At 46.3% G+C, this 1,012,254-nt stretch overlaps 37 protein-coding genes, 3 long non-coding RNA genes and 2 pseudogenes across 61 annotated transcripts; 9 read left to right on the forward strand and 33 right to left on the reverse strand.

Annotated features, from left to right (window-relative positions):
• Positions 1-849: 849 nt before the first annotated feature.
• On the reverse strand, positions 850-2,457 carry LOC149744643 (metallothionein-1E-like). The gene is made up of 3 exons (XM_089902499.1): positions 2,409-2,457; positions 1,768-1,833; positions 850-1,056 (listed from the first exon to the last, which is right to left on the reverse strand). The coding sequence occupies exons 1-3, from the start codon at positions 2,434-2,436 to the stop codon at positions 965-967; spliced, it is 186 nt and encodes a 61-aa protein (XP_089758625.1). The 5' UTR covers positions 2,437-2,457; the 3' UTR covers positions 850-964.
• A 3,734-nt stretch (positions 2,458-6,191) lies between these two features.
• LOC149744644 (metallothionein-1E-like) lies at positions 6,192-7,817 on the reverse strand. The gene is made up of 3 exons (XM_089902500.1): positions 7,769-7,817; positions 7,128-7,193; positions 6,192-6,416 (listed from the first exon to the last, which is right to left on the reverse strand). Exons 1-3 carry the CDS (start codon positions 7,794-7,796, stop codon positions 6,325-6,327), a joined length of 186 nt encoding a protein of 61 aa, XP_089758626.1. The 5' UTR covers positions 7,797-7,817; the 3' UTR covers positions 6,192-6,324.
• Positions 7,818-11,551: 3,734 nt separating this feature from the next.
• LOC149744645 (metallothionein-1E-like) lies at positions 11,552-13,177 on the reverse strand. The gene is made up of 3 exons (XM_089902501.1): positions 13,129-13,177; positions 12,488-12,553; positions 11,552-11,776 (listed from the first exon to the last, which is right to left on the reverse strand). The coding sequence occupies exons 1-3, from the start codon at positions 13,154-13,156 to the stop codon at positions 11,685-11,687; spliced, it is 186 nt and encodes a 61-aa protein (XP_089758627.1). The 5' UTR covers positions 13,157-13,177; the 3' UTR covers positions 11,552-11,684.
• A 3,781-nt stretch (positions 13,178-16,958) lies between these two features.
• Positions 16,959-18,524, reverse strand: LOC149744646 (metallothionein-1E-like). The gene is made up of 3 exons (XM_089902502.1): positions 18,476-18,524; positions 17,835-17,900; positions 16,959-17,123 (listed from the first exon to the last, which is right to left on the reverse strand). The coding sequence occupies exons 1-3, from the start codon at positions 18,501-18,503 to the stop codon at positions 17,032-17,034; spliced, it is 186 nt and encodes a 61-aa protein (XP_089758628.1). The 5' UTR covers positions 18,504-18,524; the 3' UTR covers positions 16,959-17,031.
• Positions 18,525-22,258: 3,734 nt separating this feature from the next.
• LOC149744647 (metallothionein-1E-like) lies at positions 22,259-23,884 on the reverse strand. The gene is made up of 3 exons (XM_089902503.1): positions 23,836-23,884; positions 23,195-23,260; positions 22,259-22,483 (listed from the first exon to the last, which is right to left on the reverse strand). The coding sequence occupies exons 1-3, from the start codon at positions 23,861-23,863 to the stop codon at positions 22,392-22,394; spliced, it is 186 nt and encodes a 61-aa protein (XP_089758629.1). The 5' UTR covers positions 23,864-23,884; the 3' UTR covers positions 22,259-22,391.
• A 3,740-nt stretch (positions 23,885-27,624) lies between these two features.
• Positions 27,625-29,232, reverse strand: LOC149744648 (metallothionein-1E-like). The gene is made up of 3 exons (XM_089902504.1): positions 29,184-29,232; positions 28,543-28,608; positions 27,625-27,831 (listed from the first exon to the last, which is right to left on the reverse strand). Exons 1-3 carry the CDS (start codon positions 29,209-29,211, stop codon positions 27,740-27,742), a joined length of 186 nt encoding a protein of 61 aa, XP_089758630.1. The 5' UTR covers positions 29,212-29,232; the 3' UTR covers positions 27,625-27,739.
• Positions 29,233-32,972: 3,740 nt separating this feature from the next.
• LOC149744649 (metallothionein-1E-like) lies at positions 32,973-34,580 on the reverse strand. The gene is made up of 3 exons (XM_089902505.1): positions 34,532-34,580; positions 33,891-33,956; positions 32,973-33,179 (listed from the first exon to the last, which is right to left on the reverse strand). The coding sequence occupies exons 1-3, from the start codon at positions 34,557-34,559 to the stop codon at positions 33,088-33,090; spliced, it is 186 nt and encodes a 61-aa protein (XP_089758631.1). The 5' UTR covers positions 34,560-34,580; the 3' UTR covers positions 32,973-33,087.
• Positions 34,581-38,320: 3,740 nt separating this feature from the next.
• LOC149744650 (metallothionein-1E-like) lies at positions 38,321-39,928 on the reverse strand. The gene is made up of 3 exons (XM_089902506.1): positions 39,880-39,928; positions 39,239-39,304; positions 38,321-38,527 (listed from the first exon to the last, which is right to left on the reverse strand). The coding sequence occupies exons 1-3, from the start codon at positions 39,905-39,907 to the stop codon at positions 38,436-38,438; spliced, it is 186 nt and encodes a 61-aa protein (XP_089758632.1). The 5' UTR covers positions 39,908-39,928; the 3' UTR covers positions 38,321-38,435.
• A 3,752-nt stretch (positions 39,929-43,680) lies between these two features.
• Positions 43,681-45,288, reverse strand: LOC149744651 (metallothionein-1E-like). Its single transcript, XM_089902507.1, has 3 exons — positions 45,240-45,288; positions 44,599-44,664; positions 43,681-43,887 (listed from the first exon to the last, which is right to left on the reverse strand). The coding sequence occupies exons 1-3, from the start codon at positions 45,265-45,267 to the stop codon at positions 43,796-43,798; spliced, it is 186 nt and encodes a 61-aa protein (XP_089758633.1). The 5' UTR covers positions 45,268-45,288; the 3' UTR covers positions 43,681-43,795.
• Positions 45,289-49,040: 3,752 nt separating this feature from the next.
• On the reverse strand, positions 49,041-50,769 carry LOC149744652 (metallothionein-1E-like). Its single transcript, XM_089902508.1, has 3 exons — positions 50,600-50,769; positions 49,959-50,024; positions 49,041-49,247 (listed from the first exon to the last, which is right to left on the reverse strand). The coding sequence occupies exons 1-3, from the start codon at positions 50,625-50,627 to the stop codon at positions 49,156-49,158; spliced, it is 186 nt and encodes a 61-aa protein (XP_089758634.1). The 5' UTR covers positions 50,628-50,769; the 3' UTR covers positions 49,041-49,155.
• Positions 50,770-54,400: 3,631 nt separating this feature from the next.
• LOC149744653 (metallothionein-1E-like) lies at positions 54,401-56,129 on the reverse strand. The gene is made up of 3 exons (XM_089902509.1): positions 55,960-56,129; positions 55,319-55,384; positions 54,401-54,607 (listed from the first exon to the last, which is right to left on the reverse strand). Exons 1-3 carry the CDS (start codon positions 55,985-55,987, stop codon positions 54,516-54,518), a joined length of 186 nt encoding a protein of 61 aa, XP_089758635.1. The 5' UTR covers positions 55,988-56,129; the 3' UTR covers positions 54,401-54,515.
• A 3,614-nt stretch (positions 56,130-59,743) lies between these two features.
• Positions 59,744-61,472, reverse strand: LOC149744654 (metallothionein-1E-like). The gene is made up of 3 exons (XM_089902510.1): positions 61,303-61,472; positions 60,662-60,727; positions 59,744-59,950 (listed from the first exon to the last, which is right to left on the reverse strand). The coding sequence occupies exons 1-3, from the start codon at positions 61,328-61,330 to the stop codon at positions 59,859-59,861; spliced, it is 186 nt and encodes a 61-aa protein (XP_089758636.1). The 5' UTR covers positions 61,331-61,472; the 3' UTR covers positions 59,744-59,858.
• A 3,630-nt stretch (positions 61,473-65,102) lies between these two features.
• On the reverse strand, positions 65,103-66,831 carry LOC149744655 (metallothionein-1E-like). The gene is made up of 3 exons (XM_089902511.1): positions 66,662-66,831; positions 66,021-66,086; positions 65,103-65,309 (listed from the first exon to the last, which is right to left on the reverse strand). Exons 1-3 carry the CDS (start codon positions 66,687-66,689, stop codon positions 65,218-65,220), a joined length of 186 nt encoding a protein of 61 aa, XP_089758637.1. The 5' UTR covers positions 66,690-66,831; the 3' UTR covers positions 65,103-65,217.
• A 3,630-nt stretch (positions 66,832-70,461) lies between these two features.
• Positions 70,462-72,189, reverse strand: LOC111171231 (metallothionein-1E). Its single transcript, XM_022566857.3, has 3 exons — positions 72,021-72,189; positions 71,380-71,445; positions 70,462-70,668 (listed from the first exon to the last, which is right to left on the reverse strand). The coding sequence occupies exons 1-3, from the start codon at positions 72,046-72,048 to the stop codon at positions 70,577-70,579; spliced, it is 186 nt and encodes a 61-aa protein (XP_022422565.2). The 5' UTR covers positions 72,049-72,189; the 3' UTR covers positions 70,462-70,576.
• Positions 72,190-75,820: 3,631 nt separating this feature from the next.
• On the reverse strand, positions 75,821-77,549 carry LOC149744656 (metallothionein-1E-like). Its single transcript, XM_089902512.1, has 3 exons — positions 77,380-77,549; positions 76,739-76,804; positions 75,821-76,027 (listed from the first exon to the last, which is right to left on the reverse strand). Exons 1-3 carry the CDS (start codon positions 77,405-77,407, stop codon positions 75,936-75,938), a joined length of 186 nt encoding a protein of 61 aa, XP_089758638.1. The 5' UTR covers positions 77,408-77,549; the 3' UTR covers positions 75,821-75,935.
• Positions 77,550-81,167: 3,618 nt separating this feature from the next.
• Positions 81,168-82,896, reverse strand: LOC149744657 (metallothionein-1E-like). The gene is made up of 3 exons (XM_089902513.1): positions 82,727-82,896; positions 82,086-82,151; positions 81,168-81,374 (listed from the first exon to the last, which is right to left on the reverse strand). Exons 1-3 carry the CDS (start codon positions 82,752-82,754, stop codon positions 81,283-81,285), a joined length of 186 nt encoding a protein of 61 aa, XP_089758639.1. The 5' UTR covers positions 82,755-82,896; the 3' UTR covers positions 81,168-81,282.
• Positions 82,897-86,526: 3,630 nt separating this feature from the next.
• Positions 86,527-88,255, reverse strand: LOC149744658 (metallothionein-1E-like). The gene is made up of 3 exons (XM_089902514.1): positions 88,086-88,255; positions 87,445-87,510; positions 86,527-86,733 (listed from the first exon to the last, which is right to left on the reverse strand). Exons 1-3 carry the CDS (start codon positions 88,111-88,113, stop codon positions 86,642-86,644), a joined length of 186 nt encoding a protein of 61 aa, XP_089758640.1. The 5' UTR covers positions 88,114-88,255; the 3' UTR covers positions 86,527-86,641.
• Positions 88,256-91,885: 3,630 nt separating this feature from the next.
• On the reverse strand, positions 91,886-93,614 carry LOC149744659 (metallothionein-1E-like). The gene is made up of 3 exons (XM_089902515.1): positions 93,445-93,614; positions 92,804-92,869; positions 91,886-92,092 (listed from the first exon to the last, which is right to left on the reverse strand). The coding sequence occupies exons 1-3, from the start codon at positions 93,470-93,472 to the stop codon at positions 92,001-92,003; spliced, it is 186 nt and encodes a 61-aa protein (XP_089758641.1). The 5' UTR covers positions 93,473-93,614; the 3' UTR covers positions 91,886-92,000.
• Positions 93,615-97,243: 3,629 nt separating this feature from the next.
• Positions 97,244-98,971, reverse strand: LOC149744660 (metallothionein-1E-like). Its single transcript, XM_089902516.1, has 3 exons — positions 98,803-98,971; positions 98,162-98,227; positions 97,244-97,450 (listed from the first exon to the last, which is right to left on the reverse strand). Exons 1-3 carry the CDS (start codon positions 98,828-98,830, stop codon positions 97,359-97,361), a joined length of 186 nt encoding a protein of 61 aa, XP_089758642.1. The 5' UTR covers positions 98,831-98,971; the 3' UTR covers positions 97,244-97,358.
• Positions 98,972-102,572: 3,601 nt separating this feature from the next.
• On the reverse strand, positions 102,573-104,301 carry LOC149744661 (metallothionein-1E-like). Its single transcript, XM_089902517.1, has 3 exons — positions 104,132-104,301; positions 103,491-103,556; positions 102,573-102,779 (listed from the first exon to the last, which is right to left on the reverse strand). The coding sequence occupies exons 1-3, from the start codon at positions 104,157-104,159 to the stop codon at positions 102,688-102,690; spliced, it is 186 nt and encodes a 61-aa protein (XP_089758643.1). The 5' UTR covers positions 104,160-104,301; the 3' UTR covers positions 102,573-102,687.
• Positions 104,302-107,930: 3,629 nt separating this feature from the next.
• LOC149744662 (metallothionein-1E-like) lies at positions 107,931-109,658 on the reverse strand. Its single transcript, XM_089902518.1, has 3 exons — positions 109,490-109,658; positions 108,849-108,914; positions 107,931-108,137 (listed from the first exon to the last, which is right to left on the reverse strand). Exons 1-3 carry the CDS (start codon positions 109,515-109,517, stop codon positions 108,046-108,048), a joined length of 186 nt encoding a protein of 61 aa, XP_089758644.1. The 5' UTR covers positions 109,518-109,658; the 3' UTR covers positions 107,931-108,045.
• Positions 109,659-113,259: 3,601 nt separating this feature from the next.
• LOC149744663 (metallothionein-1E-like) lies at positions 113,260-114,988 on the reverse strand. Its single transcript, XM_089903096.1, has 3 exons — positions 114,819-114,988; positions 114,178-114,243; positions 113,260-113,466 (listed from the first exon to the last, which is right to left on the reverse strand). Exons 1-3 carry the CDS (start codon positions 114,844-114,846, stop codon positions 113,375-113,377), a joined length of 186 nt encoding a protein of 61 aa, XP_089759222.1. The 5' UTR covers positions 114,847-114,988; the 3' UTR covers positions 113,260-113,374.
• Positions 114,989-118,619: 3,631 nt separating this feature from the next.
• Positions 118,620-120,347, reverse strand: LOC149744664 (metallothionein-1E-like). The gene is made up of 3 exons (XM_089902519.1): positions 120,179-120,347; positions 119,538-119,603; positions 118,620-118,826 (listed from the first exon to the last, which is right to left on the reverse strand). Exons 1-3 carry the CDS (start codon positions 120,204-120,206, stop codon positions 118,735-118,737), a joined length of 186 nt encoding a protein of 61 aa, XP_089758645.1. The 5' UTR covers positions 120,207-120,347; the 3' UTR covers positions 118,620-118,734.
• A 3,601-nt stretch (positions 120,348-123,948) lies between these two features.
• LOC149744665 (metallothionein-1E-like) lies at positions 123,949-125,677 on the reverse strand. Its single transcript, XM_089902520.1, has 3 exons — positions 125,508-125,677; positions 124,867-124,932; positions 123,949-124,155 (listed from the first exon to the last, which is right to left on the reverse strand). The coding sequence occupies exons 1-3, from the start codon at positions 125,533-125,535 to the stop codon at positions 124,064-124,066; spliced, it is 186 nt and encodes a 61-aa protein (XP_089758646.1). The 5' UTR covers positions 125,536-125,677; the 3' UTR covers positions 123,949-124,063.
• An 8,274-nt stretch (positions 125,678-133,951) lies between these two features.
• Positions 133,952-135,221, reverse strand: LOC111165334 (metallothionein-1E). The gene is made up of 3 exons (XM_022555910.3): positions 135,194-135,221; positions 134,527-134,592; positions 133,952-134,175 (listed from the first exon to the last, which is right to left on the reverse strand). Exons 1-3 carry the CDS (start codon positions 135,219-135,221, stop codon positions 134,084-134,086), a joined length of 186 nt encoding a protein of 61 aa, XP_022411618.2. The 3' UTR covers positions 133,952-134,083.
• A 4,901-nt stretch (positions 135,222-140,122) lies between these two features.
• Positions 140,123-141,030, reverse strand: LOC111165335 (metallothionein-2A). The gene is made up of 3 exons (XM_022555911.2): positions 140,906-141,030; positions 140,545-140,610; positions 140,123-140,328 (listed from the first exon to the last, which is right to left on the reverse strand). Exons 1-3 carry the CDS (start codon positions 140,931-140,933, stop codon positions 140,237-140,239), a joined length of 186 nt encoding a protein of 61 aa, XP_022411619.1. The 5' UTR covers positions 140,934-141,030; the 3' UTR covers positions 140,123-140,236.
• A 2,803-nt stretch (positions 141,031-143,833) lies between these two features.
• BBS2 (Bardet-Biedl syndrome 2) lies at positions 143,834-279,918 on the forward strand. Of its 12 annotated transcripts, XM_089903089.1 has the most exons (19): positions 143,834-143,987; positions 145,462-145,581; positions 212,262-212,403; positions 237,183-237,414; positions 241,830-241,951; positions 242,395-242,457; positions 243,271-243,348; positions 246,652-246,756; positions 246,840-246,926; positions 249,602-249,737; positions 249,969-250,108; positions 251,020-251,164; positions 251,250-251,421; positions 252,133-252,262; positions 253,463-253,594; positions 254,080-254,217; positions 255,562-255,674; positions 262,394-262,542; positions 263,505-279,918. In XM_089903089.1, the coding sequence occupies exons 3-19, from the start codon at positions 212,290-212,292 to the stop codon at positions 263,609-263,611; spliced, it is 2,163 nt and encodes a 720-aa protein (XP_089759215.1). In that variant the 5' UTR covers positions 143,834-143,987; positions 145,462-145,581; positions 212,262-212,289; the 3' UTR covers positions 263,612-279,918. The 12 variants fall into 12 exon arrangements, 7 of the variants coding, with proteins under 7 accessions (XP_089759215.1, XP_089759214.1, XP_089759216.1 ...); XM_089903088.1 differs by lacking the exons at positions 143,834-143,987; positions 145,462-145,581 and adding an exon at positions 209,081-209,298; XM_089903090.1 differs by lacking the exons at positions 143,834-143,987; positions 145,462-145,581 and adding an exon at positions 210,708-211,037.
• Positions 147,965-149,484, reverse strand: LOC149744666 (uncharacterized). The gene is made up of 3 exons (XR_016390984.1): positions 149,303-149,484; positions 149,064-149,129; positions 147,965-148,209 (listed from the first exon to the last, which is right to left on the reverse strand). It is a non-coding gene; the product is annotated as an uncharacterized LOC149744666 (long non-coding RNA).
• Positions 198,160-200,514, reverse strand: LOC111165333 (metallothionein-4). Its single transcript, XM_022555909.3, has 3 exons — positions 200,406-200,514; positions 198,945-199,010; positions 198,160-198,417 (listed from the first exon to the last, which is right to left on the reverse strand). The coding sequence occupies exons 1-3, from the start codon at positions 200,434-200,436 to the stop codon at positions 198,326-198,328; spliced, it is 189 nt and encodes a 62-aa protein (XP_022411617.2). The 5' UTR covers positions 200,437-200,514; the 3' UTR covers positions 198,160-198,325.
• On the reverse strand, positions 245,152-299,314 carry OGFOD1 (2-oxoglutarate and iron dependent oxygenase domain containing 1). Of its 8 annotated transcripts, XR_016390983.1 has the most exons (15): positions 299,092-299,314; positions 297,198-297,343; positions 293,089-293,135; positions 290,034-290,134; positions 276,645-276,761; positions 275,963-276,054; positions 275,629-275,757; positions 275,215-275,328; positions 273,186-273,265; positions 272,596-272,906; positions 271,340-271,462; positions 270,820-270,878; positions 268,020-268,158; positions 261,765-262,824; positions 245,152-257,367 (listed from the first exon to the last, which is right to left on the reverse strand). XR_016390983.1 is itself a non-coding variant. In XM_022555974.2 (14 exons), the coding sequence occupies exons 1-13, from the start codon at positions 299,243-299,245 to the stop codon at positions 268,039-268,041; spliced, it is 1,593 nt and encodes a 530-aa protein (XP_022411682.1). In that variant the 5' UTR covers positions 299,246-299,314; the 3' UTR covers positions 259,363-262,824; positions 268,020-268,038. The 8 variants fall into 8 exon arrangements, 7 of the variants coding, with proteins under 7 accessions (XP_022411688.1, XP_022411682.1, XP_022411687.1 ...); XM_022555974.2 differs by lacking the exon at positions 245,152-257,367 and having other exon boundaries at positions 259,363-262,824; XM_022555980.3 differs by lacking the exons at positions 261,765-262,824; positions 268,020-268,158 and having other exon boundaries at positions 299,092-299,313.
• Positions 299,315-299,514: 200 nt separating this feature from the next.
• Positions 299,515-313,057, forward strand: NUDT21 (nudix hydrolase 21). 2 transcript variants are annotated; one of them, XM_089903094.1, is made up of 8 exons: positions 299,515-299,772; positions 302,721-302,921; positions 303,785-303,848; positions 306,204-306,293; positions 310,648-310,723; positions 311,385-311,499; positions 312,360-312,473; positions 312,778-313,057. In XM_089903094.1, exons 1-7 carry the CDS (start codon positions 299,657-299,659, stop codon positions 312,457-312,459), a joined length of 762 nt encoding a protein of 253 aa, XP_089759220.1. In that variant the 5' UTR covers positions 299,515-299,656; the 3' UTR covers positions 312,460-312,473; positions 312,778-313,057. The 2 variants fall into 2 exon arrangements, with proteins under 2 accessions (XP_089759220.1, XP_022411620.1); XM_022555912.2 differs by lacking the exon at positions 312,360-312,473 and having other exon boundaries at positions 299,517-299,772.
• Positions 313,058-320,397: 7,340 nt separating this feature from the next.
• On the forward strand, positions 320,398-362,294 carry AMFR (autocrine motility factor receptor). The gene is made up of 14 exons (XM_022555833.2): positions 320,398-320,816; positions 328,107-328,199; positions 331,487-331,651; positions 333,010-333,162; positions 335,908-335,948; positions 336,129-336,261; positions 338,327-338,460; positions 339,304-339,414; positions 346,720-346,910; positions 348,725-348,828; positions 354,632-354,766; positions 356,452-356,535; positions 359,722-359,906; positions 360,679-362,294. Exons 1-14 carry the CDS (start codon positions 320,550-320,552, stop codon positions 360,824-360,826), a joined length of 1,944 nt encoding a protein of 647 aa, XP_022411541.1. The 5' UTR covers positions 320,398-320,549; the 3' UTR covers positions 360,827-362,294.
• Positions 362,196-377,580, reverse strand: LOC149744667 (guanine nucleotide-binding protein G(o) subunit alpha-like). Its single transcript, XM_089903095.1, has 4 exons — positions 377,452-377,580; positions 370,338-370,491; positions 367,018-367,233; positions 362,196-365,993 (listed from the first exon to the last, which is right to left on the reverse strand). Exons 2-3 carry the CDS (start codon positions 370,483-370,485, stop codon positions 367,046-367,048), a joined length of 336 nt encoding a protein of 111 aa, XP_089759221.1. The 5' UTR covers positions 370,486-370,491; positions 377,452-377,580; the 3' UTR covers positions 362,196-365,993; positions 367,018-367,045.
• Positions 373,606-530,059, reverse strand: GNAO1 (G protein subunit alpha o1). Its single transcript, XM_022555835.2, has 8 exons — positions 529,044-530,059; positions 528,785-528,827; positions 445,263-445,404; positions 390,971-391,131; positions 386,041-386,169; positions 384,006-384,135; positions 379,959-380,112; positions 373,606-377,788 (listed from the first exon to the last, which is right to left on the reverse strand). The coding sequence occupies exons 1-8, from the start codon at positions 529,159-529,161 to the stop codon at positions 377,601-377,603; spliced, it is 1,065 nt and encodes a 354-aa protein (XP_022411543.1). The 5' UTR covers positions 529,162-530,059; the 3' UTR covers positions 373,606-377,600.
• On the forward strand, positions 525,843-615,992 carry LOC115802719 (uncharacterized). Its single transcript, XR_004023252.2, has 3 exons — positions 525,843-530,340; positions 531,738-531,841; positions 613,271-615,992. It is a non-coding gene; the product is annotated as an uncharacterized LOC115802719 (long non-coding RNA).
• On the forward strand, positions 537,776-586,675 carry LOC149744668 (peroxisomal membrane protein 11A pseudogene; annotated as a pseudogene).
• Positions 615,993-757,309: 141,317 nt separating the features above from the next.
• On the reverse strand, positions 757,310-762,281 carry LOC149744669 (uncharacterized). Its single transcript, XR_016390985.1, has 3 exons — positions 761,899-762,281; positions 758,652-758,793; positions 757,310-758,104 (listed from the first exon to the last, which is right to left on the reverse strand). It is a non-coding gene; the product is annotated as an uncharacterized LOC149744669 (long non-coding RNA).
• A 9,767-nt stretch (positions 762,282-772,048) lies between these two features.
• Positions 772,049-806,449, forward strand: CES5A (carboxylesterase 5A). Its single transcript, XM_089902475.1, is given in 10 exon segments — positions 772,049-773,785; positions 775,239-775,372; positions 778,796-778,949; positions 779,406-779,510; positions 781,159-781,263; positions 782,608-782,748; positions 785,700-785,768; positions 788,730-788,877; positions 798,512-798,716; positions 800,716-806,449. Coding segments are annotated over 10 exon segments (1,545 nt in total). The 5' UTR covers positions 772,049-773,548; the 3' UTR covers positions 800,963-806,449.
• A 714-nt stretch (positions 806,450-807,163) lies between these two features.
• LOC149744670 (large ribosomal subunit protein eL21 pseudogene) lies at positions 807,164-809,466 on the reverse strand (annotated as a pseudogene).
• A 29,062-nt stretch (positions 809,467-838,528) lies between these two features.
• On the forward strand, positions 838,529-842,646 carry LOC149744671 (uncharacterized). Its single transcript, XM_089903097.1, has 2 exons — positions 838,529-838,984; positions 840,959-842,646. The coding sequence occupies exons 1-2, from the start codon at positions 838,854-838,856 to the stop codon at positions 841,545-841,547; spliced, it is 720 nt and encodes a 239-aa protein (XP_089759223.1). The 5' UTR covers positions 838,529-838,853; the 3' UTR covers positions 841,548-842,646.
• A 3,916-nt stretch (positions 842,647-846,562) lies between these two features.
• On the forward strand, positions 846,563-856,292 carry LOC149744672 (liver carboxylesterase-like). The gene is made up of 6 exons (XM_089902476.1): positions 846,563-846,682; positions 848,331-848,411; positions 848,683-848,830; positions 854,681-854,812; positions 855,759-855,831; positions 856,109-856,292. The coding sequence occupies exons 1-6, from the start codon at positions 846,563-846,565 to the stop codon at positions 856,290-856,292; spliced, it is 738 nt and encodes a 245-aa protein (XP_089758602.1).
• Positions 856,293-895,609: 39,317 nt separating this feature from the next.
• Positions 895,610-1,001,212, forward strand: NUP93 (nucleoporin 93). Of its 3 annotated transcripts, XM_022555823.3 has the most exons (22): positions 895,610-895,716; positions 912,443-912,635; positions 924,569-924,686; positions 961,715-961,777; positions 967,414-967,542; positions 978,700-978,774; positions 981,443-981,532; positions 983,266-983,405; positions 987,161-987,293; positions 988,717-988,874; positions 989,953-990,118; positions 990,389-990,482; positions 991,301-991,492; positions 992,212-992,338; positions 992,451-992,523; positions 992,817-992,861; positions 994,414-994,530; positions 995,285-995,403; positions 996,167-996,284; positions 996,725-996,808; positions 998,233-998,361; positions 1,000,936-1,001,212. In XM_022555823.3, the coding sequence occupies exons 2-22, from the start codon at positions 912,457-912,459 to the stop codon at positions 1,001,044-1,001,046; spliced, it is 2,460 nt and encodes an 819-aa protein (XP_022411531.1). In that variant the 5' UTR covers positions 895,610-895,716; positions 912,443-912,456; the 3' UTR covers positions 1,001,047-1,001,212. The 3 variants fall into 3 exon arrangements, with proteins under 3 accessions (XP_022411531.1, XP_022411530.1, XP_089759224.1); XM_022555822.2 differs by lacking the exon at positions 1,000,936-1,001,212 and having other exon boundaries at positions 998,233-1,000,844; XM_089903098.1 differs by lacking the exons at positions 895,610-895,716; positions 1,000,936-1,001,212 and adding an exon at positions 909,757-909,871 and having other exon boundaries at positions 998,233-1,000,844.
• Positions 1,001,213-1,012,254: the final 11,042 nt, after the last annotated feature.

Below are 1,012,254 nucleotides of genomic sequence, written 5' to 3' on the forward strand. Positions count from 1 at the left end.
CCTAGGGAGGAACTTGCGAAGATTCAGAGCCAAGCCCCCGCAGGGAGCTGTCACGGGTGGCGAGTGTCCTGTCCGTAGCCCTGGGCAAGCCAAGGCTGATGTTCCCTGTGGGGAGGCAGGGGGCAGAGCTGCTCCAGGCGTGTGTGGTCCACACAGTGGGGCATCTGTGAGGTGTTCCCAGGACTCGGGCACACTTTCAATGTATGTGCAACATAGGAGAGCGTCCGATTTTCAGAATTGCTCCTCCACGTGTGAAGGTGGGTTTACGTGTTGAAGGGAGAACTGGGTGTCACATATCGTGTCCTTTGACACGTTTTCTTAGCGATCCTTTTTACTGACCAGGGTTAAAAGTTGTGGCAGAAGATACAAAGAGGTCTCTCCAGGGTGTTTTAGACGCAAGCCCCGTGCAGAAGTCACACAAGAGGGGTGTGGGATTCCATCCCCTCTGGGTACTTTCCAGGCTCTCATCACCGAGGACTGAGTTTGGCAGGGGCCCCCAGAGAAGGAAAATGAGAAATGGACAACTTTCTCTGCAATCCATACTCCTAAGGGCAGTAGAGGGAGTGTGTCCTCTGTGTGTCCAATGCCCTATGTCATCTGGCGAGGGTATCCTTTGGAGCTGAGACACGGAAGCTCAAATTAACCTAAGCGGCTAAGACGCTCAGTGTGTGTGAGTGTTGGGGGTGTGGGGTGTGGGGTGTGGGGGGGGGGATACTCTTTGGTCCAGAGCCGAGGTCTCTGCACGTCCAGCCCAGTTCCCCACGCCAGCCCTGATGGGCACGGAGTCTCTCTGTCCAAGACAGACCAAGGAAGACAGAGCCAGAATAAAGTCAACAGCTTTTATTACAACTCACATATTTCATAGAAAAAGGAATGTAGCGTCAGGTCCGGTTGTGTGAAAAACGGTAACATGCAGGTGTGTCCTGCTTGCTCCGTTGACACCCGGGGCAGGCTCTCCGCGACATCAGGCACAGCAGCTGCACTTGTCCGAGGCCCCTTTGCAGACGCAGGCCTGGGCACACTTGGCGCAGCCCACGGGGCAGCAGGAGCAGCAGCCTGGGGAGGCAAGGGCAGCGTGCAGTCGGACCACGCGTTGTCCGGAACCACCCTTCCCAGCAGCAGGCCTGGCCCCAGCCGCCCTCAGGCCCAGACCCTGGGTTTACGGTGGTGTCCTCTGTCCTGAGATAATTGCTCTCAGACACTAGGTTCAGGTTGCCCGGCCCATCTGTGCCCAGGACAGGGCACAGCGCCTTGGGGAGACAGTGAGCAGGGCCTCTGGGGACAAGAGAAAGCCAGCCCCCAGCACCGCCGGTGATGTGAGCCAAGTCCTCAGGATCAAAGCGGAGGCAAAGCCCTCACAGAGCAGCTCCCGCTCGGGATAGGGAAGCTCTGGGCTGCTTCGACAGGAAGGGGCTGCACCAAGGCCCGAGAAGCCACGCACGGCCGCTGGTTCATGTCCCTAAAGTGCTTCAGTCCCTGAGAGGACTCAGAAGCGTGACTCAGGAGGCAGGAGGACTAGTTCTAGTGACAGGTCTGAGGTTGTTTGTTGGTGACCCGTCTGGGCCTCAGCCTCCCTGTTCTCTAGTGCGCGCCTGGGTCTCGGTCACGCCGAAGGTGATTCCAGCTCTGATTGTGAATCCCTTCCTGGTGAGGGGGGCGCCGGGAAGTTTGGTCACTGTCCTGCTCCTGCCTGCCTGCTGAGCTCTGGGCTCCCTCCTCGCACTCAGCCCAGACCCCGCATTCCCAGAGAAGGCCCCGCACACTCACTCTTCTTGCAGGAGGTGCATCTGCAGGCTTTGCAGGTGCAGGAGCCAGCGCAGCCGCAGGAGCCGCCTGCCGGGAAGGGAAAGGCCAGCAGTGAGCAGGGACAGGGATGCAGGAGCTACAGCAGACGGTCAGCGATGCCTCCCTGAGCCCTCCTCCTCTGTCAGGACCCAGCCCTGGGAGCTCGTGTCCACTCAGGCGGATAGAGAAGCCCCAGCTCCTCTCTTCTGGTCCGAGGAGAGTAGGTCCCCTCCTGATGGGACTCCACAGGGAAGGTCCCGGGCTCCAGACCCAGCCCAGGCCGACTGGGGCTGGGGGCCGGGGCCCACGGCCTGAACCCCAAAGAGGCAGCGTCCGCTCCTCCCATCAAGTCCTGGCAGCTCCGAGGCCTCCTGCAAACACTGGGTCCCGGCCTAGCAATCCCCTGACCTGCTGGGTGACCTCAAGAAGGACAGCCTGGAGCCTCCGTGCCCTCAGTGTCAACAGAGAGGCAAAGGGAGACTGACGTGCCCTCAGGAGCCTGGCTACCAAGAAAGCCCTGGACCCGTGACAGGAGTCCTCCCGAGCTCAAACTCAAAGCCCTCCCTTCTCGTCCTGTGCCTGGGAAGGGGGCATCCTAAGGCTCAAAGCCAGGGCTCCCTTACCAGTGGGGCAGGAGCACTTGGGGTCCATCTGGAGGAGAAGTGAGGCCCGAGGTCCAAAGCAAGGGGCGAAGCCGCTTCACGGGTCCGGTGGGGGCCGTGTGGGAGCGAGGAGCCCGGGGTCTCGGTTATAGGCCGAGGAGGCGGCCCGGGCGCAGAGGCCCCGCCCCCGCCTTGCACCCGCCCCGCGGATCGGCGCCCGCGCCGCCCGCCGCGCCCTGGGCCGGGCTGTGAGCAACAGGCGGGGCCGAGCGCACGATTCCCCTTCGGTGCCGGCTGGAGCGGAGGAACCGGGTGCCGTGCGGTAAGCGCTGTCCCAGCCCCCTGGCCGCCCCTTCCCAATGTGCCCGACGGGAGCAGCCACCGTGTTGGCGGGCTGTGCAGGAATCCGGCTCCCGCGTCCTCCGGCCTTCCCCGCCCCAGGCCCCGCGCCGCCGGCCTCCGGGTCGCCGTTTCCTGCAGCCTGAGAACAGCCCCCGCCTCCCGCTCGTGTCCCCTGGCTTGGCTGGAGCCGGGGAGCGGTGTCAGAGAGCGCAGGCGGGTGTGACCCTCACCACCGTTTCGCCGACCCCATCCATGTGTCCCCAGGCGTTGCCAGCCCCGGTCCCCACCACGGTCCTTTGGAAGCATTTTTCCGGTACCGCCTCCTGTAACCGCAGCGCGGTGAACATTGGCTTCAGCCGCGAGTCGCCACTTGTGTTTTCCTTTCCTGGAGGGATCGTGGCTCATTTCTCCGGGGGCTTCTTTGCCTAAACTTTCCAGGGGCGCTCGTCACTGTAGCCGGTCCACCCCCACGCCAGGGTGGAGGTTCCCTAATCATGGGACGCTTCCCCAGGGACGGCATCGTTGTAGGTGATGGGCAGACCTGGCGTTAAATAACAAAGCGAGACAAGTGGATAGTTCCCTTTGAGCGGTCCTGACAGTTACTCACCGTGGAGTCCATGCCAAGCCTTGTTAGTCACTTTTGCTCTTTGACTTGTCACACCAACCGGGAAGGGAGACAGCAGCCAGGAGCCCGTTTCCCAAAGGCCAAAGTACCTACAGTACAAGGAGGCTACTGAGGCAGGCACACAGTGCTGGGGAGTGGTGCCCTGCTTCTGTGCTTTTGTCGCTTCGCAGCTGAAAGAGGGAGTCAGTGAGAAAGCTCCCCTTTGGCCCAGAGCTGCGTCCTCAGCCCGTCTCCACCATGTCCAGCTCAGTCCTGGGGGCGACCAAGGTGACACAGTAGGAGTGTATTTATGATTCTGTGGCTGCCTTCTGACTCTCTCCTTCAGTAGTGCTCAAGAGGTTTCTTTTGGTATAACGTGTTTCAGAAAATCACTGAAAAGAAAATGGTAAGGAAATCCTGATGCAGGTGACAGCAGAAATGGCAGGATCCTTCTGTGTCTGTGAGGAGGGCACGGACTGTGTTCCTCACGGCTTTCTATCTGTAGTGTCAACGGCTCTTTGCGTGAAGGCAGGGTAACCCCGTCGGGGGAACTGGTCCCACGCTCACAGGGTGGATGGGGACGGCCCAGAGCACAGAGCTAAACACGCCGTCCTTGCTTGCGTGTCTGGAAGGAGAACAATGTCTCCTAGGCTGATGATAGCAAATAAATAAATAGATAAATGAATGAATGGGTGATGTGGTAGATTACTCACTGAGTGCCCAGTATACTCTGACCTTCTTTGCATGTATTCAGTTCTTTAATCCCGAGAGCCAGACACTATTATTTTGCCCTTTAGGGCCCAGGAGACTGAGCCACAGACAGGTTATGTCACATGGCTATATGTGACACAGATGGGACTGGCCCTCCTGCAGGCTGACTGCAGCCCCGCGCCCAACCGGACACCACGTCATCCCATGAAGGGTGAGGACACTGAACACCTGGCACAGAGGCAGCAGTGGGAAAGCCCTGAGCCGGCAGTCAGAACCCTCCGCACAGCTCTGTGACCTCTCTGGGCTTCAGCCGCCCACCTCTGCAGCCAGGAGCGCAGCTGGACTGCCTCCGAAGACCCTTGCAGCCCTGAGAAAGGAGAGGCCGGATTCAGCCTCCAGTGATGTCATAACCGGCACCCTGTGGCCGGGAGGTGAGACAGCTGCAGGGTAGGTTTAGTCCTCTGAGTATAGGCTGTGTGCCCTTGGGTAGGTTGCTTAACCTCTGTGGAATTGGCACCATCGCTCCAGACCACGCAGGTTCACCGAGTCTGTCCAAATGCTGTGGCGGTGACTCGTTCCACGGGGCTTGTTGGAGGACATCCCCACGCCCTCTGGCACTGGATAAGCAAGGTTCCTATCCACCTCTGCCCTCACCATGGGCTTGCTTGCACACCAGGGAGCCTTTCTCCAGGAGCTTGTGGGGAGCTCAAGGATTCTCTGTGCGCAAATGTCAGTGTGGAGAGAGCGATCATACAGGACACCGTTCGGGAAGCCCGAGCTAGGAGCCAGGCCACTATCTCGCTTATTCCCCCTCCTTGAAATTAATCTTTTGTATCGAAAGGAGGAAATGAGATCTCAGAGAGTAGCGGTGACTTGCCAGGTCAGGAAGTGGCATGGTGGCTGTGAACCTGAGTGCCTGACACCAACGCCCACGCACGCAGCACGGGCCGGCTCCCGAAATGCCCTCTGCACTCGGGGCACCTGTGGCCGATCTTGGTCCTGGCTTCTGAGCCACGTGTCTCCTCTTTCTCTCAGAGCGCCCATCAAATAGCAGTTCCCTCCCCAGACCGCCAGGGGGCGCAACTCCTGAAATACACTACCTGTTCCCTCAGCCCACACTTGTTGCTCATAAACCCCACCAGGCCCCCCGCACTGCAGCACCACCATCAGTCTGCCGAGGAACACATGGAGTCCTTCTTCTGCAACCAAGTCTCAGGGAAACAGCTGGGAAATTCCCACCAAATCCAAATCACTTTCCTTCGGGGTGTCGGGTAGCCACGGGCTGGACTTTGAGGGAAGGGAAGATGTCAGCCTGACCTAGGGAGGAACTTGCGAAGATTCAGAGCCAAGCCCCCGCAGGGAGCTGTCACGGGTGGCGAGTGTCCTGTCCGTAGCCCTGGGCAAGCCAAGGCTGATGTTCCCTGTGGGGAGGCAGGGGGCAGAGCTGCTCCAGGCGTGTGTGGTCCACACAGTGGGGCATCTGTGAGGTGTTCCCAGGACTCGGGCACACTTTCAATGTATGTGCAACATAGGAGAGCGTCCGATTTTCAGAATTGCTCCTCCACGTGTGAAGGTGGGTTTACGTGTTGAAGGGAGAACTGGGTGTCACATATCGTGTCCTTTGACACGTTTTCTTAGCGATCCTTTTTACTGACCAGGGTTAAAAGTTGTGGCAGAAGATACAAAGAGGTCTCTCCAGGGTGTTTTAGACGCAAGCCCCGTGCAGAAGTCACACAAGAGGGGTGTGGGATTCCATCCCCTCTGGGTACTTTCCAGGCTCTCATCACCGAGGACTGAGTTTGGCAGGGGCCCCCAGAGAAGGAAAATGAGAAATGGACAACTTTCTCTGCAATCCATACTCCTAAGGGCAGTAGAGGGAGTGTGTCCTCTGTGTGTCCAATGCCCTATGTCATCTGGCGAGGGTATCCTTTGGAGCTGAGACACGGAAGCTCAAATTAACCTAAGCGGCTAAGACGCTCAGTGTGTGTGAGTGTTGGGGGTGTGGGGTGTGGGGTGTGGGGGGGGGGGTACTCTTTGGTCCAGAGCCGAGGTCTCTGCACGTCCAGCCCAGTTCCCCACGCCAGCCCTGATGGGCACGGAGTCTCTCTGTCCAAGACAGACCAAGGAAGACAGAGCCAGAATAAAGTCAACAGCTTTTATTACAACTCACATATTTCATAGAAAAAGGAATGTAGCGTCAGGTCCGGTTGTGTGAAAAACGGTAACATGCAGGTGTGTCCTGCTTGCTCCGTTGACACCCGGGGCAGGCTCTCCGCGACATCAGGCACAGCAGCTGCACTTGTCCGAGGCCCCTTTGCAGACGCAGGCCTGGGCACACTTGGCGCAGCCCACGGGGCAGCAGGAGCAGCAGCCTGGGGAGGCAAGGGCAGCGTGCAGTCGGACCACGCGTTGTCCGGAACCACCCTTCCCAGCAGCAGGCCTGGCCCCAGCCGCCCTCAGGCCCAGACCCTGGGTTTACGGTGGTGTCCTCTGTCCTGAGATAATTGCTCTCAGACACTAGGTTCAGGTTGCCCGGCCCATCTGTGCCCAGGACAGGGCACAGCGCCTTGGGGAGACAGTGAGCAGGGCCTCTGGGGACAAGAGAAAGCCAGCCCCCAGCACCGCCGGTGATGTGAGCCAAGTCCTCAGGATCAAAGCGGAGGCAAAGCCCTCACAGAGCAGCTCCCGCTCGGGATAGGGAAGCTCTGGGCTGCTTCGACAGGAAGGGGCTGCACCAAGGCCCGAGAAGCCACGCACGGCCGCTGGTTCATGTCCCTAAAGTGCTTCAGTCCCTGAGAGGATTCAGAAGCGTGACTCAGGAGGCAGGAGGACTAGTTCTAGTGACAGGTCTGAGGTTGTTTGTTGGTGACCCGTCTGGGCCTCAGCCTCCCTGTTCTCTAGTGCGCGCCTGGGTCTCGGTCACGCCGAAGGTGATTCCAGCTCTGATTGTGAATCCCTTCCTGGTGAGGGGGGCGCCGGGAAGTTTGGTCACTGTCCTGCTCCTGCCTGCCTGCTGAGCTCTGGGCTCCCTCCTCGCACTCAGCCCAGACCCCGCATTCCCAGAGAAGGCCCCGCACACTCACTCTTCTTGCAGGAGGTGCATCTGCAGGCTTTGCAGGTGCAGGAGCCAGCGCAGCCGCAGGAGCCGCCTGCCGGGAAGGGAAAGGCCAGCAGTGAGCAGGGACAGGGATGCAGGAGCTACAGCAGACGGTCAGCGATGCCTCCCTGAGCCCTCCTCCTCTGTCAGGACCCAGCCCTGGGAGCTCGTGTCCACTCAGGCGGATAGAGAAGCCCCAGCTCCTCTCTTCTGGTCCGAGGAGAGTAGGTCCCCTCCTGATGGGACTCCACAGGGAAGGTCCCGGGCTCCAGACCCAGCCCAGGCCGACTGGGGCTGGGGGCCGGGGCCCACGGCCTGAACCCCAAAGAGGCAGCGTCCGCTCCTCCCATCAAGTCCTGGCAGCTCCGAGGCCTCCTGCAAACACTGGGTCCCGGCCTAGCAATCCCCTGACCTGCTGGGTGACCTCAAGAAGGACAGCCTGGAGCCTCCGTGCCCTCAGTGTCAACAGAGAGGCAAAGGGAGACTGACGTGCCCTCAGGAGCCTGGCTACCAAGAAAGCCCTGGACCCGTGACAGGAGTCCTCCCGAGCTCAAACTCAAAGCCCTCCCTTCTCGTCCTGTGCCTGGGAAGGGGGCATCCTAAGGCTCAAAGCCAGGGCTCCCTTACCAGTGGGGCAGGAGCACTTGGGGTCCATCTGGAGGAGAAGTGAGGCCCGAGGTCCAAAGCAAGGGGCGAAGCCGCTTCACGGGTCCGGTGGGGGCCGTGTGGGAGCGAGGAGCCCGGGGTCTCGGTTATAGGCCGAGGAGGCGGCCCGGGCGCAGAGGCCCCGCCCCCGCCTTGCACCCGCCCCGCGGATCGGCGCCCGCGCCGCCCGCCGCGCCCTGGGCCGGGCTGTGAGCAACAGGCGGGGCCGAGCGCACGATTCCCCTTCGGTGCCAGCTGGAGCGGAGGAACCGGGTGCCGTGCGGTAAGCGGTGTCCCAGCCCCCTGGCCGCCCCTTCCCAATGTGCCCGACGGGAGCAGCCACCGTGTTGGCGGGCTGTGCAGGAATCCGGCTCCCGCGTCCTCCGGCCTTCCCCGCCCCAGGCCCCGCGCCGCCGGCCTCCGGGTCGCCGTTTCCTGCAGCCTGAGAACAGCCCCCGCCTCCCGCTCGTGTCCCCTGGCTTGGCTGGAGCCGGGGAGCGGTGTCAGAGAGCGCAGGCGGGTGTGACCCTCACCACCGTTTCGCCGACCCCATCCATGTGTCCCCAGGCGTTGCCAGCCCCGGTCCCCACCACGGTCCTTTGGAAGCATTTTTCCGGTACCGCCTCCTGTAACCGCAGCGCGGTGAACATTGGCTTCAGCCGCGAGTCGCCACTTGTGTTTTCCTTTCCTGGAGGGATCGTGGCTCATTTCTCCGGGGGCTTCTTTGCCTAAACTTTCCAGGGGCGCTCGTCACTGTAGCCGGTCCACCCCCACGCCAGGGTGGAGGTTCCCTAATCATGGGACGCTTCCCCAGGGACGGCATCGTTGTAGGTGATGGGCAGACCTGGCGTTAAATAACAAAGCGAGACAAGTGGATAGTTCCCTTTGAGCGGTCCTGACAGTTACTCACCGTGGAGTCCATGCCAAGCCTTGTTAGTCACTTTTGCTCTTTGACTTGTCACACCAACCGGGAAGGGAGACAGCAGCCAGGAGCCCGTTTCCCAAAGGCCAAAGTACCTACAGTACAAGGAGGCTACTGAGGCAGGCACACAGTGCTGGGGAGTGGTGCCCTGCTTCTGTGCTTTTGTCGCTTCGCAGCTGAAAGAGGGAGTCAGTGAGAAAGCTCCCCTTTGGCCCAGAGCTGCGTCCTCAGCCCGTCTCCACCATGTCCAGCTCAGTCCTGGGGGCGACCAAGGTGACACAGTAGGAGTGTATTTATGATTCTGTGGCTGCCTTCTGACTCTCTCCTTCAGTAGTGCTCAAGAGGTTTCTTTTGGTATAACGTGTTTCAGAAAATCACTGAAAAGAAAATGGTAAGGAAATCCTGATGCAGGTGACAGCAGAAATGGCAGGATCCTTCTGTGTCTGTGAGGAGGGCACGGACTGTGTTCCTCACGGCTTTCTATCTGTAGTGTCAACGGCTCTTTGCGTGAAGGCAGGGTAACCCCGTCGGGGGAACTGGTCCCACGCTCACAGGGTGGATGGGGACGGCCCAGAGCACAGAGCTAAACACGCCGTCCTTGCTTGCGTGTCTGGAAGGAGAACAATGTCTCCTAGGCTGATGATAGCAAATAAATAAATAGATAAATGAATGAATGGGTGATGTGGTAGATTACTCACTGAGTGCCCAGTATACTCTGACCTTCTTTGCATGTATTCAGTTCTTTAATCCCGAGAGCCAGACACTATTATTTTGCCCTTTAGGGCCCAGGAGACTGAGCCACAGACAGGTTATGTCACATGGCTATATGTGACACAGATGGGACTGGCCCTCCTGCAGGCTGACTGCAGCCCCGCGCCCAACCGGACACCACGTCATCCCATGAAGGGTGAGGACACTGAACACCTGGCACAGAGGCAGCAGTGGGAAAGCCCTGAGCCGGCAGTCAGAACCCTCCGCACAGCTCTGTGACCTCTCTGGGCTTCAGCCGCCCACCTCTGCAGCCAGGAGCGCAGCTGGACTGCCTCCGAAGACCCTTGCAGCCCTGAGAAAGGAGAGGCCGGATTCAGCCTCCAGTGATGTCATAACCGGCACCCTGTGGCCGGGAGGTGAGACAGCTGCAGGGTAGGTTTAGTCCTCTGAGTATAGGCTGTGTGCCCTTGGGTAGGTTGCTTAACCTCTGTGGAATTGGCACCATCGCTCCAGACCACGCAGGTTCACCGAGTCTGTCCAAATGCTGTGGCGGTGACTCGTTCCACGGGGCTTGTTGGAGGACATCCCCACGCCCTCTGGCACTGGATAAGCAAGGTTCCTATCCACCTCTGCCCTCACCATGAGCTTGCTTGCACACCAGGGAGCCTTTCTCCAGGAGCTTGTGGGGAGCTCAAGGATTCTCTGTGCGCAAATGTCAGTGTGGAGAGAGCGATCATACAGGACACCGTTCGGGAAGCCCGAGCTAGGAGCCAGGCCACTATCTCGCTTATTCCCCCTCCTTGAAATTAATCTTTTGTATCGAAAGGAGGAAATGAGATCTCAGAGAGTAGCGGTGACTTGCCAGGTCAGGAAGTGGCATGGTGGCTGTGAACCTGAGTGCCTGACACCAACGCCCACGCACGCAGCACGGGCCGGCTCCCGAAATGCCCTCTGCACTCGGGGCACCTGTGGCCGATCTTGGTCCTGGCTTCTGAGCCACGTGTCTCCTCTTTCTCTCAGAGCGCCCATCAAATAGCAGTTCCCTCCCCAGACCGCCAGGGGGCGCAACTCCTGAAATACACTACCTGTTCCCTCAGCACACACTTGTTGCTCATAAACCCCACCAGGCCCCCCGCACTGCAGCACCACCATCAGTCTGCCGAGGAACACATGGAGTCCTTCTTCTGCAACCAAGTCTCAGGGAAACAGCTGGGAAATTCCCACCAAATCCAAATCACTTTCCTTCGGGGTGTCGGGTAGCCACGGGCTGGACTTTGAGGGAAGGGAAGATGTCAGCCTGACCTAGGGAGGAACTTGCGAAGATTCAGAGCCAAGCCCCCGCAGGGAGCTGTCACGGGTGGCGAGTGTCCTGTCCGTAGCCCTGGGCAAGCCAAGGCTGATGTTCCCTGTGGGGAGGCAGGGGGCAGAGCTGCTCCAGGCGTGTGTGGTCCACACAGTGGGGCATCTGTGAGGTGTTCCCAGGACTCGGGCACACTTTCAATGTATGTGCAACATAGGAGAGCGTCCGATTTTCAGAATTGCTCCTCCACGTGTGAAGGTGGGTTTACGTGTTGAAGGGAGAACTGGGTGTCACATATCGTGTCCTTTGACACGTTTTCTTAGCGATCCTTTTTACTGACCAGGGTTAAAAGTTGTGGCAGAAGATACAAAGAGGTCTCTCCAGGGTGTTTTAGACGCAAGCCCCGTGCAGAAGTCACACAAGAGGGGTGTGGGATTCCATCCCCTCTGGGTACTTTCCAGGCTCTCATCACCGAGGACTGAGTTTGGCAGGGGCCCCCAGAGAAGGAAAATGAGAAATGGACAACTTTCTCTGCAATCCATACTCCTAAGGGCAGTAGAGGGAGTGTGTCCTCTGTGTGTCCAATGCCCTATGTCATCTGGCGAGGGTATCCTTTGGAGCTGAGACACGGAAGCTCAAATTAACCTAAGCGGCTAAGACGCTCAGTGTGTGTGAGTGTTGTGGGTGTGGGGTGTGGGGTGTGTGGGGGGGGGTACTCTTTGGTCCAGAGCCGAGGTCTCTGCACGTCCAGCCCAGTTCCCCACGCCAGCCCTGATGGGCACGGAGTCTCTCTGTCCAAGACAGACCAAGGAAGACAGAGCCAGAATAAAGTCAACAGCTTTTATTACAACTCACATATTTCATAGAAAAAGGAATGTAGCGTCAGGTCCGGTTGTGTGAAAAACGGTAACATGCAGGTGTGTCCTGCTTGCTCCGTTGACACCCGGGGCAGGCTCTCCGCGACATCAGGCACAGCAGCTGCACTTGTCCGAGGCCCCTTTGCAGACGCAGGCCTGGGCACACTTGGCGCAGCCCACGGGGCAGCAGGAGCAGCAGCCTGGGGAGGCAAGGGCAGCGTGCAGTCGGACCACGCGTTGTCCGGAACCACCCTTCCCAGCAGCAGGCCTGGCCCCAGCCGCCCTCAGGCCCAGACCCTGGGTTTACGGTGGTGTCCTCTGTCCTGAGATAATTGCTCTCAGACACTAGGTTCAGGTTGCCCGGCCCATCTGTGCCCAGGACAGGGCACAGCGCCTTGGGGAGACAGTGAGCAGGGCCTCTGGGGACAAGAGAAAGCCAGCCCCCAGCACCGCCGGTGATGTGAGCCAAGTCCTCAGGATCAAAGCGGAGGCAAAGCCCTCACAGAGCAGCTCCCGCTCGGGATAGGGAAGCTCTGGGCTGCTTCGACAGGAAGGGGCTGCACCAAGGCCCGAGAAGCCACGCACGGCCGCTGGTTCATGTCCCTAAAGTGCTTCAGTCCCTGAGAGGATTCAGAAGCGTGACTCAGGAGGCAGGAGGACTAGTTCTAGTGACAGGTCTGAGGTTGTTTGTTGGTGACCCGTCTGGGCCTCAGCCTCCCTGTTCTCTAGTGCGCGCCTGGGTCTCGGTCACGCCGAAGGTGATTCCAGCTCTGATTGTGAATCCCTTCCTGGTGAGGGGGGCGCCGGGAAGTTTGGTCACTGTCCTGCTCCTGCCTGCCTGCTGAGCTCTGGGCTCCCTCCTCGCACTCAGCCCAGACCCCGCATTCCCAGAGAAGGCCCCGCACACTCACTCTTCTTGCAGGAGGTGCATCTGCAGGCTTTGCAGGTGCAGGAGCCAGCGCAGCCGCAGGAGCCGCCTGCCGGGAAGGGAAAGGCCAGCAGTGAGCAGGGACAGGGATGCAGGAGCTACAGCAGACGGTCAGCGATGCCTCCCTGAGCCCTCCTCCTCTGTCAGGACCCAGCCCTGGGAGCTCGTGTCCACTCAGGCGGATAGAGAAGCCCCAGCTCCTCTCTTCTGGTCCGAGGAGAGTAGGTCCCCTCCTGATGGGACTCCACAGGGAAGGTCCCGGGCTCCAGACCCAGCCCAGGCCGACTGGGGCTGGGGGCCGGGGCCCACGGCCTGAACCCCAAAGAGGCAGCGTCCGCTCCTCCCATCAAGTCCTGGCAGCTCCGAGGCCTCCTGCAAACACTGGGTCCCGGCCTAGCAATCCCCTGACCTGCTGGGTGACCTCAAGAAGGACAGCCTGGAGCCTCCGTGCCCTCAGTGTCAACAGAGAGGCAAAGGGAGACTGACGTGCCCTCAGGAGCCTGGCTACCAAGAAAGCCCTGGACCCGTGACAGGAGTCCTCCCGAGCTCAAACTCAAAGCCCTCCCTTCTCGTCCTGTGCCTGGGAAGGGGGCATCCTAAGGCTCAAAGCCAGGGCTCCCTTACCAGTGGGGCAGGAGCACTTGGGGTCCATCTGGAGGAGAAGTGAGGCCCGAGGTCCAAAGCAAGGGGCGAAGCCGCTTCACGGGTCCGGTGGGGGCCGTGTGGGAGCGAGGAGCCCGGGGGCTCGGTTATAGGCCGAGGAGGCGGCCCGGGCGCAGAGGCCCCGCCCCCGCCTTGCACCCGCCTTGCGGATCGGCGCCCGCGCCGCCCGCCGCGCCCTGGGCCGGGCTGTGAGCAACAGGCGGGGCCGAGCGCACGATTCCCCTTCGGTGCCGGCTGGAGCGGAGGAACCGGGTGCCGTGCGGTAAGCGCTGTCCCAGCCCCCTGGCCGCCCCTTCCCAATGTGCCCGACGGGAGCAGCCACCGTGTTGGCGGGCTGTGCAGGAATCCGGCTCCCGCGTCCTCCGGCCTTCCCCGCGCCGCCGGCCTCCGGGTCGCCGTTTCCTGCAGCCTGAGAACAGCCCCCGCCTCCCGCTCGTGTCCCCTGGCTTGGCTGGAGCCGGGGAGCGGTGTCAGAGAGCGCAGGCGGGTGTGACCCTCACCACCGTTTCGCCGACCCCATCCATGTGTCCCCAGGCGTTGCCAGCCCCGGTCCCCACCACGGTCCTTTGGAAGCATTTTTCCGGTACCGCCTCCTGTAACCGCAGCGCGGTGAACATTGGCTTCAGCCGCGAGTCGCCACTTGTGTTTTCCTTTCCTGGAGGGATCGTGGCTCATTTCTCCGGGGGCTTCTTTGCCTAAACTTTCCAGGGGCGCTCGTCACTGTAGCCGGTCCACCCCCACGCCAGGGTGGAGGTTCCCTAATCATGGGACGCTTCCCCAGGGACGGCATCGTTGTAGGTGATGGGCAGACCTGGCGTTAAATAACAAAGCGAGACAAGTGGATAGTTCCCTTTGAGCGGTCCTGACAGTTACTCACCGTGGAGTCCATGCCAAGCCTTGTTAGTCACTTTTGCTCTTTGACTTGTCACACCAACCGGGAAGGGAGACAGCAGCCAGGAGCCCGTTTCCCAAAGGCCAAAGTACCTACAGTACAAGGAGGCTACTGAGGCAGGCACACAGTGCTGGGGAGTGGTGCCCTGCTTCTGTGCTTTTGTCGCTTCGCAGCTGAAAGAGGGAGTCAGTGAGAAAGCTCCCCTTTGGCCCAGAGCTGCGTCCTCAGCCCGTCTCCACCATGTCCAGCTCAGTCCTGGGGGCGACCAAGGTGACACAGTAGGAGTGTATTTATGATTCTGTGGCTGCCTTCTGACTCTCTCCTTCAGTAGTGCTCAAGAGGTTTCTTTTGGTATAACGTGTTTCAGAAAATCACTGAAAAGAAAATGGTAAGGAAATCCTGATGCAGGTGACAGCAGAAATGGCAGGATCCTTCTGTGTCTGTGAGGAGGGCACGGACTGTGTTCCTCACGGCTTTCTATCTGTAGTGTCAACGGCTCTTTGCGTGAAGGCAGGGTAACCCCGTCGGGGGAACTGGTCCCACGCTCACAGGGTGGATGGGGACGGCCCAGAGCACAGAGCTAAACACGCCGTCCTTGCTTGCGTGTCTGGAAGGAGAACAATGTCTCCTAGGCTGATGATAGCAAATAAATAAATAGATAAATGAATGAATGGGTGATGTGGTAGATTACTCACTGAGTGCCCAGTATACTCTGACCTTCTTTGCATGTATTCAGTTCTTTAATCCCGAGAGCCAGACACTATTATTTTGCCCTTTAGGGCCCAGGAGACTGAGCCACAGACAGGTTATGTCACATGGCTATATGTGACACAGATGGGACTGGCCCTCCTGCAGGCTGACTGCAGCCCCGCGCCCAACCGGACACCACGTCATCCCATGAAGGGTGAGGACACTGAACACCTGGCACAGAGGCAGCAGTGGGAAAGCCCTGAGCCGGCAGTCAGAACCCTCCGCACAGCTCTGTGACCTCTCTGGGCTTCAGCCGCCCACCTCTGCAGCCAGGAGCGCAGCTGGACTGCCTCCGAAGACCCTTGCAGCCCTGAGAAAGGAGAGGCCGGATTCAGCCTCCAGTGATGTCATAACCGGCACCCTGTGGCCGGGAGGTGAGACAGCTGCAGGGTAGGTTTAGTCCTCTGAGTATAGGCTGTGTGCCCTTGGGTAGGTTGCTTAACCTCTGTGGAATTGGCACCATCGCTCCAGACCACGCAGGTTCACCGAGTCTGTCCAAATGCTGTGGCGGTGACTCGTTCCACGGGGCTTGTTGGAGGACATCCCCACGCCCTCTGGCACTGGATAAGCAAGGTTCCTATCCACCTCTGCCCTCACCATGGGCTTGCTTGCACACCAGGGAGCCTTTCTCCAGGAGCTTGTGGGGAGCTCAAGGATTCTCTGTGCGCAAATGTCAGTGTGGAGAGAGCGATCATACAGGACACCGTTCGGGAAGCCCGAGCTAGGAGCCAGGCCACTATCTCGCTTATTCCCCCTCCTTGAAATTAATCTTTTGTATCGAAAGGAGGAAATGAGATCTCAGAGAGTAGCGGTGACTTGCCAGGTCAGGAAGTGGCATGGTGGCTGTGAACCTGAGTGCCTGACACCAACGCCCACGCACGCAGCACGGGCCGGCTCCCGAAATGCCCTCTGCACTCGGGGCACCTGTGGCCGATCTTGGTCCTGGCTTCTGAGCCACGTGTCTCCTCTTTCTCTCAGAGCGCCCATCAAATAGCAGTTCCCTCCCCAGACCGCCAGGGGGCGCAACTCCTGAAATACACTACCTGTTCCCTCAGCCCACACTTGTTGCTCATAAACCCCACCAGGCCCCCCGCACTGCAGCACCACCATCAGTCTGCCGAGGAACACATGGAGTCCTTCTTCTGCAACCAAGTCTCAGGGAAACAGCTGGGAAATTCCCACCAAATCCAAATCACTTTCCTTCGGGGTGTCGGGTAGCCACGGGCTGGACTTTGAGGGAAGGGAAGATGTCAGCCTGACCTAGGGAGGAACTTGCGAAGATTCAGAGCCAAGCCCCCGCAGGGAGCTGTCACGGGTGGCGAGTGTCCTGTCCGTAGCCCTGGGCAAGCCAAGGCTGATGTTCCCTGTGGGGAGGCAGGGGGCAGAGCTGCTCCAGGCGTGTGTGGTCCACACAGTGGGGCATCTGTGAGGTGTTCCCAGGACTCGGGCACACTTTCAATGTATGTGCAACATAGGAGAGCGTCCGATTTTCAGAATTGCTCCTCCACGTGTGAAGGTGGGTTTACGTGTTGAAGGGAGAACTGGGTGTCACATATCGTGTCCTTTGACACGTTTTCTTAGCGATCCTTTTTACTGACCAGGGTTAAAAGTTGTGGCAGAAGATACAAAGAGGTCTCTCCAGGGTGTTTTAGACGCAAGCCCCGTGCAGAAGTCACACAAGAGGGGTGTGGGATTCCATCCCCTCTGGGTACTTTCCAGGCTCTCATCACCGAGGACTGAGTTTGGCAGGGGCCCCCAGAGAAGGAAAATGAGAAATGGACAACTTTCTCTGCAATCCATACTCCTAAGGGCAGTAGAGGGAGTGTGTCCTCTGTGTGTCCAATGCCCTATGTCATCTGGCGAGGGTATCCTTTGGAGCTGAGACACGGAAGCTCAAATTAACCTAAGCGGCTAAGACGCTCAGTGTGTGTGAGTGTTGGGGGTGTGGGGTGTGGGGTGTGGGGGGGGGGTACTCTTTGGTCCAGAGCCGAGGTCTCTGCACGTCCAGCCCAGTTCCCCACGCCAGCCCTGATGGGCACGGAGTCTCTCTGTCCAAGACAGACCAAGGAAGACAGAGCCAGAATAAAGTCAACAGCTTTTATTACAACTCACATATTTCATAGAAAAAGGAATGTAGCGTTAGGTCCGGTTGTGTGAAAAACGGTAACATGCAGGTGTGTCCTGCTTGCTCCGTTGACACCCGGGGCAGGCTCTCCGCGACATCAGGCACAGCAGCTGCACTTGTCCGAGGCCCCTTTGCAGACGCAGGCCTGGGCACACTTGGCGCAGCCCACGGGGCAGCAGGAGCAGCAGCCTGGGGAGGCAAGGGCAGCGTGCAGTCGGACCACGCGTTGTCCGGAACCACCCTTCCCAGCAGCAGGCCTGGCCCCAGCCGCCCTCAGGCCCAGACCCTGGGTTTACGGTGGTGTCCTCTGTCCTGAGATAATTGCTCTCAGACACTAGGTTCAGGTTGCCCGGCCCATCTGTGCCCAGGACAGGGCACAGCGCCTTGGGGAGACAGTGAGCAGGGCCTCTGGGGACAAGAGAAAGCCAGCCCCCAGCACCGCCGGTGATGTGAGCCAAGTCCTCAGGATCAAAGCGGAGGCAAAGCCCTCACAGAGCAGCTCCCGCTCGGGATAGGGAAGCTCTGGGCTGCTTCGACAGGAAGGGGCTGCACCAAGGCCCGAGAAGCCACGCACGGCCGCTGGTTCATGTCCCTAAAGTGCTTCAGTCCCTGAGAGGATTCAGAAGCGTGACTCAGGAGGCAGGAGGACTAGTTCTAGTGACAGGTCTGAGGTTGTTTGTTGGTGACCCGTCTGGGCCTCAGCCTCCCTGTTCTCTAGTGCGCGCCTGGGTCTCGGTCACGCCGAAGGTGATTCCAGCTCTGATTGTGAATCCCTTCCTGGTGAGGGGGGCGCCGGGAAGTTTGGTCACTGTCCTGCTCCTGCCTGCCTGCTGAGCTCTGGGCTCCCTCCTCGCACTCAGCCCAGACCCCGCATTCCCAGAGAAGGCCCCGCACACTCACTCTTCTTGCAGGAGGTGCATCTGCAGGCTTTGCAGGTGCAGGAGCCAGCGCAGCCGCAGGAGCCGCCTGCCGGGAAGGGAAAGGCCAGCAGTGAGCAGGGACAGGGATGCAGGAGCTACAGCAGACGGTCAGCGATGCCTCCCTGAGCCCTCCTCCTCTGTCAGGACCCAGCCCTGGGAGCTCGTGTCCACTCAGGCGGATAGAGAAGCCCCAGCTCCTCTCTTCTGGTCCGAGGAGAGTAGGTCCCCTCCTGATGGGACTCCACAGGGAAGGTCCCGGGCTCCAGACCCAGCCCAGGCCGACTGGGGCTGGGGGCCGGGGCCCACGGCCTGAACCCCAAAGAGGCAGCGTCCGCTCCTCCCATCAAGTCCTGGCAGCTCCGAGGCCTCCTGCAAACACTGGGTCCCGGCCTAGCAATCCCCTGACCTGCTGGGTGACCTCAAGAAGGACAGCCTGGAGCCTCCGTGCCCTCAGTGTCAACAGAGAGGCAAAGGGAGACTGACGTGCCCTCAGGAGCCTGGCTACCAAGAAAGCCCTGGACCCGTGACAGGAGTCCTCCCGAGCTCAAACTCAAAGCCCTCCCTTCTCGTCCTGTGCCTGGGAAGGGGGCATCCTAAGGCTCAAAGCCAGGGCTCCCTTACCAGTGGGGCAGGAGCACTTGGGGTCCATCTGGAGGAGAAGTGAGGCCCGAGGTCCAAAGCAAGGGGCGAAGCCGCTTCACGGGTCCGGTGGGGGCCGTGTGGGAGCGAGGAGCCCGGGGGCTCGGTTATAGGCCGAGGAGGCGGCCCGGGCGCAGAGGCCCCGCCCCCGCCTTGCACCCGCCCCGCGGATCGGCGCCCGCGCCGCCCGCCGCGCCCTGGGCCGGGCTGTGAGCAACAGGCGGGGCCGAGCGCACGATTCCCCTTCAGTGCCAGCTGGAGCGGAGGAACCGGGTGCCGTGCGGTAAGCGGTGTCCCAGCCCCCTGGCCGCCCCTTCCCAATGTGCCCGACGGGAGCAGCCACCGTGTTGGCGGGCTGTGCAGGAATCCGGCTCCCGCGTCCTCCGGCCTTCCCCGCCCCAGGCCCCGCGCCGCCGGCCTCCGGGTCGCCGTTTCCTGCAGCCTGAGAACAGCCCCCGCCTCCCGCTCGTGTCCCCTGGCTTGGCTGGAGCCGGGGAGCGGTGTCAGAGAGCGCAGGCGGGTGTGACCCTCACCACCGTTTCGCCGACCCCATCCATGTGTCCCCAGGCGTTGCCAGCCCCGGTCCCCACCACGGTCCTTTGGAAGCATTTTTCCGGTACCGCCTCCTGTAACCGCAGCGCGGTGAACATTGGCTTCAGCCGCGAGTCGCCACTTGTGTTTTCCTTTCCTGGAGGGATCGTGGCTCATTTCTCCGGGGGCTTCTTTGCCTAAACTTTCCAGGGGCGCTCGTCACTGTAGCCGGTCCACCCCCACGCCAGGGTGGAGGTTCCCTAATCATGGGACGCTTCCCCAGGGACGGCATCGTTGTAGGTGATGGGCAGACCTGGCGTTAAATAACAAAGCGAGACAAGTGGATAGTTCCCTTTGAGCGGTCCTGACAGTTACTCACCGTGGAGTCCATGCCAAGCCTTGTTAGTCACTTTTGCTCTTTGACTTGTCACACCAACCGGGAAGGGAGACAGCAGCCAGGAGCCCGTTTCCCAAAGGCCAAAGTACCTACAGTACAAGGAGGCTACTGAGGCAGGCACACAGTGCTGGGGAGTGGTGCCCTGCTTCTGTGCTTTTGTCGCTTCGCAGCTGAAAGAGGGAGTCAGTGAGAAAGCTCCCCTTTGGCCCAGAGCTGCGTCCTCAGCCCGTCTCCACCATGTCCAGCTCAGTCCTGGGGGCGACCAAGGTGACACAGTAGGAGTGTATTTATGATTCTGTGGCTGCCTTCTGACTCTCTCCTTCAGTAGTGCTCAAGAGGTTTCTTTTGGTATAACGTGTTTCAGAAAATCACTGAAAAGAAAATGGTAAGGAAATCCTGATGCAGGTGACAGCAGAAATGGCAGGATCCTTCTGTGTCTGTGAGGAGGGCACGGACTGTGTTCCTCACGGCTTTCTATCTGTAGTGTCAACGGCTCTTTGCGTGAAGGCAGGGTAACCCCGTCGGGGGAACTGGTCCCACGCTCACAGGGTGGATGGGGACGGCCCAGAGCACAGAGCTAAACACGCCGTCCTTGCTTGCGTGTCTGGAAGGAGAACAATGTCTCCTAGGCTGATGATAGCAAATAAATAAATAGATAAATGAATGAATGGGTGATGTGGTAGATTACTCACTGAGTGCCCAGTATACTCTGACCTTCTTTGCATGTATTCAGTTCTTTAATCCCGAGAGCCAGACACTATTATTTTGCCCTTTAGGGCCCAGGAGACTGAGCCACAGACAGGTTATGTCACATGGCTATATGTGACACAGATGGGACTGGCCCTCCTGCAGGCTGACTGCAGCCCCGCGCCCAACCGGACACCACGTCATCCCATGAAGGGTGAGGACACTGAACACCTGGCACAGAGGCAGCAGTGGGAAAGCCCTGAGCCGGCAGTCAGAACCCTCCGCACAGCTCTGTGACCTCTCTGGGCTTCAGCCGCCCACCTCTGCAGCCAGGAGCGCAGCTGGACTGCCTCCGAAGACCCTTGCAGCCCTGAGAAAGGAGAGGCCGGATTCAGCCTCCAGTGATGTCATAACCGGCACCCTGTGGCCGGGAGGTGAGACAGCTGCAGGGTAGGTTTAGTCCTCTGAGTATAGGCTGTGTGCCCTTGGGTAGGTTGCTTAACCTCTGTGGAATTGGCACCATCGCTCCAGACCACGCAGGTTCACCGAGTCTGTCCAAATGCTGTGGCGGTGACTCGTTCCACGGGGCTTGTTGGAGGACATCCCCACGCCCTCTGGCACTGGATAAGCAAGGTTCCTATCCACCTCTGCCCTCACCATGAGCTTGCTTGCACACCAGGGAGCCTTTCTCCAGGAGCTTGTGGGGAGCTCAAGGATTCTCTGTGCGCAAATGTCAGTGTGGAGAGAGCGATCATACAGGACACCGTTCGGGAAGCCCGAGCTAGGAGCCAGGCCACTATCTCGCTTATTCCCCCTCCTTGAAATTAATCTTTTGTATCGAAAGGAGGAAATGAGATCTCAGAGAGTAGCGGTGACTTGCCAGGTCAGGAAGTGGCATGGTGGCTGTGAACCTGAGTGCCTGACACCAACGCCCACGCACGCAGCACGGGCCGGCTCCCGAAATGCCCTCTGCACTCGGGGCACCTGTGGCCGATCTTGGTCCTGGCTTCTGAGCCACGTGTCTCCTCTTTCTCTCAGAGCGCCCATCAAATAGCAGTTCCCTCCCCAGACCGCCAGGGGGCGCAACTCCTGAAATACACTACCTGTTCCCTCAGCACACACTTGTTGCTCATAAACCCCACCAGGCCCCCCGCACTGCAGCACCACCATCAGTCTGCCGAGGAACACATGGAGTCCTTCTTCTGCAACCAAGTCTCAGGGAAACAGCTGGGAAATTCCCACCAAATCCAAATCACTTTCCTTCGGGGTGTCGGGTAGCCACGGGCTGGACTTTGAGGGAAGGGAAGATGTCAGCCTGACCTAGGGAGGAACTTGCGAAGATTCAGAGCCAAGCCCCCGCAGGGAGCTGTCACGGGTGGCGAGTGTCCTGTCCGTAGCCCTGGGCAAGCCAAGGCTGATGTTCCCTGTGGGGAGGCAGGGGGCAGAGCTGCTCCAGGCGTGTGTGGTCCACACAGTGGGGCATCTGTGAGGTGTTCCCAGGACTCGGGCACACTTTCAATGTATGTGCAACATAGGAGAGCGTCCGATTTTCAGAATTGCTCCTCCACGTGTGAAGGTGGGTTTACGTGTTGAAGGGAGAACTGGGTGTCACATATCGTGTCCTTTGACACGTTTTCTTAGCGATCCTTTTTACTGACCAGGGTTAAAAGTTGTGGCAGAAGATACAAAGAGGTCTCTCCAGGGTGTTTTAGACGCAAGCCCCGTGCAGAAGTCACACAAGAGGGGTGTGGGATTCCATCCCCTCTGGGTACTTTCCAGGCTCTCATCACCGAGGACTGAGTTTGGCAGGGGCCCCCAGAGAAGGAAAATGAGAAATGGACAACTTTCTCTGCAATCCATACTCCTAAGGGCAGTAGAGGGAGTGTGTCCTCTGTGTGTCCAATGCCCTATGTCATCTGGCGAGGGTATCCTTTGGAGCTGAGACACGGAAGCTCAAATTAACCTAAGCGGCTAAGACGCTCAGTGTGTGTGAGTGTTGTGGGTGTGGGGTGTGGGGTGTGTGTGGGGGGGTACTCTTTGGTCCAGAGCCGAGGTCTCTGCACGTCCAGCCCAGTTCCCCACGCCAGCCCTGATGGGCACGGAGTCTCTCTGTCCAAGACAGACCAAGGAAGACAGAGCCAGAATAAAGTCAACAGCTTTTATTACAACTCACATATTTCATAGAAAAAGGAATGTAGCGTCAGGTCCGGTTGTGTGAAAAACGGTAACATGCAGGTGTGTCCTGCTTGCTCCGTTGACACCCGGGGCAGGCTCTCCGCGACATCAGGCACAGCAGCTGCACTTGTCCGAGGCCCCTTTGCAGACGCAGGCCTGGGCACACTTGGCGCAGCCCACGGGGCAGCAGGAGCAGCAGCCTGGGGAGGCAAGGGCAGCGTGCAGTCGGACCACGCGTTGTCCGGAACCACCCTTCCCAGCAGCAGGCCTGGCCCCAGCCGCCCTCAGGCCCAGACCCTGGGTTTACGGTGGTGTCCTCTGTCCTGAGATAATTGCTCTCAGACACTAGGTTCAGGTTGCCCGGCCCATCTGTGCCCAGGACAGGGCACAGCGCCTTGGGGAGACAGTGAGCAGGGCCTCTGGGGACAAGAGAAAGCCAGCCCCCAGCACCGCCGGTGATGTGAGCCAAGTCCTCAGGATCAAAGCGGAGGCAAAGCCCTCACAGAGCAGCTCCCGCTCGGGATAGGGAAGCTCTGGGCTGCTTCGACAGGAAGGGGCTGCACCAAGGCCCGAGAAGCCACGCACGGCCGCTGGTTCATGTCCCTAAAGTGCTTCAGTCCCTGAGAGGATTCAGAAGCGTGACTCAGGAGGCAGGAGGACTAGTTCTAGTGACAGGTCTGAGGTTGTTTGTTGGTGACCCGTCTGGGCCTCAGCCTCCCTGTTCTCTAGTGCGCGCCTGGGTCTCGGTCACGCCGAAGGTGATTCCAGCTCTGATTGTGAATCCCTTCCTGGTGAGGGGGGCGCCGGGAAGTTTGGTCACTGTCCTGCTCCTGCCTGCCTGCTGAGCTCTGGGCTCCCTCCTCGCACTCAGCCCAGACCCCGCATTCCCAGAGAAGGCCCCGCACACTCACTCTTCTTGCAGGAGGTGCATCTGCAGGCTTTGCAGGTGCAGGAGCCAGCGCAGCCGCAGGAGCCGCCTGCCGGGAAGGGAAAGGCCAGCAGTGAGCAGGGACAGGGATGCAGGAGCTACAGCAGACGGTCAGCGATGCCTCCCTGAGCCCTCCTCCTCTGTCAGGACCCAGCCCTGGGAGCTCGTGTCCACTCAGGCGGATAGAGAAGCCCCAGCTCCTCTCTTCTGGTCCGAGGAGAGTAGGTCCCCTCCTGATGGGACTCCACAGGGAAGGTCCCGGGCTCCAGACCCAGCCCAGGCCGACTGGGGCTGGGGGCCGGGGCCCACGGCCTGAACCCCAAAGAGGCAGCGTCCGCTCCTCCCATCAAGTCCTGGCAGCTCCGAGGCCTCCTGCAAACACTGGGTCCCGGCCTAGCAATCCCCTGACCTGCTGGGTGACCTCAAGAAGGACAGCCTGGAGCCTCCGTGCCCTCAGTGTCAACAGAGAGGCAAAGGGAGACTGACGTGCCCTCAGGAGCCTGGCTACCAAGAAAGCCCTGGACCCGTGACAGGAGTCCTCCCGAGCTCAAACTCAAAGCCCTCCCTTCTCGTCCTGTGCCTGGGAAGGGGGCATCCTAAGGCTCAAAGCCAGGGCTCCCTTACCAGTGGGGCAGGAGCACTTGGGGTCCATCTGGAGGAGAAGTGAGGCCCGAGGTCCAAAGCAAGGGGCGAAGCCGCTTCACGGGTCCGGTGGGGGCCGTGTGGGAGCGAGGAGCCCGGGGGCTCGGTTATAGGCCGAGGAGGCGGCCCGGGCGCAGAGGCCCCGCCCCCGCCTTGCACCCGCCTTGCGGATCGGCGCCCGCGCCGCCCGCCGCGCCCTGGGCCGGGCTGTGAGCAACAGGCGGGGCCGAGCGCACGATTCCCCTTCGGTGCCGGCTGGAGCGGAGGAACCGGGTGCCGTGCGGTAAGCGCTGTCCCAGCCCCCTGGCCGCCCCTTCCCAATGTGCCCGACGGGAGCAGCCACCGTGTTGGCGGGCTGTGCAGGAATCCGGCTCCCGCGTCCTCCGGCCTTCCCCGCGCCGCCGGCCTCCGGGTCGCCGTTTCCTGCAGCCTGAGAACAGCCCCCGCCTCCCGCTCGTGTCCCCTGGCTTGGCTGGAGCCGGGGAGCGGTGTCAGAGAGCGCAGGCGGGTGTGACCCTCACCACCGTTTCGCCGACCCCATCCATGTGTCCCCAGGCGTTGCCAGCCCCGGTCCCCACCACGGTCCTTTGGAAGCATTTTTCCGGTACCGCCTCCTGTAACCGCAGCGCGGTGAACATTGGCTTCAGCCGCGAGTCGCCACTTGTGTTTTCCTTTCCTGGAGGGATCGTGGCTCATTTCTCCGGGGGCTTCTTTGCCTAAACTTTCCAGGGGCGCTCGTCACTGTAGCCGGTCCACCCCCACGCCAGGGTGGAGGTTCCCTAATCATGGGACGCTTCCCCAGGGACGGCATCGTTGTAGGTGATGGGCAGACCTGGCGTTAAATAACAAAGCGAGACAAGTGGATAGTTCCCTTTGAGCGGTCCTGACAGTTACTCACCGTGGAGTCCATGCCAAGCCTTGTTAGTCACTTTTGCTCTTTGACTTGTCACACCAACCGGGAAGGGAGACAGCAGCCAGGAGCCCGTTTCCCAAAGGCCAAAGTACCTACAGTACAAGGAGGCTACTGAGGCAGGCACACAGTGCTGGGGAGTGGTGCCCTGCTTCTGTGCTTTTGTCGCTTCGCAGCTGAAAGAGGGAGTCAGTGAGAAAGCTCCCCTTTGGCCCAGAGCTGCGTCCTCAGCCCGTCTCCACCATGTCCAGCTCAGTCCTGGGGGCGACCAAGGTGACACAGTAGGAGTGTATTTATGATTCTGTGGCTGCCTTCTGACTCTCTCCTTCAGTAGTGCTCAAGAGGTTTCTTTTGGTATAACGTGTTTCAGAAAATCACTGAAAAGAAAATGGTAAGGAAATCCTGATGCAGGTGACAGCAGAAATGGCAGGATCCTTCTGTGTCTGTGAGGAGGGCACGGACTGTGTTCCTCACGGCTTTCTATCTGTAGTGTCAACGGCTCTTTGCGTGAAGGCAGGGTAACCCCGTCGGGGGAACTGGTCCCACGCTCACAGGGTGGATGGGGACGGCCCAGAGCACAGAGCTAAACACGCCGTCCTTGCTTGCGTGTCTGGAAGGAGAACAATGTCTCCTAGGCTGATGATAGCAAATAAATAAATAGATAAATGAATGAATGGGTGATGTGGTAGATTACTCACTGAGTGCCCAGTATACTCTGACCTTCTTTGCATGTATTCAGTTCTTTAATCCCGAGAGCCAGACACTATTATTTTGCCCTTTAGGGCCCAGGAGACTGAGCCACAGACAGGTTATGTCACATGGCTATATGTGACACAGATGGGACTGGCCCTCCTGCAGGCTGACTGCAGCCCCGCGCCCAACCGGACACCACGTCATCCCATGAAGGGTGAGGACACTGAACACCTGGCACAGAGGCAGCAGTGGGAAAGCCCTGAGCCGGCAGTCAGAACCCTCCGCACAGCTCTGTGACCTCTCTGGGCTTCAGCCGCCCACCTCTGCAGCCAGGAGCGCAGCTGGACTGCCTCCGAAGACCCTTGCAGCCCTGAGAAAGGAGAGGCCGGATTCAGCCTCCAGTGATGTCATAACCGGCACCCTGTGGCCGGGAGGTGAGACAGCTGCAGGGTAGGTTTAGTCCTCTGAGTATAGGCTGTGTGCCCTTGGGTAGGTTGCTTAACCTCTGTGGAATTGGCACCATCGCTCCAGACCACGCAGGTTCACCGAGTCTGTCCAAATGCTGTGGCGGTGACTCGTTCCACGGGGCTTGTTGGAGGACATCCCCACGCCCTCTGGCACTGGATAAGCAAGGTTCCTATCCACCTCTGCCCTCACCATGGGCTTGCTTGCACACCAGGGAGCCTTTCTCCAGGAGCTTGTGGGGAGCTCAAGGATTCTCTGTGCGCAAATGTCAGTGTGGAGAGAGCGATCATACAGGACACCGTTCGGGAAGCCCGAGCTAGGAGCCAGGCCACTATCTCGCTTATTCCCCCTCCTTGAAATTAATCTTTTGTATCGAAAGGAGGAAATGAGATCTCAGAGAGTAGCGGTGACTTGCCAGGTCAGGAAGTGGCATGGTGGCTGTGAACCTGAGTGCCTGACACCAACGCCCACGCACGCAGCACGGGCCGGCTCCCGAAATGCCCTCTGCACTCGGGGCACCTGTGGCCGATCTTGGTCCTGGCTTCTGAGCCACGTGTCTCCTCTTTCTCTCAGAGCGCCCATCAAATAGCAGTTCCCTCCCCAGACCGCCAGGGGGCGCAACTCCTGAAATACACTACCTGTTCCCTCAGCACACACTTGTTGCTCATAAACCCCACCAGGCCCCCCGCACTGCAGCACCACCATCAGTCTGCCGAGGAACACATGGAGTCCTTCTTCTGCAACCAAGTCTCAGGGAAACAGCTGGGAAATTCCCACCAAATCCAAATCACTTTCCTTCGGGGTGTCGGGTAGCCACGGGCTGGACTTTGAGGGAAGGGAAGATGTCAGCCTGACCTAGGGAGGAACTTGCGAAGATTCAGAGCCAAGCCCCCGCAGGGAGCTGTCACGGGTGGCGAGTGTCCTGTCCGTAGCCCTGGGCAAGCCAAGGCTGATGTTCCCTGTGGGGAGGCAGGGGGCAGAGCTGCTCCAGGCGTGTGTGGTCCACACAGTGGGGCATCTGTGAGGTGTTCCCAGGACTCGGGCACACTTTCAATGTATGTGCAACATAGGAGAGCGTCCGATTTTCAGAATTGCTCCTCCACGTGTGAAGGTGGGTTTACGTGTTGAAGGGAGAACTGGGTGTCACATATCGTGTCCTTTGACACGTTTTCTTAGCGATCCTTTTTACTGACCAGGGTTAAAAGTTGTGGCAGAAGATACAAAGAGGTCTCTCCAGGGTGTTTTAGACGCAAGCACCGTGCAGAAGTCACACAAGAGGGGTGTGGGATTCCATCCCCTCTGGGTACTTTCCAGGCTCTCATCACCGAGGACTGAGTTTGGCAGGGGCCCCCAGAGAAGGAAAATGAGAAATGGACAACTTTCTCTGCAATCCATACTCCTAAGGGCAGTAGAGGGAGTGTGTCCTCTGTGTGTCCAATGCCCTATGTCATCTGGCGAGGGTATCCTTTGGAGCTGAGACACGGAAGCTCAAATTAACCTAAGCGGCTAAGACGCTCAGTGTGTGTGAGTGTTGGGGGTGTGGGGTGTGGGGTGTGGGGGGGGGGATACTCTTTGGTCCAGAGCCGAGGTCTCTGCACGTCCAGCCCAGTTCCCCACGCCAGCCCTGATGGGCACGGAGTCTCTCTGTCCAAGACAGACCAAGGAAGACAGAGCCAGAATAAAGTCAACAGCTTTTATTACAACTCACATATTTCATAGAAAAAGGAATGTAGCGTCAGGTCCGGTTGTGTGAAAAACGGTAACATGCAGGTGTGTCCTGCTTGCTCCGTTGACACCCGGGGCAGGCTCTCCGCGACATCAGGCACAGCAGCTGCACTTGTCCGAGGCCCCTTTGCAGACGCAGGCCTGGGCACACTTGGCGCAGCCCACGGGGCAGCAGGAGCAGCAGCCTGGGGAGGCAAGGGCAGCGTGCAGTCGGACCACGCGTTGTCCGGAACCACCCTTCCCAGCAGCAGGCCTGGCCCCAGCCGCCCTCAGGCCCAGACCCTGGGTTTACGGTGGTGTCCTCTGTCCTGAGATAATTGCTCTCAGACACTAGGTTCAGGTTGCCCGGCCCATCTGTGCCCAGGACAGGGCACAGCGCCTTGGGGAGACAGTGAGCAGGGCCTCTGGGGACAAGAGAAAGCCAGCCCCCAGCACCGCCGGTGATGTGAGCCAAGTCCTCAGGATCAAAGCGGAGGCAAAGCCCTCACAGAGCAGCTCCCGCTCGGGATAGGGAAGCTCTGGGCTGCTTCGACAGGAAGGGGCTGCACCAAGGCCCGAGAAGCCACGCACGGCCGCTGGTTCATGTCCCTAAAGTGCTTCAGTCCCTGAGAGGATTCAGAAGCGTGACTCAGGAGGCAGGAGGACTAGTTCTAGTGACAGGTCTGAGGTTGTTTGTTGGTGACCCGTCTGGGCCTCAGCCTCCCTGTTCTCTAGTGCGCGCCTGGGTCTCGGTCACGCCGAAGGTGATTCCAGCTCTGATTGTGAATCCCTTCCTGGTGAGGGGGGCGCCGGGAAGTTTGGTCACTGTCCTGCTCCTGCCTGCCTGCTGAGCTCTGGGCTCCCTCCTCGCACTCAGCCCAGACCCCGCATTCCCAGAGAAGGCCCCGCACACTCACTCTTCTTGCAGGAGGTGCATCTGCAGGCTTTGCAGGTGCAGGAGCCAGCGCAGCCGCAGGAGCCGCCTGCCGGGAAGGGAAAGGCCAGCAGTGAGCAGGGACAGGGATGCAGGAGCTACAGCAGACGGTCAGCGATGCCTCCCTGAGCCCTCCTCCTCTGTCAGGACCCAGCCCTGGGAGCTCGTGTCCACTCAGGCGGATAGAGAAGCCCCAGCTCCTCTCTTCTGGTCCGAGGAGAGTAGGTCCCCTCCTGATGGGACTCCACAGGGAAGGTCCCGGGCTCCAGACCCAGCCCAGGCCGACTGGGGCTGGGGGCCGGGGCCCACGGCCTGAACCCCAAAGAGGCAGCGTCCGCTCCTCCCATCAAGTCCTGGCAGCTCCGAGGCCTCCTGCAAACACTGGGTCCCGGCCTAGCAATCCCCTGACCTGCTGGGTGACCTCAAGAAGGACAGCCTGGAGCCTCCGTGCCCTCAGTGTCAACAGAGAGGCAAAGGGAGACTGACGTGCCCTCAGGAGCCTGGCTACCAAGAAAGCCCTGGACCCGTGACAGGAGTCCTCCCGAGCTCAAACTCAAAGCCCTCCCTTCTCGTCCTGTGCCTGGGAAGGGGGCATCCTAAGGCTCAAAGCCAGGGCTCCCTTACCAGTGGGGCAGGAGCACTTGGGGTCCATCTGGAGGAGAAGTGAGGCCCGAGGTCCAAAGCAAGGGGCGAAGCCGCTTCACGGGTCCGGTGGGGGCCGTGTGGGAGCGAGGAGCCCGGGGTCTCGGTTATAGGCCGAGGAGGCGGCCCGGGCGCAGAGGCCCCGCCCCCGCCTTGCACCCGCCCCGCGGATCGGCGCCCGCGCCGCCCGCCGCGCCCTGGGCCGGGCTGTGAGCAACAGGCGGGGCCGAGCGCACGATTCCCCTTCGGTGCCGGCTGGAGCGGAGGAACCGGGTGCCGTGCGGTAAGCGCTGTCCCAGCCCCCTGGCCGCCCCTTCCCAATGTGCCCGACGGGAGCAGCCACCGTGTTGGCGGGCTGTGCAGGAATCCGGCTCCCGCGTCCTCCGGCCTTCCCCGCGCCGCCGGCCTCCGGGTCGCCGTTTCCTGCAGCCTGAGAACAGCCCCCGCCTCCCGCTCGTGTCCCCTGGCTTGGCTGGAGCCGGGGAGCGGTGTCAGAGAGCGCAGGCGGGTGTGACCCTCACCACCGTTTCGCCGACCCCATCCATGTGTCCCCAGGCGTTGCCAGCCCCGGTCCCCACCACGGTCCTTTGGAAGCATTTTTCCGGTACCGCCTCCTGTAACCGCAGCGCGGTGAACATTGGCTTCAGCCGCGAGTCGCCACTTGTGTTTTCCTTTCCTGGAGGGATCGTGGCTCATTTCTCCGGGGGCTTCTTTGCCTAAACTTTCCAGGGGCGCTCGTCACTGTAGCCGGTCCACCCCCACGCCAGGGTGGAGGTTCCCTAATCATGGGACGCTTCCCCAGGGACGGCATCGTTGTAGGTGATGGGCAGACCTGGCGTTAAATAACAAAGCGAGACAAGTGGATAGTTCCCTTTGAGCGGTCCTGACAGTTACTCACCGTGGAGTCCATGCCAAGCCTTGTTAGTCACTTTTGCTCTTTGACTTGTCACACCAACCGGGAAGGGAGACAGCAGCCAGGAGCCCGTTTCCCAAAGGCCAAAGTACCTACAGTACAAGGAGGCTACTGAGGCAGGCACACAGTGCTGGGGAGTGGTGCCCTGCTTCTGTGCTTTTGTCGCTTCGCAGCTGAAAGAGGGAGTCAGTGAGAAAGCTCCCCTTTGGCCCAGAGCTGCGTCCTCAGCCCGTCTCCACCATGTCCAGCTCAGTCCTGGGGGCGACCAAGGTGACACAGTAGGAGTGTATTTATGATTCTGTGGCTGCCTTCTGACTCTCTCCTTCAGTAGTGCTCAAGAGGTTTCTTTTGGTATAACGTGTTTCAGAAAATCACTGAAAAGAAAATGGTAAGGAAATCCTGATGCAGGTGACAGCAGAAATGGCAGGATCCTTCTGTGTCTGTGAGGAGGGCACGGACTGTGTTCCTCACGGCTTTCTATCTGTAGTGTCAACGGCTCTTTGCGTGAAGGCAGGGTAACCCCGTCGGGGGAACTGGTCCCACGCTCACAGGGTGGATGGGGACGGCCCAGAGCACAGAGCTAAACACGCCGTCCTTGCTTGCGTGTCTGGAAGGAGAACAATGTCTCCTAGGCTGATGATAGCAAATAAATAAATAGATAAATGAATGAATGGGTGATGTGGTAGATTACTCACTGAGTGCCCAGTATACTCTGACCTTCTTTGCATGTATTCAGTTCTTTAATCCCGAGAGCCAGACACTATTATTTTGCCCTTTAGGGCCCAGGAGACTGAGCCACAGACAGGTTATGTCACATGGCTATATGTGACACAGATGGGACTGGCCCTCCTGCAGGCTGACTGCAGCCCCGCGCCCAACCGGACACCACGTCATCCCATGAAGGGTGAGGACACTGAACACCTGGCACAGAGGCAGCAGTGGGAAAGCCCTGAGCCGGCAGTCAGAACCCTCCGCACAGCTCTGTGACCTCTCTGGGCTTCAGCCGCCCACCTCTGCAGCCAGGAGCGCAGCTGGACTGCCTCCGAAGACCCTTGCAGCCCTGAGAAAGGAGAGGCCGGATTCAGCCTCCAGTGATGTCATAACCGGCACCCTGTGGCCGGGAGGTGAGACAGCTGCAGGGTAGGTTTAGTCCTCTGAGTATAGGCTGTGTGCCCTTGGGTAGGTTGCTTAACCTCTGTGGAATTGGCACCATCGCTCCAGACCACGCAGGTTCACCGAGTCTGTCCAAATGCTGTGGCGGTGACTCGTTCCACGGGGCTTGTTGGAGGACATCCCCACGCCCTCTGGCACTGGATAAGCAAGGTTCCTATCCACCTCTGCCCTCACCATGGGCTTGCTTGCACACCAGGGAGCCTTTCTCCAGGAGCTTGTGGGGAGCTCAAGGATTCTCTGTGCGCAAATGTCAGTGTGGAGAGAGCGATCATACAGGACACCGTTCGGGAAGCCCGAGCTAGGAGCCAGGCCACTATCTCGCTTATTCCCCCTCCTTGAAATTAATCTTTTGTATCGAAAGGAGGAAATGAGATCTCAGAGAGTAGCGGTGACTTGCCAGGTCAGGAAGTGGCATGGTGGCTGTGAACCTGAGTGCCTGACACCAACGCCCACGCACGCAGCACGGGCCGGCTCCCGAAATGCCCTCTGCACTCGGGGCACCTGTGGCCGATCTTGGTCCTGGCTTCTGAGCCACGTGTCTCCTCTTTCTCTCAGAGCGCCCATCAAATAGCAGTTCCCTCCCCAGACCGCCAGGGGGCGCAACTCCTGAAATACACTACCTGTTCCCTCAGCACACACTTGTTGCTCATAAACCCCACCAGGCCCCCCGCACTGCAGCACCACCATCAGTCTGCCGAGGAACACATGGAGTCCTTCTTCTGCAACCAAGTCTCAGGGAAACAGCTGGGAAATTCCCACCAAATCCAAATCACTTTCCTTCGGGGTGTCGGGTAGCCACGGGCTGGACTTTGAGGGAAGGGAAGATGTCAGCCTGACCTAGGGAGGAACTTGCGAAGATTCAGAGCCAAGCCCCCGCAGGGAGCTGTCACGGGTGGCGAGTGTCCTGTCCGTAGCCCTGGGCAAGCCAAGGCTGATGTTCCCTGTGGGGAGGCAGGGGGCAGAGCTGCTCCAGGCGTGTGTGGTCCACACAGTGGGGCATCTGTGAGGTGTTCCCAGGACTCGGGCACACTTTCAATGTATGTGCAACATAGGAGAGCGTCCGATTTTCAGAATTGCTCCTCCACGTGTGAAGGTGGGTTTACGTGTTGAAGGGAGAACTGGGTGTCACATATCGTGTCCTTTGACACGTTTTCTTAGCGATCCTTTTTACTGACCAGGGTTAAAAGTTGTGGCAGAAGATACAAAGAGGTCTCTCCAGGGTGTTTTAGACGCAAGCCCCGTGCAGAAGTCACACAAGAGGGGTGTGGGATTCCATCCCCTCTGGGTACTTTCCAGGCTCTCATCACCGAGGACTGAGTTTGGCAGGGGCCCCCAGAGAAGGAAAATGAGAAATGGACAACTTTCTCTGCAATCCATACTCCTAAGGGCAGTAGAGGGAGTGTGTCCTCTGTGTGTCCAATGCCCTATGTCATCTGGCGAGGGTATCCTTTGGAGCTGAGACACGGAAGCTCAAATTAACCTAAGCGGCTAAGACGCTCAGTGTGTGTGAGTGTTGGGGGTGTGGGGTGTGGGGTGTGGGGGGGGGGATACTCTTTGGTCCAGAGCCGAGGTCTCTGCACGTCCAGCCCAGTTCCCCACGCCAGCCCTGATGGGCACGGAGTCTCTCTGTCCAAGACAGACCAAGGAAGACAGAGCCAGAATAAAGTCAACAGCTTTTATTACAACTCACATATTTCATAGAAAAAGGAATGTAGCGTCAGGTCCGGTTGTGTGAAAAACGGTAACATGCAGGTGTGTCCTGCTTGCTCCGTTGACACCCGGGGCAGGCTCTCCGCGACATCAGGCACAGCAGCTGCACTTGTCCGAGGCCCCTTTGCAGACGCAGGCCTGGGCACACTTGGCGCAGCCCACGGGGCAGCAGGAGCAGCAGCCTGGGGAGGCAAGGGCAGCGTGCAGTCGGACCACGCGTTGTCCGGAACCACCCTTCCCAGCAGCAGGCCTGGCCCCAGCCGCCCTCAGGCCCAGACCCTGGGTTTACGGTGGTGTCCTCTGTCCTGAGATAATTGCTCTCAGACACTAGGTTCAGGTTGCCCGGCCCATCTGTGCCCAGGACAGGGCACAGCGCCTTGGGGAGACAGTGAGCAGGGCCTCTGGGGACAAGAGAAAGCCAGCCCCCAGCACCGCCGGTGATGTGAGCCAAGTCCTCAGGATCAAAGCGGAGGCAAAGCCCTCACAGAGCAGCTCCCGCTCGGGATAGGGAAGCTCTGGGCTGCTTCGACAGGAAGGGGCTGCACCAAGGCCCGAGAAGCCACGCACGGCCGCTGGTTCATGTCCCTAAAGTGCTTCAGTCCCTGAGAGGATTCAGAAGCGTGACTCAGGAGGCAGGAGGACTAGTTCTAGTGACAGGTCTGAGGTTGTTTGTTGGTGACCCGTCTGGGCCTCAGCCTCCCTGTTCTCTAGTGCGCGCCTGGGTCTCGGTCACGCCGAAGGTGATTCCAGCTCTGATTGTGAATCCCTTCCTGGTGAGGGGGGCGCCGGGAAGTTTGGTCACTGTCCTGCTCCTGCCTGCCTGCTGAGCTCTGGGCTCCCTCCTCGCACTCAGCCCAGACCCCGCATTCCCAGAGAAGGCCCCGCACACTCACTCTTCTTGCAGGAGGTGCATCTGCAGGCTTTGCAGGTGCAGGAGCCAGCGCAGCCGCAGGAGCCGCCTGCCGGGAAGGGAAAGGCCAGCAGTGAGCAGGGACAGGGATGCAGGAGCTACAGCAGACGGTCAGCGATGCCTCCCTGAGCCCTCCTCCTCTGTCAGGACCCAGCCCTGGGAGCTCGTGTCCACTCAGGCGGATAGAGAAGCCCCAGCTCCTCTCTTCTGGTCCGAGGAGAGTAGGTCCCCTCCTGATGGGACTCCACAGGGAAGGTCCCGGGCTCCAGACCCAGCCCAGGCCGACTGGGGCTGGGGGCCGGGGCCCACGGCCTGAACCCCAAAGAGGCAGCGTCCGCTCCTCCCATCAAGTCCTGGCAGCTCCGAGGCCTCCTGCAAACACTGGGTCCCGGCCTAGCAATCCCCTGACCTGCTGGGTGACCTCAAGAAGGACAGCCTGGAGCCTCCGTGCCCTCAGTGTCAACAGAGAGGCAAAGGGAGACTGACGTGCCCTCAGGAGCCTGGCTACCAAGAAAGCCCTGGACCCGTGACAGGAGTCCTCCCGAGCTCAAACTCAAAGCCCTCCCTTCTCGTCCTGTGCCTGGGAAGGGGGCATCCTAAGGCTCAAAGCCAGGGCTCCCTTACCAGTGGGGCAGGAGCACTTGGGGTCCATCTGGAGGAGAAGTGAGGCCCGAGGTCCAAAGCAAGGGGCGAAGCCGCTTCACGGGTCCGGTGGGGGCCGTGTGGGAGCGAGGAGCCCGGGGTCTCGGTTATAGGCCGAGGAGGCGGCCCGGGCGCAGAGGCCCCGCCCCCGCCTTGCACCCGCCCCGCGGATCGGCGCCCGCGCCGCCCGCCGCGCCCTGGGCCGGGCTGTGAGCAACAGGCGGGGCCGAGCGCACGATTCCCCTTCGGTGCCGGCTGGAGCGGAGGAACCGGGTGCCGTGCGGTAAGCGCTGTCCCAGCCCCCTGGCCGCCCCTTCCCAATGTGCCCGACGGGAGCAGCCACCGTGTTGGCGGGCTGTGCAGGAATCCGGCTCCCGCGTCCTCCGGCCTTCCCCGCGCCGCCGGCCTCCGGGTCGCCGTTTCCTGCAGCCTGAGAACAGCCCCCGCCTCCCGCTCGTGTCCCCTGGCTTGGCTGGAGCCGGGGAGCGGTGTCAGAGAGCGCAGGCGGGTGTGACCCTCACCACCGTTTCGCCGACCCCATCCATGTGTCCCCAGGCGTTGCCAGCCCCGGTCCCCACCACGGTCCTTTGGAAGCATTTTTCCGGTACCGCCTCCTGTAACCGCAGCGCGGTGAACATTGGCTTCAGCCGCGAGTCGCCACTTGTGTTTTCCTTTCCTGGAGGGATCGTGGCTCATTTCTCCGGGGGCTTCTTTGCCTAAACTTTCCAGGGGCGCTCGTCACTGTAGCCGGTCCACCCCCACGCCAGGGTGGAGGTTCCCTAATCATGGGACGCTTCCCCAGGGACGGCATCGTTGTAGGTGATGGGCAGACCTGGCGTTAAATAACAAAGCGAGACAAGTGGATAGTTCCCTTTGAGCGGTCCTGACAGTTACTCACCGTGGAGTCCATGCCAAGCCTTGTTAGTCACTTTTGCTCTTTGACTTGTCACACCAACCGGGAAGGGAGACAGCAGCCAGGAGCCCGTTTCCCAAAGGCCAAAGTACCTACAGTACAAGGAGGCTACTGAGGCAGGCACACAGTGCTGGGGAGTGGTGCCCTGCTTCTGTGCTTTTGTCGCTTCGCAGCTGAAAGAGGGAGTCAGTGAGAAAGCTCCCCTTTGGCCCAGAGCTGCGTCCTCAGCCCGTCTCCACCATGTCCAGCTCAGTCCTGGGGGCGACCAAGGTGACACAGTAGGAGTGTATTTATGATTCTGTGGCTGCCTTCTGACTCTCTCCTTCAGTAGTGCTCAAGAGGTTTCTTTTGGTATAACGTGTTTCAGAAAATCACTGAAAAGAAAATGGTAAGGAAATCCTGATGCAGGTGACAGCAGAAATGGCAGGATCCTTCTGTGTCTGTGAGGAGGGCACGGACTGTGTTCCTCACGGCTTTCTATCTGTAGTGTCAACGGCTCTTTGCGTGAAGGCAGGGTAACCCCGTCGGGGGAACTGGTCCCACGCTCACAGGGTGGATGGGGACGGCCCAGAGCACAGAGCTAAACACGCCGTCCTTGCTTGCGTGTCTGGAAGGAGAACAATGTCTCCTAGGCTGATGATAGCAAATAAATAAATAGATAAATGAATGAATGGGTGATGTGGTAGATTACTCACTGAGTGCCCAGTATACTCTGACCTTCTTTGCATGTATTCAGTTCTTTAATCCCGAGAGCCAGACACTATTATTTTGCCCTTTAGGGCCCAGGAGACTGAGCCACAGACAGGTTATGTCACATGGCTATATGTGACACAGATGGGACTGGCCCTCCTGCAGGCTGACTGCAGCCCCGCGCCCAACCGGACACCACGTCATCCCATGAAGGGTGAGGACACTGAACACCTGGCACAGAGGCAGCAGTGGGAAAGCCCTGAGCCGGCAGTCAGAACCCTCCGCACAGCTCTGTGACCTCTCTGGGCTTCAGCCGCCCACCTCTGCAGCCAGGAGCGCAGCTGGACTGCCTCCGAAGACCCTTGCAGCCCTGAGAAAGGAGAGGCCGGATTCAGCCTCCAGTGATGTCATAACCGGCACCCTGTGGCCGGGAGGTGAGACAGCTGCAGGGTAGGTTTAGTCCTCTGAGTATAGGCTGTGTGCCCTTGGGTAGGTTGCTTAACCTCTGTGGAATTGGCACCATCGCTCCAGACCACGCAGGTTCACCGAGTCTGTCCAAATGCTGTGGCGGTGACTCGTTCCACGGGGCTTGTTGGAGGACATCCCCACGCCCTCTGGCACTGGATAAGCAAGGTTCCTATCCACCTCTGCCCTCACCATGGGCTTGCTTGCACACCAGGGAGCCTTTCTCCAGGAGCTTGTGGGGAGCTCAAGGATTCTCTGTGCGCAAATGTCAGTGTGGAGAGAGCGATCATACAGGACACCGTTCGGGAAGCCCGAGCTAGGAGCCAGGCCACTATCTCGCTTATTCCCCCTCCTTGAAATTAATCTTTTGTATCGAAAGGAGGAAATGAGATCTCAGAGAGTAGCGGTGACTTGCCAGGTCAGGAAGTGGCATGGTGGCTGTGAACCTGAGTGCCTGACACCAACGCCCACGCACGCAGCACGGGCCGGCTCCCGAAATGCCCTCTGCACTCGGGGCACCTGTGGCCGATCTTGGTCCTGGCTTCTGAGCCACGTGTCTCCTCTTTCTCTCAGAGCGCCCATCAAATAGCAGTTCCCTCCCCAGACCGCCAGGGGGCGCAACTCCTGAAATACACTACCTGTTCCCTCAGCCCACACTTGTTGCTCATAAACCCCACCAGGCCCCCCGCACTGCAGCACCACCATCAGTCTGCCGAGGAACACATGGAGTCCTTCTTCTGCAACCAAGTCTCAGGGAAACAGCTGGGAAATTCCCACCAAATCCAAATCACTTTCCTTCGGGGTGTCGGGTAGCCACGGGCTGGACTTTGAGGGAAGGGAAGATGTCAGCCTGACCTAGGGAGGAACTTGCGAAGATTCAGAGCCAAGCCCCCGCAGGGAGCTGTCACGGGTGGCGAGTGTCCTGTCCGTAGCCCTGGGCAAGCCAAGGCTGATGTTCCCTGTGGGGAGGCAGGGGGCAGAGCTGCTCCAGGCGTGTGTGGTCCACACAGTGGGGCATCTGTGAGGTGTTCCCAGGACTCGGGCACACTTTCAATGTATGTGCAACATAGGAGAGCGTCCGATTTTCAGAATTGCTCCTCCACGTGTGAAGGTGGGTTTACGTGTTGAAGGGAGAACTGGGTGTCACATATCGTGTCCTTTGACACGTTTTCTTAGCGATCCTTTTTACTGACCAGGGTTAAAAGTTGTGGCAGAAGATACAAAGAGGTCTCTCCAGGGTGTTTTAGACGCAAGCCCCGTGCAGAAGTCACACAAGAGGGGTGTGGGATTCCATCCCCTCTGGGTACTTTCCAGGCTCTCATCACCGAGGACTGAGTTTGGCAGGGGCCCCCAGAGAAGGAAAATGAGAAATGGACAACTTTCTCTGCAATCCATACTCCTAAGGGCAGTAGAGGGAGTGTGTCCTCTGTGTGTCCAATGCCCTATGTCATCTGGCGAGGGTATCCTTTGGAGCTGAGACACGGAAGCTCAAATTAACCTAAGCGGCTAAGACGCTCAGTGTGTGTGAGTGTTGGGGGTGTGGGGTGTGGGGTGTGGGGGGGGGGATACTCTTTGGTCCAGAGCCGAGGTCTCTGCACGTCCAGCCCAGTTCCCCACGCCAGCCCTGATGGGCACGGAGTCTCTCTGTCCAAGACAGACCAAGGAAGACAGAGCCAGAATAAAGTCAACAGCTTTTATTACAACTCACATATTTCATAGAAAAAGGAATGTAGCGTCAGGTCCGGTTGTGTGAAAAACGGTAACATGCAGGTGTGTCCTGCTTGCTCCGTTGACACCCGGGGCAGGCTCTCCGCGACATCAGGCACAGCAGCTGCACTTGTCCGAGGCCCCTTTGCAGACGCAGGCCTGGGCACACTTGGCGCAGCCCACGGGGCAGCAGGAGCAGCAGCCTGGGGAGGCAAGGGCAGCGTGCAGTCGGACCACGCGTTGTCCGGAACCACCCTTCCCAGCAGCAGGCCTGGCCCCAGCCGCCCTCAGGCCCAGACCCTGGGTTTACGGTGGTGTCCTCTGTCCTGAGATAATTGCTCTCAGACACTAGGTTCAGGTTGCCCGGCCCATCTGTGCCCAGGACAGGGCACAGCGCCTTGGGGAGACAGTGAGCAGGGCCTCTGGGGACAAGAGAAAGCCAGCCCCCAGCACCGCCGGTGATGTGAGCCAAGTCCTCAGGATCAAAGCGGAGGCAAAGCCCTCACAGAGCAGCTCCCGCTCGGGATAGGGAAGCTCTGGGCTGCTTCGACAGGAAGGGGCTGCACCAAGGCCCGAGAAGCCACGCACGGCCGCTGGTTCATGTCCCTAAAGTGCTTCAGTCCCTGAGAGGACTCAGAAGCGTGACTCAGGAGGCAGGAGGACTAGTTCTAGTGACAGGTCTGAGGTTGTTTGTTGGTGACCCGTCTGGGCCTCAGCCTCCCTGTTCTCTAGTGCGCGCCTGGGTCTCGGTCACGCCGAAGGTGATTCCAGCTCTGATTGTGAATCCCTTCCTGGTGAGGGGGGCGCCGGGAAGTTTGGTCACTGTCCTGCTCCTGCCTGCCTGCTGAGCTCTGGGCTCCCTCCTCGCACTCAGCCCAGACCCCGCATTCCCAGAGAAGGCCCCGCACACTCACTCTTCTTGCAGGAGGTGCATCTGCAGGCTTTGCAGGTGCAGGAGCCAGCGCAGCCGCAGGAGCCGCCTGCCGGGAAGGGAAAGGCCAGCAGTGAGCAGGGACAGGGATGCAGGAGCTACAGCAGACGGTCAGCGATGCCTCCCTGAGCCCTCCTCCTCTGTCAGGACCCAGCCCTGGGAGCTCGTGTCCACTCAGGCGGATAGAGAAGCCCCAGCTCCTCTCTTCTGGTCCGAGGAGAGTAGGTCCCCTCCTGATGGGACTCCACAGGGAAGGTCCCGGGCTCCAGACCCAGCCCAGGCCGACTGGGGCTGGGGGCCGGGGCCCACGGCCTGAACCCCAAAGAGGCAGCGTCCGCTCCTCCCATCAAGTCCTGGCAGCTCCGAGGCCTCCTGCAAACACTGGGTCCCGGCCTAGCAATCCCCTGACCTGCTGGGTGACCTCAAGAAGGACAGCCTGGAGCCTCCGTGCCCTCAGTGTCAACAGAGAGGCAAAGGGAGACTGACGTGCCCTCAGGAGCCTGGCTACCAAGAAAGCCCTGGACCCGTGACAGGAGTCCTCCCGAGCTCAAACTCAAAGCCCTCCCTTCTCGTCCTGTGCCTGGGAAGGGGGCATCCTAAGGCTCAAAGCCAGGGCTCCCTTACCAGTGGGGCAGGAGCACTTGGGGTCCATCTGGAGGAGAAGTGAGGCCCGAGGTCCAAAGCAAGGGGCGAAGCCGCTTCACGGGTCCGGTGGGGGCCGTGTGGGAGCGAGGAGCCCGGGGTCTCGGTTATAGGCCGAGGAGGCGGCCCGGGCGCAGAGGCCCCGCCCCCGCCTTGCACCCGCCCCGCGGATCGGCGCCCGCGCCGCCCGCCGCGCCCTGGGCCGGGCTGTGAGCAACAGGCGGGGCCGAGCGCACGATTCCCCTTCGGTGCCGGCTGGAGCGGAGGAACCGGGTGCCGTGCGGTAAGCGCTGTCCCAGCCCCCTGGCCGCCCCTTCCCAATGTGCCCGACGGGAGCAGCCACCGTGTTGGCGGGCTGTGCAGGAATCCGGCTCCCGCGTCCTCCGGCCTTCCCCGCCCCAGGCCCCGCGCCGCCGGCCTCCGGGTCGCCGTTTCCTGCAGCCTGAGAACAGCCCCCGCCTCCCGCTCGTGTCCCCTGGCTTGGCTGGAGCCGGGGAGCGGTGTCAGAGAGCGCAGGCGGGTGTGACCCTCACCACCGTTTCGCCGACCCCATCCATGTGTCCCCAGGCGTTGCCAGCCCCGGTCCCCACCACGGTCCTTTGGAAGCATTTTTCCGGTACCGCCTCCTGTAACCGCAGCGCGGTGAACATTGGCTTCAGCCGCGAGTCGCCACTTGTGTTTTCCTTTCCTGGAGGGATCGTGGCTCATTTCTCCGGGGGCTTCTTTGCCTAAACTTTCCAGGGGCGCTCGTCACTGTAGCCGGTCCACCCCCACGCCAGGGTGGAGGTTCCCTAATCATGGGACGCTTCCCCAGGGACGGCATCGTTGTAGGTGATGGGCAGACCTGGCGTTAAATAACAAAGCGAGACAAGTGGATAGTTCCCTTTGAGCGGTCCTGACAGTTACTCACCGTGGAGTCCATGCCAAGCCTTGTTAGTCACTTTTGCTCTTTGACTTGTCACACCAACCGGGAAGGGAGACAGCAGCCAGGAGCCCGTTTCCCAAAGGCCAAAGTACCTACAGTACAAGGAGGCTACTGAGGCAGGCACACAGTGCTGGGGAGTGGTGCCCTGCTTCTGTGCTTTTGTCGCTTCGCAGCTGAAAGAGGGAGTCAGTGAGAAAGCTCCCCTTTGGCCCAGAGCTGCGTCCTCAGCCCGTCTCCACCATGTCCAGCTCAGTCCTGGGGGCGACCAAGGTGACACAGTAGGAGTGTATTTATGATTCTGTGGCTGCCTTCTGACTCTCTCCTTCAGTAGTGCTCAAGAGGTTTCTTTTGGTATAACGTGTTTCAGAAAATCACTGAAAAGAAAATGGTAAGGAAATCCTGATGCAGGTGACAGCAGAAATGGCAGGATCCTTCTGTGTCTGTGAGGAGGGCACGGACTGTGTTCCTCACGGCTTTCTATCTGTAGTGTCAACGGCTCTTTGCGTGAAGGCAGGGTAACCCCGTCGGGGGAACTGGTCCCACGCTCACAGGGTGGATGGGGACGGCCCAGAGCACAGAGCTAAACACGCCGTCCTTGCTTGCGTGTCTGGAAGGAGAACAATGTCTCCTAGGCTGATGATAGCAAATAAATAAATAGATAAATGAATGAATGGGTGATGTGGTAGATTACTCACTGAGTGCCCAGTATACTCTGACCTTCTTTGCATGTATTCAGTTCTTTAATCCCGAGAGCCAGACACTATTATTTTGCCCTTTAGGGCCCAGGAGACTGAGCCACAGACAGGTTATGTCACATGGCTATATGTGACACAGATGGGACTGGCCCTCCTGCAGGCTGACTGCAGCCCCGCGCCCAACCGGACACCACGTCATCCCATGAAGGGTGAGGACACTGAACACCTGGCACAGAGGCAGCAGTGGGAAAGCCCTGAGCCGGCAGTCAGAACCCTCCGCACAGCTCTGTGACCTCTCTGGGCTTCAGCCGCCCACCTCTGCAGCCAGGAGCGCAGCTGGACTGCCTCCGAAGACCCTTGCAGCCCTGAGAAAGGAGAGGCCGGATTCAGCCTCCAGTGATGTCATAACCGGCACCCTGTGGCCGGGAGGTGAGACAGCTGCAGGGTAGGTTTAGTCCTCTGAGTATAGGCTGTGTGCCCTTGGGTAGGTTGCTTAACCTCTGTGGAATTGGCACCATCGCTCCAGACCACGCAGGTTCACCGAGTCTGTCCAAATGCTGTGGCGGTGACTCGTTCCACGGGGCTTGTTGGAGGACATCCCCACGCCCTCTGGCACTGGATAAGCAAGGTTCCTATCCACCTCTGCCCTCACCATGGGCTTGCTTGCACACCAGGGAGCCTTTCTCCAGGAGCTTGTGGGGAGCTCAAGGATTCTCTGTGCGCAAATGTCAGTGTGGAGAGAGCGATCATACAGGACACCGTTCGGGAAGCCCGAGCTAGGAGCCAGGCCACTATCTCGCTTATTCCCCCTCCTTGAAATTAATCTTTTGTATCGAAAGGAGGAAATGAGATCTCAGAGAGTAGCGGTGACTTGCCAGGTCAGGAAGTGGCATGGTGGCTGTGAACCTGAGTGCCTGACACCAACGCCCACGCACGCAGCACGGGCCGGCTCCCGAAATGCCCTCTGCACTCGGGGCACCTGTGGCCGATCTTGGTCCTGGCTTCTGAGCCACGTGTCTCCTCTTTCTCTCAGAGCGCCCATCAAATAGCAGTTCCCTCCCCAGACCGCCAGGGGGCGCAACTCCTGAAATACACTACCTGTTCCCTCAGCCCACACTTGTTGCTCATAAACCCCACCAGGCCCCCCGCACTGCAGCACCACCATCAGTCTGCCGAGGAACACATGGAGTCCTTCTTCTGCAACCAAGTCTCAGGGAAACAGCTGGGAAATTCCCACCAAATCCAAATCACTTTCCTTCGGGGTGTCGGGTAGCCACGGGCTGGACTTTGAGGGAAGGGAAGATGTCAGCCTGACCTAGGGAGGAACTTGCGAAGATTCAGAGCCAAGCCCCCGCAGGGAGCTGTCACGGGTGGCGAGTGTCCTGTCCGTAGCCCTGGGCAAGCCAAGGCTGATGTTCCCTGTGGGGAGGCAGGGGGCAGAGCTGCTCCAGGCGTGTGTGGTCCACACAGTGGGGCATCTGTGAGGTGTTCCCAGGACTCGGGCACACTTTCAATGTATGTGCAACATAGGAGAGCGTCCGATTTTCAGAATTGCTCCTCCACGTGTGAAGGTGGGTTTACGTGTTGAAGGGAGAACTGGGTGTCACATATCGTGTCCTTTGACACGTTTTCTTAGCGATCCTTTTTACTGACCAGGGTTAAAAGTTGTGGCAGAAGATACAAAGAGGTCTCTCCAGGGTGTTTTAGACGCAAGCCCCGTGCAGAAGTCACACAAGAGGGGTGTGGGATTCCATCCCCTCTGGGTACTTTCCAGGCTCTCATCACCGAGGACTGAGTTTGGCAGGGGCCCCCAGAGAAGGAAAATGAGAAATGGACAACTTTCTCTGCAATCCATACTCCTAAGGGCAGTAGAGGGAGTGTGTCCTCTGTGTGTCCAATGCCCTATGTCATCTGGCGAGGGTATCCTTTGGAGCTGAGACACGGAAGCTCAAATTAACCTAAGCGGCTAAGACGCTCAGTGTGTGTGAGTGTTGGGGGTGTGGGGTGTGGGGTGTGGGGGGGGGGATACTCTTTGGTCCAGAGCCGAGGTCTCTGCACGTCCAGCCCAGTTCCCCACGCCAGCCCTGATGGGCACGGAGTCTCTCTGTCCAAGACAGACCAAGGAAGACAGAGCCAGAATAAAGTCAACAGCTTTTATTACAACTCACATATTTCATAGAAAAAGGAATGTAGCGTCAGGTCCGGTTGTGTGAAAAACGGTAACATGCAGGTGTGTCCTGCTTGCTCCGTTGACACCCGGGGCAGGCTCTCCGCGACATCAGGCACAGCAGCTGCACTTGTCCGAGGCCCCTTTGCAGACGCAGGCCTGGGCACACTTGGCGCAGCCCACGGGGCAGCAGGAGCAGCAGCCTGGGGAGGCAAGGGCAGCGTGCAGTCGGACCACGCGTTGTCCGGAACCACCCTTCCCAGCAGCAGGCCTGGCCCCAGCCGCCCTCAGGCCCAGACCCTGGGTTTACGGTGGTGTCCTCTGTCCTGAGATAATTGCTCTCAGACACTAGGTTCAGGTTGCCCGGCCCATCTGTGCCCAGGACAGGGCACAGCGCCTTGGGGAGACAGTGAGCAGGGCCTCTGGGGACAAGAGAAAGCCAGCCCCCAGCACCGCCGGTGATGTGAGCCAAGTCCTCAGGATCAAAGCGGAGGCAAAGCCCTCACAGAGCAGCTCCCGCTCGGGATAGGGAAGCTCTGGGCTGCTTCGACAGGAAGGGGCTGCACCAAGGCCCGAGAAGCCACGCACGGCCGCTGGTTCATGTCCCTAAAGTGCTTCAGTCCCTGAGAGGATTCAGAAGCGTGACTCAGGAGGCAGGAGGACTAGTTCTAGTGACAGGTCTGAGGTTGTTTGTTGGTGACCCGTCTGGGCCTCAGCCTCCCTGTTCTCTAGTGCGCGCCTGGGTCTCGGTCACGCCGAAGGTGATTCCAGCTCTGATTGTGAATCCCTTCCTGGTGAGGGGGGCGCCGGGAAGTTTGGTCACTGTCCTGCTCCTGCCTGCCTGCTGAGCTCTGGGCTCCCTCCTCGCACTCAGCCCAGACCCCGCATTCCCAGAGAAGGCCCCGCACACTCACTCTTCTTGCAGGAGGTGCATCTGCAGGCTTTGCAGGTGCAGGAGCCAGCGCAGCCGCAGGAGCCGCCTGCCGGGAAGGGAAAGGCCAGCAGTGAGCAGGGACAGGGATGCAGGAGCTACAGCAGACGGTCAGCGATGCCTCCCTGAGCCCTCCTCCTCTGTCAGGACCCAGCCCTGGGAGCTCGTGTCCACTCAGGCGGATAGAGAAGCCCCAGCTCCTCTCTTCTGGTCCGAGGAGAGTAGGTCCCCTCCTGATGGGACTCCACAGGGAAGGTCCCGGGCTCCAGACCCAGCCCAGGCCGACTGGGGCTGGGGGCCGGGGCCCACGGCCTGAACCCCAAAGAGGCAGCGTCCGCTCCTCCCATCAAGTCCTGGCAGCTCCGAGGCCTCCTGCAAACACTGGGTCCCGGCCTAGCAATCCCCTGACCTGCTGGGTGACCTCAAGAAGGACAGCCTGGAGCCTCCGTGCCCTCAGTGTCAACAGAGAGGCAAAGGGAGACTGACGTGCCCTCAGGAGCCTGGCTACCAAGAAAGCCCTGGACCCGTGACAGGAGTCCTCCCGAGCTCAAACTCAAAGCCCTCCCTTCTCGTCCTGTGCCTGGGAAGGGGGCATCCTAAGGCTCAAAGCCAGGGCTCCCTTACCAGTGGGGCAGGAGCACTTGGGGTCCATCTGGAGGAGAAGTGAGGCCCGAGGTCCAAAGCAAGGGGCGAAGCCGCTTCACGGGTCCGGTGGGGGCCGTGTGGGAGCGAGGAGCCCGGGGGCTCGGTTATAGGCCGAGGAGGCGGCCCGGGCGCAGAGGCCCCGCCCCCGCCTTGCACCCGCCCCGCGGATCGGCGCCCGCGCCGCCCGCCGCGCCCTGGGCCGGGCTGTGAGCAACAGGCGGGGCCGAGCGCACGATTCCCCTTCGGTGCCGGCTGGAGCGGAGGAACCGGGTGCCGTGCGGTAAGCGCTGTCCCAGCCCCCTGGCCGCCCCTTCCCAATGTGCCCGACGGGAGCAGCCACCGTGTTGGCGGGCTGTGCAGGAATCCGGCTCCCGCGTCCTCCGGCCTTCCCCGCCCCAGGCCCCGCGCCGCCGGCCTCCGGGTCGCCGTTTCCTGCAGCCTGAGAACAGCCCCCGCCTCCCGCTCGTGTCCCCTGGCTTGGCTGGAGCCGGGGAGCGGTGTCAGAGAGCGCAGGCGGGTGTGACCCTCACCACCGTTTCGCCGACCCCATCCATGTGTCCCCAGGCGTTGCCAGCCCCGGTCCCCACCACGGTCCTTTGGAAGCATTTTTCCGGTACCGCCTCCTGTAACCGCAGCGCGGTGAACATTGGCTTCAGCCGCGAGTCGCCACTTGTGTTTTCCTTTCCTGGAGGGATCGTGGCTCATTTCTCCGGGGGCTTCTTTGCCTAAACTTTCCAGGGGCGCTCGTCACTGTAGCCGGTCCACCCCCACGCCAGGGTGGAGGTTCCCTAATCATGGGACGCTTCCCCAGGGACGGCATCGTTGTAGGTGATGGGCAGACCTGGCGTTAAATAACAAAGCGAGACAAGTGGATAGTTCCCTTTGAGCGGTCCTGACAGTTACTCACCGTGGAGTCCATGCCAAGCCTTGTTAGTCACTTTTGCTCTTTGACTTGTCACACCAACCGGGAAGGGAGACAGCAGCCAGGAGCCCGTTTCCCAAAGGCCAAAGTACCTACAGTACAAGGAGGCTACTGAGGCAGGCACACAGTGCTGGGGAGTGGTGCCCTGCTTCTGTGCTTTTGTCGCTTCGCAGCTGAAAGAGGGAGTCAGTGAGAAAGCTCCCCTTTGGCCCAGAGCTGCGTCCTCAGCCCGTCTCCACCATGTCCAGCTCAGTCCTGGGGGCGACCAAGGTGACACAGTAGGAGTGTATTTATGATTCTGTGGCTGCCTTCTGACTCTCTCCTTCAGTAGTGCTCAAGAGGTTTCTTTTGGTATAACGTGTTTCAGAAAATCACTGAAAAGAAAATGGTAAGGAAATCCTGATGCAGGTGACAGCAGAAATGGCAGGATCCTTCTGTGTCTGTGAGGAGGGCACGGACTGTGTTCCTCACGGCTTTCTATCTGTAGTGTCAACGGCTCTTTGCGTGAAGGCAGGGTAACCCCGTCGGGGGAACTGGTCCCACGCTCACAGGGTGGATGGGGACGGCCCAGAGCACAGAGCTAAACACGCCGTCCTTGCTTGCGTGTCTGGAAGGAGAACAATGTCTCCTAGGCTGATGATAGCAAATAAATAAATAGATAAATGAATGAATGGGTGATGTGGTAGATTACTCACTGAGTGCCCAGTATACTCTGACCTTCTTTGCATGTATTCAGTTCTTTAATCCCGAGAGCCAGACACTATTATTTTGCCCTTTAGGGCCCAGGAGACTGAGCCACAGACAGGTTATGTCACATGGCTATATGTGACACAGATGGGACTGGCCCTCCTGCAGGCTGACTGCAGCCCCGCGCCCAACCGGACACCACGTCATCCCATGAAGGGTGAGGACACTGAACACCTGGCACAGAGGCAGCAGTGGGAAAGCCCTGAGCCGGCAGTCAGAACCCTCCGCACAGCTCTGTGACCTCTCTGGGCTTCAGCCGCCCACCTCTGCAGCCAGGAGCGCAGCTGGACTGCCTCCGAAGACCCTTGCAGCCCTGAGAAAGGAGAGGCCGGATTCAGCCTCCAGTGATGTCATAACCGGCACCCTGTGGCCGGGAGGTGAGACAGCTGCAGGGTAGGTTTAGTCCTCTGAGTATAGGCTGTGTGCCCTTGGGTAGGTTGCTTAACCTCTGTGGAATTGGCACCATCGCTCCAGACCACGCAGGTTCACCGAGTCTGTCCAAATGCTGTGGCGGTGACTCGTTCCACGGGGCTTGTTGGAGGACATCCCCACGCCCTCTGGCACTGGATAAGCAAGGTTCCTATCCACCTCTGCCCTCACCATGGGCTTGCTTGCACACCAGGGAGCCTTTCTCCAGGAGCTTGTGGGGAGCTCAAGGATTCTCTGTGCGCAAATGTCAGTGTGGAGAGAGCGATCATACAGGACACCGTTCGGGAAGCCCGAGCTAGGAGCCAGGCCACTATCTCGCTTATTCCCCCTCCTTGAAATTAATCTTTTGTATCGAAAGGAGGAAATGAGATCTCAGAGAGTAGCGGTGACTTGCCAGGTCAGGAAGTGGCATGGTGGCTGTGAACCTGAGTGCCTGACACCAACGCCCACGCACGCAGCACGGGCCGGCTCCCGAAATGCCCTCTGCACTCGGGGCACCTGTGGCCGATCTTGGTCCTGGCTTCTGAGCCACGTGTCTCCTCTTTCTCTCAGAGCGCCCATCAAATAGCAGTTCCCTCCCCAGACCGCCAGGGGGCGCAACTCCTGAAATACACTACCTGTTCCCTCAGCACACACTTGTTGCTCATAAACCCCACCAGGCCCCCCGCACTGCAGCACCACCATCAGTCTGCCGAGGAACACATGGAGTCCTTCTTCTGCAACCAAGTCTCAGGGAAACAGCTGGGAAATTCCCACCAAATCCAAATCACTTTCCTTCGGGGTGTCGGGTAGCCACGGGCTGGACTTTGAGGGAAGGGAAGATGTCAGCCTGACCTAGGGAGGAACTTGCGAAGATTCAGAGCCAAGCCCCCGCAGGGAGCTGTCACGGGTGGCGAGTGTCCTGTCCGTAGCCCTGGGCAAGCCAAGGCTGATGTTCCCTGTGGGGAGGCAGGGGGCAGAGCTGCTCCAGGCGTGTGTGGTCCACACAGTGGGGCATCTGTGAGGTGTTCCCAGGACTCGGGCACACTTTCAATGTATGTGCAACATAGGAGAGCGTCCGATTTTCAGAATTGCTCCTCCACGTGTGAAGGTGGGTTTACGTGTTGAAGGGAGAACTGGGTGTCACATATCGTGTCCTTTGACACGTTTTCTTAGCGATCCTTTTTACTGACCAGGGTTAAAAGTTGTGGCAGAAGATACAAAGAGGTCTCTCCAGGGTGTTTTAGACGCAAGCCCCGTGCAGAAGTCACACAAGAGGGGTGTGGGATTCCATCCCCTCTGGGTACTTTCCAGGCTCTCATCACCGAGGACTGAGTTTGGCAGGGGCCCCCAGAGAAGGAAAATGAGAAATGGACAACTTTCTCTGCAATCCATACTCCTAAGGGCAGTAGAGGGAGTGTGTCCTCTGTGTGTCCAATGCCCTATGTCATCTGGCGAGGGTATCCTTTGGAGCTGAGACACGGAAGCTCAAATTAACCTAAGCGGCTAAGACGCTCAGTGTGTGTGAGTGTTGGGGGTGTGGGGTGTGGGGTGTGGGGGGGGGGATACTCTTTGGTCCAGAGCCGAGGTCTCTGCACGTCCAGCCCAGTTCCCCACGCCAGCCCTGATGGGCACGGAGTCTCTCTGTCCAAGACAGACCAAGGAAGACAGAGCCAGAATAAAGTCAACAGCTTTTATTACAACTCACATATTTCATAGAAAAAGGAATGTAGCGTCAGGTCCGGTTGTGTGAAAAACGGTAACATGCAGGTGTGTCCTGCTTGCTCCGTTGACACCCGGGGCAGGCTCTCCGCGACATCAGGCACAGCAGCTGCACTTGTCCGAGGCCCCTTTGCAGACGCAGGCCTGGGCACACTTGGCGCAGCCCACGGGGCAGCAGGAGCAGCAGCCTGGGGAGGCAAGGGCAGCGTGCAGTCGGACCACGCGTTGTCCGGAACCACCCTTCCCAGCAGCAGGCCTGGCCCCAGCCGCCCTCAGGCCCAGACCCTGGGTTTACGGTGGTGTCCTCTGTCCTGAGATAATTGCTCTCAGACACTAGGTTCAGGTTGCCCGGCCCATCTGTGCCCAGGACAGGGCACAGCGCCTTGGGGAGACAGTGAGCAGGGCCTCTGGGGACAAGAGAAAGCCAGCCCCCAGCACCGCCGGTGATGTGAGCCAAGTCCTCAGGATCAAAGCGGAGGCAAAGCCCTCACAGAGCAGCTCCCGCTCGGGATAGGGAAGCTCTGGGCTGCTTCGACAGGAAGGGGCTGCACCAAGGCCCGAGAAGCCACGCACGGCCGCTGGTTCATGTCCCTAAAGTGCTTCAGTCCCTGAGAGGATTCAGAAGCGTGACTCAGGAGGCAGGAGGACTAGTTCTAGTGACAGGTCTGAGGTTGTTTGTTGGTGACCCGTCTGGGCCTCAGCCTCCCTGTTCTCTAGTGCGCGCCTGGGTCTCGGTCACGCCGAAGGTGATTCCAGCTCTGATTGTGAATCCCTTCCTGGTGAGGGGGGCGCCGGGAAGTTTGGTCACTGTCCTGCTCCTGCCTGCCTGCTGAGCTCTGGGCTCCCTCCTCGCACTCAGCCCAGACCCCGCATTCCCAGAGAAGGCCCCGCACACTCACTCTTCTTGCAGGAGGTGCATCTGCAGGCTTTGCAGGTGCAGGAGCCAGCGCAGCCGCAGGAGCCGCCTGCCGGGAAGGGAAAGGCCAGCAGTGAGCAGGGACAGGGATGCAGGAGCTACAGCAGACGGTCAGCGATGCCTCCCTGAGCCCTCCTCCTCTGTCAGGACCCAGCCCTGGGAGCTCGTGTCCACTCAGGCGGATAGAGAAGCCCCAGCTCCTCTCTTCTGGTCCGAGGAGAGTAGGTCCCCTCCTGATGGGACTCCACAGGGAAGGTCCCGGGCTCCAGACCCAGCCCAGGCCGACTGGGGCTGGGGGCCGGGGCCCACGGCCTGAACCCCAAAGAGGCAGCGTCCGCTCCTCCCATCAAGTCCTGGCAGCTCCGAGGCCTCCTGCAAACACTGGGTCCCGGCCTAGCAATCCCCTGACCTGCTGGGTGACCTCAAGAAGGACAGCCTGGAGCCTCCGTGCCCTCAGTGTCAACAGAGAGGCAAAGGGAGACTGACGTGCCCTCAGGAGCCTGGCTACCAAGAAAGCCCTGGACCCGTGACAGGAGTCCTCCCGAGCTCAAACTCAAAGCCCTCCCTTCTCGTCCTGTGCCTGGGAAGGGGGCATCCTAAGGCTCAAAGCCGGGGCTCCCTTACCAGTGGGGCAGGAGCACTTGGGGTCCATCTGGAGGAGAAGTGAGGCCCGAGGTCCAAAGCAAGGGGCGAAGCCGCTTCACGGGTCCGGTGGGGGCCGTGTGGGAGCGAGGAGCCCGGGGGCTCGGTTATAGGCCGAGGAGGCGGCCCGGGCGCAGAGGCCCCGCCCCCGCCTTGCACCCGCCCCGCGGATCGGCGCCCGCGCCGCCCGCCGCGCCCTGGGCCGGGCTGTGAGCAACAGGCGGGGCCGAGCGCACGATTCCCCTTCGGTGCCGGCTGGAGCGGAGGAACCGGGTGCCGTGCGGTAAGCGGTGTCCCAGCCCCCTGGCCGCCCCTTCCCAATGTGCCCGACGGGAGCAGCCACCGTGTTGGCGGGCTGTGCAGGAATCCGGCTCCCGCGTCCTCCGGCCTTCCCCGCCCCAGGCCCCGCGCCGCCGGCCTCCGGGTCGCCGTTTCCTGCAGCCTGAGAACAGCCCCCGCCTCCCGCTCGTGTCCCCTGGCTTGGCTGGAGCCGGGGAGCGGTGTCAGAGAGCGCAGGCGGGTGTGACCCTCACCACCGTTTCGCCGACCCCATCCATGTGTCCCCAGGCGTTGCCAGCCCCGGTCCCCACCACGGTCCTTTGGAAGCATTTTTCCGGTACCGCCTCCTGTAACCGCAGCGCGGTGAACATTGGCTTCAGCCGCGAGTCGCCACTTGTGTTTTCCTTTCCTGGAGGGATCGTGGCTCATTTCTCCGGGGGCTTCTTTGCCTAAACTTTCCAGGGGCGCTCGTCACTGTAGCCGGTCCACCCCCACGCCAGGGTGGAGGTTCCCTAATCATGGGACGCTTCCCCAGGGACGGCATCGTTGTAGGTGATGGGCAGACCTGGCGTTAAATAACAAAGCGAGACAAGTGGATAGTTCCCTTTGAGCGGTCCTGACAGTTACTCACCGTGGAGTCCATGCCAAGCCTTGTTAGTCACTTTTGCTCTTTGACTTGTCACACCAACCGGGAAGGGAGACAGCAGCCAGGAGCCCGTTTCCCAAAGGCCAAAGTACCTACAGTACAAGGAGGCTACTGAGGCAGGCACACAGTGCTGGGGAGTGGTGCCCTGCTTCTGTGCTTTTGTCGCTTCGCAGCTGAAAGAGGGAGTCAGTGAGAAAGCTCCCCTTTGGCCCAGAGCTGCGTCCTCAGCCCGTCTCCACCATGTCCAGCTCAGTCCTGGGGGCGACCAAGGTGACACAGTAGGAGTGTATTTATGATTCTGTGGCTGCCTTCTGACTCTCTCCTTCAGTAGTGCTCAAGAGGTTTCTTTTGGTATAACGTGTTTCAGAAAATCACTGAAAAGAAAATGGTAAGGAAATCCTGATGCAGGTGACAGCAGAAATGGCAGGATCCTTCTGTGTCTGTGAGGAGGGCACGGACTGTGTTCCTCACGGCTTTCTATCTGTAGTGTCAACGGCTCTTTGCGTGAAGGCAGGGTAACCCCGTCGGGGGAACTGGTCCCACGCTCACAGGGTGGATGGGGACGGCCCAGAGCACAGAGCTAAACACGCCGTCCTTGCTTGCGTGTCTGGAAGGAGAACAATGTCTCCTAGGCTGATGATAGCAAATAAATAAATAGATAAATGAATGAATGGGTGATGTGGTAGATTACTCACTGAGTGCCCAGTATACTCTGACCTTCTTTGCATGTATTCAGTTCTTTAATCCCGAGAGCCAGACACTATTATTTTGCCCTTTAGGGCCCAGGAGACTGAGCCACAGACAGGTTATGTCACATGGCTATATGTGACACAGATGGGACTGGCCCTCCTGCAGGCTGACTGCAGCCCCGCGCCCAACCGGACACCACGTCATCCCATGAAGGGTGAGGACACTGAACACCTGGCACAGAGGCAGCAGTGGGAAAGCCCTGAGCCGGCAGTCAGAACCCTCCGCACAGCTCTGTGACCTCTCTGGGCTTCAGCCGCCCACCTCTGCAGCCAGGAGCGCAGCTGGACTGCCTCCGAAGACCCTTGCAGCCCTGAGAAAGGAGAGGCCGGATTCAGCCTCCAGTGATGTCATAACCGGCACCCTGTGGCCGGGAGGTGAGACAGCTGCAGGGTAGGTTTAGTCCTCTGAGTATAGGCTGTGTGCCCTTGGGTAGGTTGCTTAACCTCTGTGGAATTGGCACCATCGCTCCAGACCACGCAGGTTCACCGAGTCTGTCCAAATGCTGTGGCGGTGACTCGTTCCACGGGGCTTGTTGGAGGACATCCCCACGCCCTCTGGCACTGGATAAGCAAGGTTCCTATCCACCTCTGCCCTCACCATGGGCTTGCTTGCACACCAGGGAGCCTTTCTCCAGGAGCTTGTGGGGAGCTCAAGGATTCTCTGTGCGCAAATGTCAGTGTGGAGAGAGCGATCATACAGGACACCGTTCGGGAAGCCCGAGCTAGGAGCCAGGCCACTATCTCGCTTATTCCCCCTCCTTGAAATTAATCTTTTGTATCGAAAGGAGGAAATGAGATCTCAGAGAGTAGCGGTGACTTGCCAGGTCAGGAAGTGGCATGGTGGCTGTGAACCTGAGTGCCTGACACCAACGCCCACGCACGCAGCACGGGCCGGCTCCCGAAATGCCCTCTGCACTCGGGGCACCTGTGGCCGATCTTGGTCCTGGCTTCTGAGCCACGTGTCTCCTCTTTCTCTCAGAGCGCCCATCAAATAGCAGTTCCCTCCCCAGACCGCCAGGGGGCGCAACTCCTGAAATACACTACCTGTTCCCTCAGCCCACACTTGTTGCTCATAAACCCCACCAGGCCCCCCGCACTGCAGCACCACCATCAGTCTGCCGAGGAACACATGGAGTCCTTCTTCTGCAACCAAGTCTCAGGGAAACAGCTGGGAAATTCCCACCAAATCCAAATCACTTTCCTTCGGGGTGTCGGGTAGCCACGGGCTGGACTTTGAGGGAAGGGAAGATGTCAGCCTGACCTAGGGAGGAACTTGCGAAGATTCAGAGCCAAGCCCCCGCAGGGAGCTGTCACGGGTGGCGAGTGTCCTGTCCGTAGCCCTGGGCAAGCCAAGGCTGATGTTCCCTGTGGGGAGGCAGGGGGCAGAGCTGCTCCAGGCGTGTGTGGTCCACACAGTGGGGCATCTGTGAGGTGTTCCCAGGACTCGGGCACACTTTCAATGTATGTGCAACATAGGAGAGCGTCCGATTTTCAGAATTGCTCCTCCACGTGTGAAGGTGGGTTTACGTGTTGAAGGGAGAACTGGGTGTCACATATCGTGTCCTTTGACACGTTTTCTTAGCGATCCTTTTTACTGACCAGGGTTAAAAGTTGTGGCAGAAGATACAAAGAGGTCTCTCCAGGGTGTTTTAGACGCAAGCCCCGTGCAGAAGTCACACAAGAGGGGTGTGGGATTCCATCCCCTCTGGGTACTTTCCAGGCTCTCATCACCGAGGACTGAGTTTGGCAGGGGCCCCCAGAGAAGGAAAATGAGAAATGGACAACTTTCTCTGCAATCCATACTCCTAAGGGCAGTAGAGGGAGTGTGTCCTCTGTGTGTCCAATGCCCTATGTCATCTGGCGAGGGTATCCTTTGGAGCTGAGACACGGAAGCTCAAATTAACCTAAGCGGCTAAGACGCTCAGTGTGTGTGAGTGTTGGGGGTGTGGGGTGTGGGGTGTGGGGGGGGGGATACTCTTTGGTCCAGAGCCGAGGTCTCTGCACGTCCAGCCCAGTTCCCCACGCCAGCCCTGATGGGCACGGAGTCTCTCTGTCCAAGACAGACCAAGGAAGACAGAGCCAGAATAAAGTCAACAGCTTTTATTACAACTCACATATTTCATAGAAAAAGGAATGTAGCGTCAGGTCCGGTTGTGTGAAAAACGGTAACATGCAGGTGTGTCCTGCTTGCTCCGTTGACACCCGGGGCAGGCTCTCCGCGACATCAGGCACAGCAGCTGCACTTGTCCGAGGCCCCTTTGCAGACGCAGGCCTGGGCACACTTGGCGCAGCCCACGGGGCAGCAGGAGCAGCAGCCTGGGGAGGCAAGGGCAGCGTGCAGTCGGACCACGCGTTGTCCGGAACCACCCTTCCCAGCAGCAGGCCTGGCCCCAGCCGCCCTCAGGCCCAGACCCTGGGTTTACGGTGGTGTCCTCTGTCCTGAGATAATTGCTCTCAGACACTAGGTTCAGGTTGCCCGGCCCATCTGTGCCCAGGACAGGGCACAGCGCCTTGGGGAGACAGTGAGCAGGGCCTCTGGGGACAAGAGAAAGCCAGCCCCCAGCACCGCCGGTGATGTGAGCCAAGTCCTCAGGATCAAAGCGGAGGCAAAGCCCTCACAGAGCAGCTCCCGCTCGGGATAGGGAAGCTCTGGGCTGCTTCGACAGGAAGGGGCTGCACCAAGGCCCGAGAAGCCACGCACGGCCGCTGGTTCATGTCCCTAAAGTGCTTCAGTCCCTGAGAGGATTCAGAAGCGTGACTCAGGAGGCAGGAGGACTAGTTCTAGTGACAGGTCTGAGGTTGTTTGTTGGTGACCCGTCTGGGCCTCAGCCTCCCTGTTCTCTAGTGCGCGCCTGGGTCTCGGTCACGCCGAAGGTGATTCCAGCTCTGATTGTGAATCCCTTCCTGGTGAGGGGGGCGCCGGGAAGTTTGGTCACTGTCCTGCTCCTGCCTGCCTGCTGAGCTCTGGGCTCCCTCCTCGCACTCAGCCCAGACCCCGCATTCCCAGAGAAGGCCCCGCACACTCACTCTTCTTGCAGGAGGTGCATCTGCAGGCTTTGCAGGTGCAGGAGCCAGCGCAGCCGCAGGAGCCGCCTGCCGGGAAGGGAAAGGCCAGCAGTGAGCAGGGACAGGGATGCAGGAGCTACAGCAGACGGTCAGCGATGCCTCCCTGAGCCCTCCTCCTCTGTCAGGACCCAGCCCTGGGAGCTCGTGTCCACTCAGGCGGATAGAGAAGCCCCAGCTCCTCTCTTCTGGTCCGAGGAGAGTAGGTCCCCTCCTGATGGGACTCCACAGGGAAGGTCCCGGGCTCCAGACCCAGCCCAGGCCGACTGGGGCTGGGGGCCGGGGCCCACGGCCTGAACCCCAAAGAGGCAGCGTCCGCTCCTCCCATCAAGTCCTGGCAGCTCCGAGGCCTCCTGCAAACACTGGGTCCCGGCCTAGCAATCCCCTGACCTGCTGGGTGACCTCAAGAAGGACAGCCTGGAGCCTCCGTGCCCTCAGTGTCAACAGAGAGGCAAAGGGAGACTGACGTGCCCTCAGGAGCCTGGCTACCAAGAAAGCCCTGGACCCGTGACAGGAGTCCTCCCGAGCTCAAACTCAAAGCCCTCCCTTCTCGTCCTGTGCCTGGGAAGGGGGCATCCTAAGGCTCAAAGCCGGGGCTCCCTTACCAGTGGGGCAGGAGCACTTGGGGTCCATCTGGAGGAGAAGTGAGGCCCGAGGTCCAAAGCAAGGGGCGAAGCCGCTTCACGGGTCCGGTGGGGGCCGTGTGGGAGCGAGGAGCCCGGGGGCTCGGTTATAGGCCGAGGAGGCGGCCCGGGCGCAGAGGCCCCGCCCCCGCCTTGCACCCGCCCCGCGGATCGGCGCCCGCGCCGCCCGCCGCGCCCTGGGCCGGGCTGTGAGCAACAGGCGGGGCCGAGCGCACGATTCCCCTTCGGTGCCGGCTGGAGCGGAGGAACCGGGTGCCGTGCGGTAAGCGGTGTCCCAGCCCCCTGGCCGCCCCTTCCCAATGTGCCCGACGGGAGCAGCCACCGTGTTGGCGGGCTGTGCAGGAATCCGGCTCCCGCGTCCTCCGGCCTTCCCCGCGCCGCCGGCCTCCGGGTCGCCGTTTCCTGCAGCCTGAGAACAGCCCCCGCCTCCCGCTCGTGTCCCCTGGCTTGGCTGGAGCCGGGGAGCGGTGTCAGAGAGCGCAGGCGGGTGTGACCCTCACCACCGTTTCGCCGACCCCATCCATGTGTCCCCAGGCGTTGCCAGCCCCGGTCCCCACCACGGTCCTTTGGAAGCATTTTTCCGGTACCGCCTCCTGTAACCGCAGCGCGGTGAACATTGGCTTCAGCCGCGAGTCGCCACTTGTGTTTTCCTTTCCTGGAGGGATCGTGGCTCATTTCTCCGGGGGCTTCTTTGCCTAAACTTTCCAGGGGCGCTCGTCACTGTAGCCGGTCCACCCCCACGCCAGGGTGGAGGTTCCCTAATCATGGGACGCTTCCCCAGGGACGGCATCGTTGTAGGTGATGGGCAGACCTGGCGTTAAATAACAAAGCGAGACAAGTGGATAGTTCCCTTTGAGCGGTCCTGACAGTTACTCACCGTGGAGTCCATGCCAAGCCTTGTTAGTCACTTTTGCTCTTTGACTTGTCACACCAACCGGGAAGGGAGACAGCAGCCAGGAGCCCGTTTCCCAAAGGCCAAAGTACCTACAGTACAAGGAGGCTACTGAGGCAGGCACACAGTGCTGGGGAGTGGTGCCCTGCTTCTGTGCTTTTGTCGCTTCGCAGCTGAAAGAGGGAGTCAGTGAGAAAGCTCCCCTTTGGCCCAGAGCTGCGTCCTCAGCCCGTCTCCACCATGTCCAGCTCAGTCCTGGGGGCGACCAAGGTGACACAGTAGGAGTGTATTTATGATTCTGTGGCTGCCTTCTGACTCTCTCCTTCAGTAGTGCTCAAGAGGTTTCTTTTGGTATAACGTGTTTCAGAAAATCACTGAAAAGAAAATGGTAAGGAAATCCTGATGCAGGTGACAGCAGAAATGGCAGGATCCTTCTGTGTCTGTGAGGAGGGCACGGACTGTGTTCCTCACGGCTTTCTATCTGTAGTGTCAACGGCTCTTTGCGTGAAGGCAGGGTAACCCCGTCGGGGGAACTGGTCCCACGCTCACAGGGTGGATGGGGACGGCCCAGAGCACAGAGCTAAACACGCCGTCCTTGCTTGCGTGTCTGGAAGGAGAACAATGTCTCCTAGGCTGATGATAGCAAATAAATAAATAGATAAATGAATGAATGGGTGATGTGGTAGATTACTCACTGAGTGCCCAGTATACTCTGACCTTCTTTGCATGTATTCAGTTCTTTAATCCCGAGAGCCAGACACTATTATTTTGCCCTTTAGGGCCCAGGAGACTGAGCCACAGACAGGTTATGTCACATGGCTATATGTGACACAGATGGGACTGGCCCTCCTGCAGGCTGACTGCAGCCCCGCGCCCAACCGGACACCACGTCATCCCATGAAGGGTGAGGACACTGAACACCTGGCACAGAGGCAGCAGTGGGAAAGCCCTGAGCCGGCAGTCAGAACCCTCCGCACAGCTCTGTGACCTCTCTGGGCTTCAGCCGCCCACCTCTGCAGCCAGGAGCGCAGCTGGACTGCCTCCGAAGACCCTTGCAGCCCTGAGAAAGGAGAGGCCGGATTCAGCCTCCAGTGATGTCATAACCGGCACCCTGTGGCCGGGAGGTGAGACAGCTGCAGGGTAGGTTTAGTCCTCTGAGTATAGGCTGTGTGCCCTTGGGTAGGTTGCTTAACCTCTGTGGAATTGGCACCATCGCTCCAGACCACGCAGGTTCACCGAGTCTGTCCAAATGCTGTGGCGGTGACTCGTTCCACGGGGCTTGTTGGAGGACATCCCCACGCCCTCTGGCACTGGATAAGCAAGGTTCCTATCCACCTCTGCCCTCACCATGGGCTTGCTTGCACACCAGGGAGCCTTTCTCCAGGAGCTTGTGGGGAGCTCAAGGATTCTCTGTGCGCAAATGTCAGTGTGGAGAGAGCGATCATACAGGACACCGTTCGGGAAGCCCGAGCTAGGAGCCAGGCCACTATCTCGCTTATTCCCCCTCCTTGAAATTAATCTTTTGTATCGAAAGGAGGAAATGAGATCTCAGAGAGTAGCGGTGACTTGCCAGGTCAGGAAGTGGCATGGTGGCTGTGAACCTGAGTGCCTGACACCAACGCCCACGCACGCAGCACGGGCCGGCTCCCGAAATGCCCTCTGCACTCGGGGCACCTGTGGCCGATCTTGGTCCTGGCTTCTGAGCCACGTGTCTCCTCTTTCTCTCAGAGCGCCCATCAAATAGCAGTTCCCTCCCCAGACCGCCAGGGGGCGCAACTCCTGAAATACACTACCTGTTCCCTCAGCCCACACTTGCTCATAAACCCCACCAGGCCCCCCGCACTGCAGCACCACCATCAGTCTGCCGAGGAACACATGGAGTCCTTCTTCTGCAACCAAGTCTCAGGGAAACAGCTGGGAAATTCCCACCAAATCCAAATCACTTTCCTTCGGGGTGTCGGGTAGCCACGGGCTGGACTTTGAGGGAAGGGAAGATGTCAGCCTGACCTAGGGAGGAACTTGCGAAGATTCAGAGCCAAGCCCCCGCAGGGAGCTGTCACGGGTGGCGAGTGTCCTGTCCGTAGCCCTGGGCAAGCCAAGGCTGATGTTCCCTGTGGGGAGGCAGGGGGCAGAGCTGCTCCAGGCGTGTGTGGTCCACACAGTGGGGCATCTGTGAGGTGTTCCCAGGACTCGGGCACACTTTCAATGTATGTGCAACATAGGAGAGCGTCCGATTTTCAGAATTGCTCCTCCACGTGTGAAGGTGGGTTTACGTGTTGAAGGGAGAACTGGGTGTCACATATCGTGTCCTTTGACACGTTTTCTTAGCGATCCTTTTTACTGACCAGGGTTAAAAGTTGTGGCAGAAGATACAAAGAGGTCTCTCCAGGGTGTTTTAGACGCAAGCCCCGTGCAGAAGTCACACAAGAGGGGTGTGGGATTCCATCCCCTCTGGGTACTTTCCAGGCTCTCATCACCGAGGACTGAGTTTGGCAGGGGCCCCCAGAGAAGGAAAATGAGAAATGGACAACTTTCTCTGCAATCCATACTCCTAAGGGCAGTAGAGGGAGTGTGTCCTCTGTGTGTCCAATGCCCTATGTCATCTGGCGAGGGTATCCTTTGGAGCTGAGACACGGAAGCTCAAATTAACCTAAGCGGCTAAGACGCTCAGTGTGTGTGAGTGTTGGGGGTGTGGGGTGTGGGGTGTGGGGGGGGGTACTCTTTGGTCCAGAGCCGAGGTCTCTGCACGTCCAGCCCAGTTCCCCACGCCAGCCCTGATGGGCACGGAGTCTCTCTGTCCAAGACAGACCAAGGAAGACAGAGCCAGAATAAAGTCAACAGCTTTTATTACAACTCACATATTTCATAGAAAAAGGAATGTAGCGTCAGGTCCGGTTGTGTGAAAAACGGTAACATGCAGGTGTGTCCTGCTTGCTCCGTTGACACCCGGGGCAGGCTCTCCGCGACATCAGGCACAGCAGCTGCACTTGTCCGAGGCCCCTTTGCAGACGCAGGCCTGGGCACACTTGGCGCAGCCCACGGGGCAGCAGGAGCAGCAGCCTGGGGAGGCAAGGGCAGCGTGCAGTCGGACCACGCGTTGTCCGGAACCACCCTTCCCAGCAGCAGGCCTGGCCCCAGCCGCCCTCAGGCCCAGACCCTGGGTTTACGGTGGTGTCCTCTGTCCTGAGATAATTGCTCTCAGACACTAGGTTCAGGTTGCCCGGCCCATCTGTGCCCAGGACAGGGCACAGCGCCTTGGGGAGACAGTGAGCAGGGCCTCTGGGGACAAGAGAAAGCCAGCCCCCAGCACCGCCGGTGATGTGAGCCAAGTCCTCAGGATCAAAGCGGAGGCAAAGCCCTCACAGAGCAGCTCCCGCTCGGGATAGGGAAGCTCTGGGCTGCTTCGACAGGAAGGGGCTGCACCAAGGCCCGAGAAGCCACGCACGGCCGCTGGTTCATGTCCCTAAAGTGCTTCAGTCCCTGAGAGGATTCAGAAGCGTGACTCAGGAGGCAGGAGGACTAGTTCTAGTGACAGGTCTGAGGTTGTTTGTTGGTGACCCGTCTGGGCCTCAGCCTCCCTGTTCTCTAGTGCGCGCCTGGGTCTCGGTCACGCCGAAGGTGATTCCAGCTCTGATTGTGAATCCCTTCCTGGTGAGGGGGGCGCCGGGAAGTTTGGTCACTGTCCTGCTCCTGCCTGCCTGCTGAGCTCTGGGCTCCCTCCTCGCACTCAGCCCAGACCCCGCATTCCCAGAGAAGGCCCCGCACACTCACTCTTCTTGCAGGAGGTGCATCTGCAGGCTTTGCAGGTGCAGGAGCCAGCGCAGCCGCAGGAGCCGCCTGCCGGGAAGGGAAAGGCCAGCAGTGAGCAGGGACAGGGATGCAGGAGCTACAGCAGACGGTCAGCGATGCCTCCCTGAGCCCTCCTCCTCTGTCAGGACCCAGCCCTGGGAGCTCGTGTCCACTCAGGCGGATAGAGAAGCCCCAGCTCCTCTCTTCTGGTCCGAGGAGAGTAGGTCCCCTCCTGATGGGACTCCACAGGGAAGGTCCCGGGCTCCAGACCCAGCCCAGGCCGACTGGGGCTGGGGGCCGGGGCCCACGGCCTGAACCCCAAAGAGGCAGCGTCCGCTCCTCCCATCAAGTCCTGGCAGCTCCGAGGCCTCCTGCAAACACTGGGTCCCGGCCTAGCAATCCCCTGACCTGCTGGGTGACCTCAAGAAGGACAGCCTGGAGCCTCCGTGCCCTCAGTGTCAACAGAGAGGCAAAGGGAGACTGACGTGCCCTCAGGAGCCTGGCTACCAAGAAAGCCCTGGACCCGTGACAGGAGTCCTCCCGAGCTCAAACTCAAAGCCCTCCCTTCTCGTCCTGTGCCTGGGAAGGGGGCATCCTAAGGCTCAAAGCCGGGGCTCCCTTACCAGTGGGGCAGGAGCACTTGGGGTCCATCTGGAGGAGAAGTGAGGCCCGAGGTCCAAAGCAAGGGGCGAAGCCGCTTCACGGGTCCGGTGGGGGCCGTGTGGGAGCGAGGAGCCCGGGGGCTCGGTTATAGGCCGAGGAGGCGGCCCGGGCGCAGAGGCCCCGCCCCCGCCTTGCACCCGCCCCGCGGATCGGCGCCCGCGCCGCCCGCCGCGCCCTGGGCCGGGCTGTGAGCAACAGGCGGGGCCGAGCGCACGATTCCCCTTCGGTGCCGGCTGGAGCGGAGGAACCGGGTGCCGTGCGGTAAGCGGTGTCCCAGCCCCCTGGCCGCCCCTTCCCAATGTGCCCGACGGGAGCAGCCACCGTGTTGGCGGGCTGTGCAGGAATCCGGCTCCCGCGTCCTCCGGCCTTCCCCGCCCCAGGCCCCGCGCCGCCGGCCTCCGGGTCGCCGTTTCCTGCAGCCTGAGAACAGCCCCCGCCTCCCGCTCGTGTCCCCTGGCTTGGCTGGAGCCGGGGAGCGGTGTCAGAGAGCGCAGGCGGGTGTGACCCTCACCACCGTTTCGCCGACCCCATCCATGTGTCCCCAGGCGTTGCCAGCCCCGGTCCCCACCACGGTCCTTTGGAAGCATTTTTCCGGTACCGCCTCCTGTAACCGCAGCGCGGTGAACATTGGCTTCAGCCGCGAGTCGCCACTTGTGTTTTCCTTTCCTGGAGGGATCGTGGCTCATTTCTCCGGGGGCTTCTTTGCCTAAACTTTCCAGGGGCGCTCGTCACTGTAGCCGGTCCACCCCCACGCCAGGGTGGAGGTTCCCTAATCATGGGACGCTTCCCCAGGGACGGCATCGTTGTAGGTGATGGGCAGACCTGGCGTTAAATAACAAAGCGAGACAAGTGGATAGTTCCCTTTGAGCGGTCCTGACAGTTACTCACCGTGGAGTCCATGCCAAGCCTTGTTAGTCACTTTTGCTCTTTGACTTGTCACACCAACCGGGAAGGGAGACAGCAGCCAGGAGCCCGTTTCCCAAAGGCCAAAGTACCTACAGTACAAGGAGGCTACTGAGGCAGGCACACAGTGCTGGGGAGTGGTGCCCTGCTTCTGTGCTTTTGTCGCTTCGCAGCTGAAAGAGGGAGTCAGTGAGAAAGCTCCCCTTTGGCCCAGAGCTGCGTCCTCAGCCCGTCTCCACCATGTCCAGCTCAGTCCTGGGGGCGACCAAGGTGACACAGTAGGAGTGTATTTATGATTCTGTGGCTGCCTTCTGACTCTCTCCTTCAGTAGTGCTCAAGAGGTTTCTTTTGGTATAACGTGTTTCAGAAAATCACTGAAAAGAAAATGGTAAGGAAATCCTGATGCAGGTGACAGCAGAAATGGCAGGATCCTTCTGTGTCTGTGAGGAGGGCACGGACTGTGTTCCTCACGGCTTTCTATCTGTAGTGTCAACGGCTCTTTGCGTGAAGGCAGGGTAACCCCGTCGGGGGAACTGGTCCCACGCTCACAGGGTGGATGGGGACGGCCCAGAGCACAGAGCTAAACACGCCGTCCTTGCTTGCGTGTCTGGAAGGAGAACAATGTCTCCTAGGCTGATGATAGCAAATAAATAAATAGATAAATGAATGAATGGGTGATGTGGTAGATTACTCACTGAGTGCCCAGTATACTCTGACCTTCTTTGCATGTATTCAGTTCTTTAATCCCGAGAGCCAGACACTATTATTTTGCCCTTTAGGGCCCAGGAGACTGAGCCACAGACAGGTTATGTCACATGGCTATATGTGACACAGATGGGACTGGCCCTCCTGCAGGCTGACTGCAGCCCCGCGCCCAACCGGACACCACGTCATCCCATGAAGGGTGAGGACACTGAACACCTGGCACAGAGGCAGCAGTGGGAAAGCCCTGAGCCGGCAGTCAGAACCCTCCGCACAGCTCTGTGACCTCTCTGGGCTTCAGCCGCCCACCTCTGCAGCCAGGAGCGCAGCTGGACTGCCTCCGAAGACCCTTGCAGCCCTGAGAAAGGAGAGGCCGGATTCAGCCTCCAGTGATGTCATAACCGGCACCCTGTGGCCGGGAGGTGAGACAGCTGCAGGGTAGGTTTAGTCCTCTGAGTATAGGCTGTGTGCCCTTGGGTAGGTTGCTTAACCTCTGTGGAATTGGCACCATCGCTCCAGACCACGCAGGTTCACCGAGTCTGTCCAAATGCTGTGGCGGTGACTCGTTCCACGGGGCTTGTTGGAGGACATCCCCACGCCCTCTGGCACTGGATAAGCAAGGTTCCTATCCACCTCTGCCCTCACCATGGGCTTGCTTGCACACCAGGGAGCCTTTCTCCAGGAGCTTGTGGGGAGCTCAAGGATTCTCTGTGCGCAAATGTCAGTGTGGAGAGAGCGATCATACAGGACACCGTTCGGGAAGCCCGAGCTAGGAGCCAGGCCACTATCTCGCTTATTCCCCCTCCTTGAAATTAATCTTTTGTATCGAAAGGAGGAAATGAGATCTCAGAGAGTAGCGGTGACTTGCCAGGTCAGGAAGTGGCATGGTGGCTGTGAACCTGAGTGCCTGACACCAACGCCCACGCACGCAGCACGGGCCGGCTCCCGAAATGCCCTCTGCACTCGGGGCACCTGTGGCCGATCTTGGTCCTGGCTTCTGAGCCACGTGTCTCCTCTTTCTCTCAGAGCGCCCATCAAATAGCAGTTCCCTCCCCAGACCGCCAGGGGGCGCAACTCCTGAAATACACTACCTGTTCCCTCAGCCCACACTTGTTGCTCATAAACCCCACCAGGCCCCCCGCACTGCAGCACCACCATCAGTCTGCCGAGGAACACATGGAGTCCTTCTTCTGCAACCAAGTCTCAGGGAAACAGCTGGGAAATTCCCACCAAATCCAAATCACTTTCCTTCGGGGTGTCGGGTAGCCACGGGCTGGACTTTGAGGGAAGGGAAGATGTCAGCCTGACCTAGGGAGGAACTTGCGAAGATTCAGAGCCAAGCCCCCGCAGGGAGCTGTCACGGGTGGCGAGTGTCCTGTCCGTAGCCCTGGGCAAGCCAAGGCTGATGTTCCCTGTGGGGAGGCAGGGGGCAGAGCTGCTCCAGGCGTGTGTGGTCCACACAGTGGGGCATCTGTGAGGTGTTCCCAGGACTCGGGCACACTTTCAATGTATGTGCAACATAGGAGAGCGTCCGATTTTCAGAATTGCTCCTCCACGTGTGAAGGTGGGTTTACGTGTTGAAGGGAGAACTGGGTGTCACATATCGTGTCCTTTGACACGTTTTCTTAGCGATCCTTTTTACTGACCAGGGTTAAAAGTTGTGGCAGAAGATACAAAGAGGTCTCTCCAGGGTGTTTTAGACGCAAGCCCCGTGCAGAAGTCACACAAGAGGGGTGTGGGATTCCATCCCCTCTGGGTACTTTCCAGGCTCTCATCACCGAGGACTGAGTTTGGCAGGGGCCCCCAGAGAAGGAAAATGAGAAATGGACAACTTTCTCTGCAATCCATACTCCTAAGGGCAGTAGAGGGAGTGTGTCCTCTGTGTGTCCAATGCCCTATGTCATCTGGCGAGGGTATCCTTTGGAGCTGAGACACGGAAGCTCAAATTAACCTAAGCGGCTAAGACGCTCAGTGTGTGTGAGTGTTGGGGGTGTGGGGTGTGGGGTGTGTGGGGGGGGTACTCTTTGGTCCAGAGCCGAGGTCTCTGCACGTCCAGCCCAGTTCCCCACGCCAGCCCTGATGGGCACGGAGTCTCTCTGTCCAAGACAGACCAAGGAAGACAGAGCCAGAATAAAGTCAACAGCTTTTATTACAACTCACATATTTCATAGAAAAAGGAATGTAGCGTCAGGTCCGGTTGTGTGAAAAACGGTAACATGCAGGTGTGTCCTGCTTGCTCCGTTGACACCCGGGGCAGGCTCTCCGCGACATCAGGCACAGCAGCTGCACTTGTCCGAGGCCCCTTTGCAGACGCAGGCCTGGGCACACTTGGCGCAGCCCACGGGGCAGCAGGAGCAGCAGCCTGGGGAGGCAAGGGCAGCGTGCAGTCGGACCACGCGTTGTCCGGAACCACCCTTCCCAGCAGCAGGCCTGGCCCCAGCCGCCCTCAGGCCCAGACCCTGGGTTTACGGTGGTGTCCTCTGTCCTGAGATAATTGCTCTCAGACACTAGGTTCAGGTTGCCCGGCCCATCTGTGCCCAGGACAGGGCACAGCGCCTTGGGGAGACAGTGAGCAGGGCCTCTGGGGACAAGAGAAAGCCAGCCCCCAGCACCGCCGGTGATGTGAGCCAAGTCCTCAGGATCAAAGCGGAGGCAAAGCCCTCACAGAGCAGCTCCCGCTCGGGATAGGGAAGCTCTGGGCTGCTTCGACAGGAAGGGGCTGCACCAAGGCCCGAGAAGCCACGCACGGCCGCTGGTTCATGTCCCTAAAGTGCTTCAGTCCCTGAGAGGATTCAGAAGCGTGACTCAGGAGGCAGGAGGACTAGTTCTAGTGACAGGTCTGAGGTTGTTTGTTGGTGACCCGTCTGGGCCTCAGCCTCCCTGTTCTCTAGTGCGCGCCTGGGTCTCGGTCACGCCGAAGGTGATTCCAGCTCTGATTGTGAATCCCTTCCTGGTGAGGGGGGCGCCGGGAAGTTTGGTCACTGTCCTGCTCCTGCCTGCCTGCTGAGCTCTGGGCTCCCTCCTCGCACTCAGCCCAGACCCCGCATTCCCAGAGAAGGCCCCGCACACTCACTCTTCTTGCAGGAGGTGCATCTGCAGGCTTTGCAGGTGCAGGAGCCAGCGCAGCCGCAGGAGCCGCCTGCCGGGAAGGGAAAGGCCAGCAGTGAGCAGGGACAGGGATGCAGGAGCTACAGCAGACGGTCAGCGATGCCTCCCTGAGCCCTCCTCCTCTGTCAGGACCCAGCCCTGGGAGCTCGTGTCCACTCAGGCGGATAGAGAAGCCCCAGCTCCTCTCTTCTGGTCCGAGGAGAGTAGGTCCCCTCCTGATGGGACTCCACAGGGAAGGTCCCGGGCTCCAGACCCAGCCCAGGCCGACTGGGGCTGGGGGCCGGGGCCCACGGCCTGAACCCCAAAGAGGCAGCGTCCGCTCCTCCCATCAAGTCCTGGCAGCTCCGAGGCCTCCTGCAAACACTGGGTCCCGGCCTAGCAATCCCCTGACCTGCTGGGTGACCTCAAGAAGGACAGCCTGGAGCCTCCGTGCCCTCAGTGTCAACAGAGAGGCAAAGGGAGACTGACGTGCCCTCAGGAGCCTGGCTACCAAGAAAGCCCTGGACCCGTGACAGGAGTCCTCCCGAGCTCAAACTCAAAGCCCTCCCTTCTCGTCCTGTGCCTGGGAAGGGGGCATCCTAAGGCTCAAAGCCGGGGCTCCCTTACCAGTGGGGCAGGAGCACTTGGGGTCCATCTGGAGGAGAAGTGAGGCCCGAGGTCCAAAGCAAGGGGCGAAGCCGCTTCACGGGTCCGGTGGGGGCCGTGTGGGAGCGAGGAGCCCGGGGGCTCGGTTATAGGCCGAGGAGGCGGCCCGGGCGCAGAGGCCCCGCCCCCGCCTTGCACCCGCCCCGCGGATCGGCGCCCGCGCCGCCCGCCGCGCCCTGGGCCGGGCTGTGAGCAACAGGCGGGGCCGAGCGCACGATTCCCCTTCGGTGCCGGCTGGAGCGGAGGAACCGGGTGCCGTGCGGTAAGCGGTGTCCCAGCCCCCTGGCCGCCCCTTCCCAATGTGCCCGACGGGAGCAGCCACCGTGTTGGCGGGCTGTGCAGGAATCCGGCTCCCGCGTCCTCCGGCCTTCCCCGCCCCAGGCCCCGCGCCGCCGGCCTCCGGGTCGCCGTTTCCTGCAGCCTGAGAACAGCCCCCGCCTCCCGCTCGTGTCCCCTGGCTTGGCTGGAGCCGGGGAGCGGTGTCAGAGAGCGCAGGCGGGTGTGACCCTCACCACCGTTTCGCCGACCCCATCCATGTGTCCCCAGGCGTTGCCAGCCCCGGTCCCCACCACGGTCCTTTGGAAGCATTTTTCCGGTACCGCCTCCTGTAACCGCAGCGCGGTGAACATTGGCTTCAGCCGCGAGTCGCCACTTGTGTTTTCCTTTCCTGGAGGGATCGTGGCTCATTTCTCCGGGGGCTTCTTTGCCTAAACTTTCCAGGGGCGCTCGTCACTGTAGCCGGTCCACCCCCACGCCAGGGTGGAGGTTCCCTAATCATGGGACGCTTCCCCAGGGACGGCATCGTTGTAGGTGATGGGCAGACCTGGCGTTAAATAACAAAGCGAGACAAGTGGATAGTTCCCTTTGAGCGGTCCTGACAGTTACTCACCGTGGAGTCCATGCCAAGCCTTGTTAGTCACTTTTGCTCTTTGACTTGTCACACCAACCGGGAAGGGAGACAGCAGCCAGGAGCCCGTTTCCCAAAGGCCAAAGTACCTACAGTACAAGGAGGCTACTGAGGCAGGCACACAGTGCTGGGGAGTGGTGCCCTGCTTCTGTGCTTTTGTCGCTTCGCAGCTGAAAGAGGGAGTCAGTGAGAAAGCTCCCCTTTGGCCCAGAGCTGCGTCCTCAGCCCGTCTCCACCATGTCCAGCTCAGTCCTGGGGGCGACCAAGGTGACACAGTAGGAGTGTATTTATGATTCTGTGGCTGCCTTCTGACTCTCTCCTTCAGTAGTGTTCAAGAGGTTTCTTTTGGTATAACGTGTTTCAGAAAATCACTGAAAAGAAAATGGTAAGGAAATCCTGATGCAGGTGACAGCAGAAATGGCAGGATCCTTCTGTGTCTGTGAGGAGGGCACGGACTGTGTTCCTCACGGCTTTCTATCTGTAGTGTCAACGGCTCTTTGCGTGAAGGCAGGGTAACCCCGTCGGGGGAACTGGTCCCACGCTCACAGGGTGGATGGGGACGGCCCAGAGCACAGAGCTAAACACGCCGTCCTTGCTTGCGTGTCTGGAAGGAGAACAATGTCTCCTAGGCTGATGATAGCAAATAAATAAATAGATAAATGAATGAATGGGTGATGTGGTAGATTACTCACTGAGTGCCCAGTATACTCTGACCTTCTTTGCATGTATTCAGTTCTTTAATCCCGAGAGCCAGACACTATTATTTTGCCCTTTAGGGCCCAGGAGACTGAGCCACAGACAGGTTATGTCACATGGCTATATGTGACACAGATGGGACTGGCCCTCCTGCAGGCTGACTGCAGCCCCGCGCCCAACCGGACACCACGTCATCCCATGAAGGGTGAGGACACTGAACACCTGGCACAGAGGCAGCAGTGGGAAAGCCCTGAGCCGGCAGTCAGAACCCTCCGCACAGCTCTGTGACCTCTCTGGGCTTCAGCCGCCCACCTCTGCAGCCAGGAGCGCAGCTGGACTGTCTCCGAAGACCCTTGCAGCCCTGAGAAAGGAGAGGCCGGATTCAGCCTCCAGTGATGTCATAACCGGCACCCTGTGGCCGGGAGGTGAGACAGCTGCAGGGTAGGTTTAGTCCTCTGAGTATAGGCTGTGTGCCCTTGGGTAGGTTGCTTAACCTCTGTGGAATTGGCACCATCGCTCCAGACCACGCAGGTTCACCGAGTCTGTCCAAATGCTGTGGCGGTGACTCGTTCCACGGGGCTTGTTGGAGGACATCCCCACGCCCTCTGGCACTGGATAAGCAAGGTTCCTATCCACCTCTGCCCTCACCATGAGCTTGCTTGCACACCAGGGAGCCTTTCTCCAGGAGCTTGTGGGGAGCTCAAGGATTCTCTGTGCGCAAATGTCAGTGTGGAGAGAGCGATCATACAGGACACCGTTCGGGAAGCCCGAGCTAGGAGCCAGGCCACTATCTCGCTTATTCCCCCTCCTTGAAATTAATCTTTTGTATCGAAAGGAGGAAATGAGATCTCAGAGAGTAGCGGTGACTTGCCAGGTCAGGAAGTGGCATGGTGGCTGTGAACCTGAGTGCCTGACACCAACGCCCACGCACGCAGCACGGGCCGGCTCCCGAAATGCCCTCTGCACTCGGGGCACCTGTGGCCGATCTTGGTCCTGGCTTCTGAGCCACGTGTCTCCTCTTTCTCTCAGAGCGCCCATCAAATAGCAGTTCCCTCCCCAGACCGCCAGGGGGCGCAACTCCTGAAATACACTACCTGTTCCCTCAGCACACACTTGTTGCTCATAAACCCCACCAGGCCCCCCGCACTGCAGCACCACCATCAGTCCGCCGAGGAACACATGGAGTCCTTCTTCTGCAACCAAGTCTCAGGGAAACAGCTGGGAAATTCCCACCAAATCCAAATCACTTTCCTTCGGGGTGTCGGGTAGCCACGGGCTGGACTTTGAGGGAAGGGAAGATGTCAGCCTGACCTAGGGAGGAACTTGCGAAGATTCAGAGCCAAGCCCCCGCAGGGAGCTGTCACGGGTGGCGAGTGTCCTGTCCGTAGCCCTGGGCAAGCCAAGGCTGATGTTCCCTGTGGGGAGGCAGGGGGCAGAGCTGCTCCAGGCGTGTGTGGTCCACACAGTGGGGCATCTGTGAGGTGTTCCCAGGACTCGGGCACACTTTCAATGTATGTGCAACATAGGAGAGCGTCCGATTTTCAGAATTGCTCCTCCACGTGTGAAGGTGGGTTTACGTGTTGAAGGGAGAACTGGGTGTCACATATCGTGTCCTTTGACACGTTTTCTTAGCGATCCTTTTTACTGACCAGGGTTAAAAGTTGTGGCAGAAGATACAAAGAGGTCTCTCCAGGGTGTTTTAGACGCAAGCCCCGTGCAGAAGTCACACAAGAGGGGTGTGGGATTCCATCCCCTCTGGGTACTTTCCAGGCTCTCATCACCGAGGACTGAGTTTGGCAGGGGCCCCCAGAGAAGGAAAATGAGAAATGGACAACTTTCTCTGCAATCCATACTCCTAAGGGCAGTAGAGGGAGTGTGTCCTCTGTGTGTCCAATGCCCTATGTCATCTGGCGAGGGTATCCTTTGGAGCTGAGACACGGAAGCTCAAATTAACCTAAGCGGCTAAGACGCTCAGTGTGTGTGAGTGTTGGGGGTGTGGGGTGTGGGGTGTGGGGGGGGGGTACTCTTTGGTCCAGAGCCGAGGTCTCTGCACGTCCAGCCCAGTTCCCCACGCCAGCCCTGATGGGCACGGAGTCTCTCTGTCCAAGACAGACCAAGGAAGACAGAGCCAGAATAAAGTCAACAGCTTTTATTACAACTCACATATTTCATAGAAAAAGGAATGTAGCGTCAGGTCCGGTTGTGTGAAAAACGGTAACATGCAGGTGTGTCCTGCTTGCTCCGTTGACACCCGGGGCAGGCTCTCCGCGACATCAGGCACAGCAGCTGCACTTGTCCGAGGCCCCTTTGCAGACGCAGGCCTGGGCACACTTGGCGCAGCCCACGGGGCAGCAGGAGCAGCAGCCTGGGGAGGCAAGGGCAGCGTGCAGTCGGACCACGCGTTGTCCGGAACCACCCTTCCCAGCAGCAGGCCTGGCCCCAGCCGCCCTCAGGCCCAGACCCTGGGTTTACGGTGGTGTCCTCTGTCCTGAGATAATTGCTCTCAGACACTAGGTTCAGGTTGCCCGGCCCATCTGTGCCCAGGACAGGGCACAGCGCCTTGGGGAGACAGTGAGCAGGGCCTCTGGGGACAAGAGAAAGCCAGCCCCCAGCACCGCCGGTGATGTGAGCCAAGTCCTCAGGATCAAAGCGGAGGCAAAGCCCTCACAGAGCAGCTCCCGCTCGGGATAGGGAAGCTCTGGGCTGCTTCGACAGGAAGGGGCTGCACCAAGGCCCGAGAAGCCACGCACGGCCGCTGGTTCATGTCCCTAAAGTGCTTCAGTCCCTGAGAGGATTCAGAAGCGTGACTCAGGAGGCAGGAGGACTAGTTCTAGTGACAGGTCTGAGGTTGTTTGTTGGTGACCCGTCTGGGCCTCAGCCTCCCTGTTCTCTAGTGCGCGCCTGGGTCTCGGTCACGCCGAAGGTGATTCCAGCTCTGATTGTGAATCCCTTCCTGGTGAGGGGGGCGCCGGGAAGTTTGGTCACTGTCCTGCTCCTGCCTGCCTGCTGAGCTCTGGGCTCCCTCCTCGCACTCAGCCCAGACCCCGCATTCCCAGAGAAGGCCCCGCACACTCACTCTTCTTGCAGGAGGTGCATCTGCAGGCTTTGCAGGTGCAGGAGCCAGCGCAGCCGCAGGAGCCGCCTGCCGGGAAGGGAAAGGCCAGCAGTGAGCAGGGACAGGGATGCAGGAGCTACAGCAGACGGTCAGCGATGCCTCCCTGAGCCCTCCTCCTCTGTCAGGACCCAGCCCTGGGAGCTCGTGTCCACTCAGGCGGATAGAGAAGCCCCAGCTCCTCTCTTCTGGTCCGAGGAGAGTAGGTCCCCTCCTGATGGGACTCCACAGGGAAGGTCCCGGGCTCCAGACCCAGCCCAGGCCGACTGGGGCTGGGGGCCGGGGCCCACGGCCTGAACCCCAAAGAGGCAGCGTCCGCTCCTCCCATCAAGTCCTGGCAGCTCCGAGGCCTCCTGCAAACACTGGGTCCCGGCCTAGCAATCCCCTGACCTGCTGGGTGACCTCAAGAAGGACAGCCTGGAGCCTCCGTGCCCTCAGTGTCAACAGAGAGGCAAAGGGAGACTGACGTGCCCTCAGGAGCCTGGCTACCAAGAAAGCCCTGGACCCGTGACAGGAGTCCTCCCGAGCTGAAACTCAAAGCCCTCCCTTCTCGTCCTGTGCCTGGGAAGGGGGCATCCTAAGGCTCAAAGCCGGGGCTCCCTTACCAGTGGGGCAGGAGCACTTGGGGTCCATCTGGAGGAGAAGTGAGGCCCGAGGTCCAAAGCAAGGGGCGAAGCCGCTTCACGGGTCCGGTGGGGGCCGTGTGGGAGCGAGGAGCCCGGGGGCTCGGTTATAGGCCGAGGAGGCGGCCCGGGCGCAGAGGCCCCGCCCCCGCCTTGCACCCGCCCCGCGGATCGGCGCCCGCGCCGCCCGCCGCGCCCTGGGCCGGGCTGTGAGCAACAGGCGGGGCCGAGCGCACGACTCCCCTTCGGTGCCGGCTGGAGCGGAGGAACCGGGTGCCGTGCGGTAAGCGGTGTCCCAGCCCCCTGGCCGCCCCTTCCCAATGTGCCCGACGGGAGCAGCCACCGTGTTGGCGGGCTGTGCAGGAATCCGGCTCCCGCGTCCTCCGGCCTTCCCCGCCCCAGGCCCCGCGCCGCCGGCCTCCGGGTCGCCGTTTCCTGCAGCCTGAGAACAGCCCCCGCCTCCCGCTCGTGTCCCCTGGCTTGGCTGGAGCCGGGGAGCGGTGTCAGAGAGCGCAGGCGGGTGTGACCCTCACCACCGTTTCGCCGACCCCATCCATGTGTCCCCAGGCGTTGCCAGCCCCGGTCCCCACCACGGTCCTTTGGAAGCATTTTTCCGGTACCGCCTCCTGTAACCGCAGCGCGGTGAACATTGGCTTCAGCCGCGAGTCGCCACTTGTGTTTTCCTTTCCTGGAGGGATCGTGGCTCATTTCTCCGGGGGCTTCTTTGCCTAAACTTTCCAGGGGCGCTCGTCACTGTAGCCGGTCCACCCCCACGCCAGGGTGGAGGTTCCCTAATCATGGGACGCTTCCCCAGGGACGGCATCGTTGTAGGTGATGGGCAGACCTGGCGTTAAATAACAAAGCGAGACAAGTGGATAGTTCCCTTTGAGCGGTCCTGACAGTTACTCACCGTGGAGTCCATGCCAAGCCTTGTTAGTCACTTTTGCTCTTTGACTTGTCACACCAACCGGGAAGGGAGACAGCAGCCAGGAGCCCGTTTCCCAAAGGCCAAAGTACCTACAGTACAAGGAGGCTACTGAGGCAGGCACACAGTGCTGGGGAGTGGTGCCCTGCTTCTGTGCTTTTGTCGCTTCGCAGCTGAAAGAGGGAGTCAGTGAGAAAGCTCCCCTTTGGCCCAGAGCTGCGTCCTCAGCCCGTCTCCACCATGTCCAGCTCAGTCCTGGGGGCGACCAAGGTGACACAGTAGGAGTGTATTTATGATTCTGTGGCTGCCTTCTGACTCTCTCCTTCAGTAGTGTTCAAGAGGTTTCTTTTGGTATAACGTGTTTCAGAAAATCACTGAAAAGAAAATGGTAAGGAAATCCTGATGCAGGTGACAGCAGAAATGGCAGGATCCTTCTGTGTCTGTGAGGAGGGCACGGACTGTGTTCCTCACGGCTTTCTATCTGTAGTGTCAACGGCTCTTTGCGTGAAGGCAGGGTAACCCCGTCGGGGGAACTGGTCCCACGCTCACAGGGTGGATGGGGACGGCCCAGAGCACAGAGCTAAACACGCCGTCCTTGCTTGCGTGTCTGGAAGGAGAACAATGTCTCCTAGGCTGATGATAGCAAATAAATAAATAGATAAATGAATGAATGGGTGATGTGGTAGATTACTCACTGAGTGCCCAGTATACTCTGACCTTCTTTGCATGTATTCAGTTCTTTAATCCCGAGAGCCAGACACTATTATTTTGCCCTTTAGGGCCCAGGAGACTGAGCCACAGACAGGTTATGTCACATGGCTATATGTGACACAGATGGGACTGGCCCTCCTGCAGGCTGACTGCAGCCCCGCGCCCAACCGGACACCACGTCATCCCATGAAGGGTGAGGACACTGAACACCTGGCACAGAGGCAGCAGTGGGAAAGCCCTGAGCCGGCAGTCAGAACCCTCCGCACAGCTCTGTGACCTCTCTGGGCTTCAGCCGCCCACCTCTGCAGCCAGGAGCGCAGCTGGACTGTCTCCGAAGACCCTTGCAGCCCTGAGAAAGGAGAGGCCGGATTCAGCCTCCAGTGATGTCATAACCGGCACCCTGTGGCCGGGAGGTGAGACAGCTGCAGGGTAGGTTTAGTCCTCTGAGTATAGGCTGTGTGCCCTTGGGTAGGTTGCTTAACCTCTGTGGAATTGGCACCATCGCTCCAGACCACGCAGGTTCACCGAGTCTGTCCAAATGCTGTGGCGGTGACTCGTTCCACGGGGCTTGTTGGAGGACATCCCCACGCCCTCTGGCACTGGATAAGCAAGGTTCCTATCCACCTCTGCCCTCACCATGAGCTTGCTTGCACACCAGGGAGCCTTTCTCCAGGAGCTTGTGGGGAGCTCAAGGATTCTCTGTGCGCAAATGTCAGTGTGGAGAGAGCGATCATACAGGACACCGTTCGGGAAGCCCGAGCTAGGAGCCAGGCCACTATCTCGCTTATTCCCCCTCCTTGAAATTAATCTTTTGTATCGAAAGGAGGAAATGAGATCTCAGAGAGTAGCGGTGACTTGCCAGGTCAGGAAGTGGCATGGTGGCTGTGAACCTGAGTGCCTGACACCAACGCCCACGCACGCAGCACGGGCCGGCTCCCGAAATGCCCTCTGCACTCGGGGCACCTGTGGCCGATCTTGGTCCTGGCTTCTGAGCCACGTGTCTCCTCTTTCTCTCAGAGCGCCCATCAAATAGCAGTTCCCTCCCCAGACCGCCAGGGGGCGCAACTCCTGAAATACACTACCTGTTCCCTCAGCACACACTTGTTGCTCATAAACCCCACCAGGCCCCCCGCACTGCAGCACCACCATCAGTCCGCCGAGGAACACATGGAGTCCTTCTTCTGCAACCAAGTCTCAGGGAAACAGCTGGGAAATTCCCACCAAATCCAAATCACTTTCCTTCGGGGTGTCGGGTAGCCACGGGCTGGACTTTGAGGGAAGGGAAGATGTCAGCCTGACCTAGGGAGGAACTTGCGAAGATTCAGAGCCAAGCCCCCGCAGGGAGCTGTCACGGGTGGCGAGTGTCCTGTCCGTAGCCCTGGGCAAGCCAAGGCTGATGTTCCCTGTGGGGAGGCAGGGGGCAGAGCTGCTCCAGGCGTGTGTGGTCCACACAGTGGGGCATCTGTGAGGTGTTCCCAGGACTCGGGCACACTTTCAATGTATGTGCAACATAGGAGAGCGTCCGATTTTCAGAATTGCTCCTCCACGTGTGAAGGTGGGTTTACGTGTTGAAGGGAGAACTGGGTGTCACATATCGTGTCCTTTGACACGTTTTCTTAGCGATCCTTTTTACTGACCAGGGTTAAAAGTTGTGGCAGAAGATACAAAGAGGTCTCTCCAGGGTGTTTTAGACGCAAGCCCCGTGCAGAAGTCACACAAGAGGGGTGTGGGATTCCATCCCCTCTGGGTACTTTCCAGGCTCTCATCACCGAGGACTGAGTTTGGCAGGGGCCCCCAGAGAAGGAAAATGAGAAATGGACAACTTTCTCTGCAATCCATACTCCTAAGGGCAGTAGAGGGAGTGTGTCCTCTGTGTGTCCAATGCCCTATGTCATCTGGCGAGGGTATCCTTTGGAGCTGAGACACGGAAGCTCAAATTAACCTAAGCGGCTAAGACGCTCAGTGTGTGTGAGTGTTGGGGGTGTGGGGTGTGGGGTGTGGGGGGGGGGTACTCTTTGGTCCAGAGCCGAGGTCTCTGCACGTCCAGCCCAGTTCCCCACGCCAGCCCTGATGGGCACGGAGTCTCTCTGTCCAAGACAGACCAAGGAAGACAGAGCCAGAATAAAGTCAACAGCTTTTATTACAACTCACATATTTCATAGAAAAAGGAATGTAGCGTCAGGTCCGGTTGTGTGAAAAACGGTAACATGCAGGTGTGTCCTGCTTGCTCCGTTGACACCCGGGGCAGGCTCTCCGCGACATCAGGCACAGCAGCTGCACTTGTCCGAGGCCCCTTTGCAGACGCAGGCCTGGGCACACTTGGCGCAGCCCACGGGGCAGCAGGAGCAGCAGCCTGGGGAGGCAAGGGCAGCGTGCAGTCGGACCACGCGTTGTCCGGAACCACCCTTCCCAGCAGCAGGCCTGGCCCCAGCCGCCCTCAGGCCCAGACCCTGGGTTTACGGTGGTGTCCTCTGTCCTGAGATAATTGCTCTCAGACACTAGGTTCAGGTTGCCCGGCCCATCTGTGCCCAGGACAGGGCACAGCGCCTTGGGGAGACAGTGAGCAGGGCCTCTGGGGACAAGAGAAAGCCAGCCCCCAGCACCGCCGGTGATGTGAGCCAAGTCCTCAGGATCAAAGCGGAGGCAAAGCCCTCACAGAGCAGCTCCCGCTCGGGATAGGGAAGCTCTGGGCTGCTTCGACAGGAAGGGGCTGCACCAAGGCCCGAGAAGCCACGCACGGCCGCTGGTTCATGTCCCTAAAGTGCTTCAGTCCCTGAGAGGATTCAGAAGCGTGACTCAGGAGGCAGGAGGACTAGTTCTAGTGACAGGTCTGAGGTTGTTTGTTGGTGACCCGTCTGGGCCTCAGCCTCCCTGTTCTCTAGTGCGCGCCTGGGTCTCGGTCACGCCGAAGGTGATTCCAGCTCTGATTGTGAATCCCTTCCTGGTGAGGGGGGCGCCGGGAAGTTTGGTCACTGTCCTGCTCCTGCCTGCCTGCTGAGCTCTGGGCTCCCTCCTCGCACTCAGCCCAGACCCCGCATTCCCAGAGAAGGCCCCGCACACTCACTCTTCTTGCAGGAGGTGCATCTGCAGGCTTTGCAGGTGCAGGAGCCAGCGCAGCCGCAGGAGCCGCCTGCCGGGAAGGGAAAGGCCAGCAGTGAGCAGGGACAGGGATGCAGGAGCTACAGCAGACGGTCAGCGATGCCTCCCTGAGCCCTCCTCCTCTGTCAGGACCCAGCCCTGGGAGCTCGTGTCCACTCAGGCGGATAGAGAAGCCCCAGCTCCTCTCTTCTGGTCCGAGGAGAGTAGGTCCCCTCCTGATGGGACTCCACAGGGAAGGTCCCGGGCTCCAGACCCAGCCCAGGCCGACTGGGGCTGGGGGCCGGGGCCCACGGCCTGAACCCCAAAGAGGCAGCGTCCGCTCCTCCCATCAAGTCCTGGCAGCTCCGAGGCCTCCTGCAAACACTGGGTCCCGGCCTAGCAATCCCCTGACCTGCTGGGTGACCTCAAGAAGGACAGCCTGGAGCCTCCGTGCCCTCAGTGTCAACAGAGAGGCAAAGGGAGACTGACGTGCCCTCAGGAGCCTGGCTACCAAGAAAGCCCTGGACCCGTGACAGGAGTCCTCCCGAGCTCAAACTCAAAGCCCTCCCTTCTCGTCCTGTGCCTGGGAAGGGGGCATCCTAAGGCTCAAAGCCGGGGCTCCCTTACCAGTGGGGCAGGAGCACTTGGGGTCCATCTGGAGGAGAAGTGAGGCCCGAGGTCCAAAGCAAGGGGCGAAGCCGCTTCACGGGTCCGGTGGGGGCCGTGTGGGAGCGAGGAGCCCGGGGGCTCGGTTATAGGCCGAGGAGGCGGCCCGGGCGCAGAGGCCCCGCCCCCGCCTTGCACCCGCCCCGCGGATCGGCGCCCGCGCCGCCCGCCGCGCCCTGGGCCGGGCTGTGAGCAACAGGCGGGGCCGAGCGCACGATTCCCCTTCGGTGCCGGCTGGAGCGGAGGAACCGGGTGCCGTGCGGTAAGCGGTGTCCCAGCCCCCTGGCCGCCCCTTCCCAATGTGCCCGACGGGAGCAGCCACCGTGTTGGCGGGCTGTGCAGGAATCCGGCTCCCGCGTCCTCCGGCCTTCCCCGCGCCGCCGGCCTCCGGGTCGCCGTTTCCTGCAGCCTGAGAACAGCCCCCGCCTCCCGCTCGTGTCCCCTGGCTTGGCTGGAGCCGGGGAGCGGTGTCAGAGAGCGCAGGCGGGTGTGACCCTCACCACCGTTTCGCCGACCCCATCCATGTGTCCCCAGGCGTTGCCAGCCCCGGTCCCCACCACGGTCCTTTGGAAGCATTTTTCCGGTACCGCCTCCTGTAACCGCAGCGCGGTGAACATTGGCTTCAGCCGCGAGTCGCCACTTGTGTTTTCCTTTCCTGGAGGGATCGTGGCTCATTTCTCCGGGGGCTTCTTTGCCTAAACTTTCCAGGGGCGCTCGTCACTGTAGCCGGTCCACCCCCACGCCAGGGTGGAGGTTCCCTAATCATGGGACGCTTCCCCAGGGACGGCATCGTTGTAGGTGATGGGCAGACCTGGCGTTAAATAACAAAGCGAGACAAGTGGATAGTTCCCTTTGAGCGGTCCTGACAGTTACTCACCGTGGAGTCCATGCCAAGCCTTGTTAGTCACTTTTGCTCTTTGACTTGTCACACCAACCGGGAAGGGAGACAGCAGCCAGGAGCCCGTTTCCCAAAGGCCAAAGTACCTACAGTACAAGGAGGCTACTGAGGCAGGCACACAGTGCTGGGGAGTGGTGCCCTGCTTCTGTGCTTTTGTCGCTTCGCAGCTGAAAGAGGGAGTCAGTGAGAAAGCTCCCCTTTGGCCCAGAGCTGCGTCCTCAGCCCGTCTCCACCATGTCCAGCTCAGTCCTGGGGGCGACCAAGGTGACACAGTAGGAGTGTATTTATGATTCTGTGGCTGCCTTCTGACTCTCTCCTTCAGTAGTGCTCAAGAGGTTTCTTTTGGTATAACGTGTTTCAGAAAATCACTGAAAAGAAAATGGTAAGGAAATCCTGATGCAGGTGACAGCAGAAATGGCAGGATCCTTCTGTGTCTGTGAGGAGGGCACGGACTGTGTTCCTCACGGCTTTCTATCTGTAGTGTCAACGGCTCTTTGCGTGAAGGCAGGGTAACCCCGTCGGGGGAACTGGTCCCACGCTCACAGGGTGGATGGGGACGGCCCAGAGCACAGAGCTAAACACGCCGTCCTTGCTTGCGTGTCTGGAAGGAGAACAATGTCTCCTAGGCTGATGATAGCAAATAAATAAATAGATAAATGAATGAATGGGTGATGTGGTAGATTACTCACTGAGTGCCCAGTATACTCTGACCTTCTTTGCATGTATTCAGTTCTTTAATCCCGAGAGCCAGACACTATTATTTTGCCCTTTAGGGCCCAGGAGACTGAGCCACAGACAGGTTATGTCACATGGCTATATGTGACACAGATGGGACTGGCCCTCCTGCAGGCTGACTGCAGCCCCGCGCCCAACCGGACACCACGTCATCCCATGAAGGGTGAGGACACTGAACACCTGGCACAGAGGCAGCAGTGGGAAAGCCCTGAGCCGGCAGTCAGAACCCTCCGCACAGCTCTGTGACCTCTCTGGGCTTCAGCCGCCCACCTCTGCAGCCAGGAGCGCAGCTGGACTGCCTCCGAAGACCCTTGCAGCCCTGAGAAAGGAGAGGCCGGATTCAGCCTCCAGTGATGTCATAACCGGCACCCTGTGGCCGGGAGGTGAGACAGCTGCAGGGTAGGTTTAGTCCTCTGAGTATAGGCTGTGTGCCCTTGGGTAGGTTGCTTAACCTCTGTGGAATTGGCACCATCGCTCCAGACCACGCAGGTTCACCGAGTCTGTCCAAATGCTGTGGCGGTGACTCGTTCCACGGGGCTTGTTGGAGGACATCCCCACGCCCTCTGGCACTGGATAAGCAAGGTTCCTATCCACCTCTGCCCTCACCATGGGCTTGCTTGCACACCAGGGAGCCTTTCTCCAGGAGCTTGTGGGGAGCTCAAGGATTCTCTGTGCGCAAATGTCAGTGTGGAGAGAGCGATCATACAGGACACCGTTCGGGAAGCCCGAGCTAGGAGCCAGGCCACTATCTCGCTTATTCCCCCTCCTTGAAATTAATCTTTTGTATCGAAAGGAGGAAATGAGATCTCAGAGAGTAGCGGTGACTTGCCAGGTCAGGAAGTGGCATGGTGGCTGTGAACCTGAGTGCCTGACACCAACGCCCACGCACGCAGCACGGGCCGGCTCCCGAAATGCCCTCTGCACTCGGGGCACCTGTGGCCGATCTTGGTCCTGGCTTCTGAGCCACGTGTCTCCTCTTTCTCTCAGAGCGCCCATCAAATAGCAGTTCCCTCCCCAGACCGCCAGGGGGCGCAACTCCTGAAATACACTACCTGTTCCCTCAGCCCACACTTGTTGCTCATAAACCCCACCAGGCCCCCCGCACTGCAGCACCACCATCAGTCTGCCGAGGAACACATGGAGTCCTTCTTCTGCAACCAAGTCTCAGGGAAACAGCTGGGAAATTCCCACCAAATCCAAATCACTTTCCTTCGGGGTGTCGGGTAGCCACGGGCTGGACTTTGAGGGAAGGGAAGATGTCAGCCTGACCTAGGGAGGAACTTGCGAAGATTCAGAGCCAAGCCCCCGCAGGGAGCTGTCACGGGTGGCGAGTGTCCTGTCCGTAGCCCTGGGCAAGCCAAGGCTGATGTTCCCTGTGGGGAGGCAGGGGGCAGAGCTGCTCCAGGCGTGTGTGGTCCACACAGTGGGGCATCTGTGAGGTGTTCCCAGGACTCGGGCACACTTTCAATGTATGTGCAACATAGGAGAGCGTCCGATTTTCAGAATTGCTCCTCCACGTGTGAAGGTGGGTTTACGTGTTGAAGGGAGAACTGGGTGTCACATATCGTGTCCTTTGACACGTTTTCTTAGCGATCCTTTTTACTGACCAGGGTTAAAAGTTGTGGCAGAAGATACAAAGAGGTCTCTCCAGGGTGTTTTAGACGCAAGCCCCGTGCAGAAGTCACACAAGAGGGGTGTGGGATTCCATCCCCTCTGGGTACTTTCCAGGCTCTCATCACCGAGGACTGAGTTTGGCAGGGGCCCCCAGAGAAGGAAAATGAGAAATGGACAACTTTCTCTGCAATCCATACTCCTAAGGGCAGTAGAGGGAGTGTGTCCTCTGTGTGTCCAATGCCCTATGTCATCTGGCGAGGGTATCCTTTGGAGCTGAGACACGGAAGCTCAAATTAACCTAAGCGGCTAAGACGCTCAGTGTGTGTGAGTGTTGGGGGTGTGGGGTGTGGGGTGTGTGGGGGGGGTACTCTTTGGTCCAGAGCCGAGGTCTCTGCACGTCCAGCCCAGTTCCCCACGCCAGCCCTGATGGGCACGGAGTCTCTCTGTCCAAGACAGACCAAGGAAGACAGAGCCAGAATAAAGTCAACAGCTTTTATTACAACTCACATATTTCATAGAAAAAGGAATGTAGCGTCAGGTCCGGTTGTGTGAAAAACGGTAACATGCAGGTGTGTCCTGCTTGCTCCGTTGACACCCGGGGCAGGCTCTCCGCGACATCAGGCACAGCAGCTGCACTTGTCCGAGGCCCCTTTGCAGACGCAGGCCTGGGCACACTTGGCGCAGCCCACGGGGCAGCAGGAGCAGCAGCCTGGGGAGGCAAGGGCAGCGTGCAGTCGGACCACGCGTTGTCCGGAACCACCCTTCCCAGCAGCAGGCCTGGCCCCAGCCGCCCTCAGGCCCAGACCCTGGGTTTACGGTGGTGTCCTCTGTCCTGAGATAATTGCTCTCAGACACTAGGTTCAGGTTGCCCGGCCCATCTGTGCCCAGGACAGGGCACAGCGCCTTGGGGAGACAGTGAGCAGGGCCTCTGGGGACAAGAGAAAGCCAGCCCCCAGCACCGCCGGTGATGTGAGCCAAGTCCTCAGGATCAAAGCGGAGGCAAAGCCCTCACAGAGCAGCTCCCGCTCGGGATAGGGAAGCTCTGGGCTGCTTTGACAGGAAGGGGCTGCACCAAGGCCCGAGAAGCCACGCACGGCCGCTGGTTCATGTCCCTAAAGTGCTTCAGTCCCTGAGAGGATTCAGAAGCGTGACTCAGGAGGCAGGAGGACTAGTTCTAGTGACAGGTCTGAGGTTGTTTGTTGGTGACCCGTCTGGGCCTCAGCCTCCCTGTTCTCTAGTGCGCGCCTGGGTCTCGGTCACGCCGAAGGTGATTCCAGCTCTGATTGTGAATCCCTTCCTGGTGAGGGGGGCGCCGGGAAGTTTGGTCACTGTCCTGCTCCTGCCTGCCTGCTGAGCTCTGGGCTCCCTCCTCGCACTCAGCCCAGACCCCGCATTCCCAGAGAAGGCCCCGCACACTCACTCTTCTTGCAGGAGGTGCATCTGCAGGCTTTGCAGGTGCAGGAGCCAGCGCAGCCGCAGGAGCCGCCTGCCGGGAAGGGAAAGGCCAGCAGTGAGCAGGGACAGGGATGCAGGAGCTACAGCAGACGGTCAGCGATGCCTCCCTGAGCCCTCCTCCTCTGTCAGGACCCAGCCCTGGGAGCTCGTGTCCACTCAGGCGGATAGAGAAGCCCCAGCTCCTCTCTTCTGGTCCGAGGAGAGTAGGTCCCCTCCTGATGGGACTCCACAGGGAAGGTCCCGGGCTCCAGACCCAGCCCAGGCCGACTGGGGCTGGGGGCCGGGGCCCACGGCCTGAACCCCAAAGAGGCAGCGTCCGCTCCTCCCATCAAGTCCTGGCAGCTCCGAGGCCTCCTGCAAACACTGGGTCCCGGCCTAGCAATCCCCTGACCTGCTGGGTGACCTCAAGAAGGACAGCCTGGAGCCTCCGTGCCCTCAGTGTCAACAGAGAGGCAAAGGGAGACTGACGTGCCCTCAGGAGCCTGGCTACCAAGAAAGCCCTGGACCCGTGACAGGAGTCCTCCCGAGCTCAAACTCAAAGCCCTCCCTTCTCGTCCTGTGCCTGGGAAGGGGGCATCCTAAGGCTCAAAGCCGGGGCTCCCTTACCAGTGGGGCAGGAGCACTTGGGGTCCATCTGGAGGAGAAGTGAGGCCCGAGGTCCAAAGCAAGGGGCGAAGCCGCTTCACGGGTCCGGTGGGGGCCGTGTGGGAGCGAGGAGCCCGGGGGCTCGGTTATAGGCCGAGGAGGCGGCCCGGGCGCAGAGGCCCCGCCCCCGCCTTGCACCCGCCCCGCGGATCGGCGCCCGCGCCGCCCGCCGCGCCCTGGGCCGGGCTGTGAGCAACAGGCGGGGCCGAGCGCACGATTCCCCTTCGGTGCCGGCTGGAGCGGAGGAACCGGGTGCCGTGCGGTAAGCGGTGTCCCAGCCCCCTGGCCGCCCCTTCCCAATGTGCCCGACGGGAGCAGCCACCGTGTTGGCGGGCTGTGCAGGAATCCGGCTCCCGCGTCCTCCGGCCTTCCCCGCCCCAGGCCCCGCGCCGCCGGCCTCCGGGTCGCCGTTTCCTGCAGCCTGAGAACAGCCCCCGCCTCCCGCTCGTGTCCCCTGGCTTGGCTGGAGCCGGGGAGCGGTGTCAGAGAGCGCAGGCGGGTGTGACCCTCACCACCGTTTCGCCGACCCCATCCATGTGTCCCCAGGCGTTGCCAGCCCCGGTCCCCACCACGGTCCTTTGGAAGCATTTTTCCGGTACCGCCTCCTGTAACCGCAGCGCGGTGAACATTGGCTTCAGCCGCGAGTCGCCACTTGTGTTTTCCTTTCCTGGAGGGATCGTGGCTCATTTCTCCGGGGGCTTCTTTGCCTAAACTTTCCAGGGGCGCTCGTCACTGTAGCCGGTCCACCCCCACGCCAGGGTGGAGGTTCCCTAATCATGGGACGCTTCCCCAGGGACGGCATCGTTGTAGGTGATGGGCAGACCTGGCGTTAAATAACAAAGCGAGACAAGTGGATAGTTCCCTTTGAGCGGTCCTGACAGTTACTCACCGTGGAGTCCATGCCAAGCCTTGTTAGTCACTTTTGCTCTTTGACTTGTCACACCAACCGGGAAGGGAGACAGCAGCCAGGAGCCCGTTTCCCAAAGGCCAAAGTACCTACAGTACAAGGAGGCTACTGAGGCAGGCACACAGTGCTGGGGAGTGGTGCCCTGCTTCTGTGCTTTTGTCGCTTCGCAGCTGAAAGAGGGAGTCAGTGAGAAAGCTCCCCTTTGGCCCAGAGCTGCGTCCTCAGCCCGTCTCCACCATGTCCAGCTCAGTCCTGGGGGCGACCAAGGTGACACAGTAGGAGTGTATTTATGATTCTGTGGCTGCCTTCTGACTCTCTCCTTCAGTAGTGCTCAAGAGGTTTCTTTTGGTATAACGTGTTTCAGAAAATCACTGAAAAGAAAATGGTAAGGAAATCCTGATGCAGGTGACAGCAGAAATGGCAGGATCCTTCTGTGTCTGTGAGGAGGGCACGGACTGTGTTCCTCACGGCTTTCTATCTGTAGTGTCAACGGCTCTTTGCGTGAAGGCAGGGTAACCCCGTCGGGGGAACTGGTCCCACGCTCACAGGGTGGATGGGGACGGCCCAGAGCACAGAGCTAAACACGCCGTCCTTGCTTGCGTGTCTGGAAGGAGAACAATGTCTCCTAGGCTGATGATAGCAAATAAATAAATAGATAAATGAATGAATGGGTGATGTGGTAGATTACTCACTGAGTGCCCAGTATACTCTGACCTTCTTTGCATGTATTCAGTTCTTTAATCCCGAGAGCCAGACACTATTATTTTGCCCTTTAGGGCCCAGGAGACTGAGCCACAGACAGGTTATGTCACATGGCTATATGTGACACAGATGGGACTGGCCCTCCTGCAGGCTGACTGCAGCCCCGCGCCCAACCGGACACCACGTCATCCCATGAAGGGTGAGGACACTGAACACCTGGCACAGAGGCAGCAGTGGGAAAGCCCTGAGCCGGCAGTCAGAACCCTCCGCACAGCTCTGTGACCTCTCTGGGCTTCAGCCGCCCACCTCTGCAGCCAGGAGCGCAGCTGGACTGCCTCCGAAGACCCTTGCAGCCCTGAGAAAGGAGAGGCCGGATTCAGCCTCCAGTGATGTCATAACCGGCACCCTGTGGCCGGGAGGTGAGACAGCTGCAGGGTAGGTTTAGTCCTCTGAGTATAGGCTGTGTGCCCTTGGGTAGGTTGCTTAACCTCTGTGGAATTGGCACCATCGCTCCAGACCACGCAGGTTCACCGAGTCTGTCCAAATGCTGTGGCGGTGACTCGTTCCACGGGGCTTGTTGGAGGACATCCCCACGCCCTCTGGCACTGGATAAGCAAGGTTCCTATCCACCTCTGCCCTCACCATGAGCTTGCTTGCACACCAGGGAGCCTTTCTCCAGGAGCTTGTGGGGAGCTCAAGGATTCTCTGTGCGCAAATGTCAGTGTGGAGAGAGCGATCATACAGGACACCGTTCGGGAAGCCCGAGCTAGGAGCCAGGCCACTATCTCGCTTATTCCCCCTCCTTGAAATTAATCTTTTGTATCGAAAGGAGGAAATGAGATCTCAGAGAGTAGCGGTGACTTGCCAGGTCAGGAAGTGGCATGGTGGCTGTGAACCTGAGTGCCTGACACCAACGCCCACGCACGCAGCACGGGCCGGCTCCCGAAATGCCCTCTGCACTCGGGGCACCTGTGGCCGATCTTGGTCCTGGCTTCTGAGCCACGTGTCTCCTCTTTCTCTCAGAGCGCCCATCAAATAGCAGTTCCCTCCCCAGACCGCCAGGGGGCGCAACTCCTGAAATACACTACCTGTTCCCTCAGCACACACTTGTTGCTCATAAACCCCACCAGGCCCCCCGCACTGCAGCACCACCATCAGTCTGCCGAGGAACACATGGAGTCCTTCTTCTGCAACCAAGTCTCAGGGAAACAGCTGGGAAATTCCCACCAAATCCAAATCACTTTCCTTCGGGGTGTCGGGTAGCCACGGGCTGGACTTTGAGGGAAGGGAAGATGTCAGCCTGACCTAGGGAGGAACTTGCGAAGATTCAGAGCCAAGCCCCCGCAGGGAGCTGTCACGGGTGGCGAGTGTCCTGTCCGTAGCCCTGGGCAAGCCAAGGCTGATGTTCCCTGTGGGGAGGCAGGGGGCAGAGCTGCTCCAGGCGTGTGTGGTCCACACAGTGGGGCATCTGTGAGGTGTTCCCAGGACTCGGGCACACTTTCAATGTATGTGCAACATAGGAGAGCGTCCGATTTTCAGAATTGCTCCTCCACGTGTGAAGGTGGGTTTACGTGTTGAAGGGAGAACTGGGTGTCACATATCGTGTCCTTTGACACGTTTTCTTAGCGATCCTTTTTACTGACCAGGGTTAAAAGTTGTGGCAGAAGATACAAAGAGGTCTCTCCAGGGTGTTTTAGACGCAAGCCCCGTGCAGAAGTCACACAAGAGGGGTGTGGGATTCCATCCCCTCTGGGTACTTTCCAGGCTCTCATCACCGAGGACTGAGTTTGGCAGGGGCCCCCAGAGAAGGAAAATGAGAAATGGACAACTTTCTCTGCAATCCATACTCCTAAGGGCAGTAGAGGGAGTGTGTCCTCTGTGTGTCCAATGCCCTATGTCATCTGGCGAGGGTATCCTTTGGAGCTGAGACACGGAAGCTCAAATTAACCTAAGCGGCTAAGACGCTCAGTGTGTGTGAGTGTTGGGGGTGTGGGGTGTGGGGTGTGTGGGGGGGGTACTCTTTGGTCCAGAGCCGAGGTCTCTGCACGTCCAGCCCAGTTCCCCACGCCAGCCCTGATGGGCACGGAGTCTCTCTGTCCAAGACAGACCAAGGAAGACAGAGCCAGAATAAAGTCAACAGCTTTTATTACAACTCACATATTTCATAGAAAAAGGAATGTAGCGTCAGGTCCGGTTGTGTGAAAAACGGTAACATGCAGGTGTGTCCTGCTTGCTCCGTTGACACCCGGGGCAGGCTCTCCGCGACATCAGGCACAGCAGCTGCACTTGTCCGAGGCCCCTTTGCAGACGCAGGCCTGGGCACACTTGGCGCAGCCCACGGGGCAGCAGGAGCAGCAGCCTGGGGAGGCAAGGGCAGCGTGCAGTCGGACCACGCGTTGTCCGGAACCACCCTTCCCAGCAGCAGGCCTGGCCCCAGCCGCCCTCAGGCCCAGACCCTGGGTTTACGGTGGTGTCCTCTGTCCTGAGATAATTGCTCTCAGACACTAGGTTCAGGTTGCCCGGCCCATCTGTGCCCAGGACAGGGCACAGCGCCTTGGGGAGACAGTGAGCAGGGCCTCTGGGGACAAGAGAAAGCCAGCCCCCAGCACCGCCGGTGATGTGAGCCAAGTCCTCAGGATCAAAGCGGAGGCAAAGCCCTCACAGAGCAGCTCCCGCTCGGGATAGGGAAGCTCTGGGCTGCTTCGACAGGAAGGGGCTGCACCAAGGCCCGAGAAGCCACGCACGGCCGCTGGTTCATGTCCCTAAAGTGCTTCAGTCCCTGAGAGGATTCAGAAGCGTGACTCAGGAGGCAGGAGGACTAGTTCTAGTGACAGGTCTGAGGTTGTTTGTTGGTGACCCGTCTGGGCCTCAGCCTCCCTGTTCTCTAGTGCGCGCCTGGGTCTCGGTCACGCCGAAGGTGATTCCAGCTCTGATTGTGAATCCCTTCCTGGTGAGGGGGGCGCCGGGAAGTTTGGTCACTGTCCTGCTCCTGCCTGCCTGCTGAGCTCTGGGCTCCCTCCTCGCACTCAGCCCAGACCCCGCATTCCCAGAGAAGGCCCCGCACACTCACTCTTCTTGCAGGAGGTGCATCTGCAGGCTTTGCAGGTGCAGGAGCCAGCGCAGCCGCAGGAGCCGCCTGCCGGGAAGGGAAAGGCCAGCAGTGAGCAGGGACAGGGATGCAGGAGCTACAGCAGACGGTCAGCGATGCCTCCCTGAGCCCTCCTCCTCTGTCAGGACCCAGCCCTGGGAGCTCGTGTCCACTCAGGCGGATAGAGAAGCCCCAGCTCCTCTCTTCTGGTCCGAGGAGAGTAGGTCCCCTCCTGATGGGACTCCACAGGGAAGGTCCCGGGCTCCAGACCCAGCCCAGGCCGACTGGGGCTGGGGGCCGGGGCCCACGGCCTGAACCCCAAAGAGGCAGCGTCCGCTCCTCCCATCAAGTCCTGGCAGCTCCGAGGCCTCCTGCAAACACTGGGTCCCGGCCTAGCAATCCCCTGACCTGCTGGGTGACCTCAAGAAGGACAGCCTGGAGCCTCCGTGCCCTCAGTGTCAACAGAGAGGCAAAGGGAGACTGACGTGCCCTCAGGAGCCTGGCTACCAAGAAAGCCCTGGACCCGTGACAGGAGTCCTCCCGAGCTCAAACTCAAAGCCCTCCCTTCTCGTCCTGTGCCTGGGAAGGGGGCATCCTAAGGCTCAAAGCCGGGGCTCCCTTACCAGTGGGGCAGGAGCACTTGGGGTCCATCTGGAGGAGAAGTGAGGCCCGAGGTCCAAAGCAAGGGGCGAAGCCGCTTCACGGGTCCGGTGGGGGCCGTGTGGGAGCGAGGAGCCCGGGGGCTCGGTTATAGGCCGAGGAGGCGGCCCGGGCGCAGAGGCCCCGCCCCCGCCTTGCACCCGCCCCGCGGATCGGCGCCCGCGCCGCCCGCCGCGCCCTGGGCCGGGCTGTGAGCAACAGGCGGGGCCGAGCGCACGATTCCCCTTCGGTGCCGGCTGGAGCGGAGGAACCGGGTGCCGTGCGGTAAGCGGTGTCCCAGCCCCCTGGCCGCCCCTTCCCAATGTGCCCGACGGGAGCAGCCACCGTGTTGGCGGGCTGTGCAGGAATCCGGCTCCCGCGTCCTCCGGCCTTCCCCGCCCCAGGCCCCGCGCCGCCGGCCTCCGGGTCGCCGTTTCCTGCAGCCTGAGAACAGCCCCCGCCTCCCGCTCGTGTCCCCTGGCTTGGCTGGAGCCGGGGAGCGGTGTCAGAGAGCGCAGGCGGGTGTGACCCTCACCACCGTTTCGCCGACCCCATCCATGTGTCCCCAGGCGTTGCCAGCCCCGGTCCCCACCACGGTCCTTTGGAAGCATTTTTCCGGTACCGCCTCCTGTAACCGCAGCGCGGTGAACATTGGCTTCAGCCGCGAGTCGCCACTTGTGTTTTCCTTTCCTGGAGGGATCGTGGCTCATTTCTCCGGGGGCTTCTTTGCCTAAACTTTCCAGGGGCGCTCGTCACTGTAGCCGGTCCACCCCCACGCCAGGGTGGAGGTTCCCTAATCATGGGACGCTTCCCCAGGGACGGCATCGTTGTAGGTGATGGGCAGACCTGGCGTTAAATAACAAAGCGAGACAAGTGGATAGTTCCCTTTGAGCGGTCCTGACAGTTACTCACCGTGGAGTCCATGCCAAGCCTTGTTAGTCACTTTTGCTCTTTGACTTGTCACACCAACCGGGAAGGGAGACAGCAGCCAGGAGCCCGTTTCCCAAAGGCCAAAGTACCTACAGTACAAGGAGGCTACTGAGGCAGGCACACAGTGCTGGGGAGTGGTGCCCTGCTTCTGTGCTTTTGTCGCTTCGCAGCTGAAAGAGGGAGTCAGTGAGAAAGCTCCCCTTTGGCCCAGAGCTGCGTCCTCAGCCCGTCTCCACCATGTCCAGCTCAGTCCTGGGGGCGACCAAGGTGACACAGTAGGAGTGTATTTATGATTCTGTGGCTGCCTTCTGACTCTCTCCTTCAGTAGTGCTCAAGAGGTTTCTTTTGGTATAACGTGTTTCAGAAAATCACTGAAAAGAAAATGGTAAGGAAATCCTGATGCAGGTGACAGCAGAAATGGCAGGATCCTTCTGTGTCTGTGAGGAGGGCACGGACTGTGTTCCTCACGGCTTTCTATCTGTAGTGTCAACGGCTCTTTGCGTGAAGGCAGGGTAACCCCGTCGGGGGAACTGGTCCCACGCTCACAGGGTGGATGGGGACGGCCCAGAGCACAGAGCTAAACACGCCGTCCTTGCTTGCGTGTCTGGAAGGAGAACAATGTCTCCTAGGCTGATGATAGCAAATAAATAAATAGATAAATGAATGAATGGGTGATGTGGTAGATTACTCACTGAGTGCCCAGTATACTCTGACCTTCTTTGCATGTATTCAGTTCTTTAATCCCGAGAGCCAGACACTATTATTTTGCCCTTTAGGGCCCAGGAGACTGAGCCACAGACAGGTTATGTCACATGGCTATATGTGACACAGATGGGACTGGCCCTCCTGCAGGCTGACTGCAGCCCCGCGCCCAACCGGACACCACGTCATCCCATGAAGGGTGAGGACACTGAACACCTGGCACAGAGGCAGCAGTGGGAAAGCCCTGAGCCGGCAGTCAGAACCCTCCGCACAGCTCTGTGACCTCTCTGGGCTTCAGCCGCCCACCTCTGCAGCCAGGAGCGCAGCTGGACTGCCTCCGAAGACCCTTGCAGCCCTGAGAAAGGAGAGGCCGGATTCAGCCTCCAGTGATGTCATAACCGGCACCCTGTGGCCGGGAGGTGAGACAGCTGCAGGGTAGGTTTAGTCCTCTGAGTATAGGCTGTGTGCCCTTGGGTAGGTTGCTTAACCTCTGTGGAATTGGCACCATCGCTCCAGACCACGCAGGTTCACCGAGTCTGTCCAAATGCTGTGGCGGTGACTCGTTCCACGGGGCTTGTTGGAGGACATCCCCACGCCCTCTGGCACTGGATAAGCAAGGTTCCTATCCACCTCTGCCCTCACCATGAGCTTGCTTGCACACCAGGGAGCCTTTCTCCAGGAGCTTGTGGGGAGCTCAAGGATTCTCTGTGCGCAAATGTCAGTGTGGAGAGAGCGATCATACAGGACACCGTTCGGGAAGCCCGAGCTAGGAGCCAGGCCACTATCTCGCTTATTCCCCCTCCTTGAAATTAATCTTTTGTATCGAAAGGAGGAAATGAGATCTCAGAGAGTAGCGGTGACTTGCCAGGTCAGGAAGTGGCATGGTGGCTGTGAACCTGAGTGCCTGACACCAACGCCCACGCACGCAGCACGGGCCGGCTCCCGAAATGCCCTCTGCACTCGGGGCACCTGTGGCCGATCTTGGTCCTGGCTTCTGAGCCACGTGTCTCCTCTTTCTCTCAGAGCGCCCATCAAATAGCAGTTCCCTCCCCAGACCGCCAGGGGGCGCAACTCCTGAAATACACTACCTGTTCCCTCAGCACACACTTGTTGCTCATAAACCCCACCAGGCCCCCCGCACTGCAGCACCACCATCAGTCTGCCGAGGAACACATGGAGTCCTTCTTCTGCAACCAAGTCTCAGGGAAACAGCTGGGAAATTCCCACCAAATCCAAATCACTTTCCTTCGGGGTGTCGGGTAGCCACGGGCTGGACTTTGAGGGAAGGGAAGATGTCAGCCTGACCTAGGGAGGAACTTGCGAAGATTCAGAGCCAAGCCCCCGCAGGGAGCTGTCACGGGTGGCGAGTGTCCTGTCCGTAGCCCTGGGCAAGCCAAGGCTGATGTTCCCTGTGGGGAGGCAGGGGGCAGAGCTGCTCCAGGCGTGTGTGGTCCACACAGTGGGGCATCTGTGAGGTGTTCCCAGGACTCGGGCACACTTTCAATGTATGTGCAACATAGGAGAGCGTCCGATTTTCAGAATTGCTCCTCCACGTGTGAAGGTGGGTTTACGTGTTGAAGGGAGAACTGGGTGTCACATATCGTGTCCTTTGACACGTTTTCTTAGCGATCCTTTTTACTGACCAGGGTTAAAAGTTGTGGCAGAAGATACAAAGAGGTCTCTCCAGGGTGTTTTAGACGCAAGCCCCGTGCAGAAGTCACACAAGAGGGGTGTGGGATTCCATCCCCTCTGGGTACTTTCCAGGCTCTCATCACCGAGGACTGAGTTTGGCAGGGGCCCCCAGAGAAGGAAAATGAGAAATGGACAACTTTCTCTGCAATCCATACTCCTAAGGGCAGTAGAGGGAGTGTGTCCTCTGTGTGTCCAATGCCCTATGTCATCTGGCGAGGGTATCCTTTGGAGCTGAGACACGGAAGCTCAAATTAACCTAAGCGGCTAAGACGCTCAGTGTGTGTGAGTGTTGGGGGTGTGGGGTGTGGGGGGTGTGGGGGGGGTACTCTTTGGTCCAGAGCCGAGGTCTCTGCACGTCCAGCCCAGTTCCCCACGCCAGCCCTGATGGGCACGGAGTCTCTCTGTCCAAGACAGACCAAGGAAGACAGAGCCAGAATAAAGTCAACAGCTTTTATTACAACTCACATATTTCATAGAAAAAGGAATGTAGCGTCAGGTCCGGTTGTGTGAAAAACGGTAACATGCAGGTGTGTCCTGCTTGCTCCGTTGACACCCGGGGCAGGCTCTCCGCGACATCAGGCACAGCAGCTGCACTTGTCCGAGGCCCCTTTGCAGACGCAGGCCTGGGCACACTTGGCGCAGCCCACGGGGCAGCAGGAGCAGCAGCCTGGGGAGGCAAGGGCAGCGTGCAGTCGGACCACGCGTTGTCCGGAACCACCCTTCCCAGCAGCAGGCCTGGCCCCAGCCGCCCTCAGGCCCAGACCCTGGGTTTACGGTGGTGTCCTCTGTCCTGAGATAATTGCTCTCAGACACTAGGTTCAGGTTGCCCGGCCCATCTGTGCCCAGGACAGGGCACAGCGCCTTGGGGAGACAGTGAGCAGGGCCTCTGGGGACAAGAGAAAGCCAGCCCCCAGCACCGCCGGTGATGTGAGCCAAGTCCTCAGGATCAAAGCGGAGGCAAAGCCCTCACAGAGCAGCTCCCGCTCGGGATAGGGAAGCTCTGGGCTGCTTCGACAGGAAGGGGCTGCACCAAGGCCCGAGAAGCCACGCACGGCCGCTGGTTCATGTCCCTAAAGTGCTTCAGTCCCTGAGAGGATTCAGAAGCGTGACTCAGGAGGCAGGAGGACTAGTTCTAGTGACAGGTCTGAGGTTGTTTGTTGGTGACCCGTCTGGGCCTCAGCCTCCCTGTTCTCTAGTGCGCGCCTGGGTCTCGGTCACGCCGAAGGTGATTCCAGCTCTGATTGTGAATCCCTTCCTGGTGAGGGGGGCGCCGGGAAGTTTGGTCACTGTCCTGCTCCTGCCTGCCTGCTGAGCTCTGGGCTCCCTCCTCGCACTCAGCCCAGACCCCGCATTCCCAGAGAAGGCCCCGCACACTCACTCTTCTTGCAGGAGGTGCATCTGCAGGCTTTGCAGGTGCAGGAGCCAGCGCAGCCGCAGGAGCCGCCTGCCGGGAAGGGAAAGGCCAGCAGTGAGCAGGGACAGGGATGCAGGAGCTACAGCAGACGGTCAGCGATGCCTCCCTGAGCCCTCCTCCTCTGTCAGGACCCAGCCCTGGGAGCTCGTGTCCACTCAGGCGGATAGAGAAGCCCCAGCTCCTCTCTTCTGGTCCGAGGAGAGTAGGTCCCCTCCTGATGGGACTCCACAGGGAAGGTCCCGGGCTCCAGACCCAGCCCAGGCCGACTGGGGCTGGGGGCCGGGGCCCACGGCCTGAACCCCAAAGAGGCAGCGTCCGCTCCTCCCATCAAGTCCTGGCAGCTCCGAGGCCTCCTGCAAACACTGGGTCCCGGCCTAGCAATCCCCTGACCTGCTGGGTGACCTCAAGAAGGACAGCCTGGAGCCTCCGTGCCCTCAGTGTCAACAGAGAGGCAAAGGGAGACTGACGTGCCCTCAGGAGCCTGGCTACCAAGAAAGCCCTGGACCCGTGACAGGAGTCCTCCCGAGCTCAAACTCAAAGCCCTCCCTTCTCGTCCTGTGCCTGGGAAGGGGGCATCCTAAGGCTCAAAGCCGGGGCTCCCTTACCAGTGGGGCAGGAGCACTTGGGGTCCATCTGGAGGAGAAGTGAGGCCCGAGGTCCAAAGCAAGGGGCGAAGCCGCTTCACGGGTCCGGTGGGGGCCGTGTGGGAGCGAGGAGCCCGGGGGCTCGGTTATAGGCCGAGGAGGCGGCCCGGGCGCAGAGGCCCCGCCCCCGCCTTGCACCCGCCCCGCGGATCGGCGCCCGCGCCGCCCGCCGCGCCCTGGGCCGGGCTGTGAGCAACAGGCGGGGCCGAGCGCACGATTCCCCTTCGGTGCCGGCTGGAGCGGAGGAACCGGGTGCCGTGCGGTAAGCGGTGTCCCAGCCCCCTGGCCGCCCCTTCCCAATGTGCCCGACGGGAGCAGCCACCGTGTTGGCGGGCTGTGCAGGAATCCGGCTCCCGCGTCCTCCGGCCTTCCCCGCCCCAGGCCCCGCGCCGCCGGCCTCCGGGTCGCCGTTTCCTGCAGCCTGAGAACAGCCCCCGCCTCCCGCTCGTGTCCCCTGGCTTGGCTGGAGCCGGGGAGCGGTGTCAGAGAGCGCAGGCGGGTGTGACCCTCACCACCGTTTCGCCGACCCCATCCATGTGTCCCCAGGCGTTGCCAGCCCCGGTCCCCACCACGGTCCTTTGGAAGCATTTTTCCGGTACCGCCTCCTGTAACCGCAGCGCGGTGAACATTGGCTTCAGCCGCGAGTCGCCACTTGTGTTTTCCTTTCCTGGAGGGATCGTGGCTCATTTCTCCGGGGGCTTCTTTGCCTAAACTTTCCAGGGGCGCTCGTCACTGTAGCCGGTCCACCCCCACGCCAGGGTGGAGGTTCCCTAATCATGGGACGCTTCCCCAGGGACGGCATCGTTGTAGGTGATGGGCAGACCTGGCGTTAAATAACAAAGCGAGACAAGTGGATAGTTCCCTTTGAGCGGTCCTGACAGTTACTCACCGTGGAGTCCATGCCAAGCCTTGTTAGTCACTTTTGCTCTTTGACTTGTCACACCAACCGGGAAGGGAGACAGCAGCCAGGAGCCCGTTTCCCAAAGGCCAAAGTACCTACAGTACAAGGAGGCTACTGAGGCAGGCACACAGTGCTGGGGAGTGGTGCCCTGCTTCTGTGCTTTTGTCGCTTCGCAGCTGAAAGAGGGAGTCAGTGAGAAAGCTCCCCTTTGGCCCAGAGCTGCGTCCTCAGCCCGTCTCCACCATGTCCAGCTCAGTCCTGGGGGCGACCAAGGTGACACAGTAGGAGTGTATTTATGATTCTGTGGCTGCCTTCTGACTCTCTCCTTCAGTAGTGCTCAAGAGGTTTCTTTTGGTATAACGTGTTTCAGAAAATCACTGAAAAGAAAATGGTAAGGAAATCCTGATGCAGGTGACAGCAGAAATGGCAGGATCCTTCTGTGTCTGTGAGGAGGGCACGGACTGTGTTCCTCACGGCTTTCTATCTGTAGTGTCAACGGCTCTTTGCGTGAAGGCAGGGTAACCCCGTCGGGGGAACTGGTCCCACGCTCACAGGGTGGATGGGGACGGCCCAGAGCACAGAGCTAAACACGCCGTCCTTGCTTGCGTGTCTGGAAGGAGAACAATGTCTCCTAGGCTGATGATAGCAAATAAATAAATAGATAAATGAATGAATGGGTGATGTGGTAGATTACTCACTGAGTGCCCAGTATACTCTGACCTTCTTTGCATGTATTCAGTTCTTTAATCCCGAGAGCCAGACACTATTATTTTGCCCTTTAGGGCCCAGGAGACTGAGCCACAGACAGGTTATGTCACATGGCTATATGTGACACAGATGGGACTGGCCCTCCTGCAGGCTGACTGCAGCCCCGCGCCCAACCGGACACCACGTCATCCCATGAAGGGTGAGGACACTGAACACCTGGCACAGAGGCAGCAGTGGGAAAGCCCTGAGCCGGCAGTCAGAACCCTCCGCACAGCTCTGTGACCTCTCTGGGCTTCAGCCGCCCACCTCTGCAGCCAGGAGCGCAGCTGGACTGCCTCCGAAGACCCTTGCAGCCCTGAGAAAGGAGAGGCCGGATTCAGCCTCCAGTGATGTCATAACCGGCACCCTGTGGCCGGGAGGTGAGACAGCTGCAGGGTAGGTTTAGTCCTCTGAGTATAGGCTGTGTGCCCTTGGGTAGGTTGCTTAACCTCTGTGGAATTGGCACCATCGCTCCAGACCACGCAGGTTCACCGAGTCTGTCCAAATGCTGTGGCGGTGACTCGTTCCACGGGGCTTGTTGGAGGACATCCCCACGCCCTCTGGCACTGGATAAGCAAGGTTCCTATCCACCTCTGCCCTCACCATGAGCTTGCTTGCACACCAGGGAGCCTTTCTCCAGGAGCTTGTGGGGAGCTCAAGGATTCTCTGTGCGCAAATGTCAGTGTGGAGAGAGCGATCATACAGGACACCGTTCGGGAAGCCCGAGCTAGGAGCCAGGCCACTATCTCGCTTATTCCCCCTCCTTGAAATTAATCTTTTGTATCGAAAGGAGGAAATGAGATCTCAGAGAGTAGCGGTGACTTGCCAGGTCAGGAAGTGGCATGGTGGCTGTGAACCTGAGTGCCTGACACCAACGCCCACGCACGCAGCACGGGCCGGCTCCCGAAATGCCCTCTGCACTCGGGGCACCTGTGGCCGATCTTGGTCCTGGCTTCTGAGCCACGTGTCTCCTCTTTCTCTCAGAGCGCCCATCAAATAGCAGTTCCCTCCCCAGACCGCCAGGGGGCGCAACTCCTGAAATACACTACCTGTTCCCTCAGCACACACTTGTTGCTCATAAACCCCACCAGGCCCCCCGCACTGCAGCACCACCATCAGTCTGCCGAGGAACACATGGAGTCCTTCTTCTGCAACCAAGTCTCAGGGAAACAGCTGGGAAATTCCCACCAAATCCAAATCACTTTCCTTCGGGGTGTCGGGTAGCCACGGGCTGGACTTTGAGGGAAGGGAAGATGTCAGCCTGACCTAGGGAGGAACTTGCGAAGATTCAGAGCCAAGCCCCCGCAGGGAGCTGTCACGGGTGGCGAGTGTCCTGTCCGTAGCCCTGGGCAAGCCAAGGCTGATGTTCCCTGTGGGGAGGCAGGGGGCAGAGCTGCTCCAGGCGTGTGTGGTCCACACAGTGGGGCATCTGTGAGGTGTTCCCAGGACTCGGGCACACTTTCAATGTATGTGCAACATAGGAGAGCGTCCGATTTTCAGAATTGCTCCTCCACGTGTGAAGGTGGGTTTACGTGTTGAAGGGAGAACTGGGTGTCACATATCGTGTCCTTTGACACGTTTTCTTAGCGATCCTTTTTACTGACCAGGGTTAAAAGTTGTGGCAGAAGATACAAAGAGGTCTCTCCAGGGTGTTTTAGACGCAAGCCCCGTGCAGAAGTCACACAAGAGGGGTGTGGGATTCCATCCCCTCTGGGTACTTTCCAGGCTCTCATCACCGAGGACTGAGTTTGGCAGGGGCCCCCAGAGAAGGAAAATGAGAAATGGACAACTTTCTCTGCAATCCATACTCCTAAGGGCAGTAGAGGGAGTGTGTCCTCTGTGTGTCCAATGCCCTATGTCATCTGGCGAGGGTATCCTTTGGAGCTGAGACACGGAAGCTCAAATTAACCTAAGCGGCTAAGACGCTCAGTGTGTGTGAGTGTTGGGGGTGTGGGGTGTGGGGTGTGGGGGGGGGTACTCTTTGGTCCAGAGCCGAGGTCTCTGCACGTCCAGCCCAGTTCCCCACGCCAGCCCTGATGGGCACGGAGTCTCTCTGTCCAAGACAGACCAAGGAAGACAGAGCCAGAATAAAGTCAACAGCTTTTATTACAACTCACATATTTCATAGAAAAAGGAATGTAGCGTCAGGTCCGGTTGTGTGAAAAACGGTAACATGCAGGTGTGTCCTGCTTGCTCCGTTGACACCCGGGGCAGGCTCTCCGCGACATCAGGCACAGCAGCTGCACTTGTCCGAGGCCCCTTTGCAGACGCAGGCCTGGGCACACTTGGCGCAGCCCACGGGGCAGCAGGAGCAGCAGCCTGGGGAGGCAAGGGCAGCGTGCAGTCGGACCACGCGTTGTCCGGAACCACCCTTCCCAGCAGCAGGCCTGGCCCCAGCCGCCCTCAGGCCCAGACCCTGGGTTTACGGTGGTGTCCTCTGTCCTGAGATAATTGCTCTCAGACACTAGGTTCAGGTTGCCCGGCCCATCTGTGCCCAGGACAGGGCACAGCGCCTTGGGGAGACAGTGAGCAGGGCCTCTGGGGACAAGAGAAAGCCAGCCCCCAGCACCGCCGGTGATGTGAGCCAAGTCCTCAGGATCAAAGCGGAGGCAAAGCCCTCACAGAGCAGCTCCCGCTCGGGATAGGGAAGCTCTGGGCTGCTTCGACAGGAAGGGGCTGCACCAAGGCCCGAGAAGCCACGCACGGCCGCTGGTTCATGTCCCTAAAGTGCTTCAGTCCCTGAGAGGATTCAGAAGCGTGACTCAGGAGGCAGGAGGACTAGTTCTAGTGACAGGTCTGAGGTTGTTTGTTGGTGACCCGTCTGGGCCTCAGCCTCCCTGTTCTCTAGTGCGCGCCTGGGTCTCGGTCACGCCGAAGGTGATTCCAGCTCTGATTGTGAATCCCTTCCTGGTGAGGGGGGCGCCGGGAAGTTTGGTCACTGTCCTGCTCCTGCCTGCCTGCTGAGCTCTGGGCTCCCTCCTCGCACTCAGCCCAGACCCCGCATTCCCAGAGAAGGCCCCGCACACTCACTCTTCTTGCAGGAGGTGCATCTGCAGGCTTTGCAGGTGCAGGAGCCAGCGCAGCCGCAGGAGCCGCCTGCCGGGAAGGGAAAGGCCAGCAGTGAGCAGGGACAGGGATGCAGGAGCTACAGCAGACGGTCAGCGATGCCTCCCTGAGCCCTCCTCCTCTGTCAGGACCCAGCCCTGGGAGCTCGTGTCCACTCAGGCGGATAGAGAAGCCCCAGCTCCTCTCTTCTGGTCCGAGGAGAGTAGGTCCCCTCCTGATGGGACTCCACAGGGAAGGTCCCGGGCTCCAGACCCAGCCCAGGCCGACTGGGGCTGGGGGCCGGGGCCCACGGCCTGAACCCCAAAGAGGCAGCGTCCGCTCCTCCCATCAAGTCCTGGCAGCTCCGAGGCCTCCTGCAAACACTGGGTCCCGGCCTAGCAATCCCCTGACCTGCTGGGTGACCTCAAGAAGGACAGCCTGGAGCCTCCGTGCCCTCAGTGTCAACAGAGAGGCAAAGGGAGACTGACGTGCCCTCAGGAGCCTGGCTACCAAGAAAGCCCTGGACCCGTGACAGGAGTCCTCCCGAGCTCAAACTCAAAGCCCTCCCTTCTCGTCCTGTGCCTGGGAAGGGGGCATCCTAAGGCTCAAAGCCGGGGCTCCCTTACCAGTGGGGCAGGAGCACTTGGGGTCCATCTGGAGGAGAAGTGAGGCCCGAGGTCCAAAGCAAGGGGCGAAGCCGCTTCACGGGTCCGGTGGGGGCCGTGTGGGAGCGAGGAGCCCGGGGGCTCGGTTATAGGCCGAGGAGGCGGCCCGGGCGCAGAGGCCCCGCCCCCGCCTTGCACCCGCGCCGCCCGCCGCGCCCTGGGCCGGGCTGTGAGCAACAGGCGGGGCCGAGCGCACGATTCCCCTTCGGTGCCGGCTGGAGCGGAGGAACCGGGTGCCGTGCGGTAAGCGGTGTCCCAGCCCCCTGGCCGCCCCTTCCCAATGTGCCCGACGGGAGCAGCCACCGTGTTGGCGGGCTGTGCAGGAATCCGGCTCCCGCGTCCTCCGGCCTTCCCCGCGCCGCCGGCCTCCGGGTCGCCGTTTCCTGCAGCCTGAGAACAGCCCCCGCCTCCCGCTCGTGTCCCCTGGCTTGGCTGGAGCCGGGGAGCGGTGTCAGAGAGCGCAGGCGGGTGTGACCCTCACCACCGTTTCGCCGACCCCATCCATGTGTCCCCAGGCGTTGCCAGCCCCGGTCCCCACCACGGTCCTTTGGAAGCATTTTTCCGGTACCGCCTCCTGTAACCGCAGCGCGGTGAACATTGGCTTCAGCCGCGAGTCGCCACTTGTGTTTTCCTTTCCTGGAGGGATCGTGGCTCATTTCTCCGGGGGCTTCTTTGCCTAAACTTTCCAGGGGCGCTCGTCACTGTAGCCGGTCCACCCCCACGCCAGGGTGGAGGTTCCCTAATCATGGGACGCTTCCCCAGGGACGGCATCGTTGTAGGTGATGGGCAGACCTGGCGTTAAATAACAAAGCGAGACAAGTGGATAGTTCCCTTTGAGCGGTCCTGACAGTTACTCACCGTGGAGTCCATGCCAAGCCTTGTTAGTCACTTTTGCTCTTTGACTTGTCACACCAACCGGGAAGGGAGACAGCAGCCAGGAGCCCGTTTCCCAAAGGCCAAAGTACCTACAGTACAAGGAGGCTACTGAGGCAGGCACACAGTGCTGGGGAGTGGTGCCCTGCTTCTGTGCTTTTGTCGCTTCGCAGCTGAAAGAGGGAGTCAGTGAGAAAGCTCCCCTTTGGCCCAGAGCTGCGTCCTCAGCCCGTCTCCACCATGTCCAGCTCAGTCCTGGGGGCGACCAAGGTGACACAGTAGGAGTGTATTTATGATTCTGTGGCTGCCTTCTGACTCTCTCCTTCACTAGTGCTCAAGAGGTTTCTTTTGGTATAACGTGTTTCAGAAAATCACTGAAAAGAAAATGGTAAGGAAATCCTGATGCAGGTGACAGCAGAAATGGCAGGATCCTTCTGTGTCTGTGAGGAGGGCACGGACTGTGTTCCTCACGGCTTTCTATCTGTAGTGTCAACGGCTCTTTGCGTGAAGGCAGGGTAACCCCGTCGGGGGAACTGGTCCCACGCTCACAGGGTGGATGGGGACGGCCCAGAGCACAGAGCTAAACACGCCGTCCTTGCTTGCGTGTCTGGAAGGAGAACAATGTCTCCTAGGCTGATGATAGCAAATAAATAAATAGATAAATGAATGAATGGGTGATGTGGTAGATTACTCACTGAGTGCCCAGTATACTCTGACCTTCTTTGCATGTATTCAGTTCTTTAATCCCGAGAGCCAGACACTATTATTTTGCCCTTTAGGGCCCAGGAGACTGAGCCACAGACAGGTTATGTCACATGGCTATATGTGACACAGATGGGACTGGCCCTCCTGCAGGCTGACTGCAGCCCCGCGCCCAACCGGACACCACGTCATCCCATGAAGGGTGAGGACACTGAACACCTGGCACAGAGGCAGCAGTGGGAAAGCCCTGAGCCGGCAGTCAGAACCCTCCGCACAGCTCTGTGACCTCTCTGGGCTTCAGCCGCCCACCTCTGCAGCCAGGAGCGCAGCTGGACTGCCTCCGAAGACCCTTGCAGCCCTGAGAAAGGAGAGGCCGGATTCAGCCTCCAGTGATGTCATAACCGGCACCCTGTGGCCGGGAGGTGAGACAGCTGCAGGGTAGGTTTAGTCCTCTGAGTATAGGCTGTGTGCCCTTGGGTAGGTTGCTTAACCTCTGTGGAATTGGCACCATCGCTCCAGACCACGCAGGTTCACCGAGTCTGTCCAAATGCTGTGGCGGTGACTCGTTCCACGGGGCTTGTTGGAGGACATCCCCACGCCCTCTGGCACTGGATAAGCAAGGTTCCTATCCACCTCTGCCCTCACCATGGGCTTGCTTGCACACCAGGGAGCCTTTCTCCAGGAGCTTGTGGGGAGCTCAAGGATTCTCTGTGCGCAAATGTCAGTGTGGAGAGAGCGATCATACAGGACACCGTTCGGGAAGCCCGAGCTAGGAGCCAGGCCACTATCTCGCTTATTCCCCCTCCTTGAAATTAATCTTTTGTATCGAAAGGAGGAAATGAGATCTCAGAGAGTAGCGGTGACTTGCCAGGTCAGGAAGTGGCATGGTGGCTGTGAACCTGAGTGCCTGACGCCAACGCCCACGCACGCAGCACGGGCCGGCTCCCGAAATGCCCTCTGCACTCGGGGCACCTGTGGCCGATCTTGGTCCTGGCTTCTGAGCCACGTGTCTCCTCTTTCTCTCAGAGCGCCCATCAAATAGCAGTTCCCTCCCCAGACCGCCAGGGGGCGCAACTCCTGAAATACACTACCTGTTCCCTCAGCCCACACTTGTTGCTCATAAACCCCACCAGGCCCCCCGCACTGCAGCACCACCATCAGTCTGCCGAGGAACACATGGAGTCCTTCTTCTGCAACCAAGTCTCAGGGAAACAGCTGGGAAATTCCCACCAAATCCAAATCACTTTCCTTCGGGGTGTCGGGTAGCCACGGGCTGGACTTTGAGGGAAGGGAAGATGTCAGCCTGACCTAGGGAGGAACTTGCGAAGATTCAGAGCCAAGCCCCCGCAGGGAGCTGTCACGGGTGGCGAGTGTCCTGTCCGTAGCCCTGGGCAAGCCAAGGCTGATGTTCCCTGTGGGGAGGCAGGGGGCAGAGCTGCTCCAGGCGTGTGTGGTCCACACAGTGGGGCATCTGTGAGGTGTTCCCAGGACTCGGGCACACTTTCAATGTATGTGCAACATAGGAGAGCGTCCGATTTTCAGAATTGCTCCTCCACGTGTGAAGGTGGGTTTACGTGTTGAAGGGAGAACTGGGTGTCACATATCGTGTCCTTTGACACGTTTTCTTAGCGATCCTTTTTACTGACCAGGGTTAAAAGTTGTGGCAGAAGATACAAAGAGGTCTCTCCAGGGTGTTTTAGACGCAAGCCCCGTGCAGAAGTCACACAAGAGGGGTGTGGGATTCCATCCCCTCTGGGTACTTTCCAGGCTCTCATCACCGAGGACTGAGTTTGGCAGGGGCCCCCAGAGAAGGAAAATGAGAAATGGACAACTTTCTCTGCAATCCATACTCCTAAGGGCAGTAGAGGGAGTGTGTCCTCTGTGTGTCCAATGCCCTATGTCATCTGGCGAGGGTATCCTTTGGAGCTGAGACACGGAAGCTCAAATTAACCTAAGCGGCTAAGACGCTCAGTGTGTGTGAGTGTTGGGGGTGTGGGGTGTGGGGTGTGGGGGGGGGGATACTCTTTGGTCCAGAGCCGAGGTCTCTGCACGTCCAGCCCAGTTCCCCACGCCAGCCCTGATGGGCACGGAGTCTCTCTGTCCAAGACAGACCAAGGAAGACAGAGCCAGAATAAAGTCAACAGCTTTTATTACAACTCACATATTTCATAGAAAAAGGAATGTAGCGTCAGGTCCGGTTGTGTGAAAAACGGTAACATGCAGGTGTGTCCTGCTTGCTCCGTTGACACCCGGGGCAGGCTCTCCGCGACATCAGGCACAGCAGCTGCACTTGTCCGAGGCCCCTTTGCAGACGCAGGCCTGGGCACACTTGGCGCAGCCCACGGGGCAGCAGGAGCAGCAGCCTGGGGAGGCAAGGGCAGCGTGCAGTCGGACCACGCGTTGTCCGGAACCACCCTTCCCAGCAGCAGGCCTGGCCCCAGCCGCCCTCAGGCCCAGACCCTGGGTTTACGGTGGTGTCCTCTGTCCTGAGATAATTGCTCTCAGACACTAGGTTCAGGTTGCCCGGCCCATCTGTGCCCAGGACAGGGCACAGCGCCTTGGGGAGACAGTGAGCAGGGCCTCTGGGGACAAGAGAAAGCCAGCCCCCAGCACCGCCGGTGATGTGAGCCAAGTCCTCAGGATCAAAGCGGAGGCAAAGCCCTCACAGAGCAGCTCCCGCTCGGGATAGGGAAGCTCTGGGCTGCTTCGACAGGAAGGGGCTGCACCAAGGCCCGAGAAGCCACGCACGGCCGCTGGTTCATGTCCCTAAAGTGCTTCAGTCCCTGAGAGGATTCAGAAGCGTGACTCAGGAGGCAGGAGGACTAGTTCTAGTGACAGGTCTGAGGTTGTTTGTTGGTGACCCGTCTGGGCCTCAGCCTCCCTGTTCTCTAGTGCGCGCCTGGGTCTCGGTCACGCCGAAGGTGATTCCAGCTCTGATTGTGAATCCCTTCCTGGTGAGGGGGGCGCCGGGAAGTTTGGTCACTGTCCTGCTCCTGCCTGCCTGCTGAGCTCTGGGCTCCCTCCTCGCACTCAGCCCAGACCCCGCATTCCCAGAGAAGGCCCCGCACACTCACTCTTCTTGCAGGAGGTGCATCTGCAGGCTTTGCAGGTGCAGGAGCCAGCGCAGCCGCAGGAGCCGCCTGCCGGGAAGGGAAAGGCCAGCAGTGAGCAGGGACAGGGATGCAGGAGCTACAGCAGACGGTCAGCGATGCCTCCCTGAGCCCTCCTCCTCTGTCAGGACCCAGCCCTGGGAGCTCGTGTCCACTCAGGCGGATAGAGAAGCCCCAGCTCCTCTCTTCTGGTCCGAGGAGAGTAGGTCCCCTCCTGATGGGACTCCACAGGGAAGGTCCCGGGCTCCAGACCCAGCCCAGGCCGACTGGGGCTGGGGGCCGGGGCCCACGGCCTGAACCCCAAAGAGGCAGCGTCCGCTCCTCCCATCAAGTCCTGGCAGCTCCGAGGCCTCCTGCAAACACTGGGTCCCGGCCTAGCAATCCCCTGACCTGCTGGGTGACCTCAAGAAGGACAGCCTGGAGCCTCCGTGCCCTCAGTGTCAACAGAGAGGCAAAGGGAGACTGACGTGCCCTCAGGAGCCTGGCTACCAAGAAAGCCCTGGACCCGTGACAGGAGTCCTCCCGAGCTCAAACTCAAAGCCCTCCCTTCTCGTCCTGTGCCTGGGAAGGGGGCATCCTAAGGCTCAAAGCCGGGGCTCCCTTACCAGTGGGGCAGGAGCACTTGGGGTCCATCTGGAGGAGAAGTGAGGCCCGAGGTCCAAAGCAAGGGGCGAAGCCGCTTCACGGGTCCGGTGGGGGCCGTGTGGGAGCGAGGAGCCCGGGGGCTCGGTTATAGGCCGAGGAGGCGGCCCGGGCGCAGAGGCCCCGCCCCCGCCTTGCACCCGCCCCGCGGATCGGCGCCCGCGCCGCCCGCCGCGCCCTGGGCCGGGCTGTGAGCAACAGGCGGGGCCGAGCGCACGATTCCCCTTCGGTGCCGGCTGGAGCGGAGGAACCGGGTGCCGTGCGGTAAGCGCTGTCCCAGCCCCCTGGCCGCCCCTTCCCAATGTGCCCGACGGGAGCAGCCACCGTGTTGGCGGGCTGTGCAGGAATCCGGCTCCCGCGTCCTCCGGCCTTCCCCGCCCCAGGCCCCGCGCCGCCGGCCTCCGGGTCGCCGTTTCCTGCAGCCTGAGAACAGCCCCCGCCTCCCGCTCGTGTCCCCTGGCTTGGCTGGAGCCGGGGAGCGGTGTCAGAGAGCGCAGGCGGGTGTGACCCTCACCACCGTTTCGCCGACCCCATCCATGTGTCCCCAGGCGTTGCCAGCCCCGGTCCCCACCACGGTCCTTTGGAAGCATTTTTCCGGTACCGCCTCCTGTAACCGCAGCGCGGTGAACATTGGCTTCAGCCGCGAGTCGCCACTTGTGTTTTCCTTTCCTGGAGGGATCGTGGCTCATTTCTCCGGGGGCTTCTTTGCCTAAACTTTCCAGGGGCGCTCGTCACTGTAGCCGGTCCACCCCCACGCCAGGGTGGAGGTTCCCTAATCATGGGACGCTTCCCCAGGGACGGCATCGTTGTAGGTGATGGGCAGACCTGGCGTTAAATAACAAAGCGAGACAAGTGGATAGTTCCCTTTGAGCGGTCCTGACAGTTACTCACCGTGGAGTCCATGCCAAGCCTTGTTAGTCACTTTTGCTCTTTGACTTGTCACACCAACCGGGAAGGGAGACAGCAGCCAGGAGCCCGTTTCCCAAAGGCCAAAGTACCTACAGTACAAGGAGGCTACTGAGGCAGGCACACAGTGCTGGGGAGTGGTGCCCTGCTTCTGTGCTTTTGTCGCTTCGCAGCTGAAAGAGGGAGTCAGTGAGAAAGCTCCCCTTTGGCCCAGAGCTGCGTCCTCAGCCCGTCTCCACCATGTCCAGCTCAGTCCTGGGGGCGACCAAGGTGACACAGTAGGAGTGTATTTATGATTCTGTGGCTGCCTTCTGACTCTCTCCTTCACTAGTGCTCAAGAGGTTTCTTTTGGTATAACGTGTTTCAGAAAATCACTGAAAAGAAAATGGTAAGGAAATCCTGATGCAGGTGACAGCAGAAATGGCAGGATCCTTCTGTGTCTGTGAGGAGGGCACGGACTGTGTTCCTCACGGCTTTCTATCTGTAGTGTCAACGGCTCTTTGCGTGAAGGCAGGGTAACCCCGTCGGGGGAACTGGTCCCACGCTCACAGGGTGGATGGGGACGGCCCAGAGCACAGAGCTAAACACGCCGTCCTTGCTTGCGTGTCTGGAAGGAGAACAATGTCTCCTAGGCTGATGATAGCAAATAAATAAATAGATAAATGAATGAATGGGTGATGTGGTAGATTACTCACTGAGTGCCCAGTATACTCTGACCTTCTTTGCATGTATTCAGTTCTTTAATCCCGAGAGCCAGACACTATTATTTTGCCCTTTAGGGCCCAGGAGACTGAGCCACAGACAGGTTATGTCACATGGCTATATGTGACACAGATGGGACTGGCCCTCCTGCAGGCTGACTGCAGCCCCGCGCCCAACCGGACACCACGTCATCCCATGAAGGGTGAGGACACTGAACACCTGGCACAGAGGCAGCAGTGGGAAAGCCCTGAGCCGGCAGTCAGAACCCTCCGCACAGCTCTGTGACCTCTCTGGGCTTCAGCCGCCCACCTCTGCAGCCAGGAGCGCAGCTGGACTGCCTCCGAAGACCCTTGCAGCCCTGAGAAAGGAGAGGCCGGATTCAGCCTCCAGTGATGTCATAACCGGCACCCTGTGGCCGGGAGGTGAGACAGCTGCAGGGTAGGTTTAGTCCTCTGAGTATAGGCTGTGTGCCCTTGGGTAGGTTGCTTAACCTCTGTGGAATTGGCACCATCGCTCCAGACCACGCAGGTTCACCGAGTCTGTCCAAATGCTGTGGCGGTGACTCGTTCCACGGGGCTTGTTGGAGGACATCCCCACGCCCTCTGGCACTGGATAAGCAAGGTTCCTATCCACCTCTGCCCTCACCATGGGCTTGCTTGCACACCAGGGAGCCTTTCTCCAGGAGCTTGTGGGGAGCTCAAGGATTCTCTGTGCGCAAATGTCAGTGTGGAGAGAGCGATCATACAGGACACCGTTCGGGAAGCCCGAGCTAGGAGCCAGGCCACTATCTCGCTTATTCCCCCTCCTTGAAATTAATCTTTTGTATCGAAAGGAGGAAATGAGATCTCAGAGAGTAGCGGTGACTTGCCAGGTCAGGAAGTGGCATGGTGGCTGTGAACCTGAGTGCCTGACACCAACGCCCACGCACGCAGCACGGGCCGGCTCCCGAAATGCCCTCTGCACTCGGGGCACCTGTGGCCGATCTTGGTCCTGGCTTCTGAGCCACGTGTCTCCTCTTTCTCTCAGAGCGCCCATCAAATAGCAGTTCCCTCCCCAGACCGCCAGGGGGCGCAACTCCTGAAATACACTACCTGTTCCCTCAGCCCACACTTGTTGCTCATAAACCCCACCAGGCCCCCCGCACTGCAGCACCACCATCAGTCTGCCGAGGAACACATGGAGTCCTTCTTCTGCAACCAAGTCTCAGGGAAACAGCTGGGAAATTCCCACCAAATCCAAATCACTTTCCTTCGGGGTGTCGGGTAGCCACGGGCTGGACTTTGAGGGAAGGGAAGATGTCAGCCTGACCTAGGGAGGAACTTGCGAAGATTCAGAGCCAAGCCCCCGCAGGGAGCTGTCACGGGTGGCGAGTGTCCTGTCCGTAGCCCTGGGCAAGCCAAGGCTGATGTTCCCTGTGGGGAGGCAGGGGGCAGAGCTGCTCCAGGCGTGTGTGGTCCACACAGTGGGGCATCTGTGAGGTGTTCCCAGGACTCGGGCACACTTTCAATGTATGTGCAACATAGGAGAGCGTCCGATTTTCAGAATTGCTCCTCCACGTGTGAAGGTGGGTTTACGTGTTGAAGGGAGAACTGGGTGTCACATATCGTGTCCTTTGACACGTTTTCTTAGCGATCCTTTTTACTGACCAGGGTTAAAAGTTGTGGCAGAAGATACAAAGAGGTCTCTCCAGGGTGTTTTAGACGCAAGCCCCGTGCAGAAGTCACACAAGAGGGGTGTGGGATTCCATCCCCTCTGGGTACTTTCCAGGCTCTCATCACCGAGGACTGAGTTTGGCAGGGGCCCCCAGAGAAGGAAAATGAGAAATGGACAACTTTCTCTGCAATCCATACTCCTAAGGGCAGTAGAGGGAGTGTGTCCTCTGTGTGTCCAATGCCCTATGTCATCTGGCGAGGGTATCCTTTGGAGCTGAGACACGGAAGCTCAAATTAACCTAAGCGGCTAAGACGCTCAGTGTGTGTGAGTGTTGGGGGTGTGGGGTGTGGGGTGTGGGGGGGGGTACTCTTTGGTCCAGAGCCGAGGTCTCTGCACGTCCAGCCCAGTTCCCCACGCCAGCCCTGATGGGCACGGAGTCTCTCTGTCCAAGACAGACCAAGGAAGACAGAGCCAGAATAAAGTCAACAGCTTTTATTACAACTCACATATTTCATAGAAAAAGGAATGTAGCGTCAGGTCCGGTTGTGTGAAAAACGGTAACATGCAGGTGTGTCCTGCTTGCTCCGTTGACACCCGGGGCAGGCTCTCCGCGACATCAGGCACAGCAGCTGCACTTGTCCGAGGCCCCTTTGCAGACGCAGGCCTGGGCACACTTGGCGCAGCCCACGGGGCAGCAGGAGCAGCAGCCTGGGGAGGCAAGGGCAGCGTGCAGTCGGACCACGCGTTGTCCGGAACCACCCTTCCCAGCAGCAGGCCTGGCCCCAGCCGCCCTCAGGCCCAGACCCTGGGTTTACGGTGGTGTCCTCTGTCCTGAGATAATTGCTCTCAGACACTAGGTTCAGGTTGCCCGGCCCATCTGTGCCCAGGACAGGGCACAGCGCCTTGGGGAGACAGTGAGCAGGGCCTCTGGGGACAAGAGAAAGCCAGCCCCCAGCACCGCCGGTGATGTGAGCCAAGTCCTCAGGATCAAAGCGGAGGCAAAGCCCTCACAGAGCAGCTCCCGCTCGGGATAGGGAAGCTCTGGGCTGCTTCGACAGGAAGGGGCTGCACCAAGGCCCGAGAAGCCACGCACGGCCGCTGGTTCATGTCCCTAAAGTGCTTCAGTCCCTGAGAGGATTCAGAAGCGTGACTCAGGAGGCAGGAGGACTAGTTCTAGTGACAGGTCTGAGGTTGTTTGTTGGTGACCCGTCTGGGCCTCAGCCTCCCTGTTCTCTAGTGCGCGCCTGGGTCTCGGTCACGCCGAAGGTGATTCCAGCTCTGATTGTGAATCCCTTCCTGGTGAGGGGGGCGCCGGGAAGTTTGGTCACTGTCCTGCTCCTGCCTGCCTGCTGAGCTCTGGGCTCCCTCCTCGCACTCAGCCCAGACCCCGCATTCCCAGAGAAGGCCCCGCACACTCACTCTTCTTGCAGGAGGTGCATCTGCAGGCTTTGCAGGTGCAGGAGCCAGCGCAGCCGCAGGAGCCGCCTGCCGGGAAGGGAAAGGCCAGCAGTGAGCAGGGACAGGGATGCAGGAGCTACAGCAGACGGTCAGCGATGCCTCCCTGAGCCCTCCTCCTCTGTCAGGACCCAGCCCTGGGAGCTCGTGTCCACTCAGGCGGATAGAGAAGCCCCAGCTCCTCTCTTCTGGTCCGAGGAGAGTAGGTCCCCTCCTGATGGGACTCCACAGGGAAGGTCCCGGGCTCCAGACCCAGCCCAGGCCGACTGGGGCTGGGGGCCGGGGCCCACGGCCTGAACCCCAAAGAGGCAGCGTCCGCTCCTCCCATCAAGTCCTGGCAGCTCCGAGGCCTCCTGCAAACACTGGGTCCCGGCCTAGCAATCCCCTGACCTGCTGGGTGACCTCAAGAAGGACAGCCTGGAGCCTCCGTGCCCTCAGTGTCAACAGAGAGGCAAAGGGAGACTGACGTGCCCTCAGGAGCCTGGCTACCAAGAAAGCCCTGGACCCGTGACAGGAGTCCTCCCGAGCTCAAACTCAAAGCCCTCCCTTCTCGTCCTGTGCCTGGGAAGGGGGCATCCTAAGGCTCAAAGCCGGGGCTCCCTTACCAGTGGGGCAGGAGCACTTGGGGTCCATCTGGAGGAGAAGTGAGGCCCGAGGTCCAAAGCAAGGGGCGAAGCCGCTTCACGGGTCCGGTGGGGGCCGTGTGGGAGCGAGGAGCCCGGGGGCTCGGTTATAGGCCGAGGAGGCGGCCCGGGCGCAGAGGCCCCGCCCCCGCCTTGCACCCGCGCCGCCCGCCGCGCCCTGGGCCGGGCTGTGAGCAACAGGCGGGGCCGAGCGCACGATTCCCCTTCGGTGCCGGCTGGAGCGGAGGAACCGGGTGCCGTGCGGTAAGCGGTGTCCCAGCCCCCTGGCCGCCCCTTCCCAATGTGCCCGACGGGAGCAGCCACCGTGTTGGCGGGCTGTGCAGGAATCCGGCTCCCGCGTCCTCCGGCCTTCCCCGCGCCGCCGGCCTCCGGGTCGCCGTTTCCTGCAGCCTGAGAACAGCCCCCGCCTCCCGCTCGTGTCCCCTGGCTTGGCTGGAGCCGGGGAGCGGTGTCAGAGAGCGCAGGCGGGTGTGACCCTCACCACCGTTTCGCCGACCCCATCCATGTGTCCCCAGGCGTTGCCAGCCCCGGTCCCCACCACGGTCCTTTGGAAGCATTTTTCCGGTACCGCCTCCTGTAACCGCAGCGCGGTGAACATTGGCTTCAGCCGCGAGTCGCCACTTGTGTTTTCCTTTCCTGGAGGGATCGTGGCTCATTTCTCCGGGGGCTTCTTTGCCTAAACTTTCCAGGGGCGCTCGTCACTGTAGCCGGTCCACCCCCACGCCAGGGTGGAGGTTCCCTAATCATGGGACGCTTCCCCAGGGACGGCATCGTTGTAGGTGATGGGCAGACCTGGCGTTAAATAACAAAGCGAGACAAGTGGATAGTTCCCTTTGAGCGGTCCTGACAGTTACTCACCGTGGAGTCCATGCCAAGCCTTGTTAGTCACTTTTGCTCTTTGACTTGTCACACCAACCGGGAAGGGAGACAGCAGCCAGGAGCCCGTTTCCCAAAGGCCAAAGTACCTACAGTACAAGGAGGCTACTGAGGCAGGCACACAGTGCTGGGGAGTGGTGCCCTGCTTCTGTGCTTTTGTCGCTTCGCAGCTGAAAGAGGGAGTCAGTGAGAAAGCTCCCCTTTGGCCCAGAGCTGCGTCCTCAGCCCGTCTCCACCATGTCCAGCTCAGTCCTGGGGGCGACCAAGGTGACACAGTAGGAGTGTATTTATGATTCTGTGGCTGCCTTCTGACTCTCTCCTTCACTAGTGCTCAAGAGGTTTCTTTTGGTATAACGTGTTTCAGAAAATCACTGAAAAGAAAATGGTAAGGAAATCCTGATGCAGGTGACAGCAGAAATGGCAGGATCCTTCTGTGTCTGTGAGGAGGGCACGGACTGTGTTCCTCACGGCTTTCTATCTGTAGTGTCAACGGCTCTTTGCGTGAAGGCAGGGTAACCCCGTCGGGGGAACTGGTCCCACGCTCACAGGGTGGATGGGGACGGCCCAGAGCACAGAGCTAAACACGCCGTCCTTGCTTGCGTGTCTGGAAGGAGAACAATGTCTCCTAGGCTGATGATAGCAAATAAATAAATAGATAAATGAATGAATGGGTGATGTGGTAGATTACTCACTGAGTGCCCAGTATACTCTGACCTTCTTTGCATGTATTCAGTTCTTTAATCCCGAGAGCCAGACACTATTATTTTGCCCTTTAGGGCCCAGGAGACTGAGCCACAGACAGGTTATGTCACATGGCTATATGTGACACAGATGGGACTGGCCCTCCTGCAGGCTGACTGCAGCCCCGCGCCCAACCGGACACCACGTCATCCCATGAAGGGTGAGGACACTGAACACCTGGCACAGAGGCAGCAGTGGGAAAGCCCTGAGCCGGCAGTCAGAACCCTCCGCACAGCTCTGTGACCTCTCTGGGCTTCAGCCGCCCACCTCTGCAGCCAGGAGCGCAGCTGGACTGCCTCCGAAGACCCTTGCAGCCCTGAGAAAGGAGAGGCCGGATTCAGCCTCCAGTGATGTCATAACCGGCACCCTGTGGCCGGGAGGTGAGACAGCTGCAGGGTAGGTTTAGTCCTCTGAGTATAGGCTGTGTGCCCTTGGGTAGGTTGCTTAACCTCTGTGGAATTGGCACCATCGCTCCAGACCACGCAGGTTCACCGAGTCTGTCCAAATGCTGTGGCGGTGACTCGTTCCACGGGGCTTGTTGGAGGACATCCCCACGCCCTCTGGCACTGGATAAGCAAGGTTCCTATCCACCTCTGCCCTCACCATGGGCTTGCTTGCACACCAGGGAGCCTTTCTCCAGGAGCTTGTGGGGAGCTCAAGGATTCTCTGTGCGCAAATGTCAGTGTGGAGAGAGCGATCATACAGGACACCGTTCGGGAAGCCCGAGCTAGGAGCCAGGCCACTATCTCGCTTATTCCCCCTCCTTGAAATTAATCTTTTGTATCGAAAGGAGGAAATGAGATCTCAGAGAGTAGCGGTGACTTGCCAGGTCAGGAAGTGGCATGGTGGCTGTGAACCTGAGTGCCTGACGCCAACGCCCACGCACGCAGCACGGGCCGGCTCCCGAAATGCCCTCTGCACTCGGGGCACCTGTGGCCGATCTTGGTCCTGGCTTCTGAGCCACGTGTCTCCTCTTTCTCTCAGAGCGCCCATCAAATAGCAGTTCCCTCCCCAGACCGCCAGGGGGCGCAACTCCTGAAATACACTACCTGTTCCCTCAGCCCACACTTGTTGCTCATAAACCCCACCAGGCCCCCCGCACTGCAGCACCACCATCAGTCTGCCGAGGAACACATGGAGTCCTTCTTCTGCAACCAAGTCTCAGGGAAACAGCTGGGAAATTCCCACCAAATCCAAATCACTTTCCTTCGGGGTGTCGGGTAGCCACGGGCTGGACTTTGAGGGAAGGGAAGATGTCAGCCTGACCTAGGGAGGAACTTGCGAAGATTCAGAGCCAAGCCCCCGCAGGGAGCTGTCACGGGTGGCGAGTGTCCTGTCCGTAGCCCTGGGCAAGCCAAGGCTGATGTTCCCTGTGGGGAGGCAGGGGGCAGAGCTGCTCCAGGCGTGTGTGGTCCACACAGTGGGGCATCTGTGAGGTGTTCCCAGGACTCGGGCACACTTTCAATGTATGTGCAACATAGGAGAGCGTCCGATTTTCAGAATTGCTCCTCCACGTGTGAAGGTGGGTTTACGTGTTGAAGGGAGAACTGGGTGTCACATATCGTGTCCTTTGACACGTTTTCTTAGCGATCCTTTTTACTGACCAGGGTTAAAAGTTGTGGCAGAAGATACAAAGAGGTCTCTCCAGGGTGTTTTAGACGCAAGCCCCGTGCAGAAGTCACACAAGAGGGGTGTGGGATTCCATCCCCTCTGGGTACTTTCCAGGCTCTCATCACCGAGGACTGAGTTTGGCAGGGGCCCCCAGAGAAGGAAAATGAGAAATGGACAACTTTCTCTGCAATCCATACTCCTAAGGGCAGTAGAGGGAGTGTGTCCTCTGTGTGTCCAATGCCCTATGTCATCTGGCGAGGGTATCCTTTGGAGCTGAGACACGGAAGCTCAAATTAACCTAAGCGGCTAAGACGCTCAGTGTGTGTGAGTGTTGGGGGTGTGGGGTGTGGGGTGTGGGGGGGGGGATACTCTTTGGTCCAGAGCCGAGGTCTCTGCACGTCCAGCCCAGTTCCCCACGCCAGCCCTGATGGGCACGGAGTCTCTCTGTCCAAGACAGACCAAGGAAGACAGAGCCAGAATAAAGTCAACAGCTTTTATTACAACTCACATATTTCATAGAAAAAGGAATGTAGCGTCAGGTCCGGTTGTGTGAAAAACGGTAACATGCAGGTGTGTCCTGCTTGCTCCGTTGACACCCGGGGCAGGCTCTCCGCGACATCAGGCACAGCAGCTGCACTTGTCCGAGGCCCCTTTGCAGACGCAGGCCTGGGCACACTTGGCGCAGCCCACGGGGCAGCAGGAGCAGCAGCCTGGGGAGGCAAGGGCAGCGTGCAGTCGGACCACGCGTTGTCCGGAACCACCCTTCCCAGCAGCAGGCCTGGCCCCAGCCGCCCTCAGGCCCAGACCCTGGGTTTACGGTGGTGTCCTCTGTCCTGAGATAATTGCTCTCAGACACTAGGTTCAGGTTGCCCGGCCCATCTGTGCCCAGGACAGGGCACAGCGCCTTGGGGAGACAGTGAGCAGGGCCTCTGGGGACAAGAGAAAGCCAGCCCCCAGCACCGCCGGTGATGTGAGCCAAGTCCTCAGGATCAAAGCGGAGGCAAAGCCCTCACAGAGCAGCTCCCGCTCGGGATAGGGAAGCTCTGGGCTGCTTCGACAGGAAGGGGCTGCACCAAGGCCCGAGAAGCCACGCACGGCCGCTGGTTCATGTCCCTAAAGTGCTTCAGTCCCTGAGAGGATTCAGAAGCGTGACTCAGGAGGCAGGAGGACTAGTTCTAGTGACAGGTCTGAGGTTGTTTGTTGGTGACCCGTCTGGGCCTCAGCCTCCCTGTTCTCTAGTGCGCGCCTGGGTCTCGGTCACGCCGAAGGTGATTCCAGCTCTGATTGTGAATCCCTTCCTGGTGAGGGGGGCGCCGGGAAGTTTGGTCACTGTCCTGCTCCTGCCTGCCTGCTGAGCTCTGGGCTCCCTCCTCGCACTCAGCCCAGACCCCGCATTCCCAGAGAAGGCCCCGCACACTCACTCTTCTTGCAGGAGGTGCATCTGCAGGCTTTGCAGGTGCAGGAGCCAGCGCAGCCGCAGGAGCCGCCTGCCGGGAAGGGAAAGGCCAGCAGTGAGCAGGGACAGGGATGCAGGAGCTACAGCAGACGGTCAGCGATGCCTCCCTGAGCCCTCCTCCTCTGTCAGGACCCAGCCCTGGGAGCTCGTGTCCACTCAGGCGGATAGAGAAGCCCCAGCTCCTCTCTTCTGGTCCGAGGAGAGTAGGTCCCCTCCTGATGGGACTCCACAGGGAAGGTCCCGGGCTCCAGACCCAGCCCAGGCCGACTGGGGCTGGGGGCCGGGGCCCACGGCCTGAACCCCAAAGAGGCAGCGTCCGCTCCTCCCATCAAGTCCTGGCAGCTCCGAGGCCTCCTGCAAACACTGGGTCCCGGCCTAGCAATCCCCTGACCTGCTGGGTGACCTCAAGAAGGACAGCCTGGAGCCTCCGTGCCCTCAGTGTCAACAGAGAGGCAAAGGGAGACTGACGTGCCCTCAGGAGCCTGGCTACCAAGAAAGCCCTGGACCCGTGACAGGAGTCCTCCCGAGCTCAAACTCAAAGCCCTCCCTTCTCGTCCTGTGCCTGGGAAGGGGGCATCCTAAGGCTCAAAGCCGGGGCTCCCTTACCAGTGGGGCAGGAGCACTTGGGGTCCATCTGGAGGAGAAGTGAGGCCCGAGGTCCAAAGCAAGGGGCGAAGCCGCTTCACGGGTCCGGTGGGGGCCGTGTGGGAGCGAGGAGCCCGGGGGCTCGGTTATAGGCCGAGGAGGCGGCCCGGGCGCAGAGGCCCCGCCCCCGCCTTGCACCCGCCCCGCGGATCGGCGCCCGCGCCGCCCGCCGCGCCCTGGGCCGGGCTGTGAGCAACAGGCGGGGCCGAGCGCACGATTCCCCTTCGGTGCCGGCTGGAGCGGAGGAACCGGGTGCCGTGCGGTAAGCGCTGTCCCAGCCCCCTGGCCGCCCCTTCCCAATGTGCCCGACGGGAGCAGCCACCGTGTTGGCGGGCTGTGCAGGAATCCGGCTCCCGCGTCCTCCGGCCTTCCCCGCCCCAGGCCCCGCGCCGCCGGCCTCCGGGTCGCCGTTTCCTGCAGCCTGAGAACAGCCCCCGCCTCCCGCTCGTGTCCCCTGGCTTGGCTGGAGCCGGGGAGCGGTGTCAGAGAGCGCAGGCGGGTGTGACCCTCACCACCGTTTCGCCGACCCCATCCATGTGTCCCCAGGCGTTGCCAGCCCCGGTCCCCACCACGGTCCTTTGGAAGCATTTTTCCGGTACCGCCTCCTGTAACCGCAGCGCGGTGAACATTGGCTTCAGCCGCGAGTCGCCACTTGTGTTTTCCTTTCCTGGAGGGATCGTGGCTCATTTCTCCGGGGGCTTCTTTGCCTAAACTTTCCAGGGGCGCTCGTCACTGTAGCCGGTCCACCCCCACGCCAGGGTGGAGGTTCCCTAATCATGGGACGCTTCCCCAGGGACGGCATCGTTGTAGGTGATGGGCAGACCTGGCGTTAAATAACAAAGCGAGACAAGTGGATAGTTCCCTTTGAGCGGTCCTGACAGTTACTCACCGTGGAGTCCATGCCAAGCCTTGTTAGTCACTTTTGCTCTTTGACTTGTCACACCAACCGGGAAGGGAGACAGCAGCCAGGAGCCCGTTTCCCAAAGGCCAAAGTACCTACAGTACAAGGAGGCTACTGAGGCAGGCACACAGTGCTGGGGAGTGGTGCCCTGCTTCTGTGCTTTTGTCGCTTCGCAGCTGAAAGAGGGAGTCAGTGAGAAAGCTCCCCTTTGGCCCAGAGCTGCGTCCTCAGCCCGTCTCCACCATGTCCAGCTCAGTCCTGGGGGCGACCAAGGTGACACAGTAGGAGTGTATTTATGATTCTGTGGCTGCCTTCTGACTCTCTCCTTCAGTAGTGCTCAAGAGGTTTCTTTTGGTATAACGTGTTTCAGAAAATCACTGAAAAGAAAATGGTAAGGAAATCCTGATGCAGGTGACAGCAGAAATGGCAGGATCCTTCTGTGTCTGTGAGGAGGGCACGGACTGTGTTCCTCACGGCTTTCTATCTGTAGTGTCAACGGCTCTTTGCGTGAAGGCAGGGTAACCCCGTCGGGGGAACTGGTCCCACGCTCACAGGGTGGATGGGGACGGCCCAGAGCACAGAGCTAAACACGCCGTCCTTGCTTGCGTGTCTGGAAGGAGAACAATGTCTCCTAGGCTGATGATAGCAAATAAATAAATAGATAAATGAATGAATGGGTGATGTGGTAGATTACTCACTGAGTGCCCAGTATACTCTGACCTTCTTTGCATGTATTCAGTTCTTTAATCCCGAGAGCCAGACACTATTATTTTGCCCTTTAGGGCCCAGGAGACTGAGCCACAGACAGGTTATGTCACATGGCTATATGTGACACAGATGGGACTGGCCCTCCTGCAGGCTGACTGCAGCCCCGCGCCCAACCGGACACCACGTCATCCCATGAAGGGTGAGGACACTGAACACCTGGCACAGAGGCAGCAGTGGGAAAGCCCTGAGCCGGCAGTCAGAACCCTCCGCACAGCTCTGTGACCTCTCTGGGCTTCAGCCGCCCACCTCTGCAGCCAGGAGCGCAGCTGGACTGCCTCCGAAGACCCTTGCAGCCCTGAGAAAGGAGAGGCCGGATTCAGCCTCCAGTGATGTCATAACCGGCACCCTGTGGCCGGGAGGTGAGACAGCTGCAGGGTAGGTTTAGTCCTCTGAGTATAGGCTGTGTGCCCTTGGGTAGGTTGCTTAACCTCTGTGGAATTGGCACCATCGCTCCAGACCACGCAGGTTCACCGAGTCTGTCCAAATGCTGTGGCGGTGACTCGTTCCACGGGGCTTGTTGGAGGACATCCCCACGCCCTCTGGCACTGGATAAGCAAGGTTCCTATCCACCTCTGCCCTCACCATGGGCTTGCTTGCACACCAGGGAGCCTTTCTCCAGGAGCTTGTGGGGAGCTCAAGGATTCTCTGTGCGCAAATGTCAGTGTGGAGAGAGCGATCATACAGGACACCGTTCGGGAAGCCCGAGCTAGGAGCCAGGCCACTATCTCGCTTATTCCCCCTCCTTGAAATTAATCTTTTGTATCGAAAGGAGGAAATGAGATCTCAGAGAGTAGCGGTGACTTGCCAGGTCAGGAAGTGGCATGGTGGCTGTGAACCTGAGTGCCTGACGCCAACGCCCACGCACGCAGCACGGGCCGGCTCCCGAAATGCCCTCTGCACTCGGGGCACCTGTGGCCGATCTTGGTCCTGGCTTCTGAGCCACGTGTCTCCTCTTTCTCTCAGAGCGCCCATCAAATAGCAGTTCCCTCCCCAGACCGCCAGGGGGCGCAACTCCTGAAATACACTACCTGTTCCCTCAGCCCACACTTGTTGCTCATAAACCCCACCAGGCCCCCCGCACTGCAGCACCACCATCAGTCTGCCGAGGAACACATGGAGTCCTTCTTCTGCAACCAAGTCTCAGGGAAACAGCTGGGAAATTCCCACCAAATCCAAATCACTTTCCTTCGGGGTGTCGGGTAGCCACGGGCTGGACTTTGAGGGAAGGGAAGATGTCAGCCTGACCTAGGGAGGAACTTGCGAAGATTCAGAGCCAAGCCCCCGCAGGGAGCTGTCACGGGTGGCGAGTGTCCTGTCCGTAGCCCTGGGCAAGCCAAGGCTGATGTTCCCTGTGGGGAGGCAGGGGGCAGAGCTGCTCCAGGCGTGTGTGGTCCACACAGTGGGGCATCTGTGAGGTGTTCCCAGGACTCGGGCACACTTTCAATGTATGTGCAACATAGGAGAGCGTCCGATTTTCAGAATTGCTCCTCCACGTGTGAAGGTGGGTTTACGTGTTGAAGGGAGAACTGGGTGTCACATATCGTGTCCTTTGACACGTTTTCTTAGCGATCCTTTTTACTGACCAGGGTTAAAAGTTGTGGCAGAAGATACAAAGAGGTCTCTCCAGGGTGTTTTAGACGCAAGCCCCGTGCAGAAGTCACACAAGAGGGGTGTGGGATTCCATCCCCTCTGGGTACTTTCCAGGCTCTCATCACCGAGGACTGAGTTTGGCAGGGGCCCCCAGAGAAGGAAAATGAGAAATGGACAACTTTCTCTGCAATCCATACTCCTAAGGGCAGTAGAGGGAGTGTGTCCTCTGTGTGTCCAATGCCCTATGTCATCTGGCGAGGGTATCCTTTGGAGCTGAGACACGGAAGCTCAAATTAACCTAAGCGGCTAAGACGCTCAGTGTGTGTGAGTGTTGGGGGTGTGGGGTGTGGGGTGTGGGGGGGGGGATACTCTTTGGTCCAGAGCCGAGGTCTCTGCACGTCCAGCCCAGTTCCCCACGCCAGCCCTGATGGGCACGGAGTCTCTCTGTCCAAGACAGACCAAGGAAGACAGAGCCAGAATAAAGTCAACAGCTTTTATTACAACTCACATATTTCATAGAAAAAGGAATGTAGCGTCAGGTCCGGTTGTGTGAAAAACGGTAACATGCAGGTGTGTCCTGCTTGCTCCGTTGACACCCGGGGCAGGCTCTCCGCGACATCAGGCACAGCAGCTGCACTTGTCCGAGGCCCCTTTGCAGACGCAGGCCTGGGCACACTTGGCGCAGCCCACGGGGCAGCAGGAGCAGCAGCCTGGGGAGGCAAGGGCAGCGTGCAGTCGGACCACGCGTTGTCCGGAACCACCCTTCCCAGCAGCAGGCCTGGCCCCAGCCGCCCTCAGGCCCAGACCCTGGGTTTACGGTGGTGTCCTCTGTCCTGAGATAATTGCTCTCAGACACTAGGTTCAGGTTGCCCGGCCCATCTGTGCCCAGGACAGGGCACAGCGCCTTGGGGAGACAGTGAGCAGGGCCTCTGGGGACAAGAGAAAGCCAGCCCCCAGCACCGCCGGTGATGTGAGCCAAGTCCTCAGGATCAAAGCGGAGGCAAAGCCCTCACAGAGCAGCTCCCGCTCGGGATAGGGAAGCTCTGGGCTGCTTCGACAGGAAGGGGCTGCACCAAGGCCCGAGAAGCCACGCACGGCCGCTGGTTCATGTCCCTAAAGTGCTTCAGTCCCTGAGAGGATTCAGAAGCGTGACTCAGGAGGCAGGAGGACTAGTTCTAGTGACAGGTCTGAGGTTGTTTGTTGGTGACCCGTCTGGGCCTCAGCCTCCCTGTTCTCTAGTGCGCGCCTGGGTCTCGGTCACGCCGAAGGTGATTCCAGCTCTGATTGTGAATCCCTTCCTGGTGAGGGGGGCGCCGGGAAGTTTGGTCACTGTCCTGCTCCTGCCTGCCTGCTGAGCTCTGGGCTCCCTCCTCGCACTCAGCCCAGACCCCGCATTCCCAGAGAAGGCCCCGCACACTCACTCTTCTTGCAGGAGGTGCATCTGCAGGCTTTGCAGGTGCAGGAGCCAGCGCAGCCGCAGGAGCCGCCTGCCGGGAAGGGAAAGGCCAGCAGTGAGCAGGGACAGGGATGCAGGAGCTACAGCAGACGGTCAGCGATGCCTCCCTGAGCCCTCCTCCTCTGTCAGGACCCAGCCCTGGGAGCTCGTGTCCACTCAGGCGGATAGAGAAGCCCCAGCTCCTCTCTTCTGGTCCGAGGAGAGTAGGTCCCCTCCTGATGGGACTCCACAGGGAAGGTCCCGGGCTCCAGACCCAGCCCAGGCCGACTGGGGCTGGGGGCCGGGGCCCACGGCCTGAACCCCAAAGAGGCAGCGTCCGCTCCTCCCATCAAGTCCTGGCAGCTCCGAGGCCTCCTGCAAACACTGGGTCCCGGCCTAGCAATCCCCTGACCTGCTGGGTGACCTCAAGAAGGACAGCCTGGAGCCTCCGTGCCCTCAGTGTCAACAGAGAGGCAAAGGGAGACTGACGTGCCCTCAGGAGCCTGGCTACCAAGAAAGCCCTGGACCCGTGACAGGAGTCCTCCCGAGCTCAAACTCAAAGCCCTCCCTTCTCGTCCTGTGCCTGGGAAGGGGGCATCCTAAGGCTCAAAGCCGGGGCTCCCTTACCAGTGGGGCAGGAGCACTTGGGGTCCATCTGGAGGAGAAGTGAGGCCCGAGGTCCAAAGCAAGGGGCGAAGCCGCTTCACGGGTCCGGTGGGGGCCGTGTGGGAGCGAGGAGCCCGGGGGCTCGGTTATAGGCCGAGGAGGCGGCCCGGGCGCAGAGGCCCCGCCCCCGCCTTGCACCCGCGCCGCCCGCCGCGCCCTGGGCCGGGCTGTGAGCAACAGGCGGGGCCGAGCGCACGATTCCCCTTCGGTGCCGGCTGGAGCGGAGGAACCGGGTGCCGTGCGGTAAGCGGTGTCCCAGCCCCCTGGCCGCCCCTTCCCAATGTGCCCGACGGGAGCAGCCACCGTGTTGGCGGGCTGTGCAGGAATCCGGCTCCCGCGTCCTCCGGCCTTCCCCGCGCCGCCGGCCTCCGGGTCGCCGTTTCCTGCAGCCTGAGAACAGCCCCCGCCTCCCGCTCGTGTCCCCTGGCTTGGCTGGAGCCGGGGAGCGGTGTCAGAGAGCGCAGGCGGGTGTGACCCTCACCACCGTTTCGCCGACCCCATCCATGTGTCCCCAGGCGTTGCCAGCCCCGGTCCCCACCACGGTCCTTTGGAAGCATTTTTCCGGTACCGCCTCCTGTAACCGCAGCGCGGTTAACATTGGCTTCAGCCGCGAGTCGCCACTTGTGTTTTCCTTTCCTGGAGGGATCGTGGCTCATTTCTCCGGGGGCTTCTTTGCCTAAACTTTCCAGGGGCGCTCGTCACTGTAGCCGGTCCACCCCCACGCCAGGGTGGAGGTTCCCTAATCATGGGACGCTTCCCCAGGGACGGCATCGTTGTAGGTGATGGGCAGACCTGGCGTTAAATAACAAAGCGAGACAAGTGGATAGTTCCCTTTGAGCGGTCCTGACAGTTACTCACCGTGGAGTCCATGCCAAGCCTTGTTAGTCACTTTTGCTCTTTGACTTGTCACACCAACCGGGAAGGGAGACAGCAGCCAGGAGCCCGTTTCCCAAAGGCCAAAGTACCTACAGTACAAGGAGGCTACTGAGGCAGGCACACAGTGCTGGGGAGTGGTGCCCTGCTTCTGTGCTTTTGTCGCTTCGCAGCTGAAAGAGGGAGTCAGTGAGAAAGCTCCCCTTTGGCCCAGAGCTGCGTCCTCAGCCCGTCTCCACCATGTCCAGCTCAGTCCTGGGGGCGACCAAGGTGACACAGTAGGAGTGTATTTATGATTCTGTGGCTGCCTTCTGACTCTCTCCTTCAGTAGTGCTCAAGAGGTTTCTTTTGGTATAACGTGTTTCAGAAAATCACTGAAAAGAAAATGGTAAGGAAATCCTGATGCAGGTGACAGCAGAAATGGCAGGATCCTTCTGTGTCTGTGAGGAGGGCACGGACTGTGTTCCTCACGGCTTTCTATCTGTAGTGTCAACGGCTCTTTGCGTGAAGGCAGGGTAACCCCGTCGGGGGAACTGGTCCCACGCTCACAGGGTGGATGGGGACGGCCCAGAGCACAGAGCTAAACACGCCGTCCTTGCTTGCGTGTCTGGAAGGAGAACAATGTCTCCTAGGCTGATGATAGCAAATAAATAAATAGATAAATGAATGAATGGGTGATGTGGTAGATTACTCACTGAGTGCCCAGTATACTCTGACCTTCTTTGCATGTATTCAGTTCTTTAATCCCGAGAGCCAGACACTATTATTTTGCCCTTTAGGGCCCAGGAGACTGAGCCACAGACAGGTTATGTCACATGGCTATATGTGACACAGATGGGACTGGCCCTCCTGCAGGCTGACTGCAGCCCCGCGCCCAACCGGACACCACGTCATCCCATGAAGGGTGAGGACACTGAACACCTGGCACAGAGGCAGCAGTGGGAAAGCCCTGAGCCGGCAGTCAGAACCCTCCGCACAGCTCTGTGACCTCTCTGGGCTTCAGCCGCCCACCTCTGCAGCCAGGAGCGCAGCTGGACTGCCTCCGAAGACCCTTGCAGCCCTGAGAAAGGAGAGGCCGGATTCAGCCTCCAGTGATGTCATAACCGGCACCCTGTGGCCGGGAGGTGAGACAGCTGCAGGGTAGGTTTAGTCCTCTGAGTATAGGCTGTGTGCCCTTGGGTAGGTTGCTTAACCTCTGTGGAATTGGCACCATCGCTCCAGACCACGCAGGTTCACCGAGTCTGTCCAAATGCTGTGGCGGTGACTCGTTCCACGGGGCTTGTTGGAGGACATCCCCACGCCCTCTGGCACTGGATAAGCAAGGTTCCTATCCACCTCTGCCCTCACCATGGGCTTGCTTGCACACCAGGGAGCCTTTCTCCAGGAGCTTGTGGGGAGCTCAAGGATTCTCTGTGCGCAAATGTCAGTGTGGAGAGAGCGATCATACAGGACACCGTTCGGGAAGCCCGAGCTAGGAGCCAGGCCACTATCTCGCTTATTCCCCCTCCTTGAAATTAATCTTTTGTATCGAAAGGAGGAAATGAGATCTCAGAGAGTAGCGGTGACTTGCCAGGTCAGGAAGTGGCATGGTGGCTGTGAACCTGAGTGCCTGACACCAACGCCCACGCACGCAGCACGGGCCGGCTCCCGAAATGCCCTCTGCACTCGGGGCACCTGTGGCCGATCTTGGTCCTGGCTTCTGAGCCACGTGTCTCCTCTTTCTCTCAGAGCGCCCATCAAATAGCAGTTCCCTCCCCAGACCGCCAGGGGGCGCAACTCCTGAAATACACTACCTGTTCCCTCAGCCCACACTTGTTGCTCATAAACCCCACCAGGCCCCCCGCACTGCAGCACCACCATCAGTCTGCCGAGGAACACATGGAGTCCTTCTTCTGCAACCAAGTCTCAGGGAAACAGCTGGGAAATTCCCACCAAATCCAAATCACTTTCCTTCGGGGTGTCGGGTAGCCACGGGCTGGACTTTGAGGGAAGGGAAGATGTCAGCCTGACCTAGGGAGGAACTTGCGAAGATTCAGAGCCAAGCCCCCGCAGGGAGCTGTCACGGGTGGCGAGTGTCCTGTCCGTAGCCCTGGGCAAGCCAAGGCTGATGTTCCCTGTGGGGAGGCAGGGGGCAGAGCTGCTCCAGGCGTGTGTGGTCCACACAGTGGGGCATCTGTGAGGTGTTCCCAGGACTCGGGCACACTTTCAATGTATGTGCAACATAGGAGAGCGTCCGATTTTCAGAATTGCTCCTCCACGTGTGAAGGTGGGTTTACGTGTTGAAGGGAGAACTGGGTGTCACATATCGTGTCCTTTGACACGTTTTCTTAGCGATCCTTTTTACTGACCAGGGTTAAAAGTTGTGGCAGAAGATACAAAGAGGTCTCTCCAGGGTGTTTTAGACGCAAGCCCCGTGCAGAAGTCACACAAGAGGGGTGTGGGATTCCATCCCCTCTGGGTACTTTCCAGGCTCTCATCACCGAGGACTGAGTTTGGCAGGGGCCCCCAGAGAAGGAAAATGAGAAATGGACAACTTTCTCTGCAATCCATACTCCTAAGGGCAGTAGAGGGAGTGTGTCCTCTGTGTGTCCAATGCCCTATGTCATCTGGCGAGGGTATCCTTTGGAGCTGAGACACGGAAGCTCAAATTAACCTAAGCGGCTAAGACGCTCAGTGTGTGTGAGTGTTGGGGGTGTGGGGTGTGGGGTGTGGGGGGGGGGATACTCTTTGGTCCAGAGCCGAGGTCTCTGCACGTCCAGCCCAGTTCCCCACGCCAGCCCTGATGGGCACGGAGTCTCTCTGTCCAAGACAGACCAAGGAAGACAGAGCCAGAATAAAGTCAACAGCTTTTATTACAACTCACATATTTCATAGAAAAAGGAATGTAGCGTCAGGTCCGGTTGTGTGAAAAACGGTAACATGCAGGTGTGTCCTGCTTGCTCCGTTGACACCCGGGGCAGGCTCTCCGCGACATCAGGCACAGCAGCTGCACTTGTCCGAGGCCCCTTTGCAGACGCAGGCCTGGGCACACTTGGCGCAGCCCACGGGGCAGCAGGAGCAGCAGCCTGGGGAGGCAAGGGCAGCGTGCAGTCGGACCACGCGTTGTCCGGAACCACCCTTCCCAGCAGCAGGCCTGGCCCCAGCCGCCCTCAGGCCCAGACCCTGGGTTTACGGTGGTGTCCTCTGTCCTGAGATAATTGCTCTCAGACACTAGGTTCAGGTTGCCCGGCCCATCTGTGCCCAGGACAGGGCACAGCGCCTTGGGGAGACAGTGAGCAGGGCCTCTGGGGACAAGAGAAAGCCAGCCCCCAGCACCGCCGGTGATGTGAGCCAAGTCCTCAGGATCAAAGCGGAGGCAAAGCCCTCACAGAGCAGCTCCCGCTCGGGATAGGGAAGCTCTGGGCTGCTTCGACAGGAAGGGGCTGCACCAAGGCCCGAGAAGCCACGCACGGCCGCTGGTTCATGTCCCTAAAGTGCTTCAGTCCCTGAGAGGATTCAGAAGCGTGACTCAGGAGGCAGGAGGACTAGTTCTAGTGACAGGTCTGAGGTTGTTTGTTGGTGACCCGTCTGGGCCTCAGCCTCCCTGTTCTCTAGTGCGCGCCTGGGTCTCGGTCACGCCGAAGGTGATTCCAGCTCTGATTGTGAATCCCTTCCTGGTGAGGGGGGCGCCGGGAAGTTTGGTCACTGTCCTGCTCCTGCCTGCCTGCTGAGCTCTGGGCTCCCTCCTCGCACTCAGCCCAGACCCCGCATTCCCAGAGAAGGCCCCGCACACTCACTCTTCTTGCAGGAGGTGCATCTGCAGGCTTTGCAGGTGCAGGAGCCAGCGCAGCCGCAGGAGCCGCCTGCCGGGAAGGGAAAGGCCAGCAGTGAGCAGGGACAGGGATGCAGGAGCTACAGCAGACGGTCAGCGATGCCTCCCTGAGCCCTCCTCCTCTGTCAGGACCCAGCCCTGGGAGCTCGTGTCCACTCAGGCGGATAGAGAAGCCCCAGCTCCTCTCTTCTGGTCCGAGGAGAGTAGGTCCCCTCCTGATGGGACTCCACAGGGAAGGTCCCGGGCTCCAGACCCAGCCCAGGCCGACTGGGGCTGGGGGCCGGGGCCCACGGCCTGAACCCCAAAGAGGCAGCGTCCGCTCCTCCCATCAAGTCCTGGCAGCTCCGAGGCCTCCTGCAAACACTGGGTCCCGGCCTAGCAATCCCCTGACCTGCTGGGTGACCTCAAGAAGGACAGCCTGGAGCCTCCGTGCCCTCAGTGTCAACAGAGAGGCAAAGGGAGACTGACGTGCCCTCAGGAGCCTGGCTACCAAGAAAGCCCTGGACCCGTGACAGGAGTCCTCCCGAGCTCAAACTCAAAGCCCTCCCTTCTCGTCCTGTGCCTGGGAAGGGGGCATCCTAAGGCTCAAAGCCGGGGCTCCCTTACCAGTGGGGCAGGAGCACTTGGGGTCCATCTGGAGGAGAAGTGAGGCCCGAGGTCCAAAGCAAGGGGCGAAGCCGCTTCACGGGTCCGGTGGGGGCCGTGTGGGAGCGAGGAGCCCGGGGGCTCGGTTATAGGCCGAGGAGGCGGCCCGGGCGCAGAGGCCCCGCCCCCGCCTTGCACCCGCCCCGCGGATCGGCGCCCGCGCCGCCCGCCGCGCCCTGGGCCGGGCTGTGAGCAACAGGCGGGGCCGAGCGCACGATTCCCCTTCGGTGCCGGCTGGAGCGGAGGAACCGGGTGCCGTGCGGTAAGCGCTGTCCCAGCCCCCTGGCCGCCCCTTCCCAATGTGCCCGACGGGAGCAGCCACCGTGTTGGCGGGCTGTGCAGGAATCCGGCTCCCGCGTCCTCCGGCCTTCCCCGCCCCAGGCCCCGCGCCGCCGGCCTCCGGGTCGCCGTTTCCTGCAGCCTGAGAACAGCCCCCGCCTCCCGCTCGTGTCCCCTGGCTTGGCTGGAGCCGGGGAGCGGTGTCAGAGAGCGCAGGCGGGTGTGACCCTCACCACCGTTTCGCCGACCCCATCCATGTGTCCCCAGGCGTTGCCAGCCCCGGTCCCCACCACGGTCCTTTGGAAGCATTTTTCCGGTACCGCCTCCTGTAACCGCAGCGCGGTGAACATTGGCTTCAGCCGCGAGTCGCCACTTGTGTTTTCCTTTCCTGGAGGGATCGTGGCTCATTTCTCCGGGGGCTTCTTTGCCTAAACTTTCCAGGGGCGCTCGTCACTGTAGCCGGTCCACCCCCACGCCAGGGTGGAGGTTCCCTAATCATGGGACGCTTCCCCAGGGACGGCATCGTTGTAGGTGATGGGCAGACCTGGCGTTAAATAACAAAGCGAGACAAGTGGATAGTTCCCTTTGAGCGGTCCTGACAGTTACTCACCGTGGAGTCCATGCCAAGCCTTGTTAGTCACTTTTGCTCTTTGACTTGTCACACCAACCGGGAAGGGAGACAGCAGCCAGGAGCCCGTTTCCCAAAGGCCAAAGTACCTACAGTACAAGGAGGCTACTGAGGCAGGCACACAGTGCTGGGGAGTGGTGCCCTGCTTCTGTGCTTTTGTCGCTTCGCAGCTGAAAGAGGGAGTCAGTGAGAAAGCTCCCCTTTGGCCCAGAGCTGCGTCCTCAGCCCGTCTCCACCATGTCCAGCTCAGTCCTGGGGGCGACCAAGGTGACACAGTAGGAGTGTATTTATGATTCTGTGGCTGCCTTCTGACTCTCTCCTTCAGTAGTGCTCAAGAGGTTTCTTTTGGTATAACGTGTTTCAGAAAATCACTGAAAAGAAAATGGTAAGGAAATCCTGATGCAGGTGACAGCAGAAATGGCAGGATCCTTCTGTGTCTGTGAGGAGGGCACGGACTGTGTTCCTCACGGCTTTCTATCTGTAGTGTCAACGGCTCTTTGCGTGAAGGCAGGGTAACCCCGTCGGGGGAACTGGTCCCACGCTCACAGGGTGGATGGGGACGGCCCAGAGCACAGAGCTAAACACGCCGTCCTTGCTTGCGTGTCTGGAAGGAGAACAATGTCTCCTAGGCTGATGATAGCAAATAAATAAATAGATAAATGAATGAATGGGTGATGTGGTAGATTACTCACTGAGTGCCCAGTATACTCTGACCTTCTTTGCATGTATTCAGTTCTTTAATCCCGAGAGCCAGACACTATTATTTTGCCCTTTAGGGCCCAGGAGACTGAGCCACAGACAGGTTATGTCACATGGCTATATGTGACACAGATGGGACTGGCCCTCCTGCAGGCTGACTGCAGCCCCGCGCCCAACCGGACACCACGTCATCCCATGAAGGGTGAGGACACTGAACACCTGGCACAGAGGCAGCAGTGGGAAAGCCCTGAGCCGGCAGTCAGAACCCTCCGCACAGCTCTGTGACCTCTCTGGGCTTCAGCCGCCCACCTCTGCAGCCAGGAGCGCAGCTGGACTGCCTCCGAAGACCCTTGCAGCCCTGAGAAAGGAGAGGCCGGATTCAGCCTCCAGTGATGTCATAACCGGCACCCTGTGGCCGGGAGGTGAGACAGCTGCAGGGTAGGTTTAGTCCTCTGAGTATAGGCTGTGTGCCCTTGGGTAGGTTGCTTAACCTCTGTGGAATTGGCACCATCGCTCCAGACCACGCAGGTTCACCGAGTCTGTCCAAATGCTGTGGCGGTGACTCGTTCCACGGGGCTTGTTGGAGGACATCCCCACGCCCTCTGGCACTGGATAAGCAAGGTTCCTATCCACCTCTGCCCTCACCATGGGCTTGCTTGCACACCAGGGAGCCTTTCTCCAGGAGCTTGTGGGGAGCTCAAGGATTCTCTGTGCGCAAATGTCAGTGTGGAGAGAGCGATCATACAGGACACCGTTCGGGAAGCCCGAGCTAGGAGCCAGGCCACTATCTCGCTTATTCCCCCTCCTTGAAATTAATCTTTTGTATCGAAAGGAGGAAATGAGATCTCAGAGAGTAGCGGTGACTTGCCAGGTCAGGAAGTGGCATGGTGGCTGTGAACCTGAGTGCCTGACACCAACGCCCACGCACGCAGCACGGGCCGGCTCCCGAAATGCCCTCTGCACTCGGGGCACCTGTGGCCGATCTTGGTCCTGGCTTCTGAGCCACGTGTCTCCTCTTTCTCTCAGAGCGCCCATCAAATAGCAGTTCCCTCCCCAGACCGCCAGGGGGCGCAACTCCTGAAATACACTACCTGTTCCCTCAGCCCACACTTGTTGCTCATAAACCCCACCAGGCCCCCCGCACTGCAGCACCACCATCAGTCTGCCGAGGAACACATGGAGTCCTTCTTCTGCAACCAAGTCTCAGGGAAACAGCTGGGAAATTCCCACCAAATCCAAATCACTTTCCTTCGGGGTGTCGGGTAGCCACGGGCTGGACTTTGAGGGAAGGGAAGATGTCAGCCTGACCTAGGGAGGAACTTGCGAAGATTCAGAGCCAAGCCCCCGCAGGGAGCTGTCACGGGTGGCGAGTGTCCTGTCCGTAGCCCTGGGCAAGCCAAGGCTGATGTTCCCTGTGGGGAGGCAGGGGGCAGAGCTGCTCCAGGCGTGTGTGGTCCACACAGTGGGGCATCTGTGAGGTGTTCCCAGGACTCGGGCACACTTTCAATGTATGTGCAACATAGGAGAGCGTCCGATTTTCAGAATTGCTCCTCCACGTGTGAAGGTGGGTTTACGTGTTGAAGGGAGAACTGGGTGTCACATATCGTGTCCTTTGACACGTTTTCTTAGCGATCCTTTTTACTGACCAGGGTTAAAAGTTGTGGCAGAAGATACAAAGAGGTCTCTCCAGGGTGTTTTAGACGCAAGCCCCGTGCAGAAGTCACACAAGAGGGGTGTGGGATTCCATCCCCTCTGGGTACTTTCCAGGCTCTCATCACCGAGGACTGAGTTTGGCAGGGGCCCCCAGAGAAGGAAAATGAGAAATGGACAACTTTCTCTGCAATCCATACTCCTAAGGGCAGTAGAGGGAGTGTGTCCTCTGTGTGTCCAATGCCCTATGTCATCTGGCGAGGGTATCCTTTGGAGCTGAGACACGGAAGCTCAAATTAACCTAAGCGGCTAAGACGCTCAGTGTGTGTGAGTGTTGGGGGTGTGGGGTGTGGGGTGTGTGGGGGGGGTACTCTTTGGTCCAGAGCCGAGGTCTCTGCACGTCCAGCCCAGTTCCCCACGCCAGCCCTGATGGGCACGGAGTCTCTCTGTCCAAGACAGACCAAGGAAGACAGAGCCAGAATAAAGTCAACAGCTTTTATTACAACTCACATATTTCATAGAAAAAGGAATGTAGCGTCAGGTCCGGTTGTGTGAAAAACGGTAACATGCAGGTGTGTCCTGCTTGCTCCGTTGACACCCGGGGCAGGCTCTCCGCGACATCAGGCACAGCAGCTGCACTTGTCCGAGGCCCCTTTGCAGACGCAGGCCTGGGCACACTTGGCGCAGCCCACGGGGCAGCAGGAGCAGCAGCCTGGGGAGGCAAGGGCAGCGTGCAGTCGGACCACGCGTTGTCCGGAACCACCCTTCCCAGCAGCAGGCCTGGCCCCAGCCGCCCTCAGGCCCAGACCCTGGGTTTACGGTGGTGTCCTCTGTCCTGAGATAATTGCTCTCAGACACTAGGTTCAGGTTGCCCGGCCCATCTGTGCCCAGGACAGGGCACAGCGCCTTGGGGAGACAGTGAGCAGGGCCTCTGGGGACAAGAGAAAGCCAGCCCCCAGCACCGCCGGTGATGTGAGCCAAGTCCTCAGGATCAAAGCGGAGGCAAAGCCCTCACAGAGCAGCTCCCGCTCGGGATAGGGAAGCTCTGGGCTGCTTCGACAGGAAGGGGCTGCACCAAGGCCCGAGAAGCCACGCACGGCCGCTGGTTCATGTCCCTAAAGTGCTTCAGTCCCTGAGAGGATTCAGAAGCGTGACTCAGGAGGCAGGAGGACTAGTTCTAGTGACAGGTCTGAGGTTGTTTGTTGGTGACCCGTCTGGGCCTCAGCCTCCCTGTTCTCTAGTGCGCGCCTGGGTCTCGGTCACGCCGAAGGTGATTCCAGCTCTGATTGTGAATCCCTTCCTGGTGAGGGGGGCGCCGGGAAGTTTGGTCACTGTCCTGCTCCTGCCTGCCTGCTGAGCTCTGGGCTCCCTCCTCGCACTCAGCCCAGACCCCGCATTCCCAGAGAAGGCCCCGCACACTCACTCTTCTTGCAGGAGGTGCATCTGCAGGCTTTGCAGGTGCAGGAGCCAGCGCAGCCGCAGGAGCCGCCTGCCGGGAAGGGAAAGGCCAGCAGTGAGCAGGGACAGGGATGCAGGAGCTACAGCAGACGGTCAGCGATGCCTCCCTGAGCCCTCCTCCTCTGTCAGGACCCAGCCCTGGGAGCTCGTGTCCACTCAGGCGGATAGAGAAGCCCCAGCTCCTCTCTTCTGGTCCGAGGAGAGTAGGTCCCCTCCTGATGGGACTCCACAGGGAAGGTCCCGGGCTCCAGACCCAGCCCAGGCCGACTGGGGCTGGGGGCCGGGGCCCACGGCCTGAACCCCAAAGAGGCAGCGTCCGCTCCTCCCATCAAGTCCTGGCAGCTCCGAGGCCTCCTGCAAACACTGGGTCCCGGCCTAGCAATCCCCTGACCTGCTGGGTGACCTCAAGAAGGACAGCCTGGAGCCTCTGTACTCTCCCTTCAAAAATAGAGGCTGGAAATCTCTGGCGTTCTAGTGGTTAGGAGTCAGCGCTCTCACTTCTTAGTGTTTGGGGTAAATCCCTGTTCAGGGAACTAAGCTCCGAGAAGCCGAGTGGTACGGCCAAAAAAAAGAAAAAAAAATATATTGAAAAAATGCTGTCGCTGCCCTGGCGAGGAAGAAAGCACTGGGTGAACTGCGGGCGTCCACTTGTGCTCAAATTTAAAATTCTTCCTCATCTAACCGCAGGGCCACTCTGTCCTGTGCCTGAGTAGCAGGCAACCAAGGCCCAGAGCCAGGGGTTCGTTACCAGTGGCGCAGGAGCAGTTGGGTTCCATTTGGAGCCGACGTGAGGCCGGGGATGGAAAGCAAGCGGCCAAGAAGCACCTGAGCTGGTGGAAGGCGTGTCGAGCCTAGGAGCCTGCTTGCAGTGTTTGTTCCCAGAGGAGGCGGCCCGGGCGCAGAGGTTCCACCCCCTCCTTGCACCCCCTCCCGCGTCTGCGCCGCCCGCCCGCAGCGCCCGGGGCCGGGCTGTGAGCAACACTCGGGGCCGAGCGCAGGATTCTCCCAGTGCGCATGGGTCCAATCTGCGCACGGAGAGCCGAGTTTGGTGCCTGCTCGCGTGTAGGGACTGTTTGCCAGGAAGTACGCGGTGTCCTAGCCTCCCTGTCCGCCCCTCCCTATTTTCCCGAGGGCGGCAGCCACCTTGTTCCCGGATTTTCCAGCAACCCAGCCTCTGTGTTCTCGCTGTCTTCCCCACCCCCCGCCCCCGCGCTGTTGTTTTCAGGTTCACCCTTTCCGGAGCCCGTGTGCAACCCTAGTCTCGCGCTCACGTCCCAGGCATGGCAGGATCCTGGGAGTTGTGTGCAGAGACCGGTGGTGGATGTGACCTTCACCAATCCTCCGACTCCCTCTTCCCCCACCATTTCCTGTCCTGGTCCCCACGATGGTCCTTAGGCAGCGTTTCTCTAACGTTTCTCCGAAAGAGCACCACGGCCAACTCAGGCCTCTGCCTCCCATCCTTCCTTCTGTTCTCCACTACTGAATGGATGGATGGGCACATTTGTCCCTATGCTCCTGGCCTGAACTTGCCAGGGGTTTTCCTGATCCTAGCCAGTCCACCCTGCTCTGGGATGGAGGTTCCCAAAGCATGAGATCCCACCCCATGGAAGGGATCATTGTAAGTGATGGGCAGACCTGGCATCAAATAACAAAGCATGAAAAGTGGTTATTTCCCTTTTAGTGTTCAGCAGTGGGGAGAGCATTGAGCAGGCAGTCAGATCCCTCTGCACAGCTCTGTGACCTCTCTGGACTTCAGTCTCCCATCTCTGCCGCCAGAAGCACAGCTAGACTGTCTCAAAGGACCCTTCCAGCTGTGAATAATGATAGGCAGGACTCAGCATTCAGTGACCTCATAATCAGCGACCTTTGGCAAGGAGGTGAGACAGCCTTGCTACAGGTTCAGACCTCTGGATGTGATCTGTGTGCCCTTAGGCAGGTTGCTTAAACTCTGGGTAGCTGGCACAATCATTACAGCCCCTGCAGGTTCACTCTGTTACTGGTTCATTGTAGATCAAGTGATATGAAGGGTGGGCATTGATTTTGTGTTTCTCCAAATGGTGTGGCAGCATCTTATCCTAGGGGGGCTATTGCAGGGCATCCACACTCCCTCTGCCAGTGGATCAGTAAATTTGCAATCAAACTTTAACCTCCAGCCTGGAGTAATGCTTGCAAAACCATGAGCCTTTCCCCAAGAGCTTGTTGGAATTAAACAAGATTCTGTCCCAGTAAAGTCACTGTGAACAGAAGCATCATAATAGACACTGTTTATTAAGCCCTAGTGAGGAGCTGGGCCACTCTCAATACCACATAGGGATATAATCTCCTTTTTATAGGAAATGGAGACTTAGAGAGGTTGAGCGACTCATTTAGGATATGCGGCTGGTAAGTGCCACTGTCGTCTGTGAACCAAGACTGCCTGACACCAGCACCCATGCACCCAGCACAGGCTGGCTCCTGAAATCCCCTCTTCACACAGGACACCTGTGGGTGAGTGTGGTCCTGACACTTGGGCCACGTGACTCCTCTTTCTCTTTGACTTTACACCAAACAGCAAATCCATCCAAAAGTTGTCAGGAGGACTAGCTATTGCCATTATTTACAAGTCACTCAGCGCCTCACTCCTTCCTAATAAATACCACCACAACTTTGTAAATGCAGAATCTGACGCTACCCTGCACAGGCAGACGTGAAGTCCTTCATCTGGAACCAATTTCCAGGTACTCTGCCTCTTGTTGGGAAATGGCTGGGTATTACCTGCAAATTCCTAGTCAGTTTGCTGGTTTCAAGTAACCAAGGGCTGGATTTTGAAGGTAGAGTTCAGCCTGACCTTAAGGAACTTCCAAAGATTCAGAGCCAACTCACTGCAGGGAGCTCTCAGGGGTAGCAGGTGTCCTGTCACTGGCACTGGGCCAGCCAAGACACATGTTCCCTGTGGGGATGGGGGGAAGAGCTACTCCAGGTGTGGGTGGTCCACACAGTGGGGTGTTTGAAAGTGTTTTCAGTGTTCAACATACTCCTTTGATGAACACATGTGGGTTTTTTAAATAATTGAAGTATAGCTGATTTACAGTATTGTGTTAGTTTCAAGTGAACAAACATGTTTTTACTTTTTAAATTTTTCCTGTATTACTCTGTTCTTCATATATTTATTCAAATTTATTGAATCAAAAATTGGGTTTTGTATCCTTTTAAATTTTTCTTAGTAGTTCACTTAATTTTATTTTACCACAGTTTAGGTTTGTGAAGTTGGAAAATAAAAACCACAGCTAGAAAATTCACACGTCTTTCAGTGCAGGGAGTTTGAGACTTCCAGGTAACTGGAGGTGTGATTCCAACTTCTTTAGAGTCTATCAAGCCTAAAATCTATGAGGAAGTGAAGTTAGCCAGGGAAATCAGAGGATGGGAAATGAGGCATTGAGAAGCCACCAACCCTTGCCATGTCACCAACCCTTGACATGAGAATGGAGGGGACCTTGTATCTGCTCGACACCCTTAGAGCATCTGGTCTAATGCTGTTCCATTGATGAACCCAGTGAGGGAGTGTGTCTTGTCTTAGGCTCTCAGTTTGTTAGGGACTCACATTTTGTTCCAGTACCCAAGTCTCTGCACTTCTCATCCAGTCTCCTACACCAGCCCCGGATGGCACAAAAGCCCTTATTCCCAATGCACAGAAAAGAAAGGCGAGTCGGAATAGTGTCAACAACTTTTATTACCACTTACATATTTCATAGGAAAGGGAATGTAGCAATCAAGTCAGAGTGGTATAAAAACGCAGGTCGGCCCGTGTTCCTCCATTGACACCCGGGGCAGGCTCTCCGTGACATCAGGTACAGCAGCTGCACTTGTCCGAGGCCCCTTTGCAGACGCAGCCCTGGGCACACTTGGCGCAGCCCACGGGGCAGCAGGAGCAGCAGCCTGGGGAGAGAGGGGCGAAAGCAGATGTCAGCGATGACTTTCCCAGGCTCCTCCTTGCCCAACAGCAGCCCTGCCACAAGCCCTCAGATCCAAAGGACCCCGAGTACAGAAAAACATGCTCTGTTCCAAGACAGTTGGGAGGACCTTGGGGTTTGGCTTCCACTACAAAGTGGCTGCCCTGCCCCATCTAAGCCCAGGACAGGCAGAAAGTCAGAAGCAGCAGTGATAGGTGCCGAAGGGCAAAGGAAGACCAGCCCCCCCCGCCAGAGCCATACACTCAGAGCCCGCTCTGGGTTCCCTCCCTCACCCTAGCTGCAGCCCCCAGGTTCCCAGAGAAAGCCCTACACTCACTCTTCTTGCAGGAGGTGCATCTGCAGGCTTTGCAGGTGCAGGAGCCAGCGCAGCCGCAGGAGCCGCCTGCCGGGAAGGGAAAGGTCAGCAGTGAGCAGGGAGGGGGATGCAGGAGGTACAGCAAATGGTCAGTAATCCCTCCCTGCAACCTCTTCCTGGGTGCAGGGCCCAGTGCTAGGGACTCCTGTCCCTCATAGGACAGACAGAAGTCTCACCCCTCCTTCTCTGCCCTTCTATGCAAAGGGCTGTGTACTGCCTTGTATTTGCCCCACAGGTGTGGTCCCAGGCTCCAGAGCCCATTCAGGATGCCTGGGTCTGGTGGCCAGGACCTTTTGTCTGAGCCCATAAGAGGCAATGTCCCCTCGCATCCGGCACAGGGAATGCAGAGGCCTGGACAGAGCACTGCGGCCGACCCAGACACCTGGATGATGTGGCACCGAACAGCCTTGAGCCTCAGGCCTCTTGCCTCTGAAATGGAAGCCCCAGTTGGATGGAAACACTCTAATGGGGGATGAAGGCGCTTGTCCGGGGAGAAAGCACGTGCCAGGTTAACTACAGAGGCCTACTTCAGCTCAAGCTCAAAATGTTCCTCCCTCCTCCAAACCCAGGGATGCTTCCTGGTATTGGGGAAGGGGCATCCAAAGTTCCAGAGCCAGGGGTTCCTCACCAGTGGGGCAGGAGCAGTTGGGGTCCATTTTGAGGCGAGGTGAGGCCGGGGGTCCAAAGCAAGTGGCGAAGAAGAGGGTCTTGGGCCGGTTGGGAGCGTGCTGGAACCTAGCAGCCGGCGGGTTCAGTTTATACCCAGAGGAGGCGGCCCGGGCGCAGAGGCCCCGCCCCCGCCTTGCACGTGGCGCGCGGATCTGCGCCTGTGCAGCCGGCAGCGCCCGTTCCGGCTGTGCGCAGCGGGCCGGGCCGAGCGCAGGGTTCCGTGAGCAAGGATTGGGTCGGTGTGCAGCGCTGCGGCCGCCCCTTTGGCGCTGGAACTCGCGGAGGGACGGTGTGCCGGGCGGCTCTTGGTTTCCCAGCTTCCCTGCCCGCCCCTTCCCAATTTTCCCAAGGTAGGCAGTCACCTCTGTTCCAGGATATTCCAGGAACCCAGTCCCCCCTCTCTTTGCCACCCCAGGCCCTATTGCCTTGGTGCTCAAGTTCGTCCTTTCCGGAGCCCATGTGCGCTGCGCCCGGCCTTCCCCCCCCGCCCCGCCCCCGGCCTGTGCTCGCGGGCGGTGGAAAGAGCCGAGGGAGTTGTGTGCAGCGTCCCAGCTGCGGATGTGACGTTTGCCTCCCAGTACTTTTCCTTTCCCTGTGCCCAGAGGGACTTAGGCCCTATTTGTCTGTCTCAGTTTTAAGGCGGACGCTGGCCTCTGTCTGCTCCGTCCTTCCTCCACTCTCTAAGTTTGAAAGGATGTATGGGCACATATGTCTGGATCCTTTGCATAAAACTCTCCAGAGACTCTCCACAGCCTAGCCAGCCCACCTCGCTCCAGGGCAGTTGTTCAGAAAGTGGGGTGCCCCCAGGGGAGGGGTCATTTTAGGTGATAGGCAGATCTTGCATCTGAATATCAAGAAAAATAATTGTTTCCCTTTCAATATTACTGACCATTAGACAGCATTGTGTGTGTGTCCCACCTGGTTAATTGTTTATCTTTCAACCCTCACAAAGACTCAAAAAGAGGAATACTGTTATTTATGAGCTCATTTGGCTGGTGGGAAAGGTAAGTCACAAGGATGTTAAATAACTTGCCCAGGGTCACAGAGCTGGGAAGTAGTGCCACCGGGTCTGAATCCAGTCATCTTCCCAAGGGAAGAAGTTCAAAGATAAAGTTTTCCTTTGGCCCAAAGTTTTCCTTTGATGTATCTTCAACATCAGTGTACTGCTTGAAATTTTTTAAACAGAGATAAGCCTCAAGCTTATCAACTCTCCAGGCCCATATCATGATTTTGTTTTCAAGGACCTAGATTGCCTTTTCCTTCTGCAAGACATCATACTGGTCCAGTACACTGATGATATTCTGCTGCTCGGAGCTAGTTGCAAGAAGTAGCAACTGCTCTAGGTTTATTGGTTAAGACTCTGCAATGGCTGTAAAAAAGCCTATGGAATAGAGAAGATCCCTTAGGGCATCTCTTAGTACTACCCTGCTCTGTGATTAAAGTCAGTGAAAAACTACTGTAACAACCCAATCAAGGCAGGACTGATAAAGGCTCAGACCCTTCAAAAATGAAGGTTTGGGTCACCCCAGCATCGTAAAGAACCATGACCAACTGAGATGCTTGCAGGGAGCAAAGGGGATACAGAATAGGTAGTGTAAGAAGATGTTTATAAATGTCAGCTATAACCACATGACCAGTTCCAGAAACAGAAATGACAACTGTAATTGTTAGGAGTACTTCTTCATTATTTTGTTATAAATATGTTTATATATATACGGCAAATATCTTTGTTTTCTTCCCTCTTTTATCCCCTTCTCATATAACATAGAAGGTGTTGACTTTACATTGTAGTGTTTACGTGTTGTTAACATCACAGTATTTGTTACGTGATATCAAGTACAAAAGTGACCATCACCCAAGGACTTTGCATCCTCCTTTGGGGACGGTGTTATACATTTTCAGTTGTAGGTAGGATAGTTGTGTCATGTTAGGCAGAAGTAATACCTTGTTATTGTCTTCGTTGGGAGATTAAGTGCGGTTTACGAAGTTGTGTGGGTGCTAGTTTGATAAGTGGTGGTCTATAACGGTTAGTTTTATGTACCCGCGTGTTTTAGGCTGTCGTGCCCAGTCCTTGGTCACACGCTAGCCTGATGTTGCTGTGAAGGTATTTTTCAGATGTGATTAACATTTAAATCAGTAGACTTTGAGAAAAGCAGATTACCCTTCATAATGTGGAAGGCCTCATCCAGTCAGTGAAGGCCTTAGAGAAAAACTGAGGTCTCTTGAAGAGGAGGGAATTGGGCCTCCAGATGGCCTTTAGACTCAAGATTGCAAGCAACATCAACTCCTACTGGAATTTCCAGGCTGCTGGCTAGCCCTATAAACTTCAGTCGTGCCAGCTTCCACAGTTGCATGAGCCAATTTCTTAAAATAAATCTCTCACTCTCTTTATCTCCCTATCTACCTACCTACCTACATCCTGCTGGTTCTGTTTCTCTGGAGAATGCTAATACAAATATATTTTAAAACATATAAGTCATTAAAGGAAAAATGTTAAGTAAAATACTGGTGCAAGTGGTAGCAAAGGGCACAGACTGTTGTGCTCAGGGTTATAAATACCCAGTGCTGTTCATTTGATGAGGACAACATAGGACACACAGCTAGGCACACCACCACTGCTTCTGTGTCTAGAGGTAAATAAATACCCCCTATGTTAATAATAATAATAAATGGCTAACACTGTAGACCACTCACCACGTGCCAAGCACCATACTAAATTCTTTACATGTACTAGTTCTTTAATCTTCTGAATCATATGCTTTTATTTTGCCCCTTTTAAAGTGGGGGAGACCGGGCTTCCCTGGTGGCGCAGTGGTTGAGAGTCCGCCTGCCGATGCAGGGGACGCGGGTTCGTGCCCCAGTCCGGGAGGATCCCACATGCCGCGGAACGGCTGGGCCCGTGAGCCATGGCCGCTGAGCCTGCGCGTCCGGAGCCTGTGCTCCGCGGCGGGAGAGGCCGCAGCAGCGAGAGGCCCGCGTACCGCAAAAAAAACAAAAACAAAAACAAAACAAAACAAAACAAAAAGTGGAGGAGACTGAGCCACAGAGAGATTATGTCCTGTGGCTATAAGTGACGAAAGTGAGATTGGCACTCATGCAGGCGGACTGCAGCATCATGCCCTCACCCACGATCTTACACCAGGACTTCATATGACAGATGAGGATGTTGAAAGCTGGCACAGGGGCAGCAGTGGGAAGAGCACTGAGCAGGCAGTCTGTATAGTTCTGTGACCTCTCTGGAATTCAGTTTTCCATGTGTCAAGCCAGGAGCACAATCTGTCCGTTTCGAGAGGTCCTTCTACCTGTGAATAGCGAGAGGCAGGATTTAGCATTCAGTGACATTGTTATCTGCCAGCTGTGGCCAGGGCGTGAGGTCAGCTGTAGTGTAGGTTCAGACCTCTGCCCTCTGAGCTGTGTGACCTTGGGCAGGTTGCTTAACCTCTCTGGAATCAGCACAATCACTCCAGCCCCTGCACATTCACTCTCTCACTGGTTCCTGTGCAGATCCAACGACATGAAGCATGGGAATGGCTTCTGAGTCTGTCCAAATGCTGTGGCGGCATCTTGTCCTGGGGGTCTCTTTGGAGGTCATCCGTACTCCCTTTGGCACCGGATCAGCAAATTTCCAATCCCATCCTTAACCTCCAACCCAGAATAATGCTTCTAAACCAATGAGCTTTTCCCCAAGAACTTGTTGGGAGCTAAAAGGATTCTGTCTTCATGAATGTCAGTGTGGACATAATGATCGTAACGGCCACTGTTTATTAAGCCAGGACACTATCATTTAATCCCCACATAGAGATATCATCTCTTTTTCAATGGGAAAATGGAGACTCAGATGTTGAGTAACATGCCCAGGCCATACCACCTGTGGCAAAACAGGCTGTGAACTGAGACGCCCATGCACTCAGCACAGGCTGGTTTCTGAAACCCCCTCTTCACACAGGGCACCTGTGGGCAAGCATGGTCTTGACTCTTGGGCCACACGACTTGTCTTTCTCTTTTATTTTACATCAGATAGCCATTCCCTCCACAAATAGCCAGGGGGACTAACTGCTACCATTAGTTACAAGTCACAGGGCACCTCACTCCTGCCTAATAAACACCACCATACCCTCCGAACTGCAGAATCTGCCATCACCCAGCATGGGCAGACGTGAAATAGTCCATCTGGAACCAATTCTCAGGCACACGCCCTCTTCATGGGAAATGACTGTGTAATTCCCTCCACAGCCCTAGTTATTTTGCGGCTTTCAAGTAGCCAAGGGCTGGATTTCGGAAGGACAGATTGCAACGGTGCTCAATGGACACCTTCGATGAACATGTGTGCGACGTTTTTAAATCTCTGATTTTGTTTGTTTTTCATATATTGACTGAAATTACGTGTGTGGAATCTGAAAACGTGGGCTTTGTATTGTTCTGTGGCATTTTTATAATTTTTTTTGTTTCTGTTTTTTACCAAGGTTTAGGTCTGCAATGGATGGGAAATGAAATCTGTTCCTTCACCACAGGGATTTTTTAGACGCCCCATTTAGATTCAAGCAGGTGAGGGAGTTTTCCACCCCTGTAGTCACTGAAGACTAAAATCCAGCGAGGAACTGCAGTTGAACAGGGAAACCATGGAGAATGAGGATTCTGGATTGAGAAGTTTCTGTGCCACCAACCCTTGACTTGAAAACAGAGGGGACCCTGTATGTGCCCAGTGTCCTTATAGCATCTGGCCTAAGGCTCTTCCGTTTTACAAAAGATGAAGCCCAGTGGGGTAATGTGGCTTGAACAAGGCACTGGGTTTGTTAAGGGCTAACATTTTGGTCCAGAAACCAAGTCTGTGTACTACTAGCCCAGTCCCTCACCCCAGCTCTGGTCAAGTTAAGGAAAACAGCCAGAATAAAGCCAACCACTTTTATTATCATTCTTGTATTTTATAGGACAAAAAAAAAAAAGAGGAATGTAGGTTTGTCCTGGTTGCTCTATTTACACCCGGGGCAGGCTCTCCGCGACATCAGGCACAACAGCTGCACTTGTCTGAGGTCCCTTTGCAGATGCAGCCCTGGGCACACTTGGCGCAGCCCGGAGGGCAGCAGGAGCAGCAGCCTGGGGAAGGGAAGGAGGCGGCAGAGATGAGCGCTTGGAACAGAGGATTAATAAGGCTTCCCGTCCTCTCCAGTGGAGGCGCCACCGTCCCTAGGGAAGGGGTACCTACTGCCCTATTTAAATTCCCTCCGTGGTGTAGAGGGCTGGAGGCGTGGGGGGCGGGCCTGGCGGAGGGGTGGGCGCGTTAGGGGTAGATGTAGAGAAAATTCCACTTACTCTTCTTGCAGGAGGTGCATTTGCAGTCTTTGCATTTGCAGGAGCCGGCACACGTGCAGGATCCGCCTGCAAAGAGAACGGCCGACATAAAAACGGTTCCCGGAGACTCGAACGCGGGCATGGGTGCTAGGAGCCCGAGTTTGAGTCCCAGTTCCACAACCAACTCGTGGGAACCTGGGCAAGCCACGAACTCTGATCTCCTTATCGGTCAAACGGGATCTCCTAGTTTAACTTAGAATAGAGGCGGGTACACCAAAACGCTTTCGAAAGGGGCAATTTGTGCCCGGAAAGTGAGTGACGAGTCAGAAATTGCTTCTCTACTTCTACAATTGACACCCAATCCCGAACCAGATCTCCTTACCTGCGGTGCAGGAGCAGTTGGGATCCATGGCGAGACGAAGCGGAGGCTGGGGTCCGGAGACTGTGTCACGAAGTATGGCAAGGAAGTCGAGGGGGCGTGCTGAAGCGGAGGGCGCTGTGGGCTGACTTTATAGCGGGAAGGAGCCGGGGCGAGTGCAAAAGCCCTCCGGGGCGGGCGCCGCCTGCACACGCCCCGCGCTGAGTCACTGGCGGGCCGCGCGGCGCCCCGAGCTGTGCACACGGGCCACCAGGCACCAGTTTTCAGTAGCCGCCCTAGGTGCGCCTCGGTGAGGGAGGGCCGGGTGCAGAGCGCGGACCCCGCATGCAGGGCTGTGCTGGGCTGTGCGCGGAGCACCCTGACCCCCGCCCTTCGCTGTGTGCGCAGTTCCCGCCACCGCCTTCCCCCTACCCCAGCACGCCCCACCCCAACCCTCCCCACCGCGTCCGTTGCCCTGTGCTTGAACCTGAGTAGTTAAGAGAGTGGGTCTTGCGGATCCTGCTCCGGGGGAAAACTGGTGGGAAGTCAGGACAGATTACAAAAAAAAACTCTTTGCACCCGTCAAGGCTTAAAAACTGTGTAGCATCATATTAAACCCGTGGGCTGGTTATTGATGACATATACTGTATATCAAGTGCTTTAGCATGCGATAGGGAAGGTGTAAGCGTGTGATGTGCGAGCTCTCATTTAATCCTCTAACAACCCTGTGAGGTAAGGACTAGTTATCATTCCCATTTTAGAGTATGGAGGCCCAGAGAAGTTAAGTAACTTGCCCAAGGTCACAGAGCTAGTGAGTGGCAGAGCCTGGTTTGAATCAGTGGGCCCAGCAGATGCTGAAGTCACTCTAAGGGTAGACATCACCAACAGGGGAGAATAAAGATCAAGAAGCCACAAGCCTTGTACTCAGGAAACTCATAGTCATTGGGGCAGCCTCATGGGTGCGTGGGGAAAAGTAATACCAGGGTCATGGCTAGGATGGAGGCAGGGGGAACAGAGAGGAGACCCAGTCCAGCCTGAGAGGAGGTGGGCCAGTCAGGTGGGCCATTGCCTTGGGCCTGAGGGTGAGAAAGTCTTCGCCAGGCAGGGGAAGAGGAAGGAGTTGTATTCCAGCCCGTGGAAGAAGCAGCGGGGTGGAAAGTTGGCATTCCCATGGAACATTTGGAAGGGAAAACCTCACAAGAACTTTCTTCCCCAGTGGATGCAGAGGGGAAGAGTAGAAGTGCGGTCCAAATTCCTTTCTGGGGAGGTACATCCTGCTTCCCTGCTGGCACATGTCTGGCTGCTGTGAAATGGATCTTAGATCGTTATCCTGGGATTGTCCAGAGTGTGTTATCAGATGAGCAGGTTACTGGAAGGTTGGTGGCAGGTTTAGGGAATGCTGGTTGCTGCAGTAGGGAGTTTAGTGAGGGGGTGGGCGGAGGACAGGCCGTCCTCACAGCATTTACTGTAAAGTCCTGTGGAAATGCCTTCACAGCTCAGCTCAGACGTCACTTTCTCCTGGGAGCCCGTCCTGACCCCTGTGCTAGGTCAGGATGCCTGTGGAATGCGCTGGTAAACAGCTTGTCCTTTTCCTTCCTGGCACTTCCCGTGTCTGTAATACATAGGAAAGTGTGTGATTCTGCGACCTTTGTCCCTCCACAGCTACCTGCCACTGAAAACACCAAGAGCACTCACTGCCCCTGAAATGTGCTTCCAGCCCTCGGCCCAGGGCCAGGTTTACAGTTGGTGCTTAGTAAATATTTGTCAAATGAATTAATAGGGGTAAATCCCCTGATGTGTCCTCCCTTCCCAGCCCTGCCTCCCGGCATTAGGGCCGATTACAAAATGAAAGTAAAAAACTTGTTTTTCACCACTCTGGGACCTGTGTGGTCACTCAGAAACTCCAAACAGGGCAGGAGAGTTGAACTGTCAGAAGGACTAAATTCTAATGGTCACTCTGCCACTCGCTGAGCAACCTTGGGGCTGTTATGGGCCAGGGCTCCCCTGAGCATCAGTTTACTCATTTGTCAAATGATCAGATTGCACTAGAATTTGAGGGTCACATGCAAACACACTCTGATGTTAGAGCCAAGGTCTCAGAAATCTCGCTGTGTCTGGCAGCCCCGTGGACCGAGAGCATGGGAGGGCTGCTCTTTGGATGGTGGGCAGATTTTGCTGTTGTTGTTACATACGCACCACATTGTATGCAAAATTCCTGGTTTCTTATAAACTAGATGGTCACTTGTCCACTCAGGGGAAACAGTCCAACTCAATGAGGAGACAATAACGCTTATTTTTGCCCTGTAAAGTATTGAATCAAGCCCTGGGTTTGGGCCATCTGTGTTGGCAGTAAAATTTGTTTTCAGGTCTAAGCTGTCTCCCTTAAGTCATTTTGACTCTGAGAGGAGAGGGAGGACCAATCGGCAAAGGTGAAGGGCAGCCCAGGCCCAGTTTTGCTTATCTCTGTACCCATGTAAGCCTTGTGGGACAGGGGTGGAGAGTGAGGCCTTTCTAATGCCTGCAGTCCTCATGTGGTAGGAAGTGAGGAAAATGAAGCCAAGCAGCATAAGATGAGGAAAAACACCCCTCTGCAAGTGTGGTGTGAGTTATCAGTATGAGGCAATGATGTGGCCCTAGTCTGCATTAATAGAAGTATGCCATCCAGAATGAGGGAGGTGATTTTGCATCTCTTTTTAACTGCTAATGGGGGTATTTTTAGTTCTGCTGCTCTTACCCTGTGACAGTACCCTTAGGTTTCCTTTGTAGAATCACTCTTCCCTACTTCTAATCCACGTGGACTAAGGTGGATGGATGGAGTAGGCCCCATTCGTGGGCTCCCAGGAAATTCCATCTTCCTGGACATAGTGATTGGCTCTGATTGGGTCACCTAGCCATGAACCAGAGAGAATCAATGGAACTCCTCCTGGAAATGCTAGGAGAATGACAGATACTCTTTCCATCTAGACTTCAACCTGAAAGGGTGTGTAGCTGAGTTTCTAGAGTCTTTGTCTCCATAAGAAAGAGCCTGAGAATAAATTTATCGTAAAGGAAATGGAGCCTGACAATATCATTGGAGCACCTGGATCCAGCCAAGCCTGAAGTCACTGTGAGTCCAAAATTTCCTTTTTTGTTTAAATCATTCTGGATAGATTCTTAACTGGCACAGTTGGGCAGACCACCCTGAGGGCTGTGTTCATTATTGGGCTTCAACAGTCCAGAAAACAGTTGATCACAATAGTCCTAAGACTCAAAACCCCATCATGTGAGCAACAACTGAGAGGGGTGGGCAGGCTCAATCTGCAAGAAAACAGTTACCTTCAGATATGTGGACAGTGGTTGCTCCTGTAGCCGTGCAACAAATCACCCAAAACTGCAGTTTAAACAACAACCAGCTTATTGTCGCTCCTGGTTTTGTGGGTCAGGAATTTGAGAAGCACTCATTTGGGTGATTCTTTTGTTTCATGTATCACTGTCTGAGGTCACTTGGTGGCATTCAGTTGGTGGATGGGCTGGTCTGGAGGATCTAAGACAGTTTCACTCACGTGTCTGGCACCCTAGCAGGCGTGGCTGGATGGCTGAGCTCAGCTGGAACTAAAGACCAGAGCTCCCTCCTGTGGCCTCTTCAGCATGGTGGCCTCAGGGCAATTAGATTCCTTACATTTGGCACAGGGCGCCAAGGGTGAGAGTCCCAAGAGACAGGAGTGGTAGCTGTGTCTCTTAAGCCCTGGGTCCTGAAACTAGCACAGGTCACTTTCACCACTTTTGATTGGTCAAGAAGCCACAGAGCCTGCCCAGATTCGAGGGGAAAGGATGAAGACCCCAGGTCTTGATGGAAGGAGTCAACATGTTTGCAATTATCTCTCATCTGCCATAGTAGTCGTGGGGCGTAATATTGAGCACGTACTATGCATCAGGACATTCTGAGTTTATTTCACTTAGACCTCGGCACAGTCCTACAAGGCAGAGGCTGTTAGTATCTCAGTTTTACAGATGAGGCACTGAAGAGCTACATGGCCTGTTCAGGGTCACACAGCTGTAAGTGGCAGTGTGGGGATTTGAACCCAGGACTTTCTGATGCCACACCTACATGTTTATGCCATGCTGAAAAGAAGAGAATAGACTTGTGCTCTGTGGTCCCAAGGGCAGTACCAGGAATAAAGATTCTGCTCTGGGTGGGAAAGGCCTTTCTTGCAATTAGAGCTGGTGACGACTGGAAGGGACCGCCTTGGGAGATAGTTTCCTGTCACCATGGCACTAGGAACAGAGGCTGGTGGATTCTGGCATTAGATGGTGGGATAAAAAGAATAGATATATTTATTGTGAGAAGATCATCAACATTGTGGAGGTGATGAACTAGCCTACCTCTGCAAGATCTCCTTCCAAATCACCGACGCCCTGAGCACCTCTGTCACCACCATCATGCACATGCTCATCAAAGACACCCTTGCCCACACACACACACACACACACACACACACACATATAAATTTCCCTTTTAATGTGATTGGCATTATACTATACATATACCTTGAGGTTTTTTCCCCACTGAATGGTAAGATGTGGTGGTCTTTCCATTGCAGATGTGTTTTTATCGGATGTTCATTATGGCCATTTTTATACTTCACTCCTGAAGCACATTTAGCTTGTTTTGAGGCTTCTGCTGATACCAACGATGGGACAGTGAACTTCCTGGGTTGAAGGTATGTATGTTTTAAATTTGAGTAACTACTGCTAAAATACCCTCCAAATTTCTCTTCAAGACCCTGCTTTCAATTCTTTTGGGTATATACCCAGAAATGGAATTGCTGGATCATAAGGTAATTCTACTTTTAATATTTGGAGGAACCACCATTTTACATTTCCTCCAATAATGCACAAAGGTTCCCATTTCTCCACATCCTTGCCAACACTTATTTTGTTTTTTTGTTATTTTTGTCTTCCTGATACTGGTCATCTGCTACGGTCTGAATATTTGTGTCCTTTGGGGCCTTTGAGAGGTGCTTAGGTCATGAGGGTGGAGCTCTCATGAATGGGATTAGTGCTTTTATAAAAGAAACCCCACAGAGCCCCTAGTCCTTTCCACCATGTGAGGATGCAATGAGAAGTCTCTGACCCAGAAAAGGGGCTTCACCCAACCATGCTGGCACCCTAAACTCAGACTTCTAGTCTCTCAAACTGTGAGAAATAAATTTCTGTTGTGTATAAGCTGCCCAACCTGTGGTATTTTGTTACAGCAGCCCAAAGGGACAGACACTATCCTAATGGGTGTGACGTAATTTAGCTTTGTTTTGATGCTTTTTGTAACACAAGGCAAGCCAGAAACAAACAGAGAAGACAAGCATGGTTAGGTTTAAGAGCCTAGACTTTAGTCAGACAGCCTGGGTTCAAATCCTGGCTCTACCACATTCTAGCTTTGTTGCCTGTTAAGCACAAGACAGCAGGCTCAAAATGGAGTTGCTTATGCTAAGCCCCATGTCACCAGGGACTTCGGCCCGCCCAGAAATCTTTAACCAATCAGGACTCACCTGATCAGCACTAGTTAGGTAATCTGCCTGAGAGGGCCCTGCCATCCCTTGAAGGAAAGTAACTGCAATAACCAACCTGCTTTTTTGCCTGTTATGACTTCCTCGTTCCCTTCTAGCTATACAAGTCTTTCATTCTGTGCAGCTCCTCTGAGTTCCTTTCTATCTGCTACATTGGATGCTGCCCGATTTGAATAGATGTTTGCTCAAATCAACTCTTAAAACATTTTAATATGCCTCAGTTTATCTTTCAGTAGACTGCATGCAGATTACCCTAAGCCCTATTGCCCCATCTGTAAAATGGGTTTACTAATCATACCATTCTTCTAGAGTTGTAAGGATCACGTAAGATAATGTACTTAAGAGAACTTTGTACAAGATAATCTCACATTTATCAATCTTTTTGGTGTCTTAGTTAAAAGAGGTATCTCCACCCCAAAGTAATAAGCATTCTCCTATTTTCCTCTTCCAAATTCTCTTACAGCTTTGATTTTGCTCCTGGGTGTTTAAGTCAATTGGAAATTATTTTTTATCTGATATGCAAAGGGGTAGCCCATTGTTTCAGCACTTTTCACTAACTAGTGTATCCTTTCACTGATGATTTCATGTCTCTTACTTGCAGCTACACTGTGGTCTATTTTTGAACTATCCTCTCTGTCCAACTGATCTATTCCTGAGCCGACACCACTTCCTAGAGCTTTAGAACAAGTACTGGTATGCGGTTAGAACAAGCCTTTTTTGTTGTTCCTTTCCAACACTGGCTTGGCTTTTCCGGCACTGTTTTTTGAAACTCAGCCTGTTGGGTTAAAAAACAAAATCCTGGTGGGCTCTTGAATGGACTGTCCTGATAAAGCAACTTGGAGGAAAACTGACATGTTTGCAGCACTGTGTTCTCTTAACTGGGAAACTTCTCTCTGCCAGAATTCTATTTTTCTTTTCCATTCAACCCAGGTAGAATCTGCGTGTTCCCTTTTATCAAGGACTGTACCACAACTACTGTGGATTAAAGCACTCATTACCCTACTTCCCCTTGAAGAGGGAAGGAGCTGGACACAAACTGCCAAATGAGAAGGTTTGAAAAGGAGCTGAACGATCTGTTCGGGGACGGGCTGCTCAGGGCGGTGACCTTGGAAACGCAGCTGAACGGTTTCCCAAGACAGGCCCCAGGCCTCCTGGCCTCTCCTCTAATGACCCTGAAAACAGGCAGCTTTGCAGGAGCAGCTAGAAAATTCCAGAAACCGCAGGCCTTTGGGGCTGGGGGCTGGTTTTAACTTCCCCCAACCCCATTGTACAGATACAGAGAGTGAGGCTGAGAGGCAGGAGAAAGAGACAGACCCATATGGGTCTGGTCTCCCCTCTTTCCCCAGAGTTAAGCTTGACTTGGCAAGAGGGTCAAGTGCCATATGAAGGTGCGGGAGGATGTCCTCAGCCCCCGAAGTTCCATCCGAGTCCCAGACCAGTGGCCAATCTCAGGATTTTATATTTCAACTGAGCTGTCCCCTCAGATGAGGCTCCTTCTACCCTCCATGTCCTGCCCCTTTAAGAAGAGACCAGTCCTTGCTTTATGTCATTCACAGGATTTATTGTCACTTGCCAGTGGCTAGCAGGGGAAGGGGACACGCTGCCGAGCCTCACCACGGGCACAGGTGGCGCTGGGCCACCCAGCACTATTTACACACGTTTCGCACGGGGCGCGTCCTCACTGGCAGCAGTTGCACTTCTCCTCAGCTTCGGCGCCCTCTCCGCCTTTACACACACAATCCTTGGCGCATTTCTCACACTCTGCGGGGCAGCAGGAGCAGCAGCCTGCAGATAAAATAGGGGCACCCAGTCTGATGGCCTCGCCTCCCCCATCTGTCCCCATCAAGAGGGAGGGGGAAAAAAGGAGGGATGCCAGAGGTCACTGCCCCCTTCCTAGTCTCACACCTGGGTTGACTCAGCATCTCTGTTGTGTCAGCTATGCTCTGGGCTACCCTGGGAGAGGGGTACCTAGTAACTAGCCCACAGCCCCTTCTGTGAGCACAGGACTCCCCGGGATGGGGGGATTAGGCCCACCCTGGGGAGTTGTAAGCCTGGAGGAGAAAACATCCAGGGTAAATGGCCTTGAAGGATAAAGCTGCAGGAGCAGAGATGGTACAGGTGTAGGGAGTCCAGGAGATTCATGGCCAGGGGGTGGGGTGGGGGTGCTCCACACCCAGTCTAACACGCAAAGAAGAAGGGCGCCTTCCCCCCACCTCCTTCTCCCCCTGCGTGTTCAACTGCTTTGGGGAGATTCAGGGGAGGTAAAATCGAGGGGATCCACAAAGGCCCGAGACAGCCCAACGGACCCCAACTCCAGAGCTAACCCCCAGCCTCACTAATGGCTCCCCAGGCACTGGAGGTTTTGAGGGGAGGAATTGGACCAGGATAGCATTTCTCAATCCCAACTGCCCATTAGAATCTTCCGGGAATTTACAAAAACATCTTGCCACCGTAGGGCCTAAGGTAACAATCATTGAGGGAGGGGCCCCTGCAACTGAGTCTTAAGGCCTCCCGCGTGGTTCTGTTACGTCAAAGCAATGTAACAGGGGGCCTAGGGGTCGCTCTGTATTGCGTGGACAGGCCTTGTGCTCTGAGGAGCACAGCAGGGAGGGGAAGGGCAGAGGGGTCCCCACACTCACTCTTCTTGCAGGAGGTGCATTTGCATCCCTCACACTTGCAGGAGTCAGCGCAGGTGCAGGAGCCGCCTAGAGAGGGAGGTGCCACAGGAAGGGTTAAAGTGGTAAAACTTGGGGTGGGGCCAGGCCCCTTGGGGGAAATGACTCCCTTTCCCCAAATGTCCTTGAGCAAAGGCGTAGGGCACGGGGTTCTTTGCAAGTAAAGGGGCGCGCTGTGCCGCAGGATGGGGGCGGGGGCTCACCAGTAGGGCAGGGGCAGGTCTCAGGATCCATGTCGAGAGGAGCTGCCGCCGGAGGAGGTTGAGTTGGCTTCTCGGGCAATTGGACGCACTAGCGGCAGCAGGTGGCTAGGCTTTTATAGCCCCAGGCGGGGGCGCGTAGGCACAGCGCTCCAGGCGCGCGCGCCTCCTCTTCGTCTGGGAGCACCAGCTTGGGCGGAAGCGCGCACTGCGGCAGCCGTCCCCCCTCCCCCGCCGTGTGCACGTTCGGGCGCTGCCCCCCACCCCCACCCCCGCTGCCTCGCGCACAGCCGGGTGCGCGCAGCCACCCACTTCCCACCGTGTGCAGGGGGGGACACTGCCCCGCCCGCCTGCCTGCCAGTGTGTACAGCCGCAAATGCCTACCCGCAGACAGTGCACACTTCCCGCCTCTGAAAGCAAAGTGGAGGGAGAGAAAAAGGCTTTGTTATTCGCCGGCCCTTCCCTGCCTCTTATCCCTTCCACCCCCTCTTATCCCTTATTCTAGGATTCCTCATCCGAGTGGGCTGCTGAGCCACCATGCTGCTTTAGGGCTCCGTCCCCTGTGTGTCTCATGGGGAGGGAACGCCACCGGAAGGGCCCTCGCAAACTGGCTTCGGGAGAGGCCTGCTCTGGGAGGCCTAGAAGGCAGGTCTGGAGTGACTAGTGGGAGTTTGGGGACGGAGGAAGGGTAGCCGTGCTAGGTGGCTGCATCTCAGCTTCAAAGGGAAGCGGATCTCCTTTCATCTGTTCCTTCTGCTGGGTTTCTGAGTCCCTTGTACTTGTGGTAGGCTGAAAAATGGCCCCTCAAGAGCTATCCATGTCAAATCCTGGGATCTGCGACTATTACCTTATTTGGAAAAGGAGACTTGGCAGATGTAATTAAATTAAGGATCTTAAGGTGAGATCATCCTGGATTATCCAGATAGGCCCTAAATCCAGCGATGAGCATCCTCAGAAGATCCACAGAGAATAGAAGAGGAGGAGACGACGTGACCACAGAGGCAGAGATTGAAGTGATGTGGCCGGCAGCCGCAGAAGCTGGACACAGAACAGTTCATGTCCTTTGCTAATAAGTCTGTGTCCTCACTCAGCAAATCAAGACACTTAGTCCCTAGGAAACAGAGGAACAAAGGACAGCATTAGACAACTGGTCAAGGGTTAAAGAAGCAGGAGAAAGGATTGCTAATGGCATTTCAGACAGGGCAGTCACATGGCGGCCCCCATGGGGAAGCCTCACTTTTCCTGCGTGTGATGCAAGTACCTTTCACATGGTTGTATTGGGCTTCACAGGGGCAAGGCTCATCTAGAGACAGTGAAAAAAAAAAATCATCCCAGGACTCCTGCAATAAAAGATTTGAAAGGTGAAGGTGGGAGAGGTTAGCATCTGGCATTTGGTGGGAACACCTATTGCCTTGCCGAGAATGGAAGTTCCTCCACAAGCCCTCCCGAAGGGATCTTATCACCTCTCACACCCAATTTCCACTTTTTTAAAAGAGATACTGAGATAGGCTGGGACCTGGGACTCTCTACCAGAGTGCTTGCACTTGAACCTGGACAAACGTCTCTTCATTTACAAAGAAACTATAAGAGGGACTTCCCTGGCTGTCCAGTGGTTAAGACCCTGCACTTCCAGTGCAGGAGGCACAGGATCGATCCCTGGTCGGGGAACTAAGATCCCACATGCCGCACTGCGTGGCCAAAAAATAAAAAAAGAAACTGAGAGGCGAAAAATAACCTGGCATGCGCAGTCGGGGCAATTGTGAACAGCAGGACACTTTAAAAGGGCCACAAACCAACCGCCATTTCTGAAGTGCCGAGAGTAAAATCAGGGTACTGCGCATGATCTCTGCACACAGCACCACCCTAGGAGTGGGCAGACCACCTAAGCCACCCCTCCGGCCCAACCCACCAAACGGCCCCTACCCTCACCCCATTTAAGGAGCCAGCCCACCCTCCTCGGAGAGCGAGCAAGGGCACCTGTTTCTCATTTTCACTCCCTCGTGCTGCAGCACTAGCCCCAGTAAAAGCTTGCCTGAATTTCTCATCTGGCCTCTTGTCAATTTCTCTTGATTAAAGAGTCAATACCTGTGTAGGATTTGCAGCCCTCCCTCTTTGGGGGTGGTCCCAAGGCTGCTTCCCAAGGAAGGCGGGTCTGGTGAGTCCCCAGGCTTTGGTTCTGCTGAGCGGGGGAGACCGAGACTCGCTAGGAGAGAGTGGACCTTGCTCCGAATCTCCCACATGCAAAGCTGAGCCTCTTCTAAATCTGAGCTGGACAAAGCAGTTTAAAATGTTGGTTGGAAACTCCCCACCCCCAAAATATTAGCTTCCAAGTGGCCTCCAATAAGGGATTGAGCTAGCTTTCTCCAGGCTTTTGCAAGTTTGCTACGTGTTGCCCCACAAGTCTTAAGCTTCAGTAAAGTTGAAGGACGGGGAAAAAGGGAAGAAAGAAGAGTCCAAAGAGGAGACGATATAATCTTATATCCCAAGGTATTTAACGTGAAGCCCGGGTTGGTTCTCAACAGTGGCTTCATGCAATTTCAGATCGCAGAGCTCACCATCTCTAGCACTACTGTTTATTTCTTGCTTGTTTGTTTTTGTTTTGCCTGAGGGCACTCCAGCCTCAGACTTGCCTGGCCTAGGCCCTAGCCTTGACCCCACTCAAGGCCTCACTATCTCAGGCTTTCAGTACCAGGTGAGATGTGTATCCCAACACACTCAGCCAAAGCTGCCTCCCGGCCATTTCCCTTCGGGGCTCCCAGATTTCCTCGGGATTTAGGCTTGAGCTGGGAGAACAATCTCCGCCCCCCACCCACCGTGATGGGTAATTTTTTGTGTCAACCTGACCAGGCTCAGGGATGCCCAGATAGCTGAGTAAACATTACTTCTGAGCACGTCTGTGAGGATATTTCCAAAAGAGATAAGCATTTGAATCAGAAGACTGAGTAAAGAAGATCACCCTTACCATTGTGGGTGGACGTCATCCAATCTACTGAGGGTGCAAGTAGAACAAAAAGGCAGAGGAACGGTGAATTTGCTCTCTGCCTGAGCTGAGATATCCATCTTCTCCTGCCCTCGGACTCCTGGCTTTCCGGCCTTTGGACTTGGACTGGGATTTACACCATCGGCTCCTCTGTTCCCAGGCTTCCAGACTCAGGTTGAATTACACCACCGGTTTTCCTGGGCCTCCAGCTTGCATGTGACTAATTGTGGGACTTCTCAGCCTCCATAATGATGTAAGTCAATTCCTAACATCTCTCTCTCTCTCTGTGTATATGTACATCTCCCAGTGTTCTGTTTCTCTACATCACCCCACACCTAAGGGTGGCCAGGATATTGAGAGATCTGAAAACCGCAACATCCTTCGGAGACACCCTCCCCCCAATTCTTCACATGGCCAGGCCCCTCATCCTTCAGTTCTCAGCTTCTGTGACCTCTGAAAAGCATTTCATGTAGATGTGTCACTCCAGAGGGCTCCCCATCACCCCCACCTTTATTTCCCTCTGACCCCTTGTTAATTCTCACAATGTAAACTGATTCTATGCTCTCTCCGCCAGTGATGCTTCTTCCCCAGGTATCCACATGGCTCATTCCCTCCTTTCTTTATTCTACACTGTTGCTCAAATCTTGCTATCTCCATGAAGCCCACCGTGATCACCCTGTTTAAAATTAAAATCAAACCCACAGGACTCCTGATCCCCCATACTTTGCTCTATCTTTTCTTTTTTCATAGCATTTAACACCTTCTAATGAAGTAAATTACTTATTTGTAAAGCTTATGTGCTGTCCCCCCCTGCTAGAATTTAAGCACCGTCATCCGATAAGGAATCATTTCTTTTGTTCACTGACATATGAAGTGCCTGGAACAGTGTCCTGTACATGGGAGACATTCAGGAGATATTTAGTGAATGAATGAATGAATGAATGAATGGCTCTGAAGTCAAGTTGTTGCCTTTGTTACCGACCAGGATTCCTGGCCTCCTTAATCAATAGAAATTGATAAGAGGCCAGACAAGAAATTCAGGCAAGGCTTTTATTTTTATTTTTTAATATTTATTTATTTGGTTGCACCGGGTCTTAGTTGTGGCTCGAGGGCTCTCCTTAGTTGTGTCATGAGAACTCATAGTTGCGGCATGCATGTGGGATCTAGTTCCCTGACCAGGGATCGAACCTGTGCCCCCTGCATTGGGAGCACGGAGTCTCATCAACTCAGCAAGTCCCCAGGAAAGACTTTATTGGGGCTCCTGCTGCAGCAGGAGGGGGGTTCCCTTGCTCGCTCCCTAAAGGGGGGTGAGCTGGTTCCTTATATGGGGTGAGGGTGTAGGGGTGGGTCCAGGGGTCGGCCCAAGGGGTGGCTTAGGTGGTCTGCCCACCCCTTTGCTGGTGCTGTGTGGGTTTTTGGTCTCTTTGTATCTTGTTCATAATTTGCCCCAACTGTGCATGCACACAGTTATTTTTAGTCCCCTATAGTTTCTTTGTATTTTGTTGCTGGAGGAGAGGTTTGTTCAGTTGCAAGCACTACAGCAAAGGGTCCCAGGTCCCAGCCTGTCTCATGTTCACAGCCTGACTCTGCCACTTACTAGTAATGTGACAAGTTACTAGCAAGTTGCTAACATTTCCGTGTCTTGGGGTGCTCCAGGGTAAAATGGGAGGTTTGTCAAGGGCTTAAATCGGATGGCACTTGGAAAGCTCTCAGAGCAGGGCCCAAACCATGTTGGCTCTTACCAACCATGCAACTAAGTCTGAGACTCAGGAGGTCAGGGGAGGGCTCTGCTGGAGCCTGGGATCCCTACAGCTCCTGTCTGACACCCAGCTTCAGCGTTGGCCTCAGTCCTGTGCTTCTTGAATTGCAGCTGCCTGTGATTAACATGGGTTCCAGGTGTGGCTTGGACCAGCTAGGTCACAAACATCAATCCTCACCCTGGGCCCTGCAGCCAATCGCAGTGCTTCCTGGGAGAAGGGAGCTCATGGAGATGCTTATCTTTTTAATTAGATTGGGGCCAGGAGGCAGGATCAGGTAGGTTGAGGGGTGGAGATCATTCAGGGTCACACCAACTAATGGATGGAAAATCCCCAGGTGATCTCAGAAAAAAGCAAGGAGTCCAGCAAGTCCCACCCCTGGCTGAAACTGGTTCAGTGCAGGATTAAGACTGTTGGCGTTGCTCTTACAAAGACTTTCCCAATTTATGATCCTGGGACTGAAAATTGGGCAATAGTTTAGAAGCCTGGGTAAACGGTAGTGTACCAAAGAGTTTGCAAACTTGCTTATCTGCAAATAAAGTCATTTCTTGGAGAGATCTGGAGACCTATTAGTAGAATGATTGTGGAATGAGCAATGTTATTCACAAAGCAGCTGAAACTGGTCTAAGAGCCCCATGGTTCCTAGTTCCAGCTCTTCCAATAACTAGCTTTCTGAACTCACGAAAGTGTCTCTTCGGTTTTCACATAGGTTGACCAGATGACTACTGGTGGCTAATATGTATAACGTCTACCACTTGCTGGGTGATTACTGTGCATATTGAGGCACCATATTGAGCACCATGTGGAGCTAAACGCTCCACATATTATATCACTGACTCTTTCCAATAACCCTATGGTAGGCATTGTTAACCCATCTTGTAGATGAGGAAACTGAGGCTGGGGAGAGTAGGTGATTTGCCCTGGAGGCAGAGCCAGGCCTTGAATCTAAGGACAATGCTATTCAGCCTGCCCTGATATCTTTAATTCAATTTGCCATGAGTTCCAGTTTTTAAGCGCCTATTATGTGCCAGGCTTGTGAATAGCCAACTACGGGTTTTTTTGTTTTCTTTTTTTTTCTGCCAAGTATGTTTTGATATCCCAAGCAAACTTTGTGGAATTGCAGAATCTTCAGGTCTGCAACAAAGAAAACCATCCTGCCTCTTTACCCACCAGGCAGGTCTGAGGCCCCTGAAAATGCCCCATATGGGCCCTCTATGATGTGCAGTGCCCTGAGTCAACCCAGCCTGTCCAACGATACAAGTGGTTTTCCACACCTGAGAGCGGCAGGAGGCCATCAAAGCCCTGACTTAGACCTCCCAGTGGAGAGGGACCCTCCACTCTAAGCCAACGCTAGCCTGGACCAGGTCCCACCCCTACAATGTCAGGCGCCCAGTTCTCATCTCCAGGGGACCACATCTCTGAGCCTGGGGCAGACGTGAGCTGCAATAAGTAGGTTCTGGGGACCCAATTCTAGCCTTTTGTGACATTAGCTTCCCAATTGCCACCAGATTATTGATGCACCTGGGGTCTTACCTTTGATTTGGCAAAGTGCCCTTCCCCTCCCTGTCTTATCCTTGCCCCACTCACCTCAAGGTTTGAGCAGTGGTTGAGACTCCTCCCAATAACCCATGCCATGGGTACCATCTGCCTTATTATTATTATTTTAATCCATCTGCCCTGTTTTAACAGATGAGGAGACCCAGTGTCAGCAAGGGTCTTTTCCAAAGTCACACAGCAAGGATGTAGTGAAGCCAGAACTTGAACCCCATTTCTTGACTCCAAGTCTAATTCCAGTGGTCCAGCTTCCCAAAGTGAGATGAATTTATAAAACAACCTGGACACATTAACACAAGGTTACTCCCCATTCAGTTCTCCATCAGTCTTCCTAATATCTCAAGTAGATGCAATTTAGTGCTAGGATGTCTTCAGTGCTTGTCCCACACTTGCCCTGTTCCTCTTTTGAACAGAGAGAGAGGGTAAGGAGTCAGGGAGGGGATGCGAGGGAGCCTCAGCCTGCTACAGAGCCTGGCTAGAAATGGCATAACCTTGCTTCATTTCTTCCCTGTCTCCATGGTTACCCCCTGTTTATGGCACACGATGCAATTCCTCATCTATAATAGTGATACAAGATTTCCTTTTCAGATGAATTTAAGTGTAATAATAGACCAGGTGATATGTGATGACTAAAATAGTGCAGGTGGTTCTCAAAGGACTGCAGTTGGGGAAATACTGCCCTACACCAGGCTGACCCCGAGTGCTCAAAGCCAACCCGGCTGCTGGTTCTGTCTCCTCTCCCCTCCTGCGTCCTCCCTAGCTGAGCATTGGCACGTTTGTGTGGGGTCGAAACGCCACAAGTAATATCTGCGCTTCTCTTTGGTTGTTGATGGGGTGGGGGTGTTGGAGGAAGGAGGTGAGGAAGGGCTGTCTCCATGCTTTCAGGTTTCATAAGGTGGCCAGGATGACCCCAGCATATGTGCCAATATCTTGGTGCTCAGTGTGTACTCCTGCCTCTACGGATTGTAACTCAGAGTGTTCCCTAGAGGCTTAACCTCCTCAGTAGAGTAGGGACAGAGGGGGCCTGCCATCCGCTCTCGGTGGGGGGCCTGGGCCAGTAGCTATCAAACCCTGAGAGAGTTAGAGGCTCAGGCTGAGCTGATCTTGAGGCTTGGTGGGTTGGGATTCAAGGGCCACCCTATCGCGGAAGTTGTTGTTCGGGGCTCTGGCTGCTCCTGTGTGGCTCAGAGGGAGGGCGCTACAATGGGGGAAGGGTCCCCTTTAGCCGGGGCTCCTGAACTGCAGGGGCCGCTCTTGGGTGTCCGCTGGGCTCCCGCAGCAGAAGCACAAGGGGGTTTCTGCACTGCCCACGTAACCCAGAGCACCCTGACACCACTTCCCGAATCTTCGAACTGCACTGAGTGAAGACTGCAGTTGTTAAGAGCGACTGGCTTTGGTGTCAGACCTGAGTTTGAATCTCCCTAGTTCCTCTCAGCTATTGAATGGGGATAATAACACTCCTTACCTCTTGGGTTATGGTGAGCATTCAATGAGATTTTAAAAAACATTTTATTAAAGTATAGTTGATTTGCAATATTGTTTAAATTTCTGCTGTACAGCAAAGTGACTCAGTTATACATACATATATTCTTTTTCATATTCTTTTCCATTATGGTTTGTCCCAGGATACAGAATACTGTTCCCTGTGCTATACAGTAAGACCTTGTGGTTTGTCCATCCTGTATGTAATAGTTTGCCTCTGCTAATCTCAAACTCCCAATCCTTCTCTCCCTTACCCTCCTTCCCCCTTGGCAACCACAAGTCTGTTCTCTATATTTGTGAGTCTGTTTTTGTTTCGTAGATATGTTCATTTGTGTTGTATTTTAGATTCCACATATAAGTGATATGGTATTTATATTCCTCTTTCTGACTTTGCTTACTATGATAATCTCTAGGTCCATACATGTCGCTGCAAATGGCATTATTTCATTCTTTTCAATGGCTGAGTTATATCCCATTGTATCCATTGTATGTATGTATATATATATATATATATATGTATATATATACACCACATCTGTTTTTTCCATTTGTCTGTTGATGGACATTTAGGATGTTTCCATGTCTTGGCTACTGTAAATAGTGGTGCTATGAACATAGGTGTGCATGTATCTTTTTGAAGTATGGTGTTGTCTGGCTATATGCCCAGGAGTGGGGTTGCTGGATCATATGGCAACTGTGTTTCTAGTTTTTTGAGGAACCTCCATACTGTTTTCCATAGTGGCTGCACCAATTTACCTTTCCACCAACGGTGTAAGAGGGTTTCCCGTTCTCCACACCCTCTCCAGCACATTAACTGAGGTTCTTCAAGCTGATTGCCTAACACGTAATATGTGCTCAATAAACAGTGCTCAGTGAACACTTCTCTGTTCAGAAATCTTCTATGATCTGGAACTTGCAAATGATGGATGCTGGTTCCCCTTAGCCTACTTTCCCAATCTTTTCATTGTCTGGCCCCCACCTCCCCTAGCAACCAAATGTAATCCATGCTAACCCAGGAATATGCCCCAAGCTCTCCTGCCTCCATGCTTCTGCTTCTGCTGTTGCCTCTTTTTGGAATTTCCTGCCCACAATTTCTACCTGTTTAAAATCCTTCGAGGCCACCTCCTTCAGGAAGTCTTCAGTCTTGCCTACAGCCAGATGTAATTACCCCCTTTGGAACTTCTATGGGGGTTTGTCTAGATACTTTCTACCCTGTAGGAGAGGAGACAAGTTAGTCTGACAGTCTCCCTAGCGGACTCTGAGGTCCCAGAAGGCCGAGGCTGAAAGAGGCGATTCCTTCCTCTCTTCTTGATTCTGTGCTTTAGCAAAGCTCCCTGCACACCTGAAATATCCTTTGATTGTTTTGGATTTTTTAAAAAATTTATTTAATTATTTTTGGCTGCTTTGGGTCTTCATTGCTGCGTGCAGCCTTTCTCTTGTTGTGGCGAGCGGGGACTCCGTTGTGGTGTGTAGGCTTCTCATTGCGGTGGCTTCTCTTGTTGTGGAGCACTGGCTCTAGGCCCGCGGGCTTCAGTAGTTGTGGCACGTGGGCTCTAGAGCTCAGGCTCAGTTGTGGCGCACGGGCTTAGTTGCTCCACGGCATGTGGGATCTTCCCAGATGAGGGCTCGAACCCGTGTCCCCTGCATTGGCAGGCCGATTCTTAACCTCTGTGCCACCAGGGAAGCCCTGTCCTTTGATTGTTGAGTGAATGAATCAATGTGAGAACCAAGAGAGCCCGACTTTGGGCTCCATTGTTGTGGGACACTGTTGAAGGCTGGGTCAGGAAAAGACTCAGGTGGAATTAAATATGTATTAATGAAGTTATCCTATGGTCCCCAGCGTCCTGCTTTGCCTAGTGAGTCATGTGGTGGTGAATTCTTTCACTTCATACCACAAATATTTATTGAGCTCTGCCTTAATGCAGACATCGTGCTGGGAACAGCAGACACAAAGCTGGGTAGGACAGTGTCCGTCTTCTCCAGGAACCCACCGTGTGGCTAAGGAACCGTTTAATAAAAAGTCAACACACAGTAAGAGGAGCGCTGTGTAGATTAGTAGCACCTATGCCTTTTTGCACAAACCAGTCTCCCCTCTCTTCCTTCCTTATTGGACCCCCTCCCCGTCCTGCCCCGGTCTGGGGACAAGTGGCATCGCCGAATCCAAGGAATGACCCTGGGGACATTCTATCTCACATCTCATCTTCAGTGTTTCTAACCTGTGGACGATTTTGCCTCCCAGGGGACATTTGGCAATGTCCAGAAACATTTTTGGTGGTCACAACCTATCGGGTGGGGAGAGGCAGCTATTCCACTGGCATCTAATGGGTAGAGGCCAGGCATGCTGCTAAAGATCCCACAATGCATAGGAGAACCTCCCAAAACCAAGGAGTGCCCGGCTCCAAATGTCAATAGTGCCGAGGTTGAGAAACCCTGCTTTACGTTTACCCTATAAAACTGTGAGATGAGTTTTAGCAGCTCAGACATGTAGGGAAGGGAGCCAGGGGAATCAGAAAGCCTGCTTTCCAACCCCTGCCTTATCACAAACTTGTATTGGACCTCTGGTTCATCCTCCATCAAATGTGGATAGTCAGGGCTAGCCCTGCCTCCTTGATGGAGATGTTTGGGGGCTGAAATATGCGAAAGCAATTGAGAGCACCTGCCAGGAAAGGTGGATGATGAGGCTGGGCTTGGAGGGGGTGGGAGGCCCCCATCTAGCTAATGTCTATTGCAGACACTTGGCCCAAATTTTCTAAGAGAGTTTCAATTTCAAATACTCTGCCCTTCCTCTGTCTTCAAACATAAATTGTACAAATCAAGCCATCTGTGCCTGAGATTAAAAGACACCTGGATCTAGCTCCCTTTCCCTTCTTTTCCCTTTTTTGTTTATTGTAGAAAATTTTCAAAAATTAAAAGAATACATATGTAATCCTTTCAAATATAAAAATAGAAGCCTAAAGTAAACACTGCTTTACAAATGACTTTTCCCTTGCTTATCTGTAGATTATGAACATCTGTCCATGAAAGTAGTTTGACTTCTACAATTTTATTTTAGTACATTCATTCCACAATCTATTTAACCAATCCCCAACTTTGAAACATTTTTGTTGTTTCCAAATCTTCACTATTATACTCCGTGCTGTGATAAACATCTTGGTATCTTTTGTGTGTGTCCATTCATAAGTTTTTCATTAGGACACAACATGCCTTGAAGTAGAAGTTCTGGCTCAAAGTACACATATTTTTTTCTTTTTCAAACAGTATTTATTTACTTTAAAAATGCTACTTCAGTAAAATTTGGGAAATTCAGAAAAATGGAAAGAAGGAAAAGTAAAGAATTATCTTTATCTACCATCTCACCACAACCACTGTTGACATTTTAGTATATTTCATTTCCATATTTTGTATGCCTTCTTTTTTCTTTTCTATTCTTCCTTTTTTTTTTTTTTTTTTTGAGGTACGCGGGCCTCTCACTGCTGTGGCCTCTCCCGTTGTGGAGCACAGGCTCCGGACGCGCAGGCTCAGCGGCCATGGCTCACAGGCCCAGCCGCTCCGTGGCATGTGGGATCCTCCCGGACCGGGGAACAAACCCATGTCCCCTGCATCGGCAGGCGGACTCTGAACGACTGTGCCACCAGGGAAGCCCTGGCTTCTTTTTTCAAAAAAATTTCCTGCGTAATGAATTTGTAGTCTAATATTTATTTAAGATTGTTACCATAATCATTTCCTGTGTTTTTCATGGTTGTATCATATCCTGTTGTGTGCACAGACCATGGCTTACTTCAGCAGCTTCTTGGACTTAAAGTTATTTCCAGTTGTTCACAATTGTAAATAGTGAAAATGAACCTTTTTGTGAGTGAGTGAGGCTTTTTTTTTTTTTCCCTCTGAATTTGTGGTGAACTCCTTAGAATAGATTTCCAGAAGTGAAACTACTGGGACAAATGGGAACGATTTTAGTGTTTGACGTACATTGCCAAATTATTTTGAAAGCCTTATGCCCTGTGAATCTGGGTGGTTAGCACCTTGTTAAGGCCTTTTCCACCTAAGGCCTAATCGGCCCTTGGAGAATTTGTCCCGATTTATCCTCCGGCGGCGGTGTCTGAGAGTTCTAGTCCCTTCCTGGGATCTTTTGGGCTGCAAATCCAGCCAGACTGAGGTGGGAACAGATGTTCAAACACTCCTCCCCTCTCCCACCCCCAGGTACAATTCCCTGGGTCTCAGGGATTACCTAGGCCGCCCTCGCCTCTGGGTCTGGAGCGCCCCCTGCAGTCCACGTGAGGAACTTCCCTCCCCGCCCTGGGACCTGGGCTCCATTCCTTTCCCACCAAACCCTCTTCTGGTCTCCATCCAAGTTGGAGTGTGGCCTGAGCAGGTGCAGCGTCTGTCACAGCCTCTCTGAGGTCTCCATTGGCCCTTAGGCAACACAGGAGCACAATCCATGGTGTGTCAGCCTGCTGACACAGTGCTTTCCTACTCTACATGGCTCTGCCATGAGAAAGGTCTTCTTTTTCTTGACCTAAAAATCGCTTTCCTTGGTGGTTTCCTTGCACTGCTCAAGTGTTACCCATTCAGGGCCACGTGTAACCAGTCTGCTCCCTTTTCACTTCGGCCTTTTCCCCAGCTCATTCTCCCTTATGGTCTTCAAGCTTCCCTCTCAGCTGGTCCTGCCTGAGTGAGGGGAAATGTCCTTAACTTCTCTGAGTCTAGTTTCTTCACCTGTAGAATGAAGATAATAATCCCTATCCTGCAGGGTTGTTGCAGACATTCAAATAATACCAATAAAAAGCCGAACCCAGATGTTTGGTTCAGGATAGAAGGCTGAGCATGTGCGTTTACCTGTCCTTCCTCCTGAAAATCCATGGAAAGTAACTAAAGAAAGACAGATAGAAAAACGCAGAACAGCGGAGAATTGGTGTGGGGGAGGATGCCTTGGATCAATGAATCAGATTTTAACATTTTTCTGGAATACCGGAAGGGGTCGAATCACATTTATGGGTAAATGGGAGCAGAGGAAGCCACAGCTGAGATCAAGAAGTAGAGAAGTGTACGGGGTAGGGGTGGGTATTTTGTTCTGTTTTAGCTGGGGAGTCAAAGTGGGAGAGAAGAAGAGGAAGGAGGTGCAGAAGCCAGGGTGGTGACTGATGGGAGAAGAGGCTGTAGTACTGCCACATGGCTTCCTTCACTTCTACTTGTTTGGGTCCACCATTTTCCCCCAGGCTGGGACCGTGAGATAGTCTCCAAAGAAATGAAGTAAGCAGTCTAACAGGGGCCAAGCTCCCACGTGAGGGACAGAAGAGGGCCCTTCTTGTTTTGACACTGAGGCACAGGCAAGAACTTGCTGCCAGCTGCCTACCTGGGCACGCTAGAAGCAAGTCCGCCAGCCAACAAGTCTCACTCGCATGCACAGAGCCTGCTTTCAGCTCAAAGAAGCAGAAATAGCTCAAGAAACTATCAGAAAACTTAATAATAAAAGCAAAAAACCTTTAACTCATCAGGGAGATTCAGGAAATGACTCCATTCAGGAAAAATAAGACCTGGGTATTATGATGAACATTCAGAGAAGGAGTTCTTATATATTAAAAATATGATTGACAACATTTTTAAAGATCAATAAAAGTATTGCAAAAAGGCTGAGAAATTTCTCAAAAACAGACTTACAGTGAGAAATAAAGGTCACGTTAGTGTTCATAGCAGCAACACTGAATGTTGGAAAACAATGGAGCAATACCTTCAAAAGGGCTAAGAGAAAATGATATTGAACTTAAAATGTGACATCCAGCCAAATTATCAGTCAGGCATGAGAGAAAAATTAAGGTGTTTTCCAACATTTAGGGATTCTGAAAGTTTCCCCTAATTCATCCTTTTGGTAAAAGATTGCTTGAGGATGTGCTCCAGCAAATAAAAGTCCACGATAGAGGATGACAGGGTATCCAAGAAGCACTGAATCCAACCCAGGAGAGCAATGTAAAGGGAACCCAGAATGACAGTCAGACAGACGATCAGGAAAGAAGGTAATAGATATTAGATCATTTACCAAATAGCAGGAGAGAAAATTCCTGGCAATTAGAAATGCCAGGAAAAACAAAAGCCCTGTAAGAAAATGGTAGTCCAAATATGAAGCAAACTAAAAAGTAGCCTGTATCCTGATTCTGAGCATGTCTCAGAAGAGAGTATCCTCCTTATCTCCTTTCTCCTTCAAGTAGCTCAATTTCAGTGACATCGAGTTACATATCCTTCTCTGTGGATCCCTTCACCCTTAGCTCTCCAGTAAAGAGTATTTATTTATTCATAATATCATAAGAACTGTTTACTTCAAGTGTCATAATCAATCTACAGACAGCATAAAGGACTTAATCATCCTTACATGATGTATCAAATTGCTTTCAGGTGCACAGTGGCTTAGGTAAATGAGGTTATTTTCCCCTTGTTCCAAGAGGACCAGAAATGGTCGAACTTGCTGAAGGAGACTACCAAGGTCATCTAGTTTTTTCCATCTAGCTTCAGTGTCCTATATCATTTAATTTTATAAAGAGTTAATGAAATTTTAATAAGAATTTTTATAAAAATAAAATTGTTCATAGTTCTAGAGTTCAATGTGTATCTAACTGACAATTTACAAATATGTGTAGATATATAAATTTAAGAGTAGCATGAAATGTTTAATATTACAAAATATTCCTCAGTTGCCTTGTGAAACTTCTACAAATAGCATAAACTCATGAATGTTCTGGAAACACAATTTAGAACACAAGGAAAATAAGGAGAAATTCATGTGTCACACTAATGGGAAATGATACTTTATGACATGAGAATCTATTGCATTCATGCTTTTTGAGAAGAAAGATTTATGAGTTAATTTGTCCTTCCATACCTTCCACTCAGACGCACCCTGCACTTTTTTTTTGTTTTAATTTATTTTTATTTTTGACTGCTTTGGGTCCTCGGTGCTGCGCACAGGCCTTCACCAGTTGCGGTGAGCGAGGGCTACTCTTTGCTGCGGTGCGTGGGCCTCTCATTGCGGAGGCTTCTCTTTGTTTCAGAGCACAGGCTCTAGGCACGTGGGCTTCAGGTGTTGTGGTATGTGGGCTCAGTAGTTGTGGCACACGTACTTAGTTGCTCCGCGGCATGTGGGATCTTCCTGAGCAAGGCTTGAACCTGTGTCCCCTGCATTGGCAGGTGGATTCCTAACCACTGCACCACCAGGGAAGTCCCCAGGAAAGACTTTATTGGGGCTCCTGCTGCAGCAGGAGGGGGGTTCCCTTGCTCACTCCCTGAAGGGGGGTGAGCTGGTTCCTTATATGGGGTGAGGGTGTAGGGGTGGGTCCGGGGGTCGGCCCAAGGGGTGGCTTAGGTGGTCTGCCCACCCATATGCTGGTGCTGTGTGGGGTTTTGGTCTCTTTGTATCTTGTTCATAATTTGCCCCAACTGTGCTTGCACACAGTTATTTTTAGTCCCCTATAGCTTCTTTGTATTTTGTTGCTGGAGGAGGGGTTTTTTCAGTTGCAAGCACTGCAGCAAAGGGTTCCAGGTCCTAGCCTGTCTCACGTTCACAGTCTCACTCTGCCCCTTACTAGTAATGTGACAAGTTACTAGCAAGTTGCTAACATTTCGTGTCTTGGGGTGCTCCAGGGTAAAATGGGAGGTTTGTCAAGGGCTTAAATCGATGGTCCTTGGAAAGCTCTCAGAGCATGGCCCTAACCATGTTGGCTCTTACCTAGCATGCAACTAAGTCTGAGACTCAGGAGGTCAGGGGAGGGCTCTGCTGGAGCCTGGGATCCCTACAGCTCCTGTCTGACACCCAGTTTCAGCGTTGGCCTCAGTCCTGTGCTTCTTGAATTGCAGCTGCCTGTGATTAACATGGGTTCCAGGTGTGGCTTGGACCAGCTAGGTCAGAAACATCAATCCTCACCCTGGGCCCTGCAGCCAATCGCAGTGCTTCCTGGGGGAAGGGAGCTCATGGAGATGCTTATCTTTTTAATTAGATTGGGGCCAGGAGGCAGGATCAGGTAGGTTGAGGGGTGGAGATCATTCAGGGTCACACCAACTAATGGATGGAAAATCCCCAGGTGATCTCAGAAAAAAGCAAGGAGTCCAGCAAGTCCCACCCCTGGCTGAAACTGGTTCAGTGCAGGATTAAGACTGTTGGCGTTGCTCTTACAAAGACTTTCCCAATTTATGATCCTGGGACTGAAAATTGGGCAATAGTTTAGAAGCCTGGGTAAACGGTAGTGTACCAAAGAGTTTGCAAACTTGCTTATCTGCAAATAAAGTCATTTCTTGGAGAGATCTGGAGACCTATTAGTAGAATGATTGTGGAATGAGCAATGTTATTCACAAAGCAGCTGAAACTGGCCTAAGAGCCCCATGGTTCCTAGTTCAGCTCTTCCAATAACTAGCTTTCTGAACTCACGAAAGTGTCTCTTCGGTTTTCACATAGGTTGACCAGATGACTACTGGTGGCTAATATGTATAACGTCTACCACTTGCTGGGTGATTACTGTGCATATTGAGGCACCATATTGAGCACCATGTGGAGCTAAACGCTCCACATATTATATCACTGACTCTTTCCAATAACCCTATGGTAGGCATTGTTAACCCATCTTGTAGATGAGGAAACTGAGGCTGGGGAGAGTAGGTGATTTGCCCTGGAGGCAGAGCCAGGCCTTGAATCTAAGGACAATGCTATTCAGCCTGCCCTGATATCTTTAATTCAATTTGCCATGAGTTCCAGTTTTTAAGCGCCTATTATGTGCCAGGCTTGTGAATAGCCAACTACGGGTTTTTTTGTTTTCTTTTTTTTTCTGCCAAGTATGTTTTGATATCCCAAGCAAACTTTGTGGAATTGCAGAATCTTCAGGTCTGCAACAAAGAAAACCATCCTGCCTCTTTACCCACCAGGCAGGTCTGAGGCCCCTGAAAATGCCCCATATGGGCCCTCTATGATGTGCAGTGCCCTGAGTCAACCCAGCCTGTCCAACGATACAAGTGGTTTTCCACACCTGAGAGCGGCAGGAGGCCATCAAAGCCCTGACTTAGACCTCCCAGTGGAGAGGGACCCTCCACTCTAAGCCAACGCTAGCCTGGACCAGGTCCCACCCCTACAATGTCAGGCGCCCAGTTCTCATCTCCAGGGGACCACATCTCTGAGCCTGGGGCAGACGTGAGCTGCAATAAGTAGGTTCTGGGGACCCAATTCTAGCCTTTTGTGACATTAGCTTCCCAATTGCCACCAGATTATTGATGCACCTGGGGTCTTACCTTTGATTTGGCAAAGTGCCCTTCCCCTCCCTGTCTTATCCTTGCCCCACTCACCTCAAGGTTTGAGCAGTGGTTGAGACTCCTCCCAATAACCCATGCCATGGGTACCATCTGCCTTATTATTATTATTTTAATCCATCTGCCCTGTTTTAACAGATGAGGAGACCCAGTGACAGCAAGGGTCTTTTCCAAAGTCACACAGCAAGGATGTAGTGAAGCCAGAACTTGAACCCCATTTCTTGACTCCAAGTCTAATTCCAGTGGTCCAGCTTCCCAAAGTGAGATGAATTTATAAAACAACCTGGACACATTAACACAAGGTTACTCCCCATTCAGTTCTCCATCAGTCTTCCTAATATCTCAAGTAGATGCAATTTAGTGCTAGGATGTCTTCAGTGCTTGTCCCACACTTGCCCTGTTCCTCTTTTGAACAGAGAGAGAGGGTAAGGAGTCAGGGAGGGGATGCGAGGGAGCCTCAGCCTGCTACAGAGCCTGGCTAGAAATGGCATAACCTTGCTTCATTTCTTCTCTGTCTCCATGGTTACCCCCTGTTTATGGCACACGATGCAATTCCTCATCTATAATAGTGATACAAGATTTCCTTTTCAGATGAATTTAAGTGTAATAATAGACCAGGTGATATGTGATGACTAAAATAGTGCAGGTGGTTCTCAAAGGACTGCAGTTGGGGAAATACTGCCCTACACCAGGCTGACCCCGAGTGCTCAAAGCCAACCCGGCTGCTGGTTCTGTCTCCTCTCCCCTCCTGCGTCCTCCCTAGCTGAGCATTGGCACGTTTGTGTGGGGTCGAAACGCCACAAGTAATGTCTGCGCTTCTCTTTGGTTGTTGATGGGGTGGGGGTGTTGGAGGAAGGAGGTGAGGAAGGGCTGTCTCCATGCTTTCAGGTTTCATAAGGTGGCCAGGATGACCCCAGCATATGTGCCAATATCTTGGTGCTCAGTGTGTACTCCTGCCTCTACGGATTGTAACTCAGAGTGTTCCCTAGAGGCTTAACCTCCTCAGTAGAGTAGGGACAGAGGGGGCCTGCCATCCGCTCTCGGTGGGGGGCCTGGGCCAGTAGCTATCAAACCCTGAGAGAGTTAGAGGCTCAGGCTGAGCTGATCTTGAGGCTTGGTGGGTTGGGATTCAAGGGCCACCCTATCGCGGAAGTTGTTGTTCGGGGCTCTGGCTGCTCCTGTGTGGCTCAGAGGGAGGGCGCTACAATGGGGGAAGGGTCCCCTTTAGCCGGGGCTCCTGAACTGCAGGGGCCGCTCTTGGGTGTCCGCTGGGCTCCCGCAGCAGAAGCACAAGGGGGTTTCTGCACTGCCCACGTAACCCAGAGCACCCTGACACCACTTCCCGAATCTTCGAACTGCACTGAGTGAAGACTGCAGTTGTTAAGAGCGACTGGCTTTGGTGTCAGACCTGAGTTTGAATCTCCCTAGTTCCTCTCAGCTATTGAATGGGGATAATAACACTCCTTACCTCTTGGGTTATGGTGAGCATTCAATGAGATTTTAAAAAACATTTTATTAAAGTATAGTTGATTTGCAATATTGTTTAAATTTCTGCTGTACAGCAAAGTGACTCAGTTATACATACATATATTCTTTTTCATATTCTTTTCCATTATGGTTTGTCCCAGGATACAGAATACTGTTCCCTGTGCTATACAGTAAGACCTTGTGGTTTGTCCATCCTGTATGTAATAGTTTGCCTCTGCTAATCTCAAACTCCCAATCCTTCTCTCCCTTACCCTCCTTCCCCCTTGGCAACCACAAGTCTGTTCTCTATATTTGTGAGTCTGTTTTTGTTTCGTAGATATGTTCATTTGTGTTGTATTTTAGATTCCACATATAAGTGATATGGTATTTATATTCCTCTTTCTGACTTTGCTTACTATGATAATCTCTAGGTCCATACATGTCGCTGCAAATGGCATTATTTCATTCTTTTCAATGGCTGAGTTATATCCCATTGTATCCATTGTATGTATGTATATATATATATATATATATGTATATATATACACCACATCTGTTTTTTCCATTTGTCTGTTGATGGACATTTAGGATGTTTCCATGTCTTGGCTACTGTAAATAGTGGTGCTATGAACATAGGTGTGCATGTATCTTTTTGAAGTATGGTGTTGTCTGGCTATATGCCCAGGAGTGGGGTTGCTGGATCATATGGCAACTGTGTTTCTAGTTTTTTGAGGAACCTCCATACTGTTTTCCATAGTGGCTGCACCAATTTACCTTTCCACCAACGGTGTAAGAGGGTTTCCCGTTCTCCACACCCTCTCCAGCACATTAACTGAGGTTCTTCAAGCTGATTGCCTAACACGTAATATGTGCTCAATAAACAGTGCTCAGTGAACACTTCTCTGTTCAGAAATCTTCTATGATCTGGAACTTGCAAATGATGGATGCTGGTTCCCCTTAGCCTACTTTCCCAATCTTTTCATTGTCTGGCCCCCACCTCCCCTAGCAACCAAATGTAATCCATGCTAACCCAGGAATATGCCCCAAGCTCTCCTGCCTCCATGCTTCTGCTTCTGCTGTTGCCTCTTTTTGGAATTTCCTGCCCACAATTTCTACCTGTTTAAAATCCTTCGAGGCCACCTCCTTCAGGAAGTCTTCAGTCTTGCCTACAGCCAGATGTAATTACCCCCTTTGGAACTTCTATGGGGGTTTGTCTAGATACTTTCTACCCTGTAGGAGAGGAGACAAGTTAGTCTGACAGTCTCCCTAGCGGACTCTGAGGTCCCAGAAGGCCGAGGCTGAAAGAGGCGATTCCTTCCTCTCTTCTTGATTCTGTGCTTTAGCAAAGCTCCCTGCACACCTGAAATATCCTTTGATTGTTTTGGATTTTTTAAAAAATTTATTTAATTATTTTTGGCTGCTTTGGGTCTTCATTGCTGCGTGCAGCCTTTCTCTTGTTGTGGCGAGCGGGGACTCCGTTGTGGTGTGTAGGCTTCTCATTGCGGTGGCTTCTCTTGTTGTGGAGCACTGGCTCTAGGCCCGCGGGCTTCAGTAGTTGTGGCACGTGGGCTCTAGAGCTCAGGCTCAGTTGTGGCGCACGGGCTTAGTTGCTCCACGGCATGTGGGATCTTCCCAGATGAGGGCTCGAACCCGTGTCCCCTGCATTGGCAGGCCGATTCTTAACCTCTGTGCCACCAGGGAAGCCCTGTCCTTTGATTGTTGAGTGAATGAATCAATGTGAGAACCAAGAGAGCCCGACTTTGGGCTCCATTGTTGTGGGACACTGTTGAAGGCTGGGTCAGGAAAAGACTCAGGTGGAATTAAATATGTATTAATGAAGTTATCCTATGGTCCCCAGCGTCCTGCTTTGCCTAGTGAGTCATGTGGTGGTGAATTCTTTCACTTCATACCACAAATATTTATTGAGCTCTGCCTTAATGCAGACATCGTGCTGGGAACAGCAGACACAAAGCTGGGTAGGACAGTGTCCGTCTTCTCCAGGAACCCACCGTGTGGCTAAGGAACCGTTTAATAAAAAGTCAACACACAGTAAGAGGAGCGCTGTGTAGATTAGTAGCACCTATGCCTTTTTGCACAAACCAGTCTCCCCTCTCTTCCTTCCTTATTGGACCCCCTCCCCGTCCTGCCCCGGTCTGGGGACAAGTGGCATCGCCGAATCCAAGGAATGACCCTGGGGACATTCTATTTCACATCTCATCTTACTTCAGTGTTTCTAACCTGTGGACGATTTTGCCTCCGAGGGGACATTTGGCAATGTCCAGAAACATTTTTGGTGGTCACAACCTGTTGGGTGGGGAGAGGCAGCTATTCCACTGGCATCTAATGGGTAGAGGCCAGGCATGCTGCTAAAGATCCCACAATGCATAGGAGAACCTCCCAAAACCAAGGAGTGCCCGGCTCCAAATGTCAATAGTGCCGAGGTTGAGAAACCCTGCTTTACGTTTACCCTATAAAACTGTGAGATGAGTTTTAGCAGCTCAGACATGTAGGGAAGGGAGCCAGGGGAACCAGAAAGCCTGCTTTCCAACCCCTGCCTTATCACAAACTTGTATTGGACCTCTGGTTCATCCTCCATCAAATGTGGATAGTCAGGGCTAGCCCTGCCTCCTTGATGGAGATGTTTGGGGGCTGAAATATGCGAAAGCAATTGAGAGCACCTGCCAGGAAAGGTGGATGATGAGGCTGGGCTTAGAGGGGGTGGGAGGCCCCCATCTAGCTAATGTCTATTGCAGACACTTGGCCCAAATTTTCTAAGAGAGTTTCAATTTCAAATACTCTGCCCTTCCTCTGTCTTCAAACATAAATTGTACAAATCAAGCCATCTGTGCCTGAGATTAAAAGACACCTGGATCTAGCTCCCTTTCCCTTCTTTTCCCTTTTTTGTTTATTGTAGAAAATTTTCAAAAATTAAAAGAATACATATGTAATCCTTTCAAATATAAAAATAGAAGCCTAAAGTAAACACTGCTTTACAAATGACTTTTCCCTTGCTTATCTGTAGATTATGAACATCTGTCCATGAAAGTAGTTTGACTTCTACAATTTTATTTTAGTACATTCATTCCACAATCTATTTAACCAATCCCCAACTTTGAAACATTTTTGTTGTTTCCAAATCTTCACTATTATACTCCGTGCTGTGATAAACATCTTGGTATCTTTTGTGTGTGTCCATTCATAAGTTTTTCATTAGGACACACCATGCCTTGAAGTAGAAGTTCTGGCTCAAAGTACACATATTTTTTTCTTTTTCAAACAGTATTTATTTACTTTAAAAATGCTACTTCAGTAAAATTTGGGAAATTCAGAAAAATGGAAAGAAGGAAAAGTAAAGAATTATCTTTATCTACCATCTCACCACAACCACTGTTGACATTTTAGTATATTTCATTTCCATATTTTGTATGCCTTCTTTTTTCTTTTCTATTCTTCCTTTTTTTTTTTTTTTTTTGAGGTACGCGGGCCTCTCACTGCTGTGGCCTCTCCCATTGTGGAGCACAGGCTCCGGACGCGCAGGCTCAGCGGCCATGGCTCACAGGCCCAGCCGCTCCGTGGCATGTGGGATCCTCCCGGACCGGGGAACAAACCCATGTCCCCTGCATCGGCAGGCGGACTGTGAACGACTGTGCCACCAGGGAAGCCCTGGCTTCTTTTTTCAAAAAAATTTCCTGCGTAATGAATTTGTAGTCTAATATTTATTTAAGATTGTTACCATAATCATTTCCTGTGTTTTTCATGGTTGTATCATATCCTGTTGTGTGCACAGACCATGGCTTACTTCAGCAGCTTCTTGGACTTAAAGTTATTTCCAGTTGTTCACAATTGTAAATAGTGAAAATGAACCTTTTTGTGAGTGAGTGAGGCTTTTTTTTTTTTTTCCCTCTGAATTTGTGGTGAACTCCTTAGAATAGATTTCCAGAAGTGAAACTACTGGGACAAATGGGAACGATTTTAGTGTTTGACGTACATTGCCAAATTATTTTGAAAGCCTTATGCCCTGTGAATCTGGGTGGTTAGCACCTTGTTAAGGCCTTTTCCACCTAAGGCCTAATCGGCCCTTGGAGAATTTGTCCCGATTTATCCTCCGGCGGCGGTGTCTGAGAGTTCTAGTCCCTTCCTGGGATCTTTTGGGCTGCAAATCCAGCCAGACTGAGGTGGGAACAGATGTTCAAACACTCCTCCCCTCTCCCACCCCCAGGTACAATTCCCTGGGTCTCAGGGATTACCTAGGCCGCCCTCGCCTCTGGGTCTGGAGCGCCCCCTGCAGTCCACGTGAGGAACTTCCCTCCCCGCCCTGGGACCTGGGCTCCATTCCTTTCCCACCAAACCCTCTTCTGGTCTCCATCCAAGTTGGAGTGTGGCCTGAGCAGGTGCAGCGTCTGTCACAGCCTCTCTGAGGTCTCCATTGGCCCTTAGGCAACACAGGAGCACAATCCATGGTGTGTCAGCCTGCTGACACAGTGCTTTCCTACTCTACATGGCTCTGCCATGAGAAAGCTCTTCTTTTTCTTGACCTAAAAATCGCTTTCCTTGGTGGTTTCCTTGCACTGCTCAAGTGTTACCCATTCAGGGCCACGTGTAACCAGTCTGCTCCCTTTTCACTTCGGCCTTTTCCCCAGCTCATTCTCCCTTATGGTCTTCAAGCTTCCCTCTCAGCTGGTCCTGCCTGAGTGAGGGGAAATGTCCTTAACTTCTCTGAGTCTAGTTTCTTCACCTGTAGAATGAAGATAATAATCCCTATCCTGCAGGGTTGTTGCAGACATTCAAATAATACCAATAAAAAGCCGAACCCAGATGTTTGGTTCAGGATAGAAGGCTGAGCATGTGCGTTTACCTGTCCTTCCTCCTGAAAATCCATGGAAAGTAACTAAAGACAGATAGAAAAACGCAGAACAGCGGAGAATTGGTGTGGGGGAGGATGCCTTGGATCAATGAATCAGATTTTAACATTTTTCTGGAATACCGGAAGGGGTCGAATCACATTTATGGGTAAATGGGAGCAGAGGAAGCCACAGCTGAGATCAAGAAGTAGAGAAGTGTACGGGGTAGGGGTGGGTATTTTGTTCTGTTTTAGCTGGGGAGTCAAAGTGGGAGAGAAGAAGAGGAAGGAGGTGCAGAAGCCAGGGTGGTGACTGATGGGAGAAGAGGCTGTAGTACTGCCACATGGCTTCCTTCACTTCTACTTGTTTGGGTCCACCATTTTCCCCCAGGCTGGGACCGTGAGATAGTCTCCAAAGAAATGAAGTAAGCAGTCTAACAGGGGCCAAGCTCCCACGTGAGGGACAGAAGAGGGCCCTTCTTGTTTTGACACTGAGGCACAGGCAAGAACTTGCTGCCAGCTGCCTACCTGGGCACGCTAGAAGCAAGTCCGCCAGCCAACAAGTCTCACTCGCATGCACAGAGCCTGCTTTCAGCTCAAAGAAGCAGAAATAGCTCAAGAAACTATCAGAAAACTTAATAATAAAAGCAAAAAACCTTTAACTCATCAGGGAGATTCAGGAAATGACTCCATTCAGGAAAAATAAGACCTGGGTATTATGATGAACATTCAGAGAAGGAGTTCTTATATATTAAAAATATGATTGACAACATTTTTAAAGATCAATAAAAGTATTGCAAAAAGGCTGAGAAATTTCTCAAAAACAGACTTACAGTGAGAAATAAAGGTCACGTTAGTGTTCATAGCAGCAACACTGAATGTTGGAAAACAATGGAGCAATACCTTCAAAAGGGCTAAGAGAAAATGATATTGAACTTAAAATGTGACATCCAGCCAAATTATCAGTCAGGCATGAGAGAAAAATTAAGGTGTTTTCCAACATTTAGGGATTCTGAAAGTTTCCCCTAATTCATCCTTTTGGTAAAAGATTGCTTGAGGATGTGCTCCAGCAAATAAAAGTCCACGATAGAGGATGACAGGGTATCCAAGAAGCACTGAATCCAACCCAGGAGAGCAATGTAAAGGGAACCCAGAATGACAGTCAGACAGACGATCAGGAAAGAAGGTAATAGATATTAGATCATTTACCAAATAGCAGGAGAGAAAATTCCTGGCAATTAGAAATGCCAGGAAAAACAAAAGCCCTGTAAGAAAATGGTAGTCCAAATATGAAGCAAACTAAAAAGTAGCCTGTATCCTGATTCTGAGCATGTCTCAGAAGAGAGTATCCTCCTTATCTCCTTTCTCCTTCAAGTAGCTCAATTTCAGTGACATCGAGTTACATATCCTTCTCTGTGGATCCCTTCACCCTTAGCTCTCCAGTAAAGAGTATTTATTTATTCATAATATCATAAGAACTGTTTACTTCAAGTGTCATAATCAATCTACAGACAGCATAAAGGACTTAATCATCCTTACATGATGTATCAAATTGCTTTCAGGTGCACAGTGGCTTAGGTAAATGAGGTTATTTTCCCCTTGTTCCAAGAGGACCAGAAATGGTCGAACTTGCTGAAGGAGACTACCAAGGTCATCTAGTTTTTTCCATCTAGCTTCAGTGTCCTATATCATTTAATTTTATAAAGAGTTAATGAAATTTTAATAAGAATTTTTATAAAAATAAAATTGTTCATAGTTCTAGAGTTCAATGTGTATCTAACTGACAATTTACAAATATGTGTAGATATATAAATTTAAGAGTAGCATGAAATGTTTAATATTACAAAATATTCCTCAGTTGCCTTGTGAAACTTCTACAAATAGCATAAACTCATGAATGTTCTGGAAACACAATTTAGAACACAAGGAAAATAAGGAGAAATTCATGTGTCACACTAATGGGAAATGATACTTTATGACATGAGAATCTATTGCATTCATGCTTTTTGAGAAGAAAGATTTATGAGTTAATTTGTCCTTCCATACCTTCCACTCAGACGCACCCTGCACTTTTTTTTTGTTTTAATTTATTTTTATTTTTGACTGCTTTGGGTCCTCGGTGCTGCGCACAGGCCTTCACCAGTTGCGGTGAGCGAGGGCTACTCTTTGCTGCGGTGCGTGGGCCTCTCATTGCAGAGGCTTCTCTTTGTTTCAGAGCACAGGCTCTAGGCACGTGGGCTTCAGGTGTTGTGGTATGTGGGCTCAGTAGTTGTGGCACACGTACTTAGTTGCTCCGCGGCATGTGGGATCTTCCTGAGCAAGGCTTGAACCTGTGTCCCCTGCATTGGCAGGTGGATTCCTAACCACTGCACCACCAGGGAAGTCCCCAGGAAAGACTTTATTGGGGCTCCTGCTGCAGCAGGAGGGGGGTTCCCTTGCTCACTCCCTGAAGGGGGGTGAGCTGGTTCCTTATATGGGGTGAGGGTGTAGGGGTGGGTCCGGGGGTCGGCCCAAGGGGTGGCTTAGGTGGTCTGCCCACCCATATGCTGGTGCTGTGTGGGGTTTTGGTCTCTTTGTATCTTGTTCATAATTTGCCCCAACTGTGCTTGCACACAGTTATTTTTAGTCCCCTATAGCTTCTTTGTATTTTGTTGCTGGAGGAGGGGTTTTTTCAGTTGCAAGCACTGCAGCAAAGGGTTCCAGGTCCTAGCCTGTCTCACGTTCACAGTCTCACTCTGCCCCTTACTAGTAATGTGACAAGTTACTAGCAAGTTGCTAACATTTCGTGTCTTGGGGTGCTCCAGGGTAAAATGGGAGGTTTGTCAAGGGCTTAAATCGATGGTCCTTGGAAAGCTCTCAGAGCATGGCCCTAACCATGTTGGCTCTTACCTAGCATGCAACTAAGTCTGAGACTCAGGAGGTCAGGGGAGGGCTCTGCTGGAGCCTGGGATCCCTACAGCTCCTGTCTGACACCCAGTTTCAGCGTTGGCCTCAGTCCTGTGCTTCTTGAATTGCAGCTGCCTGTGATTAACATGGGTTCCAGGTGTGGCTTGGACCAGCTAGGTCAGAAACATCAATCCTCACCCTGGGCCCTGCAGCCAATCGCAGTGCTTCCTGGGGGAAGGGAGCTCATGGAGATGCTTATCTTTTTAATTAGATTGGGGCCAGGAGGCAGGATCAGGTAGGTTGAGGGGTGGAGATCATTCAGGGTCACACCAACTAATGGATGGAAAATCCCCAGGTGATCTCAGAAAAAAGCAAGGAGTCCAGCAAGTCCCACCCCTGGCTGAAACTGGTTCAGTGCAGGATTAAGACTGTTGGCGTTGCTCTTACAAAGACTTTCCCAATTTATGATCCTGGGACTGAAAATTGGGCAATAGTTTAGAAGCCTGGGTAAACGGTAGTGTACCAAAGAGTTTGCAAACTTGCTTATCTGCAAATAAAGTCATTTCTTGGAGAGATCTGGAGACCTATTAGTAGAATGATTGTGGAATGAGCAATGTTATTCACAAAGCAGCTGAAACTGGCCTAAGAGCCCCATGGTTCCTAGTTCAGCTCTTCCAATAACTAGCTTTCTGAACTCACGAAAGTGTCTCTTCGGTTTTCACATAGGTTGACCAGATGACTACTGGTGGCTAATATGTATAACGTCTACCACTTGCTGGGTGATTACTGTGCATATTGAGGCACCATATTGAGCACCATGTGGAGCTAAACGCTCCACATATTATATCACTGACTCTTTCCAATAACCCTATGGTAGGCATTGTTAACCCATCTTGTAGATGAGGAAACTGAGGCTGGGGAGAGTAGGTGATTTGCCCTGGAGGCAGAGCCAGGCCTTGAATCTAAGGACAATGCTATTCAGCCTGCCCTGATATCTTTAATTCAATTTGCCATGAGTTCCAGTTTTTAAGCGCCTATTATGTGCCAGGCTTGTGAATAGCCAACTACGGGTTTTTTTTTTCTTTTTGCCGACTATGTTTTGATATCCCAAGCAAACTTTGTGGAATTGCAGAATCTTCAGGTCTGCAACAAAGAAAACCATCCTGCCTCTTTACCCACCAGGCAGGTCTGAGGCCCCTGAAAATGCCCCATATGGGCCCTCTATGATGCGCAGTGCCCTGAGTCAACCCAGCCTGTCCAACGATACAAGTGGTTTTCCACACCTGAGAGCGGCAGGAGGCCATCAAAGCCCTGACTTAGACCTCCCAGTGGAGAGGGACCCTCCACTCTAAGCCAACGCTAGCCTGGACCAGGTCCCACCCCTACAATGTCAGGCGCCCAGTTCTCATCTCCAGGGGACCACATCTCTGAGCCTGGGGCAGACGTGAGCTGCAATAAGTAGGTTCTGGGGACCCAATTCTAGCCTTTTGTGACATTAGCTTCCCAATTGCCACCAGATTATTGATGCACCTGGGGTCTTACCTTTGATTTGGCAAAGTGCCCTTCCCCTCCCTGTCTTATCCTTGCCCCACTCACCTCAAGGTTTGAGCAGTGGTTGAGACTCCTCCCAATAACCCATGCCATGGGTACCATCTGCCTTATTATTATTATTTTAATCCATCTGCCCTGTTTTAACAGATGAGGAGACCCAGTGTCAGCAAGGGTCTTTTCCAAAGTCACACAGCAAGGATGTAGTGAAGCCAGAACTTGAACCCCATTTCTTGACTCCAAGTCTAATTCCAGTGGTCCAGCTTCCCAAAGTGAGATGAATTTATAAAACAACCTGGACACATTAACACAAGGTTACTCCCCATTCAGTTCTCCATCAGTCTTCCTAATATCTCAAGTAGATGCAATTTAGTGCTAGGATGTCTTCAGTGCTTGTCCCACACTTGCCCTGTTCCTCTTTTGAACAGAGAGAGAGGGTAAGGAGTCAGGGAGGGGATGCGAGGGAGCCTCAGCCTGCTACAGAGCCTGGCTAGAAATGGCATAACCTTGCTTCATTTCTTCCCTGTCTCCATGGTTACCCCCTGTTTATGGCACACGATGCAATTCCTCATCTATAATAGTGATACAAGATTTCCTTTTCAGATGAATTTAAGTGTAATAATAGACCAGGTGATATGTGATGACTAAAATAGTGCAGGTGGTTCTCAAAGGACTGCAGTTGGGGAAATACTGCCCTACACCAGGCTGACCCCGAGTGCTCAAAGCCAACCCGGCTGCTGGTTCTGTCTCCTCTCCCCTCCTGCGTCCTCCCTAGCTGAGCATTGGCACGTTTGTGTGGGGTCGAAACGCCACAAGTAATATCTGCGCTTCTCTTTGGTTGTTGATGGGGTGGGGGTGTTGGAGGAAGGAGGTGAGGAAGGGCTGTCTCCATGCTTTCAGGTTTCATAAGGTGGCCAGGATGACCCCAGCATATGTGCCAATATCTTGGTGCTCAGTGTGTACTCCTGCCTCTACGGATTGTAACTCAGAGTGTTCCCTAGAGGCTTAACCTCCTCAGTAGAGTAGGGACAGAGGGGGCCTGCCATCCGCTCTCGGTGGGGGGCCTGGGCCAGTAGCTATCAAACCCTGAGAGAGTTAGAGGCTCAGGCTGAGCTGATCTTGAGGCTTGGTGGGTTGGGATTCAAGGGCCACCCTATCGCGGAAGTTGTTGTTCGGGGCTCTGGCTGCTCCTGTGTGGCTCAGAGGGAGGGCGCTACAATGGGGGAAGGGTCCCCTTTAGCCGGGGCTCCTGAACTGCAGGGGCCGCTCTTGGGTGTCCGCTGGGCTCCCGCAGCAGAAGCACAAGGGGGTTTCTGCACTGCCCACGTAACCCAGAGCACCCTGACACCACTTCCCGAATCTTCGAACTGCACTGAGTGAAGACTGCAGTTGTTAAGAGCGACTGGCTTTGGTGTCAGACCTGAGTTTGAATCTCCCTAGTTCCTCTCAGCTATTGAATGGGGATAATAACACTCCTTACCTCTTGGGTTATGGTGAGCATTCAATGAGATTTTAAAAAACATTTTATTAAAGTATAGTTGATTTGCAATATTGTTTAAATTTCTGCTGTACAGCAAAGTGACTCAGTTATACATACATATATTCTTTTTCATATTCTTTTCCATTATGGTTTGTCCCAGGATACAGAATACTGTTCCCTGTGCTATACAGTAAGACCTTGTGGTTTGTCCATCCTGTATGTAATAGTTTGCCTCTGCTAATCTCAAACTCCCAATCCTTCTCTCCCTTACCCTCCTTCCCCCTTGGCAACCACAAGTCTGTTCTCTATATTTGTGAGTCTGTTTTTGTTTCGTAGATATGTTCATTTGTGTTGTATTTTAGATTCCACATATAAGTGATATGGTATTTATATTCCTCTTTCTGACTTTGCTTACTATGATAATCTCTAGGTCCATACATGTCGCTGCAAATGGCATTATTTCATTCTTTTCAATGGCTGAGTTATATCCCATTGTATCCATTGTATGTATGTATATATATATATATATATATGTATATATATACACCACATCTGTTTTTTCCATTTGTCTGTTGATGGACATTTAGGATGTTTCCATGTCTTGGCTACTGTAAATAGTGGTGCTATGAACATAGGTGTGCATGTATCTTTTTGAAGTATGGTGTTGTCTGGCTATATGCCCAGGAGTGGGGTTGCTGGATCATATGGCAACTGTGTTTCTAGTTTTTTGAGGAACCTCCATACTGTTTTCCATAGTGGCTGCACCAATTTACCTTTCCACCAACGGTGTAAGAGGGTTTCCCATTCTCCACACCCTCTCCAGCACATTAACTGAGGTTCTTCAAGCTGATTGCCTAACACGTAATATGTGCTCAATAAACAGTGCTCAGTGAACACTTCTCTGTTCAGAAATCTTCTATGATCTGGAACTTGCAAATGATGGATGCTGGTTCCCCTTAGCCTACTTTCCCAATCTTTTCATTGTCTGGCCCCCACCTCCCCTAGCAACCAAATGTAATCCATGCTAACCCAGGAATATGCCCCAAGCTCTCCTGCCTCCATGCTTCTGCTTCTGCTGTTGCCTCTTTTTGGAATTTCCTGCCCACAATTTCTACCTGTTTAAAATCCTTCGAGGCCACCTCCTTCAGGAAGTCTTCAGTCTTGCCTACAGCCAGATGTAATTACCCCCTTTGGAACTTCTATGGGGGTTTGTCTAGATACTTTCTACCCTGTAGGAGAGGAGACAAGTTAGTCTGACAGTCTCCCTAGCGGACTCTGAGGTCCCAGAAGGCCGAGGCTGAAAGAGGCGATTCCTTCCTCTCTTCTTGATTCTGTGCTTTAGCAAAGCTCCCTGCACACCTGAAATATCCTTTGATTGTTTTGGATTTTTTAAAAAATTTATTTAATTATTTTTGGCTGCTTTGGGTCTTCATTGCTGCGTGCAGCCTTTCTCTTGTTGTGGCGAGCGGGGACTCCGTTGTGGTGTGTAGGCTTCTCATTGCGGTGGCTTCTCTTGTTGTGGAGCACTGGCTCTAGGCCCGCGGGCTTCAGTAGTTGTGGCACGTGGGCTCTAGAGCTCAGGCTCAGTTGTGGCGCACGGGCTTAGTTGCTCCACGGCATGTGGGATCTTCCCAGATGAGGGCTCGAACCCGTGTCCCCTGCATTGGCAGGCCGATTCTTAACCTCTGTGCCACCAGGGAAGCCCTGTCCTTTGATTGTTGAGTGAATGAATCAATGTGAGAACCAAGAGAGCCCGACTTTGGGCTCCATTGTTGTGGGACACTGTTGAAGGCTGGGTCAGGAAAAGACTCAGGTGGAATTAAATATGTATTAATGAAGTTATCCTATGGTCCCCAGCGTCCTGCTTTGCCTAGTGAGTCATGTGGTGGTGAATTCTTTCACTTCATACCACAAATATTTATTGAGCTCTGCCTTAATGCAGACATCGTGCTGGGAACAGCAGACACAAAGCTGGGTAGGACAGTGTCCGTCTTCTCCAGGAACCCACCGTGTGGCTAAGGAACCGTTTAATAAAAAGTCAACACACAGTAAGAGGAGCGCTGTGTAGATTAGTAGCACCTATGCCTTTTTGCACAAACCAGTCTCCCCTCTCTTCCTTCCTTATTGGACCCCCTCCCCGTCCTGCCCCGGTCTGGGGACAAGTGGCATCGCCGAATCCAAGGAATGACCCTGGGGACATTCTATTTCACATCTCATCTTACTTCAGTGTTTCTAACCTGTGGACGATTTTGCCTCCGAGGGGACATTTGGCAATGTCCAGAAACATTTTTGGTGGTCACAACCTGTTGGGTGGGGAGAGGCAGCTATTCCACTGGCATCTAATGGGTAGAGGCCAGGCATGCTGCTAAAGATCCCACAATGCATAGGAGAACCTCCCAAAACCAAGGAGTGCCCGGCTCCAAATGTCAATAGTGCCGAGGTTGAGAAACCCTGCTTTACGTTTACCCTATAAAACTGTGAGATGAGTTTTAGCAGCTCAGACATGTAGGGAAGGGAGCCAGGGGAACCAGAAAGCCTGCTTTCCAACCCCTGCCTTATCACAAACTTGTATTGGACCTCTGGTTCATCCTCCATCAAATGTGGATAGTCAGGGCTAGCCCTGCCTCCTTGATGGAGATGTTTGGGGGCTGAAATATGCGAAAGCAATTGAGAGCACCTGCCAGGAAAGGTGGATGATGAGGCTGGGCTTAGAGGGGGTGGGAGGCCCCCATCTAGCTAATGTCTATTGCAGACACTTGGCCCAAATTTTCTAAGAGAGTTTCAATTTCAAATACTCTGCCCTTCCTCTGTCTTCAAACATAAATTGTACAAATCAAGCCATCTGTGCCTGAGATTAAAAGACACCTGGATCTAGCTCCCTTTCCCTTCTTTTCCCTTTTTTGTTTATTGTAGAAAATTTTCAAAAATTAAAAGAATACATATGTAATCCTTTCAAATATAAAAATAGAAGCCTAAAGTAAACACTGCTTTACAAATGACTTTTCCCTTGCTTATCTGTAGATTATGAACATCTGTCCATGAAAGTAGTTTGACTTCTACAATTTTATTTTAGTACATTCATTCCACAATCTATTTAACCAATCCCCAACTTTGAAACATTTTTGTTGTTTCCAAATCTTCACTATTATACTCCGTGCTGTGATAAACATCTTGGTATCTTTTGTGTGTGTCCATTCATAAGTTTTTCATTAGGACACACCATGCCTTGAAGTAGAAGTTCTGGCTCAAAGTACACATATTTTTTTCTTTTTCAAACAGTATTTATTTACTTTAAAAATGCTACTTCAGTAAAATTTGGGAAATTCAGAAAAATGGAAAGAAGGAAAAGTAAAGAATTATCTTTATCTACCATCTCACCACAACCACTGTTGACATTTTAGTATATTTCATTTCCATATTTTGTATGCCTTCTTTTTTCTTTTCTATTCTTCCTTTTTTTTTTTTTTTTTTGAGGTACGCGGGCCTCTCACTGCTGTGGCCTCTCCCATTGTGGAGCACAGGCTCCGGACGCGCAGGCTCAGCGGCCATGGCTCACAGGCCCAGCCGCTCCGTGGCATGTGGGATCCTCCCGGACCGGGGAACAAACCCATGTCCCCTGCATCGGCAGGCGGACTGTGAACGACTGTGCCACCAGGGAAGCCCTGGCTTCTTTTTTCAAAAAAATTTCCTGCGTAATGAATTTGTAGTCTAATATTTATTTAAGATTGTTACCATAATCATTTCCTGTGTTTTTCATGGTTGTATCATATCCTGTTGTGTGCACAGACCATGGCTTACTTCAGCAGCTTCTTGGACTTAAAGTTATTTCCAGTTGTTCACAATTGTAAATAGTGAAAATGAACCTTTTTGTGAGTGAGTGAGGCTTTTTTTTTTTTTTCCCTCTGAATTTGTGGTGAACTCCTTAGAATAGATTTCCAGAAGTGAAACTACTGGGACAAATGGGAACGATTTTAGTGTTTGACGTACATTGCCAAATTATTTTGAAAGCCTTATGCCCTGTGAATCTGGGTGGTTAGCACCTTGTTAAGGCCTTTTCCACCTAAGGCCTAATCGGCCCTTGGAGAATTTGTCCCGATTTATCCTCCGGCGGCGGTGTCTGAGAGTTCTAGTCCCTTCCTGGGATCTTTTGGGCTGCAAATCCAGCCAGACTGAGGTGGGAACAGATGTTCAAACACTCCTCCCCTCTCCCACCCCCAGGTACAATTCCCTGGGTCTCAGGGATTACCTAGGCCGCCCTCGCCTCTGGGTCTGGAGCGCCCCCTGCAGTCCACGTGAGGAACTTCCCTCCCCGCCCTGGGACCTGGGCTCCATTCCTTTCCCACCAAACCCTCTTCTGGTCTCCATCCAAGTTGGAGTGTGGCCTGAGCAGGTGCAGCGTCTGTCACAGCCTCTCTGAGGTCTCCATTGGCCCTTAGGCAACACAGGAGCACAATCCATGGTGTGTCAGCCTGCTGACACAGTGCTTTCCTACTCTACATGGCTCTGCCATGAGAAAGCTCTTCTTTTTCTTGACCTAAAAATCGCTTTCCTTGGTGGTTTCCTTGCACTGCTCAAGTGTTACCCATTCAGGGCCACGTGTAACCAGTCTGCTCCCTTTTCACTTCGGCCTTTTCCCCAGCTCATTCTCCCTTATGGTCTTCAAGCTTCCCTCTCAGCTGGTCCTGCCTGAGTGAGGGGAAATGTCCTTAACTTCTCTGAGTCTAGTTTCTTCACCTGTAGAATGAAGATAATAATCCCTATCCTGCAGGGTTGTTGCAGACATTCAAATAATACCAATAAAAAGCCGAACCCAGATGTTTGGTTCAGGATAGAAGGCTGAGCATGTGCGTTTACCTGTCCTTCCTCCTGAAAATCCATGGAAAGTAACTAAAGAAAGACAGATAGAAAAACGCAGAACAGCGGAGAATTGGTGTGGGGGAGGATGCCTTGGATCAATGAATCAGATTTTAACATTTTTCTGGAATACCGGAAGGGGTCGAATCACATTTATGGGTAAATGGGAGCAGAGGAAGCCACAGCTGAGATCAAGAAGTAGAGAAGTGTACGGGGTAGGGGTGGGTATTTTGTTCTGTTTTAGCTGGGGAGTCAAAGTGGGAGAGAAGAAGAGGAAGGAGGTGCAGAAGCCAGGGTGGTGACTGATGGGAGAAGAGGCTGTAGTACTGCCACATGGCTTCCTTCACTTCTACTTGTTTGGGTCCACCATTTTCCCCCAGGCTGGGACCGTGAGATAGTCTCCAAAGAAATGAAGTAAGCAGTCTAACAGGGGCCAAGCTCCCACGTGAGGGACAGAAGAGGGCCCTTCTTGTTTTGACACTGAGGCACAGGCAAGAACTTGCTGCCAGCTGCCTACCTGGGCACGCTAGAAGCAAGTCCGCCAGCCAACAAGTCTCACTCGCATGCACAGAGCCTGCTTTCAGCTCAAAGAAGCAGAAATAGCTCAAGAAACTATCAGAAAACTTAATAATAAAAGCAAAAAACCTTTAACTCATCAGGGAGATTCAGGAAATGACTCCATTCAGGAAAAATAAGACCTGGGTATTATGATGAACATTCAGAGAAGGAGTTCTTATATATTAAAAATATGATTGACAACATTTTTAAAGATCAATAAAAGTATTGCAAAAAGGCTGAGAAATTTCTCAAAAACAGACTTACAGTGAGAAATAAAGGTCACGTTAGTGTTCATAGCAGCAACACTGAATGTTGGAAAACAATGGAGCAATACCTTCAAAAGGGCTAAGAGAAAATGATATTGAACTTAAAATGTGACATCCAGCCAAATTATCAGTCAGGCATGAGAGAAAAATTAAGGTGTTTTCCAACATTTAGGGATTCTGAAAGTTTCCCCTAATTCATCCTTTTGGTAAAAGATTGCTTGAGGATGTGCTCCAGCAAATAAAAGTCCACGATAGAGGATGACAGGGTATCCAAGAAGCACTGAATCCAACCCAGGAGAGCAATGTAAAGGGAACCCAGAATGACAGTCAGACAGACGATCAGGAAAGAAGGTAATAGATATTAGATCATTTACCAAATAGCAGGAGAGAAAATTCCTGGCAATTAGAAATGCCAGGAAAAACAAAAGCCCTGTAAGAAAATGGTAGTCCAAATATGAAGCAAACTAAAAAGTAGCCTGTATCCTGATTCTGAGCATGTCTCAGAAGAGAGTATCCTCCTTATCTCCTTTCTCCTTCAAGTAGCTCAATTTCAGTGACATCGAGTTACATATCCTTCTCTGTGGATCCCTTCACCCTTAGCTCTCCAGTAAAGAGTATTTATTTATTCATAATATCATAAGAACTGTTTACTTCAAGTGTCATAATCAATCTACAGACAGCATAAAGGACTTAATCATCCTTACATGATGTATCAAATTGCTTTCAGGTGCACAGTGGCTTAGGTAAATGAGGTTATTTTCCCCTTGTTCCAAGAGGACCAGAAATGGTCGAACTTGCTGAAGGAGACTACCAAGGTCATCTAGTTTTTTCCATCTAGCTTCAGTGTCCTATATCATTTAATTTTATAAAGAGTTAATGAAATTTTAATAAGAATTTTTATAAAAATAAAATTGTTCATAGTTCTAGAGTTCAATGTGTATCTAACTGACAATTTACAAATATGTGTAGATATATAAATTTAAGAGTAGCATGAAATGTTTAATATTACAAAATATTCCTCAGTTGCCTTGTGAAACTTCTACAAATAGCATAAACTCATGAATGTTCTGGAAACACAATTTAGAACACAAGGAAAATAAGGAGAAATTCATGTGTCACACTAATGGGAAATGATACTTTATGACATGAGAATCTATTGCATTCATGCTTTTTGAGAAGAAAGATTTATGAGTTAATTTGTCCTTCCATACCTTCCACTCAGACGCACCCTGCACTTTTTTTTTGTTTTAATTTATTTTTATTTTTGACTGCTTTGGGTCCTCGGTGCTGCGCACAGGCCTTCACCAGTTGCGGTGAGCGAGGGCTACTCTTTGCTGCGGTGCGTGGGCCTCTCATTAGGGAGGCTTCTCTTTGTTTCAGAGCACAGGCTCTAGGCACGTGGGCTTCAGGTGTTGTGGTATGTGGGCTCAGTAGTTGTGGCACACGTACTTAGTTGCTCCGCGGCATGTGGGATCTTCCTGAGCAAGGCTTGAACCTGTGTCCCCTGCATTGGCAGGTGGATTCCTAACCACTGCACCACCAGGGAAGTCCCCAGGAAAGACTTTATTGGGGCTCCTGCTGCAGCAGGAGGGGGGTTCCCTTGCTCACTCCCTGAAGGGGGGCGAGCTGGTTCCTTATATGGGGTGAGGGTGTAGGGGTGGGTCCGGGGGTCGGCCCAAGGGGTGGCTTAGGTGGTCTGCCCACCCATTTGCTGGTGCTGTGTGGGGTTTTGGTCTCTTTGTATCTTGTTCATAATTTGCCCCAACTGTGCTTGCACACAGTTATTTTTAGTCCCCTATAGCTTCTTTGTATTTTGTTGCTGGAGGAGGGGTTTTTTCAGTTGCAAGCACTGCAGCAAAGGGTTCCAGGTCCTAGCCTGTCTCACGTTCACAGTCTCACTCTGCCCCTTACTAGTAATGTGACAAGTTACTAGCAAGTTGCTAACATTTCGTGTCTTGGGGTGCTCCAGGGTAAAATGGGAGGTTTGTCAAGGGCTTAAATCGATGGTCCTTGGAAAGCTCTCAGAGCATGGCCCTAACCATGTTGGCTCTTACCTAGCATGCAACTAAGTCTGAGACTCAGGAGGTCAGGGGAGGGCTCTGCTGGAGCCTGGGATCCCTACAGCTCCTGTCTGACACCCAGTTTCAGCGTTGGCCTCAGTCCTGTGCTTCTTGAATTGCAGCTGCCTGTGATTAACATGGGTTCCAGGTGTGGCTTGGACCAGCTAGGTCAGAAACATCAATCCTCACCCTGGGCCCTGCAGCCAATCGCAGTGCTTCCTGGGGGAAGGGAGCTCATGGAGATGCTTATCTTTTTAATTAGATTGGGGCCAGGAGGCAGGATCAGGTAGGTTGAGGGGTGGAGATCATTCAGGGTCACACCAACTAATGGATGGAAAATCCCCAGGTGATCTCAGAAAAAAGCAAGGAGTCCAGCAAGTCCCACCCCTGGCTGAAACTGGTTCAGTGCAGGATTAAGACTGTTGGCGTTGCTCTTACAAAGACTTTCCCAATTTATGATCCTGGGACTGAAAATTGGGCAATAGTTTAGAAGCCTGGGTAAACGGTAGTGTACCAAAGAGTTTGCAAACTTGCTTATCTGCAAATAAAGTCATTTCTTGGAGAGATCTGGAGACCTATTAGTAGAATGATTGTGGAATGAGCAATGTTATTCACAAAGCAGCTGAAACTGGTCTAAGAGCCCCATGGTTCCTAGTTCCAGCTCTTCCAATAACTAGCTTTCTGAACTCACGAAAGTGTCTCTTCGGTTTTCACATAGGTTGACCAGATGACTACTAGTGGCTAATATGTATAACGTCCACCACTTGCTGGGTGATTACTGTGCATATTGAGGCACCATATTGAGCACCATGTGGAGCTAAATGCTCCACATATTATATCACTGACTCTTTCCAATAACCCTATGGTAGGCATTGTTAACCCATCTTGTAGATGAGGAAACTGAGGCTGGGGAGAGTAGGTGATTTGCCCTGGAGGCAGAGCCAGGCCTTGAATCTAAGCACGATGCTATTCAGCCTGCCCTGATATCTTTAATTCAATTTGCCATGAGTTCCAGTTTTTAAGCGCCTATTATGTGCCAGGCTTGTGAATAGCCAACTACGGGTTTTTTTTTTCTTTTTGCCGACTATGTTTTGATATCCCAAGCAAAATTTGTGGAATTGCAGAATCTCAGGTCTGCAACAAAGAAAGTCATCCTGCCTCTTTACCCACCAGGCAGGTCTGAGGCCCCTGAAAATGCCCCATATGGGCCCTCTATGATGTGCAGTGCCCTGAGTCAACCCAGCCTGTCCAACGATACAAGTGGTTTTCCACACCTGAGAGCAGCAGGACGCCATCAAAGCCCTGACTTAGACCTCCCAGTGGAGAGGGACCCTCCACTCTAAGCCAACGCTAGCCTGGACCAGGTCCCACCCCTACAATGTCAGGGGCTCTCCCCTACAATGTCAGGGGCCCAGTTCTCATCTCCAGGGGACCACATCTGTGAGCCTGGGGCAGTGGTGAGCTGCAATAACTAGGTTCTGGGAACCCAATTCTAGCCTTTTGTGACATTAGCTTCCCAATTGCCACCAGATTATTGATGCACCTGGGGTCTTACCTTTGATTTGGCAAAGTGCCCTTCCCCTTCCTGTCTTATCTTTGCCCCACTCACCTCAAGGTTTGAGCAGTGGTTGAGACTCCTCCCAATAACCCATGCCATGGGTACCATCTGCCTTATTTTTTTTTTTTTTCCATCTGCCCTGTTTTAACAGATCAGGAGACCCAGTGACAGCAAGGGTCTTTTCCAAACTCACACAGCAAGGATGTAGTGAAGCCAGAACTTGAACCCCATTTCTTGACTCCTAGTCTAATTCCAGTGGCCCAGCTTCCCAAAGTGAGATGAATTTATAAAACAACCTGGACACATTAACACAAGGTTATTCCCCATTCAGTTCTCCATCAGTCTTCCTAATATCTCAAGTAGATGCAGTTTAGTGCTAGGATGTCTTCAGTGCTTGTCCCACACTTGCCCTGTTCCTCTTTTGAACAGAGAGAGAGGGTAAGGAGTCAGGGAGGGGATGCGAGGGAGCCTCAGCCTGCTACAGAGCCTGGCTAGAAATGGCATAACTTTGCTTCATTTCTTCTCTGTCTCCATGGTTACCCCCTGTTTATGGCACACGATGCAATTTCTCGTCTATAATATCGATACAAAATTTCCTTTTCAGATGAATTTAGGTGTAATAATAGACCAGGTGATATGTGATGACTAAAATAGTGCAGGTGGTTCTCAAAGGACTACAGTTGGGGAAATACTGCCCTACACCAGGCTGACCCCAAGTGCTCAAAGCCAACCGGGCTGCTGGTTCTGTCTCCTCTCCCCTCCTGCGTCCTCCCTAGCTGAGCATTGGCACCTTTGTGTGGGGTCGAAAAGTCACAAGGAAAGTCTGCGCTTCTCTTTGGCTGTTGATGGGATGGGGGTGTTGGAGGAAGGAGGTGAGGAAGGGCTGTCACCACGCTTTCAGATTGCATAGGGTGGCCAGGATGACCCCAGCATATGTGCCAATATCTTGGTGCTCAGTGTGTACGCCTGGCTCTGTGGATTGTAACTCGGAGTGTTCCCTAGAGGCTGAACCTCCTCGGTAGAGTAGGGACAGAAGGGGCCTGCCATCCCCTCTCAGTGGGGGGCCTGGGCCAGTAGCTATTAAACCCTGAGAGAGTTAGAGGCTCAGGCTGAGCTGATCTTGAGGCTTGGTGGGTTGGGATTCAAGGGCCACCCTATCGCGGAAGTTGTTGTTCGGGGCTCTGGCTGCTCCTGTGTGGCTCAGAGGGAGGGCGCTACGATGGGGGAAGGGTCCCCTTTAGCCGGGGCTCCTGAACTGCAGGGGCCGCTCTTGGGTGTCCGCTGGGCTCCCGCAGCAGAAGCACAAGGGGGTTTCTGCACTGCCCACGTAACCCAGAGCACCCTGACACCACTTCCCGAATCTTCGAACTGCACTGAGTGAAGACTGCAGTTGTTAAGAGCGACTGGCTTTGGTGTCAGACAGACTCGAGTTTGAATCCCCCTAGTTACCCTCAGCTATTGAATGGGGATAATAACACTCCTTACCTCTTGGGTTATGGTGAGCATTCAATGAGATTTTAAAAAACATTTTATTAAAGTATAGTTGATTTGCAATATTGTTTAAATTTCTGCTGTACAGCAAAGTGACTCAGTTATACATACATATATTCTTTTTCATATTCTTTTCCATTATGGTTTGTCCCAGGATACAGAATACTGTTCCCTGTGCTATACAGTAAGACCTTGTGGTTTGTCCATCCTGTATGTAATAGTTTGCCTCTGCTAATCTCAAACTCCCAATCCTTCTCTCCCTTACCCTCCTTCCCCCTTGGCAACCACAAGTCTGTTCTCTATATTTGTGAGTCTGTTTTTGTTTCGTAGATATGTTCATTTGTGTTGTATTTTAGATTCCACATATAAGTGATATGGTATTTATATTCCTCTTTCTGACTTTGCTTACTATGATAATCTCTAGGTCCATACATGTCGCTGCAAATGGCATTATTTCATTCTTTTCAATGGCTGAGTTATATCCCATTGTATCCATTGTATGTATGTATATATATATATATATGTATATATATACACCACATCTGTTTTATCCGTTTATCTGTTGATGGACATTTAGGATGTTTCCATGTCTTGGCTACTGTAAATAGTGGTGCTATGAACATAGGTGTGCATGTGTCTTTTTGAATTATGGTGTTGTCTGGGTATATGCCCAGGAGTGGGGTTGCTGTATCATATGGCAACTCTGTTTCTAGTTTTTTGAGGAACCTCCATACTGTTTTCCATAGTGGCTGCACCAATTTACATTTCCACCAACGGTGTAAGAGGGTTTCCCGTTCTCCACACCCTCTCCAGCACATTAACTGAGGTTCTTCAAGCTGATTGCTTAACACGTAATATGTGCTCAGTAAACAGTGCTCAGTGAACACTTCTCTGTTCAGAAATCTAGGATCTGGAACTTGCAAATGATGGATGCCGGTTCCCCTTAGCCTACTTTTCCAATCTCTTCATTGTCAGGCCCCCACCTACCCTAGCAACCAAATGTAATCCATGCTAACCCAGAAATATGTCCCAAGCTCTCCTGCCTCCATGCTTCTGCTTCTGCTGTTGCCTCTTCTTGGAATTTCCTGTCCACAATTTCTACCTGTTTAAAATCCTTCGAGGCCACCTCCTTCAGGAAGTCTTCAGTCTTGCCTACAGCCAGATGTAATTGCCCTCTTTGGAACTTCTATGGGGGTTTGTCTAGATACTTTCTACCCTGTAGGAGAGGAGACAAGTTAGTCTGACAGTCTTCCTAGCGGACTCTGAGGTCCCAGAAGGCCGAGGCTGAAAGAGGCGATTCCTTCCTCTCTTCTTGATTCTGTGCTTTAGCAAAGCTCCCTGCACACCTGAAATGTCCTTTGATTGTCTTGGTTTTTTTTTTTAATTATTTTATTTATTTATTTTTGGCTGCTTTGGGTCTTCATTGCTGCGCGCAGCCTTTCTCTTGTGGCGAGTGGGGACTCCGTTGTGGTGTGTAGGCTTCTCATTGCGGTGGCTTCTCTTGTTGTGGAGCACGGGCTCTAGGCCCGCGGGCTTCAGTAGTTGTGCACGTGGGCTCTAGAGCTCAGGCTCAGTTGTGGCGCACGGGCTTAGTTGCTCCACGGCATGTGGGATCTTCCCAGATGAGGGCTCGAACCCGTGTCCCCTGCATTGGCAGGCCGATTCTTAACCTCTGTGCCACCAGGGAAGCCCTGTCCTTTGATTGTTGAGTGAATGAATCAATGTGAGAACCAAGAGAGCCCGAGTTTGGGCTCTGTTTTTGTGGGACACTGTTGAAGGCTGGGTCAGGAAAAGACTCAGGTGGAATTAAATATGTATTAATGAAGTTATCCTATGGTCCCCAGCATCCTGCTTTGCCTAGTGAGTCATGTGGTGGTGAATTCTTTCACTTCATACCACAAATATTTATTGAGCTCTGCCTTAATGCAGACATCGTGCTGGGAACAGCAGACACAAAGCTGGGTAGGACAGTGTCCGTCTTCTCCAGGAACCCACCGTGTGGGTAAGGAACCGTTTAATAAAAAGTCAACACACAGTAAGATGAGCACTGTGTAGATTAGTAGCACCTATGCCTTTTTTGCACAAACCAGTCTCCCCTCTCTTCCTTCCTTATTGGACCCCCTCCCCGTCCTGCCCCGGTCTGGGGACAAGTGTCATCGCCGAATCCAAGGAATGACCCTGGGGACATTCTATCTCACATCTCATCTTCAGTGTTTCTAACCTGTGGACGATTTTGCCTCCCAGGGGACATTTGGCAATGTCCAGAAACATTTTTGGTGGTCACAACCTGTTGGGTGGGGAGAGGCAGCTATTCCACTGGCATCTAATGGGTAGAGGCCAGGCATGCTGCTAAAGATCCCACAATGCATAGGAGAACCTCCCAAAACCAAGGAGTGCCCGGCTCCAAATGTCAATAGTGCCGAGGTTGAGAATCCCTGCTTTACGTTTACCCTATAAAACTGTGAGATGAGTTTTAGCAGCTCAAACATGTAGGGAAGGGAGCCAGGGGAATCAGAAAGCCTGCTTTCCAACCCCTGCCTTATCAAAAACTTGTATCGGACCTCTGGTTCATCCTCCATCAAATGTGGATAGTCAGGGCTAGCCCTGCCTCCTTGATGGAGATGTTTGGGGGCTGAAATATGCGAAAGCAATTGAGAGCACCTGCCAGGGAAGGTGGATGATGAGGCTGGGCTTGGAGGGGGTGGGAGGCCCCCATCTAGCTAATGTCTATTGCAGACACTTGGCCCAAATTTTCTAAGAGAGTTTCAATTTCAAATACTCTGCCCTTCCTCTGTCTTCAAACATAAATTTTACAAATCAGGCCATCTGTGCCTCAGATTAAAAGACACCTGGATCTAGCTCCCTTTCTCTTCTTTTCCCTTTTTTGTTTATTGTACAAAATTTAAAAAATACATATGTAATCCTTTCAAATATAAAAATAGAAGCCTAAAGTAAACACTGCTTTACAAATGACTTTTTCCTTGCTTATCTGTAGATTATGGACATCTGTCCATGAAAGTAGTTTGACTTCTACAATTTTATTTTAGTAGATTCATTCCACAATCTATTTAACCAATCCCCAACTTTGAAACATTTTTGTTGTTTCCAAATCTTCACCGTTATACTCTGTGCTGTAATAAACATCTAGTATCTTTTGTGTGTGTCCATTCATAATTTTTTCATTAGGACACACCATGCCTTGAAGTAGAATTTCTGGCTCAAAGTACACATATTTTTTCTTTTTCAAACAGTATTTATTTACTTTTAAAAATGCTACTTCAGTAAAATTTGGGAAATTCAGAAAAATAGAAAGAAGGAAAAGTAAAGAATTATCTTTATCTACCATCTGACCACAACCACTGTTGACATTTTAGTATATTTCATTTCCATATTTTGTATGGCTTCTTTTTTTTTTGTTTGTTTTCTTTTTCGGTACGCGGGCCTCTCATTGCAGAGGCTTCTCTTTGTTCCAGAGCACAGGCTCTAGGCACGAGGGCTTCAGGTGTTGTGGTATGTGGGCTCAGTAGTTGTGGCTCACGGGCTCTAGAGCACAGGCTCAGTCGTTGTGGCACATGGGCTTAGGTGCTCCGCGGCATGTGGGATCTTCCCGGACCAGGGCTTGAACCTGTGTCCCCTGCATTGGCAGGTGGATTCCTAACCACTGCACCACCAGGGAAGTCCCCATCCTGCACTTTGAAAGCAGTTTCTGTCTCTGACATTGGCATTGGGACCATCCATATACTCTCTTGGCATACAGATACTTTTTTAAAGTAGGCTTTATTTTTTAGAGCAATTTTAGGTTCAGAGCAAATCTGAAAGAAAAGTATAGAGATTTGCCATGTGCTCTCTGCCCCCACACATGCATAGGCTCCCCCATTATCAACATCCCTCACCAGAGTGTGCATTTGCTAAAACTGCTGAATTTGCATCATAATCACCTGAAGGTGATAGTTTACATTAGGGTTCACTCTTGGTGTTGTACATTCTATGGGTTTGGATAAATGTTTAGTGACATACAGTCACCATCAGAGTATCATACAGAGTAGTTTCACTGCCTTAAGAATCCTCTGTGCTCTGCCTATTCATCCCTCCCTCCACCAACCCCTGGCAACCACTGATTTTTTTTGTCTCCATAGTTTTGCCTTTTCTAGAATGTCATCTAGGTGGAATTATACAGTATGTAGCCTTTTCTTATTGGCTTCTTTCACTTAGTGATATGCATTTATCTCCTCCATGTCTTTTCATGGCTTGATCGCTCATTTATTTTTAATGTTGAATAATATTCCATTCACACTGTGGGTGTCCCACAGTTTATCCATTCATCTACTGGAGGACATCTTGGTTACTTTTAGATTTTGACAATTATGAATAAAGCGGCTATAAAACATTCATGTACTGGCTTTTGCTTGGACATAAGGTTTCAACTCCTTTGGGTAAATACAAAGGAGCACAATTGCTGGATTATATAAGAGTATGTTTAGTTTTGTAAAAACTGCCAAACTGTCTTCCGGAGTGGCTGTACCATTTCGCATCCCACCAGCAACAAATGAGAGTTCCTGTTGCTCCACGTCCTCGCCAGCATTTGGTGTTGTCAGTCTTCTGGATTTTGGCCATTCTAATGGGTGTGTAGTGGTATCTCCTTGTTGGTTTAATTTGCATTTCCCTGAAGACATATGATGTGGAGCATCTTTTCATATGCTTCTTTGGCGTCTGTATATCTTCTTTAGTGAGGCATCTGTTAAGGTCTTTGACTCACTTTTTGTTGATTTGAGGACATAGGACAAGAGCTGGAGGAGTATTTTCTTAGGGAACAGTGTTAGACACAAGAGCAGACCAGGGTTTAGGGTTAATTGATCACACTGTGCCAAATAAGTACTAGCTTGTGAGTGACAGAGGCCCCCAGGTATTCTTTAATAAATTTGTGTTTTGAGTGTTTGGATATGTAGGCTCTCTAAAGCACAAGGCCCAGGACAGGGACCTCTTATTCCTGAGTGTGGGGCAGGATTACCTGCAGCCTTCTCTCGGCCCCATCCATCTAGTATACGCATGAGCACAGCCTCTATGTCATGCAGCCCTAAATTCAGGTCCTAGGTCTGCCCCTTACTAGCCTTATAACTCTGAGCAAACCATTGAATCTCTTGAGCCTCGGCTTTGTCATCTGTAAAGTGGGGTCATAACAGGATTCTTCTCCAGGGTTGTTAGTGGAGGCCTCCCCCGAACACTTGCTGGGCTTGGGGCAAAAGCAAAGGTGGAGGATTGTCCTGTAGTTCATCTCTTCTCTTCCCACCCCTGCCTCCGTTCCACACTGTAAACATCAAAGTGCAAGCGCTCAGTCCCTATCCACGCATCTCCCATCCTTGAATACAGCTGCCCCTTGGCCATCCCTCAGCCCTAGGAGTGTACAGACTGATGGCATGGTCTACCCTCAGGCAGGACCAACCTGGGGAGGAGGCCCACACAGACTCTGGAATTGGTCCCAGGTACCCAAAGCCTTGTCTAGTTGGTGGGATGGGGACAGTGGGGGAGGGACAGGTATGAGAGTTCCAGGTGGATGTGTCTCCTTGGACCCTCAGACTCCTCACCTGTGGGGAGGGGGACCAGAGACAGACCCTCTAAGGCAGGGGGTCCATAGCAGGGCCCTGACTGTCCAGCTCTAAAGTGGTCCTGATGGTGCAGGGTCCATGAGATGATGTTCAGAAATTGCTTAGCCCAGCTCTTGGCGCTTGTTAAGTGTTCAGCACTCAATAAATATTAGTTGTTGGTATTATTATTATTATTATTATTATTAAAGTGAGACACTGAGGGCTGATTCTTCCTTCAAGATGTGGTAGAAATAAAAGAGATTATTCAGGTGAAGCATTTGGGTGAGATGAGACGGCAGCCCTGTGTGCACCGAGGCTGAGGTTGCACAGAGAGTGGCCAGCTTGCTTGTTGGAGACACAGGGGACCTCTCTGCCCCCTGGAAGGTGTCATTACCAGCATCGTGTCCTTCCCAAGGGGCGTCAGAGCTCTGCAGTCACAGAGAAGGACTTGGCAGGGGCCTTCTCAGAGATTCATAAACAGAAGCCTAAGAAAGGCTGTAGCCCTATGAATCCCTGTTTATGGAGCACCTACTATGTGCATAGACCCTATGCTATGGTTTTTCCCTATGAGGGAGGGACACTTTGCAGATGTGGAAACTGAGCCTCAAGAGGTAAGTGGTTTGGTCAAAGTCATGCATCCAGGGAGGGCAGAGCATCTGACTCCCAAGGCTGAGCCCTTTCCATTGCACTGTGATGCTGCATCTAAAGCACAATTTATGGACGGAGGGGGAAACCTTCCCAGGGAGGCCACAGATGATTTCCAAACAGAGAGGATGACAGTGTGGATTATGGAAGTGCCCAGTGCCAGGAAGCACACAGTAAGTCCTGCTCCTTGTTTGACCCACTGAGCCCAGCCCCACAGGGCACCCTTGGAGAAGGCTCCATTCTCACCCGCTCCTGCTTCTGGGTCACCTTGACCTAGGCCAGGGGTGGAGAAGGCTGCTCCTGGCCTCTTCTGGGTCCTGGTGTCAGGCCCTTGGCAGCATGAATGAACAATCTCCCAGAGCTTGAGTTTACCTCCTGCTCTGTTGAGGGTGGTGGTGTGGGTGAGTGTGGGCTGCGTCTCCGCCTCCTCACCAGGGCCAGCCTCAGGGACTTCAGCCTTGACCGCCTTCCATCCTGGAAGTTGTTTCTGCACTCTCAGGGCATGGCTTTGGAGTCTGTTGGACCTGGGTTCAGATCTCAGTTCTACAAAACTAGATGAGTGGCCTTGGGCAAGTCATTTAACCTCTGCGTGCCTTGGTTTCCTCATCTGTAAAATGGGGTTGATAACGGTACTGACCTCGTGAGGTCGTGTGGTGACAATCAAATGAAGTAATGTGTAGGCAGTGCTGGACCCAGTGCCTGGCAGGTCTTAAGTGCTCAGTATTTTAATCTATTATTAGACTACTTTATTCTTTTAAGTAACAGATCACATGGACCTTAGGTTCTTAATCAGGGTCTTCTGGGGGTTCCAGAGATGGCTTTGGGACAGCCTGTGAATTCCCTAAGATCATATGTAAGATTGACTGAGGTTGTTCATATGGGTATTTTTAGGGAGAGGAAGGTTTATAGCTGTCAGTGAATTTTCAGGGGTGTTTATGACCCCTGCTCTGAGGGGTCCCAGGCACAGTGCTAGGCTTGGCGGGTCGGAAAAAGACCAAAAGACGTAGTCACAGCCTCAGCTGCCTTGGGCAGCGCCACCACAGCAGAGATGTGTGTGGAGTTTTCTCTTTGTCTCCCATATTTTCTTTAACCCTTTTGTTTCATCTATTTTTTCTTTTGTCACCTTATTTTTTGGTTGTTTAAGCTCTTAATTTTTTCCATCTACCTATTCTTTTCTCTTAAATGGAAAAAAGGACCTGGCAGAGAGTTTACTATATGAGAGAAAACACTTGCCAAGTTTTCAAGGTAAATAGCGTGTGTTTCGGCGTGGGGCAGATGCTGTGTATCATCGGTGCTTGTGCAGCCACAGAATATCCCTGGGAGGGCACACCAGTAAGTGGTGACAGTTGACTTGGGGAGGGGGGGACTGGGGCGCAAAGGTGGGAAGGAGTCTTACTCTCTTTGTATCTTTTATGTTTTGTACATTGTGTATGGAGACCTATTTAAAAATAGGTTTGTTTTTTTGCGGGGGGGGGGCTTCCCTGGTGGCGCAGTGGTTAAGAATCCGCCTGCCAACGCAGGGGACACGGGTTCGAGCCCTGGTCCGGGAAGATCCCACATGCCGAGGAGCAACTAAGCCCGTGCACCACAACTACTGAGCCTGCACTGTAGAACCCACGAGCCACAACTCCTGAGCCCGTGTGCCACAACTACTGAAGCCCACGTGCCTAGAGCCTGTGCTCCGCAACAAGCCACCGCAGTGAGAAGCCCGCGCACCACAATGAAGAGTAGTCCCTGCTCGCCTCAACTTGAGAAAGCCTGCGCGCAGCAACGAAGACCCAACACAGCCAAAAATAAATAAATAAATAAAAGAATCTGCCTGCCAGTACAGGGAACACAGGTTCAAGCCCTGGTCTGGGAATATCCCACGTGCCGCAGAGCAACTAAGCCCGTGCGCCACAACTACTGAGCCTGCCGTGTAGACTGAAGCCCATGTGCCTAGAGCCCATGCTGAGAAGCCACCACCACGAGAAGGCTGTGCACTGCAACGAAGAGTAGCCCCTGCTCACTGCAACTAGAGAAAGCCCGTGCGCAGCAATGAAGACCCAATGCAGCCAAAAAATAAATTAAAAATAAATAAATAAAACCTTACTTAAAAAAAAAAAAAAGATTAGGTTACCCCGAAAGCGGACCCTGTACAAGTAGTTTCTTTGCGTGGGGATCCCAGGAAGCCCTGGAAAGAGGATGGAGAAGTGAGGCAGAGAAGGAAGGAAGCCAATACGGAGTATGTTTACGTCTGTGGGCTATCGGAGTTCATTGCTGCTGAGGACTTCTGGAGGACGGTGTAGAACATGACTCAGATTTGTCCCATTGTAAGGGTAAAGATGCTGATGTTATGAATTCACTAACTCCTGTTTGTTATCTGTTAAGGGCTGTTCCCAGGGGTGGCCTGCCCTGTGCATGCGTCAAGCAAGCTCGTGCTACACGAGAAAACCCTCAGGCAGAGCGGTAGGATCTCGGGGTTAGCAGCCATCTGCAGAATGGGTACAGGTTGGCGCCTACTGTATCTTCATGGGACCAGCCCTTCTTGGTCCTGCTGGGCTAGGGTAAAACATTGCTCTGAGCCACCAGACAACCACGAGTGAAAACTTTATTGCTCCAAGCACTTTATATGAATGTCACTACCACCTGACCTGGGCAAATATATAAAAAGCACAACCTATTGTACAGTCATTCCAACTCCTCGACTAATGCACTGTACAGATGCTTCCCAGGCCTTGTCCCCAGCACGATGGATGCATTTCAGTGGCAGCAGCTACACTTGTCCGAGGCCCCTTTGCAGATGCAGCCCTTGGCACACTTGACGCAGCCCGGGGGGCAGCAAGGACAGCAGCCTGGAAGGGGCAGGAGATGGACAGATCAGCTTTGGGTCAACACTCTTATCTGACCACTTCCCCCTTCACCACTTAGAAGGAAGTAGAAAAACAAGAGCATGCTACACACAGGTTCCGATCCACATGAGCAAAAAACCTGGGACAGGAAGTGGTGGGATGTTAGAGCTGGAAGGGACCTCAGGGGTCACCCAGAGTCCATCAGAGGCCAGGGAGGGGAAGGGGTTGGCCCACCGCCATTGGACAGTGGCAGATCCAAGGGCTCATGACGCCAGGCCATTCCCTTCACTACTGGGCAGGCTGGAACCTCCCCTCAGCCCTCTTCTTATCCAAACCCCTGCAACACTGAGGATGCCCTCACCCCCAGGTCAGCTGCAGCCCGGGGGACTCAGCTTTCATTTCAGATCCCTCCCAAATGGGTAAAGGCATCCAGGACCCCCTCAATCCCACCGTGGCTGGAGGGTTGAGGATGACAGAAACGGACTCCCAGCTCCCCGCCAGCAGTGCGTGGCCCCGGTCACCAGACTCACTTTTTTGACATGTTTTACAGCTGCAGGTTTTGCATTTGCAGTTGTCTCCGCAGGTGCAGGTTCCTCCTAGGAGAAAGGACAGAGCCACAAGCATGAGCATCGAGGTGGAGCAGGCACGCAGGCGCGCCACAGGCCAGCTAGGTGGCCGAGGGTCTGGGCTGCCCTTGGTCAGTGGATGGACAGGAGGTTGAAGATGCTGCTGAGAATCACCCCAGTGGTGAAGACCACCCAGTGGTTCCCAGTCACAGTCCATGGACAGAAACTGGGGGGGACTACATCAGAATCCCTGGGGGTACTTATTAAAATGCAGATTCCTAGGGCCAACCTTTGAGATATTATGATTCATAGGTCTGGGTGGAGAAAGGGAATCAGTATTTTTTAAAAAGCAACCCAGGGACTTCCCTGGTGGTCCAGTGGTTAAGACTCCTCGCTTCCACTGCAGGGGGCATGGATTTGATCCCTGGTCAAGGAACTAAGATCCTATGTGCTGCGCAATGTGGCCAAAAAATAGAAGAAGGAAAAAAAAAGCAACCCAGATGATTCTGATGTACAATCAGGTTTGAGAACCACTAAGTTAGGCCAAGCCCAAGGTCCCCTGGGGACTGTCGAAAACTTTAAGGTATCAGGCAAGATGGAAATCCTCAACTCCTCACCTTTTCAAGGTATCAGGCAAGATGGAGATCCTGAATGTGTAGGAGGAAGGGCAAAGGATATAAACAAGCCCAAAGTGAGAGTCACAGCTACCACTTGTTTCCATATCATAAAACCATCTATATTTTTTTTAAAAAATCATCCTGCTTCTTGTTTTGAGTTTCAAGATGCTGGAAGCTTCTGTCTTTTTGGCAAATTTTGGGGACAGACATGTCCTGTTAGGAACCAGGGAGACTTGTGAGACTTCTTGATGCCCTTTCCAAAGGTCATAAAACCCAAGATGGCTCTGAACCCTGACCTCACTTCTCCTGGCCAACATGCTTCCATGGAATTAAGCAGTTTCAGACTTGGAGGTCCGCATATGCTTCTAATAACTCCCCTGACATCTGCAAATGCTTTATGATTTTAACCCTTTCACAGCAACCCTAGGAGGTGGGCAGCTGGGGATAAGTAACCCTATTTTTCAGATGAAGAAACTGAGGCTTGGAAATAATAAGTGTCAGGAGTGGATGGGAGCAATGGACCAGAAGCAGGTTGGTCTGGGCCAGAGCTCTTCCCCCACCCTGGTGGCTGCTCCCAGAGGCTTGCCGCTAGGTCCCACCGCAGTCATTCCTAAGCCAGGTTATTAATTCTAGCAAATCAAGCTGGTATCCAACAGAGAGCGGGAGCTGCCACAAAGGTGGCCAGTCTCACACAAACTCCATTGGTGCTTCTAATTGGAAGAAGAGAAGCATTAATCACAGTCCTGCAGGCTCCCTGTGGGAAGCTGGCGAGAGGTCACAGAATCCCAGGGTGGGCATCCTTACTCACCAGACATGCAGGTGCATTCCCCAGGGTCCATGGTCCAGGTGTCTGAGAGGCTGTGGTGCTGTCACAGCTGGTGAAGTGAGGCTGAGTGAGCAGTCACCAGAGGCTTCTTTTTTATGGCTGTGTGGGTGTAGACTTGGACTCACATCACCTCTCCCTGGGGCCAGACGCCCTGTACACAGCCCAGCCATGGGATGGGTGTTGGCTGAGGAGGGCAGAGGAGAGGGCAAGCAGTACAGTCATTTAGGTGGCTTTTCACAAAGGGTGCAGGTGGCTGTACCTGCCACCTGCTGAGGTGTCAGGGAGCCAGGCTTAGGCTCAAATTGCAGTCACGTTGCGCAGATTGGGAGCTACCTGTGTCCCCTCTCCAAGTCCTACACATACTGTTATCTGCCATTTCTGTTCCCTCCTTCACAGGGGCTGCTCCTGTCCTGGCCCGGGGTCTCATCTATCTCCCCTGGTTGACTATGAAAGCCCTTTACCATGTGCAGGCGGGGGCCCCTATTCTGTGCCCTGGCTTTAGAAGGCCCCCAAAGTCAGGGGCAGGTGCCCACTCAGAGCCTGTAACCTCTCTTTCTAGACCACATGTGGAGCACCCTGGATGCTGGAATCTTCTGTCTTCCCAAGCCTGCTTGCTTCTAAGGATTTGCTCAGTCCTCTTCCCCAGGCTCCCAAGGACAGGTGTGCAGCCAGTGTGTGTCTCTCTAGGCCTGAGAGGTGGCCGCGGGTGGCTGTTTGCTGGGGGTACAGACAGAGTTTGGATGTGTGGGCTGGTGCCCACAGGGGTGTGTGAAGGAAGGAGCTAGGGGTGGGGAGAGAAGGGAGGGGGGCCACAGATTGGGGGTTGGGGCCATGGGGCAGATCGCCAGGCACCTCTGCATTCTAGGTTGCAATGTTAAGGTAGGAGGGTAGAAAGTATTTTATTTGTTTATCTGATTTATAACTTTAAAATATTTTAGCCGGGGGGCTTTCCTGTTGGCGCAGTGGTTGAGAGTCCGCCTGCCGATGCAGGGGACATGGGTTCGTGCCCCAGTCCGGGAAGATCCCACATGCCGCGGAGTGGTTGGGCCTGTGAGCCATGGCCGCTGAGCCTGCGCGTCTGGAGGCTGTGCTCCGCAACGGGAGAGGCCACAACAGTGAAAGGCCCACGTAGCGAAAAAAAAAAAAAAAAAAAAAAAAAAAATATATATATATATATATATATATATATATATATATATTTTAGCCGGGTAGTATGTGGACCTCTCACTTGTATTCTTGCTCTGCCCCCCTAAACATTAGGAGGGGCCTGGAACTAGCCTCCTGTGTTCTCGCCCCCTCCTCCTCACTCTGAAAGGCCAAAAATTGGTCCTGGCCACCACCAGTGGAGATAGTTTCTCCCATGTGTAAGTTAGTGGGTTCTCCTTTACTCATCCGCAAGGACCACCAGGGCCTCAGTCTGACCCATGGAGCCGTGGGTTTGAGCTGAGAACTTCTAGTGAGGAGAAAGGGATTCAGCCCCATGGTCATCAGGGCACTGGGGAAGGGTAGGGAGGGGCAACATTGTAGTGGTCCCCAAATGGTCCCTGCCCCAAAGGAGTTCACAGCGTAGTCGGGGATCCAGGCCCATTCATTCATTCAGCACCTTCCAAGGGCCAGCACTGTGCTGGGCACTGGAGAGCCAGGGGTGAGTAAAAACAGAGCTAATCAGCCAAAAATAAATAAATAAATTTATTTTTAAAAAGGGCTTGTCTGGTGTTGCAGTGGTTGAGACTCCGCCTGCCAATGCAGGGGACACGGTTTCAAGCCCTGGTCCGGGAAGATCCCACGTGCCGCAGAGCAATGAAGCTCGTGTGCCACAACTACTAAGCCTGCGCTCTAGAGCCTGTGCGCCACAACTACTGAGCCCTCATGCCACAACTACTGAAGCCCTTGCATCTAGGGCCCGTGCTCCCCAACAAGAAATGCCACTGCAATGAGAAGCCCGCGCACCACAACAAAGAGTAGCCCCCGCTCGCCACGACTAGAGAAAGCCCGCGGGCAGCAACGAAGACCCGATGCAGCCAAAAATAAATAAATAAAATAAATTTATTAAAAAACCAAAAAAAATAAAACAGCTAATGGTGCAGAAGGGCTGGAGGATATCTCAGCCCAGGAAACCCACGACCCGGCAGGGCTGCTGTCAAAGCCCAAAGGCTGGATCTGCCTTCCCACGCTTGCATTTACAGCCCAGTCCCAGCCCATCTCTTGGAAGGTCCAGCTTCTTCCCCCTTGCCCTCCACTCTTGAGTGTGCCCTGTAGCAGATATGAATGCCTTGGAAGGTCTGGCCCAACTAAGTGAGCCCAGAGAAAGGAAAGGATTTCCCTTCCCCCTTATCTAAGCCGTCTCTCCTCCTCCCTGCTCACTCTCTGAGCCAGAAGTTGCTTCTTCCTTGGATGGCTGACACTGTAGTGTTGCTTAAGGCCTCAACTGAATGATAGTATGAAAATCCAATCCCCAAGCTTTTTCCCAGTTTCTGGGCTGTGTGGATTGAAACAACCATGTGTAGCATCAGGTGGTAGAGTCCATGTTGACTGCACCCGGGCTGTCCAGTTCCTGTTACATGGTGTCCCCTAGGGCCTGGGGAGGCGCATCCACAGACCCCGTCTGCCCTTTTGGCCATCTTCTGGGTCTCAGCTCCTGATCTCTGCATGGCAGCAGGAAAACAAGAACACACACGCCACCCCAGGAACGTGGAATGGCTGGGGGACACAGCTTAAATGCGCACTTAGAAAATAAGTATCAGTGCCACTGGCCCTCCATTCCCACGGCGGTGGGACCCGCAGCTGCAGAGGGTGGACTGCTCGCTGTCTTCTGTACCGGACTTCACTATCCCTGGATTTTGGTATCTGCTGGGGTCCTGGAACCCATACGCTGTGGCTACTGAGGTATGACTGTATTTCTTCAGAGGCATCATCCTTAGCCTTCTCAGGGGATTCAAGGGGCCCTTGAAAATCTGATGAAAGCTCTACCTAGGCAAAAAAAAAGCACAAATACATGACATTTTCCTGCGGCAAGTTCAAGGGATTTGTGGATCTCTGAAATCCCATTGCTGGGCCTCCTCCCACTCTCCCCAGGGGCCCTGAGGTAAGAGCTCCTCTGCAAAGAAGCAGTCCTGCTTGAGCAGCTTTTCTGTGGCCACACAGCAGTTGTAGCTCCTCTGAGCCACTGAGCCCTAAATATCTCCTTCTCCACATACGGCCTCTCCATACGAAAAGTCAAGTGGTTTTTCTCAGAACAATGAAATGGCTGTTCCAGAGGAGCAGCTAACGCTCCACCTCTTAACCTAAATGACTGCGTTGTCATCTTCTCCCCCTCCCACAAAGGTCAAAGCTAGACACCCGCTGTTCCTACGTCCAGCAGTTTCTGCCAGAAGTTCTGGGACTCGTGGCCTGGGAATGGAGGTTCAGCCACGATGACGGCAGAGAAAGGTCCTGTGCTGTCACTCCACACCCTGGTCCACGTTTTGCGCTTGGGTCACCACCCTTTCCCATACAGGGCCCCTCTGGACATAGGTGTCTCCCCAGGAGCAGCCTGGAGCCATTGGTTTTTATAACGCTGGTTTATAAATTGGCCTCTATCTACACCACAGTCTTCTCACAAACAGAGGCTGTGCTTCTTCATCTCAGCAGCCGTGTGGCCAGGCACATTGAGTGCTGCTACACCGTGGGTGCTCAATAAATATTGATGAGCTGACGATGAATAAATGACTCAATAGAGTTACACGTAGGCTGTCTCCTCCAGCTCTTGTTGAAGAGATGTAGAGGATCTTGTCGCTCACCAAGAGCAGTCTAGAGCTGGAGATCTGGAATCATGCTGCCTGGGTCCTGATCCCGGTTCTGCTGCCTGATTGGGGGCAAGTTGCTTAACCCTTCTGAGCCCCAGTTTCCTCAACTGCAAAGTGTGGCTCATGAACATGGTAACCCCATGGCACTGTCATGGTGAGGGTTAAATGAGAGAATGCTTATTCAGCACTTAGTTCAGAAGCCGACACATCAATATTATTATTTCGCTATTAATATTATTATTATCTGTGCTTAATACAGCTGACAGATTGGTTCAGCCACTCACCCATTTGTATGTTTCAGGCTCATAGACTATTCTACAACTGGTCCCAGGGTCCTGAGTGGGATGCATCCATCAGCAGTAAATATTGTAAAGAGTTTTAGTCTCTGGGTTCCCAGCTTTTAAGCTCAGCCTAGTTGCTTTCGGGTCCCAGGGCCTGGGGACCATGGGGCACTGCCCTTCCTTTCTGACGTCCCTTGCTGCAGTTTGCATCTGTTTGGAGTCAGAGTTGACCTTCCACCTACAAGGCCCACTTGTAGGGTATTTTTGGCTTCCTCTGTAGGACTAGGCATAACATATGGGTGGACAAAATCAAAGCAGGCCGGGGCCCCAGGGGACACCAGCTTGAATCAAGATGGTCAGTGCTGGCAGAACCCTGAGAAGTCATGGGCCAACTTCTTGTCCAAATGGGGAAACAGAGGCCCAGAGAGACAGGGTTAAGCCCTGGTCACCCAGCTTAGGTTCGTGGTGGGGCGATTTGAACCCGGCTCCTTGACTCGCTGCCAGCACCCACTCTTGAGTTCTAAGGCAGGACTGTTCAGCCATTTGGAACCTTGTGGCTTTCTCTACTGTTTATTCATTAATTTTATTACAAAAGTTCAAACATACTAAAAAGTACAAAGAACAGTATTACAAACACCACGTTATCTACCACCTGGAATTAACAGATGTCAACTTGGTCACGTTTGCTTCAGCTCTTTTATTTATAAGACATAAAAAATTATCAGGATCATGGCTTTAAATACCACCTATGTGCTGGAGACTCCCCATTTACACCCCCAACCTGGGCCTCTCTTTTGAACTCCAGGCTCATGTTTCTGACTGCTACTCAACATCTCCGCGTAGACATCAGACAGCATCTCAGACACCCCAGATGAGCTTCTGCTCCGGGCATCGCCTCCAAGCACACCAACGTCTTGTCTGCCTCCACCTCTGTCACCTAGTTTGAGCCACCATCACCTCCCGTGAAGATTCAGGACTCATTTCCCAACTGGCTTTCTTGCATCTGCCCTTTCCCTGGGCCCTTTATACCGCATTTTCTTTATTATAAAAATGCTGCTTTGGGCTTCCCTGGTGGCGCAGCGGTTGAGAGTCCCCCTGCCGATGCAGGGGATGTGGGTTTGTGCCCCGGTCAGGGAGGATCCCACATGCCGTGGAGCGGCTGGGCCTGCCCATCTGGAGCCTGTGCTCCGCAACGGGAGGGGCCCCAACAGTGAGAGGTCCGCGTACCGAAAAAAAAGAAAAAAAAAATGCTGCTGGGGAATACCCTGGTGGGCCAGTGGTTAGGACTCTGTGCTTTTACTGCTGAGGACCCAGGGTTCGATCCCGGGTCGGGGAACTAAGATCCTACAAGCTGCGTGGTGTGGCTTTGGAGAGGGGGCAGGAGGCTAGGGTCGTCCATCCTTCCTTATTTCATCCTCTCCTTCCTTTCTCCTTCCCTCCCTCCTTTCCTCCCTTCCCCCTCCCCCTTTCTTCTTTCCTTCCTCCCTCCCTCCCTTCCTTAATCAATTACTCAGCAAACATATTTGGGGCCTACTGTGTGCCTGGCTTTGGGTTAGCCCTCTGGATGGAGTAAGAGAGCCAGACACAGGGCGTGGTTCTCACAATCGTGCTTTCCAGGAGGGGTGGTGAGCATGTCCATAGCTATCAGAAAGGAGAAAGCAAGCAGGGTTTCTGTGAGGACACACAAATGCAGGGCGGCCTTTGAACGGCCTCGAGAGTGAGTATCTCCCTAAACGTTGGCCCCGAGGTGCCTCCCTTGCCTCACCCTAGTCTCAGCCCTTCATTTCTCCCCGTCTAGGTAACCTCTGGGTTCCTCATGGAATATTGGGGCTGGACTGGAGGTTTTTGCACTGTGCAGGCTCAGAGCCCCAGGGCTTCACAGAGGTGTGTTGCAGGGGCTTCTGTGGATGGGATGCTAGGTCCCAACCCTCGCCCCTCCCTCTATTTAAATAGGGCAGCTCCTCTTTCTAAAATCTGTTTTGTCTTATGAAACCCACCCCCTCAATCCCTCTTATAATGATTTTATCTGGGGGCTGGGGGGAGCATGGTTTGCTGCTGCTAGGACCAGTTGGAAAACCACTGAACACAAGCCCTGCCTTCCAGGTTAGGGGCCTTGTCCAGGGGAACAGTGGGAACTCCCACATCTGCCCCTGGAATCCCAATTGGAACTCAGGCCCAGTGTGCTTTCTTTTTTTTTTTTTCCTCAAAACATTTATTTATTAATTCTTTAAAATAACAATAATAAACCTATTACATGTGAATCTAAATAACATTAAAAAATTTATATTATAGTTGATTTACAGTGTTGTGTTAGTTGCAGGTGTACAGCAAAGTGATTCAGTTATATACATATATCCATTCTTTTTCAGATTCTTTTCCCGTATAGATTATTACAGAATATTGAGTAGAGTTCCCTGTGCTATACAGTAGGTCCTTGTTGATTATCTATTTTATAAATAGTAGTATGTATATGTTAATCCCAAACTCCTAATTTATCCCTCCCCACCAATGTTTCCCCTTTGGTAAGCATGTTTGTTTTTGAAGTCTGTGAGTCTGTTTCTGTTTTGTAAATAAGTTCATTAGTATCAACATTTTTTTAAGATTCTGCATATGTCATATCGTATGATATCTGTCTTTCTCTGTCTGACTTACTTCACTTAGTATGATAATCCTAGGCCCATCCATGTAGCTGTAAATGGCATTATTTCTTTTTTATGACTGAGTAATATTCCATTATATATGTATACTTCATCTTCTTTATTTGTCTGCTGATGGACATTTAGGTTGCTTCCATGTGTTGGCTATTGTAAATCGTGCTGCAATGAACATAGGGGTGCATATATCTTTTTTTTTTTTTTTTTTTTTTTGCGGTACGCGGGCCTCTCACTGTTGTGGCCTCTCCTGTTGCGGAGCACAGGCTCCGGGAGCGCAGGCTCAGCGGCCACGGCTCACAGGCCTAGCCGCTCCGCAGCATGTGGGATCTTCCTTGACCGGGGCACGAACCCGTGTCCCCTGCATCGGCAGGCAGACTCTCAACCACTGCACCACCAGGGAAGCCCTATCTTTTTGAATTATGGTTTTCTCTGGGTATATGGCCAGGAGTGGGATTGCTGGATCATATGGTAGTTCTATTTTTAGTTTTTAAGGAACCTCCATATTGTTCTCCATAGTGATGTTTTCTCTTTTTAAAATTATTTTTTAAACTCGGGATGATTTCAAAAACAGATAAGAATAGAAAATTAAATACAGAACCTTCCAGTGTTATCAGATATTAACATTGTCCTGTTCATTTCAATCGTTAAAGGAACAAAATAATCAGAGTGGAAACCCTCCGTGTTAACTTTCCAAATCTCATTCTTACTCCATCACCAAACCCGGGAACCAATTTCATGAAGTGTTTATCATGCCCATGCATGTTCTTCTAGTTTTATTACATATGTATCTATAAAAATTACACACCCTTATTTTACAGGTTTATAAACCGTTTATAAAATGGCATCATTCTCTTTGTAGCCTCTTACAATTTTTTTTTTTTTTGCTTTTTTGGCTCAGCGTTTTATGATTTTAACTGCTTTATATTATTCTGTGACTACTTCGCAATTTATCCAGTTGATGGGCATTTAGGTGTTTCTTTCCACTTTTTCATTGTTATAAGCACTGCTGCAGTGAATATCCACGTATAGTGTTTCTGTATGTGACATGTGCCAGAGTTTCTGTAGGGGGTATACCTAGGAGTAGACTTGCTGGATTGAAGGGGACATGCTTGTTCTGCTTTACTAGATCTTTCCAAATTGCTCACCACAGGGGTTTACACTCCCATGACCAATGTACTCAAGTGCCCAATTCTCCATAGCCTTGTTAATACTTGGTACCGCCAGCCTTCATTTTTGCGGGTGTGACAGATGTGAAGTGGCATATCCTTGGCTGTTGATTTGCATTTCCCTAATTACTACCAAGGTTGAGCATATTATCATAAGACTTTTGGTCCCTCATGTCTTCTCTACGTGGTCCGCTCTTCTTCCTAAAATGCTGCATTCCTCCATCGTTCAGTAGGACGTAGCGCTAAGCAATCCCACTTTGGCATCAGTCTGTATATTATTTTCTCACACATGTGGCAAGTCTGTCTTCCCACATTGCTGGTTTTTAATAATTCCCCTGTTGAAGGCTCAAAGTGACCTTGGTTGATAAAGATGAACATCCGGTGTAAACCCAGGAAAACCACTCAAGGTGTCGGGGGGCAGGAGGTGAGAGTAGAGGGGGCTGCATCTTCAGCCTTAAGTCCTCCGCAAGCCCACTGGGGCCCAGTCGGCAAAGCTCATTTCAGGCTTCTGCACTTTATCCCCTTTGTTTAGAAACCCTTCCTTCAGGTTGAAATTGATTCCTAGCAAGGCGTTCTGGATTTGCTCTGTAATGCTTCTGGAGAATTCTTGAAAAAGGAGGGAAACAGAAGAATTCCTGGAATTAACATAATTCTAGAGTGCCAGAGCTGTAAGGGCAATAATGTGGTGCAGACCTTGTCTCAATGCCAACCCCATTTACAGATTGGGAGCCTGAGGCCCCAGAGGGGAAGTGTCCCGGCCACCAGTCCATCCACAGTGTGAATCATCTGGGCCATGTGATGAATTGAGGAAGGAAACTTCCCAGGGCCTTTGAAACCTCTTAGGTGACTGTGGAGTGAGGCCATTCGCAGAACCACCTGCTTGGGTTAAGCATCCGGCGAGGGCCTCACACGGTGCCACCTGCCTTACCCAAGGGTACAAAGAAGAATTGTGTAATTCGGGAGCTGAGACACTGGAGAAGAAACCATTGGTGAGCATCATAGACGTGTGTGCTCAGATGGTGAAATAAATGCGGCTGCCTCTGTGCCCATCTCTCCCTCTGCCTCTTCTGCTTGCCTTTCTTCTTTCTCCTCCTCTTTCCTCCTTCTTTTCTCTCATTCCCCCTTTACCTTTGCACATCTCACTTTTTCTCTTGTTTCTTCTTTTCTCTCTCCTGGGGCAAGAAGCCTAGCCTGGGAGTCAGGGCAACTGAGTCCTCTAAACTCACTCACTGGGATTGCTCACTCACAAGTTCACTTCCCTGCCCTGGGCCACAATTTCCCCGAAACAGCGACGAGGTGTCAGAGCTGGTGGTCTGTTCCGGGTGCAGGTAAAGAGACAGCTGTTTAGAAGATGCCTGTCTCTAAAATTTCTAAAGGAGTAACCGCTCAGCCAGCACCAAAGCAGTCTGTAAATTGTCTACAGCATTGGGATCAAAGCCACATTTAGGAGAAACTTCCCTAATTGTTAATTGTCTGCAGGCACTTTTAGCTGTGCTTTTCTTCCAAAGATGTGGGAGCCAATTCAGCAGCCCAGGCCCTGCAGCCCCTGCAGTGTGTTCTGGGCTCACCAGATCAATGTTTTCTCCAGTTCCAAAATCCTTGGGGTCTGGGGACTTCTGTTTGAACAGGCCCCTTAGATAGAGGAACCAAGGCTCAACCCACAGAGCGCCCCCCCAACACACACCTGGCAGGGATTTCACTAACAACTCAGAACCATAGTGCACTAGTTATTGAATTTGTTGGTTTCTCCAGTATAAATACATAGTTCTCTGAAAATAATCGGCTCATCCCCAATTAATGTTAGGGAGAAAAAAGAAAGACAACAGTTTGAGGGTTGTATAGAGGAGAATAGTTATCCACTGCAGTCATTTCCTGCATTGTAAGGGGTTGATGACAGAGCTTGTTACCTCCCCTCAGCACCTGTGGGGTTACTGCTGTCTTTGTGAAGTTTGGGTCTGGGAAACCCAGCATGAGAACCGGGAGGGGTGGCTATGACAACCCAGCTGGGCAGGAACGCCTAGGTGTGCTTGAATTCCTGGGCCAGATGCTGGTCTGAGTGAGCCTTAGATGGACATAGACTTACGCTGCCACTGCTTTGATTCCGTCTCCCTCTTTCTCTGTATGGCCTTGGACAAGCCATTTGGCCTCAGCTTCCCTGCTAATACAATGGGGATAATAACACACTTTTCTAAGGGTGCCTCTTAAGAATAATTGGCCAGTCTTTGCAGGGCACTTTGAAGAAAATTGCTGTGAAGATGTTCTGCTGGTCCTGGAATTTTCCTTGGTGCAAATATCAAACAGACGAGGATGATTCTGGCACTCCCAGCGGAACCATTTTCCCCGGTTCAGTTGGAAGAGAGCAAGACGGGGAGGGGCTGGGATCACAGCCTGGGCCTGCCTGGAATATTAAAGGCACAACCCTGCCTTTGATGCCTGCCTGCAACGCTTGTTAATTTTAATAGGAAGCCAGCAGAGGCAGGAAGGTTCTTCTTGGCAGAAGAAAAGCGGTCAAGACTGAAGAGGATTAGTGCCAATTCAACTTGCATCTTGTTTGGCTTTGAAGTCCTTGGCCCCAGCGCTGGAGTGACAGGACAACTCCTAGATGTCAGCAGGGTGGAAGGCAGGGGGCTGGGGAAAGTGTGGACCTGAGGCCCCTCAAGCCCCAGCTCAGCCAGGAGCAGACGGCCCCTGTCTCAATTGGGGAATCACCGCAGGATCTCCCAAGCTGGTGATTTTCTGGGGAAACCTCAAATAGGGGTCTCAAACTGAAGTGACTTTGGGAGCTAGGTAGTTAATGCATGAGAGCAAAGTCAACTGATCATAGTAATAGACAGTTCTGGGGACTGTGGCTAATTGTCTAAGCTCCAGTTGAATATTGGGATTTGGGAATGAGGGTCAAATTTTGCCATCTGTTCTAATTTTTTAGGAGAAATGGAAAACTGGATTTTGTGTACATGTGTGAAATATTGCAATTTTTAAACAGGAATCAAAGTTGTTTGTTTATTGTTTTAAAATACTCTCCTCATCATTTGTGTACAAACACATCCATAGGCCAGAGCAGCCCATAGGCCTATTTCGTGGCCTCTGTCTCAGAATTCTAAAGCTTCAGGAGTGCAGAGTCCCTTAAAATTCACTAAGACTTTTGGTTACTATTTTCTAGAGACTTCAGACCAGTCCCTGGTTGAGGGTATCAGAATTATCCAGAGAAAGCTTTTTTAAAAAAACGAATATTTAGGGATTCTGATTCAGTGGGCTTGGAGTGGGATCTGGGGAGGGCCTCCTATTTTTTTTTTAACTCCTCAGATGTTCTGGTGTGTAGCCAGGTTTGGGAAATGGTGACCTCATCAGTTCTTCTTAGTGTTTTTAAATTTTTTTAAGTCATAAACACTTTTGAGAAGCTGAAGAAAGTTATCAACACTTTCCCTAGGGAAAAAAAGATGCTCACCCAGAAAAAATTTTGCATACAATGTCAGGAAGTCTGAATACCCTCCCTCTGAAGGCCATCCAAGACCACCCATTAAAGAACCTTGTCAGTACTTGATGCTGGAATCCCATCTACAAGTGCCATGAAAATAGCCTCTGGGGTCTCCCTTGTACTCCTCCAGTGACAGGGGGCTCATTACCTTTGGAGAAGTTCTATCCCCTTTTGGGGGGGAGCATTAGTCTTCAGTAAAGTCCTTTTTGTGGTGAGCAGAAACTGGCTGTCTCTTCTCAAAGCAGCCTTCTCCAGCGCCCCTAGCTTTCACCTGCAAGTCCCACATTCGTCCTCTGGCTCATCTTTCTGGTTTTATTGGGGTTTAGAGGGGAGAGCTGCCGCAGGAGGCCAGGAGAAGCTGAGGGGTGGCCCAGGATGAGGAGCTGTTCCTCTTGGGATTTGAGACTTCAGGAGCAGATTATTGACCAGATCCTGGTGATTCCTGTTCCTGACACTTCATCTCTTTGTCCTTTTTAGAGACCCCTCTCCGTGAATCCAGCACGAAATGTCAAACCTACTTCATCGTCACAATCCTCTCCCTGAACCTTTCCCTGTGGCTCTCTCTCTTGGAGTGGCTGACGCCCAAGCTTGGGAGATGAACTTTTTCAACATGAGTCAGGTACAGCTTGGAGATACCAGAAGCATCAAATATGCGATCACTTGAATCCCTTTAGCCCAGTACTCTTGCTTTGATCAGGGTCTAGTGGGCACTTGCAGGAGAGGAATGATGGTGTGACATTCATGCCATCCCATTCATTCAACATTGGCCAAACATTGACCACACGGTTGTAAAAGGGCCTCCAACCTAGCCTCAGATCTGTCACCTATTGACAGATTTGAAGCAATTTGAAGCCTTCTTAAACCTGTTTTTATTCTTGGCCCATCCTACCTCTGCCTTGGGGTAGGAAACATCATAAGGTCCTTCTGAGCAAAATAGGTTGGGGTGTGTGTGTGGCTTTTCTTTGCCTTAAACTCTTTTAAACTTGAAGGTGGAACCTCTCCTTCTTCTAACAGTTGAGGTTGGGTGTCCATCATCCCTCCCTCTGCATCCAGTTGGGATTTTATAGATTTAGTTAAAGTCTCCTTTTCTCTATCTGGAAGGAGCCTCGTTTTGAAGCTCTGTCATCTCATCATCCCTTTGATCCCTTTAGTCCTCTGTACTTGCCTGACAAATGTACCCGGGTTTGAATGCAAATGCCCCTAAGTGCTTTCACTCACCTTCCATCCCAGAGCTTCTGTGAAAAGGGAACACATGGGCCTGCCCAACATGGGCTTGAGTGAATCCCACAGGGAGGCTGGAAAAATGCTATCCTCTTACTAACCCTGCCGGAAGACAGGGAGGATTGGCCCCTTGTCATTGAATGGATGCTCATGGAGCTGGCAGAGTCCCACTCATGCATTCCAGCATTCATTCATGTATTCATACCACAAATATTTACCAAATTCATAAGATGGGCCAGGTTCTGGGCTGCATGCTGCAAATGCAGCAATCAATAACACCAAGCAATCCTTGCCCTCCTTGGGTTTCTATTTTAGTAGGGGAGACAGAAACAAATAAGCACACACATGAATAATTATAAGTTGTCATATGTGATATGAGAGATAATCACAGATCCATGAAGGGGAACCCAATTCAGACAGAGGAGGTATTCAGCTGAGACTGGTGGAGGGAAGTGTGTTCCAGGCAGAGAGAACAGATTATGCAAAGGCCCTGTGACTGAAAAGAGCTTGACTTTTTTGAGAAACCCAGAGAAGGCCAGTGTAGATAGCAGGTAGTGACTAAAGGGGAGGAGATACTTCAAGAACTGTGATTCGAATGCCTACAGGGTTCAGCAGGTTTCATGAATGAGAGAAGTGAGCCAGATGGGAGACAAGATGGAGCAGTGGGGACTGTGGCAAATTGGTGAACACACCCCCTGTGTAAAGGAGGCAGTCACTGCTCAGCTCTAGCCAGTCTTGCACATGTGAAAATGGAATCCTGGCCAGCAAGACCTTTTGATTTTTCAAGAGAACTCTCAGATCTAGATTTTTATTAAAAAATCTTTTATCGTTAAAAAACATTGAGGGGACTTCCCTGATGGTCCAGTGGTTAAGACTCTGTGCTCCCAATGCAGGGGGCCTGGGTTTGATCCCTGGTCAGGGAATTAGATCCTGCATGCATGCTGCAAGGAAGAGCCTGCATGCTGCAACTAAAGATCCCGCACGGGACTTCCCTGGTGGTCCAAGAATCCTCCTTGCAATGCAGGGGACGCGGGTTCGATTCCTGGTCAGGGAACTAACATGCCCCGGGACAACTAAGCCCGTGCGCCACAACTACTGAGCTCACACGCCTCAGCTAGAGCCTGTGTGCTGCAAACACAGAGCCCACGCACCCTGGAGCCTGCGCGCCACAACTAGAGAAGAGAAAACCCACACGCCACAACTAGAGAGATGCCCGCGCGCCACAATGAAAGATCCCACATGCCTCAGTGAAGATCCCGCCTGCCGCAACTAAGACCCAACACAGCCATAAATAAATCTTAAAAAAAAAAAAAAAGATCCCACACGTGGCAGTGAAGATCCCACGTCCCTCAAAGACCCAATGCAGCCAAATAAATAAATAATTAATTATTTTTTAAAAAATAAAAAACACTGAGATCTTCACAACACATGTTTGAGGGCCGAATGTGACCTGCCTGGGTGCTGCCTCTCGGCGGCCCCTGAGCTAAGTAAATCCACAGTAGCGAATTAAGGAATTATAGAGTGCGGGGTGTCTCCTCACCCAGGGAAGTAAACTGAGGCCCCTGGTAGTCTCTGCTTCCAGTTCTTGCGCCACCCAGTGGTTTCCTGAGGAATGAGCCGCCTTTTAGGCTGATTTCCTTTTTGGCTCCAGGCAAGCTTTGAACTGTGAGGCTCAGTTTTTCTAATTTGCAAATGGGAGGATTGAGGCCAAGTTTGGTGGCTCCCTGGGGCTCTAATGTGTGGGGTAATTAGGGTTTGAAAATGACTTTGAAGCTTCCAAGAGTGAAATACCCACCAAAGTTCAGAATGGGACTGTTCCTTAACGTGCCACCAAGTTGTATATCCACCCGCCCCATCTCCAGGCTTTCCCCAGATAGCAATGCTGTGGGATTCCAGGGGACCCCCAGTACCTCCCTGTCTTCCCCACCAGCCTGTCCTTTCCTTCCCTCCCTTCAGTTCCCTTTCTGTCCTTGTCCAGAGACTCAGTGGGTCCAGTCACAGGGAGTCACAGTGTTGGCTCTAGGAATGCATCCTTGAGGAACTTGCAGCCCAGCAAGGAAAACGGAGAGTCAGAAATGACATATGCAGTGCACGTTACAAGATGGAAATTGCAGGGGGTCTAAGGAGCCAATATTCCACTCTGGGTTTCAGGAACCCCACCCCTGATCCCAAGTAAGTGATTTCTTCAGTTGAAAGCTGAATGTTGAGCAAGGGTTAGCCAGAGTGGAGACAAGAGTGGGGCAATATTCCAGGTCGAGGGAGCTTCCAGGATCAGAGGCTGGAGGAGGGGTGAGGGTGCTCTAAATTTTCCTAGACCTGAATTGAGGCCCACACTTCTGGGACCTCAAAGCCCAACGCCAAGTGGTGGATTGGTGGTTAGGAGGGTACAGGGTCTAGCTTACATGGGTCTTAGGAGGCAGGGCAAGGATTTTTTTTTTTTTAACCTTGAGAATAATAGGGTTATAAGAAGTTGATGAGTTTCACCCCCCCCCCCAAAAAAAATAGGATTTGATTGTATCATTCCAGAACTCAGTGGTTACTCCCTTGGTCTCATCTCCTTCGAGGAAAGCCTGGCCAATGAATACCTCTTCTGTGATCTCCAAACACCCTTTCTGCATCTTTTCTTCATCCCAAGACACCAGCATCTCACCTGCAAAGTAGGTACTATATTGTAGATGCATATGGGGATGACAACACACTTGCTCAGAGAGGTCATCCGCCAAGGTCATCCAGCCAGGAAGGGGCAGAGCAAGGATTTGAACCCCGGTCTATCTGCTCGGAACCCCGGGCTTTGTCCACCATGTGTGCATGGTCAAGATAATGACTGACACCTGGAAATAACCATCCTCAGCCACGTCCCCAGGTAGAAAAAGCCGTGGTCTGTGGAACTCTCCTTGCAAATGCTGGAGGGAAAACAATCTCCCTCTAAAATGAACATCTGCATAGAGCTGGGTTGGGTGGGAGCTCGAGGAGCAGAAGCTCTGTTTGCATATTAAGGAGGCAAAGATGCCAGTGGCTCATTAATGATGACCTGGCCTCCAGGATTCTTAGGATGCCAGCTTCTGTCCAAGTCTTTTCTCTTTCAGAGAATACTGAGCTGGTTCCTGGAATTGATGCAGCACAAAAGGGCAATTCAGGGCCTCCTTTGAATGCAGTGTTCTTTTCCCACCACAGCTTTCTAAAGACGTGGGGAGAAAATAGAAACCCAGAAGGACTAAGAAGTTCTGTTTCTTGGGGTAAGCGGCAGGAGTGCTGCAGAGTCTGAGGACAGGCCTGCCAGTGGGACAGGCACCTGCAGCCTGCTGGTTGGAGAGCTGGGGGCTGCCCTGGGCCTGGGCTGAGTCACCTTCCTGGTACCCGTGGTAAATTATCACCCTTGGTTTACAGCTAGAAAACCCAAAAGGAGACTTGAGTCATTGAGCATGATTGTGATCTGGACGTACCAGAGGATATGGATCCTCTTCTTTTCAGTCCTCTGAGGGGTCCAAAGAGGGCTCAGCCTGAGATCGATGCTATGGGTTTCCCTGTGGGAGGGCTGGATCTGTGTGAGAAAACTTAGACCATTCGTACAAGTATAGAAAAAATAATACAAATGGCTCTTAGAGCAAATGATAAGATACTCATCTACACTTATACTAATAGAAATGCAAATTCAAACTAAAACCAGATAACATTTAAAAAAAAAAAAATCTGTCTGATTGGCAGGGATCCCAAAATGTGAAGTATGCTGTGTGGGAGGGCAGTGAGGAAACAGGTGTGCTCTGTCATGGATGGTGACATGCAAACTGCAGGATAATCACAATAGCCCCCAGATTTAAAAAGTGCATGTGTGTCTAGGTGCTCGGGACATCAGTGAACAAAACTGATGAATATACCATCTCGCAGGGAAAAGCAGGAGGAAAATAAGAATAAACGTGGGACTTCCCTGGCAGTCCAGTGGTTAAGACTCTGCCCTTCCACTGCAGGGGGCATGGGTTGGATTCCCGGTCGGGGAACTAAGATCCCACATGCGAATAAACATAATCAATCAATCGATCCTACAGTTTGTTAGGAGGTAATAACTGCTATGGGGAAAAGGACAAGTAGAGAAGAATAAGAGGGATCAGGAGTTGCTGGGGGCAGGGGACACGTGGCATATACAATAAGATGGTAAGAGTAGGGTCCTTAGAGAAGGTCCCGCAACAGCCCTGTGCAGTAGTCCCCATTTCACAGATGGTGCAACTGAGCCAGAGGTGAGTTTAGTGACTTGCCTGGAGTCACACTGCCAAGAAAGGGAAGGCAGGAATTCTAACCCAGGCTGAATGGCTTGAATCTGTGCATTTCACCACCTCATTATGTAAGAGCTATTAGGAACCTGGAGATGGGGAAACTGAGGCCCAGAGAAATCAAAGGGACTTGCTCAAGGTCATGGAGCAAGAGGAGGAGTGGAGTTAGTGAATCCTCTGCTCACCAGGGAGAGAGGTGCTCCAGCCTGGGGTTCCCGAAAGGGAGAGGCTTTAAGATGGTGTGCTGAAAAACGTCGTTGTTTTAGTAGTTTTAATTGACATTAATGTGTATTAGAAAGAAATGCAACGAACACATGGAATTTGTAATTGCACAAGGTTTGTGCTTAGGATGAATAAGTAATTAATTAGGTTGCTCCGGGTCTTTCTTTTTCAAGATTAAATCAAAGCCTTTATTAAACATCTTTCCTTCAAACCACCTGCATTTAAACCTATACCCCTCTCCCAACTTGCGAACTGCTAGGGCTATGTGTGTGTTATTGTCACCTGGAGGGTCAGATCCAGTTGGGCGGCACAATGCTGAAAAGCCACACCAAAACACACCACGCTGGGCAGACCGCGACGGTTCTGCGCCCCTCAGGATCTAGGCAAAGGTTGGCAGCACTGGCCCTGGAACCAGAGCTCAAGCACAGGAGACCAGGAAGCTGCAGTCTGAGCTTCCTCGTTCCACACCTAGCCATGCAGAGCGGACAAGCAGCTCTTGGCTACCACTGTGCACCGGGTCTTAGTTGTGGCAGGTGGGCTCCTTAGTTTCGGCTCACCGGCTCCTTAGTCGCGACACGCAGTCTCCTTAGTTGTGACATGTGAACTCGCAGTTGCAGCCTGCACGTGGCATCTAGTTCCCTGACCAGGGATCGAACCTGGGCCCCCTGCACTGGGGGCGCGGAGCCTGGATAAGACTTCCTGCGCCACCAAGGAAGTCCCAGGATGAATAATTTTTAACTGAATCAGTGTAATGGAAAGACTAAGTAAATTATAGCACAGGCGGAATGCACTTATGGCAAAATTTGGGGGGAGTATTCACGGAAGACTGAAGTTTGGGCAACTCTGCCTTAGATTGTGGCTACCTCTGGGGCCATAGAAGAAAATTTGGGGAACAGCCTGGAAGCTGAGCCTCCTGGCTCAAGGCTGCTCTGCCTAGGAAACCCTACCCTGTTCCTGCACTGTCATCACCGCAGCCTCCCCCCAGACCGTCTCTGCACTGTGGGAACCAGCCCTTTGTACGGGCAATGTCATCTTCAAATTGCTTTTGGCTTGTTAGTTGGCTGTGATTCACACCAAGCTGACTCAAGATCCCACATATCCCTACAGAGGAGGGCTGATGTCAGTGGCATCGGGAACACCCTGCCAGGCTGGTGGCCAGACCCCACCCTAGAGACCAGCCTGGGAGAGGATCCTGGCTTCACCCCCACTGTTTTAAAAATAATATTTATCACCTTGGAAGAAAATCCCCAAACAATCAGCTCCTCTAAGCATTTATTTATTTATTTATTTAAATTATTTGGCCGTGCTGCATGGCATGTGGGATCTTAGTTCCCCCACCAGGGATCGAACCTGTGCCCCCTGCATTGGAATCGCGGAGTCGTAACCACTGGACAGCCAGGGAAGTCCCTTCACCCCTTTAAAGCATCTCTGGGAGCCTCAGGTTTTTTCACCTATGAAATGCGGGTGATAGTAAGGTTGTTGGAAGCACTCAGCGTATCAAGCATCTGGTGTGGGACAGCTGCTCCATAAACATTGCTTCCTTTCAGAGCCAGACACCACTTCCTTCATGGGGCATTTCGAGGTTCCTCATCATCCCCCCTCTAACTTCCAGAACATTCCATATGTTCTTCTCTTTTAACACCGATTAGTTCTCTGTTTTGCATTAGGGTGAACTGTGCCCCTGTTTCAATTAACTCTCTGAGCTTGGGGCTTTTGTCAAAGGCATCATTATATCTCTCTGGGGAGGAAGCCCAGGGCCTGGCGAGAAATTCCATAAATGTTTGTGTGCCTGAGAGGCAGCAGGGCAGCGGGCCGTAGTGAACAAGAACAAGGGCCCTAGAGCCCACTGTGTGGGTGCAGTCCCAGTTCTGTCTTTCATTAGCTATGTGATCTTAGGCAAGTCACTTACCTCTTCATGCCTGGGAGTACTGACCTGACAGATGGAAATCATTGATAATAGCACCTACATCATAAGGTTGAGGATTAGATAAGTTAACGTGTGTAGGACAGAAGCTGCCACATGGTAGGAGTTTCATAGCTGTTGACTATTATTATACCAGCATCTCATAAAGGACCTTTTTCCTGGTGTGGCCTCCACAAATATTCGTGGGGTTTTTTGTTTGTTTGTTTTTTTGCGGGGGGAAGGTTTTTTGGCTGCGCTGCGTGGCATGCAGGACCTTAGTTCCCCGATCAGGGTTTGAACCCAGGCCCTTGGCAGTGAAAGCGTGGAGTCCTAACTACTGGACCATCAGGGAATTCCCCATAAATATTTGTTAAGCTGAACTGAAAAGACTATATCCTCACCTCTCATTATATACTCGGCAGGTTTCTCAAATTCTCTCATTCCTAATTCATTCTCTGGAGTGAAGACATTGTGCCTTATTCAAATGCAAATGTTGTCCTCTTCAAATGTTATGTGAACACTTTCTGTGTAAAAGGCCTTGCGCAGGAATACCCTCTGTGGTCTTAAAAGGAAAATGAGGATGCTCTCCAAAGCATATTGTTAAGTGCAAAAAGCAAAATATAAAACCCTGAGTCTAGTATGCTACCGTTTATGGAGAAAACAAAAGCTAGGGAGAGGGGTATACATAGGAAGAGAGGACTTACCTATGTAGTCACAGACCCTCTTCAGGAGACCCAGGAAATTGGTCTCAGGGAGGTCTCCAGGGAGTGGATTTTGGTGGCGAGGATGGGGGTGAGAGGGGGACTTCCTTTTTATTGTATGACACTTTTAAAATATATATATATTTTTTATTATGGTAAAATATACATAACATAAATGTTATCATTTTTAGCATACAATTCAGTAGCATTAAGCACATTCACGGTGCTGTGTAATTCTCACCACTTTTTAAGAGCTTTTTCATCATTCCAAAGAGAAACTATACCCATTAAACTCTTAACTCCCCGGGACTTCCCTGGTGGTCCAGCAGTTAAGACTCCGTGCTCCCGATGCAGGGGGCCTGAGTTTGATCCCTGGTTGGAGAACTAGATCACACATGCTGCAACTAAGAGCCCGCATGTAGCGACTAAGAAGCCCGCATGCTGCAACTAAAGTTCCCACGCGCCACAACTAAGACCTGGTGCAGCCAAAATAAATAAATAAATAATAAATAAAATAAAATTAAAAAAAATAAAGAGCAAAAGTGTTAATTTAAAAAATAAATAAATAAACACTAACTCCTCATTCTTTCCTCCCCTCCAGCCCCTGGTAACCTTTATTCTATTATACTTTCTCTCTTTATGAATCTGTCTATTCTAGTACCTTATGTAAGTGGAATCATATAATATTTGTCTTTTTGGGTCTGGCTTATTTCACTTAGCATAATGTCTTCAGGGTTCCTCCATGTTGTAGCATGTTTTGGTACTTCATTCTTTTTTACGGCCAAATAATGTTCAGACGTATATTATCACATATAGCCATACTTATCACATCTTAGTTATGCATTCATCTATTGGTAGACACTTGGGTTGTTGCCACTTTTGGCTATTGTGAATAATGCTGCTATTAAACATGAACATTCATGTTTAAATACCTGTTTTCAAACCTTTTGGATATATACCTAGGGGAGGAATTGCTGGATCATATGGTAATTCTATGATTAATTTTTTGAGGAATCATCATACTGTTTTCCATAGTGGCTACATCACTTTACATTTCCATCAGCAGTGCGCAAGGATTCCAATTTGTACACATCCTTCTGCATATGCTTTGATAGATTTTAATTTGTTATGGTATCAAAGTATTACCTATTCAAATCAGAAATAAGCATTTTAAAAAAGACATTGTGCTAAAGAGGTTAGGGTATGCGAGTCAAAGGACAAGACAACAGCAATAAAACCAAAAGCAGCCCTGATATTCAGAAGGACTGCATGACTCAGAATCCAGAGGGTTGAATTTTAGTCTTTGCATTTAATTGGCAGCATTGCTACACCCCTCTTTGAGACTTGGTTTCCTTGGGGGTCAAATAAAAGCGTTGGATTAGGTACCCCTGAATTCCCTTCCTGCTCTATGAGCTGAGGATCCCACATAGATAGGTCCCAAGAGAAGTGTGGACAACGCCCCCTGGTAGGTAGATTCTCCATGTGTATCTCCCACCGCCCTTACCTGACGGCTTCCACTGGCTTAGGTGCTGCAGGAGACTTGGTGGATGGGGTGAGAGCAGTGGGGGTCTTAATTGCTTGGCTCCCTGATGGCATTGCCATCTCTATGAATACGGCTCCTGCCAGGCGCACCCTCACTGGGCTCCTGAGACGTAGTTTCCTTCCCTTGTGTCTTTAGGCCTAGAGGTGATGTATTCATTTTCCAGGGCTGCCATAACAAAGTACCACAAACTGGGGAGCTTAAACAGCTGAAACATATTGTCTCATAGTTCTGGAGGCTAGAAGTCTGGGATTGAGGTATTGGCGGGGTTGGTTCCTTCTGAGCTCTGAGAGAGGCATCTGTTCCATGCTTCTCTCCTAGTTTCTGTTGGTTTGCTGCCCAGTTTTGGTGCCTCTTGGTTTGTAGAAGCATCACCCTGATCTCTGCCTTCACCTTCACATGGCGTTCTCTCTGGATGTGTCTGTGTCCAGATTTCCCCGTCTTCCCAGGACACTAGTCATATTGTATTATGATATCCTAATGACCTCTTTTTTTTTTTTTTTTTTTGCGGTACGCAGGCCTCTCACTGTTGTGGCCTCTACCGTTGTGGAGAACAGGCTCCGGATGCGCAGGCTCAGCGACCATGGCTCACCGACCCAGCTGCTCCGCGGCATGTGGGATCTTCCCGGACCGGGGCACGAACCCGCGTCCCCTGCATCGGCTGGCGGACTCTCAACCACTGCGCCACCAGGGAAGCCCCTAATGACCTCTTTTAATTTGATTATCTATGCAAAGACCCCAGCTCCAAATAAGGTCACATTCTGAGGCACTGGGGGTTAGAAATCCAACATACCTTTTTTTGGTGGGGCAGGGAGGATACAATTCAGCCCGTAACAGGTGCCTCCTTTTCCCGTGTTTGTTTCCCAAGTCCTGTCCACACCGTCATTCAGTTTCTCGCCATCCCAGCTGAGCATGTCTTCTGTGTCTTGCAGGGACCCATCAAGCCTTAGCACTCTGGTCATTTGCTTTTGTCTATTTTTCAAAAAAATAGCCCTGATCTTTATTTCCTGGTGTTGCTGTTGGAGAATTTCACGGCTGCCTGACACCCCTGTTCTCTGTGTGGTACTGCTGTTATCGCCTTGGCCTTGTCCCTGGGAGCTTGAGGCACGTGGAGGGAAAGGACGTCTGTGTGTGTAGGAGGAGAGGGTTCACAATACGTCACATCTGCTTTAAAGTTCCTCTCAAAGCAGCCTCCTTAAGGAAGAAGTAATGGTTAAGTGTGTCCAGGTAGGTAAAGGAACTAGGAATTTCATCCCCCCAAACTCCCAAACCCTTGAAGGATCCACCTGGGGGTGTTCAGCATAAAGAAGCCATGGAGGGAAGATGATAATTCTTCAAACACCTGAGGATCCCACATGGGTATAGTGATGAGGTCAATCTGTCTATTTCTATAGAGAGATGGATACATGACCCAATATAAGTAAGAGATTTCTGAGAAACGTGTTCCAATGTAATGGCTTCCATGTGAGTCATAAGCCCTTCAATCACGGGGAGTATTCAAATAGGGGCTGGATGGTGATTCTTGCCTTGGTTAGAAGCCCGGGCTGGCGATCTCTCTGGCCTCTTCCTACTGGGAAATGCCATGATTGTAGAAATGGAACTTGGAGTTCCCTTCAGCTTGCTCTGCTCCCTGAAGATAGAATGCTCAGATATGGGGTCTTCCCTGGTGGTCCAGTGGTTCAGAATCCACCTGCCAACGCAGGGGACGCGGGTTTGATCCCTGGTCGGGGAACTAGCATCCCACTTGCCATGGGGCAACTAAGCCCACGTGCTGCAACTACTAGCCCGCGCGCACTCTGGAGCCTGCCCACCACAACTAGAGAGAAGGCTGCGCGCCACAAGGAAAGATCCCACCTGCCGCAGCTAAGACCTGACGCAGCCAAATAAATAAATAAATATTAAAAAAAGAATGCTCAGATCTGCAAGGCTGCACACTGCTTTCAGCTACAGGAGCTCCTAAGAAGGTAGAAAAACTCAAACTTTCCAGACCAGTTGCCCCAGAGGTTGTCTTCCTGCCCAAATAGGTGGTTATGAAAGCTGAGACAAGCCTTAGCCAGCGTCCAGTGCCCACACCCATGCCCACACCCATGTATGGCTCCAGGAGGCTATAAAGAGCACACTCCTTGGAAACTGTGACAGACTCCAGCCATCAGCTTTGATCTGAACCCTGGGGGTGGTCTGGGCCAGGAACCGCTTCCTCTTCTCCTTGGATTCTGGGCTTCCTGCATCCTGTGTGGCCTCCTCTAATTTCAAAGTAACTTGAAGACTCTTGGGTCTTCGTTGTCCTGGCAGAGCTGACTTGTCACTGTCAGCTCATCTCTGGTCACGCCTCCCCATCAATCAATACCATTTGCCACCATGGGCTTGGCAGGTGGAGATGAAAGTGGGAGTAGTTTTTCATCAATCACAACAACAGAAAGATTAAGGCGAGTAGATTTGCAGATTAAAAAAAAAATCACAAGTCATGTAAGTTACATAAGGATTTCAAAATCAGAAGCTTATGCTTAAAGCCAGAGAGTACTAGAAGAACATCAACAAAAATTAATCAAAATCTGTTTCTTTGAGCGAATTGTTTGACAAGGCTGTTATAATATTTGAATCCTGCTAGACAAAAATCTTTACTTTCTTAAAGGGTCTTTAAATGTAACTTACTAAGTCTTTGAATAACTGAGAATGTGATGCATTAAAGCATTGCTTTATTGTTGTTTCTCTACAAAATAATAACTCTGGTCCTCATATGTGTGCAAATGGTAAGCATTCCCTCATGGCTTCCCTTCTTCGCTTCAGGAGCCTCGGGCTCACCCAGAATCATGAATCGTGCTCAGATCATGCCCAGAATGTCAAGCATGGTCTTGTGGGTGTCATGGTACAAAATAAGAAAAAGGAAGAGGCGTCACTTCTCAATGCCCAGTAATACAAAACCATACAGTCTGCTTTGAAATTTTCAGTGGGGAGAAGTTATGTCAGCCGGTCCTACAGAGTGGACCAGGGTCATGAGAGAGAGAGAGATGGGGGCTCCGGGCAGACCTCTCTGAGGAGGGAAGCGTTGAGCTGAGATCTGATTGACACATGGGAGTCAGGCTTGAAATGCTTTGGGGGCTGAGCATTCCGGGTGGAAGGAACTGTAAGGTGGTTTAGTAAGTCCTGCCAAGTGAGTTATTAAAGACGTGAATGTTGACATATTTGCATAGACATCATTCATTCACCAAATATTTAGTATTATCCATTATGTGCCAGGAACTGTTGAAGACACTTGGACGACGTTAGGCTGGAGTATCCTTTGCGGAGGCAGCAAGAACATTGCATGACAGTCCTGGTGTCCTTTGTTCCTGCTGCTCTGCCCTGTCTCCTGGGGTGTGCAGCTCAGCCGCCCCCCGGGAGCTGGCCTGCCTATTCCCCCAAGGGTGGTGAAAGAGGCTTGCCTCCCAGGACTTGGCCTGTAGTTTTCCAATGATGAACAAATCTCCTGATTCTGGCATTCAGGATTAGGAAGCCCATTTTCTGGCAAATAGAAGTCACATTCTCCATTGTCATTTCTTTTTTTTTCTTAATAAATTTATTTATTATTTTTGGCTCTGTTGGGTCTTCGTTGCTGCGCGTGGGCTTTCTCTAATTGCGGCAAGTGGGGGCTACTCTTTGTTGCGGAGCATGGGCTCTAGGTGCGCGGGCTTCAGTAGTTGTGGCACGCAGGCTCAGTAGTTGTGGCACTCGGGCTTAGTTGCTCCGCGGCCTGTGGGATACTTCCGGACCAGGGATTGAACCTGTGTCCCCCGCATTGGCAGGCGGATTCTTAACCACTGTGCCACCAGGGAAGTCCCTCCATTATCACTTCTCACAAAGGAAAAAGTAATACGCTGACCTCCATCTGCCTGATTTCTCTTTCTTTCTCTTGAGGTGGGGGTAGGGAGGTACTGGGCTCCCCTACCAAAAGTGGGCAAGACACTTGAATTCTAGTGTGGAGAGACAAAAAAAACAAGTGAAGAAATAAATAAAGAAGATCATCTCAGAAAGAGAGAAACACTTTGAAGAAAATAAAGCAGAATGATGTGAGAGTGAGAGAGATGGAGCAAGCGAGGGCTGGGGCACTGGGCAGGTCTCTCTGAGGAGGGGAGCTTTGAGCTGAGATCTGATTGACACATAGGAGACAGGCTTGACAAGATCTGGGGGCTGAGCATTCCAGGCAGAGGGAACTGTAAGTGCAAAAGCCCATGAGGGGGCTTCCCTGGTGGCGCAGTGGTTGAGAGTCCGCCTGCCGATGCAGGGGACATGGGTTCGTGCCCCGGTCCGGGAAGATCCCACATGCCGCGGAGCAGCTGGGTCGGTGAGCCATGGTCGCTGAGCCTGCGCATCCGGAGCTTGTGCTCCGCAACGGGAGAGGCCACAACAGTGAGAGGCCCGTGTACCGCAAAAAAAAAATAAAAAAAAAGCCCATGAGGTGTGTTGGGATGATTCACAGACACCAGAGTTCTGTAGGCCAAGTTAAAAGTTTGGATTTTGTTCAGCTTGTAATGGGAAGCCATTGGAGGATTTTATGTAAGGGAGTGACATGATCTTATATTTTGATTTCAAAACGTTAAAAAAAAAAAAGCTACTTCCTAGAGGCATAATTTACATACCATAAAATTACTTATTTTAAGTGTACAGCTGATGAATTTTGATGAAAAAGTTCCATTTTAATATGTTTCTCACTTAGTCTGACTTTCAGCATCTCTTCCTGAGCTTACTCACAGACTTAAGCTACAAGCATCTGAGCACCATTGCGGACCCCGGCCTCACCTGGGGATGTGGCAAGAGCCCCAAGAAGAAGGCAATGATGCTTCGAGGGATATGGGACCCTGGGCGCTGGGATTTTTGGCCTCTCCAGGACGTTTCAAGTCCTATGGAAGTATCAGAGAACCCCCCAAAACAAGAAACCACTGAGACCTTGGACAAGGATATTGGCAGCAACCACAGGAGACTGGGGGTCGGAGACCCCTCCCCCCATTTTCTGGCATCAGTAGGCCTCCCTAGTTCTGATGGGTCTCTGAGGTTGGGGTGTGGTAAAGTGGGTGATGGGGGGGGTACCTAACACTGATGGATGGCATTTCCTACCAGTTCAGTGAAATGTGCAGGTTGGGGTGGAATAAGGTGGGGAGTAGAGGAAAATTGGAGTTGAAATTAGTCTGTGCAAACTGTAAAATGGGGATAATAATATTACCTCTCTCATAGAGTTATTATGAGGATTAAGTGAGATAAAAATACAAGTAAATAATTTAGAGTCTGACACATAGCAAGTGTCCAACAGATGTTAGCTCCTATTATTATTATTTAGCTTTTCCCTGTCTGCTGACCAGAGGTTAGCTGTTCCTGTTTTGTATAAGTGACATGCTGTGAAGTGGCTTTGCATGTGAGTCTTCTACTCCTCATTTCACATGTGTGAAATGGGCTGACAGAAGAGAACAACATGAACGGCCTCACCTTCACGGCCCCCAGCAGACGCATCCCAGAGTTACCAGGGAGTTATGTGATGAAAGATTGAAGGATGGAGCGTCTGGGAGGGCTACTTGTGAACCGTTCTCACAGAGCCAGGCTCTGTGCCGTCTGCTCTGCCCAGTGGTCCCCGGCCCCTGCCCCTCCATGGCCTAATGGTCACTCGCTTTAAGTTTGTGGAAACTTAAAGCTGGGGTCCTTTATCGGCAGGTTCTGGGGCAATGGGTGGGGAGAGGCTGTGGATCTCTGAGGTTCACAGACAGTCCCCACCCTCACACTCCTTTGCTTTCAAGTTGTGCTTATGTGTTAATTACAAAAGTAAACCAAACTCACTATAAAAACAGCCAACACCACAGTGCGTAAAGGTAAAGGCAAAAATTCTTCTCCAGCTGCTCCCCTGCCCCAGTCCACTTCCCAGACGTCAACCCTATGACTAGACTAGTGGAGGCCACAGGTCCTGGGGGCCCTCTCACCCCGCCTCTGTCTAGGCCTTTAATCCTGAGTCCTAATGTGTGAGAGCCTCTGTTCTTTACACCTGCACACCCTCTAGTGTGGGTGCTTTGCATAGGCGAGGTGAGGACACAGAGGTAGAGGCAGGTGGCAGGCATGGCCCCTGTAAGTCAGGATCTAAATTCTTGGTCTCAACTAAGTCCACCAGACCTTGACTAGTGAGGTTGGTTTTTCTAACCCCAGTGCTGAGAGGATATTTGGAACAAAGCTACCTGCTAAAAAAAAAAAAAAAAAAGAAAGAAAGAAAAGAAAAAAGACACCAACTTTATTACAATAGCAACCCTAACAAGTCAAAAGCAGCCTTTTCAGCTGTAGGTAATAATAATAACCTTATAATAACGACGATAATAACCATTTATGGGGTCCCTTATTAAGTGCCAGGTGTTGCTTCATGTCGTTTATTTATATTCGTTGGTCTAATTGTCACAGCAACATTCCCCAGAAGTAGTGCTATTAATCTTTCTCTTTTCTAGAAGAGACACTGGTGCTTGGGGTGTTGACTGAAGGAGACAGGACGTGCAGTGGTTAGCGGCTCAGGCTCTGGAGCCCAGACCACCTGGACGAGCCCTCCTGGTTCTGCCACTTCCCAGCTGTGTGACCTTGGACTGAGGTTATAAAACTGCCCGTGACTCAGTTTCCTCTCTTGTACAATGGGATGATGACAGAATCTCCCTCACAGGGTGGCTGCGAGGATTCAGTGAGTCAGTGTGTCCATCCAGTGCCTGGCACAGAGAAGGCACTCAGTACATGTGGGCATGAGGACTAAATGATGGGCCCCAGTCTCAACTAGTGATTGACCGAGGAGGAATTTAAACCCAGGTCTGCAGGTTCTCAAGGCTTGTGGGCTCACCTGCTATGGAATGCTGCCAACCTGGAGCCCACAAGCTCCTCCCCTCCAAGTCTTGGGTTCTCAGGAGCCTCAGATCTCCCTGATGTGAAGATGTGTCCCCTCTGAAAAGCCAGTGATTCCTAGTGGGTGGTGAGAGGTAGAGAAGACTGTAGGCCAGCCTCTCCTGGCCATGGTTGGAAGGCCTCCAAGTCCCTGCCCTGATCAGTGCTTGGCAGGGAGGATGGGGATTCTCTACCCTTCTGGGGAATCCATTGCTGTTCCTAATTAGCGTTGTGATGCAAAGACTCAAATACCCCCAATATGGCGAATGATATGACTGCTGGGGGACCCATGAAAGCACAGAGAGGAAGGGAGGCTACCTCCCAAGTGTGGTAGCTGCTGTAAGAGAGATGGTCAGACACGACTCCCTGGAGTGGTGCTGTCCAACCTATGAGGTGAGGGTGAGGACATTCCAGGCAGAGGGCTAGTGTGAGCAAAGGCGGAGAGGTTAAGAAAGCAGCTGAGAAGGGACTGGGCTTGAGGCAGGAGGCAGCAAACGCAGAGGCTGCAGCGGCCAGCAGTGGTCAGAACTTGGAGATCTTTGTGTAATCTGTTAAAGGGCTTCAACTTACTTTGGCCGCAAATGGGGAACCAGTGAAGAGTTATAAAGGGAGGAGGTGACTCTGGGAAGGTTTTGTCATCTGTCAAATGGGATAACAGTGGTATCTGCCTCATAGGGAGGATTAAGAGAGATGATCCGTATAAAGTACTCAGAATGGCACCTAGAAAATGCTCATTAAATGTCAGTGATGGCTGCCACTGCTGCTGGTACTGTCCTGTTGGGAAGAGCGAAAGCAAAGTTGCAGGCCCCCAAGGCAGTACACTGAGTGAGCGAGGCTTCACCGGGTGGATGGAGGCCAAGACCAGCCTTACGTGGATATCCAGCAGGCCATGGACTTGTCTGCCTGCTAGAGACTAAAACCCAAGCTCCTTGGTGTGGCTCACAGTCCTGTGTGTTGTGGCCCCTCCTGGCCTCTCTTTCTCACTTGCTAGGCTCCCGCCACCTTGTCTTCTTCCTGATCTTCAAACGTGCCCAGCCTGGGCCTTTGCTCTTGCTGTTCCCTCTGTCTGGAATGCCCTTCCCTCACATCTTCTAATGGCTGACACTTTCTTGTCATAAAGCTCTTGGTTCAAATGTCACTTCCTCTGAAAAGCCTTTTCAGAGCCTCAGCACATCAGCCTTATCAGAGAAAGTGATCTTATTTGCTTTCCTGTTCAGTGTCTGTTTCTCCCTGTCCCCTCGATACAGGCTGAATTGTGTACCCCTCCACCCAAATTCATTTGTTGAAGTTCTAATACCCAGTACTCAGAACACGCCTATCTGGAGTTAGGACCTTTAAAGAGGTGATTATGTTAAAATGAGGTCCTTAGGGTAGGCCCTGATCCAATCAGACTGGTGTCCTTACCAGAAGAGGAAATTTGGACACACAGAGAAGGGTGCATGCACAGAGGGACAACCATGGGACGAGGCAGCAAGCCAAGGAGAGAGGTTTCAGGAGAAATCAATTGTTTCGGCATCTTGATCTTGGACTTCCAGCCTCTACAACTGTGATTGCATAAATTTCTGTTGTTTAAGCTACCCAGTTTGTGGTATTTTGTTATGGTGGTGTATTAGCAAATGAATGCACTCTTAGATGTAAATTCCATGAGGGCACAGATTATGTCTTCCTTGTGTACCATGGTGTCCCTAACTACTTGAACACTGACTAGCACACAGAGACCCTCAACACATGTTTGTCAGAAAAATGAAGACCGTGAGATGACCTTTATTAGAGATTTATTCCTTATAAGCTGTTCCTGGGAGGGGTGGCCTGTCAGCCTTGTGATCAGCTATTAGCAAAATGGAGTGGATTCAGTGAGCTGATGCCTCCCTGGAGGCAGAGTCTAGGGGCTGAGGGGAGGGTACCTCACAAAGTTCTGATGGTAAAAGGCAGGAGGACAGACCCAGGGCAATTTCCATTACAGGGCTGGTTGGGTAAGTGCTACAGGACTGTGGGGTCTAGGCAGTGAAGCAGAGACACTGGGGCAGAAAGGAGCTGGGAGAAGTCAGAGGCAGGGCCTATCAGATGGGGTTTATCGGGCTATTGGCTCAGGCCTTACATTCCATCGAGGCCCTCAAATTTAGTCTTTTATAAATTTATTTATTGAATTTATTTTATTTTTGGCTGCATTGGGTCTTCGTTGCTGTGCGTGGGCTCTCTCCAGTTGCAGTGAGTGGGGGCCACTCCTCGCTGTGGTGCGCGGGCCTCTCAGTGCGGTGGCCTCTCTTGTTGTGGAGCACAGGCTCCAGGCACACGGGCTTCAGTAGTTGTGGCACGTGGGCTTCAGTAGTTGTGGCTTGCAGGCTCTAGAGCACAGGCTCAATAGTTGTGGTGCACGGGCTTAGTTGCTCCGTGGCATGTGGGATCTTCCCGGACCAGGGCTCGAACCCGTGTCTCCTGCATTGGCAGGCGGATTCTTAACCACTGCGCCACCAGGGAAGCCCAAATTTAGTCTTTTGACATTATCTCCAGAAGAGAATACAACTAGTCACAGACCACCCCCAGTACGCTTGAAAAAAGATGCTCATTTGTATGGCTGTAAATACAAAATGCAAATATCAAGAATATTCTAGAACCCATCTTTCAAGACCCACCTACAGCAGCTGACACTCCTGGCAACACTGTCTTCACTTGGCTTCCTTCTCAGCCTCCTCTGTTGCTTCCCATTCATCTCGTCCCTCAGCCCTAACCGTTTATTTCCAGAAGGCAGCCAGAGCGATCCCTCGGTACCTTTGCACCTGAATTTCCTCTGCTGGAACCCTCTTCCTCAAAACTGACTCCCTTACTTCTTTCAGGTTCTTGCCTGGACGTGACTTTCTCAGTGAGGTCTCTTACCCACCACCTTATTTAAAACTGCACTGCCTCCAAACTTCTATCACTCTTCCCTCCTTACCACTTACTACCAAAAGACCTCCCACATGTATTTCTCAGTTAGTGTTTGTCTCCCCCGAAATGGAGGTCAGCTCCAGGAGGGTAGAGATTTGTCTCATGTTAACTACCATACCTCTGTTGTCTAGAACAGTGCCTGACACATAGTGAACCCTCATAAATTATCTGAATGAATGTCGAGAAGTTTAATGACTTTTCAATTTTTCGTGTTCGCATTTAAAATTTATAGAGCATCTTACAAAGGACCATGGACCATTTAAAGGTGAGAGTTTAAAACATTTTTTTAAGAGTCTATATATTTAGTAACTACTGTGGACATCAACGTAACAGCTAAACTAAGGGGAAGAGTAGGCATTCAAGGCATGTTTCTTTAATTAATGACCCTTTGGAGTGTGGTTGACGTGCGCGTAGTCTGCAACGGTGCAGCAGCTTGGTTGTAGTGCTAGAAGCCCCAGGGGTGCGCTGGCTCAGATACCGCCACTGCAGACCTGTTAGTTGAGTCGAATCCAACGCGGATGAGTTACAGCTGCAAAAGACACGACTCCACCACCGAGACCCAGCTTCAGCCTCCGCCGAGCCTGAGGCCCGAACGCGCAGCCGCAGAACTAGGTGGGCGGGCCTGCGCAGCCGCAGAAAAAGCCGGTGGCCGGGGTCCAGCTCAGTCTCGCTCAGTTTCCCGCCCGGCCTGGTCCCTGCTTTCTTCACCGCCGCGGGTGAGGCCGGCTTCGCTGCACCGGTATCGGACCACTAGCCTTCTTCTCCTGAGCTGTCGCCATCATGCTGCTGCCTGTGTTCACCCTGAAACTGCGCCACAAAATCAGCCCCCGCATGGTGGCCGTAGGGCGCTACGACGGGACTCACCCGTGCCTGGCGGCCGCTACCCAAGCAGGCAAGGTAACCGCTCCCACAAGTTCCCACCCGCACGGGGCCCGGGCCCCTGGAGTCCCCACGACCTCTGCCCGCTAGGTCCTTGCTGTCCAGCTCCTCATTCTCAGGCTCCTCCCCCAGCCAGGGTTGCCCGGCAACTTCCGTAGCTCTCCATCCTGCGCACACATCATGAATAATCACGCAGAACGGCTTTTCTGAGCAGTTAATTTGTCTTCAGGCACTTAGACTTGAACGATGTTGGTGTCTCTCTATAGACCGGGAGCTTACGGAAGAGAAGACCCCAGAGGGGGAATGGCTTGGTCAGGGTTAGCAGTAATGGCAGACCCCAGATTAGAGCCCAGGGCCTCTGCCCTTTGCTCTGGAACTCCTGTTATCTCAGACTGCCTCTCAGAGCCAACAACTTTCCGGGGGGGGGGGGGCGGGAATCACAAAGACCCTTAACTTAAGTGATTAAAATTGCACTTTCGATCTTTATCCACGTACAGTCACATCTCTTCCTATAATTTATTTACTAAGTACCTTTTAGGGGCTTACTGTGTGCCGGGTGCTGGGCAAGGTGTGGGAATCACAGAGACGAAAAAGATATGGTCATTCAGCATTCACCAGACTTACTGGACACCTCCTTCGTGCTAGATCTTGGGGATTCAGAGATAAAGTTGGAGTCCTGACTTTCAGAAAGCTTATAGTCCAGAAGGACAGCAGACAAGGCAAATCAAGAAACTGTGTTGATGGAGGCATGCCCCCAAACCATGGAATACTATGACGCCAAGCGTAATAACTTCTAACAGGTGCAAAGCCTTATTACGTTAATCATCTCAGTACCCTTGCTAAATTGCCAACCGCTGCCATATAGCACAGGTGTTGTAGATTGTGGCTCCGGTACCTACTAAGTTCATGACCTTGAGCAAGGTACTTAGTATCTACCGCATAGGGTTGCTAAGAGGATTAAGTAAGTTACTACTAATACATGTCATGCGGTTATAGGCAGTGGTCACTAACTGTTAGCTGTTATTTTCTTCTTATTACTCCCACTTTACTGATTAGAAATAATGGTTCAGAGAGGTTCAAAGCAATGTTTGAGGCTGTTCAACTGGAAAGCGGTAGAAATGAGATTAGAGTGCATGTTCTCTGACCCAGTGTGGATTTAATAAGCTAACATTTATATAATGATTTACAGTTTTCGAGACACTGCCACCTATGTTGTATGTTTTCTCATATGCCATACCTTGGGATACATAAGTAAAAAGTAATGATTCATTTTCATTAAGTTGTATGATGGAGGAAAGCATTTAGCACAGAGCCTCGTACGTAATGATGTTAGTAGGCACTGACAAATACCAGAAATTCATATTGGTTCTGCTGTAGGTGCACAGCAGCTACATAAGTGGGTTGAAAAGATCCCATTGATATTAGCTCAGCCCCTGATTTATTGAGGGCTTGCTATGTGCTGGGCACTGTTCTTAGCTCTGCAGTTACAAGGGTGAAGGTGACAGACAAGTCTCATCCCCTTGGAGGTTACTTTGAGAGGGGGAGCCAGATAGTTAACAGAAACACACACACTGTCTCCATGGGAGAAAAACAGAGTAAGGGGTTGGGGGTGATGGGAGATTGCTATTTTAGACAGGGTGATCAGATAGGCCTCTGATAACTGTGGATCAGAGGTTTGAAGCAAATGAGGAAACCAGCCCTGCAGATAGGTGGAGTAAGTGTATCAGCAAGTACAAAGGCTCTGAGGTAGGGATATACTTGGTGTGTTCCAGAAACACAAAGTTGCTGGGGCTGGAATGGATTGAGGGAAGCAGTGGGGTAGCCAGCGGCTGGATCATATAGGGCCTTGTAGGCCACCGTAAAGACCTTGGTTTTAATAAAGTGCGTGATGGGATTCGGTTTAGGTTTTAGATAAAGGATTACTGGCTGGAGGGAGGGGAGCTGCAGGGAGGGGAGTATAGGGGTGGAAGCGGGAAGATGAAGCAGAGGTTTCTATGGAACCACTTTCACTAGAATGTGACCTGGAGTGGGAGGCAGGGACGCTTGACTCTAAGTCTCTTTCTGAAGATGGGGGGAAAAAAAGGGAGAGAGAGAGAAGTTCCTATGTCCTGTGTAATTGGACACTTTATATTCAGAACTTCAAAAACAAATCTGAAGTTCTGACCTGATCTTTTATCTTTAGACTTAAAGAAAAAATTGGTACTATTTTATGATCCAAATAATACACAAATATATTTTCCTTTAAAAACAAACATTGCAGGTAAGGCCAAAGCCCTCCTTGACTGTCGGGGTCCGTGTCTCTAGAAACAGGATTTTGTCATTTTCAGTGGGACTCTGTTGTGAATGGGGGGCTGACTTATTGGGATCTGGTCTCTGAACCTGAGCAAGGATGTTTTAAAAAGGGGTTTCTTGCAGGATGAACATTAGTTCATCAGGGGACAGGTTTCCTCTCACCATGGAATTGGAGGGCCTAGTTGGAATTTATATTGTCAGCAACACCCCCTCAGCCAGAACAGATATGTGAACTTCAGCCAGTCCTTTGGCTGAAGGCACTGGGAATGATCTGTTTGTTGTGTGACTGAGCCTGAGGGACAGGTGAGTCTCCAGGGCACTGATTGCTGTATGTAGAGAACAAACAGCAGGAGGGGAATTAGGAAGAAACCAGACTTCTGGGACTCTTGCTCATGACAGCAACCTCCAAACTCTTTTCATCCCAATAACAGTGAACATGAAGTCCACAGGTTATTTTTCCTCCAGTTCTTTCTCAGCCTGTCTAATTACTAGAAGACTCTGTAAGAATTCTTTTGTTCAGAACTGTTATAAAAGGAAGTAAGATGTGGCTAGAGATTACTGGAGCCAGACACCAGGCTTGCATCTTAGCCCTGTCACTTATCAGTGGTGAGACCTTGGGAAAGGGCCTTAACCCTTCTGACCTCCTCTGTATATCAGGAGGACCAAATGTTGTTGTGAGGACCAAATGCAGTAATGTTTATAAAAGCATGTTGTAAAGTATTACACAAATGAGAACATGAAGCAATATTAAGTAGCTACACACACTATATGTTTCTAAACAATCTTTTAAAAATTATTTTTTGTCGAATAGGTTACCTTGTTTAGATAATAATTTAAAACTAATCCTGCTTGGATTTAAAACCGAGTCTCCTAAAACTGAGTTCCTCTGCTGAGTTTATAATTAACTTCTCTATCCCAAGCTTTGTTTCCTTTCTTGTTCCACACCTGTCCCTCCTCAGGATTGAGGATTATCAAAGAAAAGCAGGCATTGTAACCAAGCTGGACCCTATGGGGCCTTCCTAGGACAGACCCCTCCCCTCCATGTCCTCTACCTGCCTCTTGTTTGTAGAAAAGCTTTAGTCTCCCAGGCCTGCCCTGAGTCTCAGAAGGCTGGCTCAAGAGTTAATTATTAGGAATGGGAAGATGGAGAAACAAGCTGTTGAGCTGGGAAACTGGCAACAATTTAGACTCTAAATCAGCCATAAAGAGTCACGGGGAGCTCCCAGTTCCCTGAAAGCTATAAAAGTCTGACACACATTCCTAAGCTGTTTTTACAGGGAGCAGACTCCTACCAGATGAAAACTGCTGATCACAAGCACATAGACCCCAGACCGGTTGAAGCCAGAAGATAGGTGATGCTTGAAACTTCAGCTTGTTGCCAACCAATCCAGGAATTGTGCACGAGCTGCTCATGCACCCTGCGGATCCCTCCCTCACACTGCCTTTAAAACCTTTGTCTCCTAACTGGCACCTTGGAGGTGGTCTTAGGACATTCGTGCACCATCTTCCCAGGTTGCTGGCCTCTTGAGTAAAGCAAAGTTTCCCTTTCCACCAACGCTTGTCTCTCGAGTATTGGCCTTTTGAGTGGAGCAACCAGACTGGCCTCGCCTGGTTACAGTTTTATACCAAGGGGTGAAATGCTCATTTAACGTTAGCAAATTTTAGAACTAGAAGGGGCTTAAGGCATCTCTAGTGCGGTTTCTCATCCTTTTCTTTTTTTCCATATTGCCTCCCATGGAGCTTTTTTCAGAAAATTAAAATTTCCCTAATGAAATTTTAATACCACAGATATGCAGTATATCAGTTTTTATAAAGACCCTTTTGAGGCTACAAGCCATTCTAATGTCTAAGATGCCCCCCACCCGAAACCCAGCCACCCGTCTTGAGAGCAGTATCACCCCTCTTGAGATGCATGTTTTAGTCTAAACCTCCTTTTACAGAAGCCCAAGGAAATTTAAAGATTTGTAGGGATACTCAGATGATTATTTATGACAGCTGAAACTGCTAAATTCATTAACTTTGAGCTAATTATTTAATTCTGTCTTACTAGTATAGACTATGAAAGCCTTCAAGAAGCTTGCTTTGTGTGACTCAGTTTAGGTTTGTAAGAAAAATCTACTACCTACGAGTTTTAAGGGTTAGGAAGTGAATTAGGTGCTTGGATGGAAGATACTAAAGAAAGTGTTTATTATTCTATTTTCTCTGATCTTCGTGTGTAGCAATCACATTGTAGCTGGTAGCAGCTTCCTGTAGGTTGACCAGGAAAAGGATGGTTTGTAAGAGTGCTTTAACACTCTACCGGTGGGTAGTATATAAGCTGCCCTGGGAAGCAACAACTAGATCTTGGCTATCACCTTGTTCTTTATAAGGCTAAGAACCACTGGGTTTCCACAGTTTGCAGTGATTGAAAGCCAGCCATGCACAGAACTGTGTATGGGCGTTTTAAGTTTTGTAGGTGATTAAAGTCACTTCTTGTTAATGTTGATATCTGTTAATAACCTGAGTCTTTTTAAAAAAGATGTATGTTAATTTTACATTTTTGGTATTTTAAGGGAATGTAATTAACTGTTTTTGTTTTAGGTTTTTATTCACAACCCTCATACCCGGAGCCAGCATTTCAGTGCATCCAGGGTCTTCCAGAGCCCCCTGGAGTCTGATGTTTCACTTCTCAACATTAACCAGGCAGTCAGCTGCCTGACTGCAGGAGTACTGAACCCTGAACTTGGCTATGATGCTCTTTTAGTGGGGACACAGACTAATCTTCTGGCTTATGATGTCTACAATAATTCAGATTTGTTCTACAGAGAGGCAAGTATACCCCTTTATAACCATAAAACTTCCATTACCCATTAGTGTCCACTTTTTCTTTTTTATGATTAAAAGAGATCAGACATTTATTTTGGTTTTTTATGTGGTTGTTGTAGTGTAGTTAAAAAACATGCGGATTTTGCCATTTACATCTCCTTTGTGTACTTGACATTTATTTGGTCATGGTTGGCAACCAGTTTTTGACACTCCAGTTTATCTCTCAGGAGGTATATCTGTGCTACTACCATCTGTCAAGATTTGCCATTGAGAGTTCTGCCAACAGCCAGGGAGCCAGCAAACAGGTCTCCTGGTGGCTTTGCATTAAAGTTTAGTATAGTAGTTTCTAGGAGGAGCACTTACTGTAGCCTGCCATCTACAGGCTACTGCAACTTTAATACTCAGATAATCCAAATTTATTATAGAAAAGATATAGAAGCAAAATAAAAATAATTACGCATGGTTTCTTCATTTGGAAATAGCACTTAACTCTTGAATTGAGTTATCCCGACTTTTTACTAAGTATTTGTGAGTGATTTTTTTTAAATGGGATCATACTATATACATGTAGCCTTTTACTTTTTTTCTATAATAGCTTTATTAAGATATCATTCATACACCATACAATTCACCTATTTAAAGTATACAGTTCAATGCTTTATTCAGAGAGTTGTGTAACTACACCACAATCAATTATAGAACATTTTCATTATTCCAGAAAAAAACCCATACCCATTAGTAGTCACTCCCCATTTTCCCCCAGCCTCTCATCCTTAAGCAACCACCAGTCTACTTTCTGTCTCCATAGATTTGCCTATTCTGGACATTTTCTTTTATAAATTTATTTTATTTATTTATTTTTGGCTGTGTTGGGTCTTCGTTGCTGCGCGCAGGCTTTTCTCTAGTTGTGGGGAAGGGAGATACTCTTCGTTGCAGTGCATGGGCTTCTCATTGCAGTGGCTGCTCTTGTTGTGGAGCACGGGCTCTAGGCACGTGGGCTTCAGTAGCTGTGGTGCGCAGGCTCAGTAATTGTGATGCGTGGGTTTAGTTGCTCCGCGGCATGTGGAATCTTCCTGGACCAGGGCTCAAACCTGTGTCCCCTGCATTGGCAGGCGGATTCTTAACAACTGTGCCACCAGGGAAGCCCTATTCTGGACATTTTGTTACATGCATCATACTTCATTCTTTTTATGGATGAGTAATTTTGCATTGTATGTACAAACAACATTTTATTTATCCATTCATCATTTAATAGACATTTGGGTTGTTTCTACTCCCTGGATATTACATGTGGCCTTTTTATTCAGAAATAATATGTATTGTATTGAACTTTATATTGAAGTTACTATATATCCATGCTTTATTCTTATTGGCTCTATAGTATTTCATTGTGTTAAATTTGTTTAACCCTTTCCATATTGTTTCATATTATGTTATTTCCGTAGTTTCTCTATTACAATTGATAATTTCATAAGCATATATCTTTGCCAACTTCTCTGATTATTTCCTAAGGGTAAGTTCTTAGAAATGCAGTTTTTTTCCTTTAGTATTTTTTTATTGAGGTAAAATGTACATACAGTGAGATACACAAACCTTAAGTGGTCAGTTCAATGAGTTTTGATCCCTGTAATCAACACCCCCCAATAAAAATATATTGGGGGTGTTATGGAAGCATCTTATGGAAAAACCGGAACGAACAACTTTTTGGCCAACCCAGTAGAACATTTTCATCACTTCAGAAAATTTTGCTGTGCCCCATTCCAGTCAATTCCTATTCCCTATAGATATTCACTGTTTAGATTTCTGTCACCTTAGATTAGTTTTCCCTGTTCTTGAACTTCATACAAATGGAATCATACAGAATGTACTCTTTGGTGTCTGGCTTCTTTCACTTAACGTCTGTGAGAATCATACTTGTTGCATTTAGCAGTAGTTCTTTTTTTTTTTTTTAATATTTATTTATTGTGGCTGTGCCAGGTCTTAGTTGTAGCATGCGGGCTCTTAGTTGCAGCATGTGGGCTCTTAGTTGCGGCATGCTGACTTTTAGTTGCTACATGTGTGTGTGCTATAGTTCCCCAAGCAGGGATCGAACCCGGGCCCACTGCATTGGGAGCATGGCATCTTACCCACTGGACAACCAGGGAAGTCCCTACCAGTAGTTCTTTTTTGTTGCCGAATAGTAATTCCATTGTGTGAATATGCTACAATTTGTTTATTCTTCTGTTGATGGACATGTGGCATGGACATCCGGGTTGTTTCCAGTTTCGGGCAATTATGGATAAAATTGCTGTAAACATTTTTGTCCTAGTCTTTTTGTGGACATATGTTTTAGTTCATCTTGGGTAAATACCTAGGAGTAGTTGTACCGTTTTACACTTCCATCAGCAATGTGTGAGAGTTCCATTTGCTCCACATTTCTTGTCGGCATTTGGTGTTGCCAGTCTTTGTAATCTGAGTCATTTTAGTAGGTGTGAAGTGGTATCTTACTGTGGTTTCATTTTGCATTTTCCTTGTGACCAGTGATGTAGAACACTTTTTCTTGTGCTTTTCTTTTATTGGTATGTCTTCTTTTGTGAATCATCTAAGTCTTTTGCCTATTTTTTATTGGTAGTTTGGGTGTATTATTGATTCGTAGATGGTCTTTGGATATACTGGGTACAAGTTCTCTGTCAGATTCATGTAAAATAAATATTTTCTCTCAATACGTGGCTCATTCCAATAGGTAGGTATCTTCTGATGAGCAAAAGTTTTCAATTTTGATGAAGTCTTGCTGATCAAGTTTTTCTTTAATGGTTAGTGCTCTTTCTGTCCTAAGAAATCTTTGCCTATTTCAGTGTGACAAAGATACTGTTGTATTTTTGTATAAGACTGAAATTGAGTTTAGGACTGTATTAGGATTCTTCAGAGAAACAGAACCAATAGGATGTGTATATATATAGAGAGAGGGAGTGGAGATGGATTTATTTTAAGGAATTGGCTCATGCACTTGTGGAGGCTGGCAAGTCCAAAATTTGCAGGGTATGCCAGCAGGATAGAGACAGAGGAAAGAACTGATGCTGAAGCTCAAGTCCAAAGGCAGTCTGGTGGCAGGATCCTTCCTTCCTCAAGGGAGGTCAATCTTTTTTCTATTTAGGCCTTCAACTGATTGGATGAGGCTCACCCACATTCTACAGGGTAATCTGCTTTACTCGGAGTCTACTGATTTAAATGTTAATCTCATCTAAAAAATACTTTCACAGAAACGTCTAGAATAACGTTTGACCAAATATCTGGGTACCATGGCCTGGCCAAGTTGACACATAAAATTAATGATCACAAGAATTCAGCTTTACAATTGCTGAGTTAAAAACCTTTTCTAAGTGAAATTTTTGTTAGATATTGCTAAACTGCTCTCTAGAAAGACTACTGTTTTCCCACCTCCCCCTCAGAATATGAGAGTGCTTGTTTTATCACACCCTAACGAACAATAGGTCTCATCTTTGCTAATCTGAAAAGTGAAAAATGATGTATTGTAGAATGAACATTTTTTCATACTTGTTGGCTATTTGTATTTCTTCTCTTGTGAATTTCCTTTTTATTTATTTAGTTTTGCTTGGAGTGTGTTTACCCATTTCTTATTTACTTTGTATTAACTCTCTTATTAACAAGAAATATTAACTCTTTGTCCTATATATTGCAGTATTTTTTCCCAGTTTATTTTTTTTACCTTTTAACTTGATTGATTGACCAGTTAGTAGTTTTGGCTTATGAATTCTTTTCTTTCTTTTATAGCCAGTCTATTTTTTATAGTTTTCCTACTTAAAGATTATGTAAGTAAGGACTATTTTCCTATACAATAAACAGTGTTTACAAAGATGTCCTCGAATCTTCCAAAAATAAATTAAATTGTGCTTATGTACTTTATTCAAGAAGTCAAGACACTTATTATTTCTGGATGGTGGGTCTATAGGTGTTTGTAGTTTTTAGTACTTTACAATTTACTTTACAATTAAAAAGAGCAGTAGTAAGAGAACTGAGTAATAAGTATTAAAAAGATTTCCATCTAAAATAGTTAAAATAGGTTACAAAAGTTTGGGTGTTTAAAGGCATAAGTCTTGATTCTCTGGGGAATTTGGCCTTTAGAACCTGGTGGTCCAAGGGAGCCTGGGATTTTGTAGTAGGTTATCGTAGCAGGTTAGTGTGAGAGACCAAGGGCCTGAGTTTATCCTGGGTCTGTGCTCATCCTTGCATGAGCACGCATAAGCCACAGACGCAGTCCTCAGTGGACAGCCCTGGCCTGCCTCTCAGGAGACCATGTGGCTTCTCAGAAATGATGACAGACGACTCTGAGTATCTAAATAAAAAGAGGGATATATGTTATCTCCAGTGTGCCCGTGCAGCATTGTGTTTGAGAGTTTCTGTCTTTTTTCCCTTCTTAGGTAGCAGATGGGGCCAATGCAATTGTGCTGGGGACATTGGGAGACATTTCCTCTCCTCTTGCAATTATTGGTGGAAATTGTGCTCTGCAGGGTTTCGATCATGAAGGAAATGATCTCTTTTGGACGGTATGAAGAACGAAATACTCTCTTTAGTACTCTTAAACGTTTTTACTTTTAATATTCTTTATGTCTTGTTTGTTTGTTTTTTACCACTAACTGTAATGAATAATAGAAACAAAATAGAACAATGTTTATAATTCTGTACATTTTAAAAAAGGATATGAGGGCTTCCCTGGTGGCGCAGTGGTTGAGAGTCCGCCTGCTGATGCAGGGGACATGGGTTCGTGCCCCGGTCCGGGAAGATCCCGTATGCCGCGGAGCGGCTGGGCCCGTGAGCCATGGCCACTGAGCCTGCGCGTCCGTAGCCTGTTCTCAAAAAAAAAAAAAAAGGGATATGAGTAATTAGAGTTTTAAATTAGTGGTTTGTATCATCCTCTCTTTCATGTAGCTCCTGTGTTTGAATTAAGTGAAAAAAGATGGTATAGTAATGATTTTGGTTCTATTTTCAGGTTACTGGAGATAATGTTCATTCCTTGGCCTTGTGTGACTTTGATGGTGATGGGAAGAAAGAGGTATGTGCGGGAGGAGATACTTCACTTGTGTATACTTCTCAGCTGAGTACATACATTTTCCCATGACGGTGACATTAGTGTTGAGAGAGCTGTTAGCTTCTCACAGGTGATTTTGGTGCTCTGTTGCCTAAATGATGAGCTAACTGGCCTCATTCGTCTTTCTCCTCTCTTTTCAACAATAATTTACTTGTGTTTGTCTAATACAGAGATCAAGACCATGATGTTTCAAAGACACCTGACAGGGAGAGAAGGCAGAACATTTGATGGGATCGCAGTCACATTCACAGTCTTATAACTTGATTCCAATGCTTTTAAATTGTACCCAGTTCTCAGTTTTAGCCAACTTTTTCAGGAATCTGAAAGTTTTAGAGATTGGCTCTTAGCCTTTTTAAACTATTCTAATGGTTTCTCTAGAAATTAACTTCTTGAGCAGCCCGTGAAGTACTGTGTTGGGCATTGACTTACCCTCCACTTGTTCACGGATACTGGGCTCTGGCTTTTGAAACAAGGCTTCCACCTGCAGGCAGACAGACACCAAACGAAGAACATTTTCAGGTGCCTGGTGAAAGAACTTGTTCTGGGTAGGAGGTGCAGCCCACATGGCAGGATCTTCAGTAACCACTTTTTCTTCACTGACTGAATCTGAACCTTCTCAATGGAAGGAACCTTTCTGAGCATCACATTGCTGGGAAGTTGGAACTCCTGGGTGGCTGTAGGAACATACGAAGTATCATGCGATTTTTTTGTTTTATTTTTGGAAATTTTGCTGTGCTCACTTGCTGAACTAAATATGTATGATTTTTTTCCTTTCAGCTTCTTGTTGGATCTGAGGATTTTGATATCCGAGTTTTTAAAGAAGATGAGATTGTGGCAGAAATGACAGAAACAGAGGTAAGAAGTGTAAGAAGGTATCAGAATTATGATAACCTTGACAGATTAGCATAGTCAAATGTAACATTAAAGGACAGTGCTGGGACATCTTCTCACAACCCAGACAGTTTTAGGGTAAAAACTGTGGGGATTAAACAGAGTTGTGCATTACAGAGAAAGAAGCATTTTAAATATCATCTATCAAGATATATCTTGAAAAGACTGATTAAATAGAGAAAAATTATTGAGCACATAAAGGTATTTCTTTTAATGAGCTAATACATACTACTGATAATAATAGCAACCATTTATTGTGCACCTGAAATATGCCAGGCACTGAACTTACTCATCCTACAACAACCCTGTTATGAAGGTATTATTAGTTCTCATTTTACAGATGAGGGAACATGTTAAGTTTCCCTGTTAAGTTTCTCTCACAAGCTCATGGCTGTTAAGTGGCATATGGTCAGGATTTGAAGCTTTGTGCCTCCTCCTCCTCATGTGTCTTAAATGGGGTTGAATATTGAATAAAGTGTGTAAATGAGATTTTTATACTTTTTCTCTTAATTCAAATTAAGTACTTCTTAGGCACATTTCTATAGGTAAACTTAGAAATCAGATGTTAGAGAACTTGACTAGTTTCTTTGTGATTAGAATTACTCATGTAATTGAACCTGAGATGTTTCTTAAAGAGTTTTTTTTTTTTTTTTAAAAACAGTGAAGATTACTCTCATCCTTTGTAGTTTTGGTATTCTAAGGATATTTATTTGCTGCTGGTTTTCCAGGATTGGGCAAGATGGAAACAGAAAAAAGAATTAGGATATTCTGAATTAAGGAAGGAGAAAGGGATAAAGGAGCAATGGCTGTGACCATTGTAAATGGACAGAAAAAAAAAAAAACAACAGAAGGAAGTCTTGGAGATCAAAATGATGGGACTGTGCAAAATTGAATCAGGTGGTGCTTGGGAATCTGTATCAGAAAAGCTTGAGGGCACCAGCCTCAGAACTCACCTTGGCTACTCATCCTCGCTTCTCGCCACTTACAAAGCTGTCTAGGGATGTCAGGCTTCTATTTCCCTGACTACAAAAGGGAGACCACAAAGCAAAACCTGCATATTGATATATAAAAGTGTTATCAATGATTTTAACTGGTTTACCTTTATTATAGATTTTTACTTCGACTTACTATACTTTTTATGCAGTCTTAGTTATTATGGTTGTAAACTAATAGCTTTGGATGGAGGAAAATGAAGGGGAGAAGTGAGTGCCAAAAGCAACAGTCTGAAGATGTGTGTCGTCATGGGGGCGGTTTTGTTTATGTGTATGTGTTTAATGTGTGCTTTTCTAGAGAGAAGATCCTTAGCTTTCATTAGATTCTTGAAGGGGGTTGCCACCACCCTGTTAAAAAAACAACTTGAGAATCACTGACCTGTAGGTGCTGTGTCCTGCATTACCATTTCCCTTTCATTCAAATTTGTAGTAAATTGGGGCTTCCCTGGTGGCGCAGTGGATAAGAATCCGCCTGCCAATGCAGGGGACACGGGTTCGAGCCCTGGTCCGGGAAGATCCTACATGCCGCGGAGCAACTAAGCCCGTGCGCCACAACTACTGAGCCTGTGCTCTAGAGCCCATGAACCACAACTACTGAGCCTACGTGCCAAAACTACTGAAGCCTGCGTGCCTAGAGTCTGTGCTCCGCAGCAGGAGAAGCCACCACAACGAGAAGCCTGTGCACCGCAACGAAGAGTAGCCCCCGCTCGCCGCAACGAGAGAAAGCCTGCGAGCAGCAACGAGTACCCAACGCAGGCAAAAATAAATGAATAAATTAAAAAAAATTTTTGTAGTAAATCTTTTCTCTTTTAGGGAATCATTGAGGTGTTGTTGGATTTCTGTTTATTGTCAATACTAGATGTGAGGGGAGTGCATTCTTTGAAACACCTCTTTCCTAAATCCTGGAAAAGGACAGAAGAACATGAAATAGAGCAAGGGATTTGAGGTGCCTCTTGATCCTCTAGTCCGCAAAAGAAGAAGCTAGTGAGCTAATGATGGACTAAGGGACCGAGGGAAACTGGGGCTAAATTTACGAAAACGTGGACTTCATGAGATTGTGCATTTCAGGGCTGTTTTCCTGTCCTCTTGGTTTGATTTTGCTCCTAGTTCAAATGTCTTTTCACACATCAGCAAAATTATAATTTATTTGGCAGTTGAACACCACTGCCAAAAGAATGCCTTGAGCTAAATAATTCTGGAGTCCTACCCAGCACTTTGTATTCAGTTAAGTGAAGTGGGTGGTTTTATAGAAAAGCTGTAGGTGTAGAAGAAATTACATAACTATTCTCTGCTTTATACAATTTATTTCTTTATATCTCTTGTATTAGTGTCAGAATTAGGAAGTAGATCTGCAGGATCATAGATATCATTAAACTTTGGTTTTAAACTTTTAAGGATAATTTTTTTCAGTATCTAAAATTTTATCCTCTTAAGTATGTTAAATCCTCTAATAATTCTATAAATATTTCAGTATAATATATACATTATGTATATTGTTAGATACATACAGAAATCCATGTGCTGGGTTTTTGCTTTTCAAAGGATTATGTTTTCTTCTAAAAAATGTCTTTCATCTCTAGCAAACAAATTATGTCATAGAAAAGTATACACTTAAAAGATGTTTAATTGTGGATTTTACAAGTCCTTTTAAAATTTAGACTGTAGGGTATCATAAGTTAAGGAAACTGGAATAATTAAAACATTTTGAGTTATGTGTATAACATCTATTGTACATATTCCAGATCTTGTGTACGTGGCTTATTCCCTCCTTAATTCCTTAATTTTATTATTTAAAAAATACTAATTTGTTGAAACTTGCTACATATGCTCAGTCTAAAACAGTAAATTTTGTGAGTTTATTTAATTCTGATTATCCAACTCTGAAATAGATGACACGGCTCATAGAGAAGGGGAATGCGTTCCCCTCTAATGGTTTGGAAGTGCATTTAAATCTAATTTTAACATACTTATAGCAAGGCATGCAGTTTTTTTTTTTTTTTCCGGTATGCGGGGCCTCTCACTGTTGTGGCCTCTCCCGTTGCGGAGCACAGGCTCGGGACACACAGGCTCAGTGGCCATGGCTCACGGGCCCAGCCGCTCCGCGGCATGTGGGATCTTCCTGGACCGGGGTACGAACCCGTGTCCCCAGCATCGGCAGGCGGACTCTCAACCACTGCGCCACCAGGGAAGCCCCCAAGACATGCAGTTTTATAAAGCCACACTTTGCACTAAATTGAGCCTTAACGAACTGTGTGTTTATCATTATTTTTTGCAGATAATCACCTCTCTTTGTCCCATGTATGGCAGTCGATTTGGTTATGCCCTTTCCAATGGCACAGTTGGAGTTTATGACAAAACAGCCCGATACTGGAGAATTAAAGTTAGTATGATTAAGCCTCTGAGATTCAGGGATTTTATACTTATTGAGATACTTATGTACTAATTGTTGAAATTCCTTTTCAGTCCAAAAATCATGCCATGAGCATTCATGCTTTTGACCTTAATTCTGATGGAGTGTGTGAACTGATAACCGGTTGGTCCAATGGGAAGGTAAGTTTAAACAGAGTTCAAGTATGATTTAAAGTAATAATTGTCTGAGATACATTGGCTGTATGACTCAGCAGTAACACGAGAATATAAACTTGAGTTCCTTGGCTGTGCTTTCAAATGTAACTTTATAATCTTCCCATGTATTTTTATTCTTCCTCTAGTTATCAACACTGCAGAGTGAGTGAGTGTCCTTTCCGTCTCATAAGCGCTATTTGGGGGAAAGTCTCTAGGAAGGTTCTTTCTAAATCTCTTCCTTGAAGGAATGAGAATCAATTTAATCAGGTTGATCCTAAGCATAAGCACGTTAAAAAAAAGGATTTTTAATAAGCTAATAGTGAACTGTGTATAGGTCTTTTCTAGTAAATCTTCAAGTCTGACTAAAAACAGAATTAATGGGAAGAATTATGTTAGCATATTGTTTTCTGAGCTAGAACTTCAAAATAGAATTTTTTTGCTTCTTTCCTTTTTTAACTTCAAATCAGAATTTTCTACAGTCTTTTGGCAAGTCAGGATTATCTTGTTAGCAACTGCTTCAGTAGCTGTCAGATCTCCATGGATACCATTTGCCCTAGCTCTTTCATCTGTCAGTGCCGATTGCCTGGAGGAGATCAGCTAATTCTATCTTTTCTTCTTTGATTTTTCTTTACTTTTGGCCAGTGCCTTGTAACCTTCCTTTGGTGTTGTGTGAAAAACAGATTCTAAAAAACTGTTATGTTGGTTGCTACTTCTCCACTTGGTTTTGTCTTTGGTAGTGGATGTTAAAAATGATAAAAGAAGACCATGTAGTTGCTTATTAAGAAACTTGAAAATCCATAAAGGGGACCCTGTTCTGGAGGAATATAAATTATTATGGTTGATTCGAGAATTAGAAACTACTCGACTTGAGAAGTTATCAAAAGTAACCTTCCGATCTGACTCTGGACCTAGATGTTTTTCTCGTTAAATGCTTTCAAAATTTTAAGAAATTTCTATTATATAATCTGTTGTAGGGCATAAAAAAGATAAGAAAACTATACAGTTCATCATATAAGTAGAAAAGTTGATATCTGCACTTAACAGAAATAGCATTGAAAGGAAAATATACAGATCCAACAGGTGAATATAGGTACAAAATTACTAAATTAACTGCGACTAGTCAACTGACTTTTTCTTTAGTAGGTCATTTGTTGAGTTGGAGGCTCATCTTCTCTTCCAAGGCAAAACCTTCATGTTGGATAAAGCAAAAGAATAGAAAATCCACAGAAATATAAATTCGTCGTCCTGTTTCTTAGCAAATGAACCCTCTTGTTTGCTAAATATTGTGGAAATGCAATGCTGAAGGCCATGGAGTAGTGAGAAAGAAGCAAGTTCAGTTCAATCTGAGTTCGAGGGTTCTGTTACTGTGCGAAGAGCTTTGGTTAATACGGGCCATTCATTACCTTTCAGGCTTTAGCATCCATAATTTTCAGGCTTAACTGATGTTGTTATTAAGAGCATGGTATTCTTCAGACAAGGGGTAGGAACTAGTAGTAAGCTATGACCTAAAATTAGTGTTTTTCATTGCAAAGTTTTGCCCAGAAGGATGTTTATGAAAAGACAGAAACAGTGGTCACTGAGATGCTTGCTCTATTAGATTTTCTGTAGCTAGCCTTTTATTAATATAATGCATATGTTCTTGCTTAGAACAAAGTCATCATTTTAAGTGGTTATCCTTCATTGTCGTTCTGAGATGCTTTTGTTTCTGATGGGTTGGTTATTTGCCTCCCTTGGGAAGAGGAGACTCAGAGGATAGTAGGGCTCTCTGAGGTGTCTCAGTAGTGTACGTGGGAGAGGGACTCTTTTTTTTAAAATATTTATTTATTTATTTGGCTGCACCAGGTCTTAGTTGCAGCATGCGGGCTCTTAGTTGCAGCATGTGGGATCTTAGTTCCCTGACCAGGGATCGAACCCGGGCCCCCTGCATTGAGACCACCAGACCACCAGAGAAGTCCCGGAAGAGGGACTCTTAAACAGGGCTATTACAAAAGGTTATATGGTGGAAGATTGGGCTAGGTTGGCATTTTTCAAACTTTAGCTATAACTATATTGTATACATTTACATATAGTAAAGATAAAATTTGTATATAGAGCTAACATGTCTTGTATGCCTCTATGTGCCAGGCCCTGTTCTGAGTGCTTACCACGTGTTAATTCCTTTGGGCCTCATTACAACTCTGAGGTGTGGATACAGTTATTTTCCTCATGCTCTTATTATTGATCTCCAGATCAATCAATTATTGACCTCCAGATGAGGAGGCCAAGCACAGAATGGTTAAGAGACTTGTCCAAGATCCCACAGGCAAAAAAAGCCCCCGGTGGCAAAGCTGGAATTCAGACCCAGGCGGTGGACTTTTGCACTGTTCTGTATATTCTAAATGTACTGCCTCTCAGGCAACCCACTTCTTCAAAGGAAGTACTATGTGCAGGCCAGTATGTAAAATAGCTTTTACTTAATAAGAAAAAGAAAACAGAGCTGATTGTGGCCCCTTGGCCCTGATGGTCGTAGGTACGTCCTGAGAAGCCATAGGGCCCCATGGAATACTCTTGAAAACTTCTAGACCATAGCTGACTTTAAAGCTGATTCAACTTTAAAATTTTGTGTTATTTTTAAAAAACTGTAGCATAAGCTATTTTTCAAGTTCTTGTTTTATTTTTAGGTCGATGCTCGAAGTGACCGAACTGGGGAGGTCATCTTTAAGGACAACTTTTCTTCTGCAGTTGCTGGTGTGGTGGAGGGAGATTACCGGATGGATGGCCACATACAGTTAATCTGCTGCTCGGTGGATGGGGAAAGTAAATCGGGACAGGAAAAATCCTTGAAAAGTCAGATTTTGATTTGGGTCCGAATACCGGGAAATTCCACTATAAAGTGTTTGTGTTGATATCCTTTCATCCTAATAAATTCACCTAAGTTGGGGAAATGAAAACTTAGCTTTTAAGAACAGGTAATTGATGACTTAAAAGTAGACCTGGCTGTACCTGGGCTTATCCCTCAGTCTGGTGAGTGTTTTTTCCTCTTGTCAGTCCGGGGCTACCTGCCAGGCATGGCTGAGATGAGAGGGAACCTCATGGACACCAGCGTAGAGCAGGACCTGATCCGAGAGCTGAGTCAGAAAAAGCAGAACCTGTTGCTGGAGCTCCGTAACTATGAGGACAATGCCAAGGTAGGTCCTAATGTGGAGGGCCCATGGGAGTCTGAGAAGTTGAGAATGACCAGGAGGATTGGCAGCTGTGAAAAGAGTTTCAGCGTCTGCCACGGTGTGGGTTCCCCCTCCCCGCTGGTGGAAGCCCAGATGGTTTGCCTTTTTGCTAGTGTCAGAATGAAGAGGGTGTGTATCCTTTAACCTAGAAATTCCACTGCTGGGCAGCTAAACTATGGAAATATTTGCATGAGTGTTCAGAGACATTTACTGCAGCACTATTTGTAGCAGGGAACAGTTGGAAGCAACTTAACTTTTGATCAGTAGTAGGGACTGTGGGCTGGGGAATATTAAGCAGCTCAAAAGAATGAAGTGTATATATGGGGACTGATATGGAAGGGTATCTGTGGTATTACTGAATGAAAGGAAGCGAGAACAATATGTATAGAGTAACTTATCTTTTTCAACAACAAATAACATAAAAATTGACAACTGCAGAAGCTGTGTGTGTGTGCGCGTGTGTGCGTGCGTGCGTGCATGCGCGCGCATGTGTGTATATGTACGTGTATGTACCAAACTGGCTGGAGGACGAGCTGGGGAGTAGGATTTTAATTTGTCCCATGATGCGTAACTGTATTTGAATTTGCTATACTAAGTGAACTTCTTTAGTTACTAAAAGAAATGCAGAAAAATGTAAAAGACATGCTGGGGGACACGGGACCCTAACCACAGGAAGGGGTGAGAGTACTTTCCTTCGGGGAAGAAGCCAGGTTAGAGTGAGAGCATTAATGAGGTGAGTCCTCCGAAGTCTAAAGAATCAGGTGAATAAGATGATGGGGGGTCTGTCTTCGGAAGCTAAATAGCCATGTTATTTAAAATTGACATTAGGTCACTGTTCCAGTGACTGAGCTGCAAGTGGGTGGGGCGTTTTGCAGGCCGAACTGAGCAGTGCACTGAATGAGGCTGATGGGCATCGGGGCATCATCCCGGCCCACACCAAGCTCCACACTGCCCTCTCCGTCAGTCTGGGGAGCGAGGCGCAGGCCGCCCATGCAGAGTTGTGCATTTCCACTTCTAATGGTAAGTCGTTACTTGGAGCTGGTGTGTTGGCACCTGTGCCATCTTGGAGTGGTTCTTGGACTGCCGTCTTCTCTCTTCCCTGCAGACACCATCATCCGAGCAGTATTGATTTTCGCAGAGGGAATTTTTCTAGGTGAAAGCCACGTGGTGCATCCCAGCATTCACAACCTTTCCAGCTCCATCCGCATCCCAATTACACCTCCCAAAGATGTCCCTGTGGATCTGCACTTGAAAACCTTCGTGGGCTACAGGAGCAGGTGACCCTTTGCAAGTCACAGTTCATTTCCAGAGAGCAGTTAGAGAGCAAAATGTGTAGATTTCCCATTATGTCATGGATTCTGTGGGGCCGGAGAAGCCGTTTAATGATTCTTCCCACCCAGGCAAGGTTTCCTATGACCTCTTATTTCTCTAATTTGAAATCTTTCAAAAAAAACTAACGAGTATATAAGTTTAAGATGGTTATTTCTGGTTTTAGTCAGATGATCTCATATTCACAAAAGTTCCAAAAATACATTTAAAGAATGATTTAGTTTTTGCCACTAAGACTACAAGGTTAGGTTGCACCTTTACATGAGAGTCATACGTAACCTCAGCTAGTGAAAGAAAACCACTAGATTTTTGGAAGATAAAAACTTTTCACATTCCTTTTAGAGTGTTTTAAACCCTTGGTGCAGGCATGTATTGGGTTGGCCAAAAAGTTCGTTCGGGGTTTTCCGTAACATCTTACGGAATGAACTTTTTGGCCAGCCCAATATGTACACAGACTCACGATGTCACTAAACCCCAAACACCATTACATATGGGACTTTAACCCTCAAGTCTTTTTTGGGCGGGGGGAGTTTCTTTATTGAAACCCTTAAATGTCAGCTTGATGACCTGGTAGTGACGTTGCATTTATTTTCTGGGCCTTGCCCTTTGAAATAAATTCTACATAAACAGTTCTCTTGTGTTCCGTTGGTTGGCCACAGCACCCAGTTTCATGTGTTTGAGTTGACAAGACAACTCCCCCGTTTCTCCATGTATGCGCTGACCAGCCCGGACTCTGCCAGTGAGCCGCTCAGTTACGTCAACTTTATCATCGCAGAACGGGCACAGAGGGTGAGTATCTGGCTTTTCTCTTTCAGCACTTTTGCATGTTAGAATCCTTTGGATGTTTTTTTGTAGAAAGGGGGAAATTACATGAATGTGTTATTTGGTAGCAGCAAATATGACATGAAAGGGTTATGTAGCCTGGAGTTGGATTGTTTATAACCTGTACCAAAAATGTTGCTAAAATATCTTCTCCCATTTTGAAAAATTATTCAAAAATATTTATTTTGGATAATTTATTAGTAATAATAATTATTAATAATTTATTACCTAAGCAGTCCTTAGTCACAGGTGAATTCTTCCCAGTTTTCAATTCCTCTCTTTCTTATAGTCTTAGTGTGGTTGGATCTAGTGTTCCAAGAGGAGCGTGCATCAGGATGGAAAGAGAGTGGGGACTTGGAAATGGGAACATTTTTGGAGTTCAAGTGCTACCTTAACTAGTAAATTCTTAGCGATCTTATGGAATTCCCCTCAACAGTCTGAGCCCCAGTTTTCTTATCTGTAGGTGAGGATAGTCTTACCTCACAAGGGGGCCCCTGAGGATTACATAATTGGTATAATAGCATTTTGTAAAGTTTAAAGGACTAATACCTGTGGATTTTAACATTGGCTGGACTTTGGAATTCTCAGTGAGGCTTTTAATCATGTAGATTCTCAGGCCCCTTCCTGGCCTGTGAAACATGAAACTCTACAGGTTGCCCCTTTCAAAAGGCCTCACAGGTGGATCTTATGTGGAACCTGTGTTGCAAACCACTGTAAAGTATTATTATTTATATTAAAATTAATTCTTATAGTGTGGATGTATCTCTGTGTTTGTGCTGTATGTGTGCAAACTTCATTTAACTTTTTTAAAGAGTGGAATGGAATGATTTTAAGCAGGATATAGCCACAGAAGAGCTATCATGTAAACAGAATTACCCTCATACCTGAATCATTTCCACATTGCATATAAGATTATGTCTAAGTAGAAAATGCTATAAAATTACGCATGCTGTGGGACCAGACATAATTATGAATGTTACTTAAGAACATGCATGGGGTGGGAAAAAGGAGTGTGAATAGTGTTTTCTTGGTGGGGGTGAAGTATAATTCTTTGTTTTTTGTTTGTTTGTTTTGTTTTTCCAAGGAGTAAAACTAGAAAGCAGGATAACTCTTAATAATGACTGTACTTTAAAAATGGAAATTCATTTCATCCTGTTCATCTTTAAGGTTTTTATGTGGCTCAACCAGAACTTTCTGTTACCAGAGGACACTAACATTCAGAATGTTCCATTTCAAGTGTGTTTCACATCCTTACGGAATGGTGGCCAGCTGTGTATAAAAATAAAACTTAGTGGAGAGGTAATTTTTACTGTTACGGGCACAGATTTCTCACATAACATTTAATGTTCAGTGTAAAGTGAGGCAGGTGAAACCAATCTGAAGGTCATAAAACCACGTGTTTCAGCCTAGTCTGTTAGTGTTATCATCTCTGACACGGGCATATAATCTAGAACAGAGGTTTTCTGCCTCTCTCCCCCCTTCCCTTCACCCATTCCTTGCCTTATTTGGGACGGTTAGGAATACAGAGGAGGACAAAACATTTTCCCTGTCTGAATGACCTTGTTGTTCAGTTTATAAAGCAAGAGGATTGATTTTTTTTGCCTGCTGCTAGAAATAATTAATGTGGTTTGTAATTTCCTTGAGGGCTAGACCTTATCTTTATTTATCACCACATATACATTTATGTTCAATAAATGTGTTGGATATGGGGAATTTCAGGTAGTTTCAGCCAAGTTTGTCTTTAATGTCCAAGGATGCTAACTTGTCTTTTTTTCTCTGGATAGATCACTATAAATACTGATGATATTGATTTGGCTGGTGATATCATCCAGTCGATGGCATCATTTTTTGCTATTGAGGACCTTCAGGTAGAAGCCGATTTCCCTGTCTATTTCGAGGAATTACGAAAGGTGCTAGTTAAGGTGAGGGCACCTGGTGGGTGCATTTGAGAGAACACTGTGGTCTAATAATGTTTGAAATATTTCTCCTAAATTAGTGGTACTACAAACGTACATATGTTACATGACAGTCATGTTTTAAAGAACTTGAAAATTCTTAAAATAAAAGTTGAGCTAGTATTGGAGAGTTCATGAGTTAAAAAGATATCTTTTATAAAAGTGAGTGGTTAGCTCTTGCACCCTGCTTTCTGTTTGGTTTGGAGGGACACTTTAAAAACAATAAATGAACATTTTCCTTTGCTAGCCTTTCATCTGATCTGTTGTATCTACTTTGCTTTTTGGTTTAGTGCTTTCCAAGAACCCAAAATCAAAAAAGAAAAGGATTGTGATTTGTCCCCACTTATAACAACATCCCTACCCCAGATCTCTAAAATGTTAATATTTGTGTTGCTTGGGCTCACGCTGCTAAGACGTGGGTAAGATTCACATCGAATGTCATTTTGAGTGTTGGAGGCAGCACAGGAGGAGATGAAACCCGGAAGATAGTTAAGATGGGGCAAGTGAACGGCAGAAAGAAAAGGGTGGAGCTCCCCTGGTGGCGCAGTGGTTATGAATTCGCCTGCCAATGCAGGGGACATGGGTTCGAGCCCTGGTCCGGGAAGATCCCACATGCCGCGGAGCAACTAAGCCCGTGCGCCGCAACTGCTGAGCCTGCGCTCTAGAGCCGCGAGCCACAACTACTGAGCCCATGTGCCACAACTACTGAAACCTGCCTGCTTAGAGCCCGTGCTCCACAGCAAGAGAAGCCACCACAATGAGAAGCCCATGCACCGCAGTGAGGAGTGGCCTCTGCTCGCCGCAACTAGAGAAAGCCCGCGTGCAGCAACGAAGACCCAACACAGCCAAAAATAAAAATAATTAAATAAAAAGGGCCTCGGTATATATAATACATAGCGTCTTTTCAGTTTATCTAGCTTTCAAGACGTTTGTGAGGCTTTTTTTTTTTTTTGCCTTACGTGGGCCTCTCACCGTTGTGGCCTCTCCTGTTGCAGAGCACAGCCTCCGGACGCGCAGGCTCAGTGGCCATGGCTCATGGGCCCAGCTGCTCTGTGGCATGTGGGATCTTACCAGACTGGGGCACGAACCCGTGTCCCCTGCATCGGCAGGCAGACTCTCAACCACTGCGCCACCAGGGAAGCCCTGTGAGGCTTTTTTTTTTTTGGCCACTATGCGGCATGCGGGATCTTAGCTCCCTGATCAGGGCTCAAACCTATGGCTCCTGCAGTGGAAGCTCAGAGTCTTAGCCACTGGACTGCCAGGGAAGTCCCTGTGAGGTCTTTTTAATTCCTGGCTGTTCATGGTCTCCAGGTGGGTGAATATCACTCAGTGCATCAGAAGCTCAGTGCTGACATGGCTGATAATTCTAATCTGATCCGAAGTTTGCTGGTTCGAGCTGAGGATGCTCGTCTGATGAGGGACATGTGAGTATTTACCATGGCTAGGACAGGTACGTGGTTGAAAGCATCAGCGATGTGGAGTAACATCTCTCAGATGCTACTAGTAGGAGTGTAAATAGGCACAGAGACTTTGGAAGGTAACTTGGCATCATCAGTAAAGTTGAAAATGTGCAAACCCTATGACCCAGCAATTCTCCTGGTTTATAACCTCGAGAAACTTGTGCATATAAACCAGGATATTAGTTCAAGAATGTTCATAAAGGCATCGTTCATACGAACCCCAAAGTGGAAACAATCCATACTAATATAACTGATAAATTATATCTGTACAGCGGAATACTACATGCAATGAGAATGCATGTATCTGGATGACATGTAACAACATGGACAAATCTTACAAACATAATGGAGATTGAAACAAGTAAGACTCAAAAGAATATTTACAAAATGCTTCCATTTATTTAGTTTGGAAACAGACAAAACTAAGCTATATCATTTGGGAAGCATACATAGATAATAAAAATATAAAGAAATACAGGGAAGAGATTATCATTTAAGATAGTATATTCTCCTTGGGGAGGAGGGGACTCTATTCAGAGAGAACACATTGGGAAGCTTCTTGAATGTTGGCAATGTCCTATCTCTTGACCTAGTTAACAAGCATTTTTTTTGTGAGTTTTTCTGAATGTGTATTAAAATATATTTATTTATATATTTTTAAATTTTTTAAACTTTTGGCTGCATCAGGTCTTAGTTGCAGCACGCGGGATCTTCGTTGAAGCATGCGGGATCTTTCGTTGTGGCGCTCAGCCTTCTCTCTAGTTGTGGTGCGTGGGCTCCAGAGCACGTGGGCTCTGTAGTTTGCAGCATGCGGGCTCTCTAGTTGAGGCGCGCGGGTTCAGTAGTTGTGGTGTGCGGGCTTAGTTGCCCTGTGGCATGTGGCATCTTAGTTACCTGACCAGGGATCAAACCCACGTCCCCTACATTGGAAGGCAGGTTCTTTACCACTGGATCACTGGGGAAGTCCCTGAATATGTATTATATTTTAGAACAAAAAGTTAAAAGCAGGGGCTTCCCTGGTGGCGCAGTGGTTGAGAGTCTGCCTGCCGATGCAGGGGACACGGGTTCGTGCCCCGGTCCGGGAGGATCCCACATGCCAAGGAGTGCCTGGGCCTGTGAGCCATGGCCTCTGAGCCTGCGCGTCCGGAGCCTGTGCTCCACAATGGGAGAGGCCACAACAGTGAGAGGCCTGTGTACTGCCAAAAAAAAAAAAAAAAAAGTTAAAAACAAATTTGTGCATGTCTGGCTTCTTGCTAAGATGCAAAATTTATCTCGGCAATAAAATGTACTGAGGTGGATTCAGTAAAATAGTTCACCAATGACAGGTGAAGTTCATGTGTGCATTTTAGAGGCAAGAGTTCGCCTAAGGTGCTGCTTGTTTTTTTCTGAAAGGCCTGAGTCATTAGCAGGTAGTTAAAATGGTCTTGCTCAGAAGTAAGCGATCTCTGAAAGTTACATTGTTGAAGATTTCAAACACAAAAGTAGATTGAATTACATAACGATTTCCTCTATAGCAGCTACTTGGCTTCAGTAGTCATCAACTAAGGGCTCATCTTGTTTCATCTCCACATTCACCTTCTTCCTCTTCTAGGTACTGTATTATTTTGAAGCAAATTCCAGACATCATATAATTTTAGCCACAAATATTTCAATGAACCTTTAAAAAACAATAACCACAATACCATTATCACACTTAGAAAAATGTAAAATAATTTCTTAATATCACAAAATATCTAGTCGGTGTTTAAAATTACCCCAGTTGTCTCAAATGTATGTGTGTGTTTGGTGTTTTGTTTTGTTCAAATCAAGATTCAAAGACCAAAGACCATGCATTGAATTTGGTTGATAAATCTCTTTTAATCCATATGTTTGCTTGCTCACTATTTCTCCTAACTCTCTCCTTCTTCTGTAGTTTCCCACCTTGGATTTTGTTGATTGTATCCTGTGGTAATGTGTAGTATTATTCTTCTGTCCCCTGTATTTCTGTGAAAATGGTAGTTAGATATAGAGGATTGATCAGATTCAGGTTCAGTTTTTTAGCAAGAATGCTTCATAAGTGGTGCTGTGTACTTCTGTGAGGATGCATGTAACGTCTGGCTGTCTCTTTTTATTATGTTATCAGCTGTTGATGATCACTGCTGAAATCAATGATTTCTTCTGGGATTTGCAAAATAGTGATATTTTAATTGTTATTTTTTCTTTGTAAATTGGCTGAAGTACTTCTATAAAGAGTAACATTCCCTCATGAATTATTTGGTTCCCTGAGGTACAGTTTGTACTGGAACGACACACTCTCAGCTTTAAAATAATGAGTTGGTTCCCTAGCATCTCCAAGTTGACCAATGAGATTTTTTAAATCCTATTAACATTTTTAATGTGCTTCAGGCCATTTCAGTTATTCTTTATGGTGGCTCAGTTGTCCTGTCTTTGGCCAGTAGAAGCCTTTTCAGGTTGGCTGCAGTTATCAATACCTTTGGACAGACCTATTAGTTTCATTTGTTTGTTTTCTTGTACAATATTTTTTAGGCGTATCTGGTATATATCCTCTTCTGAATCTGGAATCAGCTATTTCTTCAATCCTGGTCCTTTATAGTGGGAAATGGAGATCATAGTCTGAGCATTAGAGATGCTCATTGCTACTGGGTTGGATATTGATTTGAGACCTTTTCCACAGATAAAGCTAGGTAATGTATATATTTTTTTCAGTGAGCAAATATATCATGAATTCATACTATTTCCACGTCAAATTTATGAATACAGGCTCTTAATTTTGATGTTAACGGTGTATCTCTTCTCTCTCACAGTGGAAATCATGTCTCTAACCACTGTCAACATAACTATTGGCTTTATCTTATGGTACACACACAAGATTTAAGGATAATACCAACATTACTGTCAACAATATGACTGCCGAAAATGGTGTAAGACTATTTTTCTAGTTCTTTGTGTCTTTAGAGTGTGTTCTAGTAGGGAGTTTTAGTCAAATGACTATATTTTAAAGTCATTTGAAATAATTCCTCTTTTTTTGGTCATGCTACAAGTGTGATATACAGTTAGATTCATTTGGTTCATTTTGCTGTCAATCTTAGGGGGCTGACATTTTTTCCTTTTTGGTTTGATTTTATTACATATTTATTAAAACCTTATATGGGGGCTTCCCTGGTGGCGCTGTGATTGAGAGCCCACCTGCTGATGCAGGGGACACGGGTTCGTGCCTCGGTCCGGGAAGATCCCACATGCTGCGGAGCAGCTGGGCCTGTGAGCCATGGCCGCTGAGCCTGCGCATCCGGAGCCTGTGCTCCGCAACAGGAGAGGCCACAATAGTGAGAGGCCCACGTACCGCAAAAAAAACACACAAAACAAACAAACAAAACCTTATATGGGTCCAAAGTCGGCCCTATAAAACATGTGCAGAAAAGTCTAACTTCTCTTTCCCGTCACCTCCATTCTGTTTCCTCCCTTTCACTATGAATAACCAATCAAAAATTTAAATATACATATACACATCTCCTCACATGGTAAGTAAATCATAGCAAATTACTCTTCTCCACCTTGCTTTTTTTTTTTTTTTTTTTTGCGGTACGCGGGCCTCTCACTGCTGTGGCCTCTCCCGTTGCGGTGCACAGGCTCCAGACACGCAGGCTCAGCGGCCATGGCTCACGGGCCCAGCCGCTCCGCGACATGTGGGATCTTCCCGGACCGGGGCACGAACCCGTGTCCCCTGCATCGGCAGGCGGAATCTCAACCACTGCGCCACCAGGGAAGCCCTCCACCTTAATTTTTACACTTAAAAATATATCTTGAAGTTCATTCCACAGTAGTACACAGAGATACTTCTCATTTGTTTTTACAGCTGCACAGTACTCTATTCTCTGGATGTTTATTCAGCTAGTTCTCCACATTTGGGTTGCTCTTCTGCTATTATATTGCAGTGAATAATTTTGTTACATAAATCTTTTCATATTTTTACTCAGGTATCTTTGGGGAAAAGTTCTAAAATGGGATTGCTGGGGAAAATGATAAATGTGTATAGAGTTTTGCAAGATTTTGCCAAATTCCCCTCCATAGCTGTCATATCATTTTGCATTCTCTGAGAGTGCCTGTTTCCCTTAGTCTTGTCAATGGAGTATGTTGGCAAACTCTTGGATACTTACCAATTCAGTGGGTGAGAAATGGTCTCGTTGTTTTAATTTTCATTTATTTTATTATGAGCAGTATTGAGCATCTTTTCATTATTTTAAGGGCTTATTTGCGTTTCTTTTGGTTTGTAAATTGTTTCTTTTTTTTTTTTCTTGGCCATAGCAGGCAGCATGAGGGATCTTAGTTCCCCAACCAGGGATTGAACCCGTGCCCCCTGCAGTGGAAGCTTGGAGTCCTAACCACTGGACTGCCAGGGAATTCCCTGTAAATTGTTTATTTCTTTTGCCTATTTAGATTTTTGGTTTTGCTTATAAAAGCTTTTTAAATTTTTTATGTAGTCAGATCTATCTTTTCCTTGGTACTTCTACATTTTGAGTTCTAGTTACAAAAGTTGCCTTACTTCCCATTTGTAGAGAAATTCTCTTTTAGTATTTTGTATATTTACATTTAAGTCTGTTACAGTTGGAGTTTATCCTGGTGTTCAGTGTAAGGTATAAGTTCAGTTTTATCTTTTTCTGTGTGACTGTCACATTATTTCAGTAATACTACTTTAAAAGCCTGTTTTCCCACTGATTTGAGATGCTGCCTTTATAATGTATTTCCATATGCAGTGGGTCTATTTCTGGATTTTCTATATTGCTCTATCCGTCCGACTTGTCTCTTCATTTGACAGTGTGATTCTTAAAAATGCTTTGTATGTTTTAATGTCTGGTATGGCTAGGTGCCCCTCTCCCAACCCTCTTGCTCTTCTTTTTCATGGTTTTCCGGGCTACTCATGCTTGTTTGTTCTGTGAACTTTATCAGTTATTTTAGCTCCAGAAAAAAGTAGGTAGTTTTACTGGGATCACATTAAATTTATTAACTTAGGAAGAATTGACATTGTTACAGTGATGTTCAGTCTTACTAAGAATGTGGTATGTCTTTATATTTTGTTCAAGGCATGTTTATGTGTTTCAGGAGTTTTATGGTTTTGTTCATGTAGGTATCAGACAGTACTTGTCAAGTTTAGGTGTAGGTATTTTCTTTTTGCAATTGTAAATAGGCTCTTTCTTCCACATTATATCTTCTAACTGGTTTTTTGTTTGTCTGTATGAACACTATTGATTTTTCTGTGTTGATTTTGTAGTCTACTACTTTGCTGAATTATCTTATAGTTTAGTTTTTCCAGAGGTACGCTGTAGTATTTGTAAATTGAGATAGTTTTACCTCTTTCCAGTTCATTTTCTTCCAGTTGTTTTCTCAGGTATATAAGATTTTTGCTTTTTTTGCCAACTTTATCTATAGGGCTCCTCCTTTTTTTTCTCTCTCTGGCTTTTTTTTTTTTTTAAGTGAAAGAGATGTTGCTGGCTTTAGGCATTTGACTGTGCTAAACTGGAGAGAGGTGACCAGCAACCTCTAAATTCCTTTTTTCTTGATTTATTTATATTTCATTTAGAGACTATCAGATATACATTGTATTTATTTATTTATTTTTTTTTGCGGTACGCGGGCCTCTCACTGCTGGGGCCTCTCCCACTGCGGAGCACAGGCTCCGGACGCGCAGGCTCAGCGGCCCAGCCGCTCCGCGGCATGTGGGATCTTCCCGGACCGGGGCACGAACCCGTGTCCCCTGCATCGGCAGGCGGAATCTCAACCACTGCGCCACCAGGGAAGCCCCCATTGTTTGTATTTTTTAAAGCCAGGTTAGTTGATATATAATTTATAATATACATGTAGATAATTCACCCTTTTTAGGTTTACAGTTCAATAAATTTGGGGAAATTTATACTACCAGAATCAAGTACCTCTCCTAACCTCCAGGCCCTGGCAGCCACTGATCTAATTTCTCTTCCTATAGTTTTACCTTTTCCTGAATGTCATATAAATGGAATCATACAAATGTATAGCCTTTTGGGTCTGGCTTCTTTCACTTACCATAATGCCTTTGAGATTCATCCATGTCGTGGCAAGTTATCAGTAGTTCATTCCTTATTATTGCTGAATAGTATTCTATTGTATGGATATCCATACTTTGTGTATCCATTCGCCAATTAATTGACATTTGGGTTGTTTCCAGACTTTGGTGATTGAGAATAAAGCTGCTATAAACGTTTGCATACAGGTTTTTTGCAGACATATTTTCATTTCTTTTGGGTGAAATGTGGCATCATGTGATTGCTGTGTTGTATAGTAAGTGTATGTTTAACTTTACAAGAAACTGTCAGTATTAATCTGAAGCTTGGAAGATAGCCTATCACCTTACTCACTTTTCCCCACCCCTCATATCATGGGCATGATAATTCTTGGTTCCTAAGTTCAAACAAACCATGGATCAATAACCAAGGAAGGCCACTTGTCTTCCATTTATTTGGAAGAAGCAGAGTATTTCACAGAAAATTCTCAATGTTTTCAAAGCAGACTTTAGCAGTTACCCTGTTTTAATGACAATACAGCTAAAAATCTGGTTTGTTCCTTTTTTTAATGTCTAAGAAGTTTGCAAGTCTTTTCATTTAAGCCTGCCATACTGAGGTACAGTGGTGTTAAATTTCTCTTGATGTACACAGGAGAACAATGAAGAATCGCTATATGGAACTATATGACCTTAATAAAGACTTGCTCAATGGATATAAAATTCGCTCTAACAATCACACAGAGCTGTTGGGAAGCCTCAAAGCAGTAAATCAAGCGATTCAAAGAGCAGGTCGTCTACGTGGTAAGTCTCTTTTTGTAGCATTGTATATCGTCTGTAATTTTTGGGTGAGAACCATTGAAGATGGTGGTAGCTTCAAGAATTCGTATCAGGGCTTGTATCTATAAAGATGCCTTTCATACTGAAGTTAGCACCGTTCACTTGAGTTGCAGTCAGCCTATTGTTTGGCTTTAGTCTGCAGACTTCAGAGGGAAAGAACACTTTCAGCTCCTTTTCTTAGATCTTGCTGCATCCTCTAAAGAAAAACTTAGTGACATATACTCAAGAGGAAAGCCTTAAATACTCCTATTAGAAAAAAATAAAAAAGACTGAAAATTAATGAGTTAAGTGTCCAACTTAAAATTTACAAAAAGAACAACAGAATAAACCAAAGGAAGCAGAAATATCAGCCAGAGATTTATACTTGGAATCTGCTGTTTTGGGTCAGTGCTTTGACCTCCTTTTATAGAAAAGGATCAAAGCTCACATCCACTTAGCAAAGATTATTTCTAAAACTGACTCTTGGTTTCTAGGTGTGAGATAGTTTTTAAGCTTGGTTTGTGTTTGTGATAAAGTCCCTTACAAGGGTATGTACCTTTTTTAGGGAATGGTAAGATAAATTGGTTAAATTTGTACTTACCTGTAACTCTTTTCTACCCTAGTTTTTTTTTTTTTTTTTTTTTTTTTTTTTTGTGGTACGCGGGCCTCTCACTGTTGTGGCCTCTCCCGTTGCGGAGCACAGGCTCCGGATGCGCAGGCTCAGTGGCCATGGCTCACGGGCCCAGCCGCTCTGTGGCATATGGGATCTTCCTGGACCAGGGCACGAACCTGTGTCCCCTGCATCGGCAGGCGGACTCTCAACCACTGCGCCACCAGGGAAGCCCTCTACCCTAGTTTTATGTTGTTTTTATAGATAGCCTCTGATTCATAATTTCACTTTTAATAATCTTTTGGCTCATATGGATTTGATGTTTCTTCTCTTACAGTTGGAAAACCAAAGAACCAGGTGATCACTGCTTGTCGGGATGCGATTCGAAGCAACAACATCAACACGCTGTTCCGAATCATGCGGGTGGGGACAGCTTCTTCATAGGAGAGGAAAAGAATAGGTAACTAGGTTGCTAGAAGGGGTTTTTCCTTAAACTTCTAGGCTGGTTTGCTTTGGATCACATCCTGGCGAACCCAAGGTGCTGAGAGCGAAAACCACCTTGGTGAGTTGTACAAATGAAAGACAAAGCATTGCATCTGAAAAGTGTATTCACTTTCTTTTTTTTAAAATCAGTAGTACTGTTGCAGAATACACTAGGTTTGTATGGAGGGAAATGAATACTTTTGAAACATTAGGGCTTCAAAGTCCAGTTTTTCTGTACATATGTAAAGTCAGTGTGTAGATGCATCTTTTTTCTTGAAATTGTAATTAAAGTAGATTATCTACTTTTTCATTAAAATTTAAAGGTGTTGCACTATGTGTTTACTGATTGTAAAATCACCACATCAGAATTGCATAAAACTATTTGTGTTATGTGGAGAAAAACAAAAATATGGATATTCAATTTGTGCCCCTTTTTTTTAAACCTCACGTCATTTTATTGAATATATACTTATTAAGAACTTATTTACAGTAGGAATGTTCTAGACTTTGGTCCAAAGATGGGCCATATATATAATTCTCTGTATAACAAAAAAACGTTTGGAATTTTCAGAGCTGAATGTGGAGAAGTGAGAGTGAAGTCTAATGCAATTATGGAGGTTTCGCTCAGAATATCTGTTCCAATTTTCTTCTAGTGTGACTTCCCTTTCCTGTGAAGAGCAGGAAGCTAAAACAGAAGTTTCTCCAATTCGTTTTCAGCTGGTGATCCAGGTTTGATTCAGCTTGCATTTCAGATACAATCACATGAGACTTGAAATTTGAACTGAGATAAATGGGATATCGGGCATGTATTTGATCAGTGTGGATTATAGCAAATGTAGCGTGGTTCTGGAGCCAAACTCTGTCTCTGAGGCTTGCCGATGTAGCAGAAATAGATTCTGGGTAGTAGAAAAGCTGGCATGACTGGGGGACCTTGAAGCTGGAGTGGCAGCTTCCTGGTTTTGCACATGAGGTCTCCTGAATGGAGCACTGTGATGCTGTTCTGGAACCTGTAAATGGTAGCTGATTTAGTGGCTCAGCCTGAGGCAGTCCTGTGTTTATATATGCAATAAAGGGTGCCTCCTGGTTTCACAAGCAGCTTCCTGATCTGGCAGGAGCAGCTACTTTGGCAGCCTGGTTCTGCAGTACAGACTTGAGAAAAGATTCTGGAATTGCATCCTACAGGTTTTTATTCGACAGCCTTAATAATTCTGTAAGCCATCTGGCAGGCTGTAATCCTTTTACTCAAATTGTCTAGTGAGGAATCTGTTCTCTGCATCAGAATACTGACCTGTAGGAAACCCCAAAGAGACTATACAGAACACAGGCCTTTCCTCTGTGGTAAATTAATTTCATAGTTTCCTCCGTTTGGCCATTTAGGATTACCTCTTCTATTTCTGAAATGTGAGCTTTAAGGAGCCCTAATTTTTATGAGACTGTTATGCCCCTCTAATACCTTTGTTTTGCATTTTCAACCTGTAAGCTTAAAAGACATCCACATATACTATATTATCTTCAGTAACCTCCAAAGTAGTAATCTTTCATACCTGCTTCAGAGATGAAGAAACTGAAGCGCAGGGATTAATTACTTGCCAGAGCCACAGAGCTACTGGCAAGACGCAAGTCCCACCGTGGGGTCTTTTTCTGTTTTAGCCATAGTCTAACTTACACCCTTTGAGATTAAAATCTCTAGTTGGTGCTGGTTTTAAATTGTATGGCATTATTCATTTTTAGGGACCCTTAAAGAATCATCTCATTAAAGGTCATTCTGTTGTACTTCAGCCCCAAAACTTCCTTCTTACACCTAAAAATATTCATGGACAAGGCTTGAAGGAGTCGACCTGCAGCAAGATTATTTTTTATAGCCCTGACTTATGGATTACAAATAGGTTATTTCCACATTAATTTAATCCTCTTGGTATTAGTGTTTCTGAGTTCAGGCAGAATGTTTTCTACAGGGTCCTACAGCTTGGTTAAGTCGCAGTGTAGAAGTTGGAAACCAAGTAGTCATGGCCCTTTCTGCTATTTCAGACTGCTCCCAAGTGAGTGAAGACTAGATGAGATGAAAATGTTCATAGTATTCATCCTTTTTATCCTCTTAGAAGTCATGTTCAGCTTAGGGAAGAGAAAAACTGTTTGGTTATCAGCTACTTCTCTATTTTGTTGCCGTATTTTTCTGTCCTGATAGAATCTGAGTGCCTTCTACAAGCTACAGCTTAAGCTCTATTTTGTTGCTGAATTTTGTTGAAGCTTTAAGTGAACACTCTGCCTTCATTTAAAAGCTGATCTTGAGGATTCTGGTATCTGGGAGAAAGCTTTTTAGTCATTTTTAAAGCATCCCTTTTAAAGTCACCCCCCTTATCCCTAGATTCAGGTATTCAGTATTTTAGAGAGAGTGTGGTCTTTATTCTTTCCCACCATGTCTGCCTGTTCAAATACTACATCAAGGCTCAGTTCAAATGCTCTCAGGAGACCTTTCCTCTCCCATGTCTATTCTTTAACCCTTATTACATTCTGTGTTTATATATATCTCAATCCCCGATTAAGTGAGAGCAGGGGCTACGTCTTAATCAGCTTTGTCCTCCCCATGGTGCTAAGCCAGTGCCTTGAGCATAGAGAAGCATCTGCTGCCCCCCATGGAAGTGTTTGTCCTCAGTAAGCCTGTCAGTGGCTTCAGAAATCAAAGAACTAGGAACTTTACAACTATTATGCAACCCTAGAAGTACTTTACAAGAATGATTTTCAACATTATTAACATTTCAAATTTTATAATTAGCAGTTATAAATCTGCCAGTGCAGAGTCCTGTGATCACAAAACTAAATTATCTCGTTTCACTTTGACACTAAAGTACAGTAAGACACCCATTGCAGCCTGGTGTTTTGCATTTTTGCATCTGGCCCCTGCCCACACTATATGCTCTAGCTCATGAGTCATCTTTTTATTTGTGTGGTAAGGAAATGTACTATTCCTGACATGAAGCCACATGGGCAGTTTCCAAGTAGTTTTCAGAATTGGCTATGTGGACTGATTTTTTGTCAGTCAGAGAAGGAATTATCTGTTTTTGTAGGAATGTCCAGTTCACGCAGGCTGGAGAGCCTGCTGCTATCATTTCTCTCTATCAAGGACTATTTTAACAGGGTTTGATTTTCTCCTTCATTTGCAGTAGTGGCCAGTATGTAATGGTACTGAAGAGGTACCGCAGCCGAAACTTACTTGCTGTGGAAATGCTGGTCTGGGAGAGGCAGCCCAAGCATTGATTTTTTTTTCAGTATTCTATGGGAAAGAAACACCACATTCAGAGGAGTCTGAGGCAGTCAATGAGCTGTAGAAAAGCCAGGTTCAAAATGTAACAGCCTCTTTCTCTCCTAGGTTTCGTTTCATTTTTCTACATCTTTAAGTGAGGGACTGAAATTAGATTTATAGGGTTCTTCCTTAAATATTTTATTTTTCCTTTGCTTAACAGAAATACTAATATGCTTTCAAAGTAACTTTCTGAAAATGTTCTTATTTACATAATGGTTAACATGATAAGGGGAATGTGTCATGGGGACTTGACCTTACACAATTGTAGGAAGTGGCAAAGTGTAGTCTGTCAGTTTTCTAGTCTCATGCTGGAACTTGAAGCCCACAGGACAGGCAGTCAGAAAGGATGTAGAGTTGGGAAGAACAGGAACAAGCTGGAACCCAGAGGCATGAGCTGGAGCCCACAAGGACACATTAAAATCTCAGTTCTTGCCTCTGATCTTGATGATGTGGGGAGACCCTTCATCAGAGAAGCTGAAGGAAGAGCCAGGGACGGTGGAGCAGTTGGAGGCGCAGACGTGGAATCACACTGAGAAGGTGAGCCAGCAGGTAAGCTACAGTGTGTGTGAGCTACAAAATGGCTACTGCTTCATTCTGGCCCTCCATATCTCGCACAAGGATGTGTGGCTCATCCTAACTGGAAACAGAGGGAAGGGAGTCCTGGGAAATGTAGTTCAGTCTAGCCAAGTTGATATATCACATAGCACACAGTGGCTATCACAGTATGGTGGGATTCCAGGTGAACTTTACTTCATATTTTTACATGTTGTGTTCTTCACAACAAACATGTATTATATAGATAATCTAAAAAAAATATATAAAGCTATTTGGGAAAAAAAATCTTCCTTTATTAAAAGGAATAAGAATTAAGAGATGACATATTTTACAGGTGAATATCATAGCTTTTCTCTGCAAGAAGTATAAAAAGGATGCCCATATTTTAATTCCTCTATTGCTACTTAACAGTTGTCAACATCGGCTCTAGGCCCTAAAAGTCAAGATGAAGAATGAAATGCTGAGGAAAAGCAACTTCTTCATCACTGGTTACCTTCAGTGGAGAAAACTGACCTGCGAGTTACACCATCCTTCACAGTCTAAGAGGTACCACTGTAAATGATGTAACTAACAGCAGCACCGCAGTCTGGCTCTCAGGGATTCTTTCCTCTTGGACACCAGAATCCTTTTTTGTAGTGTGTAGACGATTCTGCTGTGTTGACAGACCATAAACACACTGAGATTAAGGAGAATGTAATAAACACATTTTCATGCTTGTGTAGGATGCTACGACTTAGACTCAGTGCTCCAGAACTCTTATTAGATGTTACCTACAACCATGAGTCTCAAACTGTTTTCTAAGCTTGGCACACATGGTGGTTTCACCTGCTCAGCCCTATTCCCCGGGGCTTCCTGGGGTTATGCCACTAAGAAGGTGTTAACTAGAACTTCACCCTTCTTGCTGGCACTTAACAAAAACACATCAGAAAGCAAGTGAGTGAAAGTAATATTACAGGGATGACTTTCAGTCTGCAGGAACTTAAAAGAAAAGGCAAGCTTTGAAATTTAAACCATTAGCAACAGAGTAGTACTTGTAATCCCACTTGAGTGTCACTACACTATGGTTAAAAAATTGTGCTCCCCAAAACAGTATGCATGTAAATGCTCCCCCCCCCATGTTGGTGAGGAAAGACAATATGAGAACTAGTGCTAGGTATTTCTTTTTAGCTCAATTTTTAAAAATTAGTAATACTGAATATTAGTACATGTGTAAAATTTATAGATAAATATCCATATAATGAGCATACATGCTAAAACTTTTTTTTAACTGATTGGGGTACAAGATCAAAATTTTGAAACCATCAACCTAAAAGAAAGTGCAACTCATTTTCTTCATTTAAGTTCAAATTTTAGTACTCAAAGTTAGGAGATAAAAAAAGATAAAGCCAAATGCTTTTCCTATTAATGAGTAAAATCCAAAATAAAAGCTACTGCAATAGCTAATAATACATGTAAAAAAGGAGGAAGTTAACAGGGAGACAGCACTGGAATGGAATGAGAATAGCATCTTTCAACTAAAGATGCAGTGACACCTTACACCTATCCATGCACGCCCATGCACATGGGTAGCAGTTTTAATATAATCCCCTCGAACAGTTCAGGGGAAAAAGAATGTAACAAAATGGACAGCTTCTTGGCATTTTGCCATGGTCTTTAGTATTTGGTCTCTTCAAGAAAGGCAACTAGTTTGATAGTTGACCCTACAATATTTAGGAAATGAAAGCCATATGTGAGATTAGAAAATCATATAGTCATAGTGGAGGCACAACTCCAGGATGGAAGAGCAGTGGGCACCTGAAAACTACTGCACATCTTCTTTACTGACCAGAAGTTTCTTGTGGACACGTGGTTTTAGGCCAGGCTTTTTCCAAGGGAACAGACTACACATAGCCTAGTCTATACAGTCCACAGAGAGTCACAGTGGAACAAAGCCACAGGCAGTGGGAGGAAGTGCAATGGGCCCAGAATGAACAGGGTGTAAGGTTCTGTAATCTTCTAAACCTGTGAAATTAGGAAGGACAGAATCTGCAGTCATAAATTCATGAGTCCATATTTAGAAAAAAAAGTCAGTCACTGGAAACATGGATGAACCTTGAAGATTTTATGCGGAGTGAAATAAGCCAGTCACAAAAGGACAGACATTCTATTATTTGTCTTATGAGGAATATGAGTTGTCAGATTCATAGAGACAGAAAGTAGAATGGTGGCTGCCAGAGGCTGGGGGGAGGGGAAAGTAGAGTTACTATTTAATGGGGACAGAGGTACAGCTGGGTAAGACGGAAGCGTTCTGGAGATGGATGGTGGTGGCGGCTGCACAACACTGAATGTACTTAATGCCACTGAACTGCACACTTGAAAAAGATACATTTTATGTCACATATATTTTACCACATTTTTTTTTCAATCACTGAAGAAGCCAAGATGGAAAATGAACTGAATGTTAAAGTAAAAGACAAAACCCCTTTTTATTTTACATCAAGAGAGAAGTACCTAGCTCCAAGCTCAAGGTCTAGGTTGAGGATGATCATTATGAGCCCTACTAAAGGACAACCACACAGTTTTAAGAACGCTGTCACACAGGTCACCTTGTAGCTCTCCTTTACTCGATGCCTAACTCTTCCAGACGTCCCAGTACTGAGGAAGGGTCTCCTCTTTCCAGCTTTGCCCAAGCTTATTCATAATAGACAAATGAAAAGTCCCAGAAACCTGTTCTGTTTGGGAAAGTTTTCTTTTGTTCTAGGCTTCGGTGGTTAATATGCTTGACGAATTTCAGAGTTTCCCTATCTCTGTAGACCAAGGCCAAAGAATTGTTTTCTGGATTCACTGTTAGCAGCTGAAATAGGCAAATACAGTGATACATCAGAACACGGAGATTCTATTCTCACCTCTTTTCTTAAACAGACGGTTCCATATCAAATACTCAGCCTCCGGCGATAGAGGATCCTTTAAAGTATCCTTTACTAGGAGGAGCTATTGATCTTGCTGTCTAGACATTTTCCAATAGGCCCCATTCCAGTACATACCCAGAAAAGTTTTACCTAATGCATTTATTTCTTAATACATTGAAAGATTCATGGGAATGAACCATTTATTTGGAATTTCTTTTAGCTGGGTAGAATGCTTAGTGATTATCCTTTAGCCTCTTTATTCCATGCTGAATACTTTCTACTAGAAATTAGAACCACTGCCAGCCAGACCAATGTGGATTTATCAGCTAAAGACACTGGCAGAAGGTCGTAAAAGTTGCGTCTCTGAAGAATGAAAGTGTCTTCAAGAACAGAAAAAGGATGGTTTGCTATCAGAAGCAACTTACCTCTTCATCTTCTCCTTTGGCAATGTAGGAGGTAAAGCCACCATACTCTGGCTCCCAGCCTTATGAAGGGAAAACAAAGAGCATTCAGAAAGCTCTCACTGCAAGAGTTACATTGATCTGTTTGAATCATTGTTTGAGTCATTGATCTGTTTGATCCCATGCTGCTTAAAACGGGGATCTGGGAGTTCAGTAGAACCAACTCTGACTTATGAGCCTGAATTTATCATTCAACCAACACTGAATAAGAACTGAAAACTAAGAACTAAATATAAAATACACCTAGAAGGACAATTACATAAAAGCTCTGGGGGGTTCATTAGATGGAAATTATGATTTAGTTCATCTCCTATACCTTGGTCACAGATACAAATAGTACTTTGAGTTGGGAGATGACTGAAATTCATGACCCCTACGATCCCTTCCAGCAGAGCTCCTGTGATCTGAGATCCTGGCCAAGGCGAATTACTTGTGATCTTGGTTCAGTTAGAGAGGGTCACTCAGGAGGGACTGTCCCTCTTACCTTCACAGCCACAGTAGAAAAGTAAGTCCAGGGCAAATTCAGTCTTGCTGTTGTCATGGATTAAAGTGTAGTGACCAGTCTTCCAATGCCTCAGTTCCCCCTGGCATGTGGGAACACTTGATTCTAAGGAAAAAAACAACAGAAGGCCAGAAAAAAATAACGTTGATACCACTGTAGATTGCAAAAGAATGATAATTAGGAATAGTTATAGCACTGAAGAGAAACTATTTCCATAAACCTTCAGCTGACCTATTGCTACATTATATATTAAATATATAAGCCTTATAATGAAAAAAAGTTGACTTTCTATTTCTCTTTACCATGATTTTCAGATGGGGTATATATTTAGCTGCCAGAAATTTTCTCTAAAATGACATGAATATTATTGTTAAATAAACTTTACTTTTTAGAGCAGTTTACAGAAAAATTAAATTTCCCAGAAAGTACAGTTCCTCTATTCCTGCCACACACAACCCCTGCCCCTCCCCATCAGTTTCCTCTATTATTAACATCTTGCCTTAGTGTGATTTACTTGTTACAACTGACCAATATTGATGCATTATTAACTGAAGTCCACAGTTTACATTAGGGTTCGCTCTTGGTGTACCTTCTACTAGTTTATGTCATGTGTCCATTCCATCTTGTTTGTAGATGATTAAACGTCCTCTGCTTTTAATAATTTCCTTCTACCTATTTGTCCAAATTCAAGCAAGTTTTTCTTAGGCTGATATTGGTTCTTAGCAGAAAGAAGCCACTCACCTTCCTCTTCTTTATGTTCTTGTGTTTTAAAGTAGGTTTAGGTAAAGCCAGTCGTATTTCTCTCCACCATTTGTACTGTTAGCCTAATAAAATGTACTAGCTGTTCTTCCTACCTGGAATGCTGTCCTAGCAGATCCTTCTTGTCATTCAGATCTGAGCTTGGATGACAGCTCCTCAGACAAGCTGGTCCAGATTGCCCATTCACCTAAGAGGCCACCCAGTCATTCCTCAGCACATAACCCTATTCAGATTTCCTGCAGAGCACCTATCCTTAGTTGATGTTTTCTTGTTGTTCGTGTATCATTTAATCTCTGTCCTCTCCTACTATCAATAGACTATAAGCCAGGGAGAGCAGAGACCTTGTCTGTCTTCTTCTCCAGCTCCAGAAATAGGGCCTAGCATATAGTAGGTGCTAAAGAAATGTTTGTTGAATGAATAAATGACTGAATCGTGAATACCTGATAGTAAAAGAAGGACAGAACATAACAGCAGCTTACCTTTCTTTGCATCGTTTTCCTCTGGCTCTGGGTCCACCTGTTCACCGCTCTGCTGACTGCTGTTGCTGATGGCCACCTGCCTGCTCTCTGGCTCAGAGCTGCGGCTAGGCCCTTCTTCAGTGTTCTCAGCAGCAGAGGCCGCTTCTCCCTCTTTTTTGTCCTCAAGCTCACCTTCTTCTGAAGGGGCCAAGAAGTGAAGTTTCAGGCCTGTGAAGTTGGAGAGCAGCAAGAACATTGCCTCGGAGCGAAATAATGCCATGCAGTCCTTCAAGATGTCGGGAAGTTTGCTCTCCTCAGCCTTCTCGTAAAACCTGGAAAGCAGCGATGCCAAGGTGTTCATCAAAGCCACAGATGTAATACTACTCATGGGATGAAAGCTGATCATGAGCTTTGTATCTCTCTCCCTAAACCTTGCATAGCTTACTAACGTCCAAGTTGTTACAATAATGAGGTTTTGTTAGGGCCTGCTACTGGATGTCCCTGGGAACAAAACATCATTAGGGCAAATGCCCTATTATTGGAGGTGAGCCTTGCAGACAAACAGGCAGGTGTTGAATGCAGAAGCAAATGTCTTGGATGATGGGTTCTACCTTTTGTTAGGGGGACCTCGGTTGCTCCATTCCACATCTCCTTTCTCCAAAGCCTCACACACCTCTGCAAATTTCTCAGGCTGGAAAAGGAGCAAATGAAGCAGCAGTTAGCAGATCTCCCTATGATCCCACACTGGTCTTGCAGGTACAGTAGCTCTGTGGAATCATGCTGGCTGATTCCTAAAAGGGCCGGGTGACTCATCCCTTTCACACAACCTCCCCCAGTCCTGATATGCTGAAGCCAGAGCAAAGACTGGATAAATCGTCAGCATGCTTTAGCCAAGTCACCTGAGTGTCAGTTTGGGCCATTTCCTTAAGTAGTTGTATGTCTTACGTCAAATTGGTAAACCTCTCAAATTCCTGCATTTATTATAATGAAAATGTCTCTATAATAATACAGATTCTTTAGGCCTCAGCTCATTCCCTTGATCTAATCAGCATTCTAAACTTGAAAAGTCCAGGGTAGTACAAGAAGCCGATTAATCTGTTAAAATATTCTCCATAAGAGCCTTTATAAGTACTTGTTTAATGCAGTTTCCCAAGGAGTATTCTACAAACAGTAATCCTATCAGTTGTAAAACAGGAAAGAGGATCCCAAAGGATGGTTTAGGTGAGCTGAATTAAATAGGGTTCAACAAGTTTATTTACTATTAATACTTCTCAAATTCCTTAATATGCTATGTCAGCTATATAATTCAGAGACAGAGGTGGTATGTAGTGTCTCTCAACCTTTTTTTCAAGGAGGCACCAACTCTTGGGACTGATTCCATGGGACCCAGGGTCACCTGGGAAAAACCACACTCGCATACGTGATCTCATTTGGCCCTCACAACAACTCTTCAAGACGGGCAGGGCAAGTATTATCCCAGTTTAACTGATGATGAAATAAAAGTGAGACCTTAGTAATTTGCTCAGGTCAGTAAAACCACGGAGGTAAGACGTGAATATAAAGTCTTCTAGGGCTTCCGTGGTGGTGCAGTGGTTGGAAATCTGCCTGCCAATGCAGGGGACACGGGTTCAATCCCTGGTCCGGGAAGATCCCACATGCCACTGAGCAACTGAGCCCGTGCGTGCCACAGCTACTGAGCCTGCACTCTAGAGCCCACGAGCCACAACTACTGAGCCCATGCCCCTAGAGCCCGTGCTCCGCGACGAGAGGCCACCACGGTGAGAGGCCCACGTACTGCATGCAGGGAAGAGTGGCCCTCGCTCTCTGCAACTAGGGAAAAGTCCACGCACAGCAACGAAGACCCAACGCAGCCAAAAATAAATTTATTAAAAAAAATAAAAATAAAGTCTTCTAACTTCTAACCTGGTTCTCTCTCCACTATAATGTGCTACCTCATCATTCTCAAACATTTGTTACTAATTTGTTAATCAGCAGTCTTTCTGTTATTTAAAAGTAATTGGTAAGTACCGAAGTCATCAAATGACTAGGATGGGAACTACACACCACTCATCCCCAATATAGAAGTGTGTGTGTGGGACTTCCCTGGTGGCGCAGTGGTTAAGAATCCACCTGCCAATGCATGGGACACGGGTTTGAGCCCTGGTCCAGGAAGATCCCACATGCCGCGGAGCAACTAAGCCCGTGCACCACAACTACTGAGCCTGTGCTCTACAGCCTGCGTGTCTAGAGCCCGTGCTCCGCAACAAGAGAAGCCACTGCAATAAGATGCCCACACACCACAACGAAGAGTAGTCCCCACTCACCGCAGCTAGACAAAGCCCCCATACAGCAGTGAAGACCCAGTGCAGCCAAAAATAAATAATTTTTTAAAAAAAGTGTGCGTGATTAAGATTCTAGAGAACTGGGGAATACCCAAGGGACTCGACCCACTAACATACGACTGATACCAATGTTAGCTATTATCATTTCTATACTTTATTGGAAGAAGAGGATGACGTAGACATGCTAACCAGGAACAAAACAAAAAGCAACAAAAGCTCTTAGTGATGCCTCTTCACCCGCCCAGGAAGCAAGGCTGCACACCAAATGTGGTATATCGGACAGGATTTGCTGGCCTACCTTAAGGAACTCTTTTAGGAGAATTTCAGAGCTTTCTTCAAATTCTTCTTGAATTTGAACTTGGTACTCCATGTCGAGATAAGTAGGGTTGATCCAATCATACAAAATTTCATGCTACAAAGAAGCAGCAGATGCAAAGGGTGAGTTAATAATTCCTACTGCTTTTGTTCTGAATCATTTTACACTAGTAAAATATATGCAAATCTTCACTTTATAATTTTCTCCTTGTTAAATAAAGTTCTGGAAAGCTCTGCCTTAGAAAGACACTATCAAAAGTGTATCTAAGCAGGGTGGAAAGGCAAGCTCAAAGCCTAGTTCTGTTAGCAGGATGAGCCACTTTTAAAACCAGAAAAGCAAATGATACGCCACAGCTTTTCTAAGACAAGAATCCCAGCAACAGGAATTTATCCTTACATCTTGTGGGACGTGAGGGCTCCGAGGTATGAGAGGTTCAAAGTAGGTGGGAGGCCTGGTCAGTAAAGGACCATGAAACCAGCCGCTGATGGACAAACGCGACTTTTCTTCAGACAGGACTTCAGAAACCTGAAAGGACAAGACCAGCAGCACATCAATGCAAAGACCAGCGGGGAAGATTACCAGCCAAGGCTCACTAATTCCAGGACCCTTCACGCTAGGTGTGAAAACAACCTGGCCGGACAGTCCAACCGGAAGCTGTCACATTTAGAGAACGGGCGACTGAAAAGCATGCTCTTTGGCCCTCTATGTATTTGTGGTTCACAGTCTTTACCTGGTGAAAGGATACTGGAGACACTTCAAAGAAAACCAGTGTGTTCCACGAAGGGATAAGAGACTTGACAATCTGCTTCGGCTGAAAGTGTTCTGCGTGGGGAGAGAACACATCCGTAAATGTGCTTCATCGTCATTAACCACTTCCCGGCCGCCTCATTTCACCTTGACAATTTGCCAATTTCTAAGGGTAGCTGAATGTCCCCTCCAGATCCCCATATGCCACCCGTTCCATCTGTTTCTCTTATATAGTTCTGCTAGGTGATATCTGTTCTTACTCCACCATCCTCTATTACTGATGAAGGCTGGAAAAGGTTCTGAACCTTTTCTGGAGTTGAGCTCTGGTGTCAGCCATTAAAAAAATAAAAAAGACCCTGACCTCCCATCAGAGGCACTGGTCCTGGCAGATTCATAGCCACGGGTGGCTGCACATGTTCTCTACCCTCCCACGGCCAGCATTCAGAAGCAGGGTCTGACTATTCCTCATCTTAACTCGGCTCTAACTTATCTCTGGAGTAATGATTATTTCAGGCACAACTCAGGAGAGGTGGCTGTCAGGGCTGGCAATTATCCCCCTGCGGTCGCCACTGTAATGAAGAGCTCCCATCTCCCAAGGAGCACAGACAGAGCGCCTAAGGACCCGGAAGTGGCTGCTGGTGTTGAAGAGCACGCCTTTGTCTTACCGTCAACGTTGTACAGGTCCAGGGTGCCCCCCAAGCTCCTGTCCCAGGGAGGAACCAGGTAAAGAATGAAGGCAATCCGGCGTCCTTCCAGCTCGTCGTCATGGCAGAGCAGGGCATCTGCAATAGTTCAGCGCACACTGTAATGTCCCTGTGCGGCAATGAGCAGCGGACATCTGACTGCGCTGTCAGTCCACCTGCTATCCCTCCGTAACGTCAGCTCCTCCAGCTTTAAAATGACACTTATTTCTCCTCTTTTATAATTACAGAAATAAAACTGTCAATACAGAAAACTCTTAAAAACGCTGAAGAAATATATATATATATAGACTCAGAGACAATCACTACTAAAATTTTTACATATATTCTTCCAGTATTTTTCAACATACATGTATTTGCTTTTTAAAAAATCGCATCCTACAGTGGTTGTTTTGTGGCTTTTTCTTTTATTACATGGCAAATGTCTTTTCTGTCATTTCTTTTAATGGCTGCATAGTTATTCTAGGACTGAGAAAGATAGGCATCCGGGCAAGGTGGGAGAGGGGAGGGGATGCTATGGGTGAAGTGAGATCATTCCACGCGGAGGGATTGTTTTTAATAAACAAACATATTGAAAATAATGGAAGGCATTTCTCAGGGTTGAAGAATGGAATTGCAAATATGGAAAAGGAGAAATCTAGAATGAACCCTATGGTGTGGAAATGAAACCAGAGGAATCAATGTGACTTGTCTAGAGCACAGGAAATATAAGATAACCCTGGAAAATCTTGTTTTGCTAGGAAGTAAGATATAATAAGAATGATGAGTGAAAGTGAGTGAAACCCACGTAGGGGCCTTCTCGGTGACAGACCTCTTGGTGTTCCCTGCTTACTGCTGATTGGAAAAAGAGGCTATGGAAATAAGCTGTGACTTCCTAGGCCCTCCATGAGAAGCAAAGAGCACGCCCCAGCAGCTAATGACTGAGGAATAAAGAATGCAGAAACAAAGATAGGGCAGGCAGACGAGAGTAGCCATAACTTAATAAGTCAGTCACAAGGACTCCCAGTTCTGTTTCAGTAGTAAAGGTAAGTCTGACACACATTCCTAAGCTGTTTCATAGAAACCAGACCCCCCACACCAGATAAGAAAAGCTGACCACGAGCATGTAGCCCCCAGACCGGCTGGAACCTGAAGACTGAGGATGCTGACCCCTGTGACCTCACCTTGTTACCTCACCATGCACCAATCAGAGAACTGTGCACGAGCTGATCACACACCCTGTGACCCTCTCCCTTACCTTGCCTTTAAAAACCCTTCCCTAAAACCCATCAGGGAGCCTGGATCTTTTGGGCATGAGCGGCCCGTTCTCCTTGTCTGGTGCTCTGGAATAAACTGTACTTTCCCTCACCACAACCTGGTTTCAGGAGATTAGCTTTGCTGTGCATTGTGAGCAAAGCAAGTTTGTTTCAGTTAACATGAGGACATACTAAAAGGACACAGAAGTCAGCTTAAAGGGGCTCCTCTTGATCAAATCAGGGACAATATGAGCATCAACATAATGACAGTAACCATTACATAATAGTAATCCTTAAATTCACACTGACATAAACAAATGAGTAACTGGGGAGAGAGGTTTTTTTTTACAGTAGAATGACAACTAATAAAGAAATGATTTTATTAGGAAAGAAATCACCATTTGGCAACCTGCATAGTAATACTGTAGTAAGAAATACCAGTGGGGGGACGAGGGGAAGATGGCGGAAGAGTAAGACGCAGAGATCACCTTCCTCCCCACAGATACACCAGAAATACATATACACGTGGAACAACTCCTACAGAACACCTACTGAATGCTGGCAGAAGACCTCAGACCTCCCAAAAGGCAAGAAACTCCCCACGTACCTGGGTAGGGCAAAAGAAAAAAAAAAAACAGAGACAAAAGAATAGGGACAGGACCTGCACCAGTGGGAGGGAGCTGTGAAGGAGGAAAGGTTTCCACACACTAGGAAGCCCCTTCGTGGGCGGAAGCTGCGGGTGGTGGAGGGGGGCGCAGCCACAGGCGTGCGGAGGGCAAAGCGGAGAGATTCCCACACAGAGGATCGATGCCGACCAGCATTCACCAGGCCGAGAGGCTTGTCTGCTCACCCGCTGGGCGGGCGGGGGCTGGGAGCTGAGGCTCGGGCTTTGGTCGGATCCCAGGGAGAGGACTGGGGTTGGCAGCGTGAACACAGCCTAAAGGGGTTAGAGCACCACAGCTAGCCGGGAGGGAGTCCGGGGAAAAGTCTGGACCTGACGAAAAGGCAAGAGACTTTTTCTTCCTTCTTTGTTTCCTGGTGTGCGAGGAGAGGGGATTGAGAGCGCTGCTTAAAGGAACTCCAGAGACGGGCGCGAGCCGCGGCTAAAAGCACGGACCCCAGAGACGGGGGGGAGATGCTAAGGCTGCTGCTGCCGCCACCAAGGGGCCTGTGTGCGAGCACAGGTCACTATCCACACCCCTCTTCCGGGGAGCCTGTGCAGCCCGCCACTGCCAGGTTCCCGGGATCCAGGGACAACTTCCCCGGGAGAACGCATGGGGGGCCTCAGGCTGGTGCAACGTCACGCCGGCCTCTGTCGCTGCAGGCTCGCCCCGCACTCCGTGCCCCTCCCTACCCCCGACCTGAGTGGGCCAGAACCCCCGAATCAGCGGGTCCTTTAACCCCGTCCTGTCTGGGCGAAGAACAGATGCTCTCAGGTGACCTACACGCAGAGGCGGGGCCAAATCCAAAGCTGAGCCTCGGGAGCTGTGAGAACAAAGAAGAGAAAGGGAAATCTCTCCCAGCCTCAGAAGCAGCGGATTAAAGCTCCACAATCAACTTGATGTACCCTGCATTGGTGGAATACCTGAATAGACAACGAATCATCCCAAATTGAGGAGGTGGACTTTGAGAGCAAGATTTATGATTTTTTTCCCCTTTTTCTCTTTTTGTGAGTGTGTATGTGTATGCTTCTATATGAGAGTTTGTCTGTATAGCTTTGCTTCCACCATTTGTCCTGAGGTTCTATCCGTCCGTTGTTTTTTTAAAATTTTTTTTCTTATTTTTTAATTTAATAACTTTAATATATTTTACTTTATTTTATTTTACTTTATCTTTTTCTTTTTTCCTTCCTTCCCTCCTACCTTCCTTCCTCCCACCGTCCTTCCCTCCCTCCCTTTCTTTCCTTTTCTTCTTTTTCTTCCTTCCTTCCTTGCTTCCTTCCCTCCTTTCTTTCTTTCTTTCTTTTCTTCCTTCCTACCTTCCTTCCACCGTCCCTCCCTCCCTCCCTTTCTTTCCTTCTTTTCTTCTTTTTCTTCCTTCCTTCCTTCCCTCCTTTCTTTCTTTTCTTCCTTCCTTCCTACCTTCCTTCCTTCTTCTACTAATTCTTTCTCTCTACTTTTTCTCCCTTTTATTCTGAGCCGTGTGGATGAAAGGCTCTTGGTGCTGCAGCCAGGAGTCAGTGCTGTGCCTCTGAGGTGGGAGAGCCAACTTCAGGACACTGGTCCACAAGAGACCTCCCAGCTCCACATAATATCAAATGGCGAAAATCTCCCAGAGATCTCCATTTCAACACCAGCACCCAGCTTCACTCAATGACCAGCAAGCTACAGTGTTGGACACCCTATGCCAAACAACTAGCAAAACAGGAACACAACCCCACCCATTAGCAGAGAGGCTGCCTAAAATTATAATAAGTCTACAGAGACCCCAAAACACACCACCAGACGTGGACCTGCCCACCAGAAAGACAAGATCCAGCCTCATCCACCAGAACACAGGCACTAGTCCCCTCCACCAGGAAGCCTACACAACCCACTGAACCAACCTTAGCCACTGGGGACAGACACCAAAAAACAACAGGAGCTACGAACCTGCAGCCTGCAAAAAGGAGACCCCAAACAAGTAAGATAAGCAAAATGAGAAGACAGAAAAACACACCGCAGATGAAGGAGGAAGATAAAAACCCACCAGACCTAACAAATGAAGAGGAAATAGGCAGTCTACCTGAAAAAGAATTCAGAATAATGATAGTAAAGATGATCCAAAATCTTGGAAATAGAATAGACAAAATGCAAGAAACACTTAACAAGGACCTAAAAGAACTAAAGATGAAACAAACAATGATGAACAACACAATAAATGAAATGAAAAATACTACAAATGGGATCAATAGCAGAGTAACTGAGGCAGAAGAATGGATAAGTGACCTGGAAGATAAAATAGTGGAAATAACTACTGCAGAGCAGAATAAAGAAAAAAGAACGAAAAGAACTGAAGACAGTCTCAGAGACCTCTGGGACATTAAACGCACCAACATTCGAATTATAGGGGTTCCAGAAGAAGAAGAGAAAAAGAAAGGGACTGAGAAAATATTTGAAGAGATTATAGTTGAAAACTTCCCTAATATGGGAAAGGAAATAGTTAATCAAGTCCAGGAAGCACAGAGAGTCCCATACAGGATAAATCCAAGGAGAAACATGCCAAGACACATATTAATCAAACTGTCAAAAATTAAATACAAAGAAAGCATATTAAAAGCAGCAAGGGAAAACCAACAAATAACAACACAAGGGAATCCCCATAAGGTTAACAACTGATCTCTCAGCAGAAACTCTGCAAGCCAGAAGGGAGTGGCAGGACATACTGAAAGTGATGAAAGGGAAAAACCTGCAACCAAGATTACTCTACCCAGCAAGGATCTCACTCAGATTTGATGGAGAAATTAAAACCTTTACAGACAAGCAAAAGCTGAGAGAGTTCAGCACCACCAAACCAGCTTTAAAACAAATGCTAAAGGAACTTCTCTAGGCAAGAAACACGAGAGAAGGAAAAGACCTACAGTAATGAACCCAAAACAATTTAGAAAATGGGAATAGGAACATACATATCGATAATTACCTTAAATGTAAATGGACTAAATGCTCCCACCAAAAGACACAGATTGGCTGAATGTATACAAAAACAAGACCCATATATATGCTGTCTACAAGAGACCCACTTCAGACCTAGAGACACATACAGACTGAAAGTAAGGGGATGGAAAAAGATATTCCATGCAAATGGAAACCAAAAGAAAGCTGGAGTAGCAATTCTCATATCAGACAAAATAGACTTTAAAATAAAGACTATTAGAAGAGACAAAGAAGGACACTACATAATGATCAAGGGATCGATCCAAGAAGAAGATACAACAATCGTAAATCTTTATGCACCCAACATAGAAGCACCTCAATACATAAGGCAAATACTAACAGCCATAAAAGGGGAAATCGACAGTAACACATTCATAGTAGGGGACTTTAACACCCCACTTTCACCAATGGACCGATCATCCAAAATGAAAATAAATAAGGAAACACAAGCTTTAAATGATACATTAAACAACATGGACTTAACTGATATTTATAGGACACTCCATCCAAAAACAACAGAATACACATTTTTCTCAAGTGCTCATGGAACATTCTCCAGGATAGATCATATCTTGGGTCACAAATCAAGCCTTAGTAAATTTAAGAAAATTGAAATTGTATCAAGTATCTTTTCTGACCACAACGCCATGAGACTAGATATCAATTACAGGAAAAGATCGTAAAAAATACAAACACATGGAGGCTAAACAATACACTACTTAATAACGAAGTGATCACTGAAGAAATCAAACAGGAAATAAAAAAATACCTAGAAACAAATGACAATGGAGACAAAACGACCCAAAACCTATGGAATGCAGCAAAAACAGTTCTAAGAGAGAAGTTTATAGCAATACAAGCCCACCTTAAGAAACAGGAAACATCTTGAATAAACAACCTAATTTGCACCTAAAGCGATTAGAGAAAGAAGAACAAAAAAAACCCAAAGTTAGCAGAAGGAAAGAAATCATAAAAATAAGATCAGAAATAAATGAAAAAGAAATGAAGGAAACAATAGCAAAGGTCAATAAAACTAAAAGCTGGTTCTTTGAGAAAATAAACAAAATTGATAAACCATTAGCCAGACTCATCAAGAAAAAAAGGGAGAAGACTCAAATCAATAGAAGTAGAAATGAAAAAGGAGAAGTAACAACTGACACTGCCAAAATACAAAAGATAATGAGAGATTACTACAAGCAACTCTATGCCAATAAAATGGACAACCTGGAAGAAATGGACAAATTCTTAGAAATGCACAACCTGCCAAGACTGAATCAGGAAGAAATAGAAAATATGAACAGACAAATCACAAGCACTGAAATTGAAACTGATTAAAAATCTTCCAACAAACAAAAACCCAGGACCAGATGGCTTCACAGGCGAATTCTATCAAACATTTAGAGAAGAGCTAACACCTATTCTTCTCAAACTCTTCCAAAATATAGCAGAGGGAGGAACACTCCCAAATTCATTCTACGAGGCCACCATCACCTTGATACCAAAACCAGACAAGGATGTCACAAAGAAAGAAAACTACAAGCCAATATCACTGATGAACATAGATGCAAAAATCCTCAACAAAATACTAGCAAACAGAATCCAACAGCACATTAAATGGATCATACACCATGATCAAGTGGGGTTTATTCCAGGAATGCAAGGATTCTTCAATATACGCAAATCAATCAATGTGATAAACCATATTAACAAACTGAAGGAGAAAAACCATATGATCATCTCAATAGATGCAGAGAAAGCTTTTGACAAAATTCAACACCCATTTATGATAAAAACCCTGCAGAAAGTAGGCAGAGAGGGAACTTTCCTCAACATAATAAAGGCCATATATGACGAACCCACAGCCAACATCATCCTCAATGGTGAAAAACTGGAAGCATTTCCACTAAGATCAGGAACAACACAAGGCTGCCCACTCTCACCACTCTTATTCAACATAGTTTTGGAAGTTTTCACCATAGCAATCAGATAAGAAAAAGAAATAAAAGGAATCCAAATTGGAAAAGAAGAAGTAAACCTGTCACTGTTGGCAGATGACATGATACTATACATTGAGAATCCTAAAGATGCTACCAGAAAACTACTAGAGCTAATCAATGAATCTGATAAAGTTGCAGGATACAAAATTAATGCACAGAAATGTCTTGCATTCCTATACACTAATGATGAAAAATCTGAAAGTGAAATCAAGAAAACACTCCCATTTACCACGGCGACAAAAAGAATAAAACATCTAGGCATAAACCTACCTAAGGGGACAAAAGACCTGTATGCAGAAAATTATAAGGCACTGGTGAAAGAAATTAAAGATGATACAAATAGATGGAAAGATATACCATGTTCCTGGATTGGAAGAATCAACATTGTGAAAATGACTCTACTACCCAAAGCAATCTACAGATTCAATGCAATCCCCATCAAACAAGCACTGACAATCTTCACAGAACTAGAACAAAAAATTTCACAATTTGTATGGAAACACAAAATACGCCGAATAGCCAAAGCAATCTTGAAAACGAAAAACGGAGCTGGAGGAATCACGCTCCCTGACTTCAGACTATACTACAAAGGTACAGTAATCAAGACAGTACGGTACTGGCACAAAAACAGAAAGACAGATCGATGGAATGGGATACAAAGCCCAGAGATAAACCCACGCACCTATGGTCACCTTATCTTTGATAAAGGAGGCAGGAATGTACAGTGGAGAAAGGACAGCCTCTTCAATAAGTGGTGCTGGGAAAACTGGACAGCTACATGTAAAACTATGAGATTAGATCACTCCCTAACACCATACACAAAAATAAGCTCAAAATCGATTAAAGACCTAAATGTAAGGCCAGAAATTATGAAACTCTTAGAACAAAACGTAGGCAGAACACTCTATGACATAAATCACAGCAAGATCCTTTTTGACCCACCTCCTAGAGAAATGGAAATAAAAACAGAAATAAACAAATGGGACATAATGAAACTTCAAAGCTTTCGCACAGCAAAGGAAACCATAAACAAGACCAAAAGACTGCCCTCATAATGGCAGAGAATATTTGCAAATGAAGCAACTGACAAAGGAATAATTTCCAAAATTTACAAGCAGCTCATGCAGCTCACTAACAAAAAAACAAACAACCCAATCCACAAATGGGCAGAAGACCTAAATAGACATTTCTCCAAAGAACATATACAGACTGCCAACAAACACATGAAAGGATGCTCAACATCATTAATCATTAGAGAAATGCAAATCAAAACTACAATGAGATATCATCTCACACCAGTCAGAATGGCCATCAGCAAAAAATCTAGAAACAATAAATGCGGGAGAGGGTGTGGAGAAAAGGGAACACTCCTGCACTGCTGGTGGGAATGTGAATTGGTACAGCCACTATGGAGAACAGTATGGAGGTTCCTTAAAAAACTACAAATAGAACTACCAAATGACCAGGCAATCCCACTACTGGGCATATACCCTGAGAACACCATAATTCAAAAAGAGTCATATACCAAAATGTTCATTGCAGCTCTATTTACAATTGCCTGGAGATGGAAACAACTGAAGTGCCCATCATCGGATGAATGGATAAAGAAGATGTGCCACATATATACAATGGAATATTACTCAGCCATAAAAAGAAAGGAAATTGAGCTACTTGTAATGAGGTGGATAGACCTAGAGTGTGTCATACAGAGTGAAGGAAGTCAGAAAGAGAAAGACAAATACCGTATGCTAACACATATATATGGAATTTAAGAAAAAAAATGTCATGAAGAACCTAGGGGTAAGACAGGAATAAAGACACAGACCTACTGGAGAACAGACTTGAGGATATGGGGACGGGGAAGGCTGAGCTGTGATAACGCGCGAGAGAGGCATGGACACATATACACTACCAAACGTAAGGTAGATAGCTAGTGGGAAGCAGCCGCATAGCACAGGGATATCAGCTCGGTGCTTTGTGACCGCCTGGAGGGGTGGGATAGGGAGGGTGGGAGGGAGGGAGACTCAAGAGGGAAGAGATATGGGAATATATGTATATGTATAACTGATTCACTTTGTTATAAAGCAGAAACTAACACACCATTGTAAAGCAATTATACCCCAATAAAGATGTTACAAAAAAAAAAATTGAAGTACGTTTTTTTACATGTAACATCAATGAAGAACGGGAGAAAATTTAGGGTAGTGAATTTATGATGTTAAACAGAGTAGAAACAGTTTACAGGAATATAAGACTGTGAACTTGTATTTGACAAATAAATGTAATAATGAGATAACTTGTAAAAAAATTAATGCATAGAAATCTCTTGCATTCCTATACACTAATGATGAAAAATCTGAAAGTGAAATCAAGAAAACACTCCCATTTACCACAGCGACGAAAAGAATAAAATATCTAGGCATAAACCTACCTAAGAAGACAAAAGACCTGTATGCAGAAAATTATAAGACACTGGTGAAAGAAAATAAAGATGATACAAATAGATGGAGAGATAATACCATGTTCCTGGATTGGAAGAATCAACATTGTGAAAATGACTCTACTACCCAAAGCAGTCTACAAATTCAATGCAAGCCCTATCAAACTCCCACTGGCATTCTTCACAGAACTAGAACAAAACATTTCACAATTTCTATGGGAACACAAAAGACCCCGAGTAGGCAAAGCAATCTTGAGAATGAAAAACGGAGGTGGAGGAATCACGCGCCCTGACTTCAGACTATACTACAAAGCTACAGTAATCAAGACAGTATGGTACTGGCACAAAAACAGAAAGACAGATCAATGGAATGGGATAGAAAGCCCAGAGATAAACCCACGCACATATGGTCACCTTATCTTTGATAAAGGAGGCAGGAATGTACAGTGGAGAAAGGACAGCCTCTTCAATAAATGGTGCTGGGAAAACTGGACAGCTACATGTAAAACTATGAGATTAGATCACTCCCTAACACCATACACAAAAATAAGCTCAAAATCGATTAAAGACCTAAATGTAAGGCCAGAAACTATCAAACTCTTAGAGGAAAACATAGGCAGAACACTCTGTGACATAAATCACAGCAGGATCCTTTTTGACCCACCTCCTAGAGAAATGGAAATAAAAACAGAAATAAACAAATGGGACATAATGAAACTTCCAAGCTTTCGCACAGCAAAGGAAACCATAAACAAGACCAAAAGACAGCCCTCAGAATGGGAGAGAATATTTGCAAATGAAGCAACTGACAATGGAATAATTTCCAAAATTTACAAGCAGCTCATGCAGCTCACTAACAAAAAACCAAACAACCCAATCCACAAATGGGCAGAAGACCTAAACAGACATTTCTTCAAAGAAGATATAAAGACTGTCAACAAACACATGAAAGAATGCTCAACATCATTAATCATTAGAGAAATGCAAATCAAAACTACAATGAGATATCATCTCACACCAGTCAGAATGGCCATCAGCAAAAAATCTAGAAACAATAAATGCGGGAGAGGGTGTGGAGAAAAGGGAACACTCCTGCACTGCTGGTGGGAATGTGAACTGGTACAGCCACTATGGAGAACAGTATGGAGGTTCCTTAAAAAACTACAAATAGAACTACCAAATGACCCAGCAATCCCACTACTGGGCATATACCCTGAGAACACCATAATTCAAAAAGAGTCATGTACCAAAATGTTCATTGCAGCTCTATTTACAATCGCCCGGAGATGGAAACAACCGAAGTGCCCATTATCGCATGAATGGATAAAGAAGATGTGCCACATATATACAATGGAATATTACTCAGCCATAAAACGAAAGGAAATTGAGGTATTTGTAATGAGGTGGATAGACCTAGAGTGTGTCATGCAGAGTGAAGGAAGTCAGAAAGAGAAAGACAAATACCGTATGCTAACACATATATATGGAATTTAAGAACAAAAAGTGTCATGAAGAACCTAGGGGTAAGACAGGAATAAAGACACAGACCTACTGGAGAACAGACTTGAGGATATGGGGACGGGGAAGGCTGAGCTGTGATAACACGAGAGTGAGGAATGGACACATATACACTACCAAACGTAAGGTAGCTAGCTAGTGGGAAGAAGCCGCGTAGCACAGGGATATCAGCTCGGTGCTTTGTGACCGCCTGGAGGGGTGGGATAGGGAGGGTGGGAGGGAGGGAGACTCAAGAGGGAAGAGATATGGGAACATATGTATATGTATAACTGATTCACTTTGTTATAAAGCAGAAACTAACACACCATTGTAAAGCAATTATACCCCAATAAAGATGTTAAAAAAAAAAAAAGAAATATCAGTTGATGTTAAAAGGAGTGAATCAAAGTTTGATGAGAAATGGAATATTTACCTAATCTTAACGTGTCTCCCCATAAAATACTTATTAAATAGAGGAAAAGAATGAGTTTACTGTGGAAAAACTTGATGTTAGCCACCACCTCAATTAAGTGATGAAACTTAATGTCAGTAGTAATATAACACACCATCTACCACTTGATAAGATGCAGTAAAAAGAACACATATCTGGGCTTCCCTGGTGGCGCAGTGGTTGAGAGTCTGCCTGCCGATGCAGGGGACACTGGTTCGTGCCCCAGTCTGGGAAGATCCCTCATGCCGTGGAGCGGGTAGGCCCATCAGTCATGGCTGCTGAGCATGCGCGTTCGGAGCCTTTGCTCAGCAATGGGAGAGGTCAAAATAGTGAGAGGCCCGCATACCGCAAAAAAAAAAAAAAAAAAAAAAGAACACATATCTAATCATGAGAAAGCAGCAGACAAACCAAAAATGAGGAAAGTTCTACAAAATAAGTCATCTGTAAGTCTTCAGAAGCATCAAGATCATGAAGGTCAAAGAAAGACTGCGGAACTGTTCTAGACTGAAGGCACATGACAACTAAATACTATGTGCAACCCTGGACCAGATTCCTTTGCTATAAAGTACCAAATCATAGAATCTGAATGGAGCCTGCAGATTAGATGGGAATAATGTATAAATCATAGTTCTTGATTCTGATGGCTTCTTACTGTCACATAGCAGATGTGTCCTTGTTGTAGGAGTTACTGAAGTACTCAGGGGTCACGGAGCATCCTAAGGGCAACCTACTCTCAGGTAAAATGGAAAAAACGTATTTAATGTACTGTGCTTTCCACTTGTCTGTCAGTTTGAAATTACTTCAAATTAAAAAAAAAAGTTTAAAAAAAGGGCATATATGACATGACTCTTCATGTGTCTAAGTTATTCTCAAAATGCTGTTACCAATTTGTACTTCCCTAGGACAATGTGGGAGAGTAAACCCAAAGCAGAATTTTATTTAGTAAAACAACACAAAACACTTTTCCTTCCAGATGAAAACCAAACATATTATCAAAAGGACATTTATATGCTCAGAAAGGTAACAAGAAGGATGCACCCCAAACTAGTGACAGTGGACACATCTTAAAAGAAAGAGGGACAAGGAGAAGGTGAAGGGGACTATTGTGGATTACACTGTATTATATTGTTTGATGTTTTTTCCTTAAGAATATATTCACTCATTACCTTCAAAAGAAAAAAAAGACATTGAGGGAAATATGTATTTCCTGGGAAGTTGAAGAGTAGTTTACACCATCACCTCTGAATTTCCTGATACCGTATGCAAAGTTGGTGTGTATGTGCATTATTGGCCTTTTTCTGAAAATACTGAAACCAAGCAGGACCCTGCAAGGCCTTCCTGGGCACAAAAGCCCCTCTGTGTCCCTTGTTTCTTGTTTATAGAAAAAAAGACTTCAGTCTCCCGGGCCTCCCCCAGGTTACAGAGAGCAGGCTCAAGCAGTTAATGATTAGGAAACGAGAGTCACAGGACTCCTAGTTCCTCCTGAAGGGAGAGAGGTAAGAATCTGATGCATATTTTTGAGTTGTTCTGCAGAAACTAAGAAACCCCCTCACCACCCAGGTGGAGGATGGCAATTATGTGCTGACCACAAGCACACAGACCCCAGACTTCTGGCTGGAACCAGAAGGTCAGTGATTGAGATTCCTGAAACATCATTCTGTTCCCTCACCACCAACCAATCAGAAGAAAGTCCACAAGCTGATCATGCATCCAAAAACCCTCTCCCCTGTCTTTAAAGACCCTTCCCTGAAAGCCACTGGGGAGTTCACATTTTCTGAGCGTGAGCTGCCCATTCTCCTTGCTTGGCGTCCTTATTTTGCTACGAACACCGCTGTCAAGTTTGGCTTTGTGTGCCTCGGGCACACAAGCCCTTGCTTGGTTACAATATGTTCATAGTCCCAAAGAAAACCACTGCCTTATACCTTCCAATAAGATGGGCATTTCTATACATGAGCTGGGTCAGACTGTACTCATCAAGAAGATCCTCATGCTATGCAGTGACACGAAGTCTAGGATTTTGGAACACTGACAACTGTCTTCCCATCATCATTTAGTTAAAGCCTTTAAATCTTAGCGACAGCAAGATTTTAATCTTTCTTACCTGAGAATTCATATTTAGCACAGGACATGTCAATGGTTGATTCCAGGTCAATCTTTGAAATGTCTGAAAGCCAAGCCCGGAAATGTTCAAACAGAATTTTCCTAGAAATGTAAACAAAAGATAACTTGTTACACCATAATGTGGGCTCCACTTGGATCTATGCCACAACTATTTTTTCCTGGAGGTTTTGGTTTATTTAAGATCTATTCTTGAGAATGTTCCTCACTTTAAACTTGCCAAGTTTAGCAGTAACAGTCCCAGAGAAATAAATGTAAATCTCTCTACTGCAATATATTTTTGCTCTACTGTTTTCTTTTCTTTTCTTTTCTTTTCTTTGGCTGCGCCATGTGGCATGCGGGATCTTGGTTCCCCAACCAGGGATCGAACCAGTGCCCCCTGCAGCGGAAGCGCAGAGTCCTAACCACTGGACCGCTAGGGAAGTCCCTCATCTTATTTTTCTTACTCTTAAATTTATAGTATTGCCTTATCACGACAGTGATCTGGCCTTTGTCATAGGAACACCAATGTTCCAGCCCGAAGTCACTGATTTTTAGAGCTGTTTTTCAGCACCAATACTAGTACTGTTGTTTAATGAACACTTGGGTGGGTGACACTGTTGTAGATTAAAATAATGGTGACTATTATGCTAATTGTGTAATAATAAACTCTTTCACAGAAGTTCTGATATTAACAGGATACCAAAAAAACAAAGATGGTTGAACATTTCCATTTACCAGCTAAAGTGGCTCTGTATAGAACTCTGAAAAAATTTAAAACTTACTCAGTTGGCAGTCAACTTTGAAATTATGTTAACTTTGATGAATTAACATTTTTATGTCAATTATATCTCAATAAAACTGGAAAAACATTTTAAAAAACATTTTTAAAGGGTTTATGTTAGTTCAAATTTTGCACATGAAGAGACAGTATCTTTTGGATCATTCTAGTCCAAATGTACATCACTGAAATCCCCATAAAATGCAATTGTACTGTTAACAACTAGATACCAAGTCTCCAGGTTGATGCCCTGAAATTTTATTACCAAATATCTTTTTACACTGTATGCTACCCAATCCAAAAAATTCCATAAAATATTGTGCTTGGTTAGTCCAAACAAAAGTGCCATGTAACTTTTATAGGCAGAGTTGCAAATTAGACATAATAGGTCAGCATAGCAAACTGCTAAACCAGGCTTCAGGTAATGTAGGTGGTCAACATTTTTGCAAAATCTTGAATCTTGATGTTTTATGTAACTAGTATTATCAAAGCCTTCACTCCCTCTGTTACTGGTAACATCAGCTTCCACAAATTTATTCCATAGAAAGCTCTTTCTCTAGTTACCCTATGAAAGTGTCACGACAGGGTTATTTTCTGCCATCATTCTCATTTGTTAATTGTATTCATGAGAGAAATCACAGAACCCAACTGCGAAATAAAGAGATCACCTTTCGGGAAAGACCAAGGAATTCCATCTCTCATACCATCTGGCTGTTATGTGTTGGATACAGAATGTAACTCAGTCCCATAGGAAAGAAATACTTACCAGAGGTGTGGTATGAACTAATGAGATAGTGCTTTAAAGCATGGTCTTGGGGGAAAAAAGGTCTAAAATAAATATGAAATATTATGAGTTACAGTTAACACGTGAGCAATACTTCAGGATTTAGAAGAAATAAACTCTGCAGACTGCTACCATTTATGGAAATATTGCAGAGAAAAAAAAGAATGAGAAAATATAACATACTGTATAGATGAAAAACAGACAGCTATTACAAAGTAACATGGGCTTACTGTAGCAAAACTAGGAAAAAAACCTATTATAAGTAAAAAGAAACTTTAAAAAACCTGTAGTCCTACTAGCCAGATTTAAACATTCCATCCTTCCAAGTCTTTTCCTTTGTACACACGTAGGTATCCAAATATACGTCTCTTTTTTCATATGGGATCCACCATGTGTGCTATTTTAACTTTTCTCTTGATAAGTTTATTTCATCTAGCCTAATATGCCTTTGCCTGCAAGAAGTATCATCATTTTATACATCACTTCAAAAAATAGGATACAACAATAATTGTGTGAGACACTGAGTCTCAGAGAGGTTAAAATACACACACAAAAAGTACCTTAGAATGATGAAATAACTTTACCATACTCATGTGTTAAAAGTCACACACATTGGGACGTCCCTGGTGGCACAGTGGTTAAGAATCCACCTGCCAATACAGGAAACACAGGTTCAATCCCTGGTCCGGGAAGATCCCACATGGTGCTGAGCAACAAAGCCTGTGCGCCACAACTACTGAGCCTGCACTCTAAAGCCTGCAAGCCACAATTACTGAAGCCCGTGTGCCTAGAGCCCGTGCTCCACAACAAGAGAAGCCACCGCAATGAGAAGCCTGCGCACTGCAACAAAGACTCAACGCAGCCAAAAAAAAAAAAAAAGTCACATCATATTCAACGACTGTATAGTTTTTCACTTTGTTTTGTACCAGTAGCTATATAAATCTTGATGGGTGGGCATTTAATTTGTGATTTTTCACTGTTAGAAACACCATCAAAATAAACAATCTTGTATAGAATTTTTGAGCACACCCTTAATTATTTTCTCAGGATAAATTCTTATAAGTGGAATTACACTACAAAAAGATAAGCATCATTTTAAGGGTTTTGATACACCTTTCAAAACCATCTTCAAGATTGTGGCACTGTATAAAGGTATCTACCCCTCTGTCAACACTGGAGTTTTTGTTTTAAATACTTGCAAACTAACATGTGAAAGATGGTATCTCCAGCGTCAATTTGTTTCCTTGATTACTAACGGTTGAACATTTTATCATTGAGAACTTGGGCCCTGGAATCAGACAGACTTAGGTTTATATCTTAGTTCCCTCAATTTTTACCTAGTTAACTTTGAAGAAGTTACTTAATTTCTCAGCGTCTGTTTCCTCCTCTACAAAAGGGGACAATAACGCCAACAAAGGTTGTATGACATAACATTTAAAACACTTACTCCTCTGGCACATATTATGCACCCAACAAATATGAGCGCTTGTTTACCTTAAAGCACAGATGTGAGGCTCTCTTCTCTTCTTCAGATCATCAGACTTGATCATGAAAAAAAGAAAAAAAAGGACTTCCTTCATAAATCAGACACACAGAGGAGACTAGTTTAGGGAACACTCTGGCAGTAAAGCATTGTCGTTAAGAGCCTGGACTCTGAAGCCAAACTCCCTGGGTTTCAGGTATGGCCCCTCCATTTGGCAGCTCTGTGACTCAGGCAAGTTACCTAGCCTCTCTGTGCCTTATTCATTCAACAAATACTTACATAGTTATTACAGTGGGACTTATATTCTTGACGGAGAGGGACAACAAACATAAAAAGTCGATTATCAGTATAAAAAAAGGTGACAAATGTCGAGGGAAAATAAAGCAGAGTACGAGGGACCAGAAGTGCTGAGACTGGGGAAAGGTTTACAGTTATAAATTTGGTGGCCAGGTTAGACTTCACTGAGGTGAAGCAAAGGCTTGAAGGAGGTTGGGAGGTGTACCAAGGGAATATCTCAGCAAAGTGGATTCAAGGTCCTGAGTGTGAAGAATGCCTGGCCTGTTCAAGAAATTGCAGGAGCCTGTGCAGCTGCAACAGCGATTTGGGGGAGAGCAGCAGGAGAAGGGGCCAAAGATGCAACGGGAGCCTTAGAACCACTCTGGCTTTTACTCAGAGAAATGAGAACCTTTGGAGATTTGGGGCAAAGGAATAATATGATCCCATTTAATTTTTAAAAACTGAGATAAAATTCACATAAAATTTACCATTTTAACCACCTGAAAGTGTGTATTCAGTGGATTTTTAGCATACTCACCTGCTGCGCAACTATCATCACTAATCCCAGAATATTTTCATCACACTAAAAAGAAACCCTGTACCTATCAGGCAGTCACTCCCCATCCCACCCTCCCTCCCCCCAGCTCCTGGCAACCACTAACCTACTCTCTGTCTCTATATATGTTTTGCTGGTCATTACATATAAAAGGAATCACACTATATGTGGCCTTCTGTGTCTTCTGTGTTCTTTCACTGAGTATGCTTTCAAGGTTCATCCATGTTGCAGCAGTACTTAGTACTTCATTCCTTCTTCTGGCTGAATAATATTCCATTGTATAGACGCACCACATTTGGTCTATCCATTCATTAGTTGACAGACGTTGGGTGTTTCTAAATTTTGGCTATTATAGATAATGCTGCTACAAACATCTATGTACAAGCTTTTATGTGAACAAATGTTTTCAATTCTCTTGGGTCCATTAACATATCTTTTTTTTTTTTTACTTTAATAATTTTTATTTTTGGCTGCATTGGGTCTTCATTGCTGCACACGGGCTTTCTCTAGCTGTGGCGAGCGGGAGCTACTCTTCATTGTGGTGCGCTGGCTTCTCATTGCGGTGGCTTCTCTTGTTGCGGAGCATGGGCTCTAGGTGCGTGGACTTCAGTAGTTTCAGCATGCTGCTCAGCAGTTGTGGCTTGCTGCTCAGCAGTTGTGGCTTGTGGGCTCTAGAGCTCAGGCTCAGTAGTTGTGGCACATGGGCTTAGTTGCTCCACGGCATGTAGGATCTTCCTGGACCAGGGATTGAACCTGAGTCCTCTGCATTGACAGGTGGATTCTTAACCACTGTGGCACCAGGGAAGTCCCTCCATTAACATTTTAAAAGAACACAATGGCTGTAGGTGGGCAAGGGTGGAAGCAAGGAGACTGGTTAATATGCTAAGAGGATAATCCTGGTGAGAGAAGAAGATGGCTTGGATCAGGTGTTGGCAGTGGAAGTAGAAAGAAGTGGGCTTTTCTGAATATATTCTGAAGGTAGAGCCCACAGGATTTCCCAATGGACTGGAGATGAGGTATGAGAGAGGAATCAAGGATAACCTCAGCCACTGGAAAGATTGTCGTGAACTGAGATGGGGAAAACTGCAGGTGGAGCAGATTTAGGGGGAGAAGATCAGGAGTTTAATTTTGGTAAGTGTGAGACACTTCATAAATATCCTAGAGTAGAGGCAAAGCCATGAGACTCTCTGCAATCTGTTTGGAAGTGATCCAAAGGCTAAGCCCTAGAGTACTCTGTCATTAAGAAGCCAGGTACAAAAGGAAAACCTACCGGAGGGAACTAAGAAGGACTCACCTGTGAGGTAGAAGGAAAATGAAGAGAGGATGGTTTCCTGAAAGTAAGGGGGGGGGGTCGGGGGAGAGTCTCCAGGAAGGAGGAGAAACAAAGTAGGTCAAATGTTGCCGAGAGTCAAGTAAAACCAGGCCTGAAGACTGATGACTGGATTTACTAATGTGGAAGTTGTGAGTGACCTTAACAAGTACAGTTTCAGTGGTGTGTAACAGGTGAAAGCCTAATAAAGTGGGCTTAACAGAGAACAGAAGAGGAATTTGAGACACTATACACAACTCAGAAGGAATGCTACTGTCAAGGCGAGCAGAGGAATGGGGTGATAGCTGAAGGGGAAAGTTAGGTAAACAGCATTTTTTTCCTTAAGAGAAGAAGAACTAACAGCTTTCTTTCTTTCTTTTTTTGTTTGGTATGTTGAAGGGAATGATCCAGAAAAGAAGGAAAACCTGATGTAGTTTCTTTATCTGTGAAACAGGAACCAGTAATGTATCATTATAAGGATTTAATAAATATAAAGCACTTAGCATGGCATAAAGCATGCACTCAGTAATGCTTGCTTTAAAATACAGAGTATCAGGCTACTCCTAATGACAAACTTGGTTAGGAGGACTGGAAGTTGTTATAGACCCAATTATCAAGTCAATTCACAACACAAGCAAAGAAAAAGGGATGTAAGTGAAGTTTTATGGGACAGGAGACTGAAAGCAGGTTTTATATTTACTGTCTTAGGATGAAGAAGTTCAGTCCCAAAGTGAGCATAGTAAAAATTATTCACAGCAGAGTTTCACCAAGCACCCATGGGGATCTAAAGTAATGGCTGCTTCTTTTTCCTCTCATTACCCGGGGCCCTTTCTATTATTTTGCCTCTCACCGACTTCACAATTAGAAGTATTTTCATCTACCAAATTGCATTAAGTAAAAACCACTTTGATTTCTCAATTTCAGTAATCAGATGCATATAGCCCCAAATCAACAAAAGAGGCCTAGTGTTATCAAAGCTGATATAATTACAAAGGCAGACAACCATGGTTTTTAATTAACCTATAGGTTAATTAAAATCTTACAACTTTACTATGGATAAAAGTTATTTTTCATTAGATTTTCTGAATTATTAAGAGTAACATCATTTGTGTATTTAACCTAACTTGGTTAATTCAATCATATGTATAAGGCCCAAAGACAGACAGACCAGGGAACACAACCAGCTCTAGTGTAAAAGAATAAATGCAAAACAGAGAAATTTGTTACTCTTTTATCCCAGATAAAAAGAAATCAGTGGGAAATGGAAAGAAAACAAAATAATTCTTAATCTTCACTTTTATTTTATTTTTTGTGATTTTAAAGGCTGATGTCCTTGAGGTTCTATAATGATTTCTAAGACTGATGTACGCCATGTACTAAAAGATATCCCCCACAAACTGGGGAAACCAATGACCTATATGTTTTTATACCTAGACTGGGCCTGTCTCCTACGAGTAGGAAAACCAGCCTTGATTCTGAAACAGTCTTTTCTGCCAAATTCAACTGTCCACCGATTTAAAAAGAATAGATCTAACTCTCTGCAGGACATACTGCAATACAGAAAGCCACCTAAAACAAAGACATGAACTCAAAAATTTAAATGGTTATTACCTTCCAACGTACTACTCTCTTCATTATACCACTCCCCAAAACGTACTTATCCTTTTTGTTTATAATGTATTTACTTACCGGCTTACTGTATTTTCTGACTATCTTTCACCATCACTATCACCTCTATTATTTTAAATTTTAAAGGCTTTCAGGGTAGGAACTGGCAAAGACTTCCATATAATAATTAAAGCACCAAACACATAGTTAACACTCAGCTTATGTTAAATAAATGAATGCTTTTAACAACATCAAGGCAAGGACCCTCAATGGCAAACCCAAACTAAAACCTCAAGTCTAAAGGTATTCAATGATTTTATAGAAAATGAATTTCTGAAGTGAAAAAGCTAATGTGAAAGGGCCATAAATACCTGCTGGAACTTATATAAATCATTATACTTTTCATGGAAGTCCAAGTTCAAAAGTTCCTTCTGAAGTCCTTCCAAGAAGTTTTCGCTTTGGATGAAGTTTGGGATCACACAGTGAAGAAAGGGGTCCATGTCCATGACAATGGCTTCTGTGGGGAGGAAAGCATTATCTGTGACTTTTCCCTTTTGTATATATATATATTTTTTTTGCGGTACACGGGCCTCTCACTATTGTGGCCTCTCCCGTTGCGGAGCACAGGCTCCGGACGCATAGGCTCAGCGGCCATGGCTCACGGGCCTAGCCACTCTGCGGCATGTGGGATCTTCCCGGACCGGGGCACGAACCCGTGTCCCCTGCATCAGCAGGCGGACTCTCAACCACTGCGCCACCAGGGAAGCCCCCTTTTGTATTTTTGACCTGTGAGCAGCACAGTAGAGAGAATACAAAAGGGATGGTCGTGAATTTTCAGAAATCTAGTACCTAAAATTTAAGATTTGGGGGAAGAATTATAGGCTCTTCCTTTCTTTTTTTCCTCCACTTAATACTACTTTTTAAAGGTATTGTGCTTAAAAATATTAGTCCTTAAGATGAGTACAAACGATGTCATTAAATTAAGATTTCTGCTCTTTCTGGGGTTTTTTAGTTCAACGATTGCTTATTCAACTGAATGTATTGTACAGTCTTAATTCATTTCCCCCCAAACTTCAAATGAGAGTAGCAAATTAAAATGAGAACAACAATACTGGTAGCCAATTTTTCTTCAACCCTTTTTCTTTGCCTAAGTTACTGCTAGAGGAAGTTATAAAATACATACTTCTTAAAAAAAAAAATCAGGTCAGGCATAACCTCCTCTAACTCTTTGAGTTTTACCTCAACGTTTTACCCACTGCTTCTGGTGGGACAGATTATGTACCCCTCTAATACAAACCACCACCACCTCCCACCAGTTGCCAGGCACTGTGGTGCTTTAACATGCATTATCTCATTTAATCTTCTCAACAGTTCTAAGGTAGACGTCATCACTATCTCCATCCCACACATAAGGAAACTGAAAAGTCCCTGAGTGTCCAGAGCTTACACTCCAAACACTAAGCTACCACTTTCTATGTGCATCCGGGACACCAAGGACTCATCTCTTAAAGCACTCAACCACTGAAACAAAAATCATTGGCAAACTTTAGAAGGGAAAGCATGATGCATTAAGCAGAGTTCTTATCCTATAAGGTGATATTTGAAGCTGAGACTGGAATCATGTGATGAAGGTTCCTTCCTTTGGTCAAAACCATGTTTACCTTCATGGGTCACGTTGTTGAACTACAGGCCGGCAAAACTGAGTAAGCTCAGGTGCCTGCTATCTGGCAGCTCCCAACAAATGCTCTGGCTACGCTATCATGGGACAAACGAGCGTTACCTTCGGAGGTAAACCGCAAAAGCCCTCGACTATGTGTCCAAATGTTTACTGGTCCTTACTCAGAAAAATATGTATTGATGCATACATACATTAGCTTATTAATCACACGCAACACCTTTCCGAGGGAAATACTATTAGTTATCCTACTTTACATAGTAAGGAGCTGAACCCATTGCCCAACGACCCACAATCAGTGAAGAAGATTCTACCTCACCTCTAATTCCAGAATTTCCATGAACTTGCATGCCCTGTACTTCCCGAAACTCCCTGGCCTTCATTTCTTCCTCTTCTAGGTTTCTAAATCCAAACTGAACTTGGAAAAGGGACAGCAGGCCAGGCAGGAGAGTCGGAGGTGGCAAAGTCACGCTCTCTCCAAGAGCCTCTTCCCCTGTGGCCTCGCTGCTCAGGAATCGGCTAGAGTGCCAGGACTTTTTCAGAGGCCCCCGACCCGGCGCTGCGCCTCCCCCCTCACAGCACCCGCTTACCGTGGCGGAACGGCGTCCTGCGACTCCAGGCCTCAGCCACCTGCTTTTTCAAGGTTTCCTCCGTGACAGCATCCGAAAACTTCGCCATCACCTCCTTCTTTCCCTTTTTCCCAGCCCGGCCCGGGACGGGCTCAGCAGGCCGCTTACCACTCATCTCCTCGCAAGCTGCAAGACCCACGTCACGCTAACCTAGCGGCTCTTTTCCTACGGAGACTGCAATTCCCAGAATGCCTCATTTCCCGTGTTTCTCCACCGCTATCTAATAGGAAGTACCCAAGTAAAGGGAGGCGGACCCCATACCCGACTTACCAATGGGAGCTCCAGATATTGTGGCCATCCCAGCAGCGATTGGATCGATGTTGCTCGGTCGGGCAGGCCACCGCCTCTCTACTTCCTGCCGCCAGAGGCTCTGGCTGCACTTCCGGCGTACGTACGCCTCCTCGGGCGCTTTCTTGTTAATGGCGGGCGGCGGTTGCTGAGTGGGTCGCAGATAACGGCTGCTCGCACAGGGAACGTCTCCCTGCCACTCCTTTTCCGCTCGCCGCTAGTGCCCGAGCTCGCCAGCATGTCCGTGGTGCCGCCCAATCGCTCGCAGACCGGCTGGCCCCGCGGGGTCAACCAGTTCGGCAACAAGTACATCCAACAGACCAAGCCCCTCACCCTGGAGCGCACCATCAACCTGTAAGTGCGGCCTGGCCCTCGCGCGCTGTCCAGTCGGCATCCCCTTCGTCGTGAGCGCCCCTAAAGACTCCAGTCCTCTCCTGGCGCGCCCTCGGGGGATTCCGCTTCTTCGACCTCCAGCACCACGGGGCTAGAGTCCTAGTTGAGAGGGTTTTCCCTTTTCTGGAAAGATAGCTTGTTCCCATGCCCCTGCATTCAGTCATTGTAGGAAAACCCCCTTTGCTGTGAACTCATTCTTTCCTCACCTCTCCGGAGATAAGCGGCCGCAAACCGTGATGTTTATCCTTCAGCATCGCGTGTATGGTATCGTATTGTGTGTTTTTATTTGGCATGAGTGGTATAACGTAGCATCGCTTTTGCAGTTTTCGCTTTGCTCTAATAGATTTCGAGATCTAGCTATAATGCGCAAGTTTAGTTTTTTTCCTCTGTTGCTTTATTGCGTTTCAGCTCCTGAGTACACATTTTATTCGTCTGCTCAGGGCTATCTGGCTTACCCCTATGCATTCATGTGTCTTCCCTGCCGCAGCGACAGGATCCAAGCGCCCAGGAGGGCCCATCTTGGGAGGGGGCTGCGGCTTTCATTGTGGTTGGGCTTTCAGACCGTGGCGAGGACCACAATGAAGCTCCAGAGATCCCATTGCGGGCTGCGTTTATTTTCAGCATCTTTCTGTTTAAGCTCTTCAAGCCATTGCATTTCGAAGCCGCTCTCAAAAGTAACCTCGCTGTGACAGGGAATTGACATTCGGGCTGTGTCTTGCTCAAGAAATTATGTGTGCTTTTTTTTTTTTTAATCACCTCTGAAAGTTTGTGAGGCACCGTGGTGCTGACTGTCATGGAAGAAAACGGCCAGTTTATGCTGGTCAGTATTTAAAGGGTGCAAGGATTTACTGATACTGGTGTTTCGGTAGGACACTTTAGGTGTTTCTCTATTTTATATTCAAATAAATGAACTTTCTTTCCTCAAAAGCGATTTGAAATTCAAAAGATGGTTATTGTTGTTTTAATTGACAAAACAGGTACTGGAAATTTAGGTAATAAAAATGTTGGGTTTATGAAATCTGGAACTAGTAGATATTATACAAGTTAATATCTTTAGCTATTACACTAACATAATAGCATTTTAATTTCCTATGATGTCTTTAGAAAAATCCTCGTAATATTCCCATGAAATGGGAAAGGCTAAATGTTTTTCTAAAAAATGTGAAAGCACAGCTTCTGGATTACTTTCACTGGTAATTAGAACTAGGACTCAATTTTCCCTTGATTTACCTTGATTATTGGATCAATTTGCATCAAGCCATTATATGGAACTAACGGTGAAAATGTTTTAATTTTTGCTCCATTAAAGTTATGGGTTAATGGATTTGCAGTACTTTTCCTCTCCTATATAAACAAAGTATTCAGAAATGATTGTGTTGTGAACTCAGTTCACATGGGTGAGTAATGGTCTGAATTGAAAACAAGTTCTCTCTCCTCCAATATATTTTATTAGGAAGTATTGTATGAGATATTGCATGAATGCTTACTTTGTAGTCGGCACTGGGAATAATGCTGGGTATACAGGGGTGAGGAAGTAAGGTGTAGTCCCTGCTTTACAAAGCTCACAGTATGATGGGAATACTACAGATGTATCTGGGCTGGCACTCTCATTTCACAGCTGAAAATTCTTATATTTCATCTTGATGGCATCTCGTGATGGGAGAGCTGGCTTTTACAGTAGAGATGTGTTATAGCTGTCCTTAATTCTTTCTAACTCAGGTTGTGAGAACTAAATGTTAATATGTATAAAGCATTTTCTTTTTAGTTGCAGGGCACACAGTGCTGTGTGGGATTGCTGCTGCTAGTGATGAAGATGTTAGATTTAGCACTGAGTCTACTGGGGAAATTCTTAAAATCTTTAAAGCATCTTGGAAATAGTTCATTTTAGTTATTTTAGAGCTGCTTCACTTATGCCTAGAATTTGGCTTCTGGGATTAAAGTAATTTTTTAAGTTTTGGCAACCTTGATTTGTTCCCCTTTCAAGAATAACTAAGTGGATTAGTTATGCTGTTGATTTCTAATGCAAGGTGTTTTGGTAGACTAAATGCATTGGGGACAGACAGGTGTGGCCAAAGCGTTCTTACTCAAAGGCTTATAACCAAAGACTGCTTATTGTAAGTCTTATGATCGAGGGGTTACAAGGTGGTACCTGTGATGAAATATAAATATGAGTTTTTAAACTATCTTTAAGGAAAAAATCTTACTAGGCAAGAAGAAAACTGTCTTCAATATAAGTCATATTTTGAACTCTTGATAAAGGAGGAGAGAATATTCAGATTACATCTAGTGGGCAAAAGATTCAAATGAGGGGAAAGGAAAAATAGGGATACTGAATAGAATAAATGCAGAAGGCTAAAAGGCTTAGAAGGGAAAGAAAAGTTCATCTGAAGAAGAAAGGTATGAGAAAAGTCTGAAGATTGTTGACTGGGAGAAATAGAAAATAACTGGGGAGATGATGGAAAGTGGTGACTCAGCTTGTAGAAAAAGAGAGATTAACCATTAGCGCCCATAATTAATAGAATTTATGATTAGATTAGTAGAGGAACCCAAGGGCGCATTAGCCAGGTTGGCAGTGTTAGTGTAGCATCCATGATCTAAAACCAGAGGATTACCAGTTATTCAGATAGCCACTCCTCTAAGCATTTAAGGGCTTTAAGGATACTGTCATCTGTGCTTGAAAGTTCAAGTATGAAGTAGCAGCTTGTTCTAATGAAAACTCTGGCCTTAGAGTCCAAAGAGCTAGATTCTAGTCTCCGCTGTTTTATTAACTAGTTGTTTAACTTTGGACATATCCTATTGTCTCTGAGTGTAATATATAAACCTTTTACCGTGGTTTCCTTATATGTGATTGGTATCTGTCCTGCTAAGTTATGTTCTGCAGTTCTCTGATGTTTGTCTTTGGATCACAGGTACCCTCTAACCAATTACACTTTTGGTACAAAAGAGCCCCTCTATGAGAAGGACAGCTCCGTTGCAGCCAGATTTCAGCGCATGAGGGAGGAATTTGATAAAATTGGCATGAGGAGGACTGTAGAAGGGGTTTTGATTGTCCATGAGCACCGGCTACCCCATGTGTTACTGCTACAGCTGGGAACAACTTTTTTTAAACTGTAAGTGTCATTGGAAATTAACAACTTTTAATAGGATTGCTGTTCTCTGCAGCTTTGGAATACAGTTTTAGCTTTTAGTCATTTATCTCAACAAACACTGCTGTTAATGGAGTCTTTAGAAAGAGAAACTCAAAAGCATTTTTTTCTCCAGCGCAGTGCTCATTTATTGCCTAAGTACAAATCTGCATGTTTCTGTGTATTGTTGATGTTAGTGACTGAGCTTGATAGGAGCCCTATGAAACAAATGAGTCTGAGTTCAATTTCTAGGTGTCTTTGTAGCATCACTAAGAACAATTGATATTATTTCCTGCTTAGGATGAATAGTGTTTCCTATTCTTAAAATGGGTTACATTTTTATAGATAATTGTTTAGTTTTCTCATTTAAGCTCATAAATCTCTCAATACGTGTTTAGTCCACAACTGTTTGACCAGATTGTGCCAAAAAGAGAGTTCTCAAATACCTAGTTTGGAAATTTTGAAAAATGCCCCATTCTTAAGATCTAGAGAATGTGGGTCCACTGCCTTCTGGGCGTTTCTCGACTCCATTATCACCAGATAACGTCCAGAGAGAAAAGAGTGGGATGGACTGATTTCCAGCAATTATGTGATGTTTATGTAGCGGTACCTATTTTGTTTATTTAAAACTAGGGTTTGTGTACTGTTAGTCAGGCGACTTAACATTATGAATTCAGTTTTCTAGCACATTCTCCCCCTCCATTTGACATTAGTTTGCTTTGATTGCCTTATCGTGTGATACTGAAATGTGTTATGCAGTTACTTGATAGAAATAATTATTATTGTGTTTTTCCTGTTATCCCCAAATTGTATTAAGTTGAAAGCTGAAATTCTTAACCTTTATACAGACCTGGTGGTGAGCTTAACCCAGGAGAAGATGAAGTTGAAGGACTAAAACGCTTAATGACAGAGGTATTTTTCTATTTAACCACTTTGACGGTTTCATTAATGCTCATTTAAATACTATCAACTTAATGCATAATCAGGTTTTTTTATGTCTTGAAAGGGATGAGTTTATTTTAACTATTTAGTTTTCAATAAATAAAACTTAAACCTGAGAATCTTAGTACAATGTTTATTTTCTGCAAGTTGAACTTATACTTACTTTATCTTAACATTATTTTACATTGGTATTGTATATACAGCAATAATGGTTAATGAAACAACATTTACTGAGTACTGACTGCTAAGCACTTTAAGTGCTTTACATGCGATAATTCCTTTACTCATCATAACAGCACTAGGAAGTGGGCACTATTATTAATCCTGTTTTACCGATAAGGAAATTAGAGCACAGAGAGTTCAAGTAACTTGCTTGATGTTATACAACTAGTGTGTTGTGAAGCTGGAGATTTGAATGCAGGTAGTTCTATTCCAGAATAGGTGTCAATAGAATTTTGACAAGGGAATGATTCCTGTTATATACCTGTTTTCATTTTTGCCCATATCTTTTAGGCTTTGCCCAAGTTGTGCTACTTCTTAGAAGTTGTTCTAATGTCTGTCTCTAAAGACTTGGGGCCAAATGCGTATAGCTGCTGGAGGTTTTTGAGATTGTAAGCTGTTTTCATTATTAAATATTTTTCCTTTTTAGCATGCAATCCCCCCACCCCCTTAGTTACAAAACTAATACATATTCTGTACAACAGGTTTGGCAAATACAGAAAGTAGGAGAGACAAAACTAAAATCACCTGTAATTCTACCACTTTGACCTATTGGTTTGTCTTTTTTGTATTTTTTAAATGCATTACAACTCTTAAATATTGTGCTGTGTTTGGACTTTCATTTACATATGGTAGATTGAACCTACCTGCTTAACCTCAGCTTTTTCTCAGAACTCTACCGACAAGTAGTAAAGGGGTTTTAGAAAGGTAAAAATCCAGTAGGATTGAGGGAGTGCAAAATGAGGTAGCAGCAAGAAAAAACTGTTAGAAGCTAGAAAGCAGATGAGCAAATCATAACTGACTTAGCCAGAACCTCAGCCCAGCAGTAGGGCAAGTCCAGGACCCAGCACTGTAGAACACCAGAAGGGCCAAGGAATTGGGGGGTGCCTAGTGCCAGTGAAAGAGGGGGCATGCATGGACTGAAAACTGAATTGACTGGCAGTCTGTATAGGATTATTCATATACCTAGATCGTCTTCCCCACTCTGTACATTTAGGCAAATACTGGCTGCTGATTAATTCTCTATAGAGATTGAATCAGAAAACACTAAACAATGAAAAAGTTGAGGAGGTAGGGAGAATACATGAAAGTTTACATCCTGAATAGGGAGACTTACAGACTTCTACCAGTTTAATGGAGGGACATTCTACAAAATACCTAACTAGTACTCCTCACAACTGTCAAGGTTATAAAAAATAAGGAAAGTTTGAGAAACTGTCACAGTCTAGAGGAGCCTGAGGAGAAATGCAAATATAATGTGATATCCTAGATGGGATTCTGGAAACTGAAAAAAGGACATTGGGTAAAAACTAAGGTCATCTGATTAAAATAAAGACTTCAGTTAATAAGGAGGTATCAGTATTGGTTCATCAGTTGTGGCAAATGTGCTATCCTTATGTAAGATGTTAAAAGTAGGGAAAACTGGGTATGGGATATATGGGAAGTCTCTGTACCATCTTTTCAACTTTTCTGTAAATGTAAAACTGAGATAAACTGTCTATTTAAAAATAAGAAGAATGCTTTTAAAAATAGAGGCAAATATTGGGGGAAAACAGCTAAGAGTTGAAAGTTATAGCCAGTGGGAATGGTGAAGTGGGACAGGGAACTGTTCTTTCTCATTACGAATTTTTGACCAATTAAAATATATAGAATATAGCTTTGATTAAAATAACCTTAATCTTATGTTATACATATTTATAGAAATGAAAATTGTGAATATTGCACACTTATTTCTATAGGTTGGTTAGATGGGTGATTTACAAAAGCTACAGTTGATTCTAGAAAAAACTATTGTATGCCGTTGGCTGGTGTAGGTAATTGATCACCTTTGGTTTTCCATGCATAGCAAGGGCATAGAACAGATGTGTTGGTCCTCCATGGTTATGTTGATGCTAGACTGCTAATTTTGAACTAATAGTGTGTCTTGGGCAGAGTGACACAGATAATAAATAATAAACAAATTATAGAAAGGAAATCCATGTGGGAGGCATATTAGCCATTAGTCTCCATTAGGAGTGCTGCCAAAGATGTTTTCTTCACTGAAGAAGGATATTCATGGCTATGTATATTTAGTTGTTTACTGGCTCTATCATTTCTTTTTGACAGATACTGGGTCGTCAAGACGGAGTCCTGCAAGACTGGGTTATTGATGACTGCATTGGTAACTGGTGGAGACCAAATTTTGAACCTCCTCAGGTTAGTGTTCAGTTACATTTGCTGGGCATTTGGGGAAGTAGGAAGCTGATTTAATTCCAGCCATTTAAAAAGATCATAGTAGAATTTGACTTGAAATTTCCTTTCTTCCCTACTTAATTTAAATTTTAAAAGCCAAGCATTTTTTTCTTTTAAAGGAAAATTTCAAATATATACAAAAATAGAATAGTAAAAGTAAACAAACCTCATTACCTATCATCCACCCTCAGCAGTTAGCAACTCACGGTCAAACTTCACCAGCCCTATCCTTCCTCTGACTGCTCCATTCTTGCTGCCCTCATCTTGGGTTATTTTGAAGCAAATCCTAGATATAATTTCAGTTGTAAATATTTTATTGTGCATCTCTAAAAAGTAAGGATCTTTTTAAAAAATAACCACAGTGCTACCATTATCATACTAAAAATAAATAATTTCATAATATCATTAAATGTGTAGTCACTGTTCAAATATCCCTGATAGTTTCAAATTTTATTTTTATAATTTGTTTGAATTAGGATAGTCTCTTTTTTAAAATTTATTTATTTATTTTGGCTGCGTTGGGTCTTCATTGTGGTGCATGGGCTTCTCATTGCGGTGGCTTCTCTTGTTGCGGAGCATGGGCTCTAGGTGCGTGGGCTTCAGTAGTTGCAGCACACGGTAGTTGTGGCTCACGGGCTCTAGGGTGTACCGGCTTCAGTAGTTGTGGCGCACGGGCTTAGTTGCTCTGTGGCATGTGGGATCTTCCTGGACCAGGGTTCGAACCTGTGTTCCCTGCATTGGCAGGTGGATTGTTAACCACTGCACCACCAGGGAAGTCCCTAGGATAGTCTCTTAAGTCTCTTTTTCTTCTGTAGGTTGGCTCCCTGTCTTTCTTTTTTTCCTTGTAATTTATTTGTTAATGGAGACAGGCCATTTAAAGTCCTTAGTGTTTTCATTGCTGATTGCATTCCCCTGTTATTATTGAACACATAGCTTTCTCCTCCGTGTCCTATATAAATTGCTTAGTTAGATCACGAGACTGGATTTGGGTTCAGTTTTTTTGCGAAGGGGGTACAAGGATTGTCATAGGTGGTATATTATTTATCTATTGCTGTATACGTATTTTCCCAGAACTTAGCAGCCTAAAACAACAGACATTTATTATCTTAGTTTCTCAGGGTAAGGCATCTGGGAGCTGCTTAGCTGGGTGGTTCTGTCACCCAGCTAAGTTATGGTCAAGTTCTTGGCCGGGATTGCATTATCTGAAGGCTGGACTGAGGCTGAATTATCTGATCCCAAGCTCACACATGTATTTGTTAGCATACCTCTCATTTCCTCCTGGGCTGTTGAACTGAAGGCTTCAGTTCCTTGTTGGCTGCTGACTGAAGGCCTCCCTCAGTTGTTGTGAGAGCATCTCCATAGGGCAACTCCTAGTAAGACAGCTAGCATCCCAGTCTGTTATAACCTGATCTTTGCAGTGACATACCATCACTTCTGCTGTATGCTTTTGGTCACACAGACCAACATAGTACATTGTGGGAGGAGATACCATGAGACAGGAATCATTGAGGGTGATCTTGGAGCCTGGCTACCACAGGTGGTATTGTTTACTTCCATCAGGAATTTTCTAATGTCTGGTTGTTTCTTTTCATAATGTTAGTAGCTCATGGGTAATAGTTTCCTAGATCTATTAATTAATCAGGATTGTGTTCCTTATGTAAAGAAAAACTTACCAATTATTTGTTACTCTGAGGTATAGTTTGTGTAGGAAGAAACAGATGCTTCTTTTCCTCTACTTATCGGTGTTCAGAAGAATGAGTTAATTTCTTAGCATCCTCCAAAGTCATGACTTTATTCAAAAAGAGAGTAAGACAAAGACTTGGGTGCAGGTAGTTTGTTTGGGATGTGATCCCAGGAAGCAGCAGAGTGCAGGGAAAGGGAGACCAGAAGCAGCAGAAGTTTTGTTTTTTTTTTTAAAAAAAAGGTACATAATTGATTTTATTACACCTGTGGGTAACTGGATTGATCCTGCTAAGGACCATGAGGGATGCACCTCAGAATTGTCTGTTGGAAGGATGGAAGGCCAGGGACTTCCATCCCCCATTGGATGAGGGTTGTAATAACTCCCTTGCCCTTTCATGTTGAGACCTATCACTGGTTGAGAGAATTTCCAGGGCTTTGGAAATGCTTTGAGGCTGAAAAGCAAGAGTGGGATGTTGGAAGCAAGCAAGGGAGCTTTTTGACACTTTAAAGCACAGCCTCCCTGAAATTTGAGGTGGGATGAGAAACCGATGAGAAGCACAAAAAGCATCTCTTTTGGTGACCTTTTAAAGTGTCGTTTGACCTAAAGGGTTTCAATATATTTGATGTGTTTTAATCCATTATAATGATTGCTAATGTTACTAATGCTCAAATTTTCCTATCTTTTGACTAATGGGAGCCTCAGTAAGTTGGATCCTGAATTCTTCTGACAAGGCTCTATGCCTTTGATAACTTCTTTGCATGATAAGATGTTCCAGGTCAAGAATTGCACAGAATATTAGCCAAGCAGAGGACTGTTCTGTTTGTTGTCTTCTGACTCTGGTGTAGCTGCAGGATAGGAAGAGAAGGTGCTGTGGAAGCTGGTGCTCATGCTCACTACCTGAGAATTGTCTTGGGGTTAGGAAAGTATAATTTCATCTGGAAATAGTGAAGTTTCTGGTCCAAAGATAAATAGAACAATTATTATAAACTTTGGTTTCTTGAACATTCCTTGATCTAACTGGCAAATGCTCAGTAATAATACCAACATTTTCCAGGCTACTTTTCTGAATACCCTCATTCACCTCCCCTACCACGGTTCTAGGACAGTTCTCTTAATTCACTGAACCCTAAGCTTGGCTCTGTTAGTACAAGATATGACATAAGGATTGTGTGTTTATTTAGTAAATTTAGGGTATTGGTTAGGTGTCAGTGGGAAAAGAGCATCACACCATGTCCCTGGTCTTTTTGTATAAAGTGCAGTTGGCTTAAACACCAAGATGAGGAATGGAAAAGAAAGGCTTAAACAAAAAGGAACATACAGCCTCGAGTAGAAGAAAACTGGGGTAATGGTGGTCACTGGTTTGGCCATGGTTTGGGAACTTTTGTTGTATGTGAACCACAGGTTTCATTGTGCTGTTCAGGCTCTTCTCACTTCTTTGTCTCTGTTGCTGCCAATGTGCCTGGTTTTCATGATTGTGTAGGGTACCTCCAAAGTCTAGGATAACTGTCTTGATTCATTATACCCTAGGGATGGCTCTGGTACATAATTATTCTAGCCAGAGTACTGGTTGGGTGCCATTGGGACAGCATAGTGGGAAATAACAGGCTTTTATAGTTAGATGAGAGTTGGATAGATTCAATTGAATCCTGGCATTGCTGCTTAGCTGTATCATCATGGGAAAGATACTTAGCCTTTCTGCACAAGTTCCTTACATAAAATGGGGGTGAAAATACCTCCTTTTGGCAGCCACTGTTTTTATCCTCCTTTCCCATTACGCCTATTTTCAGCACTTGTTAATTCCCCTGCCCTCAAATACTCTCAAAGAAAAGTAGATTTTTCTGAATGTATTATGGGGAGATGTAGGAGAGGTTTTCATTATACGCACACAGAACAAAAAGAAGTCTCTATCTTAGACTTGTAAAATTCTCTGTGTTAAAATTCTTCTTTCTCAGGTAGCAACCTTCTCTCTCTGATTCTCTTCATCCCTTTAAATTCTTCAAAATATTTTCTCATTTTTCACAAGCAATTTGACCTTGTCCAGCTGACAAAGACGGCTCACCTGGTGTTCCTGCAGCATGTGTCCCATATACGTGTGTGGTTGTTGTGGGGAGGAATGTCCTGTTAAATACCTCACGGGCTGTATTTAAACTTTTAATATAGTAAACATGTCCACATCAAGATTCTAGAAAATTTAACTTAGTGATATATTTTTAAAAGACAACTTTTATTAAAAACATTAATATCAGACTTCATTGTGTTTAAACTTCTCAAGCAATAAATCCTATGTGTACATATTTAATTGTCTTGAACAGTTGAATGGTTTACTACTTGATATTTTATATTTATTAAAGCATTTATTTATTAGTACATCTGTTAGGTACCAGATCCTGGTAAAGGGAAGACTAGAAAGGATTCTTCTTCTCCAAGCAGTTTACAGTATATTGGGGAGTAAACATGTAAGAAATAAATGAAGCCATGGTGTACGTGTTAATATTTTGTTGGGGTTATGAGTAACTTGGTCTCAGAGGGCTGATATTTGAGCTTAATGTCTGAAACAGGAGAAGTTGGTCAGTGGAGGCATGGGAGGTATCAGGGATGTCTTGGCAACTACAAATTATTTTCTTGTTATTTTAGTATCCATATATTCCTGCACATATTACAAAACCTAAGGAACATAAGAAGTTGTTTTTGGTTCAGCTTCAAGAGAAGGGTAAGTTATTTTGTTTTTGAAGGCAGCCATCTAAAAACTTTTGCAGTGTAATTTCAAGGATACTTCTATTTGTGTTTTTCCCAAGTTCCTTGAATTTGGGGATTTATCATTAAACTAAAAGCACATACCATTTTTATACAGAATTACCTAGTTTTTCTTGGATCTGCCAGTCATGTTACAGGGAAAAGTAAGTAACTAGAGCCTAAAATACCAGATTATAATATTGTTAATAACTGTTTAGCTGTTTGTATTGATTTTCACATTGTGATAAACTGAAAATTTTATGAGACAGATGAATTGATTTTTTAAATATAGTCTTTAGCTCTGTTGTGCATATTAACAAATAATTACTCCATTTTTTGTTACTTTTAAAATGGAATACAAAATGAATTAGAAGCTCAGGGGTCTTCTCCCCCTTCTCCCAGGGCCAGCACTCATAAGGTGCTCGTGGTTGTTAACAGCATAGATCTCTTTGGAGAGTCAGTTTCAAAGCTGTGACTATGAACTTTGCTTAAAAGACACAACCAAAGTGTGTTAATGAGAGTTAACTTTTTCCTCAGAAGTTTCTCAAATGTAAAATTGGTTATACTTTACTAGCGAAGTAGAAGCAGTGATTATATAAGAAAATATAGAAAATGAATACTGTTTTATCTTATTTTAGCCTTGTTTGCAGTCCCTAAAAATTACAAGCTGGTAGCTGCACCACTTTTTGAACTGTATGACAATGCACCTGGATATGGACCCATCATTTCTAGTCTCCCCCAGCTTTTGAGCAGGTATGGAAAGTTGGATGTTTTGTGGTTGATTAGTCTAAACTGCCAGATTTAAAATAATCCAAGCCACTTGAGGAGGAACAGTTCATAAATTTTGGTCTTCAAGGAAACTAAGACAGTAGATGGATCCTTAGGTCTTGTGCAGATTAAGCCAAAGATTAAATATGACTGTGTCCTCAGACCCTAAGTTGCAGCATGACATTCTGGTGTTTGTGCATCTGTTCTTCCCCAAATCTGATATTCTCTACAGTTAAGTTTGAAGTCTTCATTCAAAGAAGAGATGGTAAAATAGTAGTCAGCAATGTATAATAAATATGAGGATAATAAATATGATGGGAGTTACGTATATAAAAATGTGGAGAATTGAATCTCTAGGTATAATACATATTCTCTTTCCATTTGGAAATCTATTCAGGCCCAAGTTGGGGCATGTGGGATTAAGTCCTGAATTTTTACATGGAATTTGATTTTTTTTTTTTTAAGGCAGATGGAGTGATGAGAAATGTGTGTTGTTTTGTTTTTTAAATTGACTTGTACTGGTTGAGGTCCTTGAGTCAATCAGAATAACATAGTGGTTAATAATATGGATTCCACATGGATTTGAATTCCATCTTCATTGCCTCCTGGCAATGTGACCTTTGACAAATTATTATACCTGTTTCTTTATCTGTAAATGCAGATGGTAGTCCCAGCTTCATAGAATTGTTAGGACTAAATGAAATAATACATATAAAGTGCTTAGAATAATGCCAGGCACCTGGTAAGTGCTTAATAAATGTTAGTTTAAAAAAAATTTCAGTAGTGATTTTGGCCTTCTATGAAAGCTTGTTTAGTATGAAATTGGTCTTTCTATTTTGGCACAGAAATCAGACTTCATCTTTTGCTCCTCTGCTTTGGTCTGCTGATGGGTTACACGGTGAAGTATGGGATATGAAAAAAGAGTCATATTATTCATTTATTTAAACACTACTTATCAGGTAACAGGAATTGTGCTGAGTGGTCAGAATACAATGAGGTATAATAACTTTTCCTTCCCTCAAGGAAAGTGGATAATTAATCAAATTTACACTCTTAAAAGTTTTTTAAATTGTAAGTATTCAGCGATACTGTTATTTAATGTGTAAGATGTGACAGGTGGAAGAAAAGGGTGTCTCTGTGTAGAAAATGCCCAAAATGTCAAGGGAGGGTTGAAATGTCCACATAAATTTCTTTATCAACTAAGGTAGAAACTATGTAAATAATACTGTTTTTAATAAAGATATTGTTCTTTTTAAAATTCAGGTTCAATTTTATATACAACTGAATTCCTGCGCAGCAGAGAAGTAAGGGAAGCCGTCTCTGTGAGCACAGCTGTACACAGTGTAGAGTAAACATGCTAGAAAAGTTTTTTTGGTTTTATCTCTTCCCAGTCCCTAAATTACCACCTACTTTCTGTTGTTTGAATGGTAAAGTTAATATGAAAAATGTGATTGTGGTATAAACAAATGTGATAATGTTCAATTTACTTTTGGTTCTACTCATACTTTTTTGTACAACATTAAAGAAAGTGGACTTCTTTCTATTTGTTTTTTTGTTGTTGTTTTGTTTTTTAATTTCACATTAAACTTGTAAAATTCTTACAGGCAAGGATTGCTTTTCCCCCACTAGGCAGGTGAATGTTAAGAGACAATGGCAGGTTTAGGTCAACAAAGTTTGTGGGACCCTTGCTCTGATACCATTCTTGGGGGTATACTCCAAAACCGTGTTGCAGATCTTTGTGATGAGGATCTTCTGTTACTTTTGGGAGCTAGATTTGCTTGAGTGAGTCCAAGGTGCAACTCCTGTACCAGTTCTACACTCTTAATGAGTTGTATTACAGCAGAACTCCCAGTGTATTACTGACTAGTACATTTTATACCAGTATCACCAGATCTTACTTCACAAACAACAGATCCTAATTAAACAGACGGGAAACTATTAAAATTGACTAGGCTGGGGAAAGTTTTGGGCATTGGTATAAAAAGAGAGAGATCCAGCGCTCATTAGAACCCTCCCCCATAATGCACAAATTCCAACATTTGTGCTGTTGGAATTTATGTATCTTAGTTATTCTTACAACCGTGGTAAAATGGTGATCTGTGAAGGTGAAAGAAGTTTCTAAAAGTGGGTCTGTTACGTTTTGAACTCTTGGATTGTAAAGTTAGTTATTTCAATTGACGTGAAGTTACAGTGAAAGAGATGAAAATTTGGTTTTAACAAGTGACACAAAGCCTTTTCAAAAATATTTTGGAATGATCTGAATCAGAATTAGATTTTGTCAGCCTAAGAGAAAAATACCAAATTAAAAAATCTTTTAAAAACACTGCTAAATTAGGATCAAATTTGAGGGCATTAAAAAATAAATCTTAAGGCAAAAGAGTTTGCTGGTCGTGTTATTGCTTAATGGTATATTGTGTATACCTTATTACAAATGATTGACTGTAGGTTTAATGTAGAGGAAATCTTATAAGATGCAGCTACTTAAAGAAAAGAGATTGACACAGTTAATGTTTTTAATAGATAGAAATGACCTTTTGGTTAGTTGTACGTCTTTATGGTACTGACCACAGGGCTGTTCTCCTGAATATTGGGTGATGTGAAAGATACATCATACATTATTCCCTATTTAGACTTGAGCAAATCAGACCAAGAGCAGTTGAGCAATTATGTTTATAAACATTCAAATTTATTTAGTTGAGGTCCTGTCAGATCTTCACACAGTTACATATCTAATAGTGACTATAACTGTGCCCATGCTTAGTAGTAGGTGAGCACCGGTCTCCAGGACCAAAAATGACCAGGGATCTCCTTTGAAAAAGCCCCTAATTTTGTGGACAGTCATCCTCCTTCAAGTGTAACAGTCCTGCCCTTCTGGTTTACATTCACTTGTTTCTAACTTAACTGTAATTTTACTGGTGAGCTCACTGATGAATCCTACAAGATTGGGGAAGGCAGAGATGGAGATGGCTCGATCTAGCCCACCTTCCATGATTGTTTCTGGAATCCAAGTGAAAAGCTGCAGTGATGACTTGCAGGTGTGTTAGCTCCTGTCATTTGGGGAGAGTGAGGAGAGGCAGACTTTTTCTTGGTGTGATTTATAAAGTGCTGTCAGTAAGGAGTGTTTGAGTTGAAGAGTCATCTGATTCGAGGCCACTTGTGTCCTTTTGTAACTTAAGCTTTGACCTAGAAATTCTTTCTTGAGCATTACTTCCCAGTTGTATAAGTGCTTGAGTCAGTCATCCATACCCTGGGGCTTAAGTGAGAAAAACAGTAAGTTGGCTGAGTTAGTAACTTTGGAATATAATAGATCTGGTTTTGAGTGTAAAATTCATAACACAAACACAAATTTTTAAAACTTGTATTTGAACTGGTTAGTTATAGTTGTATCCCAATGCTGTCTTGTTAAGTTTCCTGATGAAAATAGTAGAACTAGGGAAGTTCAAATTTGATGTATTCCATTAGAAAGAGGGTACAAGGGTACTGTTTAACACTTTATTAGGTAAGTTCTTATCACACTTCTTCAAGAACCAACAGTCTTAAAATGTGCATTCCAATTCTCTAATAAATACTGACTAGTTTTTAAATGAGCTCTTGATTAACTTATATTTTTGAATGCCTTCTATATTCCAGGTTTGTTTGTAAATGAGAGCCCACTTTTGCATTGTATAATTACAATATATGCCATGTTCTTTTCCCTGAGTAATCTGAGTAGTGAATACTCTATATAAGACTACTAAATGGCATTGGAAAATATTCAGTAGGTTGAGGGAAAAACTAAAAAGTTTTACTCAAATGTTTTAAATCATATTTAGGATTGACATCCCTTTGAAGAAAAGTGAAATCTATTTTTTTCTATGTGATGAAGACTTGTGATTTTTTAAAAGTAGATAATACTTAAAATAGCATTATGATAATTCTGTGTATGAATTTGTACTTTTAACAGTAGTCAAGACTTTTTACTTTTTATCATTGTCTTCCCTTGTAATTAGCATTGTATGGTTCAGTTATTATTATTTTGTTTTTTTGCGGTACGCGGGCCTCTCACTGTTGTGGCCTCTCCTGTTGCGGAGCACAGGCTCCGGACGCGCAGGCTCAGCAGCCATGGCTCACGGGCCCAGCCGCTCTGCGGCATGTGGGATCTTCCCGGACCGGGGCACGAATCCGTGTCCCCTGCATCGGCAGGCGGACTCTCAACCACTGCACCACCAGGGAAGCCCTATTTTGTATATTTAAGGGTTCTGTTAAGTTAGCATTTTATTTGGATAAAACATACCCAAACTAGCCAGTCTGTTTTCTTACATGGTTAATTAGAAGTGAGAGGTAGAGGTCCTCCTTTAAGGCAATCAGCTTAAAATTCCCTTTCTTAAATGGTGCGACTCTTAACACTCTCAGGTTTTTAATGACTTCATTTTTTGAGATGAAATTCGTGGAGAACCTTTTCCATGTTTGAGTTCTTCAAACCTGATGTTTTCACTAGTTCATAGTGTTTGGAACAGTATGTGCCCATCACTAAGACTGCTTCAGAGAGTGCAAAATTTTGTATGTCCCGTTGTCAGAGAAGGCTTAGTGGGTTTTACTGTAATACAAGTCAGCTTATATAAGCATGAGGTTTGATTTCCTATAATTATTCCACATGTTTTACGTTACTCATTATTTGGGTTAAACTGGACTCATTTGAAGCAGTTTGCCTTTGCTAAATATGTAATGAGAAGTATAATACTGTAATTTGACTTGAGCCATAAAACACATTTTAATATTAGCTTGTATTTATCTAGCTTGTTTTTGTGAAAAAACTGACTAAAACCTAAGTAAATCTAGATTAAGCCAGTTTAGATGTAATTTGTATTTTAGTGATAGATTGTATCGTTAAGACTAGAGCTAAATTGAGAAAATGTATTATGTTCTGTTAAGGGAAAGATCAGCACATTTAAAAACTTAAACTTTGGTTGCTGTGTTCACATCATGATGTACAAGCATCATTTATAATTTGGCTTTGAGAATTTCTCTGGCATTAAGTTTATAGAAAAATGTATAAAAGAAACTGAAGTTTTGGTTATATTTTTATATTTGTAAAGTAAAAGTTTGATTAAAATGGTCACTGTTCTTATTTTATTGTCATTTCAATAAAAAAAATTAGAATGACTCTGTGATTTTGTGTGTGGCTACTAATCTTAGCGTGCCATTAGAAATCCTGCACGGTTCTTTTTCAGTATCATTGGCCAGAGGCCATTACATTAGGTAAGAGACAACTTGCATAACAGCAAGGGCTTGAAGACCTGGGACATCCATGTTGCCCTCCCCTTGCATTCCTCCATTGTGTGTTGGCAGTTGTCTTAGGCAGATGCGGTTTCCTGCAATGTGAAAGGGTCATTGGATTTGGAACCTGAAGACTGGCATTTAGAAGTTGCCATGCAATTTTGTTAACTGTGTTATATCATTGGGGACTCAGTTTCCAAAGAGAGTATTGACTTTAGTTTTTTTTTAATCAAACTTGCTTGGAGGTCATGATGTGCTGTGACACCATGCTTGCTACTTTTGTAATATTGGGTTGGCCAAAAAGTTCACTTGGTTTTAAGTAAAAATTTTTCATTTTCACCAAGAAATTTATTGAACGATGTATTCGTTAACCGAATGAACTTTTTGGCCAACCCAGTACTTTGCAATTTAATTTCATTATTGTAATAGAAATGGTTTACTCAAAACGTGAGAATATATGTGTAATAAAACCATAGCCTTGAGACTATATCTGAACAAATGTTGAACAAAACTTGATACAGTTATTGCAGAGTTTTTCTGAAAATTTTACTAGTTTATAGCACGCACCAAAGAGCTATGAAAAATTATGAAAGAACAGCTAAAAACTGAAATGTTCCCATTAACTTACTTTTTTCCCTATGAACTTGATTATTTTTTCCCCTCTGCTAGATTTAGTAATGGAACACATTGGTGCAGCTAATGAAAACACAAGCAGAATTCCGTGGGAGCACAATGAAGGCTACTGGATTAGATGATGAAGTTCAGTTCCTAGGCTGCTGAGAACCTTAAACAACACCCAGACTACTCAGCATTTCTCATGGGATGGTGAAAACCAAATGAGGTCATGAATATAGAAGGCTTTTGGATATTTTTAAAAATGAAAAGAGCAATAATGTATCTAGATATGAATCTTCACAACTCTGGTTTGTCTGAAATGTTATATTTATTTCCTTTAAATCAAACTAAATCAGAGCCCCCGTCTCACAAAATGGCAGGGAATTCAGTCTCAGTCATTATTGGGAATAGGGGACCTACCCAAAGTCATACGAATCCAGAAAGCATAAATGGTACTCTGAGATGAAGGTGGGGGTGGGGAGACCTCTAGCTTCCATCATGGACTCCATGGATATTTGTCCAAGCTGAACTAGCTTCTTAAGTCTGGATCCATTGCCTCCCTGCCACACTTGGGCCTTAGGATGCTAATGATGCAGGTGGCCCCTATGCCTATGGTCCAGCCTTCCTGGCCACACTAGTATTCATCTCCCTGAGTCTGGTCTCCTTTCCCACTCCTATCATGATGTAGGATGCAGTACAAAGAACCAGGAGCATTGGTTGACTTTAGAAGGTGGGTTCTGTCCTTGAAAAAAAAATCCTTGAGGGAAGGATGTGCAAAAGCCTGGCTACCTTCTTGGAATGGGTGAGGACAAAATGTTGGCAGAACAAATACTAATTACCCCAGTGAGATGTCCAGATGCAAACCTTTAAGATCTTTTAAAATGCAAATAAAAAATAACCTTATATAGTTAGGTTAATGCCACCTATTCTCATATTGAATCTTCAGAAATTACAAGCTTCTAAAAGTATAATATTTAGACTATAGTTTTTATGTAGTCAGAATCAAATGTTAAAAGTTGCTATTAAACACAAAGTCATTCCAGGAAACAGGCTGCCTGAAGTTTTAACACTTAGAAAGTAGTGGTTCTCTGAAAATATAACTCAGAGTATAACACTTTGAATTCAAGATGGTGGAATACTGTACCTTAATAAGGACAGATTTATTAACAGTAGCCCCTTATGGTGACAGGACAAGTTTGGTATATGATATTTTATGACTATTGTGGCTTGGATTGAATTTGGATAGTTGGATAGTGTGGTTTAAAATTTATGGGGGCTCGGATAAAGTAGAACAGTTACTTGTGGAAAATCACTATCCTTTTTTTCCATATAAAACTTTATTTACCAATAAAGTTGAAAGTTTAGCATTTTAATCAAATGTCTGCAGGTAGAGAACCAAAGGGAACTGAAAGTTTAATCATATAGATCTCATATAAAAAAGTGTGTGTGTGTGTGTACGCTCATCCTCCCTCCCCAGTAAAAGCCAAACTGTTGTGTTCATCACAGGCCCTTTAATAGGATGTTTCTAAAAATTACAAATTGGATAGTAATAACGTTGAGCTGAGCGATCTTTTGTTTTCTAACAAACTTTTAGAATTAGAATATTAGGTATGAAAGAGACCTTGAATATATTTTAGTCCTTTTCTTTTGAAAGTTTGTAAGATTCAACAAATATTTGCTGAATACCTACTCTGCATCAGGCACTAGTACAGGCCTTGGGGATACAATGAGGAATAAGACCTCCAAGATAGCACTTTTCTTTGGTAGTGCTTTTCTTCCTTTTTTTAACAGCCTTATTGAGCTATACTTTACATATTTCACCATATAAATATACAATTAAAGATTTTTAGTATATTCAGAGTTGTGCCACAGTCACCACAATTTTAGAACACTTTCATCACCTCAAAAAGAAATCCATGTTTAGCTTTTATACTTCAGTTCCCTCATCTCCCTAAGCAACCATTAATCTACTTTCTCTGTCTACCTATGTTTTTGCTTGTGCTGGACATTTCGAATAAATGGAATCATGCTATGTGGCATTTGTGTGGCTGCTGTCACTTAGCATGTTGTCAAGGTTTGTCCATGTTGCAGCATGTATCAGTACTTCATTCATTTTCATGGCTGAATACTATTCCATTGTAGGGGGTATAACTTAGGTATCCATTCATCGCTTGAGGGACATTAGGGTTGTTTCTACCTTTGGCTATTAAGAATAACGTTGCTATTGACATTTGTGTGCACATTTTGTGTGGTGGTGTGTTTTCATTTCTCTTGGTTATTTACCTAGGAGTGGAATTGCAAGGTCAAATGGTCACTCTTAGGTTTAAACTTTTTGAGGAGCTGACAGACCACTTTCTAAAATAGTTGCACCATTTTACATTCCTACCTGCTGTATGAGGGAACACATTTTTATTTCCTGCTTAATCAGATTCGTTTTAGACTCTGCTGGAGGTTAGGAGTAAACAGCAGAAACTTTATTTGCGAGGAATTTAAGACCGTTGGTTAATTTTCTTTCTATGGGGTCAGGGCCTCTATTATTCCCTAAGCACCATCTCCTCTTTCAGCCACCTAGGAAGCTCCTAGGCCCGCAGGGGGTGCTCCGGGGTAAACTGCTTAAGGGGGCGTTTGAGGAAGCAAGGTAAGGGACAAGTGGCCGGACGCCCGGTGGTGGGGGTCCTCGAGTCCCGCGGATCGGCCACGCGGCCAGGGCTTGACCGCTTGTCAGCGCCGTCGGGCCTGAGTGACGCTTGGGCTCGGCCCCGGTCGGGTGCCCCGTGCGTCCGCGGGCCAGACCGAGCTGGGGTTTCGGCGGAGGATAATGCTGGGTTCTGGGCCCCAGGGCCTGCGGCCGGGGCCTTCGCAAGCCAGGCGGCGGTGCGACCGATGGGGGCGGGGGATGGAGGCCGCGCCCCCGCGCCCGTCCCGCCCGCACCCTGCTGGGGGCGGCGGCCCGCCCCTAACCAGCCAAGGCTCTTCCGCGCCGGCAGGGGCAGCAGCGGGAGCGGCGCGGGGCGGAGCGGCGCGAGCGGCCAGGAGCGGCCCAGTCCGGCGAGGAGGCGGCGGCAGCAACGGCGACGCCAGAGGCCGTGGGCGCCGTTCGCGAGGCCGTCGTGGCCCGGCCGCAGCGCGGGGAGGCCTGGGGGCTGGAAGCCGCCGCTGCCGCCATGCCGCTGCTCTTCCTCGAGCGCTTCCCCTGGCCCAGCCTCCGCACCTACACGGGCCTCAGCGGCCTGGCCCTGCTCGGCACCATCGTCAGCGCCTACCGCGCTCTTAGCCAGCCCGAGGCCAGGCCCGGGCCTGGGCCCGCTGAGGCGGAGCCGGTAACGGCCCCGGTGCAGCCAGACCCGGCCGCGCTCGTCCGGCCGAGCACCGGAGGACCCCGTGCCCGCGACGTGGCCCAGTACCTGCTCTCGGACAGCCTATTCGTGTGGGTGAGCGAGGCTGCCGGGCCCACCGAGGAGGAGCGGAGAGGAGCCGGGCGGGGGATTGTGGGGACCGCCATGTCACCCATTATCTGTGGGGGGCGTGGCTGGGGCCGGGGTCCCCTCCCTCCGGGACCCCCGAGTGCGAGGCCCCGCCCGCGTGCGCGCCACTGAAGGACCCGGTGAGGGGTTGGGGTGGGGTGGCTTTGGGGTCGTGAGGAGGGGCGGGTCCCGAGGGCAGGGTCGCCTTTGAGGCCTGAGGAAGGGACTTTGGGACGCGGTTGGGGAGGCGCAGGGGGCGGGGCGCGAGGGGACGCGGCCGGCCGGGGAGGGTCAGGGCCTGGGTGTAGTGGGGAGGTGCTGGGGTGGGTTGGGGGGAGAAGTAAACGATGGCGGAGCAGAGTTGGGGTTCTGAGGGACCACCGGGAAGGAAACAAGGAGCCCTCAAAGAGCGGCTTGACCTGGCTGGGACCGGCCAGTCAATTACCCCGGCTATTTTATTAAACTGTGGAGGGAAGTTGGAAGGCTTTTCGGACTCTGTCAGACCCGGAAATGTTAACAGGTTTCCCACGAAGAGAGGGAAGAGACAATTCGGATGTTGAGCATAGGAGAATTTTAGGCATCTGGGTGTGTTCGGACATTCCTGTTTGGAGAGAGGCCTTTTTTTTTTCTTCTATTTATTATGTGATTGTCCTGTTTGGGTAGAACAAACACACAAACGGTGCTTCCTTTCCTGCTGCTTTTACCTGGTGATTCATGAAAGTTTCCTTTGATGTCTGAAGGCAGCCAAAACATTCGGAGTCAAGAGATGTCTCTCCATTTGAACTCAGGATTTTTTCTTTTAGTGATCCATTTTAAAACACGGTTTCCAGTTTGTCTGCCAGTGTAAGATAAGCAGCATTTACAAGGCATAAATGCTGGTTTCACTTATTAGAACAGATAATTTCAGGCGGGTAGATCAACAGTATTTTGGCTTAAGAGCTTGGCTTCTACCTTAGCCTTTGAATGCCTCACGGAAACCCCACGGCGATCAGAAAAGTTGTTCCAGGACTGAAGTCTGTCCCTTGGATTTGCTGTGGTGTCTTGGGTCCAGAGTCTTGTCTTCTCCTGTAAATTCCCGTTTTGGGGTGAGAGCCGGCTGTAAGTGACTGGGATTAATATTCCAAGTATACAGAATGATACACAACTCATTTGTTATAATTAATCCCACTGTGCTTCATCAGGAAGCAGTGCGATTTATGAATTGTGGGTGTGGGTCAAGTCTCTTGGTCCTTCTGATGAAGAGGTGAGTAGAAGGCAGTGAAGGGTGAAGTTCCATTCCTCCACTGCTGTGTAAAGCTGAAGCTTACAGTACAGAAGAAGGGAGAAGAGAAAGAACTCAGCCACACGTCTCTTGTTTAATTTCTGTTACACATAGATTTAAAAAATCTATTTTTGCATTTCAGTTGGCAGGTAAACTGATGTGGAGAGTGATTTTGCCAAATGTTGAGAATATAATGTAGTCTTATATATATATATATATTTAAGTATATGATACAAATAAGCCTTTGAAATGGAACTGCAATAGTATTTAACAACTACTAGTATTGTTTAATGATCTCCCTACCCCTCCCCAGAGTTTCTTACAAAACTCATGTTCAAATTCCAAGGTTAACATCTCTTCATAAAACATTACATAAAGCCTGTTGATTTTCTGTGAAAATTATTACTTTTAAGAAAATTTCCTTTTCTTCCCAGCTTTTTCAAGAGAGGTCTTGCCTCATGCGAGTTTGTAATTTCTTCCTATCTGCTGCTGATTTTTTTCCTTTCTCAGTTGATCTTGCTGTTTTTCTTCCATCTTTCCTCTGTGGTTTTCACACTTATCTTGGTCTTCCTTGGTTCCTCAGACCCTCCATGTATGCATTGTCAGTTTTCCTCATCACTCATTACTTAAGTTTCTGCTTTAGTAGACAAGTGGGAGTCAAAATCTCAGATGCCTTCCTCTGAGGCCTGACAGATTGCATTATTAGGTGAATATCTATGGTGGGGCCTTTGTCAGAATGGATCCTTTCTTGCCCTGCCCAAGGACACTCAGATTCAATTTTTTAAAAACCAAACAAAGGACTTCCCTAGTGACGCAGTGGATAAGACTTCTCGCTCCCAGTGCAGGGGGCCCGGGTTCGATCCCTGGTCGGGAAACTAGATCCCACATGTGTGCCGCAACTAAGAGTTCACCTGCCACAACTAAGGAGCCCAACTAAGGAGCCCGCCTGCTGCAACTAGGACCCGGTGCAACCAAATAAATATTAAAAAATAAAAAAGGCAAGACGAAACAATCAATTGATCTTTGTGCCAGTTTGCAAATCCTGCTAGATATTATTTTGCATATTGAAATCTCTAAAACTTATCTTTGTAGGGCACAGTTTAGATGAATATAGATACTGATATAATGTCTTCATTTTGATTAATGTCCTAGGTGATTTTAGGCATGTTAATGGTTGAGAAACTGATGAGGGAGAGGATGGGGTATGGGGTGAAGGTCAGATGTTGTAAACCTTGCCTGCTCTGTTAAGGAATGTGAACATTATTTCATGGGCCAGAGGGTTTAAGTGGGAGTGAAGGGGAGGAGGGGCTGTCATGATGAGATGATCTTTTCAGGGGCAGACCTATAGCTGCAGTGGGGAAGGTGGATTTATGTAGACAGGGAAGAGGCCAGGAGATGTAGTGACCTAAGACTCCAGTCCCCAAAGAAAGTTCTCCAGGTGGCCCTCTGGCACTGAGATTGAGAACAGGTGTGAGGGGAGGTTCCCAGGGTTGTTGCACTAACAAATACCCAGGTTTGTCATGATTATTTGTTTCTTCATGTCTTTCTAGAACTTTCATTCCAGATTAGGTTTTATTTTGTTACTCATTTCTCGGGTAATTTTACATTGTTCAGATGTCACTTCCATTAAAGTACCTCCTGATCAATTTCCATCATTGTTTTGAATTGTTCAGGTGTTTTTGGCTTTTCAACTTCAATTAATTTTACTCATTAGTTTCATTACTTTCTCCTGGTTTTTTTTCAGTTCTGGTTTTTTCTTTTTTATGTATTTGCTTTTAAAACTGTAAGAGCTGGACATGGTAAAATGGAGAAATAGACATATGAAACAAGCTTTAAGGTTCTGATGACTTAATTATATGCAAATGAAGTCGTTTAAATAGAAGTGTCAAGGGAAAGAGTCACCAGAAACGAAAATGGATAAAAGTGAACTGACCGTTGAGAGCAGGGATTGGCAAACCGTGTTGCCAATTTGGCCTATTAGCTAATAATGTTTTTTACATTTTTGAAGTTTTTTTTTTTTCCGAAAGGAAGAATATGTGACTGAGAGCATGTGGCCTACAGAGTCTAAAAATATTTACTGTCTGATAGCCCATTAGAGAAAAAGTTTCTGACTCCTGCTTCAAAGAGCCCATCTTCACATAATTATACAACTTGAGAACTGAAAGTAATTTACTCGGCTTGAGTCTTTATGAGATGAATATTCCAAAGATGATTAGAGAAAAATGTTAGCTCCAGAAATGTTGGGGCAGCTGAAGAAAAAGACTAAACTTGTAAATAATAGGATATAAGCCTAGATAAACAACTTAAAAATATAGGAAAAATCTTTATAGTGGGGGGGAAGGAGATTGCTATTTGATTGCTCGCTAGATGTATGCTGCATGCTTTGTATACGTAATCTCATTTATTTCCCTAATGTTGTGCAAAGAGGAGCACAAGCATCAGTATAATAAGGGGGAGTTTGCATTACTGGCATTTTATACTTGTCACTGGGAGCCTACAGAAAAGTAACATTCCAGTTGTCCTTAAAGGAGGAGACTGATAAAAGGTGTGTTTGGGGGGGGAGGGGATAGTTAGTGCTGGTGTTAAGTAGAAGACTAAGAAATACCCAGATTGATCAAGTCGACACAGTTCACATCTACATATTATACAAATATATATGGTATGTATATATATTCTTTCTTTTTCATACACAGAAGGTAGCGTAGTAATCACATTTCTACACTTTGCTTTTTTTTCAGTGAGCAAGTTATCTTGAAGGTTCTGTATAATGCTAGTAAATGCAGAACTGCTGACTTAGTTTTCCTGGCTTCATTGTATTCTGTTGAATGGCTGTTTTACGGTTTATTGAACTAACCTCACTGATGGACATTTAATTGGTTTTCATTTTTCTGCTATTATAAACAGTGCTCCAGTGAACCCCTTGTACTTAGATTTACTTACATTTAAGTTTGGATTCTGCTCACAAAGAAAGATTAGTTATCTGTGTAGAGCAGAATGAGGTTAGTACTTTTACTGTGGTCTGCAAGGATAAAGTGAGGTGAGAAAGTTTGTCCCAATTCCGTTGGTTTAAATATGGACTGAAGTGTTGTTTCTGTAAGGATATCACTGATGACCTAGTGGGATCTGATTTGGAAATTTATTTTAATTTTTATTTTATAATGGAGTGTAGTTGATTTACAGTGTTGTGTTAGTTTCACGTGTACGGCTAAGTGATTCAGTTATACATATACATATAGCCATTCTTTTTCAGATTCTTTTCCCATATAAGTTATTACAGAATATTGAGTAGAGTTCCCTGTGCTATACAATAGGTCCTTATTGATTATTTTATATATAGTAACGTGTATATGGTAATCCTGGGACTTGCTTTTAAATGAGGAATGGTACAATTATGTTTCTTTCTGTATCTGCAATTTTTCAAGGCTTTGTCAATTTTAAAATAGAGAATTTATTGGAATGATGATATTTGTGAAATTAAGACATTTTTCTGTAAGTAGAATAGAATAAATAGTTAATAATTATTGAGATGTTTTTTAAAACACTTCATTCATGATCTTAAAATAATTTAGTTGCTTCCAATCCTATATAGCTTTCACTTTCATAAAGTTCACAAAAGGTTATCTCTTTCCTTTTACATAAAATCCCTTTCTCATATCAGTTTACTTTCTCAAGCCGTTTTTCCATTCTTAGCTGTGCTGATTTTTAAATCTTCCATTTATATTACAATAGGAAATGTTTATCTACTGGTGATGGAATTATGAGGGACTTCCACTTGTTTTGTTTTTTTTTGGTAAATCAAAGATACAAAATTTTTATACCTCTTTTTTTTTTTTTCTTGCGGTACGCGGGCCTCTCACTGTTGTGGCTTCTCCCGTTGCGGAGCACAGGCTCTGGATGCGCAGGCGCAGTGGCCATGGCTCACGGGCCCAGCCGATCTTCCTGGACCGGGGCACAAACCCGTGTCCCCTGCATTGGCAGGCGGACTCTCAACCACTGCGCCGCCAGGGAAGCCCTATACCTCACTTTTGAACTTAGAAAAACTTAAGAAAAGTTTTACCTGAGTAATACTTTATTTCTTATTTTGTAACCCAAGGTGTATGAGAATGCTGTTTAAGGTAGAGAAATGATTAAGCAACCCTAAATTTGATTTCTCCTCTGTTGTCCTCACAGCAGCTGGCTTGGTCTGTTAGATGCTTACCAAGTTCTGTGTCTTGTAGATCCTAAAAGTTCTTTGAGTGCAGGGTCCAGATCACCCTCATTTCTCTTAATGTCCCACATGCCTTGAGCAAGTAGGTGCTAAATGTGTTGAATTTATTTCTTTACTTTGTAAGCCTACCTGCAAAAACAGGAAGAATTTTAAAAAACTGTTTTGTAATTAGGCTTGGAATGTTTGGCTGATTTTAAAAATCCTCTTCAGCTGGGGGATATGGCATGAGGGATTGGGGCTGTAGTTTTGTCTTACGACATTTTTTCTTAATTAACATGATTGGGGTTCCCATTAACTGGTTTAGAGCACAATGAAGATTAGCCTTTTAAACGTCTATTTCATCTCCTTAAAATTTAGTATTCTACACTATTTGTTGGAATGTTTTGAAGAGGGCTGCTCCACAGGGAGTCATGTTAGGGAGGTGGGATGTTTTGGATAACTAATTTGGGTTTTTTCCTGGCTATTTGAAGGATTTAATTACCAGAAGAGTTTCATTTTTCAGCACTATTTTTGTTTCAGTTCTTTGAAAATACATCACATACTTCCTTGCCCCATTAGACAGGCAGAATGTAACTAAACATAATTTAATCTTTTGTAATGAATCAGGGCTACCATTCATTGTATGTAATGTGTCAGGGCTACCACAGGGCTGGATGGTGTGAAGCACTAAGGGGAACCTGAAGAGATCTTAGTGAGTTTGCTTTCTTATCTTACTCTCTTCTGTCACCTTCCTTTTATTTACTTATTCTTAAAATATCATTTGCTTCTTTTAAAAGTAGATGGAAGAATGACCTGGAAAGAGGAATATGGCCACCTTCCTGTAAACTTAGTGAATCAAAGATTGAAGCAGCCTTTACGTTGTTGGTGTTTGTTTTCATTTGCTCTTAATAAAAGTCCTCTTTACCGTCTTCATCAAGGTCCTTTTGGCTTTTTCAGGTTCTGTGGTTTTAGAAATCATTTGAACATCAGTAATGTGATGTGCCACACTAGCCTCTGAGTCAGGGGCGGCCCACGTTTTCATTTTGTAAGCATTACATTTGTTGTTTAGGTGTAAGGCGATCCCTCTCTTAATTACCAAGAAAGTTTTCCACTTGCTGGTGAAGAAGGCTTTGGATTGTCATTGGTGTTTCATGGTTGCCTTTCAGTTCTCAGCTCTTCCTGCTTTCTTGATTCCACTCCCCTCGAATGCCCCAGAACCTTTACTTTGAGGCCAACACCAACCACAGATATCTTTTGTCCCATTGCAATACATTTGAAAATGTGTATATTTCTGATTCTCAGTTCTTCATGGTCTTGTGAATTTTTTATGACCATCCACACTCTTCTCCACATGTCCTATTTTTCTGACAGGGCAGGGCAGGATGTTTGGGTGCTGGACTTCACTGTTCATGATACCTGCATTTTCTGAAAAAGTTTTCTTCTAGGCTGTCAAAATCTTAATGTAGGAAGTGATGTACCTAGGAGACACTTATGGTTTTTTAAGGTGCATACAGTACAAAGTTTACACACAATTCAGTTAAGACTGAAGGGGAAGATGGCCTTCTGGGGGGTACATGTTGGGACAGGGCTCTGTGAATTAACTGCTGAGTTGGTACCTTCCTCCCCACTCCTCATCCGTACCCTGCCACCCATAAAAATGTGCCCCTTCAAATATTACTTATCTTGTACTGGTAGAAAACTGGAAAGTCTCAGTTATTAGAAATGTTGGCTGAATTCCTAATATAAAATTTTTAGAGCTGCTTTTATTTTTCAACTGGAAATAAACTTCCTTTCTTTGGTTTGTGTACAGGTTCTAGTAAATACTGCTTGCTGTGTTTTGATGTTGGTGGCTAAGCTAATCCAGTGTATTGTGTTTGGCCCTCTTCGAGTGAGCGAAAGACAGGTAAGTCCAGATAGCAAGGATGCATTCTTGTGACCAGATTAAAGAAAAAAAATTTTGGTATAATTTCAAACTTACAGAAGAGTTGTACAAATAATATGAAGAACTCCTATATAGACTTCATCCAGATTCAGAGTTATTAACATTTTTCCCCATTTACTCTAACAGTTGCCTTTTATTTATATATACATATTTTTTGTGATCCTTTTGAGAGTAAACTGGGGACATCATACCCCTTTAACCTCAAGTGCTTTAATATGTGTTTCCTAAGAGCAAGGACATTTTCTTATGTAACCATAGCACAGTGATCAAAATCAGGAAATTCAGCATTGATGAAATACTTTATATAGCCCACAATCCATATTTAATGTATCCAAGTTGTCCCAATATTGTTCTTTATAGCTATTTCCTCATGACTTTTATGAAGTAATTTTAAAAGAATCTCAGACTTGTTTTAGTTTGAGTAATTGTATATATCCTTCTTTAGAATATGGGTTCTTTTCCAAAGGAATTTACCGAGAGATTTTAGTTTTTCCCTTTGGAAAAGTGTATTAAGATTCATCATTCTACAAGTAGCGTTCAGGTGATATAGTCTGACATTTGAACATTACTCTCAGAATGCATGTATGAGCAGGAGGTGCTTTCATTAAAGAATTAATGTCACAAGCATACTGTACAGATTGGCAGTTCCCCAAGGATTTTAGTGGATGGAGTGTAGAATAGTGTGTTTTAAAGTAAGAATTTAGAACTGGCCTTTAAAACAATAACATAGAAACAGAACTATATTGTACTTTATCTTATCCCAGTGGTAAGACACAGGAACGTACTACATTAAAAGTACAACTGTGGCCTCACCCCTTATGTATCCTTTTCAACCCAAATCTCTTGTTATTAAATCAGCTGAGGTCCTAGTTTAGAGTTGAAATGCATTTACTGTGTGATTGAGCCCTTGGATGCTGTTAAGGGCAGGACTCTTTGTTTTCCCAGAAATTTTTTATTAGTGAGTATTCAGTACTTTCTCCAAAATATCGACTCCATAGGTCTCCCAGATGGGATCAGTAGAACATAGAGGGTTTTTTGGTAGGATACAGAAGCTTTTTTTTGATGCTTCTTTTGTTTTCAAGAAAAACTTTTGACTTGTGGGCCAGAAATTGGTCAGGCCAGGCAAGCAACCTAATTGCTGGTGGATTGATCTGGCACCAGTGGGCCTTACATACTGCTTTCTTTTTCCTAAAATGTTAAATATCAGTTCAAAATTTACAGAAAACATAACCTTGGAGTATTATAGAGATTTTTCAAATACCTGGAGGTAATCATAATGGGCACATTTGTCACTCGACTCTACTTTCAGTTTTTTCAGTATAGATCACGTCTTTCATGTTGTTCAGTGATGACAGTTTTTTGACCAGTGTCATCCAGTAGCATTTATTAAGCGCCTTTTTTTTTTTTTTTTTGCGGTACGCGGACCTCTCACTGCTGTGGCCTCTCCCGTTGCGGAGCACAGGCTCCAGACACGCAAGCTCAGTGGCCATGGTTCACGGGCCTAGCCGCTCCGCGGCACGTGGGATCTTCCCGGACCGGGGCACAAACCCGTGTCTCCTGCATTGGCAGGCGGACTCTCAACCACTGCATCACCAGGGAAGCCCTTAAGCACTGTTTTGAGTTAGAATGCTACAGAATTGGCATGGGTTTACTCTCTGGGTGCTTAAACTTGAAGAAATAGAGTAATGCTAGAGGCAAAGACATTGACTACCTAAAATTGGACAAATATTCAACGGTTAAGTGGCAGTGTAGAACAAAGAATTTTTTAAATGCACTTAATGCCTACTATGGCACTTATCTAAGCACCGTACATATATTAACTTACTGAGTTACCCCAACTATTTTATGAGATATACGCTGTTGTTATAAGACCCGTCTTATAGATGGGGAAACCAAAGCCTGGGGATTGTAAGTAACTTGCCCAAAGCCACACAGCAGATAGATGGTGGAGTGAAGGTCCAGAACCAGGACACAAAATGTTCTAGGTTCACTTCATGCTTTCCTGCCCCAGATCTGGAAACAGACATTCACCAAGGATTCCTAGTTCATTTTGTTCTCTGAACAAAGGGTGTACAGTCAGAGTACGGTGTTTTAAAGTCCTCAAAATAACTCTTATCTTTAAATAGTCACATTATCGATTTGTTCCACATGTAGGTTCAATTATTTCTGTTTTTATTCAATTCTGCTTCTCTTTCTAAGCTTTTGAATTTGTGAAACATTCGCATGGTTCAAAAGTATACTCAGGAGCCCTATTTTCATCCTTATCCTCTGCACTCAGTTGCCACCACTCCCACAGATGGCTTGAGGCATCTTTTAATATCTGTTGGCTAGACGCCCCTTATTGCCCGTTTTTTCAGGATAGTAAAGATTTTTACAACTGGACATGCTCAGTGTAAGGAAGAGTACAGTGAAGCAGATATACTTCTGTGGGAGTGTGCGTTTATACAGCTTCTTTGGAAATCAGATGGACGTTACTTATTAGAAACCATAACAATATCCGTAAGCTTTGATTCTGTAATGCTGAAAAAATAGAAACTTGTACAAAGATATTCATTGTAACGTTTTCTGAATGGTGAAAAAAACATTTCGGTGTCCATGTGTAACCACTAAAGTGGTCTTATTCAGACAGTATTCATTGGCACTGGTAAGGTTCTCACAATATAAGTGAAATAAAAGTATACAAAAATCAATGTTTTACATTTAGGAAGAAAATGCATAAAAATGTTAAGGCATCATTTTTGTTTTAATTTTCTTTGTACTTTTTCATACATTATTGATTATGGCTGGCAAATGAGCATATGTTATTTTTGAATCTGAAGGATGTTTAAAAAAAAAAAAAAGGAAGAAGAATGTCCAGTCTTTTTCTTTTGTTTGTTTTAAAAATCTAGAGAGTAGAAGTATTAAAAATGATACTTGTAGCTCTCACCATTCTTTTTTATTTTGTGTTAGAAGTATATGTATTATTAATACATAAGGTACTAAACTAATATCACTCCCCTTTTAATGGCTAAAATTTCATAACTAAGGAATTCAATCCAAAATCTGTAGATTACTTTCTAGGTGTCTTCTCTTTATTCTTCAGGGGGCTCATTTTTTCTTTGCCTTCTATTGATATTTTCTTGTGGACAAGTGTTAGAAAGCTGAGAATAGACTATTTTCTCCTTAGAAGCCAGCTTTTGTTATGTTACCTTCTCCTTGAATGGGTTAGGTATAATGGTAATCACCTTTATAAATATTTTTCTTTTTAGCACCTCAAAGACAAGTTTTGGAATTTCATTTTCTACAAGTTCATTTTCATTTTTGGTGTGCTGAATGTCCAGACAGTGGAAGAAGTGGTCATGTGGTGCCTCTGGTTTGCTGGACTGGTATTTCTGCATCTGATGGTTCAGCTCTGCAAGGACCGGTTTGAATATGTAAGTTTTCAGCCAAGCTCTTTTCCTGCTTAGGCACACATTTGCCAGGTCTGAATTGTGTAATATGAATGAGCCGTGACACACATGTGCAGGATAACTCCCAGGGAAGGCTCCTGGATCAGGTACCTCCTACCTGTTTCTTGAGGAACTTTCTGCAGCAGCCAAGGAATGCAGGAGCAGTGTCCCCTAGGGAGGTTTCCTTCCCCTCCCCAGTAGTGTTGCATTACAGCCCACGTGAGGTCAAATCACCTACACAAACTGTTTTGATCACAGTGCAAGGAAACTTTAATATATAAACTGAAAAAAAGCTGATCTCTTCCAGACGTTTTCTGTTCTAATCTCCTTCCATTTTCCCCCTTCTTACTCTGGTTCTTGGAGCCCTTCTTTCTGACTAGCTTGCATTGTTTCCACCCTGGGCCAGGACTGCATTAGCTCTCTTGGCTTCCTTGGTCCCTGGAGAAGTGAACCTTTTCTGTCTGGGTATAAGATCTGCCTCTTGGCTTCAGAGTTGTGTGGGTGAATCTTCATTTGTTAGTAGTCCCGAACTAATCTCGTGGATCCCCAGTAAATGGACGCCTACAATCCTGCCCCTCCATTAAACCCACTCCACAACGCTGCTTGCCTCTTTCTTTACCCAGTCCTCATGGACCATGGTGGTCCTTGCACGTCTGTGTGAGTTAATCTCAGTTCCAAAGCCTTCAGCTGTTTCATAATTCAACCCCCATCCCAGGCCATGGACAGGCGCTTCTGACCTCCCCGACTGGTTTGGTATCTACACCTTCCTGCTCAGGAGTCATAGCTCCAGGCCTTCCTTGCCAAGCTGTATACTGTTAACATAGCGTTATGGTAGTAGTCAGTCTGCACCTGGATTACACTTCGGTTGTCCTAGCCGTGAACGGGCTAGGAATGTCCTCCCAAGTGACTTTGAGGGATTAGGGCTAGAACAAAATTGTGAAAGAACACAACAGAATGTGGTGCTGCCCTGTTGAAGTTGAGTCCTGTTGAAGCCAGAAGAGAGAATTGCATTCCTTTGGCAAATTGTTTCTAGAGGCTTATAATCCCACTGGTAGGAGGATCCTTGAGAATTTGAGATGCAAGTATAATGTATATTCCATAAACTAAATGATAAAGATCTCAAAATATCAGCTTATACTCATATTTAGGTTGGTTGGAGAATTTTGACCATCTGGTAATGGGATACTTTTCGGCTTCCATTTGGCCGTGCGGCGACGCACAGACCTCCAAGCAAAGACACCAAGGTTAACCTTGAGTTTAATTAGCACTGCCATGCTTAGTCAGGTTTAATTAACACTGCCATGCTGAAGAATGAGCTTCCTTCTCCTGTTTTGCATTTTTAGCTTTCCTTTTCTCCCACCACACCGATGAGTAGCCATGGTCGAGTTCTGTCTCTACTGATTGCTATGCTGCTTTCCTGCTGTGGATTAGCAGTTGTCTGTTGTGTCACAGGCTACACCCATGGGATGCACACATTGGCTTTCATGGCTGCAGAGGTAAGATGCAGAGACGGGCTTTTGCTCTGATTATGTTCCTATGTGTTTTCAAGGAAGCTAGAGGATTATTGACAGATTATTTTCACCCACGGTGGATATCTGGTCTTCATTTTAACAAGCATTTTTTGAGTTCCTTCGCTTGGGGTTGGGTATCGGTACTGATTGCTTTTACATATGTTATTTCACGTAATCCTTGCTACAACATAATAAAAAGTACAGTTGACCCTTGAACAACGTGAGTTTGAACTTTGTGGGTCCACTTATACATGGATATTTTTCAGTAGTAAATTCTACAGTACTACATGGTCCCTGGTTGGTTGAATCCACAGATGCAAAGGAACTGGATACGGAGGCCCGACTATAAATCATATGGGGATGAACTCCCATATTGCCCAAGGGTCAACTGTAATTATTTTTGCCGACATTTATATAGTGCTTACTATATGCTGGGGATTGTTCTAAATACCTCACATATATTGACTCATTTTATTATTCCTGTTTATTAATGGGGAAACGGGCATGGAGGGTGAAGTGAATTGCTTAAAGTTCCAAAGTGGCAAAAGTAGCACAATCCAAGTTCTGTGACTTCCAAGTGGGAAGGGTTTTCTCCTTAAGATATTGTAAACAATGATTGGTAACAATTAGTAAGGAAATATCCTGTAATTGGTTATTTTAGATAGGCCATAAATTAAGATTTTATAGAAGAATACAATATATATGCAAACTGTATTCATTGTTTTGAAAGAATAATCTGAGATATTCATGTATATTTTAAAATTTACTTTTAAGCCCTTTCTGAAAATACTAATTTCTGTTCAATAGAAATCAAATTTTTTGTATGTTCTTTATATTCAGTGGCTATATTTGCTTTTTTCCTCAGGCCAAAGGCAAAGTACTTTTATCTTGTCCATAATTGCTGTTATTAATGGAAAAAATGAAATAATAGATATCTAATATCAATATCAGTGGATAGCTAATATCAAAATACTGAGTTTGAACTACTAATTGGGAATTGTTAGAATAGGGTTAAAATTTATTCTGCTTAATAGCATTCATTTCAGAGTATAAAATAGTAGTGTAAGAAAAATAAGGAAAGAACATTTAAGTACTTAATAAAAACATTTGCAATCCTAGTTGAATACTTTCTGTATGTGAAAGGTATACAAATGTAAAAAAATATGTTTAAAATTTTATTTACTCTGACATTAATTAGTTTGCTTTAGATATATTTTACTATAAATCACCATTTGAATGATACTGGGTTTTCCTTTTTTGTTTCTCTAACTTTTAATTAGTATTAGGCCAAAGTTTGAAAAAAGGTATACCTAAAATTAAAGACATTTGAAATAGGTCTGTTGGGTCATAGGGCATATTTTAATTTTAGCTCATTAATTTTTTTAAGATAATTTATGTTACAGATTTGATATTTTGAACTAAATCATATTTTTATGTTTATAGTGTTTCTCTTCTATGTAAAATATTTTCCATTTGTAAACGGGAGTTTCCTGATCTCAAACGTAAAGAATGTTAACAGTTTTATTCTGCTAGATTAAGAAGAAATTTTTCTTAGTATCAGTTTCTTTAATACAGAATACTATGAGGGTCTTATTTTGTTATTGATTTCCTTCATCTGTTTTCTTCTGTGTGGGTGAAGGGGGTACAGAAAGCATTATATAGAGAGCAGGGATTCATATCTAGGATAGTAGTACCTAAGCTGTACCTTGGGACCTTGGGTATAGGGTCACCAAGTATTCAGACACCAAGTATTCAGACACCAATCAATTATGGTGACTTAATGCAGTATAAAATATAAGTGATTGTCAAACTCAGTGACCTCAAGATTGTAGAAGGCATGCCCAGGAGATGGACAGGTGTAATTGGTTGCCACCTGTTAACAGGAAAATGCTCAATATAAGTTGTTTCTAGGTCATGAAAATATTCTGTGGAAATTTGAAGCACATGAAATAAAATGGTCGGTAACTTGCTTTCTTTTTCTTTCAGTTTTAATGAGATATAATTGACAAACAGCACTGTATAAGTTTAAGGTGTACAGCATAATGACTTGACTTACATTTGTTGTGAAATGATTACCATGATAAGTATCATCGCATATTCACACCCCCAAAAATATTTTTTACCCTGTGATGGAAACTCTTAGGATTTACTCTCTTCACAACTTTGAATTATACCATACAGCACGGTTAACTAGAGTCATCATGTTGTACATTACATCCCCAGGACTTATTTATCTTATAACTGGTACCTTGTGACTACCCTCCTTCAAGTCCCCGACCTCCAACCTGATTTTTTTTTTTTTTTTTTAAAGAAGATGTTGGGAGTAGGAGTTTATTAATTAATTAACTTATTTTTGCTGTGTTGGGTCTTCGTTTCTGTGCGAGGGCTTTCTCTACTTGTGGCAAGCGGGGGCCACTCTTCATCGCGGTGCACAGGCCTCTCACTGTCGCGGCCTCTCTTGTTGCGGAGTACAGGCTCTAGACGCTCAGGCTCAGTAGTTGTGGCTCACGGGCCTAGTTGCTCCGTGGCACGTGGGATCCTCCCAGACCAGGGCTTGAACCCGTGTCCCCTGCATTAGCAGGCAGACTCTCAACCACTGTGCCACCAGGGAAGCCCCCCAACCTGATTTTTAATTGAACTGAGAACTTTTATCACTTTGTAAAAGTAAATTTGGTCTGAGCAATCCTAAATTTTACTAAAAAGAAAAAAAATCTCTCTTTTTTTAAATAGTCTCTTCTTGTGACAGTGAGGACTGCTCATGTGATTTTACGGTGAGTAGAAATTTGGGAGGGTGGTGATGGAGGTCTACTCATACAGTTGATTTTAAGATACAACATATAAAAAATTTATAAAAAAAAAATTTATAAAAATGTGACTGTAGTATATCATGTTTAAAACAAATTCAATTGTAACAGTAAATCATTAACATGATTCTTCTCTATTCACTGCAGATACGTAATTCACCTCTGGGACCTCAACCACGAAGGAACGTGGGAAGGAAAGGGGACGTATGTCTATTACACAGATTTTGTCATGGAGCTCACTCTGTTGTCCCTGGACCTCATGCATCATATTCACATGTTGGTAAGTTTCCCAGAGGGAGCTCTAACAGACAGCTAAGTTTTTTAGAATCAGGAACGCTGTTTAGTACAGCGTTTAACAGGTGAAACATTTGTGGATGACCCACTTAAAGACTGTGAAAACGACGCAGCTGTTCCCCTCCCTTTTTTTTTTCCCTTTTTTTTTTTTTCTGGCCAACAGGTATAAAGCAGTGTGGAATGAGTTTGGTGCCCAGCTCAGGAGGTGTTTGCTGTCTAGGAGACGTAGGTGACTCTGCTGACCAAGTCAGTAGATAATGCTTTTAGCATGAAATTAAAGGAATTCCTCTCCTCATAGTTTCTGTGGCTTCTAATATTTAACAGTTACTTTGTAGGTGGTAAAGGGAATTCCCACAGTGTTAGCTACTTCATGGATTCATAAATTTTCTATCTTTGTAATTAAAAACAAAGTCTTTATTCTTAATTCCTCCTACTTCATTGTTTACATTTTACTTTGGTGTGCAAGAAGTCACCATGCTGAAAACCTGCTTCATTGGTTTAACACTTCAGTGATCTGTGAATGGCGAGAATCAACATATTTGGTGGGCAGTTTATTTAAATTGTAAGCCTATCAAAGTAGAATTTAAAATTTTTTGGGTTAAACGTAGAGCATTTCTATAAGTCTACTTTTTAAAAGTAACTTTCAGGGCTTCCCTGGTGGCGCAGTGGTTGAGAGTCTGCCTGCCGATGCAGGGAACACGGGTTCGTGCCCCGGTGCGGGAAGATCCCACATGCCGCAGAGCGGCTGCGCCCGTGAGCCATGGCCGCTGGGCCTGCGCCTCCGGAGCCTGTGCTCCGCAATGGGAGAGGCCGCAACAGTGAGAGGCCCGTATTCCACAAAAAAAAAAAAATAATAAAATAAAAGTAACTTTCAAAACATACTTTAAAAAAAAAAAAGGCCCCCCCCAAACAAATATCCAGAGATAACTGTTGACATTTTGTTGTGTTTACTGCTTCTTTATATATTCAAATCCATACATTCATCAATGGAGATTGTGTATTGGGCATATAGTTTTGGCTTTTTGTAACTAGTATATTATGTACATCTTCCCATGCTAGCAACAATTCTTTTTTTTTTTTTTTTTTTTTGCGGTACGCGGGCCTCTCACTGTTGTGGCCTCTCCCGTTGCGGAGCACAGGCTCCGGATGCGCAGGCTCAGCGGCCATGGCTCATGGGCCCAGCCGCTCCGCGGCATGTGGGATCTTCCCGGACCGGGGCACAAACCCATGTCCCCTGCATCGACAGGCGGACTCTCAACCACTGCGCCACCAGGGAAGCCCTAGCAACAAAATTCTTCTAAATCATTTTAATACCTTTAAGATAAAACTTCCACGGCATAGAGGTGCGATGATTTAATTGGAATATACCATACAGCACTGTTAAAACTATAGTCATCATGTTGTACGTCTATCCCCACTACGTATTTATCTTGTAACTGGAAGTTTGTGCCTTTTGACCACCCTCCTCCTATTCCCCCACCCCCAGCCATTGAACAGCCTGCTCCCATAATAGAATATTTACATTGTATTCAGTTGTTTGCTACTTCACATCTTTGCATACCTTTTTTTGTCACATATTAGTTTTTTTAAAGTACTTTTATCCTTTTTCACTTGAATATTATTTTCCCATGTAATTAATCTTCAAAATGTTATATATAAAATATAATAATAGGATATAATTATATTTTATAAATATAATGAGTATATAATGTTACATTATATGAGTTTACAGTATAATTATTCCCCTACTGGGCATTGTGTCCATTTCCTGATTTTCTGTTTTATAATTGCATGGAGGGGCATCATTTTCATAAAACTTTAAAATTTCTGATTAGTTCCTCAGGAAAGATTGCTGTTGACGGAATGACTAGGCCAAAGAGCATGTACATTGTTCAGGGTAGTGAGAGAAATATGCGCATTTGCTTTCTGAATGACTGCTCCAATTCACCTTCGCCCACAATTCAGAGCTTCTGTTGCACACCTCACTCTCAGCAGTAGCAAGTTCACATTCACTTTTATTGTATATTTTATTCTCTTTCCCTCTTGTCAAGTTATTTGGCAACATCTGGTTATCCATGGCCAGCTTGGTCATCTTTATGCAGCTGCGTTACCTGTTTCATGAGGTACAACGTCGAATCCGCCGGCACAAGAACTATTTGCGAGTGGTTGGAAACATGGAAGCCAGGTAAGTAAGCACAAGTTGACGTTGCTCATGTTGACGCATTTGAGATCTTTAATAATAATAGATCCCAGATTATATGAGGACCTGCTTTTGTAAACTGTTAACGGAATGGTGAAGAGTATAGGCTCTGGAGTCAGACTGCCTGAGTTTGAAGCCCCACTTAGTTGCCGTGTGATTTTGGGCAATTTACTTACCTCCCTGTGCCTCAGTTGCTTAAGTCTAGGGATGATAGCAGAACCTTCTTCCTGGAACTGTTGGGAGGATTCAATGGGATAATGAAAGTAATATTACTTAGAACAGTACTGGGTACATAGTACGTGCTCAGTAAAGAGTAGGTTCTTTTATTAGGTCATTATTTTTATCATCATTATTATTAAATGGATGTTTCCTTTGGCTTCTGCCCTTTTTCTTCCTTACGCATGCGTGCTCACACACACATACTCTCCCTCATACTCTTAACCTCAGTGGAGGAGGTACTCACTTGCCATCCTGAGGCTAAACCAAGCCTGAAAGTGTGAGATCAATGGGTATCCTTTTTGTGTCCAAGGGAACAGTTTGGCTCTCTGAGGGGTCTTAACTCCTCTGATTTACCCAGAAATGTTCGCTTAAGTCATCACTAACAGGAGCCATTGTTAAGACAGTCAGTTTCTGTGTATAGATTTCTTGCTCTTTGGTGGGCTATGAAGAGAATGCAGGTGTAGTGTTTTTCGTGGGTGGAGAATTTTTACTGAACACGATTCCTCTGTAACTGTGCTGTTAAAGGTGAAGTCTATGAAGTAAGTGGTGCTCGGTATTTGTGCGTGGAATTGACGGAGATCCCTGCCAGTTGCACTTTGTTTTTTGCAGGTTTGCGGTTGCAACTCCAGAGGAGCTGGCTGTCAATAACGATGACTGTGCCATCTGTTGGGACTCCATGCAGGCTGCGAGGAAACTGCCCTGTGGACATCTTTTCCACAAGTAGGAGCTTTGCAAAGGGTCACATGGGACTGGTGTTCTGTCCAGGAGCATGTGGGTGCTTTTTGTGCTGGGGCTTAAGACCAGCCTTGGCCAAGGAGTGGGGACGTTCCCTCAGACTGGCCGTGGTGCTGGTATTGAGTGGGATGGGGAGCCTGGGTGTGTCTTCCTTATTCCTCAGCCTCTTCCCTACACGGCAGGACTGTTCCCCACTCACAGGTTGCCATCTTAGTTTCTGGGTATGTTAGCTATCTTCATATTCCTTCTCCATTTAAGTTCTGAGATATAGCAAATACGCCTGTAAGACTTAAAGGGGTGGGGGGATCCTTGCTTTCTAACAGCTTATTCCCTATTCTTACCCTGGTGAGAATATATATCTTTGCATTTTGCACATGCCCTAAGGCAACATAAAAAAACACACCAGGGAAGTGTGCTGAGATGGGGATCAGACGAGAAGCACTAAGCAGTCCAGAACTGTGACTGTGTTATCAGGAATTAGAAGATGGGATCTTCTGCAAACCTTCACGACTGGACTAGATCTGTGTGTGGTACAGGCTGTTCCGTTCTCACGGAGTCCTGTTGTCTCTGTTGCAGTCCTCACTGCCTTATATTATTCATTTTTAGAGATCTCACAGGAACTGTGTCTGTCTAACCTAGATCATTCTGTTTATAGATTGGATGTTTTTGGTGTTGATGGACCTTGAGGTATCTTTTGGCCTTTTGTATCTGTGGTCAATTTTGCATATTGAGAAAGTTATAATCTTTACATCTTTAATCTTCCTTTCCTTATTTTGTATTCCCAAATAGTTTTCCTTCTCCTTTTTAATATTACAAGGACTTTGGAGCTGGAGTATCAGTAACTCAACACATTTCTTCCTTTCTTTTTTTTTTTTTTTTTTTAATGTGCTGGGTGCTGTGTTGGGTTCTGGGGAATTAAATTAAAATGACAGATGTGGTCTTTGCTTTCATGAAACTTTCAGCCTAATGGAGGAGACCGACATGAATTAACCACGCACGTTTATGAGCATGTAATGATGAATTGAGATAAGTGCTCTAAAGAAAAGGAACGTGGTCCTTGAGAGCTTGTAACAAAGGAACCTGACTCCCACCTGGAGAAAGTGACTCTTGATGATGAGTAGGAGTTAAGTCAGCAGAAGAAGGGATCAGGTGGAAGAGCAGTTGAGACAGAGGGAACATGTCTGTAGCAGGAGGGAGTGTGGCGTATCCAAGGAATTAAAGAGAACCCATGTGGCTGGAGCTCAGAAGGTCAGAGGAGGAGTGGTGTTTGCTGAGGCAGGAGAAGCAGGCATGAGCGACCCTGCAGGGGCTTGAGGGCCACTTGACGGGGTTAAAGTGGGGGCTCGGGGTCAGGGATGCAGTTTGAAAAGATCAGGGGGACTAGTTAGTAAGGGCTGCAGTGGTTCGGGTATGTGCTGAGAGGAGTGTGGATTGGTGTGGTGGAAGTGGAGCTGGAGGAGGGTGGACAGACGTGAGAAGGATTAGGAAGCACGTGGTGCTAGGTTGGTTGTGAGAAAACGAGGAATGTGAGGCGTTGGGGATTCTCCTAGTTTTGCAGCTGTGCGACTGGATGGGTAGTGGTGCTGATTGATGAGGTTGGAAGACCAGAGAATTCACACGCATTTCTGAAAAAACTTTCAGGTAGTTCCTAAGGAGCTTGGGGACAGTTTGGAAGACTAACTCAAAAGAGAGTGTATTTCACCCCAGAAGAAATGTTTTCAATCGCATGATTAGATTAGTTTTAGGATTTAATGTTTTTGGTTGAGGCAAAATTCACATGACATACAATTAACCATCTTAAAGTATACAGTTCAGTGGCATTTCGTGCAGTCACAGTGTGGTGCAGGCCACCGCTCTTCTCTAGTTTCGAAACCTTTTCATCACTCCAGAGTAGTACCTCATAGTCATTAAAGTAAATCACTACCCATTCCTCCCTCCCCGTGTTACCTGGCAGTCACTAATCTGCTTTCTGTCTCTATGGATTTGCCTCTTCTGGACAGTTCATGGGAAGGAAATCATGTAATATGTGACTTTTTTGTGACTGGCTTCTTTTACTGAGCATAGAGTTTTCAAAGTCATCCAAGTTGTAGCATGTATCAGTACTTCATTTCTTTTTATGGCTGAATTTAAATTTTTTTAAATAATAAACAATTTGTTTATCCATTCTTCCATTGATGGACATTTGGGTTATTTCCACTTTTTAGCTATTGCAAATAATGCTGCTATAAACATTTGTGAACGGGTATCCGTTTGAGTACCTGATTTTCTTTTAGGTATATACTTAGGAGTGGAATTGCTGAGTCACAGGGTAATTCTGTGTTTAACTTCTTGAAGAACCACCAGACTTAGCCACAGCAGCTGCACCATTTTATATCCCATCAACAACGTACAAAGGTTCCAATTTCTTCACATCCTCACCAACATGTATTTCTGTTTTTCTTATTACAGCCAACCTAGTTGGTAGGAAGTGGTGTTTCATTATGGTGGGTTTTTTATTTTATTTTTTTTTAATTAATTTATTTATTTTTGGCTGCGTTGGGTCTTCGTTGCTGCGCGTGGGCTTTCTCTAGTTACGGCGATTGGGAGCTTCTCTTCGTTGTGGTGCGTGGGCTGCTCATTGCGGTGGCTTCTCTTGTGGAGCGCGGGCTCTAGACGCGCAAGCGTCGGTAGTTGTGGCTCATGGGCTTTGTTGGCTCCGCGGCATGTGGGATCTTCCTGGACCAGGGCTCGAACCCGTGTCCCTTGCATTGGCAGGTGGATTCTTAACCACTGTGCCACCAGGGAAGCCCTATGGTGGGTTTTTTAAAATGATAATTCTCAAATGTTATGCTTTCATTGTGGTAAAAAAAATACATAACATAAAATACATAACATAAAATACATAACATAAAATTTAGCTTTTAACCATTTTTTTTAACCATTTTAAAGTGTGCAGTTCAGTGGCGTTAAGTACATTCACATTGTTGTACAACCTTCACCACCATCCATTTCCAGAACTTTTTCATCTTCTGAAACTGAAACTCTGTACCCATGTAACACTAACTCCTCAATCTCCCCTTCTCCCCAGCCCTTGGCAGCTACATTCTATTTTCTGTCTCTATGAATTTGACTGCTCTCACACAGTAGCACATCATACAATATTTGTCCTTTTATGTCTGGCTGTTTCACTTAGTATGATGTCTTCAAGGTCCATCCATGTTGTAGCATGTGTCAGAATTTCATTCCTTTCTAAAGCTGAAAAATATTCCATTGTGTGTATATATCACATTTTGTTTATCCATTCCTCTGTTGATGGACACTTGGGTGGTTTCTACCTTATGGCTATCGTGAATAATACTGCTGCGAACGTGGGTGTACAAATTTCTTTTCAAGACCCTGCTTTCAATTCTTTTGGGTATATACCCAGAGGTGGAATTGCTGGATCATATGGTAATTCTATGTTTAATTTTTTGAGGAACCATCATATGGTTTTCCATAGCGAGTACACCATTTTACATTTTACACTAGATAATAGCCTTCCTGAGGTGTAAAATGGTCTCTCATTGTGGTTTTGATTTGCATTTCTTTAATGACCAGTAATGCTGATCATTTTTTCACATGCTTGTTGACCATTTGTGTATCATCTTTGGAGAATATCTATTCAAGCCAAATTATCCTATTTTAATTGGGTTGTCTTTCTGTTGATGAGTTGTAAGAGTTCTTTATGTATTCTGGTTACTAAACCCTTATCAGATGTATGATTTGCGAATATTTTCTCCCATTCTGTAAAGTCCTTTCACTTTTTTCTTGGTAATGTCCTCTGATGCACACGTTTTAAATTTTTAATGAAATCCGGTTTACCTATTCTTTCTTTGGTAGGTCATACTTTCAGTGTCAAATCTAAATCCATTGCCAAATCTGGGGTCATGATAGTTTTTTTCTAATAGTCTTATGGTGTTAGCTCTTACATTTAGGTCGTTGATCCATTTTGAGTTAAATTTTGTACATGAAGTGAGGGTAAGGGTCCAACTTCATTATTTTGCTTGTGGCTGTCCAGTTGTCCCAGCACCATCTGTTGAAGAATCTATTTTTTTCCCTATTGAATGGTCTTGGCATCCTTGGCAAAATCATTTGGCCATGGACGTTTGAGTTTATTTCTGGACTCTCAGTTCTGTTCCATTGGTCTATATGTCTATCTTTATTCCAGTACTATGCTGTTTTGATTACTGTAGCTTTGTAGTAAGTTGAAATTGGGAAATGGTGCATCTTCCAACGTTTTCTTTTTTTATATTGTTTTGGTTATTTGGGGCTCTTTGCAATTCTATATGAATTTGAGGAGCCGCTTTTCCATTTTTGCAAAAAAGGCCATTGAAATTGAATAGGGATTGCATTGAAACTGCAGATTACTTGGGGGGAAGATTGCTATCTTAACAATATTGTTTTCCAGTTCATGAACATGGGATTCCTTTCCTTTTATGTAGGTCTTCTTTAATTTCTTTCAGCAATCTTTTATAGTTTTTAGTGTCAAGTCTTTCATCTCCTTGGTTACATTTATTCCTAGGCATTTTATTCTTTTGGATACTATTGTACATGGAATTGTTTTCTTAATTTATATTTTGGATTGTTCCTTGCTGGTGTATAGAAACATAACTGATTTTTCATGTTGCTCTTTTTTTTTTTTTTTTTTTTTTTTTGCGGTACGCGGGCCTCTCACTGTTGTGGCCTCTCCCGTTGCGGAGCACAGGCTCAGCAGCCATGGTTCACGGGCCCAGCCGCTCCGCGGTGCGTGGGATCTTCCCGGACCGGGGCACAAACCCGTGTCCCCTGCATCAGCAGGCAGACTCTCAACCACTGCGCCACCAGGGAAGCCCCATGTTGCTCTTTTACTGTGCTGCTTTACTGAATTTGTTTATTAGTTTTACGGTAGTTTTTTTGTGTGTGTGTGTATTGTTTAGGGTTTGTGTTGCTTAGGAATTTGTCTGTTTTATCTGTATTATCTAATTTGTTGGAGTACAGTTATTTCTAGTATTCTGTTTTAATCCTTTAAATTTCTGTAAGGTTGGTAGTAGTAGTCACACTTTAATTTCTGATTTTAGTTATTTATATCTTCTCTCTTTTCTTAGTCTAGCTAAAATTTGTCAGTTTAGCTTTGATGTTTTCAAAGAACCAACTTTTGGTTTCATTGATTTGCTCTATTGTTTTTCTATTCTCTATTTCATTTATTGCTGCTTGAATCTTTATTATTTGCTTCCTTCTGCTGGCTTTGGGTTTCATTTGCTCTTTTTCTAGTTCTATAAGTTATAAAGTTAGGTTGTCGTTTTGAAATCTTTTTTCTTTTTAGGCGTTTTTAGCTATAAATTTGCCTCTGAGCATTGCTTTTGCTGTATCTCATAAGTTTTGGTATATTGTGCTTTTGCTTCTGTTTTCTTTTGTCTCAAAATATTTTCTAACTGCCCAAGTGATTTTCTCTTGACCTAGTGGTTGTTTAAGAGTTAGGATTTAATTTTTAAAACACCTGTCTGCCTGGGGTTGAGTGAGCAAACAATTGTTAGGATCTCTTCTTGGTTTGCTTTACTTTATAGCTTTGGTTAATAGATTGGGGCAGGATTGTATGATAATAATCTATGACAGATTCATTTGCCATAAAGCTAAATGTCTAGATTTCAACAGATTATAACTAGATAATTTGTTGCTGTAGGAGATGTCTTTGCAAGATTTCAGAGTCCAGTAAATATTTAATTACATTGAAGTGTCATACTTAGAGAAGAAAGAATCCTTCAATAGAATATTATAGTTATATAGAAATACAACTGTTTTCTCTGAAGTCTGGTTTCTTTAGCTGTGGAAGTTTGGCATTTTTTTTTTTTTTTCCAAGGAAGGCAACTGTGTCTGACCAGTTGTACTCACTTGGAGTTTTTAGGCTATTGTACATAATGTGGGAAGTTTTTGCAGAGTATGAAGTAAAATTAGATTTGCTTATGAAAAGTGTGTCACAGGTAGCATTATTGGAAGGCAAGGATTTTACACATTTTGGTAGTCTCCCACAAGGCTGATTTTACTAGAGGTGTGATTTAAGGGTGTTCATTAAGGGGAAATGAACTTTAAAAAATATAATCATTTATTTGGCTAATAGTTACATGATCACAAACAGAAATTACAGGTACTTTATTGTTTCAAAATGTGATAGAGTTGAATGTACACATTCATTATTTTGGAACATTACTGTCATACATTGTTCCAGCAGAGAGATAATAAGAAGTAGCTTCATCTTGGACTCTGGGAAAGTTTTGGAACTTAAGTACCATTTGGTTGCTAGAGACGCTGAGGATCATCACGTTTTAGTGAGGTTCTCCTGTGTAACCTTATGTGTGCACATGTTCCCAGATACTAAAAAAAAAAAGGCACAGAGGAAATGAGCATTTTTATTCAGTGCCTCGTTGAACTCTTAGAAGAAAGATAATATATTATTATGGAATGGAAGGCCCCTTGAAATCTTAGGAGAAAGATAAGTATTATTATAAATTGGGAAGGGACCTTGGAGATCACTTCATCCAACCTTCTCATTTTTTTTTTTTTTTTTTTAGTATACTTCCTTTAATGGGCAGTATTTATTGAGAGACTACCTTAAATAGGGCATTATCATCTCCTGAAAAAGGGCACAAGAAGCTTTTCAGCCTGGTTGGGAAAGCAGAATACAAATATAAGAGGGTTGAAGAAGTTGGGATTATGGACGTAAGGTTGTAGGTATGCTGGGTGAAGACAGAAGTAAGGCTTTGGGGGGGTGTGATGCTTGATGAAAAATGGATGGGAGGTCTTAGCAAATAAGAGGCGAGCTGGAAGGAGAGGAGCTTTAGTTGGAGAGTGAGATCTTTGAAGTCGTGATTTTGAAGAGAAGGCCAAGGTTAGTGGAGGCTAAAGTAGGGTGAGAGAACAGATCATTGGAATAGAGGCTTCAAAGACATGAGAGGCAACGGTGTTGGATGGTTCAGCCACATGGATCTTAAGTTAGTCAAATAGAGCTGGAGAGGAGGATGGTGAGCCAGGTGACGAAGTCTTACTGAAGAAGGGTCACGCCCAGGAGCTTGGTAGATGACCACGTATGTTAACAAATTAACGTTCAGAGCAAGATACACCAGAAGTACATTAGAGTGAAGCAGGGCAAAGAGGTAATGTCAGCAAGTGTTTCTCAACGTTTAAATCTTGCTAATGGTAAATAGAAAGTAAAATTGCAACTCATTGATACATTCAGAGTACTTCTGGTGAATTCTCACAAAATATGCTAAGGATATCTTATTTTGGACTTTTTGGTAGCTCCTGTCTTCGTTCCTGGCTAGAACAGGACACCTCCTGCCCAACATGCAGAATGTCTCTTAATATTGCCGACAATAATCGTGTCAGGGAAGAGCATCAAGGAGAGAATCTGGATGAGAATTTGGTTCCTGTAGCAGCAGCTGAAGGCAGACCTCGCTTAAACCAACACAATCACTTCTTCCACTTCGATGGTTCGTTGGTTTCAACCTCTAAAACCATCCGCCAGGGGTTTTCTCCCCTTAGGGGATGATGTTTTAATTATAACTTGCCCTGTATGGGCGAGTTCAATGTTATATTTCAGTTTTAATTGAAAATGTTCGGTAAGTATAGACAGCACCGAGGGGTTATTCGGTGCCAGGCATTTTGCTAGATTCTGTGTGAATTGGGGGGACGGGGGGTGCGAGGAGGTGAAAGTAGTTACAGTTGAATCAGTCGTGACCGCAAGGAGCATGCTGAATCAGCTTAGTAGTTAAACCGCTGCTAGTAATTTATTGAATCCGTGTGATACTTAAGCATATAATGAAGGGTCATTGAGCAGCCTTTCCAGTGGGTACCAGAAGGAGAATCAGAACTAGAACCCTGTTTCTTTGCCCATAAAATACGAATACTCCATCTTCCAGAATATTGAAAGGAGTTGTAATAAAAACCACACTTAAAATTCTAAGGTCATGGGCACCATGTCAGGGGCTGGTTGATCATCCTTTGATTCACATTACATCAGGCTGTTGTTGATTTTCATCAATTCCAATACCATTAATTTCTGTGGGTTCATATTTCCTACTCTAAAGTAGGTATCCCTGGACTATTTGTTTAAGAGGAGTACTCTTCAGGTCTCTGATTTGAGTTTCTAAGGGTAGAGCACGGTGGGAGTGGCAACACATTGAAATCCCTGATAGGAAGGACCGAAGGAGTATAGTGGAGTCTCTGAGAGGAGGGGATGATGGCTGCTTGGCTGGCTGGGCAGGGATGCTGGGCAGGTGTAGAGGGGCTGCTTTGTGGCTTTCTGGCTGCTAATTACGGCCTCTACCACGTAAGACTTCTGAAATAGACTAGCAGATCTTGGACATGGCTACGTAAGCTATTATTTTATGAATTATTACTGAAAACTTAGTCAAAATAGATAAGGGTAACTTTATTTCTCCCTAGTAAGTACATGAAATAAGTACCCAGCTTTTTATTGGGTACAATCTATCCAGGCAAGATCTTTGAGATGGCCATTGAACTTGTTTTACATTCCAGGCCTCAGTGCTTCTTTGTGAAGGAAAGGGAAGTCCTCCTTAAATGTGTGCTTGATAGTGGAGTTGTTTACTGCTGACACCTGGTGGTGCTATATCTTAGGATCCCCTTTCCTTAGTGAAATGGCAGAAGCAGCAGACTTCTTGGTACCATTAGTCCGCAAACCTATGTTATAGAACTCTTTGAAAAGAATTTCGAATCAGAAAACTAAAGTCTTTAAATCAGATTATTAAGTAAAAAATACTTCATGAAAACGATGTCTCCAAACGCGTAGTATTTGTGTGTAGCGTGAAAGAGAGGGGCAAATTCTCATCTACTGTAGCAGCTTTAGAGCCCTGAAAACCTTCCTCATAGTGTAGCCTGAGAGAGGGATTGAGTTCGTGTGGATCCAGGGCCACTGGAAAGTAGGAAAGCCCCGTGGTGAAGTGTTCTGGGACCTGACTGCCTGGCTTCAAGTCCTGGCCACCATAATTAAATGCTGTGATCTTGGGCAAGTTACCTCAGTTCCGAGTGCCTTGGGGAACCAACAAGAGCAGTAGAGTCAAATCTCTGAGAAGAGTAAAATGGGAATAATAATAATAATAATAAACCCACGTGGGGGTTTAGTGGGGATTGAATGAGCTAATCCACATGGGACACTTGGTCAAAAGGCCTGGTGTAAAGTAAGCCCTCAGTGAGTACCATCTGGTACCATAGAGTGGCCGACTGCAGAGCAACTGACAGGGGAAAGAGGTCTCTAAGACTTGTGCTGGCTTCTTGTTTGTTTTAGGGTCCCGGATTGCGAGTTGGCTGCCAAGTTTTTCAGTCGAAGTGATGCACACCACCAACATTCTAGGAATTACTCAGGCAAGCAACTCCCAGCTTAATGCAATGGTAAGGACCGCTCACTGCTTTTAAAAGGTGATTAATAATCGGGAGGGAAGGAGAAGCTGGAGGACGTGTGCAGTGTGCGTGACTCAGTTGGTCTCACTCTGCTCTGGCAGAACGGTGGGATTTAAAAAAATACGGCAGGATTTTCAGGAGCATCTTATTCACTGGGATGACTTCAATCCCTGCGCTTTAAAATTTGAAACTGGTTTGGAAACCAGCTTTCATTTTACTTGTGTGGCAGTTTTCTGAGCACTACTAAGTTCACTCTCATGATCTAGGCTAGTGTTGGGACACCTCTTGATTTTCACCAAAAATATTTGGGGAGTTACTGGCTGGAGTGAATGATGTGACTTTTATTAAAAATTGTCGTAGGCCTACTGAATGTGTTATTTTAACCCCCTCTCCCCCCTTCCCAAAGTAAATAAATGAGTATACCTTCACATACACACTTATACATACATACATGCCTATGGATATACATATATAAATATAAATATATACACACACACCCCTTGAGATACCCAAGCATGCTCTTGGTTCAAGGATATTGTCCACATACTTCAGGATTCTTCGTATTTTTCTAAAGCTTTGTCATATGGTGTATATTTTTATTTTACAGTGTTGGAGAAACATGGTTCACCGTTTTTGAGATGTAGTGTTCATTGTGATGATAAATGCAGGGGTCTTAAAAATGCAACCTGTGTTAGTCCAACAAACGTGTACTGAAAGCCTGTTCCCGAGACGGGCACTGTGCAGTGTCAACAAATTGCGTAGCACCTGTAGTGTCAACAAGGTGGACAGGAGCCCTACTCTTAAGAAGTGTGAATTCTACATGGGGTGGGGGGGAGGAGGCTGATTATAAACACCAACAGATAAGATCGTTGCCGATGGGGATGAGGACTCTGCAGGCAGTAGGGCAGGTGATGTGGTGGAGGGGTGGGTAAAGGCTGTTCCAGAGGAGACGTTCAGAGAAGTCTCAAGAGGTCATATTTAAGCTGAGACATGAAGGCTGAGAAGAGAAGGAGGCAGATCGGGGGAAAGAGGCAGTGGAAACAGTAGGTACAAAGGCCACGAGGTGAGAATGTTCTGAAAACAGAGAGGTGATTGTGGTTGGAGCCTGCGAGTCGGAACCAAGATTGTGACATAAATTGAGGTTGCAGAGCCCGGTCATGCAGGGATTTTGTAGGCTACAATCCAGTTTAGATACTGTAATGAAAGTATGAGAAGGCCATTCAGGGCTTTTTTTTTCCTCCCCCAGGGGACTGACAGGACAGTTAATAGAGAATAATTTACTTCTGAGAGAATGAATTTTAGAGGGGCAAAAATGGAACCAGTGAGACCAGTTAGGAGACTGTTGCAGTAGTTCGGGCAAAAAAAAGATGGTGGCTTGGACCAGGGCATTGGAAATAAAGATGAAAAGAAGTGGAGGATTTCAGATGCCTTTCGAAGATGAACTGATGGACTTGACAGTGCTTTGATTTGGATGTGGGGTAGTGGGGTGAGGGGAGTGCTGGTTTTCAGTCAGGCAGCTGAGCAGTGGTATCATGTATGAGATGGGCAGGACGGGAGGAGGAACAGATGAAGGACAGGGACTCAGCCTTCTGTTTGGCTGGGGAAGTTGGGGTGTCTATGAGACATCCAAGTAGAGATGTCACGTAGACAGTTCTGGACCTCAGGAAAGAGATCCAGCTGGAGAGAGACATTTGGGAGCTTTAGCTGTAGGGGACTGGATCTCTTCGAGGGAAAGAAGGTAGCTCAGAAGGAGAAGAGGGCTCAGGACTGAGGTCTGGCTGAATGGGAGGAGCCGTGGCAGCGATTGAGAAGGAGGGAAACCAGGAGAAGCGTCAAGTCAACCATGTGGGAATTCTTAGAAGATGAGGTCAGAGAAGTGCATGTTGGGTTTGGCAGAGTGGAGGTGGTTCATCAGCTGGAGAGGAGCAAGCAGTTTCCATTGCTCGAGGTGCTGAGTACTAGATTGTTGGATTGGAAAATGAGTGGGAGCTGAAGACACCCAGTAGCTGGCAGTGTGTTATAAGAGGGAGTGGAGAAGTAAGGAGGTGGCTTGATAGGGGTGTGCCGTCAGAGGAATTTGTTAACATGTTTTTTTAAAGATTTTTGGAGCAGGCCATTTATCCACAAATTTCAAAAACTGTAGAGAGTATCCAGTGAAGTCTTTTCCTCCATCCGCCCAGACACCCTCCTCTCTTGCAATAACAACTTCAATTAGTTTCTTATGTGCTGTGCTTTTCCAGAACGTTTACATACACATATAAGCAAATGCTAAGTATGTATTCTTTTTCTTTTCCCCACGGGTCTTCTTTTTTTCTATTTTTTAAAGTGTGATAAAATACACGTACCACAAAATTTATGATCTTAACCATTTTTAAGTGTACAGTTCAGTGGTATTAAGTATATTCATATTCTTGTGCAGCTATCAGCCACAATCCATCTCCAGAACTCTTTTCATCTTGCAAAACTGAAGCCCTATACCCAGTAAACAGTAACTCCCCATCCCCTCCTCCCTAGCCCCTGGCAGCCACCATTCTCCTTTCTTTCTCTGTGGATTTGACTACTTTAGGTACCTCATATAAGCAGAATCATACGGTATTTATCTTTTTGTGACTGGCTTATTTTACTGAGCTTAATGTCCTCAGGGTTCAACTATGTTGTAGCATGTGTCCGAATTTCCTTTCCTTCCTTCTTAAGGCTGGATAATATCCCGTTGTATGTATAAACCACATTTTGCTTATCCATTTATCTGTCGGTGGACATTTGGGTTGCTTCCATGTTTTAGCTATCGTGAGTAATGGCACTATGAACATGGGTGTACAAATATCTCTTGGAGACCCTGCTTTCAGTTCTTTTGAGTACCCAAGAGTCTTCTTAAAAAGATTCTAAAACATGCTTGGTGTGCGAATAGGAATGATCACTGGAGGGGGAGAGATTGATGGTACAGAACAAACAGAAAAGTTAACTGAAGGCAAAGACCTGAGGTGGAGGGTGGGCTTGGGAGCCGGAGCCAGGAGAGGAGCATTCTCACCTTTGTTGGGAGGCGGGATGGACGTAGCTACAGGCGTGTCGTTTTGAGATACGGTTTAAAAAGAAGGCATGGCTCATAATAACCATTTAGGTAGAAGCAGCCTAAGTGTCCATCAGAGATGAATAGATTATGAAAATGCTCTGTCCACACAGTGGAATATTATTCAGCCTGAAAAAGAAGAACTTTGAGGATACTATGCTAAGTGAAATAAGCTAGTCACAAAAAGACAAATACTGTGTGATTCCACTTACATGGGCCATCTAAATTACTCAGACTCTTAGAAAGCAGAATGGTGGTTGCCAGGGGCTGGGGGAGGGGGAGGGGGAGTGGGGGGGTCGCTGTTCAGTGGGGGTAGAGTTTCGGTTTTGCAAGATGAAAGCGTTCTGGAGACCTGTTGCACAGCAGTGTGTGTATAGTTAACATTGCTGTACACTTAAAAATGGTTAAGATGGGCAATTTTATGTTATATGATTTTGACCATTAAAAAAAAAAAAAAGACCTGGCTTCCCGCGGGCTTCTGCTTCGTCAGTGAAGCACTCAGCCAGGCCATCAACAGAGGGTGAGAGTGACGTTGTGAGGGCGGATGGACTGGGAGTGCGCAGCCTGCGTGGCCGACGGCTGGCTCGGGGCAGGCTCTGCGTCGGTCCTTCAGGGTCGGGCAGCTGTTGAAGCTCTTCAGGTGAATCACCTCACCTGCCCCCTTAAAAAAATCAGAATTCATGGACATGTAACCCTCCCAGGAATGAGAATTACCTTCTTGGAGTTGGTGTGTTTAGAATTCTCAGGCAGGCCCTGGTGTTCTTCCTCCCGTTGCATGGTGGATTGGGATAGCCTATTTTTAGCACAACTAATTTACTGTCACAATACTTTTTTTTTTTTTTTTGCGGTACGCTGGCCTCTCACTGTTGTGGCCTCTCCCGTTGCGGAGCACAGGCTCCGGACGCGCAGGCTCGGCGGCCATGGCTCACGGGCCCAGCCGCTCCGCGGCACGTGGGATCTTCCCGGACCGGGGCACAAACCCGTGTCGCCTCCATCGGCAGGCGGACTCTCAACCACTGCGCCACCAGGGAAGCCCCGTCACAATACATTTTTTATAAAAGTCTAATATATAACTTGCTGGATTTTCTGGAAGAAAAGCTTTGGCCCAGTGAACTGAATCTTGGACTTATTTTACTTGGGAAATGAGAGGGGACCTTTTTAAGAAGAGAGGAGAATGTTATCTGATTATTGAGGTTGTTTTGGACTCTTGCCCAGTTAGCTTTGACTTGACCTGGGTTTTTAAAAATGATCAACTCACCTTAATAGAAACAAAGAGGGGATCCCAGGTCCATGGAGCTCCGGGTCCTTCTGTCCTACACACTTGTCTTGTCTCTGCCCCAACGATGACCCAAAGCGAAGCTTTGCACAGGTTTCCCCCTGGTCTTTTCTCTCTAGGCCTGACACTGGGACACGTTCCTCTTTTTCTATGTGACAACATATTCCTTGGGAGCCACTATCCCAACAGTAGACTTTATTGTGCCCCCAAAGGAATTATATGTTTCCTTGTCGTTTTTTCTTTTGATCATTGGGACTTTTCCACAAATAAAACCTTGAACATAAGCATTTGCAAAATAAATATACACGTATGAGAAAAAAGTCTGGAGCTGCTCGGATGAACGTACCGGTGGTGGTGCGCCGAGATCTCTGCCTGCTCCCCTCTGTACATGCGCCCACCGTAGAGTCCTGATGGCCTCCGAGACGTTTCTAGAGTACAGTTTGAAAGCTGCAGCTCCAGAGCAACATTAGCAATTACATTTATTTTTTTATTTTTTACTTTTATTTATTTGTTTAATTTATTTGGCTGCATCGGGTCTTAGTTGCAGCATGCAGGATCCTCGCTGTGGCGCATGGCCTTCTCTAGTTGTGGCGTGTGGGCTGCAGAGCGCACCGGTCAGTAGCTGCAGCATGCAGGCTCTCTGGTTGTGGCACGACTAGGGATAGAACCTGCGTCCCCTGCATTGGAAGGCAGATTCTTAACCACTGGATCACCAGGGAAGTCCCAGCAATTACATTTTTTGTAGTCTTATTTTTTTTTTAAGTTGAAGTAAAATTTATATACAGTAAATTCACCTTTTTTAGTATCCATCTCTGAGTTTTGTCAAACTCATTCAGTCATGTGACCACCACAATAATCAAAATATAGGACAGTTCCTTTCCGCCTCTCCCCAGATTCCATTATGCCCCTTTGTAATCACTTCCTCTCCCACCCCCAGCCTGTAGCAACCACTTATCAGTTTTCTGTCTCTGTAATTTTGCTTATTCTAGAATGTCATATAAATGGAATCATAAGGTACATAGCCTTTTGAGTTGAGCTTCTTTCACTTAATGCATTTGAATTTCACCCATGTAGTGTGTATCAGAAGTTTGTTCCTTTTAGGAATTAAATATTTAAGCAGAACACGTTTATATACCTGAATTTTACTGAGCTTTAAAATGAATGCTTTTTAAAACTGGAATATTCTAGTTCAGCCTGTCTCGGGCTTCAGTGGATTTCAGGGCTTTTTTATTTGAAGTTGATGTTGTCCCCAAGTTTTCTGTTTGGCATTCTGGAAAAATACTAAAAAAACCTGCAGTTTGACGGTGATCTGTGGCATAGAGGTGGCCCCTTACTTGTGTTTTCAAGGCAGGTCACCAAGTTCAGTGCCCAGAGGCTGCCTTACCCCAGGACCTCAGTGAGTAACTGTTGAGAGTGAACATTTCATGGCTTCTTTGTTTGTATTCCTATAGGCTCATCAGATTCAAGAGATGTTTCCCCAGGTTCCATACCACCTAGTACTGCAGGACCTCCAGCTGACACGCTCAGTTGAAATAACAACAGACAACATTTTAGAAGGACGGATTCAAGTACCTTTTCCCACACAGGTAAACAGAGGTTTCAGACGTGACAAATGAATTCTGTCCTCACAAAGGTTTAATCTTCTAGATTAACTTTCTAGTTACTTAACAGCTGAATATCATTTATGATTTGATGAAGGGTTTCTGTGAATTCCCTAACTTTCCAGATTATGACTGAGAACAGACCCATCCAAGAGGCTTGGATTAAGACAAGGACAAAACTATTTGCCTAATTTTTTGTGCAGATATACACCCCAAACCAGCCTGCCCTTGCCAGTCCAGGAGGTCCTAGCATCGGTTCCTTTTGGACAAGGATTGGCAGTCTTTCCCTATAAAGGACAGATTGAAATATTTTAGGCCTTGCAAGCCATGCATTATCTGTTGTAACTTCTCAATTCCTGCTGTAGCACTGAAGGAGCCATGGACAATATGTAAATGAATGTGCATGACTGTGTTCCAGTAAAACTTTGTTTACAAAAACTGTTGGAGTGCTTGGCCCACAGGCTATAGTTTGCTAACCCCGGCTATAGGAGGTATCGCCCTCTGTCCCTGGCTTTGCACATTGGTATGGCTTTCCATTGGGTATAATTCCTATCTGTGAGGCTTATATTTTTCACTTTTTTTTTTTTTTAAAAGATCCTATTTCCTGGTCCATCATGTAACCTCTTTGATGGGTACAAAAGTATTGACATTTTAAAGAAAGCTTTCTGGCAGGACCAAAGGATATATGTGATTAGGGAATCATATACCAAGAAATTACTCAACTTAGGTATGCAAAAACATGGAAATCTGTTAGTAAAATCTTCAAGCGTGAGAATCTTGGAAGAGGGAATGAGCCTCAACTTGGGAGTCAAAGGGGCTGAGGTATTAGAGGTGGCTCAGTGGTCCTTACCTGTTTGACCTGGCTGTGACTTTGGGTTTCCCCAGGAGCAGACCCTGAGACAGGGATCCAGTTGCCAGTAGTTAATTTGGGAGGTGTTCCAGGAAACATGGGAAGTATTCCAGGAAACACAGGCAGCAGGTGGGGCTCTAAAGTGGATAAAGGGTTTGTTATCCAGCAGTTACCATCGTGAGCAGCTAGAGCTTGAGCCCACTGGAGGCCTCTGGGGCCCAGTGTAGAATGCATTGTTCCTCCTGAGGGGGGAGGAGCCGGGGTGCTTATACACTAGTTCCCATCAGTTGTTGGTTGAGGGCTGCCTCCAGCGGGGGCCAGGTTCTTTCACACAGCCGGAGTGTGTCCTTGGGTGATGCAATACAGAAACTGGGCAGCCAGCATGCAGCGGGCAGACCTTCAGGGACAGGCACAGGGCCCCGAGGTGTCTGCAGCATGGGCCGGGACCTCAGCCTGGGTGAAAGTGATAACAGCAGTACCTAGTTCACAGGATGTTAAGGAGATGAATGCGATGATGGTGTCAGTGCTTTTCCCAAGCGTCCTGTCGGTGTTAACTGCTGTTGTCGTTGTGTTATTGTTGTGCAGTTACTGTTACCGAAAGGGAAATTAAACGTGGGCCCACTGATGACTCTCAGATTCAGGCCTCAGGCTCCTTTGCTGTGTCTTTAAGCTCAGTAGCACTCTCATGTTTTCGATGCTGTGGGATTTGCTGAACTCAGATGGTTGGGGTCGTAGCTCCCCCATGTTCCAGGTCCTCCCCGTACCCGTTCGCCGAGCTCAGAACGGCTCTGCACCGTCGGTGCTGCTGTCTCTCTTTCAGCGGTCAGAGAGCATTAGGCCTGCATTGAACGGTCCTATGGAGAGGCCAAACGGCGAGCAGGAGGACGGAGAAGCTTCCACCCAGGTAAGGCCTGCATACTAGAGAGAGCGCGTCCGGGATGGGGAGCAGCGGGGAACCTGGCGGGGGTCTGCACCCTGCCTCTGACGTTTGTACGGCTGAGGGCGAGAGTAGGGAGGAGGCCGTATGCCAGCGTCGTCTCAGTGTCCAAGGGTAACAGACCTTGCTGTGCCTGGGCGTGGCCTGCAGCCCCCTCCCTGGGGACTGGCCTCAGGACCTGGAGGAGAAAAGAGTCATGCTCTGCCGGGCTGGCCCTGCCGCTGTGGACTTGAGTGGCGGCACTAGGCAGGGCGGCGTGAGGCTGGGCCCAGGACCCGGGGTGACTGCGCTGGGCTCCGCTCTCTAGGGCCGAAATCCTCAGCTTATTCTCCCCCAACGCCTCGCTTGTCCACCTCAGCATTTGCAGGGACTTCATGCATTTCACAAAAACGAGACCCCTGGGGTGGGGGGAAGTGTGGTTCTCCTGGGAACCAGGTTTGCCTAGATAGCCACGCTGGGTGACCCGGGGTAGCTGCGTGCACCCGGAGGGAGCTCCCGGGTCTGGCTTCCAGGGCAGAGGTGCCTCAGCCCCACTCCATGCTCTGCCCCACGCAGCCTGGGGTTCCGGTTCATGTCCCTTTTCTGGAATTCCCATTTGCTTATTGAATTACCGTGCTTTCCAGAAGTTTTCTTAAGAGACTGAAGAAGCCCCAGGCAGCCCTATTTTTGGGTTTCCTTGTTGGTGTGACACGTGGGGCTTCCCACACAGGAGCTGGGGCCTGAGGATGGCGCCGCATTCTCTGCCAGCGTTGGTCAGGGCTCTGCTGGGAACAGCTGCTTTCACTGACGAGTGACATGCAGGCTGCTCTCATCTCACGTGCCTTTCCCTGCAAATAGGAAACAGTAAAAACTCCTAAGAATTCTTCAGATCTGTTGCTGAGTTAAAATTTTCGTATCCAAATCTGTAATTGGGTCGTGCAGCATTTGTAAAATAGCATCTGGCTTCTGAAGAAGGGGCTCATCATTGTGTTTCCAGTTTTCGTAGCTGGCTTAGCTCAGATTTGGATACTAGGCTGGCTTGGGGGCCTTGTGGGTACAGCACGTTCGATTTCTGTCTTGATTCCTCATCTCTATTTTTAGAGTGAGCATGAAGGTTTCTGAATTTTTTTTAACATAGTGGAAGGAAAGCACTTGCTTCACAAAGAAGCTTGCTATATAACACTTTTGGCCATTCTCAGGAAATAAAAAGTTCTTGGATAACAGTTAATAAACAGTTTATCCCAGTCATCAGATCAGATCTACCCGTTGCTTAATTTGGGGTCTCCCCTCTGCCCAAGCTCAGGCCTACGTGAATCAGGCTTTGAGGGTGGCCTTGCATTCCCTTCCTTCCACCTCCACCTCCACCTCCACTCACCAGCTCTTCTTTCTAACTTCCTCTAGGGTCGGATTCAGGGTTAAGATGGGCCATGTGACCCCAGCGTGTGTGTGTGTGTGTGTGTGTGTGTGTGTGTGTGTGTGTGTGTGTGTACACATGTGCACATCTGTATATATATGTGTTACAGCTGTTATTGTAGAGCTCTCCCTGTCCTGTCTAGCACCAGAAGCCTCGACTATACTTAGTTTGAACTTGGGCTGGCTTTTTATGACCACCCCTTCCTTCATGAGGCTCCCTTCACCCCTCCCAGTGGTCCTCTTGGGCAAAGTCAATTTCAACAGCCTCAGGCTGGCTCTCCCGCAGAACCTATGTCCCCTCCCCCAGGACACACACAGCAGTGCCTTACAGTCAGTGGAAGTTGAACTGGCTCCCAGCGAAGCGTTTTTAAAATCTGCTACAAGCCAGTTTCTTCCTCTTAGATTTCTCAGGTGTGTGTTAGTCACCACCAGTCTGTGTGTCCCCCAAACTCCAGGGCACATGAGTCAGGCCACATGGTTCTCTTTTTTTTAATTATTATTATTTTTAAAATTTTTAAATTTTTTGGCTATTGGGTCTTCGTTGCTGAGCGCGGTGTTCTCTAGTTGCGGCGAGTGGAGGCTACTCTTCGTTGTGGTGCATGGGTTTCTCATTGCGGTGGCTTCTCTTGTTGCGGAGCATGGGCTCTAGGCACGCAGGCTTCAGTAGTTGTGGCGCACGGGCTTAGTTGTTCTGTGACATGTGGGGTCTTAGTTCCCAGACCAGGACTCGAACCCGTGTCCCCTGCATTGGCAGGCAGGTTCTTAACCACTGCGCCACCGGGAAAGTCCCCACATGGTTCTCTTGAAGTGTGGCGAGGGGGGGTGAGAGAAAAGCGCACACACCAGGAACTCTTAAAAATAGCCTCTCAGCCTCTTCCTCCTCAACTCTGCTGTCGCCTGGAGGTGGGTGCTGGGCTGACGCTGGCCAGCCTGGGTCTGGGCCTGAGTCTGGGAGCATGAGCAGTAGATGGCCAGGCAGCTGCCTGAGCCTTTGGGGGCTCCTGGGCATCGTGTTGGCCTTCACAGCTGCAGCCAGTACAGAGACAGTCCCATTATTATATCCTGCTACGCGAGGAACCACATGATATTATATCGGTTTTAACAAAGATACTTAGAATTTACTTTTTTTTTTTTTTTTTTTTTTTTTTGCCGTACGCGGGCCTCTCACTGTTGTGGCCTCTCCCGTTGCGGAGCACAGGCTCCGGACGCGCAGGCTCAGCGGCCATGGCTCACGGGCCCAGCCGCTCCGCGGCATGTGGGATCCTCCCAGAGCGGGGCACGAACCCGCGTCCCCTGCATCGGCAGGCGGACTCTCAAACACTGCGCCACCAGGGAAGCCCAGAATTTACCACTTTTTATCTGCCTAACTGTTCTCAGAGTCAAGTGAGGGTATAAAATTTGTGCAGTATATGTGATAAGACTTGTTTAAATTTTAGAGCAATAAGTAGCATTGAACAGAAAATTCCCAGAATGCAAATAAGCAGTTAACTTTGTTATCTTCTGAGAGTACAGTTTCAAGGTGCTTCTGTTTTCATACTGGTAATCGTTCACTTATTCCGTAATGTTGAACATGCCATGTGAGTCAGGTCCTGCCCTTCAGGAGCCCATGTCTGCCGTTACACATGTGCCCGCGGTTCCCTGCCGGGCAGCCTGCCTCCTTTGGGGTCCAGAAGAGCATTATTTGGGGCACCGGTCAGATGGGGAATCTGCCTGGCAGGGCAGCCCGTGCTCACGGTGGTCCCTTGCTTCCTGCGTGTCCAGACCGAGCGGGTGCCGCTGGACCTCAGTCCTCGGCTGGAGGAGGCACTGGACTTTGGCGAGCTGGAAGCGGAGCCCAGTGAAGGGGAGGACTTTGAGGCCCGGGGGAGCCGCTTCTCCAAGTCCGCTGACGAGAGACAGCGCATGCTGGTGCAGCGCAAGGATGACCTCCTGCAGCAGGCGCGGAGGTGAGCGGGTTCCACAGCTCCCGCCAGGCCTGAAGGCCCTTGTCATGGATGCCAACGCTGAAAACCTATCACCTGTCAGCTAAAACTTCAGGTTTCAAACCTCTGTTGAAAAACCTGAGGATCTGGTAATACTGGGCCCAGGTAGTAACCTCTGGCTGGTGCTGCTGGCGTCTCCTTGTGGACGCTGTCCGCCACCCTTACACGGTTAGCACTTCTGTGCCAATGTGTTCTAGACCCTTTATGTTAATTACTCTAATTCCCTTAACTCTAAGAGGGAGCATGGTAATTATACCCATTAGACAGACTTAAAGCTGAAGAAACTGAGGCCTAGAGAGGCTAACACTGGCCTGATGTCCAGCTCTTGAGTCCTCCATCTTGGCCACTCTGCGTGCAGCCGGCCTCAAAGTGCCAACCCCCAGCCCCAGGCGGGAGCCGCCGGAGCGGGACTGTTCTGTCGCTGCGCAGGTGCTCGTTACTTAAACTCTTGGGGACGGGGCCGGTGTTCTGTTCCCGTGGGTGGGTTCCGTGCCCAGCACAGGCCTTGTGAGTGGGGACTTCGCACTGTGTGTGTAAGTGGAGCGGCTGCCTGATGCGGAGAACTTCTGTCCCTCTGTTCAGGGACAGGTGTCTTTTTCACGGGGTGATGCTGAGTGACAGCTTTATGACGGTGCCGGGAAAGTGGGGGAATTAAAGAAGCACATTGTATGTTTCTCTGTGTGTGCATGTTCCAGAGCTTCCCTGATCCCTCATTCAAGTCGTTTGTTTTTTGTAGGCGTTTCTTGAACAGAAGTTCTGAAGATGACTCAGCCTCGGACAGCTGCCTCCCCTCAGAAGGCACGACTTCTGACCCCATGACCCTGCGTCGAAGGATGCTGGCTGCTGCCGCGGAGCGGAGACTTCAGAAGCAGCAGAGCTCCTAGCGCCTCCTCCCAAGCCGAAGAGGCCTGTCCCCAGCTCTGCCTGCTGAGTGAAGGAGTGGGCTCAACTGCATTGCGCTGTGTAAAGCACGTGGTCTTAATAGTGTGTGGACAGCTGACAGATTTAATCCTTTTTTGTAATACTTTCTATGTGACATTTCTCTTCCCTTTAGAAACACTGCACATTTTAACTCTAAGCATGATCTCTTGTGCGTTGACTGGACTTCGTAGGGGTGGGGGAGGATCAAGAGGAAGTGGGCAGGCAGAGACCCTGAAGGGGGCCGCTTCCATGACGGCTTTATGCAGAAGTCATAACAAATGCTGGTGTCTTTAGCTCCAAATGTGGCAGGAAGTGGGCGTGGGGGGGTCGCGGGGGCGGGAATCGGGAGGCGCAGGGGGCGGGATCCATAAAAAGCGGTGTGGAGGTGTACAGCCTGAGCCTGACTCCACGCCACTGGGTAATTTATGTTGTCACACTGCTGTTCTTGGTGCGGAGGCATTCAGAATGTCACAGAGGCCAGACCTACGGGCTCCTGGACCCCTGGGCCGGCAGGGCATCTTGGAAGAACAGTGCTTGGTCTGATACCTGTAGCAGAGGGGAGGAAAGCCCAGGGACGTAGCGTGAGGAGGTGATCCATCGTGTCCCAGTACATCCGGGACTAGCTTTCTGAGCCCCCTATCCAAAGCTGGCTTTATTTCCGTTAACACTGGTGCTCCCGCATCTCATGAGTACACGCTGTGTCCTCTCCTCTCTGCATTTCATTACCCCCCCCCACACCCCCAGACACGGGGAAAGGGTTAAGCAGCAAGCCTTGGTTCATGAACGTTTTAATTCCTTGTTAAAGTAAATTAGGCAATGCCAAAGGCTGTGGGTTTGGTCCTTGGAGAAAACGTGGGCCTTAAAGATGGGAGAGTAAATTTTGGAGGGCTTTATTGAAGAAATAAAAGACATCTTTTGTATCTTTCTTCCCCGGAGCCCTTCATTTTTGTAACTGTGTTCCTGTTGGTTTAATTAAACATAGAAAGGTAAGAGGTTGAGTCCACCTGCCTTGGAGCAGACCCAGGTCTGAACTTTTTCAAATCCTTGACACATTTAACTTGAAGGATTTGAAACACACAATCATAGGTTACCTAGTTCAGTTTTATGTCCTACTGGATTGAGTTTTTTTTTAATGTTTGAAAGCATAGTTTTATGGTAGTCCTTCTGGGAAGAATCCAGTATTATCTAAAATTATTGGCAAAGTTAAATGTATTTTACATAACAAAGTTTTTAGAATGTTGAGAAGTAACTGAAAATAGAGTGATGTTTAGGCTGAGATAATTTATTTCAATACATCTTTCAAAAGCCTTATCTTGAAATGCTGTTAGTAAATTTCTGTGATTATTTTTCTTTTTAAATTGGTTTTGCTGAGAGCATAGCTATTTGTTTTTATTGTAAAACAATAATAATGATAATAAAAAGCAAACTCTCCTAGTGTGTCGTGTGTGGCTGGGAGGTAAGGCAGTTTTTTTCAGAGGTGCGGAAATTAGAACGTGTTTTGAATTTGTGTGTTCCGTTTTGGTTGGAGGGTTTTTTCATCCTTATAATTATATATGTGTGCATGTTGTGCACATTTAAAGATGATACCAATTCCATGTGTTCTTATGTTTCAGATGTGTGAAAAGAGAAAATGTTTTGGAGTCAATTTTAGAGGGTCCTGAGACATTGGAATACAGCAATATGACAGTGATCAAAGTGGAGCCATGCCTTTAAAATGACCCCAAAAGAGAAGTCCTAAATTCACCCTTAGATTTTACACCTGGATAGTAAAGGGTTCTGGGCACTAATTGTATTGTCTCTTGAGTTTGGTCACTTCTTGAGGGCATCTGGGACAGATGCCAAGGGCAAGGGCAAGGGCAGGAGGCTAGACCAGTGTCCCGTTCCATCAGGTGGTCCCCATCCCATGGCCCCTTCACTGTGCTGGCTGTCTCCAGGAAGGGAGCCTGTCCTCGTGCTCTGCCACGTAGCCCAAAGCGGAGGCCAGGCTGCTGGTTCACGTTTGTAAACTGAGTGTTTGGGCGTTCTGTGAATGGTGGTGGAGGTGCCCTTGCCCTCTCTGGGCTCTTTTGGAAGTGCTCTCCCTCACTCCCTCCATTTTCTTTTGGCTCTGCTGACATCTTGGGTTCTCGCTTTGTGTTTTTTCTCCCCCTAATTTTGAGGCTTTTATGTACTGTAGAGATCGATGGTCCTTGTGGATGTATTTCTTGTGTTGATATAAATCCAGGGTGCCCAGGTGGCCACTTGGACCTGGTTTCCCACTTGAGCTGTGCAGACAGTATGCTTTTTTATCTTTAGCCGGCAGACGTGGTCCTCTCTGGGTGCGCCTTTCCCCACTACAGGGAGGAAGCGGAGAGCTCTGTGGAGCAGGGCCTCGCCTGCAGGAGGAGCCGTGGCCCTGCCGCCAAGCTGGTCAGGGAACAACGCCTGCCTGCCCTGAAGGCCCTCCGTCACCTGAATGTCTCCATCTCGGCGCCCCTGACTGCACCTTAGAGTTGCTTGTGGAGTCCCTAGAGACTATGATGCGTAGGCTGTGCCGCCGCGTGTCTCATCTAATTGAATTCGTCTTTCCCTGCACCCTTTCCCAAGAAAATGCTTCTGGATCCCATTTTAAGGAAGATAAGGCAAAGAAGCTTCCGTTGTTTTTATCTACAAAATTCATATGCAAGAACTGTTATTCTATGGCTCATTTTTTTTAAGAGAAGTTCAGGTATGCCATATGTAGAAGTCACGGCATCCCGCAGCCTTTCGTCTGCATCCCCCCAGACCAGTGTCCTGAAGTCAAGCTGTGGCCAGGAGCGCAGGCTTCCCATCAACAGAGATGGCTGTGAGCCTCCCTCTGCAGATAAGTTGGGGCGAGGGGAGCTGGTGGGAGCAGTGCTGGGGGAGGGGTGGGCCTGGCTGGCTCACCAGCAGGCTTGTCCTGGCTGAGGAGCTCCCGGATCTGTTCTTTGTAACAGGCGGGGACTAGCCTCTTGTTACGCCACGGTCTCTGCAGCAGTATCAACCCCCACTTTCCATCCTCACTAGATTCAAAAGGCCACTGGAATTGCCAAGGAGAGGACTTCCTGGGCTGTTGGTGTGTGGAGGATTACCATTAACTGCCCTTGCCCAGACCCCGCCATCTCCTAGGTGGAGCACTTGACTGCTTGGCTAGTAAGTGATCCATGGACATGATGCAAGGATTTTGATGAGCTGTGTTACCTCCAGGTCTCAGTCTCAACGGATGTGCAGCTAACTGCAGTAGAAACCTGGCAACCCAGTGGAGAGGTAGTGAGACCTGCCACCTGGAGGAATTGAGAACCAGATTCCGTACACCAGGCTGTGCTCAGCTGCTCCGTGTGTGTTCAGCCTGCTGGGGACTTCTGGCATCCAGGTGCAACAGGAGAGGCTTTTAAAGATGTCCAAGTGAGTGCATGTGACCCCTTGGGTACAGAGGGCTGGGGCAATTTGGCCTCATTCTTGGGACCACCCATTCTGCTGTGGTGGAGCAACTGGGTACAGGATCCCGTATTAGCAGGAGATTTGGGATCACCTGCCCTCCCCCCCTTTCCAATGCTCCATTCCATCCTACCCTCGAAAACCAAACCAGCCGAGCATGAGGAGATGCCGGAGCTGGGAGGAAGAGGGCACCTGCAGGCCCGAGAGACCCATTCCTCTGCCTGCCCTGCTCCCAGGTGGCTGCGCTCAGCTGGCTCCCCTTGATGGCGGGTGGGGGTGGTGGTGCGGGGGATCCTTATCCGGCACCTACAGCCCTACCCACCAGCCTCCCAGCATCTGTGACCCAGTCAAATCCCTCCTTCCCTTTCCTGTCAGAATGAAGCCCGAGGGCGAGACTCAGGAATACAGACAAACATTCTCTTTATTGAGCTACACATGAATTTTCCATTAGTCAGAGAAGTAGACTGGCAGTGTGTAAGATATCACAGAAACCTCACCGATTGGGAATAGAAAGGCTTAGAAAGACCCGTGGGCTTTTTTTTTTCCCAAGTTTTTTTTTTTTCTGCATTTTAAATTTTTTGTGTTTTGTCTTTTTGCCTCTTTATCTGAAATGGCTGTGACTGGTCTTCAGCAAATATTAAGTCTTAAAAGTGAAACTGTGAAGGAGTTTGGATACTAGTCAAAGTAGAAATGACATTGGACTGATCATGAGAACTGTGGCTTTCTTGTAAACATTACATTCCATCTTTTTTTTTTAAATTTTTTTTGTGTTTTTTCCATCTTGTAGTATTTAAAAATTTTTGTTTTTATCTGCAGCACAAACATCCCCACATGAGAAAGAGCGAACACAGGTTACTGAAACAAAGGAAAAGGTGGAGGGGCGCACACACACAAAGGGAGCATCCATCTGAGAGACGGAGAAGCAAAATGTCAGCGGGAAAAACCACAACCCGGTTCCCAAAGACTATGAAAGCTGATCTGGTATGTAATACATAGTGCTCATCAGGACAAAAATAAAACCAAAATCTAAAACTAAAAAAAAAATGATAAAGGTACTCTGTAGAAAGGGAGCTGGGGGGAAACTGTTTCCTATAGGGCTCTATTTATATATATATATATATATATATATATATATATATATATATATATATATATATATGTTCCGTATTCTTTTGGGGCAGCTACTGGCCCGTGAGAGCTGTGCTTTTTCTATGCAAACCTGGAGTGAGCGTGTGGTTGGAGTGGCTCGGGCCTGGGCGGGGGGAGGGCTGTGGACGGTGAGGCTGCGTCTGGAAAGCGTGGCCTGAGCACACTCCTGGGAACCAGCGCCCCGGGTGCGGACAGGCGGCACCTCTGCAGGTAGGATGGGGTGGACATGGGTGCAGCTGTGGATGTTTATTTCAGAAAGAAAAAAAGATGGATGAGATGCTGAGTTTTCCTTTATCCTTTTCTTTTTTTTTTTTTTAAGCTACAAAGCACATGGGAAATGTTCTTCTTTTCCTTTCAAATTCTAGATGTAAAGACTCAACTAAAACCGGATTCTACAGCATTCTACAGAAATACACAGCCGTCAGTCACTCTGGGTTGTAGGTTAGACAGGGGCTTGATACAGAAAGGCTGTGTGTCTTACAAAGGCCAAAAGGTCATGCTACCAGGAGATCAACGTCAACAGCAAAGAGTCCGTGAAGCAGTCTGTAGAGAGAGAGATAAGGGGTCCAGTCTGACCATTTTTCTTGATTTAAAACACCAACCACCCAACCAACCAACCCACCCTCCAACATGTTTAATAATGTTGAGGTGGGGCAAGATGGGGCAGCATCGCAGGGGGATCAGGAATCCAGGGGAAGCCTAGCCCAGGCCTCCTGGGAGGCCTCACCCCTCAGGACCCTGACCCAGCCAGGTCTGCAGATCTGCCCTCCCCTCAGCCACTCCTGCCCCTTCTCCACATCACTCCCCTTCTTTTGCCAGCCCTCTTGGAGGGGGAGCCCTTTTGGAGGGAGGAGCAGCTTCAGCTCTGCAGGTGACCTTGTGCTTTGCACGGCCCGCCCCGCTCAGCTGCTTGCAGAAAGCAGCCAGAGTCTCCCTTTTCTCTGACTCTTGCCTTGTTAACATGAATAAAGAAAACTCAGGAGACAGAGAGTGGATTGGTCAGAGCAGTGATTCTTCTAAATTCTTGAAGTTAACCACCTCTACCACCCAAAAGAGATGCATCCTTAATTTTTCTGTCGGGAGTATAGGGCAGAGAGACATTTGGGATGCTGGCCATTTTTTAAAGCGTTTTGGAATTCGCACAAGAGCAGGACAGAACTGACAGCACACAGCCTCAGCGGGTGGATGCAGAGGAAAAGGCTGGACTAAGGCCAGGCCTTTCCTTGCCCTCTCCCTGCTCACAGAAATGGGTCTCAGAGTGTAAAATCATGTGGCTGTTCTTAAAAGGATGGACTCCCAAATCAGGACTGCCATCATGACGTGTGTGTGTGTGTGCGCGCGCATGCAGGTGCTGTCCCAGGAAAACCTTAATGATCAATGGAATGTTGGTCAGCTCTGTCTGAAGCTGCTCCTAGTACAAACTAAAAAAAACTTAATATATATTTGTCTGTCTATATATAAGGTTTGTTATGCCTTTTTAAAGTTAATTTACCAACTTGCATTTGTTTGTTAGTGGAGTGTGTGTGTGTATGTGTGCAAGCTTTTCTGTGAATGCTGGAATCATTACCAAATAGGTTGCTATACAGGACAAGAGGTCAGTACAAGCCGCAGCCCCGGAGGTTGTTGGCAATGATGATGTCAGTGACGGCGTCGAATACCACCTGGATATTATTCGTGTCTGTGGCACAAGTCATGTGACAATAAATTTCTTTGTTGGGTGAGCGGTTTTTGCTTTCAAATTGTGCTTGGATGTAGGCGGCGGCATCTTCATAGGTGTTGGGGCCTGTAACGAAACAAAGCAGAAGAGTGGAGGGGAGGCCCTGGTGAGAGGGGGTGGGTGGGCTGGAGATGTGGGCCGTGACCTTCTCCAGGAGGCTGCCTGGGGCCCTTCTCCAAGGTGGAGTCGCATCTTACCCTGAAAACCACATGCAGCCTGGCCTGGCTTCTGACTTGCCCAGGTCTTTCCTTCTGTGTCCACACAGGGTCCCCCCAGGAGCCCTGGGCGGACAGCAGCCACAGGCTGTCCCTTTTGCTTTCTAGATGAGCACACTGACTGAGGCTGGCCAGTCTGCCATTCACAACACTCACCCCTGGTCTAAACCAGTCCTACTGCTTCTGATGCATGAGTTCCCAGCGGGGTGGTGGCCCTGGGTGTGCGGGGGTGGGGGTGGGGGGCCGCTGCGCCTACACTCCTTCCTGGATGCTTCCTCTTAATGAGAAGGGCTGGGACTGTCTCTAAGCCGTCCCCGTTCTTGGGTGAGTGGCCAGGACAGAGGGCATTGGGAACCTCCAGGTGGGCCGTTTAAGGGGCTGGCAGTGTTGTAATGCCAACTGGAGCCCCGCTGCCCCCCCGCAATTCCTTGAGTGTTCCCTTGATCCTGGCCGGGGTCTGGTGGGAGTATCTGTGCATGATGTAAGGACAGTTTGCCCACCAGCTGCAACCCAAACCCTGTGGCTCTATCCTGTAGTTTTCAATTATCATAAAACGTGGACCAACAGAGAGCTGCCTAAAAAGCCCATCCAAGTTAGGCTGCCCCATTTTCTGCAGTGCCCCTGGGATCTGGCCAATATGGAAATGACACGGTCTTATGCTGAGGGGGTGGGCCATGCCCTCCCCCCACCGCCTGCGCCATCCTCCAGCCATCCTCCAACGGCTGGGTGTGAGCCACAGTGGGGCTGGGGCTTGGGTGCCGGAAGGCGACTGCAGCCGGATAAGTGTGAGGGGTCAGGGCTACGGGGTGGGTGGGGACAGGGCCGAGAGCGGCTCTGACAGCCCACGGGGCAGAGCCTCCTCCATGCCACCGTTGGCTGGCCACCAACACAGTGAAGCCATCAAGTTAGTGGCAGCTCGCAGACTAGACACAACCCCACAATGGACTCCATCAAGGAGCTTCTTGCCCAGAGGGTGCTAAGACGGCACCGACGGAGGTGAAAAGCGCCCAGGAGTAACTCGGGACATCCAGTTCCCGCCTTCTCAGCGTCTGCTCAGTCAGCGCCCTTACACGGCCTGGCGGTCCCGCAGAGCTCCCCGTGGACGTCCCGACAGCCACCTGCACGCCCCAGCCCCTCCAGCCTGTTCTGTCCCCACAAGCCTAGGTACCCCCAGGGGCCACCTCACTGGTGACCATTTGTCATCCAGCGTGTTCTCTGAACTCAAACTGGATCCCTCTGGAGGCCCTGAAGAACGCAAATGTTTCCCAAACTCAGACCGACTTTCCCTGGGTGCATCCAGCACGCCATACAACACGACAGTGAGACTGACCGCTCCTTGGGCCTCATCCCAAATCGGGCTCCAGTGAGGCCAGGTCCCTGGGGACAAGGAAGAGCCCTAGGCTCAGGCCGGCCCCCTGAGGTGGCACTGGCCTGAGAGGGCCTGCTGGAGCTTGCAGACTTCCGAGCCCCATCCGGTCACCGCGACTTTATCTAAAGACCCGAATTGGTCCTGAAGGGCCTCTGCTGAGGCTGGGAGAGATGGCTGCCAAGGGGGGCTAACGCCCAGCTCCACCCACAGGCAGGGCCCTCCCTGGCCTGTCCCGTGCCTGCATGGACTCACTCCACCCCACCCGCAGAGGGCGCCTCCTCCACGGCCAATCCCCCTTGCTTGGTTTCCATCCTCTGGATGGTACGAAGGCAGTGATGGCAGCTATGGTGCAGGCCTGGCACCAGGCACCATTCTCTCCGTTCATCCCCCGCCCCCAGCCCCGCAAGCAGTGGGTGTCATTATCTGCTGTGGTGCCCAGATGACAAGCAAGGCGCAGGCGACTAACCTGTCCCAAGTTGCAGAGTCTGGGTCCAGAAGCTGCTTTAGCCTGCCTGACTGCCCGCCTGCCTGCACCATGCTCCTGACGCCTGTCAGCCCCGAGAGCCTGCCCTGTCTCCCTCTCTGCACCCTGGGGAGGGCAGGAAGCTGGCAGAGTCACACAGTGGAGACAGGCTGCGCTCAGAACAAGCCAATGCGCCCTCCACACCCAAGGGTGAGGGCAGACCCCCCCTCCCCAGGAGTGGAGGAGGGCGGAGGGGCCAGCATCCATCTCTTCTGGAATCTGGCTGGGTTTGGGGACCCATGTCACCCTGGGAGCTGAGCCTAAGCCCTGATCTTTCACTGCGGCTGTCAGGGAGTGGGTTCCAGACTGAGCCCACCTGTGACACATTCTCTACCGCCATGCCCCAGGGGCCTCTAGAAGCTTCCCAGTCCCCAGAGCGACAAAGGCTGGGCTCCGGCCTCCCGTCAGCGCTGCCCTAGCCTTCAGCAGCAGCCCAGAGCCGGGCCACCCTACACAGCCAGCCTCCATCAGCTGCCAGAGACAGCTTCCCACGGGGGGGGCGGGGGGCACACTCCCCTGGAGCCAGAAGGAGAGGAAAAGCCCTGGAGAAGGCGGAAAAGAGGCAAGCGGAGATGGAGAAGGCCTGCAGGAAGTAGGGGTGGTTTGGGGGAAAAGTGCAGGGGCGGAGAAGAGCGGGGAAAGAGCAGGCGGGATGGGGGTGGAGGTGGGGAGAGCAGGCCCCACGGCGTGGGGCGGGGGAACTGCTCTGCTGGCAGGAGCAGGGCTACCGAAGCAGGAGCAGAGAAAGCAGGCGGGGCTGAGGCAGCCCGGGCAGGGGTTGAGGCGGGGGGAGACCAGGGAGGCAGGGGACCAGGACAGAAGAAGAGGGGGAAGCTGTGCGCCTGTCCTGCCTCCTGATCCTGCCACGTCTCTCCGGAGTCGCCTGCTCACAACCCACACGCGTCACGAGGGTCCATTCCCCACCACGCCCAGGGCAGTGCCCTGGGAGGGGCCAGACCTGGTCACTCCCTCGCCTCTTCCTCTACCCTCTGCCAGATGCCTGCAGGGGTGCCTGTGCCCGCAGGGGAGACACAGGTCCCTGGCAGGTCCGCGCGACACCTACCTGTGTACTCAGGAAAGCAGATGGTCAGAGGTGACTTCTTGATCTTCTCACCAAAGAGATCTTTCTTGTTGAGGAAGAGAATGATGGAGGTATCGATGAAGAACTTGTTGTTACAGATGGAGTCGAAGAGCATGAGAGACTCGTGCATGCGGTTCTGCAGCCCCAGGCGGGGAGGGAGAGAGCCAGACAGACAGCGAGAGGGACAGACACGGAGACAGGGAAAGAGAAGACGGAAGTTAGGCTTGAGAGGGAGGAACTGGTCTCGGCAGCTCAGGCAGGGCTCCTGGGCCCCCACGGCTCCTCAGCTCCTCGGGAGGCTGACAGAACGTTCTCGCACAGCATGAAGCTTCGCATTTCCAGTGTTCAGAGCAACCAACACCCCTGTCTCAGGGCTGGTGGCAGAGACTGGACTGGGAGCCAACCTGGGCTCCCTGAGTGAGGCTGAGGACGGGGTGACCGAGCTCTCCAGTTTGCAGTCTCCAGCCACGGGAAGGTCTCCGTGCGTGTGCGTGCGTGCGTGTGCGTGTTGGCGGGGGGGTGGGGGTTGCTGGACGGGAGCCTGCGAGCCGGGCTTTGGCCCTTCCTGTCCAGACCTGTCCTGTTGGGCCTAACCTGTGGGTCAGGGTGTACTCTGGGAGTGGTGAGGGCCTCTAGGCCCCTCCTGTGGTCTGAGGGGAAGTCACGCCAGGCTCCTGCAGGAGTGCCTGGGGCTCTGGCCGTACCCCCTCGGGCTGGGTCAAACTCAACCACGACTGGTCACGCGAGGAGCTTTAAGCACCGCAGACACGGAGAACTGCTTTGCGCACAGGAGTTCATTTAGCAAATGAGTGAACACAATGGGCACTCCAAATCAAGCAGGATCCCAGGGGACAGCCCTCTGTCCGGGGCAAGGACGGACTTATCCTACTGTGGGATGCCAGGCACATGAACTTGGGCAGTCTGTTCCTTGGCAGTTTGTTCTCTGTGTACAAACCCATTTCTGCACAGGAAGGTGGCTTCCTCGTGATATAACTCTCTGGGGGAAGGGAGAGCTGTTCATTTCCCCCAAGAACCCTGTCCTAACCCTGGAAACTTGTCTGCCCCAAACCTAGCTCCATGGGGTCTGCAGGTCAAGTTCAGGAGTAATTCCAGGCTACACGCTCCCTCTGAAGTAAGAAGACTGAAGCAAATCATAGGAGAGAGCAGAGCAGTGGTGTGGGCATCACTGGGCGTTCATCACTGAGATGGACGAGCAAGCAGTGGCGCTGAGTAAACTGCTTTCCGACATCTCCCTCCAGCTGAGTGGGAGCAGGAAGAAGATGAAATGACCACCACCCATCACCAAGCCCCACTCTGCCAGCTCTTCCCCTGCCTTGTGTCATTTAACCTCATCGATCCTTAGGGGACAATGAGAGGTGACAAGGCTGGGATGAGGAAGAGCAGAGACCTGCACCCGGCTCTGGGCCAGACCAGAGCTTCTGCAATGCAATGGGTTGGTTTCTCCAGCCAGAGTGAGGAGCCTGTGGGCTTTAGAATAAATGATCAGAGAGTCATGGCCAGCTCCGCGTGCCTTCCGTCACCTCTTCCATGACTGTGTAGTCATACTGGTGACCTGGAAAGGGTACTGGTGCCAAACCCTTGTCCTTATGGTCAAGACCAGTTGGTGGAGGGGGCAGTCTAGGTTCTCAGCTGCCTCTCGGGAGCCCCTAGACAACCGCACGGATTTACGACGCCCTCTGGGATCTGTAGTAAATAAATGGCATCGTCCTCTCACTCTGCCGCACATATTCAGCAAACTCCTATGATCTTATTACCCTCCTAGCCTCAACCAGTCAATTTCATTCTCAGTCCCCGCAATTTCTACTGGTCAGTCACTGCATAGTCACGCTCAGGGAGGCATGAGACACTTCCGCCCGGTGCCGTCTCAATGGAGGCTGTTCAGAAAAGGGCAGGCGGAGGTTTCCTGGGAGGCCAGGTGGATCCACGCGCAGGGGGGTGGGGGCTGGGAACGCCCAGGGTCCCCGAGCCACCAGGGAGCAGAGGAGAGCCAAGGATTCGATAGCAAAAGCCTCACCAACACACACCACCACCTTGTCCTATCGCTGCTCAACCAACAGCTGGAAGGCCTCAACCAGAGGCAAGATCCCAACTCACTGCCCAACTATCTCGACTTGATCTAGACGTCGGGGGACGCGGTGGGGACATATGCCCAGGGCACCCCCAGGACCAGAAGGGGCCACTAGGGAGACCCAAGCGGACAGTGCGGACTGTGCCCGTTTGGCATGTGGGCTGAGCTGAAGGTCTGGAGGCCGCCAAGCTTAGGTCCGAAGGAAAAATCCAGGCCAGCTGCCTGGGCTCCAGAGTTCCACTCGGCTAAGGCTCGGCCCCTCCACGCCCCAGGGCTGCAGAGCGGGCACTCTTCCCACCAATACCAGCTGGATCTGTGTGCAAGGCCCTCCGTGGGGCAGCTACGGGGCTGTAGGAACGACCGGCACAGTCTCCTGCTCTCCGAGAGCTCACAGTCTAGTTGGGGAGAGAAAATGCACACACGTGAAAAAGTCCCGGTTCCGAGCAAGCGAGCGAGCGGCACAGAGCGGGGGCGGGGCCGGGGAGGCAGCGACGCTCCCCAGTCAGGCCTGGTCCCGTGGGGAGGGCATTGGAGTGAGCCTGGAATGAGGGGCTGAGCCTGGAGATGCAGGGAGGGCAGTTGGGAGGGGAGCCGCTGCAGGGAGGGGAGGCGCCGGCACCGAGAACCCCTCCACACCCCACAGGCCTCACCGCCATCCCTCCAAACACACTGGAACCCATCACCAAGGAGCCAAGAGCCCAGCTTGTCCATCCAAGCTTCCCCGGAGAACACAGATGCAAGAACACATTCACAAGAGGAGTTGTCAGCATGTGAGAAAAGAGAAGGGAGCCAGGAGCCACAGCCAGGCGACAGCACCCACCCCTGCTGTCGTCACCACCCTGTCTCTCCCAGTCTCCAGCAGAGCGTGGCCAGCGGCCTGGCTGCCGCCACTGGAGCAGGGGCGTGGCCGGCACCAAGCACAAGGGATGGGACAGACCAGCCTCTGCCCTCACGACAATCCCGGTCACCCGGAATCCTGCCCCAGCAGGCTGTGCCCCTCTGCCAGGTGGCCCACAGTCCGGCCCCAGGACACGTGTCGTGCGGGGGGCGCCGGTGGAAGCAACTTGGGCACTGATGCAACACACCACACTCGCGCTAGGAAAAGCTGGCACTTTTTATTAATGGTGGGTGACTAATAAATACATTACGGCAGCCAATAAATTATTACAATGACTAGAGATTTATTAAACCGACGAGTCGCTCTTCTTACAAAATTACAGTTAATATGGGCTGGGTGGCGCTGGGGTCGGGAAGTGGGACCACGGCACCTAAGAGGGGTTTGCTAAGAAAGGAGAGGGGCGCCCAAGCCCACCTCTGCCAGGGACGGGGAGGGGAGGAGGCACAGGGCACAGAGGACGCAGGGACTAAGACAGAGGGGACCAGGAGGTGAAGGGCCTGGCTGCTCAGGGAGGCCACGGGGATGGGGCGGGGTGGGGAGCAGGGGAGGAAAGGATGGGCCACAGGAGGGGTGGTGCCTCCGAGCGGCTGGCTTTGCCGGGGACGGGCGGTGGGTTCATGCTGGTGCCCTGGGCACCCTGGGCCTGGATGGGCCTCCCTTCTGTCTCTGCCCTGAGCAGGCCCTCCCTTGACGGGGGCCTTCATCTGGTTGGGGGTGCAGCGTGTCTGAAGCCCCCAAGGGAAGGCCCCACTTGGCTCCTGGGAAAGAGGGCTGAGGACTCACCTCCCTGGGGGCGGGCAGTGGGGGGCAGCAGCTCACACCCGGGCCCTGATCCTGGTCTGGATGCTGTGTCCTGTCTCACTGCTCTGGGCTGCTGGACCCTCCGCTCTGTAGGCTTGTGGGTTGACAAGGGGCGCTGTCTGGAGGGTGCTGGCCTTTGGCACCCAAGACTGAATCTCTGATGGCCACGGAGCCAGAGCCTCAAGCCTCAGTTCCTGAGAACTGCCAGGTTGTGCCTGAAGGCTTCCGGAAGGCTCGGGGAAGGACAGAGGCCGCCCGAAGAGGCCTTGTGCACCAGACTTCTCAAAAAGGGGGCCGGGCAGGACACTACCTGGTCTGGAGGGAAGAGGCTGAGGCCCGGATTGCAGTGGATTTACTCACCAAGAGGGCTGAAGAGTGTACTAGGTCAGGCCAAGGGAAGAGGGGAAGGAGCCAGGAATGATGCAGGCCAGAGAGGAGAATCTACAGAATCAACCAGTGGGGCAGAGACTGTCACAGGGTTAGGTGGAAGCAGTGGGATATTCTCTCCCCTTGCGGGACTCTCCCTGGCAGAGGTGAGCTAGGTGAGCCGACTCCTGGGTGTTCCGTGTTGGGGGTTTAAGGACCCTGGTCATGGGGGCTCTGGGTAGGGAGGGCAGTCGTGGAGGACAGGGGTGCCTCCAGCTCCCATCAGTGGGGCGGAGCTGGACTCGGGGGAGAGGCTGGGAGGAGAGCTGCCTCCTGGCACCATATCCGGTGCTGGCCTTCTGCCCGGGTTGCGCCCACCGCCCCATGGTAGGAGCATGTGCCCATGGGTCCTCAGGTTCTGCTGGGACCAGAGAGGAGAAAAAGGGCCAGGGCACCAGGCATCTAGGGCTCCAGGCAAGGGGGCCATAGAACCAGAATGTCAGAACTGTTGGTGTGCTGTCTGCTCAGGGCTGGAGCAGACCCTGCACCTTCCTCAGGCCAGAGTCCACAGGCTCCACAGAGCCCTTCCTTGGGCCTCAGGCACTGCCCCCTCCAGGCAGGCCGGAGAGCCTTGGGGGCCTCTCTCAGTTCTTGGTGGGAAGGCTAAGACCTGGCTCTTGTGAGGGCAACTGGTGCAGGGCACAGAACCTGCCCACAGGCATCTAGACGGCAGGCCTAAGTTTCACGGGTCTGGTAAAGGCGCCCCTCCTAGAGATCAGTTTCCCTTTGCTCTGATAAACTAGAGGCATGCGGAGAGTCGAAGCATGGCCTCTTTGGGGCACACACGGGGCCACTCTGGATAAGAGAATCACCCACGTCCGGTCACTCATAACATCTCCCCCACACCCACACCCACGACGGAGCCAAAACTCATCTGTCCCCTCAGTCGTTCCTCCCCATGGTGGAGCCACCTGTGACGACGTGGATGGGAGACGCAGAGGACAGGGAAGGAATTTCACCCTGGATACCTGCTCCTTGGGGGCTTCGACTAGACAGCCAAGGACCCCCTGGGCAGGCCAGGGTCAGAGGGCAAGAGTAGCATAAGCAGCTGAGCAGGGCAGAGCATCTGAGAGAGAAAAGGCAGCCCAGGGCACGGAGGGGCAGGAAGGCCCCAAGCACCCCACTCCCCAGCCTCCTAACATGGCAGACGGGGTGGGCTATGGCCCGGGGCCCTCAGCCTGGCTGCTGCCCTGGGCCTGGAGAGCAGGTGACTCCCACCTCCAAGACAATGGCCTTAGAGGTGGGGCTTGGCCAGTATACCCTTCTTAGCAGTTGCTTTTGAGTCTGGGGTAACAGGGCAGCGTTAGGGGCACAGCTGCCCACACCCAGGGTGGTGCTGCCAGGAAGTAACTGCTACGCCTTCAGTGTCGGACAACATGGCCCGACTGGCCCTGGCTGCCCGTGTGGGACACTGCGGCTGTCGGCTCCAGGGGCCTGTCCTCTGCCACGACCCAGCACCCTGTACGAGGCGCAGCACACAACGAGGCAAGCAAAGCCGAAATGGAGCTGGGCTGCCTGCTGATCTCCCATGAGGCCAGGGGCAGCAGCAAGACAGCCAGGCAGGGATGGGGCTCACCCCAGCAGTGCCCACCCCTGCAGGCGACTGGCACTAGGGAAGGTGCCCTGGGTCTCCCGTGCACTACCCAGAGCTCCGGGTCTGTTGGAAGCGAGAAGCCCAGAGCTCCTGGCTGCGGGGCAGTCAGCGGCTGCGCTGGGAGGGCAGGGGTCCTGCCTGGCCCGGGACTGAGCAGAGCCCAGAGCGGGTGCTGGAGGAGCAGAGGGCTTGAGGAGGGAGCCAGAGGCCCCTCAGGCGCGGCCCCTCTCCTCCTGTGGGCACATCTGGCTCCCCAGGCAAAGCCGCCATCCAAGCACACAGGGTCTGCCTGGGGTGTTGACTGGTGGCATCCGCCAACGGGAGGCGCCCAGGAGAGAGAGAAAGAGGTGTGTTCATTGTCCAAGGTCAGCCAGGGCCTGGGTCACCAGGAGGAGTCACCCCACCCTTTTCTCCTCAGGGATCTGGACACCGGCTACAGGGGCCGTGCCCACACCTACCCTGGGCCTGCTCAACTACAGAACCTCCAGTCCCCAGGCCCCCTGCTGCCCCAGCTGGTTTGTGTTGGATTCGCCATGAATTTGCAAAGAAAAAGCACATCTGCTCACACTCCAGAGCGGCCGCCCAAGCCCTGGGTGACTGACGGGAGAAGTAGATAAGCCACCCTGGGGCCTACAAAGACCAGGTGGGAGGCCCCCATCCCAGTCAACGCAAGAGCCACTTCCTCCGGCCTCCGCTCCCCCACCATCTCTTCCCAACCTCGGTCCAGGCACCGCAGGACTCAACCCCGCCGACCATCTACCACGTGCCTTTGCAAGAAGTCGGTCTCAGAAGCATTTCCAGACCTGTGAGGAGTCGGGGTGGGGGTTCCCCAGGAGGGCACTGGGGAGCCCCAGAGGTGTGAAGGGAGGGAGGCCCAGAGAAGGAAGGACAGGCGTCCGGGGCTGAGGTCCAGGGGGAGGAGGAGGGAGGCACTGCCAAGGCCTGAGCCCCCGGACCCACACGCGGTTGGTGGCCTGATCCCACCCTGGCCTTTGGTGACGGAGCTGCCCTCGACCAGAGGGACCCCAAGAAAAGCTGAGCAGCGGCTCCCACTGCCCCCGCTCCGGCCAGCACGCCGCCCCACCACCTGCACAGCTTCGAAGACAGGAGGGGACTCTGGGACCTCAAGCCTGAACCACTGCGTGCAGAGCGCGCCCATTCTGGCCCGGACGGCGGCGCGGCCCCCATACGCCTCTCTCCCGGGGAGACACCCAGCGATGGCGCGGAGGCCAGCGGGCCGTCTGTCTCGGCAGGTGTGGGAACTCGGCGCCCCCGCCAGCCCCGTTACCACGTGTTCTGGTGTCTGGGGCGGGGGAGGCCGTGGAGGGCGCCTCCTCTTCCCCACTCAGTGCCATCTGCTGGTGCTCCCTTGTCCAGGGCAGGGGTGGGGCGGCAGGCTGGGCAGGGTGGTGGGCAGCTGGGTGGCGGGGCCAGGGCTCAGTAGAGGCCACAGCCCCGAAGGTTTTTGGCGATGATGACGTCCGTCACGGCGTCAAAGACAAACTGGATGTTGTTGGTGTCAGTGGCACAGGTGATGTGGGTGTAGATCTCCTTGTGGGCCGACTTGTTCTTGCTCTCGTACTGCGCCTGGATATGAGCCACGGCTTCCGTGAAGGTGTTGGGGCCTGCGGGAGAGACCAGGTCGGGAGCTGGTGAGGCGAGGCCCCCAGCTGGGTGCCGGTCAGGCCACGGGCTGGGGAGCGGACACCAAGGGCCTCTCAGTGACAACCCTGCAGGAGAAACCTGACGACAGCTCAGCTCGATCAACAGTGGGTCATGAAACCAAGTCCGTGGTCCACATCCAGTTTAAAACCAATGACGGAAACAAGAGATCAAACCTCACCAGGCCTCACCTGTGCTAAGGGTGAACACTGTTTCATGGAACTCCTGTTTCTTTTCATAGATGCATGTACGGGCTCCTGATGCAAACATTCTCTCTTCCTGCGGGTCCTGCCCAAAGAAATCTGAACCAGTCCTCACACAGGTGCAGAAGTCTGCGCCAGCCCCTGCAGGCTGTCCTCTCCTGGCTGTGACTCCTCGGAGTGGGCAGGGACACCACCTTCCTTGACTGTTGCTGGGCAAGGTGGGTGGAAACTGTGCCACACCTGGGAGCCGCCCTGGCCTCCTTCCTCTCATCGCCCCACCCTCCTTCCTTCCCCCTTCCTCCTTCTCATGTTCACCCTCCAGGGATTAAGAACTGTCTGGCTTGCTGACTTGCTGCCTTCCTTGCTGCCATATCACTCTGTCCCTGGTGAGCCCAGGGAGAGGCGTTTCCAGGAGAGCAGATGCTGTTTAGGGAGGAACAGAACAGGACTCCTGGCTTTGCCCTGAAGCCTCTACAGGCTCCAGGAACCCCGGCCCAGGCCCAGGTCCAGGCAGGGCTGTCACAACCCACTGAGGGAGGGAGGGGGGCTGGACTTTGGAGCCACAGCAGGACAGACCCAGCCCCTCGGCACATGGGCACAGGCCACCAGGCCTGGCCTTGAGGGTCTACCTAAATCTGGGCCAGTGGTGAGGGAGAGGGTCCCTGGGGCCTCGTCAGCACCAAACGGCCTTGGTGACTGACTCACCTTGCTTCTTTCCGCTGCACCATGGGCCACAACCCAGGTCACCTAGGGCAGGATCCACAGACCCCCAATTCAGATACGACTAAAAGGAGGCTGACTGGCAGGTGTGAGGGGTGCTGAGCCCGGCCCACCTCTGGCTGCATGCTGCTGGGGCCTGACCCGCGGGGCAGGCAGCCTGATCTCGAGGAAGGGGAGACAGAGTGAGCTGTGCCGCTTGTCCGGCTCCAAGCCATGGCCCCGACGTCCACTCTCAGGGGGCTGGGGTTCAGCCCGGAGGCTCACCTAGCAGGCTCACCTTGTTGGGACCCTGTCTACCCTTGTGCTCTCCAGGCCGGGGGGCTGGTCAGGCTGGGGATGCCCGCTTTTGCTTCCATTCGCCTCTCTGACCAGGCTCTGGCCATCCTGAAGAGCCAGTGGGCCCGTGGACTATTCCAGGCACCCTGCTGCACCATGAGGGCCCTGGCCAGGCTGCCCACCCACCCACAGTCAGGTAAACCCATGGCAACGTTAACAGAGGTGGACTCCGGCAGCCTCAGCACCCTCCGCAGGACGGCCCTGATCTCTGCTGCTTGGGAAGCTCTCTCACGTTCAACAGGCCATTTGAATGGGGGTGCTGTCACGATACTTTTTAGCATCACAGTCATAAGAGCAATAGCGAATGTCTAGTGAGCACGTACTATGCAACGACTGCCATGCTAAGCCCTCCGTGCTTCTTAGCTCACTTTGTCCTCTGGCAACTCTGGGAGGGAGGGTGGATAATCACAGTGATTGTTCCCATCTCACAGACACAGAAACGAAGGCTCCGAGAGGTTATGTAACCTGCTGTGAGTGGCAGAGTGGGGGCACGAACCTTGGGCTGTCTGACTCGAAGCCCCAATCTTCAACCCCATCATCATCTTGGTATTGCCATTTTACTGATAAGCTCTATTTACAGATGACCAAGCTGATGTCCAGAGGTTGCCGAGATCACACAGCTCGTAAGTGGCAGAGCTGGGATTCCAGCCCTGCTTCCCCTGACCAGGATGCCCCAGTTGGCTGCCCCACCCCCTCGCAACAGCATGTTGTGGGGAAAGGAGGGGACCCGCCTTCGGTTTTGTGTTGGATTCTCCAGGGCAGAATCTGGTGTGTCCACAGAGCATGGTGAGGGGGAATGAGCTCCCTCAGGAGCTGGTGTGGCCCGAGCGGCTGCGTGGCCCCCGCGGTCCCCGTGGGGAGTGGCAGTCTCTACCTGTGTACTCAGGAAAGCAGATGGAGAGCGGGGACTTCTTGATCTTCTCTTCGAATATGTCCTTCTTGTTAAGAAACAGGATGATGGACGTGTCCGTGAACCACTTGTTGTTGCAGATGCTGTCGAAGAGCTTCAGCGATTCGTGCATGCGGTTCTGCAACAGAGTGGAGAGGCGAGTGAGGGCTGGCGGTGCCCGGGGCCCTGACCCACCGCGGCCAGTGACAAAGCGGGACAAGCGAAGGGAAGGTCCACCAACACGGCTGAATGCACCACCAGGGACGGAGACAGGAGGATCCACAAGGACAAGGACATGGTCCCTGCTGCATTCCACACACAGGTGGGGGGGGGGTGGAGCAGGGCACAGGGTGGGGAACGCCACCCCCCCACTGAAGAGGGCTGACCCGGGCCAGGGCAGTGGGGTCACCAGAGGGACTCTCGCCCATGGAGAGGACATGCACCATGCACGCGGGGGCAGGGGCCGCGCCACCATCCACACGTCCACACGGGACCTCGGGCATGCAGATTTCTCTACTGGGGTCTCATTTGGTTTCGCCAGCAGGGGTGGGAGGGTGCACGCATTCAGTTGGGAAACATTAACCGAGGACCAAGAGATCCTCGAATTAATCCAGAGTTGGAAGCAGACACCAGGGGGACAGCGTCGGGGGAGTGATCTTGCTGTGGCCTTGGTGTGGTTGGAGACTGGGTGGGTTGGCTGGGCCGTGGGGCAGCTCTGGATGAGCTGCTTTTGAGGCTGGTTTCCCGGTAGAGGGGCCAGAAGAACCCCAAGATGAAAGCCAGCAAAACAGACGAAAACAGAGAGGAAGATAAAAACCCAGCAGAAAACATGAGAGAAAGAAAGAGAAAAAAAAGCAAAAAACAAAATTGGTTCAACCGGTCTCGGGCCAGGAAGTCAAAGCCGGTCCCTCCAGAGGCCCCTGTGCAGGCTCTGGAGGCCACGGCCACCCTGGGGCTGTGGACTGCGTGGCTGGAGATGGAAGGCGAGGGTGGGGAAGACCAGCCTAAGCCGAGTGGCTGGTGAGGAGTGTGGAACGCGGGAGTGGGGGGCAGGCTTCACAGCAAAGTCACCCGGCGGTGCCCTGGGAACCTGCTGCTTTCAACTCTTAGCTGATGGTATCAACTGGAAGGAGGCGCTTCATACCTGCCCGACTTGGAGGGTCTCTCAGAATCTGCTCATGGTTTTGGCCTTGGTTTGGCAAGTTAAGGCCCTGCAGGTGGCGGTGACGGCACTGGCGCTGAGAAGTTGTGGCAGGTGAGGCCCGGGGCCGCTGGGGTCTGGGCCACAGTGGGCAGGGTGGCCGGCCGGTGTGCGGGCAGCCACTAGCCCCAGGGGTCCTGGCTGAGCTCCAGGAGCCTCCAGACACCTTTCTCTCAGGCAGTCCCAATTTTTACCCCAGGCTTGGGAGGGAGGGGCAGGGCCGACCAGAGAGGAAGGTGGAGGACCAAGGACTGGTCAGCAGGGTGGAGCTCTTGCCTCGCAGGGGCAGAGCGTCCTCGTCCCATAGCTTGTCCTTGAGCCGTGTGCCTGGACAGAGCCATCCCACAGCTGCCGTCTGCTGAGTGGAGAGCCCTGAGAGCAGGCACTCTTGCAGCTCTGAGCCTGCTGGTCCTCACAGCCGCCCAGAGGCTGCTCTGCCACGGGCTCCATTTTACAGAGGAGCAGGTGGAGCAGCTGCCACACTCACTGGCGGGAGGGGGCGGGGCTAGACCGCGGGCCACATCCGCCCAGACCCCCCGCTGCCCAACGCTGCCACCTGGCCCTGGACACACAGGCGTTTTGCTCAGCTCTACAGCGCTGTTCTTGCTGTCACCGTGGCAATGAGCTGCCTTTGTGGGCTCTTGTTAAGTGGTAAAGCCAACTCCCGTGCCCTGGAGGAGCTGCTGATCTTTCCTGGGTGGACAGAGCCCCAGGAAGAGCCTGCTCCTGGCTGTGGCCCCACGTGCTGTTGCTTCCCCAAGGTCCTCTGCTCCAGCCCTTGTGAAGAAGGGCGGGGAAATGGGGGAGAAGGAGGGAGGTGGGAGAGAGACAGTAAAGGCAGGAAGGCGAGAAGGAAGGTGCCCCAGGACGGGCCCTGCTCCGGAGCGAGGGCTGCCTGGGCGAGCAGACCAGAGAGGCCATCCGAGGGTGAGGCTTGGCACCCGCCCGTGTTTACTGGAGACCCGAGGGCCATGGAGCTTGGGACCCCGTGGCTGCCAGACCCGCCCAGACGTCCCTCTGCTCTGCCTTGTGCTCCAGAGGTGAGTGCGAGCCCCTGCCCCAGGGCTGATGGGCCTGGGACTTGGGATTGAGCTGAGCGGGTCCCCAGGGAGAGGCCTGGGGCCCTCGACACCCCAGTGCTTCAGTTTGTTTGAAACCCACGGCAGGATCAGCTTTTTGCTCACTGCACCAGCCCTGCTTCCCACTCCCAGGCACTGCAGGAAGAAAAGATGAGCCACCTGGATCTCAGACCACCTGAGTGGCCAAGTGGACCGTGAACAGTGGGTCCAAAAGCAGAGTCAACAACGGACCAGTGAGAGATGTGCCGGGGCAGTCCCTGCACGCGGGTGCCTTGTGGGGGCAGCAGGAGCCGACCTTTGGGGCTTTGGGGTGGTCAGTGGGTCCAGATCTGGTGATCTTAGACGCCACAGCCAGCTGAGGCCACTGAGAATGATTACGGCATTACCAGAAAGAGCTGCACAGCTGGGGCCCCAGAGACTCGCCCTGGAACAAGGCAGGGCTTGGGGGGCTTTGCTGATGCCTAACTCAGGAGTGTACCTGGGGCTGAAGGAGAAAGGGCAAGGGGGACAAGCCAGCACGTGGCGCGAGTCCGGATCACCCACCCGGCCAGCGGCCCTGGCCCCAATCTTCCCACGGCCTCATTGTTGCATAAGTCCCACAGGACGGCGGCTCCTCCTCCCCACAGCACTGCACCCCACAGCTCAGCAGATGTTCGCAGCAGCCCCGAGGGACCAGCAGGCAGGGACTGAGGAGACAGGCCCAGAGAGAAGACAGGCCTTGCTCAAGGCCCACCGTGACGAGCCCAGCCCCAAACCCTCAGTGCCAGGGCCCTGTGCCTGCTTCACACAGCAGGAGCTAACGATCGCCAAAGGTGTGACCCCACAGCCCAGGAGCCCTACCGCGGCTGGTGCTTGTCTCCGGAGAACCCGTGGTGTGCCGGGCCAGTGCTCGGCTTTCCCTGCAGGCTCTGCAGCAGGCCCACCTCTCCACGGGCAGCTCAGTGGGCCCCCAGCTCAGCACAATCCCCGGTGATAATACAACCACCAGCTCGGCGCTGCTGTGCCAGAAACGGTTCCAAGTACTTCTCGCGGATTCTCACTCCATTGCCAACGCCCCACCAGGCAGGTACTATGGTTACACCCCTTTGACAGCAGACAGTAACCGAGGCAGAGAAAGTGCTGCCTGAATTCAGCAGCAAACCAGGCCCAGGCCCAGCCCAGGCCCAGAGAAAGGCCACGCCCTCTCCAGGTGAGGGCCCCCCTCTGAAGCCAGCCTGGCAGTTCTCTGAGGCCCCAGACTGAAGACGCATTGACGGGAGGCGGGAACCTGGGCTGGGTTCCTCCAGGGGACCGGCCCGCGCCACCGCTGTCACTCGCCTACATGCCATGTCCCATTGCCCTTCCGGCTACCAGCCCCGTCCACTGCTCAGGGAGGGCCGTGAGGGCTAAGAACTGCTATTTCTGTCTTACGTACATTCTTGCTCGACTGCACCCTGATTTCATTTAGGATTTGCTTAATTTGGTTCTGGCCTGACGGCCTCTGTGACCCTGCTGAATTTATTAAAGAGGCACGTACTGCCCGAGACCCAGAGTCCGCAGAGACGTTTGTCACCAGTCTGCATGCAGCCTCTGAGCAGGGCGGCCTGTGGCTGCCTTTGCTGCATCGGCATCACGAGGTGTTTGCCCCGCAACGAAGTCAGAAGAGGGAGCCCGGGCATGGCCTGGCCGACAACGGAACCCCCGGCCACCGCAGCCAGCCCCACCTGAGAGCCGCCTTGGTCCACTGAGGCCAGGCGGCCCAGGGCCACTCACCGTGGTCTCGTCTTCGTGGAGCACCTGGTCATAGCCGCTGAGCGCGACACAGAAGATGATGGCCGTGACGTCCTCGAAGCAGTGAATCCACTTCTTGCGTTCAGATCGTTGGCCCCCGACGTCGAACAGCCTGCAGGGGAGACAGGGAAGCTGGACGTGGTGGGCGGTGGGGCCCCGGTCGGTGTGCGGACACTGGTCAAGCAGGCGGCGGGGGGCAGGGGGCTGTACACGCAATGAGCCTCCCAAGGAGCCTCACTCCGGGTGCTCAGGGCTGACTGCCGCGTCCCTGGGGCAGGGTGGCCGTCACTGCTTCTGCCCCATGACTGGGCTGTGCTCCCACAGAGACTCGAAGACCTGCCCTTGCATCTCAGGACTTTTACTAATGCCTCTGCAAGGTTCCTGAGAAACACCTCTGCGAGGTCCTCTCAGGGTAACACGCACATCCTGTCCCTGGCTTTCTGAGTGTGTCTGTTCACGTCTGTGGGCTGTGAAAACTCCAGAGCAGCCCAGGAGGGAAGGAGGGAGGCAGGGATCGTCACCTGCTACATGGAGGGACAGTGAGGCACCAAGGGGTTAAGTGCCCAGGGTCCCGGCAGGAGTTGGTGTGGTAGAGGTGGGGTGAGACCCAGGTCTGTCTGCAGACAAAGCCTCTGCTCTGTGCCTCCCCTCCCTCTCCCCCTCTCAGACACCATCCCCCAGGGGGCAGGAGGGCCGTGGGGGTTGACTGTGGCAGGTGCGGCTTGGTTCCTGGAAGGAAGAGGTCAACCTCACACCTAACGCCCTGAATGAAGGTCCACTGCTTCCTAGGCCTGGGAGGTCTGCTGGCACACAGCTGCCGGGGTGGGCTGGGCCCTGACCTCCCAACAGAGGACAGTAACCGCAGGCAGAGCCCAGAGTGGGCCTGGAACAAGGAAACAGGCCTTGTACTCATCCCATCACCGCCTCCCTTGGATCCTGCTTCCCCATCTGAAATGCTGGGCACAGGCTGATGGTCTCTGCGGCCCCTCCACAGCGCTTATGCTCAGACTCTGCAGGCCGGGCAGCCCCAAGCCCAGCCCCGCACCCTCTGCCCCCGAGGGCTGAGCGGGGAGAGACTGGAGAGAGTAGGGGGGCAAGAGGCACCTTGTGGGGCCTCTGTGCCCATCACTGTGCTCCCCAGGTTCAGGGGAGGCCTAGGGGTCCGTGTGCCCAGCGAGGCTCGTGCGGCCCTGCGGAGATAGAGACAGAACTTCAACGCCCTCTGTCTCAGTGAGAGCGGGCAGGGGCTGGGCCGTGGGCTGGCCAGCGGTCCTGGAGCCCAGCCCTCCCAGGGTGGGCAGGGGGCCAAGAAGCGGCCTTACACAGGCCACTCCTCCTGTTCTACCTGACACCTGGAAACCACACATGGAGGCAGTTAGGGGCAGGACAGCGGCTCCCAGGCCTCAGTGCCTGGAGGCTGCCCCAGGTGGCGCCACAACCCTCCAGCAGGGCCTGTTCTGAGGCGCTCAGACCCCTGGGCTTGAGCTGTGTTCTGTGCTTGGGGACAGCCTTACTCCTCCCAGGCCTCGGTCTCCCCAAGTGTACCAGGAGAGGGTGGGTCAGCTGATCTCCAAACCCTCTACAGCTCTGAGATGACATGGGTCCTGGGGTTGCACACACGTCGCTTGGGTTCACCCACCTTATTCCCCACCCCTCTCACAAGGTGGCCTCCAAGGGGCCACCTAGGTGATCCCCCCTCCTCCTCCTCCTCCTCCTCCTCAGAAATCACCCAGGGACAGGACTCCCCTCCCTTGTCCGCTTAAATCTTCCCTGTTCCTCAGAGCCCCCACTCCAGGACCCCTCTTCCAGGAAGCCTCCCCGCTCACCCCAGCCCCCGAACTTGGTGCAAGAGAGGTACACAGATAGGCCCCTTCTCGTATCTAACTGCCTGTCCCAACTCGAACGCTCCCCGAGGCAGGGTGACATCTGGGTGCTCCAGACGAGGCGAGGCCGAGAGGCAGGCTTTGCCCATCTCTTGGCACCCTCGCCAGGGCTCGGGAGCCTCCCTGGGCCTCACCTGAAGTGGAGGTTCTTGAATGTGAAGTGGGTTTCTACGATGCCAGTGGTTTTGACCCTGGTTCGGAGGATGTCCTGCTCGGTGGGCTGGTAGTCGGCAGCCCCGATCCGATCCAGGCTGTCCAGGTAGCTGGGGATGGCAACACAGGGGACCATAGACCAGGTACTGGGCACCGCCTTCCCTGAGAGCCAGTCCTGACTGGGGCTGTGGAATGATGGCACCACCCCGTCCAGGGCCAGGTGTGTGTGGGGGGGGGGCAGCTGAGAAGGAGAAGCTCACATCCCCGCCGCACGCACTCAGAGCCTCTGGCTCAGACCGAGGGCTACGCACACGGCTCCAGGCACACTCAGACAAGGTTGAATCTTTAAATGAGACTAACATGTTTATAATAGTGTTTGTCGTTTCTTCATCTTAAAATAATAATAGGCAACAGTTAGGTTCTAGTCTTTATATGCATCATCATGTTTCATCCTTAATTTCCTGAGTTAGATGTACTATTTCACAGATTAGAAAACTTAGGTTTTCTAATGAAGGTGAGTGCCTCACCCAGCTGTGAGCCAGGCATTGGGATTCCACCTCTTAACAGTTCCCTATGGTGCTTCCCAGAGGCCCTCTGAACCTCCGCCTGCCTCTTCCATGTTCCTTAGGGTTTATCAAGGGGGCCATCGTATCGTCCCATATGGTGCTCCTGGGAGGCTCAGGGGTCACACAGCCAGGCAGGGGGGGGGCCTTGCTGGGACCCAGGTCTTTGGCCTCAGAGCCCCTCCCACACCAACACTTGCTCTGTAGACAAACCAGGGCTCTGCACTTCGCCCGTCCAGGCCACGCACTGGGAAGGGCTTTAGGGGTCGGTATGGGCTAGGTTTGAACCCCAAGCCAGGTTGGGATCCAGGAAACCAGAAAGGGATCCAGGAAACCAGAAAGGGGGGAGCTCGGTCAGGCTGGCAGGAAGATTCAAGGACCCAAAGGGCCAGCCGGGCTACCCATCCCTGTGCGGGGAGAGCCCCACACACAGCCCACAGGAAGCAGCCCTGAGGGCCTGAGTCATGGCATGACGTGGGGTCCCAGGCTGTGCGTGGAGGGGCTGTGCTTTATCGGCACCTGCCCTGGGACCCACTGGGGGGCTGGCTCCCCAGCTTGTGGATGTCCACAGGGCTGGGAAGGGTAGACGCCTTCACCGAGGAGGGTGTCCCTTGGTAAACCAATAACCCAGGCTGCCTCAAACCTTAGGGAGAACTTGTGAGAGCTCTCCCTAAGGAAATAAAGCCGACGGTGTGTTCCCAGGCTCAGGGAAGGCAAGCTTGAAGCCACACTCTTAGAAAGAGGACACTGCTGGGACTCGAGCGCAGGTCTGCCTGACTCCAAAGCCCGTGCTCTTAAACTGGCCTGCAGGCCTCCTCTCCCCTGTGGAAGGAGAGAGGCAGAGGCAGCAGAGCAGACCTGAAAGCTCTGGCTGCTGCAGAGCCTCCTCTCCAGGCCTGTGGGCATCTGGGCAGTCTCTGATCTCAGCCTGGAGGGCCCCTTCCCGCCCTTCCCAATCCTCCCAAACCCTCTGTGCATGCCCCTCCCCACGCTCCCACTGCCTCTGCTTAGAAGCTGTGTTGGTTTCAAATCGAGCCTCCTCCTGTCGTCTCCAGCTGGAGACCTGGGCTGGGAGCCTCTGGTCTTGGTCCCCATCCCAGCTGGGGAACCCTCCTTTAGACAAACAACCTGGCCCTCTGTCTCTCGGTGCTGGCTGAGCCTCACGCAGGGAGGAGGCCATGGCGGGGGTAGGGTGAGCACAGCGGACTGTGCACCTGCTGTGTGTACTGTCTGCCGACTGTCCTGGGTTCCCCGGAGCCTGTGTTCGTGTGTGTGTGCGTGTGTGTGTTCGTGTGTGTGTGTGTGTGTGTGTGTGTGTGTGTTAAATAACAGATGAGTAAGCTGTACAACATGTCCGGAGGTGATAAGTGCCAGGAGGAAAGAATCAGGCTACCAGTGAGTGGGGAGGCTGGCTGGGGGCGGCGATTTGATATCAGGTGGCTGGGGAAGGCTTGTCGAGCAGACTGAGGAGGTGAGGGGATGAGCCTCTCATGCCCCAGCAGCAGGACCAGGGGGCACAGAGGCCACGACCTCAGTGGAGGAGGAGCCCAGGCTGCAGGCGCTGGACAGGAGGTGGTGGGGAGGCTGAACACGGGGCGGGCGCAGGTAGTGGCGAGACTGGAGGGGTGATGGAGGTGAGGGGGACACAGCACGTAGGTCCCTGAGGTCACTGTAAGGACTTGGAATTTCACTCTGGAAGGCTCTGACCAGAAGAGCGTTGGAATGATGGCTCTGCGGCTTAAGGAGAGCAGATGGGGAGGGGGGGCAGGAAGACCCGAGAGGAGGGAAGGAGAGGACGCTTTCCCAGCCAGCGCTGACCTTTAGTGGGGACCTCAGTCTGGGAAAAAATAATCCTACCAAACCACAGAACTACGTGCTGGGATGTGCTCAGGTTTCTGGGTTTCCAGGACCTGTCTCAGAGCCATCATTCAGAAGGGAAATGGGAGGGCCAGCCGTGTTCACCCGCCCCCGGCTCATGACACAGAGAGACCTGGGTGCCCTGTCTCCCCAAGAGCCCTGGAGCCTCACCGGTAACATGAGAGGACGGGCCAGCTCCCCAGGGCTGGAAGGGGACATGTGGTGACTGAGGTTCTGGGCCTTGGAGAGACACTCACACAGTCTAGGATGTGACTGGTGCCCCCCGGAGCTGTGCCAGGCGACAGCTCTACTGGGCCTCTCCTTTCTGTCACACAAATCTATGTTGAACTGTTTCACATTTTGGGCCTCAGCTCTTGTCAGAAGACGAGATTTAGCAGCTGAAACTACAACAGCAAAGCAACCCTGGACCAGAAAGTGTTTAAGGTCCTTCCGAACCTGACTGCCTGTGGGTCCCGCCCTTGCCCTCCTCGGAGTCCCGTCCCAGAGATGACAGAGAGAGGAGGGCGGGTCTCCTCAGCTTAGCTGGGGGGGGGGGAGTTGACAAGTACTGACTCAAGTCGTTCATTTCAAGTTATAAAGGTAACCACCAGAAGAACTAAAAATAATCCTGTAAAACTAGCAAAAAACTGGTGGTGGAAGTGGGGAACAGCAAAGGAAGGAAGGAAGGAAGGTCTGACTCCCTCAGCTTTCACAGCTGGAGGTCATTAAATACTATTTATAGTTGGAGGGTCAGGTTTTTCTGGACATCACTGGGACAAGTAAATGGAGATAGTTAACAGTGGGAGGGGAACAGGCCTGGGAAGAGGATTCACTATCAATTTTATACCTTTCTGTATTGTTTTAAAATTTTTTTGCCATGGGTTCAAATTATAATTAGTTAAGTGGTAACAATTTAAGTGGGGGTCACGATTTGATGCCCTGAGAAGCCCCTGAGGGTGGTGGGGGGATGGGAAGGGCCTGGACTTGGGCAGAGCAGTGGGCACAGAGGGGGAGACGAAGGGGGGGACTCTCTCCAGGCCCGAATGGCTGTGCGTTGAGGGGGCGACCTGGGTTGAGGTCTGTGACTTGAGTGTACAGAGAGAGGTGTGGACTTGAACCTTTGGGCTCGCACCCCTGGTCCACCAAGGTGTCCTGGGGGCTCATCAGTGGCTGGGGCCTGCGTCGCTACCACCTGGGACTCACGGGACCCAGGCACCTGCCCCGTGGACAATCTAGGTGTGCAGAGATGGGAAGACAAGTCCCTGGTTTGTTAGCTCTCGTCACAGCCAATGGCAATGTCCCAGCATCCACTAGTGAGCGCTGTTTTCTTGGCGTTAGCCTCCGCTACATCGGCACCGTGGAGACCAGCGTTTCTTAATCTTGGCGATACTGACATTTTGGGTCAGGTAATTCTTTGCTGTGGAGGACTGTACAGTGTGTCTGTAGGAAATCAGCAGCATCCCTGGCCTCTACCCCACTAGACATCTGTAGCACCACCCTAGTCAGGACCATCGAAAATGCCTCCAAACATTGCCAATGTCTCCTGGGGGCAAAGTGGCCCCAGGTGAGAAGCGCTGGTGAGGAAGCTGAGCAGATCAGTGTCGGAGCACAGGTGTCCTAAGATAGTGGGGTTTAAGCCCAGAGGCTCCCACTGAAAACTTGGACATGAGACTGTAAAAGTGGGTGCGTTTCCTGAAAGCTGGAGTGCAGTGACAATGTCTTCAAAACAGAAGGCATGTCCCTGACCACCACAGATCATTCCCAGAGGCCTGGAGCCCCCGATCTAGGGGCCAAGGGCATGTAAACTTCCAGACGCCTGGAGTGACAAGGCTGCAGCAGGCAGTCCTGTGATCCCCTGTTACTCCCTCTGCCTTCCCCTCTCCTACCCCTCCAGCCCTCTCTGGCTTTCAGCTGCTTCACCCCCTCTCCTCGCCTGCCGCACCGGGCCCCTCTCTCTCCTCTGTCCTTTTCTTCCCCTTATTAGTTATAACACAGTATTAAAGTGCATGTTTGATTATTTATTTTACTTATCTGATGGGTTACATATTCCTTATTTTTAATTTTAAAGATAAAGGAATGGAAAGGGTATTATTTTCTCAAAAAGAAGACAAAAGGGCACCATGTAAGTTATTTTCTGTCTATGTTGCCCTTGATTTGTACTTATGGGGTCAAGGGTTCTCCGGGGGCAAAAACACTGCTACACTGACAATCTTCCTTCTGGAGGGCCAGGCCCCCTCCAGAGCAAGCAGGTGATGGCCCCTGGGCCTCTGGGAGCCCTGTTGTCGGCTTGTGCCCCCCACCTCCCTGGCCTCCTTCTCATCCCGGGGGCAGGAGGAGAAGCCCCTTCTCCTTCCTTCCTGACGCCCGAGGCAGAACACCTCACAGCGGTTCCCACCTCAGCAAGGGCGCCTCCTTGCCCCACTGACCCCAGCCCCTTCCACGCCCGCACTGCTGCCCCACTCTCGGCCTCCCGCCTGCCTGGGACACTCACTATTTGGCGGAGTCGTTGAGCTGATACTCCCGGGACCTGTTGAAGCACTCCTGGATCCCTGAGTCGCCCCAGAGTCGCATCATGGCAGAGAGCAGCTCTGGAGAGAAGGGCTCCGTGTCTTCCATTCGACTCACCACATCACACACCATCTTGGCATCGGCCTGTGAGGAGACATGGACGGCGGCTTTGAGGCCTCGGTGGGGACAGAAGCCCTGGCCGGGCACCTGCTAGGGCACCGGGACAAGGGCTCAGCCCTAGGCCTGGTCAGGGAGAGGGGAAGCAACAGAGGGTCCTTTACTCAAGGGCACGGTAATCGTTACTAGACCACTGCTCCACTCTCGAGCCCTTTCAACCCTGCCGCCCTCCAAGTAAGCCAGAGACCCAGGCTCCCCAGCCTGCTGCACGCGGCTCAGGAAGCGAGCGGAGGTGCTGGAAATCTGCAGGTGTCCTTCGCGGTGGGAGAGACACGAAGGAGACAAGGTCAACGCCTGGAAGACTTGTAGCCAACAAAACATTCTGCACCAAGGTACGTGGGGCCAAAGCCTTCTGTGGAGACTTCTGGAATCAAGCTGTCCAGCTAAGTAGCTACTTATGTCTCAGAGCCGGTCTACTGCAGAAGGTCAATGGGAAAATGCTGGCACTGTGTCCCCTTCTGCCTGCCTGCCCTGGGAAGGAAGCCACAACTGGCCTGGAGGCCAGCAGGCCATGCCCATGATGCTGGCCCAGACCTAGCTCCCTAGGGACTACTTGTCCCGAAGACATCAGCCCTCGGATTCCCAAAGTCACCCTCAGCTGACAGGGAGGGCTGCCCACCAGGAGAGCGTGGGTCCCTGTCCATCTAGAAGATGAGTTTCTTCAGCACCGCAGCCTCCCCTGGGGGCAGCCACCTGCAAAGCTGGCCCTGGGACTGAGGCGTTGGGTGCCTTAGGCAGGCGGTGACTCATGGATGCAGGCGTGGGTGAGCAGAGTTGGTGCCTCCACCTGGGGCTAAAAACAGGCCTGTGAGTCAGGGCCTATGTGCTGATGCTGCTCCTGTGTGCCTGCGTGACCTTGGGAAATCTCAGCCTGCTTTCCCACCTGTGGGATGACTGTGATAAACCGGGCCAGTTTCCCAGACTTCCTCCTGTGGACCCCTCCTTCAAGGTTCCTGCCTGATCTGTGAGAAGGGAGTCGGGACCTGAGGGATGGGTAGGGCAAGACTTCCTGCTGGGGGAGAGACACCCTCCCACCTAGAGCTGCACTATGCCTCAGCCAGGCCACTCAAGGGTGTGGTTTAGAAACCATGGGCCTCCACAAAGCCACTTCATGCTCCTCTGTGTGTGGTCTGGAATCTTGGGAATCCCACTCCAGTGGGATGCAGTGCATGGTTTGGGGAAGGCTGGCCTGGCGCTGTCCTCCCAGCTCCATCTCATCACCGAGGTGTGGCAGAGACGGGGGTGGGGCAAGGTCCTGTGCTGGCGACACCTCTCTGTCTGCCCTTCTGTTTCTTTCCCATCTTCCCCAGCTTAGTGCACGCCACAACCATCGGCCCAACTGCTCAGACTCAAAGACTAGGAGTCATCCTTGATTTTGCCACCTCCCTCCCAATGTCCACTTCTCCCCATCTACTCCTGCACAGCCCTGAGTCCGAGCCACCACCATCTTTCCCTGGCTGCCCCGAGCCCCCTCCCAAGGGTTCTTTGCCTCCCTCTTGCTTCTCTTCGGTCTGTCTGCCACATAGCAGCCAGAAGGAGACCGTAGAGAAAGAACACACAATTTTTTTAACTGGGCACACTGATATCCGACTTAAAGACTTCTTTTCCTAATTTTGCTTGGGGCAAAGATGTGACCATGTGACCCGTCCTACCCATGGGGAGGTAAGCCAAAGTGTAGTGAGGTCTTTGGAGAAGTCTTTGTAAAGGGAAGATGCACCCTTTTTCTCTCACTTCCTCCTTCCTGAAGCCTGTGATGGCTGGAACTCTAGCAGCCAACTTGGATCATGAAGACAAGGTCTACACCCTGGGGACAGTGGATGGGTGATCTAAAAACAGTCAGGTCCTTGACGACTTTTTTTTTTTTACATTGAAATTAAACTTATACCTCATTTAAATCACTATTTTCTAGGTCTCGGATATTCACAGTCAAACCTGATCCTAATGGACACAATAACTGTCCCTGTTTAAACTCTTTCAATAGCTTCCCATTATCCCTAAATTCCAAACTCCTTACCTTGGCCTCCAAGCACACAGTCTTTCCTTCTGTTCCCCAGGTAGCCAGGGTCACCTCACCTCAGGGTGCTCCACCGTCCAGAACATCCTTCCCCCGGCTCTTCCCCATCTCAAGTGTCACTGCCTCAGGGAGGCCCTCCTCCACGCCCCAGGCAGAGTCTGCCCCCACGCACACCGACCACTCCACGTTACAGCTGGTGCTGTGTGTGCTGCTCCTCAGGGCAGGGATAATCTCCTGGCTTTTCACGGCACCCCCACCTCACAACGCTCTGTACATAGTTGTTGGTGCTCAGCAGCATTTGTGAGATGAATGGGTCCTTGGCATTTTACTGTCAGGCACGGCCTCAATTTCTCACTCCACCCTCTCTATCTCCCAACTCCTCTCATCTTGTCCATTTCAACAACACTGTGTCTCGTTCAACCATGACAGCAGCTCTGCCCGGTAGCCATCCTGTTTAACAGATGGGGAGACTGAGGCTCAGAGGTGAGGTAACTTGCTCAAGGTCACACAGCTAGTAAGTGGGAGAGCCTGGACCCAAGGTTAACCTCTACTGTGCTCCAGCCAACAGCCCTGGACTTGCATCTCAGACACTGGTGTCCAGCCCAGCCCCCTGACTAAAGGTAGGGGAGATGGGTAAGGAGGAAGGTAGGAAGGGTCAGGCATGGCGGGAGGAAGGGGCCTTGCCGATGCACCCTGAAGGACAGTGGCAGCTGTCTGGCTGGGCCAGCCCTGTGGGGGTCAAGCTTAACAAGCAATTAATAGAGCCAGAGGGGGGCCTTGTCCCTTTGTCTTCCTGCCTTTGGGGCCCCGGGGGATGCGGCTCACACTGGGCCTGACCTTCCTGTCCAGGTCCCCTCCTGGGCCAGTGGCGGGGTGGGGGGGAGGCATTTTCCAGCACCTTGCCCTCTGCTACAGCCCCCATGGCGCTGCCACCTCTTGCTGGTCAGAGCATGCCCAGCTGTCCCGGCAGCATGAGGTGTGACAAAGCAGACGCATGTACCGGGGCAGACCCACTATGTCTGACCTGTGCAGTGTTACTCAGTGGAGGATGCTGGGGCAGTGATCAGCTTCGAGGTGGCAGCGAACAGCCCATCCCCTCTGATCTGCTCCATCCTTTTCTGCTGGATGGCTGCCCCCTCTACCTATGTGGCTCCCATTCCCTCCTTTTGGGGCACCAGAATCTCTGCTTGCCTGAAGGAAAGCACTCTTTCCCCGACTCAGTCTGAGCAGTTTGGGTGGGACTTCCTCTGTCCCACGGCTCCAGCGTGGACACAGGGTCTGGCCCTGGCCGGTCCATCCTGCTGGCCTTAGTGAACAGTCTGGGGTGGACAAAGAATCCAAATTTGTCAAATGAGACTAACCCTACCAGCTCCAGGACACCTGTATAAACTATTAGGAGAGAGAGACCCTCAAAGGAAGGGCCCACCTGAATGTGGAGCCATCACTGAGGCAGAGCTGAGAGAGGGAGGCACTCCGGGTCCCATAACATGTCAAAACACCTGGGTCCAGCTGTGCCTGCGGCCACACATACCTCTGGCTTTCAGGCTACCTCAATCAATCCTCTGACTTTTTCTTAACCTAGTTAAAGACTTGGTTTATTTTTGCACGTGCACCCCAAAGAGTCCTGACAATACACTGCCTGGTGTGCCGAGGCCAATACCAGGCTTACCTCCTCCAGGCAGACCCAACCCGTTACTGCGGCCGACACAGTTCCTCTGGCATTGGACTCCCCTCCCCTCTTCCTGTCATGCCTGGGCACACGTCCGCGCCCATGTGCTGCGCTATGTTTCCTGTGGGGGGGGCACTAAGATGCCCTGTGGGCACTGGCCACGTATTAGACACTAGAGGCCATCTGGTGGGCTTCTGGAGACAGTCCTGCAAGGAGCTGAGGGAGGCTGTTCACTGACACCGTGTCTGGCAGGGCCCTGCACGGTTGGGCTGAGTGGGTGCAGGACATTCGTCACTGTGTGCCGCTGTCACACACCAGCATGCCTGGCCCCCAGCCACTAAGTGCCTGTAGTGCCCCAATTACTGCCACTGCCACAGACACCTCACAGATGTCTAACATGCCCCTGCGGGGCACTGTTTCCACTGAGGGTCAGTTAGGGAGCCATCTGCCAGCCCGGGGCTAGGGAAGTGGGCCCCTCTCTCGCACTGCCCCCAGCGGCAGAGAGCAAGGGAGGGGCGCTCCCTGCACGTGACAGAGAACGTGACCGCTGCCCTCCCTCAGACGCACGGGCCTGGGTGGCTTGGGTCTGGCACTTACAAAGTACCCAGTATGCCCACCCCTCCCCGGCCGCCATTCTCTATGGGCTGGGGCTGCCCGTGCTGTAACGTCCAGTTCCCATGCCACCCCCCCGCCAAGACTCACTCCTTTCCCGACAGCACCCTTTGGTCACCCCTGCCTTGGGGCTCCAGTCCTGCGGCTTTCTAGGGGCTCCGGCCACAGGCTCAAGGCACCACCCAGAACTGGGGTCCTGGCTTGAGCAGGGCCTTAACGTCTCTGGGCTCAGCATCCTACCCTGAAAAATGGGGTGACAGTATCATCATTCTCTTCATAGAGCTGTCGTGTGAGCAAACAGAGCACTAGCACAGGGAGGACCTGAGGGGCGGGCCGTGCTGCCGCCCCAGCTCCCCAGCTTGCCGGGGACCAGAAAGAGAAGAGGAGGCCAATCTGCCTACCCTCGGGATGCCTAGGGGTGGGGGCGTGGGAAGGGGTGAGACATTTAAGGACATGCTGGGACCCTGCATTTCTGAATGTGAACCACAGGCAAGATGCCATTTTTTTTTTAGTTTTATTTATTTTTTATACAGCAAGCTCTCATTAGTTATCTATTTAATATATATTAGTGTATACATGTCAATCCCAATCTCCCAGTTCATCCCACCACCACCACCACCCAGCTTTCCCCCCTGGGTGTCCATACGTTTGCCTCTATTTCTGTGTCTGTGTCTCTATTTCTGCCTTGCAAACCGGTTCATCTGTACCATTTTTCTAGGTTCCACACATATGCGTTAATATACGATATTTGTTTTTCTCTTTCTGACTTACTTCACTCTGTAAGATGTGGATGGACCTACAGACTGTCATACAAGATGCCATTCTTATGGGTTTTGGATCAGGAGGCTCCGGAGAGGTTATGACTCTCAGGGACACCTGCAGGATTCTTCTCACCATATCAATGATTTAAAATCAGCATTAACATTTCTCTTCATCAGAGCCAGTGTAACCTTTCTGGTTAAATGACATCTTAGTGGTGACATGTAGATATCCTGAAGCTGCTCTAGAAAGTGGTGAGATTCTTTTGGAAAGCCCCGCAACACTAGAGAACCCCATAGAAACCCTACCCATGAGCATCTGGAGAAAGGCGTGGGCAGGGAGAGGAAGCGGCACATGGAGATGGGGGCATCTCCAGCATTTGGTGGGGTGGGGAGCTCAGCACAGGGTGCCTCCCAGAAGTGGGCTGCCCTGGGCCAACGCTGGGGATCAGGGTGCCCAGGGTGGTGATGGGAGCAGCTGCCCCCGTGAACTGACAGTACACAGGGGTCCCTCACTGTGACATGCAGCCCAGGGCCCCCTGCCACGGGGACATGGACTACTGGGGACTGGCCATGAGTGTGCTTGGGAAGCAGCACCTGCGATCCAGGCGCCTGTCAGTGGGGCTGCCTGCTAGTGTCCAGGGGTGAGGGGTTCTGCTTCCAGAAAGCTATCTCTAGTCAGCCAGCTGGTCCTGAGAGCCGGAACCCATACTATGAGGAGGGGTGTGGGCTCCCATGGCCCACAGGCCCCTTCCCGCCTGCCCACTCTGGGCCACAGAGAGCCCCCCTGCACCAGCTTCTCTTGCCCAGTGTCTCCTGGTCACCCTTCTCAGAGACGCAGCAGGTGCCAGCCTGTGCTGTGCCACACCAGGGGTGATGGTGGGATGAGTGGTGACACAGGGAAGCTGGCATTGGCCTGGCTGAGCCACTGGCAATGAACACCACACATCTCTGCGCATACGCTAGGCACTGCAGGGCCTCACAAGTGCCTGGTGTATTCGTCATCTGAAGCTAGGACTGCCAAGTCCATGTTAAACACTTGGGTCTGCAAAACTCTTCCCCTCTCCTCTGAGCAAAGGGGCTTGGAACTAAAGTTTGAGAGAGAGCCTTTTCTCTCTCAAGAGAGGAAACGCAAAGGATATGGTGGGGAAGCAAATAGGAATTTTCAGTCAGGTGACCCAGGTTCAAATCTTGGCTATGCAGCTTTTTTTTAGCTTTGTGACCTTGGACAGACCACTTAACCTCTCTGAGCCTCTGCTCTCTTATTAGTTCCCACCTCACAGGGTTGTTTGTGCAAATAAAAGAGGCTAAATCGACATGACACAGCTTTGCAACATAAAGAGCCCCACAAATGCTAGTTACTATAAGCAAAGGTGAGGTCTCTGAGACACAAACAACAAGCTGACATAAAATAAGCCCACTTTGTACAAGATTTCTCAGGTAAGCATGATAACAATAATCATAGTAATTATAACCGTTTCTGTTTGAAGAGCTGCTTTGGATCTTTCAGAGTTTTCCTCCTTCTCTCATCTTTTAGACCAAGTAAAGTGTGACTGTGTGCATGTACACACACACACACACACACACACACACATACACAGACACACACACACACCAGTCCTCTAGCTGCAGGGAAGTCTCCATTCTGCCCAGCCCTGCCGTGTGCACTGCAGTAGCCCCAGCTCCCACCAGGGGGCAGGAGTGCACAGGCCAACAGGAGAAAGAGGGCAAGCTGGACAAGCCCAACCCAACAGACCAGGCAGGCCAGGCCCAGTGGGCACAGCTGCCTTGGGAAAGAGACAAACAGACTCCCGATGTTGGAGGCCCAGCCTGAGTACTGCAATGTCAGCAGATGGAGAATGGCAGCGTGCACATTCTGGGCGCTTCGTACATGCTACCCAGGGCCCTGCATCTGAGGAAATGCGGCAGTTACATTCTCTCTTGCACGTGGAGTGACCCTCCCTTCCCATCTGCCGCTGGGGGAAGTGGGGGAGAGAGGGGCCCCCTCCCTCACCCCTGCTTCCCTGGCCTGGGCTGGCACATGGCTCCCTAACTGTGACTCTCAGTGGAAGTGGTGGTCCCCAGGGTATTTTAAACATCTGTGAGGTTTTTTTTGTTAGTGGCAAAACTTGAGGCACTACAGGCACTTAGCAGTTCAGGGCTGGGCATGCTTGGGGCTCTTTCTTCACTTGGACTTAGGAGTACGTCGCAAGGCCTGTGCCTAGAGCACACTGTCAGGCACAGGGTCTCTGGGGGGAGAGGGGGGCACCTCACAGGCCTACCACTTGCCTTAGCGAAGGGAACCTTCCTGGCTCTCCAGAAAGATGCTACAGCAGAACCAAGGGTTGGGTGCTGTTTCTAATCTTGCCTCCTTTCAGCTGTGCCATCCCTTCTCAAGCCATCCATCCACACATCCCTTACCCCCTATCTAGGGTACCTACCCATCCAACATCAGGTGTCCACCCACCCATTACATCATCACCCATCAGCCACCCTTGTTCATCCATCAACCAACTCACTCCCACAACCACCCGCCCATCCCTGCACCTCCCTTCTATCCTTCCACAGCGTCTGCCCATCCCTTCATTCTTCATTTGTGCACCCTTTTCATTCCTTTCACTCCTCTTTGATCTATGTAGCCACCCACCCATTCACTCACTTATCCATAGTACACCCACTACCGAGCGGGGTCCCCACCTTAGGAACTTTCACGTTTGCCAGAAAGAGAAATATTTAGGCATAAGGAGAGACTGTCTGCATCTCCCCAGCCCTGAACACATCATGGGACAACTGCCCCCTTGACGTCCCCTCCCTCTGTCCCATGGTCCCATCTTTGTCAGGAGCCTGGGGCCTTGTAACAGGAAGACTCTCCTAAGACCTCCAGCTGGGTTCAGAGGATTCCTCAGGGATTGATTTGTCCTAAGCCCTTCTGAAAACCTTCTCTGTTTTGAGCCCAGGCTGCCTCCTGAAGAGCGGGGAAAGACTTGGGTTTTCTGAAGAACCTCATTTTCTGAAGGATCACACCCTTTTCCGTCTCAAAACCACTGGATCTTCCAGTTGTTTAGAAGCAGCTTTTCCTTCTGGCTTGCTATGTATCTTCAAGAACCAGGGGGTTGTGGGGATGACTTTGGCCCGGGTTCCAGCGCTCACTGGTTCTAGCGCTCGACACCTAAAAGTTTCCACTCAGAAACCATCTGCCAGACCCTGTAATTGGTGTGGGTCCCACCCCTGGCCCTGGCCCAAGTTAAGCAGAAGGAGCCAGTGCTAGTCCAGTGAATGTTTGCTCACCACAGGCTGGCTGAGCCCAGGGCTGGGTGCCGGGGATACGGCAGCCAGCAGGATCTGGAAACTGCCCACCCAAGCCTGCTGTCCAGTGGGGGCGTCAGACACATCAACCAAGCTGTGGAGTCCGGGAAGGCTCCTCCAAGAAGGCAGCCACTAAGTAAGGGCCACAGCTCAAGGAGAAACTGGTGCGGACGGGGGATGCGAGGCGGGTATGACTGGGAGCAGGCAGTCATGGGTCAGCTGTGCCCACAAGGCAGGCACAGTCCAGAGACTGCTCTTCCCTCACGGGGGAATTAAAGGGGAAGCCGAGGGCCTTGCCAGGAAGCAGTGGATCCTGGAGGGCATCAGACACCCCTCCAGCTATCAACAGGACCTTTGGACAATGGTGGGCTCAGAGGTCCACACAGCCCATGGACATTAAATGAAGAACAGTACCCAGCCCGCACAGATGATCCAGGAGCTCTCACACAGACCGAGCGCAGTGCGAACTGTGTACCCCCAACCCAGGGAGAGCGCTGGCGGCAGCCTGGGCCCCACTGTGGGCAGCTCCAGGATGGGGCCTTGCGGAGCTGATGCTAACACTCCCTGAGTGTGGGTCTGCGGACACTCTCAGGCCCCCGGCCCTTCTCAGGAGGCGTGGCTTTTGGCCTTCTCCCCAGCTGTGCTGTTCTTAGGTGAAGCCACCACGTGTGTCTCCTAAAACCACCCTGGCAGGGGTTTCAGGGCCAGAGGTGGGTAGGGAGACTGTCGGGTATGGGGCGGGAAACGCTGAGGCCAGTGTAGAAGGGGGCGAGCAGGGCCTGCAGAGGAGGGCAGAGCCCCAGCCAGCGACAGCCGGCAAGAGTGCAGAGGGGTGTCCTAGGTGGGTGACTGGCAGAGATGGGGGGTGCAGGACAGCAGCTGTCCTGGGCCCTCTGGGGCAGTGGTGTGTTTATGTCACCACGGCTTCCGATTGCTTCAGATCCCAAGGATGGAGTGGGGAAGCATGCTTGCCTAAAACCCCAATCAGCAACCCCTCTGGAACAGCCTTGGGTGGTGCCACTTTCTCTTGTTGCCCTTCTCCCCTTGGTGGGTCCAGACCTACCAGTCTATACCTCCTGGGAGGCTCTCCTAGATGGCGCCGGGGAGGACAGCTGAACCACCAGGCGGGCACTATTCAGTCCAAAATAAACTTTAAGATGAAAGGGACAGAAATTTCCAAATCCTCTGCCTCCTTTCTCCTGAGCTCAATGTCCTGAGATGGGAGAAAGAACTAAAATTGGATAGGCTAAATTTCTAAGAAACTAACAAGGGCAGAATGAAATTACCCACACAGAGCTCAGTCAAAGGGAAAGAAAAGTGATAATGGACAACCTCTTCTCTTCAGAACACAAAGTGATGGTGGTGAATAGATTAATTAGAGCCGCCTCAGCTGGGAGACATTAGTGACACAATATGGAAGAGAAAAGATGGAAGCTGAAACAGCACGTACATGATGGGAGGCCGGCAGGTTATGGAGATGACAGGTTTGGCTGATGGTGCCTCTCCTTGGGCTTATTCGCTGACACCCCTTCCCTCCTCGTCTCCTCGCTGGAGACATCAGTTCCCGCACCATCCATTAAAGTGACTGGGGGCTTCCCTGGTGGCGCAGTGGTTGAGAGTCCGCCTGCTGATGCAGGGGACACGGGTTTGTGCCCCGGTCCGGGAAGATCCCACATGCTGTGGAGCGGCTGGGCCCATGAGCCACGGCCGCTGAGCTTGCGCGTCCGGAGCCTGTGCTCCGCAACGGGAGAGGCCACAACAGTGAGAGGCCCATGTACTGCGCAAAAAAAAAAAAAAAAAAAAGTGATCGGATGATGTTTTTGTTTGAAAAGGAGCGTGTCACTTGTTTCTTGGACCTCAGGGACACAGCCTGGGGCAGTGTACCAGGTGTCCACGTTCTGCCTGACTGACCCTGCGACCCTGGGCAAGTCTCATCTGTTTTCGGAGTCTCTGTCCTCAAAGGCACAAGGAAGAGGTTGGCTGGATCAGTGATTCTCAAAGGGTGGCCCGCACACCCCTGGGGGTCTCTGAGGGGTCCACAAGATCAAAAATGTTTTCCTAACTCTATAACGATGTTATTGGCTTCTCTGCCTGCATTGATGGTACAAAAGCAACGGGAGACAAAACCGCAGTCCCTTCGCAGGAAGCAGTGGCACCGAACTGTACCAGCTGCCATTCTGTTCTTTGCCACTGTTCAGTCACAATAAAACCAATGCCAGTTCTACTTAAGAATGTCCTTGAGGAAGTGGTCAAAATTATGAATTAAAAGAATCTCTAGGGACCTCCCTGGTGGCGCAGTGGTTAAGAATCCACCCGCCGATGCAGGGGACATGGGTTCGTGCCCCGGTCCGGGAAGATCCCACATGCCGCGCAGCTGCTAGGCCCGTGAGCCTAGCCTGCTGAGCCTGTGTGTCCGGAGCCTGTGCTCCACAACGGGAGAGGCCACAACAGTGAGAGGCCCGCAAAACACAAAAACAAAAAAAAACAAAAAAAAAACAAAAAACACAAATTACTGCTTGGGACTTCCCTGGTGGCGAAGTGGTTAAGAATCCACCTGCCAATGCAAGGGACATGGGTTTGAGCCCTGGTCCGGGATCCGGGAAGATGCCACATGCTGCGGAGCAACTAAGCCCGTGCGCCACAACTACTGAGCCCATGTACCACAACTACTGAGCCCATGTACCACAACTACTGAAGCCCTAGGGCCCGTGCTCCACAACAAGAGAAGCCACTGCAATGAGAAGCCTGTGCACCGCAACGAAGAGTAGCCCCCGCTCACCGCAACTAGAGTAAAGCCCGCGCGCAGCAACGAAGACCCAACGCAGCCAAAACTAACTAAATAAAATAATTTTAATGAATTTCAAAGAAGGACTATTTGAAAAGGCTGGTAAAATACTCCCTTTTCTACCATGTGTTTGTGTGGGGCCAAATGTGATTCAGACTCTCCGACCTAACAACACATCACAATGAACTAAACACAGATGCATGTGTGAGAAACGCAGCTGTCTTCCATTAAGCCCGACATTAAAGAGTTGTGTAAAAATGTGAGACAACGATATTCTGCTTACTGAAGTATTTTTAGACAATATATTGAGATTAATTTTCATAAAAATGTTACTTGTATCAATATGTAATGGGTTTATTATAGTTACTTTTAAATGAATAAATACTAAAAAAATTTGTCTTATTTTTAATTTCTAATACAATAAAGATTGATAGCTATAACCTACATAAACAAAATGTTTATTGGGGTCCTCAGTAATTTTTTAAAAATTATAATGTGTAGTGTAAAGGTGTTCTCAGGCTAAAAAGTTTGAAAACCACTAGACCAGATCATTCTTTCCCAAACATTATCCCTTGAACACCTTCTAACTTCTGCCCAAGTTCTGTTCCACCTGATGCCCATCACTTTTCTTAGACACACCTTTGTACTTACGAACTTCATATCTTTATGGTAAATGGAAACCCTGCATCAAGTGATTTAAATAGAAGACACCCAGCAGAATAACTACAAGGAAAGCTCAACACTAACGTGAAATTCTAGCAGGACCCTGCTTCCTATCTCCCTTTGTTAGCAAGGGGGACCATGCAGACGGAGGCCCCCAGCCGCACACATTGAGGGCCAGCTGATGAGGTGGAACTGACGCACACCAGACCTTCTCATGGGCTGAGAGGTGGGGCTTTGAGCTACAGACAAGACGTCTCAGGTAGAAAATCAGGAATTATGAGTTTTTGCCAAAGGCCAGTAGTGGTGGAAGACTGCCAGGGTTGGGGTTGAGGAGGGACCTCTAGGGTCAAGGGCCAGGGTAGGCCGAGCCAACCAGCCCAGAGGACCAGCAAGCCTAGGGCTGCGGCCTCCCTGGGGTCTTCTGTGAGCCTAGGAGCTGATGACTTAGTCACAAAGACACACAGAGACACACAGATACACACACAGAGAGACACACCTGCTCAGAACTCTGGTGGTCAAGGAGTCCTAAGAGATAATAGCAGTAGCTTGTATTTAGTGAGAGCTTCCCAATGGCTTTATTTCATTTAATGTTCACCAGTATTATCGTTTCCCCCCCTTCTATAATTGGAGAAACCACAGCTCAGACGGGTTACGAGACCAGCCCGAGCTCACTCAGCTGGCGGCGGGGGCAGACTGGGATGTGCGCCCCAGCTGCCTGCCTCCAGGGCACACGCTCTGTCAGCACCACGCAGCACTGCTTCCCCTGGTTGCTGGATGACCACCCCCGGGCAGCGCCGGGCCCAGAGCCCTGGTCTTTTGACGTCTCTGTGAGGGTAGGGTCTGGAGAGCTGGCATACTCTCTTGCTGCCATCGCCTGCTCTGCTTGGTCCCGCTGCTAAGGGGCTGGAGCTCCCCAGGGGCCCGCTGGTGCCCATCCTGGGGACCAGTGTCAGCATCTTGATGCTGCAGTATTTACAGTGAGGCAGGTGGGATGGCGAAAGGTGTAAAAAACAAGGGTGACGAATAGGCGGGTTAACCAAAAAACAGGTGAGGCAGAGTGGCACCTGCGGCTGTGCACCAGCTGGGCCAGGCAGAGGTCCCAGCGGGCCGCCCTGGCAGACAGGAGGGGGAAGGCACAGTGGGGCCAGGCTGGCTGCCAACTCCCTGGACTCCCAGCACCTGGCCACAAGAGGAGCACGGGGCTGGGGGAGGCTTGGGGCTGAGCGAAGCCTCCAGGGGCCTGTCTCTCATATGATGTTGGCAGGGACGGGGCTGCAGCAGCCTGGGGGCTGCCACCCGAGCAGCTTTCTCTGAGGCCTGGGATCAGGGCACATGGTCTCCCCTCTCCACTTAGCCCCAGCCATTCTCATCTCCCCGACATTGACACTGGGTGATCTCAGGTACCACGGACATGGGGTGGAACAAGTCTGTACAGACCTGGGCGTGGGACGGTGGTCAACGGCCCCAGCGGGCAGCATCCCAGGCCTCAGCTCGGCCCTATGCTGAGGAAGAGCTGCACGGGGCTCACTGAGCGAGAGGGGCAGCCCCCGCTCAGGGGCTGGCCTCACCCTCTGAAACAGCGGGGCTACAAAGGGGGCCACATGGTGCCACCTGGGCTCAGGTTCCTCTCTCTCTCTCTCTCTCTCTCCCCTCTCAGCCCTTTCCATGCCCTGCTCCCCTAGCCCTGGCCAGGGTAGAGGCCAGTCCACACAGCATCTTCATTGGGGTTAGAAAAAGGGAGTTTTTCCTCAGGCCACATGGCACGGTGAGAGGAAGGTGGGCTGCATTTCAGCCCTCTCGTGGGCCCTGGGTTCGGGATTCTCCTGCAGGCTACAACCTGCCACGTAACTGAGCTGCAGTCCGTGGAGTGTGAATGTGCAGTGCGCTGCTCTTGGACCAAGGCTCTTCAGGTGTAGGTGTGCTCCCCGACCCCTGAATGTAGAGGATGACAAAGTCCGTAAGATAGAAGATCCAGTGTCGTGAATCACCACGTGGAGGAGAGCCACACACCCACCCAGAGCACCTGCCTAGACTATTAGCTGAGCAAGAAATAACCTGTTGCATTTGAACCATGAAACCCTTGGGGTATATTTTTTGTAGCAGCTGGTGGTACCCTGATCGATACAACCTGTTAGTGTTCTTCCTCTTCTGGTTTTTGTTCCCTATGTGACATCTGGCCTCTGTTTAGCCCTAGGTTATGGATTATCTGGGACTCTTCCTCTTCTATTGCTTCACTGAGCAAGACGCTGCCCTCTCCAGAAGACTGTAAGCTGGTGAAGTTTTCTGGAGTATCAAAGAATCTGGGTCTCCCCCTCCGCTCCCGTCTACTCTCCTGGAAAAAGGGGGAAGTTGTGCCCTGAAGCAGTGTTTCTCAAGCCTCAGTCACACACCGACCACTGGCATAACTTTTGTTCCATAGAACAATGCATGGCACATAATAGAAGCTTGATAAATGATGGTAAATTTTTGTTGTGTTTCTATACCATCTACTATAATTTACTTAATATCTTTCTTTAGACTTTTATCCACTTAAAACTTATTGTACAAGAAAGTAAATTTAGTATCACTAACAAAAATACCTGCAAAAAGATATCTGATATGCTAGTTTTAATGTTTTTCTAAAATGCATTAAAATGAATTAGTAGCTACTGAGATAAACATCAACATGTTTGTCCATCATGCTAGCTCAAACCTGCCCACTCCCTCAACTGGGAAGCGCCGTCCCACGATGCGCAGCATAAGACAGGTACACGGCTAGTGCGTCCCTGGGACGCAGAACAGAAGGAGTACGCCCAGGAGTGGTGAGGCTGGTTCTGGGCCCTGGGCAGGGAGGCTGGAAACAACCTGCTTCACACTTACAGCTCTGCACGGCCCTGACCCTCCTCTCACCATCAGGGCCTCTGCTGCAGGTTCTGTGAAGCCTGGAGGACCACCCTGATTTACTGGGCATGTACACTGCTTGCTGGTGGGCAGCATAGGACAGGGGGCAGGCCATGGGCTCCAGTTTTCACCAGCTGCAGACCTCCTATTTCCTTCTCTGTCCTTGCCTCCCTCCTTCGTTCTCTGGTTTTGGCTTCCAGAGGGAATGAGCTCACTGTCGGTTCCAGCTCCCAAGGAGCACGTGGCATTCTCATGGGAAAGGAGGGGCATCTGTGCCTTCCTTGCCTTGGGTAGGGGGATGGCAATGGTGAGTCTGCCCAACTCGCCCCATCTCCCCACTGTCAACAGCCAACTCGAGGGCTCACCTTTGTTAAGAGACAATTGCCCCAAGTTGCCTGGATGCATATGCAGGAGATCCAGGGGCTCTGGCCTGTTAAGGAGCTTTGTTGTCATGACTTCTGGTCTCCTAGCTGCCAAAGTCCTCTTGGAAGGGAGTGGGAAGGTAAGTGCCCAACCCGCAGCCCAGCAGGGAGGACAGAAGGAAGGAGGGAGGGACCCGCCCTGCTCACCTGTCCCCAGCAGCCCTGCGGCTGAGTAGGCACTTGCCCTCCAGTGAGGTGGCCGGTTCTCTCGGCCTGCCTGTGGGGAGGCCAGAACAACCTAGTCCTGGGGGCCACTGAATCCAAACCTAGGACTGCCCCCTCTCAGGCCTACTGGACCACTCCCCCAGCCACCAGATGAACTTCAGCCAAACCTGAAAGGAAAGTCACTGTGCCCTGCATCCCACGTCAGGCTTGACCTGCTGAAAAGCCGGGGATGGAGGTCTGGTCCCACTCCATTTCTGTTGACTCTTCATCCTCGCCCCACCGCACCCCCATCCACTCCTTCTCTCCTCACCTTCTCTCTGCACTCATGCTCTGGCCTCCTCAAACTAAGCCCCTCCTCTGCCCCTGTTCCCCCTCAAGCCACTGTCCTCCTCTTCCTCCTTTCGTCCTGTTAACTCCGTCCCCACTCCCGCCAGAGGTCTCAGTGCCCTCTCCATCTCCGGCCTGCCCTCTGCTCACCTGTCTTCTCTCCGGGCTCTGGGCCCCATGGGTGCTGCTTCCTGGACAGTGAGCTCCTCTGTCTCCCTTGTGGGCCCCATTCCTCCACCAGACTTTTAAGTTCCTCAGTCCTCAAAACCCTTCTTGCTTTCTCAAGCCACCTTCTTGGTGGGTGGGATGTCACCAGATCCTCCTCTGTACAGGCTCTCTGGGTAGTGACCCCGGGTTCCCTGGCTCCTCCACTCAACTTAGCACATTCCCGGTCAGTCCCACCCTCCCCCCGCCCCTGGTTTCCCATCCCACAGTCTCCGTCACCGCCTTCCTTCTCATCTCAGGCTCAAGATTTCTGCCGTACCAGCAAATGACCGTTGCTATTTTCTTAATTTTTAAAAACGACATTGAATAAACTCATTTAAAAAAATCAGCTTATCTAGGACTTCCCTGGTGGTGCAGTGGTTAAGAATCCGCCTGCCAATGCAGGGGGCACGGCTTCGAGCCCTGGTCCAGGTAGATCCCACATGCTGCGGAGCAACTAAGCTCCTGCGCCACAACTACTGAGCCTGAGCTCTAGAGCCCACGAGCCTCAACTGCTAAGCCCGCGTGCCGCAACTACTGAAGCCCGCACGCCCTAGGGCCCGCACTCCGCAACAAGAGAAGCCACTGCAATGAGAAGCCCGTGCACCACAACGAAGAGTAGCCCGTTCGCTGCAACTAAAGAAAGGCTGCACGCAGCAACAGAGAGCCGATGCAGTCAAAAAAAAAAAAAAAATCAGCTTATCCTATAAAAGAGTTGTAGTACATATATACAATGGAATATTACTCAGCCACAAAACAGAATGAAATAATGCCGTTTGCAGCAATGGATGGACCTAGAGATTATCATACCAAGTGAAGTAAGTCAGACAGAGAGAAACAAATATCATATGATATCACTTACATGTGGAATCTAAAATATGACACAAATGAACTTATTTACAAAACAGAAACAGACTCACAGACGTAGAAAACAAACTTATGGTTACCAAAGGGGGATGGTGGGGGAGGGAAAAATTAGGAGTTTGGGATGAAAATATCACACTACTATACATAAAATAGATAACCAACAAGGACCTACTGTATAGCACATGGAACTATACTCAATATCTTGTTAAAAACTTATAATGGAAGAGAATGTAAAAAGAATATATACATTTATATGTATATATATACATGTATAACTGACTCACTCTGCTGTACACCTGAAACTAACACAACATTGTAAATCAACTATATTTCAATAAAATTAAAGGGGCTTCCCTGGTGGTGCAGTGGTTGAGAATCCGCCTGCCAATGCAGGGGACACGGGTTCGATCCCTGGTCCAGGAAGATTCCACATGCCACGGAGCAACTATGCCCGTGTGCCACAACTACTGAGTCTGTGCTCTAGAGCCCATGAGCCACAACTACTGAACCCACGCGCCTAGAGCCCGTGCTCCACAACGAGAGACGCCACCACAATGAGAAGCCTGCGCACCGCAACAAAGAGTAATCCCCGCTCGCCGCAACTAGAGAAAGCCTGCGCACAGCAACGAAGACCCAACACAGCCAAAGATAAGTTAAAAAAAAAAAAAATCGTCTTATCCTAAACAATAGTATCAGTGAAATCAGAGGTCGGTGTGCTAATTTTTCTAATATATACTAAAATACACAAAACTACTCAAACAGAAGATACTGGTCCATGTGAACTGCCAGGTCAACTTGTGTGACCCCAGGAGCGCCTGAACCACTCTGGGGACACGCTGCCTTTCCAAAGGCAACTCTGTGTTTCCCATCACACAAACTAGAGACCCCAAGGCCAACTCCATTCTCTTCTTCTGTCCCTGCAGCCAACTGACTCCCAAGAACTGACATTTGCCCACAGAAAGGTCTGACTCCCCTGCAAGGCCACCCCTGCCTCTCCTGCATGGATGACAGCAGGGGTCCGACCAGTCTCCCAGCCTCCAGGCTCTCTCCCTTTAAGTAGGCTACTGCCGAGAGAGCATTTAATCACCCCCGCGAAACCCCACTACGCTGGAACCAAGGCCCCGTCACCTGCCCGCTACCTACTAGAAGTTCTTCCAGGCCCTCGCTAGTCAGCCACCCCGCCATGCAGCCTGCCTCCCTGCGAAGGCCCTGGAGAAAGACCTTTGCTGAGAGAGTGAGATGGAGACCAGAGGGAGGGAGGGAGACATAGACCTCGGTGGCTGATCAGGAGCCAGGTGGGTCGGGGAGAGTCCAGTGGAGCAAGAGACAGAGTCCACGTAAGATTTATGGAAAACGCAAGGATTTGGTCTCCAAAGATATGGGCATGTCATTTCAATGGTTTGTGGCTTAGTTTCCTCAGCTCTAAGCGGTGGTGCTCTTCGCGCCATGTTCCCCTCCCAGGGTTTCTGTGAGAACCCGGGGTCTGGGGGAGTTCACAGCTCTCTGAACTGTGAAATGCTTCAATCACGGCGTGCATGCGTGAGCGTGGGTGCCTATGTGCAGATCAGTGTTAGTAGTCTGAGTTGTCCTAACAATAATAGTAAGTCTGCCTAGTTGAGCCACCTTTGTGAGATAACTTGGGGTGGACAAAAGCAGGCAGGATACGCAGGAGCCCCTGAGGGCAGCTGGCACTGCACACACCTGCGGCCGCTTGTCCGGAGAGCCCGGAGAGCACTATCTTGCACCCTGGGGGGATGGGCCAGTCCTCCAACTCCCTCCAACTCAGAGCCCCATCCACCCGCCTTCCAAGTTGAAAGGGACTCGGCCTGCCTCTCCCAGGATTCTGGGAGGGAGGCAGCAGGCCTTCTCTACCTGGTGGGCCTTAGAGGCTGGCAGGAGGAAGTCCCCTGGAGGGAGTAGCCCCTCCCCAAGAGGGTGCTAGGGGCTGTTACTTGAGAACCAGGCCTGTTTCTATGGCACCAGGGAGAGACCCGGGTAGGGGGGAGGCCTGCAGCCAGCCCAGGCCAGAGCTCTGCCTGGTGAGTGCTCCCACAATGGCCCAGGCTGGACAAAAGCTCACTCTCCAAGGACAAGGCCACTGCCTCAATTAGCTCTCCTCCCAGGAGCGGCTCCACTGATCCCCTAAAAGGCACAGCAGGCTCTCGAGGGCTGCGTGCACCTCCCCCCCCACACCCCCACCCCCACCCGCCTGCCAGCCTTTGCTGAGTCCTGGCCACATTGTGCCCAGAGGCCCCCTGCTGATCTTTTCACTCTCTTTCCCCAACCCGCGCTGCCTTTGAAGTCAGGTCCTCTGTTCCAATTGGAAACTTTGCTCAGAACCAAAATTAGAGGCTGCACAATCAGCTTGCAATTTAAAATGCCACCCAGGTGTCCCCCTACCCCGCTACCCCCTTTTAAAATGTCATCTTAATTAGACGACGCCTGGCTTCGTGTTTTCTGAAGTTCAAGGTAATTTCTCTAGGACATTTCCCTCCTTTTAGTTATTTTTATCTTTGGCATAAGGGCGGGGTGGGGGGGAGCCATCCAAGGCTAATCTGTGGGTCTGCAGACACCTTGATCCTCCAGCAGCTGGGGGTCGGCTGCCCCCTGGCTCTGGAAGCTGAGAACACACTGCCCTGAGGGGTTTGGAGAAGGCAGGTGCTGAGGTCTGACGTGGATTCTTTCCTCCAGTTAATTCAGCACAAGGCTGTCTGGGCCTCTCTCTTGGGCAAGGGGCTATGCTAGGGGTTGGGAGAAAACATGAAGGAGCCTGGGTGGGCTTGGCCAGCCCCAGCCCCCCTTCCTTACCCAGCTTGTCACCCACTTCCCTGCCTAGACTCTGCCCTGCCTGGCAGTGTTGAAGGAGGGTGTCCCAAAGTGTAGGCCACTGGGGACTGGCAGTAAAAACCAATGAATCACTCAGGGAGGTCTCCAACTCTCAAGGATTCTGATTAATAGTGGGTAAGAAAGTCTCAGTTTGGTGCCATTAAGTCTTTGACACTCTTAAACATTTGTTAATTAGCTCTTTCAACCAAGAGGGAGCAGGGCTGGTTAGGACTAGGACTGTCTCCCCTGGCCTCCCAGGGCATTTGAATATGCTGATCCAAAACCACAACCCTGTCCTCAAAGAGGATGTCAGGAAAGACCCTGGTTATGGGCTGCATTGTGTCCCCCTCAAATTCATACATTTAGGTCCTAACCACCCAGTCCCTCAGAAAGTGACTGTATGTGGAGACAGGTCTTTAAAGAGGTGATTAAGTTAAAATGAGGCCATCAGAGTGGGCCCTAATCCATTTTGACTGGTGTCCTTATAAGGAGACTGGGTGATACAAACAGGGAAGACCATGTGAAGACACAGGGAGAAGACAGACTTCTACAAAGCCAAGGAGAGAGGCCACAGAAGAAACCAACTCTGCTGGTATCTTGATCTCAGACTTCCAGCCTACAGAGCAATAAGAAAATTTCCCGTTGCTTAAGCCACCGAGTTTGTGGTACTTTGTTGCGACAGCCCTAGCAAACAAATACAGCCCAAGATGGGGCTCTCCTGGGGCTGGGAGTGGGGGTTCTCCCTCCACCTTCCCAGATTCTACCTACAAGGCCACAGCCAAGGGTCTGGGTCCTGCTTCGCCTTGAACCTCATCCTGAGGCTCCCTTGCCCTCATTTACCTGAATCTGCCGGCCGCCCAACCCCCCCTCTCTAGGCTTGGCAACACACCTGCCAAGCTCATTTCCACCTCAGGGCCTTTGCACGCCTCCTCCTGCTACCTCAAGACTTTGAGAGATTGGCTCTTCTTAGTTTCCAGTCTCAGTTTAAATGTAACACCCCCCCTCCCCTCAAAGCTTTCCCTGATGCCCGCCCCCATGTAAAGCAGGTGCTTCCTGTTGTTCCCACCAGCATTCTTTTCTTTAACAGAACTTATCACAGTGTGTAATTAGATACATTTGTTTCCTCACTATTTATCTTCCTAGGGAGGCTGTGAGCTCCATACAGGCAGGGCCTGCATCCGCTTTGTTGACTAGTTTGTTCACTTATGGAATGAAGAAATGAATGAATTCTGGGACATAAGCTGAGCTGGGTACCAGGTGCCATCTCCTTGTCCTTGGAAGGCCTGGCAGCACCAGGGTGAGCCGAAGACAGGGTCAGGAAGCAGAGAAGGGAGTGCCCAGTCTCAAGGTCTCTCCTCGCCTCAACAGGAAATGCAGGAGAGCCAGGTTATAGGGCAGACTAGTCTTGAGAGGAGCTGAAATGTCACAGGTCTGAACACAAACCCCCCTCTGTCCTGGATGCCTCCAGAGCAACTGGAGGGGAGTGTGCTGGCTCTGCTCTAGGAGAGGTGGACTGCGTCCCTCCTAGGTGCCCACCTATGCCAGCTGAACACTGACACAACCACATATGTGTGGGACACACACGCAGGGATGGGCCAGCTCACCGACTCTTGACCAGGCCGAGACAGGTGGTCAGTGGAATTCTGGAACTGAACTGTGCATGGGATAGGGCTGTTTTCAGGGGTGAAGAGATTTGTTTTATTGTCTAAATTTCAAATCCTCTAATATTCCTCCCAAGAAGTTGTCTGGTTGGAAGTACTGCAAATGAAAACCGAAGAAAGAACACGAACTGCAGAAAAGTGGAGAATGTTTGCCAACATTTAAAAAAGAGAGAAAAACAAAATGGAACTTGTAAACTGACTTTCGAGCCTACCTGGGTAATCACATCCACCTGGGCCCCTTCTCCCCTCAGGGACTGGGAGGGACCAGTGTTCTCTTGTTACAGATGATGGACACGGAAGCCAGCTACCCAAAGTTAAAACGCGAGGTTATGCTCGGTGCATCTAATATATCTCTGATTTTGAACAATACAGGAAAAATGCCCATTAACAGAAAACCAGGGTTTCCGTGGACCCACTGAATAAATGATAAAAGACATCCCAAAAATACTGGCTTGAAGAGGGACCAGGGATCTGCCTGCCTGGGATGCCATGGGTCTTAGTCAGCCCTGGAGACAAGACTGGAATTTGGGGCAAGGATTTCAGCAAGGAGTGGCAGAACACAGGCGTCCAGCATGGTGGGCAAAGCCCCTGAGTGGGGCAGAGACAAGGGGCCCACTGAAGCCTGGGGTTGCAGGGTCTTGCTCCCCTGATGAGGGTGGCACCGAGTGTGGCTCTCACCACGGTCTAGGGTATGTGTTTCCAGGCCTCCTCCCCTTGGACCCTGAGCTCTTAAGTCAGGCTCTCTCTTGCATTCAGGACCTACCACTGAGTGGGGCACACACCAGGTACTCAGTAAACACTGGATGAACAAATGAACTTGCTAGGGAAGGAACCAACGAATACTGCACCAGGGGGTTACAAGACTTGGGGTGCAAGATGGGTGTTCTCCCATATGGCCTTCCAGCTCATTCTCCCCTGCCGGCCTCTAAAAAAGGGGAGCTGAACTGGGCAGACCAGAGGCAGGAAGCTGGTTTCAACTTGAAGGCCAACTCTGACCAACTCAGTGGCTGCCTGGGGCACAGCCACCATGACAGGACTCTGAGGCCAGGCTCAGTGCTGTGACTGATGGGCAGTGACTGCCAGGCATGAGGGCTGGGGGTCAATGGCAGCACACGAGCCACCTCTGTGCGTCTCCTTGGATGTGACCATCTCTGAGGTGGCCGATACCATCACACCGTGTGACGCTGCACAAGCGTGCGAGTATCTAAGGGGCTCTCCTCCCCCAGAAGGTGAAATCTCTACCCAAGGCCTTGCCATCTAAGATACCCACTCAAGCTTTGCCTCCTGTAGGCTGGTCCCCCCAACCTTTCCCAAGTCAGGGTCCAGCAGAGAATGATGGCATCTGTACAGCACCTTCCGTACACGTAGGAGGGGATCCCTTGGGCACACCTGTAACCCACCTTGTGCTCCAGGACACGCTGCAGGAGAGCCTCTGCTCTGGGAAGGCCTCTGCACCAGCTCCCATGCCTGCCTCTCCTCTGAGTGCCTACACTTGGCTCTGAATCGCACCAGTTAGTTGCCGAATGGGCTTCTGTGTGTCGGTCTTGAAAAACAAGACTTTGATCCCTCTGGGGGCAGTTTCAATGTCTGGAAGTGGCAGGATTAGCACTTGAAGGCTGCTTACGACTCCTGTGTCCCTTCTCCACCAACTCCCCACCTTGCCTGACCCTGGAGGTCCTGTTTCAGGCCAGGGGGAGTTCCAGTGACGTCTGGACATTCATGAGCTGAGTCTGGGAGCACGACGACTCTCATCAGATATGTGCTGGGGGCTTGTCACAGCACTTCATCCTCCCAGAAAAATTTTAGGGGGAATTATTTATAGACAGGAAAAAATGTTCTTCCCATGATTCATTCAACTAACCATAAAGCAATTGTTTTTAATAATTTGGGACATGTAAGAAAAGGAGAATGTCAGGGCAAGCCATAAATATAAGACCGAGGACACAGGCTGGGTGAGAAATCAAGACACACAGTGATGATACCAGTAATGTGGTTAACGGGGTCTTACAGCAGGTAGGCTGGTGTGCTGGCTGTGCTCGAGGCGCCTTCTGAGCGCAGCCAGTGTGTGAGCCCCCAGCCCCCATCGGGGCACTGCCGACCACGGAAAGGGGTTCGACTTTTATTCCAGGTGTGGTGGGAAACCACTGGAGGGTTTAATGGAGGGCTGAGAAATGCTATTCTGGTTCTGAAAGCTCACTCTGGCTGCTGTGTGCAGCCAGACTGGGTGTGGGAGGGCTGGGACGGTGGCCACGGAGAGAACACCAACGAGGCCACTGCAGTCAGCAGACGAGGGATGGCGGAGGTTTGCAACGTCGGAGCTGGAAGGGCCCTTAGAAATGATGCTGTCTACGCTCCCTCATCATACAAGTTGGCAAACTGAGGCACAGAGAGGAGGGATTACAGGGTCTCTGAAGGTTCAGCTGGTGGCTCCCAGCAAGGAGATAGGACTAAGCTCAGGCTGGCTGGGAAGTGGGGCACGTCAGGGGGAAAGGGCGGATGCTGGTGGAAACCCTTTAGGGAGAGGCCACAGTTTGAACTGCCAAGTAGCTGGGGCCCAGGGAACTTCAGTCTGCCTGGGCTGGCACTGGGGTCCCTGAGAATTGAACGTTGCAGGTGGGAAGGGGCTGTCCACGGGGCTAGAAGGAGCAGATTCTGAGCTGCACATTGAGAAGACTGCTCACATCAAAGTGAGATGGGACACAGGTGCCACTCTCTGGATAAGGCAGGGGAGGACCCTCGGGTAGGGGCACTCAGGGCCCCAGGCCTCTTGGCTACACCCACGTTTCCAGACAGCAACACAGAGAGAGTAACTGGACCCTGGAACCATGCCTACTTAGCCTCTCTGGGTCTCAGTATCCACATCCGTAACATGGAGGTGATAAGAGCATAGGATGCTGGGTGCTTTCAATGTTAGCGCAGTCAGGTGCTCAGCGTGACAAAGAGTAAAAACGTAACATAACGGCCACTGTGGTCTATGAGTCACATAGGACTGCTGTGACTGAACCCCTCAATCAAGCAGAACAGCGGAGCTGTGTCCTACTTGGAAGAAATGCACAGTGAACTAAGTACAAGTCAGGGGGTTGGTTAAAAATAATTCACCAAAACAAAACAAAAAACCCACAAACAAATATGTAAAAAACCCCGATCTCCCTGTGCACATAAGCACACACATAGCAATAACGAACAAAATTAGCTACTCCTGTGATAAGTGCTTAGAGGGTTAAGTGAAGAACAACCCTACCTCCTACAGCCCTGGATAAATGAGAACAAGGCAGAAGAAAATGAAGTCAAGAGGCAAATGAATGATGCAAGGTCCCAGAGCTGGAAGCTAGAGCTGGAGTGTGTCTAGATCTTTCTCACCCCAAAAACCTGTGCTCTTGGCTCTACCACACCCCTTCTGTAAGAGCCTTGATCTTTAAAAGCACATCCAAGTCACCCCAAGGTACTTAATGAAGTGTGTTACCTCTTCCATTAATACTCTCAGAGGGGTGACACCAAAAACCCTCCATCAACGGTAAGGGCTAAAGTGGCCCAGGCTCTGTTTTCTAGACCACGGTAGCTATCTGATGCTGTCAGCCTAAGTTTAACCATCAACCACTGTCGGCATCAGTCAGCCTGTGCTCACACTGGCCACACAGGCTAACGTCGGAGCTCCCAAAGGTCTGAGGAACGAGGCCTGGCACTGGCTGAGAGATGTGAGCCTGTGGTCACTTGGCAACGAGCAGGTGGTGAGAACCACCACCTCAGGGACCGGTGGCCGTGAGTGTCAGGCTTCTGGAACTAAAGCTGTTGTTCCTAGAACTCTGACAGGAGAGTGGGAGACAAGGCAAACTCTCCAATTAGTAAAATGAGGTTCAGGTAAAATTCCTCACATTGGTGGTTCTCCTGGAAGCCCCGAAGGGGTCTGAGAAAACTCGGGAGCCTCTGTGGGCCCACAGACACACCATCAGCTCCACCTGGGGCTCCTTCACGCCTATCTGTATAAAAGTTTATATTTGAAAAACTATTCTCTTTGCTTCTCAGGGATAAGCTGCTGAGTACAGAAGCATCCCATTTTTACAGATGAGAAAAATGAGCTCTGGAGGGGGAAGCGTTTTACCCAGTGAGGCAGCATTTGGGCAACCCTAGATTTCGGTCTGGCTCTCTCACTAGCCGTCTGTGTGCCCTCGCCAAGCCTTACCACCTGAATCTGTGAAACGGTCCCAACTTCTCAGGGTGCTGGGACGCTTAAAGGAAATAATATAAGCCCTTTAGGACAGAGCCTGGCACACGGTGAGCTGTCAGTAGATGTCAGCTGTGGCCATGTCACATGGTCGGCCACAGCGTGAGCTGCAGCAGGAAGCTGGCTGGTCACCACCTTGACTTCAAGCAGCCACCCATTCATGGAATCTGCTTATTTAAATCCTCTGCACTGCTTGGCCACTATCTGGCTTTTCTTGTTTATTTGTACGTTTCTCACCTCTAAAGTCTAAGTTCAGTGAGAATTACTCTCCTCAGAGGCCTCAGCTAGCAGCTTATATGGCTGGCACATGGTAGGTCTTTAGCGTAACCTTTTTAGGATTGTAGGAGGCCCCTCTGAGAGCTGACAAAAGCTACAGGCCCTTTCCTTAGAGAAGGCACATGGTCAAACACACACAAACTACACAGCCAAATACACAAGTGTGTACACGTGTGCACGCACCAACTGCCTTGTATTTCTGGGGTTGCAGCCCCAGAATCTGTGGTTAGGTATCCGGCCAACTATAAAACACAGGGACCCAAATGGTTTCTAAGCCACAAGATTTGCTCTGATTGTCTGGCTACTGCTCCCCCACGCCTAGGTAAACTGGGCTGATTCCTCCCAGTAGAGTAATAGGCCTGGAAAAGCTGCTTGTTTGACTGTTTCTGTCCTGCTGAAGATGCTGTTTCCTCACCGGCTATACCGTGTGGAAGAGGTTACTCTGTCAGCCTCCATGCAAATTTAATACTGCTCTGAAATCTCAGCCCCACATAAATATACATGTGTTTCCAACTCTGAGGTTTCAGTCCCCAGAAGGAGTCTTTCAGAAATCATTCAGGGAGTTACTTGATATACTGAGTTGACAGCTTATTGGAAAAAGTGATTCAGAGACAAGAAAGGAAGAAGAAAAGGAAGGGCTGGGAGAGGCCAGGGAAGAAAGGAAGGGAGACCAGGAGGGCCCTGGGGGTGGGTGGAGCTGGGCCGGGGCCTCCGCACACAGAATCCTGGGCATCGAAGCTCTGCCAGGCGCTTTCTGAAAAGGCTTTTATTTGAGGGAATTAGACGCGGCTGATTAGAGGAAGCAAGCCCAGAGCCCCCCTCCCTGGAGTGGGACTCACCTCCATCAACCCTTCAGCGAGGAGCTGGAAAAGCCTTCTTTCCCCAGCGGACAGCCCCAGGAAGGCTGGCTGGTAGGCCAGCATTGGGCCCTTCACCTGGAGCATGAAGATGAGAATGTTCACCTGGGCTCTGGGCTCTGAGCCTTGCTGGGGCTGCTGATCTGCCTTCGCAGTCAGGCAGGCCTGGGTCTTGGTCCTGGCTCTACCACCTATCAGCTGTGTGACTGTGGGCAAGTCACTCAACCTTTTTCAGCCTCAGTTTCCTGTCTGTAAAATGAGCATAACCATATCACTTACCTAGCTCATATGGCTAAGGCAAGCTTTCCCAAACTTCAGTCCTTTCTGTCCTGCTTTCGTAATTTCTGCCCATTCTGTGTAATACCCCTGGCCTTATGTGTATAATATGTGTCTTTTACTTGACTCACTTTTTAAAAAAGTTAAGCCCCTACACTGGCCTTACTCTAATATCTGGGCAATCGTGAGCTAGATGGGCTACATACTTTTTGGATTCATATTAAAATAAACATGTCATTATTAAAATGAAGAATGAAAATGAAGAACATCATAAACAACGGTGTCTGGCACAGGGCCTGCCTGAGTGTGCCCCTTACACGGGGTAGCTGTTACTCCCCTGTTGGCATCACTGTCACTCAGAAGTACAAGTGGAGTGGGGGTGACTGTGGAGTCTATCCAGGCACCTGTTCAAGAACCCTTCCCCCATCTGGGGCTCCAATCCCTTCCTGTCAAAGCCTAGACCCCAACCTGGGTTCCTCCCTCACCTGCTCCCCCTGCCCTTCCCATAATACCTCATGTCTGCACATATAAAAAAAAATCATGCTACACAAAGATAACTAATTTTTTTGTTGTTGTCTAGTTCTACATAAAGGAGGGAGTCCATCCTCTCTGGCCCAGCCCAGCTGCACAAAATTTTCCCATCTTCACAACTTCCTGAATTTCAAAGGAGGGGAAAGAGTACTCTATCCAGCACTGCCTGGTTATTTGTCAATTCTGCCTAGCTGACTAATCCAGAATTTCCTAATTACAACTGCACCAGGAAGCTGTAACAGTTTCATTAAAAAAAAAAGAGAGAGAGAGAGAGAGAAAAGAACCCAAATTCAAGCCTTACAAACAATTCTCACCTTATAAAAACATACACACACACACACAAAACAAGCCAATCGAACAAAGCAGGTGCACTGTGTCCGTGGCCTCAATGCAGTTGTAAGCTGTGTGTGCAGAGGAAACAGGCTTGGGCTGGACTCAGAAGTCCCAGGGCCAAGTCCAGAATCTGCATTCACCGGCAGTGTGGCGCTGGACCAGGCACTTGACCCCTCTGAGCCCCAGCTGCCTCGTCCGACTGGGGGTAGCGGTAGCTGGCCGGTGAGGCTGCTGGGTGGCCGAGGGCGGGGTGTGAGTGCTTTGTGAGGTGTGGAGCACCACGTAGACGTCAGAGGTGCAAGTATTTTCTAGTCTGAGGGGTCACTTTTGGGTCTAGCCTTGACTGAGCTGAGAGGCAGGTGGAGTTCATCTGACCCTACTCTGGGCACAGGGAATCCCACATCCTACTCCCAGAGGGCCATTTTCTCAGTTAGCTGATGGCTAGTCCCCACTGGTAGATGCTTTTCCCTCCAGGGGTATTAGTACTTTACCAGGACTCCTAGAGACTTAAAGGCTTTTAAAATCCAGAAGGCTCCATCTCTACTTGGGGCACTTTAGGCACGGGGGAGATGCTTTTGAGTGGGGCCTCATCCCCACTCTTGGATAATATGCCTCCCGTAGGAAGAGTTCTGGGATGGCTACAGCTTCCAAACAACTGGAATCCTCTCATTTTATTCCTAGGGAAGGAACCTGGGTTCTGGAACCAACTCAGACTCTGACCTAGAGACCCGGTCAGCTCCCATCACAGGCTTTGTTCAGTTTCCCAGAAGTACCTGAGAAAGCAAAGCGCTCTGGCCAGAGACAAAGGTCTGCTCTCCAATCCCCTCCTGCCCGAGGCCCTGGCTGTTGGGGCCCAGCAGCTTGTCATTGCCGGCCAGCGCTGTAGGTTCTGGGGAGAGAGGACCACCTGGGCAGAAGCACCTCAGGGGCTCCAGTCTTTTGACCCCTTGATCCTTGGCATCTGTGTGTTCCCTGGGCTGGAAGCAGTGAGAGCCCAGACACCCTGCTGAAGCTACTCCAAAGTGACCAGTGAGAGAGCCCCTTCTGTGTCCCTGTTCATTCAGGTGGCCCTGAATGCAGCCTTATGGAGGGCCACCATAACCCGACTCTGCATGGGAAACAAATGCTTCAGCCTTCAAAGCTGAAGGACGTTGTTTAGTTGAGCTCAATTCTGGAGCCTGTCACCCTGGCAACGGGTCTTTGGGGGGATTTACATCTCATGCATCACAACAGGGGGAAAAGCCATTCAGCAAGTTGGAGGGGTGGTAAAAACGCCGCAACACAAAACCAGTGTGCCCCCTCTTCCCAAGAGCGCGGCCACAAAACAAAACAGAATCAACAAAAAAACTTCCCACAAGCCCATTTGGCCTTGGCTGGCAATCAGCCAAACAGGAATTCAAACTTAATCAAACTTTCATGTCTTCCTTGTAAAGCTCAGGAAATCAGTAACTGGTTTTATAATTGAATTTTCTGATCACGTATCAAAGGAATGGGTCCTGCCAAAGGCCAAGGAATGGCCTGTCTCCAGTAAGGACGCTAAGGTCCTTGATGGAGGCTCTGCACGGTAGGGGACAAGAACTAACTACCGGTGGCCTAAGAATAGAGCCTGTTATTTATAACCAGAGAAGCCAGTGACAGCCGAGCCCTGCCCTTATGAAGTGGTCTCCCGCCAAACATCCACCCCAGGGCCGCAGGGTTCTGATTCAGAAAGGAAGCCTTTGGCAACGCAGAATGGAAGACGGGGGAGGCCGAAGGCAGGCAGACCGTCTTGCTAAGCAGCTTTTCCAAAAGCACTGCAGAGGGAAGGAGGCCTGACCCGGGGCAGAGGCCTGGGCAGAGAGAGGAAGGGGCTGGTGCAAGAGCCATTCTGGAAAAGGAAGTGGGACACAGGAGGGGAGGGAGGAGTCCAAGGTTTTCGGCCTGAGTAACTGGGAGGAGGGTGGAGCTTTCAACATAAAGAAGGAAGGTAGTGTATATATGTCCATGCCACTCTCTCACTTTGTCCCAGCTTACCCTTCCCCCTCCCCGTATGCTCAAGTCCATTCTCTAGTAGGTTGCGTCTTTTTTAGCGGTACGCGGGCCTCTCACTGTTGTGGCCTCTCCCATTGCGGAGCACAGGCTCCGGACGCGCAGGCTCAGCGGCCATGGCTCACGGGCCCAGCCGCTCCGCGGCATGTGGGATCTTCCCGGACCGGGGCACGAACCCGTGTCCCCTGCATCGGCAGGCGGACTCTCAACCACTGCGCCACCAGGGAAGCCCAGTCTGCGTCTTTATTCCCGTCTTGCCCCTAGGTTCTTCATGACCATTTATTTATTTATTTATTTATTTTTAGATTCCATATATATGTGCTAGCATACGGTATTTGTTTTTCTCTTTCTGACTTACTTCACTCTGTATGACAGACTCACCAAATGTAAAATAGATAGCTAGTGGGAGGCAGACGCATAGCACAGGTAGATCAGCTACGTGCTTTGTGACCACCTAGAGGGGTGGGATAGGGAGGGTGGCAGGGAGGGAGACGCAAGAGGGAAGAGATATGGGGATATATATATGTCTATGTATAACTGATTCACTTTGTTATAAAGCAGAAACTAACACACCATTGTAAAACAATTATACTCCAATAAAGACGTTAAAAAAAACAACAAAAGGAGGAAGGTAGAAGCAGCTGGCTCTGTGCCCTGTGCGGCCTGGTCTGGCCTGGGCCGGGGTGCTGAGGGGCCTTGGCAACGGGAGTGCTAACAGGTACGGCTCAGCTTTTCTGTGCCCTCGCTGGTTGCTTTACAATCATCCTCTCATTTAATCTTCACGACAGCCCAAGAAGATGATCATTTATTGTCCCCATTTTACAAACCAGGAAAGCAAGCCTCAGAGAGCAGAGGTGAAGATCTGCCTGCTCATGAGTCCTGGAGCTGGGACTTGGACCCAGGACGGTCTGATCCCAGCGTCCACAGTTCAAGCCCTAATGCCACACCGCCTCTTTACCTGCAGATAAAGGTATCTCACAGCCGAAGAGAAAGAATCAGAAAAGGATTCTGAACACTCAAAAGAAAGGTATGAGCTAGAGATGGAAGCTTGAGAGTCAACAAAGCAACGTTCATTCATTAATCCACTTAAAAATGTTCATGGTAAAGGCAAGCCACAGACTGGAGAAAATATTCACAACACATATCCAGGATGTATTTTTAAAAAACTCTTACAACTCATTAATAAGAAGACTAACAACCCACTGAAAGGGAAGAATAAAAAGGTGTGAACAGATACTTTACAAAAGAAGATACACAAATGACCAAAATGGTGCCAAATATCATTAGTCATCAGGGAAATGCAAATTAAAAAGCACAGTGAAATACTACTACATACGAACTAGAACAGCTAAAATACAAAGGACTGACAATTCCAAGTGTCGCTGACAGTGCAGGACGATAGGAACTCTTTCATACACTGCTGGTGGAGTTTTAAATAGTACAACCACTTTGGAAAGCAGTTTGGAACTTTCTTATAAAGTTAACATACCCTTACCATATGACCTAGCAGTTCCACTCCTAGGTATATATCCAGAGAAGTAAAAATGTATGTCTACACAAAAACCTGTACATCGGTGTTCTAGCAGTATTATATATATTAGCACTAGAAAGGAAATAACTTAAATATCCATCAACAGATAATTAGGCAGACAAATGATGGTCTATACTTGGGTTAAGTTTGAAGTTAAGTTGGTCACAATAAAGCACCCAGGTGTTATGGAGAGAGACAGCAGCAAGAATCCACAGTCAGGCAAGGGGTTGGGGAGGGGCAAAGTTTGTAGGCATCTGACATCCGGTCCAGTTCTGTTTTTATTTTTGTTTTAAGCAAAAGCGTCTGCTGTGGTTGAAGTGAGAATACCAGCCCCTACGCTCTGCAAGCCCGGTCCTACACAAACCACTAAGCTGACCCCCTGCCCCATGCATGTAGGAGGCTCGGAGAAGGATGGGGCCTGCCCAACTTGGCCTCCTAAGTTAGTGCCAGAGCCAGGACTGCAACAGGACTCCCCCGGCAGAGCCTAGCCTGGAAGTCAGGCACACCGGGGGCCTGGCCCTGCTACTAGTTGTGCAGGTGACTTAACCTTTCTTTGCTCATCTGTAAAATGGCAGTAATAACACCTACCACAGGATTGTTGGCACAGTTAAATGACAGGATGCCGTGTTTCCTAATAACTAACATGCAGCGAGCACATAACATGTGGCAGATACTGCTGTCCATCACCTGACACCCTAACCACCCTACACTCTATCTGCATTATGGGAACAGGCTACTGAGGAGGAAAGTCGGTGCAGAGTGGTCACACGGCTGGCAAGCACTGGAACCACGGTTCCTTAAGGCAGCCTAGCATCTGAGCCTTTTCACCCGATGCCATGTTCCCAAGCTCAGTCATTCAGGTGTCACTTTTTCTTCCATATCAATAGAGCCCTGAAATTAGCCTCATCGTAAATGGTAATTTAGGTGAAATTATGAGTTTGATGTGTTAAGTGGTTTTTTTTTCTAACACGCATGACAATAGACATATAACAAATTAAAAAAAAAAAAAAGGTTTAGGGCTTCCCTGGTGGCGCAGTGGTTAAGAATCCAACTGCCAATGCTGGGGACACGGTTTCAAGCCCTGGTCCGGGAAGATCCCACATGCCGCGGAGCAACTAAGCCACAGCTACTGAGCCTGCGCTCTAGAGCTCGTGCTCCGCAACAAGAGAAGCCACCGCAATGAGAAGCCTGCGCACCGCAAGGAAGAGTAGCCCCCGCTCGCCGCAACTAGAGAAAGCCCGCAGGCAGCAACGAAGACCCAATGCAGCCAAAAATAAATAAATAAATTTATAAGACAAAAACTACCAGATGGTTAGTTTGTTTTTTTCTAAAAAAAGGGTTTACATGTATCTCACATCCACTAAAGTATGTGCATCAGGCTAGAGAAACAATGACATAACATAGAAGCTCCTAGAACACAGCACCTGGAATCAAAGTTCCAGGGCCATCATGCATATCAGTGTCAGAAGGCGGTCCATCTTCACAGAGCTGGGACAGAGGAGATGGGGGGTGGGGAGGCTCTGCCACAGCTGCCACCAGCAAGTGACCTCAGGTTTGCTCCATCATGTCACAGAGCAGCGATGCTCTTTCACTGCTCAGCCCCCACAACTTCGCTGGGTCCCCATGAGGAGCAGGGGACAGACAGGCCCAGAGGAGCCACGAACATGGACCTCTCGCCACGCTCGAGGTGGGGCTTCAAGGAGCAGGAGGCGATTTGGCTAAAATTCCCACCTGCGCCCTGTGCCAGGCACTGCCTTCCTGCAACGACAGCATTTTGACTTTTCTTCCCGAGGTCACAGCTAGACACTTTCCAGACCCCCTTGCAGTTGGCTGTGACCAAGTGACCAAGTTCTGGCCAATGGAATGTGGCCTGGCCCTCCCCAAACTTTCCTTACAACCTTCCATGCATTTCCTTTCCCTGTCTGCTGGCCTGATGTCAGGAGTCCAGCAGAAGACCCTGAGGCTGAGGGGCTGGCAAAGCCACAGAGCAGAGGGGAACTGCCTCCTGGCTGCATGGGCCAGAGCACCCCTCACCTTTCACATCAGACTGTGATGTGGACAAGAAACATTCCTTTACTGTGTTGAACCGCTGAGATTTGGGGGTTGTCTGTTACACCAGGTGAGGTCAGGCGTTTTCTGGAATGTCAAGGGAATTCCGTTGCTACTATCCTGGAACTTAGTCCTAGGGAGGTACCAATACATTCTCTAGAATTTCTGAGCAACACTGGGCTCCTCCCAGAATAGACATTTACCAAATAAGACAGCAGAGGCAAACTTGTTGCCCGTGAGCCATATACATGCTGTGCACTCCGACACCCCGGACAGCAAATCCTGGCTCCATTTTATACCCAGGAAAGACAAAATACTAGCATCTTTCGAGATTGTTCTGGGAATGCGATGGGAGAGCACGTGCAGAGAATCGAGGGCTGAGTGGATGCTCAGTGTATGGTGGTCACCTCTCCACTCTGCCACACTCGTCCCACGGGGCTGTGGGCACAGCTCATCACACAGACTCAGAGCCCCCAAACCCAGGGCAACCGCAGTCTGGGTGCAGTTCAGGCTGCTGGCTGGGCAGGAACCTGTTGGGAACGTTGTCCACGAAGCAAGAAAGAGCCAGTTCCTGTAGCTCCAGGAGGGTGCAAGTCCCCAAGGGAGAGCTGTTAAGAAAGATGAGTAGGACCAGAAAAGGAGGAGGCCCAAGTAAGGCGGCAGGGGAAGAAGTGGGTGAGACTTCAAGGGACACTATCCAGGAAGGGGAAAGATAACCCACAGAAGGGGAGAAAAATATTTTCAAATCATATGTCTATATAGGACTGGTGTCCAGAATGTATGAAGAACTCTTACGACTCAATAGTAAGACAAATAACCCAATTAAAAAGTGGGCAAAGGTTCTAAACAGACAATTCTCCCAGGAAGATATTCAGATAGTTAATAACATATGAAAAGATGCTCAACATCCTTAGTCATTAGGGAAACACAAATTAAAACCACGCTGAGATACCACTTCACACCCACTAGGATGGCTATAATAAAAAAGATGAACAGTAACAAATGTAAGCGAGAATGTGGAGAAACGGGAACACTCCTATATTGCTTATGGTAATGTAAAATGGTACAGCCGCTTTGGAAAACAGGTGGATACTTCCTCAGAAAGTTAAAACAGACTTAGAATATGACCCATGAGTTCCACTCCTAGGTATACACCCAAGAGAAACAAAAACATGAGTCCATACAAAAACCTATGCATGAATGTTCACAGCAGCGTTACTACCAGGGTAGCCAAAAAGTGGGAACAACCCAAATGTCCATCAACTGATGAACGCATGAACAAAGTCTGGTGTTTCCAAATTCCAATACAATGGAATACTATTCGGCTACAACCTGAATGAGCCTTGCAAACATTATGCCAGATGAAAGAAGCCAGACACAAAAGAGTACATATTGTATGATTTCATTCGTATTAAATGTCCAGAACAGGCAAATCCACAAGGACAGAAAGTAGATTGGGGTTGCCAGGGGCTGAGGGTGGGGGTGAGGGGATGGGGAGTGACTGCTAGTGCGAATGGGGTTTCTTTTGGGGGTGCCTGCCCTCTGTGTGCTGCCTGAAGAGGGGCCTTGTTCCAGGGGAGGATGCACAGAGCCAGCTTCCAGTAGGTATCACCTCCTGCATGTGTGACCCTGCTCCCCTTCCTACACAGTACTAGGGCAAGGGGTGTGGTTTCCATTCAGTAGCTGAGAAAACTCAGGCCTGGGAGATGGCCTATGAACAAGATGGCTCTACAGTACAGGATCCAAACTCATTCTGGTTCTCCACAATGTGATTTTTGACTCTGATCTCACAGGGGGTCATACCAGTGGTAGAAAGGGCAATGGGCCAGGTTCTGAGATATCTGGGCCCAAGAACAACCCTGCCACTGACTAGCTTCTTGACTGTGGGCCAGTCATTTGAATTCTCTGGGCCTCGGTTTCCTCAAGTGTAGACACCAGTTATGCCTGCCCCACAGGTGGGAAGTCCAGAGCTCAAAAAAGATGGCAGAAGTAAAAGGGATTTACTTTTGCGCCAAACCCAGGGCTCAGAGCTGGGAAACAAAGGGTGCCTGCCCTCACAGGGGCTCATCACAGAGCTGTGTAATTGGGAGAGGCCTCATACATGCCAGGCAAGTTCACTACCAAGGGCCAAATCAGGGTAGTAGATCATAAAAGCTAAATCCTCTCAGTAAGAGTGTTCTAGACGGAACGTACGTGTCCGCCAAAAATTCGCACGTTGAAGCCCCAACCCCAGTGTGGCTACATTTGGAGTAAGGAGGTAATTAAGGTTAAGTGAGATTATACGGGTGGGGCCCTGATCTGACAGCACTGGCATCCTTATTAGAGACCTCACAGGGCTCTCCCTCCCCCTCTCTGCAGTCACGTGCCTAGGGAAGGCCAGGTGGGGACGCAGTAAGAAGGTGGCCATCAGCAAGCCAGGAGGAGAGCTCTCACCAGAAACTATCTGAGCCAGAACCTCGATAGTGGGCTTCCTGCCTCCAGAACTGTGAGAAAATAAATTTCTGTTGTTTAATCTATCCAGTCTATGTTTAGTTACGGCAGCCCAAGCCGACTAATACAAAGAGCTCATGCATACTCGTGCGTTAGGCACTGTTCAAGCCCTTTACGTTGTCCCAAGCATGAGATAAGAACCATTACTATCCCCATTTTACAGATTAAAAAAAAGCAGCACAGAGCAGATCGGTAACTTCCCCCAGGTCACACCTCTGACAGAAAGCAGCATCGGGTTCAGCGGGGGGCAGGCTGGCTGCAGAGTGAGCCTGCGCACAGCTCAGTGCGGACCGGGAGACAAGTCTGTGAGCTCCTCATGCGCATGGGTTGTGAGGGCTTGTCCGCTGCCAGCCTGGCACTTACCAGGTGCCCCGTAAACGCTGGAGAGAACGTCCAGGCCCAGGACAATGATGGGCACGGAGTCTGAGGGCCACCAGGGCCTTCTGGCTCCCACAGAGGAAGCACAGTCTCCATCCTCTCACCTCATCTTCTGGGGGGTGGGGTGGGTGTTGAAATCCCAACTCAGGGCCTGTGAGTGCTGTAGGGAGTCCAGGTCAGTGGGCTGCACTTCTCAAAGTTATTCTGGCTGGTTCTTTTGGTGACTCTCTCTGCTACACCCACGGGAAGCCATCTCCCTGCATATCTGAGGATGCTGTGTTCCCCCGGACCTCAGCATCTACACAGTCAGCTGGCCAAGATCCAGTATGAGCATGCATTCTGGGGTTTTCAAAGGATCACACAGCGAGCTACAAACAAAGCTGGGCCTGAAACCCAGAATTCATACTGTCACCAGATTCTTCTCAGGCCAAGGCCTGGGGAAAAGGAAAGAGCCTGGCGAGATGTCTGAGCCCCTGTCTCTGCCAGGCCCACAGGCCTCACGGTGCAGAGGCGTCCAGAGGGCTGCTGGGCTCCATGGTGGCTGCTTCTCGAGGCTAGAGCACCAGAGAGGTAGCCTAGACCTGTAGGCTGAGAGGCTGCGCAGGGCAGAGCCTGCCAGTGGCTGTTTCCTGAACAGCGACAATAGCAAGAGGGAGCTCTCAGTTTTGGATGGTTGGGCCAGAGATATGTACATTCTGACCCCAGCAGACAACTCGGCACACTGTGGCCATGGAGCAGAGTTTAGCTGAGCACCCTTTCCCTCTGGGTCAGGCACTGTGCTGGGTGCTCAGCACTGATTCCAGTTGGAGTCAGATAGGCCCTGCCCCTTCCCCTTACGGTCTAGCAGGGGTACAGACATTGAGGGAATATTCATACACACGTACAGTTACAAACATGACAAGGCCCTGAAGTAGGCTCCCAGGGATCTGAGAGTGTCAGGACAAAAGGCCCAGCCTGGGCTGGGGGGGCGGGAGAGGCTTCGCAGAGGAGGTGACAATAGAGCCCAGTTCTGTGGGGGGAACAGGGGTGGAGAATGCCTCCTGCAGAGGCCATGGCTCACACAAAAGCCCTGAATCAGAAGCAGACGCTGTGGCAGGAGCAGAGACCCGTGGCAGGCAGGGCTCTACCTGAGGGCCGAGGTTGCTGCTGAGGGCTTCTAAGCAGGGGGTTAGACGGTCAATTATAAGAGCTCACGTGGGTTGCTGTGGGCAGCAGACAAGGGGGCGGGGGCAGGAGAGGCGACCGTTGCAACTGCCTGGGGCTTACCCACTCAGGAGCAGCAGTTCCCACTGCTCGGCACTCCAGATGCCCTGACGCTGCTGTGAGATGCTGGCCCACATGCTCTGGGCTTAGGGCACGGGTCAGTCAATGAAAATGTGGGCACGACATTTGTGATGATGCCCAAAGGCATCCCTGGCCTCATGCCCCTCCCCGAACCTGCTCCGTCTGCTCTGCCATCTCATTCTCGTCAAGTAAACGGCTCCTGAAATCCACCTTCCCCTGCCCTGCCACCCAGGGAGCCTTCCAGAGTGATCAGAGGGAAGCTGACAGCTTCACATGGCCATTCGTGTTCATCTCCCCCTGCAGCCCTGCGACATGGTTACCCCTGACACAGATGCAGTGACGGTAACACCTGACAGTGTTTTTCTACCTTAGTGGCTTTACCCCTGTGGCTTGGCGGCCTGCATGTGCCAGTCCACATGGTGCCCATATCTACAGCCCCAGGCTCCAACCCCAAGCTGCGTGCCCTGGGTGCCCATGGGGGGCTGTGTCCCCTGCTGACAACAGTCTGCTGGCCACCTTACACCAACTCCCTCCCTGAGAGAAGTCGGTCTTTAACTTGCGCTTTGAAACATGGAGGATTCTTTCTCTTTTGGATTCAAGGGAAGAGCCTTGTGCTTGGCAATCACCCGAGCTTAGCATTTAAGTTTTGCCAGGAGAATTTATAGAACTTTTTAGAAGTTACAGAACTGAGATGGGGGGTGGGGTGGAGGGGAGATCTAGAGGCTAGCTGGTTCTTCTGTAGGACCCTGTAGGACAAGGGACTTGTCTGAGGTCACAGAGTAAGCTGAGGCAGGGCCTGGAGCCCAGCTTTTCTGTGAAGGATCAGTGTTCTTCTGTTGTGAGCTGAGGCCTGGCACGCCTCCTGTTCAAGATGGACCCTCATCTAACGAAGACCCCAGCCCCTCCCTGCTGAGTTCCTGGAGGGCCCAGGCACACTGGGCTCCTGCCCCTCCAGGTGCCAGAGAGTCACAATGAGGGAAGACTGGTTCCCACGCTGGCTGTTCTCCCCATCTGGCTGGGTGGCTGGTAAGAGAAGGGCTGGGGGGGCCGCATTTTCCCACCTCCCCAAGTTCTCCCAGGAGGAAACAGCCTCCTCGCAGAGGCTAGACCTGATTCTCCTGTCCCTGCCCAGCTTTGAAATGTCTAGGACTTGGAGCCCAAGGATGTGTTCGGGGCTTGCTTCCTGGCACACTCCGGATGGTGACACCTGGAGCAGTCTTTCCACTCACTCACCCCTGTGGCTGCCAAGCCCCCAGCAGCCGGCCAAGGGGTCCGAATCAGCCTCTCCAGAGCAGACGAGGCCTTTATTGGCCTCATCTGCCAGCAGGCTAGCGATCCTGGCCTGGCCTCAGAGTCGAGGTACCTGGTTTCCTGGTACTCATCTACCCGGCACACAGCTCAGGGCCTGGTCCCAGGCTGTGGCTCCCAGTGATTTTCCAGGCGGGAAAGCCAAGGTGGAGGTCATGGGCCAGCACCCTCATTATACTGGTTAAAAGTCTGGAGTCAGACTGCCTAGGTTTGCACCCAGTCCCAGTGGTGTGACCTCGGGCTTATTACTTCCTCTCTCTCTCTGAACTTCGGTTTTGTCATCATAGTATGAGGGCAATAATGGAGTCTATGTATGCAGAGTGCAAGTCAGGGTGAAAGTCTCAGAGGGATAACCCAAAATCCCCTCTAACTCATGTGTGGCAAAAAATAAAAAAAGAGGTCACTGACCCAATCTTTGTACTTTACCCTTAGTCCCAGGCTGATCCCCCCACCTGTAAAAGCAAGAGAAGCAGAAGGCAGTGGCCCTGCCCTCCGAATGCTTGGGGAGACCAGATGCTTAGGGGGGGCATGGGACAGGGACTCTGGAGCAGGGAAGGCACACCTCCAACGGTTACTGGAATGTGGGAGTGTGATTCTTGCCTCCTGCAGGGCCAGGAGAGAGGAAGCCAAGGGGAAAAAATCCTCCATTTTTTTCTCCAATCCACAGAGACCTGGTTCTCGTGCCAGGTCTGCTGGGCCTGCGGCATGATCCTGTGCAAGCCTCTCCTTGCCCTGTGCCTCAGCATCCCCTTCTGTAAAAGGAAGGACCTGGACGAGAGTGGCAGGTCCCAGATAACGGTTATACAACTTAATAGCATTACTCCAAAAAAAAAAAAAAAGTTTGGGAAACTCTGGATGAGACACACATCAACAAGCTTCCTTTCTGTAGGGCTCTGAGTGCCTTGGATACGGTAATGCACACTGTGGTTCCCCAAGAGGAGATATAGCCCGTGTCCCCAGACGTACTCAACAAGAAAAGAGAGTGTTGCTCCATCACATCGAGGGACTAATGTCTGAGGAATCCTGGCCTAGAAGAGTGTCAACGATTCCTCTGGCACAAAATTGTACGTTCACAGCAAAGGGCTCACTAAGAAAGCTGTGATTAAACTCCAATAAGGCTGCTGTAGACTGCAAGGGATGTGGACGCACAAAGAAGGGAAGCATCGTTGGAAGAGGAGGGGGCAGGGCCTGGGCCTCCAGGGACGAGGACAGCACTGGGCAAGGTGGGACTCTCATCCTGCAGGGAGGCGTGCCCCTGAGTGGCTGGTGGGAGGGGGTCTGAGATTCTGATGCCCTGGGCCAGGGGAGACCCACTGGGCCTTGGATAAGAAGTAAATCTGAAGCACACTGACATGACGCAACAAGTTCCAGGGAGGGGATTGCGACTCTCCTGCCCACCACGCAGTCTCTGTGGAGCACTGCTGGTCAGGGGTTCTTCCCCCAACTTAGACATCCCCAGTCCAGGCTATGAGCATCTATTACTTGACCTGACACTCAAGGCCTTCTATAAGCCAATCCCCTTCCCTTTCTCCCGTGCTGCTGGCTAGAAGGGGTAGCAAGGGCAGCATCTTGGGCCTGGAACGGAAGCAGAGACCCAGAGTGTGACAGAGCAACAGGACAGAAGGGCCTGACTGGTGTCACATCTGGGTTGCTCAGGCAGGAGAGAAATGCATATCTATCTTATTGATGCCACTGTTATTTAGGGGGTCTTTGTTACAGCAGGGAAGCCTACATCCTGACTGATATACACTGGTATTATTTCCATTTTACAGAGGAGGAAACCGAGGTTCAGGGTACTTAAGGAACCTGCCTGAGGTCACAAAGCTAAAAAAGGAGGATCCAGTTTTGATCTTGTCAGACCTTTGGCCTGACTCCTGAACATGTGCTCTTTGCCCCACCACACACAGAGCTTCACTTCAAGGATGTGCACTGTGGTTCCATATAGGAAGATACAAGAGGCTGAGACCTTATCATCATGCTCCTTGCTGCAGAGGGAAACTCTTGGATGTGGTCCCGGGGAGGGTGGTATCCTGGAATCAAGGTACTGCACCACTCAGGTGCAGAACTGGAGACCCTGAGAACAGCGGTGGAGCCCCCAGACCAGCCCAGGCCCCCAGCAGGCAACCTGGCCTGCGAAAGCTCAGCACGCAGAGCCGCCCTGGGCCGGGAGAGCTGCCTTCCTCTCCTTGGCCAGTTGTCATCAAGGGAAACAGCTGGTCGTGGCACCAGGCAGGGAAGTACAGCAGGAAGGAGAAAGGAAGGAAGACAGAGGGCTGGGCAAGAAGGGGGAGGGTGCCCACAGAGCTGGAAAAGCGGGACCTAATTTGGCAGTGAGCTATTTCAGGACTGTGCCCTGGGGACCTCAGACAAGAAATACTGGGGGAGGGGAGCCTGGTTGTGCAAATGCTCCTAATCCACGGCTTCTCTAGGGCAGTCAACTGCCCCTGGGCTCACTTGGGAGAGAGGAAGGAGAGAAGCCGACTGTCAGCACTTGTGCTGGGCGATGCGAGCTTGCTGTCTGAGCCATAAAGGTCTGTCTGTGCACATCAGAGCTAGGAACACGTTCATACTGTGTCTGGAGGAGCACGCTGCCTTGCAAGAAGTCCCCATCTGTGGCGTTTGTTGTCATAAGTATAGAATCATCCCTATTTTACAGATGAGGAGACTGAGGCCAGGGGTGGGGGTTGAGGGAGAAGAGGTCAGAATATCCAGAAGGGGCTGAGGTCAGGGGCTGGAGGGGAGGTCGGGGAGGCTGGAGGAGGTTCCTACTGAGGACTCCCAGAGCAGGGAGGCCAGGGCTGCTATGGTACTGAGGGCCTGGGGTACCCTGTCTGTCGGTTGAGTTGGCGGGGGGGACCTCTGTGGGCCCACCCGCAGGACTCTGCAGGGTTTGGCAGGCCCTGTGCAGGCAGTACACCCAGAGGAGCTCGTGGTCCCGTGGGGGATGTGGCGGCTGCACCAGGTTCCATGTCAGGTGGGCAGTGGGCAGGCCCAGAAAGAGGCCCGCTCCCTCTCGGGGCAGACTACCTCTCCATCCCACTGGGGCCTGCAGTAGCCTCTCAGCTCTTCTCTGGCCGCCCATCTATCCATTCACCACAGGGCAACCATAGCAAGCCTCTCAGAGGCTAGCCGTGTCTTGGCCTTGCTTAAAACTTTCGGTGCCTTCCTGCTGAGCCAGGAACAAAGCCAAAATTCCTTTCATGGCCTGGAAGCTCTCCTCACCTGGCTGGCCCCTGCCTCCCTCTTCAGCCTCATCTCTTCCTACTCTCCCCACTTGACCTTTCAGCTCCGGTCACACTGGCCTTCCTTCAGACCCTGATTCCCCATTTCAGAGCCTTTGCACGTGCTCTTGCACAGGCTGTTCCACGCACCTTCTCTCCCGCTGCCGCCGGCCCCACCATGCCAGCTCCTTCCTGCTCTCCGTCAGACACCTCGTCAGCAGCAGAGCCCAGGCCAGGCCTGCTCTTGGGATGCTCACAGCTCTCTGGAGTTACTGCGGGGCGCCCATCTTCCCCCACACTGAGCTCTGTGAAGGCGGCATTGCTGCTCGTCTCTGTTCACCCCTGTGCGCCCAGGGCCTGGCACACCGCTAGTGCACAGAAGGCCACTACACGTTTCTCAAATGAACAAGTGAGTTAACAAATGAAAGAAAGAGAGATGCTGCAGGTGCCCAGGAGAGGGAAAAGACACTTCTAGCCGCAGGGACTGGGGAGGGCTTTACGGCAGGAATGACATTCACGGAGCCAGGGACAGCCTTAACACAAAGGAACAAAGTAGCTGCCATTTAAGGAGCACTTGCTCTGTGCCAGGCACCCCGCTGACACTGGGACATATGGTCGCCCTTCCTACTCATGAAGAAACCATCTCAAGTGTTTCCGGGGGACTGTCACCCAGCACTGTCTGCCTCTATCCTTTTCTCTGGGATCCTGCTTTTGCTCTCCTTAGCTCTACTTCTTTTGGTCTCTGTCTCAGGCCTTGCCAGACCCTGGTTCAGGAGTAGCCTTCCTCACCTCCACTCCAGCAAAGCCAGGAAGAGGGACAGAGGCCAGGACACACACCCTGCTTCCCAGCCTGGAACCAGAACCGATAGGGAATTTTGGGGAGGGGCTGAGGCCACCTCTTTGACTTGTGGTAGTTCAGAGGCCTTGGCACTAGCTCTTCACCCTGGTTTGAAACAACCGTCACAGCCAGGCTTCTAGTCCTGGCACTCTCTCCACCAGACAGGCAGTGAAGTGTGGGTGAGAGGAAGATGCAAGCAAGAGCTGTTTACTGAGCACTTACTAGGTGCCAGGCCCCATGCTTAGCCCTCAACACACATTAATTCTTCAACCATTAACAACCCTGTGAGTAGGTCGTATTATTATCATCTTCAGTTTTCAGATGAGGAATCTGAGGTTGAGTGAACCAAATGACCACCCTGAAGTCCAGTGCTGGTGACAGGCAGGGTGAGGATTCAAGGTTGTGTCTCCGACTCCAAAGCCTGGTTCTAACCCCTGTTGAGCTGCCTCTCTTGGGCACAGCCCTTGGCAGCTGCACTTGCCCAGCTCTAAAATGAAGTCTTGACTGGCACATGGCTAAGGTCCCTGCTGGCTCAGGTGGACTGGCAAAGACCCAAGTCTTCCCAGGAGACATCCCCAAACATGGGCCCGTATCCCCCGCCTGGCTTCATCTCCAATTCCGCCATCACCCCTGCCACAGCCCCAGTGGAAAGGTGAGATGGGAAAGGGGAGGGGTGGGCTGGGGGCTGTGTGTCCACGCGCCCTACACCTGGGATCCTGGGGGAGAGGCCACCATGGGAACAGCAGCTCTAGCTCCAGCCAAACTGGGTTATCTCATAATCCTGCTGTGCTAGCTTGAGCCTGGCTGGCCATCCGCTGATACAATATGAATCAGGCACAGTTGGCAGCGCTGAACTCAAGAAGAGATTTAGGATGGCTATGGTGGCCTCCCCAGCATTTACTTCTTTTGCTTCCATTTCCTTTTTCATGAGCTGATTTTACCTGCCACCAACCATTTTCTTGTCTCCGGTGCCCCTCGGGACAACATTCTAGCTTCTGAGCCTATGTGGGTGCTGTAGACTAAACGTCTGTGTCCTCTCAAACTTCATATGCAGAAACCTAATCCCCAACATCATGATATTGGGATGGGGATTAGGGGATTAGTGCCTTTATAAGAGACTCCAGAGATCAACCCCATTCCTTCCGTCGTGAGAGGACACAGTGAGAAGATGGCTGTCCATGAACCAGGAAGTGGCCCTCACCAGACATCTAATCTGCTGGCACCTTGGTCTTGGACTTCCCAGCATCCAGAACTGTGAGAAATAAGTTTCTGTTGTTTAAGCCACTCAGTCTATGGTATTTCTGTTATATCGGCCAGAAAAGACTAAGACAATGGGAAAACAAAGGCAAAAACTGGAGAAGAAACGAGGACCCATCTCTGCTCCAGCCTGGAGGAGCACCCATCCACCAGAGTACCTCCCCCATTCCTGGCCGCTGGACTGGACTTCCCATTGACTCAGTACATCTGCTTTCACGTTCTTACTAATTCCCATGACAGTCCACAGGCAGGGTGGCAGGTGGTGACTGGTGCTGTCCCCCAGCCCCTTGTCTCTTGCCTCTGTGTCCTACTAGAGTGGCCAAAAAACCCACAGTTTTGCTTTCCTCGGATCCCTTGCTGCTAGGCCGATGTGGAGTAAGAAGTCAGGCTGCCCTGCTTCTGCCTCCTGCCTCTGGAGTCCTTGTGAGAGGGTGTCACCTGCCCTCCTGGAGCCATGAGCGCCCAGAGAGCCACCGAGGTGCTGACCCAGGCCCTGATGCTGCACAGCTGCAGAGCAGCCCCGGGCTGCCGACCCTCAGGAGTCCCTGTCCAGGAAACCGTGGCCCTCCCTACCGTCAAGGACACTGCTGGTTGTGTGGTTTTTACGTGCAGCCCAATATATCCTAACTTGCACAGGGAGACTCAGAGGAGCTTTGTGACTTGCCCAAGTGAAAGTGCTTACCATTTAAAGCTAAGGCTGTGACTACCCCAAACCCAACACAGGGAATACCTCCATAATCCTTCCGTGACTGTAATGGCAGCCCACACCCTGCTTCTCGAGGAACAAGGCCAGGGAGCGTGTCCATGCTTGGCCTGGTGCCTGTGGATCAAAGGCCTCAAGGCAGGAAGGAACGTCGGCTTTTCTCCTAGGTGAACTGTTTTTCTGACAATTTAGTCCCAAAGGTAACTTCTTCAGAATGTCCTGGGGAAGCATACTAGGCCCAGTCTCCTCCTGGAATGTCCTTCATCTTTGGGCCTGGACCACAACCCCTGAAGTCCACAGAGAGGACCTTGAGGCCCAGTGTGACCCTCCATCAACAAGGAAACACCCTCGTGCGTTCTCAACACTTGACTTACTAAGGCAGGGAATGGCTCAGCATTTTATCAAGATTCAGAAAAATGGTTTTCTATTTAGCCCTCAGTAAACTCCAAGACTCAGTGGAGGAGAACGCTCCATCTTCCCCTCATCAGCACCTCTTCATTAAATGCCAATCATGCAAGAAGTCCAAGACTGCTGCGGCTTTCCGGATTCTCTACGGTGGGCAGTTGACAGCAGGATGGAACCCAAGCAAAGGCAGGGCTCCTCCTATGAGCGCTCAGACCCCGGCACTCACCTTTACTCAGCTCAGGCTGCCCTCAGCCAGGGGGGCCTGCTTCCCTCCTACCACTGTTCATCTGTAAGGCCTAATCAACCTTTGAAAACTAGAGTAGTTGTCACTCTGCTTCAAGGCACATGATGCTAATAACCGCTAAGCTTTCCTGAGTACCTACTGTGTGCCGGGCCCTGCTCTAAGAGCTTCTACCTGTTAGTCCTTTAATCCTCAAGACAACCCAGTGAGATATGTCATTATCACTGCACTTTCACGAGAATAAAAACCACTATCTACTGAAGCATCTGCCCTCCCCGCCTGCGCCCTGGGGGCAAGTGGTGGGTCTTGCCCACCACTGGAGGAACACCAACGTGGACGAATGGACGGGTGAACGCTCAGGTGGACAAGACCGTCCTGGCCCTCCAGACTCACTGTCTAGCTGCAGAGGGGAGGCATCCTGAGGCAGAGGGCCGGGGAGAGCTGGGGCTGGAGCTCCAAAATGACAAGCGTTCAGAGGAGGAGGCAACCATTTGCAGCTGAGGAAACCCAAGAATACTCTAAGGAGGAGAGGAACTGGAGGGACATCTCAAAAACCTGAAATTTTAATCCCTCCTCTTCCTTTCCCACCTTGAAACCTGCTGTTCCTTTGAGTTGGTTCTTCCTTTTGGAGTAAGGCCAGGAAGGGCCACTTGTGCCGCCAACCTGGGCTAAGGTACTAGCAGCCAGGTCTGGAACTCCTTATGGCAGGGCTTAAAATAAAGACGCCTGCCCCAAACCCAGAGCCTGGGGCCTGATCCAGCCTTAGACCACAGGCAGCAAGCCGACCTGGCTGCACTGAGCCCTGCAGAGCTGGGGAGGCCTTGGAAATCAAAGGATGGGATCCCTCATCTTTTCATTTTTGCATGTAAACCCACCTCCCTGTGCACTGTCTGCCAGGGATGTGACTGCTTACAAAGTATCTGCGGGATGAGTGACTAACCAACCAAATGAAAGAAAACAAGGCCCCAAGTTGGCTGAGTGATTTGGGGCAGACTGCTGAGATGGAAAGAGAAGTGAACAGTGATTCAGAAAACCTGAAGTTCTAGTCCTGGGCCTGCCAGGTCATCCCTTGTGTAAGTCTCTTTCCTGTTGGGCCCAGGTGGGGCCTATTTTTTGCCACCATCTGCAGAATGGAGCAGCAGACTTAGATGGCCTTGAATGGAGGAGTTTCAAACTCTATTAACCTGGGCAGGCAGGGGATCAGAGCCAGGCCAGGCCTGGTCCGATATAGCTGAGGAGCGGCGCGGTAGCTAGCGTGCGGCAGTGTACATGCTGCTGCCCAGGGGAAGCCTCTTCTTGGCCTCAGGTTTGGGCCTTCATCTGTCACCTCCCCAGCCCCCATCAGATCTGACAACCACCACTGAGGACGGCTGCGGTTTCTCCAGACTCCAGGAACTCAGGCAGACACAGACCAGAGAGCATCCTTGCTTTTGTCTGTTTCAGAATTCGTGTAAACCACAGGGTGAACGGCACTGCACCGTGGAGATGGCACCACCATATTCCCCTGATTAAAAAGAAGTTAGGGGCTTCCCTGGTGGCGCAGTGGTTGAGAGTCCGCCTGCCGATGCAGGGGACACGGGTTTGTGCCCCGGTCCGGGAGGATCCCACATGCCGCGGGGTGGCTAGGCCCGTGAGCCATGGCCGCTGAGCCTGTGCGTCCGGAGCCTGTGCTCCGCAACGGGAGAGGCCACAACAGTGAGAGGCCCACGTACCGCAAAAAAAAAAAAAGAAGTTAGTGTTCAGCGCTCCACTGTGTGACTTAAATGTCAAGATTTCTTTTACCAGAGGAGATCCAATGACATTCTGGAATCTAAGTATGAAATTTGATTCTGCCTCCCCAAATAGTGCCATTATCTCTAAGGAGGGGGTGTTCTAATGAAGCCTCTTGGTGGAACATTAGAGGCTGGGCAGCAATTCCAGAAACAGCACTGATCTTTAGTCCCGCTTGGGTCACTGACCCTGGGCTGCCCAGTAAGTGCTGTACGTGTCAGGCTTCACAGGCATTAACTCATTTAATCTTACAACAGATGAAAGGGGACAGTATTAGAATTATGCCTGTTTTACATACAGAAACACTGAGGGTTAAGGAAGTTAAATAATTTACGCAGGGCCAAACTCTTCCAAAATATAGCAGAGGGAGGAATACACCCAAACTCATTCTACGAGGCCACCATCACCTTGATACCAAAACCAGACAAGGATGTCACAAAGAAAGAAAACTACAGGCCAATATCACTGATGAACATAGATGCAAAAATCCTCAACAAAATACTAGCAAACAGAATCCAACAGCACATTAAAAGGAACATACACCATGATCAAGTGGGGTTAATCCCAGGAATGCAAGGATTCTTCAATATACGCAAATCAATCAACGTGATACACCATATTAACAAACTGAAGGAGAAAAACCACATGATCATCTCAATAGATGCAGAGAAAGCTTTCGAAAAAATTCAACACCCATTTATGATAAAAGCCCAGCTGGGATTTGATTGAATGCAGTATCCAACACTTCTTGTGTCAGGCATTGTACTAGATGGATAAGATCTATATTCTGTCCTCAGAGAGTTTATAATTTTTTTTTGAGAGTTTATAATTTAATGGGAGAAATAGGCATATGCACAAACGATGAAAAAACGAAAATGAGAGTATTTTCAACTGAATAAAGCCTTATACAAGTTCAAAGCATTATCTCTTCGCTATTGTCCCATTATAATGTACTTTACATATGCAAGTATACATGTATATGCACATAAATGTTATGTATATTTTTATATACACATGGGTGTGATAAAATTTATAACATGGGATTGTTCACAGACTTTCCCCATCTCCCACGGTAGTCCAAGTGAACCTCCTAAACCTGTAATTGTCCAGTCTCCCCCAGACTTTCTTCCAGTGTCTGAGTTTAGGTCAGTTCTGCCACACAAGTTTCTCTGCTTTTGTGATGCAGATGCAGGCCCTGGGCTGAGGACGGAGGAAGGGGGAGGGAGAGGGACTCCACTCAGAAAGTTAAGAGAATTTACATGATAATGAACTGGGGGTGAGTAGGGAGGGAAGGAAGGAGGGAGATGGAGATGGAGAGAGAGACAGGGAGAAGAAGAAAGAGAGAAACTGAGGAACAGTTGGAGAAAGGGAAAGAGGGAGAGGAGGAGAGAGAACCCTGTCTAGGCATAGAGCAGGAGAGGGAGGAAGAAAGCAGGAGGAAAAAAGGCGGAATAGCAAGAAGGAGAAAGAGGACAGAAGGGGAAAAGCCTGGCAGGCTGGTGGTAGAGAGATGGTCTCTTGGGGAACTTAGAGAGAAAGCAGCTAAAGAGAGTGGGGTTGGGACAGACATGAGGAAGACAGAAAATGACTTGTGAGAAAAGCAGTGGATGTTGAGCTTTGAGTCCCTTTTCATATTTCTGGAGAAACTCAAAAGAATGAATGGGATTCTGAAGATTTGTTTTGCCTGGTTGTACTGTGCCTATTTAAATGGGACTCTGCTCTGGACCTGAGCCATATGAATTATAGCTTCCTTGGGGTTACAAATCTGTATTATATACGTATATATTTTGTGCTGAATGTCCCTGGGTAAGTCGCTTTGCCTCTCTGTGCCTCATTTTTTTTTTCACTTGTAAAATGGGGATAACAATAGCACCCACTGCACAGGTAGCTGTTAGGATTAAAATTTTTAATTAATATAAATGGTTTAATGCAAGCCCTAGAACATAAAAATTGAAAGCAACTATTATCATCATCTTCAATTCTTGGAGCTGCAGTTCTCTGAGTCCATCTACTACTTGCTGATTCCACCTGGAGCTCATGAGGTTGAGACCATATTTGGCCCAGCCCAGCCTGTCTCCTGACTTTCTGCCAGAGGTGTCACCTTGTTTCCAGTCATCCAGGCCAGTAACAATAGAGTCCCAGTTTCCTGATCCTTACACTTTTTTTTTTTTTTTTTGCGGTACACGGGCCTCTCACTGTTGTGGCCTCTCCCGTTGCGGAGCACAGGCTCCGGACGCGCAGGCTCAGCGGCCATGGCTCACTTGGCCATGGCCATGGCCTAGCCACCCCGCGGCATGTGGGATCCCCCCGGACCGGGGTACAAACCCGCGTCCCCTGCATTGGCAGGAGGACTCTCAACCACTGTGCCACCAGGGAAGCCCCTGATCCTTACACTTTTGCCCCAGTAGCCAAGTAACTACCAGGTCCCTTTCTTTCATCACCACACATCACTTTGCTGCCCTTCCTTTCCAACTCCCATCGAGACCCTTACTGTAGCTCCCAACCTGCCTCCTGACCTTCAGTCTCTCCCACCACTAGCCCACCATGCACATGCCATCATGATAATCTCCTAAAACTCGCTTTCATCCCATCCTTCCCCAGCTCAAACTTTATCAATGGCTGCCTACTGCCAACAGGATAAAACCCAAACCCCTTGGCACACTTTCCAAGGCCTACCCAATCTGGACCTAACTGTATCTTCTAACTTTCCCACACCTTCCCATATCCTAATGCTCTGTCCTGGCCACTGGCCTCCTCCGTCAGTCAAATCTCCTCTGGTCACCACCAGCCCATGGCCTTTATTCATGCTCTTCTCTGCTTCAAGTCCCTTTCCTCACCTACATCTGTGCCTGTGAAGCCCTACCTCTGCTTCAAGGACAGTTCCAGCCTCACTTCCTCTAAGAAGCTTTCCCTGACCACTTCACGGAATGAGCCTATGAGCCCTGTCCTCCCAAGAAGATGATCAGCCCCTTCAAGGCCCCATCCCACATTCTTCTCTTTCTCCAGAGCTTAGCACAAACTAAACATATAGTAGGTACTCAGTCAACATCTGTTCAGTAGTGATAACATTACAGGTTCTTTTCCTTTTTTCTCTGAGTACCGAGAAAGTTAGAAATGTCTTTCTACTCAAGAGATTTTTTTGGGTGGGTCTACTATGTGCTGAGCACTGTGCTGGTTGTTGGGGTGGGGAGGTGACCCAAAGATGAATGACACAGGCCTCGAGCAGAAAGACCTTAGACATAATGAAGTTCTTATTCTAGGCTCCACTGGTGGGCTTTATGAGTTCCAGAGCCCCCTGAAATGGTATGAAAAATTTCCTGGACATGTGAGTGAGTGCACGGTTCTGGAGAGAAGGCTCATGGCTTTCATTAGTTGCTCAAATGGGTTTTGATCACCCTGAAGCGCAAGGGTCACTGCTCTAAGGAAGGAGCGGACACACTGCATGAGATACATGCTCAACAGAGAAAGCGCTGAGCTGAGCTGAGCTGAGCTGAGCTGAGCTGAGCTGAGCTGGGCTGTCAGGGGAAGGAGAGGAAGTCTTCATGCAAAGACGGGAGCTCAGCTGGTCCTTGCTGAGCAGGAAGAGCTCCAGGGGGAAGAGAGGGGAGAAGGCACAAGAGGCAGAAGGTGTGGTCTGAGCCAAGGCCTGGAGGTGTGGGAGTGTGTGGTATCTTTGGGGAGCAGTCTGTGGTCTGGGGGTGCTGGGGCGTGGGGTGTATAAGGAGATCCCTGCCGTTTGCCCAACAAAGAGGCTCTTTCAGGCTTGGGCTCATGCACTGTCATATGGTCTCAGGTGAGTCCACACCCCAGAGAGGCTGCAGGAGAAACCAGTCAGTCCTCCCTCCACTGGGGGGCCAGGGCAGGGGGGCAAGCCAGCTGCCAGGAGAAGTCAAGGACGTTGTTCTAATGAGGTATGGCAAGGAAGCTTCTAGATGCTTCTCTGTATGGAGAGTATAAAGCTGGTTGGCCCAGGCAGGTGCTGGGTGTGGGGCTGTTTTCCTCCAGATATGCCATCATGGGTGGGGGGACGATGGCGGACGTGCGGAAGCCAAGAGAGAGAAGGAGGTCTTTTCTTTACACACCAAAACACTAATCTGGGTCGGCTCTGCATGGGACGGTTCTCCCAACATCCAAACAGCAGATCCCCCAGGTGGGCAGCCCCTGAGAACCCGAGAGAGTAAAGAGTTTGGAGACCCAGCCTTGGGGTCAGGGCATCTGGCCACTAACGACTGGCCAGCTGCAGGCAGACCTGACTGGAGGGCGTCCAACACCCCAGGGCCCACCTCTGCCCCCGGATGCAGTTCAGGCTGAACAGAGCTTCTCATTCCCAACTTGCCAGGCTCACTTCTCACTCAGGGCCCTGGTAGCGTCTGCTTAGAACCTCTGTCCCTCCTCCTCCTCCCAGGGCTGGCTCCTCCTTAGAGTCGAGTTTCATCACAAATATCCCTTCCAGGTTCAGGGGAACCTTCCCTGGCCACCCAGTCTGAAGTGGCTGCCCCCTTCCACCTCAAGCCCCTGACGACTGATATGCAGGCAGGCGGGGGATCCTTGCACCCCGCTGCCCAAACAGCAAATCCAGAGCAGCCCACTCCCAGGAAACACCTTCTCCAGCTGCCTGGCTCACTTTAGCCTAAGGTGAAATAACACAGGAGGAGGTGCCCCAGGGCCTGGAGGCCTTTGCCAGGCAGAAGGACTGTGCCTGACAAGCCTGTGCTGCCCCAAAGGCCAGTCAGGCGTCTGCCATGGTGCCACCTGCCGGAAGAGGACTGGGCTCCAGCTCCTCTCTGTGTCCAGTGGGCTCTCCAAGGAGTCCCCACTCTGCTCTTGGTCTCCCTTCCCAGAGGAGCCTTTCCTGGTCTCCTACTTGAGGGTTGTCTCGACCAGGAATCCCACAGAAGAGGAACAGCCACAGAAGCCAAGGGGTCCCACAGTATAGTCCTTAATATATCATCTTCCTAGCAATTCCCAAGCAATCATCTCTCTATTCAGGATAATAAAATGGGGGGAAAAAATCCCCCCGGGAACAACAAACGTTTTCCAAAACTGAAGGAGAAAAGCATTCTGAAGTCACACTGTCTGGGTTATAATCCGGGCAGGAGGTTTTGGGTAAAGAAGGCTGGTTGGGAGGTGGGCGTGGCAGTGAACACACATACTCTTGGAAGATCTCGCAGGCTGTGGTTGTGTGTGCCTGCATGCATGTGTATTTGTGTGGGTGTTTGTGTAAGGTGTGAGCTGTGGACACGTGAGCTTTTGCACTGGGCCTGTCGTCTGGTTAACTGAGATTCAGGCTCCATGCTCTCTCTTTGGCCAAAAGGCAGACAGAAAGACCAAAGGTCTGTGGCCTGTCCCATGTCTGAAGATCATACCAGGCATTTCCTGCTCTGGGCTTTAATGCCTGAGTTGAGTAAAGTGAGCTAATACTTGTAAGGTGCTTAGCACAGTGCCTGGCAGCTAGTAGGTGTTCAATACAAGAGAGCTATTTGTATAAGCACTGTGGCCATTATCATTAAAAATGAATGAAGCCCTGTAACTTGTCTGGCTACTTGTAACCTGTCTTGGCTACTCCTGATGATCTGAGTTGCTCTTTGCTGACTGGTTTCTCCAGTTCCACTCCTACTGTGCTCGTTCCGGTATCCCCAGCAAGGCCTGGTACACTGTACTCTCAGTGAATACTTAGTGGAAACAAGACTGAAGAACTCAGTGCCCCTGGTTCCGCAGGCCCTGGCTCTATGACCAAATCCAAAGCTAGTCCCTGGGGAGAAGTACTTCCTCTGCAGAGCCAGCTTCCAGACTCAGCCTTGCAGAGGGGCAGCGCCCGGCTTCCCCACCCCAGGCTGGTCTTGGACACACTCTCAGTCACCCAGTTCCCATCTTCCGGGAGGAGGCAATGCCTGAGCTGGGATGACTCTGTCGCATGGAATTAGGATGTTGTGCATAAAATATTGGATTTTACATTTAAAGCTATCTGTCGCAGACGATTTATCAGACCCAGAGAAGGCGAAGATAGTTTTCCTCTGTAAGGGAGGTGATTTTTTAGCCAAGACAGGATATATACACTATGTATAACCAAACCACGCAGTAATCGGAGATTAACGCTCTCCATCCAGAGCCTCCAAGGAGGGGCCCAGGCGCTCGGAGGCCTCCATCTGCTCCCCTCCTCACACTCCAGGTCACAGGAGGAGGATCGCTGGGATTCAGGGTCCCACCAGGAGATGAAGAGTCACTTTTAGATAGACTTACCTGAGGCTGTTTTCCCTCCCTCCCCGCCACCTTTTATTTGGCTTTGCCAGTATAGCTGTGTAAGGTTCAGTCTTACAGTTAATGCAAATGTTTGCAAAAAAGAGGCTTTTACAACTTATTCCATTCACCACTTATCAGATGCCTGGAAACCCAACTGAAAAACTGTCCCTGTTCTAGGATGTCGACCTCCTACAGGAAGGAGAGCCTCTTCGGTCCTCAGACTCACCTCGGAGGGGCAGAAAACACAACCCATGGGGCAAAGGAGGGAAGAGACTGAATTCAAATGACTGCCCCACCCCCAACAAGGTAAGGAAAGCTCTCCTAAGGAGGGAAGACGGTGGCTAGGTGGGGCTTGTTTTGTCTAAGAAATATTTTTTCTGTTCAGGTTAATTGCCCAAGGGCATGTACTTGGACAATGTTGTGAGAGTCCCTGTTTAGGGCAGTCACCAACCCTTTCTCATCTGCAAAATAAACCCTGGAATTCTGTGGCTGTTGTCTCCTTCCTTGGCGATTGTGCTGTGGCCGTCTGCTTGTCACCAGAGCCCCTGTTTAACTGTATTGGCCAGGTCGACTGGTACACTGGTGGGTGACACAGCACAGTCTCGTCCTGTCCCTGCACGGCAGCCTGGCCTTATAAAGAGGACGCAGCGGGTACCAGAGACGGCCCTCTCCTCCCCGTGTGCATGGGCGCAGCAGCCTACCTTTCTCTCCTTGTCACCGTATTCGATGCCCAAAGTGTCCATGGCCCGGACGATGGCTGCCAGGGACTGGATGGTGTTGCTGTAGACAACGGGCTTGTACTGTTTCACGTCTTCTCCAGAGAAGCCATCTTCGTGGATGATCCTAGAGCAAAACCACACACAGCATGCCTGATGAGTGCGCTGTCCACACCTGGCACCAAGCGTGCCGGGCATGTGAAGCCCCACCCCAGCCGACCTCTCGGCTGAGGGCCGGGCCCAGCTCGGATGCTGAATTACTGAGCTGCTGTGATAAAACCACAAAATCTGAAGGAAAAATCGACCTAAATTACTAAAAATTAATCTGAAAAACAGAACAGTGGAAAAAAGAAATGCAGTCTTTTTACATTCCCTATGTACAGTGAAAGAAAGATCAGTCAAGGGGTTGACAATACTTGAAAGCACTTAGAACACACACTAAGCACTCGATAAATGTTCACCATTAGTATTTTTAAGCAAAGCTCAGGGTTTTAACTTAAATATCCACTTAGGAGTATACTGCTGAAGACCCCTGCGAGAAGCCTGCACACGAAGAATACATTTTTTCTTTCACAGAAAACTTACACTGCTTTTAATGAAGGGAAGAGCACTCACTTAAAACCTTCCTCTTTGACAAGAGAAAAGCCAACAGAAGGAGTTGCCTACTCCCCCATCCTCAGCTGGGATGTGACCACTGTGTCACCCTTATTCTGATGGCTCTGAACATGACATGGAGGACACGAAGGCGACACTGCAGTTCTCAGAGGCCATGCGACACTCCCTGCCCTCCTGTTCTCAGGTTCCTCTGGGGTCAGGGCTGAGGCTGGACATGCCCTGAGGTCCCTGTTCCCTGCATGGCGGCCGCTCAGTGAACACCCACTGCCGACAAGGGTCTGGGGAGGAGAGAGAGCTAGAGAGGGGGTAAAGCCAAGACTTTGCAAGAATCCTCTCATGGTTGAGGTAATTAAGAAAGGACAAATGGATTTCAAGACTAACATCCAACATTAGTCATGTCCCGTGCAAACTCTCCTGTGGTCATGTTTTTCAGTCCAAGACTCAATGCTACCTGTAACATGTACATCCACCTGTATAGTAGCTCAGACCTCCATTTCCACCTCCACAGCCCCTCTCCAGCCCTTCACATCCTTCAGTACAGGAGAAAACTGCTAACAAGTTTTCTTTCTTTGTATAAACAGTTTTACTGAGATATAGTTCACAGACCATACAATCCACCCATGGAAAGCGTGTGATTCAGTACTTCTTAGTATATTCACAAGGTTGGGCAATGGTCACCACAGGCTAATTTTAGACCATTTCTGTCCTCTCCAAAAGAAATCCTGTACCCATTAGCAGTCCCTCCCCATCCCCTACCCCAGCAGTAAGCAACCACTCATCTGATCTGCCTTCTGTTTTTATAAATTTGCCTATTCTGGACATTTCACATAAAGGCAATCACACGAGGTGTCGTCTTTTGTGACTAGTTTCTTTCACTTGGCATGTTCATCCATGTTGTAGCATGCATCAGTACTCCCTTTCTTTTTATTGCCAAACTAGATTCCGTGTACAGATATACCACGTTTTACTTATCCAATCGTCAGCTGATGGACACTAATGATTCCTGTTATAAAATGTGACTTGGTGCTGGGTTGTGAGTCTTTATCCTGAGTTTCTCTAAGAAGCAGATCAAAATGACCCTATTGCCTTTTCACTGACTTTTATTAGCCCTAACTCCGTTTTTGTACAAGTTTCTTGAGTGTACACCCAGTCTGAGGCATTGGTGCACAACCCCAGGGGGATCTCAAAGGGAATTGTTAGTTTCCACTGTAAACAGCCAGAAAACTGGACAAAATACATTAAACAAGTGGTTTCAGACACTGGAGAACAGGCAGCACGGGACCATGATCTGGAACAGAAAGGAAGCAAAGCGTGGTGAGTCCTATGATTGCGTTGGCTTTCTGCCTGGAGGCGTCTACCAGACCTCAGTGCAGGGAGGGAGGACCCAAGCAGAGCACAGGGGTCTTACTGAGCTGATGGGATAAAGATAAAAGTTCAGGAAAGCTGTGGGGACTGGGAATTGAAGGGCAGAGTACTAGAGAGAAAAGTGCAGAGAGAGGGAAAGCTCCAGATATCTGAACAGGGGTCTCCTTGAGTCTTTGGCGGAATAGAGGGAGACTCTACGAGCTCAAGAAACAAGTGTCAGGGAGCTTATAAGGTGGACACCTCCCAGAGCTGGCCCAAGGCTGGGAGATGCTCAAGTTCTGACTAACCAGAGTGGAGAGCTGACACCTAGGGCATTTGGCAGAAACCCCAGAAGGCTCATGCCATGGTAGTAGGGCTAAACTAGCCCTAGAGTAAAGGCTACATTAGACCTGCCCTGACAAAACTGAAAAATGGGCCTCGAAAAACCAAACTGACCCACAAGTAACTTAACTGCATGACAGAATAAAATCTAACACTCTTTAAATGAGGACAACAAAACCCAGACACTTAATAATATCCAGCATCCAATAAAAAAATTCTGGATATGCAAAGGAGGAGGAAAGTGTGACCCATAACCAGGAGAAAAATCAGTCAACAGAAGCAGACCCAGAAGTGACAGAGATGATGGGATTAACAAATAAGACCTCAAAAACACCTATTTAAAATATTTTCAAGAAATTAAAGGAAAACATGAGTATAATGAGTAAAGAAATGGAAGATAAAAAAGAACAAAACGAAATATCTAAAGATGAAAATACAATATCCGGGATAAAAATTTCATTGTAGGGGATTAACAGCAGATTTAGACACACAGAAGATTAGTGAACTTGAATACACCAATATCGAAACCATCCAAACTGAAGCAAAGAGAGGAAAGAGGCTGAAAATTTATTACACAGAAGTAAAATTTATATAATAGCACAAAGGATGGGAGGGGTAAAATGGAAAAATACTGTTGAAAAATTCTTGTATTATACATGAAGTAGCATAATATTACTTTAAAGTAAAGCATAAGTTAAGATACATATTGTAAACTCTAGAACCATCACTAAAAAAGTCTCCGAGACCAGACTCCCCGCAGAGGGTGACCTCTGGGTGACCTGAGAGGTGCAGTCTGGATTTACTGGTCCCCATGACACACTCTCCCAAGAAGCCAGTGCAATGAGTTTCTCATGCTTCGTTCTGGATCAGCAGGCCTTGCCACTCTCCTAGGAATACTCTCTAGACCCTCAGCTGCCTACAGGATTTCCTTCCACTAGGGGATGGGATTGTCATTTTTCACACCTGTTAGTATTAATTCTTTACACCACCTAACAAGGTAGGGAGGGTAGGATTTTATTATACCCATCTCTAGAAAAGGAGACTGAGTGAGACTGAGTAACTGGCCTAATGGCTGTCAGCAGGCTCGGCAGGAGCAGAACCCGGGTCTCTGGGTACACAGTCCTTTCTGCCACCCCTCAAGCCTCAGACTGGACTAGGCAGAATACTGCCTGGAAGGTCTCACTGGTGCCTGGGGTGGCCCAAGATAGAGAAGCCTCATTCGCGGTTTACAAAAATGAAGCAGTTTGGCCAAAAATTGCTCAAATCATGATTATTGGTTGCAAAACTTGTTCATAATGGTTTATATTAGCTTAAAATTGGGCTTCCTGCTTCAGGGTAGAATTTTACACCTTCCCTTCCCTCTGACTACAAAGTAGTAAGTACTCAAACATAGAAAAGTTGCACCATACAGAACAACACCAAAAATAAATAAATGTTCATAATTCTACCATTCAGAGAAAAAGGCTGGATTTTTTTAGTGTAAGTCCTTCAGTATTTCTTTCATGCCCCATTCTTCTCTGCTCCCTACCCCCTCGCCCCAGCATTGACTTCAGTCATATATCCTTAAAAGTATCACTTAAGGCCCCTTTATTTTCTATTTCCCATCTCATTCCGGAGAGTGGTCAGAGCTTAGGAGTCAGAAAGACGGGGTCGCCAGCTCCATCACTGATGAGCTGTGCGTTCCTGGCAAAGGATTTAACCCCTCGGGCCTTGGTTTCCTCAGCTGCAAGGAACTGCTGTGAGGAATAAATGTAAAGTGCCTATTGTATAGTAAGTATATAATATATAGTAGCTGTTAGTGATAATATCTTCATTCTAAAGTCAAAATCCCCCAAATAGAATTTCCTTCACCGATGGTACAAAAGAAGCAGAATCATAACAGCCGCTAATGTTTGAGGGTTAAGTCTTTGTGTTAAGTGCTTTACATGCACTATCTCGTCTAATCTTCAAAACAAACCTAGGAGATAATTTTATCTTCTCTTGACAGAGGAAACTGAGGCTCAAAGAGGTTAACCCAGTTACGCGAGGTCACGCAGCTGGTAAGTGTGACAATGGCATTCGAGGCTGTGCTTGTGCCCACCAGGTGGATGCTGACAGGCAGGACTGCTGCTTCTTTTGGGATCCCTATATCTAAGTTCCCAGAGAACCCAGAGATTCCCCATACAAAGTGAGCATCAAAACATCTCCTATAATATCAGCCCAAGGAGTATGGGGCAAGGAAAGGAGGTGTTTGGTTAGGGGTTGGAGAGGCAGCCCAGGGGAGTCTGGTTTCTGGTTTCTTGTGACAGCCCAGGTTTGAGCCCTGGAGGAGACCAGGCCAGGATTTGGAAAGCAGGAGTAAGGCTGCATGTGGCACCTCTGACATCTCACACTGCAGCAGCCCCAGACAAACCAAACTTCATCTACATAGTTGAGTGACAGAGTGCAGAATCAAGTCCCAGAGACATCATTTGAGCCACTGGATCCAGCTATTCCTGAAGCTAACCCTATCCCTACTCTTCTGAGTGATATGAGTCAAACAACTCCCTCTTATTTCTGCATAAGTTAATCTGATTTGGGTTTCTGTCACTTACAACCAATACAGTCATGACTAAAACATGTTTCGTACCTTGGGAGACCATTTCCTAGTGCACTTGTTTATTAACCTTCTGTCTTTACCACCAGCCTGTCAGTCCCTGGAGGTCAGGTACCACATCTCATCCATCTCAGTTCCTCCTCTCCATAACTGGCACAGGGCTAGGCTCTGAATAGTACTCAGGGGAAGTGGGACATAACTACATGAACCAGGACTACATTGATGCACAAGACCCACCCCTCTCCAAGGAGCTCACTAAAGGAGGCAGACGTGTGTGTGTGTGTGTGTGTGTGTGTGTGTGTGTGTGTGTGTTGGGGTGGGAACTCACCAGATTTCCTATGTCTTCAGAGCCAGGGTAGCAAAGTAGGGTCAAGCTAGATGTTGTGTTGGTGACCACCCCAAACTCAGGGACTCTGAGGGGTGTGGGGGTTTCCAAGCTACCAAACCAGAAGAAACCTGGGGAGCAAGCAAGGGCTGATTCTGCAGCCTTGTGTTTGATTTTGGACAGGAGCCGCCAGCTGGACTCTGGAAACCTGGCAACACAATTGAGGGAGAAGATCCCAAGTGGAAATGGGGAGAGAGAGGGAGGGTAGCAGCTGAGCCGGCTGGAGCAGGTCTGAGCTTTCTGGGAAGAGGTGATCAAGGAGGAACCCCACTCCCCGCCCCGCCACCACCACCTCCCCTACCCCAGCTCCGCTCTCTGCTGCCTTGGAGACCGTAAAGGGGGCCTGGGCTGGGGCTCCCTTTGCTCTCCGCTTCCCCCTCTCAGTGCAGGAGTGCACTCTGCTGCAGTGAGGCTCCCCAGGCACAGTGGCCTTATATGGTCACAGAACCACAGGCTTAGGAGCTGGAAGGGACCCTGGAGGATCATCCGGCCCAGCAGCCATTCTCCCTCTCTGAATCACAGATGCTTCTGACACTGTGACAAACGCACCAACACACACACAGTTTTACCCCCCATTTCTGGAGGTTCACAAACGCACAGACTCTAAGCTGCTGGAACACATGATTTTTCACTCCATCTCCACGGTGGATTAAATGCCCCTCCTCTGCTTCCTTTTATCAGCACCCTTTCCCTGGCACCAGGAACATCTCTCCATCCTCCACAATAATCCCTTTAAGAGTTCAGATTAAGGGGGTGCTTTTGGAGCCAGACTTGAGACGTGTGACTGGGCAATTTCCTTAACTGCTTGATGCTTCAGTTTCCTCAACTTTCCATGGAGATGGGCCTAGTAATTAACAGTGGCTACCCTCACTGGGCCACAGTATGTAAAGAAGAGGGCCTGGCACAGGAAGCACTCAATCAGCTCAGCTGTTATGATGACTGTTATTGACATTATTGCATTTGCTAAGTGGAGCTGGGGGAGAAAGTACAGGGTGCTGGGTGTCCGGTGTCTGTCCTCTTGAGGACAGGAAGTGACCCGGGGCCAAGGGGCAGCAGGGAGGCCGGACACCATAGGAAGACCCCTTCCGCCCCCCCGGAGGAGAAGAAGCAGGGCTCACAGCCACAGGAAGGAAGACAGGACAGCAAGAGGGCGCACAGTCCAGACTGGAGCACAGGATCTGCGAATTTACCTAATGAACATCACAGGAGCAGCAGTGGGTCGAAAAGCTAAATTTCCTGATTTGGGAGCTGCTTAATGAGGTTATAAAATGTGTTTCTCATCACATGTGGGCTGCCTGGGTTAGGGTCAGGGCTCAGGGCTTCACTCGTGTGGCCACTGACAACAGTTTCCAGTCGTCAGGGAGACTTGATCAGCAATGTGGCTCTGGCCCTAGAGCCACAGCCCTCCCCAGCAGGGGGAAAAAGACCACCCTGGCTTCAGAGAACACAGTTTTAATCAAACAGGCAACAGTGAGATACCAGTGAGTTAATGAGCCACATACCAGCAATTAGGGGCTCCACAGAACCTACCAGAGCAACGGACCCGGACAGGATTGTAAAATGAAAACACCGGTTAGAGTACAATGTGTGCCCCGCGCAGCCATTTGTATAAAACTAGATTTGTGTGTGATGGTGTTGGTAAGAGGTGGGGGTGTGGAGGGAGAAGGTGGGAGAGAGAAAAGATGACGTGGGAGGATGCTTAACAAAATATTATCAAGATCACTTTTGGATGGTACCATTCAGTGATTTTTTTTTTTTTACTCTCTTATCATGTTTGTTTTGTTTCATTTAAAAAAAACGCCCATTTGTTATTTGAAAGGACAATAAATCATGTTCAATGTGAGACACGCTGGTGTTTATTAACAGGAGGACCATTTTGGCCGTGAGAGAAGAATCGAGTAACAAGGGGTAAAGTCGCCAATCAATGGGAATTTCCTGACATGTTTCACTTGGGTTCAGCCTGGTCCCTGCCTTCCCAGGGCTCTTGTTCCAGGTGAGAAAGCTAGTGCTGAGAACATGAGAGTTAACAGTATAAAATGGCATCTGCCAAGGGCCAGCTGAAGGGTATGTGCGTCAGACATGCTGGCTGCCGCCCAACAGCCATTCTCACAGTGGTGCGTTCCCTTCCCTGTCTCCCTTGCAGCTAAGAGTGACCATGTGATCCAGCTCAAGCAAGTAAGACTGAAGGGGAGCTGGCTAGAAATGCCTCTGAGAAAGACTTTCTCTTCTTGTTCCAGTGACAGACCTTTGAGAACAGCTTTCTGGTCCCCTCATTTCTCCACTGCCCCCGTGTCCCTGGCTGTCCCTCCGCCAGCCGTTCCTTGGCTTCTTGCCTTAACATGTGGTTGCATGACGAAGTAAATACTGGAGCCATGGCAGCCATATTGTGACCAAGAGGTTAAAGCCTACCACCCTAAGGACGGCAGGTCAAAGGGGTATAGGGCATTCCTAGTGACACTGTGCAACTCCCAAATCAGCCGTGATACCATCTGATGACAAAGGTCACGCTCCTACCATGATGCCCCCTGCCTGGGTAGGTAACTGTGACTTAGAGAGGACAGACTTGCCTACAGTCACATGGTTAGCTTGTGGCAGAGCAGGGACAAAATTTCCAGAGGCCCTTCCACTGTGTCATAGGCCTCTCATCTACCTTAGTGCACCCCTGAGATGGGGGGGTGATGGGTGATACCAGGTAAGAAAAGCATCTAACAATTGCAAAACAAAGATTTTTTTCCACTTCTGTCTTAAAAGCTCTAGTTCCCAATAACTTGGGGGGCTTCTCTGAGGGTATTCTGTAAGCTTCTTCATTCAGCCCCTAATTCAGTCTTCATATATTGTTCAGGTACTGACCATGTACCAGTTAAGTGCTGGGGGTATAAGAGTGAACCGACAGATACGAGCCCTGCCCTCATGGAGCTTGAATATGAAGATAGATATCAAAGAAGTACTTTTACAAATGGTTAAATTGTAAGTGGAGTAGGTGCTACCCAAGAAGAAAAACCCAACCAGAAAGAGCTACAAGAGAAGGACCTACAGCAGGGGCGCAGGGTGGGTACAGGGCCCACCTCTCAGGAGGCAGCATTCCAAGTGGAGTGGGTACAGGCCAGAGAGACAGGGAGGAAGACGGGACTCCAGACTGGGGGGCGGGGCGAGGGCACAGCACAGGCAGAAGTAGCACTGTGGAGAGCCTGCATGGTCTCTGCGTGTCTTCCAGAGCCCCCAGCTGGCACACGGGGTGCCAGGAAATGTGTGCTAAATGAACAGAAGGCACTTCATAGGCTGGCACGTGGGACTGGAAGTCAGACAGCCCAGTCAGGGAGGCTGCTCTGGATCTGGTGCTGGTGCAGGTCTGATGTTCCCTCCAGAGAGAGGATTCCACTGAGTCTCATGGAGAAGTACAAATAGTGAGTTAATTCAATGGGGGAAGCATCACAAACACCAGCCAGGCTACGGGAGCTGGCAGGAACAGCAGACCAGCTTGAGGCGGGCACAGCAAAGGGGAGGCACCTGAGGATAATGTGTGCGTGGCGGCGGGGACTGGCCCTGGTGAAACCCCCCCCTCCTCTCCCTGTTGGAGCCCCGCTGACTCTGTTCTTGTACATATTCTCACTTGATGAAGTCTTGTGCGCAGTGGGCTTTGACCTGCAGGAGAGACCCTGGTCCCTGGTTCGCTGGATGCCACCAAGGGTGAAGACAAGCAGGGCAGTCAACAGTGGTCCAGAGGGCACTGTGTGGGCAGGGACAGGGGGTTGGTGAGAGGTGGGCACTGCCACCCCCGCAGCAGCCCAAATCCCCTAGGAGACGCTATTCATCCACTTAGTTCATTCTACAAATGGACACTGAGTACCTATTAGGAGCCGGATACACCCTGACTCTCCTACTCACTAATCGTGTGGACCACGGCCACGTTAACCTTCCTGGGCCCAGGTCTCTCCTCTAGAAAACAGGGATAATGACGGTCCCTCACAGGGCTCTCTGCAGTATTAAAGAATGTGTGCGGAGGGCCTGGCACACAGCTGGGCCCAATAACTGCCAGTCCCTAGTATTAAAGTCACAGACTAATCACAGACTAATCAGTGCCAAAGCCGGGCTAGACCACTCGCCTTGTCTCTCAGGCCACGGGTTCCCCGCGCACCCAGTGCAGCAGTGCCTTGACCTAAATGAGTGAGAGGCAGGGGGCCAGAGGGTACCTATGTTTTGAATGGCTGGCTCAGAGACCACCAGCTGCAGGTGTCTTACTAAGTAATCATGCTGGGCCCTTGTTTCTGATTTCCCAGAGTCCCAAGCGAGCAGAGGGACTGAGACCTGGAGGCCTCTGTTGAGAGGTCAGAAGCTTTGCTCTTTTCTAGGCATAAAGGCTGTTTCCTTGACTGGCAGAGCTGGAGCCATCCTCAAGATTACTGCCTCCAATCCCCACCGATGGCTTCCTCCTCCTCTCACCCACAAAGATGACCACTACATGCCAGGTGCCATTCATATAGCACCCAGGAGGCAGTGGGGAACAGAACAGACATAGCCCTGATTTCAAGGGATGCACAGTCTAGTAAACAAACAAGCAAATAATCATACAGTAATAAACACAAAAAGGGGGTGTAGAGTTAGGAGCCTGAAAAGGAGGTGACATGTGAAGCTGAGACCTGAATGATGAGATGGAGTGGATCTTGGATATATGTGAGGAAGAGCATTTCAGGCACAAAGAACAGCTCGTGCAAAGGTCCTGGGGCACCTTGTGTGTGAGAAGGATGGTGAGGAGCCAGCTGGGCTGGAATGGAGTAAATAACCGGGAGAGTGGAGGGGATGAGGTCAGAGAGAGCAGCAGGGACTTGATCACATAGGACTAGTGCACTACTTATATTTTTTCTTAATACACATTATACAGTCACCTATTAAAATAAAAAAAATGTTCATCTGTGTACCACCCTGAACCATCTTGACTTCCAACAGTTCTGCTCTAAGCACGGATCACTCTAAAATAGCAGCTTTCCCTCCTCTTTCCCTGACTTCTCCAGCCCTGCCTGAAAGGACTATTCTTGGAACACTGATAGATTCCAACTCACACAGCTAAGGAAAAAAGAAAAAGAAGAAGAAAAAAAAATCAGCCATCATCCTGTCACCTAGAGGGAAGCACCATCCTCATGCTGGTGTAAATCTCAGTTCTTTCACCTGCGAGTCCATATTGTTTCTCCAGAGACGGAATCATACTGTGTGGCTCTGTGTCACCCAGGAGTTGTCACCAGCTGTTTGGGGTCCCATCATCTGAATGGGCCCTGAGTCATGCAGCCAAACCCCTACCAGTGGACGTTCAGGTTGCTTGTGGATGGGAGTTCTTCCCAGCTTCAACTAAGAGCCTACTCCACCCAGTGAAGGCAGAAAGCTACGAAACCTGCACAGAACAAGCCAGAAGCTGGATGACTCCTGCCTCACAGGCCAGGCTAGAGTGAAGCACATGGGCACAAATGGGATCTTTCCGCTATTTGAAAAGAAGACACGAAAGACTCGATTTGAAACCCAGCTGTTTAATTGTGGGGTGAAGTTGTATGGTATGAGAAAAGTAATTAAAAAAATAAGATCCCTTAGTGATTCATACTATATTTAGAACCTGATATTCTGATGTAGAATAATATAAAACAGGAGGGTATTTAAAAAGAATAGTGTCAGGCAGACCAATCCCCCAGGGGAATGACTGGTACAAAACAAGGGGTATGTCCTATTGACAGTGACTTGCAGAAATCTGTTATAAAGATGCCATTTTTAATGAGGGGAAACTCAGGCCAGAAGCAAAGATGTCAGCTGCCAACTGTCACCAGATGGAGCCAGGGGCAAGGCCAGGACTTGTTGTGATTCCAGTACACAGCCTCTGCTGCCATTATCTGGAAAACAATGTGGACCTTGCCCTTTCTCAAGACTCCCAGTGCTGGGGGGTGGGCGCACGCCGGCTCTCATTCCACGGGGGCATGATGCTCTGAGCACTGCCTTCTCAGGCTCTGTTCCTTTTTCTCTTCTCAGTAGGGTGGGTGGTCTGATCCCTGGGACCCCAGCCTTGGATTAGAGACATCATGCCTTGGACTTGGAGACAGAAGACCTAGGTTCTTATGCAGTTTGGCCACTGACAAGCATTGGAATCCCAAGTGAAGTGGGCAGGAAAAGGCCCCCGAGAGCCGGGGCCTCTGGCCAGCCCTTCTTAGGTCAGCAGCACTGGCCTTGGCCTGGGGCTCCACCTTGGGGTTAGAGGAAATCCTTCGAGGCAGCTCTGCCAGCCTCCTGTGAGGATACCCTCGGCCTCCTAATCCACCCTCAGGATTAGGAGGCTCTTCCCATGCTAGTGTTTTGAGAAAAATACTGGCATTTCCTGTGGCAGCTTCTACCCGTTTTGTCACTCAGGAGACCTGGGGTCTGGCCTTGTCTCTGCCACCGAGCAGCTGCAGTGAGTCACTGGGACTTTGGATTCATTTCCTTTGTGTTTTGCCCAGCCTCTCGGACGGGTCAGGTGCCAGCTTCGGGCCTGGGTTGTGTCAGCTCCTTGTGATCACCCTGCTTCACTCAGCTTAACCAAGCTCTGTGGTCATCTTTACGTCTTTTTGGGGTGTAACACATCACAAAACGTGGGGGCAAGCAATCAAAGGGGCTCTTGGCGGACCAAGGATTGAGGAGATCTGAAATAGAGGCCTGCATCCCTCACTGAATTCAAGGTCTGCTCAGATGTCACCTCCTCAGACCACTCTGGCTAAAAGAGGCCCTCCATCATCCCCTGTCTTTATCTTGCTTTATTTTCCTTCAAAAGAGTTATCACCGCCTGACATAAATATATGTATTTACTTGTATACTGTTTCTCCTTCAAAACAGTTATCACCACCTAATATAAATATAGAGTTACGTGTATCTTATCTGTTTCACCACATACCAATGAGCTCCATGAGGGCAGGGCCCCCGTCTGTCTCACTGACCACAGCACCCTAAGCAGTGCCGGGCACACAGTGAAGGATCAATAAATGCTGGTTGAACGGCTGAACAAAACAGGTGATTGCTCAGGATCTCATCAGCTCTAAAATGGTGGTTCCACACATGACTCGCTTCTGCAAAGGTAGGCAGCTTTTAAATTGTGAGCCTGGAAACATGGGTCCCTCCCCGGCCCGACAACACCTCATATCCCTGGCTGCTGATCCCACGTCCACCAAGGGTGCTGAACAGCCTCCTGCCTGAAGGCCCAGGATCTGTGGCCTTTTCCTTAGGGGTTTACCAGGACCCCCCCCACCTTACCAGCGCCGGTCCACCCGCAAACCCCCTCCCCCTTAACCCTAACATCCTGCTTCTCGTAGGTTTTCGAAGGGTGAGGACATGCAGACACCTTATATTGCCCGCTCCATGTCATTTCTGGGAAAATCCAAAGCTGCTTTTTGAAATCCAACTGTTAAAAAGTCATTGGTTGTGTTGCAAAGACACGACAGAGAGCTTTATGGCTCCCGAGCCCGTTTTACGATGCCTTATGTAAAGACGTGAGCTTTCGTTAAACACAGTAAAAGCCGGTGAGGCAAATTGGTTCAATGTCGATTTTCCTGACTGAATCTAAGTAACATTTCTGGTTTCCCATCTGCCCGATTAGGGCAGCTGCTAGATTGCCCTTTCTTCCTCCACTGACATAATGAAATGAAGTATTCTTATTAGTGCGTTATGTTTAATATATGGATAATATTATACACCAGGGGGCAGTTTGCACAGCTTTTTGATTCTATTTTGTGGAGAAAGCATGAGTGAGCCTGCAGCGCTTTGCTCCTCTTGTTCAATCCTTGGGAAAACAACCCTTCCTGCCTCCAGTATGTTTGTTCATTATTTATGACCCCGCTCATTAGCCCCTGGGGTATGTTCTCATGAACCCCAGGAAACAGAGCAAAGACCACTAGAGCCTGCTATTGCTGGCAGACAGCTCACAGAACAGAAAGTCACCAACTTGAGCCACCTAAAACATCTCCCTTTCTGACCCCAGACTGACAAGTCCAAAAGGCTCTGTCGTCTAAGCAGACCAGGTGGGACTCAGACAGTCTGTGGGAGGGCTCCTCTCTGGGTTCTTCCTGGCTCCCTCACCACTCTCTGCGGGGTGCAGTGGTGACTCACTGCGGAATACGCCTATGAGGGACGATGAGCTTTGTAAACAGCAAATGAGGGCTGGCGTAGTAGCTGCTGTTTTTGCTGGCCCAGTTCCTATTCTCCCTGCCTTTGGAGAACCATCCTTCCTCCCACTTTGGGGCATCTCCCTATCCCTAGCCTAAGTTCCAGAGGTGAGCCCCTGATCCACACCTGGCCAGTCAGTGTAGCACACACTTGGATCCAGCTATGCCTGATGCTAGTATATTCCTAGGCTACTCAGTTACATGAGCCAACGTGTTTCCTTCTGTGCTTCAGTCACTCTTGAGGCAGGTTTCTGTTCTCAGCAACCAGGAAATTTTAATGACTACAGATACACTGCACAGCCCTTGGGATTTTGTTTGGAAGGATGGCAGCAGGACACTGGACTAGCCACAGAGACTTGCTGATGTGAAAGACGGTGCAGTTACTGGACACAACTGGTACTGCGTAACTCCTGAGGGCTCTGAGGGCTCCAGTACTTCAGGAAAGCCCCTGCTCCAGCCCTACTTCACGGTGACCAAGTCAAGCTGGAGATCACTTTCTCTTATACACGTTCCAGGGACCAGCGACTCCCGAAGCACTCCCTGCTGCCCCTCAACACCCCTCCCCACCCCCAAATTGGGAACTTCACTCTCCTTGCTTCCCTTCTTGATTACAGATGCGGGCAGCCTGGAAAACACTTATCACAGGCTCTTGGTTTGTCTCTTCCTGTTCTTTTAAAATGAGGACTTGTTTTGCTTTCCCTTCTTACCAGTGATTGAGCAGGAAGGACACCAAAACACCACCACCAACTGGCAGAGACAAAGGGGCATGAAAGAATCCCCCGTTCCCTGGATTAGGCTGCTGGGCACGCACCCAGGGGGCAGCTTCAGGATTTCCCCCAGAGCCTCCCAAGCACTGCCCCAGATGGTGGACCGTTCTAGGTGAACATTTGTTCTCAAACTCTGTCCTGCCGAGGACAGAGTTCAAGGCAAAAGGTACAGGTCACTGAGACAGGGCAGGGTTCCTTGGGGAAATCACATTTCTCATGCCCTCCGGGGAAATGCTTGTGATGAAGTCTGCCAAAAGCAAGTCTGAATCCACATTCCTCTCCAGAGTAACGCTCGTCTCCCCCAGACTTAATGGCAGTGGTCAGTTGCCACGCCAGCTCTGCCAGACAAAGGGGCCACGTCTGCACTCAGGCCCCTGAACCTCTCCGACGGTACCATGTAAGCCGCATTCTTCTGGTTCCCCGTGTCCCCTGTTTGTTGAGTCTTTGAAAGAAAGTGAGGCAGAATTCCAGGTGAGGGCATGTCTTGCCAGACTGAGAGAAATACAGTCACAGAGACATGCAGCAGAGCCCAGCCCAGCCAGCCTTCCTTCCCCGGCAGTGCATGTGGCCCAGAAAGGATGCCAGTCTCCGTGTGGTGGATTTAAATAGCCCCGCCGTGGCCGCCCGGGTTTCCCATCCCAGGCTTTCTCAGGCAGATGCAAGCTCCTCATTCATAACCACTATAAGTATGATCACGACCCAAAACAGAGAGTCCACAAAAATCACTTTGCGGGCTTCCACATCCACTCTCCTCTCCAGGGATGTTGGAGTTGGGGTAGCGTGTTCTGCTCTTGAGGCCAAAAGCATCCACTAGGGCTGAAGGTGGTGCGGAGGCCGCTGACAGCCCAGCTGCGGCCTCTCGGCCTGTCTTTGTGATGGCCGGGGCTGGCAGGTCATGGAATCGGGGCTCAGTTGGTGGTTCTGCTGCTCGTCTGTGAGGCCAGCAGGAGGCTAAGTAGAGTCTGGTCCCTCATCATGAACTCCGAGCCGCTGCTGTGGAGCAGACCTGCTCCTGGTCCAGTGGCTGGCAGCGGAGGGATTTCAAATGTGAATCAAGTCTGAAATTGGCTCACACGGAAATCAAGCAGTTCACGGAGGCGCCTCTCCAGCTGCCATCCTGAGAATCTGTCCGCTTGGTCAGGCTCTCCTCATTGGGATTTCAGGTAAAGACAAAAGAAAAACACACAATGCCTATCATCCAAGTCTGCTCGAATGCATACCGCTCAGCCACACGAGGAGCAGGGAGAGCTGGGTCCTAGGGAAGAGTAAGGATGGCCGGCACCTGTTGACCCCATAGTTGCCAGCACTGTGCCCAGGGCTGGACATTCATGCATTCAATCCTCCCAACGCCCCTGGGACCTCAGCTCCTGGCATCCAGCTCAGCGCAGCTATGTGAGTGTGAGTGCCAGCTCCATCTTAAAGATGAGGAAACTGGCTCACAGAGAGGTTTTAATGCACTTTCTCAAGGTCAGGCAGCAAGTAAACACGGGTATTCCCAAGAGCCCAAGCTCCTAACTACTGTACGGACAGCCCGCAGACCACAATTTCCAAGGAATACTGATGATATCAAGCACATTTGGAGGAAGGAGACCGGGCTGGTGAGGGGCAAGACTTCTGACCAACTGCAAAGGAGGGGAAAGGCATTAGGAAGTGGTCCCAACAATCAGGAGGCTGCTATTACCACACCGGCCCCTTAATCGGTAAGTCTTTAATACCTTTCCAGTGTCACAGCTTAATCCTCATCAAATGAATGCCCTGCTCTGCCCCTTCTGCTGACCCTTCACAGCACTGCCTCTGCTCCACTCACCGCTCTCTACCTGATATTCCTATTCCTTAGGATGCGTCTCAGCCCTCTCGCTGGACGGAAAGCCCCTTGAAGGCAGAATCCAGCTCAGATTCCTCCTCCTGCCCCAGAGCCAAACCCATGGTTGCTGAAGGAGTGAACAATGAATGAATGAATGGGGCCTGTCCTGGAAGACGCCTGACACTGTGTGTCCCCACCAAATTCACTTTTGCTTATTAGCACCATTGCCAACTGCTGAGACAGCTGTTCTAAGACACTTCCACATCAAATGCGCTTTAAGCTCCAACATGCAGGATGATCAGCGTGGTCTAGGTGCAGGGATGGCTAGAGCCCGGGAAGGATGGTGGGAAGGGGAAGAGAACACACATGGTTTTCCAGCATCGAATGTGGACACAAACAGGGGCTCCCAAGAATGGACTTCAGTTCAATGAACACTTCGCCAACATCTACTCAGTGCAAGGCACAGCCTTTGCCTCTTTGAAGCAGATCACGCCCCACTACAAGGAGGCAGCATTCCCACCATGTGTGAGGCTGACGGTGTACCAAGTCCTATTTTGGTGCGATGGCTGCAGTGCCCGAGGGTGGTGCTGCCCGTGCCCTCGGAAGCCAGGCTGTTCCTCTTGCACCGGCTCCAGCATCCCCAGCTCCAACACGGACTGGCCGGCTCACACAGATCACAAAACGTCCCTGGGGCTCTTTGGCTGATCATGCAAGAATGTGTAAGCAAATATCCTGCTTCCCAGTGTGGGGTCTGTTGTTTCAAGCCCGTCACCGTCACTGTGCTCTGAGGCTCAGATCATGGACCATCTGAAGCCAAGCATGTGTGCCTGGTGGCACTTTTCACAAAGAACAAAGTGCCCCGTGCAGGAGCGGCCTGGACTGCGATGTCCACATCCAAAGGAGAAGCGCCAACAGGGCTGTGGAGTCCAGGGCTGCACAGGGCTCCTCTGTGCAGCTTCAGACTAAACCTTCACCACATCCTGCCCCAATCCATCATTTCTCCCAAAAGAGATGACAGAAATTCTCCCTCTGTGTCCTCAGCACCCCCTGATCCTATGGCAGGAGGGGCCGCTCAGAGGCTACGAGTGTGTCAGGGCCAGAGTGTGGAGGGCAGCGAGCCTCTGACACCAGTTCCAGGGAAGCTGTGGGGATGTGGAGCTGGGCCTTCCTAGACAGCAAGTCTCAGGACTTCAGGAATATTATCATTACCATCATGTCCCTGAGCAAAATAAAGGGGAGGGGGCTGGACAAGGCCACTCTCAGGCCGGCCCTGCTGCCTCCCTCTGCTGTAGAGACACGGCAAGGGGCTTTCTGAGCTGGCTAGTGTGCCACTACCCAGAACAGTGACAAGTACCCAACACTCCCTTTTGGGTTTTCCAAGCATTTTCACAGATATTACTTGAACAATAATAACAGTTCCTACTGATTAAACACTAACTTTGTGCTAGGCATCTCTGTATATTATCTCATTTAATCCTCACAACAAGATCTCAGGGATAAGGAACACAGTTATCCCCATTTTACAGATAAGGAAACTGAGGCTTAGGGAGGTTAACATACTGCTTGGCTAAAGTCTCAGAGCCGGTTAGCAGCAGAACTGCAGGTGGAAGCAGGGTCCCCTTCATAACCTCCATCCCAACAGCCCTGGTAGTGGCCCCGTTTCACAGTAATGGGGGAGGTATGAGAATCAAAGCGACTGTCTGGCCCACTGTCCCAGAGCACAGGCTTCATACTAGCCATCTGCAGCCTGGAGTTGGGCCAGAGAGAGATGTGTTTTGTTTGGCCTGCAGTGGTTTCGTTTTTGTTTAGCTTTTTTTTCATTGGAGCAAACATTTATAAATCAGGAGAATTCTCACAAAGAGATACTAATTTCTGGCTTCTCCTGAAAAAATCGGACATGCTGATCTGCCTTCTCAGGTGGGACCTGAGTTTGGCTGCCTGCTATGGGCAGGCCAGTGCTCTCCAGTGATCCACTGGCCCCACTGATCTGCAGCCCTCAGTCTACTGCCTGCTGGCCCTATTGGCACTGTGACCCCTTCAAAGAGCCAGTTAGTGGCATTAGCCATGTTCCCGTTAGACTAAATGTTTCCAGCATGTTGGTAGGAAGGAAAAGTGCTAAACTAATGGCAGATTTTTGTTCTTGTTGTTGTTATTCTAATAAATATGGGTGGGAATAATACTAACAAATATGGCCAGGAATTTGACAGGTCCAATGAAACTGGAGTATTTAGTGGGAACCATGTTCTAACTTATGAAACAGATCCAGTTTGCTTCCATCTTTTAATGCAGCCTCACTGGAGGATGTGACACACCCCATGGATCTGACAAGAAGCACAGCCAACCAGAAGTCTCTGCACAGCTGGAAGTTTGGCCACAGGCCATGTCTGCACTTAAGTGCTGCTTGGTCAGACACAGGGAACACTAACGACAATCACGTGGCCTCAGCTGCCAAGAAGTGGCCCAAAAGTGATGGGAAGCAAACCTCTTGAGCTAGCCAATGCAAAGGCACTTAGCCAACCAGCAGGAAAGGTACCTATGCATGGGTTGGCAAGGAGGAAGGAATCCAATCTCTAAACACTGGAGTGCCCCAGGCTCAGACCTTGGATTGCCTACTCAACATCTCCACTTAGATACGCACTAGACATTACAGACTAAATGGGTTGGTCACTGAACTACTGATTTTCCCACCAAACCTCCTCCTCGGTCAGCCTGCCTCTCCCGGCTAAAGGCAAATACTGTTGCCTAACGAAGACTCTGAGTGTGATACCTGCTCTCTTTTTTGCTAAAAGGGAGATTCATAAGTGTTAAAGAGGTGTCAAAGACATAGTAACACCAAACTCAAGAGGAACTGAAAGAGAACTGAAAAAAGAACTTTCCCATCATGGGATTCAATATTATAGAATTCCGGGTCCTTGTTACCATCGCAAATCATCTTGGGGGTCATCAGCAGTGCCCAGCCCACACAGCAAGGGACCCTGGAGCACACGATTCTGGAATCCAGTCCAGTGTCTAATCTGATTCAAGCAGATGAAAGAGTGGAGGGGGCTTTAGGGCATGGGGGGATGTTAGGGTCCCGGGTGCCAGTCACGACAATAGCCTGCCCAGAGGAAGGGAAGGGTAGGGGGTTATCCAGTCTCAGCAGATCCACTGGAAACTGAGAGCGGATGACAAGAATTCTGGGAACACAGCAACCTGAAAGAGATTAGCACCTCTAATCCATCTGCACATCCTGAATCACAGAGTTGCTGAGGCCTCTGGGTAGACGGGGGTACATATGGGAGATAAGAGTGAAACACTAGTGTGAGGATTACCCTTTTACTTGAAGAGCAGCTTCAGAGAGCTCTGGAGCAAGAATCAAAAGCTGCGGATACCCGGAAGAGACTGGCCAAGAGAGACCTGTGGACCCCAGTGTGTGTGTGGGAATCTGGGGAGGAGGGATGGGGAGTTTGAAATTGGCTTTGCCTGGTTGGCCCTGGTCTCCCTGGACCTCAGGAGGCCAAGAAGGAGCTGAACAAGTGGGCTGCATTTCCCCTGCCCCTGGGACTGAAGGAGAAAGGGGAAGCCAGGGAGAAAAAAACTCCTCCTAGATATCCCAGGAGCAAACCAGTGGCTCACCTACCTTGACACCACTGGCCCAGAGGGCGAGGGCAGCTCCACTCCGCAGTGGAGACCTGCCACTCTGGACTCCACAACCAGAAGCAACGAAAAACTCACAACATGCTTCAAAGTCCCAGCAGAAGAAGATCAGTCAGTATAAACAGTGCACATGTTCCAGGAAACAAATGACAAGTCAAACAGAAAATCACATGAGCCCTAAAGCAAGTCAGGAAAGACATAAAAGACTTTCTGCATATTAAAAAAAAGTCTTCCCAACTATAGTAGGTGAGTCCCTGTTGAAATGTGAATTAGTGGTCTGGAAGACCAAAAGGAAAAATCATCTCCAAGTATAGAGCAAAAGTATAGAGAGACAGAATTCATGAGGGAAAAGACAAAAGACCTGGAGGAAAGACCTAGGGCTAGGGGGATCTAACTTGAGAATATTGGTTGTTCTAGAAGAAGGAAAGGGAACTGATGGAGGAGAGCCAGTAATTAAGTAACAAATAGAAGATAATTACAAGTAGCTAATAGAAGATAATTCCAAAAAAAGACTCGAGTCTGCAGATTGAAAGGGCTCACAAAGTTCCAGGAAGGGTGGCAAGGACATATACACAGGTTATCCTGGTAAAATTCCTCAACTTTGAGGATGAACACAAAACCCTAAAAGCTTCTAGACAGAAAGAACCTATAAAGAAAGAAAAAAAAAGACTGATACCGGACTTCTCATCTGAAATACTACAGGCTAAAAGAGAGTAGAATACCATCTACAGACCACTCATAAAAGAGAACCGAAATCCCTCAAATACTGATACTTTGTATTTTGCCCATTGTTTTTGCCCATGAGGGCAAAAGATATTTGCCAATATGCAAGGATCCACAGTTTTACCACCCACACGTCCCATCTGTGGAAAATACTTAAAGCAACAAACAACAAATGCACCAGAACAGAGACTTCAACATAGGCGGGGGTGGGGGTGGGGGTTGGGGGGGGGGAAGGGCGCGGGGAACGAACAGGTCAGGAAAGCACGATAAATATGGATGTCACACACTTGCTCCCTCCCCTTTCTCCTAAATCTAAACAGAGAAAGGTGGACTCTCTGGGAACACAACTGATAAATAAGGACTCTGAAAATAGAAAGGACATATTATCAGGGAAAGTCCAACCACAGCCCAAAGCTAAAAATATTAAATTATCCTAACAAAATCAAGGAGTTGAAAAGGAAGGGAGTAAAATTCTTCCAAGGTCTCATCTTAAATAGGGGACAGGGAAATAATTCTAAAGGTCTCATCCCACTGAAGTAAAGTATAGAGGAAACAGAGCAACTTGGAGGGAGAAACAGTTATTTTGTGTTATCTTGCATTCAAATAATCAGAGAGCAATATGTATTTGATTATGAATTAAGGGGGAAAGAATGTAACCTTTAATAAGATGGAAAAGTAGAGAACTTCCAAATTGACAAGGGAAATGCAAAGCAACTACATCAAACCAGCACAAACAAGAGGAAAGAAAAACATGAAAATAGTGATGGAAGGAAATTAAAAACATACCATAATATGGAAGGAATAAAGTCAAGTACATCAGTTAATGAACAAGATGTCAGATTGGGATTAACAATTAGAACAGAAAACAAAACCCATGTACACAATGTTTTTTAGAATCTAACTAAAATAAATGTATGTAGAAATGTTGAAAATAAATGCATAGACAAATAGATACCAGGCAAATGTAAACAGAAGGAAAGCATGAGTGCCAAAATTAATTAGATAAAGGGGAATTTTAGTTGAAAAATACTGCAGAGGATGAAGATATTTGTAATGATTAGAGGAACACTTTATGAAAAAGTTACAACCACCAGAAACTTGTATGCATTAGACACCAGAGAAGCTAAATATACAAAGCAAGTATTAGAAATGGAATAAATAAAATATTGATGTGAAATTTCAAAGATGGCTATTTCAGAAATGGAGAAATCTTATAGGCAAGTATTAATTAAGATAACAGAGAAAATGAATAATATAATTTGAATTTCTAGAAATATGCAGGACCTTACATTCCTTGAACACAAAATAAACTATCTTTAGGGACTGGATCATTTACATAAACTGATTACATGTTGGGTTGCAGAGATAAAACCTTAACAAATTTTACAAAGGAGAGCTTTTATATACCACAATATCTAATCACAATCAATAAAATTAGAAACTAAAAAAAGTGAGAAGAAAAATATTGACTTAGAAATTAAAAAGCCCACTCCTAGATAAATCTAGGATTGAAGAGGAAATCAAAAGGGAAATGACAAACTAGCTAGAAGGCAGTTAAAGAGACTACTTCATACCAATTCCCATGGGGCAGAGCAAAAGTCATGCTCAGAGGAAATTCAAAGGCTCTATGATTAAAGAAGGAATATGAAAAATAAAGAAACTTAGCCCTCTTCTTAAGAGATTACCAAAAGAACAAACCAAAATGAAAGGAACATGACTGCAAATTAATAAAGTTAAAAGCTGGAATTAATAAGATTAAAAAATAGTAGAAGAGTGGAGAGTATAAGTACAAAAACTGAAAATAAGTAAAATAAGACTTTAATGAGACTAAGAGGAAAAGAGCAAATTTACAAAGATCAGAAATGAGAAAGAAGACCCAACCACAGCTGCAGAAGAGAAAAGCAAAATCATAAAAGAACACCACATGCAGCCCTATGGCCACAAACCTGAAAACCTGATAATTCCATAGACAAACATAAATTACTAAAATTGATCCAAGAGGTAGAGGAACATTTGCAAAAACAAATTACCATAGAAAAACTGCAAAGATGATCAAAGATCTACTATCGAAAATGGCACTAGGTGTTTAGTGCCAGATAGATTCAATGAATTTTATCCAACCTTTAAATGACAGATAATTCCAACATCACTTCAAGGATTCTAGATCATACTAAAAGATGGAGAGTTCCCCAATTAATGCTATGAAGCCACTATAACTTTAATTATTAAAACATGAAGAAGATAGCACAAGAAAACTATAAACCATTCTCATTTATTAAAATTGATGCAAAAATTATTTGCATAATTGAATCTAGCTAAGTATCAAAAGAAAAAAACATGTTACAACTAAACCTGTTCATCCTAGAAATGTGAAGTAGTTCAACATCATTATCCATAACAACTACAAAGATGGGAAAGTCATATGCTCACATTAACAGATGCCGGAAAGGTACCTGGTAAAATTTAGATCATTTCTCATTAAAAACCAGGAATAGAAGCTAATTGTTTATACAAAATAGAAACTATTTACCAAAACTCAATAGCAAATATGATTTTAAACAGGGACATTCTAAAATCATTTTCACTAAAATGTAGAACGAGATAAGGATGAGTGTAATCACCATTATTATTTATCATGACCTACTACTACTACCTAATGTAGTAAAGCAAGAAAACGGTATCAGTGTTGTAAAATAAGAGCTAAAATAACCTTTTTGATGATATTTGGATATCCACAAAACCTAAGAGACCACTGTAAAAAAGAAAAAAAAGTCTACTATAATTAATAAGAGAATTGGTAAGGTAGCTGGATCCAAGATAAATATTCAAAAATTAATATTTTTTCTAGTAATAAACACCTAAAAGAGAAAATTTTAAAATAGCCTATCCACAACAAAATTATAAATATCTAGGGATAAATTATACAAGAAACTTACAGAACCTATGTGAAGAAAACTATAAAAATCTTACTGCCCACCAGTTCTATTCCTAGGTACATACCCAAGAGAAATGTGTGCTTAAGTTCACCAAAAGCTATGAACACAACTGATCCTAGCAGCACTACTGCTGATAGCTCAAAGCCAGAAGTCACCCCCATCACTTGGAGAAGAAGTGAATAGAAATGAATAGAACTGAGGTTAGTCACGCAATGTAATACTATACAGCAGTGAAAAGAAACAACGACATCTATACCCAACGGTGTGGATAAACCTGAATGTCAGGTAAAAGACAAAAACAAAAGAGTACATACTGAATGACTCCATTTGTAGAAAATACAAAAATGGGCAAAACGGGTCTATGCTGTTGGAAGTCAGGAGAGTAGGGGTGATGACAAAAAGAGATCAGTGCAGGCCATGTTGAGTCTCCAGGTGTGTTCATGTTGTGAAAATTCATCGAGCTGTACATTAGGATTTGTGTATTTTTACTAGGTATGTTATACTTCAAAAAGAAAATTTTACTGAAGGATATAAAACCAGATTTGAAGAAAAGATACATGTTCTCGAATGAGAACACAGTATTATTTTAAAAATCTCCCCCTTTGTATAATGGAATGTAATACAAATTTTAGTTAGAATTTCAACAAGGTTGTTTTGTTTTGTGTTTTTAATTGGAAGCTCAATCCCAGAAAGACTTGACATCTCCCTCCCACCCCCAGGCTGGGGAGGAGGTAGAGGCTCAATGCTGGATCCCCCATCACACTCAGCCGCCCATGCATGCCTCAGCTCTGCTGCCACAAGAGAACAGAAGCATGTAGCCCACGAGGTCAGAGCCAGGCCTCCGAGACCTTCCATGTCTGTGCAGACCTCCTGCTGGGGGTCGAACCTGAGTGGGACCCAACAATTGTAGTTTCAGCCTTGAAACTAGCAGGGTGGTCCAGTGAGAGTGCCTGCTTTCACTCTGAATAGATGAAAAGAGTGGCCAATATCTGCTCCATTGGGCTGGAAAGAAAGAATCTTTTCATTTCTCAAATTCACTTCTGACTTTCTTTAAAATCTTCTCAAGCAGCTAAGCATTGCCTTATGGTTAGCTTAGGTGACATTCACGCATCCCCTATTAAGGAGAAAGGAGCTGTTCTCTTCTACCCCTCTTCTTCCAGGCAACGAAGCAAGTTTGGAAAAGACATGTGACTTGCTCAAGGTTACCAGTGGGCAAGCGGCCAGTGCTGGGGCTCACCTTCGGCCTTCTGCCTCCACTTGCAGGCTTCCTCCCCGCTAATCTCTGTGATAAGATGAGTCACACACTGCTGCGGGTGAGATGGAGGGAGGGTGGGGGTGATGGGTCCTGGCACCAGACCCAGGGTCCTCGAGGGAGTCTTTCGGGAGAGCTGGCCAAAATCTGGGCCAGGCTAGAGGGGCCCCAAGGGGGGTGACGCTGTTCCCTGCTCCAACACTTGGCTCCAGACACAGCTGCTGCTGCTGCTATCTCGTCGGACACTCGGAGGTCAGTCAAGAGCAACTCCCCCGCTGAACTCCTGGAATGAGGCAAGTGAGGCAAGCAGGTGAGCCCATCACCAGAAGCCCCACTGCAGCCTCAGAACCCGGCTCTGGCACGGCACCTCTTCGGGGGCCACAGGGGCTCCACCCACCAGATGGGCCCTGTGAGCTGCGGGAGGGCAGCTCAGCAAAGCCGCGGGGTGTCTCCCTCCCTGTGAACACAGGGCCCACCCAGCTGCTCCTGAGAAGGTACAGCATGATGGGGCCAGGAGAAAAGTGGGGAGGGCGTCTGGGAGTCCGCCTGAGTATCCCTGATGACGGCATGTGGATGAGCTGCTCCTGGTCTGATGGCTCGGTGAGGCCACGGGTCCTCGGAATGGGCTGGTACCGAGACAACACTCCCGAGACCCAGGGCAGGACTCAGACCTCAGACATGGGTTGGAAGAGGTCAACGGCCTCACTACCCAAACACACTGAGGAATTACTCCGCGCCAACATCGTGCTCAGTGCTTTACACATACCATCTCATTTCATCCTTGCAACAACGCTCTGAAGAAGGTGCTATTGTTATCTCCATGTCACAGAGGAGGAAGTAGAGGCTTAGAGGGATGAACTTGCTAGCTCAAGGTTACACAGGTAGTAGGTGGCAGGTGCGGGCTTCTGTTTAACTCCACAGCTTGTGCTCTTAACAAGGCGCTCCGAGACCCAGCTCACCCTGACTCCCTCCTGGGCTGGCCCTGCTCTCCCTGTGCCTAGCGGCCTACTGAGGCTGCCAGTACAGCCCAGGACTCACTGCTTCCCCTGAACCTCAATATGAGGGGGTGCTTCCAGCAGCCTGGCGTCTGGGGCCAACCTGGGGGACGTGGAGTCAGAAGACCTGGGTTCACAGAGGCTGTACCCAACCAGCCCTGCTACTGCTCTGTCATCCAGAGACTAATAACCAATGGGGAGACGGCAGAGTGCCTATAATTACCTTGTACCTTCACTTATGTTCTCAATGAATCATAAACACATTTCTGGCCTGATCAGCTCATCGGAGGTGAGAATTCCCTCTATGCTTCTGAGCGTGGCCCTACTTTGCTGGTGGGAAGATGATTTCTTGCCCTCCTTGTAATTTATCTGCCCACTGCTCCTTCTGTAGGGAACAAGTCTAACTTGTCTGTACAACAGGGCCTCAGAGAATTGGAGACTGTAGCTGATGCCTTCCGGCCTGAAGCCTTCTAGTTCCATCGAAGACCCCAGAAAAAGTACTTCCAAACACCCCGAAATCTAACAAGATGCTTCAGAATCCACCCTGGAGCCACCTGTTCATCAGAGAAAAAGGCGGCCTGGCTGACAGACTGGAGTTGCAGTTCAGGGAGAGGTGGGGGTGGGCAGATAATCCCACTTGGTACAGAACTGACTCCTGCAGGGGAAAGCTTGGTATGCCAACCTTGGGGGCAGACTGAATTCTGCCACATGATCTGCAGGACCCTCAGCTAACAATGGTTTGCGTGTTGGCCAGGGAAGGGCGAGGCTGGGGAGGGTGAGGAGACTCATCCACAGCAAGCTCTTCTTTACGAAGGAGGCTGTGAGGAAAATCCTACTGGTACTTGACCCCCTGGGGGTATTACAATCCTTCTTCCTAGGACCCATCTCAGCAGAAGAGGAATATATTTGCTATTCTGTAAAAGTTAATTAACTATTATTAAAACATGCCCTTGAGCTTAATGACATTCTTTATTTTTTCATTTACATATCACAAGCCTTCAACTGATGGTAACTCCTTGAGCTGACTCTTCAACTTGATTTCATTTGTGCAGTTTTAAGAACTTCTTTCGTCAAATACGCATGCAGATTCACAGCGAGTCTTAAATGTAACAGGTAATTTTGCTGGCTGAGTAGGCTAGAACATTGGACTTGGGGTCAGAAGACGTGGGTTCAAAGGCCAGACCTGCTATCTACTACCTGGAGGATCCAGAATAAGTCATTTAATTTCTCTGACTCTCATCTGTAAAGTGGAATAATCCCCACCCAGACACCTTTACAGAGTTATTGTGAGGACTGAGTGAGATGTCTGTGATAGCCTGTTGTAGACTGTAAAACACATAAGGGGATGTTGAAACAAAAACAAAATATGTTGGATAGTTCTTGGACTTGGAGGTAGAACCTTGGGTTGGACATCCGTGACTTTGGACTACCAACTGTTCTTTCACCTCTCTGCCAGCATCAGCAGTTTGGCGCACCCCCCCACCCCGACTCTTGTTCAGTGTCATTAAGGTGGGGTCTGGGCACACTGGACTCCCCAGAGCCACAGTGATTGTTTCAGGGGTGGGAATGCAAGCCGGTCAGAAGCAATGAGAATCAGTAAGCCCTCTCCTGGGATATCCAGTAAGGAAACTCACACTTTCCATGGGGATTCAAAGCTGAGGCATGTATGGCCTGAGGCTGAGGCCACATCTCGTGGGCCTGACAGGCGAGCCCATCTGAGAGCAAAGTTAAGAGAGGGGAAGGCAGAGAAGAGAGACGCAAGTGCTGAGGGTATCTTTGGAGCCTCTGGATCCACACTTTTCAGTGCTGGGTACTGCCAAGTTTCTTTTTTATTAAAGCCAATATGGGCAAGATTTCTATCATTTGCAGCCGACAGGGTCTAATACACAACCTGAATGAAGGTGGGAATGACAAAGAATCAGGATCAGTTTCCGGTTTTGTTTCCCAAGGGAAGACACTGTCCTCTGTGCTCTGCTTTCTACCCAAGAGCCATCAGCTAAACCTGGCCTCCGCACAGGGCTTATGCTGAGGGCAGTCTAACTTCTGCACAAGTGCAACTGCTCAGGGGAATATTAGCAGTGGCCTTTCCTATTCTAACTGCCCAGGCCTCTGAGTTCTTCAAGAATTCCTTCCTTGGGATGCCCTTGGACTTAGGTGTGTGAAGCCAGGATGCCTGGAGCTGCGACAGCGAGTAGCCAGCTAAGTGCTGAGGCTGGCGGAAAAAAAAAGACAGAAAGAACTGGGTCCCTGACAGCTGTACTGGGCAACCTCGGGACTGCTTAATCTCCTTGATACCTTCTTGACATGTGAGCTACTAATTTCCTGTATGGTTTAAGCCATTTTGATTTGGGTTTTCTGGCACTTGCAACCAAGAGCCCCCTAACTGACAGGAAGCTCACTTCAAGCTTCTCTCTCCTCCTTGCAACTTTCCCAGATCATGCCACCTCCGCAGCACTGCCCTCCCCAGTACACACTCACTGGATTCTCTGTCAATAGCAGGAAAGTGAAAGTTTTCTTCCCAAGTGTGGGTTTCTGAAGTGTTGAGGAGATGTTGAGGCCACATTTGGGTTGAGCAGGGAACAGCGTCGTGGCGGTGTCTGCCACGAACTTAGGAGGCGGCTTATCCAGCTTCATGCGACCAAACAAAACTCCTGATTTTGCTGCCCAAACCTGTTCCTCCTGTGCTCTTCTAGGGCTCAGCAGCATCTCCATCTTATCAGTTACTCAGGCCAAAAACCTGGAATTCGCCCTCGACTCCTCTTTCTCTCACACTCACATTCAGTGTGAAAGGAAATGCAGAAAAAGATGTTCTTTCTCCCAAAAAACTCTTTCCTCATTCCCAGACTTCTTTCAAATCTCTGCTTCAAAGTTACCTTGGAGGGGATGTCTCTGACCACCCACCTAGAATAGCAGCTCCTTCTATCCCTCTTACTCGGCTTTATCTTTCTTCATAGCCCATCTGCCCTGATACATTTTTTTTAAATCTCTTTAGGTGTCTGCTTCCCCATCCCTGAGAGCTGTGGCTCTGCCTTATTTGCTAATGCACCTCGAGACCCAGAGCAGCTCCAGGCACAGAGCAGGCACCTAGTAAACATCTGTTCAGTGGACAAACTCTTTTTTGCATCCTCCACTGCTCTCGGCACAGGATTTTGTACGTACTAGGTGCTCACAAAGTTTGTCTATAATGTGATCACGTCAGCACTTCAATTTCATTTCCGGCAGAAATGGAAGTTTCCTTGCTACATATGGACAAGGACTGGAAAGTAGCACAGAAAAACGGAAATAGCAGTTAAGGGTGGAAACTTTTGCATGCTATATTCTCTAAACATTGTAACGACAGTACAATTAAAAGGCACAGGTATGTTATACTATCTAAGAACCATTTCAAAGAATTGTACATGTTCTTCTTAGCAGTGTCGGTTAAAGTAAAGCAGTCTGTGTTTTGTTAAAGGCACTGAAAAGTAAGACATGCAGACAAAATCTCCCTCAGAACCCCTTATCCCCAGAGACATCTACAGAGAGACTTCAAACCTTTATGAACGGGAACCCTCCTACACTGTTGGTGGGAATGTAAGTTGGTGCAGCCACTAAGGAAAACAGTATGGAGGCTCCTCATAAAACTAAAAATAGAATTACCATATGATCCAGCAATCCCATTCCTGGGCATATATCCAGACAAAACTATAATTCAAAAATACACATGCACCCCTGTATTCATAGCAGTGCTATACACAATAGCCAAGACATGGAAACAACCTAAACGCCCATCGACAGATGAATGGATAAAGAAGATATGGTATATATATATATATATATATATATATATATATATATACAATGGAATACTACTCAGCCATAAAAATAGTGAAATAATGCCATTTGCAGAAACATGGATGCAACCAGAGATTATCATACTAAGTGAAGTCAGAAAGAGAGAAAGACAAATACCATATGATATCACTTAATTGTGGAATCTAAAATATGACACAAATGATCCTATCTATGAAACGGAAACAGACGTAGAGAGCAGGCTGGTGGTTGCCAAGGGGGAGGGGCTTGGGGGAGGGATGGAGTGGGATGCTGGGTTTAGCAGATGTAAGCTTTTATACACAGACTGGATAAACAACAAGGTTCTACTGTACAGCACAGAGAACGATATTCAATATCTTATGATAAACCATAATGGAAAAGAATATTTTTAAAATGTATATATAACTGAATCACTTTTCTGTACAGCAGTAGTTAACACAACATTGTAAATCAACTATACTTCAATAAAAAAAAGAAAAAGAAAAAAAAACTTTATGAATGACTTTCTGAGAGCCGCAATCTTCAAGAGATATTTGTGAAAATGCACAGTCGATATCACAATTGCTCTGTCTTTATGTGGTATTTAATTTCCAATTTCAAGTATCATTTCATGGGGGTTAATTATCAAGAAGCCATACAGGTTAAACAATTTTTGCCTTAGAAAGCACTGAGTCTAATCCTCCATCTCGGGCAGAATGCTTGCAAATATTCATACATCCAGCCAGTATTTTTCAAGAACTAACCACATCCCTGCTCAAGGAGCCCCTATTTCCCTAGGGAGACAAAGGGGTACCTATTTTTATAGGATTTCAGGGAAGAGGATGTGAGTTGGGCTTTGGAGGAGCACTGTTCAAGTCACTGTTGTCCAGTTATGCACTGAGTATCTATTATGTGCAAGGTGCTCTACCAGGCCCTGCAAATTCAGACACAGGGCTGTCCACAAGAAGCTTATAATCCACTATGTGAGATAAGATCTGGAAAAAACTAACCTTAATAAAAAGCAGCAAAATGTCAGATGCCTGAAGAGAAAAGAAAAACCACCCATGTTCTAAAGGGGTTCAGAGGAGGAGGAAGCACAGCTGACTGGAGGAATCAGGTGCGGCTTCGGGAAAACCATGACACTCTGTGGCCTAGAAGGAAAGGTGGGCGTGACAGGCAGAGATGTGGGACGTGTGGGTGGGGGTTATTCCAGGTAAGGGAAACCATGCACCCAAGGCAGGGAGGCAGCAGGGTGCAGGGCGCAGGTGGTTCCGATCTGCTCAGGACGGCCAGTCCCAGCCTGTGTGCTCTGGGCAGCGCAGTCAGGGGTAGGGGTGTGTGTGTGTGTGTATGTGTGTGAGAGAGAGGGAGAGAGAGAGGGAGAGAGGGAGGGAGGGAGAGATGGTGACTGCAGGGAGCTGAGCTGGGCAAAGACTGCTTCAGCAGGCATGTGGACCTTGGATTAGACTGGGGAGAAAACAGGAAAAATGGCCAGTCAGAGGCTGTTACTCTAGGGGTGGGGTGCAAGGAGATTTAACTCGGCAAAATGGGCATTTTATTAACACCTCATATTGATGTAATATTTTCTTTTTATGGACAGAATATTACATAATAAAAAGGGCTATTTGATTAATTCATTTAGTTAACAAACATAAATTACAGTTTTGCTCTTTAAAAAATCTTTTTGAAGAGGCTCATGTCCAGGGAAGAGAGATGAGAGGGCTGTAACTAGGCGAAAGGGCCGTGGGCCAGGAAAGGAGGGCAAGCAGGGGAGAAAGGACAGCCTGCTGGCTACAGAAGTACTGTGGTGTGGGGAGGGCACATGAGGGAGAACACGGAAGCACAGAGAACAAGGTCCGTGGCAGGATGCTGGGGGGCTGTGGTGCCGTGAGCTCTCCCCTGAGGACAATCCTGGCAGAGAAAAGGACCTTTGGTTCATGAACACATCGGCCCCCTGTCCTCCTCAGCCCCCAGCTGGGAAGAGTCCTAGAGCTGCTATTGGCCAGAGACACTGAACTTGAACATCCAGCATCCTCTAGTGCAGGGCCCCGGTACACCTGCAACAAGATCCTTGCTTCTGTGTACAGGGCTCCAATGTCACGCTGTGACCTCGGCACGTTACCATGAACACAGACACTCTCTCCGGAAGCGGTTTTCTCACTGATGCCCTTTGTGATTGCAGCTGGCAGATTTAAGCAGGGGTTTTCCATAACATGACCTTTGAGGAAAGCTTACCAACTGTTTTAGGAGGACCTGAGACTTGTGAGCCCCAAGAAGGTGGATGGAAAGGAGAGTTTCGGTGTTAGGGCTGACCCTGACCTCCCCTCAACCAGGGCACTGCAGGAGTCAGCTGTGTTTTCCCATCAGCCGTGCAGACAGGCACATGCCCTGAGGTAGTAACCTGAGTGGAAGGTAGCCTGTGAGGAAAGAAGGCGGACCCAGGGGGTTGGGAGACCTGACTCCTGTCCCTGAATACCCAGGGGCCCTGCAGAGATCTCAGCTGGGAAGAGGCTGGGCAGTCCTTATGGAAGGGGCTCTGAACATGGTACGATCTGGGTTTGAATCCTGCTGCCCCTTACCAGAACATGCCAAATCTAAATTACATACCTCCCCCGTTGGTCTCTCTCCTAAGATGCCTGCATTTTCCGCAGTTTATAGTAAGATTCATATTATGTGCGTTTAGTGTCCCTCTCCTCCACAAAACTTTATAAGTCCCACGAGGGCACAGGCTGTGTTTGCACTGCTTATCATTTTATGCCCAGGGCAGTAGCTGGCACACAGACGTATCCACTATTTGCTACGTGACCGGATGAACCTGGTGAGCAAGTGGCTTGACCTCTAAGCCTCACTGGGTGTTTCTGGTACAAACAAAGCACTCAGCACAGTGTGTGGTCATGCTCAGCACCTAACGGATATAGCTGCACATTAGTACTTCTAAAAAACGAGGAGCTTGGACTAGATTTTCAGAAGTCAGAGCAGAAAGCGGCTGATCATCTATCTTACCAACCCCACCATTTCGAGGATGGGAAACCCAGCACAGAGAGGGGAAGAGGGGAAGTGACTACCCTGGTGATTTTCAAGGACCCCCCTCCTCCCCGCCACCGCCCAGCTCGAGCCTCCAGACTCGGTACTGGGAATGTCTCAACTGCTTTGTTTTTTGTTCCCAGTGGGCCATGTTTTGACAGAGAAAGTACATCGTATCAGTTCCCAAATCTTACTTATTCCTCAGGGGCAGCTCAAATGCTATCTCCTCCAGAAAACCTCCTGTGGGCCTCTACTATTCAAGTGCCCCAGCCCTCCAACTGGTCCAAATATTTTCTGCCCTGATTAGTACACAGATTTATCTTCCTCCGTACACCCGTCAGCTCCTTCTGGGTCAGGAACATATCTGCATCAAATGCTTTCACACTTCCCCAATTCCTGGGGCAACGCCTGCTATGTTCGTCAGTTAACGAATGATGTCAGTGAGCAAGATTTTCTGGCCGCTGTAGGGCAGGCCACCCTTTAACTGGCCAGGGCCATGGACTCTTCTACAAAAGACCTGAGCATTGCCCCAGCCAAGCTGAATCAAGTGGAACACTGAGGCTGTGATCCCAAGGCAAATCCACACAAACTGAATTTAGCATAGAACAGAAGCAGCCGTCACGGACTTGTGCGAATGGATAAACGATCCTGATGATCAGATCAGCAGCCACAGCCAACGGCAGACCACCTCTCTCTGGACCAACAGTGGTAGCCGAGACAGCTCCTTGGACAAACCAACAGGGTTTTCTCACCTATAAAATAAATGTTGTTTGACGGCTTCTTCCGGCTCAGTTATCCTAAGACTCTAGCACAGACTGATCCTAGAGGCACTATTTTGCTCAGTGGAACACATTTTAGTAGAACGTGCTTTGAAAATTAGTGCCAGAGAATACTAGTGCTGGAGTAGACCCGAGGGGCCATTATTCCTAACCTGCCTTATTTTCAGAGCTCTCCAGGCACAACTGAGGACGGTGCTGATGAGCGGGACCCAGGCCTTGCCTCCCGCCTATAGAAAGAGAAAAACTGATGGCTCAGAGCACAGAGGGCCCTGCCCTTTTTTCTGACAGTACACAGTGCTTGCCCAGCCTGGCTGTGGTGCCCACCACCCACCCACTGCCCGCCTGGGCTCCAGCCTTCAACAGGGAACCCCTGGGTAGTAAGAGAAAGCTTCCTTAGCTGGGATCTGAGTGACCAGAAAGACGGGGTTCCAGGGCAGGGTAAATCCTGTGGGGGTCAAATGGCCTCAGAGAATCATAGTCTGACAGAGGGGTGGAAGCCCCCAGACTTGCAGTTGGCCTTCCCTACCCAGTGGCCCAAAAACAGGCTATGAAGGTTTATCCTACCACACAGCACTTCTCAAGCAGTGAAGGATTCAATTTCTTATTCTTGCTAAGCAGAGTCAGATACGTAATTGCTAATCAGAGCTTCTCATCAGCCTGAGGTAACCAGGGTTACTGCCCTGGCTGGATGTAATTCCAGCCAAGAGCAAAGACGCTCTGCGGTCTCGTTAGCCTGCAAGGCCTGATAACAGATAGGATCCTGCTAGAATTTTTTCTTTTTAATGCTAAAGGTCATCCACAGACCCGCATTACTACCTTCAAGAACCCCGGAATGGGGCCCTCTTGCATCTAGCCTAAGACATGGGTGAAAGCATGAGGGAACGGAGGCCCAGTAATGCTGTCCTTAACTAAAGTCCCAGAGTGAATTAGTGTGGATGGTCATTCAGACAGAGTTTCTGGGGCTTCTTTCTCTCTTATGAACACGTGTTCAAGTAGATGGTAACTCCACCGGGACAGGGACCCCTCCTTTACCTCTAGTACAGCGCGGTAAGTGGCTGAGAGCAGGGGTCTGGTACTAGACTGCGATTCTGCCTCCATTGTGTACTCGCTGCATCACCGGAGATGCAGCACTTAAACTCTGTGCCCTGGCTTCCTCATGTGCTAAGGTGAGAAGAGTACCTTGGGCAACTCTGCCTCAGTTTCTTCAGCTGCAAAATGGGGGATAAATACATATAATAGGGCTTACCTCACTGGGTAACTGTGAAAATAAACTGAGTTAATATAGGTAAAAATGCTCAGAACTCTGCTTGGCACTTATTAAGTACTTAATAAATATTTTTAACAGCTGTATTGAGATGTAATTAACGTACCATACAATTCACCTATTTAAAGTGCAATTCAAGGATTGTTGGTATGCTCACAGATATGTGCAACCATCACCACAGTCAATTTTGGAACATTTTTATTACTTCAAAAAGAAACCCTGGGGACTTCCCTGGTGGCACAGTGGTTAAGAATCCGCCTGCCAATGCAGGGGACATGGGTTCGAGCCCTGGTCCGGGAAGATCCCACATGACGCGGAGCAACTAAGCCCGTGCACCACAACTACTGAGCCTGCGCTCTAGAGCCCGCAAGCCACAACTACTGAGCCCACGTGCCACCACTACTGAAGCCTGTGCACCTAGAGCCCATGCTCCGCAACAAGAGAAGCCACCGCAATGAGAAGCCCACGCACCGCAACAAAGTAGCCCCTGCTCTCCGCACCTAGAGAAAGCCCACGCGCAGCAATGAAGACCCAACACAGCCCCCAAAATAAATAAATTTAAAAAAAAAAGAGAAACCCTGAAGGCTTTAGTTATCACCTCTCTTCCCCTCTCCCCGGCACCCCTTCCCACACCTAAGCAACCAGTAACCTACCTTCTGTCTCTATCAATTTCTCTATTCTGGACTTTCATATGAATGGAATCATATAGTACATGGTCTTTTATGACTGGCTTTTTCACTTAGCATAATGCTTTCAAGGTTCATCCACATCATACCATGTGTAAGTACCTCATTCCTTTTTATAGTCGAATAATAGTCCATTGTATGGATATACCACATTTTGATTATCCAGTTGTCTATTTAGGTTGTTTTCCAACCATGAAATCATAAAGTCAGACCACAGAGCCATGAGGTAACTCTATGTTGAATCGTTGCAGGAACTGCCAGATTGTTTTCCAAAGCAGCTGCATCACTTTACATTCCCACCAGTAGTGTAGGAGGGTTCTGATTTCTCCACAACCTTCACTAAAACTAGTTGTCATCTGACTTTTTGATTCTTGCCATCGTACTGTGTGTTCAGGTTTGCATTTCCCTGATGGCTAATGATGTTAAGCATCTTTTCATGTGCTTATTGGCTACTTGTATATCATCTTTGGAGAAGTGTCTATTCAGATCCTTTGCCCATTTTTTAAAATTGGGGTATCTGCCTTTTCATGACTGAGTTTTAAGAGTTCTTTATATACTCTGGATACAAATCCCTTATTGGATTTATGAGTTGCAAGTATGCTCTCCCACTCTTCAGGTTGTCTTTGCACTTTCTTGTTGATGTCCTTTGAGGCACAGAAGTTTAAATTTTTATGAAGTCCAATCTATTTTTTTCTTTCATTGCTCGTGTTTTGGTGTCATATCTAAGAACCCTTTACCGAACTCGTGAAGATTTATCCCTATGTTTTATAGTTTTTACATTTAGGTCTTTGATTCATTTTGAGATAATTTTTATATATGGTGTGAGATAAGGGTCCAACTTCATTCTTTTGCATGTGGCTATTCAGTTGTCCCAGCACCATTTGCTGAAAAGACTATTCTTTCCTCATTGAATGGTTTTGACAAAATCATTGAATGATTTTGTAAAAATCAGCTGACCACATACACATGTGTTTATTTCTGGACTCTCGATTCTATTCCATTGATCTGTATGTCTGTCCTGTGCCAGTACTATGCTGTCTTGATTACTGTTGCTTTGTAGTTAGTTTTGAAATTGGGAGGTATAGGCCATACTCTATTTTTCTTTTTTCCAGATTGTTTTGGCTATCCTGGGTCCCTTGAAATTCTACATGAATTTTAGAATCAGCTTGTCCATTTCTACAAGAAGGCATCTGAGATTCTGAAAGGTCTGCACTGAATCTGTTGATCATTTTGGGAAGAGTTCTCAATAAATATTAGCCTTTTTTCCATCTTTTTCTTCCTCCTCCTCTTCTTATTACTACCACTATAACTATTACCTTTTAAGCATTATGATAAGTAAATAAGATAACCCATGTGAAGTGCCAGCATGTAGTAAGAGTTTAATACACGTTTACTATTAGTGTTTTTGGCTGGGCTCCAGAGGCTGTCCTAGACTGGCAGGAGAGTGGGCTGAGTGACCTTCACAGTACCCCCTAACTCTGGTGGTGACCACACTGGAACGCAGGCTGTTGTCAGGTATGCTACAGGAACTCCCAAGTCAAGGACTTTTCTTTATCCCAAGCATGGTTTCCTACTGAGGGTCAAGGTCAAAGTCTCTGCCAGCGGACAGCACAACCTCTACTCATGTTCGGTCCCACAAGCCTGTAATCGGGAGCTCCCGTGAGTGACATAAAACACACACACTCAAAACACCTTCTCAGCTGCCTTGGCAAGAAGGGACGTTGGATGGCATGGTAAGGAAAAGAGCAAGTTTGATTTAGCACTTCTCAAACCTTAGTCACTCAAGGACCACCCTCATGATTTTTGGCCATAATACGTACCATGCTTCTTGATTAGTTTAGTAGTTTAATTTAATTCCACATGCTAGGAACAAATATATCTTATTATTTAAAAAAGAAATTTTATATTACTGCCTAAAAGGAAAAACCCTTATCACATGCTTTAAGTAGGAGATAACCATGAAAGCAAATACAATAGAAACAGAACCTTACAGTAAGACCATATAATAAAATGCTCTTTGTTTAAAAAGGAAGATTAGCAAGGCTTAGAGGGATTTAAAGACATCCTAGTGCCCAACTGAAACTCTCTCATTGACTTGATCAGAAGGACTGAAAGAGAACAGAAAAGGGACTCACTTCCCTCCACTTAGTGATGGAGGGGTGTGCTATGTATAGTTACCCTTGCACCCCAATGCTGCACACTAGGCTGAGGAAGGGGCTTGAGAAATGATGCTTCAACCCCCAGCTCTACTGCTCAACCACACTGGCATTCTCTGATGGTGGGAATCACATCACAGGCTCTGGGCAATGTCACCCACCCAAAGTGCTTTGAACTCACCATGAAAAATTCCATAGGAGCAGCATCAGAGCACTGTAGGGTCAGAGCAGAGTCCTGCATGGCTCGTCAGGATGTAGCCACGAGACTGCTTGGTTCTCAAGGTCTGCCCCTGCTCCACGAAGCCACCAAGCACACAGAGCACGAAGAGCATGGAACCCTAGAGAGAGCTGGATGATACCAATGCCACCTCCTGGAAGAAGCACTCAGGCCCTGGAGGCACCACGGCCTTGGCTGTCACCTACCTTCTTCCTCTGCACAAGGGTGGCCTTCCTGAGCTGAGATGAATCAAACCAGAGACCACAGAGAACTTGTCCTATTACAGTTTCCAAATACCTCTCTAACACCTGGGTTGTGAAGGACGACCCCACTTCAGGAAAACACCCTGGCTTGCTTCACAGCTCACAACTGTGTCAACCTTAGCACCTGGCCATGAGTAGCCCTGAGCCTGGAGAGAGAGGAAATCACAATCTAAGACCAACCAATTAAACCAAGATCAAGTTATGGAGCTCCATTTAGGACCCTGCATAGGGATTCCATGGAGGAAACAGGAAGTCTACAGAAATGGGAAAAATTAGATTCTGATATGAGATTCAGATAAAAGTTCAGGACAACAGAAAAAATGTCACCAAACTGACACGCTCAAATGTATACACATATGGGACCCACCACCCAGTAAAAGCATTATACAGAGCCATGATGGATTGATGGGACATTTTAAGGAAGTGGTTGAAAACTGATACTGCCCCGGGGAGTGAAGTTACAGGGATTCGCATCTGTAGCAACCTGGAGACGAGGCCACAGAGGGGGCACCCAATGATGATTTGCTAAACCGAATTTGGATATGGGGGGCAGCACAACGTCTTCCATAACTCGACGACAAACAGGATCCAGGGAATGGTGTCCACAAGAGGAGGCGTCTCCAACCTTGCCTCTTGCTACTCTTGAGGCCTGCAGAGACTGAGCTGAAACCAATGAGAGGACACTTCCCCGGGGGCTACTGAAGTGGCTTTCAGAGGCACTTGAAGAAAAGTCCCCATCTCTTCCTCAGACACCAGGGGCTGGCCAAGCCCGTGCCCTGAATCCATGCTGTATTATATGAAGCCTCCTGCTGTGCTTTCTAGAACCACCCACCTATTCACCTTCTGCGGTCCCAGGGGACAATGACAAGTTGTTCTTCTGATTTAAAAGCTTGACCTGTGAGCACCTTTGTGGAGACAGGACTCCTTTTCTGAATGGCTCAAGGACAGTTACTGAGACCCCCTCACCCCTCAACAGTACTACCATAGCCTCTGCTGAGTCGCCTACCGTAAGATGCTGTATGCTGTTTCTATCCTTCAGTGAACAAATGGCAATCTTATTCATCCACTTTGGGAAAGAGATCCAGAGCTGAAGACTCCAGTGATAATTAACAATGACATTTACAAGGGTCCCCCACCTGGATTATTTGTAGTTGTTCCCACATTAGCCAATCTGCTCTAAATACGGAAGTTCTTAACGTTTTTCCCCCCAGAGTAACAAACCCTCAGCAGTCATCTGTAGAACTCATCACTGAAACAATTCTTCATTAAAAGCTGAAGAATGGGGCTTCCCTGGTGGCACAGTGGTTGAGAGTCCGCCTGCCGATGCTGGGGACACGGGTTCGTGCCCCGGTCCGGGAAGATCCCACATGCAGCGGAGCGGCTAGGCCCGTGAGCCATGGCCGCTGAGCCTGCGTGTCCAGAGCCTGTGCTCCGCAACGGGAGAGGCCATAACAGTGAGAGGCCCGCGTACCGCAAAACAAAACAAAAACAAAACCTGAAGGATGTGATGCCTCAGCACCTCTGGATTTAGGCTCCAAAAGGTGACAGATATTCTTATCTGGTGGTGCCTTACCAGTCCCTGTGGGCTCAGCAGCTAAGAAGGGCCTGTCCAGTGTGTCCCTAGGACCCACTCTGTCCATGGAAGGTGTTTTCAGCTGCAGGAAGCCTAGGCTGGGGAGGGGAATGCTGACTTGGCTCCTTTTTATAAGTATCTAATCACCAAAGACAGTTCTATTAAAATTTAGTCCCAGACTTCCCTGGTGGCTCAGTGATTAAGAATCCGCCTGCCAATGCAGGGGACACGGGTTCGATCCCTGGTCCAGGAAGATCCCACATGCCGCGGAGCAACTAAGTCCGTGCGCCACAACTACTGAGCCTGTGCTCTAGGGCCCGTGAGCCACAACTACTGAGCCTGTGTGCTGCAACTACTGAAGCCCGCACGCCTAGAGCCCACGTTCTGCAACAAGAGAAGCCACGGCAATGAGAAGCCTGCGCACCGCCACCAAGAGTAGCCCCTGCTTGCCACAACTAGAGAAAGCCCGCGCACAGCAACGAAGACCCAACATAGCCTAAATAAATAAATAAATAAAATTTAGTCCCTTTTTCTTTGCTAAGAAAACCTACTTAGTGCTTCTAAGGCAACTTCCCACAGCCTCCATGGTGCCAAAGCTGGTGGTGCATTTTACAGAGCTGGCCTTCACCCTGGCAATGGTGGGCATACTTATAATCACAACTCGGAGTGGGAAGGGTCTTAGGTGGAGTGTTTGTGATGGGCCAGTGCAAAACTTTCAGAGGTGCCCAAGATGTGAGTCTGTGATACAATGGTAAAGTGCATTTTCTATTGTCTCTGTCTCTGATAGCAAGAAGACAGAAACGAAAGGAAAGATCTTCCAAGACATAAGCAGAGCATACAAAGTGATATGCAATCATATTTGTTGATATGGGTAAATGTTCAGAGTGTATATTGAGTGTGAGGAGGGGTAAAAAAGTCCGGTGTTCAGTTTGACACTAATTTTTTTAAAATAAATTTATTTACTTATTTATTTTTGGCTGTGTTGGGTCTTTGTTGCTGCACGTGGGCTTTCTCTAGTTGTGGCGAGCAGGGGCTACTCTTCATTGCAGTGCACGGGCTTCTCATTGCCGTGGCTTCTCTTGTTGCGGTGCGCGGGCTCTAGGCGCGCAGGTTCAGTAGTTGTGGCACACAAGATTAGTTGCTCCGCGGCATGTGGGATCTTCCCGGACCAGGGCTCGTATCTGTGTCCCCTGCATTGGCAGGCAGATTCTTAACCACTGCGCCACCTGGGAAGCCCTGACACTAATTTTTGTTTAAAAACATGTACCCATACATTGAAAGAAGTCTGGAAATACATACACCAAAATGCCAACTGTGGCTTCCTTGAGTAGTGAGAATACAGGTTATATTTATTTTCTTCCATTTTAAAGCATGTATACTTGGGACTTCCCTGGTGGTCCAGTGGTTAAGAATCTGCCTTCCAACGCAGGGGACACTGCTTTGATCCCTGGTTGCGGAATTAAGATCCCACATGCCGCGGGGCGACTAAGCCCGCGTGCCCCAACTACTGAGCCCATGTGCTCTAGAGCCCGCAAACCACAACTAGAGAGCTTGCGCGCCACAACTAGCTAGAGAAGCCAGTACGCTGCAACTAGAGAAGCCCGCGCGCCACAGTGAAAGATCCCACATGCCACAACTAAGACCCGATGCAGCCAAATAAATAAATATTTAAAAATAAATGTCTGTATACTTTATCTATGATAAACAAGTATTAATTGTGTAACAAAAAGGTTATTAAGAATAAATGTGTGGGGCTTCCCTGGTGGCGCAGTGGTTGGGCGTCCGCCTGCCAATGCAGGGGACACGGGTTCGTGCCCCGGTCCGGGAAGATCCCGCGTGCCGCGGAGCGGCTGGGCCCGTGAGCCATGGCCGCTGAGCCTGCGCGTCCGGAGCCTGTGCTCCGCAACGGGGGAGGCCACAGCAGTGAGAGGCCCGCGTACCGCAAAAAAAAAAAAAAAAAAAAAAAAAAAAAAGAATAAATGTGTGTGTGTTAGGGCATGCTATGCCAATGGGTCTGAGTCTCCTGCTGTCTGTTCTGTACCCTCCAGGGTGGAAAAAGACCAGGAGTGGAAGCAGAGTTGGCTTCCCTGAGCCTGTTTTCCAAAAGAAGTACCTTTTCAACAAATTTTTATAGCATGTAACATTACTAACTTAAAAAAGAATGTCAATACAATGGGAGGCAAGATTCAGATACTGTGACACATCACGTTTTTGTCCCCACTCTCCATCTGGTCTCAGCTCTGAGATATTAGAACCCAGCTGTGCCTCTGAATGTATGCATGGGCAAAGGCATCCGGGTGTCGATGGCCAAAATGCATCTTTTTTTTAAGAAGGGATGCACCTTTCTCGATTAAGAGGGAAGAGGAGGAGCTGTCAGCCTGTATCTCAAATACCAGGCCCTGTTGGCACCTCATAGGCTATCACACATTGGGAAAGCCTGACCCTCATAATCCCACCTTTAGAAAACTTCATCTTGTGGCCAGGTGTCAGGAGGATTCAACAAGTGTGCTGGAAAGAGTGGTCCCACCTAAGGGTGTATGTGCATATGGGTATCTGTGACGGGGATCCATGATGGAGATTGTTTGTCACATAAGCCTCAGCCCATGTATCTCCTTTTACCCTCACTTCCTTAGAACGTGGTAAAATGTATGAAATAATGCTTCTGGCTCAAAGCTTTGAGAAAGATGGAGAAAGGAAGTTATGGATAGCCAGTTACAGATTACACAGATGAGACTGTTCAAGGGGTACCGCAGGTACCTAGACACTAAACTGGCCTTTTTATCCATTGCCAGCTGGACTTGCAATGTGCAGCTGTTAAATAAACAAACAAAAAAGAATTCACGTTTTAATTAGACGAATTTGTGCTCCATAACTTGTCCATTTTTCTTCTAGAGCCAGAGTGTTTGTTATTTCTTTGCAATTTCAGAAGTTATGAAATGATTCATGGTTTTGTTGGAGCTGAAGTCAACCAATACCATTCATAATTGTGAACAATCTCTGTTATTGTTAGAGGGAAACGCCAAGGCATCTGTGCTTCCCAAAAACACATGGGGGAGAATTCCAGTTTGGAAATGGAACGGCTGTGTTGTTCCCTCTAGAGTTAAATTTACACAGATGGATTTCCAGGGAGATCTTGGCATTCTTCTGGTTGGAAGAGCGGGGTAGCCACCAGGATGTATGATTTCTCCTCTCTCCCTCCTCTGTCAGACAGAGGGCATCCATGTTGTAACACTCTGCACACTGGTAAGTAACCGTTAAATGCCTGTCTCCCCTCCAAGAGGATAGGATTCATGAAAGTAGGACCACATCTGTCTTATTCATGCCAATGCGCAGCTCTATGTCTTGCATACAGTAAGTGCTTAATAAATGTCTGTTGAAAGGCTGCACAAATCCCACTAGCCTAATGTCACTACTCTTTAGTTCTTTGATTCTTTATATTTATCTGCATTGGGTGATAACATCTACAGCTATACGAGAGACCAATCCAAACACAAATGAGAGAGAAGAATAAAATGATGACGATGATGATAGCAAATATTCTGTGAGTGCTTGTTATGTGCCAGCAATAAGCTAATAAGCACTTTATGTACAGCACGCCACTTAATCCTCACAACAACTTTATAAATTAGGTCCCATTATTACTCCCATCTTTTAGACGAAGTAACTGAGGCCCAGATAAATTACATAAACTTACCCAAGGTCACCCAGCAGTAAGTGATGGAACTAGACACAGACACCCAAATGCACAAACCCACACACTCCACTAACACTGCTAAAGCACTTCTCACTGCCTTTTCCAGAATGTGTTCAAAATCTGAAAATATTTAATGGTGGTAAAACTTGATTCTCTATTGATGACACTGACTTTGTGAAATAAAAGTCATTCAAAGCCATAAGATGTGTGATGATCACAGAGGATCACTGAGTTTGGGAACAAAGCTGCTGGTGTGACTACAATGCCATGAGACCAGTTTGCTCTGGTGAATCACGGACCAGCTTGGAAAGGTCACTCCAGGAGAGAAGTAGCACACTATAGTGAAACACAGCCCTTGACTGGAAGTTAAGAGGTTTGTTTGCAGGATAAACAAAGACTGGTACTTCATTTCTCTGACCTTGGCCAATTAAAGTGACTGGGCTGGCCTGAACCAATGCAGTTCACACCTATTTGGAAGTCATCACTGGGAATCTCTAAAGTCCCTAAGAAGGGCACCTCTACTTGCCCTTCCTTTCTTCCAATTTACCTCAGACAGTAAATTCTGAGTGTGTGGGGGCGGGGGGAGGGGGGAAAGAAAAGATACAATTTACCAAAGGCTCCCTTTTCTCCAACATGATCTATTTTGCAAGTCTTACCTAAGGTTAGATTCTTTGAATTAAACTACAGTGAGTATTGCCCATACCATTAATTTCTTCTCCTTAAAGTAGATCAATGTTGATTTGCCATCAAAGGTCAACCAGTTCGGCAGCTTCAGAAAAGATCTAGGAAGCAATGATGGGAGAACACTGTTTTCGCTTTAACTAATAAGAAGTAGAATCAAGAATCATGCCTGAACTCAAAGGGAGACCTGGGCTGACAAAGTCTTTATCTTAAGACTGATGCTGAGACTTCCCTGGTGGTGCACTGGTTAAGAATCTGCCTGCCAATGCAGGGGACACGGGTTCGATCCCTGGTCCAGGAAGATCCCACATGCCCTGGAGCATCTAAGCCTGTGTGCCACAACTACTGAAGCCCGCATACCCTAGAGCCCGTGCACCGCAACTACTGAGCCCACGTGCTGCAACTACTGGAGCCCGCGTGCCTAGAGCCCATGCTCCGCAACAAGAGAAGCCACTGCAATGAGAAGCCAGTGCACCGCAACGAAGAGTAGCCCCCGCTCACCGCCACTAGAGAAAGCCTGCGCACAGCAACAAAGACCCAACGCAGCCAAAAATAAGTAAAACAATTTTTTTTAATTAAAAAAAAAGACTGATGCTTAGCTTCCTTGTGTCAAAATGCACTGACTCAAAAGAGTCACCATCTCAGGTAAAAACAGGGCAGGCTTGATCCCCCTTTGTGATGATTTCCAATGACAGAGACTCACCCAAGTCATGTACATAAAGTGCCACTCCATTTCTCCTCCTATTTTACACATGGCCATGAGATCCACACAGGTCAAATGATGAAGATAAATATCTTACCTCCCGCCAGAATCAATGCACATTCATCTTACTCCAACAGGCAAGTGGCTAGCTACAAGGTGGGGTTACTCTTTCTTAGCCCCAGCAGAGAGCTGGGTGATGGGGGCAGACGGTGAAGGACACAGAGACTGCAGTCTACACAGCAGGACAGCCAGGGAGGACAGAGGAGGGCTAGGCATACTCCACAAATCCATCAAAATCCCATGGAAAATGGAAGGTTCTCTCTTAGCAAGCATTCCACCATAAGCACCACCTTTGGAAACAAGTTTTAGATTGGTGTGTGCTCTAAAGGAGCCAAGGGGGAACGGTGGATGGGCAGAGGCTGCGAGAGTAGAGGATGCTGACCTGGGCTGCCCTCCAGGTGCACTAGCACTCCCTACGTCCCTGTGGTCTCTGCAGGCATCAGCTTCCTCATCTGTAAACGTGCCGGGCTGCATGCTCTTCCAAGCCCCCGTCTTCTCTAAGAGTCTAAATCTCTATCAAGTCGCCAGATGATCTGTATGGACTGAGCCTTTTATTAACACCCTAAAGCCCCCTGCAATCAGAGGGAAGTACTGAATTTCTTTGAGGGAGCCAAATGCTAGAAGAAATATTGCACCTCAGTCATTAGCGCTCAAGAGAGCATGACCTTAACACCCTTTCCCCCACCTCCAACAGCACCCTGAGAGCTGTAAGCTGTGGCTAAGTATGTCTGCCCGGTCAGAGAACAGGTGTCATTTCTAGAACTCAAGCACTGGAGCTACATTTAAACTCTCTGATGAGTCGGTGGGGAGAGAGACATGGATAACATTTTCCGCGCAAGCAGGTGGCTGAACATTAACTAGCCAGGTGCAGGGCAGCTGCAGATGGCCGTGTGCTTGCCACTCCAAGGCAAACAGGTTTCTGACACAGACAGATGACCATGGGGAGAGAGGCAGACTGGTTTCCTCAATTCCTAGGGCTAGAATGTGCTCTCCTGGAGAATCTTTGAGTTAGAAGGGGCCCCCTGCACACCCACTGTGGTCATTAGACCAGGCGCGTTGCAGGGAGGGTAGAAGGGAGTGCTGGTCCTATTTGGACCTCAAGAACTCCTATCCCCTCACAGAACACCCTCTGGGTATAGCAAACGAGCCCAGGAGCGGGGAAAATGGGAGCTGCAGAACTGAGAAGCTACTTCAGCTTTGAAATAGCTCACAGGCTCATCCAGGCTTTTGCCTCTGGTGAGATCTCCCCAAACTGGCTATCAGAACCCCATGGGAGAGCCTGAGGAACTTCAGGCCTGGCTGAATCACAGTAACCTCTCTTTCCAGCTATACTTCCTGAAAGACAGCATTCAGCGGCAGGCCACCCCCTCCCCAGAGATCTGCCCCCCTCCCCAGCCATAAGTATCCCCAGCCTAAGGACATTCTGGGCCAGGGGGCCAAGGTCATGAACCTGGTTGGTCACACAAGTTTTGCTCAGGCCTTTGCTGCTCCCTAGACTGGTTGCTACTGAGTCCTCCAGCCAGAGAGGGTAGGACAGGGGTGTGACCGCTCACCTCCAGCCAGAGACCAGGTGGGTTGGGCCACTCACAGTCCTTAAAAGTCCCTAACTCTAGGTAAACCCAGACTCCTTCAAGAATAAAAACAATGCGGGTGTGGGTGTCTGGAGGGAATGTAGTGGAGTCAACCTCCCAGCTTAGGTGACAGGCAGACCTTAGGTTACTGAAGGCAAAGAGAGGCCAGGGGCAAATCAATATAAGGCTTCCCGGCAGAGCCGGGTTAGCACAGTGTCTGGGCTGCTTATTTTGGTCCAGTGCCTTGGTTTTGTTTTCTCAAGAGAGGGTAAAGTCAACATCAGCAGGCCAAGGGTTCGCATGCCATTTTGTGGTGCCAACTCGCAGAGGAGGGAATGTGGAGCGTTTGCGGGGCAAGGGTGTCAAGGTGGCCAAGGGACTCTCGGTCCCCCTTGAACAGCCGGGGGCACTTCCCCTTCCAAAGCAGCTCCCCAGGCAGCAAATTTCCTGTGGCACTCCCAAGGTAAGCAGTTCTGCTGGCAACTCTCTGGCTGGGACAAACACAGACCTTGCATAGTAACCAGGAATAGAAATCCACAAGGCTTGGAACCTCAAGGCCCGAAATGTTCAGATGACACTGTCACCTTCCAGGAAATCACCTCACGCTCTACTTCTGAGTTCCACGCCGAGACTTGCATCCTCTTGGGTGCTGGCTCCTCATTCATGTGCAGGGAGGACAAGGCAGAGGAAACAACAGCCTCGCCCTGCAGAAAGCCGCTCACTTGTACCCTGGCACCTACTCTGCTGGAATCTGACTCTCAGAAATGTGCTTTGCTCTCCATACAGGGAAGGCCATCCATTCATTTTCTCAGTCATTCAATCAGGCTTTACTAAGCATCAACTATGCACCAGCCCCTGTTCTAGACACCGGGGGTACAGAAGCGAACAAAACAAAGTTGCTGCCTACACACAGCTCTCACTGTGGTGATAGTGATATTAATAGGTGAGCTCTCAGTAAGCACTGGCTTTGCACCGGACACCATTCTAAATGCTCAACATGGATCTTGTGTAATCCTCAAGACAACCTTAGGCTCACAGGCCCTACTATGAGCACCCCACTTAAGAGAGGAGGAAACAGAAAGAGGAAGTAATGTTTCGTGGTGACGGCAGGATTCAAACCCACTTAAACACTCTGATGCTCTGCCTCCCAAGCTATGTGACAGTCACTGATACCATTTCCTGATGGGGAATTCTTTTTGGCCTGTCTTGAAAGCCATTTCTGTAGAGGACGTGTTTTACTCACAAAATGGAAAGTGCCGTTAGGCTTTCTGAGGACAATAAAAACAGAATCACGAGGATATAAAGAAGAGGAGATAATCTTTGTGAAGCTTTCTTCTGTCCTTCTAGTTAGAAGAAGCTGGTGGGAGGGCACTCCACCCTCACCCCTTTTGTAAAGTCCTTTATGACCTATTTTTTAAAGTATATTATATGATTAAAGTTTTAAAAAAACAGGAGTGTATCAAATAACGAGTAAAAGTTGGGTATTACCTTGTGTGAGCGATCTAGTTGGTCTGTGGCTGGGGGAAGACCAGCTCTGTGAGAGGCCAACAGTTTTTCATGAGTTCTGAGGTCAAACAAGTGTGGGAAACTCTGAATTATGTAAAAAGAGCTGCTGGGTTTGTTGTTTTTTTTAACTACAGAACTTCTCAGCGCATTTAATACACTGAAGACCATTGTGTCTCTCCGAGATGGGGATACAGGAGGTAGCATTTTCTTACTTGACCGTACAACTATTTTAGGGGGAGATGTAGAACAAATATTAAAAGCTCGTGAAACCAGAAATCCAAGGAATATGAACCTGGGAAACGCTTGACTCACTGGAACCACTTTCTCTGCCAGAAGCACCGTTTTTCTTACTGGGCACATTTTTGAAGATGCATGAATTTCTCCAGCAACACCTCAGAGTTACGAGGCTTCAGAGGGTCAAGCATGTTCGAGTAGGCATCAGGAAGTCCTTGCGTCAGGGTTTCAGGGATTTTTTTTTTTTTTTTTTTTAGGGGAGGCTGTAGGAAGGAGGACCACCATAAGCAATAGTAAAGTAAGAACAAAAAAAAGAAGGTTCTAGACTGGGTTCTTCCACTGTCTTGCTGTGTGCCCTTAGGTAGGTCCTTTACCCTCTCTGGGCATCAGTCCGGTCCACACTCACCCTTCTGCAATAGATGGGAATGGACCAAATGGTCTGGGGGCCCCTCCAGCTCCCACATTGTATTTCTCACTCTGCCCTGCCACCTAAATGGGGGAAGTGCTGGTGGGCAGCCCTGGGGACGACACTGTAACTGAGACACATCTGTCTTCTGAGACCAGGTGCCACCTTGCCAGGGGCCCTGCCCTGCAGAACGGGAAGGGTATCAAGCCTCAAAGGAGCAGAGGACCCTGCGGAAATACAGGTTGGGCCACCAAGGAATCAAAAACACTTGACCTCAGATGCCAGTACCTAGTATCAAGCCTGGTGACTTTGGAAAGAATCACAGATGAGCCCCCTGAAGCAGCTCTGTGCACAGTCTGTGTTCAGGTTTGTTTAGGTGGTTCAGAGGGTAGGCTGTGTCCACTCTCTTCCATGATCCAGTCCCAATCCCCACTCCCGTCACTGCCTCTCCTTCCCAGCTCCCCGTGCTCCCTAGTCCATAAGCACCTCCAGGTGCTCTGTGTCCTGCAAGGCCCCTAGGCCCACACACTTCCTTCCTGTCCATTCCACGTCTTCCCAGTATCCTCACACTGTACCCAGTTCTTCCTATTCCCCATGAGCCCCCAGTCCTCCTTTTATTCAGTCAACAAGTATTTATTAAGCACACAAAACATGTCAGGTGCTCTTCTATGTTCTGGGGATACGGCAGTGAACAAAACAGACCTGGACTGGGCTCTCAGGGGATGTATATTCTAGAAAGGGAAAACAGAAAATGAACAAAAAAGCACACGAGAGGTGGTCATAAGTGAAGAATTAAAGCAGAGTATGGGAACAGTGAGGGATGAGGAATGCTATTTTAAAAGGCAGGGAATCGTGGAAGGCCTCTTGGAGGAGGTGACACTTGGGCAGAGACCTGAACGAAGGGAGTCCCTTCCCTGGGTAAGAGTGAGTCTGCTCTGAGCCCACCTCCAAATGACTCTCAAAGCCAGCCACCCTGGGTTTCAGAGTGTCAGGACCTGAACATGGAGCTGGGTCTGAACAGGAACCAGCCAAGCCCTTCACAGAGAGAGTAAGCCAAACTGCCCAGGTCACAGCAGCATCCTCTTTGTGGACCTGAACACCCTCATTCTTCTCACCTCTTGCTGTCTTTGGGACCTGGCTTTGTGATGTATCCGTGGGGTGGAGGTTAACAAGACAAGGAAAGTGAACAAAGCATCAGCTGTTTCCCTACAGAGACAGACATCCAGGGCCCCAACTCCACAGCCCTGGACTCTGAGGGTGCAGACTGGCAGATTACGGTGGGGCTGGGCCTCCCTTTCTATCTCTGGACCTCAGTTTCCCATCTGTGAAATGCGAGGGCTGGATGGTTTCTAAGAGCCCTTCCAGTTCTAAACCACTGTATGACTCTGGACTGGCACAAACTGGGTTTCCGGGAAGAGGCAAACAAAGACACAGAGAGTGAAGAAACCTTATGGTTTCTGTGGGAGTGAAGTGAAACACCTTTACTCCCACACTGGAGAGAATAACTGGAAACGCAGTCGCTGAAGCATTAGCCCAAAAAGAGGTCCTTCTGGGAGGCCCTTGGCTCTCTGACACCAAAGTCTTGTGGGCCGAGTCTCAGTGGTCCATTTCACACACCACACTGGACCTCTGGTTTATATAAAACAGACCATAAAGATTATTCCGACAGTTTCAGGGATATTTTATACTCTCCCTGCCTGCTCTCTGACTGGGGATGAAGGGCAGAGCTATAAAATCTGCTTGGGAGGCAACCCCTTATCAGGGGGCCGGCAAGGCACTGTTTGCTGAAGGCCCCGTTTGCCCAGGTGCAGCCACCATCCAGGTCTGAAACAACAGATGGCCCGGGCTTGGAAGCGAACATCCCATTTCCTCTGGACAAGCCATGTTTACACAGGGACAAGCGGCATGAGATCCTGCTGAGGGCCGTGGAAGAGACCAGGTCCCACACCAGGCTCCACTGGGGCCCCTGCACACTGGGCTGAACGACTCCTGGGTGTATAAAACTCACACCAGGAGCATACCACCCACGAGCTAAATGCAGAGCAGCAGTTTTAATTGGAGTGTTTGAAGAAATTATGTAAGTTGCTAAATAATCGAAAGCATCGTTTTTATAGTATAAAGAGGGGTTTGTTTTATAATATAAAGGAAATGCAAAAATTCACATTAATTTTTAAAATAAAAAGCCAGATATCAAAGAATCTCTGAGCTTGAGGTGGGCTGCTTCAGGTGATGCCCTTTGACCTTCCTGGGCACACACTCACCAGCCTCTTCCACAGGGGCTACTTAGTACAAAAGCTTGAGAAGCTTTAGGGGTATATATACTTGGGCTTTCTTTCATTCCACACATACTCACAGGGTGTCTGACCTGTGCCAGCCATGGTTTTAGGCACTTTGGAGTTAGATGCACTTGAGTTTCTGGGCCTCAAGTTTGTTTTTGTTTGTTTGTTTGTTTGGTTTGTTTTGTTTAAATCTGTAAAACGGAGATAATGAATTTACCTCATTGGGTTATTGTGAAGAGTAAATTCTTTCTTTTTATCTACCTACCTACCTACCTAGCTATCATCTCCTAGAACAGCGTCTGGTAGTCAGCAGAGATCCAATTACTTGTAGCTCCTGTCCCCCAACCATGGGTAAAGGCAACAGTGATGTCTTCCAACAAAGCAGACATCCCTTAAAACAATTCCACTTCTACCCTCTAAATCCTCCTTTCAAACACTAAAGTCATTTGTCATTTCTCCTCCAACACAAAAGTTCACTGAGCAGCATTACCTTATACAGAGAAGGTTAATTCGTTCAACCAACAAATATTTATTGAGTTCCTACTCTGTGCCAGGCATACCACAGAGAACAGAAAACCCCTGCTCCCCTGGAGCATACATGGGGAAAGACAGACAACAAACAAACAAAAATATATAAACACACCAGGTAGCAGTAAGTACTTTCAGGAAACACAAAGCACGGTAAGGGAGTGGGCTGGGATGCTAATTTACATAGGGTGGGGTGGTGTGAAAAGACCTAAGAAAGTGACATTTACACAGACCTGAAGGAAGCAAGGCTGTGAGGCAAGGAGACAGCGTGCAGCAGATTAATAAGCAGACCTGGGACTCGGCACCCAGGTTTCTGAGCCCCTGGTGCTCTTCCCACTGCACTAGCCCTAGGCCAGCAGAAGGGAGGGAGGACACCGCCGTGACCCATGGGCGCATGGGAGAAAGTGTTATTTCCAGTTATAATTTTTAGTTAACTTTTCTATTTTTCTTTTTGTCCTTATGCATTTTAATATACATAATATAAAAATACATGTATTGGGGATACAGGCTTAAACATCTTTTACTAAAGACGTGCAAAGTCCGAAATGCCTGCAAAGCCCTGCTGCTCCCTAGGTGAGTCTCTACCTACCCTATTCCAGCCTGGCAGGGGCCCTGACCAAGCCCGGGGCGGGGGCGGGGGGACTCTCCTCGCCAGTTGCACTTGGAATGCAAGAACCTGCCCAGATGCAGGAAGGCTGGCCTCCCTCCCTGGCTCAGGAAAGTGCCATCAGCTCCAGAGCAGTGCTCAGGGCCGACTGGTCATGCCAACTCTGGGTGACACCTTCCAGTCAATCCTGCTATGCTGCTTCGGGTAACACAGCCCAGCACGGCCCTCTCGGTCCAGGGGAGCCAGGCAGATGCAGCCACCACAGCGGGCTGTGCACTCCCCTCGGCCTCCCTGACCGCAGATTTCACTCAGCTCCAGCCACGCCTGGCGATGCTGAAGTGTACCATTTCATTGATTGTATCACCAGCGAGAAAGGTCAAAAGGCTGCTGATGGAGACAAACAATGCCCCCATGTCTCATTTTGTTAGCAAATTAATAGTAATACAGCCAGGGAAAGAGGTGGGATAGGTTCAGTATTTACTGAGTCAGAACAATCACAGTTCTCGCCGCTCAAGTACAGTGGTGCCTCCAGTGGATGGTGCTGGTCAAGAAGAGAGCAGCTGAGGGTGCAGATCAAACACTCCTCAAGCCCCAGGCCAGCCTCAGGCCTGGGAGTCGGGACAGGAGCCTCACAGCTCACTCCCTGATGTGCGAGGACCAAGCCGAGAGCTAGCCTGCGGAGGCCACCACAGCTGCGTTCCTCCCGAGCAAGGGACACCTCAATGCTTCCTGGGCCGAGCAAGTAACACGCGTGTAAAGCAGGAAGGTGGTGAGACAGGAGGGAATGGAGGAGCCTGAGGGTGGCAGCCAGAGAATACACTCTCGTCTAAGGCGAGATGAATTACACGTCTGTCTTTCTTCTCCTTCTATTTTTTTTTAACACTGTACAGGCCAATAAAACAAAATGATTCCAACAAGAAAAGGTCCCCCTCACCGAAAAAGCCCACCCCATACAACACAGCTGAGGGTGGGTGAGGTCTGTGGGTAACCATACCATAATTTCTGGTCTGAAGACTGTTCCAAAATTTTCTAAAGACCCACTTTTAACGTCCTAAGAAAAGTAGCGTGGCGCTGAGGATGGGGTGGTTTCTGGAGGGCAGTGTGTGCAGTGGTTAGACTCTTGTGGTGATATCAAAGCAACTAAGTTCAAACTCAGCTCTGCCATTCACTGGCTGTACAACTTCAGTTCAATTTCTTGGCCTCTTTTATTGTTCCATAAATGGAGAAACCACCAAACTCATAGATAGGTATCGGAGGGACTAGCATTAAAATGAGGTAAAGCATGCAATTGCCCAGAACTTACAAAACAGGCTGTTTAATACATGCATCTAAAATTTAACATGGCCACAACAGAACTGTTTTCCCCAGCCCCAGCCTCTTTCTCTCGACGTCTGATCTTTCCCACCTCAGTGGACAGCATCACTACCACCCAGATGCGCAGACCAAAGACCCAGGGATCCCACAGCCGAACCGGGGAGTGCACTGGAGCTGGCTCAGTCGTGCTCACAAGAGCTAACTGCATCATCCACTGCGAGGTTGGTAGCCTGGAATCAGCCATGGTGGGGATATTACACCACAGAAACTGGCACACTACACCCTGGCTAGCTTACCAGCATTCCACTGTCCTAATTATATGTAAGCCCTATTGACTGTACCTCCAAAATAACCTGATTCCAGTAATTTCTTACAGTCCACTACCAGGTCCCAGTTGCCACTACCTGTCGCCCACCTGGAAGACCACAATGGCCTTCTTCCTGTCACCCTGCTTCCTTTCTTGCCCCTCCACTGCCATCCTCCCCAGAGCAGCCAGAGTGAACTTTCCAAGTATAAATCAGAGCATAGCTTTCTTCTAATTAACTCCCTCCAAGGGCTTCTCAACATGCTCAGAAAGGCTTCCTGAGGGCCCTACCGGCCCCTCCCAGAGCTCCCTCCCCTCCCCCTTCTCCCTCACTCGCCTGGCTTCAGCCACCCTGGCAGCCCATCTCCGGGTCATCACATGCTCACCATTATCCTGTTCCTTCTGTTTGGAAAGTTCTTTCCCCAGGTCTCTGCATGGCTGCCCCTTTCTCACCACTGGAGTCTAAGCTCAGATTTCATTTCTTAAGGAAGATGTCCCCTGACCACCTTAGCTAAAGCAGCCCCCCAGCTAGCCTCCATCACACTTCCCTCTTTTACTCTCTGGCTGGCCTTCAGTACCTGCAGTTTATTATTTGTGTGTTTGTAGGTCTTCCTGAAACTAGAATGGCAGCTCCCTGAGGGCAAAGACTCTGGCTCTTCCTTTTACAGCCACATTACCAGTGCTAGAACAGTACACACAGCAGACATGTCATTACTGATAAATGGGGCTATGATTATTAGGCCACTGATTAACCCATTCCCTCTCTGCTAGAGTGGACTCCATCCTCCCATTAGAAGGCAGGGAACATGCTCCGGCCCCATCAGAAAGCACATACCTCGGTGCTAACCTGACAACCAAGTAAAGCTCAGATTCAACTAGTTACAGGCCAAATAATTCCTGTTAGTACCCTCCGGGTGACCAGGGAGTCAGCACTTCCAAACCTTCATTTCCTCATCTGTAAAGCTAGGAAAATCATACCTGCCTCAAGGGATTACTGTAAATCAAAGTAAGTGCCGAGCCCAGGCCTGGCATACAGTAGAAACACATTAGTATCCTTTTCATGGTACCACCCACCATACCTTCCATTCCTCCATGAGTTACCTGGTACCCCTGACATTGTAACACCTGACATTTCTTGCCCAGAAAAGAACAATTCTGACTTTGCTCAACTCTCCTCAAACAACCAGATACAACGACAAAGCCCTCATTCCAATGAGACAGCATAAACGCTACATTCTGCTCTACAGTGATATAACGCTTTCCCTGTGGCTGCCTCGTGTCAGGGACAGCCTGGCACAGCTGAGGGCCCAGAGATATGGGGCACCACCCCATCCCGCTTTAGCCGGCTCTTGTGAAGAGAGGGGACACTACCAGCTGCCCAGAAAGATCTCATTGGCTGCCGAGCTGCACTCAGCCTAAGCAGAGCCAGGGAGCCCTGGAGACGACACTGCATCTCTGTCCCTGAGTGCGATGTGAATGTTTTCCAGCCATCGCTCTGAAAGGGTCTTGAAATGCAGGGTTCGCTTGGGACACTGGAGGTGTCCAGATGGGTTAGAGATGGGGCAACCGAGTCCCAAGGAGCCAAATGGTCCCTGGTTCCATCACACTGTAAGTGTAAGTGAGCAGACTACCCCCAGGTCCCCTGACTATGCCATGCAGCCTTATGTCAAAGCAGAGGGGCACTGATGTGGGCAAGAGTGAGTCAGGCATCTGCTTGCTGTCCTACTGGGTCGCTGCCGCCGGAAATCTACAGAAGCCTGAGGAACAAGCTACAGAAAGGCCCTGCCAAAGGCCACCTCCAGGAAGAAAGAATGGGAGCTCTCACTTGTCTGTTAGTTCCTCTCTCCAAGGCTGGGCCAGGGTCAGGTTCAACACCTCTATCCCATGGGACTGGCCTCCAGCTTAGCTGAGACCACAGGGTCTAGAAAGCCCGACAGAAGTGAATACAGCTTGATGCAGAGGAAGACGTACTAGTCAGGGAGTCACAGGCTACATTTTGGGCTCTACCATTACCTGAGGCACCACCGGAGGCAGCGTCCCTCCCCACTGAGCCTCGGATTCTCAGCTGTGAAACGAGGGGCTGGGACTGGTGACCTCTCAGAGTCCCTCCATCTCTAATGGTGCTCATACAATTCATTCATTCTTTCTGGTCCTCAGTCATTCATCCAACATACATTCCCTGAGCATCTTTTCTGGGCCAGGCACTGTGTTAGGTACTACGGGGGGATGAAAGAGATGGATAAAATGCAGTCCTTTCCCTCAAGGAGTTTTGAATCTTATCCCTTGTCAAGTTACTTAACATCTCCAAGTCTCAGTTTCCTCAAAATAAAACAGGTTTGGTAACAATTCCCATAGCTAACACCAAATAAGCATTTACCAATGTGCCAGGACTGATCCTCATAACCCAAAGGCGGGTACCATCATCTTCCTCACTTAACAAAACCAAGAAGTCAAGCACTTTTCCCTAGGTCACTGTGATAAGCAGAATAATGCCCTTCCCAAAGATGGCCACACCCTAATCCCTGGAACCTTGCAAAAGAGGCTTTGCAGATGTCATCAAGGTTATGGACACTGAGAAAAGGAGATTATCCTGGATTATCCAGATAGGCCCAATCTAATCACACGAGTCCTTAAAAGCAGAGGACCTCTCCCAATTGGGTCAGAGAGAGATGCAAATCTAGAAGAGGGATCAGAGAGGCGTGATGAAGCAGGACTCGACTCACCACTTCTGGCACTAAGATGAAGGAAAGGGGCCACAAGCCAAGGAATGTGGTGGCCTCCAGAAGTTGGGGACAGCCCTCAGTTTACAACCAAGAAGAAGAGGGGGACTCCTACAACTGCAAGGAACTGAATTCCACCAACAATCCCTAAGATTAAGAAACAAATGCTCCCTACGGACTCCAGAAAGGAACACAGACTGCCAATACCTTGATTTTAGTCTGATGAGACCTGTACCAGACTTCTGACCTAAAGCACGCTAAGAGAATAAATGTGTATTGTTTTAAGCCATGAAACTTGTGGTAATATGGAACAGCAGCAAGAGAAAACTAATATAGTTTCTATACACCCAGAAGGTGTTGGAGCTGGGTGCTGGGGCTCCAGGGCCCGCATTCTATGTAGGACCTTTGTGCATAACATGGACACTCAACCATGCTGTGATGCTCATCTCATGGAGAGTGCCTGAGATAACTCTCACCACGCCTGGTGCACAGCAAGTGCTCAAAATATGGTACTACTATTGTCACCCTCCGCATCAGCTGTTACAATCTAGCAGCAAAGCTATGTTGCACTGTTTCCCCATGTATCAAATGAAGGGACTGGACTACACGCTCTCTTGCTCTCCCGGACCTGGCTCTTCTGGGTTTATCCTCTGCTCACTCCATTTCTGCATTTCCACCTAAGATGGAAGCACAGGTTGCCAGGCTCCAGGGTGAGCCTCAAGCCTTCAGCGGGGCTGACAGAATTCCCTGCACCTGGTGAGCACACATGAAAGGAATAAGATCTCACAGGGGCAATGGCTTTCATGCTCTTTTGGAGGCCACCAATCCAGGGAATTCCAGGGCTTCAGAGTTTGGTGGGGGGATGGGGGGTGGGGGAGGGCGCATTCTAATCTAGATTGTCACATCACCCTGGCTGTAGAGGGGCAAACCCCAGGCCCAATTAAGGGCTTATTTTATTTTATTATTTTTTAAGGGTTTATTTTAAGGATACCTTTAGACGGGCAGCCTACTACGTCCTGCGCTAACAACCCTAGTGTTCTACAATTTCTAGGGAGCAAGGGGGTCCTCTACCAACCCCATGGTCTGTTGCAGAAATAATGGAAAAGGACTGCAAAGCTTGTTGCAAATAGAGGAGGCTGCCTCACTTGCCCTCCAGAGCTGTGAACACGTTGCTGCTCCCTCCCACTGACATGCTCTGTTCTTAATAAGGCTCCCATAAAGATCTCTCCTTCGAGATAATCATAGACTCTCAGGGGCATGCCACTCTTAGCTGTCAGCATCACTTAGGAAGACCTTATAAAGGCTTTCTAAACCTCCTGTTCATCTCAAAGTTGAGCTCTCTTTAAAACCCTGTTAAATCCCATTGCAAAACTTCTGTGCTTGACTCCTGGCTTTTTTCCTAAGTTTCTCCCACACCCCACCTGGCCTACTTCTCCCCACCCCCAGAAGCAGAGGCTTGGGTCCAAAGGCTACATTCTCTCTGAGCATCATCGCTGCCTCTGGTGCTGGTCACCCTTCCCTCTGCCTTGGTTTCCTCTCACACCCTGGGCGGGATGAAAAATTAAAGACCACAGGACACTGGCACATGTACACCTTTGCCAAAATAATAACGATGACCACAAAGTCACACCCGTGCTTCCATCCTCTGTTCACTATGACAAGCTGCCTTTGGAGAATTAACAACTGTTCTCAAAGAACAAGGCTATAATCTCATTATCTGGTCCGGACCTTCTTAATCTGCCATCAAGCCCAGGTGTGGCAGATCCACGGACTGCCTTTGGGAGACTATTAACCCCCATATACAAATTGTTTTTACAAATGCAAAAAAATGCAGGAGCATTTTTCTGAGGAGACTTCATAGCTTCCATCAGTTTCTCAAAGGAGTCTGTGACCCAAAAGACATTAAGAATGCCGGTTTTAGGAACTACACTCCTCCAGGAGGCTCTGATGAACACTTACAGGACAAAGTTCAAGTATCATTCTGTTCTGGTAGCCTGGAACTGTCATGGAACCTGGCCACAGTAGGCTCTTAGTAAATGATTTTTTTTTTAAATTTATTTATTTATTTATTTATTTTTGGCTGCGTTGGGTCTTTGTTGCTGCACACAAGCTTTCTCTAGTTGCGGCGAGCGGGGGCTACTCTTTGTTGCAGTGCGCGGGCTTCTCATTGCGGTGGCTTCTCTTGTCGCGGAGCACGGGCTCTAGGTGCGCAGGCTTCAGCAGTTGTGGCATGAGGGCTCAGTAGTTGTGGTGCACGGGCTTAGTTTCTCCGCGGCATGTGGGATCTTCCCGGACCAGGGACCGAACCTGTGTCCCCTGCATTGGCAGGCAGATTCTTAACCACTGCGCCACCAGGGAAGTCCCAGTAAATGATTTTTAAAAGAATGATTTTGAAAGCACCCTCCGAGGTGATTTCTTCATGGGGGGAGGAAAGGGTGCCTGGGGGAGGTGAGGGTGAATTTTTGCAGGCAGGTGGATATGACGGCAGACCCCCAGGCTAGGAGGCCTACAGTTCTGGTCCCAGGTCTGCCTCCAACTTCAGTTTACCGGCAAAAAGAGGCCAGAGCCATTTGTCCTGCATGGCTGTCCAAGGAGCTATGGGGAGCTTTGTCATCTTCTGCCTTTCCTGTTGTGTTTCTGGGGCTACCATTCCAGTCCTATTGTTTCTCAGCATCAGGATGACATAAACGTTTCCTCTGTTCTATTGGATATCTGGACTGACCAGGGCCTCCTCTAGTTCCAGAAACTCAAATTCTCAGGCCTCGGAGGGCCCAAGGCACCAAGGCCTACCCTACTGACAGGAGCCATGCGGTAGGTTTTCCTGCTGCTCTGGGTCCTTTGGTACACACCTCCAGATGCTTCTCTCTCAGGGGCTGTTTCACAGGCTGGGGGCTTCAGGATTCTTCCGGAGAACAGAGGAAGTCAGAGCCATGACAGAGCCATACAAAAAGCAAAATGTGGCAATGGACAAGGGCCTGCATCAATGGTCAAGAGATGTTGGTTCAAGTCTTAACTTGTGGTATGTTCCTTGACCTAGGAAAAGTTAAGTTTCCTCTTTGTGTATTAGTATCTTTATCTGGGGGATGGGGGATGGGGCATAGGGTGGGAGAAGGAAAGATCTCTTATTATCTGACACACAAAAAAGTCTTTAAAGACCTCTGGTTTTCTGGAAGGCAACTGCAGTCATGATGCTCTGACCAACTCAAGGGCCCCTCAGGAAGCCTTTTGCTATGAGAAAGTGGAAGCAAGAACAGAGATGCGATGGGGCACCTCAGCTTTCCAAGACTGGCTGGCTTCTGAACCACACAAGAGCCTCCTCCCTAAGTTGGGGTCTTGCCAGACAGGGGAAGGTTAGGTGAGAACTCACTGCCAGAAGGTCTCTGGAGCTCCAGGAAGGCAGGGGAATAGGAAGGGTAAATCATAGCAGATCTTAACCCAATGTGGTGGTTTCGACTCAAGATCCCATGGGATGGGAACGCTGTGGTGATCAGGCACCAGTACCCTCCCCGAGTCCACCACATCTCCACCAGCAACTGAGGCCTTGACATTAGGTGGTCATGTCCCACAGTGACCCAAGGGTTGAGTGACTGCTCTCTGGAGTGGGTCAGCTCAGAGGTGTGGCTGGGGGTGGACGCAAGGAATGGCTCCAACTCTGCACATTCCCTCAAAGCGGTGTCTTTCACATTTTAAAAATGGTGTGGGTGCACACCAACCATGGAAAGATAACAGAAGGAGCAGTGGGTCGGTCTGTTCAATGTGCAACGGAAATGCCAGTGGCCTAGGGTTCAGAGAAGGCTTCTGTGAAGTGACATCTCTGCTGAGGCCTGGATGGTGAGTGGGATTTGGGCAGGCAAAGAGTGGGGTAAAAAGGGCTCCATGAATAGGGCCCAGCATGGACAAAGGCCTGGAGATAAAAGAGAGCACACAGAGTCTGTTTCAGAAACTGAAGAAAGATCAGTGTGGTTCAAGCACAGAAGGAGGCAAGGCGACCGGCAAGGGAAGAGCCTGGAGGGGTAGGCAGGGGCCAGATCATGCAGAACCTGGAGGCTGTCCTAGGGAATCAGGCCACAGGGAGTCGGCAAGTCGCTGCTGAGCTGTCTTGGGAGCAAAGCAAATGCCCTTCTTAAGCTGGCTCGTGGATCCAGTTATCACGGTGGATAGCATGGCTGGGCCCCTAGTTCACCATCAGGTCTCATCATCTCTCATTTTGTGCAGTTTTATGCTGGGACCTTTCTTGCCAAACTTAACTGCCGTAGAACATTAATGCTCTGCTTTTGATTTCTCCACTGACGTTGGTACCTCATTTCCTACCCTTCCCTACCACTCACACCCCTGGAAGAACCCAAAGGGTGGGTGATGGTCCATCCCCACCAACCAGGAAAGACATTTGAGGCCCACATACAAATCACCTCCTTGCTCAAGAAAGTGTGTGCCAGTCGGGCATCCAGTTTCAGGGGAGAGCGGCTCTACTCAGTACAGCGGGGCATCTTCCATCTCCGGCAAAGGGCAGGGAGGAAATGAAGGGGTGGAACATTTGAGAGGACTTCCTAGCCCACCTGGGGCCAGGCACAGCCTGATAATTGTTTTTGGCAATTCCGAAAATATCAGAAATACGCACCTGAACAAAATGCAAAGCACAACAGAACTGATTTCAGATTACGAGTTTTTTGGCACCCACCCTGCCTCCACCTCAGTAAGGGCCTCTTCCCTCGACGGAACATACAGAGCTCGTTCTCTGCTCCTTATCAAACTTCATCATGTGTTGTTAACTTCCTTGTATGTTGTATCTCTCCTACTTGATTTTTAAGCTACTCAGGAATAAGATCCTGGGGTGTCAGTCATACATAACACAATGGGAATGGCACCCCTAGAACAGTGCAACCAAGGGTCCTAGGAAAGCTCTCGAGATCACCTCCTGACTACACCCCAAGACAGTGATCCTGGACAGCTGACTTAACCTTGCTTTAGTTTTTTTGTCTGTAAAAAGGGAGTCATAATACCTAACTCCCGGTGTAATGTCTGATGACTAAATAATCTTAATGCATATAAAACACCTGGCACTTGGCAGGCCTTCAATGAATCGGCCTTCTTACTCCTTCTCTGCATTTTCCTACAGTTTCCAGCCCGGGGCTTTACAAATACTCACTCCAAAACTGGGTGAAGGAAGGGTCAATGCTTGACTCTAATGACAGAGGTCTCTTGCCCCTCAGGCAACACAGAAGCCATTATGTCAGCTGTGTATGAGTTTTTAGAATCCGGGCTCACGACAAAAAGCCACAGAGGCTCAAGCCTGTATAGGCAGCATACTGAACTGAATATTCATACTACCTTACTGCAAGTGTTTAGCTAAATCTGGTGTCCTGTTAAAAATGACTATGCAGCAATCACTTTGAATTGAACAAGAATATCCAGTCTGTCACTTTTTCGCTGAATCGTAAATCAGAGAGCTCACAATTGATGCTGCAGAAAAACTCCTAAAGGCAAGGACATGTCACAGGGGACCTCTATGTATTAGGTAAACTCGAAAGATTAAAGGTTTCAGGGTGGAAAACTTCCCAAATACAGCAAATAATCAATCTCAAGCCCCCAGTCATGGAAAATATAGCTAGTTCATGAAGCAGTTATATTCAAATAAGACCTGTTCTGTTTTTGCTTTTGTTTTTTTCCAGTTTCTGTCCAATAAAGATGTCCTCTCAAGGTTTAGCAGAGAGCCTTGCCCATGGTAACACAAGCTGCATAACTGAGCCCTGAGCCAAGTGCTTTTACCTGGACTTCCTCATCCAATCCCTAGTTCAAAGCTGTGGGGCAAGTGCTGCCATCATTCCCATTTCGCAACTGAGGAAACTGAGGCAACAAGAGGGTAAACAGCTTGCCAAGGTCATGCAGCTAGTAAGTGGCAGGGCCAGGCAGGCCAGTCTGCCTCTAGCGCCTGCACGCTGAACCACTGGGCTTTACTGCCCTCAAAACCCGGGGGAAGAAGCTGGGCTTGGGAGTCCACTTTGTTGATAGTTTATATGAGACTTTCACTTCCATGATCTCATCTGCTACTCCTGGCAACCATATGAGACTGATAACACAGGTCTTATCACCATTTTACAGCGGATAACCCGCCATCCCCCGTGAGGCTCAGAGAAGGTTAGGACTTGCTGATTCCTCACCTGGCAAGCAGCAGAGACAGGACTTGAGCGCCTGCACTTCACAATGGCAGGCAGGTTTGTGCAGGCGAGTGGACTGTGGCTGTGAACTCACATGCTGGCAGTTCAGGGCATCTAAAGTGGGTGCTGGGGCATCTCCTGCCACTCCTGTACCCCCAGCTGCAAATGTGGGGGATGAGGGAGGTTCACAGATGGCTGATGCTAGCAGCTAAGTAGGGAAAACTAGGCTGTGTGGGGCATGCCTTTCTCTTCTGAGGACTCGAACATCTATCTCCCCACGGAGCACCGTTCCCTGCTCCCCACAGAATCAGACTCTCCTGAGGCTCATAGACTCAGAGGAGCGTTGCTTAATTTTCTGGACCTTCCTTTGCTTAACAAAACACACTATTATTACCCTTTAAGAAACTGAGATATAACTTACATATAGTAAGACATATAAATCTTAGGTGTACAGCTCAATAGATTTTTATAAAACCTGTGTAACTGCTGCCTAGATCAAGGTGTTATTTCTCTTAGATTTTTTGCCCCTAGTGTAGGAAGGAAGGGCTTAGCACTGCAGCCCTGCCTCGAACTCCTCTACTGCTTGGACCTGGCCCTAGCACCTGTGGGAAGGAATTGAAAATTCCAAGATCTGTAGGAAAAGGGAGCAGAGGGACAGGCCTAGGCTATGGAGAGAGGAGGTGGGACAACCAGAGATGGAAGTCTGCACAGGAGCACGGGCAGCAGGGCCCTTCCCTCTCAACAGCGCTCAATAAAAAGCTGTGGTTTCATACGCTCAGCCATTCTTAATCCACTGGGGACCCACATACACAAATAATACATATCAAATACGTATAGTGGAGTTTCACATAAGCCCTGCGAAAACTTCTTCCCCACCCAACAGTCAATTTATGAATAAACCCATGACAGTGTAAATGGTTTGCTCTACTTATGGTGTAAGTTTGCCCCGCATTATCACTGTGCACCATGGACCTATTTGGCTTGTGGGGTAGAACAGAATAGGAACTGGGATTCCCTCCACAGGAGGGTTACAGCCTAGATGAGGAAACAAGTCCTACACATATCAAATGTTTGCCAACTGGTAAAGAATAACAACCATAATTATTATTACGTGCCTAGTGCTGGGCCAACTATTTTCTACTCTGCTTCATACATTCCTCAAACCTACTCACTGGAAGGTGGCACAGCCAGGATTCCAACCAGGCAGGGCTGACACCAAGGCGGGCGTGGCACCCTCCAGCCCAAGCTGCTTCTCTGTGAACAGCCCACGCACAGCATGCTCTGCTAGGCTCACGGGAGCAGGACTTCGCGCCTTCATGCTTTCTGTTCTCTCTGCCTACAAGACTCTTTCCCCACTGTACACAGCTGGCTACTTCACCTCCATCAAGTCTTTGCTCCAGTTTCATCTTCTGGTGTGGCCTTCCCTGACCACTTTGAAAAACTGTAGCATCCCCTCTGCATTCTTTAATCCCCCTTTCCTACACGGTAGGACCTCAATAAATACCTAAATGAACAATAATGTTGGTGGAAAGCTTTTTAACCAAAGGGTTGCAAACACTTCAGTGCAAAGACTATAAACATCTGAAAATAGCCAAATTCACATTCCCTCTTCCCTGGAAGAATTGCTAGTGCAGGTCTTGACCAAAAAGTAGCAAGGGCATCCAGCCTGGCTTAGCTGAGTGACCTTAAGTTCTCGTGCAGGTGAGCAGACATCCTTGGTGCCCACCATTGGGGAGGGCTCCCCAGGAACCCTCTCATGCAGCCTGACCATGTGTGGTACACCCATGCCATTTTACAGAAAGGGTCAAGCAGAGCCCTTCTGCTACAGAGATTCTACATACCAGCCTCCTTGCGGCTAAAGTCAGGCCAACAACATTTCTAACAAATGACAGTACATCACTCTTATCTGGAAGCCATTGTCCAGCGATTTCTGTGAATCGAAACCTTGCCAGGAGTCATGAAGGACAACGAAGAACTCTGAGCAGATTGCACAACAAGAGCAACCTTGTCACCATCACTTACATTTATAGAGCATTTCACGGTTGCCAATTCATTTTTACATACTTAATCCCATGTCATAAGTAAGCAGAAACGCAGAAAGTCCAGATACAGGCACCAAAGCACAAGCACTCTACTTTACAAGAGTTCCTCAGGTCCTCGCTTATATCCTATTTATTCTTGCCCTACACACTATTGTGACAAAGCCAGTCATTTTGTTTTCCAGGCCACTGCAGATTCAGAGTAGAAGAAGAGAAGGGGAATAACGTATGAGGTAGGAACACTGAAAGAGCAAGATGTGACAGATGACGCAAGTGAAGAGACCGGAAAGTTACATAAAGCATATCAAAGCAGAATGAATTGCATTCCAGGACCACTGGGGGGAGGGGGGGCTAGGGCAGAAACAGTCTGCACATCAATTACCCTTTGGGGAACTGCTGATTTTTAGCATCAAAGCAATAACAAAAAATGATGACTTGGGGTCACCAGGACAAAGGTTAAATACTGTGTTCAGCACTCAATTACTTTTGGTAACACCATATGACTACTTTCTTTTGTAAACATCTCTCCTAGTTTCTAAAAGTCTCCTTGAATTGATAAACAGAGTTTGAAAAGAACATTTACATTTTTTAAAAAGTAAAACCCACTTTCACAAGTAGCACTGTGACAGGACTTCCTGGCTTTTCTCAACTGCTAAAGACCTTCCTCCCATCAATCGCCAAGTAGCCTAAGTCCGCACACTCACATTTCAGATCCAGGCTAAAATCCAGCTTGTCCCTTCCTTTTCCCCCCTACTCCTCATTGTTTAGCTCTGGGGTTGCATAATTTACAGTCACCCTGCGAAGGGCCGTGTGTTCCAGAGTAGGAAGCTGTCACACTGAATAGAACACTGCTGGGCTGCATTCACAAACAGAGCATTGCACAACTCCTCTGCACAGCCAGCAACAGCAAACCTCCTCCTTGAGTGCAGGCAGCTCCTGACAATCAGCGAGATTGGGGGAAAGGGGTGCCGGGAAGGACGGCAACCATAAATTCGCTCTAATTCACTGTATAACAAAGCAGCGGTGGTAAAACCGCAACCATATTTTCAAGTCAGGACTGAAACGAGAGGCCCAGGGCAACACCTAATTTGATTCCTAGAACCCAACACGCTGTGAACTCATTTTCTCGGTTGAGAGAGAACTATGTAGGGGGGCAGGGGTAGAAACTGATCTTGGGACTTTGGGTGAACGTAACCCAAGAGCTGACAATAAGCAGGCCTTCCTGAGTCCAAAATGCTAGGACAGCTTTATTAGTGGCAGCCCAGATCTGCAAGGGCTGGGGCCCTGGGAGACAGCATGGTGGGGACAGGAGTTCCCAGAGAGTTCAAACCCTGAATGCAGAAGGTGTGCTGACTGATATATGTATGACAGAGCAACAGGACTCCTCCAACTCTGGAATGTCCACTCAGCGATGAACCAAGGTGTGATGCTGAACAAGTCTTTCAGATAACCTGAGTCTCACTTTCTTCATCTCTAAAATGGGGATAACCAGTAACCTGCCACCAGTAAGAGTTAAGCTGATCATGTATATTAAACATTTTTAAATAATAAGTGTTCAATAAACGTTATTTCCTTCTCCCCAGCTGGCTTCCCCCAGCCCTTCCTGAACATTCTCCCTTGAGAAGTCAAGGGAGAAATAGGAGCACATTCATTCTTGCTCTGGTACTAGCTAGCCATGGGAACCTGGACAGTTCACTCCCTTCTCTAGGCCTCACAATCTACAATTAACCATTAGGATTTATATAAAAATTAAATAAGGTTGATGAATACAAAATCAATACACAAAATCAACTGTATTTCTATATACCAGCAACAGATACAAAATGCAATTCAAATGCTTATACCATCACCTTAGGAAGGCTTTCCAGTCAAAAGACCTGAATTGCTATAGTTGCTGCTAAAAGCATGTCAGTTGAGCTGTATTCCTGCCTGGAGTGGGGCAGAGTAGGGGGAGTTTGGGATTCAGGAAAGGGAAGAGGATAAAGAGAATAGTTCTATGTCAAAGGAAGGGAGGGAGGGAGGAGGCAAACAAGCTAGATATTCTGTACACTGTACAGATTCTGGGTGCTGGCAATATTTAATGAGAACACCCTTCAGAGCGTCTGTTTTTAGCACAAGTCAATTTAGATGATAACCCTAAAATTGAGTATCTGTCTAAATTAGAAGAGTAATCTAATGTCAAGACCAAGAAATACCAACAACGGTAGAACAGTTAAATTAGTATCTAAAATGTTGTGACAAATACCATACGATCTCACTTACACATGGACTCTCTAAAAACAAAACCCCAGCCCAGCTCACAGACACAGAAAACAGACTGGTGGCCACCAGGGGCAGGGGGGCAAAATGGGTGAAGAGGGTCAAAAGGTACAAACTTCCAATCATAAAATAAATAAGTCATGGGGACATTTATTTTATAGGGACATATAGTACAGAATGGTGGCTATAGTTAGTATTACTTCATTATTGCATATTTGAAAGTTACTGAGAATAGATCTTAAAAGATCTCATCACAAGAAAAAAAAATTTTTGCAACTATGTATGGTGACGAATGTTAACTAGACTTATTGTGGTGATCATTTCACAATGTATACAAAGATCAAATTATTATGTTGTACACCTGAAACTAATATAATGTTAAAGTCAACTGTCCCACAATTAAAAAAATAAACTGTGTCAACAAAAAATAAAAATTTTAAAAATGCTATTCATAAAAAGGAGCAATTATAAGACCATTGTAAATATCAAGTATCCAGCTATAAATTTAACAGAAAGTATATAAGCCCTCTATGGGAAACATTATAAATATTTTTAGGAGAAATTATGATAACCTAAATAGGTGGTGAAACGTAACATGCTCATAGATCAGGAGGACTCAAGATGTAAAGATATAAATTCTACCCAAACAGATTAGAAAGAAAGAAATACTACTCAAAATCCCAATAGCAGTGGGGTGTATGTGTGTGTATGTGTGTGTGTGTGTGTGTGTGTGTAACATAAACTGATTTTTACATTTACATGCAAATACAAAGGACTGAGAACAGCCAAAACACTCATGAAGATGCCCAAGGTGGGGGGGATTTACTAAACCAAATATCCAGACCTGTTATAAAGCTACAGTAATCAAGATAGTGTGGCAATGAGCTAGGAGTCAAGAGTACGATGGAATGGAACACAGAGCCAAAAGACAGGTCCCTGTGTATATAAACATTTGATTTATGACAGAGGTGGTTCTACAGAACAGTGACCGAAAAAAAATCTCTTTTTCAACAAGTGGTGCTGGGACAAATGGGTATCCATTTAGGGAAAAAAATGAAACTGGAACCCTATCTTACACCATATACAAGAATCAACTGCAGGTGAATTAAGCACCTAAATATGAAAGGGAAAAGCTTCAAAGCTTTTTGAAGAGGGAAAAAAAGGATAACCGTTGCCATCTCAAAGTAAAACACAGATCTCTTAAACAGGACACAAAAAACACTAACCAAGAAGGGGAAGACTGAAAAATCTAACATAAAAATAAGAACTTTTTAAAATCACAGTGTATCACTAACAAAGTGAAAGGACGGTAATATTTATAATGAATAAAACTGGAAAAGGACTATTGTCCAGAACATATAAAGAACTCCCACAAATTAATGAGGAAAAAACCCCTAATTGTAAAAAAGTAACAAAAGAACAGGTGCCTCACAGAAAAGGAAATCCAAAATGTCCAATCAATATATGAAAAGCTGTTCAGCCTCATTAGCAGAGCATGTAAAGTAAAACCACAATGAGATACACTATCAATTTGGCAAAAATTTAAAAGTTTCACAACACCAAATATCGGCAAGGATTTAGAACAACCCAGGAATTCTCTCTGCTAGTGCAGAGTGTAATATGGAAAAACCACTGTGGAAAACAATGTGGCATTATCTAATATAAGTGAAGATTCCCAGCAATTCTACTCCAAAGAACCATTTACAAATGTATGTGCCTCAGGATATAAATCTACATGGGTATTCATAGCAGCATCCTTCATAATTGCCCCAAACTCAAAATAACCCAAAGGCACATCAACAGTAGAATGGATAAATAAATTGCAGGGTAGTCAGAGCTGGTATATAATGCTGTATAGCTATATAGCAATGAACTGAATAATGTATGGCAAATTCATGAGTATACACAAATATTTGTGAATGCTCCATAGAAAAATTATAAATATTCAGAAGAGAACGCTATAAAATACTATATAGCAATAAAAATGAATGAACTACAGCTATGTACAACAACTTGAATAAATATTACAAATACAATGTTGAAGGAAAGATGCAACTTAATACATAACAGTATGATTCCAATTAGGTCAAGACCAGGTAAGAATAAACTGATAAGAAGATGCATGTATAGGTGACAAACTCTAAAGAAAAGCAAGGAAACACCATGAAAATCAAGGTAGTGGGGAGTGAGGGAAAGAGCTACGATCAAGAAGGGATATTTAGGGACCTTCTTTACACGAGTGCATGCTTTTTAAACACGTGCTAAACATGTAAGATTAATGCACATTTTGCATATGTATTAATCTATGTCACAAAAATGCTTTTTTGCTACAAAAAAAAAAAGTTTCAATGTTACCTCTTCCAGAAGTCTTTCTATACCCCAAACCTAGGTAGATGCTCCCTCGGCATCCTCCACCTCTCAGCTGGCTGTAATGCCTATTAACTTAAGGGCATCTCTGCCCTCAAGGACAGCCATGGAGCCTGTCTTGGCTCACCATTGTATCCTGTGTCTACACAGTGTTGAGCACATGGTGAGTGCTCAACAAATATAAATTAATCAACGACTGCACTGAAGGATCTGAGTTGGTAAAAAAGTAATTAGCTCCAGACCAATCAACTGACAACCAGCAGAACGTACTGAGTGATGTTATGGAAGGAGAGACCCACCTGGAGTCAGAAAAACTAGGCTCTGGTTCCATCATTTACTGGCCATATCGCCTTAAATACATCACTTTTTTCACTGATAGTAAAAATACTACAAATAGCTACCATTTAGGGAACTTCAACATTATGCTAAGTGCTTTTAGCTGTGTTACCACATTTAATCCTCACAGTGTATCTGCAATGAGTTTAATTTTTTTTCAATCTCTTACAGCTTCAGAGAAGGGGGATAGACAGTAAACAAGTAAATGAATGAGCAAGGTCATTTCATGTTCTAAAGGAAGAAATAGGGCTCAAACAGTGGGGAGTGCTGAGAGGCGATGAGGGAAAGAAAGCTGGTCAGGAAAGAGCTGAGGAAGAGGGAAGAGCAGATGCAAAGCCTCCTAAGGTATACCGCTGGCTCTCTCGTCCACCAGCCACGCAGCAACACAGCCAGAGGTATTTTGTTAAGGCATACTGCAATTTTTTTTTCTTAATTAAAAAATGTACTTTTTTTTTTTTTGGCCGTGCTGCGTGGCATGCAGAATCTTAGTTCCCTGACCACGGATCGAACCCGTGCCTCTTGCAGTGGAAGTGCAGAGTCCTAACCAATGGACCACCAGGGAACTCCTAAAAAATGGACATTTTACAAGTCAGATTTACTGAAGTATAATTTACTTACAGTAAATTCACTCTTTTTGGGTATACAGCTTGATGAGTTTTGATAAACATATATAGTTGTGTAACCACCAATTAAGAGACAGAATATTTTCTATCACCTCCAAAAGTTCCCTTGTTACCCCCTTGTAGTCAATCTCTCTCTCCTACCATCCCTAGAAATCAGTGATGTGATTTCTGTCCCTATTGTTTTGCTTTTTCCAGAATGCAGAGGAATCTCTTTAATACATAAGTCAGGTCAAGTCGTCCTGTGTTTTAAGCCCCCATGGCATTCAGAATGAAACCCAAATGCCTCTCCGTGGGTTGCACCGTGGCTCCTCCCTGCCTCTTTAATCCCGTTTCGCGTTACTTTTCCTTCCCTGTGGTCCGGCCTCCCTGGCTGCCTTTTCGCTCATTTCTGCCTTAGGAGGCTTTGCATCTGCTCTTCCCTCTTCCTCAGCTCTTTCCTGACCAGCTTTCTTTCCCTCATCGCCTCTCACCACTCCCCACTGTTTGAGCCCTATTTCTTCCTTTAGAACATGAAATGACCTTGCTCATTCATTTACTTGTTTACTGTCTATCCCCCTTCTCTAAAGCTGTAAGGTCCTTAAAATAAGCAGGGAGCTTGTAGGTCTTATTAAGAGCTCCGTTCCTAGAAACTTAGAATAATGCCAACCCATGGTTGGGCTTCCATTGGGATTCACAGAATGAACACACGTGTGCCAAAGAAGTAGGGACTAGTGAGGTCCACGTGGTTGAAACTCTAAGAAGATTCAAAGAAGAAACAGGCCTTATACTGCATGCACATGGGGGGGGGAAAAAGGGTAGGAGGACTGGCCACAACTCCGAACCAGGGTCTCCCTACTGCCATTCTACCATCCCTTCCCCAAAGTCCCCAAAGTCCCCAATGATGGGGCCACAGAATGCCTGGGACACAGAGCCGGGGCCTCTCCCATCCTGGCCCTCTGGAGCCGTCAGGCTTGTTTCTCTCCTGAGGCCTGGGTCCCTTCGACTCTTCTTTGCTCACCTGGCTGGAGCTCCCACACACAGCCAGCTCAGGCTCACGGGCCTTCTTTCTCCTATCCATGTGAATTCAGAGAGGCAGGGGGAGCCCAGGGGTTATTCTGTCTTGCACTCTTCCCCAGGGAAGAGCCACACAGGACCCTGGTCTTGTAAACCCTGAGAGATTATGAGACAAATTCCTGCCTCGCAGGGCCCCACGCGCTCAGCGAAGGGTACACGTGGACACGACATGCACTGGTGTCCACAGTTCCCTGAGCTGATGTCCCAGTTTTCCCTCTCAATTAGCACTAGAGTTCTGAAAGCTTAATTTTGTTATAATTTATTATCTCAGTTGGGGGTGGCCAAGGGAGAAGGCAGGGAATTCCTTTGCCACGAGGACATCTGTTTTGCTGGATAGCAAAACTTAAATTATGACCTCAAGACTTGAGCAGAAGCTTATAGCTCGTTCGGTCCAGTCTCCTAATTTTATATGTAAAGATACTAAATCCTAGAGAAGTTAAGGAACTTGCCTGGGGCCACCAAGCTAAATAGGGACAGAGCTGGGGTAGAACTCAAGTTTCCTTAATCCCAGTTCAGCCTTATCTCCACCTTAAAATGTTCTTGAATTTGGCTTTTATCCCTTCCCCTCCACTGACACTGCTCTTTTAAAGGCCACTAATAGCCTCAATCACCAAAATACAATAGCCTTTTCTTAGTCCTCATCTAACTGGACAATGCCACGGAACAGAACCCTGCTTGCCACACAAAACTTCCTGAAGCACACGTGGCAGGGCCTCCTCTTGTGCCTCTGACCTCCAGCCCCTTTTCCCAGCTGGAGCTACCTCTGGGTCTATGGAAGGCAGGCTCCCCTGCCTCACCTCCACAATGTGGGGGGTGGAATCCTTCCTTGAGACCCCTTCTCCTCTTCATCTGCATTCCCACCCCAGGGGCACTGCATCCACTGACTCTCATGGTCTTACCACACAGGGCAGCCAAGAGTCCCCTACTCTCCTTCCAGCCCCGACCTCTCTTCCCCAAGAAAACCACTGAACATTGTGAACACGTAAGTTATCCTACAAGGACCGGAAATTCGTACTTGCGGTCTGACTTGCCATCTTCCCTCTGCTACTCCTCTCCCTGCTCTTATGCTTCCTAACTTGACGGCATAACTAAACTCCAAAATCCAGGTTCAAAACTGGGAGGACTCTTCTGATCTACTCTTTTCTCCCCATGTTCAACTAGACACCAGGTCTCACTTATTCTGCCTCTAAAATCTCTCCCCCATCCAATTCCTCATTGCCTTTCATAGCAATCCTCTAGTGCAGACTACAGAAATCTCTCTCTGCTCTTGAGCCTCTTCTCTGGTCTCCCTTTTCAAGCTCTCCTGACTTGGCACTCTACTACCCTACCATGTAGGGAGGAGGTTAGTGCACCCTACCATGTATTCACAGTGTGTACTCTGTAGCGAAATATGCTCAGGGAAGCCTGCAATCCAGCTCCACTCTTCCTTTCCACACTTCTCATATTCCCACAAACCCCAACTCTTCAGGTACATAAGACTGTCCACTACCCCATGACGGTGCCCTGCATGTTTGAGTCTTGCTTTTGTGCTTCAGCTCATACTGTTTCATCTTCCTGGAAGGCCTTACCCAATTTTAAGATGATTTTGGTTGTAAAGGAGAGAATTCCAGCTCAAATTAGTTTATGTGAAAGAAGGGATTTATTGGTTCATGTAACTGTTCAGTGCATAGAGCCAGCTTCAGAGAATACAATAATTATCATCAAAGGTCTTTCTGGAAACCCCTCTCTCTCCTCTCTTCCCCCCATTCCTTCATCCCCCGAAGTCTCCCCCACAATAGGTAAACTTCCTTCCTGCACAGAGTAATGGAGATGTGGAAACATGGCCACAGACAGCTCCGGGCTTTCATCAATCCAACCCAGTGAGGACCTTTCTGGGATCCCAGATGAAGAGCTCCTTTCTCATAGTAACTATAAAATCCCAGAGAAGGACTCTGCTCGACCTGGACTGAATCACACCACATCCCCTGGAAAGATCACTATGGCCAGGGGAATGGGAATTTGTGAATGGCAAGGCCTGGGTCACATGCCCATTTCTATTTTCAAGCAGCAGGGGTAGTCATGGCAGCCCCACGGGGACAGCCTGGAATGAGGGAATCTGGGCAGAGTAGAACAACCCAGTTCCACTGAACTCTCATTTCTCCACCTACTGCCTCCAGGCTTAATCCTGAGCCCTTGTCCAAATCAAATTCCAGTTTTGCCTCTTCTGTGCACTGATTGTCTCCCCCAACTGATCCAACTCTCTGAGGGCAGGAATTGGATTCCTATGTGATCAGTATAAGGCTTCACGCAAAGCTGTGTCTCCAGAAAAATTTTCAGTCTGCAATTACTATGTCCAATTATTTCTTTGTGAAGTCATTGCCTGATTCCCCTGGGACTGACTTGCCCACCACCGAATCTCCAAGCACCTAGAACATATGCCTAACACATAACAGGTGCTAGATAAATATTGAGTAAATGAATGAGTGGTTTGAATAGAACAAAGGTTACCAGCCTTTGGTGTTTGGTAAACGAGCTCACCTGCTTTTTAATTCTTCCCACTTCACAGAGAAGAATAAACGATAAGGCAAGAACTCCAACTTCTTGTCCCCACCATCCCACCCCCAAATTTCTGTACACACACCCCATGCTTATGGCCTTCCTGTCAGTCTCAGGGGAGGAGATGCACATTCATGTCCAGATTAAGCTGCCCATCCATACTCTGCACTCCCTCCTCCCTGCCCATCCTCTTGCAGCTCTGCTCTTTCTACCACTTCCTCTTTCCTATACCTTCCGCATCTCCCTCGGTCTGGACTCTTTCTTTACGGCTTCTCAGTGGATCCAAGTCCCCGCATGGGAGCCAAATGAGGTCAAATAAATCCTCCCTGAGCCCTCTCCCCTTCTCCCCTCTTCCTTCTACAGTTCCAGTTTCTTTTCCAGGAGACTCCATTTGTGGCCTCAACTTCCTCAATCCCACATGCTTAACCCCACTGCAGTTTGGCTTTTCTGCCGTCCCTCTATTGAAACTGCTCTTGCCAAGGTTGCCAACAAGTTTCCAGACCCAGTGGTCACCTGCCAGTCTTCATCTTATTTGACTCTTGCAGTATCCCACTCAACTACTTCCTCGCCTTCTTGAAATTCTTTCCTTCCTTGGCTCCCATGAGGCTGCTCTGCCTTGGATTTTCTTTTCCGCCTCTTAGCTCACTCCTTCTTGGTTTCCATCACAGCCTCCCCTCCCTAGATGTTTCTCAGTTCCTGGAGCTGTAGGGGGGATGGGGGGGGAGATGCATCCTCTGCCTTCTCTCCCCTTCTCACTTAGCCTGGTGAGATTCCCAACTTTCAAGGCTCTCACTGCCCATGAGCACCAAAGAATTCCAAGTTGACCCTTCTCCCCAGGTGCATCCTATCTCCTCATCCACATATCCAACTGCCTGCCAGGGATCTCCACTTGGGTGATCCACAAGAATCATGACCAAACATGACCAAAATAAGTCAGCATTCTTCTCCTCAAGCCTTCCCTCTTCCTCCTGCATTTCTCTATCTCAGGGAACGGCACTACCATCCCACCAGTGGCCCAAACCAGGAATCCTGGACTCATTTTTGTCTACATCCTTTAAAATGTAGTTCCTCCTCAATGCCATTCCAGTTGATCATCAAAAAAATTCAATTATTGCACCGCCCAAATAGCTCTTAAATCTATCTCCTTTTCCCACCTCCCACTACTACCACTTTAGTTTAGTTCTTAATCTTTTCCCACCTGGATCACAGAAATAACTTTCCATCTGGTCGCCCAACCTCAGAACCTGACTCCTCCAGTCCACATAGGTGATCTTTCTAACGCACAAAGTGATCCGGCCAACCCATTTCCTTAAAATTCTCTGGTTCTTGAAAGTTCTCATCACAAGGTAAAAAATTTTAACTATGTATGGTGATGGATGTTAACTAGACTTACTGTGGTGATCATTTTGCAATATATACAAATACCGAATCATCTCACTGTACACCTGAAACTAATATAATGTTATGTCAGTTATACTTGAATTTTAAAAAAACCATTTGGTGGCATCTCATTATACTCAGAATAAAATCCAAAGTCTTTGGCACAATAACAAGGCCCTTCACGACCGGGTCTCTGTCTCATCTTTTATCCTCCATCTCTTGACACTCCTTTTATATACTGTGTTCTAATCAAACCAAATTACTTCACATTCCCAGCATGTCCATGTGGTGACATATCTCAGTGCCTTCTTACATGTTGATTCCTCTGTCTGGCATTCCTTTTCTCCACCTGCTAACTACCATTCATTTTTAAGACCCAGCCCACATGTCATTTCTCTTGGCCAATGTTCCTGCCTAGAGAAGGTGCCCTCTGTTCTCCCACAGCCCCGTGGCACTTCCTGCTCTGAGGTGTAAGTGTCTTTTACACATACCTCCCATTAGGCTGAGTTCCTCAAGAGCAGGGACTAAGACCTTCCTCCCTACTTCCATGGCATCATGTATATGTCTAGCTCACACTAGGTGCTCAGTAAATGCTTATGGGTGAGCAGATGGATTAATGGATGGATGGCTGAATGGATGGATATCCTACTACCCTGTCTTTCCCAAGTCTTCTCCGACCACTTCCTTCCACCAAAGCCTGAACCTTCAGTGGCAGCTCCTCTCTGTTGCCACCTACTAATGGCCCACACTTCTGAGGCAGGAATGGAAAATGATTCCAGGAGCTGTCCAGATGGTGATTAGGGACCACTCCGGCGTCAGAATCAATGTGATACACGATGGTGACCACCACCTCCACCTCCGGAAGGAACCCGGCCCCAACCAACCACTTGCTATTCTCTCAGCCACTGACCTCAATCAAGGCTTGTGCCATACTGTTTGCTGATGGGTACTGGGTCCTGGCCTGCCAGCTCTCTATTGCCCACACTAGTGGTGGTCTAGTAAGAACTGTGTGGTGTCAGAATGGAAAGGACATAGGTTTTGGAATCAGGCAAATCATGATCTCAATACATTGCTGTCACTTACTAAGCTGTGTGACGTTAAGTTACACAGTTAACCTAACTTCTCTGAGCCTCACTTCCTCATCTGTAAGATGGAATTGATGACTGTATTTCCTCATAGGTTGATGAGAAGAAACAAATGAGGATAACAGATGGGACTGAAAATGATGAAAACAGTCTATGACCAACAAAGGCTTTCAATATTATTATTCCATCTTTTGTAGAAATGAGTTTGCATTCTTTGTGCACCTCAGTTCTTTCTCTCTTTTCTTCAATGAACATTTATTAAGCACCTCCTTTGTGCCAGACATTGGGCTCAGTGCTGTATGACGAGCAAAAATAAGCCACCATTCCTGCTTTAGGGAGACCTGGTAGGGAGGGGGCACCCAGACTAGCAAGAGAGACAGATACATAAACACCTAATTAATTTACACTGTGTAATAAATATTAGTGCTCTAAGACTCTGGAGGCAGGTGGCCCAGGTTGATTTTACAGCATGGGGAAGTTGTTCCCGTAAGTAACAATTTTCCACAGAAAACCTATCTGTTGGCTAAGTCATCAGCAGGGAATCCAGGGTAAATTCTTGGTGATGCAGTCCTATCCTTAAATATATTATCTCCCTTTCCTCTATTTTTGGTTGAGAAATCAAGCGAGCAGGGGGACAAATTCAAGGCACTGACTATTAGCCTTACAGGATTTTATTTTACTTTAATTTTTTGGTGCTATGAAAAGCACAATGTTTTTCCTCTTTTCTGTAAAGAAAATTAGAACTAAAGATGGCTCAGCAGATAAAAGCTGTGGGCGGTAAATACTCCCACTATTCCCCCCTGCATTTCAGGCTTCTAGGTTTCTCTTTGCATTTACTGAGCTAGAATCCTGAAAGAGGCCTGAGGAATTCTAGCTCATATCCTAAGTAAGAGATGAAAAGACTGAGGCTCAGAGGGGCTAAACGACTTGCCCAAAGTCAAGTTAGAGAAGGAGCCAAAATTAAAACACAGCTCTCCTGAGCCTCCCCTTTAACTATTCTGCAAATCTCCCAACTCCTTGGATCTTATGCACCTGAACCCGGGCAAGTGCCTTCCTGTCTATGTAGCCCTCCCATCCAGGGGGGAAGTCAGGGCTGTCTCCATTTCTAAGCATCCTGGAAGCCACAGACAAACCACTTCTTCCTTTAACATGTCACTGGGTCCCTCCTCCCAGAAACATCCTGTTTCTCAATCACAGGATACTTTCAGATCCTCCTCTTTGGTTTGAAAAGCACATCTGCATGAAAAGTTTGGTTAGAGGTGGTTTTCTCTAAATGCCTCTCAGGACTTTCCTGGCTGAGAAAGCTTTGTGGTTGAGGTTGCTATTCTGCAATTATCTTGGCCTTAAAAGGGCTTTCATGGGTACCCCCTACCCCCTCAGGAGGGAGCCAGAATTGATTCTTCTATGTTTAGAACCTCGCATCAAAGACCTCAAGAATCTGAACATGAAGGTAATTCCCAATTTCACAGCTCACTTAGAACAGGAAAGGAGCTTGGGGTAGCCCTGGGCCAACTACTCCAGGAAACGGAGCCCCCAGAACAGCAGGGGCAGAGCCACCTATCTCGACTCCTGGTCCAGTGCTCTCTCCCACTCTCTGTAATATCACTCCAACCTCCTGGGCTGAAGCAGCTGCGCCATCAAAAATGTCATATCACTTATGACAACACAGTTAGTTATATAACTGATGCTGCAGAGCAGGCAAGGGGAAGAAGCCCTGAGCGTGAACCACAGCGCCCCGCTTCTGGCTCTCAGGCAAGCTAAGGCCCACATACTTGAGAACTCCATATGGGAAGGGAACACCCACTAATCAATCAAAGGAATCACAACTGTAGCTGACATGTGTAAAATGATTTCTAGAAAACTGTTAAAAGGGCATTTCATATATTACATCACTTAATATTCACAAGCCTGTTAGGTATTTTTATTATCAGCCCCATTTTACAGGCAAGGAAACTAAGGCACAAGAAAGTAACTTGTTTAAGGGCACACTTCTAGTTAGTGGTAGAGTCAAGATTTAAAGCCAAGCAGCCTGGTTACAGAGCCCAAGCTGCTAACTGCCTCTCAGTTTTAAAAGCACGCTAAACGGCTTCTCCCAATAGGAATCCACCTATCTCTTTGAACCAGTAACAGGTCACTGCTCCTTTCTCTCCTTCCTCCGCTATGCTAATGACTGATTTCTCAGGAGGTTTCTTTCCTAACCAGTATTGTGCATAAATGAGAAACACAGAATAAAATAAGAATGTGATACCGGTTTGAACAAATTCTTAGAATGCAGTTTGAGCACCTTCAAGCTTTTTATGATGATGCAGTCAATAAAGTGAGGTGAAGTGCTCTTCTTACAGCATCTGCTAACCATTTTAAAATCCATGTAGTATGTATGTAAACATACACATACGTGCACATTTAAAAAATTTTTTCAAAATCAAAAGTTGTTCTTTGCTAGTGTCATATTTTGGGGTAATTCTTTCCAAAATGTTTTTTTCAGTTTGAAATCACCTCCTCACCAGCTTGTCTACTGTCTTTCAGATCAAAATGTGCTCTTGTGATAACGGTCCGTCTAGCTTTGTAAGAAATGAGAGACTTAGAACACCCTGGGAGAGAGGGAACCAAGTCCCTGCCTCCAGATTGACTGAGCACATGTCAGAAAAATATGACCTTATTCTACTCATATTAAATCTCCAGTATTAACAGTGAGAAGCTGAAAAACATAAGTGATCCTGTCTTATCTTTAGCAGGTGTGGCTAAGATGCATGATATAATCTGGGGAGTTCCAAGTGCTAAAAAAAAAAGACAGTCCTCTGACTCTGGGCACTATAAATCTAATCTAGCTCCACACAGAGACTAGAAATTCTGGATTCCTCTGGAGTCTTGTCAATCCTGCATGAAGCTTCATCCATTTAATCTCATCAGCAACAACCCTTTCAATAAGCACACGGGTTCGATTTCAGAATCTAACAGGTGACTGAGGTTCAAGAATTCCACAGCTGATTCCTGAGGCGATCAGGTGGACTGTTTGCTACTCTTCTGGCAGGAAGGTCTGCTGGTATTTACAGCTCAGTGAACAGTAAGGAGGGAGAGAGCACCATCCATCAGCAAAGGAGAACTCATCTGCTACTTGATCTGACATTCTGTTTGCGCTCACACTGTCTCCAGAGAGCAAGGTGCATCCATTTGAATAAACATGGAGACAGGAGGAAGGGGAGGGGGAGCAAAGCAGCCAAAGAGATGACTGCAGAAACAAGAAGTCCACAGATCGAGGAGCTCTCAGTGGAGCGCTGCCCCAGCATGGGACCGTTTGGGGATGTGCAGGAAACGCCCTTTCAGACGACTGTACTTTTACTGAGTAATGGCTGCAAGTTGCTGTTCACCTCCTCTCATGCCTGCCACTTAGCAGGTGCCAAACAGTGGTGTGCTGGATGAACACAGGCTTGCCCTGAACCTAAGCCAAAGACTAAACACCCTAATTACAAAGTCAGGGTCAGCTGGTAGGAGGAAACCACCAGCTTTTGGCAATCTTAAGATTGTCTTCCCTGTCTGGTAGGGTCTCTCCTTGGACTCCAATCCTACTGGAAGGGCTGGGATATTTGTATGAGCAATGGTGTCTTCACTAAATCCTTAAATTTTGTTTTACCAGTGGCACTGAGCAAGCACCTTGGAAAGGAACACACATCCAAAGTGCTCCACTTTACTGTGTTCACTTATATAAAGCCTACCAGCTAGCAAGCCATGCCTCAATTGCTACCTTCGGACTCTCTAGCTCCCTAAAAATTCACTTAATGCTCCAGAGACAACAGATAGCCTAAATATGACATCACAGAAAACTCAACATCTCAAATGAGGACAAACTGTGGTGTCCACAGCAACTCCACAGTTCATTTTACATTTTCATCAGGTAGACGGTCCACGTAGTTGTCACTATTTGCTCAGAATGGGAAGTCACTTAAAGTGATTCTGTTGATTCCATATATAATGCCTTAAGAGATTTCTTTGAGAGGGTTTTGGTGATTAAATAAAATTAACACTTGCTGTTAAAATTTTGATTAATTGGAATAAGAGTCCCCTAAATGACTGCAAAAATGATGAGGCTGTATCACAGGTGAGGTCAGGAGCTCCTAACAAGCAAAATTATTTAAAATGTCACACATAAAACGTCACTGATTACTCATGGTATGTGTAAAATTATATTTTGCCGTCTCAATGATCATTGTTTATTTCTCAGTACGGAAATGTTCTGGATTGTCTGACACAGAGCTCCCAAACACTAGTTCACAATCCCATACACAAAGGAAAAAAAACCTAGCAAGCTATTTTCAAATGAAAATTTTAATAAAGTATTAAGAATCACGCTTTTCAAATGACAGTCTAACATGTAGCCCTCTTAATGGATGCAAGTTTCCCACTGCAACATGTATCAAGCAAAAGAATGTCAAAGGTCAGTTTCCCTGCAATGTTCCTAGGCTGGTATGGGTGTTAACACTTTGTTCTAAACAGCATCTGCCAGCCAGGCCTTTGTGATATAATTTCAGTTACTACAGGCATATATGGAAGCCCCGTCCGTCTTCTAATCAGCACGCCATAATGTGGATAAGAATGTACGCTGAATGGAGTGGCTCTTTGCTCTTCTGGAAATGCTGATTAAAAAGGATCTGGAGATGTCTCAATATCAATATTCTTCCTCTCAATGCAACAGGCTGGGCTATTAAACCCCAGTCCCCATTAGGAAGTCATCGAGTTCTCACAGGGCATCACTCACAGAGAACGCTCTAATTTCATCTGCCTGGGTGAAATAAAAGAGCATCCTGATTAACTCGTAAGTATGGTCTGATAGGTTGTTAACCAATCGTACTGGCCGGGCAAGTCCAAAATTGCGTTCTGTAAATGCCACCTAGATTTTCAGGGCCAGCCCCACCCATAGTACAGTTCGCCTGATTCAAGTGACTCTCACCCAAGTGGCAATCTGGAAAATCACCTCTTCAAGGGAAGGCTCAAAAGAATTTGTCACTAGGATACAGTGACACCAATCCCACATTTTGTGGTTAATAAAACAAGTCCTGCATCCAGCTTGACACAAGGCCCTGATCTGATTTATTTCAAGCCAAGCTGGAGGGCTCATAGGAAAAGCTGCCATTCATGAATGCTTCAGGACAGGACACTAGGGTCCCTTGTGGCAAAATTTACATGGGCCAGAAATCTTTCTGACTCACTTTTTGAGCAAACTTAACTCACTTCCTAAAGAGAACTGGTGTATTTTTTAAAAATATACTAACAGTTTTACCTACAAAATCTCAATTTTGCCTGTTATTTTTCTCCAAAAAGGCATCCTGTCAGGTGATAAAGGGAGGAGTGCAGGGAAAAGAGAGAAAGTGCCAGGACGTCTGATTTAACCATCTGAAATATCTAACGCTTGATTTTCCCCCCTCCCTCCTCTGTGTAACCAAATATGAGACGCAGAAGACTTTCCCGGAGAAGTCTAAATACAGCCTTCATTTAAGATTTTCTGCCCCAGTACATAATTAGGAAATTTCATTCTAAAATGGCACGCCTATCTCCTTGGAGAGCGTGCCTCTGTCTGAATAAAAAAGGCGAGGTATCCTTCAGGGTACTCAGTATATATTTTTAAACTTCTTATTAAATCAACCTAAGTTATGGAGCTTGTTCAGGAAAAGCAGGTAAGGAGGTGCTTTGGCAGATGCAAAGTTAATTTCCAGACTCTAGCATACACCCCGCTTCCATCCCCGCTTCCCTCAACCGAGCGTTTCCGAATGCCTTCGGCCTCCTTCGAAGAGGCTCGGCTCCGAACACTGCCGAGTCCCTCCGAGCCTCGAGCCCAGCCTGCGCCGAGCCGAGCCGAGCGCCACCAAGCTGAGCCTCCTCGACTTTTCCAGCCTCGGCTGGGCGCTGTCCACCACTCGCAGCGCCTGAAACCTCACCCAGCTCCGGTGGCTGGGGCTTCTACTGGGCTGCAAGCCTGCCACTGCAGATTACAGAGTTCTGAAGTTTTGAAACGTCCCCTTTAGGGAGAAAGGGGTGGTGCTGCTTGCACTTACCGACCTGCAAGGGCTCCAGGCAGATGCAACATGCACCTTGTTGCAACGAGCAATTCCCCAGGCCCCGCCTTCCCATCCATTTGGGTTGCACAAGCTTCAAAGAAGCCCCAGGCCAAATTACCCGTGGATAATTTGGGTGCGGCAAGCCAAGGGGCCTCTGCACATAAAGCCCCAGGGAGCTCTCGAACAAAAATAAGAACACGTCAAGCAGACGGGAGAAATTGTCTCCGAGTCGCTACTCCCTACCATCATGGCGCCGCCTAGAACCCGCTTGTCATGCCTGTTACACATGCAAGATTTTTTGCATCTTGGTTCTGAAACCACAAGCATGCTTCGTCTCCCACCCACCTTTCTGCGAAAGGGGTTTTTACTTTCCATTGTTTTCCTACGGGATGCAATAACTTCGGCTATTCTGTCAAGTTGAAAAATAATCATTTTTGTTTACTGCACAGCAACCCCTAATTAGGAGCTGTGTGTGCACGAAGGTGTCACAGCAAAGCGACGTGGAATCCTCGCTAAAAGGTCTTAACGAACTCCTCCGTCCCGAACCGAGAGGCCAACGGAAGCAGTGGGTCTAGGAGGCCCAAGGGCGCGCACCCCTTTCCTAAGGTCACCCCCTCCCCAAGCAAAGCTGCCTGTGGGCTCACCAGGAACTGCTAACCAGGAGTGGATGGGGCAAGAAGCAAGCCTGGGAGTAGGAAGGAGGGGCAAGGCTCCTTACTGAGAAAGTGTGGAAGGGAAGGAATATCCCATTTTGTTTTAATTTTCAACCATCACTCAAATCCACCCCCAGCTAATTAGGAGGGGAAACTGATACCTAAGGCAGAAGGGGGTGGTGCAGCAAGTGGGGCCTGAAATCCGCATTGTGGGTAGATTACATGGAACACAGCCTATGCAGAGTGTAAATAAATACACTGATAAAGGCCATAGAGTGAACGAAAACTGCCAGTGTCAGGAGAGCAAAGGCTGGGAGGATGGGGGAGAAAGGTGGGGGAGCAGCAAGGGGCGGGCATTCAGCCTCACAGCCAGCGTCCTCCTTCCACCTCTACCTTGGATACACCTGTGCCAGCCACATTCGCTTGAACACCCACCCCCTCCCCTACCACACACCCCTTCCCCTAACCTCCGTCCTTTGGGGGTGGGGAGGAGGGGTAGAAACCACAGCCTCTAATTCAGCACCAAATCCATGAACAGCAGACACTTGATACTCCACCCCAGCCTAGGGCTGGGTCCCCTCCATGTTTTAGCCAAGTTCAAAAATCACTGCCCCAGGAGAAGAGTAGGGGGAAGTGGGATTATGGATGTGGAGTAGGGGGTGGAGGAAGGAGAAGAGAGAAATAGAGACAGAATGATACAGAGACACAGAGATAGAAATAGACGCAGCGACACACAGGAAACACCACACAATCAAGAGTAATGATCATAATCATGCCAATAATGTGATGTTCTGATCAATATGGCGGACACTGTCATTCATACAACTACAGGCGCTCCCCTTCCCTCCACCCCAGCCCGGAGAAAAAAACACCCACCCTGGGAGTTGGGGTGGAGGACCCAGAACCAACGTAGGGCCTGGGGGAGGGGAGTCAAATTCAGGTGTGTGTATGCGTGTGCGTGTGTGCACGAATTAAAAACCGGGCCTAGAGAGCAATGTGAAGTGAGCAAGGTAATAAAAATTATTTAAAAATTATACTTAATAAAAGTACAAATCCCAATGCCACAGGGACTTACTTCATCTGCTTCACAATGGTGCTTTTTCCAGATTCTCCAGCCCCTGTTGGGACAGACGGGGGAAAATTTGGTGAGTGTCAGCTTAGGGGACCGGGGTGGGGGGTTGGGGGGTAAGGCATGCGAGGGAGTGGGCGATCCTGGGCACATGGTGGTGCCAACTCGGGGACCAGGTCTCCCCAGGAGCGAGTGGAGGGGGGACTGGTGGGGGGGTGCAGAGTGGCCGGGGTCGGGGGATGGGGGTGGCAGTCCCGGTCCTTACCCAGCAGGAGTAATTTCACGTCTTTGGCGGCGCTGATGCCATCCTCTTTGAGGTTTTTCTCAATCGCCTTGCTCCGCTCGAGGGCGGCTCGCTCCTCTGCGCTCAGAGTACATCCCATGGTGGCCCCTTCCCTGCCACAGCCCGCACGACTCGGCTGGCACGGCTCCCCGGCTCGGCGCGCCCCCCACCCCCCCAGAAAGCGGAGCCTGGGCTCAAAGGGGAAAAAATCACGATAGCCTCCCCTTGGCTGAAAACAAAAATGTCGGGAAACCAGAACCCCCAAAAAAGACAGCCTCTAACAAGATTCCAGCCGCGGAGACTCGCGGCAGCTGGCGGGGCTCTGGGGGTGTCGAGGCGAGGGTGGCCGGGGTCTGGGGTTCCGGAGCCGAGGGAGGAGGCGCCCGCGGTCCGAGGAGGCGCGAGCTGCAGGCACTGAGGCTTGTGCACGACCCAAAATAAATAAAATAATAGTCGAGGCAGGAATCGCAGCCGGAGCCGGCGGAGGGTGGGGTGGGGGGCAGGGTGGGTCCTTCTGCCGCTGCTGCCGGAGGAGGAGGCGGCGCGGGGTGTGGAGGGAGTGAGTTAGGGGGTGCTGCTAGTGTATTTGCATCGCTGTTCCTCAGCCGTCGGTGCGTCCGCGGCGCCTTCGCCGACCCCCGCGCGCTGGGCAGGGCTGGGCAAGGGGCCGGGCCGGGGGGCAGGTCTCTAGCGGGAGACGGCGTCGCTGTTTCCCAGAGCCAGCATCGCTCGGTGGAGCCTACCGAAGAGAAAGGGAAAGCGCGACGGAGCCGCGGGCAGCCGGGAGCTCGAGGGGGAGCGAGAGAGGAGAGAGGCTGGGAGGGAGGGGAGAAAAAAAATGAAGGGAGAGCGAGCGAGCGAGCGCGCGCGCTCCACAGACCGGGCGGGGGAGGGGGCGAGCGCAGCGCGCGAGTGCGCCAGCTGCTCTGCGCACCCCGCACGGCCAGCCGCCCGCTGACGTCAGCAGGGCCGCGCGCCGGGCCCCCGAGACGGGGAGGGGCGGGGGGGCGGGGGAGGTGCGCGCGCCGAGGCCCGCGTAACTAGCGGGGGCGCGCGCGCGGCGCGGCCTCCCCTCCCCCACCCTCCCCCCACTCCCCTCAGGGCCCGCGGCTCCCCGAGGTGGGCTCGTGCGAGGCCTAGCGGGGGCGGGGCCTGGGGCCGGGCTCGAGCCGGGGCGCCCCTCCCCGCCTCCGCCTCCGCCTCCGCCCTCGCCCAGTGCTTTGGCGGCTCGGGCCTGGTCAACGCGAGCTCGGGGCTGGGTAGCCCGCGCCACCGTCAGGTGGGTCCACTGGGTCGCGGCCGGCGCCGCCTCCCTCGCTCCCTGCCTCCTCTCCATCTTGGCTCCAACAGCGCGCCTTCTTGGTTGCTCTCCGGCTGCTAGGGCCGTAGCAGCCGAGGTCAGGTGGCCTCGGTTAACTCGAGGAGACCGTGGTTCTGAGGGAACCTGCGTTCCCAATCATTCGCCCTTGGGGCGTAGGGGCAGATTCGGATTTTTCGCTTCCTGCGTCCCACAAACATTTATTGAGCACCTAGTATGTGAGAAAGGAGGCTGTGAGGAGAGGAACACAGCAGGATGAGACAAAGCCAGGGCCTGTTCTCAAGGAGACTCTGCCTCCCTTTGCCATCGCGGACCCTGCTCCAAGATTGCCGGCCAAAAGGGCAGCGCAGGAGACAGTTCCCACACTGGGCAGCTTTTGGATGGGAGGGACAGGTTTTCATGCAAGTGATGCTTACTTTCTCAACACAGAGCTTAAATGCTTTTTGCTCATTTTGAAAGGTTTAGTTTGGTTGAGATTTTTGCACTGAGCCCTCTTGTTTTGCCTGTTCCCAAAACACAAATACATTAAATGAATAGATTTTGAGAGACGAGAGCTTCTTCCTCTAAATCTTTTAAAACACTCCCCCGCCCCATATCTTTTTAAAATAAAGACCCAGCAACCCTGGGTCAGTTACTCAGCGTACAGCTCATCAGATACTGAGGAAACACATACACTTCTGCCAAAGATCGGGCATGTTCTAGGCGGTCTCTGAGATTTTGAAGAAATTAGTTCTCACTGCACAAAATGGTTTTACAATCAGTTCCATCAGACAGCCTCAGGGGCCCTCCTAGAAAAAGGGGCCAATAGGAAAGATTGCATGGGGATAGGAGAGGCAACCGGCCAGTGGAAAACGTTTTTTCTAATAGTTGGGCATTTTTGTGGCTCTGAAGGCAAACTTGTTTGTTTCATTTCAACAATAGAAAAAACACCCCTGTTTTTTGGTAATGTTACCCAGCATAAAAATACATTTGCAATGGGGGGGGAGGCAATTAAAGCCCATGCAGAAGAAAACATTTTTCAATTTGTTGTTTCCTAGTTTGGGTTTGTCTCATTCCACAAATAGCTGTCTATGTCAAAAGTTGTATGTAATTTGAATATTTAAACTTAGATCACATTTCAATATTGTAGAAAACTGACAAAGGACTCTTATAAAGAATTGTTTTATTAAGTAAATAACTTCTTCCCCACTTGCCCCTCCACCCCTACCCAGTCTCCTTTTGTGTGTGTATTGAGGAGGGGAGCTTAGGGGATGAATCTGTTTTGCTTAAAATCTGGCTGTCACTAAAAATCAGCCTCCCAGATCCAAAACAGAGCTTAGGTAACCAATATTCTATAGAATTTGTTATTTCTTTTAAAGGTTGCTAGGATGATTATGCAGATCTCTCAGATATAGGGAAAAAATTCAGCCACCTCACCCAGATTCTGCAACCCCTACGAGGCTGCATCTGAAATACTGAAGAGGTAAGACCATAACCATTTCTTTGTAAATGGTGGGTCATATTTTACATTTTAATGCTCTTTCATATGAAGTAATTTTTAATTGAAGATCTTAGACTCTTGGGGCATTGTGGTTTACATGGTTGAATCAAACTATCTTTGATTTTGGGTATATTTATTCCTTCTTGGTATCATACCTAGTATGGTGGAGGCACAAACCTATGTTTTGTGTTTTTCTTTACTCAATACTTACTAAGCACCTACCAGCCATGAACAGGGTAATGTTCTAGGCACTACAGGTGTTGTATTTCAGGTTTGTCTACGCTGTTTTCTTTTTCTGGGTCACTTTGCATCTTTATAGCTCGGCTTCATAAAAGACTAACAATAATCCGCTTCACCTGTAGAGTGCTTTACAGCTTACGGAGCACTTTTATGAAAATTATCTCTAGTGATCCTCCCACATAAACCTCAGTTAGGGATTGTGGTGTGAGGAGCATCATGGCTAAGTGGAAAGAGCCTGGGCCCATATCAACCTGGGTACCCATTTTACAGCTGAGAAAACTGAGCCTCTGAGGGGCTGAATAAATTGTTCAAGGTCATGCAGTCATTTAGTACTAATGCAGGGCTCCTTTTACAGGTTTGTGGACTATTTGAGAGATAGCATGTTATAAGTATTTTATATTTAAATATATATATTTATGTCTGCATATATATATATATATATATATATATATATATCTCATATTTCCTAGACTCACAGAAAGCTTACAACTCCAGAAACCAATCATATTCTGGTCCCCCCCACCAAAAGAAGTAAGGATAACATCTCAGTTCTCTGTGAGTTATTAGTAATTAGATAATACCACAAGTGTTTAATTTGTCCATAGTTAATTCCTGTGGGAATGAGGAAATTATAGTCCTAACATCAGGAGTAATCAGGGACAGATTCAATTTGGTTTTATTTTATGTGATCCTCAGAATTATATTTCTCTAATTGTTCCTGCTGACCAAAAGAATAATTCTCCTTTACCCCACCTTAGGTCAACTATAGCCCTTACCACACATGGTTCAGCATACTTTTAATTTTAAAAGTAGGTGATCAGAATATTTTATATACTTTCTAAAAGCAACAACAAAAGCCTACATTGAGCTGCTTTTGTACCACATGTGGCTCCTATTCTGGAGGACAGTAATTTACCATATAAGCAAGATCCTCCAGGTCTAACTTACAGAATGTGGGCTCTGATTTGATGAACTGAATTTCCGTATTTGTTCCCTTTTGAGGGTACTTTAATTAAATATGCATGTATTGACCATCTACCGTGTTTCATGTATTGACTTAGACTCAAAGGGAGGTTTAGACATGAGCTTGGCTTCCTGAAATCTTGAAATCCCTGGAATGTTTCAAAACAATTCACATCAGAATCAGCTGGGATGCTTGTTAAAAATTCAGTCACCCATCTTACTTCTACCAAGTCAGACTATTCTAAAATCTGCATTGGTATCCACTCCCTACGTGATTTTTCTGTACAAAGTGCTAGGTCTGGTAGAGAATCTGTGCCAATTAATTCTACTAGTAGCTTATATTCTTAAAGCCTAAATATCTCTCCTGTTTCTGAATTCAAATTTTCTTTATGTTTAGTAGTTTTTGTATTTCTGTCAAAGGAAAAACTTATGAGAATTACTATTCCTTATGGACGTTACTCTCCTCGTGGGAAGAAAATAGGCTAAAATGTGTGGTTCATGAGCTAAGTGAAATCAAACTAAATGTCAAACGTATTAGACATTTTGGGGAGAATGGTAGATCACTAGAGGTTTTTAAGTTTCTGCACTAAGGGTTTTTATTATAAAATTGATAGCTCACACTCTAACTTAGTGGTGAATATAATTTAGAAGAATGTCTGGGTAAGGCTAAGAAATGACTTAGAGTTTTCTGATAAATATCTGGCATTAATGAGGGAAGATGCTGATCCAATTTTTTTTATGTCCCTAGAAGATATTATTATCCTTATCCTATTGTCCTTGTTAGCTGTTATTCAGTGCTTCTCTGACTGGTATTAATATTATTTTGTGCACATCTCTCATACCTACCAGAACAGTGGTTATCAAATGTTATTGTGCATAAGAATTACGTAGGATGCTTTTTAAAATGCAGATTCCTGGGTGAATATCTAGAATTTCTGAATCAGTGAGTCTGAGGTGGAGCCTGATATTGTTCATTTTTACAATCATACGTGCTCACCCAAGTGATGTGCTCAGGAAACTCCTTTGAGGTGAGGGAGTTACCACTTTGTATATATCCCAAAAGGTCAGGCATGGCCCATTGTCCACAGGTCATCAATTTTAATGCTATTAACCAAATTCACCTGTCTATAGACAAGGGCTAAATCAGATCATATATCAAAGTTCTTTGCAGTTCTGAGACTTTTTGATTTTTCTAATAGAAATTTTGTGACTTGATTCTGGAAAACTTTTAAGATTGGGTGAGTTCAAAGAGGTAATGACTTATTTTCAAGTAAGATTCTGAAAAATGAAATGATACTGATTTTAAACAAACAAATGGGAGATTTGTTGGTATTTAGGAACTTGTGAGAAGAGCATATGCCAAATGTTTTTGAAGTTCCCATCAGAATATTCTTTGCTAAATTTCTTCTCTCATTTGTTATTTTGCGGACTTCATGAAAAAAATCAGTTTATCATTGTTAGGAATAAAAGATGACATGGGATAAATAAAGGTTTTGTGTACTTTTAAACGAAGGAACTTGCTTGAAGCCTTGTAGATAATTGAGTTGAGCTCTTAGGTTATTGAAGTCCATTATGTGGTCGGTGTTGAGAACATTATTTGCTGAGTGTATTTTGATGGTTCAAGAACCCCAAAGAGAGTGTGCTTTGTGATTTTTCTCAATTTAGGATAGCAAGAGAATCCCACAGGGATGCATTTGGCTTGAATTGAGTGGAAAGTTGGAGGGGGCTAGGACTGGTGCTTTCACATTGATAAGACTGACCAAGAGCTGAAATTGAAGTTGGAAGCTTGGCTTAAAATGAAAGCATTTCCTAACAGCCGTGATTCCTGTTGGCATTTTCTTGGAAAACCTTTCATCGGAAACCAAGATTCTTATTTGTTATAATAGGGATAATAGGACTTTTTAACTTACCTGGGCTAGAGTTGACAGATGTGATTAGCTGGTACATGTTTGTAAAGTATTATTTAATACTCTTGTCCTCCAGAAGACAAGAGATTTCCTAACACAAAGATTTCTTGCATTATTTATCATATTCCCTATCTCCATAAGCCTTTCATACATGCAGCTCAAACACATTTAGACATTATCTCATTAGTCTTCTGTAAGCTTCAAGGTCCAAAGTCTTATTACCGCATTGCTCCTTAAAGATAGAAATGTTTCTGTTTGCTCCTGTCAGTTGTGTTTGTGAAGGGAAAAAGTAGGTGAATTTATCTGAATTCAGTTAAAACCAGTTTGGATTGTCTGTAAGAAGTGTGACTGGGGGAGGGGGAGGCTATCAATTAATTCAAACTTATTAGAAGTAGGTTGAGGGTGTTTGGCCAGACTAGAATGATTTAATTTTGTGACCTGTCTGCATCCTCTAAAGTACATGTGGTTTGGGGTGTTCCCAAAGTCTGCCAAGTACCAAGAACATAGTGTTCCAGTGGGGAAACATGGTTCTTCAGTTGAGCTAACATTTGGGTGTATTACCTGTTCCCCAAAGGCCTGTAAAACCCTGACCTCTGTGGCAGAGAAAAACATTTTTATAAAATTCCTGTGTGTGTGTGATGGAGCACATCTATAAAATTGAAGAAGGGTAATTCAGAGTGAGATGTATTTTCAACCAGACACCTATCCCATAGGACTTTTAGCTAGGATCATTCAGAGCTTGAAGTAGAAAGGAAAGAACTGAACTGATTTTCCTCTCAAGGAACACATGCAGTTGGCTGTCTTTCCCCTTGGCCACTGTAGCCTTTGGAGAGGGCTAAGAGAAGAGGAAAGAAAAAGGAGGAGGGAGGACTCTGAATTAGTTACATCCAATATAAATTAAAAACAGCACTGTCCCTAATGACCAAAGAGAGGACATATACAGATTTCAATAAAAACATTGAATGTAATGGCTTAAAATGACCAAAATTAAAGAGGTGGATGCCCAAAAGCAATCTTAAAAAAATTAATACTGGGATTAATTTTCATGGATTGAGAGGTGGGATGAATGGGGCAGGGAAAGAAAAAGGGTAAATTTGGGGATTGTTCGATTTGATCATCCTTTCTTTGATTCTACCACCTCTGCTTCTGTTTTAGGAAAGATGTGACACCAATCCTTCTTTCCTTCTTTTTTGCTTCTCTCACTTCTGCTCTACTCTGATACTTGGCTTTATCCTACCATAAACATTTCTCCAGTAAGAAAATAGTGATAAGAATGAAATTTTTCCTATCATTGCCTTCATTTATTTAATACATACTTATTGTGTTTACTGTGTTTACTATGCCAGACTCTGTTCTAGGAATACACTGGGAATACACTGTTGAAAACAACACACTAGGTCCCCTGCCATCATGGTGCATATAGTCCCTGATCTTTGAATTATAGCACTCTCTCATACATTATTTAATTTGATCCTTTTAAGAACCCTTTGAAATAGCCCAGATTTCTATTTACATTTTATGCATAATAAAATTAAGCTTAGGGAAGCTCAACTGATTTACCTAAGATCATGCAGCTGGTAAATTACGTAATCAGATGGTCACCCAAATTTTCTGAATTCGAAGACAGTGTCCTTTCTGCCACATTATGCCACTTCCCTAAGATCCAAGGTTCAAAGATTATATCTAAGTTGCTGTTTTTTAAATTGAAGTATAGTTGATTTACAGTGTTGTGTTAAGTTCTGGTGTACAGCAAAGTGTTTCAATTATACATATGTGTGGGTATATATATATACACATATATGCACATATATATATGCATATATACACATATATATATATTCTTTTTCAGATTCTTTTTAAGTTTCTCTTTTAAACAGTACCTAGACCAATTATATTATTTATATTTTAGTGAGTTATTACTTTACTCAATACCCCTTCCCCCCTTTGTCAGATATTATTGATCATCATAAATGAACTTTATCTAAACAATTCATGATCCAATGATATTTATTCTAATAAATTATTCCTAGTTCTTAATACAAAATAGATTATCTTTGTAGTGTATAATTATCAGAATATTCTCCATGTTTTGCAACACCCTCTCCCTCATAAAGGTAACAACCAGAAATGGGGAGTAGATGATATACAACTATTAAAGGAAGATATTGAAAAGCTTTAGTCCCAGTAGGTTGGAAAAGTAATTTTCAAAACTAAAAAAAAGTAACATCAAGAAGGGCAACAGAGTGAAGAGAGCACTGGACTAGGAATCAAGAGACAAAACTTTTAGTCTTGGTTTGGGAAATTCTGTTCTCTTTCCAGACCTCAATTTCCTCAATTAAGGAATGGAATTTTAGGCATCTTCTGTATTCTGCATCCATAATTCTAAATCTGAGTTAAGTGAACAGAGACCTTGGAGAGTGACATTTAGGAAACTATTGAAGGCAGAGCAATAGACCCCTCCACAGGGCAAAGCAAGAAAACGTTACAGATCCATTCAGTTCTTGAATCCAAGTCCATTTGTTCCACTATTGAAATGGTTCCTGTTTCTTTTTTCCTCCCTTCAGATCGAGTAAACCTTTCATACTTCTTATGGCATTTGCTTTAGAAATATAACACCTTTGTAAACAAAACAAGCCAATATTATGAAAGGATTGTAGCTTGACTTTGATTTTTCAGCTTAGAAGTGACACCACTCCTAGATATACTGGAATTTTTTCTAAAGCCTATCTTGAAAGGTTTTCTCCAAATTGCCTTATATCCGTTTTAGCACAGCAGGCACATGATGGCTCATAATCACCACCCAATTGATTTTGAGAGTATTTCTTTGTGGGTGAATAGGATGAGTGGGGAACATCCCACAGGGCTGGGGAAGGAGTGTCAAGGGAGTCGCATAGATCCAGGAGTGAGACAGCCAGTGGTAAGTAACCAAAGGGGCAGATGAGCTTGACAAGGGGTTGGCCTTCTCTCAACAGCCTCTACTAGATCTATTCAGTCTTGCCCTTCTTGTGATTTTCTCTGGCATTTGTTCTGACAGTTATCTCAATTCTTCACTCACTTCCCACACCCCTAGAGTGTATCTGCCAGATTAGTAATCGCTTGGTTAGTGATTACTAGTTGCTTCCTGCCTACTTGCTGAAAAGGTTTCATCGAGGGAGTGGAGGAATTCGGCATAAGCTTCTACCACCTTACAGATATCAGTCTCTAAGCATGAAGGAACTTAAGCATGAAAGAAAGGATTTATGAGTTCATCCAATAGTGAGCTAAAAATTAGTTGTTCTTGGGGACTTCCCTGGTGGTGCAGTGGTTGAGAGTCCGCCTGCCGATGCAGGGGACATGGGTTCGTGCCCCGGTCTGGGAAGATCCCACATGCCGCGGAGCGGCTGGGCCCGTGAGCCATGGCCGCTGAGCCTGCGCGTCCAGAGCCTGTGCTCCGCAATGGGAGAGGCCACACCAGTGAGAGGCCCGCATACTGCAAAAAAAAAAAAAAAGTTGTTCTTTCACTGAAAAAGTGATCTGTTATTTTAAAGAAAAGTAGAGTTGAACACAGGACACCTGGGTTCTCAACCCTAGGCTGTGACATTTCAGAATTTCTTGGGGGTGAAGACAACCTGCTGTTGGCTCCAGAATCCAGTTGCCCCTTGCTCACCTCAGGGAGCTATTCTATTTAGGAATCAGCCTGTTTCACAGCTGACTGCCATTATTATAACTACTGAGAAAAACCACTGTTATCTCTGTGACAACATCCTGAGGCTATGCCTGAAAGAGAATTCAAGTAGGGGATGAGAAGTTGGGTCAGATAGGTCTTTTCCAGTCCTTTCAGCAGGGCCACTTAGTTGCCTGGGGCAAGCTAACCCTTGTATCAGCTCCTGGACTGATACAGGCCATGAGCAGTTAAATCCAAGAGCCCCTAGTTGTGCTGCTTGGTGGCTGCGCATCAAATTAGTCTCTGTGCTGGTCCTTCTTTGAGCTAACCTTGTCCCTAAGGAGTAGGCTCTCACCTTGGTCCTTGTGACTGGTTCCAGTAACAGGCATTTTTTAGGTTCTTGTATCTGACTCTGACCCTGCTTTGGGATTGGAGTTCTATTTTGATCTCCTCAATTTCATGGAAATTAGAACCCAATCCTTAAACCCAAGTCTGCACAACTGGATCCTTACTACAAACTGCTACATCTCTGACGCCCATCATCAGTTTGCTTGAAACTTTACCTATTGCCAATGCCTGACTCCTAACAAATCACTCCGCTTTTGGATTTCCATGTGTTGACATTGTAGAACCTTCCTCCCACTCCTATAATTGTCTACATGAACCCTCTACTTACTGTCAGATTCCCTTGATAGCATGTCTTGCCTGCATTTTGGATTTTTTCTTTTTGGTGCCTATTGAGTGGACCTGATGTCCTGCCTTGTTCCAATGGGATTACTTATAGTCATTCTCAAACTTTAATGTTCATGAAAATCACCAAGAGTGCTTAGTAAAAGTGCAGGTTCTGGGGTTCCACCCTTAGAGATTGTGATTCAGTAACTCTGTGAAACAGGGCTTAGACATCTGCATTTAAACGTATATCCCTAAATAATTTTGAGGTAGATAGTACAAAAACCACAGTTTAAGACCCCTATTCTAGTTTCTGGGACTTGATCCTTCCTTAGGCTTATCCCATTACTAACCAAACTTGATTTTGACAGTCAGAAAGATTTTGACTTTTCCATAAGGAATTTCTGAATATCATAATCATTGTTACATTTTAGAATATTATTTTTGTTTCTGTTTTTCTGCTCATTAGAAACTTTACAGAGGTTCTTATACCTAGCTATTAAGTCATCCAAGCATATACCACAATTTAAAGAGTCCAGATTTTGCTCATGCTTTGGGCTCTAATTTCTTGTGGTAAAGATAACAGGGTGTTTTAGAAATGCATGAATCATTGTCTCCGTCAGCACCCTGCATTTATTTTAGGGCCATAGAGGAAAGTTCTTCCTCTTGGGTTTGGATTCATGCTTAAATATTGCCTCATCAATGTGCCTATGTATGCCATTATAGGAGTAACATAAATTCATGTATAGATGGCATAAAGATAATGGAGCTGGACACAAGAATTCTGGAGACAGGAGGAATCCAGGTGCAGAAGAACTGCTCTCTATTGTAAGGTATTGGCTTATATGAGGACCACCCTGGCTCAGATGCAGTATTCCTCAGATTCAGGTTAAACACTTTTGGAAAGAATACTTCATAGGGCATGTTGTGTACCTCCTATTCCATTGTATCAAGTGTGTGATAAGGTATATTCCCAGTGCCCAGAATTTGAAAAAATTCTGAGCAATTTTTTAACCCCTGGGTGTTATCAAGAAACTCAGGAAAAGATTTATGTTTCTGGCCAAGGTGGAGTAACAGGTACTGCCTGTTTACCCTCTCACCTGAAACAACTGGAAAATAAAACAAAGCAAAATACACAAGATAATGTTTTTTAGACCTTGGACATCAGGCAGTAAAGGACATTGATTCTTGAGAGACAAGAAACAAATGAGGTAACCCTATTATTGCCAAAGATTACTGCTTTGAGGGAGTTTCCAGGTTGTGGAGCAGGAAGGGGAAATCTAGGTGGAGCTCAGCAGAATCCCTGGGTTGAGGAGATGGAGCTGAGAATCGAGGGGACCTAAGGAACCTGGAGTTCTCATGACAGAGTATTGAAGAGGAGAGAACTGCACAGAGAGAGAACTCTGGATATTTCCAGAGGTCCTCTTGAGTATTCAGATTACTGATTGGTACATGCATGTGAGGAGACTGCCCAAGACTGGGGAAAAAGCCATCAGAGAGGATTAGAGGGAGCAGTGGCAGCACTCACAGAGGTCCAATAATAGTGCCTGTTCTTATTAGCCAGACCAGAACATCTATAATTCATAGAGTATTGGAGAGAGTATTTAGGATCTTGTTCAGTAGTGGGGAGTAATCAGTAGTCAGGGACTAATCATTGATCCTGCCTAACAAGCAAGATCTAAAATGATCAAATGGTTTCTGAGGAACTTAACTATGTCATGAAATAAAACTCAAGAATATATAAGGAAATACAAAAATACTCATCTCGCAACAAGGGAACAGTCACAATGTCTAACATGCAAATGAATATTCCCATGCATTCAAATAAGCAAGAAAATCTTACGCATAATGTGGAGAGCAGTCCATCAAAAAAAACCAAGTTAGAACTGACACAGATATTAGAATTAGTAAAGAAGGACATTAAAAATTATTATAATTGCATCCTATCTATAGGTAGATACTTAGAATATGGTTTTATTTGTTTGTTTTTTGTGGTACACGGGCCTCTCACTGTTGTGGCTTCTCCCATTGTGGAGCACAGGCTCCAGACGTGCAGGCTGCAGACACGCAGGCTCAGCGGCCATGGCTCACGGGCCTAGCCGCTCTGCGGCATGTGGGACCTTCCCAGACCAGGCACCAACCCATGTCCCCTGCATTGGCTGGTGGACTCTCAACCACTGCACCACCAGGGAAGCCCAGAATATGTTTTTTAAAAGGCACAAATTAAACGTCTAGAGGTGAAAATTATGTCTTAAATAAAAAATACACTAACAGCATATTAAATGTTAAAGAAGAAAAGATTCATGAACTTGACTGCACAAAATACAAGCTATCAAAAATGAAACACAGAGAAAAAGAATTTATAAAACTGAGTCAGACATAAATCATACCTTACAGCAATTACATTAAATGTAAATGGATTAAATGCTCCAAGTGAAAGGCAGAGGTATGATTCAATTATATGCTGTTTACAAGAGATGCACTTTAGATTCAAAGACACAAATACATTGAAAGTAAGAGGATGGATAAAAGATACACCAAGAAAATAGTAACTAAAAAAGAGCTGTAGTGGTTATACTAATATCAGACAAAATAGACTTTAAGACAAAAGTGTTACTAGAGACAAAGAGGGATATTTTATGATGATAAAAGGAAGATATCAGGAAGATATAATAATTTATAACATTTAGATATATAACAATTATAAACATATATGCACCTAACAACAAAGCCTGAAAATACATGAAGTAAAACATACAAAACAGAATTGAATGGAGAAATAGATGATTCAGCAGTAATAACTGGAGACTTCAATATCCTGTTCTCAATAATGAATGAATAGGGCTTCCCTGGTGGTGCAGTGGTTGAGAGTCCGCCTGCCGATGCAGGGGACACAGGTTCGTGCCCCAGTCCAGGAAGATCCCACATGCTGCGGAGTGGCTGGGCCCGTGAGCCATGGCCGCTGAGCCTGCACGTCCAGAGCCTGTGCTCCGCAATGGGAGAGGCCGCAACAGTGAGAGGCCCACGTACCGCAAAAAAAAAAAAAAAAAGAATGAATGAATAACTAGGCAGAAGATCAACAAGGAAATAGAAGACTTGAACAACGTATAAATCAATCAGGCCTAACAGGCATCTGTAGAATACTCCACCCCCAAAACAGCAGAATACATGTTCTTCTCAAGCCGACATTGAATATTCTCCAGGCTAGACCAATGATAGGCCACAAAACAAGCCTCAGTAAACTTAAAAGGGTTGAAATCAACAAAGAGCATTTCCAACCACAATGGAATTAAATTAGAAATTAATACCAGGAGGAAATTTGGGAAATTCACAAATGTGTGGAAAATAAATAACACATTCCTAAATAATGAATGGGCCAAAGAAGAAATGACAAGGGATATTAGAACATATTATGAAATAAATGAATGTGAAAGCACAACATGCCAACACTTAAGGGTCAGCTAAAGTCATGCTTAGAGGGAAAGTTATGGCTGTAAGTGCCTATATTATAAAAGTAGAAAATCTAAAATCAATATTCTAATTTTCCATCATAAGAGAAGAGCAAACTAAACTCAAAGCTAGCAGAGGAATAAATAATAAGATAAAAGTGGAAATAAATGAAATAGAGAATAGAAAAACAGTAGAGAAAATCAATGAAACCAAGATTTTGTTCTTTGAAAAGATCAATAAAATACAAACCTTTAGTAGACTGATAAAGAAAAATAGAGAGAAGCCTCAAATTACTAAAATCAGAAGTTAAAGAGGGAATATTACCATTAACCTTAGAGAAAAAAAAGATTACAAAGGAGTACTATGAATAATTGTATGTCAACTAATTAGATAACTTAAATGAAATGGACAAACTGATTCAAGAAGAAGTAAAAAAATGTGAATAGACCTATAACAAGTAAAGAGATTGGATTAGTAATTTAAAATTTCCCACAAATCCCAGGCACAAACAGCTTCACTGGTAAATTCTACCTAACATTTAAAGAATCAATTCCAGTCTTTTACAAACGATTTCAAAAAATAGAAGAACTTAATCTGTAACACTAGTATTATTCTGATACCAAAACCAAAGATATTGTAAGAAAGTAAATTTTCAGATCAGTATCCCCTGTGAATATAGACATAAAAATCCTTTTAAAATACTAGCAAACTGAATCCAGTCATGGAATAAAGGGGTACACCACGAGAAAGCGGTGTTTATCCCGGGAATATATCCAAATTTGGTTTAATATCTGAAAATCAGTGTAATACACCATCTTAATAGAATGAAGCACAAAAATACATTGTCATCTCAGTTGATGCAGAAAAGGCATTTGACAAAATCCAGCAGTCTTTCATGGTAAAAACAGTGAAAAAAGTGGGAATAGAAGAGAACTTCCTCAGTCTGATAAATAAAGGGCATCCATGAAAATCCCACAGATAAGTAGCACCATATTTAATGGTGAAAGACTGAATGCTTTCTTCCTAAGATCAAAAATGAGGTAAGTATGTCAGCTGTCACTACTGCTATTTATCATTTTACTGGAGATACTGGCCAGGGTAATTAGGCAAGAAAAAGAAATAAAAGGCATCCAGATTGGAAAGAAAGAAAGAAGTAAAATTATTTCTATTTGTAGTTGACAAGACCTAGCAAGGTTGCAGGATATAAATGAAATTCTGCAATTTTTTTTTCTTTCTTTTGGCTGTGTTCGGTCTTCGTTGCTGTGCACGGGCTTTCTCTAGTTGTGGTGCATGGGGGCTACTCTTCATTGTGGTGCGCAGGCTTCTCATTGTTGTGGCTTCTCTTGCGGCGCATGGGCTCTAGGCGCATAGGCTTCAGTAGCTGTGGCACATGGGCTCAGTAGTTGTGGCTTGTGGGCTCTAGAGCTCAGGCTCAGTAGTTGTGGCGCACGGGCTTAGTTTCTCCACGGCATGTGGGATCTTTCCGGGCCAGGGAAATCCGTGTCTCCTGCATTGGCAGGCAGATTCCTAACCACTGCAAGTGACAATATGCAAGTCAGTTGTACTTCAATGCACAAGCAATAAACAATCTGAAAATGAAATTAAGGAAACAAATTTACAATAACATCGAAAACAATAAAATAGTTAAGAATAAATTTTTAAAAAAGAAGTGCAAGACTTTTTCATTGAAAACTACAAAGTTTTGTTGAAAAAAATTGAAGATCCAAATAAATGAGAAGACATCCCATGTTCCTGGGTTGGAATACAATATTATTAAGATGGAAATACTCCCCAAATTGATCTACAAGTTCAATATAATGCCTATCAAAGTCTCAGTTGGCTTCTTTTGAAGAAATTGTCAAGCTGATCCTAAAATTCATATGGAAATGCAAGGGACCCAGAATAGCTAAAATAATTCTGAACAAGAATAAGAAAGTTGGAGGACTATACATCTTGGCTTTAAAACTTACTAGAAAGCTATGGTAATGAAGACAGTGTAATATTGGTACAAGGACAGACATATAGATTAATGGAATAGGGTTAAGAGTCTAGAAGTAAACCCTTCCATTTATGGTCAACTGATTTTTGACAAGGATGCCAAGATAATCTAATAGAGAAAGAACACTCTAGATGCTCACACTTGAAAGAATAAAATTGGATCTCTACCCCATACCCACGCAGAAATTATCTCAAAATTGGTCATAGACCTAAATGTCAGAGCTAAAATGATAAAACTCTTGAAAGAAACCATAGGAGTAAATCTTTGTGATACTGAGGCAATGGTTTCTTAAATACAACACCAGAAGTACAAGCAACAAAAGGAAACTAGGTAAGTTGAATCTTTCATGCTTCAAAGGACACCATCAAGGAAGTGCAAGACAGAATTATCTGGCTGTCCAGTGGTTAGGACTCCATGCTTTCACTGCTGAGGGCCTGGGTTCAGTCCCTCGTCGGGGAACTAAAATCCCGCAAGCCGTGTGGTGCGGCCTAAAAAAGTAAGGATGAGAGTGATAAGATAGTACTAAAATAAAAATACTGCCAAAATAGAATTTGCTACCCAGAAAAAATCTCTTTAAAAAACAGAGGCAAAATAATAACTTTTTCAGAAATACAAAAGTTGGAAGTATTTATCACCAGTAAACCTACACTACTAGAAAGAAAGTCTAAAGGAAGTCATTCAAGCAGAAGGAAAATGGCACCAAGTGGAAATATGGATCTACACAAAGAAGTAAAGAACACCAGAAATAGTAATTACATGGGTAAATATATAAGATTTTTTCTTATTATGTAAATCTCTAAAAGAACTGACTGTCTAACAATGTGTTGTGGGGTTTATAGCATAGTTATAAGTAAAACACATGACAAAAAAGGTAGGAGCAAAGAAATGGAAGTGTACAATTTAAGGCTCTTTTATGTAAACTGATATCACTGGAAAGTACACTGTAATTAAAGATGTATACTATAAACACTAAAGCAACTACTAGTAAAACAAGAGTTTAGCTAGTAAGCCAACAAAAGAGATAAAATGGAGTAATAAAAAATATTCAGTACAAAAATAGGCTGAGGGCTTCCCTGGTGGCACAGTGGTTGAGAGTCCGCCTGCCGACTCTCAACTCAGGGGACGCGGGTTCGTGCCCCAGTCTGGGAGGATCCCGCATGCTGCGGAGCGGCTGGGCCCGTGAGCCATGGCTGCTGAGCCTGTGCGTCCGGAGCCTGTGCTCCACAATGGGAGACGCCACAGCAGTGAGAGGCCCGCGTACCGCAAAAAAAAAAAAAAAAAAAAAAAAGGCTGAAAAATAGGAAAAGGGAAAAAAGAATAATTGGGACAAATAGGAAATAAATAGCATTCATTAATTACTGTGGTTGTTTTAATGTATGTCCAAAAATTTTTGAGTATTCCTTTCTCCAGAAAGTGAAGCTCAATTCTCCTCCCCTTAAGTGTGAGCTAAACTTTGTGATTCACTTCTACCCAAGAGGGTATGAAAAGGGAAAAAAAAAAAAAAAAAAGTAACTTTTCAGTGGAGAAACATGGCAGACACCACCTCAACCAAATGATCAAGATTTACATCAGCAAAAAAAAAAAAAAAAAAGATTTACATCAGCAGTAAGTCATGATGACACAATGCACCTCTAACATGATGTGATGGGAAGAGTACTTCACTTTTGTGGTAGACTTCCTCAAGATCCATAATCCCAATCTAATCATGAAAAACATCAACCAAACCCAAATTGAGGGGCATTCTACAAAACACCTGATCAGTGACCTTCAAAAATGTCAAAGCCATGGGAAATAAGGAAAGACTGTGAAACACAGAAAGACAGATTGGAGGAGACTAAGGGGTCATGACAACTAAATGCAAGGTGATAGTGGACTGGATCTTGGAAAAAAGGGCATTCGTGGAAAAACTGGTGAAACCCAAATAAAGTCTGTTGTTTAACTTAAAAAAAAAAAAAAGAAAAGAAATGGCAAGATGATAGACTTAAACTTAACCACGTCAGTCATTAAAATGAAAATAGTCTAAACACCCCAATTAAAAGGCAGTGATGGTCAGATCAGATTAAAAAACTATGACCAAAGTATATATGCTGTTTACAAGAAATACAAATGAAATATAAAGACACAATTAGGTTTAAAAGTAAAAGGATGGGCACCCGCCCCACAGGGGTGGGGAGACTCAGCCCCTCAGGTGGGCAGAGACCAACCCTCCCGCGGGGACCTGTAGGCCGCCCCTGAGGACTCACAACAGAGCCCAGTGCAACTCTTGTCCTTGGGCTGGGTGCCATGGACGCCTTTATCAGCTTCACCAACCAGACCCAGGGCCGGGACCAACTCTTCAGAGCCGCTAAGTACACGTGCATGTTGCTTAGATATTTGTTAGAGCCTAAAGCTGACAAAGAGGAGGCTGTTATGAAGCTCAAGAAACTGGAGTCCAGTGTGAGCACTGGCCGTAAATGGTTCAGACTAGGCAATGTGGTACATGCTGTACAGGCGACTTAGCAGAGCATTCATGCCACTGACCTGGTGCTCCGCGTATGCCTAACATTAGCCAGCCTGAACCTTGTGATTTATTTCATCTGTGACCCCATCATCTTCGTGAGGAGTGCAGGGCTTGCCTCTGGCATTAACAAAGAGAAATGGTGAATGTGGGCTGCACGCCATTACTACTATTCTCTTCTGCTGAGCCTGGTCAGGGATCTGTATGAAATCTCCCTGCAGATGGAACAGTTTGCACATGACAGGGCAAAGAGGGAGAAATCACCATCCCAGGATCGTCTTGGGTATAGCGTGGCTAATGAGGAAACAGAATGGCTCCAGTTCTTTCTTCTTCTCTTATTCCGATCTCTGAAGAAACATCTTCCCTTGCTCCTGGACACAGTGAAGAACTTCTGTGATATCTTGAACCCTTTGGACCAGCTGGGGATCTATAAGTCCAATCCTTGCATCATAGGCCTTGGAGGTCTCGTGTCCTCTATAGCAGGCATCATCACTGTGGCGTATCCTCAGATGAAACTGAAGACCCACTGGGGTGGTTTCGGGCTGAAGACTAGTACCTGCTTTCAAGACAACCTGTTAGTGAAATGGACATTTGCATTAGGCACAGCCATGTCATGCTGTGCTTACGGACTTATTCACATGAGCGCTGAGTGACCTGCGATGTGAACAGAGGGGCCAAGAACGGTGGAGGGGAGAACGTGAAGACTTATGTGTTTTCTAGAGCGCTGGAGTGACTCCTGAATTTCTGAGTATTTTTCCTTCATCTAACATTTATTGAACATCTCTTATGTGCATATTAGGAACTTACTGGTTGCTGAACGGATAAAAATTGAAAGAGAAAAATTGAAAAAGATCCAAACTAACAAGTGGACACTAATATAAGTGACTTTTGGGCCATGTGCCTCACTACTTTTGCCCAACTACAGTAGGACTGATACACACCCTCTCTCAGATCTAGTAGAGGCCCCCTATTCTCTGATCAGTTACCCCACTTCCTCCATAGCTGCCAGTGCCAGGATAGAGGAGAGCTGGGCTTATAGCCTCTTAACTTGACTTTTACATCACTGTGCTCCTGTCCTTCCTCTGTCCAGTATTAAAATCAGAAGTGCATCAGGCACCTTCATAGTATAAATTGTGTCTTTAGGTAATGCAGTGAGGAAACAAAAAATCTGAAGCAGATAGAAACGACTTGAGGTAAAAATAATGTGGTAAGTCACAATTGATGCCTGCGGGTTTCCCTGTGACAGATGAGGAGACTGAGGTTAAAACTGAGGACAGAACTGACTCCCAATCCAGCGCTTTTTCCATATTTCACTGCCTTCCTGATTGAGTGGAAGTGCAAGACTCTCCAGAATACTGTGCGAAAATCCTTTTTTAGAACCTTTCTTGGTCAGTGGTTTATATTCTATTCTACAAAAATTAAAACTATATCTAGATCCACCAGTAGGATTGTTTATTTAAAACCATATAACAGTTTGGGCACTTATGCATTAATTTTCATCAAAATTTGTGCAGTTGAGAAATTTCACGAATACGATGAAAATCTACTATATTCTACAATAAATCAGAGTTCATATTTGTAGGGTGGTTGGGGGAGGTGGAGAAGACAGTAAGGGGCTAGTGAAGAGGACAGTAGAACGATGAGTCAATGCCACTTACTCGCGTTTCTACTTCTCATCTTGGATGTTGGGTTCTTATTTGTGATTACAGATCCTCTTAGTTGGAGGCAAGTGAGGTAGAGAAATAGGGTACCATCAGGTAAGAGGTCAGTGTCAGTCCTGCCGGTAAAGCCATCACATTGATCCGAATGGAAATGAGAAAAGAAATGTGCACTAAGTAAATTTCCCATAAATGTGATTGAGATTCTTAAAAAGTAGACTCACGTTCTTGGCTCTCTATTTTTAAAGTGACCAATCAAGATACGGGATTTCAGAAAGAACATTTTGGGAATTTTAAGAGAAATAAAAGCTGCTAGATCAGGGCAAATAAAAAATTTAACTATTTTTACTTTGTCCAGATCTTCTACTGTAATAAATTATGCCTAATAAATTTATAGACAAAAAAGAGTAAAAGGATGGAAAAAGATAACAATAATCAAAAGTAAACTAGAGGAACTAACTAATATCAAAGTAGATTTCAGAGCAAAGAATATTACCAGGGAGAAAAAAATATCATTTCATAGTGATGAAGGGATAATTCATCCAGAAAAAAAATTCAAAAATGTTATGCACATCATAATACAACCTTAAAAATATATGAAAAAAACTGACATAAATTAAAGGAGAAATCCAGAACTATAGTTGGAATTTTCAACACTCCTTTCTCAGTGACTCATAAGTAGGTAGAAAATCAATAAAAGTATAAATGACTTTAAAACCACTGTCAACCAGCCTGACCTAAATGACATTTATAGAACACTTCACGCCCCAAGTGCAGAATGCAAATTCTTTTCAAGCACATATTCTAGGCCAAAAAACATTTTTTCATTCATTTAAAAAGATTCAGACCATGTAAAGTATGTTCTTTATCCACAGTGATATCAAATTAGAAATCAGTAATAGAAAGATGTCTAGAAAAATCCTCAAATATATGGAAGCTAAATAACACACTTCTAACTCACTATGGGTCAGAAGAAGTCAGAAGGGAATTTAGGAAATATTTTGAACTGAATTAAAATGAAAATGTAACACATAGGATGCTGCTAGGGCAGTACTTAAGGGAAATTTATAGTGCTAAATACCTAAGTGAGAAAAGAAGAAAAGTTTCAAATCAGTAACCTAACCTTCCACCTTAAGAAACTAGAAGAGCAAATTAAATCCAAAGTATACAGAAGAAAGGAAATAGTAAAGATTAGAACAAAGATCAATGAAATATAGAACAGAAAAATAGAGAAAAATAAATGAAACCAAAAGTTGGTTATTTGAGAAGATCAATATAATTGATAAACCTCTAGGCAGACTGATAAGGAAAAAGAGATTTAGGACACAAATTACTAATACCAAGAATGAGAGAAGTGGCATCACTACAGATTATGCTGGTATTAATAAGGATAATGAGGGACTATTATGAACAACTTAGATACTAATAAATTCAACAACTTAGATGAAATAAGCAAATTCATTTTGAAAGACACAAACTATCAAAGCTTACTCAAGAAGAAATAGATAACCTGAATAATCCTATCTGTTAAAGAAATTAAATTTGTATTTAAAAATATTCCCATGAAAAAATGACAGGCCCAAATAGCTTCACTTGGGAATTCTGCTAAACTTTTAAGAAGAAAGAAATACCAGTTCTCACAGACACTTCTAGAAAATTGAAGAGAAGCGAACACTTCCCAACTTATTCTATAAGACCGGCATCACCCTGATACCAGAACCAGACAGACATTACAATAAAAGAAAATTACAGACCAATATTCCTCATGAACATAGATGCAAACATTCTAAAGAAAAAAGAACTCATAATTCTTTACTAAAAGCAAAACCCCAGTGCTTCTCTTAATTCAGTTGAGGTTTCTGGTAGAAAGCCACATGCATTTATATTTCTAATAAGTATGTAGTATAGATGTACACTTTGGTATTTGGTATTCCTAAAAAACTGATTCTAGTGAGGAAGCACTAGAACATAAAAAAGCCACAAACAGAAATGGCTTTGCCCTCTGGGGGACTTTATAGCTGCCTTCACTATGTAAAGGTAGTACACTGGCCACCTCTGGTTATACATCATTTAATTTTTTTGACACTCTGGATAGGATTTAACTTTAAGGTGAGCTTATTCTTTGTTTCCTTTGGCAATCACTTTAACATTTTAAAAATTCAGCAACAATTACCACTTGTAATTTCAGGGTTTTAAAACTCCTCCTATGACTTCTAGAATATTTAAAATTTATAGTATTTAGATAATATTTCACCCACCATTGTCTCATTTCTCCTGAAATTTGTCAAGGTTTGAAGTCATGAATGTAAAAGAAATATACTGTATGTATATTTTAAAAGTTCAATTTTTCAATGCTTCATTTCCTTCAGTGCTTTGTATTTGTTATGTGTATTTTTTCATGATAATCTTAACAGATAATAATCTTTACTCATAAAATTATGAACCAAATATGTTTTACTCATATATTGTTTTACTAGAAATATTTTGGTTAACTTTTGCATTCATGTCTGTCTATCATAAATCCTCAATTAATTGGGTTACTTAAAGGGTGTATACAGTGCTATCCTTGGTCCACAGAGGGCTAACCAGCTTTGTTATTTTTTTAATCTTTACGTTTGTTTTAACTCTTGTTCCTAACCACATGATGTGCTTTTTAACAAGTAAAGATTCTAGCAACATTAGTAAGTTCTTGCTGATACGTTTATTATTATAATCACTACTTTTAATTTTGAAACTCTAAACAGTAAATTAACCCACAAGATCATATGGGTTCTATGAAAAATACATTGCAATTTATTGTAAATATAGCATTACTATAAATACTAACAGTATTGTTGCATAATTATTTAGATTAAATTACGTTATGATAAAACTGTGTCACTTAAGAATGAATCAAAAACCTATTTGGTGAGACACTGAAAATTTTATTGTGGTAATTGAGTGCCTGGATTATGCATGGATGATAAACAAATTAAGGATATAATCGAAGGAATTGCTACCTTGGCTTAATGACTCTCCAAAGGTTATATTCAAATAATTATCCTTCATTTCTAGGTTGATAAAATAATTAAGTTAAAAATGTGACCCTAAAACTGTTTTAGAAAACCACTGCTATAACAACAGCAACCATCATGTTAACAAATAATAATAGCAATTATTACTACCACTAGTAGAGTACCACCATTTGGTGAGCACTTGCTTTGAGCCATTCACTGGGTCAGTCAGGGTCATTTAATCCTCACCACAATCCTCTAATGTAAGACTTACTATCCTCATTATACGTACAAGGAACACTCCCTCAGTTTTCTTTTGTGGAACCACATATCTTCCATTGTTAATTCATACAGTTTAGGTAGATTTGCTCCAGCCCCAGGTTCCAGAGGGAGCAACAAAGCTTAGGCCTGGCCAATTTGAGATTGTCATCCCAGTGGCCACGATGTTCGCTTTAAAGAGGCAAGTGATGCAAGCTGAGTCAGTGAAGACTTCCCCAAGACCATTTCTGGAGCTACTGTTTTCAGTAATAGTATGGCCTATGTCAGGTAAGATTGCTGCAATACATGTGGACATTCAGGATGTGAAATTCAATTCACTTGTACTTCTTCCTGTGTCTCTAAAGTTATGATGGAAGATTGGAAACATTCATGGGCCCACCTGAGCCCTGCTCCTATGATTCATGGGGGCTCTTAACCTCATATTAAGCCCAAATATCAGTGAAATCATGGTTTTCATGTGCTATGTCTTTTCTGATATAAATTAAAGTAGACACATAATCATTAAGAAAATTTTATCTGTGTACTACCTAAAATGATTTCATGTCTTGCAGTGGTCTGCATACCACATTTTGGGAAATTCTGGACTAGAAAAGAAGTCACACTCTCCTGTGTTGTTTAGAATGCTATTTTTGTTTATGCATTTTTATTTAAAGTTATGACACCTACCTTCAAAAAAAAAAGCCACTATGAGCGATTATTGGGGGGAAAAAAACACACCTAAAGGAAGAAACATTTTGGATTGTATTTTAACTCATATTTTGTGCCAATATAGAAATGAAGCAGTTATGAGATGGTCCCTTTTTGCATATTTGATAAAGTTTTTCTCTTGTAATCCACACCATTTCTCTGGAGCCTCACCTGTAGCTCTGGGCAAAAAGAGGCTAGAGTCTAATGGCTCCACAGTTAGGATATCTTTCTCTCACTTTCCTGTTCAAATAAGACCTTTCACTTTAATTTCCTTCTGTGAATAGTTATAGATTAAGCTCGTGAGGCTGGGCCATGTCTGTTTGGTTTACTACCATATCTGTAGCACCATGCCAGTGCTCAGCAAAGAGTAGGGGCTCAATGAATATCTGTTGAATGAAAGAATGAATGAATGAACGGATGAGCATTTTCATACACAGGCTTGTCAAGTGAGCAAGTCTGGTATTATTATTATTGATGGTGGAACTGAGGCTAGGAGAAGTTATGAGGCGTCTTTAATGTCATATAATCAGTGACAGAATTGGGATTTGTATCTTTTACCCTTTGTGTAGATCCCTGAACTACATTTGTTGAATAAATAAGTTAATGAAACAATAATATGTATTGTTTTCTTAAAACATATTCTTAACATATTTCTTAAAGTATATTTATACTTCATTGGTTATAAAAGGAACATTTTAAAGAGAGACAAACTACTTTTGTGGCTTAGTGTTGTTAGAAACCAAGGGAGGGTGGGGTAGGAATGAGGAGATAGAATGGGCAGATTTAAAATAACTTGAATATCTTAAAAGTAACTGAACATATTGTCTGTTAATAAGAGTAATTTAATGATGAAATGACAGTGAATGCCTAAAGTAGCTCACACCAGTTTTTGTCTTTGTCCTAAAGATATGATTAATAAGAAAATTGTTTCATGCTGGAAAATGCTTTTTGTGAGATCTGTATTTTGGTACACAATGCACCAAAACATTTGTTTCTATTTACCTTGAAAAAAAAAATCCCCTTCAGAGATAGCATGTGGAGAGCAGCCATCTGTTCAGGATTACACTTCTGAATTGCTGTTTCTCTGAACTCACTGGACTCTGTATACATTAATTTTAAAAATAAGGACCATTTTCCCCCTTTATCAAGTTTGTTTATCAACACTATCATAAAGATGTACTTATATTCTAGTGTGCATTAGTAACTGTCAATTGACTACTGAATAACAAATTAAATTGGGAATCCTGGAGTCTCTGAATTCGGTTGCTGACTGTTTTTACTCTGCTATCAGACTTTGGAACAAGTCATTATATACGTCTTATCTTTCCCCCAAATAAATAGCTTTGAATGTTCATGAAATTAGGGGCAACTCAGATGCTTTTTAGCTGATTAGCACTCTGGTAGAGCCAAGCCGAAGTGCAGGAGAAGGTAAAAGGGAAGTATGCGTGGCAGTGATCTTAATTCTTACACCCACTACTACAATTTGACCCCTAAAACTCTGATATTGCGCAAGTGACCCAACTATCACCAGGTAGCATCTCTTCTGGATGAAACTATATTGTCTTAACACTGATAGAGACTTTTAAAAGGCTCTTTTCATGTGCATAATCTCATGTAAACCTCATTTCAACCATGGAGGGTAATAGGGCAGGTTTTATTACCCTGGTTTTACTGGTGACAAAATAGAGGTTCAGATTGGCTAGGTGATTTGATCAAAGGCACACAATTATTGGATGGTAGAGCCAGGACTTGAATTCATACTTTCAAATCTCTCTTTACATTATGCAAAATCTTTGATTTTTCTGGGGAAAGACATTGTAAGGGGGAGTATTCCATTTATAGTTTGTAGAGTGTTAACTGCTTTGACCCCTTGCAAAATGTTATTTGTCTTTCTGTAATATCTTTTTACTTAAGCAAAAACTACACCAAACAAAACAATCCTTACAATATATAGCATACATATAAAGAACTAAAGAGCAACAATTCCAGCTGAAAGAAAACATTTTGTGTTTCATTACAGAGCAGTGTTAACAGCACAAATAGAAGTGATTATGAACCGGCTAAAAGGTTCTTCCTGTTACCTTATTTGAAGAAGTTTCTTTACTGAACCTCCAAGGTCACCGTCACATAAAGAAAGCAGACTAACATCTGGATTTCAAAGAAAATTAATCACTTCTTCTTAAAGCTGTCCAAATACTTTGTTAGAAGGTATCATTATTAAGAAATTAAAATAGAGGTACCAGTGCCCCCTTCCTAAGATTTGATTGGGTTCTAATCTGTAGTTTGGCTTTTGTGACCTTGGATACATCTTTTTTTTTTGTTTTTTTTTGGATACATCTTTTTAACCTTTATTAACTCATCTAAAACATGTCTCATAGAGGTTTGTTTTGGGTTTCGAAATGCTTTAACATTTTTGGATTAAGTGGTGAAGTGGATGGAAATGCTATTCCTAAAAAAGCTTGGAGGCGAATAAAATATTTTTATTGTTCTGTTCAACTTGCTCCTCAGAAGATCAAGGAGCATTTTATTCTTGGATCATTTACTTATTCACCAAACATTTATTGAGTGCCGTGTACCAGACCATGACCAGCACTCTCCTCTTTTCTCCTGTTATTGTGCCATCAGGTGATGCTTCTGAGAACACAGCAGAAGGCTTTTATTTCCCTTATAAAATGTGAGTGCATGGTGGCCACTTGCAAGGCCTTCCAGCCTGCTATATAAGCAAGAGTGGAATTTTCTGTCCCTCTATGTATGATGAGTACTTTACCATGTATTGCCTCATTGCTATGAAATGTTTCACAAGCATTTGCTATTAAAAAGTAAGCTCCTTAAAAAAAAAAAAAAAAAAAAAAAAAAAAAAGTAAGCTCCTTGAAGGAGGAAACCATGGCTTATTTCTCCTCTATGTCTCTACTCAGGACAAAACAGTAGTGAGGAATTCTTTGCCAGGGAGTCCATGGATGGATGGGCTTCACAGAACTTGTGTGCTCCCTGAAACTGTAAGAAAAATTATTTTTGCATGTGCAATTTTTGAAGTGGGTCCAACATTTTTATTAGATTCTCAAGGGGGTCACTGGCCCAGTGGCTAACCACTATAGGTTAACCACTTTAATGGGCTTTTGATGAATACTTGAATGGGAGAAACAACAGGAAGACAGATGTGACCTTGATGTACAAGAGAGTGTTGTCATGATCAGAAAGCATGTTTGGGGATGGCTCTCAGTTCCCCAACACTGGAGATGTTAATAGCTGGATGACCCAACAGTGATAATGTCGTTGGGATGTTGATCTATTCTTTCTGCCTTATGATTCTATGATAATATCCATCTTCACTAAAGAATACTTCTCATTCTTCACACCTTCCCCTGACACCCATACCATTTTTGTGTGATTCACTCTTTGGACTATTTATACACCTAAAGAATCTTTTTGACAGATAACCAGAGGCATACAAATCAAGCTTTGAGAACTATGACCCTAAGAATGTGTGTGAAATACCAAATAACAGGTAGGGTACTTGGCATGAACTCTAGAAAATAAAGAGAATGTAGAATGATTTTTGAGTTAAGGATAGAAGGTAAGAAGATAGTAGTTGACAAGCAGGTCGACACAGTTGCTAATAGATTAAACAGAATAGGATTTAATTGAGTACTAAATTGGGCTAGTTACCTGTAAATTGAGGCCTCTGGGCAATTTTGGTTTGGGCTGCAATTTTGCTACTTTCATTCAAAGAAATTAGGACAATGCAACTCAAGATGAGTTTCAGAAGTGCAAAGTGGTAAAAACACATTCATTTTCAAGTACCTACATATACAAATTTGTGCATGAATATATGCATGTATAAAACAACATGTTCATGCCTTGATACCCATGGAGATAAGAATCGATCCACACAAATATATTCATTCACACATATGCCAGATATAAGGAGGATTAAATATGGTATCTAATAGAAAATTTTCACATGCAGGGAAATAAGAGTATTTCAAAGCAAATATCCAATGGATGAGAAGAATACTTTAGGTAATATACTGATGCTTCTTTCAGGGTTAATGTCACAAAACCTCACAGGGTGTCTAAGGAACTGAGTACAGGCAGAGCCCAAGCTGACAGTATCATACCAGGAGCTAGTCTAGGTGAGAGAAGTCCTAAAGATATCCATTATAGTCTACAGGAAACAGGCCACATTACATGCTCCAGTTTTCTTTGGAGAAGTGTGTTTGTTAAATGCTGATCATAAACAGCTCCAGTCCCAGTTTGCTGGATTGGGCATAGGGCTCTTTAATCAAATGTTTCCTCATCATGCTTTCTGATGATCTTCTGAGCTGGCTGTTTTAGTTACTCTTCAGCACTCTGCAAAGTCTCACTTAGCATCCTTTAGCTTGTGCATTTTTTATGAGTATGGTATTGCTATTTTTATATGTTTTGTAAACTCCTTTGAGGAATGCAGGGGTACATGGAGAGAAAGAGATGGTGGTGAGCTTCTTCCTTTATTTAATCCATCCATGCCCCAATCTCTCAGACACCAGTATAAAGCTGTACCTATTAAAGCTAGCTGATTTGCCAAGTGTTTTTGCTCCGAAGGGACATCACCTATTTTGGGCAACAAAGAAGTGTTAGGAAGGGGAGGAAGACATACCTCAGAAGGACAGATCTGAAATGAAGTCCAGAATACTGAAGAGAGTGGAGTGGAAAAGCAAAAGAGTGCCTAGTGAAAGGTCACTGAAGCAGTGAGTGCAGAGCTAATGTTCTGGATGGTTGTAGGAAAGCCTCAATTAAGAATTCTGTTAATAGAGAAATTAGGAAATGTTATTAAAAAGTTCTCTAAGCCAATCTAATAAAGGAAATCAGGACATGGCAAACTAGGCTGGTTGTTTAATTTATTCAGTAATCTGTATTTTTTTAGATTGATGCAAATTATTAACACATTTATTGAGCAACTATACATATACAAAGCATTCTGTTAGGAAATGTGTGTGAAGGGTGGGAGGATGGTATTTAAAAAATACAAGATGAGTACATGTTCTCCAAAAATATATGGGAGGCTATGTGTTAAGAACTGTGTTGGGTGCTTTCTGTATATTATCCCATTTTATCTTTAAAACAACTATTAGGAATGAAAATTATCCCTATTTTACAGATGAACAGCCTGGAACTCAGAAATTTAAGTTGTTTCCTCCCTCCCTCTCTCCCTTCCTCTTTCTTTCAACAAGCTTGAACTCAAAAGCCTTATAGAACATGGTGCCTTTTTCCAAGGTTTCACTTTTTCTGAGGGTAGCAGAATTATACTTACGTAGTAAGTGCTATAGTAGAGGTATGAACCCAGTAATATGGGAGTTCAGAGGATGAAGCAGTCTATTTTGCTTTGTGACATCAGAGAAGGCTTCCTGCAAGAGCTATTATTTGAGGTGAATCTTAAAAAATGAGAAGGAGTCCATCTAGTAGACAAGAAAGATAAGAAAACAATAACAGTGTGGCGGCCACTACTGGCTGCCCACTCAGCACTCATTACCTTCTTTCTTTCTGGAAGTGCCGAGATTTTGCTCAGGTGTCCCCTCCCCTACTTGACCCAAGGGAGAGTGACCTTATTGCTACCTTCAGGAGGAAGTGCTGATTGTTTTACAACAATTTTGGTAAGTCCACTCTTGCTTGATTATCCTAGGTCTGGGCATATGAACCAGTTCTGGCCAATGAGATATAAAAGGAAATCTGCTAGGAGGGCTTTAGGAAATGCTTCTTTCCCTTAAGAGGGAAACACTGGAAGAGATACACCCCCATTTTTTTCTCTAGATATTGCTGTGCTTGGAAGGGATGCTTAGAACTACCACAACCATCTTGTGACTGTGAGGGGAGCCAATCTGAGGGCAAATTAAAATGTCTGAGGATGGCAAAGCAAAGAGATAATAAAAAGAACCAGTATCTTTAATGACATTGTTGAGTTCTGAACAACCGTCCCTGCTTTTCAACTTCCTGTTACATGATGTTATAATTGTTTTTGTTCTATCAGCCAGTTTGAAGAGTCTTCTGCAGTGGCATCCTCACTGATAACAGAGCAGATGCAAAGGCATAAGGCTCAGAAAGGTCACAGGCCACCTAGAAATTGCCAGTAGTTCTTCATGACTGAAGTGCAGGATACCGTGGAGTTGAGAGTGGGGTGATGGCTAGAGACAAGGTGAAATAGTAGCCAAGGGTCAGATCATGAAGGGCCTCATATGTTAGAATCAGATATTCGGACTTTATTTTGTAAATAGTGGGGAGGCGTTGAAGAGTTTTAAGCAAGGTAATGGTATAATTAGATTTGCAGTTTAGAAGCATTCCTCTGACTACAGAGTGGAAGATTGAAGAGGGTAAGATAGCAGTTGGTGAGATACCAAGGTCATTCAGCTCAGGAGCACATGGAGTCACATGTAGGTTGGTCTCTCTCCATTAACATTCCATTTTAGCTTGGAAAGACAGAGGTTAAGAAAATATATGCAAAGTGGAAGATTAGAGGGGCAGACAGTAAGTGCTTCAAGATTTTATTGAAGAAGAATATGTTGGGGGTCATGGAGAGTTTCAAAGAGCAGATTGGATATGAGCTGAACACTGAAGGAGTTGGAAAACTTGGGAGTTGAGTGGAGTGTAAAATAACATAAGGGTAGGACAAGTCAAGCTGAAATGGAGAGTTTTATGTGGGGACGATAAAGCTGGAATGGTCACTTGCAACCAAAATGGCATAGAAAAGAAATGAAACTTAACCCTAATTCCATCACTTAACAGTTGTGGAACACTGAGCTTCATAAAATTTTGTTTCCTAATAGGTTGAGTTGGGGTTACAAACATATACTTTATTAACATCACCAAGTGATGTCACATGGATATCATATATCCCATGTTACATGATAAGAAAGACATTTCCCCTTTGTGGTATTCTTTCAAAAAACCCATAACCCTAGTCTCATCGTGAGAGAAACATCAGACACACCCAATTTGAGGAACACTCTGCAAAATACCTGACCAGTACTTCTTAAAACTATCAAGGTCATGAAAAACAAAGACAAACTGTCACAGACCAGAGGAGACACAACAACTGAATGCAATGTAGTATCCTAGACTAGATCCTAGAAAAGAAAAAGACATTAATGAAAGAACTGGTGAAATCTGAATAAAATTTAGAGTTTAGTTGATACTAATTTACCAGTGTTGGTTTCTTAATTTTGACAAACTAACCACAGTAATATAAATAATAGCAATAGGAGCCACTGAAACTGGGGGAGGTGAATACTATCACTGTTATCTTTGCAACTTTTCCATAAATATAAAATTATTCCAAAATAAAAAGTTTATTTAAAAACAATATATCCTTCACTGAGTTGTTATGAGGACTGAATGAAAGAATATATGCAAAGCAGCTAGTATAGTGCCTGACATGTAATAGGGCCTCAAATGTTTTTCTGTAAACTAGTGATTCTTAAATTCAGGGTGTATAAAAATCACCTAGAGGTATTATGTCAGAAAAGTGAACAAATCCCAGGACCTCAATCTCAGAGATTCTCATTTAGTAGCTCTAGAGTAGGGCCCAGGAATAAGAATTTGTGATAGGTACCCTCTGGAGAATTGCTGCTATAGACTGTGGCGACTATGGAGATAGAATGTCTGCCCCACTTACCACAAATGGGTTGAAAGGAGAGAAAGGGGGAAATGTAGAAGCAAACACTTCAAAACCTGTAAGTTACAATTTAAATCATTACAGATTAATTTGGGATGAAAGAGAGGTCTGATTAGGTAGCCATTTAATAATAACAGCAGTGTGGTTGAAATCTAATTTTTATTCATTTGAGCCACCTAAAAATGTTTAGCTGTTTTTCTGCTGAAGCACACAGATGACCCATAGGACAAAGGCAACAGTTCAACCCCTTCAATTACAAATGAGCTAACTGAAGCTGAGAGAAGAGATGTGACGGTTTAAGGTCACAGAGCTAGTTGCTGAGAAAATAGATTAGAACCCACTCTTCTTTCAGCTTTATTGGGGTATAATTGACAAATAGAAATGTATCAGGTGGAGAACATGATGTTTTGATATACAAATATATTATGAAATGATCACTACAATCAAGCTAATTAACATATCCATCACCCCACATAGTTACCATCTTTTTTGTGTATTATGAGAACACTTAAGATTTACTCTTTTAGTAAATTTCAAGTATACAATACAGTACTGTTAACTGTAGTCACCATGCTGTACATTAGATCTCCAGAACTTATTATATTGCATAATTGAAACTTAGTACCCTTTGCCCAGTATCTCCCCATTTCTCCCTCTCCTCAGCCCCTGGCAACCCCTATTCTATTCTCTGCTTCTATGAGTACGACTATTTTAGGTTCCACATATAAGTGAGATCATGTGGTATTTGTCTTTCTGTGTCTTGCTTATTTCACTTAGCATAATGCCCTCTAGGTTCATCCGTGTTGTCACAAATGGCAGGATTTCCTTCTTTTTCAAAAAAAGGCTGAATAATATTCTATTATTATTATATATAGCTTTCACATTTTCTTTATCCATTCATCAGTTGATGAATACTTAGGTTGTTTTCACATCTTGGCTATTGTGAATAATGCTGCAATGAACACGGGAGTTCAGATATCTCTTTGAGATAGTGATTTCTTTTCCTTTGAATATATACCCAGAAATGGGATTGCTGGATCAGATGATAGAATTATTTTTAGCTTTTTTGTGGAACTTCCATATTGTTTTCCATCATGGCTATACCAGTTTACATTCCCACCAATACAGTACATAAGGGTAGAAGCCACTCTTGCAAGCTCCAGTCTAGGTGTTCTTTCTGCTACCAGATAATCATTGCATGCCTCACTCAGAATCTCACATGGGCTTTCATATGGGCTCTGGAAAAAAGAGATAGGATGTCTGACTTATTGAGGGGAATGCCGAAAGTTTGTTTACTTAAGTCTCACTGACAAGTTTGTTCTTGGCCTACTGTATTCTCGAATAACTCAGTTTTCCCTTCAACTAGATAGAGTAAAAAGGGATCATCTGAATAGGAAAATGGCCCTTTGTAAACAGTCTTCAGTCACGCTCAGCTTCCACATCCTCAGCCATGTCAGCAATGTGTCATCAACCTGAAAAAGCTCACCAGAGTTTCAGATCGTTGACTGACAAAGCAGGCACCCCTGCCCTGGCTCAAGCCTAACCACGCTACCATAAGATACATTGATTATAACTATACTATTCCAAGGTGGTATGGAACCCAAAGCTACTTCTAGGAGGAATAGAAGCTAAGGCATATCACTCTGTTTCCCCCATCACTCTAGCTTGGTATAAGTGAAATCAGATTTAAATTAAGGGTATCTTCTCAGTACATTTGGCCTCACCCCTCTGCTCATATTGCAGTTTCCTGGGCTATGCTCTGCCCAACCATGTTTCCTAAGGCCTGAGAGTCTCCATCATCCCTTGGGGTTTTGATTCTAAACTGACAAGGCAGAAAGTAGGCTTTTTCTGAATCTCCACTTTCTTGCTTTTTTCCCCTTAGATACCTACCCCACCCCCACCCTCACCCCCAGCCCAGGAAGGCCTTTTCCTTCTACCCCATGTACCCCATGTACTGGGAAATGCCCTTACATCATAAATTATATCCTTCCTGCTCTGTGACTTAGAGTAAAGATGCTTTATTCCACATACTCCAAGCTTTTAACCTATAAATCCTGGCTCTTACAAATGAAATAAAAAAAATTTTTTTTCCTTGCCACAAATCCTGGCTCTTACAAATGAAATAAAACTTTAGCTTTAACAGTTGCTTTCTCTAAAATACTTTTTATTTAAGAACCTATTATGAAAGTCAGAAGTTAAAAACTGAGGAAGAGGGGCAGGGAGTGAGGTCCTAGACTGAAAACAGGGAGATTAGGTTAAAATGTACACAAGAATAGTGAGATCCCTCAGCTTCCTTCCTTATCCGTTTATCTTTTCTCAGGAAGCAGCAGGAAGATGTACTCCATCACAATGAGGGATTAAACCAAGAAAGAGAAGGTGTGGGATTCAGGAAGCAGAAAAAATGTGTAGGGAATTCTCAGGATGGTCCTGAAGGAAAATCCCAGGATGACAGCTGTGCATTAGTCTTAGAGAGCAACCAGTCCAGACTGGCAGGGAGTATGGAGGGCTCCAGGAGACGGTGATCATCTGCTTGCTTTCGCCATATGGAAAGTTGAATTATTGCTGTTAAAGGGCATGGGAAGATCTAGCCACTAGAAAAATGCAACAACAACAAAAAAGCTCAACAAATTCTAAGGAGCAACAATTACTGACTCCAGAAAAAAAAAATTGCCAGAAAAAGGAGGGGTAATCATAGTCAACTGCTTAACTCAGCAGTGAACAGTATTTAAATGTCCAGTTAATGTAAACTCTGTTGCTTTGATTTAAAAAGAAAATGTGGGATATATCAATATTTATGATGGGAAAACAGGGAGAAGAATATGGATGGAAGTAAGCTACATTCTCACCAAAATAGTATGGTAAGTCAGTGTCCAAAACTGATGAATTAAGATGTAGCTATTTAAGCACATTATTTAGAAATATGAAGATAACCACAGAGAGAAACAGCTAAAATATTTAAAAATATTTGCTCCTGGGGAGTGGAATATAACCCCCAATTTTTTGGTGGTTCTTTTGAATAACACTCTCTCCAACAGAAACAAAACCTAAACTCCACCTAACAAATCAATTTGTTTAGAAACAAATTGTATATTTAAAGGCTTAAACCAGAAAAAACAAAACAAAACAAAACCAAGACACTTCAAACTGTACCTGCACCAACCAATATTCTCCTTGGTTTAAGGCCCCTCACATTTGCTTCCCATCTAATCTTGGAAGAACCTCAGGGAGTTGTTGTTGTCTTTTTTTTTTTTTTTAATGTGCCACAGGCAACACCCTCAGTTAAGAGGACATATCAATCTTTTTAGGGCTGAAAATCAACTACTGATAGACATTGATTGTAAGCTTGTGATGATACCATCTTCTTTGTACTTTAAAATTTGGGGAAGTTTTTCTGTTTTGATCTCAAGTTTTCCTGTTTCAAACCTGTGATTCTTTGTGGAAGTTTACATTATGATTCTTGTTATTTCAAAAGATTCATGACATAAACTACTGAACATATGTAGTTCTAGAAGCTCTTAATTATAATTGATAAAAGAGCAACACATTTTATTTATTCTTCTTTACTTATATTGTCTGATAAACACAATAAACTATCTTAAATACAATACTTAATTGGTATAATTGTTAAACTCGAGGAAGCTATACGGTTTGTGACTAAATACAGTGATTGCATCTCGATGCCCTCTTGTATATACGTTGTCCACATTTTTTTTGTTTCTCCTGTGCAACGAAAACAGCTCTCATGGCCGAGTACATATTGCAGTGAAATATTCCACCATGACCACATTTAATGAATTTATTTGATGCTCTTAACTTTCATCCCAGTATCATGAAATGCAGTCTGCCGAGTAGTACTTCTCATTTTTTATATTACCCTTGTACTTGTTTACAGCTGGTTAAAGATTTGAATCTGGAACTTCTCTTTAATGATTCCTACTACAGCACTTCACTCTTGTCATTTTCAGAAGTTGCCTTTCTTCAACTTTCTGTGCCTTCTTTTTTTCCTAGCCCTTTGTTTCAATCTCCTAGTCTTTGTGATTTCTCCTCTCATGTCTCATGAGCATTTTTCCTACCATTTTTCAGAGTTCTTCACACTTCAGCAATTTTCTTCAAAGACTATAAATATTTGATTAGGTAGCTAAATGTTAACAATACATAAATATTTCATACAATAAGATTAGTAAAAACAATTTTGTGTATTCTATTAAGTTCACATGGGTGATACATTTCAATGTTACCTAGTAGAAATTCTAAGCTGATTTTGTAAGATTAAGTAAGTAATATCCTAGAAACATATACAATTCTTATAAATAGTTACACATTACCCGTCAATGTAGTATTTAAAAACTAACAGTCATGGATTTTTCATAAATACTAAATGCTGGCACAGTCTGGAATGAGTGTGTGATAGCTATGTCAGATGAGTACCTGAGCATATGATGGATGGATGGATGGATGGATGGGGGAAAAAACATTGATGAATAAGTAGATAGATAGTAGATAGATAGATAGATAGATTAGTCTCATGCTTTGACTTTCTTCCCCCAAATTGTTCTTGAATTACCCTTTCAGTGATATAGGAGTTTCACAATGATAGAAAGCTGAGTTTTCCAGTTTATACGTTTTTATAGGTGTGTAATATTTCAGGAAAATAAAACATTTGAAAATGGGAACTTACAAATGGATTCAAGAATAATTATTTATTTTACAAAATGATTTACCCAGACCCCTTATTTAAGAAACATTAGATCTCATGTAATATTGTAAGGCAAGCCAGTCCCATATATGTGTTACTCCTGTAGTTTTCATTTAGGATTGGTATATTTGTCCTCCCTAAATTGTTGGCTGCCAGCAATTCCAGCAATCAAGTTGAATACAAACTGAACTTAAAATACATGTTTATTGAGGTGCTTGGTATAACATTTTACTTTTGAATGTGGAGTGAGCTTCTGTCTGACAATAGGTCCCTGGAATTGAAACACAGCAGCATTACTGGATGTTTTATAAAATCATTTTATCAAGTGAAAGTTAACTTAAAAAATAACAAACATGTATTTTAACTATGATTTTTCTAAATATGAAGAAAAGTATAGGAAGCATAACAAAAATTAATGAACCCATCACCCAGTTTTAATAAATACTAAAATGCTGTCATATTTTCCTATAAAACATTAAAGGGGGGCTTCCCTGGTGGCGCAGTGGTTGAGAGTCCGCCTGCCGATGCAGGGGATACGGGTTAGTGCCCGGGTCCGGGAAGATCCCGCATGCCGCGGAGCGGCTGGGCCTGTGAGCCATGGCCGCTGAGCCTGCGCGTCAGGAGCCTGTGCTCCGCAACGGGAGAGGCCACAACAGTGAGAGGTCCGCGTACCACCAAAACAAAACAAAACAAAACAAACAAAAAAAAAAACATTAAAGGATGCCCTTAAACCGCATTCTTCCTTTCCTCCTTAGAAGTAACCACTGTCCTGAAATTGGTGTGTGAGATTCACTTAATGGTTTTCTGTTTTTAAAAAATTGTGTAAATATCATAAAATATTCCATGGTTTTATGTGTTTCAAAATTTTAAACAAACGGCATCATTCCATATAAATCCTTTTGCAACTTTGTTTTTCCATTCAGAATTAGATTTTTGAGATTTATCCATAGTTCATTCATAAATAAAGCCAGCTATTTACCCCTTCTCTTACTGAAGCTAAGGTTGTTTCCACTTCTTTTAATATTACAAATAATGCTATAGTAAACATCCTATATATTTCTCCTTGTGCAAATGGACAAGAATTCATTGAGAGCAGTGGCTCTCAAACTTGGGCATGTATCAGAATCACCTCAAATGCATATTAAAACACCAGTTGCTTGCCTCTGGAACTGTATACTCTCCACCATAATACAAAAGCTGCTAAATCCAGGCTTCCATAGCTAAGGGCTCTAGATCCATGTCATGATTTGTACTAGCCAAACAGATCTCTACATGTTGCTTTTTTGCCCATGTAATTGAGATAAATGTACAATTTATCATCCAAATCAGAACTTTTTTTTTTTTTTTTTTTTTTTTTGCGGTACACGGGCCTCTCACTGTTGCAGCCCCTTCCATTGCGGAGCACAGGCTCCGGACGCGCAGGCCCAGCGGCCATGGCTCACAGGCCCAGCCGCTCCATGGCACGTGGGATCCTCCCGGACCGGGGCAGGAACCCATGTCCCCTGCATCGGCAGGCGGACTCCCAACCTCTGTGCCACCAGGGAAGCCCCCAAATCAGAACTCTTTTGAGTGTGAAAGGAAGCATTATTAATAATTATAACATGACACCCTACTCATCACCCAGTTCTATACGTAACAGCAAAAGAGTCTGGGAAATGTAGTTGGGGATTCTAGTTTAGGAAGATTTACTCTGTACAGAAATATCAAAATCAGCCCAAGGCCTTCAAAAAATTTTGGACAGGCCTACATAACAATGATTACTTTGTAATTATTTGAAGTTTTATTTACTTATTTTCCCATCTTATTCCACTGGCTAGGACTACCAGAACAGTGTTGCATAATTGTGGTGACAACAATCATTTTTCTCTTCCTCCTTGTCTCAAAGGAAATGCTTCTAAAGTTTCATTATTTTTATTTATTTATTTTGGGCTGCATTGGGTCTTCGTTGCTGTGCGCGGGCTTTCTCTAGTTGCAGCGAGTGGGGATGACTCTTTGTTGCGGTGCGTGGGCTTCTCATTGTGGTGGCTTCTCTTGTTTTGGAGCATGGGCTCTAGGTGCCCGGGCTTCAGTAATTGTGGCACACAGGCTCAGTAGTTGTGGCGCACGGGCTTAGTTGCTCCGCCACATGTGGGATCTTCCCAGAGCAGGGCTCAAACCCCTGTCCCCTGCATTGGCAGGTGATTCTTAACCACTGCGCCACCAGGGAAGTCCCTAAAGTTTCATTATTAATTGTGATGTTTTCTGTAGAGTTTTAAAATATGCTTTTGTCAGGTTTAGGAAATTTGCTTGTATTCCTGATTTTCTGAGGATTTTTCTTTTTATTATGATGATGTGCTAAACTTAATAATGCTTTTTCCTACATATAGGAAGATAATTAATGGTTTTTCTCCTTTAGTCTATAAATGTGTTAAAATACATTAAAGATTTTCTAGTGTTAAACCATCCTTGAATTCTTAGGATAAGTTTTACTGGGTAATATTATATATATATATGTTTATGGTATAAATTATTGGCTTTTGTATGTTAATATCTTATTTAGATTGTTGCAAATATGTTCAGAAATGAGCTGAGTTACAAATTTCCTTTCTAATATCGTACTTTTTCAGTCTTGGTGTCAAGTCATGTCATCCTCATTAAAATGGGATAGGAAGTTTTCCATGTTTTTGTATTCTCTTGAAAAACATTAAGATAATGATCATTGGAGGTTTGTCTGTGTTTTCCTAAAAAACCGTCTGGCTTGGTGTGATTTTTATTTTGTACCCATAGACTATATTATTTCACAAACTGCTATCTTTGCTATTTCTATTTAAACATATCTGCATCCTCTAAGAACTCAGTGTCAAATCTCATGGACTTTGATGTGAATAAAAACTAAAAATTGGGGAGGGATCAAGATAGCAACATAGGACTTCTCTCCTCCCATGGATACACCTAATGAATGGAAAAATTCCCTCTGAAAGAAACCTAGAAACTAGCTGAGTAACTTCTACGCATCAGGCAACTGAGAAAATACCCACATCGAAATGAGTAGGAAAGGCTAAAACACACTCTCACTTTATGGCCAGGCCCCACCGCGGCACAGCACCATACAATTGGGAGGGAACCTGAAACTCCCAACTTCTCCATGAGGTGCAGAGGGTTTGGACTGCACATATAGGGCCCCAACTTTTTTAACATTCCCACTCAAGAGATGGGCCTCTAAAACATCTCTCTCTGAAAGCCAATAGGGCTTTTATCCACAAGACCCACATGACTATGGGAAACAAAGAACTAGTTTTTAATGGGTGATTGAGCATTCACTGTGGCTAGCCTTCCAGGGCTCATTGCATATGGAGCAAGCAAAGATGCCCATCTTCCAGTCTTTCTTTGGAAGTGCATGGACTGCATACTTTATAACCTGCTGCCTGAGGGTCTGGCTTCTAATTTGCATACATCCAGGGGCTAACTGAAATCCTCCACAAAGCCTGGGAGAGCTGGTGGGTATTTCTGTCACCTTCTTCTGGCTCAGTCCAATGATAAAACCAGGTTGCCAACATCTCTCTGGAAGGAGCTTGTGCCACGCCTGGCACCTCAGCTTTTGCAGCTGTAAACTGAGGGATGGGGCTCTGGATCACCTGGCTCTGATAGCCAGTAGGTCCCATAGGACTGTAGCAAGCAAATAGTTTTTAAACAGGTGTGGGAACACTCCTCTAGGATTGTACAGTCAGGTTCAGTCCAGAGGGAACAGGCAAAAATGCTCATCTCCTATATTCTCCCTGGAGGATCCTAACTACATATTTTCCCAGCTGCTATCTGAGGGTCTAGCTTCTAATCAGCTGGCATCTATGTGATGACCACAGTCCTTCCCTTTGGGACACTGACGAGTCTTGGCATATCCTCTAATGGAGCCACATAAGAACAAAGACAGTGGTTTGGACAATGACAAAAATTTGAGAGACAATCAGAAGGTCGGGCCAGGCTGATTGATGATGTTCATCTTATACATACAACCAATCTGTTCTGACTCAGAGAGATGGCTGCTTTATCTAATCTGCAGAAGACAACACAGAGAGTCAAGGAAAATGAAGAAACAGGGGAATATGTTAAACAAACAAACAAACAAACAAAAACCAGGATAAATCTCCAGAAACCAATCTTAATGAAATGGAGATGAATGATTTACCTGATAGGAAGTTAAAATAACAATCATAAAGATGCTCACCAAGGTCAGGAGGGCAATGCATTTAAAAAGTGAGAATGTCAACAAAGAGAAGATATTAAAAACTGCCAAACAGAAATCATATTGCTGAAGAGTACAATGACTAAACTGAAAAATTCAATAGAGGAGTTCAACAGCAGACAGACCAACTGGAAGAAAGGATCAATGTACTCAAAGGCAGTGCAGTCAAATTCATCCCTTAAGAGAAGCAAAAAGAAAAAAGAATGAAAAAGAGTGAAGACAGCTTAAGGGACTTACGGAACACCAATAAGTGGACCAATATACTCATTATAAGGGTCTGAGAAGGAGAAGAGAGAGAAAGGAGCAGAAAGCTTATTCAAAGAAATAATGGATGGAAACTTCCCTAACCTGGGGAAGGAAACAGACATCCAGATCCAGGAAGCCCAATGAATCCCAAAAAAGACGAATCTAAAGAGATCCACATCAAGACATATTATAATTAAATTGTCAAAAGCTAAATACAAAGAATTTTAAAAGCAGCAGGAGAAAAGCAACTTGTTATGTACAAGGGAACCTGGTAAAACTATCAGCAGATTTTTCTTTCTAAAAAAAAATTATTTATTTTTTGCTGTGCTGGGCTTTTGTTGCTGCGCGCGGGCTTTCTCTAGTTGTGGTGAGCATGGGGCTACTCTGTTGTGGTGCGCGGGCTTCTGACTGCAGTGGCTTCTCTTGTTGTGGAGCATGGGCTCTAGGCTCACGGGCTTCAGTAGTTGTGCTGCATGGGCTCAGTAGTTGTGGCTCGTGGGCTCTAGAGTGCAGGCTCAGTAGTTGTGACGCATGGGCTTAGTTGCTCCACGGCATGTGGGATCTTTTCAGACAAGGGCTCGAACCTGTGTCCCCTGCATTGGCAGGCAGATTCTTAACCACTGTGCCACCAGAGAAGCCTTATCAGCGGATTTTTCAGCAGAGACTTTGCAGGCCAGAATGGAGTGGGATGATATATCCAAAGTACTGAAAGAAAAGAAACTGTCGGGCTTCCCTGGTGGCGCAGTGGTTGAGAGCCCGCCTGCCGATGCAGGGGACACGGGTTCATGCCCCGGTCTGGGAGGATCCCACATGCTGCGGAGCGGCTGGGCCCGTGAGCCATGGCCGCTGAGCCTGCACGTCCGGAGCCTGTGCTCTGCAACGGGAGAGGCCACGACAGTGAGAGGCCTGCATACCACAAAAAAAGAAAAGAAAAGAAACTGTCAAACAAGAATACCCTATCCAGCAAAACTGTCCTTCAGAATTGAAGGAGAGATACAGAATTTTCCAGACAAAGAGAAGCTGAAAGAGTTCATTACCACTAGGCCAGCCTTACAAGAAATGTTAAAGGGAGTTCTTCAAGCTGAAATGGAAGGATGCTAGTTAGTAACACAAAAGCATATGAAAGTATGAAACTCACTGGTAATGGTAAACATGCAGTTGAATTCAGTATACTCTAATGTTGTAATGGTGATGAGTAAATCACTTATAACTCTAGTATAAAGGTTAAAAGATGAAAGTATTAAAAAATTATAACTACATTAATTTGATAATGGAGAGACAATATACAAAGATGTAAATTGTGATATCAAAAACATAAAATGTAGGGGGAGTATAAAAAGGTAGAGCTTTTTTATGCATTTGAACTTAAGTTTTTATCAGCTTAAAATAGACTGTTACAACTATAAGATATTTTATATAACCTCATGGTAACCACAAAGCAAAAGCCTATAGTAAATACAAAATATAAAGAGAAAAGACTCAAAACATACAAGTACAGAAAGTCGTTAAATAACAATGGAAGAGAGCAAGAGAGGAAGAAAGGAACTACAAAACAGCCAGAACATAATTAACTAAATGGCCAAACCTATCAATAATCACTTTAAATGTAAGTAGACTAAATTCTCCAGTCAAAAAATAGAGTCTGGGCTTCCCTGGTGGCGCAGTGGTTGAGAGTCCGCCTGCCAATGCAGGGGACACGGGTTCAAGTCCTGGTCTGGGAAGATCCCACATGCTGCGTAGTAACAAAGCCCGTGCGCCACAACTACTGAGCCTGTGCTCCGCAACGAGAGGCCGTGACAGTGAGAGGCCCGCACACCGCGAGGAAGAGTGGCCCCTGCTAGCCGCCACTAGAGAAAGCCCTCACACAGAAACGAAGACCCAACACAGCCATAAATAAATAAATAAACAAATTTATTTTTCTAAAAAAAGCAAAAAAAACATAGAGTCATTGAATGGATAAAAAAGAAAACCCAACTATATGCCACCTACAAGAGACTCACTTCAGCTTTAAAGAAACACATAGACTGAAAGTGAAGGGATGAAAAAATATTCCATGCAAATGGAAACCAAAAGAAAGCAGGGGTAGCGATACATATATCAGAGAAGATAGACTTTAAGCCAAAAACTATAGCAAAAGACAAAAATGGTCATTATATAATGGTAAAGGAATCATTTCAACAACAGTAACAGTTGTAACAGTAACAGGGTGTAACAGTTGTAAATATTTATGCACCCAACATCAAAACACCTAAATATATAAAGTAAATATTAATAGATCTGGAGGGAGAAATAGACAGCAATACCATAATAGTAGAGGACTTCAGTACTCCTTTCAACCATGAATAGATCATCCAGACAGAAAACCAATAAGGAAACATTGGACTTAAACTATAAATTAAACCAGATGGATGTAACAGAAAAATATAGAACATTTCATCCAACAGAAGCATTCTCTTCAAGCATACATGGAACATTCTCCAGGAGAGATTATATTTTAGGCCACAAAACAAGTCTTAATGAATTTAAGAAGATTGAAATCATATCAAGCATCTTTTCTGACCATAATGGTATGGAACTAGAAATCAATTACAAGAAGAAAATTGGAAAATATACAAATAGCTGAAGATTAAACAACATGCTCCTAGACAATCAGTGGGTCAAAGAAGAAATCAAAGCAGAAATTCTAAAAATCTCAGACAAACTAAAATGGAAACACGATATACCAAAGCTTATGGGATGCAGTAAAAGCAATTCTAAGAGAGACGTTTATAGCAATAAATGCCTACATTAATAAACAAGAAAGATTTCCAATAAACAAACTAACTTTACACCTTAATGAGCTAGTTATAAGTCACTATAAGTTATATAGTGATTCAGTTATATATATAACTGTATATATACAAAATACTGGTTATTAGAAAATATTGAGTAGAATTCCCTGTGCTATACAGTAGGTCCTTGTTGATTATCTATTTTATGTATAGTAGTGTGTATATGTTAATCCCAACCTCCTAATTTATCCTTCCCCCCACCCCCCTTTCCCCTTTGCTAACAATAACTTTGTTTTCTATGTCTATGAGTCTCTTTCTGTTTGGTCAATAAGTTCATTTGTATCATTTTTTTTAAGATTGCACATATAAGCTATATCATATGATATTTGTCTTTATCTGGCTTACTTCACTTAGTATGATAATCTCTATGTCCATCCGTGTTGCTGCAAATGGCATTATTTCATTCTTTTTTATGGCTGAGTAATATTCCATTGTATATATATACCACATCTTTTTAATCCATTCACCTCTAGATAGACATGTAGGTTGCTTCCATGTCTTGGTTATTGTAAATAGTGCTGCAGTGAACACTGAAGTGCATGTTTCTTTTTGAATTATGGTTTTCTCTGGATATGTGCCAAGCAGAGGGATTGCAGAATTATATGGTAGCTCTAATTTTAGTTTTTTAAGGAATCTCCATAATGTTCTCTGTAGTGGCTGTACCAATTTACATTCCCACCAACAGCATAGGAGGGTTCCTTTTTCTCCACACCCTCTCCAGAATTTATTATTTATAGACTTTTTGATGATGGCCATTCTGACTGGTGTGAGGTGATACCTCATTGTAGTTTTGATTTGCATTTCTCTGATAATTAGCGATGTTGAGCATCTTTTCATGGGCCCTTTGACCATCTCTATGTCTTCTTTGGAGAAGAGTATATTTAGATCTTCTGCCCATTTTTTGATTGGGTTGTTTGGTTTTTTGATATTGAGCTGTAAGAGCTATTTGTGTATTTTGTAGATTAATCTCTTGTTGGTTGCATCATTTCCAAATATTTTCTCCCATTCTGTAGGTTGTCTTTTGGTTTTGTTTATGGTTTCTTTTGCTCTGCAAAAGCTTTTAAGTTTCATTAGGTCCCATTTGTTTGTTTTTGGTTTCATTTCCATTACTCTAGGAGGTGGATCAAAAAAGATCTTGCTGTGATTTATGTCAGAGTGTTCTTCCTATGTTTTCCTCTGAGTTTTATAATGTCCAGTCTTACATTTAGATCTTGAATCCATTTTGAGTTTATTTTTGTGTATGGTGTTAGGGAGTGTTCTAATTTCATTCTTTTACATGTAGCTGTCCAGTTTTCCCAGCACCACTTATTGAAGAGACTGTCTTTCCTCCATTGTATATTCTTGCCTCCTTTGTCATCGGTTAATTGACCATAGGTGCATGGGAGAGACATTACAACTTATAGCACAGAAATATTGAAGATCATAAGAAACCACTTTGAACAATTATATGCCAACAAATTAGATAACCTAGAAGGAAATGATAAATTTCTGGAAACATACAACTTACAAAGAGTGAATCATGATGAAACAGAAAATCTGAACAGACCAATTATTAGTAAGGAGACTTAATCAGTAATCAAAACTTCTCAACAAATAAAAGTCCAGGACAAAATGGCTTCACTGGTGAATTCTACCAAATATTTAAAGAAGGATTAATACCAATCCTTTTCAATATTTCTCAAACCCTTCCAAAAAATAGATGGGAAGGGGACACTTTCAAACTCATTTCATGAGGCCAGCATTACCCTTGTACCAAAGTTGGATAAGGACACTATAAGAAAAGAAAACTACAGACTAATATATCTGATGAACATAAATGCAAAAATCCTCAACAAAATATTAGCCAACCAAGTTCAACAGTACATTAAAAAGATCATACACCAAGATCAAATGGTATTTATCCCAGGAATGTAAGTATGGTTGAATGTTTGTAACTCAATAGATTAGATACATCACATTAAAAAAATGAAGGATAAAAATCACGTGATTATTTCAATAGATGCAGAAAAAACATTTGACAAAATTCAACATCTTTTTTATGATAAAAACTCACTCTCAATAAATTTAGTATAGAAGGAACACACTTCAACATAATCAAGGAGGTATATTACATGCTCACAGCTAACATCATACTCAATGGTGAAAAGCTGAAAACTTTTTCTCTAAGATCAGGAACAAGACTAAGCATGCCCACTCTCACCACTTTTATTCAGTATAGTACTGGAAATCCTAACCAGACCAATTAGGCAAGAAAAAGAAATAAAAGGCATCCAAACTGGAAAGGAAGAAGTAAAATTGTCTCTGTTTGCTGATAGTGTGGTAATACTTTAGAAAATCTTAAAGGCTCCCCCAAAAAACTATTAGAACTAACAAATGAATTCAGTAAAGCTGTAGGGTATAAAATCAATATACAAAAATCAGTTGTGTTTCTAAATACTTAACAGTGGATTACTGGAAAGAAAAATGAGTTGGACAATGACAAATACTGCGTGGCATCACTTATATTGGAATATTAAAAAAAGTCAAAGTCATAGGAACAGAGGGTAGAATGGTGGTTGCCAGGGCTGGGAGTTGGGGTAATTGGGGGAGACTCGTAAAAGGGTACAATCTTTCAGTTATAAGATGAATAGGGGGACTTCCCTGGTGGTGCAGTGGTTAAGACTCCACACTCCCAAAGCAGGGGGCCTGGGTTTGAACCCTGGTCAGGGAACTAGATCCCACATGCATGCCACAACTAAGAGTTCACATGCCACAACTAAGGAGCCCACGTGCCACAACTAAGGAGCTGGGAAGCTGCAACTAAGGAGCCATCAAGCCGCAATTAGGGAGCCCACCTGCTGCAACTGAGGAGCCCATGTGCTGCAACTAAGGAGCAGGTGAGCTGTAACTAAGGAGCCCACCTGCCACAACTAAGACCCAGTGCAATCAAATAAATAAATAAATATTAAAAAAGAAAAGATGAATAGGGTCTTAGGATCTAATGTATAGCATGCTGACTATATCTGATAACACTGTTAGTGTATAAATGAAATTTACTAAGAGTAGAACTTGTGTTATCATCAAAAAATAAAAAAAGAGGTAAATACGTAAGGTGATGGATGTGTTAACTCAATGGTGGAAACCTTTCACAATGTATACATATATCAAATAATCACATTGCACACTTTAAATATATTACAGTTTTACTTGTCAGTTATACTTCAGTAAAGCTGAAATCAAATCACGTCAGGAACTATTACCTGGATAAAAAATAAGGTGTGGGAGAAATAACACCCTCAGGAAAAATATGAACCAATGGGGACCGAGCCCTGTATTAATGCCCTTAGGAGAGACAATTCTCAGAGGATCCAGTGGAGTGAGCCCTTTTGCCTAAAACAGTGACTTCAGTAACACTTCCTTTCCTGGCTTTCTCCTCCTCTGTCTCAGTCTCCCTCCTCCTTCACTCCTACTCCCTGGGATCACCCCTCAGTAAACACCCTGCACCCAATCCTGGTCTAAGGCTTTGCTGAGGGGAACCGAATCGAAGGCACAGATCTCTTGCAATTTTATACTGTTTATAGGTAGGTATGGTTTTAGCACTGATTTGTATGCTTGCGCCCAGAGACAATGTATAGTGCTCTTTTGCATATTTTTAAACTCTATTTAACGAGTATCATACTAATAAGAAAAACTCAAAAGGGAAATAATCATCCTCCTAAAAGGAAAATTTCTCTCTTCTTCTAATCTCTTTCTCCATTATTTCTCAAAACAAAACAAACTTTAAAAAACCAAAACAATAAAACAATCCTCCCATAATCAAAACAACCTATTTCCACAAAAATATTTTAAACATATAATTCATGACATAGCATCACAAAATGGTGAAAATTGTAGTCCAGATGTAGAATAATACCTGGGCCAGCTTTCATCATAGCACTAATATGAAGCCTAGTTCAAGGATGATGAAAAAGGAAGTAGCATTTAAACATTTTAATTAATTAATTTATTTATGGCTGCGTTGGGTGTTCGTTGCTGCGTGTGGGCTTTCATTGCAGTGGCTTCTCTTTTTGCGGGGCACGGGCTCTAGGTGCACAGGCTTCAGTAGTTGTGGCTTGCAGGCTCTAGAGCGCAGGCTCAGTAGCTGTGGTACACAGGCTTAGTTGCTCTGCGGCATGTGGGATCTTCGTGGACCAGGGCTTGAACCCGTGTCACCTGCATTGGCAGGTGGATTCCTAACCACTGCGCCAGCAGGGAAGCCTGGAAGTAGCATTTTAGTATATGAAAGTCTAGGTAAAATTACATGGGCTGTGTCATAGTATTTGTGTGTCTAAATTTAAGAGAAATTAAGTAACTCTGAAGCTGTGCACTGTCATCTCCAGGAGTTTATCACGTGAAAGAATGAAGCCATTCAAAGGAAAACCTTCAGGCTCATGCCAGAAGATGTTTCCAGCTGCATAAATGCCTAACTCAGCTACTAGTCCTTACAAATTAAGGAGCTCATTGAAAATTCAAGCTCTAGCCAGAAGCTACATCTGGGCTCAGATTTTGAAATCAGTATCTCCTGCTGATCAAACTGTGACACAGTCAAAGTAATAGGCCTGGCTTCTCACTTAACCCTCAATGAGGCCTTCTTTTCCCTCTGCAGTGGTGTGGCATTTAAAATCTAAGTCCTTCATGTACACTGCAAACCATTCCTTCTCAGGGCAGATGGGAGTAAGAAATCTATCTGTTTCAGTCTATACCATTATATGAAGAGCATTAGGTAATGAGTGGCCTTGTAAAGTCAGCAAAGGACAACCAGATTACTTGGAATAATAATTGACAGGTAAGGGACAGGTAAGGAATGGCAGACAGGTAGTGGATGTTGTGCAGTGATAAGCTGCACAACATTTTGGAGAGAAGGACTTTATTTTCAGATGCCTCTAGTAACACTGCTGATGATAGTAAAGCAGTAAGGAGTTGATATTAATAAATGGCTAAACAATCATTTTAAATTAGCACATTTGTCATTTAGAAGCAATGTTTGTATAACAATGGTTCAATTCCATTCCCTAGAGAAGAAACTACTGTTAACAGTTAATTATGCATCTTTTCAGAAACTTTTAATGACTATGTAAACACATATATACCTTGTATTTTTTACACAAAGAAGTCGTGCAACTTGCATCATAAACATCTTTCCATATCAGGTCATATGGATATTTTAAATTCTTTTTAACTATTGCAGGATATTGTGGGAAATACTTTATTCAACCAGTCTCCTAATGATGGACGTTTAGGGTGTTTACAATCTTCAATCTTTCACTAAACCTGCTGAAACAAATAATATTCATGTGGCATTTTATTCAAGTATGAGTATATGTATATTTTTTCTAGGATAAATTCCTAATAAGTAGAATAGCTGGATTAAAAGTTATGTATATTTTAAACTTTGATAGATATTGCCAAATTTCTATCCAAAGAATAAATTCCTTGAAGTAGAATTGCTGGGTCAAGTTGTATATACCTCTCACCTTTCAGAAATGTTATACCAATTTATATTCCTGGACAATATGGCAAACTAGATAATCTGAAAACCTTCTCAAAAAGACACCTGGGATATTGATATATAACAAATATCTCATCTGTAGAGCTAGGCTTGCAAAAAAGTAAGGCAAATCCCCAGGGACCAAAAATGAAGAAGCTGAAAACCAAGGGAGGAAGCAGTCATTGAAGTCACAGATATCCAGGGGCATTTGCTGTTCCAGGTAACCAGGATGCTGAGTGTTTAACAGCCACATGAAGATAAAACCTTGGTCATAGCAAAGTGGAGAACCAAGGTGAAACCAAGACCCTCACATGAAACTGGAATCCTCAAGCACTACATCTGCCATGAAAAGATGGACTAGAAAAAAATAACCTGCAAAAAGAAATAATAAAGCAAATTCTCTGGCTTGGCCTGGTGATACAGTTGGAAAAAAAGTTTCTGCTGAGGATTTATAACCACAGGCCTGCCCTCAAGTCGATTAGGGGTTCTAATATATACTACTTTGGGCACCTTGGGTGCCTAACAGAAGCAAATGTAAGTCCTCTCCAAAGATTTGTGTCTTCAACCCAGGCTTCATAAGATTCCTGTAGATAAAAGGTTTGATTGAATATAAACTCACAATCCAAAGTTGCATCATATAGGAAAAAACAAATTTTTATGCATGAATGTAAGCAGAGAAAACAGCAGTATTAGCAGGATTTTCAGATAACTGAGTAATCAGATAGTGAATATTAAATGAGTTTTATATTTTTAAAAGGTTTACGGAAATAATATCAGAAGTAAGATATAACTCAGAATATACACAAGACCTGACAGATTTTAAAAAGAAACAAAGTAGCACTTCTAAAAAAAATATGACAAATTTTGGGATGCAATAGAAGGGCTAATTAAGAAGATTAGGCTCAGTTGTGAAAAGAATTAGCAAACTGGGAAGATCTGAGGGAAGTTTCCAAAGTGCAGAACAAAGTTACAAGGATGGAAAATATGAAAGATGTTGAACATGTGAGCATGAAAAGGACAAACATACATTGTATTGGTATTCTAGATAGAGAAGAGAATGGAGGGAAATAGGAAATGTTTGATGAGGTGAGAATTTTACGGAATAGATAAAAGACATGATTTCTGAATCATCAGATTCAGAAAGCACAATAAATTCTAAATTCTCCCATTGCATTTTGACATAAATAACATGTTTTTTTGAAATGTAACTATATTTTCCCAAAATTAGATTGTTTTACATTTTGCAAATATCTTTAATGTTTGGCTCAAGAGGACAACTGGATTCTCATATCTGCTTCCACATTCAATTTGTTCCCATATCACATATCATGTAGCCTCTGGAAAACTCCAAGTTTTGAGAGTATGAAAAGGAAAAAGACAAATCATGTCTTATTATTATTACAAATGTAGTTTTGACCTTGTGGAGCTTTTGAAAGTTTCTCCAGTTTCCTCAAAGGTCTCTAGAGCACACTTTGAGAACCCCTAATTTATAGTAAGTTTCCTGTATGGGTCATGGTTGGTGGACTGGGTGTTACAAACAAATATTCTACACGTACATACACACTTCATGTACGCTTTATGAGAATTGTGATTTTTCAGGAAATTAGAATAAAGTAATGTACACTTGGATTTGAAAGAAAACTTAAGGGATTAATTTCATTTCTCTTCCTTGATTCAAAGGGTACTTCTAGGTCCTGCAGTGCCATTTTTGTGAACATCGAGTACGTTATGTTCATATGTACAGAAGCCTTGGATTATACCAGATAGTTTTTGGTTAATAAGATGGTAGGTGAACTACTTGTCACTGTAGTATGATTGAGTGATGTATGTCAAAGATAAATATGATTCTCTACTACACAATTTAAAAACTGCCCCAGAAGTGAAAGACAAAAATCATCTACCAATACAGTGGAGAAAAGACAGCCTCTTCAATAAGTGGTGCTGGGAAAACTGGACAGCTACATGTAAAAGAATGAAATTAGAACACTCCCTAACACCATACACAAAAATAAACTCAAAATGGATTCAAGACCTAAATGTAAGGCCAGACACCATCAAACTCTTAGAGGAAAACATAGGCAGAACACTCTATGACATAAATCACAGCAAGATCCTTTTTGACCTACCTCCTAGAGAAATGGAAATAAAACCAAAAATAAACAAATGGGACCTAATGAAACTTAAAAGCTTTTGCACAGCAAAGAAAACCATAAACAAGACCAAAAGACAACCCTCAGAATGGGAGAAAGTATTTGCAAATGAAGCAACTGACAAAGGATTAATCTCCAAAATTTATAAGCAGCTCGTGCAGCTCAATATCAAAAAAACAAACAACCCAATCCAAAAATGGGCAGAAGACCTAAACAGACATTTCTCCAAAGAAGATATACAGATTGCCAACAAACACATGAAAGAATGCTCAACATCATTAATCATTAGAGAAATGCAAATCAAAACTACAGTGAGATATCTCATGCCGGTCAGAATGGCCATCATCAAAAAATCTGCAAACAGTAAATGCTGGAGAGGGTGTGGAGAAAAGAGAACCCTCTTGCACTGTTGGTGGGAATGGAAACTGATACAGCCACTATGGAGAACAGTATGGAGGTTCCTTAAAAAACTAAAAATAGAACTACTATACGACCGAGCAATCCCACTACTGGGCATATACCCTGAGAAAACCATAATTCAAAAAGAGTCATGTACCACAATGTTCTTTGCAGCTCTATTTACAATAGCCAGGACATGGAAGCAACCTAAGTGTCCATCGACAGATGAATGGATAAAGAAGATGTGGCACATATATACAATGGAATATTACTCAGCCATAAAAAGAAACGAAATTGAGTTACTTGTAGTGAGGTGGATGGACCTAGAGTTTGTCATACAGAGTGAAGTAAGTCAGAAAGAGAAAAACAAATACCATATGCTAACACATATATATGGAATCTAAAAAACAACAACAAAAAATGGTCATGAAGAACCTAGGGGCAAGACGGGAATAAAGACGCAGACGTACTAGAGGATGGACTTGAGGATACAGGGAGGGGGAAGGGTAAGCTGGGACAAAGAGAGTGGCGTGGACATATGTACACTATCAAATGTAAAATGGATAGCTGGTAGGAGGTGGCCGCATGGTGCAGGGAGATCGCCTCGGTGTTTTGTGACCACCTAGAGGGGTGGGATGTGGAGGGTGGGAGGGAGGGAGATGCAAGAGAGAGGAGATGTGGAGATGTATGTGTATGTATGGCTGATTCACTTTGTTGTAGAGCAGAGGCTAACACGCCATTGTGGAGCAATTATACTCCAATAAAGATGTTTTTAAAAAAAAAAGAATCCAATTTAAGGAAACAACCTAAATGTCAAAAAGAATCATCTACCAGGAGACCAACGCATTGATATTTCAGAATCATGAGGAAACTAATACAAGAACTGATGCAGAAACACTGACTCTGGAGACCAATGGAGGAGAATTAGATATTTTTTAATTGCTTGGGAAAAGACTCATTTACATAGCTTGAGTTAAATTTTGCTATCAAATTTTCTTAATTTGCATCTGATACTTCTCATTTCCTATTTTATATCATTAAAGAGATGGTCCTCATCTGAATCTGTTAAGGGATCAGATTCTTTTGCTCTGTTGATCTCATCCACATTGAACAAATATGATCCACATGTTTTTCCTGTCTTGTTTATTTCATTGTCTAAAATCTAAGATGCAAGACATTATTTCAATAGTGCCCAAGAGAAGGACAGTTATAATAACCCATTAGATCTCAGACATCTCATTTTCAATTAAAAAGACTAATATTCTCTCTAAATATTTACATGAGTCCATAAGGCTTAATCACAACTCATTTCTGTTGAAACATAGATTAGCTGCCCAGTTTTTAACATGGTACAAAATGATGTGACTTGCAAAATGATAGAAAGGATTAAAAATTGTTTATTCTCCACCTCATTACAAAAAGGATATGAACTAAAAGAATGATTTGTTCCGGTAGAATTTTGTTTATTAATGCAAACATGTATTGAGTAACTCCTGGGTACTGGGCACCTTGCTCGGCCCTGGGTTATAAAGATAAATCAGAAACAATTCTTGCCTTCATAGTTAAGTAGAGGAGATATGTCTATAAATAAAAATTGATTTATTTAGAGTGTGATAGGTTTATAATAAAGATAGGTAGGTATGAGATGTGTTTATGGCACAAAGGGAGTGATACATTCTGCTTATGGAATCAGAAAAGGCTTTATCTTTGAGCTGGTCTTGAGGAATAAGTTGGAGTTTTCAAGGATGTCAAGGAGGGTAAGAGTATGCTAGGCAGAAAGAACTATACATGCAAAGCCCTTGCACGTCCAGGCATGGCTGGAGTAAAGGGTGAAGATGGAGAGCAGTTGGAAATAATGTTGGAGAGTGGGTAGAAATCAGTTTGTCCAGGGTCTGTAGCCAAGCTAGAAAGCTTGGGTCTCTGGTTTTCCAGGTATGCCCTAGCATGCCAGAGGATTCACAGAGGCACCCAGGGGTGTTTGTGGGAATGTGATCCGGCCTAACAGGTAGGGAGTTGCTTCTACTCCTGCTTCAGCAGGAACCACTCAGATTTCACATGTGTGCATGTTTTAAGCTGGACTTTATTTTACTCAACCAATGTTTACTGAGCACATACTAGGTGCAAGGCATTTGGCTGACATACAAAATTCCTAGTCACCCAGTGCATAAAATATTGCCTTAAAAATGTTAGAAATGGGCTTCCCTGGTGGCGCAGTGGTTGAGAGTCCGCCTGCCAATGCAGGGGACACGGGTTCGTGCCCCGGTCCGGGAAGATCACACATGCCGCGGAGTGGCTGGGCCCGTGAGCCATGGCTGCTGAGCCTGCGCGTCCGGAGCCTGTGCTCCGCAACGGGAGAGGCCACAACAGTGAGAGGCCTGCATACCGCAAAAAAAAAAAAAAAGTTAGAAATCCACAGCTATAATTGATGGGGAACCTGACACTGTAGAGTGTCAGGCAAGAGAGTGATATGATCAGATTTGCTTCTTGGAAATCTCACTCTGGTTGCAGTTTGGACAGAAGGTGAGAGAGCAGAGAGGCTGGGCAGAAAATGAAGGTATGAAATCAGTAGGACTTGAGGTACATTGAATGTGGAGAAGAGGACGATGGCATAGTAGTGTAAGTCCCAGGATTCTGGCTTAGATGGATGTATCTACCATAAGGAATCCAGGAGAAAGAGACGGGGACTGAAGTAGAACTCTGGGGCTCTCAACTTTTAGGGAGATGTTGGAAGAGGAAGAGCCAGTGAAAGAGACTAAGGGAGAGAAAGAGAGAGAGAGAGAATGAGAAAGAGAAAACAGGAAAAAATGTTACCAGGGAAGGCTTGGTTACAGAATTTCAAGAAGGGAGAGATCAGTATTGTCCGGCGCTGTCAGGAAGACGTTGTAAGATAGACCGAGAAGTCTTCTCTTGATTTGGCAAATGCAGAGGCTTGGGTGACTTTCGCAGAATCATTTTCAGTGGAAGCCAGATTGCAGTGGGCTGAGAAGTGAGGAAGTGGTGAGGAAGTGGAGACAGTAAGACTAGATATCTTCATGAGAATGGCTGTGAAGGCAGAAGGGGAGAGAGCATGATTGCTAGAGAAAATGCTGGAGTGGGAGGCATGAGTTTATCAATATGCACAGTAGAGAAATCCAGAAGGATGGAAAATTGAAGATAATGCTGTGTGTGTGTGTGTGTGTGTAACTGCTGAGGGAGGTCCCTGAGCAGGTGGGCAGGTGGGAGGAAACTAGTCTCCAGCACAGGTCTTTATTGAGAAGCCCTAAGTATACAAGAATTTAATTGGAATGTATTCAGCACATATGTGTACATGTATCTGCGTATCCACATATTTAGGATATTTTAGGAGGCAAGTTTATTGAAGAATGTTTGAAAATAAATTTGTTTTTTCAGGGTATTGGAGGATTTGGGGTATCAAGGAATTGTGGAATTCAAATCATGCCTTTTTAGTTATTAAATTTCTCTATTTAGGACATTCACATTTCTGAATGACAGAGCCACCTTTGTTTAAGCCTGACTGATAATAATCTGTTCTGGAGTGCTCAGGAACTGCATAGGTTTTTTTTTTTAATCATTGGAGATTCCTTAAGAAACTCTTCCCTTTTTTACCTTTTTCCATTCCTTTATTCTTGTTGGCTCTGAGTTTTCCATGAGTCACTCAAAGCTGTTTTCCCCCTCCCTTTAAATGTACCTTACAGCATTCAACAGTGGTTTTTCATTTGCCACCTATGGATCATCCACTTCTTAAATGAAATATTATTTTCTATTCCACAGCTGGATTCTTTCAGAGGTGCTGGTGATCCTCTGAGACAAACCGGATGTGTGAAGTTATTAGCCTTTGGGGATGACTTTAAAATGAGAAATGGCATCATATTATGTAAACAGTCACTGGTTTGTGCTTTTAAAACATCGTAGATGTCACTTGCAATCCTCTTGCCTGTAGGGCTGATGGCAAGAGGAATGGATGGGAAGATCTGGTTGACACCTATCTCTTCATGGGGCTAAAAGCCTATATTTGTTCTTGAATTTGCTACTAATGTCCAGTGTGGCATGGGAGAAGTATGTTAAATCCCACTATGTGTCAGGTTCTCACTCTAGAGAAAGGAGAGTAATACAGCATCCACAAGGTGGTTCACAGGGGAACATAACACCTGTTTAGCAAGTAAGAGGAAGTTCAACCTAATATCATAAAATGTTCCTGACAGTTGGGCTTGTTAAAAATGTGCAGTGGCCCTCGGGGAGAACTGCACTTGGCACAGACTTCACCGGGCCATGGTATTTACTAGTGAGTATGAGAGTCAGGCTGGGTCTCCCAGACAGGGACAAGCCTGGTTCCTGTGGTGTTGTATAAGTTTTGACATTGACTTTGGGGCAAAGACTTATAAATATCTGACTATCATCATCTTTTCAACTTAATTTACCAAGAGATACAGGTTCCTGGTTTATTCAGCATACCAACTCTCTCCACCCCTGGGAACAACTCCTGAACATGGGCTATTACAATTTCTAGTCTGTATTCACTGATTTTATGGTGCCAACAGTTGCTGATTTATCTTCCACAGCTAGACCACCTTTATTGTCACCTGTCTTGATTTTTATTTTCCCCCAAACATATAGAATATATTTTCTCTAAACAGTACCCAAATGCTAGGTTGTCAAAAGGAAGTTGACAAAAGTATGCTGTGCTACACACTGTGAAAGGAGCTAATCAAAGCAGCTTTTTAATTGCTATAGTAATGATTTAGATGTGCAAAATATACTAAATTTAAATTTGCATGAGTAATTAATTAAGCAAAGCTCACAGTTGACAGACATAATTGGCACATCCAAAATTGAAACCACATCCTGGTCCTCTTAACTTGGAGCCAAAAAAGACAACATGAAGCACTCCAAATCCCCTTCTTTACACTATCTGCTGGTCTGGTTGCCAATTCGCATATTTAGGTTTGTTATGCATGGAGCATAGTTAATTGCAAAACATTCCTGAGGATCTTACTTTTTTTTTTTAACAAAGAAGTCTCATGAGTTTTGGTATATTTGCTCAATCTTTTGGCAGCTTCATTTTATCTAAGAGTGGAAATCTTCTCAAATAGAGGGAAAGATATCTCTGTATCTATTATCTCAATCTGTCTATTACTATCTTTCATCTATTTATTTGTCTTCCTATAAATTGTTGTTTGATCAGCTTTTATGCTACATAAATATTTTATATGGGGAAGAGACACTGAAAACTATGTAATGTCAGGTCAAGTTACCATGAAGCTCTATCAGTAGAGATACATGCAGCTTTCTGTGGCAAATTCTTGAAGGACCAAAGTAGTTAAGAGTCTCCTGGAGTCCTTTCTGAGTCAATACCATGCTGGGTCTGAGAAAGTAGGGAAAATATCCTTTCTGCAACTCACTCATGCTCATCCAGTGGGTGACACACTTTGTCACTTGGCTACCAAAGGAGAATTGCTGTGTTCAGAGTAACATGGGGAAAAGCCACTTCCCCTATAGACTTCCCCTATAGTCACTTCCTCTTTCCAAAAAGCAATGACCTCAATTGGACTAGAGACCAATATCTGGGTCAGGCACCATATTCTCTTCCCCATGGTGAACCCTCAAATGTACCTGCAAAAGCAAATTCTTATTCTTAAGCAATCACAGCACAACAGTGGCAAACCTCTCTTCATGCAAGTTGACTCTTGAAGGTCCCACCCACCAGCACAACACACTTTGTGCATTCACTGAACCGTGCTAATGGAGTGTCTGTTATGTGTCAGACACAATTCTGGACACAGGCCATGGCATGTCTGATACCAGACTGGACTTCTGCCACTTACATGTATGCGTCCATATGCAGGTGTACATGCAGATCTTCATGTGTAGAATTTCATTTCCTTTAAGTTTCATTTTAATAGCAGATGTCCTGATTCTATGTAGTTAGTATGAAATATTCATCCCTAATACACAGATGGCAAGGACTGTATGATTACTATTATGAAAACTTTCAAAAATACAGAAAAGTGCTGAGGACAATACTGTGAAATACCAATGTAGCCATCAAGCAGAATTTCCAAGGGACATTTGTTATGTTTGCTTCAGTTTTAATCAAAGAAGTAATGCTTTACTGATAAATCTTTGATATCTTCATTTCTCATACTCATTTCTCTCTCTCTCTCTTTCTTCCTAGAGGCACCACTATTATGATTCTGCTGGGTAACCATCCCTATATTGTTTATATTTTTACTAGGTATAGAATCTGCCTAAAATATACGTATGATGATTATTATTATTTTGTGGTATGTGGACCTCTCACTGCTGTGGCCTCTCCCGCCGTGGAGCACAGGCTCCGGACGCGCAGGCCCAGCGGCCACGGCTCACGGGCCCAGCCGCTCCGCGGCACGCAGGACCCTCCCGGACCGGGGCACGAACCCGCGTCCCCTCATCAGCAGGTGGACGGACTCTCAACCACTGCGCCACCAGGGAAGCCCCGTAGTATTATTTTTATACATTTGGTAAATTCTACTTAAATACTATCATGCTGTATACATTGTTCTATTATTATTTTGGAGCTTGACCCATTTTAGTGCGTATACATCTAGTTTAACTGCTATGTATTATTCCATTGTGTGAGCATACCTCAGTTTGTCTCTTTTTCTACCTATGATTATTTAGAGCATTTCCATTTTTTTTTTCCTATTACAAATAATACTGAAGAGAACATCCTTGAAAAATATTCATTTACACACTTAGGGGAGAATTTTCCTAAGGTATATATCTAGAAGTGGACTCATTGGGATGAATATTATTCACATTTTCAAATATTAGATATTGTTCTCCAAATGGTAGAACATTTTACCAGCAATGTATGAGCCCTCCATATCCTTGCCAATACTTGTCATTGTCAGACCTTTAAATTTTGTCAGTCTGGTGAGTTTCCCCGATTACATGTGTGGTTTAGCACCTTTTCCCTTGTGCCTATTGAGCATTTGAAACGTGGCTAGTCTGCGTTGCACTGAAAGAGTAAAATACACACCAGATTTTGAAGATTTAATATGAGAAAAGAATGTAAAATGTCTCATTAATAATTATTATATTGGACTTCCCTGGTGGTGCAGTGGTTAAGAATCCGCCTGCCAATGCAGGGGACATGGGTTCGAGACCTGGTCTGGGAAGATCCCACATGCTGCGGAGCAGCTAAGCCCGTGCGCCACAGCTACTGAGCCTGCGCTCTAGAGCCCGCGAGCCACAACTACTGAGTCCGTGTGCCACAACCACTGAAGCCTGTGTGCCTAGAGGCCGTGCTCTGCAGCAAGAGAAGCCACCGCAATGAGAAGCCCGTGTACCGCAACTAGAGAAAGCCCACACGCAGCAACAAAAACCCAACCTAACCAAAAATAAATTAATTAATTAAAAAAATAATATAATTATATTGATTACATGTTGAAATGATAATTTGGATATACTAGCTTAAATAAAATATATTATTAAAGTTAATTTCTCCTGTTTCTTTTTACTTTTTGAAATGTGCCTACTAGAAAATTTTAAAATGCATATGTAGATTTCAGTACGTTTCTATTGGACAGCAGAGGTCTAGAAACTCCAATATAATATTAAATAATCATGGTGAAAGTAGACTTCTTTGTTTTATTTGTAACTTCAGTGGAAACCCTTCTTTCTGATGTTTGCTTTTGGTATTTTGTAGCTGTCTATTTTTTTTTTTTTTTTTGCCGTACTTGGGCCTCTCACTATTGTGGCATCTCCCGTTGTGGAGCACAGGCTCCAGACGCGCAGGCTCAGCGGCCATGGCTCACGGGCCCAGCCGCTCCACAGCATGTGGGATCCTCCCAGACCAGGGCACGCACCCGTCTCCCCTGCATCAGCAGGCGGACGGACTCTCAACCACTGCCCCACCAGGGAAGCCCGTAGCTGTCTATTGAATTAAGGAAATTCTCTTCTATTCCTACTTCGTTGAGAATAATTATAATGAATGAAGATTAAATTCTATTGTTTTGACTGCATCTGTTAGGATAGGCATTTAGATTCTTCCTTTAATCTTTTAGTGTGGTCAACTATATTGGTTAATCTCTTTTTTTTAGTGTAAAGCCACCAGAGATAAACCTACCTGGCTATTTTGTACTCTTTTATACCCTGTTGGATTTAATTTGCTTAACTTTTGTTTTTACTTGGGAATTTTCCATGTAAAAATATTTTTTCGTAGGTGAGATTGCTCTATGATATTCTTTTCAGTTGCTGCTGGTAATAGTCAGCAATTTTTGAGCACTTACTAGTGCCAGAGGCTTTCCATGCATTCCTTATTGATTCTCCACAACAAATTTATAAAATATATTATATTATTAGCCCCATTTAATAGAAGAGGAAGCTAAGATGCAGAGGGGGTTGGTAACTTTACTAATGGTGGCCCTCCATTTTGGGCAAAATGGCAGACTGGATATCCCAAGAAGCCCTTCTAATACAAACATCTAAAATGCTGAATAAAACATTTTTGAAAATCTTAAGATGAATTGTGGAAAGAAAGTAAGAAAAACCTTAGATTCCCTTTTGTTTTTATCCTTTGTGCTTCCATTTCAATAGACCCTTAATGGGGAGCAGGAGAGAAAGCTAAGGTTTCAAGCAAGATGAGGAGTTGGATTTAAGACCTCCAGAATGAGTCCAGGCCTGAAAAGTGACTCATTCGGTGATTAAATTGTAAAAAAAAATACACTCGTCTCACATTCTCAAGGTAGTCAGAAAGGAAATTTGCCTGTTTCAGCCTTGGCTCTAGGTGAATGGGCTGGGCGGGTAGAGGTGAGAAGGTTCAGGGTTGGTGTTGCTCACCCATCCTATGAGTTTTGAAAGAGCACTTTCAGAGAGCAAGTATTTTCACTGTTATTCAGTGTAAGTCTTCTATAATTCCCATTGTAATTTCCTCCTTAACCTTTGATTATTTAAAAGTGCGATTTCATTTCTAAATATAGGGTGTTTTATTTTTACTTTCTTTTCTGCTTGATCCTAATTTAATTGCATTGCGGTCAGAGTATGCAAAAATGTGCTATTGATTTTTTGAATTTTGTTGAAACTTTCTTTGTGACTTAACAGTTATTTTTTTGGTAAATATGCCACATATACATCAAAAAATGTATAATCTCTATTTTGGGGGGTATAGTTTTCTTTTAATGTAGCTGTCAAACATATCATGTTTGTTAATGGTATTGTCTGATTCTTTGTCTGATTTATCTATCAGTGTCCGAGAGAGTTGTGTTAAAATCTCTCCCACTATAAATGTGGATTTATCCAATTTACTTTGTAATTCTGTCAGTTTTTCATTTATGTATGCCTCAGCTGTATTAGTAGATGCATACAAGTTCATGATAGTTATATTTTCTTGTAGACTTAAAAAAAAAAACTCATTTTAAAGTGAAGATCTTTATTTCTGTTAATGCATTTAGCCTTAATTTCCATTTTATCTGCTATCAGTATTGCTCACTAGAATTCTTTTGGTAAGTATTTGCCTTTTCTCATCTCTTTTTTTTTAAGCTTTCTGTATTTGCTTTAGGTCTGTCTCTTGGAAGTAGCCAATTGCTAATTTTGCTTCTTTATCCCCAGCTATGGCAACTTTCTTGATTAGCTGAGTTTAATCTGTTTCCATTGATTGTGATTATGGCACAGTTGGACCTATTTCTACCATCTTATGTTATTTTCTATTTAATAAGCTTTTTACCTACTTCTTTTTTTATCCTTTCTTGTTCTATTTAAGATTTATACATTTTTATTATTCGTTCCTCCACCTCATCCCCAGCAGTTGGAAAATTTTAGATTCTGGGTTTTTAAAAATAATTTCTTCACATTTTTAACATACACATTAAGCTTTCTATCACTCTTTAGTTTCTCTGTTCTCCTTCTGAGCAAGACAAGGAATTTAGCAGACTTTAATTACCCACAGAATCCTTCCTTCAATCTTCCATTTTATTGTCACATAGAATTTTAGTTTTACCAGTATTTAAAGGTAAAAAATTAGTTGTTGTTGTCATTATGATTATTATCATTAGCAACCAATACCTAAATAGATTCAACAATTCATTTTGTTACTTTCTTTGCTAATTATGCTCCTTATACCTCACTTCTCCCTTCTGGGTTCATTTTTCTTTTTGCTGAAGTATATCCTTTCGTGACCTACTTCAGTTGAAGCAGCACTGGTTTTGCTCCATATACAATTATCATTATTTTCCCTCATCATTTGGAAGCTATTTCCCCACTGTCTGCTGGCGTCAATTCACCGATGAGAAGCCTGCTTTCATTTTAATGACTGCTTCTTTGTAGGTAATCTGTCTTCTCTCCTGGTAGCATTTAGGATTTTCTCTATCCCTGCTGTTCTGAATTTTCACTATGGTATGCTTAGATGTGGATTTATTTTTGTTTTTCTGGCTCAGCAGTTGATGTAAACATTCACTCTAGGGATTCACGTCTTTCTTTACTCTTCAGCCTGAAAAATTCCTAGCCATTCTCAGCTCATAATTTCTTCCAATCATGCCTGTCTGCCACTTCCTTTATTCTCTGCTTGTGGAATTACATGAGATATACATTGGAACTTCTGCCACTCTTCCATGTTTTCCAGCCCTTTATCTCTTTATAATAGTGATTATCTTTTTATTTTGAGAAGATCACAAATTTATATGTGCAAATTAAGTACAAGTAACCTCCTTTTCACCAAACAAGTTGAAAATGTGTTGCTGACCTGATGTCCTGTTACTCCTCCGTACTTTAGTGTATATTTCCTACACATAAGGACTTTTTCCTGTATGAGTGTAATGCAACCATCAAAATCAGGAAATTAACACTGACATATTAACCACCATCTAATCGTTAGACCTCATTCCATTTTCTTTGAATGTCCCAATAATATCCTTTATAGGAAATGATTCCAGTTCAGAAATGTGTTGCGTTTAGTTGTCATGTCTCTTTAGGTCTCCATCATTCTCAGACTGTTCCTCAGTCTTTCCTTGACTTTAATGATCTTGATTCTTTGAATATTTAGAGACCAGTTATTTTGTAGAATGTCCCTCATTTGGGTTTGTCTGATGTTTCCTCATGATTGGGTTTAGGATATGCATTTTGGCAGGAATATCACAGAATCGATGCTATGTTCCTCATATCAATATGTCTTATTAGTGATGGTGTTAACTTTGATCACATAGCCAAGATGGTGTCTGCCAAGTTTCTACACTTTAAAGTTACTGTTTTTCCCTTTGTAATTAATAAGTATCTTTGGGGAAGATACTCTGACTATGCAGATACTCTGTTTCTCATCATGCATTTGCCCAATAATTTTAACATTTATCCATAATTCTTGCTGCAGCAATTAGTATGCTAATGTTTGTCTGCTGGAGATTTTCTTATTTTCCCTTATTTCTTCTGCATTTATTAATTGGATTTCTACTGTAAGAAAGAGCTGGACTGGGACTTCCCTGGCAGTCCAGTGGTTAAGACTCCACACTCCCAATGCAGGGGGCACTGGTTCAATCGCTGGTTGGGGAACTAAGAATCCCGCGTGCCGCACAGCATGGCCTAAAAATAAATAAATAAATAAAGAGCTGGACCTTTCCCCCTGTTTATTATTTATTTTTATTTTTGCTTTTTAAATGCATTTACAATTTTTTATTGTGGTAAAATATATATTACACAAAATTTACCATTTTAACCATATTTAGGTGTACAATTCTGTGGCATAAAGTACATTCGCATTGTTCTGCAAGCATCACCACCATCCATCTTCAGAAATTTTTTTATCTTCCCCAACTGAAACTCTGTACCCATTAAACACTAACTCCCCACTCCTGCCTCTACCATTCTACTTTCTGTCCCTATCAACTTGATTACTCCAGAAATGTCATATAAAAGGAATATTACAATGTTTGTCTTTCTGTGACCGGCTTATCCCCTGTTTAGTTTTGCTCGATTATTTATTTAGATTAATATTGAATCATGGATATTTATTGTATATTCTATGGATTATAATCTAATATTATTATTATTATTATTATTATTATATTATCTTTCTGTTGCTCCCATCGTCCCAGCTTTGGCCATTGGGAACTCCTTCAAGCTGGCTTCTGTGTCACTTTTTTGAGTACTTCTCTACTGCCTCTCACCACAAGGTGTTCCAGGCTTGTACTGTATTTTTCCCATCCCAGCTCTGGAACCAGCCACTTCTCCAGGGAGCCCTGGTCCCTTTCAAAATATTATTTAGAAACCTGGATCTGGGCACTAGGTGTTCTTATTGCTACTGGGTATAATTTTTTTCCAGGCTCTCTCAAGTGGACAGAACTAGGAAATGTATGTATGTAGACAAACACACTTATACACATATATTTATTTATTTTTATATGTACCCATCTGTATATGTATTATAATCCACAAATTTATACCTCCAATTCCAATTTAACACCACAGGGTTTGTTCTAGCCTTTTTCTTTTCCTGAGTTGTAACTTCTTTCTCTGACAGTAGGAAAGCTGGCTCTCATTATCCACACAATATATAGTACTGTGAAACTGTACCATGGTTTTAAGAGTCAGTTATACAAAAAGGTGTATTCAGAAAAATATTGCTCCTTCCATCCTTACTACCCTTTCTCTGCCCTCTTTTTTCCTCCCTATTCCCACCAAAACCCAGAAAGTAACCACACTCATTAGTTACTGGTTAATCTTTCCTGTATTATTCCTTTTGCACAAATGAGCAGATATGTTTTCTTTCATTCCTTTTTTTCTTACTTGAAGTGTAGCATATTATAGATACTCTTTTTGTACTTTGCTTTTTTTTTGATTTTTGTTTAACGATATATCCTGGAAATCCCTCCATATCAGTTTGTAGAGATTTTCCTTTTTCTTGTTTGCAGCTACACATAATGCAGTACTCCACTGTGTGGATGTACTGTAGTTTTTTCAACTACTGTCCTATATATGGGCATTTAGATTGTCTCCAAAATTCTGCAATTACAATGTTGCAATGAATAATGTTGTGAACCTGTATTTTTATATTGTTGGAGATATATCATCAGGCTAGATTCCCAGAAATGGAATTGCTGGGTCAAAAGATACATGCATATGTGGTTTTGTTAGATATGGCCAAATTCTTCTCAAGAAAGGTTATATCAGTTTGCCTTCCCATCAGCAATATATGAGAGTGCTTGTTTCTCCACAGCCTTGCCAAGAGAATATGTTGTCATACTTTAAAATTTTCACCAATCTAATAAATGAGAAACAGTATCTCAGTGTTTTAATCTGCATTTCTGTAATTATGAGTGAGTTTGATCATTTTTTATATGTTTAAGGGTCACATTAGATCGTGTGTGTGTGTATGTGTTCATTTTTAGAACATTATGTCTCAATTTTTAAGAATTCTTTATATATTAAAAATATTAGCCCATTGTATGTGGCATATGTTGCAAATATTTTCTCCTAGTTTGTCAAAGTCTTTTGACTTTGTTTATGGTGTTTTTCTTTTGCCATATAAAAATTTTTTATGTAGTCAGTTTTATTAATCTTTTCTCTTATCACCTCTGGGTCTTGGACCATGGTTAAAAGCCTTTAGCTAACCTAAATAGACTAAATAGGAACTTGCAGTCTTTCTAGTATGTGTTAATGTCTGGTAAGGTTATTTCCCCCTGCCACCATGGCCTCATGGGTTTTTTTTTTAAGACATTCTCTATTTATTTATTTTAAAAAAATTTTAAATTTTATTTATTTATTTTTTATACAGCAGGTTCTTATTAGTTATCTATTTTATACATATTAGTGTATATATGTCAATCCCAATCTCCCAATTCATCCGACCACCACCACCACTGCCCCGCTTCCCCCTTTGTGTCCATACATTTGTTCTCTACATCCGTGTCTCTATTTTATTTTACTTATTTTAATTTTTTTATTTTTTTGACTGTGTCGGGTCTTAGTTGCAGCACGTGCGATCTTTTTTTGCTTTGTTTTGTTTTGTTTTTGCAGTACGCGGGCCTCTCACCGTTGTGGCCTCTCCCATTGCGGAGCACAGGCTCCGGACGCGCAGGCGCAGCGGCCATGGCTCACGGGCCCAGCCGCTCCACAGCATGTGGGATCTTCCCAGACCGGGGCACGAACCCGTGTCCCCTGCATTGGCAGGCGGACTCTCAACCACTGCGCCACCAGGGAAGCCCCGCACGTGCGATCTTCGTTGAGGCACGCAGGGTCTTTTGTTGGGGCACACGGGCTCTTTGTTGTGGCACACGGGTTTCTCTCTAATTGTGGTGCACGGGATCCTCTTTAGTTGTGGTGCGCAGGCTTCTCTCTCGTTGTGGTGTGCGGGTTTTCTCTTCTCTGCTTGTGGCGCACAGGCTCCAGGGCACGTGGGCTCTGTAGTTGTGGTGCACGGGCTCTCTAGTTGAGGCACATGAGCTCAGTAGTTGTGGCACATGGGCTTAGCTGCCCGACCAGGAATAGAGCCCGTGTCCCCTGCATTGGAAGGCGGATTCTTTACCACTGGACCACCAGGGAAATTCTGGCTTCATGGTTTTTGTTTTACATTATTTTTTTGGCTATTTTTGCATGCTTGTTTTTCCATATGAACTTTAGTTTCAGGTTGTCAAATTCCATAGAAAATCTTGGTATTTTTGTTGGGATTGAGCTACATTTATAAATAAACTTAGGAAGAGCCAACATATTTATGATGTTGCATCATCCTATCCAAGAATAGAAAAAATCTTTCCGTGTGTTCAAGTCTACCTGATGTCTTTCAGAAATGTATATAATATTTTATTTTACTTATTTTGATTGCTGTATCAACTGCTGCTATATATATTTTTTTTTTTTTTTTTTTTTTGCGGTACGCTGGCCTCTTTCTGTCGTGGCCTCTCCCGTTGTGGAGCACAGGCTCCGGACGCGCAGGCTCAGTGGCCATGGCTCATGGGCCCAGCCGCTCCGCGGCATGTGGGATCTTCCCGGACCGGGGCACAAACCTGTGTCCCCTGCATCGGCAGGCGGACTGTCAACCACTGCGCCACCAGGGAAGCCCTGCTGCTATATTTTATTACTCACTGGCATCTTGCTGTTGGTGTCAACTTTCTGGATGTTTTAAACCTTATTTCTATTTCTTTGTCATCTATGCTTCCATATGCCATTTGCATTTCTGTAGTTAATACCATTTTATATTCTTGCCCCTTGCTCTTCACGGTAGACCTTGTAAAAAGACCACCTGGAAAAGAGTCTTATTAACGGGAACCCAGGCCTGGGTTGGAGAATCCTGGGAAGAGCTATAACCTATGTGGCGGAGCCTGGGTGGAGTTAGAGTGGTCTTAAGTGATCAGTTATACAGAAATGAGGGCTTATTTATAGACTGACTCCAATAAGATTTGGCTGGTGGCAGCTTGAGCTATGGGAAAAATGGGAGAGTAAGACTAGATAAGTGGGCAAAAAGCCCAGGGTTGGGCTAAGGAATAATAATGTAATAGAATAAGCATGGGCTTTGGAGTCAGATGATCTGGGTTTGAAGCCAGTTCTGTTATTTCCTGGTTAAGCTGAGCTTCAGTTTCTCATGCGTGATAGATATAATTTTTAAAATTTTTATTTATTTATTTTTGGCTGCATTGGGTCTTTGTTGCTGCGTGTGGGCTTTCTCTAGTTGGGGTGAGCAGGGGCTACTTTTTGCTGCGGTGCGTGGACTTCTCATTGCGGCGGCTTCTCTTTGTTGTGGAGCATGGGCTCTAGGCACGTAGGCTTCAGTAGTCGTGGCACACGGGCTTAGCTGCTCCGCAGCATGTGTGATCTTCCTGGACCAGGGATCGAACCAGGGATCAAACCTGTGTCCCCTGCATTGGCAAGCAGATTCTTAACCACTGCGCCAACAGGGAAGTCTCTGTGACAGATATTAATAGTACCTATCTCAGAGTTGCTGTGATGATTAGAGATGATGCACATAAACCATTTAGTATCTGTTAGATATAAACGATTTAGTATCTGTTAGATATATAGCTATGTGAGTCATCACATCACATCACATAGACCAGACTAGAGTAAACTATGATAAGAATATGAACCTGTTACCTGTAACCTGAATTCTTCTGCTCTTCCCTCATTATCCTGGAACTATGATATACCTTTTAGGATTTGGAGGTGTGGAGAACGGTAGGTCATTACCCTTCAGGTTTGGGGCTGTGTTTAGCAGACTGTGGTTTCTAATGTTGGACATAAAATTACAGGCTTAATAAGAGCCTGTATAGAGCTAATGGAAGATGAATCCGATGAGTTTGGGGGATCTTATTCATAGGCATATTCTTCTCTGGGGATCCATCCTCCCTGTGGTCTGAGCTTTTGTTGAGTCCTTGACAATTTGAGCCTCACGAAACTACTGTGGCTTTGGCTGGTGAACAATCAATGGTGGGGAGGCAGGAATGGAAGAATTAATGCTTTGTTTTATGTTCAGTTGACTAAGGATTTTGCCATTTGCAGAGGTACATAGTGGGAATGGGGGTTAGGCAAGAGTTGGATAGTGGGTCATCTTAAATATCTATATGAATAGCTAAAGTGACAAGACTTCAGATAGGGGGTTGAAGACATAAAACTTGCAGCTCAGGGAGGGGTTAAAGGGCTGTACCCCATTCTCTGCTAGGGGTAGCATATAAGCATAAAGAGTTGAGGGTCTAGCTTAGCAAAGCTAGTAGAGTTAAAAGTGTGTTGGGAAAGGCCTGGAAATCCTAGGGATTCCCCTTCAAAGTCAGAAGTAAAAGGACTGTCATTTAGTAAATGAATGTAACTCCTGCTGACAGTGAGAAAGGAAAGGGAGAAGGAAGGACAAAGGGAAGAAGAACTGGCATCTGAGAGACAAAATTAATCAATAAAGTGAAACAATAAGAAGGTCAAAGAGTCAATATCAAGTGCCATTTTGCTTAATTCAAGATATCTGGTCAGTTTATCATTGGAGAAAGAGAACACTATGAATAAATCAAATACATGGAGAACTTTAATTGTCATGTTAACTGTCCGTCCTCTATCCCATCATTTTTAGTAGATCATGTGAAAAGTTAAAATTTGCTGATTTGAGTTTCTTTTATTTCCTCTGCCCATGTGAAGAGGCCAGTGAACCTTAAAATAACCAAATGGCAGAAAACCAAGGGAATAGGGACAAGCTTAAGTGCCTGACCTAGATAATTAGTCTTTGAATAATCAAGAATGGGGTGCATTATAATCTTAATACTGGCACGGTAATTAGACTTAGAAGCTTTGAACTATGATGTTATAATTTGTGTGTGCGAATGTGGAGTTGGATAGTTTGGGGACACTTTAGTTTTTAATTTAGCAACAAAATAATTGATCCTGCATTTTCTAAACACATGAATATCTTGGTTCATATTTCTGGGAACTCTAGAAAGATAAAACAAAAACTTACAAACACCGATCCAGTGACCACAGGTGCTCTGTTGTTTTACTAAGGAGGTCCTTCTCCCATATTATTTTAAATGCATAGTGTGTCATTCCCAGAGCAGCTTTCAGACTCACTGTGTTTTGAGACACAGCTGACTCCCAATTATAAAAGTAAAAGCAATTATCTGTATTCTCACCATGCATTTAAGATTATAGTTTTATGTTTATTTATAAAAAATAACACAAACCAGGCAAATGACTTAATTAAAATGCAGCATGTGCTAGAACTGATTTAGAGCAAAAACAACAGTCATATCCCTCACAATTCTCTAAAATGTTCCTTTTCCTCTGCAATTTGAATGCAAATGTTCAGCTTTGATTTTTGAGGTCTCATCTAAGTTTTGCACCTTTCTGGGCTCTTTGCATGTTAGAGATGAAGGGAGAGAGAGAGAGAACTAAGAATCCCAAACTATGACATTTTAAAACTCAAGTTTAAGAGTTATTTTGGTTAACAATTAAGATTTCTGTTTTGTTTGAACTGAAGTTACAAGCTCAGTTGTTAATTAAATCACCACAAAATGGAATTGCTACTTTTCCAAAACAGCATCCTTATCCTATTAAGCACTGAATGGGTTTGTGATTGTGTAGCTCCTACTACTTTAGAGAACCCAGAGAAGGTAATACTCCCTTCAAGAATTCTTAAAATAAAAGAAACCAGATGAAATATGATTTGAACAATGTGAGTATTCTCTAATTAATTGACACTCTGTTTAAAAATAATCATCTTTAGGGATGGGATGGCAAAGAATATTTACAATATTAAAAAATGTCATGCTGTATTTAGCATAAACCATAAAATTAAAAATACCAAAAACAGAGCTGAGTACCAAAAACTGAAACTCTTGGCAAATGCTTTACCCTGTCTCACAAAGTGAGTCTAACTGAAAAGTAGAAATTCCTAAAGCCTTGGTGATTTTCCACCAACTCCAAGCTCTTTTGAAATGCAGTTTAACATTTACACTCATGTTTTTCCATCCCTTAAACTTTCAGGACTTAGACGTCTTGGTACTTTTTAAATATTTAATTCTTATATTTAATTTGTATATATTTTTAAACTTGTCTTCCTAACTAGATTATGTTTCTTGAAAAAGAGGTCATGTATTCAACTTTAAAAAAAATCTTACATGTCATCTAGTAACATACCTTGATAGATTAGAAACCCAAGAGATAGATACTTCTTCATTGATTTAATTGCTGATATTTTTAATACTGTCATATGCTTGAAAATCTTCATTTTTTAAAATATGTGAACTTAAGAGGTTTGCTCCATTCTGAAATGTGATTTTATTACACATAGCAACTCAATTCCCAGTTAAATGCATTCTATTAATTGAGAGACATGTATAAATATGCCCCTCCCTCCACTAAACACCCAGAGAAAAAGTAAATGTATGGTGGAAATGATGGAGAACAGAGTAAGTCTATCTATTTGCATTAATTAAAGAGGTTAATTAGGTAAAGACATTGATAACTGCAAAGGTAGCGTGTTTCCTATGTCAGAGCACAGAGAGAGAGAGAAGAAGGCTTTGTATCTAAGTAGCAAACGAAAAATCCTTTTTCTATACCTGGTTTCCTTGGAGTATCTTACTTTGAGGATATGGAAATTTCATATTCCCAAGGACGTTGATCTCTCAAGCCCTATTACAGTATCAGTGCTTTCCCCCTTGACCTCTGGTTATGAGTGTTGGAGAGAGCTGGCAGCTCTGCAAGCAGAATTAATCTGCTAAATCCAGTGTGTACCTTTGGTGTGGGATAGGGCAAGGGAGGACAGAGTTTTTGGTATTAATATAGTAAATGGCTTCTCTAAGCTGACTTAGTTTGAAACAGGACGTTAGCTACTTCATCCTGACAATGAGCCTGATTTTTATTCCCCTCCATTAAAGAGTATTTTAGAGCATGGCTCTTTTACTTTGTAGCAGTTGTAAGAGAAACCAAGTGCCTTGAAGGCAAAGACCGCAGAAACACTGGCTGGTCTCACTCAAAAGCTCACTCTCCCTTCTACTTTCTGCCATTATAAAAAAAAAAATTCCATCTTCTTAACATTCGCTATTGGTAATAGGTCCAGAGTTCAGCCCCATGCAGAAACTTCCCAGATTCCATTTGCCACTACAAACTGCTGATCAATATCAGCCACTGGCTCTGGGCATGAGTGGAATTGTTGGTTAGTAAAATCACAATGACCATCACTGTCCAGATTAAGCCTTAAAATGAATGAGGTTAATAAAAATAGATCTTATATATATGATTTTTGACATAATATCCTCTAAATATGTGTAGGATATTTCTATAACACTTTATCTGCTCCTTTATTGTGGTTTTTATTACTTTGTGTCCTGTGCTAGAGATAATGTCCATATCTCATTTCATCTACCAGGCAGTAAGTCACTTGAGGTCAGTGTACATATCTCATCTTTGATATTGCTCCCAGTTGCTAGCATGGTGCCTTGCATTTAGCTGATTTGCAGCAAATACTCACTAAATGCGTGAACAAAATGATATTTGTTACTAGTATTTAAGTCTCATTGCTGTGTGCAAAATACTATATGTGATTTTGCTGAGTCTGGTGGACAAACAGGAGATGTGTAAATATGCCAGCAGGTTCTGTTTTCTGTTTCTTGGTGCATAGCCATAAAGCCACACAGCACTTCCGGAGCAGATGTGCCTCCATTTTGGTTGAGAGGGCTGAAGAATGGTGGTTTTCTTTCTCTTCTGCTTTCAGCCCTCTCCTTGATGATACCTCAACTTTTCTGGCTTCAGTAGTCTAACAGGGGCCACACCGTAATTCCAAGTGTCATTTTTGGGTTCTAACTGGTAGTTCATCCTTTTACAAGGAGGATTTAGATACACACTTGCATCACATCTGCCACTCTCTTGCCCGCTCCCCCTACAAATAGTCCATTGCACCTTGGCATTAAACTACCCAGAAGCACTTAAGGTTGTCTGAATTAGAGATTTATTGCTTACTTCTTCTTCCAGATCATTTATGAGTATTGAGTGATGTCAGTCCTTACATCCATCCCTTTTGGACTTCAGTCTAATGCTTATTCATCCCGAGAAGCTGTGGTTTGTTCTTATTGTTTTCCTTAGAGGTCAGGTTTAAAGCGATGGGAAGTGCAGGAGAAGTGTGTATCTTGCATCCCATGTTACACAAGGCTTTGCAGCTGTGGTCTATGCTTGCTTTTCCTCTGCTAGGAAAAAAGAGATCTACATTCTACAAAACTCCAGCCAGTGCAGGGCTAGTTGTCTGGGATTTTCTGTAATCTAATAGAGCAACTTTAATAACTCAAGAGAAGCCTGCTGTATTTGCAGCTCATGGCTCATGAAAAGATATACTATGGTAATTTTCTGAACTCAGTCTCTTAGGCTAAATTACATTATTTTGGTAATGCCTCTCCTGAATTAACCGCAGTTATTTGAGAATCCAGCATCTCCAACTTACCAAGGGAAGGGAATCCTTGGATGTTAGTGAGCTATTGAATTCCAACTGGACCTCATCCTCTGTAGAGGAAAATGGCTAGTGGATGCAGACTTTTCAGTGCTTTGGGGTAAAATAAATATTTTTTATGTGGGCAGCACACTTCTCCTCTACTGATAAATGTGGATAGTGAATATCATGAGCCTCTCTTTTTAGAACACTTCAGTGCTCCTCATTCCTCCAGGATGAACTCCAAACTCCTTAACACAACACACAGGGCCTTTTGCCTGCTGGTTACCTGCTTTCCTCATCTCATTGCCTCCTCCCTCTCTTCTTTCTAGCTGGACTGGACTAATCTCGGGACACCACGTGGCCAAATTCTTTGTCCCCTCTGGGCCAATCTATGCACAGGCATTCTGCTGTCCCTTCCCCACATATGTCTCACTATTAATTATGTCGGTAGTAGTAGTTAGGCTCTGTCTTAGTCGGGCTTACATGGATTCTCTCACTTAATCCTTACAACAACCCATGAGTGCTATTATTATTCTCGTTTTCAGATAAGGAGAATGAGGCTTAGTGTGCATGTCAGAGACCTACCCAGGCTCACACAGCTATTAAGTGGTAGCACAGGGAGTTGAAACTAAGTAGTCTGACTCCTGAGCCCACTCTCGGCTGTACTGCCTCTCAGCTGTACTGCCTCTCAGCATGTGATTTAAACATAGTTATGTGGCTAACTCCTACTCATTACTTAGACATCACTTGCTCCAGAAAACCTCCCTGATATCCCCCTACCTCAGCCCCCAGTGGGTTATGTGCCCTTTCTGTGCTTGCTCACATTGCACCTTCCATTTCTCCCTTTACAGCACTTACCTTACAGATACCCCTGTAATTACTTGTTTACTTGTCTGTGTCCCCCACAAGCTCCTGAGACCCATGGGGCAGTATCCCATTGGCTTCTCTTGCTATTTTATCCCCAGCAGCTACCAGGAAGCTTGGCATTCAGCAGGAGCTCAATAAATGTTTATGAAATGAGTGGTCCTTTGACTAAACTTAGCTCCACTGAAAACCGTGCACAATTCTTTTGGCAGGAAAAGGTTAATCCTCATCTTAACTGGATTTTCAGACTTTAATGGAGGAAATACTCAGCAGCTTCTCCTTTCATTGGGATTCCAGAATTATGTGACTAGACAGAGGCTTTCTTGTGGTTAACAGAGCCTAGTCATATGTGTCAAGACTATCACTTCAATCAGGTTTTTGCTCACTCCAGCTGTCTCTGCCCCATTAAATGCTTGTTTACAAAAGAGGTAAACCAGGAAGTGGCTTGTTGCTTTACAGAAAGATTCACCAAAGGATTCTTACTTCTCATTTGGCCCGTTACTGTGTATCATGTAACACTGAAGCTGGGAAGTAACACTGGACCATTGCTCATCCAACCCTTTTTAAATAAGAGAGAAAAATAAGGCACAGAGAAGCTCAAATTCAACCACTAGTTAGTGGCCAAGCCAGAGCTATAATCTACACCTTTTATTTAAATAATGAATTTATGTGGTGCATTTAAAATATGATTACTTTACAAAAATTTTTTTCACTTTCACATTTATAGCAATAAATGTTTTAGCTCTAAAGCAACATATAATTATTTGTATACTTCAGCAGTGCAGACAGGAGAAAAGGTTTTCAGAAAACTTTGCTGAAGTCTTACATTCAAAAAATTGTGTAGAGCTTGATGAATTTTCATAAAGTTAATGCATTGATGTAACCAGCACCCAGATCAAAAAATAGGACATTAACAATGGAAGATTTTTTACTATAAATAATATATGATTACTTTAATATTATCACCTACATATGTTCTATAAAATGTATTACAGGCTTAATCATAACAGGAGGTTTTTATGGGAGGTGGGTAGAGAGGGGAAGGGACTTTAAGATAACTTATCCTTATGTGCAACTCTCACAATTCCATAATGCAGTATTTAAAAAATATATCCCTTTGCTTTTGTAACGAAGATGCATTTACTTATTTGCCTATTTGTTTGCAGAATTAACGTACATCCTGGCTGATTGTAAAGTCATAAAGACCAATCTGTGTGAATCCGACTCATATTCTATAGTGCTTAAATATCTACTTAGACCACTTTGGGGGGATCATTTGTTACATGGGATTTGTAAGCATTGGTGTGTGTGTGCTTCATTCTTTTTAAAAGAAGGTGAAATCTTGAATCTATCATTAGCAGTAAACACACGTACTCCGAGCCCTGATGGGTTTGCATGGAGCTCATTACATGTTTTTACTTATGCTTTTTGGCAAACTTGGATGTATTTCTGAGTGGTCTGACTGGCATTAGGGTGTCAGATTGAAGAGCTGACCTGTGGCCCAGTTCATTAGTACCAGGCTTTAAACGTCCAATTCAATACTACCTGACAAAGAACTTTATTCCCCACGTAGGCATTGCCCAGAACTTTAGACAAATTATTTAACCTGAAATAGTCTTGTCACTCCAACTCTTGGAGTAACCAATTCTGTCACATAATTATAATAAACATTTTGGGGAATAAAACTTCTGCCTAATATTGGATCAGAATGTTACACTTATCTGCAAGGCCCGTATACTACATGAACATTATCATTGTACAGTTCACTTAATAGGACAGTGACTGGGCAATTTCTGGAAAATCTTTCATGATCTAAAAGTTGCTTAGCCCAGTGGATTTTTAATAGCATCTAACATCCTAAGAAAGGTTTTTTTTTTTTTTCTTTTCCCCATTCCCTATCTCCATCCAAGGATAAAATTCATCCAGTTATTCAGAGCAATGGCTCAACTAACCTTAGTCCAGAAAAAAAAAGGTCTTACCTGTTTTTTTGTTTTGTTTTGTTTTTGTGGTACACGGGCCTCTCACTGTTGTGGCCTCTCCTGTTGCGGAGCACAGGCTCCGGACGCGCAGGCTCAGCGGCCATGGCTCACGGGCCCAGCCTCTCTGCGGCATGTGGGATCTCTCCAGACCGGGGCACGAACCCGCGTGCCCTACATTGGCAGGCGGACTCTCAACCACTGCGCCACCAGGGACGCCCAGGTCTTACCTGTTTTAAACTTACTTCCTGCTGTCTAGAATAGCCCCTTCAGCAAGCAACGTATTAATCTACTTAATTAACATGTATTGTGCCTTCTTCAAGGCCAAGCAAGGTCCAATTATGTGCTATAGCTAATTTTACCTTCTTCCTTTTGAATCTCATTCTGCTTCCCCTCAGCTCCCCCCTTAGCCTTACAGGCTTACAACAAAAGCTCAACAGGAGCTAGCAGTAGCGTGATAAAATTAAATAGAACGTCACAGAAAGGCCTGGGAGTTTGAAAGATGCCTTTTAACTTTAGCAGGGAGACAGAATAACATAGCCCTTGTCCTTGGCTTGGAGAAGTTTATGTGGCAATTACATGATGGTTATTCTGTTTATTTGCCCTTTTTGGACACTGTTTTTCTTTATGTGAGAAAAATATGTCAGCGGAATTGCTATTGAGAGTACACATCCCCTAGTAAAGTCAAGTGTTGTCATCCTGTTGACGCCACCAAAGCCTCTTAGGATTATTAATTTTGTTGTTCATTTAGGCATGCATGGTTGCCACAGCGACAACAATCTCATAGTTCCTTCAAGCCCTCTGTACAGTGAGCATCTGTTGAGAGTCCTATGAAGGTTCCATAGTTTCTGTCCTTCCTGTCACAGATTGAACCCCTTGCTTGCTCTCCTTATGAGCTACATATTTATCAAGAATCCCTAGAGAGAGAAGAGTCTCTTTGCTGGAGCCAGTCAAAGGAGAAATCGAAATGAATATGAAGGTTTTTGTTTCCCATGGGCTGTTGCAGAAGACCTCAGAATAGGTGGTTTGGAAGTCAGACAATTATTAAAAATCTTGGTCAGCTGAAATGTGAATAAGTCCTTGGCAAAATTCACAGCCAATCTTTTATAGAGGGTGGCCAGGACACTTAGTGTCCTGCTTAAAGCCAAAATTGTAAATTCTAGCCTAAACTCCCAGTGGTATGCAGTAATAGGGTGCAGTCTCTTGCCAACTATTTTTCATAGTCCAAGACATTCTCCTAAAGAACTATATTGTTTTCAGAAAATATGTGTCTTGAAAGGACACATTTCCTCTTTTAATTTCCTCCTAACCACGGGCTGGTAGCTTACATGTTTTCAAAAGCCATCTTCTAAGACAGCCATCTTCTACGACACTATTTAACATGAGTCCTTATCTTTGATGCTGTCCTAATTCATCTCATCTGCAATTTATACAGTCAGAACTGGAGGAGAGTAACAATTTACAGGTAAATTACATGCTACCATGTGAAAGGAGCTGAGACAGGGGCAGCCTGTCTTTTTACAGCTGTTAAGTCCTTGCAGAATCCTTAGTTGAAACTTACATGTAAATATTAGGGCACCTGACTGAGTAAGTTTATCAAAACATCTTTATAGGTTTCCTACTCCTTCTGTCATTACTCTGATCAAGATGATCAAGAACAGATTTCTGTATTCATTTCTGCAGAGAAGCTTACTCATCCCTCTTCAAAATTCTCTTACCTAATGATACCTATTGTTCAATCATAAGTAATATTTAGCAATAAAATCTTTTACTTGGAGGAAATTATCTTTGAGAAGAATTCAACTTGGAATTCTCTACTGATTAAGTAATTGTCATTTCCACCTTTCAGTTTAGAGAAGAAACTTCTAAGCTGAATACCATTCTTAGGTAAGAAGGTTGGGTCTGGGTTACTCTGGCTTCCACAAGACAGTGAGCATGTTCTGAGGGCTTCTTTTTTGCAGATCTTTGTGGGGACCCCTGGGACCAATTTTTGTAGGACTCTCCCATTCTAAGCACACTTTCTGGACCATTTTTACTTTTTATTCCCATTTTATCAGCAAAGAAGTCTTCTCTTCATTTTATATTTTACTTCTACAGGATCATAAGATTGTAGTATTTTTGAGCTGGAAAACAACCCCCGCGCCACCTCCACTGATCCTCTCTTATGCATTTCTGTCCTCAAAACTTGCAAGGCCTAACTATGCTCATGTTGATCACTTTTAAAAACTTATATACATGGGGCTTCCCTGGTGGCGCACTGGTTGAGAGTCCGCCTGCCGATGCAGGGGACACGGGTTCGTGCCCCGGTCCGGGAAGATCCCACATGCCGCGGAGCGGCTGGGCCCGTGAGCCATGGCTGCTGAGCCTGCGCGTCCGGAGCCTGTGCTCCGCAACGGGAGAGGCCACAACAGAAAGAGGCCCGCGTACCGCAAAAGAAAAAAAAAAAAAAAACAAGAAAACTTATATACATGGATTCATTGGCAGCTGAGCACAAACCAAACATTTTGTTATATACAATTTATTATACAAGTGTGGGTTTAAGGGAAATAGCCCTAAATTACAAATGAGATTTTTTTTTCTAGTTCCAGCTCTGATTTTATTCACGGAATGACCCTGGACAAGTCTCTCAATTTTGCTAGGTGTCAGTTTCTTTATCTGTAAAATGAGAATAGCATTCTATCATAACTTATTATAAAGATAAATGAGATAATATATTTAAAGACTCCTTGGAAAGTGTGAGGTACTATATATAAGTATCAGGTATGTGGATACCCATCCATAATGCCTGTCTCTGGAGTCCACATCAGCCTAGTGACTTTAACTGTGCCCTTAGCCAAGATCACAAAACCCGATTATAAATCCACTTACAAAAATGTGGTTTACCTTGACCAAACAATTTCACCAATAGCAATCTATATTGCAGAAATTTTCATTCATGTGTGATTATTGGCAAATGACAACTTTTCTGTACTTCATTTTCTCACCTCTAAAATGGATTTGACAATTTACCAAACACAAATAATTTTAAATGTATAGAATAAATCTAGAAGAACATATTTGGTTACCCTGAGACACAGGATAGTGTCAAATGCTTTTGTGAAGTTAGAATATATTGCAGTCTAGTTGTTTTCCCACTTCAACTGTAACTCCCAACTGTGGGGTCTCTATTAATAGTTTCCCTTTAGCCCCTACAATGGCCAGCATAGAGCTAGGAACATGGCAGACACTGAAGATATGTGTTTTCAAAGAATAATGACATCTTGTGTATATTAAAAAACAGGGTTTTAACTTGAAATTTTCTATTAAGTTATTCATTCATTAGTTTATTAATAAATTATTCATTAATTCAACAAGCAGTTGTTGAACATCCATTAGAGGCCAAGCGTAATAGGTGTTGGTATACAGTCATGATAAAAGGCTTATGTAAATATCTAATTAGACTAAGTTCTCTCTACCAGTAGGTCTGAACTGTACAAGGTTTGGTACCTGGACTTGAATAAATTTTATGCTCTTGCTTGCAATCCTTCTACTTTAAGGAATACTCTTCAGTGACTCAGATGAAAACTCAGAGGAAGCTAGTAGAGCCTTGGAGAGCCTGATGGAGCGTGAAGTGCTCTAGATGATTCTGAAGGCCTACAGACCTTGAGCATCCTCTCCTTTGGTTGAGAGATCTGTAATGAATTCTCCAGTTATGAGCAGGGCTGAAGCTGACACAGCAAGCCTGGGGGTTGAGGGCATGGAGCCACTGCCTGAGTTTGAAGCTAAGCCCTACCACTTACCAAGTGGGTAGTCTTGGGCAAACCATATACCCTTTCTGCCTCAGTTTCCTCATCTGTTGAATGAAAGTAATAATATGACCTCCTTGGGTTGTTTTGTAGATGAAAAGAGATGATACACTTAAAGTAACTAGCATAGTGATTAATATATTTAAGGGTCCAGCACATGATAGCTATTGTTATTATTTCAAAATTAATCTTATCAAGAAATAAAGCAGGGACTTCCCTGGTGGCACAGTGGTTAAGAGTCCGCCTGCCAATGCAGGGACACGGGTTCGAGCCCTGGTCTGGGAAGATCCCACATGCCGTGGAGCAGCTAAGCCTGTGTGCTACAACTACTGAGCCCACGCACCACAACTACTGAAGTCCTCATGCCCTAGAGCCCACATGCCACAACTACTGAGCCCATGCGCCACAACCACTAAAGCCCGTACACTCTAGGGCCTGCATGCCACAACTACTGAGCCTGCGTGCTGCAACACCCGAAGCCCGTGCGCCTAGAGCCTGTGCTCCACAAACAAGAGAAGCCACCGCAATGAGAAGCCCGCGCACTGTGACAAAGAGTAGCCCCTGCTCACCACAACTACAGAAAGACCGTGCGCAGAAAGAAAGAAATAAAGCAGCCAGTCCATCGGTATGGGGGGGGGGGTGCCCTGGGACCAGACGAACGTGGAGATGAGATGAGCACAAGAGATTAGGAGATGGTAAATAAATAATGAGAATCAGCGACAGGGTGAGAGTACAATTGATAGAGGCCAAAGAATTAGAGAATCCTAGGATTTTAGAGTCAGAATTCATTTATTCATTTATTCATTCATGCATCCACTCATCCATTCCATAAATATTTACTGAGCACCTACTATGTGCCAAAAGCTGTTCTAGTTGCTGGGTCTATGCATTGACTAAAATATTGCTGCCCTTGTGGGCTTTATATTTTAGTGACAGAAACTGGACCATTTGGTCCCCTTCTTATCACATGCAAAAACCCTGCTACGGTGCACCGAATGCTGATCCTCTATCCTCTTGGTTTTTTAAAAATAATATATGTATTTTAAAATATTTACTTCACTGCGTGGGGTCTTTAGTTGCAGCACGTGGGATCTTTTCACTGCGGCTCTAAGGCTCTTCATTGCGGTGTGTGGGCTTCTCTCTAGTTATGGTATGTGGGCTCCAGAGCGTGCGGGTTTAGTTGCCCCATTGCATGTGAGATCTTAGTTCCCCGACCAGGGCTTGAACCCACATCCGCTGCATTGCAAGGCAGATTCTTAAACTCTGGACCACCAGGGAAGTCCCTATCCTCTGTTTTTATATGTCTAGGAAAGTACATTAATGAATAGGAACAGCGCCTTCCACTCTTGGCCAGCTGGAAGTGTGAGGTTCTTTTTAAAGTGTCGGGCTTCCCTGGTGGCGCAGTGGTTGAGAGTCCGCCTGCTTATGCAGGGGACACGGGTTCATGCCCCAGTCCGGGAAGATCCCACGTGCCACAGAGCAGCTAGGCCCGTGAGCCATGGCCGCTGAGCCTGCGCGTCCGGAGCCTGTGCTCCACAACGGGAGAGGCCACAACAGTGAGAGGCCTGCATACCGCAAAAATAAATAAATTAAAAAAATAAAGCGCCTAAGTATGACTCTATGCTTATTGTATTGTATTGAAAATAGTACTGAACTCTGAATAAAGCTAACCTGCTTCTATAGGACAGCATTTGAAAAATCCTAGAGGTTCTGAGGAATACAAATTTTGGTAAACACAATCCAGAATTGGAAGGGTAGGGAGAAATGGCCAGAGATCATTCAAGTGTGTGGCCATCAAGAATGCAGCAGAGGGTTTTTCTAGCAGAACTATGGGAAAACCTATAGTCTGATGAGGCAGATTCATGAAGAGTGGTGAGGGGGCTCCTGTTCCCACCCCAGAAAGGTTCACTGGTCTCATATGTGTCTTCCCTCACAGCCATGTTTTCCCAGCTCATTACCTCAGGTACTCTATATGTACTGCTGAAGTCTCCCTGAGAAGGAAGCAAAACCTTCCCTCCAAGGAGGTCACCTAGGATTGCAGTGCTTTGCTTCAGGCAAACATCCCTCCAGGGAAGGAGCCTTCACTCTCCCTGCTGTGGGCATAGATTGAGGAGCCCCCAAGGCTTGACAACAGGTCAGTGGCAAGCCAAGCTTCTAGACCCAGACAGCGGCACAGATTTTTATCTGAACTTAATTCCTTTTTCAGAAGAGCGTTCATGGCCTTTCGTCTCTTATTTGAATTTAATCCCCATGGATCACAGTTTTGTTCTGTGGATCCATCTAGCAAAACATGATTCAAGGGTTCTTGGTCCTTAGCTGGCTCACAGAACTACAGAACTCTGAAGAGATCAGCCCTCTTACTTACAGGTGAGGAGCCAGGGCTCGAGAAAGACAAGTGAGCAGCCACGGTCAAGTGGCAAGTTGGTGCCACAGACTAGCCCTGTGCCAAGCTCCAACTGACCAGGGTGTTGAGAAGGACGAGGGATAAGAGAATGAACTGCACTGAGATGGGATCAGGAGGACCAAGACAGCAAGGCGGGTTTATTGAAACATAGCAAGGGTTATATACATGTGCAAAAGGAAAGTACCCAGACATATCATTCTTGGAAATCTCTGAACTTTCGCCAGTTCTCACATCAAAGGTACAGTCCCTTGGGAAGAACCTGTTGAACCGAGACCACATGGAACAACCAGGGCTTTTCGACCTCTTTGATCTCAATGCCCTGGATGAGGTGGCCTTGCCAACCTCTTTTACGTCACCCTTTGATCTCTGATTCATAGCATTCCTCCTTCAGGCAGGGACATGCCGGGACAGTCCCGCTAGACTGCCCCTGTGCCGGGACAGTCACGCCAGACTGCCTCCAACAAGTTGGTAGAAGCACTGGACTACAAGTAAGGTTACAAGTCTTCATCCAGGGTTCTTGTAATTTTTTTTTATTAGCAATAGGAAAATCTGCTCAAAAACAACTCATAAACCTCCTAGAATAGAGATCTTAGATGTCATAGGTAAAAGAGAGTATAGAGATCGTGTAGCATAGTCCTCTGAAAGAAATTTTAGAGTTTTAAAGTACCTTCTCCCTTTATTTTATTTAAAGCAATGTCTGGCTTGCCACAGCCAGGAGTTTGAGATGTGTTCTATGGCGTGTGCACCTGTGCACCTAGGGATGATATCAGTGTGGCTCCCTGAAGATTTCAAGACGATGCCTCCTCTCAGTTTTATTTTGTAGTAAAAATAATTTGTGGCGGTTTTGGTTTTCCTTGTCTTATGAGCTGGGGGTGACAGCCAGAAGGCCACTGTCTCCTAATTTTCTGTGTGGTCATTATCCGTACTCCATTCAGACCACAGTGAAGACCACTGGATTGTAAATGATACCCCAGGGACTGTTCATGTGGTCATCTGTGGGGAGGAAAAGGGGAGGTATGTAGGCAAGCAACGCTGACCAAAATATTTCTCCTGAAAGCTCTCGTACTTGCAGTATGAGTTCACCACTGGAAGACTGCCATGTTTTCTATTTTAAGGTCCCATGTCCTTTATGTTGCTCTGCTGCTCCTTCTAGTTCTACCCTGTAGTGTGGAGAGTAGAGATGAAGATAATGGGTCCTGGAATTGGACTTCCTGACTTCAAATCTTGACTTTGCACTGACTAATTTTGTGATTATAGGCAAATGTCTTAATCTTTCTGGGTTTGTCTCCTATCTGTAAAGTGATTTGACAACTTTATCTAACTCAAATGATTGATGTGAGGACTAACTGGATAGAGTATTGACACACTGGCCTGCAGTGGCCACTTAGTGAATGCTAGCTGTTACCATTAACAGCTCAGCTTGTGCAGCCCAGCATTGTGGAAGGAACACTGGATCAATGGGACAGTGGACACAGGATTTGGTCCAGGCTCTCACTTTTACTTAGCTGTATGAACTTGGGACAGTCACTTGATCCCAGGTCACAGAATGCAAGACATGGAAGCAAGCATTTGGTCCAACCTCCTCATGTAATGAATGAAACTGGGCCTCGTGAGAGGAAGAGGCTCACCCAGAGTCCACAGGCAGTTAATGCCCAGGCAAGGATCAGCCAGTACCTGCTCTCTTGACTTCTAGCTCAGAGCTCTTTCTATCATTACTTTGGGGACCAAAATCCTGCCAAGTGTTCCCAACTTTGCTGAAGACCTGAGGACTTTGGGGTTGGCAGGCAAATGGTTCCTAACAAGCTGTCTTGGGGTTGTGGCCATCCCAGAAGCAGTAGCCAATGCATTCTAATACGTCATGGTTGGTATAAGTGTTGGAAGCATAGTGATGCCTTTAAGAAGCTACTGGGTGAATGCCGCTGCACTTTTGGGGGGCCCAGAAAAACTCATTCCAGACCAACAGGACAAACTTGGGCAGGTTCTTATGGCCCAGTGGCTTAGTGATCAACCACATTTCTTCTTTCACTTTCTTGGCTCCTGCCTGAGAAGCTCACAGTGACTGTGTCTCTACCTTAAGCTGTGGATGTCTCCTTTAGAGCTCTTACTAGAGGCTCTTGCCACCCATTTCCTTCTCTCCTCTCTCACTCAGATCCTAGGAGTATAGGTTGACCATATTATCCACTCTTGCATATATGGCTTGATCTGCAAGGTCCTCTTTCTGTTCTGCACCCTGCCCACAATGGACGCTCAACAAAGCCAGTCCTCTGCTCATTGTTCTAAGTACATCCCAGGCTTCTGGCTCTGGTTCATTGCATATATTATGTCTTTCCATTGCTTCTTGCTGAGTCCTCTCAGATTAACTATTACATTTCTATGAAGCCCACAATGGTCCCCCTACTCAGAAGTGGTCTCCTGTTCCTTAGAACTTTCAAAGGACATATTGACTGTAACTGATGGTTTACACATGTCAGTAGAGGTCCTATCTCTCTTAAGAAGCTCCTTCAGAACCATGTACTGACATCTTTTTATCCTCCAAAGCATTTAGCAGAGCTCCTTGCCCATTGTAGGAGCTCAGTTAGACCTGCTTGAACAAGTGTTGACTGGTTAGCAGGTTTGCTAACCACGGGCTCCAGCCTTAATAAAAAGATTATTCCTTCACAATGAAAAGTGCTTTCTCCTTGGGTGCCATTGTGAGTCTGTGATAAGTCAGTCATAGCCATTTAAAGTTTCCTTGAAGCTGTGGCAATGCCCAGTCGTGTTGAGAATTCTACTTTTTAGAAATCCAGAGTGACACATTTTTGAAATGAATATCAATTAAAATAAATTTTGCTCTTCTTTTTCTGTTGGCAGAAACTGACCACCCAAGATGGACAAGCAAAACAAACTAACATACTTTAAAAACGCAAATAGAAGTTCAAGGACATCAAAGGCATGATGAGGGATGGAGTTCCGAAGCTTTCATTTACTCACCCACTCATTCACTCAATCAGCAAACAGATTCATGCAGTTTGATTTCCTGCATTTCAGAAGGAAACAGTTGTGTTATTCTATTTTTGCAGAGTTCTACGCAGAGTTCTATATAGCCCTCTGCTAGAGCCCTGTGCTTCTGAAATTGTTTGCTAAAATAATGGTCAGAAGTAGTTTGTGTTCACAAAGTCGAACTCAGTGTTTCCCTAAGATCAAATACTCGATGACAAATTTTATCCCCAAATTCGGTAAAAAAATGAGAAGAATGCAAAGATTAATCCTTGAAAGCCCTTGAATAAGCCTTTCCTCCTCCATTTTGTTTGCTTTTTAAATATTGTAATCAGAGAATAATAGGTGAGTCCTTCTGTGGATAATTAAAACACATGTAAATTGAAATTCTCAGGCCAGTAATTAAATTGAGGAGTTCATTGGGTAATGTTTACTTTTTAGGTCCCAGATTGTGTGTTCAGTTCCTCTTTAAGCTGTACTTTTTCTTTCTTTTTTTGTCTTTTTCTTCAGTCTGGGAGATCAAAGCTACCTGAATTTTACAATAGCATCGTATGAAAGAAGAGGCGGAGGGAAAGCCACAGTAGTTTCAGTAAATAATGGGCTTTGATGTCTCCAACTTGAAATCCATATTTTGAGAGCCCTGATGTATCTAATAGTATTTGGAATAAAATTTTAAGTCCCACCGCTGGGGCCTTTTGCAGGGAAACATGCGTGTGAAAAGTGGATGTTAACATTCATCTCATATCTTACCCCTGCCTTACAACAAAATGCTTCCATTCTTTGTGAAGTTTGCGTGGTGTCCGTGTCACATGCGAGTAGTTTGTCCACTTCTTTTTGGCTGCTGTTCACAAAATTAAGAGCTGTTAACCTTGGCTTGAGGCTTTGGGCAATTCATTGTGGGGGTGGGGGAGGTAGTTAAGAAAAAGCAGTAGGAAAAAAACGCTTTCCAGGAATACATCATTTTCTCTAAAACCGTAGAATCATTCCAAGAGCCCCTCTTTGACCGTGAGAAATACCTGTGAGATCTAACCATTGTTAGGGATTTATGTCTTTAGGCTAAAATCTGTTGGTCCCATTAGTTTGTTTTTGGGTGCAGGTACTGTGGTGCCATTTTAAAAATGTCATGGCCCTTTGACCATGTTCACAGGCTCCTGGGCAGCAAGAAGCTTTGAAGTCCAATAGATATCAAAATACAAGAATAGATTTCAAGAATGACTTTTCTGTTAAAATCTCAAGACAAAATTCCCTTTGCTCTTGCCTTGGAGTCCCTTAGATCATACAGGCCATATGCCTCCAGCAGGGTCTCAGTAGTTCTTGTTTCTCCTGCGGTCACATTGTGTCTGTGATGTCCTGAGTGGTTACCATGGAGGTAATTGTCATGGTGTGAGAGATGTGTGAATTCAGGTGTGGAGAAACTCAGCAGTGAGAGATGGGTCTTTGAGAAAAAGAGACAAATCCCCTTTCATTCCAACTTCCTTGGTAACAAAAGGATGAAGCAGGAAGAAAAGGGGGAGATGTAAATATAATAACTGAAAATTATCATATTTTGAACAGCATGCTTTTTATGCTTTGCATGACATACTGAAAAATCTTCCATTTATTTATTTATTTATATTTTGCTCACAAAGAGTATGGCGTTAAAAACAACTTTCATGTTATTTCTTGGAGAAAAAACAAATATGGCTTGTGATGCCTAAGAGAATAGCATACTATGAAGTCCAAGTTCAACAGAGAAATCTTTTGAAAGATACACCAGGAAGCTCAAAGGTGATATGTTTTTGCCCAGTTGGGGAAAAAAAAAAGACTGCTGCAATCTGCAAAACATTAAAGAATGAGAGAGAGCCAAGTTAACAATGCAGCCAGACTGGCTTGCTGCTGGCATTTGACAAGCTAGGAAAATGAGACTGCAAAAATCCACAGGGAATTATTTTCCCTTCATGTTAATGAAGTACCATACATTTCTTTCTTGGGATGAGGGGTGGTGGGGGTGAGGGCAGGGGTGCTGCTGAGCAGGTATTTTAAGGAAATGATCCAGAATCCCTGCCTCTGGCTTGGCATAATCAGTGTCATTACTGCTTGTTTGGAAGCTTTGTCTTTTCTTGGAAAGGACCCAGGTCTGGCAGACTCAAGTAGTCAGTGTGGTGGCTGGTGAAGAGGGATCCTGCCGAGGCAAGTGCAGGAAGTCTGAGTGCCCTTGAGCTTTGGATTCTGAGTAAGAGACTTGAGCTCCAGTCCCAGCTTTGCCTCTGTGGATTTTCTCTGACCTTCGCCAAAGCCCTTAACTGCTCTGTTTTCTCATTCTATTATTTACATGAGGCTGTTGTGAAAATAAATATATTAGTATAAAATATATATATTGGTATAAAATATATATTTTCAGGCATTCTACAAATGCAAGGTGTGAGACCTTATTATTTTGGGGTTCCATGTCAGCATAAAGATATTTAGCTGTTGTCCAGTGTCATTTTTCATAGACCTACAGATGCAAGTGAGTACTTTGGTGAGTACTAATGCTGGAACCCTACTCTCCATGGCATTCCTTTGGGGAAAAGAAGGTGTATTAGGATTCTCCACAGACATAGAACCAATAGGATCTCTCTCTTTCTCTCTCTCTCTCTCTTTCTCTGTTTAATCTTTCTGTCTATTATCTATCTGTCTATCTATTTTTCTTTCTGTCTAAAATGAGATATATTATGAGGAATTGGCTCATGTGGTTATGGAGGCTGAGACGTCTCATGATCTGCTGTCTGCAAGCTAGAGACCCAGAAAAGCCAATGGTATAATTCAGTCTGATTCTGAAGGCCTGAGAACCAGGGAAGCTGATGATATAAGTCTCAGTCTGAAAGCAGGAGAAGATGAGATGAGATGTGCTAGTTTAAGTAGTGAGGCAAGAAAAAAGGGGCAAATTCCTTCTTCCTCCACCTTTTGTTCTATTCATGTGCTCGATGGATTGGATGACGCCTACCTGCATTAGGGAGGGCAACCTACTTTACTGAGTTCACTGATTCTAGTGCTAATCTCATCTGGAGACACCCTCACAGACACCCATAAATAATGTTTAATCTGGGTGCCCTGAAGACCCCTCAAGTTGACACATAAACTTAACCATCACAGAAGGTGATGTCCCTAGGCAGTGCTCAGCTACCACAGGGTCAAGTATAAACTCTTTAGCCTGGTGTTTGGGTCCTTCCATAATCATTCCCCAACCAAACCTCCCAATTTCATTTCCTTACTCCTCGGGTGCACCCTTTGCTTTGGTCAAGCCTGATTTGTCACTGTAAATGCCTCTGGCCTTCTTTGCAGGTATTTCTTCTTTCCTTACCCAGCCAATTTTACCTATTCCCTGGCTTGCCCATCCTATATTGATCCCTCCCTGTGAACAGCACCTGTTAACTGGTGTCACACATACATTGTGCAGGGTGGGCACTGCACAAGGACATCTGGCCAGGACAAGGGGACATGGGCTTAAACCCAGCCAAGTCATACAACCCACTAAGGGGCTGTGTCTACTTGGAAGAAGGGTACCTTTTCCTAATTTGAAAAAAGGCACTGGAGAGCCACTGCAGGGTGGCTCTGTGTGTATTGATGAAGTTAACTTTTCATGTGTGTTAGTCATATCTACTTGAGATTATAAGCACCTTGAGGACTCAAGCTTTGATTTTCTTATAGATACCCACATGAAATAATGCAAAAGTTTTTTCTTTTTTTTTGTTGCCATCCTAAATTTTATTTTTTTCTTCCAGTTTTATTGAGATATAATTGACATATAGCACTGTATAAGTTTAAGGTGTACAGCATAATGATTAGACTTACAAACATCATGAAATGATTATCACAATAAGTTTAGTGAATATCCATCATCTCATACAGATACAAAATTAAATAACTAGGAAAAAAATTTTTTGTGATAACTCAGGATTTACTCTCTTTAATAATTTTGTTTTGAATTACAATCAGAGCACTAGGTTCTGAGTAAGGGATTGTGCTAAATGCTCTTTGAATACAGAGCTTACTCACTTCTTTACTTGTCAGTGTCTTCTATATAAGAAGAGAAAATACATCCCCAATAAATACCTGATTGCTTGCTTGTCTATAGTAACAGTAGGAAAACATCAATACCGTTCTCTTTTAAAAATTCTTCAGTACTTATCTTGGTCTCTTGGAAGCAGAGGTAAGGAGTGGGACCATTTCCACTCTGAGGACTCTGAGACTGGTTTTTAGATGAGGCTCTTGGGTGTGGCCTGTGTTCCCTCCCACTTCCAGAGCGACACTGCACTGGGGCTTTGTGGTGGGCAAGAAAAGTGGGCCTGTGGCCTACTGCTCACTCAGGGGCCAGGATCTGTTCCATGTACTGAGGACAGCAGGAAGAGAGCCATGTGTCTCTGTCCCCAAGGTGTTGCTGGACCATTAGTGGCGAAGACATGTAAGGGAGTGGCCACAATGTGATACAAGGAACCCTATAGCAGCCAGGAGCAGGTACAGAGAGAGGCCTGAAGGGTCACTATGAACCAGCAGTGACCTGCTGTCCTTGCATGGGGACAGGCACAGCTGGAGCGACTAGAGGGAGAAGATGACCATGAGTGGTTGACGTAAAGCAATCTCATTCATGTCCACATCTTCCATTACAATCTGGGTGCAGATGGCTCTGGAAATGTACGTCTGCGTCCCAGACCCATCTATCACTCATCTTTCCACTTGGAAGCCTCAAAGGCTCCCTAAACCCATTATGTCCCAAACTGATCTCAGGATCTTTTTACCCAAATCTGGTCACCTTCTGATGTTCAGTTTTTCCAGATAGTACTGCCCATCCATCTGGCTGGGTAAACTCGGGTTTGGTAAATTCATTTGCTCGGCTCACTCACCACTCCCAGCTCCCAGTCCAAGTTTACATCTGTATCTCTTGCTGGAGATGGACGCAATTCCCTCCTCACTGGGCCCCCATCCCCTCCTCCTCACAGCAGCTGGAGTGAGCATTTCAAAATGCAAATCTGATTATGCCCCATGCTCCCCTCACTCCCCTCCTCCCCTCCTCCCCTCCTTAAAACCTCTTGATGCCTTCTCATTTCCCTTAGGACAAAGATCCATATCCTCAGCAGAGCCTCTAAGACCCTTCATAAACTGACCCCTGGTGACTTCCCTGGCCGCATCTTGGACCAGCACCCCCGCCTCTGTCCTCAGTGGCACCGGCCTTCTTTCCATTCCTCACAGACCCCAGGCCTGGGTAGCTCTTTCTGCCGGGAGTCCTCTCTTCTGTTGCTGCTGTCACTCCTACCCCGTTAGCCTAAGTTATCCCTTCTCACTTTTCAGATATCCGCTCAAGTATCACTTCCTCAGGGAAACCTTCCCTGATCCCCCAGACTACTTCAGTCCTTCCACCTTGTACATCTCTGAGCACATCTCCTTATCAAATATCAGTTTGTTATCATACATGTATTTTTGTGGTTATTTGATTGATGTCTGTTTTCCCTGGAAGGTTGTAAGCTCTGGGATGCCTGGCTGGGTTTGCCCTCTACTACATTGCTAGTACCCAGCACACTGCCTGATATACCTTACACTCTCCATTAATCGTGCATTGGACGAATGAACGCAACAAGGTTGTTCAGGAATGGAGGGCCACCCCTGGGACTGCAGTGTAGGCTACGTGGGAGGAAGTAGCCAAAGGTGAGGTTGGTCCAGGATCTTGTCCCCTAGGCACAGGGGTGCTGAGCAGCCTGGGAAACAAGGATGTGACCAGCCAAGAGCTGTGTTTTAGAGTCGTAGCTCTGAGAGGGGTGTAGCATGGAGGGCAGAACATCTTAGAACCAGGGCGACATATTAGGAAGTATCTGATTAAGATGACCTGCATTGGAGCTGTGAAAGGAAAAATGGAGAGGTGGGAACAAATGCTTTTAGTATTTCCCATTTCCATTTTCCCCCCATAGGGAAGGAAGTAGTGGATTAAGGGGCTTTACATGGTTTAACATTTTTAACCTGCCTAACCCGAAGGTCACCAATGTATGGGGAAGACTTGGCGGGGGTCGGGGTTGGAATTGATGGGGTAGTGGGCAGTGTAGCGGAGTCATAAATCTGTCTTTCTCTTTTCCCAGGCAATTGTGGCCCATGGTTAAAGTTAAGGTTAAGAGGAGTGGGTCCTCTTAGACCTGCTGCCCTGAGCTGATGGTGAATTGGTGTGTGAGGGGGAGTAAAATCTAGGGAACCTCCTTTTGGGCTAGACATATCTGACCCCCACCTTCCTGTCCTGATCTGAGAAGTCTATCAATGGAGACCTGTCTTAACTGAGACCCCGGGTGTCTTATAATGAAGGGTATTTTGAGACAGGCATAGTGTGGAGGGCAGAGTGGTCTTGGGACCCCCAGACCTGGGCTTGGGGCCACACCTCTTATTTTGCTTATTCTTTTCTTTTTCTTGGCCGTGCCATGCAGCTTGCAGGATCTTAGTTCCCTGACCAGGAATTGAACCCAGGCCCCAGCATTGGAAGTGCGGGGTCCTAACCACAAGACTGCCAGGGAGTTCCCTGCTTATTCTTTTCTATGGCTCCTGTGGGCCTGAATCACAGTGACAGCACTAGGATCATATCATGGGTTGCTCCACTGTTCCACCATTGTTGAATTGGACAGAATGCAAAGCTTGATGCCACTAAATTTTAACTTTATGTGAATCTTTTATGGATCTAGCATCCCCTTCTAGAATGTGACCAACATAATAACACTGTTGTCTTAATAGTGTTGATGGCTAATGTATCATTTGTCATTTGATATTTTTTAACTACAAGCAGGGCTGCAACATTTGGTTGTGCCAGTTGTGCATTTCCCAGTTCTGGCTGGTGCCACTCATGTAGACTCCCACGGGGTGGCATGCCCTGGAGGTGTGCACGGTAGCGACGCTGACCATGAAGTGTGCAAGGCAGGCACTTGCCTTATTTTGCTGGCTCGGAATGGTGACATGCCTTGTTCAGTGTCACGTGACAAGTAAATGCTGGCACTTCAGCTAGGGCCCAGCTTCTGAATCTAAGTCCACTCTTAATTTTGCTGTACCTTGTGGCCTCCTGACTGAGCAGTGCTTGAGTAAATGAGTGAATGAGGAAAGATAAAGACTCCACTCAGGAGCCAAATGGGCACAAGGTCCGTGATTTGCTCTGAAGGTCCCTGAGACCTGCCATCAGTGGAACCAGCTGCCCTAACCTCAATCCATCTGCCTAGACCTCATCCATTCTCGTGTGGACTTTGCCCACACAGTGGGCCTCAGGTGACGTGGCCTTGGGTATTTTTCTGACTCCTTTCCTGAACCCCTTGCATCTTCCAGGAACACAAGGCCACACCTCCCCTGCCTGTCCTATTTCCTCAGGGCCTCACTTCCAGCTTCTACTAGGTTGTCTTCTCCCGTAAGGCATTCATTAGTAACATGGAAGATTATAATTTCAAGGGAGGTGTAAAAGATAAAACAGCCTTTAAAACACAAAGGAATTACTCTATAAGGGTGGAATTCATGGCTGGCTGGGGGAGTCATGAATCTGTGGGTCTTTTACGTGGCAGAAGCAGGAAAGGACAATCGAGTAATGCCGATGATAAAACTGAGAAATCACATAATGCAGTTGAGGAAACCGAGGACTCAAGAGTTAGGGGGTTGGCTGAGGCTAGAACCCAGAGGTTTTTCCATTATACCACGTTTCCTCAAGCCATTTTAAGTTGGGGTCTTTCCTGATACCTTTTTCACCTTACGTGACTGAGGGAAGCCCCACTTTTGGACCATCTGTGCCCCTTCAGTGGTTGGGGGAGCAGGAGGGCAGAGCCAAGGGGACATGGAGCTTGGTCAGCAATGACCCCAAGGATCTGCTGACCCCAGGATCTGTGCTTTTAAATGCCGTTATAGAATGCAGTCCGTCTAGAGCTCAGTGCCTCTTCCCATCAGCCTAATGCAGCTGTGGTGGAGGGTGGGTGGCGACTGGCTGCCTGGCAATCTCCCCCGGAGCCTGGGAGAGGGATTACCCTCGCTCAGGCAGCCTCATCACAGTAATAAAAATGGGAGTTATGTTTATCAACTTATCAGGACTGCCCATTTAGACGATTACCCCATTTCCAATCCCATTTCTAGAGGAAAGAGGATTGCTGGACACTTCCTCCCACCCCCACCCCTAGCACGGCCCTGTTTGTGGGTGGTTTCATGGGGGGATGTGTTGGAGGAGGCACGCTGCAGGCTGAGAGCTTTGTCCTCTTTGTCTTTCCCAGCTGGCAAGCCACAGTGGGATGGCCATCCCCTGAGAGATAGGAGAGGCGGAGAAACAGCCCCGCAGGGGCCTGGAGACGCTGGCTGGCGTCAGTAATTTCCTGCAGGAGATTTTGCCGGCCGAGTGCATGCCACCCTTCTCTTCACCCTTCGTCTTCTCCCATGTGCTGCTAAAATACACTAAAGCAACCCTTGGGCTTTGCTCATCCAAATGAAGTTATTTAACCTAATCCCTATGGAACCCAGGTATGAAGCAGGATCATCTATTTGGAACAAGAAGGGGAGGAGATGAGATAGATCCCTGAGCAGCTGGATTACACGTTAGAAAGTTTCTCTTTCCCCACAGAGGAGCCTTTCGGGCCTTTGCTCAGAGACCATTGACTCTTACTTAACACATAGCTCTAATTAGCTTGGTAAAGTGCTTTCTGACACCTGAGCAAATTGGTAGTGGAAGTTAAAGTCACAGGCTGGAGCCAACTGTTAAGAGCTGGACAGAGGAGGTGGCATCTGTGTGGACGACTCTGGCTGGGTTTCCTGCTCAAAGGGGGATGCTGGGCAAATGGCTCCGAAGGTCCCTTCCAACTTTCGGTTCATGGCTCTGAATGTATCTGGTTTGACTCTGACAGTGAGGGGCGGAGAGGAGGGGAAAGGGGAGCTGGTATCCAGCAGGAAAAGTGGCCTTGTGTTTTGGGGAGGCCCTGAGTTTTGGTGCATGAAATTAGTCGCCCGCTTTTGCTAGAGTCCTCCAGACACAATGTCTGCTCTTGATTGTCCTTTATTCTTTGCCAGCAAGAGTGGATTCTTGTGGTTGTTTCTAGATAGAGTTCTGTGGGGCGTCGGAGTGTAATGGATAGACTTGGGCTTGGGGTAAAACAGGCCTGTGTTAAGATCCTGCTCTGTACAAAGCTAGCTGGGCGACTCTGCTAAAATCATCCAGCTTCAGTTGCCTCACCTGTATATCTACTATATAAAGTATGGATCATGTGCTTTCCTGTCTGTGGCCTTTCACTAGCTCCTGCTTTCCAGGCAAGAGTCTCCAGGAAGCCCAGTACAATTTGAGTTTCAGACAAACAACGAATTATCGTTTAGTGTTAATTACGCTCCAGATACTGAAAACAAAAACTGATTGTTTATCTGAAATTCAGATTTAACTGGGCATCCTGTATTTTCAAACAAACTTTTTATTTTAGAATCATTTTAGATTTATAGAAAAATTATAAAGGCAGTAAGAGAGTTACCATATACATTAACATCTTACATCAGTATGATACATTTGTCACAATTAATGAACACAATATCACAAATAATGTTAATATATTATAATTAACTAAAGTCCATACTTTATTAGATTTCCTCAGCTACCACCTAATGTCCTTTTCTGTTCCAGGATCCCATCCAGGATAGCACATCCCATTTAGTTGTCATGCTTCCTTAGGCTCCTCCTGGCTGTGACAGTTTGTCAGACATTCCTTGTTTTTGACAGGACAAAGATTCCTTTGATCTTGACAGTTTTGAGGAGTACTGGCCAGGTGTTTTATAGCATGTCCCTCAATTTGGGTATGTCTGATGTTTTTCTTATGATTAGACTGTGCTAATATGTTTTTGGGAGGAGGACCACAGAGGTCAAGTGCCATTCTTGTTCCATTATGTTAAGGGTACATACGATCCACATGACTTATCGCTGTTGATGTTGACCTTGATCGCCTGGCTGAGGTCATGTTCATCAGGTTTAGCATCCTGCATTTTTATTTGCTATACCTGGTAGCTCTATTCCAGGCATATGTGTTCTTCATTACTAGCCTGGTGGCTTACTGCTGCTGACTTTTTCTGCTTCAACCTTGGGAACTGCTGACAGTTCCCCTAATGAATGACTTCTCTCCATCTCTCTCCCTGCCAGGCCTTAGAGCTTACTCTTTCCTCTGCCTGGAGTGTTCTACTCACACACATAGCCCCCTTCCCAGCTAGGACTAGGGTAGGTGCTGGCCTTCTGCTCTGGACCCACTCTCAGGTGGTTCTTGTCCCTCAGTGGTTATGATCTGTTTACTTATCTGTCTCTCTGATCCCATAGCATCCCTAGCATCCCGCACAGTGTCTGCTGGAAGTTAATAAATAATTATTGAATGAGTGAATGGTTATTCTAGACAATCCAGATAAAGCCTCTTAGCACAGTGCTTGCCTTATAAACACTAGATATCAGTAAATGCCTGTCTCTGTCTCTTTCAACATAGAGAAAATAATCTTCCCTAGAACAGAGCAACTACATTAAGTTTGTGCTTGCTTGACATCCCCAACGCATGCCCCTCCCTGGAGATGAGATTCTGGAGCAGTGGTCTCCTAGGATTCCCTGAGAGCCAGATGCCTACGTCAAAGCATCAAGGGGGCCACTTAATGACAGAGATGTTGGGCTAAGTAGGCTATTCTCGGTCAATTTGCAAATTAAAAAGGCATTCTTCTCCCAACAGAGACACTTCGAATTATGAACCCCTTGGCCCAAATTTCCATAGTCAGACCCCCAGCCCTTTGTTAGTGAGAGGGACCTTGCTCTCTTTTTGTGGCCCCCACACAGCACATATGTGAATAATGTTTACACCTAGTGTTGTTTGTCCTTGGTGACTAGTATACTGGTATGTTTCTGTGCATGTTAATTTTTTTCTTTTCCCTCATCCAGTGTAGTTGTGGCCCCACCCCTGAGACCCCCAGGAAGGAGACACCTTGTGTGGTGGTCCCAGGAATCTCTGATCAACCAGAGGGCTCATCATAATGTCTATCATTTATTATCTCCTTTGCACCAGGTGCTCCACCTACCTTACCTCTAATCCTCTCAATAACCCCACAAGTTAAGAATTATTATTCCCATATTACACATAAGGGAACTTTGGGGTTTGGGGTGCTTTAAAAATTTCCCCAAGTTTGTTTGTAATAGAGCCAGGCTTGGAGCTAAGTGTGTGGACTTCAGAGTCTGAGCTCCATCCACTGAGGTTGGCTGCCCCTCCATGGTTTAGAAAGTTCTGTAAGACAAGAGTCAGCATCTCCCAAAGGCTTGTGCTCATCAGAATGGTTCTCGGGTCTACTCCTCCCTTTGTTTCCCCAGGTCCACGCTCTAGAGCATGCCCTCATCGATCCATGTCTACACACCTGCAAGAGCCTCCTTCATGGATTCCCAGTCTCAGATATCCCACCCACAGCCAGATCACTCCCATCTGCCATTGTCCTGCTCAGAACTCACAAGAATGCCCATTTTCAGCCTTATGTATTTTTTGCCCTGCTTCCAAGACTGTATATGCTATTCCTTTCCCATATCTAACTTCATCTGAATTAGCTACAGTCTTCTGCATGACCACAATGGAGGCCATCCATATTTCCACTTCAGTGTGTGGAATCTATCCTTGGAGACCCCATGCCTTCTCCCCATACCTCCGATTCTCCCTTTCCTTTCAGATCCTGGGATACGTTCTCCCTGAAAGGTATACTGACTCACCACTTACCTCTCCTCAAATCTCCATAGCATCTGGGTATGCAAGGTATAAATTAGTACCGAATGCACTTCTGGCTTGTGAGTGATTGTAGGGGTTTCTCTGTATTTCTAATCCAGTTCTCCCATCTGAATTGCAGTCTCCTGAGGGACAAAAACCTCTTTATTAAAATTTACTGAAGTGTAATACATACGTAATAAAATGCACCTGCTTAAAATTTTCTCTTTATTAAGTTTTGACAAATGTACATACCCATGTAACCACCACCACAACCAAGATATGGAACATTTCCGTCACCCCAGAAGTCCTTCTGTGCCACTATGCAGTCAGTCTCTCCACCCCCCGACTCATTATTACAGATGGGTTTTGCGTGTTTTTGAACTCTGCATAAACGTAGTCACAAAGAGTGTACTCTTGTGTCTGGCTCCTTTTTGCTCAGCAAATGTTTTAGAGATTCTTCCATGTTGTGTGTATCAATAGTTCATGATTTTTTGTTGCTGAGTAATATTCCATTGTATAGCTGTACCACAACTTCTTTATAATTTCACCTGTTGATGGATATTAGGGTTGTTTCCAATGTTTGGCTGTTGTGAATATAGTAGCTATAAGTGTTCATGCACAAGTCTTTGTGTGGACATGCTTTTATTCTCTTGGGTGTGTACCTAGAAGTGAAATTTCTAGGTCATATAGTAAGTGCATGTTTAATTTTATTTTGAAACTGACAAATTGTTTCCCAAAGTGATTACTCTATTTTACACCCCCACCAGTAGTATGAAAGTTCCAGTTGCTCCATGTCCTCTCTAATACTTGGCATTGTCAGTCTTTTAAATTTTAGGGAGTATGTAGTCACATCTCATTATAGTTATAATTTGAATTTTCCTGATGATTTAAACACATTTTAATCTGCTTATTGATCATTCATAGATTTTCTTTTGTGAAGTGTCTGTTGAAAATTTTACCTTTAAAAAATGTTTGATTGTCTTTTTTTTTTTTTTTTTTTTTTTTGCGGTATGCGGGCCTCTTACTGTTGTGGCCTCTCCCATTGTGGATCACAGGCTCCGGACGCGCAGGCTCAGCGGCCATGGCTCACGGGCCTAGCCGCTCCGCAGCATGTGGGATCCTCCCAGACCGGGGCATGAACCTGTGTCCCCTGCATCGGCAGGTGGACTCTCAACCACTGCACCACCAGGGAAGCCCTGATTGTCTTTTTAATTGTTAAGTTATAAGAGTTACTTCTATATTTTTATATAAGTCCTATCATATGTATTGTATTGTACAATATTTTGTACAATACAGTGTATGTATTGTAAATATTTTCTCACAGACTGTGGCCTGCCTTTCCACTTTCTTAATGTTGTCTTTTAAAGACCAGAAGTTTTAAATTTTGATAAAATTAAAATTTATCAATTTAAATCATTTCCCTCTTACATGGTTAATGTGTTTTCTATCCTATGAAACCTTTATCTGCCACAGGGTTGTGAAGATTTTCTCCTACGTTTTCCTTTAAAAGTTTTATACTTTTGTTTTTTACATTTAGTCTAGCATCTGGTCTATCTTGTTGAATATTCCGGGTGCATTTGAAAAGAATGTGTATTTTGTACTTGGTGAGTGAATGTCATTTAGGTCAGGTTGGTTGATAGTGATGTTCAAGTCATCTATATTTTTTCTGTCTCCTTATCCTATGAATTATTGAAAGAATAGTTGAGAGCTATAATTTAAATTTGTCTGTTTCTCCCTTCATTTCTGTCAAATTTTTGTTTCATGTATGTTAAAGCTCTATTATTAGGTGACTGCCCATTCAGCTTGGTTATATCTTCTGGACTTATTGAATTGACCCCTTTATCATTATACAGTGTCTCTTCTTATCTCTGGTAATATTCCTTGCCCTGAAGTCTACTTTGTCTGATATGAATATAGCTTCTCCATCTATTGTGTTTGCATGGTATATCATTTTCCCATACTTTTAAATTGTGTGTGTTTATATATATAGGGTGAATTTCTTGAAGAATATAGCTGAGTCTTACTTTTTGTCCAGTCTGACAATTTCTGCATTATAATTGCTATGTTTAGTCTATTTACATTTAACGCAACTATTCAAATGGCTGGTTTAAGTCTACCATCTAGCTATTTGTCTTGTTTTCTGTTCTTTTTTTCCTGTCTTCTCTTGGATTAATTGAATATTTTTGTATCCCACTTTATTTTATTATTTCTTCACTTTGTCCATTGTATTTTGTTATTATTCCACTTTATTTCTTCTTTTTCTATGTGTGTGGATATTCCAAGAATTACAATGTGAGTCTTTAACTACCAAAGTCTACCTTCAAAAAATATACTGCTTCACATACAATGTAGGACCCTTAAAACAGTAGACTTCCATTGCTCTTCCAATGCCATATGCTATGATTGTCATACATTTCATTTCTACATATGTTATGAACCTACAATACATTGTTATTATTTTTGCTTTGGATAATTATCTTTTAGAGGAATTTTTTAAATGAGAAAAACATTTATTTTTGCTGACGTATTTGTCATTTTCTCTGTTCTTCATTGTCTTGCAGAGACCTGAGCTTTCGTTTGGAATCATTTTCTTTCATCCAGAAAATATTCATTCAACATTTGTTAAATGTAGTGCTGGTTTGCTGGCAATGTATTTTCTCAGCATTTTGATCTTAATTTTTGAAGAGTATTTTCATTGGCCATTGAAACCTATGTTGTCACCTCCTTCCCCAACATTTAAAAAGTATCATTCCATTATCTTATTACTTGCATTATCTATGATAAGAAGTCAGAGATATTTCTCATCTTTCCCCCTCTAAGTACTGTATCTTCTTTCTCTGGCTGCTTTGAAGATTCCCCCTTTATGATTAGTTCTTAGCAACACAATTATGATGTGTATTGGTGTAGTCTTCTTGATCTTTTTCCTGCTTGATGTTAATTGAACTTCTAGGATCTGTGGGTATATAGTTTTCATCAAATTTGTAAAATTTGTATCCATTTTTTCTTCAAATATTTGTCTGCCTCCCCCTTACCTACTTCTAAGATGCCAATTATACATATGTTAGACTAGCAGTCTCCCACAAATTACTTAGGCTCTCTTCATTTTTTCAGTCTTCCCTCCTCCACTCCACCCCCAGGTGTCAGCTTAAATATCAACAGTTTTCATTGTCCTGTCTTCAAGTTCACTGATCATTTCTTCTGTAGTGTCTAATCTGATCTTAATCCCATCCTTTTCTTTTGCAGATACTGTATTTTGAGCTCTAGAAATTCTATTTGGATTTAAAAAAATAGTTTCCATTTCTCTTCTCATTTGGTACATGTTTTCATCTAACTCCTTGAAAATATAGCTGTCTTAAATGGCTTGTCTGCTGAGTCCATTTCTGGTCTGTTTCCATAGTCTGATTTTTCTCAGTTATGATTCACATTTTCCTGGTTATTTTCATGTCTAATAATTTTTAGTGGACTGCAGAACATTGTGAATTTTATTTATTTTTATTGTTTTTATCTTTTATTGAAGTATAGTTGATTTACAATGTTGTGTTAGTGTCAGATGTACAGCAACATGGTGAATTTTAAATTGTTGATTGAATTTTGTTGTGGTCTTCTAAAGAGTGTTGAGTTTTGCTCTGGCAGGCAGTTGATTTACTATCACTAGTTGAATACCCATTTAGTTTGTTAATAGTGCTAATTTAGCACTACTTCTAAGACTTGGCTTTTTTAGGGTATCTGCTGAATTCCCTGGGTGTTCAACAAGTTTCCTTCATTCTACTTGGTTGGAACTTGAATGCTTCCCAATCACATGTAAGTTCTGGTAGTTGTTCAGCTTAAAGCTCTCCAGTAGTTGTTCTTTCTCTGGTAGTTGTTCTCTGTGTGGCCTTAGAGTCATACCCTACATAAGCAATTTATTATTTAGACAAACAAGGGCACTCAATGAAAATGTCTGGAGCTCCTTCTTCTTGTAGCTCCTTCTTCTCTGGCACCCTGCCCCTCAAATTTCAACCACCTCAACCTCCCTTAACTTTAATCCCAGTCCCTTAGGCTCAGGAAGCCTCCTATCCTCTGACTGGCTTCCTCCTCCCTGTCCAAGAGTTTGGTAAATGTGTTTAGGCAGAAAGCCAGGATGATCTAGGACTCATCTTAATTATTTCCTTTTTCTCAGGCATCACAGTCCTATGTACTTGTTATTCAATATCTGAGGAGTTGTTTCATGCATTTTGTTCAGTATTATAAAGGTGTATAGTGGCAGGGCTAGTTAGCAGCAGTTATTCCATCATGGCCAAAAGCAGAGTTCTAGGAGCCACTTTATAAACTTCTTCTTTTGTTATCACAGAGTGACCTAAGTGCTGAGCACAAAGCAGGTTTAGAGAAATCCCATGGGTCTGCCCACCTGGGATGTTTTGCTGGTTTTCTGGGATAGAAAATGACATTGGGACAGGGGTTCCTTGAAGGATCAAAGCCCCTGGTGAGGTCTAAAGCCTTGGACTTCCTTCTTTGGGAATAGGATATCATAACTATAAGGTGTTGGAGATCATTCTTCCTTTCCTCTGTGAGCTCCATTGCCACACAGACTCAATTGTCATGTCTAGGAACCATTATAAAGATTCACACAAGGCCAAGTTAATGAGAAACCCAGTCACTGTCATGTGGCTGACTCTCTCCAGGAGTAAGCAGTGATTGTGCAGCCTCTAAATTTATTCTATCTACAGGTCACAAATGACTCAGCAGTCCAGCAGAAAGGTTGGCCAAGGGAGCGTCATAGCTGAGCCATTATATTCACAGGAATAAATAAAACATTTTGGACTTGGAAAGATAAGGGAAAAGGAGGCCCAAGAGGTGGGAGGTGACTGGCAAACCCAGGAAGACTTCACAGCTGAAGAGTCAAAGATAAGAAAAGGGGACAAGGCGGTACCATCATGATTTCCCTCATGTGCAGGAAAATGGGGAAATCCCTCAGGTTTAGACAACATAAGAGGGAGAAAGAAAGGGAGGATGAGCATATTGATCCGTTAATTAAATACTGTAAGTGCCTATAGTGTATCAGACATTAAAAATTTAGTGTCTTCACTGAAATATCTGTTGAGACACATACATTGTAATTAGCAAGGAAGGAAACAATCCATACCACCCTTTGTAGTTTCCATGGTTGCATCATCCTGTTCTCTCTCTGCATCTTGGTGAGTTTCATTTTCCTATCCCCACTCTGCTTTCACCTTCCTGTGGTCTGAATGATGTGAACATCTGGGATTTCCAGTTGCCTCTCGAGAAACAGTAAAAGTGTGTTTAGGATTAGGGTGGGTTGAATCAAGGAAGGAATTACAGGAGCTAGGTTAAATTATTTCTTCTTAACTGGTAGAGAAAAATTATATATTCTTATACTGGTTGTTGCCTTTTGGGAGGGGGTCTCTGGGGCCCAGTAACATTTTATGACATCACCAGGGAGGATTTTCTAGACCCAAGCAGGGATGAGTATGATATAGTGGAAAGCCCATGGGCTTATGTGATGGTTAATTTTATGTGTCAACTTGACTGGGTCATGGGGTTTCAAGATACATGGTTAAATGTTATTCTGGGTGTTTCTGTGAGGATGTTTTTGGATGAGCTTAACATTTAAATCAATAGTCTGAGTAAAGCAGATTGCCCTCCCTAATGTGGGTGGGCCTCATTCAATCAATAGAAGGCTTGAATTGAGCAAAAAGGCTGACCTTCTCTTGAATAAGAGGGAATTCCTCCTGCCTTTCTTCAAGCTGGAACGTCATTTTTTTCCCACCTTTGAACTAAAACATTGGTTCTTCCGGGATCCCAGGTCTGCTCTTCTTTGGACTGGAGCTACTCCATCAGCTTTTCTGGGTCTCCAACTTGCCCACTCACCCTGCAGATCTTAGGACTTGTTGGCCTCCAAAATTGTGTACACACACATACACACACCCTATTGGTTCTGTTTCTCCGGAGAATTCCGACTAAGGCAGCTTAGGAACCACATAGACATTCCTAATTTTGAATCCCCCCTCTGCTACTTATTAGCTGTATGATCTTGGACAAGGTACTTCATCTCTCCAGGCCCCAGAGTCCTCACCTGTAAAGTGAGGGTATTTCACTTGACTTATAGTTGTTAGGAAAGTCAAAAGTGGAATTTTAAAAGGCCCAATTGCTAGATATGTCGATATCTAGAGGCTTCTTCCTGCTGTGTTTTTGTTTCTCTAGCTCCTAACCCACACAAGAGAGAAGATTCTTGGAGGCGGGGGCGCAGGGCGGGTAGCTGTGATACCGTGCAGTCTCCACTTTCCCAGTTCTTCCCAGGTGAGGCAGGTGAAACGGGGAAAGTGGCGTTCACTAGCAACTTGAATTCACCTACTAGCAGGCTTTTCAAGAAATTGTACCCAAGGGTACTGTATTAGAGTTCTCCAGAACCAATAGGAAAAATACAGATATACAGAAAGAGATTTATTATAAGGGATTGGCTCACACAATTATGAAGGCTGAGAAGTCCCATGATCTGCCATCTGCATCTTTACATAGGCCAGAACTACAGCCTAGCAATCTTATGTTTCTCCCGCAGCTATTTCTCCCAGCTGTTTCAAGCTTTCAGACTCTTCCAATCCCTTACCCTACCCACCATCTCTGCTGAGCCCCACATCTACCTGTCCACCTTGCATTGTCACTTGGCTGTCCCCAGGCACCTCAGACATGGCAAGTCCCCCACACCTACTCCACTTCCTGTGTTTCCTGTCTCCAGAAATGATATCACCATCCACCCAGTTGCCCTAAAATTCAAATTTTACCTTTGTTTTTTCCCACTCCTTTACCATACTTCCCTTATCCAAATAGTTACTAACAATGATATATGTACTGAGCACTTAGCATGTCATAGGCACTGCTCCAAGCACCTTGTATCCTACTATTTTGTCTTATTTAATCCTCGCAACCCTGAATGGTAGAGTCTCACTGTCCCCATTTTACTGATGAGGAAACAAAAGCCAGGAGAGTGTAAATGAGCCACAGATACCCTGCCAGTAAATGGTAGAGCCAGGATAGAACCAAGCGGCCTGTCTCCAGAATCTGTTCTCTTAGTCATTACACCAAAGTGGTTCCCAGTCTAGAGGGAGAGACAGACAGTAAACCAAGAATTCTACAAATAGTTATTTCACTACCACGGCGATAAATGCTGTAATGGAGAAGTGCAAGGAGCTTTGTTTAAGCTGGCTGGGAGACTCAGTTGGGGAAGGGAAGGAAAATGTTTCCCTGAAGAAGGGTCCTTTATGCTGAGCTCTGTGGGTGTCTGTTCATGACATCAGCAAGTTGGGGGGGGGGCTGGTGGGGGAGGGACAAATGTCCTTCATAGACCCAGAGATATCAGACTGCTGCCATCCCCTCCACACCCCACAAATGGCCAGCCACCTGTTCCCCTTAATGCACAGTGTGATCTGGTCCCCTTTAGCTTGATATTTTTCCATAAGGTTGGCTGTCAAGAAATTGCTTTGATTGCTCTCCTATGGCTTTGGCTAAGGATTGGCCAGATAGTCAACGTTTTAGGCTGCGAGGGCCAATCAGCCTCTTGCAACTATTTAACTCCATGGCAGTGGCACAAAAGCAGCCTTAGATGATATGTATATGAATGAGTGTGGCTATAAGCTAATTCCAATAAAACTTCTTTTACAGACACTGAAATTTCAACTTCATGTTCGTTTTACATGTCATGAAATATTATTCTCTGGACTTCCCTGGCAGTCCAGTGGCTAAGACTCTGCGCTCCCAGTGCAGGGGGCACAGGTTCGATCCCTGGTTGGGGAACTAAGTCCTGCATGCCGCATGGCATGGCCAAAAAAAAGAAAAAGAAATATTATTCTCCTTTTGATTTTTCAACTGCTTAAAAATGTAAAAACCATTCTTGGCTCATGGGCTGGCCATATTAAAAACAAATGAGGGACTAGATTTGGTGGCTGCAGTTTGCCAGCACTGACCCAAACCGTATTTCCAGCTACCATACAGACATCGCTCTCCCCTGCCTGCTCCATAAGCCCCCCAAAATTAACATCTCCAAAACTCAAGCTCATCACCCCAATGAAATCAACTCCTTCTCCTGATATTCTGATTTTTCTGTTAATAACCGAGAGTGTCTGTTCCTCCGGAGATGTTAGGACAGAAAAAAAGGTACGGGGACTACTGTTCCAGAGCCATGCTACGCTGTTGTAACTTCTAAAACCCACTGGGCACATTCGCGTTTGCTCAGCTTCCACCCCGCCTTTTTCCTCCTCTTCACCGCCAAACTTCTCCTAAGACTTGTGTCTACTCCCTGTCGCTGTTTCATCACCTCCCACTCCTCACCCCCTCCAATCTGGCTTCCACCTCATCGCTCCACAAAAAACAGCTCCCACAAAGGTCACCGATGACCTCAGTGCTGCTAAATCCAAAGGACATTCTTCAGTTCTCATCTTACTTGCAACTGACACCGTGGACCACTCTCTCCTTCTGGAAATACTCCTTCTGAGTCTGACTGCCCATTCTCTTTCTCCTTTGTACACCTTCCCTCTGCTACCTAGCTCTGACCTGTTGGAATTTCTGAAGGCTGAATCCAGGGCCTGTTCATCTTCTCCCTTGAGCTACCCTCCTCGGACGATCATGAATCTATAGCTCCCATCCCCACCTCTCTCCTGAGCTGCAGACCAACCATCTAGCTTTCTACCCAACATCCCCTCTCAGATGTCTTAAAGCACCTCAAAAAATCATCCACTCATCCAACTACCCCCACTCAATTAATAAGAGACTACTAAGCACTTGATGTCCGTCAGACACCATACTGGTTGCCAAAGACACAAGGTTGAGTAAAAAGAGACAGAGTCCTGCCCTTGGGGGGCTTACAGTCTGCTGGGGGAGATACATAATGACCACACCTTCACACCTCAGGTTCCCCACAGCTAGTCTGTCTACCGCACTGGCCCTTTCACATTGCCCTTTCCCAGGATCAGCGCTTCCATCTGTCTAGTTTCGAAAGCCAGAGGTAACCTTGACACCTCCCTCTCCCTTGCCAAAGCCCCACAGCCTACCTTCCAGTCTTGAAGGTAGACATCATTCCTCCCCATCCCCACTGCTGCTCTCCTAGTCCTGGCCACCACCATAACTCTTGCTGAACCACTGGTACATCCACTGTGGCCCTAATCCAGTCTCCACATTTCAGCCAAATGATCTGTCCAAAGTAAAACTCAACCATGCCGCCTCTTACCTCCCCTTCCTGTAATGGCACCAATTAAAATATTTCTAAGTCTGTCTAATTAAAGTATTCTAAGAATATTTCTTAGAGTAAAGGTTGAGAGCTGCTCACCAAGACCCCACATGCCCTCGCTCACCCCTCTGGCCTTGTCTCCACACACAATTCATCCCACACCACACTCCAGCCTCCCTGGACTGTTTCAGCCCCTTGTTGTCATCATGCTTCTTTCCCACCTTGAAATGCACTCCCTCAGTTGGGAATGCTGCTATCCCCTCTCTCTGCCTGGGTGTCTCTGACCGCCCCCCCCCCACACCTCCCTTCAGATCTCAGTTCCACCAATTGCTTCACAGCAAAGCCTTCCCTAATTTCTCTGCCTTGGTCAAATGTTCCTGTTAGAGCCTCAGACAGAACCTTGGACCACCCCTCATGGCATTGTCACACTGCAATTTACATCTGAAGGTTTACTACTTTCATTAATATTTGCCTCCCCGGGAGCTCCCAAGGGTAGGGATTCTGTCTCTTTTTATTAAAAATTCTGTTGTCAACAACTAGCACGGTGCCTGACAGAAAGTAAGTGTCCAGTAATTATTCGTTAATTGGATGCATAGTTGGATGGATGGATGGATGGATGGACAGGTGGACGGATGGTTGAATGAATGCCATTACGCTGCCTGAAGCATTTTTCCTATCCACCCTTCAAGGTCAGGTCAAATGCCACCTCCTGCAGGAAGCCTTCCCTGATATTCTTGGTGGAAATTCACCTCCCTCTTGTTTATATGTATGTGCTGTGTGTTAACTCTGCTACAGTATTGATTGCCTTTTACCTTGTGTTCCTGTGTTCACAGCTATTGTCCCTGTGGTCTGGGTGTTTCTGGAGATCCAGGACCAGGCTTGTTCATCTTTGCATCTCTCACTTGGCATGGTTCCTCAGGCATGAGAGGCGCTCAATAAATACTCAGGGAATTGATGTCTTTATACAGTCCAGGTTATTCTAACTCTGACAGTGATCCATCCTTGAAACATGATGTTGTAACCACAGAGGGAGGCCGAGCAAGGGAAACTCCCTGCCACTTCCACCCTTGTCATTTCACGGCTCCTCTTTCCCTGGAAGTTACTAGCCACCCAAAAGTCTTCTCTTTCCCAAGCTCACTTCAAGACTTAATGCAAAATTTCCATCCTTGCTCACTATTACTTTTGTGAGTTGTTAGTGGTTCAGCAAGTTTATTAACAAGTTTCTTCACTGTCTAGGGATCCATTTTATTCTGCCTGCTGATTTATTACATTTAATTTTTCTAAGAATTCCCTTACCTGTGTTTTTTATCAACAGCTGTGTTTACATGGTCTTAATTACTTCCTAACTGTATATATCCATCTCTCTCCCTTAGTTTTTCTTGCTAAACTCTGACTACTAAAATAGAAAGACAGTAACTCAGCTTCCTTTCTTCCCTATTGTGATGAAAAGGGTTTTTAAAAGTTGGAATAGCTCATATGGTATACCTGTCCCTGAAGTTATAACTTCATTTAAAAAATTTAAAACATGATATTTAGCACCTTTGGTATTTTGTGATCCCAATTAAATTCACTTATTACCTATCCCTACTTTTTTTCTGTTCCCTTCAGCACTTTCATATGTACCATGAGCTCCAATCTGTCTGGCATATTGGGAGAGTAGGGTGTTCTGTTTAATTGAATATTCTGGTGAGTTGAGCTACCATAAATGGTATGTATGGACCCCCAATTTTTATAAAATTAAAAGCACGGTAAAATTTCCTTCACTGTATTGCTGGGGTAATTATTTAAAACACAAATGATGCTTTCTACATGCCAGATACTGTCTCAAGGGCTTAACACTTGTTTTCTCATTTAATCCTTTGAACTGATTTGGCTGAGGAAACCACTGCACAGAGATGCTGAGTAACCTGCCTAAGGCCACAAGGCTAGGAGTGATAGAATCAGGATTCCTGACTCTAAAGCTCTCAGCTATTATGATGGAGTTCTTGGTTTACTTTTCTCTGATGATCCAGAGGGCGCCACTCTGAGGTCCTCCAGGCTGTCACGAGGACACCACTTATCACTGTGCCGTGGCCCAGATGGTGTAGGGGCTTTTACTAGATTGTCCTGCGTTCCTTCTTGCCCTCTGGTCCCCACAGGGGCTTTGAAACTCAAGCATCATAAATAGGTTCTAAGATCCTGGGTCCAAAGGACTGTGGGAATGGAGAGGTTGGTGCATTAAGACTTGGTTTTAAATCTTAGTTCAAATCCCTTCAAAAAAAATCTAAGAAACTCAGACTACACCTGATATGGGAGACCCGGATCAATCAGTCCATCACCAAATCTTTATTAAATGCCAGGCCCCATGCTCAGTGCTGTGGGCAGCTATCCGAGCAGCTCTGGTTTTTACAGTAGAATTGTGATTTGCGGCTTCTGATGAAAAGAACTATTTATGGCATGCCAGAGCTTATGGGGTTTATGGCTGTTAAGTCTGTTTAAGCCTGCAACTGAGATTGAGGCTGTTTCTTGAGGAAAGACGAAAACAAAACCTAGGACCCATCCCTCTGTTTGGAAGTATGTAAGTTGAGCTCTCGTGTTATGAAACAGTGGGAACTGAACTGAAATTGGCTTCCCTGGGAAAAACAATAAACAGGAGGCCACTTGAGCTCACTGTTTCTTCAGGGAGAGTAAGGACAAGATTTTTTTTTTTTAAGCCCAACATTTTCATGGTATGCCTATTTTTCCTTTAAATGACTCTGAACTTATCTTGCCATTTGGAAATGTTAACTTTGGAAAGGGCAATTAGCATAGGGACATGTGGACTGATCGGGCATGTGAGGATTGTGGGGTGGGGAGGAGAAGGAGGTAATGGATTATCAAAACTCACAGGGCTGCCTGGAAACACGATGTTGGATGTACAGACCACGTTTCAAAGATGAATAGGTGAGAGTAAAGGTCTGGGGGGCATTGTACCCGCAGAGGGAGCTGGGGCAGGCCAGAGGGACATTTCACTAGAGAACCGCTTGAAGGTTTGCAGAGCTGCTGGCCTGGCTAGCAGCAGAGTGGCACCACGGGGTAAGGGCACAGTGAGATGCAGGACTTTTTTTCTTTGAGACACCACATCTCTAAAGAGGGATCTGTAGATAAACATGAGGAGCTGTGCATTGCTTAGCCTCCTGCTTAGCTGAGCAATGGCTGTTCATACGGGTTCCTGGTGTTGTTGGAGCTTAGCCTGTGTGCTCTGGAGCTAGACTGCTCAGGTCCGAATCCTTACCAGCCGTGTGACCTGGGTGAAATGACTCAATCTCTTGTGCTTCACTTTCTCCATCTGTAAAATGGGGATATTTATGATATCTACTGCAGAGGGATTTCAGGAGGATTAAATGAGAAAGGAGGTGCAGTCTGTTTAGAACAGTGCTTAGCACATATCAAGAGCTTAAACAAGTGAGCTGTTGTTGTTATTATTATTACTATTACAAAGTACTCCACTGTGTGGCTGTGAGGGACAGAGTTAGGGGACGAGAGCTAGGCAGGTTTCAGGACTTCTACTTATCTGAGGGAAGTTATCAGACACTGGAGAGGACTGGCCAAAAATGATGCAAAGGCTCACTGCAAAGGGGTCATGGCAGATGACTATGATGATTTTCATTTTCACTTGTCTTTGGGGGAAGTATCACCGTGATCTTTGATCATGAAAGACAACTCTATCTAACACTGTATTTATACACAGAGAAGTCAAGAAGGAAAACAAAGAGATTTCAACTTCCAACAGAGTGGTCTAAATGTAGGTAATTTCAACTACTCATTTCAAACTGCTTTTATCTTCATAAAAACAAAGATGGGGGAAGGAAAATGGAATACCACAGGTAACATTGCTGAAGAGTGATTATGAGCAAGAAGAATAGAGATTGGAATCTGAAAGACTTTTATTCGAATACTTCAAACTCACATGTCTTGGTGCCCAAGGCTTGGATAAATAAAGTGATGTACTGTCAGTGTAAATCTATATTTTAATGGTCATCATTCACATCTACATGGAGTGTGCTGGGTTTGTGAGTGCTCAGTGTCCATAAAGCCCCTCAGTGCTTAAGGGAGAGGTTTGAGGAGCAGCTACATTGGTCTGTTATTGCATGGAGAATGGGGTGTACTTCTCTGAGGACAAATTTCCTATGACTTGGCTGACAGGTCAGGATGAATACCAGGCAGGACAAGGTTAGTCCATGTATTTAATTCTTGGAGCCAGAAGTACTGGCTGACTTCAGCTGAGGGGTAGAGAAAAGCTACAAGGAGACTCCAGGCTCTTCTTCCAGGGTCCTTAGAGCCCACGTGTGGTTGACTATACCCTTGCAGAGGCAGAGAGCTCTGTGAAGCCAGAGAGCTGTGTTGCACTCGGAAGAGAAATTTGTAGGCTTCTTGGGAGCTTAGAACATATGCTAGCCAGATCAGAAAGGAAGCATCCAGATTCTGACAAGTCTGTCCCCATAGAGGCCAGGGGGAGCTGCAGCCTCAGGAAGAAGTGGAGGCTAATATGGAAACAGGCCTGCCAGGAGATGACCCTGCAACATCCACAGCACCCACATCCCTACTTCTGGCAATAGAACCTGGTCTAGAATGATGGTTATTCGGAGACCCTGAGAATGGAGCCTCAGATCGTAGTTAGTCCTGACAGTAATTGGTGCAATCTGTTTGTTCATTGTGTAACTTTTATATGGTGCTTTGTGACCACGGCATCTGGAAATGGGAAACATCTTTGATCATGCTTCATTTCTAGCCACTACCTATGATGTGAGGTTGCCCTGGAGTTGTTCAGTGCACAACCTGCACATCCTTCCATGGTGGTGGCCCAGGTCCTATATTTTGGGTGGAAGTTTAATAAATTAAACCTAAATATAGAAAAGAGAAATATAACACCCATTATTTTCTCTCCTTCTTCAGAAAGATTCTGAAATTTACCAAAAGCAACCAGTTCTGCTTTCTATTCACATCAGTGAGTGAAAACCCACTATTTGTGTAGTCTACGTTTAGAGTAAATTTCTTGGGTGGGGGAATTTTATAATCATCTAGCCTGTAATCGATATCTCAAGGGAGATACTTTACCCCTGTGGAAATTTCCATCTCTGACTGCTGCTCTGTCCACAGTGCTCACTGACTCTTCCCACAGATTGGCAGGGTTCTGGGGGCCTCTCCATTTGGACCTGTCTACTGTGGGGGCACAGAAGCCTCAGAATGGCCCTGATGTGGCGGCCTGTGGTCAGGTAGTTCACTGTGGCCTTTCTCTATGGCAGTGTTGCCAGTTCTACTTATTTTTATTCCACTAAAATGTGTAGTAAGCCTATGGCTCAGATGAAATTTGGCCAGCACTGGACTTTCTCATCAGTACAGTAGGAGGCTGTGGCCAGGACATTTTCCTTTTTTAATCTTAGACTTTAAGCTATTAGGCTATTATTTATAAAAATGTCCTCAAACCAAAAACTCACCTCTGATTTTTCATCAGATCCCAGGAAGTAGCCCCCATTACTACAATGCCTATTATAGAAAATCCATCCAGTTAGAGTTCTGGAAAATTCAAAATACTCTGTTTTTTTCTGTCATAATGGGAACCACAGCTGGGCTCAGTCCCTCTCACCTTATTTTTCTTGGTCCATCTTTCACCTCTCAAACCCCAGCATCAGGTGGAGGCTGAGGAGGCTTGTGGCAGCACCCGTGGGGCCAGTGTTTCCAAGCTTCTCAGCAGTTCATGGGGGGACCACAGGGCTTTGGAAGGAATCATCAGTCCCCTCCTAGCCCCAGCTTTTGAAGTGAACTCAGCTCCAGCCTGTCCAGGGATCTGCATTTTCATGTCTTTAAATAATAACATGGGCTTGCTGCACAGACACTGAAACATTCATATCTGGTGCCTTTGCTTTCTTTTGTATAATCTTAAAGAGCTTTGATGCCCTCTGAAGAAAAGTGCTATAGAAATCCAAGTCTTTCCTCTTACTTTCAGGAAATATGTACAAGATTCTAGACACAATATTTCAGATGCTTGCATTCTTCTTCTTCTTCTTCTTCTTTTTTTTTTTATAAACAAGGACAGCTGTCAGATATCTTTCCTGTCCTTCTCAACCTAATTTGCTGTCCTCATCAAAAAACTTTTATATTGAAAATTTTAAAAAAAAAGGCGTTGAGGGCAAGATCACTTGGGAGCCTAATGGGAAAGGCTGAGTTTGTACTTACATCCTTATGCAGTGGGGAGCCAGCAAAGGTCTTTGAGCAAGGGCACAGATCGAGATCTCTCCAGGAAAAAAAGCATAATAGCTACAGAGGAGGGGAGTGAACAGGGAAAACAGGAGAGAAGTTTTGGGCAGCTGAGAAGGTGCTGGGTAAAGAGAACAGATGAAGGACATGGGGTGCTGATGGTGGTACTACCGAGAGTGCTGACGAGCCGGGGCCACCAGGAGAGATGAGGACTTCAGCTTGAGTTGCTCTCTGTGAAGACGTCCTTCACGCAACTAGAAATAAAAACTTAATAAAAGTGGAAGCAGTAACAATCACTCACATGTGTACAGACTACATAGTAAAGAAAACACCTTAACTAAAAAAAAAAAATTATTACTTTAAGTCTGGTGCTACAGGAGTTTGTGCTTGAATTGAGACAACTTGGGTAGCCATTCAGTAAACACACAAACTGCCCCAGGAGGATACATTGTCAACAGAATAGCAACCATAGAACCAATATATAAATAGAAAAGTGAAAACCTTGTTGTCATATTGAAGTACAGGGCAGTACTTTTGGGAAGCAATCATGAGGTGGATATTAGGTGGGCTGTCAGGTGTGTATAGTGTTTGGGGCAGAGAGGGGAATTTCTACCTCTGTTTCCTCAGCTTGGGCAGTCTGCCTGGAAGAGGTGGACTATCCCCACTTGATCTGAAGATTGCCATTTTGGACGTTGGGTTTCTCTCCTTCCTTTATAATTTTGTTGTTCAGTTCTTATAGTTTCAGGTTAATCATTGTTGAGTTGGGAGCTGACATTCTGGTTACTGGGTGCCAGCCAAAGCTCTAGACAGCTGTTTCTTCACTGTCAGGTCCTGTTGCAGCCACACCGAGTTGGATATCAGAGTCCCAACAAGTATCAATATAAGGCTGATGGTGTCTTTTTTCTTTTTCCTTTGGGCTAAAGTGAGAAATGGGCAGGCTGAAGACTTGTGGATAAACGTGGCAGATTATGCCCTATAATCTCTGCTCCCTCCCCAAGCCCCACTAAAATGAAGGCAAAGAAAAGGTATAAGCCTACAAAGACAAAGAAAAAATGGAGAGAAAGTGACACCAGACAAGAAATATCAACAATACATGAAGAGTGGGGGGATTGAGTGCTGTCTTGGCAGAGTGGATAATGCCCACAGAGGGGAAAGCTAAGAAGAAGCAGGCCAGCTTGCATCCAAAAATAGTTGGACGGCTCAGGAATTGGAGGCACCAATCAACTCTCAAAGCTGGGAGCGGGTGGGAAGGAACATAGGAGGAAAGGCTGAAGGTTTATCTCAGGAGGTCTCTTTTCCCAGTCCAAACATCCAGACAGCTGTTCCTCTTCTGTTCCAGCAGGAAACAGGAGACTTAGTACCCAGGTAATTGAACCAGGGAATAGCAGGAAACAACAGAGAACAGCCCTGAGCTGGATGGAAAATGGGGGATAATGTCTAAGTGTCCTTACTGGGTGGCTCATAGGATATTGACCCATAAATGCCCACTCCCTCCAAGCATGGGATTAGAGCATTCCTCTAGATATACAGACTTCCCCAAGAGGAAAGTCACAGATTCTGACATGTGGGGAATCCCATGATGAAATGGTTGGTTCCTGCTTACAAACCCCACAGTGAAGCCACCATCCAATAAGCCCTTCACTTGGGTTCAGAAATCCCAATCACTTTGTAGTGCATTTTCCATATGTGAACAGACAGCTAAGATCAGCAGGAATAAATTACACCCTAGAATTGATAGCCTAAGAGATGAGAAGATAGAATAGCTATGGAATAAGACCAGGATGTTATCAAGGGGAACGCAGCAGAAAGAAAATAGAGAATGGGATCAGAAGATAAAATTCGGGAAATTTTGCAGAAAATAGAACAAAAAGACAAAAATCCAGAAAATAGAGAAAATGCTGCAAAAATTAGAGGATTAAACCAAGCAGTCCAGCATCTGACAGTCAACTAAAACAGGGGTTCATAGCCTTTTTTTTTTCCACAGACCCCTCTGGCAATCTGGTGAAGCTTACAGACCCCTTCTCAGAATAATGTTTTGAAGTGCATAGAATACATAGAAGTAGAAAGGAAGGCAATTACATTGAAATACAGTTGTTAAATTGTTAGAAAGTGACATAGTGATATAGTAATATATGCTTTTTATGAACACACTAAAAACAAGACCTAGAGGTGGATGTATTGTAATTTTGAGTTAGTGATGAGCATAAAAGATACTTCACAATACCTGTGTTGACATCATGTGAGTTACTGGGCTGAGATCATTTTAGACAGGGCATCCCTAGGAGACAAGAGTCCAGAAAGTTTTGGTGGGCCTCTGTTTTGCTTCCTGGTTATCCCTAGTCTTGATATCACCCCTGCCTGAAGTTGTTTACAAGTCCTCTCCTTCATCCCTTCCAAGAGCTCTTTACCAGTCCCTTGCTTTTGCTAGCAAAGCGAGCTGCTGATGTTCTTGTTTCCCCTCTATGTGGTCCTGGTGCAGCCGTCAGTCGTGCTGCCTGGACTCTCTCATCACACCACTGAGCCAAGAATGGTGTCACATCCCTGGACACAGAGACTCATCCAAAGGGTGGACACATAGAATCCAGGCTTATTGGGGACCTCCCATGGAATCTTCTGATTGGAGGTGGAAGGCTAGTTTTCCTTAATTTTAATTCATTAAGGGTTTATGTCTAGTGTTGCTAAGAACAATTTTCTCTGATATGTGGAGAGAAATTCTCTGATATAAAAGAGAAAGGGAGGGCTTCCCTGGTGGCGCAGTGGTTGAGAGCCCGCCTGCCGATGCAGGGGACACAGGTTTGTGCCCCGGTCCGGGAAGATCCCACATGCCGCGGAGTGGCTGGGCCCGTGAGCCATGGCCGCTGAGCCTGCGCATCCAGAGCCTGTGCTCCGCAATGGGAGAGGGCACAACAGTGAGAGGCCCGCGTACCGCAAAAAAAAAAAAAAAAAAGAGAGAAAGGGATTATAATAGAGGCACAATGAGATTGAGATGGAGAGAGAGAAAGAGAAGGAAGAGAGAGAGTAAAAAGACGTGTCAAGTGAGATGAACACATCTGAGATTCAGATATAGGGAGGAGAGGGAAGAGAGAGGAGAGGAAAAGAGAAAGGCATTTTCTAGGTCTTTAGTGGGTTTGTACTTTCTGTCCTAGAGCTTTGGTTCCTGGAACTCTTCTTTCCATTCTGTGAGTCACTCCAGTATCCTTCTCATCCATGATAGCCAATAATTCCCTTCTTGCTTAAGTCAATTTGAGTTGACTTTTTGTGACTTGCAAACCAAAGGGTCCTGACTACGCATCAGGTATCTGCACGCATTCTCAGGTGTCAGGATTTGCTTTCAGAACCCCTCTTTCTCCCTGTTGAGGCCTCTGCTGCCCTAGAGCACACAGCACCCGCCTCAGGCACCCTCCAAGCTTCCCAGCATCCTTCCTGGGGCCCTCCTCAGGCACACTCTCCACAGAGCTATGCCTGGACCATCTACTCTGATTCCAAATTGTCATTTGTTCATTTATTTAGCAAGTGTTTATTGAACATAAACATTGGTGGAAACACAGCAACCAGTAGAGTGGAAATAAGACATATCTAAGAATCAATGTAAAAAGTAATTCATTTCTTAAACTAAAAGCTATGAGAGGTCAGAGGAAGGAGTGACCATTGGAAAGGCTCTGTGGGTGTTGTGGATGGGCTGAGAGGTGGGATTGGGACAATGGAATTGCAGGAAAACGTGTGAGCTCAGTGGAGAGCATGAAGCTCTGGGAGGAAGAGGCCCAAGCAATCACAGTGGAAGCTGGACCTGCACAGAGCTGTGGGGAGGCTCAAACAAGGTGCTGAAGATGCCCATCCTCTCCAGTTAGGTCATCAGATAGTCTACTTTCAGCCTGAATGTTAATGCCTGGAGGAGAGCTTTACATATCAGTATCTTAACAGTATGACGAGTCTTCAACCCTCTACCCTGGGGATTGGCTAAGGGAGTAGTTTCAGGCCTGGGAGGATGGGGGAGCTTATTGCTTTGGGAACCTGGGAGCCTTGTCGCCACCCTGCACAGTGCTCCTTCCACACAGGGCTGGCATCACCTCTGCAGTGGTGCTTGGCCAGGTCTGGGTGAGGGCAGAGAGGCTGCTGAAGGAGGTGGTTGCCAGTCTGCCTGCCTTCCTGGGCAAAACCCTGCCTCTTGCCCCTCCCCTTCCTCCAACTGGAATTTTCCACGGGAAGGTGGAAGCATGGCTTTTCCCCTCTTTGATACCACTTCATGGCACCAATAAAATGGGCTAAGATGGGTTGGCTCCCCATGAGATAAGGAAGATAACTTTGTTTTTATCTGGTTCTGGGGAGGAAAGATTCAACCTATTTCTCTGTGTATATATCTCCCCAGAAAGCTTTTCTCTGTAGGATAACTTGATGCAAGTAGATCAGATCACTTTTCCAGCTTCTCTTGAAACTAAATCATCCTGGAAAAACAGAGTATTGAGGTTCAATGTTGTTGTTACTCTTTTTTTTAAACCTCTGTTACTCTTAGGGTTTCAACAACATAATTAAAGCAGTTTTAAAATAACTTGAATAAGCAAACCCTCTTCCTTCGGTCCAGACTGAAACTGTAGCAAATATGAACCTGTCAAATATCCTCTGCCCCCATCTGGATTTTCAGGTCCTGGAAATTGGTTATTATATTTCTTTGCCTGAAAAGACTAAACACTTGTAGGTGTTAAAAGTAAAAGGAGTGGCTTTAAGACCCAGGAGAAGGCCCTTCTCCTCCAGAAAGCTTCCTGACCATGCCAGTCTTTCTTCAGACCTTCTTGAAAATCAAGTACAGTGGTGATGATGATGATGGTGATGACAATGACTATAATAGATACAATCATTTGACAGCCTGTTATTGTCCAGGAGCTCTGTGTGTATTATCTCATTGAAATCCCCACAGAGGCCCCATGATGCTTTCCAGATACAGAGGTTCCTGCACACAGAGCATACATTTAAAGGAAAACAGTAGAATGATTTATCAAAAAATCTTCTCTTCCATTATCAATCACTGAAAATTCTTATATTAGAAGGTTTCTTGGTTTTCAGAGTAAACTCTCTTAAAACATAAATGCCTTTGGGAGGGGTCTACCTTTGTTATTAAATTAAATAGTTTTCTCCAAGATTTTCCAAGATGTCTTTCAGCTAAATAGTCTTCTTCCCCTAGTTCAGAGACAAGATAAAGTTGACAGAAATTTTAGCTTTTCCCTGATAAATTTTTCTTACAAGTTTAGCAGTGGCAAATGCTCAAACATTAAGGGAGAAAATAGGAACTGGGAATTTCTACCTGTTTTTCCCCATTGCCTCATTGTGACCCTCTACCCAATTGGAATCACAGTCCAGTTCTCTAGAAAATATGAGAAAGGTGAGATTTCTCCCCAGTCCCATCTTCCCCTAACTCCTAGGTCTGTGTCACCAGTGAATAAATGACCCTTTTCATATTTTAATGACTAAAGGTATGAATGACTGACTGTATGTGGTCAGGCTGAAACATCTCGAATAAGCACACATCAAATAAATATCCAGAACCCCCTGAATGGGCAAATTTCAGATGGACAGACCACCGCAACTTAAAGTTTTCATAATTGACTGGGTCTGCTGAGGTGAAGGGCATGTGAAACAGGAATGCCATGGGCATGAAGAAGCCCTTTTCCTCTCTACAGAGAGGAACTCATAAAGAGGTATCATAAAGTGGTTGAGAGCATGTACTCCTAACCAGATAATCAGTCATTTAACTGATTAGTGTTTGTCTTAAGAAAATTGCCTTTTCTGTGACTCAGTTTTCTTATCCCTGTAATGGGTATAGTAAGACTGCTAGTTTGTTCTCAGATGCATCCCTGCACTTCCTCTGCTCTCTTCTGTATCATAGGAGAACTTGTTTCCCAGATCTTTCGCCCTCTGGCTTCTGTGAAGTTTCAGTCAATAGGAGCCCTTGAAAGAAAATTGCTTGAAATGAGGGCAGGAAGAAGAGAGAAGCCAGGGTGTTCTCCCTCTTTCCATCTCTGCTTCTTGTGGAGTGCTGGTAGTAAGTAGTTGTGTCTCCTCTGTGGTTCCAGTGCCCACCAGTCAGCCCCTCCCTCCATGGTCTCAACTCCTACATGCAGTCATCATGATATTTCTTATTCCTGACAGTTGGTCCCAATTTTCAGGCACTGGAAACACTATGTTCTCCTATTGTCTCTCTAGCATCAGAATTGGTGCTGCTTCCTATTTTTGCTACTCTCTGAGCTGCCTCACAGCCCCCGGTTTGGCCTCTCAGCAGTTCTGTCACATGCGTAACTAACTCCTTATATTCAATTCCTTCCATTTGAGATACTTAGAGTGGTTTGCATTTTCCTGGATGGACAAACAGTTACAGATACCAAACCCACAAGGCTATTGGGAGGATTAAGTGAGTTAAGGTCTATAACTGTTTAGTGTATGCCCTGGAACATAGCAAGTGCTCAATAGTGGTAGCTATCAACATTGACCTTCTCAGCAGTGATTCTGAGAGTACAGTGTATGGATTATTATTATTTTACTCTTAGTAGTTACAACAGGATATCACTTAAAGCAGAGAAATCTGAAATGGGCATGCCTGCCAGGGAAGACTATTGAGTGTCTCTGGCTCATGTGCAGTTTCCAGTTTCCATAGAAACCAAGCAGAGAAGATTTGCTAAAGGAAGTCTAGAAAATAAGTACACTCAGGTCTGTATGATTATGTCTCAAACCCTTTAACACACAAACTGACTCTTATTACTATTATCTTATTGTCTCTTGATAGCTTTTTTTCTTATAAGATGCAATAGACACAGATTCTTTCTCTATGTAGAGGATGGCACAAAGTATAGGATTTCTTTGCCACAGCACAGTCTCTATCACATCCCCAACAGTAGTGCCTCCGAGGCCACTATTATTGTGTTTATCTGCCAGATTGCCACCTAAACCCAGCTCTTGCCATTCTGTGAATATTTAGAGGTTGTTTGTTGTCTGCTGTCAAGATACAGGAGAAAAGAACCAAAAATACTAGTTTAAGCAAAATCCCAGAATGGAGAGAGACAAACTGAAATTCCAGTTAACATCCTGGCAATGAGACCTCAGGTAGAATGGAAATATTAAATTCCCCTACACAGAGAGGAGATGGGGATTCTTGGGTCATTTGATTACAGCCCAAATCCTTGGAATCCCTCTTTAGAGCCATCAGAATTGGTGGCAGGAATGAGGGAGACAGCTCTGAGTCAGACCTGCCAGAATTTGAATCAATAACCAGGCAATCTTGCTTCAATTTCTAAGCAATTTTAAATCTTTTCTTTAAAATGCCTTTGAGGAGAGAGGAACTGAAGTGTTGGGAGGGAGATGCAAGCAACTAGAATACCAAAGTGAACTTCACCACTTTTCTGTGCAAAAGCAGGCTCGCAGTTGTCCATCAGAGGACTCTTTGGCGTGCTGGGGAGACTGGGCTCAGTTATGGCTGCTCCTAGCATGCTGGCCTCCCTGGAGTGGTTCACCATTGGTAAGTGCATACTTAGCTCAGCTGGGTAGTACACAGAGAAAATAAAAACAAGCACAGGGAACAAGTCCCTGTGAAATAATAAGAAATATATATATTGGTCTTTGTCCCCAGTTCTTGACACAGAACCCCTAAAACCCTTCTAAATAGAGGTGCTAGGAGAATCTTTTGTTCTGACATTTAGTCTCTGACCCCGGTTCCTGACATAGAGCTCCTAAAACCCTTGTAATTTCCTGAGCGATAGGAGTGTCTAAAACTGAGCTCCTAAATCCCTTGGAATTTCCTGGGTGATAAGAATGTCTTCCTTTTTTTTTGGCTGCATGTGGGCTTTCTCTAGTTGCGGCGAGCCCAGTCTACTCTTGGTTGTGGTGCGGTGGCTTCTCTTGCGGTGGAACACGGACTTTAGGCGCACGGGTTCAGTTGTTGTGGCGCATGAGCTTAGTTGCTCTGTGGCATGTGGGATCTTCCCAGACCAGACCAGGGATGGAACCAGTGTCCCCTGTATTGGCAGGCGAATTTCTTAACCACTGTACCACCAGGGAAGTCCCAAGAATGTCTTTTGTTTTAAAGTGGTGGCTCCTGGTGGGCTCCTGCAGGGGGCTGGTCACCAGAAAGACCAAGCTATGATTAGAAGCTTGAAACTTTTAGCCCTACTCCTCCCACCTCCCCGTTCTCTTGAGAAGGGAAAAGGAGAGGGGTTAGAAATGGAGTTAATAATTGATAGTGCTTATGTGATGAAGCCTATAGAAAAATTGCAACAGTATGGGTTTAGAGAGCTTCCGGATTGGTACACATCCATGTTGTGGGACGGTGATGCATCCAAACTCCAGACGGACAGAAGCTCTTGCACTCAGGACCCTCCCAGACCATGCCCTATGTATCTCTTCATCTGGTTATTCACCTGTATCCTTTGTCACATCCTTTATTATATAATAAACTGGTACACATAAGTAACTATTTCCCTGAGTTCTGTGAGCTGTTCTAGCAAATAATCGAATCCTAGGCGGGGGGTCATGGGAACCTCTGATTTGTAGTCAAGTCAGGCAGAAGTTGTGGGTAACCTGGGGACCTAACTCTTGTAATTGTAATTGGTGTCTGAAGTAGGGGCAGTCTTGTGGGTCTGCACTAACTCCAGTTAGTATCAGAACTGAATTGAATTGTAGGCTACCCCATTTAGTGTCACAGAGAATTGCTTGGTGTGGGGAAAAAAACCCCACACATCTGGTGTCAGGAGTGTTGTGACCGTGGTAGTAGTGTGAGAGTGAAGAAGAAACCCAGGAGTGTGGTTTTTCCATTATAGCCCTCTGGAAGGCATGTGAATGGATTGCAACCTGGCTATGGATGACTGGGCGGCAGAGTGGAAGGAGTCTAGGCTTGGTGTTGGAAACTCTGGGGCCGTCTTGGTTCAGCCATTTTTGAGCCATGTGACCCTGAGCTAATCACATCATTCATTCATGCATTTTTCACAAGGGGCTTGGGACAGAGTATATGGCTCAGTGCAAAGCATTTGCCAAAATAGGAAGAGCTCGCTTGTGAGGAAGCACATGATATACGTAAAAACACCAGAACCATCCATCAATCAGCATTTATTGAACACCTACTCTGAAACCAGTAGTACTATAATAATGACATTGTAAAAACAACCCAGAGTAGCTTTTCCACATGGGCTAGCTATGGAAGTGGGTGAGAGAGAGCTAATGTTTCCCTGATGGCAGAAAAGAGGAACTCCACATCAGAACCACAAACTCAAAGCCTCCTATCAACCTCTCTCGAGCCCCCACTTGGCAGAGCCCCTCCCAGCCATCTCTGATTGCTCTTCTAAGGGTCACTCTTCCACCCATGGCTTTTGTGACCACAGACAAGAGTGTTGTCTGTAGTTAGAGTTCTTAAAAGCATCCAGCATTTCCCCTATGCCTATGCTTCTCACCAGGAGCCTAAAAGTCAAGTGCTTTCTTGCTGCACTTCGTTTTTAAAGAAGGGCAAGTCCTCTCCTTATGGTTGAGGTAAGGAATATGGAATTGCAGAGGGAATATAGGAATGAAAGTTTCCATCAGGCAGACCTTGGTTGCCATGGCATCCCACGACTACTTAAATTACTAAGGGGGAGTCATCCCAAAAGGGGCAAGGAGACTCTCAAACGTGCTATCATTTATGTTCCTTCATTGCAAAGTTCTTCCCAATTGCCAGTGAGCTAATCCTCCCAACAGGCCTGATGAGGTGGATCAATGTTATTATCTCTTGTAGAGCTCAATATTATTATCCACTTTAGGGCTCATTATCTTATCAGCCCAATTACTCTATCTTTAAAGTCTCATCAGTGTCCTCGTACAGCAATACCCCATTTTGTGATTGTGAGTCTGTGTTACCTGTGAAACACTGGATCTGCTCCTCCAAGAGAGGCCAGAGCCAGGGTAGGTTGTACAAAAGACACCGTGGGGCTGCATAGCATCAGCATTTAGTGTTACTCAAATGCGAGGACTCTTAAGTTGCTGGGCAACAACTCAGAGGCCAGGACCACCTGCCCACTCACTTGGTGCCCTCAAGAAAGTCACTTCTTTCTGGGATTCTGTTTGTGCATCTCTTGAATGGGGATCAGGATAATTCCCATCTCTCTTTGACCTACCGTTTCTCTTTCACAGAGTTGTTAAGATAACATGAGACCATAGCTGTGAACATCCTTTGGAAGGAAATGCTGTATAGAAATACAAGAAGTAATAATGATGGCACGTATCAAAGCAATGATATAATCAACTTTGTTTCTTTTAAATATTTGGACTCCAGAGTACAAAGAAATGGGCCCAATAGCATGTCTAGCTGGCTGGTTTCAACAGGATGAGAAAGTCTGCCCATGTGGTACATGATGAAATTAGGACTTGCTTGAAGTCACCCAGTAGGGCAAATGACAAGGTCTAGAAGGCAGAATCTCATAAGGTAACCAACTTGTCCCAGTTGGGTTCACCCAAAAGTGAGACAGAGACTTTTGGTCAATGTCTGGTGGATGATGCCTGAACATCAGAGTCCCTGGTGGTCACCGAGCCCATCTTCCCATCACCAAGACCATTCTGGAGATTCTCCTTTTCATACAGACCCTGAGGAAAATAATTTCATAGCCTCTGTGAGATGTCCTGAGGAATGAAGGGGTCATGGAGTTCACCTTTATTAATGACCTGCTTTCCTCAGTTTGTCAGTCTCTGCCTTCAAATACCTGCTTCAGGGCCCTGGCACCACCCAGCTGCCTTGTCACATCTACACTAGCTCTGAAAATCTACCTGGACCACACACACATAATTATATGATCATGTTCTCTCACTAGGAAAGTTCAGGTACTTTATCAGAAGAAAAATAAGTATTTAGGATCTTAACCACTTTGCCAATTTGAGGACAGTATCCAATTATTGATGTCCCCCATATTTCTTCTAGGGGTTTCCGTATGTATATGGTTTAGTCCAAAGTCATGTGACCTTTTCAGGGTTGTATCTTGACTTCTATAGTCTCAAGTGGGAATTTGAAGTCCAATATCTGCATCATAGAGGGAGGGACTTCAGGGGCAGTAGAAGTAGCCCTCATATGAAGTCTCTGTGGCACTTCCTATGTAAAGTAAAACAAGCTCCCCACCTTTCTCAGGTGTGCAGGGAAAATGAATTTCCTCTTATGGGAAACAGCTTTGAGAAAGAGCCAAGAGGTCCTGTTGCTTTATCAGTCCCTGGGCCTTGGCGTTGTCATCCATCCCTGACCTCCATCCTGGGGGAGAGCTTGTAGGGTTCCTAGTACAAAGTCCTTGGGCCTCAATGTTAAAGCCCTCCGGAAGCCAGCTGGGAAGTTCAAGATGTAGGGTCCTAAAGGCATGACAAGAACAGCTGGTACTGAGAATGAATGACACATACAATATAAAGTTTTTCTCTTAAAAGAAGCATAACCTGAAATCATTTTTTCCTTGCTGTAAAAAGAAAAAGAAATACAAGTAAGCTGAAGTGAGACTAGACTGGATTAGATATATTGAGAAGACCTCTTTGATAAGAATTATTGTGATTGGGATTTAAGAGGCAAAGAATTGAGATATGGGAAAAGACTAAGGTTTACTGGAAAACCTTTTTTTAATGTGCTTGTGCATGATACATTCTTATTTATACAGCATTTTCATCTCCTTGATCTTATTTGACCCTAACAACAACTGTGTAATGCAAAGGTTACTGGTATCTCCGTTTTACACCCAAGACAATTTGGCTCAATGATATTAAGTGACTTCAATATCTCATTGCTAGTAAGTGATGTGGCGAGGATTTGAACCTATCTCCAAAAGTTCTGCTCTTTCTGTGATGCCAAATTTATCTCAATACACTTAGAAAAGTATAACAACAGTTACAGGGAGTGTATCTATTAATTTCAGGTCTCTCCCCAGTCACCCAACTGAAGAGTAGTTAATGAATTAAACACCTGGGCCCAGGAGCACCAAGGCAGCCTGACGTGGTGTTCCTGAGAGAATGACATCATCCTATTGTTGTTTCCCCAAGATACTGCACTCTGGCTACTGAATCTAATTCCTAACAGGTGCCCCATAGGCAGGAGAGATTAGTAAATAACATTTGACCTCATGATAGAGGCAGGGTAACTGAAACAAAAGACTATCAAGGCAAAATATCTTCATTGTACTTATACTATATATCCAACATAGAGACTCAGGTTCATCCACAGTGAATGGTGAAGAAACAATATAGCAGAATATAATGTGTCATAAAGTGTGGCTGAGACTGTAGTTGCTGTAGGGGCTGTGATACCTGTGTGCCCTAGCTATCAAGGAAGGAATAAAAGAATTGATTAGGTCTTTTGACCTCAGTAGTAATACTATGGTGGTTCTTGCTGTGTGGCAACCTGCAGGCCCTCATTTATCTTTAGACTTTTGTTTTCTAGCAAAGAATCATCCTACTTGGATCAAAGACTGAAGATAAATAGCCATGTCTTGTGACCCAAGGAAGAAATGTTAGGAATTGATAGCCCAACATGGCTCAATCAATACCACCAAGCAATGTCCATTGATGGATTTTCATCTACTTACTTCTCAGAGTCAAAGCTCTCCCAGTAGAGAAGCAGTTAATACATCCTCAGTCTGTTCTCTCCTCCATTGCAACTTCTGCTGCTTCAGTTCATGCTCTTGTCATTTCGTGAATGAATTATAACCGTAATCTAAAACTAGTTTCATAACTTCTCTTTCTTCCTTCCATCCACTCTTTATATTGTTGACAGAGTTGTCTTTTTTTTTTTTTTGGCGGTACGCAGGCCTCTCACTGTTGTGGCCTCTCCTGTTGCAGAGCACAGGCTCTGGACGCGCAGGCTCAGCGGCCATGGCTCACGGGCCTAGCCGCTCCGCGGCATGTGGGATCTTCCCGGACCGGGGCACGAACCCGTGTCCCCTGCATCGGCAGGCAGACTCTCAACCACTGCGCCACCAGGGAAGCCCTAGAGTTGTCTTTTTAAGACCCATCTTAGTGTGGAAGATTGCATTCATCTCCTCAACTTCTCACTCCTCCCTGCACCTGCACCCTTTACCTCAGACTTTCTATTTCCTCCTACAAAGTGTGAGGAGAATATTTCCCCCCGCCCCCGCCCTTGATTTGGGGTTTGACCATGTGGCTTGTTTCAGCCAATAGAATGAGGTGAAAGGGATGATGTGCTAGTTCCCAGCCCAGGCTTTAAGAAGACTGGGGCATTTCCTCTTACTTATTTGTGCTTCTGCCATTACTATGAGAGAGACATTCCCACTGGGTCCAGGAAAAAGATGAGAGACACATGGAACAGAACTTCCCTAAGTTACCTTAACTAAGCCTGGCCTAGAACAGATTTCCAGCCAAACTGCAGACATGTGAATTAACCCAGCCAAGATCAGATCGGCCAGTGTAGCCTAGGGCAGAGCCCTAGCTGATTTTCAGACTCAAGTATATTACATTTTTGCTTTAAGCTACTGAGATTTTGGGATGGTTTGTTATTCAGCAATAGCTAACTGATACGTTTATCATCTCATCACCTTCCTTAAAAAACATTCTAGGCCTCTTTATTGTATACAGGATAAAGGTAAAAAACCCTCAGCATGGCAAATTCCTCTCCATCCTTATCTGCCACAGCCTCTATCCCCTCTTATCATCCTATATTTGCCATTCACCAAATCTGCCAAGTATTTCCCCACCTTCAGTGCTCATCCTGGTTCCAAATCCCTGGATCATCCTCTTCTGTACCTGATAAAAGCCTGGTCATTTTTAAAGCCCAACTCTATTGTCATTTCTGCTGTAAAAAAAATATATTATTCCATATTATAATTAGTCCTTCCTTTCTTTATGCTTCTACATCACTTGATTTCTATTCTTGGGATAGCCCCCAAATACTGTATTAGAGTTGGTTGTTGTGTCAGACTAGCTAGTTGCCCATCTAAATCTATATACCCCCAATCTTCTTTAATGCTACAAATCCTGATTTTGTTCAGGATGGCCATGTTCCCAACTAGCCCTGAATGTCTCTCCCTATTTTTCAGGGCTCTGTTGCATGAAGATGAATGCAATTGTGATAGATGCAGTTATTTTTATTTCTGCCTCATCCAAAAAGCATGGCCTCCATAAAGGGCAGGAACTAAATTGTAACCATTTCTGTTTCTTGAACACTGAGCAGAGTGGTGGGCACAGTAGATCCTGATAAATGCTTGTTGAATTGAATTGAAATATTCATGACCTGAGAGCTAAAACTTTGAGGGTTCTAGGTTTGAGTTTCATCATGTTAGTGGATGGTAGCAACACCTACCCACCTGACTGCCCCCAACCTGACTTCCTTTCTTCTTCCTTTTCTCTGCCTCTGAGACCAGACCCTCATCGCACCCTAGAAAGAATTGAAAACATTGAACATTGCTAACAAATGAGTAAGAACCATTAAGAACAGTATTTTACTATCTATAAATACTAGAGTTGTGTTCTCAGCCACCTTCCTAGTCTGGAGGACAGGGTTCCAAACCAAAGATGTTTTTACAAGTTGCAGTTCATGAGCATCATCTGTTCTCCAGCTTTTCTAATGTTGCCCTTTCCTCTGATGTTTTTTTCCCTCTTTCATTTATGATCAGGTTTCTCTTCTCTTAAAACAAAACAACCCCCTACTTCTTTTTCTGACCTGTCACTCTTCCTGATGGTGATCCCTTTTTATTTTTCTTCCCTTCTCTTTTTCTATGCCTCCAATTCTTACCCATCCATTACCTTCTCAACTTGCTGAAACCTGGCTCCTGTCTCATTGCTCTGTTGTAACTGTTCTGGGTAAGGTTTCCAGTGAGCTCCGTCTTATCAAGCCTGTTGGCCCTTTCTTACTCTTCATCCTCAGCCCCACCCGCACCTGGCTGTTTGAAATAGTGGATGATGATCCACTCATAGCCCACCTCTTCTAGTATGACTGCCCTGACTATAGCTCTTGCTGAGCTCTCCTTTCCCTGTGGAAAGTATTGGGCAGTATCCACCATCTTATGGACTTATGTTTCTTCTTCTAATTCATCATAAGCTTCTTCAGATAGAGACCAAGTGTTGAGGTCTCTCTACAGGTGGAAGAACCTAACACAAATATGAGCTCATAAGTGACGCTTAATACAAGACTACTTGATTATTTTCACTCTTTTTTTTTTGCGGTACGCGGGCCTCTCACTGTTGTGGCCTCTCCCGTTGCGGAGCACAGGCTCCGGACGTACAGGCTCAGCAGCCATGGCTCAACGGCCTAGCCGCTCCGCGGCATGTGGGATCTTCCCGGGCCGAGGCACGAACCCGTGTCCCCTGCATCGGCAGGCGGACTCTCAACCACTGTGCCACCAGGGAAGCCCCACTCTTATTATTAATCAATTTATTGCTCTTCCTTCTTTCTTGATCAAATTCCATCCAAGTTTAACTTTATCTTAAGTCTGTTTTCGTCAAGTCATTTCTCCTGGCCAAAGTTAATTTATCCACCTCCAGACCACTGATGCTATTGAGGACTGTGGTAACTTAAATAATGGTCCCCCTAAATATCTATGGCCTAATCCCTCAAACCTGTGAGTGTTACCTTATATGGCATAAGAGATTGCAAATGTGATTAAGTTAAGGATCTTGAGATGGTGAGATTATTCTGGATAATTTGGGTGGGCTCTAAGTGGTATCACAAATGTCCTTATAAGAGGGAGGTGGAGGGAGGTTTGACTACAAAAGAGGAGAAAGACAATGTGACCAGGGAAGCAGAAATTGGAGTCATGTGGCCACAAGCCGAGGAATGCCGGCAGACACTAGAAGCTGAAAGAGGCAAGGAATAGATTCTCTTATGAAGCCTACAGAAGAAACCAACCCTGCCAACAACTTGACTTTACTCTAGTGAAACATATCTTAGATTTCTGGCATCTAAAACTGTAAGAGAATAAGTTTGTGTTTTAAGCCACCAAGCTTGTGGCAATTTGTTACAACAGCCCTAGAAAATGAATATAAGGACTCTTACATACCTTCTGGTGTTTGGCTTAAATACTGCCTTATTTATTTATTTTTTGATTGACTCAAATATGAGAATTTTACTTCTCCAACCATACTGAAAACTCCAAGAGAGCAGGGCTTTCTCTCATAATTTCTAGCCCAAATCTGGGCACAAAAGACTTGTTGGATTGAATTTAGTTGAATCTCTTTGATGGGTAAATCAAGTTGAAAAATGAGGCTTCAGTTGATCAGAACACAAAACCGATGGATCTGACTCAGTTATTTGTCAGGATAGTTGTGGAGAAGATTCAGATATCAGTAAGGTCTTCTACTAAATAGATGCTTTCTAAGTTTCTGTTGATTTCAAAATCCTTTGATTCCAAGAGGCTATGGTTTTTCTGAACACCAATGGGTCTTCCCCATGTTGCAGTGATGTGGCCTCCATATCACAGATATTCTCAGGCCTGAAAGTTAATGCCCTCCAGCCAGTGCTACCATTGTTTCAAGATGGAGGTTAGTTGCAACAGACCTTCTCATGTGAAAGGTATTTTATAGCTTTCAAAGTAAATATTTCCCATCTACCATCTCACTTGATTTGCAGAACAAGCCTCCAAGGAAGCATGGTGGGAACTATTTTCCTGCTGAGCAGTTGAGCTCAACCAAAGTCAAGCCAGCTGCTCAAGGGCTTGCAGGTACAGTTCTGTAGCACCAATGGCACCAAATAGCAATGGCAATCTGGAAGCAATCCTGCCAAGGAATCAGGGAGCCACAGTGAAGACAGAACCTTTGCTCTGAGAGGCAAATTGAACACTTTGTCCCTGACTCAGGGAAGTGCGAAGAGAAAAATCCTGAAGTTCGAAGACACTCACTTTGCCTCCTGGCAGACAAGCATCTAACAATCCAGGATAGAATATTGTCTCCTGTCTTCTGCTGTTCTTTGGGGTGAAACTTCTGTAGCCGATTTAAATTTCTGTTTTCTCATATCACATTAAAAATAAAGAAATCCTTCAATATATCCAATTTCCATCATTCTTGGTTTTGGCTAGAGAAATATCCTTTTCTTGGGGCCTCTATCATAAAAGTATCTGATTTACATCTGTTTGAGATTGAAATTTGAGGTGAAAGGCGTTAGGCAATTATTTCCCACTTTTGTGAGAACATCTCTCTGCAGTGAGAAAAGGAAGAAAGAGGTAATAGAAAATTTCGCTTCCATTTTCTCTAAGGCTGTGCAAAAATGTAATCCACTCAGATATCCTGTAAGCTTTATTATATTGCATTGCAAGGTATATTTAAGTAGTGTATTCATTTTAAGACAGATTTATTGAGCTACGATTCATATACCATATAATTCACCCATTTAAAGTGTATGGCTCCTTTTTTCAGTGTTTCACAGGGTTGTGCAACAATCACCACAATCTAACTTTAGCACAGTTTTGTCTCCTTTAAAAGAAACCCCATACTCATTAGCAGTCACCCCACCCCTAAGCAACCACTAATCTACTTCTGCCTCTATAGATTTCCCTCTTCTGGACATTTCATACAAATGGAATTGTACAATTTGTGGTCTTTTGTAACTGGCTTCTTTCATTTAGCATAATGTTTTTGACGTTTATTCACGTTGTAACATGTAAGTGCCATTCCTTTTTATGGCCAAATAATACACCATTGTATGGATTTACCACATTTTGTTTATTCATTCGTCCATAGAACATTTGGGTTGTTTCCACTTTTTGGCTTTTGTGAATAATACTGCTATGGACATTCATGTACAGGTATTTGTGTGGCCATGTGTTTTCAGTTCTCTTGGGTAGACACCTAGGAGAAGAATTGCTGCTGTGTCATAGGGTAACACTATATTTACCTTTTTGAGGAACTTCCAAACTGTTTTCACTATATTCATTTTGAAGGAGTTCCTGATAGCTATATGAGAGAAAGACAGACAGGGAGAGAGAGAGAGAAGAGAAGAGGAAAGGAGAAGCAGGAGGCGAGGAAGAGGGGGATATTGGATATTCATGGTGGTGGTGCCTCTGGGACCTGAGGATTATGCTCAGCCAAGAGCATCAGGTCCCAGGCCGATTGCCGTCATGGGAACTGACCCAAGTTAATCTACAGAAGTGCAGCACATCTTGAAGGGTGTTGGTTGTGCTTTGCCAAGCCAAAATTGTGGCCTAGAATTAGATCTTTCGATTGGAATAAAGATGGAACAGAGGGTTCATTTGTGACCTTGGAGCAAGATAGACCAACACATTTTGTTTGTTAGCTGAGGAGACTGCTGTAAACAAGGGACTCGTTGCCAAGGCTCTTCTCATACTAGCCGGCCCCACTCAATGGCAGGACTGGCTGGGGTGATGTTTTCTGGCCACCTTTGTCCTTTCATCTGCTTAAGCTAGTTACACTGTCACTCTGAGCTCTGGCTCTGCTTTCTCTGGCTCTGATTCCTCTGGAAAGGCTGATGTCCAGATGTTTAGGTATTTAGCAAATGCACTTTTCTGATGCCTTGGCAGGGTTACTTTCAGATGGGGATGAATATTTGAATGCTGTTTGCTGTTGGGAACATGTACACTAAAATGACCAGCAAAGTCCTTGCCTTAAACTCCCTGCATCTCTAGTTCCTTTTATAGTGACAGTTGATACATCATTTAATGGAAACTCACCAGAGAGTGGAGGGAAAGCGACTCCTGTTTTTTTCCCTTTGCCCTCTCTCATGGGTGCTTCATGAACCTCCCAGATTTTAAAGAAGGGTATTAGATGTGGGTTCCCTCAGATTATAAAGAAGGACAGAGTGCCTATTTACATCTTTTTCTGGGGTGGCATCCCCACTTTATACCACTCCTTCCCCATACATATAAAAAGTCCTACCCACTGTGTTTCTACTGCCTAGCCCATTTCTTGATGTTTTTTTATCTTTATTGAGCTAAGAAGATCTTAGAGAATATTTAGACCAGCTCACATTTTACAGGTAGATAAACTGAGGCTAGAGAGAGGAAGAAACTTTCTCAAGGCCCACAGTGTATCAAGGAGGGTTCTACCTCCCATAAGCCTTCCCACTGCCTCTCTGGCCTCAAACTTAACCCTTCACCATCCTGGGACTCTGTAGTGTTCTCCACCATTATATTCCCAACTGTCTGGCTCAGTGTCTGGCACATGTTTCAGGAGCCAGGCTTCCTGGGTTTGAATCCTGGCTCCACCATGTGCGTTCTTATGGAACTGATTTAGCCGTCTGTGTTTCAGTTCCCTTCTCTGTGAAATGTAGCTAATGATGATACTTATCTTAAAGGATACTCGTGAAAGGTAAATTAATTAGTACATTTAAAGTGATTAGAACAGTGCCTTTTACAGAGCAGGGGCTCAATAAATGTTGCCTCTTACCATTATTGTTGAATGAATGAATGAATGATTCTATGTTCATCCCCTCAGGGGTCAGTTCAATATCCTCGATTATGTCATTCCTTTTCCTAAACAGCCATTTCCTAACCCTGGGCTAGGAGGCTGGGCTAAGAAGGACAGATTTGTGGGGCTGATGTTTTTGGTTGGAGGCCTTTTAAGTGTAGCAACTCTCTTGGGTGTTGGTTCAACCCTGGGTACTCTCATGAGAATTTCACGGGGATTTGGCGCCAAAGACACAGTCTTTGAGCTCTGGATACAATTCCGTGCTTTCATTTATCACTGGTCTGTTTTATAGTAAATTTTGTCTCAACCACTTCATTCATGCAAAAGCCTTTTGGACCCTTAATATAATTTTGTGAAGGTTTCCAACTCCTTTGGGCTTTGCTTAGGAACATAGCAAACAAAGTTCTCAGCATCTCAAAGGGAGGCTTAAGCTGACAAAAATATGAATTGTAGACAACCAGAGCTTTGCTGAACCTTTCACTTCTGGGTATGCAGAGCAAGTAGTCTAACATGCTGTCATTGGGAAGTTATCTTGACCCATCATGGCCAGTGGCCTGGTTGCATCGTACATGGGGATTAGGGAGTCTGTGTAGTAGAGTATGTGGACGGTTTGCATCATAGCCACAACTCCTGAAAGCAGTTCAAATATATGACACACCCAGGGCCAGGCAGGGCAAAGGAGTGGGCAGAGAAATCTTTTCTGGCACTTTCTCATCTCTTTCTGCATCACCTGCCCATTCCTCCTCCAATTCCACGATTTCAGAGATGTCTGGAATGAAAGGGATTGGATGAAGTCATTGACCTCCTGGACAGAGGCATTCCTAAGGCAGGTGCTATGGGCAATGAATGGATCCTAAATGTTGACATTTCAAATGTTACCTTTATGTCAGAAATATGCATAGAGGAGCAGTGAGCCTTCCAGAGACAACTCAGCTTTTAACATGTAACAGGTACCTGTAATTAATATCAGCCTGGGGTCTGGCTACAATGGTCTTACTTGGAAAGCTTTTGAAAACAAAGATTCCTTGAGCTCCAGAGTTTCTTCTGATTTAGTAAATCCGGAGTGGAGGCTAGGAATCTGAATTTTTATGAACGTGCTCCCAAGTAATTCTATTATACAGTCAGGTCTGCGAATGCCTCTGTCCGTGGTTCTCATTCCTGGCTTCACATCAGCGGTACTGCCTGGGGAGCTTTTAACAAAGTCCCCTTGCCTTGGCCTCACTCCCAGGGACTCTGATTTAATTGATTTGGGGGAGAGGGAGCCCTGGGGATTCAATAGTTTTTAAAGGCTGCCTTGTGAATCTAAGTGCAGCCACAGTTGAGGACCATAAAAAAATAGACAAACAACTACTCCTTTTCTTAGTAAGGGCAGTGCTGAGTTTACCACGACCTGGTGTGGCAATCAGCCACAAGTGAGCTTAGAGACCATTCAATCTAGTGGTCTCTGTCCTCTCAATTTGGTGGTCCAGTACAGCTCAGAAGATATTTTGAGGACTGACAAAAAGTTGCAGTTTTGTTTTTCATTTTACTGACTTAAGACAGTAAAAACAAAACACAACTGTTGTTCATTTGTACTATAATCTAATTTTTTTTAATGAAGTTTTAACATTATATGTAGGAAAGACCCAGGGTCAAGATTGAGGACTGTCTTTTAGACTAAATGCATCTGGCTTTAAGAGGAACTCACTGCATAGTCCTCATCTTGCCTCGCTTCAGCAAAAACTTTGTTATGAACCAGGACTGGTTCAAGAGAAACCCGTTTCCAAGCTAAAGCCATAATTTTACAGATGAGGAAATTGAGACCTGGAGAAGGGAAGGTACCTGGCTCAGGTCTTTGCCAAGGTAGCAGCAGGACTGGGGCCAGAACCCACTCTCCTCGTTCCTCATTGCATCCCTTCTATGGGTTTCTGATGAAAATCCTGGCATGCCAAGCACTTCCCACTTGCCATCCATGGAGCAGAGCCGCTGGGCATGACTGCCTAGTCCTCCCAGCCATACCCAGTGTACTAAGAGCAATACCATGTTAATGCTCAAAGACATGAGCTCTGTTAGGAGGGCTCCATCCTCAAATCTCCAGAAATGATGGAGAATGATTATCCAGGTCTTCCAACTGACAGAAGGGAAACTTTAGTTGCCTAACTTGCAAAAATGGGGGAGCATATTATTTCTCCATTACACTGATACTTTGTGCTTTGAAAGTTAAAAATCTGTGAATTAATTTTCTAATGGTCTCCTGCAGAGCCCAAGCCATCTCTTCCTCTATTATGCTGTTATTTTGCTGACACTGACCCTAACTAAGGCCCTGACACTACTCCTAACTCAGGCCCTCACACAATTCCTAACAAGGGCTCTGATGCTAGTCCTAACTAAGGCCCTGACACTGGCACTAAGTAAGGCCTTGACACTACTCCTAACTCAGGCCTTGACACAGACCCTAACTAAGTCCTTGACGCTACTACTAACTCAACAAATTGGCTAATTCTCTTGGAAATGCTTTGATCTGAAGAAATGGACATTTTACACAATTCCCATGGAGAAGGAAGGAAACAGGTCCAAATGCGTTATCAATAAGCAGGACATTTGGACCCTATGATCGGAAATGGAGAAGACACAGTGAGCTCTTGGGTTCAGATGTTCAATTCAATATGTGAAGGAGATGATGAATGGGCCCTGGCAGAATGCTCGCTCCTTCTAGATGACTGTAGGGCTGTAGAAGGGCAGGCTTAGAGCCAAGTTGGATCTCAAGTCCACCTGAAGTGGTCAAGTTCCCTGCCTGTGATTGTCAGGGAACAGAGGTAGAAAGGAGCATTCTTAAGTGTGACCCTTGGAGCTGCCCCTTGTGGAAAGGGCCATGTCCTATTTTTGTCTCCTAGCACAGGTCTGGCCCCTCGAAGATAGGAATACCTATTTGTTGAAATGAAGTGGCTTTTATGGACCCAAAGGCATTTCCCTACATTGAAATCAGGTGACATCTAGAGAACTAGACTTAACCAGGACAGTTTTGCGGGGATGGGAAGAGAGTGCCTGGGAGCAGTCAGGAGGGAGTTGTGTCTGTCACAAAGCCATTGGATGGCTGTCCCGAAAATGGGTCATGAAGGTGCCCTCAATGGGAGGGAGGAACACGGAACAGAAATGTCACTGACCTCATAATTTTGTTGAAATCTGGCCCTGCTTTCCTCAGCCCATCCTTCTAAAGCCTATTTCCTAGAGCAAAACCTGCAGGTTTAATACCCCAACTCCAAATCCCTCGATTAACTCGGGCTCCTATGGGATCCCACCTATCAGAGGTAAAAGACAGAATGAATGCAGTTTTCTTTAAAATCATCATCTCACTTCCTTTTGACCTGTTTCCTGATTTCTAATTTAGTCAAATAAACCCACATACCTTAAAACCGTGCCCTGCATCCCACAGGTGCCTAAACTCATTTTAAGTACCTTTGGAAGTGGGGAAAGGAGCTCCCCCGGCCTGGCTGGCTTCCTGCACATGGGCACCTTTTTTTCTTCGGGACTGGAGAGGGGTCATCTCCCCTGTCTGCCATTAGGAAGATGAAGGAAGCGGGAGGAACATAAAGCCAAGGAAGTTTGACCGACAGCCTCACTTCAGGTAGAGGCACCTGTAGCACAGGGAGAGAAGGGCCTCAGATCACATCAAACAGTGGCAATGTTGGGGTTAGACAGGGTTCTTTGACCCCTGGACAGCAGCACACTGGTTGCATCAACTCCTGGCTGCCTGGTAGAATGGGCTTATGTCTTTCCTTGGTTAAAGAAAAACTCCAGGCTTCCCAACCTTAAGGAGTAATCTTTTTTTTGGGGGGTGGGGAGGGGTTCAATATAGATGTTAAATGGTTTAAGTTACAGTAGTTTGTAGGGATTAATTTGGAAGATCCCCTCTGTGCGTGTGTTTGTGTGTATATGTATGTGTATGCATGTCTGCCTCTATGCCTGCGTGTGTGTGCGCACGCACACGTGTGTGTGTGTGTGTGTGTGTGTGTGTATTTTGGCCAGGGTTGGGAGGTCACTGGGGTTGGGGAGGAAGGAGGTTCAGCAGGGTTAATCTCTAGTATCAGGGGGCCAGGCCCATCCTCCTGAGCAGCTGCCCTGCGCACACACCCAGGAGGACCCGCCCAGCCCCTCCAGACTGGCTGGAGTGTGGACTGCAGTGAGATCACCACTGCCCTCTGCTGTACTGAGAGGTGAATGCTGCTGACGTGCCCGCCTCACCTTGTCCCCAAGGGGGATAGGGACGAGGAGATAAAATTAAAGGCCCCACCACTCGTTGTGAGGCTCAGCTGATCCATCCATCTTGGGGTCATTCCACCTTTGCAGTTCTTAGCTGCAGGAGGTGAAGCCAAAGCACCTGGTGCTTGGATGTAGGTGCCTGATTGTGAGTCAGAGGTAGTCATTGTCCCAAAGCTTTCCCAGGCAGGGTCTGCAGATGCGGGGATTGTTCTAGCAAAGCTTGCATTGCATTTGTTATCATCCTGGCTCCACTGGGGTCAACATTCAGAATTCTTCCAGTGCTACTCAGGTTGGATACTCTTGGGTCAATCCTTTCACCTCTGCAAACACAGTGCCCTGGGGAAGAAGCTCAAGTACTGCTTCCAGATAAGAATACCCCACAGTTGCATAGCGCATTATAGTTTGTCAACTGTGTTCCCATTAGCTGTCTCAGTTGATCTCCACAAACCTGAGAGTTAAACAGAGCAGCAATTATTATTATTATTTAACAGATGGGGAAACTGAGGTACAGAAGGTTTGTCACTCTTTGACTTGGAGGTGATTAGCTAAGACATAAGATGTATCTCCAGATGGAATGAAATCTATCAGGCTTTAGATTAAAACAAATTGAGCTACAGGATAGTTAATGCCAAGTAAAACATGCAGTAATCAATCAGCTATTACAAGGGGAAAATTCATAGCAGTGCTGTCTAGCCACTTTCTAACAGCTCTGGAACCTCAGTTTACAGCTTAGCCCCTGAGTTCTGGATCATATCCATTTTTAACAGGATCACCACAGTCTTATGGTTGGTAACTAATGGCTAACAGCTTTCCTTTCAATAATTAAATTGATTATAGCTTTTCAGTCTTAAGTTTTAAAAATAACTTCTCTACCTTGTTTTTTCCTCCTAATATGTTTGTAATGCAGTAGTTGCTATTGCTTGCATTTTGCTGGTGCAGAAACTAAGGTCTGAAGAACTTTCATACCTTTATGCAATCAATGTTTGCTCAGGTGTTTACTCTGTGCCGGTCATTCTGCGTCAGTCACTCTGTTAGTTCAGCGATTACAGTAAACAAAATGGCTATGGTCCTGGGTTTCATGAAACTCACAGCCAAGTTGAGGGGGAGACAAATAGATAAATATCTCCTGTAGTAGATGATGCTGTACATGGGATGAGTGCCATGAAATTGAACCCGACACTATGAGCACAAATGGCTGGGAACCTCACCTAGCTGAGGTTTAGGGGAAGCTTTCCTGAGGTCGGCTGGTTAAGTGGAGTTGGCCCAGCATGTGGGAGTGAAACCTGGGGTGCACAGTGGTCCAGGCAGTGTGAAGAAGGAAGTTGCTTGGGACATCCATGGACCTGAGAGAAAGCCAACCTAGCTAGACCTCAGAGAGCAAAGGGTAGAATAGTCCAAGGTGAGGTTTGGTGAGGCCTGTAGAGGAGAGGTTAATCTCTGAGCCCAGTCCCACAGCTAGTTAGAGGCAAAGTGAGGACTAGAATTGTGTGTCCTTTCTGCCAAGGCTTTAATCTCTATTTTGCTTTTCTTCCCCGATTCTTCTCCCACTGTCTATGCAAGCCTATTTGCCTTGATTTTCCAGGACCCCAGCTCCTCCTCCTCTGTGTCATTGCTCCTGCTGTGCTCTCCATCTGGTTTGCCTGTATCTGTATCTCCACAAGTCAAAAATTCTACTGATTCTTTAAGCCAAGGATTATAAACACAAATTTGTCAGCAGGTGAGCTCTAATGGCCTAATATATTATCAAGTGGTGGGGAGTTGGCAAACCGGAGCAGGCATGCCCCCATCATGTGTGAGCCCAGTGCTATACAGTAGAACTTTTTATAATGATGGAAATGTTCTCTATCTGTACTGTCCAATATGGTAGCCACTAGTCATATGTGGATAGTGTGACTGAGCAATTTTTCATTTATTAAATTTTAGTTAATTTAAATTTAAACTTAAATAATACCCACATGTGCCTAGTGGGCTATCATATTGGACAATGCACCTCTAGCCACTTGTTTCCATTCTGGAGTGAGGGCCCAATATTGCCAGATTATTCCAATTATTCCAATTTTTTAAGAGAAGCCAGATCTCTGGATTGTTATTTGAAACCTTCTGGTTTTTAAATGTTGGCAATAAATTTAAATATTAAAGATACTCTGTGGGTGACTCCCACCTTGGGGAAGATGGAATAGATAGACTGTTCACTATTGCTCCTGCAAAGTACAGCTAAAAACCTGGACACTATATATAACACAAGCATAAGAAGGTTTTGAAAAGTGGAAGAAGACAGATGGGCTAGGGATGTTGGGACCCAAGGAGAGACACAGTGGTGAGGTTTTTGGTTTTCTTTATATGTCATATGTCCCAGGTTTGAAACTGAAGAATTCAGCAACCCAGAAACACCAGTGAGCACAAACAAAGCCCCAACAAAAGCTTGCTCTCTGTGGCTAACATACAGGGAAAAAGACAGCCTAACAAAAAGAAATATTTTTAGACAATAACCAACCTACACTTCAGCCAACACCATGGAAAAAACTATGGCCCAACCCCAACACAGGCCAAGTGAGGAGCCTTGACTATCACCCTTGTCAGGTGGTAATGAGGCACCCAACTTCCCTGCTGGGGTGGTGTCAGAGAGAGCTGAAATGGTGTCAGAGTAGAGGAGTGAAATGTTCATTGCTGTGATCTGGTAACCAGCTGTTACCCCTCTTCCCTTCTGCAACCATGGTGTCAGTGGAGAGCACTTAGGAAGTGTGGGAGCTTGGACTTCCAGTTATACCTGGCAGTAATAAGACTTCCCTTCCCTCCCCACTGGAGTGGTACCAGAGGAGTTTTAGTGGAGATTCAGGACTTCCACCATCACCCAGCAGTAATGAGGCCATGCCACCATGGTGTTAGTGGGGACCATCTGGGGAGCCAGAGCTCCTGCCACTGCCCAGTTGTCACCATAGCTCCCTCATCACCAGCATCACTTTGGCTGTCAACAAGGGCTGAGTGGGAAACCTGGCTTTTTACCTCTGTCTGGCAGTAACAAACAGGCACCATCCCTTTTCCTGCTGGGGTGGTGTCAGAGAAAGCCAGGTAAAACATAAGGTTTTAATAAGATCCAGACTCTCATAACTTACTACAAAATTGTCCAGGTTTCAATACAAAATCACTTGTCACACTTGTCACTTATCACACCAGGAAGATCTCAAACTGAGCGAAAATCTTGAAAGGAGATAGAGAATGTTACCTTACTTAGGGGAAAACAAATGAAATGATGGCAGATTTCTCATTTTAAACCATGGATTCCAGAAGAAAGTGGCACAGTATTTTTTTTCCCCAAATAATGAAAGAAAAGAACTCTCAACCTAGAATCTGATACCCAGTGAAAATATCCTTCAGGACTGAAGGGGAAAATCAAGACATTCTCAAATGAAGGAAATTTAAGAGAATCTGTTGCCAGTGAATTGAAGAGGAAATCACAAGTGGCATAAGTGCTCTGGGAGGGTGTTCAGAGGAAAAATACTCAGGAATACTTTTTTTTTTTTGCGGTACGCGGGCCTCTACCGTCGCGGAGCGCAGGCTCCGGACGCGCAGGCTCAGCAGCCATGGCTCACCGGACCAGCCGCTCTGCGGCACGTGGGATCCTCGTGGACCGGGGCATGAACGCATGAATCCACGTCCCCTGCATTGGCAGGTGGACTCTCAACCACTGCGCCACCAGGGAAGCCCCTACCCAGGAATACTTTAAGCAGCCAAGACTGCTTCCCTTAGAAATGATACTTAAAAAGAAGTTGAGAAATAATTTCATCTTGGTGAGGAGCAAGGAAAATTCTAGAAAGCTGAAAACACAGCTTATGAGGAAAAACTATAAAGTAAGGTTAGACATGTTAAATAAATGGCTGGGTGGTAGGAAGTATTTAATGGTCATCTTCAAGGATATCTGAGAAATTTTATTTTATTTTATGATATATGATGTAATCATGAAAAAATTTTCCGTGGTATAAGTGTGATTTTTTTTTCTAGCCCACTTAAAAAGCAGTAATTTTCTTCTGGTGAAATACCCAAAGTCTAAGAGAGGCATAGAGTGATTAAATGATTTGCCTCAGGTACCACTGACAGCAGAAGAGTGAAGACTAGAATACATCTTTTCATCCTTAATCCACTGTGCTTTTCATTAGCAGTGGAGTCACCATGTTTCAGCTCCTTGGACAAGCTTAACATGCAGCAAGATGGGCTTAAATTAGATGAGAAGATTTTTTCCTATAAGTGACAGTTGTGAAAGAATGAATCTAGCTGGACAACTTCTCTAAATATTTAAGATTGGGGTTCTGGGCTTTCAGGATTGTATGTAATATTTTACTTGGAGGCAGGAAGAGGAGCTGGTCTGTAGAAGAATCTTTAACTTTGGATATGATTGCAAGACAGTTTTAGAGATAGAATGTTGGAGTAAATTGTACTGAAAATCTTTCCTTTACCTCTCCAGGTGCATTAGCCATCATTCGCTGACTCAGGAGAGTGATCTGCTTGGACTAACTCTCAGAGCTTCCTTGTCCTCTGGCCAATGGGGAACCTTGGTGGGAAATGTTGAAGGAGGGAGAAAAGCAAAGTCAGAGTATCTATTCCTGCATTTCTCTCTCTCTGGTTTCACCATAGATTGGCTGCTACCTTCCACTGAAAACCACAGCTCCTGTCATGTGGTTGTTTCTGCATAGTGGTTCTCTGCTTCTGTGACCCATGACTGGACCCCCTTCCCACACCTGAAGGCCTGGGGGTGGCAATTGCCCTGCTACTACTGGCTCTGGGGTACTGCACTATTCCTTATGGTTTCTCTACACCTTGGTTGCAACGGTGTAAATAGTTCCGTTATGAAACTATCTCCAACTTATCATGACATGTGTGGGTATGCCATCTATTTGCCTTCAGTACTCTGACTGATACACTTGTCCAAATAGGTGAAAGTGCCCAGTGACCGTACTGGAAAGGCTAGAAATTTTAGCGAGGGGATCACCAACTGCAAAGTAAGTTTAATGCTCTTCCCTTTGTGAAGCTGAGAACTTCTGGAGAAGACACCTTTCAAGATGGCAGAGTATAATGTTCTAAAACAAAAATTGGCCAACTTTTGGGCAGAAAATTTCTCCATTAAAAAAACTCTCAAAACAAATCTCAGGGCTTCCCTGGTGGCGCAGTGGTTGAGAATCCGCCTGCCAATGCAGGGGACACGGGTTCGAGCCCTGGTCCGGGAAGATCCCACATGCCGTGGAGCAACTGGGCCCATGAGCCACAACTACTGAGCCTGCGTGTCTGGAGCCTGTGCTCCGCAACAAGAGAGGCCGCGACACTGAGAGGCCCACACACCGCGATGAAGAGTGGCCCCCGCTTGCCGCAACTAGAGAAGGCCCTTGCACAGAAACGAAGACCCAACACAGCCAAAAATAAATTTATAAAAACAAAAAACAAAAAAACTCAGTCATCTGAACTCTATCGTCAAGGTTTACCAATCAGACTATAAATCAACAACCAATAACCGCCCATATCACTCCTAAACACTTAGCAATAGTCAGTAAGGAGAATGATAAGAACCTCCTCCATATTTGGGGGGAATTTGGAAGACTAGAACTACTCTAGAATCAGGATCCTGAGCTCTGCCTGGACATATGTGGTCCCAGCAAATAAGCTTCTTAATTTCTCTGAACCTTCATTCACGCATTTGTGAAATATGGGGATTGGGCAAATGATTCTTAAACTCTCTTTTAGCTCTTACGGTCTGTGTGATTATGAGGAGGTGGAAGGTAGGACAGAGTGTGGTGTGTGGATGGGGAGGAAGGAGGAGTGTAGCGTGTGGACAGGGAGGACTGGAGAGTGTGGTGGATAAGGACTTTGTCTTTAGGTCTAGACATTGAGGTAAAGAATGGTGCTGAAAACTCAGTGTTAAAAAGGATACATTTGGTATGTAACTTGGGATAGTCCTTGATGAGGCAGAGCCAGGAATTGATGACATCTCAAAGGGGAAAATGGTGGCACTTTCATTTCAACTAATACTGGGACCAGAAGTAAGTAATAATTATTTACTAATCCATGTAGGAGATATAACGAAGAGTTTAGTGACTCAAGGATTGGGGACTTGGCTCCTGCCAGTATAGTTATTTAAACTTGGCAAGTCTTTTTCCTCTTTAAGTTCTTGGGTTGGACTAAATAATACTAAATAACCTGTAAGGCCACTTTCAGATCTAAAATCCTAAAAGGCCATAATACAAAGTATATGTTCCCAAGTAGTTTGTGACCTAACAGAGTGGTAAGACTCAGATTCGTATAACGCAAGAGGTGGCAAGAGGGATTGGGACCAAGGGAAGAATATGGGTAGTGGTACAATAGTCTCCATCATTCTATCCCTCAGCCTTATTTTTAGGGTCAGATGCTATCCTCCTCCAGTTCTCCATCACTTTGGGAGAACAGAGTTGGCCTCCCCTGGGGACTTGAGAGGGGCCTGTGCAAATGAGGGGACTGAAACTAAGCTTCACTAGTTTCATGAACAAAGGTACTTCCATCTTTGATCCAGGCTCATGGAAGAACTGCACTTCTTCTATCTTTTGAAGTTAGGTGTGGCATATGACTTGATTAGAGAATGAAATGTGAGCAGAAGTGAAGTGTGTCACTTCCAAGTGGAAGATTTAAGAGGCTCTGCACACTTCACCACATCCCTTTCCCACTGGCCCGGGGACTATGGAAGCAACTGTCAGCACAGAGCCCCATCACCTGGGGCTCCACTCCTATGACTGCCATGGAGAATGCCCTATAAATTAAATAGACTTTATGGCATTAAACTGAGATTTTGGGGGATTGTTTGTTACTACAGCATACCCTAGTGAAGCTTGACAGAAACAATGCTTTATGAAGTGCTTTCACAGGCAAAGCCTCAATTCTTTCTGGGAGGAACATGGACACTTCTCATCCCCATTTTTCAGGTGAAAGTCTGAGGCTCAGAAAGGTTAGGTACCTTCAAGGAAGGTCAGTAAGTAAGTAGGTGGCAGACCTGAACTGGAGCCCAGACATTTATTTTTTTAACATCTTTATTGGAGTATAGAACCCAGACATTTTGACTCTCAGGCTTTATTCTGTCCACGATGGGACATTGTCTCCGCAGTGGTTGATGCAGTTCATTTCTGTGGCATCTACATTCTTCATTTTCTCCATTCCTCCTCCTGTGAACCCTGAAGAAGCCAAGGCTTCCACTGGAGGCAAATGCCTCAGATCCTTCTTGTCCTGGTCTCTGTAGGGCTACATTGTCATCAAAGTCAGATGAAAACTCCTAGAGAAGGGTCACAAGAGAAGAAAACCCTTTCTAGAGTGCAGATAGATTAGAAATGTGTGCATTTTGAATATAGAAAAATTTTGATAGTCACAAAGACATTTATCTATTTACAGACTTATACTTGCATATAGTACCATATCAACCCTTTTCTAAAACACACACACACACACACACACACACACACGCATGCATGCACACACACACATGGGAAATTGGATTTAGGTAAACTGTAATAATTTAACTGGGTTTAAGGGAACAGGCCTTGGTTTGAACTCTTAGTGGTCACTAAAACATCTGTTAAGTGAGTGAATGGGATCGTTTTGACTTGGGAGAAGCGGTATGTCTTAGTCCATTCAGGCTGCTATAACAAGATACCACAGACTGGGAGGGTTATAGACAACAGAAAATTATTTATCACAGTTGTAGAGGCTGGATGTCCAAGATCAGGGCACCAGCATGGTTGTGTTCTAGTGAAGTCCCTTCGCCGGGTTGCAGATTGCCTGCTTCTGGCTGTGTCCTCACATGGTGGAAGGGACAAGGGAACCTTCTTGGGCAGCTTTCATAAGGGCACTAACCCCATTCATGGCCTCTCCCCTCATGACCTAATCATCTCCCAAAGGCCTTGTCTCATAATACCATGACCTGGGGAATTGGGTTTCAACATATCAGTTTGGGGGGGACACAAACATTCAGACCATTGCAATGTAATTTAGGACAAGAGTCACTTCCCTGGAAGTGTAATACAAGCCTTCAGGTGTACATCCTGTTCTAATGACAAGGTAGGGGGGAACCAGAGAGGGGAGAAGAAACAGGACCCCCATTTGGCTGAAGGGTGGTTAATACAGGGCACCGATCGAAACACCTCAGTAAACAGCACACATAGCTGCCTGGATCATTTGGCAGGAGATCAATAGACTTGAGCTGAAATGAGAACTATGTGAAAAGCCAAGAAATATTGCCTGGAGAATTGCGTTAGACAGCATTACACTCAATAAAGTTTAGCCTTGTCAGCTACTTGCCCTGCCTTTGCTTCAGGAAGATTCTTTCTTAGATTGGAATTGGTGTGGCTGGGGAAGGCTATTAGCTGTATGTAGACTTTTGCTTTGTGAGCATTGGATGGAACCCTGTAAACTCTCGGGCGGATCTTAGAAATCCCTTCGCTCACAGGTGGGAGCTTGATGGTCCAGGACTTACTGGAAGAGGTATTACTGTTGGCTCAGTTTCCCTCTCTCTTTCTCTTCCTCTCTCTCTCCATTCTCTCTTTCCCTGTATCTGTCTGTCACACACATGTGTGCACATGTGCATGCACACACACACACACAATTTTTTTTTCCTTTTTCCTGTTTTTCTTTTATCCCTGGAACCCTATCATTAGGTGAGACTTGCCACACCCAGTCTTGTTAAAGCATTGTCCATGGCAACCTATGTAATATGAAACACAAAACTAGACCAAAAGTTAAAACCCAGGGAAAATTGAATTTTTCTCCCCACTACACTACCCCACTCAAAAAACTCAACAACAAATCCAAATAACTTTTCAGTAATAGAATAACATCCCCATCATCCAGAATAATTAGAAAAAATATAATGTTCTGTTGAAAGAGGACTGTCATATATACTGCACACAGATTGCCAATGTCCAGATAATTATACTACAGTGAAATCTGCTGTATAAAAATCCTAGGACTGCTTCTCATGATTCAGAAGGCCCGTCACATAGGACCTTGTTACATTATTATGAGTAATTCTCATTATTTAGGACTCCAACTGGGCAAATATAGGGGGCTGAGCTGAACCTTTGCTGACACTGGGCTCCCGGGGAAAATTTATGTATAATCTGTCTGATGTAAGCTTGATTTCTTTGACATTTATCTCTTTCATGAAAGTAAAAGGCTGAGAAAAAATGTCTGTTTATTTTAGCTTTGGGTTCTGAGAAGCAGGAGACTTATAATCCTTTGAGCTTCCTACCATCTTCCCAATGATTTTATCATCCATAATTTCACTCTATTGTTCTAGTCTGTCTGTGTGCCTGGAAAGAGACAATTAACATCATCCCTACACTACGAATTGGAAAGCAGAGCTCCTGTCATAAAGGAAAAGTGTTTCCCAGGTCCCCCCTCCCCCCTTCCCCCTCCCCCCTCCCCCCTCCCTCCATGCTCCCCTTGGTCCTCTAAGCTGGGACTCCTCTGTATCCTCACCCATTGCTTTGCCATCAGGAGCACAGTGGTACAGAGACATCCTTCCTTCTTCCAGGTTCTGTATCATGTCTCCCAACCCTCTGCCACTTGGGCAAATGGTTTGCAACCTTGGGAGCTCTTTCTAAAGAGGCAGCACAGTGTAAGTGGAAGAAGCACTAAGCCAGGAGTTGGGAAATCAAGACTCAAATCCTGGCTTCACCTGGAACTTCTCAGCCTTTACCAAGGACAATTTATCTAAATCCCCTGAGCTTTAGTTTCCTCATCTGTAAAACGGGCTTAGTAATCCTGCCTACCATTCTCACCAAGTTCTGATGCAGAATGAATGAGCTACTTGGCAGGGAAGCCTGTGCAGGGCCATCTGGATGAGAGACCTTGGTCTTCATCTGTCCCTTGGACCCCCTTTATGGAGTTTCAGTGAGTGTCAGGCCCTGGTCAAGAGGTGTTGAGAGCTTAGTCTAAAGTTTGGCATTTTGCAGGCAGCTGCCTGAGTAATGAAGGGTTTGTGAAGAACACCCGCTCAGTTGACGTTCAAGTTCATCTCTAGATGGGGGGCTGGTGAGGCATGGAGGTCAGTCAGTATCCCTGAGAAACTGACCTGAACCTCTTGCCACTCACTCCCGTCACTCACTCTGACTCTGCAAGTGTCCAGGCCTCGCTTATAGATGCAGCATCTGGAAACACAAGAGGTGTGATTTCAGAGCCTTCAAAGAGTGCTTCTGTTTATGTTTATCTCTCTGTCTTATCTGAATTCTATCATCAACCTCACCACTGTCCTAAAGAACTTTCTGAGACGGTGGAAATGTTCTCCAGCTGAGCTGTCCAGTACAGCAACCACTAGCTGCATGTAGCTACCGAATACTTGAAATGTGGCTAGTATGACTGGAGAACTGAATTTTTAACTTTATTTAATTTTAATTAATTTAAATAGCCACATGTGGACATGCAGATTAAAATGTTTCTCCTTTTCATTAAGGCACTGTGTCCAGAAGACCCCTGTTAAATTGCTTATATATTATTTTTTTTAAGTGAGGCCATATGGCCAAAGATGAGGTTCTGGTATGTGTATGGGGACAGAGGAAGGGAGAGGAGAGGAAACTTGCCAGGAAGGCCAGCTTTCTGGGCTCCCAAGAGGCCTCCAGAGGAACATCTGGCTCTCAGTCTTACAGGCTCAGAAACTAGATTTTTCAGGGCACGGAGAATCAGACTGATCTTCAGAGGTGTGAGCCCTTTAATCAATCTCCCCAAACTGATGCACTCAATCAGAAAACAAGCATGTGGAAGTGCAAGGAAACCAGTACCCACCCATCCCTGGGGGCATTAAGAGGAACTAGTAATTTTCTACATGGAAACAGGAGTCTAAAGAGGAGGTGGTTTGGTGAGCGTGAACCCAGAGCAGGTAGCATAAGATGATTCAAATGGTTGATGGGCTATTTCCTCATTGCATGGTGGATCTTATCTGTCCTGGGAATGTTTCTGACTATAGTTCTCCCTTCCTGCATGGTGCTTGGTGATTATCGGCAGTTTTTGCTTCTGACTCTATTTTCTAAGCTTTTATGATTGACCAGCCCCACACCTATTCACACCTTCTTTCTTCAGTTGTGTCACGCATACAGTCAGATTCCTGTCCTGTATGGCACACCTGAGGGACATTTATCTCTTTCAGACAACTTAGCCTAACTCTGCTCTGCACAACTGTGGGCTGACTTCTGAGTTTAACTCTTAGAGGACAGTCTTATTTCCCTTATTTCCAAATTCTCAACTGACTGTATGTATTTCCTGTGAGGTGCAGCATACTGATTAGTTATTGATATCCATGTGTGTTCCTTTTGAAAAATAGCTTGATGTGGTCAGAGGCTAATAACAGAATTTGCTTATTGGGGCCAGACAGAAACTAAATGAGTGAAGCAGGCGTGATGGTGGGCTGGTTGGTCTGGATGCCTTAGAAGTAGAGTGATGTAGCTTAGTTCAGGCTCTTTATATCCATGCTAGAATGTGGGCCCAGAGTTGCTGGATCTTCTGATGTTTAAAGAGAGGTTGAATATCTGGATACTAATGTGAAATCTCCTGATTTTTCAAAGTTGGAAACTAATTCAGTTAAAACCCAACACTGGATATAAGTCTAACAAAATACATAACCAAATTGGATTTCACTCACGATCCCTATCTTGGAGTTTCTGAGTGTTGTGGGAAGTCCTGGCCTAGGAGTCCCCCCCAGTTGGGTTCTAGTCTAAACCCTGCCTCTAAGTGACCATGAGGTTTTAGGGAAGGCACAGCTCCTTGTTGCTCAGACTCCTCCTCTGTGATGTAAGAGTGTCAGGTGGGACGATATTTAAGGTTCCCTCTTGCTTTGTCTTAATCGGCTAGAGCTGCCATAACAAAATACGACAGGCTAGGTGGCTTAAACAGCAGAAATTAATTTTCTTGCAGTTCTGGAGGCTAGAAGTCCAAGATCAAGGTGTTGGAAGGTTGGTTTCTCCTGAGGCCTTTCTTCTTGGCTTGCATATGGCAGCCTTTACATTGTGTTCTGTTCTCACATGGCCTTTCCTCTGTGCGTGTTCATCACCGGTGTCTCTTCTTCTTCTTATGAGGTCACCAGTCCTATTGGTTTAAGGCCCCATCCTTATGACCTCATTTAGCCTTAATTACCTCTCTACAGGCTCTATTTCCAAATACAGTCACTCTGAGGGTTGAGGCTTCATCATATGAATTTAGCAGTGGGGAGGCACAATTCAACCCATAACATGCTCTGAGAGTCTGTACTTTGTTGACAAGGTCACTGAGGCTAGGCCATGACTCTGATTCACCTGTCTTTCGTTTGCCCCTCCAGATCCACCCTCCAGCTCTGTACCTAGGGAGACTGACCTCTGTGGATGACATCAGTGGGCTTCCTTGCTCTCTGACTATGGTTAGGCTCAACTGATGGGAAGGTTAAGAAGTAGATTAGAGGGAGAGAGAAGAATGAAGTTGAGGTATTTCCCCCCCAGCAACCTTACACTGAGGTTGCCATGGGCTGGCTGTGTCCCTTGACTGAAGGTCATTGTTCTTATCAGCCAGCTTCTCTGTCTCCAGGTTCCCCACTCCTTCCCTGGCCCTCAGACCTAAGGGTGGTAATACCCCTACTGTTACATACTCCAGGCCATAGCACCATCCCTGTGGCTTCCCTACATCTTACCATACTCTTGAGAATAGTCCCTTCTTCACACTTTTCTCAAATCACCCAATTTGTGGGTGCTGGGACTCTGATACAACCAGAGTATGAAAGAAGTTCATCAGTGGATCATCTGTCCACCCCCTCCTTTGGCATCCTTACTCTCCTTGCTTCAGTTTCTGGACAGCTCAGCCTCAGCCAGAGGCTTGGCTGGCTTCCCAGGCCACACATTTATTCTCTAAGGTGAACCACATCATGACTCTTGCTCTCTGAGTGGGTTTGCTATTATCCCATCACAGTCCCTTTGGACAAGGAAATAAAGGAAGGGTGGAAAATGCAGCCCCCTGCAGCTGGGCTCTGCCTGGCTGAAGTGACATTAGCTCCTTGACCACTTGCCCCAAGCAGGTAGGCATTTCTTCAAGGGTTGTAGAATGTGTTTAGAATGAAATTTACCCTGTTTCCTCTCATGATCACAGACCTCTGGGAATAGATTAGGTTCCCTCTTTCATCTAAAATACCCACATTGACAACCTCCTCCCCGGTTTCAAAGTTCTTTCCACTAAAGTTTCAGGCATTGTGCTGGTTAGAGATATAGATGAATAGGACCAAGTTGGTAATACGTTCGCTATCCAGAGTAAAGGAAAGGAAGACAAATACACAGATGATAATTATAATACAAGATAGAGGTGGAGTAAAGTAAGCAGCATAAGAATTAGTCAAGGGACTTCCCTGGTGGTGCAGTGGTTAAGAACATGCCTTCCAATGCAGGGGACACAGGTTCGAGCCCTCCCTCTCACAGCAACTAGAGAAAGCCCATGCACAGCAATGAAGACCCAACACAGCCAAAAATAAATAAATAAAATAAATAAATTTATTTTAAAAAAAAAGAATTAGTCAAGTGTTAGAGGTTGGGTGTACAAGGACAGGAGAGTCGTTTGAAGCTGAGGACCCCAGACTCAGGCTACCTGGGCTCAAAGCCTGCTTCACTACTCAATAGTTCTAACACACTGAGCAAGAAGCCCAACTTCTTAAACTTTGGTTTCCTAATATGCAAAATATGGGCTGTAAAAGATTGATTTTGCTGGGAATAAATGATGTATAATGCCTACAATGTGCTTAGCCCAGTGCCTGCATGTCCTAAGTGCTTGCTAAATGTTAGCTTTTACTGTTACTTAGCAAAGATTGTACAAAGGAATGGGGTATGTGGTGACCTTGAAGAATGGGAGAATTTTATAAGAAGGGGGAGATCGTTCCAGAAGGACAAGGAACATGGATAAAGTTACAAGGATATCCTTGTTTAGAAATTATTAATGAATCCAGATGGCATATGGCAGGGGTAATTGTTAGAAAAAAGAGCAGGAAAAGCTTGCTGAAGCCATATCAAGAATAATAACAGGATGAGGAGTTTGTATGTAACTTTGTAGCCAGTGAAGAGCCATTAAAAACAAGTATTTTAAGCAGGGCTCTGTTACGCTTAGGTAAAATTTAAGAAAATTAATCTGGCAGCTTTGTATAATCTGGGTTGAAAGTGGAGAATAAAGGTGGAAAAGTAGGCATGAGGCTATTACTGTTGTCCAGGGAAATAGTAATAATACGTCTTAGGGAAAGTTGATAAATGATGGTCAAACTCCTAACAACTAACAGAACTAGTTTTGCAGGAGACAGAGTGGCTGGAATCTGAAGTGCCTAGAGACACTCACAGTCAGGGGACAATTGGAAATTAACAGGAGGCACTGAACAATCTTAATGTCAATCAATGTTAAAGTGACACTCACTTTACAGAATTCTGATTTTAACACATATTTTTTTCAGGAGTAAAACTACAGAACTCACATGTATTGCCAACAAGTAGCACCTGGACTGAGGAGTCAAGAACTCTTAGAGAATGGGGTGGGGGGATGGGGAGTAGATGCACATGCTCTTGCGTGGGCAACCACGTGGAGCAGCATGTGGCAGGAACCCAGGCAGCTGACGACTGCCAGCAAAGAGCACATCCACATGTTTGTTCAGTCCCCCTCACAGCTCCTGCCCTGTTCTGACGAAGAAGCCTGCTAACATTTAGTCAGCGTTTTATTTAGAAAGATAGTGCCTTGGCTGGTATTTTCACTTGTAGGAGCTGGCTGTCCTAATGTAGTAGGAAATTGCCCTTGAAACCCACACACCAGGCCAAGGAAGGTATAGGGTAGGGCCAGACTATTTTTCCTGAGAAATGGATGGTTAGTCAAGAAATACAGTCTTTAGGGTGGAGTCAGAACAAAGAGCCCTAAGCCCCCTGTACTCACGGAGGGAAGAAGGATCTATGAAGACTAATCAGCTGGGGACTTGACAATGTGACACCGAAAGGAAACCCAAGTCTCTAATCCAGCAAAACCTCTGAACACTTAGATCCCTTTGATGAGCCTCCCGTCTGGTGGGGTGCACCTTCACGCAGAGTTGGAGAAGAGGATGATTTCCCTGTCATAGAAAGCCAGAGGTTGTCTAAGTGGTCAAGGTCCTTTTAAGAACTGTAGAGCCTTGCTCCATAGAGCAGGGCCACCTGGTGAGGCAGCTGTCAGCTAGTCTGGGAAGACCTTCCCCTAAATGGCCGACCACAGGAGCTGTCCATGGTGCTGTAGTTTCCCTTGCTAGAGCCCATTGGACAGTTTCTATTAGCTGCTGTATAATAGGGGTTGTGCCAGGTACTTTACAAACATTGTGTCCTTTGATCCTCCTGGCCACCCTACAGGGTTAGTATTGTAATCAGCAGCCTTGTTTCTATAGACGAGGAAACTAATGCTCTGAGCTTCACTTTCTGCCTCGTCTAATTTGAATGGCCTGAATAACCATTTCAGACATCAGATTTGAGGACTTCTAGCCTAACAAAGAGAGCATATCTGTTTAATACCCTGTCTCTGGTCTGTGTCAAGATGGTGGTGGAGGAGCTCTACAACAAAGGCAACAGAATTTATGTCACAGAGTATTCTTTAATGAGAAAGATTAAGAATCATAGCCATATTTTAGACTGTTGATTAGAAAAGAGTACAGGAACTTGAAACGTGTTTGTCAAAAGAGAGGAAAAACTAACCTACTAATCAGAGGAAAGCCAAACATGGGTTTTGTGAAGATTAGCAAGTCCTTGTTACTCTTCAACAATTTCTCTTTTCTTTTCTCTTTTCTTTCACCTTATAGGTGAAAAAAATAAAATAAAAAGGTTCTAAGACAGACAAGTTAGAGGGAAAATAAAGGCACATCCTTTATTATTGAAAGAAATCTTTGCTAGGGCAATTGAAACCATAATAAGGAAAATGCACATGACCTTTTTATGCCAAACATCTCTAAATCTCAGGACCTGAAACAGTCTTTGGGTTAGAGAAGGGGTTTTGCTCAAACTCTTAGTGCCATAAAAACTCAAGGAGAGAGAGGCACAGCATTTGAGCTAGGACTAGGACTGAAAACCAAGTCAGAGGTCCTTGACCTGAGTCCATAGACCCCGGGGGTGGGGGGAAAGAGGAAGGTTTATAAATGGGCTCCAGGGAATCTATGCATACCTTCAAAGTGTAGGCAAAATGTTGTAATGGATGCATTTTACAGGGAGGGGTTGATAACTTCCAAGAGATTCTCAAAATGTCCAGGAATATCCATAAGGTAAAGAGCCACCTGTTTAGTCACTCCAGAAAGTTAAGCCTCGGTGAGCAAAGCATCTAATTATACCTACATATTTATGTATCTGGGTTTGAAATATGCAGCACATTTAAGTATGGCATTTATGCTAATTCGAATTAATGCCTATGTTTGTATATTTTAGTAAAGACTTTTAGTTTTCTGGGAAACATGTCTAATTAAGTACAAATGGTGTGTCGTTCTTTTCAATTGGATTTATTCCTTAAGGGAGCCTATAAAGTGAGAGAAAATATCAATCAGTCAGGATACATTTGACGAGAGCTTATGATGCGGGAAGGCTATCACTCACCTGCCTAAAATTCAATAAAGCTCCCTACACAAGACATTCACATTCTAGTACAAATGCTGGAGGTCACTCTATGTCTCCATTTGTCACCAAGTGTCCCATTAATGTTACCAAGACAAGAGAGCAGGGCAAGCACCAAGTGTGGCTCGCTCTCCTTTTTTGCCCACTCAGCTAAGTTGCTTCTTAAACTCTGATTGCCATATATTTTACTTAGCTTGAGTCAGGTAAGAATCAGGACTCAGTTGGATTTTTAAAGCCCACAGATTCAACCTGGAGGAAGAATGCTTGAGTTCATATAAAATTCTCCTCTTCCTGCACTCCAATCCTCCATCTTTTCTTGACTCTTACTATATGGGGATTTAAAAAACACAGTGTGTGTGTGTTATGTGTGAGGTGTGTGGCAACACCGTCCACGAAGAACATTTGATTTCTGTCAAGTGTCTTTGACAGCTCAGTGAGCTGACATAACCCAGAAAACATATGCAGTTATTTTGGGCAGGGTTGCAAAGCAAGTCTAGTTTAGTTATCTCAGAGTTTCTTCTGAAAAGAGCTAACCTTAGTGAAGGCGAAAAGGATTTCATTAATGTCCTGTGGTCCATGGGGTCCCAGAAGATTTGGATACCTAGAAAGGTGGCAGGTGTAAAGGACCCAAACCCTCCAGCAGCATCATTTCATGTTAGGACAGAGGGAGGTATGAACTGGAGGCAGCTAGGACCTGAAATGAGCCCAGTCCTGTGGAATGAAGCAGGCCGGAGGGCTGCAGATCAGGATTTTCAAAAGGCATGGGAGCCATGGTGGCCAGAGTCTCAATGGGCCCCAGGGTGTCAGAGTCTTAGCACTGGGAGGGACCATGGAGGCCGCCCAGGTCAGCCACCATGTGTATAATCCAAGCCGGAACCGGCACTGGAACCAAATGTCTTGATTGTCTAGTCATTGCTTTTGTCAGTGCGCTGCACATATCAGGTCCTACTCCCAACTCTCCCACTTTTTACTCCCCTTCCTCAACCCAGGGGGATGAGGCCAGGAGCTGTTCATGACTTGTGTAGTTCCACAGTGGGAAGGACCTGGAAAGGTTATTCTTTTTGGCTGCGCACAGGCTACTAGGAGGCCAGCAGGTGTGAAACCAGCTCAATTTTATGGTTATCCTGGTGCCCACAGAAACTCCGACAGCAATAAAATAGCAAACTTGGAGCATATGCCAGGAACTGCTCTAGTGCTTCATATGTGTGATATCATTTAGTCATCCCAACATCCCCATGTGGTGAGACCTGTTACTCTGCCTGTTTTACAGATGAGGAAACCTGTGAACAGAGAGGTTAAGTAATGTGCCTCTCGTTAAGTAATAGCAAGAGGCAGAGGGGGGATTTGAACCCAGACAGTCAGGCTTCAGTGTCTTGGCCATTATTTCTTGGCTCTCAGCCACTACTTCTTTCTCTTTTTTTTTTTTAACATCTTTATTGGAGTATAATTGCTTTACAATGGTGTGTTAGTTTCTGCTTTATAACAAAGTGAATCAGCTATACATATACATATATCCCCATATCTCTTACCTCTTCTGTCTCCCTCCCTCCCACCCTCCCTATCCCATCCTTCTAGATGGTCACAAAGCACCGAGCTCATCTCCCTGTGCTATGCAGCTGCTTCCCACTAGCTATAGATTTTACATTTGGTGGTGTATATATGTCTATGCCACTCTCTCACCCTGTCCCAGCTTACCCTTCCCCCTCCCCGTGTCCTCAAGCCCATTCTATAGTAGGTCTGTGTTGTTGTTCCTATCCTGCACCTAGGTTCTTCATGACCTTTTTTTTTAGATTCCATATATATGTGTTAGCATACGGTATTTGTTTTTCTCTTTCTGACTTCCTTCACTCTGTATGACAGACTCTGGGTCCCTCCACCTCACTACAGATAACTCAATTTCGTTTCTTTTTATGGCTGAGTAATATTCCATTGTATATATGTGCCACATCTTCTTTATCCATTCATCTGTCGACACTTAGGTTGCTTCCATGTCCTGGCTATTGTACATAGAGCTGCAATGAACATTGTGGTACATGACTCTTTTTGAATTATGGTTTCTCAGGGTATATGCCCAGTAGTGGGATTGCTGGGTTGTATAGTAGTTCTATTTTTAGTTTTTTAAGGAACCTCCATACTGTTCTCCATAGTGGCTGTATCAATTTCCATTCCCACCAACAGTGCAAGAGGGTTGCCTTTTCTCCACACCCTCTCCAGCATTTATTGTTTGTAGATTTTTTTGATGATGGCCATTCTGACTGGTGTGAGGTGATACCTCACTGTAGTTTTGATTTGCATTTCTCTAATGATTAATGATGTTGAGCATTCTTCATGTGTTTGTTGGCAATCTGTATATCTTCTTTGGAGAAATGTCTATTTAGGTGTTCTGCCCATTTTTTGATTGGGTTGTCTGTTTTTTTTGACATTGAGCTGTATGAGCTGCTTGTAAATTTTGGAGATTAATCCTTTGTCAGTTGCTTCATTTGCAAATGTTTTCTCCCATTCTGAGGGTTGTCTTTTCATCTTGTTTATGGTTTCCTTTGCTGTGCAAAAGCTTTTAAGTTTCATTAGGTCCCATTTGTTTATTTTTGTTTTTATTTCCATTTCTCTAGCAGGTGGGTCAAAAAGGATCTTGCTGTGATTTATGTCAAAGAGTGTTCTGCCTATATTTTCCTCTATGAGTTTTATAGTGTCTGGCTTTACATTTAGGTCTTTAATCCATTTTGAGTTTATTTTTGTGCATGGTGTGAGGGAGTGTTCTAATTTCATTCTTTTACATGTAACTGTCCAGTTTTCCCAGCACCACTTATTGAAGACACTGTCTTTTCTCCATTGTATATTCTTGCCTCCTTTATCAAAGATAAGGTGACCATATGTGTGTGGGTTTATCTCTGGGCTTTCTATCCTGTTCCATTGATCTATCTTTCTGTTTTTGTGCCTGTACCATACTGTCTTGATCACTGTAGCTTTGTAGTGTAGTCTGAAGTCCAGGAGCCTGATTCCTCCAGCTCCGCTTTTCTTTCTCAATATTGCTTTGGCTGTTTGGGGTCTTTTGTGTTTCCATACAAATTGTGAAATTTTTATTTCTAGTTCTGTGAAAAATGCCAGTGGTAGATTGATAGGGATTGCATTGAATCTTCAGAGTGCTTTGGGTAGTATAGTCATTTGCAGAATGTTGATTCTTCCAATCCAAGAATGTGATATATCTCTCCATCTGTTTGTATCATCTTTAATTTCTTTCATCAGTGTCTTACAGTTTTCCGCATACAGGTCTTTTGTCTCCTTAGGTTGGTTTATTCCTAGGTATTTTATTCTTTTTGTTGCAATGGTAAATGGGAGTGTTTCCTTAATTTCTCTTTGAGATTTTTCATCATTAGTGTATAGAAATGCAAGATATTTCTATGCATTAATTTTGTATCCTGCTACTTTACCAAATTCATTGATTAGCTCTAGTAGTTTTCCGGTAGCATCTTTAGGATTCTGTATGTATAGTATCGTGTCATCTGCAAACAGTGACAGCTTTACTTCTTCTTTTTGATTTGGATTCCTTTTATTTCTTTTTCTTCTCTGGTTGCTGTGGCTAAACCTTCCAAAACTATGTTGAATAATAGTGGTGAGAGTGGGCAACGTTGTCTTGTTCCTGATCTTAGTGGAAATGGTTTCAGTTTTTCACCATTGAGGATGATGTTGGCTGTGGGTTTGTCATATATGGCCTTTATTATGTTGAGGTAAGTTCCCTCTATGCCTACTTTCTGGAGGGTTTTTATCATAAATGGTGTTGAATTTTGTCGAAAGCTTTTTCTGCATCTATTGAGGTGATCATATGGTTTTTATTCTTCAATCTGTTAATATGGTGTATCACATTGACTGATTTGCATATATTGAAGAATGCTTGCATTCCTGGGATAAACCCCATTTGATCATGATCTGTGATCCTTTTAATTTGCTGTTGGATTCTGTTTGCTAGTATTTTGTTGAGGATTTTTGCATCTGTGTTCATCAGTGATATTGGCCTGTAGTTTTCTTTCTTTGTGACGTCTTTGTCTGGTTTTGGTATCAGGGTGATGGTGGCCTCTTAGTATGAGTTTCGGAGTGTTCCTCGCTCTGCTATATTTTGGAAGAGTTTGAGAAGGATGGGTGTTAGCTCTTCACTAAATGTTTGATAGAATTCTCCTGTGAAGCCATCTGGTCCTGGGCTTTTGTTTGTTGGAAGATTTTTAATCACGGTTTCAATTTCAGTGCTTGTGATTGGTCTGTTTATATTTCCTATTTCTTCCTGGTTCAGTCTTGGAAGGTTGTGCTTTTCTAAGAATTTGTCCATTTCTTCCATGTTGTCCATTTTATTGGCATATAGTTGCTTGCAGTACTCTCTCATGATCCTTTGTATTTCTGCAGTGTCAGTTGTTACTTCTCCTTTTTCATTTCTAATTCTAATGATTTGAGTCTTCTCCCTTTTTTTCTTGATGAGTCTAGCTAATAGTTTATCAATTTTGTTTATCTTCTCAAAGAACCAGCTTTTAGTTTTACTGATCTTTGCTACTGTTTCCTTCATTTCTTTTTCATTTATTTCTGATCTGATCTTTATGATTTCTTTCCTTCTGCTTACTTGGGTTTTTCTTTGTTCTTTCTCTAATTGCTTTAGGTGTAAGGTTAGGTTGTCTATTTGAGATGTTTCTTGTTTCTTAAGGTAGGATTGTATTGCTGTAAACCTCCCTCTTAGAACTGCTTTTGCTGCATCCCATAGGTTTTGGGTCATCGTGTTTTCATTGTCATTTGTTTCTAGGTTTTCTTATTTTTTCGGTACGCGGGCCTCTCACTGTTGTGGCCTCTCCCATTGTGGAGCACAGGCTCTGGACGCGCAGGCTCAGCGGCCTAGCGGCTCACGGGCCTAGCCGCTCCATGGCATGTGGGATCTTCCCGGACCGGGGCACGAACCCGTGTCCCCTGCATCGGCATGTGGACTCTCAACAACTGCGCCACCAGGAAGCCCTGTTTCTAGGTATTTTTTGATTTCCTCTTTGATTTCTTCAGTGATCTCTTAGTTATTAAGTAATGTATTTTTTAACCTCCATGTGTTTGTATTTTTTACAGATTTTTTCCTGTAATTTATATCTAGTCTCATAGCATTGTGATCAGAAAAGATACTTGATACCATTTCAATTTTCTTAAGTTTACCAAGGCTTGATTTGTGACCCAAGATATGATCTATCTTGGAGAATGTTCCATGAGCACTTGAGAAGAAAGTGTATTCTGTTGTTTTTGGGTGGAATGTCCTATAAATATCAATTAAGTCCATCTTGTTTAATGTATCATTTAAAGCTTGTGTTTCCTTATTTATTTTCTTTTTGGATGATCTGTCGATTGGTGATAGTGGGGTGTTAAAGTCCCATACTATGATTGTGTTACTGTTGATTTCCCCTTTTATGGCTGTTAGCATTTGCCTTATGTATTGAGGTGCTCCTATGTTGAGTGCATAAATATTTACAATTGTTGTATCTTCTTCTTGGATCGATCCCTTGATCATTATGTAGTGTCCTTCTTTGTCTCTTATAATAGTCTTTGTTTTAAAGTCTATTTTGTCTGATATCAGAATTGCTACTCCAGCTTTCTTTTGATTTCCATTTGCATAGAATATCTTTTCCCATCCCCTTACTTTCAGTCTGTATGCGTCCCTAGGTCTGAAGTGGACCTCTTGTAGACAGCATACATACAGGTCTTGTTTTTGTATCCATTCAGCCAGTCCATGTCTTTTGGTTGGAGCATTTAATCCATTTACATTTAAGGTAATTATTGATATGTATGTTCCTATTACCATTTTCTTAATTGTTTTGGGTTTGTTCTTGTAGGTCTTTTCCTTCTCTTGTGTCTCCTGCCGAGAGAAGTTCCTTTAGCATTTGTTGTAATGCTGGTTTGGTGGTGCTGAGTTCTCTTAGCTTTTGCTTGTCTGTAAAGGTTTTAATTTCTCCGTCAAATCTGAGTGAGATCCCTGCTGGGTAGAGTAATCTTGATTGTAGCTTTTTCCCTTTCATCACTTTAAATATGTCCTGCCACTCCTTTCTGGCTTGCAGTGTTTCTGCTGAAAGATCAGCTGTTAACCTTATAGGGGATTCCCTTGTATGTTATTTGTTGTTTTTCCCTTGCTGCTTTTAATATTTTTTTCTTTGTATTTAATTTTTGATAGTTTGATTAATATGTGTCTTGGCATATTTCTCCTTGGATTTATCCTGTATGGGACTCTCTGTGCTTTGTGGACTTGATTAACTATTTCCTTTCTCATATTAGGGAAGTTTTCAACTATAATCTCTTCAAATATTTTCTCAGTCCCTTTCTTTTTCTCTTCTTCTTCTGGAACCCCTGTAATTCGAATGTTGGTACATTTAATGTTGTCCCAGAGGTCTCTGAGACTATCTTCAATTCTTTTCATTCTTTGTTCTTTATTCTGCTCTGCAGTAGTTATTTCCACTATTTTATCTTCCAGGTCACTTATCCCTTCTTCTGCCTCAGTTATTCTGCCATTGATTCCTTCTAGAGAATTTTTTTTTTTTTTTATGGTACACGGGCCTCTCACTGTTGTGGCCTCTCCCGTTGTGGAGCACAGGCTCCAGGTGTGCGGGCTCAGCAGCCATGGCTCACAGGCCCAGCTGCTCCGTGGCATGTGGGACCTTCCCGGACCGGGGCACGAACCCGTGTCCCCTGCATTGGCAGGCGGATTCTCAACCACTGCACCACCAGGGAAGCCCCTTCTAGAGCATTTTTAATTTCATTTATTGTTTTGTTCATCACTGTTCATTTGCTCTTTATTTCTTCTAGGTCCTTGTTAAATGTTTCTTGTATTTTCTCCATTCTATTTGCAAGATTTTGGATCATCTTTACTGTCATTACTCTGAATTCTTTTTCAGGTAGACTGCCTATTTCCTCTTCATTTGTTTGGTCTGGTGGGTTTTTACCTTGCTCCTTCATCTGCTGTGTGTTTCCCTGTCTTATCATTTTGCTTAACTTACTGTGTTTGGGGTCTCCTTTTCACAGGCTGCAGGTTCGTAGTTCCCATTGTTTTTGGTGTCTGCCCCCTGTGGCTAAGGTTGGTTCAGTGGGTTGTGTAGCCTTCCCGGTGGAGGGGACTAGTGCCTGTGTTCTGGTGGATGAGGCTGGATCTTTTCTTTCTGGTGGGCAGGTCCATGTCCGGTGGTGTGTTTTGGGGTGTCTGTGACCTTATTATGATTTTAGGCAGCCTTTCTGCTAATGGGTGGGGTTGTGTTCCTGTCTTGCTAGCTGTTTGGCCTAGGGTGTCCAGCACTGTAACTTGCTGGTCGTTGAGTGGAGCTAGGTCTTGGCGTTGAGATGGAGATCTCTGGGAGACTTTTTCCATTTGATATTACATGGAGCTGGGAGGTCTCTTGTGAACCAATGTCCTGAACTCGGCTCTCCCACCTCAGAGGCACAGGCCTGACACCTGGCTGGAGCACCAAGACCCTGTCATCCACACGGCCAGGTATGTGGGGAGTTTCTTGCCTTTTGGGAGGTCTGAGGTCTTTTGCCAGCATTCAGTAGGTGTTCTGTAGGACTTGTTCCACATGTAGATGTATTTCTGATGTATTTGTGGGGAGGAAGGTGATCTCCATGTCTTAATCTTCCGCCATCTTGAAGGTTTCCCTTAGCCACTATTTCTTGATTCTTGGAACTCTCTCTTGATTTTGGGGACAAGGCATTAGGCTGTCCTTCTTCTACATAGTTGTCTTTCCTGCAAACAAAGCCCTACCCTTGCTTACCCAAGGTCTCACCCATTCAAAGGAGAAAGGAAGAGACAGCTTTTGGACATACATCAGGGAATACATCAAGGTGAGGAATCCAAAGTAAACTTTGCTTGGATGACCCATTTCACCACTATTTCCTGCATGTCAGAACTGGTGAGGAGTGGGGGTCCTAGTTACACCCTTCATTTTTAAATTTTTTTTGGTACGCGGGCATCTCACTGTTGTGGCCTCTCCCATTGTGGAGCACAGGCTCTGGACGTGCAGGCTCAGCAGCCATGGCTCACGGGCCCAGCTGCTCCGCGGCATGTGGGATCTTCCCGGACCGGGGCCCAAACCCGTGTCCCCTGTATTGGCAGGCGGACTCTCAACCACTGCGCCACCAGGGAAGCCCACACCCTTCATTTTTTCCTCTGAATCCTACCCAGTTACTTGGAAAGAGAAGAATATGGTACGTGGTGCTAACTCTGCTGACACAGGTGAGGATGGCAACCCACAAAGATGGTGAAGGGAGCATCACTTCTGAAGCAGCCTGGGTAGACCATATCCTAGTGCTAACAAACGGTGCCCCTCTATTTTCACCTCAGCCCCTGAGGATTCCTTGTTGGTGTATAGGAAAGTGCATCTCAGTTTTGAAACCTGGGGATATTGGGACCTGTGTTGTTGTGAAGTTTCATGTGATCTTAAATAAAACTGCTACTGTTTCCTCAAATTAAAGAACTGAGAGTGCTCATTTTGTAAGTCAGTGAACTAGTAATTCATTTTATCAAGAACTTCATGACTTCTTGCTTATACACATGTTACTGGACTTAATATGGGGTTACATCCTGATAAATCCATTGTAAGTTAAATATATCTTAAGTCAAAAATGCATTTAATACACCTCGGCTACCTTAAACGTGTTCAGAATGCTTACGTTAGCCTACAGTTGGGCAAAATCATCTAACACAAGCCTATTTCAAAATAAAGTATTGACTAGCTCATGTAATTTATTGAACAGTGTACTGAAAGTGGAAAGCAGAATAGTTGTCTGGGTGCAGAATGGTTGTAAGCGGGTGGATCATTCACCCTCATGATTGCGTGGCTGACTGGGAGCTGTGGCTTGCTGCCTCTGCCCAGCATTACGAGAAAGCATCCTACAGCATACCACTAGCCTGGGAAAAGATCAAAATTCAAAATTCGCCATCTGGTTTCTACTGAATGTGTATTGCTTTTGCAACCAATGTAAAGTCAAAAAACTCACAGGTTGGACCATCATAAATTGGGGATTGTCTGTAGTAAAACATAAGCTCTTAGTGAACCACTTAAATATTGACAAGAAGCTGCTTTTTCAACTCACTGAAGTAAGTTTATGGTGCAGTGAAAAGAAGTTACATTACATTCCTGAGAAGGCAGAGAATAAAATCTGATGAGAATGTCCCCTCTACTAGTGAATTATGACAGTGTTTTATTCATGAGGCTAAACGTAAATGCATTACATTTAAGCATGCAATAATGGAGCTGACCTCCAGAATGAGATGTACAGGGAGAAACTTGGGATCATGGTCTCCACATGCCCTGGGGAAAAGTCAACTGTCTGGGAATCTGAGGTTTAATCTTACTCTCAGCCAAGCACTAAGTCATGCACTGCACCAGCCAAACACTAAGTCTTGCACTGCACCAGCCAAACACTGATGCCATTAGGACTTGGTCAGAATTCCATGGATGTGTTTAGAGTTGATGGCAGAAGTGTGAGTGTCAGATCCTACTTCACCCCTTTTCTCCCTTTCATGTAACATGTCTCTCTCCCTTAGAATCATGAAATATCATGATTAAAGCAACCTCAGAGATACTCTGCATTGTGCAGGTGGAGAAACTGAGGTTCAGTGAGGAATAGTGACTTACATGAGATTGCATTGCAAGTTACCAGCGGAGTTAGGAATCCAGGTCAGCTAATACTTTGGGGGCAATGCCTGTAATCCTTGTCTAGCTCCAACTTCAGCCCTTCCCTAGAGGCTGAAATGGGATTGATTCTTTCAGTCATTAACTCTGAGCTATTATCATGTTCTCCCACCTAATAGCATCTTCATGGGCCCATCATCAGTATTAATGGATGGTGAATGTGTGGACTTTGCTACAGCTCATAAATGCAATGGGGGCCACACTTTATATATAGAAAGATGGGCAGTTTGAATTCTTTGGGGATTTGTTTAGAGTTGATTCTTGCATTCTTAGGCTCTAGTCTCTCAGCAAAGCAATCAGTGACTGATCTGTGGCAGAGAACATAGATCACATTGACCTTGGCCTTCAGGAACATATTGATAGTGTGGCTCAGAGGGCAGCCACCCTGGGAGACCTGCTCAAGGTCCAGGTCCCAAACTTCCCAACCAGCCCTATTGACCACCATCCTCATTAGGGCTCCTTACCTTGTAATCAAACTGGAGGGCTTTCTTTTGCATCCCTTGCTTACTCCCTGCTGTCTTGATTCAGTGGCCTTGATCATATTATTCTCATTTTCTTCAATGCCCTTGCACCAGATATGCAAATATTCAAATCTTATCCACCTGGCCCATCTAAATTCAAGTAACTGTACCACTTTTATATAACATGTCAATGCCTTTGATGAAATACAGTTTTTACACGGCTGTTTCTGATGCCTTTGCTGTGCTCCTTGGCACCTGGCACAGTGCTGTATACAGACATGTTCTTCATTATGTGTAAGTTGGGTGAATGAATGAATGAATGATTAAAGAAATGATTGAGCAGAAAAGCAATCCTTCTGAGAATCTTTCACCAAATCGAGGACCACAGAAACTGAAATTTTGTCATCCCACCTAAAAAAAAACTATTTAAAACTGTGCTCCTTATCTATTGCTACATTAAAAAACCACCGTCAAAATTGGTGTCTTAAAGCATCAAGTTATTATCTCTGTTGGTTATGTGGACTGAATGATATCAGCTGGGTGTTTTTTACTTGAGGTCTCACACAGTTTTAGTCCTATGCAGGCTGAGGTTGCAGTCATCTGCAGTCATCTGAAGGCTTGACAGGGCTGGATGTCCAGAATGGTGCACTCACCACGGCTGGCAGTTGGTGCTAGGTGCTAGACCATCTATACTTATTGAGTAGGCTGGACCATCTGCACTTAGCCTCTCCATGTGGCTTGGACTTCTTACAACATGGCAGCTGATTGCCAGAAGACAGCATCCTAAGACTGAGAATTCCAAGAGAGCCAGGAGGAAGCTGCAAGGTTTCTTATGACCTGGTCTCAGAAACTCAGAATGTTATTTCCACTTTATTTTATTGGTCAAGCAAGTCAGTAAGGCCAGCCCAATTATAAGGAGCAGGAGTAGTGTGTGTGCAGAGAGGGAAAGCACTGACAGTGCCTGTCTTTGGAGACTATCCAGCTATTAAGCAAATATATTATCCCAGAGAGCAACCTACCTCTATGAGCACCTTCCTTCATCAGGTTAACTACCGCACTGCTAAACTCTGGGGACAGCTTCAATACTAGGAAATATTTTGGAAAGGTAGGTGGCAGGAAGAATGAGAGGGAGAAGTCAGGCATTTGTGATAATGGTTAAGGAATCAGTCCTGGGAGAGATAATACAGGGTATAAAATGAGGATATTCGGGAGAGGGTATTGGGGGGGCGGTGAGTGCTGAAGAAAAATGTTGCCTACTTCCTTTACTGGCTCCATGTATGCTGGGGGTGGGTTGGAGAGAAATGCAAGCACAATTGATAAAAGTATTGCAAAATGTATTTATTTATTATTTAAATCACATGTAATTATAATGAAGATTATTTTAAAAGATTTATAAAAGCACCCATAATCCTACCAACTGGACACAATGGTGTTCGTTTTTCTTTCCAGTCTTAATTCCTCCTTATGTATGTTTTACATCGCTGTTGTCATCCTGCTTTGGGAATGGGTTCTATACTTTTCATCCAGACTCATTGTATAAATGCTCCTCCATGTTAGCTGCTGTCTTTGCCTGCATTGTTTTTGGTTGTGGTTTTTTTAAATTTTTATTGGAGTATAGTTGATTTACAATGTTGTGTTAGTTTCAGGTGTACAGCAAAGTGAATCAGTTATACATATACATATATCCACTCTTTTTTAGATTCTTTTCCCATATAGGCTATTAAAGAGTATTGAGTAGAGTTCCCTGTGCTATTGTTTTAGAGGCGGTATCCCATTCCAGCTGAGGGAGATTTGTTATGGGCCAATGAACTGAACATGATTAGCAAGGGTGACTCAGGTCTCTTGTGGTCCTGTCACCCATTGGTGAATAGGTGAGGCTCCAGGGAAGCTGAACCTGGCACCTCCAGGCTCTGGGGGGCTATCTGTGACCTGGCTTCCCTACTTGGGATGAAGCCCTAGGGGTGCTTCATAAATGTTTGTAGCTGCCAGCAGGAAATACCCTTCCTTTAAGTGGGGACGCAAGCCAAGTATTTTCCTCCTTCTCTCTTCAGCCTCGCAAGGAGCTGCTGGTTTCTTAAATCAGTTAAGCTAGAGCACAAAGGTTTAGATTTCTCATCTCTTACAAAGGTTTCCATTTCTTCCGGAAAGGGGATTTAATTTTACTGCTGTAGCAATTTTTCGCCACAAGAATCTGCTTACTTCTCTTCCTGATACTGAGATGCCAGGCTTGGCACATTCTGGGCAGGTAGAGGGCATCCCCCTCCAGCTACAATGCCCTCTGCTCTCCACCCATTTAAATCCCATTTCACATCATTTCATGTCCTCCTTGAAGCCATCCTTGGCCTTTCACACCCACATCCAGGTTTCTGACATCTTAAAACATTTACTATTTACTCATAGTCACATTCTCCTAGAGGGCAGCACGATGTCATAAACAGACCCTGGACTGGAAAGCAAGATACTTCAAATCTTGTCCCATTGCTAACCATCTGTGTGACCTCAGGTCAGCTAAGTCTTTGCACCTCCCCCCACCCCCACCCCCGGGCTTTAGCTGCTCCAATTTTAAAATGAGGGGGCTGATCCTCATTCTTCCTTCCAGCTATGATTCTAATCGGAGTCTTTTGACCTTTGAGGTCTCTCTTGTGTGGAAATTTGGTCAATTCATGCTCGTTCTTCCCAATGACCCTGAGTCTTCCTGGTCATCAGACATCATCCGAACATCATCTGCTGAAATGGGTATTGTTATTGAAAATGTGCGTCTCTTCCACAATTTGCCTCTTGCCCTTCCCCTTGCTTGTCTCCTTTTTATCCAGTAAGTAGAATCCAGGCCCTGTTCTTTCTTTCGTTTGAAGCTATCAGTCTCTGATTATGATAAAGTACAACAAATGGAAACATACTTTTTGAAGGCCGTACTTGAAACACTAATGCAACATGCCACAGACCAATCCCAACAGAATGCCCACAAACCGATTCCATTCTCCTTTGATGACGCAGAGATGCAAGGCAAGAACTACTTCTCTAAGAGGGAGAAGTGATTAGCTGGAGGCCAGCCAAGTCCCAGCTATCTCTGTCACCAGAGCATGAAGGCCCATTGCAAGGACAAGTGATCCATCCTGGAAGCCCATGTTTGCTTCGCCCAAAATTGCTGAAGATTTAGTTGTGATAAAAACGGTTATAGGAACAATGCTGAAGGAGATGGACATGATTTGGCTTAAAATCAGAAAAAGTCAGAGAGCTTTCTGAGGCTGTTTTTATGTCCTAAAGTATGATGTCCTGTGGAGAAGCCACCTTCTGGTTAGCCAGAAGCCACCAAGTGATAGAACCTTCATAATATCCAGTCAAAACCACAACCTGCCTTTATGATTTACATCCACTGTATTCCCTTATCCTTCCACCCGAGGCACATACCTTACAGTCCTCTGCCTCTGGGCTCTCCCTCATATTCTTCTCTCTGCTTGGGATGCACTGGCCCATATCATCCTTATTAACATTCTATTCACTGTTTGGGGCAAAAAGGCGCTTAAACAGTGCCTCTGCTATGGGCTTTGGAGTCTGAATGACTTGGGTTTAAATCCCAGCTCTTCTACTTCTAGGGCAGGACACTTCTCTTAGCCTCAATTTTCTCGGTTGTAAAATGGGGCTAATAATATACCAGCCTTGCAGGGCTATCGTGAAGATTTTTTGAGATATCAGAAGGCTTGCAGCACTGAACATAGTTCCTGACATACCGCAGGGGCCCAATGAGTAGCATTAACTATTATTTCCCATATGTATACCTTTTGGGGGCAGTAATGTAGTACTATATTTATGTAGCTATATAACTCATCCCACTGCTCGATAGAAACTTCTTGAAGGTAGGAATTATTTGGCACTCCTGTGTATCACATTCTGTGCCAAGCACAAAGCTTTGGACAGAGTAGATTCTTAATATGTTTTGTTCAGATGAATTAAATATGCCACTTTACCTGCCTTTTCCTCTTGGCAATACCCAGCAAAGACAGGTGAAAGTCAAAATTGAAAAAACAGGGCAAGAAATAATTCCTTTCTACATTTTTAGGCCACATCCTCTGAGGTTCAGCTTTGGGGTCTTGCCTCTTAAACTGTAAATTCCTGGGAGTGGGGAGGGGATTGAGACCATGACCTTTTATGTGTGCTTTTGGTATTTAGTGCTCCGCAGGGCACTTGCTGAATATTTAAGTGTTGCTATTCATGATAAAAGCTTGAAGAGTGACAGATTGAGGAGCAGAAAGACAATTTGGTAATGGATTTTATCTCAGATAAATGCAGGAGAAAGTCTGCTTAAGGGTTGTAATTGTCCTAACAATTCTAGCCAATTCTGAAATCCTGTTCTCTCACAAATGAAGCTCTGGGGTTTCTGGGTTTAATTTTTGTCATGAGCCCCTGGGCACCATTCCTGACAGTGGAGGGAGAGGCCTGGTGTTTGGGCAGCCCTTCTCCTGGAGTACCAATGTAAGATCCTTTGGGCAAGAATTATCTACATTTTTCTTAGGAATCATTCAGGCTGTAAGGAAGCTGTCACCCAGACTGACTTCGGGTTCCATGTTGGTGACCCTGGCAAGATAAATAAAGCTTTGGGCTCAGCAGAGGCAGTGTAACACAGTGGTTAAGAGCATGGACAGTGGAGCCAGACTTTCTGGGTTTACATCCCCGCTCCTACCCTTGCTTGCTTGTGACCTTACACAAGTTATTCAATTTCATCAAGCCTCAGTGTCCCCATCTGTCAGATGGGTATGTGATAGTAAAAGTGTCTACCTCATAGGGTTGTTATGTGGATCAAAGGTGTTGGAGTACATAAATTACCTAGAACGGCACCTAAAATGTAGTAAGTGCTCTGTAAGTGTTGGCTATTGTTATTTTTGAACCATAAGGGTTGTTCTCCCAAATCATATGAAAAGTTGTGTATCATGTGCTTCTTTTGTACCTCAGCTTGGCTGATCCTCATCCCTGTGTTGTGAGGTGAGCCCAGGGGTGGGCAGGGGAGACTTCTGCTCCAGGCAGGAGACAAAGGGAGCTGTGGCAGCAAGGATGACATAAGGGGGACAGATATGGAGATATATAGGAGGAGTCATGGTAGTTACATGTGAAGCTAAGGGACAGGGAGGATCCAGGAGTGGCTCCCAGGTGACTGAGACACAGGATCTGTTGGTGGTGACACCATAGGAAGAGAGGTTCACATGGGGAGGCTGGGCTTGAGAAACCAGTAGAATATTGGGATAGCAGGTGGTGATGTCTAAAAAGTGTTGCAAATGTGACTCTGGGAGTTGGGAGAGAGGTCCAAATAGAGCTATAGATTTAGGAGTCACCAGTGTTTGCAGTGAATGCCACAAGAACCAGTAAGATCCTTCAGACAGCTTGCAGCCAACTGTCCAGTGTCTAGACCAGGGCTGGATAATAAATGTTTTAGGCTTTGCAGGCTATATGATCTTTATTGTAAGTACTTAACTCTGGCATTTTGGCTTGAAAGCCACCATGGACGATACATAACTGAATGGATGTGGCTGTGTTCCAACACAACTTTATTTCCAAAAACCCATGGGCCATAATTTGCCCCCAACCTGCTCCAGACTATCATCTCACACATAGTAAGTATACAACAAATATTTGTTGGCTTAATCTACCTGCTCCAGAAATTGTCTGAAGTCAAGATTTTTTAAAATAATTAAATTTCTAAGAATTTAAACTCTTGTTAGTAATACATCAAGATACTCACAAAATCAAGTAGAAGAGAGGATGTTTGGATTTCTGCTGCCATCCATAAAATAAGAAGCCCTGAATCAGAGATGTGCCATTGAATTTCAAAGTATACAGCCGGAAACCTGCTCTGAACCTAGGTCCTAGGCCCTCAGCCAAGTATGATAAATCAGACTGGTGAATTATAGGGCCAGGTGATGAGAGAACCATTGGATGTTAAACCCCTGAGGACCAGGGCTGGTGGGGAAGGTGAGAGTCCTGACTTCTCAGAGAGCTCTCAGGTATCCTGGGTGGCACGCTCATCAGGCCCGGGAAATTGATTGCAAATGTGTTAAATAATTAAGAAACTGCCCACAAGTATTTGTAGCTAAATTACAAAGAAGCAGATGTAGGAGGAAATGGGAGGAAATCAAAAAGAAGATGAAGAATTGAAGCCATGTAAGTGAGTAGGCATTTTGCACTCAGGGAAATAGTCATAGAAAACTTGCGGGAGAGAGAGAGAGAGAGATTGAGACCCCAACCCTTCCATCCAAACAATAGGGAGATATAGCAGATTATAAGTAGTAGTCAAAACAGACAACACAAGGGCTGAGGGGTTCAGCCACTAAATCATGGCTGAAGCATACAGAAGGTGTTCCGCCTCCTTCGTGTCTTATACTTTTGGCTGTTGGATCAAACTCCCAAAGTCCGTCTCTTGCTTTTGAAGACTGAAGCTGCGCAACTCAATTCCCTGGCCACCTTCCTGGGGACGATTTTGGGGTCTTGGGTATCAAGTAAAGGGAGAAAGCCTAGAGAAGAGGCTAGTATTTGACCACAGGTTGTGAATGGCTCCTTTATCTGTTTCCACAAAAGAATGTGTGAGAGTGAAGAAACCCACAGCTCCTGGGCAGTCGGTGTGGCTCTGAGCTAGAGTGTGGTCTGTGGCTGTAGTGATGGAAGCAGCTGTGTGCCAAATTTGATGCATATGTGCATATATGCACACATGCATTTATAGACACGCATTCACATGCATCTGTACATGTATGTGTGTATATACACATGTATATTGCATGTGTGTGTGTGTATACATGGACAAGTATTTTTTAAATGCGTAAATGGGTTGCTAACACAAATGTCCTGCACTGCCTGAATCTGTCCATCCCTGATTTCAGGCAATGAGAGTTCAAGTACAGTGAGTGCAGGGGAGCCAGGGATTCTGCATTTGGTTCCTGAGTGTGAATAGTTAGTGCTTGTATAGCAAGGGGTCGAAAGGAATACCAGATTTTAAAAATCAAGATATATATATTTTTAATTTAGAGATTAAAAACATCTGTATTTCTGAACCCACTCTCCCGCATGGCAGCATCTTCTGGAGCTGAGCAGGGGTAGCTAGCTCCACTTCAGCCTCAGCCTGCACTCTCCAGTCTGCATGGGCCTGTCTGGCCTGCTACTTGGGGTGGCAGTATCTGCTTGCCCTGAAGGCTTTGTGATTAGTCCCTTGGCTTCCATGCTCAAGCCTGTCTTCTCCACTTTGCCTTCAAACTGTTTTTTCTGGAACTCAATTTCAATCAGACCACATCTTGCCCAAGGCTCCCCAGTCCCTAAGGCAAAGCCAGAGCTCCTGCCTGGTATACAGAGCTCTCCTCTCCATCACCCACCACAGCCTCCTCCTTCCCTTTCATTTCTCACACTTCCTACCACCATCTCTACACTCCAACAACACACAGCCCTCAACTCTTCTAGAAAGTGCCCAGCTCTCTCATCAGACCATTGCACATGCTTTCCACCAACCCAAACTCCTGGTGGACTTCTGCTTATGCTTCAAGACCCAGCTCATTTGCTACCTTCTATGTGAAAGCTCACCTGATCTCTGCCCCCTCCCCCTTGCTCCCACAGTCCTCTGCTGATGCTTCTTCAGTATGCTACTTATTGCGACATTGTAATTGTCTGGGCATGGATTTGGGGGTTATATCTAGATTCGAATCCTAGCTCTTCGGCTTTCTACTGTGTGGCTTTTAACAAGTTATATTAACTTCTTTGGGCCTCAGTCTTATGATCTGCAAAATATGGCTATTAAGACCTATCACAGGATTGTTGGGAGGTCTGTGTGTAATTTAAGTGTGTCAAAGGTCTTACTTAGCACAGTGCCTAGGACACAGTAAGTACTGAATAAATTTTAGCTTTTCTTTTCTTTCTTCTCCTCTTGACCTTGAGCTCACAGGGATCAGGAACATGACTTGAATATCTTGGTAACCCAAGTGCCTAACTTGTGTCTATAGTGTGGTTCCAATATTTTATGTTGTTGATGAAAACACAACCCAGTGGATAGTAGGAGATCAGTGCCTGTTTGGTTGAATGGTGTGGTGGTTTGAATTATTGGTCCCAAATTTTTACACCCCTGTAGCAGACATCCATACCTTTGCCATGGCTTCATGATGGACAGAGTGAAATTCTCCATTTCTTGACTCTGGGATTGTCCACCTAACTTTTTGGCCATTGGGAAGTTAGAGGATGTGATTCAAGAAGAGGCTTGAAATGTCTTGGGTGACTGGGTTTACCCTCTTTTGTGCTTCCTCCATTGCCATAAGGAAGACATGCCCCAGAGGCTGGTCCCAGAAGAGTGAGAACTATGTGAAACAGACCTGAATCTAATCCATGGCCTGGAGTCAAACCTAGCTGAACCTAGTCTAGAACAGCCAAACTCTAGCCACTCTCTTATCTACTAAGTTATATGGTGGTCTTTTACATAGGAAAAGCTGGAGTTACACATGCTCTGAAAGAGGAAAAGAACTGATTACTACCGTCTAGCTTTTGTGGTCTGGTTTTAAGGACTAGTCATACAAAAATGAAACAATACATCATGGGGAAAATTTAGGGAGCGGCTTTGCTGAAATATGGGAGTGAGGTTGATGATGAAAAAAATACGTTGAAACTCAAGTCATATGAAGGGTTATGGCTGAGCTCTTCTGTTTGAATTTTATATCCAGACCTGAATGAAGAAAAGTCCTCTAACAGCCGGAGTAAGGAGGGGCCCTCGTCTAATCGCCCATTTCATGGGCATGGACTCTTAGAATCCTCTCACTGGGAGAGATTTCCAGAGTTCATCTGGCCCAGCTTCTTGTCCGCTGCACAAATGTATTCTGTGGCATCCTGATGGAAGCTGATCCAAATTTAGTCACTTACGTGCTGTGTGATCTTAGATAACTACAAAAAAATGTTGGAGTCAGACAGACTTGGTTTTAAATCCTAGCATTGTGACCTTAAGAATTTACTCATTTTTGGATCTTTCATCTCCACTTGAAAATAGAGATAATGAGAATGCCTACCTCACAGAGCTATTGGGAGAGTTAACTAGACAAAAAATGGCACATTCATCACAGCACCTGGCATCAAATGCAATGGCTCCCTTCCTGCTTTGGACCAGAACAGAATACACCAACCCTCTGCTATACGAAAGCCTTCTGACATCTCTATAAAGAGGGGGTGGGGGAGAACCAAGCTGAGCTCCAACTGGGCCCTACCGTGGTCCAATCCAGATGCTGAGCCTGCTGGCCTGAATCAGTTGTCTCCTTCCCAACTCACTTGATGGGGCATTTCAATTTTAAATTGTCAATTGTCAGCACATTTGAATGTCCTGGGACTAGCAAAACATCAGAGGCAATTATTGACTGTTTCATTGATTTAATCAGATAGTTTTGCACAAATTGTAATCCATAAAATTCCGGGCTTCTTGCAGTCATCCATAAGCAGAGTTCCATTGTAACTTAAAATGGAAATTACCCGTCATCCCTATAAGGTGGGATCTAGAAAAGCAGAGATGGGTCAGTGTGAGCTACGATGCATGTAGAAAATGGGGGAGGGGATGGTTCAGAGACCAGAGAGCAAGTTCTAAATGAGCTGGACTGTGCATCTGAATGAGAAGAGAAGACAGAACAGGAGGTTGGGGGCAGGTCAGGAACACCTTGAATAACAAGGAGTTTGACCTTTGTAGGCATTAGGAAACCATTGAAAGTTTTTGAGGAAGAAAATGACATGGCCAGAGCTTTGCTTCAGGGAGATAACTCTGGCAAGAAGGAGGGAATGGATTGGTTTGGTGGGGGCGGTAAAACTAGAGATGGAAGAATATTTAGGAGTCTATTGCAAGAGTCAACTGGACAAGAGGTGATAAAAGTTGTGCTTGGGTCCTGGAAAGTAGAGAACAAATATGAGACATATTGCAGTGAAAAATCTACAGGGCTTATTGACTGACCAGGAAAGGCAAAGAGAGAGGGAAAGATGACTCAGGTTTTAAGCCCAGGGAAAGTGACTGAGTTATCTAATTTAACATGCAGGATGTGGAGCATACCTAGCGTCACTAGGTTTTTCTCATTTATGCTTAATGCGTATATATGTGTATATATAGTTCCATGTATATATAGAACAGTATAAAATAAATCAATAGCCCGTTATACACACACACACACACACACACACACACACACACACTCTATTCCAATTCAATATTCATTTGCTTTAAGTGTATGTAATTATGGATATTGTGAAATCAGGGTATAAGGCTTTCTAACTTCATCTGAGAAATTACAGTTTTCATACTGACAGTGTAGGGATTATATTTTAGGATTTTGAAACTATTGTTAGTCCTACTGATAATAGTAGCTGCAGTTGACTGAGTACTTATGTGCCAATGCTTTTCACACATCACTTCACTTGTCCTTGCAACAGTCTGTGAAATGGACTCTGTTAAGGGTCTCCCCAAGCCACACCCAACTCCATCTCTCCTTGCTTCCCACAGTAAAGGCTGGCCTCCTTTGCAATAGGGGTAGCCACATAACGCAGGTCTACACAAGGAAAACGTAAATGACATCTGCTTGGAGTGTTCTAGGTCAGACAGTGGCCTCCTGATAGCAGTATAAAAGGAGACTGAGTTGGCACTTCCTCTGTCCCCATATTACCAGCTTGAACATGGTATATATGCTTAAAACAGACAGCCATTTGTGACCATAGGTGACACACATGTAGATGAAAAGCAGTGGCTCAGGAGATCAGAAGACAAAACTGTGTGACCTCAGTGGTACTGTTGAGCCACCAACCAGCCTTGGAACCACTATATCTAGGCTTCTTGATAAGTGAGACAATAGATACCTGCAATGTTCAAGCCACCATTGGTTGTTTTTCTATTATTTACAGACATATGCACCCTGATGTTCAGTACTTGTCTGGGCCCAAGCCAGGAAATGGTGGAGCTGGAAATCAAACCCAGGTCCTTCTGACTCCAAAGCAATACTATTAGCTGTCACACATCCTCCCTTCCAATACCCATACGGAACAATGTGAAGGGCTTATTTTGTTGTATGTGATGGATGCATCTGCCGTCTTTTCCATGGTCTTCATTGCTTACTTCTTCCTCCACAGTTTTCGCTGTCTCTTAAGTGTCAGACACTGAGTGAAACCATAGGAGTTAGCAAGATGATTATGATTGAATCCCTGTCCTCAAGTTCATGATATAGAGGAAGGGTTGGCAAGCTATGGCCCACGGGCCCATTTTGGCCCACTCCCTGTTTCTTATACAACCTGCAAGCTAGGAATGGTTTTTATATTGTCAAATGGTTGAAAGAAAATCAAAAGAAGAGTATTTCATGACCTGTAAAAATTACATGAAACTCAAATTCAAGTTTAGTGTTCATAAATACAATTATATTAAAATACAGCCAGGCCCATTTGTTTAGGTATTACCTACGGCTTCAACGGCAGAGTTGAATAGTTGCAACAGAGATCATATGGCCTGCAAAACCTAAAATATTTAGTACCTGGCCCTTTACAGAAAAACTTTGCTGATCCTTGGTCTGGAGGAGTGGGGGCATCTAGAGAGGGATTAGGTAAATGAACAACTCATTCCAGGTAAGGGAAAGGGAAGAGATGTATACTTGAAGTACTTAGAAAAATTTCCCAAAGTAACAGAGGAATCCAAAGCTCTGAGTCTTATTGCTAGACTTTTCCCATTTAAAGATAGATTCTAAAAGAGGTTGGAGGTGGGGGTGGACCAGGATGTCTGTCAGGGTAACTTACCTTTGTCTAATGTCTTTTGTTACTTGTCATTCCTTAGACACAGGACCCTGTGCTCCAGTAGGTTTGAACTCCACCCAAATGGAGAGAACGATGATGAATTCTTTTAATACACACTATAAAATTACCTTGGAAAAAGTTAATTGACCTTTTCATTAAGGCCCTCAGAGCCTCCACATATTGGCTTTTGCCTGAAACTCTTACGCTGGAGATTTTTGTGAGCACGTGAGCCATTCCTCTTGAATCCTAGCTCCTGTCAAGCAGGTCCTGCTATCCTCAGGGACACCACATACCTTGGACACATCCCTGCGTTGGTGGAAAAAGACCTTTCCATGAACCTAACTCTAAAAATCAATAGAACTGTTTAATTTTCTTTCGTTTTTTTCCTCAAAGAAAGTGGCAGGACATCTCTTGCAATAATAATGGTGCTTGTTGTTGGCACGTAATCACACAACTGGTCACTTTTCTGTCCATTTTGATTCTGACTCTGAAAATAGCCGTGACCCAAATAATTTGATCATAATGAAAACTGGTGAAACTATGTAAAAGTACACTTCTGATGTACTAACAAAAGAGACTTTTGAGCTCAATGAACTCATACCCTTTTCGTCTTTATTTTACAGATAAGGACACTGAACTTAGTGAGAAAGGCAGCTAATCAGTGGCAGATCATGTATGCTTTCCAGTTATCATGAAAATGAAGACCGAGGCTACCTGGCACCTTCGTCAATCACATGTGTGGTTTAGAGGCGGGGTGAGTCTATAATTTGTTATCAAAACTGAAATACTTTGGCTCAACAGGCATAAAGCAAAACTGTTCACCAAGACCAACAGTCACCCTATATGTAGGTAAGGCAGGTGCAGTAGGTCATGTAGACCTTTGGACTCATTCTTTTTTTTTTAATTTTTATTTTATATTGGAGTATAGTTGATTTACAATGTTGTGTTCATTGCAGGTGTATAGCAAAGTGATTCAATTATGTATATACATATATCCATTCTTTTTCAGATTCTTTTCCCGTATAGGTTATTACAGAATATTGAGTAGAGTTCCCTGTGCTATACAGTAGGTCCTTGTTGATTATCTATTTTACGTATAATAGTGTGTATGTGTTAATCCCAAACTCCTAATTTATCCCTCCCCTCACCTTTCCCCTTTGGTAAACATAAGTTTGTTTTCAAAGTCTGTAAGTCTGTTTCTGTTTTGTAAATTAGTTCATTTGTATCATATTTTTTAGATTCTACATATAAGTGATATATTAGTCTTTCTCTCTCTTAGTATGATAATCTCTAGGTCCATCCATGTTGCTGCAAATGGCATTATTTCATTCTTTTTTATGGCTGAGTGATATTCCATTGTATATATGTACCACATCTTCTTTATCCATTCCTCTGTTGATGGACATTTAGGTTGCTTCCGTGTCTTGGCTATTGTAAATAGTGCTGCAGTGAACCCTGGGGTGCATGTATCTTTTCAAATAATGTTTTTCTCCAGATATATGCCCAGGAGTAGGATTGCCGGATCGTATGGCAACTCTATTTTTAGTTTTTTAAGGAACCTCCATACTGTTCTCCATAGTGATTGTACCAATTTACATTCCCACCAATAGGAGGAGGGTTCCCTTTTCTCCACACCCTTTCCAGCATTTATTGTTTGTGGACTCATTCTGATAATCAGGTGTGTCTCTAAAATTTACATCTGTTTCCTGACTTGTATCTCTAGTCCTTTGGATCTTGTAACCTTTGCACTCGATGAGGGCCAGGCCCCTGGAACAGCTTCTTAGTAGAGATCCAGTCCTGGTTTCTCCCACTGATTACTGGTTTTATGTGTATCCAGAGCTTGGGCAATGGAGAAATCAGGAGCTGGATCAAAGAGGAGAATGTGGGTGTGACAGGTGCTCCTACAATGACACAACGATTCTCTCTTTCCAAGGTTCAGATTCCTGTCTTCATGTCCAGGGAGAATGTTTTCAAACAGGACTAGTGGTTGGTTCTAGACAAACCAGCATAGGATATCCAGGCAGAGGAAGAAAGAGAATGAAGATTTTTTTCTTGACATTGAGTGTGTGTTTTGTTGGGTTTTGTTTTTAGAAAAGAGTAGCAGTTAATCAATGCTTACTGATTATCAATGGTGGCCTCATCTCTGGGCTATGTGGAAAAGCTAAGAAACATGACAGGGAAAGGAAGAGAAAATACAATTATTCCATTATTGCTTATGGTGAAGAACTAATTAAGGAAATAGAGAGCTAAGGGCATTAAAATAATACTGTACTTGTAAAGGCAGCTGTTAGAACAAAAATACAAATCTTCCTAAATATCAGAATAAGAAGACACAAAATAGCTATAGACTACATAATGAAAGATTTAAAAAAATAGAACTATTCAACAGCAACATAGTGCAAATAATATGATAGTACAAAGACCAAGCATATTTGACCTGTTAGAGTAATTTTTAAAAATATATTTATTTATTTATTTTTATTTTTGGCTGCGTTGGGTCTTCATTTCTGTGCGTGGGCTTTCTCTACTTGTGGAGAACGGGGGCTACACTTCATTGCGGTGCGCAGGCTTCTCAATGCGGTGGCTCCTCTTGTTGCAGAGCTTGGGCTCTAGGCACGTGGGCTTCAGTAGTTGTGGCGCATGGGCTTTGTTGCTTTGCAGCATGTGGGATCTTCCCAGATCAGGGCTTGAACCCGTGTCCACTGCACTGGCAGGCAGATTCTTTTTTTTTACCTTTTTTTGTTTTCCCCATTTTAAAGTCTTTTTTTTTAACATCTTTATTGGAGTATAATTGCTTTACAATGGTGTGTACGTATAATTTATAACAAAGTGAATTATAAATATAATTTATAACAAAGTGAAAGTGCTTTATAACAAAGTGAATCAGCTATACATATACATATGTTCCCATATCTCTTCCCTCTTGTGTCTCCCTGCCTCCTACCCTCCCTATCTCACCCCTCTAGGTGGCACAAAGCACCGAGCTGATCTCCTTGTGCTATGTGGCTGCTTCCCACTAGCTATTGGTTTTACATTTGGTAGTGTATATATGTACATGCCACTCTCTCACTTTGTCCCAGCTTACCCCTCCCCTACCCGTGTCCTCAAGTCCATTCTCTAGTAGGTCTGTGTCTTTATTCCCATCCTGTGCCTATTTTCTTCATGACCATTTTTTTTTTTTTTTAGATTCCATATATATGTGTTAGCATACGGTATTTGTTTTTCTCTTTCTGACTTACTTCATTCTGTATGACAGACTCCGGGTCCATCCACATCACTACAAATAACTCAATTTCATTTCCTTTTATGGCTGAGTAATATTCCATTGTATATATGTGCCACATCTTCTTTATCCATCTGTCAATGGACACTTAGGTTGCTTCCATGTCCTGGCTATTGTACATAGAGCTGCATGAACACTGTGGTACATGACTCTTTTTGAATTATGGTTTTCTCAGGGTATATGCCCAGTAGTGGGATTTCTGGGTCATATGGTAGTTCTGTTTTTAGTTTTTTAAGGAACCTCCATACTGTTCTCCATAGTGGCTGTATCAATTTACATTCCCACCAACAGTGCAAGAGGGTTCCCTTTTCTCCACACCCTCTCCAGCATTTGTTGTTTGTAGATTTTCTGATGATGCCCATTCTGACTGGTGTGAGACGATATCTCATTGTAGTTTTGATTTGCATTTCTCTAATGATTAATGATGTTGAGCATTCTTTCATGTGTTTGTTGGCAATCTGTATATCTTCTTTGGAGAAATGTCTATTTAGATCTTCTGCCCATTTTTGGATTGGGTTGTTTGTTTTTATGATATTGAGCTGCATGAGCTGCTTGTAAATTTTGGAGATTAATCCTTTGTCAGTTGGCAGGCAGATTCTTCACCGCTGTACCACCAGGGAAGTCCCTAGAGTAAATTTTTATTGAGATAAATGATTTTCAGAATGGATCACAAAGCGAACCCAACTCTATGTTATATGTAAGAGATACACCTAAAACCCAACTCTATGTTATATGTAAGAGATACATCTAAAACAAAGACACAGAAAAACAAATATATACCAGAGAAATGTAAACACAAAGAAAAGCAAAGGTTGCTATCTTAATATCAGATAAGGTGGAGTTCAGGACAGATACGGTGGCATTCAGGACAAAGATCATTAAATGAAAAAGAAGGGTATACTGTAATCTAAGGGGTATAATTCAGTAAAGACAATATTTTTTCCAGCTTTACTGAGATATAATTGACAAGTAACATTGTGTAAGTTTAAGGTATATGGCATGATGATTGATATGCATATATAATGTGAAATGGTTATTTCAGTAAGGTTAATTAACACATCTATCACTTCACATAGTTACTTTTTTGTGCTGAGAACATTTAATATCTACTCTTAGCAAATTTCAAGTATGCAATATAGTATTGTTAACTATAGTCACCATGCTGTTCATTAGAACTCCAGAACTTATTCGTTTTATACCAAAAAATTCTACCTTTGATCTCCCCATCCCCACCCCCCGCTAGTGCCTGGTAATCACCAATCTACTCTGTTTTTATGAATTTGACTAAGACATTTGTAAATATTGATACACCAAATAATATGGTATCCATATTTATAAAGCAGAAGTTACAATAGATGCAAGAAATAGGCAGTCATACATAAGTAGAAGCGGAATATAATTTACTTCTGTAAGAATAGACCAAGAGGACACAAATAAAGATATAGAATACTTAAGTAACTAACTAATGAGGTAGACCTGATTAAACCATGTAACGAAAGAATAAACTTTTTGTTTCCCCCAAAATCTGTGAGAATTTTCATGGAAACTGACCATATATTAACCCATAAATAAATCTTCAATAAATTCTAAAAGTTAGATGTAGTTTGGATAACATTTTGTAACTATTTTATTACATATTATATAATTCATTAAACACCGATAACAAAATAGAAAGTAGAAAAGCTCCTTCAATGTGGAAATTTTTAAAGGCTCTCTTAAACTCTCAAAGAGGAAATAAAAACTGAAATGGAAGACTCTCTTAGGAAACAACAGTAATGAAAGTACTTTTTATCAGAATTGGTGGGATATAGTTTGTTATGTGTTAAATCGTGTCCCACCCTCCAATCATATGTTGAAGTCCTAACTCCCGGTACCTCAGAATGTGACCTTATTTGGAGATGGGATCTTTACAGAGGTAATCAAGTTAAAATGAGTTCATTAAGGTGGGCCCTAAATCAATATGACTAGTGTCCTTATAAAAAGGGGAACTTTGGTCACAAAGACATGCACAGGGAGGAAGTTATGTGAAAATAAAGGCAGAGATTGGGGTGATGCTCCCACAAGCCAAGGAATACCAAAGATTGCCAGCAAACTACCAGAAGCTAGGGCAGAAGCATAGACCTATTCTCTCTCACAGCTTCAGAAGGAACTAATCCTACCAACACCTTGATCTTCAACTTCTTGCCTGCAGAACCGTGAGACAATATACTCCTGTTGTTTAAGCCACCCAGTTTATGGTATGCTATTACGGCAGCCCTGGGAAACTAATACACAGGTAAATCAATGTACCGAGGAAAATCATAGCCTTAAATAACGAAAGAAAAAACAAAAAACAAGTGAGTTAAGCATCATGCTCAATAAGTTATAAAAAGTATACCAAAATAAATTGAAGGATACCAGAAATAAGTCATGAGTAATGATAAAAGTAGGAAGTAATGAATTAGAAAACAGATAAATAGTACTAATAAATTAATCCCAAATCTAGTTTTTTTAACCAATAAAATAGATAAATCATTAGATAACATAATCAGAAAAGAAGGGTCAACATATAAACATAAAATAAGAACCTGAAAGGGATAGGAAAACTTACAAATAAAATGTCAATTCTCAAAAAAAAGTCTCAATTCTCCCTAATTTCATTTATATATTTAATATGATCATAATACGATATACAGAGTTTTGTTGTTAATCCAATGAGCTTATTCCAAAGTTCACTTGAAAAAATAAACAAACTAGAATAGTAAGAAAAATATTCACAAATAAGAGAAATGACTAACCTTACCACTTATAAAAACATATAAAGCCTCAATAAGTAAAGCAAGGTAGTTGCAGTCAATGAAACATGCCCATGAAATAAAACTGAAAATCTGGAAATAGATACAAATACTGTGGCAATTCAGAATATGATAAAGAAGATATCCCAAAGTATAGGATGAAGGATGGACAATTCAGGAAATGATGCTGGAATAACTGGATAGCCATTTAGAAAAATTTCAAAGGTATCACAGGCTTTATGAAACTATAAAAGTACACAAAGAAAACATAGAAGAATTCCCTATAGCATTAGAGAGGGAGAGGCCTTTCAAACTCCAGTTCAAAATCTAGAAGCCACACAAGAAAAGATTGATAAATTAAATTTCATTAAAAACTCAAAAACTCTGAATGGGGGAAAAGTAAGGAAACAAAAAACTGGGAAAAAGTACTTGCAACTCTTAACAAAGATATAGTGGTAATTTCTGTTATTTTAAAAACCCTTTCCTCTCTTACGACTCAATAATAAAAAGACAAAATATGGGCAAAGGATCTGAACAGATATTTCTACAAGGAAGATATATGAATGGTCAATATGTACATGAAAAGCTGTTCAATGTCATTAGCCGTAAGGGAAATGTAAATCAAAACCACAATGAAATGCTACCTTATACTAACCAGGATGACTATAATAAAAAAGACAGCTAATAAGTGTTGGTGAGGATGTGGAGAAATTGGATCTCTCATACAATGCTGATGGGAATGTAAAATGGTTTGGCCACTTTGGAAAGCAGTCTGGTGGTTCCTCTAAAGATTAAACTTAGAGTTACTATATGACCCAGCAAATCTATTCTAGGTATAAATCCAAGAAAAATGAAAACATGTTCATGCAAAAACTTGTACACACATGTTCATAGCAGCATTATTCATAATATCCAAAAAGTGACAACAACTCAAATGTCCATCAACTGATGAATGGATAAATAAAATGTCTATACAATATAATATTACATCTATACAATACAATATTACTCAACAATAAAGGGAAATAAAGTAGACACGTGGTACAACATGCATGAACCTTGAGAACATTATGCTAAGTGAAAGAAGTCAATCACAAAAGGCCACGTATGGTATGGTTCATTTATATTAAAATATCCTGAATAGGCAAATGCATATCCAAATGGCCAAGAAACACATGACAAGGTGTTCAGTTTCATTAGTCATCTGGAAAGGACAATTAAAAATACAATGAGATACTGTTCTATACCCTTCAACATGGCTGAAATAATAAGACTTAATAACTACCATATGATCCAGCTATTCCACTTCTGGGTATTTACCTGTAGAATATGAAAACACTAATTGGAAAAGATATACGCACCCCCATATTCCTTGCAGCATTATTTATAATAGCCAAGATATGGAAACAACCTAAGTGCTCCTTGATGGATGAATGGATAAAGAAGATATGGTATACACACACACACACACAATAGAATACTACCCAACCATAAAAAAGATGAAATCTTGCCATTTACGACAACATGGATGGACCTCTCCCAGATAAAGAAAGAGAAATACCATATGATTTCACTATGTAGAATATTAAAAAAAAAAGAAAAAAACCTAAATCAATGAACAAACACAACAAAACAAAAGCAAACACATAGATACAGAGAACAGAGTAGGGGTTACCAGAGTGGAAGTGGGGGTGGGGAGAGGGCAAAATGGGTAAAGGGGGTCAACTGTACAGCGATGGATGGAAACTAAACTTTTGGTGGTATGTAATAGTGTATACAGAAGTTGGAATATAATGTTACATAACGTTATAAACCAGTGTTACCTCAATTTAAAAAAATCAAGTGCTGGTCAGGATGCAGAGCAACTGAAACTCTCATATGCTTCTGGTCTGAGTACAGATTAGAACAATTACTTTAGAAAATGGTTGCCAATATACGATCAAGTTGAACACTCACTACTCTGTGGCGCAGCATTCCTCTCCCAGTTATACCTACAACAGAAAGCTATATACCTGTGAACCCCAAACTGAGAACAGTGCGCATGCCCATCAACAGTAGAACGGATAAATAAAGGGCTTTTCACATAATGGAATACTGTACAGCAATGAAAATGAATAAGCTACTGCTGTACAAAACAGTGTGATGAATTCCACCAACAAAATGTTGAAAGAAGCCAGACCCCGAAGAGTAGATACTATGTGATCAAAGCTCAAACACTGTCAAATTTAGTCCATAATATTAGAAGTCAGAGTAACGGCAACTTTGGGGGAAGAAGAGGCAGTAGTGAGTGAGAGGGAGTATAAGGGGGGCTTCTGAGGGGCTGATAATATTCTAATTGTTGATCTGGGTGCTGATGGTGAGTATGTTCACTTTGGAAAATTAATCAAATGTTTTCTATATGATATGTTATACTTCAATGAAAATTTATTAAAACAAAAATTAAAAAATTTATTAAAACAAAACAAAAGAATGGAGGTTTAAAGATTCCTTCCCTTCTGTTGGATCTCACAGGATTAGTTACATCAGGGATGTGAAAAGGCAATATATTTTATTTTGAATTTCACACTTCTAACATGCATCCAAATTACTTAGGTGCATAATTATTTTGAGTGTACATGATGCATAATGCATAATTAATAATGTGTGGAACAGTTGCAATTTCCTATTCATTTTCTTATTTAATTCTCACACAAAAATCCGTAGTGTAGCAAGGAGGTCAGATATTGTCTCAGTTTTACAGATGAGAAAATTGAGGCCCAAAGAGGTTGAGGGACATACCCAAAGTTACCCAACTAGAATTTGTATGTAATTAAAAAAATATAAAGGCAACTGGCTGTAGGTGTGTAATGCACCATATACATTTTTATCTTCCCAGGCAGCAGGGATTTAAGAGCTGAAATCCTTGGGTGCAGCTCTTCCCCTTTCCTTACCCAGCCAGATTGTACAATCTTTCCATGTTGCAGTTGATACCCACTAATAGACTGGCTGGAATATGACATTTATCTCCTCATTTGTACCACACAAACGAAGTTAAAGTAATGGCACTTTGTTGGCACAGAGGAAAGCCAGTTCTGAAGTGTCCCACTTTTTCTCTTCTACTGAGTGTTCAGAGTTAATGTGAAATAACAAATGTTCTGACCCAGTTTGAGAACATAGCCTGGTTGTGTTGTAAAGATCAGGACTTACCCTTCCAGCAAGTGCTTAGTCACGGGACCTCCGATCCTGCATGGACCCACCGACTCCCAGCTCCTGTGAGACAGTCCTGGAGTGACCACCTATGAGGGTGATGCAAAAGGGGGAGACTGAGTTGGTGACTGAGTGAAAGTTCTCACTGAGGACCCATGGAGGCAGTGGGAAGGAGGCTGGACCAGAAGTTGGAAGACCTGGTTGAAGTCTTCACTCCAATACCCACTAACTGTGGGAACCTGAGCAAACCACAGACCAAATCATCGCACAGTTGTCATGTAAAGAGCACTGGACTTGGAACCAGACAAATTTAGGTTTGAATTCCAGCTGGACATCTTACTAGCTGTGTAACCTTGGTTCAATGTGTCACCGTTTCTGGATCATATTTTCCTCATCTGTAAACCAGACAGGCTCTTTGGATGCTCTTAAGAAGCCATTTCCTGCTGGTTCATATTACGATCTCCAAGGATCCACATCTCCATCTGAAGTGGGGAGACTGATTCCTGCCAGTTTATTGGGTTGTCGAGAGATGCAACAGGAGCAGGCACTAATAGGTGCCTGGGAGGTTTTCTTAGTGTTAAATTGGGAGCTGCTCCCTAGATCCTTAGCAGCATAACCATTAACCATTAACCCCACTTTCATTTATGGTCCCTTTGATAGACTGCATTTTCTTGAAACCATTATCTTACTTTAGCTGCCTTTTCAAGGTCTGTTCATCCCTCAGTGAAAAGGCAATTCAGTCATCACATGGAACCAGCAGAACAGCATTCCACTGGCTACCAGGGGGAGGGAGAAGTCCTTTTGTGTTCCAATTCCACCCACTCTCTCCTCTTCCATTTCAGGCCTAAGCGGCAGGGGGGTAGCCCTGCTCCATGACACCCAGACACTGAGGTTTACTGGATTGTCCATGGAGACAGGCAAGAACAAAACCATGCCCGCCTTGGGGAGGAGCCAGGACTCCACAGTAGGAACGGCTAGAACACTCAGGAAGGTGGGAAGAAGGGATGCTGTCCTCAGTGGTCTCCCTCTCTTAGGTTCATATGACTTCAGGTGTTTTCATGCCCTGTGGTCACTCTGGGTGGTGGGAGTCTTATAGGATCTCCGCCCTGTGGCAATGGCCAGGCGCAAGGCAGACCCTCCCTCTGAACTTGAGGGAACCATCTGTAACTCTGGGGAGGAGGAGGGGAGGATTAAAGTAGGCACAGCGCCCCCCCAGAGGCCAGCATGTTAGTTGCAGAAGAGGTCAGAGAGAGCCCCAGGAGGGCAGACACTGCAGTGATGGAGAGGCTAGGCTATGAGGTCCATGCTCCATGCATGGAGAGTGTCCCGTTGGAGTCCTCAGAGGCTGTGTTGAGTCGAATAGTGTCCCCTCAAACTTCATGTCCCCCTGGATCCTCAGAATGCGACCTTATTTGGAAATGGGGTCTTTGCAAATATAATTTGTTAAGATAAGGTCATACTGGATTAGGGTGAGTCCTAATCCCACGACCGGTGTCCTTTCAACAAGAAGGAAATTTGGACAGAGAGACACAGAGAAAAAGGCCACGTGAAGTCAGAGGCAGGGATTGGAGCGTTACAGCTGCAAGTAGCGCCAAGGATTGTTGGCAACCACCAGAAGCTGGGAAGAGGCAAGAAGGATTCTTCCCTGGATCCGTCAGAGGGAGCATGGCCCTGCCAACACCGTGATTTTAGACTTTTAGCCTCTTATAAATGTGAGAGAACAAATTTCTGTTGTTTTAAGCCACCCAGTTGTGGTGCTTTGTTATGGCAGTCCTGGGAAACTAATATAGGGTCCAAGCTTTGATTCTTCTTCTGACCCTGCCTATAGCTTCTCCCACCCTATGCTGAATTCTGTGATTCATTTCACCAGCAGCTCAGACAGATGTAAATTTGTCTCCCAAAGTCCCTCTTCTAGAGGAGAAAGGCACCCAGCCAGATGTGGACCAGCCAACACCATAATCATGTCTCTTTGAACCTATATGAAAAGAAGGGCTGTCTTGTCTCCCATCTGCTGTCCATTTTGCACACATCCCTGCAGGTCTAGGTAGAATCTCAGGGTTCATATAGACCTTAAAGATTCCTGGTCCCCACTGAATGCATGACTCCTCTGGGCAGTATCCCCTGCTTGGGTCCTCCTGGAATCTTCTTAAAGTCTTATTGCTCCTTACTTCTTCCATTCCACAAATATCATTGATGACCTGTGTGCCCAGCTCTACGCAGTGAGCAAACAGACTCAGTCCCTGCCCCCATGAAGCTCACATTCCAGTGGAGATTTGACCCTGGAAAACTCTTCCTTTGTTGGCCCCAGATCTGCCACCAAAGCAAGGCTGTTCTTGGTCTAGCTACATGCGGGTCGTGGTGGTGAACCCGCAACACTCCCTTTGAGACTGGGCGCATGCTGCTCTCACAGCTAGACTGATGCAGGCATCAGGAAAGGGAAATATTGTTGAAATGGCGTCTTCTTCCCCTCTGGTCGGCCTGGATTGCTGTAATGTTCCCCAAATCCATTTTACAAGGCAATTGGTATTTAAAACACTGTAACCTTGAGAGATTGGCAAGTTCCATGCTTTATTTATCTCCAAATCAAATTAAGTCTCTGAGGTGTGTACTGAAGAGAATCATTGCCTTATTATGTGGGGCATGCATTATAATTTTGAGGTGTATTAGCACACTTGTATTTGAAAAAATTCAGTATATATATATATATATATAGTAATTATACAATATGGTCTACTAATTAAAATGATGCTTCTAATATGCTGTATATTTTATTGTATAAGAAAATCTTTGGTAGGTTTATCAAATTAATTGAACAATCTGATGACATTTCATGGTTGTTTAGAGCTGGCAACCTTAATAATTAACTAGCATTCTCATTTTTATAACAGAGGAAATTAAAGTAGAAAGAGCTACTTGTTACAGAAATAGAGATTGACTAAAGGCTCAAACTCAGATCTCTGGGCAACTTCCCAGCAGCCTGGTGAGACTGATTCCCATTTTGTAGATGAAGCTCTTAAGAAGTGAAGGCTTAGCTGGTTGGCCAAGTCACATGGCTGGTGTTTCTCTGTGTGTGAAGTGGACTATTCTCATAGCATGAGAGGTACATGAATAATGGTATAATAGACCTTAATGGAGAGAGGACCAAGGATGGCTCTGGGGGACCTTCTCCCCTCTGCCTGGGTTGGTCAAGATGGGTCTTCATCTGCTCTCAATAAGATGGGCCTGGGACAATGCAAAGCCATGTATTTCTGTTCTCAGGGAAACTCTCAGGGTTAACAGGGTCCCTTAGCAAGAGACTGTAGGGGACCCACACCAAGTAGGACACTGGTTCAAGGAAGCCATCCCCATGAAGGAGGCCCCAGAGCATCATGAGGAATCCAATCTGTTTCATGCTGCTGGACTAGATGCCAGTTTTCAGGGCTTTGTCCCAAGACCTCTGCTCCAGGGACACAAGATGGCGCCTCCTCCTGATCCCCGGTTTGGCACCGTCAAGCCTCTGTTCCAGGCTTGTGATCATACAAGGTTGTCAGAGCAGCCACTGAGAGGGTATGAAATAGGGCCAGGCCATTGTTGATGGTGTCTTGGGGCTCAGCTCTTCTTGAAGGATGCATAAGCCCATGAACAGTTCTAGGAAAGTTTCGTACTTCCCACAGGTGAGGTGGTAAAGTGGGTTGTAGCTGGAGGAGAAAGAACTAACCAGTTCATTAATTTATTTGATTCATCTGTTCAACAAATATTTACTGAACATTTGCCATATACCATTCATGCTTCAGGGAGCTGCTAGATAAGGCAGTGAACAGACAAGTTCCCTGCTCTCATGGAGCTTCTGTTCCAGGAGAGACAGACAGTAAGGAAGCAAACATCTTCATGTACAGTATATTATCACAAAGTGATAGATGCAATGAAGAAAAGCAAAATACAATGAAAATATAGAGAGTGATGAGATGTGGAATTTTAGGTGGGGTGTTCAGACACCTCCAAAGAGGGCACAATCAGGCGGAGAACTGGATCAGGTGAGAAGGTGAACCGTAGGTATATTGGGAGGCATGGCATTCTAAGTAGAGGGAATTAAAAGTGCAAAGACCCTGAGAGAGAAGGATGCTTGCTGTGCTCAAGAAGAAGCACAGAGGTGGGTGAGGCTGGAGAGCAGAGAGGCAGTAGGAGGGGCGACAGAGAGAAAGCATATGGCTAGACCAGAGAGCCTTATTGTGAGCAAGTTGGGGGGCCATTGGAGGATTTTGTGCAGACTCTCTGGCTATTGCATGGAGAAGAGACCTCTGGGGGCAAGACGGGAAATGGAGCATCAGCCTAGGAGGCTGCTTAAGGCATTCTGTGGGCTAGTGGCTAGATGAGTAGAGGTAGTTGTAAGGTTTTTGGATGATCTTGTTTTGTGTGAAGGTATAAAAACATTTCCCCTGTGCCATTCTGACAGCTTCCTTCCAATAGCTTTTGACACCTACCTCTTCCGTCAGGTCTTCCTGGATTGGCCAGGAGAGAATCAATGGCTTCCCACTCTCAGTGCTTCCTTTGTTCTTCCTCAGAGGGGAGGGGAGGGAGTACTGGGCAAGGAGTTAGAAAATCTTAAGTCTGTTCCAGCTCTTTAATACTTGGCCTTTGAACTTGGTCACATTACCCACCATTTCTGAGCCTTCATATCAGCACTTTTTTTTTTTTTTTTTTTTTTTTGCGGTACGTGGGCCTCTCACTGTTGTGGGCTCTCCCATTGCGGAGCACAGGCTCCGGACGCGCAGGCTCAGCGGCCATGGCTCACGGGCGCAGCCGCTCCGCATGTGGGATCCTCCCAGACCGGGGCACGAACCCGTGTCCCCTGCATCAGCAGGCAGACTCCCAACCACTGCGCCACCAGGGAAGCTCCATATCAGCGCTTTTAAAGTAGGTCTTATCTTGTCTTTGTTCTCACTTCACAGGATGGTTGATTGTGTCAAAGGAGCTAATGTGAGTATAAACATTTTGTAAACAGTCAAGAAGTAAGCACGTGAACAGGACTATAGCCTTTTGTTTATTTTATCATTATCTTGGCTATTCAGAAGTAACACCACTTGCTAAGTGGGTGGTAAAAACACAAGATATAATCTCTGGGGACTTCCCTGGTGGTCCAATGGTAAAGAATCCGCCTTACAATGCTGGGGACCCGGGTTTGATCCCTGGTCAGGGAACTAAGATCCCACATGCCGTGGGGCAACTAAGCCCGCATGCCACAATTACTAAGCTCGCACGCCTCAACTAGAGCCTGCATGCCACAAACTACAGAGCCCACGTGCCCCGGAGCCTGTGCGCCACAACTAGAAAAGAGAAAACCCACATGCCACAACTAGAGAGAAGCCTGCGCACCACAACAAAGAGCCCGCATGCTGCAACGAAAGATCCTGCGTGCCTCAATGAAAAACCTGCGTGCCGAAACCAAGACCTGATGCAGCCAAAAATAAATAAAATAAATAAATAATTAATAAATATGTTAAAAAAAGGTATAATCTCGGTAAACTGGAAGCCAATTAACCAGAGTTAACCAGTTAAACAGAACCCTGCAAGAAGGTGGAGATAGGAGAAAATGTATTCATGTGGGCTTGATGGTTTTTCTTTAAGTTTTAGAGGACTCAGCTTCACCTTCCATAAACCTCCCTATCTCCAGGGGTAGATGGGACCCATGGTACTCAGACAATGGTCCACACCACCCATGTCCTCCATCATCAAACCAAGATTCCTGCACAGTCCTCGAGCTCTAAGTGAGAAAGAAAATGGATCTTGACTTTCTTATAGTTTCAACAAAGCTCGGGAAGTAAAGGCACTTCAGGTCACCCCCTGTGTTAGGTTGTGTTATTTGTCCATAATTCTTCCTTCCCTTTATGTGCTGGCCATGGCTTCTCCATGGCTTCTCCATGGCTCTGATATACCTCCACGTCCCATTGATTTTGGGCTTGGTCATATGACTTGCTTTGACCAACGAGATGTACGAGGAGGTATTGTGCAAGTTCCAAGCTGAGACTTAAAGAGGCTTAGTGAGTTTCTGCAGCCCTCTTGGAGCTTCTGTTCTGCATTATGAGAATAACATGCCCCAGCCCTAATGGAAGATGCAGAGAGTAGATCTGAAACATCCCAAAGCATGAGTCCAATCTAGTTTATTGGACCCCACTAAGCCCAGCTGAGAATGGCCAACTACAGTTGACCCATGATTAGGAAATGAATGCTTATTGTTGTAAGGCGCTAAGATTTTGGGATTGTTTGTCACATGGCATTATTACAGTAAAACCTGACTCATACCTTCTGAGATGACAGAAAATTTTGTTAATCACATCAGCCTGTTCTCCAGCTATTTTGATTCCCTGAGGTTATTCTAAGCCTGCTGGGGCTTCTGTTTGCTCCGCCTGTGGCTTTACTTTATTTGTTCACCTGAAAGAACCTTTCCTAGGTAGAATAATTTTAAAGAGCAGACTCGGTGCCTGTACCCAGGACAGTGCCTCAATCAGAAGCAGGCCCATGTTTATACCAAAACGAGAGCTTTCAAGTTAAGATGGCTGGTAGGACCTTTTAAGATGCAAGGTCAGACTGCAGGTATATCAGGCCCTCATGACTTCAGATGAGAAATAGATCAATATGGTTCAATAGAAAAAGGCCACAGAAGATCATATATAACTGCAGCACTACTTTTTGTTGGAAGAGTGACTCATAACAAAAGCTTTGAGACTTGGTGAATCAGAAATAACTTTTCGTGTCAGTAATTGCCGTCAGCTATTGGTTTAAAGAATAAAATTTGAATCTTCAGCCTCATGTGTATCTAGCTAAGCTTACTTGATGGATAGATGCATTCATCAGTGGGTTCTCTAGCTTATTGGCACCAGAAAAGCTTCCCACAGAACTGGTGGTGCAGAGAGAATGTAATGTGAGAGCCTGAAGGCATCAGAGACCCCTGGACCAGAGTCACCTTGGAATTCTCTGGCCTTGAGGGCATCTCAGGGGTAGAAGGGGCTTAAAGATCATCTGCTAACTCCCTGTCCTAATGCTTGAAATCCCTAAAAATATCTCAGAAGTAGGTATCCATCGGAGTGAGAACAAATGTCCCTTTTCAAGGCCACATATATCCTCTTTGGATAACTCTGTGCAATAGACTGAATGTTTGTGTTCCCCCCAAATTTATATTGAAGCCCTAATCCCCAGTGTGATGGTATTTGGAAATGGGGCCTTTGAGGGGTAACTAGGTTTACATGAGGTCCTGAGAGTGGCTCTTCATGATGGGATTAGCGCCCCAATAAGAAGAGACAGGAGAGAGCTGGTTCTCCCTCTCTGCTCTCTGCTGTGTGTGGATACAGCAGGAAGATGGCCATCTGCAAACCACACACCAGATCTGTCAACACCTTGATATTGGACTGTTCAGCCTCCAGAACTGTGAGAAATAAATGTTTTTGTTTAAACCACCCAGTCTATGGCAGTTAGTTATAGCTGCCCAAATGGACTAAGACACACTCAGGTGAGCCATAGTTTGCTCTTCTACCAAAGCTACTCCCTTTTTCTCTCTCCCTCCTTCTCTTTCTCTCACTCCCTCTCAGCTCTTTACATATTTTAAAGGTTTAGAACAGGAGCTAGCAAACGTTTTCTGTAAAGGGCTTAATAATAAATATTTTAGGCTTTGTGGGCCATATGGTCTCTGTCACTACTACTCAGCTCTTCCACTGGGACATGCAAAAGCAGCTATCAACAATACATAAATGAATGGATATAGCTGTGTTCCAAGAACACTTTATTTATGGATACAGAAATTTGAATTTCATCTGATATTTTACTTTGCACAAAATATTATTCTTCTGATTTTTCCCCAACTATTTAAAAGTGTAAAAATCATTTTTACCTTGTGGGCTGTGCAGAAACAGATGGGGACTGATTTGGCCTACAGTTTGTAGTTTGCCTGTCCCTGGCAAAGTGTCTACCTCTTCTTCAAGACACTCTTTCAATTATGAGTCATTTCTAGACCATCCTGGATACTCATCCAACAAGTATTGAGCACCCGCTATGGATCAGGGAACAAGTTTACATAAACTGCCGGTGATAAGAATCTGAAGATGACATGATCCTGACCCCAAGGAGCCTGGGCAGAGATAGAGCTCATTTCAAGGCCCCCTCTCTTTCATAAATCCCCAGTAGCCCTTAGGGTCAGAGAGATGTCTCCTTCCATCTAGACCTTTCCTGAATCCATTTATTTTGCTCCTGCCTCATGCTCAGTGCACAGTGGAGAAAACCAGTTGACCACATTTCTTTTGATTACCTACAAGTCTTTGGCTTTTATGGATCTATGTGACCTTCTGTTCTCCTAAAGGAGGAGATAAGGAGGTAGACAAAATAATCTTTTACTAAGAAAGGAGACCTGTTCATTCAAGAGTCACGCGTTTCTGTTCATTTGCAACCTAGTGTACTCTGAAATCACTCCAAAGCATTGCATTCCAACCCATCCATCCTCCTGGTGTAAGGCTTCTCTTGGTTGCTCTCCTGATCTGTGGAGTGCTGGGACCACCTGAAGTGGTAGGAGGGACCTTATGTTGCCCACTTGGGGAAATAGGTGGATTGGAACTCAGCACCACTGCTATGGTGGAGGAGCTACCACATTAAAATATTAAATTGCAGTTTAGTGGAAATTCAAGATTTCATATGACAGGAAATGACCAACAGAGTAAAAGGGCAGCATTCATTCTGCCTCTTAAGCTCTAACCAGGCGCTCTGGGGCCTGGAGGCTCCCAGTTCAGGCAGTCAGTCTGGGAAGAGTCAACCTTCCTAAGCCCTCCCCTGACTTTCCTTCCAGGAACCCTTCTCCACAGTTTACATACCCTGTTCTAAGAGCCCTGGAGGAAGTTCCTTGGTCCAGACATAGAGTTAGAGAATTTTGTCAGCAAAATCCTCTATCATGTGGCTCCTTCCTTTCCCAAAGTGCCCCTGTCCCAGACAGGGCTGGCCGTCCTGAGATGAGTGGGTCCCTGCCCTTTGTTATCGGGATTCCTGTCCTGTGTTCCCTCTGTTGTGTTCCCAAGAACCTCATGGCTCAACCCAACATCCCTAGGACTACTGAGTTCAACAGATTTTTCTAGCATGAATTCATTTATTCATTCATTCATTTACCTGGTGAACATTATTGAGAGCCTACCGTATCCCAGGATTCAAAAGGGACACATGTAAGAAAAAGGCCTGGCCTCTGGGGTTTTGGTCAGAGGATAAGACAATGATTGACTTGAATGTCATGAGCATCCTGCTAGAGGCATGGACAGCCTCCATGGGGTAACAGAGGAGGATGCCTCCCTGTTATGGGAAGGGTGCTGTGTCCCAGCTGCCCTGAGGACTTGGGCCACCTGCTAGGGTTGCTGTAAATCCAGCTGGCTTCTCTCTTGCTCACAGCCACACTTTGTAATCCTCACCCAGCCAAATGAGTGTGTGCCTCTTTGCTAAGGTGGAGAGTTCCATGTAAGGTCCTCCACCACTGGGGATAGGACTCCCAGCATTTGCTGTGCTAACTGTGAAGGAGGCTGGGGTCAGCAGTAATAATAATAGCTAATGCTTATTGAGTGCTTACCATATGCTAAGTGCTCTAAATGTACTTTCTAATTTAACCTTCACAACAATCCTTTGTGGCACTTGCTGTTATCATACAGAAGAGGAAGTCAAGGTCAGAAAGGTTAAGGTCTAAGAAGTGGTACAGACTGAATTGGAACCCAGGCTATCCAAGTTCAGCATCTCCCTTGATGTGCCATCTCTGTATATAAATTGAGATAGTCAACTATATTTTATACATCCCTTCTGGGCTTGGCACTTTACTTCTGGTGTTTCACTGAATCTAAATTATGTCCTAGGAAGTGAGTGTTAGCATTCAGATTTTACAGATAAAACTCCTGCAAGGAAGTGACTTGCCCAAGGCCACATGGAGCCTTTTCTATCTGGCGGTCCTTAGCCCCAAACCAAGGAATACAGGAGAAGGGGGCTCAGAGCTGCCCTCAAAGCACTCACAGTCTGGGCAGGAAACAGATTTACTGAAGCTACCATTTACTTATGACACTTAGGACCCCTCGCTAAGGTGCAGAAGACAGTGTGCTCATTTCCATGGCTTCATTCTGTGCAGAGACTGACGAGAGCTAGGGGTTGATGTCTGATGGGTGAGCGCTGAGATTCAAAAGGAAGGAGGAGGCATTATAAAAGGGGTCTGGACTCAAAGAGTGTGGTTTCCAGATCAGCAGCACTGACACCATTTAGATGCATGATCTTCTGAAGGATCATCACCTGCAGGGTGGCTGTCATTTCAGGGCATTGAGCTTTCCTGGGTGACACTGGCCATGTTCCTTACCCTCACATATCACAGGATGCACAGAGAGCTCACGATAGACTGGCAAACGCCTGGATTCTATACAGCTCTCTCTCTTACTTGCTGTGGGATGTGGGGCAAGTTTTAACCACTCTCTGGGCCATAGTATCTTTTCTGTAAGATGCCCAGATCAGTCGTTTTCAATCTTGATGGCCCATTATAATCACCTGGGGAGCTTTTCAATAATTCTGATATCCTGGGCCTATAGCCAGAAGTTCTGATTTAACTGGTATGGGGTGAGGCCCAGGAATTGGTACTTTAAAAACTTCCCAGGTCATTATATTGTATAGACAATGTTGAGAACCAGTAAACCAGATCACCTCTGGTTGCATTAGCATTACCTGGGCATTCCTTGAAGATTCAGATATCTCTCAAGGTGATGCCGACACACAGCAGAGCTTGAGAACTCCTGGAATCAATGGCCTCTGAGGTCTCTTTCAGCTCTGACTCCAAGGTTCCCCAATCAATGATTCTCTTCTTTCTCCCATGCTGGAGCCGCCCTTTGGTAATGAGCAGAGGTGCCATCAGCTTGTAAGCTAAGCTTCAGTGCCCCCTGAGAATGCAGCCAGCTGGCAACGGTGGAGGAAAGTGGTAAACACATTTGACTTTTCTTTATCAGCTGTGCCGTGTGCACGATGTGCAGGAGGAGTGGGGCTCTGTGTCAAGGCCAGCTGGGTGGCTGAGGCCTTGTATTAAGCCCAAAGGCAGTCCTGGCCGCTGCTCTGTTTGCCTGCTCCCTTCCTTGGCCCCAGGGTGGTCACTAGCCACAGGCTCCTATTGCCTGGACCCCAGCCCCAAACCTTCTGGAATGACAAAGATGAGCCTTAGAGCAGATGTGTGTACCCATCCCACTTTGTCTTTCTGGGTCAGCCTCCAGGTTGGCTAGATCAATACCTTGACTCCCAGGAGAATCCAGAGATGGAATAAGGAACCCAGAGGCAGGCTTGGAGCAGGCTCTGGGGCTGAGCTCCAACGCTGCCCTGGCTCGGCAAGGACATCCACGTGTCTCCTTTCCTCCATGTGGTATGTGGCTATTTAATGGCAGTGAAATTTACTGTGGGTAATGGAGTGTCAGGCTCCTTATTGCTAATGGATGAGTGCAAATGTGAAGGATTTATTAAATAAGTCAAGCATACGTCTCCGAGAGACGATTACTGTGAGTGAAAACAATTATATAGTTAAACAAGGGGGAGAGAAATTTTAAATGCATCTTTAAAGTTCTCTAAATCAGTTTAAATGTGTAATTTCAAAAGGTTTGGGGTGGAGCAGAGATTAGTTTCAGCAAATTACTCATCAAGTTTTTTTTTTTTCTTCCTTATTTTGATTCAGTAAGAAACCAACTGCCCTATTTGGCTGTCATTTAAAGAGGTTACTGATGGGTGTTTGGAGATGGAAAAAACTGCTAAAGCAACAGAACCTAGTTTGGTACCTTCCTCCAGTTCCCAGATTCTGATTTCCTTGGTGTGTAAGTGGGCTCTCTGGAGCGGAAGGAAGGATTCAGAGAGGCAGCAGGAGCTGTCATTCAGAGGGAAGGATCAGTGCTGTCTTCCTGATACTAAGTGGTGGTCTAGAGCCATAGAGTTGGAAGGACTTTGGAGGACCTTTGGTCGATTCCATTTTGCAGTGGGGAAGCTGAGGCCCAGAGAGGGAAAGGGCATTTTCTAAGGTCACACAGCTTGAAAGCATGGAAGCCAGGCTTCCCCATTGTTCTCCCTTTGAAATGGAAATAATATTGACCTCACAGGGGTGTCTGGAAGGAGACAAGGAAATAGAGGGAAAGTGCTTTGGGAAGTACATATGTTTCTACCTGGAAAGGGCTACTGTGGGGGAAGGATTGGCTATGGACCTCCTTGGTGGGTTCATTTTGGTGAGGGGCCCACCCCTCAGCCGCTTCACAAGTTCTGCAGCCAGGACCACAGCGAGCTGAGGTCCCTGGGACCCTCTCCCCTACTGAGCTGAGGAGAGACACAGGCAGCCACAAACCCCTGACATTTTCTTTGAGACAGTGACAGCTGGTGGAACTTTTGACTAGAGGAATAAAGAGCAAGCAGGCAAAAAAAGTGACTGTGTTAAAAAGTGGTTTAAAAATGTGCTGTGCCATCTGTTTGGCCACCATGGCTTTGTGGGGTATATGTGGGGACAGAGACCTACCCCTCTCCCAATCCTGGGTCTCACCTTGGTCAGGGCCCACAATGGTGAACTTTATTAATTCTGCAAGTTTTATTTTCCATGTCCCCCAGTCTTTCTTTCTGCTCCCTTCTGTTCCCAGTGCACACCCTCATTTTGCTTCCTGAAAAGACATTTTCTTAATTTCCCCAATTGCTAACAAAGTCTTCAACCTACAAAGCCCTGCACGCTTGACTTAAAAGGCAAGTTTTTGGTTTTGGCCTTTGCTGTATGAGTATGGTCCTAGTGTTAGAGAAATGGGGCTTTAAAAGACAGGTGTTTAAGATCTACTCTACCTAGCAGTATTGCAGGCTTCATATTTATTCAGGTTTTCCTTCATGCCCTAAAGCTTTATACCTTTCTTCTGCTGATATTTTTAATTAAGTTTGTCTGAGATATTTTTCAGGTTCTTTTTTTCCCTTTTGTGAATAGGGTTATAAAGTGCATATTCTAATTAGTTATTGCTATGGAATATGAAAGTTATTAATTTTGTGTGTTTATATCTGTCACCTTGATGAATTCATATTCGATTATAAATAGGCTTTTGGTTCTTGTGGCTTTCCCAGGTAGATGGTTATATTGACTGAAAATACTAACCATTTTGTCTCTTTCTGTTCAGCAGTATATTTATTTCCTTTTCTTCTTGTCTTTCTCCACAAGCAAGCCCTCAGTACAGTATTGAAAAGTAGCAGAGATTATGGGCATCCTTGCCTTGATCCTGACTGTAATGGGATTGTTTCTGGTAATTTATCATTAACTTTGATGTGTGCTGTGGGTCTATAGTAGAAAACATTATTAAGTCAGGTGTTTTTTTTTAATTAATCAGAAATGGATGCTAAATTTTATTAAATTTCAGCATCAATTGAAATGATCTGTTGAGATGATTTCAGTCTAGTCAGAAACATGGATGATGTTCTAGTGTTTCATTCTTATATACCTGCTCACAATGCAATTCTGGTTTTGATATTATAATATTTTGTTTAGGATTTTTGCATCTTCACTCATAAATGATATTGGCTTCTGGTTTTTCCCCTTCTGTATTTGTTTTCCCTGTCCAGTTTTGGAATTGGGTTATAGAATAGAATTGCATGGAATTCTGGATTTCTTTAATGTTTTGTAGGACATTCAAAACTGTAAACTTTCTCACTTTGGTGCACTTTAAAAGGGTAAAGTTTTAATGACTATTTCTATTTCTTCTATGATTATTGGTCTTTCATGATTTTTTTTTCTTTTTGAGCCAATTTTTGTGATTTATTGTTTTCCAGAAAATTATCCTATTCATCTGGATTTTCAAATGCTTTGGTGTAAATTAGCATATACTTTCTCTTTAATTTAAAATATGCTTTGTCTAGTATGTTTCTTTTCTCACTCTTGATGTTGTACTTTTCTGTCATTCTTCCCTACCCTACCCACAAGTCTCAGTCTTGCCATAGATTATTCTAGTTCATTGGTCTTTTCAAAGAGCCAGCTTTTAGTTTTATTAATCTATACTGTTGATTTGTTTTCTAGTTTATTAATGTTTGCATTTTGACTTTATTAATATCTTCCTCAAATGTCATTGTATTTATTTTGTTTTTCTAACTTCTTGAGTTGAAAAGCTTAGTTATTTTGTTTTCCTTTTTTTTTTCCTTTTTTTTCTCTTTTCTGAGAACTTCATTTTAAGACTGTAAATTTTCCAGAGTTAGGTATATACCTCAGGTTTTGATATATGGCCTCTCCTTGTCATTCATTTCTAAATAATAATATTAACTTTTCTTTGTTAACCTAAGAATTATTTAAAAGATATTTAACATTTTTCAGATACATAGAACTTTTTGGCCATTTCTTTGTTATTAATTTCTAATTTTATTGCGTTTTAACTAGAAGGTAACCTGACTTCCTTCTTGTGGGATTTGTTGAGATTTCCTTTGTGACCTAATACATGAGTTCCTTTTCTTGAATGTTCCCTGCATAACTGATATAATGAGCAGTCTCTTTTAATTAACATCTTATCTGTTAAACCACACTTCAAATTATAATATATATGTTATTCAGATCCTCTTTATCTGTACTTGATCTACAGCTTCTTGATCTGGTGATTTCTGAGAGGTGAGTAACAAAGCCTCTTACCATGATAGTTGATTATCACTTTTTCCTTGTATAACTTTTATTTTTCCTTTATGTATCGAAACTATATTATTGGGTGCATAAAGTTCATGGCTGATATATCAATCTACAAATATATTTTTGTAGATATATCATATATTTTTTGATATATCTTTTCTGTAAATGTTATATTTTATCAATATGAATTATCTCTTCCCCCTAGTTCCTTTTCTTATTTTTTTCCCTTGAGCTCTATTTTGTTTGATATTATTACAACTCTGCCTACTTTGTTTTTATTGGTATTTGCATGCCATAGCTATTTTCATCCTTTAACTTTTCATCTCCCCCTGTCATTTTGCTTTAGGTGTATTTTACAAGCAGCATATAGGCTTTTATTTTTTAAACCTAATTTAACAGTCTCTGTCATCCAGTAGGCATTTAAACCACTCATACTTATTGATATTACTGATATATTTGAGCTTATTCCTGACTTTTTTTTGTGCTTTTTATTTATCATAAATTCTTGGTTTTTTTTTATCCCTATCTCTCCTGTCCTTTTTAAAAAAAATATTGAATACATTTTAATTTTATTTTTTCTTCTGTAATGTTTGGAAGTTATTCATCCCATTTGTATACTTTCAATCAGTTGTAATAGATTGGGTGCATTTTTGAGAGGCCTAATGACATCTGGAATTAATCACTACCTACATCCTTTCAGTGAAAAATACTAAAAGCTTTTACTACTTCCCTTCTCCTACTATTCTTTCTTTTCTCTTCCCCAAAACTACCATGTTGATATAGTTTGGGATTTTAGTTACAAAATATTAATCATTTTGTTTTAACATCATCATGTATTTCAATTAGTAAAATTTGTTAATTTCTTTGGGTTCCTTTTTTTGGGGGGGTTCCTTTTTTTAACGTGACTTGAATCCCATATTTGGATACAATATATGGTAATCCCTCTTTGATTCCTTTTTTTAATTTTATATGGTTCCATCCTGTCTAAGAATTCTTTTGGGCATGTTTGACAATATCTCTATTTTCCCCTTTTACTTCAAAGATAGTTCTACTGAACATCAAATTCTAGGTTAAAAGTAAATTCCCTTAGATCTCTGGGACTACTGTTCTATTGCCTGTTGCATTCAGTGGTGCCAGTAAGAATTTTGATGACACTTGATTCTCATTCCTTTGCAAAGAATCAGTTTTGTCTGTATGGAGAATTTTTCTCGTCTTATAAAAATGTCCATAAGATACCTAGATGTAGATCTTTTTCAAATTTAACTTGCTCAGCACTTGATGGCCCTGTCAATCTGGAGACTTCCATTTTTTTTTTTTTTTTCAGCATTTCCCCCTCACTTCTTATTTGAATACGTCTTCATTCTAACTAGTCCCTCTTTCTAGAACTCTTATTAGATGGATTTTGTCGCTGTTGGATTCATTCTCCATTTCTCTACTTTTTTCTTACTTTCTATCTATGTTGCTTTCCATGCTTTGTTCTGGGAGAAGTCCTTGCTTCCATATCCTAGTTTAGTAATTTGCTCTTTACTTTTATCTATTCTGATATTCAGCCCATATGTTGAGTTTTTTATTTCAATACTCAAATTTGTTATTTCTAAGACTTCTAGTTGATTACTTTGTATATATGCAATATCCCCTCACATGAGAATACCAATTAGACTTTTCTAAAATCTCTTTTCGTTCATTTTATTGATTCCTTCCATGGGTTTTTAGTTCTTCAGTATGTTGAATTTAATTCTTCATGTTAAATTTAGCTCTTCAGATTGTTAAATTTAGTATTTTATGGTATTGATTTGCTTCTGTAACAGGCACCCCATTGATCATCCATGAGCCCTCCTGCTGCCTCTGACTTTGGTGCCTCTAGCGCTGCTTCCCCCACTTTTTGCATAAGGTTTCTCCTTTGTACAACTGAGGTATGGTTTCCTGTTTCAGTCCTCCCTATCTTACTTTGTCCTTTCAGGGATTCCTAACACTTTTTGGTCCATTGAGGGCACCCCTTCTTTTTTCAATACTGTTATGGATTTTTATTATATGTGAATATATTTTTAAACATGTATATAGTCTATTTATATTGTATTTTATTTGTTTATATAATCATCAATGTTTATGATTCTTTTAATTTTTTTTTCTAAGCGTTTAGGATAAGAAGGACAATATGGAGATTGTGCTTGGTTCACAATTTTTACCTAACTTCCTGAGTTTTTCACATACTAAAAACTGATGTTTTAAATCAAGACTCCAAAAGATGTGACTAGATGTTACCAGGGGTCTGGTTTGACAGCTGCATGATAGCCCATGGCTCCACGGTGGCATCCTTCCACCAGGAATTCCCTCTGAGTTCATTTCCATTGTTAAGATACTCTCCTGTTTCACCACCGGTTGGAAAGTCTGTGAACTCAGATGGGTTTGCCACTTGCTCACCAGCCAGGAGTTAGTACCGAAGAACTGGACGTAAAGAAACTAGCTTGCCTCCTTGTGTTTGACATGAGGAAATGTGGTGGACATTTTGATTCACCGGCCAGATCCTCCTTCCGGAATAAAGAATGTATTTCCCCAGCTGCTGGCCGTGTCTTGGGAATACAGATGTCAGCAACAGCCCTTTTAGGGTTGCCTCGATGAAGAGAGTGACTTTTCTCAGAGTGGGCTTCTCACCCCAGCTCTGGCACTTCTGAAGGAATTTTTCATTTTCAGAACTCCCCACACTTCCATTGACACTGCATCTCAGCTCAACATCTTCCTCTGCCCAATCTGCTTCCTTCCCTTCATTCCACAGGTATTGATCCCAAGAGTACTTTCTAAAAAAAACCTCTGCATGCTAAACTTCATCTCAGAGTCTGCTTCCTGGAGATCCCAAACTGGGACCAAGAATTTACTGGAAATCACTACATCTGTCAGAGGAAAGGGCCACCGTGGGTGTATTTGGCTACAGGAACCCTTTAAACTGCCCTGGGTGTGGGTAGCTGAGTTGTGAAAGGCCAAACACAGGCAATCAGAAAGCAAAGGAACTGCCTTTTCTACATGCATTCGATTTGTCTACTCAAGTCTGCTTCTCCTGCAACTTTCCCCAACTCAGAAAATGGTGACTACCATTTCCAGTTGCTCACGATTAAAATCTTGAAGTCTTTTCTGACCTTGATCTCTAATACTACACTTCTGATCTGTCAGGAAATCCTCTCAGCTTCACCACCAAAACAATCCCAAATATGACCCTTTTTCATCGCCAAGAATGCCAACCCCTGGTCCCAGCCACTACTACCACTGCTGGCTTGGATTACTGAAATTTCCACCCAGTCAGACTCTTAGCCTCCACCCTTACAATCTGTTCTTGACACAGCAGCCAAAGTGATCTTTTAAAACTAAAGTCCAATCATGTGTCTCCTTGGCTCAGAACCCTCCAGTGCTTTCTATCCTGTTTGGAGCAAAGTCTTCAGTCCTTTTATGGCTCCTGTCAGGGTTCTCCAGAGAACCAGAACCAATAGGATACAGGTGGATATAGAGATAGAGACAGAGATATGGAAATAAAGAGGAGATTTATTATAGGAATTGGCTTACGTGGTTATGGAGGCTGAGAAGTCCGCAGTCTGATGTCTGCAAGCTGGAGAACCAGAAAAGCAGTAGTATGATTTAGTCCAAGGCTGAAGGTCACAGGGTTGGTGGGCCACTGGTGTAAGTCCCGAAGGCCTAAGAACAGGAGCACCAGTGTCCGAGGGTAAGAGAAGACGGAGGTCTCAGTTCAAGAAAAGAGAAAGGGAATTCGCCTTTCTTTTCCTTTTTATTCTATTTGGTCCCTTAAGAGATTGGCTGATGCTCGCCCTCATTGGTGACTGCAAATCTTCCTTACTTAGTCTACTGAATCAAATGCGAATTTTTTCCAGAAATACCCTCACAGATGCACCAGAAATAATGTTTTACCTGCTATCTGGGCATCCCGTAGTCCAATCAAGTTGACACATAAATTAACCATCACAGCCCCCAAGGCCCTCTATGACCTGGTCCTACCCCCATGCTGTCTTGCTGACCTTTTTGACCACTACTTCCCCTTGCTCACCTCGCTCCATGCCAAGCTCATTCCTGACTCTTTGCACTTGTGGATCCCTCTGCTGAAAAGGCCCAGATATTTTCTCAACTGCCTCCTTGGTTCTTTCAACTCCCTGATTGTCTTAGTCTGTTCAGGCTGCTATAACAAAACACCACAGACTGGGTGTCTTATAAACAGCAAAAATTTATTTTTCACAGTTCTGGAGGCTGGAAGTCCAAGATCAGGGTGCTGGCATGGTCAGGTGAGAGAGCCCTCTTCCAGGTTGCAGACTTCTCATTGTATCCTCACATGGCAGAAGGGGTGAGGAGACGCTGTGGGGTCCCTTTTTAAGGGCACCAATCCCAATCTTGAGGTCTCCACTGCATGACCTAATCACCTCCAAAGGCCACACCTCTTCATACTATTACCTTAAAGATTAGGATTTCAGCATATAAATTTTGGGGGGACACATTCAGACCATAGCACTGATCAAACGTCATCTCATTTACGAGAACTTCCTTAACCACCAGTATAAGACACCAACCTCCTCTCACTACAACCCCAGTGTTGACACTTAAATCCCCTTACTCTGCTTATTTTTATCATCACACTTATCACCACACAGTGGATTTACTTTTTACCTATTTATTGTCTGTGCCCCCTCCCTCAGTAGAATGGAAGCCTCAGGAGAAGTGTTTTGTTCACTTCTTTATCCCTAACACCTAGAACAGTGCTTGGCACAGAGTAGGTGCTAAGTAAGTGTTTGTTGAATTCATGAAATCTTAATCACCTGGCTGTTTGGAGGTGTATCGAGTGGCAAAATTGCTCAAGCACAGGCAGTGATCCTCACTCTGCTTCTTTCTTGCCTAATGACCTTCCACAGGGCCCTTTTCCTCTCTGGAAGCTGAGGGGGTGGGATAAGATGGTTATCCAGAGTACCTTCCCAGCCTGATCTTTTATAAAGCTGTGATTTGTCTAAAGCAAACAACCAATTGTGACAAAGAAGAGGTCAGGCACCTCTCACGTGGGTTTTTGCCCTGGGAGATGGGGAGAAAAGGCACTGAGAAAGTCCGAGTCCAGGCAGTGGTGTGTTGCATACTTGGAGATTGTTGTTTTAGTTTTGGGGGTTTTTTTGCTTTACATTTTCTCCTTCCTTACCACCCCTCTCCCCATGGAGACATTACTGCAGCCATGCATTTATTGCTTGAGTGAATTCCACATAAAGACTGGTTCCAGCTTCTCCAGGATCCCTCTCCTGTGTCGTTTCACCTGCAGGGAGTAACCCCTGTGTACTCAACATTTTTCTTCCATTTTTACCTTCCGACACCCTGCCTGTGTTCTGACTCGCTCTGGCCTCATGTTGAGCAGACTATATGTCCTTACCTTTTGCTCTATTCAATGGGATGTGGGCCACTGTGATGCCAGCAGTGGCTTGAGGTTAGCTTGAGCTGTGGACTTGCCTTCTTGGACTTCTGCCATCACCATAGGAGAAACATGCCCCAGTTAGCCTTCTGGTCCTAGAAGAATTGAGGGATACCTGGAGCAGACCTGGACCAAACCCAAGGCCAGAGCCAAACTCCACTGAGCTGAGATCAACTGAATGAGATCAGCAGAGCTGTCCAGCCAACACACACATGTGTGAGTGAGAATAAATGATTGTTTTAAACCACTGAGTGTTGGGGTGGCTTGTTACATGGCACTATCATGGCCACAGCTGACTGATACACCAGTCTTCTGAAACCCAGCCCAAGGTACTCACTCTCCCAGAGAACATTTCCTTAACTCAAAGACTTGGCCTAACAGTAAGAATTTCGGGTATGTTTTAAGTCAGTGGTATCAGTGTTTTGTGGAGACTGAGATAGGGACTGTAGCAGAAAGAAGGAAAAATGAGAAGCCAGTATTGCTCAACTGTACCATTTGAAGACTCTGCAAACAGGAATAGCAAGGACTGAAGGGATTTACAGCAGAATCTGGTTTTATGAGGCTGGGGTTGGCTTTATGCATCTTTCTCTGTCTTTCCACAAGGCCTTTGACCAGGACATGGGGCTAGTAACCTTGTCCTTGGCCTAAAATGTTGTCTGGCCTAGGGCTCCCAGGTATATCAGTCTGGGGCAGCAGGGTATTGCTGTTCTGGCAGTGGAAATGACACCTTCCAAGGGACATTGTGGACATTTAGAATCAAGTCTTGTCAAAATATCCTGATTTGCATGTTAGGGAAGTCAAGAGAGAAGCTATCTTTATTCCTTCTTACCCAATGAAAAGATTTTTGAGGAGACGTCACTGCAACTGTGTTTCCAGTGCTTAAGTGAATTCCAAATGCTACTGTAAATTCCATCTATTATTTATACAGCTTCAGCTCCCTTGAGAAGCTGAGTGCCTTACAGGAAGGAAGGAGTAATCAAATCCATGCAGGGTGGGATGCTCAGGGAACTGGATGGTAGGGCAAAGGGAGAGGGTCTGTGGTGTTCGTGGTGACAGATCAGGAGCCCAAATGAGTAGTAGTGAAGCAACATGGACAGAGCTGGGAGAACTTCTAAGATCATCTGGACCCAGGATTTTTTTTCTAACTTCCCTGGTCCTGAGAATCATGAGTCACTTGTTAAAAATACAGAAGTTCAGATCCCTCCCCTGGAGATTCTATTTTAGCATCTCTGAAGTGGGGTCCAAAAATCCATACTTTTAAGAAGGACCCCAGGTGATTTTGACAACTAGGCACGTGCAGAAAAGTGATCTATCAAGCTGCCTTGTTTTATAGATGAAAAAATTTGCAGCCCAAAGAGGGGTCTTGCCCCAGTTCTCAAAGCCCCAGGGAGTGCTAGGGATGATCCAGACAAGATCTCTGAGACCTGAATGGCACATTTCAGGATGGCTGATTTGCGGGTACCCTGGGACTGACAGTGTAGTTTGCTGATTCACTCATCTCTCCATTTCCTACGTTTGGCTGCTTGTTTTCTCCCTTTAAGAGCAGCAGAAGGCAGGGCTCCTGGAGTCAGATAGAACCTGGTTCAAATCCTGTCTTTACTCCAGAGTTGCTGTGCAACCTTAGGCAAATTGTTTAACTTCTCTGAGCCATTGATATGAGCATTAAATCAGATAATGTACCCAATAGGTGCTCAATGAATCATTATTATTGCCTACAACGTGCCAAATCCTGTTCCAAGAGCTGTAAAAACCAGGATTAGTGATTTTAAAAAGACTATTATTAATCCCATTTTAAAATTAAGGAAAGTGAAGAACAGAATTAGAATGACGTGTTCAAAATCATGCATTTAGCAAGTGAGGGGCAAAGGTGGATTTGAACTCAAGCTGTCTGTAGCTCTCCTTTTTTCCTTTGAGGTCAGGGCCTGGGTCGCACTTACTCTGTGTGGCCCCAGCTATAAGTAGACGTGAGTGCTCAAAGAACTAAATTGAGTTTTAAAGGCAGGACAGAAATGCACTTCAAGCATGGGGCTGAGAGTGGGACATGGGGCTGAGAGTGGGGCATGGGGCAGATGGAGAGGGGGACTAGAGACCTTCGAGGAGAAAGGCCTGTACCCAGGGAAGGTGGGGCAGAGACTTGGACCTATCCCTGGGAGATAAAAGAGTGATTTCAGCCCAAATAATTAGCATTGAAATGCGCAGGAACCAGGAAGTTTCTCTGCACTGTTGCCTGCAATAAAGAAGGATCCAGACTGAACTGGCTGCTTCCATTAGAAGTGATGTAACGAGCCTGCTTTGGCCTAGTTTTGTTAAAGCAGGCGGTCCCCTGGCTCTCCCACACCCTTCCTTCTGAATCTGCAAGTGATAGCTACCGCCATCTAGTGGTCATAGTGGCGCTACACAGGCACGGGGGAAAAAAGGATTGGTTCCGGACTACATGGATTTAGAAGGTAAAATGGCTCTAGCTTTCCTCCCCCAAAGATAAGAGCCCCTTGTCTTGGTAGGGAGTTTTATTCTGCTCAAAGTATGCCTGTCTATTTTACTTTCTTAGGTCCTTTCAATTACCCAGGGAGGTAGGCTGGGGCCATAAACTCTATTTTATTGGTGAGGCAACAAGGGGAGGGGTCTTGCTTAAGAGTTGCATTGTCAACTATTAATGGAACTAGGACTGCGACCCAAGTGCTCATAATACCAATTTCTTGGCCCAGAAATGACACATAGAAGGTGTCAGGTCCTTTGAAATTTCCTTGGGCGAGGGAATGGGAGATGATTTATCCTGGAGCTCCTGTACTGCTGTACATGGAGGAGGGTCCATCTCAGCTTAATGACTTGTGAGATTTTCCTCTGGAATGAAAATCCTCAGGTGCGGTGTCTGGACTGACAGTGTTCATGTGGGAGGTTTTGGAGTAAGATGAATACTACCCTTCCAGCTCTAGACCCTAGGATAGGATACTTACTTAGAACTTACCTAGTCCAGGTCTCTTGTATTAAAGATTGGGAAACCAAGACTCGGGAGTGGGTGACTGGGCTGACAGCACACAGTGGCAGAACCATGGTTAAAGACTTTCTTCTCCAGCTGGCCTTTCTGTTTTATACACTCTGATGTAATAGCTGGTGCCTGGAAGCTGCACTATTTCAGGCAGATATCACTGTTTTAGCCCAGAGTGAAAATCAGATTCTAGTGTCTTGCAAGTCATACCACAGAGGCTGCCAAGGAAGTGGGGAGCCCCTGGACATTTATGGTTGTTTTAGCACCTGTAATATCAGCAATTCTCAAACTTTTCAGATGAAATCTAAAGCAAAAGAAGGGATGAAAGTGGTGAGAGTTGTGGAGGCTGACAGTCACCTGCCCGTGGTCGTCTCTGCAATGCTTGAGAGCAAGGGAGAACAGAGATTGAAAACCAAGGCATTGCATAAGGAGCACTGGACGTGGAGTCCTAACACCTGGGCTCTGGTCCTTCCTCTGGCACATGCTGTATGCTCCTGGGACACACTTCCTCACTCTGATCCTCTCCTAGTTTCCTCATCCATAAAATAAGCCAATCTTCTTACTTCCTAAGGTTGTTGGGAAGCTCAAATGGAGGGCATAGGGGAATGGGGGTGAAAATGTTTCATAGAAAGTTAAGTGCTATATTCTTAAAGGGTTTCTTTTCTTCTTACTAAATTGAGGTAATTTATATACAGTAGAAATGCACGACTTTTAAATGTTCGGTTCTATAAGTTTGGACAATTGTAATCAGCTGTGAAATCAGGACCCCCAAACAAAATATAAAGCATTTCCATCACTCCAGAAAATTCCCTTGGGCCCATTTCTAGTCAACCTTCTCACCCCCCAGGCAACTGCTGTTCTGATTTCTATCATCTTAGTTTAGTTTTGCCTGCTCTAGAACTTTGCATAGATGAAATCACACAGTGTGTACTATTTTGTGCCAGGCTTCTTTGGCCTGCCGTAATGTTACTGAAATTCATCTAGGTTGTTCTTTCCTTTACTGCCAACTAGTATCCTATTGTATGAACATATCATTGTTTGTTTATCTGTTTTCCTGTTGAAAAAATTTGAGTTATTTATGGATTTTGGTTATTATGATTAAGGTTTCAGTGAGTAATCTTGTACATATTTTAGGTGCACATATGTATGCATTTCTGTTGAATTGGAAGTGGCATGTTGGAGCACATGAAAGACGTATGTTTAACTTTATTAGAAATTGCCAAACACATATCCAAAATGGTTGTACCGTTTTATATTCCCAATAGCAGTGCATGTGAGTTCCAGGTGGTCCATTGACTCAACATTCTGTATTGTCAGTCTCTTTTGATTATAACCATCTGTGGGGCATCCATGCCTTGTTCCTGATCTGACGGAAATGTACTTAGACCTTCACCATTAAATGTAATGTTAGCTGTAGGGGTTTTTTTTTGTTTTTTTTAATACATGTCATTTATCAGATTGAGAAAATTCCCTTCTATTTCAGTCTTACTGAGAGTTTTATCATGAATTGGAGTTGAATTTTGTTAAATCCTTTTTTTGAATCAATTACATGATAGTGTGTAATTGATAGTGTGTAATTCCCTTTAAAGTTTTTATATGGTGATAACATTGATTGATTTTCTAATATTGGACCAGGTTTATATTTCTGCTCTAAATCTCACTTGGTTATGTGTTTTATTCTTTTTAATATATTGCTAGATTTGCTTGCTATTATTTTGTTGAGAAATTTTGCTTCTATATTCATGAAGGATATTATCTGTAGTTTTCTTTTTGTCACCATCTTTGTATGCTTTTGATATCAGGGTGATGCTGGCCTCATAAAATGAATGGGGATATGTTCCCTTCAGTCCAATTTTCTGGAAGAGATTGTGTAGAATTAGTGTTATTTCTTCTTTGAATATTTTTTAGAATCTGCCAGTGAAACCACTGAGCCTGGAAATTTCTTTTTTGGAAGGTTTTTAACTACAGATTCAATTTCTTTAATATTTATAAGACTATTTAGGTTGTCTGTTTTATCTTGAGTGATTTTTGGTTGTTTGTGGTTTTCCAGGAATTGTTTAATTTCATCTAAATTGTTGAATTTACGTGAATTGACATGTTTATAGTATTTCCTTATTACTCTTTTAATGTACTGTAGTGATATCCCCTCTTTCATTCCTGATACTAATATTTGTGTCTCCTGTCTTTTTTCCTCGTGAATCTTCCTAGACACATTTCAATTTTATCAATCATCTAAGAAAATAGCAACTTTGGGCTTGATTCGTTTTTTTCTATTATTTTTCTCTTTTCAATTTTCTTCACTCTGCATCACCTTTATTGTTTTCTTTCTTCTGGTTGCTTTGGTTTTATTTTGCTCTTCCTTCTCTAGTTTCTTGTGGAAGTTTAGACTGCTGATATGAGACTTTTCTTCTTTACTAATGTAAGCACTTAACATAAATTTCTGTCTAAGCCCTGCTTTACATGCATCCCACAATTTTTGATAAGTTGTATTTTCATTTTCATTCAGTTTAAATATTTTCTTATTTCTCTTGAGATTCTTCTTTGACCCATGTATTATTAAAAAGTGTATTGTTTCATATGCTAGTGCTTGGAGATTTTCCTCTTATCTTTTTTTTTTTTTTTTTTTGCGGTACACGGGCCTCTCACCGCTGTGGCCTCTCCCGTTGCGGAGCACAGGCTCCGGACACGCAGGCCCAGCGGCCATGGCTCACAGGCCCAGCCACCCCGCAGCATGCGGGATCCTCCCGGACCGGGGCACAAACCCGTGTCCCCTGCATCGGCAGGCGGACTCTCAACCACTGCGCCACCAGGGAAGCCCTCCTCTTTTCTTTATCTTATTGTTTTCCAGTTTAATTCCATTATAGCTTGAGAACATACTTCATATGATTTCAATTACTTTAAATTTGTTAAAGTTTGTTTTATGTCCAGGATATGGTCTATCTTGGTAAATATTTAATGTTCCCTTGAAAAGAATGTGTATGCTGCTTTTGATTGGGAAAGACAGGGAATCGATAAATGTCAATAAGATGTAATTTGGTTTTGGTGGTGTTCAGTTCATCTTTATCTGAGAATTCGGAGTTTTCCTTTCTATTCCTTGAGCCAGAATTATAGAGTTCTCCTAGAGCTCTCTGTTCATGGTGCCCACTTGGGTTTCAGGCTGAACTGTGTTCAGGTGCAGGAATACCAGAGGGGAAAAAAAGGTAATTCACAACTGGTTCAGTAGTACTGAACCAGTCTTATTCTCCTATCCACCTGTTACTATTTATTTTACAGAGTCCTCTGAATGCTCCATGCATTCTGTCCAGGTCTTGAAGTTGTCTTTTCTTTGGGAAACTATACCTTTGTACTCAGTTTGTGCAATGTGAATGGGGTGGCTACAGTGACTGGTTGAGAAAAGGGCGTGTGATTCAAATTATGCAACGAGTCATTTCTGAGACTTTTGTTGGAACCAGTGGCAAGCAGAATCTCTTTCCACTGAGGTTGTTTAACTAAACTGCTAGGATAGAATCTTGTCAAGCTTGGAAAGAGTTTGCCTGAGAGTGAAAGGGTGCATTGAGGAAAGTAGGTTAGAGAGGGAGAGAGAGAAGCTCCAAATGATCTTGCTCAAGCACCTAGATCCAGTCATTCCCGAAGCTAGTAGGCACCCCCCACATTCTGGACTGTTCAGGTACACGAGCAAAAAAAAAAAAATTACCTTTTCTGCTTTAGTCAGTATCAGCTAGTGTTTCTGTCACTTAATACTAAAAGAATGTTAGTACATACCTTAAGTTTCCTTTCAAATCTCTTAAGTTCCTTAGTCAAGATTTTAGGGACCCATTGCCCCCTTAAAGCCTAGGGTAGCAACGTTTCCTTGAGAGGACAAATGGATGATTTCATAGTTGCCCAAACAGAAATGGCTGTCCTTAGAGAATCTCAGCATGAGAACTGGCCAGAGAAGCTGGGGCTCAGCACAGAGCCAGAGACTGTGTGTGCAAGTCTGCATCTGTTGGTAAGATTAATGTGCAAGGTAGGCTGTGGGCCAGAGTTTATTGTTAATAATCAGAAGCCAGTCTCACTTTTGAAATGTGCTGCAGTTTCCTGTGATGACAGGGAAGAGATGCTTCATCCCTCCTTTCCCTCACCCCATGAAATCTAAATTCCTCTGAATTTGGAGATGACAAAACTTATTCACCCCTGGGACTCAATCTTCAAGAAGGAAACAAAATAGGTGAGGGTCGGAAAAAAGACAGCCTTTTTAAAGATGGGAAAGAAATATCTGTTTCTCTGCAGTGTTTTGCTGCATTTGCTAAAATCCATCAGGCTCCCGAACTATGGGATAGATAATATTTTGGGCATGTCGATGAGGCATATTCCTTGGTTGTCAGGATCATGTAACCTTATAACCATGGAGACCATGAACTTGTAGCCCAAGATTATACTGATGGAGAGGAAGAGGACCGTTGAGGGAAAGGGCTGTGCCCAAGGTCATACAGAGAATTAACAGCAGGATAGGAATATGCCCTTGTGTAGGCTCCTCCATCTGTGTCCAGAATCCTTCCCTTCATACCAACCTCATTTGCAACTTTCCCACATTTCCAAAAGTGCCCCTTTTGTGAAGGGGGTTCCCAAGGTGTGGATATGTTGACTTGGTTTGGCCACTCTCCACCTGTCTGGCACTGATCCATCTGGCAGTCCCTGTGGAGGTCTGTTTGGCACAGCTGAATTCGGCCAGGCAAGGCCTGAGGTGTGGAAAGTGCAGCCAGAAGTGTGTAACTTGCTTTGGGCCATGGAATGTGAGTGGAAGTGACATGGGTCACTTCAGGATGGAGGCCTTTAAGTAAGCCTGACTCACTGCCGTATCATTCAACAGGATTTATTCTGTGCCATGCTTTGTGCTGGGGAGGCCCTGGGAGCGCAGTCTGCCCCTGCCCTCCAGGAGCTCACAGCCTGGGAGGGGAGAAGGTATGGAAGCAGTCGTCACGTGGCGTGATCAGGCTGGGCAATGCTGTGACCCAGGCAGGATGCATCAGCCAAGCGAGTGTTCATCTCTTCTGGCGGTAGGGGTTAGAGAAGCCTTTACCAAAAAGTGCACACCTAGGGCTGAATCTTGAGGAACATGTCAAGTTCTCCAGGAAGGAAAGGCACAAGAGGGGATTCTAGCAAGGGAACTGCCCTCTCCGTTTTCCTCTCTTGTGGTGTTTATCTTACTCTGCCCTTCTTGATACCACTCGTGTCTGCTTGGACTCCTGCAGCCCATTTGCTGCCATACTTAACATCTCTGTGCCACAGTTTCCTCATCTGTAAAGTGAGTGTAATAACACCGCTCCCTTAAATTGAGGATTAAGTTGTTTAACAGATATGAATATGTATGAAGCATATGGAGAGTACTCTGTGCATGGTAAGTACTCAGTAAAAGTTAAAGTACAATACCTTATATATAATACATGCTCAAAAATATTTCCTACATTAAAGTGCTCTTTAACTTCAAGTAACCCCTTATCTAAAATAAAAACTATATTCTAACTGTTGAGAGCCTCTCGTAGCCTCATGCCTATTCTCAAAAGGCATCTCTTCCTTGAATTTGTTAATTCTCTGATCCATATTGATGTCACTCTGTGATCAGCCAAGATTGAAGGAACACCTACCACTAAAAGTCAAAGAGACACAAAAGAAGATCTCCCAGGCCTGCCTGGCTCTCCGACTTTGAGACCAGATGGAGAAACACAACATATGTTTGGATGCAACTGTAAAGAGACACCATGGGACAGCCCTGCTTTCCGGCTTGCAGGTGCTTTCACATAGCATCACTGCCAGGAAGGTGGGTGTGGGGGAGTTATCTGATTTGGCAGAGAGACCCCAGCAGATTCTCAAATGGATTCTCAGCAAGTACTGCAAACAAACCCACTAAGAAAGGGAAGACGTTGGCCTGCAGAGCTGCAAAGATGACATTGTGAAAGCAAACGCCAGGTCTCTCCTTTCCTATTCTCTTCTCTTGGTTCTTTGAGGCACAGGATGTAGATTTCCAAATATCACGGGAAGTTAGGCATGCTACAGCGCCTGGTCCAGAAGTAACAGCCCAGGTACCAGAGGTTCTGGAAGACTGGAGATGACAGAGGCCCCAAGGAGGCATGAGAGTTGAAATGCCACATCAGAGAATGCCGACTGAAGTCAGGAGTAAAGAAGACCCAGGAACATGGGCTCTCCTCATCGGCAACCGTGAAGGACCATCTACAGGCTGGAATTTTGGCAGCAAAGGCAGTTTCAGCATTTGTGTGTCATTTCTCTGACTCAGTGTTTTTATATGTTGCTTCCTGTTTATTAAGTTCTATTCCCGATAACTTTGTGGTGAGAGCATTGGCAGGCATGCCTGTCTCATATTTCATGTGGTCACAGGAGGACTAGGTGGAGTGTGTATGGAAGGGAGGATATACCAAGAAAAGGCATTAATCGTTGAAACAGATTACTAGGAGAGTACATGGGAAGATGTACTGACACAGCAGCTACACACAGACATCTATTCAGAGAGAACCTGAGGCTGCCTGATTTTTAAAAAAAAAAATACCGGTGTAGAATTCAGAGCTGGGAGACAGTGAACTGGAAGACTTCTAGGAAGAGGTGATTCTTGACTGAGCCTTGAAGGATGGATGGATTTTCTTTGGATGTATGGAAAGAGAAGGGATGGTATTGCCAGATGGGGAACATAATTTTTTTTTTTTTTTGGGAACATAATTTTTGAAGCAAAATTGTAGTAAATGAATACTTATTCAGATCTGCTATGGCTCAAGCACAGTGCTGGTCAGTTTCTACTTGATCTCATTTAAGCGCTAAGCTCATGCTCTGGGACACATTTCTAAATCTGGCCTGTGGATCAATATTGTACCAATATTTAATTCACAAATATTTATTGAGCACCTACTATGGGGCGAGAGTTTTCTCCATACCACGTAATAATGACACATTTTGCATATTCACTTATTTAATCAACAAATATTTACTTAGTGTCCACTAAATGCTTGGAACACATCAGAGAACAAAATAATGATTCATATCCTCTTGAAATTTACTTTTTAGTAGGGGGTGAGGCAGAACAATAAACAATAGATATGGCAAATAAGTGAGTAATATAGTATATTAGAAGATGATAAATGCTATAAAATGTTGAATATTGAAAAAACGATTAAACATACTGGGGTTGGTCTGCAATTTTACATAGGATAGTCAGTGATGCCTGGTGAAGGAGTGAGCCCTGCAGATATCTGAGGGATTACAAACCAGGCAGGAGGAGTAGCTAGTGCAAAGACCCTGAGGTGAGAACATGTCTGGTACATGTGAAGAATGGTAAGGAGGCTGGTATGGTTGGCTATGAGTGAGTGAGTGAGGAGGGTAGAGGTGGTGAGGCCAAGGGTAAAGAAGGAGAGGTCAGAGTGTGTAGGGCTTTGTAGCCATTGTAAAGAATGTAGCTTTACAAATCAAAAACTTACAATAGATTCACAAAACCCAAAAAGAAAGGCACTCAAGAATACTACAAAAGAAAATCATCAAACCACCAAAGGAAAAACCAAAAAAAGAAGATAGGAACAAAGAAGAGCTAGAAAAACAACTGGAAAATGAGGATTAAAATGGCAATAAGTACATACCTATCAATAATTACTTTAACTGTCAATGGACTAAATACTCTGATCAAAAGAATGTGGTTTTGGGCTTCCCTGGTGGTGCAGTGGTTAAGAATCTGCCTGCCAATGCAAAGGACACGAGTTCGAGCCCTGGTCTGGGAAGATCCCACAAGCTGCGGAGCAACTAAGCCAGTGCGCCACAACTACTGAGCCTGCGCTCTAGAGCCCGTGAGCCACAACTACTGAAACCCATGCACCTAGAGCCCATGCTCTGCAACAAGAGAAGCCACCACAATGAGAAGCCCATGCACCGCAACGAAGAGTAGCCGCCGCTCGCTGCAGCTAGAGAAAGCCCGCGCGCAGCAACGAAGACCCAACGCAGACAAAAAGGAAGGAAGGAAGGAAGGAAGGAAGGAAGGAAGGAAGGAAGGAAGAAAAGAAAGAAAGAAAGAATGTGGTTTTAATGAGGAGATAGGAGCCCTTGCGGGGCTTTGAGCAGAAGAATCACCTAATCTGCTTGACATTGTAACAGAATCCCTCTGGCCGCTGTGTTGCAGTGGTTCAGGTGAGAGGTGGTGGTGGCTTGGACCAGGGTAGTAGCAGTGGAGGTGAAGGAAATGATCAGATTCTTGATATATGTCTATATCCCATAAGTGTATAGGTAATATATGTATATAAACAGCTTTATTGAGATATCAATATAATTCATATACCATTTAATTTACCCATTTAAAGTGTACGATTCAATGTACGATTCAAGAAAGACAAGGTTTTTGAACTGGGCAACCGGAAACATGGAATTGGCATCTATTACAGTGGAGGGGGAGCAGTAGTTTAGTTTGGGATGTGTTAAATCTACACCCAGTTGCCAATGCCAGAAACCCGGGAATTATCCCTGACTCCTCCCATTCCCTTACCACCCCCAAACCCTATATGTGATCCATCAGCAAGTTGGATCACTTCACTCTCCAAAATATATCTTGAATAAGTCCATGGAAGTAACACACAGCATGAAGAGAGCCTGTTGTAGGGGGTCAGAAAGGTCTGGGACAGCAGAAGTGACACTTGGGGTGAGGCCTGAAAGATGTGTCAGAGAGAAATGGGCAAAGAAGGGAGGGTAGCAGGTGCCAGGCAGAGGGAACACACGTGCAGAGATACAGGGAGAAGGCAGTGTGCCTGGAGCCGAGCACAGGAGAGCTTGGCGTAGGATGAGGCTGGAGAGGCGACTATTGAAAACATTGCTTGGGCAGGATCTGGGGGTCCCCAGTTGGTCAGACATTGGTCCTTTGGTTGCTGGATTGTGGGGAATTCGGTAGTGTCCTGGGGGAGGAGCCAGGATGGCAGGGGACGCTTGGGGTGCGGGTGCTGGTGCTCGGGATGAGGAAGTATTCCGATATTTAAACAAGCTTTATGGCCATGCAGGTATGTTCCAGCTGACTACCAGGGTTAGGGTGGAGATGGGCAGGGGCCCAACCAGGAGGACTTAGAGGGCACACAGAGAGTTTTGCTTGCATCCTGACAATATTGGGGAGCCACTGCTGGGGCTGAGGGACAGGACACAAGTGGGTTTTACCAGGACCTGGGTGAGGGTAGTGAGGCATTGCCATGGGCACAGAATTTAAGTGGAGGCCAAAAATCAGTAACTAAGATAACTAATAATGCAATATTTTAAAATTTAAAGGTAATGCAAAATATCTACTGTACATGAAATACCAAAATTTTTAATAAAGACATCTAATGCTGTATTTATACAATGTGACTTCCTTCACCTCAGTCCAATCCTCGCCCTGTCAGAGACTGTCTTTATGTAAACTTTTGATATTTTGCTCATTGTGGACTTCTTTTGCATTTATTTGGATTTTTAAAAATATCACACAAAAGTATTATTTATCTTGATTGCTGAGTAATTTTGATGCTGCCATAAATATTGTGCCTCACCTGCCTCACCCTAGTCCCAGCCCTGACTTTGAGGTGATAACTTGGGCTTGTGGGGAGTGGAGGCCTGTAGGGCTAGGGTGGGCGGGGGAGATGAGTTGAGGTGGGGTTCACGTGAGAGATGCAGCCAGATTGTGTGAATGTGGGCCGGAGGAGATGTGCGGGCAGGCCTGCTGCTCACTCCCCCTTTGGAGTATTCTGAGGAGGGGGCAAGAGGGGGATGCTGTCAGCAGCCCATCTGTCCTACATGCCTGCCAACCAGGCTTATGGGCTAGGCACCCACTTCCCTCATTGAGTCTGCTGGAAAACCATTTTCCCAGGAGGTGGAAAGTAACTTACGGTTGAACTAGGCCTTGCCTTGGGTCTGATCCAAGATGGTCCCCAGGAGTTGATGGACCCCTATCTGCTCCCTTCCAGTGCCCACTCTGAGCCACTCCTCTCTTCAGTTACAGCCTCCGTGAGCCCTGGTCCCAGCTGTGATTTCTCTCGTGTGGTCTGTACAGAGACCACCAGCCACATGACCTGAGACTGACCCCATGAGCTTGTGGACCTGCCTGTGTCACTTATGTCTCAGATTGTGCCCAGACCTTGATCATAACCTACCTCTGTGCTTCTGCAGGCTGTGGCTGGGAAGTAGATCCTGGATATCCATTAAGGGCCTCAAGCTCTAAGGCCATCCCATGATGTAAAGTTGTAGTCAAGTGGGACCTCTGAGTCTTGAGACATGATTGTCAAGACATTGTCAGGTCAGGACCATGTTGTCTCAGGCTCTGAATAAAGAAATAAGAGGGGCAGAGGGGATGGGGGAAAGGCACTGGCTCAGAAGTCAGCATACCTGGGTTCTAGTACTGGCTGCTGGGCTACCTACTTAGTGTGACCTTAGACTAATCTTTTTGTCTCTTTGAGCCTCAGCTTCCCGGTCTGACAGATTAGGAAATTAGACTAGAGGGGCCCCGGTGTTTCTGTTACCTGAGCATGTACTGGGTACTGTGGGGGAGCTCAAGAGGAATTTATGGTCCTGTTCTTGAGGGTAAATCATTCAGCTGGTATATCAGCTATCACCACAATGATGCTGTGTGACAAGTCCACCCCACGCTCAGCCTCAGTGCCTTAACACAACAGTTATTTATCCTCATGCTCTCAGTTCTGCAGGTCAGCTGCCACTCAGCTGGGCTAGCTGGACCCTGGACTCTAGGCTGCAGGTTGGGTACATTCCACATAACTCTCCTCCTCCATGGGCCAGCAGCTACTCCATGGTCACCATGACACAGACAGTAAGCCAAACTGGGCAAGCAGGTGTCGAGCCTCTGCTCAATTCACATCTTCTAATGTCCATTGACCAAAGCAAGTCACATGGCCAATCCCCAAATCAAGGGGTGGGGAAGTTTACTTACCCACCCAGCTATGGCAAAGGTGTGGATGTATAATACTACCACAGGAGAGTGAAGGATTGCGACCAATAATCCACCTGGCACAGTTGGGGAAGACAAGAGTAACCCAGGGAATATGAAAAGGTGCTACACATCAGGGTGTGGTCAGTCCTCCTCTACCTGCTCCTTAGCTGTGAGTCTCAAATCTGCCCAGTGGCACTGGCATCACTAGCCAGCTCAGACTTCAAGGACACCCAGGTCAGGTGTGGGGTGAGGGGGTACTTGGAGCTTCCCATATTGGCGACAGCACTAAGAGGGACTCGGCAGCTGCCTTTAACTGGCTCTTTTGTTTATTCCAGCAGGGATGTGAGCTCACCAGCCTGAGCTTCAGCTTGTTAAGACCATGCCACTGTGCCTTCATTCCCCTGGCAGTCTTTGTATCACAATGTGGAGCTTGGGAATGAAGCCAACAGCAAGTACAAAACTGAGAAGCTTTAAGGGACCAGGTCCTGAAATATCATCAGAACCCCTAGATGCAGCCATACTCGAAGCCATGCCTTCTCAGTTACATGAATCAATAAATTCCTTTTTTGTTTTAAACCAACATTCAAATTGGGTTTTCTGCCACTTGCAACAGCACGAGTGGGCTGGGCTTAATATAAGAGCTTGCCTACCCAAGAGGATCTCACGTGGGAGGGAGGGTGGCAGGTACTTCCCGGGCACAGTGTGATGTGGAGCCTTGCTGCTCAAAGTGTGGTCTTTGCATCAGCAGTATTCGCATCACTTAGAGGCTTATTAGAGATGCAGAATCTTGGGCCCCCGCCCCCAGATCTTCAGAATCAAACTATTCATTTTCATACATTTTAACTAGAGCTCTATTCATTTGTACATTAAAATTTGAGAAGCATTTGTGTTGGGGATCAGGACAAGCCTCTCCCACCCCCTCCTTTGTGACTGGGTACAGTTTAGCAGTTGACTGGAGTTGGGACCAGGGTTCAAATTCTGGCTTCATTACTTACGAGTGGAAGGGTAATGACAGTTGTGTTTTTAAATATCTCTGAGCCTCAGTTTCTCTTCTGGAGAACGGGGGTAATAACAGTAACTACCTCCCACTGCTTTTGAAAGGAAATCAGTGTATTTAACTCATGGAAAGTGCTTGGCAAAGAGGAAGGGCTCAAAATGCGCCAGCTATGATTATTTCCACAATTCTACAGTGGGGCTGCTTTATGTTAAACCCACCTAATAACTTCTGATAGACAGAATGAGACAACAGATGAGAAAACATTTTGGGAATGTTTAAATTAATGAAAAAGTAGTGATTTTTCCAAATTTTAAATAAAGCCATTCACAGGGGTTGTTTCAGCTGTGTGTGGTTAGTAGTTGGTTGGTTTTGACCTGTACACCAGGTGAAGAGGCAAAGTGAGGTCACCAAGAGGGGGCAGTGCTCTGAGCTGAGAGTCAAAGGGTCAAAAGGGCCTTGTCTTACAGGGAGAGGGAGGATCAGAGCAGTTGGGCAGGGAGTCCTGGCTGAAGACAGACCCCAGAGAGCCCAGATAAAACCACTCTGAGCTTTGTCCATGATGAAACAAATCATAGTGACACTGGCTTCTCTGTAGCCCTTTGACCTGCTGGAGTACAAGACTGTTTCTCCAACTCTGTGGCTTCACTTGTTGAACAAACCTCAGAAGAGCTCCAAGTGGGGCTTGAAAGCCTGACACAGCCCAGATCCTCTGAAGGGGAACACAGGGTAGAATTGCCTGGAAGCTGGCAAAGGCCATGAAGGAGGGGAGCCCTGCCACCTGGGAGTCACTCAGCCTCTGCAGATAAACACAGCCCAGTGAGACATTTGATTCGAGGTCTGGGGACTTCTGTTATTGATTCTGTGTGTGGCTGAGAGTTGAGCTACCAGCCCAACAGAGACCATTAGCTGAGGTAAGAGTGGGGTAGGAAGGGGCTCCAGCAGGGTGCTGCCAAGGCTCCAGAATGAAGTCTTCCACCTTGTCTTGGAATCCTGGGCATCCTTGATTCCTCTCTGGGAGTCCACTCTGGGGGAGAGACTGACCTTGGCTTTTGTGATCTGTAGCAGGGGAAGTGGGAAGGGATAAAAGTTTCCTAGATATCTTTAGTGCCCACAATCAGTCTCTGAAGTATGATCTGTGGATTATAAACGAAGATACTGAGATTGAGAGATGGAGAAACTCCCAACTCTGGCTTCAGGTAAGGAGAGGTGAAGGAGAGAACAGACTGAAAGTCAAGCAGAACTGGGTTCCGATTCCCCTCGTACTGCCTGTTTTGTTAGTTCTCTGTGAAATCATGGGCAAACCACCTCTTTGTGCATTCACTTCCTTATCAAAAGGTAGGGATAAATACACCTTTTTTGAAGGACTGATGTTAAAATGATCCATGGTAGCACAATTAAAGTATTGATACATAGAGCAGTACATGGGACATAGGAAGGAAGTAAAAATTGTTGCTTATTAGTTCATTTAGAACCTAAAGGTCTAGGGGGATTAACATGGACAGGGTGGTGAATTCAGGAAGGTCCCCTCTGAGGAGGTGATACTTCAATTGAGATAAAAGGGAGGCAGCATTATGAGCATTAAGGGATAAAGGATTCATTACAGGAATTCATTGTAGTCTTATAGTGGGAGGAACCAGGGACTTCACTTCCCCTGAAGGGGAAGGGGAGTTGGAGGATCAGAGAAAGAGCCAGTAACAGTCCTGCAGGCCTGGTAGGTGGATAAGTTGAAGCACACCCAAGAAATCAAGCACATCCAACAAGCAAGGTGAGGCCATGAGGGGAGTTCATGGAGAGGGCTTTGAGGTACTGTTGTCTCTGTTCCTCTTCTGCCTCTCTGGGCTTGCAGCCATACATCTGGAGGTGGGCCTTGGGTAGCTGTTGGTCAGCAAGGCCAGCAGTTGGGAAGATAATCTGGACAGAGGGCAGAGTGAGGACAACCTGGGATGCTCCAGCTACCTCTATGTCTGCCCATCAGCATATCTGACTGCCATGATCTTTTGAAAATAATGGCTGATGCTTCATTTCCTCCTTCCACATCTGGTTCAAGCTCCCAGTCTGGCCAACTCTTTCCCAGAACCATGCAATAGGGAGATTCTGGGAGATGTAGTTCCAGCTTATCCCAGTTGATAGTACATTCCATTCCAATGCTGCTGCACTTGTTACAAGATAGAGAAAACTTGGAGATGAGAAAGTTTGGGATGGGAAAAATCAGGAGTTATCTCATGGACATGTTTAATTTGAGATGCCTGTTTAAAATGGCCCCCAATATTCCTGTGTCCTTCTGTTCATGCCCTGAGTAATCCTTTCCCCTTGAGTGTGGTCTGAATTTAGTGACTCACTTCCAGCAAACAGAATTGGGGAGAGGTGGTGGAAGGTCCCTTCTGTGATTGATTACAAAAAGACCATGGTTTCTGTGTCGGGTACTCTTTCTTATTCTCCTGCTCACTTTCTGTGAAGCAAGGCAGCCGCTGTGCTGTGGGCAGTCTACAGAGAGGTTCTCATGGCAAGGAACTGAGGGAGACACCTGGTCAACAGCCAGTGAGAGACAGGGACTCTCAGTCCAGTGACCTGCAAGGAACTGAATCCTGCCCACAGCCACAAGAGTGAGCTTGGAAGAAGATCCTCTCTTAATCACACCTTCAGATGAGACCACAGCCCCAGCCGACAGCCTGACTACAACCTCATGAGAGAACCCGAGCCAGAGGCACCCAGATAAGTGGCACACGGATTCCTCACTCACAAAAACTATGAGGCAATACATCTTTATTGTTTTATGCTGCTAAATTTGGGGATAGGTTTGTTACTTGGCAATAGAGAGCTAATACACTCAAGTGGATACTTGTGCTTAGAGCTTAAGGGAGAGGTCAAGGGTGGACATATATATTTAGGAACCATTAGCGTTTGATGGCATTTGAAGCCATGGAACTGAGTAATATTATTTAAGTAGAAACAGTAGCCCGAGAAGAGCAAAGTTCTGAAGAGTGAACCTTGGGGCTTCCCAACATTCAGAGGTTGAGTAAATGAGAGAGATTCAGCAAAGCAAGTGGGCACGAAGTGGCTAAGGTGAAAGAGGAAAGGCAGAAGTGTGTGGTGTTGAGAGTCAAGATAAGGTCATGTGTCAAGGGGGTGGTTGGGGTCAAGGCTGCCGATAGGTCAGTCAAGGTGAAGACAGGAGTGCCCTTTGGCTTTGACCACATGGAGTTGGTTGGTGACCTGGACAAGAGCAGTTTGAGCCAAGTGGAAGCCCACCTGGAGAGGACTGAGGAAAGTGTGGAGGGGAGGTGATTTGTGCGCTTGACTGTGTAGCGTGAGGCATGCCCAGAGAAATACGGACTTTCCCTTTCAGTTCCAGTATAACAGTGTTTGCTTTTCTATGTGGTCCCTGGCCTTGGGAGGTGGCTGGCAGGAGAAGGAGGCCGGACAGAATGAAGGGTGGCTTTCGGGAACAGGACATGGCTGGGGCAAGTTTGGTGGCAGAGCCAAGGAGCTCAAGTTAAGACAGTTTCTTTGTATGTCCTGAGCTAGAATCTACCTTTCAGTCATTCAACAAACACTCACTGTGTGCCAGGACTCTGCCAGACTGGGGTGACCTGTCATCAGGTCAGATATCACCCCAAAGGGAGAGGATTCAAGGTCTAGGGGAGGCAGACTTTTAAGTAAACATCATAGGACCTTCCGATTAGTTAAGTGTAACAGAGGTCTGTCCTGTGCTATGGGCAACCAAGGGAAGGAGGGCCTGAGTCTTGCAAATGAAGACCTCCTGGAGGAGGTGGCCCTGAAGCAGAGCCTGAAAGACTGAGTGGCTAGTACTGTGCCAGGTCCCTTCTCTCTCCTCCCCTCCAGCCCTACTTGCTCTCTTTCCTTTTCTAACTCCTCCCCCTTCCCCTCTTTCTCGCCTTCTCCCCCTCCTCCTTCCCTGGCCCATGATGAAAGGCCTTCCTGGCCTCCCAGCTGATGAATTATGCATGCCCTTCAGCAGTGTGCCTGGCATCCAATTAGGACCTGGCCAGGTTGATAACAGAGACAGATTAAAATGTAATTCATTGAGGTTGACATTTAAGCCCCAGTGTGAATGGCAGGGAAGAAAAGCAGTGCTCTCCCAGAACCTCGGGGTAGGGGCTCTCAGCTACCTGCACTTGCTTAACTCAAGCCAGTTTAGCATGCGGGCTGGGCCTTCTGCTGCACCACCGGTCTGGGGAAGAGTCCACAGCAGGCTTTGAGCTAAAGCAGTTTGTTTTTTAACCTTTTATTTGGAAATAATTTGAGATTTACACAGGAGTTGTGACGATAGTACAGAGAGTTCCCATATACCCTTCACTGAGATTTCCCTAATGTTAACATCTTATGTAACTATGGTATAATGATCAAAACTAAGAAATTAACATGGGTACAATACCATTAACTAAACTACTGATGTTTTTCGGATTTCAGCCAATTTCCTACTAATGTCCTTTTTCTGTTCTAGGATCCAATCAAGGATCCCAATCGCAAAACAGGCTGCTGTGGCCTTGCCTCTACAGGGACAGCATCTCTCCCCACACCCCAGACCAGTGGTTCTCAAGCTTTAGAGTCCAGAGTGTTACCAGGGATTTTGCTTGAAAGGCACATTCTTCCCTAGAATCTTGATTCAGTAAAACTTGGGTAGAACCCTGACATCTGTATTTTTAACAAGCACCCCAGGCAATGGAGAACTGCTGGCCCTGACCAGCACTCCAAGCAAAGCCAGGTAGTTCCTAGTTCTTTGGCAAGTCATCGTCCGCCAGCAGGTTTCCCTCATCCCAGCTCAGCCTTAGGACAGAGCAGGGTTACCCCTACCCATCACTTATTGCCAGATCCTGAGCGGGAGGAGAGCTGGGCTAATAAGCTGGCCAGGGCAAAACCCCAGGGAAGCCCTGCTTGGAGAGGAGAGGAAATAACTTTTATCTGTCAGTCACAGATGTATATATGTTTTCTCATTTAATCTGCAAAATAACCCCTATAAGTAGATACTATTTTTCCCATTGTATAGATGAGAAAACTTAACACTAGTGATATTCAGTGTAGGGTTGCCAGGTATAGCACATAAAATTATAGGAGGCCCAGTTAAAGTTGAACCTCAGATAATACAATACCGGCGACACACTAATCTTAAAAAATAATTATTGTTCATCTGAAATTCATATTTAACTGGGTCCCCTGTATTTTATCTTGCAACCCTAGTGATATGCTTTGGTTGCAGAGCTGGTAAGTAGGCCTCGACCCAAATCTGCCTCGATGTCTGTAGCATGGCATACCCTGTGCCTACCTGCTCGGTGCCAGCCTCACCTGCTGGACCACAAGCAACAGGAGGTGGGGACCATGTGTATGGGTCCCCTGCTGTATCTACAGGGCTTGGCACAATATGGCAGTAGGTGCTTAATAAATATTTGTTGAATTAATGAATGCACAAATGCACTTACTACTCTCTTTGTACAAAAGAAAGCTGCAGGTGATGGTGATTAAATGGAAAGGCTGAGCTGGTGAGGGGTGGTGTGACAAACTTGCCAACAGGAATGCAAGAGGAGTTCGAGGGTCCGAGGTCTCATGTCCACACCTGGGAACCCCAGCCCTTGCACCCCGAGCAAGGGCAAAGAGCCAACTCTTCTCATTTCAATCTCTCAGGGCCTCTGCCTTCCCAACTGGGAAATGGGATTGGGTCCCTTGCAGCGCTAAGCTTCTGTGATTCTATGGTTTTTCTTCCTAACTCCACCCTCCTGAGTAGGGAAAGGATATGACCAAATTACAGGGTTTGCTCTCAACTATGGTATCTACCTCCCACACCACTATTTCCTTGTGCTCCTCTTCTTCCTCTCCTTCATCCTCCTCCATGACAATTTTCTAAGCACCCCTGTGGTGCCTGGCCTTGAGTTCCTTTCCTAGAATACTCCCTTCCACACCGTCAGACCAAATCAGAAGCCCAGAGAGACCCAGCACAGCACAGTTTTTTGCAGACAAGGGAAGATGTTGGGAGCACATTGTATCTTTTAAAATAGACCCGTTGTCGTCGGAATGTATTTTTAGCTGTGGGAGAGATTGGCATGCTCTCAGTGCCACCATCTGCCAAAGGCAGTTGCTAGGCAACTGATACTGACGACAGCAAGGGGATGACTTCATGGAGGATCTGGGGACCCTTATGGCCCAATCCCTCTCCACTGTCTAATTCCTGCATGCCGACAGCGAGACCCAAGGGAACCAGCATCCCTCTCCTTCTGGGAGAGGGCAGGGAGCTGGTTTAAGGCCTGTGAGTTGAGCACAGAGGATGCTGTTCATGTAACAAGGGATACTGGGCCATCACTGCCACCCTGATTGGTAAATTTTCTATTTAGAAACTTTAGATACTACTGTGGTTTAAGGCTGGGCTCTGGACTCAGTGAGTCCAAAGGATACACATCCCTCTCCCCAGCAGCCCCATAGGCACTGGTCTGAATCAGAGCAGGAGCTGTTTGGAAGTTGCCAGCCCAGAGCAGGCTCTATGGATAAGGCAGCCAGCTGGTAGCCAGGACCCCTTGGTTCTGGCTCAATTCTGCTTTTTGCTCTCTAGGTGATTTGTGGTGAGTCTCTGCCTTTTTCTGGCCCCCAATTTTGTCACCTTCAAAGTAAGGATATGGAACCAAATAAAATGCATTTACAGGGATAAAAAGCAGAATAAATACAGAGGAGAAAAAAGCCAGTCAGACCTGGGTTCAGATCCTGACTTTGCCCCTTACTGCTCCTGTGTGACTTCAGGTAAGATACTGAACTCCTCAGTTTCTCAATCTGTAAATGACAGCAGCGACACTCATTGTATTGTACAGATTCAACAAAGCAGCACATGGAAGATAAGCAGAGCACCTTTATTTTGGAGTCCAGTAAATGGTTAGGTATTTTTTCATTTCTGTAGCAGAGACTATATAAGGTGCCCACTGCAACCATTTCTCCTATCCAGAGTAATATTTTAAGCTGGGCACATTTCCAGCCTCCCTTGCAGCTAAGTTGTCACTAAGGACACATGAAAAGAAGGGATGGGTACAACTTCTACCTCACTCACTTGTAGCAAATTGCTTCCCTGGTTGTCCTCTCTTTTCCTTCCTACAAGCCAGGGCATGTATATGCCTGTGACACCTCTTTGACTATGCAGAGCAGGACAACATGCTGGGGTTGGGGAGGGGTGGCAGAAAAACAAATTGGAAGGAACCTGGATCCCTGTGTTAAGAATAGGAATGAATGCATGTGGTTTGCTTCGGAGGGCTCAGAGCACTGCAGGTGAGTAGGGAGGTGACAAAGGGAAGAGAAGGCAGCCAATAAAGGCCAACTACCACAGTGGATGACCAGGGCTTAATTCCATGGGGAAGTTCTGAAAAACAGTGTAAAACTCAGCCTTCAGAGCTAGCCAAGCGTAAGGGAACTGGGCAATGTTTATCTCCACACCCATCAGTCTCAGGGTGGTGGAGAGGGGGGGATTAGTTCCCAGGCGCTTCCCAGTCTTCTCTGTGTTGGTGGGTAGAGTGAATGTCAGCAGCCCGAAAGCAGCCCTCTGTGAAAGATGCAGGTGCTGGCATTGGAAGCCAAGCTGGTGGGCATGGGCCCCGTAAGGGGACCCGAGGGAATGTGAGCCCAGCACCAGCAGCATCAGCTATGGTTCTTCAGAAATAGAAATAAACTCCTGTGTTCTTCAAGTCACTATATATTGAGGATTCTTTTGCAGCATAACTTTTACCCTAATTTAATTTCCGAATGCTATGTATATGGGAAGTTTCGGTTTTATGTAATCTCTCCAAGCTCCTGGACTCCATGTGATACTCATTGAGGTTATGTCATGGTTGAGGAAACAAGGTTCATGCTAAGGAGCAGACGTGTCTCGACAGAGCATAATACATCACTTGGTATTTCTGGGGCTCAGGTACTACATGGTGTAGGCCCTCAGAGAAGGGACAGATGAGTGTGGACAGGCATAGTCAGAGAAGCTGAAACTTTACCTGCCAGAGACGACTTGGAGAGATGAGGTGGAGGGCTTCCTCACTGAGGCATGGGGTAGCTCCTCTGGCAGGTGTGGGGTAAGCAGGTACCTTGGCTCACGTGACTGTAGTGTGTGGTCTTGGGCTGGTAGATGTTGGATTTAGTTGCATTGTGCATTTAGAGGAGTGGGCTGCAGGGTGCATTTTAGCTGAGAGTGACTTGGTAGAGGGGGCCCAACTGCAGGGCACATGGCTATTGCTCCCTGTATTCTGAGGTGGGGAAGCTGGTGGCAGGTGCCCCCCATCCCACGCCTGATGCCACTGCTGTCCAGCTGGCGTGTCACAGCTCACTGAGGCTGTGGCCTGCCCACAGTGAGGGAGCAGAGGTGAGGGTCCTGTAGTGCACTGGGTGACCAGCGGAGACTGGGCACTCATGTGGGCAGCGTGTCCCACCATCTCAGCACACAGCAAGCCCTCAAACTGTCTTGGAAGGCAGAGCTGGGGGCCCCTTAGAGATCATCTATTCTAGCCTCTCATTTTGAGGATGATGGCGCTGAGCCCAGAGAAGGGAATGAACTTCCAAGACCAGCAGAGTAACCTGAATCCAGATTCCTTGACTTCCCAGGATGGGGGAAGGCAGCTGACATAAAGATAGGGGGTGCATGCCTCAAATCTGCTGCCAGCCACCTCTGAGCCATTTGCTCCACCTGTAAGACCCTTTTACTTATTCATGAATCTCAGAACTAGAAGAGAACTCAAGAGATGATCAGATCAGGTCCCTCAGTCTCCAGGCATGTGTGCATCCTCAGCTATAGCAGCTGGCTTGAGGTCACCTTTCTCTGCCCTTCAGACACCAGAGCTCCTCTCTGCCACCTCTGTGTGTTCCACCACAGTGGTCTGCCAGTTCTCCCTGGTGTCTTACTGCAGTCATTCCTGTTTCACATTTGGTTTGATTTATTTTAACCTCTAGATACAGGTTGGCTTTGCTGCATTATGCATTATGACAGTGAGGAGTGGGTTGGAATCAGTGAATTCGCCCTCATTCTCTGTCCTATTTCTATGGGAAAGGGGGTGGAGGGAAGGCTCCAGCCCTCCACCCCCCACCCCCATGGATTGAGGACAAGTACATGAGAATGAGGCTGTCCACCCAGGTTCCCCAAGTCCTAGTCAACCCCAAGGCTCTGGAGGGAAGAGTGAATGCAGTGTCCTTCAGAGGGCAGTGGGCTATACAGCCTTGACCCAAACCCAGGCAAATGAAAGTCGCCCTTTGCTGCTTTGTTACAAATCCCATCACCTCTCCTCCCTCCTCATATCTATAAATGTGGAACATTTTTTTCCCTGTTCTAGATTCTGTTTGCATTTCATTCGCTTTGGGAAAATATGAGCATCTTTCTTTGTTCTCTTTGAGCAGTTTGTGTCTGGAATGGAGAGAAAGAGAAGAACGGGTGTAGCCTTCGTCCCTCAAGGGAGAAGGGGAATCTCTCTGTAGCCAGTGCTAAGTGCCTGTGCCCCATGCGGGTGGGGAGGTGGAGAGGCCTCTGTGGGGCACCCTGTCGATTTGGGGAAATCAGACTACAAGTCAAGGTGCTTATGGCCAATACAAGATATAAGATGGAATAAACGGTGTGTGTGTGTATGGGGGGGCATCCTGAATATACACATAGCAAGAAAGGAAAGATCAGTGTGGACTCTAGTAGTTAGAGAGGGCATTAATGGAACAAGAAGTCTCCAATGGGAGGCTGACAGATAGGATTTGGGCAAGATGAGAAGAGAAGCAGGAACGGGAAGCGCCAGTGTTCAGGGGGAAAGGGGAAGAAAGCAGGGGCCCCGTGCTTGAAGGAGTAGGAACGAGGCTGGAGAGTTAGGGTAATTTCAGGGGTAGATGGACAAGGGCTGTGGGAGGGGGCAAACTGGCAAAGAACCAGGCAGGGCAGGGTGAAGGAGGGACATTTATCCAAAGCCAAGTCCAGACAGGAGGCCAGCTAGTCAGCACCAGACCTCTGATGGCCCGGGAAGGTTTCATGGGACAGTGGAACATCCGTGTCCATTTTCCAAGAGCTGTTCTGGGATGGTGGGTGGGGATGCTCAGTGAGTGGAGCAGAAAGAGGGAGGAGGGGCAGTTCTTGTGGAGTGTGATGTATCTCAAACCCCAGGAGGCCTGGAGATGTCCTCACAAATCCCGCAGACCTTCTACACAGCACATCCATGAAGAACAGGGCTAGATGGCAGGGGCAGGGAGGGAGGCTTGTCCTGTCATCTCTCCCCCTGCCCCCACCCCAGGAATCCATGGGATGAACGAGCCAGCCTTGCCACACTCCGGGGGAGTGTCCTTGTCAAAGCGATGGCAGCCTCACCTGAAAGTAACAATTGTGAAAGCACTTTGTGCAGAAATCTTCTGTCTCCTGCAGTTTAATTCTGAAACAGGAGAATTACCTCTTGCCCACGGGATGAAATTCTCCATTCCTTCCCATAGCATTTGAAGCTCTCAATAACTTGGCCCTGACCTAATATCCTATTCTCATTTCTCATCATTGTTCTGTATCATCATTGTTGTCATCATCACATGAGTAATTAAAATTAACTAGCTTTTATTAAGCATCTATATGTGCCAGGAGTTCTTCTAGGCATTAAAAATGTAATAACATTTCATCTTTTCCACAACCATCTGTGTAGAAACTATTATTCTGTCCATCTCACAGAAGAGGCATATGAGGCACAAAGAAATGACTTGGCCTAAGGTCTCTCCACCAGCATGTGGCTGCACAGTGGAGGCATCAGACACTGAACTTCTTGTGTTCCATGCTTGCCCATGCCCAGCAGCCTTTCCCCAGGCTGTCCCCCCCGGCCTGGACTGCCTCCCAACCCCTCAGCTTCTCTGCAACTGATGGACAGCCACACAAGACCTACCTGCAAGACCTAGCTTAAAAGTCACCTCTGTGGAAACTCTTCTCCAGCTCCCGGGGGAGCAACTTTCTCTAGGCCTCCCCAGCACACCCTGATTATGATGTCAATCAAATCATGCTTCTGGTTTTTGTTCATGTGCCTGTTATTTCCCTCAAAGGAAGAGACTACTCTTTTTAAAAATGTTTGCATTTTTAAGGAAACATTTAATTGACATACAGAGGAACTAAAGGAAATACATTTTGTTCAACTTCATGCCTTTCCTCTTCCTTCCCTCCCACCCCCCCAGGTCTGGTATGGAGCAGAGGTGCAATTAATATTCATTAAATGGAGATGTCTTTCTGGCCCCACTCAGCCTTTTTCCGGACCACCCACTTCCCGACTCTTTGCTGTGTGGGGGAATCCAGACATCTTGTACAGCTGCAGCTCGGTGTGTCCCATTTTGGCTGGAATTCAAGGAGCAATTATAGACAAATAAGTATTATTACAACTGCATCAATCAACATCTCTCTCCTCAAATGCTCTCACAAGGAAACAAGAATGATCTCAGTAAGACGCTGTCTTGTTTAAGCCCAAGTGTCTTTTTTGGTGCCTAGAGAGTGTGTGATCCTTGGAGGGACCCCACCATTGACCGTCTATAACAGAGTCTGTATAGTCTGAGGCTGCACGCCCCTAGAGGCAGACAGTCCTGAATTCAAATCCAGACTGTCACTTCTTCTCTCTGTGAACTTGGACAAGGGTCTTAACTTCACTGAATTTCAATGTTCTCATAGGTCACATGGAATCAATAATACTTCTCGGGGGTGTTGTTGCAATGATTAAATGAAATAGCACATTTAAAGTGTCAAAAGATTTCCCAGGCAGTTAATATATAAAAACTTCCCTTTCCTCTTACTTCTCAATTAATTGTTGTGTTCTCTCCTCTGTATTGAGGGTATGGTTTGTAATCACAAAGCTTTGTATCAGCAGCTAGATGGTAAATCCCAACCTTACCTACAGTTTGAAACCTCTTGCAGAGCACAGAGGAACCAGTATAGAGAAGCTTTCCTGGAGAATCGAGGCTTGGTCTGGGCACAGGAGGAAGAATCACATTTAACATCAGATTTTCAGATCTTTTGTGGGGCACTAAGGTATCCTGGAGAAAAGGAAAACTGGGAATTAGAAGACCCCAACCACAAAACTCCCCTTGCTTTATGACACCACCTTGGGAACCATCCATGATTTGTCTGCAGGGGAAGTTGCCTGTGTGATGGAGGCCTGGATGCGGGGCTTGGGGACTGCCATGCATGGGCAGGGCAGAACTTTGCTGCTGTAGTAAGAAGAACTTCTTGTCCACGGCAACTGGCTCATTTGGCAAACTGTTTAGAAAGAAAGCTTATGAAACTTCAGACTCAAGTGACCAGGTGCCTCCATTTGCATGGAGCTTAGGTATGATAGAATTTGGCGTTTTTGGCCAGTCCATTCAATTCAGTTTAATAAAATATCCTGATACCCTCTTTAGGTCAGACATAGTGGTAGCAGTGGGGATCCAGGGAAGGACAAGATAAATTGCCACTCTTGCAGTGCTCACTGTTTCTAGAATGATGTATAGGGAGGTATGAACTAGAAACATGGGGTGCTAACTTCTGCTTAGGACCAAAGGGAGGCCTGACTTGAGACTTGAAGGATGAGGGATTTGTTGCTGTTATGTGTGTCAGGTGAGTATTTTCACTTTAACAGCCAAGAAAGTGTCATGTAATGGTTAAGGACAGTCAGAGATACCTGGGTTCAATCCCAACTCTGTCACTTATTAGCTGTGTTACTGTAGGAAAGTCACTGAATTTTTCTGAGCCTCAGTTTCCTTTTCTGTATAATAGGAATAGTGATAAAAACTTCTACTTGAAATGGTTTTTTGTGAAGATTAAGAGAGACAATGCATATAGCACACTTACACAGTGCCTGTGTAATCATCTAGTAGCTGTTGGTGGTGATAGCCTAATTAATTTACTCTAAGATGCCTGGGAATGGAGGAGTTATCTTAGAGTGAATATACACTTGGTGCTTTATGATCCTCGTCTCTTGGCCTTCTCTCATTTTCTACAAAGCTCATAAATTCCCTCCCCACTCTGCCATCAGGAAAGACTGGTTCTACCAGACTTCAATTCAGTTCTTCATTCATCCTGGTGCCCTTCCTCTTCCAGAACTGGTAGGCAATAGGTTAACAGAGAGAAAACACAAGCACAGCCACATTTCATTGCTAGCTTGGACTTTGGCTTCAAATTTCAATGAAACCACAGTGAGTTGGATTGGACCCTTCTCATGATCAAGTCAACCCTTCATCTCCATAGAGAAATTAAAGACCGAAACCTCCTATTCTTCAGGGTTTGTTTTGTTTTGTTTTGTTTTTTTAATTCTCCTCAGTCTCAGCCATGAGAGGCCTCACTCTGGGGTGAGTGAGTCTGGGTTCCTTATTTAGCAGGTGCTGTGTTCAAATCATCTCACTATGAGTATAGATTTTTCAATTTCCCCATAGTTTTCTATCAGAAAACTTGTTTCCCCCTGATTTTTCTGTCAGGTTGTACTTTATATGTTTTGAAGCTATGTTATTGGGTGTGTACAAGTTCATGGTTACATTAACTTCTTGCTGGATTTTTTAATCATAGAGTGTCCATCCTTATCCCTTTCATGTTTTTCAGCATAAATGCCATATTTCTCTACACTTTTATTTTCATTCTTTTAAAATTTTGTTTCAGGTATGTCTTTTATAAACTACATATAGCTAGATTTAAGTCCAATCTGATAACCCCCAACTTTTAATAAGTGGGTTTAAGCCATTTCCATTTATTAAGATTACTGTTAAATTGGTTTTATTTCTGCAGTCTTAGTTTATATTTCCTACTTTACATGCTTTTCCTTTTTCCCCCTCTTTTGCTGCCTTTGGTTTGATTGTCAGTGTTTTCTTTGTTCTCCCCTTCTTCCTTCTTCCGTTAACATGTATTCTCAGATTTGTTGAGGTTGTTGGCTACCTTTCTGTGATGCTGTCTGTGTGTGTGTGAGTTTTTGGGTTTTTCCTCTCTGTGCTTATCACTCTTAGCTGGCGTGTGTCTGTGTATGTGCATATGTGCTGCTTTTATTCAGCTCCCTGGGCCCCCAGTTCGTATCCAGACCTTATGTTTGTCTGTGTCTGTGTGAAGTTTCATTCTGTATGGATATTGCAAATTTAAGTGACTGAGTTAGCAGATCACAAGTCCTGGTTGCCAGAGTGTCCTATGCCTGTCCAGACCCATCTCAGATAAGCAGTTTAGGATGGGCCACAGCCCCAGACAGGAGAACAGTTTTCCTTAGCTCCGATTCAGGTCTGGGAGCCTGACTTTGGTCTCCTACCTGCATGAGGAGTTCACTGACCCTCCTAGGCTTCAGGAGTTGAACTTGGTTCTTGCTTCAGGTCTGAAAGTACAGTAGGTCTGCAACTTCTCTGTATACCTTTAAAACAGGTCCTGGTCTAGGGCTCTGTGTCCTAAGGGGTCTTAGTTCAGACTGATGACTAGATAGATGTAAAATGACCCTTCCCCAGGCTGACCCTGTCATAATTGTGAAAGAGGCAGAGTTAGTCTTTGTTGCATTCTCTTCCTTATCTTTCTTTCATCGCTCCTCTCCCATCTTTCCCTCTCCTCCCACTACTTCCATCTTGACCTGGATTGTTCTGGTCTGAAAAACCTGTCTCCTCATCTGAGGGTCTTGAGCTTTACCACCCCTTACCCTCTCTGGCACATTTGTGTTGTAGAGAAGGAATCACCAAGGGTGGCATTTCAGGAACAGGTAAAGATGGAGTTTTGGATGATGCCCTGTATGTTTTCCTATAAATCAGAGGGTGTGAGGTTGTATCTGGCAAGGACCACACTTTTTTCTCCTGAGTTCCCTTCAAACCCCACTGAGTCCAAGCCTCTGACATCTGTGGATGGTGCCTCTGATAACCCCACTCCATTGTGAATTTCTTCTCAGGAAGGTTTAAATTAACAATGATTTCATAGGATGTTAGTCAGAACTAAGAGGTAAAACCAAAGTGATCTCTTCTTTCATTTGCCTTCATGTGTCCTATGGAAAGGTCCTCAGGAGGTCAGTTCTGATGGCCAGTGAAGTTGGGCCATCACTTCCCACCTGAGGGTGGAAGACAGCCCTCCTGGGGACTTGGCCAAACTGGACAGAAGGCAGCATGTAAGAAAATTTTCTACTGCCCATTCCATGTCCCGTTGATCCTCACCTCCCAAAGTGTCCAGTCACCATTGTAGAGCTCACATTTCTCATTCCCTGCCACTGGTGCCCTGGCCTGCCAGGTGATGAAGCTTCTGTTTCATTCTAAATAGAGCAGAGGATGTTGAAAATCTTCCATGGCTTCTGGCAGGTGAAGGATCAAAGTGGTGCTTGGCAGCCATAGGCACAATCAAAAAGGTTAAGATCAAAGGGGATGGACTCCATTTGAAAGTGAACTTTCCTGTTCCTCATTACAGTCCTCACCAAGGCTCCTATCGTCCTCTGCTGCAAGGAACAAGGATGAGGAATTTGGGCTGCGGCTGGCTGCTGAAGCCACGTGCTGACAGACAATCCCGGAACAGCTGCAACGTCATTGTAAGCCTTGAAATTAAAATAAAATCCATTGATTTATAAGAGGAAAACAGGGTCAACGCTAGTGGGGTCAGAAGAACCAATTCCGAAAGCCCTTGGGTTGGCCTAAATCCTACATATAAAATGGGTGGTGGAAGTGTTTGCCATGGAAACCATCAGAGGGAAGCTGAGGGAATCCAGGTCTTGGCAGGTGATTGCAGCCGTTGTTGCTGGCACACAGCACACCAGGGGAGATAACTGAGGCCTCAGTAAATAGGAATCTGGAGAGGCCAGAGCCTAGGCTCAATGTATTTTGTAAGGGGAAGGCTTCCTCACTGAGGATGGGGAATCTGCCTTCCAAACTGTATGGTCAGCAACTTTGTGTATTTTGTGTCTGTAGGAGTTTATTTTAGCTCTGTGGTGAAGCTTTTTTTTTTTTTTTTTTTAACAAAACTTTGAATAGGGTGCCCACAAGGTATTTGCTTGCTGGCTTTATTTCCCTCCCTGCCTGGGTATGGAGAGGTGAGCAGCACTTCCCCTGACTCAAGCAAACCCCTTCCTCTCTTTGTGCCTCAATTTCCCCATCACACAATGAGGATGCGAGATTAAATGAGCACTTCCCAGATGCACTTTTTAGAGAAGTGTTTGAACAAAACTTGGGTGAGGTATTGGGCGGATGGGATTTAAGTGTCCTAGTACTAAGATGACTGTGTGCAGGTTAAATTCAAGTTGGCGTGCAAACTGCCTCGGCTTTTGGCTGCGGAGTGAGGGCAAGCTTGACTCCTGTTCCTCACCCCAAATCTGTACAACTTGGCTTGCTTCTTCCCCCCTGGATGTTCTCCAAGGTTCTTCCCAGCTCTGACAAGGAGAGCGCTGCTGTAGGCTATGTGTCCTCAACCCTCAGAGGTGGCTGTGGCATTGCAATTTCATTTTTCCTGGAGGACAAGTTCCCCTGGACTATTGCAGACCGCTGCACAGGCTTTATTATGGAATGGCGCTGGGCTCCTTCTTTCAGAGTGAAAGCCTCCTTGTCCATCTGAGGCAACGTTCTTATTCCTTGAGAGCAAAGCCTTGTCCCTCCCAATGTGCTTCGTATCCGTCTTTTCTCTCTTGATCAATGTGAGTGAGTATTAATCTCACTTAATTCCCTGCAGCTGGCCTTACTTTGCATGGCTGTTTGGGAATAAGGCTCTTTTTTTATTTTTTAAATAGATCTTTATTGGAGTATAATTGCTTCACAATACTGTGTTAGTTTCTGTTGTGCACCAAAGCGAATCAGCCATGGGCATACATGTGTCCCCATATCCCCTCCCTCTTGCGCCTCCCTCCCACCCTCCCTATCCCGCCCCTCTAGGTGGTCACAAAGCACCGAGCTGATCTCCCCGTGCTATGCTGCTGCTTCCCACTAGCTATTTTACGTTCGGTAGTGTATATATGTTGATGCTATTCTCACTTCTCCCCAGCTTCCCCCTCCCACCCTGTGTCCTCAAGTCCATTCTTTATGTCTGCATCTTTATTCCTGCCCTGCAACTAGGTGCATCAGTACCATTTTTTTTTTTTTTAGATTCCATATATATGCGTTAGCATACGGTATTTGTTTTTCTCTTTCTGACCTACTTCACTGTGTATGACAGACTCTAGGTCCATCCACCTCACTACAAATAACTCAATATCGTTTCTTGTTATGGCCGAGTAGTATTCCACTGTATATATGTGCCACATCTTCTTTATCCATTCATCTGTCAATGGACATTTAGGTTGGTAATAAGGTTATTTTTTTCCCCCTTTTCTTTCTTTTTAAGCAAACAGATTTTCTTTTGAGTTCTGGATGAATGTCATTCCAAGTTTTCGGTGGGAAGCAGCTCTCTCTAAAACATTCTCCTGGAGCAGGGCATTAGAGCAGTAAATAGGAAAGAAGCCATTTCCTGTGGTTGGAGAAATGAGTCTGGTTGGAGGCTTCTGTGTTGACAGGAAAGGTTATAGGGACGCAGGGGGTCTGTGTTTCAGGTCTGGATCCATGCTTACTTGCTGTGTGACCTTGGAAAATCCCCTTATCCTCTCTGGGCCACATTCTTGCCATCTGTGGAATCAGGAGTTTGGATTTGATTAATGATTTGCAATACTTAAGAATACTTTGGAATTCTCTCTTAAATTTAAATCTATAGAAACCCAATATGAATCATGTGAAATCGCTATAGGCTATATCATGTGGTTTGGTTCAGGCTTTCTCAACCTCCACACTATTGACCTTGGGGGAGGATAATTGGGTGAGGCTGTCTTGCAGGTTGGATAGCAGCATCCCTGGCCTCTACTCACCGGATGCCAGTAGCACTCCTCAAGTTGTGACCACCAAAAACCTCTTCAGATATTTTCACATGTCCCCTGGGGAGAGGGGCAGAATTGCCCCTGGTTGAGACCCACTGCTTTAATCTAATAAAACAATTAAAAAGTGAGAGTCTCTGTTGAAGGGGAATGGGAGGGAGTGTGACATAGATCCATTCTCTGTGGCCCCAGAGGCTCTTCTGACACACCAGTGTTTCAGGAGACACAGTTTAAAAACTTACAGACTCAGAGTCCTGATTGTCTCTTAGCTCAAAACCACTATGTGAGTTCAGGGTCCCCTTTCCAAGTCAGATTTGTAATTGGAAAGGCAGAGGAGGGGGCTAGTCAGCAACTTTCTCAGTGCTCCCAGCTCCCATTTCATAAGGATGTGTAGCAGTACAAGCTGCTTTTTCTAGGCATCCTCATTTGGACACCTTCTCCAGGAAACCTTCCATCATAATGCCAACGAAAGAACATACTCTCAACTCCTGTATCTGTTCTGAAAAGGACCTGTCTATTCTGTTCCACCTAACTGAGCTGTCTTTTCCCTACAACAGGCTCAGGCGCTCAGGCTCTTTGAGATGCTGGCATCTGGACCTAGGGCGGGTACTTGAGTATGAGGATCTTCAGAATGGCAGGCCAAGCCTGTTCTGTGCTTGACCAGCCTTGGGGCTTGGCAGGAAGTAAATCTGGTGTATTTGGATCCACACTGAGTCATATGAGGTGCCTCCAAGGCCCTCACCACAGAACCTCCGTCTCAGCCTTCATCTGGTTCTGTCACACCGGTTATGGGACCTTGGTCAAACCTCTACTTCCTCATTTACAAAATGCAGCCATTAAGATGTCCTTATAGGATGGCTGAGAAGAGGAAATTAGATTACCTACTTAAGTACCTACACAGTGCCAGGTGCACAGTGTTCTCTTGGAACGTGGTTATGAGTGTGACGATTTCAATGTTGGCACCCCGCCCCCAGTCTCCTTGCTCAGACCCTCTTCCCAGGAAGCCCCCAGCCTCTCCCATGGTGGTGGAGACCTGGCTAGACTGGGGCAGGGGCTCCTGGGCCCTGGGTACCCCCCAAGGACATATCTCATTATGAGGGTAAAACCTTTCCTCCATAATTAGAGATGAGGCTTCAGAGAACTTCCCACTGAATTTCAATTTGCTGGTCTATTGAAACAACCTCCTGGGGTTATACATTCATTCCACTGATTTTTTTTTTTTGAGTGTTTACCATGAGCCATTATACTTTATTTGGAGGCTTCTTCCTTTATTCTCAAGTGTTATTTGCCATTATTTTGCTTCAATTATGTCTTTCCCCAAATAAAAATAACCATTTTTTTCTGATTATAAAAATACTACCTGCTCATTACAAATAAAGTTTCAAACAATACAGAAAAGTATGAATAAAAACTACTCCAATTCCTGTTTTGAAGATCTACCCACTTTCAACATCTTGTGGCCCACCTTTCAGAGTTCCTGGATGTATCTACACATGATTTTACATGCATGCACTCAGGAAATATCCACTATTTGCTTTTATATTTTTATTGAAGTATAACCTATAACATGTATGTGGAAAAGTGCACAAATCCTAAGTATACAAATCAAACTTTGACAAATTTTTGCTCATGCAACCACATCACACAGATCAAAATATAGAGCATCCCTAGCACCCCAGAAGCTTTGCAGTCATTGCCCATCTCACCAAGGCAACCACTATTCTGACTTCTGCCGCCATAGATTGATTAGCTTGACTGTATTTGAACTTTACATCATGGGACTGCTGCAGTGTGTAATCTTTTGTGTCTGACTTTTTAAGTTTGACATTGGGAGAGATTTATTTCGTGGCATATAGTAGCAGTTCACTCTTCTTATTGCTGTATGGTATTCCATTGTATGGCTAGACCACATTTATTTATCCTACTAATACATTTATTTATTCTACTGATGTCAGAATTTTGAGTTGATTTCAGCTTTTTACTTTTACAAATAATGCTGCTATGCACAGTAAATTAACTTTCTAAAGCCTAATGGTAAAGGCACATTATCATCTGTAAGTACCTCTTAAACCAAAAGGAAACATGGAGGTAACTACCCCATGCTGGGTCTTGATTCCCCTGTTGTACATTGAGAGGCTCAGAGGAAATGCTCTGTTAGGATCCTTCCATCAGGGAAATGAGAGGATTCTGGGAGCGCATCACTACATCCAAGACCTGCCTGGTCCCTCTTCAGTTTAAGGCAGATGTATTAGTCACGGTTCTCCAAAGAAACAGAAACAATAGGATAGATATAGAGAGATATATAAGAGGAGAGTAATTGTAAGAATTGGTTCACATGGTTATGGAGGACAAGAAGTCCCACGATCTGCTGTCTGCTGGTGGTGTAATTCAGTCTGGGTCTGAAGGTCTGAGAACCAGGGGAGCTGATGGCATAAGTCCCAGTTCCAGTCCAAAGGCCAGAAGCTCAGATGTCTGAGGGCAAGAGAAAATGGATGTCTTAGCTCATACAAAAAGTAAATTTGACCTTTCTCCACTTCTAAGATGCCCACCCACACTGGTGAGGGTGATCATCTCTACTGAGTCTCCCGATGCATATGCTAATCTCTTCCAGAAACACCCTCACAGACACACCCAGAAATAATGTCTTACCAGCTTATCTGGGTATCCGTTAGCCCAGTCAAGCTGACACGTAAAATTAATCATCACAGCTGGCTTCCATAGGACACATCCCTTCAGTTTGAGTGTTGATGGACATCTCCTAAGAAAGACAAAGCAAACCTTCATCTTGGACCCCCTCTAAGACCCTGAGTCACCTAAAGGGTCCCAGGACCATTTCTTCCCCTTCCCTGAAAACTCCTGCCCCACCCCAGCCTTGGAGGTGTCTTGGCCTTTGGTCAGAATAAAGAAGAGATCACTTCCCCCGTGTCCCACTTCCTGCTGGTTCTCCCCTCCCCTGCTTCCAAGCAAAGTGCTTTGTTTCCCACAGAGGACAGCAGGGAGTAGTCTGTGGTAGGTAGATGCTCTCGGCATGGGCCTCAGACAAGCAGAACACTTAGCAGTCCCCTGGAGACACAAGCTGCAGAAGAGCAGAATGAGAGCTCTTTGCACATGAGTGAGCAGGCCGGGCCTTACACAGGGATGTGGGAATGCTCCCATGACCCCAACCCACAGAAGATCCACCTCTGTGAATTCATCCCTTGGGATGGGTACCACCCACCCTGGGCAGGCAGATTAGGAATTGAAACACAAGCTTTCTAATAGAGTTTTACTTTCAAATGCTGACTCTGCCATTCAGCATCCAGGACCTTGGGCAAGATAATAACTTTTTGAAACCACAGTTTTGTCAGATTTGAAATGAAGATAAACCCTATCTTCCAGGGTTGTCATGAGTATTAAATGAGACAATGTATGCCACCCTTTTGGTCCACAGTGCTTGCATATTGTAAGGTTGGCACCCTGGATCTGCATGGAGAACAGTGGTCAGCAGTCAGGAACCTGGGTTCTGGTCTCAGCCTACCCCCTATAATCCTGTGTGGCCCCATTGCTCTGTTGAGAAGGTTGGCTTTGGTCATCTCTAGATCCCTTCTAGTTGTAATTCTCTTGGAATCTGTGCAGCCATAGTCATTGCCTTCAAAACCAAATTGCAATGTAGAATAGGGGGTGAAACCCAGGCTTAGAAGTCAGGGAACTAAATACTTAGCTCCCCTAAGCCTTAATTCTTTCCTGTATAAAATGGAAGTAATAATACCCATTTCATATACTTGTAGGAAGATTAAATAAAGCAATGTATGTAAAACCCTTTACACAGTGAAAGCCATGATAATAACAAAACCAGTAAATATTACATAATGATTGTATAATATTAATATGATCACTGATAAATAATTTGAATAATTAATTTCCTCCAGTAGCAAGAAGCTGAACTTCTAAAGCTTGACTTCCACAGCAGTCATTGAGAGTAAAAGAGAGTGTTGCTATGTAACTACCTCACACTTAGTACAAAAATATAATGTTCTTTATTGTTTATAATGCTAAGTTAGCATGCAGAGACCTCACTCTACACAAATGGTGAGAGAATTTAGCCTGAACTGTTTCTCGGTTCCCTAACCCCCTACACAGTTCTGGAGATTGGGTGATAATCCCTGGAATTCAGTGCCAAGGAATGGGTTGCGGTAAGAGGCTTGCAGGGCCATCTACTTCTCAATCATTGGTTCACATAGGGTTCAACATCCATCATCCAGTGGCCCTACAGGCCCAGAAGATCCATGCCCTCTGTGGGTTATATTTGGGGCATGGGATTCGGTTTGTGGGGTCTTGTGCCTGGGTGCATATTACCATTCCACCTTGGGGCCCAGGTCACTGCCCTCCAGCTGGGAAACACGATGCAGACCCCCTCTGTTTAGGACTCATAGATTTCTCCTCTCCACTCTTCTCTACTCTTCTCTGCTCCCTCTGAGGCCTGGCCTTCTGGAAACAATAGTCTGGAACTGAAATGCTTGGCAGGAATCGATTCTTTTTCTGCCTTGCCACACACTTTCTTTATCTTATCATAAGCAATAAGAGCATGCTAATGACACAACATTCTGTCTCATGAATTTTAGGTTTTGGTTATGATAGCCTCCAACTTCTACATAAAAACTTATGTCTCAGTTATATATTTTTGTGTGACAAACCATCCCAGAACATAGTGGCTTAAAAAAATAACCATTTTTTCAGCTCGTGTTTCTGTGGGTCAGCAATTTGGGCTGGGATTACTGAGGCAGTTCTGTTGGTTTTAGCTAGACTTAACTCATGCATCTGTGGTCAACTGCCAGTCATCTAGGAGACTCTGACTGTGTGGGTTGGGTGGCTGTTAGTTGGAGCAATGGGGACTCTGGGCCTGTGAGGCTTATTGTCCAGCAGGCTAGCCCGACTGTTTCACACATGGGGATGGCAGGGTCTCAAAGGGCAGCAAGAAAAGGAAAATCCCAATATATAAACGCTTTTCAAATCTCTGCTTGTGTTATATTTGCTGTTGTTTCGTTGCGCAAAGCAAATCACATGGCCAAGCTCCGAGTCACTGTAGAAGAAGAGTTAATGCCAAAGTTGTGGATATAGGTTAGGTATGGACAAAATCTACCAAGGGCTCTTTCCTGATCCTTACCCCCTCCTTCTGATAGGGGCTGAAACACTTATTCTCCCTTGACATGGCCCTGCAACTTCCTGGGGTTAGATGTCATGGCTTGAAGCTCAAAGTGGGAGCATAGGACGGAAAGTACCCACGCTCAAGGCTAGGGGAAAATCAGACTAGGGGCTGCGAGCTCCCTGCTCCCTTCCCTGTTGAAGCCATTGGTCCAACAACTATGAGTACAATCATTTAACTTTATTAGAAACTGCCATGCAGTTTTACAAAATGGTTTTTACCATTTTAACTCCTCCCAGCAATGTATACTTGGCATTCTTGCCGATACTTGGTATAGTTAGATTTTTTATTTTTAACCTTTTTGGTGGTAAGTAATGATACTGTGGTTTTAATCACATTACTCTGATGGCTAATGATATTGAGTGCCCTTTCATGTGCTTATTAACTATTTGGATAGATTCTTTCATGAAATGAAAGAAGAAGACTGTTGAAGTCTTTTGTCCATTTTTAATTAGGTAATCTTTCTTTTTATCATTGAGGTGTGGGAATTTTTATACATTCCAGATATTATTTCTTTGTCAGATATATATATTGTGAATGGTTTCTCCCAGTCTGTGGGTTGTCTTCTCACTTTCTTAATGGTATCTCTTGATGAGCAGAAGTTTTAAATTTTGATGAAGTCCAATTTGTCCACTTTTTTCTTTTCTGATTTGTACCTTTTTGTATCCTCTCTCAGGAACGTTTTGCCTCTTCTAAGACCATAAGACTATTCTCCTACATTTTCTTCTAGAAGCTTTATAGTTTAGTTTTCACATTTACGTTTTGATCTGTCCTAAATTAATTTTTGTGTGTGATGAGGTAGGGACCAAGTTAACTTTATAGTAAGTCTTGATTTCTGGTAGTGTAAGTCCTCCAACATTTTTAAAGGTCCTTTGGTTTTACATATAAGTTTTAGAATTAGCTTTTCAATTTACACCAAAAAAAAAAAAAAAAAAGACTGCTGGAGTTTTCACTTAGATTGAATTCACTCTATAGATCAGTTTGGGGAGAAATGACATCTTAATAATATTGAATCCTTGAATTCATGAATATGATTTACCTCTCCATTTCTTTAGATCTTTAATTCCTCTTAGCAATGTTTTGTAGTTTTAAGTCAGATGTCTTTCAAATCTTCCATTAAATATATTCTTGAGTATTTGATTTTTTTGATGCTATTATAATTAGCATTTTAAGTTTTCATTTTCTGATTTTCATTAGTAGAAAAAGATTGATTTTTCATATTGAAAATGAACATGTTCTAACAGACTTACTAACAGACTGATTTTTGTGAGCTATGGTAACAAGTCACCACCAGAACTGGTTTTAAACTTGTTCAATTGATCAATGACAACTTGCTTCAGGGAATGTGCTTTTGCAAATCAACAAATTGTTGTTAGCTCCTAGCTTCTGAAAATCAGCCCATCAGGGGCAAACTTACTTTAATAAACACACTTCTGAGTGCCAAGTAATCAACAACAGTCTCACTCAAGTAAGCATGCTCCTATAGATGATGTCAATACACTTATGTTATCTAAAACCCACCAACCCCTGAGCTCCATTGTCTAATTGGTCCTTGTGATTTTTTCTTTTGACCCATGGGTAATTTGGAAGTGTATTGCTTGATTTCCAAGTGTTTGGGAATTTTCTAATTATATTTTTGTTATTGATTTCTGCATTATGGTCAGGGAATATATTCTGTATTATTTTAATACTTTGCAATTTATTAAGACTTGCTTTAGGGCCCAGCATTTGGTCTATGTTGGTAAATGTTCCATGTGCACCTGAAAATAATAATCTGTGGTTGTCCATCTAATATATGTCAATTAGGTCAAATTGCTTAATACTGTTGTTCAAATCTATATCTTTACTGATTTTTTCTGATTATTTTATTAATTATATAGATAGAGCTGTGTTAAAACTTCTAATTATGATTGTAACATTTTCCATTTCTTTCTTTAGTTCAATTTTTTCTTTATGTATCTTGAGCCTCTGTTGTTAGGTACATACACAATTAGGATTTTTATATCTTTCTGATCACTGTATTTTTTTTTCAGCCACTATAAAAAATGGTATTCTTTATCTCTGGTGATATTTCTCATCTTGAAATCTACTGTACTGAATGTACTGAAAATCAGTCTTAAATTGCAGTGCTTAGTCTGTTTTCATTAAACATGTTTACTAATATGGGTAGGCTAAAGTCTATCATCTGACTATTGATTTTTGTTTTTTTTTTTCCCATCAGTTCTTTTGCTGTTTTTGTGGTTTCCCCTTTCCTATTTTCTTTTAGATTAATTGAGTATTTTCTATGATTCTTATTTATTTATTTATTTATTTGGTCTCTGCTCTTGAGTTTTTTAACTACACTGTATAAGAAACTTAATATAACATAATTATCTTTACCTCCCCCATTTGTGCTATTTTGTCACATCTTTTACTTTTGTACATCTTAGAACTCCATAATACATTTGCATTATATTTGATTTATCATTTTATTTCAGCCTGAATAATATACTGTAAGGTTGGTAGTAATGTTTCCACTTTCATTACCAATTTTAGTATTTTGAGTCTTTTCTCTTTTTGTCTTGATTAGTCTAGGAAAAGGTTTTTCTTGTTTGTTTTGTTTATTATTTTTCAATTTGCTTGGTCTTTTCAAACAACTCGCTTTTGGTTTCATGGATTCTCTTTATTGCTTTTCTATTCTCTATTTTGTTTATCTCCACCCTAATATTTGTTACTTTCTTCCTTCTGCTTTAGATTTAGTTTGCTCTTCTTTTTCTAGTCCCTTAAAGTGGAATATTAAATGATCTATTTTGGATCTTTCTTCTTTTTCGATGTAGGCATTTATAGGTATAAATTTCCCTCTGAAAACTGCTTTCACTGCACCCCGCACCCCATAAGTTGTGGTATGTTGTACTTTGGTTTCATTCGTCTCAAAGTATTTTTTAATTCCCTTGTGATTTCTTCTTTGACCTATTGGTTGTTTAAGAGTGTCTTGTTTAGATTTCACATATTTGTGAATTTTCTGAATTTCCTTTTGTTATTGATTTCTACGTTCATTCCATCGTGGTAGGAGAAGATACTTTGTATGACTTCAAACCTTTTTATTTTATTGAGACTTGTTTTGTGGCCTAACAAATGGTATACCTTGGAGAATGTGCCATGGGCACTTGAGAAGAATGTGCATTCTTCTGTGTTACATAGAATTTGCTATATATGTTTTTTGTTGAGGGATGGGCCCTTGGAATTCCCTAGTCCGTTTTCTCTGATGTCACTCCATATCTCCTGAAGAACATTCTTTAGTCCTTCTTGCAGTGTGGGTCTGCCAGTAGCGTATTCTCTCCTGAATATGTACTTATTTCTTCTTCATTCTTGAAGGATATTTTCCCTATGTAAAGAATTTTACAGTGACAATGCTTTTTTTTTCATCGTTTTGTTATCTTTTGCCTTCCATTCTTTCTAATGAAACTAGCCATCATTCTTATTGTTTTCCTCTGGAATCCAATATGTATTTTATTCTTTGGCTGCTGGCAAGATTTTTTTTAAGCTTTGGTTTTTAGCAATTGATTGTGATGTGCTAAGGTGTAATTTTTGTGCATGTGTTTATCCTGTTTTGGATATGTTGGGATTCTTAGATAAGTGGGTTGATGTTTTTCATCAGTTTTTCAACCAATATCACTTCAAATATTTCTTCTGGGTTTGGATTATTCCAGGCCACATTTGAGTAAAACTCCCCTTTAACTATCAAATTAGATAGAAAAGCACATTCATAATTTTAAACTTAACATTTATTAAAGACTTGCTCTGTCAGGCTCTAAGCTGGTCATTGATGGTAAAAGGTAAATCTGATGTGTGTCACAAGAACTGGTCCCTCCCAGGGAAGTTTGCTGACAGCAACTCTGGGGGTTTCTCCTTCCCTTTTTCAAGGTGCCTCCAGAACTCAGAGTGGCTGTTCTCAGATCAACACATTCTCAAGGTGCATTATCCCAAACTCAGCGTGTCGGAAGACTGCCTGTACCTTAACATCTATGCACCGGCCCATGCGGACGCTGGCTCCAAGTTCCCCGTAAGGAGGCCTGCCTTGCTGGGGGCTCCAGTAGGCAGGTTCTGGGCCTGGGACCCAGGCGGAGTGGCAGGATGTCTGGAATCAGATCTAGGCCCCCACTGGGTAAAAGGGAAATGCAATCACTTGACATGTCAATAACTTTCTTAAAAAATCATTCTAATGACAGATTTACTTTATCTCCTTTTCTGATTGCTTCCTTATTGGCAGTGACTTGATCTTTGATTTTGATTTTGTTTTGTTTTTCCCCTCTGTTGGGTATTTAATGGTCTGTAAACATGTAGAAAAGACTCTGTTTCAGAGGACTCTGATTTTTCAGCTTGGGAAATCCTCTTTTAAAGAGGAGAAATGCCTTTTTCAAATTTTCTGTTTTCAATGAAGAAAGTCAGGTAAGAATGTGAAATATTTCACTTAAGAATGTGAAAGATCACTGTACAAGTGAGTGGAGAAGGTAATTCTACCATCTAATTTTGAACCACAACCTCTATCACCCTCTCTCCCCTTGCCACTGCAATGGAGACTCGCTCTATTGTATCGTAACAGCAACACCTACTGAGGGCTGACTATGTGCCAGGCACAGTTCATTATCTCATCTAACCCCCACAATAACCCAGTGGGTGAGGATTATTGGACCTATTCTACAGATGAAGAAGCTGAGGCACAGGAAGGGCATAAGTGACTTGGTCCCTGTTATATACACAGTAGGTGGCAGATCCGGGTGTCAAAGCCAATGCTTTGTCCAGCTCTCCTTTTTCCTCCGTGGCTTTCTTCTCTTTTCCTGCCCCAAGAGTTGTAGTCACTAATATGACCTTAAAAAATAGAAGGGGAGGGATTTATTATTAAGTATATAAATTGTGATAATACCATTTGAATGTTTGATGTTTCCTGGTCCCAGTTTTTCTAATCAGTATAGTAAAGCTTCCATACTTCTCTTCCCATTTTTCCCTCCTCTCTTCTCTTTTCTCTGTAAGTAGGGAAAAGTCTTAGAAAAGCAGCTTTTCCTCTCATATATGGCTTACAGTGATTTCCATCCTCCTGTGGGTCAACAAGTTCAAAGACATTTAGTTAACATTTTCTGAGAACTTGAAATATACCAACATTGTTCTATGGACTTTGGATGAAGAATTTTATTTAAACCTAATGATAACCTCATAAACGAGATACTTTCATTCTTCACATCTTACAGATGAGAAAAACAAACCTCAGAGAGGTTAAGGAAGCTGCTCAAAGTCACACAGCTAGTCAGTGGCAGAGCTGGGAATCAAACCCAGGTACTCGTATGCCAGAAGCCACATGCTTAATCCTGGGCCTTCTTCAAAAGACAAAAACCTCTGATGCTGTTTGGAAAAGAAAGTGAGACATTCATATTTCCCTAAAGAAAAACTGTCCCAACATGCATGGGGAGGGGATATGGGTGCCTGGTGGGCTGACTGGAGAGTTCCTCTCCCCTCCTTAGGTCATGGTGTGGCTCCCTGGGGGTGCCTTCGAGACTGGCTCAGCATGCATCTTCGATGGGTCTGCCCTGGCTTCCTACGAGGACGTGCTTGTTGTGGCTATCCAGTACCGGCTAGGAATATTCGGCTTCTTCAAGTGAGTCTCCCCAAGTGATTGACACCCCTGATCCCCAAGGGGCAGCTGGATAGCAGCCACAGGGGGTTCAGTGCCCAGCAACCTAAGGAGAAATGAGCCTTTAATGACATTGAACAAATTTGGCCCAAATTAGTTAGGTAATTTTAGCGGCTATAACATGTAAACCCCCAAGTCTTAGTGGCTTAAAACAATAAAAATCTCCTTCTTACTCAACTAAAATCCAATCAAATGTTTCTGACTGACAGATGTTCTTCTGTGTGGTCAATCAGGGACCCAGGCTCCTTCCATCTTGTGGCTCTGCCCTCCTCAAGGGCCCCAGATCCTCTTGGATCTGCTGTACTTGGACAGCAGATGGAGAAAGAGCATGAAGAGGATGGTCTTTCTGGGCCAGCCTGGAGGTGGCGATTATCACTGTGTTCACATACAACTGGTAGAACTCAGTCATAATAGCCACATCCAACTGCAAGGGGGATGTGTGCCCTAGAAGGTGAGGAAACAGGGTGTGTGAGCAGTTTGTAGCCTCTGCCATAGGGCCCACATCAAGGCTCCTCAGGCGCTCACCTGAAGGTGAGAGTAATCACACCATTGCATGGCTTCCTTTCCCCCAGTAACATAGAACATGTTTCAGGTGCTCACCATGAGCCAGGCATGGTGTTGTGCACTTGCTATGCATCCATTATAGCTCACCCTCAGAATAATTCTATGAGAAACATACTGTTGTTATTCCCATTTTACAGTTGAAAAATAGAGGCACAGAGAGGTGAAGCAACTTCCCAGAGGTCACAGAATAGAGCTGGGGCTCTTGGCCACTTTCATTATCCTACTTAGAACATGGCAGAACCTAAGCCCTGGCCAGGATGCAGTGTGAGCCAAAGGAGTAGTGAGAGGCCATGGTCAGAAACTACAGGGAAGGTGGCAAGGAGTCCAGTGTGAATCCTACCCTCGAGAGGCTCTGTGTCATGGGGGAGATAACACAGGGACACAAATACCCTACCAGGCAGGACATGAGTAATGCTCTGAGGGTGAGAGGTGACGGAGCTGTAGAAACAGAGGGAGCTGCCAGAAACCAGCAAGGCTTCCTGAGAGAGGTGGAATTTGAATTGCACCTTAAAGATGAGGTTGGGTTTGGGGAGGAGGGGTTGGGAGAAAGCACACTTGGCAAAAGGAGCTGTCTGAGCAAAGGCTGGGAAGCTGGAAAGAAATGTAGCAGCATCTGGGCCTGGAGCAATATTTGCAAACTGGGCTTTGCACACATAGCATGGGGAGGTGGCTATGGGGCTGTGGTGGAGGCAAGAAGGCCTGAGAGGGGTGCCCTGATTACACTTTTAGCAGGCCTGTACATTGGGATTCTGCCTAAGATTCCTTCGACAGAAAGTTTTCCAAAAATTCCTTATAATGTCTGGGTTCTAGTAGACAGGTAGGTGAGGATGTAACCGGAGATGGATGTGAAAAGGTAGGGACAGGCCTGATTGGGAAAGACCTTGAATATTAGGCTGTGCACGGCGACTGGTTTTTATTGGATAAAGAAGGAGGGACAAACGACTTCCCTGGTGGCACAGTGGTTAAGAATCCGCCTGCCATTGCAGGGGAGATGGGTTCGAGCCCTGGTCCGGGAAGATCCCACATGTCGCGGAGCAACTAAGCCCGTGCGCCACAACTGCTGAGCCCATGTGCTGCAACTACTGAAGCCTACATGCTTAGAGCCCGTGCTCTGCAACAAGAGAAGCCACCGCAATGAGAAGCCCGTGCACCACAGCGAAGAGTAGCCCCCACTTGCTGCAACTAGAGAAAGCCCGTGCGCAGCAATGAAGACCCAACACAGCCAAAAATAAATAAATAAATAAATTTTAAAAAATATTTTTAAAGAAGGAGGGACCCAGGAGTGCCCTGCAGAGCAGTATAATAGGAAGGTCACTCCAGAGCAGAGCGCAGGCTGGGCTAGGGGCGCCTGGCCTTCAGATGGGGAGTCCAGTAGGGAGGCTGCTGTACAGCATAGGTGCAGGCCATGGGGTGAAGCAGGCCGGAGGGATTGCTAACATGTACATGGCACTTGCTGTGTGCCTGCACCGTCAATCTTCACAACAACCATGTGAAGCAGGCACCGTTATTAGCCCCATTCAGACATGAGAACATTGACGCAAAGCAAGTTAAGTGACTCGCTCAAGGTCACCCAGATCATAAGTGACCAGATTATGAATCAGGATAAACAGAAATGGAGGAATGGGGACCAATGTGGGGCCTATGATGGAATGGAGGTAAAATTGGCAGGGCATACGTGGCTCCTGACCAGATGCGGAGGCTGTGGGAGAGAGAAGACGGAGTTAGGGCCAGCCCAGGGGTCATGGACAGAGGAAGGGAACCAAGGGGAGGAGTGGTGTGGGGGACTGGAGGACAGAGGAGTAGACTATGATCCCGGGGTTACTCTCATACATGGTGGGTACCACACAAATGTTTTGGTCTAGGCGTTTCTTTGATTCTGTGTTTTTCCCCTTGTTTCCCCATTAATTGTCCACTCATCCTGGGAAACAGGCTATTCTGCAGGGGCAGCAGCATGGAACATGGTTAGGAGCATAGATCCAAATCTGCAACTTTCTAGCTCCTGGGCAAGGGATTTAACCTCTCTGTGCCTCACTTCCTGTCTGTGAGAAGGAAACGATGAATCCTTCAGTATCCTTAGAACATGCTTGCAAATATCATTGATGGGCGTGGGGGTGACGTGAGCTGTGGCTGCAGAGAAATGCAGCCACTGCCCAAACCACTTCCCAGCAGAGGGTGGTGGGGCGTGGGGTGCCAGAATAAACTTCCCAGTCCCTCAGCATCCCACCCTGAACCCGCGCTGGTGTCTCCCACTGGCCGCAGTTCACAAAGGTCAGTCTTTTGAGAACAGCGTGGAGAAGGGTGAAGAGAGGACCCAGAGGGATAAAGGAGAAAGACCAGCACCACCTACCTCTCAGTGTGGGAGGATTATAGGAGCATCAGCTGTAAAGCCCCTGGGACAGCATTGTGCACGATGCTGCAGCAGCTGCTGTTATTATCGTTATTATCCACCTAGTCATTCATTGGAACCCCTGTGCCCAGGGAGGTCTTGCTTCCTGGTGCAGACCACCTCTCAGGAGCAGGACTTTTCTGGAAGCTATGGATTCAGGGGAGCCTATGACTACCCTGAATTGCACATATAAGATCGTCTGTGCATTTTTCTGGGGTGTGGAGCTATCATCAGATTCTCAAAGAAACCCAAATCCCAGCAGAGGGTGACAATTAAGCCTGGTTTCCCCAGCTGCCCCAGGCCTCTGATTCTCAGCTCCTTTCCAGCTGAGGTGGCGATGCCCTGACACCAGCCCACGGCCTCTGCAACCCACTCCCTGGGCTGTGAGAAGCAGACAGCAGCCAACTGAGCATTCTCACCCTGCCTCTTGTCCACAGCACAGGGGACAAGCACGCACTGGGGAACTGGGCCTTCATGGACCAGGTGGCTGCCCTGACCTGGGTCTAGGAGAACATCGAGTTCTTTGGTGGGGACCCACACTGCGTGACCATGTTCGGCGAGTCAGCAGGAGCTATAAGTGTTTCCAGCCTTGTGAGTTCTTCTCTTTGGGACTTGAAGGAACCTCGGTGTCACCTCATTTTTGAGGTGACAAAAATGAGGACAATGAGTCATACACGTCTAATGGCTGCTTTCATGTTGAACAAACACTTATAAACACATTGCCTCCCTCGAGCCTCACAAATACATCGTGAGTTAGGGGCTCAGTCTCATTTCAAGGACGGGGGCGTGAAGGAGCTAGCACTCCCATGGCAGAATGATTGACCTCCAAGTTCATGAGGAACCTGGGGCTCGGAGAGGTTAGAAAACTTGCCCAAACCTTCGCAGCTAGTCCTTGAAACCCCCAAACCAGAACTTTTTCCCCTCTAAGTTTAGAGCTCTAAAAAGGCTTCCTGGGAAGTTTTCTTTAAAGAAGGGCTGGGTTTTGTGTGTGATAGGTGGGGAGCCCCCTGGATAACTTTTCCTGGGTCTCCTGTGTTCTCTCTCCAGATTCTGTCCCCCATGGCCAAAGGCTTATTCCACAGAGCCATCATGGAGAGTGGGGTGGCCATCATCCCTTACCTGAAGGCCCCTGATTACGAGAGGAATGATGATGTAGGTATATTGTTAACTCTTCTCCAGCTTCCTCTCCTTGGTCAGGAGAGAAATGTGCTCAGGTGTCCATAGACCATGTGCTTGGCTATCCTTACTGACCATGACCAAAGGATCTGATGTTGGCCTAAGGTGACCCTTGTTGCTCCATGGAAGGGCTGGTTCAATAGGAAATGGGTCCAGGTACGCAATTCACCACTGCTGGTGTGCATGAGTGTGTATGTGTGTGTGCATGTGTGTGTGTGTATAAGCATATGTGTAATAGTTCTTACATCTTATCCATTACTCTTTGCTTGTGATATATAATTCAGTCCTCCGTATTATGTACGGCTTTTCTCCTGTACTAAATCTATTCCACCTAGAGTACTATGTTAAGAAAGATTCTGAGGTTGTTTCCAGCTCAGTGTGAAATAATGCTGTGACTGATAAATGCTGTCTGGCATGAGATTGTGGGGGGAAGTGAGGCATATGCCCTAGATATTTGTCATCTATCATCTTGTCTTAGTGCTGTACCAGATAAGAGGACCTAGAGACCAAGGTCTCTGTATCTTTCATGTCCCAGCATAATATCTGGTGTACATTAGGTGATTATAAATGTTTGCTGAATGAATGAGTTCACGAATGAGCTGATTCATTCAATGAATATTAATTAAGCCCTGGACTGTGGAGCCATCTCCTGGGTATTATTCACTTTAGTGGTGCATTTTCTTAAACACCTTGTAGAAAATAACAACTTACACCAAGAGTGGGAACATGGAGTTATAATATGGTTAAAAAAAAATACCCTCAATACACAGGGAATATTGATTTTGGTAACATGATATATCAAGCTTTTTTTAGTTTGTGCATTCGCCACACACATATTGAGTGCTCATTGTTTTCCCTGCTCTATTTTAAGACCCATGGGTTTATAAGTGGAGAAGACATATACTAACTTGAGAAGACTATAATCTTTTTATGGCAAGGATTTTTAACCTGGAATCCATGGAGAGTTTGAGAGGTGGTCCTAGAACTCCTACATTTGTATGGAGACTCTATGTTTGTGCATTTTCCAGAGAGAAGGTCTATAGCTTCCATTGGATTCTCAGAGCATCCATGACTCCCAGAAGAGTAAGGACCACCGCTCTCAAGGGACAAGTTCTACACATGTGGGAAGTCCAATGACAGGGCAAGAAGGAGTTTAGCAAAGAGCTGGGTAGAGGAGGTGAGGACACTTGGAATAACAGGAGATTAGAAGCGGAAGGGGCTCATGGGGGCTGCAATGGTCTAAAAGAATATCCTGGAAAAGATGGGACTTGGGCCTCAAAGAATGAATGGAATTGGTGTAGAGATAGAAAAAGGATGCTCAGGTCATGTTCAGATGCTCCAGGCTGGGGTGGGGCTGGAGCAGAGCTGATAAACTGAGATCGATCCAGCTCTGGTGATTGCTAAAGATGACAAGGAGCGTCAGGCAAGAGCGTAAGGATGATGCAGTGCCAACCTGTCCTCAATGTGTGCATTCCATTATGGACACATGGGGGTGGGGAGAGGCAGCAGGCTGGACTTCATATATAAAGCACCAGCCTGGGGCTGGATTGAGGACATTTTCCAACTTTCATTTTCCTGGAGGCTTTCAGCCCTGTGCGCTGACCTGTTCCTTCTCTGGAAATAGTTGCAGATGGTCGCAGATATTTGTGCTTGCAACGTGTCAGACTCCGCGGCCCTGCCACAGTGCCTGTGGGCAAAATCCTCCAAGGAGTTGCTGAGCATCAACCAGGTGAAGAGGGAGGGGAGAGTTTGGGGACAGTGTTACCCTTTGAATGGAGTGGTAGACAAATCCTCCCACTCTCTTATTTATTTTGATTTGGGACTTGGACAGATGGGATTTGGGGATTCATAATAACGGCTGTAAAAAAGCAATGTGGCATATAGAACCCTTATAGGTAATTTAAGGACATTGACAAGCCAGGGTGCTGCTTAGCTTGGATAAGACCCAACAAAATACAAAGGTTGTCTCTATATCATTGAAGGCATCGCACTGGGAAGAGAGACCACATTTGCTCCACAGGCCACTAGAAACTAAAGTCCAGATCAAGAGCTGGAAGCTGGGAAGCCATTTTGGCTTGAGATGACCAAGAACTTTCTAAAAACTCAGCTGTCTGAAAAAGGACCGGCTCCTTTAGAAGGCAGTGAGATACCCACCTCTGTAGGTATGCAAGCAGGGTCTACATGACTGCTGACAAATTTCAATCACTGAATGATTCATTGGACTGGATGATCTTTTATGTCTAATCTTCCAATCTTGAGACCCTCTGGTAGTCCTTGAGAGAATGAGGTCCTTACCTGTTCGATTCTAACATTTGTTAGATAGTTATTTGGCATGGATTGAGAATCTGCTGTGAGTTTTACTAGGGTCCAGGAAATGGGTAATAAGTTCTTGACCCAGTGTAGTGTGAAAGCTCTCTTGTGTGCTCCCTTCTACCCCCAGTCCCAGAACAGAGACCTAAAAAGAAATCATGAATAGAGCCAGGTGTTGCTTCCTAAGACCCAAGAAATATCCATCCAGATCCAAGGCCCAGGGCTGAGTAAGATGCCTCAGGAAGATGCTCACAACCAACCCACACTACCCTAGCCATCCCCTCCCCTCACCACTCTGCCCATTGCATTTGGCCGGTGGTTCCACACTTGAGCATGCATCAGACTCTCCTGGAGGGCTGTTTGCTGGGCTGCACCCCCCAGAGTTTTGTATTCAGCAGGTCTGGGATGGGACATGAGAATTTGCATTTCTAACAAGTTCCCAGGCGATGCTGACGCTGCTGGTCCAGGAGCCATGCTCTGAGAACTGTTGTGCAGGGGTATTATATTTCTTAGGTTATTACTATTATTATCCCTATTTAGCAGATGAGGAAATTAAGGCCCAGAAAAGGTGAGCCCCTTTGCCTAAATGAATGGCAGAGCTGGCCAGGCAGCACTGATGTGTTGGGATGGGCCAAGAGTGGCTTATTTTTCCCTTCTTAATGCCCTTTGCTGTAGTGGGTTGGCTCAGCTAGGCTAGGGTTTGGGGACAGCAGATTTCGTGAAGAGAAACAGCTGCCGATTTTTCTCTTCTTCCTTATTTCAGAAAACCAAGTCTTTCACTCGAGTGGTTGATGGCTTTTTCTTTCCTCATGACCCTTTAGACCTATTGGCTCAAAAATCATTTAAGCCAGTTCCTTCTATCATCGGAGTCAATAACCCCGAGTGTGGCTTCCTGCTGCCCATGGTAAGAATTCCTGCTGTGCCTCCTTCTGCTCCCTCAGCAGTGAGGCAGCTGTTTGCTTCACACTGGATACTCCCAGAGATTTCACCCAGAGTTATGAGGGCTGGAACCCATCACCCAAGTACGCAGCTTGGGTGTACTTCTCATCTTTCCTCTCTCTGAAGGAAGAGAACTGTGGATTGGGGGCAGCCATAGCAAGTGTCCACCCTGCTCCTCGTATAGGTTTAAAGAAACAACTCTACAAAAAAATAAGAGAGGATTGGACCCATTTGAACTTTGTTCAAAACATTACGAATGATTGTTTCAAATAAGCACTGCTATGACCTCAAAGGTGAAACTCATACAGGTTTAGAAAACTTCAGTCCTTTACACTCTCATGTCCAGCCTTGGTTCTGGTATTTGATTTCCAAGAACGCTCTCTAAGGCAGTGCAAGTTGCAAAATTATTGAATTGTTTCATTCATTCAACAAGTATGAACCAAGCATTTACTGTGTGCCCTGCACTCATAAAAAACCAGCATTCGGCAGTGAGCAAGTCACATGGTTCCTGCTTTTTTCCAGCTTACATTCTCAAGGGGAGAGACAGGTGACATGGAAGATTGAAAGGATGGTTTCAGAGAGTCTAAGTGCTAGGGAGGACATAGACTGGGAAGAGGAGGCTTCTTTAGGGAGGGAAGCAGGGGTCAGGAAAGGCTTCTCTGAGGAGGGATCATTTGAGCTGAGGCCTGAATGCTGAGTAGGAGCCATGATTTCTTGACCCTGTAGTTTGAGAAGACCCTCCCCATTCAAAATAAGCTTTTCGTCTGTCCTCAGAAGAGCAGAGTGCTCAATTCTTAATATATCAAAGCTCATTTCTGCAGACCAACCTCTACCTTGCAAGCTGGGGGAAGTGCGGCTATGAAATACAGAAGTTTGTCGAGTTACAAGGCTAGTTAGTGACACGTTAGAATCAGAATCAGAACCCTGAGTTCACTGAGCTGTTAAAGGCATGTTCTGGTAATTATTAATTTGACACATAGAGCAATGTTTCGGGGTAAGTAGGGTTGGGGATTTTTTCCCTCGTTGTAAATGAGGCAACTGAGTCACAGGCTGTGGCTTAAGTTAGGTCTTTTAATGCTTTCTGGATCTGTGCTAGAGAAAGGAAGGCAGCTGCTACTGATAATAGCCACGCCACCATAACCACTGTGACTGAGTGCCTTCCATAAGCCAAGTGCATGTTGTCTGTGCAACTTGCAAACAGGCATTATTATCCCCATTTTGCAGCTAAAGAAACTGAGACTAATGTGACTCTTAGCTAGATAGGAGAAAGCAGTGTATAGATTTTGTGTATTTAGGCTCTGCCTGTAAATGCTGAGTTCTCTGTTTATCTGCTGTGTGACCTTTAGGGAGCTCCCTAACCTCTCTGAACCTCTGTTCCCTCATCTATGAAATAGGGCTAATGTTATTACCCACCTCACAGGTACACGTCAGATAGCCTGGCATATAGTCTAAGTGCTCAGTAAATGTTAGATATTGGAATTACTCAAGTGGGAGACCAGAACTTGGTGCCCAGGTCGGCATACACAAGAGGCTGCATGGGTGCTGTCATTCCGTGTGACCATTGCTGGTTGTTTGAGACCATAGGAAATCTCCAAAAACGAATCCTAGCTCCTGAACGTACAGAGAGGGTTCTTGTAGTTAAAATGTACTTGTGGATTATTTCAATGACTCTGGGAGAAGACAGATATGTTTAAATATCTGTCATGACTCGTTACCCCAAGATTTTCAGCAGAAAATATACCAGAGAAATTCATTTGACAAGTGAATACTACTTCTACCCCCTCATGTTTTTAAGCTGTGATATTGGCTAGGGAAAGGTCATTTTAAAAACAATTGCTCGTAGCTCTTACTCTGTACCAAGCAGCCCCTGTGGTTTTAACCATCCTCTCTGCAGCCTCACTAAGCTGCCTGCCCCTGACAACTGCTGGCTTCTGAGACTCTAATGACAGAGGTCTTTAGAAAGAGAGCAATAAATAAACCACCAGTTTTGAGATTTTCAACCTCTCTTTTAACTTGCTGTTGAAGCCAAGTGGTGGCCTGTATTAGTTTCCTAGGGCTACCATAACAAAATAACACAGACTAGTGGCTTAAACGACAGAAATTTATTTTCTCAATGTTCTAGAGGCTAGAAGTTCAAGATCAAGGTGATAGCAGGTTTGGTTTCCTCTGAGGCCGCCCTCCTTGGCTTGCGGGTGGCCGCCTTCTTGCTGTGTCCTCACAAGGTCTTTCCTATGCGTGCGCACCCCTGGAGTCTCTGCACGTCCAAATTTCCTCTTCTTATAAGGACATCAATTGGACTGGATTAGGGCCTACCCTACCGTCCTCATTTTAGCTTAAAGACCTCTTTAAAGACCCTCTCTCCATATACAGTCACATTCTGGGTGTTCAACATAGGAATTTGGGGGCTTACCTGGTGGCGCAGTGGTTGAGAGTCCGCCTGCCGATGCAGGGGACACAGGTTCATGCCCCGGTCCGGGAAGATCCCACATGCCGCGGAGCGGCTGGGCCCGTGAGCCATGGCCGCTGAGCCTGTGCGTCCAGAGCCTGTGCTCCGCAATGGGAGAGGCCACAGCAGTGAGAGGCCCGCGTACCGCAAAAAAAAAAAAAAACATAGGAATTTGGTAGGGGACACACTCAGTCCATAACATGGCCTTCCACAGGGCAGCCACTCAGCTCCCACAAGACTGCAGGTATGACAGGGAATGGCTGCCTCTTATCAAATGAGAGGAGAAGAAACTTCGTTGCTCAACCAACCCACTGAGGCTGCTCCTTACACATGGACCCCTGGGGGCTGAAAGGGTTCCTGCTCTTGCCAGCCTCCCCTCTGAAAGGTGGGTGCCTGGGCCCTCAGGGAGACCAGTTTCCCTTCTGATGACCTGCTGTGCTCACAGAAGGGGCACCTGCTTCTTTCCACAGAAGGAGTTTCCTGAGATCCTCGGGGGCTCCAACAAGTCCCTCGCCCTGCCGTCGATACACTCAATCCTGGTAAGTGAGCCTGACTCTCCAAGATCCATTAATTTCACAAACCTCCTTGGGTCACACACAGGGGTATCTCTGGGGGTACAGATCTTCCTCATTCGTTCATTTAGTAGATCTTTACTAAGCAGAGTTCTGCAATCCCTTATCTACAATCTCAACATCCAAATTGCGCTGACAACCCAAAGGTTTCTTGTAACTCACATGGCAGCCAAAATTGACCTAGACCGATACGTAGCCATTGGTCTTTATTGTTGCTATACGTTCATTCACTTTATCCCACCATATGTTTCTCTGTGGGCATATTAATGTGGGGGCTGGGGTGCTGCCCCGTCCCCCCACCCCTGAACATATCACATAATATGCAGCATATGTACTGAATTATCTGCCTACGAACGGAAAAGCTCTGAATTCTGAAAACCACCTGGGACTAGGGACCCATATTCACTACATACCTGCATATCAGCCAGGCACTGTACTAGGTTCTAGCAATACCAAGGACCATTACTCACTCACTCCCTGCACTAGGGATATAGAGATATATTTATCCTAGACACTAGGATATAGAGATGGATTTCTTTCCTTCCTTCCTTTCTTCTTTCCATAAACATTTATTCAGTGTGTATTTTGTGGCAGATTCATTTCATTCATTTTTTTTTGAACAAATGTTTCTTATGCATCCACATGCCCCAGAACTTCCCAAGGCACTGGGTGCAGTGATAAGCAGGCACTCCCCCTGCACTTGAGGAACTTAGAGACTGTTGCAGTGGATGGACATGACCGGGCACTTTGGTACGGTGCTGTACACACCAGAGCAGAGATGTGTTCGAGGCCCTGTGGTGCCCGCAGGAGGGAGCAGGTGGCTTCCTCGGGGAGGAAGTCTTTGGAGGATGAATTAAGTTTGTCTGGTTAATGGAGGAGCAGGACTGAGGGGAGCCAGAGGAGCTGAGAGGACCAGTTAGGAGCAGAGAAGTGTAAGGAGATCAGTGGAAGAGGCTGGCTGCAGCAGGGGAGGATGCTGGCAGCTGTTTCATGCTATGGAAGGAATAGAAAGTTTATTCTGGGGGCTGGGAACAGAAAAAGAGAAGCATGCTTTGACTTCCACTTTAGAAATAGCCCTATGGCTGCAGAGTGGCCCAGACTGAAGGCAAGGGATCCATCAGGTCCTAAGGCTTAGAGGGGATGTTTGGTGAGTCTTGGTAGTCTGGTGATGAGAGTTGAGATGAAGGTTTCAGATATTTAAAATATGTTAGAGGAATTTCTCAGGCTGGATTGGAGATGGCCTCATGGAGGAGGAGGCCATTGATCTGGACCTTAGCGAAGGGGAACATTTGAGCAGGAGGGCATTTCAAGAGGAGAAGGTATCTTGAGCTAGGTCCCAGCAGGTGGGAAGTAGGGTGTGTGGGAAGCTGCAGGAGGACCAGAAGGGCACGCAGTCTCTCTTCCTCCCAGTAGCAAGGCAGGAAGTACTTTCCAAATGGTAAGTAGTTTTCTCATGCAGAAGCCATAGTTTTGCTCCAGAACCCTAGGGGTCTGCACTGTGACTGCCCAGCTGGGGCTCGCCAGAGGCTCCACATGGCATATGTACCCCCCTTGGATACCTCAAGCACCAAGGTGTCTGCTGGTCCTATGGGCCACGCAGGGGAACTTGCACCAGAACCTGGACCTGCTGCAGAGCCCTCACTTGCTCTGGGCCTGATTAAAAGCAGTTGGCCTTCAGAGGACCCAGTGAATGTGTCCCAGCAGCATTCCCTGGCGTGGTATACGCTGCCTCCAAATCCCAAAGAAACCTACGAAGGGCTGTGCCTTTGTCTTAGTGTTAGGGGGTTGAGGTGCAGTAACTTTTCCCAGTGTTCCCCAGAGCACCAGACTCCCAAGAACATCACCAATGTGGCAGACCTTGAACCTTTATGATGTTTCCCTTCCATCCTCTGGCATTTGTGCTGGGGCCACACTGAAGGACTGAAGACTGGGAGGCAGCCTGGTGTCAGGTCAAAAAAGCATGGGATGGGGCTTCCCTGGTGACGCAGTGGTTGAGAGTCCACCTGCCGATGCAGGGGACATGGGTTCGTGCCCCGGTCCGGGAAGATCCCACATGCCGCGGAGCGGCTGGGCCCGTGAGCCATGGCCGCTGAGCCTGCGCGTCCGGAGCCTGTGCTCCGCAATGGGAGAGGCCAAAACGGTGAGAAGCCCACGTACCGCAAAAACAAAAAAAAAAAAGCATGGGATGCTCTGTTAAAGGACTTGGCAATGGGTTTCAGAGGGAACTGACAGAACTGAAGGCCTGCTCTGTGCCAGGCAGCATGCTTTTCTTTTTGTATCTTGTGTGATCCTCTGAACAACAATTGTTGTTGAACAACAACTACAATAAATAAACAACAATTTTTTTTTTCATAGAAGAGGTAACTCCAAGAGACCAACTCACTTAGATCAAAGAGTAAAGGTCTGGAGACAGTGCTGGTACCAGGAGCAGGGCCAGCCTCAGGAGTGTGCAACCTGTGTAGTTCAAAGGGCCTCATGCTTAGAAGAGTCCTATACTTGGTTGAATGTTCTGTTGTCACTACCTTGAAATTCTTAGAGTTTTTGAACAAGGACCTCTCATTTTTCACTTTGCACTGGGCCGCACAAGCAACTTAGCCAGATCTGCCCAGGGGTGGCTGTTTCTGAAATATTTCAGAGAGGCGTGCATACTGTGATTAGAGAATGAGATTTGGATGCAGATAGACTTGTGAAGGAATCATGGTTCCACCACTTTGGACAAACCACTTAACCTCTCTAAACCTCAGTTCCCTCACCTGTCAAATGGGGCTGATTTTGATACTTGCATCATAGGGTCACTGCGTGGATTAAATGAGACAATGCATGTAAAGCACTTAGAATTTTGCCTGCAAAGGCAAATGTTTGACTGTTGTTGCTGTGTGTTGGCTATTGCTGTTGACCTAGATCTCTTGCAACCATGATGTTTTACAGCACATCCCTGTCCAGTATTTATACCTTGTGGCTAATGAATATTTCTACAACAAACACTCTCTGATTGATATACGAAATCGCTTCCTGGATTTGCTTGGAGATGTGTTCTTTGTGATCCCTGAGCTGGTCACAGCTCAATATCACAGAGGTGAGTCTCCTCGCACCGCTCCACCTGCAAGGCTGGTGGCTGCAGGGATCCCTGTTGCCTGCTGACTGTCTACCTGCTCTGCCCTTCGGTTCCTTTGATGAGAGGGAGTTCCCAAGGCTGTCTGGGATATAGCCCTGCATGCTGACCTTTGCGGTTCCCCTGCCTTTCAGAGTTCAGGAATGTTGATCAGTCCTTGTTGTTTATATTCCTTCCCCTTCTTCAGGACCATGTAGAAAAGTTCTACCCCTCCATATTTTCTGGGGCCTGGACCCCGCTTTCCTTCCTCTTTGGAAGTATCTTCCCAAATGTCTTAACTCTAAGCAGTAGTGGAGCAATCAGAAAGAGAAGGTTACTCGTGGGGAAGTAAACCTGCCCTTCTTTCTTTTTAAACAATTTTTATTTTTATTTATTTTTTAAATTGAAGTGTAGTTGATTTACAAAGTTGTGCAAATTTATGCTGTACAGCAAAGTGATTCAGATATATATATGTGTATATATATATTCTTTTTAATATTCTCTTCCATTGTGGTTTATCACAGGATATTGAATATACTTCCCTGTGCTATACAGTAGGACCTTGTTGTTTATCTATTCTATATATAATAGTTTGCATCTGCTAACCCCAAACTCCCTCTCCATCCCTCCCCACCCCCCTCCTGCTTGGCAACCACATGTCTATTCTCTATGTCTGAGTCTGTTTGTTTCATAGATAAGTTCATTTGTTGTCATATTTTAGATACCACATATAAGTGGAATCTCATATGGTATTTGTCTTTCTCTTTCTGACTTTCTTCACTTAGTATGATAATATCTAGGTCCATTCATGTCGCTGAAAATGGCATTATTTCATTCTTTTTATGGCTGAGTAATATATATATATATACACCCTACATCTTGTTTATCCATTCATCTGTCGATGGACATTTAGGTTGTTTCCATGTTTTGGCTATTGTGAATAGTGCTGCTATGAACATAGGGGTGCATGTATCTTTTTGAATTATAGTTTTGTCCAGATATAAGCCCAGGTGTGGGATTGCTGGATCATATGCCAACTTTATTTTTAGGTTTTGTTTTGTTTTGTTTTTTTGCGGTACACGTGCCTCTCACTGTTGTGGCCTCTCCCGTTGTGGAGCACAGGCTCCGGACGCGCAGGCTCAGTGACCATGGTTCACGGGCCCAGCCGCTTCGTGGCATGTGGGATCCTCCAGGACCGGGACACGAACCCGCGTCCCCTGCATCGGCAGGCAGACTCTCAACCACTGTGCCACCAGGGAAGACCTATTTTTAGTTTTTTGAGGAAATTCCATACTGTTTTCCATAGTGGCTGCACCAACTTATATTCTCACCAACAGTGTAGGAGGGTTCCCTTTTCTCCACACCCTTTCCAGCATTTGTTATTTGTAGACTTTTTAATGATGGCCATTCTGACCGGTGTGAAATGGTATCCCATTGTAGTTTTGATTTGCATTTCTCTAATAATTAGTGATGCTGAGCACCTTTTCATGTGCCTGTTGGCCATGAGTATGTCTTGTTGGAGAAATGTCTATTTAGGTCTTCTGCCCATTTTTTGATTGGGTTGTTTGTTTTTTTTGTTGTTGTTGTTGAGTTATATTAACTGTTTGTTTATTTTGGAAATTAAGCCCTTGTCAGTCGCATCATTTGCAAACATTTTATCCAAGTCCATAGGTTGTCTTCTTGTTTTGTTTATGGTTTCCTTTGCTGTACAAAAGCTTGTAAGTTTGATTAGGTCCCATTCGTTTATTTTTGCTTTTATTTCCATTCCCTTGGGAGACTGACCTAAGAAAACGTTGTTTCAATTTATGTCAGAGAATGTTTTGCCTATGTTGTCTTCTAGAAGTTTTATGGTGTCATGTCTTATGTTTAAATCTTTAAGCCATTTTGAGCTTTATTTTTTTGTATGGTGTGAGGGTGTGTTCTAACTTCTTTGATTTACGTGTGGCTGTCCAGCTTTCTCAATGCCACTTGCTGAAGAGACTGTCTTTAAGATCTCAGAATGTAGGGATTGCAGAACGAATGGATTAAAAAAAAGTAATCCAACTATATGCTTTCTACAAGACACTCACTTTAGAATCAAAGATACAAATAGGTTGGAAGTGAAAGGATGGCAAAAGGTACATTCCATGCAAACAGTAACCAAAAGAGAGCTGTAGTGGCAATACTTAAATCAGACAAAATAGACTTTAAGGCTAAATAGTTACAGAGAAATTGTTACAGACTAAAAGAGACAGAGAAGCACATTATATAAGGATAAAATAGTGAATCCATCAAAAAGATATAGCAATTAAAAACCCAGATGTACCTTACAACAGAGCCCCAAAATATATGAAGCAAAAAATGACAGAATCAAAGGGAGAAACAGACAGTTTTACATTAATAGTTGGAGACTTCAACCCCACTTTCAATACTAGAACAACTATACAAAAGATAGACAAGGAAATAGAAAACTTGAACAATACTATAAACCAACTACATCAAACAGAAACATAAAGAACACTTCACCTAACAACAGCAGATTGCATATTCTTCTCAAGTACACATGGAACATCCTCAGCTATAGACCATATACTGGACCACAAAACAAGTCTCAGTAACTTTTAAAAAGATGTAAATCATACAGAGTGTCTTTCCCAACCACAGTGGAATGAAGTTAGAAATCAATAACGAAAGGAAATCTGGAGAATTCACAAATGTTTATAAATTAAACGGCACTTTTTTATAGTTTAGAAAATTGTGGCAAAATATGCATAACAAAAATTTTTACCATTTTAATAATTTTTAAGTGTACAGTTCAGTAGAATTAAAGGTCATTCACATTATTGTGCAACCATACCACTGTCCATCCATCTCCAGAACATTTTCATCATCCCAAATTGAAACTCTGTACCCATTAAAAAATAACTCCCCACTCCTTCTGTCTCTATGAATTTGACTATTCTAGGCACTTCATATAAGTTGAATCATATAATATTTGTCCTTCTGTATCTGGCTTAATTCACTTGGCGTAATGCCTTTAAAGTTCATCCATGTTGTATCATGTATCAGAATTTCATTCTTTTCTAAGACTGAATAATATTCTATTGTATGTATATAACACATTTTGTTTATCCATTCGGCCATCAATGGACATTTGGGCTGTTTCCACCTTTGGTTGTTGTGAATAATGCTTCCATGAACATTGGTATACAAATATCTGTTCAAGTTGTGGCTTTCACTTCTTGGGGTGCATACCCAGAGGTATAATTGCTGGATCATATGGTTATTCTATGTTTAATTTTTTGAGGAACTGTCCTATTGTTTTCCACAGTGGCTGCACCATTTTACCTTGTGCATTTATAATGCACAGGGTTCCAAGTTTTCCACATTTTTACCAACACTTGTTATTATCATTTTTAAGTAATAGCCATTGTAATAGGTGTGAAATAGTATCTTATTGTGGTTATGAGTTGCATTTCCCTAAGAATTAGTGATGTTGATATCGAATATCTTTTCATGTGCTTATTACCCATTTGTATATATTCTTTGGAGAAATGTTTATTCAAGTTCTTTGCCTATTTTTGAATTTAGCTGGTTTTTGTGTTGTTGTTACTGAGTTTTAGGAGTTCTTTACGTACTCTAGATATATTAATCTTTTATCAGATAAATGATTTGCAAACATTTTCTCCCATTCTGTGGATTGCCTTATTATTTTGTTGATAGTGTGCTTTGCTACAAAATAGTTTTTAAACAACAAACTCTTAAATAATCAATAGGTCAAAGAAGAAATCACAGGGAAAATCAGAACATACTTTGAGATGAATGAAAACAAAACCACAAGATTCTGAAACTTATGTGGCATGGTGAAAGCAGTGCTTAGAGAGAAATTTATAGCTGTAAGTGCATACATTAAAAAGCAAAAAAGGGCTTCCCTGGTGGCACAGTGGTTGAGAATATGCCTGCTAATGCAGGGGACACGGGTTCGAGCCCTGGTCTGTGAGGATCCCACATGCCACGGAGCAACTGGGCCCATGAGCCACAACTACTGAGCCTGCGTGTCTGGAGCCTGTGCTCCCCAACAAGAGAGGCCACGATAGTGAGAGGCCCGCGCACCACGATGAAGAGTGGCCCCCGCTTGCCACAACTAGAGATAGCCCTCACACAGAAACGAAGACCCAACACTGCAAAAATAAAAATAAATAAATAATAAACTCCTACCCCTAACATCTTAAAAAAAAAAAAAAAAAGCAAAAACGATCTCAAATCAATAACCCAACCTTCCACCTTAAGTAACTAGAAAAATAAGAGCAAAGTAAATCCAACCAGAAGGAAGAATATAATAAAGATTAGAGCAGAGATAAATGAAATAGAGTATAAAATCAATAGAGAGAATGGATGAATATAAAATTTGGTTCTTTGAAAAACAACAGAGACTTCCCTGGTGGTGCAGTGGTTAAGAATCTGCCTGCCAATGCAGGGGACACAGGTTTGATCCCTGGTCCAGGAAGATCCCACGTGCTGTGGAGCAGCTAAGCCCGTGTGCCACAACTACTGAAGCCTGCACACCTAGAGCCCATGCTCTGCAATGAGAAGCCACCACAATGAGAAGCCCACGCACCACAACGAAGAGTAGCCCTTGCTCGCTGCCACAACTAGAGAAAGCCTGAGCACAGCAATAAAGACCCAATGCAGCCAAAGATAAAAGTAAATTAATTAATTTAAAAAATAAAAATAAAAGAGTGTTTATTGAAAAAAAAGAAAAACAACGAAATTGACAAACTTTTAATCAGACTGACCAAGAAAGAAAGAAGACTCAAATTAGAAATGAAAGGGAGTGCATTACTACAGACATTACAGAAATAAAAAGGATTATTATGAACAGGTATATGGCAACAAATTAGGTAGATGAAATTGAGAAATTCCTAGAAACACAAAAACTACAAAAACCAATTCAAGAAGAAATAGAAAGTCTGAATATACCTATGACAAAAGAAATTATTGAATCAGTAAGCAAAACCCTACCAACAAAGGAAATCCCAGGACCAGTTGTCTTCACTGGTGAATTCTAGCAAACATTTAAAGAAGAATTAAAACCAATCCTTCTCAACCCTTTCAAAAAATGAAAGAGGAGGGAATACTTCGTAACTCGTCCTATGAGACCAGTAGTACCCTGATAGTAAAGCCAGACAAAGACATCGCAAGAAAAGAAAACTATAGACCAATATCCCATATGAGCCTAGTTGCAAAAATCCTCAACAAAATCCTAGCTACTGAATCTAGCATATTAAAAGGATTGTATACCATAATCAATTGGGATTTATCCCAGGAATATAAGCATGGTTCAATATATGAAAATCAATCAATATAATATACCTTATTAATAGAATACAGGAAAAAACACACAATTATCTTATTAGATGCAGAAAAAGCATTTGACAAAATTCAACACACATTCATGATGAAGACACTCAACAAACTAAGAATACACAGGACCTTGTTCAAACTGATAAAGGACTTATGTGAAAAACCCACAGCTGATATCTTACTTAATGGTGAAAGACTGAAATCTTTCCCTAAGATCAGGAACGAGATAAAGATGTTTCCTCCCACCATTTCTATTCAAGTTCTAGCGAGGACAAATTAAAAGGAATCTAAATTGGAAAGAAAGAAGCAAAACTGTCTCTATTCACAGATGGCATGATATTATGTGTAGAAAATTCTAAAGAATCCACAAAAAACCATGAGAGTTAATAAATTCAAAGTTTCAGGATACAAGATCAGCATACAAAAGTCAGTTTTATTTCTACACACTAGCAGTGAACAATCAAAAAATGAAATTAAGAGAACAACTTCATTTAGAATAGCATTAGCATCAGAAAGAATAAATTACTTAGAAATTAATATAACCAAGGAGGTACAAGATATGTGCACTGAAAATTATAAAACATTACTGAAAGAAATGAACGAATAAATGGTTTGGAAGATTTAGATTTAAGATGGCAATACTCCCAAATTTAATGCAATTCCCATCAAAATTCTGACTTCCTTTTTTGCAGAAATGGACAAGCTGATCCTAAAATTCATATGGAATTTCAGGGGACCCAGAATAGCCAAAATAATCTTGAAAAAGAACAAAGCTGGAAGACTCATATTTACTGATTTTAAAGCTCACTTACTACAAGGCAATGGTAATCAAGGTGGTGTGCTACTGGCATAAGAATAGACAAACAGATCAATGTCCAGAAATAAACCTATATATATCTATGGTCAATTGATTTACACAAGGCTGCCAAGACTATTCAATAGGGAAAAAATAGTCTTTTCAACAAATTGTGCTGGGACAACTGAATAACACATGCAAAAGAAGGAAATTGAACCCTACCCTCACACCATAATCAAAAATTAACTCAAAATAGTTATTTGTAGTGAGGTGGATGGACCTAGAGACTGTCATACAGAGTGATGTTGAGTCAGAAAGAGAAAAACAAATACTGCATGCTAAAACATATATATGGAATCTAAAAAAAATGGTTCTGAAGAACCTAGGGGCAGGACAGGAATAAAGACACAGACATAGAGAATGGACTTGAGGACATGGGGAGGGGGAAAGGTAAGCTGGGACGAAGTGAGAGTATGGCATGGACTTATATACACTACCAAATGTAAAATAGATAGCTAGTGGGAAGCAGCCACATAGCACAGGGAGATCAGCTCGGTGCTTTGTGACCACCTAGAGGGGTGGGATAGGGAGGGTGGGAGGGAGACGCAAGAGGGAGGAGATATGGGGATATATGTGAATGTATAGCTGATTCACTTTGTTATAAAGCAGAAACTAACACACCATTGTAAAGCAATTATACTCCAATAAAGATGTTAAAAAAAAATAATTAACTCAAAATGGATCAGAGACCTAAATGTAAGAGGTGAAACTGTAAACCTCTTAGAAGAAAACAGGGTACATTTCTATGACCTCAGATTTGGCAATGGATTCTTAGATATAACACCAAAAATATAAACAAAAAAGAAAAAAATTGGACTTTATCAAAATTAAAAATTATTGTGCATTAAAGGACAATATAAAGAAAGTGAAAAGACAACCCACAGAATGGGAGAAAATATTTGCAAATCATATATCTGATAAGGGTCTATTATTCAGAATATATAAAGAACTCTTACAAGTAAACAAACAAACAAACAAAAAGCCCAAACAACTCAAATAAAAAATGGGCAAAGGATTGAATGGACATTTTTCCAAAGAAGATATACAAATGGCTAATAAGCACGTGAAAATATGATCAACATCATTTGTTATTAAAGAAATGAAAATCATAACTACGAGATACCGCTTCACATCCACTAGAGTAGCTACAATAAGCAAACAAACAAAAAACAACAACAACAAATCCAGAAAATAACATGTTGTTGAGAATGTGGAGAAATTGGAACACTCATATACTGCTGATGGGAATGTAAAATGGTGCACCCGTTGTAGAAAACAGTTCGGCTGTTCCTCAAAAAGTTAAACGTAGAAGTATCAACAACCCAGCAAATACACTCCTAAGCAACTATACTCCAATAAAAATTTTTAAAAAATAGGTGGTCAAACAAAACTCTTGCATGAGTTTTCATAGCAGCCTTATTGTAACCAAAAAGAAGTAACAACGCAAATGTCCATCAATTGGTGAATAGATAAACAAAAGGTGGTGTATATCTATACAATGGATTGTAATTTAGCCATGAAATATTGATACGTGCTACAATACGGATGAACCCTGGAAAAACTGCTAAGTGGAAGAAGCCCATAAAAGGTGATATGTTGTGTGATTCTATTTATGTGAAATGTCCAGAGTAGGCAAATCTATAGCACCATAAAATTCCCAAGGGCTAAGGGGAGGGGTGAGTGAGGGAATGACTGCTTGATGGGTCTGAGTTTCTGTCTGAGGTGATGAAAATGTTCTGGACCTAGATAGTGGTGATGCTTGCACAACATTCTGCACGTACTAACAGCCACTGAATTATACACTTTGAAATTGTTAAAATGCTGACTTTTATGTTGGTGGATTTTTAAAAATTACTGTGAAGTAAATGCAAAAGCAAGCCACAGACTGGAAGAAAATATTCACAATACAAATCTGACAAAAAATTCAAATCCAGAATAGAAGAACTCTTACAGTTCAGTAGTGAAAAGACAAATAACCCAATTACAAATGGGTAAAAGGCTTGAAAAGACATTTCACTAAAGAGGATGAATGAAAGCAAAATGCACATGAAAAGGTGCTCGACATTGCCATCAGGGAAATGCAAAGTGAAACCAAAATGAGGCAACCATTTACACCGCTAAAATGGCTAATATTAAAAACTCAAACCATATACCGAAAAGTATTGCCAAGGATGTGGAATGTTCAGAACTTCTGGTGGGAATGTGAAATGGTTACAATCACCCTGGAAAACTGTAAGTTTCTTATAGACATACACCTACCCTGTTACTCAACCACAGAAAAAACTTGTATATGGATATCCACAGCAGCTTTAATCATAATAGCCCAAAATTGGAAAGAGCCCAAAATGTCTATCATCAGATGAATGGATAAGTAATTTATGGTATATTCATGCAGTAGCTTACTACTTGGTGATTAGGAGTCAATTATTGATACAGGCAAAACATGGATGAAGCTCAAAAGCATTATGCTGAGCAAAAGAAGCCGGATACAAAAGAGTATATTTTGTGTTATTCCATACAGAGTTCAAGAACAAGCAAAATTAATCAATTGTGATAGGAATAAAAACTTTGGTTTTCTCTTGGTAGAGTGACTAGAAGGAGATACAAGGGAACTTCCGGGGTGATGGAAATGCTCTGTATCCTGCTTGGGGTGGTGTTTGCATGATCGTGCATGCATTTGTAAAAACTCATCAAAATGTACACTTAAAATCTGTGCTTTTTATTGTCCATACATGATACTTCTATTAAAAGAGAAAATGAGAGGAAAGGAAGCAGAGATAATAAGGCAACTTCACTGTAAGGCTTGCTAGAAGGAATTTAGAGAAATAAGCCAGTAAATGGAGGGGAAGTTGAGACCAAGAGTATGTATTGATATGTTTGTGTGTGCTTCTGTGTGTGTGCGCCCATATGTGTGTGCATATGTGTGTGCACACGTGTGTGTGCTTTAATGAGAGACTTTGTAAGCATGTTTGCTACTGATGGTGATGATCCAATAGAGAAAAACTGATGATGCAGAGAAAGAGGGGAAATTACAGAGCAAAGACCTTTAGAAGAGAGGTGAAGAAACACAGGATGCAGCAGAGCATCTTGGTAGCAGGAAATAATTTTGTTCTGTTTTCCCCAGACAGTTGAACCAGGGTCAAACAAAGGAAGTCACAAGGAGGTAGATCTCGGATCAGTATAAAGGGTTTTTTTTTTGAGAAGTAGTACTGTTGCCCTCTCAGGCCACCCTGAGGGGTAGTGAGTTCTGTCTCCAGGGGCACGAGGGCCACTGTAGCAGGAAACACTAGCCTCACATTGTCTCTGGGCTGTTCCACCCACGAGTCTGTGGATCCCAGACTAGGTGGACGGAAATGCAGGGCTAGCCCCTACTGCCCGCTTCATGCATGCCTGCCACAAACCCTTCCTACCTTTCTGCAGATGCCGGTGCGCCTGTCTACTTCTATGAGTTTCAGCATCGGCCCCAGTGCTTAAAGGATAAGAAGGCACCTTTGGTCAAAGCTGATCACACTGATGAAATCCGCTTTGTCTTTGGAGGTGCCTTCCTGAAGGGCGACATTGTCATGTTTGGTAAGAAACTGGCTTCACGGGCTCCTGCTCTTGCAGGAACACGAGCTTGGGATGAGTTGGGGAGAAGATGAGAATCTCCATTGTTAGCGCGAAGCCTCACCAACCGCAACACTATGCAGGGGCTGGGAGGACTGGCAGGGTGGTTTACAGACACAACCTTTCCCTGGAGAATGTCTCCACTCGTAGTTTTAGAAAAAGAGGCCATGAAAAAGAGGGGCCAACATTTGCTTGATGAGTGTTTTTCTCTGGACTAAAGCCTATAGGGGTGGGCACTTGGGAGCACTCATGCAATCTGATTTTTTTGGAAAAAAAAAAAACAACCCACTTACTTCCTTCTCTTTGACACCTGGTCTCACCCTCCCTGCCCTTCCCAGAGCTCCCGTGAGGCTACCACTCAGGGCTTTCAAAGGCAAGAACCACATTTTTCATAATTGCAGCTGAAAGTTGTCTGGATCCAGGTGATCTAATGTAAATGCTTGTGAACTATTTCTGGTGAGGTTAGCTCATTTATTCCTGAATTTATGACCTGTTCAGTGCCTAAAATAATAAGCCAATCAGATAAGGTTATCAAAATTTAAAAAACCATAGGAACTACACACAGGAGTTATGACTAAACTATTTAGTTAAAAAATTGCACAGTGTAGGCTCTTAACCAGTTCATGCTAGCCTCTCCATGAAAAGGACAGAACCTCTCCTCTAGAGTGTGTCTGTGCAGTGCGATTTGTTCATTGTTTTATTTATTCTTTCTTATCTTATAATGCCAATACTAACAGAACTACCTCCTAGGTTGTCATAAGGATTAAATGAAACAATTCTCATAAATCATATGGTGAGTGCTTAAGAAATATTACTATTATTATTACTCAGTAACCATCACTGAACCTGTACTATGTGATGGGCACGTGGACTCTCAAAAATGGAAAAAATGAACAACATATGTATGTATCAAAGGGTTAAATTCCTTGATATCTAAAGAGCTCATAAAATCAATGAGAAAAACACAACCCAGTCAAAAACTGGGTAACAGATATAAATAGTTTATGGAAAGGGAAACATGTGGCTTTTAAACATAAAAATCCATTCAACCTCGCTCATAGCAAAGAGGATTAAAAACTAACCTTGACCAAGGACTCATTTTTCATAGATCAAGGTTAGGAAGAACATTTTACATAATGTATTTGAGCAGGTGGGGGAAAATTGATAACCTCATATGTCAATGGAAAACTCTATCAAAATTTAAAATGTGTGTAGTTTTTAGCCCAGCAATTCAACTTCTGGAATTTTTTATGCAATTATACTTCCACATGTGCAAAAATATACAAACACGCACTAAAACATTGCTTTTACGAGCAAAAGATTGAAAAAAATGTCAAGACCCATCAATACAGTACTGGATACATGAATTATATATTTACATATATATATTTATGTATTGTATATTTATAGAGCAACAAAGAAGAGTAAATGGAAGGTTTATAGGCAGCAATATGGAACTAACTCCTGGATACAATTTTAGTGAAAGAGAAAGATGTATAATGTGTGTCCACTGTAGCATCAAGTGTGTTAAAAGTGTCTGCTTAAACCCTCATGCACGTCTAGACTCCTTCGGAAGTTCGCTCAAGAATGTGGTAACAATGGTTGCCTCTGAGGCTGGTAACTCGGTGACTAGAGGGAAGAGACGGAGAAACTTACTTTCATTAGATATACTTCCTGCATTTTGAACTTTGTGCTTTAAGCAGTGTTACATTTTCAAATAAAGAAGTACAATAATTGATTGATTGATCGAGAGAGAGAGGTGTCTCTGTCCCCAAGGAACTTGCAGTCCCGTGGAAAGGGCAGGAAGAGCACTGGATGGTCAGGGAAGATGTGTGTTCAGCCTCCACCATTTGGAACCATGATTCTTCAGGCAAGTCAGTATCTGCAAATACGCGATGAGTGCAGTGAAACGGCTGAGCAGGAACATGTTGCGATATTGGGCTAACTTTGCTCGGACTGGTTAAGTGAACCTCCCAGCTTCCTCCGTAACCAGGTGTTTGAGGCTGAAAATCTCTCACTTCCAGGAATCCTAATGGGGAAGGCCTGCCCCTGTGGCTGGCCTACGATCAGACCGAAGAATACTTACAGCTGGACTTGAACATGAGTGTGGGACAGAGACTGAAAGAGCTGGAGCTGGAGTTTTGGACGGACACCCTCCCCCTGATGATGTCCTCTTCCAGAACGCTCCTTGCTTCTCTTTCTTTCTTAACCTTCCTTTCTCTGCTCCTGCCTTTCATTTTCTCTTTTGCTCCTATCTTTGTGTGATTCTGGTTTTCCTTCTCCTTCTGCGGTTTCTCCCACAATCATTAGCTTCATCTGTGTTTAGCTACTTTATGGAGTCAACTGCTTTAGCTGATGTTTTGGGAACTTGGGGATGATCGTTAAAGAATTATTTTCAACGTCAAAAAACGCAATTTGGGGCTTCCCTGGTGGCGCAGTGGTTGAGAGCCTGCCTGCCGATGCAGGGGACATGGGTTCATGCCCCGGTCCGGGAAGATCCCACATGCCACGGAGCGGCTGGGCCCGTGAGCCATGGCCGCTGAGCCTGCGCATCCGGAGCCCGTGCTCCGCAACGGGAGAGGCCACAACACTAAGAGGCCCGCGTACCGCAGGAAAAAAAAACAAAAACGCAATTTGCCTTGGGAAGCTACCAGATTTCTTCAATAAATCTGCAGGAGGGCTGGCCTATTAGTTGTCATCATAATGATCTTGTTACTCATATAAAATAAAATAAGAATGCAAAATATGTACAGGGAGCAGAATTTAATTATGGGCTGAAAACTCTCCCCCTCTACCCCAGCATCCAAGATGAAGTGAACTTTCTAACATGTCTTGGTGTGTGTTACCTGAATTATGTGTCCTCCAACCCCCATCTAGGTGGGTTTTAGCCACGAACCAAGCATGGATGTCCTGAACATCACTGCCTTGAACTGGCTCTCTTCTCTGGCTCAGGAGTTATGTCGGGGAGAGGGACACACCAGAGACCCTGCTCAGAAATGGAAAACAGACATCCTCCAAGTTCTGGAATGCAGAAGTCAAACACCAGGCAGCAAGTTCAGTCAGAGATTTCCAAGAAGAAAGGATGTTTTACTGATGGGGTGGAGACTAATCCATCATTCAATAAATCTACATTGGGTGCCTGATATGTACCAGCAATAGCCCCACTGGGGTTACAACGGTTAACAAAGACATACTCTCCATCAAATGGTGAGCAAACAGACAGTAAGCAAACATTCACACAAGTGACTATCTTAAGATATATAGTTGAAGAGTTCACTTAGTAAAGGAAGGTGTTTTAAGAAAGTGTAAGAGGGGAACCTAATTGAGGTGAAAGTCTTAGGAAGTCTCTCTGGAGAAATAACATTTGTAATAAGAAAGGATGAATTAAAGTTAACCAGATGATAAGTAGGGAGAATGTTATACATACCATCATTCAAAGGATGCACTTTTACTTTTTATATAATTCCTGTTACATCCATATAATTTACCCAGGTAATTACTATTTATTTCTGATTCCTTCCAAGTTACACGAAGTACATAGAATAGGAGGGTCTCTGAAATGTCAGTAACTTACAGTTCTTCTGGGTCAGAGATCTTCAACTTATAGCCTGAATCTGACCTCCAGAAGAGTTTTGGTTAGCTCACACAATGTCAAATATGTTTTGGAATTAGTTTCCACCTAATTTTAAATTAGGGACATTTCACATTAAAAGCCATACTTCCAGCTTCTCAAAAACAACAACAGATCTGGCAACATTAGAACTGTATTCCCACATGGTAACTAGGGCTTCTGAAAGCCCATATAACACCTTCGTGCAAATTAGAAGGTATCCTTTTCTCAAAACCCTCTACAGAAAATATCTACATCTATGATGTGAATGACGTGTCCTCTGAAATAGTGTCTTTGTGCAGTGCACAACCTTCATAACTGTTCTCAGTGACCCTGATAAAACAATCTTCAGGAGCTGAGGAGTGACTATCCCTTTACAAAGGCATGAACTCTCAACTTTCCCCAGTCCTCACTATTCTCCATTGTCTTGGTCCTGGCCCATTTCAAAACTCACTGATATTACCTGCCCCCTGAAGGTGTTTAAGTTTGGACCCCTTACCTCTCAATTTACAGTAATCTGCAAGGGAGAAGAGACTCACCCAAGATGACTTGTGAGTTAGCAGCAAGTCAACACCAGGCCTTGAGTCTCTTGTCACTCCAGTGCAAGACTCTTCCTGCCGTGCTGCCTTCCTCCCTCAGCAGATGGTCCAAAGCTGTTGGATTATCTCTAGTTTAGGTGATTTTGAGAGTTGTGGATCAGTGATGTTCGGGCCATTTTATGGTTGTTAAAAGAGGGACTGAGCCGCATACAAGCAAGCTGGAAGTTCAGTTGCCTCTGCAGCTGCAGAAGGCTAATTTCTACATTGGTATTTGGTAAAACTAACAGCTAGAAAAATATCACTCAACTCATATTTTTAAATATTATTATATTAAATGAAATTACACATTATATACGGCTTGCAGTCCTAGTGTCATCAAATATGGTTCTTATTTTGGTTGGTACCTTGCAGGAGGAAGCATGTATCCACTTCATCCAGATACAGGGCCCTCTTCCCTCCTTGTTCCTGTCCACATGCAATCAAATGTTTTATCAAATTAAAGTTGAAATATAAATGACAGTTGGAGGGCTTCCCTGGTGGCGCAGTGGTTGAGAGTCTGCCTGCCGATGCAGGGGACACAGGTTCGTGCCCCAGTCCAGGAAGATCCCACATGCCGCGGAGCGGCCAGGCCCGTGAGCCATGGTTGCTGAGTCTGCACGTCCAGAGCCTGTGCTCCGCAACGGGAGAGGCTCAACAGTGAGAGGCCCGCGTACCGCAAAAAAAAAAAAAAAAAAATGACAGTTGACATCCAGGTTTTTTTCATTTAATTTAGAATTTTATATGGGGTGTAAGTAGAAGATACACTTGGAGGGTTTTTCCAAAATCCAGTGCCCTTCCACACCCAGTCCAACTTAGGCATAATCTTCTTGGGTAGGACTTGGGAATCTATATTTTCAGTTTTTACGTGTTCAGTGTACACGCTGAATAAGAACTGCTGAGCATTAAGCATGTGTCATATGTATTTTCCAAGTTGCCAGAGGGTCTTTAAAAAATCAGCTTTTATGGGGCATGGCCAAGATGGCAGAGTAGGAAGATCCCAATTTCACCTATTTTCATGGGCACACCTAACTTACACCTATTTACAGACCAACTATCAATGAGAATGACCTGAAGACTAGCAGAAAAGATCTTGTATAATTAAAGATATTAATTTTAAAAGGAACTACAATGAGATGGGTAGGAGGCACAGAGATGTCATATAGTCAAGATCCATACCCCTGCATAGGCAACCCACAAACAGGATTATAATTACAATTGCAGAGGTTCCCCTCAAGAGTGAGGGGTCAAAGCCCCACACTGGGCTCCCCAGTCCAGGGGTCCTGCACTGGGAAGATGAGCCCCCAGCACATTTGACTTTGAAGACCAGTGGGTCTAACTTTCATGAGAGACAGAGAGCTGTAGAAAATAGAGACTCCATTCTTAAGGGCACACACAAAATTTCACATGCTTGGAGATCCAGGGCAGAAGCAGGAATTTGAAATGACCTGGGTCAGACTCATTACAGAAGGCGAACATCACCTTGATACTGAAACCAGGCAAAGATATCACAAAAAAGAAAATTGCAGGTCAATATCACTAATGAACATAGATGCAAATTCCTTAACAAAATATTAGCAAATTGAATTCAACAACGCATTAAAAGGAACATATACCATGATCAAGCAGAATTTATGCCAGACATGCAAGGATAGTTCAATATCTGCAAACTGATCACTGTGAAACACCACATCAACAAATTGAAGAATAAAAATCATGTGATAATCTCAATAGATATAGAAGAATCTTTTGACAAATTTTGACATCCATTTATGATAAAAACTCTCAAAAAAGTGGATGTAGAGGGAACAAATCTCAACATAATATAGGCCATATATGACAAACCCACAGGTGACATCATACTCGATAGTGAAAAGCTGAAAGCATTTCCTCTAAGGTCAGGAACAAGATAAGGATGCCCACTTTCACCACTTTTATTCAGCTTAGTACTGGAAGTCTTAGCCACAGAACTTTGAAAAGAAAAAGAAATAAAAGGAATCCAGATTGGAAGAAAGAAGTAAAACTGTTACTGTTTGCAGATGACATGATACTATATAAAGAATATCCTAAAGACACCACTGAAAAAAAATTAGAACTCATCAATGAATTCAGTAAAATTGCAGGATACAAAATTAATATACAGAAATCTGTTGTGTTTCTATACACTAACAATGAGCTACCAGAAAGAGAAATTTAGAAAACTATCCCATTCACAATCACATCAAAAAGAATAAAATACCTAGCAATAAATCTAACTAAGGTGATAAAAGACCTGTACTCAGAAAACTGTAAGACACTGATGAAAAAATTGAACATGACACAAACAAATGGAAAGATATACCATGCTCATGGATTGGAAAAATTGACATTGTTAATATGACCCTACTACCCAAGGCAATCTACAGATTCAACACAATTCCTATCAATATACCTATGGAATTTTTCACAGAACTAGAACTAGTATTTCCAAAATTTGTATGGAAATACAAAAGACCCAGAATAGCCAAAAAAATATTGAGAAAGAAGAACAAAACTGGAGGTATCATGTTTCTTGATTTCAAACTCTGGTACAAAGCTACAGTAATTGAAACAGTATGATACTGGCATACACACAAAGACACATAGATCAGTGGAACAGAAGAGAGAGTCCAGAAGTGAATTCACACTTATATGGCCAATTAATGTAGGACAAAGTTAGCAAGAGTATACAATGGGGTAAAGACAGCCTCTTCAAAAAATGGTGCTGGGAAAACTGGACAGCAACATGCAAAAGAATCAAATGACTGCTTTCTCACACCATATACAAAAATACATTCAAAATGGATTAAAGACTTGAATGTAGGACCCGAAACCATAAAATTTGTAGAAGAAAACATAGCCAGTACATTATTTGACATCAGTCTTAGCAATATTTTTTTTTGGATCTGTCTCCCCAGGTAAGGGAAACAAAAGCCAAAACAAACAAATGGAGCTACATCAAACTAAAAAGGTTTTACACAGCAAAGGAAGCTATCAACAAAACAAAAAGGCCATCTATTGAATGGGCGAAGATATTTGCAAATGATATATATGATAAGGGGTTAATATCCAAAATATACAAAGAACTCAAAACTCAACATCGATAAAACAAACAACCTGATTTTAAAATGGTCAGAGGACCTGAACAGACATTTTTCCAAAGAAGATATACAAAGGCCAACAGGCACATGAAAAGATGTTCAGCATCACTAATCATCAGGGAAATGCAAATCAAAACCACAAGGCGATATCACTCACACCTGTTAGAATGACTGTCATCAAAAAGATAACAAATAGCAAGTATTGGGGAGGATGTGGAGGAAAGGGAACCCTTGGCATTGTTGGTGGGAATGTAAATTTGGTGCAGTTACTATGCAAAACAGTACAGAGAATTCTCAAAAAAATGAAAATAGAACTGCCATATGATCCAGCAGTTTTACTCCTGGATATTTTTCCAAAGGAGACATAAACACTAATTTGAAAAGGTATATGTATCCCTATGTTCATTCATTGCAGAATTATTTACAATAGGTAAGATATGGAAGCAACCTAAGTCCTGGTGGACATAGAAGATGTGGTGTGTGTGTGTGTGTGTGTGTGTGTGTGTGTGTGTATGGCTGAGTATATATATATATATATACTCAGCCATAAAAAAAGAATGAAATCTTGCCATTTTTGACAATATGGATGGACCTAGAGGTTATTATGTTAAGCAAAATAAGTCAGACAAAGAAAGACAAATATCATGATTTCACTTATATGTGTAATCTAAAACACAAAACAAATGAACAAACATAACGAAACAGAAACATAGTCATAGATGCAGAGAACAAACAGGTGGTTGTCAGAGGAGTGGGGGTTGGGGAGAAGAGAAGAACAGGGGAGGGAGATTAAGAAATACAAACTTCCAGCTGTAAAAAAATGAGTCATGACGTGAAATACCCAGTGTGCGGAATATAGTCAATAATTATGTGTTATTGTATGGTGAGAGATGGTAACTAGACTTATCATGGTGCTTTTTTTGAAATATATAGAAATAACAGATCACTATGTTGTGTAACAGGAACTAACAGTGTTGTAGGGCAATTACACTTCAAAAACAAACAAACGAGTGAACAGAAACTAGCAAACTTATATAAAAAGAGATTGTATTTGTGGTTACGAGAGGCAGGGGTGAGGGAGGGGAAATTGTATGAATGTTGTCAAAAGGTACAAACTTCCAGTTATCAGATAAATAAGTACTAGAGATATAATGTACAGCATAATAAATATAATTAACACTGCCATATGTTATAGAGAAAGTTGTTAAGAGAGTAAATTCTAAGAGTTTTCATCACAAGGAGAAAAAGGTTTTCTGTTTCTTTAATTTTGTATCTGTATGAGATGATGGCTGTTCACTAAACTTACTGTGGTCATCATTTCATGATACATATAAGTCAAATCATTATGCTGTACACCTTCAACTTACACAGTGCTATATGTCAATTGTATCTCAACAAAACTAGAAGAAAAAAATCAGCTTTCATATCTGACTGATGTGGATCTATCACAATCTCTTTAGCCAATAGTGTGTTCCTGGATATTTATGGGCATAATTTGATGAGTAACTTTGGGAATGAGTACTTTTACTTTTTTACTTTTTTTTTTAAAGTCCAGGTCTTTTATTTTCTTTACACCCATCATGCCATGAATTCATAGGGAATGGACTCCAACAGTTCAGGCTCCCTTCCGTTGGTTCTCATGGAGTGTGCTTCTCTGGATGGAGCAGGCTGGCGCTTCAGTTGACCCCAAGTACCTTTCTCTTTGGCTTCCTTCTTTTTCTGGCCATTTTCCTTCACCAGTTTCAGGAAGCTGTCTCGGCTCTTAGAGTGCTTAATATGCTCGATAGGCACATTAATTCTCTTGGCAAGAATCTTGCCCTTAACTTGTTTGTTTATAATGACGCCAACAGCATGCTGGGTAACATTGTAGACTCTCCCAGTTTTACCATGGTAACATTTGTGGGGCATTCCTTTTTGAACAGTGCCCATTCCCTTGATATCTACAGTATCACCTTTCTTGTAGATTCGCATGTATGTGGCCAAAGGAACAACTCCATGTTTTCTAAAAGGCCTAGAGAACATGTAGTGGGTGTTCCTCTTCTTTCCCTTTGTGTTGGTCATTTTGGAGAATTACTGGAAGATGGCAGTTCCGGCCAAAAGGTGAGTACTTTTACTTTTTAAAATTACTTCTGGCTTCTGGATTTGCAGAAGATCAACTGGATCAAAGGCCCTTTGATTTGATTTGATTTTTTTTATTTTTTATAAATTTATTTATTTTATTTATTTTGGGCTGCGTTGGGTCTTCGTTGCTGTGCCTGGGCTTTCTCTAGTTGCGGAGAGCGGGGACTGCTCTTCATTGAGGTGGGTGGGCTTTTCACTACGGTGGCTTCTCTTGTTGCAGAGGATGGACTCTAGGTACGTGGGCTTCAGTAGTTGTGGATCACAGGCTCCAGAGCGCAGGCTGAGTAGTTGTGGCACACGGGTTTAGTTGCTCCGTGGCATGTGGGATCTTCCCAGACCAGGTCTCGAACCTGTGTCCCCTGCATTGGCAGGCGGATTCTTAACCACTGCGCCACCAGGGACACCCCAAGGGCCCTTTTAAAATTACTCTCCTTACATTCTACAAATTCAATTCCATAGGGTCCCATCACTTCACACTCATCAACAATACAGGTACATGTATTTCACAATCACTTCTGCTTTTTCATCATTGTAAAAACAAAATATTTAACACTTTCTTGTTGTAAATTTTAAAAATTATTTATTTACAGAAAAATCCTTTATTTTTTTCAAACAATCTTGAATTTGAATTACTAAATCAAACCCAAACAAAACTTTAGAGACAAATCAGCCTTCGCCTGTGAATTTCCTGTCATCCAGCAGAGGTCAGCAATGTAAAAGGGGAAAAAAAATTCCCTTCCCTCAGGGATCCTGGGATGCAGGTGATATGATACCCTAGAACTTAGAAGGAAAAGAAAACCATACAAAATAGTTAAGTTACAAACCTATACCATTAATCATTGTCCCTTTTCCCTGTAAGATTTGGAAAGGGGAAAAGTACAGTTCATTACCTCAAAAGACTGAAATGACTTGCAGGCAGAACAGAGTTTGGGGCCAGCAGTTTTTTTCTTTCCTGTTTTTTCTACTTTCCCATCAAGTCCCTAGGAGCCTGCCTCAGATGGGCAGAAAGTAGTTCCTTCCCCTGTGTGTACCTGTTCTTTCTACTCTTGCCTCAGTGGCCCTTTGGGCTCTGGACCTTTCTGTGTGACCCCCAAAGTCCGATTCTTCTCCCTCTCAGCCTCTGGTCTTGGCTGAAAGTCAGGGGTTTTCCCTCCTGGCAGAGGTGGAACAAGGTGCAAGGTGGGCTCAGGACCTGTACCTGGGAAGCTGCCGTGCCTGGCACTGCCCCAGGTAACAAATCTACAAGATGAACCCCCTTCCCACAGCTGAGACTGACCCAGCCTGCCATAGCCCTTCTGCTCTGCTAAAAGTTTGTAAGTGTGCACCTCATTTTATTCCCTGGGAAGGGAGGAGTGGGGAGAGAAAAACCTGTCACTTTATTATGTCCAAATACAAAGGAATTCCTGGGCAAAGAAGTTGCTGTGCTCCATGGATGGGTTGGGTCTCAAATTGGGACCTAAAGAATGGATGGGGGGATAAAGGCCAGCAAAGGTGTGTGGAAGCTCGACCATAAATGTGCAGGGCGGACATATATACACTACCAAACGTAAAATAGATAGCTAGTGGGAAGCAGCCGCATAGCACAGGGAGATCAGCTCGGTGCTTTGTGACCACCTAGAGGGGTGGGATAGGGAGGGTGGGAGGGAGGGAGACGTAAGAGGGAAGAGATATGGGAACATATGTATATGTATAACTGATTCACTTTGTTATAAAGCAGAAACTAACACACCATTGTAAAGCAATTATACTTCAATAAAGATGTAAAAAAAAAAAACATGCAGGGCGGGGAGAGGGCCAGCCCAGTCGGCAGCATGGCTGGTATTGTCACAGTTGCTAGAGCACAACTTTGAGGCTTAGGGAACAGCTTTTATACCTTGACCTGTAGGAAACAAATTTCTTTGTTTAGAGTGGGATGATTGATAAGAGGTGAATTTATCTACCCATCCATCCATTCATCCACTATCTATCATCTATATCTATCTATCTATCTATCTGGGCTCCTTTATAGGCATACCTCATTTTATTTCACTTGACTTTATTATGCTTTACAGATATTGCATTTTTTACAAATTAAAAGTCTGTGGCAACCCTGTGTGGAGCAAATCTATCAGTGCTATTTTTTCCAAAAGAACTTGCTCACTTTGTGTCTCTATGTCACATTTTGGTAATTCTCACAATATTTCAAACATTCTTCATTATTATATGTGTTATGGTGATCTGTGATGAGTGATCTTTGATCTATTGTAATTGTTTTGCGGCGCCAGGAATCATGCTCATATAAGATGGCAAACTTAATAAATGTTTTGTGTGTTCTGACTACTCCATCGATGGACCATTCCCCTCTGACTCTCCCTCTCCTCAGGCCTCCCTATTCCCCAAGACAAAACTATATTGAAATTTGGCCAGTTAAAAACCCTACAATGGCCTCTCAGTATTCGAGAGAAAGAAAGAGTTGCACGTCCCTTATTTCAAATCAAAAGCTAGAAATGAGTAAGCTTACTAAGGAAGGCATGTTGAAAGCTGAGATAGACTGAAAGCTAGGCCTCTTGTGCCAAACTGTTAGCCTCATTGTGAGTGCAAAAGGAAAGTTCTTGAAGGAAATTAAAAGTGCTGCTCTAGCGAACACACTAATGATAAGAAAGCAAAACAGCCTTATTGCTGATATGGAGAAAGTTTTAGTGGTCAAATAGAAGATCAAACCAGTCACAACATTCTCTTAAGCCAAAATCTAGTCTAGGGCTTCCCTGGTGGTGCAGTGGTTGAGAGTCCACCTGCCGATGCAGGGGACACAGGTTCATGCCCTGGTCCGGGAAGATCCCACATGCCGCGGAGCGGCTAGGCCCGTGAGCCATGGTCGCTGAGCCTGTGCGTCTGGAGCCTGTGCTCTGCAATGGGAGAGGCCACAACAGTGAGAGGCCCATGTACTGCAAAAAAAAAAAAAATCTAATCTAGAGCAAGGCCCTGACTTCCTTTAATTCTGTGACAGCTGAGAGAGGTGCGGAAGCTGCAGAAGAAAAGTTTGAAGCTAGCTGAGCTTGGTTCATGAGGTTTAAGGAAAGAAGGTGTCACCATAACATAGAAGTACAAGGTGATACAGCAAGTGCCAAAGTAGAAACTGCATCAAATCATCCAGATTATCTAGCTAAAATCATTAGTGAAGGTGGCTACACTAAACAACAGATTTTCAATGTAGATTAAACAGCCTTATATTGGAAGAAGATTCCATTCTAGAATTTTCATAGCTAGAGAGGAGAAGTCAATGTCTGGCTTCAAAGCTTCAAAGGACAGGCTGACTCTCTTGTTAGGGGCTAAAGCAGCTGGTGACTTTCAGCTGAAGTCAATGCTCATTTACCATTCTGAAAATCCTAGGGCCCTTAAGGATTATTCTAAATCTACTCTGTGCTCTATAAATGGAACAACAAAGCCTGGATGACAACACATTTGTTTGCAACATGGTTTGCTGAGTATTTTAAGCCCATTGTTCAGACCTATTGCTCAGGAAAAAAAGATTCCTTTCAAAACATTACTGCTCATTGACAGTGCACCTGGTCACCCAAGAGCTCTGATGGAGATGTACAAGATTGTTATTGTTTTCATGCTGCTAACACAACATCCGTTCTGCAGCCCATGGATCAAGGACTAATTTCAACTTTCAGGTCTTGTTATTTAAGAAATACATTTCATAAGGCTATAGCTGCCACAGATAGTGATTCCTCTGATGGATCTGGGCAAAGCACATTGAAAACCTTCTGGAAAGGATTCATCATTCTAGATGCCATTAAGAACATTCATGATTCATGGGAAGAGGTCAAAATATCAACACTAACAAGAGTTTAGAAGTTGATTCCAGCCCTCATGGATGACTTTGAAGGGCTCAAGACTTCACTGGAGGAAGTAACTGCAGATGTGATGGAAACAGCAAGAAGCTAGAATTAGAAGTGAAGACTCAAGATGTGACTGAATTGCTGCCATCTCGTGATAGAACTTTAACGGATGAGGAGTTGCTTCTTATGGATGAGCAAAAGAGTGACTTCTTGAGATGGACTCTACTCCTGGTAAAGATGTTGTGAAGATTGTTAAAATGACAACAAGGATTGATGATACTATTGTACATAAATTTAATTGGTAAGGCAGCAGCAGGGTTTGGGAGAATAGACTCCAATTTTGAAAGAAGTCAAACTGTGGGTAAAATGCCATCAAACAGAATTGCATGCTACAGAGAAATCATTCATACTACAGAAAAATCAATCAATCAGTGCACAGACTGCGTTGTTGTCTTATCTTTAAAAATTGCTGTAGTCAATCCAGTGTTCAGCAGCCACCACCCTGATCAGTCCAGCGGCCATCAACATCGAGGCAAGACGCTCCACCAGCAAAAAGGTTATGACTTGCTGAAGGCTCAGATGATTGTTAGTGTATTTTTAGCAATAAAGCATTTTTAAATTAAGGTATGTACATTGGTTTTCTAGACATAATGCTATTGAAGACTTAATAGACTGTTGTAAGATGTAAATATAACTTTTTTTTAAACATCTTTGAGTATAATTGCTTTACAATGGTGTGTTAGTTTCTGCTTTATAACAAAGTGAATCAGTTATACATACACATATGTCCCCATATCTCTTCCCTCTTGCATCTCCCTCCCTCCCACTCTCCCTATCCCACCCCTCCAGGCGGTCACAAAGCACCGAGCTGATCTCCATGTGGTGGGAAACCAAAAAATACGGAGATTGCCCATCTCCTCACTTTCAGTCTGTGTGCATCTTTAGATGTGAAGTGAGTCTCTTTTTCTCTTCACCCCTATAATGTGAATGTTATTCTGCATGCTGTTGTCCTATAGGTCCCTTAAGTTATCTTCACTTTTTTTTATTTTTTAATTTTTTTATGGTACACGAGCCTCTCACTGTTGTGGCCTCTCCTGTTGCGGAGCACAGGCTCCAGACGCGCAGGCCCAGTGGCCATGGCTCACGGGCCCAGCCGCTCTGCAGCATGTGGGATCTTCCCAGACTGGGACACAAACCTGTGTCCCCCGCATCGGCAGGCGGACTCTCAACTCAAGCCACCAGGGAAGCCCCTATCTTCACTTTTTAAAGTTCTTTTTTCTCTTTGCTGCTCTGTTTTGTTGAGTTCCACTGCCCTGTCTTCCAGATCACTGATTCTTTTCAGTGCTTCTTCTATTCTGCTGTTGAACCCCTCCAGTGTATTTTTCAGTTCAGTTATTGTATTCTGCAGCTCTGTGATTTGTGTGGTACTTTCTCATATTTACTCTTTGTTGAAGTTCTGCTGTGTCATCCATCCTCTCCCAAGTTTCATGAGCATCTTCATGACCATTACTCTTACATTTTTATCAGATAAATTACCCATCTCTGTTTCATTAAGGTATTTTCTGGGGTTTTATCTTGTTCTTTCATTTGGAAAATATTCTTCTGTCTCCTCACTTTGCTTGGCTCTCTGTGTTTGTTTCTATGTATTAGGCAAAACAGTCTTGAAGGAGCAGACTTGAGTAGGAGATCAAGACTTATCATTAACCTTGACCTAGCTCTTGGTCTTCTCTTAATCATTTGTGATTGTCTAAGCAGTCTGATTTTTTCTAGCTAGGTCCCAGTTTTTGAGGGTGTCAAGAACTTTCTGATTTTTTTCGGATCCCTGGGACCCAGAAATATAATACCCCTTGCCACCAGAGGGAACCACTCAGTGGGTATCCCCATTATGGGCTGCATGTGTGTGCTGGCTTTGGTGGGGCCACAGGAGTAATGCAGGGGCAGTGTATTTGCCCTGTCAGGTTTGGTGAGACCATGGGAACAGCACAGGTGCAGGGCACTCACCCAACTGGCTTTGGTGGGGCTGTAGAAGCGGTAGGGCTGAGGTACTTCCTTGGCCAACTTTGATTGGGGCCAAGGGAGAGTCTCAGATGCCAGACATGCCCCCTGGTGCTAACAGGTCAGAGGGGGAGTGCAAAAAAGGTGTCTGCCAAGCCGATGCTAGCAAGGTAGAAGGAGAAGCAGAAGGGGTGCCCACCAGTGCCGGTGTCCCCAGAGAGTGTCCTAATAGGTTCCTGCCCCTCCAGCAGATGCTTTAGGATTAACAAATAAATCTTCTTCACATATGGTCTAGGCATTTTTCAAACTGCTGCTTTTGTGCTTGGTCCCAGGGCAAATGAGTCTGTGCACAAGCTCTTAAAGAAAGAAATCTCCATTCCCTATAGGCCTGTGGTTCTCCTGAACATAAGCCCTGTTGGTTTTCAAAACTAGGCATCCTGGGAGCTGTCTCTCGAGTGCAGGTCCCAAGAGTCAGCATGCCTGATGTGGGGCACAAACCCCTCACTCCTCAGGGATAAGCAGTGCATTTGTGAGATCCCTCCTGCTTGTGGGTCACCATTACTGGGGATGGGGTTTGGGGAAGACTGCAACTCTGCCTCTCCTACCCATCTCGATGTGACCCTTTGTTGTGGAGGAGCTGATCTACTACTGTGAGTATATATTTACCTTTAGCAGTGAGATTTTTTCTTTTGTAATTTTCATATCTCTAGCTGTGGTCTTTTCATTTCTTCTTAGAGAAGTCCCTTTAGCATTTATTGTAAAGCCAGTTTTCTGGTGCTGAACTCTTTTAGCTTTTGCTTATCTATAAAACTCTTTGTCTTGTCTTCAAACCTGAATGATAGCCTTGCCAGGTAGAGTATTCTTGACTGTAGGTTCTTCCTTTCATGACGTTAAATATATCATGCCACTCCCTTCTGGCATGCAGAGTTTCTGCTGAAAAGTCAGCTGATAGACTTATGGGAATTTCCTTGTACATAACTAGTTGCTTTATCCTTGGTGCTTTTAATAGTCTCTATCATTAACTTTTGCAATTTTAATTACAGTGTGTCTTGGTGTGGACCACTTTGATTTGATCTTGTTTGGGACACTCTGTACTTCCTAGACCCGGATGTCTGTTTCCTTTCCCATGTTAGGAAAGTTTTCAGCTATCATTTCTTCAAATAAGTTTTCTGCCCCTTTCTCTCTCTCTTCTCCTTCTGGGACCCCTGTATTGCAAATGTTAGTATACTTGATGCTGTCCCAGAGGTCTTTTAAACTATTGTAATTTTTTTTAATTCTTTTTTTTTCCTGTTGTGCTTCAGTGAGCCCCACTACTCTGTCCTGCGGTTCACTGATGTGTTCCTCTGTATCACCTATTTTACTGCTGATTCCTTCTAGCGTATTTTTAACTTCAGTTATTATATTCTTCAGTTCTATTTTTCTTTATATTTTCTAACTCTTTGTTATACTTCTCACTGTGTTCATCCATTCCTCTCCTGAGTTTGTTGAGCATCTTTATATTCATTACCTTGAACTCTTTATTGAGTAGATTGCTTATCTCCACTTTGCTTAGTTCTTCTTCCAGGGTTTTATCTTGTTCCTTCATTGTGACATATTTTTCCATTGCCTCATTTTGCCTAACTCAGTTTTTATTTTTGTGTATTAAATAGGTCAGTTACATTTCCCAGTCTTGGAGAAGTGACCTCATGTAGGGGTTGTCCTATGGGGCCCAGCAGCACACTCCCCTCTGATCACCAAAATTATAGGCTCTAGTGGTGCCACCTGTGGTGGGTCCATGGGTCCTTCTATTTTGGCAGGGCCAACTACTGTGAGTCCACGGGTAGGTGGGGCTGGTCCCTGGCCCCGGTGGCTGCCAGTGGGTCCTGGGGGCAGAGCCGTCCCAGGGCTGGTCCCAGCCCGTTGGTGGCAGGGCCATGTGCCAGTGTGGCTGGCTGCTGAGGCTGGGTGGTTTCATGGCTGGTGCTGTCCTGTTGGTGGGTGAGCCTGGGTCCTCGGCCTGCTGATCGTCAGGGCTATGTCCCAGAGTGGCTGGCTGCTCAACCTAGGGGGTCCTGGGACTTGTGCCAGCTAGCTAGGGGCCAGTTAAGATTCAGTGCTACTAGACTAGAGGAAGTGCTCCAAAATGGCGCTTGCCAGCACCCGTGTCCTTGTGGGAGAACAAGCTCCCATAAATGGCTTACGCTGTCATCTTTTTCTGTAGGGGGAATCCCTGTTGCCTCCTGCCTCTTCAGGAGGCTCTCCAAGATTAGCTAGTGGGTCAGACCCAGGCTCCTTTCAAGTTACTGCCTCTGTGCTGGGTCTAGGAGTATGTGATAGTTTATGTGCACCCTTTCCCACAGCCCTCCAGCTCTCCTGTATGCTGGCCTTCAAAGCCAGAGATTCTGGGGGCTGGTCTTCCTCGTGCAGATTCCCCAGGTTGGGGGGCCTGATACGGGGCTCAGACTCCTCATTCCTTGGGGAGAACCTCTTCAACTGTGATTATCCTCCCATTTGTGGGTCACCTACACAGGGGGTGTGGGTCTTCTCTGTCCGTCCTCTCATATTGTGTTTCCTTCTCTGTATCTTAGCTGTGGAAGACCTTTTCTGCTAGTCTGCAGGTCATTCTCATTGATAGTCGCTCTATTTGGTGTGCCTGTTGGAGGAGGTGAGCTCAGGGTCTTCCTACTCCGCCATCTTGGCCACTCCCTTACAAAATGGTTTTCCTGAAAATAAGTTACTCAGTGGGAAAAGCTGACCACTGATGGTCAGCTAGTAACATAAGGGTGGGACAACCTTGTCCACCGTCATGACCACTAGGTAGGTGACCAGGCGTTGTCTTCATCACTGTTACTACAGCCACTTCCTTGAACTTCAGAAAAATTTTCCTTTTGACACTCAAATCTCTGGACAGAAATCACCTTGTGTTGATGGTGCCACAGGCCTCCTGGAGTTCTGTTGTGATCAGGTGATTGGATTCCCCAGATTCAATCCAATTCTGGGACTGGCAGAAGCAGAGCACATGTGGGGAACTTTAGCCGGGGTGGATCTTGGAGGGGAGAGCTGCACCCTTTTTTTTTTTTTTTTTTGCAGTACGCGGGCCTCTCACCACTGTGGCCTCTCCCGTTGCGGAGCACAGGCTCCGGACGCGCAGGTCCAGCGGCCATGGCTCACGGGCCCAGCCGCTCCGCGGCCTGTGGGATCCTCCCGGACCGGGGCATGAACCCGTGTCCCCTGCATCGGCAGGCGGACTCCCAACCACTGCGCCACCAGGGAAGCCCGAGAGCTGCACTCTTGATGTGCATAAGTTGGGGGTATCTGCATCCCCCACTTTCACAGCTACCTGGCACCTCTAATCCAGAGTGTTGTCTACTGTCTCCATTCTGCATCCATCTTTCGGGGCCTCCGTCCTCCCCATGCATCAACTTTCACTCTCTCTGCCCTAAAAGCAGTGGTCATTGCTCTGTCATCTTTCAGCTTCCAGAGTGCTGTTGCCATCGTCTCCTCTTCCACTTTGGACACGTGGGCTTGTGCCTTTACAGACTTTATTTAACTGTCCTTTTAGAAAAACTGGGGGAGGGAGTGAAAATTCAGGTTTTTATCCTCCTTCTTTAATAACAAGTGCCAAACTGCTTTTTTTTTTTTTTTTTGCGGTGCGCGGGCCTCTCACCGCCGTGGCCTCTCCCGTTGCAGAGCAACAGGCTCCGGACTCGCAGGCTCAGCGGCCATGGCTCACGGGCACAGCCGCTCCGCGGCATGTGGGATCCCCCCCGGACCAGGGCACGAACCCGAGTCCCCTGCATCGGCAGGCGGACTCTCAACCACTGTGCCACCAGGGAAGCCCCCAAACTGCTTTTTTTAATGAACGCTTAAAAACAATATTATGTATGTTTCTACACTTTTGACTGCTACCTAGCATCCCATAGTAGAAATACTTAATAACTTATTTAACCATTTACTATCATTGGTCATAGGTTATTTCATACTTTTTACTACTATCAGTGTCATTGAGGTGAATAATCAGTCTGATACAGACATCTTAGGGCTCATTCAGAATTATTCCTCAATAGAAAATAGCTAGGGCAATGAAGATACCCTTCTTAAGTATTTGCCAAATGGCCCCCAAGAAAGGCTGTACTAATTTATTTCCCACATCAGTGGTGAAAGTTCCTGTTTTTCTACACTCTTGTCAATACTGGCATAACCATTAAAATAGTAGTGAGATGATTCCTTGCCAACTTGACAGGTACAGTTTGAGTATCTGGTTTTAATTTGCACGTCTTGATTTTCATGCTTATTGTATATTGAAATGACATTTTATATGTGTGTAGCTTGAAGGGTACTTGAAACCTGGGTGATGGGTTGGGGGAACCGTGGACTGACTCAGCCTCCCACATACACACTTGTGCCCACCCCTCAATGTGCTCCCAACCTGCTACCATAGAAGGACAAGTAGGCACAGAACAGACAATGATTCAGGGTATCTCAGGCGGTTACAACTTCCCCGCGGCTCCTGTGACCTTTCAGAGTGAGAACTGAGAGCACACATCAATAGGTCCTGGGATTTGGCAAAACTTTTTGCCATCTAGCATTTTGGAAACGCTTATGTCATTATTCTTGCTGAGGCTTGTGGGAGCCCCAAAGGCCAAACTTTCACCTGCAGAGAACTTATCTGTCTTTGGAAAGGAGAGCTCACCCTCCACCCTCCCAGTGAGTGTTTGGGAGGTTCCTTTTCAGAGTAACCCTCTTGGCCTCTCCAGTGGCTTACCTGCTTCTGCCAGATTCTACTTTTGGAAACACCCTTGTTATCTTGTCATTACCATTGCAATGGCTCCCCATTGTCTGTCCAGGGTGAAACCCAGTTCTCCTTAGCTTGGCATTCTTGCCCTCTGTCCTTTATTCACCTTTCAGCCCCTGCTGACCTCCCCAGGAAGCCTTCAAATCCACCTTGCACTGCTGTTAATGTCCTTTCTTCTTTGTCCTCCAAATTCTGTTCACCTCTTAATGCCCAGTATGATCAGAAGTCATGGAAAGTTTTGAGCATTTATATATATGTATATATTTTGACAATTCCAGGATAAAAAAACCCACAAAAAACACTTCTGTAGTTGGAGGTCACTGTATTTGCCCAGATGTCTATAAAAAATGTATAATAATAATTTGAACTTTTTCCAGAATATAATTCAATCTTAACTTTTCTAAGTCTAAACTTTTACATGTCTTTCTGATTCACCCTTTTTCCTTTTTGACTCTTAAAAGGCTGAAGGAAAGCTTTATAGAGTAGTCCTAGCAAGTAGAGACTGGATTTACAATCAGGCTACTGTAATTTAAATCAAAGAAACAAAAACTCAGTGTTTACCAAAGTGTAGTACTTATTCCCAGAGTTATGCAAGGTCATTTTAGATGGTGTACAAACAAAGTTTAAAGGGTTTATATTATGGTTACATGTTTATTTTTCTGTGAATTAGGAAAAATATCTCTAATATCAAATCCATGATTTAATGGCTATTAATTGTGGCAGGAATTTCTAGCTGTCCATTAAAATCCATCCTGCTTTGTTTGGTGCACAACCAGACCACGTTTCCCAGCCTTCCTTGCAATTAGACTGACCGTGTGCCTAAGTTCTTTCCAGTAGAGCCTGAGTGGAAGTGAGGACTGTCACATCCAGGCCTGGCCCAATTTTCCCTAATATTCACTCCTTCCTGCTCCTCCCCGCTCCAGCTGGACTAGATTTAACACCAACTACAACATTAGAAGCCATGAATTAAAGATGGCAAAGCCACCGTTGTCTAGATCAGGGGTCAGCAAACTATGGCCCATGGGCCAAATCTGGTCCACCACCTGTTTTTTTTTGTTTTTTTAACATCTTTATTGGAGCATAACCGCTTTACAGTGGTGTGTTAGTTTCTGCTATATAACAAAGTGAATCAGTTATACATATACGTATATCCCTATATCCCCTCCCTCTTGCGTCTCCCTTCCACCCTCCCTATCCCACCCCTCTAGGTGGTCACAAAGCACCGAGCTGATCTCCCTGTGCTATGCGGCTGCTTCCCACTAGCTATCTATTTTACATTTGGTAATATATACAAGTCCATGCCACTCTCTCACTTCATCCCAGCTTACCCTTCCCCCTCCCCGTGTCCTCAAGTCCATTCTCAATGTCTGTGACTTTATTTCTGTCCTGCCCACCACCTGTTTTTAAAGTAAAGTTTTACTGAAACACAGTCATGCCCATTTGCCTATGTATTGTCCATGCTGCTTTTGCTACAACAGTAGAGATGAGTAGTTCCATGGAGACCATATAACCTGCGGAGCCTAAAATATTTACTATCTGGTCCTTTATAGCAAATGTCTGCTGACCCCCTGGTTTGATCCCTGAATGGAGGACAGCTACCTTGTTGACCTGAACCACACCCAAGTTCTTTATATAACAAGAAATAAGCCACTAAATTCTGAGCCTATTTGTAACCATAATTTACTCCCCTCTCTCAATACATTCTCACTCAACAGGAGCTAAACTAGGCAGTCCCATGTGATTGCCCAATGGAGACGGCATGACCACCAGTTGTTTGTACCATGTAGGGTGACCGCTTGTGCCCATGGTGAGTGACTCTCTCCCCACTGGGAACCACCCCCAGGCCAAAATTTCCACAGGTACTCTGCCTCAGTCAGTCCTAGGACTGGACTGACCCCAGGGTGTCTAGCAACACAATTACAACAGAGCATCAAAGACCTTGAGAGGTGTGAACATAATGTGATTTCTGCCCAGTGATCTAAGTATCAAAAGGAAGAAGGTCCCTGAAGCTCAAGGAAATGGCTACAGTAATGATGACCCTTGATGAAGCCAATGCCTGGTCACCTAACAGGTGGTCATATGGTGGACAAGTTTATCCCTGCCCTTATATTACTAACTGACCATCAGTGGTCCACTTTTCCCATTGAGTATTTATTTTCAGGTGTACACTTTTGTAAATCAGTTAGAGGTGTTATTACCTATATACTTATTCACTTTTTATTTTTACCATTATTTTAATTTTTAAAAATACAATGACACATTTCCATGCTTACTATTAGTACATAGTAAGTTATACAGGTCTTCCCTTTATGGAAATGGTGTAAAAATTTTTTTGAATAAGTTTGTTAAAGTAAAAAGAATTAATCTAGGGCTTCCCTGGTGGCGCAGTGGTTGAGAGCCCGCCTGCCGATGCAGGGGACGCGGGTTCGTGCCCCGGTCCGGGAAGATCCCACGTGCTGCGGAGCGGCTGGGCCCGTGAGCCATGGCCACTGGGCCTGCGCGTCTGGAGCCTGTGCTCCGCAACAGGAGAGGCCACAACAGTGAGAGGCCCGCATACCAGAAAAAAAAAAAAAAGAATTAATCTAAAGAAAACTGGTGATAGTAGTACAGATGGTATACTGATATGGCAAAAAAACATGATGTTATTATGAGAATAACTGAGGTTCCAGAAACACTGCATATGTCTAGGCTGCACTGGAAAATGCCATATAATTCTAGATTCACAGAATGTTGATCCAGGGTAGGTGGTGCATGAGAGATCACCTCACCCATAGCCACCCCTGCCTCTCACCACTCCCTTTCCAGAACAGACACCCAAATGTCACCCAGTGGGGTTCCCAGATTTCTGGTCTCCCAGTGCAGTGTTCTCCATCATAGACAAAGCCCAGTAATGGGCCTAGTAGGACACAAGCTCATACTTGTCCAGTGCTTGTTTTGGTGCATATGCTCCAAAACACGATGTATATGCTCTCCATATATCTTTTGAGTAAATTGATGGAGATGGAAAGGTTTGGAGGTAGCTAATTTGGAGGCCCCACAGGTGTCTTCTCTCCTAAGACCTGCCCAACTGCTTAGGAGTTAGGATTTTACTTTCCAGATCATTTAGTTTCATACGGGAAACCTTAGGGAGTTCCCCAAAAGAAAAGTGATAATCCCAATCAACTGCCACTGAAGCCTAAGAGCTGTATTACTTATAGCTAATGTGATGCCAAAAGATTGTACACATTAAGTGAAACTGAGGTTTGGCTTCAGATTTGGTAGGCTTCAGCCTCACCCACTTCTGCAGAGTCCTTATGAGCCAGGAAGGGGCATCCAGACTGCAGCCATTCACAGCAAGGTTTGGAAGGGGCTGCCTCTGGTTTTGAAATTATGGGTGTCACAATTGGGTATGTGATTGAACAGTGAGATTAGGAGAATAATTCATCCCTTCTCTTTATATTTTGCTAAGACAGCATCCTACAGTCTTATAGGCTAAGAACTAGGGCTGTGTTCCTAGGTTAGAAAGAACAGATGGCCAGGGCAAAAGGCTGGATGGTTATTCCTTGACAGGTGTGTGAATTTGTGTGTTTGAGTGTATATGTGGTGTGGTAAGTTATTAGATAGAAACAGCCTTGTTTTCTGCTTAGGAGGACCACCTGGATTGTCCCATGTGGATAGAATTAGGGGTGCTCTTTATTAGGGTGCTCCTATCACCCATGATTCTTTCGCAAGTAAAAGTAAGGGAAGAATCCCAGACGAAGTTAAATTTCATAGAAGCAATCTTTTCTAAGGGCTAACTCTAATGCTGTCACAAAGTCCCCGTCCCTAACACAGGGCTCCCCCTTACTGGCCTGCCATAGTGGCTAGAATGAGTGAAAATGAGCATCTTTACAGAATTTTGGTCTCCAGAAGCTTCATTTCAGCTATATCCTATGCCCTTAGCCAAGAACTCATGAGCTTTTCTGGGATTTTCTTGTGTTTTATAGATGCTGGTTGCTTAACTCTCTCTGATATCAATATTGGTCTGGCCTGGACAAAAGCAGGCTTGCTAAATGAAACTGTGAAAGCAGTGTGAGCATAGGGAAGATACAGCTGCCTCTTACTGTGCTGGCCTGACTTAAATTTTAAAATGAAACTATAAAGTCTCTTTGCATCTGTCTATATGTTTATGTGTGTAAATATACTTGTAGATGTGTGTGTATTTTCTACCTCTAGATGGCATTTCCAAAATTAATTTGTAGAAAGAGCTCTCTCTATTTAATTGGTTTAAGAAAAATTAAGTGCTTATATAAGTCAAACTCTCAGAAATATAATAGAAACTAGCCCAAATGTTTCTCAAGTTCATATGATCTAAAATAATCTTTAGTAAATAAAAGCTAGTTTAAGTTTATTGGGGTTGTTAGTAAACATAACTTGTGCCACATTGAGAAATTTACTATGAAAATTTATGTTCCTAAAAAATATATTAAATGTATATTAAAATTTTTAAATAAGTTGAATGAGTTTTAATATCAAAAGTAAGCTGGCACAAAATTAAAATTTGGTTTTCTCACTATTAAAAGGACAGTCTTATTGGACTGTTGGTCTGTTCTTCATAAGAGATTGTGAAAGGTTTTTCTTTACCTTTTAAAATAATCTGCCTAGAAAACAAAGATCTTGAGACTTATTAAAATAATCTACCTATGTTTCTGTGTTGTCTTTGATTACTTAGGTAAAACTAGTCCTCTCAGTAGTAAAAGAGCTAAGTTTTGCTCAGAGTATATCACCTTCTATATTTGCCTGCGAAGTCTTTAATTGTCACTTTGGTTAAGTAGATAACTAAGTATTGTTTCACAGTGACCTGTGATCCTATTTGACTGAGTGTTTTTAAACCTTTTGTTATTTTTGACAAACTTCCCCAAAATCAAATTCTAAATGAAATCTTTTGACCTCAAACTAACTTTGGGATTTTTTGAAGGGTTCCTGGAACACCTTAAAAAATTTATTCTTTCTCCTTTAAAAAAAGAACGATGTTAAACTAATTAGGTTTATTTAATATATTAAGTTACATGGGAAGCATTGTCAGAAAAGAAGTAATACTAAACTTTTTTTTTTTTTTGTGTGGTACGCAGGCCTCTCACTTTTTTTTTTTTTTGTGGTACGCAGGCCTCTCACTGTTGTGGCCTCTCCCATTGCGGAGCACAGGCTCCGGACGCGCAGGCTCAGCGGCCATGGCCACGGGCCCAGCCGCTCCGCGGCATGTGGGATCTTCCCAGACCGGGGCACGAACCCGTGTCCCCTGCATCGGCAGGCGGACTCCCAACCACTGCGCCACCAGGGAAGCCCCTAAACTTTTTAATGTTGCATTTATGTTGGTATGTATTATAAGTGTTCCAGAAATTGCATGAAATTCCTAAAATCTGAGATGTCCTAGTATATTATCACTTGTAATTCCAGTTATTATCTTAAAATGTGTGTGTCACAGAAATAACCAAATTTCCTTATAAATTGCATTGTAATGAACTCTAATCAGATCTTTAACCATGGCTATTTTAAGTCTTTTGTTATTTACATATAGTTATTGTTTTACTATGATGCTTTTGCAAAAGCGTTCCTACAAAAGTGTTTCATCTTCAGAGAAATTCATAGAAAGGATCCTACAGGTACTCTAGAATACAGATTCCTGATAACTTTCAGATCATACCACAAAACTGGGTAAGAATTTTCAGAACTCTAAGGAAAAACTAGATTCATAGAATTGCTAACAAAAGATCGAGATCAACAATAATTAATTACATAGGACTAAATGAACTGATAAAGATCATTATAATTTTTGGTGATGACTTTTTGTTTGAAACGTTGCTGGTTCTCTTATGTTTTGTTTTTCCAGATTTAAGGAAACCTGTTTTCTTTCTCTTGAAGCTATTTACAAGTTAAATCAGATATACCTTTGTGAACAAAGACAAAACCTTTACTTTTTCTCCCTACCCAATCCCTTCAAATTTCAGAAACTCTTGAGTATTCTTTTCATGCCAATATAGTTTGCTGTTTCAGTAAGTTCAATAAGAGTCTGTTCTCCTTGTAACAGAACACAATAACATTGGATAGATTATCAAAGTTTTTTTATTAATTAATTTACTTATTTATTTTGACTGCACCAGGTCTTAGTTGAGGCATGCATGCAGAATCTAGTTCCCCAATCAGGGATGGAACCTGGGCCCTCTGCCTTGAGAGCGTGGAGTTTTACCCACTGGACCACCAGGGAAGTCACATATTACCAAAGTTTTGACTAGAATATCATATTTAAAAGAGATGTAGGGACTTCCCTGGTGGCACAGTGGTTAAGAATCCACCTTCCAATGCAGGGGATGCGGGTTCGATCCCTGGTCAGGGAACTAGATCCCACATGCATGCCACAACTAAGAGTTTGCATGCCACACTAAGGAGCCTGCTGGCCACAACTAAGGACCACACATGCTGCAACTAAGGAGCCCTCAAGCTGCAACTAAGGAGCACATGTGCTGCAACTGAGCCAGCGAGCTGCAACTAAGGAGCCTGCGGGCTGCAACCAAGGAGCCCACCTGCCACAACTAAGAGCCGGTGCAACCAAAATAAATAATAAAATAAAATAAAATAAAAATTCCCAGCTCCCTTTAAAAAAAAAAGAGAGAGGTATAAAGGCACAAATTGACCAGACAACTTTAAGGAACTGCTTGAAAAAATCAGCCTGGTACCTTGCTTACAGGATTCCCAGCAACCTTACCAGGTGAGTAAGGCAGGTAACTTCCTGGCAGACCCAGGAACCTCAAGAAGAGAGGAATTTACCCAAACTATAGGTATTGCAGGTAAAAACTGATGGTGAGTTCTTGGACTTGGAGGCTTTTTAAGAGTTAAGTCTGAGATTCCTTATGAAAAGTGCCAATGAAGAAGTCTCAAAAAGAGCGTATATGGTCAACTATTCTTGCTGCACTTATGTAAATAATCAAGCTAAATTTAATACAAACAAATTAAGTTTTACTGTGATTATCCTTGGAAAATAAGAAATGTGGATGGTTGTAGAGAGAAAAATTATTTTTGCATAATCCTGATAATTGCCTTTGAGGTTTTGCTATATACCTGTTAATTGGACTGGATCTTGAATTCTTCTAGTTTCCTCAAATATCTGGCTACAAATCTCCAAACTAATGTTTCTAATTACCTCCCACCCTTCTGATTTAGAATCACTAAGAACAAAGACTGCCTTTAGATCTCCTTGGAAGGATCCAGGTCTTCCTCCTACTACCCAGACGGCAGCCAAACTTCAGGAACTTGAACCTTAGATATATAACTCACAGCTGAAAAAGGCTCCACCTGTCATCTGGTCCTGTACAAATGCTGGAGGACACCACATCAAATTGACTGGAGAGAAGCAGCTGACATCAAGGTAGACTTCTTCCACCAAAGATGTCGGATTGGGACTTCATACTTTAACTAAATATGAAACCTTTTTTTTCTTCTCTTTCTTTCCTTTACTCTGGCATTGGCCTAGAAAGATGATGCCATTATCCATATCTCCAAGACCATTGCTAAAGGGGGTAAGTTTTCAGACTGCTGGATTTGTCGTTTAAAAAACTCTTATCTGTCCATGATGCCAGGGTCACCCTGGTCCATTTCCTTATCTCTGGTTAACAGCCCCAAACTTGGGAAACCTTGTGTCCAGGCTCTATGCAAAGAAAAGTACATGAGGAAAGGGTAACCAGAATAAAACTGCCTGTGTGGTCTACAGACCCTTTTACTGGCCTCCATGGCTGTCACCTTTCCAATCCTGAGCCAAAAACTTAAATGGGAATTACCAGGAGGCATTCAGTTTTCAAGATTCGCTTCCTTTGAAGGAAGGCCCTACTTCCCTGGTTAGGAGTAAATGTAAATGAGGCTGTGATCAGGAACCTCTTCTTAACTCTTGAAAGTATTATGGAATCTGCCACTAAAGCAATAGCTCAGAAAAATTCTGAGACTCTGGCCAAAGTTGTTTTTGATAATAGGATAGCCCTTGATTATCTTTTAGCTGAGCAAGGAGGTAACTGTGCTTTGGCCAACACCACTTGCTGCACTTGGATTAATATTTCTGGGGAAGTAACTTAGTTACATAAGAACAGTTATATAAGATCACTGAGCAAGCCACTTGGCTTAAAAAAGTGACTTCTTCAATAAGTCTTTCTTGGACTTATTTGATTTTGATTGGTTTGGGTCTTAGGGACCATGGCTCTAGAGTGCACTCCAAACATTGAGAATTATCTTGCTAATTACAATCATAATCATTTCTGTGGTGCATTGTATTCTCTCAAAGGTTTTAAATACGCGTTCCCAGCTGCTAACGACCACGCAAATGATCTCACTAAGATAAAGACACAGACCTACTAGAGAATGGACTTGAGGATATGGGGAGGGGGAAGGGTAAACTGTGACAAAGTGAGAGAGTGGCATGGACATATATACACTACCAAACGTAAAATAGATAGCTAGTGGGAAGCAGCCGCATAGCACAGGGAGATCAGCTCAGTGGTTTGTGACCACCTAGAGGGGTGGGATAGGGAGGGTGGGAGGGAGGGAGACGCAAGAGGGAAGAGATATGGGAACATATGTATAACTGATTCACTTTGTTATAAAGCAGAAACTACCACACCATTGTAAAGCAGTTATACTCCAATAAAGATGTTAAAAAAAGAAAAGAAGGAAAGAGAATAACCACTTAAGTATTATGAACCTGAAGCCATGACCTGTGACCGTCACGGGAATTAGACAAAAACATGATGAGCTATGGACACCACACAAAGGATCCACAAAAGTGACCGGTAGCTGAGCGTGGTGCTGATGCCTTAGATTTTGATCACATCTCTCAGTTAAGCCAAGAATTTGATCAAAAGAGGGGAAATGTTAAAAAAAAAGAAAAAGAAACAACAGACCCCAAATGTAGTCACTTGTGCTAAGCCCTCGTCACCAAATGAAGATTTAGTACCTAACTTAATTGTAGTTTCAACCTTCCCCAGGAATGTAATCTTAACCAGTCAGTCTGGAATTTCCTGGTCAGCACCAGTGAGGTAGTATGCCTAATAGACCCTCTCATCCCCTCAAAGAAGGTAACCCTGCCTGAAATCATTTTTGTTTGTTTATGACTTCCTTGTCCTACTTCTTCTCTGCCTTTAAAACCTTTTCTTTTCTGCTTGCTAGATGGGATGCCGCTTGGTTCGTGAATCATTTGAAAAGCCAATTAGATCTTCAAATTTACGAAGTAGAACTTTGTTTTTTAACATGGGATATTATACATGATGGGATTTTTAAAATATTTATTTTTTTGAAATACAATACACATACCATAACATTCACCTTTTTAAAGTGTACAGTTTAGTGATATTAGTATATTCACAAAGTTGTTTAACCATCACCAGTATCCAATCTCAGAAAATTTTCATCACACCTAAAAGAAACCTTATACCCATTAGGAGTCATTCCTTATTCCCCTCGTCCCCAGCCCATAGAAACCTCTAATCTACATTCTGTCTCTATGGATTTGCTTATTGTGAACATCTCATAAATAGAATCATACAATATCTGGCCTTTTGTGTCTGGCTTTTTCCATTAGCATACTGTTTGTAAGGTTCCTCCACATTGTAGCAAGTATCCGTACTTCATTTCTTTTTATGTCTGAATAATATTCCATTGTGTGGTTAGATCATATCTCTTTGTCCATTCATCAGTTGATGGACATTTTGGTTGTTTGCACTTTCGACTTTTTTGAAGAATGCTGCTATTTGAGTACAAGTTTTTGTGTGGACATATTTTCAATTAGCTTGGGTATATACCTAGGAGTGAAATTGCTATGAAATATGGTAATTCTAAGTTTAATTTTTAAATTTTTTCTAAGTTTAATTTTTGACGAACTGCCAAACTGTCCCGAAGCAGCCATAACTATTTTATAACCTGTTTTATTTTCCTTCACAATGGATCATGACTGTATTCCCTTGTCCATATGTAGAGGTATGCATCTCTAGTTTGAGTGAATGTGTAGTATTGTCTTAGCCAGCTAAGTATCAATATCACAGTGTATTTGGAGAATTCTCTTTTATTGGACGCTTAATGATTCAATGAAACAGGCTTTAAGCATCCTCCTTGCATCCCCATCAGGTAAATGACACTCTTCCAGGTATACCCAGAGCACTTTGTATCCCTTTATTTTGGTGCTTTCACATTGCATAGCAAGCCACCCCTTCCCCCATCTATCTTATCTATTACATGGTGAGCTCCTCTGGGCACTAGAACATGTCTTAAATTTATCTTTGTATCCATACTACCTAGCACAGAGGCAGGCATTTGATAAATGTTTGAAGAATGAATAAATAAAGGGAATAATGAATAAATGGAAGGATGGTTGGTTAGAGCGAGGGATTATGAAGAGATGGAGTTCCTTTACTATAAGAACATTCTGTCCAAAGATCCCTGCGTGGAGAGGTAATGAATTCCCTGACCCTGGAGATGTGCAACAGGAGGCTGAGTTAATTGGCAGGAATATTGGAAAGTTAATCCAGGCATCAAAAGGGAAATGGGATGAAATTTAAGATGCTTCCAAAGTGGAAAGCATGGAACTCTATGAAATAGAAGCTCAGGGAAGCTAAGAGATTTGCCCTAAGTTCTCCAGCTGGGCAGCTGTGGAGCTAGGAGTTGCTCTGAAAGTTTTCAAGTTGTTCTGAGGACCCCAGGCCAAAGCCTCCCCTTGTCTAAAGGCCTCTGTCTGCTTGTGTCTGCCTTGGGTAGCCCACAGCACACTAAGGTTAGAGTCCAGGAAGGGAAAAACACTTATGAAACAAGTTGTTGAATGAGTAGGTGGCTATCTGTAATCAGAGAGTTTAATCCAGACTCTTTTGATAAAAGAGGGTAAACTCTGGGAGGGCGGGGCTTGGAGGCGCCAACAGCCGCCCATTGCATTTTTGGGAAGGGGAAGAGCTTTTCTGTTGTCTCTTCATCAGGCTATTGGGTGCCGGGGGCAGAGCTGGGGGTGGGAGCTGGAGGGGGGCGGGAACTGGGGGGTGGACTCATAAGGCCCTCTATGGGCACAGAGACCTGCAGGCCCAGAAGTTGCTGTCCTTCCACGATGTGCCTTCTCCTTCTGGTCCTGACCTCCCTCGCCACTTCCACGTCTTGGGGTGAGTCCTTCTGAAATGCAAATAGCGGGGGCATCTTTGGAAATCTTCCTGGGGGACAAGGTAGAGGAGATGCATACAGGGCAAAGGAGTGACAGGCTGGGTTCTGCAGTAGCACGTGCTGTCAGGATTCTGAGTCTCTGCCCAGCCAGCCCCAGTGACAGGAGACAGAGAGGAAGGTAACCGGGCTATGCCACGTGCAGGAGGGCAGCCAGCTAACCTCGCCCCTGGCAGTTGAGGACTTTGGCAAGCCCCGTGTATCAAGGCAACCCCTTGATTATTAGTCCAGATATTGCCGAAAGTGGGTTAGCAGAATATTGATATCCACTCTGGAGTCAGAGTGTGTGGGTTCGCATCCAGCTCAGCACTTAGTAGCTGTGTGTTCTTCGGCGAGGGATGTCCCTTTTCTGTGCCTCAGTTTTGCATTTCTAAAATGGGGGTGACAACTGTATCTACCTCACTGGGCTGTTGTAAGGTTGAAATGGGTTGTTGTTTCTAAAGAGTGCCTGGAATGGAGAACGAAAAATAAAGTAATTCATAAATAAAGGGGTTGTTTTAAGATATAGTGTATTAATAGACAGTCTGAGGTGTGGTAAGGCCACGGATCAGGAGCCAACTGCCACTGAAAAGATAGTTTGTTACTCACAGCTCCCCAGAGGAGGGAGCGTGACACCACCATGGTGGGCCACAGGTGAGGCACCCGGTGCATCAGGAGGCAGAGGAAGGAAGGAGGAATTGGGCGCAAGAACCTTTATCTTGGTTGCTGGGGGGAAGGTCGAGGTGAAGCTGAATAAGCAGGTTTGGGATTGGCAGCCGATTGCATTGGGCTCTGGGGCTTAGGGAGTTCCCACAGTTGTCAGGTACTTGGCCTGGAGTGATTAGGGCAGGATGATAGTGGCCAGATGTGGAGGGCCTGGTAAAGAAGGTAGTTGGGGTACCGGCTCTGGCACGCTTGAAGGGGAAGTTCATTCCTATCATTAGGGATTGGCGAACTCTGGGAGGGGCAGTCCCTCCAGAATCAGCAAGGCCCCAGATGTCAAGGCATCAGAATACAGAACATAAAAGACCTGATTAATACAAGGGTGCAGCAAGGGACCTCAGAATGCATCTGTGCCATTTTATAGATGGGGAAACTGAGACTCAGAGAGGGAAATGTACATGCCCAAGGTCAACCGGAAAATCATGCTCTGAATTCTATCTCTAACTCCTGAGTCCAGAGCCAGTGCTCTGGCTGTCAGTGCACTGACAGCCCAGGCTCCACTGGGTTTTCTCTTCTTCCTGGGCCTATGACACTGTGAGAGGCCTGGAACTGAGGGTAAGAGCAGAGTAAGAACCAAATTAGGGACAGATTATTCCCTTACTGCTGTTTACCCGCTGGCAGGGCCATGCCAGTTCTACCTTTAGAAAGTCCATACTGGCTGCCTCCATTTCCTCAGTTACCTCATCTGTAAAATGGACATATTAATGTCTACCTAGCAAGGCTTTTGTGAAGATTAGTTTAAAGGAACTGGAATGCCCATGTAGCACATAGTAAGTGCTCAGTATACAAACATTACGTATAACACAAGTGGTAACTGCTGCTGTTACCAGTATTGCCTATACCTCTCAGCCAATCGCCCACTTTTTCACCCTTGCCATTTGGACATCTGTCCACTTCATCTCTCTTGAGGGTTATCATCAGATTTATCCGTAAGACCAAACCTGGGTTATTCTTTTCTGTTCTGGCCACATACTTTGAGAGAGAGGTTGACCTTGTGTCTATATCTAAAGGGGAACAATTGGGAGGATGAGAGGCTGGAAATCGTTTCCTGTTAGGATGCTTAAACAAACTGAAGCTGTTGAGGACGGACAAAAGAAGACTTGAGGGATGGGTATGAACATGGGTCACTAAGGCTGCCTGTCACATGAAGGTGCAGGATGTCCCAGAGCAGGTAGGACCAGGACTGATGTGGCAGCTTCAGGGAGACGCATTTCAGCTCAGTGAGAAAGAACTGTCTGCTCCACGAGAAGGGGACAGATGGAATCTGAGCCCGTCTCGCTCCCTCTGCATGACCGTGCTCAGAGCCAGCAGAAGGGGCCTCTTCAAGCTGATTGTGTCACTCTCTTTTACTCCAGGACAGTTCACTGCTGCTCATTTACCCACTAAATAAAGCCCGAATCACTGGCCTGGCGTTTGAGACCCTCCCAGACATGAACCTGTCTCATCCAGGATTATGTTCCTCCCCCATTACTCTTCCTGACCCAAATGGGCCAATCGCTCTTCCTCAAGCAGGTCTTGCACTTTGCTGTCACAGAGCCTCACCTCTGCACAATCTCATCTCTGTTTATACCTTTAAGCACCCTCTTCCACCTCCCCTTGTCACTCCTTCCACTACTGCAAGTCCCAGCTCCAAGGTCACTGCCTCCATGAAGCCACCAGTCAGAAGGCCTCGCTCCCTCTTCTGTCTCCTATGGCACCTTACTTGGTACCTCTCTCAGGACACAGACCACTTTCTTCCCAGCAGTAGGGTCAGGTATGTATGTGGCTCATCCTCCACATAAGGCCAGATTTCTGAGAAGAGCAACCTGCTCTTGTTCATCCTCTCATCCAGCGTGCAGCTCGGCACCAGCATCCAGTGGTTGTTTCTAGATGCTCCTCAGTGTGGAAACTGAATGCCTTCTTCATTCCCAGTGGCTCTTCTTTTTGCATTTATGTCTTATTTGATGCTGTTATACCTCCAATTCCAATTCGCTCCTTCAGATAGCACTGTGAGTTAGGAAGGACAGTTAGCTTCACTCTCTCTTACATAAGAAGAAACTGAGGCTTAGAGAGTTGAGGGGACATTCAAGATCACGTGACAAAAGTAACAAAATTCACCCAGAATCCAGTTCACACCTTCACCACTGACATGTTCTCATTTCCTCTCAGTGTCCAGCAGGGCAACCACCCTCACTGCCTGCTGTGGACACCGCGCAAGGCAGAGTCCTGGGGAAATACGTCAGCTTAGAAGGTTTTGCACAGCCTGTGGCCGTTTTCCTGGGAGTCCCTTTTGCCAAGCCCCCTCGTGGATCCTTGAGGTTTGCTCCGCCGCAGCCTGCAGAACCATGGATTTTCGTGAAGAATACCACCTCTTACCCTCCCATGTAAGTCAAGGTGTGACTCTGGCATCTTCCAGTGGGGATGTTAGCCTCAAAGGGATGCAGGAAGGAGCCAAGGCGATCCTCTGAGTGGCTCATACTTTGTTCTGGAATCCTAAGATATTGTAGATCCTTACAAACATTTCAGAACTCTCACAGCATTCTAGAGCCATTTATTCAACAAATATTTATGGAGCACCTCCTGTGTGCCAGGCGTGTTCTAGTTTCCTGGGATCCATTAGTGAACAGAACAAAGATCCCACCCTCATGCAGCTTGCATTCTAGCAGGGAGAGACACACTGAACAATATGCAAAGCAATAGGTTATGTAATATGTTAGAGTAGGATAAGTGCTTTGGAATAAAATAAAGAGTTGAGCAGGTGAGGGAGATCAGAAGTAATGATTCTATTTATTCTCCTGTCTTGAACTTTGTTGTAGTTGGGGAGGTGGGCCAGATGTGTAGGTGGGGAGTCTTTGGGGTGTTGACCAGTCAAGTTCCCAACTCCCAGGTGTGACTGTTACCTAGTAAGGAGCAGAGCACTGGTTGGTGTATCCTGGTCACTCTGGCCATGTTGGGCAAAGATGTTGAAGTCATCCCCCAGGACACCTGGGATATCTACATGCATGGATTAAGACCTTTTTCATCTCAGCAAGGCATTTCTGGGAATTTCCAGGGGCCTGCCTCTCCCTGCTTTTTTCTTTTCCTTTCTTTTCTTGTCCTTTCCTTTCCTCTTCTCTCCTCTCCTCTCCTTTTCTTTCTTTTCTCTCCTCTACTCTTGCCATCCTCCCTTCCTCCCTCCAACTCTCCCTGCTTTCTTTTCTTTATAATATTCACTGTTTTTATTTCCTGATTGCAAGTGTAATACATACTTATTACAGAAAAGTGAGAAAGTAAAGGTAAGAAAATGAAAATTATATATACTTCTACCACCTAGAGAGAACTGCCATTCATATTTTAGATTCTGTTTTTGTAGTCTCTTACCTATTGCATATTTTATCCCTTAAAATGTAACCACATAAGATTCTGCACACAATTCCAATATTTATTTTCTTTTTTCCACACCAACACTCAATTCTCTGACACCAGCTGGGTATCCTACAATTCAACTCAATTCTGACACTAACCACCTGGAGACAGCATCATATTATATGGGTTAAAGGCTCAGTCCCACAATACTGCCCTCCGTTTCAGATGATATCTCAAGTCCAAGTTGTTACCTCTGCTTCTGATCAAATGGCTGTAAGTCACAGGTTCCCATGACCCCCTCCTTGGGTTCCATTAATTTGCTAAAGCAACTCATAAAACTCAGGATGCTAGTTTACTCACTAGATTACTGGTTTATTATGAAGAATATTAAAGGATATGAATCACCAGCCAGATGAAGAGATACATAACATGAGACACAAAGGAGCTCCTGTCCTGCGGAGTTTTGGTCCCAGCACGTTGGCACTTGGAAGAGTTCTGGTTCACCAACCTGGAGGCTCTCTTAACTCTAGCCTTTTGGGCTTCGGTACATGGGCAGGATTGATGAAATCATTGACCACTGGTGATTGATTCAACCTCCAGCCCATTTCCCTTCCCCAGAGGTCAAGGGGGTGGATCTGAACGTTCCAAACCTGGAATCACATGTGGTTCTCTTGATAATCAGCTCCCATCCTTAGGTAAGGTCCAGAATCACCTCATTAACACAACAAAAGACACATTTATCACTCTCATCACTTAGGAAATTCCAAGGGTTTTAAGAGCTCTTTGCCAGAAATGGGAAGAAGACCAAAAATATATTTCTTATTATATCACAGGATACAGATACTTTGAATGCCTGCTTTGCTTATTTATAAATGTATCATGAACATCATTATATGTCATTAAATATCACAGCCTGACATTATATTACACTGGGTACTGAATAATAATTTATTTACCCAATCTCTTATTTGGGATTGTTAAGTTGTTCTTGATGTTTCTGATAATATAATTAGCACCGTGATGAACATCACGTAGCCAAACCTTTATGCACATTCACAGTATTTTGGGATAAGTTCCAAGAAATGACATTTCTGAGGAAAAGAGTATAACCTTTTGTTAAATTTCCTTCCAGAAATGTTCTAACTACACTCCTTCCATTAATATATGAAAACTTTCATTCACCAGACCCTTGCCAATGCTTGGGATTATTAAAACATTGTTTTGACTATTGGATAGGCAAAATAATAATAATTATCATCATAATTATATAATTTTAAAATTTATTCTGCAATTATCTGAATACTAGGGATGTTGAACTCTCTTTCCCTTTTTTAATTTTTGAATTTCTTCTTTTATGAATAATATGCCCTTTGCCTTGGTGATCTGGGGAAAGTTCCCCCACGATGGAAATCAAGAGGCTGCCTTTGCAGCTCTGACCCTGCCACTTGACAGCTGTTTCATCCAAACACCTCAGTGCCTCAGTTACCTCATTGACATACTGGGAGCAGTCATGCCTGCTTTCTGGAAATCTGAAAATGTTGCTTATAATGTCTTCAGAAACATAAACACTACATAGTATGGCTCTTCCTGGCTGTGTGACCTTGGGCAGGTTCTGTAACCTCTCTGTGGCTCAGTTTTCTCAAATGTAAAATGGGGATAATAGTAGAACCTATATCATGGAGCTGATCTGAAGATTAAATATTACCAATTATCTCTGTTGGATCTTTAAGATCCATTATTTGGGCAACAAATAGCACTTGACCAGATGGGTTGATGATAGAATCTTAGCATGTCAGTGCTGCAAGACCCTTACAGAAATCACTCCCCTCACTTAGACATGGCAGACTGGGGCCCAGAGCCGAGAAGGAATTCACCCAAGGTCACCCAGCACATAAGTGGCTGAGGCAGGACTAGAATAAAGTTCTCCTAATGTTGCACCACAAATATTTTGTCCTTGACCTGTTGCATGCCTTAAATGTCTACAAATAGAGTGACTTCTCATGGTTTTTGGAAGTATCCCATGGACTGGAACACCTGGTTTACCTGGTAGAGGAACGTGGTCACCCCGCACTCACTATGCAGAGCCCAGCAGAGAGTCAGCCGCGACCAGGACATGCAGAAAATGATCCATTCCCAGGCATGTAAGCAGCATCCTCTTCTTGACACAAAGCATCCTGAAGGCTCCTGGAAGGGGAAGGTGCCAGGCCTTCTTACTATTCACTCTCCCGGGAGACCTTGGTGAGCCCCAGGTCCCTCCATCATGATCCCCCAGGTATCCTCCTATGCATTCCAGTGTCTGGAATCTGGTAAGAACAACTCTATTTACAGGCTTAATTCTCCCGGTCCAAGACCTGGCCTGACCACAGGAGACATCTCCTTGGTCAGCTCTGATTGAACTTCAAGAATTCATTTCTCTCCTTGCCTCTCCCAGGTTCTCCCAAGACCCAGTGGCAGGGCAAGTGATCTCAGAGCTCTTTACCAACAGAAAGGAGAACATTAATCTCAGGTTTTCCGAAGACTGTCTTTACCTAAATATTTACACTCCTGCTGACTTGAGGAGGAGAAGCAGGCTGCCGGTAAGCAATGGGAACAAATGGTCAAGGCTGGTGTAGACTGGAAGGGGATGAAGGCAGTGTTGGGTTGGGGCGTCTTGGACCAAGGCTGTTCCGGGGGCCCCAGGCTGTTCCCCAGGGGCCCCAGGGCTTTCTTTACCACCACAGCCAAACCTGACATCAGGAAGCACAGGTTTTCCACACCTCAGTTTCCCATAGTGACAGACATAGGGCCTCTGGGGGAGTTTGGAATCTGATACCCAGGGTGGCTAAGACATAATTTCCAATAAAGTCAGAGCTGGAAGGAATCTTGGAGATAAGCCAACAACCCAACCGTTCTGTTACAGATAGAGAAACTGAAGCCCAGTGAGGGGAAGGCGAGGTCGCAGAGTAGGGTTGCAGGACTAGAGCACGGGTCTCCTGATCTCAAGTCACGCTCTTTGACACACACACACACTAGCAAGTGGAGCCTGTGTGTGGCCTTTCCTCAGCACACAGAGACCTTCTCTGACAAACTTTCAGTGTCTCAGTGTCACAGGTGGAGGGTGCAGAGCCTGGAGCAACAGAGAAGCACTTTCCTTTGCCTTTGCCAACTATCAAGATTTTATTGTAGATAATTTTACTTCCTAATTGTCTTTGGCACAAGCTGATGACCCAGTGAGTCAGCATTTGCAGAATAAATGGAAGCCCAGAGATGGGGCAGCCTTCCAGACTCAGGCTGGAGGGTGGGGCTGGTCTGCTGGGAAAGGAGGGGTCAGTGGGGTAGAGACAGGCGGGGTGTGAGCACCCAGCCATCTCCCAGGAACACCCCTGGCATGGTGCCCAGTTGTGGAGGAGGGCATCTGTGAACTTGTGACTAGAAGGTGGCCCTGCATATGCTGGGCTCAAAGAGGTGGGGACAATTGTTAATTCATTCATTCATGCATTCATTCATTCCCCTAGTACATACTCAGCACCCCCATATGCATAGCTAGAATTGGGGGTTAAGAGAAAGGAGGAACATAAAACCATGACCACACAGCCCCTGCCTTCGAGGATCTTAGCATCTGGGTTGCACAGAGCTGGACTAGCTTCTTCAGCAAATCACTGCTGGCCAGCCCTTGGCTCAGCCTGGACTCAGAGGTGACTGCACACTCAGTCCCTCTGCCCGGAGGTAGGCAGGGATCAGAGATGTAGGAGGAGCAGGGGCTCCAGGAACCTGAAGCTGGAGAACCCCTACTATGGACACAGGCTCTGGAACTGCAGGGTCTGGGTGTAAACACTGGTTCTGCCTTTTACTAGCTGAGAGACCTGGCTCTATTTCCTCAAATCAGGGATAATCACACACAAGTGTTCAATGATGAATATTAAGATTTATGTCAGTGTCTGACACAGCACACGAGGCAAGTCTTGCTGATGCATTAGTTAGAGTTGAAGGGAAGAAATTCCTCCTGCCCCAACAGCCAGCCTACTGCACCGTGGCCATTGGCTGCCATGTGCTGGGCAGCTCAACATGTGGACTCTGGAGCCAGACTGCCTGGGTTCAAGTCCTGCCTCCACCACCTGTTAGCTGCGTGACCTCAGGGTGGTTAAGTGCCTCAGTTTTCCTGTCTGTGAAATGGGACAATAGTAGTCCCTATCTTGTGGATGGTTTATTTTTAAATGCTTAGAGCAGTACTTGACACATAGTTCATGTATGAGTTCTTTGATTTTTTTATTAACAAAATCATTATACTATTATTTTAGCCATTCTCACTTTCTTGCTATGTGAACCCTTTAAATTCAGGGCCATGCATTATGAATTGTCATGTCCACTCTCATCCTTAATTCTTACCACAGTCCCTGGTAGGTTTTCAAATCATATTCGTCAGATGATTGAAGACTTCTTAGAGGAGGTGGCTTTTAGGCTGGGCTTTGGAGGATGGGTGAGATTTGGGGAGCAGAGGAGGCAGTGGAAAGGCCTATTAAGAAGAGGTACCACCCAGGGCGTGTGCTTCTTGACATGGTCATCATTCACATGAGAAGTTTATTTCACCACACAAAAGGTAACTAAGGTGAAGCTGAAATAAGCTTCTAACCGAGGGCTGTTGTGTGCAGAGTGTGCTGAGCTGCGTGAAGGGTCCGGGAGTGAGGACTGTGGGAGTGTTGGGGAGAAGATGGCGCTCTTAGCCTTGGCTGTTCCCATGATGATGTTCTCAGCATGAAGAGCACTGGCAGGAGGTGGCACTGAGGCAGGGGAGACAGGCAGGGGCAGCCAGGGTGCACTGAGTGGGGTGGTGGCCTGGGCCACAGCTGGGAGAACGGGTAGATGACCAAACCAGACAGCCTCTTGAGGTCTTTCCCAGCTCTGCTTCCTATGCCCTGTATGGTTGCTTCCTCCGCATCCAGGTGATGGTGTGGATCCCCGGAGGAGGTCTGATGTTGGGCGTGGCATCAACCTATGATGGGCTGGCCCTCTCTGCCCATGAAAACGTGGTGGTGGTGACCGTTCAGTACCGCCTGGGCATCTGGGGATTCTTCAGGTAAGACACTGGACTCTCCTCACGGCACATTGACCCTCAGTGTGGGAGTGCTAGGACCCCACTCTGGTCATGCAAGCCCTCAAAGGGATCTTTGCTAGGTTCCCTACTAAGACATGCAAGTCCCCTCATAATTGGGCTCTACTACCTTCTCCTTCCCCAGCCACCCTGGTCCACTTACTTGCATGTAAAATGCCTAATCTGCCTGACAAACTCCTATTATTCCTGCAAAACCCAACCCAAATGTTACCTCGTCTGAAATGCTCATCTCTTTTTCACCTGTGCTGCCCAGCATGTTGCATACCTATAAGGTGACAGTTAACATGCAGCGCAGCAGTTAGAGGCGTATACATCTTACCTCATGGGGAAGGAAGGAAGGAGCAGACTCATGTGGGAGCTCCGTAAAGTCTTGTAGGTGGAGGAACGGGTGGCTGGAACTTGGAGGCTGTAACGAGCACCTGACTCCAGTGGACACGTCTACGGAGAGGAGCGTAGGGCCCACTCACCCCATTTCCTTCGTGGAGTTTGGCACATGCGTGAGCGAATGCTCGAGTCTCCTCCATGGAGTCTCTGTGGGGACAGGAACCGGACTTCCTGCAGGCACAGTTACTGAGCCTTTTCTGAATGCACCAGCCCCAGGACCTCTTACCTGAGATGGCTGGTGGGTGGGCTGGGGGAGGGGTGGTCATCTCACTGGAAAGACCTATGGGCTGGAAGAGGGCTGTCCCAGGCGAGTCGCGTCCTGGGATGTGTCACCTTCACTGAGACTCCTCATGTCCTTCGCCCGCAGCCCACGGCTGCTCCCAGTTACAGTATAACTGCGTACACTCCCCCCTCCCTCTCTCCCAGGCTCTCCTCTACCACGTCAGTCAGGGTTTCACCCCGACCAGACACCACACTGCTCTGGTCCAGGTCACCAGCAGCCCAGCCTTGGCAGCAACCGCACGTCACCCCTCAAACCTTTTTGAAAAATTTCCTTCTCTTGGCTCCTGGCCACCTCCTCCCTCATGGCAGCTCCTTCTCGGACCCTCCCGGACCCTCCCCTCCCCATCTCAGCCTCTGTGTGCATCTTCTTCTCTGTCCCACTGGTGCCCTGAGTGACCTCAGGGGGCACTTCCAGGCTCCCTATTTTTAGCCCATTTCTCCTTTGAAACCCGCAGGTACATCATTAACTACCTCCTGCCATCCCCACGGGACACCTGAGGGCACCTCTCCCTTCCACGGACAAACTTAACCCTTGACTCCCGATGCCCCTACCCCAAACCCTCCTCCTTTCTCCACAGGGCCTCCTGCTCAGCTGCAGGCAGCTCCACCCTTCCAGTTACTCAGGATAAAAGCCTGGGGCCACTTGGATTCTTTTCTTTTTCTCACACCCCACATCCAGTCACCAGCAAATCCTCTTGGCTCCACTTTTACAATATGTTCAGAATCCAGCCACTTCTCACCTCCGCCCTTGTAGTCGCCCTGTTCAAAGCACTCTGTGCCTCTCCCCTGGATTGTTGTAATAACACCTACTTCTATAACCCTGCTATTTTACACCGTGTCTGATCCTCACAGTAGCCAAAGTGATCATTTAAGACATAAATGGAATCATGTCATCCCTGCAATGGCTTCCTAACTTACTCAAGATGACGTTGACATCCTTACTGAGGCCCTCAGGGCCCTCTGTAGCTGTAGGTCCTAGGCTCACACTTTTGTTCACTGGATGCCGGGGCCTTTGCATGTGCTGTTTCTTCTGCCTGGAATTCCCTTTGGAATTGTATAATAGTAGATGCTCCATAAATAGATGTGGGATGGATGTATAGAGCGCTACAGCAGAACAATGCTGCAGGATGGGAGGCAGGTGAAGACCCCAGTGTCAGGGCTCTGGAAGCCCAGTCTCTTGCAGAAGGCTCACCCAGACCTCCAGCCCCATCTGTGGTCCTGAGAGCCCAGCTGTGACATGTCTGCTCTCAACTCCACCCTGTTCTCTTACAGCACAGGGGATGAACACAGCCGGGGGAACTGGGGTCACTTGGACCAGTTGGCCGCACTGCACTGGGTCCAGGAGAACATTGCCAACTTCGGAGGGGATCCAGGCTCTGTGACCATCTTTGGAGAGTCAGCAGGAGGGGAAAGTGTCTCTATTCTTGTAAGTGTTCCTGGCCCTGATGTGGCTACCGATGGGACCCCTTGCAGACCAGCCAGTCTAGTCATGGGACCTGGATTCAAGGCTGACCCTACTCTGTGCAGCATCAGATGGTGGAAAGTTATGGCCAAACTCTCCTTGGACCGCAGGAAGCTCAGAGCTCAGCTTAGCATCCTGGGGCCATATCTCCAGCCACGGCTGCAACGGAGACATTCCTCCTGTCCTGTGTTGGTTGAGCTCTTACTCTCTTTCCTAATCATTTTACTATTAGTACTCACCTCACTCCTCTTGGGTAGTAGGGGTGGGTGTAAATTCTGGATAAGAGGAGGCAACCATGAAGTTGGGGGCAATGTCATTATTTGGCTTGAAGCCAGATCTACAATTCAAGGGGACACGAACACTAAGAACAGGTCAGAGGCCTCCTCTGGGGAGGTCTGATGGCTTGTTTATGCTCAGGAAGGAGGGAAGCAGCCTCTGGGGCTGAGGATGGAGCTGGGCTGGGGGAGGAGAGGTAGAGAGAGGAAGGAGGATGGAAGGGGGGATGGGCCCCGGGAAATGGAACACAGACACGACCTGGGAGCCTGATGTGGGAATGGCAGTTGGGAGACACCAAGGGAAGCAAAGGTGGAAAACCAGATTAGAAGGCGCTGGAAGCTGTTAGAAACCCTCCAGCTGCCTCACAGTTGAGCATAGGGTCAGTGCTATTACTGCATTTTAAAAGCATATCTTGGTTTCATAGTGGAACGCTCAGAGGAAAATGATTTTATATTTTGTAAAGTGGAGAAAAGGAAAAGTACAGATAATCTCAAAGAAACAAAAAGTCTTTCACAGTCCCATTATCCTTGGATACTCACCATGAACATTTTTTTTTTTTTTTTTTTTCCGGTACGTGGGCCTCTCACGGTTGTGGCCTCTCCTGTTGCGGAGCACAGGCTCCAGATGCATAGGCTCAGCGGCCATAGCTCACGGGCTTAGCCGCTCTGCGGCATGTGGGATCTTCCTGGACCGGGGCACGAACCCATGTATCCCTGCATCAGCAGGCGGACTCTCAACCATTGCGCCACCAGGGAAACCCATGAACACTTTTTGTAATGTTTATTTTTTAATTATTTTTTTTCTTATTTGTTATCCATTTTATACACATCAGTGTATACATGTCAGTCCCAATCGCCCAATTCATCACACACACACCCCACCCCCCGCCACTTCCCCCCTTGGTGTCCATACGTTTGTTCTCTACTTCTGTGTCTCAATTTCTGCTCTGCAAACTGGTTCATCTGTACCATTTTTCTAGGTTCCACATACATGCGTTAATATACGATATTTGTTTTTCTCTTTCTGACTTACTTCACTCTGTATGACAGTCTCTACAGGCATCCACGTCTCTACAAATGACCCACGTCTCTACAAATGACCCAAGTTCGTTCCTTTTTATGGCTGAGTAATATTCCATTGTATATATGTACCACATCTTCTTTATCCATTCATCTGTCAGTGGGCATTTAGGTTGCTTCCATGACCTGGCTATTGTAAATAGTGCTGCAATGAACATTGGGTGCATGTGTCTTTTTGAATTATGGTTTTCTCTGAGTATATGCCCAGTAATGGGATTGCTGGGTCATATGGTAATTCTATTTTTAGTTCTTTAAGGAACCTCCATACTGTTCTCCATAGTGGCTGTATCAATTTACATTCCCACCAACAGTGCAAGAGGCTTCCCTTTTCTCCACACCCTCTCCAGCATTTGCTGTTTGTAGATTTTCTGATGATGCCCATTCTAACTGGTGTGAGATGATACCTCATTGTAGTTTTGATTTGCATTTCTCTAATAATTAGTGATGTTGAGCAGCTTTTCATATGCCTATTGGCCATCTGTATGTCTTCTTTGGAGAAATGTCTATTTGGGTCTTCTGCCCATTTTTTTTTTTTGATTGGGTTTTTTTTGTTGTTGTTATTGAGTTGTATGAGCTGTTTGTATATTTTGGAAATTAAGCCCTTGTTGGTCACATCGTTTGCAAATATTTTCTCCCAGTCCATAGGTTGTCTTCTTGTTTTGTTTATGGTTTCCTTTGCAGTACAAAAGCTTATAAGTTTGATTAGGTCCCATTTGTTCATTTTTGCTTTTATTTCTATTGCCTTGGGAGACTGACCTAAGAAAATTTTGTTTCACTTTACATCAGAGAATGTTTTACCTATGTTCTTTTCTAGGAGTTTTATCATGTCATGTCTTATATTTAGGTCTTTAAGCCATTTTGAGTTTATTTTTGTGTATGAGGTGAGAGTGTTTTCCAACTTCACTGATTTACATGTGGCTCTCCAGCTTTCCCAGCACCACTTGCTGAAAAGGCTGTCTTTTCTCCATTGTATTTTCTTGCCTCCTTTGTCAAAGAGGATCAACTGTAGGTGTATGGGTTTATTTCTGGGCTCTCTATTTTGTTCCATTGATCCATATGTCTGTTTTTGTGCCAATACCTCACTGTTTTAATTAGAGTAGCTTTGTAGTATTGTCTGAAGTCTGGGATGGTTATACTCCAGCTTTTCCAACAAAGATTTGTTCTTTTTCCAACAAAGATTTAATCAGCACTTTACTATGTGCCAGGACCTGATTTATAAGCTGGGGATATAGCAGTGGAGGCCATGCAGACACAATCCCCTGCCCCCTTGGAGTGAGGGTGGCAGACAATAGACAAGCAAACAAAATATGTAGTATGTTTGATGATGGTGTGTTTGGTGAAGGGAAATGGGGATAATTTGCCAGTGGTTTGAATTTGCAGAGCAGTGTCAGGGAATAGCTGGATGCAGAGGTGACATTTGAGCCAAGTTCTGGAGGAGGGGAGGAAGCCAGTTGTCAGGAAATTGGAGGAAGAGTGTTCCAGGCAGAGGGAACAGCAAAGGACATGAGACAAGAGGCCAGTGTGGCTGGTGTGAGGGGAGAGAACAGGCTTGAGGCTAAAAAAAGAGTGGAAGGTGGGGGTGGTCCTTTAAAGGACTTGGATTTTGATTCCAAGTGAGATGGGAAGTCTTGGGAGGGTTTTGAATAGAGGAGTGACAGGATCTTAGATTTTGCAAAGGGCACTTTGCTGTGTTGAGGATGATGTAGGGAAGGGGCAGGGCAGGCACAGGGAGACCAGCTGGGGAGCCTCTGTGCTGGAATAATCCAGGCCCAGGATCATGGCAGCTTGGACTAAGGCTATAGCAGAGCGGGTGGAGAGAAGAGGTTTGGGCCTGGAGATAGATAGATAGATATAGATATAGATATATAGAGATATATTTTATGGAAGTATAGTTGATTTACAATATTGTGTTAGTTTCAGGTGTACAGCAAAGTGATTCAGTGATATATATAAATATTCTTTTTCAGATTATTTTTCATTATAGGTAATTACAAGATATTGAATATAATTCTCTGTGCTATACAGTAAATCCTTGTTGTATATCTAGTTTATATGCAGTAATGTGTATCTGTTAATCCCAAACTCCTGATTTTCCCCCACCCTTTCCCCTTTGGTAACCATAAGTCTGTTTCTGTTTCGTAAATAAGTTCACTTGTATCATTTTTAGATTCCACATATGAGCAATACCATATGGTATTTGTCTTTCTCTGTGTGGCTTGCCTCGTTTGGTATGAGAGCCTCCAGGCCCATGGCTGTTGTTGAAGTAAGAGCCGACAGGATGTGCTGATGCACAGCGTGTGGGGCCTGAGGGGAAGAGGAATGAAGCAGGCCCGAGGTTTTTGTTTGTTGGTTTGGTTTGGTTTTGGTTTCAGCCGCGCTGCGCGTCTTGTGGGATCTTAGTTCCCCAGCCAGGGATCGAACCCTCGCCCTCGGCAGTGAAAGCGTGGAGTCCCAACTACTGGATCGCCAGGGAATTCCCTCCTCTGGGTTTTTTGACCTGAGCAAGGTGATACATGAGGCCCACACAGAGCAGCCACTAGCACCCCCGCTGGACAGCAGTGTTTACTGTCCCTCTTACTGTTGCTGGTATCAGTCAGTCCCCACTGGACACTGCCCTGGACGCCACCTTGATCAACTTGGACCCTTGTTGTCTCTCTACTGCCCCGCCCCATCCCATGTCCCACGGTCCTGACAGATTTCCCCTTGTAAACACATGCCACCTCTGTCTTAAAAGACAGACCTTCCTTACAAGACAAATCCCCTCACTCATGGAGTTATTCATTCAAACTACATCTGAGTCCCTACTGTGTGCAGGCATGTGCAGAACACGTGCTCCAACATGTGACCATGTCTCTAGTGCACACCCCCAACATTCCTCCAAGCCCAGGACCCTTGGGGTTTGAGGTTCCTGGGATGAGCACTAAAGTGACACCTTTGTCACTTTGCTTATGCTGTTCCCACTCTTTAGAAAACTGTTCATTCTCCAAAGCCCACTGCCAACGGTAGGCACCTCCTCTGTGTGGCCTTCCTGGGTCCTCCTTCCAGAATGAGTTGCTACTCTTGCTGGCCTCCTGCAGCAGCCCTTCCTGAACTGTGCAGCCTTTGGAAGTGAGCAGTAGTGGCACCCCAGTCCCTTCTCCCCTATCGTCAGCCATAGTGGATTAGGATTCAGGGCCTTGTCTTGCTGCATCAGAATCATGCGACAGAACCCCTCTTGCTGGCAACTAGAGCTGGCCTGTCATTCACTGGTCCTTGCAGAGCAGAAGCAGGTCCCGGGAGCCATAGGGTCTCAGAGCCTAGGAATTGTCCACTTCTACCTGCCATCCAGGAGGGGAATATGCACATGGGGCTGGTGTCCAGTGCAGGATCTGTAACAGCACTGCTAATGAATCATATCTAATGTTATTCTGCCCTTTCCAGGTTCCAGGTACTGTGCTTAGCATTTTGCATGTGTTCAGTAATTTAATTCCCACAACAACCCATCTTATAGATGAGGAAACTGAGGCACACACAGGTGAAACTACTTTCCCAAGTTACCAGCTAGTAAATGACAAAGCCAGATTCCAAATCCAGTCTGGCTCCAAAAACCCCGCTCTTAATGACCACTGTGACCAAATATGAACTATAACTATACCAGAAACCAGCTTCCCAGGTGGTGACATGTGAGTCAGTTGCTACTAATCTGTGGCCATGTCAATACAGTAGTCCCTCATTATCCTCGAGGAATAAGTTCCAAGACCCCCAGTGGATGCCCAAAACCTCAGAGAGTACCAAACCCTATATATCCTATGTTTCAGTTCCTACGCATACATACCTATGATAAAGTTTAATTCATAAATTAGGTACCCTAAAAGAATATCCAAATGCTAGCATCACTACTCTTGGGCTTTGGAGCCATTATCAAGTAAGTAAGGGTCACCTGAACACAAGCCCTGCAATACCATGAGAGTTGATCTGGTAACCAAGAGGGCTACTAAGTGACTAGCGGGCAGGAGACCCTGGCAACCATAATGGACACAACACTGCCCTCTTCCCCAGAGCTCTCCTTTCCTGCCCACCATGCTTGACGGAGTGCTGCTGCCAAAGACGCCCGAAGAGAATCTGGCTGAAAAGAATTTCCACCCCGTTCCCTACATCGTGGGAATCAACAAGCAGGAGTGTGGCTGGATTCTGCCGATGGTGAGAAAGTGCAGGCCCCTTAGACTTGCCTCCCCTTCCCGTCACATCACCCCTCCCATCTCTGGTCACAGGATACCTCCTTCTACGCACGCACCTCTGGGACCTTCATACACCTTGACGTTTCCGTGGAAACCTTCTCCACGATGGCCCAGCTGTCACCTGGGTGGTGCGGCCCTGGGGACCCACATCCCCACACACTCTCTGCTTGTCCTCCCATCCAAGAATCCTGAAATGTCAGTGCCAGGAGGGCTGGTAGAGATAATCATTGGGCAGATGAGAAACCCAAGGCCTGGAAAGGGGAAGGGGCTTGGGAGTTAAGGAGAGTGAGGCCCTGGGACCTGCAGCCTCTCCCCTGGGCTTGGTGCTTTCATAGTTTCTCCATAAATTCCACCCACCCACACCTCACACTCTCATTCATCTAACTGGAAACATTCAAAGGAGCCTGCTTCCTCCTGAGTTAAAATTGACTTCTAAAAGTTAGGAAGTACTTTCCCTTCTGCCAAAGATAAACAAAGCCGGACACTAGTTGAAGTGGTAACAGATTTGATTCAGATACACCCTTGCTGTAGGGAAAAGATCAATTGTGAACTGAACCCAAATCCCTGAAACAAAAGGCTGGAACCTATTTAAGGCTGCGGGCGCGGGGAGGGGGGATTTGTCCATGAAACTGGGCCACCTGGATTTGTTAGCTGGCATTTATCTGGAGAAGAAACAAGCTTCTGTCTTTATGACAGGAGGCCGTGGTGTAAGTAGAAGCAAGGCTCCTGCTGAAATTAGGCCTTTATCTTTCCACAGGGACTGGAAGAGAGAGCAAGAATTACCCCCTGAATGTTTGCTTTTCATAGAGATGGCTCTCAGGTCCTGAGGAAACAGTTTTGTGTGGTAGATTTACATCTCAAAGGGCAGAGAAAGGATTTATAATAAAAAGGTTTTAAAGTAACTGCACTAAGAATGGGTTCAGGGACCTACCTGCCCATCACCAGGTTTTGGCTCTAGAGCAAACGGTAAATGTTCCTGGCAGCACACAGCTTTAAAAGGGGGCCTGGGGTCATCCTGGGGACAGGGCCTTAAGCTGCTTGTGGCCGTGCTAGAGTTTGGTGACGTCACTTAGTGCAGAGTTTTGATGCGGTTGTTATGTGCAGAGTTCTGCAGGTCTTCAGAATGATTTCAAAGATTATACCGAAAGACCAAAACCATAATGGCAGGATTTGGGGCTTTCTCAGTTATCTGACACAGGCGGGGTATTTGTGAGGTCTGTGTCTTCTGCCCCAGAGCCCTCTACTTCAACACTTGGCTGGCTGAAACCTTCCCTCTCTGTCTTGATGACCACTGTGGAGACTCTAGCCTAAATATATATATATATATGTATGCATATACATACACACACACATATATATATACATACATACACATACACACAAAGACTGGGGCAGCTTCCCTTAACAATTACTTTATCTTCTTTGTACTCCTTGATTTCTAAATATAAAAGTCCATTTGATTCATTGATTTTGCCCAACTCCACCAAGACCCATGCCCATCAAGACATGACAAAGTGACCTTCAGCCTGCATTGGTTTGGTTTGTTGGTCACTTCGGTTTTTCCTGTCATTACTGGATGATTCATAATTGCTTAACCTTTGTTTTAACAGTTCATGGGCTACTCATTCTCTGAAGGCAAGCTAGACCAGAAGACGGCCACATCCTTCGTGTGGAAGTCCTACCCCATCCTTGTAAGAGTCTAGGGATCACAGGAACTGGCTGAGCCCTAAAGAGGGGAAGAGGCTTGTCCCCAACTGCAGAGCAACTAATGGCAGAATGAAGACTGGGGCTGGAGGGTTCTACTCCCATTTTCATGCCTTTCTACCTCACCACCAGGAGTGGGCGGAAGTGGTTGCACAGAACTTAAGAGGTTCACCATTAATGCAAGCCTTCCTCCCTGGCTGGAGAAGCCATGCTGTTCACTAGGGCTTGGTGGTCACTTTCACTCTTGATCTATTTCAGAACATCCATGAGGAACTGACTCCAGTGGCTACTGACAAGTATTTAGGAGGGATGGACAACCCTGCCATAAAGAAAGACCTGTTCCTGGACTTGATTGCAGATGGGATGTTTGGTGTCCCATCTGTGAATGTGGCCCGTCGCCACAGAGGTGAGTCATGGAAAGTGGACAGGAGAAGGACACTGACCACACCAGCTTCACACTGTATTCTCTCCTAATGCTCAGCATGGAAAGATATGTGGAGGGACTTCCCTGGTGGCACAGTGGTTAAGAATCTTCCTGCCAATGCAGGGGACATGGGTTCAAGCCCTGGTCCGGGAAGATCCCACATGCCGTGGAGCAACTAAGTCCGTGTGCCACAACTACTGAGCCTGCGCTCTAGAGCCCGTGAGCCACAACTACTGAGCCCACGTGCCATGACTACTGAGGCCTGCATGCCTAAGACCCGTGGTCCGCAACAGGCGAGGCCACTGCAGTGAGAGGCCTGCGCACCACAACGCCCCTGCTCGCCGCAGCTAGAGAAAGCCCACGCGCAGAAGCAAAGACCCAACGCAGCCAAAAAATAATAAATAAATAAATTTATTTTTTAAAAAAAGATATGTGGAAACTCCAAGGTCCATTCTATATGGCCTGGGGACAGTGGGGGGCACTGTCCTATTTTGGTTTCCACCAGGAGCGACTCCAAGGAAAGGATCCAAATACAAATATTTTATTTGGGGGTTGATCCCAGGAAACACCAATAGAGGAGTGGAGAAGTGACATGAATGGAGAGGAAGCCAGTCCACCCTGCACTGTCAAGAAAGCATCCACCATGGACAACTGGAGCTGGGGAGCTCTGAGAAAAACATATCTTAGGGTTATCCCAAGAGAGCCGCAAGAGAGCTGGGGTATTTATCCTCCAACTTTGTCAAGACATTGGTTGAAGGCTGTTCCCAAGGGCAGTTAAATTCCCTGGTGCTTTGACCTGCTACACACATGGGCAGAGTGATCTCTGGCTGCCAAAGACCTCAGGCAAAGAGCTGTGGATGCAGGAGGTGGAACTCAGGCTGACGTGCCCGGAAGCAGGGGATATGGGGAGGCACCGACAGCCTCTGCCACAGGGCTCCTCACTTGAATTGCGGTGGTCTGTGGGGCTAGAGGGGAAATCTTGGAAGATAGGTCTTGGAAAGTTTCCAAGATCAGAGCTAGTTGCAAACTAGTTTGTTAACCAGTGGAGCTGGGGGTAGAGTGAGGCCAAGAGTAAGACCAGGAGTGTTGTCTGGGACCAAGAAAGCTGAAAGGAGTGAGAAGGGGGAGGTGTAGGGCAGGTGGTCTGGAGAATGTTGATGTCTGCAGCTGGCCTTGTTCCATCCCAGTGTGTGCTGGGTCTATCACAGGACCTTTCAACATATCCCAAGACTGTGTAGGGGGGATGTGAGGTAAAGGATGGATGAGCTCACCCGAACAGGAGGTGTCCCTTTGGGGCGCCTTGTTGAGGTCCTCACCGGACCCTTCCTTTTCTAGGAGCTATCCTTCACCTAGTCTGCAAGGCAGGAAATGGTTCTCTGATCCAGACCACTCTCTCTAACTGTGCTAGAAGGGCTTTAGAATTGGGGACTTTAAAAGCATGATAAAAATTAGCTACAGCTCACCTACCATGTCCCCAAAATTCAGGACAGTCATGTACAGGTGCTGGTTACCACTCCCTCCCCCATAGGGTCCTGATGAAACTCTTCAGCCAGGGGCTGCCTGGGGTCAAATCTGTTCTTTCACAAACTTGGCTTTGTCTCTGGATACTTGTGGTTTCCTCTTCCTCACTGTCTGTTGACCCAGCCGTCCTGGACTTGTGTTTTATCTGAATCTCATGACTGCATTCAGGATCTTTTTTGCCTGGACTTCCCAGATTTTATCAACATTATTCTTTCTTTTTAAAATTTTTGTACTTGTCTTACTTTTTTTTTTATAGAAGAGAACTTTTCTGAATATAAAATTAACATCTTACAGTTGTAAAACATTTTGAAAATATGGAAACACATAAAGAAGAAACTAGATATCACTCATAATTCCTCCACCTAGAAGAATCTGCTATAAATTTTTGCCATATTTTCTTCTATTAATCTTTCCATATCTTACATATAATTTAAATATTAATTTTATCTTATGTTTTTGTTCACAGAATCCTATATTGTAAGCATTTCCTCAATGTCAACAAAAACTCATTAAAAAATCCATTATTTCATGGAATAATGCATTAAAATTTACTTTAGTCTTCATGTCCTATTGGATATTTAGGCAGGGCGCCCATACTTTGATGCTACAAAAACATTATGCTCAGCCTCATGTGCATAAATCTGTAACCAAATCTCTGATGATTTTCTTAGAATTGGTTATTAGAGGTTTAATTACTAGCCTGGGCCTGTAGGAGCATTTTAAATTTCTTGATACATATTGTGAAATTGCTTTCCAGTGTATAAGAGTGTGGATTTCTTTTTTTTTAATTAATTAATTTATTTTATCTTTATTGGAGTATAATTGCTTTACAATGGTGTGTTAGCTTCTGCTGTATAACAAAGTGAATCAGCTATATGTATACATATATCCCCATATCCCCTCCCTCTTGTGTCTCCCTCCCACCCTCCCTACCCCACACCCCTAGGTGGTCACAAAGCACCGAGCTGATCTCCCTGTGCTATGCGGCTGCTTCCCACTAGCTATCTATTTTACATTTGGTAGTGTGTATATGTCAGTGCCACTCTCTCACTTCGTCCCAGCTTCCCCTTCCCCACCCCGTGTCCTCAAGTCCGTTCTCTACATCTGTGGCTTTATTCCTGCCCTGCCACTAGGTTCATCAGTACTGTTTTTTCTTAGATTCCATATATGTGCATTAGCATACAGTATTTGTTTTTCTCTTTCTGACTTACTTCACTCTGTATGACAGACTCTAGGTCCATCCACCTCATTACAAATAACTCAATTTCGTTCCTTTTTATGGCTGAGTAATATTCCATTGTGTATATGTGCCACATCTTCTTTATCCATTCATCTATCGATGGACATTTAGGTTGCTTCCATGTCCTGGCTATTGTAAATAGTGCTGCAATGAACATTGTGGTACATGACTCTTTTTGAATTATGGTTTCTCAGGGTATGTGCCCAGTAGTGGAATAGCTGGGTGATATGGTAGTTCTATTTTTAGTCTTTTTTTTTTTTAATACAGCAGGTTCTTATTAGTCATCAATTTTATACACATCAGTATATACATGTCAGTCCCAATCGCCCAATTCATCACACCCCCACCCCCACCCCCCACCCCAGCTTTCCCCCCTTGGTGTCCATATGTTTGTTCTCTACATCTGTGTCTCAATTTCTGCCCTGCAAACTGGTTCATCTGTACCATTTTTCTAGGTTCCACATATATGCGTTAATATACAATATTTGTTTTTCTCTTTCTGACTTACTTCACTCTGTATGACAGTCTCTAGATCCATCCACGTCTCAACAAATGACCCAATTTCATTCCTTTTTATGGCTGAGTAATATTCCATTGTATATATGTGCCACATCTTCTTTATCCATTCATCTGTTGATGGACACTTAGGTTGCTTCCATGACCTGGCTATTGTAAATAGTGCTGCAGTCAACATTGGGGTGAATGTGTCTTTTTGAATTGTGGTTTTCTCTGGGTATATGCCCAGTAGTGGGATTGCTGGGTCATATGGTAGTTCTGTTTTTAGTTTTTTAAGGAACCTCCATACTGTTCTCCATAGTGGCTGTATCAGTTTACATTCCCACCACAGTGCAGGGGGTTCCCTTTTCTAAGAGTATGGATTTCTTAATTCTCTCAGTTGAGATACTCAGATTAAAAAATAAAAATAGGGACTTTCCCAGTGGCACAGTGGTTAAGAATCTGCCTGGTAATGCAGGGGACACAGGTTCGAGCCCTGGTCCAGGAGGATCCCACCTGCTGTGGAGTAACTAAGCCCGTGCCCCACAACTACTGAGCCTGTGCTCTAGAGCCTGTGTGCCACAACTCCTGAGCCCACGCACCACAACTACTGAGGTCCTTGCACCTAGAGCCCGTGCTCCGCAACAGGAGAAGCCGCTGCAATGAGAAGCCTGCGCACCACAACAAAGAGTAGCCCCCACTCGCCACAACTAAAGAAAGCCCACACACAGCAACAAAGACACAATGCAGCCAAAAATAAATTAGTTAATTAATTAAAAAAATAATGCTGCTAATTTCATAAGCCCCTCCTAACCAAAAAAAAAAAAAAAAAACCACACTTTTAATTTGCATATTTTTGATTGCTAGCTTTCCTTACCTCTGCTTTTCTTATTGTTCTTAAATGTTATTATTCAATTCTGTGCCTACTTTATTTTGAAGACTTGTGTTGTGGTTGCAGGAATTTAATAAATCTCAGAGGTTTAAGGCAGAAAGCTTAAAAAAACAAAAAGAAACAGAAGGAGAATATATTTTGGGCAGCATGCTGCCATAATTAAGTTCTCTCATTCACAAAAGGTCTTTCCTCTCTGGCTGGGTTGTGAGTTCCATTCTAAAACTTCTGAGTGGCAGAGCCAAGGATAAAACTCCTCCTTACAGCAATTTCTGCTTGACCTTGAAACAACTGTTTAATAAGTGGATTATGGGACCACAGAAGGATTGCTTCTTCCAAAAACACCCCTTGCTAAACCAAAGTGCAATGATGGGGGGTGAGAGAGGCAATTAAATAGATTATTCTACATCCTCCTGTGGGGATAGCATATGTTGTTAAGCTACTTTGTGGACAAATATTTAATGATATGAAGCAATTATTATAGTCATATGAAATAACATATACAATAGTATCCTAATTTTATATACATGAGTCGGATAAGTGCTAAAATATTAACAGAGGTTTCTCTGAGCGGTGGGATTAGATGTGATCTTTTTGTTCTTATTCCTTTTTTCTGCATTTTCCAAATGTGATTCTGTCCCCAGGAAGGGAAAAAGTGTGATATTTCCCCGCCAGTCTGACTTGGGGCCTGACCCTTCCCGGGTAGAGTCACTCGCTCTGGGCATAATGATCAATGCAAAGCACAGAGCTCCCCGGGCGGGTGGCCCATGATTTAGCCCTGAAGGAGCAAGATGGGCAACGCTGCTGAAGCATCAGAAGGAAAACTGACATCTTCCTGGGGCTTAGAGAGGGGGTGGTGAGCGTAGGGGCAGGGGAGAGGAGGAGGGAGGAACTGTACCCTTCCTCGGCCCCTTCTTCCTTCTGCCACCACCTTAACACTCCCCAGGCCAAGCAGGAAGCAAGACCTGTATAATGACAGAGAAAAAGGAAATGCTGAATTGTGGTTTCCTGAGACACAAGGAATAGACTCTCCCCTTTCTGCATAGGCTTGTATTTAAATACCTGCACTTTGAGACTAGCAACTTGGATTTACTTCACTCTTCTTGGAATACGTGTGAAAAACACCAGAAACGCTCAAAAATGGGCATAATAGAAGGCACCTGTCAGGCTGCAGGTATTCTCCAAGGGAATGAAGACTAACCTGTTAGCAATGAAATACAGTAGTGTAAAGTGTGTGCATATAGACGTCCTGTGTGTATGAATGCATCAGAAGGGGCTTATGTGAGTTGACCTAGTGCCCCTGTAGTTATTTTGAATGGATCTACCCAAAGTTTCAACATTCATTCATTTATTCAATCAATCTTCACTTATTCATTCAATGAATACCTGGCTCAAATCCTATTCTACATCCCCCAACTATGCACCCTTAATCAAGTCACGAAATTTTTCCAAAAGTCTTTTTCTCTGTTATGCTGATAACCAGGGGCTTCCTGCAGGAACACACAGGATCTGGCACACAGTTGCTTCTCACAACGGGCAACTTCTGTTAATATTGTTCACTCAGGACCAGGCATGCCCCCAATTTCCTGATTGCTCACAGAGCCCCTCCCACCCACCTCTGGAGCCCTTGATACCATCCAAGCGTGCGTCTGCTGAAGTGAACTGTGCAGGAATCCATGTCTTCCAGATGCCGGAGCCCCCACTTACATGTATGAGTTCCAGTATCACCCAAGCTTCTCATCAGGGATGAAACCCAAGACGGTGATGGGGGACCATGGGGATGAGCTCTTCTCGGTCTTCGGGGCTCCATTTGTGAAAGGTGATGGCCCTTTGGTGACTACAGACTTGGAGTTAGGGGATCTGGGTTCAAGTCTTGGTTTGGTGGCCTTGGGCAAGTTCCTCCTTCTCTCCAGGTCTTAGTTTCCTGAATTCACCACAACAGGGTTGAAGGACAAAGGGTCCTAACCTTTCTCTTGCTCTAATGTGCATGGTGGAGAATGTGTATCCTTGCACCCTCATCCATGGTCACTCTAAGAATCCAGACCTGGGCATCAGTAAGACAGGAGGTGGGTCACCTGCAGGGCCCTGCTCAGGGCTAGAATGCCACCACTCACTTCGCACTCACAAGAGCGTATCAGAAGGTACGTGAGAGTAAGGTTAGAATTGCTCTTAACCTTGAATCAGGACTAATATGTGTCTGTCTATCCAACCATCTATCTATCTAAAACTCATATCTTTTAATATTTTAATACACTTAAGAGTATAATATTTTAAAGAAAACTTTTCACAGATGTCTTCAATGTCTTAACCCTCAGCAGTTACTGACAACTTGTGTGTGACACAACCCAGGGCTGTACATGACACCCAGTGCCTCTGGGCACTTTCTGGTTGGGTGACTCTTTGGGGACCTTGCAGCTTGGTTATTTTTCAGATTCTATGAAAATGTGTGTGGGTGTAGGAGATTGAAAAAAGACCCAAAGGAGAGTATCCTGGGAGGTGGGGTTACTGTAGCAGAAACCCTGGGGTATGGCCCTGTGACCCAGGCAGTTTATGGATTGACTACAGCCCTTCACTGAGCCTGACCTAGGTCAGTAACTGTCAAGCTTAAAGTGCACTTGAATTACCCAAGATCTTCTTAAAATGCGGTTTTGACTCAGTAGGTCTGGAGTAAGGGCTCCGTTTCTGAATTTCTAACAAGTTCTCAAGGGCTGCTGCTGCCGCTGAACCACACTTTGAGTAGCAGTGGCTTTGTCTCCTCCCCACAGATGGTGCCTCAGAAGAGGAGACCAATCTCAGCAAGATGGTGATGAAATTTTGGGCCAACTTTGCTCAGAACGGGTGAGCTGGTGGCACAGATGGAGCAGGGTTGGGAAGGGGCAGGGTGTATCTGCTGGGTGGGAGGAGCTTCAACGTGTGCTGGGCAAACTCCCTGCCCTGTGACCCCTGATGTGAGAGCTCCCTCAGTGGACAGGCTGCCCAGGAGATGGTCAGCCTCCTGTCTCTGGAGGTGTATGAGCCTTTGGCAGAGATGAAGCCAGGGGGTCCCTGACAATCTCTGAGGGTTGTTGGGGCCACACAGTAGCTTTGGGGAATTTCTATGTGAGTCTGTTCCCAGGAATCCCAACGGGGAGGGGCTTCCCCCTTGGCCAGTATATGACCAGAAAGAAGGGCACCTTCAGATTGGCGTCACCACCCAGGCAGCCGAGAAGCTGAAAGACAAGGAAGTGGCTTTCTGGAACGAGCTCCTGTCCAAGGAGGCGGCAAAGAAGCCACCCCAGTTAAAACATGCTGAGCTGTGAACGGGAGGCTCAGCTAGCCTTGGGGGCTTGTGGGACCCCAGACAGGGGTATTCTATAGAAGGTGTTTGTGGGCCAAAGAGGCATCTTATTGTGGAGGCTGGGGAATTATCTGATGGGAGTAGCAGAGGTCAGGGAGGGGGAGTTTCTGTTTCTGTGGCCTCAATTTTGGAAATAAATGTTCTTTTGGAGACCAAGTCAGTGTCTTTGTCTTGGGCTGCAATTAAGTCATCCTCATTAGCGAGAGAAGGATGAGAGAGGGCACCACTGGCAGGAAGGTGACTCGGGCAGCTCTGGCTTGGCCTCTGGACAGGAAGAGTCCAGTAGGCTGGGCCCTGGGAGGGGCTGAAGGGGACACTGCATCTGCTCCATGTCTCTGGGCCGTCAACAACTCCAGTAAGTGGATGTGAGGGAACCAGAGTGCAGTGTCCCTCTCCTCCATGTGGAGCTGCCTGTAGACATGGAGGGGGCACAGACCAAGGATGTACCTGGAGTGGGAAGGAGGGGGACTTGCCATGGTGACACTGTGGGACTGTTGTGTGGCTCTTACTGACTCTCCCACAGGTCTACAATTCTTTCTTCAACTTACATAGTATCCTCCCAGGCCCCTCCCTGAGGCCATCTCTTCCAGCAGTTCCTCTGAACCCTTTCTGCAGCCTGGACCACATCAGGTCCAAGCAGTGACCACCTTGAAGTGAGTCCCTGAAGTGTCACGTGAAAACTGACTCTTTCAGAATCCCTGGGGTGACTTCTGGCTCCTGGGATATACAAAGCTCTAAGGAATGCCACTCCCACCTTAACAGAAAGAAAAAAGTGGATTATCCTCAAAATCATGACTTTCTCTGACTCATTCAAAGAGGTTGCAAGGCAAACAATTACCCTGAAATCTCGGGGAAGACAGGCATTTTGAAGGAGAGATGGGAAGTGAACACTGGCTTACCGTCTGGCGACAGATGGAAGATGGAGTCACCATATGTGTGAGTACAATTACTCTAAAAATTCGAATCAAGGGCTAAAGGCCAAACATAGGTGAGTATGAGAGTATAAAATCGTCAGGAGCCACGAACCCACAGGAGAGTGCAGGGCCTCATTACAGGCCCTTCTCCATGGACCTCTATCAGGGACCTGTGAGAAATATTGGGAACAGGTAGTAAGACCAGAGGGTGCAGGCTTGAAGCCCTGCCCAGACACTTCTCCCCCTAAGAAACAAAATCCCTTAACCACTGGGAAAAGGCAGCAAACCCATTCCCCTTTGGGCCCTGGGGAAGACCTATTGAAGCTGAGGGAAAGGAAAATTTAAAAACCCTCTACTACTGGGAAAGGGACAGGAAACTAACCTGGGTCCCAATCATTAAAGGTCTTTTACTGCAGGGGAGGGGAGAATCACTGAGAAAACCCCGTGTCCATGACCAAGGGACTGTCTAAGATTGCGGCTGGACCAGAACACAAGAACCCGCCCCTGGATTCCACCACCAAGTTATCAAGCAGTAAGTACTGAGCAGCAGAAATCCACCACTGGGGGAGGAAGAACGTGTGGAGAGAGACTCCCTGAGGGGCAGGAGCACAGGGCAGGCCCAAAACTGAGGGCAAAACAGGAACACTGAGTGAAACCTTTCAGCAAGCCCTCCGCCTCAGCACAAGGTAGTACAAAAAGAATTTGAAGCAGGTGGTGCACTTAAGAGAACCATAGCAAAACCCAGGCTCTGCTCAACTCCTGACTAAATTGCCTCAAGTCCCCCAACACACAGTCACATGCACACACAAACACACACACACACAAGCCCCAGTCTAGTAGAAGAGGCATGTCCATTCCCAGTCATAAACACTATTTACTTCAGTTTCTTCCCCCCTGCACAGGGTGTTAAGCATTTCATCTAAAATTATAAACACACACAAAAAAAGGAGAGAGGAAGAAACACACTAAAAGGGCAAAGCAGTCAGTAGTACCAGATTCAGAGATAACCCAGGTGTTAGAACTACAAAAGTAGGAATCTAAATAACTCTATGAAAAACTTACAAGAGCAGATGGGTAATTTCTGGAGAGAGACAGAAGCTCTAAGAAAGAAGCAAATGGAAATATTAGAAATTAAAAAGAATAGTAAGATATGAAGAATACCTCCAACGGGAACAGATTTTTGGTTGCCAAGGGGGAGGGGCAGTGGGGGAGGGATGGATTGGGAGTTTGGGATTAACAGATGCAAACTATTATATATAGGATGGATAAACAACAAGGTCCTACTGTATAGCACAGGGAACTATATTCAATATACTGTGACAAACCATAATGGAAAGGAATATGAAAAAGAATATATATATGTATAACTGAGTCATTTTGCTGTACAGCAGAAATTAACATTGTAAATCAACTATACTTTAATAAAATTTTTTAAAATAAATAAATAAAAATAGGACTGTCCAAAAAAAAAAAAAAAAAGAATAACTCCAGTGGGTTCCTCAGTAGATTTGAGGCAGTTGAGGAGAGAATGAGTGAACTTTAAGAGAGGGCCATATAAATTACCCAAGTTAAATAAGAAGAAAAAGTAGTGGAGAAAAAGGAACAACAGTACAGAGAATCCAAGAGATGTGTGACAATATCTCATGTCCAATATATGTGTACCTGGAATCCCAGAAGGAGAAGAGAGGAAAAAAAATGGATAGAAAAGATATTTGAAAAAAAGATAGCTGAGAATTCTCCAAAATAATGAAAGACAAAGATCCAAGGAGATGAGACCGGCAGGCAGCGATGGGATCTATTTTCCAGTGTCCTCACACAGTTCAGTGCTGCAGCATCACTGAGCGATTCCTCCCTGGACGGGGGGGGGGGGGGGGGGTGGCCAGGCTACAGGGAGCCCAGTCTCACTTCATCAGAAGCAGGACTTTGTTATGTAATCCAGGGTGTCTCAAGCTCAGTACTGACATTTCGGGTCAGAAAATTCTTCGTTGTGGGAGCCGTCCTGTGCATTGCAGGGTGTTTAGCAGCATCCCTGGCCTCCACCTACCCTATGCCAGTAGCACTCCCCTAGTGTGACAACCAAAAATATTTTCAGATATTGCCAAACGTCCCCTGGGGTGCAAAATAATCCCCATTTGAGAACTGGTTCATTTATCTAGTAAGTCCCCCGGGGGAAGGGGTTGGGGGGCAGGGGATCGTAGGTACATTGAAAGCTGGATACGTTTTTTAAAAATCAGCAACATAATTTAGCTATGGTTACCCAGAATTCCAAGTACTCGCCCTCGCAATGCCATAGATCTCAGCTCTTTGGCTCATATCTGCAAGTCTGAGGACTACAGTTTAAAAAGGGATTGACTTTTAATGGATGTCTGCTGCCACCTGGTGATAACTTAGTTCATTGCACTCTGCGGGAAATCCCAATTTAGTCTTACTGGTCAACCAACCAGCGCATCAAAAAGTTAAGACAATCAGATTTGCTTTGCTCAGATCTTAGAAAGTAGTTCTAAGTTCACAGATGACAGGCCCTTGGGAAAACAATTCGGGGTTAGCATAAACTGCTATAAGCAGTGACCCCCCCTTTTTCCTAAAGCCTTAGTTTGAATTTTTAGGACATTGACTTTGTCCCCAATTTCCCTACTACCAAAAGTCCTATTTGCAATGCATTTATAAGTTATAGTCAGGCACAGTTAAATTCATTTTGTGAAGATTTTTTTGAGAATTTCATAGTACAATTGGAGATAATTAGACATATTTAGGATGCCATAAAATGGGAACATCTTGTATTAAAGCAGTATTTTCCAAATTTGTCTGACAGAAAAAACAAAGCGATACACTAAGCCCAAGACAGGGCCCTCCAGCGACTGTTAGCAGCAAGGAGGGCTGTGGACCTCAGTGTCAGGAAGCATCGGAGCTGTCGCTATGGTGACTTTGAATGCTGGCTGACCTTGAGGATGGTGAATAATCCCAAAACTTGGTTTCCAGGTTTGTGCCACCTCCCTGTCCCTCTGGGCCCAGATAAAATGTTTATTCAGAGCTCAGTCTTGGACAGAAGCCAAGTTCCACAACTGTTATTAATATGAATAATACTTAATAGCAATAACAACAATGTTTCAAGAGGCTTCAAGAGAATTCAAGTGAGTGCAGCTAGAACCTTGGTCTGTTCCTAACACAGCGGCCGGGCTAATCCTGGTAGAACATGTCATCTTCTGTTCCAAACCCTCCAATGGCTCACCACTTCTCTTGGAGTAGAAACCAAAGTACTTATGTTGGCTTACAAGGCCCTACATGACTCCCTCCCACCAGTTCCATTTGCCTAGTCCTGTACCTCAGGACTGTCAAAAATGTTCTGCCTCAGGGCCGTTGCACTTCTGGTCCCCTGTGCCTGGGATGCTTTGTCAGTGGCTCCCTCCATCATCTCCTTCAAGTCTCATCGTCCTCCCCTCAGAAACTTACCCCATCCCCCTTCCCAGCTTTATTTTTTTCCTGAGCACCTGTCATTTTCTAACTTCCCCCTAACAGAATGCACATTCCATGGGGCCAGGGACTTTACTAACGGAAAAATCCTTGCTTTCTGCAGATGTTAATTGGCAGGGTGTGTACATTAGAAAGTCAGACAAGCAAACTTGTGAATTAAAGTTCTATCTCTTTGGAAACAGGGACATTATTTGAAGGAAACCATTCATAAGCCACTATATATTTATCATGAAAGATGTCTTATAATTATAGTTTAAAATGCATAATTTTTTTTTACTTAGCCCATGAAGTAATATAATAATCCCCTTATTGGCTTTATAGGTTCAGATGAGATCTGACCTACATTCCCTCATTTCTTCTGCTTGTTACCTTAAGTGTTTATTCGGTCAAGGAAGAACCAAGAACAGTGAACGGCGGCTGTGAAGTAAATTGCTGTAGACTTTAGAATAACCACATTGGAGAAATTAACTGTGAGTGCTGTGGGGACTCTAACAAAACCATGAATTTAGTCACTGATGGGTCTGGGGTCTGAGGATCTGGGGTCAGTATCAGATATGGCATCTGAAGGCTGGGGTCAATCCTTGTCTTTGCCATTTACTGGGCATGTCACTGTGGGCCAATCCCAGTGTCAAGAACAGTGTCTGGCACATAGTAGGTGCTCAGTGGACTTGGCAATGCACCCTTGGAGGCACATGGGGGTGGGACGGGTAGTCAGAAGACCCTTGGAACTCAAAGGGTGTCCCAGGTGGGGAGGGAAAGGTGGACATGAAGGATCCTCTCCTCTTCTATTTTGAAGGACTCTGAACAATGTAAATTCCATCAACACTGATTGATGCCCATGGACCAGGGCTTGGAGTGAAGCCTGCAGGGAGGTCAGAGGCCAGCACGGAGGGCCCACCCTGGAGAAGTTCATGGCCAAGCCCACATATCCATCCAAAATGGGGCAATGTAGTCTGCACCACTATGGGGCTCAGAGAGCAGTGAGTGGGGAGCAAGCTGTTCTGGGGGAAGGGGCTGGGGACCAGGACATCCTGGTGGGTCTGGGAGAACGAACGGGAGATGACCAGGAGGAGAAGGTGGGGGCATCATCTTGGGGCAATAACGATACATTTGTTTCTTTTTGCTCCCTTCCTTCCTCCCCCGCCTTGATTTCTGAAGTCATATATTTTCTCTTGGTAGAAAATTTATAAATTATAGAAAAGAACTAAGAAAATCTCACCACCCAGAGATGGTCCTTGGTACCATTTTAGTATATATCCATGTAGACTATTTGGGGCATTATTAATTTTTAATTATGCATAATACACGAATATACTCTTCTTGTAAAAAGAATTAGAACATTACAGATAGGTCTCAAGTCCCCTTAGACAGCCAGCCCCACTCCTGGAGCTGGCTCCAGCCCTTGCCTTCCAGATGACGACGAATCAGGGTAATAAATATCATTCCAGACAGTTCTCTATGTATGTGGAGATGCAGAGACCTGGTTTTCTTTAAGTTAGTATATATTTTATATCACAAATTCAGCTTTGTGGTTGCATTTTTCTTCTTCACATTGAGTACTTATTCTAATATATGCTTACACAGGTACTTCTAGAAAACACATTATTTTGTGGGTTTTTTAATTTGTTTGAACTGTATTTCTCATACTGTTGTGATTTATTGACTTAGGGCAGAGGGGTTGAGAGCACGGGCTCTGGAACCTGATTACATGGGTTTGAATCTTGTCTCTACTGCTTCTTAGCTGTGTGACCTTGGGCAGGTTACTTAACTTCTCAGTGCTTTGATTGTCTCCTTTGTAAAAGGGAGATTTTAGAAGTTAGTATCTCCCTTCCTAAAAAAGTTGTCATTTTTGTCCTAAAATTTTTGTCCTAAAAAAGAGGACAAAATGAGGACAAAAAAGAGGACAAAATGAGATAACACATGTCACCTATTAAAAACAGTGCCTGCCATGTAAAGGGCTGCAACTAAATGTTAGGTCTGATAAATTTGTTGATATTTATAGGACCATCTCATCATCAAGTGGTGAAATAGCATAATGACTTAGAGCATGGGCTCTGCAGCCAGGATGACTGCTCCCTGGGTTCAAGCCCCAGGATCACCATTGGCCCAATGAACTTTGGGCAAGTTTCTTAATTTTTCTATTCTTTATCTATAAAATGGCTTGACGATAATACCTTCTTTGCAGGGTGAGAATTACATTAATGTGCCTAAGTATTTAGAAGGGTACCTGCACTTAAGTGTTCTGATAATTTTCTTTTTGTCTGCTGCCAAATATTTCAAAGAATGATTATAGTACCATTTTTTTATTAATTAATTTTTATTGGAGTATAGTTCCTTTACAATGTTGTGTTAGCTTCTACTGCACAGCAAAATGAATCAGCCATACATATACATATATTCCCTCCATTTAGGACACAACAGTGCATTAAGTAGAGTTCCCTGTGTTATACGGTATGTTCCCATCAGTTGTCTACTTTATACGTAGTATCAATAGTGTATATATGTCAGTCCTAATCTCCCAATTCCTCCCACCTGACCCCTTTCCCCCTTGGTGTCCATACATTTGTCCTCTACATCTGTGTCTCTATTTCTGCTTGGCAGTTAAGGTCATCTATACCATTTTTCTAGATCCCACATATATGTGATAATATACAATATTTGTTTTTCTCTTTCTGACTTACTTCACTCTGTATGACAGCCTCTAGATCCATCCACATCTCTACAAATGACCTGATTTCTTTCCTTTTTATGGTTGAGTAATATTCCATTGTATATATGTACCACATCTTCTTTATCCATTCCTCTGTTGATGGATATGTAGGTTGCTTCCATGAGCTGGCTATTGTAAATAGTGCTGCTGTGAACATTGGGGTGCATGTGTCTTTTAGAATTACGGTTTTTCTCTGGGTATATGCCCAGTAGTGGGATTGCTGTGTCATATGGTAGTTCTATTTTTAGGTTGTTTTCTTTTTTAACATCTTTATTGGAGTATAATTGCTTTACAATGGTGTGGTAGTTTCTGCTTTACAACAAAGTGAATCAGTTATACATATACATATGTCCCCATATCTCCTCCCTCTTGCATCTCCCTCCCACCCTCCCCATCCCACCCCTCCAGGCGGTCACAAAGCACCAAGCTGATCTCCCTGTGCTATGCGGCTGCTTCCCACTAGCTATCTACCTTACATTTGGTAGTGTATATATGTCCATGCCACTCTCTCACTTTGTCACAGCTTACCCTTCTCCCTCCCCATATCCTCAAGTCCATTCTCTAGCAGGTCTGCGTCCTTATTCCCGTCTTACCCCTAGGTTCTTCATGACCTTTTTTTTTTTTTCTTAGATTCCATATATATGTGTTAGCATACGGTATTTGTTTTTCTCTTTCTGACTTACTTCGCTCTGTATGACAGACTCTAGGTCCATCCACCTCACTACAAATAACTCAATTTTGGCTTTTTTTATGGCTGAGTAATATTCCATTGTATATATGTGCCACATCTTCTTTATCCATTCATCTGTTGATGGACACTTAGGTTGCTTCCATGTCCTGGCTATTGTAAATAGAGCTGCAATGAACATTTTGGTACATGACTCTTTTTGAATTATGGTTTTTCTCTGGGTATATGCCCAGTAGTGGGATTGCTGTGTCATATGGTAGTCCTATTTTTAGTGTTTTAAGGAACCTCCGTACTGTTCTCCATAGTGGCTGTATCAATTTACATTCCCACCAACAGTGCAAGAGGGTTCCCTTTTCTCCACACCCTCTCCAGCATTTGTTGTTTGTAGATTCTCTGATGATGCCCATTCTCACTGGTGTGAGGTGATACCTCATTGTAGTTTTGATTTGCATTTCTCTAATAATTAGTGATGTTGAGCAGCTTTTCATGTGCTTCTTGGCCATCTGTATGTCTTCTTTGGAGAAATGTCTATTTAGGTCTTCTGCCCAATTTTTGATTGGGTTGTTTGCTTTTATGGTGTTGAACTGCATGAGCTGCTTGTATATTTTGGACATTAATCCTTTGTCAGTTGCTTTGTTTGCAAATATAGTACCATTTTAAAAGCCATTTTTCTATTAATAGACACTTAGGCTGTTTACCCATTTCCTTTCTCATGTGTGTTTCTCTACCCAGAAGTGGAATTGCTGGGTCATTGGGTATGTACATTTCAATTTCTTTTTTAAATATAATTCTCTTAATTATCAATGTCTTAATATTTCAAAATGTATGTATAGATTTATTGTTTTAAATAGTTGGATTAGCAGTTGTAGCCAGTTTTTTTTTCACTTAACTACATAGTGAATAATTTCCAAGTACAACAGCATTTTCTTTATCCACCTTTTTATAAGCGTTTTATTATGGAAAATTTCAAACATACATAAAAGTAGAAAGTATAGTAAAATGAAATGTACCCATCCCCCAGCTTCAACAAATGTCAGCATTTTGCCAGACTCTGTATGACACTGCTAACGATGGCCTAATATGCATTGTAAGTGTGTGCTGTAATTTATCAAGCCTAGTCTCTATTGTTGGACAATTAAGACTATTTTTTCACCATGATAATGGGATTTTAGTATCTTGAATTTAGTGCTGGAAGTAGAGGGGTTTCTTGTCATCCTGTTTTAGGCATTGCCCTGCTCTTTGCTCAGTCCAGCACTGACCCTCTTCTGCCCACAGGCTTCTCTGATTAAGAGCTGGAGACAAGAATTCTGTGCCCATGACTTTTTGAAGGCGAGAGGGAAACAGAACAGGGAAGGAGGGGGCCCAGCACTGATGTGTTGTCAGGGACTCTCTATCCTTGACCTCTCCCCCTGGGGTGCTCTGGGGCAAAGCTCATACCACTGAATTGTCCTGCTATGAGCAAGGAGATGGACTTTTTTCCCTCACATCTGCCCAGGGGTGGGGTGCAATGTGCCAGGCATCTTAGGGGGAGGCAGAGGCCCCAGGGTCAGGTGGAGGATGGTGACAGCCTGTAGGGGCGTCTGGAACACCCACACGCCCACATCCTGCATCGTGAGACCCTGGCTCACACCTACTGATGAGCGAGGTTTTATAAGAAGCATGTGTGAGGTTAAAGCAAATCTAACCCCCAATACCTCAGAAGGTGATTGTATTTGGAGATAGTCTTCAAAGAGATAATTCAGTTAACATGAAGTCATGAAGGTGGGCCCTCATGCAATATGACCGGTGTCCTTATAAGACAAGATTAGGACACAGACATGCACAGAGGAGAAGACAGCCATCTACAAACGAAGGAGAAAGGAGTCAGAAAAAAATCAACCCTGCCGACACCTTGATTTTGGACTTGTGGCCTCCAGAACCGTGAGAAAATAAATGTCTGTTGTTTACGCCAGAAAGAAAAAATCTCCAGAGCTCTTGGATTAAACTGGAAGACTTGGGGTTGGAGAGGCAGGGGGCAGGAAATGTATGTGGAGATGCAGAGACCTGGTTTTCTTTAAGTTAGTATATAATCTAAACTGCTGCTAAACTCTCCTCTTTTCATATCTGGCTGCAAAGCCCACAGACGCCCAAGCTCAGGCTGCAGCTAGATAAGGAACGAGGTGAAAGACTGGGCCACGCGATGGCACAAATGGAATTTAAGAAAGGAACGAAAAAAGTATCAGCCAATAAATGGAGCAGGAGGCAGCGGGGGACATGGGGGGACAAAGTGGGAGGCAGATAATCCTAAGATTTGGCAGACGTGCAGGCTTTTGGAAAAGCTGGCGGGGGGCAAAGGAGTACTGAGGAGGGGGTGGTTAGATCCTGGGATGGAGCTACTGACTGTCAGGAAGGAAGGGTGCACGCAGACAGGAGGGCAGTGTGGGACTCTCCTGGCTGCCTCAGAAAGTTCAGGTTCAGTATGCAGGTGAGGGTGGGCTTTTAGGGAGTTAAATATCCTCATCCTTAGAAGACCGAGGCCTGACCTTCTGAAGGTCACTGGCCTGCTGTCCATCCTGCTCCAGGAGACCCAGGAGGCAGGGGAGAGAAGATGTTGCAGTGCTCACCCCCGGGGCTGCATCACACCCACACACATTTCACTTGACTGGAATGTGAATGATCAAAATCTTTAAAACTCTGGGTCTCCAGGGACCAGTGCTCCTGCATGGCCCCGATGCGACCATCTCAGTAATGGCTGCCCCCTTTAAAGTGGTCGTGCCACCATCCCCACCACTCCCTAATGTGTCAACCTGCCCCTTTCACTCATTTGCAAGACCTGCCTGGCCCTACAGCGGCTTGTGGCTTCCCACTCACCAAGGCTTTGAGGAGTCCAACCTCAGTTATATTTTTCTTTTCCTCAGTCATTTTTTGAGGCTCCATATTTCTACCTATGACTACAGCAATTTATCTGATGCCCAGGAAAGCAATGATACAGAGGTGGGGTGGGGGTGGGGGTCAGTGGAAGGGGGAGATCAGCACGGAGGGTCAGGATGTGAGCCCTGGAACCAGGCTATCTGGATTCAAATCCTGACTCCCCTGATGTCTCAGTTTTCTCATCTATAATATGGGGAAAACAAAATGAATAGATGGATATAAAGCTCTTAGCACTTGTAAAGCGCTCAGTATATCTTAACTATTACTGAGATTCCTAGTGAAACGGAGTCTCCCTAAAACTGAGTTCCTCTGCCGAGTTTATGATTAACCTCTCTATTATTTATTTATTTAAAACGTTATTCCCCTTCTTGTTCCACACCTGTTCCTCCTCAGGATTGAGGAGTAATTTTTCCTCCTCAATTGAGGAAACTGTAACCAAGCAGGACTCTGTGGGGCCTTCCTGGGACAGAACCCCCATGTCCTCTACCTGCCTCCTGTTTGTAGAAAAACTTTAGCCTCCTTGGCCTCCCCCGAGCTCCAAAGAATAAATTTTTTTTTTTTTTTTCGGTACGCGGGCCTCTCACTGTTGTGGCCTCTCCAGTTGTGGAGCACAGGCTCCGGACGCGCAGGCTCAGCGGCCATGGCTCACGGGCCCAGCTGCTCCGCGGCATGTGGGATCTTCCCGGACCGGGGCACGAACCCACGTCCCCCGCATTGGTAGGCGGACTCCCAACCACTGCGCCACCAGGGAAGCCCCAAAGAATAAATTTAATCAGAGAAGTGAGAAAATGCAGAAACAAAGCAAGCAAGACAAAATAATAGCTTAGCCATTAAGGTCAAGGACCTTCAATTCCTCTTCAAGGGCTATAGATAATCTTCTGAGCCAAATCCTTTGAGCTGTTTTGTAGATACTGAAACCCCCACCAGGTGGGAATAGTTAACTGCGTGCTGCCCACAAGCACGTAGACCCCAGACCAGCTGGAACCAGAAGATTGATGATGTTGACTCCTGATTACCTCACCACCAACCAATCAGAAGAATGTCCATGAGCTGATCACACACCCCACAACTCCCTCTCCCTCACCCTGTCTTTAAACACCTTTCCCTGAAAGCCATGGGGAGTTTGGGTCTTTTAAGCATTTGCTGCCCTGGACTCCTTGCTTGACCCTGAAATAAACGCTGCACTTTCCTTCACCACAGCCTGGTGTCAGTAGATGGGCTTTACTGCGTGCAGGTGAGCAGACCCAAGTTTGGTTTGGTAACACTAGCCCTGGGTTGTGCTTCCACTGGCCATCAGCTACAAAGATATTCTCCCAGCCACCCTCACCCCTGACCACAGGCGTCTGTGATGGGGCCCTGCCTGCTCCCCTAGAGCCCCTGCAGTAGGCACCAACGTCCCAAGCATTCTTGCACCTACCCACCCGAGGGCCCCCCCCTCCGGCAGGGCACTGTGTGCAGTGGACCCAGGCCCCTCTTCCCACCTCCACCCCACACCTTATGGTCCTCTGGAACTCAGGGAGCCAATCCCTTCCAAGCCACACAGCCTTCATGCCTCTCTCTCCAGTTCCAGAACTCCCATCTATCCTGTCCACCGGCGTCAGGACACCCTGAGGAAGGGGGGTGATAAAAATGCCAATTCCTAAGCTAAAAAGTATCAATTTCCTAGATCCCATGAATCAAAATCTCTGAGACTAGGGCTGGCTATTCATAAACACACTCAGTTTTTGAGATTAAATTACATTTACATTCAGTAAAATGAGCAAAACCTCAACTGCAGAGTTTGATGAGTTTTGACAGATGTACAACCCCATGTAACCCACACCCCAGTCAAGACACAGAACATGTACATCACCCTAGCAGTTCCCGGCCCCCCCAAGTCCGTACCTCTCACCCACCCACAACCACTGTTTGACTTCTATCCCATGTTGGTTTCATCTATTCATGAACTTCGTTTAAATGGAGTCCTATAGTAAATATCAATACTTTGTTCTGGCTTCTTTTACTCAGCCCACTGTTTCTGAAATTCATTCGTATTGTTGTGTATATCAATAGTTTATTCCTTCACATCTCTGACTAGTATTCCATTGTATATGCATGCCCCACAGTTGGGTTATCCATTCTTCTTGGATGGACATTCAGGTTGTTCCCAGTTTGGGGCTGCTATGGGCATTCTTACATAAGTCTTTTTGTGGACAATATGCTTTCATTTCTCTTGGGTAGATACCTAGCAGTGGAATTGCTGGGTCTTTATTAGAATCTGCCAAACTTTTCTAAAATGGTTGTAGCCTTTAAGATTCCATCCAGCAGAATACGAGAGTTCCAGTTGCTTCACATTTCTGTCAACACTTGGTATTATCAGGCTTCTAAACTGTAGTCATTCTAGTGGGTATGAAGAAGTGGATCATTGTGGTTTAAATTTAGATTTCCCTGATGACTAAGGATATTGACTATTTTTCATGTTTATTGGTATTTTTATATGCTCTTTCATGAAGTGCCTATTGAAGTCTTTTGACCATTTAGAAACATTGGATTATCTTTTTAATTATTATTCATAATTATTAATTTTCAGAAGTTCTTTTATATATTCTTGTAGTGTAAGCCCTGACGATTTTTTCTTTTTTGTAACACAGTGCCTGACAAACTTTGATCGCTGAGGCATCCATTTCAAAGAGGCATCCTCGGCTTCCCTGGTGGTGCAGTGGTTAAGAAGCCGCCTGTCAATGCAGGGGACACGGGTTCAAGCCCTGGTCCAGGAAGATCCCACATGCCGCGGATCAGCTAAGCCCGTGCACCACAACTACTGAGCCTGCGCTCTAGAGCCTGCAAGCTACAACTACTGACCCATGTGCCACAACTACTGAAGCCCGCACGCCTAGAGCCCGCACTCCGCAAACAAGAGAAGCCAACTCAGTGAGAAGCCCGCACACCGCAATGAAGAGTAGCCCCCGCTCACCGCAACCAGATAAAAGCCCGTGCGCAGCAACGAAGACCCAACACAGCCAAAAAAAATAAATAAATAAAATAAAATAAATAAATTTAAAAAAAGAGGCAACCTCTTCAAAGGCAACTATTTAGAGTAAACACACTGCCAGCCCCATGGCAAGATAAACAGCCAGGCTGCCTCCCCCCACCAAGGTGCCTTTATATTTAGAGATCTTGGTTGATTTCAACAACTGACCTTTGGGTTACTTGTTTTTTTTCTCTTCTTGTGCTTTAAAATTCCCGCCTGCATATTTTAAATTCACCAATAAAGAGTGAGTTCAAGAAAACCTAGACCCCCCAACCTCCAAGCCCAGTAAAAGCAGAACCCCAGGCCCATGTATGCTCTCTCTCTCTCTAACCTTGATTTTAGATGTGCTATGTAATTTCTGTGTGGCCCCAGATGTGCTGTGTAATTTCTAGATCTTGTAAGTAAAAAAACCCTCTTTTTTCCAAAGTTTTCTGACGCTTATAGCTGAAGGGTGTCTTCAATCATAATAAGAACCATAAGGGCTTGTCCATCCACAACACTGGTTATTGATAGTCTGAGACCAGTGCACAATTCTGGACATATGTCCTTTGTCCTAAATAACTATTAGGAAAATTTCCTTTCAGTCTATGGCTTGCCTTTTCATTTTCTTATGGTATCTTTTGATGATCAGAAATTTTAATTTTTGATGAAAACCAGTTTGTTTTGTCCTTTTTGATCAGTGCTAGTTTTCTGCCCGAGAATCTTTGCCTACTGACTATAGTTTTAGCAAGTTTCTCAGGTGATTCTGTTTTGCACTAAAATTTGAGGTCCACTGGTCTCAGATAATGGTATACTGTTGGGTGTTTTCCCCTGCTGGCACCCTTCCTCCTAATACATGCATGCATGTACACACACACACACACACCTGACACCTGGACAAGGAATCTGGAACTTAAGAACCCAAGATATGATGGGTCAGAGACAATGGGTTTGCCTCCAATATCCACCCTCTTCCTCTTAGTAATAAGAACCCAGCAATTATCCGGGACATGGACATCCAGCTAAGACATTTCCCAGCCTACTTTGCAGCCAGTGATGGCCAGGTAACAAAATTTTGTCCAATGACTGTAAGTGGAAGTGGATATAAAACTGTAGGAATATATCTTTAAAGGGAATGAGGAGCTGCTTCAGGTCCCTGACTTCCTTTCTGCTAGCTGGAACCTGGGCATAACAGCTGGATCTTAAGCAACCACCTTGAACAGTGAGGCAGGATGCTAAGGATGGTGGAGCAACAGTGTAGAAGGAGCCTGGGTCCTTGATGACTCAGGAACCACTACCTTGTCTGGATGGGCTCCCTTCAGACTTCTCTTACGTGACAGAGAAATAATGTCTTAGCTTGTTCAGGCCATTAGGTGTTGGTGGTGTTATCGTTATTGGCTTTTGTTTGTTTTATGCAGCTGAATTGAATACAAACTTCTACACTTCGCTGTTTTCCTTTGAGGGAGAAGGAACAAATCATCTTTTCATCCTTTGTTAGTGGATGCTGACAAATTTAAAAAAAAAAAGCAAAGCAAAACAACAACAAAAAAACAGACACGAATTAATTTCTCAGGAACTCACCCTATCACATCTTGTTTGGAAAGTAGTTGAGGAATCTGGAACATTTCTATGGCCTCTGATGTTTTCAAAGCACTTCCATGCACATCTTTCTATGGAGTCTCATCGCATCCTGCCAGGTGGGTTGGACTTAGACAAACATTATTGACTGCGCTGACACATGATGGGGCTCAGATTCAGAAGGCAAGTGATTTGCCCACCCCCCTCCATGACCCAAACAGGCCACAGGCAGCATTGGGATCCCCTGACTTTTTGCCCAGGGCACTGTGGGAATGTCTGAGAACCATGATGGTACAGGGAGGCCAGGACATGAAGCATCTCAGAGGGCAGGGTGAAATCCTGTTCCCCCAGTGACAGTGGGGTATGCCAGGGCTAGGGCTCGGGTGAGGCAAGGGGGTGCCCACTTCAGGTGCCACAGGCATGACGCTCCATCCCTCTCTTGCCTCCTCTGAGTCCCTGCTGTGGGATGTGCAGCTCAATTCTTTCTCTCTAAACAGCAGCCCCTTGTTCCTCTACAAAGAGAATGGTACAGTGGCAAGACTCTGGGCTGTGGCATTAGACCAACCTGGGTTCAAATCCTTTTCTGGTTCCTTAGCTACATGACCTTAGACAATTTCCTCTGCTCAGCTTCCTGTCTGCTCTAAAACACAAGGATACTTTGAAAGAGTTGTTGGAAGGATTAAATTAAACAGCATAGCTCAAGTGTCTGTCATATGAGTTCCTTTCCCCTAAACTTCCCCTTATGATAATTGGGTTCCCTGGCTTCATAGTCCCAGAGAATCGAGAAACTGTTAATTCATTATAATGATAATTGATATCATTATCAATTACACACCTTCTGGGTATAAAGTATGGTGCTAAGATTATTCATCAGGTAGAGATAAAGCAACCCTGATCCAGCTATCAAGTAAGGAGTTTTCTGGTTGTCAAACGCCCATTCCTGGCTTGCTGAATGGAAGACAGAGAACAAAGAGCCCTCTTTGCCAACAGATCCTGATAGATCTTTGTGGGTAAAATGAAACAAAGTGCTGAGTCCTGCCCAGTCAAATCCACAACACAGAAGTTATCCCGCTTCTTCTCAGGTCATTGTATTTCTTTCATTCACTTGACACATTTATTATGTACTTATTCTGTACAAAGCCTTGCATTGAAATGAACATATTTTAATTTTACTTGCAGGAATTAATTTCAGAAAAAAACAAACAGAAACGTTGATCCTTACCAGGATAGATTTTTACAAAAACATCATAGAAATTGATGGATGATTTTAAAAACTGAGATCATAATGGATAAAAACTCTCCCTTCAAATCTTCCAGTTTAAACTGAACCGTGAAACTGAAGAGCAGCCTTCTCATCATTTAAAATCAAATGTATTACAAAAGTAAATTCTGTGAAGACACTTACAGATTAAAAAGGTAAACAAACATATTTTCCATTAAAATTACATTATCAGCCAGATGGATAAAGAAAGTTTTGTTCTTCCCTAAATGCCCTCTTCCCTGACTTTTTGAGGACTAATTTTTATTTTCTGCTCTAAAAAATCTAAGACAGACTTCAGTCAGGGGCTGTAGCCTGGTGAGTGTGTGTGAAATGGTTTTCATAAGGGTGAACTCTAGCATTGCTTCACTGAAGTCTAAGTGTTCAGCACTCTTCTGTCTCAAGGCAGGATAAGGTCTGGCCACGTCGCTGCTTCAGGAAATGCTTCCAGTGCCCAAGAATGTTACAGAACCACAGACCACCAAGATAGGGCCACAGGTAGGAGCTGGCTCTGCCTCACTATGCCACAGATGCCACTGTTAGCCCTAGTTTGGACCAAATGCTGAGGATGCCCGTTCTATTTGAGAAATTCAGACTCTGTGAGTTCCAGCAGAGTTGTGAGTGCTGGAGCCTCCATTCTGAGAGTCCGGGCTCTGGGGGGGTCAGGCTGGTCCTTTTTCAACTAACATTCACTGAGCGCCCCCTGGTGGACATAAAGAGGAACATGTCATGCCGCTGCCCTCGGTGAACGTTATGGACAGTTGCTATGTCCTGTGATGCGTAGCATGGGGTGAGGGCAGAGGGTAGCTTTGTTCTGGTGAGTCGGAGAAACCTCTACTCAATTGTAGAGCATTGTGGCAACAGGCCCTACCAGAAATAAAAACAGTTAACCTTTACTGAGCACTTACTCTATGTAAGACTCTGCTCTAAGCCCTTAACATGTATTAACGAATTTAATCCTTAGAACAACCCTTCACGGTAGATTGTTATTATCCCTATGAGAATAGTCACAATGTGAAAAAGGTAATTCCCCCCAAAGTTAACCTGCACGTTCTTGGGTATAGTTACCAAAGAAGGGAGAAGGTGTGGTGGAAAGCCCCAATGCCACCCAATATCCACTATTGTCCACCGTGCTCGTTTGCTGATGTTAATTTACTCCTGGGTTTTCAAAGAAGGATTAAGTCTTCTGATGTCTAGGAGTGGTAATAGCTAGAAGTCTGTTTCTGTTTTCTAGTTCATTCTTGGGGACAATTTTCTTTTGTCATTTAAGGCTTTTTTTCTCCTGAACCTCCATCTGCAAATGCACTTAATAATCAACCACAACAGAGCCCCTGACAGATGGGCCTCAGAGCAGATGGCTCCATTGAAAGGCAGCAATTGAAAATGGAGGGTAATTTGAACCAATCAAGAAGATGGGGTCTCTAGGAGGCAAAGTCTCTACAGAAACTGTAACCATATCCCCCAAGTTCCTTTGGTGCATTTTTCACCCGCAGATGAGCTTTCCTGGGGGTGGATCCAACCTTTTTTTTTTTTGACATCTGGAACGTTGAAAAGGAAGAGAGAGAAGCCCTGGGGTCTTGTCAATCAAATTCACTTTTCTTTTGGCAAATTCAGCATCAGTGACAAATTGCGCAGTTTGATATAAACAAAGTTGATAGATGTCGGCAAAGCTGTTTTGAAACAGCAGCAACGAAGAGATGTGTAGGATTTTCTTTTTCACTCAACAGTTTGTTTAATAACAAATAAAACAACCAGGTGTTTAAAAAATGCTACCACCTTCACAATGTCATCGGAGTGTTAGCTGGTGATTAATGAGAATGTGGGATTTATTCCCTTCCCAATTCAGAAACTTGGCAGGAAAGTCCATTTCATAGTCCAGTGGATAGCTCTTATAGTTCACAAAGTCTTCTAAGTTCACCTCTGAGTCTTTTGTGGACTAGAAAACACTGGCCGTGATATCAGAAGACTTGAGTGTAGGCTCTGGTCTGCCACTACCTCCCTCTGTAACCTTGGATAAATCATTTAATTCTCCCAGAGTTTAGGTTCCCACAGGATGCACAATGATAATCAGCCCTGCCCTGCCCTGCCCTGCCCTGGATTGTTGCAAGGTTCAAGGCCGATATTAGATGTGAATCACATTTTCTGTAATTTGAAAATTATTAATCTTTTCGTTGAGAGATCATTTCATCTGGTAAAGTGCACAAATCTTAAATGTACAGCTCAATAAATTTTTACATATGTGTACACCTGTATTGCCACTCAGATCAAGATAGGACATTCTGGGGCTTCCCTGGTGGCGCAGTGGTTGAGAGTCCGCCTGCCGATGCAGGGGACACGGGTTCGTGCCCCGGTCCGGGAAGATCCCACATGCCGCGGAGCGGCTGGGCCCGTGAGCTATGGCCGCTGAGCCTGCGCGTCCGGAGCCTGTGCTCCGCAATGGGAAAGGCCACAACAGTGAGAGGCCCGCGTACCGCAAAAAAAGTTCTCTGTGCCTTTGCCAGTCAGTACTTCCAAGGAACAATTACTGTCACCTCTGTCACCATAGATTAGCTTTACCTGTTCTTGAACTTAATACAAGTAGAATGGCATAGTATGTATTCTTTTATAACTGGCTTTTAGCTGGCAATGGTTTCTGAGATCCATTTATATCAATTCAGGAATCGTAGTTTCTTCCCTTCTTTTGCTGAATAGTTTCCCATTCTACAGCCATACCCCAGGTGTGTCATTCACTGAGGGACACATGGCTGGTTTCCAGTTTGGGGTTATCATGAATAAAGCCACTCTGAGCATTTTTGTAAAAGTGTTTTTGTGTAAATGTTTCCATTTTTCTTGGGTGAATACCTAGGAGTAGCATACCTGGGTCATAGGGTAGGTGTGTGTTTAACTTTTTTTAGAAATTGTTAGTTTTACAAAGTGGTTGTATAGTTTATATTCCCTCTAACAATGTATGAGAACTCTGGTTGCTTTACATCTTCCCCGTGCTTGTCACCTTTAAACTATGGTGCCTTTTACAGGGATGGGGGTGTTATTACTATGAGAGAAGAGATAAGTGTAGGAATTAAGATGGAATATAGAGTCTGGAGTCATGTTTGAATCATTGTTCTGTGCTGGGCTCACCATATGGCCTTGAGTAAGCCACTTAACTCTAGCCTCATTTTCTGCATCTTAAATGAGGCTGTCAATAGCATCTCTCTCAAAGGGTTGCTGTGAGGATTAACTGAGAAAAGTCTTGCAGAGACCCTTAGCACAGTTATTGCATACAGCTCAGTTAATGATTGCTGTGGTCTTAAGTTCCTTTGTTTACTCTTTAACAGATCCCAGTTGTAGAGAACATCTTTCAATGTCCTGCGTCTCTCAGGAGCTCTGACAGAGCCCAAGGATTATGAGCCATCTTATAGGGTAAGAGCTCTCTATCCTGTCTGATCAGCAACATCTTTACTGCCCCCAAGATGGAGTTCACACCGAGGATGAGACAGCAGAGAGATGGAAAGTCCCTGGAGACTGTGAGCTGCTGAATCAACCAATCTACTGCCAAACTTCCAATTAGATTAATAACACATTTCCTTATTGTTCAGGCCAAATTCAATTGGTTATTTGGAGCTCAAACATCTTGACTGATACACCAAATGATCTCAACGTTCCTCCGCTGAGCCTGGACCTGCTCTCAGCATCCTTAGCACAGGATTTCTGGATAGACCCAACCAACTGTGAACACACAGGAGCTAGTGTTCTAGTCAAAGCGTGTTTGCCATGTCTGACAATGTCAAGTCACCTTTTGTGCAGCTGAAATTAAATTCATCTGAAGAGCAAAGTAAGAAGCTTCCCTTTTAAGCTTTTAATGACTTTTAAAGAATACTGCTAATCACTCAGCCACAGATCACAAAGCATTATGCAATTTGCTGCCACCCACTAAGAACCCATCTTTGGCAGCAGCAGCTTAAGATAGGGGGCAATTGTGGAGCTGAATTCTGTCATTTAAGAAATATTTCCAGCTTTCTTTCCATGAACCGCATGCTAGGGATTGTGGGGGAATACCAAAGAAGTAAAACAAGGTTCTAAACTGCAAATAGTTGAGGGAAGGGAAAGTGATATGAATTCTGGGTAGCAAAAATATCAAATATTCTACAGTGGAGAGAATATTTTACTTTTTTTTTTTTACTTTTATTATAGTATAATGGATAATATATGTGCGGTAAAGTACACAAATCTTAAATGTTCAGCTCAATGAATTTTTAAAAGTGAATATATCCATCCACTCAGCACCCAGATTGAGAAACAGAATATTAACAGACCTCAGAAGATCGTCTCATTACTCTTCCTAGTCAACAATCCTTCCTCCCTTCAAAATAACTACTGATCTGACAATGTGTCACCATAGATTAGTTTTGTCTCATTTGAACTTTATATAAATGGAGTCATACTTTTGGGTCTGGCTTCTTTCGCTTACTATGATGGCTGTGAAATTCATTCATGTTGCCTTATGTGGTCGTAGTTCATTCTTTTATTTACTGCAGTATTTTCTTCTGTGACCACACCATAATTTATATATCCATTATTCTTTTAATGGACATTTGGGTAGTTTCCACTTCTGGGCTAGTACAAATAATGCTGCTATGAACATTGATGTGCATGGCCTTGGTGAAAATATGTATACATTTATGCAAAAGATAGATAAAACGTACATACATACATAGAACTGTTGAATCACAGAGTATGTGTATATTTAACTTTAATATATTTTGCCAGTTTTCCAAAGTGTGTGTTCCTATTTACAATTCCTCTGCAGTATATGATGGTCTCAGTTGCTCCACAACCTTAAAAACTTTTTTTTATATTTTGGTAATATAGACATAACCTAAAATTAACCATCTTAATTTTCAAGTGTATAGTTCAGTGGTGCTAAATACTTTCATAGTGTGCAATCATCATTACCATCCATCTCCATAACACTTTCACCTTGTAAAACTGAAATTCTGTACCCATTAAAAAATAACTCCATTCCCACCCCCACTCCCCAGCTCCTGGCAACTACCATTCTACTTTATGTCTCTATGATTGTGGCTACTCTAAGTGAAATCATACAGTATTTGTCTTTTTGTTACTGGCTTATTTCATTTAGTAAATGTCCTCAAGGTTCATCCATGTTGTAGTATATGTCATAATTTCCTTCCTTTTTAAAATTTTTTAAATTTTTAATTAATTAATTTATTTTTCTTATTAGTCATCCACTTTATACACATCAGTGTATACAATGTCAATCCCAATCTCCCAGTTCATCCCACCACCACCATCAACCCCCGCCACTTTCCCCACTTGGTGTCCATACGTTTTTTCTCTACTTCATTGTCTCAATTTCTGCTCTGCAAACCGGTTCATCTCTACCATTTTCTAGGTTCCACATATATGCGTTAATATACAATATTTGTTTTTCTCTTTCTGACTTACTTCACTCTGTATAACAGTCTCTAGATGCATCCACGTCTCTACAAATGACCCAATTTCGTTCCCTTTTATGGCTGAGTAATATTCCATTGTATATATGTACCACACCTTCTTTATCCATTCGTCTGTCGATGGACATTTAGGTTGCTTCCATGACGTGGCTATTGTAAATAGTGCTACAATGAACATTGGGGTGCATGTGTCTTTTTGAATTATGGTTTACTCTGGGTATATGCCCAGTAGTGGGATTGCTGGGTCATAGGGTAATTCTATTTTTAGTTTTTGAAGGAACCTCCATACTGTTCTCCATAGTGGCTGTATCAATTTACATTCCCACCAACAGTGCAAGAGGGTTCCCTTTTCTCCACACCCTCTCCAGCATTTGTTGTTTGTAGATTTTCTGATGATGCCCATTCTAACTGGTGTGAGGTGATACCTCATTGTAGTTTTGATTTGCATTTCTCTAATAATTAGTGATGTTGAGCAGCTTTTCATGTGCCTCTTGCCCACCTGCATGTCTTCTTTGGAGAAATGTCTGTTTAGGTCTTCTGCCCATTTTTTGATTGGGTTGTTTGTTTTTATAATATTGAGCTACCTGAGCTGTTTATATATTTTGGAGATTAATCCTTTGTCAGATACTTCATCATTAGTGTATAGGAATGCAAGAGATTTCTGTGCATTAATTTTGTATCCTGCAAGTTTACCAAATTCATTGATTAGCTCTAGTAGTTTTCTGGTGACATTTTTAGGATTCTCTATGTATAGTATCATGTCATCTGCAAACAGTGACAGTTTTACTTCGTCTTTTCCAATTTGTATTCCTTTTATATCTTATTCTTCTCTGATTGCCGTGGCTAGGACTTCCAATACTATGTTAAATAATAGCGGTGAGAGTGGACATCCTTGTCTTGTTCCTGATCTTAGAGAAAATGCTTTCAGTTTTTCACCATTGAGAATGATGTTTGCTGTGGGTTTGTCATATATGGCCTTTATTATGTTGAAGTAGGTTCCCCCTATGCCCACTTTCTGGAGAGTTTTTATCATAAATCGGTGTTGAATTTTGTCAAAAGATTTTTCTGCATCTATTGAGATGATCATATGGTTTTTATTCTTCAATTTGTTAATATGGTGTACCATGTTGATCAATTTGCATACATTGAAGAATCCTTGCATCCCTGGGATAAATCCCACTTGATCATGGTGTATGATCCTTTTAATGTGTTGCTGGATTCTGTTTGCTAGTATTCTGTTGAGGATTTTTGCATCTATATTCATCAGTGATATTGTTCTGTAATTTTCTTTTTTTGTATTATCTTTGTCTGGTTTTGGTATCAGGGTGATGGTGGCCTCATAGAATGAGTTTGGGAGTTTTCCTTCCTCTACAATTTTTTGGAAGAGTTTGAGAAAGATGGGTGTTAGCTCTTCTCTAGATGTTTGATAGAATTCACCTGTGAAGCCATCTGGTCCTGGACTTTTGTTTGTTGGAAGATTTTTAGTCACAGTTTCAATTTCATGACCTGTGATTGGTCTGTTCATATCTTCTATTTCTTCCTGGTTCAGTCTTGGAAGGTTATACCTTTCTAAGAATTTGCCCATTTCTTCCAGGTTGTCCATTTTATTGGCATAGAGTTGCTTGTAGTAGTCTCTTAGGATGCTTTGTATTTCTGCGGTGTCTGTTGTAACTTCTCCTTTTTCGTTTCTAATTTTATTGATTTGAGTCCTCTCCCTCTTTTTCTTGATGAGTCTGGCTAATGGTTTATCAATTTTGTTTATCTTCTCAAAGAACCAGCTTTTAGTTTTATTGATCTTTGCTATTGTTTTCTTTGTTTCTATTTCATTTATTTCTGCTCTGATCTTTATGATTTCTTTCCTTCTGCTAACTTTGGGTTTTGTTTGTTCTTCTTTCTCTAGTTCCTTTACGTGTAAGGTTAGATTGTTTATTTGAGATTTTTCTTGTTTCTTGAGGTAGGCTTGTATAGCTATAAACTTCCCTCTTGGAACTGCTTTTGCTGCATCCCATAGGTTTTGAATCGTCGTGTTTTCATTGTCATTTGTCTCTAAGTATTTTTTATTTCCTCTTTGATTTCTTCAGTGATCTCTTGGCTATTTAGTAACGTATTGTTTAGCCTCCATGTGTTTGTGTTTTTTATGTTTTTTTCCCTGTAATTGATTTCTAATCTCATAGCATTGTGGTCAGAAAAGATGCATGATATGATTTCAATTTTCTTAAATTTACTGAGGCTTGATTTGTGACCCAAGATGTGATCTATCCTGGAGAATGTTCTGTGCGCACTTGAGAAGAAAGTGTAATCTGCTGTTTTTGGATGGAATGTCCTATAAATATCAATAAATCTATCTGGTCTGTTGTGTCTTTTAAAGCTTGTGTTTCCTTATTAATTTTCTGTTTGGTTGATCTGTCCATTGGTATAAGTGAGGTGTTAAAGACCCCCACTATTAATGTGTTACTGTCAATTTCCTCTTTTAGAGCTGTTAGCAGTTGCCTTATGTGTTGAGGTGCTCCTATGTTGGGTGCATATATATTTGTAATTGTTATATCTTCTTCTTGGATTGATCCCTTGATCATTATGTAGTGTCCTTCCTTGTCTCTTATAACATTCTTTTTTTAAAAGTCTATTTTATCTGATATGAGTATTGCTACTCCAGCTTTCTTTTGATTTCCATTTGCATGGAATATCTTTTTCCATCCCCTCACTTTCAGTCTGTATGTGTCCCTAGGTCTGAAGTGGGTCTCTTGTAGACCGCATATATATGGGTCTTCTTTTTGTATCCATTCAGCAAGCCTGTGTCTTTTGCTTGGAGCATTTAATCCATTCATGCTTAAGGTAATTATCAATATGTATGTTTCTATTACCATTTTCTTAATTGTTTTGGGTTTGCTTTGGAGGTCCTTTTCTTCTCTTGTGTTTCCCACTTAGAGAAGTTCCTTTAGCATTTGTTGTAGAGCTGGTTTGGTGGTGCTGAGTTCTCTTAGGTTTTGCTTGTCTCTAAAGCTTTTGATTTCTCCATCGAATCTGAATGAGATCCTTGCTGGGTAGAGTAATCTTGGTTGTAGGTTCTTCCCTTTCATCACTTTAAGTGTATCATGCCACTCCCTTATGGCTTGTAGAGTTTCTGCTGAGAAATCAGCTGTTAACCTTATGGGAGTTCCCTTGTATGTTATTTGTCATTCTTTCCTTGCTGCTTTCAATAATTTTTCTTTGTCTTTAATTTTTGCCAGTTTGATTACTATGTGTCTCGGCATGTTTCTCCTTGGGTTTATCCTGTATGGCACTCTCTGTGCTTCCTGGACTTGGGTGGCTATTTCCTTTCCCACGTTAGGGAAGTTTTTGACTATAATCTCTTCAAATATTTTTCAGGTCCTTTCTCTCTCTCTTCTCCTTCTGGGACCCCTATAATGTGAATGTTGTTACGTTTAATGTTGTCCCAGAGGTCTCTTAGGCTGTCTTCATTTCTTTCCATTCTTTTTTCTTTATTCTGTTCTGCAGCAGTGAATTCCACCATTCTGTCTTCCAGGTCACTTATCCGTTCTTCTGCCTCAGTTATTCCGCTACGGATTCCTTCTAGTGTATTTTTCATTTCAGTTATTGTATTGTTCATCTCTGTTTGTTTGTTCTTTAATTCTTCTATATATTTGTTAAACATTTCTTGCATCTTCTCAATCTTTGCCTCCATTCTTTTTCTGTGGTCCTGGATCATCTTCATTATCATTATTCTGAATTCTTTTTCTGGAAGATTGCCTATCTCCATTTCATTTAACTGTTTTTCTGGTGTTTTATCTTGTTCCTTCATCTGGTACATAGCCCTCTGCCTTTTTATCTTGTCTATCTGTGAATGTGGTTTTTGTTCCACGGGCTGCAGGATTGTCCTCTTATTCTTAACTTTTACCCTCTAATCACTCTTATTTCTCCTTGATAGGAGCTTGATGTATCTTCTTGTATCTGTAGCTGCTGATTGATTTTGTAAGCAGATAGGGTAGGCGGAGTCTTCAGAGAAAGAGAACCAGGTATGGCTTTCTTGACATCATAATTTCCTTCCTTTTTAAGGCTGAATAATATTCCATTGTCTTTATATACCACATTTGCTTATCCATTCATCTATCATTGGACACTTGGATTGCTTCCATGGTTTGGATATTGTAAATAATGCTATGTACACGGGTGTACAAATGTCACTTTGTGACCCTGCTTTCAATTCTTCAGAGTGTGTGCCCAGGAGTGGAATTGATGGATCATACAGAAATTCTATTTTTAGTTTCTGAGGCTCCTCCGTAAAGGATGGGTTTTTCTACTTCTGCAAAAATGTCATAAGGATTTTTATAGGGATTGCATTGAATCTGTAGATCTCTTTAAGAAATGTTGACATCTTAACAATATTGTCTTCTAATCCATGAACATGGGATGTGTTTCCTTTTATTTATGTCTTCTTTAAATTGTTTCAGCTATGTTTTGTAGTTTTAATTGTGCACGTTTTTCACCTCCTTGGTTAAGTTAATTTCGAAATTATTTTTTCATGCTATTGTAAATTGAGTTGTTTTTGTATTTTCTTTTCAGATTTTTCATTGTTAGTGTATAGAAACGTGACTGATTTTTGTGTGTTGACTTTGTATCCTGCTACTTTGTTGAATACATTTGTTCATTCTAACAGGGTTTTTTTGTGTGGAATCTTTAGGATTTTCTACATATAAGATCCTATCGTCTGTGAACAGAGATAATCTACTTCTTCCTTTTTTATTTGAATGCCTTTTTTTTTTTTTTTTGCGGTACGCGGGCCTCTCACTGTTGTGCCCTCTCCCTTTGCAGAGTGCAGGCTCCGGACGTGCAGGCTCAGTGGCCATGGCTCACGGGCCCAGCCACTCCACAGCATGTGGGATCTTCCTGGACCGGGGCACGAACCCGCGTCCCCTGCATTGGCACGTGGACTCCCAACCACTGTGCCACAAGGGAAGCCCTTGAATGCCTTTTATTTCTCTTTCTTGACTAATTGCTCTTCCAGTACTATGTTGAAAAGAGGTAGCAAAAGCAGGCCTCCCTGCCTTGTTTCTAATCTTAGAGGAAAAGCTTTCAGCTCTTTGCCATTGAGTATGATGTTTGCTGTGGGGTTTTCATATATGGCTTGTATTATGTTGAAGTACTTTCCTTCTGTTCCTAGTTTGTAAAGTGTTTTTATAATGACAGGGTGTTGAATTTTGTCAAATGTATTTATGCATCAATTCAGATGATCATGTGATTTTTCTCCTTCATTCTGTTAATGTGGTGTATTACCTTGATCAATTTTCATATGTTGAACCATCCTTGCATTCCAGAAATAAATCCATCTTGGTCATGGTGTGTAATCTTTTAAATATGCTGCTGCAGCTGGTTTGCTAGTATTTTGCTGAGAACTTTTACTTGTGGTATCTTTGGCTGGCTTTGGTATCAGGGTAATACTGGCCTCATAGAATGACTTGGAAAGTATTCCCTCTCCTTCAATTTTTTGGAAAAGTTTGAGAAGGATTGGTAGTAGTTCTTTAAATGTTTGGTGGAATTTACCAGTGAAGCCATTGGATCCAAAGCTTTTATTTGTTGAGAGATTTTCTATTACTGATTCGATCTCATTAGTAATTACAGGTCTACTCAAATTTTCTATTTTTCTTGATTTAGTCTTTGTAGGTTTTATATTTCTAAGAATTTGTCCATTTCATCCATCATTTTTGGGGGTACAGTTGATCATAGTACTCTTATCCTTATTTCTGTAGATCAGTAGTAATGTCCCCACTTTCATATCTGACTTTAGTAATTTGATATTTCTCTCTTTTTTTCTTAGAATATATAGCTAAAGTTTTGTCAATTTTGTTGATCTTTTCAATCAATCAATTTCTGGTTTCATAGATTTTTCTCTATTTTGTTTCTATTCTCTATTTTATTTACTCTCTGCTCTAATATTTATCATTTCTTTCCTTCTGATAATTTTTTTTTTTTTTTTTTTTTTTTTTTTTTTTGCGGTACGCTGGCCTCTCACTGTTGTGGCCTCTCCCGTTGCGGAGCACAGGCTCCAGACGCACAGGCTCAGTGGCCATGGCTCACGGGCCCAGCTGCTCCGTGGCATGTGGGATCTTCCTGGACCAGGGCACGAACCCATGTGCCCTGCATCGGCAGGCGGACTCTCAACCACTGCACCACCAGGGAAGCCCCCTTCTGCTAATTTTTGATTCTTCTTTTTCTAGTTTCTTAACATGTACAGTTAAGTTGTTGATTTGAGATATCACTTGTTTTGTTTGTTTGTTTGTTTTAAGCAAGGTCTTCTTAGAAGCCCATATGATTTAAATTTATTTATTTATTTATAGCACCACTCTTCATCGCAGTGCACGGGACTCTCACTATCGCAGCCTCTCTTGTTGCGGAGCACAGGCTCCAGATGCGCAGGCTCAGTAATTGTGGCTCACGGGCCTAGCTGCTCCACGGCATGTGAGATCTTCCCAGACCAGGGCTCGAACCCGTGTCCCCTGCATTGGCAGGCAGACTCTCAACCACTGCGCCACCAGGGAAGCCCCACTTGTTTTTTTAATATTAGTATTTATAGCTATAAATTTCCCCTTTACTGCTTTCACTACATCCCATATGTTTTCATTTTCATTCATCTCTAGAAAATTCAAGTATTTTTAAATTTTCCTTGTAATTTCTTCTTTGATCCATTAGTTGTTCAATAGTGTGTTGTTTAATTTCCACAAACTGAAAAAATTTTTTTAATTTTTGTGTTGTTGATTTCTAATTTCATCCTACTTTGTTTAGAGAAGACACTTTGTATAATATCTATCCCTTAAAATCTACTGAGACTTAATCTGTGGCCTAACATGTAGTCTATCCTAGGAAACGTCCCATGGACACTAGAGAAGAATTCTGTTGTTGTTCTGTACATGTCTGTTATATCTAGTTGATCTATTGTGTTAAGTCCTCTGTTTCCTTACTTATCTTCTGTCTTGTTGTACTATCCTTTATTGAGAGTGGGACATTGAAGTCTTCAACTATTATTGTAGAGCTATTTATTTCTCCCTTCATTCTGTCAGTTTTTGTTTCATATATTTTGCTGGTTTGTTATTATGTATGCAAATGTTTGTAATTGTTATATATTCTTGCTATGTTGAAACTTTTATTAATATATAATGTCCTTCTTTGTCTCTTGTCATCTTTCTTGATTTGAAGTCAATTGTGTCTGATAATAGTATAGCCATTCCCACTCTTTTTTGGTTACTATTTACATGGAATGTTTTTTTCCATCTTTTCACTTTCAATCTATTTCTGCTTTTGGGTCTAAAGTGAATCTCTTTTAGACGGTGTATACTTGGATCCATTCTGCAAATCTCTGTCTTTTGATTGGAGAATTTAATCCATTTCTGTTTAAAGTAATTGCTGGTAAGGAGAGACTTCTGTCACTTTACCATCTGTTTTCTGTATGACTTACACTTTTTTTTTGTCCCTCATTTCTTAAATTACTGTCTTCTTTTGTGTTTAGTTGAATTTCTGTAGTCAAATATTAAAATTCCTTTCTCATTTCCTTTTGTGTATATTCTATGGCAATCTTCTCTGTGGTTACCATGGGGATTGCATTTAACATCCTACAGTTATAATAGTCTAATTTAAATTTACACCAGCTTAATTTGAATAGCATACAAAAGCTCTGCTCCTTTATAGCTCCATCCTCACCCCTTTCTGTTGTTGATGTCACAGAATTACTCTTTATGTACTGTGGGCCCCAAAAACTAATAATTCTTTTAAATGCATTAGTCTCTTAAATTATGTAGAAAACAACATGTGGAGTTATAAATCAAAGCTACCATAATGGTAAATTTTAGACTAATAATTTAAAAATATATATTAGTCTCTTAAATCATGTAGAAGACAAAATGTGGAGTTACGTTGTTACAATAATATTTGTTTTTATAAGTGCACATGTATTTACCTTTTGTGATCTTTATTTCTTTATACAACTTCAAGTTACTGTCTATTGTCCTTTCGCTTCACCCTGCAGGGCTTCCTTGAGCTTTTCTTGCAGGGCATGTGTAGTGGTAGCAAATTTCCTCGGCTTTTAACCTGGAAATGTCTTAATTTCTCCCTCATTCTTTTGGGTTTTTTTTGCGGTACGCGGGCCTCTCACTGTTTTGGCCTCTCCTGTTGTGGAGCACAGGCTCCGGACGCGCAGGCTCAGCAGCCATGGCTCACGGGCCCAGCCGCTCCACGGCATGTGGGATCTTCCCAGACCAGGGCACAAACCCGTGTCCCCTGCATTGGCAGGCGGACTCTCAACCACTGTGCCACCAGGGAAGCCCTCTCCCTCATTCTTTTTTTTTTTTTTTTTTTTTTTTTTGCGGTACGCGGGCCTCTCACTGTTGTGGCCTCTCCTGTTGCGGAGCACAGGCTCCAGACGCGCAGGCTCAGCAGCCATGGCTCATGGGACCAGCCGCTCCGCGGCATGTGGGATCTTCCCGGACCGGGGCACGAACCCGTGTCCCCTGCCTCGGCAGGCGGACTCTCAACCACTGCGCCACCAGGGAAGCCCTCTCCCTCATTCTTGAAGGACAGTTTGCCAGACGTAGTATTCTTGGTCGATTTTTTTTTCCTTTTAGCATTTTGAATATATTGGCCTACTGCTTTCTGGCCTCCAAAGCTCCTAATGAGAAATCTGCTGATAATTTTATTGAGGATCCTTTGTATGTGACAAGTTGCTTCTCTCTTGCTGCTCTGAAGATTCTCTCTTTGTCTTTTGAAAGTTTGATTATAATGTACCTTGTTGTGTGTCTCTAACTTCATCTTACTTGGAGTTCATTTAACTTCTTGGATGTTTTTCATACCTTCATCAAATTTGAAAACTTTTCAGTCATTATTTCTTCAAATAGTCTTTCACCCCTTTCTTTCTTTCTCTTCTCCTTCTGGAATTCCTACAATGCATATGTTGGTCCACTTACTCATGTCCCACAGGTACCTTAGGCTCTGCTCACTTTTCTTCAGTTTTTTTTTTTCTGTTCCTCAGACTCCATAATTTCCAATTGTCCTAGGTTCAACCTCACTGATTCTTTCTTCTGCTTCCTCAAATCTGCCTTTGAATCCCTCTAGTGAATTTTTCATTTCAGTTATTGTACTTTTCAGAATTTCTGGATTCAGAGCTTCAGAGTAAGCACCAGGATTTCTTTTTGGTTTCTTACAGGTTTTCTGTGTCTCTACCGATAGTTCCATTTTGTTCATACATCATTTTTTTGACTTTTCACACATCTTCCTTTAGTTCTTTGAGTATCTTTCAGGCTTTTGTTTTAAAGTCTTTGTCTAGTAGATCTGCCATTAAGTTTTTTTTCAGGGGCATTTTCTGTTGGCCTATTTGTTCCTTTGAATGGGCCCTACTTTACTGTTTCGTTTGTTTGTATGCTTTACAATTTTTCTTGTGAAAACTGGACACTTGAATCTAGTAAGGTAGTAACTCCGGAAATCAGATTCTCTCCCTTCCCAAAGGTTTGCTAGGTTTTTGTTATTGTTTTTGTTTTTATGATTGTTGTAGACTATCTTTGTGCCAAGGGTCAGCCTGAGGTGTGAACTTAAGGTCTTCTCAGGTCTTTTCTGAGCCTATGCTTTTCCTTGGGTGCCGGTGGTCATTTTCTAATTTCACCCATGTATGTAGTTGTTTTTGAATACTCTAGTCTTTAACGTCTGAGGAAAAGAGAAAAATGAAGGGGGGAAATAGGGCACTGGCCCTTCAAATAGGCTGGGAATGACCTCTGCTGGAGTGGAGGGGGAGGGACTTGCAACAATGGGAGAAGGTGTTAACAACAATGACTGCCCTTCTCTTTGTCTGCACTTCTGAGATCAGAAGCAGCAATCAGTGATCAGAGCACAGATCCCCAAGATTTGGAGGATCTTGGAGGACAGGGCCTTTTTTACCCACGCCGGCTCCTGCAACTGTGTGCAAGCTGCTCCAGGAATATGTGCACAGCTATCTGTCACCATGGGGGATGGGTGTCTGAGCTTAAATAAACTGAAATTAACTTCAATTTACCACCCAAGTCTTCCCCTGGAAGTTGCAAGCTTCAATAGATCCATAGTTCCAAAATAGTTACATCAAACAGATTCTGCCAGTGCAATTGTTGTCCAGGTGTGGACAGATTCCTGATACTTCTTAGAATCCTCACTTTTCAACATTTTGAACACTTGGTTTTGTCAATTTTTTAATATAGCCATTTTCTCAACATTATCAGTAGTCAGAGAAATAAAAATTAAAACTATAATCATATATTCTATACATCTATTAAAGGGGCTCAAATAAAGAAAAATACCTGATAATACCAAGTGTTAGTCAAGTTTGGAGCAACAGGAACTCTTATATGTTGCTCGTGGGAAGGTAACATGGTACAACCATTTGGAAAACATTTTGGCAGTTTCTTATAAAGTTAAACGTATAAATACCATACAACCCAGAAATTCCATTTTTAGGTATTTACAGAAGAGAAATGAAAGCATATGTTCACACAAAAACATGTACAGGAATGTTCCTAGCCAAAAACTGGAAAAAAATCCAAACATTTATCAGAATGAATGGATAAATAAAATGGATATCTACGTAGTAAATACTTATCAATTAAAATGAATGAACTACTGATACAGGTATCAACATGGATGAATATAAAAAAACATTATGCTGAGCTAAAGAAGCCAGACACAAAAGATATGGCATGATTCTATTTACACACAGTTCTAGAACAGGCAAAAATAAGTTATAGTGACAGGAAGCAGATCAGTAGTTTCCTGGGATGTGTGTTAGGGGATAGAGAGGAGGTTGACTGTAAAGGGACAGAAAGAAAGTTTTTAGAATGATGGAAATCTTCTATACCTTGATTGTAGTGATGGTCATGCATTTATTAAATACAACTAAGTATACTTTTAAAACAGGTCCATTTTTTGGAAGGAGACTGTACTTCATGAAAAATGTAATCATTCTGGCCTGGTGGTTGTTTAACGGTTATTCATTGCAGATTTAATTTGCATTACCCTATGACTAATTATGTTGAGTACCTTCCATATACTTACTGCTATTTTGATATTTTACTAGTCAGGTTTCTCCACAGAAGGCAAACTAGAGACCCAGGAGAGTCTGTAGTAGTTCCAGTCCAGTCCAACAGGCTCAAGGCCCAGGAAAAGTCAATGTTTCAGTTCATGTCTGAAAGCAAGAGGAAAAAACAGTTGAAAGCAGTCACGCAGAAGGAATTCTCTCTTACTCAGCATTTTTGTACTATTTAAGCCTTCAACTGATTGGATGGGGCCCACCCACATTGGGAAGGGCAATCTTCTTTACTCAGTCTACTGATTCAAATGTTAGTCTCTCCAAAAACACCCTCACAGACACACCCAGACTAATATTTGACCAAATATCTGGGCATCCTGTGGCCCAGTCAAGTTGATACATAAAATTAACCATTATAAATATCCTCTTTTGTAAAATACTTATTCAAGTCTTTTGCCCATTTCTAATTGGGTTATCTGTCTTTTCCTTATTGATTTATAGGAGTTCTTTATATATTCTGGATATGTCATAATTTGAGAAATGTATTGCAAATTTCTTCAGTCTCTCAGTGGTGTCAAATTTATCAGTCTTTTCCTTGTAGTTAATGATTGTTGTGTGTTATTTAAGAAATGCTTGCCAACCCCAGGTCATGAATTCTACTATCTTATCTTTTAGAAGATTTATTGTGCTTTCTTTTCACATTCAGGTCTATAATCCATGTGAAATTTATTTTGGGTATACGGTGTAATGTAGGGATACATTTTTTTTCCCTATAGCTAATAGGCTCATACTACTTACTGAAAGCACTATCTTTTCCCCCTCTGAAATCAGGTAACCATATCAGGTCCACTTCTGGACTCTCTGTTTCATTGGTTTATTTATCTATTCTTGTGCCAATTCTTTTAAAATTATTATAGCTTTAAATAAGTCTTGATATTTGACAGTATAAGTTCCCCTCCCACTTTGTTTATCTTCTTTAAGAATGTCTAGGGACTTCTCTGGTGGCACAGTGGTTAAGAATCCGCCTGCCAATGCAGGGGACACAGGTTTGATCCCTGGTCCAGGAAGATCCCACATGCCGAGGAGCAACTAAGCCTGTGCGTCACAACTACTGAGCCTGCGCCCTAGAGCCCATGAGCCACAACTACTGAGCCCACGTGCCACAACTACTGAAGCCCACGTGCCTAGAGCCTGTGCTCCACAACAAGAGAAGCCCCCACTCGCCACAACTAGGGAAAGCCCGTGCGCAGGCTTGAGGACCCAACACAGCCAAAAATAAATTAATTAATTAATTTTAAGAAAAAAAGAATGTCTAGAAGGAACATTCTTGGCCTTTTACATTTTCAGGTAAAATTTACAATCAGCTTGTAAATTTCCTTTAAAATTTTTTCTGGGATTATAACTTGAGGTATTTGAACCTAAATCACCTTGGGGAGAACTGACATCTTTATAATACTGTCTTCAATCCAAAAACATGGTATATTCCTATGTTTATTTAGGTCTTCTTTTGTTGCTCTCAGCAATGCTGCGTAGTTTTTAGTATCAAGATCTTGCACATTTTTTTGGTAAAGTTTACTCCTCATTGTATTATTTTTATGCTAATGTAATTTATATCATTAAAATTTTTAATTTTCTATTTATTTTTGCTAATATATAGAAATACAATTAGTGTTTTTTGTTTTCGGTACGCGGGCCTCTCACTGTTGTGGCCTCTCCCGTTGCGGAGCACAGTCTCCGGACGCGCAGGCTCAGCGGCCATGGCTCACGGGCCCAGCCGCTCCACGGCACATGGGATCTTTCCAGACCGGGGCACGAACCCGTGTCCCCTGTATCGGCAGGCGGACTCTCAACCACTGCGCCACCAGGGAAGCCCCTCCAATTTTTATACCTAGTATTTCTCTTTCCTGTCATACTGCACTGGTTAAGCCTTCCTGTACAATGTCAAATATAAATGGTAACAACTGACATCTTTTTCTCAGGGGAAATATTTATATTTCATCATTAAGTGTGATGTTTGAGGAAGGCTTTTTAAAACCAAATTAAGTTCCCATCTATTCCTAGTTTGCTAAAAAAAATTTTTATCATAAATGAGTGTTGTATAAAGTGCTTTTTTAATGTGTTTATTAAGATACACATTTTTTTCCATACACATTTATGCTGTTAGTGTGGAGAATTACATTATTTTCTAATGCTAAATTAACCTTGCATTTTTGGCAAAAAAAATCCCTTTTAATTATGGTGTATTATCTTTTGCTGTATTGCTGTATTTGGTTTTCTAATATTTTATTTTGAATTTTTGCCTTATGTTTACTCAGGTTGTTGTCCTATTTCTTCTCTTGTAAGGTTTCTGCCAGGTTTTGAATTAAAGGTTATAAAGGTCTCATTTAACAAATTGTAAAGTGTTCTTATTTTTTCTATTCTGGGGAAGAGTTTGTGTAAGATTAGTGTTATTTCATCCTTAAATATTTGAAACAATTTGCCAGTGAAGTCATCTGGACTTGGAATTTTTTGTTTTGGGGTGTGTTTATTTTATTTCAGTGGAAGTAAAGGGTGTGTTTTGAAATCCTGTCTGTCCCAGAGACCATGACACTTGCTGGTCCTTCATGTCTCCACATGGCTGCTCCTTCAGCGATTCAGTTCTTTGCTCAAATACCACCTCCTCAGAGATGTCCTCCATGACTGCCCCAGCTAAAGTAGCATCCACTCCTTTCAGCTACAATTTCCATTTTTTTGTAGACTTGTGTTCCCTAAAATTAACCTTTCCAAAAAATTGTTTATTTACTCTCTTTCTCTCCTGTTAGATTTTGAGCTCTGTGGGGCAGGAACCTTGTCAATCTCGTTCCCCTCTGAATCTTTAGCACTCAGAACATAGCAGTTGCCCAACAAATATTTTTCAAGTGACTAAATGAATAAAAGGAAGCCAGATAGAGAGCCTTTCCCCACAAAATTGCCAGAAGACAAGAGCAATGATGAGGATGTTCATCATCAAGTCTTACATTTTTAACAATAAATATCACCTAGGGTCTCCATCAGACTTAATACAGAAACAAAAATCTGCTATATAATTCTGTAGTCTCGCCAAATTATGATGTCATTTTGAAACAAAATGTAATGAACATAAAAATAAGACTTCTTGGGCTTCCCTGGTGGCGCGGTGGTTGAGAGTCCGCCTGACGATGCAGGGGACACGGGTTCGTGCTCCGGTCTGGGAAGATCCCACATGCTGCAGAGCGGCTGGACCCGTGAGCCATAGCTGCTGAGCCTGCACATCCGGAGCCTGTGCTCTGCAACGGGAGAGGCCACAACAGTGAGAGGCCCGCGTACAGCAAAAAAAAAAGACTTCTTCAGTTTCTTTCTTTGAAAATGGAGCTGTTTAATATTTTTTTTGTTTAATGTTATTTTTTAAATGTATAGAACAAAATGTAACATGATGGTGAAAACATTCTTCGTAACATTGTTGAAAGCACCTCCTTACATAGCATGTGAGGGACAACCACATTTAGTTGGGAAAAGCTTACTGAATTCTGGCCTGCTGACTTTGTAACAAGCATGTTAGATGAGCTGCTGCAAGGGTTCAAGTAATCTTGCATCCTTCAGGATTATTTTGATTATAAGTGACAGAAAACCCAACTGAAAGTGAATTTTTTTTTCTCATGCAACAGAACATTCCAGGGGTAGGGTTAGCTTTAGTTTGATCTAGAAGCTCACATAATGTCATTGGATTCTGCCTCTCTCTCCATCACTACATTGTTCTCTTTTGTAATGGCTTCATTCCTAGGTAGGTTCTTCCCTCATGGCTAATAACTAAAGTTCTAAAATCTTAATTTCAGGGAGTGAGGACTTCTATGAAAACTCCTTCACAATTCCAATTCCAGTGGTAAAGAGAGCAACTGTGTGAGAAGAACATCTTGAGAATGAATTTTCTTGACTCTGTTGAGTCATAGGCCCATCCCTGAACCAGCCACTCTAGCCAGGGTAGAGCTCATACTATACTAGTAGTCTTCTGCTACTTGTTTTTCACACTTAAAATTATGTTTCCAAGATCCACCTGTGTTGTGTTTGTAGCTATAGCACACTCATTTTCACTGCTGAATAATATTCCGTTGTTATAATACCCACAATTTATTTATTTAGTTAGTTAATGGACATTTTTTTTTCCTGTTATGAACTGTGCTGCTGTGAAGATTCTTGCAAATATCTCCTGGTGCACATGTGTAAGAGTTTTTCCTGGGCATGTATCAAGGAGTGGAATTGCTGGGGTTTACAATATGGAAGTATTCAGCTCCAAAAGGTAAAGGTCCTGATTTTCCGTTTGGCAATGTTTCATGAGTATTTGCCTATGGTATTAAAAATTCTTCTTTACATAATAGAAAAAAGCAAGGTAAAAGGGTAAAACATTATTCAGATGCAAGATGCTGTTATATTTGTGGATATTGTCTGACCACAGCAGGATCTGGTTATATTTAATAGCTTTAAGACAAAGGCCACACCCATATATATTGTCAATCAGCATCAATCATTTATACAGAACCCACAATATGCTGGTGTGAGCTGTTAAAGACAAACGAAGCTGGACACTAGTTAAAGTGGTAAGGACATATTTTAATCAGCAATATTCTATTGCAGTAAGGAACAGAGTCCAGCATGAATGGAACTCAACTTTGATTTGTACAGAGGTGACTGGGCGTTTCAAAGGGAGAATCAGAGAATAGGGAGGGGGTTGAGCTCTGCTGAGTTAGGGAAAAATTACCAAAAGTGGGAAGGAGGTGTCAGTCCATGTGAAACTCATCTGGATTTGCTAACTGGTGCTCACTGAAGTTAGGCTGCTGCCCTCACACAGAGGCTGGGAGACAGGGACCCTATCTTCAGGTGTTGGCTGGAAAAAATGGTAAATTCTTTTGGCAGCCTTGAGTTTTCTCTGGCAGGTACTTTAAGAGGGGCTAGGGTCACCTAAGGATGTGGCCCTGAGCTGTTAGAAACTATGTTGGTTGTTTTGCTCAAGTTGTTACAGGCTGAGGTTGAGGCCCTAGAAGAGAACAGGGCTCAGAGGAGCCTGGCTAGAGTTCTGTCAAGGAGAGAATCTGTCAGAAGTGAGAGGAAAGGTGTGGTGAGGGTGGGAATAGCACTATTTCTCTCCTCTCTACCTTTGCTTACACCATTCCCTAGGCCAGGAAAAACCTCCTCTCTCTCTGCCATTCTAAGCCCTATTCATCCTTATGGCTCAGTTAAGGTGTCACTTCCCCTGAGAAGGCCTGCTTGACTTTCAACCCACCAGACCGGGTTAAACACCCTTAGCATCCTTATATAGCTTTGTCATGCACTTAGCACATTACATTGAAATACACTCTGCTTCCTCACCAGATCGTAAGGACTGGGTCTCATTCATTTTGGGCATATTGTGAGCACTAATGTATGTTGCATGAGTGGGCACTGTGACAATCAAAGGTCCACTCTCCTTATGTCTTGGACACAGAAATAGCCTCCCAGCTCCTCTCTGCTTCCCTCTTCTCTACCCAGAGGGCTAGAGAGATCGTCTATAAAGGTAAGTCAGCTCATGCCACAGTTTGGCTTCAGATCCTCCGGTGGCTTCCATTTGCATGAGGAATAACTTCAACTTTCTTGCTGTGGCCTGAAGGACCTGAAAGTCTGGCCCCAGCCAACTGTGAGTCTTATCACACCTGAGCTGGATCATCCTCTAGCAGTCATACTCCCCTTCTTTCTATTCTTCAAACACCAGGCTTGTTTCCCGGTGGAGCCTTCAGATTTGTTCCTTCTACTTAGAATGTTCTGCAGCCAAGACTCTGCAAGGCTGACCCTTTCTCATCATTCATGTTTCAGCTCAGCCAGCACCTCCTCAGAGAGGCCCTCCCTGACCACATTCTCTCTCCCATCACACTGCTTTTTTCGTCATTGCCCTCCTTACAAACTGGAGGTGATTTATTATATTTTGTTTCCCCCACCAGCTTGAGAACTCCATTAGGGCAGGGATCTTGTCTGCCGTGGCTGCCACTATGCCTCCAGTACCTAGAATAGTGCCTGGCACTCGGATGGTGTTCAATGAAGGGTAAGAAATCCGCGCAGGCAATTGTGGGATCGCTTTCTCCGGCAGGAGCCGACTCTAACCAAGTGGGAGGGGTGAGGGCGGTGGCTGGGTGCGTGTGGGGAGGGACAGCTCAGTCGAAGGCCCCGCCCAATCCCCGCCCAAACCCCGCCCATGTCCGTGTCCTCTTCCTCGGGTCTCCATAAAGTTCATTTGGCGGCGCGCCGCGCGGGGTCTTCTGGGAAGGCCTGTCTCGGCCAATCAGGAAGCGCGGGCGAGCGGCGCGAGACGCGGCTGCTGCGTTTTCTAACCCGGACTTGAGCGGCTGACGCGGCTGCAACGCCAGGTAAGGGTGTTTGTGGCCCCGTCCTTTCGACACGGGGCAGGTCCTTGAACCTAAGGTCCAGAGGCTGGGCGGAGCCCGGTCCCCGTGCTCGGAGCCGTGCTGCTCACACTTCTCGTTCGCCTCATGGCAGCCGGCACGCCTGACGCCTGCGACACAGCGCCCTGTCGAACCGCCCCCCGTTATAGCGTCGGGCTGCGCTCCGGGAGTGCTTTCTATCTGCCCTCTTTCTGAATGCGGAGCCTCGGCCCCCTGGCGACCCTCCTGTCCCACTACAGCGCTCTGCCGGCGCGCCACGCCCACCCCTGCCCTGCGAGTCCACCCTTGGCTGTATCGGTGCCCCTCCCCGCCACCACACTCCGCCTGGTATCTTCCTGACCGCGCCCTGTCAGCTCCCTCGCTCGCTCCTCGGGGATACTCTATCGGGAGGCGTTTCCCTCCCGGGAAAGGGACTACCCTGTGAGCCTTGGCCTATCTCCTCTGTCTGCATCCAGCGGAATGCGCCATCCCGTGCAGGGAGATGCTAGTGATTAGAACCTGGAGGTGGCCCGCACTTTCTCTGGGCCCACAGCACCCCATCCTCTGCAAAGGCAATGCCTGCATTTATTGGGTCTCTTTTTTTAAAATTACGGGGCCGACCGCAGGGGTCTTTGTTCCAAGTTTGGACGACCCATTGACAGAGCTGCTGGTCCAGATTTGCCCCTCTGTCGGGTGTGAGAAGAGGTTATGATTTGTTTAGACCAAAATGTTTTCCAGCAAGGGTCACCTTTCTGTTCTGTTTGGCGGCTGTGAGAGGGTGCCCTTGGGCATCGCATCCTTTCTTCTTTCTTTCAGTTATTCTTCTTTGTGAATTTGTGTTTGGGACATTTTCATTTTTTATTCGTGTTGATCTCACTCGAGGCTCATCGTTCTTAATACCTGTTTATTAGGTTAACAGATCCCACATGAATATCTCCAGCCTGGGCCTCTTCCTTGACCTATATCCAGCTGCCTACTTTAATATCTCCACTGTGATGATTTGTAGGGAACTCAACCTGAACATTTCAAGATAGGGCTAGCAAGGTTCCCTCCACTTCTCTTCCCAGACTGCTTTTCTTGCTGTTTTTTTTTTCTCAGTAATGTAAAAGGCTCTGACCGATAACCTTTGAGTCATCCTTAACTGCTCTCTTTCTTTCTTACTTCACATCCAATGCTTGGCATCCTGGGCCAGGTCACCATCACCTCTCCTGGATTATTGAAATAGTCTCCCACCTGGTCTCCTGGCTTCTGCCCTGGCCCCTATTTTCAGCACAGCAGATAGAAGGACCCTCCGGTGGGTCCCCATCTCATTTAAAGATGAACTCCTTACAGTGAGTTATATGGCTTTACATAATCTGACCCACTGTTATTTTCCCACTTTCGTTTTCTGCTACCCTCTCCTTCCACATGGCAGACATGCTTCGACCTCAGGACCTTTGTGCTTGCAATTCAATATTCATATGGTTCGCTCTCACTTCTTTCAGGTTTTTATTCAAGGGTCACCTAGTGAGACATTCCCCACTTCCTATCTTCCTTTATTGCTTTAGTTGTTCTTATATTTTACTCATTTATATGTGTATTGTTTGTTTTCCCCCTCTAGAACGTTATCTGTTTTGTTCCCTGATGTATCCCCAGCACCTAGACCTGGCACACAGTAGGTGCTCAACAAATAGAAAGTAAATCCATGTTCCTGACACTGTTAGAGGCTTGGGGATCCAGTGGTGACTGAGATAGGCCTGCGCTCACTGAGCTGCTGTTTCTGTGGAGCACATCATCAGCAATAAGCCCGCAGGGGTAGCATGTAGTGGCAGGGCCTTTTTAAAAAGAGGGCAGGGGTGTCTGAACAGAGACCTGTTTGAAATCAGAGAGGGGAGTATCTCGGGCAAGAGCATTCCTGGAATGGGAACAGCAAGTGCAAATACCCTGAGGTGGGAACATTAGAGATGTGGTGAACTTGAGTGTCTAAACCTGCTTCCTGATGGGCTGAGGTAGAAAATAAGGTAGAGAGAAAGATAGATACGCCTAGGAGAAGGAGGGGTCAGAGCAAAGACCTGGAGATGAGGACCTGAGGTATGTTCAGGGAACAGGTCACTTTAATTCAGCAGACATTTTATTCGGTAACTTTTTTAAGTTTGTACCAAACTTAGCAGCTGAGGATTCAAAGCTGAGCAGTCTGTGGACCTCACCCTACAGGAATTCTCCATGTAGAGAGAGAAACAGACTTGGGAATAAAATCATCACAACTCTTCACCTGGCCAGGGAAGAACAGTAATAGATGGTTGAGAATAGTGTGGGAGGGGTTTGAGGTAGGTAGGACTGTCCCAGCTGACTTTGCAAGGTACACAGGAGTTCCCATGTGCCAGGGTATGTTTGTGTTCTAGCAGAGTGTACACCTGTATGTGCCAGTGTGTGAAGGGAGGAAACAGCATGAGGCATCCCAAGGAGTAGAGAATTGCTAGGGTATCTTTGCGGGGAGGCAGTATGAGATGAGGATGGTAAGGGTGGCAGTGCCCGTTCTTTGGAGGGTGCCCCTATTGGCCATGTCAACGCATGAGCACTTCCTTCTATAGGAGATGGAAGGTGTTCCTGAGGGTATAAAGCCAGGGGAACGTTTCAGAAAGACCTCTCTAGACAAGGGGAGTGTAGGTTAGAGGAACAAGAAGGCTTAGACTGTTGAGGTAATCAGGAGAAGAGCGTGAGGTTAGAGTGGGGGCAAAAGAGATGAGGGTTTGACTTTCCGAAAGGTTTGGGAGATGGACCTGGAGACTGGATGTTTGGAGAGGAAAGGGAGCCTGAGGTGGTTTCTGGCTGAATTGACTGGTGCTAATTGTTTTATCAAGAGAGACTGGAAATGCAGGAGGAGGAAGTGGTGCTGGTGGTGGTGGCAGTGGCAGCTAAGAGGGGAGAGAAGTGAAGCGTTTGGGATAATATGTAGTTTGAGGCATCCACTGGTCAGCCAGCTGTAGATGTCAGGTGAACAGTTGGAAATATTGACCCTGGGAGAGAGCTGGGCTGGACATAGAGATACGGAAGTCACCTTTGTTTTGATAGGTCAGTGTCCTTGCCTGGACCCAGATAGGCCTCCGAGGTCCATGGAAAGGCAGCCTTGAGCCTCCTGGCACTGCCTGCTTAGGAGTGTGTGTGTGGTTCTCTTGGATGCACATGTGTATGTGAACGGATTCAGAGAGGTCTGTAGCCATCTGGGAGATGGATGGCTGTGGCAGGAATTGTAGTTGAAGTTCAAGTGGATGTTATCCAGAGAAATATATAGTGTGAGAAGAGGAGGTCCAAGGATAGAAGCTTGGCATTTGAGGGGTGGGTAGGTGAAGGAGGCATAGCAGAGGAGGCTGAGAGAGGGAGGAGGAGGAGGAGAACCAGGAGAAGGTGGAGTCTCCACGTCTTGGGAAGAGAGAGTTTCAGGAAGGAAGGAGTGGTTAGGATGTCATAGGCTGTGAGAAAGGAAGGATTGAAGAGTCCGTTGGATTTGGCAGTTGGGTCAGTGGGGACTGCCGGGGAGTTCAGGAAATGGGAGGCAGGCAAGCAAAAGTTAGATGGCAGTGGTGATGAATGAATGACGCGTGACAGGGGATGGCCGTCTCTTTATGAAGGGAGTGGGAGCCAGAGGAGGACACGGGGTCGAGGAAGTTTTTAAAAATAAACTTCTTATTTTAGATTTGTTTTAGATTTATAGAACACATGCAGGATAGTACGGAGTTCTCTGCACCCCTCACCCAGTTTCCCCTACTGATGAGGAATTATTTTAGGGAAGGAGAGACCTAAATCCTAGAAGGAACCAATGACAGTGGAAAAAAAGGACAACCATCACTTCCTGAGCTCTGGCTGTGGGCAGGTCTCTGCCATGGGCTTTACTTCTATAATCTAATGCCATCCTCACGGCAACCCTGTGATGTCAGGCTTACTCCCTTCCCTGTCTCCCTCGTTTCAGTAAATGGCACCTTCATGGTCTGAGTTACTCAGGCTTAAAACCTTGGCATTGTCCTTGACTTCTTTTCTCCTCTCACATTCTACATCAGCAATTCATGTCTACACCAAATCTACTCTTAAAATATAGTATCCATGAACCAGACCCACTTTTTGTCTCTTCCACCACTATCACCCTGGTCCACGCGGGTGTCAGGTATCACATCTGGGTGATGGAGTAGCCTCCTGACTGGTCTCCCTGTTCTTACTTTGTCCCCTCAAGCCCCCTGTCTGTTCTCCACACAGCAGTGGGAATGAGCCTTAGAGAAGGCTCAACCCTTCACTGGCTCCTGTCATAAGTAGGCTGAAATCCAGAGTCCTTGGTGCTGGGAAGCCGACATGATCTGACCCTGTCCCAACCCCTTCTCCCACCACCCTTCCCCATGATTATGTGCTTCAGCCACGTGGCCTCCTGCTCTTCAACTATGCAAACTACACTTCTGCCTTGTTTCCTTGGCAAGAACATTCTTCCCCCAAATATCTACATAGCTCACCCACTTACTTCAATCAGGTCTCTGCTCAAAGGTTTCCTTTTAAAAGAAGCTTCTCAGAACACCCCAGCTAAAGCAGTCCTACCATCCACTCTGCTGCATTTCCCTGTTTTACCTCCCTCATAGCATTTATCAATACTTGGCATCATGTGTCTATATGTTTATGCATTTTTATTGTCTGTCTCCTAATAGACATAAGCTCCCTGAGGCTGGGGAACTTTGTCTGGTTATTCCGTAGCTCCATCCCCATTGCTTTGAACAAACAGTACCTAGCGTATGGTAGATGCTCAATAAGTATTTGTTAAATGAATGAAGGAAAGCTGCCATATAAATCACCATGACCTGAGTGGCTTAAACAACAGAAGTTTGTTTTTCTACAGTTCTGGAGGCTGGAAGTCCAAGACCAGGATGCCACATGGTTGGGTTGGTGAGGACCCTCTCTTTCTGGCTTGTTAGTAGCCACCATCTCGAGTGTGCTCACATGTACATGGGGCTCTAACTTTGGTGAACTTTACAAGGCAAACACAGGAATTTAGAAATTGAGTCATTAGGCATTTGGGGAAAGGTTTGCTGAAGGTTATTCTGGCAGTTAGTGACTGTATTGAGGATCTAGCTACTGTTTAAGGGCACTGTTGGAGTTACATATTTAAAAAAAAAGGTAAAGCTACAAAATAAATTTTAAGCTGTTTGGGAGAGAAGGAATCTAGGTATTAATGATAACATAAGGCAAATGAGGAGAATGTCAGCAGGGTGGTGGACTAACAGGTCCTCACGCTTTGTCCCCCCATAAAAACAACAAAAACAGCAAATAAACAACTATATATTGACGAAAGTAGCTCTGTGAGAGCTCCAGAGTGAAATAAGGAGGCTGCAGAAACCCTGTGGAGGGACTTCCCCGGTGGCGCAGTGGTTAAGAATCCGCCGGCCAATGCAGGGGACACAGGTTGGAGCCCTGGTCCGTGAAGATCCCACATGCTGCAAAGCGACTAAACTCATGCACCACAACTACTGAGCCTGCGCTCTAGAGCCCACGAGCCACAACTGCTGTAGCCCGCGCACTTAGAGCCCATGCTCTGCAGCAAGAGAAGCCATTGCAATGAGAAGCCCGCACACTGCAACGAAGAGTAGCCCCCGCTCGCCACAACTAGAGAAAGCCCATGCGCAGCAACAAAGAGCCAAGGCAGCCAAAAATAAATAAATAAAAATTTAAAAAAGAAAAAAGAAACCCTGAGGAGCACAAAAACAGATGGCTGGCCACATAGAAACGTGTAAGGCAAATAAATAAATGGAGTAGAGAGGAATCTAGATGAGGGGAGATTCCTGTGGGATGGGTATTGAGGAAAACCATTTTGGTAAGTAGGACTTGAATTCGTGGTAAAACGATAGCTGATGTTTGAGTGGTTACTGTGTGGCAGGCGAGGAAGGTACGTCTATTTTTCCACTTCACAGGTGAGGCCCAGAGGGAGTAATTAACTTGCCCAAGGTCACCCAGCTAGAGGGTACAGTTCCTGGCTGGATCTCAGGGGTGTGGTAGAAGGTGAGTAGATGTTCCTGGTTGTGAAAAATGGCATGAGCACAGAGCAGGGTATGCACGAGGACGGTCAGGGACAGAGTGAATCACATTACTGGTACACAGGGTTTCTCCAAAAACAGTGCCTCCTCTGGATCCCGTGAGTGGAAGGTATTGAGGGCTTTTGTTCAGGAGCAACATAGGGAAAGTGATGGTGGAAAGAGGAACGTGGTCGCAGTGAGCAGAGTGATGTGCAGTGGGAGGGGCTGGAACTTGCATCTAGCAAGAACTTGGGCTTAAAGGGAGGGAAGTCTGGCCTTGAGTGATGGTGATGAAGATGGAAGCAACAGTTAGACTAACCTTATTGTGGTAATCATTTCACAGTATTTATGTCTATCAAACCACGTTGTGTGCCTTATAATTACACAATATTGTGTGTCAGTTATATCTCAATAAAGCTGGAAAAGGAAAAAAAGCAACAGAAGATGCTGCAAAAATAAAGTATCCCTTGCTCTCTAAATCTGTTTAGGTAATGAGAGATTTGGAGAGTGAGGGATGTCATGTTATCTGAATCTGTAATATTTGGTTTCCTGAGATTTTGTCAGGGAGAGCAATAGTTTGGATAATGAGGAATACCTGCGTGCTCTTTCTCAAAAATGTGTCTGCATCTGTTTTGGTTTCTGAGTCTGGAGAGTGGAGAATAGCTGTAAATAAACAGTCCGAGGTCATGCACAGGTGCAAGGAGAAGGGTGAGTTAGAACCTGAGAGAGTGCAGCCCAGGTACAGGTGAAGGGGTTTGGGAGGGCGTCTGGTGGCGGCGGTGGTGGTGGGTGGATAACTGCATTTTGAGGTGCACCGGGTGTGGCATTTGTGGGTTTGAGTGGAAACGCACCGGCAGTGCCTGGAAGCTCCTGGTTTGGAGCGTGAGTTCAAGAAGCAGGATGGGAGTGTGGATTTGACATTCATTGCCATCGAGGAGTCAGGGGCAGTGGTGAGACAAACACGCTGAGGCAGGGAGTTTAGAGCAGTTTTTAAATGAACAAGCTATTAAAAATTAGAAACGGTCACATACGCTTATGGAAAGGATTCAGATTGACAGAGGGTTATACAACGAAAAGTAGAAATCTCCCAAATCTTAGCTTTGCCCTCTGGAGATAATGCTAAGTTTCTTGTTGTGCTAATGTTATGTTTCTTGCTATTTCTTCTAAATTGTATCTGTGAACAAACCTTAATATATGTATTATATATATTAACATATACACTTAATATATGTTGAGTGTATAGCTTGATGAATTTTTATATATGTATTCAATCATGTGACCATCACCCATATTGAGATATAGAGTATTTCCAATACCCTGGTGTCTTACCTTCGGCTGCCATATAAACCACCATGGCCTGAGTGGCTTAAACAACAGAAGTTTGTTTTTCCACGGTTCTGGAGGAAGTCCGAGACCAGGGTGCCACATGGTTGGGTTCTGGTGAAGACCCTCTCTCTTTTTGGCTCGTAGGTGGCCACCATCTCAAGTGTGCTCACATGTACTTTCCTGGGTGAATGTGTGTGTGGAGTAGGGGTGGGAGATAGAGGAAGCAGTTTTCTGGTGTCTCTTCTTAGGAGGGTACTGGTCCCATCATGAGGGCCCCCTCTTCATGACCTCATCTAAACCTAATTACCTCCCAAAGGTCCCTTCTCCAAATGCCTTCACATTGGGGGTTAGGACTTCAACATATGAATTTTAGAGGGACACATTTCAGCCTGTAGTACCAGAAAAGTTCTGTTGTGCTTCCTCCCAGTCATTCCCCATCCCCACCGACCCCCCAGATAACCAGTGTTCTGATTTCTAGCACCACAGATTAGTTTTTTCTCTTCTTAAAATCCATATAAATCGAATCATGCAGTGTCTTTTTTTGGTGTCTGGTGCTTTAGTTCATTCTTATGTCTGTGAAATTTATCCCTATTGTTCCATGTAGCTTTAGTTTGATCTTTTCCGTTGCTGTGTGGTATACCGGGGAATGACTACCACCATTAAAAGCTCAAATGGTATAATTCTGTATATACAGTGTTTTAAGATTATTTGGGGTCGGTGGGTGGGGGCAGGGGACTCAGACTTTAGAATCTGATAACAACTATAGTGCTTCTCTTATATTTTTAAAAAAATGTATGCATATATTTCTCGGGGTTCCTGGTGCCTGTGATGCTGGTGTCATGGCTCTCAGGACAAGAAGCCTTCCTTAGTTTACAGCAGGGTTTCTCAACCTTGACACAATTGATGTTTTAGGCTGAATAATTCTTTGTTGTGGAGGTTGTGCTGTGCATCATAGGATGTTTAGCAGCATCCCTGGCCTCTGCCATCTAGATGTCAGTAGCACGTCACCTCTCTCTCTCAGTTGTGACAACCAAAAATGCCTCTATATATTGCAAGTGCTCCCTGGGGAGCAAAGCTGCCCCCAGCTGAGAACCATTGGTTTCGAGATGAGCCAGAGCCTTTTGGAGGTAGACTTGGTGATCTGCCCCTGTTTATGCCAGCTGTAATATGGGGCCTGTATCATACCTCAGGTTCTTTATACAGATACTTTTCATCACCGCTGAAATGGGGCTGCTCCTTCCTTTAATTCAGTTTAAAGACTGAATTAAAATATCCCACGTCTGTAGATTCTTCATGGTGGGCAGGACCTTAGAAATCACCTGAGCCAACCCCTTCCTCTCACCGGTGGTGAAACTGGGATCCAGAGATGAGGAAGGGCCGGTCCCAGGGTCAGAGAGATGATGCGGGGCAAAGCCGGGATGGGGTGCACAGTTCTACTCCAAGAATTTGTCAGAAGGTAGGCTGTGTGGTTACTTTATGTTTCTGTGTGATGCCAGATTGCTTCTCTTTGCTCATTGAAGATGAAATAATACAAGTGTTATGTATCAAGAAAGCTGATACTACACACTCCTTACTGCAAACACTGAGTCATCCAGGCCCATACTTGTACTGAATCACTCAGGTCTTTAATTTCTCTTCTGTCTAGGGTACTTTATTTTAATTCTTTGTTTTTTTGTGTTTTTTTAGATTTATTTTATTTTATTTATTTAAAAATATTTTTTTCAACCAATAGCATTTATTTACAACATGTTTACAAATAAATCTATTACTTAAAATAGAGAACAGCTATTAAGAAAAATTTTTTTCACACACACACACACACACACACACACACTGTATTTTATTTTTACAAGAGATAAATAAACTGACACCAAGCATTGTAAATGGATGACCACAACAAAGGCAATAATGACTGCATTTACCAAACACGAAACACACTCATACTATGTCATAATATTGACATTCAGTCCAGTAATCCTCCACTGTAACAGCTCCTTTATTTTTCAGTAAAAATTGATTTGTATATTTTTCGCCTCTGAGTCCTTGTGGGATTTTTTATTTTTTTTTATTCAAACAGAAAGTCACAAAAATTATAATCATCCTCATCAGTTCACTCAGTCCCATGTAATTAATTTGTTTTCATCTTGATCTTTTGTTAGCACTTTTATTCATGAGTTTTCCATTAGAATTCATGAGTTTTCCATTAGAGTTCTGAAAATGCTTTTTCATTCAGTTCAGCAGTATAGTCAGTTACCAGAAACCTGTACTTGTCAGAGTCTTTTCCATGAATTCCTTGAAGATGAAACCCTTTTATAGGAACATATTTGCAAAAGTAGTTCTTTGTTTTCTCCAGAAGTCTACCTTCTGAATAATGATTAGGTCTAACTCTTTTACTTAGTTTCACAGGACTATAAAGAGTTAATCCAACAGCACTTTTTTTGTTGTTGTTAATCATTGTTTTCATCTTCTAGAGGCATCTGAAACAATAGTATCTGTTAGGATGTAATTTTCTTTTGGTTGTTGTAATTGACAGCTGACAGATATAGTACAAAGTAGAATGATGCTGTCATTTAACCATAGCTTATGTATTCAGAAGAAGAGAGGAGAGCAGAACCAGTCTTCAGCTTTTGACACCTCCTGTGAGGCTTTCCTCATTAATCTTGGTGTTGGACATTGAACACTGTTCTTGTGTTTTAATCCTGTTACAGTCTAATTAATAATAAGTTTGAGGGCAAGATTTCCACTTGAAATTCAATGCTAAATTTCTTTTGAATCACACCTTCATTGTGGAAATTTGTATTTACAATTAAAACCATATTTGATAGTGGTGAATGTAAAAATTGTACATTTAAAAATTGCAGGTGTCTCCCAGAAGTTCTTACTGAATGATATGAAGCTGTGATTAAATAAGTCATAATTTAATATCATATATTTGCTAGAAGATTTTTTTGAAGCAGAGACATTTATAATTGACAAAGTGTTGCCAAATTGGCAACTTTGGGAAAAAGCTAAAATAGCATTTTACAGTGATATAAATCAGGAGAGTTAATAAAATACTTTCTGTGTATCATCAACCCCTTGAAGGAGGTAAGCATTATCATCTCCTCTTTAGAGATGAGGAAATGATGAGGGGAGATTTGGGTTTTATCCCCGGGGTACATCAACTGATTTATTATGAAGGATGAATGGCCAGGTAAAGAGGTACATAGGACGGGGTCCGGAAGAGTCCTTAGCACAGGAGCTTCTGTCTTTATGGAGCCGGGGTGCACCATTCTCCCAGCGTGTGGATGCATTCACCAACTGAGAAACTCAACAAATCTCATTGTTCAAGAGTTTTGTTTTTTTTTTAAAGAGAAAGGTGAATATATGATCCAATTTTTAAAATATTTTATTTTATTTATTTATTTATTTATGGCTGTGTTGGGTCTTCGTTTCTGTGCGAGGCTTCCTCTAGTTGCGGTGAGCGGGGGCCACTCTTCATTGCAGTGCGCGGGTCTCTCACTGTCGCAGCCTCTCTTGTTGCGGAGCACAAGCTCGAGACGCGCAGGCTCAGTAGTTGTGACTCATGGGCCTAGTTGCTCCGCGGCATGTGGGATCTTCCCAGACCAGGGCTCGAACCCGTGTCCCCTGCATTGGCAGGCAGATTCTCAACCACTGCGCCACCAGGGAAGCCTCCAAGAGTTTTTATAGAGCTTAATCTGCAGCCCTTGCTTCCCCTTCCCAGAGGTTGGTGGGTGAGGCTGAAAGTTCCAACTCTTTAATCACTTGGTCTTTCTGGTGACCAGCCCCATCCTGAGGCCACCTAGCTTAGCCTTTCCAAGTTACCTCATTTGCATACATTCAGGTGTGCTTAAAAGGGGTTCCTTGTGAGTTACAAAAGACTCAGAACTTCAGGACATTCCAAGGGTTTTAGAAGCTGTGTGCCAGGAACTTGGGGACAAAGACCAGATATATTTCTTATTATACTACACTACTCTTTTTTGGCTTGATTAAATATTTAACATGGTTATATTGGGAATGTGGAAATGACCATATTTTTCATAATTAAGACACATGTTAATAGCAAGTGAACCAAAATTATTTGATGCATTTTTGCTCTGCCCTTTTTTTAAGTTCATTTCATCCTATATGCCATTTGGAGATTTTTTTTTTTTTTTCTCTTTGTTAAGAATGTTTATGTGCCTGGAAGGGACATTTTTTTGGACACTGAATGACAGGTGAGTGCTGACTAACTTGAGGAAATGGAAGTCTGCCCAGTCCTTGGTTTTAGCTCTAGGTGAGAGCTGTCTCTCTGAAGCCGTGGCTTTAATTTTTTCCCCTAGTTAATTTCTCAGCATCCTCTAGGTGTGGTGAAGAGGTCTGGATCTTGGGAACTTCCCACTAAGAGCACTCGCCATTTCTGTTTATTTATTATTATTATTAATATATATTTAAAATTTATTTATTTATTTTTGGCTGTGTTGGGTCTTCGTTTCTGTGGGAGGGCTTTCTCCAGTTGCGGCGAGCAGGGGCCACTCTTAATCGCGGCGTGCAGGCCTCTCACTATCGTGGCCTCTCGTTGCGGAGCACAGGCTCCAGACGCACAGGTTCAGTAGTTGTGGCTCACGGGCCCAGTTGCTCCGTGGCATGTGGGATCCTCCCAGACCAGGGCTCGAACCCGTGTCCCCTGCATCGGCAGGCAGACTGTCAACTACTGTGCCACCAGGGAAGCCCTATTATTTATTTTTAATTTTTAAAAATTTTTTGGCTATACCGCGGAGCATGTGGGATCTTAGTTCCCAGACCAGGGATCGAACCTGCACCCCCTGCATTGGAAGCACAGAGTCTTAACCACTGGACCGCCAGGGAAGTCCCACCATTTCTAATATAGCAGGGTGTCTGCAACCTCTGAAAAACAGTGGGTCATTGTCCTTCATTTTGATGGGGTACTTTTTATTGAAGTGCAATACACAGTCAGAAAAGTACATAAATCACGAGTCTATCTCAGTGAATGTTCTCAAAATGAACACACTATTAAGCAGCACCCAGAATAAACAAAGTTACCAGCCCCCCAGAAGCCTCCTTTCTGCCTCCTCCTGTTCCCCCCCACCCCCACCCCCCACCAAAGGATAACCAGTCTTGCCTTCTAACAGCAGTGATAAGTTTGCCCTTCATTTTAAGGCTTACTCGGGTGTTTGAGGAGGTCTGTGGAGGCTCAGTAGGACTTCTGCCAAGAGGCACGGAGAGCAGTTTGTTGCTCAGGGCCCTGGTACCCTGCCATGCTCTCTGAAGCACCTTTCGGTGTTTCCAGAGGCCTCTCAACAATCAGGCTCAGAGTCATGCTGACAGAGAGGAGCCTTAGTGCTGTCTGTCCTTGCTGGCCTTTTCCGGTCCAGCCCCAGTTTTGCTGCATTGACTATTCCACATCCCACTTCTGTGGGTTCTCAGTGTGGCTTCTTCCTGGCTCCCTCCTCCATAGCTCCCCAGGGGTGCAGCTGGCATCCAGTCTCTGCGTGTGTCTTGGCCAGATTTTTTTCCCAACACAGAGCTTGGACTTCACCCTCTCACCTCCGCTCCCACTAATCATTCTGGTTCTCACTATTGGACAAAGCTAGTGAGGTTATTTTCATGATCAGTTTTCAGTATCTTGGGTCAAAATTGATATTTGGTTTGTTTAACCCCTATATTTTGTGGCTAAATTGATATTTATTCTGCAGAAGGGTTAAAAATCATCTTTAAATGTGTAAAATTAACCATATGTTTAAAAATTTTAATGAGATGATGACTACATCAAAGTATACATTTGGAAACTTTGATAACTTTTTTGTAAATCAGTTTCCACTGGTTGAGTTATAATGCAGGACAGATCCAGTTTTTCCCAAATATGGTATCATATACATTTCTCTCTTCTCTCAGACAGACATGGGACAAGCTTATTTTCTACTCTAAACTTATATAGCACAGTTCTTCCTGTATGTATATTTGTTCTTTTAGTTTGGAATTTGTTCACCTGAAAACTGGGCTGTTTCTTCTAAAATATCACTGGGTTTTTGTCTGGGTATTTAGAGGGAAAGCACTAGTCTGGACCAAGTGTGATCTGAATTCATGCCATTTATACTGTCTCTGCCTTATGCTGTGCAGCCTCAGAAATGTTAAGTATCAGTTGGTAGTCGGAAGGGAATGTTTTTGCTTTGGTCTCTGCTTGCCAGTGGGTGCTGATTTGGCAAGAGTGTGTAGGAAGCCTTCAAGAAGAACAGTCTCCACAAACGGAAGAATAAAACTCCCATTCATTGAACAGATGAGAACCTACTATGTGCCAGGCACTGTTCTACGAACCTGGGGTACCTCAGTGAACAAAACAGGCAAAAAACCCTATCCTTGTGCAGTTTACATTCTAGCTGAGGGTGGTTGCAGGTTGCACTCATAAATATTTTGTTATAGGTTGGCATCAGAGGCAAGCTGACAGTTTAGCTGAGAGAGATAGGGAATCAGCCATGAGCATATCTGGGAGAGGTGCGTTCCAGGTAGAGGAAATAAGGAGTACAAAGAAAGCCTCTAGGGCAGGAATGTGCTTGACCCACTGGGGGACCAGCAAGGAGGCCCCAGGGTGGCTGGAGCCCAGGAAAGGAAGGGGGACAGGACTGGAGATGAGTCTAGGAGGTAAGAAGAGATGGCTTGCTTCTGTAGGGCTTCACTCTGTACAAGAAGTTTAAACAGAGGATGGATGTGATCAGACTTTCAAAGGATCATTGATCGCTGGATTGAGAAGACACTGTAGGAGACAAGGGCTGAAGCCGGGAAGCCAGGAAGAGGTGAGAGTGACTTGGGTGGGGGAATGTGGTGGGAAGAGGTAGATTCTGGGTGCATTTTGATGGTAGATTTGAAAGGCTTTGTTGGCCTATTTGAATGTGGGATGTGAGTCAGGGAGGCCCTTAAGGATTTTGGCCCAAGCAACTGACTGGAGCAGGCCAAGGAGCAGGTTTTGTAGATGAAAGGTTAAAGCTCAGTTTGGGGCATATTAAGTTTAGGATGTTGTTTAGAGATTCAGCCTTTATTTTACTATGGTCAAAATAATTCTATTTAGTTAACTTTTAAAAATCATATTTATTGGACCATATTAAAGTAAATCATGACTTTTATTTTGCGTTTATTACCCTCAGATCCATGACTTTAAATCTTTGTATGGGCAAGTCATTTGAGAAGTTGAGCGTTTCCTTTGTCTGAATTTGTCTGACATGGAAATGTTACGTGAAATGATAGATATATTTTTTTCCTTTATTTTTCTTCTTTTTTTGAACATAAAAAAGTTTTGTTTTATTCAGGGAGTTCCAGAATTTTCCTTATGAAAGAAAAAATATTTCCTTCTCCTTGGCTCTGTTAGACAAATTATTTTTATGTTAGAGTAAAAAAAAAAAGTGTGGGGAGGGTTTCCCTGGTGGCTCAGTGGTTGAGAGTCCACCTGCCAATGCAGGGGACGCGGGTTCGTGCCCCGGTCCGGGAAGGTCCCACATGCCGTGGAGCGGCTGGGCCCGTGAGTGAGCCGTGGCCGCTGAACCTGTGCGTCCGGAGCCTGTGCTCCGCAACGGGAGAGGCCACAACAGTGAGAGGCCCACATACCGCAAAAAAAAAAAAAAAAAAAAAAATGTGGTGGTAAGAGGCAGCATATTTCTTTTTTTTTTCCTCTTTCTGGTGAGTGACCATGTTTCTGGTAGTTCATAGAACATCACTGGCCCTATAGGTTTCTGAGGAAAAGCATTTCTCCATCAAGCAGGAGCCGTCGTTTAATTATACTCTCTGCTTCTTTCTTCTGTCCCCAAGAATACCCTTCTCAATCTGTGATCCACATTTTCTCACAGGTAGAGGTGGCCAGTTACAGCTTGATTCTATTAGGTAAAAAAAAAAAAAAAAAAAGACAATGATTATCTAGAAACTTTAGGTAAAGAGTTATAGTGTATATGACTTTTTGTCTAAAGATTAAAGTCAGCTTGGCACTTCATAAAGAATACCAAAATGTCTTCATGTTTACTCCAGCTGAGCTATTTTTGTTTTAACCTTGTGCCCTTGCCTTTAAAGTTAATGTCCTTTAATGTTCATTTTTAAAAGTCCTTATTCTGCTGCTGTGGATTTATGGTGGAAACCATGCTCTTTTAACATTAACCTGAGCTTCATAGCTGAGATGTAATTATACATTACATTAACATTGTAACTACAATTCTAGACCACAGGGATTTCTAAAGCACAATAGAAGCCATGGGTTTAAAACAAAGGGGAAAAATATAATCAAGAGCTACTATTTAAAGAATATTGTTCTTTTTTTAATAAATAATAATTTTGTTAACCTTTTAGCAATGTAATTTTTAAAAATGATGTTGATACTATTTATCTTCTGTTGACTTAAATAGTGGTAGGAGTTAAAAACTCCTTCTCTTAGTTATGAACCTTATACAAGGATGGTACAGTATATAGAAGATTCATAAATGTGTAATATGCATTAAATATCAACATTGTTCACAGAGCTTTTCTCAGTTGTTGGAGAAACAGGTGATCTTGCTAATAATATTCATGGTCTAGAAGCCAGCTGCTACTTAAATTAGTATAATTATTAGTTGCAACAGTATCTCTAAAAGTAGTAGATATATTAACAAGTCATATTCTGAATGTCATATATAATAAGCAGACATGGATCTCTGCTCTCAGAGATAAAGCTGAAGAATGAGTGAATGGAGACTTGGACATGAATTTTAAAAGACTGTCTTTCATGTTAGCGAAGGAGACTAATGGGATTAGTCAGAAGACCTGTGTTCTTCTGGTTTCAGTTCAGCCTCATTGCAGCAGAGAGTATTCTAGGCACAGAACTGAGCTCTGTGGACTGGAGTTCCTTCTCTGTCTTCTCAGGGTCCTCATGGAGTTGTTTGGGAATCATATGAGATGAGATGGCCATATAAATTGCCAGCCGTCTGCGGGTGGAGGTGTTTTTCTGTCTAAGACAGGTGGAGGGAGAGGAAGTTTGAGTGAGGGTTCTTTACGCCTCCCAGAGGTTGCCACCATGGCTTCTGTTGCCTTGTCGGCTTTGAGTCTGAAGTGAGGCAGGAATTCTGATCTGTGCTTTAATATCTTTGCGTTTGTTCTGGTGGCAGAAATCAATCTTGGGGCTGTCAGTATGGACAGAAGTGATCTATTTCTTCTCAGTCTGACTCATTTTCTCTGTCAGGACTGTTTTTCTTGGGCTATGTTCAGGAACAAATCCTGCTTGTTGATGAGCTGTCTCCTTGTCTGTTTACAAAAAGTCCTAGTGTTTCGTTAAGCTTGTGACAGGTTCAGGCAGTGTTTGAAGCTTATCTTTCCTCTTGATTTGGGTCTCTTCCTTTTTCTCCCCCACCTAGGATCTGCATCTCCAATGGATACTGAGGGGTTTGGTGAGCTCCTTCAGCAAGCTGAACAGCTTGCCGCTGAGACCGAGGGCATCTCAGAGCTTCCCCATGTGGAACGGAACCTACAGGAGATCCAGCAGGCAGGCGAGCGCCTGCGTTCCCGTACCCTCACACGCACATCCCAGGAGACAGCAGATGTCAAGGCGTGAGTACTGGTGGGGAGGCAGCACTGGTGCTGGGTGGCTCGGGGGCAGGATCTGCTTCTTTCCTGCCTTGAATTTGGATGTAGTCTGTAAAAGACAGATACAAGCCAGAGTCTCAGGAATTCAAGAGAGGTTTTATAAACAGGTCAGCAGCCTTGCTTTGTCTCCCTGCCTCCTGGGTTTTCCAGCCTGTCTGCCTGACCAAGCTGCGAGCCCCTATCACAGGCAGAGACGATCAGGGTGAGAAAGGGCGAAGGGCTTTGTCATACAGAAACCGTCCCAGTCGTTCCTGCTTGGGTTCACTGACTGTTGGTGATAAATGGCTCACGTAGTATATTGGTAAATGTGGGTCACACAGATAAATGTTACCCTCCAAGCCAGAGAGGGCCCAGTGATGAGCAGAGTTTTTAAGAGTACTTGGAAGAAACTGATGAGCAGTTAGTGATGAGAAGCCATCCAAGTGAGGAGTGATCCTGTCTGCTTACTGTCAGCGACCCCAGAGGCTGCTTCTAAAAGGCCTTGGAAATGCAGTGGCTGCCAGTTGATTGTAGAAGAGGAAAGTGGGTGAGCCTCCAGAGAGTGCAGCAGGAGAAAAGTGCAGGTTGACTGGCCAGTGGCTGCTGCTGCCTCACAACATGCTTTGGGTTGTTGATTCCACAGACATGTGTTTGGGATCCCCACTGTGCCAGGCCTGGGCTGTCTCTGGGACTACAACCATGAATTAGACATGGTCCTTGCCCTTAAGAAGCTTATTGTTTGGTGAGGCAGGAAAAAATCTCACCTCTTTCCATAGGCAATGTGATTTACTGGTTACTTATTATGCATCAGTAAGATTTTGCTTAATCCTCACAACAAATAGTAGGACTGTGGTCCCTGTATTACAGATGAGCAGCTAAGGCTCAGAAAGGGCAAGTAACTCTCTCACATCACACAGCTGGTGAGTAGTGAGTCAGGATTCAAACCCAGTGAGGTTGACTTCAGAGTGTATGCTCCTTTAGCCCTGATGGAAAGGTCATGGGAGGATGCAGAGGTGCTGTTACTGGTGACCTTGCTGGGTCTGGAAAGTGGCTGAGATTCTCTGTGGGAAATACTGTATGGGAAATCGTCAGTCATCTGCTCAGTCTTCATTCCTTAAACTTGATAAGACCTAAGTGCTGGTGTTAAGGTGGGGACATTGTTTTGGATACATAGTAAATGTCACAGGGGGTGAGTATAAGGGCTACATTTTTTTTCCCCCAACTAATCTTGAGAGCTGAATGTTTTGGCTGCTCTGCTGAGTCAGTAAGGATGTTGTAGAAATTCTTATGTAGGCCTCCCCAGAATTTTATTTATTAAAATACTAGTTAGTTTGCGTTCTGTTGATATTAGTAAAGACAAATCAGGGGAACCCTGGCAGGGGTTTTTCACTATCCAGCCTTGTAGCTAAATGCAGCCAACTGCTCCATTACACTTTTCCTCAGCACCCCATCCAGCCTTTAGACATTTCTGCTAACTTGCCCTCCCTGCAGGCTCCTACTGCTGCTGCTGCTGGTTGCCTGCAGTTACCCCGGGTCTTTAGCGTGCAGGCTTTTGCTTGTGTGAAAGGATGCTGCTGGAGCGAAAGGACTGTGATGCCAGCTGAGTTGCTATAGTTATAATTTAATTGCATTAGCTTTACAGCCTATTAAGAGCAAAAAGGGAAAATGTTTTCTTGGGAACAATTATCAGTCATGCTCTCTTTCTTGTAAATTTCCATTCTTCCTCATATCTTTCTACCTTAAATTCATCATTTTAGGGAGGAGGAAGTTGGAACATTGAAAGAATGGGTATAGGGTGGGGCAGGTGCTCAAAAAGAAACCAAAGGGCTGATGACTGTATTTTTCCATCTCCTTGATAGGCAGAGACATAAAGTGTGATGTGAATATTTCAGTACAGGATGAGGGCAGAGGAGAGAAGTGAATAGGGAAAATTTTCTTACACGAAATAAATTTTGAAAAAAATTTCTGTCTTCAAGATTTTATTTAAGATTAGCTTATAGACCTAAGAGTGAATTGTTCTGTGTTGAAATTCATTTGTTTAAATAGACTTTGTTGGATTTTTCATTTTAGGGAACAGATTTGCTGGCTTTTTTGCATGTGTGGTATTCTTAAATTGTAAAATACCTTCACACATAAAGAAGCATATGTATAACATATATAAAGGTATAAATCAGGGGTTGGCCGACTAAGACCCAGGAGCCAAATCCAACCTGCTGCCTGTTAAAGTTTTATTGGAACACAGGCACACTTACTTGTTTATGTATTGTCTATGCTGCCTTTGTGCTACAGTAGCAGAGTTGAGTAGTGATGACAGAGACTGTATGGCCGGCAAAGCCTGAAGCACTTACTGTCTGCCTTTTACAGAATAAGTTTGCTGACTCCTGGTGTAAATAATAGGAAAATGAATGAATACTCCTGTGCACATGGCACAGTTAAGACATGGAATATTATCACTAGCTGTGAAGCCCTCCCTGGGTACACATCGTCAATTGCATCCCCCCTTTTTCTCATTGGAGATGCCTCATTGGATTTTTCCATTCAGCTCAGAAGCCAAACAACCTAGAGGTGTACAAAGAAAAATGCAGCAATCATTCTCTCTCCCTAACTTTACCCTCCAAGGTAATCAGTGTTATTAATTTACTTATTCTTTCACACTTTTCTTCATGTTCAAGCAAAGCATGTATAAACATTTATTTGCCCAAAGTTAAACAGCAGATTATAACTTTACTATGCTCGTACTAACTTACCTTTTAAAGCACTTACTGTTTGTCAGACATTGTGCCAAGTACTTTACATGCATTTTATACTTTCCTCTTAAAATAACCCTGTGAAATAAGTGTTACTGTCTCTGTTTTATAATTGAGGAGAGTCAGATAGTAAGTGGTCGGTCACACCAGAGCTCAAATCCAGCTTGGGCAGTGAGAATCCCTCACGTTTGTAAGGCACTTTCAGTTCCCATAGGCTTATAATAGGTGCTCTCTTGACTGGTCTTCACGAGCCTGAGAGGTGAGAGAGGCAGGGTTTTCCTTCACATGTTAGCAGGAGAAAAAGGAAGCTTGGAAAAGTGATGCACCCAGGATTTTCAGTCAGTAAGTGACTGGTGGGACTAACTCAAGCCTCTTGACTTTTTTTCTGCTCCCCATGTATACTGACTGAGAACAGCTTTTGTCCTTCTGTTCTCCTGGGACTGGACTGTTTGACTCCATCCTCTCTGGCTCTGTGCTCAAGAGAAGCTGCCTGGCTTACAAAAATTGGGGCAGGTTGGGGGCAGGGAACCTTTGGATTTTTCCACCCTTAGAAGCTGAAAGTTTCTGGTACAGCCTTTATTTGTAAAACCATCCCTACCCTAGATTCCCTGCCTCCTTCATCGTTCCTCCCTCCCCCTTCCCCATCAGGACTTCTGCATATGCACTGCACAGGCCCACAGTTCCTCCAGGCACCAGCCACTTGGATGACCTTTCTCTTCTCATAATTCTAATAGTTAATTTTTAAATGCCAAGATTCCCAACCCTGGTATGCCTTAAAATCACTAGGCACTGGATACGTTCTCATGTATCTCTGGTGGAGATAGAGTGCCTGCAGCACAGAATTTGGCAATAGCTAGTGCATTTACTCTTGACCCAGCAGTCCCGCTTCCAGGGAATCTCTCCCAAAGATACACTGGCAAAAGTACGAAAAGATGGGTGCACAAGGTTATTCTTTGCAGCATTATTTGTAATAGCAAAAGTTGGAAACAACTCTGACATCCATCAATATGGGACTGGTTGAATATTGGTACATGTGCATAGCTTTTCAGTGGCACAAAGGAATGAGAATATACACTGCCATGGATGGAGCGACTCCAGGCCATATCGTTAAGTAAAATAAACATGCAAGGTGGAGAAAAGGGTATAGTACTTTATCATTTATTTAAGAAAGCAGGTGAAAGAAAGTCCATATTCATGGATTGGAAGACTTTATATTATTAAGATGGTAACACTCCCCAAATTGATCTATAGATTACATGCAATTCGTATCAAAATCCCAGCTGGCTTTTTTGCAGCAATTTGTAAATTGATCCTAAAATTCATATGGAAATTCAAGGAACCTAGAATGACCGAAACAATTCCTTTTTTTTTTATTTTTTGTTAGTTGAGTATAATTGACCTTCAACACTATGTTAGTTCCAGGTGCACAGCATAGTGACTCGATATTTCTGTACATTACAAAATGGTCACCACAATAAGTCTAGTTACCATCTGTCACCGTACAACGTTATTACAATATTATTGACTATATTCCCCATGCTCTGCATTTCATTCCAGTGACGCATTTATTTCGTAACTAGAAGTTTGTACCTCTTAATCTCCCTCACCTATTTCACTCATTCCCCCCACCTCCCTCCCCTCTGGCAACCACCTGTTTGTTCTTTGAATCTATGAGTCTGTTTTGTTATGTCTGTTCATTTGATTTGGTTTTTAGATTCTACGTATAAGTGAAATCATATGTATTTGTCTTTAAAGCTTTAAAACTCTTAAAAGTAGGTGTAAATCTTCTGACCTTCTTGGATGTGAAACCAAAAGCATAAGTGACAGAATCAAAAATAGATAAACTGAACTTCATCAAAATTAAAAAACTTTTGTGCTTTAAAGGACGCTATCAGGAGAGAAAACAACCCACAGAAAGGGGAGAAAATATTTGCATATTACAATATATGTCAAATAAGGGGCTTATACCCAGAACATATTAAAAACTCTTACAACTCAATAATAAAAAGACAACCCAATTTGTTTTGAAGTATAGTTGATTTACAATATTATATTAGTTTCAGGTGTACAGCATTGTGATTCAATATTTTTACGGATTATAGTCCGTTAAAAGTTGTCACAAGATAATGGATATAATAATTCCCTGTGCTATACAATATATCCTTGTTGCTTATCTATTTTATATATAGTAGTTTGTATCTCTTAATCCCATACCCCTAATTTGCCCCTCCCCCTTTCCCTCCCCCTTTTGGTAACCATTAGTTTGTTTTCTATATCTGTGAGTCTGTTTCTGTTTTGCGTATACGTTGGTTTGCATTATTTTTTAGATTCCACATGTAAGTGATATCATACAGTATTTGTTTTTCTCTGTCTGACTTATTTCATTAAGCGTAATGTTCTCTCAGCCCATCCACATTGCTGCAAATGGCAGATTTTCATTCTTTTTTGTTTGTTTTTTGTTTTTGGCTGCATTGGGTCTTCGTTGCTGCAGGGGCTTTCTCTACCTGTTGTGAGCGGGTGCTACTCTTCGTTGCAGTGCGTGGGCTTCTAATTTTGGTGGCTTTTCTTATTGTGGAACACGAGCTCTAGGCACACGGGCTTCAGTAGTTGTGGCGTGTGGGATCTAGGGCATGCGGGCTTCAGTAGGTGTGGCGTGTGGGCTCAGTAGTTGTGGCTCACAGGCTCTAGAGCGCAGGCTCAGTAGTTGCGGCACATGGGCTTAGTTGCTCTGCGGCATGTGGGATCTTCCTGGACCAGGGATCAAACCTGTGTCCCCTGCATTGGCAGGTGGATTCTTAACCACTGCGCCACCAGGGAAGTCCCTCATTCTTTTTTATGGCTGAGTAACAGTCCACCATATGTGTGTATCACATCTTCTTTATCATCTGTGGATGGGCACTTGGGTTGTTTTCATATCTTGGCTATTGTAAATAGTGCTGCTGTGAACATTGGATGCATGTATCTTTTTGGTTTAGTGTTTTCATTTTTGCCAAGTACATACCCCGGAGTGGAATTGCTGGATTATATAGTAGTTCTATTTTTAGTTTTTTGAGAAGCCGCCATATTGTTTTACTTAGTGGCTGGACCAAAAGACAACCCAGTTTTAAAATGAGCAAAAGATCTGAATAGGCATTTCTCCAAAGGAGGTATATTAATGTCCAATAAGCAAATGAAAAGATGCTCAACATCACTAACCATCAGGGAAATGCAAATCAAAACTGAGATAAGATACCACTTCACCCCCACTAGGATGGCTGTAATCAAAAAAGACGGATAATAACAAATGTTGGTGAGAATGTGGAAAATATTGACACCCTCGTAAACTGTCAGTAGGAATGTAAAGTGGTGCAGCCACTTTGGAAAACATCCAGCAGTTTCTCAAAAGGTTAAATATAGAGTTAACATATGGCTGAGCAGTTCCACTCCCAGGTTTATACCCAGGAGGAATGAAAACGGTTGTCCACACAAAAACCTGTACATGAGCGTTCATAGCAGCATTACTCATAATCACCAAAAAGTAGAAACAATCGAAATGTCTAACAGCTGATGAATTGATAAATAAAAGTGGCATATCCATATAATGGAATACTATTTGGCAATAAAGAAGAGTGAACTACTAATACATGCTCCAACATGGATGAACCTTGAAAACATTATGCTAAGTGAAAGAAGCCAGTCACAAAAGACTACATATTGTATAGTTCCATTTATAGAAAATGTCCAGAATAGGCAAATCTGTAGAAACAGAAAGTAGATTAGAGGTTGCCAAGGGAGTGGGTAGATTAGGGGACATAGGGAGTGACTGCTGGTGGGTAGGGTGGTTTCTTTTCTGGGTGATGAAAATATTCTAAAATCGATTGTAGTGGTGGTTGCACAAATCTGTGGCTATACTAAAACCCACTGAATTATACTTTTTTTTTTTTGAGATTCTTTTTTTCCCCTCTTATTGCACTTACTTTTAACACTTTTATTATGGAAATATTAAAACATACACAATAGTAGAGAAAACAGTATAATAAACTCCCAGGTACCCATCACCTATCATATCAACATTCTGCCATTTTTTAAAATTCTTTTTAATTTTTATTTTATATTAGAGTATAGTTGATTAACAATGTTGTGTTAGTTTCAGGTGTACAACAAAGTGATTCATTTATAAATGTATCTATGAATTATACGTTTTAAGTGGGTGATTGTATAGTATGTGAATTATAGCTCAATAAAGCTGTTTTTAAAAAGTACGTAACACAAACTTATATACCTAACTGCTAATAAAAAAAGAAGGAAGGTGTTTAAAAATAGCTGAGATTTACTATAATCAGGTATGGTAAGACATGCAAACATGGATATGACATGACTGTCATGAAGGAAGAAGTTTCTACTCACATTTCTTTTTTTGGCTGCGTTGGGTCTTCATGGCTGTGTGCGGGCTTCCTCTAGCTGATGAAAGCGGGGGCTACTCTTCGTTGCGGTGCACGTGCTTCTCATTGCAGTGGCTACTCTTATTGCAGAGCTCGGGCTCTAGAGCGCAGGCTCAGTAGTTGTGGTGCACGGGCTTAGTTGCTCCGCGGCATGTGGGATCTTCCCGGACCAGGGCTCGAACCCTTGTCTCCTGCATTGGCAGGCGGATTCTTAACCACTGCGCCACCAGGGAAGCCCTCTACTCACATTTCTCTGGAAACAGGAGGCAGGGCATGCCATGCAGGGCCACTGAGGGAGCACTGAGGTCAGTCAGGGGGCAGAGGAAGGAAGAGGAAAACCTGGGCGAGAGCCTTTACTGAGGTTTCTCTGGGAAGGCAGGGTGAGCAGGCTTAGGATTGGCTAGTTTGAATAGCCTCAGTGGGCTCTAGGGTAAAGACGCTGTCTCTAGTTGTCTGGTACCTCACCCTGAGATAATTAGGGCAGGGGATAGTGACCCATTGAAGGAGGTGGTTGAGGTATGGGCTCTGGATTGATTAGTGTGCATATGTTCTTATATGTGCTTACAGGCCTCTAGGAATTAGCTAACTCTGGGAGAGGCAGTCGCTCCAGTGCCAGCAAGGCCCCAGATGTCAAAGCAACAAATACAGGAAATTAAAAGGTGTGATTAGGGCTTTCCTGGTGGCGCAGTGGTTGAGAGTCTGCCTGCCGATGCAGGGGACGCGGGTTCGTGCCCCAGTCCGGGAGGATCCTACATGCTGCGGAGCGGCTGGGCCCGTGAGCCATGGCTGCTGAGCCTGCGTGTCCGGAGCCTGTGCTCTGCAACGGGAGAGGCCACAACAGTGAGAGGCTTGCGTACCACAAAAAAAAAAAAAAAAAGTTGTGATTAATATAAATGGTGTAAAGAAACAAAGGGTTACCTATAGGAAAAGGGAAAAAATAAGGTGAAGATGGACTTTTTTATAGATTTGACTTTGGAATTGTATAAATATTTTGTGTAATTATAAAACAAAACTAAATTTAAAAAAAGGAATTCCTAAAGAAGGAAAATAAATGCTCATTCAGTTGGTGACATAGTCATTCAGAGAGGAACATTTCCAAGTAATATCTTAATCGGTCTTCAATAATGATATTGTTGGTAGAGGGATTGATACTGCTGTTTTGAGACTATTGTGTGTATAGTGTAGGATAAAGCAAATAAGTAGTTAAGGTGGTGATGCTGAGAACTAGGACTTTGGGTATGAGAGAAAGGAGATACAGATAGAAAATCTATGAGGTTAACCCCAAACTTTACGTTTTTAATTTTGAATTGGAAGTGTCAGTATGAACTCATGATGTAATTTATCTTAAGGAAACTGAAACAAAAGTAAAAACTCTATAGCTCTGCCTACTGAAAGGCTTAGAAACAGTGTAGCAATGAGCACATCTTAGTGCCCAGATAGTGGTCTCTAAAAATCCATTTCTTAATAAAAAGTAACTGGGGCTCTTTGGAGAGTTGACCGATTCCAGGTCTGGGGCAAGATGAACTTGTCTTGTCATACCAGATGGCAAGGAAGTTATGTAGGTCAACTTGAGTCATGTCAAAAGAACTCAGAAACCAACTTGAAAAGGCTTCTACTGGCCAAAGATGAGATGATTTTGAGCATGATAAGGGTAATAACTGCAGTGGATTGAAATACATCAAATATGTTTAAATTCATGAGTACATAATGATACTAAAGCAAAACTCATCAGTCACCTTTGGAGAATGCTAGAGAATCAACTCATTATTCAGAGTAACCATGTAGTTGATGAAGAGTGTCTCTGAGGGGAAATATTCCAGCTAATAGAGACAGGATACCACCATTTTGCAACCTCTAAGGAATTAATGCATCTAAGCAATGATCATCAGTGTCTGGTAACATTCCAAAAAGAGGTAATGAGATATTACATACCTCTTGATAAAAGTCTGAAGTAATTGAACCAAAAAAATGCCACCTGAATCTGATCAAACCATTAGCACTTACTTTCAATTTACAGGAAATTGGATAGGAGAGGCCTGAGGAACATGTTAAATTACATCATGGGGATGCAATCAGTAAAACCTGTTATGTGGGAAACTACATCCTTGCTACTTTGAGTCTGGTCCATAGATCAACAGCATAAGCATCAGCTGTGAGCTTTTTAGAACTGGAGACCCTCAGGCCCTATCCCAGACCTGCTGAAACAGAATATGCTTATTAACAAGCTTCCCAAGTGATTCACATGCACATTTCAAGTTTGAGTAGCACTGCTCTATGGAACAAATAATCTAGAGTCTCCAACAAAGAAATTGTAAGAAAAAAAAAAATGAGATGGAGGGACAACTCAAAGATTAAAAGACATTTGGAGGCATATCAATTATTTGCAGGTAGAGAACTTACTTGTATTCCATTCAAACAAACACATTTTAATGTTATGAAATAATTAAGAGAATATTTTGGGTTTATTTCGAAATAATCTGGGTGGTAGAGAGAGGAAAGTAGGTAGGGATGTGGATGAAAATAGTTTGCTATGACATGCTAGTTTTTGAAGCTGGGTGATAGGTACAGGGTTTATTATTTTAATTTCATACTAAGATTTTTTTCTATAATAGTTTAAAAAGGAATTGGCTAAAATGGCTATAATCAAAAAGGTAGTAACAGGTATTGGCAAGAGTGTGGAAAAAATTAGAACCCTTGTACATTGCTCATGGGAATGTAAAATAGTGTAGTTCCTTTGGAAAATAGTCTGGCAGTTCTTCAGAAGGTTAAACAGGGGGTCAGTATATAATCTAGCAGTTCCACTCCGAGGTGTATACCCAAGAGAAATGATAACGTACGTTCACGCAAAAACTCGCACATGAATGTTCATGGCAGCATTTTTTATAATAACCAAAAAGTGGAAACAACCCAAATGTCCTTCGAATGATGATATGTTCATTAATATAAAATATAGCATATCCATATGATGGAGTACTATTCAGTAATAAAAAGAAATGAAGTACTGATACATACTACAACATGGATGAACCTTGAAAACGTTATTCTCAGTGAAAGAAACCAGTCATGAAAGACCACACATTGTATGATTCCATTTATAGAAAATGTCCAGAGTAGGCAAATTTATAGAGACAGAAAATAAATTAGTGGTTAGGGGGAGATTTGTGGAGACATGAACATTTTATTGATACATTCCCATGACTGCTTATGGAGTGGGGGAAATTTTGGCAGGGAGGGGTGATGAAAATATTCTAAAATAGATTGTGGCGATGGTTGTACAACTCTGTGAATATACTAAAACCCATGGAATTCTACACTTTAAATGGGTGAATTGTATGATATGTTAATAATATCTCAGTAAAGCTGTTATAAAAAAGGGAAGGAGAGCCTAATACTGATACCCGTGCTCTAGGCTTACCCAACACTAATCAGAATCATTGGGAGGAAAGTTGTCTAGACGATTCTAATGTGCAACCAGGACTGGGAACCACTGTACTAGAAAGTTAGCCGTCAAGGATTGTTAGAAGAGAGAGGCAAGATTATCTATTTGAAATGATAGCCTGGAGGGGAAGCCTCAGGGATGGCATCATAGCTGACCAGTCTGCACGGAAGAGACAAAAATCTACAGTGCGGAGCCCTCTGGGTGCACATTATCTATTCCTGTGGTACTAAGTAGAATGGAAATAAGCATGAGAAGTCTTTTCTTTTTTCCAATAAGTATGTTAGTTCAGAATTGGTCATCTTCAGTGTAACACCCATAGGTGTTAGGGTTATTTGTGCCACCAGGTGGTCTAGCTTCTTCTAAGTTACTAAGAATGAGCACAGACTTTGTCGATGGGATTTGGGGGTACTAAATCATAATCCAAAAGCAACAGTCTAAACAATTAATTTCCCTAAGTTTCTTTCTTCCAGAGAGTGTTCTAGATATTAGTGAGAATCTATAATTTTTTTTTTGCTCTCCCATTGTTACATTGCTCCAGATGAGTAGACATAAAGCCAGCTGTAGTGTTCCCATCTCTCTTCAAAAGCATTTATTAGTCAGGTGACAGCTTCCTGTACTGTTGGACTGGGCAGCAGAGAGGGAATTTGAAGATGTACTGCACATGGTGTTTGGCTTTTGAAGAGAAGCTTTGGAGAACTGGCCTTGGATTCTGGTTTCCCTGCCCTTTGCAAGTTATTGATTGCCCTGGACTTTCAGTTTCCTTAATTAATGAATGAAGTTTAGACTAGGTTCTCCTGAAGCTTCTAAAGTTTTGTGGTTTACTACATCTGTCTTTATAGAGGCTGTAAATATAGGATGGTGGTTAAGAGTTTGTGCTGTGGAGCTTGGTGACCTGGCTTTGCTGTTTCCTGGCTCTGTGACTTTTGATAAGTTGGTTGACCTCTTTGCCCATTGGTTCCCCCATCTGTAAAACGGGGATTGAGAATAATATCTACCTCACGATTTTCTTCACTATAAAGTGTTTGGAGCAGTCTAGCCTGTAATTTTATTGATATGCTATCAATTTATCTAGACAGGTCCCTCACTCTAATTTAGGCATGATCAGAACTCTCTCTTACTACCAAATGCAACGTTGTGTCTGTTATCCCAGGTGGTAGATCTTTTTGGAAAAGTATGAAACAACCATACAAAAGTGTTTGGGCAGTATATAAGAAGTTTTAGTTTCATACTAAAAATACTCTCTAGTATTTTAGGAAGCATATTAGATGTTCTAATTCTACTTTTTTCTCCCTGCCCTATATCCTCATATAGGTCAGTTCTCCTCGGGTCTCGGGGACTTGACATATCCCACATCTCCCAGCGATTGGAGAGTCTGAGTGCAGCCACCACCTTTGAGCCTCTTGAGCCTGTGAAGGACACAGACATTCAGGTAAGGGCTGCCAGGTACCAGGACTGGTGCAGGTGCAACCCTGAGCATGCAACCCAGGCTGAAGGCCCTGGCCTTTTGTTCACCAGCTGGTTTAGGAATACCACATTTCTTTGTTAATTCTCTTCTTCCTCAGATATTAAGAGAATGGGAGGCTCAGCTTTGGAGGAACATTGGATTATTTTCAGAGTGCTCTGTAAGGCTGAATTTAGGAAAGCATTTCCGACCTGCACTTTTTAAATTATTGTAATTATGAGCACAGATTTCTCTTCCTTCTTTGGGCTTAATCCAAGGCACGGAGACATTAGTTGTAAGTTTCTCTTGCTTTCTTTGCTAGATCTCAAATAATTTTACTATTCGTCTTCCACATTTCTTTTCTACATCTTGCTTGTGTGGCTTGGCAAAGAGCTGGGGAAACTAAATAGCTTTACTATTTACTGAAACCTACTCATCGATTTCTAGGAAGTATTTGGCTCCATTAGTGGCACCAGGAAATGGTCTAATAGAGCACTCCTGTCTCATTTAACCTAGCATGCCACTGGCACAATTGATTGCTATTTTAATCTAATCAGAAACTGGTTTTGTGTGTGTGTGTGTGTGTGTGTGTGTGTTCAGAATTGTTAAGGAAAAATCTTGTGATCCATTTAGTTGTTTGGGTTTTTTTTATATTTGTTTATTCATTTATTCATTCATTCATTCCTTCAGGCTGCACCAGGTCTTAACTATGGCATGCAGATTCTTTAGTTGTGGCACATGGACTCTTAGTTGTGGCATGCATGTGGGATCTAGTACCCCAACCAGGGATTGAACCCAGGCCCCCTGCATTGGGAGCACAGAGTCTTACCCGCTGGACCACCAGGGAAGTCCCGTGATCCATTTAGTTCTGAGGAATTGGAACACTGACTTGTGTTAGAGTGAAGGGATAGTGGGATACCATTTTCATCATCGATTTACCTTTGAGATGAAAGGATGCAGGTCCTACAAAGGCAAATCCTAGTACAGATGAATCTGTTATTTATTATTTGGGCTCAATTTGAATTAATACTCTTTACCCCACCCTTCTGAGAACTGTTTTAATCCATCTACAGCAATGGCCATAATTCTACTGCATTTATTCCACTTGAGAAACCTAAAACCCTCAACTTTGAGTTGAGAGTTCAGTAACTATAGATATTCATTATTTTCCCTGTTATTGATATGTTCCCAGAGTATGAAAATCCAGTTTTTTCCAGTTTTATATACTAAATTATATTTGCCTGTCACCTTATAGATGCCTTCTTATTTCCGTGCAATCTTTTTTTTAAAAAATTAATTATGTTTAGCTGCATTGGGTCTTCATTACTGTGCGTGGGTTTTCTCTAGTTGCTGCGAGCAGGAGCTACTCGTCGTTGCGGTGCGCGGGCTTCTCATTGTGGTGGGTTCTCTTGTTGCGGAGCACGGACTCTAGGCACGCTGGCTTCAGTAGTTGCAGCACACAGGCTCAGTAGTTGTGGCTCATGGGCTCTAGAGCACAGGCTCAGTAGTTGTGGTGCACGGGCTTAGTTGCTCCACGGCACGTGGGATCTTCCCAGACCAGGGCTGGAACCCGTGTCCCCTGCATTGGCAAGCGGATGATTTTCAACCACTGTGCCACCAGGGAAGCCCTTTCCGTGTAATCTTAAAATGGCATGTATACTTGCCTCTTTTTTTTTTTTTTTAAAGTTTTAGCTGTTGCTCTCCCCACCTTCTATTTCAACTGCTTGATGCCCTAGAAACAAATACTTACTCCCATAACAGGTGAGTGAATGAGGTACAGCTCAGATAATTTGAATAATCACCATATATGTGCGGAAGTATTCCTAATAGTGTGGAAAGAAATGACATTTGCTGAAAGGTTATTTGTTTGTTTGTGTTGTTTTTAATGTTTAAAATGCCAAATAAGTTGTTTATTTTAAAAGCTGCGTTTTAGATTTTCTTTGGCATATTTGTAATACATATTTGGAATACCCAGCAACATTTAGTGATGCACTTCATGAATTCCAACTGATGTGGTACAACATTTTTTGCTTTGAGATATTAATGACAGGTTTATAAATGTATTGAGTCATAATGATCATTTATTCTAACCTTCTACTTTATGCATGAACACCGTCCTTCAATAGCCCCATTAGGTGGCTTCCTAACAATGCATGCTTGTTCACATCAAAGAGAGTTTCTTAATTTGGAATGAGCACGGCTAAGAGTTTTGGTCCTGCACCACTGGGAAGTCTTTGAGAGGAAGGATGCCTCCATTTCAAAATTTTACCTCTCAGTTGAGCTTTTCTGGAATAGCTTAAAAAATGTGAAATGGTCACTCCAAGGTAAGTTTTGATTAGTTGGGAATTGATCATCTAGACCTGAAGTAAAGATTTAAGACTAACTAGTTTCAAAATAAAATCCTCTATTGACTTCATCTTCTTGCCAGCAAAGGCTTAAAGGAGAAAATTTAACTTCTAAAGGGCTGAGTCTTTGGTCTAATCTGAGATAGCTCTAGTGATTGTATTGTGTGGCTCAGCTGATCTATGCCTAAACTTCCTGTACACATAGCAGTATCATGTCCTTCCCTGACTTCCTGTGTAGTAGTCAAATATAGGAGCCAAGCCAGCTTTCGCCCTTAGCATGGAGTGGTCCTCCTTTTAATTCTTCTCTTAATGTGTTAGTTGTCCAGGAAGAGTTAATTTGGATATTTTCAATTTTTTGTTTTTAAAAAGACCAGATATACTTTTTTTTTTTTTTTTCCCAGTACGCGGGCCTCTCACTGTTGTGGCCTCTCCCACTGCGGAGCACAAGCTCCGGATGCGCAGGCTCAGCAGCCATGACTCAACGGGCCCAGCCGCTCCGCGGCATGTGGTATCTTCCCGGACTGGGGCACGAACCCGCGTCCCCTGCATCGGCAGGCGGACTCTGAACCACTGCGCCACCAGGGAAGCCCCAGATATACTTTTTGATGGACGTTTTTTTTTCTCATTTATTTTTACCAGCTTTACTGAAATATAATTCACATACCATAAATCTGATCGATTTTTGTGTATGAGCTTTTGTTTTCCAATCAGTGCAGTTTTTGAGATGAGAACGTACCCTAATCCCACTGAGTATCAGTCAGAGTGAATTTATTATGTCAGCTTATAAATTCATAAAAGGAAATGCTGAAGGATCCTTTGACAGGTGCTGTCCAAGACTTTGTACCATCCATTGTTTGCATTACCTATAAGCTTGGAAAGGCATTTTCCCATGAATAGGTTGTCCTTTTCTGTTTGGTAAACATTGATTGTATTTCCTTCATTTTCTAATGGAGCTTGAAATTAATACAGGTTTTTTGTTGTTTGTCATAAACAGTGATGTTGGCATGCATTGATAATGCATTTTTGAAAGACTGCTGTGGCCAGCAAAAGTAACATATTTAAATAAACCCACTTAAATATATGTATGGCTGATGCTAGTGGAATTTTTTTTAATGTTTATTGATTTAATTTTTGGAAATGGTCATAAAGAAGGCCTGCACATTTTTGTAATGGAACTGAAGAGCCATAACTGTTAAGAGGACATGGTTCTAAAACAACTGGACTACTCTATTCTGAGTGACTTTGTGGTGCTTGCAAGTATGATTCCTCTCACAGAGATCCACTTGCTCACTTCTGTCTTTGGAAAAAAATATAGAGGGCAGACTGCACATTTTTACTGTGGTCTGAACAGACCTAATGTACCATGGATGATGTGTATTATGTAGTAATAAAGTGCACAGTTACACAGCTTAGTTATATTCTGGGCTTTTTCACTAGATTACATGTATTTTTCAAGAAGGCTCTGCAGAAATAGCCTGGGTTGGCCATAAAAAATGGGAGCTGCAGTTTCTCGGCGTTAGGCTGTAATATTTCCAAATGGCATTAAACCAAAATGTAATAATATTATTGCTGAACTTACTGTATTAGATTCCTATGGCTGCCACAGCAAATTGCCACAAACTTAGTGGCCTAAAGCATTAGAAATGCATTCTCTCACAGTCTGGAGCTCAGAACTTTGAAATCAGGGTGTTGGCAGTGCCCTCCGAAGGCACGAGAGGAGACTTTGTCCTCTTTTAGCTTCTGGTGGCTCCTGACATTCCTTGATCTGTGGCAGCATAAGTCCAGTCTGCCTCCATCTTCATAGGTTTTCTTCTCAGGTGTGTCAAATCCACTTCTCCCTTCTCTTATAAGGACACCAGCCGTTGGATTTAGGGCCCACTCTAACTCCAAGGTGGTCTCATCTTGAGATGCTTACCTTAATTACATTTGCAGAGACCCCATTTCCAAATAAGATCACATTCACTGGTACCAGGAGTTAGGACTTAGACATATATTTTTGGCAGTACCCACTTCAACCCACTATACTTACAGTGCCAGAAAATTTAAAACTGTCAATTAACTGTAATAAATGAAACATCTTCAAATCTAACTCTGTTTCATGGAGGAGTTTCAGGATAAGACATCTATTTCTAGTTGTTCCAGGGACTGCAAACCTCAACCAAGTATCTGATCTCATCCTCAGCACTCTCTTTCAGGCCTTGGAAAGTGAGGCTGACTACCCTTGTGTGATTCCAGAGTTTAGTCATAGTCATTCTCTCCAAACAGGTTGATGTTCTATCATATGTTTAAGAGATTTCTCAAGAGACATTTTCCAACTAGAAACAGTCTGATTTTTTTTTTTAAGTATTTTTAAGTACTCTAGTTTACAGGGTAAGTATAGGTAGGATTAAATTGGGGGGGGGGCGTGTGAGAAAGAGATTTCTACTTCAGCTAACCAAGTTACCAAACTCTTTCATTTTCCTTTTATACTTTAGGCCTTTGCTCACCCCCTTCCTTTAGCGTGGAGTAGCACCTCTGAAAATGTCTGAGCCATAATTTCAGTCTGACCCTCTTAAGACTTTCCTAGATGCCACCTCTTTCATAGTCTCAGATCTCTCTTGCCATGGCCTCCAAATATAGCATGTTGGCTTTACTGCTTAGGAAAAAACAAAACTTTCTGAATGTTCCCCCACAAAGTAAACAACTTTAGATTATGTTGTTGGAATTGACTTAGCAACCAATTTAAATCATGATAAATGAAAATGTAGCCCCTTCTACACACAAAAAAACTCTATATGGAACTAAACATCTTCATAATATGCTCAGTTTCCAGATGGAAATCTGTCCTGTATGAATAAAGAGAAAAAGAAGTCTTAAAAAGAGGATAAAATATAAGAAAATGGTGCAATAATAATTGACTTGTTAAAAACTTGTTCTACTTACCACACTATATGTATAATAAAATTTTCATTATTTCCTTCCTTTTTCTGTCCTTGGAAATGTAGAGTATACTCAAACCACTCTTAGCTTATCTTTTAAATAATCAGAAGAAGCTAAATGGCTTTGGTAAGCATAAAAATGAATCACTGGTGGTATAATCCCATATCACCTAAATTGTTATTTTCATGGTTTATCTTTTAATTTTATACCTTCAGAATTAAGGTACTGCTGATTAAATGCAGCTGTGTATTACAGCTAAGAGGAAAAGTAGTTGTCTTGAGTGCTAGTTGTGTGTGTGTAGTACTGGCAAGTTGTTGGTAGGGAACTGGTTCTAGAAATCTTGTGGCAGTTTGTTGAAAAGAAGTTCAGACTTTCTTAGAATGATTAGTATGCTAATAGCAGCTCTTCAGGATTAGTACTGGCAAGGTGTTAATATTGAGGGAAAGGTGCAGTAAGCTTTCCCTAGCTCAAATTAGTTGAGGGAGGGTGCATTCTGAATGGGTGACAATATCTTAATTCTGGAATTATTTTTAAAGAAATGTAGTTGTCATTTTCATCTATTCCTAGAAACTGAAACTGCTAAGTGTGTGTACCAAGGAGAGGTCTTACCAAAGCTGCTTTAGTAAATTAAGGAAGAGATGAGGTTCTTTCATAAGAGTTGCATCTATTTGCATACTGATAATTTGTATAGCAATTCTGAGAAATGGTTTAAGTAGGCAAAACATACTTATCTTCCTTATTGTTTCTGCTCTTAATATGCTTGAGCAGTCTTTTCTGCAAATAATAGTGATCTAGCCCAAATTGGATGATTAGAAATTTTGAATTGATGGACTCTGAAGGAATAAAACTTTGCTCTTCAGATGTTTTCACATAATATAAAAATGTAAGAGACTGTTGCATGGAATCTAACAGTGTGAAGATTTTTAGTTAAGCATTTGATTTATTGACCTCCTTTGTTATATTCCTCTTGCTCCTAAGAGAGTCAGTGGGAAGTTCATGGTAACCTTTCTTATGAATTTTTAGAGGACTTTAATGGATATTTGAATCTTGCCCTTTCCCAGCTTATAACAGCTGCCTATCCTGGACTTGAAACAACCTATAGGTAATGCTCTTGGGTTCACTAGCAAATGAATCCAATTCCCACTGGATCCAAAGCCCGTTAGTTAGAGAGAAACCCTTTTCTAGAACAAATACCAGGTACGTTTTAGGCCAGAATTCAGTTGTAGCGGCTGAGGTGCGTGTGGAAAAGACACACATCACACTGTGTCCTGTGTTCTTGTTCAGGGCAATAGCTGTGCTAGGCTTCGTATCCTGTGTATACACTGCGGTGCCCACATCACCCCCACTTAATGAGTATATTTGCTGTTCCTTGTCATTAAACCCTGACCCAGAGTAAATCTCAGAGCTGGTAAAAACCGGTAAACACGTAAAAACGAAAAAATAGTGTCTTCACAGAGGCAGGTTAATGTGCCATCCTATTTTGTGTTTATAATTAGGTAGTCTAATGCTGATTGCTGTGGTAAGTACAGAAATGATTTAATTTTTCTGCCTGTTTGTGATAAGGGGAAAGGTAGACATTATGGTATGGTGGCAAAGTATGCAGTTGCATTAAAGTGTCCTCTGAATGGAATTAGAAATGGTAACTTTGGAATAAAAATGGTTGTTAAAGGCATCGTCTGTGGAAAATGTGAAAAACTGCTTTTATGTGAGCCAAGGATATAAGATTTCAGCTTTTTAACTTAACCATTCACACTTACTCCTGAATGCAGAGCTTTCAGAACAAGCAAGTAAATGGATGCTGAATGCATTCTGTGCAGGCAGGAAATGACAGGCTTTTTTGTCTTCTCAGAGGTTTCTTATATCCTGTAGTGAGCAGGGGAATATCAATTACCAATTTAAGAAAGAAGTGGGAATGGTTCTGTAAGAGTGTTTTGGAAGAAGCCCACGGCTAAAATATTTATCTAACAATTTAATAGAGCACTTCAAGTATTGGCCAGGCCCTGGTGCCTTTGAACTGGAGTTGAGTCATCCTCTCCCTCTTTACCAGCTTCTCTTAACCTGCCGATATCTATTGATGCCCCAGTACTCCGGAGATGGGGAACATATATTGTTATCTTCACTCTGGTATCTTTAAATTGCTTGGTTTCAGGAATCAGAAATGGGCTAAACTGTTTGATTTAAATGGGAGTTAAAACCTTGTCAAATATTGAATGCACTACTGTAGACCAGTCTGTCATTCTCAGATGGCAGCCCTTGACGCTGTGCGCCACTTTGATCTGCTTGCCACAGCGCCCTGTGATCTCTTATTTCTGTTTCGGAGTGTTCAGTCCAAGGCTTTCCAGGCCAGCAGCCTGATGTGGCTCCTTCCATTGGTGGTGGTTACAAAGTGTGGCTCCGTAGTCATAAAACTTTGGGGCCCAGGTTCTCCTTGTCTCCACTAAAAATCCACATTCTGTGAAGGAACTGAGAGAGGGGCTCAGACAGGAGATACTCTTGGTTTTGCTTTTTTCTGTTTGTTGTTTGGCAGGGACCAGGAAAAGAAGCTGGGAGGTAGGATGAACAACATCCTCTACTGACAAGACCAGTACTATAATTTCTTTTGCTGCAGAGCTCCCAGAACCAGTGTGTATTGCTTCCTTTTTGAGCATTTTCCTGTCTCGCAAATGGTTGGCTTCCATCTTGCACATCAGATATGGAGAGGTTGAATGAGTCCCATGCTCAGGGTGAAGGCAGCTCCTGGTCTCCAACACTAATGATGAGCAACGGTGCACGCGCTGCTTCAGTTATCCTGGAGGGCAGAAGGGCTAGGCCCCGCTTCTCACCATGGAGTGGCTGTGAGGCCGAGATGCCATCAGCAAAATCCCGCCTGTGCTTTTCAGAAAACCACAGCACTTGAAGCACTGCAGCAGAACCTGCTGAGCAGGGCTGGGCGTGACACAGCTTCCAAGAAACTGTACAAAAAGAACCTTTGTCTTATAAAACACATTTACAACTAAAACCAGGCTATTCGTTTAGTTCATAACATAAACGGGAGGATTAGGTCAGCAGAACGTAAGTGGGAGTGTGGATTCACTGGCTGATTTTTATTACTACCTGATTTGATTTATTTCTTTAAATGACACGAGCACAAGGATGTGGGGCAGAGTTTTCTCCATTCCTCCTTTATATATTAAAAAAATATTGTCTAATTAAAAAAAGCTGTTACTATCTTAGGGACAGGTAGACACAGCCATGGAAGGTTATAATATGCTTGATTTGCTCAAGGTACCAAAGTATACTTGTATGATATTATCTGGGAGTGCTTTCTCATTTCTTACTCGGCTCTCTGTTATCCACAGTGCATATGAGCCTGTCTCAGCAGAAGCAGTCTCTAAATGAGCAGGGCCTGGTGAATCCTTGAAGGTTTAAGGCATTCACAGTAGCACTTGGCTCTGTGATGAGGCCCCACACTGCCCCACATGTCTTCCTGTTGAAGGAATATGGTGATGGGTGTTGTGTTCAGAAGGTGCTTACATAATCCGTGCTTCTCAAGTTTCTTTTTTCCCAATTTATCTCAGACTGAGAGATACTTTTATAAAATACAGCAAAAAAGAATTACTAGAAAAAAATGAAATAAAAGACATGCAGAATATAAGCCTTAGGTTTTGTTTTTTGTTTGTTTGTTTGTTTTTGGCCATGCCATGAGGCTTGTGGGATCTTAGTTCCCCAACCAGGGATTGATCCTGGGCCCCAGCGGTGAAAGCATGGATCCTAACGACTGCCAGGGCCAGGGAATTCCTGTAAGCCTTAGTTTTTTAAATTAAATTCAGTGGACATAAAATTACTCTGTCAGATTGCTATAAAAGTTTCTAAATGCTGATTCTCAGATTTTGTACTTACCTGCTGCAGACTGGGAACAAACTACTTGTGGACGGGTGCTTCTTCAGCTGTACTTTGGGTAGTACTAGTTTCAGTAGCTATGTTTTCTTCCTTTCTCCTTTCCCCCCCCTTCCTCCCTCCCCTCCTCCCCTCCAATTTCCCTCCTCACCTCTCTCCCCTTCCTTTCCTGTCTCCCTTCCTTTCTTTTGTTTAGTTTACTTGTTGGTACAGTGAAACATGGCACCAAAGACAATTTTGAATTCCGGTTTTCTGTTTTACCCCAGCTAGAATAGGGAAGGCAAAGCTAAGGTTTACTGAACATTTATTGTGTCCAGACACTGTACTGAGCACTTTGTGGGTTTCCTCATTCAGTCCTTCCATTAACCCTCTGAGGCAGTTACTATTGTTAACTCCATTTCACCAAGGAGGAGCCTAAGGCCTAAAAGGCTATTATGCCAGACTTGAAGTCCCTTCTGTGGGTTTGAGTTCAGTACTGTGCCCTTATTCCCCTAGGTTTTAAATTTCATTGTAGACTAATTTTCAGGTTATATATGAAGGACAAAGATGGTAGAAATAGGAAATAGAAGTATAATTGATCACTCATTTAGAGCAAAATAAAGAGTATAAAGCCCACAGAGAATGGATGTGGTGGGCATCGCTCTTATTTATATAAGCTTAGTAGTAAAATAATGTTGATTGAGGGAGAAGCTGGAATGTGCTTTCTAAACCTTAATACAAACACTGCTGGTTTGGGGGGAAGATGAGTTTTGCAGGAAGGCCAAACGTGCTTCCTCCGTTTATCTCCAGGTGCTGGTTTTTTTGCCATAGTTTTCTGCTTGCTGAGCTGTCAGTTTAATTTACTGTCTAAAGCCCAGACTATTATTTCTCAGTTTTGCTGCCCTACAGGTACACTGTAAAGGATTTCTGTGAAATCCTGGAGCAGCTTTTAGTTTTGAAATGCCAAGGCTTTGTGCTTGTAAAAATAGGTTGGGTTCAGCTTCTTGCTTGATCATCTTTGTTTTGTTTTGCTTCTGAAGCTGAGCTGGAGTTAGAAGGATGATGCTAGAAGCAATTTAAAGGGCACATCAAATTTTTACTGTAATCCTGAACTATTGATTGTTGACTTACTTGTAGGTTTAATGCAGACCCATTTCCTTACTTATTAGCGTCTGACTGGCCATTAAGCTCTGGCAGTGTGCCGGAATGTTGAAATCTTGCATCTTATAATATGATTTGGCTGCCTATGGGTATTATTGTGTTTGGCTTTTAAAGACACAGGCAGAGCCCTCAACTTGGTGTGTGCTCCAGAATACAGGGAAGAATTTCTGCACAGCAAAATTACTCACTTCTAGGAGACAGCACAAAAGTGAGGAGTTGACATTCAGCAGAGCATTAATACCTGAAGTCATGCAAATTGGTACTCTTTGGTCTAACTGACTCTTAGAAATAAATGCAAACTAACATAACAGAATCTTGAAGAGAAGACCAGCAGGGAACTAACTGGGCAGGGGTGATGGTGTGCAAAGAGTAGGTCCCAGCTAAGCAAGCACTCCCACGTAAGTGGTCCTCAGCGTGTGCCTGGTGCCACTCTCCCAGTGTGAAGTTGAAATTAGAATCTAGTTGAGGGGCAGGTACAGTGGCCTGCTTATGGAGGGAGCTGGGCTCAGAGTGATTGGAAGGGAAGCAATCACTGCCTATGAAAGACTTTTACCCTCCTTTTCACAACCTGGACACCTCTTGACTGGAATTGAGGGTAAGTGAGGGCTGAGGGAGTTAGATGACAAGAAAACATTAAATTTGGGATTTTAAGGGTGTGAATGAGAACTGAATGGCTTTAGAAGGGAAAATTCACTTTTCCCTCTGATTACAAAAGCAAGATGTCCTTAGTTCACAGAACTTGGAAAATGGCTCCATAGTGTACTTTCTTGACTGCCAGCATTTTGGGAGTGTTGAATTGTTTGGACCAGGTACTTGAAGCTGTAGAACATCTTTGAAATAACAAGGAAAATTGATTTATTTTAACAGGGCAGTGAGGAATTAGTCCATGAAGCATGTGTTAGAGGTAGACTGTAAGAATGGCCCTCATAGTTCAGAATTGGTCAGTTCCTATAAAGTAATATACAGTCTTTTCCTTTATTCTGTAATGGAAAAAACTTCCTAATGTGTGAAAAGGGATCTGAGATGTGCATATTTCATGAGCAACCATTATGTCATTTCACTCTCCCCCTCAAACCGTTGGGAAAGGACTTCCCTGGTGGCACACTGGTTAAGAATCCGCCTGCCAATGCAGGGAACACGGGTTTGATCCCTGGTCCGGGAAGATCCCACATGCCGCAGAGCATCTAAGCCCGTGTGCCACAACTACTGAGCCTGTGCTCTAGACCCCACGAGCCACAACTACTGAGCCCACGCGCCTCAGCTACTGAAGCCGATGCGCCTAGAGCCCGTGCTCTGCAACAGGAAAAGCTACTGCAATGAGAAGCCCTCGCACCGCAATGAAAAGTAGTCCCCGCTCACCACAACTGGAGAAAGCATGTGCGCAGCAACAAAGACCCAATGCAGTCAAAAATAAATAAATAAAAAATTTAAAAATTATTTTAAAAAAACTGTTGGGAAAAATAGTTATTGAGAAGCTCTATGACTTTGTCCTAATTTAGAAGTTTTAGGGGGGAAGTAACAGGTTAGTAATTTTATGTGAACTTTGAGGGACACACCATAGTAATCTTTCCATTCGTATAATACTTTGCAGTGGGCTTTGTCCATCACCGTCTTGTTCCTTATTGCAGTGTTTGAGGTGAGGTGAATGGGTGTTAGCATCATCTTTATTTAGAAGCAGAAGAAACCAAAATCAAGATAGATTAGTTATTATCAGAGGTGGAACTTGAACCCAGATGCTTCTTAATACCTTGCCCTGTATCCTTATTATCATGCCTTGCTGAGGAAGGCATCAAGGGGTGGACTGCTTGGATAAATTCCTCCTCCTCCTCCTCATCACCGTCATCACCACCACCACAAAGATGCTAAGCTAGTTCTTTTGCCCCTGGTCAAATTTCTTGATGTTTTGGTTCTGTCTTTCCCCTTAGACCTTTTCTTACTTGTTTTCTTTGAAGTGACTTTTCCATTTATTCCTTTCCATGTGAAAGATTTTCTGGTTAACTAAATCAGTCGTAGGTATGAAAATGCTACTTAGAAGGGTAATACTATAGTCTGAATGGTGACAAACCTCACTTTTTCCATTGGGGATATACTTTGGAACAAAAAGTGATACTGAACAAAAGTGCTGCTGCTGCTGATATATTTTACAGATGCCCTTTATGTGAAGGTGCCCAGGGTTTCTTGAGATTTGTCACACTAGAGCCTATCAGCCTTGTTTGTGCTGAGTAGGTCACTGGTGCCAAGCAAATGCAAAGTGGCAAACCAGAACAAATATCATATTTGAAACTTTAGGTGGACTAGGCTGTCAGGGTTCAGAGCAGGTTAGGGGGAAGATTTTTTGTTTTTGTTTCTGCCAGTTTTTTGCTTTGTTTCACTCTCCCTGATTCCTTCCTTCCTTTGGACTATCCTCCCTTCTTTCATTCTTTTCGTCTGTTCTTTTTGTCTTTTCTCCTTTTTTCCTTTCATTCTTGCTTTCCTTCTGTCTTTTGCATCCCTCTTTCTTCCCCCCCCCCCCAGTCCCTCCCAGCCTTTTAGACTGGCTGGCATCCAGAGCAGCCATTGCTAATGGGAGTGTACCTCCTTTTTTGCAATCAAGTGGCAGCTGTGAAATCATGGCCGGCTTCAAGAATTGGCTTCAGAAGCCAATCAAGAATGGCTTCTGCAGCCTGGCAGCGTGCAGCCACCAGCACTGTCTTGCTCTGTAGAGTGAGTCTAGGTGTGGGGTTGGGGCTGGGCCTGGTGGAGAGGCTGCATCTACTGGCTGCCAGAGGTGGGCCTCTTCCTCACGTGCTCTTGTTACTTGTGTTTTCTGCTTTTGCAAACCCCGAAGAGGTGGAATTTAGTTTATCCATCTGGCTAACCTGCTCATGCTTTGCTCTTTTAATGGGTACTCTGAAGTGCATTTCCTTATTTTTGGCCCTTGCCTAAAACCTCTGCTAATATTCTACTTTTTTGGTGCCTGACTCAGCTTGATATTGAGGGTGTATGACTTTTCTGTTATAGTACATAGCTGTTTTGGGTGAGGCTGTTTCAACTTATTTGTTTTTTGAGGATTGATCATACATTAAAGCCAAATCCTAAGTAGAGAAGATGATGGGGACGAAAATGACCAAGGAAAAGGGCACATTTGATTTTGTTTTTCATGTTTTAGGAATGAAGTTATAAATTAATCTAGCTCTCAACTTCATATATGTTCTTCACCATTTGTTAACTATTCATCCTACTAGCTCATATTTTGGGGAAAGGGGGAGTGTTATGGAATAGGGTTTGTTTTGGAGCAGCAAACATTGCAGAGTCCTTCAGGCCTCCAGGATTTTCTTTGGGTGTTAGGAGGGGAAAGGAGCTACAAATCTCACCTTTGTCTTTGTATTAACTTTCTACTTCAGGTTGGTTTTAATTTCCTTCTCCATTCCTCTCATGCCCTGAATGCATTTGACAACAGGAAAGAAGCTCTTTATCAGTGATTCTAAAGTGTGGTGCACAGATCAGCAGCATCAGTATCACCTGGGAGCTTGTTAGAAATGCAAATTCTCAGGCCCCACCCCAAAGCTGCGGAATCCAAATCTCTGGAGGTGGGGCCCAGAATGTGTGTTTGAACAAGTCCTCCAGCATGAGGTCCACTGGGTTAAGTTATTACAGAAGTCTAGTTAGTATAAGTAAACCCTTTTCTAGCCATCTCTGCCAACTTTTATACTTAGTCCACCTGTGGACCAACCCTGAACTTTCAGCCTGCAAAGCAGTGGATTTATCTTTTAAGTGTTTGAGTCCATAAAGAATTTGTAACCACTCATGAAGGACACAGTGGTCAATAAAATATGTTAAAAACTTACATATATTGAAAACCTATGACTTATAATTGGTCATTGATTATTTTTTTTTTTACCATGGAGGTATTGACTCTGATACCGAGGCTGTAGCTTAAAATACACTGCCTAAAAAGCAGTCAGAGCCCAGTGGGGAATGAAGAAGAGAGGGGGACGGAGGAAAGGGAAGTGGAGGGATTAATAATCCCATTTTAGTTAATCATCACTTTCCTCTCTGATCACTGTGAGCGGATGTGCCATTGCTTCTGCAAATGTTAATAATTCATGGATGGACTGTGCCAAAAGAAGGCCTTAAATCTGGTCTCTCAGCAGATTAAATACACCGTCTGCCATCATTAGGAGCCAGGAGAGATGAAAGATGGACTTATTGTTTTTATTCATTAACCTGATTTTCTCTGCCTTTCTCTTCAGCTCCTCTCATCCTCATTTTGTTTACCTTTTCATTTGCTTCTCTCTGTAACCCCCTCCTGCATTGAGTGAGCGCTAAAGATCTTGGGTCTTACTGTTAATGACATTAGATTTTACTTTTCCTTACCTGCTAGTAACAACAGATGCCATGAGAGAAAGCAGAGAGGCAGAATAAGTATTTCCTCGGAAATGTCTAAATCAGTCTGAATATTTTAAAAATGTATTAAAATGTGCAGCCTGTGTGTCTTAGAAATCATTTGAAATGGCTTCTCTTTGCTTTGAAGAGTAATCCTGTTGTATAGGCAGTTGAAGATATACATAGTGTTCTTCATATAGGTGTGGTAGCATTTTCCCATTTTACAGATGAGGAAACTGAGGCATGGAGTGAATAACTTGGGTAGGGTTACCTAGAACCCAGTTCTTTTGACTCCCAACTTCAGCATGCTTTCCACTAGGTTTAATTAACTCTTGCCTTTAGAAATCATATGTAGGTGGCTTTACATGGTTTTTCACCCATAAGGCTTAAATAGAACTTAATTAGATTAAGTGTGACTAATGTATAGGTAGCTTCACAGGAACACTTCAGGTTAAATTCTAAATGTGAGTTTGCCCAGAAGCACCACAGTTGGAGAAGGCTGACAACAAGCTGCAGTTCTGTAGACATTTCTTGAGCATCTGCATAATAACCTTCAACAACTCATAGGTTAATCAATAAATATATTTGAGCACTTAACCCGGTGCATGATGCTTTGTTAAGCACCGTAAGTGGATATAATATAGTCCCCATCTTTATTAGATCTTCAGTGTTTTAGGTCTACCGAAGGGGATTCAGCTACTTGAAATGTCCCAGTATCGACTTAAGGATGTGAGATGGCAAAATAGTAGAACTGGAAATGTTTTAATCACCTCAGTAGTTTGCTGGAGGATTTAGTATGTAAGAAGCATGTTAGTAAAACTGGGCCGTTGTTTTTTAAATGATTTTCACCTGTGTCACTGCTGGAAGGATGGTGGAGAGAATGGTGTGGGAAGAGCAGATTTTAAAATCAGCCTAGTTTTCAAAAAACTGTCTTAGAATTGCAGATCGTCATGTTCCTGTTGTCGAGATGTGGAGGGTACAGTACTGAGATGGAAACCTGAGCCAAGGTTCTTACAGGGAAGCATAAGCTCCTGGGGCCTAGACCAGGCCATCTGTCCAACTTGCCTTGGTTGTCTGTCCTGACCTAAGAGTGGTGGGTGATGAAAGGCAGGGCCTCCTCTCACCTCTCCCACCCCATCATGTAGGACCAACATCCCATGGGACCTCTGTCACCATGTTTTCTGTTGCAAATTCATTTTGTTGTTATTTTGCATATAATTTTTAACTCTTTTTTTTCTTATAAAACTTTTCTTAGAAAAATTTCAGGAACTTATATTTTATATGTCAGTGAATTTGAAATTCTGACCAGATAATGAAATATATACAGGTTTTCCCTTGTTTAAATTACATTGAGGATTGAGTAATTTTAGTAATCCTTTTCTATTAAGGAGCCTTATTTTTTTTTAAATCAATTTCTGGCCTCATCAGTGTTTTCTAGTTAATAACAGAAATGGTAAATAATATGCAGCAAAAAAATTGCATGAAAATTGGGGTTTTAGTGTCTTTTCTCTAAAATAATAGTAATAATATGATAGACCTTGCTTTAGGAAGCAAATCCAAACTCTGAATATCTGCATTTATTAAAGAAATCGTGGCGCGATATTTAGCTTTAGTATTCCTTCAAATAACAGCTTCCCTACTGAATTTAAAATAGAAGTTGTTTAAAAGAGTTCTATTTACAATCAACCTGGTAAGAAATACATCTGTTGTGTAAAGTACATTGGTAACAAAACTAGCAAGCCAGAAGCTGTTCTTTTCTATCCACCATCATCCTCCATGTAAGAACTTCAGATTCCATGAAATAGAGTCCATCAAGCACACACCCGGCCAGGTTTTGTTGGTACAGTGTCCTATAGTGCTGTGCAGAGAACTCAGGCCCTGAACCCAGGACCTGGAGCTGTGAGAATCTGAGTTTCTCTGTGCCTTATTTTCTTAATCTACGCCACAAGGGAAATGAGTCACCCCTGAAATTTTATGGCCACAACGAAAATGAGTCTGTATTTACTGTATTATTTCATTTATTATTATTGAGGTAGAAGAAGTTCTTCATATAGTCTACAAGTTCTTGCCAAAATCTCTTGTTCCCTTTATCTAAATACTAAGGCTTGATTAGATGCTGTGAGTGTGTGTCTGTGTGTGTGTGTGTGTGTGTGTGTGTGTGAGTGTGAGAGAGAGACAGAGACAGAGACCCAGACCCAGACCCAGACCCAGACCCAGACAGAGAGCTCTCATTCTGAATTTTTGAAACTTGGGACTGCAGTAAATTGCCCTGGAGGAATATTTGAGGAGAGCTGCTTCCTCCTCCCATTTTAGCCCATTCCCATTAGTAACTGCACTTACTGAGGAACTACTTCCCAAAAACATGTTTAAAGTGGAAATCTTACTTCTGAAATTACCTTCACCTACCTGCCTTAAAGTTTCTGGCCCACTTCTAAACTATGTTCCCACCCCTTTTGGCTTATAGGCTTACCAAAGCAGAACCCTGTTCTGGGCAGCAGGAACTCATCAGCTTCTCAGGCAGAGAGCTTTCTTTTCCCTGTTGTTTCTTGACCCCTGAGCAGACAAGTTTGCATATGAGCAACAGAGAGTGGACCTTAATTTGTTTAACTGCTAAAAAAGATGTGCAGACATCCTCTGACTCTTTAGTGACTGCGTAAATCTAGTGGTCCTCACTTAATACTCAAGGCGAAATGTCATTGATAAAATTAGCAGGTTGCTTTTTCATTCTCAGCTGATTTGTCAAGACAGATCAGCTGTGAATGCCACACCACTGACTTTGGCTAGGACCATCTCATTTTCCCGGAACCTCCTTGGCTCTAGATGCAACTGAGAAGGAAGCCGACTTTGGGAATTGAATACTGTTGGTAATATTGCTTAGTCACAAAGAAGAATTTGGTGCCTCTGCACATTGGCCAAGAACCACCTCAGCATCTGTCTTAGTACCTAAGGCTGCAATCACCTCAAGGAGCTGAAGAGATTTGAAAGAACAAACAATAAGCGAAAGTAATATTTAGCTCCCCTTTAAGTAGATGCTTCCATCTCCCTGGGTGGGGCCTAGTGAACACTAATGAAAATCAATGAAGTGGTTTTGTTGCATGCACATTAAGGACAGCACTATGGTAGGCACTGATGACAATTAGAATAAACATAAATTCTGGATACTGTCCCCTAGAAGCTCATTGTTTTCTACCTGGAGAGCCCAGACTAACATTCCTATATAATAGGGTCAAACTGTCCAAAACAGTGTAAAGTGACTGGCAAAACTGAATGGGAATGACATGAGATTCTACATGCCATACGGAGTTCAGAGGAGAGGAAGGGGGTAATGACGGATGACTTCAAGGGTGATTGGGGAAGATCCCCTGGAATAGTCAGGATCCCAATAGGCCTTGAAAGATTAAATGGGCTTAGCTTGCAGGAAGTGAAAGAAGATATGAGAGTAATAACCTGAACAAGGTCAGGGAGATGAGAATAGAAGTTATGTGCTAAGAAATAAAGTCTGTCGGTGAGGGGGGGATCAAATGTGAAAGGAGTGACTGCCAAGCAGTAGAATGTAGGCAGTACGTGCTGTTAAAAGTTTTGGAGTAGGTAAATGTCAACACGGAAGGAGGGAGGGTGTGGAAACACTTATGGAACTTAGCATGGCCAGTGGAAGGATACCTGCTGCGGTGTTGTTCAGAGGCAATTGCAGTAATCCAGGCACAGTGATGATGGCCAGGACCAGGTTGGTGGCCGAGAAAACGGAGAGGAAAAGATGTGTGAGGGACATTTGGAATAAAACATCTGCCGCACTTGGTGCCTGATGGGCTTAAGAAGGATGTTCAGAAATAACTCAAGGTTTGTGGCAAGAGAAGGATTGGTGCTGTTGGTCGAAGCTGAGGAATTAGGAAGGTTAACTAGATTGAGAGTTGAGATTTTGTTTCAGTTTCTGATGTTCTGGCAAGACATCACCATGGAAATGCCCCTCAAACACTTAAAAGTAGGATAAGAAACACTGCTCAGAAAATAGCTCCAGACAGAATTTTCCAGAGCCACTGGTCTAGAGGTAAGAGTTGTGGCAGTGCAAATGACTGTACAGGACAGGAAACATATAGCATGGGGCAAGGGACCAAGGTCTCAGCAAGGAGAGAGGAGCCGGGAGGAGGTTGGTGATGGAGGCTGGGAAGGGAACTGGGAGCCAGCTGTGCCTCAGAAGACTAGCAAGTAGGGGACAGTGACTGCCCGACCTCACGTGGCCTCTCATTTTTAACTCTTAAAAGCACTTAGCCACCAGTGATATTACTTGATCTTCCCAGCAGCCCAGTGAGCCTGGCAGAAGGCAGAACACAGGTAACTAGCGTTCTGTAAAAGCTTGGTTTCTGGGTAGAGCCCTGCATATTGTTAATGTACTTTAGAGCTTTACAGTTGTGCACTTAAACTTCACCTAGTGATTTTTTAATTTATTTTGTTTTATTTTATTTAGTTAGTTTTGGCCGCACCGCGCAGTATGCGGGATCTTAAGTTTCCTGACCAGGGATTGACCCTGTGCTCCCTGCAGTGGAAGCATGGATTCTTAACCATTGGACTGCCAGGGAAGTCCCCACCTAGTGATTATTATAAGAACCATAGAATTTCAGTGGCTTCCTTTTTCTACTCTATAATCTTATTTGTTAATGGTAACAGGTTTGTTTTTTTTTTAAAGGAGTACTGATGCCACCCCTTAAAAAATGTCTCCTCATCCTTGGTGTGTTTCAAGCATGGGCCTAAGGAAATTGGAACTGTTTTCCCCCCTCCTTTTTTTTTTTTTTTTAACCTTCTCAGATCTTTCAAACCAGTTAACTACATGAGGGAGAAAGTCTGAGAGTCTTTGGAACCTGGATATCTTAAGTTGGAGGAAGTGTTCCTACTATTTTCGGAACATTTTTTCTTTCTTTCTTGGTCCTATACCTGTACTTTGCTAAGAAGTTCTTTAATGGACCAATTGGGAGAATCTGTAGAGAGATGGAAATAAAAACAACAAACTTGAAACTTCTATTAAAGATTCTCATTACAGTGAATTCTAAGGAACTATCTAAAGGCATACTTTGTTGGAATTTTATATGGAATACTGTTTAAAAATTCAAGCCCTCACCTGAAATTTGCAGATCTTTCAAATACACAGAGACATAATACACTTTGGTCATTGTGGTAGTAAGATCCATCTGTCTTTACACTTGGGTGTCTACATTTTTTACATAGAGTGTGTGTGTATCTGATGTACAAATTAGCTGCCATTGTAGTTCAGAATAGTGCAGTGTACAGAGGATTTTGAAAAGATTGTATCGATCCCCTTTGGTAGAAAGAATCAGACATCACCTTTGCATTTGTATAAGCAGGCACATTTACGTCCCTGAGTCCACTACTTGTCTGTCCTTTTCTCTTTGTTTTAGTTTTTGGTGATTAGGGCTATATAAAGCCAAAACACAGAATTAAACAATGGACTACCAAATAGGCATTTAGGAATGGATTAACTCATCTAGTGATAAATCAATTGGAAAAGTACCTCCTTTGTAAGGTGGCTTCTGTCCAGCGTTTTAATGACCTCCACATACTTATTCGGGCTTGGAGTCTGAGGCAGGTTAGTTAACACTTCTCAGTAGTCTCTGCTCCGAGGTCCTTTGCAGTCAGAATATTCTCCAGCTCATCTGGTCTCCTTGGGATATTCATAGATTAGGGAAGACTGAGGCTGAGCTTGTTTATGGTTTATTCTAGCATAAAGATCTATCCTCTGAAAGTATTTCTTTGGCCATAGTGGCATGGAAAAATGTGGTTCCATGACATGGTTTTTTAAGTAATTGAAGGGGGTTTTCTCAGTCCCCTGTAGTGAACTTCAGATGTCTCCCTCAGGAATAGGTTTTAACCGTCCGTGAAGTGGTTTGACTGTAACCAGACTGAGGTCTTTGAGTTCTTTTTTTTCTTGCCCCTTCCATCCCCAGGCAGAGACTCCTATTGCTGCATATCCGCTGTGTTCCAATGCTGTATTTATTTGATCAGAAACAAAAGAGTTTGCTTCTTGCACTGGTTCAGAGAGAGGTCCCCCAGGATTGTCTTTTGTTCAGTAATTGGAGCATAAGCTGAGCCTGGTTAATTTCAAAGCTACCCCCAACACGATCCCCTCTCCCTCCTTGTGCGGTTTTGAGCTGCTAGTGCTATCTTGTATTGGGTCTGGAACAAAAAAGCTTGAGTTGTTGAATGTTAGCTACAACTACTGTGACATCTGCTGTGGCACCAAATAGCACTGTTGGTGCAGTTAATTTTAAGTTAGGAGAAGAAACAAAACTAGAAAGCTCTTCAGCCTTACAGCTCTTGTTAACACATGCACCTCCAAATTATGCATTTGGTGCTATCACAATGAATTAAACAAAGGAAATCATGGGTTGATTTTTATGTTAGTAACATAAGTTCTTTAATTGTTATTCACTGTTCAGACACCAGTGTGTTCTTATGTTCATTCTTTTTCCCTTTAGTTTTATTTTTTCAGGGCAGAAACGTCTGAAACATCTCAACTATGAACCCTTAATTGGCAAAAGTTCTGATATAAGAAATACAAGTTGATTATATTAGTTATTTATCTTTTAAAGCAGCAAAGCCTGTAACCTGGTTCTGCTTCTTTAAACACCAGAATGATTATTATAGATGAATAAGAACCTTAAGTAGCCAAATTCTAGATACTAAGTAGCCAAGTTAATATTTGTATAAAAATGTGTTGTGAAATTGGCAAATCATGTGTCCTTCAGGTTCCGCAGTATAGGTATTGGTTTTGCAGCCAACACATTGCATTGTAGGGTTTGTGGGTTTTGTTTTTGAAGATGGAAGGGTCTTTTTCTCGATTTTTCTTTTGCAATCTGCACCATAATGACCGTCCACTACCTTACTGGCCTGACTTTAATCATCTGGTGCCTGGTTCTCAGTGCAGTTTCATCTCTGCTTTTGCACAAGCTTTCCTGTAATTGCACAGTTGTTTGCTGCATTGAATTTCTTTCAGTGACAATAAAAAACACATGTTAGTATTTTGATGTAGTCTTTAATTTTCAGGTTATACATTAAAACACAGAGGGAAAAAAAATCCTTTCTGAGGAACATTTTAAAAAACCATTACGGTAGTATGGGAATATTCATTATTTACACATCATATATTTTTCCCTAAATGTTATACAGAGAAGTGACAGTTGAGCTGAGCATATGTTAATAAAAGGTCTGCATTTTCCTGTGTCACTGACAGTTTCATTGGCTGTATATTCCTGAAATGCAAATAACCTCGGTTCTGTTCAAAGCTGTAATTAATCTGAATAGTTATTTAAACAGTATCGAAATATTTTAACTACTGAGAGGCCAAACATATAAGATGGTGAATTTACTGTTCTGTTTGAAGGACAGTGCACTTGATGAGGGTACAGTGATCTGAGATGCTTGTGGATGTTGGATCTACGAATTCTGTAGGCTAAAATGGCAGAATCTGCCTGCTGCTGTATAAAATCTTTTAACCACCATTTATTTTAGCATCATGGCATGTGCAAATTCCTGCTGCTCAGTTAAGGGACCAGCTTCACAACTGGTGTTAAAATCTGTGGCCACAGCACTGCATTACAATGCAGCAAATGCATTTTCCACATTAACCAAACATGACAGCTGAAGTGATTATTAACCATGCAAGATGTCGGAAGTCATCAAAAATTCACATCAGAGTAATTGCAGTGGCTTGGGTCAAAAAAAAAAAAGTATCATAGCATTCCTTGCCTACATGTTGTCTCTCCCCCTCTTAAATCTTAACTTGGTACAGTCCGTTAACAATAAAATACCCTTCTGTAACCTATAAACTGTTACTCCCATCAGTTTGTGCTTTCAAACTGATGGCTGACTTCTCTGAATTTGTGTGGAGCAGCACAAATAATGATGCTGCACCCAGGGGCTGTGTGCACCCTTTTTAAGGGGACCCTGCAATCTCATTGTCTAATTAGACTCTTTAGTGCTTCAGTCATATCAGCATTTGCAGGGTGTTCTCTTTTCCTTTTTCTTCTTTCTCTCTCTTCTTTCTCTCTTTCCTCTCTCTCCTCTCCCCTCCTCCCCCCTCTCAATTCTGGCTGTTCGAAGTGGGAAAAACTTGAGCTCTGGTTCCAACAGAGCTCATCCCACACAGAAGGTATGGAAGAGCTGCGTGACCAACAGCGTCGACCGGTCTGTAACTCCTTAAATTTGAGAGCTGCAGGTAGGATTGCCTATGTTTCGTAAAGAAATTAAGATTATTGCGCCCTAGTAAATACATTGATAGCATGTAGTTGCAGTACCTCTGAAAGACAAAGTCTCGGTTTGCCTAAAATTTTGAGATGAATTCAGAAGCATTTAACTCATTCAGTAGAAAAAGTACTTGATTCTTCTGATAATTATTCAGATTTGTGCCCTGTCATTCTACATTTTTCTTAAAAAAAAAAAAAATCTGTTGGGTGGGGCAGAGAAGTATTTGCTTAAAGATTTAAATAGTTGGTTATTTAGGATTTTTGCAGGCTTCATCTTTAAGTAGTAAGTAGTGTGGTCTTTCTTTAGGATTTTTTTGAAAAGATGCATACGAAGTGCAGAATTCTTAAAAGAGGTAAAATATTAAAATAGAATTTTTCTTTGCTAAAATTAGATCCTTCTTTGGGATTGTAGGTGAGTGTGTGTGTGTGCGTAGATGCTTTACCAAGGAATTCAGTCATTTATATTTTGTTATAGGGAAAAATTACTATTTGATATATCTGGAATTATTTCACAAGAAATGCTTTAGCACAAGGCTTTAAAATGTGGATTCTTAAGTATTATCAAATGTAGGTGATTTGAATTAAGATAGTTACTTTTCCTATCCTAAATTCATCCTCAAAAGAGTATGATATGAATGCTTTAAGTATACTTCCAGTTTTTGGTGCAGAGAATGTGATTTGTGTAAGTGAAATGAAAAACTTCCCAAGTCACGTAAGCATTATCTGGAGGGTGGTAAAATTATAAATGTTGCCTATACCACTTTTAATACCTTGATTAATATCAGAGATAAAATACTTTTAATTCAGCATTAAAAAGCAGCTTGATAGTTGTCTTCCCTTAAAAACAAGCCCCCCCCCCAAAAAAAGACAATGATGTTTAGCTTTTTACCCCAAGGAATGTATTTGTATCATGGGACCTGTGGGGTCTGGACTTCTTTCCAAAGCATGTACTTGGAAACTGCTCACCTAGTTGAGAGATTTAGCTCCCTTCAGAGGTGTGGGACTTTCTGTACTCTTAACAATAGGAAGACTTGAGGAGCTGTCAAGTGGGGAATAGAAGAGAGCTGCTCAGGGAAGGGAGAGGAACTGTGAGAATTTCACTTGTCTCGGCGTTGGAGGTCTGGATTTACCCATGACTAAGATTCCTTTAAAACTCTGACCCAGTGCAGCATTACAGAGAATTGATTTCTGGGATGAGACAATGAGCTGTGGTTTGCATTTTGTAAAGATGGAGGAAACCTCTAACACTGACCCTGTATGGGAGATGACTCAGTTATCCGTGCCTTGGTACAGTCGCAAATTATTTTCCTTTGTCTGAAGTGGGAGGATGCCAGTGCCTTCATCAGAGCTCCTTAATTTAATGTATGGAAAATGTCTCAGCCACCATTTTTAACAATTAGCTGTATCATGGTTGAGGTGAGCTGGGTTCTGAAGGCAGCTGCAGGGCCATTTCATTTACATTAGGTTCTGTGGCACGAGAGCTTTGTTACTGTAAAACTCAGAAAATGAAATTGCACACTGCATAAAAGAGTTCTGTAGGAGGGTGGAGAGCATTCCCAGAAAGAAAATGGAATCCTTTTGTCTACAGTAAGTATTTCTCATACTCATAAAGTGGTGGGAGGTTGAAAATTTGTCTTTGGTTGAATGGGCAAAATAGACTTTAAAATGAACGCTGCAAATATTAAAGGTATAATACAGAGATTGTTAGATGTATTTTTTTAATGTATGTGATATATATTGGTGTGATATATATTGGTGTGTGTGTATATATATATATGTATATATACTTGAAATATAGGTTTTGTGAGTGGTTTTAATACATGCTTTTAATTAAATATTCATTGGTAATTTAAGTTAATGAGAGGTATGAATTTATCAGTAGTCAAAGATGAAAATGACACTTGAGAGAAAAAAGAAATCTAAATATGGTATATTTAAGAGAGTCCAGGCTTCTTTTCACTGTCCTTTATAGTTTATTTTCCATTTATGAAGAAAATTGCTGGATTTTATTGTTTTTGGGTTTTTTTTAAGAAAATGCTTCCATGTTAATGATCTATAATAGCTGATTAAAATATATAAGAAAAATGTTTTAACAAAAGAAGATTTTATCTTAAAAGATCAGTAGATTGAGGGCTTTCACTCTCATTAATGGGGATAATTTTTAGTGCCTTCTGTTTAATTAATAGTTGTGACTTCAGAGCTACTTGTGGAAAACTCTTGTTTGTGATTGTAAGCTTAGAAATCTTGATTCTTAAAATTAATTGGATTTGACTCAGCTTATTCCTTTGTTCCTTTATGCTGTTACTAAGAGGAAACAAGTGGATTTTAACTTTGATTTGTGTGTTTATCTTTTTAAAGGCACTTAACCCTGAGGAATTTATAGTAAGTGTATTTTACAGTAAACTGTACCATGAAGAATTTGCTCAAAATGCTCTAGTAGCTGTTTCAGGAGTTGAATCTTCACAGAACTAGATACCTTTTAACCTGATATCAAATTGATAAAGCCAGCTGTTCTTCCAAGTCTTGTTGCACAAGCTGTTGTTCATCCTGCTCACTGAATGCTGTTTTCTCTAATTAGGAGATGTCTTTGAAACTAGGGGAGAGGAGGATTTTCACATCAGTCTTTTCATTGAAATAAGAAGGCTCAGTTTTCCTAAGCCCTGTTTAGAATCCCACAAAGATTCCGTAAATCTTGCATTAATCTTACGCTTGTAGCATAAGAGCCTAGATCTCCATATAATTTTGTTAATCCTGAGAAGGACATTTAATATATTAATTGTTTACTATATAATGGAATGCAAAGGGATTCTTTTCCTTTGGTTTTTACAAGGCTTGCACTTAGAAATAAGACTTTTAGGGCAGCAAATTAGAACTCCATTTTAACTGCATCTTTGCTTGCATAAATGTTTGGTTGGATGACATAAAGGGTATCACAGAGGCTTCCTTTGAAATTTTTAAAGTAAAACTTGGTTGAAGATTCTGGTCTTATTTTCTTTCTCTGGCTTTCTGTAAGCTGTGTACCAGGTACTCTGAGGACATAGCAGAGACCCAGTTGCTTCGCATTTTCTTTACCCCCATCATGGTCTACTCAAGTTTGGCTACTCGGAAGAGGCTCTCCTTTCTGGTACTTGTAAGGGATTCCTAAACCTCTTCAATCTGAAATTTTAGCCTGGCTGGTAGTAAAGAGTCAGAGGTTGGTTCTTTTTGCTGCAAAAAATATATTCATACCAAACCTTTGAATGCTCTGGCAGTGCCAAAATGTAGATAAGCAAGCCTGTTGGCCAGCCCGCTAGGAGACGTTCATGGCACTAAGATGGCAGTGAGGAAGAAGTAAAATGGCGTCACCAGGAACACTGTGATAAGAGGTGGACCGCAAGGGTCATTTTCCTTCAATCAAATTTGAAGATACCTCTAGCAGCACTGCCCTGCCAATTTACAATCACTTTTTATTCTGTTAGAAGATAGAAAATTTGAGGTTTTCCTGAACTAAAGACTTAATTAGCACTTATATCTAGATAGCTTCTGATTGTTGCTTTCAAGAACTTGGTGAAAAATATGGATAAAATAAAATTTTAAATAGCTATTTTCTATTAATACTTCTGAATTTCCTTGCTTTGTGCTGTCTTCTTTTTTTAATTGTGAAAATGTACTCCTTTCAATATAGGATGAATTTTCAGAAAACAGGACAGTATGCTTCTGCTTTATGGCAAGATGAAACTAGCATTCCTATAAAAATACTTTGTCTTTGATTCTGATTTTTGTTCTAGCTCTGTGGGCTTTGGTTATTTTAAATATTAAATATATGTTGGCTGCCTTCAAAAACAAAGCTTATTGTATTTCTTGTGTGGTTTTAAGGTATGGATTATTTCAGAAGTGAACTATATAGTCATGACAATGCTAATTTCTTACCTGTTCCCACTTCTCATGGAGTTGGAATTTCTGGAGCTGGCCTTAGAGTTTATGTAGTGCAGTCAGCTCATCTTACAGTCAAGTAAAGCAAGGTTTACTGTCATTAAACAGCTTTCTCAAGGTCATACATCTGGAAAGCAGTCAATTTTGCCTAAATCTAGGCCATCAGACTCGTAATCTGTGCTGTGCCTCTGCTTGCATTTGACTCTTTCTCTTTGTGGGCTTACTGGTTGGTGATGGATCTAATGGATTGAGCTTACAGCAAAGTCTGTCTTTGCTTTAGCAACTTACTCACAGAGATAGATGTTCCTTCGCAGTCTTACCGTAAATGGCTTATTGAGCTGTGCTTGGAGTCCTCCTGGTCCTTTGTTGTAGATGATATGCATTTATAACCAAACAATTAAAACAAGATATATCCTGCAAGTCAAGCTTTTTAGGTTCACTGTGTTGCTCCACATGAAGGGCGAAGTGCTTGTCTTCCGGGATGGGCACAGGCATTCTGACATGTCCTCCCAGCAGATCACTCCTTTATCTCTAGGTCCCACAGTGCAGGGTGGCCCCTTCTCCTCCGAGTGTGCATGAGCTGGGTGAAAGGTTTTAGCTCCCTGTAAGTTTGGGGCAATTTGTGTTTGAAAAGTGGTCTTGCCCTCTCCTTTCCTGTTGCTTGTATTTGCCATTTTAGCTAAGCAGTGTTTTATGTTTTCTGTACCCGTGGTGACAGTGGTAGTGCATCCTGCAGTATTCCCTCAGCTCTGACAAGGCAAAGTCAAAACGCTTCCAAACTTAATTAAGAGAGTGTGAAATCCCAAGTACTGTTAGCAAAGGGGTACCATGACAGATTCCATTTAAGGCAACGGGAAGTTATAAAAGAGAAAGTCTGTTGTTTTAGTGGTCTCCAGACAAATGAATTTTTGAAAAACAATTTCTGAATAAGAAGAAACTGCAGCAAAACCAAAGCTCTGTTTTCTGTGACAGCCATGATGATCAGTGCTCCAATCCCATCAGCATAAACAGTGCTGCATAGCGGGAGGAGCTGTGATTTTCGACTGCAGTGTAAATGACTGACACCGTGTACCAGCAGGGAATTAATATGACACGTGGTTCCCAAACATTGTCTTGACTAACGGCGTTCCTTATGCTTGCTAAGTAGAACTCAGGCTTAATCCTGAGTGCTGTGGAAACCAGCCTGGCAAAAACCACTCAGCTCCCACCTGAGTGCCTCAGAGACACACACTCTGCTGCCTGTCTTTCTCATGGCCCCCAAATCTTGCTTTTGTCTCCTGTTTCCAAAGGGAAAAGACACTAGATCTGACAAAGCAGGCAATCTATATATTTTTAAAAATAATACGGGGTTCTTTTAATAAGTTCTTTTAGAGTGGTTTTTGGGGGCAGTGGGAGGGGACTTTGGCCATGATAAGGGCCGTGATTAATGCATTCCCATTTTATATTGCAGTGTGGTTTTAGTACTCAAAGTTCTTTGAACGCGGACTAATTCATCTCCAAGATGGAAATCAGTTCCCCAAAGACATATTAAAACATTTTATCATCCCTTAGTGTATCCTCCTTATCTTTCCATCACCTAAGAGTGGCTATGGGATTAATATTTTTTAGATCTGTTCATACCTTTGGGTAAGGACAGGGTTCTTCAGCTGATTTTTGAAGCCACACATACTTTGGCACACTGTTTATTCCATTTGCAAAGCTAGATTGAAAAGTTTTCTCTTCAGAATCCTCCCTGTTCTTGTGTCCCCAAAAGGTGGCTCTAGCAAGTATGCTAGTTTGGGGCAGGGTGGGGCAGGGGTACGGGTTTGGGGGGCAGGGAGAGGAGATAAAATGCTCAGAGTTGCTGTCCTTGCTTTCTCCTGTGGGGCCACCTCAGCATTCTGAGAGCAGTTGGCTGGCTGCTCTCCCTCCCTCTCTCCCTCCCTCTCTTGGTTTCTAGTTTTCTTGCTACTCTGTCCCCCCTTCCCAGGAGTGGAGAGAGAGGATGGCCAGCAGAGGTCCAGCGACTGTAGCATGGCACATCTGCTGCATCACTAGGGTGCAAGCTCTGGCTAGTTTTCTGGAAGTGGTGAGGTATCAGTGCTGAGCAAGTCACATCCTCCCCAGACCTCTTGTGACCAGCAGGGAAAAGTTGCTTACACAACCCTGAAAGGTTGTTGAAGGGCTCTGCTGGATTTGAGAGGAGGGGGCATTTCTGCTGAAAAGCATTTTCCCTCCCTAGTTGACTAAATGGCCATCATTTTTTATTTTACTCATTTATATTATGCCCTTACTACTTGCTCCCCCTCTCCATAGAGTCTCCCAATAACTGAGCTGGACAGATGCTTTCCTTTCCTTGATGGCCAGAGATAGATAGCAGGGATGCCCTGGGCCCTCTAAAAGAGACAGAACTGGCTTTGCAGTACAAGAGACTTAAATGGCCCTCACAGGATTGCAGACCTTAACCTTGGCCTTATTCTCCAAGTGCAGCAACCAGATGTGCTAAGCAGCCCCAGTTTGATGCCTTGGTGTAGAAGTAGGAAGAGGCATCTAGTAGTTATATGCCTACATTGTGTTGGCAGGGGAGGTGTGCTGCACATCCTTGCACCCCTCACCAGTGCCCTACAGAAATGACATGTCCCCATTCTCAAAGCTGATCTTCTCCTTCTGGATCATAGTGAGTCCTACTTCTTATATTCTTTCTTTACCCAGTGATGAAAATCTTGGAAGTTTGGGTGTTTGTTATATGATAGTTATTTCCTCCTCCCCCCCCTCCTCCTTCCCTTCCCCTTTCTTTCCTCCCCCACCTCCCCTTCTCTTCCTCCCCTTCCTCCTCTTCTCCCTCCTCCATCTTCCCTCCTCCCCCATCTCCCCCTCTCCCTCTCCTAAGATGGGAAGGCTAATTCTTGAAGCTGTAGGCCTGAGGTCCTTGCTCCTTTTCCTCTCCCAACTCCCCTTCCTCTTCTCTCTCCCTCTCCACTCCCCCCCTCTTCTTTTTGTTCTTTTGTGGGATGGAGAGGATAATAGGTAGGGATCCACAAAGGCTATTAGACGGACTTACATGAGTGGCTCTCTCGAAGGCTTGTGGCTTTTCCAGAAGGCACAGGGGAGATGGAATTGTGTCACAGTTGTGTTGGCATGGCTGCAAGAGATCAGGCAAGCCAGTACACTTGAGTCGGAATGCTGCCGGTAAGGTCCTAGGTGGGCCCAGGAGGAAGCACTGCTCAGAGCTCTGTATTCTTGGGTTTAGAATCTCTTTGCACACGTTGAGTTCTCTTCAGCCTGTGAGAATTTGTAGACCATCTTGTAAACCAATTTGGATTATATGGGAGCAAGTGATTTGCTTTGCCTTCATGGGCCCAAATCCATCATGTAATTGTGTGACCCTTTGTTTAGGCCAGTAGCAGAAACCATGTATGAAATGGGACCCTGCAGCCTAACAGTGACAGATGGCCTGGTGTTCACACAGCACCAAGGTCTGCCACCTGTGACTCCAGAGCTGCCTGTAGGCCGATGGGTCTGCTGAACTGGCAAATGATGGGACAAACTCCACAGCCACTCTTGCAGGGTCTGCTGCCACCTGCTGAATGAGGGTGGCTAGGCTTTTGCATAAATGCACAGTGAGAAATCATACAACAGCATTAAAAATGTATTACAATTGACAATGTCAAATCTGCCAGCTTAGCACTGCTTTCTGCAGGGGTATTTTTTGAAGATATATATATATATATATATATATATATATATATATATATATAATTAAATTTTAAAGAGATATATATTTTTTAAATTTAATGCAGTCTGAAAAAATATTTTATTTAATGCAATCTGTGAACAAACAATTTAAAATATTAAAATTTTGGTAGAAAACAAGCAGTGGAACTTATTCTGAATATCTGAGTTGGAGAATAAAGCTTGGATTTGCTATTTAGTCTGTATTTCTTACAAAGGGAGATTCAGTCTCTCTTGGGCCTTTTAAGCTGACGTTTTATATACTCTTATTTTAATGCATTAAATATTGATCTAATAAAATAACCAGGCATGCTATAAAACCATATGAATGTTCCCCAAATTTTGAAAATGCCCCAAATTTTAAATTTCTCTGTTCATCTTTTGGGCTTTCAGTAAAGAATATCTCTTTGCACCTGAAAAATTCCTTGAGGGTTCTCTGTAGGCACCACAAAGGGAGCTAATGAAAAGCATGTCCACACCATCTGATAAGCCCAGCAGCTCGAGTGCTGGCAGGATTTCTGTTGTGCTCATCTGAAAACAGTATCTTGCTTTGTCCTTCCTCACTTTCTCCTTTAGTAGTAGTTTTACCTTTGTAAAAATTTTACCCAAGAGAAGACTTCAGAAGAGGTCATTCGTTCAGAAATTGGGAAGAAGGTTTGGGAGAGGTTAAGGGAGTGGTATTTTATTCAGAATGAGCTTGAGCAAAATAATGGCTACAGCTCATATTCCTGTCTTGACAGAAAGCGGACACTTCTCCATTTCACTATCTAAAGTTCTAAGGAATACTTGTAATGCTTATTGGAATTCTTGTTTCATCTTGGAACAGACCATCTTGATTATTCTGTTTTTTAAGTTTATTTTTTGCCCTGCTTATTTTTCTTTCCTTTTTCATTGCCCTCCTAACTCCTGCTTGTGTCTTGGCAATGTTTTTTCAAACCACAGTGACCATTAACTACGGTCACTGCTTACTTGTGTTAATATTACTTGGATTTGGAATGTTGGTTATTGACTTCCTATAAATTTGTATATATTTTATGTATTAAATGAGAGAAGAGACAAGATTTTTTATAGCACTCACCATGTGTTTTTGTCTCATGTCAGATACCTTCTGATAGAAAGTCAGGCCTGCTATGGCTGCCTCACTTTAAATTTTGACAGGGTGGATTGCCAGTTGGTCTGTTGAAGGGGAAGAGACCTAGAACGGTCTTTTGTGTTTTGAGGGCCATGTAAAATATGGCTTTTGTTTTGTGGGGACAACTTAGACTAATTATTTTATCTTTTTTGTTTTATTTTTTAATTGTTAGGAAGTCTGTATGCTTCAATTCAGACTATTTACATAACTGTTCAATAAATCACTTATTTGTTGTTGGCGGAAAGCAAAGAACTGTGAAAGAATCAATGCAGGCTCTTTTTGCCATCATACTTTCCTAGCTAAAGTGGATACTAAAATTTTTCTCACAGAGACCCTTCTTTCTTACAGCTTTCACTTTTGGAAGGCAAATAAGTGAAGAGAATTTGGCCATTTGACAAAAACAAACATCCTTTGCCCACTCACTTTTTCTACAGTCATTTATATTCTGAAACCCAGAGTCTTCATGGTGATTAAAATAAGGCAGTTTTTCATACTTGTCTTTCTAAACCCGAGCCATTTAAAAGCCAGTTTGGCTGCCAGGTCCCTGAGATGTGACTACAGTTTTGATAGGAGACTTGGCTTACCTTGCAGTTACATTCTGGGTTATTCTCAGACATTGCAAGGCAGCCCACTTCCTCTGCTAAAGATGGAACATGTGGCTGGAGATATTGCTTGTGCAGGAGTACAGTGTTTATTGTTCCACAGCAATAAATAATAATATTTTGGAACACTATAGAGTTGGCAGGCTAGAACAGTGATTTCTCCAGCTTTTTTGTCTGTGATCCATAGTAAGAAATACATTTAACACCATGACCCACTTCATACATACAAATAAGTATATATAATTGAAAGAAAGTTTCACAAAACAGTATTTACCCGTACCACATATCTCTATTACATTTTATTTCATTTAAAAAATGCTGGTTGATTTCATAACCCAATTATGGGTTCTGGCACACATTTTGAAAAACACCATTCTAAAGGAATGCCCCAAACTTGTTTCATTCCTCACCTAGCTATGTGAAGTAGGGGAGGAAAGGAATAAATATGCAAGCGTAAAATAGCTGTCTGGCTCATCTTGACTTGCACGGTAGAGTGGAAAAAGGTAGAAAAGGGGTCAGAAAATTTGTATTCTAAGTCTGAACTTGGCTACTTACGAACCAGGTGGTCTTAATATGAAACCACAGTGTTTTAGAGTTGATAGAAGCTCTGGAAACCATCTCACACAGCCCTTTAAGAACATACTTTAAAGGATCATCCAGTTAAGTACTACTGAGAGACAGTTTAGCATTGGGTTAAAAGCAAGCCAGTGAACCAAATGTGTGTAACATACTTAGCACAAAGTAATCACCATATCCATATAAGTGTTAGCTCTTACTAGTACTGATATAAGAATTAGTATTCTCTGAGCCTTCAACTTCATCATAAACTAATAACTAAAGGGGAACTAATAACTGATGAAGAAAACAAATTTAAGGATATTTTGCTCCCCTCCTGGACTCCCATCCTTTTAGAGATAAAAGGAAATTTATCTTTATTTTCTAAATTTAGAAGTTTACTATTCCCTAAGTATTTCAGAAACAGTTGGTCTTTTGAGAGTTAGAGCTGAATTCTGCCTCTGCCTCTTCCTGGTCAGAAACTCTTGTCATGTTAGTTGAATGCTGAAATCTGTTTCTTACCTGTAAAATGGGATTGGCGGGGGAGGGAGGAGAATGGAGTGATCATGTCTACTCTTTCATATTGTTAAAAGTTTAGCAATAATGTCTTTGAATTGCTTGGAGCAATGTCTGGCCCTTAATTGCTTCTCGAATGGGAGCTATTATATGTTACAGAAAGCTTGAAACCAAAACCCATTCAAGGAGTCAGTTAGAAGAGGGTCTGTTTCCAGGACTCTGGCAGAGAGGAGCGGTATACAGATGGTAAGTCAGGGGTAGTTATCTTACTTAGCAGGCCTGCAGATGTTTATGGAATGTTCTTTATTGAGTGGGCCAGCAGTAGAAGGGCTGGGTGGGAGCACTTGTTGGCAAAAAGAGGAGATATTAATGATGAGTGTCTCTGAGGGTCAGTTAGATGGCTGGCATCTCCAAGTAGGAAGTGAGCTGTTGGGCCTTCGCTTTGACCAGGAGTCTTCAGTGTGGCAGGGAGCCCCACCCAATGAGTGAGGGCACCTCCTAGTACACTGTTCACACCCCAGCTCACCTCTATAGAAAACCCATTTTCTGATAAACTATAAAAACATATCTCTGAGATGAGGGGCCTGAGAGGTGCCTCACAGGAGGAGCTGGAAGGAAAGGAAACACACACATGGAAAAGGGAAGTAGAAGAGATCTATGGGAAACTTGGGCTGAGGCAGGAATTTTCTTGCCCAACTTATTAGTTCTTTAATTTGTTGTTCTTCCTTAAGGTATATATTCTTTACAAGAAACTAACTGCCACTAGATGGCACACGGATCCCAGCACTATTCTGACTGTATATTATTTAAGATTCTTTTCAAAAGATAGGTCACTAATACGTTGTTTTTAAAAATAAAATATGATAGGAGGGGACTATTTTACATAGGTTACATAAGCAATAAATGATGAAAGAAGGAACAAAGGATGAAAAATTAAAATTCAAAATCTATATATTTTGTGGGCTTGGTTTGTGCTATAGAGAAAGCCCAGTTGTAGAGGTGCATAGTGGCTCATGATCTTTGTTCATATGTAGGTGATGTCTGTAATTTGATTCTCATGCACAAATGCTTCATTTAATTTATTAAGTGAGATTTTTGGAAGGTAGGTTTATAAAGAAGACAGTAATCTGCCCCCCAAAGCAGTGCCGTTTTTTCTTCTTTTTCTTTCTTAACCACTACTTGAAATTTCATTTCTTAGAAATTTCGAAATTGTGTTTCTTACAGAATGTTATGTTGCTTTTAAACAAATGTGTCTGATTATTGCTTTGCATTTGTGTTTGAATTGTGTTTATGTGTATATGGGTTATACGCAGACACGGATGCAGTTAAAAGAATGGGATGGGCTGGTCACTGGGACGAGCAGAGAAGCCCAGGAGGGGGTGGGGCACTTGGCACACTCCTTGCCACCCCAGCCAAAAAGAAAAAAATGAGACCAGGCCTTGTCAGGCAGTGGTTATTACCACCACTCTGGCCATCAGCAGCAGCCATGAAAGGGTGCAGCAAAGCACAATCTATGCCCCTTTGTTCAGGAACAGCAGTCAAAGATAAAAGTTCTATAGCTTTGTTTATAAACTGTGACACTGTAAACTGCCTTTAGCTTTAGCCACTGAAGACCCGCTCAGAAAAAGGGAAATCATAATAAAGATTTGTTGACTTGATGTAATCATTTGCCGCGAAGGGTATGAACAAGGTCCATTAAAATCCTTCCCATGTTTTCGTGTCTGGCTCCCTTGCAATGGCCAGAAACAGACACGTGGTGAGAAGCTGCTCCCTTCTGATTGGATTACGTGGGGTCCTAGCTTTATGTGCTCTGGTTTATTGAGGCCATTATTTTAGAAGCAAGTGGCCAATGCTTCCCTCCACCCCCGCGCCCCCACCACCGAATATCAGTAGAGGTGTTTGGAGCAGCCTCTGTGTTGTGTCCTCAGAGCTGCCTGAGAGCTGCCTCAGGGACTGCCCTGGAGGAGCCGATGAGGGAACTGTTCCCTGAGCTGCTGGCCATTGTCTCTGTCCATTCCAGTGCACTGCCCAGGTTGGGATGTAACAACAGATGTGGAGAATCCTGTGAAGATTAGTAATATTTTATTTAAATATATGTCCCCACTCTTATCCAGCCCCCTACCCCTGTTTTGTTTTGTTTTAAGAATCACAGCCTTATATCTGCGACTGTTTGAACAAAATATACTAAAATGTTACAATTGTTGAAATATAAATAAGTGATCAATAAATTAATCAATTAACCATGAAAGTAAGCTTTCAAGAAAACTGTCAGATGTTTTAAAATTTAGCATGTCACTTAAAAAACTTTAGCTTAGGGGCTTCCCTGGTGGCGCAGTGGTTGAGAGTCCGCCTGCCGATGCAGGGGACACGGGTTCGTGCCCCGGTCCAGGAGGATCCCACATGCCGCGGAGCGGCTGGGCCCGTGAGCCATGGCCGCTGGGCCTGCGCATCCGGAGCCTGTGCTCCGCAACGGGAGAGGCCACAACAGTGAGAGGCCCGCGTACTGCAAAAAACCAAACAAACAAAACAAACAAAATAAAAACTTTAGCTTAATTCTACTTTGTATTGTATTCCCCCAAAGAGTTCCTAAAAGAAAAAGAGCAAAAACATGATTCTGAAAAAACAGATGATTTGGGACATGTATAAATACACCCATAGTGTGCTTGACACGCATGTACCTTACATTCCATAGTGTAGGTGGATCTAATGTATAGGGTGACTCAGAATCTTTCATATTACAACCAAGAGTTTGATCTCTACTTATTAGTTAATGGATCATCTTCCTTTCCTACTTGGCCCCCACATCCCAGGCTGTGGGGAGAAAGCTTCACCCCTGTGTGAATGGCAAGGCATCAGCATGGAAGCCCACTCTGTCTGCATCTGTCCCTTGCCCTCCTCCCCAGGATCTCAGGTTGAGCAATGAGGACAATGAATAGCAACTAGGAAGTCACCCTGGGCATCTTTCTTTAATGTCGCCAACAGATCTAGATCTAATCAATACTAATGCTAGAGCTACATGTATTGAGCCTTGGGCCAAGCACTTGATTACGTTGTCTCATTTAATATTCATTTTACATATGAATAAACTAAGGTTTAGAGAATCTGGGTGACTTGTCTAAAATCGTCACCCATGCAAGTAGTAAATGGGGGACCATGATGTAAAACTAGGTCTGTTGTGTTATCATGAAGTTGCATTTTGCAGACATTTAACCCTGTGTGTATTAAACCAGCCTTGTGGGCCAGTTCCTCTTCACCCCACCTATATTAAATAAGCAGCAGGTGTCATCAGGCCTGAAATAGGCAGTGCACGTAGCACAACCCCAGAAGAAAAGCATAAATAAATAATTTTTTGGGTATCCCAGCCATTGACAAACAAGTGAAAAACACCCAAACAAAGGGATGGCTGATGCCTTCCTCAGTGTTAGGAAGAAATTGAAGAATTAACTGAAAACAACAGAGAAATATAGACCAAGGAACAGTTACACGCACTGTGACTGGCTGCATAGCCAAAGGTGTATCTATAATATGGGCCATATTCAACTTGAGAGAGTTTTGTGAGGGTGAAGGTAGGCAGGGTAGCAGTTATCCTTACGGGTGTTTTCTTCTTTTTCCTACAGTGTGTTTTTGATTATTTGAAGGTTAATTTTGTTAATTTTAACCTAAATTGTGTAATTTCTCTCCTCCTTCCTAGGGCTTCCTAAAGAATGAAAAGGACAATGCCCTGCTGTCTGCCATCGAAGAGTCCCGGAAGAGGGTAAGAAATGAACCCAAATGTATATGTATACTGTTGTGAGAGCGGCAGTGTATACTGGGGCGTGGAGGTTCTAGAAACTGGATTCTGTGTTCCAGGCCCAGCTCTCTTGATAGTTCACCAGAGGGAGTTCTACAGGAACCATTTTTGAGGAAAATACCATGCTCGTAACTCTACGTGTATTTAGTGACTGCATCTGAAACACTGGGCTGGTCAGTTAATTATTAAGTTAATCATAAAATGGAAGGGCCAGACAATTCTTTGGTTTCATTGTTACAGTATAAATGGTATTTTGGTTTCTACTGAATCAGCAGTTCAGAAAAGCAATTATGATATTGATAATTCTCCTCAATTTCTTTTCCTTTTATCACACAATTTGACTTTCTACACCACCTTTTAAATTAACAATTTCTCCAAGCTCTTTGAAACAAACAAACAAACAAACATCTTGATATTTGAGAGGATAGTAAATAAGTCAGCCAGAACAGCCATTATATGTGTAGCAATATTTCGCAACAAGCATTCCCTCAAGATAGTCAAAGATCATTTACTTTACTAACATGAGTTATCTCCATTTGTTTGACAAGGACTAAAAGATCAAAACCTTTAGAATACATTCCATTATGGAGTAAGATTTTCAGGCCCCGGGGGTCTTTTGGGGAGGGAGGGAGGAGGAAGGTTAGTGGTCATGTGGAGTTGGTTCTAAAAATGCAGCTTTTCCCAGGAAGGAGGCTAGAGGGTTCACATTAGTCTGGAAGCAGTAGCTGTCTCTGCAAGGGAGTAGGGGTGAAGGGAATCTCTGTTTTGCTGTTTACTTATGTAAGCCTTAGATCAAGTGAAATGTATTTGTGTATTATTTAAGTGGTTCCAAAAATAAGAAAGTAAAAAAAAAAAAAATGCTGCTTCTCAGTGTGCTTTATTAGAATACTCCATACAGGTGGAAGTGTCTAAGTAGGGCTGATATGAGTGGGATAGGGCCTCAGGGGGGCTTGCCAGCTCTAATTTATAAGAATATGTTTCAGAGACATTATTTAAATGACTGATATGTTTAATTATCAGAGTAAAATTCCCTAAAATTTAATTAATTATATTTTTGGCAATAGTAGTTATTCCTAGAAATAGAGAAATTCACTTGATCCAGATTTGAAAATATTTTTTTTAAGGTTTTTTTTGGTTCACACTTGGAGTGAGTTAGTCACCAACATTGATTCTCCTGCTGTAAAGGACTGATGAAATTAAATTAGGATTGTCGAATGCCACCGAGCCTTATTAATCCATTTACCCTGCGGAATGTGTTTCTGAAATTGGCAGTCTCTGAACGTTGTGCCATATTGAGACTAAATGTGCAGCCAGCCAAAACATTTAAGTGACATACCACAGTGCAAAATGTGTGCATATGTGTTTGTGAGGGAGATGTTCCGGTGTTGGGAGCTGGCCCTGGGGGGGAACCTTTCACCTGTCTGGACACCAGAGGCTGCTGCTGAACAAGAATCATTTTCAAACAAAAAGGTGAGCAGCTTTTTGGCATTATTGGTGGTAATTTCACGTTTGAATAACTTGCCAATATGCTGCTGAAATGCCAAGAAAACAAGCTACAAAACCACAAATGTGTACTATCTTTTCCCATTTGGTGCATCCCAGCAAAAACAGAACAACATTATCAGAACATATGTAGAGTTTCTAAACGCCAGCAACAGCTCAATAATAAGTGGGTGTGAAGTCAAAGCAGGTTGCCCTCTTCCCTTTATGAAAATGGGGTTCGAGTGCTCCCCACCTGTTCTTAATTCAGTTGCCCAGTTCTTTCCCTGCCTTCCTTTCTTAACTATGTTCAAAGAGATATAGTTCCCCACATAACTTGAAAGATTCGGATTTAATTTTTTTTTTTTAATATATCTGAGGTCTGCCTGTCTTGACAATGACAATCTTATTATTATTTTTTGATTGCACTGGGTCTTAGTTGTGTTATGCAAACTCTTAGTTGCAGCATGCCTGTGGGATCTAGTTCCCTGACCAGGGATCAAACCGGGACCCCCTGAATTGGGAGCACAGAGTCTTAACCACTGCGCCACCAGGGAAGTCCCCGGATTTAATTTATAATAGTTTCTCCACTGCTTTGTCATTTTCTGTGGTTTGTCTTTCCTTATCCCTGCTATTCCTGTCTCTCACCTTGTCTCAGACCCTCACTGTCCTCCTTTTCTCTTAGTTCTTAGCTCTTTTGAGTAGCTCTGTTGATTCTCTCTCATTAGCTCCTCTAGTTGACATTCTTCTTTGCACCTGATCTGGTGGTTCAGATGTGGGTCTAAAGGGAATAGACTGGAAGAGGGCAGATGGGTGGCTGATCATCCCTGATTAGCCCACAAATTGGATGTTCCATTATCTCTGATGTAATTAAGATAAGCTGGGGTGGCATGGTGATGGGAAGAGAATTTTAATGTTGGGCCGTTTATTTTTATTTGAAGCTCCTTATCACACTAATGATGAATGGAACGACAGTGCTGTTTGTTCAGGTTGTGGAACTGTTTCTAAATGAGTAGCCTGGCATATTTCTCAGATACATCTGAGGATTTGAGCCCAGAAAGCTGCCAGTTTTCAGAGTATTTCCTGTGTTCTTGAAGCAGGAGCTCTTGGCACACAGGTGGGCAGCTTGATTAACAGGGGGATGGTTAATTCCCACTGTTGTCGCCCTGACCCTTACGTGATGCTGGAAGTCTGCCCCTGCCATCCTCATCAACAGTGTCTCTGAGACAGATTGTGTTTTCTTCAATTGCCTTTAGTGCTCTGCTATTCTTTATCAGCCAGAGGACTTACCCTTAAGAAAAATTCTTGTGACACTGTGGTGTCCTGGGTCAGTGGCAGCGCTTAGTCAGTGCCTCACTTCCTATTACAAGTTTGCAAAGCTGTATGGTATGCCAGCCCTCCACCTCCTTATTTCAACCCTCCCTGGTCCTCCTGCCCCATGGCCCTCTTATTTTCCCTTTCTGGGACAGGTTCAAGGTTAAGGAGGTGGATGCCCACTAAATGGAAGAGTTTTAGAAGAAATGTGGTTCAACATGTGCACTATTTCTGGATAGCTTCTAGGGAAACTACCTCTTCCCCTCACCTCTACCCCACCTCTCTATTCCAGCATACTTTTCTCTGTTCAAAATGCATAGCTTTCATGTTTAAGGTCACTAATGTAGCAAGAGACAATGATTTTTCTCTGGGTATTTTTTTCAATCCAGGCGACTTGGAGTGGTCCATTCTGCCTGACCTTCAGTGGGAAGAAAACCAGATGAAAGACTGTTTTTAAAGCTTTTGATAGCCATTTCTTTTTTTGTCTTTACAATACATATTAGAAAAGAGATCCATTGATAGATGGACCAAATCAAATTTGCAAGATGCGCCAACCTTCTTCCTAATCATTTTTGTGGGTTTCTGTTCTCTTTTTCACATTTTAATAAATATTGGTCCACACTCAAACATCCCATTTGTAGAAAGAGTATATGATTTTTCTGATAGTTTCCCAGAGCTCATATATATGAATATTATCAGTATAAATTATCTGCATTGCCAAAATAAAGCAGGCATTACTAATACTCATTCTCTTGGTGCTGCCTAATTAGATGCCAATCTGATTGTAAATGAAATGGCTTTTTGAGAAGTGGGCTTAAGCTGATGGGAAACCTGGTCTGCCAATTGAAGAATAATAGGCTAAGAATGGTTGTGATTCAGTATGTCTCTATAAGTTGCTTTAATCTCCTCCTCAGAGGGGTTTTGGCTTTGCTTTTGTTTGGGTTTTTTTTTTTCCTTTTCTTGTTTTTTTGGTGTGTATGTGTGTGTGTGTGTGTGTGTGTGTGTGTTTTCTGCCTTCTTCCCTTCCTCTTTTCTTTAACCACTCTCCTAGATTTTTTTTTTTTTTAGTTTTATTTTATTTTTGGCTGTGTTGGGTCTTTGTTGCTGCGTGCAACGGAGGGCTTTCTCTAGTTGTGGTGAGCGGGGCTACTCTTCGTTGCGGTGCACGGGCTTCTCACTGCAGTGGCTTCTCTTGTTATGGAGCACGGGCTCTAGGCACATGGGCTTCAGTAGTTGTGGCTCGCGGGCTCTAGAGTACAGGCTCAGTAGTTGTGGTGCACAGGCTTAGTTGCTCCTAGGCATGGGAGATCTTCCCGGACCAGCGCTTGAACCCATATCCCCTGCATTGGCAGGCAGATCCCTAACCACTGCGCCATCAGGGAAGCCCCCCTTCCTCTTTTCTTTGTTTTCCTTCTTTCTCTTTTTTCTTTTCCTTCTGAGTGCCTTTGTTTTGGCAACCTGCTGTGTCACCAGCAGATAGAAGTGAGGTTTGCCAGACATTTCAGTAGTGACTTTGAGAAGACTGATAGGAAACCTAATTGCAAAAGGCTCTGTTTTTTCTTTTACTGATTTGCTTCCTCATATGAAAATATTACTGTTTCTTAAAAAAATAGACACTGGGAGAATCTTACTTTTTGTCTTATCTTAGAGGCTCGTTAAATCTTAAGATACCATTGACTTTATAATCCGTCATTATTTTATGTACTACAAAGAAAAAGTACTTCAATTTAAGCTTTTGACATGCTATCAATTGTAATATGTAGCCTAATTTCAGAGGTTTTAAGAAGATATTTATCTTAATAAGCACATGAAAAGATGTTCAGCATCACTACTTATTAGAGAAATGCAAATCAAAACCATGAGTTATCACCTCACACCATTAGCATGGCTGCAATCAAAAAAACCCAGAAAATAGTGAGTATTGGAGAGGATGTAGAGAAATTGGAACCTTTGTGCACTGTTGATGAGAATGAAAAATGGTACAACCTCTTTGGAAACATTATGCAATCGCTCAAAAAATTAAACATAGTATGACCATCTGATCCAGCAATTCCATTTCTGGGTATGTAGCCCAAAGAACTGAAAGCAGGAATTTGAAGAGATATTTGTACACCCATGTTCACAGTAGCACGATTCACAATTACCAAAAATTGGAAGCAACTCAAGTGTCCATGGATAGATGAATGGATAAACAAAATGTGGTGTGTACATATGGTGGAGTATTATTCAGCCTTAAAAAGGAACGAGACTGTATATGCTATAACATGGATGAATCTTGAGGACATTTTGCTAAGTGAAATAAGCCAGACATAAGAAGACAAATACTGTATGATTGCACTTCCCATGAGGTACCTAGAAGTGGTCAAAATCATAGAGACAGAAGTAGAATGGTGGTTGCCTGTGACTGGGGGAGGGTGGGAATGAAGATATTGTTTAATGGGTGCAGAATTTCATTTTTGCACAATGAAAAGAGTTCTGGAGATGTATGGTGGTGACGTTTGCACAGCCGTGTGAATGAACTTAATACCACTGAACTGTACACTTAAAAAGGGTTAACATGGTAAGTTTTATTGTTAAGTGCATTTTGCCACAATTAAGAAAAATTTAATGAGTTAGACTTGATGAAATAGGGCATGTTGCAAACAGTTGTCAGTAAATTCTTTAAGGATAATTTAAAATAGATTGCTTTTGCTCCACTTATAGAAAGATGGCAGATCTGGAGGGCTTTGAATTTCTGTTGCGCTTCAAGGGAAACCGTGTTCTTTGTCTTCTCATTTGGGTCATCTCTCTCTGCTCCTCTCCAACAGACCTTTGGCATGGCTGAGGAGTACCATCGAGAGTCAATGCTGGTTGAGTGGGAGCAAGTGAAACAGCGGATTCTCCACACCCTGCTGGCATCGGGAGAAGATGCCCTTGACTTTACTCAAGAAAGCGAGGTAGGTTGAGTCCAGCAGGTAAACCACGATGACAAGCAAGAGAATGCTTGTCTGCTTGACTACTGACAGTCCTAGCACGGTTGATCACTGTCTCCTCCTTGAAACCCTCTTTTCATTGCCTTCCAGATGCCCGCATTTGCCTGGATTTCCTCCAACATGTCTGGCTGCTTCTGCTCAGCCTCTTTTGCTGAATTTTCCTCAAATTCCTTGACTCCTAGGTGTTTGTGTGTCCCAGGACTCGGTCCTTGACCTGTTCTTGTTTCTTCCTCAGTCACTGCCCCGTTGATCTCATCTGGGCTTGTGGTATTAAATACCATCTATGTACTTGAAGACTTAAATTTACATCACAGCCCCAAACACACCCAGACTCATTTTTCTAGTGGCCTTCTTGGCTGTACTCAGATGTCTCAGAGCCATCAAGCTAAACATGTTTAGAATTGAGTCATGGTAGCAACTGCCCTCAACTCCCTCCTGGCATCAACCTTCTTTTCTCACAGAGTTTATCCTCTTTATAAAGGGCAGTTGCAGTTTTTCACTTGCTCAGATCAAACACCTCAGATTGATTTTTGTCCTCCCTTTCTCTCACCTAGACTCTCTTACGTGTTGGCAAATTTACTTCACCCTGCTCTCAAAATATACCCAGAATCCAACCACTTCTTACCACCTCTGCTGTGAGCACTCTGGTCCAAGTCACCATCATTTCTTGTTCACATTATTGGACTAACCTCCTAACTGGTTTTTCCATTATCTATTGCTATGTAACCAATCACTCCAAACCGTAGTGGCTGAAAACAATCATTTAGCTTAGCTGCATTTACCAGAAATAGTTCAGGGTCTCTTGAGGCTGTGGTCAAGATGTTGGCTGAGGCAACACTCATTGCAGGGCTAAACTCGGGGAGGACCCACTCCCAGGCTCACTCACATGCCTCTTGGCAAGCCTCAGGTCCCCTCTGGCTCTTGGCTAGGGACATCAGTTCCTTGTCATGTGGGTCTCTCTTGTGTTGCTCACAGCATGGTAGTTTGCTTCCCCTGGAGCAAGAGTGAGGGATCCAAGGAAGAGCTAAAGGACCCCCAAGACAGAAACCACGATCTTTCCGTGACTTAATCTTGAAAGTAATATCCTGTCGCTTTGCTTTGATCAAGGTAAGTCACTAAATTCAGCCTGTGCTCAAGGAGAGAGGATTAAACGAGGGCTCAGATCCCAGGAAGTGGGGATTATTGGGAGCCATCTTAGAGGTTGTCAGCCACACTGGTCTCCCTGCTTTTGCCCTTGTACAGTCTTTTCAACACAACAGCCAGAGTGACACTATTAAGACACAGGCTAGATCGTGTCACTCCTCCGTTCGGGATCCTCCAGTGACACCCCTCTCACTTGGAGTGAAAGCCAGAGTCTTTACCATGACCTCTAAGTCCCTACCTGACCTGGTCTTGTTGCCTCTCGCAGCTCAAGTTTTTCTGCTCTCCCTGTTGCTCTTGCTGCTCCAGCCAAAGAAGCTCATTGCAGGTTCCTTGAACGAACCGGGTAGGCTTGCTCCTGCCTCAGGTCCTCTGGGCTTCCTGTTGCTTGTGCCTAGAAGGCTCTTCCCCCAAATAACTGCATGGCTGTCTCCCTCACTTTCTTCACATATTACCCAGTGCCATCTCAGTGAGGCCTTCCAGGGCCTTGATATCTGAAATCCAAACCAGCCTTTCCCCATTCAGCACTTTCTATATCCCCTTTTCTTGCTATATTTTTCTTTTTTTTTTTTTTTTTTTTTTTTTTTGCGGTATGCGGGCCTCTCACTGCTGCGGCCTCTCCCGTTGCGGAGCACAGGCTCCACATGCGCAGGCTCAGCAGCCATGGCTCATGGGCCCAGCCGCTTCGCGGCATGTGGGACCTTCCCGGACCGGGGCACGAACCCGCGTCCCCTGCATCGGCAGGCGGACTCTCAACCACTGCGCCACCAGGGAAGCCCTATATTTTTCTTTTTAGCACTTCTTCACTTTAAACCATTGTATGTGTTTTATGTCTTTATATTGCTTACTGTCTGTTTCTCACAGTAGAATGTAAGCTCCATGAAGGTAAGGATTTTTGTTTGTTGTGTTTACTCATATCTCCAGTGCCTAGAAGAGTCCCTGGAACATATTAGATGCTCTAGAAATATTTGTTGAATAAATCATTTGGCCTTAGCTAACTTTGTGCTAACCAGAGTATTAGGGATATGTTGAAACAGTGTGATTTTAGAGTGGGTATGTTTAATAGGATTTATTTTAATTGCCAGTGTTCATTGATTGCTGGTGGTGCTAAGTTGAGGGGTTTCTCCTCTTTAAAATCTAATTCTTTTTTTTTAAAAATAAATTTATTTATTTTTTGGCTGTGTTGGGTGTTCATTTCTGTGCGAGGGCTTTCTCCAGTTGCGGTGAGCGGGACCCACTCTTCATCGCGGTGCGTGGGCCTCTCACTGTCGCGGCCTCTCCTGTTGCAGAGCACAGGCTCCAGATGTGCAGGCTCAGTAGTTGTGGCTCAGTAGTTGGGCTTAAGCCCAACTAAGTAGGGCTTAGTTGCTCCGCGGCATGTGGGATCTTCCCAGACCAGGGCTCGAACCTGTGTTCCCTGCATTGGCAGGCAGATTCTTAACCACTGCGCCACCAGGCAAGCCCTAAAATCTGATTTTTTTAAAGGCAATGTATTCATATGACTCAAGAACTAAAGTACCCTGTCCCCAGAAGCTCATTCCCTCCCCACTTTGCCTCTCCCTGGAAGTAATCACTATTATTACTTTCTTGTGTAATATTTCGAGTCTCTTTATATGAATACAAGGCAATATATTATCTTCCCTCCTTCTTAGACAAAAGTTATTTTACTATATGCTCTGTTCTATATCATGCTTTTTTCACTTATTTATCCTGGAGATTTTTCCTGAGAGGGATTTGAGGCTGCATCTTGGGATCAGCAGGAAAGTGTGTCGTGCTTGATTAGTGATGTCTGCCCTTGTGCCAGTGGGAGCTGTGACTTAACCACACATTTACCACGCTGGTGCTGGGGAGAGAACAGCCCTGGGGTTCAGATCCTAGCTTCACCACTGACTAGTTCTGAGACCGTATCCAAGTTATTTAATCCTGCAGACATTTAATGTCTTCATTGGTGAAATGGGATTATTGGGAAGATTAGTGATAACATAAAGCACCTGACTCATAATGGGCGTCCCTTACTATTGTTTTAAAGTAAGTAGTTTCAGATAATTTGGAGGTGCAAGTTAAAAATTATAATGTCACAAAAATTATAGCGTTAGACATTTCAAGTAATATTGCCAGTGCTTCCTGATAAATCTTTTCCCCAGAAGTTGTTTCTTAACTAGCTAGCATTCTTTTCTCATGGGAGATAGGACAACTAAGGCTCAGAGAGATGTGTAATATGCTGGTGAGATCCAGGACTGTTGGCTTCTAGGCCATCGTTCTGTTGAAGTCTGGGTCAAAGGTGGGTAGCTTGGCAGTGTGTCATGCCTGCAGGGTAACTTCACACATCCTGTATCTACAAATTTGCTCCTGATTTAAAAACCCAGGGCTTCCCTGGTGGCGCAGTGGTTGAGAGTCTGCCTGCCGATGCAGGGGACACAGGTTCGTGCCCCGGTCCGGGAAGATCCCACATGCCGCGGAGCGGCTGGGCCCGTGAGCCATGGCTGCTGAGCCTGCGCGTCCGGAGCCTCTGCTCCGCAACGGGAGAGGCCACAACAGTGAGAGGCCCGCATACCGCAAAAAAAAGAAAAATAAAATAAAAACCCAGTTTTTCTATTAAATTAGCCCCCCAAATAAATAGATGCTAAAGTCATTTATCTTAGGAAATTACTCATTAGTGGCCCTGTTCCACATTTCTTAGACTCAAAGATTTCAAAGAAGAGTAGAGTCTTTGGGAAAAAAGAGCTAATGTATAAAATCCTTGGCCAGCCTAATGTTTCTTTCTCAATTTCTTGTGAGTCTGGGCAGATAAGTAGAACAGCTCATGGTTTTATAAACTTCATTTTTTAAAATTGTGTTAATAGGTTGTAGTCTGTATTGGGATTTGGAAGTAATTATAAGCTGCTAATGAGATATTCTTTCTTGATTGCTCTTGTCTTAAAATAGACTAATCTATTTAGTAGACTCTGCTTCCGTGACCTCGAGTCCTCCCTCTTGGAAGGGAGTTATTGATACTTTTGCTGTTGTCTGTTGTGACACCTAGCGGAGTGGATAGCTTTGCTGAAAAAGCTGGCAAATGATGCAGATGGTTCTTCAGATAATCCAGGGAATTGCCATTTCTGGAACCTTGTAGGTTTTGTTGTTTGTTGCTGTTTTGAACTTTTTTCCTGAAGTGTAACATATATACAGGAAAGTATGCACTTTTTAAGTATACAGCTCAATGAATATAGCAAAAGGGAACACACCCAGATGAAGAAACAACATTGTCGGCATCCCAGCATCCCCTGTTCTGTGCCTTTTCATTCACCACCCCTCACCACCACCACCAAAAGAAACACTGTCCTAACTTCTGATGTCATAGATTAATTTTGCCTGTTTTTAAACTCTGTGTAAATGGAGTCATATGGTATGTACTCTTGTTTCTGGCTTTTGCTTAACATTCTGTATATTGTTACATGTAGTTGAAGGCTATTCATTCTCATGGCCGAATAGTATGACTGCAATCTGTTTATCCATTCTGATGTTGATGGACATTTGGATAGCTACCAGTTCTTAGCTTTTATAAAGAGTGCTATTGAGAGCATTCTTGTACCTGTCTTTTGGTGAACATACGTTTGCACATCCATTGGGCACATCTAAGCGGGCAATTGCTGGGACAGAGGGTACACATAGTCCAACACTGTTCCAAAACAGTTTCTTAGTGTACCCTCCCACCAGCACTATGAGAATTCTCTTTGTTCCATACCTTTGCCACACTTGGTATTTTTTGTCTTTTTCAATTCAACCATTCTGGTGGATATGTGGAAGAACCATGTTTTTACAGGTTTTTTCCATGTAATTTTCTTCAAAATGATGGAAAGGTGGTATTATCTCCACTTGGGCAGGCACCTTCTCTGCCCTCTTTGTAAGAAACCGCCGAGTGTGAAGGCCTGAGACAGGCTTTGGAATTCTGCAGGCCTAAGTTCCCGGGGCTCTCCTGGGAACTTCCCTGTTCTCATCCTCATTGTAAAAGGCCTCTCTTGAAGAACCATTGGAAGGAACGTAGAACGTGTGTAAGGTGCCTGGCCCAGAGCTGGTATAGAGTGCACGCTCAGCATATCGCAGCACTGTTTATGGTGGTGGCTGGTATTTGGTAAGCTACACACTATTAAGTTTATTTTTATCATTTTAATATGGATCTGTCCCTTTTTAAGTGTCCCTTGACCTATAAAGTCACTAGGAATGAAAAAAATCTCAGGACATAAGTAGAAGAAATAATTAAAGTATGACTTGCCATCTAAACCATTCTTTCCTGGGCACTTTGTTGTCAAGAATAAGGTTGTTGGAATCCAAAGAGTCATTAGCTAGGAAAGAGGCTTCCAGTCATTTTGAGCTGACCTTATATTTGAAGGAAGATGTCCAAATTTGGTTAATTTAATATAAAGAGAGGCTTGAGGCTTTTATTTTTAAGCAAAAATGAAGTAGGAGATGGTGGTTCCTGAATCATTTTTCCCCCAAGCCTTCCAATAACAGAAGAGCAACAACACATTAGTAATATCTATTCCTGGCAAGTTTTAATAAGGGAAATGATGCTTCAGTAGCATAAATTCAATTTGGGAAGTTAATTTCCTTAGGATATCATTGAAGAAAAAGGTATAATTTTTAAAGAAAGATAGGAATCGAAAGATTGTTAATAACTTTCCAGGCTGTAGTCTGAATAAAAATGATGTGCTTTGAAGCAAGAAAGAGACTCCTGGCTAAGAACTCCCACACCCTAGTCCTTGCGTCTGGCCTGTGGGGAAGAACACCCCCCGTCTGTGCTCCTTGCATGACACTACGGGCTTTGAGCATCGTTGAGAATCCTTGATATATCTTAGGCAACATTTAAAAGTAAATTTTTACCTAGCCTCAGTGTGTCGTGGCTGTATTGATATTAGACATAGTCAGTGGATGTTGCTTTAATGTATTGCTTTAATGTATTATCTGGAAAATGGCTCAGCCTAGCAAGCAATAGGCTCAGTAGAGAAGCTAAGTTGTAGCTTAATCATTACAGATAATGATGTGATGTGTGAACAGTGTGTGTTGAATGTAGTCTCTAATTTTGATCACTGACTTAATACCATATTTCACCAATTCCCAGTTACACATCTTTTCTATATTTTAACATCTCTGAAATCAGGATACGCCTTAAATTCAGTGGTGTGTCATAGTTTGTCCGCATTTTTCTTTCCTAATGGTACATAAATAACATGATGCCTTGCAGTTGATGGTGTATTAGATTTGATGGAATACAGTAAAAATATAGACTGACAGTATGAGTTTGAAAACCCCAGACTAGATGATTCCAAGCTGTATTTTATGGCTCCCTGGTAGTTTCCTAATTTGTTTCATGTATTGGAATTTGAGTAGGATTTCAAGTATAGAAAGTGCTCAGCTGCTCTTTCAAAAAGAAGTTTAAAGAACCCAACTCAACGGGCCCTTCATTTTGACATCAGGATATATCACATGAACACCTTCTTCTTGCACAGCATTCTACTGGTAGAGATAGAGATAGAGATTGTGAAAATTCAGCTGCTCTCCTCTACCCCCAACCCAAACATAACCTCTGACATTCTATCCTTCCAGTTCCCTCTCAGGTATTTATGTGCACATTTATACGTATATGTCCATCTGATCAGTTTATTATCAATTTACTCCATAAACGGCACCATTTTATATAATAAATGATACTACTTAGCATTATGTTTTGATTTTTTTTAACTTATTTTGGAGCTTTTTCTAGGTTAGTACATGTAGGTGTCTGTCATTTTTTAGTGGCCGTAATAGATTTCATTGTATAAATGACCCAAGTATTCTTCCCGTTTTATCCATGGAGAATGATGCTCCAGAAAAGTTAGATGTCATTACCCAAGGTCACACAGTTGGGTTGCGTTTAGAACCTGGGTCTTCTGGTGCCCAGTCGGTGTTTTTTCTGGTAGTACTGGGCTTCTGTGTACAGATACTGTAGCCAACTATTGTACATTAATTACTTTGGTTCTGTTTTGCTTACATAAAGCCAAAACATTCCACTTGGAAATTAAAAACTCTCTTCCTTCTGTAGTATCATCACATTTTCTTTTTACTCTGTACTTGTTTTGCTAGAAGTGAGTGCTACATTCCTTTTTCCCTGCCTAGAATGTGCTCTCCTTGGGAAAATAGATTTATTCATCCCTGGATATGTTATGTACAAAAGTAGTTGCTTAATAAAAGCTTGCAGTTCCCTCCTACCACTCTCCAACCACATCCTGCCTGTTCAGGAATGTTCACTTAGAAAATGGCTGTTTGGGGAACACCAGGTACACTGAGAAGACCCTTCTCATGTCTGTGCTCCCAGAGACTGCTGTTTCTCCACATTATCTCCAGACGCCTGGGTGAGCCCCTTGTTGTTCTCTCTGGCCCTGCCTACCCATCTTCCCTGCCTTTCTGGTCTCTGATTCTGTGCTCCTGTTATCCCCACTGTGCTCCGATCAGGCCCCAATACAGAGAAAACCTGAAGAGTTTGGAACGTTATTCCCACACAGCATACCGGAGTCTCCTTTCCCAGCCCTCTAGCAGCTCCTGGCTTTGAAATTCCATTGAATGTTTGCTGGTTCCTCTGCTCAGGAATGTGCATGTACACATCCTGTTGATGGATAACTGACTTTGTGTGTGGTGAAATAGAGGCTCGGCCAAGGGCAAATGAAGGAAAGGCACGTTTGAAAACAAGAGCATTAGGCAAAATTAATTTAAATGGAAATTTGAAGGCCAAAAAACGAACTACTTTTTAAAATTAGGTTTTTAGTAGTACTGGAAAATATTTCTCAAGGCTGTTTATGTATATTTAGCTGAAACAACTGTGTCCTTGCAGAAGTGTTTAGTGCCATTCCCCCTCTCCTCCCCATTTATTCCCCCCAGTTAGGTTACTGGAATTAACAGGCTTAGTGCTCTGTTCTTTCAAAAGACTCGGGAATCATCAACTTTCAGAGAGTTCTGTTCCAGAAAGATGGCCACATTATAGAACAGTCCTCAAATGCAGTGTTACTGGGAACACTCAGAATTAGTCCAGAAATAGAAAATGAGCTGGTGGGGGATTCTTTTCCTACAAGAATGTGTTTTCGTTGTAGAGGAGTGAGATGAGAATTTCCAGCCAGCACAAAGAAAATATCTTAGATTATGTTTCTGTAGTGTCCATATCTATCCACTGTTCAACATCTGATTTAGTCCCATGTTCATTATGGTTTATTTTTTATTTAAAAAGTGGTAACAGCTAGCGTTTACTGGTCAAATGTTGGACAGTGAGCTCCTTCTACTTATTCCTACTTACTCCTTGTGAAATAAGTACTGTTTTCTTCCCATTTAATTTAAGATTATTTCACAAATCTATGAGGGAGATACCATTGCTGCACCTGTGTTACAGCTAAAGAAACCCAGGCTCAAAAGAAGCAATATACTCAATCAAGATCACATAGCTAGTGAGTAGTGGAGCCAGGATTTCTAACTGCTACTCTCTCTTGTTCTTCGATGGCCATCCTTGGACAGTTGCCCCAGGCTGCCCTGGCTGGCAGTGTGGCCCCAGGCTGTGGGCACAAACCACGGCTCCACTACTTCCTATTAGAGTGACCTCTGGCAAGGTGCTTTCTGTGCGCTTTGGTGTCTTCATCTGTAAAATTGTTATAATAAAAGTATGTATCTCATAGGGTTGTGGAGTTAATACACAGAAATTAAGACAGTGCTTGGCATATAGTAGTTACTCAGTAAGCGTGTCTGTTGTTACTATAACCTGATGGTTTTCAATCATTTCAGATAGGAATGCTTTCAGCTGTGAGTAACAGAAAACTTGAGTTTTTGTAGGTTGAATAGCGATTTATTTTTCTCACCTAACAAGTCTGCAGGTGTGGAGAGTATGGGCCTTAATTCAGTAGCTCTGCAGTGCCATCAGAGGCACCTCCTTGTCTCTGTATACCACCATTTTTAGCACGGACACTTACTTTGGGCTCACAAGCTGATTGCTGCAGCTCTAGACAACCTGTTTGCATTCAGGGGAGAAAGCTGAAAGGCCATGCCAGGCTCTTTTTTCTCCCTTTATCAGGAAAAGCAGAAACTGCACTAAGCCAGAATGTACTACCAGGCTTGTGCTTTCATCCGGTTGGCTAGAACCAGGGTTCATGGCCACTCCTAGCTGCAGTAGAGGCTGGGAAAGGGTAGTGTGTAGGGGTCAGCTCATGAGGACCTATTGTTAGAGTTTCAGGAAATTTGCCGTCTAGTTGATACTACTTGGAATAGCTTGATTTCTGCCATGGTGGGAATATTTACACCAGAAACCAGCAAACGCTACAAGTCAAGTTCCCTTTCCCAAGCCAGTTGTTAAACATTTACCAGCACACCATTGGATATATTTAACTCCATATGCCAGAGTGGGAAGTGGCAGTGAGTAGAAGTGAGAGGTAGGGATGTGAAATGGTCATTGGGTCAGCCCAAATGGTCAGAAGCAGCAGCATCTTCCAAGCTTACCATTTGATGGAGAGAGTAAGATGCCAACATATGGAAAAGTTTATTAGTCCATTTTTTAGAAAGACTAAAGTTAACCTTTAGCTAAGCTTATTCCCTACTATAAACAAGTATGGATCAAAATTAGGTGTATTCTACTAGGTATATTAGTTATATTCTTAAATTTCCAATACATTGGTTTTTACTGTACTGTAGTGAGATCAAATTCGATATTTTGAACAGTAAACTGTTTAAAGCTCTTTTAATACCAATGATTGCAGAAAATCAGAGCTGGGGAGGACCTCTCGAGATTGTCTAGGACAGCCCCTTCATCAACCAAAGGGAACCTGAGGCTCCAAGGATATGTGCTTTGCCCAGACGCCAAAGCAAGGGAGTGGAGCAGTCCTCCTGGAACCCACGTGTCCTGACCGTCCAGTGTTCATTCCAGAACCTGAGGGTTTACAACCCACCTTTCTGCTTCCTGCTTCTTCCTATTCTCTGTCCTGCCCCAGTGCATGCTCATGTTGGTATCCCTTTTACCAGCTTTGGTGGTGCTAGGAAGTTTTGCTGCTATCTGTCATGTGTCTCCCAGGAAACCTACTTTAAGCTGCTTTGTTTTAGATTTTAGAGAATAGAGCATTGCTTTTTTTTTTTTTTTTTTAAATGAGAGAAGCTTGAAGAATTTGATCTTTGCTGCAGTACAGTACAAACTAATATTGGAAATTTAAGAATATGCCTAATATACCTAATTGGAACATACCTGATTTTGATCCATATTTTTTTACAGTAGGAAATAAACTTAGCTAAAAATTATCTTTAGTCTTTCTTAAAAAAGGCTAATAATTTTTTCCATATGTTGGTGTCTAACTCTCCCCATCAGATGGTAAGCTCTTTGGGAACAGCCTCTGTGGGCTGTCTTGTCATCCTGTGGGGATGGATGTGTACACACTGTGCATGTGGCAGGCAGGCACTTGGCAGATGTTTGCTGAATGAATGAATGCCCAACTTAGGCTGGCTTCATATCTTCAGATGCATAAAGTTCATCAGTAGCTGTTGTCTTAGTGTGGACTCTAGATTGGACATGTCTGAATCCTGGTATTGTGACCCTATAAACTCCATTTCCTCAGCTATCTGATATGAGTGATGGAAACGGGAGACCCACATACACCACAGCCTCACTGGTGTAAAGACATGGAGGGGGAAGATGAGGTGGACTGGGGGATTGAAACCGAATGTTACAAAGAGGTGCCTTTCCAGAAACAGTTACTGAGATATCCTTACAGCTTCTCCAGCCTCCTGTTATTTTTGAGTTGAGTCCCATGCCTGCTCCCTTCTCATGTGATCATGGTAAGAGAGTTGCCTTCTATTGAAGCCCCTAAAAATCATCGTTTTGAGGAAGTCTGACTAGGAAACAGAAACAGCTTTGTTAAAGACAAACATATGTTTATAGTTGTTGTTTTTTTCTTTACATGACTGAATGCTGTTCTGAACCAATTCTGAATGTGTATTTCTGTACAGCCAAGTTACATCAGTGATGCGGGACCCCCTGGTCGAAGCTCTCTGGACAGCATCGAGATGGCCTATGCCCGGCAGGTGAGTGTGTTCTCAAGGAAGATCAAATCCAGGAAAATCCTCTATGAGCCCGCTGGGAAGTAAAAGAGAACACAGACTTCATGTGAAAGTCCAACCCTGAAAACAAGTTGGGTTTTCATTCAGAGGACGCGTTAATATTTTACCATCTAGGTCCCTGGAGAAGTCTATCAAATTGGGTAATAGAATGACTCAGGTTTGATTTAAGGAAATTGAAATCTGCCTCACACACTGACCAAGGCATCTCATTTTGCATTTGGCAACAGCCCATGTACAGTAAAGCTTTGAGTAACTGCACTGCTAAGTAAATGGAGTTCTGTATTAACTGATCACCTGGTCGGCGAATGGTATTATCAGAAATGCTTCTTAACCCCGTTGTAGAGAGAAATTTTCTGAATGCTTTTCTGCCTTGGTAAGCATAATGTACTCACCATTACCTGATATTACTGTCCTGGAGAAGCTTATGATATTTGGGGGGTTGTGGTTCTTGTGGTATATCATGACCATGCGATAGTTTGAGTATGGATTGAGACACTTTGTGGTAAAGCTCAGGGACTCTGTTGACTGAAACTGCCCTTAGGACAGTACATACCTGGAATTGACTTTTTGAATAAAGCAGTGCTGGCCACCTGTGTATTTTATTCTAATTTGCTGCTTTGCTGCACAAAGTATCAAGAAGGGGAAACAGTCTTGTTTCTTGAATTGAGGGTGGTGGGCTTCCATCCCCTTTAAATTGTCCTGCACCAGCAGTGACCAAGGAACATCTGTTCTGTCGTGACCAACTCCTGCGATTCTTTTTCTTTTTTAATAAATTTATTTATTCATTTGTTTTTTATTTTTTTATTTTGGCTGTGTTGGGTCTTCATTGCTGTGCATGGCTTTCTCTAGTTGAGGCAAGCAGGGGCTACTCTTCTTGCAGTGCACGGGCTTCTCATTGCCGTGGCTTCTCTTGTCGCGGAGCACAAGCTCTAGAGCGCAGGCTCAGTAGTTGTGACGCACGGGCTTAGTTGCTCCACAGCATGTGGGATCTTCCCGGGCCAGGGATCAAACCCATGTCCCCTGCACTGGCAGGCGGATTCTTAACCACTGCGCCACCAGGGAAGCCCTCCCGCAATCGGTGCCACTGTGGCCCTCAGCATCACCCAATTCCTTTCTTCCGTCCAACCTGGGTTGGGGTGGGGTGGGGTAGGTGGAGACAAAAACACGTGGTGGCTATAGAGGTGAACAGGGGGAGGGGAGAAACTGCTAGACCCTGTGCCTTTGACAGAGGGATGCCGTAACTGAATTATTTGGTGAGCTGATGGGATTATCAGAGATCCTTCTTGTACCCCTTGTTGAGAAAAATGTTCTAAATGCTCTTTTTAAGCCTCTCTCCTTCAGCGTACCACTGCCAGGTCTAACTCTAGGCATCTGAAACCAGCCACATCAGCTTCCCTCACATAAGTCCCCCTCCTTCCAACTCCCTCATGTTTTACTACTGGGCCTTCATTTATTTTTTCTTCAGTTTTTAGATCTTTTTCTCCCACACTACATCTACATTTTTTAAAATTTCACTTTCATTATGTGACTGACTTCCATTGCCACAGGCACCGTCAGAATTCAGACCTAATGAAATTACAAGCTTTTGAGGAGAGAAACCATGTATCTTCTGTGTCTGTGAAGACTAAAACTTCATAAAACTAAGGTTTACTAGCACTCAGGACACTGGAATGTCATGTATCTGTTTACATGGCTATCCCCTCCAGTGGAGAGCGAATCTTCATATCCCATGTTGAACACAGTAACCCAGGGAAGGCTCCTCATAAATGCTCATGAGTGAATAAACACCACGTTCTGGTTTAAAAACCGTTTCATTTAATCCTTATAACACTCCTGGAGGCTGCATGATGCTCTCCCCCATTTAGAGTGGAGGGAGGTAAGGTTTGACAGGGTCCTGACTTGTCTAACATCACTACCTTGTTCAGTCCTCGGTAGAGCAAGGACTTCAGATGCAATGAGTAGAACTTAATAGTTTTTACCATCATTATGTTAGTTTTTTAAAAATAAAATCCAAAGTAATATTGGCTTTTCCATTCGTTGAACGTCACATAGTTCCTTTTTCTTGAGAAAATTTTACTAAGGAGCTGGGATTCTTTCCGGAGAAATGGGTACTGCAGATGGGCAGCAACTGCTCTTATAAAACATGTGGAGGGCTGCGACCTGACAGTCCTTACTAAGTCCACAAGCCCTGGGCCTGGGGCCATTCAGTCCTTTTGCCAGAAAGATTACCAAATGTTTCCCTGGGTTCCTAGGAAGCAGCAGCAGGAGACCTTCCACTTTGGTCCTTGCTCTCTGGGACTGATGGTCTGCTGGGCAGAGCAATGCAGAACTGCCCGTGGGACTCCCCCACCCCCCACCCCCGGGACCACCCTGCTCCCACTCCTCAGATGTTAGGAAGGCTGGGCTAGCGGCTAGCTTTCGTGGGTGTCGATGCTGCTGTCTGAAGCTTAGGCACAGAACTGGGAAGCTGGCCGGAGGCCTTGCCCTCCAGGCAGTGTGGATAGCTCAGCCACTCTGAGGAAGGAAAGCTTCTGACCATTGGGCAGAAGCTGGTTTCAGAACTGCTTCAAGGGGTTCTAAAAAGAAAAGGTGAAAATAGAATTTGTGCGATTTACTTTGCTTTTCCTTTCAGATATATATCTATAACGAGAAGATTGTCAACGGACACCTGCAGCCTAACCTTGTGGACCTCTGTGCTTCCGTCACAGAGCTGGATGATAAGGTAGCGCCCAGAGCTGACCTGAGGAGACGTGTGGGGTCTGGTGTTCCAATGGGATTAGCAGCTTGCTGACTTGGCAGAAATGTGCTGAAGAGAAACTCTATGCCCTGGAAGAAGATGTTAACTGTTCTTCAGAGTTTTATTTTAAATAATTTTGGGGTGGTTTTTTGTTTTTGTTTTTGTTTTTTGTGGTACACGGGCCTCTCACTGCCGTGGCCTCCCCCGTTGCTGGGCACAGGCTCCAGACGCACAGGCTCAGCGGCCATGGCTCACGGGCCCAGCCACTCCGCGGCATGTGGGATCCTCCCAGGCCGGGGCACGAACCCACGTCCCCTGCATCGGCAGGCCGACTCCCAACCACTGCGCCACCAGGGAAGCCCTTGGGGTGGTTTTTTGATGATGATCCTATATATATAGATATATGTATCTTTATGCATCTGCAAAAGGCCCAGCAAAGTTGTGTTTGCTTTGAAGTTCTGTCAGGCTCCAGCTCCTCCCTGCCAGTTTCCCTCCTTAGACAGACTAACAGGCTCTTTCATGAGATGTGAATTGTAAAGGTGATGCGGTTTTCACACCAGTGAGCCCCTTGAACTTGACTCAGGTGGGGTCTTTAAAAGCCACTTGGTTCTGTTCCTCTCTGACTCCCCATCTTTATTCCTGTCCCTCAGTTCTTATCCTTGGCCAATTTTCTCCCGCTGGGGGAAAAAAATTAAAAAGGGGATGGATAGATTGGTAGGTGGCCAGGAGGAGGGGAGAAAGGAGGAAAGGCTATAACGGAAGCAAGCACTCGTACACAATTTTTTTTCCTTCAAAAATGCTTTATTTTTTTTTTAATAGTAAATATAAGGCAATACAAACCAATCTAAAGAAAATAAGAATTTATCTACCATCTCACCACCTAAAAAGGGTCACATTTAGGGTGGATTTTCTACAGTTTTTAATTTTTGAGAGAAACAGTGAAAACAGGATTTTCTCTTTTCCTTTGGAAAAGGTGTAAACCTGCTTTTTCTCTAATTGCTACTGTCTTCCAAGGATTCTTAACTTTATATTTTGCACAGCGTTCAGGGAACACATTTTTAGGAGAGGTTTACAGCCAGGAGGATTCTGGGAAGAGGGAGTCCAGCTGTGTGGTGGTAACACACAGGAGAGATCACCAGTGCCTTTCCTGGGAGGCCACAGGAAGGCATCTTTTGAAGGGAGTGAATAGTCAGGAGAAAAGGAGGCTGTGCCACTCACACGGTGGGGTAAGAGCAGTGGACCCTGGAGAGCCTCTGGGAGGACAGAACCTGTATTATTTAGGTTAAACTCTTATTTTAAGCCTTAAAAAACTCCAGTGACCTTGTAAGGACTGAAATGCAGCTACTTGAGTTTAAACTCCTAGAGATTTGGATGATTATAAATGTATTCACTCTCTCTTAAGGGATAACCGACTGAGATTCAGTGTTCTTGTTAGTTTTATGTGGTCTTAGTTATGTAGGTGGTTATGTCAGACCTGGAATAGTAATTGATCTGAAAACCAGCTCGAGGTGGGGGCTGCTCGCAGGGAAGACGGGAGCCTGGCAGCTGGCTGGGAAGAGGTGCGTCTTCTGTGCTGGGCTTGAGCCTGAGGGCCTCAGACAGGACGTTAACCTCTTCCCGCTCCATGCCCCGCCTGCCTTTGAGTCAGATTGCCCTGAAGAACGAGGCAATTTCCCCGGCCCCACAGCATTGTCACATGCAGTCTCATTTATGTGCAGAACATCTCTGACATGTGGACCATGGTAAAACAAATGACAGACGTGTTGTTGACACCAGCGACTGATGCCCTGAAGAGCCGCAACAGCGTGGAAGTGCGCATGGAGTTCGTCAGGCAGGCCTTGGGATACCTCGAGCAGAGGTAAGGCAACGGCAGCACAGAGGCTGGCTTTAAAATCCCCCGAAGGCAGCCATTCTTGGGTTTCAAGTAGTCCTCAAGCTAAGTGCTTTGTAGCTGGTATAATTTAAACAAGGTTGAGCAAGTCTGAGAGGTGTTAGGCTGTTTTCAGAAACACTTCTCTACCAGAACTATTTATGCACCGATATAAAATCATTTTGAGTGGGAGCATTGAGCACTGTTAGGCTTTTCTTTTTCTCTTTGTCCACTCTCTGTCCCTCAGTACAGAGTCATGATTATTAGAGCACGATGCCTTGGGTCAGGATCCTTGTCCCTCCTGTGGTTCAGCCATTACTGCTTAGGCTCTTTGTTTTCTCTAGGCATTTTAATTTTCCCACCCAGTATTACCACCTTCAAACCTTAGGAAGGCCCCTTGATCCTTTGTTTTCCTTCTGGCTCTACTTGGTTAATCCTTGTGAGTCCAGATCCTTCCCGGCTGCTAATGCCTCTGATTTGTGCCTGGGTTTTTTTTGCCATCTCCTCACTAATTGGAGTTGGTCACCAAGGGGTTTGTGGCTGTGCCCTTGTGCCCTAACTATTGTCCCCCTCGTTGGTAGGGCCCGTGCCATTCATCCACTCCCTGTGGACACTTCTTGTTCTGAATTGGCCAGCAGGGGTTGTCGTGAGCGTGCAACAGACCCTCTTTATTTCAGAGACAGGGTGCTGGGCCTCTCTCTGTTAGCTTGAGAAGAGAAAGCCAAGCTGAATACACTTGCTCAATTGCAGTTCTTTGCTTCTGAGCCCATGCAGCTGCCAATGGCCTTGTAGTGTGGTCACCCTCTGTCAACAAAATAATATAGTTCATTAGGAAGTCAAGGTAATTCAGACCTGGTACAGCAGAGAGAGAACAGGTTTTTATACCAAATACTAAATTAATTATATAATGGCTACACGAGATGAACACCATCAGACATATTAAACTCGCTAGCCTCCATTCTGTTGTTAAGAAAAATCTGGAACTCCAAATGGTTTTTTATTGCTTCTGGCACAGGGCACAAAGAGTTCATAAAGTATTATATCAGGCTTTCACTAAATTTTTGTAATGTAAATTTCTAAGTCTTCAGCCATAAAGAACCTAATGTATATAGTGATATTTATTTGCTACAAGTCAGCAAAATATGAGTCAGAAGTTCTTACAGTTTATAAAAAACATGAGGATTTTAGTTTTTAACGTGTGTACGTATATGACTGCTCGTGACTGCTTTTTCTTCAATAAACCTCATCCTTAACGTTGTTGCTTGACTTCACCAGTGGTACCAGGCTGCAGTTTTTGGTTTTATATATGTAAGCTATCCCATTTCTTTTATTATTCTTTTCATTTAGTTTTTTTGGAATGATGTTGTTCCATTAATTCCTTTAGCAGCACTTGGAGCTCTTTGGGAGTTTCCTGTGCACAACTATTGTATGCTTATTTTCTTTTTCACTCTAGTAGCATCACTCTCTGATGGCATCCTTTTTAAGATTTGTTGTCTCTTTTGATAAAGGGAATATTTCAGATAATTGTACTCACTAAAAAATATATTTTTTCTAATGCTAATCCACTGACAGTGTAACGTACATACAGTATTTCAAGTGATGTAATACACCAGGTGGCAAAGTAGACCTAGTCCCAAATTATTTTTGGGGTATAAGGCTGAAAATGTTGAGAAAACATAGCATTGTTCTGTTTCCTGCCACATTCCAAATTTGAAGCAAGGTACACATTTCTTAGCTCTCAAGGAATTTAGGCTCTGAGGCCCTTTCCAGCATGTGAGTTGTCATCATTCGAGTTTGAAGAGACCATAGTGGGCATCTGTTTGTCCTGATTGCTACAGGACTCTTCTGTAATCTCTTTCCCAACCTCTGCTTTTAAATACTTCCAGTGATGGCGAACTCATTACATTTGCTAAATTGAATTGTGTTCATTTTTCATTATGAAAATACTACATGACTGTTACAGAAATTTTGGAAGATGCCAAAAAGAGGACCTGAAAAAGGGAGAAGTCCCCTCTCCCCCGCCCAGAGGCCCCTGGCACCTTGTTGTATTTCCTTACCCCCATACCACCCCTGCCGCCTTTTTGGACATACAAATATTTTGTTTGATATGTATCTTTTACACAGCTTATGATCCAAATGTGTACAATATATGGTTTTATATAGTTTGCTTTTAAAATTTTTTGTCAGTATCATTTTTTATGACTACATCAATTTCCATTGAGTCTATTTTCTGTAATTGATAGTTAGGTGTTTTTCTCTGTGTGTGTCTCTCTCTTTTTCTCTCTCTCACTCTCACCCTGTCTCTCTCAGTTGGTTATTATACTTAATGTGGTATAATATTAATATTATTATGTGGTTGAACATATGAAGCACCTGACTTTTTGAGGCAGTCTGTTTTGTTTTGGACAAGAAACATATTTAGAAAGTTCTTCAATGTATTAACCCCATGTTTGGGTATCTATAACTTGAACCATTTAATCTTAATATAAAAGCAATTTTAAAACACCGTAAAGGATTTTAAGAAGCCTGCTAGCAAATAAATAAACAGGAAATGATAGAAAATCATTTGCAACCACCAATGTGACAATGGGTTCAGCAAGGACCACCAGTGGAAACTATTGGGTGAAAGATTATTGGTGAACAGATTATTCACATGACCTCCAAGTATTACCCCATAGAGTACTTATTAATTACAAAGGGGAAAGGAGGTGCTTTGACAGTGGTGAAATCTGGTGGACAACACCTTTAACCAAGTGATCAAATTAAATGTTACCAAGAAGGGCAAAATGGTATTACCTGCCTCATTGTGGCAGTACCAGCATCAGCTGTGTAGGTAGGGTTCTTGGCAAAAAAGTTGAACCTGAATCAAGTCATGAGAAACTATTCAGCTTGTGGGACATTTTACCAGGTAGCTAGTAGCCTGGATTCTTTTTAAAAGGTCAGTGTCTTTATATAAAAAGTGTTAGAATTACCCTAGATTAAGGGAAATGGAAGTGGTATGACAGCGAAATTTCATGCATTCCCTTGACTGGATCCTGGATTTTTAAAAAAAAAAAACTATAAAGGATGTTATTAAGAAATTTGAATATGTGTTATATTTTAGATAGTAACAGTATATTAATGTTAAATTTCTTAGTGTCATGGTAGTATTGAGTTAGGTAGAATGTCCTAACTAGGAGATACATGGTGAAGTATTTACAGATGAGGTAGCCCCTGATTTCTATATTTCTATAACATTTTCAAATGGTTCAGAAAAAAAGTATGTGTGTTTGTATATGTTGTATATCTACGTATATATAGAGAGAAAAAAACATCATACAAATGTTAACAATTAGCGAATCTAAGTAAAGGATATATGAGCATTCTTTGGACTATTCATTTTTTTAGGTTTAAAATTTTTCGAAATGAAAAATTTGAAAAGATCCCAGTAGAGCATTAGGCTGTGAGCTGGAGCAATTATTATTCTGCACATTAGCCCTTAATGCATTTGAAGTCCACTATTATATTGCTCCAGGGATTCTTTTGAGTATCCGCAGTGATGAGAAATCTTCACAGTGGTCCACTGCCCAATGAATAAATAATGTAGTTTGCTTCATTAAGCATGCACTGTTTCCTCTTCTATGTTAGGTTGAAATCCAGGCCCTTCCCTGTGGAGTTCACAGTCTAATGTTTGTGGATATGGACATAGATACATGTAATATGTGTTTTCAACCTCCCTTTCTTTGCCTGTAAATTTTTTCCAGTTATAAGAATTATACCCTTGTGACTGTCTTTGGCAACTTGCATCAGGCCCAGCTGGGCGGGGTGCCTGGGACTTACCAGTTGGTTCGAAGTTTCCTGAACATCAAACTTCCGGCTCCCTTGCCTGGACTTCAGGTATTGGCATCTTTCTCTATGTGATGAGTTACCTTCCCAGAGCAGTCTCTCTCGGATAGGCGTTTTCAGTTTAAATGAGGTTATGTGTGGGACCTACTATATGGAGAAGAGACCAGAGGGGGCAGGGAGAGAAGCTAGGAGACCTTGGGAGACTGGTGGTGCAGGAGTCCAGGTGATTATGGTGGTCGCTCAGCTTAGGGTGGAGGAGGGTGCAGGGGCATGATGTCATTGGGTTCTGGACATGTTTTGAAAGTAGACCCAATAGGACTGTGGAAGAACTTGGATGTGGTAGAGTCAGGGCTGACTTCTGAGATTGTTGGCTCAAACAGCTGGAAGAACAGAGTTAGATATGGGTCCTAGAACGTGCCTTTCTTCTCAGCTCACAGTCTAGTTACAGTCAGATACAGACCCTGTGCAAGGTGCTGAACCAGAGCTGTGTACCAAGGGTGGTGGGCTGCAGGCTGCTGGCTTCATACAGGAGGTGAGGCCCACATTTGTGCTTAAAGAGTAGGGGCTTGCCAGCCAGGGGTCTGGGAAAAGGGTATTCCAGGAGGAGGGAGGAGCGTGAACAAATGCGTGGAGGCAGGAAAGAGTATCTGGTGTATCGGGTATGTGGTAGGGCTGGACCAGCTTGGGGCCAGCTGGTGATGGCCTTGAGCACCAGGCTAAGCACTTAGGATGTAAATTGCTCAAAGGGGTTTAAGTGAGGAAGTGACACGATCAGATCTGGGCTTAAAGAGTCCTGCCTAGGGAAGGGTGGAGGGGCCAAGAAGGGAAGTCTGAGGTCCACTTTTCTGGAGGAGTTGGGGAGAAGCAGAGAGAGGAGTAACCACAGGGCTGCTGCGCAGGTGATGGCAAAGCCACTTTTAGGAGAGAGAAGCTCTAGTGCTGGGAGAGTGGGAACAGAGCTGCTTTCTTAGATTCCCCAGTGCATAACGTAGCACGGTGTCCAAAACAAAGATACTAAGTGAGTGAACAACTAACAGGTGAATGGAAGTGCCAGAATCCATTTAGCTAATCATTAATGGTTAACATTTTATAAACTCAAATATGATGATAGTCTCTTATTGGTCAGTGAACGTCCTTAGCCTGAGTGCACATCTGTAAATTATCACAGAAGAACATGTCACCTGATTGCTGTGGGTACTGGGGTTCCACGGAGAACCCACTGGCTGTCTTTGAAGCCTGTGTACACAGTGCTGTAGAGGAAAGGCTCTCGAGCCAGACTGCCGCTTACCAGCTTACCTTGGAAAATTATTTAACATCCCCATGCCTCAGGTTCCTAGTTTGTAAAACAGAGAGGAAGAGGCCATTCATGGTCCCTGCCTAGTGGAGTTGTGAGATTAAGTGACTTAATACAAGAAGAGGGCTTAGCTGAGGGCCAGCACATCGAAAGTCGTCAGTTAAACCTTTCCTCTTTTAGGATGGAGAGGTGGAAGGCCATCCTGTGTGGGCGTTAATTTATTACTGCCTGCGCTGTGGAGACCTGCTTGCCGCTTCACAGGTGGTCAACCGAGCCCAGCACCAGCTGGGAGAGTTTAAAACTTGGTTCCAGGAGTACATGAACAGCAAGGACAGAAGGTACAGTGAATGAGATGGTGCATCCAGAAGAAGCCACGTGGAATCAGCAGGGTGGCCCCCACTGGCGTTGCTCTCTTTTCCTTGTGCATGGCTCCAAATAAGTTTCTGCTTGGGAGAAAAATGAAGTTTAGAAAGCAAGTAGAACTCTGTAGAATAACAGTTGAAAACATTAAAAGAGCCCCATTCTGACACCATGTGTACACTTACAAAGTCCCAGGCACATCAAGGATGCTTTAGTAAATGAAACTTTGTTGTATTACACTTCACTTGTTCACATTTAGTGCTTTTCCGGTTGACCCAAATGACAATATACGCTTCATACTCAAAGGCCAGAGTTAGAAGTTAGCAAACTTGAGATATAATCATTGAATTAATTCAGTAAGTTTTTTTTTTTTTTAGTTCTCTTGCATTAAGGAACTGCTAAGCATTCATTTTTCTCTGGTTTTTGTTAATGTAATAGGACTTAAGTTCATATTCGAACCCAGTTTCAATATACATACATGTATGTAGAAGAAATAATGGTGGTTACCCCAGTTATACATGTGGAAAACCAGGGTTACTTTTTTGGCCGTGTCAATAATGCCGTGTCCAGAGATTATCTTAAACCATAAGCCCTGTCTTGCTCATGTTAGAGAGTGTAAAGTAGGGACAGTGTTTTAGGGTTCCCCCAGATGCAGACTCTGAGGCAAGGGTTTGAGTGCATGGAGTTTATTTGGGAGGTGATCTCACAGGGATAAGGGAGTGGAGAAGCCGGAGCGGGGCTGAGGCACTTAAGGGACTGACTCACTCTTGCCCATCACTGCTTGAGGGCTGCCAGGGAGGTGGGTGGAGGATTAATTCCCCAGACCTTCTCACGTGCCTCTGACAGCCACTACTTGAGGAAGCCAGTGGGTGGAGACGCAGGTTTTGGTAGCTGCAAGTCTGGTTAAAGTGATGGTGCCCGTGGGTATGGGTGGGACAGTGTTACCCTCCGTGAAGGAAGGCTTCGTGACTCTGCTGTGTGGTTGGGACCTGGGTACTTTCAGATGCCCGTGAGGATCTTTAGCATATGTGTCTGTGTGTTTCCTTGTGTCTCTAGATTGTCCCCAGCTACGGAGAACAAGCTCCGACTGCATTACCGCAGGGCCCTCAGGAACAACACGGACCCCTACAAACGGGCTGTGTACTGTATCATTGGCAGATGTGACATCACTGACAACCAGAGCGAGGTGGCCGACAAAACTGAGGACTACCTGTGGCTGAAGGCAGGCGCTACTTCCCTTGCCCAGTAGGGCATTCTCCCCTTCCCCCTGCTCACACACTGCACACAGATGTTACTGCTTAATGTATAATGCCAATAGGGTGACTGGACTAGTGGATTTCCTGTCTCCTGGCCCATTTTTTATTGTGTAATATTCGCAACCAGTAACACAGCCATTAGCGTAGCCTTGAGCATGGCAGCTAATCGGCTACAAGTCCGCACCCAGCACAGGAAGTAGCTTGTACCAATGCCTGTATTTCTCTTGGGCGTTTAGTTGAACCAGGTGTGTTTCGATGATGACGGCACCAGCTCCCCACAGGACAGGCTCACTCTCTCTCAGTTCCAGAAACAGTTGTTGGAAGACTACGGTAAGATACCCAGAACATAGCTACCTTTCCTCTCTTGTCCACCTAAGGTCACTGCTTAGCTTTTTTCTGGGAAAATCCTTCATCTCTGAACTCTGTCTCTCCTTCAGAACCCTCTGGATCTTCAAAACACAACACAACAAAACAATGAGTTCAAATTTGGGTAGAGGCCACGCACGTGGCCGTAAACAGAGTATGTGACTTACATGGTCGTTGACCATAAACTCCACTAGTTCTTTGAACTGCTCTGGCAGACACTTGGCTCAGGGAAAGACATAAGAGGACTTGGTTACTGCTTCCTCAGAGACCTCGCAGTGACTATATCTGAGCACAAACAAGGGAGAAATAGCTTTTCATTTTTTCTTTCTCTCACTGTTTAAAAATTGGGGGAAGAAAAGGAGATTCCAACTAGTGGTCCGCAGTGTTGAACGCAGATATCTGTGAATCGGAGAATACCGAAGCTTTGAAATCATTCGTGTCCTTATTGAGTGACTTTTATCAGGATAAAGGAGAGAAACAGCCCCTTTTGTATTCCGTTTTAAGGTCCTGTGCTCTGTTTCTCTCCCAACTAATGCAAGCAGTTTGGGTTTTACAACACAGCCCCGCTCGCCAGTTGTTTTGTGAGGTCCGGAGGCTGTGGAAACAGGCCACGGCTGGAGTGGCATCCACTGTGTCCAGAGCCCCCGCATCCGTTCAGGCTCAGGCTGGTGCTTTTGTCCTGCCCAGCAAGTCCTTTGAGCACATAGGGCTTCTTCTGGGCTCGGGGCTGCCAGCAGAGGCCGGCTCCTTCTGAGTCAGCTTGACCTCCTCTCCCTGGACAGGTGAGTCCCACTTCACGGTGAACCATCAGCCCTTCCTCTACTTCCAAGTGCTGTTCCTGACCGCGCAGTTCGAAGCTGCCATTGCCTTTCTCTTCCGCATGGAGCGGCTGCGCTGCCATGCTGTCCACGTGGCGCTAGTGCTCTTTGAGCTAAAGCTGCTTTTAAAATCCTCGGGACAGAGCGCTCAGCTCCGTGAGTATTTGTTGGCAGTGGCACATCCATAACACATCCCCCCATCAGATGGCAGTGGACACATAGCTGCAGCCAGCAGGGATTTGGGCAAGTGGTACCAATCATTTTAGAGTGTTGTAGGCGGTTGGGCTTATGAGATGATTAGTATGAGGGTTCTTGCCTTTCCCGCCTCCATTAGTATTCCCTGAGGTGTTTAATAGATAAAATGCTTTGCTCAGTGCTAGTTTTGTGGCCAGTGAGTCAGGTCGCCTGGAGGGTGGTACAGGAGAAACAGTCCCTAGAGTCATGAGACTGGTTCCCATTAGGGCTCTAACTGGAGACATTGGAAGGCGCAGCCAGCCATCTTGTGTGCCTACCTGCATGGGGTGGGAGTCCGGGGAGGGAGAGAAGATACCTGTGCATGAATGGCTGCAGCTTCCTTAGTAGCACAGCAGATTCACTCCAGAACACATGCCGTAATGGTCAGTTGTCACCATCTTTTCACTCAGAGACCAGCGTACTAGTGATTTACTAAAAATGCCACTTTCTCCAATCTGTACTTGGGATGAAATTGAGGACAGGGTGGTGAAGGGGATTGGCCTAAGCTCACAGTGGCAAACATTGGCTGGGCTGCAGGAGTAGGTGCCACCACTGGGTCTTTGGACTCAGTTCCCATAGCTCTCCGTTGCATGGGTAGAAGGGCAGTGTGGTTGTGAGCAGTTCTGTCCCCGTCGGTGCAGTCAGCCATGAGCCTGGCGACCCTCCCTGCATGCGGAGGCTGAACTTCGTGCGGTTACTCATTCTCTACACCCGGAAGTTTGAATCCACGGACCCGAGAGAGGCCCTCCAATACTTCTACTTCCTCAGGTTAGACTGGCTTTTGACCATTTACTTCATCTGGTTTTGATTTCTGCCACTGTGAGAATGACAGAGACCTTGGGGCCACACCAGAAACCAGGTTGATTTTGTCCCCTTCTAGAGACGAGAAAGACAGTCAAGGAGAAAACATGTTTCTGCGTTGTGTGAGCGAGCTGGTGATAGAAAGTCGAGAGGTATGTCTGTTAACTTTTCTCCACGCCCCCATGATTTACAGTGTACAAGTTCTCATGCTGATGTGATACTGGATGGTCACCTCAATATGAGTTTGGTGGATGTGGCTGGGGGCAGGGGGGTGTTAGAGTTTTCTTTGGTTTCTGACAATGAAAACGTTGATTCAGTCTCACTGTTCTCTAGTTTGTGCAAGACTTCTCCCACCTCCCCTATTCCTCTCTTGTCTTCAAAGAATTGTGGATTCTGTGTATATCCTCGTCCAATAAACTGAGTAAACTTTTTTTTGTCTCTGCAGTTCGATATGATTCTTGGGAAACTAGAGAACGATGGAAGTAGAAAGGTGGGTTAAGTGCACCCCAGAGGTGTGTTAGTTTGCAGTTGGGGGTTTATAATTGTCCAAAGAATACAGTTAGATTTTAGGATTCAAGGTACTGAAGACTCAAATCTGAATGAAGTTGCTTAGTTTTAAAAACAAAGAATGAAAATTACAGGCCCCAAATGATGACCTTGATTTTATATACATTTACATTTCTCCTTAAAATATGTAAATTTGTGGTTAGATAGTTTTTTTATTATGTTCAGAATACTCATCTGTTCACACCTGCCATATTTTCAGCTGAGAAGGCTACATTTCTGCCATTCTTGGCTCAGAAAATATGCAAGAAAGAAATTGGTTACTGCACTTACTCTCCCCAGAGGGGAAAGTTACAAATGCACTTGACCTCTCTCAAAAGATAGTTTTTGAGGGCTCAGAACTCTACACTGACCCCAGAGATGCAGCTGCTCCCGTGAGCCTTAGCAGTTCCCTAAGACCCATCATGGCTATTGGGCAATGTAGAAGGGGCAGAGGCCCTGGTGTCAGAGACCCCTCCTGACCCACTCGGGCACTCTCCACATGCCTCTCTTAGGGACTCACTTTCCTCATTTGTAAAAATGGGTGGTTTAGAGCCAGCAGTCTCAAGATGACCTCCCACTGCTCACACCATCCAGAAGAAGAACAGTGGCAGTGCTGGTGACAGTGGCCATGCTTATGGAGCAGTGACAACTGCCAGGCCCCTGTGCTGAATGCTTGACATGTATTTTCTCACTTAATCATCACAAGAACCCAACACAGGGGGAACCGTCATCTGTTTTTCAAGGGAGGAAGTGGAGACAAGAGAGGTTATTTTCCTCAAGATCACACAGCTAGTAAGGAAGTGAGCTGGAATTTGAGCCCAGTCCTTCTTGACCCCAGAGCCCATGCTCTTCACTGATCTCCTGTGCTGCCAGGGTGGCGGAGCAGGTCACCCGACTTGGTCCAGGGCTGATGGAGAATCAGATGGCCAGTCAGACGTCACATAGTCTGCCCTCTCTCTTCACAGTACCTCAGGCCTCTCCCATACTTTCTTGACCATTTGGTTGCTGTTGAGTGATGATGCAGATTCTTTTTGTTTGTTTTTAGTATCCTGACACCACTTGCCATATATTTTTTCAGGACTGGATTTCTTTTGCCATCTGTCTTAGAAAACAAATTCAGAATCTTTCAGATACTTTCTCTGAGCCCCTGGTTTCTTTCCCCCTAGTGCCTACTCGTCAGCAAAATTAAAATCACTGATGATTTCACCGATTCTCTAGGTCATTCTGGAAAATTAGAAAGCACAGTCCTACTGGTGACTCCTGTGCTTCCTTTGAGTCTGCCTCTTCATGGGTAGTTTCCTTGGTCCTTTTCATATGTTTAATACGACCTTATATCTTCAAGAAAGCCAGAGTCTAGCTGATGAAATATGTGAATTGCCCAGGGCAAGTATTTTCAGTTAAAGTAGTTTTCGGATCTCAGTTGCTTCTCTGTGTTTAAAATAACAGCTCTGTCCCCCCATTTCTCTCTTCCTCCCCTCCATAATTTGTCTTGTCAGCCTGGAGTCATAGATAAGTTTACTAGTGACACAAAGCCTATTATCAACAAAGTTGCTTCCGTGGCAGAAAATAAAGGACTGTTTGAAGAAGCAGCAAAGCTTTATGACCTTGCCAAGGTAAAATGTGCTCTTTTCTTTCTTCTGCACTTAATAGATCTGTCATCGGCCTTGTGGCATTAAATGCACAAGCATTTCGATGCTGCCATTGTTGTACCCTCTCCCTGCTGAGGCATTTTCTCCTAGTGCTTAGGCAGTTAATAGTCCAGTCAGGGTGAAGTTCCCATTGTACAGAATTATTTCTGCCCATAAGGTCTTCCTGGCCAAACAAGAGTGACGTATTGAAAGGCTGTCCCACGGGCACTGAGCAAGGCCTCCCTTGGCAGCAGAGGAAGCACCCATCACGCTTGGGTGGTGAAGCTGCTGGTGAAGATGCCTGGTGCTCACCCTCCGGGCAGCCGCACAAACACTGCCCGGTGTGTGTCAGGGAACAAAACCACAGCTGAGGGGTTCTGAGAGAACTGGAGGAAGTAGCTCGTTGTGAGAACATGCAGGGAATACCGATGACTGTTAGGGCCTGAAGAAGAATACATTCTCTCCTTTTATCAGCTGACCAACGTGGGCAAAAAGAGGGTTATAATTCATTTTTCCTTTCATTTAAAAGTGTTCTGATTGAGGTCTAATTAAAAAGTAGAAAAATGTACACATATTCAGTGAACAGCTTGATGGGTTTCCCACAGGTATGTATCTGTGTCATCACCACCCAGATCAAGATACAGAACAAAAGTTCCCTCTTTGGTTTCGGTTATTTAGTTTTTTTCCTCTTATTGATTATTTTTAATTGATTCCTTTCTTAATTTAAAAAACCGAACAGAATGCTGACAAGGTTCTGGAGCTGATGAACAAACTGCTCAGCCCTGTCGTCCCCCAGATCAGTGCCCCGCAGTCCAACAAGGAGAGGCTGAAGAACATGGCACTCTGCGTCGCGGAGCGGTAAGGCCGGGGCTGGCTCCAGGGGGTCCCGGGGCTCCCAGCGCCCACCCAGACGCATCTTCAGCTTTACCGTAGCATCAAAGAGTTCCCCAGCATGGCTCTACTCACTCACCCTCCCACCAGCACTGACAGTTTGAGAGTTCCTGTTCCCCCACGTCATAACCAACTGTCACTTGGCACTGTCAACTTGGTAAACATTCTTGCCAAAAGGAAGGGTATGAAAGGGTATCTCAGCATTTTAATCCTGTACATGAGGTTTAATTCTAGGCATTATACTCATCTATATGTCATTAGCAGCCATCTCAAAGACATTTTGGAACAAAGCTAGTGATGGATGGATGGGGAAATTCTTAGAGATGTAGTGGCCAGTGTTTCAGAAGCTACCTTCCTCCCCATGAGTTCGAGGAGTTATCATACTTTAACCAGTGTAACTCCCAGGCTGGGGCAATAGTTGTCACTTTTTGTGCCCTCTGCAGATATGCCTAATAAAGTGACCCAGTGAAAACTGGGTTGGAGATGCTTGCTGAGATGGGGGCTGAGGCAAGAGAACTGTGCTTCACACAGAACATTTATAGGTGGATTTCTGTCAAACCCACCATCAAATGCTTGGCCATTTCAAAAGAAACACTATTTTCCACTCCTTAGTTCACTTCATCTAGAGAGTTTAAGAGGTTTTGTTTGACATTTTTTAGATGCTATCCTCAAGTTATAGATTGCACAGAAATTCCTAATATACCCCCCTTCCTTCTTTTTTGTCCTTCAGGTATAGGGCTCAGGGAATCAGTGCAAATAAATTTGTGGACTCCACGTTCTATCTTCTGTTGGACTTGATCACCTTTTTTGACGAGTATCACAGTGGGCATATTGACAGAGCCTTTGATGTAAGTTTCAGGAGGGGTGTTTGAAGTGCAGGTTAATGTATGCCCTTGAAAAATCAAAACGCTTCGTGAGATTCATTTAAAACAAAGGAAATGTCACCAGTATGCTTGTTAAGTGAAGAAGGACAAGTATGATCCTGTGAATATAAAAGGGATTTCTGTGTTGCTCTTTTTTTCCTTTTTCTCTTCCTTTCTTCTTTAGTCTAAAAACAGAGAGGTTTCTCAGAGTAATTTGAAATCTCTGAATTGTAAAACTGCCTCAGAAAACGAGGATAGGAATTGAGTCAGTCAGCAAGTTAGAATCAAAGCCTTTGAATGAGGGGATTAGCATTTCCTATTAAGAAGCCCACTATGAATGTGTTAGATGCTGACTATGTGTTTGAGGAGATGAAATGACTGTGATGGTTGTATCATATGGGACCGATGTGTTTTGTTTTAAATAGATAATTGATCGGTTGAAGCTGGTGCCCCTGAATCAGGAAAGTGTGGAAGAGAGAGTGGCTGCCTTCAGAAATTTCAGTGATGAGGTGAGTCCTTTTCTTCCTGTATTATAAAATTCTTTTTTCCCCCACTTCTAACTGAAAGCTTTTGTTTTAACATAGCCAGTAACTTTAACAGTCCTACTACAGTCACCATCCAGACCGAGTTTTCTAAGACGAGTCCAATTTCAGGTATCCTGGACTGGTTTTTCTGTGAGTACACATATCCCCATCAGATTATAGTCTGAGTTCCTGACTCAGAAAATACACTCGCTTTAGAGACCAGACATATTCTTGGGAGAAACAGGTTTCTTGTTGATCCTGTGGGATCTGGTTTGATTCTTTACTATGCACTTGTTCTAGAGGGTGTGTCAGTGCTTAACTCTGATCTTGTCTAAGTAGTTCCATTGGGTACATGAAATATGCATCATGATTCACATCCTTCTTTCCCTTCTCTGAACCATTTTGTCTCAAGAAGCAGGTGCAGTGACCATGGACTCAATTATCAGCCCAAGAGCCCCAGAGCTACTGTCTCTCTGCAGGGTTTCTAGCATGTTGCCACTGCTTAGCCCAAGGGTGCTCAACTGGGCTGCACACTGGAATTGCTAGGAGACCTTTAAAAAAATCTTTGTGCCCAGGCCCAGAAATTCTGGTTTCCCTGATCTGAGCTGCAGCCCAGAACTCCCCTGGTTATTCCCATGTGCAGGCACTGAGGGCCAGCTGCCTGGTTCCAGGATGTTCCTAACAGTGTTTCAATTTAAAACCATTAGTAAGCACATTCCTTTTATGAAAGCATGTTTCTGTTCTAGAGGAAGAAGGAAGGCAGGCTTCTGCACATGTGGTGAGGCAGCTGCCTGCTGTGGTACACACAGTTCAGGAGGTCTTACCTCTTGCCGACCATCCCTTCACACCTGCTGCATTTCTACCCCTAGCCACTCCTTCTGTTGATTCTTGCCCTCCCCTGGTTACATCATTCAGTGTTTCATGGACTGAAGTGTTGTACCAGGGCCTGTCCTCACAGACACTCCCAAGGACTCTGCTCGGGCTGTGCTGGTCCCATGGAGACAGTCTGGTGGGCCTGAGACAGTGGGGAGTGGTAGGGACTGGAGAACCAGCGTATGCGTCCCTGCCTGCTGACATTCAAATGCAGGCTTTTGCTAATCACTCTTGCTGGCCAGACGTAGTGGGCATGCTTTTTGCTCACTGCCCCTGCCTAGGAGGACTGGCATAAACAAGGGATCAGAAGAGTGACCTACCTGACCTTCTGAGTAGCATTGCCTGAGCTTTGCTTTCACGCTTGACATTTCAATGCCATCAACTCCTTTTTGGTGGCTGTGTGGCGCTCCACCTGGCAGCTGTGGAGATGTGATGTGACCAGGCCTTCCTGGAGCACTGCTCCCCCCTCCCCCAACCTGTGGTTGGCCCCAGGGCTTGGTTCTTTCTCCTTACCTCATGTGTGTCCCTCTGTGCAGGTCAGGCACAACCTCTCAGAAGTGCTTCTCGCCACCATGAACATCTTGTTCACACAGTTTAAGAGGCTCAAGGGGACAAGTCCATCATCGGCATCCAGGCCCCAGCGAGTCATCGAGGACCGTGATTCTGTAAGATCCCAGCCAGATGGTTGGCCAGAGCCATCGCTGAGAACCACCTTTCTGGTTTGCTGTCCATTGCACCTCATGAGACCACTGCTCATGACCCTAAATTGCTCGTTTCTTTACTATCTGGCAGCTGGGTAAAGTTTGTGTCGGGGGCTCCCGGAAGAAATCGAACATTAATGGGGTTGCTACTCTTCTCAAGCTAAAAAACAAAGATGTGCTAAGTCAGCGAATATCACCTTTAAAAAAATCAAAATGCTAATTTATACTGATTCCACAAGAATTCCAGCCCATTTTAAAATAGAAGGTCATTTTATGAGTCTCAGTTCAGCACTTTCATGAAAACCATAGTTACTTTTGGTCAACAATTAGATGCAAACCCTTGTTTCTACTGTCATCTCACAGTGACTCCAGGGAGGTACCTAGGACAGTCGTTATCCCCATTTTACAGTTGAGGGATCTGAGGCCTGGGTCAGGAGGTGTCTTGCTTTTGTGGGCCCCTCAGGTGGTAGGTGAAGGAGCCACGTCTGGGAGCCGGGTCTGTCTGATACCAAGGCCAGTGCCCTTTCCATTGCCTGTGGGGCCTCCGGCATTGCTTGGGTCACGCAGAGTCCAGGTAGATAGAACCCTGGGATTCCAACAGTGTATGGTGTACATTTGATTTGATAAAAGGGGAAAGAAAGGTGTTTGACCCAATTAAACCATTAATTCCGTCGTGCAATGGATAGCGCATTGGACTTCCAATTAAACCATTAAAACAGGCAGTGTTTTAGAATTACCTTTCCCTTAACATTTCCACTTACTGTTTGGTGAGTCTCTCAGTATGGTGTACAACAGCCATACCTGATTTTGGCAATCAAGAAACTAGAGCCTTGAAAATCTATCTCCCGCCTCCATGGATATCTGAGGGCTCTCTCTGCTATGACCCCTACAGGCATTGTCACTGTCAGAACCTCTGCCTCGTGAGTGATGGTGGGAATTTTCACCTTTAGCAGCATACATAGCAGTACTCAGAAGTGGTCCTCCGACGTGGTAGGCCCATCCGTGTGTGCATGAGAGGCAGCTGCAGGTCTGCCATCTGCCCTTGGACAGGCAAGAGCCTACATAGGAGATGTGCCAGCAGTGGGCTCGCTGTGCTGGGGCCCTGGCAGCAGTGCTGTTGTGAATACGACTACTGAAGTGGTGGGCGTTTCTGATACTCTCTGTACTGCTTACAGGTCAGAGCAGGGCTTGCTCACAGAGAGCAGAGCTGGTGGCCTGGCAGGTCCATTTTCCACATCTGAAGGGAACTGATTTAAGACTAGCTGGACTCACACGCTGTGTGTTTTAGTCTCTCTTTTTTAGGCACTTAGTTTTTACATATGATGGATAAAGCCATTCTCCTGTCTTCCTCTTACCCACCGCTCTCCTTTGTAATGAAAGGAAGGGATGGGTGGAGTCGAGGAAAGACTTATGTGTAAAAGCTGCCTGCCCAAGAATTGGCCTCATGGTTTAAGCTGCAGTGTTGCCAGGGAGTGGATGTGTCCCTTGGCCTGCATACCCCTAGAGCTTACGTAAAGTAGCTAGAAGTTAGGAGATCCCATGCACATTTTTGCACTTTTAAAGAAAATCTGATGGATACTCTCATCATAAAGTAAATTTCTTTTGGCTTGGACATTAATTAGGACCTTTACTTGCCAATTTACTTCACATATCAGGTAAAAGGCACTTACCTTTCAGTTTTCTTCTTGAATGGTCCTTAAGAAGCCTAGTAAGTGACCCTTGAATTTTTCTTAAAAATCTCATTACTGATCCAAAAGATGTGTGTAGACCCTCCTTTTCTATTCCAGATATGGTTTCCTTTCCTGCTGGTATAAGCATCCAACACACCTCAATGTGGGGCAACCTGAAGCTGTTCTCTTACGTGTCTTTATTCTTTATTCAGTAATTTATCAGTTGGAAATTGGAGTGAAGGTTCCTATTTTTGTTGTTGGAAACACCTGAGTTTAAATCTTTTTCCTTCCTGGAGCAATCCAGGAATCTCATAAATATTGTTGCCTGAGAAAAGAGGGCCAAGCACTTCTGTCAGGAAGGAAGGAATGTAAGGAGTGAAAGGAAGGAAAGGGGAAGATGCAGGAGAGGAAAGAGGTGGAATGGGCCTCACTTAGGCACGACTGTTGCCTCTGGTAGTGCAGGTGCTTCATGAGGGTCCTAGAAAGAAACTCAGGACCCCATGGTAACAGTTGGACAGAAACCAGCCAGGAGAGAGAGAGAGGCTCAGAGAAGTAGAGCAGGCAGTCTGAAGCACAGGGCCGTGTCAGCAGCTGGTCAGGCGTGTCAGGTGAGGCAGCTTGCCCGGCACACCCATCCATCTTTTGCTAAGCAGAAGGGCTTTGGAACTGAGGCCCCAGCAGCCGAGCTTTGCTAACTCTGCACCATGCTGGAGGAACATGATGGTGGAGGGTGAGACTGTCATCCACCCACCGGGAATCTGCCCTGACCCCAAGGGGTAGAAAATGGAAGGCCAGGGTGGTGGTTCTCAGGACAGTGCCCTGACCCGGAAGTTAACTGGATCTCTTCTCTTCTTCCCCTTTCTCTCAGCAACTCCGCAGCCAAGCCCGAGCCCTGATTACCTTTGCTGGGATGATACCCTACCGGACATCTGGGGACACCAACGCGAGGCTGGTGCAGATGGAGGTCCTCATGAATTAAGTGCGATGCTCCAAGAGGCTCCTGGGGCTGCTCGCTGTCAGTACCTCAGGCCTGTGGGCCTGCCAGGGTGGGGGGAGTTTCTGGTTTTGTTTCTGTTGTGTTAGTTTTGTTTTGTTTTTTTGTATTATGTATATTTGTCAACACCAATAAATTTCTTTGATTTGTATTTCTTTTCACATTCTTTTATTTTCATTGTTTTGTTTTGTTTTTCCTTTGAAATTTTGTTCAAATTTTTATTTGTGTGGGAGGAAATGTCTTCACTAGTGCTTGGGCCAGAAAATTATAGGCTTATATAGGCATCTGTGATTTGGTTAAAGTTGACCTTAAATGATTAAAAATTCACCCAAAATGAGCAAGGAAATGAAGCCTTTGGGAGTTGCTTTTATTTAGATATAACATTCCCTGTAGCAGGGTCACAGTTTGCTTTTCACATTTTTATTTGAATGTGAAAGCCAGTCTCAGCCTTGGTAAGTTAAGATTTGTGTGTGAAATACCAAGCACTCCATGTCCTCTTCCCTCTTACCTCACCAAGGTGGGCCTTGGCGTCCGGGGGTCCAAGACCATCCTCCAAATTATTTGGTTTGCTGTTCTGTTGAAATCCCACTGGAGATGAAAACATAGGCCTAGGAAACGATAGCCTAGTAAATGAACCTTGTCGGGGTCTCAGCTGGAGCTCGAGGGAGGGCAAACCTGGGAGCCCTCTGTAGCTGCAGCACTGCGAGGCGACTGCTTGGCCTTGTGTACTCTTCTCTTCGAGAGGACTTCTAAGCCCCTCTTTTCCCTTCTCTGGTGCTTGGTTCTTCTGCTTGGACAGCTTCCCCTCTCCTTCCCTTTCCCACTCATGAAGCCAGTTGGCCAGGCCAGCTCATGGGTCTCATTACATTGGACATCAGCACCGTGGATGTGTGGTCCCTGAGCAGAGGTTGTCCCCCATCATTGGCCCTGTTTCTCCCGAAGCCTTGGACTGAACTAGAGAGGACGTGAGGACGAGTGTTTGTTCCTGAATGGACCAGCTGGGGCTACGAGAAATTGGGTATGGTCGGCTCTACCGGTTTTATGGACTGCTCCTGAGGTGGGCTCTCCCAGGAGGATGTTAAGATCCCCAGAGTCTCCAAAGGTACTTTTTTGCTTCTAGAGAGGAAACTCTCGTCACAGGGCATGGTTACCCTCACAATCCTCTGGTTATAAAAATACTAATTGTTGCCTTTCCTTGTAGTAAAGAGCTAATAGATAGATAATGGGGCCATCTGCTGTTCATCAGTTGGATCCCCTTATATCTATCAAGGATGTAGCCTAAGGGGCTGTCTCCCTCCTCTAGTCCCATCTATTCACCTTCAATTGGGCTTTACTAAGAAAGTCTCAGAATGCAAGCACTGCAGGGGACTTGATTTAGCAAGTTGTGCCCAATTTATGTGTGTTGATTATATTTTAAACAAAGCAAACAATTTGCTTTAACAGTGTCTTAAAAAGAGTATTCTGAGGACTTTTTATAAAGTTTGATTTAGGGTTCTTTTTTTGTTTGATACTAGATCTTGTAGATAGAAATATAAGTGTCATAAAGGAGAGAAGGCGCAAGGTGTTTAAATATGTATTTGCTCCCTGGCTCACCTCTTGTTCATCATTCTCATTGTGAGAATTAATTGTGAATTTGCCTTTCCTTGCGTCATGCAGTTCTGCCAGCTCCAAATAGGAGAGCTGCACGTGAGCCCTGCATAGGGGGATGAGGTCCTCTACCCTTGGACAGAAGGGAGAGGAAAGCTGCCCTGAAGGGGGAACTGGGTGGAGTTGAGAGGAACGCAGTCCCTGGTTGGCATTTGAGAACTTGCGTAGCGAGAGACATTTATAGGAGAAATAAGGTAACTTGGTTCATACCAGAAGGGCTGGGCCAGGCTCATGGAGCAAACCCAGGGCTTGTCCTGTCGACGGATTCTGTGGTAAAGCAAGGCCTGCTGGGTGCAGAGATGCAGGAGACATGAGGCCGAGTTTAGAAGGCCACAGCATCTAACAGGTTCCCGTGTACTCATGTTTACAGCTTGTGGCCAGAAATCATGGTCCTGTGATAGATTATTAGGTTAAAAGTCATCCTTAGCTCACTCGGTCAGGGAGCTAAATCCTTTCCCTTGATACTGGTCCATGATTTCACCATTTACCCAGAGAAACTGAGAGAAAGTGGTCCTGGTAGTCTTTCATCTTCCCAGGATGAGATTCCAATCTTTCTAACAAAATCAAGCGTACTTGGAGGCTGACAGGGTCAGTGCCTGCCTCCGAGTGGCTCATAATAAACTCACTGAGACACTCAGAGGGATGTACTGACTTGATCTGAGTCCCTTTCAGAGGCCTAGGGATTTGATTGCATGGACTCTGTTCCTTTGATTTTTTTTTTTTTTTTTTTTTAAACAACCGTGGCCGCCTAACTTCTAAGGGAAAACAAGTGGAACTAGTGAGCTCTCAGAGCGCGAATCCTTTGGTTTTATCACTCCTGAGCTGGACGCGTTCATCAAAGAGCAGGAGATGCCCACGCACACTGAAGCCAGAATGTAGGCCCTGCTCCTGCCCTCCAATAACTTACAGTCTAATTAGAGACTTGTAATGGCAGTAGAGCAGCCACTATTGTTATTCTTTTGATGAATCATTTAAATTCGAGGGTTTAGGTTACTTGAAGAACAGTACTATAGACTTTCCCACAGAATCCCGCACTTGCTGATATAGAGGGAAAAAAAATTGAGGAGCATTTACTCTTTGGATTCTCACCCCTGCCCGCTCTGTTTGAGTGAATTGTTTTGGCCAAAGCTTTAATACTTAATTTAACTATAACGTGCAGATATGCCAACGTCCTACTGCTTTACACTGATCCCCACAATCATTGTTTCTCCATTAGGCATCTGAACCTTTGTCTAGCTCATTAGGTAGTTCACATCACTGCCACATTTCCATTATGTCACTCAGAAAGTGACTCGGGCATGCCAAACGCTGAATAAAACCCCAAGCTGGGGCATTGTCCCAGGCCCACCAGAGTGCTGGCAGGCCCCAGCCTGCCTGGACTCTCACTTAGCCTCAGTCAGTCATAGAGATTGACTGAGCCCTGTGTCCAGCAAATTGGGAGAAAACGTTATAAAATTCCTAATGGAGATGTGCACTTTATGGTATTTTTCAAGATGCTCATTTTATATCAGTAAAAAAAAGGCTTTTGTGCCTGCATTTCAGGAATATCAGGAGGAAGTCAGCAACTCATTAAGCGGAAATTGTGTAGCTCCCTGCAGGAAAATGAGGCTGTTTTGAGGTCCTGGATGGTCCCCTGTTCTTCATTCTTTGTAGGTTGAATTCAGAAGTCACCTATCTCCGGCCCATCTTTTGACAGCTTCATAGTATACTAGTATCCCTCACAGGACAGGGACAGGAGGGAAATAAATGTCTTGCCACTTGTTTCTAACTAAAAAGGTTGGTGGAAAAAAGCTTAAAACCACTAACTAAAATGTTTCCAAAATTATTTTCAAGTGATCTGTGCTTCTCCTTGCCTTGTTATACATGTAACTGTTGTGACTGGCTATAGCTCAGGGAGGGCCTGCCTAAACAGGCCTGTGTGTTGATGTGTCAGCCTAAGTTCAGTTCAGCAGTTACAGCCCTGCATGTGCTGGGCTGTGCTAGGTAGCTGGGGATAGCCAGGTCATCAAGTCCCCATCCCAGAGTTGTTCAGAAGTCTAAGTGGGCTCTTTCTTTCCTTTTTTTGCCAGGATCATCTAAGTGGAAATACTGTTGGTTATAAGTGGCTAACCCAGGAAGGGAGGAAAATTCTTTGTCCTAATCTCGATTTTTGAAATAGCTTCCGTGTGCCCTCTCCTAGGTATTTAGCCCACGATGGCTCGCTCAGCAAAGGTTTGAATGAGCAGATTCTTTGCTTCAGCCTCCTGTGCCAGCCCCCTCCCCACATCCTCTGTACCAGCTCCACATGCCTGGATTCAGACTTAGGGGCCTTTAACAGGCATTCAGTCTGAAAGAAGGTAGAGGGGAGTGCCTCCTGGGGTTAGATAAAACAGGACTGATCCTTCAAAGAAGGAAACTTGCAGAGCTGCACAGTCTGTAGAGAAACATTGAGAAGAAGGGGTGGACATTTGATTTACTGTTAACAATGATAAAGGCCAGATCTTTAAAAAAAAAATAAAAGGTTGAGGGGCTGGCAGAAGCCCAGCATTGCATATTGGCATACTCTATATGCCCTGTTGTCTTTGCCCTTGGGGTCCTTGAGAATCTGTTTCTTAGGATGGGGAGGGCAAAAGAGTTTGCCTCAGACAGTAGCTTCTGTTTGAACAGGAAAGAGGGGAGCCCGTGATCCCAGAGGGGACTTCTAACAGAGAAACAGACATACTGTAGCCTCTTGGCTGGCCGCAGCAGAGCTGACCTAGGCAGGCTCTCAGGTGGCATCCAGGGCTGGCACGACCTGCAGCTAAGGCCCCTTCATCTGCCCCAGATTTAGCAAATAAAAGTACAGGACACCTGGTTAAATTTGAATTTCAGATAAACAGTGAATACGTTCTTAGTATAAGTTTGTCCCAGTTTTTTCTGACTGCCTTATTCAGGCTGGCCTCTGCTGGCATCTGCTGCGTAGAGGCTTCCAGGCTTGGTACAGGCTGCCAGTAGCTCTCCAGCTACATTGGATTACCCTGATTTGTTGCACTGTTTGTGCCTCTGTGGGCAGCGGAAATGACAGTGAGATATGAAGTCACTGGAGAGAGGGCAGTAAGGGGAATTCAGTTCTGAAGAGCCAGGCAGGCTGACTGAGTTGGATGAGTGTGGGCCCCCGTTGACCTCAGCTGCTAGCTTCTACCGGGTATTTTTCTGTCAGGAATTTCAAATGTGTATCTTATAAAGAGAGCAAGGAAGCAAAGTACAGCCTTTTCTCACTTGATCAGTAACTTTGATTAGAGATGTGGGGGGGGAGAATTCTTTGCTTTGTTTGGTTGACTGATTATTTTCCTTTCATCTTTGCTTTGCTGACGTTGTTGCTCTGTGTGCTATTTGTGGGGAGAAGGGGCAGGGTGGGAGAGTCGGTATATGTTTTCTCACGTTCCTTCCTGTACAGTAACTTCTGCATTTACTCTGTTTAGGATGGTTCCTTCACCACCACCCCTGTCCGTAGCCAGTAAATTTCTGGAATGTTCTCCCTAAGTGTCATGTGCCCCCTTTGTTCAGTCCTTCAGTGGAGCAGAAACCTCTCTCAGGCCTCCTTTCCCGGGAATGTCCTTAACTGAGGCACAGCCTGGGGCTCCTTGGAAGGCAGCAGAAGTGCCTCTTCCCAGCCTCTGGGGGTGACTGGGCCTGGCCCCTTCTCCACTCCCTGCAAGGAAGGCTAAGGCCTGCCGGGCCTCTGGGTCCTCGAAGTCCCCACAGGTTTCTGTAAGTACAGGACTCCCATCCCAGCTCCGAAGTCTTGCTCTCCCCTCACCAGCCTCAGAGTTCAGTCCCCTGGCTAGGGATCTGAGGGAGGTCGGTCTGGCTGGAGGTGTGGTGGGACAATAGATCCAGAGTATTTTGATGGTGACCCAGCATGTGGCATACATTCTGGGGCTAGGAGGTGTTGGAGCTCTGTGACCATTGACACTGGGCTCTCAGTGGAAAGCATTTTAAATGGGGGTCAATAGCCAGTTATTGGCCTTGGGAAGGGGATGCAAGATTGTTTCAATGGTGGGAGAGACTTGGGCCTGGTCACAGGACAGTTGTCCCCTGCTCTCTTGGGCAGTATCTGCCTGTGTTTCTGACCAGGAAGGGTTTTCAGGGTCTGGGGTTTGGGCTTCTGCCTGGGGATGTGCAAATGGCTGAGGAGGTAGGGGGTCTTCATTTCTCTCCGCCTGGGAGACCTGGCCCTAACGAAGAGACAGGCTCCAGCTGCCTGGTGGCAGGATATTCTCTCCTTGAAGGAGCCACATGGAAGAGCTTCAGCCCATTCCCTTTGCCTGGGGGCCCTCAGCTTGTTTTGGCCCCTGCGACCTATGCGAGGCCACTTCCTGATGAATCACCTGGAAATCTGGGCCTCAGACAAGTGCCCATGTAGGGCCCACCCCATGTAGGGCTTAGTGGTCTTCTCCACGCTCTGCAGCACCTCCTGGAGCAGGGGCTGGGGGCAGGTGGGGAGCTGGCTGCTGCAGTAAAGCATAGCCCCGTTTACCCAGATCTCAGAGCCAGAAGCTTTTCAGCGGAGTCCTAGTTAAAACCTTTAAAATGCCACCCACGAGGAAAGAGGACAAGGTTAGGGCCACTGGTCACCCCAAATGAGGGGTGCTTTAGCCATTCCCTTGGAACAGCCAGATTTCCATAGAAGCCCCGGGAAGCACACAGCCACAGAGAAGTATGAGGACTAATGGTGGGCAGTGAGGCCCCAGAGCCCAGGAGAGCTGCATGCTGGCGGTGCTGTTGCTGGGGTAAGACATTTTCCTCAGGGAGGTCGGCTGGAGAGCCCCTCCGCCCAGTTGCTGCAAATGCCTCCCCCCAAACAGTGCCGGCCCAGAGGCATCACCCTCACCACCCCGCTGACCCTCTTGCACTCAGAGTGGGTCCCTGGGTGAGCTTTCATACTGGTCAGCCACACACATCAGCTGGCGTGTAGTTTTAGGAAAATTAAACCAAACCCAAAAGGGCATTTTGATTCCCTAAATATGAATGTTTGGGATGTGGCCCTCTGGTGGCTGGCAGCAATTATTAGCTTTAGAAAGCACAAAAGGCCTAAGAAAGATATCGAGACTTTTTTTTTTTTTTTTTTTTGCGGTATGTGGGCCCCTCACCGCTGTGGCCTCTCCCGTTGCGGAGCACAGGCTCCGGACGCGCAGGCTCAGCGGCCATGGCTCACGGGCCCAGCCACTCCGCGGCATGTGGGATCCTCCCGGACCGGGGCACAAACCCGTGTCCCCTGCATCGGCAGGCGGACTCTCAACCACTGCGCCACCAGGGAAGCCCCATTCGAGACTTCTTTGAAAACTAAATTCTGAAAGGAAAGAGCTCAGCAACAGTGGGGGTCGGGGGGAGGAAAAGGAAATGAATATTGAGGGACCAGCCCAAGACTGAAGGCTCTCCAAGCACAGAGCCCTGAATGGAATAAGCCCACCAGGCCTCAGGGCCTGGCATTTTCAAGAGACACCACAGCCTTGGAGCTGGCCTGAAAGTTGGGCTAAAATCCCTATTTCACCATCTGGTAATCATGTGACTGAGGGCAAGTCGTTTGACTGCTTAGAACTAGATTGCTCAGATGTAAAGCAGGGATACCAATCATATTCCATCAGGCTAATGGGAATATGAGGTTAATTTATAGAAATCACCTACCTATTGCCTGACATACTGTGGGCCCTCAATAAAGGTTAATTTTGCCCACCCTACTCCCAGCGTTGTTTAGATGGGTCTCTAGGGCTATAGGTATGTCCTCTACCATTTGGCTTCTGCACTTCACAACAGGTTTTTCATATGGGTGCAGGGTGGACTCAATTACCCCCACCCCAGGGATGGCAATCTTTTTGTTTTTTGCAAGAGACAAATTTAGGTTAAAATTAGTAAGCCAAAAATTTGCTACAAGGGGACCAACGTTGGCATGTCAAGTTCAAGTTGTGATTCCTGTTGATTCAGTGACCGCTGATTGAAGAATGCAGTTCAACAAATGTTTGAGCATCTATCCTGTGCCAGGCATTGTTCTAGGACACAGTGGTGAAATGAATTGACATCCCTGCCTTCAAGAAGCTTGCCTTTTACTGAGGTGAGACCAACAGCAAAGGGCTTCTTCCTAGGTGAGACCGAGTTGCATTTCCTGCTTTTGTAAGCTCATGGTGTGGTGTGGTAGGCGGGGAGAAGAGATAAGCAGGTGTGTGCGTGCGCACAGACACTATAATAAAATAGGAAGCCTTAGGAAATGCCACAAGAAAGGGCTAGATAAAGAAGATCAGATTTCCTGTGGCTGGGGGATGCAGGAGCCATCTGCACTCGACCAGGATCCAGACCGCAGAGGGGTGGGTGGGGTGGGGGGCCAGCGTGGTTTGGGTGTGGCCACCCAGCCATCCCAGAATGATACAGTGAGCTCCACTCCAGCTCCCCACTCGGCCGCAGCAGTCTCATGCAGCTGTTAATCTCTCCTATGACCTTGAAGCTGGGGAGACAGCAGGACTCAGGTGAGTTGAGGGGCCTTGGAGCCAGGTGGAGAACTGCCAGAGGTCACAGGCCTCATGTGCAGCCCTTCCTGGCTGAGCAGAAACCTGATTGTGGGGCATCTACCTTGTCCAAGAGGTGAGTATGTGGGGTTTGCACCTGGGGTGTGTGGTCCATCAGGCAGAGTGACGAGGGGTGGTCTCATTTGGGGACACACACTTGTCTTACAAATCAATAACTGTAAAGCTGTCTGTTGGCCTTAGGCAGTGAATTCAAGCAAAGGGCTGATAACCTGCTTATATATTCATGAGTCTACCCAGGACAAAAAAGCTCTTTAAAATAGTTTTACAACATGAAAGATTATTTTTAAGAACCCTAAATCAGCATTACCTTTATCAAGAAAAGCCAGATTTTGTGCTGTGCACAGCCTTAATCAACACATCTTTCTCAAGCTTATAGCCCCAGCTCTGCCATTCTCAACCCTGGATACCGATTAGGATCACCTGGGGAGCTCTTAAAAATACTGGCTTCCAAGCCCTTGCCCCCTGAGTTTCTGACTTAATTGGCCTGGGGAGGGGCCTAGGCGCTGACTGGTTTTTTAAAGTTCCCCAGGTGATTTTCATGTCCTGGGTCAAGAACAGGGTCAAGACCATTGTTCTGAAGAAGCAGGGAGTGAAGTAGGCCCCTCTAAACATGGACTCCCCCCACCTTCCTCAACAGGGACTTTCAATAAATCATAGATTGTCAGAGATGCACTAAATAGGAAGATGAAAATTCTAACTAGTTAGGAAAAACATGTGCCATACCTAGGGCCCATTGGGTCAACTTGCCCATTGTGTACCCACCAAGGTCAAAGCTAGTTGTCTAGGATGGTTTTTGATGTTGATGGTTAATCAGTAAAAATGACACCAGTTGAAATGCATTACTGTGGGGGCGGGGGGTTGGCAGGGACCGCAGTGTCCATTTCCCAGGAAATCACAAGTGAATGACCATCTGACAACTCTGGCCGAATCCCTGGGCCCTCATCAGGGGTGTTCTTTCCTAGTGTCCACCTGCCCCCAGCCTTCCCGCATCCACATTTGGCAGGTACAGGCCTTGCCGGGCTTGTCCTGAGCCTCTCCAGCACTCAGTGCTGCTGCTAAGGAAGCTCGCTGGGAGTGAGGACTCGATTCCCGCTCCACGTGAAGCCCCTCGGACTTCCTGCTGTAGGGCTCCATACCCTGGGGACTCGCACCCAGCCAGAGGGATCGCGTCTGGGGGGCAGACTCCCTTTGGATCCAGCCCCTTCCCCACTTTAGCACAAATGCATTCCGGATGGCAAGTGTCATCTTGCAGCTGAACCCTTGGTGACCACCGGCAGGAGATCCTTTGGGATATATATTAAGGAGGTCAGTAGCTTATTTCAAGTGTCTGGTAAAGGGGCAACAAGATGATGGGGGAGACCCTCTCTCTGGGCTTCTGGGATCCTCTGGACATTTGCCCTGTCGAAGCCTGAGTTGTGATGAATGCAAATGACCAAATCCAACTCTCTTTGGGTTTCCACCTTCTGATCCCAGGCAACCCTTCCCCGCAACTCCTCCTAATGCCCTAACTTTTTTGTTTGTTAATAAATTTTAGCGCCTGCCCTTACTAAAAAGCATTGCCTTAAATAGTCAAGAATGAGTTGGTTTCTTCCCCCACCCCCACCTTTCTTTCCTGGTAACTAAAGAGCTGGGGGAAGGGTGGGGGGCAGAATACACACACACACACACACACATTTGCAGAGCAATGTTAATGTCCTCTGAAATGCTTCTTTCACAAGTTCCCTCTCTCGACCATCAGAACACTCATTGAGGAGAATTATCCATCTGGCAGATGATAAAACCAAGGCACACGGGCCTGAGGTCGTGAGGTAGGTGGTGCAGGGCCAGGTCCAGGCCTCCTTTGACTCTTATCCTGCCCACTCCCTCCATGTGTCTAGGGCTGGACCCAATTTGGGGGATGGGGTGGGGGAAGCTGAGCTTTTAAAGCAGTTCCACGATTCTAGGTCCCCTGACCCCAGCTCCAGTATCAGGTCAGAGGCTCCTGAGCTCCAAAAGCTGCCATTAAGGAGTATTCTGATTAAGAATGCACTGTGGAGTTCAAAATCGAGCAGAATGACCACGTTTTTCCTCTATTTTTTTCAAGAAAGACAAAAAGGTTTACAGGAAAGTTAGAAAAACTGAAGGTGTATTTAAAAGTGAAAAGCTGGGGCTAGGAGAAACAATGGGTTTGGCTCCTTGGTCTCTTGGAGAGCACATAGGCTGAGTCATCAGGGTGAAGAGCACATGGTCATGCCTGTGACTACAGGACCGAATTTCTGTTAGAATCACTGCTTCAGTTTGTGTTGATGCAGCAGGAATGAGCTCAAGCCACCCTTGTTTTGGAATCTTTTCCAAGTTTGGGTGGAGGGATCAAGGGTTGATGGAGATTTATTTTCTTTATGAGAAGAGGAAGAGGGGGAAAAAAGTGAAATCTCTTTTTATCAGATAGTGACTACTGATTATAATTCTCCTTTTTACCTTGGCTGCCAGGAAGCTAACACATGGCACTCTCCTGCCTTAAATGTTTGTTTATCTCTTTTTGCCTTTATTCTAACTGTGCTACTTCATACATCCCACTCCATCATTACCCCAGCCAGAGGAAGTCATCCCTTCTCTGAACCCATGTAGCATTTTATCAGGGATTTCTGCCTTTGGGCCTTGGGTTGTGGCTGTTGTGGTCGTTACCTCCTCTGAGGAACTATATGCTACTTGAGGACATTGTGCCCTGTCCTTCTGTGTATCCTCCAAAACAGCCAGGCTGTGTCTAATACATTATTAATACCTACAATTACTGTGGAATGAATGTTGGCTAAAAAGATTTTTTTAAAAAAGCAAGTCTAACCGTGAAGAAAAAGGAACGAGGAGTTGTTCCTTTAACAATGAAAATATCTTAATCATCAAACATGTTTCCCTTTTGCTTTAGCTGCCAGTAGCTTCAAGGTACTTCAGTGTTCAACTGCTGTAACACTGTCCGGATAGAAGGACCAGGATTGCAATAGACACACTTATGTGGTTTGCAAGGCTCAAG

This window comes from Delphinapterus leucas, chromosome 20, assembly GCF_059928025.1.
Source record: "Delphinapterus leucas isolate spDelLeu-1000000601 "Yukka" chromosome 20, BTC_Dleu_Yukka2, whole genome shotgun sequence".
Classification (NCBI taxonomy): Eukaryota; Metazoa; Chordata; class Mammalia; order Artiodactyla; family Monodontidae; genus Delphinapterus; species Delphinapterus leucas.

Excerpts from the sequence above, each read along its gene's own strand:
- LOC149744643 (XM_089902499.1), bottom strand. The coding sequence starts at position 2,436 with ATGGACCCCAAGTGCTCCTGCCCCACTG. Across the intron at positions 1,834-2,408 it reads CAAGTGCTCCTGCCCCACTG|GCGGCTCCTGCGGCTGCGCT; the intron begins GTAAGGGAGCCC and ends CCTTCCCGGCAG. Across the intron at positions 1,057-1,767 it reads ATGCACCTCCTGCAAGAAGA|GCTGCTGCTCCTGCTGCCCC; the intron begins GTGAGTGTGCGG and ends TTGCCTCCCCAG.
- LOC149744644 (XM_089902500.1), bottom strand. The coding sequence starts at position 7,796 with ATGGACCCCAAGTGCTCCTGCCCCACTG. Across the intron at positions 7,194-7,768 it reads CAAGTGCTCCTGCCCCACTG|GCGGCTCCTGCGGCTGCGCT; the intron begins GTAAGGGAGCCC and ends CCTTCCCGGCAG. Across the intron at positions 6,417-7,127 it reads ATGCACCTCCTGCAAGAAGA|GCTGCTGCTCCTGCTGCCCC; the intron begins GTGAGTGTGCGG and ends TTGCCTCCCCAG.
- LOC149744645 (XM_089902501.1), bottom strand. The coding sequence starts at position 13,156 with ATGGACCCCAAGTGCTCCTGCCCCACTG. Across the intron at positions 12,554-13,128 it reads CAAGTGCTCCTGCCCCACTG|GCGGCTCCTGCGGCTGCGCT; the intron begins GTAAGGGAGCCC and ends CCTTCCCGGCAG. Across the intron at positions 11,777-12,487 it reads ATGCACCTCCTGCAAGAAGA|GCTGCTGCTCCTGCTGCCCC; the intron begins GTGAGTGTGCGG and ends TTGCCTCCCCAG.
- LOC149744646 (XM_089902502.1), bottom strand. The coding sequence starts at position 18,503 with ATGGACCCCAAGTGCTCCTGCCCCACTG. Across the intron at positions 17,901-18,475 it reads CAAGTGCTCCTGCCCCACTG|GCGGCTCCTGCGGCTGCGCT; the intron begins GTAAGGGAGCCC and ends CCTTCCCGGCAG. Across the intron at positions 17,124-17,834 it reads ATGCACCTCCTGCAAGAAGA|GCTGCTGCTCCTGCTGCCCC; the intron begins GTGAGTGTGCGG and ends TTGCCTCCCCAG.
- LOC149744647 (XM_089902503.1), bottom strand. The coding sequence starts at position 23,863 with ATGGACCCCAAGTGCTCCTGCCCCACTG. Across the intron at positions 23,261-23,835 it reads CAAGTGCTCCTGCCCCACTG|GCGGCTCCTGCGGCTGCGCT; the intron begins GTAAGGGAGCCC and ends CCTTCCCGGCAG. Across the intron at positions 22,484-23,194 it reads ATGCACCTCCTGCAAGAAGA|GCTGCTGCTCCTGCTGCCCC; the intron begins GTGAGTGTGCGG and ends TTGCCTCCCCAG.
- LOC149744648 (XM_089902504.1), bottom strand. The coding sequence starts at position 29,211 with ATGGACCCCAAGTGCTCCTGCCCCACTG. Across the intron at positions 28,609-29,183 it reads CAAGTGCTCCTGCCCCACTG|GCGGCTCCTGCGGCTGCGCT; the intron begins GTAAGGGAGCCC and ends CCTTCCCGGCAG. Across the intron at positions 27,832-28,542 it reads ATGCACCTCCTGCAAGAAGA|GCTGCTGCTCCTGCTGCCCC; the intron begins GTGAGTGTGCGG and ends TTGCCTCCCCAG.
- LOC149744649 (XM_089902505.1), bottom strand. The coding sequence starts at position 34,559 with ATGGACCCCAAGTGCTCCTGCCCCACTG. Across the intron at positions 33,957-34,531 it reads CAAGTGCTCCTGCCCCACTG|GCGGCTCCTGCGGCTGCGCT; the intron begins GTAAGGGAGCCC and ends CCTTCCCGGCAG. Across the intron at positions 33,180-33,890 it reads ATGCACCTCCTGCAAGAAGA|GCTGCTGCTCCTGCTGCCCC; the intron begins GTGAGTGTGCGG and ends TTGCCTCCCCAG.
- LOC149744650 (XM_089902506.1), bottom strand. The coding sequence starts at position 39,907 with ATGGACCCCAAGTGCTCCTGCCCCACTG. Across the intron at positions 39,305-39,879 it reads CAAGTGCTCCTGCCCCACTG|GCGGCTCCTGCGGCTGCGCT; the intron begins GTAAGGGAGCCC and ends CCTTCCCGGCAG. Across the intron at positions 38,528-39,238 it reads ATGCACCTCCTGCAAGAAGA|GCTGCTGCTCCTGCTGCCCC; the intron begins GTGAGTGTGCGG and ends TTGCCTCCCCAG.
- LOC149744651 (XM_089902507.1), bottom strand. The coding sequence starts at position 45,267 with ATGGACCCCAAGTGCTCCTGCCCCACTG. Across the intron at positions 44,665-45,239 it reads CAAGTGCTCCTGCCCCACTG|GCGGCTCCTGCGGCTGCGCT; the intron begins GTAAGGGAGCCC and ends CCTTCCCGGCAG. Across the intron at positions 43,888-44,598 it reads ATGCACCTCCTGCAAGAAGA|GCTGCTGCTCCTGCTGCCCC; the intron begins GTGAGTGTGCGG and ends TTGCCTCCCCAG.
- LOC149744652 (XM_089902508.1), bottom strand. The coding sequence starts at position 50,627 with ATGGACCCCAAGTGCTCCTGCCCCACTG. Across the intron at positions 50,025-50,599 it reads CAAGTGCTCCTGCCCCACTG|GCGGCTCCTGCGGCTGCGCT; the intron begins GTAAGGGAGCCC and ends CCTTCCCGGCAG. Across the intron at positions 49,248-49,958 it reads ATGCACCTCCTGCAAGAAGA|GCTGCTGCTCCTGCTGCCCC; the intron begins GTGAGTGTGCGG and ends TTGCCTCCCCAG.
- LOC149744653 (XM_089902509.1), bottom strand. The coding sequence starts at position 55,987 with ATGGACCCCAAGTGCTCCTGCCCCACTG. Across the intron at positions 55,385-55,959 it reads CAAGTGCTCCTGCCCCACTG|GCGGCTCCTGCGGCTGCGCT; the intron begins GTAAGGGAGCCC and ends CCTTCCCGGCAG. Across the intron at positions 54,608-55,318 it reads ATGCACCTCCTGCAAGAAGA|GCTGCTGCTCCTGCTGCCCC; the intron begins GTGAGTGTGCGG and ends TTGCCTCCCCAG.
- LOC149744654 (XM_089902510.1), bottom strand. The coding sequence starts at position 61,330 with ATGGACCCCAAGTGCTCCTGCCCCACTG. Across the intron at positions 60,728-61,302 it reads CAAGTGCTCCTGCCCCACTG|GCGGCTCCTGCGGCTGCGCT; the intron begins GTAAGGGAGCCC and ends CCTTCCCGGCAG. Across the intron at positions 59,951-60,661 it reads ATGCACCTCCTGCAAGAAGA|GCTGCTGCTCCTGCTGCCCC; the intron begins GTGAGTGTGCGG and ends TTGCCTCCCCAG.
- LOC149744655 (XM_089902511.1), bottom strand. The coding sequence starts at position 66,689 with ATGGACCCCAAGTGCTCCTGCCCCACTG. Across the intron at positions 66,087-66,661 it reads CAAGTGCTCCTGCCCCACTG|GCGGCTCCTGCGGCTGCGCT; the intron begins GTAAGGGAGCCC and ends CCTTCCCGGCAG. Across the intron at positions 65,310-66,020 it reads ATGCACCTCCTGCAAGAAGA|GCTGCTGCTCCTGCTGCCCC; the intron begins GTGAGTGTGCGG and ends TTGCCTCCCCAG.
- LOC111171231 (XM_022566857.3), bottom strand. The coding sequence starts at position 72,048 with ATGGACCCCAAGTGCTCCTGCCCCACTG. Across the intron at positions 71,446-72,020 it reads CAAGTGCTCCTGCCCCACTG|GCGGCTCCTGCGGCTGCGCT; the intron begins GTAAGGGAGCCC and ends CCTTCCCGGCAG. Across the intron at positions 70,669-71,379 it reads ATGCACCTCCTGCAAGAAGA|GCTGCTGCTCCTGCTGCCCC; the intron begins GTGAGTGTGCGG and ends TTGCCTCCCCAG.
- LOC149744656 (XM_089902512.1), bottom strand. The coding sequence starts at position 77,407 with ATGGACCCCAAGTGCTCCTGCCCCACTG. Across the intron at positions 76,805-77,379 it reads CAAGTGCTCCTGCCCCACTG|GCGGCTCCTGCGGCTGCGCT; the intron begins GTAAGGGAGCCC and ends CCTTCCCGGCAG. Across the intron at positions 76,028-76,738 it reads ATGCACCTCCTGCAAGAAGA|GCTGCTGCTCCTGCTGCCCC; the intron begins GTGAGTGTGCGG and ends TTGCCTCCCCAG.
- LOC149744657 (XM_089902513.1), bottom strand. The coding sequence starts at position 82,754 with ATGGACCCCAAGTGCTCCTGCCCCACTG. Across the intron at positions 82,152-82,726 it reads CAAGTGCTCCTGCCCCACTG|GCGGCTCCTGCGGCTGCGCT; the intron begins GTAAGGGAGCCC and ends CCTTCCCGGCAG. Across the intron at positions 81,375-82,085 it reads ATGCACCTCCTGCAAGAAGA|GCTGCTGCTCCTGCTGCCCC; the intron begins GTGAGTGTGCGG and ends TTGCCTCCCCAG.
- LOC149744658 (XM_089902514.1), bottom strand. The coding sequence starts at position 88,113 with ATGGACCCCAAGTGCTCCTGCCCCACTG. Across the intron at positions 87,511-88,085 it reads CAAGTGCTCCTGCCCCACTG|GCGGCTCCTGCGGCTGCGCT; the intron begins GTAAGGGAGCCC and ends CCTTCCCGGCAG. Across the intron at positions 86,734-87,444 it reads ATGCACCTCCTGCAAGAAGA|GCTGCTGCTCCTGCTGCCCC; the intron begins GTGAGTGTGCGG and ends TTGCCTCCCCAG.
- LOC149744659 (XM_089902515.1), bottom strand. The coding sequence starts at position 93,472 with ATGGACCCCAAGTGCTCCTGCCCCACTG. Across the intron at positions 92,870-93,444 it reads CAAGTGCTCCTGCCCCACTG|GCGGCTCCTGCGGCTGCGCT; the intron begins GTAAGGGAGCCC and ends CCTTCCCGGCAG. Across the intron at positions 92,093-92,803 it reads ATGCACCTCCTGCAAGAAGA|GCTGCTGCTCCTGCTGCCCC; the intron begins GTGAGTGTGCGG and ends TTGCCTCCCCAG.
- LOC149744660 (XM_089902516.1), bottom strand. The coding sequence starts at position 98,830 with ATGGACCCCAAGTGCTCCTGCCCCACTG. Across the intron at positions 98,228-98,802 it reads CAAGTGCTCCTGCCCCACTG|GCGGCTCCTGCGGCTGCGCT; the intron begins GTAAGGGAGCCC and ends CCTTCCCGGCAG. Across the intron at positions 97,451-98,161 it reads ATGCACCTCCTGCAAGAAGA|GCTGCTGCTCCTGCTGCCCC; the intron begins GTGAGTGTGCGG and ends TTGCCTCCCCAG.
- LOC149744661 (XM_089902517.1), bottom strand. The coding sequence starts at position 104,159 with ATGGACCCCAAGTGCTCCTGCCCCACTG. Across the intron at positions 103,557-104,131 it reads CAAGTGCTCCTGCCCCACTG|GCGGCTCCTGCGGCTGCGCT; the intron begins GTAAGGGAGCCC and ends CCTTCCCGGCAG. Across the intron at positions 102,780-103,490 it reads ATGCACCTCCTGCAAGAAGA|GCTGCTGCTCCTGCTGCCCC; the intron begins GTGAGTGTGCGG and ends TTGCCTCCCCAG.
- LOC149744662 (XM_089902518.1), bottom strand. The coding sequence starts at position 109,517 with ATGGACCCCAAGTGCTCCTGCCCCACTG. Across the intron at positions 108,915-109,489 it reads CAAGTGCTCCTGCCCCACTG|GCGGCTCCTGCGGCTGCGCT; the intron begins GTAAGGGAGCCC and ends CCTTCCCGGCAG. Across the intron at positions 108,138-108,848 it reads ATGCACCTCCTGCAAGAAGA|GCTGCTGCTCCTGCTGCCCC; the intron begins GTGAGTGTGCGG and ends TTGCCTCCCCAG.
- LOC149744663 (XM_089903096.1), bottom strand. The coding sequence starts at position 114,846 with ATGGACCCCAAGTGCTCCTGCCCCACTG. Across the intron at positions 114,244-114,818 it reads CAAGTGCTCCTGCCCCACTG|GCGGCTCCTGCGGCTGCGCT; the intron begins GTAAGGGAGCCC and ends CCTTCCCGGCAG. Across the intron at positions 113,467-114,177 it reads ATGCACCTCCTGCAAGAAGA|GCTGCTGCTCCTGCTGCCCC; the intron begins GTGAGTGTGCGG and ends TTGCCTCCCCAG.
- LOC149744664 (XM_089902519.1), bottom strand. The coding sequence starts at position 120,206 with ATGGACCCCAAGTGCTCCTGCCCCACTG. Across the intron at positions 119,604-120,178 it reads CAAGTGCTCCTGCCCCACTG|GCGGCTCCTGCGGCTGCGCT; the intron begins GTAAGGGAGCCC and ends CCTTCCCGGCAG. Across the intron at positions 118,827-119,537 it reads ATGCACCTCCTGCAAGAAGA|GCTGCTGCTCCTGCTGCCCC; the intron begins GTGAGTGTGCGG and ends TTGCCTCCCCAG.
- LOC149744665 (XM_089902520.1), bottom strand. The coding sequence starts at position 125,535 with ATGGACCCCAAGTGCTCCTGCCCCACTG. Across the intron at positions 124,933-125,507 it reads CAAGTGCTCCTGCCCCACTG|GCGGCTCCTGCGGCTGCGCT; the intron begins GTAAGGGAGCCC and ends CCTTCCCGGCAG. Across the intron at positions 124,156-124,866 it reads ATGCACCTCCTGCAAGAAGA|GCTGCTGCTCCTGCTGCCCC; the intron begins GTGAGTGTGCGG and ends TTGCCTCCCCAG.
- LOC111165334 (XM_022555910.3), bottom strand. The coding sequence starts at position 135,221 with ATGGACCCCAACTGCTCCTGCCCCACTG. Across the intron at positions 134,593-135,193 it reads CAACTGCTCCTGCCCCACTG|GCGGCTCCTGCGGCTGCGCT; the intron begins GTGAGGAACCCC and ends CCTTCCCGGCAG. Across the intron at positions 134,176-134,526 it reads ATGCACCTCCTGCAAGAAGA|GCTGCTGCTCCTGCTGCCCC; the intron begins GTGAGTGTAGGG and ends CTCTCTCCCCAG.
- LOC111165335 (XM_022555911.2), bottom strand. The coding sequence starts at position 140,933 with ATGGATCCCAACTGCTCCTGCACCGCAG. Across the intron at positions 140,611-140,905 it reads CAACTGCTCCTGCACCGCAG|GCGGATCCTGCACGTGTGCC; the intron begins GTAAGGAGATCT and ends TTCTCTTTGCAG. Across the intron at positions 140,329-140,544 it reads ATGCACCTCCTGCAAGAAGA|GCTGCTGCTCCTGCTGCCCT; the intron begins GTAAGTGGAATT and ends TCCCTTCCCCAG.
- LOC111165333 (XM_022555909.3), bottom strand. The coding sequence starts at position 200,436 with ATGGACCCTGGGGAATGCACCTGCATGTCTG. Across the intron at positions 199,011-200,405 it reads GGAATGCACCTGCATGTCTG|GAGGAACCTGCACCTGCGGA; the intron begins GTGAGTAAGGAT and ends CCTTTCTCCTAG. Across the intron at positions 198,418-198,944 it reads CTGTAAAACATGTCAAAAAA|GCTGCTGTCCTTGCTGCCCC; the intron begins GTGAGTCTGGTG and ends TGCCCCTTCCAG.
- BBS2 (XM_089903086.1), top strand. The coding sequence starts at position 232,212 with ATGCTGCTGCCTGTGTTCACCCTGAAACTGCGCCACAAAATCAGCCCC. Across the intron at positions 251,165-251,249 it reads GTGCATTTCCACTTCTAATG|ACACCATCATCCGAGCAGTA; the intron begins GTAAGTCGTTAC and ends TCTTCCCTGCAG. Across the intron at positions 254,218-255,561 it reads TACGAAAGGTGCTAGTTAAG|GTGGGTGAATATCACTCAGT; the intron begins GTGAGGGCACCT and ends CATGGTCTCCAG.
- OGFOD1 (XM_022555972.3), bottom strand. The coding sequence starts at position 299,245 with ATGAGTGGTAAGCGGCCTGCTGAGCCCGTCCCGGGCCGGGCTGGGAAA. Across the intron at positions 297,344-299,091 it reads CAGGACGCCGTTCCGCCACG|AAGCCATTGTCATGGACATG; the intron begins GTAAGCGGGTGC and ends TCCTCCCCACAG. Across the intron at positions 275,758-275,962 it reads CTCCAGTATCCTTTCACCAG|GTTTCTGAAGTCCTGTCTGA; the intron begins GTAAAGACTGTG and ends TTGTCCTTTCAG.
- NUDT21 (XM_089903094.1), top strand. The coding sequence starts at position 299,657 with ATGTCCGTGGTGCCGCCCAATCGCTCGCAGACCGGCTGGCCCCGCGGG. Across the intron at positions 302,922-303,784 it reads GGAACAACTTTTTTTAAACT|ACCTGGTGGTGAGCTTAACC; the intron begins GTAAGTGTCATT and ends ACCTTTATACAG. Across the intron at positions 310,724-311,384 it reads GGTTCAGCTTCAAGAGAAGG|CCTTGTTTGCAGTCCCTAAA; the intron begins GTAAGTTATTTT and ends ATCTTATTTTAG.
- AMFR (XM_022555833.2), top strand. The coding sequence starts at position 320,550 with ATGCCGCTGCTCTTCCTCGAGCGCTTCCCCTGGCCCAGCCTCCGCACC. Across the intron at positions 331,652-333,009 it reads GCAAGGACCGGTTTGAATAT|CTTTCCTTTTCTCCCACCAC; the intron begins GTAAGTTTTCAG and ends TTGCATTTTTAG. Across the intron at positions 333,163-335,907 it reads TGGCTTTCATGGCTGCAGAG|TCTCTTCTTGTGACAGTGAG; the intron begins GTAAGATGCAGA and ends TTTTTTAAATAG.
- LOC149744667 (XM_089903095.1), bottom strand. The coding sequence starts at position 370,485 with ATGCACGAGTCTCTCATGCTCTTCGACTCCATCTGTAACAACAAGTTC. Across the intron at positions 367,234-370,337 it reads CTGCTTTCCTGAGTACACAG|GCCCCAACACCTATGAAGAT; the intron begins GTAGGTGTCGCG and ends GTTTCGTTACAG.
- GNAO1 (XM_022555835.2), bottom strand. The coding sequence starts at position 529,161 with ATGGGATGTACTCTGAGCGCAGAGGAGCGAGCCGCCCTCGAGCGGAGC. Across the intron at positions 445,405-528,784 it reads ACCATTGTGAAGCAGATGAA|GATCATCCACGAAGATGGCT; the intron begins GTAAGTCCCTGT and ends GTTTTGCTCTAG. Across the intron at positions 377,789-379,958 it reads CTGCTTTCCTGAGTACACAG|GCCCCAACACCTTCACGGAA; the intron begins GTAGAGACTGCC and ends TCTCTCCCGCAG.
- LOC149744671 (XM_089903097.1), top strand. The coding sequence starts at position 838,854 with ATGGTGTGGATCCCCGGAGGAGGTCTGATGTTGGGCGTGGCATCAACC. Across the intron at positions 838,985-840,958 it reads GGCATCTGGGGATTCTTCAG|CACAGGGGATGAACACAGCC; the intron begins GTAAGACACTGG and ends GTTCTCTTACAG.
- LOC149744672 (XM_089902476.1), top strand. The coding sequence starts at position 846,563 with ATGCTTGACGGAGTGCTGCTGCCAAAGACGCCCGAAGAGAATCTGGCT. Across the intron at positions 848,412-848,682 it reads GGAAGTCCTACCCCATCCTT|AACATCCATGAGGAACTGAC; the intron begins GTAAGAGTCTAG and ends GATCTATTTCAG. Across the intron at positions 854,813-855,758 it reads CGGGGCTCCATTTGTGAAAG|ATGGTGCCTCAGAAGAGGAG; the intron begins GTGATGGCCCTT and ends TCCTCCCCACAG.
- NUP93 (XM_022555822.2), top strand. The coding sequence starts at position 912,457 with ATGGATACTGAGGGGTTTGGTGAGCTCCTTCAGCAAGCTGAACAGCTT. Across the intron at positions 924,687-961,714 it reads TGAAGGACACAGACATTCAG|GGCTTCCTAAAGAATGAAAA; the intron begins GTAAGGGCTGCC and ends CCTCCTTCCTAG. Across the intron at positions 995,404-996,166 it reads GCACTCTGCGTCGCGGAGCG|GTATAGGGCTCAGGGAATCA; the intron begins GTAAGGCCGGGG and ends TTTGTCCTTCAG.